Genomic DNA, 902500 nt, shown 5'->3' with positions numbered 1-902500 from the left:
TCACGCCCCGTGTGATGGGGCGTTATATGTCTGGATACCGCTGCACAAATCTTTCAACAACGAGAAATGTAGTTCCTGCACGGACTTACATCCAGGACAGCAGAATGGTCAGGATGACCTGAAACACATAACCAACTGAAATCAATTTAAAAGTATTTAGTCTTGCCTGAGTGATGCTGAAACAACCAGGTTTAGTTTTTCACCCAGGAGAAACTGCTTCCTGTGTAACAGTCTCCATGAAGAATGATCTCTTGATCCTGGATCCTTGCTGCCATCCACGAAGAGATGATTTGGAGGATATGTGGTTGTGTCTAAAGGGTAATGAATCAATGTTACAAGAATACTGATAGCAGCACTATTGATCCTGTAACTTATGTAAATGTTTTCAGTACCGAACAAGTCAGGAACCAAATTAGTACCAGTTCTTGAAACCCATCTCTACTTGTAATAGTTGTCTTGTTGCTGCTGCCCAGACTGTCTCTTCCCCTGATGATAAATATATGTGTTCATTTTAAAGCAATAAATAATACATTTAAATTACTAGGTGGTAACAAATATATTTCCTTATAGGGAACTCACTGAATCATGGACTCAACTGGTGGTTGTCAGGCCCTAAGAAAGTGAACAATTTGTTTACTTTTTGTGAAACTAAAGTATCAGATCAATTTGAGAATTAAACTAGCATTAAAAAGCATGCATGTGAAAAACACCATCAACACCAATAATGAACAGATGACAGAATTTACAAGTCTGCCACTTGAGGGAGAAAAGGGGAAATTATTAATCCCACATAACGTTACACTGAACATGATTTCGGCAGCCTCGGTCTAATTAACGTTAAACTTTATATTTAACGTTATATCGGTTTATATTCAAGTTCACAGCATGGATAGCATGAGCATCATCAAGCTCGAGCAGCAGGCATTCAAACAAACTAATTAACGTTACTACGGTTAAAAATTAAATTATTAGAAAGTTAATACTGTATAGTTTATAGTGATACATTTCAAATAATTTAAAACAGGTAAGGTTATATTCGATTTTAACAGTTACCGTTACCTTAGACCACCTCTGAGACTGCTTTTGAGCTAATTAACCAAACCGAGCATTTATTTATTAAATTGAAAGAGAAAACCTACAAAAATACAAAACACTACTCCTCTTTGATGGCATTTAACGTTATATCAGTTAAAATCTATGAATAAAAGTAGATTTATAGGACTTACCTTTCCTCCGTGTCCGTCTGCTGGAAGTTGACCGTTACAAAATGACGGGCACGCGCACGTCGCGCACTTCACTCAGAAAGTGACGTGCGCTGCTAGTTTATGGTTTAAATGTTAATTTGTCCCGTACTCTCTTTCATTAACAAACATTATCACCATTTGCTAAGTAAATTGTTTATTTTATTGTTCTTAAACTGATGGCATATATATATATATATATATATATATATATATATATATATATATATATATATATATATATATATATATATATATATATAATTATTTTAACATGCTTGATTAATTTTTTTGTATATTTCCCAAAGAATATGCTGTTCAAATGGTATCTTAATAATAATAATACATCTAGTGCAATAATATTAAAAGTTATCTGAAGACCAGCTGACCACGTCGCTACAACGTCCCCAATGGGACTAACTAGCGACGTCTTTTGAGTACGTGCCCACGACGTTTCTGGGAAGTTAGCCAAGATTTTAAAAAATGGAACTTTACCACGACGTCCTCACAACGTTGCCATAAAGTCATGTCGCGCTGACCAAAAGACGACTAACTGGCAACGTCCTCACAACGTTCTGTGTTTGCTGGGAGGTCTCTTGCGCATGCGCAGTCTGCATCACGAGGATACGCCTTTGTGTTGAAATCGAAAGTAAAATCTCGAAATTTACCGAATGTAACTTCACGTTTCTAAGACTTAAAAACTGGCATAAAAATCTCATTACGGTAAGTTCAGTTATAAGCTTTTGATTTCATGTCATATTATTGAAGAATGTTTTCGTTTTTCACCTTGTTTTCATACTAAACTCGATCTTTAATCCGTTGTAGTGAGTTGTGAGTAGTGAGATTATAATAATATCAAGCTCTAGGGATTCTTCTAGAATCTTCATGTTAATTCACGGACTATTTACAAATTAATATGCAAAGCTGGGCGTTCATGTTGAATGATAAAGAGGATTTTATTTTTGGCTGATGTTACAGTTTAACTGGTTTCCGTGTTAAGTTGTGACGACTTCGTCGTCGTCTGTAAAAGATCGTTTCGTCCATTACAATTGATCTTTCGCACTACATGAATGCTGCTACTATTGTAAAGAGTTGAATTCATCTAGAAAACAGCTGTGGTTTCAGCAGATCTCGTCCAATATCGTCAAACCACATTAGAGCTGTAATCAGGCCATAAAAGTTAAGCCCGACAGGTTTCGGCCTGAGCCGGACAAGTATTTTGATTGACAGCTTTTTAAAAGCCCGAACCCGTTTACAGCCCGACAGGGCCGTGCACAGACCTTTTGAGGGGCATGTGCTGAAACTGAAAAAGGCCACCCCCCTCCCTTTTTTATATCAAGATTATTTAGTAACCCTGCATAAAAGGAAGAAATGGTCACATCTTCATGACAAATTCAATAACACAAAATAATAGTCTCAAAAGCTTTAGATTTATTCACGATTAATAACAACCATAATAATAATATTAGATAATATAGATAAACAGGGTTTTAAGGGCTTCTTTAAACCTAATTACAACAGCAACCTTCTGTGAGCCATGTATCTGACAAAAAAATGATACTGTGGTGGACCAGGGATGTTGGTCTCTTGAATGTCTCTTATTCACTACACTTTCCCTAAAATAAGCCAGCAATGAAAAAATACATAAAAATAGTGTGGAAAAGTACAGTTGCAGTGAAAAGCATTTCTGAAGGATCACGTGACACTGTAATGTAAGTAATGATGCTGAAAATTCAGCTTTGATCACAAAAATAAATTACATTTTAAAATATATTCAAATAGAAAACAGTTATTTAAAATTGTAAAAATATTACACAATGTTACTGATTTTGCTGTATTTTGGATCAAATAAATGAAGCCTAGGAATGAATCATGAATTACATTCTGCATGATAAAATATAAAGATTTCACAGTGATCTTCTGTAATTTTTTTTTTTTTTAGTTACTACTACATTACTGTAGTAAAACCATGTTTTACAACATTTTATACATGTGAGGACGAGCGGAGAGTATACCATAACATGAATAGCCTAAATGTTAATAAATTAAGTGTATCAGCAATCATAAATCAAAGAATAAATTTCTTAGAAATATATGTTATCTAGGTGACGAGGATCACTCGTCGCTTTGTGTAAGTTCCAGAACGAAACAGCGCGGGGGCGCACGATTTTCCGATGGTAAAAACAATTGTGTTGTTGTATTACTTATCAATATATCGTTTTTGACCAGCGAATGTGTGCAAATGTGAATGGTTTTTTATTTTTTTTTCGTCATTAAAACGGCGACGGCGCCTGCCACTGCCGGTGTAGCAGTCGATTCTGTTCCCCTCGGAATGTCTGTTCCCCTTTACGCAAACATACTACAATTCTGGCGTTGTTGCCGAGTTACTGTACGTACGATCAGAACTAGCGTGCACCAGAAGCGTGACTGGATGTACGGCAAGTCAAATAGTTCAAAATACCGTCCTAAATCTTAAACTTGAAAATAAATTTAAGACGAGAGGTTTTTCAACTTGAAATGTAAAAACATAAGACAAAAATAACGGAACAACTGCAAGATGTATAATAATAAAAAAAGAACATAAACGGGAGTGTGAGAATAATTTTACTATGCTGCAGTGTAGCAAGAAATTTGTCCCTTTTTGCTTTCCTTACATCCAGGTGTGTTTGGTGTATTTTCATGCGGGAATGTTGCCAAATCCGCGGAATTTAGGCTACTTTGGGAAAATGTTTGATTAACTATTTGGTTGGGTTTATTACACGGACCTGGCAACCCGAGGGGAAACAGACATTGGGGAACAGAATCGACTGCTACACCGGCATCACATTACATTTTCATCTAATGTTACAAACTAGTTTTTTTAGCAATATATACGGAGCGCTCAGTTTTTCCTGTGGTAAAATGCATTTGGCCAAAATAGCATTTTATAAAAGATGAAATGCAACTATATGCACAGGCTATTTAAGTGTTGGCTATGTATTGGCTATGACTAGATGGCAAATGCTAGCCCTCTCTCTCAGGTGACGTCCCACATGTCTCAGTCAGTGAGTCAGTCAGACATCAAATAAATAAAATATGAGCCTTTATAGACATAGGGTCTCATTCATGAAACATTCGTAAATATATGAGTAAATATGGGAGTGATTTGCGCGTAAAGAGACCTTCCCGAAAACCCTTCTCCTGATTCACAAATACTTCGTAAACGTCAGATGTGATAGTGAAATGTGTGTGTGTGTTAATGAATTCCAATCAGTCGTAAATGGGACGCGCGTGCACGCTCATTCTCAATTACCATAAATCCCGCCCATTAAATCCGACAGACAACTATATATGAGCATCATATTATGACACCAAATGAAGGATTTCAACGTATCTTCTCAAAAGCGAATGAAAAATAACAATTTCTCAGCTGCAGAAATTGAAGTTTTATTATCAGAAGTTCATTCAAAACGCCACATTTTATTTTCAAGCGTACATAGTGGCGTACTATCAGGTCCTAAAAAAAGGAAGCTAGGCAGCATATTACAGATGCTGTTAATGGAGTTTATTCTGTTAATCGAACAGTCCCAGAAGTGAAAAGAAAATGGTTCAACATGAAGCTTGACAGCTTCATTAGTTCACTTCGAAAAAATCGTATTCAAACTGGAGGAGTACCACCATCATCATCGAGCATATCTACATACTACTAGGCTACTCTCATAATAAAAGTAAAAAGAAAAACCGTATGTAATTACTTTATATAATTTTTTTTTTTCAAAATGCTGTGTAAATATGTACCCGATTAAGGTGAATTAAAATGCAGCCGTATTAATGAGCAAAATGTTCAGATGTTAAACGCACTATTTACGCGTAGCTGGGAGCAGGTGTAGATTTCTTTCGTACCAACTAACATTTGGAAAATACGAACATTTTAATGAATCCGAAATTTTACGACAGAACCACTTTACACACGATTTACACAAAAATTAGTTCTGCTCGTGTTTCATGAATGAGACCCATTGTGTTTAGTAGTACTTATTCAAACAACAAGATATTTATTTACCCTTCGCAAAACTTTGTTCAGCTCAGCTGGTGTCTACTGTGCGGCTGCTGTGGAACTTCAGTTGATTCAATGAATATAGAGGGGGTGGAGTTATCAGCTTACTGACAGCTTGAGGATCGAATAAGATTTACACAAGCTCGTTTTAAGAACTTTCATTTGCTAAATATTTGTAAAACAGACAGACAGACGTAAAGGGTGACCAATAGCATTGTTTAATAAAAAAAAAAAAAAAAAAAAAACACCACCAAAAAAAGGGCACTTCGGAGTGTAAGGGCAAAAAGGGCATGTGCTCTGCACATGTTGAGCCCTACCTGTGCACGTGCCTGCAGCCCGACATTATTCAAATGTGCGCGCACACACAGCTATTTTGCCTTTTGTCAAGAATGAGTCATTTATACACGTTTTAACATAATTTATTCATAACTAAAGAAGACTAGACCACTTGGAAGTTGGAATAAAGAAATAAAATAAGTCCTCTGTGAAATCTTAACATCTCAGCACTCTAAATAGACATCGGCTCATTTAGCCTCTACATAGACCAACCCACCAATAAAAGAAAGTCTTTTTTAACAAATTAAATTAAGATAAATTTTAAATTAAGATGGGTATTTGGCAATAACGAAATTAAGATAAAGGCTCCGCCGGACATTTAATAAAAGAATAATGCCAACATTAGCGTAAATAGTCTGTCCACATTAGGCATTTAAGACTCAATGCATATATAGTTATCATTTGAAAAACCTTTACTCAAAGAGATTAGGCTAAGCCTACATGTTTTTGTGGAGGAACATTATTGAATCCACTGTAGATGTCTTCAGCGTGTTCCTGCACTCACTGATGGTGCGTCATTATTCACTCATTATTCTCATTATAAACATGGTCAATATAACTTTTCCACAACTCAGACTTTGCTTTAGTTGCTGGTTCAACCAAATCGTGATCGCCAGAGGCAAGCCTCCATTTTCTCATCTTTCTCGTGCTAATCGAAACACATCACATGCCCGCTCGTTTACCTCGCAAACAGGAGCACAAGCCCGAGCTCGCGTAAGATGATAAACATCTTCAGCTCTAAACCACATACAGGTGTGTTATACAAACGCGTCACGTGATCTCAGGAGCGCGCTCTGCAGGTAGAACCGATAACGCGGCTTTCTGCTTCAGGAAACACTTCAGATCGAAAACAACAACTGAACCTTCATTGATGAGAAGACGCCATGAAATATCTCTTCAGGGTCAGTTCAGTGATTTTATTCTGATATCATCACGTTATATTGTAGTTTGTGTTTCAGCCTACAAAGTCCTCAGTTCCGCGTTATTTGTGTTATTTTCCCCAAAAACAACAACCCAGTGAGGAAAAAGTGTTACCTGATCAATTCTTAATTGCTGAGCTGCTGCTGAATTTCATCTGAAAATAAGCAGAAATAACCTGACAACAGATTATAGAACAAACGAGTTTTAAAAGGAACCCAGCCGGCATTTCAACGTTGATTCAACGTTGAAACAACGTCAGGTACCATGGTTGAATCAACGTTGAAAAACCTTTCGATTTTGCAAATTGGATCAACGTTGAAATCACGACGTTGATTCACCGTTGAAATCGTGACGTTGATGTACGGTTGAAATCACAACGCTGATTCACTGTTGAAATCCCGACGTTGAATCAACGTTGAATAACCTTTCGATTTTGCAAATTGGATCAACGTTGAAATCACGACGCGGATTCACCGTTGAAATCGCGACGCTGTTTCACAGTCTTACCTGCATCACGGGTGAATTAGGGTCGTGCTGCAGCCCTGGGATGAAAGCTGAATGAGGTGTTGATTTTGAAAAGTTAATCAGCGTTGATAACACGACGTTGTTTCCCCGTCGTACCTCGTATATAAATACACCTAGATCCTAGTTGGCATTTAGATCAACACGGTACATGCAAGGCTAAAAATCTAATGACTGGCAGCAATGGCTTTACAAACAACTTCAATAAACTACCACATGCTCAAAATTGTCAAACAGCAGATAAATTTTGGAAACATACTGTATAAAACAGATGAAAATAATCCCACACTTTATTATGCAGAGTATGCATGGAGGTAATGATAAAAACATGTAGTAGGACAATCCAAATACAATAATATTTAAAGGTTTTTGTAAAATAATTTGGCACAAAAATGCATATTTTTTTCAGCACTTACAAGACAAACCCTTGTACCTTTATGACTGAAACCAGTGGATCTTTTATTTTGGTGGAAAACTACAGTTTCTGTCAAAAACATGTTTTAGTAATGTGTCTCATTTCAAGTTGTGCACATCTGTGCCGTGAAAATGTGTTGCACAGTACGAGCAGGGAACCTTCAACCAGTTGATTTCTAATGGGAACCCCCCCGGACTGTGTCTTCTTTACCGTGGGGAATGCAGAATGAGATTTCTGCCGCAGGGCACTCTAAAATGTTAGAACCAGCAGCCTTAGTGTATACAGTGTGGTTGTGCTTCGGGTGATCCTTGAAAGTGTCCCAGCGCTAGGTCCTTTCTGACGCCGTCCCCTCCACTCTCTCCCACTTGTGCACTTTCTGTACCGTCCTGTATAAACATTTACATTTAATAATTTAACAGACGCTTTTATCCAAAGCGACTTACAAATGAGAAGAACAGAAGCAGTCAGGTGTACAAGCGAACAACAACAGTATACAAGTGCCATGACAAGTCTCAGTTAGTCTAGTACAGAACGCATAGACAGGTTTTTTTTTTTTTTTTTAATAGGAAAGACAAGAAAAGAAGGAAAAGTGCTAGCATTAGTTGGTTAAGTTCCGGTGAAAAAGATGAGTCTTAAAATGTTTCTTGAAAATGAGTAAAGACTCAGCAGTTCGGATTGAGATTGGGAGGTCATTCCACCAGCTGGGCACAGTCCAGGAAAAGGTCCGTGAGAGTGATTTTGAACCTCTTTGGGATGGCACCACAAGGCGTCGTTCACTTGCAGAGTGCAAACTTCTGGAGGACACATAAGATTTAACCAGTTTGTTTAGGTATGTCCACAATGTTTCACAATAACTTTGATATTGTGAAATATATTTAACTGAAAACTGAATGCAAAATAAATCACACAATATTTTCACTTTACAGTTCAGTAACAGTGAGGTTGGAAACAAAGTGGACAACACTATTCATTAAACACTTAATGTATTCAGATGAAAATTTACAATATTAACAAATTATTCACAAGCAGTGTCTTCAGAGCCCCCAGTTACACTGTTTTAATCAAAACACTAGTAATACAGTGTAGTAAAACAAATAAAATCTAATTCAGTAAATTTTTAATAAACTAAGGACAATCAAAACCTATCACAAAAGGTCAAAGCATCTCTAGCAGAAGTGACAGTGCAATGTAGCAGATGAACAATTTCTTACCAATGATTCAAGAACAAGCTGGATCCTCTATGACTCTACAAGGGGAAAGAAGAAATGGTTTACTGAAAAGTTCTTAAAAAGCAGGATTTCATATTATACCATTTCTTTAAACCACTGGTTCTCAAACTTTTTATACCAAGTACCACTTCAGAAAATATTTGTTATTAAATATTAAGTTGCACCATAATGACCAACATTACATTTCAGCAGCGTAGTAGACCAAACTATTCAGCTACAGCTCTACAGTTAAAAAATGAGGCAGTTTTATTCTAATAAGAATATTTATTGTTGTCAGACACTTTACCATGTTTGAACATTAACACTACAACTGTGCTTATGTAGCCGGTCAATTTAGACATTTGAGTTGTTTTTTTTTTTGTTTGTTTTTTTTTGATATCATTTTTTTGTGTAATAAGAAATGTAGTATATACTGTTAACTTCAGCAAAACTTGTTTTCAATGTACTGTGTTCAATGGTTCCGATCGAGAGTTCTTATCAATTGTTCTATGTGGGGCTTTAATTAGTGGGACACCTACGTTAACTATATCGCTTCTCCTTTAAGCGTTCGCACTCAGGCGCATGGTGTATTGCAGACGGGGAAGCGGAGGTAGTTTTTCTCTCTTCTATTTGTCTTGTATTGACTAATTTTCGGTAATGAAATCACTTTATGATGTCAAAACACTGTTAAGAGGTTATGTCATAATGTGTATCAGTGTGATTCGATTATTTTCTTTGTAAGTTGCTCTTTTAACCATGTTAAAGTTAGAGCCTCATTTTCACGTGCGTCTTTTCAATGCAGGAATTAGAGAGTAACGTTAGGCCTTCTTGAATGTCCCTAATTTTGCCTCACTTCTCTGTTTAAGGTATGTTTTTCCAATCTGTGATCATTTATTTGACTGTTTACTATGTAATGTGTGAGTTTAACTTGATAGTTGTGTACCTCCAGTATATATTAATTTCACTCTAAAATGCCTTGTTGTATATCTTCATACAATGAGACTGTTTGTGTAAAATAGGAACTTTATTATACACACAGTGGTTCAGCAATCAGTTTAAAGTACATTTATATGTGCATTTGAGTGAATTTATAACATTTTTGTATGTTAACATTTTCTGTTATTTTATTTCCATTTATTTTTCCTGTGAGTGCTGTCCTGTTATGTGGGGTAATTCAGCAACATTGTTTACATGTTAAATGCTATATATCGCTTCTCCTTTAAGCGTTCGCACTCAGGCGCTTGGTGTATTGCAGACGGGGAAGCGGAGGAATTAGAGAGTAACGTTATCTTGGGCACTAATGTTATCAAATACATCATCAGCCAGATGAAGAGTACACATGGGTACTGGCGTGTCCTAAATCGACCTGAAAGTTCAGGAGATGAAGATATTATGCAGTTTCTGGATATGTTGTCTGGCCTACACAGGTGGAAAGGCACCGAAATGCCCGACAAGATAGGAACGGCCAAACTCACCCAGGCCGTAGTGCTGTGTCCTCAGCAAGAACATCTCGTCTGGGGACGCTTACCTGCTTCCACACCTGTTTCTGAGGGAAGTGCTGTCCTTGTGGAGCCTGCAAAGTCTCAGTCACATAAGAACATTGTCATTGGGCGGGTGGTAGCCTCCATGAGTGGTGACAGATGGGTGCCAGTCAAGGTGCTAAATGCTACAGAAAAGCCCATAACATTGCGGAGGAACACCAAGTTGGCTGATGTATACCCTTGTGTAGCTTTGGAGGACTTGGATATCAGTCCCCAGCATCTAGCCAGTAATGAGCTAAAAGTCATGAACCAAACTGCAGGTGTTTCAGTCTCTGACAGTAGACCCGCTGATTCAAGTTTCTGCGATAGACTGAGCAAAATCGGTTTAAGCGACCTTGATGTTGGGTCTTGTGAGGTGTCATCGCATTGGAAGGAACAACTTGTACAGCTAGTATGTAAATATGAGGACGTGTTCTCAAAGAGTAAATTAGACTGTGGCAAAGCAAAGGATTTCTCTCACCGAATACATCTTGCAGATAGTCGCCCCTTTAGACTGCCTTACCGACGTGTGCCACCCGCCCATTACCACAAGCTCAGACATGTTCTTTCAGAAATGGAGGAGCTTGAGATAATTCGTAAATCCTCAAGTGAGTGGGCCTCCCCGCTGGTGCTCGTCTGGAAGAAAAGCGGAGATTTACGCATCTGTGTCGACTATCGATGGCTGAATGCCCGCACTACTAAAGACGCCCATCCTTTGCCTCACCAGGCAGATTGTCTAGCTGCGCTTGGCGGCAATGCCATATTCAGTGCTATGGATCTTACCTCAGGATTCTACAATATAGAGATGGCAGAGGAAGATAAAACATTCACTGCGTTCACAACACCAATGGGACTCTATGAGTTCAACCGCCTCCCCCAAGGTTTGTGCAACAGTCCTGCAAGTTTTATGCGTCTAATGATGGGCATATTCGGGGACCAGAACTTTCTTACCATTCTCTGTTACCTAGACGACCTTCTAGTATTTGCACCAAATGAGAGTATGATGACGGAAAGGCTCGAGATGGTGTTCAGCCGCCTGAGAACCCATGGTCTAAAACTTGCCCCGAAAAAGTACCACCTGCTACGTCGGAGTGTACGGTTCCTTGGTCATGTGATTGATGAGAGAGTGGTAACGGCCGACCCCGACAAAGTTCAAGCCATTGCAGCGATAACCGAAACAGACCTTATGATGGAAGATGGGGTTACGCCGTCTCAAAAAAAAATAAAGTCGTTCCTGGGCATGGTTATGTTTTATCAGCGATTCATACAGAACTGCTCTAGCATAGCTAAACCCTTGTTCGCACTGACCGCTGCACCGAGGGGACAAAAGGGTAGCGGAACAAAGCCATCTGCCTTCAGGAGGCTGAACCCAAGCGATTGGAGGAGGGAACAGCGTGACTCCTTCAATCATCTAAAGTCAGCCCTTTTGGAGTCAGTAGTGCTTGCACACCCAGATTTCAACCGCCCCTTCATCCTGTCAACAGACGCCTCTCTGGATGGATTGGGCGCTGTACTTTCTCAAGTCTCGGAGGGCGAAACTAGAGCACGTCCTGTCGCTTTCGCTAGTAAGGCCCTCTCACGTGCACAAAGCAATTACCCTGCCCACCGCTTGGAGTTCCTGGCTTTAAAGTGGTCTGTCTGTGACAAATTCAGCCACTGGCTGAAAGGTCATTCCTTCACCGTCTGGACGGATAATAATCCGTTGACATACATCCTGACGAAGCCAAAGCTCGATGCGTGTGAGCAGAGGTGGGTCGCCAAGTTGGCACCGTATGACTTTAGTATCCAGTACATCCCCGGGAGCAAGAACGTGGTGGCAGATGCCATGAGTCGACAACCTTTTGTCAAAGGACGTGCAAGTCGGAGGTTGGTAACAGAGCCTTACGAGAGACTGCTGGAGGAGGCCAATCACTTCAAAGAGGATGTAGTACAGCATGCTTTCAGAATCAGTGCTAAGTGTCAAAGTGTCGAACCCCCTGTCTCTGACCAACAGCCAAATGGTTTCTCGTTCTCCTCAGATGAAGTGTCGACCCTACTGATGAACCAGGTTGAGTGGAATGCAGGCCCTATGGGAGAAGTGCAATATTGGCTTACTCAGGATGTGCACAACTTAATTCCAGCTGGGCAAAGTGTGCTGCCAGTATTTACACTGAAAGAGCTTCAGGATAAACAGTCAGAAGATCCTGTTTTGGCTCGAGTTCTTTCTTATGTCTCCCGTGGCAGGAGGCCATCAAGACGTGAGAGGACAAAAGATTCGTTAAAAATCCTGAAGACTCTCAAACAGTGGGAGAGGTTAAAAATGTTGGACGGAGTTTTGTATCGTGTGTGCAAAGACCAGTTAACAGGAAAGAAACGTTGGCAATATATCGTCCCAGCTTCACTCACCGAACAAGTCCTGCAGGGAGTACATGACGATGCTGGTCACCAGGGCCAGGCCAGAACACTTCATTTGACCAGAGAAAGGTTCTTTTGGGAAGGCATGGAGCGGGATGTCAGAGAACATGTTAGATGCTGTAAGCGCTGCGTGGTGAGCAAGACACCTGAGCCAGAAGCAAGAGCCCCACTCGAGAGTGTAAAGACAACCAGGCCTCTAGAGCTGGTGTGCATTGACTTTTGGTCTGCAGAAGATCGTAAAGGTGGAAGTGTTGATGTGTTGGTGATTACCGACCATTTCACCAAAATGGCACACGCCTTCGCATGCAAAAACCAAACAGCCCAGCAAGTAGCTCGCCAACTGTGGGACAGATATTTCTGCATCTATGGATTCCCAGAGAGGATCCATTCAGATCAGGGTGCAAACTTCGAGAGTGAACTGATCCAGGAGTTGCTGCAGATTGCAGGTGTCAAGAGGTCGAGAACGACGGCTTATCATCCTATGGGGAATGGTCACACTGAGCGGTTTAATCGCACACTAGGCAGTATGATACGAGCCCTACCCCCAAGAATTAAGCAAAAGTGGCCTCAAATGTTACAAACACTGACGTTCACCTATAACTGCACCGCTCATGAATCAACGGGTTACGCACCATTCTATCTGATGTATGGAAGGATCCCTCGTCTGCCAATAGATGTTATGTTCCATAGTGTTGGAAGAGATGACGACATCACAGACTATGGCAGCTACGTTGCAAAAATGAGAGATGATCTCAAGGAGGCTCTTAACCTTGCTCAGGCTAATGCTAGTGCAAGTCAGCAACGACAGGCTGAATTCTACAATAGGAGAGTAAAGGGATGCGACATTGAGGAAGGAGACAGAGTACTGTTAGCCAACAAGGGTGAAAGAGGACGGAGAAAACTGGCTGATAAGTGGGAATCAGTGCCCTATGTGGTGGTTTCTAAAGACTCCCGATGCCACATTTATCGTGTTAAGAATATCAGTACGGGTCAAGAGAAGGTAGTACACCGTAACCTTATGTTGCAAGCCAACTTTCTGCCTCTTGAAGAAGGAGAACATGAAGATGAGTCTTTCCATGATGACTCATTAGCCAGCCAGGAGCAGTCAGGTGAAGCTTTGGCACATAATTCTGCACTGGGGAGGGACCTTCCTGAAACAGAGCGTACTGCTGAGTGGGTTGCTTCCTTACCTGACACAGATAATTCTTTGGGAGGGCGATTAGATGCGGGAGAACAGGAGAGTGTAATGGATCCTGGAAAGCCTGAGAGTAAATCAGACGATTCTGATCCAGGGTCTGAAATTAATTTCCCTCAGTCTGACTCCCAAATCATCTCATCGAATCTTACAGACTCTCAAGACCAAGTGCGTGCAGTTGGTGCGATGCCCAGTGCTAGAGAGCAGTTGAGATCCACCAGCACCCTGTCCATCTCTAGCGCACCCCCTAATGTATCTGAAATAGTGACCCAGGTACGAACACGGGTTGGTAGGTTAGTTAGACCGGTAAACAGACTGATTCAAAATATGACTCAGAGAACAACTCACAACGCAGTTAAAGATGTTTCTAAGTCTCTTTTATTTTAAGATGTTTTAAGTTATGGGGGCCCAGTAATAAGAATGTGAGGCAACAAAAAAAAGTGTAAGTGTAAATTAAGTCACATTGAGTGGTGTATAAGGCACCTCTTGAGCAAAAGAATATCTGAGAGCCTGATCAACTTTCTTATGTTCTTTTTCCCGTGAGTGTCGGGAAACATGAATGTTGTATGACAGAATGATGTTGTCAAGTAACAATCTAATTGCCCTATTTGCTCCTTTATTCATCATAAAGGTGTAAGCTCAAGTTTTGTGAAGTTAAGGGGGAAGTATGTAGCCGGTCAATTTAGACATTTGAGTTGTTTTTTTTTTTGTTTGTTTTTTTTTTATATCATTTTTTTGTGTAATAAGAAATGTAGTATATACTGTTAACTTCAGCAAAACTTGTTTTCAATGTACTGTGTTCAATGGTTCCGATCGAGAGTTCTTATCAATTGTTCTATGTGGGGCTTTAATTAGTGGGACACCTACGTTAACTATATCGCTTCTCCTTTAAGCGTTCGCACTCAGGCGCATGGTGTATTGCAGACGGGGAAGCGGAGGTAGTTTTTCTCTCTTCTATTTGTCTTGTATTGACTAATTTTCGGTAATGAAATCACTTTATGATGTCAAAACACTGTTAAGAGGTTATGTCATAATGTGTATCAGTGTGATTCGATTATTTTCTTTGTAAGTTGCTCTTTTAACCATGTTAAAGTTAGAGCCTCATTTTCACGTGCGTCTTTTCAATGCAGGAATTAGAGAGTAACGTTAGGCCTTCTTGAATGTCCCTAATTTTGCCTCACTTCTCTGTTTAAGGTATGTTTTTCCAATCTGTGATCATTTATTTGACTGTTTACTATGTAATGTGTGAGTTTAACTTGATAGTTGTGTACCTCCAGTATATATTAATTTCACTCTAAAATGCCTTGTTGTATATCTTCATACAATGAGACTGTTTGTGTAAAATAGGAACTTTATTATACACACAGTGGTTCAGCAATCAGTTTAAAGTACATTTATATGTGCATTTGAGTGAATTTATAACATTTTTGTATGTTAACATTTTCTGTTATTTTATTTCCATTTATTTTTCCTGTGAGTGCTGTCCTGTTATGTGGGGTAATTCAGCAACATTGTTTACATGTTAAATGCTATATATCGCTTCTCCTTTAAGCGTTCGCACTCAGGCGCTTGGTGTATTGCAGACGGGGAAGCGGAGGAATTAGAGAGTAACGTTAGGCCTTCTTGAATGTCCCTAATTTTGCCTCACTTCTCTGTTTAAGGTGAATAAATAACACTTAATATCATCACTTCAGTCGTTGAGTGGTCGTGTTTCCATGGTGTCCTGTGGTTACCACTTGAAGTCTGCTACACTTACATACACAGGTAAATAAAAAAAAAGTTTAAATTAAAATGTAATTTTAAATGTAATTATGTAACAAAAGTTACAAAACTGTACTGTACTTTAACTGTAACATACTTAAATGTGCAAAAAAAAAAACTTACTCAAAGATTAAGTTAAAATGTATTAACATTAATTAGTTTAATTTAGTGATTCACCTGCATAACAACTAGAGGGGCCCTGACACTTTGAGAACCATGGCTTTAAACAATCCTTTTATTTATTTATTCATTTTCATTAATTCATTAAAATTATATTATTTAAATACCGACATTTGCACTTATATGTTTCAGAAAACACTTTGAAACTATTATAAGAATACAAACATATATAACACACCTAATGCATGGGATACATATCAGGAAAATATGGGAAAATCTCTAAACCATCTCTAAATCTCTCTTACCAGCAACACATTAGGTGAGCACCTAACTTGATCAGCTGTGATAAAGCAATGCAAAAATAGACACACGGGTATTTATTTATCTGCAGGTTACATGTCCTTTAAACTACCCATTTGTAAACTCTGGTAATACTTTACTATTTTCAAAAGATAATAAAGATAACGTTAGCGATGTTCTTACCTCATTTTGCCAGGATGTTTTCAGGACCTCGCAGAACACCTGACCCTTCTTGTGTTCACAGTTTTTGTTCTCCATTGACATGTCACGACTCAAATTCGTTCAAAATAAATAAAAAATGTACAGGCAAATATTAAATAATTCGGGACCGATAGAGCAGTCAGTTATAACGAGCAGCAGCTCACAGTTAGCCGCCTCACTCACAGAAAGACGACAATAACGGTCATATTTTTAAATGTAGAAAGGCGCGAACCGATTCATTGTCCAGTTTCCTGAATGACAGCCAGATTAACCAATCATGATAGAAGTAATAAAATAAAACTACCAATGGGAGTTGTTTCAGTGTGATAAAGCAGCGAAATGTATATAGTTTTATTGTTGTTAATGATGATAATATTTAACATATACCTTTAGATTTTAGAATAGGTATCATGACTAAAATATTTTAAAATGCTATTAAAATAATTAATTAATTTAAATATTTTAATATAAATAATTTAAAAGCTTGTTAACCTTTTTCTACCATTTAGCATTAAACATTTTTAACGTTGTTTCATTAAAACAACTGACCTTATTTCAGCCATATTTCAATGTTGAAAGTTGGTCATGTGCTGGAAGTTTTTCAACAGTTCATCTTTAAACGTTGAATCAACGTTGTTTCAACGTTGAAACCACAACTGACCTTATTTCAACCATATTTCAACATTGAAAGTTGGTCATGTGCTGGATGTTTTTCAACCATTCAGCTTTAAACGTTGAATCAACGTTGTTTCAACGTTGAAACCACAACTGACCTTATTTCAAACATATTTCAACATTGAAAGTTGGTCATGGGCTGGATGTTTTTCAACCATTCAGCTTTAAACGTTGAATCAACGTTGTTTCAACGTTGAAACCACAACTGACCTTATTTCAACCATATTTCAACGTTGAAGGTCGGTCATGTGCCGGCTGGGAAAGAAAAGCTCAAATATGAGGCCTGTTTGAGCGACGGATGGAATATATTTGATATTTCTGATCTCTACAGATTATTGTTTTTGATTATTTTAAATTGTAACCAAACTATGTTACAGACTTTTCACTGAGAGCATAAAGAATCATAAACTTGTGTGAAATGGGCATCTGATGACCTCTTTAATCTTTCTCTGGAAGGAAAAGACGCATGTTTGCTGACACATGATCACACACTGATCTCCTGAAATATTCAGACTGTGACTGAAGTGTAGAGCTGAGGATTTTATCATCTTCCTCATCACAATTCTCTGAATTATTGTAAGTGTAATGGATATTCTGTTATATAATAATAATTGAAGAATGAATGGATATATAGTCATGTATGATTAGTGAAGTGTTTGATATACAGGCCTCGTGTCAGTCTGTCATTATGGAGATCAGAGAGAGATCTTCATCTCCAGATCACACCAGAGAGTCTCTGAAGAGCCACAGATCCATGAATCCTCCTGAATCCAGTGATGATCCAGTGACCTCTGACCCCAGGTGAGATATGATCCAGTGACCTCTGACCCCAGATGAGATATGATCAAGTACTAGAATCAACAGACTGAACAAGAGACTGTTTGTGAGCAGACGTTATGATATGAAGCTCATAGAGGAAATAGTGTATTAGTCCTACAGTTATGGCATATAGTGATATTTAAACCTGAAACATGTACATAGACTAGAGAGTAGTAGCAGTAGTTATAGTGTTTTATCATGAAGGACAGTTAATAAGACACTTACCCAGAAGTGCAGCTCAGAATCAGTTTATAGTTGTTTGGCTGCTTTATAATAGTCTTGTAGAGCTTTTCTTTCGTATAGACACTGGGCTTTTGTAGTTTGAACTATTTGTTTGGATGCTTGACCCCTGTATGACTGAGAGTGTGGGTCAGAAAACCTCACAGCATTGCTAAGAGTTTGTTTATTAGTGGAAGACCAACTGTCTTCTGCTGGAAACCATTCACACATGTGGAGAAGGCGTCCGGATCAGATGATCATGATGTAAATGTGTTTTGGCGTCACATCTGACTGATGCTGCAGATTCTCACTTTCTGTCATCATCACTGTTTACAGCAAAAGAGTGTGATATTTCTGTGTGTTTTCTCAGGATCTGCAGTCAGAGATCTTCATCTCCTGATCACAGCTGTGTGTCTCTGAAGAGTGACGGATCCATGGGTCCTCCTCCTGGCCTCAGTGATGAAGCAGTGACCTCTGACCCCAGGTGAGGATAATCATGTGGTGATGATTGAACTGATTGAACTGCTTTATGGGAGTCATTCATATTACATATTAAGTGTTCCCCTAGGTTTACAGCTTTTTTTTGGGGGGGGGGGGTTGACACAGACCCAAACACTTAAAGGATTCATGGTGTTAATTTGTTTCTTTTAATGGCAGCTGTGAATATATTAACTGGACAATTGTAACCCCTCTCTCCCGAGTGGGGCTCGAACCCGGGTCTCTGGCATGGGATGCGGATGCACTAACAAGGAGGCTAAATGGCTACAGCCACTAGCGTTAGTCGCTAGTGCGTCTCTTGAGATCGGGGAGTGAGGTTTACCTGCACAGCACTACTCGCTGGCCTCCGTTACACAATTATTTGAACTGTAAATTAAACTAAACATGTAATTTATCCACAAAGTGTGCAGCTTTTGTCACTGCACTGTATCTTTCTGGGCTTCTGGAAGAACATTTCCAGAGCCTCTTGATACAGAAAGTCAGAAACATCTGGCCCATTTATTGAGATCCTCATGCGTGCTGCAAGATTATCTCCTTGCAGCCTATTGCAGATGTTTGTCTTGACCTGCAAATGCATTAACTGTTAAATGTGATAGCTTAAATTATCGCTAAAAGCAGCAAATCCTATTGTGAAAAGTTTGTATTACACTGTTCATGGTTGAGAAGTCCCTTTCACAGTTTAGCTGGGTCTAAACCTGTCATGCGCTGATGACTGGACTTTTGATGCTTGTCAGGGCCAGGATGTGCAGCACTTAACACTGTTTGTTTACACACGTCTGTGGTGTGTTACGGCTTCGTCGCAGCTACCGGAGCTGATCGCGGTCACTCTGGTCAATGCTCGTGTTTACACCAGACGCTCCGCAGCACTTTTTAAAAGCGTCCCAGAAGACGCTTTGCTAAAGATGGGCGAATAGTTTATTTTTGATGCACACCGCGTCCAAACCGCACAGCAAATACAAAATAAACGTAAAAAAATCATGTACATTTCAAAATAAACACCTTGTGCAGACTCCCAATCGTATTTCACATTACTATACATTCATGCTAGGAGGCCAGAAATAGATGACAAGATGTTCATCCTCAAAGTTAAGAAAACCTCACATTATTATATGACAACACCTTTTTTTTACAAGGACAATTATTAAAAAAAGGTGTTGTGGAGTTTAATTGAAGGAGTTTTAGGAGTGGAATAAACGGAGAGATGATCAAGTGACCTCTGACCTCAGGTGAGAGATGATCCAGTATTAGATTCAACAGATTGAACAAGAGGCGTTATGTTGACAGCACTGCAGCGAATTGGTGAGGCAGAAAAACTGAAACAAGAGGAGGAAAAAACCCATAAAATAATGAACAAATGATTTGTGCCTTTGTACGTCAGAAACAGAATGCAAAAAACATGTCCGTCCGTTCAAAGACACACTTTGAATTGAAACAGTCGTTTAGGATTTCAAGCATTAAAGAGACAGACTGCACTGATGAATAAAGCATGAATTTGATGTAAACAATAGATCTACATAATATTCAAATATGAAGTTCACAGAGGAAATAGTGTATTATCCCTACAGTTATGGCATATAGTGATATTTAAACCTGAAACATGTACATAGACTAGACCGTAGTAGCAGTAGTTCTAAGTCAATTTAACGGCGTATATAAATGCAAAAAATTTACGTTTTGCAAAAGAAAATTAAGTTTTGCAAATGAAAATTGAAGTACTGAGGAAAATAAATTTGCTTTTTGCAAACAAAAATGAAGAATTGCAAAACATAAATGAAACTGCGCGAAAGCAATGATTTTGCAATACATATTTTCCATGGTCATATCTATTAATTTATTTGCAACGCTGCTTTTATTTTGCGTGTGTAGTAAGTTCGTGAGAGGAAAGAAAGAGGACAAAGGGGTCGGCTGGACTGCTGATGAATTTATTAACTCAAAATAAAACTTAAACTTTATAAACACCAATGGTGACTTTTACTCTGACATCAACAGAGACACGATCGCACAACACTTCCAGTTTACTCGTTCCATTTCCGTTTCCTGTTCACGTCAGCAGTCCGTCTCTCTCTCGACTGCTTTTGTCTCTCCTGGCGTTTTATACTCTCTCCGCGCCAATTACTGAAACAAGAAACAGGTGTTGATAGTTTTTACCCAAACCACTCACTTACTGCTCGTCTCTTGGTACTCTCTTCCACTGCATATTTCGCTAAACCACGATATAGCCGCATATGCAGCATGGGTCCGCAGAATCTTATCCATGAGGCGCTGAAAGGTAGCCGGTGCCCTGAACAACCCAAATGGAAGGGTAACAAACTGGTGTAATCCAAACGGCATTGTGAAAGCGGTCTTTTCTTTGGATAATGGAGACAAGGGGATCTGCCAATAACCCTTTGTTAAGTCCAATGTCGAATAAAACGAGCCGTGCCTAGCCGATCAAGCAACTTGTCAACCCGCGGCATTGGATACGCGTCGAATTTCGACACCGCATTCACCTTGTGGTAATCCACACAGAACCGGACTGAGCCGTCCGTTCGGAACTAAAACTATCGGGCTCGCCTAGTTACTATTGGATTCTTCTATTACCCCCATGTCAAGCATTGCGCCTAATTCAGCCTGAACTACTTTTTTGTTGTGCTCAGGTAAGCGATACGGCCGGCTGCGAACTACCACGCCCGGCTCGATATGGTGCTGAATCAGGTTAGTACGGCCCGGTAATGGCGAGAAGACGTCGGCAAACTCTGCCTGTAATTTTGGTAAATCAGTGAGTTGGGACGGTGAGAGGTGATCTCCCCCTGGGGCCAGGGCGAGGGATTGTGGTTTGACATTCGCCTCTGGTCCGAGATCATCCTCCCCACCAATCACCGTTGCCAACATCACTGATTCCGCCTCATTCCATTTTTTAGGAGGTTGAGGTGATAGATCTGACGGGCCCCGTTCCTTTCAGACCGTATTACCTCATTATCGAGATCCCCGACTTGTCGTGCAACCTCAAACGGTCCCTGCCACTTAGCCATTAATTTAGAGCTCGACGTTGGGAGTAATACAAGTACTTTCTCTCCTGGTGCAAATTTGCGTAATCTAGTTCCCCTGTTATACAGCTGGTTCTGAATCCTGGGCTTGTAACAAATTCTCCATTGATAGCCGCCCCAACGTGTAGAGTTTTGTTCTCAAGTCCAGCACATACTGAATTTCACTGAAGTTTCTCTCAGTACATCCAGAACCCCTCGGGGCTGGCGTCCATAGAGAAGCTCAAAGGGGGAAAACCCTGTGGAGGCTTGTGGGACCTCTCGCACAGCGAATAACAAGGGCTCTAGCCACCTATCCCAATTCTTGGCGTCTTCATGAACGAACTTACGGATCATGGATTTAAGTGTGCAATTAAACCGTTCGACCAGGCCGTCGGTTTGTGGGTGATAGACGCTAGTTCGAATCGATTTAATCCCCAATAATCCGTACAGTTCGCGTAGCGTTCGTGACATAAACGCCATGCCCTGATCGGTGAGGATCTCTTTCGGAACCCCCATCCGGGAGATAAGACGAAACAGGGCATCCGCAACACTCTTAGCAGAAATGTTGCGGAGGGCCACTGCTTCAGGATATCGTGTTGCATAGTCAACTATGACTAATGCAAAGCAATGTCCTCGTGCAGATCGCTCTAATGGTCCGATGAGGTCCATACCAATTCTCTCGAAGGGGACCTGCATTAAGGGAAGAGGGCGCAAAGGCGCTTTTGGGGCGGCCGGTGGGTTCACCAACTGACATTCCGGACAAGACGCGCACCACCTGCGCACGTTGTCATGAATGCCCGGCCAAAAGAAACGGGTCATGAGATGATTCAGTGTTGCTGCCTCTCCCAAATGGCCCGCCATAGGATTAGAATGAGCCGCATGGAAAAGCATTTCCCTGAAGCTCTTCGGAATCAAAAACTGGGTTGTATTCACTTTTGTCCGAGCGTCTTGGGTCACTCGATACAACCAATCTATTAAAATGGCAAAATACGGATAGGTGAGCGGGTGGGCAGGTTGGAGAGGCTGGCCATCGATGGAGCGGACCTGTTGAAACGCGTGTTTTAATGTCTCATCCTGAGACTGCTCCAGAGGAAAGTCATCACTCTCTGAGAAAATAAGTCTCCCGATTTCGCTCTGTTCCTCTGAAGCAGAACCCAGCGGTCCTGGCTCAGTTTCTCCCACCTGCACCCGCGCGGCCTCCTTCCGTGCCTTATTTCCCCAAGAGGCATCCGCATATAACGACCCCAATAAAACCGTAAACGCGGGCCAATTCGTTCCCAAAATTATCGGATGCCGAAAGTGGGGACTAACCGCCACCTCCACACTATGCTTTTGCACGCCACCATGTGGTCCTCTGCTAGATGGATGGCTGAGTCCAGTGACGTGGGACAGTGGCACTGGACCCACTCGGCTGTCTTCTTCGGTAGCCGAGCGATGAATTGCTCCAGCACCCTGAGGTCGATGATGTGTTCCACGTCACCCCCCTCGGCCAGTAGCCACTTGCGGCAGGAGTCCCGGAGCTGCTGGGCCATCGCGAAGGGCCGACCGGATTCCCCCAGGTCCAGGGAAAGGAAGCACTGGCGGTGCTGCTCTGGGGTCCAGCCGACCCACTGAATGATGGCCCTCTTTAGGTCGTCGAAGACTAGGAGGTTCGCCACCGGTAGCTGTTGTGCGGCCACCTGGGACTCGCCCGAGAGCAGGGGGATGAGACGGACTGGCCATTGGTCGCAGGGCCAGCTGCACGCTTCCGCTGATTTCTCGAACAGTTCTAGGAATACTTCTGGGTCGTCTTGTGGTCCCATCTTGTGGAGGGGTAAGTGAGTAGGAACCACGGGCGGTCCTGTGGCCTCGGCGCGAACTTCCCGGTCGAATCCAGCTCCGGGAACCTCTCGCGGTCCTCCTGCTGGGCTTGAAGGATGGCTTGGAATCGCCGCTCCTGATCTGTTCTCAAGTCCAGCAGGGCCTGGTGTTGCTCCTGATGTAGGGCCACAAGGGATAAAATAACGTCCGCAAATGGCGTAGAGGAAGGACTCTGCATAGCGGTGGCACTCCTTCTTCCTTTCCCGGGTTTCGGCACCAGTGTAGTAAGTTCGTGGGAGGAAAGGAAGAGGACAAAGGGGTCGGCTGGACTGCTGATGAATTTATTAACTCTATTTAAAATAAAACTTAAACTTTATAAACACCAATGGTGACTTTTACTCTGACATCAACACAGACACGATCGCACAACACTTCAGGTATACTCGTTCCGGTTCCATTTCTTGTTCACGTCAGCAGTCCGTCTCTCTCTCAACTGCTTCTGTCTCTTTTGGCATTTTATACTCTCTCCGCGCCAATTACTGAAACAATAAACAGGTGTTGATAGTTTTTTTTCCTAACCACTCGCTTACCACTCGTCTCCTGATTCTCTCTCACGCTGCTAAACCACGCCCCCCCTGCCTAGGGTTGGGAATCGTTAGAAATTTTTCGGTTCCGATACCGGTTTCGGTTCCACCTAATGGTTCCGGTTCTGATTTCGGTTCCATTAAAATCATTAAACAATTATTAAGAAATAGTGGTAAGGAAAAATGCACAATACTCAACTACTCAATGCTCAATACTGTTTATTACTTACTGTCAACTTAATTTAAAGGTTGGCAATGTCAAAATGCAACATATATTACAGTGTAAAGATCTTCATAAGTGGGGTGGGGTATTTTTAGAAATTTTCCGGTTCGGCTTCTGGTTCCATTTAAATGAACTATTATTTTTTTTTTTTTTTTTTACTATTTTACCTTAGTAAAAGTAAGTAGTTAGTAAGTAATGTTGAATAATGCTAGTCCATCAATCAGCATGTGTTTCAAAGTTGTTTTTTACACTATCAATAACTTTTGCTTTTCAAGCAGGAATAAGCTGCTAAATAGTCCCTTGAGGGCTGAGACACTTGTTAATTTTCCTTAAATAATGAAATATAAACGATTAAACTTATAAACATGTATACACACTCTCCATAAAGTCCCTATTTTACAAATAATAATGCAGTCAGGAGATGGTGTGATGCACTGAGTGGTTTTCACATTTTGAAACATTTAAATGCATTAAAATAAATATTTTCTATCACTTTGTTTATCACTCTTGAAATGACCTGTACACTAAATAATCTAACCCTCATACTTGCATAACGATAGTAGTCTATGTATTTAGTGGTCCAAGTTGAAGCCAGTATGTATATTAATGACAATATGGGACAAATATAATGTAATTTAGTGGCGGCAGGTGCAGCGCGCTGCTGTTAGATGTAGACAAAACGATGTGCACAGTTAAAAGGCGTGAGTGCACATACAGTCGTGGGAAACAATGTGTTCGGCAATTAAAGACGCGACAGCGCAACGAGTCTGTGGAATGCGCATTATTGGAATCAATGTGCTCAGTAATTAAAGAGGCAGGGAGGTGTGTCTGTTATTCGGTTCGTGACATCCTTTACGGGAAACACCAAATACTCAGAACAGCGGAGCAAGGCTGCTCACAGCGCTTGGTCACGTGTTGCACAAGAACTGTTTTCAGAACAGAAACTTAGAAATTGCTCACGGTTCCGGTTCTTTTCAAAGAACAAAACCGGTTATGAATAAGAACCGGTTTTCGGTTCCCATCCCTACCCCTGCCACAGCTTGTCAGTCTAGTTTGAGCTTGCGATACCATTTTCCCTTTGCGCTTCATTTTTCTGCACGTCTCTCTTTGTGGCACTGTTTTGACGTGGGGGCGGAGTCAAGGGACGGGGGCGTGTACAACATGCCTCCCTGGAAGTGACGTCATCAGCCCGAGACGCAGCTCACTGATCCAGGTCCTGTCATGATGAGCAGAGGCTTTTGAGTGGATTGTTTCTTTTTATTCAATAGGATTAAAACATTCATGTTTTCGTTTTATTAACTTTATTAACAAATGTATGTGTATTAAGAGCGTTTGCTCAAGTTAAAGAAGTTGTTAACATGAATATCTGCAGTTTATTTCTCTCGATGTACACACTTATAGCATTAAAATGTGTATTGTTTCATTTGGTTAACTGCAAATGTTTGTTTAAAATCTCTTAACTTGTGGGAGGACGCCAGCGCACAGAAGCGTTCTTTGCTCACATTAATTCAGAGTTACTGCTAGTTTTAATGTAAAATAATGCAATTCACTTCATAAACTATAACTTCATCATTATCACATTATCACACATCATTAAAGAGGTCTACAACTCAAGTTTCATATCGATCGCAAATTCGTTTTTCATTTACATAACTGGCATAAATTAAGTTTTGTCGTGGACACGAGATATTAATTCTTGGGAACGTGATAATGTCGTGGCCACGAGTTCAATGAATAAACAAACAAGGTGAGCAGAGCAACCTGAGATTATCAGAGATTGATAAAATATTTTTTATCCATCCCACAGTCCGTTGATCGTGTCTTTTTATGCACCTAAGTATAAGTCGCATCAGTTCAAAAATACGTCATGACGAGGAAAATAACATAAGTCGCACTGGACTATAAATCACATTTATTTAGAACCAAGAGCCAAGAGAAAACATTACCGGCTACAGCCGCAAGAGGGCGCTCTATGTTTTCAGTGTAGACTACAGGAGCACTGAGGAGTATAGAGTGCCCTCTCGCGGCTGGAGACGGTAATGTTTTCTCTTGGTTCATGTCAAATTCATTTTGATAAATAAGTCGCACCTGACTATAAGCCGCAGGGCCAGCCAAACTATGAAAAAAAGTGTGACTTATAGTCTGGAAAATACGGTATTTATAATATATCCAAGTGGATGCTGAACACTGCTGGTGGTTGAGGAGAGACCCCCCACATGATTGCACAGCGCTTTGGGTGGACAACAGTACACAAAGCACTATATAAATGCATCATTCATTCATTTATTCATTCATTCATAGGCTAACCGTATATAATAGATAATAATATTATACAGGTCCTTCTCAAAAAATTAGCATATTGTGATAAAAGCTCATTATTTTCCATAATGTAATGATAAAAATTAAACTTTCATATATTTTTGATTTATTGCACACCAACTGAAATATTTCAGGTCTTTTATTGTTTTAATACTGATGATTTTGGCATACAGCTCATAAAAACCCAAAATTCCTATCTCAAAAAATTTGCATATTTCATCCGACCAATAAAAGAAAAGTGTTTTTAATACAAAAAAAGTCAACCTTCAAATAATTATGTTCAGTTATGCACTCAATACTTGGTCGGGAATCCTTTTGCAGAAATGACTGCTTCAATGCGGCGTGGCATGGAGGCAATCAGCCTGTGGCACTGCTGAGGTGTTATGTAGGCCCAGGATGCTTCGATAGCGGCCTTAAGCTCATCCAGAGTGTTGGGTCTTGCGTCTCTCAACTTTCTCTTCACAATATCCCACAGATTCTCTATGGGGTTCAGGTCAGGAGAGTTGGCAGGCCAATTGAGCACAGTAATACCATGGTCAGTAAACCATTTACCAGTGGTTTTGGCACTGTGAGAGGTGCCAGGTCGTGCTGAAAAACAAAATCTTCATCTCCATAAAGCTTTTCAGCAGATGGAAGCATGAAGTGCTCCAAAATCTCCTGATAACTAGCTGCATTGACCCTGCCCTTGATAAAACACAGTGGACCAACACCAGCAGCTGACATGGCACCCCAGACCATCACTGACTGTGGGTACTTTTTTTTTTGTGAACAGTTGTTTTTATTAAGCAACATTTCAGTACAATACAAAATATGAGACACCAATCTAGACTGCGGCCATACCCCCCACCCACCAACCCACCAGGCAGACCCACACTGTGCCGAGAGAAACAAGACACTGCAGTGGCGAAAAGTGCAAAGTGCAATACTCAAGCACAAAAAATTAAAAAATAAATAAATAGATAACCAAATAAATCAAATTATAAACAAATTTGAAATAAATTATACATAAAAAAGAAGATATAAAAGATTTAACAATGTCAAAGATAACACTCCAGGTTTTCAAAGTTTTTGTCATTGCTCCATGAATACGAGCTGTAGATAGTTCCATAGAAACAATGTCAGCATAGATAAGCCCCATACATGTCTGGTCATTGAATGGGGAGGAACCCAGCGACTAACTAACATTTTTTTTGCAGCAGTAAGAGCAGCTAAAAGTAAGTTTCTCTGTTGCGGAGACTGTGACAATGTTGAAAAATTATTTAAAAAGAAAAGATCTAGAGTCAAAACCACATCTTTTTCTAATAGGAATGCTATATCATGAGCAAGCTGAGACCAGAAAGAAGAAAGTGCAGAGCATTCCCAAAAAATTTTTAAATATGTACCGAGTACCCCTTGTGGACATAAATTGCAATTTGGGGAAGGTGACACATGCATATAGAAACATTTTAAAGGGGACAGATAGAGTCTGTGTAATAATTTCCAATGGATCATCTGATGATTTGGATTTTTTGAGGATGATATTATTGTCTCCCAGATTTGATCAGAAAATAAAGTTTGTAAGTCACCACTGATGTCCTTAGACCAGATAGTTGTTATGGATAATGGTTTATATGTTTGTTTGAGGAGAAAAGAGTAAATAACTGAAGCAGAAATAATAGAATTATCAGTGGGGAGAATAACTTTTCGCAAGGGAAACACAGGCAATTGTGCATCCTAGGGAACTCCATACGCGCGAAGTGCCGACCTAATGCGAAGATACATGAAAAAGGAGGTACCTGGTAGATTAAAAAGAGTCTTAATATCTTGAAATGATTTCAGACCTTTGTCGTCAAAAATGTCACCAAAGGAAATTAATTTACATTTAATCCATTGTGGACAGTAAAATGGGTTTTTGCCTGATAAAAAAATATTATTATGAAACAAGGGTGAGTGACGATGCCACCTCAAGTTTGACTCTGTCTTCCTGGTCACCATTCTCCAAGTAGAGATAAAATGTGTTATGATAGGGCCAAAATGAAGTTAACATTGTCTGAGTGAAACACCAGCAAAAAACACGTTCTATACTGTGTGGAGAAATAAGAGATTCTTCAATAGCCCACCATGAGGTTGACACATTTGGTTTAAACCAGGCTGACAGTGCACAAAGAGTAAAAGAATCAGCGTATAATTTAAAATTTGGAAATGACCAGCCACCATCTGACCTGTTACGCTGTAGAGTAGATAATTTAATTCAGGGGCGTTTACCATTCCAAATATATTGAGAGATTACTGAATCAAGTTTTTTCCAATAGCCAGCAGGCCGGGGTAGAGGAATCATAGAGGAATAGAAATTAACACGAGGAAGGATGTTCATTTTGACAACAGATATTCTTGCATGGAAAGAAGTAGGAAGATGTGTCCAATTTGCCAGATCTGAGGTAATTTTAGCCAAGTTTTTATTCAAATTATTTGAGACAATATCCTTCAAGAATGGATAAATATCTATACCTAGGTATGTGAAAGAATGCACCACTGGAATAAAACCAAAAAATGTAGCAGACCCAACACAAAAATTAAGAGGGAGCAAATATGACTTTGTCCAATTAATTTTGTACCCTGATAAATTACTAAACTGGTTAAATAAATTTAAAACATGGGGGACTGATAGAGCTGGATTATCTAAAAATAGCAGTATGTCATCTGCAAATAAAGATATGTAATGTAACGTGTTCTTAACAGAGATGGGACGTATAAATTCTGACTGACGTACAGCTTAAGTAAGAGGTTCTAGAGATAAAGCAAACAGTAAAGGTGAAAGAGGACAACCCTGGCGGGTGCCTCTTGCAATAGGAAATGATTGTGAACTAATCTGGCCAGTAAGAATGGTGGCTGAAGGATTAGCATAGAGGATTTTAATCATATTTATAAAGACAGAGTTAAAACCCAGATGATCGAGCACTGCCCACAAATAGTTCCACTCCAAATGGTCAAATGCTTTCATTGCATCTAAAGAGAGTATAGCAGAGGGAGAAATCAACTGATCAGATGAAGAGATTATGTGAAGAAGTCTTCTCAGATTATCTGAAGCAGAACAAGATTTAATAAACCCTGTTTGGTCATGATTAACAAGTTTAGTCATAAAGCCTTCTAGACGACTGGCTAAAACTCTTGCATAAATTTTTATATCTGTACCAATTAGAGAAAGTGGGCGGTAACTAGAACATAAAGTAGAGTCTTTATCTTTTTTTAATAGCAGAGATATAATGGCCATGTTCATATTTTGTGAGAAGCAACCATGATCGATCAAGTACTGCATCATATCTAGCATAAGTGGCCCCAAATCGGACCAAAAGGTCAAGTAGAATTCAACTGGTATGCCATCTAGGCCTGGGGATTTCCCCTTACTCATAACTTTAATCGATGATTCTAATTCAATAAGTGATAAAGGCCTAGCTAAAGATTCAGAATCTGATTCTGCCAGATGTGGAAGATTAAGAGTAGATAAAAAAGAAGTGTAAGATGCAGATTCACATTTAGAGTTGGAACTATATAGATCACGATAAAAGGAACGAAAAGTGTCATTTATGCTCTTCTGGTCAGTCAGAACCTCACCGGTTTGAGATTTCACCGCTGTAATATTAGCAAATTTCTCACTATTACGTAGTCTTAGAGCCAATAAATGGCTAGGTCTGCTACCTTGAAAATAATAATTTTGTCTAGAACTTTGAATAAGAAATTCGGCTCTCTCTCTGTATAATAAATTAAGTTCTTTCCTAACAGTTTCAATTTTAGTTGCTGTACAATCAGAAAAAGAGTGTTGGTTTGCGTGTTCTAATGATCGGAGATTGGATTCTAAGTCAGAAATTTTCTTACGGTGAATTTTCTGTCGGAAGGAAGCAAATGATATTGAAAATTTCTTATGAAGCCCTTTATCGCCTCCCACAATATCCGTGGATTATCCACAGAGCCTTTATTGATTTCAATAAATTCACGTAATTTACATCTGAATTGATCACAAAAAAACTCATTTTTTAATAAATTAGAATTAAAGCGCCATCTGGGGGCTCGGGAAGGTCGCTGGGTAATTGAAAATTTCAAAAAATTACTGCTATGGTCTGAAAGATAAAGGGGAAAGATGTCGACTTCAAGTAGCATTGAGGTCAAGGAAGAGGAAGCGAAAATGTAGTCAATCCGTGAATATGTTTTGTGTCTACCTGAGAAAAATGTGAATGATTTTTGGGACGGGTTGAATAATCGCCATACATCTACTAATGAAAAAGAGGCTATGCATTGATTAAGTTGCTCAGTAGACACAGATTGAGAGTAAGAAAAGTTGACTGACTGTGGGTACTTGACACTGGACTTCAGGCATTTTGGCATTTCCTTCTCCCCAGTCTTCCTCCAGACTCTGGCACCTTGATTTCCGAATGACATGCAAAATTTGCTTTCATCCGAAAAAAGTACTTTGGACCACTGAGCAACAGTCCAGTGCTGCTTCTCTGTAGCCCATTTCCTGCACACGCCTGTCCACTCAGTCCACTGCTTTCGCAGGTCCCCCAAGGTCTGGAATCGGTCCTTCTCCACAATCTTCCTCAGGGTCCGGTCACCTCTTCTCGTTGTGCAGCGTTTTTTGCCACACTTTTTCCTTCCCACAGACTTCCCACTGAGGTGCCTTGATACAGCACTCTGGGAACAGCCTATTCGTTCAGAAATTTCTTTCTGTTTCTTACCCTCTCACTTGAGGGTGTCAGTGATGACCTTCTGGACAGCAGTCAGGTCGGCAGTCTTACCCACGATTGCGGTTTTGAGTAATGAACCAGGCTGGGAGTTTTTAAAAGCCTCAGGAATCTTTTGCAGGTGTTTAGAGTTAATTAGTTGATTCAGATGATTAGGTTAATAGCTCGTTTAGAGAACCTTTTCATGATATTCTAATTTTTGAGATTGTGAGCTGTATGCCAAAATCATCAGTATTAAAACAATAAAAGACCTGAAATATTTCAATTGGTGTGAAATGAATCTAAAATATATGAAATTTTTATTTTTATCATTACATTATGGAAAATAATGAACTTTTATCACAATAGGCTAATTTTTTGAGAAGGACCTTTATTAATTAGGGATATATATTTTTTTATTTATTGTTATGCTTATTTTCCCCTTTCAATCCATGTATTGCTTACCTAATTAACGTTCTGTGATAAATGAGTGTTTTCATTTACAAATGAAACTAGCGAATTATTAATTTATAATTCTACTATTTATTATTATAGTGTTAGGATATTTATATGGTTATTGTTAAATTCATCCTCTAAAGTGCACTTCCAGTAAAAAATTCCTGTCACATAGCATAATCAAAGCTTTATTGGCATGTCAGGCTTTTACAGTATATTTACAAAACTCTTCTGGGCTGTGTTTTCCTCTGAACTAATGTAAACAAAGAACGCTTCTGTGCGCTGGCGTCCTCCCACAAGTTAAGAGATTTTAAACAAACATTTGCAGTTAACCAAATGAAACAATACACATTTTAATGCTATAAGTGTGCACATCGAGAGAAATAAACAGCAGATGTTCATGTTAACAACTTCTTTAACTTGAGCAAACGCTCTTAATACACATACATTTGTTAATAAAGTTAATAAAACGAAAACATGAATGTTTTAATCCTATTGAATAAAAAGAAACGATCCACTCGAAAGCCTCTGCTCATCATGACAGGACCTGGATCAGTGAGCTGCGTCTCGGGCCGATGATGTCACTTCCAGGAAGGCATGTTGTACACGCCCCCGTCCCTTGACTCCGCCCCCACGTCAAAACAGTGCCACAAAGAGAGACGCGCAGAAAAATGAAGCGCAAAGGGAAAATGGTATCGCAAGCTCAAACTAGACTGACACACAAAATAAAAGCAGCGTTACAAATAAACTAATAGATATTGCCATGGAAAATATGTATTGAAAAATCATTGCTTTCTTGCTGTTTCATTTATGTTTTGCAATTCTTAATTTTTGTTTGCAAAAAGCAAATTAATATTCCTCAATACTTTAATTTTTGTTTGCAAAACTTTATTTTCTTTTGCAAAACTTAATTGTTTTGTGTATATATACAGCGTTAAATTGACTCCATATAGTTCTAGAGTTTTATCATGAAGAACAGTTAATAACACACTTACCCAGAAGTGCAGCTCAGAATCAGTTTATAGTTGTTTGGCTGCTTTATAATAGTCTTGTAGAGCTTTTCTTTCGTATAGACACTGGGCTTTTGTAGTTTGAACTATTTGTTTGGATGCTTGACCCCTGTATGACTGAGAGTGTGGGTCAGAAAACCTCACAGCATTGCTAAGAGTTTGTTTATTAGTGGAAGACAAACTGTCTTCTGCTGGAAACCATTCACACATGTGGAGAAGGCGTCCGGATCAGATGATCATGATGTAAATGTGTTTTGGCGTCACATCTGACTGATGCTGCAGATTCTCACTTTCTGTCATCATCACTGTTTACAGCAAAAGAGTGTGATATTTCTGTGTGTTTTCTCAGGATCTGCAGTCAGAGATCTTCATCTCCTGATCACAGCTGTGTGTCTCTGAAGAGTGATGGATCCATGATTAATCCTCCTAAACTCAGTGATGAAGCAGTGACCTCTGACCCCAGGTGAGGATAATCATGTGGTGATGATTGAACTGCTTTATGGGAGTCATTCATATTACATATTAAGTGTTCCCCTAGGTTTACAGCTTTTTTTTGGGGGGGGGGGGGGGGGATTGACACAGACCCAAACCCAAACACTTAAATGAGTCATGGTGTTCATTTGTTTCTTTTAATGGCAGCTGTGAATATATTAACTGGACAATTGTAACCCCTCTCTCCCGGGTCCTCGCACTCGCTCCGAGTGGGGCTCGAACCCGGGTCTCCGGCATGGGAGGCGGATGCACTAACAAGGAGGCTAAATGGCTAAAAAGCTCCATTGCACAATTATTTGAACTGTACATTAAACTGAACATGTAATTTATCCACAAAGTGTGCAGCTTTTGTCACTGCACTGTATCTTTCTGGGCTTCTGGAAGAACATTTCCAGAGCCTCTTGATACAGAAAGTCAGAAACGTCTGGCCCATTTATTGAGATCCTCATGTGTGCTGCAAGATTGTCTCCTTGCAGCCTTTTGCAGATGTTTGTCTTGACCTGCAAATGCATTAACTGTTAAATGTGATAGCTTAACATATCGCTAAAAGCAGCAAATCCTATTGTGAAAAGTTTGTATTACACTGTTCATGGTTGAGAAGTCCCTTTCACAGTTTAGCTGGGTCAAAACCTGTCATGCGCTGATGACTGGACTTTTGATGCTTGTCAGGGCCAGGATGCACAGCACTTAACACTGTTTGCCCCTGATTTCCACTGCACACGTCTGTGGTGTGTTACGGCTTCGTCGCAGCTACCGGAGCTGATCGCGGTCACTCTGGTCAATGCTCGTGTTTACACCAGACGCTCCGCAGCACTTTTTAAAAGCGTCCCTCGTACTTCACATTACTATATATTCATGCTAGGAAGCCAGAAATAGATGACAAGATGTTCATCCTCAAAGTTAAGAAAACCTCACATTATTATATGACAACACCTTTTTTTTTTACAAGGACAATTATTTAAAAAAAGGTGTTGTGGAGTTTAATTGAAGGAGTTTTAGGAGTGGAATAAACGGAGAGATGATCAAGTGACCTCTGACCTCAGGTGAGAAATGATCCAGTATTTGATTCAACAGACTGAACAAGAGGCGTTACATTTACAGCACTGGAGCGCATTGAGGCAGAAAAACTGAAACAAGTGGAAGAAAAAAACCATAAAATAATGAACAAATGTTTTGTGCCTTTGTACGTCAGAAACAGAATGTAAAAATCATGTCCGTCCGTTCAAAGACACACTTTGAATTGAAACAGTCGTTTAGGATTTCAAGCATTAAAGAGACAGACTGCACTGATGAATAAAGCATGAATTTGATGTAAACAATAGATCTACATAATATTCAAATATGAAGTTCACAGAGGAAATAGTGTATTATCCTTACAGTTATGGCATATAATGATATTTAAACCTGAAACATGTACATAGACTAGACCAGTAGTTCCCAAAGTGGGGGTCGCGGAGTGGGGTGCGGGGGTCGCGAGATGATTTACAGAAACGTTTTTTTGTATTTTATTTTTTTATTTTTTTTATATGTTAATGCGAGATGGTGAAAAAAAAAATTCCGAAATACACATTTAGGTCTTTATTTTATTACACTTTGTCTGTTTGCGTCTGTAGATTTCGCGTAAATTCAACAAAAGTTAGCGTTATAAATCATCCTGCCGATCCGCAATCTCTGTCTGCTCTCTTTCATCACAGGCACGGCTGGAAAGCTCTCTCTTCACTGTACAATGCTGTCAGATCCAAATATGGTCATTTTCCTTTTTATCAGCAACCAATTTACATTAAAAGTCATTTCCTTTTTATCAGCAACCAATTTACATTAAAAGTAAAAGGGCTGAATGCGCAATCTCATTGGCTGATGATAAATCTTTAAAGCCTGTTTTCTCAAAATGACCTTTCTCTCATACTCCAAGTACGAAATCTCCACTTTAGTAGCACCTATAGTATATACACCAAACGTTCCAGTCTTGTACCTAGTTATATTATTGAGACATGAGGGATTTGTAAATATATTATTCCTAGCCTGATTTATATAACATTTTATTACAAAAAACATGGCGAAAATCATTTTTAAGGCTATTGATAGTATATTCTGATTTACAGGATAACAAAAGTAGATATCCATAAATCCCTCTGTAATTTTTCCCCATCTAATATGTGAGCACAATGAAAAAATAATTTTTAATCTGGATTTATCCAGATTACTTTCATAAGTATTTCCCTGAAGGAGACGCTCCCGACCAATATGACTGGATAAGGTCGCCATTTAATGTAACCACGGCAAATCATCTGGCGTCAGATATGGAAGATGCGCTGATAGAACTTTCAACCGATCGAACCCTGAGGACGGCATTTGACGGCAAGACGCTGGATGAGTTCTGGGTTTCTGTCGCACTGGAATATCCACAGTTGTCGAAAGCCGCGTTGGATGTCCTCATGCAATTTGGCTCAACGTATTTATGTGAAAAGACATTCTCCGCGCTGACTTACATTAAGAATAAACACAGGTCACGGCTTAACGTGGAAGATGATCTGCGGGTGGCGATCTCCAAAATTAAACCTAGAGTGGACCTGCTTTGCTCCGCGCACAGCGCCCATCCATTTATTCACAATTTAGCACATATTACACAAACAATACAATCACAAAAAAAAAAAAAAACCCATCAAAAAGAGTACTAAGGCCCATATAGATTCAAACTCTTGCAGTCTTGAATGCTGTTTATTTGTAATCTTAAAAATGAAATAAAAATTATAAAAATATCGGCATCATCGGGGTCGCGGGTCGTCAGCAATCTAATATTGGGGGTCGCGGTCTGAAAAGTTTGGGAACCCCTGGACTAGACAGTAGTAGCAGTAGTTCTATGGAGTCAATTTAACAGCGTATATAAACGCAAAAAATTTACGTTTTGCAAAAGAAAATAAAGTTTTGCAAACGAAAATTAAAGTACTGAGGAAAATAAATTTGCTTTTTGCAAACAAAAATTAAGAATTGCAAAACATAAATGAAACAGCGCGAAAGCAATGATTTTGCAATACATATTTTCCATGGTCATATCTATTAATTTATTTGCAACGCTGGTTTCATTTTGCGTGTCTAGTAAGTTTGTGAGAGGAAAGGAAGAGGACAAAGGGGTCGGCTGGACTGCTGATGAATTTATTAACTCAAAATAAAACTTAAACTTTATAAACACCAATGGTGACTTTTACTCTGACATCAACACAGACACGATCGCACAACACTTCCGGTTTACTCTTTCCGGTTCACGTCAGCAGGCCGTCTCTCTCTCGACTGCTTCTGTCTCTCCTGGCGTTTTATACTCTCTCCTCGCCAATTACTGAAACAAGAAACAGGTGTTGATAGTTTTTGCCCAAACCACTCACTTACTGCTCATCTCCTGATTCTCTCTCCCGCTGCTAAACCAAGCCCCCCCTGCCTAGGGTTGGGAATTGTTAGACATTTTCCGGTTCCGATACCGGTTTCAGTTCCACCTAACGGTTCCGGTTCTTATTTTGGTTCCATTAAAATCATTAAACAATTATTAAGAAATAGTGGTAAGGTAAAATGCACAATACTCAACTACTCAATGCTCAATACTGTTTAATACTTACTGTCAACTTAATTTAAAGGTTGGCAATGTCAAAATGCAATATATATTACAGTATAAAGATCTTCATAAGTGGGTTGGGGTATTTTTAGAAGTTTTCCGGTTCGGCTTCTGGTTCCATTTAAATGAACTATTATTATGTGTTTTTTTTTTTTTTTTTCATATTTTACCTTAGTAAAAGTAGGTAGTTAGTAAGTAATGTTGAGTAATGCTAGTCCATCAATCAGCATGTGTTTCAAAGTTGTTTTTTACACTATCAATAACTTTTGCTTTTCAAGCAGGAATAAGCTGCTTAACAGTCCCTTGAGGGCTGAGACACTTGTTAATTTTCCTTAATTAATGAAATATAAACGATTAAACTTATAAACATGTATACACACTCTCCATAAAGTCCCTATTTTACAAATAATAATGCAGTCAGGAGATGGTGTGATGCAATGAGTGATTTCCACATTTTGAAACATTTAAATGCATTAAAATAAATATTTTCTATCACTTTGTTTATCACTCTTGAAATGACCTGTACACTAAATAATCTAACCCTCATACTTGCATAACAATAGCAGTCTATGTATTTAGTGGTCCAAGTCGAAGCCAGTATGTATATTAATGACAATATGGGACAAATATAATGTAATTTAGTGGCGGCAGGTGCAGCGCGCTGCTGTTAGATGTAGACAAAACGATGTGCACTGTTAAAAGTCGCGAGTGTACATACAGTCGTGGGAAACAATGTGTCCGGCAATTAAAGACGCGACAGCGAAACGAGTCTGTGGAATGCGCATTATTGGAATCAATGTGCTCAGTAATTAAAGAGGCAGAGAGGTGTGTCTGTTATTCGGTTCGTGACATCCTTTACGGGAAACGCCGAATACTCAGAACAGCGGAGCAAGGCTGCTCACAGCACTTGGTCACGTGTTGCACAAGAACCGTTTTCAGAACCGAAACTTAGAAATTGCTCACGGTTCCGGTTCTTTTCAAAGAACAAAACCGGTTCTGAATAAGAACCGGTTTTCGGTTCCCATCCCTACCCCTGCCACCATACATGCCAACCCTCCCGATTTTTCTGGGAGACTCCCGAATTTCAAAGCCCCTCCCGAAAATCTCCCGGACCAACCTTTCTCCCGAATTTCTCCCGATTTCCACCCGGATAACAATATTGCTACACCATCCGTCACTGGGCGCCGTTTCAGACCGAACAATAGGGACTTAGCAACAGCCTCTGATGGAACGGCAACACCATTCTGGCGTTATATTGCGCATGCGCGAATTTAACTGCTACTTTGTGACGTTCTACTTTAACGGTCTACTACGTAAAGGGAGAACAGCTGATTTGCCGGAGTCGCTACAACGTGAGAGATTAGGTAAATAAATGTTATGGCATATGACACTGTAATTTGCATCAGTTTATGATTGTCTGATCACAAACGATCTCATTGGGAATCCAGAGAACATCTATATAGGTAATAAAAAAATATTTTATTTTACAATGATGCCAAAAGCAATCCTTCTATTGCTTTTTTAAATGACATTTTTTTTGTATCTCAATAATTGAATTAATGCCGCGTCGTGCTGTCCTGTTTACCGTTGCTTAGTGTTTTTTACGTTCTTGGCTACGGCGGTGTGACAGCAAACTTCCGGTCGCTGTAGCCGTTCCATTCGCAGCTGTTGCTTAAAGCCCCCCCCCCCCCGAATATCTCCCTAATTCTGAGGTCTCAAGGTTGGCAAGTATGCCTGCCACAGCTTGTCAGTCTAGTTTAAGCTTGCGATACCATTTTCCCTTTGCGCTTCATTTTTCTGCACGTCTCTCTTTGTGGCACTGTTTTGACGTGAGGGCGGAGTCAAGGGACGGGGGCGTGTACAACATGCCTCCCTGGAAGTGACGTCATCGGCCCGAGATGCAGCTCACTGATCCAGGTCCTGTCAAGATGAGGAGAGGCTTTCGAGTGGATTGTTTCTTTTTATTCAATAGGATTAAAACATTCATGTTTTCGTTTTATTAACTTTATTAACAAATGTATGTGTATTAAGAGCGTTTTCTCAAGTTAAAGAAGTTGTTCACATGAACATCTGCAGTTTATTTCTCTCGATGTACACACTTACCTTAGCATATTGTGATAAAAGTTCATTATTTTCCATAATGTAATGATACAAATTAAACTTTCATATATTTTAGATTTATTGCACAGCAACTGAACTATTTCAGGTCTTTTATTGTTTTAATATTGATGATTTTGGCATACAGCTCATGAAAACCCAAAATTCCTATCTCAAAAAATTAGCATATTTCATCCGACCAATAAAAGAAAAGTGTTTTTAATACAAAAAAAGTCAACCTTCAAATAATTATGTTCAGTTATGCACTCAATACTGGGTCAGGAATCTTTTTGCAGAAATGCCTGCTTCAATGCGGCGTGGCATGGAGGCAATCAGCCTGTGGCACTGCTGAGGTGTTATGGAGGCCCAGGATGCTTCGATAGCGGCCTTAAGCTCATCCAGAGTGTTGGGTCTTGCGTCTCTCAACTTTCTCTTCACAATATCCCACAGATTCTCTATGGGGTTCAGGTCAGGAGAGTTGGCAGGCCAATTGAGCACAGTAATACCATGGTCAGTACACCATTTACCAGTGGGTTTGGCACTGTGAGCAGGTGCCAGGTTGTGCTGAAAAACAAAATCTTCATCTCCATAAAGTTTTTCAGCAGATGGAAGCATGAAGTGCTCCAAAATCTCCTGATAGCTAGCTGCATTGACCCTGCCCTTGATAAAACACAGTGGACCAACACCAGCAGCTGACATGGCACCCCAGACCATCACTGACTGTGGGTACTTGACACTGGACTTCAGGCATTTTGGCATTTCCTTCTCCCCAGTCTTCCTCCAGACTCTGGCACCTTGATTTCCGAATGACATGCAAAATTTGCTTTCATCCGAAAAAATTACTTTGGACCAATGAGCAACAGTCCAGTGCTGCTTCTCTGTAGCCCATTTCCTGCACACGCCTGTGCACGGTGGCTCTGGATGTTTCTACTCCAGACTCAGTCCACTGCTTCCGCAGGTCCCCCAAGGTCTGGAATCGGTCCTTCTCCACAATCTTCCTCAGGGTCCGGTGACCTCTTCTTGTTGTGCAGCGTTTTTTGCCACACTTTTTCCTTCCCACAGACTTCTCACTGAGGTGCCTTGATACAGCACTCTGGGAACAGCCTATACGTTCAGAAATTTAAAAAGATTCAAACATTCACTGATGCTCCAGAAGGAAACAAGATGCATTAAGAGCTGGGGGGTGAAAACTTTTGGAATTTGAAGATCAAGGTAAATTGTACTTAATTTGTGTACCGGGAAACATACAAGTATCTTCTGTTGCTTATGAATGGCAGAACTAAATGGAAAAAAATTATATTTCAACAAAATAAGACAAATTTGGCCATCTTCATCATGTTCATTTTAAAAAGTTGTGTTTGAGTCCCTCAAATGTCCTCAGTGTGATAAGATGCATCTCAAAATCATAAAGTCACTGCTGGAAAGGGTTCAAATATGCAAAGATGCTGGAAAACTGAAGAATCTGCAGGACCTTAAAGATTTTTCTGAAGAACGCTGCTTAGTTTAACTGTTCAGAACAAACAAGGGACTCATGCACAACCATCACAAAACAGAAAGACAGTCGAGGATCATCAGGTAACAGAACACAGTACTAAGAACCAAGGGTTCCCAAACTTTTGAGTGGGGTTATTTTAATAATTTCAGCAATTGTTTTGTCTTGTGGACTAAATGTTCATATATTTTATGTACAATATCTTACTAAAAACAGTACTAAATAAAATATAACATGCATTTAGTATGATCTCTTTTTTTTTTTTTTTTAATTACTCGCATTTTCACAGATTCTGCAAAGGGTGCCCAAACTTTCGAGCCCTACTGTATTTGTTTGGATGCTTGACCCCTGTATGACTGAGAGTGTGGGTCAGAAAACCTCACAGCATTGCTAAGAGTTTGTTTATTAGTGGAAGACAAACTGTCTTCTGCTGGCAAACCATTCACACATGTGGAGAAGGCGTCCGGATCAGATGATCATGATGTAAATGTGTTTTGGCGTCACATCTGACTGATGCTGCAGATTCTCACTTTCTGTCATCATCACTGTTTACAGCAAAAGAGTGTGATATTTCTGTGTGTTTTCTCAGGATCTGCAGTCAGAGATCTTCATCTCCTGATCACAGCTGTGTGTCTCTGAAGAGTGACGGATCCATGATTAATCCTCCTAAACTCAGTGATGAAGCAGTGACCTCTGACCCCAGGTGAGGATAATCGTGTGGTGATGATTGAACTGCTTTATGGGAGTCATTCATATTACATATTAAGTGTTCCCCTAGGTTTACAGCTTTTTTTTGGGGGGGGGGGTTATGGTTATGCTGACGAATTTAGCACTTTTTAAAAGCGTCCCAGAAGAGGCTCTCTGCGCCGCTTCGCTAAAGATGGGTGCATAGTCTATTTTTGATACACACCGCGTCAGCAAATACAAAATAAACGTTAAAAAATAATGTACATTTCAAAATAAACACCTTGTGCAGACTCCCAATCGTATTTCACATTACTATATACAGTCATGCCCACAAATATTGGCACCCTTGGCAAATATGATCAAAAAAGGCTGTGAAAATTCATCTGCATTGTTAATCCTTTTGATTTTTTTTTTTTATGATTACTTAAAAAAATTCACAAGAATGTATCCTTTCATTGGATAATAAGAATTTAAAACGGAGGGGAAATATCATTATGAAATTAATGTTTTTCTCAAATACTCGTTGGACACAATTATTGGCACCTCTAGAAATTCTTATGAGTAAAATGTCTCTGAAGTATATTCCTATTCATATTCACAATTTTGAGCACTCTAGCATGATTATAAACATGAAATCATCCAGCTCTGGCTTCCTTTTTCACAGAAATATAAAGAGGAGGGAAAATAAAGCCCAAATTCCCTTAATCATCCATCACAATGAGAAAAACCAGAGAAAATATTTATGATGTGCAGCAAAAGATATTGGGGCTTCACAAATCGGTGAAGTGGCTTTAAGAAAAGAACTAGAGCAGTAAACATTCCCATTTCCACCATCAGGGCAATAATTAAGAATTTCCCACCAACAGAAAATGATACAAAACTGCCTGGAAGAGGACGTGTGTCTGTATCATCCTAATGTGCGGTGAGAAGGAGAGTTTATGTAGCTAAAGACTCTCCAAGGGTCACAGCTGGAGAATTGCAGAAAAGAGTTGAGTCTCTGGTTCAGAAAACCTTTAAAAAAATTGTCAAACAGAACCTACATCACGACATGTTGTTTGGGAGGCTTTCAAGAAAAATTATCCTAGCTCATTCAAAAACAAACTAAAGCATATTCAGTTATCAGCCATGATTGGAATTTTAAATGGGGCTGGCTTTTATGATCAGATGAAACTAAAAAATGAGCTTTTTAGCAGCAAACACTCAAGATGGGTTTGGTGAACACAGAGAAAAAAAGTACCCCATGTGTACAATGAAATATACTGCTCTATTTTTGATGTTGTGGGCCTATATTTCTGCTGGAGGTCCTGGACATCTTGTTTAGACACATGGCATCATGGATTCTATCAAATACCAACAAATAAAAAATCAGTAAGTGACTGACTCTGTTAGAAATCTTATAATGGGTCATGTTTGGATCTTCCGACCGTACAATAATCCAAACACAAGCCTCAGAAATAACACAGAAATGGGTCACTGAGCTCAAAACCAAGCTTCTGCTATAGCCATTCCAGTCCTCTGACCTGAACCCTACGGAAAATGAGAGGAGTGAACTGAAGAGGAGAAGCACCAACATGGAGCTGGGAATCTAAAGGTTCTGGAATGATTCTGGATGAAGAAATGGTCTCTGATCTCTTGTCAGGTGTTCTCTAACCTCATCAGGCATTATAGGAGAAAATTTAGAGCTGTTAAACTGGCAAATGGAGGTTTCAAAAAGTATTGAATAAAAGGGTGCCAATAATTGTGTCCAACGAGTATTAGAGAAAAACATTAATTTCATAATGATATTTCCCCCCATTTAAAATTCTTATTATCCAATGAAATGATACATTTTTGTAAATTTTTTTACATAAAAGATCAAAAGGATTAACAAAACAGATTAATTTTCACAGCCTTATTTGATCATATTTGCCAAGGGTGCCAATATTTGTGGGCATGACTGTATTCATGCTAGGAGGCCAGAAATAGATGACAAGATGTTCATCCTCAAAGTTAAGAAAACCTCACATTATTATATGACAACACCTTTTTTTACAAGGACAATTATAAAAAAAAAAAAGGTGTTGTGGAGTTTAATTCAAGGAGTTTTAGGAGTGGAATAAACAGGTGAGAGATGATCGAGTGACCTCTGACCTCAGGTGAGAGATGATCCAGTATTAGATTCAACAGACTGAACAAGAGGCGTTACGTTTACAGCACTGCCGCAAATTGTTGAGGCAGAAAAACTGAAACAAGTGGAGGAAAAAACACATAAAATAATGAACAAATGTTTTGTGCCTTTGTACGTCAGAAACAGAATGCAAAAATGTTTATTTTTACAGAATACCATCATCAAAGACACACTTTGAATTGAAACAGTCGTTTAGGATTTCAAGCATTAAAGAGACAGACTGCACTGATGAATAAAGCATGAATTTGATGTAAACAATAGATCTACATAATATTCAAATATGAAGTTCACAGAGGAAATAGTGTATTATCCCTACAGTTATGGCATATTAGTTAACAGACGTAAAAGATCAGCAGGCTGTTTTTTTACGTTGATTTTGTTTTCCGTTTATATATATATATATATGTATGTATATGTATGTATATATACATATAGGATCTGAATTAAAATGTGTTTGATTTAAGCCTATTTCAAAATTTGTGTCATAAAATTATATCGCGCATAGGCCTACAGCTCAACATACGCGATCGTTATAAAGGTGTTTAAACAACAATACACTTCCACTTGCATGTATTTGACAATCGGAATATCAGATATTTAATTCCATAGCTAACACATTTGTGAATATGGGCCTAATCTAGGCTATCCAGTTTTTTTTTAAATTGCATCTGAAAATGACTTTGTGCAGCTCATTCACATGCGTGCTCTGGCGCAGATCCGCCTCTCGCGATGCTCAGCTGTGAACGATTTAAAAATGGGTGCGTTCGACTTGAAGCACAACCTCAGACGGTGGTATGATTCGCTCTTTTGTTGTTCTTTTTTCTTTCAGGATCAAAAATACAACAAATGAAAGTGTTTATCTGTATTTCCGAATGATGAGAACTATGCATATACATTCATAAATCAGTCAGTTTTGTATTTTATTATGAGATATTTTATTCTAATGTGATCAGTGACTCAAGCACTGATGGACCAAAGAGCACATATTTCGATATTTGCAGTAAAAAGGTGAAATAAAAATTCTCAGAAAATGCATTTAATACCAATATATTGAAACGTCTGTTTATATACTCCATTAATAAAGGAGTCCAGACATTGGAAAAATATCAGTCCACATGTGTTTTATATTTAATATGAGGGAAATATGGGGTGGTGTTGGCGCAATGGATAAGACGCATGCCCTTGATGTGAGAGACCCGGGTTCGAATCCACTGTGAGACACCAATGTGTCCTTGAGCAAGACACTTAACCCCTAGTTGCTCCAGAGGCATGTGACCTCTGACATATATAGCAATTGTAAGTCGCTTTGGATAAAAGTGTCAGCTAAATGATTAAATGGAAATAGACATGCATGCATGTGTGACACAAAAAATATTTAACTTTTATGTAGCAAAAATATTTTTTAGTAATTATGTAAATTACATTAATGTTATTACATTGTCTGCTATATATTTGCTTCTTTTTTATTAAATACGGGCAATTGATTGATAAAACATTGATCAAAATTAAGATAAAATGTATAAAAAATGAATATTTTTTAAAAAGGGTTTTCCATAAATAACTTCTGTATAACCTGGCAATAAAATTTGAAAAAAGTGTGTCTAATGTGATTGGCTTAACTGATTTGATTTCGGGTGTGGGTCAGTTGTCGGTTCTATTTTAAGCGGGTCGGGTCGGATGCGGATTTTAATTAGTGCTGCTGTCGGAAAACGGATTGGATGCGGTTTTAAGCACTGCGGGTGCGGATTTACAAAATCAGACCCGTGCAGCTCTCTGCATAGACTAGACAGTATTAGCAGTAGTTCTATGGAGTCAATTTAACGGCGTATATAAACGCAAAAAAATAACATTTTGCAAAAGAAAATAAAGTTTTGCAAACGAAAATTTAAGTACTGAGGAAAATAAATTTGCTTTTTGCAAACAAAAATTAAGAATTGCAAAACATAAATGAAACAGCGCGAAAGCAATGATTTTGCGATACATATTTTCTATGGTCATATCTATTAATTTATTTGCAACGCTGCTTTTATTTTGCGTGTGTAGTAAGTTTGTGAGAGGAAAGGAAGAGGACAAAGGGGTCGGCTGGACTGCTGATGAATTTATTAACTCAAAATAAAACTTAAACTTTAAAAAACACCAATGGTGACTTTTACTCTGACATCAACACAGACACGATCGCACAACACTTCCGGTTTACTCTTTCCGGTTCACGTCAGCAGGCCGTCTCTCTCTCGACTGCTTCTGTCTCTCCTGGCATTTTATACTCTCTCCGCGCCAATTACTGAAACAAGAAACAGGTGTTGATAGTTTTTGCCCAAACCACTCACTTACTGCTCATCTCCTGATTCTCTCTCCCGCTGCAGACTTCGCTAAACCACGCCCCCCCTGCCACAGCGTGTCAGTCTAGGTTGAGCTTGCAATACCATTTTCCCTTTGCGCTTCATTTTTCTGCACGTCTCTCTTTGTGGCACTGTTTTGACGTGAGGGCGGAGTCAAGGGGCGGGGGCATGTACAACATGCCTCCCTGGAAGTGACGTCATCAGCCCGAGACGCAGCTCACTGATCCTGGTCCTGTCATGATGAGCAGAGTCTTTCGAGTGGATCGTTTCTTTTTATTCAATAGGATTAAAACATTCATGTTTTCGTTTTATTAACTTTATTAACAAATGTATGTGTATTAAGAGCGTTTGCTCAAGTTAAAGAAGTTGTTAACATGAACATCTGCTGTTTATTTCTCTCGATGTTCACACTTATAGCATTAAAATGTGTATTGTTTCATTTGGTTAACTGCAAATGTTTGTTTAAAATCTCTTAACTTGTGGGAGGACGCCAGCGCCCAGCGTCAAACTGGGCCTTGTTTGTAAAACAAGCATCTTCGAAATGCAGGGAACAAACAAAAACACTTGCAGAACTCCGTTGATGCTCTGTAAAAATAAACTCCATCCACTGGTCCCTTAATGCTGTTTTTTTTGGTAATCTGTGCAGGGTTGTCTTGCCCTGGCAACCAAAAACACACTTCTTTTGTGACAATTCGGTCTCTCGCTCTGATCAGTGAATGTCTGTGCTCTCAGTGAAGTGAAGTGAAGTGACATTCAGCCAAGTATGGTGACCCATATGGCTCTGCATTTAACCCATCCGAAATGCACACACACAGAGCAGTGAACACACACACACACTGTGAGCACACACCCGGAGCAGTGGGCAGCCATTTTTATGCTGCGGCGCCCGGGGAGCAGTTGGGGGGTTCGACCTAAGTTGTGGTATTGAAGTTGGAGAGAGAGCTGTTCATGCACTACCCCCACCCACAATTCCGTCCGGCCCGAGACTAGAACTCACAACCCTTCGATTGGGAGTCTGACTCTCTAACCATTAGGCCACAACTTCCGCTTAAAATGCTCTGCTATACGGGCACACGCTCTTCCGGCAGACGTGCCCTAGGACCCATATAAGGAAATTCCGCTCCATCTAACGTCACACAGACCCATACTCGAAAAAAACTTTCCGAAACTTGTGAAACGGTTTGTCCATGTTTAGCATGGGAATCCAACTCTTTAACAGTGTACAAAACTCAGTATACATGAAATAGGATTTCACCCCCCCCCCCCCTTAACTGTTTGCCCCTGATTTCCACTGCACACGTCTGTGGTGTGTTACGGCTCCGACGCAGCTACCGGAGCTGATCGCGGTCACTCTGGTCAATGCTCGTGTTTACACCAGACGCTCCGCAGCACTTTTTAAAAGCGTCCCAGAAGAGGCTCTCTGCGCCGCTTCGCTAAAGATGGGTGCATAGTCTATTTTTGATGCACACCGCATCCAAACTGCACAGCAAATACAAAATAAAAGTAAAAAAATCATGTACATTTAAAAATAAACACCTTGTGCAGACTCCCTATCGTATTTCACATTACTAAATATTCATGCTAGGAGGCCAGAAATAGATGACAAGATGTTCATCCTCAAAGTTAAGAAAACCTCACATTATTATATGACAACACCTTTTTTACAAGGACAATTATTAAAAAAAGGTGTTGTGGAGTTTAATTGAAGGATCTGTAGGTGTGGAATAAACCGAATTAATCCGGACAAAACATTAACATTTAGACAACTATGTTAGACCACACAAAAACCAAGAAGAACAAAGTTGGACCATAGACTGTAGCGTTAGACACAAATCAAGTTGTCTCGCGAATCCTACCGCTGCGCTTCTGATCCACTTCTGGTGTGAGTTGGCACCGTGCGGAAGATGCCACAAAACTTCCTCAGAACCGTAATGCGTGTGCGAAATCAGGAGTCACACATACTCTGTCTGCAGCGCGTATGCGTTGCGTATTTTTTTACGCACCCATGTTAACGGATTCCAGCATTCACGTGGTTGCGGTCCGTAAGTGCGTTCCAGGAGCAGTGCGTCAGCAGCAGTGCGGCGATCGTTTACGTACCGAGTCTATTTTTGCTGTGCTGCACGTGCTGAATTAAAGTGAAAATGTATTGTTCATGGTAAAAATGTACATGGATTGACACGGAAATGCAGTCATTTCACAATAAACGTCTACTAATTAAAGCCTACTGTGTTTCACACTCAACACATGGGTTTTTGGCTAAGTTTAAAACAAGAAAAAGAGCACCTTTTAGATAAACAATGAAAACATAATATATGCACTTTTATGGAGGCAGAAAAACAAAGTTCAATAAGATCCCAGTGGGATTGCTTGTAATAAAGATTTAAAAGGCACGAGAGTCGACTGTTTCTGTCAGTGGTGTTTTAATTTTTAATATTTGCAACATCCTAACAAGAAAAGTTGGTTTTGTTGAAATGTTTTTCCCCTTGATTGAGCAGCTTATTATACAAACCTAAAAGTCAAATGCATAAATAATGCGTTGTTTATATTTATTGAGTTTAAACTATGTCTATGAAAGATTGTTACTGTACTGTGATAAGAGAGTAACAATGCTGAAGTAGTGGACTGCAAACGTGTCCTGTGTGGAAGCACAATGAGTCCGTGCTGCTTCAGCTCCACATACACACTACAGACGGAGTATGTGTGAAACAGGAGCTTCTACTCACAGTAGAGTGAGTGCTGCCATCTTCAGTTCCCTGTGAGCGATTTAGAGCTATTTGGTTTGTTTAATAAAATAAATTGTAATCTGGCGCTATAAAGAAGATCATTTAATAATTTTTATTATTTATGGGACTACTTTAAACACAGTGTGCAACCAAAAATTACAAAATTAACTAAGAAAAAAAAAACAAATAAGCAAAAAACTGTATCCATGATGTGGAACTTTTAATTATAAACAAACAGAAATACAGCAGACTCATATTTTGAAATGTCTGATTTTCTATCGCTGACTGCTGCTTCAGAAAGTTGAGGGAGATAAAATATGCATCTAACATGTTACAATATCCACAGCATAAAGTACAGACTGTTATAATTCATCAGCTGTCAATCACAAGCGATCATCTGGAATAAATGTGCTCTAGTCACTGATTGTGAACTTCTGTGAAACACAAGTCTGTAGAAGAGCAACAGTGCCACGGTTTTACTCCGAATGTGCAGCGCTCAGATTTACTTCATCACAGCAGACTTCTGAAGTTTAATGATCACTTTAAACTGTACCGTGATTCTCCACATTTAAGAGAGTAAAGAATAATAATGAAGATGTTTGTTCTGCAGTGTAAGGTGTTGAAGACTCTGTGAGGAGCTGCAGGAGCTTGTTTTATTGGCTCTTGTGCTCCTGAACACACTTCACTGTTCACACACATCTAGTGTTTGCTGCAGATCAGAGTAAAATGCTCACACTGTCGAGTCCTGACAGAGAGATGTGTTATGATTTTATTACACAAAGAGTTAAACAGATCAACAAACTGAAATTATACTGAAAATACAAGACTGAAATCTCTATCGGTTTAGATGTTAATTTACACATCCTTTATTTTGAGAAATGTTTAATCAGTTGTTCTTGTGATATTTCAGCAGAGCAGATGGAGAGCGAAGCGTCTCTGGAGGCAACACGAGCGATACAGCGTCTCTGAATAAACATGATCAAGCAGTGAATGATGAACTACAGAGAGTCAAAGAGCAGCACAAAACCAGCATGAAGAACAAGTATGAGAGATTATGTGAGGGACTGAAACTCCAGGAGAATGAAAGCCTCCTGAACAGCATCTACACACAGCTCTACATCATAGAGGGAGAGAGAGAAGGAGTGAATGAAGAACATGAGGTTTTACAGATAGAGAAAACAGCCAGAACACAACACTCACAAGACGCTCCAATCTACTGCAATGACATCTTTAAAGCCTCCGCTGAAGCAGGATCTGAGGAGAAAGAGCAGATCAAGACTGTTCTTACTAAAGGCATCGCTGGAATCGGAAAAACCGTCTCTGTGCAGAAGTTCATTCTGGACTGGGCCGAGGGAAAAGCCAATCAGGATGTAGATTTCATGTTTGTGCTCCCATTTCGAGAGCTGAACTTGATCCGAGATCATCAGTACAGTCTTCACAGACTTCTGCTGGACTTTCATCCTGAACTTCAAGATCTGGACTCACAGATTTATGAGGAGTGTAAAGTTGTGTTCATCTTTGATGGTCTGGATGAAAGCAGAATCACACTGATGTTTTCAGACGCTCAGAAAGTTTGTGATGTGACTGAGACTTCATCAGTGGCTGTGTTGATGTCAAAGCTCATGAAAGGAGAGCTGCTTCCCTCTGCTCTCATCTGGATCACCTCCAGACCAGCAGCAGCCAATCAGATCCCCTCCGAATACATCCACCGTCTGACAGAGATTCAGGGATTCACTGAGCCTCAGAAGGAGGAATATTTCAGGAAGAGAATCAGTGATGAGCATCAAGCCAGCAGAATCATCTCACACATCAGAAGAGCAAGAAGCCTCCACATCATGTGCCACATCCCCGTCTTCTGCTGGATCTCATCCACTGTGCTTCAGAAGCTCCTGGAAGAAGATCTGAGAGCAGAAATCCCTCAAACTCTGACTGAAATGTACATCCACTTCCTGCTGATTCAGATCAACATGAGGAAGCAGAAGTATGAAGAGAGAGATCCAGAGAAACTCCTGCCGTCCGACAGAGAAGTGATTGTGAAACTTGCTGAAGTGGCTTTCAAACAGCTGATGAAGGGCAATGTGATGTTCTATGAGGAGGACCTGATTGAGAGCGGCATAGACGTCACTGACGCCTCAGTGTATTCTGGGATTTGCACTGAGATCTTTAAGCAGGAATCTGTGATTCATCAGAGGAAAGTCTACAGCTTCATTCATCTGAGCGTTCAGGAGTTTCTCGCTGCTTTCTATCAGTTTTACTGCTATTTAACAAAGAACAAGAAAACACTGCATGAATTCAGTTTAAACAGATCTGATGAAGTCTCTCTGTATGATCTACTAACATCAGCAGTAGATAAAGCTCTCAAGAGTAAGAATGGACGTCTGGATCTGTTCCTGTGGTTCCTGCTGGGCGTCTCACTGGAGTCCAATCAGAGACTCTTACAGGATCTACTGACACACACAGAGAACAGCTCAGAGACCATCAGCAGAACCACACAGGACATTAAAGAGAAGATCAGAGATCCAGATGACCGTCATCTTCTCTCAGCTGATCAGTCCATCAATCTGTTCCTCTGTCTGCTGGAAGTGAAAGATCAGACTCTGTTCAGAGAGATTCAGGAGTTTGTGAAATCAGACAAACACTCAGAGAAACTCTCTCCTGCTCACTGCTCAACAATCTCCTACATGATTCAGATGTCAGAGAAGCCTCTGGATCAACTGTACCCCATGAAATACAACACATCAGATGAGGGGAGAAGAAGACTGATACCAGCTGTGATCAACTGCAGAAAAGCTCGGTGAGTGTTTCATCATCAACTAAACTATCATATTTAATAATGAATCTGACTCCTTTAAAATAAATGTTCCTGAATGAGAGATTTTCTCCTGAATAACAGAATCTTAAAGGAGTCAGGACAGGTGTTTTTAATCCAGTAGATATTAGAGTAAAGCGTGTGTTAGCGGCGCGGGTAAAAACAACCCCGTCACATGAGAAACTGGTTCATTAAATCAGCAGCAGCTGCAGCAAAGAGACGCTCCACACATTGATCAGTAAAGCTGACCTTCAGACATTTCACTTGTGCTTGAAGTGTCTTACTCTTTACTGGACAACACTAGACACTATTTTACATTATTATACATTTAAAGAGATCTGCATCATGCCATAAAATAAATCAAACCATAGAAAAGGTGTATTCCTGTGAATGTTAGTATTATGAGTGATATAGGTCTAGTTTTCTAACACATATTTACTCTGTCAGCATTGTGACCACACTAATGTCACAAATAAAAGATTAAAACTTACATTTCAGCAGCTCACACACGTACATGAATTATTCACACAAAACAAGCTGAGAGTTTGTCATTTAATGAGATCTGTGTTAAATATCCAGTTACATGTCAGCCTTTAGTGAAAATGACTTTTACAAACTCAGATGTGACTCATTTCTGTGAAGGACAACAGAACAAGCTCTGATTCACAACATTAGTGTCCAAACACAGAAATAAAAGACGGTCTATATATCAGATCAGGATCTGAAGACTATAATAAACACAAATCCAGCTCTAGAGCATCAGATCTCACAGTCAGCTCAAAACAATGATGTGCAGGACACCACTGATGATCTTTATGATTGTGAAGGAGAGGAATGAAGAGCTTCTCTCTCGTGAACACGCTGCTGGAGAAGATTCTTCTGTGTGTTTCAGGAAAAGTTCATCAGTAGTTTAGTGCTCGAGCGCTGCTCAACAATGTCAGAGACACGGCTTCAGATCCACAACAAACCTGCTCCTTCTTCTCATTTACTCATTTATCTGTTGATTTCTTGAATTAATGCAGAGATTTGTGTGAATTCTGCAGTTCTGAAACACCTTGATTGATGTTTCACCGTGATTCATTCAGAATATAAATCCATGCACTGAACAGGTGACACTTTTAATGCTCCGATGTGAAGTAAACCAGCTTTTCTTGATTTTATGTCAAGAATACAGTGAAATACGGTCTAAATATGATGCAGTGCTGTGTAGCGTACAGTAAAACATAAGCACATGCACACAGTCTTGAGATTTACTGCTGCTTGAATTTGTTCTGAATAACAAACACAGAACTTCAGAAGTGCTCAGTTTACTTCACTGAAAAAAATGATTTTCTTAGGAATTTTGTCTTGATTTCTAGAAAGAATATCTAAACATTCCTGAATCAAGATCAATTTACTTGAGAAGCAAAATTATTTCAGATTTTAAATCTTGTTTTCGGAAAAATGTAAAGAGTTTGTGCATTTTTTGCTCAACGTAAGAAAAAAAAATTGCTGCCACTGAGGTAAGAAAAATAGTATTAATAATTCAAAGGGAAAACGATTATTTTTCTTGCCATTAGCAGAATGTTTACTTCTTCAGAAAACAGGTTTTTCTATCTGAAGTGATTATTCTTCTTCAGTAAATGTATCTTGATTTGGTGTTTTTTCTCAAACAGTGACTGATGTTGAAAAGATGAATATTAGTGTCAGAAACGCTGGGTTTATGATAAATGCGCTCTGTTTTGATTGGCTGATGTCATGTGATCTCTCTCCTCGTCTCCTCATTGCTCTCCGCTGCTGTTCTGCTTCAGAAGTGATCAGGAGGAAGCAGAAAACACTCCTTTAGCAGCTTGATTCATCAAATACTCTTCTGCAGTGACAAGCAACTTCTGAGAGATGAAACTGTGTTTATAGTACAGTGATATTATATATACATAAATATATTAGTGATGGGGGAATATTAATTATTTTAATAACTGATATCAGGGCTAGGTGCATGGAGATATAATTGTTGCATAATTACAAATTAAAAGATTATGATCCACAAATGAATGTTGAGATTAACAAAAAAATATATTAAAAATGATATAAAAATATTGGCATATAAACATAATGATATTTGAAAATAAAAACCATATTCACAAATATCTTTTTATTCTACAAACAACTTTTCCTGTCATTCATTAGTGAATGTCTTTCTGTGTATTTGTGACTCCACCCACCATCTGCTCAAGCCAATCAGATAACAGCCACACTTCACTGACCAATCGTAGCACGTTCTCGCTGTAGCCAATCACGTTCTTCTTTACAATCAGCGCAGGAGCAGATTCATTTATTCAGTCTCCTGTAAGAACTGCATTCTATGAACACTTTGTTCAGTCGAGCTGAAGTGATGTGTGTGTGATTAAAAACCCTGTTTCCAAAAGACTGTTGGAGTGTAAAGACTGTGTTATACTTTCTGTGTGAGCAATCCAGACAAGTACACGGACAGCACAGACACGAACTACTTGTATTTATAATACTGAATGTGAATGTGAAGAATATGTTATTACCTGCTGTTCTGTAAAGCACTGCAGTACATTGAGGTGTAAGTACTATCTGACACAATTTACACTAAATATGAATCATATCTCACAGTGTAGGAGATCTCAGGATTTTATATCTTGAGTGATGGAGAAACACACACACAAACACATTCTTACTGCAGACTCACGCACACACACACAAACACACTCCACTACTCCATACATACATACATACATACATACATTAATACAGATTGAAAAATAACACTAAAGCTCAGCTGTGTAATGAAGTGTCATTAAATAGATTTGCATTAATCTACATAAGACATTAAAAATCCTGAGAGTGTAAAGGAGTTTTTTTTTCTTTTTGAATGAGGTTTTAAATTATTTATATTTTGATTTCTTTTTTGACATTTTAAATCTCAGTCCAGTGATTCATCACACATTGATTTGTTCTTTCTCTTTACTAATGGATTCACAGCTAAACTGATCTGATCTGAGAGAGTGAAGAGTGTGTCATTGTTCTCTACAGGTTGATAAAGTGTGACGTCACAGATGAAGGTTGTTCTGCTCTGACTTCAGCTCTGAGATCAAACCCCTCACACCTGAGAGAACTGAATCTGTCTGGGAATAAAATAAGAGATTCGGGAGTGAAGTGTCTCTGTGCTGGACTGGAGGATCCTCACTGTAAACTGGAGAAACTGCGGTAAGATTATATATGACACAGTGTAAAATATTTGTGAAGTGAAAAACAAATCAGCCAGAAAGCCAGACAAAATTAAACAAAATTAGTTATTGTTTGTGAATTTAATACTTCCTACTGATTGGATGAGACTAGGGGTGTCGTGATATACCGGTATTGATGATAACTGTGATATTCAAAGCAACAATTATCGATATCGTGTTAATGTAGTGTGTGAAGATATATATCGTAATATTTAAAATGAACAGTTCTCTTATGATAACAGCACATGTATATACATTAAACATTTCTTCATTAAACTCTATAAAATGATAAGTTGGTCTCAGTGCCGTGCACTTAATGCCTCATCTACATTCATTCTTCAATAAGGTTCATTAGTTAACGTTAGTTAATTACATTAGTTAACATATATAAATAACATAAATAATAATGAACAATATTTCCACGGCATTTATTCATCTTAGTTCATGTGAATTTGAGCATTTACTTATGCATTATTAAAATCACAAGTTGAGTTTGTAAACATTAATGCACTGTGAACTAACATGAACAATGAATAACTGTTTTTATTAACATTAACAAAGATTAATAAATTGTGTAATAAATTTATTGTTCATTGTTCATTCATGTTAGTTAAAGCTTAATGTTAACAAATGAAATTTTATTGTAAAGTGTTACCATTAAAGGTCCCATGACATGGATTATTTCCTTTTCTTTAAATGCTTTTTAATGTTTCCTTAGGTGTACTTATATTGTTAGTATGATTTTTACATTAAAAATTTAGAAATAAAAATCATTCATCAAATACTCTTCTGCATGTTAGTCACGCTTGCATCAGCTGACAGTCAGCTGTTCCTGACGTGTACCAATCCAGTCTTGACACCTATCACCTGCGGTCTATTTAAATTCCCATTATTCAGTGTCTCTCCATCGCATTGCTGCTTGCAATTAACTCCCTCCTCCAACCCCAACTCCTCCAACTGAACCTGTAATCTGATCTAACTTGTTCTTTCTTTACAGTGTCTTCATTGGAAGCAGTCTCTATGACGTTTTGTTTACAACTCATGTAATTGTGGATTGTAATTATGTATGCTTATAATGGTTGTGTTCTGTAACCCAGGGGGGTTTGTCTTGCTGCTCTCCCCGCTCTGTCCAAGCATGGCTGCATGGACAGAACATAACCATACCGCCAACACTAACTGTATGCAATTATAATTGTCATTAAATATACATGAGGGAAGTGGTCCTGATTGAACTGCATTCTATGAACACTTTGTTCAGTCGAGCTGAAGTGATGTTTGTGTGATTAAAAACCCTGTTTCCAAAAGACTGTTGGAGTGTAAAGACTGTGTTATACTTTCTGTGTGAGCAATCCAGACACGTACACGGACAGCACGGACACAAACTACTTGTATTTATAATACTGAATGTGAATGTGAAGAATATGTTATTACCTACTGTTTTGTAAAGCACTGCAGTACATTGAGGTGTAAGTACTATCTGACACAATTTACACTAAATATGAATAATATCTCACAGTGTAGGAGATCTCAGGATTTTATATCTTGAGTGATGGAGAAACACACACACACACACACACACTCTCACACACTCTCTCACACACACACAAACACACACAAACACACTCTTACTGCAGACACACACACACACACACACACTCTCCACTACTCCATACATATTAATACAGATTGGAAAAATAACACTGAAGCTCAGCTGTGTAATGAATAGTGTCATTAAATAGATTTGCATGGACTTCTACATAAGACATTAAAAATCCTGAGAGTGTAAAGGAGTTTTTGTTTTTCTTTTTGAATGAGGCTTTAAATTATTTATGATATTTTAATTTCTTTTTTGACATTTTAAATCTCAGTCCAGTGATTCATCACACATTGATTTGTTCTTTCTCTTTACTAATGGATTCACAGCTAAACTGATCTGATCTGAGAGAGTGAAGAGTGTGTCATTGTTCTCTACAGGTTGAGAGATTGTGACGTCACAGATGAAGGTTGTTCTGCTCTGACTTCAGCTCTGAGATCAAACCCCTCACACCTGAGAGAACTGGATCTGACTTGGAATACAATAAGAGATTTGGCAGTGAAGCGTCTCTGTGCTGGACTGGAGGATCCTCGCTGTAAACTGGAGAAACTGTGGTAAGATTATATATGACACACTGTAAAATATTTGTGAAGTGAAAAACAAATCAGCCAGAAAACACAATAGTTGTATCAAGATACAGAGATACAGAAAGTAAAACATTGTGTGTCTTTGTTTCTTGTTCATGTGTGGACTTCTGTGTTCATGTTAAAGCTGTTTCTGCATTAGCAACACCTTTAAATGGATTCTGTTACACTAAGTGCTAATAGCTCGTCCTGTTAGCAAAGGCTTGACTGTTAGCAGACAAAATTACTAAAGAAAGCAGTCAGATCAGTGAGAGAGTAAGAACAGTGGGCTTTTGAGGAGACTGACCCGAGTACAAATCTGCATTTCTTCTCATTTACTCCAGTGTATATGAGCTCAGAGAGGTGTTTATATTAAAGAAAACATAAGATTTTCAAAACACTGCAATAAAACGTCTAACATGTGTATAATTAAATATACAGTGGGGATCGAAAGTTTGGGCACCCCTTGCAGAATCTTTGAAAATATGAGTAATTTTCAAAAAATAAGAGAGATCATACTAAATGCATGTTATTTTTTATTTAGTACTGTCCTGAGTAAGATATTGTACATAAAAGATATTAACATTTAGTCCACAAGACAAAATAATTGCTGAAATTATTAAAATAACCCCACTCAAAAGTTTGGGAACCCTTGGTTCTTAGTACTGTGTGCTGTTACCTGATGATCCTCGACTGTCTTTCTGTTTTGTGATGGTTGTGCATGAGTCCCTTGTTTGTTCTGAACAGTTAAAGATGTATCTCAAAATCATACAGTCAATGCTGGAAAGGGTTCAAATATGCAAAGATGCTGGAAAACTGAAGAATCTGCAGGAGCTTAAAGATTTTTCTGAAGAACGCTGCTCAGTTTAACTGTTCAGAACAAACAAGGGACTGTACTGTACTGTTTCTGGTTTTGATTCACTGTTAGTGCTGCGCTTGCTTTGAGACGCTTTAATTTGCATTTGGGAACACAACATTCATCATTAGAAACATTTATAAATCTGTTGTTGTTTACAAAGAAGTTTAGTGTCACACAATCCTTCAGAAATCATTCTGATTTTCTGCTCAAGAAACATTTCTGATTATTATCAATGTTAAAAACAGTTTTGCTGCTTAATATTTTTGTGGAATCTATGATACGACTCAAACATTTGTATAAGATTTAAAAAGAGAGAAATTAATAATTGTATTCATCATTCATGAAAGCGACAAAAACTGTGTGAAGGAATTTAAAATGATTTTTATTTAATAAATGCATTTACCAATTTAATTAATATATTGATAAATGCAAATAAATGCTGTTCATTAAACTTTATATTTATCAAAAAATAAAGTGCATCATTTCAACACAAAATATGAAGTAGCAAAATGTTCAACATTGATAATAATCAGAAATGTTTCTTGAGATTAAAATAAATTGTAATGATTTCTAAAAGATCATGTGACACTGAAAACTGGAATAATGATGAAGAACATTCTGATTTGCATCACAGGAATAACATTACATTTTATATTAAAATTTTAAACTTTTTTTGTATTTGTAATAATATTTCACAATATTTATTTTACTTTATTTTGATCAAATAAATTCAGCCTTGATGAGCAGAAGATAGTTTGTAGCTCGGCCACATAAGAGGTATACGTTTATAAAGCTGTTGATTAAATGTTAATGTGATTGTTGATGTGGCACAGCTGTTATTAACCCTCTAAGAGCCAAAGTCGCAAAATTGCAACAAGATGTCATCCCATGGGCAAGGCTAGACCCTTTTTAGGGGTGCTTCAGCACCCCAAAAAGGTGCTCAGCACCCCTAAAACTTGGAGTAAGAAATGTTGTTATTCAAAAAATTGTCCATCTTTTACAGGTTAAATAATGTCCGCTGTGGAGGAGCACAGGACCCGGGTGACTTGAAAAAAATGATTTTAGGTCAATGCAACGTTGCAATAAAATAAATAATCTAGTTACAATTACTTGCGCTCAGAAAGTTTGGCGTAACTTGCCTGGAACGGTACAAAGTCGTTAGTAGTGGTATGAAATAGTGATTACGAGCTCAAAAACCTGCCTGGAACGCAGCATCAGAACTATAGCGAATGACTGGGATGAAGAAGAGGTGGCAAGAGCCAACATGTATGATGGCCCTCAGCTGTGTAATTTCGATCGAGCCAGTCGTGAGAGGGCAAATGAGGAATTGCCAAGAACTGATGTCCGTCAAAGCTTATGCATGGTCCGAGGAGAATGAGTGGAGAGTTGCTATCATTTAGCATCGCAGCAATGAGCACTGGAGCTAGTTTACAAATAGCATTACGCAATAACGACACACACACACACACACACACACACACACACACATATATATATATATATATATATATATATATATATATATATATATATATATATATACTTTTATTTATTTATTACTGTCATTGAATAGCACCGAGAGAAAAATCAATGTTTTCTTTATATCTAGTGGCAGTGATCATGACGTTAGTTCAGAGAAATACCGGTAACCTTTGTCATAGTGTCGTAGAACTGGTAAATTTTGTCTGTCATCTAGAAATAAAAGGCATCACGCTAGCTATATGGACGTTTCTAAGCGTTTATCTCGTCCTCCGGTGAAAATGTTGTTGCAAACGTAGCCGTGTGTCTGTCGCTGTGTTTGACAGGAGCTTGTGTGGGTGCCGTCCCATGTAAACTGCGTTAAGCTTGTGCTGTAGGGAAGCGAGTGCGTCTATCTATCTATCTATCTATCTATCTATCTATATATATATATATATATATATATATATATATATTTATATGTATTTATCTATAATCTGCGTTCTGCGCTATCTGAATACTCTCGTCTCTCTAGTCACTCTCAATGCTCTCAAGGCGGCTTTGGTAAATTCGCTCCCCAACGTGACGTGATGCAATGCATTGTGGGGGAAAGGAGACCGCTGTAAGATAGTACCTATTTTTTCGTATTATATTCCGTTTTGTGATACCCAACAACATAAAATCGATGGATAACAGTTTAAATGTTTATTACCAACAAGCAAATTGCAGATATTCGTTAAAAAATTAACCTTGCAACACGGCCTTTAACTGCTAGAGCGTGAAACAAAAATAGTAGCGCGACAAATAAACTGACTACCCGTGTAGTGCGTACGTGTATCTCTGTTGTTAAAGTTTATCGTTAATTTGATACTCATTTTAACAATCGGGAGTCATGTAAACATGATTTACAGAAGATGAATTACATTTTGTTGTCCAAGTACCTGTTACTTTGTTCAATGACAATAAAGTTGAATCATTATCTAACCAATCTGATGACTATTGATACAAAAGGAGGCACATGTAGTTAACGGTCAGGAAAACAGCTGAGTGAAGAAAGTTTTGTGTTTGTTACCGGGAGCTGTCTGTGTGAACTCTCAAAATTAAGCTGTTGTTCTGAAAAGGTTAAAAATAATTTAAATCTGGATTTTGGAGTTAGTTGAATCATTGTTAAAATGATCAAGTTATTTTTCAATAGACATATTTTTTGTTTTTGTGTGAAAAGAGGGTGGGTGGTGGCAGTGGGGCTCATTGGGTGCTCAGCACCCCTAAAGCTCTGACCCTAGAATCGCCCCTGCGTCATCCTTAATAAAATAGACTGTAGTTCCTTATATGGTGTAATATCTCATTTGTATTCCCTTCCAATAGATGGCAGACACGTAGTACTTTGATTCTAGACCAACATTATGCATCGTTTCTGTTCAAAGTGTCGAGCTCTCATGTTATTGCTGCGGAAGCAATTCATTTCATAGCGTGAGTGTAAATCGTGAGATTTATGAGAGAAAATCGCCAGATGGCTAATAGAAAGAGGATGTGTTGCAAATGTTGTTCACCGATTCTGACTCTGAAGGGGAATATTTGCTTCTAATGATCGCACGTCTCGCGGTACATCTTTGCAGCGCAATGGTGCAGCCGTGCAAAGCGAGAGTGTTCACGAAGCACAAACAAGCGATCGTTTCGAGCCTTTGCTCAACGGGGGAGCGGGTGGCAGAGGTGAACGTGGTCATAGTGTCCATAGGAGAGCTGTTGCTGATCGCGCACGCTCTAATGCGCGGCCGGCAGACAGTACAGGTGCAGTCAGTGTGGAGAAGGTGCGCTCTGCGCTGTGTCATGCAATGAATGAGAGGAACCATACTCTCAACAACTACGAACTGTGTCACATAGATACCTGATTGGGCAGATAGATGGTCAACTGATCAAAATATAGGTACATGTATTTTACTGTGGCACAGTAATATAGTAATAATCTACTACTTTTCTCGTTGTTAAAAAACAACAACAACAGCAATCAAATACCAAAAAAAAAAAAAAAAAACTTGCAAATAAGTTCAAACATCCATTCAATATCTATTATTTCCTGAATAATACTAATGAACTGATCAAAAACTAAGCTACTGTTCACATGTGTTTTACTACTATATAGTGTAGTGATATAGTAATAATTTAGTACTTTCTCCTGTTTTATTGTTGGCTTCCTCTGTTCTGATCATTTGGAATGAGGATAAAAAAGACATATACACACACAAAAACATGCAAATATGTTCAAACATCAATTCAATATCTAATATTTCCTGAATATTATGAAATTCGAGATAGCCGCCCATGGTGACGTCATAATATGCAAACTAGATTAGTATATTTACACCCCACGTAAACTTTCGATCATGCCAAACATTTTTCTAATTGACAGTAGATCTCTATCTTTAAGCCCTTTCAAGTCACAAGCTTTTGAAATCTTGATGCCAAAATACAACATTTTTTTTCCAAAAAACCCTGGCGCCTTAAGGGTTAACGTTTCTGTGTTTGTATTGCCCCTTTGAGAACTGTGGACTCTGATTCTTCTCGCGAGAGTTCGCTCGTGATGCGGGAATCCCTGTGACGTCAATGTGCTCACTTTAGGATTTAGCGATCGATCGCCTGATCCTTATTACCTGCTGTATTTACCTGTGACTTTGAGTTGCTTCCTCGTGGAAATAACCTGACGCCATTGGATTATTTTACTGAGGACTTCGTCACAGGACAGCGCTGTTCTCAACATGCTCCCGGACTCCAAATATTGCACCGGTGAGACCGAACCGAACACACACACACACAAACAAACACACACACACGTTTGTTTTTGTGAAAACTGGGGACATCCCATAGGCGTAATGGTTTTTATAATGTAGAAACTGTATATTCTTTCGCCCTTCACCAACCCTACCCCTAACCCTCACAGGAAACTTTGTGCATTTTTACTTTCTCAAAAAAACTAATTCTGTATGATTTATAAGCGTTTTTAAAAATGGGGACATGGGTTATGTCCTCATAAGTCACCCTCTCCTTGTAATACCTGTGTCATACCCATGTCATTATACAAAGTTGTGTCCTGATATGTCACAAAAACATGCCCACACACACACACACACACACACACACACAGAGACCCTCCATGAGAACGAGTGTAAGCAAGTTCACGAAAGGTTGGTATCTGGTGATCACCTTTACACAATCACACATTAAAAAGTGGTATAAAAACATTTTTAATTCTGAATATCATTTTGTCAGTGTGTTAATGTCGACCCGAGAAGCCCCATTGGACTTCCAAGGACATTACTCACTCACCCTCATATATTTATTGTATATATTGTGTATATCTAGTATTTTTTTCTCTTCTGTCTTCTTGTATAATACACGCTGGGTTGTCTTTCATTCTTTATCATTCTTTATTGCGGTGGTTATTTATAGTTCCTTCATTCCTTCAAACCCCACTATTAAGAGGTAACTGAAAAGTTTATTTGTGTAGTCAGCTTATTTTAGGCCGAGCGTTACAAGCAGTGTTGTGCAAATTACTTCCAAACTGTAATACATTATAGATTACTTGTTACTGTCATTTAAAAGTAATTCCTTCCGTTACAATATTACTGTCTCAGAATTGTAATGCGTTACATTACTCCAGTATTACTTTTGAGTTACTTTCACCAAAATAACTACAGAAATAGAAGTTAACATTCTGAAATGTCACAATGTACTGCAGAGTATTTTACCTCCAGTAGAGGAGTAGCATAATGACTGTGGGCGATCCAGACTACTAACAATAGAACTTATAATCGACAAAGTGAAGGATCAAGACAACACAAGACAGGATAACAGCCAGAATCACAAACGATCCAAGTCTGTTACAAGTATGGTGGAGGTAAAGAGATTATCTGGCAATATCTGTGAATTGCTTGGGTCTATTCATATTAGACACAACAGGACTATATGTAAACTCTAATGCCATATACAATTGTAAAATGTCAAGATGCGCACACATCCATCTCGTGAATGTACAGTCTTCTGCTGTCTTCACTCATTAGCCTCTTTTCCACTGTCCGGTGTGAGCCGAGGCTAACAGCGAGCCGGACGGAGCTAATAGCCTCGGACCTCGAGCACAGAGGACGAGATCATTCTGTGTCATGACAGTATCCTCACACACTCCTGTTAACCCCGTCCTAAACACACCTTCACTGGACTACGTCACACAATACAGAGTTACACCAGCGAGAGAGAGATGAATGAAAAAACATCACTAAACAAATATATCAGAAGCTGACGTTTAGTCTTTATTTCCAAATGTGGACACCACACGCAGCTATTGACTGACCACAAACAGGAAATGGAACTAATTTGCTGCATCTTTGATTCGTTAATGTCCTGCTGTTTTTTCTTTTCTTTGAACAATTCAATTTTGGGCTAAAAGTGTGTTGTAAAGCATTACTGAACAAGTACCGAGTAAAATATTACTGAAAATTGATTGGTAATGCCTTACACTACTGTGTTACAGCTAAAAGTAATATGTTGCCCAACACTGGTTACAAGTCATTTCAAAATCATTAACAATTGTAATGTTTCCAATAACATAACTGTATTTGGTTAAAAATCCTGACAGAGTAATAAAGAATTTTCATATTATTTTTGAATGAGGCTTTAAATTATTTATGATCATGTTTTTTGTTTTCTTTGACATTTTAAATCTCAGTCCAGTGATGCATCACACATTGATTTGTTCTTTCTCTTTACTAATGGATTCACAGCTAAACTGATCTGATCTGAGAGAGTGAAGAGTGTGTCATTGTTCTCTACAGGTTGATTGATTGTGGCGTCACAGATGAAGGTTGTTCTGCTCTGACTTCAGCTCTGAGATCAAACCCCTCACACCTGAGAGAACTGGATCTGTCTGTGAATAAAATAAGAGATTCAGGAGTGAAGTGTCTCTGTGCTGGACTGGAGGATCCTCACTGTAAACTGGAGAAACTGGGGTAAGATTATATATGACACACTGTAAAATATTTGTGAAGTGAAAAACAAATCACCCAGAAAGCCAGAAAACACAATAGTTGTATCAAGATACAGAGATACAGAAAGTTAAACATTGTGTGTCTTTGTTTCTTGTTCATGTGTGGACTTCTGTGTTCATGTTAAAGCTGTTTCTGCATTAGCAACACCTTTAAATGGATTCTGTTACACTAAGTGCTAATAGCTCGTCTTGTTAGCAAAGGATTGACTGTTAGCAGACAAAATTGCTAAAGAAAGCAGTCAGATCAGTGAGAGAGTAAGAACAGTGGGCTTTTGAGGAGACCGACCCGAGGACAAATCTGCATTTCTTCTCATTTACTCCAGTGTATATGAGCTCAGAGAGGTGTTTATATTAAAGAAAACATAAGATTTTCAAAACATTGAAATAAAACGTCTAACATGTGTATAATTAAATATAGATGTGTTGTCCTCACGTTGATCAGATGTTCTGGAGAATCAATCACATGCAGCTCATATTGTTCCCAAACTCAGAAGCGTGAGTCTCTTCCTGCAGCTTCAAGAACAGCTTTACTGATCAGCAGCTTCAGTGTGATTAGGAGCAGGTGTAGGGGGCTTTAGGAAGAGACACAAGGAAGGACACTAGAAGACACCATCTGTTTATAATCAACACAATCAGAGAAAGAATATGTTATTACCTACTGTTTTGTAAAGCACTGCAGTACATTGAGGTGTGAGTACTATCTGCAAGTATGAATAATATCTCTCAGCAGTGATGGAGTACCCTGGACTCGGACTCGGACTCCATTCTCTGGACTCGTGACTCGACTTGGACTCGTGGACTGATGACTCGTACTTGGACTCGGACTCGAGGATATATAAAATCGGAAGCATTCATCATAAGCATTCATCACGTTGTTTTTGACTAAAAATGTTATAAAAAATGTTTCGTGCCCAAGACCGGCCGCGATCTATTCTTTTCCCTCACAGACACTGCTACCGCTCGCTGTCTTTGCTTGACAACACACTCACCGACGTCACTCACTTTAATTTTTTTCCAAAGCGCTCGGGCACTTGCGGGAAAGGATGAAGCTGATTGGTTAGTTCTTGTCACATGACCCGCGGTGCACTTGCGGCATTCTGAAAAGTTGAGATGTTTTTAACTCGTTGCGTTGTGGACGCGCCTGGATGCTGCCGTTATGAGCGCACATACGCTTCCATTATGAACGTGCATACCGCGCGCCTACAGTACATTGGAAATAACGAACTTGAGCGTGCAAAAGACGCGATATTTGAACGGCCCTTATCGTTACACATCGCTTTCTGACCAGGTGCGTGCTGTCACACACACACACACACATTCACTTGAACACATACAAACGCACTCACGCTAGATCGGTCACTCACACACAAACGCTCTCTCGCTCTCTCTCTCTCTCTCTCTCTCACACACACACACACACACTCACACTCTGTCTCTCTCTCTCTCACACACTCATTGTAATATGCACGTTTCTTTTTTTTTCGCCGAGTGTATTTCTGTAATACAGTGTTAAAGGATTAGTTCACACACACACAAAAAAAATCCTAATCATTTACTCCTCCTAATGCCATCCAGGATATCCATGGCGTTTTTTCTTAAATTACGTATTTTAAGGAAAACATTTCAGAGTGTTTCCTTCATATAATGGACTTCAATGCCTACCAACTCAGTTGCTATTGTTTCCTCAAAAGAAATAAAAAAAATAATAATAATAATCCAATATTGGACTCGAGACTCGGCTCGGACTCGAACTCTGGTAATGGTGACTCGACTTGGACTCGACTCGGACTCTTCTTTGGTGACTCGGACTTGGACTTGGACTCGGACTCGAACACTGAGACTCGAGACTCGACTTGGACTCGACAGTTGGTGACTCGACTACAACACTGTCTCACAGTGTAGGAGATCTCAGGTTCTGATATCCTTGAGTGATGGAGAAACACACACACGCACACGCACACACACACACACACACACCACTACTCTGTACATATAAATACAGATCAATATAAAGCTCAGCTGTGTAATGAATAGCGTGATTTAACATAAGAGACCATTTGCAGGGATGTGATTTTCGTGTCAGAGTTTATAAAGACTGTAGTGTGACGCGCTCCATGTCTGCTGTTACTGTACTGTTTCTGGTTCTGATTCACTGTTAGTGCTGCGCTTGGTTTGAGACGCTTTAATTTGCATTTGGGAACACAACATTCTTCATTAGAAACATTTATAAATCTGTTGTTGTTTACAAAGAAGTTTAGTGTCACACAATCCTTCAGAAATCATTCTGATTTACTGCTCAAAAAACATTTCTGATTATTATCAATGTTAAAAACAGTTTTGCTGCTTAATATTTTTGTGGAATCTATGATACGACTCAAACATTTGTATAAGATTTAAAAAAAGAGAGAAATTAAAAATTTTATTTATCATTCATGAAAGCCACAAAAACTGTGTGAAGGAATTTAAAATGATTTTTATTTAATAAATGCATTTACCAATTTAATTAATATATTGATAAATGCAAATAAATGCTGTTCATTAAACTTTATATTTATCAAAAAATAAAGTGCATAATTTCAACACAAAATATGAAGTAGCAAAATGTTCAACATTGATAATAATCAGAAATGTTTCTTGAGATTAAAATAAATTGTAATGATTTCTAAAAGATCATGTGACACTGAAAACTGGAATAATGATGAAGAACATTCTGATTTGCATCACAGGAATAACATTACATTTTATATTAAAATTTTAAACTTTTTTTGTATTTGTAATAATATTTCACAATATTTATTTTACTTTATTTTGATCAAATAAATTCAGCCTTGATGAGCAGAAGATAGTTTTTAGCTCGGCCACATAAGAGGTATACGTTTATAAAGCTGTTGATTAAATGTTAATGTGATTGTTGATGTTGCACAGCTGTTATTAACCCTCTAAGCGCCAAAGTCGCAAAATTGCGACAAGATGTCATCCTTAATAAAATAGACTGTAGTTCCTTATATGGTGTAATATCTCATTTGTATTCCCTTCCACTAGATGGCAGACACGTAGTACTTTGATTCTAGACCAACATTATGCATTGTTTCTGTTCAAAGTGTCGAGCTCTCATGTTATTGCTGCGGAAGTAATTCATTTCATAGCGTGAGTGTAAATCGTGAGATTTATGAGAGAAAATCGCCAGATGGCTAATACAAAGAGGATGTGTTGCAAATGTTGTTCACCGATTCTGACTCTGAAGGGGAATATTTGCCTTTTGGAAATGACGATCGGCCGTCTAATGATCGCACGTCTCGCGGTACATCTTTGCAGCGCAATGGTGCAGCCGTGCAAAGCGAGAGTGTTCACGAAGCACAAACAAGCGATCGTTTCGAGCCTTTGCTCAACGGGGGAGCGGGTGGCAGAGGTGAACGTGGTCATAGTGTCCATAGGAGAGCTGTTGCTGATCGCGCACGCTCTAATGCGCGGCCGGCAGACAGTACAGGTGCAGTCAGTGTGGAGAAGGTGCGCTCTGCGCTGTGTCATGCAATGAATGAGAGGAACCATACTCTCAACAACTACGAACTGTGTCACATAGATACCTGATTGGGCAGATAGATGGTCAACTGATCAAAAAATAGGCACATGTATTTTACTGTGGCACAGTAATATAGTAATAATCTACTACTTTTCTCGTTTTTTTCCCCTGATCATTTGGAATGAGAATAAAAAGACAAAAAACAACAACAACAGCAATCAAATACAAAAAAAAAAAAAAAACCTTGCAAATAAGTTCTAACATCCATTCAATATCTATTATTTCCTGAATATTACTGATGAACTGATCAAAAAGTAAGCTACTGTTCACATGTGTTTTACTACTATATAGTAGTGATATAGTAATAATTTAGTACTTTCTCCTGTTTTATTGTTGGCTTCCTCTGTTCTGATCATTTGGAATGAGGATAAAAAAGACATATACACACACAAAATCATGCAAATATGTTCAAACATCAATTCAATATCTAATATTTCCTGAATATTGTGAAATTCGAGATAGCCGCCCATGGTGACGTCATAATATGCAAACTAGATTAGTATATTTACACCCCACGTAAACTTTCGATCATGCCAAACATTTTTCTAATTGACAGTAGATCTCTATCTTTAAGCCCTTTCAAGTCACAAGCTTTTGTAATCTTGATGCCAAAATACAACATTTTTTTCCAAAAAACCCTGGCGCCTTAAGGGTTAACGTTTCTGTGTTTGTATTGCCCCTTTGAGAACTGTGGACTCTGTTTCTTCTCGCGAGAGTTCGCTCGTGATGCGGGAATCCCTGTGACGTCAATGTGCTCACTTTAGGATTTAGCGATCGATCGCCTGATCATTATTACCTGCTGTATTTACCTGTGACTTTGAGTTGCTTCCTCGTGGAAATAACCTGACGCCATTGGATTATTTTACTGAGGACTTCGTCACAGGACAGCGCTGTTCTCAACGTGCTCCCGGACTCCAAATATTGCACCGGTGAGACCGAACCGAACACACACACACACACACACACACACACACACACACACACACACAGACCCTCCATGAGAACGAGTGTAAGCAAGTTCACGAAAGGTTGGTATCTGGTGATCACCTTTACACAATCACACATTAAAAAGTGGTATAAAAACATTTTTAATTCTGAATATAATTTTGTCAGTGTGTTAATGTTGACCCGAGAAGCCCCATTGGACTTCCAAGGACATTACTCACTCACCCTCATATATTTATTGTATATATTGTGTATATCTAGTATTTTTTTCTCTTCTGTCTTCTTGTATAATACACGCTGGGTTGTCTTTCATTCTTTATCATTCTTTATTGCGGTGGTTATTTATAGTTCCTTCATTCCTTCAAACCCCACTATTAAGAGGTAACTGAAAAGTTTATTTGTGTAGTCAGCTTATTTTAGGCCGAGCGTTACAAGCAGTGTTGAGCAAATTACTTCCAAACTGTAAAACATTATAGATTACTTGTTACTGTCATTTAAAAGTAATTCCTTCCATTACAATATTACTGTCTCAGAATTGTAATGCGTTACATTACTCCAGTATTAGTTTTGAGTAACTTTCACCAGAATAACTACAGAAATAGAAGTTAACAATCTGAAATGTCAAAATGTACTGCAGAGTATTTTACCTCCAGTAGAGGAGTAGCATAATGACTGTGGGCGATCCAGACTACTAACAATAGAACTTATAATCGACAAAGTGAAGGATCAAGACAACACAAGACCGGATAACAGCCAGAATCACAAACGATCCAAGTCTGTTACAAGTATGGTAGAGGTAAAGAGATTATCTGGCAATATCTGTGAATTGCTTGGGTCTGTTCATATTAGACACAACAGGACTATATGTAAACTCTAATGCCATATACAATTGTAAAATGTCAAGATGCGCACACATCCATCTCGTGAATGTACAGTCTTCTGCTGTCTTCACTCATTAGCCTCTTTTCCACTGTCCAGTGTGAGCCGAGGCTAACAGCGAGCCGGACGGAGCTAATAGCCTCGGACCTCGAGCACAGAGGACGAGATCATTCTGTGTCATGACAGTATCCTCACACACTCCTGTAAACCCCGTCCTAAACACACCTTCACCGGACTACGTCACACAATACAGAGTTACACCAGCGAGAGAGAGATGAATGAAAAAACATCACTAAACAAATATATCAGAAGCTGACGTTTAGTCTTTATTTCCAAACGTGGACACCACACGCAGCTATTGACTGACCACAAACAGGAAATGGAACTAATTTACTGAATCTTTGATTCATTCATGTCCTGCGCTTTTGCTGTTTCATTCTTTTCTATTTTCTTTGATCAATTAAATTTTGGGCTTAAAGTGTGTTGTAAAGCGTTACTGAACAAGTACGGAGTAAAATATTACTGAAAATGTATTAATAATGCCTTTCACTTCTGTGTTACAGCTAAAAGTAATATGTTACTGTAATCTGTTACTCCCAACACTGGTTACAAGTTATTTCAAAATTATTAATAATTGTAATGTTCTGACTAGAACCAGAAAATCTGAGCATATCACACCAGTCCTCAGGTCCTTACACTGGCTTCCAGTTACATTTAGGATTGATTTTAAAGTACTTTTACTCGTATATAAGTCACTAAATGACCTAGGACCGAAATATATTGCAGATATGCTCACTGAATATAAGCCTAACAGAGCACTCAGATCACTAGGATCGAGTCAGTTAGAAATACCAAGGGTTCACACAAAACAAGGGGAGTCCTCCTTTAGTTACTATGCTGCCCGCAGTTGGAATCAGCTTCCAGAAGAGATCAGATGTGCTAAAACACTAGTCACATTTAAATATAGACTTAAAACTCATCTGTTTAGCTGTGCATTTATTGAATGAGCACTGTGCAATGTCCGAACTGATTGCACTATATTTTCACTGTTTTTTTTATTTATTTTATTTTATGTAAATTCATTTTCAAACTGTTTTAAATTCATTTTAAATAAGTAAATTTTTTAATCATTTTAAAAGTTTTAAAATTGCTTGTTTTACTCTTGTTATTATTTTTCTTCATTATCGTTTTACTTTCTTTTATGTAAAGCACTTTGAATTACTATTGTGTACGAAATGTGCTATATATATAAACCTGCCTTGCCTAATGTTTCCAATCACATGCCTGTATTTGGTTAAAAATCCTGACAGTAAAATAAATAATTTTTATTTTTGAATGATGCTTTAAATTATTTATGATCATGTTTTTTTTTAATGTTTTAAATGTCAGTCCATTGATGTATCACACATTGATTTGTTCTTTCTCTTTACTAATGGATTCACAGCTAATCAGATCTGAGAGAGTGAAGAGTGTGTCATTGTTCTCTACAGGTTGAGAGATTGTGACGTCACAGATGAAGGTTGTTCTGCTCTGGCTTCAGCTCTGAGATCAAACCCCTCACACCTGAGAGAACTGGATCTGTCTGGGAATAAAATAAGAGATTCAGGAGTGAAGTGTCTCTGTGCTGGACTGGAGGATCCTCGCTGTAAACTGGAGAAACTGTGGTAAGATTATAAAGATTATATATTGCTGGGTGACAGGGCCTTTAATTGGAGTAAATAATCATAGATATTACTGAATTCATTACAAATATAACAAACTTAATAATGTATTTGTGTCACATAGAAATGCACTTGACAGTAAAGCATTGATTTTGAGCTAGAATGCAGGAAATCTATTGATAAATAAATTCTGTCATCATTTCCTCACCCTCATGTCGATCCAAACCTGTGTGACTTAGTTTCTTCTGTAGAACACAACAGATATTTTGTAGAACGTGACCAAACCATTTTGATTACCCTTGATTTCTGTATGGACAAAAATTTCTTGAATTCCTGAAATTATCTTCTTTTATGTTCCACAGAAGAAAGAAATTCATACAGGTTTGAAATGACATGATTTCGAGAAAATGACAATTTTCATTTTTGGATGAACTGTCCTTTAAGAACTTATTTACTGGTAATATTTAATATTTAAATATGCTAATAACAGTAACATTTATAATAAATATATCTCTATTGTACAGTGTTAATAACTGCAAGTTAAATTACTATGATGATGAATTAACAAGTCTATGTTTTGTCATTAACATTTGTCAAGTTTAGATTGTGGTGTGTGTTTTCAGCCAGCATCACTACAGAAGCTTTAATGTTCTCATATCTCACGACTGTAAAACACAATTCTGTGTCACATCTGAATGGATCAAGACACTTGTGTTGTTGATGACTTTACTCCTGGTGACCAGTACATCCCTGTCTGTGGGTTACAAGTCAGACTCTCTGACCATTAGACCACGACTGCCCCATATGCAAAGCTGCCAACTCTCACACATTCAGGGTGAGACTCACACAATTGACCCAATTCTCACGCTCTCACACCCCCATATTCTCACGCAGACTCTTGCAGCAGTGAGGTGAAAAAAATGTGCCTTATGATCTCGCAAAGCAATGCGCAGAGAGACCAGACAGACAGTGAAGTGAGTGTTTTGTGACAATTGTGAGGGAAATACACAATTTATTCCCGTAAGTCAGCCGTTCTCCCTCCCATCCACGGCACCACTGTATAAACTCTGGCCAGCCCTAGGATGGTTTGCGGTGGGCACTATTAATTTAAATGCAGAATGTAAATTCACAATAGTTTAAGTGAAAAAAAAGCCACCAAGAAAGATTTGCAGATATTTGCTCCACCAGAGTAGCTGCCCTTTGCCATCCCCCATCCAATCAAAACACAGAGTGTGCGCATACATCACGTGATGGTCTAGACTAGTGCGCATACGCATTTATAATGTGTTCTTTCACTGGAAATTTAGAATTATACAATTTTTTTTCAAGAAATGGGGCAGAAAATGTATAGATCTATATAATTTATATAAGTTCAAATGGTTACTATCGCATGAAGAGTGGCATTTTTCTCCAAAAGTCAGCATATAATTACAGTTTTGATATTGATTTTATACAACAGTTCAATAAACAAGAAGTTAATATCAAGAGACTTATGTTTTAGACAACATATTCCCTGTTTTTGCTCTGTTTCTAAAAACAAAAATCATTCCAAACACAGTCACCTTTCAATCAATCAATCACCTTTATTTATATAGTGCTTTAAACAAAATACATTGCGCCAAAGCACTGAACAACATTCATTTGGAAAACAGTGTCTCAATAATGCAAAATGATAGTTAAAGGCAGTTCATCATTGAATTCAGTGATGTCATCTCTGTTCAGTTGAAATAGTGTCTGTTTTAATTTGCAATCAAGTCAATGATATCGCTGTAGATGAAGTGACCCCAACTAAGCAAGCCAGAGGCGACAGCGGCAAGGAACCGAAACTCCATCGGTGACAGAATGGAGAAAAAAACCTTGGGAGAAACCAGGCTCAGTTGGGGGGCCAGTTCTCCTCTGACCAGACGGAACCAGTAGTTCAATTCCAGGCTGCAGCAAAGTCAGATTGTGCAGAAGAATCATCTGTTTCCTGTGGTCTTGTCCTGGTGCTCCTCTGAGACAAGGTCTTTACAGGGGATCTGTATCTGGGGCTCTAGTTGTCCTGGTCTCCGCTGTCTTTCAGGGCAGTAGAGGTCCTTTCTAGGTGCTGATCCACCATCTGGTCTGGATACCTACTGGATCCGGGTGACTGCAGTGACCCTCTGATCTGGACACAGACTGGATCTGGTGGCCACGGTGACCTCGGAACAAGAGAGAAACAGACAAATATTAGCGTAGATGCCATTCTTCTAATGATGTAGAAAGTACGGTGTTATGTGAAGTGTTCCGGTTCCAGTTTACCTAATTAATGCAGCCTAAAAATCCTTTAACGGGTTTGGATATTAAAAGCATATTAGTATGTTATGTGTATGACAGGTTAAAGAGATGGGTCTTTAATCTAGATTTAAACTGCAAGAGTGTGTCTGCCTCCCGAACAATGTTAGGTAGGTTATTCCAGAGTTTAGGCGCCAAATAGGAAAAGGATCTGCCGCCCGCAGTTGATTTTGATATTCTAGGTATTATCAAATTGCCTGAGTTTTGAGAACGTAGCGGACGTAGAGGAGTATAATGTAAAAGGAGCTCATTCAAATACTGAGGTGCTAAACCATTCAGGGCTTTATAAGTAATAAGCAATATTTTAAAATCTATACGATGTTTGATAGGGAGCCAGTGCAGTGTGGACAGGACCGGGCTAATATGGTCATACTTCCTGGTTCTAGTAAGAACTCTTGCTGCTGCATTTTGGACTAGCTGTAGTTTGTTTACCAAGCGTGCAGAACAACCACCCAATAAAGCATTACAATAGTCTAACCTTGAAGTCATAAATGCATGGATTAACATTTCTGCATTTGACATTGAGAGCATAGGCCGTAATTTAGATATATTTTTGAGATGGAAAAATGCAGTTTTACAAATGCTAGAAACGTGGCTTTCTAAGGAAAGATTGCGATCAAGTAGCACACCTAGGTTCCTAACTGATGACGAAGAATTGACAGAGCAACCATCAAGTCTTAGACAGTGTTCTAGGTTATTACAAGTAGAGTTTTTAGGCCCTATGATTAACACCTCTGTTTTTTCTGAATTTAGCAGTAAGAAATTACTCGTCATCCAATTTTTTATATCGACTATGCATTCCATTAGTTTTTCAAATTGGTGTGTTTCACCGGGCCGCGAAGAAATATAGAGCTGCGTATCATCAGCATAACAGTGAAAGCTAACACCATGTTTCCTGATGATATCTCCCAAGGGTAACATATAAAGCGTGAAGAGTAGCGGCCCTAGAACTGAGCCTTGGGGTACTCCATACTGCACTTGTGATCGATATAATACATCTTCATTCACTGCTACGAACTGATGGCGGTCATATAAGTACGATTTAAACCATGCTAATGCACTTCCACTGATGCCAACAAAGTGTTCAAGTCTATGCAAAAGAATGTTGTGGTCAATTGTGTCAAAAGCAGCACTAAGATCCAATAAAACTAATAGAGAGATACACCCACGATCAGATGATAAGAGCAGATCATTTGTAACTCTAAGGAGAGCAGTTTCAGTACTATGATACGGTCTAAATCCTGACTGGAAATCCTCACATATACCATTTTTCTCTAAGAAGGAATATAATTGTGAGGATACCACCTTTTCTAGTATCTTGGACAGAAAAGGGAGATTCGAGATTGGTCTATAATTAACTAGTTCTCTGGGGTCAAGTTGTGGCTTTTTTATGAGAGGCTTAATAACAGCCAGTTTGAAGGTTTTGGGGACATATCCTAATGACAATGAGGAATTAATAATAGTCAGAAGAGGACCTATGACTTCTGGAAGCACCTCTTTTAAGAGCTTAGATGGTATAGGGTCTAACATACATGTTGTAAGTTTAGATGATTTAACAAGTTTATACAATTCTTCCTCTCCTATAGTAGAGAATGAGTGGAACTGTTCCTCAGGGGGTCTATAGTGCACTGTCTGATGCGAAACTGTAGCTGACGGCTGAATGGTTGCAATTTTATCTCTAATAGTATCGATTTTAGAAGTAAATTAGTTCATAAAGTCATTACTGCTGTGGTGTTGGGAAATGTCAACACTTGTTGAGGCTTTATTTTTCGTTAATTTAGCCACTGTATTGAATAAATACCTGGGGTTATGTTTGTTTTCTTCTAAAAGAGAAGAAAAGTAATCAGATCTAGCAGTTTTTAATGCTTTTCTGTAGGATATGCTACTTTCCCGCCAAGCAATACGAAATACCTCTAGTTTTGTTTTCCTCCAGCTGCGCTCCATTTTTCGGGCTGCTCTCTTTAGGGTGCGAGTATGCTCATTATACCATGGTGTCAAACGGTTTTCCTTAACCTTTCTTAAGCGTAAAGGAGCAACTGTATTTAAAGTGCTAGAAAAGAGAGAGTCCATAGTTTCTGTTACATAATCAAGTTGTTCTGAGGTTTTGGATATGCTAAGGAATTCGGATACATCAGGAAGATAACTTAAAAAGCAGTCTTTTGTGGTAGAAGTGATGGTTCTTCGATACTTGTAACAAGAAGTAGAATTTACAATTTTGGCTATATGAAGTTTACACAGAACTAAATAATGATCTGAGATATCATCACTTGGCTGAATAATTTCAACACTATCAACATCAATTCCATGTGACAGTATTAAATCTAGAGTATGATTTCGACAATGAGTAGGTCCTGAAACGTGTTGTCTAACACCAATAGAGTTCAGAATGTCTATAAATGCTGATCCCAATACATCTTTTTCAGCACTGTTTTGCGTCTCTGAGCAACATGACAGTGATTCATTCCTGAATGAATCAACAGTTTAAATGATTCGGTTCAAAACACAATGACTCACTTATTAACAGTGACTCGCTGCCACCTACTGGCGGTTTTAATTTCACATTTAAGGTACCTTTTCATTTTTTTAACTATTTTAAAAATCAGTTTTCAATGTTTTATGTTTAAAATATCAAAACATTATTTATTCATTTGTAACTGCATGTTAAAGTACTCCATGTCCCTCAGAGCTGGATTAAACAGTGTGTAAAAACATCTAAATGCTCATCTGAACATTTCCTCAATGTAAGTCTGTGGGATTTTGATGATTTTTAATCTTCATTTTTAGGTAAACTGTAAGTCGTAATTAGAGGAGCAAGTGACTGTTTCTCCAGACAGATCTGTGCTTATATCACTATGAAACAATATCTCACATTCAGCTCTGTGTGTCTGTTCAGTCCTGAAGCACATGACAGTTTCAAACAGCAGCATTGAGCATCAACATGCAGAAATCTGATTCTATCAGCAGCAGTTTGTGGCAATGCTTGTCATTATATCTCCTCTCCTGCCCTGAGACCAGAGTCAATAACAAACTACACACACTTCAACTACAATTAACACTGTGTCATTGTTCTCTACAGGTTGATGAGGTGTGACGTCACAGATGAAGGTTGTTCTGCTCTGACTTCAGCTCTGAGATCAAACCCCTCACACCTGAGATACCTGAATCTGTCTAGGAATAATCTACGACTATCAGGAGTGAAGTTACTCTCTGATCTGAAAGATGATCCACGTTATAAACTGGAGACATTATTCTACTGTGAGTATATTATTATTTAAATCTTTTAAAATGGCCAAAGTTTAGTAACAGACATATTTGGAGAATATAAGATAATAATTCAGCTCCACTTTAGTTTCTGTTCTTTAAACTGTTTAATTCTGTGATGATCTATGAATATATGAATATGTTCATCTCCTCCAGTGTCTCTGTGTGTAAATGATAAAGAGAGAGTTGTTGATCATTCACTGTTATTAATCTATGATCGTATGTGAGCGGAGTGGAGCGTCAACAATTTCTCCTCCGCGCTCCGATCATTTAATTATCACTCCGCTCCGCTCCACTCCACACTCACTGATATCAGAAACACCGCTCCACCTTCACTCCACGTCTAAAGTATTTCAGTATGTGTGAAATTACACACTTCAACTTCTGTTCATAACCTATATTAAACAATAAATAAAAAAACACAAGGAGAGTTTCAAAGTGGTTTATTGGGACACTAGTGTGCAAACCTTGTTCCTACCACATGACAAATAACATATGTCTGCATTAAAAGGTAGAATTGCTGCTTTTTGCAGTGCAAATTTAGTTTGTGATGAAACGTTTTCTCCAGTTATTTTACCTATGGATCGATTCATTTCTTCTACATATGATTTCTTGTTAAATATTCAGTTATATTACGGGCTGTTGGCATGAATTGTACTCGTGACGGAGCGGTGCTGGAGCGATCTTGGAGCGAGTGAAAACCACGACGCTCCGACTTTTAAAAGATCTGCTCCTCGCTCCAGTCAAAATCACACGCTCCACTCCGCGCTCCGCTCACATACTCTGATTCATATCTCTGACTGTAATATGAATATACTGTGTGTTTCTGAGCTGGATCTGCTGATGTGATGTGACAGCAGTAATGTCTCATACTCATATCTGACTGTCTGTGTGTTTTATTGTAGGACTCTCAGTATTTAGACGTCAGTTCAGTTTCCTCAGGATCAGCTGATGGTGAATAAGAGCCGCTACAGGAATCAGTGATGTGAAGTTAAATGAATGCATGGAAGTGTAATGTGTGGAGCAGTGTTGATGAACAGAAGAAACAAGCTTCAAGGAAACTAAACTAATTCAGCAAAATAAGTTTTTATCCAAAGGACATTAATAAAATAGTTGATATGTTTATACAGCACTGAAAACCAAGAGAATGAATGTGATATTTTCAGTGATGGGCTTATATCCTGAGCTGTACAGATTTAATATAGATCATCATAACTGTGTATCCTGAAATTCAGAAATAGAAAACTTATCACTTGTACATTTTCTTATATTTTAATCAAGTCTAACATTTGAGTGTGTAACCTATGTATGTATGTGTTTATTTTTATTAAAATGTGTGTCATCTCGAGAAGAGGAGCTTCCACTTGATATCATCATGAGAAATGTGTGAATGTGTGAGTTTTTTTTTTTCTTAATGTATTGTGTTTCCTTCAGGAGCCTCAGTGAATGTTTGAATCTTCTGTAATAGTTGTGTTTGAGTCCCTCAGTTGTCTTCAGTGTGAAAAGATGAATCTCAAAATCATACAGTCACTGCTGGAAAGAGTTCAGATATGCAAAAGATGCTGGTAAATTGAAGAATCTGCAGGAGCTAGAGGATTTTTATTATTTTTAAACGTAATCATCTATTATATAAAATATCTTACTCGGGTCTAATAAGGCTGTAAAAAAAAATATATTCTAATTCAAAAATGCTGATGAATTTGAAATGATTATGGGGATTTGTTTCTAATTGTTTAAGCAACGTAATTAATTATATATGGTTAGTAAACATTATTTTAAACATGCACTTTTTTTCAAAGATAGTCGTGTTATTTTATTGCTTTGCAGAAACGTGCATTAGTAATATTTCACTCGATGTGTCTCTTGTGTCCTCGGGAGAGAAGACAAAAGCATCCCTCCAACTGAAATTATGTCTTTTAAATTCCAATATTATTAGAAAATGTATTATATTTAAGTACAAAACTCGAATTAGGTTTTTCAGCTCTAGTGTCTAATACACTGAGTTCCAGTTAATCTCAAAGAGAGTTTCAATGTGGTTTATTATATCTTCATTTTATCAAATTATTATAATCACAACTATTCATTTTACAGTCCTGCTACTAGCATTTTATTCAGACTAATATATATATATATATATATATATATATATATATATATATATATATATTTTTTTTTTTCAAATGGCTGTTGCACATAACATTAATACCAAACTATCTGAATTTTGGATTGTGTAAATTTTTATTATAAACAAGTGTAATTTAACAAAAAAGAATATTATATGGGATTTAAAACAGTTTTGAATTAGATTTAGATTGTTTTGTTTGTTTTTTCACTTTAATATTTAACATTTGAAATTTAACGCAATGGATTTTTAAGGCAAAGTTTTCTAGACATGTATTTTCAAAAAACAGATTTTTTGTTCTGACTTCTTAGACTGCAAATATCCAGTTTTTTAAAATACAGCTTCAATGTAAGTAAGAGATTAATTTGACAGTGTGAACAGCTTCAGTGATTATAATCAGAGTTTTTGAGAGAGCTTGAACTCTTGCTAGACTGAAGTCAATGATAATGTTCTTGACTTTGATGATTGATTCTTTGCTCTCTTTCTGTTCAGTGAAACGCTTATAATTGGCAACTTACAATGTTTTGACTAATTCATGTTAAATACAAAGTCAGTCGTGTTAAATATATTTTATGACATGGTTCATTTGTGGTTACAGAGCTGACGTTAGACCAAACCAAGATTTCATCATAACGGGACAAAGGCAAGACAAGCACAAGAGATGCAATTTAGTTTAATTTATAGCGCCTTTTTTACATCGACCAAAAGCTAAAAAAGAATGCATCTCTGTTTTCTTTTTCTCAAGTCTTACAGACACAATCGACACACTTAAAGAGGCAATAGACCCTTCAGCCGTTTTCAGCCTCTGTGTCACAAGAGAAGACATGTTCTCCCGAGGCCTGACACAGAAGAAGTCCTCTCCGAAGAATCCCCTCAGAGTCTCTTTCATTGGAGATCCTGGGATAGATCGAGCTGCTCTGATGAAACAATTCCTGACCGCTGTGTGTTTGTTCTCAGATGAAGCACCATTGCATTAATTATGCAGTTTTATCAAATGTAGTCATCATCTTCTTTACTAACTTCAGTGCATTTGTTTATTAGTACTGGAAACTTGCTTTTTTCACAGAAATGATGGCCGGAATTGAGGAAAGATTATTTGAGGGAGAGAGCACTGGGAAAAATCTTAAGTATTCAATTACAGACTTTCAGAAGGACAATTTCAGGAAGATTTATTAGCATTACAGCTGGGTAAAAAAAAAAACTGATGTCTCAATTTTAATTGAACCAATCTCATCTTTACAAACTGATTGGTAAATCCCAAGGATGGATCGTCTCTTTACAGCTGATGAATGAACAGAACATTATAGCACATCTCTCATCCATTAAACCACAATAGGCTTTGTGCTTTGTTACTTTTGATAAGAAACAAAGTCTCAGATTTTGAATTCTGTCCATCTTATCTTGAAATGTAACCAATAAATCTGACTGTGGTGCTCTCTATCTAATGCAGTGACGATCACGCAGTGTGTCTCAGGTCAAGTGAAGCGGCAGCATGCAGCACACTTGAAAGATCACGTCTTCCTCTGTTTTTAACACCAGTTATGGGCTACAGCGCCAAATAAACATGAATGAATGCCAAAGGGTCTGTAAACAGATCCAGGACAATTTACTGACATGAATCCTGTCACATGTAATCGCTCAATCAGTGCTTCAGCCGTACTTCAGAGACGTCACAAACAGCTCGTCAACAAGATGTCATGTTTCTCATCAAATCCATATTCAGGGACCATCAACTTGGTATTCAGCTACAAAATTACTTCTGGAGAGGAGCATTTTGATAAATAAATACACCATATTACATTCATTGTAATGTTTAATTAGGGGCCAAGCACCGAAGGTGCGTAGGACCCTATTGTTTTTGTTGGCGTTCTTATTATTAGGGGCCAAGCACCGAAGGTGTGTAGGCACCTATTGTTTTCGTTGGCATTATTAGGGGCCAAGCACCGAAGGTGCGTAGGCACCTATTGTAATTGTTGGCGTTATTATTAGGGGCCAAGCACCGAAGGTGCGAAGGCACCTATTGTGTTTGTTGGCGTTATTAGGGGCCAAGCACCGAAGGTGCGAAGACACCTATTGTGGTTGTTAGCGTTATTATTAGGGGCCAAGCACCGAAGGTGCGAAGGCACCTATTGTGTTTGTTGGCGTTATTAGGGGCCAAGCACCGAAGGTGCGAAGGCACCTATTGTGTTTGTTGGCGTTATTATTAGGGGCCAAGCACCGAAGGTGCGTAGGCACCTATTGTTTCCGTTGGCGTTATTAGGGGCCAAGCACCGAAGGTGCGAGGCACCTATTGTTTCTGTTGGCGTTATTATTATTCTTCTTCCGCCGCAAGTCTATGGCAGCCCATAGAACCGATTGCGGGAAAGTTGTATAATTTGGCACACTGATAGAGGACAGTCCTAACATTAACTATAGCAAATTTCAAGTCTCTAACTCCAACTCTCTAGCGCCACCACTTGTCCAAACTTTCAATGTTTATATGCTAATAACTTTTGAATCGTAAGCCAGAAAATGGAAATTCTTTTTTCCTCTGAATCCTTGGCTCAAGCCAAGTCGAATGAATCCCGAAATTCAAAAATCGCAAGGTTTAGTTTTTTCGCTATTTTCAATTATTCGAAAAACCTACTTTTTCGAACTCGTCCTAGACGGTTAGTCCGATTGCCACGAAAATGTTCTCAGATCATCTTCAGACCAGGCCGGCAAAAAGTTATGGAATTCAAGTTGATTCGTCCAAACGTTTTCGAATGACACGTAAATAAATTTGACGAAAAGCACGCAAAAATACACGTGAGGCTATATCTCGGCAACGGTTTGTCATATTGAGACCAAACTTGGTGTGTGTTATAATAACCCTGACCTGAGACTACCTGCAGTGTTTCGACACAGCGCCACCTAGTGGTCAGGAGATATGAAAAATGCATATTTTGGCTTATAACTTCTGAATGGTTTGGCCAAAAATCACACAACTTGTCTCTTTAGATTCAGTGAGTCATGTCGAGTCGAATGATATCCAATTTTCCTGTGTCGGCCATTTTAGGCGTCGGCCATTTTGAATTATGTTTTAAAATGCTGTATTTTTTGAACGCAACATCGTATCGATTCGCAAATAATTACAAAAATATTCGGCTCCATGCCCTGAAGGTACTCAAAAAGTTTGGTGGCAGCGCCACCTTGTGGCCAATAGTTATAATGAAATATCACATAAATGCTAATAACTTTTAAATAAATTAGACTATTAAAATTAAAATGGTCTCGCTTTATTCTGTGGGTCATGCCGAGAGCATTGATACCAATAATGTGAAAATTGGCTTTACTTCCTGTCCGCCATTTTGCTTAATGTTGAAAACCTACTTTTTCGAACTCCTCCTAGACCGTTAGTCCGATTTTCACCAAATTTGACGTGAATCATCGTCAGACCATGCTGGCAAAAAGTTATGGATTTCGTGTCGATATACGAAACGGTTGTCATTTAACGCATCAACGAATTTGCTGGAAAGGTGCCAAAATGCATTTGAGGCTGTATCTCTGCAACGCTTTGACATATTTGCACCAAACTTTGTATGTGTCATCGCCACCTCAGACTGACAATGCCACATAAATTTGGTAACAGCGCCACCTATTGGTCAAGAGTAATAAACCATTCATTAACCATGAGTAATTACACTTTTTAAAATGCTAATAACTTTTTAGTCCATTAGCCTATTGCAACCAAACTGGGCTCAAAATATTCCCTGGCTTATGCCGATAACATAGATATCAAATATGCCAGTGTTTACTGAAGTTCCGGTCCGTCATTTTGATTTATGTGGAAAACCTACTTTTTAGAACTCCTCATGAACCGTAGGTCGAATTTTCACCAAATTCGAATCAGATGATCTTCAGACTATGTTGACTCAAAGTTATGGATTTTGTGTCGATAGACAAAACTGTTTTCGCATACCAAAGCGACGAAGTTGAAACACAATGACAAAATGACACTTGAGGCTGCATCTCTGGAATGCTGTGGCATATTAACACCAAACTTTGTGTGTGTCATTGAAAAGTCAAACAGAGTACACCAAATTAATTTCATAACAGTGCCACCTATTGGTCAAACTTTATAAGCCAAGTAATCATGCTACTAGAGGTGGTATTATGATTTTTTTTTGCCATTTCAATTACAATAATTCCAAAATGACTGCTATTGCTCATTAATGTATTTGGTGTGATGCTTCATGCCATGCTTAGCTCCTACATTTGCCGTTGGAGTGCTTGGCCCCGTAATTGCTGCTTGCAGCTATATTTATTAGGGGCCAAGCACCGAAGGTGCGAAGGCACCTATTGTGTTTGTTGGCGTTATTATTCTTCCTCTTCTTCTTCCACCCCAAGTCTATGGTAGCACATAGAACCGATTGCGGGAAAGTTGTATAATTTGGCACACTAATAGAGGAATGTCTGAACATTAACCGTAGCAAATTTGAAGTCTCTAACTCAAACTCTCTAGCGCCACCAATTGTCTAAACTTTCAAAAACTTGATGCTAATAACTCTTGAACCGTAAGCCACAAAATGAAAATTCTTTTTTCCTGTGATTCCTTGGCTCATGCCGAGTCGAATGGACACCGAAATTCAAAAATCGCAAGGCTTAGTTTTTTCGCTATCGTCAATTGTTCGTAAAACCTACTTTTTCGAACTCGTCCTAGGCCGTTGCACCGATTGTCACGAAAATTGAATCAGATAATCTTCAGACCATGCTGGCAAAAAGTTATGGAATTCAAGTTGATTTCTCAAACCGTTTCCGAATAGCTCAAGAACGAATTCTTGGAAAAGCACGCAAACGTGAACGTGAGGCTATATCTCCGCAACGGTTTGGCCTATTGAGACCAATCTTGGTGTGTCTTATAACAACCATTCCCTGGGACTACCTGCAGTGTTTCGGCGCTGTGCCCCCTAGTGGTCAGGAGATATGAAAAATGCATGTTTTTGCTCATAACTTCTGAACGGTTTTGCCAAAAATCACAAAAGTGGTGTCTTTAGATTCAGTGCATCATTCCGAGTCGAATGATACCGAATTTTCCCAATTCGGCCATTTTGGGCGTCGGCCATTTTGAATTTAGTTGTAAATTGTTGTATCTTAAGAATGAAGTTCCGTATCGTTTCGCAAATAATTACAAAAATGTCCGGCTCCATGCCCTGAATGTACACAAAAAAATTGGGGGCAGCGCCACCTTGTGGTCAATAGTTATAAGATTTTTCGAAACATGCTAATAACTTTTGCATACATTAGCCTACTGTAACAAAACTGATGTTGATAGATTCCTTGGGTCATGCCGAGAACACCGATACCCCATTTGTCAATTTTGGCAAAATTTCCTGCCCGCCATTTTGATTCATGTTGAAAACCTACTTTTTCGAACTCCTCCTAGACCGTTGCTCAGATTTTCACCAAATTTGATTTGGATCATCTTCAGACCATGCTGGCAAAAAGTTATGGAATTTGTGTCGATACACGTAACCGTTTTCAATTAGCGTACCAACGAATTTGCTGGAAAGATGCCAAACTGCATCTGAGGCTGTATCTCTGCAAAGGTTGGAGATATTTACACAAAACTTAATATGTGACATTGTCACATCACATTGACCACGTCACATCATTTTGGTCACAGCGCCACCTATTGGTCAAGAGTAATAAACCAATCAATAACCGCTAATTATTACATTTCCAATAATGCGAATAACTTTTGATTGCATTAGCCTATTATCATGAAACATGTCTCAAAATGTTCCTTGGGACATGCCGACAACATACATACCAATTATGTCATATTAAGCAAAACTTCCTGTCCGCCATTTTGATTCATGTTGAAAACTTTTTTTTTAAACTCATCCTCAACCGTTTGTCTGATTTTCACCAAAATTGAATCAGATCATCTTCAGACCGTGCTGACAAAAAGTTATGGATTTCGTGTCAATAGACGAAACCGTTTTTGTACAGCGCTGCTTCAGATGTCAGGCATCTTCACAAAATGAGTCTGAGGCTATATCTCTGCAAAGCTTTGTTGTAATTAAGCCAAACTTGTGTGTGCCATTGTCTAACATGGAGAATAGGCTCACAGACACTCACACACAGAAATGAAATGGTTCAACTATTATATGAATAATCAATAAGCATGATTACACACACACACACACACACACACACACACACACACACACACACACACAGAGAGAAGTACATGCCCACACATTTTGTTGTATGTAGATATTTGAAATAAATTATAGGTGACACAAAACTCACAGAAAGACTTCTTTTCTTACATTTCTATGTCAGGTTTCATTGCATTCATATTCTGACATAATAGTAAACATTTGATATACATGTATGAATAAATTGTTGAACTTTCACTCAATGTGATCTTAAATGCTTGAACAGTAATATTAAATAATAGTAATATATATTTTTCTAGATGAATCAATCATCGAGACAATAAACTGTAATGTTTTAGTCTTTAGTGAGCCCATTAGTGGTCTTCCAGTGACATCTAGTGGTCGTAAATGCAATTTATCATACAACACTGTCTCTTTAACCTTTATAACTGTTATATGTTGTCTTAATTTCATTCCAAAGAAGCATACGCAATTTATGTATAATTTCACAGTCTAGATAATAGTACTGCACTGATTTTAAATAACCTAGATATGGCTGACAGTAAAAGAATAGAACAGAATTACAGACACACAAACATGACATGTTTAAACTACTATATTAATACTCAATAAGCATGCTTAAACCCACACACAGATGCACACATTTTGTTATATATATATAGATAATTAAAATAAATGATGGGTGATAAAACCTATTGCAAGTCTTCTGTTTTTATGGGCTTCTATGTCATTTTCAGGTTTCATTGCAATCATAATCTGGCATAATTATAAACATTAGATATATCTGTATGAATAAATTGGTAAACTTTGACTCAATGTGATCTGAAATGCTTGAACAGTAATATTAAATAATAGTAATATACATTTTTTCTAGATGAATCCCTCAACAAGCCCATAAACTGTAATGTTTTAGTCTTTAGTGAGCTCATTAGTGGTCTTCCGGTGACATCTAGTGGTTATAATTGCAATTTTTTATTCAACACTGGGTTTTGAAGCTTTATAAATATTACAGTGTTCTTTTTTACCTAATCTCTGTTAAATTTTGCATGATTGTTTAGAAAAAATACAGATCTAATGCATGTGTGATTATATTACCCCTTTTTTTTGCAGTTTAATGCCATTCACAACTGAAATCTTTTGTTTTTTAGGCCATTTTAACTGTTATAGCACCAGCTATTTTCTGATCTTAATGAAACTTTGCATGCTTGGTGGGTCATCTTTCACATGTTATAACCAAGTTTCATAAAGTTTTGAGTTTTTGTTTCAGTTTTATAGGCTTTAGGTTACATGTGGCCACGGCCCTTTCCTAAATGACCTCTTATAGCTAACCAAAGGACAAAATGCAACATATTTTTGAAAATTATTGATCTAGAGAGTCCAGAGAATATTATTGCAGTGGTTTGATCAAGACTGAACAAAAAACCAGGTGACCCAAAACATTCAAATTCGTGGACCATTTTTACGAAAAAGGCTATAACTCGGGAACAAAATGAGATATCTTCACCAAACTCAGAACTCATATGCATGAACAAAAACTTTAGTCAAATTATTATTTTTTTTCCATATCTGCCACTTGGTGGCGCTACAGGATGAAAAAAAATCAAATGGCTATAACTAAGCAACCGTTGATCCAATCAGCTTGAAAATTGATACGGCCTAATGTGGCACAAGTGCTCTATGAGGAATTTCACTTATCTTAAAAAACATGGCCGCCATTGGCCAAACAACTTTAAGCACCTATTTGACAAGGTTAATGGAAGTCGATCGGAAACTCGGTGGGCATGTTCGACTCATTGCCCTAAAGGTCTGTAAGTATTTTGAAAGAAATTGCCCACAACATTGTCACCTCCCACAGAACACAACAAAGCGATTTGATTACAGCGCCACCTATTTTCCAAAAATGATAATGCATCATTTTACTGGAGTTTTACTGGCTGTTTCAATTACACTCTTCCAATAATTGCTTTTCTTACTCGTTGCATTTGGTCTGATGCTCCATGCCATGCTTAGCTCCTCGCTGTGGAACTTTTATTAACAATTTTCAGCCATTTCAATTACAATCATGCAATTATTAATTTCATTATTCATTGTTGCATTTGGTCTGATGCTACATATGCTTAGCTCCTGATGTTGCCGCTGGAATGCTTGGCCCCGTGATTGCTGCTTGCAGCTATATTTAGGGGCCAAGCACCGAAGGTGCGAAGGCACCTATTGTGTTTGTTGGCGTTATTAGGGGCCAAGCACCGAAGGTGCGTAGGCACCTATTGTTTTCGTTGGCGTTATTAGGGGCCAAGCACCGAAGGTGCGTAGGCACCTATTGTTTTCGTTGGCGTTATTATTATTCTTCTTCTTCTTCTTCCGCCGCAAGTCTATGGCAGCCCATAGAACCGTTTGCGGGAAAGTTGTATAATTTGGCACGCTGATAGAGGACAGTCCCAACATTAACTATAGCAAATTTGAAGTCTCTAACTCCTACTCTCTAGCGCCACCACTTGTCCAAACTTTCAATGTTTGTATGCTAATAACTTTTAAACCGTAAGCCAGAAAATGGAAATTATTTTTTCCTCTGAATCCTTGGCTCAAGCCAAGTCGAATGAATCCCGAAATTCAAAAATCGCAAGGTTTAGTTTTTTCGCTATTTTCAATTATTCGAAAAACCTACTTTTTCGAACTCGTCCTAGACGGTTAGTCCGATTGCAACGAAAATTTTCTCAGATCATCTTCAGACCAGGCCGGCAAAAAGTTATGGAATTCAAGTTGATTCGTCCAAACGTTTTCGAATGACACGTAAACAACTTTGACAAAAAGCACGCAAAAATACACGTGAGGCTATATCTCGGCAACGGTTTGTCATATTGAGACCAAACTTGGTGTGTGTTATAATAACCCTGACCTGAGACTACCTGCAGTGTTTCGACAAAGCGCCACCTAGTGGTCAGGAGATATGAAAAATGCATATTTTGGCTTATAACTTCTGAATGGTTTGGCCAAAAATCACACAACTTGTCTCTTTAGATTCAGTGAGTCATGTCGAGTCGAATGATATCCAATTTTCCTGTGTCGGCCATTTTAGGCGTCGGCCATTTTGAATTATGTTTTAAAATGCTGTATTTTTTGAACGCAGCATCGTATCGATTCGCAAATAATTACAAAAATATTCGGCTCCATGCCCTGAAGGTACTCAAAAAGTTTGGTGGCAGCGCCACCTTGTGGCCAATAGTTATAATGAAATATCACATAAATGCTAATAACTTTTGAATAAATTAGACTATTAAAATTAAAATGGTCTCGCTTTATTCTGTGGGTCATGCCGAGAGCATTGATACCAATAATGTGAAAATTGGCCTTACTTCCTGTCCGCCATTTTGCTTAATGTTGAAAACCTACTTTTTCTAACTCCTCCTAGACCGTTAGTCCGATTTTCACCAAATTTGACGTGAATCATCGTCAGACCATGCTGGCAAAAAGTTATGGATTTCGTGTCGATATACGAAACGGTTGTCATTTAACGCATCAACGAATTTGCAGGAAAGGTGCCAAAATGCATTTGAGGCTGTATCTCTGCAACGCTTTGACATATTTGCACCAAACTTTGTATGTGTCATCGCCACCTCAGACTGACAATGCCACATAAATTTGGTAACAGCGCCACCTATTGGTCAAGAGTAATAAATCATTCGTTAACAATGAATATTTACACTTTTAAAAATGCTAATAACTTTTTAGTCCATTAGCCTATTGCAACGAAACTGGGCTCAAAATATTCCCTGGCTTATGCCGATAACATAGATACCAAATATGCCAGTGTTTACTGAAGTTCCGGTCCACCATTTTGATTTATGTGGAAAACCTACTTTTTCGAACTCCTCATGAACCGTAGGTCCAATTTTCACCAAATTCGAATCAGATGATCTTCAGACTATGTTGACACAAAGTTATGGATTTTGTGTCGATAGACAAAACCGTTTTCGCATACCAAAGCGACGAAGTTGAAACACAATGACAAAATGACACTTGAGGCTGCATCTCTGGAATGCTGTGGCATATTAACACCAAACTTTGTGTGTGTCATTGAAAAGTCAAACAGAGTACACCAAATTGATTTCATAACAGTGCCACCTATTGGTCAAACTTTATAAGCCAAGTAATCATGCTACTAGAGGTGGTATTATGATTTTTTTTTTGCCATTTCAATTACAATAATTCCAAAATTACTGTTATTGCTCATTAATGTATTTGGTGTGATGCTTCATGCCATGCTTAGCTGCTACATTTGCCGTTGGAGTGCTTGGCCCCGTAATTGCTGCTTGCAGCTATATTTATTATTATTCTTCTTCTTCTTCTTCCGCCGCAAGTCTATGGCAGCCCATAGAACCGATTGCGGGAAAGTTGTATAATTTGGCACACTGATAGAGGACAGTCCCACCATTAACTATAGCTAATTTGAAGTCTCTAACTCCTACTCTCTAGCGCCACCACTTGTCCAAACTTTCAATGTTTGTATGCTAATAACTTTTGAACCGTAAGCCAGAAAATGGAAATTCTTTTTTCCTCTGAATCCTTGGCTCATGCCAAGTCGAATGAACCCCAAAATTCAAAAATCGCAAGGTTTAGTTTTTTCGCTATTTTCAATTTTTCGAAAAACCTGCTTTTTCGAACTCGTCCTAGACGGTTAGTCCGATTGCCACGAAAATTGGCTCAGATCATCTTCAGACCATGCTGGCAAAAAGTTATGGAATTCAAGTTGATTCGTCCAACTGTTGTCGAATGACACGTAAACAAATTTGACGAAAAGCACGCAAACATGCACGTGAGGCTATATCCCGGCAACGGTTTGTCATATTGAGACCAAACTTGGCGTGTGTTATAACAAGCATGAACTGAGACTACCTGCAGTGTTTCGACACAGCGCCACCTAGTGGTCAGGAGATATGAAAAATGCATATTTTGGCTTATAACTACTGAATGGTTTGGCCAAAATTCACACAACTGGTCTCTTTAGATTCAGTGAGTCATGTCGAGTCAAATGATATCCAATTTTCCTGTGTCGGCCATTTTAGGCGTCGGCCATTTTGAATTATGATTTAAAATGCTGTATTTTTTGAACGCAGCATCGTATCGTTTCGCAAATAATTACAAAAATATTCGGCTCCATGCCCTGAAGGTACTCAAAAAGTTTGGTGGCAGCGCCACCTTGTGGCCAATAGTTATAATGAAATATCACATAAATGCTAATAACTTTTGAATAAATTAGTCTATTAAAATTAAAATGGTCTCGCTATATTCTGTGGGTCATGCCGAGAGTATTGATACCAATAATGTGAAAATTGGCCTTACTTCCTGTCCGCCATTTTGCTTAATGTTGAAAACCTACTTTTTCGAACTCCTCCTAGACCGTTAGCCCAATTTTCACCAAATTTGACGTGCATCATCTTCAGACCATGCTGGCAAAAAGTTATGGATTTTGTGTCGATATACGTAACGGTTCTCATTTAGCGCATCAACGAATTTGCTGGAAGGGTGCCAAAATGCATTTGAGGCTGTATCTCTGCAACACTTTGACATATTTGCACCAAACTTTGTATGTGTCATCGCCACCTCACACTGACCATGCCACATAAATTTGGTAACAGCGCCACCTATTGGTCAAGAGTAATAAACCATTCATTAACCATGAGTAATTGCACTTTTTAAAATGCTAATAACTTTTTAATGCATTAGCCTATTTGAAGGAAACTGGGCTCAAAATATTCCCTGGCTTATGCCGATAACATAGATACCAAATATACCACGGTAAGCTGAACTTCCGGTCCGCCATTTTGATTTATGTTGAAAACATACTTTTTCGAACTCCTGATCAACCGTATGTCCGATTTTCACCAAATTCGTATCAAATGATCTTCAGGCTATACTGATTCAAAGTTATGGATTTTGAGTTGATAGACAAAACCGTTTTCGCATACCACATCGACGAATTTGAGGCACAATGAGAAAATGACACTTGAGGCTGTATCCCTGGAATGCTTTGGCATATTGACACCAAACTTTGTGTGTGTCATTGAAAAGACACACAGAGTACACCAAATTGATTTTATAACAGTGTCACCTATTGGTCAAGCTTGATAAACCAAGTAATCATGCTACTAGAGGTGGTATTGGTGTTTTTTTTTTTTGCCATTTCAAATACAATAATTCCAAAATTGCTGTTATTGCTCATTAATGTATTTGGTGTGATGCTTTATGCGATGCTTAGCTACTACATTTGCCGTTGGAGTGCTTGGCCCCGTAATTGCTGCTTGCAGCTATATTTATTATTATTCTTCTTCTTCCACCCCAAGTCTATGGTAGCCCATAGAACCGATTGCGGGAAAGTTGTATAATTTGGCACACTAATAGAGGACTGTCTGAACATTAACCGTAGCAAATTTGAAGTCTCTAACTCAAACTCTCTAGCGCCACCAATTGTCTAAACTTTCAAAAACTTGATGCTAATAACTCTTGAACCGTAAGCCACAAAATGAAAATTCTTTTTTCCTGTGATTCCTTGGCTCATGCCGAGTCGAATGGACACCGAAATTCAAAAATCGCAAGGCTTAGTTTTTTCGCTATCGTCAATTGTTCGTAAAACCTACTTTTTCGAACTCGTCCTAGGCCGTTGCACCGATTGTCACGAAAATTGAATCAGATAATCTTCAGACAATGCTGGCAAAAAGTTATGGAATTCAAGTTGATTTCTCAAACCGTTTCCGAATAGCTCATGAACGAAGTCTTCGAAAAGCACGCAAACGTGAACGTGAGGCTATATCTCCGCAACGGTTTGGCCTATTGAGACCAATCTTGGTGGGTCTTATAACAACCATTCCCTGGGACTACCTGCAGTGTTTCGGCGCTGTGCCCCCTAGAGGTCAGGAGATATGAAAAATGCATGTTTTTGCTCATAACTTCTGAACGGTTTTGCCAAAAATCACAAAAGTGGTGTCTTTAGATTCAGTGTATCATTCCGAGTCGAATGATACCAAATTTTCCCAATTCGGCCATTTTGGGCGTCGGCCATTTTGGATTTAGTTGTAAATTGCTGTATCTTAAGAATGGAGTTCCGTATCATTTCGCAAATAATTACAAAAATGTCCGCCTCCATGCCCTGAATGTACACAAAAAAATTGGGGGCAGCGCCACCTTGTGGTCAATAGTTATAACGATTTTTTCGAAAAATGCTAATAACTTTTGCATACATTAGCCTATTGTAACAAAGCTGATGTTGATAGATTCCTTGGGTCATGCCGAGAACACCGATACCCCATTTGTCAATTTTGGCAAAATTTCCTGTCCGCCATTTTGATTCATGTTGAAAACCTACCTTTTCGAACTCCTCCTAGACCGTTGCTCAGATTTTCACCAAATTTGATTTGGATCATCTTCAGACCATGCTGGCAAAAAGTTATGGAATTTGTGTCGATACACGTAACCGTTTTCAATTAGCGTACCAACGAATTTGCTGGAAAGATGCCAAACTGCATCTGAGGCTGTATCTCTGCAAAGGTCGGAGATATTTACACAAAACTTAATATGTGACATTGTCACATCACATTGACCACGCCACATCATTTTGGTCACAGCGCCACCTATTGGTCAAGAGTAATAAACCAATCAATAACCGCTAATTATTACATTTCCAATAATGCTAATAACTTTTGATTGCATTAGCCTATTATCATGAAACATGTCTCAAAATGTTCCTTGGGACATGCCGACAACATGCATACCAATTATGTCATATTAAGCAAAACTTCCTGTCCGCCATTTTGATTCATGTTGAAAACCTTTTTTTTTAAACTCATCCTCAACCGTTTGTCCGATTTTCACCAAAATTAAATCAGATCATCTTCAGACCGTGCTGACAAAAAGTTATGGATTTCGTGTCAATAGACGAAACCGTTTTTGTACAGCGCTGCTTCAGATGTCAGGCATCTTCACAAAATGAGTCTGAGGCTATATCTCTGCAAAGCCTATTAGTGGTCTTCCAGTGACATCTAGTGGTCGTAAATGCAATTTATCATACAAGACTGTCTCTTTAACCTTTATAACTGTTATATGTTGTCTTAATTTCATTCCAAAGAAGCATACGCAATTTATGTATAATTTCACAGTCTAGATAATAGTACTGCACTGATTTTAAATAACCTAGATATGGCTGACAGTAAAAGAATAGAACAGAATTACAGACACACACAAACATGAAATGTTTAAACTAGTATATTAATACTCAATAAGCATGCTTAAACCCACACACAGATGCACACATTTAGTTGTATATATAGATAATTAAAATAAATGATGGGTGATAAAACCTATTGCAAGTCTTCTGTTTTAATGGGCTTCTATGTCATTTTTCAGGTTTCATTGCAATCATAATCTGGCATAATTATAAACATTAGATATATCTGTATGAATAAATTGGTAAACTTTGACTCAATGTGATCTGAAATGCTTGAACAGTAATATTAAATAATAGTAATATACATTTTTTCTAGATGAATCCCTCAACAAGCCCATAAACTGTAATGTTTTAGTCTTTAGTGAGCTCATTAGTGGTCTTCCGGTGACATCTAGTGGTTATAATTGCAATTTTTTATTCAACACTGGGTTTTGAAGCTTTATAAATATTACAGTGTTCTTTTTTACCTAATCTCTGTAAAATTTTGCATGATTGTTTAGAAAAAATACAGATCTAATGCATGTGTGATTATATTACCCCTTTTTTTTTGCAGTTTAATGCCATTCACAACAGAAATCTTTTGTTTTTTAGGCCATTTTAACTGTTATAGCACCAGCTATTTTCTGATCTTAATGAAACTTTGCATGCTTGGTGGGTCATCTTTCACATGTTATAACCAAGTTTCATAAAGTTTTGAGTTTTTGTTTCAGTTTTATAGGCTTTAGGTTACATGTGGCCACGGCCCTTTCCTAAATGACCTCTAATAGCTAACCAAAGGACAAAATGCAACATATTTTTGAAAATTATTGATCTAGAGAGTCCAGAGAATATTATTGCAGTGGTTTGATCAAGACTGAACAAAAAACCAGGTGACCCAAAACATTCAAATTCGTGGACCAATTTTACGAAAAAGGCTATAACTCGGGAACAAAATGAGATATCTTCACCAAACTCAGAACTCATATGCATGAACAAAAACTTTAGTCAAATTATTTTTTTTTTTCCATATCTGCCACTTGGTGGCGCTACAGGATGAAAAAAAATCAAATGGCTATAACTAAGCAACCGTTGATCCAATCAACTTGAAAATTGATATGGCCCAATGTGGCACAAGTGCTCTATGAGGAATTTCACTTGTCTTAAAAAACATGGCCGCCATTGGCCAAACAACTTTAAGCACCTATTTGACAAGGTTAATGGAAGTCGATCGGAACGAAACTCGGTGGGCATGTTCGACTCATTGCCCTAAAGGTCTGTAAGTATTTTGAAAGAAATTGCCCACAACATTGTCACCTCCCACAGAACACAACAAAGCGATTTGATTACAGCGCCACCTATTTTCCAAAAATGATAATGCATCATTTTACTGGAGTTTTACTGGCTGTTTCAATTACACTCTTCCAATAATTGCTTTTCTTACTCGTTGCATTTGGTCTGATGCTCCATGCCATGCTTAGCTCCTCGCTGTGGAACTTTTATTAACGATTTTCAGCCATTTCAATTACAATCATGCAATTATTAATTTCATTATTCATTGTTGCATTTGGTCTGCTTAGCTCCTGATGTTGCCGCTGGAATGCTTGGCCCCGTGATTGCTGCTTGCAGCTATATTTATTATTATTATTCTTCTTCTTCCACCCCAAGTCTATGGTAGCCCATAGAACCGATTGCGGGAAAGTTGTATAATTTGGCACACTAATAGAGGACTGTCTGAACATTAACCGTAGCAAATTTGAAGTCTCTAACTCAAACTCTCTAGCGCCACCAATTGTCTAAACTTTCAAAAACTTGATGCTAATAACTCTTGAACCGTAAGCCACAAAATGAAAATTCTTTTTTCCTGTGATTCCTTGGCTCATGCCGAGTCGAATGGACACCAAAATTCAAAAATCGCAAGGCTTAGTTTTTTCGCTATCGTCAATTGTTCGTAAAACCTACTTTTTCGAACTCGTCCTAGGCCGTTGCACCGATTGTCACGAAAATTGAATCAGATAATCTTCAGACAATGCTGGCAAAAAAGTTATGGAATTCAAGTTGATTTCTCAAACCGTTTCCGAATAGCTCATGAACGAATTCTTCAAAAAGCACGCAAACGTGAACGTGAGGCTATATCTCCGCAACGGTTTGGCCTATTGAGACCAATCTTGGTGGGTCTTATAACAACCATTCCCTGGGACTACCTGCAGTGTTTCGGCGCTGTGCCCCCTAGTGGTCAGGAGATATGAAAAATGCATGTTTTTGCTCATAACTTCTGAACGGTTTTGCCAAAAATCACAAAAGTGGTGTCTTTAGATTCAGTGCATCATTCCGAGTCGAATGATACCGAATTTTCCCAATTCGGCCATTTTGGGCGTCGGCCATTTTGGATTTAGTTGTAAATTGCTGTATCTTAAGAATGAAGTTCCGTATCGTTTCGCAAATAATTACAAAAATGTCCGGCTCCATGCCCTGAATGTACACAAAAAAATTGGGGGCAGCGCCACCTTGTGGTCAATAGTTATAACGATTTTTTCGAAAAATGCTAATAACTTTTGCATACATTAGCCTATTGTAACAAAGCTGATGTTGATAGATTCCTTGGGTCATGCCGAGAACACCGATACCCCATTTGTCAATTTTGGCAAAATTTCCTGTCCGCCATTTTGATTCATGTTGAAAACCTACTTTTTCGAACTCCTCCTAGACCGTTGCTCAGATTTTCACCAAATTTGATTTGGATCATCTTCAGACCATGCTGGCAAAAAGTTATGGAATTTGTGTCGATACACGTAACCGTTTTCAATTAGCGTACCAGCGAATTTGCTGGAAAGATGCCAAACTGCAGCTGAGGCTGTATCTCTGCAAAGGTTGGAGATATTAACACAAAACTTAATATGTGACATTGTCACATCACATTGACCACGCCACATCATTTTGGTCACAGCGCCACCTATTGGTCAAGAGTAATAAACCAATCAATAACCGCTAATTATTACATTTCCAATAATGCTAATAACTTTTGATTGCATTAGCCTATTATCATGAAACATGTCTCAAAATGTTCCTTGGGACATGCCGACAACATGCATACCAATTATGTCATATTAAGCAAAACTTCCTGTCCGCCATTTTGATTCATGTTGAAAACCTTTTTTTTTAAACTCATCCTCAACCGTTTGTCCGATTTTCACCAAAATTGAATCAGATCATCTTCAGACCGTGCTGACAAAAAGTTATGGATTTCGTGTCAATAGACGAAACCGTTTTTGTACAGCGCTGCTTCAGATGTCAGGCATCTTCACAAAATGAGTCTGAGGCTATATCTCTGCAAAGCCCATTAGTGGTCTTCCAGTGACATCTAGTGGTCGTAAATGCAATTTATCATACAAGACTGTCTCTTTAACCTTTATAACTGTTATATGTTGTCTTAATTTCATTCCAAAGAAGCATACGCAATTTATGTATAATTTCACAGTCTAGATAATAGTACTGCACTGATTTTAAATAACCTAGATATGGCTGACAGTAAAAGAATAGAACAGAATTACAGACACACACAAACATGAAATGTTTAAACTAGTATATTAATACTCAATAAGCATGCTTAAACCCACACACAGATGCACACATTTAGTTATATATATAGATAATTAAAATAAATGATGGGTGATAAAACCTATTGCAAGTCTTCTGTTTTTATGGGCTTCTATGTCATTTTTCAGGTTTCATTGCAATCATAATCTGGCATAATTATAAACATTAGATATATCTGTATGAATAAATTGGTAAACTTTGACTCAATGTGATCTGAAATGCTTAAACAGTAATATTAAATAATAGTAATATACATTTTTTCTAGATGAATCCCTCAACAAGCCCATAAACTGTAATGTTTTAGTCTTTAGTGAGCTCATTAGTGGTCTTCCGGTGACATCTAGTGGTTATAATTGCAATTTTTTATTCAACACTGGGTTTTGAAGCTTTATAAATATTACAGTGTTCTTTTTTACCTAATCTCTGTTAAATTTTGCATGATTGTTTAGAAAAAATACAGATCTAATGCATGTGTGATTATATTACCCCTTTTTTTTGCAGTTTAATGCCATTCACAACAGAAATCTTTTGTTTTTTAGGCCATTTTAACTGTTATAGCACCAGCTATTTTCTGATCTTAATGAAACTTTGCATGCTTGGTGGGTCATCTTTCACATGTTATAACCAAGTTTCATAAAGTTTTGAGTTTTTGTTTCAGTTTTATAGGCCTTAGGTTACATGTGGCCACGGCCCTTTCCTAAATGACCTCTTATAGCTAACCAAAGGACAAAATGCAACATATTTTTGAAAATTATTGATCTAGAGAGTCCAGAGAATATTATTGCAGTGGTTTGATCAAGACTGAACAAAAAACCAGGTGACCCAAAACATTCAAATTCGTGGACCAATTTTACGAAAAAGGCTATAACTCGGGAACAAAATGAGATATCTTCACCAAACTCAGAACTCATATGCATGAACAAAAACTTTAGTCAAATTATTATTTTTTTTCCATATCTGCCACTTGGTGGCGCTACAGGATGAAAAAAAATCAAATGGCTATAACTAAGCAACCGTTGATCCAATCAACTTGAAAATTGATATGGCCCAATGTGGCACAAGTGCTCTATGAGGAATTTCACTTATCTTAAAAAACATGGCCGCCATTGGCCAAACAACTTTAAGCACCTATTTGACAAGGTTAATGGATGTCGATCGGAATGAAACTCGGTGGGCATGTTCGACTCATTGCCCTAAAGGTCTGTAAGTATTTTGAAAGAAATTGCCCACAACATTGTCACCTCCCACAGAACACAACAAAGCAATTTGATTACAGCGCCACCTATTTTCCAAAAATGATAATGCATCATTTTACTGGAGTTTTACTGGCTGTTTCAATTACACTCTTCCAATAATTGCTTTTCTTACTCGTTGCATTTGGTCTGATGCTCCATGCCATGCTTAGCTCCTCGCTGTGGAACTTTTATTAACGATTTTCAGCCATTTCAATTACAATCATGCAATTATTAATTTCATTATTCATTGTTGCATTTGGTCTGCTTAGCTCCTGATGTTGCCGCTGGAATGCTTGGCCCCGTGATTGCTGCTTGCAGCTATATTTAGGGGCCAAGCACCGAAGGTGCGTAGGCACCTATTGTTTTCGTTGGCGTTATTATTATTAGGGGCCAAGCACCGAAGGTGCGTAGGCACCTATTGTAATCGTTGGCGTTATTATTATTCTTCTTCTTCCGCCGCAAGTCTATGGCAGCCCATAGAACCGATTGCGGGAAAGTTGTATAATTTGGCACACTGATAGAGGACAGTCCCAACATTAACTATAGCAAATTTGAAGTCTCTATCTCCTACTCTCTAGCGCCACCACTTGTCCAAACTTTCAATGTTTGTATGCTAATAACTTTTGAACCGTAAGCCAGAAAATGGAAATTCCTTTTTTTTTAAACTCATCCTCAACCGTTTGTCCGATTTTCACCAAAATTGAATCAGATCATCTTCAGACCGTGCTGACAAAAAGTTATGGATTTCGTGTCAATAGACGAAACCGTTTTTGTACAGCGCTGCTTCAGATGTCAGGCATCTTCACAAAATGAGTCTGAGGCTATATCTCTGCAAAGCCCATTAGTGGTCTTCCAGTGACATCTAGTGGTCGTAAATGCAATTTATCATACAAGACTGTCTCTTTAACCTTTATAACTGTTATATGTTGTCTTAATTTCATTCCAAAGAAGCATACGCAATTTATGTATAATTTCACAGTCTAGATAATAGTACTGCACTGATTTTAAATAACCTAGATATGGCTGACAGTAAAAGAATAGAACAGAATTACAGACACACACAAACATGAAATGTTTAAACTAGTATATTAATACTCAATAAGCATGCTTAAACCCACACACAGATGCACACATTTAGTTATATATATAGATAATTAAAATAAATGATGGGTGATAAAACCTATTGCAAGTCTTCTGTTTTTATGGGCTTCTATGTCATTTTTCAGGTTTCATTGCAATCATAATCTGGCATAATTATAAACATTAGATATATCTGTATGAATAAATTGGTAAACTTTGACTCAATGTGATCTGAAATGCTTAAACAGTAATATTAAATAATAGTAATATACATTTTTTCTAGATGAATCCCTCAACAAGCCCATAAACTGTAATGTTTTAGTCTTTAGTGAGCTCATTAGTGGTCTTCCGGTGACATCTAGTGGTTATAATTGCAATTTTTTATTCAACACTGGGTTTTGAAGCTTTATAAATATTACAGTGTTCTTTTTTACCTAATCTCTGTTAAATTTTGCATGATTGTTTAGAAAAAATACAGATCTAATGCATGTGTGATTATATTACCCCTTTTTTTTTGCAGTTTAATGCCATTCACAACAGAAATCTTTTGTTTTTTAGGCCATTTTAACTGTTATAGCACCAGCTATTTTCTGATCTTAATGAAACTTTGCATGCTTGGTGGGTCATCTTTCACATGTTATAACCAAGTTTCATAAAGTTTTGAGTTTTTGTTTCAGTTTTATAGGCTTTAGGTTACATGTGGCCACGGCCCTTTCCTAAATGACCTCTAATAGCTAACCAAAGGACAAAATGCAACATATTTTTGAAAATTATTGATCTAGAGAGTCCAGAGAATATTATTGCAGTGGTTTGATCAAGACTGAACAAAAAACCAGGTGACCCAAAACATTCAAATTCGTGGACCAATTTTACGAAAAAGGCTATAACTCTGGAACAAAATGAGATATCTTCACCAAACTCAGAACTCATATGCATGAACAAAAACTTTAGTCAAATTATTATTTTTTTTCCATATCTGCCACTTGGTGGCGCTACAGGATGAAAAAAAATCAAATGGCTATAACTAAGCAACCGTTGATCCAATCAACTTGAAAATTGATATGGCCCAATGTGGCACAAGTGCTCTATGAGGAATTTCACTTATCTTAAAAAACATGGCCGCCATTGGCCAAACAACTTTAAGCACCTATTTGACAAGGTTAATGGATGTCGATCGGAATGAAACTCGGTGGGCATGTTCGACTCATTGCCCTAAAGGTCTGTAAGTATTTTGAAAGAAATTGCCCACAACATTGTCACCTCCCACAGAACACAACAAAGCAATTTGATTACAGCGCCACCTATTTTCCAAAAATGATAATGCATCATTTTACTGGAGTTTTACTGGCTGTTTCAATTACACTCTTCCAATAATTGCTTTTCTTACTCGTTGCATTTGGTCTGATGCTCCATGCCATGCTTAGCTCCTCGCTGTGGAACTTTTATTAACGATTTTCAGCCATTTCAATTACAATCATGCAATTATTAATTTCATTATTCATTGTTGCATTTGGTCTGCTTAGCTCCTGATGTTGCCGCTGGAATGCTTGGCCCCGTGATTGCTGCTTGCAGCTATATTTAGGGGCCAAGCACCGAAGGTGCGTAGGCACCTATTGTTTTCGTTGGCGTTATTATTATTAGGGGCCAAGCACCGAAGGTGCGTAGGCACCTATTGTAATCGTTGGCGTTATTATTATTCTTCTTCTTCCGCCGCAAGTCTATGGCAGCCCATAGAACCGATTGCGGGAAAGTTGTATAATTTGGCACACTGATAGAGGACAGTCCCAACATTAACTATAGCAAATTTGAAGTCTCTATCTCCTACTCTCTAGCGCCACCACTTGTCCAAACTTTCAATGTTTGTATGCTAATAACTTTTGAACCGTAAGCCAGAAAATGGAAATTCCTTTTTTTTTAAACTCATCCTCAACCGTTTGTCCGATTTTCACCAAAATTGAATCAGATCATCTTCAGACCGTGCTGACAAAAAGTTATGGATTTCGTGTCAATAGACGAAACCGTTTTTGTACAGCGCTGCTTCAGATGTCAGGCATCTTCACAAAATGAGTCTGAGGCTATATCTCTGCAAAGCCCATTAGTGGTCTTCCAGTGACATCTAGTGGTCGTAAATGCAATTTATCATACAAGACTGTCTCTTTAACCTTTATAACTGTTATATGTTGTCTTAATTTCATTCCAAAGAAGCATACGCAATTTATGTATAATTTCACAGTCTAGATAATAGTACTGCACTGATTTTAAATAACCTAGATATGGCTGACAGTAAAAGAATAGAACAGAATTACAGACACACACAAACATGAAATGTTTAAACTAGTATATTAATACTCAATAAGCATGCTTAAACCCACACACAGATGCACACATTTAGTTATATATATAGATAATTAAAATAAATGATGGGTGATAAAACCTATTGCAAGTCTTCTGTTTTTATGGGCTTCTATGTCATTTTTCAGGTTTCATTGCAATCATAATCTGGCATAATTATAAACATTAGATATATCTGTATGAATAAATTGGTAAACTTTGACTCAATGTGATCTGAAATGCTTAAACAGTAATATTAAATAATAGTAATATACATTTTTTCTAGATGAATCCCTCAACAAGCCCATAAACTGTAATGTTTTAGTCTTTAGTGAGCTCATTAGTGGTCTTCCGGTGACATCTAGTGGTTATAATTGCAATTTTTTATTCAACACTGGGTTTTGAAGCTTTATAAATATTACAGTGTTCTTTTTTACCTAATCTCTGTTAAATTTTGCATGATTGTTTAGAAAAAATACAGATCTAATGCATGTGTGATTATATTACCCCTTTTTTTTGCAGTTTAATGCCATTCACAACTGAAATCTTTTGTTTTTTAGGCCATTTTAACTGTTATAGCACCAGCTATTTTCTGATCTTAATGAAACTTTGCATGCTTGGTGGGTCATCTTTCACATGTTATAACCAAGTTTCATAAAGTTTTGAGTTTTTGTTTCAGTTTTATAGGCTTTAGGTTACATGTGGCCACGGCCCTTTCCTAAATGACCTCTAATAGCTAACCAAAGGACAAAATGCAACATATTTTTGAAAATTATTGATCTAGAGAGTCCAGAGAATATTATTGCAGTGGTTTGATCAAGACTGAACAAAAAACCAGGTGACCCAAAACATTCAAATTCGTGGACCAATTTTACGAAAAAGGCTATAACTCTGGAACAAAATGAGATATCTTCACCAAACTCAGAACTCATATGCATGAACAAAAACTTTAGTCAAATTATTATTTTTTTTCCATATCTGCCACTTGGTGGCGCTACAGGATGAAAAAAAATCAAATGGCTATAACTAAGCAACCGTTGATCCAATCAACTTGAAAATTGATATGGCCCAATGTGGCACAAGTGCTCTATGAGGAATTTCACTTATCTTAAAAAACATGGCCGCCATTGGCCAAACAACTTTAAGCACCTATTTGACAAGGTTAATGGATGTCGATCGGAATGAAACTCGGTGGGCATGTTCGACTCATTGCCCTAAAGGTCTGTAAGTATTTTGAAAGAAATTGCCCACAACATTGTCACCTCCCACAGAACACAACAAAGCGATTTGATTACAGCGCCACCTATTTTCCAAAAATGATAATGCATCATTTTACTGGAGTTTTACTGGCTGTTTCAATTACACTCTTCCAATAATTGCTTTTCTTACTCGTTGCATTTGGTCTGATGCTCCATGCCATGCTTAGCTCCTCGCTGTGGAACTTTTATTAACGATTTTCAGCCATTTCAATTACAATCATGCAATTATTAATTTCATTATTCATTGTTGCATTTGGTCTGCTTAGCTCCTGATGTTGCCGCTGGAATGCTTGGCCCCGTGATTGCTGCTTGCAGCTATATTTAGGGGCCAAGCACCGAAGGTGCGTAGGCACCTATTGTTTTCGTTGGCGTTATTATTATTAGGGGCCAAGCACCGAAGGTGCGTAGGCACCTATTGTAATCGTTGGCGTTATTATTATTCTTCTTCTTCCGCCGCAAGTCTATGGCAGCCCATAGAACCGATTGCGGGAAAGTTGTATAATTTGGCACACTGATAGAGGACAGTCCCAACATTAACTATAGCAAATTTGAAGTCTCTATCTCCTACTCTCTAGCGCCACCACTTGTCCAAACTTTCAATGTTTGTATGCTAATAACTTTTGAACCGTAAGCCAGAAAATGGAAATTCTTTTTTCCTCTGAATCCTTGGCTCATGCCAAGTCGAATGAACCCCAAAATTCAAAAATCGCAAGGTTTAGTTTTTTCGCTATTTTCAATTATTCGAAAAACCTACTTTTTCGAACTCGTCCTAGACGGTTAGTCCGATTGCCACGAAAATTGGCTCAGATCATCTTCAGACCATGCTGGCAAAAAGTTATGGAATTCAAGTTGATTCGTCCAACTGTTGTCGAATGACACGTAAACAAATTTGACGAAAAGCACACAAACATGCACGTGAGGCTATATCCCGGCAACGGTTTGTCATATTGAGACCAAACTTGGCGTGTGTTATAACAAGCATGAACTGAGACTACCTGCAGTGTTTCGACACAGCGCCACCTAGTGGTCAGGAGATATGAAAAATGCATATTTTGGCTTATAACTACTGAATGGTTTGGCCAAAAATCACACAACTGGTCTCTTTAGATTCAGTGAGTCATGTCGAGTCAAATGATATCCAATTTTCCTGTGTCGGCCATTTTAGGCGTCGGCCATTTTGAATTATGATTTAAAATGCTGTATTTTTTGAACGCAGCATCGTATCGTTTCGCAAATAATTACAAAAATATTCGGCTCCATGCCCTGAAGGTACTCAAAAAGTTTGGTGGCAGCGCCACCTTGTGGCCAATAGTTATAATGAAATATCACATAAATGCTAATAACTTTTGAATAAATTAGTCTATTTAAATTAAAATGGTCTCGCTATATTCTGTGGGTCATGCCGAGAGTATTGATACCAATAATGTGAAAATTGGCCTTACTTCCTGTCCGCCATTTTGCTTAATGTTGAAAACCTACTTTTTCGAACTCCTCCTAGACCGTTAGCCCAATTTTCACCAAATTTAACGTGCATCATCTTCAGAACATGCTGGCAAAAAGTTATGGATTTTGTGTCGATATACGTAACGGTTCTCATTTAGCGCATCAACGAATTTGCTGGAAGGGTGCCAAAATGCATTTGAGGCTGTATCTCTGCAACACTTTGACATATTTGCACCAAACTTTGTATGTGTCATCGACACCTCACACTGACCATGCCACATAAATTTGGTAACAGCGCCACCTATTGGTCAAGAGTAATAAACCATTCATTAACCATGAGTAATTACACTTTTTAAAATGCTAATAACTTTTTAATGCATTAGCCTATTTGAAGGAAACTGGGCTCAAAATATTCCCTGGCTTATGCCGATAACATAGATACCAAATATACCACAGTAAGCTGAACTTCCGGTCCGCCATTTTGATTTATGTTGAAAACATACTTTTTCGAACTCCTCATCAACCGTATGTCCGATTTTCACCAAATTCGAATCAAATGATCTTCAGGCTATACTGATTCAAAGTTATGGATTTTGAGTCGATAGACAAAACCGTTTTCGCATACCACATCGACGAATTTGAGGCACAATGAGAAAATGACACTTGAGGCTGTATCCCTGGAATGCTTTGGCATATTGACACCAAACTTTGTGTGTGTCATTGAAAAGTCACACAGAGTACACCATATTGATTTTATAACAGTGCCACCTATTGGTCAAGCTTGATAAACCAAGTAATCATGCTACTAGAGGTGGTATTGGTGTTTTGTTTTTTTTTGCCATTTCAAATACAATAATTCCAAAATTGCTGTTATTGCTCATTAATGTATTTGGTGTGATGCTTTATGCAATGCTTAGCTACTACATTTGTCGTTGGAGTGCTTGGCCCCGTAATTGCTGCTTGCAGCTATATTTAGGGGCCAAGCACCGAAGGTGCGAAGGCACCTATTGTGTTTGTTGGCGTTATTAGGGGCCAAGCACCGAAGGTGCGAAGGCACCTATTGTGTTCGTTGGCGTTATTATTAGGGGCCAAGCACCGAAGGTGCGAGGCACCTATTGTTTTTGTTGGCGTTCTTATTATTAGGGGCCAAGCACCGAAGGTGCGTAGGCACCTATTGTAATCGTTGGCGTTATTATTATTCTGCTTCTTCTTCTTCTTCTTCTTCTTCCGCCGCAAGTCTATGGCAGCCCATAGAACCGATTGCGGGAAAGTTGTATAATTTGGCACACTGATAGAGGACAGTCCCAACATTAACTATAGCTAATTTGAAGTCTCTAATTCCTACTCTCTAGCGCCACCACTTGTCCAAACTTTCAATGTTTGTATGCTAATAACTTTTGAACCGTAAGCCAGAAAATGGAAATTCTTTTTTCCTCTGAATCCTTGGCTCATGCCAAGTCGAATGAACCCCAAAATTCAAAAATCGCAAGGTTTAGTTTTTTCGCTATTTTCAATTTTTCGAAAAACCTACTTTTTCGAACTCGTGCTAGACGGTTAGTCCGATTGCCACGAAAATTGGCTCAGATCATCTTCAGACCATGCTGGCAAAAAGTTATGGAATTCAAGTTGATTCGTCCAACCATTGTCGAATGACACGTAAACAAATTTGACGAAAAGCACGCAAAAATGCACTTGAGGCTATATCTCAGCAACGGTTTGGCATATTGAGACCAAACTTGGCGTGTGTTATAACAAGCATGAACTGAGACTACCTGCAGTGTTTCGACACAGCGCCACCTAGTGGTCAGGAGATATGAAAAATGCATATTTTGGCTTATATCTTCTGAATGGTTTGGCCAAAAATCACACAACTGGTCTCTTTAGATTCAGTGAGTCATGTCGAGTCGTATGATATGCAAATTTCCCGTGTCAGCCATTTTAGGCGTCAGCCATTTTGAATTATGTTTTAAAATGCTGTATTTTTTCAACGCAGCATCGTATCGTTTCGCAAATAATTACAAAAATATTCGGCTCCATGCCCTGAATGTACTCAAAAAGCTTGGTGGCAGCGCCACCTTGTGGTCAAGAGTTATAATGAATTATCACAAAAATGCTAATAACTTTTGAGTAAATTAGACAATTGAAATGCAAATGGTCTCCCCGTATTCTTTGGGTCATGCCGAGAACATAGATACCAATTATGCCAAAATTGGCCATACTTCCTGTCCGCCATTTTGATTAATGTTGAAAACCTACTTTTTCGAACTCCTCCTAGACCGTTAGTCCGATTTTCACCAAATTTGACGTGAATCATCTTCAGACCATGCTGGCAAAAAGTTATGGATTTCGTGTCGATATACAAAACGGTTCTGATTTAGCGCATCAACGAATTTGCTGGAAGGGTGCCAAAATGCATTTGAGGCTGTATCTCTGCAACGCTTTGACATTTTTGCACCAAACTTTGTATGTGTCATCGCCACCTGACACTGACCATGCCACATAAATTTGGTAACAGCGCCACCTATTGGTCAAGAGTAATGAACCATTCATTAACTATGAATAATTACACTTATAAAAATGCTAGTAACTTTTTAATGCATTAGCCTATTGTAATGAAACTGGCCTCAAAATATTCCCTGGCTTATGCCGACAACATAGATACCATATATGCCAGAGTAAGCCGAACTTCCTGTCCGCCATTTTGATTTATGTTGAAAACATACTTTTTCGAACTCCTCATCAACCGTTAGTCCGATTTTCACCAAAATTGACTCAGATGATCTGTAGACTGTACTGACAAAATGTTATGGATTTTGTATCGATAGACAAAACCGTTTTCGCACACCACAGCGAAGAATTTGAGGCACAATGCCAAAATGACACTTGAGGCTGTATCTCTGCAATGCTTTGGCATATTGACACCAAACTTTGTTTGTGTCATTGAAAAGTCACACAGAGTACACCAAATTGACTTGATAACAGCACCACCTATTGGTCAATTTTGATAAGCCAGTAAATCATGCTACTAGAGGTTGTATTTATGATTTTTTAAGCCATTTCAATTACAATCATCCTAAAATTTGCTGTTATTGCTCATTAATGCATTTGGTGTGATGCTCCATGCCATGCTTAGCTCCTACATTTGCCGTTGGAGTGCTTGGCCCCGTAATTGCTGCTTGCAGCTATATTTATTATTATTATTCTTCCGACTGGGAGTCTATGGCAGCCCATAGAACCGAATGCGGGAAAGTTGTTTTGGTTTGACATTCTGATAGAGGACAGTGCCAACATTAAGTACACCAATTTTGGTGTGTCTAAGACATTCCCTCTAGCGCCACCAACTGTCCAAAGTTTCACTTTTATATTGTTAATAACTTTTTGACCGTAAGGCCAATCAACAAAAATCTTTTTTCCTCTGATTTCTGAGCTCATGCCAATTTGAATGCATCCTATCGAGTCATTTTCCGTCATAGAAATATGGCCGCCATTTTGAATTTTTAAAAAAACCTACTTTTTCGAACTCGTCCTAGACGGTTTGTCCGATTCACACGAAAATTGAACCAGATCATCTTCAGGCAGTGCTGACCAAAAGTTATGCAAATCAAATTGATTCGTGAAACTGTTTTCGATAAACGCTCAAACAAATTTTACGTAAAGCTTACAAAAACAGTCGTAAGGCTGTATCTCTGCAACGATTTATCGTATTCAGACCAAACCTGGTCCATATCATGAAAAGCATAACCTGAGGCTACTTGCTGCGTTTCGGTGCAGCGCCACCTACTGGTCCAGAGATATGAAAAATTGCTATTTTTGCTTATAACTTCTAAACAGTTTGTCCAAAAATCATAAATTTGGTCTTGTTAGATTCAGGGCAACATGCCGAGTCAACTGATATCCAATTTTACCATTTCGGCCATTTTGACTGTCGGCCATTTTGAATTTTGTGCTAAAATGCTGTATTTTCAGAACGCATCAACGGATTGTTACGAAACATGGTATGGGTCATCAGCACAATGTCCTGAAGGAGCATGAGAAGTTTCGAAACAGTGCCACCTAGTGGTGATCTTCTTTTTTTAAATGCTTATAACTTTGGGTGTGGTCGACTTATTTTCACGAGACTCATCAAATTGGACTCCTGAAACCTTACCGAGTCCTACGATACCAAACATGCTAGGTTTTGCCTTACGGTTTGTGTAGCGTTGTGATTTAGCGCTTAAAAAACATTTGGCTATATCTTCGAAACCGCTTGTCTGATCGAGACGAAACCACCGTCAGAAGTTCGGAAACATAGGTCGATAGCTATACGCCAATGCCCAAATGCAAAAATATTGATAGTAAGGGGTAGTAATATTCAATCAAAGTCAAGAGTCAGTCGTTTTTTACGTGTTTTTTCACGTAAATGTCTATAACTCTGAAGTGAATTGAGATATTTTCACCAAAATTGACACGCATATGTATGGGCTCACTCTGATGACGCATTAAAAAAAATGGTGGGACTGAGCCTCTTGGTGGCGCTATAATACAACAAAACATGGAATTCCCATTGACTTCAATACACTTATGTGAAATAAAAGGCTATACTAAACAAATGCATTGGTGTTATATTCCGAAACTCAGAATGTGCCAACAACACCATCCCCTGAAGGTACTCAAAATATTTCGAAACAGCGCCACCTAGTGGTCAAAAGTTATAACTGAATTTACATAAAGGCTAATAACTTTTGAAAAGATCTGGCTATTGACATGTCACTGATCTTAATAGATTCCTTGGGTCAAGCCGAGAACATATATACCAAGTTTTCCTTATTTGGATGAACTTCCTGTCCGCCATTTTGATTAATGTTGAAAACCTACTTTTTCGAACTCCTCCTAGACCGTTTGTCCGATTTTAACCAAATTTGACATGGACATTCTTCAGACCATGCTGGCAAAATGTTATGGATTTCATGTCGATATACGAAACGGTTCTCATTTAGCACATCAATGAAGCTGCTAGAAGGGTGCCAAAATACATTTGAGGCTGTATCTCTGCAAAGCTTTGACATATTTGCACCAAACTTTGTATGTGTCATCATCACCTCACACTGACCATTCCAAAATAATTTGGCAACAGCCCCACCTTTTGTTTACACGTGATAAGCCAATATATCCTATTACTAGTTGTTGTGTTTATTGTTTTCAAGCCATTTTGCCTAAAATCATCTTAAAACTGTCTTAATTGCTCATTCCTGCCGTTCGTCTGAAGCTTTCTTCTGTAGTGCTTGGCCCCGTTATTGCTGCTTGCAGCTATATTTATTATTATTATTCTTCTTCTTCCACCCCAAGTCTATGGTAGCCCATAGAACCGATTGCGGGAAAGTTGTATAATTTGGCACACTAATAGAGGACTGTCTGAACATTAACCGTAGCAAATTTGAAGTCTCTAACTCAAACTCTCTAGCGCCACCAATTGTCTAAACTTTCAAAAACTTGATGCTAATAACTCTTGAACCGTAAGCCACAAAATGAAAATTCTTTTTTCCTGTGATTCCTTGGCTCATGCCGAGTCGAATGGACTCCAAAATTCAAAAATCGCAAGGCTTAGTTTTTTCGCTATCGTCAATTGTTCGTAAAACCTACTTTTTCGAACTCGTCCTAGGCCGTTGCACCGATTGTCACGAAAATTGAATCAGATAATCTTCAGACCATGCTGGCAAAAAGTTATGGAATTCAAGTTGATTTCTCAAACCGTTTCCGAATAGCTCATGATCGAATTCTTCGAAAAGCACGCAAACGTAAACGTGAGGCTATATCTCCGCAACGGTTTGGCCTATTAAGACCAATCTTGGTGGGTCTTATAACAACCATTCCCTGGGACTACCTGCAGTGTTTCGGCGCTGTGCCCCCTAGTGGTCAGGAGATATGAAAAATGCATGTTTTTGCTCATAACTTCTGAACGGTTTTGCCAAAAATCACAAAACTGGTGTCTTTAGATTCAGTGCATCATTCCGAGTCGAATGATACCGAATTTTCCCAATTCGGCCATTTTGGGCGTCGGCCATTTTGGATTTAGTTGTAAATTGCTGTATCTTAAGAATGAAGTTCCGTATCGTTTCGCAAATAATTACAAAAATGTCCGGCTCCATGCCCTGAATGTACACAAAAAAATTGGGGGCAGCGCCACCTTGTGGTCAATAGTTATAACGATTTTTCGAAAAATGCTAATAACTTTTGCATACATTAGCCTATTGTAACAAAACTGATGTTGATAGATTCCTTGGGTCATGCCGAGAACACCGATACCCCATTTGTCAATTTTGGCAAAATTTCCTGTCCGCCATTTTGATTCATGTTGAAAACCTACTTTTTCGAACTCCTCCTAGACCGTTGCTCAGATTTTCACCAAATTTGATTTGGATCATCTTCAGACCATGCTGGCAAAAAGTTATGGAATTTGTGTCGATACACGTAACCGTTTTCAATTAGCGTACCAACCAATTTGCTGGAAAGATGCCAAACTGCATCTGAGGCTGTATCTCTGCAAAGGTTGGAGATATTTACACAAAACTTAATATGTGACATTGTCACATCACATTGACCACGCCACATCATTTTGGTCACAGCGCCACCTATTGGTCAAGAGTAATAAACCAATCAATAACCGCTAATTATTACATTTCCAATAATGCTAATAACTTTTGATTGCATTAGCCTATTATCATGAAACATGTCTCAAAATGTTCCTTGGGACATGCCGACAACATACATACCAATTATGTCATATTAAGCAAAACTTCCTGTCCGCCATTTTGATTCATGTTGAAAACCTTTTTTTTTAAACTCATCCTCAACCGTTTGTCTGATTTTCACCAAAATTGAATCAGATCATCTTCAGACCGTGCTGACAAAAAGTTATGGATTTCGTGTCAATAGACGAAACCGTTTTTGTACAGCACTGCTTCAGATGTCAGGCATCTTCACAAAATGAGTCTGAGGCTATATCTCTGCAAAGCTTTGTTGTAATTAAGCCAAACTTGTGTGTGCCATTGTCTAACATGGAGAATAGGCTCACAGACACTCACACACAGAAATGAAATGGTTCAACTATTATATGAATAATCAATAAGCATGATTACACACACACACACACACAGAGAGAAGTACATGCCCACACATTTTGTTGTATGTAGATATTTGAAATAAATTATAGGTGACACACAACTCACAGAAAGACTTCTTTTCTTACATTTCTATGTCAGGTTTCATTGCATTCATATTCTGACATAATAGTAAACATTTGATATACATGTATGAATAAATTGTTGAACTTTCACTCAATGTGATCTTAAATGCTTGAACAGTAATATTAAATAAGAGTAATATATATTTTTCTAGATGAATCAATCATCGAGACAATGAACTGTAATGTTTTAGTCTTTAGTGAGCCCATTAGTGGTCTTCCAGTGACATCTAGTGGTCGTAAATGCAATTTATCATACAACACTGTCTCTTTAACCTTTATAACTGTTATATGTTGTCTTAATTTCATTCCAAAGAAGCATACGCAATTTATGTATAATTTCACAGTCTAGATAATAGTACTGCACTGATTTTAAATAACCTAGATATGGCTGACAGTAAAAGAATAGAACAGAATTACAGACACACACAAACATGAAATGTTTAAACTAATATATTAATACTCAATAAGCATGCTTAAACCCACACACAGATGCACACATTTTGTTATATATATAGATAATTAAAATAAATGATGGGTGATAAAACCTATTGCAAGTCTTCTGTTTTTATGGGCTTCTATGTCATTTTTCAGGTTTCATTGCAATCATAATCTGGCATAATTATAAACATTAGATATATCTGTATGAATAAATTGGTAAACTTTGACTCAATGTGATCTGAAATGCTTGAACAGTAATATTAAATAATAGTAATATACATTTTTTCTAGATGAATCCCTCAACAAGCCCATAAACTGTAATGTTTTAGTCTTTAGTGAGCTCATTAGTGGTCTTCCGGTGACATCTAGTGGTTATAATTGCAATTTTTTATTCAACACTGGGTTTTGAAGCTTTATAAATATTACAGTGTTCTTTTTTACCTAATCTCTGTTAAATTTTGCATGATTGTTTAGAAAAAATACAGATCTAATGCATGTGTGATTATATTACCCCTTTTTTTTGCAGTTTAATGCCATTCACAACAGAAATCTTTTGTTTTTTAGGCCTGTTTAAATGTTATCTAACCAAAGGACAAAATACAACATATTTTTTCAAAGTTATTGATCTAGAGAGTCCTGAGAATATTACTGCAGTGGTTTGATCAAGACTGAACAAAAAACCAGGTGACCCAAAACATTCAAATTCGTGGACCAATTTTATGAAAAAGGCTATAACTCGGGAACAAAATGAGATATCTTCACCAAACTCAGAACTCATATGCATGAACAAAAACTTTAGTCAAATTATTATTTTTTCCATATCTACCACTTGGTGGCGCTACAGGATGAAAAAAAAACTAAAATGGCTATAACTAAGCAACCGCTGATCCAATCAACTTGAAAATTGGTATGGCCCAATGTGGCATAAGTGCTCTATGAGGAATTTCACTTATCTTAAAAAACATGGCCGCCATTGGCCAAACAACTTTAAGCACCTATTTGACAAGGTTAATGGAAGTCGATCGGAACGAAACTCGGTGGGCATGTTCGACTCATTGCCCTAAAGGTCTGTAAGTATTTTGAAAGAAATTGCCCACAACATTGTCACCTCCCACAGAACACAACAAAGCGATTTGATTACAGCGCCACCTATTCTGCAAAAATGATAATGCATCATTTTACTGGAGTTTTACTGGCTGTTTCAATTACACTCTTCCAATAATTGCTTTTCTTACTCGTTGCATTTGGTCTGATGCTCCATGCCAAGCTTAGCTCCTCGCTGTGGAACTTTTATTAACGATTTTCAGCCATTTCAATTACAATCATGCAATTATTAATTTCATTATTCATTGTTGCATTTGGTCTGCTTAGCTCCTGATGTTGCCGCTGGAATGCTTGGCCCCGTGATTGCTGCTTGCAGCTATATTTCTTCTTCTTCTTCTTCTTCCGCCGCAAGTCTATGGCAGCCCATAGAACCGTTTGCGGGAAAGTTGTATAATTTGGCACACTGATAGAGGACAGTCCCAACATTAACTATAGCAAATTTGAAGCCTCTAACTCCTACTCTCTAGCGCCACCACTTGTCCAAACTTTCAATGTTTGTATGCTAATAACTTTTGAACCGTAAGCCAGAAAATGGAAATTCTTTTTTCCTCTGAATCCTTGGCTCAGGCCAAGTCGAATGAACCCTAAAATTCAAAAATCGCAAGGTTTAGTTTTTTCGCTATTTTCAATTATTCGAAAAACCTACTTTTTCGAACTCGTCCTAGACGGTTAGTCCGATTGCCACGAAAATTGGCTCAGATCATCTTCAGACCATGCTGGCAAAAAGTTATGGAATTCAAGTTGATTCGTCCAACTGTTGTCGAATGACACGTAAACAAATTTGACGAAAAGCACGCAAACATGCACGTGAGGCTATATCCCGGCAACGGTTTGTCATATTGAGACCAAACTTGGCGTGTGTTATAACAAGCATGAACTGAGACTACCTGCTGTGTTTCGACACAGCGCCACCTAGTGGTCAGGAGATATGAAAAATGCATATTTTGGCTTATAACTACTGAATGGTTTGGCCAAAAATCACACAACTGGTCTCTTTAGATTCAGTGAGTCATGTCGAGTCGAATGATATCCAATTTTCCTGTGTCGGCCATTTTAGGCGTCGGCCATTTTGAATTATGTTTCAAAATGCTGTATTTTTTGAACGCAGCAACGTATCGTTTCGCAAATAATTACAAAAATATTCGGCTCCATGCCCTGAAGGTACTCAAAAAGTTTGGTGGTAGCGCCACCTTGTGGCCAATAGTTATAATGAAATATCACATAAACGCTAATAACTTTTGAATAAATTAGTCTATTAAAATTAAAATGGTCTCGCTATATTCTGTGGGTCATGCCGAGAGTATTGATACCAATAATGTGAAAATTGGCCTTACTTCCTGTCCGCCATTTTGCTTAATGTTGAAAACCTACTTTTTCGAACTCCTCCTAGACCGTTAGCCCAATTTTCACCAAATTTGACGTGAATCATCTTCAGACCATGCTGGCAAAAAGTTATGGATTTTGTGTCGATATACGTAACGGTTCTCATTTAGCGCATCAACGAATTTGCTGGAAGGGTGCCAAAATGCATTTGAGGCTGTATCTCTGCAACACTTTGACATATTTGCACCAAATTTTGTATGTGTCATCGCCACCTCACACTGACCATGCCACATAAATTTGGTAACAGCGCCACCTATTGGTCAAGAGTAATAAACCATTCATTAACCATGAGTAATTACACTTTTTAAAATGCTAATAACTTTTTAGTCCATTAGCCTACTGCAACGAAACTGGGCTCAAAATATTCCCTGGCTTATGCCGATAACATAGATACCAAATATGCCAGTGTTTACTGAAGTTCCGGTCCACCATTTTGATTTATGTGGAAAACCTACTTTTTTGAACTCCTCATGAACCGTATGTCCAATTTTCACCAAATTCGAATCAGATGATCTTCAGACTATGTTGACACAAAGTTATGGATTTTGTGTCGATAGACAAAACCGTTTTCGCATACTAAAGCGACGAAGTTGAAACACAATGACAAAATGACACTTGAGGCTGCATCTCTGGAATGCTGTGGCATATTAACACCAAACTTTGTGTGTGTCATTGAAAAGTCAAACAGAGTACACCAAATTGATTTCATAACAGTGCCACCTATTGGTCAAACTTTATAAGCCAAGTAATCATGCTACTAGAGGTGGTATTATGATTTTTTTTTGCCATTTCAATTACAATAATTCCAAAATTACTGTTATTGCTCATTAATGTATTTGGTGTGATGCTTCATGCCATGCTTAGCTCCTACATTTGCCGTTGGAGTGCTTGGCCCCGTAATTGCTGCTTGCAGCTATATTTATTATTCTTCCTCTTCTTCTTCCACCCCAAGTCTTTGGTAGCCCATAGAACCGATTGCAGGAAAGTTGTATAATTTGGCACACTAATAGAGGACTGTCTGAACATTAACCGTAGCAAATTTGAAGTCTCTAACTCAAACTCTCTAGCGCCACCAATTGTCTAAACTTTCAAAAACTTGATGCTAATAACTCTTGAACCGTAAGCCACAAAATGAAAATTCTTTTTTCCTGTGATTCCTTGGCTCATGCCGAGTCGAATGGACACCGAAATTCAAAAATCGCAAGGTTTAGTTTTTTCGCTATCGTCAATTGTTCGTAAAACCTACTTTTTCGAACTCGTCCTAGGCCGTTGCACCGATTGTCACGAAAATTGAATCAGATAATCTTCAGACCATGCTGGCAAAAGTTATGGAATTCAAGTTGATTTCTCAAACTGTTTCCGAATAGCTCATGAACGAATTCTTCGAAAAGCACGCAAACATGAACGTGAGGCTATATCTCCGCAACGGTTTGGCCTATTGAGACCAATCTTGGTGGGTCTTATAACAACCATTCCCTGGGACTACCTGCAGTGTTTCGGCGCTGTGCCCCCTAGTGGTCAGGAGATATGAAAAATGCATGTTTTTGCTCATAAATTCTGAACGGTTTTGCCAAAAATCACAAAAGTGGTGTCTTTAGATTCAGTGCATCATTCCGAGTCGAATGATACCGAATTTTCCCAATTCGGCCATTTTGGGCGTCGGCCATTTTGAATTTAGTTGTAAATTGCTGTATCTTAAGAATGAAGTTCCGTATCGTTTCGCAAATAATTACAAAAATGTCCGGCTCCATGCCCTGAATGTACACAAAAAAATTGGGGGCAGCGCCACCTTGTGGTCAATAGTTATAACGATTTTTCGAAAAATGCTAATAACTTTTGCATACATTAGCCTATTGTAACAAAGCTGATGTTGATAGATTCCTTGGGTCATGCCGAGAACACCGATACCCCATTTGTCAATTTTGGCAAAATTTCCTGTCCGCCATTTTGATTCATGTTGAAAACCTACTTTTTCGAACTCCTCCTAGACCGTTGCTCAGATTTTCACCAAATTTGATTTGGATCATCTTCAGACCATGCTGGCAAAAAGTTATGGAATTTGTGTCGATACACGTAACCGTTTTCAATTAGCGTACCAACCAATTTGCTGGAAAGATGCCAAACTGCATCTGAGGCTGTATCTCTGCAAAGGTTGGAGATATTTACACAAAACTTAATATGTGACATTGTCACATCACATTGACCACGCCACATCATTTTGGTCACAGCGCCACCTATTGGTCAAGAGTAATAAACCAATCAATAACCGCTAATTATTACATTTCCAATAATGCTAATAACTTTTGATTGCATTAGCCTATTATCATGAAACATGTCTCAAAATGTTCCTTGGGACATGCCGACAACATACATACCAATTATGTCATATTAAGCAAAACTTCCTGTCCGCCATTTTGATTCATGTTGAAAACCTTTTTTTTTAAACTCATCCTCAACCGTTTGTCTGATTTTCACCAAAATTGAATCAGATCATCTTCAGACCGTGCTGACAAAAAGTTATGGATTTCGTGTCAATAGACAAAACCGTTTTTGTACAGTGCTGCTTCAGATGTCAGGCATCTTCACAAAATGAGTCTGAGGCTATATCTCTGCAAAGCTTTGTTGTAATTAAGCCAAACTTGTGTGTGCCATTGTCTAACATGGAGAATAGGCTCACAGACACTCACACACAGAAATGAAATGGTTCAACTATTATATGAATAATCAATAAGCATGATTACACACACACACACACACACACACACACACACACACACACACACACACACACAGAGAGAAGTACATGCCCACACATTTTGTTGTATGTAGATATTTGAAATAAATTATAGGTGACACAAAACTCACAGAAAGACTTCTTTTCTTACATTTCTATGTCAGGTTTCATTGCATTCATATTCTGACATAATAGTAAACATTTGATATACATGTATGAATAAATTGTTGAACTTTCACTCAATGTGATCTTAAATGCTTGAACAGTAATATTAAATAATAGTAATATATATTTTTCTAGATGAATCAATCATCGAGACAATGAACTGTAATGTTTTAGTCTTTAGTGAGCCCATTAGTGGTCTTCCAGTGACATCTAGTGGTCGTAAATGCAATTTATCATACAACACTGTCTCTTTAACCTTTATAACTGTTATATGTTGTCTTAATTTCATTCCAAAGAAGCATACGCAATTTATGTATAATTTCACAGTCTAGATAATAGTACTGCACTGATTTTAAATAACCTAGATATGGCTGACAGTAAAAGAATAGAACAGAATTACAGACACACAAACATGACATGTTTAAACTACTATATTAATACTCAATAAGCATGCTTAAACCCACACACAGATGCACACATTTTGTTATATATATATAGATAATTAAAATAAATGATGGGTGATAAAACCTATTGCAAGTCTTCTGTTTTTATGGGCTTCTATGTCATTTTCAGGTTTCATTGCAATCATAATCTGGCATAATTATAAACATTAGATATATCTGTATGAATAAATTGGTAAACTTTGACTCAATGTGATCTGAAATGCTTGAACAGTAATATTAAATAATAGTAATATACATTTTTTCTAGATGAATCCCTCAACAAGCCCATAAACTGTAATGTTTTAGTCTTTAGTGAGCTCATTAGTGGTCTTCCGGTGACATCTAGTGGTTATAATTGCAATTTTTTATTCAACACTGGGTTTTGAAGCTTTATAAATATTACAGTGTTCTTTTTTACCTAATCTCTGTTAAATTTTGCATGATTGTTTAGAAAAAATACAGATCTAATGCATGTGTGATTATATTACCCCTTTTTTTTGCAGTTTAATGCCATTCACAACTGAAATCTTTTGTTTTTTAGGCCATTTTAACTGTTATAGCACCAGCTATTTTCTGATCTTAATGAAACTTTGCATGCTTGGTGGGTCATCTTTCACATGTTATAACCAAGTTTCATAAAGTTTTGAGTTTTTGTTTCAGTTTTATAGGCTTTAGGTTACATGTGGCCACGGCCCTTTCCTAAATGACCTCTTATAGCTAACCAAAGGACAAAATGCAACATATTTTTGAAAATTATTGATCTAGAGAGTCCAGAGAATATTATTGCAGTGGTTTGATCAAGACTGAACAAAAAACCAGGTGACCCAAAACATTCAAATTCGTGGACCAATTTTGCGAAAAAGGCTATAACTCGGGAACAAAATGAGATATCTTCACCAAACTCAGAACTCATATGCATGAACAAAAACTTTAGTCAAATTATTATTTTTTTTCCATATCTGCCACTTGGTGGCGCTACAGGATGAAAAAAAATCAAATGGCTATAACTAAGCAACCGTTGATCCAATCAGCTTGAAAATTGATACGGCCTAATGTGGCACAAGTGCTCTATGAGGAATTTCACTTATCTTAAAAAACATGGCCGCCATTGGCCAAACAACTTTAAGCACCTATTTGACAAGGTTAATGGAAGTCGATCGGAAACTCGGTGGGCATGTTCGACTCATTGCCCTAAAGGTCTGTAAGTATTTTGAAAGAAATTGCCCACAACATTGTCACCTCCCACAGAACACAACAAAGCGATTTGATTACAGCGCCACCTATTTTCCAAAAATGATAATGCATCATTTTACTGGAGTTTTACTGGCTGTTTCAATTACACTCTTCCAATAATTGCTTTTCTTACTCGTTGCATTTGGTCTGATGCTCCATGCCATGCTTAGCTCCTCGCTGTGGAACTTTTATTAACAATTTTCAGCCATTTCAATTACAATCATGCAATTATTAATTTCATTATTCATTGTTGCATTTGGTCTGATGCTACATATGCTTAGCTCCTGATGTTGCCGCTGGAATGCTTGGCCCCGTGATTGCTGCTTGCAGCTATATTTATTCTTTAGGGGCCAAGCACCGAAGGTGCGTAGGCACCTATTGTTTCCGTTGGCGTTATTATTATTATTCTGCTTCTTCTTCTTCTTCTTCTTCTTCTTCCGCCGCAAGTCTACGGCAGCCCATAGAACCGATTGCGGGAAAGTTGTATAATTTGGCACACTGATAGAGGACAGTCCCAGCATTAACTATAGCAAATTTGAAGTCTCTAACTCCAACTCTCTAGCGCCACCACTTGTCCAAACTTTCAATGTTTCTATGCTAATAACTTTTGAACCGTAAGCCAGAAAATGAAAATTCTTTTTTCTTCTGAATCCTTGGCTCATGCCAAGTCGAATGAACCCCAAAATTCAAAAATCGCAAGGTTTAGTTTTTTCGCTATTTTCAATTATTCGACAAACCTACTTTTTCGAACTCGTCTTAGACGGTTAGTCTGATTGCCACGAAAATTGTCTCAGATCATCTTCAGACCAGGCCGGCAAAAAGTTATGGAATTCAAGTTGATTCGTCCAACCGTTGTCGAATGACACGTAAACTAATTTGACGAAATGCACGCAAAAATGCACGTGAGGCTATATCTCGGCAACAGTTTGTCATATTGAGACCAAACTTGGTGTGTGTTTTAACAAGCATGAACTGAGACTACCTGCAGTGTTTCGACACAGCGCCACCTAGTGGTCAGGAGATATGAAAAATGCATATTTTGGCTTATAACTTCTGAATGGTTTGGCCAAAAATCACACAACTGGTCTCTTTAGATTCAGTGAGTCATCTCGAGTCGAATGATATCCAATTTTCCCTTGTCGGCCATTTTAGGCGTCGGCCATTTTGAATTATGTGTTAAAATGCTGTATTTTTTGAACGCAGCATCGTATCGTTTCGCAAATAATTACAAAAATATTCGGCTCCATGCCCTGAAGGTACTCAAAAAGTTTGGTGGCAGCGCCACCTTGTGGCCAATAGTTATAATGAAATATCACATAAATGCTAATAACTTTTGAATAATTTAGACTATTAAAATTAAAATGGTCTCGCTATATTCTGTGGGTCATGCCGAGAGCATTGATACCAATTATGTGAAAATTGGCCATACTTCCTGTCCGCCATTTTGCTTAATGTTGAAAACCTACTTTTTCGAACTCCTCCTAGACCGTTAGTCCAATTTTCACCAAATTTGACGTGAATCATCTTCAGACCATGCTGGCAAAAAGTTATGGATTTCGTGTCGATATACGAAACAGTTCTCATTTAGCGCATCAACGAATTTGCTGGAAGGGTGCCAAAATGCATTTGAGGCTGTATCTCTGCAACGCTTTGACATATTTGCACCAAATTTTGTATGTGTCATCGCCACCTCACACTGACCATGCCACAGAAATTTGGTGACAGCGCCACCTATTGGTCAAGAGTAATAAACCATTCATTAACCATGAATAATTACACTTGTAAAAATGCTAATAACTTTTTATTGCATTAGCCCATTCGAATGGAACTGGACTCAAAATATTCCCTGGTTTATGCCGATAACATAGATACCAAATATACCATAGTAAGCTGAACTTCCGGTCCGCCATTTTGATTTATGTTGAAAACCTACTTTGTCGAACTCCTCATCAACCGTAGGTCCGATTTTCACCAAATTCGAATCAAATGATCTTCAGACTATGCTGACTCAAAGTTATGGATTTTGAGTCGATAGACAAAACCGTTTTCGCATACCACATCGACGAATTTGAGGCACAATGAGAAAATGACACTTGAGGCTGTATCCCTGGAATGCTTTGGCATATTGACACCAAACTTTGTGTGTGTCATTGAAAAGTCACACAGAGTACACCAAATTGATTTTATAACAGTGCCACCTATTGGTCAAGCTTGATAAGCCAAGTAATCATGCTACTAGAGGTGGTATTATGATTTTTTTTTGCCATTTCAATTACAATAATTCCAAAATTGCTGTTATTGCTCATTAATGAATTTGGTGTGATGCTTCATGCGATGCTTAGCTCCTACATTTGCCGTTGGAGTGCTTGGCCCCGTAATTGCTGCTTGCAGCTATATTTAGGGGCCAAGCACCGAAGGTGCGAAGGCACCTATTGTGTTTGTTGGCGTTATTATTAGGGGCCAAGCACCGAAGGTGCGTAGGCACCTATTGTTTTCGTTGGCGTTATTAGGGGCCAAGCACCGAAGGTGCGTAGGACCCTCTTGTTTTTGTTGGCGTTCTTATTATTATTATTATTATTCTTCCGACTGGGCTTCTATGGCAGCCCATAGAACCGAATGCGGGAAAGTTGTAATGGTTTGACATTCTGATAGAGGACAGTGCCAACATTAAGTACACCAATTTTGGTGTGTCTAAGTCAATCCCTCTAGCGCCACCAACTGTCCAAAATTTCACTTTAATTTTGTTAATAACTTTTTAACCCTAAGGCCAATCAACGAAATTCTTTTTTCTTCTGATTTCTGAGCTCATGCCGATTCGATTGCACCCTACGAAGTCATTTCCGTCATAGAAATATGACCGCCATTTTGAATTTCTTTAAAAACCTACTTTTTCGAACTCGTCCTAGACGGTTTGTCCGATTCACACGAAAATTAAACCATATCATCCTCAGGCAGTGCTGACCAAAAGTTATGCAAATCAAATTGATTCGTCAAACCGTTTTCGATAAACGCTCTAACAAATTTTATGTAGTGCTTACAAAAACAGTCGTAAGGCTGTATCTCGGCAACGACTTATCCTATTCAGACCAAACTTGGTACATGTCATAACAAGCATGACCTGAGGCAACATGCTGTGATTGGGCGCAGCGCCACCTACTGATCCGGAGATATGAAAAACTGCTATTTTTGCTTATAACTTCTGAACAGTTTGTCCAAAAATCATAACATTGGTCTTGTTAGATTCAGGGCAACATGCCGAGTCGACTGATATCCAATTTGACCATTTCGGCCATTTTGACTGTCGGCCATTTTGAATTTTGTGCTAAAATGCTGTATTTTCTGAACACATCAACGGATTGTTACGAAACATGGTATGGGTCATCAGCACAATGTCCTGAAGGAGTATGAGAAGTTTCGAAACAGCGCCACCTAGTGGTGATCTTCTATTTTTAAATGCTTATAACTTTGGGTGTGGTTGACTTATTTTCACGAGACTCATCAAATTGGACTCCTGAAACCTTACCGAGTCCTATGATACCAAACATGCTAGGTTTTGCCTTTCGGTTTGTGTAGCGTTGTGATTTAGCGCTTAAAAAACATTTGGCTATATCTTCGAAACCGCTTGTCTGATCGAGACGAAACCACCGTCAGAAGTTCGGAAACACAGGTCGATAGCTATACGCCAATGCCCAAATGCCAAAATATTGATAGTAAGGGGTAGTAATATTCAATCAAAGTCAAGAGTCAGTCATTTTTTACGTGCTTTTTCATATAAATGTCTATAACTCTGAAGTGAATTGAGATATTTTCACCAAAATTGACACACATATGTATGGGCTCACTCTGAGCACACATAAAAAAAATGGTGGGACTGAGCCTCTTGGTGGCGCTATAATAGAACAAAACATGAAATTCTCATTGACTTCAATACAGTTTTGTGAAATAAAATGCTATACTAAACAAATGCATTGGTGTAATATTACGAAACTCAGAATGTGCCAACAACACCATCCCCTGAAGGTATTCAAAATATTTTGAAACAGCGCCACCTAGTGGTCAAAAGTTATAACTCAATTTACGTAAAGGCTAATAACTTTTGAATAAATCTGGCTATTGACATGACGCTGGTCTTTGTAGATTCCTTGGGTCAAGTCGAGAACATAGATACAAAGTTTTCCTTATTTGGCTGAACTTCCTGTCCGCCATTTTGATTAATGTTGAAAACCTACTTTTTCGAACTCCTCCTAGACCGTTTGTCAGATTTTCACCAAATTTGACGTGGCTCATCTTCAGAACATGCTGGCAAAAAGTTATGGATTTCGTGTCGACATACGAAACGGTTCTCATTTAGCGCATCAACAAATCTGCTTGAAGGGTGCCAAAATGCATTTGAGGCTGTATCTCTGCAAAGCTTTGACATATTTGCACCAAACTTTGTATGTGTCATCGACACCTCACACTGACCGTTCCAAACTAATTTGGTAACAGCACCACCTATTGGTTACACGTGATAAGCCAATAAATCCTATTACTAGTTGTTGTGTTGATTGTTTTCAAGCCATTTTGCCTAAAATAATCTTAAAACTGTCTTAATTACTCATTCCTGCCGTTCGTCTGAAGCTTGCTTCTGTAGTGCTTGGCCCCGTTATTGCTGCTTGCAGCTATATTTATTATTATTCTTCTTCTTCTTCTTCTTCCGCCGCAAGTCTATGGCAGCCCATAGAACCGTTTGCGGGAAAGTTGTATAATTTGGCACACTGATAGAGGACAGTCCCAACATTAACTATAGCAAATTTGAAGCCTCTAACTCCTACTCTCTAGCGCCACCACTTGTCCAAACTTTCAATGTTTGTATGCTAATAACTTTTGAACCGTAAGCCAGAAAATGGAAATTCTTTTTTCCTCTGAATCCTTGGCTCAGGCCAAGTCGAATGAACCCTAAAATTCAAAAATCGCAAGGTTTAGTTTTTTCGCTATTTTCAATTATTCGAAAAACCTACATTTTCAAACTCTTCCTAGACGGTTAGTCCGATTTCCACGAAAATTGGCTCAGATCATCTTCAGACCATGCTGGCAAAAAGTTATGGAATTCAAGTTGATTCGTCCAACTGTTGTCGAATGACACGTAAACAAATTTGACGAAAAGCACGCAAACATGCACGTGAGGCTATATCCCGGCAACGGTTTGTCATATTGAGACCAAACTTGGCGTGTGTTATAACAAGCATGAACTGAGACTACCTGCTGTGTTTCGACACAGCGCCACCTAGTGGTCAGGAGATATGAAAAATGCATATTTTGGCTTATAACTACTGAATGGTTTGGCCAAAAATCACACAACTGGTCTCTTTAGATTCAGTGAGTCATGTCGAGTCGAATGATATCCAATTTTCCTGTGTCGGCCATTTTAGGCGTCGGCCATTTTGAATTATGTTTCAAAATGCTGTATTTTTTGAACGCAGCATCGTATCGTTTCGCAAATAATTACAAAAATATTCGGCTCCATGCCCTGAAGGTACTCAAAAAGTTTGGTGGCAGCGCCACCTTGTGGCCAATAGTTATAATGAAATATCACATAAACGCTAATAACTTTTGAATAAATTAGTCTATTAAAATTAAAATGGTCTCGCTATATTCTGTGGGTCATGCCGAGAGTATTGATACCAATAATGTGAAAATTGGCCTTACTTCCTGTCCGCCATTTTGCTTAATGTTGAAAACCTACTTTTTCGAACTCCTCCTAGACCGTTAGCCCAATTTTCACCAAATTTGACGTGCATCATCTTCAGACCATGCTGGCAAAAAGTTATGGATTTTGTGTCGATATACGTAACGGTTCTCATTTAGCGCATCAACGAATTTGCTGGAAGGGTGCCAAAATGCATTTGAGGCTGTATCTCTGCAACACTTTGACATATTTGCACCAAACTTTGTATGTGTCATCGCCACCTCACACTGACCATGCCACATAAATTTGGTAACAGCGCCACCTATTGGTCAAGAGTAATAAACCATTCATTAACCATGAGTAATTACACTTTTTAAAATGCTAATAACATTTTAGTCCATTAGCCTATTGCAAAGAAACTGGGCTCAAAATATTCCCTGGCTTATGCCGATAACATAGATACCAAATATGCCAGTGTTTACTGAAGTTCCGGTCCACCATTTTGATTTATGTGGAAAACCTACTTTTTCGAACTCCTCATGAACCGTATGTCCAATTTTCACCAAATTCGAATCAGATGATCTTCAGACTATGTTGACACAAAGTTATGGATTTTGTGTCGATAGACAAAACCGTTTTCGCATACCAAAGCGACGAAGTTGAAACACAATGACAAAATGACACTTGAGGCTGCATCTCTGGAATGCTGTGGCATATTAACACCAAACTTTGTGTGTGTCATTGAAAAGTCAAACAGAGTACACCAAATTGATTTCATAACAGTGCCACCTATTGGTCAAACTTTATAAGCCAAGTAATCATGCTACTAGAGGTGGTATTATGATTTTTTTTTTTGCCATTTCAATTACAATAATTCCAAAATTACTGTTATTGCTCATTAATGTATTTGGTGTGATGCTTCATGCCATGCTTAGCTCCTACATTTGCCGTTGGAGTGCTTGGCCCCGTAATTGCTGCTTGCAGCTATATTTATTATTATTATTCTTCTTCTTCCACCCCAAGTCTATGGTAGCCCATAGAACCGATTGCGGGAAAGTTGTATAATTTGGCACACTAATAGAGGACTGTCTGAACATTAACCGTAGCAAATTTGAAGTCTCTAACTCAAACTCTCTAGCGCCACCAATTGTCTAAACTTTCAAAAACTTGATGCTAATAACTCTTGAACCGTAAGCCACAAAATGAAAATTCTTTTTTCCTGTGATTCCTTGGCTCATGCCGAGTCGAATGGACACCGAAATTCAAAAATCGCAAGGCTTAGTTTTTTCGCTATCGTCTATTGTTCGTAAAACCTACTTTTTCGAACTCGTCCTAGGCCGTTGCACCGATGGTCACGAAAATTGAATCAGATAATCTTCAGACCATGCTGGCAAAAAGTTATGGAATTCAAGTTGATTTCTCAAACCGTTTCCGAATAGCTCATGAACGAATTCTTCGAAAAGCACGCAAACGTGAACGTGAGGCTATATCTCCGCAACGGTTTGGCCTATTGAGACCAATCTTGGTGGGTCTTATAACAACCATTCCCTGGGACTACCTGCAGTGTTTCGGCGCTGTGCCCCCTAGTGGTCAGGAGATATGAAAAATGCATGTTTTTGCTCATAACTTCTGAACGGTTTTGCCAAAAATCACAAAAGTGGTGTCTTTAGATTCAGTGCATCATTCCGAGTCGAATGATACCGAATTTTCCCAATTCGGCCATTTTGGGCGTCGGCCATTTTGAATTTAGTTGTAAATTGCTGTATCTTAAGAATGAAGTTCCGTATCGTTTCGCAAATAATTACAAAAATGTCCGGCTCCATGCCCTGAATGTACACAAAAAAATTGGGGGCAGCGCCACCTTGTGGTCAATAGTTATAACGGTTTTTCGAAAAATGCTTATAACTTTTGCATACATTAGCCTATTGTAACAAAGCTGATGTTGATAGATTCCTTGGGTCATGCCGAGAACACCGATACCCCATTTGTCAATTTTGGCAAAATTTCCTGTCCGCCATTTTGATTCATGTTGAAAACCTACTTTTTCGAACTCCTCCTAGACCGTTGCTCAGATTTTCACCAAATTTGATTTGGATCATCTTCAGACCATGCTGGCAAAAAGTTATGGAATTTGTGTCGATACACGTAACCGTTTTCAATTAGCGTACCAACGAATTTGCTGGAAAGATGCCAAACTGCATCTGAGGCTGTATCTCTGCAAAGGTTGGAGATATTTACACAAAACTTAATATGTGACATTGTCACATCACATTGACCACGCCACATCATTTTGGTCACAGCGCCAACTATTGGTCAAGAGTAATAAACCAATCAATAACCGCTAATTATTACATTTCCAATAATGCTAATAACTTTTGATTGCATTAGCCTATTATCATGAAACATGTCTCAAAATGTTCCTTGGGACATGCCGACAACATACATACCAATTATGTCATATTAAGCAAAACTTCCTGTCCGCCATTTTGATTCATGTTGAAAACCTTTTTTTTTAAACTCATCCTCAACCGTTTGTCTGATTTTCACCAAAATTGAATCAGATCATCTTCAGACCGTGCTGACAAAAAGTTATGGATTTCGTGTCAATAGACGAAACCGTTTTTGTACAGCGCTGCTTCAGATGTCAGGCATCTTCACAAAATGAGTCTGAGGCTATATCTCTGCAAAGCCCATTAGTGGTCTTCCAGTGACATCTAGTGGTCGTAAATGCAATTTATCATACAACACTGTCTCTTTAACCTTTATAACTGTTATATGTTGTCTTAATTTCATTCCAAAGAAGCATACGCAATTTATGTATAATTTCACAGTCTAGATAATAGTACTGCACTGATTTTAAATAACCTAGATATGGCTGACAGTAAAAGAATAGAACAGAATTACAGACACACACAAACATGAAATGTTTAAACTACTATATTAATACTCAATAAGCATGCTTAAACCCACACACAGATGCACACATTTTGTTATATATATAGATAATTAAAATAAATGATGGGTGATAAAACCTATTGCAAGTCTTCTGTTTTTATGGGCTTCTATGTCATTTTTCAGGTTTCATTGCAATCATAATCTGGCATAATTATAAACATTAGATATATCTGTATGAATAAATTGGTAAACTTTGACTCAATGTGATCTGAAATGCTTGAACAGTAATATTAAATAATAGTAATATACATTTTTTCTAGATGAATCCCTCAACAAGCCCATAAACTGTAATGTTTTAGTCTTTAGTGAGCTCATTAGTGGTCTTCCGGTGACATCTAGTGGTTATAATTGCAATTTTTTATTCAACACTGGGTTTTGAAGCTTTATAAATATTACAGTGTTCTTTTTTACCTAATCTCTGTTAAATTTTGCATGATTGTTTAGAAAAAATACAGATCTAATGCATGTGTGATTATATTACCCCTTTTTTTTTTGCAGTTTAATGCCATTCACATCAGAAATCTTTTGTTTTTCAGGCCTGTTTAAATGTTATCTAACCAAAGGACAAAATACAACATATTTTTTCAAAGTTATTGATCTAGAGAGTCCTGAGAATATTACTGCAGTGGTTTGATCAAGACTGAACAAAAAACCAGGTGACCCAAAACATTCAAATTCGTGGACCAATTTTATGAAAAAGGCTATAACTCGGGAACAAAATGAGATATCTTCACCAAACTCAGAACTCATATGCATGAACAAAAACTTTAGTCAAATTATATTTTTTTCCATATCTGCCACTTGGTGGCGCTACAGGATGAAAAAAAAACTAAAATGGCTATTACTAAGCAACCGCTGATCCAATCAACTTGAAAATTGGTATGGCCCAATGTGGCATAAGTGTCTATGAGGAATTTCACTTATCTTAAAAAACATGGCCGCCATTGGCCAAACAACTTTAAGCACCTATTTGACAAGGTTAATGGAAGTCGATCGGAAGGAAACTCGGTGGGCATGTTCGACTCATTGACCTAAAGGTTTGTAAGTATTTTGAAAGAAATTGACCACAACATTGTCACCTCCCACAGAACACAACAAAGCGATTTGATTACAGCGCCACCTATTTTCCAAAAATGATAATGCATCATTTTACTGGAGTTTTACTGGCTGTTTCAATTACACTCTTCCAATAATTGCTTTTCTTACTCGTTGCATTTGGTCTGATGCTCCATGCCATGCTTAGCTCCTCGCTGTGGAACTTTTATTAACGATTTTCAGCCATTTCAATTACAATCATGCAATTATTAATTTCATTATTCATTGTTGCATTTGGTCTGATGCTACATATGCTTAGCTCCTGATGTTGCCGCTGGAATGCTTGGCCCCGTGATTGCTGCTTGCAGCTATATTTAGGGGCCAAGCACCGAAGGTGCGTAGGCACCTATTGTTTCCGTTGGCGTTATTATTATTCTGCTTCTTCTTCTTCTTCTTCTTCTTCTTCCGCCGCAAGTCTACGGCAGCCCATAGAGCCGATTGCGGGAAAGTTGTATAATTTGGCACACTGATAGAGGACAGTCCCAACATTAACTATAGCAAATTTGAAGTCTCTATCTCCTACTCTCTAGCGCCACCACTTGTCCAAACTTTCAATGTTTGTATGCTAATAACTTTTGAACCGTAAGCCAGAAAATGGAAATTCTTTTTTCCTCTGAATCCTTGGCTCATGCCAAGTCGAATGAACCCCAAAATTCAAAAATCGCAAGGTTTAGTTTTTTCGCTATTTTCAATTATCCGAAAAACCTACTTTTTCGAACTCGTCCTAGACGGTTAGTCTGATTGCCACGAAAATTGGCTCAGATCATCTTCAGACCATGCTGGCAAAAAGTTATGGAATTCAAGTTGATTCGTCCAACTGTTGTCGAATGACACGTAAACAAATTTGACAAAAAGCACGCAAACATGCACGTGAGGCTATATCCCGGCAACGGTTTGTCATATTGAGACCAAACTTGGCGTGTGTTATAACAAGCATGAACTGAGACTACCTGCAGTGTTTCGACACAGCGCCACCTAGTGGTCAGGAGATATGAAAAATGCAAATTTTGGCTTATAACTACTGAATGGTTTGGCCAAAAATCACACAACTGGTCTCTTTAGATTCAGTGAGTCATGTCGAGTCAAATGATATCCAGTTTTCTTGTGTCGGCCATTTTAGGCGTCGGCCATTTTGAATTATGATTTAAAATGCTGTATTTTTTGAACGCAGCATCGTATCGTTTCGCAAATAATTACAAAAATATTCGGCTCCATGCCCTGAAGGTACTCAAAAAGTTTGGTGGCAGCGCCACCTTGTGGCCAATAGTTATAATGAAATATCACATAAATGCTAATAACTTTTGAATAAATTAGTCTATTAAAATTAAAATGGTCTCGCTATATTCTGTGGGTCATGCCGAGAGTATTGATACCAATAATGTGAAAATTGGCTTTACTTCCTGTCCGCCATTTTGCTTAATGTTGAAAACCTACTTTTTCGAACTCCTCCTAGACCGTTAGTCCGATTTTCACCAAATTTGACGTGAATCATCGTCAGTCCATGCTGGCAAAAAGTTATGGATTTCGTGTCGATATACGAAACGGTTGTCATTTAACGCATCAACGAATTTGCTGGAAAGGTGCCAAAATGCATTTGAGGCTGTATCTCTGCAACGCTTTGACATATTTGCACCAAACTTTGTATGTGTCATCGCCACTTCAGACTGACAATGCCACATAAATTTGGTAACAGCGCCACCTATTGGTCAAGAGTAATAAACCATTCATTAACAATGAATATTTACACTTTTAAAAATGCTAATAACTTTTTAGTCCATTAGCCTATTGCAACGAAACTGGGCTCAAAATATTCCCTGGCTAATGCCGATAACATAGATACCAAATATGCCAGTGTTTACTGAAGTTCCGGTCCACCATTTTGATTTATGTGGAAAACCTACTTTTTCGAACTCCTCATGAACCGTAGGTCCAATTTTCACCAAATTCGAATCAGATGATCTTCAGACTATGTTGACACAAAGTTATGGATTTTGTGTCGATAGACAAAACCGTTTTCGCATACCAAAGCGACGAAGTTGAAACACAATGACAAAATGACACTTGAGGCTGCATCTCTGGAATGCTGTGGCATATTAACACCAAACTTTGTGTGTGTCATTGAAAAGTCAAACAGAGTACACCAAATTGATTTCATAACAGTTCCACCTATTGGTCAAACTTTATAAGCCAAGTAATCATGCTACTAGAGGTGGTATTATGATTTTTTTTTTGCCATTTCAATTACAATAATTCCAAAATTACTGTTATTGCTCATTAATGTATTTGGTGTGATGCTTCATGCCATGCTTAGCTCCTACATTTGCCGTTGGAGTGCTTGGCCCCGTAATTGCTGCTTGCAGCTATATTTATTCTTCTTCTTCTTCTTCTTCTTCCGCTGCAAGTCTATGGCAGCCCATAGAACCGTTTGCGGGAAAGTTGTATAATTTGGCACACTGATAGAGGACAGTCCCAACATTAACTATAGCAAATTTGAAGCCTCTAACTCCTACTCTCTAGCGCCACCACTTGTCCAAACTTTCAATGTTTGTATGCTAATAACTTTTGAACCGTAAGCCAGAAAATGGAAATTCTTTTTTCCTCTGAATCCTTGGCTCAGGCCAAGTCGAATGAACCCTAAAATTCAAAAATCGCAAGGTTTAGTTTTTTCGCTATTTTCAATTATTCGAAAAACCTACTTTTTCGAACTCGTCCTAGACGGTTAGTCCGATTTCCACGAAAATTGGCTCAGATCATCTTCAGACCATGCTGGCAAAAAGTTATGGAATTCAAGTTGATTCGTCCAACTGTTGTCGAATGACACGTAAACAAATTTGACGAAAAGCACGCAAACATGCACGTGAGGCTATATCCCGGCAACGGTTTGTCATATTGAGACCAAACTTGGCGTGTGTTATAACAAGCATGAACTGAGACTACCTGCTGTGTTTCGACACAGCGCCACCTAGTGGTCAGGAGATATGAAAAATGCATATTTTGGCTTATAACTACTGAATGGTTTGGCCAAAAATCACACAACTGGTCTCTTTAGATTCAGTGAGTCATGTCGAGTCGAATGATATCCAATTTTCCTGTGTCGGCCATTTTAGGCGTCGGCCATTTTGAATTATGTTTCAAAATGCTGTATTTTTTGAACGCAGCATCGTATCGTTTCGCAAATAATTACAAAAATATTCGGCTCCATGCCCTGAAGGTACTCAAAAAGTTTGGTGGCAGCGCCACCTTGTGGCCAATAGTTATAATGAAATATCACATAAACGCTAATAACTTTTGAATAAATTAGTCTATTAAAATTAAAATGGTCTCGCTATATTCTGTGGGTCATGCCGAGAGTATTGATACCAATAATGTGAAAATTGGCCTTACTTCCTGTCCGCCATTTTGCTTAATGTTGAAAACCTACTTTTTCGAACTCCTCCTAGACCGTTAGCCCAATTTTCACCAAATTTGACGTGAATCATCTTCAGACCATGCTGGCAAAAAGTTATGGATTTTGTGTCGATATACGTAACGGTTCTCATTTAGCGCATCAACGAATTTGCTGGAAGGGTGCCAAAATGCATTTGAGGCTGTATCTCTGCAACACTTTGACATATTTGCACCAAACTTTGTATGTGTCATCGCCACCTCACACTGACCATGCCACATAAATTTGGTAACAGCGCCACCTATTGGTCAAGAGTAATAAACCATTCATTAACCATGAGTAATTACACTTTTTAAAATGCTAATAACTTTTTAGTCCATTAGCCTATTGCAAAGAAACTGGGCTCAAAATATTCCCTGGCTTATGCCGATAACATAGATACCAAATATGCCAGTGTTTACTGAAGTTCCGGTCCACCATTTTGATTTATGTGGAAAACCTACTTTTTCGAACTCCTCATGAACCGTATGTCCAATTTTCACCAAATTCGAATCAGATGATCTTCAGACTATGTTGACACAAAGTTATGGATTTTGTGTCGATAGACAAAACCGTTTTCGCATACCAAAGCGACGAAGTTGAAACACAATGACAAAATGACACTTGAGGCTGCATCTCTGGAATGCTGTGGCATATTAACACCAAACTTTGTGTGTGTCATTGAAAAGTCAAACAGAGTACACCAAATTGATTTCATAACAGTGCCACCTATTGGTCAAACTTTATAAGCCAAGTAATCATGCTACTAGAGGTGGTATTATGATTTTTTTTTTGCCATTTCAATTACAATAATTCCAAAATTACTGTTATTGCTCATTAATGTATTTGGTGTGATGCTTCATGCCATGCTTAGCTCCTACATTTGCCGTTGGAGTGCTTGGCCCCGTAATTGCTGCTTGCAGCTATATTTATTCTTCTTCTTCTTCTTCTTCCGCCGCAAGTCTATGGCAGCCCATAGAACCGATTGCGGGAAAGTTGTATAATTTGGCACACTGATAGAGGACAGTCCCAACATTAACTATAGCAAATTTGAAGTCTCTATCTCCTACTCTCTAGCGCCACCACTTGTCCAAACTTTCAATGTTTGTATGCTAATAACTTTTGAACCGTAAGCCAGAAAATGGAAATTCTTTTTTCCTCTGAATCCTTGGCTCATGCCAAGTCGAATGAACCCCGAAATTCAAAAATCGCAAGGTTTAGTTTTTTCGCTATTTTCAATTATTCGAAAAACCTACTTTTTCGAACTCGTCCTAGACGGTTAGTCCGATTGCCACGAAAATTGGCTCAGATCATCTTCAGACCATGCTGGCAAAAAGTTATGGAATTCAAGTTGATTCGTCCAACTGTTGTCGAATGACACGTAAACAAATTTGACAAAAAGCACGCAAACATGCACGTGAGGCTATATCCCGGCAACGGTTTGTCATATTGAGACCAAACTTGGAGTGTGTTATAACAAGCATGAACTGAGACTACCTGCTGTGTTTCGACACAGCGCCACCTAGTGGTCAGGAGATATGAAAAATGCATATTTTGGCTTATAACTACTGAATGGTTTGGCCAAAAATCACACAACTGGTCTCTTTAGATTCAGTGAGTCATGTCGAGTCGAATGATATCCAATTTTCCTGTGTCGGCCATTTTAGGCGTCGGCCATTTTGAATTATGTTTCAAAATGCTGTATTTTTTGAACGCAGCATCGTATCGTTTCGCAAATAATTACAAAAATATTCGGCTCCATGCCCTGAAGGTACTCAAAAAGTTTGGTGGCAGCGCCACCTTGTGGCCAATAGTTATAATGAAATATCACATAAACGCTAATAACTTTTGAATAAATTAGTCTATTAAAATTAAAATGGTCTCGCTATATTCTGTGGGTCATGCCGAGAGTATTGATACCAATAATTTGAAAATTGGCCTTACTTCCTGTCCGCCATTTTGCTTAATGTTGAAAACCTACTTTTTCGAACTCCTCCTAGACCGTTAGCCCAATTTTCACCAAATTTGACGTGAATCATCTTCAGACCATGCTGGCAAAAAGTTATGGATTTTGTGTCGATATACGTAACGGTTCTCATTTAGCGCATCAACGAATTTGCTGGAAGGGTGCCAAAATGCATTTGAGGCTGTATCTCTGCAACACTTTGACATATTTGCACCAAACTTTGTATGTGTCATCGCCACCTCACACTGACCATGCCACATAAATTTGGTAACAGCGCCACCTATTGGTCAAGAGTAATAAACCATTCATTAACCATGAGTAATTACACTTTTTAAAATGCTAATAACTTTTTAGTCCATTAGCCTATTGCAACGAAACTGGGCTCAAAATATTCCCTGGCTTATGCCGATAACATAGATACCAAATATGCCAGTGTTTACTGAAGTTCCGGTCCACCATTTTGATTTATGTGGAAAACCTACTTTTTCGAACTCCTCATGAACCGTATGTCCAATTTTCACCAAATTCGAATCAGATGATCTTCAGACTAGGTTGACTCAAAGTTATGGATTTTGTGTCGATAGACAAAACCGTTTTCGCATACCAAAGCGACGAAGTTGAAACACAATGACAAAATGACACTTGAGGCTGCATCTCTGGAATGCTGTGGCATATTAACACCAAACTTTGTGTGTGTCATTGAAAAGTCAAACAGAGTACACCAAATTGATTTCATAACAGTGCCACCTATTGGTCAAACTTTATAAGCCAAGTAATCATGCTACTAGAGGTGGTATTATGATTTTTTTTTGCCATTTCAATTACAATAATTCCAAAATTACTGTTATTGCTCATTAATGTATTTGGTGTGATGCTTCATGCCATGCTTAGCTCCTACATTTGCCGTTGGAGTGCTTGGCCCCGTAATTGCTGCTTGCAGCTATATTTATTAGGGGCCAAGCACCGAAGGTGCGAAGGCACCTATTGTGTTTGTTGGCGTTATTAGGGGCCAAGCACCGAAGGTGCGAAGGCACCTATTGTGTTTGTTGGCGTTATTATTATTATTCTTCCTCTTCTTCTTCCACCCCAAGTCTATGGTAGCCCATAGAACCGATTGCGGGAAAGTTGTATAATTTGGCACACTAATAGAGGACTGTCTGAACATTAACCGTAGCAAATTTGAAGTCTCTAACTCAAACTCTCTAGCGCCACCAATTGTCTAAACTTTCAAAAACTTGATGCTAATAACTCTTGAACCGTAAGCCACAAAATGAAAATTCTTTTTTCCTGTGATTCCTTGGCTCATGCCGAGTCGAATGGACACCGAAATTCAAAAATCGCAAGGCTTAGTTTTTTCGCTATCGTCAATTGTTCGTAAAACCTACTTTTTCGAACTCGTCCTAGACGGTTAGTCCGATTGCCACGAAAATTGGCTCAGATCATCTTCAGACCATGCTGGCAAAAAGTTATGGAATTCAAGTTGATTCGTCCAACTGTTGTCGAATGACACGTAAACAAATTTGAGGAAAAGCACGCAAACATGCACGTGAGGCTATATCCCGGCAACGGTTTGTCATATTGAGACCAAACTTGGCGTGTGTTATAACAAGCATGAACTGAGACTACCTGCAGTGTTTCGACACAGCGCCACCTAGTGGTCAGGAGATATGAAAAATGCATATTTTGGCTTATAACTACTGAATGGTTTGTCCAAAAATCACACAACTGGTCTCTTTAGATTCAGTGAGTCATGTCGAGTCAAATGATATCCAATTTTCCTGTGTCGGCCATTTTAGGCGTCGGCCATTTTGAATTATGATTTAAAATGCTGTATTTTTTTAACGCAGCATCGTATCGTTTCGCAAATAATTACAAAAATATTCGGCTCCATGCCCTGAAGGTACTCAAAAAGTTTGGTGGCAGCGCCACCTTGTGGCCAATAGTTATAATGAAATATCACATAAATGCTAATAACTTTTGAATAAATTAGTCTATTAAAATTAAAATGGTCTCGCTATATTCTGTGGGTCATGCCGAGAGTATTGATACCAATAATGTGAAAATTGGCCTTACTTCCTGTCCGCCATTTTGCTTAATGTTGAAAACCTACTTTTTCGAACTCCTCCTAGACCGTTAGTCCGATTTTCACCAAATTTGACGTGAATCATCGTCAGACCATGCTGACAAAAAGTTATGGATTTCGTGTCGATATACGAAACGGTTGTCATTTAACGCATCAACGAATTTGCTGGAAAGGTGCCAAAATGCATTTGAGGCTGTATCTCTGCAACGCTTTGACATATTTGCACCAAACTTTGTATGTGTCATCGCCACCTCAGACTGACAATGCCACATAAATTTGGTAACAGCGCCACCTATTGGTCAAGAGTAATAAACCATTCATTAACCATGAGTAATTACACTTTTTAAAATGCTAATAACTTTTTAATGCATTAGCCTATTTGAAGGAAACTGGGCTCAAAATATTCCCTGGCTTATGCCGATAACATAGATACCAAATATACCACGGTAAGCTGAACTTCCGGTCCGCCATTTTGATTTATGTTGAAAACATACTTTTTCGAACTCCTGATCAACTGTATGTCCGATTTTCTCCAAATTCGAATCAAATGATCTTCAGGCTATACTGATTCAAAGTTATGGATTTTGAGTCGATAGACAAAACCGTTTTCGCATACCACATCGACGAATTTGAGGCACAATGAGAAAATGACACTTGAGGCTGTATCCCTGGAATGCTTTGGCATATTGACACCAAACTTTGTGTGTGTCATTGAAAAGTCACACAGAGTACACCAAATTGATTTTATAACAGTGTCACCTATTGGTCAAGCTTGATAAACCAAGTAATCATGCTACTAGAGGTGGTATTGGTGTTTTTTTTTTTTTTTTGCCATTTCAAATACAATAATTCCAAAATTGCTGTTATTGCTCATTAATGTATTTGGTGTGATGCTTCATGCGATGCTTAGCTACTACATTGCCGTTGGAGTGCTTGGCCCCGTAATTGCTGCTTGCAGCTATATTTAGGGGCCAAGCACCGAAGGTGCGTAGGCACCTATTGTTTTCGTTGGCGTTATTATTAGGGGCCAAGCACCGAAGGTGCGTAGGCACCTATTGTTTTCGTTGGCGTTATTATTAGGGGCCAAGCACCGAAGGTGCGTAGGCACCTATTGTTTTCGTTGGCGTTATTATTATTAGGGGCCAAGCACCGAAGGTGCGTAGGCACCTATTGTTTTCGTTGGCGTTATTAGGGGCCAAGCACCGAAGGTGCGTAGGCACCTATTGTTTTCGTTGCCGTTATTATTATTATTATTCTTCTTCTTCTTCTTCCGCCGCAAGTCTATGGCAGCCCATAGAACCGTTTGCGGGAAAGTTGTATAATTTGGCACACTGATAGAGGACAGTCCCAACATTAACTATAGCAAAATTGAAGCCTCTAACTCCTACTCTCTAGCGCCACCACTTGTCCAAACTTTCAATGTTTGTATGCTAATAACTTTTGAACCGTAAGCCAGAAAATGGAAATTCTTTTTTCCTCTGAATCCTTGGCTCAGGCCAAGTCGAATGAACCCTAAAATTCAAAAATCGCAAGGTTTAGTTTTTTCGCTATTTTCAATTATTCGAAAAACCTACTTTTTCGAACTCGTCCTAGACGGTTAGTCCGATTTCCACGAAAATTGGCTCAGATCATCTTCAGACCATGCTGGCAAAAAGTTATGGAATTCAAGTTGATTCGTCCAACTGTTGTCGAATGACACGTAAACAAATTTGACGAAAAGCACGCAAACATGCACGTGAGGCTATATCCCGGCAACGGTTTGTCATATTGAGACCAAACTTGGCGTGTGTTATAACAAGCATGAACTGAGACTACCTGCTGTGTTTCGACACAGCGCCACCTAGTGGTCAGGAGATATGAAAAATGCATATTTTGGCTTATAACTACTGAATGGTTTGGCCAAAAATCACACAACTGGTCTCTTTAGATTCAGTGAGTCATGTCGAGTCGAATGATATCCAATTTTCCTGTGTCGGCCATTTTAGGCGTCGGCCATTTTGAATTATGTTTCAAAATGCTGTATTTTTTGAACGCAGCATCGTATCGTTTCGCAAATAATTACAAAAATATTCGGCTCCATGCCCTGAAGGTACTCAAAAAGTTTGGTGGCAGCGCCACCTTGTGGCCAATAGTTATAATGAAATATCACATAAACGCTAATAACTTTTGAATAAATTAGTCTATTAAAATTAAAATGGTCTCGCTATATTCTGTGGGTCATGCCGAGAGTATTGATACCAATAATGTGAAAATTGGCCTTACTTCCTGTCCGCCATTTTGCTTAATGTTGAAAACCTACTTTTTCGAACTCCTCCTAGACCGTTAGCCCAATTTTCACCAAATTTGACGTGAATCATCTTCAGACCATGCTGGCAAATAGTTATGGATTTTGTGTCGATATACGTAACGGTTCTCATTTAGCGCATCAACGAATTTGCTGGAAGGGTGCCAAAATGCATTTGAGGCTGTATCTCTGCAACACTTTGACATATTTGCACCAAACTTTGTATGTGTCATCGCCACCTCACACTGACCATGCCACATAAATTTGGTAACAGCGCCACCTATTGGTCAAGAGTAACAAACCATTCATTAACCATGAGTAATTACACTTTTTAAAATGCTAATAACTTTTTAGTCCATTAGCCTATTGCAAAGAAACTGGGCTCAAAATATTCCCTGGCTTATGCTGATAACATAGATACCAAATATGCCAGTGTTTACTGAAGTTCCGGTCCACCATTTTGATTTATGTGGAAAACCTACTTTTTCGAACTCCTCATGAACCGTATGTCCAATTTTCACCAAATTCGAATCAGATGATCTTCAGACTATGTTGACACAAAGTTATGGATTTTGAGTCGATAGACAAAACCGTTTTCGCATACCACATCGACGAATTTGAGGCACAATGAGAAAATTACACTTGAGGCTGTATCCCTGGAATGCTTTGGCATATTGACACCAAACTTTGTGTGTGTCATTGAAAAGTCACACAGAGTACACCAAATTGATTTTATAACAGTGTCACCTATTGGTCAAGCTTGATAAACCAAGTAATCATGCTACTAGAGGTGGTATTGGTGTTTTTTTTTTTGCCATTTCAAATACAATAATTCCAAAATTGCTGTTATTGCTCATTAATGTATTTGGTGTGATGCTTTATGCGATGCTTAGCTACTACATTTGCCGTTGGAGTGCTTGGCCCCGTAATTGCTGCTTGCAGCTATATTTAGGGGCCAAGCACCGAAGGTGCGTAGGCACCTATTGTTTTCGTTGGCGTTATTATTATTCTTCTTCTTCTTCTTCCGCCGCAAGTCTATGGCAGCCCATAGAACCGTTTGCGGGAAAGTTGTATAATTTGGCACACTGATAGAGGACAGTCCCAACATTAACTATAGCAAATTTGAAGCCTCTAACTCCTACTCTCTAGCGCCACCACTTGTCCAAACTTTCAATGTTTGTATGCTAATAACTTTTGAACCGTAAGCCAGAAAATGGAAATTCTTTTTTCCTCTGAATCCTTGGCTCAGGCCAAGTCGAATGAACCCTACAATTCAAAAATCGCAAGGTTTAGTTTTTTTGCTATTTTCAATTATTCGAAAAACCTACTTTTTCGAACTCGTCCTAGACGGTTAGTCCGATTGCCACGAAAATTGGCTCAGATCATCTTCAGACCATGCTGGCAAAAAGTTATGGAATTCAAGTTGATTCGTCCAACTGTTGTCGAATGACACGTAAACAAATTTGACGAAAAGCACGCAAACATGCACGTGAGGCTATATCCCGGCAACGGTTTGTCATATTGAGACCAAACTTGGCGTGTGTTATAACAAGCATGAACTGAGACTACCTGCTGTGTTTCGACACAGCGCCACCTAGTGGTCAGGAGATATGAAAAATGCATATTTTGGCTTATAACTACTGAATGGTTTGGCCAAAAATCACACAACTGGTCTCTTTAGATTCAGTGAGTCATGTCGAGTCGAATGATATCCAATTTTCCTGTGTCGGCCATTTTAGGCGTCGGCCATTTTGAATTATGTTTCAAAATGCTGTATTTTTTGAACGCAGCATCGTATCGTTTCGCAAATAATTACAAAAATATTCGGCTCCATGCCCTGAAGGTACTCAAAAAGTTTGGTGGCAGCGCCACCTTGTGGCCAATAGTTATAATGAAATATCACATAAATGCTAATAACTTTTGAATAATTTAGACTATTAAAATTAAAATGGTCTCGCTATATTCTGTGGGTCATGCCTAGAGCATTGATACCAATTATGTGAAAATTGGCCATACTTCCTGTCCGCCATTTTGCTTAATGTTGAAAACCTACTTTTTCGAACTCCTCCTAGACCGTTAGTCCAATTTTCACCAAATTTGACGTGAATCATCTTCAGACCATGCTGGCAAAAAGTTATGGATTTCGTGTCGATATACGAAACAGTTCTCATTTAGCGCATCAACGAATTTGCTGGAAGGGTGCCAAAATGCATTTGAGGCTGTATCTCTGCAACGCTTTGACATATTTGCACCAAATTTTGTATGTGTCATCGCCACCTCACACTGACCATGCCACAGAAATTTGGTGACAGCGCCACCTATTGGTCAAGAGTAATAAACCATTCATTAACCATGAATAATTACACTTGTAAAAATGCTAATAACTTTTTATTGCATTAGCCCATTCGAATGGAACTGGGCTCAAAATATTCCCTGGTTTATGCCGATAACATAGATACCAAATATACCATAGTAAGCTGAACTTCCGGTCCGCCATTTTGATTTATGTTGAAAACCTTTTTTGTCGAACTCCTCATCAACCGTAGGTCCGATTTTCACCAAATTCGAATCAAATGATCTTCAGACTATGCTGACTCAAAGTTATGGCTTTTGAGTCGATAGACAAAACCGTTTTCGCATACCACATCGACGAATTTGAGGCACAATGAGAAAATGACACTTGAGGCTGTATCCCTGGAATGCTTTGGCATATTGACACCAAACTTTGTGTGTGTCAAGTCACACAGAGTACACCAAATTGATTTTATAACAGTGCCACCTATTGGTCAAGCTTGATAAGCCAAGTAATCATGCTACTAGAGGTGGTATTATGATTTTTTTTTGCCATTTCAATTACAATAATTCCAAAATTGCTGTTATTGCTCATTAATGAATTTGGTGGGATGCTTCATGCGATGCTTAGCTCCTACATTTGCCGTTGGAGTGCTTGGCCCCGTAATTGCTGCTTGCAGCTATATTTATTATTCTTCTTCTTCTTCTTCCGCCGCAAGTCTATGGCAGCCCATAGAACCGTTTGCGGGAAAGTTGTATAATTTGGCACACTGATAGAGGACAGTCCCAACATTAACTATAGCAAATTTGAAGTCTCTATCTCCTACTCTCTAGCGCCACCACTTGTCCAAACTTTCAATGTTTGTATGCTAATAACTTTTGAACCGTAAGCCAGAAAATGGAAATTCTTTTTTCCTCTGAATCCTTGGCTAATGCCAAGTCGAATGAACCCCAAAATTCAAAAATCGCAAGGTTTAGTTTTTTCGCTATTTTCAATTATTCGAAAAACCTACTTTTTCGAACTCGTCCTAGACGGTTAGTCCGATTGCCACGAAAATTGGCTCAGATCATCTTCAGACCATGCTGGCAAAAAGTTATGGAATTCAAGTTGATTCGTCCAACTGTTGTCGAATGACACGTAAACAAATTTGATGAAAAGCACGCAAACATGCACATGAGGCTATATCCCGGCAACGGTTTGTCATATTGAGACCAAACTTGGCGTGTGTTATAACAAGCATGAACTGAGACTACCTGCAGTGTTTCGACACAGCGCCACCTAGTGGTCAGGAGATATGAAAAATGCATATTTTGGCTTATAACTACTGAATGGTTTGGCCAAAAATCACACAACTGGTCTCTTTAGATTCAGTGAGTCATGTCGAGTCAAATGATATCCAATTTTCCTGTGTCGGCCATTTTAGGCGTCAGCCATTTTGAATTATGATTTAAAATGCTGTATTTTTTGAACGCAGCATCGTATCGTTTCGCAAATAATTACAAAAATATTCGGCTCCATGCCCTGAAGGTACTCAAAAAGTTTGGTGGCAGCGCCACCTTGTGGCCAATAGTTATAATGAAATATCACATAAATGCTAATAACTTTTGAATAAATTAGTCTATTAAAATTAAAATGGTCTCGCTATATTCTGTGGGTCATGCCGAGAGTATTGATACCAATAATGTGAAAATTGGCCTTACTTCCTGTCCGCCATTTTGCTTAATGTTGAAAACCTACTTTTTCGAACTCCTCCTAGACCGTTAGCCCAATTTTCACCAAATTTGACGTGCATCATCTTCAGACCATGCTGGCAAAAAGTTATGGATTTTGTGTCGATATACGTAACGGTTCTCATTTAGCGCATCAACGAATTTGCTGGAAGGGTGCCAAAATGCATTTGAGGCTGTATCTCTGCAACACTTTGACATATTTGCACCAAACTTTGTATGTGTCATCGCCACCTCACACTGACCATGCCACATAAATTTGGTAACAGCGCCACCTATTGGTCAAGAGTAATAAACCATTCATTAACCATGAGTAATTACACTTTTTAAAATGCTAATAACTTTTTAATGCATTAGCCTATTTGAAGGAAACTGGGCTCAAAATATTCCCTGGCTTATGCCGATAACATAGATACCAAATATACCACGGTAAGCTGAACTTCCGGTCCGCCATTTTGATTTATGTTGAAAACATACTTTTTCGAACTCCTCATCAACCGTATGTCCGATTTTCACCAAACTCGAATCAAATGATCTTCAGGCTATACTGATTCAAAGTTATGGATTTTGAGTCGATAGACAAAACCGTTTTCGCATACCACATCGACGAATTTGAGGCACAATGAAAAAATTACACTTGAGGCTGTATCCCTTGAATGCTTTGGCATATTGACACCAAACTTTGTGTGTGTCATTGAAAAGTCACACAGAGTACACCAAATTGATTTTATAACAGTGTCACCTATTGGTCAAGCTTGATAAACCAAGTAATCATGCTACTAGAGGTGGTATTGGTGTTTTTTTTTTTTTTGCCATTTCAAATACAATAATTCCAAAATTGCTGTTATTGCTCATTAATGTATTTGGTGTGATGCTTTATGCGATGCTTAGCTACTACATTTGCCGTTGGGGTGCTTGGCCCCGTAATTGCTGCTTGCAGCTATATTTATTCTTCTTCTTCTTCTTCCGCCGCAAGTCTATGGCAGCCCATAGAACCGATTGCGGGAAAGTTGTATAATTTGGCACACTGATAGAGGACAGTCCCAACATTAACTATAGCAAATTTGAAGTCTCTATCTCCTACTCTCTAGCGCCACCACTTGTCCAAACTTTCAATGTTTGTATGCTAATAACTTTTGAACCATAAGCCAGAAAATGGAAATTCTTTTTTCCTCTGAATCCTTGGCTCATGCCAAGTCGAATGAACCCCAAAATTCAAAAATCGCAAGGTTTAGTTTTTTCGCTATTTTCAATTATTCGAAAAACCTACTTTTTCGAACTCGTCCTAGACGGTTAGTCCGATTGCCACGAAAATTGGCTCAGATCATCTTCAGACCATGCTGGCAAAAAGTTATGGAATTCAAGTTGATTCGTCCAACTGTTGTCGAATGACACGTAAACAAATTTGACGAAAAGCACGCAAACATGCACGTGAGGCTATATCCCGGCAACGGTTTGTCATATTGAGACCAAACTTGGCGTGTGTTATAACAAGCATGAACTGAGACTACCTGCAGTGTTTCGACACAGCGCCACCTAGTGGTCAGGAGATATGAAAAATGCATATTTTGGCTTATAACTACTGAATGGTTTGGCCAAAAATCACACAACTGGTCTCTTTAGATTCAGTGAGTCATGTCGAGTCAAATGATATCCAATTTTCCTGTGTCGGCCATTTTAGGCGTCGGCCATTTTGAATTATGATTTAAAATGCTGTATTTTTTGAACGCAGCATCGTATCGTTTCGCAAATAATTACAAAAATATTCGGCTCCATGCCCTGAAGGTACTCAAAAAGTTTGGTGGCAGCGCCACCCTGTGGCCAATAGTTATAATGAAATATCACATAAATGCTAATAACTTTTGAATAAATTAGTCTATTAAAATTAAAATGGTCTCGCTATATTCTGTGGGTCATGCCGAGAGTATTGATACCAATAATGTGAAAATTGGCCTTACTTCCTGTCCGCCATTTTGCTTAATGTTGAAAACCTACTTTTTCGAACTCCTCCTAGACCGTTAGCCCAATTTTCACCAAATTTGACGTGCATCATCTTCAGACCATGCTGGCAAAAAGTTATGGATTTTGTGTCGATATACGTAACGGTTCTCATTTAGCGCATCAACGAATTTGCTGGAAGGGTGCCAAAATGCATTTGAGGCTGTATCTCTGCAACACTTTGACATATTTGCACCAAACTTTGTATGTGTCATCGCCACCTCACACTGACCATGCCACATAAATTTGGTAACAGCGCCACCTATTGGTCAAGAGTAATAAACCATTCATTAACCATGAGTAATTACACTTTTTAAAATGCTAATAACTTTTTAATGCATTAGCCTATTTGAAGGAAACTGGGCTCAAAATATTCCCTGGCTTATGCCGATAACATAGATACCAAATATACCACGGTAAGCTGAACTTCCGGTCCGCCATTTTGATTTATGTTGAAAACATACTTTTTCGAACTCCTGATCAACCGTATGTCCGATTTTCACCAAATTCGAATCAAATGATCTTCAGGCTATACTGATTCAAAGTTATGGATTTTGAGTCGATAGACAAAACCGTTTTCGCATACCACATCGACGAATTTGAGGCACAATGAGAAAATGACACTTGAGGCTGTATCCCTGGAATGCTTTGGCATATTGACACCAAACTTTGTGTGTGTCATTGAAAAGACACACAGAGTACACCAAATTGATTTTATAACAGTGTCACCTATTGGTCAAGCTTGATAAACCAAGTAATCATGCTACTAGAGGTGGTATTGGTGTTTTTTTTTTTTTGCCATTTCAAATACAATAATTCCAAAATTGCTGTTATTGCTCATTAATGTATTTGGTGTGATGCTTTATGCGATGCTTAGCTACTACATTTGCCGTTGGAGTGCTTGGCCCCGTAATTGCTGCTTGCAGCTATATTTAGGGGCCAAGCACCGAAGGTGCGAAGGCACCTATTGTGTTTGTTGGCGTTATTATTATTCTTCTTCTTCCGCCGCAAGTCTATGGCAGCCCATAGAACCGATTGCGGGAAAGTTGTATAATTTGGCACACTGATAGAGGACAGTCCCAACATTAGCTATAGCAAATTTGAAGTCTCTATCTCCTACTCTCTAGCGCCACCACTTGTCCAAACTTTTAATGTTTGTATGCTAATAACTTTTGAACCGTAAGCCAGAAAATGGAAATTCTTTTTTCCTCTGAATCCTTGGCTCATGCCAAGTCGAATGAACCCCAAAATTCAAAAATCGCAAGGTTTAGTTTTTTCGCTATTTTCAATTATTCGAAAAACCTACTTTTTCGAACTCGTCCTAGACGGTTAGTCCGATTGCCACGAAAATTGGCTCAGATCATCTTCAGACCATGCTGGCAAAAAGTTATGGAATTCAAGTTGATTCGTCCAACTGTTGTCAAATGACATGTAAACAAATTTGACGAAAAGCACGCAAACATGCACGTGAGGCTATATCCCGGCAACGGTTTGTCATATTGAGACCAAACTTGGCGTGTGTTATAACAAGCATGAACTGAGACTACCTGCAGTGTTTCGACACAGCGCCACCTAGTGGTCAGGAGATATGAAAAATGCATATTTTGGCTTATAACTACTGAATGGTTTGGCCAAAAATCACACAACTGGTCTCTTTAGATTCAGTGAGTCATGTCGAGTCAAATGATATCCAATTTTCCTGTGTCGGCCATTTTAGGCGTCGGCCATTTTGAATTATGATTTAAAATGCTGTATTTTTTGAACGCAGCATCGTATCGTTTCGCAAATAATTACAAAAATATTCGGCTCCATGCCCTGAAGGTACTCAAAAAGTTTGGTGGCAGCGCCACCTTGTGGCCAATAGTTATAATGAAATATCACATAAATGCTAATAACTTTTGAATAGATTAGTCTATTTAAATTAAAATGGTCTCGCTATATTCTGTGGGTCATGCCGAGAGTATTGATACCAATAATGTGAAAATTGGCCTTACTTCCTGTCCGCCATTTTGCTTAATGTTGAAAACCTACTTTTTCGAACTCCTCCTAGACCGTTAGCCCAATTTTCACCAAATTTAACGTGCATCATCTTCAGAACATGCTGGCAAAAAGTTATGGATTTTGTGTCGATATACGTAACGGTTCTCATTTAGCGCATCAACGAATTTGCTGGAAGGGTGCCAAAATGCATTTGAGGCTGTATCTCTGCAACACTTTGACATATTTGCACCAAACTTTGTATGTGTCATCGCCACCTCACACTGACCATGCCACATAAATTTGGTAACAGCGCCACCTATTGGTCAAGAGTAATAAACCATTCATTAACCATGAGTAATTACACTTTTTAAAATGCTAATAACTTTTTAATGCATTAGCCTATTTGAAGGAAACTGGGCTCAAAATATTCCCTGGCTTATGCCGATAACATAGATACCAAATATACCACAGTAAGCTGAACTTCCGGTCCGCCATTTTGATTTATGTTGAAAACATACTTTTTCGAACTCCTCATCAACCGTATGTCCGATTTTCACCAAATTCGAATCAAATGATCTTCAGGCTATACTGATTAAAAGTTATGGATTTTGAGTCGATAGATGAAACCGTTTTCGCATACCACATCGACGAATTTGAGGCACAATGAGAAAATGACACTTGAGGCTGTATCCCTGGAATGCTTTGGCATATTGACACCAAACTTTGTGTGTGTCATTTGAAAGTCACACAGAGTACACCAAATTGATTTTATAACAGTGTCACCTATTGGTCAAGCTTGATAAACCAAGTAATCATGCTACTAGAGGTGGTATTGGTGTTTTTTTTTTTTTTGCCATTTCAAATACAATAATTCCAAAATTGCTGTTATTGCTCATTAATGTATTTGGTGTGATGCTTTATGCAATGCTTAGCTACTACATTTGTCGTTGGAGTGCTTGGCCCCGTAATTGCTGCTTGCAGCTATATTTAGGGGCCAAGCACCGAAGGTGCGTAGGACCCTCTTGTTTTTGTTGGCGTTCTTATTATTATTATTATTATTCTTCCGACTGGGCGTCTATGGCAGCCCATAGAACCGAATGCGGGAAAGTTGTAATGGTTTGACATTCTGATAGAGGACAGTGCCAACATTAAGTACACCAATTTTGGTGTGTCTAAGTCAATCCCTCTAGCGCCACCAACTGTCCAAAATTTCACTTTAATTTTGTTAATAACTTTTTGACCGTGAGGCCAATCATCAAAATTCTTTTTTCATCTGATTTCTGAGCTCATGCCGATTCGATTGCACCCTAGCAAGTCATTTTCCGTCACATAAATGTGGCCGCCATTTTGAATTTTTTGAAAAACCTACTTTTTCGAACTCGTCCTAGACGGTTTGTCCGATTCACACGAAAATTGAACCAGCTCATCTTCAGGGAGTGCTGACCAAAAGTTATGCAAATCAAATTGATTCGTCAAACCGTTTCCGATAAACGCTCAAACAAATTTTACGTAACGCTTACAAAAACAGTCGTATGGCTGTATCTCTGCAACGACTTATCCTATTCAGACCAAACTTGGTACATGTCATAACAAGCATGACCTGAGGCTACATGCTGCGTTTCGGCGCAGCGCCACCTACTGGTCCGGAGATATGAAAAACTGCTATTTTTGCTTATAACTTCTGAATAGTTTGTCCAAAAATCATAATATTGGTCTTGTTAGATTCAGGGCAACATGCCGAGTTGACTGATATCCAATTTTACCATTTCGGCCATTTTGACTGTCGGCCATTTTGAATTTTGTGCTAAAATGCTGTATTTTAAGAACGCATCAACGGATTGTTACGAAACTTGGTATGGGTCATCAGCACAATGTCCTGAAGGAGCGTGAAAAGTTTTGAAACAGCGCCACCTAGTGGTGATCTTCTTTTTTAAAATGCTTATAACTTTGGGTGTGGTCGACGTATTTTCACCAGACTCATCAAATTGGACTCCTGAAACCTTACAGAGTCCTACAATACCAAACATGCTAGGTTTCGCTTTACGGTTTGTGTAGCGTTGTGATTTAGCGCTTAAAAAACATTTGGCTATATCTTTGAAACCGCTTGTTTGATCGAGACGAAACCACCGTCAGAAGTTCGGAAACATAGGTCGATAGCTATACACCAATGCCCAAATGCAAAAATATTGATAGTAAGGGGTAGTACAATTCAATCAAAGTCAAGAGTCAGTCATTTTTTACGTGTTTTTTCATTTAAATGTCTATAACTCTGAAGTGAATTGAGATATTTTCACCAAAATTGACACACATATGTATGGGCTCACTCTGATGACACATAAAACAAATGGTTGGACTGAGCCTCTTGGTGGCGCTATAATAGAACACAACATGAAATTCCCATTGACTTCAATGCAGTTTTCTGAAATAGAATGCTATACTAAACAAATGCATTAGTGTAATATTACGAAACTCAGAATGTGCCAACAACACCATCCCCTGAAGGTACTCAAAATATTTTGAAACAGCGTCACCTAGTGTTCAAAAGTTATAACTCAATTTACATAAAGGCTAATAACTTTTGAATACATCTGGTTATTGACATGATGCTGGTCTTAATAGATTCCTTGGGTCAAGTCGAGAACATAGATACAAAGTTTCCCTTATTTGGCTGAACTTCCTATCCGCCATTTTGATTAATGTTGAAAACCTACTTTTTCGAACTCCTCCTAGACCTTTTGTCAGATTTTCACCAAATTTGACGTGTATCATCTTCAGACCATGCTGGCAAAATGTTATGGATTTCGTGTCGATATACGAAACGGTTCTCATTTAGCGCTTCAATGAACCTGCTGGAAGGGTGTCAAAATGCATTTGAGGCTGTATCTCTGCAATGCTTTGACATATTTGCACCAAACTTTGTATGTGCCATCGACACCTCACACTGACCATTCCAAACTAATTTGGTAACAGTGCCACCTATAGGTTACACGTGATAAGCCAATAAATCTTATTACTAGTTGTTGTGTTTATTGTTTTCAAGCCATTTTGCCTAAAATAATCTTAAAACACTTTTAATTACTCATTCCTGCCATTCGTCTGAAGCTTGCTTCTGTAGTGCTTGGCCCCGTTATTGCTGCTTGCAGCTATATTTAGGGGCCAAGCACCGAAGGTGCGTAGGCACCTATTGTTTTCGTTGGCGTTATTAGGGGCCAAGCACCGAAGGTGCGTAGGCACCTATTGTTTTCGTTGGCGTTATTATTATTATTATTCTTCTTCTTCTTCTTCCGCCGCAAGTCTATGGCAGCCCATAGAACCGTTTGCGGGAAAGTTGTATAATTTGGCACACTGATAGAGGACAGTCCCAACATTAACTATAGCAAAATTGAAGCCTCTAACTCCTACTCTCTAGCGCCACCACTTGTCCAAACTTTCAATGTTTGTATGCTAATAACTTTTGAACCGTAAGCCAGAAAATGGAAATTCTTTTTTCCTCTGAATCCTTGGCTCAGGCCAAGTCGAATGAACCCTAAAATTCAAAAATCGCAAGGTTTAGTTTTTTCGCTATTTTCAATTATTCGAAAAACCTACTTTTTCGAACTCGTCCTAGACGGTTAGTCCGATTTCCACGAAAATTGGCTCAGATCATCTTCAGACCATGCTGGCAAAAAGTTATGGAATTCAAGTTGATTCGTCCAACTGTTGTCGAATGACACGTAAACATATTTGACGAAAAGCACGCAAACATGCACGTGAGGCTATATCCCGGCAACGGTTTGTCATATTGAGACCAAACTTGGCGTGTGTTATAACAAGCATGAACTGAGACTACCTGCTGTGTTTCGACACAGCGCCACCTAGTGGTCAGGAGATATGAAAAATGCATATTTTGGCTTATAACTACTGAATGGTTTGGCCAAAAATCACACAACTGGTCTCTTTAGATTCAGTGAGTCATGTCGAGTCGAATGATATCCAATTTTCCTGTGTCGGCCATTTTAGGCGTCGGCCATTTTGAATTATGTTTCAAAATGCTGTATTTTTTGAACGCAGCATCGTATCGTTTCGCAAATAATTACAAAAATATTCGGCTCCATGCCCTGAAGGTACTCAAAAAGTTTGGTGGCAGCGCCACCTTGTGGCCAATAGTTATAATGAAATATCACATAAACGCTAATAACTTTTGAATAAATTAGTCTATTAAAATTAAAATGGTCTCGCTATATTCTGTGGGTCATGCCGAGAGTATTGATACCAATAATGTGAAAATTGGCCTTACTTCCTGTCCGCCATTTTGCTTAATGTTGAAAACCTACTTTTTCGAACTCCTCCTAGACCGTTAGCCCAATTTTCACCAAATTTGACGTGAATCATCTTCAGACCATGCTGGCAAATAGTTATGGATTTTGTGTCGATATACGTAACGGTTCTCATTTAGCGCATCAACGAATTTGCTGGAAGGGTGCCAAAATGCATTTGAGGCTGTATCTCTGCAACACTTTGACATATTTGCACCAAACTTTGTATGTGTCATCGCCACCTCACACTGACCATGCCACATAAATTTGGTAACAGCGCCACCTATTGGTCAAGAGTAACAAACCATTCATTAACCATGAGTAATTACACTTTTTAAAATGCTAATAACTTTTTAGTCCATTAGCCTATTGCAAAGAAACTGGGCTCAAAATATTCCCTGGCTTATGCTGATAACATAGATACCAAATATGCCAGTGTTTACTGAAGTTCCGGTCCACCATTTTGATTTATGTGGAAAACCTACTTTTTCGAACTCCTCATGAACCGTATGTCCAATTTTCACCAAATTCGAATCAGATGATCTTCAGACTATGTTGACACAAAGTTATGGATTTTGAGTCGATAGACAAAACCGTTTTCGCATACCACATCGACGAATTTGAGGCACAATGAGAAAATTACACTTGAGGCTGTATCCCTGGAATGCTTTGGCATATTGACACCAAACTTTGTGTGTGTCATTGAAAAGTCACACAGAGTACACCAAATTGATTTTATAACAGTGTCACCTATTGGTCAAGCTTGATAAACCAAGTAATCATGCTACTAGAGGTGGTATTGGTGTTTTTTTTTTTGCCATTTCAAATACAATAATTCCAAAATTGCTGTTATTGCTCATTAATGTATTTGGTGTGATGCTTTATGCGATGCTTAGCTACTACATTTGCCGTTGGAGTGCTTGGCCCCGTAATTGCTGCTTGCAGCTATATTTATTATTATTCTTCTTCTTCTTCTTCTTCCGCCGCAAGTCTATGGCAGCCCATAGAACCGATTGCGGGAAAGTTGTATAATTTGGCACACTGATACAGGACAGTCCCAACATTAACTACAGCTAATTTGAAGTCTCTAACTCCTACTCTCTAGCGCCACCACTTGTCCAAACTTTCAATGTTTGTATGCTAATAACTTTTGAACTGTAAGCCAGAAAATGGAAATTCTTTTTTCCTCTGAATCCTTGGCTCATGCAAAGTCGAATGAACCCCAAAATTAAAAAATCGCAAGGTTTAGTTTTTTCGCTATTTTCGATTGTTCGAAAAACATACTTTTTCGAACTCGTCCTGGACGGTTTGTCCGATTTTCACGAACATTGGCTCAGATCATCTTCAGACCATGCTGGCTAAAAGTTATGGAATTCAAGTTGATTTGTCCAACCGTTCTCGAATGACACGTGAAAAAATTTGACGAAAAGCACGCAAAAATACACGTGAGGCTATATCTCAGCAATGGTTTGGCATATTGAGACCAAACTTGGTGTGTGTTATAATAAGCATGACCTGAGACTACCTGCAGTGTTTCAACACAGTGCCACCTAGTGGTCAGGAGATATGAAAAATGCTTATTTTGGCTTATAACCTCTGAATGGTTTAGCCAAAAATCACAAAATTGGTCTCTTTAGATTCAGTGAGTCATGTCGAGTCAAATGATATACAATTTTCCAGTGTCGGCCATTTTAGGCGTCGGACATTTTGAATTATGTTTTAAAATGCTGTATTTATTGAACGCAGCATCGTATCGTTACGAAAATAATTACAAAAATATTCGGCTCCATGCCCTGAAGGTACTCAAAAAGTTTGGTGGCAGCGCCACCTTGTGGCCAAGAGTTATAATGAAATATAACATAAAGGCTAATAACTTTTGAATAAATTAGACTATTGAAATTAAAATGGTCTCCCAATATTCTGTGGGTCATGCCGAGAGCATTGATACCAATTATGCGAAAATTGGCCATACTTCCTGTCCGCCATTTTGATTAATGTTGAAAACCTAGTTTTTCGAACTCCTCTTAGACCGTTAGTCCGATTTTCACCAAATTTGAAGTGGATCATCTTCAGAACATGCTGACAAAAAGTTACGGATTTCGTGTCGATATACGAAACGGTTCTCATTTAACGCATCAACGAATTTGCTCGAAGGGTGCCAAAATGCATTTGAGGCTGTATCTCTGCAACGCTTTGACATATTTGCACCAAATTTTGTATGTGTCATCGCCACCTCACACTGATCATGCCACATAAATTTGGTAACAGCGTCACCTATTGGTCAAGAGTAATAAACCATTCATTAACCATGAATAATTACACTTATAAAAATGCTAATAACTTTTTATTGCATTAGCCTATTGCAATGAAACTGGGCTCAAAATATTCCTTGGCTTATGTCGATAACATCGATACCAAATATTCCATAGTAAGCTGAATTTACGGTCCGCCATTTTTATTTATGTTGAAAACCTATTTTTTCAAACTCCTCATCAACCGTTAGTCCGATTTTCACCAAAATTGAATCAGATGATCTTTAGACAGTGCTGACAAAATTTTATGGATTTTGTATCGAAACACAAAACCGTTTTCGCATACCACTGCAACGAAATTGAGGCATCATGTCAAAATGAGACATGAGGCTGTATCTCTGCAATGCTTTGGCATAATGACACCAAACTGTGTGTGTGCCATTGTCATCTCTCACAGAAAACTTCAAAATGATTTGATTACAGCCCCACCTTTTGGTCAAAAGTGTTAAGCCATTCCCCTTAGCCAGCACCCCCCTTTATGGGACTCACAGCTGAAAGTACCCTTCCTAACTTAAAATTGTAACAGTTGCTTACTTCCTTACACACATAATTTTGCCAATAAACAATTCTGTTTATTATTGTTGAACAGTTGTGCTGCCTAATGTGTGGAAGTGGTGATACTTTTGGGGATTTTAATTTTCAGGATTTTTTATAGAAAGTTCAATGAACAGCATTTATTTGTATTTGTCAAATATATATATTTTTAAAATTGTTAAAGTTTTTTAATTGTTAAAGTACTTATTTAAAAAAAAAAAAAAATTTTAAACAGTTTAAATGTTTTCACTCTTCTCACTTTTCATCATAAATGTATCATTGTTTCCACAAAAATGTTAAGTAGCAAAACATGTTTTTAACATTCATAATAATAAATAGTAAATGTTTCCTGGGCAGTAAATCAGCATATTAAAATTATTTCTGAAGGATCATGTGAAACTGAAAATTATCTTTGTAAAAAACAACAGATATAAACTAATCCAAGATGCAAATAAGGTATTAGTTAACCGACACTGAAAACAAAGTTACCTAATATAGCAGACATGTAGCGGTTATATAGCCTTTATTTGTATAATTACATAACAACCGTTTTGTATGTTATTACAGTTGTAAACAATCTCACATTGTCACCATCATTCATAAAAGGTTAGGATGACTACACAGTTCAGTGCCTTTTCTACTCATTTGGCGCTTTGAAGTACTTAAAGCTGCAGATGTGCAGCATTCTCGGGAACATTCCGTCCATGATGGTTTAGAAAATATAACCTTTACGCAGTTTATTCAGTTTATAGGCCATTTCAGAATAATATAAGCATATAGACAAGTAACAGTAGTCTTAATCATTCAGTCAGTACTAAAGCAAACATATTGTATTTTTGTGTTTTATAATTTATATATAAGGCAACAATTAATTTGATATTAAGTACAATGTGTCTCTAAAAACTAAATAAATGAATAAATGCATGTACATTGCAAGTAGACTGCCATTTTATGTTTTAAAGTGAAATGATGTAATGATATGAAGTTTCAGATATAAAACACCTGTATCTGGACCATCTCAATTGCTTTTCTCAAAGATATTGTTACATCCAGGCCAGCAAGGAAGCAAAGATTTGTTAAACAGTCCTTTTATTATTCCAATTCAAAAGATTATTCAAAGCACAGACAATACAAACAAAAAACAAACAAACAAAAAATAGCTCAGGAAAGTTTTAGGAAATATATAATACATACATATAAATGACAATAAATTCAATAAACACAGGTTAACATAATATGCAACTGATTAAAACAAATGAGAACACAGTGAAAATGTATATTGGCACCTCAGAAAACAAAAATTAAATATAAGTATAATCTCCTAGAGCAGAAAAAAGAACATGAAAGTACCTGCCCTTCCAAAAGGCAACTTTTGACACTTAAACAGCCAGTGTGATGGTGGGGGTAAGAGACTACAGTGGAGCTGGCAGAAAAAGAGACTACTGCACAACTGGTGAAGGAAGAGGTCAAGGGTGTGCAGTGGAAGAAGAGACCACTGTATAAGTAATGGAGGGTGCCATGGCAGAAATGGCATAGTGTGATGCCTTGATGGAACCGGAGCAATGGAGACCCATTGTCGATCCTCGGGCTGTGCAGACCAGACAGAAGGCCAAGGCAGAGTCAGGAAGGCTTGATACCAGGATGGATGGAACCAGAGGACTGGACAACCAGGGTAATACTGCAGGGCTTGAGGGACCAGGTGGATGTATAAGATCTGCAGACCGAGGAAGATCCAGTGAGAAATAATGTACATGCGAAAAACATATGTAAAACAATATTTATAAATAATAATTATACTCACATCATGTATCTGTAAAGATGTCTTGTTTAGCAAAACTGGGTGGGAGGGATGCTACAAAGATAGAGAGACACTGTGGAGCTATGGATGAGGCAAACCAGGACAGAGTTGGGTAGATGGAAGACCAAGGTGAAATCAGGAAACCTGGAGACCAAGATGATGCCAAACTGCTGGAGAACCAGTATAATGTCACTGGACTGCAGGGCCAAGGTGAAGACAGAAGATCGGCAGACTGAGGTGGTGTCGTTGGGAATGATGAAGATCACAGAGCTAGAGGAAATAAGGTTTAGGCATACTTGTTTTGAATTAGAAGATAACAGATGATGTGTACTGTGCTCGTACTCCTACAAAACATTAAAAAAAGCATAGTTGTTTATTGTAATTTTATGCAATGTTTAAGCAGATTGACAAATAATATACATATCAAAACATATGCAAAACAGCATTTATATAGAGCAAATAAGCTTACATGAAGTCTCTGTGAAGATATTTTTGTTGAGTAAGAATGGCAGAGAAGAATGTCTAGATGGAACTAGACAGTTGGAGATCCACGTTTGATCCAAGGAGAAGACCAAGTTAAAGCCAGTAATGCTGGAGATCAAGATGGAGCAAGTGTAGATGGAAGATCTGTGAATAAGATGGAGCCAGTAGGAGTGACGAAGATGGTGGAGGTGGATGTAGGACCCCAGGGTAGCTGAAGGATTGGAAGGTAAATGCAAAGTCAATTGTTTCGAACTAGGAGACAGATGATGTGCAATTTTGTCTTACTCTTAAAACACAATAAAAAAAATGTCATTTATTGTAGTTGTCTGCAATATTACAAATATTAACAGATAATACACATATGAAAATCAGAATTCATATAACATTTAAATACAATTTATAAATAATAAAAACACTCACATCAACTCTATCTGAAGAAGATTTATTTATTTTATTTTGTTCAGCAAGAATAAGAAAGTGGGATACCTTGATGGAGCCAGATGGATGTAGTGCCATTGTGTAGCCAGGAGACACAAGACTAATGAACAGTAATGAAGCTTGTACATTAATATGGAGCTAGAATGCTGGAAAACAAAGGTTATGCTGCTGAACCAGAAGTCTGGAAGTCTGTTGCGGAGCCAGGGAGATGACAGATCAGGGTGCAGTCAGAAGGATCAGGGACTCCGTTGGAGCAGTGACATGACAGGGCATGGCAGAGGCATTGAAACCAGAAGCCAAGGTTCTCAATGGCAACAGAAATTAAATCAACATGAAACAAAACTAAACAGCTTTGCAAACTGAGACAAACAATATCAATGAACTGAAGAGTTAAAATACACAGAGATAAAAATGAACTAGATTAAACACAAGTGAACATAATTGCTAACCAAGGCAATTATGACAATATACCAGAAACTTGCAACTCAGGAGAAAATAACTAAACACAGAAACCATAAATGCAGTAAAAATTTAACAAAATGAACAACAAAATAGGATTCCCAAAAACAGAACAGAACATGAGAAATCAAAGAATAATGGTCATACCTAATGGGTTTGTTGACCTGGCTTAAGCTTGAACCAGCAAGTTTCGAGTTATACGCTTGAGGTTTGACTATTATGCAAAACCACACCAATGGGAATTGCCACTACGTAGTTAAGTGCATTTGTTGATATAAGTAACAAATATATCACTTGTAAATGCAGTATAATTTTGTTTACATTGCAGTTACAACTATACTTACAAAGTATTTTTACTTTTTACTTCATAAAAAAATGTATTTAATATACATTGTATCCACATTGAAATACAAACTGTAATAATAATGGGTTCTTTTTGGTATTACTGTCCTGTTCTTAACAGTTTCTGCCATGAATGAGCTCAAGGAAGTACGCTTGTAGTCATGATTATATAACACGTCCATCATCCTGTATTATTTTGTAATGTCCTCAACAGACTTTCTACAACATAAAAAAAAAATCTTATCAATTGTTTTAACATAATTAATAATGAATAACATGAAAATAAAATATGAAAAACAGCATTAATGAAAAAACTGTAAGTACTCACATCAAGTCTCTGTTTAGTAGCATGATTTTAGTGAAATCCACTCTTTGTTCATTTTGTTGTTCAGTGCAAGACATGGAGGATGTTTTTTTTGTGTGTGTAGATAATCAGATGCATTGCTCTAGATGAGTTGTAGTGTCCTCATTGTTGTAGTGTCCTCGTAGTCCTACAAAACAATAAAACAACATTTCGTTGTTTAATGTAGTTTATGCAATATTAAGAACACTAAGACTTTCCCCCTGTGTTGTTGCATACCAGATGGTAAGACATGAAATGTTCTTTTTTTCTGGAACAGGAGAAGGTCACTTCTTTTTAACCAGGTGAAGGATGATATGCTAATATTTTAGTTCAGTTGTCCATAATCTCCAGTTTGTTTGTGGCTTGAGAAAGATTTCTAGCTTGCTGGATGCCATTCTAAATATCTGTTCAGAACTGGTCCACAAAAAAAAAAAAAAATAATAATAATAATAATAATAATAATTCTAGAGCAAGACTAAAGATAAGAAATGTCAAATTATGCCATTTGAAGCCCAGAAACCTGAAGACACAATATGAAGGTCTAGCCTCTTCTAAAGGTAAAGCTATGGCCATGCTATGAAATCACAGCACTAATCGGTGTGGTTTTGCATAATAGTCATAACTTGCTGATTCAAGCTTAAAAAAAAAAGAGACTGGGTTGGCTGACACATGTTTAAACAAAACTTTTAAATAATTGCACACACAAAAAAAAGAAAACTACAGTCAAAACATGGTGGGAAAAAAAGAAAATACAAATATATTTTTTTGCCATTTACTGCTATGAATGGAATGGAAATAAAAAAAAATGACATAGCAAAATTATCCATTGTACTGGTTTAACAACAAAATAAAAAGTGTTAAATTGACAATATGTTGTACTCAAAATCCATTCCTGTGTCTATGAATTATGGGGTTGATTGGTACAGCTAAAAACAAACATATTTGTGACCCTGGAGCACAAAACAAGTCATAAGTAGCAGGTGTATATTTGTAGCAAACAGTTAAGTAGTACTTTACATGCCTAACATGGTGACCATGTATAACATGGAATTATGGTTTGATTCTATAGAGGGAGCTTGAAAAATGGCTAGTACATCCAAGGAACACAACATGTGAGCGCAAATTACCTATTTCCAACTTGAGGAGGAAGTGATGAAAAATTAAAGGTTTGCTTGAATCATAATTAAATCGATTTTCAAAGGTTGCAAAGATGCAAACTTAAAAAGATTTAAAGCCTGTACCAATCAACCCCTGTGTCAGCCAACCCAGTCTCCGTACCTACCCACCCCTAGGGAGCCGCCTCGTTTTATGTCTTGCCTCCCTACCCCCCTCCCCCACTGGCAGGCGGAAGCTTCACACATTTACTCATTCATATTAGATCACAACAGTGAAATGAGTATTGCCTGATGAAAACTATAGTAAGTTTGCACAACATTGACACTTATGCCTACTATATCTTTTGTATAAACATGATCTATTAAGGTACCTTTTTCTGTGGTTGTATTTTGTACATGTTGATTGTATCCATGTTGTTCCAATAATTTCATAACTGTAGATGAAGTAACTATGTCTTCATTAAAGTCTCCCATTATCATTTTCTGTCCTGGATGCTTTTCTATCTCTTCAATGACATGTAATAGCTGCTGTCGAAACATGTCAGTTTTATATGTATTGGGCCTATACAAAAGTGCAGCAGTCAAATTGACATGTGGAACTGTAAAATATAAACATTCTAAGTTCCAGTACTCAGGAGTAAAAATATTACACTCAATTTTCTCAGAACAATACAACCCAACTCCACCCCCTCTCTGATGTTTTAATTCAGTATAAAGAGCTGTACTATAGTCATAACACTTAGCTCTTGGATTGTGCTTGAACACAAATTCTGGTATTTGTGGTTCTTGTGCTTTGTCATCAGCATTTAGCCAGGTTTCTGTCAAACAAATACAATCAGCATCCATTAAAACTGTATGTGCAAGAACATCCTGAAAATGAGCTTTCAGACTTTGTACATTAAGCAATGCTAATTTGAATCTACCAAGTGATTCAGTGAAACTGTCCTTTTCCATTGACAATTTTGGCATATCTTTCATAGCCAACTCAATTTTATCATTACAAAATATGGCAGACTCTTTAAAGTCCTCAATTATTAAGCCACTGAGAGATCTTACTCTGCTCAATGCAACATATGCTTGCCCTGCTGTAAAGATTTTCTTAAGTGATACAACAGCTCTGTCTACTGTGAGTCCTTGCACTTTATGAACTGTGCATGCCCATGCCAATCTGAGAGGAAACTGACGCCTTATACCACCATCATTTGTGACTTGATCTTCTTGTACTTCAATTACTGTTGAATTTTGGGAAAATCTATGGCGTGTTTTTGATCTCTGAATTTTACCGACATTTGGATCATCAAACTCCACGTGTATAGCTGATGGGAAATCATTATCATTGCTTTGACTTTCACTTATGTGGACAACTGTGCCAAACGCTCCATTGACAAGACCATCAGCAACCTCAATATTTTTTTTCAGCATAACTCTTGCTCCAATACCCAGGGAAACACATTTAGACAAAGATGAGTTGAAAACTTTTGCATGAAATCCAACTTTACGCTCCATTCGTCCAGTTTTTGAGTTTTTGACGTAATCTTGAGCGTTTATACTAATTGCCTCTGGGCAACATTCATGTAGCCTTTCAATGTTATATTTATCAACTTCAGCGTTTGTAGCAAATATGTGAATATCATTACACTTCTCTCCTGATTCACATTTTTTCAACATACCAATGTCATTGGTGGTAAGACATTCATTTTTCTTACGTACTCTGAGCCGATTTAACATTTCAGCAAAACTTGAATCTTGTTGTCGAACAACTTTAGTTAATTCAGCAAGTTCAAAGTTATTTTCCCATAGGTTCACTCCCTTTGTATCAGCATAGAGAGCAGTTCCTTTTACGGGAGGAAGTTGATAGAAATCCCCAACACAAAGAATACTGACTTTCCCAAAGAGAGAGTAGTCACCAGTTTGTTTTATTTGTCGCAGCCTTCCATGAATGTATGACAAAAGACGATGGTCAACCATGGACACTTCATCAATAATCAAAATTTGCAAAGTACCCAATTTTGTACGCAACGAGTTTATTTTGTCATCGCTGAGAGGCTGATATGGCAGTCGGACATTTGCACCAATTGAAAGTTTATTATGTATAGTTCCCCCTCCAATGTTAAAGCTAGCAACTCCGGTTGAAGCTGTCAAAAGTACAGTAATGTCATCAGGATTCTCAGAAAGTTGAGATAATAGTCTGCAAGATTCATATTGTATTGCTTTAATTAGATGACTTTTTCCTGTACCTGCTCCACCAGTAAGAAATAATCGAAATGGTTCTGGGTTTTGTCCTAGTAATTTCTGTAAACACCATTTCCGTACTTTGTAGAACACAGCAGATTGTTCCTCGTTTAATGACCTTAGTAAATGCAGTGCCTCCTCTCTAGGCATTGTAGTGTGGTTTGTTTCAATGGTACACACAGTTTGAGGGTTTGCTGTAAGATCTGGAATAAGTTCTTGACTGTCATCTTCATCGAGCAATAGTTTATCCTTCATCAGTTCGATGCATTCATCACGCTGTTTTTCGGATTCAGGACAAATCTGGGCCCAAGCATCTTCCAAATCAATATCCTGTTCCAAAAGCTGTTTAGCTCTGTCTATTTTGTCACTTTCCTTTTCAAACAATGCTCTGTTGCCGTCAACAATCAATTTGACTTGTTTCACTTCAGAACCCATTTTTATGACACCGCTGTTGTAAAACTCCTCATATGTGTCATACTTGCTAGGCTTCAGATCAGACTCATCATAATGTGGAAAGAAAAGCTGCAATAATGAATGATAATATTTTTCTGGATCTTTCGTGGGAGAAAATCTTGGATACCTCACTACTGCAGGTTCAGTCCGTGTCCTCCGTTTTACATGACCGTTATTGTTATTGAGTTTAATTATTTCATTTTCTGCTGTTTTTTTTTGTGAGGAAACCTCTGATTTTGTCAGAACTCTGTACTCCGAACAAAAACTGGCAAGACATAGATTTTCCAGAGGTTCTTTCTCTGGTCTGTTCTTGTACCTGTCAGTGACGCTTGTCATCCACAAATAACTTTCATCATCAGACTGGTCATTTTCCATTTTGTTTTGGAGTATATGCAAAGGCAAACTCATCTTTACAGGGTTTTGTCCTATTGGAATAAATTGTACTTTACGGGAACATTCCTTCAAATGCATGCCTGTCAGCCTGTACACTGCCTCTTGAGCTGAAATTTCTCTGTTGTGAAGATAGATACTTCCCAACTGTTTTAATGATTCTTTAACTTCAAGATTTCCATTCATCGCTTCATTTTGCGCACGTTGAAGCAGGAGTCCCATTTCTTGTTCTGCTTTTGTAATGTAACTTAGTATGTAGACCACTACAGAAAAAGCATCTGTAACATACTGAATATCCATATTGCCTTGCCAAGCACGCATTAAATCTCTGTTATACTGATTTACCCAAACATCTTTTGGATTTCTTTTTAAGACAATACTTTTCTTTTTGGAACATTCGTTGTATGCTTTTTCAAACATAGTTTGATTAATCCCAATAGATGAAAAAAAGGCATCAACCGAATCAAAATTCACATCTGAATTTAAAGCGGTTTTCACTTTCTTTATGATGGCACTTGCTGTTGTATCTTCACCCTTGCCTTTTAACTCATCTGCATTGGTTTCTCTTGTAATGAAGGTCCGACTAGATGGCGGTCTTGGAAAATTAAATCTACAAACTGTATTTTTCTTACGACATGTTTTTGAATGTCTTGTACTGTGCTTTTGTACACTGTTCACTGTCTCGTAAAGTACAGTGTCATTTTCTGGTGGTGTCTCACAAGTGATGTACGTGTCAATAAAGTCAGCAACCAGAGCATCATTGTCAGCATCATGATCATTGAGCTTCGGAGCATTTTCCACCCAAAACAGACAGTGAACATGAGGAGAACCACGTTGTTGAAATTCAACACGATAAAAGTAGTCTTTTATCTCGCCGATAGGCTTTGCTGGAGACATTATGACATTTTTTAGAAAACAATGCCATCTGTGATCAAACATCCTTGCTGCAGTGACAGGATTTCGTCTTATGAGTCCACATTTTTCAGACCAGTCAAGCTCATCGACATTTATTTGTTTGCCCTCTTGCTTAATAATAGTGTTCAACATTTCAGGCCATCTCAGATCAGCAGAACTAAAAGATGCAAAAAAAGTAGGTATGCCTAGTTGTCTAATTAGGGCAAACAGATCTTTTTGCGTAGACATCCAATAGGGAGGTGTCCCTCTTACCGGTCTTAAGAACTTATATCCTTCATCATAATTTAATATTCTTTTCAAGGAATCAGAGTTTGTTAGCATATCTGCTGTTACTTTTAAGCAATTTTTCTCAGAGCCTTTCCTCAGTGCAATTGAGACATTGGATACAATTTGATCAAGTTCTGATAAATATTGTGCATAAAAAATGAAGTCTGTGCTCTGTGCAAAACGTCCATCTGCATTTAGTAATCTTGCATTCAGGTATCTTGACAATGTGATTTTTTCTGGTCTTTCATCATGGAATGTCGGGCCACCAATAGGATAGAGAACAGGGAAACACTTTGCCTCATTGGATTTATCGGATAGCAGTCTAATAGGACTGTTACCTTCAGCTGGTGCTACATTCAGCACATCATGAAAATGTTGATCTATTATCTCTGAACCCAGATCAACAGGTTGCAGCGATGTATCTGACAAAAGACCACTTTGTTCTTTAATATATGTTATGTCTTCTTCTGGATCATCTTGAACTACTTTGTCATCTTCATTTTTGTCTGTTACATCTTGTTCCTCCATTTCAAAATCGTCATCACAATTCTCAACTTCATCAACTGCATTCAAAGAGTTTATCCACTGCTCATTAAACTCCACATCATTATACCACTTGTTATGTCTCACCAAATAAGACAGTGCATGTCTGACACGATCAGTGCTGACATATTTATATTCATAATGGCCTTTATATGTTAATTTCCGTTTGAGTTTTATTTTTATCATGTGATCATCACATTCATTACGTGGAAGAATATTTGAGACAACTGCAGTATTAACAGGAACGGTGACGACTGGGCCATGACAGCCTTTCTGTTTTCCACGTGGAAGACAAAGCAACTTCATAAAAGGAATATTGCGTGCAATAAGATGTTCCTCCAATGAGTTTAGACCTTTTAGTTCTTTTGGAATGTCCACCAGATGCATGTTGTTGGCAATACTCTCTTCAGGCAATTTTCCACCCAGAATTTTACGATGGCATGTATAGCAAATCCACAATTTACAAGCTGGATTACCTGATAACTGGCATTTATTTTCACATTCAGTATTGCATATGTGTAAATACTTTTCTGTAATACATCTTTCAGCCAAATCTGTAATTTGTTGACCTCTGATTTTATAGCAATCTCTTTTACATTCAATAACTTGTTTTCTGAACAATAAACGATGACAAACACTGCAAACAAATTCTGGGCCTTTATTGACTTCTTGATGAAACTGATTAATAGTAAAATCAATATCTTTCTGTCTGTCCTTCTGTTTTGCAGAACTTTCAGCTCTTTTTTGTATTATACTCATTCTGAAATTTTCATTGTCATGATATTTCTTTTTAGAGTATTCACGTACGCTTGCTTTAAAGGTGGGGTTTTTGTTGTATTTATTCTTTGAATATTCACATACACTTGCCTTAAAGGTGGGGTTTTTGCTGTATTTATTCTTTGAATATTCACATACACTTGCTTTAAAGGTGGGTTTTTTGCTGTATTTATTCTTTGAATATTCACATACACTTGCTTTAAAGGTCGGGTTTCCCTGATATTTATCCTTTGATCTTTCACATTTTGACTGTTGTAAATTGATATTGTTCTTATATTTATCTCTAAGATTTTCCAGTTTTTTCTCCTTAAAATCACTGTCTTCACAGTATTTCTTTCTGATGTTCTCAATCTTTTTCTGCCTGTAATCACTGTCTTCACAGTATTTCGTTCTAATGTTCTCAATCTTTTTCTGCCTGTAATCACTGTCTTCACAGTATTTCGTTCTGATGTTCTCAATCTTTTTCTGCCTGTAATCACTGTCTTCACAGTATTTCGTTCTAATGTTCTCAATTTTTTTCTGTCTGAAATTGGAGTCGCTGTGGTATCTCTGACGTTCTCTTTTACTTTTAGAATACTCTTCTGTGTCATTTAATTTCCTTTTTCGCAAATTGCGACTTGTGCTCTGATCATCCACTTGAATGTTACATGCTTTTGAACAGACATTTTCTTGATGTTTATGTTTAACACAAGTAACAACTTCATAGTGATTTCCGTTGCAGTGCTTCAAATAGATTGCATTATCTGTAAAAACCTGTTCAGTAGGGATGTGTGCATTCCATCTGTCATCATTAAAGGTCATTACATTTATTTTTAAAAGGTCAGCTGCACAAAATAATTCCACATGACTGCCCCACGTTCCAGAAAAATTCATTTTAGACTGTGTCAAATAATCTTTCACTGATCTATACTCTTCTCTTAAATATCTCTCAAATTTAGAACTGTTAGCTTCAAGATGTTTCACAACTGCACGTCTAATTATCAGGTGCTTCTCTTGATTGCCACATACTGAGTGTGCTATTGATCTAAACATGCAATTACCATCCGATTTAATAGATATTGTTTTGCATGGTACTCCTAAAGAACCAAAATGTGTGCCTTCAACACCAATGCTTTCATTAGTCAGTCGTAAACGTGTACACAAATCATCCTGATCTGCAGACATTAAAGGTTGGAAACTAAACTCAGTACCTACTGTATCTCCAAAAATGATGTCATCATCTATTGATAAATGAGCGTCAAGCTCAGCAAATGTTACAGCTTCGAAACTGCGCTCAGCAGGCCTACGTACTGTCTCTCCGATAATTACGTCATCATTCATTGATAAATTAGCGTCCTGATCCACAGACATTAAAGGCTGAAAAGTTAACTCAGTGCCTACGGTCTCTTCAATAATTACGTCATCATTCATTGATAAATTAGCATCCTGATCGGCAGACATTAAAGGCTGGAAATTCAACTCAGTGCCTACTGTACCTCCGATTACATCATCAGCGATGAATAAATGATCATGCAGCTTGCTCACATATGCAAGTTTTGGCTCTGTTTTCAAATGACTGTTTTTCTTACTTGAATCCAGGCATGTCTGATCCAATTTGCAAACACCGATTTGTTTGTTTACAAGTGTGTGTTGATCGTGATGTTTGATATACTTACTGTGCTCCGAGCTTGTAGATGAAACATGTGTAAGACTTGCTACTTTATCTTCACGAGTGCGTTTACCACAGCGTCCGATACACTTACTTTCCATCTCGGTGGTTGCATGTGAAACATATTCGCCACTGCCTTCTTGACCAGACTTAGAACTTGCCTCGATAGTTGTGGTCTTACCAATTACTGTTGCTTTCACAGAGGTCACTTCAAAATGTGTTCCCTGGGCATTCAGTGACAAGGCAAGGCTACTAACATGATTAAACAACATGTAGATGTCATCACAGTAAAGTATTATGCTTCTTCCATAAGGCTCAGGTAAACCTTTACCATTACGTGAATGGGGATCCACTAGAGCAAATATTGGCCCTGCCTTTATGACTGCACAAATGTAATGTTTAATGTTTAACAAACATGCATCATACTGAAGCAGAGCCCTTTGAAGTGCTTCTTCTATAGACATAGACACATCTCGCAATGATTCATCATAGACATCAACACCAATAACACCACAGAAAGATTCTCCATGCTTTATTGAGAATGTTGTGTTATCAAGTGTGTGCAGTCTTGGCATTTCTGCAACAGAAATATGACCCAGCCCTGTTCGATCGTGGATCTGCCCCTGCAGTGTCATTGATGTGTACAGCTCATCTCCATGCAACAGAACAGCATTCAGGTCCTCTGTTGTCCACATCAGCACATCTTTCAGCACACTCGTCATGACTGCTGTGATACTGTTCACTGCACACTGACGGTTTCTGTTCGAACCAAATCGCGCATCACCCTGATGGAAAGAACCACGTATGACTTTCTGTGGGAAATAACCAGAGTTATTGACAAGTGAAGCTCTGGTAACATCACTCCAGCTTTTGCTAGACACTGGAACACTTGTGACAGACTTTGGAACACTTTTAGTAACACTTGTGGCAGACTTTGGAACACTTTTAGTAACACTTGTGGCAGACTTTGGAACACTTTTGGTAGACTTTGGAACACTTTTGGCAACACTTGTAGCAAACTTTGGAACATTTGTGATAGAGTTTGGAACATTTTCAGGAGCCTTACGGCAATTCAAACAGTTTTCTCTGTGAGCGTTCTCTCTGTCGGCATTCTCTCTGTCAGCGTTCTCTTGGCTCTGTTTGTCAGAGCTGTGGGGAGCAGCCTTTTGTTTTAAAGGAGGCATAACCTCAATGACATCCATGAAGGAACCGAGTGTGTAACGCTCAGCATTCCTCCTCTTGGCCGCCTGGGACCGGCGGAAACCCTTTCCACGTGGCATCTGAAATTACAAAAAAGACAGAGACACCAAACAGTTTAGTACAGTGCATTACTACACTTTATTTTACTCACTAGTCTGAAATGTTTTCTATATAACATTCATACTAGGGCTGCACAATGTTGGGAAAAAAAACTCACATTGCTATATTTTTTGTTTTTCTTCAATGGATATTGTGATAAAAAATTACTTTAATAATATTTTTTTCCAAATAGAGCTATTTATGATTGGAGTTATTTTGTAGTTAACTAAATCATCACAGAAAACAAATTTAAAAAATAAAGATAAATATAATAGAAAAAAGATAAAAATGAAAAACAGTGCTTTATAATTTTTTACAGGTAAGCCTGAAACTGAATAATCAAAATATTTAAAACAACAGTGTATAATTTTCACTATTTAAATTAAATCTAACAGATCGGTGTTAAATCAAGTGTTTTTTTTTGTTTTTTTTATTAATATTCATGAAAGAAAGCAGTGACAAACTACTGTGGAACAATATACTGTTACACATCCATTTTCTTTCTCAACAGTTTACCTTCACCTAAACCATTAAGCAACTGTTTATTAAGATACTTGCAGAGACATGCATTTTGACAATTTCATGCATATAGTTAATTAAGGCACAAATAGACATGGAAGTGAATGGCATTTAATGTTTATGTGCATTTGCGTAGCTTTCACATGCACAAACACAAAGATACTTAAACTATCTCACAAATAGTCAATCATGCAATATGCTTTGAAAAAAACTTATGTTTTGACAACTTCAATACAAAGCTGCACATAAAAAAAGTCAACATTAAGGCTTTTGAAGACCTTTTCAGGAATTTAAGAAATAAATACTGTACATTAGCAAGTTTGCAATACTGACAAATTATTCCAATAACTTAAGTTTTTTTTTTAAAGTAAGATGATATTTTATAGGGTCTTTTTGTGCTGGTTTATGCCTGTTGAGGACAGCTGACTCAAAAAGACATACATTTTTTAAATATTCTATGCTGTGGTCAGTTCAAAACAGTGACAGAAATGAACCATTTCAAATGGCAATGTTTGCCAATATTTCTAATCCTATTAGATTCACCCTATACATCACTGACAAAAAATTCTAAAATTTAAATGAAATTCAAATACAATAACGCCATACAGGACTGTTGCCAATCAAATGAAATCAGAAGCAGCATAAGAAGTAGCTTCATATATTTATAGTGCATTAACAATTACATAAATTATGCTACTATTTTTTTTTAAATATTTAAATAGGAAATGTATATGAAATTTACAAATTCAATTTCTTATTTTAACATTTTAAATAAAATAAAAAACTGCCAGCAGGTGGAGGCAAGACACTTAATCAGCAAGTCATTCATTCAACCAATTTGTTGAAATGGCTGATTCATTCAGGGAGAGAAGCAAATGACCAAATTTCTCAATGGGTTACTGAATCATTAAACTAATTAATTTAATAAAAAATTTCAGTCAGTAAAGATGAATAAATGACGTGCAATCATTATGATATATGGGGAAAACGATGTGTTCTATATTATAATAACTATACCATATAATATATATTTGAGATCAAAAGTAGCTTACATCACACAAAACATTAAAACTAAAATTACGTTATTATTACATATACAAAAGTGTCATGTATAATTTTAGTCCCCTCTTCATTAAAAATAAGACTATTTGAGACTTTTCCTGACCTTAACTGTTACATATGTTATTGAATACTTTAAGACTTTAAAAGGATCCAAGGGAACCTTTACAATGAGCTTCTTGTATTGCCTATATTTTCACAATGAGAAATCATGGTTTAATATGACTTACCTTAGATGAGTTCTGAGAGTCTTCTGAAAACACAGGGAAAAACATTACATTCAGTTCACAAAATATTGATTACTCTCTTTACTAAATTATTATAAAAATTTCAATAATTAAGGGGTTTCTAGGTTTGTGTGTATGTGTGTGAGCAAAATTTGCAACAAGAAGTCTGTGGAGCAGTCATAGCATAGAAAGTGTAGCAATGGCATAGCAATTTAGCAATAGCAATGTCTTTAAAGGGATAGTTCAAAATTCTATCATCGTTTACTCACCGTCAAGTTGTTCCAAACCTGTATGAGTTTCTTTGTTCTGCTGAACACAAAGGAAGATATTTGGAAGAATGTTTGTAACCAAACAGATCTCGGTCCCCATTGACTACCATAATATATATTTTTTCCTACTATGGAAGTCAATGGGGACCGAGATCTGTTTGATTCTGTCATTCTTCTAAATATCTTCCTTTGTGTTCAACAGAACAAAGAAATTCATACAGGTTTGGAACAACTTGAGGCTGAGTAAACAATGATAGAATTTTCATTTTTGGGTGAACTATCCCTTTAAGGTATCTGACACTAAGTGTTGGCAATGGAAATGTGTACATGTGTACATTGGGGCCCTGGTAATCAGTACTGGTTTTACCCCCAGTCCGACAACCCTGGTTAAAGGTCCCATCCCATGACATGAAAATTTCACTTTATGGGGTTTTTTAACATTAAAACTAGTTTTCCTAGTCTGTCTATGGTCCCCCAGTGTCTAGTAATGTTGATAGGTTTAAACCAAGCCCTGGGTGTCCTGCTCTGCCTTTGAGAAAATGAGAGCTCAGACGCACTGATCTGGAATCTTCCCGTTATGTTGTCATAAGGGGAAAGGTTACCTCCCCTTTCTCTGCTTTGCCTGCTTCGAGAATTGAGAAAATGTATTCAGTTTATTATTATTATTATTATTTTTTTACATTTAATTCAGTCGCAATGTCAGCACAGGCTTAACAAACAGACTTTTGCGATATGGATTCGACAGCACCGCCACAAACAGTGAGTAACACTGTGAGTGTTCAGAACTCATTAATTAATTAACAGTGTTAATTGATTTCTGATGTGTTATTAATTATTCAAGTTCACACAGACTTTCTTTCCAAATCGCTTAATACTGTTTATGCATCAGTGAATCAAGCCAGTGACTAAACGGTCAACTTCACTTTGTTTCTCTTAGTAACATGAAACACATCTTTTATTTAAACTTTGATTTAACTACAGAGAGCGGTCAAAGAACGCTCCCTTTATTTTGTTCAGAGTTGTCAATCACACATCGCAAGTGTATCTGCATACTTGCCCGAACTGCCGTTATAATGAATGACGCTGTCATACTGCACAACGAAGCTCTTACTGTATTCACGTCGATATTGTGTTTGCTGTTAGTTGTGGTGAAAGCATTTTTGTGAGAGAAAACGATTTGCAATGACGAAATCACTGGATTCAAGCGATAAACAGACTATCTACGCCATGCTCATCACTGCAGCCTTTCATGTGATGGGAAAAGATCTCAAAACTAATGCTATAACCAATGCTTCCACAATTCGTTAACCTTGACAGCTGTAATAGTCAAAAAAAATGAGAGGGGTTCCACATGTAATACGCATTTCGAATGCAAAGATGTCAGCCAATCACAACAGTTGTCGTGTACTCTGAGTCTCACAGCAGACACGCCCCTTCAAACGGAGCATTCAAGCCAGAGGGCTAATATCAGGATATAAAAATCCATTTTATTTCTAAATTTTAAATATAAAAATCATACTAACAATATAAGTGCACCTCAGAAAACATTTAAAAAAAAAAAATAATAATAATAATAATAATAATTCACCCAATGAGACTTTTAAGGAATGCTCTGTTCAAGAAACCAATAAAGATAATAAATAATAGCCTAAATTACATGTGTTTCTCGCCAAACCCTTTAATTTAATCTAACAACATTTAAAATATACATCAATCGTCATATGGGCCTACTATTATGAGTATTTCCATAATTTTTGTTAAGGTTTACAACGAAGGCAGGACGAGTAAACGCAGGCCTTACTCACTAATAAACACCTTTACACACTCATTTGCCAAAAATAACCATACAAACATATCGTCTGACATACAAAATACTTAAAACTATATCAGCAATATTATGAATGATAAGTAATAAAAACAGATTAATAAGATTATGTAGACCAAACAAGAAGACACGTTTCTTACCGTTTCGAGATAGGAGCAAAATGGCTTCCTGCTAATGAGACACGTGTTGTCTGCAAGCACGTTACAGCTCCCCTAGTGGTTATAGTAATCAATACATATTAATCCTGCTTGCACATGACTATAGCCTATAGCAACGTTTATCATATTAACACACTTAACAATGAATTCATAATTATACTTACCACAACATATTGCCACATCAATATGTATATTTTATATTTTTTTTCTTCTTTAACTTCAGTTTTCTTCATTTCTGTAAAATGTAACTAAAATAAACGATTAAAGAAATGGTATACGCCTAGTGTGTATAAAAAAAATATATATATAAAAAATAAAAATAAAACCTTGATCACAAGCAAAGGGATGATGCAGGCTATAAGCTACTTTTATATTAGTACAATACTTCAAATTTGAGCAGTTTCGTGTTCTCTAAGATTTAATTTGATTTTTTAAGTTTGTTTAATACATAATTTAAAATGGAATGATTTATATAGACAATTGGTCCGTGTACCTTCGTATAATTCGTTTTTTTTATTTAATATTGAAATCTGAAAAATTAAAAAACTGCACATTTTTATTTTTTTCATTTGTCCAAACAAAACGAAAAATGAAGACTTCGGTTTCGTTTTTTCGTTTTTACGTTCAGGGACAGAAAATGAATAAACAACTTGAATATTCGATCCCTACATGTGGGCGGTAATGAAACGTCCCCCTCCACTGATTGGTCAACCAAACATTACAACATAATGATAGTCCTAAAAACATAATAAGAGTCCTAAGGTTTCTTTTTCTTCAAAGCCTTTTGGTCCTTTGGCACACGGCTGCTTTATTATAGTATATCCACGTCTATCAACATCTGTCTGGCAAAGCTGTGCGACGCACTGCAAGCGCGGGGGAGCGAAGTGCAGACCGCTTTCAGTTTATGTGAACATCTAACGTTAGTTATAACTTTTGTTTTAGACAATATGCTGCATTTTGAACTATGAGGGAACTTAAATAAAGTGACAGATATGAATAGAAATTAGCACATCTATTATTTATTACTTTTCTATTTTGAGTTTTATTCATAAAGCACTTTATGCAAATTTCAGAAACCATTGGTTGTTATCCCAAATGTTTACCTTATGCTGTGTTCCAGACAACGCGGATACAATATAATATTTTTATTCTATTATATTGCATTATATGAATAAGATTATACTTTAACTTAATAATAATAAAAATAATAATAATAATTATTATTATTATTATTATATTGCCTAGAGAGAGAGAGAGAGAGAGAGACATTATTTTGGGGTCCAGGTTGCTGGTTTTCGTGCAAGTCAGCAAGTCATTTATAGATTATTAATGTATAATTTTGAAGTATATTTCCTACATTATGTGTATTTTAATTTTTTCTGCCTTTTGAATTTTTTCATTTATGAATTCATTTAAAACAACCGCAAAAACGAGTAAAAAATGTACAATAAAGTACAATCAAATCCTTATAATCACATTGCACTTGAATAAAGTTTAATTTCTAATCTGCTGATTACCCTCCAGGTGTAAATCTTTCTTCTTACAATGTTTTTTTTATTATTATTATTAAATAATTAAAAAGTGCAGAAAAAAATAAAAATACATCTAAATTAAATGAATGAACAAAAAATTAATAAAATAAGTAATGTGGGAAATATGCTTGGGGGGTGAGTGGGGGGGTTCTGTCAATAACTTGAAGACATGCAAGAAAAACAGCTGAAAATCACGTTTCTCTCTTTCTATATTTATTATTATTATTATTAATATTATTATTATTATGTAAAGTATAATTATACACTATACCATAATAATATAATATAATATAATATAATTGTTAACGTCCAGTATAAAACAGAAATTATACGCAGCTGTTGCATGGTGTACCTTTTCACCTTTTTGCAGAATGAAAAAAAAAAAAAAAAAAACTCTGAAAACATGCTTGCACTTTTTTATTTTAGTGTAATTTCATAGATAAAAAAAAAGTTTTTACATGCATCTAAAGGATCCCTAATTGTGAATGTGAGGTGGGGGCGGCACGATCGTGCTCTGCCTAGAGCGGCATTTGAGCTTGCGCCGGCCCTGTATTCATTCATGTGAACATAGGTAGTTTTAGACAATAAGCTGATTTATTTAATTCATATTGGGTACTGGCCTCTAACTGATAGCATAGAATTTTTTTTATTTTCGCTGCCCACATCACAGAACCACTAAGAGCAAAGAATGGTGTAACGTTCCTTAAAGAATCACAGTCTTTGAATAGATTGAATAAAAGGCTTCTTTATTAACACAATGAAATACCGCTACCTTCATAATTCAAGTATCATTTTCATTTCATTAATTTTTTTTTTCATATTTCTGTATTAAAAATGCTGTATAAAACATTAATCTCAAATCATTATACATTTGTAATTGCTTTAATTTGCATTAAACTGTAAATACATCTATAAAAGTATCTTCAGACACAGGGTCTATATCTCTGAATACTGATTTAATTGGTAACAGCCTATTGTCATATTATTCTAATGTTTTTTTAATGTAAAATTTAACATTAAATATGACATACAAAAGGTAAAATGTAAAAAACAATAACTGAAAATCAGGTGCCCCTTATGGGAAAGTTAATTTCTGACACTGATCTATGGTTTATTGTTTGAAGTGTTATTTCAGGGTTTTGATATGTTCTTATAACTCAAATGAGTTTACATTCAAATCATGACGTCGAATTAACATTTCACTAAATTCAATCACTGGAACAAGCACTCCGACGAATCATTAGTCCCATGCTAGTGGGAAAACAACCTATGATTTCCAAAATTTGCATAAAGTGCTCTATGAATAAAACTAAAAATAGAAAAATAATATATGTGCTAATTTCTATTAATATCTGTCGTTTTATTTAAGTTCCCCCAGAGTTTAAAGTGCAGCATATTGTCTAAAACAAAAGTTATGACTAACTTTACATTTTCACATAAATCTGCGCTTCGTTACAATACGCTATATTCTCCCCGTGCTGCAGTGCGTCGCGCAGCTTTGCCAGACAGATTTTGATAGGTGGGTACTATAATAAAACAGCTGTGTGCCAAAGAACCAAAATGATGAAGAGAAAGAGATAAAATGTAGTAGAAATAAAGACTTTAAGTAGGATTCTTATTATGTTTTAGGACTATTATTATGTTGTAATGTTTGGTTGACCAATCAGTGGAGGGGGGCGTTTCATTACCGCCCACACGTAGGGATCGAATATTCAAGTTGTTTATTCGTTTTCTGTCCCTGAACGTAAAAACGAAAAAACGAAGCCGAAGTCTTGATTTTTTGTTTTGTTTGGACAAATGAAAAAAGAAAAATGTGCATTTTTTTTTTTTCATTTTTCAGAATTCTATATTAAATTAAAAAACAAATTATACGAAGGTACACGGACCAGAATTAGCTTATGTATAAGTTTTTTAAGGTAAAAACAAAGTAAAGTTCAAAAGTAGCCTATATATGCCTATGTTGTATGGGCTACAAAAAAATTGTCTGACATTTTGTTTATTTTCATGTAATTTTACACCTTTGTAATAATTTGCAACTTCAAATTTAAGACAAGTTATACTACTGATTTACCTTATGAATAAGGTAAAAAAAGCAGAACTCGATTTGCACACGCAGACAATAATCGAAAGTGTTTTCAATGTAAACATTTTACAGATTATTATAAATCTGTAAAATTACATTATAACACAAACTAAATGACAGACAAAAGATGTGTACAACATATGCACTTTTGAACTTTACTACTGTTTTTGCATTAAGATTACTTATGCATAATCTAATTCTTGGTACTAATCATTCCATATTAAATGATATTAAAGGATTTATAAAATCGACTCAAATCTTAGAGAACACGAAACTGCTGAATTTAGACGTGTTATAAAGTAGGCACATCATCCCGTTGCCAATTGCTCAAAGTTTTTTTTTTTTTTTCAGTAAAATAAGCAAACAATAGAAATGGCCCATGAAAAAATTATTGACCACAATCCTGAAAACTGAAGTAAAGACAGAAAAAAATCAGCTACTATAGCTACTGCAACAAAAATACCTTTGGCACACAATTGTCTTCTTAATTAATCTGAAGTGAGAGGAAAATTATTCAAACCACTAAACCATCGCGGGACTAGTCGACTGCTCTCTCTGCATCGCCTTGCTCCGTTAGCTGCTCTTCTGGCTGTGCATCGTTTCAGGCGGACCAGACAGCAAGCACAACATTTCGACAATGCCAAGCTGTAAATTAAGCTGCTTGCATTAGCTACTACAAAAAAAGGAAGAAAAAAATAAACAGAAAAAAAAGTAAAACCTAACTTATGCAATAACCCCCCCCCCCCCCCCACCAAAAAGACAAAATCAGCCTAAGCTCTTTCCCAGCGTATAACCTATACCTATTTCTACTCAATAAAAATGATTTCTTTATATATTACATTTCTACGAAACAACATTGCAACGCAAACTACAGAAATGTGAAAATTGAAGAGAAAACGGACCTGAAATTTAATTGCTACTAGCACTGACTCCTCGGCCTTGCAGCGGACCTAGTTGAAACCGCCTGAGCTTACAACATGATAAGCTATTTTCATTTCATTAAAAGGATTTTTAATAATTTCAGCACAAAAACCTACGTCTAAACAATACCTTAATATTACTTAATCATATATACTGCCTATTCGACTCACTTTAAGTTAATAGACTTAAACTGACTTAAATGGACTTGAATTTATTAATTATACATAAAATTACTTTCATACAAGTCAATATGTAAGCACGTATTGATTTTCTATTTTTATCATCACCTTGACATTACATACCATATTTAGTAGAATATATTTCTTAAATAATCAATGTGAAATCCTTGATTTCAATCAAATAAGTAGACAGTACAAAAAGGATTCGATGAAAAAGGAAATATTTATTGAACACTTAATTACAGACAATTAGAGAACGTGGAAATGAAATAAGAACAAACAACCAGTTTTCTGAACATAAAAGCATTTGACAAACCATATATTTAATTTAACGGAACAGAAATCTGAACGGTCTTCAAGCAACTGAACCACCTTGCTCCGCTGGCTGTGCCTGGCCTTCGTCTGCATCGGTGTCCCACTGATCTTCCGCGCCGACAGCCCGCCCGGCCTCTGCTGGCTGGATGGACAGGAGGAAACCGTCCACGTTAACTTTGAGGTCAACTGGCGGAGCCTGCAAAAAATGATCCTCGATCGCCTCTGCGTCGTTGGACATGCTGCTGAGGCCGGCGTCGCGCAGATAGGTGGAGAGCGCCGAGCTGGATAGCTGCACCGTTTCATCGCCGCTCGCAGTGGAGACCGTGGCTTTACCACCAAAGCTGGCAGAGAAAGACAGCGCATGTTGCTTCATCCTGCAACCCTCGCACCTGTGCGTCTTCGACTTCTCCACGAACTCCCTCTGCTTGAAGTGGCAGGCGGAACACCGACGTTGTATCGTGACTTCTATGCCCTTTATTGTGGCGCTGAAAAGCGCCGTTGATTTTTCATCTTCCCCGCTGGCTGCTCCCTCCGCCACCTCCAAGTCCGCGATATGCTCGATACTGCTGGACGGACCAGTACTCGGACCTAGGGCCTTCACCTCCGCTACAGTCATCCTTTTGCAGCTTGGGGGCGCGCACCGCAGAAAAGGCAGCCTGGTCACCTCGACGCTGGTCCCACGAGAGCACAGTACGTCAAAGCCGTCTGGATCAGAGAAGCCTGGAGAACAAGCAAACACGTTTAATTAAAACCGAGCTCCCACGGCCGACTCATCAGTGAGCCAGAATACAAGTGAGTGAGTCTGGTCTGGATAAACAGTCATATCTTACTCAAGCTTCGCCTGACGTTCCGCAGCCGCACCGGGTTGCCGTTCTTTTCCGCTTGAAGGAAGAGGGCTTGCTTTTCCATGGCGAAAACGACCACTCTGTGGTACTCCTGCCTGGCGCTCTGAAGGACGGCGGTGAAGAACGCAGAACGGTAGACCGTTTTCTTTATTGGCTCACTGTGACAGACACTCAGACAGCAAAGAGCACGGCAGAACTTGGACTATTTATAGCCCTGATATGCAAATTAATCGGGGACTGAGGAGTGCCGTCCTATCGCCTTCAGTGGGAGGGGCCAGCTTAACCGTTTCCATCATTCCAAGCTGTTGATAACGCTTCACTACAAATGAACCCGTTCGCCTTCAAGCCTTCGACTGTACTATCATGCAGAAATAAATCAAGTAATAAATAAATTGAGAAAATACAGCTAATACTGCAATTACTCACGCGGTTCCTTATAAACTCACGAAAAATGAACAGAATTCAGTCTTTATGCATAACCTAAGGTCTGTCAGAGCGTCTCATCTTAAAACTGTATTTTCAGTCCAATCAAATCGTTAAATTGCCACATTTCCTTTTTATTTTAACAATACTTATTCTCTTAAAGCTTGAAAGCACAAATAGGCCTAGATTATTATGTAATAGCCGACTGAACATTATAATATCTGCATAAAATATTTCTAAAACCCGTTACTAATTCGTTACTTTTTTCGCTTGCATTTTCATAAGGACATAGCTTAAAATAATACGTAAAAAAAAATATATATATATATATACTATTTTTTTAAAACTATTTTAAGTGAAAGACCATCGGTCTAAGACAATTTTGTAATAACTTGCATGTCCAGAGGTAAAGTTTAGTCTGCTGGTTCAGTGGCTTTAATCGATCTGTAAGTTCAGGTTAATTAAAAATACAGTGATTTGTTAAATAAATTTTTGTTAAAGAATACAATGTGTTCTGCATTCACATCAACTTTACTGCGTGTACCTATATAACAATTCATATACTACATATGCAATACATGTTTTTACATAGGACACTGTCAGTGATAGTACCGAAATGAGACCGGTTTTATTATTTTTTTTCACACTTCGTGTTTTTGCAGTTGCAAAGTTGTTTTGGAGAAACGGAATAGCCTGCGTAAAGAAATTATCTATTTTGGTTTGAAATACTTAGTCGTCCAGAAGATGCTTTAATATTACTTAAGCATAGGCCTACTGATTCGACTCACTTTAAGTTAAAGGCTATAACTGACTTTAAAAATGGACTTGCATTTCCTATTAGCTATAAAAGACTGCTTAAATAACCTTTATGTTATCAATATGAAAGCAAATGACATTGATCATGGTTTTTCCTTTTTATTGTCATTACATCACATTTAGTAGGCTAATATATTACTTTCTTTTTTTTTCGCAATAAATTTTTTTCACACTGAATATAAGTAGACAATACAAGAAGAACTCGATGAAAAAGGAAACATTTATTGAACACTAGTAATTACAGGCAATTAGAGAACGTGGAAATTAAATAAGAACAAACAACCAGTTTTCTGAACATAAAAGCATTTGACAAACCATATATTTAATTTAACGGAACAGAAATCTGAACGGTCTTCAAGCAACTGAACCACCTTGCTCCGCTGGCTGTGCCTGGCCTTCGTCTGCATCGGTGTCCCACTGATCTTCCGCGCCGACAGCCCGCCCGGCCTCTGCTGGCTGGATGGACAGGAGGAAACCGTCCACGTTAACTTTGAGGTCAACTGGCGGAGACTGCAAAAAATGATCCTCGATCGCCTCTGCGTCGTTGGACATGCTGCTGAGGCCGGCGTCGCGCAGATAGGTGGAGAGCGCCGAGCTGGATAGCTGCACCGTTTCATCGCCGCTCGCAGTGGAGACCGTGGCTTTACCGCCAAAGCTGGCGGAGAAAGACAGCGAATGTTGCTTCATCCTGCAGCCCTCGCACCTGTGCGTCTTCGACTTCTCCACGAACTCCCTCTGCTTGAAGTGGCAGGCGGAACACCGACGTTGTATCGTGACTTATATGCCCTTTATTGTGGCGCTGAAAAGCGCCGTTGATTTTTCATCTTCCTCGCTGGCTGCTCCCTCCGCCACCTCCAAGTCCGCGATCTGCTCGATACTGCTGGACGGACCAGTACAGAGGCAAAGGCACCCGTCTCGCTCTCTCGTAGACAGGTTCTTGAAGGCGTAAGAGACGCCGGCCTCGGCAGCGTTGACGAAGGTGTCCCACAACGTCAGCTTTATCTCCCCCGTTCCGTCGCAGATCTGCACCTCTTTCAGCTCACAGTCCGAGTTGCTGACCGTGACCACTCTGCTCACAGAGCCCTGCAAGGCAACCTTTGCACGGACCTCCTTCACCTAAAGAAAGCACAAACACGACATTAGTTGGCTTTCCGTTTTGACCAAGAAGAGAGCGAGATAATATGGCTCTGAGACGTCAGCTCTGGGACTCGCACCTTCTGCCTCGGACCTAGGGCCTTCACCTCCGCTACAGTCATCTTTTTGCAGCTTGGTGGCGCGCACCGCAGAAAAGGCAGCCTGGTCACCTCGACGCTGGTCCCACGAGAGCACAGTACGTCAAAGCCGTCTGGATCAGAGAAGCCTGGAGAACAAGCAAACACGTTTAATTAAAACCGAGCTCCCACGGCCGACTCATCATTGAGCCAGAATGCAAGTGAGTGAGTCTGGTCTGGATAAACAGTCATATCTTACTCAAGCTTCGCCTGACGTTCCGCAGCCGCACCGGGTTGCCGTTCTTTTCCGCTTGAACGAAGAGGGCTTGTTTTTCCATGGCGAAAACGACCACTCTGTGGTACTCCTGCCTGGCGCTCTGAAGGACGGCGGTGAAGAACGCAGAACTGCTTTTAGACAGCTTTCTGGGCGATACGTCAAAGACGAATCCCTCCACTGCGTCTTCACCCTCTTTTCGCACTTTAGCAGGACTGGACATCCTTCCTTTTCCGGACACGAGTGACGCAGACTCGACCTCTTCCTGGGACTCCGAATTGGCTTTCTCAGACGAGGGCGCCGGCAGAACTTGGACTATTTATAGCCCTGATATGCAAATTAATCGGGGACTGAGGAGTGCCGTCCTATCGCTTTCAGTGGGAGGGGCCAGCTTAACCGTTTCCATCATTCCAAGCTGTTGATAACGCTTCACTACAAATGAACCCGTTCGCCTTCAAGCCTTCTACTGTACTATCATGCAGAAATAAATCAAGTAATAAATAAATTGAGAAAATACAGCTGATACTGCAATTACTCACGCGGTTCCTGATAAACTCACGAAAAATTAACAGAATTCAGCCTTCATGCATAACCTAAAGTCTTTCCGAGCGTCTCATCTTAAAACTGTATTTTCAGTCCAATCAAATGAATCGTTAAATTGCCACATTTCCTTCTTATTTTAACAATACTTATTCTCTTAAAGCTTGTAAGCACAAATAGGCCTAGATTATTATGTAATAGCCGACTGAACATTATAATATCTGCATAAAATATTTCTAAAAACCCGTTGTATGGGATTAGAATCCCGCCAAATGTATTGCAGTCACAGATCGAAAAATAATAAGCATAAATAAAATATTTAAAAACACGTGTAAAATAAAGATGCACAAATCCGAAAAAACAAATGCAATTTTTTAAATAACAAACAGGGCAGTCATGGATTACACAAAACTGAAACATGAATTCAAAATTTTCCAAATTGCAAACAAAATCACGTTTCCTGCTCATATGTTATTTTTTTGTGTGCTTGTGGTTTTTCCCCTTTGCTCTTGTTTCCACGTTCTGCGCTTGCGTTTCTAAAAGTTGCAGTTTGAGTTTCATGTAAATCAGGGGAGGCTTCAGCGTCACCATTGGCCGCAAGTTCTAGATTGACAGCTGCGCCTCTAGCCAATCAGTTCTCAATCAGTCTAGCCAGGGAGTTGACGTCACTTCAATGCAACTCGTGGCCGCTGTGGCAGATGTGTGAAGATGGATAACCAGCGTCAGCAGACAAATCCCGGATGATCTCAGGTGATTAGCCATAAATATTTTGTTAGTGGGTGACAGAAACATTCCCTTTGTGTATTATGATGTAGTAGGCCGATATCCTGTTAACACGTGTCTTGTTAGTTTGGTTTATTTACCAATACTTTATATTTTAGGCAGTTGGGCTGCATGATAAATCACACGCAATATTTAATTTATCTTGTCAGTAAAGCCGGTTGTGTAATCAGCGGTAAATCTCCATAACCTGCGCGCTTTCAGAAGGAGCAGCATTAGCGTTCGACTTGAAGCAGCTGCACAGAATGATCACTATGACATAAAGTAGCTACCGCACGAGCGATAAGAGAGCACACGGATCCAATGCATTTGGATCGCTCGCGCGGTACTTTGATGTCATACAGTGTTCAGGGTTGCCAACTCTCATGCATCTGGCGTGACACTCATGCTTGGACTTCAGCGTGAGATTGAAGTCAGATTCGTGAGAGTTGGCAACCCTGCAGTGATCATTCTGTGCAGCTGCTTCAAGTCAAACGCTAATGCTGCTCCTTGTGAAAGCGCGCAGGTGATGGAGATTTACCGCTGATTACACAACCGGCTTTACAGACCAGATGCGCATTATATATCACACGAAGGGAATGTTTCTGTCACCCACTAACAAAATATTTAAGACCAATTACCTGAGATCGTCCGGGATTTGCCTGCTGACGCTGGTTATCCATCTTCACACTAGAGACTGACATTGATTGTAAACAAAATCACTATCACAGGATTGGGACAGGACGGGAAAAAATGTTGGTGGGACCTGGAATCGTAATAACACTTTGATCCCCAACTTTCTACACAAATATAGCCTACCTTTTAAATAAATAAAGTATAAACTATAGGCTTATATTTTAATTTTGAACTCAATTGTACTTTATGCTGTCCTCCTGTTTGCTCTGGTGTGGCTGATAAAGGAGAGATCGGTAACTACTTCACACACACACACCTGCCACAGCAGCCACTAGTCGCATTGGAGTGACGTCAACTCCCCCTTGAACTGATTGGCTAGAGGCGCAGCTGTCAATCTACAACTTGTGGCCAATGGTGACGCTGAAGCCTCCCCTGATTTACATGAAACTCAAACTGCAACTTTTAGAAATGCAAGCGCAGAACGTGGAAACAAAAGCAAAGGGGAAAAAAACACAAGCACACAAAAAAATAACATATGAGCAGCAAACCTGATTTTGTTTGAGATTTGGAAAATGTTGAATTCATGTTTCAGTTTTGTGCAATATAATTTTAAATGCGTTTACATTTTTGATTTACACTTATTATTTTTCAATCCATGACTGTGCTTTTTGTTATTTAAAAAAATTGCATTTGTTTTTCGTTTTTGTGTGTTATTATTTTACAGGTCTTTTTAAATATTTTATTTATGCTTATTATTTTTCGATCTGTGACTGCAATACATTTGGCGGGAAAATAATCCCATACCGTTGCTAATTCGTTTCTTTTTTCACTTGCATTTTCATAAGCACATAGCTTAAAATAATACGTTTAAAAAAAAAAAAAAACTATTTTTTAAAATTATTTCAACTGAAAGACAGTCGGTCCAAGACAATTTTGTAATAACTTGCATGTCCAGAGGTAAAGTTTAGTCTGCTGGTTCAGTGGCTATAATCGATCTGTAAGTACAGGTTAATTAAAAATACAGTGATTTGTTAAATTAATTTTTGTTACAGAAACAGAATACAATGTGTTCTGCATTCACATCAACTTTACTCTGTGTACCTATATAACAATTCATATACATATGCAATACATGTTTTTACATAGGACACTCTCAGTGATAGTACCGAAATGACACCGGTTTTATTAATTTTTTTCCACGCTTTGTGTTTTTGCAGTTGCAAAGTTGTTTTGGAGAAACGGAATAGCCTGCGTAAAGAAATTATTTGTTTTGGGTTGAAATAGTCGTCCAGAAGATGCTTTAATATTACTTAAGCATAGGCCTACTGATTCGACTCACTTTAAGTTAAATTATAGGCTATAACTGACTTTAAAAATGGACTTGCATTTCCTAGTAAAAGACTGCTTAAATTCCCTTTATGTAATCAATATGATAGCAAATGACATTGATCGTGGTTTTTCCTTTTTATTGTCATTCTACATCATATTTAGTAGGCTAATATATTACTCTCCTTTTTTTCTTTTTTTTTGAAATACATTTTTTTCACACTGAATATAAGTAGACAATACAAGAAGAACTCGATGAAAAAGGAAACATTTATTGAACACTTAATTACAGGCAATTAGAGAACGTGGAAATTAAATAAGAACAAATAACCAGTTTTCTGAACATAAAAGCATTTGACAAACCATATATCTATTTTAACGGAACAGAAATCTGAACGGTCTTCAAGCAACTGAACCACCTTGCTCCGCTGGCTGTGCCTGGCCTTCGTCTGCATCGGTGTCCCACTGATCTTCCGCGCCGACAGCCCGCCCGGCCTCTGCTGGCTGGATGGACAGTAGGAAACCGTCCACGTTAACTTTGAGGTCAACTGGCGGAGACTGCAAGAAATGATCCTCGATCGCCTCTGCGTCGTTGGACATGCTGCTGAGGCCGGCGTCGCGCAGATAGGTGGAGAGCGCCGAGCTGGATAGCTGCACCGTTTCATCGCCGCTCGCAGTGGAGACCGTGGCTTTACCACCAAAGCTGGCAGAGAAAGACAGCGCATGTTGCTTCATCCTGCAACCCTCGCACCTGTGCGTCTTCGACTTCTCCACGAACTCCCTCTGCTTGAAGTGGCAGGCGGAACACCGACGTTGTATCGTGACTTCTATGCCCTTTATTGTGGCGCTGAAAAGCGCCGTTGATTTTTCATCTTCCCCGCTGGCTGCTCCCTCCGCCACCTCCAAGTCCGCGATCTGCTCGATACTGCTGGACGGACCAGTACAGAGGCAAAGGCACCCGTCTCGCTCTCTCGTAGACAGGTTCTTGAAGGCGTAAGAGACGCCGGCCTCGGCAGCGTTGACGAAGGTGTCCCACAACGTCAGCTTTATCTCCCCCGTTCCGTCGCAGATCTGCACCTCTTTCAGCTCACAGTCCGAGTTGCTGACCGTGACCACTCTGCTCACAGAGCCCTGCAAGGCAACCTTTGCACGGACCTCCTTCACCTAAAGAAAGCACAAACACGACATTAGTTGGCTTTCCGTTTTGACCAAGAAGAGAGCGAGATAATATGGCTCTGAGACGTCAGCTCTGGGACTCGCACCTTCTGCCTCGGACCTAGGGCCTTCACCTCCGCTACAGTCATCTTTTTGCAGCTTGGTGGCGCGCACCGCAGAAAAGGCAGCCTGGTCACCTCGACGCTGGTCCCACGAGAGCACAGTACGTCAAAGCCGTCTGGATCAGAGAAGCCTGGAGAACAAGCAAACACGTTTAATTAAAACCGAGCTCCCACGGCCGACTCATCATTGAGCCAGAATGCAAGTGAGTGAGTCTGGTCTGGATAAACAGTCATATCTTACTCAAGCTTCGCCTGACGTTCCGCAGCCGCACCGGGTTGCCGTTCTTTTCCGCTTGAACGAAGAGGGCTTGCTTTTCCATGGCGAAAACGACCACTCTGTGGTACTCCTGCCTGGCGCTCTGAAGGACGGCGGTGAAGAACGCAGAACTGCTTTTAGACAGCTTTCTGGGCGATACGTCAAAGACGAATCCCTCCACTGCGTCTTCACCCTCTTTTCGCACTTTAGCAGGACTGGACATCCTTCCTTTTCCGGACACGAGTGACGCAGACTCGACCTCTTCCTGGGACTCCGAATTGGCTTTCTCAGACGAGGGCGCCGGCAGAACTTGGACTATTTATAGCCCTGATATGCAAATTAATCGGGGACTGAGGAGTGCCGTCCTATCGCTTTCAGTGGGAGGGGCCAGCTTAACCGTTTCCATCATTCCAAGCTGTTGATAACGCTTCACTACAAATGAACCCGTTCGCCTTCAAGCCTTCTACTGTACTATCATGCAGAAATAAATCAAGTAATAAATAAATTGAGAAAATACAGCTGATACTGCAATTACTCACGCGGTTCCTGATAAACTCACGAAAAATTAACAGAATTCAGCCTTCATGCATAACCTAAAGTCTTTCCGAGCGTCTCATCTTAAAACTGTATTTTCAGTCCAATCAAATGAATCGTTCAAATGCCACATTTCCTTCTCATCTTAACAATATATTTATTCTCTTCCAAAATACAGAAGTCCTAAATGACCCCATTCACCTTTCTTTCGATTTTCCCGTCAAGCTGGTAAGAAAATAGGAATGACTTATACAATTATGTAATAGTCAACCAAATATTACATGGCTGCATCGAATATTTGTAAGAATCGTAACTAATTCGTCACACGCCACTGCTTACTTCTTTAAGAACACCACAAAACAGCAAAAGAAGGCTATCACACCCTCCTACTTTGCTTTTTGCTTTTTTTCAGAACGCATTCCATCGTTAGTATTCTTAAGACAATTTTGTTCAATGCATTTTTATATAAATTAATAGGATAATTTTTTATGCTTTCATTTCCAAGTTTTCTGCATATATTCCATCTATAACATTTAATATATCAAAAAATACACTATAAGCAATTTTATCTCTAAGTTCAAGTCGACTTAAAAAATATATTAAAGCTTATAATTTAACTTGAACTGACTCAAATAAATAAGTAGGCATTAAACCTTTGCTTTAGTTTTGTTGAAGATGTTGGACTACTGAGGCTAGAGACATCTTGTATAGGCCTACTAAGGTATCTTCAGGATATAGGTTTGTATAAATGGTTACAAATGGTTTGAAAAAAAATGAAAATAGGCGAACAAGCTTTGCGGGTTTTAACTATGCCCACTTCACGTTTGGGAGCACATTAAAAATAAACAGTTACAACAAAGTGGTTCGGCTCTCCTGTCTTAGCGTCAGCCACATAGGCTACAGAGAACAAATGGATTATGCCATGAGTAGACTACTCCGCTAGTTCAGCTGGATTGTTCTCATATGGTCAAAGACGTTTTTGCTATCGAAACAGAGCTTTTTTTCTACTTTCACTTCTGCGTCTATAAGATTTATGTTCAGTAAAATTTTCTTTTTTTAACTTATCCCATTACATTTACACTGAATCATTTAGCAGACGCTTTATTCAAAGCGACTTACAAATGAGAACAATAACAGTACACAAGTGTCATAGCAAATAACCAGTAGCTATGTTTTTTTTGTCTGCTTATTTAACTGTAGTAAATTATTTAAGAAATAGCTACTTCAATATTGTACAGTTTTTTGTAAAAATAAATACATCAAAATAAATGTAGTATGACCTGGTAAGATGTGCTTATATATTTAGTAATTACATTTTTTTCTGACTAATACATGCAATTTCATTTTTAAGACTTCCGTAATTTAAGTTGAAGACTCATACATAGCAGTAGATTATTTTTAATAAATTCTAAGGCAAAATGTAAAATTTATTAGTGAAATTAATTAAATCGTCTTCATAAAATGAATTATAAAGTTGGCCAACATATCAGATACCCCACTCGCGGGTTTTCAACTAGGTCCGCTGCTGACTACTGTTAAACGTATAAAAAACAAAACACTAAAAACAAATTTGATGACCTACATGAAACATGTTAATTATATGAAAGGATTTTTGGTGCAAAACAACTGAGCGTCTGTGACACAGACAAAACTTACAAACGTGTAGATTTTTTTTCCTTTTCCACAAACACAACACAATCATTACACCTTATAGAATCCTTCACTACAGGTGCACAAATAATTTTTTTGAATAACAAATCAATAAACTCGTACACTCTCATGTTTCGCTACTATTACTGCAGTGGTGCAAAACCTTACAGTCTTTGTGCAAAACACATTTTAGTATATTTTAGTAATCCTAATGACAATGCTTGTAGAGGACTGCTTGATTAGCGTTAAAGCTAAACTGTAGGATTGTGGCCCTCCAGGACCAGTTTTATCCATCCCTGCTTCACCTCACAAAGAGAATCTATAATATATATATATAGCCTATAGCCTACATATATATATTTACAGATTGTTATTAGTGTCATAAACAAGATGATTGAATATATCTGAATTATTAACAAATGTACAGCATGATAGTCAGGGATGTAATAAAAATAAATACTCACAAACTTTTTTATTATTTTATTTTTCTTCCCATTCATTCAGGTGCCAACTGATAAGCTACACTCTAATCAGATTGCTGAAAATGTTACAGTACATAAATGTATTATTACTGTATTTTCATTTAAAGTATTATTACTGTATTGTCAGTGTTAGTACTGTTCAGTTTATTTGCATTTTTACCTGTATAAAACAATCCAATTGCAACACAGCACTGTAAACCATATTTTATTTAACCCCCCACCCCCAATTTTTTTTTTGAAAATTTTCTTTTTAAAAATACAAATGACAAGTATTGACCTCTAGCATGCACTAGCTGAAAAAGGGAATCATCACTATCCCAGAACAGGCTTTACAGAAATACAATACAGTAAAAAAAAAAAAAAAAATTATATATATATATATATATATATATATATATTGTTTTTTTTAAATTTGAGTAATTGTGGCAAAGCTGGTAAGCTCTCTCATAAGAAACACCATGATCTGTAACTTTGAATGGCATTTGGAGGCACAAGGGTTGATTTTCGGAATGAACCTGCAAACACAAGACATTAAAAACATTCAATAACATTTTCTATAAAGCCAATATTTATAATAGATTATAATGGTATTCTTAAGGCATTATAATGAATGCATAATGCATTATAAAAACCCTTATCATATGTTATATCATCTCATGTGTAATTATAACAAACAATTAAAATACATTATAATACTTAGATATTTCTGGTCATAACTTTAAGAGTATGTTTTGTTTATAACACACAATGAATATCATATTAAATATACTACATTTAATTATATATTAGGTTACATTTTATTTTGATGGTCCTCTTATAGCCCCCTTCCTCAAATCTTGTCCTGGAGGTCCAATGCACTGCAGAGTTTAGCTCCAACCCTGATCAAAGTCATCTGTCTGTGATTTTTTTTAATGATTCCAAAGACATTAACTGGCATTGATTAGCATGCTCAAATGTGTTTGATTAGGGTTAGAGCTAAACTCTGCAGGAAAGTGGATTTCGAGGTCCAGATTTCAGGAGCCCTATCTTATATTGTGTTGACTATAAGCAACTTTACAACTACATAGCAACTAACTCCATTAGACTATTATTATGCTTAACTTCAGGTAAGTGTAGGTAGAATATTTACATACTCACAAACTTACTTATAGTCATTTTGTCTTTTAGTGGACCAAGTGAATTTTGTCTGATTTATTTAAAGTAACATAACTAACATGACAAGATATAATAATAACTTATAATACATTATAACTGAGAAATGTAATTAATTGTTACTTAAGTGGATGCAACAACTTCATTGTGTGTTTTAAATCATCGCACTCTTAAAACCTATAACCACAAATAAATAAATATTATAATACATTAAAACTGTTCTTACACATATTCATATGATTATACAACATATTATACATACATACATATATATATATATAGATATATATAGATATAGATAGATAGATAGATAGATAGATAGATTCAACCAAGATTAAACAATTTGCCCCAACTGTCTTTGTGCTGTATGTGCTTTGAGATTATTAAATACACTATATACTATCTGAATGCACCTACAAGGAAAGTGCAGTTAGTTTATAATCCATCACAAATCATTAAAGCTATATTGCTTACAAAGCATTTATGTAGATCAAACTGCTATATTGCTGAAATAATGGAACTGATTCCCAAGCCATGCATAACAATTAATAATAATAATAATAATAATAATAACAATCTTTTAACTAGTTTACTTTGGCTAACTTACATGTTGATGTAATCACTATTATGATTGCAATCACAGGTAAAGGCTATGACTGGAATGTATTGCAGATAACATGATCCAAATCACAAACTAAAAAAAAAAAAAAAAAAAAACCCTACTCAAAACTAGGCTTCTTTTTGGATAACTTAACTCTATAAAATGTGTACCTTAATGCTTTGGGTTAATGCATCTGACACATGCATGAATGTAAATTTGATGCAAAATCAAAATATTTGGGGTTACCTGATTCTGTATTTTGATAAAATGGACAGCTGCCCATATGATGAGCTCCTCATAATCAGCACCTGTGTTTCTGCTGGGAGAAATCTCCTGTAACAGTCACGACAGCATTTTATAGTTAATGGTCAGAATAAAACTACCATAGAACAATATAAGAGTTTATAATAAAATAAACAACATTTATCATATTTGTTAACCAATATTGCTACATTTATATATTGCTAGTCCCGTTCTGTGAGTTAGTTAAGACTAGCAGTCAGTGGCTAACTCTGGCTAATATAGTAGTTAATGGCAGCTTCACCTGTTGTTAGCACCGCTACGATGGTAATCACAAGAAAAGACTCCGATACACCTCCTTTACAGATGACATGACAGATGACCACAACCTGGAAATAAAATATAAAAGTTCTACATAACAAGGGTTTTTATTTACTCGGTTTTCTTTACTATTTTAACGTTAGCTCGTTGTTATGCAACATATGTCTGACTTATCCTGTGATAAACAGGCAGTGTAGAATTATAATATTCTCTGATTAATTTAACTGTCATGTGGGCTAAGTTATAACTTACCAGTTGATGTAACGTTAATCACAAACAGCTCCAAAATACGATCCACAATGATATGATTCACAAACATTAAGTAACAAAAATCGGATAGTATAGCTCGTCTGATTGGCCAAAACTCAAGAGCGCCCGCGAAATTTGCACGTGAAAAACAGCTTTGAATCTCGTAGCAGCAGATTCACGTCGTTGTGGTTATGCACTTCTGTTTGTGCTAGAAAAGACATAATAGAAAAATGTATATAACAAAATATTCTACGGTCTGCAAATATCATTGCGAAATTGCAATAAATGATTTTCAGATGTGCAAAATTCGTCCGTGAATTCACATTTTTGATGCCGGTGTGTGAATATGTTTACGAGTTTGATTTGTTATTTATAAAATATAATTTGTGCACCTGCAGTGAAGGATTCGAGAAGCTGTAACTATTATATTATGTTTGTGGAACAGGAAAAAATATCTACAACTTTTGTCTGTGACTTCAAATTTACTGGTACACATGTGACTAATCTCTACAAATGCACATTCTACCGTCACGGACGATCAGTTGTTCTGCACCAAAAATACCTTTACAGAACGTGTTTCACACTGGCCTCTCTAAAAATCAGATATTCATTACCTGACATGGTCATGATCAAATATATTAGCCTTGCTTGGCAGCATAAAAGAAAATTAAGCAATTATGTTTACATTTATCTATATGAAAACGAAAGTAAATGAGGGAAGTTGCACCATTTCTTATGCTGTGGCTCCCTCTAGTGGACTGCAGTCGTCCCATAGAACTTTTTTCTCAGCCAATGCAAATCTATGGGAAAATCTTTAATTTTTCATAACTATTTATAATGATCTTTTCATTCAAAACTTGATCAGTCTTATCATCTACAAAAAATATAGAAACAAACTACATATCAAATCCACTGTCTCTGACTACTTTGGTGTCTGTAACATTAAAGCCATAAAATTATATACACTACAGCTGAAAATTTTTGGTCTCACAAGTATAATAATATTTAAACACTATAACAGTATATTGTCTTTCTCAAAACAACATAGCCAATAACTTAAACAACTTTTGTAAGGTGTATCAGAGAATATGACAGAATAACAGAGATAACACACTTAATGTATATGTATCTACAGAAGTTAAACCAAATATATTTATATCTCCTTGTTCCACATGATGAAAGAAATGAAAATTCCTGACCAACCTTGTGGAGTGAAATTCAGGCTACAGAATTTAAAATGAGACACTCTCAAATGTGTATTGAACATTGCCAGCTGATAAAACCTATTCTCCAGGGACTATATTCTTAACATAAATGTAACTGCCTGAGTTAAATGATTAACACTAAAGTGTAAGAAGTCAGTCCAGTCTCCCCTGCTGTAAATATAATTGGCTGTTAAAGTGTTCTGTTGTTTTTTTGTTTGTTTGTTTGTTTTTGGGTCAGAAGTGCCGCACTCTTAAGACCACCGTGCAGTTCTACACCCATATATTAAGCAACATCATTTCTGACAGTTCTGATAAAGTTAGTAGGCTACTAATCATCATCAGACTAATTAAAATTATAAGAAAATAAAATAAAATTGACATCAACAAAAAATCATAAGATTTGACAACATATCTGCTAGAGGGCGCTCCTTGCTTTCAGTGGTAGACTACAAGAGCACTGAGCAGCATAGAGCGCCCTCTCGCGGCTGTAGACGGTAATGTTTTCTCTTGGTTCACTTCTCTCGGTTCATGTTAAATTAATTTTGATAAATAAGTCGCAGGACCAGCCAAACTATTAAAAAACTGCGACTTATAGTCCGGAAAATACGGTAGAGATAAAAATAACAAGTTAATGAATTAGCTTGTAATGTTTTTAGTATTTTGAAATAGACTTTTTAAAACATCTTACCTGCCAACGCTGACACCATGGAATGTTTCCTTGACTTAACTGCTTATTTAATTTTACTTTATTTTATTTAAAATAAATTTAAGCTTCTGTAATGTTGTTTCAATAACAGTTACATACTGCTTGCTTTTAATTCACCAAAAACTGGCTAAATATTATTTTAAAAAGACCATGACAAAGACTATAATCTAGAATTCATAAAATTAAATAATTAAGTTTAAGTATGTCATTTTCCACTGTACATATGCACAAAGCTGAAATGAAAGATATGGGTATTTTAATTAGACTAACTAGCTCCATAGCTGGCTTACATATACAAATAAATTAAAAAAAAAGATAGATTAGTCTAACCATTGCATAATGCTCATATTTCTCTTTGTTATATTAGAAAATTTTAACTTTAAGCATAGTTGTGGGAGTAGTTCATGTCTGATCTCTTCAATAGGCTACTTTAACAGATTCACTCATAAAATACCTACAAGATTTATTTATCATCACAATTTATTTACTACTTATTGCTGTCTATGCTTATCAGTATTTATGTTGTTATATTATAATAAAGTTTTGAAATTTGCATTTTCTGACTTTTGTCAGTAGGGGTGTAGGCCGAAAATCCAAAATCTTCTCAGACTGCCTTCAGGCCATGTTGGCAATAACTTATGAAATTCAAGTTGATCTTACCACCCTTCTCGAATAATCCACAACAGAATTATACGAAAACCATGTAAAAATGGATGTGAGGCTATATCTCCACAAAGGTTTAGCATATTGAAACCAAACGGTGTGTGTGTGTGTCATAAAAACCATGACCTGAGACTACCTGCATTGTTTAGTCGATGCGCCACCTAGTGGTCAGGAGTTATAGTAACATTTCTAAAAAATGCTAATAACTTTGAATAAATTAGACTACTGAAATTAAAATGGTCTCCCTATATTCTTTGAATCACACCAAAAACATTGATATCAATTATGCCAAAATGTTGTAAATCTACTTTTTCGAACTCCTCCTAGACCATTTTCACCAAATTTGACATGAATCATCTTCAGACCATGCTGGCAAAAAGTTATGGATTTCATGTCGATATACGAAACGTTTCTCATTTAGCGCATCAACGAATTTGCTGGAAGGGTGCAAAAATGCATTTGAGGCTATATCTCTGCACCCCTTTGACATATTTGCACCAAACTTTGTATGTGTCATCGCCACCTCACACTGACTATGCCACATACATTTGGTAACAGCACCACCTATTGGTCAAGAGTAATAAACCATTCATTAACCATGAGTAATTACACTTTTAAAAATGCTAATAACTTCTTAATGCATTAGCCTATTGCAACGAAACTGGTCTCAAAATATTCCCTGGCTTATGCCGACAACATATATAACAAATATGCCATAGTAAGCTGAACTTCCGGTCCGCCATTTTGATTTATGTTGAAAAACTACTTTTTCGAACTTCTCCTAGACCGTTAGTCAAATTTTCACCAAAATTGAATCAGATGATCTTCAGACTGTGCTGACACAAAGTTATGGATTTTGTGTCGATAGACAAAACCGTTTTTGCATACCACAGTGACAAAGTTGAGGCACAATGAGAAAATGACACTTGAGGCTTTATGTCTGGAATGCTTTGGCAAATTAACACCAAACTTTGTGTGTGTCATTGAAAAGTCACACAGAGTACACCAAATTGATTTTATAACAGTGCCGACTATTGGTCAAACTTGATAAGCCAAGTAATCATGCTAATAGAGGTGGTATTATGATTTTTATTTTGCCATTTCAATTACAATAATCCTAAAATTGCTGTCATTGCTCATTAATGTATTTGGTGTGATGCTTCATGCCATGCTTAGCTCCTACATTTGCCGTTGGAGTGCTTGGCCCCGTAATTGCTGCTTGCAGCTATATTTATTATTCTTCTTCTTCTTCTTCTTCTTCCGCCGCAAGTCTATGGCAGCCCATAGAACCGATTGCGGGAAAGTTGTATAATTTGGCACACTGATAGAGGACAGTCCCAACATTAACTATAGCAAATTTGAAGTCTCTATCTCCTACTCTCTAGCGCCACCACTTGTCCAAACTTTCAATGTTTGTATGCTAATAACTTTTGAACCGTAAGCCAGAAAATGGAAATTCTTTTTTCCTCTGAATCCTTGGCTCATGCCGAGTCGAATGGACACCAAAATTCAAAAATCGCAAGGTTTAGTTTTTTCGCTATTTTCAATTATTCGAAAAACCTACTTTTTCGAACTCGTCCTAGACGGTTAGTCCGATTGCCACGAAAATTGGCTCAGATCATCTTCAGACCATGCTGGCAAAAAGTTATGGAATTCAAGTTGATTCGTCCAACTGTTGTCGAATGACACGTAAACAAATTTGACGAAAAGCACGCAAACATGCACGTGAGGCTATATCCCGGCAACGGTTTGTCATATTGAGACCAAACTTGGCGTGTGTTATAAAAAGCATGAACTGAGACTACCTGCAGTGTTTCGACACAGCGCCACCTAGTGGTCAGGAGATATGAAAAATGCATATTTTGGCTTATAACTACTGAATGGTTTGGCCAAAAATCACACAACTGGTCTCTTTAGATTCAGTGAGTTATGTCGAGTCAAATGATATCCAATTTTCCTGTGTCGGCCATTTTAGGCGTCGGCCATTTTGAATTATGATTTAAAATGCTGTATTTTTTTAACGCAGCATCGTATCGTTTCGCAAATAATTACAAAAATATTCGGCTCCATGCCCTGAAGGTACTCAAAAAGTTTGGTGGCAGCGCCACCTTGTGGCCAATAGTTATAATGAAATATCACATAAATGCTAATAACTTTTGAATAAATTAGTCTATTAAAATTAAAATGGTCTCGCTATATTCTGTGGGTCATGCCGAGAGTATTGATACCAATAATGTGAAAATTGGCCTTACTTCCTGTCCGCCATTTTGCTTAATGTTGAAAACCTACTTTTTCGAACTCCTCCTAGACCGTTAGCCCAATTTTCACCAAATTTGACGTGCATCATCTTCAGACCATGCTGGCAAAAAGTTATGGATTTTGTGTCGATATACGTAACGGTTCTCATTTAGCGCATCAACGAATTTGCTGGAAGGGTGCCAAAATGCATTTGAGGCTGTATCTCTGCAACACTTTGACATATTTGCACCAAACTTTGTATGTGTCATCGCCACCTCACACTGACCATGCCACATAAATTTGGTAACAGCGCCACCTATTGGTCAAGAGTAATAAACCATTCATTAACCATGAGTAATTACACTTTTTAAAATGCTAATAACTTTTTAATGCATTAGCCTATTTGAAGGAAACTGGGCTCAAAATATTCCCTGGCTTATGCCGATAACATAGATACCAAATATACCACGGTAAGCTGAACTTCTGGTCCGCCATTTTGATTTATGTTGAAAACATACTTTTTCGAACTCCTGATCAACCGTATGTCCGATTTTCACCAAATTCGAATCAAATGATCTTCAGGCTATACTGATTCAAAGTTATGGATTTTGAGTCGATAGACAAAACCGTTTTCGCATACCACATCGACGAATTTGAGGCACAATGAGAAAATGACACTTGAGGCTGTATCCCTGGAATGCTTTGGCATATTGACACCAAACTTTGTGTGTGTCATTGAAAAGACACACAGAGTACACCAAATTGATTTTATAACAGTGTCACCTATTGGTCAAGCTTGATAAACCAAGTAATCATGCTACTAGAGGTGGTATTGGTGTTTTTTTTTTTGCCATTTCAAATACAATAATTCCAAAATTGCTGTTATTGCTCATTAATGTATTTGGTGTGATGCTTTATGCGATGCTTAGCTACTACATTTGCCGTTGGAGTGCTTGGCCCCGTGATTGCTGCTTGCAGCTATATTTAGGGGCCAAGCACCGAAGGTGCGAAGGCACCTATTGTGTTTGTTGGCGTTATTATTAGGGGCCAAGCACCGAAGGTGCAAAGGCACCTATTGTGTTTGTTGGCGTTATTAGGGGCCAAGCACCGAAGGTGCGTAGGCACCTATTGTAATCGTTGGCGTTATTATTATTCTGCTTCTTCTTCTTCTTCTTCCGCCGCAAGTCTATGGCAGCCCATAGAACCGATTGCGGGAAAGTTGTATAATTTGGCACACTGATAGAGGACAGTCCCAACATTAACTATAGCAAATTTGAAGTCTCTATCTCCTACTCTCTAGCGCCACCACTTGTCCAAACGTTCAATGTTTGTATGCTAATAACTTTTGAACCGTAAGCCAGAAAATGGAAATTCTTGTTTCCTCTGAATCCTTGGATCAAGCCAAGTCGAATGAATCCCGAAATTCAAAAATCGCAAGGTTTAGTTTTTTCGCTATTTTCAATTATTCGAAAAACCTACTTTTTCGAACTCGTCCTAGACGGTTAGTCAGATTGCCACGAAAATTGTCTCAGATCATCTTCAGACCAGGCCCGCAAAAAGTTATGGAAATCAAGTTGATTCGTCCAACCGTTGTCGAATGACACGTAAACAAATTTGACGAAAAGCACGCAAAAATGCAAGTGAGGCTATATCTCGGCAACGGTTTGTCATATTGAGACCAAACTTGGTCTGTGTTATAACAAGCATGACCTGAGACTACCTGCAGTGTTTCGACACAGCGTTACCTAGTGGTCAGGAGATATGAAAAATGCATATTTTGGCTTATAACTTCTGAATGGTTTGGCCAAAAATCACACAACTTGTCTCTTTAGATTCAGTGAGTCATGTCGAGTCGAATGATATCCAATTTTCCTGTGTCGGCCATTTTAGGCGTCGGCCATTTTGAATTATGTTTTAAAATGCTGTATTTTTTGAACGCAGCATCGTATCGATTAGCAAATAATTACAAAAATATTCGGCTCCATGCCCTGAAGGTACTCAAAAAGTTTGGTGGCAGCGCCACCTTGTGGCCAATAGTTATAATGAAATATCACATAAATGCTAATAACTTTTGAATAAATTAGACTATTAAAATTAAAATGGTCTCGCTTTATTCTGTGGGTCATGCCGAGAGCATTGATACCAATAATGTGAAAATTGGCCTTACTTCCTGTCCACCATTTTGCTTAATGTTGAAAACCTACTTTTTCGAACTCCTCCTAGACCGTTAGTCCGATTTTCACCAAATTTGACGTGAATCATCGTCAGACCATGCTGGCAAAAAGTTATGGATTTCGTGTCGATATACGAAACGGTTGTCATTTAAATTTTATGTCTGCAACGCTTTGACATATTTGCACCAAACTTTGTATGTGTCATCGCCACCTCACACTGACCATGCCACATAAATTTGGTAACAGCGCCACCTATTGGTCAAGAGTAATAAACCATTCATTAACCATGAGTAATTACACTTTTTAAAATGCTAATAACTTTTTAGTCCATTAGCCTATTGCAACGAAACTGGGCTCAAAATATTCCCTGGCTTATGCCGATAACATAGATACCAAATATGCCAGTGTTTACTGAAGTTCCGGTCCACCATTTTGATTTATGTGGAAAACCTACTTTTTCGAACTCCTCATGAACTGTATGTCCAATTTTCACCAAATTCGAATCAGATGATCTTCAGACTATGTTGACACAAAGTTATGGATTTTGTGTCGATAGACAAAACCGTTTTCGCATACCAAAGCGACGAATTTGAAACACAATGACAAAATGACACTTGAGGCTGCATCTCTGGAATGCTGTGGCATATTAACACCAAACTTTGTGTGTGTCATTGAAAAGTCAAACAGAGTACACCAAATTGATTTCATAACAGTGCCACCTATTGGTCAAACTTTATAAGCCAAGTAATCATGCTACTAGAGGTGGTATTATGATTTTTTTTTTGCCATGTAGCAGAAATGAGTCAAATCAGACAAATCCAAGAGTCTATCAGAGCTGTGTGCATTGAAACATGAGCTGAATTCCTCAGGAAGTCATAAATCAGTTCTAGTGCCACAGGAACCAACTTGTTCACACAACAGCTTTCAACATTAACACCAATAGAACAATTATTGACAATTTTAATTCGAAGAAGAGATTGTCAAATTTATTGTTCGTGATTGGAATGCAACGCTGGACATCACATGTAAACCCAGGAGATCAAGTTAAATACTTGCATTGACTTCCCCCCCAGCCAGTGAAACCAGACTGAAATTCCTAAGGGGGAAGGGCTTTAAACCTTTATCTTCACAGAAAAGTCCTTTGCCAGAGAATGGCAAAGAAACCCTTTTTATCCATTATATATGGACCAGAATGAACTCAAAAAAAAGACTTATGAATGAATCATTCCATTGCTTAACTCCATATTCATTTACGTGTAACCCACACATTTGACTATCATGTATAATCACTTATTGTGTATGTCTTTTGATAACTATAGGATACCTAGTCATGTCTAGTATTGAAATAATCGCATTTTCTTGCTTGATATTGTCCTGACAATCATTTATTTGTAAAATATATCATAATCATGTTATAGGAATCATGTCCAAAATTAGACCCTGTGAGGCAAGGACCACATGCTTGGTAAGATAAACAAATGATTTATGATACCCACCCCAAGAACATATCTGATTGGTCAAGGCAACATTTGAGGGGTGGCCAACAGGAAAGTTTAAATACTTTGGACACGATTAAATCTTGCTTTTTAGTCATGCCTTGCTTTTAGTCATGCCTTGCTTTTAGTCTGCCTGCTGCTATTAGCCATGTCGGCTTTTAGTCTGCTTTTAGTTCTAGTCTGCCTGCTGCTATTAGCCATGTCGGCTTTTAGTTCTAGCATTGCTCGTGCTATCAGTCATGCCTGCTCTTAGCTTTTAGCTTGTAGCTTTGCTACCTAGCTTTAGCTTGTAGCATCTAGCCATGCGGTAGTCATCATTGTTCTTTGAGCGCGGTTCCAGCGTGCCTGCCTGCTGCTACTATGAGAAGGAACACAACCTAGTCTCGTCAAACTTTATTTCTTTTCTTTTCCGTTTGAGAGTTTCGTGTTCTGAGTTAAGTTTTGTAACGTCCATTCAACTTCAACCAGCGAACACGACTCTGCACTTTCAGCCAACGCCCAACAACCACGGGCTTCCCAAGACGTCACTTCAGAGACTGAACTTCCAGCCAATCAACGACCTCGGGATAGCCCTTTCACCGAGGCTCCTTCTTCACAGGAGATGCAAGTAACTTTACCTCCAGACTGTGACCTTTACTGGTGTATCTAATATAATTTTAACCTCATTGAGGAACTCAATGCGAGCGCTAATTACGTGATTGATGGTTGTTCATGTTTATGCAATTTAACGTATTGCTGTTAACTTGGGATTCCATATTTCCATTCTCTTAAACTCACCTTTCCCTAACATTCGACCTTCCTGCAACTTGTGTGAATGTGTGTGTGCGTGCGTTTATGTGTTAGATTAGTTTATATGTCTTAGATTTATCTAATAAAGCCTTATTCATATTGAAAAGAGAAGTATCTTGTGTTTTGTGCTTACAAGTTAATGTCTTAAGCTGCCGATCTTGTTACTGTGCTAATTGATAGTGTTTTCACTATAGTTTGGATATTAGTATCCAGCGCAGATTTGATGTTAAACGGCTCGTTCACTGAACCGCAGGCGCGTCTCCGTGAACAGCCGTGAAACAGTGATTCTGTTCAAATTCCCTTTAAAATCTTAAATGATTCCCTTTGAGCTAAATTGACCTGTTTCCCTTACATTTATAATGGTGGAGAATGATTGCGGGCAGTTTAATCTAAATTGTGAGCATAAACCAAGTTATTTAATCTTTGTTTTGCTAAAGGAATGAAAGATGAGAAGCTTGCGAGACCTGAGTATGTGTGTGTGTGTTTGCGTGACGTAAGCAGCGCGCGCCCTCCCGCTTGAATGAAAGGAGCTAGAGGAGACTTTAACTCGAGTCCGTCTCCCCTTTGTTAACAGCAGTAAGTGAACTTAAAAGTAAACATCTGAGATCGTACAATAAGGTAGAAATTGAGCGTGTTCCTCATTTGTGTAATGCCTTGTTTTATAGCTGATTTGATTTCACTGCGTGTTCCAGTGTCTCAAACGCTATCTCAGTCACTGTTTGCTGAACGGAGCTAAACTGTTAGTGTTTCAAAAGGGATATAAATCGGTGAATAAAGAATAGTTTTGAGCGGGTTCCTCAATCTATTTATCCCCGTAAGTCCCCGTATTCATATTTCATATAGTTTGATTGCCAGTGCGTGTTCCACTGCCGAATCAAATTTGATATTCGACTCCCCTAAGTTAACGTTAAACATTAGAGAACAATGTTTGCCCATTTGTATCCGTTCACAAAGTGAAGGCAATCTCGCGTAACACTGCGTGTGTCCGAGAGTAATTTGAAAGGGAGTGTTTTAAAAGCTTGATCAAGTAAATTTTAACTGTGTACCAACAGCGAAGGAAAACTTTTATGTTTGTGTCCAGAAAAAACTGGCACGGAGAATCAAATTGCTGAGATTGATATAATAACTACAGCAGGAAGCTGCTATTTGAATTAAGATAAATTTAACTCTATACAAACTGAGAGTTTAAGTGCCACATCGCAAAACCAACTGAAAGGCGGTGTTGTTATTTGTACAGTGTTGAAATGAGCCGACATTTCATGTAACATGCTTAACTGTATTTGCAACAATGCAACGATTCATGTACTAATCCACTAGAATGTGATTTGGTTGCCATAGTGACGACCGTGACCCGGAAGCCTAACGTACTTCCGGACCAACTCTGAACTGTGCACGCGCAGCGCACAGACTCCACGGTGTCGCTAAGCTAACGAAACCATTGCATTTACATTGAAGTCTATACTAAAGCCACTAGCCTCAAAGGTTAGCCGTTAGCATTACCATCCAGTGGTAGAATAATGTGTGTTTGGGCAACGCTGACGTGATTTAACCATTTTAAACATCTTAACTAACACTTGTTAGTCTCTTTCTTTTTATCGCTCTGTTTTCTCACTAGACCACTTATTTTCATTTTACTAGAAAGGGAAATACTGACTCACAATTATTAATTGTCAAATTGAAATTTAATTGAAACATTAAATTTATTTTGAATCATTTAAAATTTCCCTCTCAGGTCATTTCATATGATCTTTTATTTCTAGTATTCTCTTTTGGGTCTAATTATTTTAGGAATGAATAAGCCTTGAACTTTGGAAGTTAAGTAAACTTATTCTTCCTAATTTATTTATTACCCATCTGAATATATGCTATTCAGACCTTTACTTATTTGAATGCATTTTACCCCTCTTCCTGTTTTGGTTATACACTTAACCACTATTGTTTTACGTATTGATTTCCTCTTTTTAATTTCATGTTTGCATATTTTGCCCATTTATTAATTTTTTTTAATTTTCCTATTTCTTACCATTTCTTTTGTGTATCCTAGCCTGGGAACGACAAACCTGAGCCCTAAAAGGAGACATTGTTATCCCTCACTACGAGTTCAAATAAATTAGAAAGACAACTCTCTTTCACTTAAAGTTTATTTTGTTTGATTAGTTGTGTAGCAACTAACACAACGCTCTCCTTGTAGTTGAGATAACCGCTACTGAGACTTACCATCTCCTTCCTCTCTCTCCTTTACTTTCCTCTTCTCTTTTTACATTTGTAGGACATGTAAGAACCATCAATCAATTCTAAGTGAAGTAAATACCGTGCCAAAGACGACGAATCATCCTTATGAATTTGATTGTAATCATCCTCTCATTTGTTCTTCCTAACCTCCCTACATTTGGAAACGCAATCCAAGTTTTAGCATCTCATCCAACGTTGAGATCGATTTAATAGAGATACGTGCTGAGCAACTGTCGCCTTCGCTGACTCCCTGGTGAGCGGTCCAACTGAGAGGTGTACGGTGTCAATCCTGTCAGACTAAGAAAAGAGATATCAGAATTATTATTGTATTATTTTGTCCAAAGCAAGAAATATAATAATATTGTTTATGTTTTTGATAACATTTAATTGAAAAAATAATTTTCCTCATTTGAAAAACATAAATTTTGCTTGTCATTTGAATTTGTTTTTCACCTCTGTCTCTCTTTTCCTCTTCCTCATTAGAGTGACAAAGTCTTCACATCTCTAGTCTACTTAGACACCCTGAGACCAACACAGTCATCACCACATTTCACTAGTGGTTCACAATCACTGATACAACACTTAGTTGTCCCACCACACATAGGCTTTTACTCCACACAGATCTGTGTCAGTCTCTCTTCTCCCTAGCGTGCCAACATGCCGCAGACTGCAGACCCCATTTCCCATGGGGAAGATGTGAACTTTTGGCTGAGAGGCATAACAGACAGCCTCACTCCAAAGACATTTGAACTGTTATTATTTTTAATAATAATCCTAATCCTGAGAAGATTCCTGACACAAGATTCAAGCCAGAACAACAACCACGAGGAGCTAGTCAAGATCACGAGCTCCCTAAGCTATGCCTTCACAACCCAGCTGAAACTGAGCGACAAGCACATCACCCACCTTTAAGAGGAGCTGACACGTGCTCAACATCGCATAGACAAGCTGGAAGTGAAAGTTCCAGATCAACTCAAAGCACCCAGCGAGAGGGAGCAGGATACAACAGAACAAGTTATGAAGCTCCAAGCAGCCCTGGCAGCAGCTCAGCTCGACCAGCAACATGCAACGGCTGCTCAGAAAGACCTGGTAAACAGACTCCAGTATGCCGAACAGCTACTGGAGAAAGCCAAGATAGACATCAGAAACAAGAATTCTGAAATCAGTGCTTTGAAAGACCACCTTGAAAGGTACAGAACTGAAATGGACAATCTGACCCAACAACTAGATGATACCAACGATGAGCTCTACCTGGTCAGAATAGAACTCCAAAATGCTTACAAGCACAAACTAGAGCCAAGGAAAGAGAAACATCTCTTAACCTCATCACTGCTCTGCAGAGCAGAGTCCCACGTCCAAGAACTGGCATATGACGAAAGGAGCGAAGGGCCACAACCCAAAACCTCACCTGCCTTCGCCATACAACCCTTTCCTGCCAACGAAAGAAAACCTCCCGTCCAAGGCCTTGAAGCTGCACACGGGATGACAATCAAAGACCTCAACAAGCTGTCTAAAAACATCAGCAGGTTCAACCCGAACTCCACAGAGAGCCCCGACATCCAAGCTTACCTGCGAGATATCGAATTTCACCTGGAAGTGAGACCTCATGTGACTGACAGAGACTGGTTATACCTCCTTAGAGCCACGTCCAGTTCCGAGGTACGAAACTTTCTAGATCGACAGCCCAGTCAAACCAAGTCAAACTACCAGCGACTTCGTGAGGTCCTGATTAAAGAGTTTACAGACCCAGAGTCTGAACATGGACTGTTAACTGCCTTGGAAACCAAACAAGGTCGTCAAGAGACTCCACAAGCTTACTACAACCGACTCCGACAATCCTACTTTGGTGCACACAACAACTCTGACCTTGAAGAGGATGTGAACTTCAAAACCCTCTTCCTAAAGAATCTGCACCCTGGAGTCAGTCACCATCTAGGTGTCATGGCCTGTCCGAACTCCATGACCATCCAACAGTTGCGTGACCTAACACAGAAGGCCTATAACAAGCAGAAGTTGGCCTCAAAGAAAGGTAACAAAACATCCACACTCTTGAACTCTGTCAACAAAGACTCAAGCCTTGCACTGGACGACACCCAGTGGCATCACAACACCAGAGTCTTCCATCAAGAGCACAGAGAACGTGACGCCCATATCCACGACCGCTTTCAGCCCAACTGCTGGAAAAATCCATGGGACCAGCCACGCTTCTCAAGAAACCAAAAGGATAACATCTGGAAACCTAACCAGATATCCAAAGGTAATCACCTGACTCATCCAAGAGCAACTCGTGTGGGTAAGCGACAACAAAACCCACCTCAGCACCACTCAGACATGCACAGTGCTGAGTATGCACAAGAACATGACCGCTTACCATTAGAAGACACGGAACAAGTCATGGAACAACTAAGAGAGTTCCTTCAAGACAATTTACATGCATATGACCACAAAGTTGAGTCATGCTCGCTGTGACCAGCGACAGAACGGAAGGCCGGTGATCACCTGGTGCACCACATCAGAGATGACAAGCACCTGTTCAACAACAACCCAGAATGAACAAGTCTTTAACGGCCAACTGTTGATGAAAAATCTGAGGTACTAAAGGACATCACCTCAGTCACTAACAAACTGTCAAATGAACTCCAACTCCAAGTTCCAAATTCCCTGTCTGTGCAACAGCAACCACCAGAGCACAGAAGGTCAGAAAGTCTGCTACAGCCAGAAGGCATCACAAGAAGAATGCAACATAGAAGACAAGTTTTGCAACTCAGCTTCACACAGCCATGCCAAACTGCCTCCGACTGTCTGCTAAAGAACTTCCTGCCTTGCTGGACTGACCCCTCATTAGACCATGGACACGCCCTCATCCAAGCCAAGGATGCTGAGAGCCAGTCTTAAGTGACATGCTAGAAAAAGGGGGAGACAACACAGACTTGAACAGATCTGACCACACATGCACTACACCAGTAATACACAACATTACCTACACCCAGAGGTAAACACATCTACTGATAACACAGTCAACAAACATATTCTTCCCACAGGTAGAATATCCAACTTTTAGCGTAACAAAGTTACACATACCCACCATGAAGAAACGTGCAGCCATCCTCACAATAGGTAGAACACCTGACACTAAGTTAAGGTTCACGACACACTAGCTGCACCTGACATCCTAGCTCAATAGTAGTTGTAACACATGCTAGGAAAACCCACAGCAGCCTTGTTTTGTTTTGTTCTTCTTTTACCTATCCTTCTCCTTCCCCTCTTTCCTGAGTAGGTGAAACGCCTAGACACCCTGCGAGGGTCGAAGGTCTGATATTAGGATTGACTCGCAACACCTAATATCCGCCAGCCACTCTAAACTGAATGGAAGCCAGAGAGCTCCATGCATGATAGGTCAATTCATTGAATTGAAAATAAAATTACTAGAAAACTAATGGTAAACATGTAAAGTAAGACAACCTAGAAGAACCAAACAAAGTTAACCACAAATTTGATTGATGAATCAAAATAAAAACAATTTCCAAGACCATCTAAACTATCCTCAATGTGCTAAACTACATTGACTAATTGAACTTAACCACGTGTACCTTAATAACCTGATGCCTGCACCAGTACAGTAACTGTCATGGAGGTGTTGTCTTGCTGTTTGCTGTGTTTGTCTGCTTCTTCTGCCTTTGTTTCTCCAGCGATCGACGATGTCTTCACCTAAACACCTCGCCGATCGAAAGGGGGATATATGTAGCAGAAATGAGTCAAATCAGACAAATCCAAGAGTCTATCAGAGCTGTGTGCATTGAAACATGAGCTGAATTCCTCAGGAAGTCATAAATCAGTTCTAGTGCCACAGGAACCAACTTGTTCACACAACAGCTTTCAACATTAACACCAATAGAACAATTATTGACAATTTTAATTCGAAGAAGAGATTGTCAAATTTATTGTTCGTGATTGGAATGCAACGCTGGACATCACATGTAAACCCAGGAGATCAAGTTAAATACTTGCATTGACTTCCCCCCCAGCCAGTGAAACCAGACTGAAATTCCTAAGGGGGAAGGGCTTTAAACCTTTATCTTCACAGAAAAGTCCTTTGCCAGAGAATGGCAAAGAAACCCTTTTTATCCATTATATATGGACCAGAATGAACTCAAAAAAAAGACTTATGAATGAATCATTCCATTGCTTAACTCCATATTCATTTACGTGTAACCCACACATTTGACTATCATGTATAATCACTTATTGTGTATGTCTTTTGATAACTATAGGATACCTAGTCATGTCTAGTATTGAAATAATCGCATTTTCTTGCTTGATATTGTCCTGACAATCATTTATTTGTAAAATATATCATAATCATGTTATAGGAATCATGTCCAAAATTAGACCCTGTGAGGCAAGGACCACATGCTTGGTAAGATAAACAAATGATTTATGATACCCACCCCAAGAACATATCTGATTGGTCAAGGCAACATTTGAGGGGTGGCCAACAGGAAAGTTTAAATACTTTGGACACGATTAAATCTTGCTTTTTAGTCATGCCTTGCTTTTAGTCATGCCTTGCTTTTAGTCTGCCTGCTGCTATTAGCCATGTCGGCTTTTAGTCTGCTTTTAGTTCTAGTCTGCCTGCTGCTATTAGCCATGTCGGCTTTTAGTTCTAGCATTGCTCGTGCTATCAGTCATGCCTGCTCTTAGCTTTTAGCTTGTAGCTTTGCTACCTAGCTTTAGCTTGTAGCATCTAGCCATGCGGTAGTCATCATTGTTCTTTGAGCGCGGTTCCAGCGTGCCTGCCTGCTGCTACTATGAGAAGGAACACAACCTAGTCTCGTCAAACTTTATTTCTTTTCTTTTCCGTTTGAGAGTTTCGTGTTCTGAGTTAAGTTTTGTAACGTCCATTCAACTTCAACCAGCGAACACGACTCTGCACTTTCAGCCAACGCCCAACAACCACGGGCTTCCCAAGACGTCACTTCAGAGACTGAACTTCCAGCCAATCAACGACCTCGGGATAGCCCTTTCACCGAGGCTCCTTCTTCACAGGAGATGCAAGTAACTTTACCTCCAGACTGTGACCTTTACTGGTGTATCTAATATAATTTTAACCTCATTGAGGAACTCAATGCGAGCGCTAATTACGTGATTGATGGTTGTTCATGTTTATGCAATTTAACGTATTGCTGTTAACTTGGGATTCCATATTTCCATTCTCTTAAACTCACCTTTCCCTAACATTCGACCTTCCTGCAACTTGTGTGAATGTGTGTGTGCGTGCGTTTATGTGTTAGATTAGTTTATATGTCTTAGATTTATCTAATAAAGCCTTATTCATATTGAAAAGAGAAGTATCTTGTGTTTTGTGCTTACAAGTTAATGTCTTAAGCTGCCGATCTTGTTACTGTGCTAATTGATAGTGTTTTCACTATAGTTTGGATATTAGTATCCAGCGCAGATTTGATGTTAAACGGCTCGTTCACTGAACCGCAGGCGCGTCTCCGTGAACAGCCGTGAAACAGTGATTCTGTTCAAATTCCCTTTAAAATCTTAAATGATTCCCTTTGAGCTAAATTGACCTGTTTCCCTTACAGCCATTTCAATTACAATAATTCCAAAATTACTGTTATTGCTCATTAATGTATTTGGTGTGATGCTTCATGCCATGCTTAGCTCCTACATTTGCCGTTGGAGTGCTTGGCCCCGTAATTGCTGCTTGCAGCTATATTTATTATTCTTCCTCTTCTTCTTCCACCCCAAGTCTATGGTAGCCCATAGAACCGATTGCGGGAAAGTTGTATAATTTGGCACACTAATAGAGGACTGTCTGAACATTAACCGTAGCAAATTTGAAGTCTCTAACTCAAACTCTCTAGCGCCACCAATTGTCTAAACTTTCAAAAACTTGATGCTAATAACTCTTGAACCGTAAGCCACAAAATGAAAATTCTTTTTTCCTGTGATTCCTTGGCTCATGTCGAGTCGAATGGACACCGAAATTCAAAAATCGCAAGGCTTAGTTTTTTCGCTATCGTCAATTGTTCGTAAAACCTACTTTTTCGAACTCGTCCTAGGCCGTTGCACCGATTGTCACGAAAATTGAATCAGATAATCTTCAGACCATGCTGGCAAAAAGTTATGGAATTCAAGTTGATTTCTCAAACCGTTTCCGAATAGCTCATGAACGAATTCTTCGAAAAGCACGCAAACGTGAACGTGAGGCTATATCTCCGCAACGGTTTGGCCTATTGAGACCAATCTTGGTGGGTCTTATAACAACCATTCCCTGGGACTACCTGCAGTGTTTCGGCGCTGTGCCCCCTAGTGGTCAGGAGATATGAAAAATGCATGTTTTTGCTCATAACTTCTGAACGGTTTTGCCAAAAATCACAAAACTGGTGTCTTTAGATTCAGTGCATCATTCCGAGTCGAATGATACAGAATTTTCCCAATTCGGCCATTTTGGGCGTCGGCCATTTTGGATTTAGTTGTAAATTGCTGTATCTTAAGAATGAAGTTCCGTATCGTTTCGCAAATAATTACAAAAATGTCCGGCTCCATGCCCTGAATGTACACAAAAAAATTGGGGGCAGCGCCACCTTGTGGTCAATAGTTATAACGATTTTTTCGAAAAATGCTAATAACTTTTGCATACATTAGCCTATTGTAACAAAGCTGATGTTGATAGATTCCTTGGGTCATGCCGAGAACACCGATACCCCATTTGTCAATTTTGGCAAAATTTCCTGTCCGCCATTTTGATTCATGTTGAAAACCTACTTTTTCGAACTCCTCCTAGACCGTTGCTCAGATTTTCACCAAATTTGATTTGGATCATCTTCAGACCATGCTGGCAAAAAGTTATGGAATTTGTGTCGATACACGTAACCGTTTTCAATTAGCGTACCAACGAATTTGCTGGAAAGATGCCAAACTGCATCTGAGGCTGTATCTCTGCAAAGGTTGGAGATATTTACACAAAACTTAATATGTGACATTGTCACATCACATTGACCACGCCACATCATTTTGGTCACAGCGCCACCTATTGGTCAAGAGTAATAAACCAATCAATAACCGCTAATTATTACATTTCCAATAATGCTAATAACTTTTGATTGCATTAGCCTATTATCATGAAACATGTCTCAAAATGTTCCTTGGGACATGCCGACAACATGCATACCAATTATGTCATATTAAGCAAAACTTCCTGTCCGCCATTTTGATTCATGTTGAAAACCTTTTTTTTTAAACTCATCCTCAACCGTTTGTCCGATTTTCACCAAAATTGAATCAGATCATCTTCAGACCGTGCTGACAAAAAGTTATGGATTTCGTGTCAATAGACGAAACCGTTTTTGTACAGCGCTGCTTCAGATGTCAGGCATCTTCACAAAATGAGTCTGAGGCTATATCTCTGCAAAGCCCATTAGTGGTCTTCCAGTGACATCTAGTGGTCGTAAATGCAATTTATCATACAAGACTGTCTCTTTAACCTTTATAACTGTTATATGTTGTCTTAATTTCATTCCAAAGAAGCATACGCAATTTATGTATAATTTCACAGTCTAGATAATAGTACTGCACTGATTTTAAATAACCTAGATATGGCTGACAGTAAAAGAATAGAACAGAATTACAGACACACACAAACATGAAATGTTTAAACTAGTATATTAATACTCAATAAGCATGCTTAAACCCACACACAGATGCACACATTTAGTTATATATATAGATAATTAAAATAAATGATGGGTGATAAAACCTATTGCAAGTCTTCTGTTTTTATGGGCTTCTATGTCATTTTTCAGGTTTCATTGCAATCATAATCTGGCATAATTATAAACATTAGATATATCTGTATGAATAAATTGGTAAACTTTGACTCAATGTGATCTGAAATGCTTGAACAGTAATATTAAATAATAGTAATATACATTTTATCTAGATGAATCCCTCAACAAGCCCATAAACTGTAATGTTTTAGTCTTTAGTGAGCTCATTAGTGGTCTTCCGGTGACATCTAGTGGTTATAATTGCAATTTTTTATTCAACACTGGGTTTTGAAGCTTTATAAATATTACAGTGTTCTTTTTTACCTAATCTCTGTTAAATTTTGCATGATTGTTTAGAAAAAATACAGATCTAATGCATGTGTGATTATATTACCCCTTTTTTTTGCAGTTTAATGCCATTCACAACAGAAATCTTTTGTTTTTTAGGCCATTTTAACTGTTATAGCACCAGCTATTTTCTGATCTTAATGAAACTTTGCATGCTTGGTGGGTCATCTTTCACATGTTATAACCAAGTTTCATAAAGTTTTGAGTTTTTGTTTCAGTTTTATAGGCTTTAGGTTACATGTGGCCACGGCCCTTTCCTAAATGACCTCTAATAGCTAACCAAAGGACAAAATGCAACATATTTTTGAAAATTATTGATCTAGAGAGTCCAGAGAATATTATTGCAGTGGTTTGATCAAGACTGAACAAAAAACCAGGTGACCCAAAACATTCAAATTCGTGGACCAATTTTACGAAAAAGGCTATAACTCGGGAACAAAATGAGATATCTTCACCAAACTCAGAACTCATATGCATGAACAAAAACTTTAGTCAAATTATTATTATTTTTCCATATCTGCCACTTGGTGGCGCTACAGGATGAAAAAAAATCAAATGGCTATAACTAAGCAACCGTTGATCCAATCAACTTGAAAATTGATATGGCCCAATGTGGCACAAGTGCTCTATGAGGAATTTCACTTATCTTAAAAAACATGGCCGCCATTGGCCAAACAACTTTAAGCACCTATTTGACAAGGTTAATGGAAGTCGATCGGAACGAAACTCGGTGGGCATGTTCGACTCATTGCCCTAAAGGTCTGTAAGTATTTTGAAAGAAATTGCCCACAACATTGTTACCTCCCACAGAACACAACAAAGCGATTTGATTACAGCGCCACCTATTTTCCAAAAATGATAATGCATCATTTTACTGGAGTTTTACTGGCTGTTTCAATTACACTCTTCCAATAATTGCTTTTCTTACTCGTTGCATTTGGTCTGATGCTCCATGCCATGCTTAGCTCCTCGCTGTGGAACTTTTATTAACGATTTTCAGCCATTTCAATTACAATCATGCAATTATTAATTTCATTATTCATTGTTGCATTTGGTCTGCTTAGCTCCTGATGTTGCCGCTGGAATGCTTGGCCCCGTGATTGCTGCTTGCAGCTATATTTAGGGGCCAAGCACCGAAGGTGCGAAGGCACCTATTGTGTTCGTTGGCGTTATTAGGGGCCAAGCACCGAAGGTGCGTAGGACCCTCTTGTTTTTGTTGGCGTTCTTATTATTATTATTATTATTCTTCCGACTGGGCGTCTATGGCAGCCCATAGAACCGAATGCGGGAAAGTTGTAATGGTTTGACATTCTGATAGAGGACAGTGCCAACATTAAGTTCACCAATTTTGGTGTGTCTAAGTCAATCCCTCTAGCGCCACCAACGGTCCAAAATTTCACTTTAATTTTGTTAATAACTTTTTAACCCTAAGGCCAATCAACGAAATTCTTTTTTCCTCTGATTTCTGAGCTCATGCCGATTCGATTGCACCCTACGAAGTCATTTCCGTCATAGAAATATGACCGCCATTTTGAATTTCTTTAAAAACCTACTTTTTCGAACTCGTCCTAGACGGTTTGTCCGATTCACACGAAAATTAAACCATATCATCCTCAGGCAGTGCTGACCAAAAGTTATGCAAATCAAATTGATTCGTCAAACCGTTTTCGATAAACGCTCTAACAAATTTTATGTAGTGCTTACAAAAACAGTCGTAAGGCTGTATCTCGGCAACGACTTATCCTATTCAGACCAAACTTGGTACATGTCATAACAAGCATGACCTGAGGCAACATGCTGTGATTGGGCGCAGCGCCACCTACTGATCCGGAGATATGAAAAACTGCTATTTTTGCTTATAACTTCTGAACAGCTTGTCCAAAAATCATAACATTGGTCTTGTTAGATTCAGGGCAACATGCCGAGTCGACTGATATCCAATTTGACCATTTCGGCCATTTTGACTGTCGGCCATTTTGAATTTTGTGCTAAAATGCTGTATTTTCTGAACACATCAACGGATTGTTACGAAACATGGTATGGGTCATCAGCACAATGTCCTGAAGGAGTATGAGAAGTTTCGAAACAGCGCCACCTAGTGGTGATCTTCTATTTTTAAATGCTTATAACTTTGGGTGTGGTCGACGTATTTTCATCAGACTCATCAAATTGGACTCCTGAAACCTTACAGAGTCCTACAATACCAAACATGCTAGGTTTTGCCTTACGGTTTGTGTAGCGTTGTGATTTAGCGCTTAAAAAACATTTGGCTATATCTTCGAAACCGCTTGTCTGATCGAGACGAAACCACCGTCAGAAGTTCGGAAACATAGGTCGATAGCTATACGCTAATGCCCAAATGCAAAAATATTGATAGTAAGGGGTAGTAATATTCAATCAAAGTCAAGAGTCAGTCAATTTTTACGTGTTTTTTCATGTAAATGTCTATAACTCTGAAGTGAATTGAGATATTTTCACCAAAATTGACACGCATATGTATGGGCTCACTCTGATGACACATAAAAGAAATGGTGGGACTGAGCCTCTTGGTGGCGCTATAATAGAACAAAACATGAAATTCCCATTGACTTCAATACAGTTTTGTGAAATAAAAGGCTATACTAAACAAATGCATTGGTGTTATATTCCACAACTCAGAATGTGCCAACAACATCATCCCCTGAAGGTACTCAAAATATTTTGAAACAGAGCCACCTAGTGGTCAAAAGTTATAACTCAATTTACATAAAGGCTAATAACTTTTGAAAAGATCTGGCTATTGACATGACGCTGATCTTAATAGATTCCTTGGGTCAAGCCGAGAACATAGATATCAAGTTTTCCTTATTTGGCTGAACTTCCTGTCCGCCATTTTGATTAATGTTGAAAACCTACTTTTTCGAACTCCTCCTAGACCGTTAATCAGATTTTCACCAAATTGGACGTGGATCATCTTCAGACCATGCTGGCAAAATGTTATGGATTTCATGTCGATATACGAAACGGTTCTCATTTAGCGCATCAACAAATTTGCTGGAATGATGCCAACATTCATTTGAGGCTGTATCTCTGCAAAGCTTTGACATATTTGCACCAAACTTTGTATGTGTCATCGTCACCTCACACTGACCATTCCAAACTAATTTGGTAACAGCGCCACCTATTGGTTACATGTGATAAGCCAATAAATCCTATTACTAGTTGTTGTGTTCATTGTTTTTAAGCCATTTTGCCTAAAATAATCTTAAAACTGTCTTAATTACTCATTCCTGCCATTCGTCTGAAGCTTGCTTCTGTAGTGCTTGGCCCCGTTATTGCTGCTTGCAGCTATATTTATTATTATTATTCTTCCTCTTCTTCCACCCCAAGTCTATGGTAGCCCATAGAACCGATTGCGGGAAAGTTGTATAATTTGGCACACTAATAGAGGACTGTCTGAACATTAACCGTAGCAAATTTGAAGTCTCTAACTCAAACTCTCTAGCGCCACCAATTGTCTAAACTTTCAAAAACTTGATGCTAATAACTCTTGAACCGTAAGCCACAAAATGAAAATTCTTTTTTCCTGTGATTCCTTGGCTCATGCCGAGTCGAATGGACACCGAAATTCAAAAATCGCAAGGCTTAGTTTTTTCGCTATCGTCAATTGTTCGTAAAACCTACTTTTTCGAACTCGTCCTAGGCCGTTGCACCGTTGGTCACGAAAATTGAATCAGATAATCTTCAGACCATGCTGGCAAAAAGTTATGGAATTCAAGTTGATTTCTCAAACCGTTTCCGAATAGCTCATGAACGAATTCTTCGAAAAGCACGCAATCGTGAACGTGAGGCTATATCTCCGCAACGGTTTGGTCTATTGAGACCAATCTTGGTGGGTCTTATAACAACCATTCCCTGGGACTACCTGCAGTGTTTCGGCGTTGTGCCCCCTAGTGGTCAGGAGATATGAAAAATGCATGTTTTTGCTCATAACTTCTGAACGGTTTTGCCAAAAATCACAAAAGTGGTGTCTTTAGATTCAGTGCATCATTCCGAGTCGAATGATACCGAATTTTCCCAATTCGGCCATTTTGGGCGTCGGCCATTTTGAATTTAGTTGTAAATTGCTGTATCTTAAGAATGAAGTTCCGTATCGTTTCGCAAATAATTACAAAAATGTCCGGCTCCATGCCCTGAATGTACACAAAAAAATTGGGGGCAGCGCCACCTTGTGGTCAATAGTTATAACGATTTTTCGAAAAATGCTAATAACTTTTGCATACATTAGCCTATTGTAACAAAACTGATGTTGATAGATTCCTTGGGTCATGCCGAGAACACCGATACCCCATTTGTCAATTTTGGCAAAATTTCCTGTCCGCCATTTTGATTCATGTTGAAAACCTACTTTTTCGAACTCCTCCTAGACCGTTGATCAGATTTTCACCAAATTTGATTTGGATCATCTTCAGACCATGCTGGCAAAAAGTTATGGAATTTGTGTCGATACACGTAACCGTTTTCAATTAGCGTACCAACGAATTTGCTGGAAAGATGCCAAACTGCATCTGAGGCTGTATCTCTGCAAAGGTTGGAGATATTTACACAAAACTTAATATGTGACATTGTCACATCACGTTGACCACGCCACATCATTTTGGTCACAGCGCCACCTATTGGTCAAGAGTAATAAACCAATCAATAACCGCTAATTATTACATTTCCAATAATGCTAATAACTTTTGATTGCATTAGCCTATTATCATGAAACATGTCTCAAAATGTTCCTTGGGACATGCCGACAACATACATACCAATTATGTCATATTAAGCAAAACTTCCTGTCCGCCATTTTGATTCATGTTGAAAACCTTTTTTTTTTAACTCATCCTCAACCGTTTGTCTGATTTTCACCAAAATTGAATCAGATCATCTTCAGACCATGCTGACAAAAAGTTATGGATTTCGTGTCAATAGACGAAACCGTTTTTGTACAGCGCTGCTTCAGATGTCAGGCATCTTCACAAAATGAGTCTGAGGCTATATCTCTGCAAAGCTTTGTTGTAATTAAGCCAAACTTGTGTGTGCCATTGTCTAACATGGAGAATAGGCTCACAGACACTCACACACAGAAATGAAATGGTTCAACTATTATATGAATAATCAATAAGCATGATTACACACACACACACACACACACACAGAGAGAGAAGTACATGCCCACACATTTTGTTGTATGTAGATATTTGAAATAAATTATAGGTGACACACAACTCACAGAAAGACTTATTTTCTTACATTTCTATGTCAGGTTTCATTGCATTCATATTCTGACATAATAGTAAACATTTGATATACATGTATGAATAAATTGTTGAACTTTCACTCAATGTGATCTTAAATGCTTGAACAGTAATATTAAATAATAGTAATATATATTTTTCTAGATTAATCAATCATCGAGACAATGAACTGTAATGTTTTAGTCTTTAGTGAGCCCATTAGTGGTCTTCCAGTGACATCTAGTGGTCGTAAATGCAATTTATCATACAACACTGTCTCTTTAACCTTTATAACTGTTATATGTTGTCTTAATTTAATTCCAAAGAAGCATACGCAATTTATGTATAATTTCACAGTCTAGATAATAGTACTGCACTGATTTTAAATAACCTAGATATGGCTGACAGTAAAAGAATAGAACAGAATTACAGACACACACAAACATGAAATGTTTAAACTACTATATTAATACTCAATAAGCATGCTTAAACCCACACACAGATGCACACATTTTGTTATATATATAGATAATTAAAATAAATGATGGGTGATAAAACCTATTGCAAGTCTTCTGTTTTTATGGGCTTCTATGTCATTTTTCAGGTTTCATTGCAATCATAATCTGGCATAATTATAAACATTAGATATATCTGTATGAATAAATTGGTAAACTTTGACTCAATGTGATCTGAAATGCTTGAACAGTAATATTAAATAATAGTAATATACATTTTTTTCTAGATGAATCCCTCAACAAGCCCATAAACTGTAATGTTTTAGTCTTTAGTGAGCTCATAAGTGGTCTTCCGGTGACATCTAGTGGTTATAATTGCAATTTTTTATTCAACACTGGGTTTTGAAGCTTTATAAATATTACAGTGTTCTTTTTTACCTAATCTCTGTTAAATTTTGCATGATTGTTTAGAAAAAATACAGATCTAATGCATGTGTGATTATATTACCCCTTTTTTTTTTTTGCAGTTTAATGCCATTCACAACAGAAATCTTTTGTTTTTTAGGCCATTTTAACTGTTATAGCACCAGCTATTTTCTGATCTTAATGAAACTTTGCATGCTTGGTGGGTCATCTTTAACATGTTATAACCAAGTTTCATAAAGTTTTGAGTTTTTGTTTCAGTTTTATAGGCTTTAGGTTACATGTGGCCACAGCCCTTTCCTAAATGACCTCTTATAGCTAACCAAAGGACAAAATGCAACATATTTTTTAAAAAAAATTATTGATCTAGAGAGTCCAGAGAATATTATTGCAGTGGTTTGATCAAGACTGAACAAAAAACCAGGTGACCCAAAACATTCAAATTCGTGGACCAATTTTACGAAAAAGGCTATAACTCGGGAACAAAATGAGATATCTTCACCAAACTCAGAACTCATATGCATGAACAAAAACTTTAGTCAAATTATTATTATTTTTCCATATCTGCCACTTGGTGGCGCTACAGGATGAAAAAAAATCAAATGGCTATAACTAAGCAACCGTTGATCCAATCAACTTGAAAATTGATATGGCCCAATGTGGCACAAGTGCTCTATGAGGAATTTCACTTTTAAAAAACATGGCCGCCATTGGCCAAACAACTTTAAGCACCTATTTGACAAGGTTAATGGAAGTCGATCGGAACGAAACTCGGTGGGCATGTTCGACTCATTGCCCTAAAGGTCTGTAAGTATTTTGAAAGAAATTGCCCACAACATTGTCACCTCCCACAGAACACAACAAAGCGATTTGATTACAGCGCCACCTATTTTCCAAAAATGATAATGCATCATTTTACTGGAGTTTTACTGGCTGTTTCAATTACACTCTTCCAATAATTGCTTTTCTTACTCGTTGCATTTGGTCTGATGCTCCATGCCATGCTTAGCTCCTCGCTGTGGAACTTTTATTAACGATTTTCAGCCATTTCAATTACAATCATGCAATTATTAATTTCATCATTCATTGTTGCATTCGGTCTGATGCTACATATGCTTAGCTCCTGATGTTGCCGCTGGAATGCTTGGCCCCGTGATTGCTGCTTGCAGCTATATTTATTCTTCTTCTTCTTCCACCCCAAGTCTATGGTAGCCCATAGAACCGATTGCGGGAAAGTTGTATAATTTGGCACACTAATAGAGGACTGTCTGAACATTAACCGTAGCAAATTTGAAGTCTCTAACTCAAACTCTCTAGCGCCACCAATTGTCTAAACTTTCAAAAACTTGATGCTAATAACTCTTGAACCGTAAGCCACAAAATGAAAATTCTTTTTTCCTGTGATTCCTTGGCTCATGCCGAGTCGAATGGACACCGAAATTCAAAAATCGCAAGGTTTAGTTTTTTCGCTATCGTCAATTGTTCGTAAAACCTACTTTTTCAAACTCGTCCTAGGCCGTTGCACCGATTGTCACGAAAATTGAATCAGATAATCTTCAGACCATGCTGGCAAAAAGTTATGGAATTCAAGTTGATTTCTCAAACCGTTTCCGAATAGCTCATGAACGAATTCTTCGAAAAGCACGCAAACGTGAACGTGAGGCTATATCTCCGCAACGGTTTGGCCTATTGAGACCAATCTTGGTGGGTCTTATAACAACCATTCCCTGGGACTACCTGCAGTGTTTCGGCGCTGTGCCCCCTAGTGGTCAGGAGATATGAAAAATGCATGTTTTTGCTCATAACTTCTGAACGGTTTTGCCAAAAATCACAAAAGTGGTGTCTTTAGATTCAGTGCATCATTCCGAGTCGAATGACACCGAATTTTCCCAATTCGGCCATTTTGGGCGTCGGCCATTTTGAATTTAGTTGTAAATTGCTGTATCTTAAGAATGAAGTTCCGTATCGTTTCGCAAATAATTACACAAATGTCCGGCTCCATGCCCTGAATGTACACAAAAAAATTGGGGGCAGCGCCACCTTGTGGTCAATAGTTATAACGATTTTTCGAAAAATGCTAATAACTTTTGCATACATTAGCCTATTGTAACAAAACTGATGCTGATAGATTGCTTGGGTCATGCCGAGAACACCGATACCCCATTTGTCAATTTTGGCAAAATTTCCTGTCCGCCATTTTGATTCATGTCGAAAACCTACTTTTTCGAACTCCTCCTAGACCGTTGCTCAGATTTTCACCAAATTTGATTTGGATCATCTTCAGACCATGCTGGCAAAAAGTTATGGAATTTGTGTCGATACACGTAACCGTTTTCAATTAGCGTACCAACGAATTTGCTGGAAAGATGCCAAACTGCATCTGAGGCTGTATCTCTGCAAAGGTTGGAGATATTTACACAAAACTTAATATGTGACATTGTCACATCACATTGACCACGCCACATCATTTTGGTCACAGCGCCACCTATTGGTCAAGAGTAATAAACCAATCAATAACCGCTAATTATTACATTTCCAATAATGCTAATAACTTTTGATTGCATTAGCCTATTATCATGAAACATGTCTCAAAATGTTCCTTGGGACATGCCGACAACATACATACCAATTATGTCATATTAAGCAAAACTTCCTGTCCGCCATTTTGATTCATGTTGAAAACCTTTTTTTTTTAACTCATCCTCAACCCTTTGTCTGATTTTCACCAAAATTGAATCAGATCATCTTCAGACCGTGCTGACAAAAAGTTATGGATTTCGTGTCAATAGACGAAACCGTTTTTGTACAGCGCTGCTTCAGATGTCAGGCATCTTCACAAAATGAGTCTGAGGCTATATCTCTGCAAAGCCCATTAGTGGTCTTCCATTGACATCTAGTGGTCGTAAATGCAATTTATCATACAACACTGTCTCTTTAACCTTTATAACTGTTATATGTTGTCTTAATTTCATTCCAAAGAAGCATACGCAATTTATGTATAATTTCACAGTCTAGATAATAGTACTGCACTGATTTTAAATAACCTAGATATGGCTGACAGTAAAAGAATAGAACAGAATTACAGACACACACAAACATGAAATGTTTAAACTAGTATATTAATACTCAATAAGCATGCTTAAACCCACACACAGATGCACACATTTTGTTATATATATAGATAATTAAAATAAATGATGGGTGATAAAACCTATTGCAAGTCTTCTGTTTTATGGGCTTCTATGTCATTTTTCAGGTTTCATTGCAATCATAATCTGGCATAATTATAAACATTAGATATATCTGTATGAATAAATTGGTAAACTTTGACTCAATGTGATCTGAAATGCTTGAACAGTAATATTAAATAATAGTAATATACATTTTTTCTAGATGAATCCCTCAACAAGCCCATAAACTGTAATGTTTTAGTCTTTAGTGAGCTCATTAGTGGTCTTCCGGTGACATCTAGTGGTTATAATTGCAATTTTTTATTCAACACTGGGTTTTGAAGCTTTATAAATATTACAGTCTTCTTTTTTACCTAATATCTGTTAAATTTTGCATGATTGTTTAGAAAAAATACAGATCTAATGCATGTGTGATTATATTACCCCTTTTTTTTTTGCACTTTAATGCCATTCACAACAGAAATCTTTAGTTTTTTAGGCCATTTTAACTGTTATAGCACCAGCTATTTTCTGATCTTAATGAAACTTTGCATGCTTGGTGGGTCATCTTTCACATGTTATAACCAAGTTTCATAAAGTTTTGAGTTTTTGTTTCAGTTTTATAGGCTTTAGGTTACATGTGGCCACGGCCCTTTCCTAAATGACCTCTTATAGCTAACCAAAGGACAAAATGCAACATATTTTTGAAAATTATTGATCTAGAGAGTCCAGAGAATATTATTGCAGTGGTTTGATCAAGACTGAACAAAAAACCAGGTGACCCAAAACATTCAAATTCGTGGACCAATTTTACGAAAAAAGGCTATAACTCGGGAACAAAATGAGATTTCTTCACCAAACTCAGAACTCATATGCATGAACAAAAACTTTAGTCAAATTATTATTTTTTTCCATATCTGCCACTTGGTGGCGCTACAGGATGAAAAAAAATCAAATGGCTATAACTAAGCAACCGTTGATCCAATCAACTTGAAAATTGATATGGCCCAATGTGGCACAAGTGCTCTATGAGGAATTTCACTTATCTTAAAAAACATGGCCGCCATTGGCCAAACAACTTTAAGCACCTATTTGACAAGGTTAATGGAAGTCGATCGGAACGAAACTCGGTGGGCATGTTCGACTCATTGCCCTAAAGGTCTGTAAGTATTTTGAAAGAAATTGCCCACAACATTGTCACCTCCCACAGAACACAACAAAGCGATTTGATTACAGCGCCACCTATTTTCCAAAAATGATAATGCATCATTTTACTGGAGTTTTACTGGCTGTTTCAATTACACTCTTCCAATAATTGCTTTTCTTACTCGTTGCATTTGGTCTGATGCTCCATGCCATGCTTAGCTCCTCGCTGTGGAACTTTTATTAACGATTTTCAGCCATTTCAATTACAATCATGCAATTATAAATTTCATTATTCATTGTTGCATTTGGTCTGATGCTACATATGCTTAGCTCCTGATGTTGCCGCTGGAATGCTTGGCCCCGTGATTGCTGCTTGCAGCTATATTTCTTCTTCTTCTTCTTCTTCTTCTTCCGCCGCAAGTCTATGGCAGCCCATAGAACCGTTTGCGGGAAAGTTGTATAATTTGGCACACTGATAGAGGACAGTCCCAACATTAACTATAGCAAATTTGAAGCCTCTAACTCCTACTCTCTAGCGCCACCACTTGTCCAAACTTTCAATGTTTGTATGCTAATAACTTTTGAACCGTAAGCCAGAAAATGGAAATTCTTTTTTCCTCTGAATCCTTGGCTCAGGCCAAGTCGAATGAACCCTAAAATTCAAAAATCGCAAGGTTTAGTTTTTTCGCTATTTTCAATTATTCGAAAAACCTACTTTTTCGAACTTGTCCTAGACGGTTAGTCCGATTGCCACGAAAATTGGCTCAGATCATCTTCAGACCATGCTGGCAAAAAGTTATGGATTTCAAGTTGATTCGTCCAACTGTTGTCGAATGACACGTAAACAAATTTGACGAAAAGCACGCAAACATGCACGTGAGGCTATATCCCGGCAACGGTTTGTCATATTGAGACCAAACTTGGCGTGTGTTATAACAAGCATGAACTGAGACTACCTGCTGTGTTTCGACACAGCGCCACCTAGTGGTCAGGAGATATGAAAAATGCATATTTTGGCTTATAACTACTGAATGGTTTGGCCAAAAATCACACAACTGGTCTCTTTAGATTCAGTGAGTCATGTCGAGTCGAATGATATCCAATTTTCCTGTGTCGGCCATTTTAGGCGTCGGCCATTTTGAATTATGTTTCAAAATGCTGTATTTTTTGAACGCAGCATCGTATCGTTTCGCAAATAATTACAAAAATATTCGGCTCCATGCCCTGAAGGTACTCAAAAAGTTTGGTGGCAGCGCCACCTTGTGGCCAATAGTTATAATGAAATATCACATAAACGCTAATAACTTTTGAATAAATTAGTCTATTAAAATTAAAATGGTCTCGCTATATTCTGTGGGTCATGCCGAGAGTATTGATACCAATAATGTGAAAATTGGCCTTACTTCCTGTCCGCCATTTTGCTTAATGTTGAAAACCTACTTTTTCGAACTCCTCCTAGACCGTTAGCCCAATTTTCACCAAATTTGACGTGAATCATCTTCAGACCATGCTGGCAAAAATTTATGGATTTTGTGTCGATATACGTAACGGTTCTCATTTAGCGCATCAACGAATTTGCTGGAAGGGTGCCAAAATGCATTTGAGGCTGTATCTCTGCAACACTTTGACATATTTGCACCAAACTTTGTATGTGTCATCGCCACCTCACACTGACCATGCCACATAAATTTGGTAACAGCGCCACCTATTGGTCAAGAGTAATAAACCATTCATTAACCATGAGTAATTACACTTTTTAAAATGCTAATAACTTTTTAGTCCATTAGCCTATTGCAACGAAACTGGGCTCAAAATATTCCCTGGCTTATGCCGATAACATAGATACCAAATATGCCAGTGTTTACTGAAGTTCCGGTCCACCATTTTGATTTATGTGGAAAACCTACTTTTTCGAACTCCTCATGAACCGTATGTCCAATTTTCACCAAATTCGAATCAGATGATCTTCAGACTATGTTGACACAAAGTTATGGATTTTGTGTCGATAGACAAAACCGTTTTCGCATACCAAAGCGACGAAGTTGAAACACAATGACAAAATGACACTTGAGGCTGCATCTCTGGAATGCTGTGGCATATTAACACCAAACTTTGTGTGTGTCATTGAAAAGTCAAACAGAGTACACCAAATTGATTTCATAACAGGGCCACCTATTGGTCAAACTTTATAAGCCAAGTAATCATGCTACTAGAGGTGGTATTATGATTTTTTTTTTGCCATTTCAATTACAATAATTCCAAAATTACTGTTATTGCTCATTAATGTATTTGGTGTGATGCTTCATGCCATGCTTAGCTCCTACATTTGCCGTTGGAGTGCTTGGCCCCGTAATTGCTGCTTGCAGCTATATTTAGGGGCCAAGCACCGAAGGTGCGAAGGCACCTATTGTGTTCGTTGGCGTTATTATTATTATTATTCTTCCTCTTCTTCCACCCCAAGTCTATGGTAGCCCATAGAACCGATTGCGGGAAAGTTGTATAATTTGGCACACTAATAGAGGACTGTCTGAACATTAACCGTAGCAAATTTGAAGTCTCTAACTCAAACTCTCTAGCGCCACCAATTGTCTAAACTTTCAAAAACTTGATGCTAATAACTCTTGAACCGTAAGCCACAAAATGAAAATTTTCCTGTGATTCCTTGGCTCATGCCGAGTCGAATGGACACCGAAATTCAAAAATCGCAAGGCTTAGTTTTTTCGCTATCGTCAATTGTTCGTAAAACCTACTTTTTCGAACTCGTCCTAGGCCGTTGCACCGATTGTCACGAAAATTGAATCAGATAATCTTCAGACCATGCTGGCAAAAAGTTATGGAATTGAAGTTCATTTCTCAAACCGTTTCCGAATAGCTCATGAACGAATTCTTCGAAAAGCACGCAAACGTGAACGTGAGGCTATATCTCCGCAACGGTTTGGCCTATTGAGACCAATCTTGGTGGGTCTTATAACAACCATTCCCTGGGACTACCTGCAGTGTTTCGGCGCTGTGCCCCCTAGTGGTCAGGAGATATGAAAAATGCATGTTTTTGCTCATAACTTCTGAACGGTTTTGCCAAAAATCACAAAAGTGGTGTCTTTAGATTCAGTGCATCATTCCGAGTCGAATGATACCGAATTTTCCCAATTCGGCCATTTTGGGCGTCGGCCATTTTGGATTTAGTTGTAAATTGCTGTATCTTAAGAATGAAGTTCCGTATCGTTTCGCAAATAATTACAAAAATGTCCGGCTCCATGCCCTGAATGTACACAAAAAAATTGGGGGCAGCGCCACCTTGTGGTCAATAGTTATAACGATTTTTTCGAAAAATGCTAATAACTTTTGCATACATTAGCCTATTGTAACAAAGCTGATGTTGATAGATTCCTTGGGTCATGCCGAGAACACCGATACCCCATTTGTCAATTTTGGCAAAATTTCCTGTCCGCCATTTTGATTCATGTTGAAAACCTACTTTTTCGAACTCCTCCTAGACCGTTGCTCAGATTTTCACCAAATTTGATTTGGATCATCTTCAGACCATGCTGGCAAAAAGTTATGGAATTTGTGTCGATACACGTAACCGTTTTCAATTAGCGTACCAACGAATTTGCTGGAAAGATGCCAAACTGCATCTGAGGCTGTATCTCTGCAAAGGTTGGAGATATTTACACAAAACTTAATATGTGACATTGTCACATCACATTGACCATGCCACATCATTTTGGTCACAGCGCCACCTATTGGTCAAGAGTAATAAACCAATCAATAACCGCTAATTATTACATTTCCAATAATGCTAATAACTTTTGATTGCATTAGCCTATTATCATGAAACATGTCTCAAAATGTTCCTTGGGACATGCCGGCAACATGCATACCAATTATGTCATATTAAGCAAAACTTCCTGTCCGCCATTTTGATTCATGTTGAAAACCTTTTTTTTTAAACTCATCCTCAACCGTTTGTCCGATTTTCACCAAAATTGAATCAGATCATCTTCAGACCGTGCTGACAAAAAGTTATGGATTTCGTGTCAATAGACGAAACCGTTTTTGTACAGCGCTGCTTCAGATGTCAGGCATCTTCACAAAATGAGTCTGAGGCTATATCTCTGCAAAGCTTTGTTGTAATTAAGCCAAACTTGTGTGTGCCATTGTCTAACATGGAGAATAGGCTCACAGACACTCACACACAGAAATGAAATGGTTCAACTATTATATGAATAATCAATAAGCATGATTACACACACACACACACACACACACAGAGAAGTACATGCCCACACATTTTGTTGTATGTAGATATTTGAAATAAATTATAGGTGACACACAACTCACAGAAAGACTTCTTTTCTTACATTTCTATGTCAGGTTTCATTGCATTCATATTCTGACATAATAGTAAACATTTGATATACATGTATGAATAAATTGTTGAACTTTCACTCAATGTGATCTTAAATGCTTGAACAGTAATATTAAATAATAGTAATATATATTTTTCTAGATGAATCAATCATCGAGACAATGAACTGTAATGTTTTAGTCTTTAGTGAGCCCATTACTGGTCTTCCAGTGACATCTAGTGGTCGTAAATGCAATTTATCATACAACACTGTCTCTTTAACCTTTATAACTGTTATATGTTGTCTTAATTTCATTCCAAAGAAGCATACGCAATTTATGTATAATTTCACAGTCTAGATAATAGTACTGCACTGATTTTAAATAACCTAGATATGGCTGACAGTAAAAGAATAGAACAGAAATACAGACACACACAAACATGAAATGTTTAAACTAGTATATTAATACTCAATAAGCATGCTTAAACCCACACACAGATGCACACATTTTGTTATATATATAGATAATTAAAATAAATGATGGGTGATAAAACCTACTGCAAGTCTTCTGTTTTCATGGGCTTCTATGTCATTTTTCAGGTTTCATTGCAATCATAATCTGGCATAATTATAAACATTAGATATATCTGTATGAATAAATTGGTAAACTTTTACTCAATGTGATCTGAAATGCTTGAACAGTAATATTAAATAATAGTAATATACATTTTTTCTAGATGAATCCCTCAACAAGCCCATAAACTGTAATGTTTTAGTCTTTAGTGAGCTCATTAGTGGTCTTCCGGTGACATCTAGTGGTTATAATTGCAATTTTTTATTCAACACTGGGTTTTGAAGCTTTATAAATATTACAGTGTTCTTTTTTACCTAATCTCTGTTAAATTTTGCATGATTGTTTAGAAAAAATACAGATCTAATGCATGTGTGATTATATTACCCCTTTTTTTTGCAGTTTAATGCCATTCACAACAGAAATCTTTTGTTTTTTAGGCCATTTTAACTGTTATAGCACCAGCTATTTTCTGATCTTAATGAAACTTTGCATGCTTGGTGGGTCATCTTTCACATGTTATAACCAAGTTTCATAAAGTTTTGAGTTTTTGTTTCAGTTTTATAGGCCTTAGGTTACATGTGGCCACGGCCCTTTCCTAAATGACCTCTTATAGCTAACCAAAGGACAAAATGCAACATATTTTTGAAAATTATTGATCTAGAGAGTCCAGAGAATATTATTGCAGTGGTTTGATCAAGACTGAACAAAAAACCAGGTGACCCAAAACATTCAAATTCGTGGACCAATTTTACGAAAAAGGCTATAACTCGGGAACAAAATGAGATATCTTCACCAAACTCAGAACTCATATGCATGAACAAAAACTTTAGTCAAATTATTATTTTTTTTCCATATCTGCCACTTGGTGGCGCTACAGGATGAAAAAAAATCAAATGGCTATAACTAAGCAACCGTTGATATTGAAATTGAATTGAAAATTGATATGGCCCAATGTGGCACAAGTGCTCTATGAGGAATTTCACTTATCTTAAAAAACATGGCCGCCATTGGCCAAACAACTTTAAGCACCTATTTGACAAGGTTAATGGAAGTCGATCGGAACGAAACTCGGCGGGCATGTTCAACTCATTGCCCTAAAGGTCTGTAAGTATTTTGAAAGAAATTGCCCACAACATTGTCACCTCCCACATAACACAACAAAGCGATTTGATTACAGCGCCACCTATTTTCCAAAAATGATAATGCATCATTTTACTGGAGTTTTACTGGCTGTTTCAATTACACTCTTCCAATAATTGCTTTTCTTACTCGTTGCATTTGGTCTGATGCTCCATGCCATGCTTAGCTCCTCGCTGTGGAACTTTTATTAACGATTTTCAGCCATTTCAATTACAATCATGCAATTATTAATTTCATTATTCATTGTTGCATTTGGTCTGATGCTACATATGCTTAGCTCCTGATGTTGCCGCTGGAATGCTTGGCCCCGTGATTGCTGCTTGCAGCTATATTTAGGGGCCAAGCACCGAAGGTGCGTAGGCACCTATTGTTTTCGTTGGCGTTATTATTCTTCTTCTTCTTCTTCTTCCGCCGCAAGTCTATGGCAGCCCATAGAACCGTTTGCGGGAAAGTTGTATAATTTGGCACACTGATAGAAGACAGTCCCAACATTAACTATAGCAAATTTGAAGCCTCTAAATCCTACTCTCTAGCGCCACCACTTGTCCAAACTTTCAATGTTTGTATGCTAATAACTTTTGAACCGTAAGCCAGAAAATGGAAATTCTTTTTTCCTCTGAATCCTTGGCTCAGGCCAAGTCGAATGAACCCTAAAATTCAAAAATCGCAAGGTTTAGTTTTTTCGCTATTTTCAATTATTCGAAAAACCTACTTTTTCGAACTCGTCCTAGACGGTTAGTCCGATTGCCACGAAAATTGGCTCAGATCATCTTCAGACCATGCTGGCAAAAAGTTATGGAATTCAAGTTGATTCGTCCAACTGTTGTCGAATGACACGTAAACAAATTTGACGAAAAGCACGCAAACATGCACGTGAGGCTATATCCCGGCAACGGTTTGTCATATTGAGACCAAACTTGGCGTGTGTTATAACAAGCATGAACTGAGACTACCTGCTGTGTTTCGACACAGCGCCACCTAGTGGTCAGGATATATGAAAAATGCATATTTTGGCTTGTAACTACTGAATGGTTTGGCCAAAAATCACACAACTGGTCTCTTTAGATTCAGTGAGTCATGTCGAGTCGAATGATATCCAATTTTCCTGTGTCGGCCATTTTAGGCGTCGGCCATTTTGAATTATGTTTTAAAATGCTGTATTTTTTGAACGCAGCATCGTATCGTTTCGCAAATAATTACAAAAATATTCGGCTCCATGCCCTGAAGGTACTCAAAAAGTTTGGTGGCAGCGCCACCTTGTGGCCAATAGTTATAATGAAATATCACAAAAATGCTAATAACTGTTGAATACATTAGACTATTAAAATTAAAATGATCTCGCTATATTCTGTGGGTCATGCCGAGAGCATTGATACCAATTATGTGAAAATTGGCCTTACTTCCTGTCCGCCATTTTGCTTAATGTTGAAAACCTACTTTTTCAAACTCCTCCTAGACCGTTAGTCCAATTTTCACCAAATTTGACGTGAATCATCTTCAGACCATGCTGGCAAAAAGTTATGGATTTCGTGTTGATATACGAAACGGTTCTCATTTAGCGCATCAACGAATTTGCTGGAAGGGTGCCAAAATGCATTTGAGGCTGTATCTCTGCAACACTTTGACATATTTGCACCAAATTTTGTATGTGTCATCGCCACCTCACACTGACCATGCCACATAAATTTGGTAACAGCGCCACCTATTGGTCAAGAGTAATAAACCATTCATTAACCATGAGTAATTACACTTTTTAAAATGCTAATAACTTTTTATTGCATTAGCCTATTTGAATGAAACTGGGCTCAAAATATTCCCTGGCTTATGCCGATAACATAGATACCAAATATACCATAGTAAGCTGAACTTCCGGTCCGCCATTTTGATTTATGTTGAAAACATACTTTTTCGAACTCCTCATCAACCGTATGTCCGATTTTCACCAAATTTGAATCAAATGATCTTCTGACTATGCTGACTCAAAGTTATGGATTTTGTGTCGATAGACAAAACCGTTTTCGCATACCACATCGACGAATTTGAGGCACAATGAGAAAATGACACTTGAGGCTTTATCCATGGAATGCTTTCGCATATTGACACCAAACTTTGTGTGTGTCATTGAAAAGTCACACAGAGTACACCAAATTGATTTTATAACAGTGCCACCTATTGGTCAAATTTGATAAGCCAAGTAATCATGCTACTAGAGGTGGTATTATGATTGTTTTGCCATTTCAATTACAATAATCCTATAATTGCTGTTATTGCTTATAAATGTATTTGGTGTGATGCTTCATGCCATGCTTATCTCCTACATTTGCCGTTGGAGTGCTTGGCTCCGTAATTGCTGCTTGCAGCTATATTTAGGGGCCAAGCACCGAAGGTGCGAAGGCACCTATTGTGTTCGTTGGCGTTATTATTAGGGGCCAAGCACCGAAGGTGCGTAGGACCCTCTTGTTTTTGTTGGCGTTCTTCTTATTAGGGGCCAAGCACCGAAGGTGCGTAGGCACCTATTGTTTTCGTTGGCGTTATTATTATTCTTCTTCTTCTTCTTCCGCCGCAAGTCTATGGCAGCCCATAGAACCGTTTGCGGGAAAGTTGTATAATTTGGCACACTGATAGAGGACAGTCCCAACATTAACTATAGCAAATTTGAAGCCTCTAACTCCTACTCTCTAGCGCCACCACTTGTCCAAACTTTCAATGTTTGTATGCTAATAACTTTTGAACCGTAAGCCAGAAAATGGAAATTCTTTTTTCCTCTGAATCCTTGGCTCAGGCCAAGTCGAATGAACCCTAAAATTCAAAAATCGCAAGGTTTAGTTTTTTCGCTATTTTCAATTATTCGAAAAACCTACTTTTTCGAACTCGTCCTAGACGGTTAGTCCGATTGCCACGAAAATTGGCTCAGATCATCTTCAGACCATGCTGGCAAAAAGTTATGGAATTCAAGTTGATTCGTCCAACTGTTGTCGAATGACACGTAAACAAATTTGACGAAAAGCACGCAAACATGCACGTGAGGCTATATCCCGGCAACGGTTTGTCATATTGAGACCAAACTTGCCGTGTGTTATAACAAGCATGAACTGAGACTACCTGCAGTGTTTCGAAACAGCGCCACCTAGTGGTCAGGAGATATGAAAAATGCATATTTTGGCTTATAACTACTGAATGGTTTGGCCAAAAATCACACAACTGGTCTCTTTAGATTCAGTGAGTCATGTCGAGTCAAATGATATCCAATTTTCCCGTGTCGGCCATTTTAGGCGTCGGCCATTTTGAATTATGATTTAAAATGCTGTATTTTTTGAACGCAGCATCGAATCGTTTCGCAAATAATTACAAAAATATTCGGCTCCATCCCCTGAAGGTACTCAAAAAGTTTGGTGGCAGCGCCACCTTGTGGCCAATAGTTATAATGAAATATCACATAAATGCTAATAACTTTTGAATAAATTAGTCTATTAAAATTAAAATGGTCTCGCTATATTCTGTGGGTCATGCCGAGAGTATTGATACCAATAATGTGAAAATTGGCCTTACTTCCTGTCCGCCATTTTGCTTAATGTTGAAAACCTACTTTTTCGAACTCCTCCTAGACCGTTAGCCCAATTTTCACCAAATTTGACGAGAATCATCTTCAGACCATGCTGGCAAAAAGTTATGGATTTTGTGTCGATATACGTAACGGTTCTCATTTAGCGCATCAACGAATTTGCTGGAAGGGTGCCAAAATGCATTTGAGGCTGTATCTCTGCAACACTTTGACATATTTGCACCAAACTTTGTATGTGTCATCGCCACCTCACACTGACCATGCCACATATATTTGGTAACAGCGCCACCTATTGGTCAAGAGTAATAAACCATTCATTAACCATGAGTAATTACACTTTTTAAAATGCTAATAACTTTTTAATGCATTAGCCTATTTGAAGGAAACTGGGCTCAAAATATTCCCTGGCTTATGCCGATAACATAGATACCAAATATACCACGGTAAGCTGAACTTCCGGTCCGCCATTTTGATTTATGTTGAAAACATACTTTTTCGAACTCCTGATCAACCGTATGTCCGATTTTCACCAAATTCGAATCAAATGATCTTCAGGCTATACTGATTCAAAGTTATGGATTTTGAGTCGATAGACAAAACCGTTTTCGCATACCACATCGACGAATTTGAGGCACAATGAGAAAATGACACTTGAGGCTGTATCCCTGGAATGCTTTGGCATATTGACACCAAACTTTGTGTGTGTCATTGAAAAGTCACACAGAGTACACCAGATTGATTTTATAACAGTGTCACCTATTGGTCAAGCTTGATAAACCAAGTAATCATGCTACTAGAGGTGGTATTGGTGTTTTTTTTTTTTGCCATTTCAAATACAATAATTCCAAAATTGCTGTTATTGCTCATTAATGTATTTGGTGTGATGCTTCATGCGATGCTTAGCTCCTACATTTGCCGTTGGAGTGCTTGGCCCCGTAATTGCTGCTTGCAGCTATATTTATTATTATTATTCTTCCGACTGGGCGTCTATGGCAGCCCATAGAACCGAATGCGGGAAAGTTGTAATGGTTTGACATTCTGATAGAGGACAGTGCCAACATTAAGTACACCAATTTTGGTGTGTCTAAGTCAATCCCTCTAGCGCCACCAACTGTCCAAAATTTCACTTTAATTTTGTTAATAACTTTTTAACCCTAAGGCCAATCAACGAAATTCTTTTTTCCTCTAATTTCTGAGCTCATGCCGATTCGATTGCACCCTACGAAGTCATTTCCGTCATAGAAATATGACCGCCATTTTGAATTTCTTTAAAAACCTACTTTTTCGAACTCGTCCTAGACGGTTTGTCCGATTCACACGAAAATTGAACCATATCATCCTCAGGCAGTGCTGACCAAAAGTTATGCAAATCAAATTGATTCGTCAAACCGTTTTCGATAAACGCTCTAACAAATTTTATGTAGTGCTTACAAAAACAGTCGTAAGGCTGTATCTCGGCAACGACTTATCCTATTCAGACCAAACTTGGTACATGTCATAACAAGCATGACCTGAGGCAACATGCTGTGATTGGGCGCAGCGCCACCTACTGATCCGGAGATATGAAAAACTGCTATTTTTGCTTATAACTTCTGAACAGTTTGTCCAAAAATCATAACATTGGTCTTGTTAGATTCAGGGCAACATGCCGAGTCGACTGATATCCAATTTGACCATTTCGGCCATTTTGACTGTCGGCCATTTTGAATTTTGTGCTAAAATGCTGTATTTTAAGAACGCATCAGCAGATTGTTACGAAACTTGGTATGGTTCATCAGCACAATGTCCTGAAGGAGCGTGAGAAGTTTCAAAACAGCGCCACCTAGTGGTGATCTTCTTTTTTTAAATGCTTATAACTTTGGGTGTGGTTGACTTATTTTCACGAGACTCATCAAATTGGACTCCTGAAACCTTACCGAGTCCTATGATACCAAACATGCTAGGTTTTGCCTTTCGGTTTGTGTAGCGTTGTGATTTAGCGCTTAAAAAACATTTGGCTATATCTTCGAAACCGCTTGTCTGATCGAGACGAAACCACCGTCAGAAGTTCGGAAACATAGGTCGATAGCTTTACGCCAATGCCCAAATACCAAAATATTGATAGTAAGGGGTAGTAATATTCAATCAAAGTCAAGAGTCAGTCATTTTTTAAGTGCTTTTTCATATAAATGTCTATAACTCTGAAGTGAATTGAGATATTTTCACCAAAATTGACACACATATGTATGGGCTCACTCTGAGCACACATAAAAAAAATGGTGGGACTGAGCCTCTTGGTGGCGCTATAATAGAACAAAACATGAAATTCTCATTGACTTCAATACAGTTTTGTGAAATAAAATGCTATACTAAACAAATGCATTGGTGTAATATTACGAAACTCAGAATGTGCCAACAACACCATCCCCTGAAGGTATTCAAAATATTTTGAAACAGCGCCACCTAGTGGTCAAAAGTTATAACTCAATTTATGTAAAGGCTAATAACTTTTGAATAAATCTGGCTATTGACATGACGCTGGTCTTTGTAGATTCCTTGGGTCAAGTCGAGAACATAGATACAAAGTTTTCCTTATTTGGCTGAACTTCCTGTCCGCCATTTTGATTAATGTTGAAAACCTACTTTTTCGAACTCCTCCTAGACCGTTTGTCAGATTTTCACCAAATTTGATGTGGCTCATCTTCAGAACATGCTGGCAAAAAGTTATGGATTTCGTGTCGACATACGAAACGGTTCTCATTTAGCACATCAACAAATCTGCTTGAAGGGTGCCAAAATGCATTTGAGGCTGTATCTCTGCAAAGCTTTGACATATTTGCACCAAACTTTGTATGTGTCATCGACACCTCACACTGACCGTTCCAAACTAATTTGGTAACAGCACCACCTATTGGTTACACGTGATAAGCCAATAAATCCTATTACTAGTTGTTGTGTTGATTGTTTTCAAGCCATTTTGCCTAAAATAATCTTAAAACTGTCTTAATTACTCATTCCTGCCGTTCGTCTGAAGCTTGCTTCTGTAGTGCTTGGCCCCGTTATTGCTGCTTGCAGCTATATTTATTATTATTCTTCCTCTTCTTCCACCCCAAGTCTATGGTAGCCCATAGAACCGATTGCGGGAAAGTTGTATAATTTGGCACACTAATAGAGGACTGTCTGAACATTAACCGTAGCAAATTTGAAGTCTCTAACTCAAACTCTCTAGCGCCACCAATTGTCTAAACTTTCAAAAACTTGATGCTAATAACTCTTGAACCGTAAGCCACAAAATGAAAATTCTTTTTTCCTGTGATTCCTTGGCTCATGCCGAGTCGAATGGACACCGAAATTCAAAAATCGCAAGGCTTAGTTTTTTCGCTATCGTCAATTGTTCGTAAAACCTACTTTTTCGAACTCGTCCTAGGCCGTTGCACCGATTGTCACGAAAATTGAATCAGATAATCTTCAGACCATGCTGGCAAAAAGTTATGGAATTCAAGTTGATTTCTCAAACCGTTTCCGAATAGATCATGAACGAATTCTTCAAAAAGCACGCAAACGTGAACGTGAGGCTATATCTCCGCAACGGTTTGGCCTATTGAGACCAATCTTGGTGGGTCTTATAACAACCATTCCCTGGGACTACCTGCAGTGTTTCGGCGCTGTGCCCCCTAGTGGTCAGGAGATATGAAAAATGCATGTTTTTGCTCATAACTTCTGAACGGTTTTGCCAAAAATCACAAAAGTGGTGTCTTTAGATTCAGTGCATCATTCCGAGTCGAATGATACCGAATTTTCCCAATTCGGCCATTTTGGGCGTCGGCCATTTTGGATTTAGTTGTAAATTGCTGTATCTTAAGAATGAAGTTCTGTATCGTTTCGCAAATAATTACAAAAATGTCCGGCTCCATGCCCTGAATGTACACAAAAAAATTGGGGGCAGCGCCACCTTGTGGTCAATAGTTATAACGATTTTTTCGAAAAATGCTAATAACTTTTGCATACATTAGCCTATTGTAACAAAGCTGATGTTGATAGATTCCTTGGGTCATGCCGAGAACACCGATACCCCATTTGTCAATTTTGGCAAAATTTCCTGTCCGCCATTTTGATTCATGTTGAAAACCTACTTTTTCGAACTCCTCCTAGACCGTTGCTCAGATTTTCACCAAATTTGATTTGGATCATCTTCAGACCATGCTGGCAAAAAGTTATGGAATTTGTGTCGATACACGTAACCGTTTTCAATTAGCGTACCAACGAATTTGCTGGAAAGATGCCAAACTGCATCTGAGGCTGTATCTCTGCAAAGGTTGGAGATATTTACACAAAACTTAATATGTGACATTGTCACATCACATTGACCACGCCACATCATTTTGGTCACAGCGCCACCTATTGGTCAAGAGTAATAAACCAATCAATAACCGCTAATTATTACATTTCCAATAATGCTAATAACTTTTGATTGCATTAGCCTATTATCATGAAACATGTCTCAAAATGTTCCTTGGGACATGCCGACAACATGCATACCAATTATGTCATATTAAGCAAAACTTCCTGTCCGCCATTTTGATTCATGTTGAAAACCTTTTTTTTTAAACTCATCCTCAACCGTTTGTCCGATTTTCACCAAAATTGAATCAGATCATCTTCAGACCGTGCTGACAAAAAGTTATGGATTTCGTGTCAATAGACGAAACCGTTTTTGTACAGCGCTGCTTCAGATGTCAGGCATCTTCACAAAATGAGTCTGAGGCTATATCTCTGCAAAGCCCATTAGTGGTCTTCCAGTGACATCTAGTGGTCGTAAATGCAATTTATCATACAAGACTGTCTCTTTAACCTTTATAACTGTTATATGTTGTCTTAATTTCATTCCAAAGAAGCATACGCAATTTATGTATAATTTCACAGTCTAGATAATAGTACTGCACTGATTTTAAATAACCTAGATATGGCTGACAGTAAAAGAATAGAACAGAATTACAGACACACACAAACATGAAATGTTTAAACTAGTATATTAATACTCAATAAGCATGCTTAAACCCACACACAGATGCACACATTTTGTTATATATATAGATAATTAAAATAAATGATGGGTGATAAAACCTATTGCAAGTCTTCTGTTTTTATGGGCTTCTATGTCATTTTTCAGGTTTCATTGCAATCATAATCTGGCATAATTATAAACATTAGATATATCTGTATGAATAAATTGGTAAACTTTGACTCAATGTGATCTGAAATGCTTGAACAGTAATATTAAATAATAGTAATATACATTTTTTCTAGATGAATCTCTCAACAAGCCCATAAACTGTAATGTTTTAGTCTTTAGTGAGCTCATTAGTGGTCTTCCGGTGACATCTAGTGGTTATAATTGCAATTTTTTATTCAACACTGGGTTTTGAAGCTTTATAAATATTACAGTGTTCTTTTTTACCTAATCTCTGTTAAATTTTGCATGATTGTTTAGAAAAAATACAGATCTAATGCATGTGTGATTATATTACCCCCTTTTTTTTTTTGCAGTTTAATGCCATTCACAACAGAAATCTTTAGTTTTTTAGGCCTGTTTAAATGTTATCTAACCAAAGGACAAAATACAACATATTTTTTCAAAGTTATTGATCTAGAGAGTCCTGAGAATATTACTGCAGTGGTTTGATCAAGACTGAACAAAAAACCAGGTGACCCAAAACATTCAAATTCGCGGACCAATTTTATGAAAAAGGCTATAACTCGGGAACAAAATGAGATATCTTCACCAAACTCAGAACTCATATGCATGAACAAAAACTTTAGTCAAATTATTATTTTTTCCATATCTGCCACTTGGTGGCGCTACAGGATGAAAAAAAACTAAAATGGCTATAACTAAGCAACCGCTGATCCAATCAACTTGAAAATTGGTATAGCCCAATGTGGCATAAGTGCTCTATGAGGAATTTCACTTATCTTAAAAAACATGGCTGCCATTGGCCAAACAACTTTAAGCATCTATTTGACAAGGTTAATGGAAGTCGATCGGAACGAAACTCGGTGGGCATGTTCGACTCATTGCCCTAAAGGTCTGTAAGTATTTTGAAAGAAATTGCCAACATTGTCACCTCCCACAGAACACAACAAAGCGATTTGATTACAGCGCCAACTATTTTCCAAAAATGATAATGCATCATTTTACTGGAGTTTTACTGGCTGTTTCAATTACACTCTTCCAATAATTGCTTTTCTTACTCGTTGCATTTGGTCTGATGCTCCATGCCATGCTTAGCTCCTCGCTGTGGAACTTTTATTAACGATTTTCAGCCATTTCAATTACAATCATGCAATTATTAATTTCATTATTCATTGTTGCATTTGGTCTGATGCTACATATGCTTAGCTCCTGATGTTGCCGCTGGAATGCTTGGCCCCGTGATTGCTGCTTGCAGCTATATTTATTATTATTCTTCTTCTTCTTCCGCCGCAAGTCTATGGCAGCCCATAGAACCGTTTGCGGGAAAGTTGTATAATTTGGCACACTGATAGAGGACAGTCCCAACATTAACTATAGCAAATTTGAAGCCTCTAACTCCTACTCTCTAGCGCCACCACTTGTCCAAACTTTCAATGTTTGTATGCTAATAACTTTTGAACCGTAAGCCAGAAAATAGAAATTCTTTTTTCCTCTGAATCCTTGGCTCAGGCCAAGTCGAATGAACCCTAAAATTCAAAAATCGCAAGGTTTAGTTTTTTCGCTATTTTCAATTATTCGAAAAAACTACTTTTTCGAACTCGTCCTAGACGGTTAGTCCGATTGCCACGAAAATTGGCTCAGATCATCTTCAGACCATGCTGGCAAAAAGTTATGGAATTCAAGTTGATTCGTCCAACTGTTGTCGAATGACACGTAAACAAATTTGACGAAAAGCACGCAAACATGCACGTGAGGCTATATCCCGGCAACGGTTTGTCATATTGAGACCAAACTTGGCGTGTGTTATAACAAGCATGAACTGAGACTACCTGCTGTGTTTCGACACAGCGCCACCTAGTGGTCAGGAGATATGAAAAATGCATATTTTGGCTTATAACTACTGAATGGTTTGGCCAAAAATCACACAACTGGTCTCTTTAGATTCAGTGAGTCATGTCGAGTCGAATGATATCCAATTTTCCTGTGTCGGCCATTTTAGGCGTCGGCCATTTTGAATTATGTTTCAAAATGCTGTATTTTTTGAACGCAGCATCGTATCGTTTCGCAAATAATTACAAAAATATTCGGCTCCATGCCCTGAAGGTACTCAAAAAGTTTGGTGGCAGCGCCACCTTGTGGCCAATAGTTATAATGAAATATCACATAAATGCTAATAACTTTTGAATAAATTAGTCTATTAAAATTAAAATGGTCTCGCTATATTCTGTGGGTCATGCCGAGAGTATTGATACCAATAATGTGAAAATTGGCCTTACTTCCTGTCCGCCATTTTGCTTAATGTTGAAAACCTACTTTTTCGAACTCCTCCTAGACCGTTAGCCCAATTTTCACCAAATTTGACGTGCATCATCTTCAGACCATGCTGGCAAAAAGTTATAGATTTTGTGTCGATATACGTAACGGTTCTCATTTAGCGCATCAACGAATTTGCTGGAAGGGTGCCAAAATGCATTTGAGGCTGTATCTCTGCAACACTTTGACATATTTGCACCAAACTTTGTATGTGTCATCGCCACCTCACACTGACCATGCCACATAAATTTGGTAACAGCGCCAACTATTGGTCAAGAGTAATAAACCATTCATTAACCATGAGTAATTACACTTTTTAAAATGCTAATAACTTTTTAATGCATTAGCCTATTTGAAGGAAACTGGGCTCAAAATATTCCCTGGCTTATGCCGATAACATAGATACCAAATATACCACGGTAAGCTGAACTTCCGGTCCGCCATTTTGATTTATGTTGAAAACATACTTTTTCGAACTCCTGATCAACCGTATGTCCGATTTTCACCAAATTCGAATCAAATGATCTTCAGGCTATACTGATTCAAAGTTATGGATTTTGAGTCGATAGACAAAACCGTTTTCGCATACCACATCGACGAATTTGAGGCACAATGAGAAAATGACACTTGAGGCTGTATCCCTGGAATGCTTTGGCATATTGACACCAAACTTTGTGTGTGTCATTGAAAAGACACACAGAGTACACCAAATTGATTTTATAACAGTGTCACCTATTGGTCAAGCTTGATAAACCAAGTAATCATGCTACTAGAGGTGGTATTGGTGTTTTTTTTTTTTTTTGCCATTTCAAATACAATAATTCCAAAATTACTGTTATTGCTCATTAATGTATTTGGTGTGATGCTTTATGCAATGCTTAGCTACTACATTTGCCGTTGGAGTGCTTGGCCCCGTAATTGCTGCTTGCAGCTATATTTAGGGGCCAAGCACCGAAGGTGCGAAGGCACCTATTGTGTTTGTTGGCATTATTATTATTATTCTTCCTCTTCTTCCACCCCAAGTCTATGGTAGCCCATAGAACCGATTGCGGGAAAGTTGTATAATTTGGCACACTAATAGAGGACTGTCTGAACATTAACCGTAGCAAATTTGAAGTCTCTAATTCAAACTCTCTAGCGCCACCAATTGTCTAAACTTTCAAAAACTTGATGCTAATAACTCTTGAACCGTAAGCCACAAAATGAAAATTCTTTTTTCCTGTGATTCCTTGGCTAATGCCGAGTCGAATGGACACCGAAATTCAAAAATCGCAAGGCTTAGTTTTTTCGCTATCGTCAATTGTTCGTAAAACCTACTTTTTCGAACTCGTCCTAGGCCGTTGCACCGATTGTCACGAAAATTGAATCAGATATTCTTCAGACCATGCTGGCAAAAAGTTATGGAATTCAAGTTGATTTCTCAAACCGTTTCCGAATAGCTCATGAACGAATTCTTCGAAAAGCACGCAAACGTGAACGTGAGGCTATATCTCCGCAACGGTTTGGCCTATTGAGACCAATCTTGGTGGGTCTTATAACAATCATTCCCTGGGACTACCTGCAGTGTTTCGGCGCTGTGCCCCCTAGTGGTCAGGAGATATGAAAAATGCATGTTTTTGCTCATAACTTCTGAACGGTTTTGCCAAAAATCACAAAAGTGGTGTCTTTAGATTCAGTGCATCATTCCGAGTCGAATGATACCGAATTTTCCCAATTCGGCCATTTTGGGCGTCGGCCATTTTGAATTTAGATGTAAATTGCTGTATCTTAAGAATGAAGTTCTGTATCGTTTCGCAAATAATTACAAAAATGTCCGGCTCCATGCCCTGAATGTACACAAAAAAATTGGGGGCAGCGCCACCTTGTGGTCAATAGTTATAACAATTTTTCGAAAAATGCTAATAACTTTTGCATACATTAGCCTATTGTAACAAAACTGATGTTGATAGATTCCTTGGGTCATGCCGAGAACACCGATACCCCATTTGTCAATTTTGGCAAAATTTCCTGTCCGCCATTTTGATTCATGTTGAAAACCTACTTTTTCGAACTCCTCCTAGACCGTTGCTCAGATTTTCACCAAATTTGATTTGGATCATCTTCAGACCATGCTGGCAAAAAGTTATGGAATTTGTGTCGATACACGTAACCGTTTACAATTAGCGTACCAACGAATTTGCTGGAAAGATGCCAAACTGCATCTGAGGCTGTATCTCTGCAAAGGTTGGAGAAATTTACACAAAACTTAATATGTGACATTGTCACATCACATTGACCACGCCACATCATTTTGGTCACAGCGCCACCTATTGGTCAAGAGTAATAAACCAATCAATAACTGCTAATTATTACATTTCCAATAATGCTAATAACTTTTGATTGCATTAGCCTATTATCATGAAACATGTCTCAAAATGTTCCTTGGGACATGCCGACAACATACATACCAATTATGTCATATTAAGCAAAACTTCCTGTCCGCCATTTTGATTCATGTTGAAAACCTTTTTTTTAAAACTCATCCTCAACCGTTTGTCTGATTTTCACCAAAATTGAATCAGATCATCTTCAGACTGTGCTGACAAAAAGTTATGGATTTCGTGTCAATAGACGAAACCGTTTTTGTACAGCGCTGCTTCAGATGTCAGGCATCTTCACAAAATGAGTCTGAGGCTATATCTCTGCAAAGCTTTGTTGTAATTAAGCCAAACTTGTGTGTGCCATTGTCTAACATGGAGAATAGGCTCACAGACACTCACACACAGAAATGAAATGGTTCAACTATTATATGAATAATCAATAAGCATGATTACACACACACACACACACACACACACACAGAGAAGTACATGCCCACACATTTTGTTGTATGTAGATATTTGAAATAAATTATAGGTGACACACAACTCACAGAAAGACTTCTTTTCTTACATTTCTATGTCAGGTTTCATTGCATTCATATTCTGACATAATAGTAAACATTTGATATACATGTATGAATAAATTGTTGAACTTTCACTCAATGTGATCTTAAATGCTTGAACAGTAATATTAAATAATAGTAATATATATTTTTCTAGATGAATCAATCATCGAGACAATGAACTGTAATGTTTTAGTCTTTAGTGAGCCCATTAGAGGTCTTCCGGTGACATCTAGTGGTCGTAAATGCAATTTATCATACAACACTGTCTCTTTAACCTTTATAACTGTTATATGTTGTCTTAATTTCATTCCAAAGAAGCATACGCAATTTATGTATAATTTCACAGTCTAGATAATAGTACTGCACTGATTTTAAATAACCTAGATATGGCTGACAGTAAAAGAATAGAACAGAATTACAGACACACACAAACATGAAATGTTTAAACTACTATATTAATACTCAATAAGCATGCTTAAACCCACACACAGATGCACACATTTTGTTATATATATAGATAATTAAAATAAATGATGGGTGATAAAACCTATTGCAAGTCTTCTGTTTTTATGGGCTTCTATGCCATTTTTCAGGTTTCATTGCAATCATAATCTGGCATAATTATAAACATTAGATATATCTGTATGAATAAATTGGTAAACTTTGACTCAATGTGATCTGAAATGCTTGAACAGTAATATTAAATAATAGTAATATACATTTTTTCTAGATGAATCCCTCAACAAGCCCATAAACTGTAATGTTTTAGTCTTTAGTGAGCTCATTAGTGGTCTTCCGGTGACATCTAGTGGTTATAATTGCAATTTTTTATTCAACACTGGGTTTTTTAGCTTTATAAATATTACAGTGTTCTTTTTTAACTAATCTCTGTTAAATTTTGCATGATTGTTTAGAAAAAAATACAGATATATTACCCCTTTTTTTTTTGCAGTTTAATGCCATTCACAACAGAAATCTTTTGTTTTTTTTAGGCCATTTTAACTGTTATAGCACCAGCTATTTTCTGATCTTAATGAAACTTTGCATGCTTGGTGGGTCATCTTTCACATGTTATAACCAAGTTTCATAAAGTTTTGAGTTTTTGTTTCAGTTTTATAGGCTTTAGGTTACATGTAGCCACGGCCCTTTCCTAAATGACCTCTTATAGCTAACCAAAGGACAAAATGCAACATATTTTTGAAAATTATTGATCTAGAGAGTCCAGAGAATATTATTGCAATGGTTTGATCAAGACTGAACAAAAAACCAGGTGACCCAAAGCATTCAAATTCGTGGACCAATTTTACGAAAAAGGCTATAACTCGGGAACAAAATTAGATATCTTCACCAAACTCAGAACTCATATGCATGAACAAAAACTTTAGTCAAATTATTATTATTTTTCCATATCTGCCACTTGGTGGCGCTACAGGATGAAAAAAATCAAATGGCTATAACTAAGCAACCGTTGATCCAATCAACTTGAAAATTGATATGGCCCAATGTGGCACAAGTGCTCTATGAGGAATTTCACTTATCTTAAAAAACATGGCCGCCATTGGCCAAACAACTTTAAGCACCTATTTGACAAGGTTAATGGAAGTCGATCGGAACGAAACTCGGTGGGCATGTTCGACTCATTGCCCTAAAGGTCTGTAAGTATTTTGAAAGAAATTGCCCACAACATTGTCACCTCCCACAGAACACAACAAAGCGATTTGATTACAGCGCCACCTATTTTCCAAAAATGATAATGCATCATTTTACTAGAGTTTTACTGGCTGTTTCAATTACACTCTTCCAATAATTGCTTTTCTTACTCGTTGCATTTGGTCTGATGCTCCATGCCATGCTTAGCTCCTCGCTGTGGAACTTTTATTAACGATTTTCAGCCATTTCAATTACAATCATGCAATTATTAATTTCATTATTCATTGTTGCATTTGGTCTGATGCTACATATGCTTAGCTCCTGATGTTGCCGCTGGAATGCTTGGCCCCGTGATTGCTGCTTGCAGCTATATTTATTATTATTATTCTTCCGACTGGGAGTCTATGGCAGCCCATAGAACCGAATGTGGGAAAGTTGTTTTGGTTTGACATTCTGATAGAGGACAGTGCCAACATTTAGTACACCAATTTTGGTGTGTCTAAGACATTCCCTCTAGCGCCACCAACTGTCCGAAATTTCACTTTAATTTTGTTAATAACTTTTTAACCGTAAGTCCAATCAACAAAATTCTTTTTTCCTCTGATTTCTGAGCTCATGCCGATTCGATTGCACCCTATGCCGTCATTTTCCGTCATAGAAATTTGGCCGCCATTTTGAATTCTTTGAAAAACCTACTTTTTCGAACTCGTCCTAGACGGTTTGTCCGATTCACACGAAAATTGAACCAGATCATCTTCAGGCAGTGCTGACCAAAAGTTATGCAAATCAAATTGATTAGTCAAACCGTTTTCGAAAAACGCTCAAACAAATTTTACGAAACGCTTAGAAAAACAGTCGTAAGGCTGTATCTCTGCAACGATTTATCGTATTCAGACCAAACCTGGTACATGTCATAACAAGCATGACCTGAGGCTACTTGCTGCGTTTCGGCGCAGCGCCACCTACTGGTCCGGAGATATGAAAAATTGCTATTTTTGCTTATAACTTCTAAACAGTTTGTCCAAAAATCATAACATTGGTCTTGTTAGATTCAGGGCAACATGCCGAGTCGACTGATATCAAATTTTACCATTTCGGCCATTTTGTCTGTCGGCCATTTTGAATTTTGTGCTAAAATGCTGTATTTTCAGAACGCATCAACGGATTGTTACGAAACATGGTATGGGTCATCAGCACAATGTCCTGAAGGAGTGTGAGAAGTTTCGAAACAGCGCCACCTAGTGGTGATCATCCTTTTTAAAATGCTTATAACCTTGGGTGTGGTCGACTTATTTTCTCGAGACTCACCAAATTAGACTCCTGAAACCTTACAGAGTCCTACGATACCAAACATGCTAGGTTTCGCCTTACGGTTTGTGTAGCGTTGTGATTTAGCACTTAAAAAACATCTGGCTATATCTTCGAAACCACTTGTCTGATCGAGACGAAACCACCGTCAGAAGTTCGGAAACATAGGTCGATAGCCATACGCCAATGCCCAAATGCCAAAATATTGATGGTAAGGTGTAGTAATATTCAATCAAAGTCAAGAGTCAGTCATTTTTTACGTGCTTTTTCATATAAATGTCTATAACTCTGAAGTGAATTGAGATATTTTCACCAAAATTGACACACATATGTATGGGCTCACTCTGAGCACACATAAAAAGAAATGGTGGGACTGAGCCTCTTGGTGGCGCTATAATAGAACAAAATATGAAATTATCATTGACTTCAATACAGTTTTGTGAAATAAAATGCAATACTAAACAAATGCATTGATGTAATATTACGAAACTCAGAATGTGCCAACAACACCATCCCCTGAAGGTACTCAAAATATTTTGAAACACCGCCACCTAGTGGTCAACAGTTATAACTCAATTTAAATAAAGGCTAATAACTTTTGAATAAATCTGGCTATTGACATGACGCTGGTCTTTTTAGATTCCTTGGGTCAAGTCGAGAACATAGATACAAAGTTTTCCTTATTTGGCTGAACTTCCTGTCCGCCATTTTGATTAATGTTGAAAACTTACTTTTTCGAACTCCTCCTAGACCGTTAGTCAGATTTTCACCAAATTTGACGTGGATCATCTTCAGACCATGCTGGCAAAATGTTATGGATTTCGTTTCGATATACGAAACTGTTCTCATTTAGCGCATCAACGAAGCTGCTGGAAGGGTTCCAAAATGCATTTGAGGGTGTATCTCAGCAAAGCTTTGACATATTTGCACCAAACTTTGTATGTGTCATCGTCACCTCACACTGACCATTCCAAACTAATTTGGTAACAGCGCCACCTATTGGTTACACGTGATAAGCAAATAAATCCTATTACTAGTTGTTGTGTTTATTGTTTTCAAGCCATTTTGCCTAAAATAATCTTAAAACTTTCTTAATTACTCATTCCTGCCGTTCGTCTGAAGCTTGCTTCTGTAGTGCTTGGCCCCGTTATTGCTGCTTGCAGCTATATTTATTATTATTAGGGGCCAAGCACCGAAGGTGCGTAGGCACCTATTGTAATCGTTGGCGTTATTATTATTCTGCTTCTTCTTCTTCTTCTTCTTCTTCTTCCGCCGCAAGTCTATGGCAGCCCATAGAACCGATTGCGGGAAAGTTGTATAATTTGGCACACTGATAGAGGACAGTCCCAACATTAACTATAGCTAATTTGAAGTCTCTAACTCCTACTCTCTAGCGCCACCACTTGTCCAAACTTTCAATGTTTGTATGCTAATAACTTTTGAACTGTAAGCCAGAAAATGGAAATTCTTTTTTCCTCTGAATTCTTGGCTCATGCCAAGTCGAATGAACCCCAAAATTCAAAAATCGCAAGGTTTAGTTTTTTCGCTATTTTCAATTTTTCGAAAAACCTACTTTTTCGAACTCGTGCTAGACGGTTAGTCCGATTGCCACGAAAATTGGCTCAGATCATCTTCAGACCATGCTGGCAAAAAGTTATGGAATTCAAGTTGATTCGTCCAACCATTGTCGAATGACACGTAAACAAATTTGACGAAAAGCACGCAAAAATGCACTTGAGGCTATATCTCAGCAACGGTTTGGCATATTGAGACCAAACTTGGTGTGTGTTATAATAAGCATGACCTGAGACTACCTGCAGTGTTTCGACACAGCGCCACCTAGTGGTCAGGAGATATGAAAAATGCATATTTTGGCTTATATCTTCTGAATGGTTTGGCCAAAAATCACACAACTGGTCTCTTTAGATTCAGTGAGTCATGTCGAGTCGTATGATATGCAAATTTCCCGTGTCAGCCATTTTAGGCGTCGGCCATTTTGAATTATATTTTAAAATGCTGTATTTTTTCAACGCAGCATCGTATCGTTTCGCAAATAATTACAAAAATATTCGGCTCCATGCCCTGAATGTACTCAAAAAGCTTGGTGGCAGCGCCACCTTGTGGTCAAGAGTTATAATGAATTATCACAAAAATGCTAATAACTTTTGAGTAAATTAGACAATTGAAAAGCAAATGGTCTCCCCGTATTCTTTGGGTCATGCCGAGAACATAGATACCAATTATGCCAAAATTGGCCATACTTCCTGTCCGCCATTTTGATTAATGTTGAAAACCTACTTTTTCGAACTCCTCCTAGACCGTTAGTCCGATTTTCACCAAATTTGACGTGAATCATCTTCAGACCATGCTGGCAAAAAGTTATGGATTTCGTGTCGATATACAAAACGGTTCTGATTTAGCGCATCAACGAATTTGCTGGAAGGGTGCCAAAATGCATTTGAGGCTGTATCTCTGCAACGCTTTGACATTTTTGCACCAAACTTTGTATGTGTCATCGCCACCTGACACTGACCATGCCACATGAATTTGGTAACAGCGCCACCTATTGGTCAAGAGTAATGAACCATTCATTAACTATGAATAATTACACTTATAAAAATGCTAGTAACTTTTTAATGCATTAGCCTATTGTAATGAAACTGGCCTCAAAATATTCCCTGGCTTATGCCGACAACATAGATACCATATATGCCAGAGTAAGCCGAACTTCCTGTCCGCCATTTTGATTTATGTTGAAAACCTACTTTTTCGAACTCCTCATCAACCGTTAGTCCGATTTTCACCAAAATTGACTCAGATGATCTGTAGACTGTACTGACAAAATGTTATGGATTTTGTATCGATAGACAAAACCGTTTTCGCATACCACAGCGACGAATTTGAGGCACAATGCCAAAATGACACTTGAGGCTGTATCTCTGCAATGCTTTGGCATATTGACACCAAACTTTGTTTGTTTCATTGAAAAGTCACACAGAGTACACCAAATTGACTTGATAACAGCACCACCTATTGGTCAATTTTGATAAGCCAGTAAATCATGCTACTAGAGGTTGTATTTATGATTTTTTTAGCCATTTCAATTACAATCATCCTAAAATTGCTGTTATTGCTCATTAATGCATTTGGTGTGATGCTCCATGCCATGCTTAGCTCCTACATTTGCCGTTGGAGTGCTTGGCCCCGTAATTGCTGCTTGCAGCTATATTTATTATTATTATTCTTCCGACTGGGAGTCTATGGCAGCCCATAGAACCGAATGCGGGAAAGTTGTTTTGGTTTGACATTCTGATAGAGGACAGTGCCAACATTTAGTACACCAATTTTGGTGTGTCTAAGACATTCCCTCTAGCGCCACCAACTGTCCGAAATTTCACTTTAATTTTGTTAATAACTTTTTAACCGTAAGTCCAATCAACAAAATTCTTTTTTCCTCTGATTTCTGAGCTCATGCCGATTCGATTGCACCCTATGCCGTCATTTTCCGTCATAGAAATATGGCCGCCATTTTGAATTCTTTGAAAAACCTACTTTTTCGAACTCGTCCTAGACGGTTTGTCCGATTCACACGAAAATTGAACCAGATCATCTTCAGGCAGTGCTGACCAAAAGTTATGCAAATCAAATTGATTCGTCAAACCGTTTTCGAAAAACGTTCAAACAAATTTTACGAAACGCTTAGAAAAACAGTCGTAAGGCTGTATCTCTGCAACGATTTATCGTATTCAGACCAAACCTGGTACATGTCATAACAAGCATGACCTGAGGCTACTTGCTGCGTTTCGGCGCAGCGTCACCTACTGGTCCGGAGATATGAAAAATTGCTATTTTTGCTTATAACTTCTAAACAGTTTGTCCAAAAATCATAACATTGGTCTTGTTAGATTCAGGGCAACATGCCGAGTCGACTGATATCAAATTTTACCATTTCGGCCATTTTGTCTGTCGGCCATTTTGAATTTTGTGCTAAAATGCTGTATTTTCAGAACGCATCAACGGATTGTTACGAAACATGGTATGGGTCATCAGCACAATGTCCTGAAGGAGTGTGAGAAGTTTCGAAACAGCGCCACCTAGTGGTGATCATCCTTTTTTAAATGCTTATAACCTTGGGTGTGGTCGACTTATTTTCTCGAGACTCACCAAATTAGACTCCTGAAACCTTACAGAGTCCTACGATACCAAACATGCTAGGTTTCGCCTTACGGTTTGTGTAGCGTTGTGATTTAGCGCTTAAAAAACATCTGGCTATATCTTCGAAACCACTTGTCTGATCGAGACGAAACCACCGTCAGAAGTTCGGAAACATAGGTCGATAGCCATACGCCAATGCCCAAATGCCAAAATATTGATGGTAAGGTGTAGTAATATTCAATCAAAGTCAAGAGTCAGTCATTTTTTACGTGCTTTTTCATATAAATGTCTATAACTCTGAAGTGAATTGAGATATTTTCACCAAAATTGACACACATATGTATGGGCTCACTCTGAGCACACATAAAAAGAAATGGTGGGACTGAGCCTCTTGGTGGCTCTATAATAGAACAAAATATGAAATTATCATTGACTTCAATACAGTTTTGTGAAATAAAATGCAATACTAAACAAATGCATTGATGTAATATTACGAAACTCAGAATGTGCCAACAACACCATCCCCTGAAGGTACTCAAAATATTTTGAAACACCGCCACCTAGTGGTCAACAGTTATAACTCAATTTAAATAAAGGCTAATAACTTTTGAATAAATCTGGCTATTGACATGACGCTGGTCTTTTTAGATTCCTTGGGTCAAGTCGAGAACATAGATACAAAGTTTTCCTTATTTGGCTGAACTTCCTGTCCGCCATTTTGATTAATGTTGAAAACTTACTTTTTCGAACTCCTCCTAGACCGTTAGTCAGATTTTCACCAAATTTGACGTGGATCATCTTCAGACCATGCTGGCAAAATGTTATGGATTTCGTTTCGATATACGAAACTGTTCTCATTTAGCGCATCAACGAAGCTGCTGGAAGGGTTCCAAAATGCATTTGAGGCTGTATCTCAGCAAAGCTTTGACATATTTGCACCAAACTTTGTATGTGTCATCGTCACCTCACACTGACCATTCCAAACTAATTTGGTAACAGCGCCACCTATTGGTTACACGTGATAAGCAAATAAATCCTATTACTAGTTGTTGTGTTTATTGTTTTCAAGCCATTTTGCCTAAATTAATCTTAAAACTTTCTTAATTACTCATTCCTGCCGTTCGTCTGAAGCTTGCTTCTGTAGTGCTTGGCCCCGTTATTGCTGCTTGCAGCTATATTTATTATTATTATTCTTCCGACTGGGGGTCTATGGCAGCCCATAGAACCGAATGCGGGAAAGTTGTAATGGTTTGACATTCTGATAGAGGACAGTGCCAACATTAAGTACACCAATTTTGGTGTGTCTAAGACATTCCCTATAGCGCCACCAACTGTCCAAAATTTCACTTTAATTTTGTTAATAACTTTTTGACCGTAAGGCCAATCATCAAAATTCTTTTTTCATCTGATTTCTGAGCTCATGCCGATTCGATTGCACCCTAGCAAGTCATTTTCCGTCATAGAAATTTGGCCGCCATTTTGAATTTTTTGAAAAACCTACTTTTTCGAACTCGTCCTAGACGGTTTGTCCGATTCACACGAAAATTGAACCAGATCATCTTCAGTCAGTGCTGACCAAAAGTTATGCAAATCAAATCGATTCGTCAAACCGTTTTCGATAAACGCTCGAACAAATTTTACATAACGCTTACAAAAACAGTTGTAAGGCTGTATCTCTGCAACGACTTATCCTATTCAGACCAAACTAGGTCCATGTCATAACAAGCATGATTTGAGGCTACATGCTGCGTTTCGGCGCAGCGCCACCTACTGGTCCGGAGATATGAACAACTGCTATTTTTGCTTATAACTTCTAAACAGTTTGTCCAAAAATCATAACAATGGTCTTGTTAGATTCAGGGCAACATGCCGAGTCGTCTGATATCCAATTTTACCATTTCGGACATTTTGACTGTCGGCCATTGTGAATTTTGTGCTAAAATGCTGTATTTTAAGAACGCATCAACGGATTGTTACGAAACATGGTATGGGTCATCAGCACAATGTCCTGAAGGAGCGTGAGAAGTTTCGAAACAGCGCCACCTAGTGGTGATCTTCTTTTTTTAAATGCTTATAACTTTGGGTGTGGTCGACTTATTTTCACCAGACTCATCAAATTGGACTCCTGAAACCTTACCGAGTCCTTCGATACCAAACATGCTAGGTTTTGCCTTACGGTTTGTGTAGTGTTGTGATTTAGCGCTTAAAAAACATTTGGCTATATCTTCGAAACCGCTTGTCTGATCGAGACGAAACCACCGTCAGAAGTTCGGAAACACAGGTCGATAGGAATACGCCAATGCCCAAATGCCAAAATATTGATAGTAAGGGGTAGTAATATTCAATCAAAGTCAAGAGTCAGTCATTTTTTACATGCTTTTTCATATAAATGTCTATAACTCTGAAGTGAATTGAGATATTTTCACCAAAATTGACACACATATGTATGGGCTCACTCTGAGGACACATACAAAAAATGGTGGGACTGAGCCTCTTGGTGGCGCTATAATAGAACAAAACATGAAATTCCCATTGACTTCAATACAGTTTTGTGAAATAAAATGCTATACTAAACAAATGCATTTGTGTAATATTACGAAACTCAGAATGTGCCAACAACACCATCCCCTGAAGGTACTCAAAATATTTTGAAACAGTGCCAACTAGTGGTCAAAAGTTATAACTTAATTTACATAAAGGCCAATAACTTTTGAATAAATCTGGTTATTGACATGACGCTGATCTTAATAGATTCCTTGGGTCAGGCCGAGAACATAGATACCAAGTTTTCCTTATTTGGCTGAACTTCCTGTCGGCCATTTTGATTAATGTTGAAAACCTACTTTTTCGAACTCCTCATCAACCGTTTGTCCAATTTTCACCAAAATTGAATCATATCATCTTCAGACTGAGCCACCTAAAAGATATGGATTTTGTGTCGATATACAAAACGGTTCCCATTTAGCGCATCAACAAATATGCTGGAAGGATGCCAAAATGCATTTGAGGCTGTATCTCAGCAAAGCTTTGACATTTTTGCACCAAACATTGTATGTGTCATCATCACCTCACACTGACTATTCCACACTAATTTGGTAATAGCGCCACCTATTGGTTACACGTGATAAGCCAATAAATCCTATTACTAGTTGTTGTGTTTATTGTTTTCAAGCCATTTTGCCTAAAATAATCTTAAAACTGTCTTAATTACTCAATCCTGCCGTTCGTCTGAAGCTTGCTTCTGTAGTGCTTGGCCCCGTTATTGCTGCTTGCAGCTATATTTATTATTATTATTATTATTATTCCGACTGGGGTCTATGGCAGCCCATAGAACCGAATGCGGGAAAGTTGTAATGGTTTGACATTCTGATAGAGGACAGTGCCAACATTAAGTACACCAATTTCGGTGTGTCTAAGACATTCCCTCTAGCGCCACCAACTGTCCAAAATTGCACTTTATTTTTGTTAATAACTTTTTGACCGTAAGGCCAATCAGCAAAATTGTTTTTTCCTCTGATTTCTGAGCTCATGCCGATTCGATTGCACCCTATGACGTCATTTTCTGTCATATAAATATGGCCCCCATTTTGAATTTTTTGAAAAACCTGCTTTTTCGAACTCGTCCTAGACGGTTTGTCCGATTCACACGAAAATTGAACCAGATCATCTTCAGTCAGTGCTGACCAAAAGTTATGCAAATCAAATTGATTCATCAAACCGTTTTCGATAAACGCTCAAACAAATTTTACATAACACTTACAAAAACAGTCGTAAGGCTGTATCTCTGCAACGATTTATCGTATTCAGACCAAACCTGGTACATGTCATAACAAGCATGACCTGAGGCTACCTGCTGCGTTTCGGCGCAGCGCCATCTACTGGTCCGGAGATATGAAAAATTGCTATTTTTGCTTATAACGTCTAAACAGTTTGTCCAAAAATCATAAAATTGGTCTTGTTAGATTCAGGGCAACATGCCGAGTCGACTGATATCCAATTTTCCCATTTCGGCTATTTTCACTTTCGGCCATTTTGAATTTTGTGCTAAAATGCTGTATTTTCAGAACACATCAACGGATTGTTACGAAACATGGTATGGGTCATCAGCACAATGTCCTGAAGGAGCATGATAAGTTTCGAAACAGCACCACCTAGTGGTGATCTTCTTTTTTTAAATGCTTATAACTTTGGGTGTGGTCGACTTATTTTCACGAGACACATCAAATTGGACTCCTGAAACCTTACCGAGTCCTACGATACCAAACATGCTAGGTTTCGCCTTACGGTTTGTGTAGCGTTGTGATTTAGCGCTTAAAAAACATTTGGCTATATCTTCGAAACCGCTTGTCTGATCGAGACGAAACCACCGTCAGAAGTTCGTAAACATAGGTCGATAGTTATACGCCAATGCCCAAATGCCAAAATATTGATAGTAAGGGGTAGTACAATTCAATCAAAGTCAAGAGTCAGTCATTTTTTATGTGTTTTTTCATATAAATGTTTAGAACTCTGAAGTGAATTGAGATATTTTCACCAAAATTGACACACATATATATGGGCTCACTCTGAGCACACATAAAAAAAATGGTGGGACTGAGCCTCTTGGTGGTGCTATAATAGAACAAAACATGAAATTCTCATTGACTTCAATACAGTTTTGTGAAATAAAATGCTATACTAAACAAATGCATTTGTGTAATATTACGAAACTCAGAATGTGCCAACAACACCATCCCCTGAAGGTACTCAAAATATTTTGACAGTGATACAACAGTGCCACCTAGTGGTCAAAAGTTATAACTCAATTTACATAAAGGCTAATAACTTTTGAAAAGATCTGGCTATCGACATGACTCTGATCTTAGTAGATTCCTTGGGTCAAGCCGAGAACATAGATACCAAGTTTTCCTTATTTGGCTGAACTTCCTGTCCGCCATCTTGATTTTCAGTCAAAACCTACTTTTTTGAACTCCTCATCAACCGTTTGTCCGATTTTCACCAAAATTGAATCATATCATCTAAAAGATATGGATTTCGTGCCGATATACAAAACGGTTCCCATTTAGCGCATCAACAAATATGCTGGAAGGATGCCAAAATGCATTTGAGGCTGTATCTCAGCAAAGCTTTGACATTTTTGCACCAAACATTGCATGTGTCATCGTCACCTCACATTGACCATTCCACGCTAATTTGGTAACAGCGCCACCTATTGGTTACACGTGATAAGCCAATAAATCCTATTACTAGTTGTTGTGTTTATTGTTTTCAAGACATTTTGCCAAAAATAATCTTAAAACTGTCTTAATTACTCATTCCTGCCGATCGTCTGAAGCTTGCTTCTGTAGTGCTTGGCCCCGTTATTGCTGCTTGCAGCTATATTTAATATTGTTGTTGTACTTTAGGATAGTTGGTGAAATAATGGCAGAGAGCATTACTCAGGATGGACCTTTTTCATGGAGTGGATTTACAATTTCATTTCTTCCGGGAGATTAATAAAGATGAGCTGACATAACAGATGCAGACCTGCTAGATCTGATTGACAAGGTATTCTAATTCAACTCAATTCAGATTTGTATATACATCTGTGTAGTGTATGTGTGTGTTACTCCTGGTTTTTATTTCTTTAGATTGAGACTGCAGACACTACAGCCTTGCTTGAGCTTTCTGAAAGAATCGTAGCATGTGGTACACAGGATCCTAACATGTGATGAAAGGAAGACATTGTCAGGTGTAGTATCTGTGATTCTGTCCATCTGACTCTCCTCCTTTCTCTTCAATCCACACATCAGGGTTAGATGTTTTTGGTACATTATACTCATTCCTAGACTCTCATCTGCAGCTTTTTACAGGTTTTCCATTGTCATGAGAAAAAATGAAATATCTGATGGCCCTGTCACTGTTTTAAGTGCGGTGGGTTCAGTGAAGCGCAGAGAGAATCACGGATTGTGAACTACTTGCAGGACTTCATTCAAAGCCTTGAAGATGAAGGAACATCATTACTCTTACTCTTAATACTTAAATTACATCAGTTCAACAACGGACCAGGCATCTGACCAGTCAGAGCAGAGAGGGCTTGTGGAAAAGACTGAAGATTTGGATCACTTCACACTTTGAATTACAAAACATAAAAATCATAACAAACTCCTGACAAAGCAAGTTCAGTTCTTTGACAGAGATAGGAGCAGTTGAATTCAGCAGATGTTCAAGAGTCCTCAATCCATCTTCACTCAAAGCACATTCAGATTCTGGAACAACAGCTTCAATATCTTCACAGACATCGTAAGTAGCTGCTACGTCCCAGTCTAGATCTGGCTCTTCGATGTCCTGAAGGTATAGCGGTTAAATAGTTAGGAATCCACTTATTACATGAACAGCAGTGTGATGACAGAATAACAAAGACGAGATGTCCGTACTGCAGAACACCACTTTACATGTCCCTAAACCGACCTGTCTCTACCCCTGGATCTAGATCCATCTCCTCCAACTTTAAATATGTCTTAACCGAGCGTCTCTGCTCGCTGGATCTTGTGTGTTCTGCAGTGAGGGCTACTGACTAAGACAGCATTACCATTCCTCGTATCTCTCAGATCGCTCATTATTTGTGTGCATCACTCCAATCTGCCACAGCTGCTCGGGACTTCGATTGTCCTCTGAGGAGAGTGAATGATGATTCCAGGCTTCTGAACATGTGTCCAAGTCTGCCTGAAGTCTTGGGAGAAAAGTGTAGAAAACTAGTGATATAAAAAAAAAAAAACTTTTTTTATTATTATTTTATTTTTTCTAACTGAAGATTCATTGAACTTCTTTTCATTTTACAAGTTTAGACAATTGTACTTTACCCTTGAAACTGTTTTTAAACATCATTTTAACCCACATAACATGTCTATCTGGAATAACAGCTGTATTTTGGTGAATAGATAATCTCTGTTCATCGATGAGTGCTGGAAGAAAGGCACATGGTCACTTACACATGTTATGGACAACTCAGGAATATATTGAGTTATGATGATATTTGTGGTAAATATAATGTAAGAAGCTCCTCTAAAATTTATGATAAAATAATTTATAATATACCATTGCAGATGATTAAATTAGTTGAGGAACAAGAAAAATATTCAACAATATTTCCCAAAATACATGATCTTATGATAGAAAATGTTAACTTTGCTGATACAAAATGTTCTCACAGATTTTTGAGGAATTGTGTATATTATAACTTTGTTTTCCAGGACGAGTAAAGAGATCTTATATATTTTGTCTGAAATTAGAAATAATTTTCTTACATTTCCTGTCAAGTCTAAATGTAAAGAGGTGCATTTTAAAATTATGAATCATATTTATCCTGCAAAGGATAGATGGGACCTCTAATAGATGCCATTTATGTAATTTGGAGATAGAAACAGTTGAACATCTGTGTTTTCAGTGTAAGTTGGTACAAACCTTCTGGAATGATGGGTTCTGTTGATACACCAAAGATGATCTGCAAGACTGATAAAGAAAGACAAATTAACTTATGTTCATGCACGCACATTTAGAAACTCTTTAAAACAGCGGCAGAGAAAACGAAACCGAAAGTAAACTGGAACCGCTCTGACAGACTCTGCACGTGCACAACTACGTCACGCGCACATTGACAAGACTACCCTTACAAACAAAGAAGGAATTTAGTACAGTTAATGTGAGTGGGAACTATTAATTATGTGTTTGTTCGGATGGGACACTTATCTGTGTTGCGTGCTGTGCTTTTGGGGAGTGCGTGAGTGGCCCTGTCCCAAATGAACACTTCATGTGTCCTCGCGATCTTACAGACTTAAAATAGCCGCTGCGTGCGCGTGTCCGTTAAGTCCACGAGACCGTAGAGCAGTGATCCTCAAATCTGGCTCGCGAGATCCAGTTTCCTGCAGAGTTGAGCTCCGACTCTAATTAAACACACCTGCCTGTGATTTTCTATTGATCCTGAAGACACTGATTAGCAAACTCATGCGTGTTTGATTAGGGTTAGAGCTAAACTTTGCAGAAAAGTGGATCTCACGAGCCAGATTTGAGGATCACTGCCGTAGAGTGTCCCATTTGTCATTTTAGCGTTCAGAAGGTGCTCGCGAGCGTCCCCTAGCGGCCGTTATGCGCCTCGATCCGCACTTCTGACCCGCACCGGCGCGAGCTCCGGCACACTTTACCCGACAGACAAAGATAAACGTTATTAATGTGTCTATTATTCTGGATGCTTGAACATGTTGAAATTCCAGCTTTACTTTTCGAAAAACGACTTAATCGTGAAGCACAGTTGTGTATCACGACTACTGGCTGAGACCACAAGCGAGCTGTTCAGTTATAAAGGTTTTACTGACACCAATAACGATTTTATGACAACTAATCTTTTGCCATGACCTAACAATATTTGTGGATGTAGTTGTAACAAGAAGCTTTGAGTGAGAGCTAGTAGTTACAGTTTAGCTGCTTCCCAGCAATATCACATCAGTGTTAGAGACAGAACTGCTCTTTCTTTTCAATAGAACTGAAGTTGCACATGATTTCCAATCGGTTTGGTTTGTTAAAATCATCTTACATTATGATACAGGACATTGCTGGCTTTATAGGAGAAGATGCCAGACTTTTGTGCAGTCTACAGATTCTCCAATCGCCGTCGTCTCAAAACGAGAGCCCATGGATCACCTTTCACCTAGGATATGACAATATTAGGATAATATATGGGATAATGGTTAGTTACTCAGTGGATGTGTGTACAATACAGGTCCTGTTACACAGGAACAGCGAGGCTATGACATAATAGTATTACAAGATTGTGGTTGACCCAAAGCTTTTCACAAGTTTGTTTCCACAATCACAGAATGTTTCTTTTCTTCAGGAGCAAGGACTTTGACAGAACGGGGCAGAATGTCCGGCTTAAAGATGCTGTTGTGCCAAACATTTTTAACTTTCCAGCTCATCTTCAAAGGGTCTGTGTATCACTGACCAGCAATAATTCAAGGTGTATAAGATTGATATATCATTATGTGATTAAATCTCACTTTAGTGTTTGTTCCTGCAAGTTATATAATGTAGTTGTGTATTACAGCACATTGAAGACACTCCAAACGTCTTGACTTTATTTTAGCTGGTATCAACAAGAAGCACAAGCACCTCTAGAAGAGCGAAAGACAACCTGCCAATGGACTTGCATCCCTGCTTTCTTGTGTGCTGTTTCGGCAGGATCATCATAGTAATACAGTATTTGCTTTTGATGGTTCCTCTGCGTCCTGGGCTTCATCATAAACACTGACACGTTGATGGGGACAGTGATATGATTGAAGGACAGTGATAAGTCCTGACCTACAGGTTCAGCCAGGAACACTTGGAGCTTCTCTTCAGCTCCATCAGAGCATCCGCTAGGGTTCATCATTTATATTTACCAGACACTGAGGGACACAAAGTGGCAGCAAATGCTTGTATTGTTTTCAGTTTGTCGCTCCATAAGTTTTTATGTTATTTGTAAAATGTGTTTTCTGAAGACATACACAGTACCTGAAAGTGTCACAAACCATTTGAAGTATTTAGAAAAATGCCTGTGTTAGACTGAATCTGTTCAGAATTGATCACCTCTGGTACAGTCTGAATTGTGTGATAATGTCTTTCAACTTAACTTATGTAGAAAGATCATTCAGGGGTGGCTAGTTCTAATGTGTCTTTTTTAAAAAGCATTAAACATTTTAAAGCATGGATTAAATATCTGTGTACTATACTTGTATATCTTTTTTTTTTTTTTTAAAGGTGGCTGGAATAACAACCCTAATGCCGTCCAGTTAAAGTAGATCTTTAGGAAGCTGATGTTAAACAGAGGCAATGTGACGGCACAGGATGAGTCCCTACCAGCTGTCCTCAACACATCTTCAAGCCGGTCAGCTGTAGATATGAGGAAAAGATCTTCCATCCCCGTTTGCTGACATTGCTGCCCTAGTACATGACCACAGCTACCCTCTCGTCCGATTCGATGTTCTTGTGGACAACGCTCTCTTGTACATTTCAGGTAAAGACTGACTGAAAGTCGATCAGCGTGGTGACAGACACTGCATCTGCCATCAAGGACCAGAGCTATAGTCATAATGCAGTGTCATAAGAACATCTCTGACGTTTATAACAAACCAAACAGTTTGAAAATTGGTAGAAAATTGAGCAAGTTATGATTATTTAAAAAGTACATGCACCATTAAAACACAATGTTAGAGCAAACAAACTCATGGTTTGTGTAACAGTTACAAGTGTTAAGAATTTAGCGCAATGTTTCTCTTATCAAGTGTCCAGTGTGTTTCAGATATAATCAGTTATTTAACTCAAATTGTATACAATTATAGAATTTGTGTAATTAGGTTCATTATGTTATGGACTAATTTTGAATATATGTTTTGTTCATTATCAGTGCTATGGTCTCTTTTACTTTATTCTGTAATGCATTATTGGATTATGCACTGATTTCACATTTCTTTAGTGTTGTTCCCATACAGAAGTCACAGAAAGTGAAATATATTTTTAATAAATAGATTTCGATATATTTAAATATCTTAAAATCAAATAGAATAAAATATTTTATATTATATATTTATAAATATAAATATATTTTGAAATATGTATATATATATATATATATATATATATTAGTGGTGGGCCGTTATCGCCGTTAACGTGCTGCGTTAACGCGAGACTCTTATCGGGCGATAAAAAAAATATCGCCGTTAATCTATTCTCAAAGTTGGGTTGGGAGCTGGGTCTATACTAAGCAAGCTATGATGACTTTCACCTTGATATTTTATATAACTGACTCGCTAAGGCCAGCCTTAAAAGATGCTCAGGACAGTTGACGGGCCACTGCTGCGCATCGTCAAGAAAGCTTATCTTTCTCACGTGTTGTTAAGCCGTACCGCTTGTCGATTTAAACATTAAAGCATCCAAAAACTAGACGCGGAAAAGCTGAACAGAGCAGCGCGTGCCGTTAGGTGCGCACGAGAGAGAGAGCCGAGGAATCACGGACAGCGACATTTAACCGAGCTCTCTTCTGCGAAGTTCTCCTCAAAGTCCCTCCTGCACCTGAACGAACAAATGCAAATCGCAGTTTGAACAAACAAAAAGATGTGAAAGAGCCCAATTAAGTACTCGCGGTGTTCAGGGCTCGCGCAGAGAAAGGCGTCTCAAAACACTAGAACATCGAATTTGCTTATTTTTGCTCTTGTGCTGACAAATACATACAAAATATGTCAAAATATCCACCTTGGAAATTATGCTAAAAAAACTGTCAGTTATTTCTTAAGTGAAAGTAAACAGTTGAGGGAAAGAATGGGATGTGTATTATATTGGATGCGTTCATCGTCTCTTAAAGGGACCGCGCCTAATTTAGCTACTGGCTGCTGTAATGTTAATCCAAGAAAATGAAAATGAAAATCACTCACTGCTCTTGACTGAATTAATTTGCATTAGTTTTAACAGTCAAACCAAAAATTATTCAGACACCAGATATAATTTTTGATATATATAGCAAAACTGTAATAATGTGATAAATGAAGGTGTCTGAATAAATGTATGTTTGATTGTATATTTCATTTTTACATTGAAGACTATCCAGTGCTATTATTTGGTTTCTGTACCTTGACACCTACAAACTTGAAAAAAACTTAAACATTGGTGTGAAACAGGCGTAAGGTTATTTGCACCTTGTGCAATGTGGAATTAGTTTACAGCTTTTTTTAAGCACTTTGTGATACATTTTGGAAACAGGAGACAAGCTTCTTTTCTAATGCACCACCTATCTTGATAAACCCCTTCTCAAAGACTTACTGTTTGTCAATTTTATTTGGGTAACACATATTCTGAATGCCTTCGGCAGAATTCGAATGAGCCATTTTAATCTAGATTAATCTAGATTAATTTCAAGATCACAGTGAGATTAATCTAGATTAAAAAAAATAATCAATGCCCACCTCTAATATATATATATATATATATATATATATATATATATATATATATATATATATAATATTTAAATATTTTATTTTGGCTGCTTTTTAATTATATTTAACATATGTAAATATATTTTTATCAGAAATATTTACATATATTTATATCCTTTATATTTAAATACATTAAGATATTAGACTATGTAAAAATATTAATTTGCAATATATGTCCATATAATAATTTCTAATATTTGTTAACATATTACATTTCTGTACATGTAAATATATAAGATTTCTATAAATCCAAATATATTGAAAAAATTAAAATATTCAATTAAATAAACGTAAACATGTTTCATAGAATATATTCTCGTTTACTCAAACTTTGTCAATAAATTAAATCTCCACACATGAAAATGTTTTCAATATCAAGATTATAATTGGCCCCTTCTTAATAAATATAATACAAACAAAATTTGGACCCTGAAAAACTGGGAAACCCTTCAGACAATGTAACTTAAAAACAGTGACAATATAAATTGACTTATTAAAAAGAGTACATTTATCAACACTAGTTCAGCATGAACCAACAGAATTATGAATGCTTGTGATATTTCTGGCACTTAAATGAAATATTATCCTTCTGTAAGCATCCAGGGTCAAAACATTATGCACAAATATGCAAGTCTTAGTAGGCATTAGAGGTCTGGACGGTCTTTAAACCGAAGCCTGAACCCGGTCCATACCTGAGATCATCTGATACATTTAGAGCCCAAACCAAACCCGACCCGAACCCTCTACAAGCAATGAGGCTGAGTTACTTCAAAAACTGTGATTTTACCCACTCATTACAGAGAAATATAACGTTGTGAGTCAGTAGCCTGTCGAAGCTGTTTTACTAATAAAAGTGTCCGTGCTGTGTGATGTCTGGTTTCTGTCTCCAATGGTTGTGTGTCTGCGTGTCTATGAAACCAGCGTAGTCTACTGCATGTAGTTTTAGTTTAGCTACAAACCCAAGCCCGACCTGAACCCGAAGCTATTCATTGAACATTAACCTAAACCCGACCCGAAAGCATTTGGGAACCCGTCGTATTGTAATGCATCAGCTAATCAGTTCAATATATGGCTGTAATTTTAAGCCAGGATGTTCACTTTATGACTAACACTAGCTCTTTTAGAACCAAATTGATTGAATGGAAATAAATTCTTAACCATCAGAACTGTGTTGTTGTAACTGTTCTGTATCTTTGTAGAGTGAGGTATTCTTACTCTGCTTAGGCCAGATATAGCAGTTATGATCGACAGAGGCTTCCTTGTGCATGACTGTGTGTCCTGGAAAGTGTACAGACCTGTATTTCTCGCTGGAAGACCTCAGATGCTAAAGCAGGAGATCAGGGAGACCCAGTCTTTTGCACATTGAGCGTCTGATTCATAGACTGAAGGAGTGTAAATTCTGATTCTTGATAAGAATATTTAGAATATTTAGAATATTTTAAATCTATTAAAACTAAAAATCTGTTTAACTTTTTTATAATTATAATTATTGTTTTTGTTTATAAATAATTGATATGTTTTCACAAGTTGTCAGGAGTGTTGTAATTTCATTTTACTGCTGATGAAACTTTACATCATGCATGTGACAAATAAACATGGCTGAATTGTTTACCATACAGTATATACATCTAAGTACTAATGAATTATAAATTCAGAACACCACACACACAAACAAATAACATTTACAGATAAATGACCTTTAATAGGTTAACAACAGATCCTGTACATTTGTGGAAACAGTTCAAAATAAAACATTAGCCTAAAGAGTTGTACAAATTGATGGAAACTGATTGCAGGGATTGAAATCACTATGAATCACTGAATGTTTCAAGCCAAAAGTGTTGGAAGATAAAAGTAAAAGTAATCAACCTTTCCCTTGATTGTTGTAATGACTCCCTCATCTCTGTATATTCATGTACAGATATATGAACATTACAGTTACCTGAATCTAGAAGAAGTAACTTGTGTCATTCTCAACGCATGTCATTCATTCATTGTGCTTTGTTGTCTTGTACCAATCTCACTTTGGTGTGCCATGACCTGTGTTGTTGCTAGAGAAGCCATGCGCAGCTGCTGATGGTGAGTCAACACAAAACAGCTCTCTGAAGGACCCAGAGGATGGCCATCAGGGGGCAAGGATGCTCGTGTGCTGTGGTGCTATGTGGACAGGTCTTTGGTCGGCTCCAGGCCGGAAGCTGATAGGAGAGTACACTCCCTTCTTGTACTTCTCCAGAAGCACTGTCTGTCAAAGGCACATCCCCTGAAATCCCCATGGTGGTTATTAAAGAGCCATTTCTCTCGGCGCTGCACTCTCTGTATTATTGTAAGTTGATGTGAGAAATGAGGACAAGAAAAAAACAAACATCACAAAGAAGATGTAGGTTAATATAATGTGTATATTAGCAGTGTATTGATGGCTGCTCAGACCCAGTGCAGCTGTGAGTAGAGGACATCTGTTGGCTGTAATGTGCTGTTTAGTAGAGCAATGCTGCAGAGCAAGCCCTGCAAACATAAGCACTGATTGGCCAACAGCTCAAATGTGTTTGAGAACAACCTGCAAACAAAACTGACATCAACTGAAGTTATCTCCAGTGTTTGAGGATTCAGGCAACCATAGTCACTGGTATTACTAGATCAAATAATCATTAGTTAAATGATGTTGGTTTACACTATAGCTAGTGTTTGAACCTTCCTTGGGCTAAGTGTTGGCAACTTGACTAATTCCACTCTCTGGGAAGTTTAATAGGCCTATGTAGCAGAGCTTGGTAATAAACTGCTGTGTAAATACTTGTTAGAAAAACACAGAGTGGTCCAGAGTTGTACTGTTCGGACAGTAATTGTAGGCTGTGAGGCTGTGTCAAACAGTACTATCTGTATCTGACTCTTACAGTCACTGTCTCAGGCTCCAGACTAACATTTGAAGGTAGTGGCACCAGCACCATGAAGTACTACTGATGGTGACACCAGAAGATTTAGTTTGAGATTATTTACAATAACGATTATTTAATTGAAAGATTACTATTGATTTACAATAATGAGTGCAATTACTAATAATATTATACATAATGAAACCTGTATATTATTCAAGGTCTGTTTGATTAGATGTGCACATTTAAATGGTCATTTCAACAATGCAATAAGTTTATAATGTTAGAGAATGATGAGGGTAAAAATGTTTTTCTCTATTTTCAGGTGTGCAACAGGCAAACACAACAAGGTGTCTTCAGCCCTTGTTACCAAACACCAGTTCTTGAGAGGAAAAATTATTAAAAAAAAAGAAAGATCACCTTTGATTAATGTTGAAGAAATATATTACATTCGTTGCAGGTTAAGCAAAGTAAGAAAACAGATAATTTTATCAGGAGTCCATCAAAAATAAATTGACACCTCAATACTAACATTTCTATTATCCTGAAAGCTGTTTAAGCTGTTTTTTTATGTTTGTTTATTTGTTATTTATTTGTTTTACAGATGGAGGATCTGTCTGGCTAAGATGTGTATCAGAAGAGGACAAGGTCAGTTTGGGTAAGAGTCACAGACAGAGTCTGGCGGCACAAACAGAGATCAGCGAGAGCCAAAGAAGAGCAGCTGGGGACATACTGTTACTGAGCTGGATGAAGAAAAACAAATCTGTGTTGATTAGGCACACGAAGGTAATAAATCACTGATTTGCATGAACAGTAAAGCTAAGAATCTCAATGATCAGAAACATAGTATGCCATATTCAGTTTAACAAATCTTAAATTAAAGGTCTTATGGTTCCACTTCATCAGTGAGGTGAGTGTGTTTGTATCCGTAATATCTGAATCTATATTTTTTTTCTTTTTCATCCTCTTCTCTGGTTAGGATTTCTTCTAGACATTGTTTATAGGGTTATTCTGTGGAACTGTTTGTGTTCATGCAGGTTCCACAGTAACAGCAGCAAGAATTAATAAAGGCAATATTCAAACAATCATCATTTTCTCACCTTCATGTTGTTTCAAACTTGTATGACTTTCTTTTGTTCTGTGAAATAAATTATTTTCAAGAATGTCACTGAAAATCGCTGACATGTTGTTTCGGAGCCCAGTGATTTTCATCATATGGACATTCTTTAATAGTGATGAAGTTCGGATCATTTTACCGACTCGTTCAGCAAAACGAGTAATTTTTTTTTCGAGTAATTCCGTTCATTTCGTTCATTTTAGCAAAATTTAATTAAAATGTTACGTGTTACTTCCTGAACACATCTAGTTCTTATGCAAACGTTGAACACACTACAAACAATACAAAACTATAATGCTATGATAAACAGAAAAGATTCATACATTTTTCACCTGGGTCTTCAGTCTGTGATCAGCTCACCTCACCTCTTGTCTGAAAGTCTTGGGGTTCAAGTCATTCCTTAATCACGTGACAGACCCATACGCTAAACCAATGCAGTCTGAGCCGGAAAGAGAATTGATTAGTTCATCTTTCGGGTATTCAGGTTGTTGATTCTTCGTTCTTTTGTCCCGTGACGTGACAGCATTGGCTAGAGTAATTAGTTAATTTACAACCTTCCTTACAAATGGAAGCATAGTACTTTTTTTTTTTATCTAATCTTCAAAAATGACCTTGTTGTATGATTTACATTTTTTGAGTTCACCCTTCAGATCATTAGACTATAGAACTGTAGTGTTACTTGTTTAGGATTCAAAATATTATTTGCTTTTATGTTATTATGTCCTTTTTGAGCAATCTTCTTGTTATATATTAGACCAAAATGTCAAGTTTGCCTAGGAAAAGCAATTATTATACCAGCAAACTCATAATTGGATTAAAAATGAACAAACTAGGCTATAAATACTTTGTATTGTAGGCTTTGATAATTCTATTATTATATAACCTAGTTTTTATTTACCGGTAGACAGTCAAAAAGACAAATTAATCAATATTTTATTTATAACAAGGTTTTATTTATAAAATAATAACACACCAAAGATCCTGAAGAAACAGTAACAAAAACACGGTGACAGAAATGTCAGAAATAGCGTATGGGTCTGTCACGTGATTAAGGAACGACTCGACCCGAAGACTCATGAGATGAACTTATCAATTCTCTTTCCGACTCAAGACTGCATTGACTGACACAGGTGAATTACTACTTAAGGAACAGATCCTATTGAATATTGCGCATGCGCGACTGAATGAATCACTCCCCCAGACGACTCGTTCTTCCAGAGTCACATTAAAGAACACAAATCGTTCTAGAACGACACATCACTATTCTTTAACATTCTTAAATTCTTCATTTTTGTGATCTTTTGTGATATTTCTTGAGATGAGGAAAAAAAAGATTTGATAGGGAGAGCTCTGGCTTCGTGTGGCTGTAGCCTAAATGATGACAAAATATCCCTTTAATGGGGTCATATACTTTTGATTACAATTTGTTATATTTATAATACATTTTTTTCCCACTGATGTCAACTTATAATATTAGTAAGGGATTCTTATAATATTAGTAAGGGATTTTTTTCATGACCATGTTGTGAATAAGAAAGAGTAAAATATAAATTTTTCTACAACAACCACTTGCCACCCTCCCTATTATCTTTATTATATTAATAATATAGCATACACTGCCTTATCTTTTAAGACTTTATAGTTCAAGTCAGTTCCATCTTTCAAGAAAGAGACGGTGAGGTTGCCGCTTGATTTATACTCCCCCCCCCCCCCCCTTTGTTTGTACACATGCTAGATTTTTTACAAATGATTTTGTATGCTAAAACGTGTGCGTTATGAAGAATGATTTGACATCGTAAGCGTTTTCCCGCTCTGTGTGGAGTTTAAAGACGCTCCCTTAAGAATTACAGCTGCGTGGAGTCTCGAATAAAAGTGAAAGCAAATGTTTAGCATTGATGTTTCTCCGTTTACACAGCCAGAATCGATTCTGTACGGAATATCAAAGTGTTTCATAGGAACTAAGCCATGATTTTCGTGTAGCTGCTTCAAAGAAAGACGGTAGATTTTGTGAATCTGTAAAGGACGTTTCTTCCTCTAAAGGACGTTTATTTTTTATATTTTTTAATACGTTATTTTAAAAGCAAATGAATGTGGTTTGATTGGTGTTTGGTTTTGTGTGTGACAAAAACAGCATGTGCTTTTATACAGGATCCTGTAGATGAGGAGGCTGCATTAATTCATACATTAAGTAACATTCATCTAATAAAACAATTTTAAATATTCATTTTTATTGAATTAAATATTACATTTGCAATAGATTGATGATTTAGATTTATGCACAGCTGTGTTTTTCAAATAAATCTTAAAGGATCATCCAGTTATCATCCATCTCAGCTTAGCTGAGTCCTGGAGGGGTTTTCTGCTTTAATATCATTTTTAATATTATTTTTTAAGAATAATAATTTTAAGAGATGCCATGGATCTGAAATGTCTACCAATCAAAATAACCCAAATCAATACCATTTTTGATGTGAGTTATGACTTGATGAGAAGAAATGTTTTACACACTTTAGTGAACATGAGCTAGAGAAGGACAGTAAATTAACCTAAATAAATAATATTTAAAGTAATTTTCTTCTTTGTATAAGGCGGATTATTGACTCAGTGGCAGCTGTCAGTCTGGGGCTGAACACTTCTGCACGACTCAATACGAATGCCGTGACAGCGTATCACACTTAAAATCAGTAACAGTTCACAATTAAATCCTTTTCCTTTTCCTGTAACTCGATAAAATCCATTGCAATGAACGTCATCGGAGATGTTTAATTCACAATCATTCTGAGCATTTTTCCTGCTGGCGTTCACATCAATCCACAAGTCGTTCTTATAGGTTAGGCTATTTTCATTCAATTCGATGTAAAAACAAATTGGTTGCATAATGGTATCCACTCACGTTTAACTTTTTGTCTGGTTGTTATGGTCAGGAAAAAAAAAATCACATTACTATATGTTATAACCTATAATCTATAACCTGTTTTATACAGATGTTGCTATAAATTACATCTCACTTTTTCCAGACAATGTCAGAATACAAAGACAAAACAAAGACAGAATAAAATAACTTCAAAATAGCTGTAAAAAAAATCAAGTTTGAAATTATTTCCATTAAAAAATATTATTACCAGAATTCCAGTGTCTTACCTATAATTATTTTTTCTGCACAAATAAAAATCTTTAAAGGCATTTAGTGGTTTTTTTGCCTTTTGTAGAGCAGAGCGGCATTCCACCTGTCACTCAAGTGGCCACGCCCTTTAATTATGCAGAACTTTAAGGCTTAATATAATTTCAACTGATGAGTTAGAAAGAAAAAAAAATCAACCCCCTCACAGTTGTCTTGAAGGACAAAATTAGCTATACATACCAAAACCACTTTTTGTACCAGGCTGTAAACAAATGTTTTTGTCTGCTGTAAAGTTGTGTATTTAACATGGGGAGAAGGGTATTCCTGCACAACCCCAACCGGAGGCTGCAGTTTCAGGACCGCAACATTTGGATCGCAGCTTTAGGACCCTAGTTTTTTTGTGATAGCGCCACCTACCGTACTGGATCAACACTAATTAAAGGGGGGGGGGGGGGGGGGGGTGAAATGTTCGTTTTCACTCAATCTCCTGTTAATCTTGAGTACCTATAGAGTAGTAATGCATCCTTCATAACTCCAAAAAGTCTTTAGTTTTATTATATTTATAAGAGAAAGATAGTCTGTACAGATTTTTCCCGGAAAAGCACGAGCGGCTGGAGGCGTGACGTGTGGGCGGAGCTAAAGAATCACGAGCGCCAGTAGGCTTTTGCGTTGAGAGCGTCTGGGAGCTGTGACACCGTGAGGAAAAAAACATCATCCAAAACAAACCATGGCTAACAGTCAGATTCAGCGTTTATTTATGATCCAGAATCAGATCCCGAGGCTGAAATTTAACAAGAGCAACATCAGCAACGACGTCTCTATGTGGTATGTACTGAAACTGTATATATTTGCTTAGCGGTTTTGGAAAATGACTAAGTTCCACTTTATGTCGTCTTTTTTTTTTTTAAGCTGTGCTGAAAGTGCAGTTTGATGACAACATCACATGTTGTTTACTTGATATGCTTACACGCCGATAGCTAAGTTGACAACACAGAGATATTTGAAGCAGTTTTCCTCACCGCATGTGGTTCCAACACACGATCGTGACCCTTTTTCGTTGGGACTGCATTATCTTTAAGAAATAAACGATACGCAAATCCGGCATCAAACTGGGCATTGTTTGTAAAACAAGCATCTTCGAAATGCAGGGAACAAACACAAACACTTGCACAACTCCGTTGATGCTCTGTAAAAATAAACTCCATCCACTGGTCCCTTAATGCTGTTTCTCTTTTGGTAATCTGTGCAGGGTTGTCTTGCCCTGGCAACCAAAAACACACTTCTTTTGTGACATTTGGCGACGCTCTCGCTCTGATCAGTGAAGTCTGTTGTGCTCTCAGTGCTCTGCTATACGGGAGCGCGCGCTCTTCCGGCAGAAGTGCCTCAGGACCCATATAAGGAAATTCCGCTCCATCTAACGTCACACAGAGCCATACTCGAAAAAAACTTTCCGAAACTTGTGACAAACCGGAAGTAGTATTTTGGGAACAAAAATACTCCTTCAAACGTACAACTTAATTTTTGAAACTTTGTCCATGTTTAGCATGGGAATCCAACTCTTTAACAGTGTAAAAAACTCAGTATGCATGAAATAGCATTTCACCCCCCCCTTTAAAGATGGACGACGTGGACCGCAATCAGACGGTGAGTACCGATATTTAATTAAGTTTTATTTTATAATGTTTAAACGGTGCGAAGTTTACTTAGTGAGAACTGCTAACTATGAATTAATAATTAATTCCCACCAAATTAAGAATTTGTGAGCTAGTTTTATTAATTACTACGACGTTAATTCGTGGTCATGATTTCATAAATCCTTGTTGAGTTTTAATGACGAAGTATTATAAGTGAATCTAGCCTGCACATTAATTAAACTTATCAGATGACAAGAGCATGGTGGATGTAAGGTTTGTAAGATTTACCTGCAGCTTAATGTATTAGTGTGAATACTGGCTTGTTTTACCATATTTATGTATAAAATATCTTTCATAATTAAACTGCACTGACTGCCTTGCAGTATGTGTAAGCCTGTTGTTTTGACATTGTTTTGCAAAGATAAATGAGGCTTTTGGCAATTTTAATAGCTTGTTACCATGTGTTTCTGTCATGTTCTTCATGGCCAATAGGAAGTGATTTTATGGATTTGGTTAGGCTCATTGTAGAACAGATGAATAAAAAAGGCACTATGGATATTTTCATGTTTTCAAAATATTCTAACAAGTAGGCTCTCTCTATATATATACAGTACATACCAAAAGTTTGGACACACCTTCTCATTCAAAGAGTTTTCTTTATTTTCATGACTATGTAAATTGTAGAGTCACACTGAAGGCATCGAGGGCTATTTGAGCAAGAAGGAGAGTGATGGGGTGCTCCAGATGACCTGGCCTCCACAGTCACCGGACCTGAACCCAATCCAGATGGTTTAGGGGTAAGCTGGACCGCAGACAGAAGGCAAAAGGGCCAACAAGTGCTGAGCATCTCTCGGGGAACTCCTTCAAGACTGTTGGAAGACCATTTCAGGTGACTACCTCTTGAAGCTCATCAAGAGAAAGCCAAGAGTGTGAAAGCAGTAATCAAAGCAAAAGGTGGCTACTTTGAAGAACCTACAATATGACATATTTTCAGTTGTTTCACACTTTTTTGTTATGTATATAATTCCACATGTGTTAATTCATAGTTTTGATGCCTTCAGTGTGAATCTACAATTTTCATAGTATTGAAAATAAAGAAAACTCTTTGAATGAGAAGGTGTGGCCAAACTTTTGGTCTGTACTATATATATATATATATATATATATATATATATATATATATATATATTTTTTTTTTTTTTTCCAGTTGAATATGTTAAATAAATGTTTCTTATTTATCTCTCTCTGTCTCTCGCTCTCTCTTTCTCTAGAGTTGAAGCCTACAGTCATTCTATCCATGCAGCAACTGATGGAAAAGGGGTTCACTTTGGTGCTGTTGTGATGTTGTCGCAAAAATGACACACACACACACACACACACACACACACACACACACACACACACACACACACACACACACACACACATATATATATAAATATATATATATATATATATATATATATATATATATATATATATATATATATATATATATATACATTTTTTAATCATTCTTGTGTCTTGCCTTGCCTCTCAACAACTTTTAAAATATTGACTGTAATTTAGTGACTACATACGCTGATTCCAACTTTAACTTACCTGATAATGAGCTAATTCACCTTAAGGAGGTTAATCAATATACTGTATAATTCAAGAGACAAAGACTTTTAAGGTTCTTCATTTTTTTCAATTTTACAAAATTGATATTTCATTTATATTTTGTGTAAACTCATGTTTAAATTTAAAATTGTGACTCAAAGCACACTTAGTAATCAACCTCTGCTGCATTTTGAATCAAAAATCACATTTAAAAACAAATACTACAGAGATGAATATACTGATGCTATATACAAAGTAACGTGACTGCAAACTAAACCAACAGGGTAATAGAACTGCGGTCATTGCTATATCGTCCAGTACGGTAGGTGGCGCTGTCACTATAACTATAACTATAACTATAGCCTCCGGTTGTGCAGGAACATACATGGGAGGTCTATATATGTCTATGGGTCTGAGTCTCTAGCGGCCAGTCGATGAATTACATTTAAAGACACTTTTGTCAAGATAGTGACGGGGAGGTTCCCGCTTGATTTATACTCTGAATTTTTTTTTTTTTTTTTTTTTTTACACATGCAATATTTTATTATCATTTTTTTTTTATGATTTTGTTTGCTAAAACGTGTATGCTATGTTGTTTCGACATGACAAGCGTTTTCTCGCCGTGTGTGTAGTTTAAAGACGCTCCCTTCAGAATTATAACTGCGTGGAGTCTCTCGGCGCCATCAATTTTTCCGTGTCTCGAATAAAAGCGAGTTGATGTTTCTCCATTTAAACAGCCAGAATCGATTCTGTACGGAATATCAAAGTGTTTCATATGAACTTAGCCATGATTTTCGTGTAGCTGCTTCATAGAAAGACGGTGGATTTTGAGAATCTGTGTAAATAAGGTGAGTGCTGAATGCTTTACAGTTACTTCCGCTTTCAGATTTACTCTAAATGACGTTTAGTTTTATTTGTTTAATATTTTCTATTCAGACAGATGAAGGTGGTTTGATTGGTGTTCGGTGTTGTGTGTGGTTTATTTGATCATTTGTTAACACACGACTAACATTGTGTATCTGAACATGTGTATCTCATGATCTGTTTCTCTCAGGATCCGTTCAGCTGAATTATTGAGTTTGTTTGTCATTTCTATTCAGAGTCAGTGCTGGAGATCAGATTCTGTTTCATCATGGAGGACACACAAACATCCACAGATCAAGAGTTTTCTCCAGGATGCAGGTACTTTGAAGAAACACTGTATTAAATCACCTTCAATGATGAGAGATGGGTGTTTTGTGTCTGGAGGGATCAAATAGGTTTGGTGGCTCCACATGAATTTATATTCAGTAGGAAATGGCCCAAAATGGAAAGAGAAACTAATTATCACCCTCCACAGTCTCACAAAATCCTGGGGGACACTGGGAATGTAGAGGAAACACTGTAGGATTGGCTGTCTCAGAGTGTGTATGTGTGTGTGTGTGTGTGTGTGTGTGTGTGTGTGGATTTTGTGAAGGGGCAAGTGAAAGAGAATTGTACTTGCCTGACTGAACAAGGAACTTGATCAAAATTTTAATAACAAACAAAAACTAGGACAGCACCGAATCTTTGTCGAGAATGTTTCTGATTTTATAACATTTTATTTCAGTGTAAAATGTGTTTAATAACGAATAATGTATTGACAGTATCAAGGTCTAGCCCTCAAACCGTATTCACTTTATAGCCCTTAATCCTGTAATTGTGGACAAATGTGGGCACAGAGGACTCAGGTGTGATCCTATTTTTTATTTATTATAAATGTTATATCACTGTCTTCGATAAAGTTTTGTCTATCCATTTATGGTGCTTTTTTATATATTTTTTTTAATTTTTGAAATTATTTACCTCAAAAAGTACCATAGTTTCTATGTAAATTATGCTCTAATGTAGATCATTGTGTGTGTGTCTGTGTGAGTGTGTGTGTGTGTGAGAGAGAGAGAGAGAGAGAGAGAGAGAGAGAGAGAGAGAGAGGGTGATGAGCCAGGTGGATGATTGGATCATACCAAAAAACATGGTCAGACATTAGCCCAGCTCTGTCATAGGCTCATTGAATGCATTGTTTGTGTGTGTGTCTGTGTGTGTGTCTGTGTGAGTGTGTATGAATGTGTGTGTGTGTGTGTGTGAGAGAAAGAGAGAGAGAGAGAGAGAGGGTGATGAGCCAGGTGGATGATTGGATCATACCAAAAAACATGGTCAGACATTAGCCCAGCTCTGTCATAGGCTCATTGAATGCATTGTTTGTGTGTGTGTGTGTGTATGAGTGTGAGTTTTTGCCATGATGAAAATGTTGTACAGGATCAGCCCTTCATTTGTGTGTATGTTAGATATGCATTGTATTGGATCTATTAATTTATTTTTACAAAAAAACAAGAATGCTCTAAATTACAGTTTTTCCCATTCATTTCTATGGGTGCCCATTTTTGACCCAAATGCAAGATTAAGGAGTTTATTTTTTACCCACTTAACATTGTAGAATTGAGCCAAATAAATTTGTGTGTGTTCAGGAGGCAAACTTAGGAAAAGTAACCAAGTCTTGTACCGCTCAGATCAAGGGAAGTATTTTTTAAAAATAAATCAAAATTATTTTGCCCACATTTGTCCAGAATACGGTTTTAGGGTTAGTCAGTTGAGGCTCATGTAGTCTGTCTGACTCACGGAGAAATAAACACTATAAGAACAGCACACACATAGAAATAAACATGAACAATACTGATGTAGAAAATATATAAATATACTATTTAAAATATGCAACATCACACGACCAGTGATGTTTTCACGACTTTCAGCTCGACTGCAAATGTGATATTGATTTTATACATCTTCAGTTAAATAAACGAGTAATATTAACTGACTTACATTTTAGACACACGTGGGTCGTTTTTGCTCCATTTCGCTAACAGAAATAGTTCTAAGCAAAGCCACAGCAGAACAGTCGCACATCTCAGAGCAGCACACAAGTCTTTCGTTACTAAATGATTCATTTTCGAAAGAGTCAATGATTCAGTGAGGCATTTATAACGGTTACTTGCTTCATTTGTTGAACGAATCAGCCGTTTGAACGAATCGGTTGAATCAATGATTCACTCATTAAGGCCATCATTAAAAATATTTTGGTTTGCAGTAACAGTAAAGGGTAGGTAAATAATTGTTTTTTCAAGTTTCAATGTAAAAAAAAAAAAGTCCAATTTTGGTGATGGTGATGACGTAGGTATGAATTTAAACAAATTAGCATATCGTAACGTCACTGACTGGGTCTTCAACCCGTGCCTTCGGGCGCATCATTGCAAACCACATTTTGATGCAAGCTATATAGACCTCAAACTAATTGAAATCTTTGTCAAAAACATGTTTATTGCATGAATTTCAGGTGAGAAGAAAAAAATGAGGTAGTGTTATACTGTTTTACTTGCATCCACCGCTAGGTGTCAATGCAACCTACAAATGAGAGTTTACTTTGCTTATTTGGGTTGTCACTTTGAAAAAAACAATCCTGTTTGATTTGAGTGACAAGTATTCATTGAATCGATTGTAAAATCGATTTTGCGTGTCTAGATGCATTTTATACAGCAAATAACACCAAATATATGTAAATCCACGGACAACAGACAGGATGAATGTAAAGATTCAATATATTGGTAAAGACCAATATTTCTGATGATTTATTGGCGTGAAGTTACGTGCGCAATGACAAACAGGAGTGCAACATTCTCGAAAAACATTAAGCAGAGTGGACTGCCATAATGCAAAACATTTACTGCAGGCTTCAACATGGCTGTGTTTATGATTAGAAATGTCAACAACAACAAAACATCGCATACAGCGATTCTAGCCCGAATCTGTATCTGTGTGCATGAGACTGTCTGAATACCGGCAGAATTCACATTTCTGTTGTAGAAAGAGAAACACTGTGCAGAAGTATTATTTGCTGTTATGCGTGTGTGTCCAAAGCTGCAGTTGCTGTGTGACGTGTGTTAAAAAAAATAAAAAAACCTGGACGCGCTCCGAGAGAAGGTCGTTAAAATCAATTTCCTATTTTCGTTTTCGAAACTTGTGTTGGTTTGTCCAATCGATTCGTGCAATAGATTTTCGAAGTTTTAGACTAGACAGGGAAAGATCTGGGCACAGTTTTTCCAGAACTTCGTGCCAAGTTAAAGCGGTGTCGAGCTGTTTTAATGAATGTTTTAGATGTATTATGACTTTGAACAGTGACCGCGAACATTTAGTTTACTGCAGCCGCAGCCATTATTACCAAGCGTGAACCATTGACTCTGACAGTGAATGAGAGACTGAGACGAAGCGAACGCACAGGCCACAGGGTGACATCCGTGTAAACATAGATGACGTCACGGGTTTTTTTTTAAAGAAAGAACATAGTCTTCGTTTGTATGTAGGCCTAGGCAATTTATATATTTACAAAACTTACTAAAATATAATTAATTTTATTTTATTGATTTTATTGATTGGTGAACTCGTGTCTCGTACTAGATTGATGTACTCAGAGTTCCAAGGTCACACAGCACGCGAAACAACGATGGCAGCCCCTATGAATAATACTGCCTACGGATGCAGTGTTTATGCAAGTGACACACGTTGAAAAAACGATTTTAGGTTAATGTAACGTTGCAATAAAATAATCTTGTTACAATTCCTTGCGCTCAGAAAGTTTGGCTTAACTTGCCTGGAACTGTACAAAGTCGTTAGTAGTGGTATGAAATAGTGATTACGAGCTCAAAAACCTGCCTGGAACGCGCGCAGAATCAGAACTATAGCGACTGACTGGGATGAGGAAGAGGTGGCAAGAACCAACATGATGGCCCGCAGCCGTGTAATTTCGAGCCAGCCAGACGTGAGAGGGCAAATGAGGAATTGCCAAGAACTGATGTCCGTCAAAGCCTATGCATGGTCCGAGGAGAATGAGTGGAGAGTTGGTGAAGTGTCCTGGTGAGTTGCTATCATTTAGCATCGCAGCAATGAGCACTGGAGCTAGTCTACGAGCAGCAGTGCACAATAACGACACACACACACATATATATATAATATATAATATAATATATATATATATATATATATATATATATATATATATATATATATATATATATATATATATATATATATATATATATATATATTACTGTCATTGAGTAGCACCGAGTGAAAAAAAATCTACGTTTTCTTTATATCTAGTGGCAGTGATGATGACGTTAGTTCAGATAAGTACTGGTAACCTTTGTCATAGTGTCGCAGAACTGGTAAACTTTGTCTTTGTCATCTAGAAAAGAAGGCATCATGCTAGCTATATGGGCGTTTCTAAGCGTTTATCTCTTCCTCCGGTGAAAATGTTGTTGCAAACGCTGCCGCGTGTGTGTCACTGTGTTTGGCAGGTGCTTGTGTGGGTGCTGTCCCATGGAAACTGCGCTGAAAAGCTTGTGCTGTAGGCAAGTGATTGCGTTTGGGTCGCTGTTGGTCGATATCTCTCTATCTATATATTTAGTCTATCTATCTATGTATTTATCTGTTTATCTATAATCTGCGCTATCTGAATTCTCTCGTCTACTACTCGTCTCTCTAGTCACTCTCAATGCTCTCCAGGCGGACTTTGGTAAATTCTCTCCCCAACGTGACGTGATGCAATGCATTGTAGGGGAAAGGAGACCGCTGTAAGATAGTACCTACTTTTTCGCATTATATTCCGTTTTGTGATACCCAACAACATAAAATACAATAGATAACAGTTTAAATGTTTATTACCAACAAGTAAATTGCACAAATTCGTTAAAAAATTTACCTTGCAACACGGCCTTTAAGGATGGCCTAAGAAAGTGACTTGCCACCACTTACTGGTGGTTTAATTGCATATTTAAATGCATCATTGCATTTTTCCAACATTACATATTTATATGTCAAAAAAGTAAAACATTAATCTAATAACATTATTTATGCATTTGGACGGATGGAGTTTGTTGATACTGAATTCATTTGAATAGTAACAACCATATACTAACGTCATTTATTGATCACATGTAAGAATTAAACGTAAATGGAGACATGTACATTTTAGGAAAATATTGTCCTTCATAGAGTTAAAAAGTGTAACAGCAATCAATTTAAGCAAATATCAAAAGTATGCTGATTAAAGTAATACCTGATAGAGCACTTATGAGACTAATGCTTCAGAAGAGCCCTGTTCTCTGTGTGTGTGTATGTGTCTGTGTGTGTGTGTGTGTGTGTGTGTGTGTGCCAGTTCACCATACTTGGGGTCTTACCTAGGGGCCCCTGAACACCTTAATCTGCCTCATACAGTTATCAAAATGTATATTTTCTACAATATATGATAAATGTTTCATGTACATTGCTAAAAGATCTGATATTTTAATAATATATAGTGTTACACGGAGAGATGTATTTGTGAAAGCACTCAGTTCTATTTATAGTCTTTTGTAATAAAAAAATAGTGTAAATGAAATGATCCTGAAGTGATTGTTTAAATAATATATGAGTATGTACTTTGTTAAATATGGTAATTTAGAGGATTGACTTTAATCTTCTCTCTGTTATAGTTCGGTTGATCAGAAGAGATCAGAAGCAGAGTCCAGCTGTGTGTCTGTGAGGAGTGATGCGTCTATGATTCATCCAGAAAATTTTAAGAGTGGAGATACAAAGACTGTTCTCAGGTATGTTTTATATAGATATTATGGTAAAAGCAAATATTAAGCTCACCAAAATCTACATTGAGACGTTTTTAGTTTAAAAGATATTTGTTTCAGTTAGTGATGGCAAAATGAGGCTTCCTGAACCACTGAGACCTCGCAGCCCATTGCTTCACCAAAAGGTTCATTACTCGAAGCTTCATTCATTATTGCTCACTAGTGACACCTAGCTACTGTGCAAAGAAATAGCAGACCAATAAAAAAAAAAAAACTAAATCAATGACCTGAGCAGACATTTGTCCATTGCCTGGGTATCAAATAAAATATGTTTCTCTGTCTGTCTGAATTTACTTGTGCAGAGACAACTGTCACACACAGTTCATTCATTATTCATAAATTGTTTGGATAGTGACAGTAGGAACAACAAAAGTGAGACTGTGTTGAGTGTAGTTCTTATGGTGGAGGGAGTGTAATAACGCAAATTGCAACAGAAAAGTGTGGTTCAGAATTGTTTCTGGTGTGTTTTGTGCATTAAACTGTTATTAGTTTTAGTGCAGTGTTGTGCTTATGGGACTATGGATTTAGAGGAACAAACTGCAACACTGGGTGGGTGAAGGAAGGATCACACATTCTTTTTATTGAGGAACAGAATTGTATCAATATGTTGGGGCTAAGAAGATTCCTCCTTTTGGACAGAACCTCTCGAGCCTCTGAAAAGATCCTTTCACATGGAACAGAGGAATGTCAGTGTCAGTTGGTATAAATGAGGATACAGATGTTCATGTTGAGCCCAATATACTAGTGGATCCTCAGATCTTGTGAGATTCACTTTCGATAAATATTGATTTGATTGATAAAGATTGTTAGTAGTCTGTGCATGCTCGTGCAGTGCTCGATAATGCCTGAGCATGGAGGAGGTCTTATTGTTGTATGTCAGCTCCTTTAGGCACAGCAAGCATTTCACCTAGAAACATAAACGAATAGAGATGACATATAATACAGCCTTATAGTGAGTATTATTATTAGATCAGGAAAGTAAAACAATAATAATACACATACCTTATTGTGACCAACCATTTAAAAAACAGACAGGGGAGGATTTCCTCTTTCTTGCTGGCTCCATTACAAGGAAAAAGAAAGAGGTCACAAAAAGCAAAAACAATCCAAAAGGGCAATCCAAATCAAAAAAACCTAATTAATCTAATTAATGTAACAATACTATAATATAACTACTTTAATTAATAATAACAATATACTATAACTAATATAACCTGATATAATCTAATAATATACATCCCTAACACATATGACACAATAACGATGACGACACAACTATCTAACTCTAACTCTGACTCTCTGACTCTACTACAACTGATTCATCTACTCCTGACAACACCCACAAGGTGGCGTGAGATTCGAACCCCCTTTATCCGGAACCGACACTCAGACCGAACCGATGACGTGTCCACACAAACCGAGGCCTCGTTTGTCATTAGTCACGTGATTTCCATGTTAACAACACAAGCCTCGAATCGCGGCTTCATCTGGCACGCCCCTTTTTTCTCCACACAAGCTCCGACGCCTCGGTTCAAATGTCACATCACTAGTTTCAGTGTAAGATGTTATGTTATAAAATATTTATCTCACACAAAAATATGAAATGTTATTTTTAAATGAAAAAAATGTTTTGATTAAGATGTATATCATTAAATGCTGAAGTCCGGCTGCGCTTAACGGACACATGTTTGTACACCCCTGTTCCCATTAAACTCACATCATGTTTTATTAACAATTCTTGTTCATTTTAAACAACCTTTATAAATCATAATAATTTTATCTGAAGGTACAAAGTCAATCACAAAAAAAGTCTGTGTATTTGAGCTGACATATCTAATAGAGTCACGCATTGTATGATGCTCACAGACTCCAGTTTTTCAGCTTCAGACTATGATTCATTCAGTCGGAGGAGATAAAACACGTTTGATATTTTCAGCAGATTTTAAAACACATTGTTTTCATTCGTCACGTGTCTCCTAGCAACAATGCGCACATTTCTGTGTGAGTTTGTTGTGATTGGAAGGAATGTAAAGTCTGTTAGTGTGTGATCCTCAGTCGTGTTGTGTGTGTGATGTCCAGTTTACTCTGTGACTGTACACAGTCTGTAATCTTATGATGTCTGGTGTTTACAAATCTGTTCAGATTTTAAAAGTCATGTAGTGATTTCCAGCCTTTAGTTGTTTTTTCCTGGACAGATACGACGTTTCCTTCTTTGTACAGACAACATGCTGCTTTCATCTCTGGACATAAAATATAGGCTACGTTCACACTGCAGGGCTTAATGCTCAATTCCAATTTTTTTTTTTAAATCGATTTTTTTGCAAGGCCGTTCACATTTCCAATTAAATGCAACCTTTTGTGATCTCCTGTGTGAACATGAAATGACCCAGAAGTGACCCGCATGCACAGAAGAATACTCAACAGTCAACAATGTCAGTAGAGCACATTCACTAAAACCAGAATATATATATATATATATATATATATATATATATATATATATATATATATATATATATATATATATATATATATATATATATATATATATTAGGGGTATGCACATGCACGGATAGTCAAAGCTAACGTTAAACATGGATGTCAACAATAGTGTAGACAACAGCAGAGCTCTTTTAGCAATATTAAAGTAGAGCTGAAACAACGAATCGATTTAATCGATTAAAATCGATTATTAAAATAGTAATTAACTAATTTAGTTATCGATTCGTCGCTAAATAACTTTTATTTTCCATAAGCGGCTCATTTCGTGCATACTTCAAATCTGCGGTAACCAAAGTGTGGCAGTAATGAGCCACAGGAGGTTTTACTCAGCCAGTACAACAGGAGAAGTAGCAAATAGCCAATAGCTGGCCTCGTTTTATGTCACGTGCTTCCCGAACAGCATCTCTGCAGCATTCAGCGGGATGTGGGATAGTGATGGGAAGTTTGATTCTTTTCCGCGAACCGGTTCTTTCGGACGGTTCAATTCAATAAACCGGATGAAAAAAAACGGTTCAGCGGTTCTTTTACGCTCGACGTAATGACGTCATTGGCGATGACGTAATGGCATCACGTCTATCAAACATTCAAATATATAAAGTCAGTAATCATAACTTTAGTCAGTTAAAAACCTCATAATCATTAAGAGTTTACATTTGAATTTTGCAACAACACCCAAATAGAGTAACAGCAATAATGTGCATATGAGGATTTAAGTCTTGAAGATATAAAGTAAATAAATTAGGTGTCATCAGCGCAGAAACCATGATCCACTTACTAAACATAATCCATTGCGATGTATTTGTTATTAAATGAACTTAGGTTTAGCCAGATTGCCCTTCATCCAAGCCCTTGAAATACCCGCTCTCATAACATTAGCACAGAATCAGAATCAATCACCAAAAGAATCCCTTCAGTTCAGACATGCTGTGAGTCATTGGGCTTCGCGCTGAATCGCGCATGCGCAGTATCATCAGTTTATCGGTTTTCAATTGGGACGCGTCCGACAGAAACGATTCTCGGTTGAGTGTACTGGTGATCCGAAAACCGAAGCAACCGGTTCTTGACTCGAGAACGAGAACTGCTCCAGCAGTGGGCGTGTTCGTTCATTATCTGGCTCGGCTCGGTGTTCATCTTCAGTTCGGTCTTCACAGCAGTTCAGTCAGTGTACTGTTTGAGTAAATGAATTACTCCGGGATATTGGTTTATTCTGACTCAGAGGGAGTGTCAGCCACGTTAAAAAAGTTAACAGCTTAAGTCATTTGTGGATTAATGCTTATTGGAGACGTGAACCGTTTCAAACGATTCAGTTCGATTTGGTGAACTGGTTCAACCGGTTGACTAAGAAGAACCGGTTAAATTGAACGATTCATTCACGAATCGGCCATCACTAATGTGGGAGTACTTTACTTTGAGCCTTCAAAATGAAGAGTAACATGTAAACTCTGCACTACTGAACTGTTTAAGGGGCCGTTCACATATCGCGTCTTTTGCGTGCTCAAGTTCATTATTTCCAATGTAGGCGCGGGGTATGCGCGCTCATAATGGAAGCGACATGGTCGCGACACGCCTGTTTTTCCAGGCGCGTCCGCACCGCATCGAGTTAAAACATTTCAACTTTTCAGAGAGCCGCAAGCGATCCGCGGGTCATGTCACAAGAACTAACCAATCAGCTTCATCCTTTCCCGTAACAATGTTGAAAGCTCAGCCATGATGAAGGAACAGCTGTTCATAGCTGTATATGGATTGCCATTTTGAAAACGATTTTTTTGCACTTTTTTCGAAGGATTGTTTACAATTTCACAGCATAAGCTATAAAGCTGTTTCCCAGTAAATAATAAAATACAATGCACTGCAATTTTATTCGGTTTTATTCTTATTCTTCGTGAAAATATTTTCTGAAAGATTCCTTAAGCTTTGTTCGGGATGTTAAACCATGCCCTTAGGCAGGGGGGGTTCGGGTGGTTCGAACGAACCCCCCCTCACTGCCAAAGGTCCAGAATTTCAGTCGTTTTTTTTTTTTTTTCATGTGATTATTGTCATCATTGTTTTAATCAATGCTTATGAGATATATGGTTGCTGTTTCAAATAAATATGATTATTGTTGCTGGGAGTACGTGTACGTGTGTGTGCCACGCGTGCAGTTCAGAGAGAAGTCTCTCTCGAACTGAGAGTTCTTCTCGCAAAACACTTTTCAAAGCAACGGTGAAGAAGCATCGCCTCTGAATGATGGGGGGGGGGGGGGGTATTTTTATTAAAAGGTTTTCTATATTTTATCCACTCAATAGTCTACAATATAATAGCCATATACACGTAGCGTAATTATAATAATAAAACATAGTGGGAAATTCAGTGATATTGGCTGTGCAATATCGACTTTTGTGATTGGACAAGACCGGCAGACTGGAGCCAATGGAAATGCTTCTCCTTCCTTGCGCGTCTTATTCCTCTGAGAACTTCAAAGCAGACCGCTTGAGGTAAATTATCTGGAATGATTAATTGATTTACGATGCTTGCCAACTCTCATAAACTCTCATAAACAGGAATGAACAATGTTGAAAGATACATTAATTACCAAAATGTATATTCCTCCTCATATCGATCAATCAGTTTTTTTCAGTGCGCAAAGAGGTCAATAAAATTGCTGGAGAACAATTATGTCACATAACATTTACCTCAGGAAAGCCATTTAATTACCATATATGTAGCACGTTAATTGGCTAGAAAAAGTTATAGAGAATATTTAGCTAATTATGTGTAGGCCTACTATATTACATATTTATTATATTTTTACTTATATCATTAAATACAGTTGTTGTTATAATAATAAAATGCTATATATTTCATTTGATTTATATGTAACCTAAAAATTACTACCAGCTGATAGGACTGATTAGGTGAGTTTATTTTTGTCTTGAGAAAAATGAATGCCTATATCTTGTGTAGCCTACCTAATATTTATCCAAATGAGTCAATAATGATTCAAATCACAAGCACTGAACTGAAATCGTAAAATTTGTCAAGCACAAAAAACGTGGCTAACCAGAAATTGTACCATGTAAACAATATAACAATTAAACATGTTGTTACTAAACCTAGTTACTAAAATGTTCAGATTTTTTTTTTACACCAATCTATCTGAAGTTGGATGTACATGCATCTAATGAATGAAATTGGAGTGTGTAATCAATGACAAAGCTTCAAAAAAGGTGTTTTGACTGTTTTTATGTCAGGCGATACAACCAAATAGTGAGTATGGGGCGAAAAGAAATGATGAGAAAAAATATTATTAATATTTCAGTAAAGTTCATTAAATCTATTCTGTTGTTAGTGTGGTCTTTAAACTTATGAACAGTGTATGGACTGACAAAGGTGTTACATGAGGAAGCAATTTGACAACAATGCAGTAAATATTTTAGGTGCATCAAAAAGCGTGCTCGTTAAGATACCAGCAGATAAACTAATCCAGCACAAATTAGTGCATAAAACGTCACCAAAATGAAGTATTTGAACCTCATAATTAAATGCAAAAGGTGGAGAAAAACTGCAAAAAGGTCCACTTTTTGAAAAAAAGAACCCCCCCCCCCCCTTTCAATAGGCTGGCTACGAACCTGTAAACTACTTTAGGAGCTCTAAGGACCGCCATGGTGAAAACATCATTTGAAATCTCCTTGTGAAATTTGCTAGAGTATGGGTCAGTGTTTTGATTGCAGAAGAGTTCGACAAAGGATTACTAACACATAATAAAACAACTCCAGGTATATTTTTGATGAGGATATGACAATGCAAAATGGTTAAAATCTCTTAAAAAAATCTATGCTGAATGATGACAGATGACAGATTAATCGATTTTCGAAATAATCGTTAGTTGCAGCCCTATATTAAAGTTATTTTCCCAACGGAGCCAGCACAATTACAATCTTCTCGTTTTAAGAAGAAATTTTAAAAGAAGGAGGAGAGCAATGTTTTTGGCCATGGCATTTTGTGGAGCAGTGTAAGCAACTTCGGTACAGAGAAACGTGTGGGTGCGGAGTCGCAGCCAGGAGTGGTGGGATACTGATGTGAGTGGCTTCACTAATACAGAATTCATCAGTAACTTTCGAATGACCAGATCCACCTTCGATTATGTTTGTGAGCGCCTTCGATTAACTCTGTCACGGGAAGAGACATGTCTTTGCGGCGGCCCATAACAGTGCAGAAACGTGTTGGAGTTGGAGTGTATTAGCTAGCAACAGCTGCGTGCTATCGTACGATAGCTAACTTGTCCGCATCGTCCGCCATGGTTGTTGTTTATCTTCTCGTTCCCGCCTACTTCAACGCAGTAATTGGCGCAGTAATATCTTCACTTGTGAAAAATCCTCTCACCGGCCCCCGCTCCCTCTAGTGAAGATATTACTGCGCCAAGACGAAGTGCTTACAAGCACTTACCACGGCATTCCGCCACACAATATAGTTATCCATTTTACACGCTTAGAAAAGTGCAACGTTTTGTTTTGTGTTACCGTCCTAGGTCGAGTAACACTACGCGAGTAACTGTATTTAAATAGGGAAAACGTGGAGGTGTTTGGTAGCTTCTCTGCTTGGCCCATATTGAATGAATGGGTTAAGCTAGGTGCTTTCAAAGTATCACCGCGCGCCAAAGCGATTGAGTGCACGCACTGAGACGAGAGAGGTATGTATCAACTCGTCTTAGGTAAGGGAAAAACGTAGTTTAATATGAAAACACGGTGGAGTATCCCTTTAAATGAAAACGTTTTAGTGTCAAAAGGTCAAATGTCAAAGTTTTAGTTCGATGCATATAGCAAAGAATAGCTTGATGTTAAAAAGAGTTAAGTGCAGTAAGTTGCAGAAAACATCTCTTTGCCGTCTCGTCTTGCTGTCTAACTCACACCTGAAGCGTGCACCAAAGCAGCATCTTGCACAGTGTCTCTTCAGTTCTGCTGCACACATGCAAAGCGCGTGCATGCACACAGAGACGCGAGGACGTAAAAGTTACTTTATGAGGGGCTGTACAATCTATGATTCATTCTGGCACTCTCACACGTGTAAATTCTCCTTTCACATACATACATGTCTACTCTCTCTCTAACACACACACACACACACTCCTTTCACATATATACATGTCTACTCTCTCTCTCACACACACACACACACACACACACACACTCCTTTCACATACATGCATGTCTACTCTCTCTCACACACACACACACACTCCTTTCACATACATACATGTCTACTCTCTCTCTCTCACACACACACACACACACACTCCTTTCACATACATACATGTCTACTCTCTCTCACACACACACACACACACACACACACACACACACACACACACACACACACACACACACACACTCCTTTCACATACATACATGTCTACTCTCTCTCACACACACACACACACTCCTTTCACATACATACATGTCTACTCTCTCTCACACACACACACACACACACACACTCCTTTCACATACATACATGTCTACTCTCTCTCACACACACACACACACACACACACACTCCTTTCACATACATACATGTCTACTCTCTCTCTCACACACACACACACACACACACACACTCCTTTCACATACATACATGTCTACTCTCTCTCTCTCACACACACACACACACACACTCCTTTCACATACATGCATGTCTACTCTCTCTCACACACACACACACACTCCTTTCACATACATACATGTCTACTCTCTCTCACACACACACACACACACACACACTCCTTTCACATACATACATGTCTACTCTCTCTCACACACACACACACACACACACACACACTCCTTTCACATACATACATGTCTACTCTCTCTCTCACACACACACACACACACACACACACACTCCTTTCACATACATACATGTCTACTCTCTCTCTCTCTCTCACACACACACACACACACTCCTTTCACATACATGCATGTCTACTCTCTCTCACACACACACACACTCCTTTCACATACATACATGTCTACTCTCTCACACACACACACACACACACACACACTCCTTTCACATACATACATGTCTACTCTCTCTCTCACACACACACACACACACACACACACACACACACACACACACACACTCCTTTCACATACATACATGTCTACTCTCTCTCACACACACACACACACACACACACACACTCCTTTCACATACATACATGTCTACTCTCACCCACTTACATTCTCCTTTCATTTACATACATTTTTTGCTTTCATTTTTTTTTTTTACATTTAAAAAGAATGAAGAATATATATATATATATATATGTGTGTGTGTGTGTGTGTGTGTGTGTGTGTGTGTGTGTGTGTGTGTGTGTGTGTGTGTGTGTGTGTGTGTGTGTATATGTTTATATATATATATATATTAAGGCTGTGAATCTTTGGCAAGGCAGCGATTCAATTCGATTACGATTCATAGGTTTTCGATTCGATTCAAGAACGATTTTTGCAAATTTAGAACGATTCAATTCGATTCACAATTAAATTTGATTCGATTCGATTATAACGATTCGATTCTGCATTCTTTAAGTGCATTCACGGGAATATTTAAATGCTTCTACTAAATTCTTTAAATGCTTAGTCAGGGGGCAAATTACAGTAGCATTTATGGTTAGAGAACCATAGGTTAGAAAAAAAATAAACTTTTGTCCATTGTTAAATGCTAGTTTAATGATGCGACATGGCATACGTAAAAATGTATGTAAGCCAAGTTTTTAAAAAAGAGCTTTGAGAGTATTATGTATAAGCTAACATTTTGTCACACCAGGGGGGCGTAGCCATAATTTCAGAAGTGACAGAAATGTCAAATACAATCATTTTATGTATGTAGCCTATATAATTATTATTATTATTATTATTATTATTATTATTATTTACAAGGGATTATCTTCTTTTTAAATTACTTTTAATTAGCTGTAATAAATCAAATACACTGCTGGACAATAATCAATCATTTGTAGTAGATATTTTTTTTCCTAATGGCAATTTTATGATTGTTTTATATAGTAGGCTACATTTAATTAGCAATTATTTAAATTTTCTGCACATAATAAGGTAGAAAATATACTTTATAGTTTCTGTACTGTAATAAATATCATTCATAAATTGTTTGTATTTTTATTTATTTTTTCATCAGTTCATTCTGCTTTTATTCAGTTTAGCTGCAGATATAGCCTGGCACGTCTATGAGAGTGAGAGCGCTTCTCTTTCAGTGTGGAAACGTCTTCATCTCTATTTATCTTTTCCTCTCCATCAGCGAATGATTCTGAGAGAAAACGCCCCAGATGTCTGTTTGCGAATGAAACAAACGCTACTTTCATGCATCTGATTATCAGATAAATCTCGCGCTCTTATTTCAAGGTCATTTTTAATGCTGTGGTTAATTTTCATCCGCATTGTTTAAAAACATTTATCATTCAATGGATCTGTGCGTATAATTTAGACACTTAAATTTCTGCTCCGTCCATGCAATAAATACAGCTGTCGACGGCTCCGGCACTGGCCACGAGTCCTATAGATCACACATCAGCTGCGTCAGAGACGAACGGAGCGCGAGCGCAATCCTGTCTCTCAGGCGGTAAACAGTGGAGCGCGTGAAGGACAGATAAGAGGCACGATTCACGAACACTCTTCAAGGTCTCCATTAATTCGTGCATGTAGTAATTTAATGTGTATACATTTTGAAAGCATTGAATCGCTATAGAAATCGCGATTCATTCGATTCTTAGCATTTTGAAACGATTGCTGTTCAAGATCGGGCGATTCACGATTCAAAAATCATGTTTCAAGATCGATGCATATGAATCCACAGGGTTTGTAATCGATGCATCGAGAAAACGAGTGAATCGTTACACCCCTAATTATATATATATAATATATATATACATTTTTATATTAGAGTGATTTCTGAAGGATCGTGTGACTGGAGTAATGATGCTAAAAATTCAGCTTTAAAAATCAGCTTTGATTTTTCCTAATAAACTGTTTAACTGCACTCGCAAGAGAATCTCAAATTAAATCTCAATTAAATATATTCCAAAAAACTACAAACTACAAACATAAATTATATAGATTTATTTTGTCCTCCTATTCTTTCTTGTAACTCTTCCCCTCTCAGTGACACACAGCTGACTGAAAGGCTCATTATGCGGGCCTACTCGCATGACTTTTACCACGAAAAAGTAACTTAGAAAATTTAAATTAATCTATTGTTTTCTTTGAGTGAGTAAACAAGATGATTTTCACATAATTTTTAAGCAAAAAATTTTTTAAACACTGTTAAACCTTTGACAAAAAAGGTTTAACAGTGACTTCAGAATTTTAGTTTTTCACTAACCATGCATAAACGTTGTTTTCTCAAAAACACAATCATGTACATACATGCTATTTACACATTATTGTAGCCCAGTTTGTACTGAATACAGTGTTTTCGGACTTTAGCCATGTATATGTTTAGAAGCAACTGAAAAAAACATAAAAGTCTGTCCCAAAGCGCAATACAGAGAAAACAAAACAACAACCCTGATTTTAATGAGTTGATGGTGTATGATGGTATTTGTAGTGGAAACCATTAGATGTTTTTTATTTATTTATTTATTTATTTATTTATTTATTTCATTTTCTCAGCAGGGTTGTCATACTATCAGTCATTTTAATTTTTGGTTGATGTAATCCATTGCATACCTTTCTATCAAAGTTACATTTTGAGGTCAAAAGTTTACATCCCCCTTTCAAAATCTGCAAAATGGTAATTATTTTACTAAAATGAGGGATCATGCAAAATGCATGTTATTGTTTATTGTATTTATTGTACTGATCTGAATAAGATTTTTCACATACAATATAGTCCACAAGAGAGAATCAGAATCTGCTTTATCAAGTGTGCACAGACACACAAGGAATTTGTTGTGGTTTTTAAGGTGCTCTTGGTACATACACGCATGTATATCAGGGAGGAGAGCAGAACACATTTAAATAGGACAACTTAACAATAAATAATAATAAAGTCAAGTCAGCTTTATTTATATAGCACTTTAAACAAAATACATTGCGTCAAAGCAACTGAACAACATTCATTAGGAAAACAGTGAGTCAATAATGCAAAATGATAGTTAAAGGCAGTTCATCATTGAATTCAGTGATGTCATCTCTGTTCAGTTGAAATAGTGTCTGTTTATATTTGCAATCAAGTCAATGATATCGCTGTAGATGAAGTGACCCCAACTAAGCAAGCCAGAGGCGACAGCGGCAAGGAACCGAAACTCCATCGGTGACAGAATGGAGAAAAAACCTTGGGAGAAACCAGGCTCAGTTGGGGGCCAGTTCTCCTCTGACCAGACGAAACCAGTAGTTCAATTCCAGACTGCAGCAAAGTCAGATTGTGCAGAAGAATCATCTGTTTTCTGTGGTCTTGTCCTGGTGGTCCTCTGAGACAAGGTCTTTACAGGGGATCTGTATCTGGGGCTCTAGTTGTCCTGGTCTCCGCTGTCTTTCAGGGCAGTAGAGGTCCTTTCTAGGTGCTGATCCACCATCTGGTCTGGATACGTACTGGATCCGGGTGACTGCACTCACTGATGCTTCAGAAGATAAAACCATGCATTAAGAGCTGGGGCGTGAAAACCTTTTGAACAGAATGGAGATGTGTACATTTTTGTCTTATTTTGTCTGAATAATCATATATACCGTATATATTATTATTATTTTTTTCCATTTAGTACAGTCCTTCAGAGGCTATATAACATGGTACATAAGTGGTTTGTTTCCCAGAAGACAAAATAAGTTAATTTACCCTAAATTTCAAATTCAAAGTTTTCACTCCCGGCTCTTAATGCATGGTTGTATCTTCAGGAGCATCAGTGAGTGTTTGAAACTTCTGTAATAGTTGTGTTTGAGTCCCTCGGTTGTCTTCAGTGTGAAAAGATGAATCTCAAAATTATACGTCAGAATATCTTATTCATTATCAGCGCATTATTGAGGCACAAAAACTGAAACAAGTGGAGAAAAACCCCCACAAAATAATAAACAAATGTTTTGTGCCTTTGTACGTCAGAATCAAATTGCAAGAAACATGATTTTAATTTTTACAGAACACCGTCATCGAAGACACACTTTGAAGCGAAACAGACATTTATGATTTCAAGATGTTTATGATGTCAAGCATTAAAGGGATGGACTGCACTTATGAATAAAGCATGAATTTGATGTAAACAATAGATCTACATAATATTCAAATATGAAGTTCATAGAGGAAATAGTGTATTAGTCCTACAGTTATGACATTTAGTGATATTTAAACCTGAAACATGTACATAGACTAGACAGTAGTAGCAGTAGTTCTAGTGTTTTATCATGAAGAACAGTTAATAACACACTTACCCAGAAGTGCAGCTCAGAATCAGTTTATAGTTGTTTGGCTGCTTTATAATAGTCTTGTAGAGCTTTTCTTTCGTACAGACACTGGGTTTTTCCTCAAGATAAATGTAGTTTGAACTATTTGTTTGGATGCTTGACCCCTGTATGACTGAGAGTGCGGTCAGAAAACCTCACAGCATTGCTAAGAGTTTGTTTATTAGTGGAAGACAAACTGTCTTCTGCTGGAAACCATTCACACATGTGGAGAAGGCGTCCGGATCAGATGATCATGATGTAAATGTGTTTTGGCGTCACATCTGACTGATGCTGCAGATTCTCACTTTCTGTCATCATCACTGTTTACAGCAAAAGAGTGTGATATTTCTGTGTGTTTTCTCAGGATCTGCAGTCAGAGATCTTCATCTCCTGATCACAGCTGTGTGTCTCTGAAGAGTGACGAATCCATGGGTCGCCCTCCTGCCCTCAGTGATGAAGCAGTGACCTCTGACCCCAGGTGAGGATAATCGAGCTCCTACATTAATGATCACTTTAGACTGTATGGTGATTCTCCTCATTTAAGAGAGTAAAGAATAATAATGAAGATGTTTGTTCTGCAGTGTAAGGTGTTGAAGACTCTGTGAGGAGCTGCAGGAGCTTGTTTTATTGGCTCTTGTGCTCCTGAACACACTTCACTGTTCACACACATCTAGTGTTAATTTACACATCCTTTATTTTGAGAAATGTTTAATCAGTTGTTCTTGTGATATTTCAGCAGAGCAGATGGAGAGCGAAGCATCTCTGGAGGAGTCTCCTCTGTCTTCTGTCTGAACAACACGAGCGTTACAGCGTCTCTGAATAAACATGATCAAGCAGTGAATGATGAACTACAGAGAGTCAAAGAGCAGCACAAAACCAGCATGAAGAACAAGTATGAGAGATTATGTGAGGGACTGAAACTCCTGGGGAATGAAAGCCTCCTGAACAGCATCTACACACAGCTCTACATCATAGAGGGAGAGAGAGAAGGAGTGAATGAAGAACATGAGGTTTTACAGATGGAGAAAACAGCCAGAACACAACACTCACAAGACGCTCCAATCTACTGCAATGACATCTTTAAAGCCTCCGCTGAAGCAGGATCTGAGGAGAAAGAGCAGATCAAGACTGTTGTTGAAACAAGATATAAGAAGAAGAAGAAGAAGAAGAAGAAGAAGAAAATCAAGACTGTTCTTACTAAAGGCATCGCTGGAATCGGAAAAACCGTCTCTGTGCAGAAGTTCATTCTGGACTGGGCCGAGGGAAAAGCCAATCAGGATGTAGATTTCATGTTTGTGCTTCCATTTCGAGAGCTGAACTTGGTCCGAGATCATCAGTACAGTCTTCACAGACTTCTGCTGGACTTTCATCCTGAACTTCAAGATCTGGACTCACAGATTTATGAGGAGTGTAAAGTTGTGTTCATCTTTGATGGTCTGGATGAAAGCAGAATCACACTGATGTTTTCAGACGCTCAGAAAGTTTGTGATGTGACTGAGACTTCATCAGTGGCTGTGTTGATGTCAAAGCTGATGAAAGGAGAGCTGCTTCCCTCTGCTCTCATCTGGATCACCTCCAGACCAGCAGCAGCCAATCAGATCCCCTCCGAATACATCCACCGTCTGACAGAGATTCAGGGATTCACTGAGCCTCAGAAGGAGGAATATTTCAGGAAGAGAATCAGTGATGAGCATCAAGCCAGCAGAATCATCTCACACATCAGAAGAGCAAGAAGCCTCCACATCATGTGCCACATCCCCGTCTTCTGCTGGATCTCATCCACTGTGCTTCAGAAGCTCCTGGAAGAAGATCTGAGAGCAGAAATCCCTCAAACTCTGACTGAAATGTACATCCACTTCCTGCTGATTCAGATCAACATGAGCAAGCAGAAGTATGAAGAGAGAGATCCAGAGAAACTCCTGCCGTCCGACAGAGAAGTGATTGTGAAACTTGCTGAAGTGGCTTTCAAACAGCTGATGAAGGGCAATGTGATGTTCTATGAGGAGGACCTGATTGAGAGCAGCATAGACGTCACTGACGCCTCGGTGTATTCTGGGATTTGCACTGAGATCTTTAAGCAGGAATCTGTGATTCATCAGAGGAAAGTCTACAGCTTCATTCATCTGAGCGTTCAGGAGTTTCTCGCTGCTTTCTATCTGTTTTACTGCTATTTAACGAAGAACAAGAAAACACTGCATGAATTCAGATTAAACAGATCTGATGAAGACCCTCTGTATGATCTACTAAAATCTGCAGTAGATAAAGCTGTTGAGAGTAAGAATGGACGTCTGGATCTGTTCCTGCGGTTCCTGCTGGCCGTCTCACTGGAGTCCAATCAGAGACTCTTACAGGATCTACTGACACACACCGAGAACAGCTCAGACACCATCAGACAAACCACACAGGACATTAAACACAAGATCAAGAGTAGTCATCCACTCTCAGCTGATCAGTCGATCAATCTGTTCCTCTGTCTGCTGGAAGTGAAAGATCAGACTCTGTTCAGAGAGATTCAGGAGTTTGTGAAATCAGACAAACACTCAGAGAAACTCTCTCCTGCTCACTGCTCAACAATCTCCTACATGATTCAGATGTCAGAGGAGCCTCTGGATGAACTGAACCTTAAGAAATACAACACATCAGCTGAGGGGAGAAGAAGACTGATACCAGCTGTGATCAATGCAGAAAAGCTGTGTGAGTGTTTCATCATCAACTAAACTATCATATTTAATAATGAATCTGACTCCTTTACAATAAATGTTCCTAAATGAGAGATTGTCTCCTGAATAACAGAATCTTAAAGGAGTCAGGACAGGTGTTTTTAATCCAGTAGATATTAGAGTAAAGCGTGTGTTAGCGGCGCGGGTAAAAACAAACCTGCTCCTTCTTCTCATTTACTCATTTATCTGTTGATTTCTTGAATTAATGCAGAGATTTGTGTGAATTCTGCCGTTCTGAAACACCTTGATTGATGATTCACCTTGATTCATTCAGAATATAAATCCATGAACTGAAAAGGTGACACTTGTAATGCTCCGATGTGAAGTAAACCAGCTTTTCTTGATTTTATGTGAAGAATACAGTGAAATACGGTCTAAATCTGATGCAGTGCTGTGTAGCGTACAGAAAAACATAAGCACACGCACACAGTCTTGAGATTTACTGCTGCTTGAATTTGTTCTGAATCACAAACACAGACTTCAGAAGTGCTCAGTTTACTTCACTGCAAACAATGATTTTCTTAGGATTTTTGTCTTGTTTTCTAGAACAAATATCTTAACATTCCTGAATCAAGATCAATTTACTTGAGAAGCAAAATGATTTCAGATTTTAAATATTGTTTTTCGGAAAAATGTATCAAGAGTTTGTGAATTTTTTGCTCAAAGTAAGAAAAAAAAAATAGCTGCCACTTGTCACAGTGTCTGGGTTGTGTTCCCTGGGGTTCCACTAGATGTCCTCCTTTCTCACGGTGTCTGTCACCAGATCACTTCCTGTTCCCTTATATGGTCACGCTAACCCAGCGCCAATGCCCAAATTGGCCATCGGTCCAGCGCCACAGTACAAGATGGCCGCCAGTCCAGCGCCACAACACAAAATGGCCGCCAGCCCAGGACCACAGCACGAGATGGCCGCCAGCCCAGCACCACAGTACAAGATGGCCACTAACCCAGCGCCAATGCCCAAATTGGCCACCGGTCCAGCGCCACAGTACAAGATGGCCGCCAGTCCAGCGCCACAACACGAGATGGCCGCCAGCCCAGCGCCACAGTACAAGATGGCCGCTAACCCGGCGCCAATGCCCAAATTGGCCATCGGTCCAGTGCCACAGTACAAGAGGACCGCCAGCCCAGCGCCACAGCACAAGATGGCCTCCAGCCCAGCGCCACAGCACAAGATGGCCTCCAGCCCAGCGCCACAGCACAAGATGGCCGCCAGCCCAGCGCCACAGCACAAGATGGCCGCCAGCCCTGCGCCACAGCACAAGATGGCCGACTCAAAGCCTGAGTCTACAGATAAGGTGCACGATGCTGTCCCGGAGGCAGAGGCGGTGCCCGATGCTGTTCCGGAGGCCGAGGCGGTTCCCGTTGCTGCTCCGGAGGCCGAGGCGGTTCCCGTTGCTGCTCCAGAGGCCGAGGCGGTGCCCGACGCTGTTCCAGAGGCTGAGGTGGCACCCGATGCCGAGGCTGTTCTGGAGTCCGAGGTGGTGTCCGAGGTCGAGGCAGTGCCCGTTGCTGTTCCAGAGGCCGAGGCGGTGCTCGATCCTGTTCTGGAGGCCGAGGCGGTGCCCGAGGCTGTTCCCATTGCAGTTACCGAGGCGGTGCCAGAGGCTGTTCCGGAGGTCGAGGCGGTGCCCGACACTGTTCCAGAGGCCGAGGTGGCACCCGATGCCGAGGCAGCGGCCGATGCCGAGTTGGTGCTCGATGCTGTTCCGGAGGCCGAGGAGGTGCCCGAGGCCGAGGCGGTGCCCGAGGCTGTTCCCAATGCAGTTACCGAGGCGGTGCCCGAGGCTGTTCCGGAGGTCGAGGCGGTGCCCGACGTTGTTCCAGAGGCCGAGGCGGTGCCTGACGCTGTTCCAGAGGCCGAGGTGGCACCCGATGCCGAGGCGGCGCCCGATGCCGAGGCGGTGCTCGTAGCCGAGGCGGTGCCCGAGACTGATCCGGAGGCCGAGGCTGTGCCTGATGCCGAGGCTGTTCCAGAGGCCGTTACCGAGGTGATGCCCGAGGCCGTTCCAGAGGCAGTGCCCGAAACCGAGGCGCCTCAGGTTTCCACAGACAGTTCAGAGTCGAGTCAGGTCCCGGTGGACTCTCCGGAATCGGGTCGGATTCCGGTGGACTCTCCGGAGTCGGGTCAGGTCACTGGGTGGTCTGCTGCTCCGTCCTGGGGGACTCCGGCCTCAACCACGGGGGCGTGTGGGTCATCTGCTCCGCCTTGGGGGGCTCTCGTCCTGACCACATGGCTGTGGTGGTCTTCCGCTTGGACCTGGGGGGCTTCCGTCCTGACCACAAAGAGGTGGTGGTCATCCGCTCCGCCCTGGGGGACTCTGACCACAAAGCTGTGGTGGTCTTCCGCTCCGCCCTGGAGGGCTCTGGCTTTGACCACAAGGCCGTGGTGGTCTTCCACTCCGCCCTGGAGGGCTCTGACTTTGACCACAAAGCTGTGGTGGTCTTCCGCTCCGCCCTGGAGGGCTCTGACTTTGACCACAAAGCTGTGGTGGTCTTCCACTCCGCCCTGGAGTGCTCTGGCCTTGACCACATGGCTGTGGTTGTCCTCTGCTCCGCCCTGGTGGGCGCCTCAACATGCCCTTTATGGACTTCTGTTTTGTGTATTTGAGTTCTGTGATGTTCCTGTCTGTTCCCCTTAGTTTTTCTGGCCCTCCATCCCTCCCCCTGAACCTCCTCCGTTCCTCCTCCCTCCTGGTTCTCCCTGTTTTATGTTACATTTCTGGTGTTTATTCCCCATGTTTTTCTTTTCCGGCCCTCCGTCCCTCCCCCTGAGCCTCCACCTGTCCGCCTCCCTCCTGGTCTCTGTGTTGTGTCTTGTCTTGGAGCGTCTGGGAGCCGCTCCGTAGAGGGGGGGTACTGTCACAGTGTCTGGGTTGTGTTCCCTGGGGTTCCACTAGATGTCCTCCTTTCTCACGGTGTCTGTCACCAGATCACTTCCTGTTCCCTTATATGGTCACCTTCCTCCTTGTTAAGTTAATTGATTGTTTCCCCACCTGTCTCCTGTCTCCTCATTATCCTTCTGTGTATAAATACCCAGTCTGTCTTAGTCTGTGTTACGGAGTCCTTGTTTAATGTCAGTATATTATTCATGTCCGTCATTCTTGCCTTGTCTTGCCTTGTCTTCGTGTCTTGTTTATGTGGATTGATGTTTTGGTTTCGACCCCTGCCTGGACTGTTTACCCCTCTGGATTATCCCTTAAATAAATCATACTTACCTGCAATTGGTTCTCTCGCCGTCTTTCAAGCGTCTCGTAACGTGACACCACTGATGTAAGAAAAATAATATTACATTCATTTCTTCAGAAAACAGCTCCTTCTATCTGAAGTGATTTTTCTTCTTCAGTAAATGTATCTTGATTTTAGAATGTCGAGGTGTTTTTGCTGAAACAGTGACTGATGTTTAAAAGATGAATATTAGTGTCAGAAACGCTGGGTTTATGATAAATGCGCTCTGTTTTGATCGGCTGATGTCATGTGATCTCTCTCCTCATCTCCTCATTGCTCTCCGCTGCTGTTCTGCTTCAGAAGTGATCAGGAGGAAGCAGAAAACACTCCTTTAGCAGCTTGATTCATCAAATACTCTTCTGCAGTGACAAACCACTTCTGAGAAATGAAACTGTGTTCATAGCACAGTGATATTATATATATATAAATATTAGTGATGGAGGAATATTGATCATTTTAATCACTGATATTAGGGCTAGGTGCATGGAGATAAAATTGTTGCATAATTACAAATTAAAAGATTATTATCCACAAATGAATGTTAAGAGATTACCAAAAATTATATAAAAATATATATAAAAAATGCAAATAGAATGATATTTGAAAATAAAAACATATTCATAAATATCTTTTTATTTTACAAACAACTTTTCCTGTCATTCATTAGTGAATGTATTTCTGTGTATCTGTGACTCCACCCACCGTCTGCTCAAGCCAATCAGATAACAGCCACACTTCACTGACCAATCGTAGCATGTTCTCGCCGTAGCCAATCACGTTCTTCTTTACAATCAGCGCAGGAGCAGATTCATTTATTCAGTCTCCTGTAAGAACTGCATTCTATGAACACTTTGTTCAGTCGAGCTGAAGTGCTGTTTGTGTGGTTAAAAACCCTGTTTCCAAAAGACTGTTGGAGTGTAAAGACTGTGTTATACTTTCTGTGTGAGCAATCCAGACACGTACACGGACAGCACGGACACAAACTACTTGTATTTATAATACTGAATGTGAATGTGAAGAATATGTTATTACCTGCTGTTCTGTAAAGCACTGCAGTACATTGAGGTGTAAGTACTATCTGACACAATTTTCACTAAATATGAATAATATTTCACATTGTAGGAGATCTCAGGATTTTATATCTTGAGTGATGGAGAAACAAACACACACACACACACACACACACACACACACACACACACACACACACACACACAGAGCACTACTCTGTACATATTAATACAGATCAATATAAAGCTCAGCTGTGTAATGAATAGTGTGATTTAACATAAGACAGACTATTTGCAGGGATGTGATGTTCGTGTCAGAGGTTTTTTTCTCTTGGGGTGTGTGGCGGTAGGTTAGGATTCCCACTAAAACGTGTTTCTCGACCCGGTGACTTTTAATGAATGACGGTGAGAATCTGAGATTGGTAATTCTGTCATAAATTCACAACGGTTGTGCTGTAATTATATAATAGACTGTCTCTAGCTGAACACATGCCTGTATTTGGTTAAAAATCTTGACAGTGTAATAAAGATTTTTTTTTCTTTTTGATTGAGGTTTTAAATTATTTATGATCATTTTTTTTTTCTTTGACATTTTAAATCTCAGTCCAGTGATTCATCACACATTGATTTGTTCTTTCTCTTTACTAATGGATTCACAGCTAAACTGATCTGATCTGAGAGAGTGAAGAGTGTGTCATTGTTCTCTACAGGTTGAGTGATTGTGGCGTCACAGATGAAGGTTGTTCTGCTCTGACTTCAGCTCTGAGATCAAACCCCTCACACCTGAGAGAACTGGATCTGTCTGAGAATAAAATAAGAGATTTGGGAGTGAAGTGTCTCTGTGCTGTACTGGAGGATCCTCGCTGTAAACTGGAGAAACTGTGGTAAGATCACTCAAACCTGTGACCGGTTCTGTTGGAGTGTAAAGACTGTGTTATACTTTCTGTGTGAGCAATCCAGACACGTACACGGACAGCACACACACAAACTACTTGTATTTATAATACTGAATGCGAATGTGAAGAATATGTTATTACCTGCTGTTCTGTAAAGCACTGCAGTACATTGAGGTGTAAGTACTCTCTGACACAATTTACACTAAATATGAATAATATCTCACAGTGTAGGAGATCTCAGGATTTTATATCTTGACTGATGGAGAAACACACACAGACACACACGTTTGTTTTTGTGAAAAGTGGGGACATCCCATAGGTGTAATGGTTTTTATACTGTACAAACTGTATATTCTATCGCCCTTCATCAACCCTACACCTAACCCTCACAGGAAACTTTGTGCATTTTTACTTTCTCAAAAAAACTCATTCTGTATGATTTATAAGCGTTTTGAAAAATGGGGACATGGGTTATGTCCTCATAAGTCACCCTCTCCTTGTAATACCTGTGTCATACCCATGTCATTATACAGAGTTGTGTCCTGATATGTCACAAAAACATGCACACGCGAACACACACACACGCACACACACAAACACACTCTTAATGCAGACACAAACACACACACACACTCCACTGCTCCATACATATTAATACAGATTGAAAAATAACACTTAAGCTCAGCTGTGTAATGATTATAGTGTCATTAAATAGATTTGCATGAACTTCTACATAAGACATTAAAAATCCTGAGAGTGTAAATGAGTTTTTTTCTTTTTGAATGAGGCTTTAAATTATTTATGATATTTTTATTTATTTTTTTGACATTTTAAATCTCAGTCCAGTGATTCATCACACATTGATTTGTTCTTTCTCTTTACTAATGGTTTCACAGCTAAACTGATCTGATCTGAGAGAGTGAAGAGTGTGTCATTGTTCTCTACAGGTTGAGAGATTGTGGCGTCACAGATGAAGGTTGTTCTGCTCTGACTTCAGCTCTGAGATCAAACCCCTCACACCTGAGAGAACTGAATCTGTCTGGGAATAAAATAAGAGATTTGGGAGTGAAGTGTCTCTGTGCTGGACTGGAGGATCCTCGCTGTAAACTGGAGAAACTGTGGTAAGATTATATATGACACACTGTAAAATATTTGTGAAGTGAAAAACAAATCACCCAGAAAGTCAGACAAAATTAAACAAAATTAGGTATTGTTTGTGAATGTAATACTTCCTACTGATTGGATGAGACTAGGGGTGTCATGATATACCGGTATTGATGATAACTGTGTATTCAAAGCAACAATTATCGATATCGTGTTAATTTAGTGTGTGATGATATATCACAATATTTTGTTCCACGTTTTCTTTACTCGTCTTATTTTTGTATTTGCAATCAATACGGCCTGTGCGTAGTAACACTTTATTTCTTTTTTTCAAATCTATTAACAGTTAGACAATTAAAACTGATCTTGAAAAAACTGAGTGACTACATTTCTTCATTAAACTCTATAAAATGTTAAGTTGGTCTCAGTGCTATGCACTTTATGCCTCATCTACGTTCATTCTTCAATAAGGTTAATTAGTTAACATTAGTTAATTACATTAGTTAACATATATAAATAACATAAATAATAATGAATATTATTTCCACAGCATTTATTCATCTTAGTTCATGTTAATTTCAGCATTTACTTATGCATTATTAAAATCACAAGTTGTGTTTGTAAACATTAATGCACTGTGAACTAACATGAACAATGAATAACTGTTTTTATTAACATTAACAAAGATTAATAAATTGTGTAATAAATGTATGGTTCATTGTTCATTCATGTTCGTTAAAGCATTAATGTTAACAAATTAAATTTTATTGTAAAGTGTTACCATTAATATTTATTCATCATACTGTTGAACTGACAGTATTTTCTCTCTTGTTATTTCATAGGAGCTTTAAAGAAGTGCCCTGTGTTTATCAGTATCCTTGTGTTCGTTGGGTGAAAAAGAAAAACTTAATAAACAAAGTAAATATATTGATATTGTGAATTCTTATGGCAACAATAAGCGTGATATGAAACATCTACCGTATTTTCCGCATTATAAGGTGCACTTAAAAGCCTTTAATTTTCTCAAAAAACGACAGTGCGCCTTATAATCCGGAGCGCCTTATACAGTATTGTTCAAAATAATAGCAGTACAATGTGACTAACCAGAATAATCACGGTTTTTCGTATATTTTTTTATTGCTACGTGGCAAACAAGTTACCAGTAGGTTCAGTAGATTCTCAGAAAACAAATGAGACCCAGCATTCATGATATGCACGCTCTTAAGGCTGTGCAATTGGGCAATTAGTTGAATTAGTTGAAAGGGGTGTGTTCAAAAAAATAGCAGTGTGGCATTCAATCACTGAAGTCATCAATTTTGTGAAGAAACAGGTGTGAATCAGGTGGCCCCTATTTAAGGATGAAGCCAACACTTGTTGAACATGCATTTGAAAGCTGAGGAAAATGGGTCGTTCAAGACATCGTTCAGAAGAACAGCGTACTTTGATTAAAAAGTTGATTAGAGAGGGGAAAACCTATAAAGAGGTGCAAAAAATGATAGGCTGTTCAGCTAAAATAATCTCCAATGCCTTAAAATGGAGAGCAAAACCAGAGAGACGTGGAAGAAAACGGAAGACAACCATCAAAATGGATAGAAGAATAACCTGAATGGCAAAGGCTCAGCCAATGATCACCTCCAGGATGATCAAAGACAGTCTGGAGTTACCTGTAAGTACTGTGACAGTTAGAAGACGTCTGTGTGAAGCTAATCTATTTTCAAGAATCCCCCGCAAAGTCCCTCTGTTAAAAAAAAGGCATGTGCAGAAGAGGTTACAATTTGCCAAGAACACATCAACTGGCCTAAAGAGAAATGGAGGAACATTTTGTGGACTGATGAGAGTAAAATTGTTCTTTTTGGGTCCAAGGGCCACAGGCAGTTTGTGAGACGACCCCCAAACTCTGAATTCAAGCCACAGTACACAGTGAAGACAGTGAAGCATGGAGGTGCAAGCATCATGATATGGGCATGTTTCTCCTACTATGGTGTTGGGCCTATTTATCGCATACCAGGGATCATGGATCAGTTTGCATATGTTAAAATACTTGAAGAGGTCATGTTGCCCTATGCTGAAGAGGACATGCCCTTGAAATGGTTGTTTCAACAAGACAATGACCCAAAACACACTAGTAAACGGGCAAAGTCTTGGTTCCAAACCAACAAAATTAATGTTATGGAGTGGCCAGCCCAATCTCCAGACCTTAATCCAATTGAGAACTTGTGGGGTGATATCAAAAATGCTGTTTCTGAAGCAAAACCAAGAAATGTGAATGAATTGTGGAATGTTGTTAAAGAATCATGGAGTGGAATAACAGCTGAGAGGTGCCACAAGTTGGTTGACTCCATGCCACACAGATGTCAAGCAGTTTTAAAAAACTGTGGTCATACAACTAAATATTAGTTTAGTGATTCACAGGATTGCTAAATCCTAGAAAAAAAAAATGTTTGTACAAAATAGTTTTGAGTTTGTACAGTCAAAGGTAGACACTGCTATTTTTTTGAACACACCCCTTTCAACTAATTGCCCAATTGCACAGCCTTAAGAGCGTGCATATCATGAATGCTGGGTCTTGTTTGTTTTCTGACAATCTACTGAACCTACTGGTAACTTGTTTGCCACGTAGCAATAAAAAATATACTAAAAACCTTGATTATTCTGGTTAGTCACATTGTACTGCTATTATTTTGAACAATACTGTATATGGATCAAGGCGCTCTGTCAAAATGTTGACATTCCCTTTAGCACAGCTTCATCTAGTGGATGCATAACACAAACCCAGTCAAACGTTTGACTGCAGTATCTTCTCTTCTATGTGCCTTATATTCCGGTGTGCCCTATAAAACAGTATAGTGTGGAAAATACAGTAATATCGTGACAGCCCTAGATGAGACAACTGTCAATCAAGAGACAAAGATACAGAAAGTAAAACATTGTGTGTCTTTGTTTCTTGTTCATGTGTGGACTTCTGTGTTCATGTTAAAGCTGTTTCTGCATTAGCAACACCTTTAAATGGATTCTGTTACACTAAGTGCTAATAGCTCGTCTTGTTAGCAAAGGATTGACTGTTAGCAGACAAAATTACTAAAGAAAGCAGTCAGATAAGTGAGAGAGTAAGAACAGTGGGCTTTTGAGGAGACCGACCCGAGTACAAATCTGCATTTCTTCTCATTTAAGGCCCGTTCACACCAGGAACGATAACTATAAAGATAACTATAAATATAACGATATTAGCATCCACACCAGCGAATTATATTGTCTGTGTATTATAAGCGCACACGCGTCTGCTGCTTTAAATTCTCAAGCTCATTACAGCAGGATTGATTCTGATTGGCTGTCAATGTTTTTATCGTTCATCAGAAAAAGAAAAATTGTTCTGAAAGTGATTCCAACTATATCGTTTCTCTGTGCCTTTATCATTATAGCTTTGGTGTGGACTCTGATAATATAATACGAAAATATTCAAAACATGGAAATAAAACATCTAACATGTGTATAATTAAATATATATGTGTTGTCCTGGTGTTGATCAGATGTTCTGGAGAATCAATCACATGCAGCTCATATTGTTCCCAAACTCAGAAGCGTGAGTCTCTTCCTGCAGCTTCAAGAACAGCTTTACTGATCAGCAGCTTCAGTGTGATTAGGAGCAGGTGTAGGGGGCTTTAGGAAGAGACACAAGGAAGGACACTAGAAGACACCATCTGTTTATAATCAACAGAATCAGAGAAAGAATATGTTATTACCTACTGTTTAGTAAAGCACTGCAGTACATTGAGGTGTGAGTACTATCTGCAGGTATGAATAATATCTCACAGTGAAGGAGATCTCAGGTTCTGATATCCTTGAGTGATGGAGAAACACACGCACACACACACTCTCTCTCACACACACACACACACACACACACACAGAGCACTACTCTGTACATATTAATACAGATCATTATAAAGCTCAGCTGTGTAATGAATAGTGTGATTTAACATAAGACAGACTATTTGCAGGGATGTGATGTTCGTGTCAGAGGTTTTTTTCTCTTGGGGTGTGTGGCGGTAGGTTAGGATCCCCACTGAAACGTGTTTCTCGACCCGGTGACTTTTAATGAATGACGGTGAGAATCTGAGATTGGTAATGCTGTCATAAATTCACAACGGTTGTGCTGTAATAATATAATAGACTGTCTCTAGCTGAACACATGCCTGTATTTGGTTAAAAATCCTGACAGTGTGAGCTTTATACACACACAATTATTGAGGTTTTAAATAATTTATGATCATGTTTTTTTTTTTGACATTTTAAATCTCAGTCCAGTGATTCATCACACATTGATTTGTTCTTTCTCTTTACTAATGGATTCACAGCTAAACTGATCTGATCTGAGAGAGTGAAGAGTGTGTCATTGTTCTCTACAGGTTGAGTGATTGTGGCGTCACAGATGAAGGTTGTTCTGCTCTGACTTCAGCTCTGAGATCAAACCCCTCACACCTAAGAGAACTGAGTCTGTTTGGGAATAAAATAAGAGATTCAGGAGTGAAGTGTCTCTGTGCTGGACTGGAGGATCCTCGCTGTAAACTGGAGAAACTGCGGTAAGATTATATATGACGCACTGTAAAATATTTGTGAAGTGTAAAACAAATCACCCAGAAAGCCAGGAAACACAATAGCTGTATCAAGAGACAGAAATACAGAAACTAAAACATTGTGTGTCTTTGTTTCTTGTTCATGTGTGGACTTCTGTGTTCATGTTAAAGCTGTTTCTGCATTAGCAACACCTTTAAAGGGATTATGTTACGCTAAGTGCTAATAGCTCGTCTTGTTAAGTACTATATCTCACAGTGTAGGAGATCTCAGGTTCTGATATCCTTGAGTGATGGAGAAACACACACACACACACACATACACACACACTCTCACACACACACACACACACACACACACACACACACACACACACACACACACACACACACACACACACCACTACTCTGTACATATTAATACAGATCAATATAAATCTCAGCTGTGTAATGAATTATGTGATTTTTCATAAGACAGACTATTTGCAGGGATGTGATGTTCATGTCAGAGTTTATAAAGACTGTAGTGTGACACGCTCCATGTCTGCTGTTACTGTACTGTTTCTGGTTTTGATTCACTGTTAGTGCTGCGCTTGGTTTGAGACACTTTAATTTTAGAGATGTCCGATTCTTGAACGAATCGTTCAATTTAACCGGTTCTTCTTAGTGAACCAGTTGAACCAGTTCACCAAATAGAATTGAATCGTTTGAAACGGTTTGCGTCTCCGATAAGCATTAATCCACAAATGACTTTAGCTGTTAACTTTTTTAACGTGACTGACACTCCCTCTGAGTCAGAATAAACCTATATCCCGGAGTAATTCTTGTACTCAAACAGTACACTGACTGAACTGATGTGAAGAGAGAACTGAAGATGAACACCGAGCCGAGCCAGATAACGAACGAACAGCCACCGAGAATCGTTTCTGTTGGACGCGTCCATAGACAGTAAAAGAAATGGACACAGCGACCCCATTGGAACTCAATTGAGACAAGTGAAGCACTTCCGTTTCTGACGCACAGACTCAAACGAAGCTTGACGACGTCAGCAACCTGTCTGACAGATGTAAATCTTCTAGTAGCTGTGCGTGCAAACTGCCATCGTTAATCTTGCAGAGAGCTTGAGCGGGGAGTTCTTTGTCGTGAGTGAGCAGGAGTAAGTATTCTGATTAATTATTTTGCATAGTATTTTAAAATGTAACGCCAGTACGCCATATTAAGTTAATTATCTGCGAGCTTCTCCTCCTGTCTGTACGGTAATGCGACAGAGAGTCGAGTGGTTATGATGCAATCGTTAGCCTATTTTTACACAAACTGTTTTTACGGGGCCATAATGTAACATAGAAGGTAATGGAGCCATTTATACATTGTTGTGTATCTTTAGAAATAAATAATGGACAAATGGAGTCTTTAAACGCCTCAGATGCAAAGTTATTCGCTGTCAAAGTGACGGCAAAATGAATGGCAGTCAATGGGAATGCTAACGCAAGTGAAGTTCTGCTAAAAGATGGCAGCTCGCGGCCGACTTCAACTTCCGGTCGAGTTCTTTGCCGCCTGTGAGTAACACGTCCGATAAAAGAAGCTGTTTAGCGGCGTTCAAGAGCGTTGCTCAATGTGCTCACTTTAGGATTTAGCGATCGATCGCCTGATCCTTATTACCTGCTGTATTTAGCTGTGACTTTGAGTTGCTTCCTAGTGGAAATAACCGCTGCTATTGGATTATTTTACCGAGGACTTCGTCACAGGACAGCGCTGTTCTCAACCTGCTCCCGGACCGATGATGACGAACCGAACACACACACACACACACACTCACTCACTCGCACTCGCACACACACACACACACACACAAACACACACACCATTGGACTTCCATGGACATTACTCACTCACCCTCATATATTTATTGTATATATTGTGTATATCTAGTACTTTTCTCTCTTCTGTCTTCTTGTATAATACACACTGGGTTGTCTTTCATTCTTTATCATTCTTTATTGCAGTGGTTATTTCTAGTTCCTTCATTCCTTCAAACCCCACTATTAAGAGGTAACAGAAAAGTTTATTTGTGTAGTCAGCTTATTTTAGGCCGAGCGTTACAAGCAGTGTTGTGCAAATTACTTCCAAACTGTAAAACATTATAGATGACTTGTTACTGTCATTTAAAAGTAATTCCTTCCATTACAATATTACTGTCTCAGAATTGTAATGTGTTACATGACTCCAGTATTACTTTTGAGTTACTTTCACCAAAATAACTACAGAAATAGAAGTTAATCTTCTGAAATGTCAAAATGTACTGCAGAGCATTTTAGCTCCAGTAGAGGAGTAACATAATGACTGTGGGCGATCCAGACTACTAACAATAGAGCTTATAATCGACAAAGTGAAGGATCAAGACAACACAAGACAGGATGACAGCCAGAATCACAAACGATCCAAGTCTGTTACTAGTATGGTAGAGGTAAAGAGATTATCTGCCAATATCTGTGAATTGCTTGGGTCTATTCATATTAGACACAACAGGACTATATGTAAACTCTAATGCCGTATACAATTGTAAAATGTCAAGATGCGCATACATCCATCTCGTGAATGTACAGTCTTCTGCTATCTTCACTCATTAGCCTCTTTTCCACTGTCCAGTGTGAGCCGAGGCTAACAGCGAGCCGGACGGAGCTAATAGCCTCGGACCTCGAGCACAGAGGACGAGATCATTCTGTGTCATGACAGTATCCTCACACACTCCTGTAAACCCCGTCCTAAACACACCTTCACTGGACTACGTCACACAATACAGAGTTACACCTGCGAGAGAGAGAAGAATGAAAAAACATCACTAAACAAATATATCAGAAGCTGACGTTTAGTCTTTATTTCCAAACGTGGACACCACACGCAGCTATTGACTGACCACAAACAGGAAATGGAACTAATTTGCTGCATCTTTGATTCGTTCATGTCTTGCTGTTTTTTTTTAATTTTTTAATTTTCTTTAAACAATTCAATTTTGGGCTAAAAGTGTGTTGTAAAGCGTTACTGAACATGTACAGAGTGAAATATTACTGAGAATTGATTAGTAATGCCTTTCACTAGTGTGTTACAGCTAAAAGTAATATGTTACTGTAATCCGTTACTCCCAACACTGGTTACAAGTTATTTCAAAATCATTAATAATTGTAATGTTTCCAATCACATGCCTTTATTTGGTTAAAAATCCTGACAGAGTAATAAAGAATTTTTATTTTATTTTTGAATGAAGTTTTAAATGATTTATGATCATGTTTTTTTGTTCTTTGACATTTTAAATCTCAGTCCAGTGATGCATCACACATTGATTTGTTCTTTCTCTTTACTAATGGATTCATAGCTAAACTGATCTGATCTGAGAGAGTGAAGAGTGTGTCATTGTTCTCTACAGGTTGAGTTATTGTGACGTCACAGATGAAGGTTGTTCTGCTCTGGCCTCAGCTCTGAGATCAAACCCCTCACACCTGAGAGATCTGAGTCTGTCTGGGAATAAAATAAGAGATTCAGGAGTGAAGTGTCTCTGTGCTGGACTGGAGGATCCTCGCTGTAAACTGGAGAAACTGCGGTAAGATTATATATGACGCACTGTAAAATATTTGTGAAGTGAAAAACAAATCAGCCAGAAAACACAATAGATTTATCAAGATACAGAGATACAGAAAGTAAAACATTGTGTGTCTTTGTTTCTTGTTCATGTGTGGACTTCTGTGTTCATGTTAAAGCTGTTTCTGCATTAGCAACACCTTTAAATGGATTCTGTTACACTACGTGCTAATAGCTCGTCTTGTTAGCAAAGGATTGACTGTTAGCGGACAAAATTACTAAAAAAAGCAGTCAGATAAGTGAGAGAGTAAGAACAGTGGGCTTTTGAGGAGACCGACCCGAGTACAAATCTGCATTTCTTCTCATTTACTCCAGTGTATATGAGCTCAGAGAGGTGTTTATATTAAAGAAAACATAAGAAAATATTCAGAACATGGAAATAAAACGTCTAACATGTGTATAATTAAATATATATGTGTTGTCCTGGTGTTGATCAGATGTTCTGGAGAATCAATCACATGCAGCTCATATTGTTCCCATACTCAGAAGCGTGAGTCTCTTCCTGCAGCTTCAAGAACAGATTTACTGATCAGCAGCTTCAGTGTGATTAGGAGCAGGTGTAGGGGGCTTTAGGAAGAGACACAAGGAAGGACACTAGAAGACACCATCTGTTTATAATCAACAGAATCAGAGAAAGAATATGTTATTACCTACTGTTTAGTAAAGCACTGCAGTACATTGAGGTGTGAGTACTATCTGCAAGTATGAATAATATCTCACAGTGTAGGAGATCTCAGGTTCTGATATCCTTGAGTGATGGAGAAACACACACACACACACACACCACTACTCTGTACATATTAATACAGACCAATATAAAGCTCAGCTGTGTAATGAATAGTGTGATTTAACATAAAACAGACTATTTGCAGGGATGTGATGTTCGTGTCAGAGGTTTTTTTTCTCTTGGGGTGTGTGGCGGTAGGTTAGGATTCCCACTGAAATGTGTTTCTCGACCCGGTGACTTTTAATGAATGACGGTGAGAATCTGAGATTGGTAATGCTGTCATTAATTCACAAGGGTTGTGCTGTAATAATATAATAGACTGTCTCTAGCTGATCACATGCCTGTATTTGGTTAAAAATCCTGACAGTGTAATAAAGATTTTTTTTTCTTTTTGATTGAGGCTTTAAATTATTTATGATATTTTTATTTCTTTTTTGACATTTTAAATCTCAGTCCAGTGATTCATCACACAGTGATTTGTTCTTTCTCTTTACTAATGGATTCACAGCTAAACTGATCTGATCTGAGAGAGTGAAGAGTGTGTCATTGTTCTCTACAGGTTGAGTTATTGTGGTGTCACAGATGAAGGTTGTTCAGCTCTGACTTCAGCTCTGAGATCAAACCCCTCACACCTGAGAGAACTGGATCTGTCTGGGAATAAAATAAGAGATTCGGGAGTGAAGCGTCTCTGTGCTGGACTGGAGGATCATCGCTGTAAACTGGAGAAACTGGGGTAAGATCACTCAAACCTGTGACCTGTGGTCAGGACTGGACTGGGGTTAAAATTCAGCTTTGGACAAATCCAGTCCATGTGACCCACGAGTTCCTCCATGAATGTTTTACTGGGTGACAGGGCCTTTAATTGGAGTAAATAATACTAGATATTACTGAATTCATGATAAAAGCAGCAAACTTAATAATGTGTTTGTGTCACATAGAAATGCACTTGACAGTAAAGCATTGATTTTGAGCTAGAATGCAGGAAATCTATTGATAAATAAATTCTGTCATCATTTCCTCACCCTCATGTCGTTCCAAACCTGTGTGACTTAGTTGCTTCTGTAGATCAAGACACTTGTGTTGTTTATCACTTTACTCCTGATGACCAGTACATCCCTGTCTGTGGGTTACAAGTCAGACTCTCTGACCATTAGACCACGACTGCCCCATATAGATGATTGATAGATTAGAAATATTAGACAGAATGGAAGGTTAAATGAGTTTGAATGGTCTAGAAATAGAACATAGAATGGCAGTTAAATGGAGTCTAAAGACCTTCAGTTTGTTTACATTTGAATTTTGACAGTTGGAGTTTGAATATTCTTGGCTCATCTGAACATTTCCTCAATGTAAGTCTGTGGGATTTTGATGATTTTTAATCTTCATTTTTAGATAAACTGTAAATCATAATTAGAGGAGCAAGTGAGTGTTTCTCCAGACAGATCTGTGCTTATATCACTATGAAACAATATCTCACATTCAGCTCTGTGTGTCTGTTCAGTCCTGAAGCACATGACAGTTTCAAACAGCAGCATTGAGCATCAAGATGCAGAAATCTGATTCTATCAGCAGCAGTTTGTGGCAATGCTTGTCATTATATCTCCTCTCCTGCTCTGAGACCAGAGTCAATAACAAACTACACACATTTCAACTACAATTAACACTGTGTCATTGTTCTCTACAGGTTGAGTTATTGTGGCGTCACAGATGAAGGTTGTTCTGCTCTGACTTCAGCTCTGAGATCAAACCCCTCACACCTGAGAGAACTGGATCTGTCTGAGAATAATCTACGAACATCAGGAGTGAAGTTACTCTCTGTTCTGAAAGATGATCCACATTATAAACTGGAGACATTACACTACTGTGAGAATATTATTATTTAAATCTTTTAAAATAGCCAAAGTTTAGAAACAGACAAATTTGGAGAATATAAGATAATAATTTAGCTCCACTTTAGTTTCTGTTCTTTAAACTGTTTAATTCTGTGATGATCTATGAATATATGAATATGTTCATCTCCTCCAGTGTCTCTGTGTGTAAGTGATAAAGAGAGAGTTGTTGATCGTTCACTGTTATTAATCTATGATCAGTTGTTCATCAGATCAGAGTATGTGAGCGGAGTGGAGCGTCAACAATTTCTCCTCCGTGCTCCGATCATTTAATTATCACTCCGCTCCGCTCCACTCCACACTCACTGATATCAGAAACACCGCTCCACCTTCACTCCACGTCTAAAGTATTTCAGCTAAATATGTTTAACATGTGATTTCTTGCTAAATATCCAGTTATATTACGGGCTGTTGGCATGAATTGTTCTCGTGACGGAGCGGTGCTGGAGCGATCTTGGAGCGAGTGAAAACCACGACGCTCCGACTTTTAAAAGATCTGCTCCTCGCTCCAGTCAAAATCACACGCTCCACTCCGCGCTCTGCTCACATCCTCCGATTCATATCTCTGACTGTAATATGAATATACTGTGTGTTTCTGAGCTGGATCTGCTGATGTGATGTGACAGCAGTAATGTCTCATACTCATATCTGACTGTCTGTGTGTTTTATTGTAGGACTCTCAGTATTTAGACGTCAGTTCAGTTTCCTCAGGATCAGCTGATGGTGAATAAGAGCCGCTACAGGAATCAGTGATGTGAAGTTAAATGAATGCATGGAAGTGTAATGTGTGGAGCAGTGTTGATGAACAGAAGAAACAAGCTTCAAGGAAACTGAACAAATTCAGCAAAATAAGTTTTTATCCAAAGGACATTAAGAAAATAGTTGATCTGTTTATACAGCACTGAAAACCAAGAAAATCAATGTTATATTTTCAGTGATGGGCTTATATCCTGAGCTGTACAGATTTAATATAGATCATCATAACTGTGTATCCTGAAAATCAGAAATAAACAACTTATCACTTCTACATTTTCTTATATTTTAATCCAGTCTAACATTTGAGTGTGTAACCTTTGTATATATGTGTTTATTTCTATTAAAATATGTGTCATTTCGAGAAGAGGGACTTCCACTTGATATCATCATGAGAAATGTGTGCCCTGCTGTATCTTGATTAAAATACAATTCAAAACTTTTTTTTTTTCATTGGCACGGTATGAAAACATATAAATACATAGTAAATGTAAAAGTACCTATTCAAATAAAATGAGAAACAAAGCACAATATCAATTAGAAATGAAATACAGAATATAGACTTAAAATTCACCAAATAAATAAAACTGCGAAAAGAAATGTAATTGTTTGATCAAAATGATTGCTACTGACAATAGTAGAACTGGATATTGTTGGTTCAGCTGTGTTTGATCAGGGTTGGAGCCAGTGAAAACTTTTTGATTTGAAGTTCAAGGTAAATTGTACTTTATTTTGTGTGTCAGGAAACATGCAAGCATCTTCTGCTGCATCCAAAAAGTTTTCACGCCCCGGCTCTTAATGCATTGTGTTTCCTTCAGGAGCATCAGTGAGTGTGTGAATCTTCTGTAATAGTTGTGTTTGAGTCTCTCAGTAGTCTTCAGTGTGAAAAGATGAATCTTAAAATCATACAGTCACTGCTGGAAAGAGTTCAGATATGCAAAAGATGCTGGAAAACTGAAGAAACTGCAGGAGCTGGAGGATTTGTATTATTTTTAAACGTAATCATCTATTATATAAAATATCTTACTCAGGTCAGTTCTAAAAAATAACCATGCATTTTGCATGATCTTTTATTTTGTTAAAATGATTCACTATTTCTCAGATTCTGTAACATTTGTGTGCTGCTGTAAATATCAGCATCTGCAGCAGATTACAGCATATATTTACTGTGTTTGATTCTTTAAATCTTCCTCTTAAATGTGTAAAAAGGCTTTCAAAAAAAATCTATTCTAATGCAAAAATGCTGATGAATTTGAAACTGATGCAGATTTGTTTCTAATTGTTTAAGCAGCTTAATTAATTATATATGGTTAGTAAACATTATTTTAAACATGCACTTTTTTTCAAAGATAGTCTTAGCTTTGCAGAAATGTTCGTTAGTAATATTTCACTCTATGTGCTCTCTTGTGTCCTCGGGAGAGAAAACAAAAGCATCCCTCCAACTGAAATTATGCCTTTTAAATTCCAATATAATTAGATTTTTTTTTTTTTTTAAATGGCTTTTGCACATAACATTAATACAGTATTGTTCAAAATAATAGCAGTACAATGTGACTAACCAGAATAATCAAGGTTTTTCGTATATTTTTTTATTGCTACGTGGCAAACAAGTTACCAGTAGGTTCAGTAGATTCTCAGAAAACAAATGAGACCCAGCATTCATGATATGCACGCTCTTAAGGCTGTGCAATTGGGCAATTAGTTGAATTAGTTGAAAGGGGTGTGTTCAAAAAAATAGCAGTGTGGCATTCAATCACTGAGGTCATCAATTTTGTGAAGAAACAGGTGTGAATCAGGTGGCCCCTATTTAAGGATGAAGCCAACACTTGTTGAACATGCATTTGAAAGCTGAGGAAAATGGGTCGTTCAAGACATTGTTCAGAAGAACAGCGTACTTTGATTAAAAAGTTGATTAGAGAGGGGAAAACCTATAAAGAGGTGCAAAAAAATGATAGGCTGTTCAGCTAAAATGATCTCCAATGCCTTAAAATGGAGAGCAAAACCAGAGAGACGTGGAAGAAAACGGAAGACAACCATCAAAATGGATAGAAGAATAACCAGAATGGCAAAGGCTCAGCCAATGATCACCTCCAGGATGATCAAAGACAGTCTGGAGTTACCTGTAAGTACTGTGACAGTTAGAAGACGTCTGTGTGAAGCTAATCTATTTTCAAGAATCCCCCGCAAAGTCCCTCTGTTAAAAAAAAGGCATGTGCAGAAGAGGTTACAATTTACCAAAGAACACATCAACTGGCCTAAAGAGAAATGGAGGAACATTTTGTGGACTGATGAGAGTAAAATTGTTCTTTTTGGGTCCAAGGGCCACAGGCAGTTTGTGAGACGACCCCCAAACTCTGAATTCAAGCCACAGTACACAGTGAAGACAGTGAAGCATGGAGGTGCAAGCATCATGATATGGGCATGTTTCTCCTACTATGGTGTTGGGCCTATTTATCGCATACCAGGGATCATGGATCAGTTTGCATATGTTAAAATACTTGAAGAGGTCATGTTGCCCTATGCTGAAGAGGACATGCCCTTGAAATGGTTGTTTCAACAAGACAATGACCCAAAACACACTAGTAAACGGGCAAAGTCTTGGTTCCAAACCAACAAAATTAATGTTATGGAGTGGCCAGCCCAATCTCCAGACCTTAATCCAATTGAGAACTTGTGGGGTGATATCAAAAATGCTGTTTCTGAAGCAAAACCAAGAAATGTGAATGAATTGTGGAATGTTGTTAAAGAATCATGGAGTGGAATAACAGCTGAGAGGTGCCACAAGTTGGTTGACTCCATGCCACACAGATGTCAAGCAGTTTTAAAAAACTGTGGTCATACAACTAAATATTAGTTTAGTGATTCACAGGATTGCTAAATCCCAGAAAAAAAAAAAATGTTTGTACAAAATAGTTTTGAGTTTGTACAGTCAAAGGTAGACACTGCTATTTTTTTGAACACACCCCTTTCAACTAATTGCCCAATTGCACAGCCTTAAGAGCGTGCATATCATGAATGCTGGGTCTCGTTTGTTTTCTGACAATCTACTGAACCTACTGGTAACTTGTTTGCCACGTAGCAATAAAAAATATACTAAAAACCTTGATTATTCTGGTTAGTCACATTGTACTGCTATTATTTTGAACAATACTGTACAAAACTATTTGCATTTTTTAAAAAGTGTAATTTAACAAAAAATAATATTACATGGGATTTAAAACAGTTTTGTATTAGATTTAGATTTTGTTTGTTTTTTCACTTTAATATTTAACATTTGAAATTTAACACAATGGATTTTTAAGGCAAAGTTTTCTAGACATGTATTTTCAACAGATTTATTTGTTCTGAATTCTTAGACTGCAAATATCCAGTTTTTAAAAATACAGCTTCAAGTTTTCAAAACGAAGAAATTCTGAACATCAAATTCAATTTTCTAAAATTCAAAGCGCAGAAATTCAGATCGTACAGAAAGAAGGTCAGAGGTCATTCACAGGGAGATCATCTCTGAAAAGAACGAAGGGTTTTGTCCAATCACAGAGCTGCAGCAGATTTCTGGCGCGAGCGTCCGGCTCAGGAGCTCATTCTTCTGAAAGAGGTCATTCTTTCCTGTAAAGAGCTCGGACTCTGTCAGAAATAGAACAGGAATCCGTTTGCTGTTGGAGATTTCACATTCAGTGTAGACACTATCACTGATTATAATCCACAGGTTCTTCTGTCTTCAGTCTGGACGAGGTGTGAGCGTCATAACTCCAGGGACGGATGAACACACGGCTCTACTGGACACGTACTCGGAGAACTAGACCAGAGGGACCCCGCCGAATACTGGAATACCGGAACCAGATTTCAGACAGACACCTCAGATTTCTGAACAAGAGGAGCTTGAATGAGATTTACCAAAGAAAAGAAAATATGAGGCGAACGCACACTTGCTGTTCTCTGGTGAATTCTCTCTTCATGAACAACAATGTAGAGCTGTGCACACAATGTAAGTAAGAGATTAATTTGACAGTGTAAACAGCTTCAGTGATTATAATCAGAGTTTTTGAGAGAGCTTGAACTCTTGCTAGACTGAAGTCAATGATAATGTTCTCGACTTTGAGGATTGATTCTTTGCTCTCTTTCTGTTCAGAGAAACGCTTACAATTGGTAACTTTCAATATTTTGACTAATTCATGTTAAATACAAAGTCAATCGTGTTAAATATATTTTATGACATGGTTCATTTGTGGTTACCAGAGTTTAAGTATGTGTGTGTTTTTTTTTTTATTATTTTTAACTTTTAAAACCATCGTTAATTTTTAAGAGTATGTTAAGCTTTGAGCAAACAGCACAAAAACATAACTCTTTAATGTTTTTAATGTTTTATTATTTTGTTGTGTGTGAATAAATGTGAATATTTGTAATAAATTACAACAATGAGCGAGCAAGTGTCAGCTTTGCAGAAGAAGTAGCTCATGAGTATGAACTATTTTAGTCGTGTCATTTCTGCTCCTTTTCCCGAGTGAACTGCTGTCTTTATTTGTACAGGTACAGATACTTCTAGAGCAGATATGAGGGAGACTTCAGTCACGTTTGGAGCACGCTCTTTCACAGATGTCTGTGGATGTGGACTTCTTACAATTGATCTGTGTTCAGGAGCTGGTTTTCCTGAGTGCTGTATCCTCCAGGTCATCATTCCTGTGGACAGATGGGAAGACTTCACTGGTCTGCATCATGCTGTTACTTTAGAGAGACACAGAAACGAGACGCATGTTGTGACGGCACAATTGGAGAACTCTCTCTTCTGGAGAGGAGCATTTTGATAAATAAATACACCATATTACATTCATTGTAATGTTTAATCAATATTGTTGTTGTACTTTAGCATAGTTGGTGAAATAATGGCAGTGAGCATTACTCAGGATGGACCTTTTTCATGGAGTGGATTTACAATTTCATTTCTTCCGGGAGATTAATAAAGATGAGCTGACATAACAGATGCAGACCTGCTAGATCTGATTGACAAGGTTTTCTAATTCAACTCAATTCAGATTTGTATATACATCTGTGTAGTGTATGTGTGTGTTACTCCTGGTTTTTATTTCTTTAGATTGAGACTGCAGACACTACAGCCTTGCTTGAGCTTTCTGAAAGAATCGTAGCATGTGGTACACAGGATCCTAACATGTGATGAAAGGAAGACATTGTCAGGTGTAGTATCTGTGATTCTGTCCATCTGACTCTCCTCCTTTCTCTTCAATCCACACATCAGGGTTAGATGTTTTTGGGACATTATACTCATTCCTAGACTCTCATCTGCAGCTTTTTACAGGTTTTCCATTGTCATGAGAAACAATGAAATATCTGATGTCCCTGTCACTGTTTTAAGTTCAGGAACAGCGAGGCTATGACATAATAGTATTACAAGATTGTTGTTGACCCAAAGCTTTTCACAAGTTTGTTTCCACAATCACAGAATGTTTCTTTTCTTCAGGAGCGAGGACTTTGACAGAACGGGGCAGAATGTCCGGATTAAAGATGCTGCTGTGCCAAACATTTTAAACTTTCCAGCTCTTCTTCAAAGGGTCTGTGTATCACTGACCAACAATAATTCAAGATGTATAAGATTGATATATCAGTATGTGATTAAATTGCACTTTAGTTTTAGTTTCTGCAAGTTATATAATGTGTTGTTTATTACATCATATTTAAGACACTCCAAACGTCTTGACCGAATCTGTTCAGAATTGATCACCACTGGTACAGTCTGAATTGTGTGATAATGTCATTCAACTTAACTTATGTAGAAAGATCATTCAGGGGTGCCTAGTTCTAATTTGTCTTTTTTTAAAAAGCATTAAACATTTTAAAGCATGGATTTAATATCTGTGTACTATACTCGTATATCTTGTGTTTCTTTTTTAAGGTGGCTGGAATAACAACCCTAATGTCGTCCAGTTAAAGTAGATCTTTAGGAAGCTGATGTTAAACAGAGGCAATGTGACGGCGCAGGATGAGTCCCTACCATCTGTCCTCAACACCTCTTCAAACCTGTCAGATATGAGGAGAAGATCTTCCATCCACGTTTGCTGACATTCCTGCCCTAGTACATGACCACAGCTACCTTCCCGTCCGATTCGATGGTCTTGTGGACAACAGTCTATTGTATATTTCAAGATGTACAATTATACAAGTCTTGCATAATTATGGGCTGAAATTCAACATGGTTGTATATTTAAGACATGAATATTTCAATTAAAAACATTTCAAACTGATTTTCATAATCAAAAATTCAAGAATTCATATTCACCTTTCAGATTTCACTTCCAAAATATTCGATCTATTTAAAAAATACAACCTATAATATTCAACAGGCAAGTTTCAGTCCATTTTATTTCGCTTTACAAATTCGCTTCCACAAATTCACTGGTTCAAATTCGACAGTAAATTCACCGTTTCACATCCGGGAACAACAGGAAAATCAGTAGATTACCGATCACAATCTCATCTGCTGTAAATCGTCTTCACCGGCAGGGGGTGCAAGCGCTACTTTGTCTTAACAAGCATCAACGAAACCGTCACGAGAGGCCTTCATAAAACATCATTTGACGAAATGGACCGAGCGGTGAGTTGATTAGGCCTACATTAAGTGTTTAAAGTAATAATTTTTTAAAAGTGTGTTTTAGTGAAGTGTTTGTTCATTGTAAGGATGTAATTTTTTATTTCATTTATCTGGCCAGCAATACTGAGGTATTTAACATGCTATTATAATTTCCCTTAAGCATTTGCTTTTGGATTATGTTTTGGAAAGACTCCGTTCACGCTTGGAAAATGCTGTTGGACGCCTACCCCTTGACATGGACTACCTGGAGTTCATCTGCTCTCAAGAATTAGTCTTTTTAAGTGCTGTGACCAATTTAGTTACCATCCCAGCTGATATTTTCGAGGGCATCACAGAACTGTCAGACTAGTTCGACTAAACCTGTCAGACGGGGAGACGCGCACTTCGACTATTCTGCAGGAGTCAGGGTCGATGGGACGACCACGTCTTCTAATCTCACCAGACTACATCACCAATCTCCTGGACATGAACTTTTCTGTTCCAAACATTGCTTGCATGCTTGGAGTAAGTAGACGCGCAGTTTTCAGACGAATGGCTGAATGTAACCTCTCCATTCGGGCGCGATATAGCACTCTCACGGACGAAGAGTTAGATGATTGTGTGAAAGATGTAAAGCAACACATGCCTCAGTGTGGATACAGAATGATGAGAGCAGCTGTAAAGGACACCAAGTGCAGTTCGACCGGGTCAGGGCAGATACAGTGGGAGTCATGTCCCGAAGGGCACAGTTGGGCTGCGTGGTACGAAGGACCTATTCAGTGTCAGGTCCTAGGTCAATAATGCACATTGACACCAACTATAAACGGATTCGGTAAGTTTGTCAGGCTTGTTTACTCCATTATTGCATGTTGCAGTCCTTTCCAGAGCTCGGAGTGCATTTTTAAAACATTTGCATGATATTTTTGTTACAGCTACAATATAGTCATCTTTGGGGTGTGGATGGCTTTTCACGCAAGGTAGTGCCCACTATTAACTATTTTTTGACTTCTCTATATTCTATTCACTAATCATCCGGCAAATAATTTCCTCTGTTTAATAGATAATGTACCTTGGAGCTTCATCTAATAACCTTGCTAAAACCACCTTGGATTTTTTTCAAGAAGCAGCGGAGACATTTGGCTTCCCTCTCAGGTAGTACCTGATCTAGAGTAAGATCTCCTCATAATATTCAGTTCAGTTCAAGTTCAAGAAATGAAATGATCGACACTCTTAAGACCAAACAGTGGCGCTGACATATGTTATGATATTCCAGTAAAAGTTGCTTTCAGTTTTAACAGCTCAAAATGTATTTTAGTCTAGCACTAGCTTAAGCTGTAAAACTGGAGCTTATGTCTGTGAATTTTGCATTGAGTAATTTAACATTTCTGAGAAATGCGTTTCAAACTCAGTGCTTAAACATCCATGTTCTTAGGGTACGAGGAGATCAGGGTGTCGAAAATGTGGACGTGGCTCGCCTGATGTTCACAGTTCGTGAGACAGAAAGAGGAAGCTTTATTTCAGGAAAGAGCGTCCACAATCAGCGGTGAGTTAAAATAGTTTTTTGTTGAAAATCAATTTTATTATTATTACCCACTTTTATGATTTATCAACCAGTACATAACATCTGCCTAAAAATGTTAGATTTAACTGACATATTACTTTTCTTTTCAGTATAGAGAGGTTGTGGAGAGACGTCTGGTCATCAGTGACAAATGTCTACTACGATGTTCTGCATGCTTTGGAAGAAGGTGGCCACCTTAATATTTCTGACCTTACTCATCTGTTCTGTTGCCACTGTGTATTTCTCCCACGGCTTCAAGATGATCTCAACCTATTCCGAAACACCTGGGACAATCACCCAATACGCACAGAGGGTAATATGTCTCCTAACCAGCTGTGGGTGATGGGAAGTGTCCGCAATGCTGTACCTGAGCCTGACATAGAGCTATGTTTGTGGATTTTGACAGTAAAAACTTTTGAGTAATCACACTGTATTCAATACAAGATATTACATTTTTATTCTGTATTGATGCAACTTTATTCTGTGTTCAGAACTGTAATTGGTATCTCATTTGTGACATAAAATGCTGTGTTATTGTTTGAAGGGATTCAGCACACCACAGATAGACTGGGAGAGTAGTGGACTGATGTTGATGCACATTCCAGCGTTGTTGTGCCTCAAACCCAATGTCCCCTGACTGATGAGCGAATAGAAGCACTCAGAGAAAATGTTGACCCCAAAGGACCTTCACAGACTTTTGGCTGGGACATCTATCTAGCTGCACTTCATTTTTGCCAATCGATTATGGAATAAATGTGATTGTCATCTTTAGCCTTAAAGAGGCAGACTTCTAGCAGAAGCAATTAAGAAAGAATTAATATTTGTACTCAATACGTTAAAGTATCTGAATAAAAAAAACCTGTATGTAAGAATGTTGTTTTTGTTTAATTTGTACTTGTTTAATTTGACCATTCCATCAGTTAGTCATAAGCACAGTGGATTATGGATTTTTTTTATTCAAGAATAGACTTATTTTGAATATTTGTACTTCCATTGAACATGTTTAAATATACATTTTGCATAAATTCTAATACTTTAAAAGAATAAAGTACTTAATGGTATTTAGCAAATTCCGACAAGCTATGGAACAACAATGTCTATAGCACTGCATGAGCCCATGCATGAAAAAAACCATTGTGGAACGATACAAGTTGACCGTATAAGTGACTGCGTGTACAGAACATTAACCAATTACTTAACGTACTATATCTTATAGCATAGTATCAAAAAATAGCAACATGATCAACAAGCATCATGTACAAAGCAATCCCAAAAATGAAAAAGAAAAAAAACAGTAGGGTTTTTGTGATATTTGTGATTAGATTCATATAATGGAATTTCAGAGGGTTTAAAGATGGGGTAGCATTTTATAATAACTTTAATAAATCCTTAATAAGCATTATATAATGATCAAATCGTGAGAACATACATAGCTATAAATATGAGTAGAGCTGAAACAACGAATCGATTTAATCGATTAAAATCGATTATTAAAATAGTTGTCAACTAATTTAATAATCGATTCGTCGCTAAATAAATTTTATTTGCCATAAGCGGCTCATTTCGTGCATATTTCAAATCTGCGGTGACCAAAGTGTGGCAGTAATGAGCCACCGGAGGTTTTACTCAGCCAGTACAGCAGGTGAAGTAGCGAATAGCCAATAGCTGGCCTCGTTTTATGTCACGTGCTTCCCGAACAGCGTCTCTGCAGCATTCAGCGGGAAGTGGGAGTACTTTACTTTGAGCCTTCAAAATGAAGAGTAACCTGTAAACTCTGCACTACTGAACTGTTTAAGGGGCCGTTCACATATCGTGTCTTTTGCGTGCTCAAGTTCGTTATTTCCTATGTAGGCGCGCAGTATGCACGCTGATAATGGAAGCGACGCGGTCGAGATACGCACGCGGTGCGATGAGCCCGTTTTTCCAGGCGCGTCCACACCGCATCCATTTATCCTTTGCTGAAATTTCCGGGTCTTCATGGAGAGGGCACGTCATGGAGAGAGCACGTCATGGTTGCTTAGCAAAGGCAGACGCCCCAGGGGCGCTTCTGCCCGAGCGCTTTGGAAAGAAGGAGAAAGCGACACGACTAGCGTTTTCCACGCGTTTTTAGGTGCGATATGTGAACGGCCCCTAAGAATTTTATTTGTGCAGATTCTCCAGTACAAGGTTGTTTGCAAATGTTTAGTCGTAAAAGCTGATAACATTGCTTTTTAACAGTTAACATTTAAAGCTTTACAAACATGTTATGTGATCAGTTTGTCGTTTACCAGTTCATAATTCAGACTTGCAGCCTAATTATGACTGAATGAGAGAGGTAAATGTTTGAGTAGATTTAAAATGCACTTCTTTTCTAAGTATTCACTGCTCTTTTTCACACAGCAGGTTTTTTGTGTGTGTCCCAATTTTTTTTTTCGGGACAACCTTCTGATGGATTTTACTTTAAATTGTGAGTTCCATTCAGGTTTCATGCCATTGGCACTTTTTTTCGAAGGATTGTTTACAATTTCACAGCATAAGCTATAAAGCTTTTTCCCAGTAAATAATAAAATACAATGCACTGCAATTTTATTCTGTTTTATCCTTATACTTCGTGAACATATGTTCTCAAAGATTCCTTAAGCTTTGTTTGGGATGTTAAACTACTTTAGGAGCTCTAAGGACTGCCATGGTGAAAACAATATTTGAAATCTCCTTGTGAATTTTGCTAGAGTATGGATCAGTGTTTTGATTGCAGAAGAGTTCGACAAAGGATTACTAACGTAATAAAACAACTCCAGGTATATTTTTGATGAGGATATGACAATGCAAAATGGTTAAAATCTCTTAAAAATCTATGCTGAATGATAAAGACCCTTTATTAATAATTTACTTGGGGAAAAAATGGAAAAAACTAAAATATAAGTACATAAACCGATTAATCGATTAATCGTAAAAATAATCGACAGATTAATCGATTATCAAAATAATCGTTAGTTGCAGCCCTAAATATGAGATGTGCTTGTTAAAAGGATCGTTCACCCTGAATTCAGACTGGTCTTATAAGCCCTTGAACTAAACTGCTTTATTCCTTGGATTGGTTTTACGATCGCTAGAAACTTTTTGAAGCATCTAATTGATAGTTGTATAGATGTCAACAGAGGCACAGAAATCTTTCAGATTTCATCAAAAAGATCTTCATTTGTGTTTCGAATATGAACTGCAGTTTTATGGGTGTGGAACGAGGGTGAGTAATGACACAATTTTACACAAAAATTCTTGAAAATCTACAAATGTCATCAAACTCCAGTTCATATATTCAGTAATGCACTTTTTTACATTTACAAATGTACAAATGCAAAAAGGAAATGTAGCTATGAGTGATCTGGATGTTTAAGAGAAAAATGTAAGAATATAAGAATGAACAAGTCACACTTTATATTAGGTGTCTTAAACTACTTGCGTCAAAAAATATTATGTACAATGTACTTATTATGTTCATCTTCTATTGCAAACACACGAGCTGCTATTGAGGTGGGATACGGGTTAGGGACAGGTTTGCTGGTATGGGTAGCTTTAAGGGTTGGTAAAGGAGTCTAATCTTAACTAACCACCCTTTACACAAGTATTGTTACATTAGCGTTAAGTCCAACACACACAAAGGTAGTAAATGATTAATAATAAACATTTACAAATTATGAATATTTTCAACTTCATATCGGGCACAGCAAAAACAATAATTTAATGATTGGTAAAAAAAAAAAAACAATACACACCACAACAAAAGATGAGCAAACATATTAAATTAATGACCTTATAGGTTGTGATTATGAATTAATATGTTATTTAAATTGCATAATCATATAAATTCCAAGTTTAATGACATTTGTAAGCACTTCGATTTACAGTAAATAATCTGTTAATCTTTATGTAACTAGTTCATAAGCAATCATTAACAAGCACATTATCTCACATAGCTATGTGGATATCCTGTACAGTATATTAAAGGGGTCCTATTATGCTTTTCCACTTTTTCAACTTTAGTTAGTGTGTAATGTTGCTGTTTGAGGATAAAAAAAAGCCTTGCCTCCACTCACCTGCTAGCCATTATTAGCATTGAGAAAAAATGAGACATGGAAGACTAGCTTCTTACATTAGGCTTTTTACACTTGTACTTCAACTGCTGTTTAAAACAAAACTGTGTAAGAATGTTGACAATGCACATACCTGTCTCAATGAACTGCTTTAAATACCCTGTGATCCGTTCCTTTATATCAGCTGAGTATTCTTCATCATCTTCGTCATCACTCTCTCTAGGACAGGAGATGTGTGAAAGCAGCATCTAAACAAGAAACAGAACGAGAGTCTATAATCAGTCATGTATTCATGTTTGCCAAAAAATGGCTATTGATATCATGTTTAAGGGAAAAACTATTTGTAGTCCTCTTCTGGAGAAGAAAGCCTTACCTCAGGAGTGCATGAGTCCTCCGATTCCTTGGGAAAGAATACCACATCCTTCCTCTCAGTTAGACGAGGCCAAACACAAGTGTCTTTCAGTCCTCGTTTCAGTTGCTTGATTTGGCGTACTCTTCTCCCGAGAACCTACAAAATACAAAGAAATGGTAAAAAATTAATTAGATGATTAAAATTTCAACACAGACAGAACATACTAACAAGGTTTTTGATATAAATTAAAAGATCATATATATATATATATATATATATATACACACACACACACACACACACAATCTAAACAGTAAATTAGTAAAAAACTATTATACACCTGTGTAACAGTGCCATTAGAAGCATAATACAAAATGCATTACCATGTATTCAATTAAAATTAGGTGCAAAATATGATTGAAATGTATAGAAATGAGGGTAGTGGATACGATCCACAAATGTTAGTTACTGCATGTGACAGCAGACGTTCGTAAAGCCACCTTCTGTTTTCTTCTGTTGGACCAGGAAGATCCCAAGACAAACAAAGTTCCAGGACTTTACTAGACTGGTCCTCATTCAATGGAGACTGTCCACTGAGCTAAAAATAAAAATATTTGTAACACACATACATACCAGCAACAACATTACATTCCAAATAGGTCAAACCATTTTCCAAACCATTTTCAAATAAATAAACACACACACACACACACACACACATCAAGTTGATGGTCTCCCGTATGTCAACATCTGGGCAGTCCTCCAGTTGCAAAGTGGCAGTATCTTGAGAACCTTGAAGTAGAACATGAACAAAAGCTCTGCTGAGCCCTGCGAGACATGGGCCGCCGTGCAGAAAAGAATGACCTAGCATTCTCCCCGCTACTAGGAAGAGGTCACTTTCAATGAGGAATTGTGAGGATGAGGGCACCAAGTGGTCTGGCTGTCCCTCAAAGAGGCAAGTAACTCCTGTGTTTCCTGTTCATTCAATTGCAAATCAGCTTTAGTAAATCCCATCAAAATAATTAATTCAAAAAATGTAAATTTTTCAGTGCAACTAATTAACTGCATACCCAAGTTCAAACTGAAACCATACTTCATTTTTTCAAGAATTGTAGAAAAAAGTGTCTGGTGACTCCATCACCAACTGCAGCATCCCCTAAAATCAATGAAAATACAGTTATTAAAGCTGACATCATGGATACACTATAAGCTGCATATTTTATAGCATACACAGTTTCATTTTCTCTAGGCTGTACCTTCAAGTTGACATTTGACAGGACAGGCCCTCTCTACATTTCTTTGCTTGTAGAAGTTGATCAGTTTAAAAAATTTAGGAAAGTGGGAAAAAACAACAATTAAAATTCTGCTTCTAATATGAGGTAAAGAGTACTGTACTTTTATAAATATTTTTCTATTTATGCCAAAAGTAATACTCTTTGGCATGCACACCTTTCCCCACATTCACTGGCATGAACTTCCAAGATGTCAAGGGGCATTTCTTCTTGACAAATAGGACAGCAAGCCTATAATATAGAATAACCAACCATTTCTTAAAAACTTTTTTGCCTCAACTACAGGATTTGACCAACTACATTTAGCAAGAAATGCAAGAATACCGAGAGAATTTACCTGTTCATTGCTCTTTTTTTCACTTTCCACATCTTGTGGATCATGCAGAGTTTCATCCTGACTTTCATCTCCATCTTCGACCACAACAACATCAGAACAAGTCTTAATGTGATTTGTGAGGATCTGAAGTGGGTACAGTATTTTTTGCACATTGCTTTAGGCATATCTCGGACTGCTTCTGATGATGGTGGCAAGGGAGTGACATCGAGCTCATCTTGTACTGGAGCTATATAGATGACACAATTCTCCCCTATTTTGGGGGTTTTGATAAGCCTGCCTGTGTACCCACAGTCTGCAGGTGCCACAAGTGAAAGCTTCCGGCTTCCCCAACCCCCTAAAAGTATAAACACCAACAACAGTTATGTATATATATATATATGGCATGCACCAATATGAAAATTCTGGTCGATACCGATAATTCTTTGTATCTGAAAGCCAATAACCAATGCATTGGCCATAAAATCTAAATCTTTATATAATTTTTGAGAGCCAAACAAATGTCTCACCATTAATTAAATGTAGCCTATTTGCCAGACTTGCGCTGCACATGTTGCATTAATGGTATTTTACTTTTTTGAAGTGATTTCAAATAATAGATCAAGACATTCAAAACCATCATTGTGAACAGTGCACATCTGAAGTGTCTCTGCTGAGGGAAATAATCAATCACTTATCGGCTTTAATACAACATGTTTAATACAAATGTTCTATATAATAATAATATAAGGATATATATAGCCTACGACAACGCTTACTAGACCACCACACAATGTAAGGTTAGTGCCACAGCTGCCCAAAACTAACTAAAAATAATTCATGTTTTTGTAATGTTAATACATCAGCTTGTGTAAACTGAGCTATTTAGTCACAGTTGGCCAAGTCAAAGTATAGACTGCATTCTATTGAACAAATTAGGGATTTAATGGATTGAAAGTGTGGCGAGTGTGGCGGGGCCGAGAGGCGTGGGAACGAGGAGTGAGGCCAGGTGTAGTGATTGGAGATGAGCTACACCTGTGCTCCACCACCGGTCTCGAGTCCCACGGAGGAGATGGAAGGATATAAAACTGGAGCGACGACCGTGAAGGACGAGAGAGGAACAGGCCTGGGACATTATTTTATGTTTTGCTTTTTATTTGTGCGCATCAGCCGTCCGTGAGGGGCTGGTGCGCTGTTTTGTTTGTTTTGGTATTATTAAAATGTAATTTGATTGTGCGCCGGTTCCCGCCTCCTTCTTCCCGATGAATATGGGGATTTCATATTATTACAGAAAGATACAGTAGATTGGACAAAAGTTTAATCAAAAGCAAGTCTTTAGGAACAACTAGAAATCATTTGGAAGTCATCAGAGACTGTGGAAAAGTACTGCACATAAAACAATGAAAGCCAGCTTGGCATTTGGACTGCATACCAAATATTACATTTTCAGTTTGTTATTTGCCTAATAAATGACAGTATTATTGTCAAATAGTTTTAAACAAGTTTTGACAGATTCTAAAATATTTGTTTTCTCTGTGGCAGGTGGTCTAATAAATTTGTTAAGCACTATGTAGGGGTGTAACGGTACATTTAATTGGCCTGAACCATCACGGTATGGACGACACGGTTCAGTGCATAGTCAGATAATGAATAAAGTCTGTCATAGGCGATCCACACTCTAATTCAGAAGGCACAGCACATGATAATGCAACGCTGTTTACAACAGAACAAATAGCAGAAGAAAAATAACAGACAATCTTTGTTTACATGTAATCTTGCAGCCAGTGCTTCAACCATGGAAAAATATCAATAAAGGCATGATACTTGCAAAAAATTTAAGAAAATTTGAATTAAAACTAAACGTGTTGAGCTATATAACAATGATTAGTATTCTGACTATAAATGTATCAAAACCTGCCTTAAGTGCAATTTACATGTTTCTCTTTATAGTATTTATTTGAGTGTTGATTATTAAATCTAAAAATAAAAAAAGGCAACTGAGTTTAATAGTCTGGGTTCTGTTAAAGGGATAGTTCACCCAAAAATGAAAGTTCATACAGGTTTGGAACAACTTGAGGGCGAGTAAATGAAGAAGGAATTTTCATTTTTGGGTGAACGATCCCTTTAATATTATAGTAATGTGCAGGAGAGTGCTCTCTTTGTATACTTTACTGCACAGCTGACTGTAACTTCATGACTTCGATAACCAGGTTAATACTGAACAGTCATGTTAGTGTACCATTACACCCCTTATATATATATATATGGATAAATAGATAGATCTTACATTTCCTATTAACACACTAAAGCAGACTTCTCTTATAAAACATCAAATGTGCATAACGCTTCAGCACAGTACTGTTCTCTTTGTGTGTATGCATGTATGTATGTGTGCGTAATTAATAACTAATTATTTAGACAGCTAGGCCAACCAATTACTGAAGGCAGTAAATATTACCTGCTGCCTTATAAAGAAGCCAACCACCAGTTACCTCACCAAGTTTTTGATACAATTCCATGAGTTTATCACATAACTGTTAAAAAAAAGAAAAACAGAAAAGAAACATAACTATTAAAGATAACAGGATTAATTAATCTAGATTCTATCGCTAATCTATATGACAATTCACAAAAATAAATAAGTGAACAGGTTCTTTTTGAGGGGAAGTGTAATGGCACATTACCTCCTGATGAGTCATACTCTCATCTAGAGTGCAGTTCTGCGTCCCAGTCCAGATTTAAACTCGCAATTTTTAGATTTAAAAAATTATCTTTTCAAATATTTTCTGACGTGGCGGAAACAAACTTTCATAATATTTACTGTATTTAGGTTTACCTTACAGTGGGATGGGTGCACTTGTTTTTCGGTGCACAAAAGTGTAATCTGTGGCCTGATGTTGGATACGGCTACTCGCAGATCATCCTCAACATCAAGACGTGATCTGTATTTTTTTTTCATGTACGTAACAGCTGAAAAAGTCTGCTCACACAAATATGAATCTGTATAATTCCTTCTCTTTTCTGTGAAAAACATCTATAGGTTTTTCAACACAAGCAGGGTTTCTTGTCTCCAAATGTCTCTGCGTTTTTCCAGGCTTCATACTTTCATGGGCAAGCACTTCTGAACAGATTACACACTGAGAATGGTCCAAATCGTTGACAGAAGAGCAAGTGAATCCATACTTTATGAATTCCTCTTGATATTTCCGACTTTTCCTACATTGGTCAGAACGGGTCTAGCTCTTGTGTTTTGTAGAGGTACACGGTTCAGATGATTCAGGCTGTCCACAATTTTCTCAACATTTCTAACCTTGCAAATTACAAATTTATCCATTCTTGCCGTTGCAGTTTCCACGTGCAGTTGCGTGCAGTATTGATAACTAGCGATCAGTCGGTGCAGGGTGACGTTATCTTAGAGTCACGACATTATATATATTTTTTTAAATCTCTAATCAGTTCTGTCTTTAGAAATCAAAAAAAATATTTATTTGTAATCTTAATTTTTTAGTATTGAAAAATATTTTTTGTAGTCAGAAAATACAGAATTTTTCCAAACCAACTCGCGACCCCTTGAAATCATTCTGCGACCCCCCGAGGGGTCGCGACCCCCAGTTTGAGAACCACTGCACTAGGGGACCGCTCACATTGGGCTGGCAGCAGATGGAACATGACCTGAAATGGTGTGGGTTTTATGGGCACAGGACATGGTCCAGTGAAACGTTGTTTTCCTCTACGATTTGAGAACAATCCAGGATAGGACCTGTTTTAAAAACTGTAACATGGAAGTCAGAACAGACCTACGATTTATAATAGGCGAGGATTGTTATATACAGTTTCTACTTACCTGGTCATTTCTGTTTGGACAGAAGATGGCCCCGGAGTTTGGCCTCTAACATGAGATGATCTGACAGACCAAACAACAACAAAAATCTACATTTTGACCACAATGTATGTGTTGCCATTTAATAATAAAAAAAGCAATACCTGTTTATACCCTGACTAGTAGAAGACCCATCAGCTCTCTCTGGTGTCAAAAGTGCCAAAAGGTGCCTTGCTGATCTCAGCACTTCATTGTCTCCCTTGTGAAAAACAAACACGGCATGGATGGAAGATGGAAAGTTTCTTAAAAAATATTACGTCAACATAGATATAAAATTATTAATGTAGATACAGAACTGTCTTTCTGAAAACCATCGAAAACTGACCGCCAAAAATTGATTTTCAAAAAGGCTTTGACTTCATTTAATAAACATGACCACTGCAAGTTTCAAAATCAAATACCAGAGCGGGTGTTTTTCATCACTGTATTTCAGAAGGAAACTGACTGCGTTTAGAAAATGTTCGATTTCATTTTTCTTTCATTTAGCATGTAATGCTCGATACGGCAGTGTTTGTGAGCTCAGAGCAGCCGTTACCGGAGCTCTCTCTCTCCCGCGATTAAAGCGGGGCCTGCAGGCAGAATATGAATAGAGTGTAAGGCTGCTGGAAACACTGTGACATTAGTTCTATCATCTGCTTATGCCTACGATGCTTTTGAGAAATTAAGCCCTTACCTGGACATAGCAGTGACAAGTCCTATTTAATTAAAAGACGGAGATTAACTACTCTACTGGTAGAAATGTAACTTAATTTATAAGTGGCAGATTTATTTTATAATTGCGGTTGGGTTGTATTTAATGGTCCTATATAATATATAAAAATGGTGCTATTTGGGTCATTATACGAAAACGTGCCATTTTGTGTCCCTCAGGGAAAAAAAGCTCTGTAAATATTAATAAAACATAAAACAAATAAAATATTTAATATTCTAGTTTCCATAATGTCTCATAATATAAGAATAAATTATTTTCTGTTTCTTTGGTTTTTAAAGGATTTTAATCACATTTTTGTGCAAAGCATCTTGAAGAAATGTTGAAAATGGCCTGTCCCTCAGTATGATTTTTCTACTTCTACTTGCTATCGAGGCCAAAAAAGTCAAACTATCATAAAAGAACATATACTTGTATAAAGCCTTAAGTGTCAGTTCATTAGTCATAAATGGATTTTATTCTTAACGTGTCAAATGAAATAAAAAAACACACAATTTAGTCGGGTCCCTAGGTTCTCGTCAACCCTGTTACTTTTTATAAAAAAAACCTCTTTAAAGATAATGGACTGTTCCAAAAGTTGCATCAGTTCCAGGAAGTGACATCATCTGACTTTCAAGAAGTTGATTGTAGAAGACAAGTAAGTGTTCTCTTCTTTTTAATGAATTTTCTTTGAGTTTATGTAATGTCTGAAAGACAGGGACACGCTCATTGGGTCAGCCCTGTTACCAGAAAAGCATACATTAAAAAGTTATTTGTACATATTTAAAAATGTTTATATATGATAATATTAAGCCTCTCATTAAGGCACGTAATGTGGTGTCATTACCTATACCTCATGGCTAGTAATGGCCGCCAATAACCTTTTTCGTCAACCCTGTTACCGTCAACCCTAGAACCATTCCAGGGTATGAAGGTTAACGCAAGTACGCTTTTGTGTGTCTTACCCATGTTGTATACTCAAGAAGGGTTAAATCAAGGGCAACTGGACTTGGTACGTCCATATTTGAAGATATTGCCTCTCATCCAAGGGGTTTCTTCATTTCTAAATGACTGATGGGGAGTGCCAGGCATTTAACCTCTGTGGGGTTGCCACCCCTGAGCCAACCCTTCTTGGATAACTATGACCTGGATGACTGAGAATTTTAACAGACGTACTTTTCTTACAAATAGTATACATTATATACATGTTTTTAGTTTTCATCCCTAAAAATCATGTTTTTTATTTATTCTACTGATAGGTAGGCTAAAATATGTTGAGGTTACTGATCCATACTGATACACACAAGTGCATTGGGTTTTAAAAATGTGATTTATAAACCAAAAGTCATTATTATTTTTATTATGAGAAGTCAATAAATTAACAAGCTTTTCAGTTTGCATTTGGGACACTCTGCATACATGCACTCCATTCAAACAGTTTGAAAAAGTTTTCTTGTCAAAAAATAAATCAAGCTTGTGTGACTTGTATGGTTATGTGAGGGCATGTGAACTACTTACATTTACAGTATGCTACACAATCATAAATAATCAGGGCTGGGGTGTAACGAAATATATGTAACGGCATTACGCATTTAAAATACAAAAAATGAGTAACTGTATGTCGTTATAATTACATTTTAAATAAGGGGTAATCAGATTACAGTTACATCTGAAAACTATTTTAGATTTCCAGTAATTACTTTTATTTTGATGTCATTTATTAATTTAGTATATTGTCATTAACCAAACATAGCATAACCAAGCAATACACCCAGTTTCAGCGTATTATAGTGGTTTTACTTGAAAAAATATATAAATACCGCAGGCAAGAGAAATATGGATTTATATTGATCACAATATGTCACCTTTGTAGTAAAAAAAAAAAACAAAAAAAAAAACACAGCTTGCGTACTCGGGGTAACAAGAGGAATCACTTAGACTCTTGAGTAAACAATGATTTGGGTCTTAATCTTAATTTTCCGCATATAAATACAGCATACTGACCTATAAAATGATAACTTGTACTCACCTCTCGGTCCATTTCGTCAAATGATGTTTTATGAAGGCCTCTCGTGACGGTTTCGTTGATGCTTGTTAAGACAAAGTAGCGCTTGCACCCCCTGCCGGTGAAGACGATTTACAGCAGATGAGATTGTGATCGGTAATCTACTGATTTTCCTGTTGTTCCCGGATGTGAAACGGTGACTTTACTGTCGAATTTGAACCACTGAATTTGTGGAAGCGAGTTTGTAAAGCGAAATAAAATGGACTGAAACTTGCCTGTTGAATATTATAGGTTGTATTTTTAAATAGATCGAATATTTTGGAAGTGAAATCTGAAAGGTGAATATGAATTCTTGAATTTTTGATTATGAAAATCAGTTTGAAATGTTTTTAATTGAAATATTCATGTCTTAAATATACAACCATGTTGAATTTCAGCCCATAATTATGCAAGACTTAAAAATTCAAAGCATTTAAAATGCAGGTACGTCTATTGCAATGCATATTTTTTCAATTCTTGTAATTCAATACGCTTTTTTAATTAAAAATCAATTGGGATTAATTTACTTCCATGTAAAATACACTTGGGTTGTCGATGTCAAAACACTATTTAAGCTGTGATTCAAATATGAAATAATGTTATGTCATGTGTTTACTCTTACACTGAATGTGTGCTGCTTCAGTCCAGATGAGGAGGCTATTGTACAGGTAAATTTAGTAACTTTATAGGGTGTGAATGCTGTAGTCTAACATACAGCTGTGGTGTCTGTATAGAGTGTGAATGCTGTAAAGAAGATGTGTAGAGTTTTGGTTCGGTGTGTGGGTTTTGTAAGAGGTAAAGGAATTTCAATGGGGTGTTAAATGTGTATATTTTGTTAAGGTGTGAATCATATTTAATATCATGCATCATGGTGTTACCGAAAGTTGGAAGAAAGCGACAGACTCTTATTTAGGATTACTCTGAATATGATGTGTGTCAGATAAAAGCAAGTGTCTTGCAGTGGAAGGTGGTAAAATATGAGGACAATTTATGAAAGGGAAAAATCCTACGACTTTAAAAGTACATTTGAGAAGCGCGCACAAGGAGGCTAACCTTGCTTACCTCGACAAGGAAAAGGAGAACACAGAGAACCCCTCGAACCAAAGTTCAAACACCTGGAGCTGCAAGAGTCAACAGCCTTATTGGGACCAGAGTATGGGAGCGGAGTGGAGTGGCAACAATTTCCCCTCCGCGCTCAGAGCATTTAATTATCACTCCGCTCCAGCTCCGCTCCGGGTTCACAATTTCCCGCTCCCACTCCACTCCACGCTCAGTGATACCAGAAACACTGCTCCGCCTTCGCTCTGTGGCTAAAGTATTTCAGTATGTTTGAAATGTTATGTTCATAACGTAGCCTATATTAAAATAAAATTTTTAATAAGTTTCAAAGTGGCTTAGGCTATTGTGTGCAAACTTTTTTTTCCTACCACATGCCAAGCTAATAACATGGATGTCAGCATTAATATAATTACTGTATTCTGATGTGCAAATTTTGTTTGTGATGAAAATAACAGTACATTTTTATTTTATCTACAGATCAATGCATTTCTTACAGATTTCTGCTCATTCAAAATCAGATACAGATGAAGTAACACTGTAAGATTACATTTGTTTGAATGCATTATTGCGAAAGCGATTGCGTGTGAATGTGCTGTAACTGTTTAAATCATGCTTCGACCTGAAAATAATGTGAAATTAATTTTTACTTCATGTTATCTGGAATGTTTTTGGTCTTTTTGAGCAGGATAAGAGATATATTTAAACCGTTTAGGTGTTTGTGTGTCTGCTGCACACCACTGACACAGATGACTGATCAAACACAAAATATAATCTTTTTCTTTATGAACATCATTATTCAGGAATTATTAAACATGAACCAATCAGTATCTGAAATTGATTTCAATATACAAAGAATAACTCAATAGCCTCTGTTACTATATATTGCTCTGTACTGAAATGAAAAACTTAACATCTTGAAAGAAAGCTTCAAGTCCGTACTGTATGTCATCAGTTATTTCTCTGAATAAATTTATGTGTATATTTTTAATATGATTGAGCAACATCTATTTCAGACCCCCAAAGATTCACAAATATGTTTACTAGCATGTAAAATGTTGTATGACTTTTCAATACAAAAATAAAATGTTGTATTTAATTCTTAATCTAATCTTTGAAAAGATGGCTGGTGTTGCTTTCTTGTTGCAATGCAACTTTGAATTAAGTAAAGTTCCAGTTAGTCATTTTCACAAGCAGGTGCTACTCTCATGGATGCTTATATATAAGCATTATTTATCTTCAAATAAATATATAATTTGGAATAATTGGTATATATTGTTTAAACGTAAAACTTTTTCTTTTTTTTTCAAAAAATGGATAAAATTTTTTATTATATTTGTTAAAACGTCATCTTTTACTATCATATGTAAATCAGGATGCATATTACTGAAATAACTTTGGATCTGTTAACACACTCATTTTTAAAACATACACTGTAAAAAATAATTTGTTGAGTCAACTAAAAATATTTTGTTACCCCGCTGCCTAAAATTTTTTTGTTATCTTGACAAAAAAAATCTTGTTGAAACAATTTCAAACTAGAGTGGAGTTAGTCCAGGTAACAAATTTCTTTAAGTTGACTTGACTATTATTTTCTAGTCCAGTCAACTAAATCATGTTGTGTCAACAGGGATTTTTTTTACTTCGATCAATAATCATAAACAAATGTTACTCCACTGCCTTAAATGTTTAAATAAAGATGACAAAACACTTTTTTTTTATGTAATTTATTTAATGATAGAGACAACACTTTCATTCACATTTAAATTGAACAAGCAATTTGCTGTCAACACATCAACTGATAATTGATAAACAAAACAAAAAATGCAAAATACAAACAACCGTCTAAAGATCTGAACCGACACTTGAAAGTGTGATGTATAATAAATAACATTGGCATGGGATTGAGAAACAAATAGTTGCATTTCAATTCATCAGATCAAAACCACAGGGATTGTTTTTAATTTCATAATGCAATATGAAAATCAGAAGGTTGAACTCTGCATATTAACCCTGCACAAGTTCACATGCACTCCCCCCACCATAATGCAAGTCATGGTCAAAATGAGAAACCAAGATATATGTAATATAATATCACAATTAGTTACAAAAAATGAGTGTACTGTACTTCTGTATAATAAGATATAAATGGAATGAATGCACATGGAAGCACAAAGATCTAAAGTCAGATTCTAAATTTCATAGCACAACATGACCAGACAGAGGTGTTAACATCAGAAGGATCTTGAAAGTTTCCAAACTCGTCCCCCATCATAATGCTACATACTGAAAATGTGTACATACTGTTTAAGAAAATGAGAGGTGAAACAACATTTGTTTACATGAGAACATGCATATTCCAAGTCATGACATGTAAACTTTAATGTACATTCTATATAGTGAAAGGCACAAAAGAACCTTTCCTTGTATAAAAAAAAAAAACACTACTTTTTAAGAAAGAGTGCGGTGGAGCCGATGGACACATCATGAACACTGAAAAGTGAAAGTGACATGACATACATTTGTGCTCTTCATTTAACCCATCCAAAGTGCACACACACAGCAGTGAACACACACCGTGAACACACACCCAAAGCAGTGGGCAGCCATTTATGCTGCAGTACCCGGGGAGAAGTTGTGCCTTGCTCAAGGACACCTTATTTGTGGTGTTGAGGGTGGAGAGAGCGCTGAACATTCACTCCCCCACACCTACAGTTCCTGCCGCTGTAGCGAGCACATGGTGGGAGCAGCTGATCTTCACAAGTTTTTGCAGAGCCTCAATGGTGTATTTAATGCGCTGGAGGTGGTGGATGTTCACTGCATACAGACCCATTAGGAGTCCAAATGCCTTGGGGACATGGGAGATGTCAGTGATGACAGGATGTCCAAATGAGACCAATGTTGGTTATTCCTTGGGAAGCACATCACATTGCTGTTCCTCAGTTACAATCAGAATGCCCTCTTCAATTTCTTTCTCAACATCCTTAATGTCACTGGATGGCTGGGAAAAGAAAAAAAATATTACATTACTTAATAAATTTATAAACGAACACACATATGTACATACACTATTAAAGTTTTGTGTTTTGTTAAAAGCACAGCTACCAATTAATGCAAAGTGTAATTCACCTTCAAGTGGAAGATATTTAGAAAAATGTAACCAAAAATGAAAGTCAAAATTAAATGGTGCTCCTCAACGGTTTCGTTTAGAAACATTCAAAATAACTTCCTGTATTAAACTGTTAAAAGCCTGTACTAAATTCTTTGTTCTGCTGAAAACAAAGAGTTTAAAATCCCATGGGAAGATAAGTGTAAAATACACCCCCAGAACCAACTATTCTAAAAATGGGGGGAAATTATTTGCTTCACTGGTATTCTACATGATTTCTGAATGACATAAAATGTGACAAACCAATACAACATTCAGGTTTTTTTTCTTAATCTGATTCTAAGTGTCTAATCTGTCACACCATTTATACAATGATCAGAAAATATATTGGTGTAAATAGGTATTCCTTTTAAATAATAGTCTGTTGCACTCCATGTTCAGAGTAAAGCATGACTCCTAAGGGCCATTTCATAGTCAACGCGGGAAACGCGAGCAAGAAACGCGAGCGACGCACTCCTTTTCATAGTCTAAACAGTGAACGCAAGCGTCACGGTTGATGCGTGTATGCAATACACGGCTCACGCAACAGGGGGTAGTAGAGTCGGGTGATATTAGTAGAGTCGGGTCGCGTGATATTCAGATTACAATGGCAACTGAAGAGGAGTGTATTCTGTTGCTGATGAACTATGGTATAAATGTGGATGAATATGTATAAGTTCGTATAATTTTTCCTCTTCGCCCGCCATTGTATTCAATTCATTGTATACCTTCTTCTTTTGTAAACACAATATACTTGAATTAATGTACAATACTTGCAATGTCGCCCCCACCGACAACGCATATTATTGCGTGAATCGGCACGTCGCGTATCAAAAACTAGGACCACACATTTGGCTACGCACCGACGCATAATGGCGGCCGAAGCATAACGATGCGTAGCCTCGGGGACACGTATGCCTACAGATGCGTTGACTATGAAATGGCCCTAAAGGGTTGGTTAACCCATGTATGTTTTATTCACCCTCATGGCATCGTAGGTGTGTATGACTTTCTTCTTTCAGACAAATCCAGACGGATTATATAAAAAAATATTTATGGCAATAGGTGGGTGTTTTTTTCAACAGTCCAAAAGTAGTCAAATAATGTGCATCAATTCATAATAAAAAGTACCTCACATGGCTCTGAGAGGTGAATAATGTCCTCCTGTAGCGAATCCATGTGTTTTTGTAATAAAAAAAAATACATATTTAAAATGTTATTCAAAACATATTTAAACCCTTTTCTCTCACTTTCGTAAGAGCCATTCCGGGTGGATGAAAATAGGACATAGGGGTCATGCATGCACCGGTGATTAGTGATGAACATGGAAGAGCGGAGGAGACAACAATACGCCAATCACAAAGTAGAATCACAAAATTAGGCTTGCACGTATGATAGTCAGTGGAAGAGAAAAAAAAGTGTTTACAACTTTTTAAATATGGATATTTTTCTTACAAAAAGTGCATCGATTTGCTACAGGAAGCCTTTATTCACCCCCCAGAGCCATGTGAGACACGTTTTATTGATGGATGGGTGCATTTTATTTGACTATTTTTGGACTGCTGAGAAAAAAAACACACCTGTCTGCTGCCATTAAATAACTTGGAAGAGCCAGGACAATGTTTAATTCAACTCAGATCAGATTCGTCTGAAAGAAGAAAATCACATAGGGTGCCTTGAGAATGAGTAAAACATGGCCTAATTTAATTTTTTTGGTGAAACAATCCTTTAAGCAAAGTTGCTAATGGCCAATATGCTAGAACTGAACATTTTTCAGGATTCAAAACAGTATTCAGCAAAATAATAAAGAATCGCTATGTCCATAAACAGGGTTTCTGGTGGTTTTATGAAGATAAATTCAACACTTTATAAAGACATTTTAAATACCAATTATAGAAAATTCACGGAATAAAACTGGGGAAAATAATGTCAAATTATGTTCTCTAAATTTTGAAGCTGTTTTCCAATGCAAATATCTACATTTTCGTAAAGGGTTCACCCAAAAAAGAAAAAGAAAGAAAATTGTCATTTACTAAACCTCAAGTTGTTTTAAACCTGAATTAGTTTATTTCTGTTAGTCCCAGTCCCAGATCGTCTAACACAGTACACAGATCGTCTAACGAGTTACAACCCCAGATCACCCAGATTTCTTCTTCTTCTATTACCTGGACCACATGACTGCAGACTGATGGTGCTCAGATTGGTCATCCAGAAGCGTAATCCCAGCAGTCATGTCCTTGATGAATTCCTGCACAGAGCCTGTGTGCTTTAATAAAAACAAAGGGATGCATTAAACAGGGCCTTACAATTGTAAAGCATATAGACTCCAATAAATGTGCATTTATAAATAAATAAATTTACTTACAACTTCGTCCAAGCTCTACAATGTAAATGCCATTTCCATTATGTCTGCATATCTTTTTGATGGATAACTGCAAAAGGACTCGCTGTGGTCCATCCACAGGATTATTGAATTCTGCGCTGAATCTTCAGTCATCCCAAAATATCATAAACATGAAAAATACAAAAACATGTTAAAACACTGTAAAATAATAAACATACATATAAATAAATCTTTACAGAGAAAGACAAATGTATTGACAAGTTTGTATTAAATGCCAAAGACAAACTATACCATCCAGACGATGCTTTTAAATGACACAACACATAATTATAACACAATAAAAGGAAATTTAACACATTTGTGTCGATCGTTATTGTATCTCTATTTATACAAGATATATGCTATTATTACTCTTATTCTAAAATATATAGATTTAAACGTACGCAATGTACTTATGACCGTATATTCACCATAGACTATATAAAAACAGATATTCACGCAGTATTACACTGGGTTCTAGGTTCTAGCGAGGCACTTGAATGACTAACGTTACTTCAGAAAACTGAAAGAAGAGTTTGTAACGCTACCTTCAGAACTTCATCTGAACCGTAGACTGTAAAATAATCATCAGAACTAAGCTTATGTCAGCGATATCAAATGTAACGTTAAGATACGCGCTCCAGAAGAACTCTGAGGGAGGTGCTCATCTATGGTGCTCATTTGTTTCCCTTATAACATGCAGAAAAGACACAGTTCGAGTAGGAATCTTCTTTTTTCTCCTAATGTTTCATCGATGTATATTCTGACGAATGTCTTGCGCTGTCAGGTTTAGAGTAGTTCCTTTTTTTTTTTTTTTATTCCCGCCGTTCTTAATCCATACAGTGATCCGCGTTGAGCTCTCGCGCTCTGTTTGCACGGCCTCTAACGCAGCCCTGGGCTCAAATAATACATACAAACTGTATTTTTATCGTTCTCCACATAAGTTCAGCTCCGCTGTCCCGCATGGGAGAATATCTGTTTTAATATTTATAAGGAGAATACTGTGGAACCGCCTGTATTTTGAGGCTTCAGAGTGCCGCGAAACGAACATTTACATACAGTAACTTACATACAGAATATACGACTCTTTAAACAATACTTACTCTTCTGAGACAACAAATGTAATTTTACACATTAAGCCAATAAATACGAATATTTTACTTACCAAAGTTGTATTCTAGTCAAATGTCCAAACTTTGAGGAGAAACTGACTAGAATGGCAGGCTGACGACCTTCTTCTCTCTTCAACAGCATTCAGGAGAATGACGAGATCTCGCGATAAGTGATGTTGTGAACGTGATATTGCTATTGAATTGAGTCAACAATTTTTTTTAAGTTATGAGGACAAATGACCTAGTTCAGTCAACTTTCAAACTAGTTGAGACACTGAAAACTTAAAATTTTTAGTTGAATGAACAAATTCAGTAACTGCAAGTCGTGTCAACATAAAAAAATTAATTGAAACAACTAAACTGCTTAATAATTTTTTACAGTGTACGGTACTCCATCTCGACTTCAAAGAAACAACGTCTTGTTACTGGTTCCTGGAAGAACACATTGATGGTGGTTTTAGCCACAGAACTGTAATAGAACACATACTATTGAAAATGAAACCAATACATCATTTAGTTTCTCAATAACACTATAGTTCTGCTGACACCTTGAGATATTTTTAGAAAAGAATGAAACCAGATGCTCTGTGCTGAAATTGTCTTGCACCCGCTCCTGTAGTTCAACTTCTAATGTAAACGTTAGGGAATGAGTTGGATTCACCTTCAGCAGTTATGGATGCCGAGGTAAGACCAGTGCAGGAATACTTAGTATATTTTTATAGAAATAAATGTTATCATTAAAAAAAAAATATATTGCATTTTATTTATTTGTACATATTTGTACATATTCATTTTCAGATTAATTACTTATTAAATGTAATTCATTTTACTTGTTAATGGTATATTAAATGCCAAATCATAATTGCTGATTGCTCCTTTGAAATTGTAATTAAGATTATTTGATTTTTTAAATTTACATTGAATGATGTTTTGAATAGCTTTTGACCATTGTTTAAAGCAACTGCATGCCATATTCTTATATGAAACTAAGTTGAATAGCTTCAAATGTAAACTATACATTAGTTTGGTTTCTTCTTTATATATATGGTAACACATTACAATAAGGCATCATTTGTTCACATTAGTTAATGTATTGACTGACATTTTTTTTTTTTTTTTTTTTACTGGTCAGATGAAGTCTGAGCACTGAAACAAGCAACTAAAATTATTTAATTAACTCTGCTCCTTTTTGTATAAAAGCTCATTTTTGTATAAATAACTTGAAGTTTGATATAATGTATTCTATTAGTATGTTAGACGTGAAAGCCTGTAAAACTGGATCAAACGTGAACAGGATGAGAGATCGCGCTCAGGAAGTGACGCCAGTTTTTCGCGTCACAAATCAAAAGTGAAACAAATGTTCCGAGTTAATGTTTTCTCCATTTAAACAGTCAGAATCGATTCTATACGGAATATCAAAGTGTTTCAGAGGAACTAAAGTATGATTGTCGTGTAGCTGCTTCATAGAAAGACGGTGGATTTTGTGAATCTGTGTAAATAAGGTGAGTGCTGAGTGCTTTACAGTGACTTCCGCTTTCAGATTTACTATAAACGACGTTTAGTTTTACATGTTTAATATTTCCAATTTCAAGCAGGTGGAGGTGGTTTGATTGGTGTTTGGTGTTGTGTGTGGTTTATTTGATCATTTGTTAACACACGACTAACATTGTGTATCTGAACATGTGTATCTCATGATCTGTTTCTCTCAGGATCCGTTCAGCTGAATTATTGAGTTTGTTTGTCATTTCTATTCAGAGTCAGTGCTGGAGATCAGATTCTGTTTCATCATGGAGGACACACAAACATCCACAGATCAAGAGTTTTCTCCAGGATGCAGGTACTTCGAAGAAACACTGTATTAAATCACCTTCAATGATGAGAGATGGGCGTCTCCTTTTTGTTTTTGTGTCTGGAGATTTTTTAGTTAAAATGAATTATTTATTCTTTAAAGGCCAATTTATACCTGAAGCTGGAGAAAGTCCAAAACGGACTCAGCTGGACAAAGGCATCTGCTATCAATTTGACTAAGCTGAATAAAAAACAAAAAGCTTAACTGATTAAACAAAGACAAGCAATAATGCAGACAATATATGGTTTATGTGTGTTTTTCAAGTCATCTACAGGTAATAAAGTATTTTAATAATACAGTGTTAATTGACATAACATTTATTATTACAGTACAGAAGCTATAAAATATATTTTCTGCCTTATTCTGTGATAAAAAATAGGAAAAGTGTTTTTAGTAACTTTGATAAAAGCAATCATAAAATTGTCTTTGTAACCAATTATCACCCCCCACAGTCTCACACAATCCTGAGGGGACACTGGGAATGTAGAGGAAACACTGTAGGATTGGCTGTGTGTGTGTGTGTGTGTGTGTGTGTGTGTGTGTGTGTGCGTGTGCGTGTGTGCATGTGTGCGTGCGTGTGTGTGTGTAAGTTCACAGTACTTGCATGTGGAACATGTATGGTACTAAATACATTTCTCCAGTGAAGCATAATGATTGAGGAGGGCCCCACACAAAGAGAAGTCTACGGGCCCCTGAACACCTTAATCTGCCTCATGGAGTGTTTTTAATGAAACATAAAAGGCTTCAGAAGAAAATGATGATCATCGTAAAGAATTAAATCTGTCTCTGTTATAGTTCAGTTGATCAGAAGAGATCAGAAGCAGAGTCCAGCTGTGTGTCTGTGAGGAGTGATCGGTCTATGCATCCTCCATTAGGGTTTAAGAGTGGAGATACAAAGACTGATCTCAGGTATGTTTTTATATAAGTATTAGGGTAAACATACCAATTTATCTCACCAAAATCTACATTGAGACATTTTTCGTGAACAAGATATTGGTTTCAGTATAAGATGTTATGTTACAATAAAATATTTATCTCTCACACAAAAAAAATATTTTAAGTGACAAAAGCAAATATACATAATTAAATGCAGAAAGCGTGGCTGTGGTTAATGGGTATATGTTTATACCCTTTAAGCACTTACCTGTTCCCATTAAGCTCACATAATTTTTCATTCTTTACTATTAATCCAGAACACGGCAGCAAAATATAATATACATTTTTAACGAGTCGAAAATAATTGACATCACACCTCTCTTCATCAGTCTGCTCTGGCTACCAATAGCTGCTCACATAACAAAACCAGCATTAGTTCTTCTCCCCTTTACCTAAATTCATTACTTCAGACTTATGTGCCTCTAGAAGCTTGTCTTTATTGTGTCTTTTATCAAATAAAATAAAAACCTTGCTACGTGTCGTGTACTGTTAAGCTAACTGAGACTTTTTCTAGCATTTGTATATTGTTGCTCTGTTGTTAGTTTAGATTGCTTCTGTTGTCCTCATTTGTAAGACACTTTGGATAAAAGCATCTGCTAAATTAGTCATCTTATATTCTCAAAGTAAATTTTCTACAATATATGATATATATATTTTTTTCATGTACATTGATAATATAAATTTTTTATCTTTATCTGATATTTTAATATATTGTGTTATACAGAGAGAAAAATTTATGAAAAAACTCTTTTGTAATGAAATAGTGTAAATGAAATGATCCTAAAGTGCTTTTTAAAGTGTTGGTAAATATGGTAATTCAAAGCACTGACTTTAATCTCTCTCTGTTATAGTTCAGTTGATCAGAAGAGATCAGAAGCAGAGTCCAGCTGTGTGTCTGTGGATCGTATAATAAAGACTGATCTCAGGTATATTTTTATATAAATATTATTATAGTGTGTCATTTTATATTCTCAAAATGTATATTTTCTACAATAACTGTATGTCTATGAATCAGCTGTTAGATTATAAGTCTCAACAACCAAACCATTCATAGGTTCATTACTCTTGACAATCACAGTAGTTGAGGTACTTCACATTATGAGTGGGTTATATCTTCCTCAACACTGCTTATCACCTTTTCAATATTTAATAAATAGGATTTTTCAACTGATCGATGCAGCAGCAGATTTCAGTTTTTCAATGTAAGTCAGTGAATGTGTTTGAAAGCATAATGTGAGTAGTTTTTATATGAATACAGAAGAAATAACTTGTCATACCTTGGTTTAATATAATGTGATTTCTTTTTTCAGTAGTTTTCTCTCAATAATTTATTTGTTCTAAATACTGGATTTTAATGCAGTCTTACATTTTAAAACATATTTTAGGAGCATTGAATGATTAACAGGTTTTGCAGTCTAATATAGTCAGTGTTTTGTTAAAATATAATTTATATTATATTAAAGTATATACAATATATGCACTACCATTCAAACATTTGAGGTCAGTAATATTTTTGGTTTTTGTATTTTGAAAGAAAGAAATTAATACTTTAATAATAATTGCTTTCATTAGCACCAAAATTTATCATATTTTCATGATTTCTGAAGATCATGTGACACTGAAGAATGGAGGAATGATGCTGAAAATACAGCGGAGCATCACAGAAATACATTATATACTGTATATAGTGAAGATACAAAGACTGATCTCAGGTCTGATATTTCTGTTGAAGATTATTTGATTATGATACAGAATACATAAAATACACTGTGCTCATTAGCTTATTTGTTAATGCAGTATGTTAATTTTCCAGGCATGAAGTCCTCAACAGGTTCAGATCAAATCTGCTGAAGAAGTTTGAGCGTCTGTATGAGGGAACAGCGACGCAGAGAAACCCAACACTCCTGAATGAGATCTACACACAGCTCTACATCACAGAGAGTGAGAGTGGAGAGATCAGTAATGAACATGAGGTGAGACAGATTGAGACACAATCCAGGAGAACAGCTACAGAAGACACAGCCATCAAATGCAGTGACATCTTTAGACCTTTACCTGGACAAGACAAAGCCATCAGAACTGTGCTGACAAAGGGAGTCGCTGGCATCGGAAAAACAGTCTCTGTGCAGAAGTTGATCCTGGACTGGGCTGAAGGGAAAGAGAATCAGGACGTCCAGTTCATATTTCCACTTCCTTTCAGAGAAATCAACCTGATGAAGGACAAAACACTCAGTCTTTCAGATCTTCTTCATGTCTTTTTCCCTGAAACTAAAGAAATGGAAATATCCAGTGATGGATATAAAGTGTTGTTCATCTTTGATGGTCTGGATGAGTGTCGTCTGTCTCTGGACTTTAAGAGTAAAGTGAAAGTGTGTAATATATCTGAACCAGCCTCAGTGGACGAGCTGCTGATGAACCTCATTGTGGGGAATCTGCTTCCCTCTGCTCTCATCTGGATCACCTCCAGACCAGCGGCAGCTGATCTCGTCCCGTCTGAGTGTGTCCATCGAGTGACAGAGGTACGAGGCTTCAATGAGCCACAGAAGGAGGAATACTTCAGGAAGAGAATCAGTGATCAGAGTCTGGCCGACAGGATCATCTCACACCTGAAGTCATCAAGGAGCCTCTACATCATGTGCCACATCCCAGTGTTCTGCTGGATCTCAGCCGCTGTTCTGGAGAAGATGTTGAGTCGAGCAGAGAGAGGAGAGATTCCCAAGACTCTCACTCAGATGTACACACACTTCCTGATCCTTCAGACCAACATCAAACATGAGAAGGACTATGAGAAGAAGGTGACAGATGAAGACATGATCCTCAAACTGGGGAAAGTGGCTTTCCAACAGCTTGTGAAAGGAAACCTGATCTTCTATGAGGAAGACCTGAGAGAGTGTGGCATTGATGTGACAGAAGCATCAGTGTACTCAGGATTGTGCACTCAGATCTTCAGAGAGGAGCTGGGCTTGTATCAGGGGAAAGTCTTCTGCTTTGTTCATCTGAGCATTCAGGAACATCTAGCAGCTCTATATGTGCACCTCTCCTGGACAAACTACAACAGAAATGTGTTTGACCAGTTCACCAAACTGAGTTTACCCTCTAAAGTGAAGAAACAGTTTAAACTCAGTTCATCAGAACCTGTTTCATTATCTGAGCTGCATCAGAGATCTGTGAAAGAGGCTCTTCGGAGTAAAAATGGGCATCTGGATCTTTTCCTGCGGTTCCTTCTGGGTTTGTCAGTAGAGTCTCATCAGATTCTCCTACAACAAATAATGAAGCTGAAAAGAAACAGCTCTGACAGCAATGAGACAACAGTTGAGTACATCAAGAAGAAGATCAGGACCATTGAGTCTCCAGAGAAACCCATCAATCTGTTCCACTGTCTGAATGAACTGGGTGATCGTTCACTAGTGGAGGAAATACAACAGTATCTGACATCTGGAGGAATAAAGGAAACCAAACTCTCTTCATCTCAGTGGTCAGCTGTAGCTTTTGTGTTGTTGACATCAGAAGAGGAACTGAATGAGTTTCGTCTTGATAAATTTGTTGAAGGAAAGGATAAAGCTGAAAATGTGAAAGTTCTTCAGAAGCTGCTGCCTGTGATTAAAGAATCCAGATCAGTTCAGTAAGTATCACTGAGAACAATCACTTCACTGTTAAAACATGAAGAAAATCAAAGTTAAAGCTCAGAAATCTTCAGTGCTGCAGATGTTGTTCAGAGTTTAGTGCTCAGTATTTAGATGTGTTTTATATTAAATTAGTGACACCGTTAGATTCAGAGACAGAAGTGGCATATAAATTATTTATTTATTAATATATTACTATAAAAAAGGAATTTAAGTAATTGTCATTTTTAAAGGCATCATGAACTGCCTCAGTTTTTTATTTTGTACCATTCTCTGAGATCCACTTATAATGTTGTCAAGCTGATCATTACACAAGCTGTTGTTTCGTCAGACTGCCTTCAATATAAGATGTTTTTAGACTAATGACTCAGTTTTGTGTTCTGAAACTTACAGGATGTTTTTATAGTACAGTGTCCTCTTATGACAAAAGATCATGACCCCTTTAAACTACGCCGGTGTAACAAAGTAATATTATTTATCTTTAATCAGACTCATGTTTTTGTTCTTTGACATTTTAAATCTCACACATTGATTTGTTCTTTCTCTTTACTAATGGATTCACAGCTAAACTGATCTGATCTGAGAGAGTGAAGAGTGTGTCATTGTTCTCTACAGGTTGAGAGATTGTGACGTCACAGATGAAGGTTGTTCTGCTCTGACTTCAGCTCTGAGATCAAACCCCTCACACCTGAGAGAACTGAGTCTGTCTAGGAATAAAATAAGAGATTCAGGAGTGAAGCGTCTCTGTGCTGGACTGGAGGATCCTCGCTGTAAACTGGAGAAACTGCGGTAAGATTATATATGACGCACTGTAAAATATTTGTGAAGTGAAAAACAAATCACCCAGAAAGCCAGAAAACACAATGACAAGTCAGACAAAATGTAAAAAATTAGCTATTGTTTGTGAATGTAATACTTCCTACTGATTGGATGAGACTAGGGGTCGTGATATACTGGTATTGACGTTAACTGTGATATTCAAAGCAACAATTATCGATATCGTGTTAATTTAATGTGTGACGATCTATCACATACAGAAAGTTAAACATTGTGTGTCTTTGTTTCTTGTTCATGTGTGGACTTCTGTGTTCATATTAAAGCTGTTTCTGCATTAGCAACACCTTTAAATGGGTTCTGTTACACTAAGTGCTAATAGCTGTATTGTTAGCAAAGGCTTACATTTACATTTACATTTAATCATTTAGCAGACGCTTTTATCCAAAGCAACTTAAAAATGAAACAATAGAAGCAAATCAGACCAACAAGAGAACAACAACAGTATACAAGTGCCATGACAAGTCTCAGTTAATCTAGTACAGAACACAGAGACAGGTTTTTTTAATAAGAATATGATAGTCAAGAAAAGAAAAGGTAAGTGCTAGTATTAGTTGGTTAAGTTCTAGTGAAAAAGATGAATCTTTAGATGTTTCACGAAAGTAAGTAAAGACTCAGCTGTATGAATTGAGATTGGGAGGTGATTCCAGCAGCTGGACACAGTCCAGGGAAAGGTCCCTGAGTGATTTTGAACTTCTTTGGGATGGCACCACAAGGCGTTGTTCACTTGCAGAGCGCAAACTTCTGGAGGACACATAAGATTGAACCAGTGAGTTTAGGTATGTTGGTGCTGTGCCAGTGGTCGTCTTGTAGAAGCATCAGTATCTTGAATTTAATGCGAGCGGCTACTGGTAGCAGTGTAACCTGATGAGGAGAGGAGTAACGTGAGCTGTTTTTGGCTCATTGAAGACAACCCCCGCTGCTGCATTCTGGATCAGTTACAGAGGTTTGATAGTACATGCAAGAAGAGCCAGGAGAGCATTACAATAGTCCAGTCTGGAGAGAACAAGAGCTTGGACAAGAAGTTGTGTGGCTTACTCTGACAGGAAGGGTCTAATCTTCCTAATGTTGTATAAGGTTTGACTGTTAGCAGACAAAATTACTAAAGAAAGCAGTCAGATCAGTGAGCGAGGAAGAACAGTGGGCTTTTGAGGAGACCGACCCGAGTACAAATCTGCATTTCTTCTCATTTACTCCAGTGTATATGAGCTCAGAGAGATGTTTATATTAAAGACAACATAAGAAAATATTCAAAGCACTGAAATAAAACGTCTAATGTGTATAATTAAATATATATGTGGTGTCCTCACGTTGATCAGATGTTCTGGAGAATCAATCACATGCAGCTCATATTGTTCCCAAACTCAGAAGCGTGAGTCTCTTCCTGCAGCTTCAAGAACAGCTTTACTGATCAGCAGCTTCAGTGTGATTAGGAGCAGGTGTAGGGGGCTTTAGGAAGAGACACAAGGAAGGACACTAGAAGACACCATCTGTTTATAATCAACAGAATCAGAGAAAGAATATGTTATTACCTACTGTTTAGTAAAGCACTGCAGTACATTGAGGTGTGAGTACTATCTGCAAGTATGAATAATATCTCACAGTGAAGGAGATCTCAGGTTCTGATATCCTTGAGTGATGGAGAAACACACACACACACACTCTCTCACACACACACACACACACACACACACACACACACCACACCACTACTCTGTACATATAAATACAGATCAATATAAAGCTCAGCTGTGTAATGAATAGTGTGATTTAACATAAAAGACTATTTGCAGGGATGAGTTTATAAAGACTGTAGTGTGACGCTCCATGTCTGCTGTTACTGTACTGTTTCTGGTTCTGATTCACTGTTAGTGCTGCGCTTGATTTGAGACGCTTTAATTTGCATTTGGGAACACAACATTCGTCATTAGAAACATTTATAAATCTGTTGTTGTTTACAAAGAAGTTTAGTGTCACACAATCCTTCAGAAATCATTCTGATTTTCTGCTCAAGAAACATTTCTGATTATTATCAATGTTAAAAACAGTTTTGCTGCTTAATATTTTTGTGGAATCTATGATACGACTCAAACATTTGTATAAGATTTAAAAAAAGAGAGGAATTAATAATTTTATTCATCATTCATGAAAGCCACAAAAACTGTGTGAAGGAATTTAAAATGATTTCTATTTAATAAATGCATTTACCAATTTAATTAATATATTGATAAATGCAAATAAATGCTGTTCATTAAACTTTATATTTATCAAAAAATAAAGTGCATCATTTCAACACAAAATATGAAGTAGCAAAATGTTCAACATTGATAATAATCAGAAATGTTTCTTGAGATTAAAATAAATTGTAATGACTTCTAAAAGATCACGTGACACTGAAAACTGGAATAATGATGAAGAATATTCTGATTTGCATCACAGGAATAACATTACATTTTATATTAAACTTTTTAAACTTTTTTTGTATTTGTAATAATATTTCACAATATTTATTTTACTTTATTTTGATCAAATAAATTCAGCCTTGATGAGCAGAAGATAGTTTGTAGCTCGGCCACATAAGAGGTATACGTTTATAAAGCTGTTGATTAAATGTTAATCTGATTGTTGATGTGGCACAGCTGTTATTAACCCTCTAAGCGCCAAAGTCGCAAAATTGCAACAAGACGTCATCCTTAATAAAATAGACTGTAGTTCCTTATATGGTGTAATATCTCATTTGTATTCCCTTCCACTAGATGGCAGACACGTAGTACTTTGATTCTAGACCAACATTATGCATTGCTTCTGTTCAAAGTGTCGAGCTCTCATGTTATTGATGCGGGAGCAATTCATTTCATAGCGTGAGTGTAAATCGTGAGATTTATGAGAGAAAATCGACAGATGTTTAATAGAAAGAGGATGTGTTGCGAGAGTGTTCACGAAGCACAAACAAGCGATCGTTTCGAGCCTTTGCTCAACGGGGGAGCGGCTGGCAGAGGTGAACATAGTGTCATAGAAAAAAAAACCTTGCAAATAAGTTCAAACATCCATTCAATATCTATTATTTCCTGAATATTACTGATGAACTGATCAAAAAGTAAGCTACTGTTCACATGTGTTTTACTACTATATAGTGTAGTGATATAGTAATAATTTAGTACTTTCTTCTGTTTTATTGTTGGCTTCCTCTGTTCTGATCATTTGGAATGAGGATAAAAAAGACATATACACACACAAAAACATGCAAATATGTTCAAACATCAATTCAATATCTAATATTTCCTGAATGTTATGAAATTCGAGATAGCCGCCCATGGTGACGTCATAATATGCAAACTAGATTAGTATATTTACACCCCACGTAAACTTTCGATCATGTCAAACATTTTTCTAATTGACGGTAGATCTCTATCTTTAAGCCCTTTCAAGTCACAAGCTTTTGAAATCTTGATGCCAAAATACAACATTTTTTTTCCAAAAAACCCTGGCGCCTTAAGGGTTAACGTTTCTGTGTTTGTATTGCCCCGTTGAGAACTGTGGGCTCTGTTTCTTCTCGCGAGAGTTCGCTCGTGATGCGGGAATCCCTGTGACGTCAATGTGCTCACTTTAGGATTTAGCGATCGATCGCCTGATCATTATTACCTGCTGTATTTACCTGTGACTTTGAGTTGCTTCCTCGTGGAAATAACCTGACGCCATTGGATTCTTTTACTGAGGACTTTGTCACAGGACAGTGCTGTTCTCAACCTGCTCCCGGACTCCAAATATTGCACTGGTGAGACCGAACCGAACACACACACACACACACACACACACACACACACACATAGAGACCCTCCATGAGAACGAGTGTAAGCAAGTTCACGAAAGGTTGGTATCTGGTGATCACCTTTACACAATCACACATTAAAAAGTGGTATAAAAATATTTTTAATTCTGAATATAATTTTGTCAGTGTGTTAATGTCGACCCGAGAAGCCCCATTGGACTTCCAAGGACATCACTCACTCACCCTCATTTATTTATTGTATATATTGTGTATATCTAGTATTTTTTTTCTCTTCTGTCTTCTTGTATAATACACACTGGGTTGTCTTTCATTCTTTATCATTCTTTATTGCGGTGGTTATTTATAGTTCCTTCATTCCTTCAAACCCCACTATTAAGAGGTAACAGAAAAGTTTATTTGTGTAGTCAGCTTATTTTATGCCGAGCGTTACAAGCAGTGTTGTGCAAATTACTTGCAAACTGTAAAACATTATAGATAACTTGTTACTGTCATTTAAAAGTAATTCCTTCCATTACAATATTACTGTCTCAGAATTGTAATGCGTTACATGACTCCAGTATTACTTTTGAGTTACTTTCACCAGAATAACTACAGAAATAGAAGTTAACAATCTGAAATGTCAAAATGTACTGCAGAGTATTTTAGCTCCAGTAGAGGAGTAACATAATGACTGTGGGCGATCCAGACTACTAACAATAGAGCTTATAATCGACAAAGTGAAGGATCAAGACAACACAAGACAGGATGACAGCCAGAATCACAAACGATCCAAGTCTGTTACAAGTATGGTAGAGGTAAAGAGATTATCTGCCAATATCTGTGAATTGCTTGGGTCTATTCATATTAGACTCAACAGGACTATATGTAAACTCTAATGCCATATACAATTGTAAAATGTCAAGATGCGCACACATCCATCTCGTGAATGTACAGTCTTCTGCTGTCTTCACTCATTAGCCTCTTTTCCACTGTCCAGTGTGAGCCGAGGCTAACAGCGAGCCGGACGGAGCTAATAGCCTCGGACCTCGAGCACAGAGGACGAGATCATTCTGTGTCATGACAGTATCCTCACACACTCCTGTAAACCCCGTCCTAAACACACCTTCACTGGACTACGTCACACAATACAGAGTTACACCAGCGAGAGAGAGATGAATGAAAAAACATCACTAAACAAATATATCAGAAGCTGACGTTTAGTCTTTATTTCCAAACGTGGACACCACACGCAGCTATTGACTGACCACAAACAGGAAATGGAACTAATTTGCTGCATCTTTGATTCGTTCATGTCTCGCTGTTTTATTCTTTTCTCTTTTCTTTGAACAATTCAATTTTGGGCTAAAAGTGTGTTGTAAAGCGTTACTGAACAAGAACAGAGTGAAATATTACTGCCAATTTATTAGTAATGCCTTTCACTACGGTGTTACAGCTAAAAGTAATATGTTACTGTAATGTGTTACTCCCAACACTGGTTACAAGTTATTTCAAAATCATTAATAATTGTAATGTTTCCAATAACATAACTGTATTTGGTTAAAAATCCTGACAGAGTAATAATGAATTTTCATATTATTTTTGAATGAGGTTTTAAATGATTTATGATCATGTTTTTTGTTCTTTGACATTTTAAATCTCAGTCCAGTGATTCATCACACATTGATTTGTTCTTTCTCTTTACTAATGGATTCACAGCTAAACTGATCTGATCTGAGAGAGTGAAGAGTGTGTCATTGTTCTCTACAGGTTGAGTGATTGTGACGTCACAGATGAAGGTTGTTCTGCTCTGACTTCAGCTCTGAGATCAAACCCCTCACACCTGAGACAACTGGATCTGTCTGAGAATAAAACAAGAGATTCAGGAGTGAAGCGTCTCTGTGCTGTACTGGAGGATCCTCGCTGTAAACTGGAGAAACTGTGGTAAGATTATATATGACACACTGTAAAATATTTGTGAAGTGAAAAACAAATCACCCAGAAAGCCAGAAAACACAATAGTTGTATCAAGATACAGAGATACAGAAAGTAAAACATTGTGTGTCTTTGTTTCTTGTTCATGTGTGGACTTCTGTGTTCATGTTAAAGCTGTTTCTGCATAAGCAACACCTTTAAATGGATTCTGTTACACTAAGTGCTAATAGCTCGTCTTGTTAGCAAAGGCTTGACTGTTAGCAGACAAAATTACTAAAGAAAGCAGTCAGATCAGTGAGAGAGTAAGAACAGTGGGCTTTTGAGGAGACAGACCCGAGTACAAATCTGCATTTCTTCTCATTTACTCCAGTGTATATGAGCTCAGAGAGGTGTTTATATTAAAGAAAACATAAGAAAATATTCAGAACATGGAAATAAAATGTCTAACATGTGTATAATTAAATATATATGTGGTGTCCTGGTGTTGATCAGATGTTCTGGATAATCAATCACATGCAGCTCATATTGTTCCCAAACTCAGAAGCGTGAGTCTCTTCCTGCAGCTTCAAGAACAGCTTTACTGATCAGCAGCTTCAGTGTGATTAGGAGCAGGTGTAGGGGGCTTTAGGAAGAGACACAAGGAAGGACACTAGAAGACACCATCTGTTTATAATCAACAGAATCAGAGAAAGAATATGTTATTACCTACTGTTTAGTAAAGCACTGCAGTACATTGAGGTGTGAGTACTATCTGCAAGTATGAATAATATCTCACAGTGAAGGAGATCTCAGGTTCTGATATCCTTGAGTGATGGAGAAACACACACACGCACACGCACACGCACACACACACACACACACACCACTACTCTGTACAATCTCTTTTTTTACCCACAAACAAAAATACGAAAAATCCAGCTATTCGTTTTCCGTTTCTTAAACAAAACGAAAAAACGAAAATCAAACCGTTTCTCATTTATCTTTATTTATTTTTAAATAGAAAATCGAATGACCAAAATATACACGGACCCAACGGCTGAAAGAAAAGAAAGAGAAGAGCGACAGCAGTTGAATTTCGGGGCTGAGCTCCTTTGGGTTTGTCTTGACAAAGTCGGACCAACAACAATATCTAAAAGTTGCTGAATTTGCTGCAGTGGCAGACAAAATTTATTTTGAATTGCAGATTCTGACATGATAGCCATGCAGGGGACTAAGGTTTTCACTGATGAAATAGTGCACATAGAAATGTCTCTGTGGACGGCGCCGTCTTTTATTTCAACCTGTTATATTCGCTGTAGGCTATCACTGCAATAGTTTGACCAAACTCCCCACCACAATCATTCCCTTTAAATAGATTCCATAATGGTTTGCCAGCTGAGGATGATGATGATAGCCTAATAATAATAATAATAAAAAGAAACAAAGAATGATAATAATAATAATACAAATTAAAAAGTTATGTAGGCTACTAGCTATTTTTTTGTTATGTTTTTGGCAGTTTTTGGGCTACAGAAATTTTTACAAACTTTTACAATAGATAATTTGATTTGGTCTTTGAAGTAGCCTATTAGATAGAGATAGCTTCGACATTTGATCACTGTGGTGGGTTACAAAGACGTTACTATTCTGAAAATAATAACGAGATACAAACCTGTAAATATTCAATCGACTTTTCTTAAATTCAAAACAAAATATTAATGCATTCGTAATTTCCATTTCTGAATAGTTGCTATATGGCAGAGGTGTCAAGTAACGAACTACAAATACTTCATTACTGTACTTAAGTAGAAATTTGGGGTATCTATACTTGACTTGAGTAATTATTTTTCAGCCGACTTTTTACTTCTACTCCTTACATTTTCACGCAAGTATCTGTACTTTCTACTCCTTACATTTAAAAAAATAGCTTCGTTACTGCTATTTCATTCCGGATTGTTATCGTTCAGAGAGAGAGAAAGAAAAAAAACTATCCAGATAAATCGCGCCATCAGGATGGAGTGAATTTGATTGTGGTTGGATGAGAAGTATACACATATACCATTCTGACACCCTATTGGTCCATACGCGATCCATCACACCTGCACATGACACACATCACACTGCATAGACAGTTTTGGGTTCGTTTTTCAAAAAATATATTTCTTAAAAGTAGGTTGGAACCAGTAGTATCCGATCGCCTCAGAGTCAGTCCGCTTAAATTTCAAATGAAACCGGCGTCAGTCCGGTCTCCTCCCGTCTTTCAGCGCGCTCTTCAATCCGCAGACCGCGGTGGAGCAGCGCGAGCTCAAACAGAGACAGAGGACACAAGGTGTGTGTTTACCGATATATTGTTGGAATATATGTATCTGTGAAGTTCTTTGTCATAAATACAGTTTACAAAAGGTCACGATCAGTCGGTTTCTCATCTAGTGTAAAGTTTTCGCTTGTCACCGCTAATCACGAAACAGCTGTTTCCTTACACTTATTTAAATATACTTCATTTAATCATACGTACATACACTGCTGTGCAAAAGTCTTAGGCAGTATTTTCACTTAAAAGAATGGTGTTCGGCCAGTTATTTATATATTTTGCTGTAGAGTGTCAGTATAAAATATCAGTTTACATTTCCAAACATTCATTTTGCCATCGTCAAACTGCTTGTGCATTCAAAATCGCACTAGATTATTATTAAAATTAATGGCAAACTACTGTCCTACTGACTAATTGCAGCAAAATATATAAATAACTGGCTTAAAACCCTTTTTTGGGGTGAAAACACTATTCTTTCTTTTCCATAAGACTTTTGCACAGTACTGTATTTTAAAAACGAGATTGTTGCTACTTTATAAAGAATGAGCATACAGTCATTCACAGAACTGATTTAAGACAGTCACAGACAGCACTCATCTTAACTAAATATCAGAGTGAGTGACAGAGATACAGTAGAAACATTATGTGTGGTTTTGTATTAAATAATGACCCAGATTGTGAAATACATTTATTAGCCTTAGATTAAGGGAAGCACAACTTGGGAAATGAGAGCATCCAAGGTGAAAGCTATGGATTTATTTTACATATTTGTAATGTTCTTTAATGTTATCCATAGTTTTTTTTTTGTAGTTCTTTTTTTTTTTTAAGTATCGGTTCAGGCACGTTGAGGCGCCAGTACCATTTTAAAAGTATCGAAAAGGCACTGGACCCTACTTAAAAGTTATTATTTATTTTCATTTGCCAAATGGGTGCTTTCTCTTCGTCCTCCACAAATTAAGCTACCGTAGGTAGTTGGGTAGTGAGACGTTTTAATAAATTATCGTTTGTGATTAATGACGCAAATGACAATGTTGTGATATCTAGGCTATAGAGCATCACAGTCCCACCCACAGCTGGTGCCGGTGTTCTGTCGATTTGTCCTACGCTGTCAGATTTCCCTACCTCCAACCAAAACAGTGGGTAGTACAATTCCACAATGAAAATTCTACTGTAAAGTTATGGTTTATTAACGTCTACACCTACCACAACCCTAATCATACCCTTACAGTACTGCAAATACAGTAATTATGTGTTATATTCGCGGTTGTAGCTAAAAGGGATACAGTTACAGGAAACCAACAATAAATATTATTTTCTACCAATTAGATTGCGTTTTTATTAAAGTCTACACCTACCCAAGCCCTAAACCTACCCTTACAGTAATGCAGATACATTAAATATCGTTGTTTAGCATGAGACAAAGGACGCGATATTGATGTGCGCGTGCGCAGTAAACCCCGGGTAGGAAAATCTGACGGGATAGGATAAAATGTCAGGACACCGGAACTAAAAATTCAATGCAATTTCTGCATTGACATTTGGGGTATAAGCCATTAAAACGTAACCATACATGGTAGACTTAAAACCAGCTACGGCTGTACTAAGCGACAGTATATGCTCATATAAACGTAAAAAGATCATGGGGCACTAACCTTGTTGTGATCTAAATGCCTTTTATTTGCGATGTCTTGGCTAAGTACTTCATTACCCACAATCCTGAACAATCCCACAGTGATGCATCTGATTGGTGGAGCTCGTATAACCGTCTGGTTAAACCCCTCGAAGGTCCGTGAAGACTGAAGATCATTAATAAAAAAATAAAATAAAATAAAAACCTGTATTGCGTTTTTGCACGGTAGACTTATCAGAGCAATCATGATCTCCTTGGCTGCCATTGAGAGTTTTGCAGGGAGGTTGGTAACTTTAGTTAGCATTATCGTCCACTTTAGCTAGGCTACTGTAGCCTCCATATGAAATGAGTCATATCAAGCATTTTATAATGCCACTGTCAAAACAATATTTAGCCTAGACATACCTTTTTGTGCATTTACTGAACATTTGTGTAATGACAACGACATGTGTTGACAACTGAGCAGTGATTGCAGTCAGATACAAAGCACTGCACCATTGCTGACGTTATCGTTAACCACTTTCACACACGCACACAATATAAAATACACGATGATAAAATAAAAATCAATACACAATACATATATAAAACACTATTTATTTACACGATTAATACTGAAAGAACTGCTATTACTGCACATTCACTATATAAAATAAAATTCACTGGAGGAAAAAGTTCGCGCGAGCGGCCGTCATCAGATTTGGATGTCGCTCAAAAGGCTTGTTGCCTCGTTCGCAGTTGTGGCTTCAGTCGAATTCAATGGGGGGCGGTGATTTATGGGATGAGTAGTTCCTGCGCTCGAAATGAAAATATGTACACAGTCTTGTACCTTTGACTTTTTTTGGATTTTGTCTTAATTTTTTCACTTGAAATGATATGTTATATGCAGCCGTGGCTGGTTATCCTCACACATGCTCTAAAACTCTTTAGATACAGATTTTTCCGAAAGTGAATGGGAGAAATGAATGGGAAATTTACTTCCGGCACCAGAGCTCTCTCTGGCTGTGGGTGGGACTGTGAAGCTCTATATCAACTTTGTAACTCATTACCCTCCGAACACTGGACATAGCAGACGTATGTACCGAATACAAGAAGCTATCAATCAAGAAGGTATCAGGATTATGAGTTATTTTTCATTTTTAGTTTTTGAATAATCACTTAGATTAATCATTCATTTTGACAGCACTATAATGTTTATTGTAAATAGTCAACCACACAAGAGTAATTGTTTCTTAGCCTGCACCAATGTTCTTGTCCATTGTCCTCACAGATTCCTGCAGCTAAGCTTGGATGTACATTTACATTCCATTAAAGGTTATTGATGACATGCCTCTGAAGTTTGACTTTTTGCACCATAACAATACTTATTGGCATCTAGTCATCATATCTCTAGCTCTTTAATGTATTTGCATTGTACTAAAATGAGTTCATTTTCAATGGGCATATATGTGGCTGAAACAGGTAGCCTAGTGCATCCCAAATTTTTCAACATGAACATTTTAATATAACATTATAGTCATTATGGCCTTTAGTAAAATGTTTTTTTGAGGAGGTGGGGTAGTGCACAATAGGCCCTTGTGGCATGACCCAAGCTTTTGTTCTTAATGGCATTTTTTTCCTTACATTACTTTTACTTTTATACTTTAAGTAGTTTTTTAAACCAGTACTTTTACACTTTTACTTGAGTAAAAAGCTTGAGTTGATACTTCAACTTCTACAAAAGTCTTTTTAAACCCTAGTATCTATACTTCTACTTGAGTAATGAATGCCAATACTTTTGACACCACTGCTATATGGTCACGCAGGTTTGCGCATTAAACCCATGGCCCCGAAAAAATAGCTTCTCTAAATATAAATGATCAGAAAAAAATCGCTTCAACACGTCGAGTTGTTTTTGATTCGGTGTATCAAACGAGTGGATTGAACTCACTCATTAAGACAGTGACTATCTGCCACCTGGTGTCTGTTTTAGATTCATATTAAACGTAGGCTATCACTTCATTGATTCCATCATGTCATATGTATGTCTTCAAAATGTAGGCCTAAGACACTTCACAATATTTGTGTGCACTTGTAGGCTAATTGCTGTGTAAATGCATTAATATCTCTTCTGTATTGATGGCTCTGAAGATCTGGTTGGATTTTAGTGGTAGCCTAACTGCCCTATAGGCTACAGTCTTATCCTCTAACTGAATTCATCGATGTGGATTAACGTGATGTACATACATTTAATAAGGCTGTTGCTGTCAGTATTGTTTTTGGAAATTAGGCTACATTCAAATGCAATGGTCTCGTTTCAAAAGCATTGGTCAATATGCTTGCGTCGACTTCACTGTAGCCTATGTGCCCTGCTTCCTTTCCGTGAGTTTTGACCGATAAATGGAAAATATCAAGCGCTTCAGTTTCAGAGTCTCTGTTTCATGTTTGTTAGCACAGGACATTTTACAAATCCAGACCAAACGATGTTCTATGGCCATGACCGGAATAAAGACGAGCATATCCATGTCACACAGTAAGATTTTAACCATATACCTCGCAGTCACAGACCGTATCAACGTCAGGGATCCTTATTGTATTTCGCCACAGGGTGTCACTGTGGCCTCAACCCTTCGCCTTCGCTTACTCTGAGCTCGATTGCTATGTCTGAGGTAAACCACGCCCTCCTCATTACCCTACGCAGGAAGAAATGTAGGAATAAGTAAATGTAGAAATAAATAAATGTAAAAATAAATAAATGTAGAAATGTAGAAATGAATAAATGTAGAAATAATTAAAAGAAGAAATAAATAAATATGGGAAAAAATAAATATATACATAAATAAGGAAATAAATTTATAAATTACTTATTTTCGTTTTTTTTGCTTTTCCATGTATATTTATTTATATATATATATATATATATATATATATATATATATATATATATATTTTTTTTTTCTTTTTTACATTTATTTGTATATTTATGTATTTATTTATTTTTTCTTTTGGCAGACGTGGCATTCCATAAAGGTGCGCTCTGCGCTGTGTCATGCAATGAATGAGAGGAACCATGCTCTCAAGAACTACCAACTGTGTCACATAGATACCTGATTGGGCAGATAGATGCTCAACTGATCAAAAAAATAGGCTCATGTATTTTACTGTGGCACAGTAATATAGTAATAATCTACTACTTTTCTCGTTTTTTTCCCCCTGATCATTTGGAATGAGAATAAAAAGACAAAAAACAACAACAACAGCAAACAAAAAAAACTTGCAAATAAGTTCAAACATCCTTTCAATATCTATTATTTCCTGAATATTACTGATGAACTGATCAAAAAGTAAGCTACTGTTCACATGTGTTTTACTACTATATAGTGTAGTGATATAGTAATAATTTAGTACTTTCTCCTGTTTTATTGTTGGCTTCCTCTGTTCTGATCATTTGGAATGAGGATAAAAAAGACATATACACACACAAAAACATGCAAATATGTTCAAACATCAATTCAATATCTAATATTTCCTGAATATTATGAAATTCGAGATAGCCGCCCATGGTGACGTCATAATATGCAAATTAGATTAGTATATTTACACCCCACGTAAACTTTCGATCATGCCAAACATTTTTCTATTTGACAGTAGATCTCTATCTTTAAGCCCTTTCAAGTCACAAGCTTTTGAAATCTTGATGCCAAAATACAACATTTTTTTCCAAAAAAACCCTGGCGCCTTAAGGGTTAACGTTTCTGTGTTTGTATTGCCCCGTTGAGAACTGTGGACTCTGTTTCTTCTCGCGAGAGTTCGCTCGTGATGCGGGAATCCCTGTGACGTCAATGTGCTCACTTTAGGATTTAGCGATCGATCGCCTGATCATTATTACCTGCTGTATTTACCTGTGACTTTGAGTTGCTTCCTCGTGGAAATAACCTGACGCCATTGGATTCTTTTACTGAGGACTTCGTCACAGGACAGCGCTGTTCTCAACCTGCTCCCGGACTCCAAATATTATTGCACCTGTGAGACCGAACACACACACACACACACACACACACACACAGAGAGACCCTCCATGAGAACGAGTGTAAGCAAGTTCACGAAAGGTTGGTATCTGGTGATCACCTTTACACAATCACACATTAAAAAGTGGTATAAAAATATTTTTAATTCTGAATATAATTTTGTCAGTGTGTTAATGTCGACCCGAGAAGCCCCATTGGACTTCCAAGGACATTACTCACTCACAGGCACGTGCACAGGTAGGGCTCAACCTGTGCAGAGCACATGCCCTTTTTGCCCTTACACTCCGAAGTGCCCTTTTTTTGGTGGTGTTTTTAAAAAAATTTTTATCAATGCTATTGGTCACCCTTTACTTCTGTCTGTCTGTTTTACAAATATTTAGCAAATGAAAGTTCTTAAAACGAGCTTGTGTAAATCTTATTGGATCCTCAAGCTGTCAGTAAGCTGATAACTCCGCCCCCTCTATATTCATTGAATCAACTGAAGTTCCACAGCAGCAGCTGCACAGTAGACAACAGCTGAGCTGAACAAAGTTTTGCGAAGGGTAAATAAATATCTTGTTGTTTAGATAAGTACTACTAAACACTATGTCTATAAAGGCTCATATTTTATTTATTTGATGTCTGACTGACTGACTGAGACGTGGGGTGTCGCCTGAGAGAGGGGGCTAGCATTTGCCATCTAGTCATAGCCAATACATAGCCAACACTTAAATGGCCTGTGCATACAGTAGCATTTAATCATTTATAAAATGCGATTTTGGCCAAATGCATTTTACCACAGGAAAAACTGAGCGCTCCGTCTATATAGCTACAAAAACTAGTTTGTAACCTAGATGAAAATGTAATGTGATGCCCGCAGCGGCAGGCGCCATCGCCGTTTTAATGACGGACAGAAAAAAATTCACATTTGCACACATTCGCTGGTCAAAAACTATATATTGATAAGTAATACAACAACATATAATTTGTTTTTACCATCGGAAAATCATAACAGATGCGCCCCCGCGCTGTTTCGTGCTGGAACTTACACAAAGCGACGAGTGATCCTCGTCACCTAACATATATTTCTAAGAAATTTCTTCTTTGATTTATGATTGCTGATACACTTAATTTATTAACATTTAAGCTAATCGTGTTTTGGTATACTCTCCGTTTGTCCTCACATGTATAAAATGTAGTAAAACATGGTAGGCGGATGTTGGATATGTTATAGTAACGGTATGGCTATAGTTTCTTATAATCTGGAATTGAGTTGGACATAATTAAATTATATTTCAAAAAAGTTTGTCAAAAATACATGACTCATTGCTCACCTTCAAAAAATTCATTTTAAATAAGTAAATTTTTTAATAATTTTAAAAGTGCTTGTTTTACTTTTGTTATTATTTTTCTTCATTATAATTGTACTTTCTTTTATGTAAAGCACTTTGAATTACTATTGTGTACGAAATGTGCTATATATATAAACCTGCCTTGCCTAATGTTTCCAATCACATGCCTGTATTTGGTTAAAAATCCTGACAGTAAAAATAAATAATTTTTATTTTTGAATGATGCTTTAAATTATTTATGATCATGTTTTTTTTTATGTTTTAAATCTCAGTCCAGTGATTCATCACACATTGATTTGTTCTTTCTCTTTACTAATGGATTCACAGCTAAACTGATCTGAGAGAGTGAAGAGTGTGTCATTGTTCTCTACAGGTTGAGAGATTGTGACGTCACAGATGAAGGTTGTTCTGCTCTGACTTCAGCTCTGAGATCAAACCCCTCACACCTGAGACAACTGGATCTGTCTGGGAATAAAATAAGAGATTCAGGAGTGAAGCGTCTCTGTGCTGGACTGGAGGATCCTCACTGTAAACTGGAGAAACTGTGGTAAGATTATAAATCCAGTCCATCTGACCCACGAGTTCCCCCATGAATGTTTTTCTGGGTGACAGGGCCTTTAATTGAAGTAAATAATAATAGATATTACTGAATTCATCGCACATATAACAAACTTAATAATGTATTTGGGTCACATCGAAATGAACTTGACAGTAAAGCATTGATTTTGAGCTAGAATGCAGGAAATCTATTGATAAATAAATTCTGTCATCATTTCCTCACCCTCATGTCGATCCAAACCTGTGTGACTTAGTTTCTTCTGTATAACAGATATTTTGTAGAACGTGACCAAACCATTTTGATTACCCTTGATTTCTGCATGGACCAACATTTATTGAATTCCTGAAATTATCTTCTTTTATGTTCCACAGAAGAAAGAAATTCATACAGGTTTGAAATGACACGATTTTGAGAAAATTACAATTTTTATTTTTGGATGAACTGTCCTTTAAGAACTTATTTACTGGTAATATTTAAGCAGGCTAATAATGGTAACATTTACAGTATTGTTCAAAATAATAGCAGTACAATGTGACTAACCAGAATAATCAAGGTTTTTCGTATATTTTTTTATTGCTACGTGGCAAACAAGTTACCAGTAGTTTCAGTAGATTCTCAGAAAACAAATGAGACCCAGCATTCATGATATGCACGCTCTTAAGGCTGTGCAATTGGACAATTAGTTGAATTAGTTGAAAGGGGTGTGTTCAAAAAAATAGCAGTGTGGCATTCAATCACTGAGGTCATCAATTTTGTGAAGAAACAGGTGTGAATCAGGTGGCCCCTATTTAAGGATGAAGCCAACACTTGTTGAACATGCATTTGAAAGCTGAGGAAAATGGGTCGTTCAAGACATTGTTCAGAAGAACAGCATACTTTGATTAAAAAGTTGATTAGAGAGGGGAAAACCTATAAAGAGGTGCAAAAAATGATAGGCTGTTCAGCTAAAATGATCTCCAATGCCTTAAAATGGAGAGAAAAACCAGAGAGACGTGGAAGAAAACGGAAGACAACCATCAAAATGGATAGAAGAATAACCAGAATGGCAAAGGCTCAGCCAATGATCACCTCCAGGATGAACAAAGACAGTCTGGAGTTACCTGTAAGTACTGTGACAGTTAGAAGACGTCTGTGTGAAGCTAATCTATTTTCAAGAATCCCCCGCAAAGTCCCTCTGTTAAAAAAAAGGCATGTGCAGAAGAGGTTACAATTTGCCAAAGAACACATCAACTGGCCTAAAGAGAAATGGAGGAACATTTTGTGGACTGATGAGAGTAAAATTGTTCTTTTTGGGTCCAAGGGCCACAGGCAGTTTGTGAGACGACCCCCAAACTCTGAATTCAAGCCACAGTACACAGTGAAGACAGTGAAGCATGGAGGTGCAAGCATCATGATATGGGCATGTTTCTCCTACTATGGTGTTGGGCCTATTTATCGCATACCAGGGATCATGGATCAGTTTGCATATGTTAAAATACTTGAAGAGGTCATGTTGCCCTATGCTGAAGAGGACATGCCCTTGAAATGGTTGTTTCAACAAGACAATGACCCAAAACACACTAGTAAACGGGCAAAGTCTTGGTTCCAAACCAACAAAATTAATGTTATGGAGTGGCCAGCCCAATCTCCAGACCTTAATCCAATTGAGAACTTGTGGGGTGATATCAAAAATGCTGTTTCTGAAGCAAAACCAAGAAATGTGAATGAATTGTGGAATGTTGTTAAAGAATCATGGAGTGGAATAACAGCTGAGAGGTGCCACAAGTTGGTTGACTCCATGCCACACAGATGTCAAGCAGTTTTAAAAAACTGTGGTCATACAACTAAATATTAGTTTAGTGATTCACAGGATTGCTAAATCCCAGAAAAAAAAAAATGTTTGTACAAAATAGTTTTGAGTTTGTACAGTCAAAGGTAGACACTGCTATTTTTTTGAACACACCCCTTTCAACTAATTGCCCAATTGCACAGCCTTAAGAGCGTGCATATCATGAATGCTGGGTCTTGTTTGTTTTCTGACAATCTACTGAACCTACTGGTAACTTGTTTGCCACGTAGCAATAAAAAATATACTAAAAACCTTGATTATTCTGGTTAGTCACATTGTACTGCTATTATTTTGAACAATACTGTATAATAAATACATCTCTATTGTACAGTGTTAGTAACTGCAAGTTAAATTACTATGATGATGAATTTACAAGTCTATGTTTTGTCATTTTCCATTTGACCTCGTCATGAAGTTTAGATTGTGGTGTGTGTTTTCAGCCAGCATCACTACAGAAGCTTTAATGTTCTCATATCACACGACTGTAAAACACAATTCTGTCACATCTGAATGGATCAAGACACTTGTGTTGTTGATCACTTTACTCCTGATGACCAGTACATCCCGTCTGTGGGTTACAAGTCAGACTCTCTGACCATTAGACCACGACTGCCCCATATACAAAGCTGCCAACTCTCACACATTCAGGGTGAGACGCAAGCGATTGACCCAATTCTCACGCTCTCACACCCCCATATTCTCACGCAGACTCGTGCAGCAGTGAGGGGAAAAATCGTGCCTCATGATCTCGCAAAGCAACGCGCAGAGAGACCAGACAGACAGTATAGTGAGTTTTTTGTGACAATAGTGAGGGAAATACACAATTTATTCCCATAAACTGAAGTCAGCCGTTCTCCCTCCCATCCACGGACCACCATTGTATAAACTCTGGCCAGCCCTAGGATGGTTTGCAGTGGGCACTATTAATTTAAATGCAGAATGTATATTCACAATAGTTTAAGTGGAAAAAAAAGCCACCAAGAAAGATTGCAGATATTTGCTCCACCAGAGTAGCTGCCCTTTTCCCCCGTCCAATCAAAACACAGAGTGTGCGCATACATCACATGATTCAAGATATGGGGCAGAAAATGTATAGATCTATATAATTTATATAAGTTCAAATGGTTACTATCGCATGAAGAGTGAAATTTTTCTCCAAAAGTCAGCATATAATTACAGTTTTGATATTGATTTTATACAACAGTTCAATAAACAAGAAGTTAATATCAAGAGACTTGTGTTTTAGACAACATGTTCCCTGTTTTTGCTCTATTTCTAAAACAAAAATCATTCCAAACACAGCACTGTTTTGCGTCTCTGAGCAACATGAAAGTGATTCGTTCCTGAATGAATCAACAGTTTAAATGATTCGGTTCAATCACAATGACTCACTTATTAACAGTGACTCGCTGCCAGCTACTGGCGGTTTTAATTTCACATTTAAGGTACCTTTTCATTTTTTTTAACTATTTTAAACATCAGTTTTCAATGTTTTATGTTTAAAATATCAAAACATTATTTATTCATTTGTAACTGCAGGTTAAAGTACTCAATGTCACTCAGAGCTGCATTAAACAGTGTGTAAAAACATCTAAATGGCTCTTCAGATGCAGCTTCAGTTTTCTCTGCGTTGCAAAGATCAATTTTGTTGATACTGATTGCATTTGCTTGGTAACAGCCCAAATGCAATTATTTGTCCTAAAAGATGGTGATCACTTTAAAAAAAAATGGCATAAATGTAAAAATAAAACCTTTAGGAGTCAGCTGTCCGCACAATTAGAAATAAGATCTCAGCACAATAACACACTCAGCAAAATATTGTGTAATTATTGTTATCGATAAAATCCCAGAAATCACAGAGATTTCATATTGTCAATATTGTAAACCCTTTATTTATTTACTGTGGCCTCATCTGGCCACCCCATTATAGTTTCTGGGGTGCCACTGCTCCCATCTGCACCGTGTGAATGGTGAACGCAGGCAGGTCAGTGAGTTACAGGGTGCTCCGTGTCTCCGTCCAGTTTAGGCTAGTAACTAATAGACCTATGCTGTTATATAGTTTATATAGAATTAAGTTAGCATTAGCAGAGTTGCTAAATACTTTGACAGTGTAGAGATGAAAGAACCTGAGATACTTTGATCTCCTGAGAAACAGACAATACAAACATACACGAGCATCTTCGAGACACCCCATGGACTGGAGGAGCAGGAGACCTCCTCCCCTTCTGGCCATTTGTTTCATTATAAATCCCATCACCCATTCTTCCTTCTACTCAGTCTGCTCAAAATGATTACATGAAAATGTCAATGTCTGGTATCATTTGAAATGTCTCCGTGCAACTGGTACAATGGTCTCAATCTTAAAAAAGTAGATTAGAAGATAATACAGATCTGAAGAGTCAAGAGATATCTTGATTACTGTAATGGGAGTGTCCTTTCCTAGGGTCCTCCATGTAAATTACCCCCTGTTCCCATTGAGGTGTAAAACCACCCAGGCTTGGGACCTGAGTTAATGCAAATTCCAATTGTTAGTTCCTGTCTCCATCTCGGGGGATGTTTGTCTTGGTCTGAGGTATTTAAAGGATTGCAGCAAAAGGATCAGTGCGATTCTGTAGCCAGAAAGCCCGTAGTGTGTTGTGTGTCTCTTCACTTCATACTATGTATTTACTAAGGTCAGGTATGCTTATTTTACTTTAAGATTAATCTTTGAGAATTTGATGTTTTATAATGCTATGATTTGATATGCTTCAATTGGATATGTAATTGGCAGAACACATATTTACTTGACTGATAATAAATTGTTACATTTGATTTTATTCTGTCTGTGATTATTGACTCTAGTAGATTACGTTGTATCCTTGTATGGAAGCATATGGGTAGCATTATTCAATTTGGGATGTAATATGCAAAATGACAATGCAATATGTAAAATGGCAATGCATTTCTGTATTTACATTTACATTTTCCAATACATTTGAGCAATGTTTGGTGCAAAATGAAAATGAAAATGAAATTACATAAGGTTAATTTGCCATTTCATACACCAGTTTTAACATGTAAAATGAATATTAATTTTAACGCTTTATAAGTTGCAAAATTAAAATGAAAATGTATTACAGAAATGATTAGATATGTCTAACATGTTCAAGCAAAAACTGTGGCAAAATAATCATTTAAATGCTATTTTTCTTAAATGCATTAACACTCACAGTCAAGACACTTACGATTGCATTTTCATTCAATGACACGCAATGAATGTAGCAAAATTCAAAGTGCACATTGAAAATGCTTTCCGAGCCGATCACGTGTCCGCCCCCTCCCGCCCTGTCAATCACTGCGTGAACAAGGCGGGGCTTACAGAAGGTCAAGAGACTCAAGTGAGAGAAAATGGACAAGACAGATGGTCCGTGTACGTTTTGATCATTTCAGTTTATGGCTTCAATATTTCATTCGCACTTGTGGGCGGAGCTGAAACGTTGCTTTCATCTGATTGGTCGAATCGCTCCGCTTTCAGCTCTGTCTTTTTATTCTTTCAGGCAGAATATGAGTCAGTGCGAGTGAAGCACTGTAATGTCTGAAACCACCGCTCACTGTTAATTAGCGTAATATTTGAATCAGATGTAGCTGGGCACATAACTTGTGCTGCTGAGACCTGCAAGAGACCCCGTTAAATTATTGTATGAATATTGTCCCACGCAAATAGTTCTGTCTCCTTGGATGTCAGTGAAGTGGAAATAAATATAGTTAAATTTATGAAATAAAATTAAATAGGATTTTTTGGGAAGGTAAGTCTGGCCAGTTATACAAGCAACACGAGTCAGATGAGTCTGAAGATCTGAGCTGAATTGGGTGAAACATTTAAGTTCTAGTCTGTGTCAATTACTCTCATAATAAATAATAATAATAATGTTAACTGTATTTTTCGGTATAAGTTGCATCAGTCCAAAAATACGTCATGACGAGGAAAAAAAACATATATAAGTCGCATTTATTCAGGAGCAAGAGAAAACATTACCGTCTACAGCCGCGAGAGGGCGCTCTGAGGTAGGCTACAGGAGCACTGAGCAGCATAGAGCTAATTTTACTATTTTTATTTAGATATTTAACTATATTAATTTTTACAATTACTTATTAATGTCACACACACACATACCTAGTGCCTTATGACTTAAAAGTTGAGAGTGGTAAATGTTACAGACATGGAACTGTTCAGTCTATTATTGATTTTTATTTCCACTTCACTTTTATCCAAAGAGAGAGAACTATTTGCACTGTATTTATCAGTGGGACAATATTCATACAATACTACAACCTAGAAATAATTTGCAGGTCTCGACAGCACGAATTATGTGCCCAGCTACATCTGATTCAAACATTATGCTAATTAACAGTGAGCGGTGGTTTCAGACATTACAGTGCTTCACTCGCACTGACTCGTATTCTGCCTGAAAGAATAAAAAGACCGAGCTGAAGGCGGAGCTATTCGACCAATCAGCAGCGTTTCAGCTCCGCCCACAAGTGTGAATGAAATATTGAAGCCATAAACTGAAATGATCAAAACATACACGGACCATCTGTCTTGTCCATGTTCTCTCACTTGAATCCTCTTCTTGAGATTTGAGTCTCTTGACCTTCTGTAAGCCCCGCCTTGTTCACGCAGTGATTGACAGGGCGGGAGGGGGCGGACACGTGATCGGCTCGGAATGCATTTTCCATGTGCACTTTGAATTTTGCTACATTCATTGCGGGACATTGAATGAAAATGCAATCGTAAGTGTCTTGACTGTGAGTGTTAATGCATTTAAGAAAAATAGCATTTAAATGATCTTTTTGCAACAGTTTTTGCTTAAACATGTTAGACATATCTAATCATTTCTGTAATACATTTTAATTTTAATTTTGCAACTTATAAAGCGTTAAAATTAATATTCATTTTACATATTAAAACTGGTGTAGGAAACGCCAAATTAAAATTATGTAATTTAATTTTCATTTTAATTTTGCACCAAACATTGCACAAATGTATTGGAAAATGTAAATGTAAATACAGAAATGCATTGCCATTTTACATATTGCATTGTCATTTTGCATATTACATCCCAAATTGAATAATGCTACCCATATGCTTCCATAGTATCCTTGTTAGCAACATGAGCACCTGAATGAACAAGTTAATATAAGAGTAGGAGTTAACTAGAATAATCAAATGTCAGAAGAATACTAATTAAAAAGGCATTCAACCAATTTGCATTTCAACCTAAATTCGAGGTCATACTAAAATGGAGTCAGATTAAATAAATAATGGAGTTAGATTTGAGTTTAACCTAAACTGAATTAACTCTACGCGCTGAAAGACCGAACACGCAGGAAACCTTCATCCAGCACCGGATACCTTCCTTGGGCCGAGTGCCTGGACCTTACAACAGTCAATATATACTTAATACACTTCTGCTAATGCAAGGATTTTTTGTTTGTATTTTTCTCCACACCAAGCCACGCCCATCTATAAGCCCCTCCCCATATCAAAACCCTGCCCCCAAAATCACACTCTAAGCTGAACTCAAAAGTTGGCAGCCCTGCCATATAGATGATTGATAGATTAGAAATATTAGACAGAATGGAAGGTTAAATGAGTTTGAATGGTCTAGAAATAGAACATAGAATGGCAGTTAAATGGAGTCTAAAGACCTTCAGTTTGTTTACATTTGAATTTTGACAGTTGGAGTTTGAATAGTCTTGGCTCATCTGAACATTTCCTCAATGTAAGTCTGTGGGATTTTGATGATTTTTAATCTTCATTTTTAGGTAAACTGTAAATCGTAATTCGAGGAGCAAGTGAGTGTTTCTCCAGACAGATCTGTGCTTATATCACTATGAAACAATATCTCACATTCAGCTCTGTGTGTCTGTTCAGTCCTGAAGCACATGACAGTTTCAAACAGCAGCATTGAGCATCAACATGCAGAAATCTCATTCTATCAGCAGCAGTTTGTGGCAATGCCTGTCAATATATCTCCTCTCCTGCTCTGAGACCAGAGTCAATAACAAACTACACACACTTCAACTACAATTAACACTGTGTCATTGTTCTCTACAGGTTGAGTGATTGTGGCGTCACAGATGAAGGTTGTTCTGCTCTGACTTCAGCTCTGAGATCAAACCCCTCACACCTGAGAGAACTGGGTCTGTCTTGGAATAAACTACGACAATCAGAAGTGAAGTTACTCTCTGATCTGAAAGATGATCCACGTTATAAACTGGAGAGATTATACTACTGTGAGTATATTATTATTTAAATCTTTTAAAATGGCCAAAGTTTAGTAACAGACATATTTGGAGAATATAAGATAATAATTCAGCTTTAGTTTCTGTTCTTTAAACTGTTTAATTCTGTGATGATCTATGAATATATGAATATGTTCATCTCCTCCAGTGTCTCTGTGTGTAAATGATAAAGAGAGAGTTGTTGATCATTCACTCTTATTAATCTATGATCAGTTGTTCATCAGATCAGAGTATGTGAGCGGAGTGGAGCGTCAACAATTTCTCCTCCGCGCTCCGATCATTTAATTATCACTCCGCTCCGCTCCACTCCACACTCACTGATATCAGAAACACCGCTCCACCTTCACTCCACGTCTAAAGTATTTCAGTATCTGTGAAATTACACACTTCAACTTCTGTTCATAACCTATATTAAACAGATCTGCAAACTTGTTTCCTACCACATGACAAATAACATATGTCAGCATTAAAAGGTATTAATTGTTTTTTTGTGGTGCAAATTTAGTTTATGATGAAAGGTTTTCTCCAGTTATTTTACTACAGATCGATGCATTTCTTCTACAGATTTCTGCTCATTCAAAATCAGAGACAGATGAAGTAGCTCTGTAAGATTACATTTGTTTGAATGCATTATTGAGAAAGCGTCTGAGTGTGAATAATTAAGTGTTGTAGTAGTCTACGTGTTTAAATCATGCTTTCAGCTGAAAATATTCAGTATTTAGAAGAATCAAACATCCTTGAGAACTATAACTTCCCGCTCATGTCCATATCGCCGTCATAGCCTTCACATTCTTTCTGATTTGAGTGATCCTTATCTATCAAGCTAGCTAAATATGTTTAACATGTGATTTCTTGCTAAATATCCAGTTATATTACGGGCTGTTGGCATGAATTGTACTCGTGACGGAGCGGTGCTGGAGCGCTCTTGGAGCGAGTGAAAACCACGACGCTCCGACTTTTAAAAGATCTGCTCCTCGCTCCAGTCAAAATCACATGCTCCACTCCGCGCTCCGCTCACATACTCTGATTCATATCTCTGACTGTAATATGAATATACTGTGTGTTTCTGAGCTGGATCTGCTGATGTGATGTGACAGCAGTAATGTCTCATACTCATATCTGACTGTCTGTGTGTTTTATTGTAGGACTCTCAGTATTCAGACGTCAGTTCAGTTTCCTCAGGATCAGCTGATGGTGAATAAGAGCCGCTACAGGAATCAGTGATGTGAAGTTAAATGAATGCATGGAAGTGTAATGTGTGGAGCAGTGTTGATGAACAGAAGAAACAAGCTTCAAGGAAACTAAACTAATTCAGCAAAAAAACGTTTTTATCCAAAGGACATTAAGAAAATAGTTGATCTGTTTATACAGCACTGAAAACCAAGAAAATCAATGTGATATTTTCAGTGATGAGCTTATATCCTGAGCTGTCCAGATTTAATATAGATCATCATAACTGTGTATCCTGAAATTCAGAAATAGAAAACTTATCACTTGTACATTTTTCTTATATTTTAATCCAGTCTAACATTTGAGTTTGTAACCTTTGCATATATGTGTTTATTTCTATTAAAATATGTATCATTTCGAGAAGAGGGGCGTCCACTTGATATCATCATGAGAAATGTGTGTCCTGCTGTATCTTGATTTAAATACAACTCAAAACTTTTTTTTTTCATTGGCACGGTATGAAAACATATAAATACATAGTAAATGTAAAAGTACCTATTCAAATAAAATGAGAAAGCACAATATCAATTAGAAATGAAATACAGAATATAGACTTAAAATTCACCAAATAAATAAAACTGCGAAAAGAAATGTAATTGTTTGATCAAAATGATTGCTACTGACAATAGTAGGAACTGGATATTGTTGGTTCAGCTGTGTTTGATTAGGGTTGGAGCCAGTGAAAACTTTTTGATTTGAAGTTCAAGGTAAATTGTACTTTATTTTGTGTGTCAGGAAACATGCAAGTATCTTCTGCTGCATCCAAAAGGTTTTCACGCCCCGGCTCTTAATGCATTGTGTTTCCTTCAGGAGCATCAGTGAGTATGAATCTTCTGTAATAGTTGTGTTTGAGTCTTTCAGTTGTCTTCAGTGTGAAAAGATGGATCTTAAAATCATACAGTCACTGCTGGAAAGAGTTCAGATACGCAAAAGATGCTGGAAAACTGAAGAATCTGCAGGAGCTGGAGGATTTTTATTATTTTTAAACGTAATCATCTATTATATAAAATATCTTACTCGGGTCAGTACTAAAAAAATACCATGCATTTTGTATGATCTCTTACTTTGTTAAAATGATTCACTATTTCTCAGATTCTGTAACATTCGTGTGCTGCTGTAAATATCAGCATCTGCAGCAGATTACAGCATATATTTGCTGTGTTTGATTCTTTAAATCTTCCTTTTAAACATGTCTAATAAGGCTTTCAAAACAAAACTATTCTAATGCAAAAATGCTGATGAATTTGAAATGATTATGGGGATTTGTTTCTAATTGTTTAAGCAACGTAATTAATTATATATGGTTAGTAAACATTATTTTAAACATGCACTTTTTTTCAAAGATAGTAGTGTTATTTTATTGCTTTGCAGAAACGTTCATTAGTAATATTTCACTCGATGTGTCTCTTGTGTCCTCGGGAGAGAAGACAAAAGCATCCCGCCAACTGAAATTATGTCTTTTAAATTCCAATATTATTAGAAAATGTATTATATTTAAGAACAAAACTCAAATTAGGTTTTTCAGCTCTAGTGTCTAATACACTGAGTTCCAGTTAATCTCAAAGAGAGTTTCAATGTGGTTTACTGGAGCACTAGTGTGATCTTAATTTTATAAAATTATTATAATCACAACTATTCATTTTACAATCCTGCATTTTATTCAGACTAAAATATTTATTTATTTTTTTCCTCAAATGGCTTTTGCACATAACATTAATACAAAACTATCTGAATTTTTGATTGTGTAAATTTTAATTATAAACAAGTGTAATTTAACAAAAATGAATATTATATGTGATTTCAAACAGTTTTTAATTAGATTTAGATTTTTTTGTTTGTTTTTTCACTTTAATATTTAACATTTGAAATTTAACACAATGGATTTTTAAGGCAAAGTTTTCTAGACATGTATTTTCAACAGATTTTTTTGTTCTGAATTCTTTAGACTGCAAATATCCAGTTTTTAAAAATACAGCTTTGAGTTTTCAAAACGAAGAAGAAATTCGGAACATCAAATCAAATTTTCTAAAATTCAAAGCGCAGAAATTCAGATCGTACAGAAAGAAGGTCAGAGGTCATTCACAGGGAGATCATCTCCGAAAAGAACGAAGGGTTTTGTCCAATCACAGAGCTGCAGCAGATTTCTGGCGCGAGCGTCCGGCTCAGGAGCTCATTCTTCTGCTGATCATGAATCCAGAGGTAAGTGATTTTTAAGCATTTATGGTTTATATTTAGATATTATGCTAGCATTCCCAGCATGTGACACATTAGTCTAAGCGGTCTCTGGTGTTTGTTTTAAAGTATATTTGGTGTAAAAGTAGCATCACCGTGTCTATACGGGACGGCAACAGCTTGAAGTGACAAAGCGTCCTGTAAAGAGCTCGGACTCTGTCAGAAATAGAACAGGAATCCGTTTGCTGTTGGAGATTTCACATTCAGTGTAGACACTATCACTGATTATAATCCACAGGTTCTTCTGTCTTCAGTCTGGACGAGGTGTGAGCGTCATAACTCCAGGGACGGATGAACACACGGCTCTACTGGACACGTACTCGGAGAACTAGACCAGAGGGACCCCGCCGAAATACTGCTGCTCCATTATAGTAATGTAGTAGCAACTAAGCTGCTATATACCACATACATATAATATAATAAAATTCAAAAAGCAAGACAAGCACAAGAGATGCAATTAAGTTTAATTTATAGTGCCTTTTTTCATAACTTCACTGCATTTGTTTATTAGTACTGGAAACTTGCTTTTTTCACAGAAATGATGGCTGTAATTGAAGAAAGATTATTTGAGGGAGAGAGCACTGGGAAAAATCTGAAGTATTCAATTACAGACTTTCAGAAGGACAATTTCAGGAAGGTTTATTATCATTACAGCTGGGTAAAATAATATTGATGTCTCAATTTTAATCGAACTAGTCTCATCTTTATAAACTGATTGGTAAATCCCAAGGATGGATCGTCTCTTTACAGCTGATGAATGAACCGAACATTATAGCACATCTCTCATCCATTAAACCTCAATAGTCTTTGTGCTTTGTTACTTTTGATAAGAAACAAAGTCTCAGATTTGATTTCTGTTCATCTTATCTTGAAATGTAACCAATAAATCTGACTGTGGTGCTCTCTATCTAATGCAGTGACGATCACGCAGTGTGTCTCAGTTCAACTGAAGCGACAGCATGCAGCACACTTGAAAGATCACGTCTTCCTCTGTTTTTAACACCAGTTACGGGCTACAGCGCCAAATAAACATGAATGAATGCCAAAGGGTCTGTAAACAGATACAGGACAATTTACTAACATGAATCCTGTCACATGTAATCGCTCAATCAGTGCTTCTAATTCAACTCAATTCAGATTTGTATATACATCTGTGTAGTGTATGTGTGTGTTACTCCTGGTTTTTATTTCTTTAGATTGAGACTGCAGACACTACAGCCTTGCTTGAGCTTTCTGAAAGAATCGTAGCATGTGGTACACAGGATCCTAACATGTGATGAAAGGAAGACATTGTCAGGTGTAGTATCTGTGATTCTGTCCATCTGACTCTCCTCCTTTCTCTTCAATCCACACATCAGGGTTAGATGTTTTTGGGACATTATACTCATTCGTAGACTCTCGTCTGCAGCTTTTTACAGGTTTTCCATTGTCATGAGAAATAATGAAATATCTGATGTCCCTGTCACTGTTTTAAGTGCGGTGGGTTCAGTGAAGCGCAGAGAGAATCACGGATTGTGAACTACTTGCAGGACTTCATTCAAAGCCTTGAAGATGAAGGAACATCATTACTCTTACTCTTAATACTTAAATTACATCAGTTCAACAACGGACCGGGCATCTGACCAGTCAGAGCAGAGAGGGCTTGTGGAAAAGACTGAAGATTTGGATCACTTCACACTTTTGAATATAAACTTGTTGTAGGAAACCTCTTAAACAATTGTAAAACAGTATATTAGGGGCACTTTAAAAATGTGAGGTATTGTCAGTCCAAGTTCAGAGACTGTTAACACAAGTAAGGTTGCAGACATAGATGTGTGTGTTTTCTGCAGAAGAAGGGAGCAGCAGTAAGGAGAGCAGGGTTGAAGATGACAGTGAACAGGTGATAAAACAAACTGCACTAAAGGAGATGCAGAACAAGACAAGATCACCGTCAGCAGTTTCATGCAGTGGATTACTGGTCAGGGACATGTCCCCATTACTTCTGCACATTTGATCCTGACTGTCAGCATTCGATATGGTCAGCATAGTTTCTGCTTGCCTCTAGTAAATGCATGTTCCTGTACTGTAACCTACACAGCAGCTAGAGACAAACACAGAGTTCCTCAGTCCCACTTTACATGTCCCTAAACCGACCTGTCTCTACCCCTGGATCTAGATCCATCTCCTCCAACTTTAAATATGTCTTAACCGAGCGTCTCTGCTCGCTGGATCTTGTGTGTTCTGCAGTGAGGGCTACTGACTAAGACAGCATTACCATTCCTCGTATCTCTCAGATCGCTCATTATTTGTGTGCATCATTCCAATCTGCCACAGCTGCTTGGGACTTCGATTGTCCTCTGAGGAGAGTGAATGATGATTCCAGGCTTCTGAACATGTGTCCAAGTCTGCCTGAAGTCTTGGGAGAAAAGTGTAGTGCACACTGAAAAGCTCCTCAATCACTGATCTGTCGAGCAATCCTTCTGCCTCCAGCGAGTGCAGCGTGTCTGAGGACTTGTTGGTGACCGTGATTCTGACATCACGCCAGAGACGCTCAATCCTGTTAGAAACAATACAGATTGAAATCCAAAAAAAAAGGTTGAAAAGCAAAGCAGTGAAAAATATTTTACTTATTATTAAATAATTGGTTACTTATGTGACATTGAAAAGCTACCTACAGATTTCTGAAGTTTCATTGAACTTCTTTTTACAAACAAAGAAGGAATTTAGTACAGTTAATGTGAGTGGGAACTATTAATTATGTGTTTGTTCGAATGGGATGCTTATCTGTGTTGTGTGCTGTGTTTTTAGGGAGTGCGTGAGTGGCCCTGTCCAAAATGAACACTTCATGTGCCCTCGCGTTCTTACGGACTTACAATAGCTGTCGCGTGCACGTGTCCGTTAAGTCGACGAGACCGTAGCGTAGAGTGTCCCATTTGTCATTTTAGCATTCAGAAGGTGCTCGCGTATGGAGGGTTTCTTGGGTCAGATTATAAACTAAAAGTCTAAACCTAAAAGTCTTATAACAAAACAAAAAATCTAAATTTGAAACTTAAAGTCTAAGTCGAAAATTAATTTGGTATTTAGGATTGGGCATTTGGTATTTAGGATAGGGCCTTTTGTATTTAGGTTTGGGCATTTTCTATTTAGGGTTGGGCATTTGGTAATTTAGCCATTTAGGATTTAGGATTGGGGATTTAATCATTTAGCCATTTAGGATTGAGGATTTGGGGATTTAAGATTGGCATTTGAAGATTGAGGATAGGGCATTTGAGGATTGAGGAGTGTATGCAAATTAGGAGGCGTGGCCCAAATACTGGAGGCTGGGTTTGAAATGGCTGGTGCGCAGAGGCACCTTATGGACAGCAGAGGGAGCTCCCAGTGCTTAGGAGCACACTGTAATGAAACCAAATGGAGCGAGTTATCGGCTTGAGCAAGGACTGTGTGATAACTTCAACTTAATGACAGCTTTTTAACATTTGTGGCCTCAAACACAAAGTCACCAGTGAAAGAAGTGCTATCGGTCTGATGACGAGAAAGCAGCAGACAGAGCAACAGGTAAGATGCTAACATTAGCTGCTAGTTATATAAGCTGATATTGCTAACATGCTTTAGTAGGGTATTATTATATTGGTACATGCTGTTTTGTTTTTTAAACTGCGGTTAACCCCTCTGACATTAGTAGATACACTCCTTTCACATTGCCACTAGATGGTCTTGTTTCTGTTTTTTTGTTTGTTTTTTTTTTTGCTATATAGCCTATATTTTATAAAGATTGTGAGAGAAAAGAAATTAGGCTGGTTCGACTTGAACCGGCACTGCACACTGTAAGACCGATCGGTTTATGACATCAAAGTACTGCGAGAGCAATTCAAAAGCATAAGGAGCGTCTACTCTTTTTGATGTCATATGTCGTGTGTGTATGTATATATACACTCACCTAAAGGATTATTAGGAACACCTGTTCAATTTCTCATTAATGCAATTATCTAATCAACCAATTACATGGCAGTTGCTTCAATGCATTTAGGGGTGTAGTCCTGGTCAAGACAATCTCCTGAACTCCAAACTAAATGCCAGAATGGGAAATAAAGGTGATTTAAGCAATTTTGAGGATGGCATGGTTGTTTTTGCCAGACGGGCCGGTCTGAGTATATACATACACACACGACATATGACATCAAAGAGAGTAGACGCTCCTTTTGCTTTTGAATCGCTCTTGCAGTACTTTGATGTCATAAACCGATCGGTCTTACAGTGTGCAGCACCGGTTCAAGTCGAACAAGCCTAATTTATTTTCTCTCACAATCTTTATAAAATATATATAGGCTATATAGCAAAAAAAAAAAACAGAAACAAGACCATCTAGTGGAAAATCTACTAATGTCAGAGGGGTTAACCGCATTTTTAAAAAAAACCAAACAGCATGTGCCAATATAATAATACCCTACTAAAGCATGTTAGCAATATCAGCTTATATAACTAGTAGTTAATGTTAGCATCTTACCTGCTGCACTGTCTGTTGCTTTCTCGTCATCAGACTGATAGCACTCCTTTCACTGGTGACTTTTTTTTTTGTTTTTTTTTGTTTGAGGCCACAAATGTTACAAAGCGGTCATTAAGTTGAAGTTATCACACAGTCCTCACTCAAGCCGATCACTCGCGCCGTTTGGTTTCATTACAGTGTGCTCCTTAACACTGGGAGCTCCCTCTGCTGTCCATAAGGTGCCTCTGCCCAGCCATTTCAAACCCAGCCTCCAGTATTTGGGCCACGCCTCCTAATTTGCATACACTCCTCAATCCTCAATCCTCAAATGCCCAATCCTAAATCCCCAAATCCCCAATCCTAAATCCTAAATGGCTAAATGACCAAATGCCCAACCCTAAATAGAAAATGCCCAATTCTAAATACCAAATTAATTATCGACTTGGACTTTAAGTTTCAAATTTAGACTTTTAGTTTTACACTTTTAGTTCATAATCTGACCCAATAAACCCTCCATAGTTGCAAGCGTCCCCTAGCGGCCGTTATGCGCCTCGATCCGCACTTCTGACCCGCACTGGCGCGAGCTCTAACACTCTTTACCGGACAGAAGTAAAAAGAAGTTAGATCTAGTAGTTACAGTTTAGCTGCTTCCCAGCTATTTAACATCAGTGTTAGAGACAGAACTGCTCATTCTTTTCAACAGAACTGAAGTTGCACATGATTTCCAATCGGTTTGGTTTGTTAAAATCATCTTACATTATGATACAGGACATTGCTGGCTTTATAGGAGAAGATGCCAGACTTTTGTGCAGTCTACAGATTCTCCAATCGCCGTCATCTCAAAACGAGAGCCCGTGGATCACCTTTCACCTGTAAGATATGACAATATTAGGATTATATTTGGGATAATGGTTAGTTACTCAGTGGATGTGTGTACAATACAGGTCCTGTTACACAGGAACAGCGAGGCTATGACATAATAGTATTACAAGATTGTTGTTGACCCAAAGCTTTTTACAAGTTTGTTTCCACAATCACAGAATGATTCTTTTCTTCAGGAGCGAGGACTTTGACAGAACGGGGCTGAATGTCCGGATTAAAGATGCTGTTGTGCCAAACATTTTTAACTTTCCAGCTCATCTTCAAAGGGTCTGTGTATCACTGACCAACAATAATTCAAGGTGTATAAGATTATATCAATATGTGATTAAATGTCACTTTAGTTTTAGTTTCTGAAAGTTATTTAATGTGTTGTTTATTACAGCAAATTGAAGACACTCTAAACGTCTTGACTTTATTTTAGCTGCTAGCAACAAGAAGCACAAGCACCTCTAGAAGAGCAGAAGACAACCTGTCAATGGACTTGCATCCCTGCTTTCTTGTGTCCTGGTTTGGCAAATAATAATAATAATAATACAGTATTTGCTTTTGAAGGTTCCTCTCTGTCCTGGGCTTCATCATAAACACTGACATGTTTAAGACCAGGATTCTGCTTCTACACCAAGAGGTTTCCACACTGGAAGCCTTTTATTGTCAGTGTGCATTTTGAGTAACCAAAAGTCCTATGGGGAGTTTCCATGGGGCATTTTACAAAACACATGAGCATATCTTGGCAAATAAATGGTCTAAAGCAGTTCTATTTCTTTCTCTATTGATCTTCTTTTGCACACAGCTTCACACGACCTGGTGCTTGGGCTCAGTTGTGTTTCTAAAGTCATATCAAGAGACCTAGAGGCTGAAATGTGTTCAGCTGAGATGCTTATCCGGCAGAAAGAAAAAAAATATATTCTAGTCTCTATAACTCTGTGCCAGTACTTCACACAATTATTCTGATTGTTTCCTAAGAAACTACAGGGTCTCAGCTTTCTAAAGAGGTCAGGCGTTTGATAGTAGACAAACATATCTGAGAACAGTGATCACTGAAGTAGACACAGTGTAATGTAGAGGAGAAAAGCCTAGTAAATGACCCAACCCTGAAGAAGTTCAAATAAACATGTATTAATTCAAACTTATAATAATAAAATAATTTATACACTTATTTTATTATAATAGTAATATTCATATTATAAAAGTATATATTCTGTACACTGAGTTTTAGTAGCCTATATATTGACTTAACATAAAAACCTCATGCGTGTGTGTATTCATTGCACCTACCTGTTCTTTTCAATATTATTTTCATATGGAAGTCCATGGTTATTATTATAAGTATTCAGTGTCATAAGTACATCTCTAACGTTTATCTGTTTTCACATCACGGTCGCACTAGATTTGTCCCAAATGTGATTTCTAGTGAGTTCTGCTGGAAACATGAGACACTGGAGACAGATGATCCTCAAAACTGTGTAAATGCAATGAGAACTCGGTCCAAACATGAATAATGACAGCTTTTTAGAAAACAATTACATCTGTTTTCATGATTGTGTGATTTATGAACTGTAATCTACAAATAATGAAACAATTGATTGTCTGTATAATTTGTGTTCTTTTATTAATTTGTAGTGCTTTTTTGGTGTGTTTTTATGCAGAGCTAGTCCAACTGAACACAACAAACTTTTACTTTTTTATTATTCACACATATTAAATTCATTAAAAGTGAAGCTACAAAACTGGCCCCAGATCAGTTAAAAGCATATCAGACACTAACAGCTTTAAATTCCAGCTGCGCAGATGGGAACGCTTTCACACTGCTTTTCTGTGACATTAGTGAAGTAATTTACTCTATTTACTTTCATGAAATTTAATGTAATGTAATTCTGAAAAAAAAATGTGAATTTTGGTGTTGTGGTAATGTTATTATTAATGTTATAATACCAAAGACCATATACAAGGAATGAAAACATAGAGATCCACCTTGGAAAAAACTAAACCAAAGTGTCCATTAAAAAGCAGAAGAGAGATGATTAAGATACAGACAAACAGGGAAGAAAATATTACAATACAAAATATATATTTACTAGACACAACATTTAAAGACACATGGTTATGAATAAAATAAGCACATATATATTTGAGATATGTAGTTGAAATATATTAAATGTATATTAATTGCAAAAAGCTTTAATTTAGAAAGAATTGAATTGAAACAAATCATAACTTACAATTGAAGGAGGTGTGTATGAAACAGTATTTTTCTTCATGAGACTCGATCAGTAGAATGTAATTGAGGACGCGTTATGTCACACACTCCAGTGCAGCAGGTGGCGCTAAATACGTTTAACGATAGACTGACAGCAGACAGATGAAAGCAGACAAATGGGCGGGGTTTGTATGTTGTTGACACCTGAGGTCTCTTGCGCATGCGCGGTCTGCATTACGAGGACATGCCTTAGTGTTGAAATCGAAAGTAAAGTAAGTTGGAAGTCTTAAAAACCGGCATAAAAAAAACATTACGGTAAGTTCAGTTATTAGCTTTTGATTCCATGTCATATTATTGTACAATGTTTTCGTTTTTTACGTTGTTTTCATACTAAACTCGATCTTTAAACCGTTGTAGTGAGTTGTGACGAATGTAAAATTAGATAATCGGAAGTTCACCTTCAGGATTATAATAATATCAAGTGATTCTTTTAGTTGAGATTAATTAACGGATTCTTTACAAATGAATATGCAAAGGTGAGTGTTCAAGTTGAATGATAAGCAGGATTTTATTTTTGGCAGGTGTCACAGTTGAACTGGTGTCCGTGTTAAGATGTGACTTCTGCGTCGTCGTATGTAAAAGATCGTTTCGTCTACAATTAATCTTTCGCACTACATGATGCTGCATGATTGTAAAGAGCATCACTTATAGACTGAGTTGAATTCATCTAGAAAACAGCTCTGGTTTCAGCAGCTCTCGTCCAATATCGTCAAACCACATACAGGTGTGTCACACAAACACATCACGTGATCTTGGGAGCGCGCTCTGCAGGTAGAACCGGTAACGTGACTTTCTGCTTCAGGAAACACTTCAGATCAAAAACAACATCTGAACCTTCATCGATGAGAAGACGCCATGAAATATCACTCATCATGGTCAGTTTCCAAGTGAGGAACATTGTTAGCTGATCAATTCTTAATTGCTGACCTACTACTGAATTTCATCTGAAAATAAGCAGAAATGAACCTGGACATCAGATTATTGAACAAATGAGTTTTAAAAGGAAATAAAAGCTCAAATATGAGGCCTGTTTGAGCGACAGATGAAACATATTTGGTATTTCTGATCTCTGCAGATTATTGTTTTTGATTATTTAAAATTTTAACCAAACTATGTTACAGACTTTTTACTAAGACCCTAAATAATCATATAAACTTGTGTGAAATGGGCATCTGATGACCTCTTTAAGCTTTCTCCTTTCTCTGGAAGGAACAGACGCATGTTTGCTGACACATGATCACACACTGATCTCCTGAAATATTCAGACTGTGACTGAAGTGTAGAGCTGATGATTTTATCATCTTCCTCATCACAATTCTCTGAATTATTTAAAGTGTAATGGATATTCTGTTGTATAATAATAATTGAAGAGTTAATGGATATATTGTCATGTATGATTAGTTAAAGGGTTAGTTCACTCAATAATCAAGATTATGTCATTAATGACTCACCCTCATGTCGTTCCAAACCCGTAAGACCTCTGTTTATCTTCTGAACACAGTTTAAGATATTTTAGATTTAGTCCGAGAGCTCTCAGTCCCTCCTTTGAAACTGCGTGCATGGTCTACTGTCCATGTCCAGAAAGGTAAGAAAAACATCATCAGAGTAGTCCATGTGACATCAGAGGGTCAGTTCGAATTTTTTGAAGCATCGATAATACATTTTGGTCCAAAAATAGTGAAAACTACGACTTTATTCAGCATTGTCTTCTCTTCCATGTCTGTTGTGTGAGAGTTCAAAACACTGCAGTTTGTGTTATCCAGTTCGCGAACGAATCATTAGATGTAACCGGATCCTCTTGAACCAGTTCACCAAATCGAACTGAATTGTATGAAATGGATCTCGTCTCCAATAAGCATTATTCCGCAAATGGCTTAAGCTGTTAACTTTTTTTTTAATGTGGCTGATACTCCCTCTGAGTTAAAAAAAAACAATATCCCGGAGTAATTCTTTTACTCAAACAGTACAGTGACTGAACTGCTGTGAAGAGAGAACTGAAGATGAACACAGAGCCAAGCCAGATAACGAACAAAAGATTGACTCGTTCTCGAGTCAAGAACCGGTTGCATCGGTTTTCGGATCACCAGTAGTGGTGGGAAGTTCGGTTCTTTTCCGCGAACCGATTCTTTTCAGCCATTTCGATTTAATAACCCGGTTGAAGAAAACTGTTCACCGGTTCTTTTGCGCTCTACGTAATGACGTCATTGGCGATTATTGCCCTTCATTCAAGCCTTCGGTTTACCCGCGCTCATAACATTAACACAGAATCAGTTCAGAATCAATCAGCAAAAGAACCAGTTCATTTCAGACGCAACCAGTTAAGTTCAGGCGCTCTGTGTGTCAGTCTGCTTCACACTGAATCACACATGCGCAGTATTATCAGCTCTGAGTTAAAACAAACCAATATCCCAGAGTAATTAATGTACTCAAACAGTACACTGTCTGAACTGCTGTGAAGAGAGAACTGAAGATGAACACAGAGCCGAGCCAGATAATGAACAAAAGATTGACTCGAGGAGCTGATGATACTACGCATGTGTGATTCAGCGTGAAGCAGAATGAGAGACAGAGCATCTGAACCAAACTGATTCTTTTGGTGATTGATTCTGAACTGATTCTGTGCTGGTGTTATGAGCGCGGGTAAACCGAAGGCTTGAATCAAGGGCAATCAAGAACCGAACTTGCCATCACTACTGTTGATCCGTCAACCGATGCAACCGGTTCTTGACTCGAGAACGAGTCAATTGTTCGTTGGTTATCTGGCTCGGCTCGGCGTTCATCTTCAGTTCTCTCTTCACAGCAGTTCAGTCAGTGTTCTGACTTTGTTTTAACTCAGAGGGAGTATCAGCCACATTAAAAAAAAGTTAACAGCTTAAGTCATTTGTGGATTAATGCGTATTGGAGACGAGAACCATTTTAAATAATTCAGTTCGATTTCATGACCTGGTTCAAGAAGATCCGGTTACATTGAGTGATTAGTTCGCGAACCAGATATCACTAAACTGCAATGTTTTGAATAGTCTCACAACAGACCCGGAAGAGAAGACAATGCTGAATAAAGTCGTAGTTTTTACTATTTTTAAACCCAAATGTATTTTCGATGCTTAAAAAAATTCTAACTGACCCTCTGACGTCACATGAATTACTTTGATGATGTTTTGATTATGTACCTTTCTGGACATGGACAGTATACCGTACACACAGTTTCAATGGAGGGACTGAGAGCCCTCGGACTAAATCTAAAATATCTTAAACTGTGTTCCGAAGATGAACGGAGGTCTCACGAGTTTGGAACGACATGAGGGTGAGTTATTAATGACATGATTTTGATTATTGGGTGAACCAACCCTTTATGTGTTTCATATACAGGCCTTGTGTCAGTCTGTCATTATGGAGATCAGAGAGAGAACTTCATCTCCAGATCACACCAGAGAGTCTCTGAAGAGCCACAGATACATGAATCCTCCTGAATCCAGTGATGATCCAGTGACCTCTGACCTCAGGTGAGATATGATCCAGTGACCTTTGACCACAGGTGAAATATTAGCCCTACAGTTATGGCATATAGTGATATTTAAACCTGAAACATGTACAAAGACTAGACAGTAGTAGCAGTAGTTCTAGTGTTTTATCATGAAGAACAGTTAATAACACTAGTGTTGCCAAAAGACCCAGTACTTCAGTACAAAGTCGGTACAAAAAAAAATGTAAATGTCACGGTACCAGGTAGAGGTCGACCAATATATCGGGCTGATATTTGTCATTTTTTAATATATCAGCATCGGCCGATTTCCATGTTTAGTAGCGCTGATTTAAAGTCAGGCACGTCGGCGGGCAGTCCCATGTTATTGGTGCGGTGGAAAGTGCTGCTGCTGCTTGTGAAGGACCCCAAGCCAAAAGTTTTGCAAGATTCAACAACAGTCCTGGGAGATAAATGTAGTCAGAGAATTTCATTCTGTAAATGGGGTGGAGAAGTTGTCAGCTCTCACAAACACTGCAGCGTGATTCAGGGCTCCGTTACTCCGCCGCTCACAGACAGCACCGCGGAGAGACAGCTGTCCTGGAGCTGCCCAGAATGGTGAATCACATTTGTTCGGAAGCATGGTTTGATGCAGACAATAACCAGGTTTCCATCCAACTCATTTGTATTTAGGGATGTCAATATTCAATAATTTCCATGATCGATTGTTGTTTAAATTAACGATCAATTAATAACCTTAATGCTGCAAAATGCGTCTGCAGTGGTATTATTATTATGTGCAAAAGCCACTTGGAAAAAAGCTTTCTCACCCGAATTAAAGGGGTTTTGGTCTGAATAAAATGCTAGTATCAGGACAGTAAAATGAATAGATGTGATTATGATCATTTGATAAAATGAAGAGAGTGCGGCATACGTTTGAGATCATTTTACTTCGTTGACTGTTTCCCATCAAGGAGACCGCTGAATGCGCCTCTTTAAATGGTTTCGTGGTGCTCGTTGTTGTATTTTAAAACGCAATTGCAATGTTTTCAAATGACACTATAGTAGTGGTGCACCAGATCATCATTGATCCGTGATCCGTTCGGATCAATATCTTCGGTTCAGCACACACATGACCCACAGATTGATTTATGAAAAAAAAGTTGCGCATGTTCTGTTCACACTCAGTGGTCATGGCGAGCGGAGAAACGGAGGAGCTTGCATAATTTAAATACACTGTATGGGAGCATTTTGGCTTCCCTGTCAGATATAATGATGAAGGAAAGAGGTTAGAGCGTAAAAGTGTGACGGTGTGTAGGCACTGTGCAACAAGAAAGCCATATGACAGTGGAAACTCATCTAGCATGGCCACGCGTTCGAAACGACATCACCCAGGTGTTTCACTGACAGGAGTGAAAACGAAGGCCGCTCAACAACCTCTTATCACCGCGGCCATTAAGCAGCTCTTTGTTGCACAATCAGACCGGGCTAAAGCCATCACAAACGCTATCGGGGTGTTTATAGGTGCAGACATGAGGCCATATTCGGTTGTGCAAAACGAGGGCTTTGAAAACATGCTAAAAGTGCTTGAGCCACGTTACTACATCCCGTTGTGCACCCACTTCAGCGAAAAGATTGTGCCAGATCTTTATGAACAGGAGAAGAAAAAAGTGGATGAACTATCCCGAGCATCCTCTGTTGTGCTCACGACAGACGGGTGGACGTCCAGGGGGACGGAGAACTATGTGACGATAACTGCTCACCATCACAGCAGACTGGGAGATGAGAAGTCTGGCTATTATGTTAAAAAGAAGATATTATGCCAGTTGCACTTTGTTGATTTCATATATTTTAATTTAATAATAAAACAACATTTTTAAAGAAATAAATCACACAATATTTCTTCCTTGTTTTAATTTTAATAGCAAATCCTCTTTATTTACCAAAAAAATTAATGTTTAAATTTCATTAATTAAAAGACAAATTAAATTTGGGTGAAACTTGTTTACTTGTTTTTCATAATTATATTACTTGTAGAAAAACTTTAAACACAATTGTAAATTAGTATTAAGAATGGCATTGGTTTTATTTTTAGTGATAAAAAGTGTTTTTTTTTAAATAAGCATATTTTTGTGTTTTGCTTTAGTACCGAAATTGGTACCGAGAACCGTGGATTTTCACTGGTATCGGTACCGAATACTGAAATTTTGGTACTGTGACAACACTAAATAACACACTTACCCAGAAGTGGAGCTCAGAATCAGTTTATAGTAGTTTGACTGCTTTATAATAGCCTTGTAGAGCTGTCTCTCATATAGACACTGGGTTTTTCCTCAAGATAAATTTAGTTTGAACTATTTGTTTGGATGCTTGACCCCTGTATGACTGAGAGTGTGGGTCAGAAAACCTCACAGCATTGCTAAGAGAGTGTTTATTAGTGGAAGACAAACTGTCTTCTGCTGGCAAACCATTCACACATGTGGAGAAGGCGTCCGGATCAGATGATCATGATGTAAATGTGTTTTGGCGTCACATCTGACTGATGCTGCAGATTCTCACTTTCTGTCATCATCACTGTTTACAGCAAAAGAGTGTGATATTTCTGTGTGTTTTCTCAGGATCTGCAGTCAGAGATCTTCATCTCCTGATCACAGCTCTGTGTCTCTGAAGAGTGACAGATCCATGCTTAATCCTCCTAAACTCAGTGATGAAGCAGTGACCTCTGACCCCAGGTGAGGATAATCGTGTGGTGATATTTCACATAAAAGATGTGCATAAAGTCCACGAGAGAAAATCATAATCAGAATCTGCTTTATCAAGTATGTGCAGACACACAAAGAATTTGTTGTGGTTTCATTCAGCCGCCTGACTGCGGGTGTTGCTGTTGGACAGTGTTTTCTCTGCTTCCTGTTGGCCTACTGGCCTTGCTGGCCTTGCTGCAGCTGATCATAGCTCCGTGTAGCTGTTTTTCTCTAGAATCTTACTATCACTCTCTGTTGTTTAAAGTGATAAAATATAACTTAATTCACACCATATTTCTGATATTATCGATCAATCTTATCAGATTAATTTTGATCATTCACTTTTATTTTATATCCATGAGTTCACCTGCATTGCGTTAGAACTCGTTAGCTTGTCATTAGCGTTTTCATTCAAACGTATCGCTGTTTTCTTTTCTCCTCTCCTCTCTCTCGCTCCAGTTTTTCACAAATTCATCAAACAACTGTGGTAAGAATATTTCATCAATGGCTTCTCCTGCTATTGTTATTTGCACCTCTTGCCACATCTACACTCTATCTATCTCTGTCGCCGATGAAGGATTCGCATGTGATAAATGCAGGGAAATAGTTAGGCTGACAGAGAAGATCTCAGAATTAGAGACACGCATCCAAACTTTAATTGAGAACAGTAAGACTGTGAGCGCTTGACATCTTGGCAAATTTAAAAGTGCTGGCTAATGCTAAACGTAAATACAGTAAGATTGTTATTCATGCCGGCGCTAATGATGTTTGACTTCGCCAGTCGGAGATCACTAGAAATAACATTAAAGAGGTGTGTGAACTTGCAAGCACGATGTCAGACATTGTAATATGCTCTGGTCCCCTCCCTGCTTACCGTGGTGATGAGATGCATAGCAGATTGTCATCACTCAATGGCTGGATGTCTAAGTGGTGCCCACAGCATAATATAGGTTTCATAGACAATTGGACGAGCTTTTAGGGCAGACCTGACCTGTTCAAAAGAGATGGTCTTCATCCCTCCTGGGGTGGCGCCGCTCTTCTCTCTAGAAATATGGCAAATTGTCTTAGTTTACACTTGACTAACTGGGGCCCAGGTCAGGAAGCAGACAGACTGGCTAAACCGACCGTCTGCTAGCTGCCTCCCGTCACAGAGGTCAGTTAATTCTCAGCACATAGAGACTCTTTCACCTAGATATCACACTATAGAGACTGTGTCTGTTCCCCGAACTAGAAAATACAAAAAACATCCAAACCAAGTTAAGATTAACAATTTAATTGAGGTTCAACAAATAAAAAACAGATGCAATACGGATAAACAAATGATAAAGATTGGCTTATTGAATATCAGATCCCTTTCTACTAAAACACTTTTTGTAAATAATATGATCACTGATAATAATCTAGATGTGCTCTGTTTGACAGAAACCTGACTAAAATCTGATGATTGCATTATTTTAAATGAGTCCACCCCCCAATATAACTGTTATAAACACGAGCCACGTCTAAAAGGCAAAGGGGGATGTGTTGCTTCAATTTATAACATAATTTTCAGGATTTCTCAGAGGGCAGGCTTCAAGTATAACTTGTTTGAAGTAATGGTTCTTCATATAACATTATCCAGAGAAACCAATGTTAATGATAAATCCCCTGTTATGTTTGTACTGGCTACTGTATACAGGCTACCAGGGCACCATACAGACTTTATTAAAGAGTTTGGTGATTTTACATCTGAATTAGTTCTGGCTGCAGATAAAGTTTTAATAGTTGGTGATTTTAATATCCATGGTGATAATGAAAAAGATTCTCTGGGATCAGCATTTATAGACATTCTGAACTCTATTGGGGTTAGACAACATGTTTCAGGACCTACTCATTGTCGAAATCATACTCTAGATTTAAAACTGTCACATGGAATTGATGTTGATAGTGTTGAAATTATGCAGCCAAGTATGATATCTCAGATCATTATTTAGTTTTTTGCAAACTTCATATAGCCAAAATTGTAAATTCTACTTCTTGTTACAAGTATCGAAGAACCATCACTTCTACCACAAAATACTTTGTATTTGTATTTTATCCGAATTCCTTAGCATATCCAAAACCTCAGAACAACTTAATGATGTAACAGAAACTATGGACTTTCTCTTTTCTAGCATTTTAAATGCAGTTGCTTCTTTACGCTTAAGGAAGGTTAAGGAAACAAACATAACACCCCGTATTTATTCAATACAGTGGCTAAATTAAAGAAAAATAAAGCCTCAACAAGTGTTGACATTTCCCAACATCACAGCAGTAATGACTTTATGAACCATTTTACTTTTAAAATCGAAACTATTAGAGATAAAATTGCAACCATTCAGCTGTCAGCTGCAGTGTCGCATCAGACAGTGCACTATAGACCCCCTAAGGAACAGTTCCACTCATTCTCTACTATAGGAGAGGAAGAATGATATAAACTTGTTAAATCATCTAAACCAACAACATGTATGTTAGACCCTATACCATCTAAGCTCCTAAAAGAGGTGCTTCCAGAAGTCATAGATCCTCTTCTGACTATTGTTAATTCCTCATTGTCATTAGGATATGTCCCCAAAACCTTCAAACTGGCTGTTATTAAGCCCCTAATCAAAAAACCACAACTTGACCCCAAAGAACTAGTTAATTATAGACCGATCTCGAATCTCCCTTTTCCGTCCAAGATAATAGAAAAGGTAGTATCATCACAATTATATTCCTTGGTATCTGTGAGGATTTCCAGTCAGGATTTAGTACTGAGACTGCTCTCCTTAGAGTTACAAATGACCTGCTCTTATTATCTGATCGTGGTTGTATCTCCCTCACAAGTGCAGTATGGAGTACCTCAAGGCTCAGTACTAAACATGGTGTTAGCTGTCACTGTTATGCTGATGATACTCAGCTCTATATTTCTTCGTGGCCCGGTGAAACACACCACTTTGAAAAACGAATAGAATGCATAGTAGATCTGCCTATGTATTTACATAGTAGTTGAGAAAGAGGCAGTAATTAGAGATGGAGAATGAATTATAGAACGCAGGTAATGATTCATGTGTTAGTTTTTTAAGCTGGAGATGGTATTTGATGAAGGAAGTAAAGCCTCTGCTAAGCCATTATCATGATATAGTCGATGTGAGTGTCTCACTTCAGGTGCTGAGAGATAGTGGTGTCCAGGAACCTTAATGAGTTGACTATTGTTACAGAGCTGTCTATGTGATGAGTGGAGGGAGAGCCTTTTCACACTGAAGACAACTGAGGGTCTCAAACACAACTATTATAGTAGGTTAAGTTAGAAGTTAGAAAGTTAAGTTAGATTTACCCTGAACTTCAAATTTAAAAAGGTTTAACCCCCAGCTCTTAATGCATGGTTTTATCTTCTGGAGCATCAGTGATTGTTTGAACCTTCTGTAATAGTTGTGTTTGAGTCCCTCAGTTGTCTTCACTGTGAAAAGATGGATCTCAAAATCACACAGTCACTGCTGGAAAGGGTTCAAATACACACAAATGCTGGAAAACCAAGGAATTTGTGGGAGCTGATGGATTTTTCTGAAGAACAGCAGGCAGTTTAACTGTTCAGGACAAACAAGAGACTCATGAACAACTATCACTAAACACAAACACACAGCTGTGGATCATTCAGCTAACAACACAGTATTGAGTGAGTCGAGGGGATGTAAACTATTAAACAGGGTCATTTTTTATAACTTCAACTATTTTTCTCTTGTGGATTATATGTAAACATCTTTTATGTGAATATTCTTTATCAGAGCATTATTGAGGCAGAAAAACTGAAACAAGTGGGGAATAAAACATGAATTTGATTTAAACAATAGATCTACATAATATTCATATATGAAGTTCATAGATGAAATAGTGTATTAGTCCTACAGTTATGGCATACAGTGATATTTAAACCTGAAACGTACATAGACTAGACAGTAGTGTGTTGGGATGTACTACATTACCCATAAGGCATTTGGGTGTATGACGTAATGTAAGAGGCGACTTCACTGGAGAGTGTGTCGCAGATGTTTACTGACTTCCACGTGTCGGATGTGTTAACTGTTGCTCATAATAAACCGTAACCGATAAGAGCCATACACTTGTGTGCCTGTGTATGTGACATGGTGTCAGAAGTGCGTCGTACCCGCTTCACTAAATAAACGACGATGTCAATGTTTCAAGCTCCGGAGTCGTTTGACTTCAGCCAGCCCTCCGCATGGCCTCTGTGGATCCAACGCTTTGCACGATTTCGGATCGCTACTAAGTTGGACAAAGAGGAAGGTGATGTGCAAGTTAACTCACTGCTTTACGCCATGGGGACGGAGGCGGAGACAATATTCACCTCGTTTCGGTTCACAGAGGCTTTCCATTCCAGCGACTATAAGAAGGTAGTGGAAAAGTTTAACGACCATTTCATACCTCGCAGGAATGTTATACATGAACGCGCATGCTTTCATCAACGTATGCAAAAGACGGGTGAATCAGTGGAAGCTTTTGTGAGGGGATTATATGAGCTGGCGGAACATTGCGAGTTTGGAGCACAGAAAGACGAACACATTCGAGACAGACTGGTTATAGGGATAGCAGACCGGGGAGTGTCACAAAGGCTTCAGATGGAAAGCGAATTGACACTGGAGAGAGCAGTACAGATGGCCCGCCAGGCAGAGCTTATAAAAACACAAAACTCGGCTGTAGTGATGTCTGCGGAGGTGGTTGCGTTACAGCAGCGGTCCAGAGGAGTTAAACACTATAATGCTGGTAAGAGAACAAACAATACAGGACAGCAAAGTGATAAGCAGACAGGAGAGAAAATGTGTTCACGCTGCAATAGATGTCATAGGCCACGCGAGTGCCCCGCATATAATAAACAATGCCGCAAATGCAGGAGACTGGGACATTTTGCTGCTGCCTGTCAAAGTAAGGCTGTGAGAGCTGTACATTTGCAATATAAAGAAGAGGATGACAGTGAGGCTTATTTTCTTGGCAGCATCGAGAAAAGTGATTCAGAGTCTGATTGGCTGGTAAGTCTTCCAGTGTGCGGTAAAACGGTATCTTTCAAAATAGACACTGGGGCTGACATCACAATTATGTCCAAGGAGACGTACCAAGGGCTCCCACAGCGCCCCCCATTGACCAAAACGGAAATACAGCTTAACAGTCCTGGTGGCAATGTGGAAACAATAGGAAAATTCTTAGCTGAGACTAAAAGAAACACAAGTCGTCATCAGTTTTGGATTTATGTAGTGGATGGACGTTATACACACAACCTTCTCAGCAGAAGTGCAGCCTGTGCTATGAGATTAGTAGCCAGAGCAGATCACATTCATGCCGAACTTTTTGGAGAAATTGGCTGTCTGAACTGTAAACCAATAAAAATTGAACTTAAGCCAGATGTACAACCCTATAGCTTGGCTACACCAAGGAGGGTGCCCTTTCCCTTAATGCAAAAAGTAGATGAAGAGCTACAGAGGATGCAGTCTATGCAGATAATACGAGAAGTCACTCAGCCTACAGATTGGTGTGCCCCAATGGTCCCAGTAGTTAAGAAAAATGGGAAAGTCAGGATATGTGTAGACTTGAAGCGCCTCAACAAAGCTGTGAAGAGGGAAAAATTCATACTGCCCACTTTGGAGGATGTTGCCGTAAAACTGACAGGAGCTAAAGTTTTCTCAACGTTGGACGCTTCCTCAGGATTTTGGCAAATCCCGTTGGATTACAGTAGTTCAATACTCACAACATTTATCACTCCAAGAGGCAGATTTTGTTTCCAGAGACTTCCCTTTGGAATCACATCTGCTCCAGAAATCTTCCAGAGGGAAATGACCAAGCTACTGGAGGGACATGAAGGCTGTGTAGTAGTCATGGACGATGTTCTGGTGTATGGCAGAGACCAAGAGACACATGATAAGAATCTGGAGGCAGTTTTACAGACAATCCAGGAGTCTGGATTAAAGCTCAACAAGGACAAATGTCATTTTAGTAAGGAAGAAATCATTTTCTTTGGACACATAATTAGTGGCGATGGAGTAAAACCTGATCCAGACAAGGTGAAAGCAATTACAGACCTGCCATGCCCCAAAGACCTCACCCAACTCAGACAGGTATTAGGTATGGTCAATTACCTTGGAAAGTTTCTTCCAGACTTGTCGACGGTGCTGCACCCACTCAATGAATTGTTAAAGAAAGATTCTGCATGGCTGTGGGACACACAACAACAGCAGGCCTTTAACAACATAAAGACAATGCTGTCTTCAGCTCCGGTTTTAGCTTTTTATGACATCACAAAACCTACCATTGTGTCTGCAGATGCCAGCAGTTTCGGATTGGGCGCCACTCTTCTGCAAATCCATGATGATAAACTACTTCCGGTGGCTTTCTGCTCCAGAACCCTGTCAAGTGCTGAGTTAAAATACTCTCAAATCGAAAAGGAATGCCTCGCTGCTGTCTGGGCATGTGAGCGGCTTGCGTGTTATTTGCTGGGTCTTGCTGAGTTTACACTGCAAACGGACCATAAGCCATTGGTCCCCCTGATTAACACTTATGATCTGGACAAAACACCTCTGCGCTGTCAACGTCTGCTGATGCGCCTGATGCGTTTCAATGTCAAAGCAGTGCATGTCCCAGGAAAATCACTTGTCGTGGCCGATGCGCTCTCGCGCAACCCCTTAACTGGAACAGGAGTTCCTGATACTAAAGGTGATGTGCGCGCTTATGTGGAGGCTGTGATTCAAACTAAGCCAATATCAGAGGCAAAGCTGGACGCCATTCGTGAGGCCACATCCACAGACCCTACTATGAGGGAAGTAATGCGTTTCATTAATGAAGGCTGGCCACACCATGTGCCGTCGGAGCTTAAGGCTTACCATGCAGAACGGGCATCATTGTGCAGGGCCGAGGGTCTGCTTTTACATGGTGACAGGATTGTGGTTCCAACTGCACAACGGCGTGAGATTCTTGTTCGCTTGCACGAGGGTCACCTGGGACTAAATAAATGCAGAGAACGGGCCAAAATGTCAGTCTGGTGGCCTGGCATCGGAAAAGATCTTCAGACGACAATTTCTCAATGTGCCTTCTGTCACGAGCACAGACCTACTCAGAGGAAAGAGCCCCTCATTACCACTTCCTCCCAGTCCTTGGCACACCATAGGAGCGGATCTGTGTGAATATGGTGGACAAAACTATTTAGTGGTCGTGGATTACTATTCTAGAGACATTGAACTTGCACATTTAAGCCGCACTAGCAGCCTCAGTGTGATCACTACGCTAAAAGGGATGTTCATTAGGTGGGGGATTCCGCATGAGTTACACTCAGATAATGGTACCCAGTTCAGCAGCATGGACTTTGCAGACTTTTGTAAGAGCTGGGGCATCCATCATGTTACTAGCAGCCCACACTTCCCACAGTCAAATGGGACTGTTGAGCGGGCTGTCAAGACAGCGAAACATATCTTACGTCAACCTGACCCTCAATTGGCACTTTTGAGTTACAGAGCCACTCCAATTACTGCCACTGGTGCAAGCCCTGCTCAGCTGATGTTGGGACGACAAATTCGCACTACACTGCCTGTCCTTGAGAAGACTTTGCGTCCACGCCATATCAGCTTTGAGCGGGTATTGTAAAAGGACAAAAAAGCTAAAGCAGCTTACAAACACTTCTTTGACAAAAGACATTCTGTTCGTACGCTTCCCTGCTTAAACCCAGGAGATCAAGTTCTCTTAAAGTTGGATGGGGAGAAAGCATGGTGCACATCAGGAACAGTGGTGAGGAAAACAAAGGAGCCATGATCCTATCTTGTTCAGACACAAAGTGGAGCTGTGTTAAGACGTAACAGGCGTCACCTCCAATTGGTAGAGCCCACAGAAACTGATTTTGGAAAGAATAATGTGGACAGTTCTACACCCATACCACCTGCACAAAACACACAGGAGCATTTTGTTCCTGTCATGAATGCAGAGCAAATTCCACCTGACTCTGTTCCTGGTTCTAAAATGACCTCTAGTGGCAGGTTAATAAAACTGCCAGTTCGTTACAGAGACTAGAAGTGGAGGGAGACAAAAAGTCAGAAAGTACTGATAATGGCAAAAGGGTATTCAATGCATAATTAGATGTTTATGAAACAGCATTCCTGTTAATGTTTCTGCATTTCAGATTTCTTAATGTGGTGCAAAATGTTTGAAGTTCAACAGTATACAAGCCACAGTAATTTGTTTATTGAATGCACTTTCCCTTTGGCTATGGTTCATAAGTTAACTGATATTGACTAATGAGTTATGTGGGGATAGTTCTGTTAAAATGAAGATTACATTCTGCACTTTAAAATGTATCTCTGTTGGAGGGGAGATGTGTTGGGATGTACTACATTACCCATAAGGCATTTGGGTGTATGACGTAATTCAAGAGGCGACTTCACTGGAGAGTGTGTCGCAGATGTTTACTGACTTCCACATGTGTCGGATGTGTTAACTGTTGCTCATAATAAACCGTAACCGATAAGAGCCATACACTTGTGTGCCTGTGTATGTGACAAGTAGTAGCAGCAGTTCTAGTGTTTTATCATGAAGAACAGTTAATAACAGACTTACCCAGAAGTGCAGCTCAGAATCAGTATATAGTTGTTTGGCTGCTTTATAATAGTCTTGTAGAGCTGCGGTTAGTGTTCTTGTTACTAGGCAGTACTTCAGTTGGTAATAGACAAATATCAGTATTTAGTGTATGGCTGTGCGATTAATCGAAATCGAATCGAAATCACGATTTGAGATGTTGCAATTTTATAATCGCAAAAGCCTGCAATGTGGACGCGATATTACTCTGTTCCAGAGCATATGCATGACTGTCAGCCTTGAGTGACAGTCTTACTAACCAGTAGAGTGAGGGCACCTCCGTTCTCCCCAATCAGCACTGCTCTAGCCAACTGTGTAAACGCCCACCATTAAAAACATACATTTACATTTACATTTAATCATTTAGCAGGCGCTTCTATCCAAAGCGACTTACAAATGAGAACAATAGAAGCAGTCAGGTCAACAAGAGAACAAAAACAGTATATAAGTGCCATGACAAGTGTCAGTTAGTCTAGTACAGAACACATAGCCAGGTTTTTTTTATTTTTTATTTTATTTAAAAAAAAATTGTAATAAATGAAAAGACAAGAAAGGAAGGAAAAGTGCTGGTATTAGTTGGTTACGTGCTCGTTAAAAGGATGAGTCTTAAGATGTTTCTTGAAAATGAATAAAGACTGAGATTGGGAGGACATTCCACCAGCTGGGCACAGTCCAGGAAAAGGTCTGTGAGAGTAATTTTGAACTTCTTTGGGATGGCACCACAACGCATCGTTCACTTGCAGAGTGCAAACTTCTGGAGGGCCCATAAGATTTAACCAGTGAGTTTAGGTATGTTGGTGCCGTGCCAGTGGTCGTCTTGTAGGCAAGCATCAGTACCTTCAATTTGATGCGAGCGGGTACTGGTAGCCAGTGTAACCTGATGAGGAAAGGAGTAACTTGAGCTTTTTTTGGCTCATTGAACACAACCCTCACTGCTGCATTCTGGATCAAAGAGGCTTGACAGTACATGCATGAAAAGCCAGGAGAGCATTACAATAGTCCAGTCTGGAGAGAACAAGAGCTTGGACAATAAGTTGTGTGGCTTGCTCTTACAGGAAGGGTCTAATCTTCCTAATGTTGTATAAGGCAAGTCTGCAGGACCGGGTCGTTGTAGAAATGTGGTCTGTGAAGCTTAACTGATGTTCCTAGGTTTCTGGCTGTCCTCGAAGGAGTAATTGTTGACGAACCCAACTGTATAGAGAAGTTGTGATGAAGCAGTGGGTTAGCTGGAATCACCAGGAGTTCTGTCTTCGTAAGGTTAAGCTGAAGGTAATGGTCAATCATCCAGCTAGAAATGTCACTCAGACAGGCTGAAATGCGAGCAGCTACCGTCGGGTCATCTGGTTGGAATGAGAAGTAGAGTTGGGTGTCATCAGCATAGCAGTGATAAGAAAAGCCATGCTTCTGAATGACAGATCCTAATGACGTCATGTAGATGGAGAAGAGAAGTGGTCCAAGTACTGAGCCTTGAGGAGCCCCAGTAGCAAGGTGTTGTGACTTAGAAACATCACCCCTCCAAGACACACTGAAGGATCTGTCAGAGAGGTAGGACGTAACCCACAGGAGTGCGGTTCCAGAGATGCCCATTTTCTGAGGGTGGACAGGAGAATCCTTCGCTTGAAGGAGGTGAGTGGGGATCGGATCAAGTGGACAGGTAGTAGGATGATTGGACAGGATAAGTTTGGAAACATCCATCTCTAAGAGTGGGGAGAAAGAGGAGAAAGAGTGTGTGACTGTAATTGTGAAGTTGTCCTCAGTCTGCGGTGTGGAGGATTGGTCACTGATGGTTCTTGTCTTATTTGTGAAGTAAACTGCAAAGTCGTCAGCTGTAAGAGTCGATTGAGGAGGTGGTGGAGGCGGATTAAGAAGAGAAGAGAGAGTCTTGAAGAGTGTCCGAGCGTCACAACAGCTGCTAATTTTGTTGTGGTAGTAGGATGTTTTAGCCGTGAAGACATTTGCAGTGAAGGAAGAGAGGAGAGACTGATACACACTGATGTCGATAGAGTTTCTTGATTTCTGCCATTTCCTTTCTGCAGCCCTGAGTTTAGAGTGATGTTCACGGAGAACCTCGGACAGCCAGGGGGCATATGGGGTGGTGCGTGCTGGTCTAGACTACAGTGGGCAAAAGTTGTCCAAGCAAGATGTTAAAGTGGAGTAGCGCTGTTTGTGTCCAGAGCTGAAAACTGAGAGAGTGCAGGAAGCAAGGATGAAACCACAGAAGATAATAATAATAATAAAGACTAAAAAAATAAAGTTATTTATTGATATAAAAAATATATATTTCCATTGAAATTCAGTAACTAAGTTAATTCTATAAAATTAGTTGTACCATTATAATCTTGCTGAAATACTATACGTATATATACTGCACATTGTTGACAATATTGAGCTGAAGCTTGACTTTGGAAATGTAAAATCGCAAATCAAATCACAATCGCAATATCTGTCAAAAAAAATCACAATTAGATATTTTCCCCATATCGCGCAGCCATAATTCAGTGTGCTGGAAGTGACTGTAAAATACTATGTTATATGACTATGTAGATATCTGAGAGCCTTGAGCTTTTATTTCGTATACAGGTGCTTCTCAATAACTTAGAATGTTGAGGGAAAGTTAATTTACTGTATTTCAGTAATTCAACTCAAATTGTGAAACTCATGTATTAAATTCAATGAACACAGTCTTGCATGTATCATAATTAGGCTATCTATTTGCTCACACACGAGCAACTCTGTTTCATCTCGGAGATGCGTTCTGTCTTTGAGCTTGCCAAATTCCGCCGTGTAAATAGCAAATCCATCATGGCACAACTGCAACTGGCTCATAAAGGGAATGGAAGATGAGACTCTGATTGGTTTATTGCACGTTACGCCCAAAAAACCCCATTACCAGTTAAGAGAATAGGGACAAGACGTTAAGAACTTGTGCCCGGGCGTGCCAACCGTTTTTCCATCCTTAAAATAGCAAAAGTGGATTTGGACACGTCCTGAGTTCACCTGCACCATGCGCTTTACACTTTGCATTTAGACTTAAACTACTTCATTCTGTGTGCATTGAAATTATTTAATACATGAGTTTCACATTTTAAGTTGAATGAACTTTTCCTCAACATTCTAATTTATGGAGAAGCACCTGTAGACACTGGGTTTTTCCTAAAGATAATTGTAGTTTGAACTATTTGTTTGGATGCTTGACCCCTGTATGACTGAGAGTGTGGGTCAGAAAACCTCACAGCATTGCTAAGAGTTTGTTTATTAGTGGAAGAAAAACTGTCTTCTGCTGTCAAACCATTCACACATGTGGAGAAGGCGTCCGGATCAGATGATCATGATGTAAATGTGTTTTGGCGTCACATCTGACTGATGCTGCAGAGTCTCACTTTCTGTCATCATCACTGTTTACAGCAAAAGAGTGTGATATTTCTGTGTGTTTTCTCAGGATCTGCAGTCAGAGATCTTCATCTCCTGATCACAGCTGTGTGTCTCTGAAAAGTGACAGATCCATGTTTTATCCTCCTGCCCTCAGTGATGAAGCAGTGACCTCTGACCCCTGGTGAGAATAATCGTGTGGTGATGATTGAACTGTTTTATGGGAGTCAGAAACTTACTGAATACACACAGACACTCGACACAATGAGCACACGAGCTCCTACAATAACAACCTTCAGGAGCGCAATGAAAATATGATAATAATCTTTAGAAATGGTAAACATGGTGAAGAAATAACATTGGAAAAAACACGTTGATTAAAAAGGCATGAATATTCGTACACATTTACACGTATCATGAGGAAATCTTTTTAAGCTTTAATGTTTGATGTATTTTTAAAATATATTTTCAAAATATATTTCAGTATTTAACAGTGTTTCAGATAGGTCAGGTGTCTAATATATTTCTTCACTAGCTACATTTATGTTAATGGCTATATATGTAGACCAAAATAAACATGCTTTTGTTAAATTTGGACAAAATTAAATGGACCAAACAAAACACAATGTTAAACGCAGACTTTTGGACTGAAACAAGTCCATGATGGGCCGACTTGATTTAGCCCAAAAAACGATGTCCAAATGACATCTTGTGCTGGGTGGGATAATCATCTTGAATAATGGGATATTGGATTTTGTCTGGCTTTTAAATTAAAATTAAGATTTTATAAAAAAATGTATTTTATATATATATATATATATATATATATATATATATATATATATATATATATATATATATATATATATATATATATAATTTTTTTTTGTCGATAAAACAGACTTTAGAATAATTATCACCATAAAGGATTAAATCTGTTTTGTTATAGTTCAGTTGATCAGAAGAGATCAGAAGCAGAGTCCAGCTGTGTGTCTGTGAGGAGTGATGTGTCTTTGGGACATCCAGTAATGTGTAAGAGTGGAGATACAAAGACTGATCTCAGGTACAGTTTTAAATAAATATTATTACAGCATGCCATTTTATATTATCAAAACAGTGTCTATAGTATTTCTACTATATATGGACAATTATTCTTGTACATTGCTAAAAGATATATAAGATATTATAAAGAGTGAAGAAACAAAGACTGATCTCAGGTCTAATATTTCTGTAAAAGATTATTTGGTTATGAAACCGAAATACATAAAAGACACTGTGCTCATTTGCTTATTTATTACTTACAGTGCATTCATGCTATCAATTTTTACCTATCATTTAATAATGCAGTATTTTAATTTTCCAGGCATGAAGTCCTCAACAGGTTTAGGTCAAATCTGAAGCAGAAGTTTGAGTGTCTGTATGAGGGAACAGCGATGCAGAGAAACCCAACACTCTTGAATGAGATCTACACAGAGCTCTACATCACAGAGAGTGAGAGTGGAGAGATCAGTAATGAACATGAGGTGAGACAGATTGAGACACAATCTAGGAGAGCAACAACAGAGGACGCAGCCATCAAATGCACTGACATCTTTAGACCTTTACTTGGACAAGACAAAGCCATCAGAACTGTGCTGACAAAGGGAGTCGCTGGCATTGGAAAAACAGTCTCTGTGCAGAAGTTGATCCTGGACTGGGCTGAAGGGAAAGAGAATCAGGACGTCCAGCTCATATTTCCACTTCCTTTCAGAGAAATCAACCTGATGAAGGACAAAACACTCAGCCTTTCAGATCTTCTTCATGCCTTTTTCCCTGAAACTAAAGAAATGGAAATATCCAGTGATGAACATAAAGTGTTGTTCATCTTTGATGGTCTGGATGAGTGTCGTCTGCCTCTGGACTTTAAGAGCAAAGTGAAACTGTGTAATATATCTGAATCAGCCTCAGTGGACGTGCTGCTGATGAACCTCATTGTGAGGAATCTGCTTCCCTCTGCTCTCATCTGGATCACCTCCAGACCAGCAGCAGCTGATCTCGTCCCCTCGGAGTGTGTCCATCGAGTGACAGAGGTACGAGGCTTCAATGAGCCACAGAAGGAGGAATACTTCAGGAAGAGAATCAGTGATCAGAGTCTGGCCGACAGGATCATCTCACACCTGAAGTCATCAAGGAGCCTCTACATCATGTGCCACATCCCAGTGTTCTGCTGGATCTCAGCCGCTGTTCTGGAGAAGATGTTGAGTCCAGCAGAGAGTGGAGAGATTCCCAAGACTCTCACTCAGATGTACACACACTTCCTGATCCTTCAGACCAACATCAAACATGAGAAGGACTATGAGAAGAAGGTGACAGATGAAGACATGATCCTCAAACTGGGGAAAGTGGCTTTCCAACAGCTTGTGAAAGGAAACCTGATCTTCTATGAGGAAGACCTGAGAGAGTGTGGCATTGATGTGACAGAAGCATCAGTGTACTCAGGATTGTGCACTCAGATCTTCATAGAGGAGTTGGGCTTGTATCAGGGGAAAGTCTTCTGCTTTGTTCATCTGAGCATTCAGGAACATCTAGCAGCTCTATATGTGCACCTCTCCTGGACAAACTACAACAGAAATGTGTTCGAGTCAATCACCAAACAAAATTCACCGTCTAAACTTCAGGACAGGATTCAACACTTGTTAAAACATGTTTCATTATCTGAGCTGCATCAGAGAGCTGTAGATGAGGCTCTTCAGAGTAAAAATGGACATCTGGATCTTTTCCTGCGGTTTCTTCTGGGTTTGTCAGTGGAGTCTTATCAGATTCTCCTACAACAAATAATGACACTGAAAAGAAGCAGCTCTGACAAAAATGAGAAAACAGTTGAGTACATCAAGAAGAAGATCAGGACCACTGACTCTCCAGAGAAATCCATCAATCTGTTCCACTGTCTGAATGAACTGGGTGATCATTCACTAGTGGAGGAAATACAACATTATCTGACATCTGGAAGAATAAAGGAAGCCAAACTATCTTCATCTCAGTGGTCAGCTGTAGTTTTTGTGTTGTTGACATCTGAAGAGGAACTGAATGAATTTCGTCTTGATAAATTTGTTAAAAAAAAGAATAATCCTGAAAATATGAAAGTTCTTCAGAAGCTGCTGCCTGTGATTAAAGAATCCAGATCAGTTCAGTAAGTATCACTGAGAACAATCACTTCACTGTTAAAACGTTTAGAAAATCACAGTTAAAGCTCAGAAATCTTCAGCGCTGCAGATGTTGTCCAGAGTTTAGTGGTCAGTATTTTCATGTGTTTTATATCAAATCAGTGACACTTTTAGATTCAGAGACAGATAAGTGGCATATGAATAAATTATTTATTTATTCATATATTAAGTAATATATGAGGAATTTAAGTAATTGTCATTTTTAAAGGCATCACGAACTGCCTCAGTTTTTTATTTTGTACCATTCTTTGAGATCCACTTATAATGTTGTCAAGCTAATCATTACACAAGCTGTTGTTTTGTCAGACTGCCTTCAATATAAGCTGTCTTTAGACTAACGACTAAGTTTTGTGTTCTGAAACTTACAGGATGTTTTTATAGTACAGTGTCCTCTTATGTCAAAAGATCATGACCCCTTTAAACTACTCTTGTTCAACAAAGTAATAATATTCATCCTAAATCAGACTCATGTTTTTTTTTTCTGTGACATTTTAGATCTCAGTCCAGTGATCCATCAAACATGTTTATTTGTGATTTGTGTTTGTTCTTTCTCTTTACTAATGGATTCACAGCTAAACTGATCTGATCTGAGAGATTGAAAAGTGTTATTGTTCTCTACAGGTTGATTGGTTGTGGTGTCACAGATGAAGGTTGTTCTGCTCTGAATTCAGCTCTGAGATTAAACCCCTCACACCTGAGAGAACTGAATCTGTCTGGGAATAAAATAAGAGATTCAGGAGTGTGTGCTGGACTGGAGGATCCTCACTGTAAACTAGAGAAACTGTGGTAAGATGATATATGACACACTGTAAAATATTTGTGAAGTGAAAAACAAATCAGCCAGAAAACACAATAGTTGTATCAAGATACAGAGATACAGAAAATAAACCATTGCGTGTCTTTGTTTTTTGTTCATGTGTGGACTTCTGTGTTCATGTTAAAGCTGTTTCTGCATTAGCAACACCTTTAAATGGATTCTGTTACACTAAATGCTAATAGCTCATCTTGTTAGCAAAGGCTTGACTGTTAGCAGACAAAATTACTAAAGAAACCAGTCAGATAAGTGAGAGAGTAAGAACAGTGGGCTTTTGAGGAGACCGACTTGAGGACAAATCTGCATTTCTTCTCATTTACTCCATTGTATATTAGCTCAGAGAGGTGTTTATATTAAAGAAAATATAAGAACATTTTCAAAACATGGAAATAAAATGTCTAACATGTGTATAATTAAATATATATGTTTTGTCCTCGTGTTGATCAGATGTTCTGGTGAATCAATCACATGCAGCTCATATTGTTCCCAAACTCAGAAGCGTGAGTCTCTTCCTGCAGCTTCAAGAACAGCTTTACTGATCAGCAGCTTCAGTGTGATAAGGAGCAGGTGTAGGGGGCTTTAGGAAGAGACACAAGGAAGGACACTAGAAGACACCATCTGTTTATAATCAACAGAATCAGAGAAAGAATATGTTATAACCTACTGTTTTGTAAAGCACTGCAGTACATTGAGGTGTGAGTACTATCTGCAAGTATGAATAATATCTCACAGTAAAGGTGATCTGTATGATTATTGAAATTGCAAAAATAGTCTTCAGCTATTTCCTAAATAAACTACAAAGGAAACATCTATAGAGTGAGAATAATGCCAAAACCTCTCACACACACACAAAACCTGTTTTACTCACACCCAATGATTCACAAACAAATTCAGCGTGGTTTGCAAATACAAAACATCAGTCACAAACTAATGCATTTTGTTCTGCAAATAAAAAAATGTACGTATCAAACAAATACAGTATGTTTTACATATATAAAGAAACGTATTTCTTCAATGACAAAAATGTCTTCCAAGTAAAAAAAAATACCTTCAAGTACACCAACAAAACAAAATTCTACAAGTAGGAAAAAACTGTCATGTGACTTTAGGCACTAATTTTCCGCCTTGCTGATCCACACACAAATGCCTTCAGATTACCTGTTACCGACTTTCTTAAATAGAAAATAGAATAGAAGAAGAAACGCTAGCGTGGGGGTCGTTTTGAACTCGATGAACTGACAACAGGTGAGTTTCCAGTCGTTGCTGGTGAAAAATCAAATGTTAACTAAACTCCAGAAATGTCTGTCATGGGTAGGGTGATGTGTAAAAGATAATGTATAGCGGCTCTTGGCCGCTTATCGTGTGTGTGAGGTTTTGGCATGATTCTTACTCTATAAACATCACGGACGGAAAAGTCCTGAGAGCGCTGCATGAGCTTCATCTGCAGGACCGTTAAAGACTTTAATGAATGATGGTGAGAATGTGAGATTGGTAGTGCTGTCATAAAATTCACAACGGTTGTGCTGTGATTATTTTATATTATATTAAAATGTAAATCTTTTTTAGTATTGTAATAATATATATAAAAAAATACTTTATTTTGATAAAAAATATTTCAAAATTATTAATAATTGTAATGTTTCCAAACTTTTGGCAGGTACTTTAATAATAATCAAAATTCTATATACTTCACTATAATATATTATAGTACTTTATTATAATATATTATTATATTTTTGTCATGATTGTTAAATGCTGCTTTTATTTTTTACAGGAAGGTTTGTATTTTTACAATATAAGATATATCTTTTAATGTGCTAAAATATATTTTTTTAATAATGAGTGCTGGGGCATGGTCAGATTTTCCTTCTTTTTTGTCTCTAGCTGATCACATGCCTGTATTTGGTTAAAAAACAAATATATCAGAAGCTGATGTTTAGTCTTTATTTCCAAACGTGGACACCACACACAGCTATTGACTGACCACAAACAGGAAATGGAACTAATTTGCTTCATCTTTGATTCGTTAATGTCTTGCGGTCTTGCTGTTTTTTCTTGTCTTTGAACAATTTTGGGCTAAAAGTGTGTTGTTACGCAAGCGTTACTGAACATGTACCGAGTAAAATATTACTGAAAATTGATTAGTAATGCCTTACACTACTGCGTTACAGCAAAAAGTAATATGTTACTGTAATGCATTACGTCGTGGCCTAACGGCTAGCGAGTCGGGCTCGCAATCGAAAGGTTGTGAGTTCGAGTCTCAGGCCGGCAGGAATTGTAGGTGGGGGGAGTGCATGTACAGTTCTCTCTCTACCCTCAATACCACAACTTAGGTGCCCTTGAGCAAGGCACCGAACCCCCAACTGCTCCCCGGGCGCCGCAGCATAAATGGCCATACTTCACCATACTTGGCTGAATGTCACGTCACTTATGTAATGCGTTACTCCCTACACTGGTTACAAGTTATTTTAAAATCATTAATAATTGTAATGTTTCCAAACACATGCCTGTATTTGGTTAAAAATCCTGACAGAGTAATACATTTTTTTTTTGAATGAGGTTTTAAATGATTTATGATCATGTTTTTTTTCCTTTTACATTTTAAATCTCAGTCCAATGATTCATCACACATTGATTTGTACTTTCTCTTTACTAATGGATTCACAGCTAAACTGATCTGATCTGAGAGAGTGAAGAGTGTGTCGTTGTTCTCTACAGGTTGAGTGATTGTGAAGTCACAGATGAAGGTTGTTCTGCTCTGAATTCAGCTCTGAGATTAAACCCCTCACACCTGAGACACCTGGATCTGTCTGAGAATAAAATAAGAGATTTGGGTGTGAAGTGTCTCTGTGCTGGACTGGAGGATCCTCACTGTAAACTGGAGAAACTGTGGTAAGATTATATATGACGCACTGTAAAATATTTGTGAAGTGAAAAATCACCCAAAAAGCCAGAAAACACAACAGCTGCATCTGAAATCGTACACTTGTTCACTGAATATGTAAATATGTAAATGATATTAATCATAGAGCGTCCTCAGGCGACCGTTAATGACAATCAGAATGAATACGCTGTGATTAACAAACATTTTAAATTATCATTTTTGTAAGTTAGAGAAAAGTCTGAGTGTTCTGGTTTTGGCACGCTCTCAGATGCTCCATTACCGCTCAACACATAACACACACACACGCGCGCACACACACACATATACCATTGGACTTCCAAGGGCATTTCTCACTCACCCTCATACATTTATTGGATATATTGTGTATATCTAGTATTTTTTTCTCTTCTGTCTTCTTGTATAATACACGCTGGGTTGGCCTTCATTCTTTATTGTGGTGGTTATTTATAGTTCCTGCATTCATTCAAACCCCACTATAAAGAGGTAACTGAAAAGTTTAATTTGTGTAGCCTGTTTATTTTAGGCCGAGCGTTACAAGCAGTGTTGTGCAAATTACTTCCAAACTGTAATACATTATAGATTACTTGTTACTGTCATTTAAAAGTAATTCCTTCCATTACAATATTACTGTCTCAGAATTGTAATGCGTTACATGACTCCAGTATTACTTTTGAGTTACTTTCACCAAAATAACTACAGAAATAGAACTTAACATTCTGAAATGTCAAAATGTACTGCAGAGTATTTTACCTCCAGTAGAGGAGTAGCATAATGACTGTGGGCGATCCAGATTACTAACAATAGAGCTTATAATCGACAAAGTGAAGGCTCAAGACAATACAAGACCGGATGACAGCCAGAATCACAAACGATCCAAGGCCCAGTTCCCCAAAAGGTTCTTATCGCTAAGTAGTTCTTACCCTATTCCTTAACCTCTCTCTTAACCCTATGGCATGATTCCCGACACATTTGTACACGAAGTATATCTTCTGTAAGTCACACTTTCATAAGTTTGGTCTGGACCATTCGTAAGCTCTCTCTTAGCGTTGATTGAGCTCAAGATGCTAGTATCCGCCACTGTGCAGCAGTCTTTAGAAATCAGCGAGCGCAGTACAAGTCAAACTATGGTATGTTGACAATGTGGCTCAACAATGATTTTATGTTATGGACATTTTAAGACTAATAATAAAATATGTTTGAAATGGATACAGGCCTATTTATAAGGTTGACTTTATGTGGTATCAGAACTAATATGGTGATAATTAGCCTAGGCTATTTCGTAATGTCAATGTGTTTAAATTGGCAATCACTTTTGATAATTAAAATCTGAGCGCAGAGGCAGCGTGTAAAGAAGCTTCCTAAGGGACACTTCGGGGAACACACTTAGGAACATAAACAACTTTGGTAAGTCTCGATCTTTCAAGTCTTCTTAGCGCGCTAAGAGTGAGCGTTATTGTGGAACCGGGCCCAAGTCTGTTACAAGTATGGTAGAGGTAAAGAGATTATCTGGAAATATCTTTGAATTGCTTGGGTCCATTCATATTAGACACAACAGGACTATATGTAAACTCTAATGCTATATGCAATTGTAAAATGACAAGATGCGCACACATCCATCTTGTGAATGTACAGTCTCCTGCTATCTTCACTCATTAGTCTCTTTTCCACTGTCCAGTGTGAGCCGAGGCTAACAGCGAGCCGGACGGAGCTAATAGCCTCGGACCTCGAGCACAGAGGACGAGATCATTCTGTGTCATGACAGTATCCTCACACACTCCTGTAAACCCCGTCCTAAACACACCTTCACTGGACTACGTCCCACAATACAGAGTTACACCAGCGAGAGAGAGATGAATGAAAAAACATCACTAAACAAATATATCAGAAGCTGACGTTTAGTCTTTATTTCCAAACGTGGACACCACACGCAGCTATTGACTGACCACAAACAGGAAATGGAACTAATTTGCTGCATCTTTGATTCGTTAATGTCTTGCGCTCTTGCTGTTTTTTTTTCTTTTCTTTGAACAATTAAATTTTGGGCTAAAAGTGTGTTGTAAAGTGTTACTGAACATGTACTGAGTAAAATATGACTGAAAATTGATTAGTAATGTAACTACTGCGTTACAGTTAAAAGTAATATGTTACTGTAATGCGTTACTCCCAACACTGGTTACAAGTTATTTTAAAATCATTAATAATTGTAATGTTTCCAAACACATGCCTGTATTTGGTTAAAAATCCTGACAGAGTAATAAAAAAACAAGAATGTGTCATTGTTCTCTACAGGTTGAGTGATTGTGACGTCACAGATGAAGGTTGTTCTGCTCTGAATTCAGCTCTGAGATCAAACCCCTCAAACCTGAGAGAACTGAATCTGTCTTGGAATAAAATAAGAGATTTGGGAGTGAAGCATCTCTGTGCTGGACTGGAGGATCCTCGCTGTAAACTGGAGACACTGTGGTAAGATTATATATGATACACTGTAAAATATTTGTGAAGTGTAAATCAAATCACCCAGAAAGCCAGAAAACACAATGAAAAGTCAGACAAAATGTAAAAAATTAGGTATTGTTTGTGAATGTAATACTTCATACTGATTGGATGAGACTAGAGGTGTCGTGATATACTGGTATTGACGATAACCGTGATATTCTAAGCAACAATTATTGATTTTTTAATTTAGTATGTGATGGTATATCGCAATGTTTAAAATGAACAGTTCTCTTATGATAACAGCACATGTAAATACTCCAGTGTCAGTACCTGGTTGAGCTCCCAGGTGGCAGTATTGTGCCTTAACACTGACATTGTCACACAAGAAGAAGAAGACGCAGCACTCAGAGGAGAGCCCTGTTCATCAAAGTAAAGCCGGGCACACACTACAGGAGTTTTAAAATCATAATCATAATCTTTGCAGATTATCTTCCCTCAAATATTAACCATGCACACACTAAAAGATTTGAACATCGTGGCACATCACACACTGCAAGATATTATTAAGATTTTATTCACGGCAGAGGGAGCACCTCACGTGATCTCATGCAGAAGATCGTCACTGAATTGTATTTATTTTTTTAAGCGTGCTAGCTTTGTGCATTCACCCGGTGCATTCATACTGAGGCATTTTCACTCTTCTGCTTCATTCTCCTTACAGTTTTTATGCGTTTTTGCCATATTATACAGGCAGTTATGTTACTACAAAATGTCAAGAAACTGTTTTTCCTCTATCTCCACTATCCAACAAAGCCGCATATCAGCTGTTTTGCAGTTTTGAGCATTGGCTGTGAAAGTACTCACATAATCATATAGCCATCATCATCCCGATTTAAATCCTAAATATCAAACATGTTTGATAATAATCGGGGATGCCCCATTTTGTGTGCGAGCAGATCAGTAGGTGCGAAAAATTTGATCGGTGAACGCATCACATTACCAGATAATCTGCGCTGAACATCGGGACAGATTGAGGTGCTCAACAAGATTTTTGCTCCGATTCTCAGGAGGGGGGAAATCGGGGCTAAATCGGGGTAAAAATCCTGTAGTGTGAGCCCGGTTTAAGGTGCCATTATTTTACTAGTCATAGAATCAGAAACATTATATTAACCTGTTAACAGTGGCTTTCTGTGTTCATATATTAAATAAAGGATGATTGTTTTAAGTTCCGTGTTTTCTTTTCTCGTCTTGTTTTTGTATTTGTAATCAATACGGCCTGTGGGTAGTAACACTTTATTTCTTTGTTCAAATCTATTAACAGTTACACGATTAAAATTGATCTTGAAAAACTGAGTGACTACATTTCTACATTATACTCTGTAAAATGTTAAGTTGGTCTCAGTGCTATTTAAATGTTGTTCAGTTGCTTTGACGCAATGTATTTTGTTTAAAGCGCTATATAAATAAAGGTGACTTGACTTTATGCCTCATCCACGTTCATTCTTCAATATTAGTTAACGTTAGTTAATTACATTAGTTGACATATATAAATAACACAAATAATAATGAACAATATTTCCAGAGCATTTATTAATCTTAGTTCATGTTAATTTCAGCATTTACTTATGCATTATTAAAATCACAAGTTGTGTTTGTAAACATTAATGCACTGTGAACTAACATGAAAAATGAATAACTGTTTTTATTAACATTAACAAAGATTAATAAATTGTGAAATAAATGTATTGTTTATTGTTCATTAATGTTCGTTAAAGCATTAATGTTAACAAATGACATTTTATTGTAAAGTGTTAGCATTAATATTTATTCATCATACTGTTGAACTGACAGTATTTTCTCTCTTGTTATTTCATAGGAGCTTTAAATAAGAGCCCTGTGTTTATCAGTATCCTTGTGTTCGTTGGGTGAAAAAGAAAAACTTAATAAACAAAGTAAAAAATAATTTTAACTGATATCCTTTTCCCCCCAATGTTTCTATAGATATCACAGTATATCGATATTGTGAATTCTTATGGCAACAATAAGTGTGATATGAAACATCTAATATCGTGTTAGTCCTAGATGAGACAACTGTCAATCAAGAGACAGAGACACAGAAAGTAAAACATTGTGTGCCTTTGTTTCTTGTTCATGTGTGGACTTCTGTGTTCATGTTAAACATGTTTCTGCATTAGCAACACCTTTAAATGGATGCTGTTACACTAAGTGCTAATAGCTCATCTTGTTAGCAAAGGCTTACATTTACATTTACAATTAATCATTTAGTAGACGCGTTTATCCAAAGCGACTTACAAATGAAAACAACAGAAGCAATCAGACCAACAAGAGAACAACAACAGTATACAAGTGTCGTGAAAAGTCTCAGTTAGACTAGTACAGAACACAGAGCCAGGTTTTTTTTTAATAAGAATATGATAGACAAGAAAAGAAAAGGTAAGTGCTAGTATTAGTTGGTTAAGTGCTGGCGAAAAAGATGAGTCTTTAGATGTTTCTTGAAAATGAGTAAAGACTCTGCTGTATGAACTGAGATTGGGAGGTCATTCCAGCAGCTGGACTCAGTCCAGGAAAAGGTCCTTGAGAGTGATTTTGAACTTCTTTGGGATGGCACCACAAGGCGTCGTTCACTTGCAGAGAGCAAACTTCTGGAGGGCACATAAGACTGAACTAGTGAGTTTAGGTATGTTGGTGCCATGCCAGTGGTCGTCTTGTAGAAAAGCATCAGTACCAGGCACGTGCACAGGTAGGGCTCAACCTGTGCAGAGCACATGCCCTTTTTGCCCTTACACTCCGAAGTGCCCTTTTATTGGTGTGTGTGTTTTTTTTTTTTTTTTTTTTTTTTTTTTTTTTAAATCAATGCTATTGGACACCCTTTACGTCTGTCTGTCTGTTTTACAAATATTTAGCAAATGAAAGTTCTTAAAACGAGCTTGTGTAAATCTTATTGGATCCTCAAGCTGTCAGTAAGCTGATAACTCCGCCCCCTCTATATTCATTGAATCAACTGAAGTTCCACAGCAGCCTGCCAGCCGCACAGTAGACAACAGCTGAGCTGAACAAAGTTTTGGGAAGGGTAAATAAATATCTTGTTGTATGAATAAGTACTACTAAACACTATGTCTATAAAGGCTCATATTTTATTTATTTGATGTCTGACTGACTCACTGACTCAGACATGTGGGACGTCGCCTGAGAGAGGGGGCTAGCATTTGCCATCTAGTCATAGCCAATACATAGCCAACACTTAAATAGCCTGTGCATACAGTAGCATTTCATCTTTTATAAAATGCGTTTTTGGCCAAATGCATTTTACCACAGGAAAACCTGAGCGCTCCGTCTATATAGCTACAAAACTAGTAGTTTGTAACCTGTGGATGAAAATGTAATGTGATGCCGTTTTAATGGACGGACAAAAAAAAATCACATTTGCACACATTCGCTGGTCAAAAACTATATATTGATAAGTAATACAACAACATATAATTTGTTTTTACCAACGGAAAATCATAATAACAGGTGCGCCCCCGCGCTGTTTCGTACTGGAACTTACACAAAGCGCAAGTGATCCTCGTCACCTGATACACTTAATTTATTAACATTTAGGCAAATCATGTTATGGTACACTCTCCGCTCATCCTCACATGTATAAAATGTAGTTAAACATGGTTTTACTACAGTAATGTAGTAGTAACTAAAAAAATTACAGAAGATCACTGTGAAATCTTTAGGCTATATTTTATCATGCAGAATGTAATTCGTGATTCATTCCAAGGCTTCATTTATTTGATCCAAAATACAACAAAACCGTAATATTGTGTAATATTTTTACAATCTTAAATAACTGTTTTCTATTTGAATATATTTTAAAATGTAATTTATTTTTGTGATCAAATCTGAATTTTCAGCATCATTACTCCAGTTCAGTACGCTTCAGTGTCACGTGATCCTTCAGAAATGCTTTTCACTGCAACTGTACTTTTCACATTATTTTTATTAATTTTTTCATTACTGGCTTATTTTAGGTTTGTCAAAAATACTTGACTCATTACTCACCTTCCCCTCTTCTCAATGTCATTCATAATCATGTTAACCAAATAATACAAATTAGCTTATAAAACCAAACAGAATAGCTAAAAATATTTTTTAATGCACATGGCTCACAGAAGGTTGCTGTTGTAATTAAGTTTAAAGAAGCCCTTAAAACCCAGTTTATCTATATTATCTAATTATCTAATATATTATTATGGTTGTTATTAATCTTGAATAAATCTAAAGCTTTTGCGACTATTATTTTGTGTTATTGAATTTGTCATGAAGATGTGATCATTTCTTCCTTTTATGCAGGCTTACTAAATCTTGATATAAAAAAAGGGTGGGGGGTGCCCTTTTTCATTTTCAGCACATGCCCCTCAAAAGGTCTGTGCACGGCCCTGATCAGTACCCTTGAATTTTATGCGAACCTGATGAGGAGAGGAGTAACGTGAGCTGTTTTTGGCTCATTGAAGACAACCCTCGCTGCTGCATTCTGGATCAGTTACAGAGGCTTGACAGTACATGCAGGAAGAGCCAGGAGAGCATTACAATAGTCCAGTCTGGAGAGAACAAGAGCTTGGACAAGAAGATGTGTGGCTTGCTCTGACAGGAAGGGTCTAATCTTCCTAATGTTGTATAAGGCTTGACTGTTAGCAGACAAAATTACTAAAGAAACCAGTCAGATAAGTGAGAGAGTAAGAACAGTGGGCTTTTGAGGAGACCGACCAGAGTACAAATCTGCATTTCTTCTCATTTAGGTGTTTATATTAAAGAAAACATAAGAAAATATTCAAAACATGGAAATAAAACGTCTAACATGTATATAATTAAATATATATGTGTTGTCCTTCCTGCAGCTTCAAGAACAGCTTTACTGATCAGCAGTGTGATTAGTGTGATTAGGAGCAGGTGTAGGGGGCTTTAGGAAGAGACACAAGGAAGGACACTAGAAGACACCATCTGTTTATAATCAACAGAATCAGAGAAAGAATATGTTATTACCTACTGTTTAGTAAAGCACTGCAGTACATTGAGGTATAAGTACTATCTGCAAGTTTGAATAATATCTCACAGAGTACTGTAGGAGATCTTAGGTTCTGATATCCTTGAGTGATGGAGAAACACACACACACACACACACACACACACACACACAGCCAGCACTACTCTGTACATATGTAGGCTGTAGGTTAGGATCCCCACTAAAATGTGTTGCACGAGCTTCATCTGCAGGACAGTCAAAGCATGCAAAACATTCAAAGCGACAAACACGAGCAGAATCAGCTCTGAAACGCGTTTCTCGACCCGGTAACTTTTAATGAATGACGGTGAGAATCTGAGATTGGTAGTACTGTCATAAAATTCACAAAGGTTGTGCTGTAATTATATAATAGACTGTCTCTAGCTGATCACATGCCTATATTTGGTTAAAAATCCTGACAGTGTAATATTTTTTTCTTTTCTTTTTGAGTGAGGTTTTAAATTATTTATGATCATGTATTTTTTTCTTTGAAATTTTAAATCTCAGTACAGTGATGCATCACACATTGATTTGTACTTTTTCTTTACTAATGGATTCACAGCTAAACTGATCTGATCTAAGTGAAGAGTGTGTTATTGTTCTCTACAGGTTGAGTTATTGTGGCATCACAGATGAAGGTTGTTCTGCTCTGACTTCAGCTCTGAGATCAAACCCCTCACATCTGAGAGAACTGAATCTGTCCGGGAATAAAATAAGATATTTGGGAGTGAAGCATCTCTGTGCTGGACTGGAGGATCCTCACTGTAAACTGGAGAAACTGCGGTAAGATCACTCAAACCTGTGACCTGTGGTCAGGGCTGGACTGGGGTTAAAATTCAGCCCTGGACAAATCCAGCCCATCTGACCCTCGAGTTCTTCCATGAATGTTTTACTGGGTGACAGGGCCTTTAATTGGAGTAAATAATAATAGATATTACTGAATTCATGACAAATGCAACAAACTTAATAATGTATTTGTGTCACATAGAAATGCGCTTGACAGTAAAGCATTGATTTTGAGCTAGAATGTAGGAAATCTATTGATAAATCAATTCTGTCATCATTTCCTCACCCTCATGTCATTCCAAACCTGTATGACTTAGTTTTTTTCTGTAGATCACAACAGATATTTTGTAGAATGTGACCAAACCATTTTGGTTACTCTTGATTTCTGTATGGACAAAAAATGTATTGAATTTCTGAAATTATCTTCTTTTATGTTCCACAGAAGAAAGAAATTCATACAGGTTTGAAATGACACGATGTTGAGAAAATGACAATTTTCATTTTTGGGTGAACTGTCCTTTAAGAACTTATTTACTGGTTATATTTAATATTTAAGTAGATTAGTAACATTAACATTTATAATAAATACATTTGTATTGTACAGTGTTAATAACTGCAAGTTAAATTACTATGATGATGAATTTACAAGTCTATGATTTGTCATTTATCAATTGACCTCGTCATGAAGTTTAGATTGTGGTGTGTGTTTTCAGCCAGCATCACTACAGAAGCTTTAATGTTCTCATATCACACGACTGTAAAACACAATTCTGTGTCACATCTGAATGGATCAAGACACTTGTGTTGTTGATCACTTTACTCCTGATGACCAGTACATCCCTGTCTGTGTGTTACAAGTCAAGACTCTCTGACCATTAGACCACGACTGCCCCATATAGATGATTGATAGATTAGAAATATCAGACAGAATGGAAGGTTAAATGAGTTTGAATGGTCTAGAAATAGAACATAGAATGGCAGTTAAATGGAGTCTAAAGGCCTTCAGTTTGTTTACATTTTAATTTTGACAGTTGGGAGTTTGAATAGTCTTGGCTCATCTGAACATTTCCTCAATGTAAGTCTGTGGGATTTTGATGATTTTTAATCTTTATTTTTAGGTAAACCGTAAGTTATGGGTATTCAATTAGTTTCATTTGAGGGCCGGATTATCATATTGAAAATTTGAAGGGGGCCATCCCAATGAGTATGGGGGGGGGGCAGTCTATAAAATAAAGAATTTAAATTAAATGCATATCCAGCAGTAAATTGAATTAATATTACCAACAGCAACGTCTATGAAAGGTTAATATTTGTGTTGTCAATCAAAAAAAAAAAACTAATTAATCGCATATTTACTGTAATTAATAATGACTAATTGATTACTAATATATTGTCATCATTTCACACTGAACCTCCAAATGAATGCAGAAACAACATAAAGATGGTATATTTATTGACATCTCTTTACAAAGTCTCATTATTAACTTTATTATAATGCTGATGATGTCTATTAAAAGCATCTTCCTCTCAATTTTATCCATTAATTATAGTCATTCAACATATATATATATATATATATATATATATATATATATATATATATATATATATATATATATATATATATATATATATATATATATATATAATATATTTGTTGTGTAGTTTTTATCTGACTAAGGAAATATACATATACTCTCTCAGTACATCTTTGGTTTAAATTACCTTTGCTGGTTGGAAACATTGATCTTACCTTTGATGTCTTCTCTGTGCCAATAGAGAGTTCAGCACTTCCTCCCACCAGAACCAGATCAGCTAAGTTGAGTCTTTGCCTCTGCAGAGCTTCGTAATACAGGATCAGGAACAAACTAAAATAATAACTTTACTCATAATAAATTACTCATAGACTTGTTTAAAAGATTTAAACGCATCATCATTGTACATGGTTTCGCTTTATTTTAAACAATAACTCGTAAGCAAAATAATAACAAAAAGTAAAAGCTTAAGTCTTCACCCCGAGATGCGGCTGGGGATGTTTCCAGACCATAACATTATATAGTCTCAAAAACAATACGTCCTTTCTTCCGGATGCCTTTTTTGGAAAAACATTAACAGATCTGCATGCAACGCACTCACAGTCAGGTTGCTATGGATACAGGAAGTATGACATTTCCTTTTTGGCAACCCCTCTTCAGCACACATACATTAAGTAATTGCTGCTTTATTTTCTTTCCATTAAAGCAAATTAATCTTTCTCTAAGCTGTTACAAAATCTTAAGGCGTAGGCTTAGTAAGTAGCTATTGCTAAACTGCACAGCATCCTCCTCCCTGTTTTGATCAGATAAAACACATTACAATACAATATTTTAGTAAGCAATTCCATCCTGCAATCTTATTGCAAGATGCACTTCCTTGCACAATCATTATTTTATTAGCAAAAAGCAAGCATACATGACAGTTTCAACTGTTGAGCAAATGTTAACATCATTTACATTACATTTACATTTATTCATTTAGCAGACACTTTTATCCAAAGCGACTTACAGATGGACAGTGGAAGCAATCAAAAACAACAAAAAGAGCAATGATATATAAGTGCTATAACAAGTCTCAGTTAGGTTAACACAGTACACGTATCATGGGATTTTAAATAATATAATAAATAAAAAGAAAACAGAATAAAAAAAGAATAGAGCAAGCTAGTTAGAGGTCTTTACACATACACACATATATATATATATAATTGTATAATAAATGAAAAGAAAAATAGAATACAAAAAGATTAGAGGTAGTTAGATTTTTTAAGAATAGAATTAGAATATTGAGTGATAAAGTTAGAGGGTCAAATAAAGATGGAAGAGATGTGTTTTAAGCCGATTCTTGAAGATGGCTAAGGACTCAGCTGCTCAGATTGAGTTGGGAAGGTCATTCCACCAGGAGGGAACATTTAATTTAAAAGTCCGTAAAAGTGACTTTGTGCTTCTTTGGGATGGCACAATCAAGCGACGTTCACTTGCAGAACGCAAGCTTCTAGAGGGCACATAAGTCTGAAGTAACAAATTTAGGTAAATGGGTGCAGAGCCATTGGTAGTTTTGTAGGCAAACATCAATGCCTTGAATTTTATGCGAGCAGCTATTGGAAGCCAGTGCAAATTGATAAACAAAGGTGTGACGTGTATTCTTTTTGGCTCATTAAAAATTAATCTTTCTGCCGCGTTCTGAATTAATTGTAAAGGTTTGATAGAATTGGCTGGAAGACCTGCCAAGAGGGCATTGCAATAGTCCAGCCTGGACAGAACAAGAGCTTGAACAAGGAGTTGTGTAGCATGTTCCGAAAGAAAGGGCTTGATCTTCTTGATGTTGAATAAAGCAAATCTGCAGGATCGGACAGTTTTAGCAATGTGGTCTGAGAAAGTCAGCTGATCATCAATCATAACTCCAAGGCTTCTAGCTGTTTTTGAAGGAGTTATGGTTGAAGTGCCTAACTTGATGGTGAAATTGTGATGGAACGATGGGTTTGCTGGAATCACAAGCAGTTCTGTCTTGGCAAGGTTGAGTTGAAGGTGATGGTCCATCATCCAGGAAGAAATGTCTGTTAGACACGCCGAGATGCGAATAGCTACCGTCGGATCATCAGGATGGAATGAGAGGTAGAGTTGAGTGTCATCAGCATAGCAGTGGTATGAAAAGCCATGTTTCTGAATGACAGAACCTAATGATGCCATGTAGACAGAGAAGAGAAGAGGTCCAAGAACAGAGCCCTGAGGCACCCCAGTAGTTAGATGTTGTGACTTGGACACCTCACCTCTCCAAGATACTTTGAAGGACCTATCTGATAGGTAAGACTCAAACCATTGAAGTGTGGTTCCTGAGATGCCATTTGCCATTAGGGTTGATAGGAGGATCTGGTGATTAACCATGTCAAAAGCAGTGGACAGATCAAGCAGGATAAGTACTGAAGATTTGGATTCTGCTCTTGCCAGTCTTAGAGCTTCAACAACTGAGAGCAAGGCCGTCTCAGTTGAATGTTCACTTCTGAAGCCAGATTGGTTGCGGTCAAGGAGATTGTTGTGTGTGAGAAATGTAGAGACTTGTTTGAACACAGCTCTTTCAAGTGTTTTTGCAATGAAAGGAAGAAGAGAAACTGGTCTGTAGTTCTCTAAAAGAGATGGGTTGAGGTTGGGTTTCTTAAGTAGTGGAGTTATACGTGCCTGTCTAAATGATGAGGGGAAAACACCAGTGTGGAGGGAAGTGTTGATGATGTGAGTGAGTGCAGGTATAACTGCAGGAGAAATGGCTTGAAGAAGATGAGATGGAATAGGATCAAGCGGGCAAGTAGTAGGGTGATTATAAAGGATGAGTTTTGAGACTTCTGCCTCAGAGAGTGAAGAGAAGGATGTAAATGAGTGTAAGTTTGCTGTTGATATGAGCTTGAATGAATGTGGTGTGGAAAATTGTGCATTAATGTGTTTAATTTTATTAATGAAAAACGTTGCAAAGTCGTCAGCTATTAGAGATGAAGCAGGAGGGGGAAGAGGAGGACAAAGAAGTGAGGAAAATGTTTTAAAAAGCATGCGAGAGTTAGATGAATTGTTAATTTTGTTACGGTAGCATGTCTTTTTAGCAGAGGAGACATTAGCAGAGAAAGAAGATAGGAGTGACTGATACACAATAAGGTCAGTAGTATTTTTGGACTTGCGCCACACCCTTTCAGAAGCTCTAAGCTTAGAACGGTGTTCGCGTAGAACATCAGATAACCAAGGGGCAGAAGGGGTGTTACGGGCTGGCCTGGAAGATAAGGGGCAAACAGTGTCTAAACAAGATGTAAGAGTGGAGCAGAAAGTATCAGTAGCACTGTTCGTGTCCAAAGATGTAAACAGTTTAGGGGAAGGAAGTGAAGATGAAACCATTGCAGATAGCCGGGAGGGTGAAAGTGTGCGTAGGTTACGTCGAAAGATGACATGTGGAGGGGTAAGTGATGTGTCAGAGACCATGTTGAGGTTAAGAGTGAGGAGGAAGTGATCCGACGTGTGCAGTGGAGTAACCAGAACATGATCAGTAGAGCAGTGTCATGTATAAATAAGGTACAGTTGGTTGCCTGATTTGTGAGTAGGAGTAGTTGACACTAGGTTGAGATCAAAAGAGGCAAGCAGAGAGTGGAAATCAGCAAACAGAGGTTTATCTAGATGGATGTTGAAATCTCCAAGCATAACTATGGGAGTACTATCCTCCGAAAAGGTTGAGAGCAACACATCTAATTCATCCAAAAAGTTACCCAGTGGTCCTGGGGGTCGATAGACAACCACAAAATGTATTTTAAAAGGGTAGGTAACAGTAACTGAATGAGATTCAAAGGAGCTGTTGATACCCAAAGATGGTAAAGGATTAAATTTCCAATCATTAGAGATGAGCAGACCAGTACATCCACCTCTTCCAGTCAAACGTGGGGAGTGGGAAAAAGATAAATTATTGGAAAATTAATATTAATTAATATTAATTAATTAAAAATTAATTAATAAATTATTATTAGTGCTGTAGGTGTAGCAGTGTCCTCTGGTTTGATCCAGGTCTCTGTTAAGGCCATGAGATGAAGCTTTGAATGACTAATAATAGAAGTAATGAAATCGGCTTTGTTTACAGTAGACTGGCAATTCCAGAGACCAATAGAAAAAGAAAGTAGTGTATTAGCAGACATAGGCAAAGTGTGCAGGTTGTTAAGATTGCGCTGTCTACATTGAGTGATGAATGGTTTACGAGTCGTAATGATAGTAGGGATCTGGAAACACATAGTGAGAAGTGGTTATAAACAAAAACTGAAACAGAAATTAAACAAGAAGAAGGAAAAAGAGATTAATCAAAACAATACTTATATCCCCTGTCGGTGTCCCTGCACGGTGGAGTCGCACCGTAGAGTCGATGGTCTTTACACTCTTCGGTCTTCACCCGAGGAGGGCTTAACTGGAGGGCTGCCGCGACCGCTGCCGCGTATACTAATCTTTTTTTAAACCCAACAAAACGGAAATTGAATTCAGCTTAACGCACTTTACTGTTTATCACAACAAAGGACAAAGGAAGCGCACAACACTGACAACGTATGCGATAGAGTACGAGACCAAATGCAGCACGTCTCAACACAGTAAACAAACAAGTGTTTCCTAGCAACGACAACTGCGCTTTTATTTTAATATACTATTTTATTACTGCCTTTTAAGGTTGATGTCTAAATTGTATATTTCACTGTTACCTTTTAAGGTTTTTCTGGTTTTGCAACAGAGGTTTGCAATCTCAAGGCCTTGATATCATTTGCAAGAGACTGCAACTCCAAATTAAAGTTCCAAAAGTCCAAAGTTCAACTCAATCAAGTTAATCATTTCTCTCATCATTTTTATTATCTTCTTGTTCATGTCTTCTTGTTTTCGCATCAGTTGAATTATTCTTATCTTAGAAACAATTTTCAGCTGCTCCATCGGTTGATCTCCTCTTCTGTCTGTCTTCTTTTGTCGTTTGACCTTCTTGCTCCAGTATCTCTGGAGGACTTCAACAAGTAAATCATCAAAATCAATCTTTATTTTATCTGGTTCATTATCACAGTTACCCAGTGAGACACGATTGGGAATATTGTGACTAGGTGACCCCATCTCAACAGCTACCGGTAGCGAACCTCCTGGTCTTCGACGACCTGAAGAGGGCCATCCTTCAGCGGGTCGGCCAGTCCCCAGATCAACATCGTCAACGGTTCCGCTACCTGGACCTGGGGGAATCCGTAAATTCGTCCAAGAAGATGCCAAGAATTGGGATAAGTGGCTAGAGCCCTTGTTATTCGCTGTGCGAGAGGTCCCACAAGCCTCCACGGGGTTTTCCCCCTTTGAACATCTCTATGGTCGCCAGCCCCGAGGGGTGTTGGATGTCCTGAGAGAAACTTGGGAGGAGGGGTCATCTCAAGGCAAAAACGAAATTCAGTATGTGCTGGACTTGAGAACAAAACTCCACACTTTGGGGCGGCTATCAATGGAGAATTTGTTACAAGCCCAGGACCGCCAGAGCCAGCTATATAATTGGGGAACTAGATTACGCAAATTTGCACCAGTAGAGAAAGTACTTGTATTACTCCCAACGTCGAGCTCTAAGTTAATGGCTAAGTGGCATGGACCGTTTGAGGTCGCACACAAGTCGGAGATCTCGATTATGAGGTAATACGGTCCGATAGGAACGGGGCACGTCAGATTTACCACCTCAACCTCCTAAAAAAACGGAATGAGGTGGAATCAGTGATGTTGGCAACGGTGATTAGCGGAGAGGATGATCTCGGGCCTGAGGCAAATTACAAACCACAATCCCTCGCCCTGGCCCCAGGGGGAGATCACCTCTCGCCGTCCCAACTCACTGATTTAACAGAATTACAGGCTATTATCTCCTGGGACGGGAGTTCACCCTCTGTTCGGACCACGCTCCGCTGCAATGGCTCCACCGCAAGAAGGATACCAACGCGCAGATCACCCGTTGGTATCTGGCTCTACAGCCTTTTAAATTCAAGGTGATCCAAAGGCCGGGTGTTCAGATGGCTGTGGCCGACTTCCTCTCCAGAAATTGGGGGGGAGGGGGGGTGCAGGCCGGATGGCTCCCCGGCCTGAGTCGGGCGGTGGGGGTATGTGGCAGGGGGGGCGTGGCTTGCAGCGGGAGAGAGAATCAAGAGACGAACAGTGAGTGGGTGGGTTGGACAGAAATGATCAACACCTGTTTCTTGTTTCAGTAATTGGCGCGGAGAGAGTATAAAACGCCAGGAGAAACGGGAGCAGTTGAGAGAGAGATGGACTACTGACGCGACCTGAGAACTGAAAGAACTAACCCGGAAGTGCTATGCGTTAGAGTATATTGTTGTCAAAGTAAAAGTCACCATTGGTGTTTGCAAAGAATATTTTTTTAAATCATAATAAACTCGTCAGCAGTCCAGACGACCCTTGTCCTCTTCCTTTCCTCACATGAACTCACTACATACTCATTATAAACTAGTGTTGTGGATATCTCATAACTCCCTCTCACAAGCACTTGTAGGCCGGATAAAGATGATTGGTGGGCCGCATTCTGCCCGCGGGCCGCCAGTTGAATATCCCTGCTGTAAGTCATAATTAGAGGAGCAAGTGAGTGTTTCTCCAGACAGATCTGTCCTTATATCACTATGAAACAATATCTCACATTCAGCTCTGTGTGTCTGTTCAGTCCTGAAGCACATGACAGTTTCAAACAGCAGCATTGAGACCAGAGTCAATAACAAACTACACACACTTCAACTACAATTAACACTGTGTCATTGTTCTCTACAGGTTGAGAGATTGTGACGTCACAGATGAAGGTTGTTCTGCTCTGACTTCAGCTCTGAGATCAAACCCATCACACATGAGAGAACTGAGTCTGTCTTGGAATAAACTAGGACAATCAGGAGTGAAGTTACTCTCTGATCTGAAAGATGATCCACGTTATAAACTGGAGACATTATACTACTGTGAGTATATTATTATTTAAATATTTTAAAATGGCCAAAGTTTAGTAACGCACATATTTGGAGAATATAAGATAATAATTCAGCTCCACTTTAGTTTCTGTACTTTAAACTGTTTAATTCTGTGATGATCTATGAATATATGAATATGTTCATCTCCTCCAGTGTCTCTGTGTGTAAATGATAAAGAGAGAGTTGTTGATCATTCACTGTTATTAATCTATGATCAGTTGTTCATCAGATCAGAGTATGTGAGCGGAGTGGAGCATCAACAATTTCTCCTCCGCACTCCGATCATTTAATTATCACTCCGCTCCGCTCCACTCCACACTCACTGATATCAGAAACACCGCTCCACCTTCACTCCACGTCTAAAGTATGTAATAAATAAGTGTTGTAGTAGTCTACATGTTTAAATCATGCTTTCAGCTGAAAATATTCAGTATTTAGAAGAATCAAACATCCTTGAGAAATATAACTTCCCGCTCATCTCCATATAGCCGTCATAGCCTTCACATTCTTTCTGATTTGAGTGATCCTTATCTATCAAGCTAGCTAAATATGTTTAACGTGATTTCTAGCTAAATATCCAGTTATATTTCGGGCTGTTGGCATGAATTGTACTCTTGACGGAGCGGTGCTGGAGCGCCCTTGGAGCGAGTGAAAACCACGACGCTCCGACTTTTAAAAGATCTGCTCCTCGCTCCAGTCAAAATCACATGCTCCACTCCGCGCTCCGCTCACATACTCTGATTCATATCTCTGACCGTAATATGAATATACTGTGTGTTTCTGAGCTGGATGTGCTGATTTGATGTGACAGCAGTAATGTCTCATACTCATATCTGACTGTCTGTGTGTTTTATTGTAGGACTCTCAGTATTTAGACGTCAGTTCAGTTTCCTCAGGATCAGCTGATGGTGAATAAGAGCCGCTACAGGAATCAATGATATGAAGTTAAATGAATGCATGGAAGTGTAATGTGTGGAGCAGTGTTGATGTACAGAAGAAACAAGCTTCAAGGAAACTAAACAAATTCATCTCTCTCTCTCTCTCTCTCTTTTAAAAGCCCAAAAGGAAGTCAACAACAGGTTTCCTCAAAGAAACTACCCGAGAACAGTCACCCAGGAGGAAAACCTCACATAAATCAGAGATTGTCACAAATTTACTAAACAATGTAGTAGTAATGGAGTGTCAATGTTTTTATCCAAATTTTATTCAGACTAAAACCCCTTTAATTCGGATAAGAAAGTTTTTTTTCAAGTGGTTTTTTACATAATAATAATAACGCTGCAGACACGTTTATTGATTATTTGATCGAAAATTTACATCCCTAAATGCAAATAAGTTGGATTTCATGGAGCTATTTGAACTTGTATTGGGTGAATTTTAATTATAAATCATGTAATTTAAAAAACAGTTTTGAATTTGATTTTTTTTTTTACCTAAATATTTAACGTTTGAAATTTAACACAATGGATTTTTTAAGGCAAAGTTTTATAGACATGTATTTTCAAACAACAGATGTTTTGTTCTGAATTCTTAGACTGCAAGTATCCCGTTTTTTTTTTTAAATACAGCTTCAAGTTCTCAAAATGAAGAAGAAATTCGGAACATCAAATTCAATTTTCTAAAATTCAAAGCGCAGAAATTTAGATCGTACAAAAAGAAAGTCAGAGGTCATTCACAGGGAGATCATCTCCGAAAGGAACGAAGCATTTTGTCCAATCACAGAGCTGCAGCAGATTTCTGGCGTGAGCGTCCGGCTCAGGAGCTCATTCTTCTGCTGATCATGAATCCAGGGGTAAATGATTTTTAAGCATTTATGGTTTATATTTAGATATTATGTTAGTATTCCCAGCATGTGAAACATTAGTCTAAGCGGTCTCTGGTGTTTGTTTTAAAGTATATTTGGTGTAAAAGTAGCATCACCGTGTCTATACGGGACGGCAACAGCTTGAAGTGACAAAGCAGCCTGTAAAGATCTCGGACTCTGTCAGAAATAGAACAGGAATCCGTTTGCTGTTGGAGATTTCACATTCAGTGTAGACACTATCACTGATTATAATCCACAGGTTCTTCTGTCTTCAGTCTGGACGAGGTGTGAGCGTCATAACTCCAGGGACGGATGAACACACGGCTCTACTGGACACGTACTCAGAGAACTAGACCAGAGGGACCCCGCCAAAATACTGCTGCTCCCGGAACCAGATTTCATCCAGACACCTCAGATTTCTGAGACAAGTGGAGTTTGAATGCAGTTTACCAAAGACTAAAGAAGAAAATATGAGGCAGAACGCATGCTAGATAGTGGACGAACAAAAGCAATCGTTGGACGTGAGTATCTTGTCAATTTGCTTGAAATGAACAAGGAAACAGTTTACACAGACGACTGGTTGTGTTGTCCGGAGCCTTAATCTATGATGCACATAGACACCAAACAATGTCCTCCTTACTACATTTCTGTTCCTTCGCCACAGGAGAAGATTGAGTTTTTCTGTGTTGTCCTGCATTTGTTTGTGAGGTATCTTGTCCTGTGTGTTCTGCCATGTGTTCAGAAGACTTTATTGAAGCACATGCAAGTACCTATGGGGAAAGGTTATTATTTTTATTTTATGCTTTGTGTTTTCATGAAATTATTGGTTTAACCTACAGTCCTTACCATTAGTTGTTTGTGTGTGGTAGTCATTTTTATTTAGCTAAATTGAATTTCTTTCAGAGCTGACGATAGACCAAACCAAGATTTCATCATAACGGGACAAAAGCAAGACAAGCACAAGAGATGCAATTAAGTTTAATTTATAGGGACTTTTCTAATTAATTTTTGTTTAAGTAATATTAGATTCTTTGAGCGAGGGAACACTGGGAAAAATCTTAAGTATTCAATTACAGACTTTCAGGATGACAATTTTAGGTTTAGGTTTATTACCGTGGTGATGAGATGCATAGCAGATTGTCATCACTCAATGGCTGGATGTCTAAGTGGTGCCCACAGAATAACATAGGTTATATAGACAATTGGACGAGCTTTTAGGGCAGACCTGACCTGTTTAAAAGAGATGGTCTTCATCCCTCCTGGGGTGGCGCCACTCTTCTGTCTAGAAATATGGCAAATAGTCTTAGTGTTTATACTTGACTAACTGGGGCCCAGGTCAGGAAGCAGACAGACTGGCTAAACCGACCGTCTGCTAGCTGCCTCCCGTCACAGAGGTCAGTTAATTCTCAGCACATAGAGACTCTTTCACCTCGATATCACACTATAGAGACTGTGTCTGTTCCCCGAACTAGAAAATACAAAAAACGTCCAAACCAAGTTAAGGTTAACAATTTAATTGAGGTTCAACAAATAAAAAACAAATGCAATATGGATAAACAAATGATAAAGATTGGCTTATTGAATATCAGATCCATTTCTACGAAAACACTTTTTGTAAATAATATGATAACTGATCATAATATAGATGTGCTCTGCTTGACAGAAACCTGGCTAAAACCTGATGATTACATTATTTTAAATGAGTCCACCCCCCAAGATTACTGTTATAAACACGAGCCGCGTCTAAAAGGCAAAGGGGGAGGAGTTGCTTCAATTTATAATAACGTTTTCAGGATTTCTCAGAGGGCAGGCTTCAAGTATAACTCGTTTGAAGTAATGATGCTTCATATAACATTATCCAGAGAAACCAATGTTAATGATAAATCCCCTGTTATGTTTGTACTGGCTACTGTATACAGGCCACCAGGGCACCATACAGACTTTATTAAAGAGTTTGGTGATTTTACATCCGAGTTAGTTCTGGCTGCAGATAAAGTCTTAATAGTTGGTGATTTTAATATCCATGTCGATAATGAAAAAGATGTATTGGGATTAGCATTTATAGACATTCTGAACTCTATTGGTGTTAGACAACACGTTTCAGGACCTACTCATTGTCGAAATCATACTCTAGATTTAATACTGTCACATGGAATTGATGTTGATAGTGTTGAAATTATTCAGCCAAGTGATGATATCTCAGATCATTATTTAGTTCTGTGTAAACTTCATATAGCCAAAATTGTAAATTCTACTTCTTGTTACAAGTATCGAAGAACCATCACTTCTACCACAAAAGACTGCTTTTTAAGTTATCTTCCAGATGTATCCGAATTCCTTAGCATATCCAAAACCTCAGAACAACTTGATGATGTAACAGAAACTATGGACTCTCTCTTTTCTAGCACTTTAAATACAGTTGCTCCTTTACGCTTAAGAAAGGTTAAGGAAAACAGTTTGACACCATGGTATAATGAGCATACTCGCACCCTAAAGAGAGCAGCCCGAAAAATGGAGCGCAGCTGGAGGAAAACAAAACTAGAGGTATTTCGTATTGCTTGGCGGGAAAGTAGCATATCCTACAGAAAAGCATTAAAAACTGCTAGATCTGATTACTTTTCTTCTCTTTTAGAAGAAAACAAACATAACCCCAGGTATTTATTCAATACAGTGGCTAAATTAACGAAAAATAAAGCCTCAACAAGTGTTGACATTTCCCAACACCACAGCAGTAATGACTTTATGAACTACTTTACTTCTAAAATCGATACTATTAGAGATAAAATTGCAACCATTCAGCCGTCAGCTACAGTTTCGCATCAGACAGTGCACTATAGACCCCCTGAGGAACAGTTCCACTCATTCTCTACTATAGGAGAGGAAGAATTGTATTAACTTGTTAAATCATCTAAACTTACAACATGTATGTTAGACCCTATACCATCTAAGCTCTTAAAAGAGGTGCTTCCAGAAGTCATAGGTCCTCTTCTGACTATTATTAATTCCTCATTGTCATTAGGATATGTCCCTAAAACCTTCAAACTGGCTGTTATTAAGCCTCTCATAAAAAAGCCACAACTTGACCCCAGAGAACTAGTTAATTATAGACCAATCTCGAATCTCCCTTTTCTGTCCAAGATACTAGAAAAGGTGGTATCCTCACAATTATATTCCTTCTTAGAGAAAAATGGTATATGTGAGGATTTCCAGTCAGGATTTAGACCGTATCATAGTACTGAAACTGCTCTCCTTAGAGTTACAAATGATCTGCTCTTATCATCTGATCGTGGGTGTATCTCTCTATTAGTTTTATTGGATCTTAGTGCTGCGTTTGACACAATTGACCACAACATTCTTTTGCATAGACTTGAACGCTTTGTTGGCATCAGTGGAAGTGCATTAGCATGGTTTAAATCGTACTTATATGACCGCCATCAGTTCGTAGCAGTGAATGAAGATGTATCATATCGATCACAAGTGCAGTATGGAGTACCTCAAGGCTCAGTTCTAGGGCCGCTACTCTTCACGCTTTATATGTTACCCTTGGGAGATATCATCAGGAAACATGGTGTTAGCTTTCACTGTTATGCTGATGATACGCAGCTCTATATTTCCTCGCAGCCCGGTGAAACACACCAATTTGAAAAACTAATGGATTGTATAGTCGATATAAAAAATTGGATGACGAGTAATTTCTTACTGCTAAATTCAGAAAAAACAGAGGTGTTAATCATAGGGCCTAAAAACTTTACTTGTAATAACCTAGAACACTGTCTAAGACTTGATGGTTGCTCTGTCAATTCTTCGTCATCAGTTAGGAACCTAGGTGTGCTACTTGATCGCAATCTTTCCTTAGAAAGCCACGTTTCTAGCATTTGTAAAACTGCATTTTTCCATCTCAAAAATATATCTAAATTACGGCCTATGCTCTCAATGTCAAATGCAGAAATGTTAATCCATGCATTTATGACTTCAAGGTTAGACTATTGTAATGCTTTATTGGGTGGTTGTTCTGCACGCTTGGTAAACAAACTACAGCTAGTCCAAAATGCAGCAGCAAGAGTTCTTACTAGAACCAGGAAATATGACCATATTAGCCCGGTCCTGTCCACACTGCACTGGCTCCCTATCAAACATCGTATAGATTTTAAAATATTGCTTATTACTTATAAAGCCCTGAATGGTTTAGCACCTCAGTATTTGAATGAGCTCCTTTTACATTATACTCCTCTACGTCCGCTACGTTCTCAAAACTCAGGCAATTTGATAATACCTAGAATATCAAAATCAACTGCGGGCGGCAGATCCTTTTCCTATTTGGCGCCTAAACTCTGGAATAACCTACCTAACATTGTTCGGGAGGCAGACACACTCTTGCAGTTTAAATCTAGATTAAAGACCCATCTCTTTAACCTGGCATACACATAACATACTAATATGCTTTTAATATCCAAATCCGTTAAAGGATTTTTAGGCTGCATTAATTAGGTAAACTGGAACCGGAACACTTCACATAACACTGTACTTTCTACATCATTAGAAGAATGGCATCTACGCTAATATTTGTCTGTTTCTCTCTTGTTCCGAGGTCACCGTGGCCACCAGATCCAGTCTGTGTCCAGATCAGAGGGTCACTGCAGTCACCCGGATCCAGTACGTATCCAGACCAGATGATGGATCAGCACCTAGAAAGGACCTCTACTGCCCTGAAAGACAGCGGAGACCAGGACAACTAGAGCCCCAGATACAGATCCCCTGTAAAGACCTTGTCTCAGAGGAGCACCAGGACAAGACCACAGGAAACAGATGATTCTTCTGCACAATCTGACTTTGCTGCAGCCTGGAATTGAACTACTGGTTCCGTCTGGTCAGAGGAGAACTGGCCCCCCAACTGAGCCTGGTTTCTCCCAAGGTTTTTTTCTCCATTCTGTCACCGATGGAGTTTCGGTTCCTTGCCGCTGTCGCCTCTGGCTTGCTTAGTTGGGGTCACTTCATCTACAGCGATATCGTTGACTTGATTGCAAATTAAAACAGACACTATTTCAACTGAACAGAGATGACATAACTGAATTCAATGATGAACTGCCTTTAACTATCATTTTGCATTATTGAGACACTGTTTTCCAAATGAATGTTGTTCAGTGCTTTGGCGCAGTGTATTTTGTTTAAAGCACTATATAAATAAAGGTGATTGATTGATTGATTAGATAACTTGTGCCCCATTACTCTTCTTAATACAGATTACAAAGTGTTTACTATGACTTTGGCTTCTAGATTGAAAACTGGAATATCACAGATTATCAGTGTGATATCAGGATTTTTAAAGGATACTTCAAATCAAAATAATATTAGGTAATTTTTTATTTGACTGGATATGGTCATTTAATTGAAGAAGATGGGTTTATTTTATTTCTGGATTTCTATAAGGCCTTTTGACATGGTGGAACACTCTTTTATTTTTCAAACTCTTAAACACGATTCTCGGTAAAAAGAGGTATTAGACAAAGAGTGTGGTGTTCACCTTTACTTTTTATAATGGTTGCAGAATTCTTGTCTATTTTAATCAAAATGCGCAACATATCGGGCTTCAACTTAGAAGGAAATCATTTTATTATCAGTCAATAAGAAATGAACAGCAAATTCCTTTAGCACTCTGTATAATGATTTTTTTCAAAAGCTTCAGGTTTACAGTTGAATATGTCAAAATGCCAGCTATTGGTCATCCATGATCACCCTAGTATATGACTGTACAATATTTCAGTAAAAATGAATTGAAATACTCAGGGATTTGGTTATCTAAGAAAACAGATCATTAAAAAAACTAAATATTGATAAGAATCTAGAGAAGAGTAGATTAATAATGAACAATTGGTTACAACAGAGACATAACGATCTTTGGTAGAATCTTATTAACAAAAATAGAAAGTCCTTCTAGATTCATCTATCCATGTTTTTCCAAAGCAGTGTCTGCTAAAAAGATAAAGACGATAAATAAGTTCAATTTTGATTGGTCTTAAAATATTTGACTTTGATATTATGAATGGGTCATCGAACTTAAGTGTTTACAGTCTTTCATAAATAATGAATTTTCATTTTGGTTTGAGATTCATAAACTATATTTAAAAAAATGTGGTGGTATTAGTTTTATATTACAATGAGATTTTGAATAGTCTAAACTCCCCTTAAAACTTTCAGTTGCATGTTAACTTGATAAAGCTTCATTTCTTCTGTGGTGTAGTGAAGTGGACTGGTCAGCAGAAGGTTTCTGGATCAATCTCCAGCGGTGTGTCTTTACTCCCGGTGACTCCAGAGGGATCGAGATCCTGTAATAACAGCACTGTAACTCACTTCAGATAAAAGTGTCTGAAAAACAAATACATGTTAATGTAAATTTTTTTTGTGTGTCTTGGCCACAAACGCTCAAACGCTGCTTATTTCTTAAAGCTTTTTTCTTCAAGGTGCTACTATAATATTAATGCATGCATATATTTAATACAGTTTCTGTTTGGGGTCTTAAAGGGTCAGGTCATCTAAACATATAATCTCAGTCATTAATGACTTGCCTTCATTCTGTTCAATCCTTTGCCAAACACAAAAGGTGATTTTGGTCAAGTTTCTCCTGCTGGTTTGTGTTTATACAGTATCAGTCGATGGAGTCTGACTTCCAGATTCTTCAGGACATTATTTGATGATGCTTAAGAAGCTTTCATTGACTGATGTTGTATGAACAGAAACCTGACCAGTCTCACATCCTCAGTGTCTTCTGGTCTTTCTCTAGATGCTCTCTCTGCTCTGGAGTCACTGAGGATGAAGAGACCACAACAGCATCTGGCTCAGATGAAGCAGTAAGAGCTGGAGAGATGGAGCGTTTCATCCATGACACTCGATCTTCTTCATCCTCAGATCACACAGCCGTCTGCAGACATTTCAGATCCTGCAAAGATGCACAGACACAAAACAAAAGCAGTCATTTTAACAGCACAGTGTCATTTCATTTCTGTATTAGAAGTAACAGAATGATCTTACTTTATATTTTGTATCTATATCATGACCGGCATGGAAAAATAATTTGAATGGAGTGCGATTTTTCAGCTTTCCCGCTGGAAAACCGCACCTTGATCTCAGGTCTCCGAGTTAACAAAGCGGAGTCACAGAGCTTGGTTAGCAGCAGTAAGAAGGAAAAGAAGGATTGTCCCTTTGGTCTGATATATACACACGTATGTATGTGCATTTATATATATATATAAATATACAGAAATGTACGTTATATAAACAACTTTTTTTTGGATGTGATCAATCGATTTGACAGACTTAAATTAAATGTTACCTATGCATGAACCACATCTCCTGCATTATCAGTGTTATGCATATTGCATACCACCTGTTACAGTAATAAACGGCAAAATTTATCAATTCTGTATCTCTTTATTTGTGCATTATAACACACTGAGGTTAATTTGTACAGTTTACAATAACGCATATTAAAAAGTAAAGGGGCCGAGTAACTCGCTCCTTGACGCGGAAAATTTGTAGGTTCTGCACCCATCCATTTGTAAATTGCAGGTGAGACTCGAGAGATTTATCATTTTTAAACTGATCAGAGGTGTACGCTCTGACACTACAAACAAGGTTAGAAAACACATTGGGGAAGGTTACGAGCGGCAGCTCTTTAAGATCATCCGACCACTCTTTGTGTTTGTGCAGATTGAGTTCATTGATTGTCTTGATTTTTTTCTAAATACCGCATCTTTGCCTCCTTGTTGAGTTTTTCTTTATATGTAATCTTACACTTGATTTGTATGTCATGTCACTTTCACTTTCACTTTTTCTGATAAGCGTGTCCTCAAAAATGGCCGCGACTACCCAGAATGCAATGCGCAGTGACGTAGTTTCCCAAGCTCCATAGTAGGGAAGTATGCGATTTCGGGGGGCGTGACCAAGATGGCTGCCTGAACGGTCGCAATTTTGAGTGCTTGCACCAAGTTGTCCTATAAATATTGCTTATAAGCAGTAATTAGATGTTCTAATTCTTCAACAGCCTGTTGCATTTTGGCCAATTCTTTTTGCTTCACCATGGTTCGTAAAAGAGGCCTCTCAGCGTTTTCTGAAAAGGAAAAGGGCAATGCTAGTGCTGCTAGCACAAGCACACTCTCAGTGGTTAGCAGCGGGCATGATTATGTTGTCAGCATGAACGAAGAGGATTCATTTAGCCTGGCAGAAGAGGAGTTCCCAGCTCTGCCTGTTACTCCAAGCAAGTCACCAGCTGCTAAAAAAAGGCCAGTGATAATACGAGTGCTGATCTTTCCTCTCAGCTGGCGAACATAACGCAGCTGATTAACTGCCGCTCTGATGCGATAGAGCGAAAGATCACCGACCTGAGAGAAAAAGTAGATGCTGTGTCGTCTGATTTAAAGACTGTCACAGCAAAGGTGGCGTGCTTAGAGCGGCGCGTGGATCAAATTTAAAAGCCGGTCAACAAAATGGAGAGAAGAATGGATGATCTAGAATTTGAAGATCATAGGTATCCCAGAGGCAGCTGATGAAAATATTCGTCTAGAGGTTATCAAGATTTGTCGAGCTGTTCTTCCCAGCGAAAATGATAAGCTTCCAGGTGCCATTGATGTTGTTCACCGTCTCGGAAGTACACAACAGAGCAGCGGTAGGCCTAGAGCAACCATAATACAGTTTTCCACGCGCTCCTACAGAGATGCAGTTTGGAAGGCTGCCAAAAGCTCCTTGCGGGACAAGGGTTTTCAGTTCAGAGAGGACTTTTCCAAGGGAGATCGCGAGAGAAGGATGAAGTTGTGGCCGGAAGTTTAAAAAGCTCGAGCGGCTGGGAAAACTGCTTACTTTGTTGGAGGCATAGCCTTTGTACAAGGTCAAGGTGAAATTATCCCCACGGTCGACTGAGTTGGGAACTAATGCTGTTGAAGTCATGTTGAAATCTGATGAAGAGTTGAAGACATAAGACGCGTGTTTGCGTGATCTTATATGCATATCTGCACTTTGGGACAGTTACTGTTTCAAATGAAGCGAGATTTTATTTTTTATTGAAGAAATGCTTATTTGCACAAAATACAAGTCTTTATGGTGCTATATTTTGTGGTTGACCTTTTTGCCAACCACATTTTATTTTATTTTAATATATTGATTGTTATAAGAGGTTAGAAGTTTTTTGTTGTTCACAGTTAACTTTTTGTTGTTTGTCATTTTCCATTATATCTTTGAATGCCAGGGGTTTAAGAGAAAATGTTAATCGTAAGGCTTTGTTTTTGTTCACTAAAAGGTTTAATAATGACTTTGTATTTTTTCAAAAATCTAATTCTATTGCTTCTGATATTAATTTTTGGAGATCACAATGGGGCAGTGATATTTGGCTGTCTCATGGAACCGAACACTCAGCAGGGTTTTTTTGCCTGAAAAATAATTATAGAGGTGAGGTTTTGCATGCGGATAGTGATGAAAATGGCCACTTTATTTGCTTAATTCTAAAATGTTTTAGTGTGATTTTTATAGTAGTTAATATCTATGGATATAATAGCAAATCTGAAAATGACCAGTTATTATGTTTGTTGGAGGAAAGACTTACACATTGGTTATCCAAATTTCCTGATTCTTATTTAATTATAGGGGGGGATTTCAATGTTGTGTTAAACGAGTCAGTAGATAGGTGGCCTCCAAGACGACCTTCAAATTTAAATACTAATTTGAAACTGTTTATGGACCGATTTCATCTGATTGATATATGGAGAGAGAAAAATGTAGATGATATTGTGTATACTTGGAGTAACAAGGATGGCAGTAGATGTTCTAGGATTGATTTTTGGCTTGTCTCTAACCATTTTGATGGGAACAATATTTTGGTTAATGTTTTGCCAACACCATTAACGGACCATAAGGCCATATTAATTACAATTAATATTTCACCAAACACGAATTGTAACAAGTATAATTCATGCTGGAAAATGAATAGTTCTTTGCTTAAATTAAGTGCAGTTAAACAGGAATAGGGAAAACTTATTAATTATTATTGGATTAAAGCTAAAAAGGAAGGATTGTTTCATCATAATTGGGAATTATTAAAATTTGAAATTGGAAAATATTTGAGGAAGTTTGGTAGCACATTAGTTAAATCACAGCATCTTATGGAAGAGAAGGTTGTTAGTGAAATCTTAGCCATTTCTAACATTTCTATGGTGGACCTGGTAGAAGGACAGATATTGCGTCTAACAGAGCTGCAAAATGAGCTTGATAATATGTACAAAATGCGAGCACAAGGTGCTTTTATTCGATCAAGGCAAAAATGGTTAGAGCGTGGAGAACAGATGTCTGCTTATTTTTTTAATCTTGAAAAGTCGAGAGCTAAACTTAACTCTGTTTCTAAAATAAATATTAATGGATCTATTACAGATAATGTTGACGCAATTTCTAGTTTTTGCTATGATTATTACTCTAAATTATATACTTGTAAATTTAGTGAGCAAGATATGACTTCTTTTTGTAACCAGCTTAAGAATGTTAAAACAATTACTGAGGAGGACCAAAAGTTATGTGATTTACCAATAACTATTACGGAAATTAAGCAAGCTATTGAACATTTAAAATGTAATAAATCACCCGGTAATGATGGAATTACTTCAAAGTTCTATAAGCAGTTTTCTGATATTCTTGCCCCGTTTCTTTTTGAAGTATACTCTGAAAGCTTACAGTACTCACAGCTTCCTATGACGCAAGGTATAATTAGTTTGATTCCTAAGCCCAAGAAAGATTTATTGCTTATTGATAATTGGAGACCCATTATTTTGTTAAATAATGATTATAAAATATATAAAATATTTGCCCAGGTATTTGCCCAAAGATTCAAATTAGTATTAGATTCCATTATCGATAAAAATCAATCTGGGTTTATGAGAAACCATCATATATGTAACAACATTAGACTTATTTTTGATCTTATTGATTATTCTGACCTTATAAATGATGATAGCTTTATACTTTTTTTAGATTTTTTCAAAGCCTTTGATTCTGCTGAGCATCCTTTTATTTTCTACTGTTTAGAACACTTTGGGTTTGGGGTTTATTTCTGTAATGCTATGAAAACTCTTTATGCGGGGGGAAATAGTTCTGTGAAATTAAAGAATGGCACTACTCAAAGATTTAATTTGGAAAGAGGAGTTAGGCAAGGCTGCCCAGTCTCAGTTTACCTCTTTCTTATTGTTGCTCAGGTGTTTTGTCACTTTATTAAATCATCCAATTTAAAAGGAATTCAAGTGGAAGAGAGAAGTGTCCTGATAAGTCAGTTGGCTGATGACACGGCTCTTTTCCTGAAAAATGTTTATCAAATTCAGTCAGCGGTCAAGATCATTGAATTTTTTTCCAGTGCCTCAGGACTTTGTGTTAATTTACAAAAATGTGAACTATTTGCTTTAAAAAGTTGCCATTACAGAAATATATGTAATATCCCTGTAAAGGATTCTCCAACTTATTTGGGTATGGTTATTACTAAAAATGAGCAGGAGAGAATGTCACAAAATTTTGACCCAGTGATTAAAAAAGTAAAGAACAGATTTAATATTTGGTTGCAGAGGGACTTGTCTCTCAAAGGTCGTGTTCTGCTGGCTAAAGCGGAAGGTATTTCTAGGCTTACTTATATAGCTTCCTCAATACACTCAGATAATAAAACAAATAAGATAATTGATCAAATTATGCTAAATTTTTTGTGGAAAAAACGTATACACTATATTAGAAAATCTGTTATTGTTAATTCATATAAAAATGGAGGGCTTGATTATTTAGATTTTTCTATTTTAAATAACACTTTCAAAATTAACTGGTTGAAATATTTTCTAAAAAACACTGATTCTGTTTGGAATATGATATCTAAATTGGTTTTTGACAAACTTGGTGGACTTTCATTTTTGCTTATGTGTGATTATAAAATCGAGAAACTTCCAGTTAAACTGTCAGCTTTTCACAGGCAAGCACTTTTGGCTTGGAAGTTAATTTACAAGCATAATTTTTCTCCACATCATTATTACATTTGGAATAATTGTAATATTTTATACAAACATAAGAGTATATTTTTGAAAACTTGGTTTGATGAGGGCATTCTTGTGGTTGGTCAGTTGTTGAATTATCAGGGGTATTTAATGACTTATGATGAGTTTCTTTCATACTTCAACCTCCCTGTTTCCCCTAAAGAATTTGCCTCTGTAATTGTTGCTATCTCTTTGGGTGTTGTCTCTCTATGTAGAGGTATTTCATTCTCTAAACGTGTGTCTTTATTGCATCTTACTGATACGATTTGTGGTAAAGTTTGTTTTTCGACAAGCAAAAATAATAAGGCTATACGTTCCCTTTTTCAAAAAGAACTTGTAAGTAAACCACATGTTATTTTCTATTGGTCAAAGTTTATTGGAACTATTAATTGGAATAAGGTCTGGTTGTTACCTAATAAATATATTCTTACAAATAAGGTCAAGGAAATTTCGTTCAAGATACTGCATAAATTTTACCCTGCTAAACATTTTTTATCCAAATTTAACAAAGACATTGATGTAAATTGCTCATTTTGTTTTTTGCAGCCAGAAACTGTACCTCATATTTTCTGGCACTGTCGGTATACCAAAAGGCTGTGGTGGGAAGTTTCTAAATTTATAAATAACAAATTAGATTGTAATTTTCTTTTGTTATACGAACATGTAATATTTGTTTTTTTACAATATGAAAAGAGTATGGAAAAGGAAGCGTATATTATTAATCTTTTGATTATTTTAGTTAAGTTTCATATTCATAGGTGCAAATTTACTAATCAGAATCCTTTATTTTCTGTGGTATTGAAAGATTTAGAAAATTATATGGTTTCCATTAAGGACAGTACAAACAAAAAAGCTGTTAAAACCATGTATTTGTTGAATAATTTTAAGATTTTGTGAAATGTCAAAGCCTTTAATTTTTTGTTTGGTCTATTGAGTTTTATTTCTATTCAATTTTTGTATTTTACATTTGTGTATCTTTAACCCTGGCATTTTATTTTATTTTCTATTTTTATTTTCTATTTTTATTCTTTTTTTGTATGTGTGTTCATTTTCTGTAATTGTTATTCTTGCAATAAAAAAAAAAAAAAAAAAAAAAGCCGTAGCTATATCCCATTCCGTTCTAGTCTTTCTCGTCGAGTTGACTTGCGGGTATCATGGAATTACGTGTGATTGGCAGGTCTACAGGGCCCTTTTGTTTCTTTACTATGTAGTAGAATATTAAAAATAATTATTATATAATTTATATATAAATATAAATTTCACTGAAACAGATTACAGTGAAACATTTTTTCCAAGTCCATTGGTTTCCATAGCATGAAGCAGAGGGTAACTAATATTAAATAATTTTTGCAGCTGTGCACTGTATGTGAATTAAATAATTCAATATATCAAAATATTTCATTTTTTATTACAAAATGAAAATTACTGTCATAGTTATTCTAGCATGCAGTAATTTTTATAAGAGGTATGTTAATCTATTAAACATAAAATACTTATGTAACATTTGCAGGTATGTGACCCAACAGGCTTTAAATAAAAAACTTTTTAAAGCCTACCTCTCTTTTTTTTACAAACCAGGAGATGCAAGTCTGCCATCAGGAAACATATTATTTTCTTCCCTTTAAAGAAGCACCCCCCCCCCCAAAAAAAAAAAAAAAACTAGACTAAATGCAAGGAAACTTATAATAAATTGGCAATTACAATTATGACTATAAATAATAAAGTAACTCATATCTATTATTGTAATCAAACACTTCAAACATGACTACAAAACTTGAGTGACAATTTAGTAGCTTTTGGAGTATTATTTGGTATTTATGAGCTTATGCTCATGGACAAGAAACTTAAGATCTCGCAAGGTACACTGTTAAGCAGTTCAAGACCAATGCAAAAAGTTTTTTAAAAAGACAACTGTAAGAGACTAAACACTAAAAGAGACTGGGTACTGTGCAAAAACTTTACTGAAGAACAAACAGCAAGAAAAAACACTCAAAAATGAACTGCATTGAAGGGTGCTTGATGAGTCCAGGTGTCTATGGTGACTATGTTGTCATGCTGAAAGCTGGTTGGGATGTGGCGACTTTGGCACAATGTGTTGGAATTCACTCGCAGGCTCCCATGTGTCATCCCAGGTTTTGCCACTGTAAAACATCATAAGTGCACATAATGTTATTAGAACACAGAGCAAAAATCAAGATCACTGTCAGGTTTATGATTAATGTCTGCCATATTTTCATTTTACACAGTTTTATACTTCTATAACGTTACATCTCTTTTTTCTCAAGTACAAGGTCTGGCAGCTTTATTTACTAGTGTTACTAGTTACTTTTAATATTACAATTTTCCATACAGTTCTTGTACACTGAAAGCAATGTACTTAAAAATTTAGTGATTTCAAATTGTTTCTGATAAACTGAGGGATTAAGTTATATTAGTGGGTTGAGGAAAATCTCCTATTTGTTAGGAGAAAAAACACTCTTGGATTAGTTGAAAAGTGGCTACTTCTGACGTGCAGAGGCAGAATAAGTTTAGAAATTTCAACATGTTATCATATTGTGTTCCAAGCAGATTTGGCAGTTCTACCAACTCTGGATAAGGGTAGTGGTTTGTTTTTGTGAATTGTGGGGACATTTTATAGGCGTAATGTTTTTACACTGTACAAACTGTATATTCTACATTAGCAAACTGTATATTCTGCCTCTATAGCCAGGGACACACTTAACAACTAGCTGAAACATTCTGAGTTCAACACACAAAGACAGTTTTCTTTGACTAAAGCACTTTTAACAAGTAATTTAAATGCGACTGTAAACACTGACTAAACGCAACTGGCTATGAGTTGACACACTTGGGCATGATCAGTCGTAAGTATTAAATTACAGTCATAACAAGCCTTACAATCCTTAAGTGTGTGCCTGGCTTAAACCTACCCATCACAGGAAACTGTCAGCATTTTTTAATAAAAAAAACTGTTTAGTGTGTCCTCATAAACCATGTTTATATTGTAATACCCATGTCATTACACACATTTGTGTCCTTGTATACAACCATGTATACAAGAACGCACACACAAACACACTTTACATACTATAACTCTTTTTTTATGTGAATGGCACCTGTACCAATCCCTTTATTTGTTTTTTCTGTCTGATCCTCAGGATTGCAGATCTAGCTCTTCCCAATGCCTCTAGCTCATCGCTATTTAAATCAGAGTACTGACCATCGACCTCACACCAGTTTTTCTACAGGCTACCTCAGAGGATTATTTACTGCCAAGATCTGGGAGCTTATAACAAAAAAAATCTAAGTTACTTTTTCACATTTATTGACTGACAGCTCTCCTGTCCTAATGTTGAGAGAAATAAAGTGCTAAAGAGGTGTTGTGTGCGCTGTGTTAACATGATGGTTGTTGTAGCTCTCAGTCCTGCAGAGTTTAGCTCCAACCCTCATAAAAACTCACCTGCCTGTAGCTTTCTAGCAACCTTTCAGACCTTGATGATCTTGTTCAGGTGTGTTTGATTGTATTGGGTCATGGAATGGACTAATCCATTGCATTGAAATGGAATTAACTAGGAAATAAAACATGACTTACCACACAGTGCAAGGCAACCAGTGAACTTTCAATTCAGCTTTCCCCTACACAAACACAAACAAACACAAGTAATAATTTAACTTTAACTGTTTAAGCAATCACTGGATATTACCTTTGAAAGGCCAGCACATGGCCTAATAAGACATTTTACCTCATTTATTCGTTCCCCAGTTATTTTATCAAAAAGGAAAACCTTCTGCCTACTACATTTTTGACAACCTGAAATAATGAAAAGACAAGTTTTTTAAGCCACGAATGCCATCATGCTTTATAGCTGAATCACACAAGCCCATATTTATAAATTCACATGTGAGGAGATATGCAGTCTTTTCCATTCGTGTCAAAGTGAATTTGTTCCTGTTTTTGTCAATCAAGCAAAATGTACAGGATTGGTTTCCCAATGCCCTTGGACATTGGCCACTAACACAGAGCTAAATAAATATGTAAATAACAAAATACTGTGAACTGGCTATCAATGATGAAGTCAGCTTTGACTGGGAGCAATTTTATGAATAGTGTGGAGTAAGTTGTACCATGCAAAAAGTTACCTTTTCTTCTGTTCTTTACCAGTGGCACCTCCTGACTCAAAGGCTTGGAAATGGAAGAGGCAGATGGATATGGAGTAGAGACAGGGGTGGTAGAGTTTGACGCGGTAAAAGTGTTTAACCTTCTTTTCCTCTGCCGCAGTGGAGGTGGAAGAGGGGAAGAAAGTGAGGGAAGAACAGTTGTAGAAGTAGCAGAGGAAGGAGGACAGAGAGAGGTTGGAGAGAGCGAGCAAGACACAGGAACAAGATTGAGAAGAAATACAGTTTCAGGCTGCTTGGTGAGGCTCTCCGGCCGCTCCGCGGGGACGCTCTCCGGGTGCTCCGCGGGGACGCTCTCCGGCCACTCCGCGGGGACGCTCTCCGGCTGCTGGGCTGTGGAGGTTGCTAAAATACAAATTTAATATGTACATAGTAACAAAGAAATATACATGTATTCTAAACAAAAACATTACTCTTACCTTTTGTTAAGATAAACTCATAAGCCCTCCGCATCTTCTCCAAAAACACTTTGGTGACAGGAGTGGGGTGCAGATGCGTGATAATATCTGCCACCCACTTATTTGAAGCCCTTTTGTCCTGTTTCCCAATAAATAAAATTGGCTTGTATCCGACAGCCTCAAGTTTCAGCACCTGAAATGAACAAAAGCAGTTATTAAACTTCATTAGTTATTACACACATTAATTAGTTACAGTACACCCACTGATGTATTAGAAACATCAGTACTGTTAAATAAATTTCATTTAATGAAAAACAATGCAAGAAAATGAGCCATAACCCGTTTCATTAAGATTATTTTAGAAGACACATTACTCTTGAACTGTATACAATCGATCATCAATATAAGGTAAGGACAGAGGTACTGCTAGTTTCTGCCATTGCCATCATGACTTACTTAATACTTGACACAGAATACAATTTAATAACTCTTTAACAAAATGTATAAGTAAAGATGGATTCTTCCATGTATGAAATAAGATGTATGTAAATATGTTTCTAAAGGCCAGATCATATTAGTATGATATTTAGTATGTCAAAAACATGGCCTTTCGGTTTCACTTCACAATAATGTATGAAATATGAACTTTTTAACTTACTGCAATACGGGCAGAATCAATTATACGCCCAGCTTTTCTGCTTTTAAGGACAGATTTCCCCCACTGGCTATCCAGTGATGCCACTTTTTCTTTTATTTTGTTTTTGGTGGACAGGCTTCCAAAGCAGACATGACAAGTTTTCCTGCTTGCCTGATTGGGAGTCTGGCAAGAAGGGCAGGGCCTGAATTTGGGCCTTGTCATGACTAGACAAGAAATATACACAAAAACAAACAACAGATGGACAAACTGTTACGATAAAGAGGATTTTTAGGAACTATTAAGAGTCAAATAAAACAAATAAAGATGAAAATAGAGATAAAGATATAGAGAGAGCTAAAAAGAGAGTGACAAGTAAACTACAGCACAGACAGGTAAACAGGACAGACGTGGCTCTTAAAAGTGCCTTTATTGTGTGTGAGTGAGTGAGTGAGTGAGTGAGTGTGTTTGTCTGTATGTGTGGTCGAGGTTTGGAATAAAGAGCAGGCAAATTTGAAAGACCTGATGAGAGAGAAAAAAAATATATTAATAATTGAACACCTTACACCAGAGGTGTCAAACTCAGTTCCTGAAGGGGCTCAGCCCTGCTCCAGGAAACATACCTTTAACTTTCAAATAAACCTTAAGGACTCGATTAGCTGAGTAAGGTGCATTTAATTAGGGTTGGAACTAAACTCTACAGGGCTGCGACCCTCCGGGAATTGAGTTTGACACCTGTGCCTTACACTTTACACCAGTATTCTTCATTAATGTTACCAGATTTAACAGTTTTTCCACCCATTTGGTTGATTTTGGGTTGCACCATGTGTGAATAAATGAGCTTGGGAAGGTGGAATTTTGTTATTTTAATACAAAAGAAAGAAATAGAAAAATTGCAATGTTCAACATAGCCTCCTATATAACCTCTGAAAGAACATTTAAATTATTTATTTTATAGTGAGAAATTGTGCTGAGACACAAAACTGTTGTGGTTATGAATTTGTTTCTACTGATTATTATAGATAATATTTAGGCATTTATTATCAAATTATCCGTGGATTTTAAACAATTACTGGCCTGACCATTTATAATGTTAGCTAAAATGGCTTAATAGTTTGAGCTATATAAAATAGGTAACTGGAAACACATCAGTACTGAAAATCTTGTATTCCCCATGATTGCACCTTCATGATTATATGCGAAACAAAATTAACTTTGAATTTAATTAGCTAACTTTGCTAGCCTACTGCACATGTGGTGCAGCAAGTAATTTAAATATATATATATATTTAATTTTCTATCATTAACCGTCCTAATAAATTGCTGCCTTACACGTCTTAAAGTTCTAAACACAACTTGTCCTGATTCTACAGTTTTATTGTGTAAATTTAAGAATAGTCTCGATCTCTATTAATTAATTTCTACTTACCGAATGGAAAGGGAAAAACGCAATGAACCTCGGGATCACGATCGCGCCATACAATGACGTCAGAGTTATTAATTTAGAGGATATTTAATAAATAAATAAATAAACAAGACATTGATTAATCGAACACAAGCATATGTGCATTTATTTATCAATACCAGACTCCTATAAAAATAAAAATAAACATTATCCAGCATGCATCACCTATAATTAGTCACTTACCCTGTGACCTGGCAGAAAACGCTTAAACTGCTTACTGCACGCACCGCGGAGCGTTGTTAAACTCATCTCTGAATAGTGTTTTACCTGCAGTTGAGCGTTGTTTTGGTAAACTCACATCTGGAGGCTATTCTACCTGCAGTAGAGCGTTGTTAAACTCACCGCTGAATAGTGTTTTACCTGCAGTTGAGCGTTGTTTTGGTTAAACTCACATCTGGATGCTGTTCTACCTGCAGTAGAGCGTTGTTAAACTCACCGCTGAATAGTGTTTTACCTGCAGTTGAGCGTTGTTTTGGTAAACTCACATCTGGAGGCTATTCTACCTGCAGTAGAGCGTTGTTAAACTCACCGCTGAATAGTGTTTTACCTGCAGTTGAGCGTTGTTTTGGTTAAACTCACATCTGGATGCTGTTCTACCTGCAGTAGAGCGTTGTTAAACTCACCGCTGAATGCTGTTAAACAGCACGACGAACGCTCCCCCTATTTCTCAGAGGGCGCTTTGATATCAGACTGCGAGGGATTTCTTAACATTAAAACCTAGTTGTGTGGCCAGATAAAGATGATATGGGGGACACCATTTAACCAGCCTCAGCATAGATCATTTATTGTAGCCTATTCCTATCTATTCGTATTTATTGTAGTCTAGATCCATCCACAGCGAACTTTTTTTTTTTTTTCATCCACAGCAAACAAAGGGCTGCGCGTGCTTACCCAAAACGTCAAATTTCGGCGCCTCAGGCTCGGGTTCAGGGTTCCATAGAAGTCAATTGGACTGCCCTGCTCGTTGAAAAATAACGCCAAAGGGATACCCAGTGCGTTAAAATGTGACGCCAAGGGGTCCTGACCAAGCGTCCATATGTGACGAGTTGGGAGTGAGACCGTGTTGTTTTACAGGATTATATTGAATTTATTGCTTCCTTTTAATCTGTAGGGTTGTAGCTTGCCAGCTTTTTTTTGTTTGTTTTTAAAAGCCCCCTAGAACCATTCCTTTCGTTTCACCAGTGAGAAACCTTTCGACATGTCCATTGCTCCAAGCTTCACATTCCCCTGGAACCACTGACCTAAATTCATCCAATTTGAAGCAAATCAGTCAAACAGGATTAGTTTCTAATAAATAAATAAAGTCTATTTCTTTATGAACAGGGACGGACTGGGAGTAAAATATGGCACTGGATTTTCTCCCAAATAGGCCCGCCACAACTAACAGTCGCTACTACTACAGCAATCCTGTCGCAATTATGACAAATAACATCACAAAACCCACAGTGACCCAGCTGACAAAAACAATAGAAACCTTCAAAGAAATATGATTTCTACTACAAATACCACTCCAAAATTAAAAACCATCAACTATTAACCATCAAAACCATTAAATAGTGGTTTGATTTAGTGTGTTTTGGGACATATCACATCAGGATTGAGTGGTTTTAACAAAAGCCATGAATAGAAGGTGACCAATTACCAGTAGAGACCAACAAACACCATGACAGTCTCCATTAAAACCAATACAATTTCCATTACAACCAGTAAAACCATTACAAATGTGATGTTTTCTATTTTTTAAACGGGATTGAAATAAATGTATTATTGTATGAACTAAAATACTGGAAATGACTGCATTAAAATCAGAATGCAAAATGTACATGATAATGATAAACATAAACCTATAATGTAGAAACCTGAAACAACAGAATTCTTTAATTTGAGTATTTATATGTCTCTGTGTATTTGTGTGTTTGTCATATTAATCACACGAATCACCTTATAGGCTACTTCTTCATTTATTCTTTTGTTCTAACTCAATATCCCTCAAATGTACAGTTCCCCGTTGTAGACTTGCTCCTGTGTCTTTATGAATGAATGGAATATTTATGTCAGACATTGTGGAGTAATAAATAGCAGTGGATGTTCGGACCTGTAGTGCTTTGTGCTACATGCTATATATAGTGAGAGAGGCAGGCGAAGGTAACCTGATGTAACTGTTGGCTTTTCTCCTTTTAGCTCAGGGATGAGCAACTTTGATAGTGAAGAGAGCCAGCATTTCTTCTCCTTTATACCAAGGGGCCAGATTACTGATCCACGTCCACTAACCTCTTACACCGTCTTACTCAGTTTCTATTTTACTGAAGGAAATTAAAGTATAACTTATGGTTTTTAAAGATTTTATTAACTATAAAACTATAAAAAAAGAAGAAAACGTCCTTGTCAGTGGACAGCAATATTACCCCAACAAGCCAAAGTAAACATCTCAAGAGCATTGACTGTCAATTTACAACAAACAAAAGCACAGAGGTCCTTTTTTATTAGTGGCCCAGAGAACATTCTCTAAACAACCTGAGAGGACAGTTAAAAAGGGCTTGTTAAAAAATGTTTTTATTATTATTATTCCAAATGGTACCATAAAATAACCTGGTATCTGCAGGATTTAAAAAAATCAAATTTAAGACATTTAAAGATCATTTTAAAGTCTGCACTTCACATTTCATCCTTTAAACAATAAAAAAGGGATGAGTAGAAAGTATCAGTTATTATATTAATTTAAGCAATTATTATCAATTAATTACTGTATTAAATATATACAATATATGACATATGTCTTGTTTAGATTTTTATAATGCATTAGCTTTTGCCGATCCACTGGTTCACATTTAAAAATATGAAGCAAAAATAGCAGATGGGTTAATTGAAAAGCAATTTTTTCTCCAGTAACTGCATCACACAAAGATGATGTACAGAGTTCAAGTTTATTCAGTGAAATCATAACCTTTTGAAGTTTAATGGTCATATTAGTCCATATAGCAATTATTGTCTTTCCGTCCCCAAAGATCTCTTTTAATTTAGACTTTTTTTTGTACTAGGCACCGGCGTGACCTTTCATCGTGATGATGTAGTTCCCTGTCAGTTTGTTGATCAGCTCAATCCGAACTATTGAAGGTAAAAAGTACAAATTATATATATATTTTTTAATTACCTATCGTTTCACTAGACAACAACCTCTTCTTCAGCTGTGATCACGTACAGCCCATTTAAACACTTCAAAGACTTTTTAAACTGCATCGATTTGGATTTAAAAACAATGGTAACCAATGAAGTCCATTGTTAGAAGAAAAATCCAGAAATGTTTTCCTCAAAAAACATCATTTCTCTCCCACTGAGGAAAGAAAGACATGGATATCTTGGATGGCATTGGGTGAGTAAATTATTAGAAAATTTTCATTTTGGGGTGAAATAATCCTTTAACCATACAATGAACACTCACAGTAGCTTTTAGTCAATATAAAGCATTATGTTATGTTATGTTATGTTATGTTCTTACACTGCAGTAAGTAATGCATTCATAAAGTGATTCTCTATTAAAGTTGTTTAAATGTGAAAAACTTTGTTTATTAAAGTTTATTGCAAACAAAGATTGTGGCTGTACCTCGGGGGTACCACCCCAGCGATGAGCTATTTGTACCCTCAAAGATACATATTTGTACCTAAAAGGCACAAACTGTAGGGGTACTTCTTTGTACCCATTAATATGGTACAAGTTTGTTCCCCTTGGCGGTACTGTCCCAGCGATGAGCATTTGTACCTTTTTTTTTTTTTTTGTCTTTTCTGTACCTTTATTTCTGTGTAATAAAGTGTATCAGTGAGTGTGTAAAAAAAAAAAAAAAAAAGTTTATATTGTTGTCATGAAGACAAGAGCCTGGTTTTTCGGCGGCCTCCCTCTGTCACCTACAGCAGCAGCAGCGCGCCGCGTCAGGCACTCTTCTGGTGTGTAAACAGAAAACGCGAAGCAGCCACCACGCTTCTGGCACGCAGCAGAGACGCCACGGAGCCAGTGTGTCACCGGCCTTAAAATGATTCACACTACGAACTCCCGACCTGACAAATGATTCGCGATCCCCAAAATGACTCTAATGATTCGCGATCCCGCTCCGAACTCCCAAACTGACTCAAATGATTCGCGATCCCGCTCCGAGCTCCCGAACTGATTAAAATGATTCACGCTCCAACTCCCAAACTGACTCAAATGATTCGCCATCCCCAAACTGACGATAATGATTCGCGAAGCCGCTCCGAACTCCCGAAATGATTCGCGCTCCGAACTCCCGAACTGAGTCAAATGATTCGCGATCCCCAAACTGACTCTAATGATTCGCGATCCCGCTCCGAACTCCCAAACTGACTCAAATGATTCGCGATCCCAAAACTAAATCAAATGATTTGCGATCCCGCTGCGAGCTCCCGAACTGATTAAAATGATTCACACTCCGAACTCCCAAACTGACTCGAATGATTCGCGATCCCCAAACTGACGATAATGATTCGCGAACCCGCTCCGAACTCCCGAACTGACTCAACTGATTCGCGATCCCCAAACTGACTCTAATGATTCGCGATCCCGCTCCCAACTCAAAAAAAAAACTGACTCAAATGATTCGCGATCCCGCTCCGAACTCCCGAACTGACTCAATGATTCGCGATCCCTGAACTGACTCTAATGATTCGCGATCCCGCTCCGAACTCCCAAACTGACTCAAATGAATCACGCTCTGAACTCCCAAACTGACTCAAATGATTCACAATCCGAAGTTCCCATCCAAATCAAATGACACCGCCAGCGCTACTATTGGCTTAGTTCTCTAATTTCATAACATTTACTGGAATTAAGGTACGAAAAGTATGTTGTTAACAAATAAAATATCAATATTTCCATTCTGAACTGCTTTCCATGTCGAAACATCCACGAACATAACCAGCTGAGCAGATCACTCTCTCACTATTTGATTGCTCTAGTCTTTATCCACTCATCATCATCATCCACCAATTAGAACACACGAGAACTCTTTGACCACAGCTGCTGTGCTTCTAAAGCTCTTGCTGCAGCTCAACACTGGTTTTCTCTGAGGTGGCCGGATCACATCAGATTGTGGTTAATCTTGCAGATCATGACTTATATCTACTCTTCCTCTCCCTGCAGTTTGGTAATATAAAGATTCCTCCTTTGAACTCCCACCTCTTCTGTGGGTTTTATTGTTCTGGGTCTGAATTTGGGCTCCTGGGGTCTCAAAAAAGAAACATTTTCAATCTCCAAGGTGAACATTATGACAACAACAGTGTTGTGCTAGTTACTAAGAAATAGTAACTAGTTACTAGTTACCTAATTCAAAAAGTAATTCAATTACTTTGTTGATTGCTTACACCAAAAAGTAATGCATTACTGTTAAAAGTAACTTTTTAGTTACTTTTTTAAAGAACTTTTTTTTAATGTTCCCATTAATGCGCTTTTATGCGTTATGGTCTATACAACCACAAAGTAAAACAGAAGGTAATTTTTAAACACTATTTTGATTACGTCGGACCAGCACAAACTGAATATTGTATATCACAAGGATGTCTGAAATAAATAACAAAACACCTGAATAATATATTCAGAATCAAAAACTAAAGTGGCTTCTGCATCATAAAAGCTGTTGTGTTGAGCCCTTAAAAATATTCCTTTCCCAGCATAAGTATGAATACTATCAACAATGGACAACATAACACAAAACATTTTGAAATAAATAAAAGCAATCTGAATTATTCAGAATCTGTTTCGAGAAACATACACACAGGCTGCATGTTTTCAACAATGTTTCACCTGTATGAGAAAAACATACAGAGAATCACTTAAGACACTTTGCTGTAGACCCATTCCACATAATAATATTCATTTAAACTGTATGTTAACACGTAAGAGCTTGCTGCATGAATCCGTGTGTAGGCTACAGTTTACAAATCCATGGGAATGGATTGCGAAAGTGTGCGCGCAGAATATGAATTCGTGGGTACAGATTCAAAAATCAAAAAACTTTTTCAAACTGTTTGGATGGAGTGCATGTATGGACAGTATCCCAAATGCAAACTGAAAAGCTTGTTAATTTATTGACTTCTCACAATAATAATAATGACTTTTGGTTTATAAAGCACATTTATAAAACCCAGTGCACTTGTATCAGTATAGATCTGTAACCTCAACACATTTTAGCCTACCTATCAGTAGAATAAATAAAAACCATGATTTTTTGGGGTGAAAACTTTAAAAACATGTATATTATGTATAATATTTGTAAGAAAGGTACGTCTGTTAAAATTCTCAGTCATCCAGGTCATAGTTATCCAAGAAGGGTTGGATAACACAGAGGTTAAATACCTGGCACTCCCCATCAGTCATTTAGAAATGAAGAAACCCCTTGGATGAGAGGCAATATCTTCAAATATGGACGTACCAAGTCCATTTGCCCTTGATTTAACCCTTTTTGGGTATACAAAGACAAAAGGCACATACACAACCCCAAAAGAATTTAACAATCTTCAACAGTTTCATGTTTAAAACATGTTGAGAGGTTTAATCCAGCATCACCCCTACTGGATTAAGACTCTCAAGGCTTCAGCTAAATTATTTAATAAAATATCATTATCCCTAGGTGATAAATGAACTTCGTCCCTTAGAAACAGTTGAGGCTTGTTAAATTTGAGGGTGATGCACGATACCCCCCTGCACTCCCAAGACAAAGGTAGCCATGACACTGTTCACCCATTTACGGGACTTGTCAATTTTCCTCAGAAGGCCCGATCTCCACCGACGTCTCTGGGTGATGTCAGACAGCACAATGGTCATCTGAGGGAAACGCCGATAGAGATGTTGCAGATCGATGCTCTTCCTGCATCCCAAGTCGTTCCCGCCGCAGTGAATCAGCAGGACATCCGGGTCTGCTCTTCCTCTGAGGGACCGGTAGAAGAAAGGAAGGGGTCCATGCCATCGAAGTCCACCCCAGCCAAACCAGTGAACCTGGGCCTCTCTTCCCCACGACGAATGTAGCTGCTGCCCATGATCCAAATCACTGCATACAGCAATCACAATCAAAACATTGTTTTGTCAGTGTCAGTACACATATTTTAACACACACAAGTAACTTGTCTCGGGTCATTGATTTCTTTCTATCTGAACAAAACAGAAAAAAGCCTATGCATACAATAAAATACAAATGAATTGATCTTATCTGTTCATTGAAATAATAATATGACAATATAGGTATTACACAAGGTGTAATTTATTATTTTATTCTCCCTTACGGTCAATGTGTTGCTTTCCATATTTTCTACTATATTTCTAAATGATACTATATCTACATGGCTTACCTTTGTTGTTATCCATGGTGTAACAGCTTATACTGTCTGTGAAAATAGTGCAGTTGAAGTTCTAAAAGAAGTTTTTGAAGTTGAGGAAAGAAAAATGAAAAGGGCAACCATTAGTTATAGATGTTATTGGTGACATTCGTTATTGTCCATCTATTATCTATGTTATTTAACAGGCCAAAGCAGACGTTTTTGTCCATAGCGATTTACAATATAACTTTTTTTATACAGTATGACTGATTTGTCCATTTCTCTTGCAATGTAGATAACAGTTAACGGCATTTTGTGGTTATATTCGTTAAAACTGCTGCTGCTATTAACGTTATACAACACCATGTGCATCAATTAACGCTGCAACGTGGGTCAGCACAACTTTGATAAAAATGTAAAGGACCAATATTTTCTGATAAACCTTTTTATTTTTCTAGCGAAATTTTTTATACATAAATGTAAATTTCAGGATGCTAAGCCCTGTTTTTTATTTTATATAAGGAACTTAAATCCTACCTGGACACTCTCAGTACATCCAGCAATTCCAAAGCCTTTAAAACTGTCTCATTATGTCATTTGCATAATATTCTTCTGACTATATAATCTGTAGCTGTACTCGCAATTGTATTTACCTTTGGCATTGATTTTGTATGCTGTTAGCATTTCAATAAAAAAAAAAAAAAAAAAAAAAAAAAATATATATATATATATATATATATATATATATATATATGGCGTTCACCTGTGCAGACACGTTTTGAGTGTGTCGTCAGGCGATTAAAGAGATTAACATGAAACTACCTCTGAAACCTGACAAATTTGATTGATTATTAGTTTAGTTGTTCTTCTTCTACTGTGTGGTTTGTCAGGATCATATTATGGGTAAGAAAAGAAAACAGGGATAAGGCTCAGGTTAATACAGACATGGCGACTGACAAATGCAAAAGTGTCGACGAGATGGACACAGAAGAAGAATTGGTGACATCTTTTCCATGCACTCTGAGTAAAAGTCCACCGGGGAGAAAGGGGAAATTAAAGATGAACATTGATGAGAAAAATTGATTCACTCATTAATGCTGTCGCGAACTCACATCGAAATGTGACGGTACATTTCCGAGAGTCAAGTCCATGGAGAGGGTCTTGGAAAATACAGCTTCTTCTATTACCTGTCTTTCTCCCACCGTAAGTGAACTGTTACATGAGAGCAGATCCCATAAAGAGAAGATTCTGAAACTCAAAATAATGTTCAACTGAATAAGCGACTGAAGGAGGTGTGTATGGGGATGCAGAACTACAAAAGAAGATGGGATCTCAGGGTTTACAGGGTAAAGGAAAGTAATCCAGACAAGGAGAGTAACACATGAGATACTGTTATCAAGATCCTCTCCAAAGTATCTCCAAAGATTGCGCACAAACTTTCAGATGTGGTGGATTCAGTTCATAGACTGGGACAGAGAAGAGGTGATGGTCACCCCAGAGTGATGTTTATTCAGTTCGCCATGCGTCTTTATCGAGATACAGTGTGGAGAGATGCCAAAGACTACCACTATCTGAAGGAAAATGGGCTACACATCAAAGAAGATCTGTCTTCGGAGGAACGAGCCGCAAGAAAAAAAGCATGGCCACAGGTGAGACGTGCGAGAGAAGAGGATTTGCCTACATTGAAGGTGTGCGCATCAGTGTTCCTGACATTACCTGAGCGGATGGTGCCCGTCAGCAGTTATGGATACATATCGGGGTCAACGCAAGTGTTGTGATTGACGCAATGTTTCATGCTTTCTCAGTTTTCACTTTCTCCAAAGGTACTTGTTCTATACTCGTTAATTAGTTAGTTTGTTGTAACGGCTCATTACAAGTTTAAGTTCAATTTCATTTCTTTAAATGTTCGAGACATTTGTGACGCTGTTAAAATAAAAGCTATATTGCTTTTTGGAAGACATACAGAAGCTCAAATACGTTTTTTTCAAGAGACTCATTCTTGTGACTCTGATTTGAATTTTTGGTAAACCCAATAAGAAGATTTGTGAAACAATAACAGGTTTAAAGAAGAAGTATAAGGATGGATATTAGGGGTGTAACGGTTCACAAAATTCACGGTTCGGTTCGATACGATACACTGATGTCACGGTTCGGTTCGGTTCGGTTCGATACGTTTTAGATACAGCAAAATGTAAAAACATCTCAACTTTTCAGAATGCCGCAAGCGCACCGCGGCTCATGTGACAAGAACCAACCAATCAGCTTCATCCTTTCCCGTAACAACGTTGAGAGCTCAGCCAAGATGAAGGAACAGCTGATTATAGTTGTATATGGATTGCAATTTTGAAATAAATTTAGTAGCAGAGCTACTGCAAGCGATTTTTAGAGCTGCAAATCCATTTATCCTTCGCTGAAATTTCCGCGTCTCATGGAGAGAGCACGTCATTGTTGCTTAGCAAAGACAGACGCCTCAGGAGAAAGACGCGCTTAGCGTTTTCCATGCGTTTTTAGGCACGATATTTGAACGGCCCCTAAGGCGCTCGCTCACTCAGCACGCGCTGAAGGCTCGTTGCAAAATGTCGAATGCCTTTAACAGACCAGAAATATAAGATCCTAAATTAACCAACAGGTCTGGTGTTTGGGTTGGATTCCCTGTAAGCTATAGTTTCTAAATGCTGCAGGGATAGTTTGCTGCGTGCATGTTTCTCCTTTTTTTCGTCTTTTCCCAGATAGTACTGACGCATATATCCCAGATATTCCCGCTGTTTTTTTTTTTTTTTTTTTTTTTTATTCCCGCTGGTGTACCCTGTCATGTTGCAGATGCGACATACCGTTGTTTTTTTATCCACCACTCTCTTGCCATCACCATTATAGCTTAAAGGGAATCCAAAGTGCACCCAAACACCAGACCTGTTGGTTATTGGGGGATCTTCTCATTTCTAGTCTGTTAAACGCATTGGCTATTTTGCAACGAGCCTTCAGCGTGTACTGAGTGAGCGAGCGCCTGCTGAGTAGCCTAACATAAACATATAAGATGGTGTTTTTTTCTTCTTCGGGAGTGTCAGGGGCGTTGCCTGTTACGTTGTTTGGGTTATTGGGCTACCTTGTTGAACGCATATCATTATATTTCTCTCTCTCTCTCTCTTTTTTTTTTTTTTCAAATATAATTAATTACTCCAACGAACCATTCGGTATACATAATGCGTACCGCGTACCGAACCGAAAGCGTCGTACCGAACGGTTCAATACGAATACGCGTATCGTTACACCCCTAATGGATATGTAATTATTGGTGGTGATTTCAACGATGCTCAATTGTTGTGACTATACTTGGAATAATAGCACTTTTTCTTTAAAATCTAGAATAGATTACGGGTTGATTTCTTATGACTTAATCAACTATGTTTCAGAAACAAAATGACTTGTGCCCCTCTATCAGATCACAAATTGATATCAATCTTTTTTGATGGGAGTAAGAGTAGTATGATTCGTGTATACTGGGAATTTAACAACAGTCTACTTTCTGACAATTATTTTGTGGAACAAGTTAAATTGATAGCAAATATTTTAGAAAATAATAATTTAAATTTTATTCAAAGGTGGGAGTTATTTAAATGTAAAGTCAGGATAATTGCTATGAGAAGAGGTAAAGAATTAAAGAAAAATAAACTTAGGAAGATTACAGAGATAACCGAGCAACTTAATACATTAATCAAATAAAATACTCTATCTGAAGATGACAAGTCTAAATTATATCTTCTTAATTTAGAAATAGATAATCTATATATGGAACTAGCTAAAGGTGCTTATGTGACATCAAGAGCCAAATGGTTTGAGGAGGGGGAAAGGAATACTAGTTATTTCTTTTCTCTTGAAAAAAGAAATTATACAAGAAACTCTATTTCACCTTTGAATATAAATGAAAGAATCTCTAATAATCCTTCAGATATAGCATATTTTGTGTATTCCTTTTATGAAAAACTTTATACTTCCCTTTCTGACAATGAAAAAATAAGCACTTTTTTACAAACAGTTAAACCTTTTGTTCCAACAGTTTCTAATGATTATAGTGAATATTGTGAAGATGATATTTCCAAAGCTGAAATCTCTAAAGCTCTTTTTTCAAATCCCCTGGATCAGATGGGTTAACTGTTGAATTTTATTGTGTCTTTTGGTATCTGATAGAAAATCCTTTATTTAGCATGTATAAAGAATGTTTAGAACAGAAAGAAATAAGCACAACAATGAAACAAGGTATTATCAGTTTAATTCCAAAACCAGACAAAGACCCCTTGATCATTGACAACTGGAGACCAATAACATTATTAAACATTGATTATAACATTTTAGCCTTAGTTTATGCCAATAGATTAAATAAAGGTTTAAATAAGATAATTGGAGAATCTCAAACTGGTTTTATGGCGAAACGCCAAATTAGTTCAAATATTAGGCTTATATTGGACCTGTTAGATTATAACCAATTTGTTAATTCAGATGCACTCATTTTATTTCTTGACTTTTATAAGGCATTTGACACAATTGATCACCAATGTTTATTACAGAGTTTACATGCATTTGGTTTTGGAAATTAATTCATTCAGACTGTTTAGGCATTAATAGTTCTGTTATATTACATAACAATACTTCTAGAAGATTCTCCATCAACAGAGGAGTGAGGCAGGGTTGCCCAATTTCCCCATTTTTGTTTTTCATTGTTGTGGAACTATTAGTCATTAGTATAGTTAAACATCCAAATTTACATGGTATAACATTATTTAATAGAGAAATACAAATATCACAATTGGCTGATGATACAACTTTATTTCTAAAAGATGAGACTCAAATTAAGAATGCAATCACATTAGTTTTCCTGATGCTACAGGTCTCCAGTTAAATATTACAAAGTGTGAAGTTCTTCCAGTACATGATTCTTCTGAGCATTAGATGTTTAACATTCCAGTGAAAGAATACGTTAAATATTTAGGAATTTATATATCGAAAAATTTGAAGGTTAGACAACATCTTAATTTTAATAAGATTAAGAAAACAAAAATGATTTTTGACACTTGGTTAAGAAGGGATTTATCTATTTTAGGCAGAATCTTATTAACAAAAGTAGAAGGTTTATCCAGATTCATTTTTCCTGGGCTGTCTTTATTTGTTCAAGATTCTACTGGTAAAGAAATTAATAGGTTATTAGTTATTTATTTATTTTTTTTATATTTGGGAGTCTTAGACCTTTCCAGCGATATATAGTTTGTCAAGATTAGATTAGATTTGATTGTAATATAGTGAAGTAACCGTAGGCGTCCCGGTGACAGTTAATGGGTTAATTACCTCAGAAAGGATTTCTAGTCCACCCCAACACTTATGAACAATAATAATGTTAAATGGTGACTAATAATTGTATTTTTTTTGTAAAACAAACAAATTGTAATTTCGTTTTTTTTTCATATCCCACAGCTAAGCATGACTTCACACTAGACAAATTCAGCCAAGATGAATACTTCTCAATATTCAGTTAAGTAATGAATGAATGCATGTGTTCAATGAAAAAAAGACTACATTTTATTTACTGATAACAACATGAATAAACAAGTAAAATAATAAAAGTAACCATCACAGTAAATAAATACAAGTCTACAACAGATGAAACAAATCTTTATTCAAACATTGTGCTGTTTTTGAAAGTGTACAGACGGTGAACTCACATCAGGTCCATCACTGCTGCAGTCAGACTGAATCTGATCATGATGAGAGAGAGACATCGAGCACAGAGAGGATGAGGAAGACCCTGATGAAGATCCTGAACACGAGCAGGAGAACATGTGCTGCTGTGTCTGCTCCAAACATCTGTGTCTTCTCTCCATGAGCACCACGACCTGGAAAACACTTACACAGAATAAAACACTTTATATCATGTTGTCAGCGCTCTATTTACTGCTACATTTAATTTAAGTTTATATTTTTACAGTTGCATGTTAACTTGATAAAGCTTCATATCTTGTAGTGTAGTGAAGTGGACTGTTCAGCAGAAGGTTTCTGGATCAATCTCCAGCGGTGTGTCTTTACTCCAGGTGACTCGAGAAAAAACGATTCCTGTAAGAAGAGCACTGAAGTGAAGTGAAGTGAAGTGAAGTGACATTCAGCCAAGTATGGTGACCCATACTCAGAATTTGTGCTCTGCATTTAACCCATCCGAAGTGCACACACACAGAGCAGTGAACACACACCCGGAGCAGTGTTCATCATTTATGCTGCGGCGCCCGGGGAACAGTTGGGGGTTCGATGCCTTGCTCAAGGGCACCTAAGTCGTGGTATTGAAGGTGGAGAGAGAACTGTTCATGCACTCCCCCCACCCACAATTCCATCCGGCCCGAAACTAGAACTCACAACCCTTCGATTGGGAGTCCAACCCTCTAACCATTAGGCCACGACTTCCCCACTGTAAGTCACTTCAGATAAAAGTGTCTGAAAAACACTTTTATTTCTTAAAGCTTTTTTCTTCAAGGTGCAAGTATAATATTAATGCATGGATATATTTAATACAGTTTCTGTTTGGGGTTTTAAAGGGTCAGTTCATCTAAACATATAAATTCAGTCATTAATGACTTGCCTCCATTCTGTTCAATCCTTTGCCAAACACAAAAGGTGATTTTGGTCAAGTTTCTCCTGCTGGTTTGTGTTCATACAGTATCAGTCGATGGAGCCTGACTTCCAGATTCTTCAGGACATTATTTGATGATGCTTAAGAAGCTTTAATTGACTGATGTATGAACAGAAACCTGACCAGTCTCACATCCTCAGTGTGTTTTGATCTTTCTCTAGATGCTCTCTCTGCTCTGGAGTCACTGAGGATGAAGAGACCACAGCAGCATGCAGGTCAGATGAAGCAGTAAGAGCTGGAGAGATGGAGCGTTTCATCCATGACACTTCATCTTCTCCATCCTCAGAGCACACAGCCGTCTGCAAACATTTCAGATCCTGCAAAGATGCACAGACACAAAACAAAAGCAGTCATTTTAACAGCACAGTGTCACTTCATTTCTGTATTAGAAGTAACAGAATGATTTTACTTTATATTTTAGTTTCAGGTTTTTTCCTCAGATGCTGCTGTCACCTGCTCCACCACAAAAGATCTGCATCAAATGAACAGCAATCAAGAATCAGAAAAGTGCTGTAATAACTCTTTTTGAAATAATTAAAATAAACCACAACTTAAGATGTATAAGATGTTTTATTGATGACTGTAGTGTACAGCATTTCTTCATCAGTCTCTCTTCATCAGATAAACACACGTGTGTCTCATCTCTACCTGTAACATCCAGACTAGAGTCAGTCTCTGTCATTTATCTGTGATATACTGTGTTCACATGTTGAGATAGATGCTGATGTGTTCACTCACTTTTTATCCAACACAAATGTTCCTCAATTTATCAACAATACGAATCGTCAAATGAAATAGATAACTTATGTTTACTTAATGTATGTAGATTTATTTATTTAAATTCATCTGAAGCAGTGTAGACAGTGAATTCTGCACACACACATCTCTCTCTCTGATATCTGTTCATGTTGTGATTTGTTCTTCTGCAATGCTCTAAGAATATTTTCCTGTCTCATATTAAACAGATATTTAATCGTCTTTAAGGTGTATATGGTCTATGTGAACCAACGAACTAATAAATATATATATATATATGTATATGGTATATGGATGTACATGTGCTTACTGGAGCTCTGCTGTTCGCTATACATAATAAAACAGGTGTTTTATTTTTATTTTTTACAAATATACTGTAATTGTACTGGCTAGCGTCTTTACACCTTAACAAATCAACAGTTTACTCCACAGTAGCTGAACAAATACGATTTTAACACGTGAACCGTGTTTTGTTTTATCACTGTAGAATCTGGGCTGAAGCATTAGGACATCCGGGGATTTCTCGCCTACAGTTCTTCACATACTTTTTTCCCCTACTATATAGTAGGTGAGTAGGCATATCAGAACGCAAATACGCAAAATATTCAAACATACTAATTTGTCGCACACTGCTTTTTCCATACTATATAGCAGGGAAGTATGCGATTTCGGACGAAGCCAGCATCAAGCGTTATGTCACACACTGCAGTGCAGCAGGTGGCGCTAAACACATTTAACGATAGACTGACAGCAGACAGATGAAAGCAGACAAATGGGCGGGGTTTGTATGTTGTTGACACCTGAGGTCTCTTGCGCATGCGCAGTCTGCATCACGAGGACACACCTTTGTGTTGAAATCGAAAGTAAAGTCTCGATACTTACCGAATGTAACTTCACATTTGAAGACTTAAAAACTGGCATAAAAATCTCATTACGGTAAGTTCAGTTATAAACTTTTGATTTCATGAAATATTATTGTATAATGTTTTCGTTTTCAGGTTGTTTTCATACTAAACTCGATCTTTAAACCGTTGTAGTGAGTTGTGACGCCTGTAAAATTACATGACCGGAAGTTCATCTTCAGGATTATAGTAATATCAAGCACTAGGATTAGGATTATCAAGCACTTCAGATTAATTCACGGACTATTTACAAATTAATATGCAAAGTTGGGCGTTCAAGTTGAATGATAAACATGATTTTATTGTGGCTGATGTTACAGTTTAACTGGTGTCTGTGTTAAGTTGTGACGACTTCTTCGTCGTCTGTAAAAGATCGTCCATTACAATTAATCTTTCGCACTACATGAATGCTGCTATTATTGTAAAGTGCTTCACTTTTGGGCTGAGTTGAATTCATCTAGAAAACAGATGTGGTTTCAGCAGATCTCGTCCAATATCGTCAAACCACATTAGAGCTGTAATCGGGCCATAAAAGTTAGGCCCAACAGGTTTTGGCCCGAGCCCAACAAGTACATTTTGATTGACAGCTTTTAAAACCCGTCTACAGCCGAAATTATTCAAATGTGCGCACACACACAGCTCTTTTGCCTTTTGTCAAGAGTGAGACATTTATCCACGTTTTAACATAATTTATTCATAACTAAACAAGACTAGTCCACTTGGAAGTTGGAATAAAGAAATAAAATAAGTCCTCTGTGACATCTTAACATCTCAGCATTCTAGACATAGTCTCATTTATTCTATGAATAGACCAACGAACCAATATATATATATATATATATATATATATATATATATATATATATATATATATATATATATATTACTAATTAAATTAAGATAAATTTTAAATTAAGATGGGTATTTGGCAATAACGAAATTAAGATAAAGGCTCCTCCGGAGATTTAGTAAAAAAATAATGCCAACATTAGCGTAAATACTCTGTCCACATTATGCATTTAAGACTCAATGAATATTTATTTATCATTTGAAAAACCTTTACTCACAGAGGTTATGCTAAGCCTACATGTTTATTTGGAGGAACATTATTGAATCTACTGTAGATGTCTAGCTTCAGCGTGTTCCTGCGCTCACTGATGGTGGTCATTATTCATTCATTATTCTCATTATAAACACGGTCAAAACTTTTCCACAACTCAGACTTTGCTTTAGTTGCTGGTGCAACCAAAACGTGATAGCCAGAGGCAAGCCTCCATTTCACCCACTCAGCCTCCATTTTCTCATCTTTCTTGCTCTTATCGAAACACATCACATGACCGCTCGTTTCCTCGCAAACAGGAGCGCAAGCCCGAGCTCGCGTAAGATGATAAAGATCTTCAGCTCTAAACCGCATACAGGTGTGTTATACAAACGCGTCACGTGATCTCGGGAGCGCGCTCTGCAGGTAGAACCGGTAACGCGGCTTTCTGCTTCAGGAAACACTTCAGATCGAAAACAACAACTGAATCTTCATCGATGAGAAGACGCCATGAAATATCTCTCTTCACGGTCAGTTCAGTGATTTTATTCTGATATCATCACGTTATATTGTAGTTTGTGATTCAGTCTCTCCAAGAAAAAAAGAACAAAGTCCTCAGTTCTGCGTTATTTGTCTTATTTTCCCCAAAAACAACAACCCAGTGAGGAAAAACAGTGTTAGCTGATCAGTTCTTAATTGCTGACCTGCTGAATTTCATCTGAAAATAAGCAGAAATGAACCTGACATCAGATTATAGAAGGAACGGGTTTTAAAAGGAAAGAAAAGCTCAAATATGAGGCCTGTTTAAATGTGACAGATGGAATATATTTGATATTTCCGATCTCTACAGATTATTGTTTTTGATTATTTTAACCAAACTATGTTACAAACTTTTCACTAAGAGTCTAGATCAGTGGTTCCCAACCTTTTTCAACTCGCGGCCCACACAACCAAACACATATGTTTGCGTGGCCCACTGCAAAAAAATAAAAATAAATAAATAAATAACTGACCCCGCTATTGTTGGGTTAATAACTTAGTACTCAGAAACTAGATTGTTAACTGTCTTTATTGAATGAACTGGCAATGAACAGAAAATAACTCGTGCTGGCACCGCTTTGGCACAAATGCTGTTGTTCTGTAGCATATGCAACAAAAATATCTAAGATAAATTGGCGGTTTATTCTTAAACCAATCAGTGAGCGTGAATAATTGAAGCATAGTTACAGTTTAATATTTATGTTTTGTTATTTAATTTATATATATATATATATATATATATATATATATATATATATATATATATATATATATATGAGATGATGCTATTATGTTATGACTTAGACATTTTTACATATATGAATAATATTATTTATTTTAATAGTAAGTGGCGGTCCACCTGCAATACCATCGCGACCCACTAAGGGGCCGCGGACCACAGGTTGAAAAACCACTGGCCTAGAGAGTCATATAAACTTGTGTGAAATGGGCATCTGATGACCTCTTTAAGCTTTCTCCTTTCTCTGGAAGGAACAGACGCATGTTTGCTGACACATGATCACACACTGATCTCCTGAAATATTCAGACTGTGACTGAAGTGTAGAGCTGATGATTTTATCATCTTCCTCATCACAACTCTCTGAATTATTTAAAGTGTAATGGATATTCTGTTATATAATAATAATTGAAGAATGAATGGATATATAGTCATGTATGATTAGTTAAGTGTTTGATATACAGGTCTCGTGTCAGTCTGTCATTATGGAGATCAAAGAGAGATCTTCATCTCCAGATCACACCAGAGAGTCTCCGAAGAGCCACAGATCCATGAATCCTCCTGAATCCAGTGATGATCCAGTGACCTCTGACCTCAGGTGAGATATGATCCAATGACCCCTGACCTCAGGTGAGATATGATCCAATATTAGAGTCTACAGACTGAACAAAAGATGTTACGTTTATGGCACTGCAGTGCATTCTTGAGAACAAATTATTATTGAAACAGAGGAAAAAACCCACAAATAATGAACAAATGTTTTCTGTCTTTGTGCATCAGAATCAGAATGCAAAAAACATGATTTTAATTTTTACAGAATACCGTCATCGAAGACACACTTTGAAGTGAAACAGAAATTTATGATTTCAAGCATTAAAGAGACGGACTGCACTGATTAATAAAACATGAATTTGATGTAAACAATAGATCTACATAATATTCAAATATGAAGTTCATGGAGGAAATAGTGTATTAGTCCTACAGTTATGGGATATAGTGATATTTAAACCTGAAACATGTCCATAGACTAGACAGTAGTAGCAGTAGTTCTAGTGTTTTATCATGAAGAACAGTTAATAACACACTTACCCAGAAGTGCAGCTCAGAATCAGTTTATAGTTGTTTGGCTGCTTTATAATAGTCTTGTAGAGCTTTTCTTTCGTATAGACACTGGGTTTTTCCTCAAGATAAATGTAGTTTGAACTATTTGTTTGGATGCTTGACCCCTGTATGACTGAGAGTGCGGGTCAGAAAACCTCACAGCATTGCTAAGAGTTTGTTTATTAGTGGAAGACAAACTGTCTTCTGCTGGAAACCATTCACACATGTGGAGAAGGCGTCCGGATCAGATGATCATGATGTAAATGTGTTTTGGCGTCACATCTGACTGATGCTGCAGATTCTCACTTTCTGTCATCATCACTGTTTACAGCAAAAGAGTGTGATATTTCTGTGTGTTTTCTCAGGATCTGCAGTCAGAGATCTTCATCTCCTGATCACAGCTGTGTGTCTCTGAAGAGTGACGGATCCATGGGTCCTCCTCCTGCCCTTAGTGGTGAAGCAGTGACCTCTGACCCCAGGTGAGGATAATCGTGTGGTGATGATTGAACTGCTTTATGGGAGTCAGAAACACACTCAATACACACAGACTCTCGACACAATGAGCACACGAGCTCCTACATTACCAAACATCAGGAGCGCAATGAAAATGTGATAAATATGTATAAAATGTCATGAAAATATCTAATAATATGTCTTGACAAAGTAAAAAACTTTATCCATGATGTTTGACTTTTAATTATAAACAAACAGAAATAAAGCAGACTCATATTTTGAGCGCAGGTGCGCGAGAGAGAGCCTGCGTAATCACCAATAATAAAAAAATATATACTTTCAAGCATACTGATAAACTAACGTTAAATATAAAAATACTGTATTTAAAACCGCTAGTTCATATATATTAGTCAGACGCAACCGTCATATCGCGCGCCCTGTGACAAATTTGCTGCATCTGCGCACGGAGGTTATCTGTCTGAATGTTCTGCAAAATCAGTCAACGGTGAAAATCAATAGTAGATTTATTTTCAAGCCCAAAATTTTTAACACTTATATTGGGCATAAATGAACACGTTAAATATAAAGTATTCAAAACAGGTAAGTTGAATTGAACTGATGTGTCTGTCATACAGCGCTCCGGACTGCACGTCTCATGACGAGACCGACGCACCGCCACAGAAACAAGAATGAGACGCATTCTAATATAACTGTGGAATTTAATTCCGTCAGAGAGGCCTCATTTAAAATATTGCACACACATAGGCTGTTTAGATTACTTGTTAAAGTGCAATGAAATACCATATATCCGCAGAATATGTACGGCTGTTTGTGGATGGAGACTTTGTAACAGCTAAAACGACATATTTTGCATGCATCACATTATAGTGTGGTGTGCATGAAAATAATAACAAGGCGGCAGAGTGAACTTATCATCATCCATACTGGATCTCACATAGTCCTTCTACATCATCACTACATAGTGTGCGTTATAAGTGATCAGTCTTTAGGAGAAGGACTACGTGAGAACTATGAATAAGTTCGCTCTGCTGCCTTTTTATTATTTTGTCTTTACTTTATTTGTAATGCCAAGAAAGAGTTAATCTCTCATGTATGTATGTACCAGCCATTAAATGTGTGGGACACCAACTCCTCGTTTTCTGTCCCTTTCATTTCATGGATTTGACGAGTTATCTGAGTCAAAGCGTTACAACTTTTTCACCGACTGCAGGCTCTAATCCTCTTTTGTGCGCACGTGTGTGTGTGTGTGTGTGTGAAATGCGGTGCTGAAGTGAAACCGAATTATAATAGGCCGCCTAATAAAAATAAAAATAGTTATTATTATTATTAGTTAATGCATTAATAAGAGAATGAGCCTAATATCGCCTTGACTATTGACAGAGACATCTGACTATCGTCGATACACGATACTATCGACTATCGGCACAACCCTAGTGCCACGGTTTTTCTCTGAATGTGCAGCGCTCAGATTTACAGGATGTCAAGGAAAAGTTAATTTCAGTAATTCAACTCAAATTGTGAAGCTCAATTATTAAATAAATTAAATGCACACAGACTGAAGTAGTTTAAGTCTTTGGTTCTTTTAATTGTGATGATTTTGGCTCAAATTTAACAAAAGCTCACCAAATCACAATCTCAACAAATTAGAATACTTCATAAAACCAATAAAAAAAAAACATTTTGTGAATTGTTGTCCTTCTGGAAAGTATGTTCATGTACTGTACTCAATACTTGGTCAGGGCTCCTTTTGCTTTAATTACTGCCTCAGTTCGGCGTGTCATGGAGGTGATCAGTTTGTGGCACTGCTGAGGTGGTCTGGAAGCCCAGGTTTCTTTAACAGTGACCTTCAGCTCATCTGCATTGTTTGGTCTCTTGTTTCTCATCTTCTTCTTGACAATAGCCCATAGATTCTCTCTGGGGTTCAGGTCTGGTGAGTTTGCTGGACAGTCAAGCACACCAACACCATGGTCATTTAACCAACTTTTGGTCCTTTTGGCAGTGCTAGAAAATGACATCCGCATCTTCAAAAAGCTGGTCAGCAGAAGGAAGCATGAAGTGCTCCAAGATTTCTTGCTAAACTAGTGCGGTGACTTTGGTTTTCAAAAACACAATGGACCAACACCAGCAGATGACATTGCACACCAAATCATCACAGACTGTGGAAACTAACACTTGACTTCAAGAAACTGGGCTATGAGCTTCTCCACCCTTCCTCCAGACTCTAGGATCTTGGTTCCTAAATGAAATACAAAACTTGCTCTCATCTGGAAAGATGACTTTGGACCACTAGGCAACAGTCCAGTTCTTCTTCTCCTTAGTCCAGGTAAGATGCCTATGACGTTGTCTGTGGTTCAGGAGTGGCTTAACAAGAGGAATACGACAACTGTAGCCAAATTCCTTGACACGTCTGTGTGTGGTGGCTCTTGATGTCTTGACCCCTGCCTCAATGTGTTCCTTGTGAAGTTCTCTAAAATTCTTGAATGGATTTTGTTTGACAATCCTCATAGGACTGTGATTCTCTTGGTTGGTTGTGCCTATTTTTCTTCCATACTTTATTGTTCCACCAAACTCTCTGTTAACATGCTTGGATACAGCACTCTGTGAACAGCCAGCTTATTGGCAATGGATTTTTGTGACTTACAATCCTTGTGAAGCGTGTCAATGATTGTCAGAGACCATTTTGAAGGCTCAGGAAAAACTTTGCAGGTTTTTTGCGTTGATTAGCTGATTGGAATGTCCCCTTCTTCGTGATCCCATGTTTTAAACTTTAGTTAGTGTGTAATTTTGTTGTTAGAGTATAAATAATATCCAGAGATGTATTAAGTACTAGAGACCCAGACTTGAGTAAAAGTACAAGTGCTCTATCAAAAAAGTGACTTGAGTAGAAGTTAAAGTGCTCTTTAAGCACCACACTTAAGTAGAAGTACTAAAGTATTCAACATTTTTTGTACTTAAGTATTGCAAGTAGTCTATTTAAAAATTTACTACTCAAGTACTGAAAGTAAAAGTAGAAGTATTGTGTTATGTAGCTATTAATGAAAGTAGTCAAAAGTTTGAACATATTGTTTTTACTATTTCAAATGATTAACCTAAAGGACAATCACAATTCCTTTGACTGTAACTTAAAAACGGTTACTAGGGTTAGTTCGCCCAATTTGCAAAATGATGTCATTAATAACTTACCCTCATGTAGTTTCAAACCCGTAAGACCTTCGTTTATTTTTGGAACACAGTTTATGATATTTTAGATTTAGTCCGAGAGCTCTCAGTGCCTCCATTGAAGCTGTCTGTACGATATACTGTCCATGTCCAGAAAGTTAAGAAAAACATCATCAAAGTAGTCAATGTGACATCAGAGGGTCAGTTAGAATTTTTTGAAGCATCGAAAATAAATTTTGGTCCAAAAATAGCAAAAACTACGACTTTATTCAGCATTGTCTTCTCTTCCGTCTCTGTTAAAAACAAAGCAGTTTGTGATATCCGGTTTGCGAACGAATCATTCGATGTAACCGGATCTTTTTGAAACAGTTCACCGAATCGAACTGAATCGTTTTAAATGGTTCGCGTCTCCAATACGCATTAATCCACAAATGAATTAAGATGTTAACTTGTTTAATGTGTCTGACACTCCCTCTGAGTTAAAACAAACCAATATCCCGGAGTAATGCATGCATTCAAACAGTACACTGACTGAACTGCTGTGAAGAGAGAACTGAAGGTGAACACCGAGCCGAGCCAGATAATGACTCGTTCACGAGTCAAGAACCGTTTGTGTCAAACGCGTCCGGTTTGTGAACCGAGGAGCTGATGATACTGCGCATGTATGATTCAGCGTGAAGCAAACCGACACACATAGCGTCTGAACTGAACTGATTCTTTTGGTGATTGATTTTGAACTGATTCTGTGCTAATGTTATGAGCACGGGTAAACCGAACTTGCAGTCAACGCCAATGACGCTATTACGTCGAGCGCAAAAGAATCGGTGAACTGTTTTCTTCAACTGGTTTATTGAATCGAACTGTCAGAAAGAACTAACGTTACTGGTCATCCGAGAACCGATGCAACCGGTTTTTGACTCGTGAACGAGTCATTATCTGGCTTGGCTCGGTGTTAATTTCTCTCTTCACAGCAGTCAGCATGCGCAGTCTTCTTAATTGCTTGATTCGCTCAATGATGTGCCAGCTTCATCAAACCTGCCATCTACAGTTCTGGGAATGGTTTGTAATGGAATGATTCGTAACATTTTTATAATTGTAACGAGTAACGATGCAGCACATAAAAAAATATCGGAGCAAAAGTATTAAACTCAGCGAAAATATGTACTGAAGTAAAAGTTGAAGTAGGAGAAAAAAATTTATACTCTAGTAAAGTACAGATACCGCCTTTTAGGACTTAAGAACAGTAGTGAAGTAGTTCTATTTCGTTACTATACATCTCTGATAATATCTGTAAAATTCTAAAGCTCAAAGTTCAATGCCAAGCGAGATATTTTATTTAACAGAATTCACCTACAAAAAACGACCCGTTTGGACTACAGCCCTCTAGTTCCTGCAGTAATGATGTCACTAAAACAGTTTTTTGATTAACCTTCGCCCACAGGAATACAAAACAGGGGGGCGTGGCCTTGTTGCGCTCCGACGGAGGAGGAGGAGGAAGAGTAGCGTTTGTGTTTGTCGCCATGTCGTTGAATCGCTGTTATTTTCATCTCGGAGTCCAATCATCTTTGTTTGGGCTTCCCAGGGACGCTGTACTTGGAGATTAATGGTTACAATTTATGTTTAACTCGGTTCCGGTAAATTATAATCCACATGTAAAACTATGTGCAGCACATTTTGCTGAGGACAGCTTCCTCTCAATCAGTTTAATGCCAGATTCGCACAAAGATTATTCTTGAAAGATGGAGCAGTTCCCTCTTTGTCTGGAGAAGGCGTTCACAACCACAACCGGTAAGTGTATTTTATTATTTAAGTTGGTGCGTTTAACAGTGTCTGTAACTTATTACACAAAGGACAACTCTGTTTAGCTATGTTAACTAGATGTTAGGGCTGTGCAAAAAAACAAATGCGATTTTCATGCGCATCTCGTCAGTAAAAACGCTCATGTGATTATAAGTACATCTCCAGCACATGCTCCTGCCCACTTGCTTCTCAAAACTAGCCAACAATCACGTTACCAGGAGGTCAGCGCGCGCTCAGCTGCTGTCGAATCACAACACAGGAACCGCTAGCCCAATCAGAACTCGTTACTTATTTCTGAAGGAGGGACTTTATAGAACAAGGAAGTCCTCAACCGTTTTTATGACAGTGAAAACAGCGGTATACAGATAGGTGAATTGTGTGAAAAATACGTTTTGTTTTTTTTACACGCGAAACATGAACACATGTTATATTGCACACTGTAAACACAATCAAAGCTTCAAAAAACCACGTAAAACGGGACCTTTAAATGTGAGCTAAATCATCACTTAAAGAAGTGCAGCTCAGAATCAGTTTATAGTTGTTTGGCTGCTTTATAATAGTCTTGTAGAGCTTTTCTTTCGTATAGACACTGGGTTTTTCCTCAAGATAAATGTAGGTTGAACTATTTGTTTGGATGCTTGACCCCTGTATGACTGAGAGTGCGGGTCAGAAAACCTCACAGCATTGCTAAGAGTTTGTTTATTAGTGGAAGACAAACTGTCTTCTGCTGGAAACCATTCACACATGTGGAGAAGGCGTCCGGATCAGATGATCATGATGTAAATGTGTTTTGGCGTCACATCTGACTGATGCTGCAGATTCTCACTTTCTGTCATCATCACTGTTTACAGCAAAAGAGTGTGATATTTCTGTGTGTTTTCTCAGGATCTGCAGTCAGAGATCTTCATCTCCTGATCACAGCTGTGTGTCTCTGAAGAGTGATGTATCCATGGGTCCTCCTCCTGCCCTCAGTGATGAAGCAGTGACCTCTGACCCCAGGTGAGGATAATCGTGTGGTGGTGATTGAACTGCTTTATGGGAGTCAGAAACACACTCGATACACACAGACACTCGACACAATGAGCACACGAGCTCCTACATTACCAAACTTCAGGAGCACAATGAAAATGTGATAATAATCTTTTGAAATGGTAAACGGTGTATAACATTGGAAAAAACACATTGATTAAAAACGTATGAATATTCGTACACATTTACACGCATCATGAGGAACAATTTTTAGGCTTTAATGTTTGATGTATTTTCAAAATATATTTTTTGATATTTAACAGTGTTTCAGATATGTCAGATGTCAAATATATTTCTTCACTAGCTACATTTATGTTAATGGCTATATATGTGGTCCGAAATAAACATGCTGTGGCGAGTGGGGTGGGGCCGAGGGACATGGGAACGAGCGAGGCCGGTGGAGTGATTGGTAAATGAGAGACACCTGCTCGACCCACCGGTCTCGCTCGTTCCCACGTCCCTCGGCCCCACCCCACTCGTCACACATGCTTCTGTTAAATTTGGACTAAATTAGATGGACCAAACAAAACGCAATGTTAAACGCAGATTTTTGGTCTGAAAAAACTTGATTTAGCCCAAAAAATTATGTGCTGGGTGGGTTAAATCACCTTCAATGAGAGATTGTCTGGCCTTTAAATTTAAAATTAAGATTTTATTAAAAAATAGATTTTTTTTATTTATTTTTTTATTTTTTACAAAATTATTTTAGAATAATTATAACCATAAAGAATTAAATCTGTTTTGTTATAGTTCAGTTGATCAGAAGAGATGTGTGTCTGTGAGGAGTGAGGAGTCTATGAATCATCCAGTAGAGTTTAAGAGTGAAGATACAAACGCTGATCTCAGGTAAAGTTTTACATAAATATTATTACAGCAGGCCATTTTATATTATCAAAACAGTGTCTATAGTATTTGTACTATATGGATAATTATTCTTTTAATTTGTTAAAAGATATATAAGATATTATAAAAGTGAAGATACAAAGACTGATCTCAGGTCTGATATTTCTGTAAAATATTATTTGATTATGATACAGAATACATACAATACACTGTGCTCATTAGCTTATTTAATAAAGCAGTATGTTAATTTTCCAGGCATGAAGTCCTCAACAGGTTCAGATCAAATCTGCTGAAGAAGTTTGAGCGTCTGTATGAGGGAACAGCGACGCAGAGAAACCCAACACTCCTGAATGAGATCTACACAGAGCTCTACATCACAGAGAGTGAGAGTGGAGAGATCAGTAATGAGCATGAGGTGAGACAGATTGAGACACAATCCAGGAGAGCAGCGACAGAGGACACAGCCATCAAATGCAGTGACATCTTTAGACCTTTACCTGGACAAGACAAAGCCATCAGAACTGTGCTGACAAAGGGAGTCGCTGGCATTGGAAAAACAGTCTCTGTGCAGAAGTTGATCCTGGACTGGGCTGAAGGGAAAGAGAATCAGGACGTCCAGCTCATATTTCCACTTCCTTTCAGAGAAATCAACCTGATGAAGGACAAAACACTCAGTCTTTCAGATCTTCTTCATGTCTTCTTCCCTGAAACTAAAGAAATGGAAATATCAAGTGATGAATATAAAGTGTTGTTCATCTTTGATGGTCTGGATGAGTGTCGTCTGTCTCTGGATTTTAAGAGTAAAGTGAAACTGTGTAATATATCTGAATCAGCCTCAGTGGATGTGCTGCTGATGAACCTCATTGTGGGGAATCTGCTTCCCTCTGCTCTCATCTGGATCACCTCCAGACCAGCAGCAGCTGATCACGTCCCCGCTGAGTGTGTCCATCGAGTGACAGAGGTACGAGGCTTCAATGAGCCACAGAAGGAGGAATACTTCAGGAAGAGAATCAGTGATCAGAGTCTGGCCGACAGGATCATCTCACACCTGAAGTCATCAAGGAGCCTCTACATCATGTGCCACATCCCAGTGTTCTGCTGGATCTCGGCCGCTGTTCTGGAGAAGATGTTGAGTCGAGGAAAGAGAGGAGAGATTCCCAAGACTCTCACTCAGATGTACACACACTTCCTGATCCTTCAGACCAACATCAAACATGAGAAGGACTATGAGAAGCAGGTGACAGATGAAGACATGATCCTCAAATTGGGGAAAGTGGCTTTTCAGCAGCTTGTGAAAGGAAACCTGATCTTCTATGAGGAAGACCTGAGAGAGTGTGGCATTGATGTGACAGAAGCATCAGTGTACTCAGGATTGTGCACTCAGATCTTCAGAGAGGAGTTGGGTTTGTATCAGGGGAAAGTCTTCTGCTTTGTTCATCTGAGCATTCAGGAACATCTAGCAGCTCTATATGTGCACCTCTCCTGGACAAACCACAACAGAAATGTGTTTGAGCCAATCATCAAACTTAATGCCCAGTCTAAACTTCAGGACAAGATTCAACTCTTGTTTAAACATAGTTCATCAGAACATGTTTCATTTTCTGAGCTGCATCAGAGAGCTGTGGATGAGGCTTTACAGAGTAAAAATGGACATCTGGATCTTTTCCTGCGGTTTCTTCTGGGTTTGTCAGTGAAGTCTCATCAGATTCTCCTACAACAAATAATGACACTGAAAAGAAGCAGCTCTGACAGAAATGAGAAAACAGTTGAGTTCATTAAGAAGAAGATCAGGACCATTGAGTCTCCAGAGAAATCCATCAATCTGTTCCACTGTCTGAATGAACTGGGTGATCATTCACTAGTGGAGGAAATACAACAGTATCTGACATCTGGAGGAATAAAGGAAACCAATCTCTCTTCATCTCAGTGGTCAGCTTTAGTTTTTGTGTTGTTGACATCAGAAGAGGAACTGAATGAGTTTCGTCTTGATAAATTTGTTAAAGGAAAGAATAATCCTGAAAATATGAAAGTCCTTCAGAAGCTGCTGCCTGTGATTAAAGAATCCAGATCAGTTCAGTAAGTATCACTGAGAACACTTCACTGTTAAAACATGAAGAAAATCACAGTTAAAGCTCAGAAATCTTCAGTGCTGCAGATGTTGTCCAGAGTTTAGTGCTCAGTATTTAGATGTGTTTTATATTAAATCAGTGACACCGTTAGATTCAGAGACAGAAGTGGCATATGAATAAATCATTATTATATTATATCATTAAATATATTATTATAATAAAGGAATTTAAGTACTTCATCATGAACTGCCTCGGTTTTTTATTTTGTACCGTTCTCTGAGATCCACTTATAATGTTGTCAAGCTGATCATTACACAAGCTGTTGTTTCGTCAGACGGCCTTCAATATAAGATGTTTTTAGAATAATGACTCAGTTTTGTGTTCTGAAACTTACAGGATGTTTTTATAGTACAGTGTCCTCTTATGACAAAAGATCATGGTCCCTTTAAACTACTCTTGTGTAACAAAGTAATATTATTTATCTTAAATCAGACTTTTTTTTTTCTGTGACATTTTCAATCTCAGTCCAGTGATGCATCACACATTGATTTGTTCTTTCTCTTTACTAATGGATTCACAGCTAAACTGATCTGATCTGAGAGAGTGAAGAGTGTGTCATTGTTCTCTACAGGATGTTTGATTGTGGCGTCACAGATGAAGGTTGTTCTGCTCTGGCTTCAGCTCTGAGATCAAACCCCTCACACCTGAGAGAACTGGATCTGTCTCTGAATAAAATAAGATATTTGGGAGTGAAGCATCTCTGTGCTGTACTGGAGGATCCTCGCTGTAAACTGGAGAAACTGTGGTAAGATTATAAAGATTCTATATTGCTGGGTGACAGGGCCTTTAATTGGAGTAAATAATAATAGATATTACTGAATTCATCACAAATATAACAAACTTAATAATGTATCTGTGTCACATAGAAATGCACTTGACAGTAAAGCATTGATTTTGAGCTAGAATGCAGGAAATCTATTGATAAATAAATTCTGTCATCATTTCCTCATCCTCATGTCGATCCAAACCTGTGTGACTCAGTTTCTTCTGTAGAACACAAAATATATTTTGTAGAACGTGACCAAACCATTTTGATTACCCTTGATTTCTGTATGGACAAAAACTTATTGAATTTCTCAAATTATCTTTTATGTTCCACAGAAGAAAGAAATTCATACAGGTTTGAAATGACACGATGTTGAGAAGATGACAATTTTCATTTTTGGGTGAACTGTCCTTTAAGAACTTATTTACTGGTAATATTTAATATTTAAGTATGCTAATATCAGTTACATTTATAATAAATACATCCCTATTGTACAGTGTTAATAACTGCAAGTTAAATTACTATGGTGATGAATTTACAAGTCTATGTTTTGTCATTTTCCAATTGACCTCGTCATGAAGTTTAGATTGTGATGTGTGTTTTCAGCCAGCATCACTACAGAAGCTTTAATGTTCTCATATCACACGACTGTAAAACACAACTCTGTGTCACATCTGAATGGATCAAGACACTTGTGTTGTTGATCACTTTACTCCTGATGACCAGTACATCCCTGTCTGTGGGTTACAAGTCAGACTCTCTGACCATTAGACCACGACTGCCCCATATAGATGATTGATAGATTAGAAATATTAGACAGAATGGAAGGTTAAATGAGTTTGAATGGTCTAGAAATAGAACATAGAATGGCAGTTAAATGGAGTCTAAAGACCTTCAGTTTGTTTACATTTGAATTTTGACAGTTGGAGTTTGAATAGTCTTGGCTCATCTGAACATTTCCTCAATGTAAGTCTGTGGGATTTTGATGATTTTAATCTTCATTTTTAGATAAACTGTAAGTCGTAATTAGAGGAGCAAGTGAGTGTTTCTCCAGACAGATCTGTGCTTATATCACTATGAAACAATATCTCACATTCAGCTCTGTGTGTCTGTTCAGTCCTGAAGCACATGACAGTTTCAAACAGCAGCATTGAGCATCAACATGCAGAAATCTGATTCTATCAGCAGCAGTTTGTGGCAATGCTTGTCATTATATCTCCTCTCCTGCTCTGAGACCAGAGTCAATAACAAACTACACACACTTCAACTACAATTAACACTGTGTCATTGTTCTCTACAGGTTGAGAGATTGTGGCGTCACAGATGAAGGTTGTTCTGCTCTGGCTTCAGCTCTGAGATCAAACCCCTCACACCTGAGAGAACTGAATCTGTCTGGGAATACACTACGACAATCAGAAGTGAAGTTACTCTCTGATCTGAAATATGATCCACGTTATAAACTGCAGACATTACTCTACTGTGAGTATATTATTATTTAAATCTTTTAAAATGGCCAAAGTTTAGTAACAGACATATTTGCAGAATATAAGATAATAATTCAGCTCCACTTTAGTTTCTGTTCTTTAAACTGTTTAATTCTGTGATGATCTATGAATATATGAATATGTTCATCTCCTCCAGTGTCTCTGTGTGTAAATGATAAAGAGAGAGTTGTTGATCATTCACTGTTATTAATCTATGATCAGTTGTTCATCAGATCAGAGTATGTGAGCGGAGTGGAGCGTCAACAATTTCTCCTCCGCGCTCCGATCATTTAATTATCACTCCGCTCCGCTCCACTCCACACTCACTGATATCAGAAACACCGCTCCACCTTCACTCCACGTCTAAAGTATTTCAGTATGTGTGAAATTACACACTTCAACTTCTGTTCATAACCTATATTAAACAATAAATGAACAAAACACAAGGAGAGTTTCAAAGTGGTTTACTGGAACACTAGTGTGCAAACTTGTTTCCTACCACATGACAAATAACACGTCAGCATTAAAAGTTATAATTGCTGCTGTTTGCAGTGCAGATTTAGTTTGTGATGATAGTTTTCTCCAGTTATTTTACTACGGATCGAGGCATTTCTTCTACAGATTTCTGCTCATTCAAAATCAGATACAGATGAAGTAGCTCTGTAAGATTACATTTGTTTGAATGCATTATTGAGAAAGCGTCTGCGTGTGAATAATTAAGTGTTGTAGTAGTCTACGTGTTTAAATCATGCTTTCAGCTGAAAATATTCAGTATTTAGAAGAATCAAACATCCTTGAGAACTACAACTTCCCGCTCATGTCCATATCGCCGTCATAGCCTTCACATTCTTTCTGATTTGAGTGATCCTTATCTATCAAGCTAGCTAAATATGTTTAGCATGTGATTTCTTGTTAAATATCCAGTTATATTACGGGCTGTTGGCATGAATTGTACTCGTGACGGAGCGGTGCTGGAGCGCTCTTGGAGCGAGTGAAAACCACGACGCTACGACTTTTAAAAGATCTGCTCCTCGCTCCAGTCAAAATCACACGCTCCACTCACATACTCTGATTCATATCTCTGACTGTAATATGAATATACTGTGTGTTTCTGAGCTGGATCTGCTGATGTGATGTGACAGCAGTAATGTCTCATACTCATATCTGACTGTCTGTGTGTTTTATTGTAGGACTCTCAGTATTTAGACGTCAGTTCAGTTTCCTCAGGATCAGCTGATGGTGAATAAGAGCCGCTACAGGAATCAGTGATGTGAAGTTAAATGAATGCATGGAAGTGTAATGTGTGGAGCAGTGTTGATGAACAGAAGAAACAAGCTTCAAGGAAACTAAACTAATTCAGCAAAATACGTTTTTATCACAAGGACATTAGGAAAATAGATTATATGTTTATAAAACCAAGAAAATCAATGTGATATTTTCAGTGATGGGCAGATAATCATAACTGTGTATTCAGAAATTCAGAAATAGAAAACTTATCACTTTTACATTTTCTTATATTTTAATCCAGTCTAACATTTGAGTGTGTAACCTTTGTATGTACATGTGTTTATTTTTATTAAGATATGTCTCATCTCGAGAAGAGGGGCGTCCACTTGATATCATCATGAGAAATGTGTCCCTGCTGTATCTTGATTTAAATACAATTCAAAACTTTTTTTTTTCATTGGCACGGTATGAAAACATATAAATACATAGTAAATTAAGTTCCTATTCAGATAAAATGAGAAACAAAGCACAATATCAATTAGAAATTAAATGCAGAATATAAACTTAAAATTCACCAAAAAAATAAAACTGCAAACAGAAATGTAATTATTTATCAGATTCTGTAACATTCGTGTGCCGCTTTAAATATCAGCATCTTAAACAGATTACAGCATATATTTGCTGTGTTTGATTCTTTAAATCTTCCTCTTAAACATGTCTAATAAGGCTGTTAAAAAATAAATAAATCAATTCTAATGCAAAAAATACTGATGAATTTGAAATGATTATGGGGATTTGTTTCTAATTGTTTAAGCAACATAATTAATTATATATGGTTAGTAAACATTATTTTAAACATGTAGTTTTTTTTCAAAGATACTGGTGTTATTTTATTGCTTTGCTGAAATGTTCATTAGTAATATTTCACTCGATGTGCTCTCGTGTGTCCTCGGGAGAGAAAACAAAAGCATCCCGCCAACTGAAATTATGCCTTTTAATTGCAATATTATTAGAAAATGTATTATATTTAAGAACAGAATTATAATTTAGTTTTTCAGCTCTAGTGTCTAATACACTGAGCTCCAGTTAATCTCAAAGAGAGTTTCAATGTGGTTTACTGGAGCACTAGTGTGATCTTCATTTTATCAAATTATTATAATCACAACTATTCATTTTACAATCCTGCTACTAGCATTTTATTCAGACTAATATATTTATTTATTTATTTTTTCCTCAAATGGCTTTTGCACATAACATTAATACAAGACTATCTGAATTTTGGAATGTGTAAATTGTAATTATAAACAAGTGTAATTTAACAAAAATGAATATTATATGTGATTTCAAACAGTTTTGAATTAGCTTTAGATTGTTTTGTTTGTTTTTTCACTTTAATATTTAACATTTGAAATTTAACACAATGGATTTTTGAGGCAAAGTTTTCTAGACATATATTTTCAAACAACAGATGTTTTTATCTGACTTCTTAGACTTAAAATATCCAGTTTTTAAAACGAAGAAGAAATTGGGAACATCAAATTCAATTTTCTAAAATTCAAAGCACAGAAATTCAGATCGTACAGAAAGAAGGTCAGAGGTGATTCACACGGAGATCATCTCCAAAAGGAACGAAGCATTTTGTCCAATCACAGAGCTGCAGCAGATTTCTGGCGCGAGCGTCCGGCTCAGGAGCTCATTCTTCTGCTGATCATGAATCCAGAGGTAAGTGATTTTTAAGCATTTATGGTTTATATTTAGATATTATGTTAGCATTCCCAGCATGTGACACATTAGTCTAAGCGGTCTCTGGTGTTTGTTTTAAAGTATATTTGGTGTAAAAGTAGCATCACCGTGTCTATACGGGACGGCAACAGCTTGAAGTGACAAAGCGGCCTGTAAAGAGCTCGGACTCTGTCAGAAATAGAACAGGAATCCGTTTGCTGTTGGAGATTTCACATTCAGTGTAGACACTATCACTGATTATAATCCACAGGTTCTTCTGTCTTCAGTCTGGACGAGGTGTGAGCGTCATAACTCCAGGGACGGATGAACACACGGCTCTACTGGACACGTACTCGGAGAACTAGACCAGAGGGACCCCGCCAAAATACTGCTGCTCCCGGAACCAGATTTCAGACAGACACCTCAGATTTCTGAAACAAGTGGAGCTTGAATGTAATTTACCAAAGAAAAGAAAATATGAGGCAGAACGCACGCTTGCTGTTCTCTGGTGAATTCTCTCTTCATGAACAACAATGTAGAGCTGTGCACACAATGTAAGTAAGAGATTAATTTGACAGTGTAAACAGCTTCAGTGATTATAATCAGAGTTTTTGAGAGAGCTTGAACTCTTGCTAGACTGAAGTCAATGATAATGTTCTTGACTTTGATGATTGATTCTTTGCTCTTTCTGTTCAGAGAAACGCTTATAATTGGGAACTTACAATGTTTTGACTGATTCATGTTAAATGCAAAGTCAGTCGTGTTGAATATATTTTATGACATGGTTAATTTGTGGTTGCCAGAGTTTAAGTATGTAGTTTTTTATTTTTTCTTTTTAACTTTTAAAACCATAGTTAATTTTTAAGGGTATGTAAAGCTTAACTGTCAAAATCATTTGTGAATGAAGTTTAAGCAAACAGCACAAATTATGTATAACTCTTTAATGTTTTATTATTTTGTTGTGTGTGAATAAATGTGCATATTTGTAATAAATTACAACAATGAGGGACCAAGTGTCAGCTTTGCAGAAGAAGTAGCTCATGAGTATGAACTATTTTAGTCGTGTCATCTCTGCTCCTTTTCCCGAGTGAACTGCTGTCTTTATTTGTACAGGTACAGATACTTCTAGAGCAGATATGAGGGAGACTTCAGTCACGTTTGGAGCACGCTCTTTTACAGATGTCTGTGGATGTGGACTTCTTACAATTGATCTGTGTTCAGGAGCTGGTTTTCCTGAGTGCTGTATCCTCCAGGTCATCATTCCTGTGGACAGATGGGAAGACTTCACTGGTCTGCATCATGCTGTTACTTTAGAGAGACACAGAAACGAGACGCATGTTGTGACGACACGATTGGAGCACTCTCTCTTCTGGAGAGGAGCATTTTGATAAATAAATACACCATATTACATTCATTGTAATGTTTAATCTATATTTAATACATCTTTACATTTTTTTTAACTGTTATGTAAAAATAGTTTTGTAACTTTAATTTAATGAAATGATCCTTGTTTACAATTTAAGTGTTTCTATATAAATTTAATTTGAATCTTCAATATTATAATAATGTAGTAGCAACTAAGCTGCTATGTACCACATACATATAATATAATATAAATATTTGTGTCAATACTCAGTCCTAATTCAACTCAATTCAGATTTGTAGATACATCTGTGTAGTGTATGTGTGTGTTACTCCTGGTTTTTATTTCTTTAGATTGAGACTGCAGACACTACAGCCTTGCTTGAGCTTTCTGAAAGAATCGTAGCATGTGGTACACAGGATCCTAACATGTGATGAAAGGAAGACATTGTCAGGTGTAGTATCTGTGATTCTGTCCATCTGACTCTCCTCCTTTCTCTTCAATCCACACATCAGGGTTAGATGTTTTTGGGACATTATACTCATTCGTAGACTCTCATCAGCAGCTTTTTACAGGTTTTCCATTGTCATGAGAAATAATGAAATATCTGATGTCCCTGTCACTGTTTTAAGTTCAGGAACAGCGAGGCTATGACATAATAGTATTACAAGATTGTTGTTGACCCAAAGCTTTTCACAAGTTTGTTTCCACAATCACAGAATGTTTCTTTTCTTCAGGAGCGAGGACTTTGACAGAACGGGGCACAATGTCCGGATTAAAGATGCTGTTGTGCCAAACATTTTAAACTTTCCAGCTCATCTTCAAAGGGTCTGTGTATCACTGACCAACAATAATTCAAGGTGTATAAGATTGATATATCAATATGTGATTAAATGGCACTTTAGTGTTAGTTTCTGAAAGTTATATAATGTGTTGTTTATTACATCATATTTAAGACACTCCAAACGTCTTGACCGAATCTGTTCAGAATTGATCACCACTGGTACAGTCTGAATTGTGTGATAATGTCATTCAACTTAACTTATGTAGAAAGATCATTCAGGGGTGCCTAGTTCTAATTTGTCTTTTTTTAAAAAGCATTAAACATTTTAAAGCATGGATTTAATATCTGTGTACTATACTCGTATATCTTGATTTTTTTTTTAAGGTGGCTGGAATAACAACCCTAATGTCGTCCAGTTAAAGTAGATCTTTAGGAAGCTGATGTTAAACAGAGGCAATGTGACGGCGCAGGATGAGTCCCTACCATCTGTCCTCAACACCTCTTCAAACCTGTCAGATATGAGGAGAAGATCTTCCATCCCCGTTTGCTGACATTCCTGCCCTAGTACATGACCACAGCTACCTTCCCGTCTGCTTCGATGGTCTTGTGGACAACAGTCTCTTGTATATTTCAGGATGTACAATTATACAAGTCTTGCATAATTATGGGCTGAAATTCAACATGGTTGTATATTTAAGACATGAATATTTCAATTAAAAACATTTCAAACTGATTTTCATAATCAAAAATTCAAGAATTCATATTCACCTTTCAGATTTCACTTCCAAAATATTCGATCTATTTAAAAATACAACCTATAATATTCAACAGGCAAGTTTCAGTCCATTTTATTTCGCTTTACAAATTCGCTTTCACAAATTCAGTGGTTCAAATTCGACAGTAAATTCACCGTTTCACATCCGGGAACAACAGGAAAATCAGTAGATTACCGATCACAATCTCATCTGCTGTAAATCGTCTTCACCGGCAGGGGGTGCAAGCGCTACTTTGTCTTAACAAGCATCAACGAAACCGTCACGAGAGCCTTCATAAAACATCATTTGACGAAATGGACCGAGAGGTGAGTTGATTAGGCCTACATTAAGTGTTTAAAGTAATAATTTTTTTAAAGTGTGTTTTAGTGAAGTGTTTGTTCATTGTAAGGATGTAATTTTTTATTTCATTTATCTGGCCAGCAATACTGAGGTATTTAACATGCTATTATAATTTCCCTTTAGCATTTGCTTTTGGATTATGTTTTGGAAAGACTCCGTTCACGCTTGGAAAATGCTGTTGGACGCCAACCCCTTGACATGGACTACCTGGAGTTCATCTGCTCTCAAGAATTAGTCTTTTTAAGTGCTGTGACCAATTTAGTTACCATCCCAGCTGATATTTTCGAGGGCATCACAGAACTGTCGGACTAGTTCGACTAAACCTGTCAGACGGGGAGACGCGCACTTCGACTATTCTGCAGGAGTCAGGGTCGATGGGACCACCACGTCTTCTAATCTCACCAGACTACATCACCAATCTCCTGGACATGAACTTTTCCCAAACATTGCTTGCATGCTTGGAGTAAGTACACGCACAGTTTTCAGACGAATGGTTGAATGTAACCTCTCCATTCGGGCGCAATATAGCACTCTCACGGACGAAGAGTTAGATGATTGTGTGAAAGATGTAAAGCAACACATGCCTCAGTGTGGATACAGAATGATGAGAGCAGCTGTAAAGGACACCAAGTGCAGTTCGACCGGGTCAGGGCAGATACAGTGGGAGTCATGTCCCGAAGGGCACAGTTGGGCTGCGTGGTACGAAGGACACATTCAGTGTCAGGTCCTAGGTCAATAATGCACATTGACACCAACTATAAACGGATTCGGTAAGTTTGTCAGGCTTGTTTACTCCATTATTGCATGTTGCAGTTCTTTCCAGAGCTCGGAGTGCATTTTTAAAACATTTGCATGATATTTTTGTTACAGCTACAATATAGTCATCTTTGGGGTGTGGATGGCTTTTCACGCAAGGTAGTGTCCACTATTAACTATTTTGTGACTTCTCTATATTCTATTCACTAATCATCCGGCAAATAATTTCCTCTGTTTAATAGATAATGTACCTTGGAGCTTCATCTAATAACCTTGCTAAAACCACCTTGGATTTTTTTCAAGAAGCAGCGGAGACATTTGGCTTCCCTCTCAGGTAGACCTGATCTAGAGTAAGATCTCCTCATAATATTCAGTTCAGTTCAAGTTCAATAAATGAAATGATCGACACTCTTAAGACCAAACAGTGGCGCTGACATATGTTATGATATTCCAGTAAAAGTTGCTTTCAGTTTTAACAGCTCAAAATTTATTTTAGTCTAGCATTAGCTTAAGCTGTAAAACAGGAGCTTATGTCTATGAATTTTGCATTTAACTGACATATTACTTTTCTTTTCAGTATAGAGAGGTTGTGGAGAGACGTCTGGTCATCAGTGACAAATGTCTACTACGATGTTCTGCATGCTTTGGAAGAAGGTGGCCACCTTGATATTTCTGACCTTACTCATCTGTTCTGTTGCCACTGTGTATTTCTCCCACGGCTTCAAGATGATCTCAACCTATTCCGAAACACCTGGGACAATCACCCAATACGCACAGAGGGTAATATGTCTCCTAACCAGCTGTGGGTGATGGGAAGTGTCCGCAATGCTGTACCTGAGCCTGACATAGAGCTATGTTTGTGGATTTTGACAGTAAAAACTTTTGAGTAATCACACTGTATTCAATACAAGATATTACATTTTTATTCTGCATTGATGCAACTTTATTCTCTGTTCAGAACTGTAATTGGTATCTCATTTGTGACATAAAATGCTGTGTTATTGTTTGAAGGGATTCAGCACACCACAGATAGACTGGGAGAGTAGTGGACTGATGTTGATGCACATTCCAGCGTTGTTGTGCCTCAAACCCAATGTCCCCCGACTGATGAGCGAATAGAAGCACTCAGAGAAAATGTTGACCCCAAAGGACCTTCACAGACTTTTGGCTGGGACATCTATCTAGCTGCACTTCATTTTTGCCAATCGATTATGGAATAAATGTGATTGTCATCTTTAGCCTTAAAGAGGCAGACTTCTAGCAGAAGCAATTAAGAAAGAATTAATATTTGTACTCAATACGTTAAAGTATCTGAATAAAAAAAACCTGTATGTAAGAATGTTGTTTTTGTTTAATTTGCACTTGTTTAATTTGACCATTCCATCAGTTAGTCATAAGCACAGTGGATTATGGATTTTTTTATTCAAGAATAGACTTATTTTTAATATTTGTACTTCCATTGAACATGTTTAAATATACATTTTGCATAAATTCAAATACTTTAAAAGAATAAAGTACTTAATGATATTTAGCAAATTCCGACAAGCTATGGAACAACAATGTATATACCACTGCATGAGCCCATGCATGAAAAAAACCATTGTGGAACGATACAAGTTGACAGTATAAGTGACTGCGTGTACAGAACATTAACCAATTACTTAATGTACTATATCTTATAGCATCGTATCAAAAAAATAGCAACACGATCAACAAGCATCATGTACAAAGCAATCCCAAAAATGAAAAAGAAAAAAACCTGTAAGCTGGGTTTGAACAAAGCATTGGTCCTAAGTGCAGTAACAGCATTTAATAAAAGTGTGTATCACTGTGTAACAAATGTAACATGTACATGTGTCTAAAAACTACACATTGTGCCAATGCACATCATCAAGTCCTTGTTGAAGGACTGGAAACTGTTGTAGTGCCCTTGGAGCCGGAGAACACAGAAGCAGCTAGAGGATTTTGGGAGATCACTTTTCACAATTTCCACAGCCATATTTTCCTCCATCTGCTCCCATCCGACCCAGAACTTCAGAAGGTTTTTAAGTCCTTGCTGGATGCTGAAATAACAGAAATTATAGAATTTCACCCTAAAATTATAATTGTCTTATTGTTTACTCCTTCAGAAAATCAAACTCTAGTCTTTCCCTTGTGATATTTGTGATTAGATTCATATAATGGAATTTCAGAGGGTTTAAAGATGGGGAAGCATTTTATAATAACTTTAATAAATCCTTAATAAGCATTATATAATGATCAAATCATGAGAACATACATAGCTATAAATATGAGATGTGCTTGTTAAAAGGATCGTTCACCCTGAATTCAAACTGGTCTTATAAGCCCTTGAACTAAACTGCTTTATTCCTTGGATTGGTTTTACGATCGCTAGAAACTTTTTGAAGCATCTAATTGATAGTTGTATAGATGTCAACAGAGGCACAGAAATCTTTCAGATTTCATCAAAAAGATCTTCATTTGTGTTTCGAATATGAACTGCAGTTTTATGGGTGTGGAACGAGGGTGAGTAATGACACAATTTTACACAAAAATTCTTGAAAATCTACAAATGTCATCAAACTCCAGTTCATATATTCAGTAATGTACTTTTTTACATTTACAAATGTACAAATGCAAAAAGGAAATGTAGCTATGAGTGATCGGGATGTTTAAGAGAAAAATGTAAGAATATAAGAATGAACAAGTCACACTTTATATTAGGTGTCTTAAACTACTTGCGTCAAAAAATATTATGTACAATGTACTTATTATGTTCATCTTCTATTGCAAACACACAAGCTGCTATTGAGGTGGGATACGGGTTAGGGACAGGTTTGCTGGTATGGGTAGCTTTAAGGGTTGGTAAAGGAGTCTAATCTTAACTAACCACCCTTTACACAAGTATTGTTTCATTAGCGTTAAGTCCAACACACACAAAGGTAGTAAAATATTAATAATAAACATTTACAAATCATGAATATTTTCAACTTCATATCGGGCACAGCAAAAACAATAATTTAATGATGGGTAAAAAAAAAAAAAACAATACACACCACAACAAAAGATGAGCAAACATTAAATTAATGACCTTATAGGCTGTGATTATGAATTAATATGTTATTTAAATTGCATAATCATATAAATTCCAAGTTTAATGACATTTGTAAGCACTTTGATTTACAGTAAATAATCTGTTAATCTTTATGTAACTAGTTCATAAGCAATCATTAACAAGCACATTATCTCACATAGCTATGTGGATATCCTGTACAGTATATTAAAGGGGTCCTATTATGCTTTTCCACTTTTTCAACTTTAGTTAATGTGTAATGTTGCTGTTTGAGGATAAAAAAAGCCTTGCCTCCGCTCACCTGCTAGCCATTATTAGCATTGAGAAAAAATGAGACATGGAAGACTAGCTTCTTACATTAGGCTTTTTACACTTGTACTTCAACTGCTGTTTAAAAAAAAAACTGTGTAAGAATGTTGACAATGCACATACCTGTCTCAATGAACTGCTTTAAATACCCTGTGATCCGTTCCTTTATATCAGCTGAGTATTCTTCATCATCTTCGTCATCACTCTCTCTAGGACAGGAGATGTGTGAAAGCAGCATCTAAACAAGAAACAGAACGAGAGTCTATAATCAGTCATGTATTCATGTTTGCCAAAAAATGGCTATTGATATCATGTTTAAGGGAAAAACTATTTGTAGTCCTCTTCTGGAGAAGAAAGCCTTACCTCAGGAGTGCATGAGTCCTCCGATTCCTTGGGAAAGAATACCACATCCTTCCTCTCAGTTAGACGAGGCCAAACACAAGTGTCTTTCAGTCCTCGTTTCAGTTGCTTGATTTGGCGTACTCTTCTCCCGAGAACCTACAAAATACAAAGAAATGGTAAAAAATGTATTAGATGATTAAAATTTCAACACAGACAGAACATACTAACAAGGTTTTTGATAAAAATTAAAAGATCATATATATATATACACACACACACACAATCTAAACAGTAAATTAGTAAAAAACTATTATACACCTGTGTAACAGTGCCATTAGAAGCATAATACAAAATGCATTACCATGTATTCAATTAAAATTAGTTGCAAAATATAATTGAAATGTATAGAAATGAGGGTAGTGGATACGATCCACAAATGTTAGTTACCGCATGTGACAGCAGACGTTCGTAAAGCCACCTTCTGTTTTCTTCTGTTGGACCAGGAAGATCCCAAGACAAACAAAGATCCAGGACTTTACTAGACTGGTCCTCATTCAATGGAGACTGTCCACTGAGCTAAAAATACAAATATTTGTAACACACATAAATACCAGCAACAACATTACATTCCAAATAGGTCAAACCATTTTCCAAACCATTTTCAAATAAATAAATAAACACACACACACACCAAGTTGATGGTCTCCCGTATGTCAACATCTGGGCAGTCCTCCAGTTGCAAAGTGGCAGTATCTTGAGAACCTTGAAGTAGAACATGAACAAAAGCTCTGCTGAGCCCTGCGAGACATGGGCCGCCGTGCAGAAAAGAATGACCTAGCATTCTCCCCGCTACTAGGAAGAGGTCACTTTCAATGAGGAATTGTGAGGATGAGGGCACCAAGTGGTCTGGCTGTCCCTCAAAGAGGCAAGTAACTCCTGTGTTTCCTGTTAATTCAATTGCAAATCAGCTTTAGTAAATCCCATCAAAATAACTAATTCAAAAAATTTACATTTTTCAGTGCAACTAATTAACTGCATACCCAAGTTCAAACTGAAACCATACTTCAGTTTTTCAAGAATTGTAGAAAAAAGTGTCTGGTGACTCCATCACCAACTGCAGCATCCCCTAAAATCAATGAAAATACAGTTATTAAAGCTGACATCATGGATACACTATAAGCTGCACATTTTATAGCATACACAGTTTCATTTTCTCTAGGCTGTACCTTCAAGTTGACATTTGACAGGACAGGCCCACTCTACATTTCTTTGCTTGTAGAAGTTGATCAGTTGCCTTTCCTGTTCTTCAGCACACGTTCTCAAGTCCATACACATTTAAAGAGGTTTCTCTGTCTCATGCAGTCTGAGAATTTCCTTTCTGTACAAAGCCATAGCTACTTTTGGATCCGGATGGGTTTTCCAATCTGGTAAAAAAATAAACAATCATGCAAAATCAAAAGAGCTTTGTTGCACATCAATAGAAGTGTATATATTTTTTCCATCTCTACTTGTTTACCATAAATTCAAGATAGACTATAAAAATAAAGACTTATTTATAATGTCAGCAACAGAACAATGTCAAAAACAGTCACATCATCCTCTTTTGCACTGTACAAAAAAAAAATTATCCACGTATAAAAACTCAGCAGTGTCGTTCACTTCATTATCCATACATGACAACTCAGTTGTGTTGTTATTTTCATCATCCAGAGATCTAAAATTTAGGAAAGTGGGGAAAAAACAACAATTAAAATTCTGCTTCTAATATGAGGTAAAGAGTACTGTACTTTTATAAATATTTTTCTATTTATGCCAAAAGTAATACTCTTTGGCATGCACACCTTTCCCCACATTCACTGGCATGAACTTCCAAGATGTCAAGGGGCATTTCTTCTTGACAAATAGGACAGCAAGCCTATAATATAGAATAACCAACCATTTCTTAAAAACTTTTTTGCCTCAACTACAGGATTTGACCAACTACATTTAGCAAGAAATGCAAGAATACCGAGAGAGTTTACCTGTTCATTGCTCTTTTTTTCACTTTCCACATCTTGTGGATCATGCAGAGCTTCATCCTGACTTTCATCTCCATCTTCGACCACAACAACATCAGAACAAGTCTTAATGTGATTTGTGAGGATCTGAAGTGGGTACAGTATTTTTTGCACATTGCTTTAGGCATATCTCGGACTGCTTCTGATGATGGTGGCAAGGGAGTGACATCGAGCTCATCTTGTACTGGAGCTATATAGAGGACAGAATTCTCCCCTATTTTGGAGGTTTTGATAAGCCTGCCTGTGTACCCACAGTCTGCAGGTGCCACAAGTGAAGGCTTCCGGCTTCCCCAACCCCCTAAAAGTATAAACACCAACAACAGTTATGTATATATATATATATGGCATGCACCAATATGAAAATTCTGGTCGATACCGATAATTCTTTGTATCTGAAAGCCAATAACCAATGCATTGGCCATAAAATCTAAATCTTTATATAATTTTTGAGAGCCAAACAAATGTCTCACCATTAATTAAATGTAGCCTATTTGCCAGACTTGCGCTGCACATGTTGCATTAATGGTATTTTACTTTTTTGAAGTGATTTCAAATAATAGATCAAGACATTCAAAACCATCATTGTGAACAGTGCACATCTGAAGTGTCTCTGCTGAGGGAAATAATCAATCACTTATCGGCTTTAATACAACATGTTTAATACAAATGTTCTATATAATAATATAAGGATATATATAGCCTACGACAACGCTTACTAGACCACCACACAATGTAAGGTTAGTGCCACAGCTGCCCAAAACTAACTAAAAATAATTTATGTTATTGTAATGTTAATACATCAGCTTGTGTAAACTGAGCTATTTAGTCACAGTTGGCCAAGTCAAAGTATAGACTGCATTCTATTGAACAAATTAGGGATTTAATGGATTGAAAGTGTGGCGAGTGTGGCGGGGCCGAGAGGCGTGGGAACGAGGAGTGAGGCCAGGTATAATGATTGGAGATGAGCTACACCTGTGCTCCACCACCGGTCTCGAGTCCCACGGAGGAGATGGAAGGATATAAAACTGGAGCGACGACCGTGAAGGACGAGAGAGGACCAGGCCTGGGACATTATTTTATGTTTTGCTTTTTATTTGTGCGCATCAGTCGTCCGTGAGGGGCTGATGCGCTGTTTTGTTTGTTTTGGTATTATTAAAATGTAATTTGATTGTGCGCCGGTTCCCGCCTCCTCCTTCCCAATGAATATGGGGATTTCATATTATTACAGAAAGATACAGTAGATTGGACAAAAGTTTAATCAAAAGCAAGTCTTTAGGAACAACTAGAAATCATTTGGAAGTCATCAGAGACTGTGGAAAAGTACTGTACATAAAACAATGAAAGCCAGCTTGGCATTTGGACTGCATACCAAATATTACATTTTCAGTTTGTTATTTGCCTAATAAATGACAGTATTATTGTCAAATAGTTTTAAACAAGTTTTGACAGATTCTAAAATATTTGTTTTCTCTGTGGCAGGTGGTCTAATAAATTTGTTAAGCACTATGTAGGGGTGTAACGGTACATTTAATTGGCCTGAACCATCTCGGTATGGACGTCACGGTTCAGTGCATAGTCAGATAATGAATAAAGTCTGTCATAGGCGATCCACACTCTAATTCAGAAGCCACAGCACATGATAATGCAACGCTGTTTACAACAGAACAAATAGCAGAAGAAAAATAACAGACAATCTTTGTTTACATGTAATCTTGCAGCCAGTGCTTCAACCATGCAAAAATATCAATAAAGGCATGATACTTGCAAAAAATTTAAGAAAATTTGAATTAAAACGAAAGGACTAAACGTGTTGAGCTATATAACAATGATTAGTATTCTGACTATAAATGTATCAAAACCTGCCTTAAGTGCAATTTACATGTTTCTCTTTATAGTATTTATTTGAGTGTTGATTATTAAATCTAAAAATAAAAAAAGGCAACTGAGTTTAATAGTCTGGGTTCTGTTAAAGGGATAGTTCACCCAAAAATGAAAGTTCATACAGGTTTGGAACAACTTGAGGGCGAGTAAATGAAGAAGGAATTTTCATTTTTGGGTGAACGATCCCTTTAATATTATAGTAATGTGCAGGAGAGTGCTCTCTGTGTATACTTTACTGCACAGCTGACTGTAACTTCATGACTTCGATAACCAGGTTAATACTGAACAGTCATGTTAGTGTACCATTACACCCCTTATATATATATATATGGATAAATAGATAGATCTTACATTTCCTATTAACACACTAAAGCAGACTTCTCTTATAAAACATCAAATGTGCATAACGCTTCAGCACAGTACTGTTCTCTTTGTGTGTATGCATGTATGTATGTGTGCGTAATTAATAACTAATTATTTAGACAGCTAGGCCAACCAATTACTGAAGGCAGTAAATATTACCTGCTGCCTTATAAAGAAGCCAACCACCAGTTACCTCACCATGAGTTTATCACATAACTGTTAAAAAAAAAAGAAAAACAGAAAAGAAACATAACTATTAAAGATAACAGGATTAATTAATCTAGATTCTATCGCTAATCTATATGACAATTCACAAAAATAAATAAGTGAACAGGTTCTTTTTGAGGGGAAGTGTAATGGCACATTACCTCCTGATGAGTCATACTCTCATCTAGAGTGCAGTTCTGGTCCCAGTCCTGCCTGTGTATGGAGCAGTTGATCTGGACCACTAGGGCAGTGGTTCTCAAACTTTTTAGCCAACGACCTCTAAACAAACATCGACGAGAACTCGCGACCCAATACCACAGAATACACAAACAATAAACAGAAAAAAAAATTGTTTTAAATCCACATCCACTTCCTATGGAAGCTTGTTTGCAGAATAACAAAATAAAAAAGGTAATTGCGATTTTATACCATTTATAACTTAATAACTCACACTGCAAGTTTGTATTTCACAATTATGAAAAACCAAGTCAGAATAGCAAGATTTAAACTCGCAATTTTTAGATTTAAAAAATTATCTTTTCAAATATTTTCTGACGTGGCGGAAACAAACTTTCATAATATTTACTGTATTTAGGTTTACCTTACAGTGGGATGGGTGCACTTGTTTTTCGGTGCACAAAAGTGTAATCTGTGGCCTGATGTTGGATACGGCTACTCGCAGATCATCCTCAACATCAAGACGTGATCTGTATTTTTTTTTCATGTACGTAACAGCTGAAAAAGTCTGCTCACACAAATATGAATCTGTATAATTCCTTCTCTTTTCTGCGAAAAACGTCTATAGGTTTTTCAACACAAGCAGGGTTTCTTGTCTCCAAATGTCTCTGTGTTTTTCCAGGCTTCATACTTTCATGGGCAAGCACTTCTGAACAGATTACACACTGAGAATGGTCCAAATCGTTGACAGAAGAGCAAGTGAATCCATACTTTATGAATTCCTCTTGATATTTCCGACGTTTCCTACATTGGTCAGAACGGGTCTAGCTCTTGTGTTTTGTAGAGGTACACGGTTCAGATGATTCAGGCTGTCCACAATTTTCTCAACATTTCTAACCTTGCAAATTACAAATTTATCCATTCTTGCCGTTGCAGTTTCCACGTGCAGTTGCGTGCAGTATTGATAACTAGCGATCAGTCGGTGCAGGGTGACGTTATCTTAGAGTCACGAAATTATATATATATATATATATATATTTTTTAAATCTCTAATCAGTTCTGTCTTTAGAAATCCAAAAAAAATATTTATTTGTAATCTTATTTTTTTAGTATTGAAAAATATTTTTTGTAGTCAGAAAATACAGAATTTTTTCAAACCAACTCGCGACCCCTTGAAATCATTCGGGGTCGCGACCCCCAGTTTGAGAAGCACTGCACTAGGGGACCGCTCACATTGGGCTGGCAGCAGATGGAACATGACCTGAAATGGTTTGGGTTTTATGGGCACAGGACATGGTCCAGTGAAACGTCGTTTTCCTCTACGATTTGAGAACAATCCAGGAAAGGACCTGTTTTAAAAACTGTAACATGGAAGTCAGAACAGACCTACGGTTCATAATAGGCGAGGATTGTTATATACAGTTTCTACTTACCTGGTCATTTCTGTTTGGACAGAAGATGGCCCCGGAGTTTGGCCTCTAACATGAGATGATCTGACAGACCAAACAACAACAAAAATCTACATTTTGATCACAATGTATGTGTTGCCATTTAATAATAAAAAAAGCAATACCTGTTTATACCCTGACTAGTAGAAGACCCATCAGCTCTCTCTTGTGTCAAAAGTGCCAAAAGGTGCCTTGCTGATCTCAGCACTTCATTGTCTCCCTTGTGAAAAACAAACACAGCATGGATGGAAGATGGAAAGTATCTTTAAAAATATTACGTCAACATAGATATAAAATTATTAATGTAGATACAGAACTGTCTTTCTGAAAACCATCGAAAACTGACCGCCAAAAATTTATTTTCAAAAAGGCTTTGACTTCATTAAATAAACATGACCACTGCAAGTTTCAAAATCAAATACCAGATCGGGTGTTTTTCATCACTGTATTTCAGAAGGAAACTGACTGCGTTTAGAAAATGTTCGATTTCATTTTTATTTCATTTAGCATGTAATGCTCGATACGGCAGTGTTTGTGAGCTCAGAGCAGCCGTTACCGGAGCTCTCTCTCTCCCGCGATTAAAGCGGGGCCTGCAGGCAGAATATGAATAGAGTGTAAGGCTGCTGGAAACACTGTGACATTAGTTCTATCATCTGCTTATGACTACGATGCTTTTGAGAAATTAAGCCCTTACCTGGACATAGCAGTGACAAGTCCTATTTAATTAAAAGACGGAGATGAACTAATCTACTGGTAGAAATGTAACTTAATTTAAAAGTGGCAGATTTATTTTATAATTGCGATTTGGTTGTATTTAATGGTCCTATATAATATATAAAAATGGTGCTATTTAGTATATTGTCATTAACCAAACATAGCATAACCAAACAATACACCCAATTTCAGCGTATTATAGTGGTTTTACTTGAAAAAATATATAAACACCACAGGCAAGAGAATTATGGATTTATATTGATCACAATATGTCACCTTTGTAGTAAAAAAACAAAAACAAAAAAAACACAGCTTGCGTACTCGGGGTAACAAGAGGAATCTCTTAGACTCTTGAGTAAACAATGATTTGGGTCTTAATCTTAATTTTCCGCATATAAATACAGCATACTGACCTATAAAATCATAACTTGTACTCACCGCTCGGTCCATTTCGTCAAATGATGTTTTATGAAGGCCTCTCGTGACGGTTTCGTTGATGCTTGTTAAGACAAAGTAGCGCTTGCACCCCCTGCCGGTGAAGACGATTTACAGCAGATGAGATTGTGATCGGTAATCTACTGATTTTCCAACGGTGAATTTACTGTCGAATTTGAACCACTGAATTTGTGGAAGCGAATTTGTAAAGCGAAATAAAATGGACTGAAACTTGCCTGTTGAATATTATAGGTTGTATTTTTAAATAGATCGAATATTTTGGAAGTGAAATCTGAAAGGTGAATATGAATTCTTGAATTTTTGATTATGAAAATCAGTTTGAAATGTTTTTAATTGAAATATTCATGTCTTAAATATACAACCATGTTGAATTTCAGCCCATAATTATGCAAGACTTAAAAATGCAAAGCATTTAAATGCAGGTACGGCTATTGCACTGCATATTTTTTCAATTCTTGTAATTCAATAAGCTTTTTTAATTCAAATACATTTGGCATTAATTTACTTCCATGTAAAATACACTTGGGTTGTCGATGTCAAAACACTATTTAAGCTGTGATTCAAATATGAAATAATGTTATGTCATGTGTTTACTCTTACACTGAATGTGTGCTGCTTCAGTCCAGATGAGGAGGCTATTGTACAGGTAAATTTAGTAACTTCATAGGGTGTGAATTCTGTAAAGAAGATGTGTAGAGTTTTGGTTCGGCGTGTGGGTTTTGTAAGAGGTAAAGGAATTTCAATGGGGTGTGAATTTTTTATAGGGTGTTAAATGTGTATATTTTGTTAAGGTGTGAATCATATTTAATATCATGCATCATGGTGTTACCGAAAGTTGGAAGAAAGCGACAGACTCTTATTTAGGATTACTCTGAATATGATGTGTGTCAGATAAAAGCAAGTGTCTTGCAGTGGAAGGTGGTAAAATATGAGGACAATTTATGAAAGGGAAAAATCCTACGACTTTGAAAGTACATTTGAGAAGCGCGCACAAGGAGGCTAGCCTCGCTTACCTCAACAAGGAAAAGGAGAACACAGAGAACCCCTCGAACCAAAGTTCAAACACCTGGAGCTGCAAGAGTCACCAGCCTTATTGGGACCAGAGTATGGGAGCGGAGTGGAGTGGCAACAATTTCCCCTCCGCGCTCAGAGCATTTAATTATCACTCCGCTCCAGCGCCGCTCCGGGTAAACAATTTCCCGCTCCCACTCCACTCCGCGCTCAGTGATACCAGAAACACTGCTCCGCCTTCGCTCTGTGGCTAAAGTATTTCAGTATGTTTGAAATGTTATGTTCATAACGTAGCCTATATTAAAATAAAATTTTTAATAAGTTTCAAAGTGGCTTAGGCTATTGTGTGCAAACTTTTTTTTACTACCACATGCCAAGCTAATAACATGGATGTCAGCATTAATATAATTACTGTATTCTGATGTGCAAATTTTGTTTGTGATGAAAATAACAGTACATTTTTATTTTATCTACAGATCAATGCATTTCTTACAGATTTCTGCTCATTCAAAATCAGATACAGATGAAGTAACACTGTAAGATTACATTTGTTTGAATGCATTATTGCGAAAGCGATTGCGTGTGAATGTGCTGTAACTGTTTAAATCATGCTTCGACCCGAAAATAATGTGAAATTTATTTTTACTTCATGTTATCTGGAATGTTTTTGGTCTTTTTGAGCAGGATAAGAGATATATTTAAACCGTTTAGGTGTTTGTGTGTCTGCTGCACACCACTGACACAGATGACTGATCAAACACAAAATATAATCTTTTTCTTTATGAACATCATTATTCAGGAATTATTAAACATGAACCAATCAGTATCTGAAATTGATTTCAATATACAAAGAATAACTCAATAGCGTCTGTTACTATATATTGCTCTGTACTGAAATGAAAAACTTAACATCTTGAAAGAAAGCTTCAAGTCCGTACTGTATGTCATCAGTTATTTCTCTGAAGAAATGATGTGTATATTTTTAATATGATTGAGCAACATCTATTTCAGACCCCCAAAGATTCACAAATATGTTTACTAGCATGTAAAATGTTGTATGACTTTTCAATACAAAAATAAAATGTGGTATTTAATTCTTAATCTAATCTTTGAAAAGATGGATGGTGTTGCTTTCTTGTTGCAATGCAACTTTGAATTAAGTAAAGTTCCAGTTAGTCATTTTCACAAGCAGGTGCTACTCTCATGGATGCTTATATATAGGCATTATTTCTCTTCAAATAAATATATAATTTGTAATAATTGGTATATATTGTTTAAACATAAAACAAAAGTTGTTGAAAATATACTGACTGAGAAAAAGCTTGCAAAGCAATACAAAGATTGTGCAGTTTACCGCTTTCTAGAGGAACATATTACACTTGTCCTGACCAAGTTTGACATTCAGAAGTTTAAATTAATTAATTTAGAATGCATACAGTTTGTCTTGTTACTTGTTCAAAGAACAATATTTACAGCCATCTTTTACTATCATATGTAAATCAGGATGCATATTATTGAATTAAATTTGGATCTGTTAACACACTCATTTTTAAAACATACAGTATTCCATCTCGACTTCAAAGAAACAACGTCTTGTTACTGGTTCCTGGAAGAAAATTTTGAAGGTGGTTTTAGCCACAGAACTGTAATAGAACACATACTATTGAAAATGAAACCAATACATCATTTAGTTTCTCAATAACACTATAGTTCTGCTGGCACCTTGAGAACTTTTTAGAAAAGAATGGAACCGGATGCTCGATGCGGAAATTGTCTTGCACCCGCTCCTGTAGTTGAGGCATCAACTTCTAATTTAAATCAAATTTAGGGGCTTTGAGTATCGGACCACTACAGAGTAAGTATTTTGCTGCATTAAAAGCATACTCACATCTGGGTGTCCAGATAAACCTCTTTGTAGTGCTTAGCAGATCAGTTAGTGGTGAGACAGTTGTTACGTTCCCCTTCTTTGGTCTAGGGGGTTTAAAGTAGGGCTGTGCAAAAAATCGAAAGCCATTTTCATGCACATCTCATCAGTAAAGACAATCCTGTAATTACAAGTATATATTTAGCACGTGCATTCAGATCAGGGTTGCCAGGTTTTAACAACAAATCCTGCCCAGCTGCTTCTGGAAGCCAGAGGTAACAGATACAGAATAAACAATATGGGGCCGAGGATTGATCCCTGTGGGACTCCACAGTTCAGAGGTACACTAGTGGAGGATTGATGACCAATATGGACATTAAAACATCTATTGTTCAGATAAGAGCGGAACCACTGCAAGACAACGCCTCGAAAACCCACGGATGTCTCCAGACGTCGCAACAGGACCTCATGGTCAACTAAGTCAAATGCAGAACTCAAATCTAATAAGACTAAGGCCATTGATTTCCCAGAGTCAGTTTCAGTGAAAATATCACTTGACACTCTTAAAAGAGCAGATTCAGTACTGTGTAGAGCTTTAAAACCAGATTGAAATGTTTCATGGAGAGAATTTGCGGATAAGTATGATTGTAGTTGAACCAGTACAACTCTCTCAAGGATCTTCAAAATAAAAGGTAGATTAGAAATAGGACGATAGTTAGAAAGAGTGGAAGGATCGAGATAAGTTTTTTTAAGATATGGCGTCACCACAGCAACTTTCAGACTGTTAGGGAAGGAACCAGTTGACAGGCATTTGTTAATTAAAAGTAACAGGCCCGGTCCAACTGTGTCCATAATTTGCCTAAGGAAAGAAGGTGGAATAACATCCTGTGGACAGATAGTGGGTTTTAAATGACCAACAATTTCATTACATGTGTCCAGATCAATCGACTCACACTCAGACCAGATGGAGGAACATAATGGAACATCATGTGTATACACTGAGTTAGACAATTGAGATCTTAAAATTGTGATCTTATCAACAAATACATTGCAAAATTGTCACAGAGAGCAGTTGAGGGCTCTAAGGTGGGATGCACAGGTGGATTTAAAACAGAGTTAATAGTAGCAAAGAGAACTCAAGGTTTATGGCAATTATTAGAAATAAGTTCAGAAAAATGTTTGCATTTTGCAGACTTTGCAGCTTTCTGAAACACCTTATAGGCATTTTGCATGATTTCATACGAAACCTGCAGACGGTCCTTTTTCCATTGGCGCTCCGCCTGTCTACATACCCGTCTAAGGGTACGTGTAGTGTCAGTGTGCCAGGGCACTGGTGCAGGCTTGTGATTTTTGTACCTCAAAGGTGCAATAGAATTCATGATATCTGCGTAGGTGGAATTAAAAAGATTAAGATGTGCATCAGCATCCAGGTTATGCAGGGTAGAGACAGATACCAGGCAGTTACGTACATCGTGATAGGCTGTGGATAAATCTTCACTAGAGCGTTGGGTAAGACAACGAGTTAAACGTGCCAGTGATGGATTTTTACGTGTGCGTCCAATGAGAGGAACAGTAAAACGTACAGGCATGTGGTCAGAGAAAGACATAGGATGTTCAATTTCATCATGCATATCCCAATTTAACTTCTCAAAAAGATATACCTCCCCTTTGGTTATATATATATATATATATATATATATATATATATATATATATATATATATATATATATATATATATATATATATATATATATATATATAATATTATTATTATTATTATTATTATTACTACTACTACTACTATAATTGCGCCTATTTTACATAATTACGTAATTGTGACTCCTAATCCTGCATTTGTTTGTGAGGTATCTTGTCCTGTGTGATCTGCCTTGTATTCAGAAGACTTTATTGAAGGAACAGTTTATTTTTACTGGTCAGATGAAGTCTGAGCACTGAAACAAGCAACTAGGATTATTTAATAAACTCTGCTCCTTTTTGTATAAAAGCTTTTATTTTATTTTATTTTATTTTGTATGCTAAAACGGGCATGAAACGTTTTCCCACTGATGACTAATGACGCTCCCTTACACACTACAGGCAGAGATATATATATATATATATATATATATATATATATATATATATATATACAACTTGAAGTTTGATCTGAAGTTTTCTATTAGTATGTTAGACGTGAAAGCCTGTAAAACTGGATCAAACGTGAACAGGATGAGAGATCGCGCTCAGGAAGTGACGTCAGTTTTTCGCGTCACAAATCAAAAGTGAAAGCAAATGTTCAGAGTTGATGTTTTTCCATTTAAACAACCAGCATCGATTCTGTACGGAATATCAAAGTGTTTCAGAGGAACTAAAGTATGATTGTCGTGTAGCTGCTTCATAGAAAGACGGTGGATTTTGTGAATCTGTGTAAATAAGGTGAGTGCTGAGTGCTTTACAGTGACTTCCGCTTTCAGATTTCATTTAAACGACGATTATTTTTATATGTCCTCTATGTTTATTTTTTACGTTTAATGTTTTCTTTTTCCAGCAGATGAAGGTGGTTTGATGGTGTTTGGTGTTGTGTGTGGTTTATTTGATCATTTGTTAACACACGACTAACATTGTGTATCTGAACATGTATCTCATGATCTGTTTCTCTCAGGATCCGTTCAGCTGAATTATTGAGTTTGTTTGTCATTTCTATTCAGAGTCAGTGCTGGAGATCAGATTCTGTTTCATCATGGAGGACACACAAACATCCACAGATCAAGAGTTTTCTCCAGGATGCAGGTACTTCGAAGAAACACTGTATTAAATCACCTTCAATGATGAGAGATGGGTGTTTTTGAGTCTGGCTTTAAAGTTAAAATTAGCCTTTAAAATGATTATCATCATAAATAATTAAATCTGTTTTGTTATAGTTCAGTTGATCAGAAGAGATCAGAAGAGTCCAGCTGTGTGTCTGTGAGGAGTGATGCGTCTATGGATCGTCCAGTACAGTTTAAGAGTGGAGATACAAAGACTGATCTCAGGTACAGTTTTATATAAATATTATTTATAGTACGCCATTTTATATGATCAAAACAGTGTCTATATTTTCTAAAACATATGAGAAATTATTCTTGTACATTGTTAAAAGATTTATTTTCTATCTTTATCTGATATTTAACAAACAGTCAAACCAAAAATTATTAAGACACCAGATATTATATTTGATATTTTTTTACTAGTGGGTGCAGAACACTATACTTCATTTGTGTAAGTGTTGATAGCAAAATAATGTAAACTGTGACATATTTAACATTAAATTCTTCATACAGTGGACTACCAGTAAAATTAATAAAAAATTGGGACGAAAAATTGGGACACTTTTGACCTGACCATGTTTTAAAGTGTTTTTTCTTTAATTGCTAATGTGACCTTTTTACACCACAGACTGAACAAAGTTATGCATTGCTTGGTAATTGGTAAACAAAGTTTTGATAGTTGTGTAAATATTCCCTGCTGAAAAAAATAGACATCGTCACATCATGGTCTCTACTGGTAATTGTTCACCTTCTATTGGTGACTTGTTAAAACCAGTAAATCCTAATGGAACATGTCCCAAAGCACACTACACACTACTTTTTTTCTGATAGTTCTATTGTTTTTTTGTTTTTGTTATTCTCTTTGAACAGAGATGACATCACTGAATTCAATGATGAACTGCCTTCAACTATCATTTTGCATTATTGACACACTGTTTTCCTAATGAATGTTGTTCAGTTGCTTTGACACAATGTATTTTGTTTAAAGTGCTTTATAAATAAAGGTGACTTAAAGGTGACTCAGCAGGGTTGTTATACTAACAGTCGTCTGAATTTTTGGTTGATCCATTTCATACCTTTCTATCAAAGTTACGGTTAAGATCAAAAGTTTACATCCCCCTTTCAAAATCTGCAAAATGTGAATTATTTTACTAAAAAAAGAGGGACATACAAAATGCATGTTATTGTTTATTTCGCATTGATCTGAATAAGATATTTCACATAAAAGATGTACATATAGTCCACGAGAGAAAATCTGAATCAGAATCTGCTTTATCAAGCGTGTGCAGACACACAAGGAATTTGTTGTGGTTTTTAAGATGCTCTTGGTACATGCATACACTGTAAAAAATTTCCTGTAGAAATTACAGTAACTTACTGGCAGCAGTTTGCCAGTAACTTACTGTAAATTAAACTTACAGTAAAAATACTGTATTCATATTTACAGTACCATTTAACTTGCTGTAAATGTATTTGCAGTAATATATATTTTACTGTAAAACACAATTATGTTTTTCTCTCCTTTTTTATATATTTTAATACAATAAAATATTACTTTACACTGTGAAATTAACTGTAATTTGTTCACTTTTATTATGTATTGTAGAACTGTACAAATTATTGTATTTCAACAGGTCTCATGTCTCAGTAGTAAAAACTATAAAAAGAAACAAAAGACTGTTTAACTTCTTTTGTCAGTTTAATAGTTAAATGGTAATACTTTAAATAACATTTTAATATTCTTGCAGATAGTACTTTCAGTTTTCCAAAAACTTGAATACATTTCATTTATACATAAAAGTTTCATATTAAGAGCATTTTAAAACAACAGACATGAACAGATTCAGTCATAAGAACAATCTTAAAAATTTACAAATTCAGAAAACTCCTGTGTAGAATGTATTTGCTCTTAGTAGCTTAATAGTTTTGCCAGCTGAAATCCAGAAACTCCTTAAAGGGATAGTTCACCCAAAAATCAGAATTAGGTCATTAATAACTCACCCTCATGTCATTCTAAATCTGTGAGACCTCAGTTTTTATTCAGAACACAGTTTAAGATATCTTAGATTTAGTCCGAGAGCTCTCAGTCCCTCCATTGAAGTTGTGTGTACGGTATACTGTCCATGTCCAGAAAGGTAAGAAAAACATCATCAAAGTAGTCCATGTGACATCAGAGAGTCGGTTAGAATATTCTGAAGCATCGAAAATACATTTTGGTCCAAAAATAGCAAAAACTACAACTTTATTCAGCATTGTCTTCTCTGCCGTGTCTGTGTGAGAGAGAGTTCAAATCAAAGCAGCTGATATCCAGTTCACTTTTCGAACCAGTTGACCAAATCAAACTGAATCGTTTTATACTGTTCGCGTCTCCAATACGCATTAATTCACAAATTACTTAAGCTGTTAACTTTTTTAATGTGGCTGACTCGTGAACGAGTCAGTCTTTTGTTCGTTATCTGGCTCGGCTCTGTGTTCATCTTCAGTTCTCTCTTCACAGCAGTTCAGTCAGTGTACTGTTTGAGTAAATGAATTACTCCGGGATATTGGTTTGTTTGAACTCAGAAGAAGTGTCAGCCACATTAAAAAAGTTAACAACTTAAGTAATTTGTGGATTAATGCGTATTGCAGATGCGAACCGTTTAAAACTATTCAGTTCGATTTGGTGAACTGGTTCAAAAAGATCCGGTTACATCGAGTGATTCGTTCGCGAACCGAATATCACAGACTGCTTTGTTTTGAACTCTCTCACAACAGACACGAAAGAGAAGACAATGCTGAATAAAGTCGTAGTTTTTGGACCAAAATGTAATTTCGATGCTTCAAAAAATTCTAACTGACCCTATGATGTCACATGGACTACTTTGATGATGTTTTTCTTAGCTTTCTGGACATGGACAGTATACCGTACACACAGCTTCAATGGAGGGACTGAGGAGATAAATGGAGGTCTCACGGGTTTGGAACGACATGAGGGTGAGTTATTAATGGGTGAACTAATTTTTGGGTGAACTATCCCTTTAATGAAGGAGGATACATGAGGGTTCAGACCAGAGTCCTTCATTTGCACCATCTTTCCACTTCTTTTGATGACCTGGAACTTTGAGGAGCACTTGCTGTTGTCAGGGTTAACATTCAACCTTTACATAACAGAAAAAAAAAGTTAGATCATTTGATGTGAACAATGTCTAACAAAACAACCAAATACTCACAACACAACCAAATACAGAAATGCACTGCAAATGGCAAAGCACACAAAGGAAATATTTCCAGGGGACCCAATATGTGACGAACCCGGATGAAGCATGTTTAGTACTCAACGTCTACTTTTGTTTTATAGCAAAAAATACAGAGATTACATGTTTATGACATACAACTTTATATACAATATACAAAATCTAAAAAGAACATGAGGGTAAGATATGAATTTATACATTAGTAACATTGCAAAAAAAATGGTAATGTTATGTTTAAATAAGTTTCATAGGTAAGAAATGTAAGGTAATTTAGGGTCCAAAGATGAAACAGCTAATTTTAAAGTTGAGACACAAACAGATAAATAAAGCATATTTCGAAAACTTTTTTGTATAAAAAGTATTTATTTGCAACAGTTATGTTAACAGCAATAATAAGACATTTATGTCCTAAGAACAGCAATTAAGCTGATAGACACCATGCTGCACATCCCAGGTTAAAATAATGAGGACATTACGTTGGCTAAATCCGAAATCGCCCAATTAACACTTGTGCACTCATTTCTACATTAGTCCACTAATACAGTTCACTTGAAGCTGTGAATGAAAACGAGTGAGTGAATTCGGACAGCCGTTGATCGCGCATTGGATGTACACAGTCGGGTTAACGTTAGTCACTTATTGGGGTCCCCTGTGCCATTTGCGGCGCATTTTCGCGAACGAGATTATAATGTTATTCTCCCGATGCTGATGTGCAGAACAAATGTTACATTTGAAGTAGACATATTTTTCTCTTGGTTGTTTAGTTTCCTTAACTTTAGATTTCGGTGTTTGCGGTAACGTTGTGAGACTGACGGGCGGAGAGGCTTTGGAAAGTGTATGGGCATTCAGGAACTGCACACGAAAACCTTAAGTTCGCCGTGTTTTTATGCCCTTTGTCATGATTAATAAAGGCAAATGGTAAAATGGTAAATGGACTGCATTTATATAGCGCTTTCAACAGACCACATGGCCATCCAAAGCGCTTTTCAATTTTGCCTCACATTCACCCATCCACTCACTCATTCACACACCGACAGCGGTGTCTGCCATACAAGGCGCCATCCAGCTCGTCGGGAGCAGCTGGGGTTAGGTGTCTTGCTCAAGGACACCTCGACACTTGGTCAGGTGGAGCCGGGGATCGAACCACCAACCTTCCGGTTTGTAGACAACCTACATGAACCACTGAGCCACTGCCGCCCCATGGCGTATAATGTCTCCACACAGACACCAGTGTTTGCACACGACACGAACATTGCGGGTTTTACTCTAGCACTACAAGCATGACGTGCATTTATATGGTGTAATCAGTTAACAGCAAGCGATAATAGCAGGAAAAAATCAGACTGACTTTAAGATAATCCACGAAAGCTTTGTTGTTCGGCTAACAGTTCACATGAACACTCACCAGCTCCTGGAGTGGTCAAACCCAAGGCAGAGACCCGTTGATGTCCATATTTTGACGGTGAAACGTTCAGAAAAGGGAAAGAAAGGAAAGAAATATGAGTGTTTGCACATGGTCACCACACTCTCTTGCTCTCTTCACAGCATAAATGTGAGGTGACTGCGTGCCATTGTTTTTTTTTTTTTTTTTTTTTTTTTTTTTTTTGTTAAACCAAAGATATAATATATTTAAAGTAAAAGAAGTAATATATGTACACCCCTTTGCATCTGACTGGTTCTTTTCGCATCTGTGTGTCTTGTTTTCTTCTTTCTCCAAGCAGGAAATAAAACTTGATCTGTGATTGGTCAGGTTTCGCACTCATTTTTTCTTTACTGTATTTAGATTTACAGTAAATTAAAAATACTGTAATTTAGTGTCGCCAAGAGGGTGTTCCCCAAAATGTAACTTTAAAATACAGTAATATGCTTTATAACTGTCCTACAGTAAAATACAGTTCATTTTACAGTTAAGTACTGTTAAATTTACAGACATTTCTAACAGTGTACATACATACAGACTTACCAACATATATACATATATGGATTGAGAGCAGAAAACATTTAAATAGGACAACTTAACAATAAATAATAATAATAATAATGTGTATGAATCTGGAACAGATGATTTATGTACAGATTTGTGCATTATCTACTCTTTATACAGTTGTATACATAAAGAGATATGCATATGTATCTATCGAGTTCTTGAGAAAGAGGCAGTGATTAGAGATGGAGTATGAATTACAGAACGCAGGTAATGATTGATGTGTTAGTTGTTTAAGTTGGAGATGGTGTTTGATTAAGGAAGTACAGTCTCTGCTGGGTCTTTATCACGATGGAGTCGATGTGAGTGTCTCAATTCAGGTGCTGAGAGATAGTGGTGTCCAGGAACCTGAATGACTCCACTGTTGTTACAGAGCTGTCTATGATGATGAGTGGAGGAGAGCCTTTTCACACTGAAGACAACCGATCTCTAAAATTATTATTATTTTTTTTTCCATTTAGTACTGACCTTCAGAGGCTACAGAAGATAGTTACTTGTTTCCCAGAAGACAAAATAAGTTAGATTTACCCTGAACTTTACATTTTTTAAATTCGAAAAGTGTTCACTCCTGGCTTTTAATGTATTGCTTTATCTTTTTGGTGATATGAGCTTGACTGATTGTGCTGTGGAAAATTGTGCACTAATGTGTTTAATTTTATTAATGAAAAACATTGCAAAGTCGGCAGCTATTAGAGATGAAGCAGGAGGGGGAGGAGGAGGACAAAGAAGTGAGGAAAATCACATTAATTTAGTTGATGGTAGTATGTCATTGTTAATTTTGTTATGGTAGTATGTCATTTTGTATATATATATATATATATATATATATATATATTAGGCAAAATAAGAAAATTATACACATCTCCCTTCTGTTCAAGGTTTTCACACCTGGCTCTTAAGTGATGTTACATTCAGCCAAATACGATGACCCATACTAAGAATTTGTAGTTGGGGGTTCGGTGCCTTGCTCAAGGGCACCTCAGTCGTGGTATTGCCAGCCCAAGATTTGAACCCACAACCCTAGGGTTAGGAGTCAAACTCTCTAACCACTAACCCATGGCTTAATGCATGGTTTTATCTTCTGGAGCATCAGTGAGTGTTTGAACCTTCAGTAATAGTTGTGTTTGAGTCCTTCAGTTGTCTTCAGTGTGAAAAGATGAATCTCAAAATCATGCAGTCACTGCTGGAAAGGGTTTAAATACACGAAAATGCTGGAAAACCAAATTATTTGAGGAAATAGTGTATTAGCCCTACAGTTATGGCATATAGTGATATTTAAAACTGAAACATGTTCATAGACTAGACAGTAGTAGCAGTAGTTCTAGTGTTTTATCATGAAGAACAGTTAATAACACACTTACCCAGAAGTGCAGCTCAGAATCAGTTTATAGTTGTTTGGCTGCTTTATAATAGTCTTGTAGAGCTTTTCTTTCGTACAGACACTGGGTTTTTCCTCAAGATAAATGTAATTTGAACTATTTGTTTGGATGCTTGACCCCTGTATGACCGAGAGTGCGGGTCAGAAAACCTCACAGCATTGCTAAGAGTTTGTTTATTAGTGGAAGACAAACTGTCTTCTGCTGGCAAACCATTCACACATGTGGAGAAGGCGTCCGGATCAGATGATCATGATGTAAATGTGTTTTGGCGTCACATCTGACTGATGCTGCAGATTCTCACTTTCTGTCATCATCACTGTTTACAGCAAAAGAGTGTGATATTTCTGTGTGTTTTCTCAGGATCTGCAGTCAGAGATCTTCATCTCCTGATCACAGCTGTGTGTCTCTGAAGAGTGACGCATCCATGGGTCATCCTCCTAAACTCAGTGGTGAAGCAGTGACCTCTGACCCCAGGTGAGGATAATCATGTGGTGAGGATTGAACTGCTTTATGGGAGTCAGAAACACACTCAATACACACAGACACTCGACACAATGAGCACACAAGCTCCTACATTGAATTTAATTTAATTTAATTTAAGTCACCTTTAGCTGCTCGCTGGATAATTGTGAGACTCTCTTTGGAACAATGTGCATTACACAAAGAGTTAAACAGATCAACAAACTGAAATTATACTGAAAATACAAGACTGAAATCTCTATCGGTTCAGATGTTAATTTACACATCCTTTATTTTGAGACATGTTTAATCAGTTGTTCTTGTGATATTTCAGCAGAGCAGATGGAGAGCGAAGCATCTCTGGAGGAGTCTCCTCTGTCTTCTGTCTGAACAACACGAGCGTTACAGCGTCTCAGAATAAACATGATCAAGCAGTGAATGATGAACTACAGAGAGTCAAAGAGCAGCACAAAACCAGCATGAAGAACAAGTATGAGAGATTATGTGAGGGACTGAAACTCCAGGAGAATGAAAGCCTCCTGAACAGCATCTACACACAGCTCTACATCATAGAGGGAGAGAGAGAAGGAGTGAATGAAGAACATGAGGCTTTACAGATGGAGAAAACAGCCAGAACACAATACTCACAAGACGCTCCAATCTACTGCAATGACATCTTTCAAGCCTCCGCTGAAGCAGGATCTGAGGAGAAAGAGCAGATCAAGACTGTTCTTACTAAAGGCATCGCTGGAATCGGAAAAACCGTCTCTGTGCAGAAGTTCATTCTGGACTGGGCCGAGGGAAAAGCCAATCAGGATGTAGATTTCATGTTTGTGCTTCCATTTCGAGAGCTGAACTTGATCCGAGATCATCAGTACAGTCTTCACAGACTTCTGCTGGACTTTCATCCTGAACTTCAAGATCTGGACTCACAGATTTATGAAGAGTGTAAAGTTGTGTTAATCTTTGATGGTCTGGATGAAAGCAGAATCACACTGATGTTTTCAGATGCTCAGAAAGTTTGTGATGTGACTGAGACTTCATCAGTGGCTGTGTTGATGTCAAAGCTGATGAAAGGAGAGCTGCTTCCCTCTGCTCTCATCTGGATCACCTCCAGACCAGCAGCAGCCAATCAGATCCCCTCCGAATACATCCACCGTCTGACAGAGATTCAGGGATTCACTGAGCCTCAGAAGGAGGAATATTTCAGGAAGAGAATCAGTGATGAGCATCAAGCCAGCAGAATCATCTCACACATCAGAAGAGCAAGAAGCCTCCACATCATGTGCCACATCCCCGTCTTCTGCTGGATCTCATCCACTGTGCTTCAGAAGCTCCTGGAAGAAGATCTGAGAGCAGAAATCCCTCAAACTCTGACTGAAATGTACATCCACTTCCTGCTGATTCAGATCAACATGAGGAAGCAGAAGTATGAAGAGAGAGATCCAGAGAAACTCCTGCCGTCCAACAGAGAAGTGATTGTGAAACTTGCTGAAGTGGCTTTCAAACAGCTGATGAAGGGCAATGTGATGTTCTATGAGGAGGACCTGATTGAGAGCGGCATAGACGTCACTGACGCCTCAGTGTATTCTGGGATTTGCACTGAGATCTTTAAGCAGGAATCTGTGATTCATCAGAGGAAAGTCTACAGCTTCGTTCATCTGAGTGTTCAGGAGTTTCTCGCTGCTTTCTATGAGATTCAATGCTATTTAACGAAGAACAAGGAGCCGCTGCATGAATTCAGACAAAACAGAACTAATGACTCTCTGTATGATCTACTAAGATCAGCAGTAGATAAAGCTCTCAAGAGTGAGAATGGACGTCTGGATCTGTTCCTGCGGTTCCTGCTGGGCGTCTCACTGGAGTCCAATCAGAGACTCTTACAGGATCTACTGACACACACAGAGAACAGCTCAGAGACCATCAGCAGAACCACACAATACATTAAAGACAAGATCAAGAGAAATGAAGATGATTATGATGATTATTATGATTATGATCATTATAGTCTCTCAGCTGATCAGTCCATCAATCTGTTCCTCTGTCTGCTGGAAGTGAAAGATCAGACTCTGTTCAGAGAGATTCAGGAGTTTGTGAAATCAAACAAACACTCAGAGGAGAAACTCTCTCCTGCTCACTGCTCAACAATCTCCTACATGATTCAGATGTCAGAGGAGCCGCTGGATGAGCTGGACCTCCAGAAATACAACACATCATATGAGGGGAGAAGAAGATTGATACCAGCTGTGATCAACTGCAGAAAAGCTCGGTGAGTGTTTCATCATTAACTAAACTGTCATATTTACATTTACATTAATCATTTAGCAAGCGCTTTTATGCAAAGCAACTTACAAATGAGGACAGTGGAAGGAATCAAAAACAACAAAAAGAGCAATGATATATAAGTGCTATAACAAGTCTCAGTTAGCTTAACACAGTACACGTAGCAAGGGCTTTTAAACAATATAATAAATAAAAATTGAATAATACATGAAAAGAAAATAGAATACAAAAAGACTAGAAAGATAGTTAGATTTTTTTTAAGAATAGAATTAGAATAGTGAGTGTTAAAGTTAGAGGGTCAAATAAAGATGGAAGAGATGGGTTTTAAGCCGATTCTTGAAGATGGCTAAGGACTCAGCTGCTCAGATTGAGTTGGGGAGGTCATTCCACCAGGAGTGTGATGATAATGATGATAAACACAGGGGCACCTCAAGGGTGTGATCCTATACACATTATATACCAATAATTGTCACGCTTCCTCTTCAGCTCACACTTATTTTAAATATGCTGACGACACAGCATTGGTTGTTTTTTTTTTAAGTCGGGCATTTCTTCTGTGAGTGATCTTCAGAGGGAATTGCAGGGTTTCACTCAGTGGTGTTCTGAAAATTTTCTGGAAATCAATGTGAAGAAAACAAAAGAGATTGTCATAAATTTTATTAAAAACAGAATGATAATTCCCCCCTCTAATATTAATGGTGAATTAGTGGAAAGGGGCTCAATGTATAGATACCTGGGAGTTGAAATTGATTCTAAATGAACTTTTAATGAATGTGCACTGAACAAAACTAAGAAAATGCACCAGCGGATGTACTTCCTCAGGCAATTATATAATTTTAGATTAGAAAAACACATTATTGCAATGTTTTATAAAAGTCTACTTCAGAGTGTTCTGTCTTTTGGTAACATGCATGTTAAGGACCAAAGGAAACCGCAGCATATCATAAATTCATGAGAAGTAATAGGTCAACTGGTAGAATCTTACAACAGTTAAATGGAACAGAAAGGTATAATAAATCATTTGTCCCCATAGCGGTCAGATTGTATAACGATCAAGCACATCGTAAGCTATCATAGTTTTAGTTACTTGTTAAGGCCCATTCACACCAAGCACGATAACTATAAAGATAAAGATATAGTTCTAAAAATCCTTCTATATATTAAAGAATAGCAGAGTCCACACCACAACTATAACGATAAAGGCACAGAGAAACGATATCGTTGGAATCACTTTCAGAACAATTTTTTTTCCCCTGATGAACGATAAAACATTGCCAACCAATCAGAATCAGTCCTGCTTGTAATGAGCTCGAGAATTTAAAGCAGAAGACGCGGGTCCGCTTAGAATACACAGACAATATTGTTCGCTGGTGTGGATGCTAATATCGTTATCTTTATAGTTATCGTTCTTGGTGTGAACGGGCCTTTAATATTATATATTTTTAATGTTAAATGTTGGATTGTAATTTTTGTATTTGTAATTTTGTATTTGGATTGTAATTTTCATTTTTGTAGTATTATTTCTTTTTGTCTTTATTGTTCTATTTATAGACTGTTGTGTATTATGTGTTATGTTTTGTTTTTGAAGAATATGTTGTGATAAGGGCGCGTAATGATCATATGAATTTCCCCTTGTGGGACAATAAAGTTTACCTTGACCTTGATCTTGAAGGAACATTTAATTTAAAAGTCCCTAAAAGTGACTTTGTGCTTCTTTGGGATGGCACAATCAAGCAACGCTTACTTGCAGAATGCTAGTTTCTAAAGGGGACATACGTCTGAAGTAATAAATTTAGGTAAGTGGGTGCAGAGCCAGTGGTTGTTTTGTGCGAGCAGCTATTGGTAGCTAGTGCAAATTGATAAACAGAGATGTGTATTCTTTTTGGCTCATTAAAAATTAATCTTGTTGCCGCGTTCTGGATTAATTGTAAAGGTTTCATAGAACTGGCTGGAAGACCTGCCAAGAGAGCATTGCAAAAGTCCAGCCTGGACAGAACAAGAGCTTGAACAAGGAGTTGTGCAGCATGTTCCGAAAGAAAGGGCTTGATCTTCTTGATGTTGAATAAAGCAAATCTGCAGGATCGGACAGTTTTAGCAGTGTGGTCTGAGAAAGTCAGCTGATCATCAGTCATAACTCTAAGGCTTGTGGTTGTTTTTAAAGGAGTGATGGTTTATGTGCCTAACTTGATTGTGAAATTGTGATGAAACGATGGGTTCACTGAAGTGAAGTGAAGTGAACCACTGAAGTGTGGTTCCTGAGATGCCCTTTGCCAGTAGGGTTGATAGGAGGATCTGGTTGTTAACCGTGTCAAAAGCAGCGGACAGATCAAGCAGGATAAGTACTGAAGGTTTGGGTTCCGCTCTTGCCAGTCTTAGGGCTTCAACAAATGAGAGCAAGGCAGTCTCAGCTGAATGTCCACTTCTGAAGCCAGATTGGTTTCTGTCAATTATTATAATTTTTCATTATATATTTAATAATGAATCTGACACCTTTAAAATAAATGTTCCTGAATGAGAGCTTTTCTCCTAAATAACAGACCAGAATCTTAAAAGAGTCACGACAGGTGTTTTTAATACAGTAGATAGTAAGAGTAAAGCATCTGTTAGCAGCGCGGGTAAAAACAACCCCGTCACATGAGAAACTGGTTCATTTAATCAGCAGCAGCTTCAGCAAAGAGATGCTCCACACATTGATCAGTAAAGCTGACGTTCAGATATTTTCACTTGAAATTGAAGTTTGCTTACTCTTTCATGCGTTCACACTTACATATAATAAACTGAGTAAATGATTATATGTATTTGCCGTGCTGTCCGGGGACAGGGGTCCGAGCTCAGCATTTAGCCTGGACCCAAGCGCTCCCACAAGTGTTTTTCCCTGTGCTGGGTTGGAAACGGGCTGAAGGTGAGGAGTCGGGGTGGTGGAGGTATGCTGAACAACTAGAATAACGAAGGTAGGACTGCTTTATTTATAGGAGTTCTCTCTTGCACTGATTGTATAGATGGATGTGATTACTTATGAAGAATTGGCTGTGTAATGATCTGCACATGCTTCTCCCAAAACATCACATACTGCACAACACTAGCCAGTATTTTGATTATTATAAATTTAAAGAGGTCTGCATTATGCCAGAAAATAGATCAAACCATAGAAAAGGTGTTTTTGTGTGAATAGGAATATTAGGAGTAATATAGGTCTAGTTTTCTTACACATATTTACTCTCTTAGCATTGTGACCACATTATATGTCACAAATAAAAGATTAAAATTTACATTTCAGCAGTTCACACACTTACATTCATTATTCACACAAAACAAGCTGAGAGTGTGTCAGGCCATGAGATCAGTGTTAAATATCCATTTACATGTCAGCCTTTCATGAAAATAACTTTTGCAAACTCAGATGTGATGCATTTCTGTGAACGACTACAGAACAAGCCCTGATTCACAACATTAGTCTCCACACAGAAATAAAATTAGGTCTATATATCAGATCAGGATCTGAAGTTCGGGAGGCTACTGGGGTGGTTGGGTTTGGGCAGGCGGGAGGAGCTGTTGGAGCATTATGCAGAGGTTCCTGCAAAAGCAAAAAATAAGCACCAAGGAATGAGTCGTGATAACTCACCCAGCTTGCGAGCTCTGCCCCAAACACCTCAGTTCCTCCTCAGCCTGCATTTCTGGTTTGGGTCAGTTCTTCTGCATCACGTGTGTGTCGTCAAATGAAGAATGCCAGATGAAAATCCAAAAGGAGATTGGTTTTAATTATCACAAGGGCATAGGGCTGTCACTTTTCATTCGAAAATCGATTGCACAATCGATCGGACCAACCAAAACAAGTTTCGAAAATGAAAATAGGGAATCGATTTTAACCAAATATGTACACTATTAATATTTTTTTATAATTAAACAATTAAAAACTCACAAATGAGCAGAAAAAGAAAATAAAGAATTCCAAAAGTGCAGTATGCGTTGCGAAAGCTAAACAGAAAATACCAGCAAATACGCGCCTATAAGACCCAGTGACGTCGAAAGCGACCTCTTACAGGAGATGCTGAGTTATGAAAAGGAGCCACCATTGCCAGCTGACAGCGACCGGCTTTTGTGGTGAAAGATTGGCAGTAATACTCCCACCTTGCGCAGCCTAATTGCCTTGAATTGCCTAAATCATAAATGTAGCTTGAAGCCTGCAGTGATGTTTTTTGTTTATGTTATGGCAGCAGTCCCCTCTGCGTATATATTTTTTTTCGAGAATGTTGCACTCCTGTTGCAGTTTTTTATTCTGCACGAAACTTCATTCCAATTAGAGCTGAAGATCTTGGGTTTGGTCGGGTTCGGACTTTATTTATATCATCTTACTCGAGCTCGGGCTTGCACTCCGGTTTGTGAGGTAACCGATCGGTCATGTGATGTGTTTCGATTAGCGCGAGAAAAATGTGAAAATGGATGATGAGTTGGTGCAACGGATGCTTGCCTCTGGCGAACATGTTTTGGTTGCACCAGCAACTAAAGCAAAGTCTGAGGTGTGGAAAAGTTTTGACCATGTTTATAATGATAATAATGAGTGAATAATGACGCATTTTCATCCACAAAAACATGTAGGCTTAGCCTAATCTCTGTGAGTTAAGGTTTTTCAAATGATAACTATTGTGGCGAGTGGGGCGGGGCCGAGAGGCGTGGGAACGAGGAGTGAGGCCAGGTGTAGTGATTGGAGATGAGCTGTACCTGCGCCCCACCGCCGGTCTTGAGTCCCACGTAGGAGACGGAAGGATATAAAACTGGAGCGACTATAGTGAAGGACGAGAGAGGACCAGACATGGGACATTATTTTATGCGTCAGTCGCCGTGAGGGGCTGACGCGCTGTTTTGTTTATTTTTGAATATTAAAGTGATTTTTGATTGTGCGCTGGTTCCCGCCTCCTTCTTCCCGATGAGTATGGGGTTTTTATCATTACAACTATATATTCATTGAGTCTTAAATGCATAATGTGGACAGAGTATTTACGCTAATGTTGACATTATTATTTTATTAAATGTCAGCTGCTGTGGCGAAGCAAATGCGGCGGAGCCTTTATCTTAATTTAAAATTTATCTTAATTTAAATTGTTAAAAAAGACTCGTTTTAATGGTGCGTTGGTCTATTTATAGGTTAAATGAGCCTATGCCTATTAAGAGTGCTGAGATGTTAAGATGTTACAGAGGAATTACTTTATTTCTTTATTCCAACTTCCAAGTGGCCTAGTATATGTTAGTTATGAATAAATTATGTTAAAACATGTATAGATGACTCATTCTTGGCAAAAGAGCTGTGTGTGTGTGTGCGCGCATATTTGAATGTCAGACTGTAAACGGGTTCTGGCTTTTAAAAAGCTGTCAATAAAAATGTACTTGTCGGGCTCGGGCCGAAATCTGTCGGGCTCGGGACCTGTCGGGCCTAACTTTTAAGGCCCGATTACAGCTAATAAATAAGAAATATTGCGGATTTGTGTTTCCAACGCTCTCTTTACGTTCATCTGTTATTTGGCATTGAAAAAGGACATGGAAAATCGATTTTACAATCAATTCAATGAACCCTCATGTCTTAAAAATCAAAAATGCTTTTTTCACAAAAGTGACAGCCCTACAAGGGTGAAGAACAAACACAGACTTGACTTGACTTGACTTGACTTGACTTGACTTGACTTGACTTGACCCAATGATACTTCAAACACAGACAAACTAGAACTAAACAGACCGATTTATAAACACAAAGAAAGTAATTAGAAAGAACAGAAACAGGTGGGGAGTAATCAATTAACTAAACGAGAAAAGGAACATGACCAAATAAGGAAAACTCAAAAGGAACAGGAGAACAGAGGTCCATGATTGTGACATGTAAAGAGATTAACAAAAAAATATATAAATATATATTTAAAAAATTGACAAATAAATAGAATGAGACCCACAAATGAATCAAATGCGATTTGAAAATTAAAACCACATTTACATATATATTTTTATTCTACAAACAAAACTTTTCATGGCATTTTTCTGTGCATTTGTGACTCAACCCACTGTCTGCTCAAGCCAATCAGATGACAGCCATACTTCACTGACCAATCGTTTGACTTATTCTTTCCACATATGCAATCCAGACACATACATGGACAGCGTTGACATGAACTACTTGTAATTATACTAACGAACGTGTTCCATACATGCGCAGTAAATTAGGTTGAACAGTAAACAAATGTGAACAAACAACTTATTGCACAGGAATAAAATATAAAAAGATGTATACTGTAGAATTATATATAGAATGGAAAATGATGTGCATGAAAGTACACTGTAATCTTAAATATTAAGATACACAGAAATGTACAAGAGGCAAATGTGCAAACAGGTTGACATTTTCAGTACCATATTTTCCGGACTATAAGTCGCACTTTTTTTCATAGTTTGGCTGGTCCTGCGACTTATTTATAAAAATTAATTTGACATGAACCAAGAGAAAACATTACCGTTTTCAGCTGCGAGAGCGTGCTCTATGCTGCGCAGTGCTCCTGTAGTCTACACCTGAAAACATAGAGTGCCCTCTTGCGGCTGTAGACGGTAATGTTTTCTCTTGGTTCTGAATCATATAGTCCTGAATAATCTGAATTTATAGTCCGGTGCGATTTATATTATATTAAGTTTTTTTCCTCGTCATGACGTATTTTTGGACTGATGCGGCTTATACTCAGGTGAGACTTATAGTCCGGAAAAATACGGTATGTCAATGTGAGGTAGTGAATGATGAATATCTTACTGATAAAGTGAATATTAAGTGGAGACATTAAAGATGTTAAAAGGCTGATTTTGACTTTAGGAGCCTGATGGCCTGGGGGAAGAAACTCCTCCTAAGTCTCTCTGTTTTTGCCATCAGACTATGCAAGCACTAACCAGATGGCGGCAAAGTAAAAAGATGGTTACTAGGGATGAAGGAGTCTTTGATGATTTTAACAGTTCTGCTTTTGCAGAAATTAAGGTATATTTGGGGAAGTCGTGGCCTAATAGTTAGAGAGTCGGACTCCCAATCGAAGGGTTGTGAGTTTGAGTCTCGGGCCGGCAGGAATTGTGGGTGGGGGGAGTGCATGTACAGTTCTCTCTCCACCTTCAATACCATGACTTAGGTGCCCTTGAGCAAGGCATCGAACCCCCAACTGCTCCCCGGGCGCCACAGCATAAATGGCTGCCCACTGCTCCGGGTGTGTGTTCACAGTGTGTGTGTGTTCACTGCTCTGTGTGTGTGCACTTCGGATGGGTTAAATGCAGAGCACAAATTCTGAGTATGGGTCACCATACTTGGCTGAATGTCACGTCACTTTCACTTTTTCACTTTGTTCATGTCCTGTAGAGAGGGCAGAGCAGATCCTGAGATATGCTCAGCTAAGCGCACAACTCTCTCCAGGGCTTTGCAGTCTTGACTGAAGCTGTTCCCATACCGCACTGAGTCAATACACTATTGTCAATACGCTATTAAAAGATATAATAATATTGATCATATATGTAAAAAATTAAAGTGTAATTAAAATTAAAGTGTAAAAATTTTAAGTCATAGCTTAATAACATAATTTCACAAATATAATTAAATAAGAAAAAAAAAAATTGTTTAATTATTAAATATTAAACTGTAACTATGCTTCCCCTATTCGAGCTCGCTGATTGGTTTAAGAATAAACCACCAATTTATCTTATATATTTTTGCTGCATATGCTACAGAACAACAGCAGTTGTGCCAAGCGGTGCCAGCCAGAGTTATTTTCTGTTCATTAACCAGTAGGGGTGCTCCGATCACGATCGGCCGATCGTTAATGCGCATCTCGTCAGTAAAGCCGGTTTTCTAATCAGCGGTTAATTCCATCAGGTGCCTGATTTCACATAGAGCAGCTGTTACTACACAGAGCCGTTGTTAATAGAGAAGATGCGCAAATCCACTTCATTTTAAGCGTTTATTGGCGCATCTTCTCAGTTAACAACGGCTCTGTGTAGTAACAGCTGCTCTATGTGAAATCAGGCACCTGATGGAATTAACGATCGGCCGATCGTGATCGGAGCGCCCCTATTAACCAGTTCATTCAATAAAGACAATTAACTATCTAGCTTCTGAGTACTAAGTTACTAACGCAACAATAGCGGGGTCAGTTTATTTTTTTGCAGTAGGCCGCGGAAACATATGTGTTTGGTTGTGTGGGCCGTGAGTTGAAAAAGGTTGGGAACCACTGATATAAAGAATATGTTATTACGTACTGTTTTGTTAAGCACTGCAATACATTGAGGTGTAAGTACCATCTGCCACAATTTACACATAGTATGAATACTATCTCACAGTGCAGGTGATCGCAAGTTTTTATATCATTGAGTGATGGAGAAACACACACACACACACACCACACACACATGCACATCACTACTTAAACAGAAGGGAGAGAAAATGCCTCCTGTTGTATCTACTTGTTGCATGAACTGCTGCAAACTTCTACAAAGGATTGTGATTCTTGAAAAAAAGTTACTTGCTGGACTTCCAAAACAGGCGGAAAACTATGCAGACTGTCATCATTGACCCCCTTAGCTTACAGCCGGTGAGTCCCATGAATCTTCTGAATTTCAACAGTTTATACCAAGTGTAGAGGAACAAGCTGAAACTGATCGCCACATTAATCGATGGCACAAACAGGGAGCAAGACCCAAAGGCACACAAAACATCAGATTGTCACGAGTTTTTCGTATTGCTGCTGTAGCTTCCCCAGATTAGACTATGACAAGGCTTGGGAATACTGGTATTCTACCACCCCCTATACATCTTGAGAACAGATTTGAAGCATTAATGAATGTGGGCGAGGAATCCCCAAATGTTGTGCAGCAACAAGCACTGCTAATGGACACTATGCCGGCTGAGCCCTGCCTACAGAGCTCCTCACAGAAAGACTGTGATGTTTCAAAACAGCTACAAGACTCAGCACCCAAGGACGACTTTCTGTAAAACTGCTAGGGAAGCCAGGACAACATATCACAGCCACTGGAAACACCAGAGACACAGCCCATTAGCCCACCAGACACATTATCCCTGTCTCCATCATCTCCGCTTCTGTGCTTCTCACAGAAAATTAAAGAATTTGTGTATGTTGGGACTAAACTCCACACTCATTCACTGCAAGCCCGCAGATATCAACAAAAAACGACAGGCCCCCCAACCACCAAAGCCTGCTCCTGCGAGAGCTCTCTGTCTGCTGCCACAATGCCAGGGCCCAAACCCTCCTTCTGCTGATGGTGAGCCAAAAACAACATATAGCAGCTCTCAGTGAGGCCCCCTCCCAGTCCACTAATCTGTTTTATGATGTCTACCAACAGGGCGCTGGAGGGGGCTCTTTCGCCAAGGAACAGCGGGAGGACGACCGACTCAAGCACTGTTGGAGCCAGGTGCGAGTCGTGGATGGAGAGGACGTCCTCTCCCGGCCCCACCCTCTCCCACATTTTGTTGTAGAGAATGGCCTGCTGTATTGTGTCGCCCAGCGAAGGGGGGAGGAGAAAAAGTTACTAGTTGTGCCTCGAGGCCAAGACCGAGACCATTCTAGAGCTGGCCCATTCCCACCCCATGGCAGGACACCTCGCGGCAGCCAATAATTCTCGACGCATCCGCGACCGCTTCCATTGGCCAGGCCTGGACGCCGAGGTAAAGCGGTTCTGCCAAGCCTGCCCGACCTGTCAGGCCACGTCGCCCAGGACTCCTCCCCCCCAGCCCGCTCATCCCGCTGCCTATCATCGAGGTGCCCTTTGAGCGGATTGGAATGAAGTCTGCCCGAGGGCATGAGCACATCCTGGTCATCGTCAACTATGCCACCCAGTACCCAGAAGCAGTCCCCCTGCGGAAGGCCACAACGAAGTCCATCGCCCAGGAGCTGTTTCTGCTGGCCAGCCGAGTCTGCCTCCCCTCGGAGATCCTGACTGACCAGGGAACCCCCTTCATGTCCCGGCTAATGGCTGACCTCTGCCGGCTGCTGCGGGTGAAGCAGTTGAGGACCACTGTTTATCACCCCCAAACTGATGGCCTCGTAGAGAGATTTAACCAAACCCTCAAGCAAATGCTCAGACGTGTGGCGGCGGAGGACAAGCGGGATTGGGACCTCATGATCCCCTACGTGCTCTTTGGGATCCGCGAAGTTCCCCAGGCCTCAACTGGCTTCACCCCCTTCGAGCTCCTGTTTGGCTGTCAACCCCGGGGCCTCTTGGACGTGGCCCAGGAAGCGTGGGAGCAGTAGCCGGCCCTGCATCGTACCATCATCGAACATGTCCGGCAAATGAGGGAACGGATCGACCGAGTGATGCCGTTAGTCCGGGAACACCTCAAGTGAAAGTGAAAGTGAAAGTGAAGTGACATTCAGCCAAGTATGGTGACCCATACTCAGAATTTGTGCTCTGCATTTAACCCATCCGAAATGCACACACACAGAGCAGTGAACACACACACACACACTGTGAGCACACACCCGGAGCAGTGGGCAGCCATTTATGCTGCGGCGCCCGGGGAGCAGTTGGGGGTTCGATGCCTTGCTCAAGGGCACCTAAGTCGTAGTATTGAAGGTGGAGAGAGACCTGTACATGCACTCCCCCCACCTACAATTCCGTCCGGCCCGAGACTAGAACTCACAACCCTTCGATTGGGAGTCCAACCCTCTAACCATTAGGCCACGACTTCCCCCAACAGGGCCCAACAGGCGCAGCAACGTCATTACGACCGGGCAGCCCAACCACGGGAGTTCCAACCGGGAGACCGCGTCATGGTCCTGGTCCCCAGCTCCGCCTGCAAATTTCTGGCCTCCTGGAAGGGACCCTACTCGGTCGTGGAGAGGATTGGACCGGTCACTTACCGCCTGAGACAGCCGGGACGACGGCAGGCCGGAGCAACTCTGCCACATCAACCTCCTAAAGAAATGGGTGGGGACCCGGGACCAAGTAGCTGCCCTGAGCCTCACCGAGCCCGTGGTTGTGGATCTCAACCCCCACCTTTCGGCTGCCCAGAAGACGGAGCTGCAGCACCTGGTCAGTCAGTTCCAGGATGTGTTCTCCTCTCAGCCTGGGCAGACCAACGTGATTCAACATCATATCCGGACGCCCCCAGGAGTCATCGTTAGGCAATGGCCCTACTGAGTCCCGGAGGCTCGTCGGCAGGCTATTGAGGAAGAGGTCCAACAGATGCGAAAGTTGGGGGTAATAGAACCATCCCGAGGTCCGTGGTCCAGCCCCATTGTGATGGTCCCAAAGCCAGATGGCACCCTCCGCTTCTGTAACGACTTCCGCCGCCTGAACGAAGTCTCCGAATTCGACGGGTACCCCATGCCTCGGGTGGACGAACTGCTGGACCGGCTAGGAAGGGCCCGGTATATCAGCACCCTAGACTTCACCAAGGGCTATTGGCAGGTACCGCTCTCAGAGGCCGCCGAGCCGAAAACCGCCTTCTCCAGCCCCAGTGGCCACTGGCAGTACCGGACCCTTCCCTTCGGCCTACATGAGGCCCCCGCGACATTCCAGCGGATGATGGACATCCTCCTGCGGCCTCACCAAGCTTATGCGGCCGCCTACCTGGATGACGTCGTGATCCACTCCGAGGCGTGGGACGAACATCTGGATCGTCTGTGGAGAGTGCTTTCGGAGCTCCGGCGGGCTGGACTTACCGCCAACCCCCGCAAATGCCACCTAACCCTCTCTGAGGCCAAGTACCTGGGCTACCAAGTCGGCCGAGGACTCATCCGGCCGCAAGACAAGAAAGTTGAGGCCATCCACGCCGCACCAAGACCCGAGACAAAGACCCATGTACAAGCCTTTTTGGGGTTGGCGGGTTATTACTATTGTTTTATCCCCAACTTCTCCTCTTTAGCCGCCCCCCTGACAGACCTGACCAGGAAGGGGCAGCCGGAGAAAGTATGCTGGACCCCGTCGGCGGAAGAAGCCTTCTCCCAGGTGAAAGCAGCACTCACGTCCTCGCCGGTACTCTGCGCCCCGGACTTTAGCTGCCCCTTCCTGCTGCAGACGGATGCTTCTGACACAGTACTAGGAGCGGTCCTCTCCCAAATTCAGGAAGGTGAGGAGCATCCGATCATCTACATCAGCAGGAAGCTGTCCCCCGCCGAGAGGTAGTGTGCCGCTGTGGAGAAGGAAGCCCTGGCCATCAGGTGGGCAGTCCTGGAGCTCCGGTACTACCTCCTGGGCTGCAAGTTCACCCTGGTAACCGACCACGCGCCCCTACAGTAGATGGCCCGCGCCAAGGACACCAACGCCAGGGTGACTCGCTGGTTCCTAGCGCTCCAGGACATCCACTTCGAAATCCGCCATCGAGCTGGGGCCGCCAACGCGAATGTCGATGGCCTCTCCTGGATCTGGACAGCTTATGCAGGTCTGTCAGGGGTCATTCCCCACCCTCCCCTAATTTCACCCCTACTTTCTACATGTCTTCGCAGGACCAGAATGACGCTTGGGGGGGGGGGATGTGACGAGCACTCCCAGAGGAATCAGCGTCGCCCTGGAAACCAAAGCAAAACACCTGCACGTCCTCGTCACCGGGTGATCGGTCACAGCTGCTCCCCATCAGCCAGCACATTTAAAAGGAGCACATGTTACACTCAGAAGAGGTTCTCGAAACGAATGCAACACTGGTCTAATCCCCCTCTCCTTCCTTCACTGAAAGCAGCGAGTGACCGACAGCCCACACACTTTGGAGCACGTCAGGACACCCACTTTCACCTTGATTGGCACCGAAGAGCACGGAGAGCACACGGGAAGCACCAAGCAGCAGAAAGCGGATCAGGACACTTCACCAGGCACCCTTCACTTATCAATAAACCCACCCTCCGGGGGATTTAATTCACGCACCTCTTGTCGAGTGATTCTTCACCCCGTGACAGTATGTCTAATAGTACACTGTGTGTACTGACTATGTGTATGTGCATATTGCACATTTTCACCTGTTGAAGTCTGTATGGTTATATGTTAATTGTTTCTGCAATTTCTGGAGCAAGCTCCCAAGAATTTCACTCAAGGCAAATAAGCTGAGGTGATGTGACAATAAAAGTGACTTGACTTGACTTGACAATAGCGAGGGCTTATGCCTTGTGGTGCAATCCCAAAGAAGTTCAAAATCGCTCTCACAGACGTTTTCCTGGACTGTGCCCAGCTGGTGAAAGACTCATCTTTTTGTCAGCACATAACCAACTAATACTAGCACTTACATTTTCTTTTCTTGTTTTCTTGTTAGATGAGGACACACTCATCTAATATGTGGCCTATTATGCATCAAACTAAGATTGATGTAAAGACTCAAATCACTGCCATCAAGTTAGGCAAGGCAAGGCAAGGCAAGTTTATTTATATAGCACATTTCGTACACAATGGTAATTCAAAGTGCTTTACATAAAAGAAAGTAAAATATTAATGAAGAAAAATAATAAGAATAAAACAAGCAATTTTAAAACTTTTAAAATTATAAAAAAATGTACTTAAAACAGTTAGAAAATGATTTTACATAAAATAAATTAAAAAAAACTGAAAATATAGTGCAATCAGTTTGGACATTGCACAGTGCTCATTCAATAAATGCACAGCTAAACAGATGAGTTTTAAGTCTAGATTTAAATGTGACTAGTGTTTTAGCACATCTGATCTCTTCTGGAAGCTGATTCCAACTGCAGGCAGCATAGTAACTAAAGGAGGACTCCCCTTGTTTTGTTAGCCTGACTACGTCAGACTTCCTACTTCCGCTCAATTTCATTTCGCTTCTGTACTCAGTCTGATACAGTGTCAGAGCTTTCTGTTTGCCAACGGTCTGGAAACAGCCGGGCCAATCAACGAACAGAGGGCATGCTGAGAGCCGTGACGTAGATGCTAAGCGCCGAGTTTTACATTGTAGGTTAGAGAAATCGTGGAAATGGTGATGTTGTGATGTTGTAGCCCAACTCCCGACTGGTTTTGGGAAAAGTTTAATTTATCAATTGTTACCGTTAGTTAGTGAGAAACTGGGGAGGCCAAAGGCCGGCAAGGCTATAGTTGTAATTGTGTCCCCCTTGGTTGCACTTATGGAAGGATCAGGTCAAGGAGGCAGAGAAACTTGGTCTGTGTGCTGCACAGCTTGGCCTGCACAATGATCAAGATATAATGGCGGGGTATTACAGCCTTATTTTTGGTAGCCCCGAATCCTGGACTCTGAATCCCAAATGGCGAGCTATGCTAGCATCAACGCTTTATCAAGACAACCTTGTCGCCATGGTTGTCGACGAGGCACACGTCGCAAACAAATGGTGAGTCTGCAAAAGTCGTTTACAGCAATGTTCACTCCGGTATTTCGCTCACATCATCATGTGTTTACAACAGGTTTACAGTGGAAGTTCAATCATAGATTTGAGTTCGATGCATGATGTCTGTGCTTCGATGCGGCTGTACAGGCGCATTACATACGTCATAACTAAACGTATCTGATTGGCTTACGGGTAACCAATGATTTTAAACTTCAGACAAGCGCCCCCTAGCGAGAGAGAAAACACTTCTCTATTATGCCATCCAAGACTCTGTCTACGAAGCAAAGTGAAGTAGCAGAGTATGGTATTACCAGGCTATTGTTTTGTATGAACCCTTGGTATTTCTAACTGACTCGATCCTAATGATCTGAGTGGTCTGTTAGGCTTATATTCAGTGAGCATATCTGAAATATATTTCAGTCCTAGGTCATTTAGTGACTTATATACGAGTAAAAGTACTTTAAAATCAATCCTAAATGTAACTGGAAGCCAGTGTAAGGACCTGAGGACTGGTGTGATATGCTCAGATATTCTGGTTCTCGTCAGAATCCTGGCAGCAGCGTTCTGGATGAGCTGCAGCTGTCTAATGGTCTTTTTGGGAAGGCTGCTGAGGAGCCCATTACAATAGTCCACCCTGCTGGTGATAAAGGCATGAACAAGTTTCTCCAAGTCTTGGCTGGAAACAAAATATCTAATTCTTGCAATGTTTTTTAAAGGAAAGAATGCTGATTTAATTACCGCTTTGACATGACTACTGAAACTAAGGTCTGTCTCCAGAATCACACCAAGATTCCTGACTTGATTTTTAGTTGTTTGACCCCTAGAGTTAAGGTATGCATTCACCTTGAACACTTCATCTTTGTTTCCAAATGCAATGACTTCAGTTTTTTCCTTGTTTAACTGAAGAAAGTTATTATTAATAAAAAAATAATTTCTAATCAATGACTTTATAACCACAAACAATCTGGATTTTATGTTTCTAAAGGAGACATGGCTAGAAGACAGCTGGAGTGCAACAATCCTCCTAACTTTACTTTCATGAGTGTCTGCAGGACTGTTATGAGAGGTGGAGGTGTAGCTGCTCTATTTTTAAAGATGTCTATCAATGCAAGCAAGTGTCATTTGGTCAGTATTTATCTTTTTAATATCTAGGGATTGTGCTGAAAGGTAGGGGTGGGCGGAATGACCAAAAATTTATTTCACGGAATAAGTTATTTTATTTCACAGTAGCGGTATATATCACGGAATAATTTTTCAGGTAAATCAACAAAAGGGACGTGTTTAATATATTAAATACCACTTTTAAAATAAAGAATAGGCTCTCATCTTATTTTATAAATTTTTCTTTTATTTAGAGCATTAGTAGTAAATGAGTGAACTTTTAGATCAGCCTCACCATGACATTAAATAGGCCACATGTGTGTAGTTTAAAGAGAACAGACTTTTTATTAATTTTAGAACAGATTATTAATACTTTCTCGGAGCATTGAAATAAATAAAACTTCAGTAACATAAAACAAATTTTGCAGAAAGTATAAAAATGTAAACATTTGGGGAAAATGTCAGAATCTAAACGCTTGTTCTAAAAAAAACCAAAAAAACAAACACTGTAAAAACACTTCCTGAGCAAGATAAATTTAAACTCTTTTTGAAACATTTTCTTTTTTTTAAAATATCAAATAAATATAAACACTTCAATAAATTAAATAATAAATAAAAAATTCTGTCAAACAAAACAATTACAAATTGTGTTCAAGAAAAACAAGCTGGTCAACTCTCTCAGGTTTTAGTGCTGATCTGCGGCATGTGACAATATTCCCACTTGTGCTGAAAGCACGCTCAGATGGAGCACTTGTGGCAGGGATGCACAGATATGCACAGGCTGGCCACACGTGGAAAATTAGCCTCGTGCTGCCTCCACCATTCCAGGGGGTTGGTCTCACCATCCACTTCAACTGCCTGTAAATAGCTGTTAAGTTCCATTTCAATGGACTCCCTTTCTGACTGGGGGACAGCTTGCCATTGACGTGAAGCAATTTTGAAGAAGCTTCCCAAACTTTTCTTCTGTTTTTTAGCAGGACATTCTGAATTTTCTCCAGCATCTTCAGCTAGTGGCACTGAGACTCCCTCGACAGGCCTTTTTGGATCAGCTGCAAGACTCTCCATCTCTGCTGCAGCTCTGGTCTTCATGTAGTCCACTCGTTCTGCATTTATGTATGTGGTTTTGAAGCGAGGGTCGAGAAGGGAAGCCATGTCAAGCAGCTCCTGGGTGGATTCATCTGCATATTTTTCATTCAAATAGTCAAGAATGTTCACCTTAATGTCCCTGGTGAGCTGCGTGTCATCATCCTGTGGCTTAAGAACCTGTTCATTAAAAAGATAAAGCACGGGTTTCAAGTATGAAACGCTTACATACTGTTCCCCAGACAGGGCATCTGTAAACTCGTGGGCATAATGCCTTATTTACAGATTCAAGAACCTCCATGTCCTGCCATGTCAGAGCCAAATGTCTGGTCTTTTTGTCAGCTTGCAGGACTTGTGTTAGGGCTTTTTCCTGCTCAATGACCCTTTCGTTCATTTGTTGCCTGGATCCCCATCTTGTTGGACTCTCAGTGTTAAGCTTGTGAGCAGGCAAGCCTAGCTGCACCTGAGCAATGGCCAGTTCACGCTGTCTTTTCCAAGTGTTTGAGAAGGCACTCACAATTTTCTTGCACACCCCAATTGCGCGGTCAACTTGGGGCACTTTTGCACCTCTCTCTGTATAAATAGAGTAAAAGGGTAGAGGGCAATGTGTAAACATAATGTAGCAATAGTTGCCAAATTACACAAGACAAGTAGCATGCATTTAAAAATGTTTAAAACGTTTATCTCTATAATTAAGATTTATTAATAGGATTAACAACATAGGTACTTCCTAATAACAAGATGTATAAATAATAAAATAAAAACAAAAATAAAAGTCAAAGAATTATAAAACTATTAATGTTATTAATTTCTATTAGACACTTACCAATGGCTAAATGAAGACGATGAGCAAAACACTGTAACCGCGTCCAGTCATTTAGTTGCAGTGCTTTGATGTTGTTCGTTGCATTATCAGTTGTGACACAGACTTGATGATCCTCTCGTAATTCCCATGACTTGAAGCGCTTCCTTTAAGCTTTGAGCTATCATCTCTCCCGTGTGATCCTCGGGAAAATAGGAAGTCTGCAGACATCTACTGCACAATGTCCAGTCTTTGATGAAGTGGATTGTTAAGCTCATATATGGCTGTGCAGTTCGACTTGTCCACAAATCAAGCTCCGCTTCAATTTTCCGTCGGCATTCTCCATACAACCGCGGCAACTCTACTTCACTAAAGTGCTTGCGGCTCGGCATTACATATCTCGGATCAAGCGTTTTGATCAGATCACGGAATCCATTCTTTTCCATCGTGTAAACTGGTGACATTTCTTTACAGATATGCATTGTAATGGCTTGCGTTATTTCTTTCCATCTGCGTGAGGTTTTGTCATATGGAGTGCCTCTGGTAAATGATTCGGCCAAACTAGTTTGAGATTGTTTTTTGCTTTTAGCACCAGAGGTTGACGGAACACCTGATGTGGAGCGCATCTGTTGGCTTTCATTGTATTCTTTGACATGCTTCACCTTTAGATGATAAAACAAGTTACTCGTGCTACCGTGGCTAACGGTTACATTCGCGTGACACAGTTTGCAAATCACACTTTTCTGCTCTTTGTCAGCCTTTGTAAACCCGAACCACGTCCATACCACTGATGTCGCGCCTCGTTTCACAACAAGTTCCTCCTCTTGCTGCTCGGGATTGGTTTGTGGGATTTTTTTATCAGCATGCTTATCTTTCTCCATGTTTTTCTTCTTATATACGCTTGTGTGCAGCTTCTCAATCGTTCTCACGTCCCGGCGCGCTACACGTGAGGTTAACCACGCCCACTAATTTAAACTTCACGGTATAAACGGAATAGAAAAATCTGTAACAGTAGACATTTTATTCCGTCGTCATGGAATATACCGTCATACCGCCCAGCCCTACTGAAAGGTGCTTCACGCATTCTGTTTATTCAACAGCAGTTCAGACTTTGAAAAGACAATGCAGAAATGCCGAGCAGATGTGGTGGAAGACGAAACTTGAAATTCACTATAGCATCTATAAAGAAAGCCTTCATGTTTTAATGTGAAACTAGCCACAGCTAAACAAAATATATTCTCAAACCTTATAAACAGTAAACTAAACAACACTCTTACTTTTTTGTCACTGTTGAGAGACTGACAACCCCACCCCCCAAGTCAGATTCCCAGTGAAATGTTCTCAGACAACAAATGCAGTGAGTTTGCTTCCTTCTTTTCTGAGAAGATCATCAATAGCAGGAAGGACATTAGCACATCCTCAATTAATGCAGAGGTCAGATTCGGCCACAATATAAAAAAGATACTATGTCTATTTTTGAAGCAATTTATAGCAAAAATTTGGAAGTCACAATGTAGCACCTAAAATCGTCAACCTGCTATCTTGACGCACTTCCCACATCTTTTTTTCAAAAGTGTGCTTAACTGTTTAGAAGCAGATGTCTAAGAAGTGGTGAACTCCTCACTTCTTTCTGGGACATTTCCAAACTCCCTGAAAACTTCAGTTGTTAAGCCCCTCCTGAAAAAGAGCAATCTTGATAACACCATTTTGAGCAATTTTAGACCAATATCTAATCTTCCTTTTAAAGGCACAATTATAGAAAAGGTAGTTTTTAATCAGCTGAACAAATACTAAAACTCAAATGGATACCTGGACAATTTTCAATCTGGTTTTCAACCACATCACAGCACAGAGACAGCACTCATTAAGACAATAAATTAAATTTGCTTAAATTGTGATTCTGGATTCTGGTATTGCTAGATCTCAGTGCTGCGTTTGACACTTTCGATCATAACATACTACTACAGAGAATGGAAAACTGGGTCTGTCTTTCTGGGATGGTACTCAAATGGTTCAGGTCATACTTAGAAGGGAGAGGTTATTATGTGAGTCTAGGAGAGCATAAGTGTAAGTGGACGCCCATGACATGTGGAGTCCCACAAGGCTCAATTCTTGCACCACTCTTGTTTAGCCTGTATATGGTCCCACTTAGTCAAATAATGAGAAAGAACCAAATTGCTTATCACAGCTATGCTGATGATACCCAGATTTACCTAGACTTATCTCCAACTGCCTACAGCCCCATTGACTCCCTCTGCCATTGTATTGGTGAAATTAATAGTTGGATGTGCCAGAACTTTCTTCAGTTAAACAAGGAAAAAACTGAAGTCATTGCATTTGGAAACAAAAATGACGTTTTCAGGGTGAATGCATACCTTGACTCTAGGGGTCAAACAACTAAAAATCAAGTCAGGAATCTTGGTGTGATTCTGGAGACAGACCTTAGGTTCAGTCATCATTTCAGAGCAGTAAGTAAATCAGCATACTATCATTTAAAAAACATTGCAAGAATTAGATGTTTTGTTTCCAGTCAAGACTTGGAGAAACTTGTTCATGCCTTCATCACCAGCAGGGTTGACTATTGTAATGGTCTCCTCACTGGCCTTCCCAAAAAGACCATTAGACAGCTGCAGCTCATTCAGAACGCTGCTGCCAGGATTCTGACTAGAACCAGAAAATCTGAGCTTATCACACCAGTCCTTACACTGACTTTCTATTACATTTAGGATTGATTTTAAAGTACTTTTACTCATCTATAAGTCACTAAATGACCTAGGACCAAAATACATTGCAGATATGTTTACTGAATATAAACCTAACAGACCACTCACATCATTAGGATCAAGTCTGTTAGAAATGCCAAGGGTTCACACAAAACAAGGGGAATCTGCCTTTTGTTACTATGCCACCCGCAGTTGAAATCAGCTTCCAGAAGAGATGTGCTAAAACACTAGTCACATTTAAATCTAGACTCAAAACTCATCTGTTTAGCTGTGCATTTATTGGATGAGCACTGTGCGATGTCCGAACTGATTGCACTATATTTAACGCATTCACTGTATTTTATGTAAAATCATTTTCTATTTGTAACTGTTTTAAATTCATTTTAAATAAGTCAATTTTTAAATCATTTTCAAAGTTTTAAAATTGCTTGTTTTATTTTTGTTCTTCATGATTATTTTACTTTCTTTTATGTAAAGCAACATAAAATTGCAACAGTTCCTTACTTCCGTGTGTTACACACATTATTTTGGTGTCTTTGGAAAGAAGACTCTTTGGGCTTTACTTTTTACCAACCAGAGTTGTTAATGCTTAAAAAATATTAAAAGTTGTAGTTTCAAGTGCCTTGAAAAAAAATAGTACCACACTGAATTTCTTTTTAAATTTTATATAAAAAATACATGAAGTCCATACAGTCCTGGAGCAATCTAGAAAAGTAATTGGTTGAAATTCACGTCTCATGAGTTTCTATTACTAAGATACTATGAAAATGAGATTGCTGCAACCATTTTTCTTATACTATGTCTACCCCCCCCCCCCCAAAAAAAAATATATATATTTACCAACTGTATTAAAAGGTTCTACAGACTACTTTAAGCATTAAACATTCTACTGCATAGTTTTTCAATTATAAAACAATAGACATAAACTTGTAAGGTACATCATGTAAGGTATTTATTTGAGCACTAGAAGTAAAATAAGAATAAGAATAATTTTAGTAATAAAAATAAAGCAAAATAAAGAAGATTTAACTGTGTATGCCAATTACAGTACATCCTGAAATTGCTAGAAATGCAGCATTTACAAATGTTTCTGCTCATATAGTCAATTATCATGTGCTGATGGCCGTTTCCCCTGAGGGTGGTCAAGGAGGGGCGCACGCCGGAGGGCACCTTGCGACCACTAGCTATGCCCACCATGGACTCTGCATCTCCCTCGTGGACGTGGTTGGCGGGCTGTATCGTACACTGCGACCTGCCCAAGGGGGCTGCGGAAGCGGAGGTGAAAATTAACGGCCGTCCAGTCCAAGCCCTCCTTGACTCTGGCAGCGTGGTCAGCTTGGTGCAATCTCGCATCCTCACGCCACGCGGAGAAACCAAGGCTACCTGCCCCATCACCTGCGTGCATGGAGACACCCGTCATGTCCCGAACCGGAGAGTGATGTGGAGGCGATGAGGGAAAGAATCGACCGGGTCATGCCATTAGTACGGGAACACCTCGCCAGGGCACGGCAAGCACAGCAGCGGGCCGCCCAGCTATGACCGGGCCCCCCAGCCCGCGAGTTCCAGCCTGGAGACCGGGTAATGGTCCTCATCCCCAACTCTGCCTGCAAGTTCTTGGCCAGCTGGCAGGGCCCGTACACCATTGCTGGGGCGGCAGAAACCAGACCAAATCTACCAAATCAACTTATTCAAAAGGTGGGTCGGGACCAGAGACTAGCTAGCGGCCCTCGCCACCAGGGACCCGGTCATAGTGGGTGTCAACCCGGAACTGTCGGCGACCCAGAAGACCGAGCTGTGACACCTGTTCGGTCAGTTCCCAGATGTGTTCATGTCAGCCCCCAGGCGGACCCACGTGATCCAACACGAGATCCACACCCCAGCCGGAGTCATCGTCCGGCAATGGCCCTACCATGTCCCAGAGGCTCGTCGGCAGGCTACTGAAGAGGAAATTCAACAAATGCTGAAGTTAGGGGTAATTGAGCCATCGAACAGTCCTTGGTACAGCCCTATCGCCATGGTCCCCAAGCCCGATGGCACCCTCCGCTTCTGCAATGACTTCCGCTGCCTGAACGAGGTCTCGACGTTCGACGGCTACCCCATGCCTTGGGTGGATGAGCTTCTTGATCGCCTGGGAAGGGCCCGCTATATCTCCACCCTGGACCTTACCAAGGGATACTGGCAGGTTCCCCTATCTGAAGCCGCCAAGCCTAAGACCGCCTTCAGTACCCCTGGTGGGCACTGGCAATACCGGACCCTCCCGTTCGGCCTACACGGGGCCCTGGCCATGTTCCAACGCATGATGGACATCTTACTGCGGCCTCACCAGGCCTACGCCGTGGCATACCTGGATGACGTGGTTATCCACTCCGAGCGCTGGGAAGACCACCTGGACCATCTGCGGAGGGTGCTGATGGAGCTACGTAGGGCTAGGCTCACTGCCAACCCCCAGAAGTGCCACCTGGGCTTGATGGAGGCAAAGTACCTTGGTTTTCAAGATGGACGGGGACTCATCCGACCACAGGAGAAGAAGGTAGAGGCGATATGGTCTGGCCCCAGACCCAGCACAAAGACCCAGGTACGAGCGTTTTTGGGGTTGGCAGGATACTACCGCTGCTTCATCCCTAACTTCTCCTCCTTAGCCGCCCCCCTGACAGACCTGACCAGGAAGGGGCAGCCGGAAAAAGTATGCTGGACACCGGAAGTGGAGGAGGTGTTTAAGAAGGTGAAGCTGGCCCTCACCTCGGAGCCAGTCCTGTGTGCCCCGGACTTCAGCTGCCCCTTCCTGCTGCAAACGGATGCCTCAGCGGCCAACTCCAACGCCGATGGCCTTTCCCGGATCTGGTCAGCTTATGCTGGTCTGTCAGGGGTCACTCCCCACCCACCCCCTTATTCACCCCTGTTTACATCATATTTCTCCACCAGACCAGGACAACGCTTAGCGGGGGGGAGTGTGACGAGCGTCCCGATTCCACATCAGCGTCGCCCTGGTAACTCATCAAGGGCTGATCACCCGCACCTGCCTCTCATCAGCCGGGTCTCATATAAACAGCACGCACACAGGAAAAGGGTGAGAAGCCTCTCCACGAGCTAGCACACTGACTCTCCTCTCTCTGCCACCAGAAAGCAGCCTGTGAACGGAAGACTTTGCCACGAGCACTCCACCGACTCACCTGCACCTGGACCTGAGTGTGATCACCCTTTGCACGCCTCATCACCCTCATCACCCCCGCAACCCTTCACTTTACAATAAAATCCCCCCTGGAGCTTTACATTTGAGTTTTCTCCTGCGTATTCCTTCCACCCCGCCACACCGTGTTCACATTGATAGCTGTGATTACACAGTAATAGCGTGCTGATTTGTGCTCAAACAGATGGTAATCATGCAGATACAAGCATATTCTCCATAAAACACACTCACACATATATGAAAAATGTTGAAAGATAAAAAAATAAAGATTGCTCAGATACGCCTCCATCAGATGACAGGTGTGTCAGAGCTTGCATCACGAGCCATCACGAAAGAGCGAGAGCACCAGAATACAAATAAACAATCTTCTGCCTATCTTTCACTTTTTTAGCGGATAACATCATTCTGTTTGTGACACTGTATGCTACAATGCTGTTTTTTACAACCAAGACAGTTTTCTGAGAGTGAGTTTTTCCGTAACGGACACAAACAATACTGTACCTGAAGAACTGAAATGTAAACAAAGGAATTATCATCCACATCACAACTTTATTGCTTCGTTGGACTAAACTTGCTCTATGAGATGTCGTTCACTGGACCCTTACCTTTCTAACTAAACCAGAATTTACAGCTGTGGATGTGTTTATGACTCGTTATTATGACAAATATTGTATTTACTGTGTTTTCATTCTTCATGTTTTGATGTGTACTGCTTATACAGTGTAGCAAATATTTTCTTTATAAGCTTTCCATTTGAAAACAGCGATCTGTAGTCGATGCTTGAGGCTTAGATCTTTAAAGATATATAGAGTTTGTTAAGATTAATTTTGTCCCTTTTCATTTAATCTATTCATAAACATTGACTCATGCAAACAAAAGACAAAGGTGTAGGTTACCAGGATAAATGATTTATGATCATGTTTTTTTTTTTTTTTTTTTTTTTTTTTGCTCATTGACATTTTAAATCTTAGTCCAGTGATGCACCACATGTTTATTTTTTGTACTTTCTCTTTACTAATGGATTCACAGCGAATCTGATCTGAGAGAGTGAAGAATGTGTCATTGTTCTCTACAGGTTGAGAGATTGTGGCGTCACAGAAGAAGGTTGTGTTGCTCTGGCTTCAGCTCTGAGATCAAACCCCTCACACCCGAGACAATTGAATCTGTCTTTGAATAATCTAGGAGATTCAGGAGTAAAGTGTCTCTGTGCTGGACTGGAGGATCCTCACTGTAAACTGGAGACACTGTGGTAAGATCATCTCTCTGATTTTCTCATGTCGTTGTCTTTGGTAAGATGTGTCCTTTAATTTAAATTTTGACTAGACACACTAAATCTCAGCACAAATGACTGAAGATGAAGTTCATTTAATTACATTCATCTTCATCACATCACATGAGCCGCTGCTCCTGTTATTAATCCAACAAACATTTACTGGTTTGATTAATACTCCTTCACCTGTCCATCTCTGTGTAAGATTTTCTCTTATTTTCAATTTTTTCTGAAATCCCATGAGCTCATTGTGTTCCCACAGATGTCATAAAGATTTAACCTGAATGTTCAGATACCAATGTGTGATTTAGTGATTTCTGTTCAGTTCATAAGCTGTTAAACATGACACAATGATGTGGAAATTTTATGAATTGTTATCTTCATTTTTAGGAAAACCGTAAGTCGTAATTAGAGGAACAAGTGACTGTTTCTCTAGACAGATCTATACTTATCAGTATGAAACAATATCTCACATTCAGCTCTGTGTGTCTGTTCAGTCCTGAAGCACAAGACAGTTTCAAACAGCACCATTTAGCATCAACATGCAAAAATCTCATTATATCAGCAGCAGTTTGTCGCAATGCTTGTCATTTTATCTCCTCTCCTGCTCTGAGACCAGAATCAATAACAAACTACACACACTTCAACTACAATTAACACTGTGTCATTGTTTTCTACAGTTTGAGTGATTGTTGCATCACAGTTGAAGGTTGTGCCGCTCTGGCTTCAGCACTGAGATCAAACCCCTCACACCTGAGACACTTGGATCTGTCCGGGAATAATCTAGAAGATTTGGGAGTGAAACGTCTCTGTGCTGGACTGGAGGATCCTCACTGTAAACTGGAGAAACTTTGGTAAGATCATATGTGACACACTGTAAAGTTTTGTGAAGTGAAAAAAGAAAACACCCAAAAAGCTAGAAAACACAATAACTGTGTCTGAAATTGCTCTCTTATTCACTCGTTCAATAATCCCTATATAGTGTATGGCAGTTGAGTGGACTATATCAGAAAGGAGTGAATGGATTCAGACGGTGATGTATACACTGCACGTGAGACTTAAAGCTGTTGAAAAAATATCTTCGTCACATGTACATTTATATTACATGTAAGTAATATTAAGAGCAAAAACACTCAAAATTACTTTATTGTAATTATACATACCTCCGCTTCAGCTCTGTGGTTTCATTGATGGTATATTATTAATTTGTTTTGTAATGCTTTTATGTTCATAATCATACTATGAAAATCCTGAGAACAAAAAATAAACACAAATTAACACGTTCATAATTTTGTGTATTTAATATTTTTAGTATCCTGTAACTCTCCCGATCAGTGTTTTGAGCTCAAATACAATGATTGAGAGCGTCTTCAGGCGACCGTTGATAACTGTGATTAACAAACATTTTAAATTATCCACCAAATTATCATTATTTTTGTAAGTTAACAATGATGCCAATTCAGTAAATTAGTAAAATAATAAACTGAGTTATTGCCTACATAATATATTTTAATATAAATAAAGCATGAAATAAACATTAACCAGAAATAATAAAGATGCAAACAGCATCTCTCATTCAAACTCGCTCGCTCCCGCTCTTTCTTCCAGCTCACCGCCACTCCACATTGGATTGTGGGAAATAGTGAATGAAATCAGAATGAATTGAGGGTAAAAAGTAGTGAACAAAATAGGGAATGAAGTAGTTCACTCAAAATTCTGACAGCACTACATATGGCTGACACCCGATGTAGTGCACTATATAGTGGATAGGGGGTGGTTTCGGACAACAGCTATTAAATCAGAATTTTTTTTTAAAATTAGATATTGTTTATGAATGTAATACTTACTACAGATTGGATGAGACGACTGTCAATCAAGATACAGAGATACAGAAAGTAAAACATTGTGTGACTTTGTTTCTTGTTCATGTGCAGACTTATGTGTTTATGTTAAAGCTGTTTCTGCATTAGCAACACCTTTAAATGGATTCTGTTTACACGAAGTGCTAATAGCCCATCTTGCTAGCAAAAACCTTAAGAAAAAGACAAAATTACTAAAGAAACCAGTCAGATACGTGAGGGAGTAAGAACAGTGGGCTTTAGAGTAGATTACGATAGCTTGGTTGGACCACACTGGCTGATACTGATTAATTAACCAATAGTTTTTTTTGTTGTTGTTTTTTTTCTTGATACTGAACAGAAAACTAAAATAGTGCTTATTAAAAAATTAAAATTAAAAAAACAGTACTGAATCATACTAGTAGTAGTAATCATAATAAAAGTAATAATAACAGTAACAGTAAATGTTGGAATTACCGCAAAATCCATTAAATGTTTTTCCGAAATTCCACTTTATTTTTTTCCAAATTTGGTTATTTCCAAATTTGGTTATTTCCATGTTGTTTATCTGGATTCTGTGTTTTTTTTTTTCGTTTAAATTTTTCTCCACTCTTTTTTAATAGTTACATTTTATTAATGAAAAAGCAAGTCTAATTAATTAAAACATAGATTTTCACATCAATTTAATAAAAGTTTAACAAAAAGTACATGTTTAGGGCCCTATGAAATGTTTTATTTTTTCATCATATTTTTTATTGTTACCAAAATTCTGTGTTTCACAATTGTCTGAGTTTTTAGAACGTAGCAGACGTAGAGGAGAATAATGTAAAAAGTGATCATTCAAATACTGAGGTGCTAAACCATTCAGGGCTTTATAAGTAATAAGCAATATTTTAAAATCTATACGATGTTTGATAGGGAGCCAGTGCAGTGTTGACAGGACCGGGCTAATATGGTCATACTTCCTGGTTCTAGTAAGAACTCTTGCTGCTGCATTTTGGACTAGCTGTAGTTTGTTTACTAAGCGTGCAGAACAACCACCCAATAAAGCATTACAATAAGCTAACCTTGAAGTCATAAATGCATGGATTATAATTTCTGCATTTGACATTGAGAGCATAGGACGTAATTTAGATATATTTTTTAGATGGAAAGATGCAGTTTTACAAATGCTAGAAACGTGGCTTTCTAAGGAAAGATTGCGATCAAATAGCACACCTAGGTTCCTAACTGATGACGAAGAATTGACAGAGCAACCATCAAGTCTTAGACAGTGTTCTAGGTTATTACATGCAGAGTTTTTAGGTCCTATAATTAACACCTCTGTTTTTTCTGAATTTAGCTGTAAGAAATTACTCGTCATCCAATTTTTTTATATCGACTATGCATTCCATTAGTTTTTCAAATTGGTGTGTTTCACCGGGCTGCAAGGAAATATAAGGCTGAGTATCATCAGCATAACAGTGAAAGCTAACACCTTGTTTCCTGATGATATCTCCCAAGGGTAACATATAAAGCGTGAAGAGTAGCGGCCCTAGCACTGAGCCTTGAGGTACTCCATACTGCACTTGTGATCGATATGATACATCTTCATTTACTGCTACGAACTGATGCCGGTCATATAAGTACGATTTAAACCATGCTAATGCACTTCCACTGATGCCAACAAAGTGTTCAAGTCTATGCAAAAGCATGCTGTGGTCAATTGTGTCAAACGCAGCACTAAGATCCAATAAAACTAATAGAGAGATACACCCACGATCAGATGATAAGAGCAGATCATTTGTAACTCTAAGGAGAGCAGTCTCAGTACTATGATACGGTCTAAATCCTGACTGGAAATCCTCACATATACCATTTTTCTCTAAGAAGGAATATAATTGTGAGGATACCACCTTTTCTAGTATCTTGGACAGAAAAGGGAGATTCGAGATTGGTCTATAATTAACTAGTTCTTTGGGGTCAAGTTGTGTTTTATTTATGAGAGGCTTAATAACAGCCAGTTTGAAGGTTTTGGGGACATATCCTAATGACAATGAGGAATTAATAATAGTCAGAAGAGGATCTATGACTTCTGGAAGCACCTCTTTTAGGAGCTTAGATGGTATAGGGTATAACATACATGTTGTTGGTTTAGATGATTTAACAAGTTTATACAATTCTTCCTTTCCTATAGTAGAGAATGAGTGGAACTGTTCCTCAGGGGGTCTATAGTGCACTGTCTGATGTGACACTGTAGCTGACGGCTGAATGGTTGCAATTTTATCTCTAATAGTATCGATTTTAGAGGTAAAGTAGTTCATAAAGCCATTACTGCTGTGGTGTTGGGAAATGTCAACAGTTGTTGAGGCTTTATTTTTCGTTAATTTAGCCACTGTATTGAATAAATACCTGGGGTTATGTTTGTTTTCTTCTAAAAGAGAAGAAAAGTAGTCAGATCTAGCAGTTTTTATGCTAGGATATGTTACTTTCCCGCCAGGCAATACGAAATACCTCTAGTTTTGTTTTCCTCGAGCTGCGCTCCATTTTTCGGGCTGCTCTCTTTAGGGTGCGAGTGTGCTCATTACACCATGGTGTCAGACTGTTTTCCTTAACCTTCCTTAAACGTAAAGGAGCAACTGTATTTAAAGTGCTAGAAAAGAGAGAGTCCATAGTTTCTGTTACATCATCAAGTTGTTCTGAGGTTTTGGATATGCTAAGGAATTTGGATACATCAGGAAGATAACTTAAAAAGCAGTCTTTTGTGGTAGAAGTGATGGTTCTTCCATACTTGTAACAAGAAGTAGGATTTACAATTTTGGCTATATGAAGTTTGCACAGAACTAAATAATGATCTGAGATATCATCACTTGGCTGAATAATTTCAACACTATCAACATCAATTCCATGTGACAGTATTAAATCTAGAGTATGATTTCGACAATGAGTAGGTTCTGAAACGTGTTGTCTAATACCAATAGAGTTCAGAATGTCTATAAATACTGATCCCAATGCATCTTTTTCATTATCGACATGGATATTAAAATCACCAACTATTAAAACTGTATCTGCAACCAGAACTAACTCGAATGTAAAATCACCAAACTCTTTAATAAAGTCTGTATGGTGCCCTGGTGGCCTGTATACAGTAGCCAGTATAAACATAACAGGGAATTTATCATTAACATTTGTTTCTCTGGATAATGTTATATGTAGCACCATTACTTCAAACGAGTTATACTTGAAGCCTGCCCTCTGAGAAATCCTGAAAACGTTGTTATAAATTGAAGCAACTCCTCCCCCTTTGCCTTTTAGACGTGGCTTGTGTTTATATCATTAATCTTGGGGAGTGGACTCATTTAAAATAATGTAATCATCAGGTTTTAGCCAGGTTTCTGTCAAACAGATCACATCTATATTGTGATCAGTTATCATATTATTTACAAAATAATTTCGTAGAAATGGATCTGATATTCAATAAGCCAAGCTTTATCATTTGTTTATCCATATTGCATTTGTTTTTTATTTATTGAACCTCAATTAAATTGTTAACCTTAACTTGGTTTGGACATTTTCTGTATTTTCTAGTTTGGGGAACAGACACAGTCTCTATAGTGTGATATCTAGGTGAAAGAGTCTCTATGTGCTGAGAATTAACTGACCTCTGCGACGGAGGCAGCTAGCAGACAGTCGGTTTAGCCAGTCTATCTGCTTCCTGACCTGGGCCCCAGTTAGTCAAGTATGAACTCTAAGACTATTTGCCATATTTCTAGAGAGAAGAGTGGCGCCACCCCAGGAGGGATGAAGACCATCTCTTTTAAACAGGTCAGGGCTGCCCCAAAAGCTCGTCCAATTGTCTATGAAACCTATGTTATTCTGTGGGCACCACTTAGACATCCAGCCATCGAGTGATGACAATCTGCTATGCATCTCATCACCCCGGTAAGCAGGGAGGGGACCAGAGCATATTACAGTGTCTGACATCGTACTTGCAAGTTCACACACCTCTTTAATGTTATTTTTAGTGATCTCCGACCTGCGAAGTCGAACATCATTAGCACCGGCATGAATAACAATCTTACTGTATTCACGTTTAGCATTTGCCAGCACTTTTAAATTTGCCAAGATGTCAGGCGCTCTGGCTCCTGGTAAACATTTGACTATGGTGGCTGGTGTCTCTATATTCACGTTCCGCACAATAGAATCAACAATAACTAGAGCACTTTCATCAGGTTTCTCAGTGGGTGCATCACTGACTGGGGAAAACCTGTTTAATGTTTTGATCAGAACAGAAGAGCGGTGTTTTGACCCACGACTACGCTGCCTCACTGTCACCCAGTTGCCCTGCTGCAGGGGCTCTGTTTCCGGAACCGAACAATATACAGGAATCCCTGAGCTAGACGCATCCAAAGCCATATCTAGAGCCCTAACATTCTTACTGTCCTCAATTAAAGTTTGGATGCGTGTCTCTAATTCTGAAATCTTCTCTGTCAGCCTAACTATTTCCCTGCAACATGTGAATCCCTCATCAGCGACAGAGATAGATAAACTGTACGTGGCAAGAGGTGCAAATAACGATAGCAGGAGAATCCATTACTCACCGTGCTTGATGAAAATTCTTACTACGGTTGTTTGATGAACTGTCCATATGAAAGAGCAAGTGATTCACAGAACTACACAGAACTACCCCCCTAAAAACCCAGCCCCCTCCATCATGGGACCAAGACAGGAAAACATGGAGGAAGACATATTTCATTGTAGATCAATGCTGTTAAATAGATAGAGAGAGAGAGAGAGAGAGAGAGAGAGAGAGAAACTTATTATTATTAATATTATTATAATTTTTTTATATATTTATATATAATTGTAGCCTACATAAATAGGTGAAGCAAAATAAATATTTGGATTGGTATCTTATTTTTTCCCGTATTTTCTTAAAGAATAAACACTTATTTTCTACAAGAATAAACATTATAACATATTATTAATTCATAAAAATAATTTAAGCAATTAAAACCCTTTTTTTTAAACTTGAATTTCAATACTGCGTGTGGGCCAGAGTGTTGGGGATAAAGCCTGCCGTATGGCTGTGGACAGTGTGTTGGAGAACTGTGATATTTTATGCTTGCATTTAGCAATGCAAGATTTGAATTAAATTGAATTCTCTTCATTATAATTTTCATGGTGCTATTGAATCCACAATAGATCTTGGTATGGATTTAATCAAAGGTAGGATATCTGGGGGTGTAGCCATACTGTGGAAAAAAAGTTAGACCCACTGGTTAAGGTATAATTAGATTGGATGTTAATTGGTTTATTGCAATACAGATTAATTATCAAGAGAATAATGTTATTATTCTAATTTTGTATTGACCTTATGAATGGCATCATAATGAAGATGAGTATTTAAATAGACTAACTTTCATCAGTTCTTTTATTGAAAGTTCTACTATTCCTAGTGTGTATGTCATTGGGGATATGAATGTGGATATTGCAGACAGTAAGTCTTATTTTCCAATCATATTGTTCAGTTTTGTCAAGATAATAAGTTAATTTTGTCAAGTGAAGTGTGTTTGCCTGTAGATAGCTATACCTATGTTAGTGAGGCTTGGAACACAACATCGTGGTTGGATCATTGTATTAGCACAGCATATGCACATGACTTGCTGAGGGGGATGAGTATTTTATATGATACAGTAACAACTGATCACATACCTGTGTCTTTTGTGATAAATGTTGAGTTTCTTGTAGCGTTGTCTAATAATGAAAATAACATCAATGCAGCAAAAATGGATTGTTCAGCACTTACAAAGGAGGATATTTTAGTCTATCATGTGAATGCAGACAGATGTCTGAGTAATATTAATTTACCTAGGAATCCAATTATGTGTAGTGATGTTAACTGTAAAGATGCAAATCATCAGAGGAATATCTGCTCAATGTATAATGATATTGTTAATGCCTTGCATGATTGTAGTAAGCCATTTTTTAAATCAAGGGGTATAATGAATATAGGCCTGGCTGGAGTAAATATGTAGCAGAATATCAGGAAGAAGCCCGGGAAGCTTTTAAATTATGGGTTATAGCAGGTAGACCCAGGCAAGGGCCTTAGCTTGAGTAAAATAAGACTACAAATGCAAGATATAAGTATGCTATTCGTTTTATCTGTAAAAATTAACAAACTTTAAGGGCTGATTCTATGGCTACGAAGCTGTTAAATCATAATATCACTGATTTTTGGAAAGATGTCAGAACCTTTAATAGATGCAGAGTATCTCTTCCTTGTACCTTGGATGGAGTTTCGGGGGAAGATAATATCGCAGAACTATGGAGACGCCATTATTATAGTCTTTTTAATTGCATCCAAAGTGACTTGAATAATGTGGATTATATTCAAGTTGCCTCAAAATAAAGCTAGTGGTCTAGATAATATTTCTGCTGAACATCTTAAATATGGAAGTAAGAGGATAGCCCCTTTATTAGCTGTCTGTTTTACTGGCCTCTTGATTCATGGTGTATTACCAGACTCAATGTTGTCTGTTCTGTTAGTGCCAGTTATTAAGAACAAAACTGGAATGGTAGGCAACTTAGATGATCATAGCCCTATAGCTTTAGCTAGTATCTTGCTAGTATCGTGCTAGAAAAATCTTGCTGGATAGGTTAAATGTGTTTATTACTTCTACAGACAGCCAGTTTGGATTTTAGGCTAAACATGGCACTGATCTTTGCGTCTATGCATTAAAGGAAATTGTAAACAAGTATAGAGATAAAAACTCATCAGCCTTTATGTGCTTAATTGATGCATCTAAAGCTTTTGGTCGATCATTGTTTAATCGTTACATGTATGATCTATCTGAATGTTTGAATGCTTGCAAAAATGGGTGTATGATTGGGAATATTCTAGTTAATCATATTATGTATGCAGATGATCTTGTGGTGTTTAGTCCTAGCAGTGCTGATCTTCAACAGCTTTTAAATATGTGTTCTGAATATGGTCTTGAACATGATATCTTATATAATCCTAAAAAAGTGTGAGGTTATGATTTGTAGAACAAGGGAGGATAAAAATATAAAATTTCTTTAAGATTTAAAATGTCTTTAAGTTGTCTAATAAGAGTCTTACTGTGTCTGTGAAAGTAAAATACCTTGGACATTTCATCACAGAACGCACGACAGACGATGAGGATATTGAAAGACAATGTCATATGATGTATATGCAGGCAAATACACTGTTAGATAAATTTAGTTTCTGTTCAGATGAGGTGAAGGTGTCACTTTTTAAAGCATATTGTACAACATTTTATATTACTCATCTGTGGTTCAACTATAGAACATCTAGTTTACAGAAGCTGCAGGTAGCTTATAATGACACAATGAGAATTTTACTAAAGAGACCTAGATGGCATAGTGCAAGTGTAATGTTTGTGAGTGCTAGAGTATTCACTTTTAAAGCACTATTACGAAATTTTATGTATAGATTTATCTGCCGGCTAAATGATTCGAAAAATGTGATTATTGTGGGTCTTTCAAATATAAGGGCAAGTACTACACGGCATCAGTCAAAGCTGTGGAGACATTGGTATTGTTGCATTTTGTAACTTCTTATTGTGTGTGTGGTAGATGCTGTGGGTTGTAAATGTTTCCTATTTTCTTGGTTGTTGTGTTTTTTTTTTTTTGTTTTTTTTTTTGGACCTTGAGACTGTAATAAAAGATTGATTTGATTTGAATACTATTAAACTGACTTTAAAATCTCAAGGAGTTTATAAGTTAAAAAGGGTAAAATAAGTGCATGAACTTGTGTTAACAATATAATTAGAACTAACAATTTAATTCGATTTCTTTTAATGAACAATTCCAGTATAAAATGGGGCAGCAACCTTTATATAAAACATTTTTTATTCGTCCACAGCTGAGCACAAGGTGGATCTGCGCCAGAGTGCGCAAAGTGAATGTGCTGCACAGTAATTTTCAGATGCAATGAAAAAAAAAAAAAAAAAAAACTGGATAGCCTAGATTAGGCCAAGGCTCTGTTCTGAAGTATATAATAATTATAATTACTGTTAACACAAAGTAACACATTTTAACAAATTAATAACAATTTTCGTTTGCTGCATGTTTGTTGCATTTTTTTTATTTAATTTTACACACGAAAAAATAAATGACGCTTGTGAGAAGAAAAAAAATATAAGTTATGTATAAGTTTCATTTTATTACATTTATAAATAATAACGGCTGGCCTAATAATGTTATAATGTATCAACTGGATATTTTTAGTTCCCTTCACTTTGCAACAAATCCTTTAAATTGAACATATTTAACAGAACAAAACAAGAATTAAAACTATATAATTCTAATGGATAAATATAATTGCAGTATATAATAATTGTTACATTCATTGACTTTCTGTTTCCCTATTTTGGTCATGCCCCGTTCCTTGTTTAGTTAATTTATTAATTACCACCTGTTCTCCATTCCCCAGATTACCTCCCTTGTGTTCAAAAGCCTGTCTGTTTAGTTCCTCCCTGTCCACGATTATCTATGTTACTATCTATGTTACTGTCTATGTTACCTCTGTTGAAGCTCTTGATCTCCACACCAGCATATAAAGCCTATAACAGAATCGCAGACCGAAAAGTGAAGTTAGCGGTGTTTTTCTTTCTTTTTTGTTTTGTTTATCCCCTCTCCCATAATGGCCTTACCAGAAGTCCAACTCCTTTGCCTAGAGCAACTGGACCATTCGCTGGAGGACCATACAAGGGACATTCTCGATCTGGCGTGCCACTTCCCCGACCGCTTGCTCAGTAACTTTTATTACACCGGCCTGAGCGAGCAATGTAGGGCACACCTGCAAGCGAACAGTCCCAGAGAAAATTTCGCTGCTTTCGTGCAGTGGGTGCTGGAGAAAAATGGATCTTCGTTCACCATCTGCACCGCTGAAGAGGATATCTCCAGCCCCACTCACGAACCAGAGACCAGCCAGCCGTTATCCCGCTACACGAAGCAAAAGCCAGAGTCCACCGCAGCCGCAGAGCCCGAGCCTCTCATTGTCCGGGAACAAGTACTCAAGAGCGCGACTGACCAGGTGTGTGAGCCGGCAACACCGTGCCGATTACCTCTGGAGATCGAGGGAGTGGAGGAAAGCCCTGCCCACACTCCTGCAACTGAGGGTGAGCTGCAATTGGTTTCTGGGAATTATATGAAGGAATTAATGGACCATATAGACTGGTTTATGGAGGTAAATCCTGAATTTCCTATTTCTCCGCTGGTTCCGTCTAGCCCTGATCCTCCTGTATTCCCTCCCAGCCTCCCACTCCCACCTCCTCCTAGACCAGTCGGTTTCTCTGCTCCATTTCCGCTGGTTCCGCCCAGCCCTGAATCTCCTGTTTCTCCGCTGGTTCCGCCCAGCCCTGAATCTCCTGTTTCTCCTCTGGTTCTGCCCAGCCATGAATCTCCTGTTTCTCTGCTGGTTCCGTCCAGCCCAGATCCTCCTGTATTCCCTCCAACTCCCCCCGCCTCCTAGTCCAGTCTGCTCCTCTGCTCCACTTCCGCTGGTTCAGTCCAGCCCCGTCTGTCCAGCCCTTATCCTCCTGTGTTTCCTCTCGGCCTCCCTCTCTCATCTCCTCCTAGACCAGCCAGTTCCTCAACCTCATCTCTGCTGGTGCCAGTCAGTTCTGCAGCTCACCCTCAGTCAGTGTCATCTGGGCTCGATGGTTCACCGTGGGACTTCCAGTCTCCAGCTCCTCCTTGGCGTGTGGATTCCCTGTCTCCACCTCCAGCCTCCGAGGCCTGGACTCCACCTTGGTCCTTCGACCCTGCGGCTCTGCCTTGGCACCCTGCTCCCTCGTCTTCACCATGGCCCATCATCCCACCAGCTCCACCGGGCTCCCTCGTCCCTCCGGCTCCACCTTGGTCAGTCGTCGACCATCAATCGCCTCAGGACTCCTATGGCTTCGCCTCGTCATTCCATCCCTCCGGCTCTGTCAGGCTCCTCCTTCCCTCTGGCTCCACCTCCGTCCTCGGTCGCTCCGACTCCGCAGCGAGCTTAGGCTTAGCTATACACATACAAAAAAAATTATAATAATTTAAAGCGAAACATAAGGTATGGTTAGGCTCTCTCATTCTTAACTATTATTCATGAGGTAAAATAGGCTTTGTAGTTCACGTGTTTCAGTATTGATGGAAAAAAATCATAATGAGCAATATGAGGAAGTAGCCCACTGCTCGCACCGAATGTCACGTTGAACGCACAGTTTCCAATGAATATGTGAATTAGGCACCAGTGCGATCAAATAGCTGAAACAGAAAATATTACATTTTTGGTCACACAAGGCATAATTCAAAAATGTAAAGTGTTCGCAGTTTGAAAAATCAAGAATAATAACAGAGTTAATCATAATTATTGCTAAATGCTGGGCCGTTCTCATTTTGCTCTGCATATGAAATCTGAAGATTGTTTTTAAACCAAGAATGAACCAAAATGAAAATGAAATGAAAACATTTAGCTTTTTATCTGTGTATATTAGGGGTGTAACTGTACGCAAAAATTACGGTTCGGTACGTACCTCGGTTTTAAGGTCACGGTTCGGTTCATTTTCGGTACAGTAAGGGAAAGAAATGCAAAGATTAAACTGCAGGTTGTTTATTACTATACACTTTTTTAAAATACTTTTTAATAAAATATATATATATAATAAAAAAAAGAATAAGAAATAAAATACTGCTGCAAAGTTCTCCACTAAATAAAATACTCTCAGTCTCAAACCAATCCCAGCTTGTAAGCCTGCTTCACCAGAACCGTGCTGTGCCTGCTGCTGTAGGTGACAGGGAGACTGCCGACAGACAAGGCTCTTGTCTTCATGACGACAATATCTCCACTTCATGTTGAGCATAAATATAAAGCCTACTGATAAAGGACACCGTCAACAGTATTGATGGCAAAATAGACTACGTTTGTTTGACAGGTGCAATATTTGAAAATCGATAATTATTCATTTGTTTTTCAAATTACATTTATATCTGAATTTATGTCAACCTATAGACTTTCAAACATCAAAGTGTCATGAATTAATATGTATTTGTGTACAAAATGACATATAGACATATTTTCCTATTCTATTTTGCCTGGAAACACTTCCAACACGCTTGCGTGTCACGTGAAAAATAGGCGTCGGTTCTATTTCTAGCATACACGCGTTTTCCGTGCAGGACGTCTCACGCAGGCAGTCTGCAAACTCTAACCTGTTAACATGGGAGCCGCACGCAGCTGAGACTGCTTGCGCCACGCATCCAGTGTGTCGCTGGCATTAGAATCAGCTGCAGGGCTGGATTTGCGCTGAACGCGGAGACTTCCACCATTTAATATGTTCGTTTGGAAACACGAAAATGTACTTATTTTCCGCGCACAAAATATTGCATTCCGTCATTCGGTACATACGTGCACCGAACCGAAAGCCCTGTACCGAAACGGTCCGGTACGAATACACGTACCGTTACACCCCTAGTGTATATATATATATATATATATATATATATATATATATATATATATATATATATATATATATATATATATATTAGGGCCGGGACTCGATTAAAAAAAATTAATCTAATTAATTAGAGGCTTTGTAATTAATTAATCGAAATTAATCGCATTTTAATCGCATATAAATATTTGACCTGAGAACAATGAGAAGTAATTTTTTTTCACATGGATTTATAGTATACCATTGAATAATGACTGAATACATAAGCTTAAGCAACAAAATAGTTTATTTTTGTTCAACCAAGTCTAGCAGACCAGTGCAATTTTTGCCATTAAGTGTAGCAATAGCATATTTAGAAACAATTTAGAAATAGTACATTTCAGAAATTCAGGAAGCTTATAGGTGCTGGAACCTTCTGTAAAGTGTTTTTTAAGTAAAACACAATACTGTCAATTACATTCAGAACATTGGAAACACTGACTATTAGAAAACATCTCTCTGTTGCTTCAGAGGCCATAACATACTAAGTCCAACTCTCAATAACCTTGGCCAAAACAATAAAGAGTTTAACATAAACTGCCAGTTGCACCAACAAAATAATACATAGTTCAACATAAAATGTAAAGTCCACGCTAGCTGCTATATGTTTTGCGTTGAGGTGATACTTGAGGCTCGATGTGCTTCTGCGGTGATATGCGAACGCTAGTTGGTGCTTCAGTATAATCGGTCCGCGGAAACTCATCCAGTGAGAAATGTTCTGCGGTGCAAAAATAAGTTATTAAAAATGCGGGAATTTTTTCTGTAATTAATTAATCTTAGTTAACGCGTAATTTTTTGTGTAATTAATTAATCTCAATTAACGCGTTAAAGTCCCAGCCCTAATATATATGTATATGTACGAGCAGTACGAGCGGTGGTAACAACCTTTTAGGCTGTCAACCTACTGTATTTTCAACTGTTAATCATTTTGAATCATTTAAAGCAGGCAGGGTTAAGCTTAAAGTAGAACTCAAAAATGATTATTGGCAGACTTTCAAAAGCCTTCATCACTTAAATTAAGATTATAATCATTTGATTTTAAACCACATCCACCACAGAATCAGACTTTACTACATTTTTTTTTTTACTTTGAGATATTAATCTGATTCTGGTTAAATTATGATCATTCTGGTCAAATACAGGATTAAAATCATAAGTAATATTTTTATAGCTATAATACTGTTTTTAAAATCAAATCTTTTTCACAGCTATGACAGGCAACACTGGCATCTAGGCATAGGCCGGTATGAGATTTTGATGGTATGATAACCTTGAGCAAAAATATCACTGTTTCACTCTATCATGGTATTGTTATAGAAAATTAGAATATTGTGAAAAGGTTCAGTATTGAAGACACCTGGTGCCACACTCTAATCAACTAATTAACTCAAAACACATGCAAAGACCTTTAAATGGTTTCTCAGTCTAGTTCTGTAGGCTAGTTAATCATGGGGAAGACTTCTGACTTGACAGTTGTCCAAAAGACGACCATTGACACCTTGCACAAAGAGGGCAAGACACAAAAGGTCATTGCAAAAGATTATGGCTGTTCACAGAGCTCTGTGTCCAAGCACATTAATAGAGAGGTGAAGGGAAGGAAAAGATTTGGTAGAAAAAAAGTGTACAAGCAATAGGGATAATTGCATCCTGGAGAGGATTGTGAAACAAAAACCATTCATAAATGTGGGTGGGAGATTCACAAAGAGTGGACTGCAGCTTGAGTCAGTGCTTCAAGAACCACTATGAACAGATGTATGCAAGACATGGTTTCAGCTGTCGCATTCCTTGAGTCAAGCCACTCTTGAACAACAGACAGCGTCAGAAGCGTCTCTATTCAAAAAGTACTGGACTGCTGCTGAGTGGTCCAAAGTTATGTTCTCTGATGAAAGTAAATTATGCATTTCCTTTGGAAATCAGGATCCCAGAGTCCGGAGGAAGAGAGGAGAGGCACACAATCTACGTTGCTTGAGGTCCAGTGTAAAGTTTCCACAGTCAGTGATCGTTTGGGGTGCCATGTAATCTGCTGGTGTTGGTCCACTATGTTTTCTGAGGTCCAAGGTCAACACAGCTGTATAACAGGAAGTTTTAGAGCACTTCATGCTTCCTGATGCTGACCAACTTCATGGAGATGCAGATTTCCTTTTCCAACAGGACTTGGCACCTGCACACAGTGCCAAAGCCAGTTCCTGCTTTAAGGACCATGGTGTGCCTGTTCTTAATTGGCCAGCAAACTCGCCTGACCTTAACACCATAGAAAATCTATGGGGTATTGTGAAGCGGAATATGTGATATGCCAAACCCAAAAATGCAGAAGGGCTGAAGGGCACTATCAAAGTAGCCCCAACTAAGTATTGAGTGCTGTACATGCTCATACTTTTCAATATTCAGAATTCGTGCTCTGCATTTAAACCATCCAAAGTGCACACACACAGAGCAGTGAACACACACACACACACAGTGAACACACACCCGGAGCAGTGGGCAGCCATTTTATGCTGCGGCGCCCGGGGAGCAGTTGGGTTGGTTCGATGCCTTGCTCAAGGGCACCTCAGTCATGGTATTGAAGGTGGAGAGAGTCCTGTACATTCACTCCCCCCACCTACAATTCCTGCCAACCTGGATGGGTTAAACGTAGAGCACAAATTCTGAGTATGGGTCACCACTTTCACTTTTTTTACATGTGTTCTCACTCAAGAAATTATTTCAGAATTTTTTCCTAGTCAGATAAATATGTCATTCCTCAGAATGAAATGTAGTCCGACTACCAGACGAGTAAACACGGTCTGGTGTAGAAATATTTACATCAAATACAAAATGATGTAATATACGTGTTGCCTTGGCCGTGGGGAAGTCGTGGCCTAATGGTTAGAGTGTCGGACTCCCAATCGAAGGGTTGTGAGTTCGAGTCTCGGGCCGGACGGAATTGTGGGTGGGGGGAGTGCATGAACAGCTCTCTCTCCACCTTCAAGGTGCCCTTGAGCAAGGCATCGAACCCCCAACTGCTCCCCGGGCGCCGCAGCATAAATGGCTGCCCACTGCTCCGGGTGTGTGCTCACAGTGTGTGTGTGTGTTCACTGCTCTGTGTGTGTGCATTTCGGATGGGTTAAATGCAGAGCACAAATTCTGAGTATGGGTCACCATACTTGGCTGAATGTCACTTTCACTTTCACTTCACTTCAGTTTTCAAGTTTTTTTTTTTTCCGCTCAGTCACACAAACAACATCAATCTCCTCATAGAAAGATGAAAGCTGCAGCGAGGTCTAAATCAGAGGGGGAAGAAACCACAAGGCTTCAAGGCCTCAAGAACGAGCTCTAGATCTAGGGAACACGGGATGAACCATCTCCAACCCGTCCACCAGATCATGTGAGATTCCCGCGATCTTGTCGCTGCCGTGCCTCAGCAGCAGCATTACCGCAAGAGCGTGAGCAACAAAAGCTTGCGTCGCAGCTGTCAATTCCCTTCTCTTGACTGAAGCTTTGAATAATGGAACTTATCAGTGGACACACAACACTAAATTAAACTCACAAAAAGATAGTGACTGACACACACACAGAGTGCTTGCTGAAAGACAGTAGGCATGTGCTTTTAAGCTTCCTGGTCTCTGACGTCACCCGCTTATGACGTCTCGCCCATCCATTGGAGTGATTACACACATGATTCAGGGCCAGTCATGCTGAAGATCGTTCCCAAAGCATCCTCCGAGGCAGCTTGTGTTCCTGAAGAGGAACTTTTTTTGTATTTTTAATAATATTTCACAATATTTATTTTTTTTCTACTTCATCTTGATCAAATAAATGCAGCCTTGATGAGCATGAGATAGTTATCTCAAAATAAAACAACAATAATAATTGTAATGTTTCCAAACTTTTGGCAGGTACTTTAATAATAATAACAATATACTTTATTACAGTACTTTAGTACTTTATTATAATATATTATTATATTGTTGTGATGATTATTTAATGCTGCTTTTTATTTTTTTTACAGGACAGTATGTAGTTTTACAATATAAGATATATATTTTATTGTGCTAAAATATATACTGGGTGTGTGTTTTTTCACTGTTCTTTGGCATTTCAAATCTCAGTCCAATGATCCATCACACATTGATTTGTAATTTCTCTTTACTTATGGATTCATAGCTAAACTGATCTGATCCGAGAGAGTGAAGAGTGTGTCGTTGTTCTCTACAGGTTGAGTTATTGTCTTGTCACAAATGAAGGATGTTCTGCTCTGGCTTCAGCTCTGAGATCAAACCCCTCACACCTGAGAGAACTGGATATGTCTAGGAATAAACTAGGACAATCAGGAGTGAAGAGTCTCTGTGCTGTACTGGAGGACCGTTACTGTAAACTGGAGAAACTGTGGTAAGATCATCTCTTATAGTCTCTGATAAGCCCCTTTCACACTGCACGTCGGACCCGCAATATTCCCGTAACATTGCCTGGTCGCCTTCTGTGTGAAAGCAACCACGTCCCGGAATTGATTACCGAATTGAACCCGGGTCGGGGACCTAGTAACATTGCGGTAGTCGATCCGGAACGAGCGCTGTGTGAACAAAAGCCAGATCTAATTCCGTAGTGATGACGCGCGACTCTTTTACCGGCTGTTTTGAAGGAAGATCAACATTCGCGACCAAAACATATGTGCAAACTGTAATGAAGCAGAGATCAGTTAGTTCCTCACTTTCCGCGCTGACGCCGAGATCGTTTGCTTGCTTCAGTTAAAGTATAACGTGCCAAGCGTTGTCGACTCGTACATTACACGTCACGCGCTGAAGTCACGTGTCGTTACGGGATCTTCAAGGGTTGTGTGTGAAAGCACGCACATATACCGGGTCATCACTGGCAGTGTGAAAGTGCCAAATCTAGCGACCAGGGAACAATTACAGGAACACTTTACCCCTGTATTTGCCGGAATGGCAGTGTGAAAGGGGCTATAGTCTCATGTGGTTGTCTTCAGTAAGATGAGTCCTTTAATGTAAATTCTGACTAGACACTAAATCTCAGCACAAATGACTTAAGATGAAGTTCATTTCATTCATTTTAATCACATGAGCTCTTCCTCTTGTTTATGGCCACCAAACATTTACTGTAGCTTCAGTTGCTTCTGCTAGTTTTATTAATACTCCTTCACTTGTCCATCTCTGTGTAAGAGTTTATTTTTCTCTTATTTTCCACTTTTTCTGAAATCCCATGAGCACATTGTGTTCTCACAGATGTCATTAAGATTTCACCTGAATGTTGAAATATCAATGGGTGATTTAGTGATTTCTGTTCAGTTTATAAGCTAAAAACATAACACAATGATCACAGGAGTTAATACATGAGATGTAATGGGGAGCACGTGGCTCCTGTGCACTGGCAGGTCTAGCACGAGAAATAAGCAAAATAAACAAAATTCATGATACAGTTGTCACATTTTATTGATGATTTCTAATTAGAAATTTTATAATTTCCTTGGTCACGAGTTTTGGAGTATTTGATGTTTCCCCATTTTAAGAGATAGGAGCATTTCAAAGATGGCCACCGAGTGACATGACTTACCTTAAAGGAGTCCTATTATGCTTTTTCACTTTTTCAACTTTAGTTAGTCTGTAATGTTGCTGTTTGACCATAAAAAGACATGTAAAGTTACAAAGCTCAAAGTCCAATTCAAAAGGAGATATTATATTTAACAGAAATAACTTTTCAAAAACTACATCTAAAGACCATTTGGACTTTAACGCAGATTTTCAGGAATTTGTGATATCACAAAGATCGATGAATGGGACGAGACCTGTTTGAGTTGCACTAGACATGGCAGCGAGTGATATATTACGAAGTCAGACACGCTAGCATTACCAAGGCAGACGAACTTAGAGTGATTACAATCATCCGGGCTCATATTGCACTCAAATGTATTTGATTTTGAAGCAATATTTATAAAGCTGGCAACAGGCAGCTATGGTAAGGAGTGTGACATTTCCAAACCAGGTCCCAAGTGGAGCCAATCACAGCACATACTGGCCCAACTAACCAATCACAGCACATTTTGTATTTCAGAAGGCAGGCCTTCATTTGATACAGATACTATTCGAGCCGTTCATGCCATATTGGGAAGAGAGGTGTTGTAATAATGTAAAATATGTGAAAAATAATGTACATTTCGAACAACCTAGTATGATAGTCTGTTGTAGTACACTCCCAAAACAAAATCAAGACTTTGTAAAAGAGCATAATAGGACCCCTTTAGATGGACTTTGTCTTCATAACACTATGAAACAATATCTTACATTCAGCTCTGTGTCTGTTCAGTCCTGAAGCATATGACAGTTTCAAACAGCAGCATTGAGCATCAACATGCATAAATCTCATTCTATCAGCAGCAGTTTGTGGCAATGCTTGTCATTTATATCTCCTCTCCTGCTCTGAGACCAGAATCAATAATAAACTACACAAACTTCAACTACAATGACACTGTGTCATTGTTCACTACAGGCTAAGTAATTGTGGCGTCACAGATGAAGGTTGTGCTGCTATGGCTTCAGCTCTGAGATCAAACCCCTCACACCTGAGAGAACTAAATCTGTCCCAGAATGAACTAGCAGATTCAGGAGTGAAACGTCTCTCTGCTGTACTGGAGGATCTTCACTGTAAACTGGAGCAACTGTGGTAAGATTTTATATGACACACTGTAAAATAGTTGTGAAATGAAAAGCAAATCACCCAGAAAGCCAGAAAACACAATAGCTGTGTAAGAAATTGCTCACTCATTCACTCATTCACTCATTCTCTAATCCCTATATATTGTAAGGCAGTTGAGTGGACTATATTAGAAAGGAGTGAATGGATTCGGACGGTGACATATACACTGTGCGTAAGACTTAATGCTGTTGAAAAACATAGTCACTTATGTTATTTTATATTACATGTAAATGATATTTATATATAATATTTTTACTTGAATGTAATTATACATACCTCCGCGTCAGCTTTCAGCTTTTTCTTTTTCTTTTGTTTTCATTGATGGCATATAATTCATTTGTTTTAAAATGCTTTTTTGTTCATAATCATACTAATAAAATACTGATAACAAAACGTAATAAACATTAACACGTTCATAATTTATCTATTAATTATTTTTAGTATCATTAAATCCTCCCAAGCAGCGTTTCGAGTATTTGTCGAATTTAAAAGAAAAATCCACATTCGAATGCGAAAACGTTGCATTCGAATTTTAGGTGTGCATTAAGGAGGATGCTTTAAAGCCCGTCAAGCAGTGCCACTTATGTCTTATCATTCACCACCTGTATGCGCTGTTGATGGCTGTCTGCAAGCCCTCTTGATGATGAAAATTACATAATGCGGATGGTGCGTGGATACGGATGATCAAATTATACTTTGGCTTTTGCGAAAACAATTAAGTCTTATTAATTAATAAGTCTTATTGCATTATAATGTTTTTGTTAACCTATCCAGTCGAAGCTACTAAATGCTGCAATATTCATTGAAAATATTGTGGAGAAAGAGAACATCAGTGTGGAGAAGATCTCCACACCAAGGCATTTATACAGAACGCATATTTCATGCATTTTCTAGAGGGACATCTTTTATCACTGTTGCACTCGCGTCTCGTACAACAGAGCCACATGTTTAGAGAGCCATGTAAATTTAAGTTCATTAAGTTCAATGTTTTAAAAACATATCTCGAGACTTTATTTTGGGTTTATCCCCATCCTACTGCATTTCATGTTTAAATGAAAAATGTACTCTGTGTGATTGGCTTTCTGCCCTTGGCATTAAACTATAGTTATCCACCAAATTATCGTCATTTTTTTTAAGTTAACAGCGAAATCACTTCAGTAAATTAGTGAAGTGCATTGAGAGCAGAACAGCATGATTTTGACTGAAGCTGGGATTTTTTGAAAGTCAGAGAATTCTGGTTTTAACCTGAGTGCTCCATTACTGCTCAATCACTAGCACAATTAATGCTGTAACTATAGCCTATCTAAATTATTTCTTTGCAAGGATTGTACTGCACACTCACACGTACAGACACATAATGGATCACTCACACACACAAACAAACAAAATACACACTGCCCTTGTGATTGAAAAGTTACATCGAAAAATGTCTTTGCGTTTTGAAGTAATCAAAATCCACAGCTTCACAATTAGTAGAGAGACACTACACAGACAGGCAGGGCTAATTTACTCGTCATCACGCTCTCACAGATTCATTGAAATAAATGTAATTTTACTGAGCTTCTCTGTATCTGATTTAATAACCGATAAAACAATTGATGAAAATATAGCCTTCTATTATTTCATCAATATTTGCACTTCAAAAAGCTCCAGTGACAGATTTAACTTTTAATTCTGATAACCTTTGAATTGTTTAATGCACACTTAGCCTACTTAAATAAAAGAAAATATCAAAAATATATTATCATCATCATTATTATTACTATTCATTCATTTGGATATATCAGAGTTGCTTAACGGCTCTTACGTTTAGGCTACTTTTATCCAGAGAAAACTGCACCGCGTTTAATATACAGGTGTCATGACTTAGATCTGAGTTGTAGTGTTTTTGACTTGTCTGTGTGCCTCGTCTCTGAGCACATGGGTTTTGTTTTGGCAGCTCATGTGTTCTGCTGTCAGTGTTGTGTCTTCCCCCTCCCACTCATTATCCTTAACTCTCTGTTTTCTGTCACACCTGTAGCCACTCTTTCCTCATTAGCTCTCCTATTTCCTCTTTCCTCTCCTATTTTATGCCACGTTTCCACCGAAATTACCCGGAACATTTGTACCAGGAACTTTTTTTCCCAGGAACTTTTTTCCCCCCAGACCTGTTGCTTTCTGCGTTTCCACCGCGGTGTAAAGTACCGGGTAGATTAGGCAAATAGACTGGTGACGTATGTCTGCGCGCGTTTCTCAATACAAAGTACCGCTGATTAAAAAAAAAAAAAGTACACTGATTTTGGACGTGCATCCTCGGTAGTTGGTTCAGACTTTGTGCATTCGTCTCGGGAGTGTGATGTCCGCGATGACGCAAGTCCGGTAAATCTATAAACAGCAGCGTACTTGATAACTTCAGTCTGCTCGTCATGGCTACTGCAATTTTCCTTACTGTATATTTACAATAAAACGAAATATGATATCAAATACCACTGCCTCCTTTCGTTTCATTTAAGCATAATAACAACTGCAGAAATGTACTTAGTTCAGGGAAATGTGTATATGCAGCCATTACAATGAAACGAAATATTATATAAATTTGCCTTTTTTATTTTTATTTTAACATATAGATAAATTGAATACAGACCAAAGAAAACCTGTTAGATTTACCCCGCAGCTGAATTATATGTTATGTTTAACCACTAAAGACACATCAGAGCCAGCGGCACATATCAGAAGGTCTATCCCAGGAGAGGCTGCTCTCTGTGAATACATGAGGACTGAGCTCCCGCTGATTGAGTGGAGCTCACCGTCTACGAGATTTAAATAGGCGCTGTCTTTATAAATAAACCATAGATTTGAGTTTTAAACAACTACATTCTCGCCTGAAATACTTTTAAAATTACATTTCATGACACAATAACAGTAATATTTGAAAATTATCCGAATAAATGGTGGTTGAACTCAACCAATGCTGCATGAACTCAGATCGCTTTGGCTACTGCAATTTTCCCCTCAGTATATTTACAATAAAACGAAATAGGATATAAAATACCATTTCATTTTCATTTAAACATAATAACAGCTGCAGAAATGTACTTAGTTCAGGGATAAGTGTAACGTTATATACAGCCATTACAATGAAAGAAATATTATATAGACTTGCCTCTTTATTTTCATTTTTACATATAGATAAATTTAATACAGACCAAAGAAAACATGTTAGATTTACCCCGCAGCTGAATTATATTTTATGTTTAACCACTAAAGACACATCAGAGCCAGCGGCACATATCAGAAGGTCTATCCCAGGAGAGGCTGCTCTCTGCGGATACATGAGGACTGAGCTCCCGCTGATCGAGTGGAGCTCACCGTCTACGAGATCGGCGAAACACATTTTTAAATAGGCGCTGTCTTTATAAATAAACAACAGATTTGAGTTTCAAACAACTACATTCTCGCCTGAAATACTTTTAAAATTACATTTCATGACACAATAACAGTAATATTTTGAAAATGTTGATCAGAATAAATGGTGGTTGAACTCAACCAATGCTGCGTGAACTCAACCAATCAGCATGTTTAGCGCCAAAGTCCCGCCCCCGAAAGTTCCGGAACTTTAAAAAAGTACCACCTCGCCAACAGGGACTTTCTGGGGGGCATTTTTTTACCCGGAACTTTTATTTAGTTCCTGGTTCCTGCGGTGGAAACACACCAAGTACCGGACCAAGTCCCTAGTTCCTGGGTAAAGTTCCTGCGGTGGTAACGCGGCTTTAGTTCCTCTCGTGGTCTGTCTTTTCAGACTGTTGTATGTCGTTGTAATGATAAAACTCTATAATTATCAGGAAGAAGGATGCGGGAACCGGTGGACAATCAAATGAAACAAAATAAAGACAAAACAGAAATAAAATAAATAAAAACGAAACACAACTAAAAACCCAGGCCTGGTCCTCTCTCGTCCGTCACTGTCGTTGCTGCTGTTTTATATCCTTCCATCTCCTCCGTGGGACTCGAGACCGGTTGAGCAGGTGTCGCTCATTTCCAATCACTCCACCATCCTCGCTCCGGTTCCCACGGCTCTCGGCCCCGCCCCACTCGACACAGTCGTGTAATACTTTTCTGGTGATGTCTTGTCTTGTTTGCCTATTCTAGCCATGTTATGTTGCTTAGGCTCCAAGTAAAACCAGACTTTACTGGTTCTGTTTCCGGCCCTCATTTCTGTTGGGACCCTGATACTTGACTCTAGCTTCTCTCTGCACACTATACAGTTTACACTATATAGAGTTTGGTGGGCCTTCGACACTGCATCCCCAATGACGGTCAGATCGACGCGCCCCCAACAATGCTCTGGTTGATGTGACTTTGACACTGAATCACGGGAGATGGAAGGATCGGTCCCGGCTGAGAGGCTTCTTTTTGGTCCTGTGCTCTTGGAGTGATGCTTCATTTTTGTTTTCCCTGTTTGCCCATTGAGGGTGAAATAAAGGTTTTGTTACATGCAATTGAATCCTGTGTATTCCTGACAACATGCCTACAATTCTCAATCGAACCCATGATTCTGATGAGCACCATTGTACACATTTCTTTAATAAAAGTTTATAAATAATCAAAAGATAAACAAAGACTATTTTGTATTTAAATTTTAAATGAGTGCAAAATTTTAACAAGTAGCTACATAACTCACTCATCCTTTGACTTTACTGTTATTGTTTACTGTTGACAGTTAATGCATTACAATGAGGACAGCTCAACTCACATTTTTCAGAAAATTAAACTCTTTATACTCTTTATACTTCAATACAAAACAGTGCTGAACTTTGACAAAACATTTTTTTAAATGTCATAATAGTGATTTTCTTAAGTCTTCTTATAAATCCAACAGCATAAGGTGAATATAACTGTATGCATAAGTGAGTGTGAAGGGCAAGTTAATCTTGGACACTTTTCACCATTGACTTGCAGAATATTTTCTCTGAGGGTTACTGTTAGACAGTGCTGGGAAGGTTACTTTGGAAATGTAAAAGATTACAGTTTACAGGTTACTCTATTTAAAATGTAATAAGTAGTGTAACTATTTAAATTGCTTTATTATAGTAATGTAACAGATTACATTTGATTACTAATCTAAATGTTAATTATTTTTAACTGTTAATCATTTTGATTCATTTAAAGCAGGCAGGCTTAAGCTTACAGTAGAACTCAACACTGATTATTGGCAGACTTTCAAAAGCCTTGACCACTTAAATTAAGATTATAATAATTTAATATTAAACCACAGCCACCACAAAATCAGATTTAGCACCTTTTTTACTTTGAGATCGGTCTGATTCTGGTAAAATTATGATAATTCTGGTTAAATACAGGTTTAAGTAATGACAATAAATAATTTCATAGCTATGAAACTGTTTTTAAAATCAAATCTTTTCACAGCTATCTTTTCATGGTATGAGATTTTGATGGTATGATAACCTTAAGCAAACATATCACATTTTCATGGTATCGTATTATTGTTACAGCTCCGAAATATGTTATTTTGAAATGGCTGGTTAAATAAAAAAAATCAGCTTGACACAATATATTTTGTTTTTGAGCAACATACAGGATATTATAAACATATTCTGTATGTTGCTCAAAAACAAAATCCGGATTTACGAAGGAAGCTGTTAAAATAACCACAGCATTAACAACAACCTTGAAATAAGAGCACAAGGTTTATCTGATAATCAGATGCATGAAAGTAGCGTTCGCTGCGTTAGCAAACAGACATCAGACACATTTTCTTAGAGAATCATCATTCACTGATGGAGAAGAAAAGTTAAATAGCTAATAAAGGTTTTTATTCTGTGAAAATTAGATAAAGAACTTTTCACTCTGAAAGAGAAGTGATCTTGCTCTTATAGACGTGTCAGGCTTTATCTGTAGCTAAACTGTAAAAAAAAGCCAAATGAACTGATTAAAGATTAAAAAATGCAATTTATGAATGATGCAGTGCTAACTGACAATTTATTACAGTACAGAAATGATAAAGTATATTTTCTACCTTATTCTGGGTAGAACATTTTATTAATAGCTTATTAAATGTAGTAGAAAATCATAAAATTGCTGTTAGGAAAAAAAATATTGATTACAAATGATTTATTATTGTCAAGCAGTGTATTAGATTTCTTACAGCAAATTAAAAATAATAAAAAAGAAGAGAATTGCTTTTTTTTAAAAAAAGATAATAATTATGATAATATATAGGCTTCATACATAAAATGATTGTATTTGACAATTCTGTCACTTCTGAAATGATGGCTACGCCCCTGGTGTGACAAAATGTTAGACTATACAATATTCTTGAAGCACTTTTTTTAAGTTTTGGCATACATACATATTTACATATGCCATGTCTTGCCATAGCATCATTAAAATAAAATCTAACAATGGAAAAAAGTTTATTTATTTTATTTTTTCCTATGGTTCTCTAACCATAAAGGATGCTATAATTTGCCCCCTGACTAAGCATTTAAAGAATTTAGGGGAAGCATTTATTTCTTACAGATTTTTGCTCATTCTAAATCAGATATAGATAAAGTAGTACAGTACAGATTACATTCATATGAATGCATAGTGAGAGTGATTGCGTGTGTGAATTATTTCTACATGGCAGTGTCTCTCTAGTAGTAGCGACGCTGTGGGATTTAGTTATCAACAAATATATGCTTGAACTTTACAGTTTCTAAGCTATTTTATTGATAAATCACAGAACAGCATAGACGGTACATATCCACGCTGAATTATTCTGTTCGCGAGTGATCTGCGCGTAACGCACACGCTACTGTCTATAGCCAATGTGTGTATGTTACAGTGCAGCAGCGCATTAAAACAGCAATTAACTTACCTGTACAATAAGCTGTTTAGAATGTGCATTCTCCTGTACAATTTCAAGCATTCAGTAATATAATCATATATGTCTTGTGGACCTTTCTGAGTATACATTTATTTGTCCTTTTAACTGTTTGGAAATGGTGCCTTAATGTGGAAGTCGTTCAAAGATTTATTATACTGTTGCGCCCTCTATAGCATCGGTCTATACCCAACCCTCGGGCCGTGGACTGGTACCGCTCCATGCATCATTTGGTACCAGCCCGCACAAGAAAGAATAAATAACTTACATTAAAGCTGCAGTCAGTAACTTTTGGCGCTGGCGTCTGGCCAAAGAACATTGTAGCCGGAGCTACTTGTCTCTGTTTACATCTATGGCGAGTCACGCAGGTACTGTGCTACTCTGCAGCATTGACGACCCCAAACCAGACTAAAATAGTCCGAATATAAACAATTATTATAGGTGTACCGTGGTGATTCAGGATAAGACAAAAACACGGTTGAAAAACAAAAAACAAACTCTGTGGCACAGCCCTGCGCTGATTGTACCAGAATGTTTTTGGCGAAATGTTACAAGGACGCTGCTAATAAAATTGCATACGAATTCACAGTGGATTCATGTTTATTATTATATTTACAATATACCACAGTTTTTATGCCATTGTATCATTTTATTTTGTTGTATTTATCCGTCACACCTTAAAGCACGGTCTGTGAACATATTGTCTGACATTAAACCAGTTCTTGGCACTGAAAAGGTTGGGGACCGCTGCTCTATAGGACCTGCGACTAGTCGATGTCAAGCTTAAAGCATCATTGCAGAGCATTGAAGTCGATTAGTCTGTGCACTGCCTTAAGATTCACAGCCCTAATGCCTGAACAAAGCAAACAGCAGAAGCTCTGAATGAGACGCATATTCACTCTCTGATATCAGGAGGCTCCTCTGGAACACCAGATACAGACCAGATTCAGTGTTTCCTTGGTTACCGCTGTAAACAAAGCTGCTGCACTGAAAGACCGCTTTAACCCTCTGAGGTCTAAAGGTATTTTTGAGGCCTGAAAAAGTTTTGTCATACCCTGACATTTGTTCTTTTTTCATAACTTATAAACATCTAATGGCTAAAGTCTGATTTCAATGTAATCAGCACAAAGTTGGCTATAATAATATGTGAGCAGCATGTATGTACATGATTGTATTTTTGAGAAAAAAAATGTTATGTGTGGATAGTGAAAAACTAAAAATGTTAAATCACTTGAATAAGGACATGAAACACATACAGAACATTCGTTCCTGGGACTTAGGGAAAGAGAACTGGAGCTTGTAGCCCAGAATTTTTCTTTCTAAATGATGTGAAAATCATCTTGTTTACTCACTCACAGAAAACAATATGTTTTCTAAGACACTTTTTGTTTGTAAAAGTCATATGCGAGTAGGTATCAACTATCATGTATATCATTGTGATTTACACGTGAGAAGACAAAGGCCTGCATAATGAGCTGCATAATGAGCCTTTCAGTCAGCTGTAATGGTAAATGGTAAATGGACTGCATTTATATAGTGCTTTCAACAGACCACATGGCCATCCAAAGTGCTTTACAATTTGCCTCACATTCACCCATTCACACACTCATTCACACACCGACTGCAGTGTCAGCCATTCAAGGCGCCATCCAGCTCATCGTGGGTTGGGTGTCTTGCTCAAGGACACCTCAACACTTGGTCAGCTGTGTCACTGAGAGGGGAAGAGTTACAAGAAAGTATGTGGCGACAAAATAAATGTATATCATTTTATGTTTGTAGGTTATTTAGAATATATTTAATTATCCCACAACATAATTTTATATTCACTTGCGAGTCCAGTTAATGGTCTGACATAACAATAAAATGCGACATGAATGATATTGTATGAAGCTTTGTTTGTTTACACCACATTGTGCCTCGCATTCGGAAAACAATGTTTGGGAAACCATGATCAAAACTTAACATATAGGCAGTTTGATGTTGAATATTCATCCAAATTATAGTAAAAAAAAAACGTGTGTTAAAATAATATTTGTGTGATCAAAATGTAAAGTAATGCTTATATTACTGCATTGGCAATCTCTGTCCAATGATGCATCACACACGTTCTCTTTACTAATTGATTCTCAGCTAAACTGATCTGATATGAGAGAGTGATGAGTGTGTCATTGTTCTCTACAGGTTAAGTGATTGTGGCGTCACAGATGAAGGTTGTGCTGCTCTGACTGCAGCTCTGAGATCAAACCCCTCACACATGAGAAAACTGGGTCTATCTATGAATAAACTAGGAGATTCAGGAGTGAAGTGTCTCTGTGCTGGACTAGAGGATCCTGACTGTAAACTGGAGAAACTGTGGTAAGATTATGTATGACACACTGTAAAATATTTCTGAAGTGAAAAACAATTCACCCATAAAGCCGGAAAACACAATAACTGTGTCTGAAATTGCTCACTCATTCACTAATCCTTATAGTGTACAGCAGTTGAGTGGACTATATCAGAAAGAAGTGAATGGGTTTGCACGGTGAGGTATACACTGCGCATGAGACTTAAAGCTGTTGAAAATACATCTTTGTCACATGTATTTTAATATTGGATGTAAATAATATTAAGAGCAATAACACTCAAAATTACTTTATTGTAATTGTGCATACCTCCACGTCAGCTTTGTGGTTTCATTGATGGTATATTATTAATTTGTATTGTAATGCTTTTATGTTCATAATCATACTATAAAACAAAACAAAACATCATACTATATTTATAAAATACTGAGAACAAAGATAAACAGACATTAACATGTTCATAATTTTATATATTTAAGATTTTTAGTATGCTGAAACTCTCCCGAGCAGTGTTTTGAGCTTAGATAAGATTAATGATTAGTGCTGCAATGACGAGTAAACGTCATCGATTACGTCGACTACAAAAATACGTTGACGTGCGTGAAATGCGTCGACGCGTCACACTGTTTATTTCTCGCGTAATGGGATGCTGGGAAGGGAGAAAGTTCCATTCTATCACAAAAACAGAGACCACTGTTATCAAAAGTATGGGAATACTTTAAACAGAGGCCAAATAAAATGGCCCTTTGTTCCCTTTGCAAAACCTATATGGTGTACCACAGCAGCACATATGCGATGCACGAGCACCTCAGAATAAAACATCCTGGCGCTCTCCGTTGTTATGGTTTAACTTGTTACAGTGTGATCTGGTGACCAACTTCTTGGTTCAGGTCTCTGCTGCAGATGTGATGGAAGACTGTAGCGGATTCTGCGATTCTAAAAGCACAGACTGATGTGATATTATTAAGTGTCCAATAAATGCAGACTTGCTCATTGCATGATTCTGATATTCTTGTAAAGATTACAAGTTATTGGTATGATCACCCATATGGCTGAAGTAAGGATAAAATAAAAAATAAAGTAAGTCTATGTTGGCGCGGGGTTCGAACACGCGTTAGGGTCCGTTCACATATCGTGCCTAAAACGCGTGGAAAACGCTAGTTGCGCCGCTTTCTCCTTCTTTCCTAAGCGCTAGGGCAGTTGCGCGTCTGGGGCATCTGCCATTACTGTGCAACCATGAAGCGCTCTCTCCAGGATGACGCGGAAATTTCAGCAAAGAGTAAATGGATTTGCATCACTAAAAATCGTTTGCAGTAGGTCTGCTACTAAATTTATTTCAAAATGGAAATCCATATACAGCTATGATCAGCTGTTCCCTCATCTTTTACTGTCTATGATCTTAGCTGAGCTTTCAACGTTGTTACGGGAAAGGATGAAGCTGATTGGTTAGCTCTTGTAACATGACCCGCAGTGCGCTTGCGGCATTCTGAAAAATTGAGATGTTTTTAACTCGATGAGGTGTGGACACGCCTGTTTTCGCTTCCATTATGAGCGTGCCTACATTGGAAATAACAAACTTGTGAATATGTGAACAGTGTGTCACGAGACAACAGTCACAGACCACCAAGCTACCCAGAATCAGCTCCAGATCTCTGGAAACCATGCTAAACCATAGCAGAATCCGGACTACATTTTATGGTTTGTGATGCTAAAGAACATTTCATGATGTCTCAGACAACTGTAAATTTGTGGCTACTGTGGTTTAATTATAAACGCTATCGTAAACTCATATTTACCATAGTAAAATAATTTTCTTTGCCTCTTTATTTTTGTATACTGTAAAAACTTTAACCACATTGGTTGAAAATGAATAAAGGTTGAAATATATTAGAAGATGTACTTATATTTTTTTGCAAAGTTATCCAAAGGATTCATTAGGTAATCAAAAAAAGAACATTAATTATTTATTGTAATAAAAATAATCACAAGATTAGTCGACTAATCAAAAAAAAAATGGTTAGATTAGTAGACAGAAAAAATAATCATTAGTTGCAGCTCTATTAATGAATATCAGAATTAATACGTTACCTATTGTGATTATCAAACTATTTAAATTATCCACCAAATTATCATAATTTTTGTAAGTTAACAGCAGAGATGTATAGTAACAAAGTAGAACTACTTCACTACTGTATTTAAGTACTAAAAGGCGGTATCTGTACTTTACTAGAGTATTATTTTTTTCTCCTACTTCCACTTTTATTTCGGTACATATTTTCACTGAGTTTAATACTTTTACTCCGATATTTGTTTGTGTGCTGCATCGTTACTCGTTACAATTATAATAATGTTACGAATCATTCCATTACAAACCACTGCCAGAACTGTAGATGGCAGGTTTGATGAAGCTGGCACATCATTGAGCGAAACAAGCTTTTAAGAAGACTGCACGTGCTGACTGAACTGCTGTGAAGAGAGAAATGAACACCGAGCAGAGACAGATAATGACTCGTTCACGAGTCAAGAACCGGTTGCATCGGTTCTCGGATGACCAGTAACGTTAGTTCTTTCTGACAGTTCGATTCAATAAACCAGTTGAAGAAAACAGTTCACCGATTCTTTTGCGCTCGATGCAATGGCGTCATTGGCGTTGACTGCACCTGGGCTCATAACATTAACACAGAATCAGTTCAGAATCAATCACCAAAAGAATCAGTTCGGTTCAGACGCTCTGTGTGTCCGTTTGCTTCACGCTAAATCACACATGCGCAGTATCATCAGCTCCTCGGTTCACGAATCGGACGCGTCTGACAGAAACGGTTCTTGACTCGTGAACGAGTCATTATCTGGCTCGGCTCGGTGTTCATCTTCAGTTCTCTCTTCACAGCAGTTCAGTCAGTGTACTGTTTGAGTCAATGAATTACTCCGGGGTATTGGTTTGTTTTAACTCAGAGGGAGTGTCAGACACATTAAACAAGTTAACATTTTAATTCATCTGTGTATTAATGCGTATTGGAGACGCGAACTGTTTAAAACGATTTCGTTCGATTTGGTGGACTGTTTCAAAAAGATCCGGTTACATCGAATGATTCGTTCGCGAACCAGATATCACAAACTGCTTTGTTTTTAACTGTCTTACAACAGACACGGAAGAGAAGACAATGCTGAATAAAGTTGTAGTTTTTGCTATTTTTGGACCAAAATGTATTTTCGATGCTTCAACAAATTCTAAATGACCCTCTGATGTCTTACCGGTTTGAAACAACATGAGGGTAAGTTATTAATGACATCATTTTGCAAATTGGGCTAACTAACCCTAGTAACCGTTTTTTGTTTACAAGAAGTTACAGTCAAAGGAATTGTGATTGTCCTTTAGGTTAATCATTTGAAATAGTAAAAACAATATGTTAAAAATTTTGACTACTTTCTTTAATAGCTACATAACACAATACTTCTACTATTACTTTCAGTACTTGAGTAGTAAATTTTAAAATAGACTACTTGCAATACTTAAGTACAAATGGTACATCTAACAGTACATCTGTCTAGTTGCAGATTGTAATCTACAGGATTCTGTGTAGTGCTTTTGGTCCAATAATTAATATCTCTGTCTTATCCGAATTTAATTGGAGAAAATTTTTGATCATCCAATCTTTTACATTTTTAACACACTCTGTTAGCTTAGATAATTTAGAAGTTGAATCTGGTCTCGTTGAGATATATAGCTGAGTATCGTCAGCATAACAGTGGAAGCTAATTCCGTATTTTCTAATAATATTACCAAGGGGCAACATGTATATTGAAAATAGAAGGGGACCTAGGACGGATCCTTGTGGCACTTCATATTTTACTGGTGATAAATGAGATGACTCCCCATTTAAATAAACAAAATGGTAGCGATCGTACAGGTAGGATCTAAACCATCTTAGAGTCTGCCCTTGAATAACTGTATAGTTTTGTAATCGATCTATGATTATGTCATGATCTATGGTGTCAAACGCAGCACTTAGATCAAGTAAAACTAGAAATGAGATGCAGCCATGATCTGAGGCAAGAAGCAGGTAATTTGTAATTTTAACAAGTGCAGTTTCTGTGCTATGGTGGGGCTATTGTTCATAAAGATAATTTTTGTGCAGGAAGGTGCTCAATTGAGCAGACACAACTTTTTCTAAAATTTTAGACATAAATGGAAGATTTGAAATAGGCCTATGATTTGCCAGTTCACTAGGATCTAGTTTTGGTTTCTTAATAAGAGGCTTAATAACCGCCAGTTTGAATGGTTTGGGACGTGACCTGCAGCTTATACAAAGTGCATTTGCAGCTTTTGATGTTTGAGTGGTGCTTTAACCACAAGTTATCAAACAAGAGCATCAAAGCACATTTTCGTTGATAGCCGTCAGCTTTGCCTCGATGATGTGTTACATTTGACAGCTGGAATCGGGGAAAATGAAAGAAAAACACTGTAGTTAAAATATTTTATATTCACAGATAAAAGTTTATTACTTGAAGTTATATGTGCATTTCTTAGAATGACTTCAAGCAGGACTTGGACATAAATGTCAAGCCTATGAGCCTGTGCTTATATTTTCTCTAAGCTACACAGTATTACATCATATTTTAGATTTGTCACATTTAATAGGTGTGCAGTATTATTTATATAATTTGATTAATGTGTTATATTATTCTAAAGAAAATGTGGTTTACTTTGCATCTGAGAATTAAAAGTGGTAGCCTATTTTAGTGAGCTAAGCTAGATGGATTTATATGCAAAATATCAATATTCTCAAATATTAGGCTTATATTTAAATTTATATTTAAAAACTCCTTTAATAAAACTGAATGCATTTTTGTCATGCACTACTTTATTATTTGTTACCTGTCCTTTATTTTGACACATAACTTCTTGGTAAAAAGATATGTGTCTGTACACTAATTAAGAAATTGTTGCTTGTTTTATAAATTATTTATTTTATTTTAGTAAAACGTGAGGCACTGTATAATTTCACTCCCATTATCTAGGTCTATTTAGAACAAGAAACAAATAAATTAAACCTGCCCGATTTAGCTAAATCCTCAAAACTAGTGTTGTCAAACGACCTGGTACTTCGGTACCAAGTCGGTACAAAATTTTTTAAAATGTGACGGTACAAGGTTTCTTTAAATACCGGTAGTACCGAGGTCCCGTTCAAACCTGGTTCAGCGCTATGATTTCCGCGAAGCAGAAAACGAGGACGGAATCTCAAAACCCAGTCATGAAAATGAAACTTACATTTTAATATGGACAGTCATGGAATTTGTCAAAATTAGCATAAATTAATCAAATCAAATCTCCATATGGACCAGTATCTGTAAATTTTAAGCCGCAAAAGAAATATGAATCTGTGTTCTGCACGTCTCTGTGTGAATTAATGAATGGCAGAGACGTGCGAGTTTGTTTACTATATAGATTGAAGCGCATGACACTTGCATTTATTTCAGCATCTGAGCTTCAGAGTTCTCTGTCCATCAAGCGATCTGAACTTTTCAGTTCATCTCAGTGGACGCACAGTGCACCTGTATTTGATGCTCTGTAAACTCTTTGTGAAGGCACACGATTCACCGTCACTTTACTGATAGCGCTGTTTCTCACACATGCAAAGAGAGAGAGAGCGAGAGTCTTACCACGCTGAATCGACACGCTTATATGTAAACTATTCTTTGTTGTCTTCTCCTGTCAAAATAATGGAGTTAATTTAGAATTATTCATATTCATTTTCGAACAAGCAGAAGACATACCGGTTTCTCCGGTAGTGGGCGGAGCTAATGCGCAAATGGCAATTTCATTGGCTGGCGCTGATCTACTACCGTCCCTGTTTTGATTTCAGCAAATCAGTTTGACCAAACGCAGACAACGTGATTAATATTCATGAACCCAGCAGCTCATCAATTCATAGTGCATTGTATATACATTAGTATGATAGTAGAATTAGTAGTAGTATTATCTTTTAATAATAATTAATGATCTATTACTTTTTTTTTTACAGAAACCCTCAATGACCAAAAATATCTTAAGCATCACCACCAGTCTTAAATTCAGTTAAAATTACAAATAAGCATTCATTAGGCCTTAAAGTTAATTTTTACATAAAGGCATTGTGCTAGAAATATTACTATTATTAAGTAAAATGTATGTGATACTGCTACTACTGTTGAAACAAATTATAAAACTTTATTTTTTTTAAGAAATAAATCACAATATGTCTTCCATGTTTACATTTTAGTAGCAAATCCCCTTTATTTACCAAAAATAAAATGTGTTTAAATTTAATAAATTAAAAGACAAATTAAATTTGGGTGAAACTTGTTTACTGTTTTTCATAATTATATAACTTGTAGAAAAACTTTAAACACAATTGTAAATAAGTATAAAGAATGGCATTGGTTTTATTTTTAGTGCTAAAAAGTATTTTTTTTTAATTAGCATATATTTGTGTTTTGCTTTGGTACCGAAATGGGTACCAAGAACCGTGGATTTTCACTGGTATCAGTACCGAATACTGAAATTTTGGTACCGTGACAACACTACTCAAAACTCTAAAGAATGGACTGATTAATGTCCTCGTTTCAACTTAAGTTCTCTCATTATAAGCAACAAAATGCACAAATACACAAATTCAGTGATTTAAAAAAGAAGCTTGAAATGTTTACTTTTAAATGAATCAATTCAAAACGAAAGCAGTATATAATCTGTGAAGGTTGCATTTCTCTTTCAATCAATCAATCAATCACGTTTATTTATATAGTGATTTAAACAAAATACATTGCGTCAAAGCACTGAACAACATTCATTTGGAAAACAGTGTCTCAATAATGCAAAATGATAGTTAAAGGCAGTTCATCATTGAATTCAGTTATGTCATCTCTGTTCAGTTTAAATAGTGTCTGTGCATTTATTTGCAATCAAGTCAATGATATCGCTGTAGATGAAGTGACCCCAACTAAGCAAGCCACACTGTAAAAAATAATCCTGTAAAAAAACAGTAAAATACTGGCAGCTGTGGTTGCCATTATCATACTGTTAAAATACAGTGTGTTACTGTTTTTGAAATTAACAGCTAAATACCGTTTTGACAACTACAGTATAAAACTGTAATTTTACAGCCTGGTATTTAACAGCTAGATACTGTAGTTGTCAAAACAGTATTTAGCTGTTAATTTCAAAAACAGTAACACACCGTATTTTTACAGTATGATAATGGCAACCACAGCTGCCAGTAGCTAACTATTTTTTAACAGTATTAGTTTTTACAATGAAACCCCAATAATTTCAATTCTAAATGCTATTATAACCCTGCACATTATTTTTGTCATGGATTACAAAAAAGGAATAAAGACAAGTTAGTATTTTTTTTTATTATTCTGATACAACACCAGATAAATTCTGCTCAATTATTGTAAACTAAAATAGGCAAATAAAAAAATACTAGTCAAGTACTATTCAGTGCATACAATTAAACACCCATCAAAATGCAAAAATGTCTGAAAAATAAGAGGATAATATCTTCAGTGAACAATGATTTAAAAGGAATAGTTAATCCCAAACAATAATTTATCCCATAATTTACTCACCCTCAAACCATAAGTGTATATGGCTTTCTTCTTCCAGCCATAATGCATAACATCCTTCCCAGATTTGTAAAGTTTGTGAAGCTCCAATAAACGCATTAATAAAGCATAAAAGTTATCGATATGTATCCAGTGGGGTTAATAAATGTCTAATAAGGAAAGCCATGCCTTTTTTAAGAAAGATATCTTTATTTTATAAATTCATAAAATATAATCATGGCATGACCATATGCGTGTTCATAATTGAGTTGAGTTCTGGCGGAAGGGTGACCTCTGACCTGACGCATGACGTAGGACGTATGGCGAAGACGTAGCGAAAGCTTAGGTTTGAACTGACGAATGCGTCACATCTACATCCATTATCGGTGCGCAAAAAGCAGAAACTTGAATACCGGCGAGAGATTTTATGGTAGTTCACGTTGACTAAAACACACAAGAAAAAGCGTTTTGGAAAAAAAACTTTTTTGGCAATCACAGACATTCGCATTCGGACAGGATTAGATTAATCTGAGGACCCTCGAGTTTGACGAAAAACAGTAGGTCATTTGCTCTGGAATTTTTACAGAGGTCGTGTGAGAAAAAGACAGACATGGCAGATTTGGACAGGATTCAAATCTCAAAGTACATCTGTCAAGCATAAATTTCTCTAACGTCCCCCTGTGAAGCTAGTCCCGTCCGAATAGGGCTTAAGACGTTTTGAAAGAATAGGACTTTGATATAAGATTTCATATGTCGGGTCAAAGGTCATTCTTCTGCCGGAACTCGACTCTATCTGGAACTCGCGTACGGCTGTTTCTGGAAGCCAGTGATTATAGCTGATAAAAGTTATAAACATGGATATTTTTCTTACAAAAAACCATCGCTTCACTTCATTAACCCCCTGGAGTCGTATATGGATTTTATGATGGATGGATGCGGTTTTTGGAGCTTCAAAAACTCAGGATCTATTCAATGCCATTGCAAAGCTGGGAAGCCAGATAATTTTTTTCTCTTTATAACTCCGCCTGTGTTCGGCTCAAAGAAGAAAGTAAGGATGGCTTGAGGATTCTATTGTCACCATACTAATACTAACATATTAATTAGAAATAAATAAAATAAGTCCAAACTTGTTACCTTTGAAGGAATTCTAGTGTGGATGCTGCTTCCTCTTGGTACTGCAAATTAAAAATGTAATACGAAGAGAACAATGCAGCAAGTCCAGAGATAAAGGTTGGCTGCACACCCTCGCAGATTATTCGGCCTTCGAGGCTGATCATCCATTGTTTCATCCATTGGCCCGGATTATCACCTGGATCATAAAGGAATGGATAAATTAATGGTTATTCTATGATCTCTGGAGAGTTTGGTGTAGAAAAGGTAGTTAGAAATTAGTACATTATTTTATAACCTGAAAAAATGCACACAATGTCATGTCTTACAATTTAACAAAACCTACAATATCTCTATAAAAATTAAAAAAAGGAAAAAGAAAGGTTGTTTTAGTCTGTTTTTAATTTAAAGGAGAACTCCGGTGCAAGATGAACCTCGGGTGTAGTAACACATTGGTACCAAGTCGAATGTTCTCTGGGATTTGTTTCCTCCGAGAGGGAAAAAAAGTGTACAATACAATAAAGTGTAGTGATTTTTTTGTAAAGACTCAAACTTGTCTTTGATTAATAAAAATGTCCTCAAATTCAAACCAGCACAGTGTAATAAAACATGATTCAAAGACAGTAAACTCTAGAATGAAGCACTTAAATGTGAATCCTTTCATAATAGTAAAACTTGTGTGAGCCTTGTTTTTGTAAAATAAATTGCAGACATGTCTAATATGATATACTTACCAAGCAGGATCAAACGAGGACTCACAGGCAGGTTCCCCATCTTTTCGAGGTCAGCAGGAGTGACAGACATCTATTGTCAAAAATAACAATTTAAGACAACTGAGTGATACTTGCTGATAACGTTGATAATATTATACAGAGGTAAAAGGCTTTTTGTACTCAGAACAGGAACATATTCAAAAAAATATTATATTTTGATGGGAGTAAATGATGAGAGGACTATCATGTTTGGTTGAACTTGACAATGAGCTGACAATGAAACATGTTGTAAAGAACAGATCTAGATAATAACTACCGAAGCCATCGATTCTCGTTAAAATACGTTATAAAATGGCTGAAACAGATGCAGTGCAAGATGCTGTTATGCTGCTATTAGTAGCTGCAATAAAGCCAGCAGCGGTTTGAAAAGGCACCTTTACAGTAGCTAATTAGACAAGAATTTAAAATGTTGTTCATACCTCACTTACCATTTACTTACAAAATAGCCCGTTTCATAAACACTCGTAATTCGAAATTAAATTCGAGTTTTACTCGTAAAACTCAAACTTCATAAGTCACTTGCATGCTTGGCAGTAGTCTACACACGCGTTTTGAATGTGCATGCAAATCTTACCTGTTCACTAACCGGATTCACTGGATATTGCTATTTTAATTATAAGTAGCCTAAGTTGATAACAGGGCGATTAAAATAAGCGCGGAGCGGCAGATAATTTGTCTATGTCTCTAGATGGCTCTCATGGACTGAATGCGCACGTTAACATTACGACACAAGAAAAAAAAAATACTGAATTATCTAGTTAACAATTACCGAAGCCATAGATTTTCTTTAAAATGTCTGAAACAGATGCAGTGCAAGACGCTATTGCTGCTATTATTTTTTGCGATCAAGCCAGCAGCGGTTTGTTGACCTAGTAATTACAAGAATTTAAAATGTTCCTCACTGCCATTTACTGACAATAAATAAATAAATTGTACATGTGCCCGTTTCATAAACACTCAAAACTCAAACTTCATTATTCACGTGTATGCTTGACTAACTTATCCTACACACATGTTATGAGTGTGCCTGCAAATCTTAACCGTTCACTAACCGGATGTACTGGATCTTTATATTGTTATTTTATAAGTAGGCTAGGCTACTTAAAAGGGCGATTAAATTAAGCGCTGAGCGGCAAATTAAGTTATACCGGCAGATAAATTATTGTCTATGTCTCTATCTCATGGACTGAAATGTGCACATAACACAAAAGAAAAAAAGATTGATTTCATTCATTCCCATTCATATTACTTGGATAAAGTTTGGTAAAATATGCAGGTTGGATGAAAATTAGGGATTCTTACCTGTGTTTGTGTAATAAAGATGGCTGTATGATGGCAGTCTGGGATCGGTCGACCAATTATTTGCCTATAACGTTAGTTAAAACACATAATTCAATTGAGGCATCTGATTTAAATCACAGAAGCTTTATTGGAAGTTTAAGATGATATATTTTAAAGTAATAGGTCATTTAAAGATAATAAAATAATAAATCGTTGCAAACCTACCTCAATCTGATATTCCAAACTGGCGCCTTGTGCTCATTGGATGAAAATAGGGTATAGTACTGTTAAATAACAGTGTCAAATTGTTGTTGATCGACCACGCATCCCGAAGTGAACAAGTCTTCCCATAATGCATTGTAAAAAAAAGCAAAATGCTGTTATTACATGGAAACAGCAATTTGCTGTTAAATTTCCATGTAAATTTACAGGAATTTTTTACAGTGCAGAGGCGACAGCGGCAAGGAACCGAAACTCCATCGGTGACAGAATGGAGAAAAAAACCTTTGGAGAAACCAGGCTCAGTTGGGGGGCCAGTTCTCCTCTGACCAGACGAAACCAGTAGTTCAATTCCAGGCTGCAGCAAAGTCAGATTGTGCAGAAGAATCATCTGTTTCCTGTGGTCTTGTCCTGGTGGTCCTCTGAGACAAGGTCTTTACAGGGGATCTGTATCTGGGGCTCTAGTTGTCCTGGTCTTCGCTGTCTTTCTGGGCAGTAGAAGTCCTTTCTAGGTGCTGATCCACCATCTGGTCTGGATACGTACTGGATCCGGGCGACTGCAGTGACCCTCTGATCTGGATACAGACTGAATCTGGTGGCCACGGTGACCTCGGAACAAGAGAGAAACAGACAAATATTAGCGTAGATGCCATTCTTCTAATGATGTAGCAAGTACATAGGGTGTTATGTGAAGTGTTTCCGGTTCCGGTTTACCTAATTAATGCAGCCTAAAAATCATTTAACGGATTTGGATATTAAAAGCATATTATTATGTTATGTGTATGCCAGGTTAAAGAGATGGGTCTTTAATCTAGATTTAAACTGCAAGAGTGTGTCTGCCTCCCGAACAATGTTAGGTAGGTTATTCCAGAGTTTAGGCGCCAAATAGGAAAAGGATCTGCCGCCCGCAGTTGATTTTGATATTCTAGGTATTATCAAATTGCCTGAGTTTTGAGAACGTAGCGGACGTAGAGGAGTATAATGTAAAAGGAGCTCATTCAAATACTGAGGTGCTAAACCATTCAGGGTTTTATAAGTAATAAGTAATATTTTAAAATCTATACGATGTTTGATAGGGAGCCAGTGCAGTGTGGACAGGACCGGGCTAATATGGTCATACTTCCTATTTCTAGTAAGAACTCTTGCTGCTGCATTTTGGACTAGCTGTAGTTTGTTTACTAAGTGTGCAGAACAACCACCCAATAAAGCATTACAATAGTCTAACCTTGAAGTCATAAATGCATGGATTAACATTTCTGCATTTGACATTGAAAGCATAGGCCGTAATTTAGATATATTTTTGAGATGGAAAAATGCAGTTTTACAAATGCTAGAAACGTGGCTTTCTAAGGAAAGATTGCGATCAAGTAGCACACCTAGGTTCCTAACTGATGACGAAGAATTCACAGAGCAACCATCAAGTCTTAGAGAGTGTTCTAGGTTATTACAAGCAGAGTTTTTAGGCCCTATAATTAACACCTCTGTTTTTTCTGAATTTAGCAGTAATAAATTACTCGTCATCCAATTTTTTATATTGACTATGCATTCCATTAGTTTTTCAAATTGGTGTGTTTCACCGGCTGCGAGGAAATATAGAGCTGAGTATCATCAGCATAACAGTGAAAGCTAACACCATGTTTCCTGATGATATCTCCCAAGGGTAACATATAAAGCGTGAAGAGTAGCGGCCCTAGTACTGAGCCTTGAGGTACTCAATACTGCACTTGTGATCGATATGATACATCTTCATTCACTGCTACGAACTGATGGCGGTCATATAAGTACGATTTAAACCATGCTAATGCACTTCCACTGATGCCAACAAAGTGTTCAAGTCTATGCAAAAGAATGCTGTGGTCAATTGTGTCAAACGCAGCACTAAGATCCAATAAAACTAATAGAGAGATACACCCACGATCAGATGATAAAAGCAGATCATTTGTAACTCTAAGGAGAGCAGTCTCAGTACTATGATACGGTCTAAATCCTGACTGGAAATCCTCACATATACCATTTTTTCTAAGAAGGAATATAATTGTGAGAATACCACCTTTTCTAGTATCTTGGACAGAAAAGGGAGATTCGAGATTAGTCTATAATTAACAAGTTCTTTGGGGTCAAGTTGTGTTTTTTTTATGAGAGGCTTAATAACAGCCAGTTTGAAGGTTTTGGGGACATATCCTAATGACAATGAGGAATTAATAATAGTCAGAAGAGGATCTATGACTCTGGAAGCACCTCTTTTAGGAGCTTAGATGGTATAGGGTCTAACATACATGTTGTTGGTTTAGATGATTTAACAAGTTTATACAATTCTTCCTCTCCTATAGAGAAATCCTGAAAACGTTGTTATAAATTGAAGCAACACCTCCACCTTTGCCCTTTAGATGCGGCTCAAGTTTATAACATAAAATAATGTAATCATCAGGTTTTAGTCAGGTTTCTGTCAAACAGAGTACATTTATATTATGATCAGTGATCATATTATTTACAAAAAGTGTTTTCGTAGAAAGGGATCTGATATTCAATAAGCCAAGCTTTATCATTTGTTTATCCATATTGCTTCTGTTTTTTATTTGTTGAACCTCAATTAAATTTTTAATCTTAACTTGGTTTGGACATTTTTTTTATTTTCTAGTTCGGGGAACAGACACAGTCTCTATAGTGTGATATCTAGGTGAAAAAGTCTCTATGTGCTGAGAATTAACTGACCTCTGTGACGGGAGGCAGCTAGCAGACGGTCGGTTTAGCCAGTCTGTCTGCTTCCTGACCTGGGCCCCAGTTAGTCAAGTATAAACACTAAGACTATTTGCCATATTTTTAGAGAGAAGAGTGGCGCCACCCCAGGGGGGATGAAGACCATCTCTTTTAATCAGGTCAGGGCTGCCCCAAAAGCTCGTCCAATTGTCTATAAAACCTATGTTATTCTGTGGGCACCACTTAGACATCCAGCCATTGAGTGATGACAATCTGCTATGCATCTCATCACCACGGTAAGCAGGGAGGGGACCAGAGCATATTACAGTGTCTGACATCGTGCTTGCAAGTTCACACGCCTCTTTAATGTTATTTTTTGTGATCTCCAACTGGCGAAGTCGAACATCATTAGCACCGGCATGAATAACAATATTACTGTATTTACCTTTAGCATTAGCCGGCACTTTTAAATTTGCTAAGATGTCAGGCGCTCTGGCTCCCGGTAAACATTTGACTATGGTGGCTGGTGTCTCTATATTCACGTTCCGTACAATAGAATCACCAATAGCTAGAGCACTTTCATCAATGTTTTGATCGGAACAGAAGAGCAGTGTTTTCACCCACGACTACGCTGCCTCACCGTCCGCCAGTTGCCCTGCTGCAGGGGCTCTGCTGGAACCGAACAATGTACAGGAATCCCTGAGCTAGACACATCCAAAGCCGTATCTAGAGCCCTAACATTTTTACTGTCCTCAATTAAAGTTTGGATGCGTGTCTCTAATTCTGAAATCTTCTCTGTCAGCCTAACTATTTCCCTGCATTTATGTGAATCCCTCATCAGCGACAGAGATAAATAAACTGTACATGTGACAAGAGATGCAGATAACAATAGCAGGAGAAGCCATTACTCACCGTGCTTGATTAAATATTCTTACTGTGGTTGTTTGATGAACTTGTGAAAAACACTTTAAAAAACAGAGAGTGATAGTAAGATAAAGATTCTAGAGAAAAAAATAAATAAAAACAGCTACACGGGGCTACAATTTGCTACAGAAGGCCACCAGGAAGTAGAGAAAACACTGTCCAACAGCGACACCTGCAGGCAGGGAGATCTGGGCGCGATGGTTCGCCGCTGGACTGCCAGTCTCCAGCTCCGCCTTGGCGCGTTAAGGCCCTGTCTCCGCCTCCAGCCTCCGAGCCCTGGACTCCTCCTCGGTCCTTCGACCCAGCGGCTCCACCTTGGCTCTTAGCTCCCTCATCTCCACTGTAGCCTAGCATCCCACCTGCTCCACCTGGCTCCCTCGTCCCTCCGGCTCCACCTTGGTCAGTCGTCGACCATCCGCCGCCTTGGGACTCCACTCCTCTGGTTCCACCTCGTCACTCCATCCCTCCGGCTCTGTCAGGCTCCTCCTTCCCTCTGGTTCAACCTCCATCCTCAGTCGCTCCGGCTCCACAGCGGTCTTCCAGGACCCCGCCTCCACCTTGGTCGCCTGAGCCTTCTGCTCCACCTAGGCCCTCCGGATCCTCGATGTCACCCTGGCTCTGCGGCTGTACTGCTCCATCTTGGGCTCCTCACCCACCGGTGCAGTCTCCGCCTGTCGGCCCCCTGGTGTTGTCGACCCCTCCTTCACCATGGCTCCTCCTTCCGTTGACTCCACCATGGATCTCCGTCCTGGATGGTCTCTGGTGGACCATCTAGCTCTTCCTGCTCCTGTTTCCTCCCTGGCTTCTCCCTCCGTCGTCTCCTCCCTGGCTCCTTCCTCCGTGGTCCCTGTCTGCTGGCCCCCTCCTGGGAGTCTGTCCTCAACCGGGAACCTCCTCCCAAGTTCCCACCCACGCCTCCCTCTGTTGATTCTACGGTGCGAGGACGCACCTACCAGGAGGGGGAGTACTGTTACATACCTGGACTCATTTAGTGTGTTTTTGCCCCTGTGACCCAGTTTCTGTCTTCCGTATTTGGTTTGATTAGTTCCCAGGTGTGTCTATTCTATTCCCCATGTGTTCCATCTCCCTGTTAATTTAGTCATGCCATCCACCTGTGTTTCCCCAATTATCCCTTGTACATAAGCCTTGTCCTTTCAGTTGTTTTGTCGGGTCTCCTTGCTACTTACGTGTGTCTTCCTCTGTGATCCATGTTTGGATAATGCCTATGTTGGATATAATAAAGTCTTACATCGTTTATTCCTCTGCTCCATGTTCCTTCCGGCAGCGTAAACTGTAACAAAATGTTTTTCATTAAACTTTATATTTATCAAATCCTAAAAACAAGTGCATCATCATTCCCACACAAAATATGAAGCAGCAAAAATTTTTACAACATTAAAGGGGGGGGGGGGGGGGGGTGAAATGCTTGTTTTCACTCAATATCCTGTTAATCTTGAGTACCTATAGAGTAGTACTGCACCCTTCATAACTCCAAAAAGTTATATAAAGTTATTTTTTATTATATTTATAAGAGAAAGATAGTCTGTACCGATTTTTCCCGGAAAAACACGAGCGCCTAGAGGTGTGACGTGTGGGCGGAGCTAAAGAATCACGAGCGCGAGTAGGCTTTTGCGTTGAGAGCGTTTGGAAGCTGTGACACAGATCCAGAGGCTGAAATTTAACAAGAGCAGCATCAGCAACGACGTCTCTATGTGGTATGTACTGAAACTGCATATATTTGCTTAGCGGTTTTGGAAAATGACTAAGTTCCACTTTATGTCGTCTTTTTTTTTTTTTTTTTTTCAAGCTGTACATGTGGAAAGTGCAGTTTGATGACAACATCGCATGTTGTTTACTTGATGTGCTCAAGCTGCTTCAAATATCTCTGTGTTGTTAACTTAGCTATCGGTAGCTAAGTTAACAACACAGAGATATTTGAAGCAGTTTTACTCACCGCATGCAGTTCCAACACACGATCGTGACCCTTTTTCGTTGCGACTGCATTATCCTTAAGAAATAAACGATATGCAAATCCGGCGTCAAACTGGGCCTTGTTTGTAAAACAAGCATCTTCGAAATGCAGGGAACAAACAAAAACACTTGCACAAATCCGTTGATGCTCTGTAAAAATAAACTCCATCCACAGGTCCCTTAATGCTGTTTCTCTTTTGGTAATCTGTGCAGGGTTGTCTTGCCCTGGCAACCAAAAACACACTTCTTTTGTGACTTTTAGCAACGCTCTTGCTCTGATCAGTGAATCACTCTGATCAGTGAAATGTTTGTGCTCAGCCTCGCTATACGGGAGCGTGCGCTCTTCCAGCAGAAGTGCCTTAGGACTCATATAAGGAAATTCCACTCCATCTAACGTCACACAGAGCCATACTGGAAAAAAACTTTCCGAAACTTGTGACAAACTGAAAGAGGTTTTTTTGGAACAAAAATACTCCTTCAAACGTACAACTTAATTTTTGAAACTTTGTCCATGTTTAGCATGGGAATCCAACTCTTTAACAGTGTAAAAAACTCAGTATGCATGAAAAAAACTCTTTAACAGTGTAAAAAACTCAGTATGCACCCCCCCCCCCCCCCCTTTATTAACAATCAGAAATGTTTCTTGAGGAACCTTTTTTTTTGTATCGGTAACAATATTTCACACTATTTCTTTGATTTTATTTTACTTAATTTTGATCTTATAAATTCAGTCTTGATGAGCAGAAGATGGTTATTTAAAAATCATTAATAATTGTAATGTTTCCAAACTTTTGGCAGGTACTTTAATAATAATAACAATTATATATAATTCACTATAATATATTATAGTACTTTATTATAATATATTATTATATTGTTGTCATGATTATTAAATGCTGATTTTTATTTTTTACAGGACAATATGAATTTTTACAATGTAAGATATATCTTTTAATGTGCTAAAATATATATTTTTAATAATGAATGTTGGGGGCGTGGCTTGGGGTGTAGTCAGATTTTCCTTCTTTTTTGTCTCTAGTTGATCACATGCTTGTATTTGGTTAAAATTCCTGACAGTGTAATAAATAATTATTTTTTTCTTTCTGAATGAGGCTTTAAATGATTTATGATCATGTTTTTTTTCTTTGACATTTTAACCCCTTTCTAGGCACCTCCTTTTTTGGCATGGAGACAGAAATGACATACCCAAAATAAAAAGGTTTCTGCTCATGATTCTTTCTGACTAGATACATATTCAACATATTTTCACAAAGCTGACACTTTAAAGTTTACTGTTAAGGAATCAGAATCACTCAGACTGTTATGATAATAGAGATATATAAGCTCAAACATAAAAACCAAAATAAAAATATTAAAAACATATTTTTTAAATGTATTTAAAAAATGTGTTGATGTAAGATATGAGTTTAGAAATAGAGTGTAGCTAAAGCCACAAGTTTTTCAAAACTTCATTAGAAATTTCATAATCTAATCTGTAAAACTGTGAATTTAATGAAATATTTTCTAAGGCCATGTCATGTGTGTTTTTTAGAGAAGGCAAATCAGATTGATTTATGGCCCTTGTCATCCCTGTAAGATCTCACATGTAAACTCTTCTGTGAATTTTGTATGTGTGTTGGCTTTGCAAAACTCACCGATTCTTGTATTGTTCTCACCAAACGAGTCTTTCACACCTCCGCCAGGTACGACACATTATCCGCATTATTCTTTTATCATTATTCTTTTGTTTTTATTCCACCTTTATTAGCATTGTTTGTGGTTTTTCAGGCTTTACAAAGCAACAAAGCAGCAATCTCACTTCAGTCTCTCTTTGCATTTAGCCCTTATTTATCAAAAGTCTTAATATAAAAATACAACAAAACATTTTCTTACGACATTGACGTGAATTATTGAGACAAAAATGCATTATGAAGAAGAAAAGCACCTGCTATTAGTAGCATCGGAGCTAACGTTAGCATCAAGCTACATCAGACAATTTATGAAATTATTAGTACACTTTTATACAAAACTCACTTTAAACCCCGATCGAGTGTTTATAATAACTTCCTTTAGTGATCAGGGGTGGAATTTGGTCGTTTACTATTGTAAAAATATGTTATTTGTAGCATTTTTGATCGCTGCACAAGTTAGCATTTCCCATGTAAATTTTTTTGTATATTTTATAAAATGCCCCAGATCTCAAGAAAATCTCATACCAAGCTTTTCTATCGTAATCGTGGGTTTATTATTCGGATATTTCGTGTATACAGAGGTGTTTCAGTGTTGTTGTGAACAGATATGAACCAGGAACTGTTCACGAACCATGTGACACGATCTGACGCTGTCCGGTTTTGGGACTGTCAGATTGACAACCCAAAGGTCCAATCAGAGTCTGTCTGGGTCACAGCTCGAGCACACGGAAGCAAACAAACAGAGACGACTCTGGCAGAGGCTATTTATCAGATCACGTAAATCAGTGGAAAATGAATAGAAATGACGATTCTGTCTGAAGAAATATGAAGTAAACATCAGTAAATATATCCATATATCTCCGCAGATATGCATCTTTGGTCTATAAATCCTTATTGACGCTGTTCAGTGAGTCTATGTGAACACAAATAAACAGCTGCTGACATGACTGAATATGAGTGAGTGGTGAATTTCTATTCAAAATGGGGCATAATACAGATTTATTATTTTGCACTCCTGACATAAATCACTAAATATCTGTCACTGCAACAATGTTGTATCAAAATATTGGTCAAATATCGAAGCTAGAGTCTTTAAACTTTCAATTGATGCACTGTTTGTCCAGATCAAGTAAGAGAGTGATGTTTAATGTGCTGTGAAAGTGAAACAATAATAAACTGGGGCTGTCGGCGATGTTTGCACGTGAAGGGGTTAAATCTCAGACCAGTGATTCATCACACATTGATTTCTACTTTCTATTTACTAATGGATTCACAGCTAAACAGATCTGATCTGAGAGAGTGAAGAGTGTGTCATTGTTCTCTACAGGTTGAGAGATTGTGGCATCACAGATGAAGGTTGTTCTGCTCTGGCTTCAGCTTTGAGATCAAACCCCTCACACCTGAGAGAACTAAATCTGTCTGGGAATAAACTAGGAGATTCAGGAGTTAAGTGTCTCTGTGCTGGACTGGAGGTTCCTCACTGTAAACTGGAGACACTGTGGTAAGATCATCTCTCTGAATGTCTCTTCAGTAAGATGTAAAGCTTGTAAAATGAATGATGGGGATCTATCCTTTAAGAACTTATTTACTGGTAATATTTCATATTTAAGAAGGCTAGTTGCAGTAACTTTTATAAATATTGTTGCAACTAGCTATTAAGGGGCCAAGCACTACATTAGCAAACCTCAGACCAACTGCAGGAATGAGTAATTAAAACCATTTTAAGATTATTTTAGTCAAAATGGCTGAAAAATCATGAATACAACCACTAGTAATATGATTAAATGGCTTATCTTGTTTGACCAACAGGTGGCACTGTAATAAAATCTGTAATAAAAAAGTTCTCTGTGAGGTGACAATGGCATGAATGACACAAAATCTATTACATTTTGTCAGCACAGTCTGAAGATGATTTGTCTCGATTTTGGTGAAAATTTTAAATAGTCTTTAGGAGTTTGAAAAAAGTATGTTTACAGCATAAATTGAAATGGCTGACAGGCGGTTCGTATTTGCTATGGGACAATTGTTGTCAGCATTAGCCAAGGAAAATTTTGAGACCAGTTTCATTGCATTAGTCTTATGCAAGCATGAGTTATTAACATTTTTGTAAATTATTTTTAAAACAATGCTTTATTACCGTTGACCAAAAGGCGGTTCTGTTACCAAATTGATGTGCCATGGTCAGTGTGAGGTAACAATGACACATACAAAATTTGGTGCAAATATGTCAAAAGTTTGCAGAGATACAGCCTCAGATGCATTTTCGCATTTTAACCAGCAAATTAATTGATGATCTAAACGAAAATCGTTGCTTTCATTGACACAAAATCCATAACTTTTTACAAGCTTGGTCTGAAGATGATCCAAGTCAAATTTGGTGAAAATTGGACTAACGGTCTAGGAGGAGCTCGAAAAAGTAAGTTTCAAAACGAATCAAAATGGCAGACAGGAGGATCAGCCAGTTATGTCAAAATTGGTATCAAAATTGGTTCTCAGAAGGATGCAAGGAATGTATGAACATCAGTCTCATTACAATATTATAATCTATACAAAAGTTATTAGCATTTTTGTAAATTGTGCCCAAGCATTTGGAGTGACATCAGGGCATGGTGCCGAATATGCATACCGATTTTCCCAATAACTGTCACGGCGCGTTAGAGACAGCGCCGTGGAAAGAACAGGGTCTGGGTCCAAGTTCAGGGAAAATTATTTTAATATGAACAAGAACAAAAAGGCCAACAAGGCAAAAACAAAACAAAGGCAGAAACGGTTCCAGCACAACAAGCTCGAAGTAACGATAGCACTAGAGAGACGGTTTACAAGTAACAACGAACCATTAAAATTCTCAAGTAACATTTAACACAGCCAGACAGAGTGGTGCGTGAGACAAGAATATATAGTCTGTGATAATGGGCAACAGCTGTGTGTGTGTGTGTGTGTAATTGTGTAATGATTGACCAGGTATTGCGGAGTGAAGGTAAATGAGTCCGGGAGCAAGGGAGAAACACAGGTGGAGCAACTAAAACAATAAAGAGGTAACAAGATAGGCGTGGTTATAAAATAGACAGGGGAGAGAGAGCACATGGCACCAATCAAACACAATACTCACAGAAGACAGTTACAGAAAGACTGGAGACTGTGACAATAACAAAGTCTAAGGCCGGGTTCATACCGCAAGCTGCAGCAGAGCAGAAGCAGCGCGTTAGCAGCAGGTAGGCAGAGCAGAAGCAGCTCGCGCCTATTTTGCTTTCACACCGGCAGCAGAGACAGCGCGCAACTGAACAGCGGATTTTGGTCAGAGTACTCTATTATGGGTACGTTCGCATTGCTTTATTTCCATTTAAAATACATTTAAATGAAAAGGCTTGGCAAGAAGCTTTTTTAAATAATAATTTCATTGTTACTTTTGTTGCGTCTTTGTTTTGCTGTCTTTGTTTTCCGTGCAGATAGAAGAAAGGCCATCGCGCTATATTTGTTAAGGAGACTATGAAAAAGACTCATACTTTGGGTTCATCCCATTAACCGACATAGGAGAGAACATGGTGCATATTACCATCTTGTCACTGGGTTTGTTTGCAATCAAATTTACCAAAGGACACCCTGAAAACCAATTCAGTAAACGGTTTTAAATTATGTGTATTGTAAAAGGTTCACAGCCTTGACTTCCTGCTCATCTTGAAATCAGCATTTACTTGTTTATTATATATGCATGTTTCACCTGCTTTTGTTATTTGTGTGCTTATGTGTAATTTAGAAATTGTAAATAAATGGTTCCAATTGAATCAATTTTGAATCAAATATTGAGTTGTTCGCTCGTGTGCCAGCGAAAGCGTCAAAAACACTATAAAGTTACTTACCATCTGCAATAAGAGCCGCTGCAACTTCATCCCATGCTTTTTCCTTCTCCTGCAAGTCTTTGTAAAGTACATTGTGTGGATCATAAAGAACTTGATATTTCTCAACTTCCACGATGAGACGAGTGTCGTTCATTATTGTCTTTCCAGGTGCACTCTGAAGACCACTGCCTGTGACACCACGTGCTGTTGTTTATGATTGTCAGCACGACATCCGTTCTTCTGCCACTATATAGGCCTAGTTATACGAATTACGACTACTACTAATAATAAATAAATCTCCAAGGCTAAACTAGCAATATAAATTAAAGTTGTTTTTGTATTTCGGCAAAAAAAGTTTCTTTTTTGGATAGAACTGTAAGTACTTTAACAGATTTTGTAAAAAAAATATATACACATAAAATAATAATAAAAATTATAATAAAAAAATAGAAAAATGTGATTTTAAATATCATACCTTATGTAATTTGCTAAGAACACAGTAGATATCATTAATGCAAATTTTGGGCAAAATTCCTTTTTCGTTTCAGTACATGTGTATTTTGGCCATGAACATTGTCACTTTATCTTCAATACATTTTTTTTTAATATTTTCTTTCCTAACATACTCCAGTTCTTGTTAAAACACCCTAGATGTGCTTTTTTTGTGCATTTAGAGCACTTTTTGTGTGAAATCATATTTATTTTGTCAATCAAATGTGTACTTTCACTTTAACTGAGCGTCAGCAGCGCAGCAAAAAATAGACCCAGCGCCAAAACGATCGCGGCACTGCTGCTTCTGCTCTGCTTCTGCTACGCTCTGCCGCGCAGCCTCTGTGTGCGGTGTGAATGCTCTCATCTGTTAACATAGGCACCGAAAAAAATACGCACTGCTTCTGCTCTGCTGCAGCTTGCTGTGTGAACCCGGCCAAAGCGTCCCTAAAATATAGCATTTTTTGCATGATATGGTTGGACTCTGCATGATGCACCAAATCTAAAGAGACCGATATTGTGATTTTTGGCAAAACTATTCATAAGTTATATCCAAAAATATGCATTTTCTTATCTCCTGACCACAAGGGGTCTGCGCTGAAGCACTGCAGGTAATTTTACATCATATTTATTATAACACTCAGCAAGTTTGTTCTCAATACGTCAAACCGTTGTGGACCTATAGCTTCACAACAATTTTTACATGCTTTTCATTGAATTCCTTTGTGCGTTATTCGAGAATGGAGGGATTAATCCATTTAAATTCCATAACTTTTTGTGAGCATGGTCTGAAGATGATCTGAGACAATATATGTGAGAAGCAGACAAACCTTTTAAGACTAGTTCGAAAAAGTAGGTTTTACGAACAATAAAAATATGGTGAAAAACGAAATCTTGCAATATTTGAAATTTGGTGTTCATTTTACTCGGCATGAGCCAAGAATTCAAAGGAAAAATAATTTACATTTTCTGGCTAACTGGCTAAAAGTTATTAACATGACAAACTTAAATTTTAGGGAAGTGGTGGCGCTAGAGAGTTAGAGTCTCCAAACTTCCTGGGGTTAATGTTGACACTGTCCTCTGGCTTCCAGACTTGCTCCCGTTTAGACATTCTAGCTTACTGCTTTGCGCTTTGCTTCTTATTTCTGTATTTTTCTCTGATTTTTTAAAGATTTTACTTTAACAGATCAGCACAGTGCTCAAACAACAGATTTTTGGCACAAATGCTAAAACTACAAACTTAGGGACTGGAATAATACTACAAAAAGAAGACTTTGCATCCCACTGCTAGCAGCTTACATTCCAGAGACGGTATAACAACTGCCTACATTCAAACAGAAGAGAGAGAAAATGCCTCCTGTTGGATCAACTTGTTGCATGAACTGCTGCAAACTTCAACAAAGGATAGTGATTCTTGAAACAAAGTTACTTGCTGGACTTCCAAAACAGGCGGAACACTTAGAAGAACGTCGTCATGGACCCCCTCAGAATACAGCCGGTGAGTCCCATGAATCTTCTGAATCTCAACAGTTTATACCAACTGTAGAGGAACAAGCTGAAACTGATCGCCACACTAATCGATGGCACAAACAGGGAGCGAGACCCAAAGGAACATCAGATTATCATCAGAATATCAGATTTTCACGGCTTTCTCATATTGCTGCCTTTAGTTTCCTCTACCCCAGATTCGACTATGACAAGGCTTGTAAATACCAGCATTTTTACTCCCCCTATAGAACTTGAGAACAGATTTCAAGCATTTATTGTCACAACCGGGATAGAAGGAAACATTGAGAGAAAGATCCAATTGCAAGTACGTCTTTATTTAGGGATAATCCAAAGAGAATAAACAGTCCAGGCAGGGGTCAAAACCAAAACATCAATCCAAAACATAAACAAAACACAAACACAAGGCAAGGGCAAGACTGAATGACGGACATGAATTCAAAAGGACTCCGTGACACATACTAAGACAGACCAGGTTATATAAACAAGGAGAGACAAATGCTAATGGGAATTAGACAGAGTGTAATGATTAGTAACTAATGACAGCTGGGTGCAAATTAAGCAGAGGACGTGAGGAATGTGATTCATAAAGTGACAGACACCATGGGGAAGGAGGACACCTAGTGGATTCCCAGGGAATTCAACCCAGACACTGTGACAATACCCCCCCTCTACGGAGCGGCTCCCAGACGCAGGGGGAGGGACGGAGGGCCAGAAAAGAAACATGGGAAACAGACACAAGAAGTGTAAACACAAAACAGGGAGACCAGGAGGGAGGTGGACCGGAGGAGGATCAGGGGAAGGGACGGAGGGCCAGGCTAACAGAGGGGAACCGACAGGAAACACAACAGAAAATGAAAAACACAAAACATAAAACATAAGTCCATGAAGGACATAACGTGGCGCCCACCAGGGCGGACCAGAAGACCACCCCTTCCTTGTGGTCGAGGCCGGAGTCCCCCAGGTCAGAGCAGAAGACCACCACACCCCTGTGGTCAAGGCGGAAGCCCTCCAGGGCGGAGCAGAAGACCACCACCTCCCTGTGGTCAAGGCGGAAGCCCTCCAGGGCGTAGAAGAAGACCACCACAACCCTGTGGTCAGGGCAGAAGCCCACCAGGGCGGAGCAGAAGACCCCCACAGCCGTGTGGTCAGGATGAGAGCCCCCCAGGGTGGAGCAGAAGACCACCACAACCGTGTAGTCAGGGCGGAAGCCCCCCAGGGCGGAGCAGAAGACCACCACACCCCTGTGGTCAAGGCGGAAGCCCTCCAGAGCGGAGCAGAAGACCACCACCCCCCTGTGGTCAAGGCGGAAGCCCTCCAGGGCGTAGCAGAAGACCACCACAACCCTGTGGTCAGGGCAGAAGCCCACCAGGGCGGAGCAGAAGACCCCCACAGCTGTGTGGTCAGGATGAGAGCCCCCCCAGGGCGGAGCAGAAGACCACCACAACCGTGTAGTCAGGGCGGAAGCCCCCCAGGGCGGAAGCCCCCCAGGGCGGAGCAGAAGACCACCATAACCGTGTGGACAGGACGAGAGCCCCCCAGGGTGGAGCAGAAGACCACCACCTTCGTGTGGTCGGGACGAATGCCCCCCAGGGCGGAACAGAAGACCACCACGTCCTTGTGGTCAAGGCCGGAGTCCCCCAGGGCGGAGCAGAAGACCACCACAACCATGTGGTCAAGGTGGAAGCCCCCCAGGGCAGAGCAGAAAACCACCACAGGCGTGTGGTCAGGACGAGGGCCCCCCAGGGCAGAGCAGAAGTCCGTGCGGCTGGACCAACGGTACGACGAAACTCTAGTAATCCCCTGGTGTTTCTACTGGACTCCAGAAGATCGGTGCTGGCCTGACTCTGCTCACGAAGATAATTGGTGACTGGCATTTGTTCATGAAGATCATCGGTGACTTGCACTTGTTCATGAAGATCATTGGTGACTTGCATTTGTTTCTGAAGATCCCCGTTGACTTGACTCAGTCCTTGAAGATCACCGGCGACTTGACTCAGTCCTGACTCTGGAAGGTCATCGGTGACTAGCCCTGACTCTGGAGGGTCATCGGTGACTAGTCCTGACTCTGGAGGGTCATCGGTGATTAGCCCTGATTCTGGAGGGTCATCGGTGACTGGCCCTGACTCTGGAAGGTCATCGATGACTAGCCCTGACTCTGAAGGGTCCACAAACACCTGACTCGACTCTGGAGGGGGTAAAAAGGAACCTGACTCGACTCTGGAGAGTTCACTGGAACCTGACTCGACTCTAGAGAGTTCACTGGAACCTGACTCGACTCTGAAGAGTTCACTGGAACCTGACTCGACTCTGGAGAGTCCACTGGAACCTGACTCGACTCTGGAGGGTCAACTGGAACCTGACTCGACTCTGGAGAGTTCACTGGAACCTGACTCGACTCTGGAGGGTCAACTGGCACCTGACTCGAATCCGGAGGGTAGACTGAAACCTGACTCGACTCCGGAGGGTCAACTGGAACCTGACTTGACTCCGGAGGGTCAGCTGTGACTGTCATCCTGTGCAGCGACGCTGGGCAAGCATCCATCTTGGGCCATGACTCTGGACAGGTGGCCATCTTGTGCTGTGGCGCTGGGCTGGTGACCATCCTGTGCTGTGGCGCTGGATCGGCGGCCAACTTGGGCATTAGCGCTGGGTTAGCGGCCATCTTGTGCTGTGGCGCTGGGCTGGCAGCCATCTTGTGCTGTGGCGCTGGATCAGTAGCCAACTTGGGCATTGGCGCTGGGTTGGCGACCATCTTTTGCTGTGGCGCTGGGCTGGAGGCCATCTTGTGCTGTGCCGCTGGATTGGTGGCGATCTTGGGCCATGACTCTGGACCTATGGCCATTTTGTGCAGTGGCGCTGGACCGGCGGCCATCTTGGGCAGTGGCTTTGGGCTTGCTGCCATCTTGTGCTGTGGCACTGAGCTGGTGGCCATCTTGTCTCGTGGCGCTGGGCTGGCGACCATCTTAGGCAACGGGGCTGGGCTGGTGGCCATCCTGGGCAGTGGTGCTGGGCTGACGAAGAGACAGGAGTGGCTGGGGCATCCCACGGAAGCCGATGCTGAAAGTAGCACACAAACTCCCAGAACTCAAATGTCTCTAAATGATCCATCTCCTCTTGAGGATCCGGGTCATCCAGCCCGCTGTTGAAATAATCCTTTAGGACCGCATCATTGTATCCCATGCCCTCGGCCAGGGACCAGAACACCTGTGCCATGGCACCCACCTCATTACCCTCTTGGCGGAGGGCGGTCAACTTTAAATATCTCGCTCTCCCTGGATTTCCAGGGAATACAACCCAGACACTGTGACATTTATGAATGCGGGTGAGGAATCCCCAAATGTGATTAAACATGGATCGGATCAGCCAGCAGCTAACACCGCTACTAACAGGCGCTCAAGTTGAGCAAACAGTGGCATTCAGCTCAGAGCAACATTCTCTGTTGTGAACAAGGAACTTCAGAACATTCTGATGAAGAACAAGACTAAAAATCAAATCATCATCCATGTGGGAAAGAATGATATTTGGAAAGAGCAGTCAGAACTCCTTCAGAAGGACTTCAGTGAACTCTTTTAAACACTTTGAGGACTCAAAGTTCAGTCATTCATCAGTGGACCACTCCCAGCAAGGGGAACAAACATGTTTTTACAGATGCTTGGGCTGAACACATGGCTACAAAAATCTTGCAGTATAAAAGGTGTGAATTTCATTGACAACTTCAATCTTTTCTGGGGCCATAGACAACTTTTTAAACCGGATGGCCTCCTCCCAAACAAACTTGGTTCTAGAGTGCTTAAAGACAATAACTACTTCTCCCTCCGTCATCCTTCAGCAGAGTTTGTCAATCCATTCAGCACACACACACCGGGTCCGAGTCATCATGTGGTTATCCTATCCCACAAGGACACTGATAACACCATGCAGCCAAAGCAAGCATTGCAGACGGACACTATCCCAGCTGAGCCCTGCCCACAGAGCTCCTCAAAGACAGACTGTGATACATCAAAACACCTACAAGATTCAGCACCCAAGGACGACTTTCTGGAAAACAGCCAGGGAAGCCAGGAAAACATATTACAGCCACCAGAAAAACACCAGAGACACAGCCCCGCTCACCGGACACATTCTCCCTCTCTCCAGCATCTCCACTTCTGTGCTTCTCACAGAAAATGGAGGAATTGGTGTATGCTGGGACTAAACTCTCTCACTCATTTGCTGCAAGCCCTCAGATATCAACTAAAAAATGGCGGCCCCCCAACCACCAAAGCCTGTGGACCTTGTTTCTGTGAGAGCTCTCCGACCGCTGCCGCAATCCCAGGGCCCAAACCCTAAATCTGCTGAAGGTGAACCAAAAACAACTAATAGCAGCTCTCAGTGATTTGTGTTGGGTCCCCGCTATAATAGCAGCAACATTCACAAATGTTTACAGAACAAGCGGGAACCCAGTGTGTCTGTAGCTTTCTCTGTATCAGTTTTATCACATGCTAGAAAGTCTAAGGCCTTCTCAAGCCACAGGACAAACTCATCTAATCTGTGGCCTATTATGCATCAAACTAAGATTGATGTAAAGACACAAAGCACAGCCATCAAGTTAGCATCTTTAAATATTCGCTCACTAAAAAATAAATCATTTCTAATCAATGACTTTATAACCACAAACAATCTGTATTTTATGTTTCTAAATGAAACATGGTTAGAAAACAGCTGCAGTGCAACAATCCTCAATGAAGCAGCCCCTCCTAACTTTACTTTCATGAATGTCTGCAGGACTGTTAGGAGATGTGGAGATGTAGCTGCTCTATTTAAAGATATCTATCAATGCAAGCAACTGTCATTTTGTCAGTACTTGTTTTTTGAATATCTAGGGATTGTGCTGAAAGGTGCTCCACACATTATGTTTATTATTATTTACAGGCCTCCAAAATACTCTCCAGTCTTTGTTGAAGAGGCTGATTAGGGTATGTTGTTATCTGTTTTTCTGTTGTTACACTGTCAATGGTGGAGTTGATGTGATCCAGTACAGAGGAGGTGTAGATATCAATGTCCGTGTGAGAGCCACAGGCAGCCTGTGAAGCAAACATACTCCAGTCAGTGTGTTGAAACCTGTCTTGAAGTAAAGAGTCAGCTCCAGTTGGCCACACTTTGATGGTCCTCACTGATGGCTTCACACGGTTGATGAGGGGTGAATACTTAGGGGTGAGAAACAAAGAAAGGTGATCAGACTGTCCGAGGTGGGGAGGGGGCTCACGATGTAAGCTCCATTAATGTTTGTATAAACATGATCCAAAGTTTTGTCTCCTCTGGTGTGGCAGGAAACATGCTGGTGAAATTTGGGGAGTACTGTTTTTAATTTGCAGTGATTAAAATCACCCGCGACAATAAAAGCAGCCTCCGGGTGAGCAGTCTGTTGTTTACTAATGGCTGCATGAAGTTCATTCAAAGCAAGCTTGGCATTAGCATCCGGTGGAAGAAAGACTGCAGTTATTATGGTGGAAGTGAACTCCCGTGGCAGATAAAAAGGTCTACATTTAACCATGAGAAACTCTAGGTTAGCTGAGCAGTGTCTCCCAACAATGGCAGTGTTCGTACACCAAGCTTTGTTGACATAAATGCACAATCCACCACCTCTTGTCTTGCCGGAGTCATCTGCCGTTCTATCTGCCCGGAGCGTGTAGCGTCCGGCTAGCTCAATAGCATTGTTGGGTACGTCGCTGTGTAGCCATGTTTCTGTGAAAACCATGACATTGCAGTCCAGAAGTCTCTTACTGTGGGTGATGCGGAGTCATAACTCATCCATTTTGTTCACCAGTGACCGCACATTAGTGAGGAAAATGCTGGGTAAAGAGAGCCGGAGCGTTGTTAGCTTTAGCTTAGCTCTTAGACCTCCGCGCTTCCCCAGCCTGTTTTTACGATCTTGACGCCGCCTGCGAGCACTTCCGCCCGGCCGGGTAGAGTGCGAAGCCTCGGGTGTTCTAGCGATCTCAGGGATGAGTCGAAGATTGGTGATAAAATCAATCAATTACCTTTATTTATATAGTGCTTTAAACAAAATACATTGCGTCAAAGCACTGAACAACATTCATTTGGAAAACAGTGTTTCAATAATTCAAAATGATAGTTAAAGGCAGTTCATCATTGAATTCAGTTATGTCATCTCTGTTCAGTTGAAATAGTGTCTGTTTTTATTTGCAATCAAGTCAATGATATCGCTGTAGATGAAGTGACCCCAACTAAGCAAGCCAGAGGCGACAGCGGCAAGGAACCGAAACTCCATCGGTGACAGAATGGAGAAAAAAACCTTGGGAGAAACCAGGCTCAGTTGGGGGGTCAGTTCTCCTCTGACCAGACGAAAACCAGTAGTTCAATTCCAGGCTGCAGCAAAGTCAGATTGTGCAGAAGAATCATCTGTTTCCTGTGGTCTTGTCCTGGTGCACCTCTGAGACAAGGTCTTTACAGGGGATCTGTATCTGGGGCTCTAGTTGTCCTGGTCTCCGCTGTCTTTCAGGGCAGTAGAGTTCCTTTCTAGGTGCTGATCCACCATCTGGTCTGGATACGTACTGGATCCGGGTGACTGCAGTGACCCTCTGATCTGGACACAGACTGGATCTCGTGGCCACGGTGACCTCGGAACAAGAGAGAAACAGACAAATATTAGCGTAGATGCCATTCTTCTAATGATGTAGAAAGTACGGTGTTATGTGAAGTGTTTCCGGTTCCGGTTTACCTAATTAAAGCAGCCTAAAAATCCTTTAACGGATTTGGATATTAAAAGCATATTAGTATGTTATGTGTATGCCAGGTTAAAGAGATGGGTCTTTAATCTAGATTTAAACTGCAAGAGTGTGTCTGCCTCCCGAACAATGTTAGGTAGGTTATTCCAGAGTTTAGGCGCCAAATAGGAAAAGGATCTGCCGCCCGCAGTTGATTTTGATATTCTAGGTATTATCAAATTGCCTAATATGGTCATACTTCCTGGTTCTAGTAAGAACTCTTGCTGCTGCATTTTGGACTAGCTGTCTGTGCAGAACAACCACCCAATAAAGCATTACAATAGTCTAACCTTGAAGTCATAAATGCATGGATTAACATTTCTGCATTTGACATTGAGAGCATAGGCCGTAATTTAGATATATTTTTGAGATGGAAAAATGCAGTTTTACAAACGCTAGAAACGTGGCTTTCTAAGGAAAGATTGCAATCAAGTAGCACACCTAGGTTCCTAACTGATGACGAAGAATTGACAGAGCAACCATCAAGTCTTAGACAGTGTTCTAGGTTATTAGAAGCAGAGTTTTTAGGCCCTATGATTAACACCTCTGTTTTTTCTGAATTTAGCAGTAAGAAATTACTCGTCATCCAATTTTTTATATCGACTATGCATTCCATTAGTTTTTCAAATTGGTGTGTTTCACCAGGCTGCGAGGAAATATAGAGCTGCGTATCATCAGCATAACAGTGAAAGCTAACACCATGTTTCCTGATGATATCTCCCAAGGGTAACATATAAAGCGTGAAGAGTAGCGGCCCTAGTACTGAGCCTTGAGGTACTCCATACTGCACTTGTGATCGATATGATACATCTTCATTCACTGCTACAAACTGATGGCGGTCATATAAGTACGATTTAAACCATGCTAATGCACTGTCACTAATGCCAACAAAGTGTTCAAGTCTATGCAAAAGAATGTTGTGGTCAATTGTGTCAAACGCAGCACTAAGATCCAATAAAACTAATAGAGAGATACACCCATGATCAGATAAGAGCAGATCATTTGTTACTCTAAGGAGAGCAGTCTCAGTACTATGATACGGTCTAAATCCTGACTGGAAATCCTCACATATACCATTATTCTCTAAGAAGGAATATAATTGTGAGGATACCACCTTTTCTAGTATCTTGGACAGAAAAGGAAGATTCGAGATTGGTCTATAATTAACAAGTTCTCTGGGGTCAAGTTGTGGCTTTTTTATGAGAGGCTTAATAACAGCCAGTTTGAAGGTTTTGGGGACATATCCTAATGACAATGAGGAATTAATAATAGTCAGAAGAGGACCTATGACTTCTGGAAGCACCTCTTTTAAGAGCTTAGATGGTATAGGGTCTAACATACATGTTGTTGGTTTAGATGATTTAACAAGTTTATACAATTCTTCCTCTCCTATAGTAGAGAATGAGTGGAACTGTTCCTCAGGTGGTCTATAGTGCACTGTCTGATGTGATACGGTAGCTGACGGCTGAATGGTTGCAATTTTATCTCTAATAGTATCGATTTTAGAAGTAAAGTAGTTCATAAAGTCATTACTGTTGTGGTGTTGGGAAATGTCAACACTTGTTGAGGCTTTATGTTTCGTTAATTTAGCCACTGTATTGAATAAATACCTGGGGTTATGTTTGTTTTCTTCTAAAAGAGAAGAAAAGTAATCAGATCTAGCAGTTTTTAATGCTTTTCTATAGGATATGCTACTTTCCCGCCAAGCAATACGAAATACCTCTAGTTTTGTTTTCCTCCAGCTGCGCTCCATTTTTCGGGCTGCTCTCTTTAGGGTGCGAGTATGCTCATTATACCATGGTGTCAAACTGTTTTCCTTAACCTTCCTTAAGCGTAAAGGAGCAACTGTATTTAAAGTGCTAGAAAAGAGAGAGTCCATAGTTTCTGTTACATCATCAAGTTGTTCTGAGGTTTTGGATATGCTAAGGAATTCGGATACATCAGGAAGATAACTTAAAAAGCAGTCTTTTGTGGTAGAAGTGATGGTTCTTCGATACTTGTAACAAGAAGTAGAATTTACAATTTTGGCTATATGAAGTTTACACAGAACTAAATAATGATCTGAGATATCATCACTTGGCTGAATAATTTCAACACTATCAACATCAATTCCATGTGACAGTATTAAATCTAGAGTATGATTTTGACAATGAGTAGGTCCTGAAACATGTTGTCTAACACCAATAGAGTTCAGAATGTCTATAAATGCTGATCCCAATGCATCTTTTTCATTATCGACATGGATATTAAAATCACCAACTATTAAGACTTTATCTGCAGCCAGAACTAACTCGGATGTAAAATCACCGAACTCTTTAATAAAGTCTGTATGGTGCCCTGGTGGCCTGTATACAGTAGCCAGTACAAACATAACAGGGGATTTATCATTTACATTGGTTTCTCTGGATAATGTTATATGAAGCACCATTACTTCAAACGAGTTATACTTGAAGCCTGCCCTCTGAGAAATCCTGAAAACGTTGTTATAAATTGAAGCAACTCCTCCCCCTTTGCCTTTTAGACGCGGCTCGTGTTTATAACAATAATCTTGGGGGGTGGACTCATTTAAAATAATGTAATCATCAGGTTTTAGCCAAGTTTCTGTCAAACAGAGCACATCTATATTATGATCAGTTATCATATTATTTACAAAAAGTGTTTTCGTAGAAATGGATCTGATATTCAATAAGCCAATCTTTATCATTTGTTTATCCATATTGCATTTGTTTTTTATTTGTTGAACCTCAATTAAATTGTTAACCTTAACTTGGTTTGGACGTTTTTTGTATTTTCTAGTTCGGGGAACAGACACAGTCTCTATAGTGTGATATCTAGGTGAAAGAGTCTCTATGTGCTGAGAATTAACTGACCTCTGTGACGGGAGGCAGCTAGCAGACGGTCGGTTTAGCCAGTCTGTCTGCTTCCTGACCTGGGCCCCAGTTAGTCAAGTATAAACACTAAGACTATGTGCCATATTTCTAGACAGAAGAGCAGCACCACCCCAGGAGGGATGAAGACCATCTCTTTTAAACAGGTCAGGTCTGCCCCAAAAGCTCGTCCAATTGTCTATGAAACCTATGTTATTCTGTGGGCACCACTTAGACATCCAGCCATTGAGTGATGACAATCTGCTATGCATCTCGTCACCACGGTAAGCAGGCAGGGGACCAGAGCATATTACAATGTCTGACTTCATGCTTGCAATTTCATACACCTCTTTAAAGTTATTTTTAGTGATCTCCGACTGGCGAAGTCGAACATCATTAGCGCCGGCATAAATAACAATCTTACTGTATTTACGCTTAGCATTAGCCAGCACTTTTAAATTTGCCAAGATGTCAGGCGCTCTGGCTCCCGGTAAACATTTGACTATGGTGGCTGGTGTTTCTATATTCACGTTCCGTGCAATAGAATCGCCAATAACTAGAGCACTTTCATCAGGTTTCTCAGTGGGTGCATCACTGAGTGGGGAGAACCTGTTTAATGTTTTGATCGGAACAGAAGAGCGGTGTTTTGACCCACAACTACGCTGCCTCACCGTCACCCAGTTGCCCTGCTGCAGGGACTCTGCTGGAACCGGACAATGTACCGGAGTCCCTGAGCTAGACGCATCCAAAGCCATATCTAGAGCCCTAACATTCTTACTGTCCTCAATTAAAGTTTGGATGCGTGTCTCTAATTCTGAAATCTTCTCTGTCAGCCTAACTATTTCCCTGCATTTATCACATGTGAATCCCTCATCAGCGACAGAGATAGATAAACTGTACATGTGGCAAGAGGTGCAAATAACAATTGTAGGAGAAGCCATTACTCACCGTGCTTGATGAAATATTCTTACTGCGGTTGTTTGATGAACTTGTGGAAAACTGCAGCGTGAGAGAGGAGAGGTAAAAAAATAAAACTGCTGGTAAAGTCCTCACCGATATCCAAAAGCTCCTGTCGGGTGTATGATGTTAATGCAAAGCTGTTCAGTACGAACAGACCCGAGATGAGCAGGAATAAAACTGCAAAATTGCAAAAACTGGAGAGATGTGTTCGCGCCGCCATCTTGGTCACATTTTTGAATGGCTTTCAAAGCCAATGGATTGAATGGCTTACCACTTTTGACCAACAGGGGGTGCTGTAATCAAATCATTTTGGTGTGATCTGTGTGAGTTGACAATGGCACACACAAAGTTTGGTGTCAATATGCCAAGGATTGCAGAGATACAGCCTCAAGTGTCATTTTTGCATCATGCCTCAGATTCTTCGCTGTGGTATGCAAAAGCGGTTTTGTCTATCGACTAACATCCATAACATATTGTCAGCACAGTCTCAAGATCATTGGACTCGATTTTGGTGAAAATCAGACCAACATTTTATGAGGAGTTCAAAAAAGTAGGTTTTCAACATAAATCAAAATGGCGGACAGGAAGATTAGCTTACTCTGGCATATTTGGTATCTATGTTGTCGGCATAAACCAGTTTCATTGCAATATGCTAATGCAATAAAAAGTTATTAGCATTTTTATAAATGTAAAATTATTAATGGTTCATTACTCTTGACCAATAGGTGGCGCTGTTACCAAATTGATGTGGCATGGTCAATCTGAGGTGACAATGACACATACAAAGTTTGGTGTAAATATGTCAAAGCTTTGTGTAGATACACCCTCAAATGCATTTTGGCACCCTTCCAGCACATGCGTTGATGTGCTAAATGAGAATTGTTTCATATATCAACAAGAAATGGGGTGGTGTTGGCGCATTGGATAAGAAACATGCCTTTGGTGTGAGAGATCCACTGTGTGATTCGAATCCACTGTGAGACACCACTGAGCAAGACACTTAACCCCTAGTTGCTCCAGAAGCATCGACCTCTGAAATATGTAGCAATTGTAAGTCACTTTGGATAAAAGTGTCAGCTAAATGAATAACTGTAATGTAAAGGTAGAAATCCATAACTTTTTGCCAGTGAGGTCTTCGGTGCTTGTCCCCTAATAAATTAATCTCTATTGTACAGTGTTAATAACTGCATGTTAAATTACTATGGTGATGAATTCACAAGTCTATGTATTGACATTTTCCAATTGACCTCGTCATGAATTGCCGTGGCTGTTTTCAGCCAGGATCACTACAGAAGTTTTAATGCTCTCATATCACATGACTGTATAACACAATTCTGTTTTACATCTTAATGGATCAAGCCACTTGTGTTGTTTATCACTTTACATTGTGGTGTAAGCGCAGTGCACGTGCATCAGCACTGTATGGGTCCACTACTGGAACGGCCCACCGGGAATTTCCCAATACTCCTGATGACCAGTACATCCCTGTCTGTGGGTTACAAGTCAGACGCTCTGACCATTAGACCACAACTGCCCCATATAGATGATTGATAGATTAGCAATATTAGATCGAATAGAAGTTTAAATGAGTTTGAATGTTCTAGAAATAGAACATAGAATGGCAGCTAAATGGATTCTAAAGGCCTTCAGTTCGTTTACATTTGAATTTTGACAGTTGGAGTTTGAATAGTATTGGCTCATCTGAACATTTCGTCAATGTAAGTCTGTGGGATATTTATTTTTAGGTAAACCGTAAGTCGTAATTAGAGCAGCAAGTGACTGTTTCTCCAGACAGATCTGTCCTTATACAGTATTGTTCAAAATAATAGCAGTACAATGTGACTAACCAGAATAATCAAGGTTTTTCGTATATTTTTTTATTGCTACGTGGCAAACAAGTTACCAGTAGGTTCAGTAGATTCTCAGAAAACAAATGAGACCCAGCATTCATGATATGCACGCTCTTAAGGCTGTGCAATTGGGCAATTAGTTGAATTAGTTGAAAGGGGTGTGTTCAAAAAAATAGCAGTGTGGCATTCAATCACTGAGGTCATCAATTTTGTGAAGAAACAGGTGTGAATCAGGTGGCCCCTATTTAAGGATGAAGCCAACACTTGTTGAACATGCATTTGAAAGCTGAGGAAAATGGGTCGTTCAAGACATTGTTCAGAAGAACAGCGTACTTTGATTAAAAAGTTGATTAGAGAGGGGAAAACCTATAAAGAGGTGCAAGAAATGATAGGCTGTTCAGCTAAAATGATCTCCAATGCCTTCAAATGGAGAGCAAAACCAGAGAGACGTGGAAGAAAACGGTAGACAACCATCAAAATGGATAGAAGAATAACCAGAATGGCAAAGGCTCAGCCGATGATCACCTCCAGGATGATCAAAGACAGTCTGGAGTTACCTGTAAGTACTGTGACAGTTAGAAGACGTCTGTGTGAAGCTAATCTATTTTCAAGAATCTCCCGCAAAGGCCTTTTGTTAAAAAAAAGGCATGTGCAGAAGAGGTTCCAATTTGCCAAAGAACACATCAACTGGCCTAAAGAGAAATGGAGGAACATTTTGTGGACTGATGAGAGTAAAATTGTTCTTTTTGGGTCCAAGGGCCACAGGCAGTTTGTGAGATGACCCCCAAACTCTGAATTCAAGCCACAGTACACAGTGGAGACAGTGAAGCATGGAGGTGCAAGCATCATGATATGGGCATGTTTCTCCTACTATGGTGTTGGGCCTATTTATCGCATACCAGGGATCATGGATCAGTTTGCATATGTTAAAATACTTGAAGAGGTCATGTTGCCCTATGCTGAAGAGGACATGCCCTTGAAATGGTTGTTTCAACAAGACAATGACCCAAAACACACTAGTAAACGGGCAAAGTCTTGGTTCCAAACCAACAAAATTAATGTTATGGAGTGGCCAGCCCAATCTCCAGACCTTAATCCAATTGAGAACTTGTGGGGTGATATCAAAAATGCTGTTTCTGAAGCAAAACCAAGAAATGTGAATGAATGTAGTTAAAGAATCATGGAGTGGAATAACAGCTGAGAGGTGCCACAAGTTGGTTGACTCCATGCCACACAGATGTCAAGCAGTTTTAAAAAACTGTGGTCATACAACTAAATATTAGTTTAGTGATTCACAGGATTGCTAAATCCCAGAAAAAAAAAATGTTTGTACAAAATAGTTTTGAGTTTGTACAGTCAAAGGTAGACACTGCTATTTTTTTGAACACACCCCTTTCAACTAATTGCCCAATTGCACAGCCTTAAGATCGTGCATATCATGAATGCTGGGTCTTGTTTGTTTTCTGACAATCTACTGAACCTACTGGTAACTTGTTTGCCACGTAGCAATAAAAAATATACTAAAAACCTTGATTATTCTGGTTAGTCACATTGTACTGCTATTATTTTGAACAATACTGTATCACTATGAAACAATGTCTCACATTCAGCTCTGTGTGTCTGTTCAGTCCTGAAGCACATGGCAGTTTCAAACAGCAGCATTGAGCATCAACATGCAGAAATCTCATGTGGCAATGCTTGTCATTATATCTCCTCTCCTGCTCTGAGATCAGAGTCAATAACAAACTACACACACTTCAACTACAATTAACACTGTCTCATTGTTCTCTACAGGTTGAGAGATTGTGGTGTCACAGATGAAGGTTGTTCTGCTTTGACTTCAGCTCTGAGATCAAACCCCTCACACCTGAGAGAACTGAGTCTGTCTCTGAATAAACTACGAAAATCAGAAGTGAAGTTACTCTCTTATCTGAAAGATGATCCATGTTATAAACTGGAGACATTATACTACTGTGAGTATAGTATCATTTAAATATTTTTTAAAACAGACAAAGTTTAGTAACAGACATATTTGGAGAATATAAGATAATAATTCAGCTCCAAATTGTTTAATTCTGTGATGATCTATGAATATATTAATATTTTCATCTCTTCCAGTGCGTCTGTGTGTAAATGATAAAGAGAGAGTTGTTGATCATTCACTGCTATTAATCTATGATCAGTTGTTCATCAGATCAGAGTATGTGAGCGGAGTGGAGCGTCAACAATTTCTCCTCCGCGCTCCGATCTTTTAATTATCACTCTGCTCCGCTCCACTCCATACTCACTGATATCAGAAACACCGCTCCACCTTCACTCCACGTCTAATGTATTTCAGTATGTGTGAAATTACACACTTCAACTTCTGTTCATAACGTATATTAAACAATAAATAAATAAAACACAAGTAGAGTGGTTTATTTGAACACTAGTGTGCAAACTGTTTTCCTACCACATGAAAAATAACATATGTCAGCATTAAAAGGTATAATTGCTGCTTTTTGTGGGGAAAATTTAGTTTATGATGAAACGTTCTCCAGTTATTTTTCCTACGGATCGATGCATTTCTGCTAATTCAACATCAGATACAGATGAAGTAGCTCTGTAAGATTACATTTGTTTGAATCCATTATTGAGAAAGCAATTGCATGTGAATAATTAAGTGTTGTAGTAGTCTACGTGTTTAAATCATGCTTTCAGCTGAAAATATTCAGTATGTAGAAGAATCAAACATCCTTGAGAATTATAACTTCCCGCTCATGTCCATATAGCCGTCATAGCCTTCACATTCTTTCTGATTTTAGTTATCCTTATATATCAATCTATCTAAATATGTTTAACGTTATTTCTTGCTTAATATCCAGCTATATTACAGGCTGTTGGCATGAATTGTACTCGTGCCGGAGCGGTGCTGGAGCGCTCTTGGAGCGAGTGAAAACCACAACGCTCCGACTTTTAAAAGATCCGCTCCTCGCTCCAGTCAAAATCACACGCTCCACTCCGCGCTCCGCTCACATACTCTGATTCATATCTCTGACTGTAATATGAATATACTGTGTGTTTTCTGAGCTGGATCTGCTGATGTGATGTGACTAATATTTGACTGTCTGTGTGTTTTATTGTAGACCCTCAGTATTGAGACATCAGTTCAGTTTCCTCAGGATCAGCTGATGGTGAATAAGAGCCGCTACAGAGACGTCACAGTCACACAATCAACAGAGACTGAAGACACAGGGCTATGAGACACATTGGTCACTTAGGATGAACAAAGTTAATGTGCTAGGAGTGCACAATATTTATCATCCTGTAATATCGTAATGTTTTTAATGATGTGCAAGGTGACAATATATAATTTTGCAAAAAAACAAAACAAAACAAAAAAGGTCTTCAGAGTCTTTCACTGTAGGACATCTCATTGTGTGATGTCAAATTATTCAATATGGATTTCCCTCATATCCCCCTCCCTAAGTGTCATCACCAAACATTTCCAAACATGTTCAAAGTATCAAAAACATCAAAATATGACAAACATTTTCAAATATTTCCAAATCATCCTCACATTGATTGAATCCTACTCTGATGAGAGTGGGTCCCCATTTGCTCTCTCTCTCCCTCTCTCTCTCTCTCTGTGTGTGTGTGTGTGCGCGCGCATGCATGAGCGTCTGAGCTGAACGAGCATGGAAGGCGAGAGCGCTGGCCTGCGGGCTGTGTGAGTTTTCTATCTTTTCTTTGGCAAAGTTTTTTTGTGTGTATTTGTGGAGGTTTTGCTTGGAGCTAGGGAGAGCGTTCAGCGTGCGCTGTCGGAGATGGCAGCAGCGGAGAGCGTACAGCTTGATAAGCTAACGTGACGGAATGGCATTAAAGTCATCTCCGCGGAGCGCTGCTCTATAGAGGACTGCAGTATAGCAGTTGCTCAAGTTGTGGGGTATAACAGTATCTTATCTTAGTATCGGTATCTAGGATGAACAGTGCATTTGTTTTATTCCTAGATGACCTGAACAAAGTTAATGAGATAGTCGCTAGTGGAATTGTGCTGAATGATTCGTACACACCGGTAATGCCTTTGATTCAACCGGCGAAAAAGATCTTGTTGTCTAATGTTCCACCTTTTATAAAGGATGAAGTGATCCAAAGAGAACTGGTCAGGCACGGAAAAGTTGTTTCGCAGTTTAAAAAAATCAATTTAAATTGCAAATCGGCACAGTTGAAGCATGTTGTTTCTTTCCGGCGGCAGGTGTATATGATTCTGAATAATGAGAGTGCGGAGTTGAATCTCGCTTTAAAGTTTAGAATTGATGATTTTGATTATGTGATTTACGTTACATCGGAGACAATGAAATGTTTTAAATGTGGACAAGGAAGACATCTTGCTCGTGAGTGTCCTGAAAATGTGGAACACGATGCAGTAGGCCAACGGAATGGTATTGAAGGTGAGGGACAGAAAATTAATGTGGAGAATGGGAATCAGGAAAAAGGAGGGGAAGTGCTTGAGAGTGGTGAACAAACTAATCAAAAAGAAACTGTAAATGGAACTAATGAGAAAGAAGTAGAAGGGGAAATTGAAAAAGTAAATGATGCTGCTGGACCTTATGTGAATGAAGAAGTCTCAGGAGACATCGATATGGTGGAGGATGACAATCTGTTTAAAACACCGACTTTAAAGAGAAAAACAAGTAAAAAAAAGTAGAGGAAAAAAAGCTAGGAAAGAGCAGGTTAAAGAAGATCAGATAAATGAAAAGATGGTTCAAGAAACCATGCCTGACATTGAACAAAATAACTCAGATGACTCTGTGACAGAAAGTGATTGTGAATCCGTAAGTTCAGTTGACTCAGTCTCTCAAAGAAGATCTGGAAGAGTGCTTACACCCTTGAAAAAATTAAATCTTTTTTGCAGAACACAAAAGGCATGAAGGGTGTTCAAGTACAAGAGTTTTTTTCCTGATACTGAAATGTTCATAGAGGCTGCAAAAATGTCAATGAAAGAAATCGGTTTAGGGGGTCTCACAGAGCAGGAAGTATACAGGTTAAAGAAATTTGTTCAAAAGGTGAGATCCAAAAGATTAAATGATGAAAAGGAAGTGTTTTAATTTTTCTTTTTTCTTTGTCAATTTCTTGTTTTTGTTTTGCACAGTTTCTTTTTTTTCTCATTAATTTATGAGTAATTTAAGACTGGGCAGCCTGAACATGAATGGTGCAAGAGATTTCAGAAAAAGAGCAATATTTTATGAGTTGATAAGGCAAAAAAAGATTGATGTCATGTTTCTTCAAGAAACGCATAGTGATTTAAAAAATGAAAATGAATGGATGATGGAATGGGAAGGAAAGGTGATAGTGAGCCATAAGACTACCACTAGTGGAGGTGTAGCAATTTTACTAAGAAATAATATAAATACAGTCTCTTGTGAAGTAGAGCATGTAGTCGAGGGACAGTTACTGAAATTACGGCTTGTGTTTGAACATTTTTCTGCTGTATTTATAAATGTGTATGCCCCAGTATTGGGAGGTGAAAGAGTGATGTTTTTAAACAAAGTTAGACATATGGTAAAGAGTTGTAAATCTGAAGAGTTTTTATTTCTAGGGGGTGATTTTAATTGTACAGAAGATGATAAAATTGATAGAAATCACAAAGAACCACATATGCCTTCGCAGTGTGCCTTAAAACAAATTCTGAAAGAATATGAATTGTATGACATTTGGAGGGTTCTAAATAAAACAAAAAGGCAGTACACATGGACACAAGTTATGTGACAATGGCTAGACTAGACAGGTGGTATTGTTTTAAACATCATTTTAATATTATCAAACAATGTGCAATTTCTCCTGTGGGCTTCTCAGATCATGGTTTAGTCAGTTGTAATGTTTTTATCACTAATGTAAAGCCAAGAAGTGCTTATTGGCATTTTAATACGGTTTTATTGCAAGATAAATGGTGTTTGGCCATTTTTGGCAACAGTTTAAGAATAAGAAGTCATCCTTTGATTCTTTGCAACAATGGTGGGACATTGCAAAAATAGAGATACAGCAACTGTGCCGTATGTATACACTCAATGTTTCGAGAGACATTTCCCGATCCCTGAAAGATCTAGAGAAAGAGATTATTGAAATACAAAATTTAGTGGAATCTGTTAGAGACAGAGAATGTGTTAACATTTTAAAAGATAAAAAGAAAATTTTAGATGATTTGTTGGGGGTTAAAGCACAGGGTGCTCTGGTACGCTCGCGTTTTCAGAGTGTAGCACTGATGGATGGCCCAACCAGTTTCTTTTTTGGACTTGAAAAGAAAAATGGCCAAAATAGAACTATGCATTCCTTGTTATCTGAATCTGGTACAAAAATTACAGAGGCTAAGGAAATAAGAAAAAGAGCGGTAGGTTTTTATTCCGAGTTATATAAGAGTGGTCACGTGGAGGTGAAGGAAATAGCCAGTTAGTTTTATGTGAGTCTGCCTAAAGTTTCGGATGAAGCAAACACTGAGTTGGAAAACCCTTTTACGAAAGGTGAGCTGTACAACGCCCTAAAGAGTATGGAGTGCGGGAAAGCTCCAGGGATCGATGGAATTCCTGTTGAGTTTTATAAATCACTTTGGCCAGTTTTGGGTGATGATCTTCTGGAGGTGATTAATGACAGCTTGACTAGAGGGTCGCTGCCGACAAGCTGCCGGAGAGCAGTGATCACCCTGTTACCGAAAAAAGGAGACCTCAGAAACATAAAGAACTGGCGACCTGTGTCACTCTTATGCTCTGATATAAAAATCTTATCTAAAGCCTTAGCGTTTAGGTTGAGAGAAGTGATTGGTGGGGTCATACATATAGACCAGACATACTGTGTTCCCAATAGATCGATCTTTGATAACATTCATTTAATTCGAGATATTTTGGACGTCTCTGGATCATTGGGTTTAGATTTTGGCCTTATTTCCTTAGACCAGGAAAAAGCTTTTGACCGGGTTGAGCATAAGTACCTCTGGAAGACCCTGAGTGAGTTTGGTTTCAGCCCAGGTTTTATCAAAATGATTGGGGTGTTGTATGCAAACATTGAGAGTATACTCAAAATTAATGGAGGGTTGAGTGTTCCTTTTAAAATTACAAGAGGTATTAGACAAGGTTGTGCACTTTCTGGCATGTTGTATGCTTTAGCCATTGAACCTCTGCTGTTAAGGATTAGGGCAAACATTGATGGGTGGAGTATACCGCAATCTGAATGTAAGATTAAGTTATCAGCTTATGTTGACAATATTGTGGTTATGATAAAAAATCAGGAAGAAGTAAACACTTTACAGGTAATTTTAAATGAGTTTGGTCAACTGTCTTCAGCTAAAGTAAACTGGTGTAAGAGTGAAGCCATTGTAGGAGGAAAATGGGAAGGTAGATGTCTTCCTAAACTACCAGCTGGTCTTGAGTGGAAGAAAAGTGGTTTTAAATATTTGTGGCCAAAAATGTCTTTAAGAGGACATGTGACTATTATTAATAATCTGGTGGCTTCGACGTTCTGGCATCGTTTGGCTTGTATTGAGCCACCAAATGGACTTCTCTCAAAACTGCAGACGGTAATAGTGGATTTTTTCTGGACTAAACTTCACTGGATACCGCAGAGTGTTCTCTATCTTCCTAGAGAGGAAGGGGGACAAGGACTGATACACATGGTCAGCAGAGGAGCAACCTTTCGTTTACAGTTCATTCAAAGACTTTTAACAGGCCCAGAGGATCTGGTTTGGAGAAATGTTGCTGTATCTATTTTAAGACGAGCTGGAGGTCTGGGATTGGACTTTAGTTTGTTTTTAATGGATTCTAACAGAATTCCACTGAATGGACTGACACCTTTTTATAAGGGGATTTTTTTGTGGAGCTTTTTTGAAAAGAGAAGAGTGGTTTCTGGGTCTTCTCTGTTTTGGTTACTAGAAGAACAGACTGTGTTTGGAGCCAGGTTGGATGTATCCAATGAAATTGCATTTGGGTTTGAAAATGTAATGTGTACTTCAAAAAAGGTGAAGTTGTGTGATCTGATAGCTGAGGGAGGGACTGACTTAAATAACTCGCAAGGGGTAGCATCTGGTCTAAAATTAAAATCGGAAAGATTGGCAAGAAAATTTTTGAAAGTTTTAAAACAGAGACTTACGATGGAAGAAAATTTTCTACTTGTGAGGTATGGGGAAGGGAGAATTTCTCCAAACAATAAAGATCCTTTTCCTGAAGTTTTCTTTTCTCCTGATCTTAAAGGAGCTAGTGGGGGGATGTTGGAGAACTTGGAAGATTCAAGTATTCACAAGGCTGACCGTAAGAAATTGTATCGAAACTGTGTTAAAGTTTTAAATAAGAAAGTGTTAAATGGAAGAGTAGACACTGTTTGGAGAGACAAATTTGGCTTGGATCAGAGTATAAAACCGGTATGGAGAGTGTTGTATAAACCTCCTTTGGGAAAAGGAGTGGGGGATCTTCAATGGAGGATTTTACACGGGGCAGTTGCTGTCAATGCTTTTATAAGTGTTATTAATCCTAATGTGTCTAATGGGTGTCCTTTTTGTAAAAAAAGGGAGACAATATTTCATTGTTTTATGGAGTGTTCAAGGTTGGGTTATTTTTTTGATTTTCTTAAATTTTTGTTTAACAGTTTAAATGAAGGTTTTACGGTTCAGAGTTTTATTCTTGGTTACCGATATGTAGCAAAAAAAAAAAAAAGAATAAAATGTCAACTTTTAAACTTCATTTTAGGGGAAGCAAAAATGGCAATATATTCAAGCAGGAAGAAAAAAATTGAAGGATCAGAAGGATGTGAAGTTGTGTCTATTTTAAAAAACAGGATAAAATCAAGAGTGTGGATTGATTTTAAATTTTATAAGATGATGAAGGACTTGACTTTTTTTCAAATCAGTGGTGTTATAATGATGCAGTTTGCTCTGTTGTAGATGATCTTTTAATTTTTTCTTGTATGCTACAATAAGTATCACCATGTGATGTGTATTGTTGTGGTTATATTTATATTGGAATTGTGTTGTAATGTATAAGAATTGTAAAATAAATGTTTTGTCAAAATTCTCTCTCTCTCTCTCTCTTTGTCTCTCTCTCGTGGTCCTTCATCACTTTTAAAAGTCAACAACAGGTTTCCTCAAAGAAACGACCAGAGAACAATCACTCAGGAGGAAAACCTCACATAAAACAGAGATCGTCACACATTTACTAAACAATGTAGTAGTAATTGTCAGACACAGACGAGGACACAGAGGATTCAGTGATATAGTGTTTAATGTGAATCAGAGGTTTCAGACACAGGTGAATCTTGACACGTAGATGACACAGAGAATAACACAACTTTCCTTCAGGTGAATGGTGATACAGGTGGCGACTCAGACGAAGGGAACAGGAATACAGATGAGGATGAAGAGGGTTCAGTAGATCAGGTAGGTTATACGAATGGCGTTCAGGTAAGTGAGGAGATCGGTGCTAGACCAAACACTGGGTGATGGTGACTGATGGCTTTATATGTGGCACTGGTGATAATGCACAGGTGTTCAGAATTCAGGTGATTGGGGACGAGTGGGTGTGGCGTAAGTTTCCGATTCCGGGAGTGTAGAAGGTGTGGCTGTGACAGTAATGGGGTGTCAAGGGTTTTATCCAAAGGACATTAAAAAAATAGTTGATTTGTTTATACAGCACTGAAAACCAAGAAAATCAATGTGATTTTTACAGTGATATCTGAGCTGTCCAGATTTAATATAGATCATCATAACTGTGTATTCTGAAATTCAGAAATCGACAACTTATCACTTGTACATTTTCTCATATTTTAATCCAGTCTAACATTTGAGTGTGTAACCTTTGTATTTATGTGTTTATTTTTATTAAAATATGTGTCATCTCGAGAAGATGGGCTTCCACTTGATATCATCATGAGAAATGTGTGCCCTGCTGTATCTTGATTGACATTTAATTGTTTGATCAAAATTATTGCTTGTGACAATTTAGTAGGAACTGGATGTTGTTGGTTCAGTTGTGTTTGATCAGGGTTGGAGTCGAAACTTTTTGAATTTGAAGATCAAGGTAAATTGTACTTTATTTGTATATCGGGAAACAGGCAAGTATCTTCTGCTGCTATTGAAGGGAAGTGCTAAATAAAAATAATAAAAATTATGATACTTCAATAAATTAAGAAAAATTTGGACCTGTACATCCTGTTCAAAAGTTTTCATGCCTCGGTTCTTAGTGCATTGTGTTTCCTTCAGGAGCAGCTGTGAATGTTTTAACTTTCTGTAATAGTTGTGTTTGAGTCCCTCAGTTTTCCTCAGTATGAAAAGATGAATCTCAAAATCATACAGTCACTGCTGGAAAGAGTTCTACCAGAAAGACTCGGGAGATAAAATGTACAAAGCATACATTTATTGACAACTCAGCAAGCATAATTATAAATTTCTTTGGCGGAAGGCCCTGTCCATGGTTCGTAATCCGAGGGTAGCGAATCTGCATTTTCTGCCTTAAGACGAAGGCAGGGGCGCAGCCGACCCCCCTGGAAGGTAAGGACAGGACCTTCCTGGTGGTGGTGGGGAGGGTGGAGGTTGTTGTCGCGTTGGCATCTGCGAGCCCAAACATGTGTAAATACGATCTTTTATACCGAAGTATAAAGACGTGATTGGATAATGATGAAGGTAATTAATGACAAAGTAGTTGAGTCTTCCTGGCAGAACTTAAGCTAAAGATTCAATTTCTACCAGAAAGACTCGGGAGATAAAATTATGTACGAAGCATACATTTATTGACAACTCAGCAAGCATAATTATAATTTTTTTGGCGGAAGTCCCCATCCATGGTTCGTAATCCGAGGGTAGCGAATCTGCATTTCCTGCCTGAAGACGAAGTCAGGGGCGCAGCCGACCCCCAAAATTAGGTGGATTATGAAACCTGCAGACGGGGCCAGCCTTCCCCCCAAAATAAGTAGATGAAAGTATACCCACCAGTTGTGAATCCTAAGGTTCCTGGAAGATATAAAGAGAGAGTTAGCATGATCAGTATGATGACGTTAGATTAAACCTCATATAACTATGTTTAAGTTTTTTTTTTTTTTCAGACATATACAGGCCTCGATAGACCATACAGAAATAGTCACGATAGGCCAGACGCAGACAGGCCTCGATAGACCAACAGAAATAGCCACGATAGGCCAGACGAAGACAGCCACGATAGGCAGACGCAAACAGGCCTTGATAGACCGACAGAAATAGCCACGATAGGCCAGACGCAGACAGCCACGATAGGCAGACGCAGACAGGCCTCGATAGACCATACATAAATAGCCACGATAGGCCAGACGCAGACAGGCCTCGATAGACCATACAGAAAAATAGCCATGATAGCCAGACACGGATAGGCCTCGATAGACCGTACAGAAATACCCACGATAGGTCAGATGCAGACAGCCACGGTAGGCAGACACAGACAGGCCATGATGGACCGTACAGAAATAGCCACGATAGGCCAGACGCAGACAGACACAATAGGCAGACACAGACAGGCCTCGATAGACCGTACAGAAAAAAAGCCATGATAGCCAGACACGGACAGGCCTCAATGGACCGTACAGAAATAGCCACGATAGGCCATATGCAGACAGCCACGATAGGCAGACACAGACAGGCCACGATGGACCTTACAGAAATAGCCACAATAGGCCAGACATATACAGGCATTGATAGACCATACAGATATAGTAACACCACCACCAGTAATTGCATGAATTTACCTGATTAGTTACTGGAGAGCTTGCTGAGCTTCGAGAATGGTTTTTGAGTCGGGTCTGATGTAGGATTCAAATGCTGAGGAAGACCATCTGCCCATGATCTTAATAGCTGATGTAGAGATCCCTCGTTCTGCTGCTGAAGTAGCTGCCCCAATTCTGAATGAATGGCCAGTATAGAGAGAGGGGGATAGACTGCAGCTTTGAGAACAGTGGTTAAGTGAGTTCTAAACAGGCCTTGGAAAGGGGTGCTCCGTTAGGTAAAATAAAGAGTGGTGCATGTTTAGAAGTTCTAGGTCAGATTTTAAGAAATTTCACCATGGCAGAGAAGGGACAGAATTTATTATTGATTTTGTAATTGTAATGTGACACCAGAACCTTGCACATCGGTTTTTGAGTGCTTGAGGAAGAGTGTGAAGAATTTAGGTCCGAATCGTAGATCTGAAAAGGAAATGCCGCGAGCAGGATCAAATTGATTAGTTTCTGAGGTGAATTCCCCTTGACGCATAAACCCGTAGAAGGCAGATAAAACGCTGCCTCGAGAAGAATATTGAGGTACTTAGAAAGAAGGCTATAGCGGACGGAAGTAATACATTTTTGCAATATGGGCAGGGTAATAGGCAGACGTTTGTCTTTAATTTTGTTGGAAGATTTAGCTAACCCCTTAAGTAGTAATAGAACGGAATATTCAGAAAAGGCTTTGAAAATTAGAATTATAAAATTTAGCGTAGAATTGGATGCTGGCAAGGAGTCTGCGAATAGAGAAATTTTAAGATAGCGATTTTTAAAATTAAAGACGAGAAAGGAGCGAACGGTCGAAATTAGAAATAGGAAACAGAAATTTTGGAAGGAAAAACATCTTTATCGAAATCTGAACACTTCCACTCTGTAATGCATAATTTTTCTGATGACGTCGGTTTGACAGCATGTGCAGAACCTCCTTAACATGCCCCTCCAGCCGTTAGTTTGCTATGAGTGAGCGGAGACCAGGAGCGCAAACAATACCATGCCTGCTAATTGATATTCGGTTTAAACTGGAGATATGTCACTACTCTGAAATAAAGTCAGCAGCAACTTCCGTGTCACGTGGTCTTTAAAATGTCTGCTGAGCATTGAGCCGAATCTTACCTACGACTCTAATGAAAGGGTCCATGTACGCATCAGCTTGATAGATCCAGTGTTCATAATAGCGCTAGTCCAAGAGTAAGCCATGTAAAGATGAGGTGAGAGCAGCGGTTCTCTGCATCTGCAGCCATAGAATCCAATTCCAGTATGAAGCATTCAGGAATAGACGCAAATGAAACAATGACTGAATAAACAAATATTAAAGCATAGGATTAAAACAACAAATCTTAAGTGTGCTAGACGAAGCATATTTTTACAGAAATGCAAACAATCTTTATCAGTATAAAAGATTGTTGCTTTTATTACGAGCCTTAAAATGCCTCATTACGAAGGAGTTATTCAGAACATTGCATGCACTATGATCAACATCTTAATTATGCAGTGCGAGTCTGCTAGATAAACAAGCACGAAACGCCCAGTGCTTTATTTTGAACGTGTGAGTATAAAGCCTTGCAGAGAATAAAATTAATGCCCAAGCACCACAAGGGCATAGAACAAAAATGATACTTATAATGCTGTAGATTGATGAAGTGATGGAGGCGAGATGCCGAAAGAGACTGGCAGCCTTGATTCTGTCTGCTGGTCCAGAGAGACTTCATAGGTGCAGGTTCACGTGAGCGTACAGATTAAATATTTGTTGATTGAGACCAAAGTCCTTTCAGGTGTTGAGACCCAAGCAGCACTGACGCGACATCTCGGAAAGCACCGGCATTGCCAAGACCGTTTTTTTTTTTTGGTTGCTGCGGGATGCTATTTCTGTCCGGGGTTTGAGGTGACCCCAATAGTGTCATATATAGCCCCTAGAATGTGAATTCTACCGATAAACCCCTTTTGAAACACGATTGGCTATTTTTTAGTAGTAACTAAAAAAGTAGTTTTTTTTTTTTTTTTTTAAGAAAACCTGGCAACCCTGGAAAGCACACGGAACTCCGCCAATGTTTCACATCCTCTGCCGAAAAAAGCTTGTATATCATCCAACACGAACGACCGCAGATAATCACCGCGACACGAGTAAAGCCAACGATCCCGTGTGCATCTTAGAGGATCGTCAAACTCGTGATAGTCTGCCGGACACAAACTTAACTATAGCAAGTAAATCAATAAAACGCAACTGCTTGAGCGAGGAACAATCACTTCGGCATCTGCAAACTCAAACATGTGTAAGTACGATCTTTTATACCGAAGTATAAAGACGTGTAATTAATGACGAAGTAATTGAGTCTTCCTGGCAGAACTTAGGCTAAAACTTCCATTTCAGATATGCAAAAGATGCTGGAAAACTGAAGAAACTGCAGGAGCTTGAGGATTTTTTTTATTATTTTTAAACGTAAACATCTTTTATGTAAAATATCTTACTCAGGTCGTTACTAATTAAAAATTATTCATTTTTTGTGATCTCTTATTTTGTTAAAATTATTCTCATTTTCTCAGATTGTGCACTGTAAATATCAGCATCTGCAGCAGATTATAGCATCTATTTGCTGTGTTTGATTCTTGAAATCTTTCTCTTAAACGTGTCTAATAAGCCTGTCAAAAAAAAACTATTCTAAAGCAAAAATGCTGATTAGTTTGAAACGATAATGCGGATTTGTTTCTAATTGAACCTGAAGAGGGCAGCACTCAGAAGTTTTTACACCATATATTGTGGAATAATAAAGCCTCACTAATAAAGCCTCATTCTTACAGATCATTAACTAAAAAAGTTCGTTTAGGGTTTAGTTACTCTTTAATGTTGATGGACATCAGTCGCACACCGGGCGAGAAGCGTAGCACCGTGCCACATCTAGAATAACTCGAGGTATCGCACACCGGATGCGCACATACTGAGCCGCAAGATGAATGTGTTTTAATTAATTTATGTTATAATTTAGTCTAGATTATCATTAGCATTCTAGATTGCCATTCATAATTTTTTTTATTATTATAATCAATTTCAGCATTTCTAATGCTGAAGCTACTAATACCAATTTGTTTTCTAAATAAAAACAAAAAAGCTACATGCTTATTTCTTAATGTTTCTAAAGACGGTCACTGAACATTTTAGCTTCCCAGCCGGCATTTCAACGTTGAATCAACGTTGAAACAACATCAGGTACCATGGTTGAATCAACGTTGAATTACCTTTCGATTTTGCAAATTGGATCAATGTTGAAATCACGACGTTGATTCACCATTGAAATTGCGATGTGGATTCACCGTTGAAATCCCGACGTTGAATCAACGTTGAATTACCTTTCGATTTTGCAAATTGGGTCAACGTTGAAATCACGATGTTGATTCACCATTGAAATCCCAACGTGGATTCACCGTTGAAATCGCGACGATATTTAACCGTCTTACCTTCTTTACGGGTAAATTAGGGTTGTTCTGCAGACCTTGGATGAAAGGACAAAGGAAAAAAATGTGTTAATCACTTGTGTTTATGGACCACCTGGGCCTGTTACTGATTTGTTTACAGAAAAAATTATAGAAATGTTTGAGGATGTAAAGAACAAATCAGTAATTGTATGTGGTGATTTAAATATAGATTTGGGTAGCAAAATAGCAACTAACGACTTTAAGAATTATATGGAAATAGCAGGTTTATGCCCAATGATAACTAAACCAACCAGAATCACAACTCATAGTGCTACGATTATTGATAATATATATACAAATATACACAGTGAAATTATAAATGGTTATTTTCATGACAGATGTGAGTGATCATCTCCCTGTATTTATAATTTATGACAACTTCTGTATTAATACTATGCAAGATAACTCTCGTTGTCATAAGGGATAAGTCTAGTAAAGCTATTGAGAATTTTAAAGATCTTAAGAGACAAAATTGGGATCAAGTATATACGAATGACTTAAATAATGCTTATAATGCTTTCATGACTACATTAATTAATTCATATAATAAAAATTGTAAACAAATCAAAATTCGTGCTCAAACTGCGAAAAAATCCTTTGATAATCCTTGGATGACAAATGGGTTGAAAAACGCTTGCAAAAAAAATGATCTGTATAGAATGTTTCTCAAAAAAAGAACAGAAGATGCAGAATGCAGATATAAAAAAATATAAAAACAAACTTGTATTAATTATAAGAAAACAAAAAAAGGATTATTACACCAATCTTTACAAAAGTAAAGGCAGTATCAAAAACACATGGGGTGTAATAAATACAGTCTTGCATAAAGGCAGGGCCAAAATTATTACTCCTGATTTTATAACCAAGAACAACTCAGATAAATATGCGACAGAAGAAATTGCAAACGAATTCAATAATTATTTTGCAAACATTGGCTCCAATTTAGTACAATACATCCCAGATGAAAACATTGATGGTAGTATTTTCCTTGAGAGGGTACAAGCGAGTGAAATCTTGAAAATTGTGTATGAATTTGCAAATAAAAAGTCAAATGATAATACAGATATGAATATGTCACTGACAAAGCAAATTATAGACGTTATTGTTGAGCCTTTTACTTACATTTGTAATTTGTCATTCACTACAGGGAAATTTCCAGAACATATGAAAATAGCCAAAGTGGTTCCACTTTTCAAAAAAGGAAATAAAAATGATGTTTCGAATTATAGACCCATATGCCTGTTACCACAGTTATCTAAAATTTTTGAAAAATTATTTGTGTTTAGACTAAACATTTTTTTTGGAAAAAAATGAATTGTTAAATAATAGTCAATATGGATTTCGCTCAAATCATTCAAAAGCTATTTAAAAGAAAGAGAGCAGTTTGTTGAAATTAATAACAAAAAATCAAAAAAATTGTCCAATAACTTGTGGTGTACCCCAGGGATCGGTACTAGGTCCAGTACTTTTTCTTCTTTATGTGAACGATATAGCAAATGTTTCTAAGTTACTAAAATGTATTTTGTTTGCGGATGATACTACTTTATTTTATGCTGGCAAAAATATAAATGACCTATTACAAGTCGTAGAGTATGAGTTTGGGAAAATTATGAGATGGTTTAACGCCAATAGATTTTCTTTAAATATTAGTAAGACAAAATTTATGATTTTTAGTTGTATAAATAAGGATTTTGATGCAGCATTGTTAGTACAAGGAGTACAGATTGAAAGGACTCATGAATTTAAGTTTTTAGGTGTTGTGATCAATGAACAGTTGACATGGAAATTCCATATTGACCATGATAAATCTAGGGTATCCCAAATAATAGCCATGTTACATAAGGTAAAAGTATCTGTTAATAAATGTGCCTTAATTTTGTTATATAATTCATTGATTGTTCCACATCTGACCTATTGCATTGAAGCATGGGGAAGTGCAAACAAGACTTATATAGAACCAGTTTTTAAATTACAAAAACGTGCCATTCGTGTTGTAAAAGGAAGTGAATATAGGGCCCACACAAATCCAATATTTATACAGTTAAAAATCTTAAAATTCAATGACTTATTTGAATATTGCCTTCTAAAAATAATGTATAAAGCTCATTTGAAAACATTACCTGACAAATTGCAAAATAGATTCATCAAGAGAGTTAGTAGATTGCATCTCAATACAAGGTGTCAGTCTGTGGAACAATCTAAATAGCGAAATTAAAACTTCAATATCGTTTTTTGTTTTTAAGAAGAGTGTAAAAGCATTACTAATAAAGAAATATTATGCTTCTATTTAGCAGGAAAATGTTATATTTGATTTATGACTATGTATATGTGCTGCAAAGTAGATGAGTGTTGTAAGCGCACCTCTTTGGAATTGTAATTTAACTTATGTTGATAAGGGCCAGATATTATAAGTTTAACTTCTTTCTGCTCCTTTTCATTTCTTTTTTTAAAAGAATGAAATAAAATATGAAATGAAATGAAATGAATGAAAGCTGAATGAGGTGTTGATTTTGAAAAGTTAATCAACATTGATAACACAACGTTGTTTCACCGTCTTACCTTGCACCGTGTATAAAGACACAATTGTATGTTCAATAAGATCCTAGTTGGCATTTAGATCAACACTGTACATGCAAGGCTAAAAATTAAATGACTGGCAGCAATGTCTTTACAATCAACTTCAAAAAATTACCAGATGCTCAAAATTGTAAAACAGCAGTTTTATTTTGGAAACATACTGTATAAAACAGATGAAAATAATCCCAAACTTTAATATGCAGAGTATACATGGATGTATTGTTAAAAACATGTAGTAGAACAATCCAAATACAATAATATTTAAGGGTTTTTGTAAAATGTTTTTGCATATAAATGCATATTTTTGCAATACTTGCAAGACAAACCCTTGTACCTTTAGGACTGAAACAAGTGGATCTTTTATTTTGGTGGAAAACTAGTTTCTGTCAAAAACGCGTTTTAGTAATGTGTCTCATAACAAGAGATGTGTACATTTGTGCAATGAAAATGTGTTGTACAGTTCGAGAAAGGAACCCTTAACCAGTTGATTTCTAACGGGAACCCCCCCTGTGCAAAATGCGATAAAGAGAGTGACAGAGTGCTGCTGCATTGAATCTGTTGAGGACTTTGATTTTGAAATACACGCATCACGTATCGATACGAGCAGACGTCAGTATGAAGCAATTCACAGTCTGTGACATTTAGCGATCGGTCTCTCTGCATAACGAGTGCCAGAGATGTTCATTATCAATTATCAGCCTCAGCTTGACTGTATTTGTGCCATGTGCGTGAGTGAGTAATGATCGCTTTACACTTGTTTGGTTTAAAGTTTTTTGTTTGTTAATTGTGAAGCAGTTATTGCACGAGATGTGTTGCGTCTGAGCTAGTTATGGTTGCAGTTGAAGTTACAATGTTAATACCCATATTATCAATCATGTAGATATCAGTGAATGTATTTATATTAAGTGTTTCTACTATTGTATTACAGCCTGAGGGGAGCAGTCTATAATGTTAGTTAACTATGTTAATTACTGATGTTAGATTCCTGTTCTTTGTGTTTGTAGGAATAAACCACACACATCCACAAAACTTGTATGCATATGTCCTGCACATATCTACAATACATCAAGCTCTCATTCTTTGATAATAATCCAGCCTGTCCTGAGTCAAACCAACTGCAGTAAAGATCACACAGTGGATAGCCTGTACATTTGATTCCCTCAGGAAGGACATACAAAAGCAAACATAAACTAAAGCCCAGGCCTGGTCCTCTCTCGTCCTTCACTGTCGTCGTTCCAGTTTTATATCCTTCCATCTCCTATGTGGGACTCGAGAAAGGTGGGTCGAGCAGGTGTCGCTCATTTCCCAATCACTCTACCGGCCTCGCTCGTTCCCACGTCCCTCGGCCCCGCCCCACTCGTCACAGTGGTATGATTCAGTTTCACATCATGATACTAGAGAGGGTGAATTGACAGCCTCAGCCAGAGCACCATTAGCAGTACAGCGAGATCAGTCCAGAGAGAGATGGCCCATGCCACCCCTTGCTATATCAGATGACTTTCAGGCTTCAGAGGCAGAGGAGCCTAATGAAGAGTTACCTCCCCCACCGTGGCCTACACCAGATTACCCTCCGATGTTTGCAGTTGGTAAAGAAATGCGAGTGATCAATATCTTGGATCGGATGATGAGCGAGTTGCAGCTCATGAAAGATAGTGTAGCCTCTAATATCCTGACTCCCACTCATTCACACTCCACCCCGAGAGAAGTAGGCCCTTCCCAGACTAGAAGAGGTTTTGATCAGTACAATGCCAAGGTTTGTACTCCGAGGCCAGCAACTTATTCTACTGTTTCACATCCATCCCCTGTTTATCATTCAGATGTGGGCTCTGCACGGAGGAGTGGAGTCCGACCTGGCATTAATCAGTCATACCCTACTCGAAGTACACATTTCTCCCCTGGGTCAGTGACACTGGGAGGGGAGTACCGGGGGCTTATGCCGAAGATTCCCCTTTTCATCCGTTATGACCCGATGGAGTTCTCTTGTCTGAAGTTAGCCCTAACTAATCTGTTGCCGGCCAATGCTTCAGAGCTTTATAAGTACCAGATTCTGGTGGATCATGTAAAGCAATGAGATTAGGTGTGTCTCATTGCAGACTCCTTTATTAATTCACCTATGCCATATACCGACACAATTATCGCATTAACAGAGAAGTTTGGAAAGCCGCATCAAGTTGCCTTGAAGAGGATAGCTGCGGTGATGGATTCACCTGAGATGAGAAGAGGGGATATAGCTGCCTTTGAGAGGTTTTCTCTGCAGGTGCAGTCGCTTGTGGGTATGCTGCAGATGTTAGGTCCAGATGGGGAGGTTGAATTACGATGTGGCTCACATGTTGCTCGATTGGTCACCAAGCTTCCACCAGAGATGCGAGCAGACTTCCGTCGTCAGATGTTCCAGCATCCTGGTCAAACACATACATTTCTGGACCTTGCAAAATGGCTACATTATGAGTCATGGTGCCAAGGCTATGACTCTACTTCAGGTGTCAGTGGCCAGGGAACATCAGGCTATCGAGTTGAGAGGAAACGCAGCAGACCAGCAGCTACAGTGTTGCATGGTTCGGAGAGTGGACAGGGCAGAGCGATTAAAATGGAAGGCCCTTCAGTGCAGCAACGGAAGTGCAGAGTGAAGTCGTATTGCCCATTTTGTGAGTGTACAGAACACTTCCTCAATAAATGTCCAGCTATACAGAAGCTCACGAGAGAGGAGGTTATTGAATGGATAAGGATCAATAAGACATTTTGGAGATGTGCCAGAGCACATATAGCGACCCAGTGTTATCTTAAGAGGTTATGTGATGTGTTTAATGGGTAGCACTTGAGAGTCTTGCATGATGCCAACTCACGCTCTTCAGCCGAGCCGCCGAAATCTGAGAGTTGCCTGGAGAGTACCAGCACAGACGTTCTTTATGTAGATCGGCCCTCGGCTACTTCTCGTGTATTGTTGAAAGTTGTCAGAGTGTTACTGCGCAATGGAGGCAGAACGTTAGACACCTATGCGATTCTGGATGATGGGTCAGAACGCACAATGCTCCTCCCGGAAGCAGTTGACATCTTAAACTTGCACAAGAAAGCAGAAGAGCTCGTCCTCCGTACATCTGTCAGGAAGTTCATACACTTCGTGGATCTGCTGTCTCATTCACTATATCGCCCCTTGCAAATCCCAAGAGGAACTTTTGGATTAGGGAAGCGTTCACCTCACAGCGCTTGGGTCTAGCAGACCATTCCTATCCAGTGGGCAGTTTAAAGAGAAGGTATAAGCACTTGGCTGATCTCCCCCTGGAGTCATTTGAACGGGTTAAGCCACTCATTCTGATTGGAGCAGACTATCCGAACTTACTTACCCCTGTTGAGCCGGTGAGATTGGGCCCTCCAGGAGGACCTGCAGCCATTCGCACGAGGCTGGGATGGACGCTCCAAGGGCCAGCACACTTCAAACTATGGATGTCATCCACTCAACAATGTCTTCTGACTGGTTTTTCGAGCCAAACTGCCGAGCTTTTGCAGGATGTGGAGAGGCTTTGGAAGATGGATATCTTGCCATATCAGAGCAGTAAGCTGGCTATGCGATCGAAGCAGGATAGAGAAGCCGTGGAGCTGTAGGAATCCAAGACTCAACGAGTGCAAGTTGTAAACATTCTTAGATATGCAGCGCCGTTGTTACGGAAGCCGAATGTTCCCCGCCTAAGAGCGCCTATCAAAGCCGTCCTACCTAACCTACGGAGTCTTGAAAGATGTTTGGATCAGGACCCATTATGAGCCCAGGAGCACAGTGCAGCGATCCACAAGTTAGTGGAAGGTGGAGCAGTCAAGGAAGTTGACCCCAAAGAGAACTCTACTACAGATGAGTCGTGGTACATTCCACACCATGTTGTGAGCCACAACGGGAAGAATTGGTTGGTCTGCAACTGTTCCTTCAAGTTCCAAGGTATAAGTCTGAATGACACACTCCTTCCCCGGTCCTACGCTGGGCCCCTCACTCCTGGGAGTACTATTGCACTTTAGGGAACACGTGGTAGCAGTCAGTGGTGACATTTGAGCAATGTTCCATCAGGTTCGACTCCTACCGGAGGATAGATCACTTCTTAGATTCATATGGCGTGATATGAGACGGGATGAAAGCTCTGATGTCTACGAGTGGCAAGTCTTACCCTTCGGTACTGCCTGCTCACCGTGCTGTGCCACTTTTGCTCTTCAGATGCATGCAAGAGATCATCCTGGGCCAGGAGGGGTAGTGACACATTCAGTGGAACACTGCTTTTATGTGGACAATTTTCTCCAGAGTGTTCCCAACACAGACGAAGCCAAGGTGTTGGTTGACAGTCTCAGGTCAGTGTTATCCTCTGGAGGGTTCGAGATCAGGCAATGGGCTTGCAATAAGCCAGAAGTTCTTCAGCACCTCCCGACAGAAGCAAGGTCAGATAACATGGAGGGATGGCTCTCAAAGAATGAGTCTGGATTGTCAGAACCGATTCTTGGGCTCAGTTGGCAGTGGGAGACAGACACCTTAGGCTACAAGACCCGGACTCTACAGTACACATCCCTGACCATGAGAAATGTCTATAAAGTGGTCGCCAGACAATACGACCCCCTGGGATTTATAGCATCCTACACAACTTGCGCCAAGCTGATTGTCCAAAGCATGTCGGACAAACCGCGTGATTGGGACGACCCCCCTCTCACCTGCAGACTTGCAACGGGTATGGATGGAGTGGGAATCAGAGTTGCCCTTGTTGTCGAGTATTTCGCTGCCCAGACCTTATGCTCCCACTCATACCCAACAGGAGATCTCCTCTCGGCAGATTCATGTGTTTAATGATGCCTCCGAAAAAGCTTATGGGTCAGTGTCTTACATGAGGACAGAAAACACTCAGGGTAGAGACTATTTGGCTTTCATAGCAGCCAAATCCAGAGTAGCACCCCGCAAACAGCATTCTGTTCCCTGTCTTGAACTTTGTGGTGCCTTGACAGCAGCTCAACTTGCTAAGACCATAGAGAGAGAGCTGACAGTGAAGTTGGATCAGATTGTTCTTTGGAGTGACTCGACGACAGTGCTGACATGGTTGCGGTCTGAGTCATGCCGCTTCAAGGTGTTCGTGGGTACTCGTGTGGCGGAGATCCAGGAGCTCACAGCAGGGTGTACCTGACGCTATGTGGACTCTGCACAGAACCCAGCCGATGATGTCACCAGGGGAAAGACCTTAGCGGAATTAGGCACGCCCAATCGTTGGAGTCAAGGCCCATCCTTCCTCCTTAAAGGACCTGCTGAATGGCCATCCTTGCCGGGAGAGGTGTCAGGACTTGATATCTCAGAATACAGAAAGCCAACTTCATGTTGAGTGGTATGCAGTGTGGATGAAAAAGAAGCCACTCTAGACCAGTCATTCTCATCTTGGAAAGCTCTGGTAGAGGCAGTAGCAGAGGAGGCTCATGGGGTGGCTGACCTGAAGAAGCCCTTGTCTGCAGAGGACTATCGGCAAGCAGAGTTGACGGTTTTCCGTAGAAGTCGATCCGAGTGCTTTGCAGAGGAGTTGAGTCATCTCAAAGCTGGAAGGATGGTAGCCGGCTTCTTACCCTCTCCCCAGAGCTAGACCCGGTCGAGGGAGTGATTAGAGTAGGAGGTAGGCTCCGACATGCAGAGTTGCTGGACCCAGCGTTCAAACATCCCATTATTTTGGACCCTTCATATTGGACAACTAAGCTGCTTATCCAGGATTATGATGCATGTTTGTGTCACCCAGGAACGGAGCGGGTCTTCGCAGAAATATGTCATCACTTATGGATCCTCCGAGATAGAGAAGCGATTAAGAGGGTTCAGCATCAATGTCAAGAGTGCAGGAGATGGAAATCCAAGCCATCAATCCCGAAGATGTCTGATTTACCAGTAGCCCATTTATGGTTATACAAGCCAGCGTTCTACTCAACTGGAGTAGATTGTTTTGGACTGTTCCAAGTCAAACTGGGGAGGCGTTCAAAAAAGAGATGGGGTATCATCTATAAGTGCCTCACCACTCGAGCAGTGCACTCGGACCTCATACACAGGATGGATGCCGACTCCTTTCTGATGAGTCTCAGAAGATTCATTGCCCGCCGAGTAGCAACGAATTTTAGAGTAGGCGAGAAGGAGCTCAGTGAATGCTTCAATACCTGACTCTGAAGTGGATAAGCGATGCACTCCAGGTGCAACCGATTCAACTTAGCCTTTTACGGAGACAAATTGCACACAATTTGGGGGCGGCTCTGCAAAAGGCGTTAAAGATTGAATCTGTTGAGGACTTTGATTTTGAAATAAAGGCATCACGTATCGGTACGTGTGCGCGCATACGAGCAGACGTCACTATGAAGCAATTCACAGTCTGTGTCTGTGACATTTAGCGATCGGTCTCTCTGCATAACGAGTGCCAGAGACGTTCATTATAATTTATCAGCCTCAGCTTGACTGTATTTGTGCCATGTGCGTCCTGTAGGATTGAGTAAAGATCGCTTTACACTGTTGTTTGTTTTATAGTTGTTTGTCAATTGTGACGCAGTTATTGTACGAGATGTGCTGCGTCTGAGCTAGTTATGATTGCAGTTGAAGTTACAATGTTAATACCCATATTATCGATCATGTAGATATAAGTGAATGTATTTATATTCAGTGTTTCTACTATTATATTACAGCCTGAGGGGAGCAATGTCAATAATTTGCATTATTGACACACTGTTTTCCTAATGAATGTTGTTCAGTTGCTTTGACGCAATGTATTTTGTTTAAAGCACTATATAAATAAAGGTGACTTTGACTTTATAAAGCAGCCCGTTGACTGAACGAAATACCCAAACCTCTCATCGTGACCAAGCTCATATTACAGTATCCTGACATTTAAGCACTGCAGTTTATGTAAAGGCTGTCTTCCTTCACTAATTTTAATCATCATACTTTATGAATATTAAACGTATTGAAACTGATGCTCTGCTCTGCGTGTTCTGAACGACACACCTGGTTCACTACTATACCTTGCTAGCCTTAGTAATTCAGATAGCTCTTTGCAACACCCACCTTTCTCACGCAGTCCCCTCCACTCTCTCCCATTTGTGCACTTTCTGTACCATCCTGTATAAACATTTACATTTAATCATTTAACAGACGATTTTATCCAAAGCACTTACAAATGAGAACAATAGAAGCAGTCAGGTCAACAAGAGAACAACAGTATAGAAGTGCCATGACAAGTGTCAGTTAGTCTAGTACAGAACACATAGCCAGGTTTTTTTTTTTTTTGTTTATATATGAAAGACAAGGAAAAGTGCTAGTACTGTATTAGTTGGTTAAGTTCTGGTGAAAAAGATGAGTCTTTAGATGTTTCTTAAAAATGAGTAAAGACTCAAAGCTGTGCGAATTGAGATTCGGAGGTCCTTCCACCAGCTCGGCACAGTCCAGGAAAAGGTCCTTGAGAGTGATTTTGAACCTCTTTGGGATGGCACCACAAGGCGTCGTTCACTTGCAGAGCGCAAACTTCTGGAGGGCACATTTAACCAGTGAGTTTAGGTATGTTCACAATGTTTCACAATAACTTTGATATTGTGAAATATATTTAACTGAAAACTGAATACAAAATAATCACACAATATTTTCACTTTACAGTTCAGCAACAATGAGGTTGGAAACAAAGTGGACAACACTATTCATTAAACACTTATTTAATGTATTCAGATGAAAATGTACAATATTAACAAATTATTCACAAGCAGTGTTTTCAGAGCCCCCAGTTACACTGTTTTAATCAGAACACTAGCAATACAGAGTAGTAAAATAAGTAAAATCAAATTCAGTACATTTTTATTAAAATAAGCACAATCCAAACCTATCACAAAAGATCAATGAATCTCTAGCAGCGTAGTAGGTCTAACTATTCAGCTACAGCTCTACAGTTAAAAAAATTAAAAATAATAAATTGTTGTCAGACACTTTACCATGGTAAATACAGTTTGAAAATTAACACTACATTGTGCTTACGTACAGGTAAATGAAAAAAAAAGTTAAATTAAAATGTAATTTTAAATGTAATTATGTAACAAATGTTACAAAACTGTACTGTACATTAACTGTAACATACTTAAATGTGCAACAAAAAAAAAAACCTTACTCAAAGATTAAATTAAAATGTATTAACATTAATTAGTTTAATTTATTGATTCACCTGCGTAACAACTAAAGGGAGCCTGACACTTCGAGACCATGGCTTTAAACAATCCTATTCATTTTCATTAATTCATTAAAATTGTACCTACATTTGCACTTATATGTTTCAGAAAACACTTTGAAACTATTATAAGAATAAAAAACATATATAACACACCTAATGCATGGGATTCATATCAGGAAAATGTGGAAAAATCTGTAAAAGACAGATATTAACACATTTAACTTCAGCAACACATTATTAGGTGAGCATCTAACTTGATCATCTGTGATAAAGCAACGCAAAAATACACACACGGGTATTTATTTATCTGCAGGTTGCATGTACTTTAAGCTTCCCATTTGTAAACTCTGGTTATACTATTTTCAAAAGATAATAAAGAGAGCGATTTTCTTACGTCATTTTGCCAGTATGTTTGCAGGACCTTGCAGAACACATCTGACCATTCTTGTGTTCACAGTTTCTCCATTGACATGTCACGACTCAAATTCGCTCAAAATAAAAAATATTTACAGGCAAATATTAAATAATTTGGGACAGACCGTGCAGTCAGTTATAACGAGCAGCAGCTCACAGTCAGCCGCCTCAGTCACAGAAAGACGACAATAACGGTCATATTTTTAAATGTAGAAAGGCACGAACTGATTCATTGTCCAGTTTCCTGAATGACAGCCAGATTAACCAATCATGATCGAAGTAATAAAATAAAACTACCAATGGGAGTTGTTTCAGTGTGATAAAGCTAAATGTATATAGTTTAATAGTTGTTAATGATGATATTATTTAACATATACCTTTAGATTTTAGAATAGGTATCATGACTAAAATATTTAAAAATGATTAATGATTAATATTTAAAAATGAATTAAAATAATAATAATTTTAATAATAACACTTTTTCAAACTGTTTGGATGGAGTGCATGTATGGACAGTATCCCAAATGCAAACTGAAAAGCTTGTTAATTTATTTACTTCTCATAATAAAAATAAATAATGACTTTTGGGTTATAAAGCAGATTTTAAAAACCCAATGCACTTGTGTGTATCAGTATAGATCAGAAACCTCAACACATTTTAGCCTACCTATCAGTAGAATAAATAAAAAACATGATTTTTTTTGGGATGAAAACTGTAAAAACATGTATATTATGTATAATATTTGTAAGAAAAGTACGTCTGTTAAATTTCTCAGTCATTCAGGTCATAGTTATCCAAGAAGGGTTGGCTCAGGGTTGACAGACAGAGGTTAAATACCTGGCACTCCCCATCAGTCATTTAGAAATGAAGAAACCCCTTGGATGAGATGCAATATCTTGAAATATGGATGTACCCAGTCCAGTTGCCCTTGATTTAACCCTTTTGGGTATAAAAAGACAAAAGGCACAAACACAACCCCAAAAGAATTTAACAATCCTCAACAGTTTCATGTTTAAAACATGTTGAGAGGTTTAATCCAGCATCACCCCTACTGGATTAAGACTCTCAAGGCTTCAGCTAAATTATTTAAAAATATATCATTACCCCTAGGTGATAAATGAACTTCGTCCCTTAGAAACAGTTGAGGTTTGTTAAATACAATTTGAGGGTGATGCACGATACCCCCCTGCACTCCCAAGACAAAGATAGCCATGACACTGTTCACCCATTTACGGGACTTGTCAATTTTCCCCAGAAGGCCCGATCTCCACCGACGTCTCTGGGTGATGTCAGACAGCACAATGGTCATCTGAGGGAAAAGCCGATAGAGATGTTGCAGATCGATGCTCTTCCTGCATCCCAAGTCGTTCCCGCCGCAGTGAATCAGCAGGACATCCGGGTCTGCTCTTCCTCTGAGAGACCGGTAGAAGAAAGGAAGGAGTCCGTGCCATCGAAGTCCACCCCAGCCAAACCAGTGAACCTTGGCCGCTAGGTCTCTCTGGCCCTGTCTTCCCAACGACGAATGTAACTGCTGCCCATGATCCAAATCACTGCATACAGCAATCACAATCAAAACATTGTTTTGTCAGTGTCAGTACACATATTTTTAACACACACAAGTAACTTGATTTCTTTCTATCCGAACAAAACAGATTAATTGATCTTATCTGTTCATTGAAATAATAATATGACAATATAGGTATTACACAAGGTGTAATTTATTATTTTATTCTCTCTTACGGTCAAGGTGTTGCTTTCCATATTTTATACTATATTTCTAAATGATACTATAGCTACATGGCTTACCTTTGTTGTAATCCATGTTGTAACAGCTTATACTGTCTGTGAAAATAGTGCAGTTGAAGTTCTAAAATAAGTTTTTAAAGTTGAGGAAAGAAAAATGAAAAGGGCAACCATTAGTTATAGTTGTTATGGGTGACATTCGTTATTGTCCATCTATTATCTATGTTGTTACTCCCCTCGAGTTGAATTAAAGGCTTAGGTCATTCTTGGTTTTAACAGACATTTATTTGGACACGAGTCTTCAACATGTCTTGTACATGCTAGTCTTTTAGCCTTTTTATGTCCCAACAATGCCGTCAGAACTATGAAAGATAATACACAAAACTTAAATTAACCCTCTAAAAGAGATGTTTTACACATAATAATAAACAAAAAAATACATACAAACGAATAAATAAAGTGCACATTTCCACCAGCAAGTAAATACACTTAATTGGCTAATTATACATTAACACACGATCACGTAACGAACGTTCACATACGGAAGCCAGTTAATACGATAAAACACATACCTCATTGGCCTCTCTGACCCAAGAGGAATAAACTTGGAGGGTTACAGCTTCTTTTAAACAAAAAGTTGATATCTCTTCTTAGCACTACTTATGGCTTAACTCTTACAGACATATGTTACTAGTGCGGCACCTCGTGTGGCTCTTCTTACATGTATTGCACCGGAAACTATTCTGATAGCAACAATTAAATAATTCCCAAGCGGAACAAAATAAAAAATAAATAGATTCCCCTTTTTCTAAGGTTTTAGCTGAATAATATGAAATTAATTGACATGTATAAACAAAAATATATTACTTATCTATTCTAATGATTATTCTGAACATTTTAACTATTAATTGACCTTTTAAATGTAAAGTCAACATCGTATAGATTTTAAAATATTGCTTATTACTTATAAAGCCCTGAATGGTTTAGCACCTCAGTATTTGAATGAGCTCCTTTTACATTATACTCCTCTACGTCCGCTACGTTCTCAAAACTCAGGCAATTTGATAATACCTAGAATATCAAAATCAACTGCGGGCGGCAGATCCTTTTCCTATTTGGCGCCTAAACTCTGGAATAACCTACCTAACATTGTTCGGGAGGCAGACACACTCTTGCAGTTTAAATCTAGATTAAAGACCCATCTCTTTAACCTGGCATACACATAACATACTAATATGCTTTTAATATCCAAATCCGTTAAAGGATTTTTAGGCTGCATTAATTAGGTAAACTGGAACCGGAACACTTCACATAACACCGTACTTTCTACATCATTAGAAGAATGGCATCTACGCCAATATTTGTCTGTTTCTCTCTTGTTCCGAGGTCACCGTGGCCACCAGATCCAGTCCAGATCAGAGGGTCACTGCAGTCACCCGGATCCAGTACGTATCCAGACCAGATGGTGGATCAGCACCTAGAAAGGACCTCTACTGCCCTGAAAGACAGCGGAGACCAGGACAACTAGAGCCCCAGATACAGATCCCCTGTAAAGACCTTGTCTCAAAGGAGCACCAGGACAAGACCACAGGAAACAGATGATTCTTCTGCACAATCTGACTTTGCTGCAGCCTGGAATTGAACTACTGGTTTCGTCTGGTCAGAGGAGAACTGGCCCCCCAACTGAGCCTGGTTTCTCCCAAGGTTTTTTTCTCCATTCTGTCACCGATGGAGTTTCGGTTCCTTGCCGCTGTCGCCTCTGGCTTGCTTAGTTGGGGTCACTTCATCTACAGCGATATCATTGACTTGATTGCAAATAAAAACAGACACTATTTCAACTGAACAGAGATGACATCACTGAATTCAATGATGAACTGCCTTTAACTATCATTTTGCATTATTGAGACACTGTTTTCCAAATGAATGTTGTTCAGTGCTTTGGCGCAATGTATTTTGTTTAAAGCACTATATAAATAAAGGTGATTGATTGATTGAAAGTGAATATAATGAATTAAATGTACGAGAAGTTGCATCTGACGGCCGCTACACTCCCACCAAATCACTTGTGATTTCCAAAATGAGCTGTACTAATCTGCTTCCAGTAATGTGACAGTCTTGTGAATTGGTCTTGTTAGATGAACTGGTTTACTCAGTCTCTTCCCATGGTCATCTAATGTTGAGTCGCTGATTAGCAGCTGCACTTTTCGTACACATCCATCTTGACTTGGCTAACTTTAGCCAGCTTCCAATCATTTATGGGTGTTGTATCATCTTGTGTGATCACTATGTCATTGACCTATGCATTTCTGTTTGTCTTGTGCCACTTTTGACTTTGTTGTAGGCTCAACAGATATTCTTTCTTCCACCGTTGCCAAAATTCGTTGGCCAGGTACTGCACTCTACGCCATCTTTTACGAAGGTAAAGGTCTTCCTTTACAAAATCTCCTGGTGGAGGCAGTATTATTGACGATTTCATTGTCAAGAGAAGGTTGGGTGTAAGTGGCTGAGGTCCAGTAGGATCATTGAGTAGGTGTGCTGTTATAGGTCTGCTATTTACGATTGCCATCACTTCATATAGGTAGGTTCTTAAGGATGAACTATCAAGGGTTCGGGATGACTGATCCAGGATGGATGTTAACACACCTCTGATTGTTCGGATTTGTCTTTCCCAGACTCCACCCATATGACTGGCAGAGGGTGGGTTCATGACAAACTCGCAGCCTAGTTGTTTTAGCCATTCTTGGTCCATTTCTTTTACCGCTTCCAAGAACTCCGGTCTTGCTCCAACAAAATTGGTGCCTTGGTCTGATTGCAGTTTACGGACATTTCCACGTAGAGCAATGAAAGTGAGTTGAGGAATGCATCAGTTGATAAATCATCAAGCAACTCTATATGTACTGCATGAGAGCACAAACATGTGAACAGCAGTCCATAGCGTTTTAGTTCTTTTCTTCCCTCCTTAATATAGAACGGGCCGAAACAATCCATCCCACAGTATGTAAAGGGAGGAGTTGTCTCCATTCTTTCGCTAGGCAGGTTTGCCATCTTTTGTTCTTCTGTTCGACGTCTGAATTTCCTGCATTTGACACAGTTGTAAATAAACGATGATACTGCTTGACTACAGCCGAGAATCCATAGGCCATTAGATCTCAGTTTGTTTATGGTCATGCCACGCCCTTGATGTCTTACCTGCTGATGATAGTGATCAATCAGTAACTTGGTGATGTGGCTGGTCTTTGGTAAGATAACCGGATGTTTGATGTGTGGATGTAGAGATGCATGCTCTAATCTACCTCCCACTCTGAGGATGCCCTTGTGGTGCAGGAAGGGATTGAGACGATACAATCTGCTTGCTTTGTCTTTACTGGTTAACTCCTTTTGGGACTGAAGTTCTTTGATTTCTTTGGAGAAGATTAATCCTTGTACAATGTCAATGATTCTAAGCTCAGCTGCTTGCCTTTATTCGAGACTTGTAGCTTTATTGGTTCTCTTTATTGAGCCTTTAAACTCCTTTACAAATCTGGTATGTCTTGCAATAGCTTTAATTAGTCTTGTCCAGCTGGAGAATTTCAGGAAGCGTTCTGCCAGCGAATTCACTGTTGTTAAGGTCTGATGTAGAATAACTTTGCGTATTTCTGGGTCCTCTGTATCAAGTTCTCCCACCTTTATCTCTCCACTGGGAAGTTGATCTTGCCAGAGAAAACTTGGACCACTAAACCAGTTGGAAGCAATGAGCTCTTTAGATTTGAGTCCTCGAGACACATGGTCAGCGAGGTTGTCTTCTGCTGCGACATACTTCCATTGTGTTGGTTTAGTACTTTCCTTGATGCGCTAGATACGGTTCGCTACGAAGACATGAAAACGCCTTGCTTCATTGTTTATATATCCTAAGATAACTTGTGAATCCGTCCAGAAAAATTCTTGAACATTTTCCAACTCTAGTTCTCCTTTGAGCAGGTCACTTATTTACTGATTGCTCTTAGATAGGTACAGACACCATATCCTGCAACACTTGCATCTGAAAAATAGTGGAGTTCATATCTCTGAACTTCTTGAAAGTCGGCTGGAAGATAGCACTGATCAATCTTGACATGAGCAAGGTTATTTAGATCTAGAAGCCAGGACTCCCATCGTGGCTTGAGCTCATCTGAGAGTGGTTCGTCCCAGTCTGTCTTGTCATGACACATTTGTTGCAGTATTTGCTTGCCAAGTAGAATGAAAGGTGCCATAAAATCCAAGTGGGTAGTAGACGGAGGCTACAGTTGACAAGACTCCTCGTCTGGAGAGTGGACGCTCCTTCACAACTACTCGAAACTGGAGTTGGTCTGAGGCAACCCCCCATTTAACACCTAGGGCTCTTTCAATGGGTTGCTCGCCCAGGGCTAGATCTTGGTTTCTTACTGTCTCTACACAATCTTCCTTGGGGAGAGAGTCAAGAGCTTGTGGGCTATTGGAAACAAACTTGTGCAGTCACAATTTTCCAGTACTGTAGAGTTTTTTCACTTCATGGACTAGACTAATAGCCTCTTCTTCTGAGTGGAAACTGATGAGACTTTCTTTTCTTTCAATGAATCTTATAGTTGCTTCACTGAACTGGCCTTGACCTTGTGCTGCGATGTACTTGAGGCCAAAATTTGCACAGGCCGGTGAAGAGGCCGCTCCGAACAAATGGACTCGCATTTGGTATACTGATGGTCTTAAGTGAAAATCTCCGTTGTCCCACCACAGGAAATGGAAGTAGTCTTGATCTTCGGCTCTGACTCTGAACTGATAAAACATATGTTCTATGTCGCACATCACTGCCACTGGACCCTTGCGAAAGTGGCACAAGACACCTATCAGGGTGTTTGTTAGATCTGGTCCTGTGAGCAGGAGATCATTTAATGACATGTCTTCATATTTCACTGAACAATCAAACACTACTCTTATTTTCCCAGGTTTTTGGGGATGGTACACCCCATGGTGTGGAATGTACCAGGCAAGGATTTTGTTCAGTTCTTCAGGTGGGACCCTCTCTGCCTCTCCACGTTCTATTGTTTCGTTTATGAATGTTGTGTAGTCATTGTGATATTGTTTGTCCCTTTCAAGTCTTTTCTTTAGACATTTGAGTCGGTGTTCTGCACAGTTCTTATTGTTTGCCAGACTTGGTCTGTCCTCTTTAAATGGCAAAGGTAGCTCACAACGTCCATCTGCTCTCACTTTAACTCCTTCCTCCATTATAGAAATGAAGCGCAGATCCTCTTGAGAGAAGTGAGAATCTTCCACCTTTCTTTCGTTGAAGTCAGACTCAAGGATTTTAATCATATCTGGTGGTGTGACTACTTCGTTGACTTGTGTGAGACAAATGTAATGGACTTCATTTGGCAACTGATCTGATGACTGACTAGGTGTCACTTCTTTGACAATGATCCTATGGCTGCTTCCAATAGAATCACCATAGTCAACACAAGGCTCAGCACCACCAACTATTGTCAAGCCCAAGTCTGTTCTTTGTGCGAATGGCTCATTGTCTTTTCCTGACACAACTTCTCTGGGTAACAGTGCTTGTGAGCAGTTGTAACCTATGAGCAGACCAACTTCACATTCTATGAGAGGGGCGATCTCTTCTGCAAGGTCCTCTAGGTGGGGCCATGCTCTTGCCGTCTTAGGAGTGGAGATGTGATTTAGATTGGCAGGAATAAACTCACTTGTATAGGTTACATGAAGAGGGATTCTCTTTGATGAATAAAAGCCTCTGACTTGTAGCCCTGACAGCTTTTCACTTGGAATGACTGTATCTCTGGCTGACAGTGTAGAAAGCTTTAACTGTACATGTTTCTTTTCAGAATCCAGAGCATCTGCCTTTTCTTGTAGAATGACTGTTGTGTCGCTCTGACTGTCTAATAGGGCATACAGCAGAATTTCGAGTTCTGGTTCGCTTGTTGTGGATAACCAAACTGGACTAATTGTGGATGTGAGGTTACTGCTGTTGTTTTGGACTACACGGTGCGATGTTGCCTCGTTTGGTGCTTCTTTATTTTGTTTGATTTCCTTTGTGTCATTTATGCTTTTGCTTTCTTTTTGTTCCTTCTCGCTTTCTTTGTTCTTTCTGATTTCCTTGTCCCGTTCCTCATGTAAACAGGTTGGGTGTTTTCCTTTGCATGTGTCACAAACACTTCTCTTTCCACATTTCTTTGAATGATGTCCAGAGTTGAGGCATCCGAAACATAGTCCTTTCATTTGTACGAACTTGACTCGTTCCATTATTGGCTTGTCTATGAATTTTCGACATGTGTGAATGCTATGGTATAATCTTTCACAGAAGACATTCTTTGTATTTGATTTCTCTTCTGCACTGCTTGCCAGCACCTTAGCTCAAACACTTAGGGCCCTATTTTAAAGATCTGAAACGCAAGTGTCAAAGCGCGAAGCGCAAGTAACTTTGTGGGCGGGTCTCGGCGCTGTTGCTATTTTCCCGGCGGGATAAATGGCTCTTGCGCCCGGCGCAAATCTAAAGTGGGTTGGTCTGAAGTAGCTTCATTATTCATAGGTGTGGTTTGGGCGTAACGTGAAATAAACCAATCAGAGCGTCATCCAACATTCCCTTTAAAAGCAGGTGCGCAAGTTCCATTATGGATTGCTATTATTATGGCGTATTTACCAGGCGCACGCCAGGAGCGGTTCACAGCCGAGGAGACTGATGTTCTTGTAAGAGCAGTGAAAGACAGAGAAGTTGTGTTGTATGGGGATGGGAGAAACCCACCCAAAATACACCACAATGATTTCCGTCATCTCATGTGTTAATATTTTTTTTAGTGTAACAATTTATGATTTGCAAAAATAACTGTTGCATCTGTGTAGATTACATGAGCAAAGTGTATGCGCGTTGTGCACGCTATACATTATGGTCAAGAATGCGCCCTTAAAATAGCATAATGAACAACGCGCAACGCGCCAATGACTTCAGACTAGGTTTTTTCTGGTCAGTGGCGCAATTGTTTAATGGAACAGCAAAATAGCACCAGGGATTGTTTGCGCCGGAACACGCCTCCTTTTTTTGCGCTGAACCGCCCAGGGAGCGCAAGTTCATTCACTAGTTTAGCGACGTGCTTCTGTGGAGGGAAAAGCGCGCTTTGCGCGGGTGCAAAATAGGAATGACACATGCATCGGTGTACAAAGTCAATTGCGCTGGGTGCAAGATAGGGCCCTTAAAGTCTTTGTAGGCTTGACCCTCTCTGAGTCACTTCCCTTGAGAGCATGGAGTGACGTTACTGGGTTGCAAGCTATCTTAGCTTCTCTTGTGATGAAGTCGACAAAGTTACTGAATGTTGGAAAAGAACCTTGCTGCTCTTCAACCTCAATGACCTTCCTATTCCATCTTGCTGTTAGCCAATCAGGAAGCTTGCTTAACATTTTCTGATTTTCGCTGCAATCATTTAGAACTTCGAGATTCTTGATTTGTAGCATAGCAGCTTCACAGCCTCTGAGAAAGTCTGAGAACTCTTGTTACTCAGCACTGTCCTTTGTTCCAATCTTTGGCCATGTTGTTAGCTTATCTCTGAAGGCTTTGGCGATTACAAATTAACTTCCATATCTTTCCTCCAGAGTGTCCCATGCTGCATAGTACGCTGCATCCGTACCAAGCAGGAAGTAACTCTCCACAGCTCTTCTGGCTGGTCCACCAACATACTTGCGGAGATCTTTTCATTCACTGGAATGTTTTTTCCTGTCTATTAGTGTCTGAAATGACATTTTCCAATCTTTGTACTTGAGAGGGTCGCCATTGAAAACAGCTGGCTCTGGTACTGGTAGACAGCTTATGTTAATGGACTCTGCTAATGCTTTAGCCAGTGCTGTGGTGCTATCTTCTTGTGTAGCATTGGTTGTAAGATGCCACCTTGTGGTCTGTTGTGGAGCAGAAAACTGTTGCAGATTTGCAGTGGGTTGTGATGGTGCGAGCTGAGGTTCAGGCAGACTTACTGGCATAGGAGCAGCTTTTCTATCTTTAGCATCGTTGTGTAGGAGGTCTGAGATTTCTTCGTCTGAGTTGATTTCTGGCTCATACACTTTCAGTCGTGCTTTGACAGCATTCATTTTCTTTACAGTTTCAAGACGTTCTAGCTCTCTTCGCTTCTGTTCTAATGCTTTTAGTTTTTCAGCATTTTCTGCTTCTTGTTTTGCTAATCTTTGTCGGTTTTCTACTTCAAGGTTTTCAAGCTCATTTCTTTGGCGATCCATTTCCTCCATAACTTTCAGAGTGGTTTCAGTTGCATCTAGTTCAGCAGCTGCTTCTTGTTTCTTTATAGACAACCTGCTTGAACTTGAACATGTACTTCTTGAACTTTTGGATCTTTGGGTGGCTCCTGTATTTATTGAGCTTTTAGATTTTTGGGACGCTGCTGAGATGAATACTGAACCAGCTTCACTCCAGTGAGTTGATCTCTTTGCTGGATCTTTTACATTTCCTTCTTCTGCAAGACATTCTTGAGCTTGTTGTATGAGCTTCTGAGAAACAGCATCACATGTGTCCACTCTGCAACGAGTGTCTCCATCTGGAGTTTCATGACTGCGCAGCTTGTCATAGGCTTGTTTTACTTCTGCTGAGGTATGTTGGATCTGGACAATGTGATCATATAATCTTATACTGACAGGTGCTTCAAGTAATCTTTTAACTTGTTTTGCAGCAGCTTTCCATTCATCAAAACTTGCCTTAAAGCATGTTTGAAGCTTATTCACTTTCTCTTCATACAGTGCTTGGCCTTTTTCAGTGAGTTTCCTAACTCTTTGGCTTTTCCTCAAACTTTCTTCTTTAGCAGCTTGACATGTGCTTGGCTCTTGGGGCTTATGTCCGGAATTTCATAATCAGGACTTAATTAATGCTGCAACTCCACAGTTTCAGTGTCACATTCTTCTTGATCAGCCATGTCACTATTCTAGTGTGCTTTAGACTTTGTTATGTTTGACTTTAACTCAATTAAGTGATACCACGCTATTAAAAATGCTTATAAACTTAAATTGCTTCTTTCTTTACAGATAAACTTAAATTTGTCAAACACCTTAAAATTAGAAATACACTTTTCACTTGTTATAAAATAAAAAACAAATGACCTTCAATATAAAACAAAAAAATTTAATAGTAAAGACTTCACCCTTAAATACCTAAATTAGCAAAATACTTGTACTTAACTTGAAATAAGCTTAGTAACAGTCACTTTATATTAAACAACCAATAACTTAAACTTGCACTTATATTTTGGCCACTGCACTTTACAACTTAAAGCACTTAATAGAGTCCCTTTAAAGTTAGCATAATCTACTTCTTCACATTTAACTTGTTTTAAATGCGTTACTTCTTCTTAGCTTAACCACACTGCACTCTTGGACCCCGGTTGACGCTGGTTTGGGCTTTATGTGAATGCAGTCCCATCACTCCTTTGAAGCTTGAGAGCGACATCATCACTTAACGAGCTGCTCATTTACGGCTCCGCTGCGACTGGCACTGCTATCCTCTCCTCCAGCACGAAACAGGCTGAGTTCTGACTGTTACTCCCCTCGAGTTGAATTAAAGGCTCAGGTCATTCTTGGTTTTAACAGACATTTATTTGGACATGAGTCTTCAAGATGTCTTGTACATGCTAGTATTTTAGCCTTTTAATGTCCCAACAATGCCATCAGAACTATGAAAGAAAATACACGAAACTTAAATTAACCCTCTATTACGGGTATTTATTTATCTGCAGGTTACATGTCCTTTAAGCTACCCATTTGTAAACTCTGGTAATACTTTACTATTTTCAAAAGATAATAAAGATAACGTTAGCGATTTTCTTACCTCATTTTGCCAGTATGTTTTCAGGACCTCGCAGAACACATCTGACTATTCTTGTGTTCACAGTTTTTGTTCTCCATTGACATGTCACGACTCAAATTCGGCCACAATATATAAAAAAAAATTTCCAGGCAAATATTAAATAATTCGGGACCGAATCTTTAAACGTTGAATCAATGTTGTTTCAACGTTGAAACCACAACTGACCTTATTTCAACCATATTTCAACATTGAAAGTTGGTCATGTGCTGGATGTTTTTCAACCATTCAGCTTTAAACGTTGAATCAACGTTGTTTCAACGTTGAAACCACAACTGACCTTATTTCAACCATATTTCAACGTTGAAGGTCGGTCGTTTGCCGGCTGGGTTAACACACGATCACGTAACAAACGTTCACATACGGAGGCCAGTTAATACGATAAAACACATACCTCATTGGCCTCTCTGACTCAAGAGGAATAAACTTGGAGGGTTACAGCTTCTTTTAAACAAAAAGTTGATATCTCTTCTTAGCACTACTTATGGCTTAACTCTTACAGACATATGTTACTAGTGCGGCACCTCGTGTGGCTCTTCTTACATGTAGTGCACCGGAAACTATTCTGATAGCAACAATTAAATAAAAAATAAATAGATTCCCCCTTTTCTAAGGTTTTAGTTGAATAATATGAAATTAATTGACATGTATTAACAAAAATATATTACTTATCTATTCTAATGATTATTCTGAACATTTTAACTATTAATTGACCTTTTAAATGTAAAGTGAATATAATGACTGAAATATACACAACCCATTCTCACTCCAAAGGCGTCAAAAACCGAAGCATGGTCAAGCGCCCCTAGCGTCACTTTTATGACGCCAAATGTGCCTCTCGGCGTCGAATATCGAAGCACTACGACCTTCATTGCTTTCAATGGGAAACTTTTGGCGTCAGAATTCGACACAAGGACATGAGATGTTTATCGCTATGAAATCACGTTCAAGAAGTCTCATTCAGCACACATCGCGATACTTGCTATCAGTTCCACAGTTTGGGTGAGTAGTCGTATATACGCTCTTTTAATGCCTTTTATAAAATGTATTCTGTCTTATTTATTAATCAAATTAGTGCCATATGTTTAATCGCTGTATTATATCGGTCATCCGCGGCTGTCTTTGAGTTTCATTGCGTTTAAATAAATGAACACAGCTGCTAATTAGTCTGATTAAACTCTATCTGTCACGTGACGTGCCATAGACCTTCGATCCGTTTTATATTATTATTAATTTCAGGATCAATGATGTAAGTTGTATTTGTAGTAAAATCATGGTAATCACGACACTTACAATAGTAATAAATGAAATGTGAAGTTAAAACACAGTAAACAGGACATTAGTAACTGTAACTGTAGTTTTACTATGGTATATTAATAATCAATACAATAATCACCAAACCAGCTATGTTTGTATCACTGTAATGTTAGTGTTTTTATGTGCTTTTATATGACAGATATCACAGTAATCATATGTTCTGTACCATGCTTTTAATACCTTTTAATGTAAATCCAAAAAAAAAAAAAAAAATCCAATTAAAAATAAATAATAAAACATGCATTTTTCCATCTTGCAGTTCTTTCATATCAGTTTATATATATATATATATATATATATATATATATATATTATATCTAAATATTTTGCTCACAGATCATTATTAACATTCTGTATATAATTCAATTTTATTTACTCTCCCCTTTTTATTATTTTTATTTTTATTTTTAGCTGAAAAGACATAAAGGCAGTCAGCCCAGTGGTGTTTCTGGAGAGGGATTCCTTCAGAAATGGAGAAGACAGAAAGCTGCGGAGGCAGATATATGCAGCAGTAAGTCTGTGATAGTTTGTCTCTTTTATCAAACATTCCTGCTGTTATAATTTGTACAGCATTTGTTGTTTCTTAAACTGTTGCACTGTCCAAATACCCACACTTGCCATCTTTGCACTTGACCACTTGATTACTTATTTGAAGTCTTTCCTGTATTTGGCCTAGTGTTCAAGTGAGCATGATAACCACAAGTGTGTGTCGAACTTTTCATGACCTGATGACTGTGTTTCCCAATCCTGATCCTGGAGAACCCCAGCACTGCACGGTTTTGGTGTCTCTCTTATCTGCCTTGGAGTCTTCACTGATGAGCTGATGAGTTGAATCAGGTGTGTTTGATCAGGGAGACATCTCAAATGTGCAGTGTTGGGGTTCTCCAGGACCAGGATTGGGAGCCACTGCCTTATGGGACACTTATGTGTTTACAGAGATTTTTAATAACTAATTATCAATATTTCACATACTGTACATTGGACAGCTTCCCATGACCTCTTGTGAGATCTCGGCAAAAAGTCTGACGATTTATTCCAAAACATGATGCATGATGGGATACACTAAGCTTTGTATAGCGCTCCGGAGCAGTATTGGAGAGGTTTAGTGTGTGTTAAGGACGCTGTGCTTTGGCATTATTAAGACAGTCTCGTTCACACACTGTCACGTACACACACTCTCAAGTGGCCAAGACTGCAAGTGTGGGTATCTGGACAGGGTCAAAGTCTTAAAAATGATCCCTAAATGATCCCACATCACAGTCTTAATAATCCAGTTTAACACTTGTATGATATTGTACAAGCCCCAGGACAGCCTCATCTGACACTATCAAAAGAATTCATATGACTATAGCTTGCTATTAATTACTTGCTTTCAATAATGGATGCATTTAACTTTTAATTATACAGCATCTTTACAGAGGTGTAATGTACAAGTTGCACGTAATTAATAATATTTCCTTCTTTCTGTCTTACAGGATTTTTTGCAGATAATCCTAATGCTGTTCTTCTTTTTCAGGTCTAAAATATCAAGCTCAACAACTCACTCAAGAGCCAACCCTCACAAACCTTCCTAAAAACTAAAAGAGCTATTACTGAGTCTCAGCGAATCTTGCCATGATCAGCTCTTCCCAGGTACATTTGTTTAGAATATTTTTTTTAATCAACATTTACTCCTCAAATGCTCTGGTCTGAATCTTACTTTAAATTAACTTAATTATGTTTAATGAGCAATATTATTTGCACACAGAGTAAGTAGAGATTATCTTGTTTCACAGAAGAGAAGGAAGACCAAGGAAATGATTTGCTCAGGATGAGGAATGAAGATGGCCATCTTGTGCTCAAACAAACAGAAGTCCTCTGGTATGTGTGTGTTGAAGCAATGCTGTGTTATACAACATTTTATGATGATCTCTCACAGAACTGGTCATGTCAGCCTTGATTTCTTTTTTTACTATTACAATTACAGCATGTTAGCAAAGTGTGACTGGACATTTTTAATATTATGTTTTTAAAAACACACCACCTGTTTTAAAAGTAGACAAGTATCATGAAATTGGTTTAGTTGATATAAACACCAATGTACATTATTTCATTGTTTTCTAAATGTTATTTTATAAATTGTGAATTGATAGTGGATTGGTTTGAAGCCAGGCCTTACACTGCACAGACTAAAACACATTTGTGAGAGAAGTCAGGAACTTTGGAGAAAGATTCTAGAGGAAGAAAACACATTTACTGCAACAATAGATGAATTCTAGAGTCTCTGAGAACTACACATGCTAATGCAGTCTCATAGGCAAGACCTTTGCCTCTGTAACTTTTTCTTAATTCTTTAATTTTTATTGCAGTATTTTAATTTGTACAGATGATCTCATCAGCCAAATGAGGGGTTTTGACCAAGTGATGCTCTTGAAAGGAGTGAAAGAAGAGGATGTGCTAAATTCTCTTCAGAGAAAAAGCTTCTCAAAAGGTCTCAAAACAGCTTGAAGAATGGTAAGTGTACAGTACTACAAGGGTCATAGTTGCTCACACTGCTAAAACCACACAGAACATAAGCTGAGCTCTCTGTCCATTAAACAACTTCATCTGGATTGTTTGTTTCATTTTGACCAGGTCTGGGATCTTAGGACTGAGAGATCCTCTGGCTGAGGACAAGCTACACCACATCAGTGCTGGATATCAGCCACAAACTGTTTCCAGACACGAGAGAAGAAGAACACGATGGGGAGATGAAACCAGTTTAGATGTGATGATGGGAATCATTATTTTCTGGAACAGTATCTCATGTCTTATATGTATCACATGATCTGTATCACAGTTGACTGGATGGGACTGTGTGACTTTTAAGGACATTTCATCACTCATCTGTGTGAACTGATTTATATATGAGGTTAATGTATCTTTGATGATAATTATTTTCATTGAATCTTATTTGTCTTGATGCTACTTTATCAACTTTATAGTCTATGCTTCAATAAAATGAAAATGGTGAATATTGTGTTCTGAAGATTCTTGTTAAATACATAATTTTACTAGGTAGGCTGATATGTGTTTATTTTAGACTTGGAAAAACTACATATTAATTATTGGGATTATTTTTTTTATTTAAGACATAAACATTTTTGATCAGATTAATAACATCTGGGACATCAGTACACCAGAAAGTAATTTTTTTATATTTTAGTAACAAATATGCAAATTTTTTTGTGAAATAAAGGGAGTTACGAGATTAACTATTCTGCATTACAAGATGGTGCCATGGGCTTTATTGTTACAAACACTTGAGGGATAACTGAGAATGTAGCAGGAATGATCAATGGGATCTTGTACTGCATTAAAACCAAGAGCGCACACATGATGTCCAGCACCTGAGGAGCAAGATACGGGGGTGAGGAGGACATTTTTACACTGATTTTTGCTAAATAGTTATATATATATATATATATATATATATATATATATATATATATATATATATATATATATATATATATATATATATATATATATATATATATATATATATATTAATATTCTTAGCACTGCATGAATTTGTCCTTGTGTAATAGTGAAGTATCACAATGTGTATACATTGTCCTTGATTACTGCTTTACAGGTGGGGAATAGATAAAGGCAAGTTGTTGCAGGTTCATCCATTATATTTCTTGCCATATACTTCAAAAATCAAATAAATAATCTATTATTTTCATTATTAAATCATTTCTTTCTAATTTTTCAATGTTTCATCAGATGGCCTCACAATGTCCTGTCAAAAGGTATAATAGTCATGATGAATAGAATAGAAAACAGAGGACTGTGAAAACTGTCAGATATAAATGTGACTCAGCTCAGTTTGTTGTCCATGATGAGGAGAATACATATATGTAGGTTTTACTGCCCTTCTACCCCCAGGGGCCCAGTAGCACCCCCCGGAAGAGCCCAAAACTGTACATTTCAAATGGCTGTAAATCAGAGTCCAATTAACATATCAAAGAGAAAATGGGCAGGATTATTACTTATGCTATGCTGATAAAATAATGTTGAGCTCAGTTTTCAGAAATAAATGGAAAGCTGACATAAAGGCATTTTAAATATTGCTCACTGTAAAATACCACATTTCAGCCTGCATCTCAAATATATCATAGAGGTTTGCACAGTAAACATATTTAGATATCCAGTTTTCCTTAAAATAAATAATTTATTTCGTTTCGTTAATAAAAAGTTTTAAACTACATTACCCACAAGCCTCCGTCGTTCTATCTATGCAAAGGCAACACTAGGGGGCTGTTTTTTGTAGTTCATTGAAGTTATGCTTAGGGTTAGGATTAGGATCTCGCTAAAGATGTCATTTTTGTCAAGATAGCAACACTTCATTGTTGACTTAATATATTACTAATGTGATGATAGCAGCAAAACATACTTTTTTACATGATGCGCTGTTTAATATGGGTTAAAAGATAGTCCAACCACAGACGGTCCTGAAAATTCATAGCCAATGACATCAAAGCTGAGCAGCAGCGTCACACTTCCTTATCCATGTATGACCGACGTCTTTCGTTTTTCGGCTGAAGGGATAGATTCGGTTAACAATAGATTAAACTTGCTACTTAGTAGATTCGGTTTTATTAACGTCTTCACCTTCCTCCGTTGTTCAGCTTGACAAACATTGGGCAATATTGATGTGCACATGCCCAGCAGTCGCAGTTGTATCCAACAGACAGATTCCTCTATAATAAATATAAGACACATTTTTAAGATTTGTATTTTTTTTTTTTTGACCAAAGACAAATATATTTACTAATCAAATGACGTGCTTCTAAAATTTACATTGTATATTACATTGTGTTTTAAAGTTAAAATTGTTCACATTTGTGTTTCTGTGATTTACCATTCTCTACCATTTGAACTCTAGGAATAAAAACTGAAATTATAAATGAATGAATGAATGAACAAATAAATACATAAAGCATAATAAACATGCATATTTTTGTAAGGATCTTCCATTATTTATTTATATGTCAAACTCATTTAAAGACAACATGCCCAAATTACTACACTTCATCCTCTGTCACCAAGCTCGTTTTTGCCACCATAAAGAATAAAAAGGCAGTTATGTTGTAAACATTAACTATTTTCAGTATGCAAATGAAAATGCTTTTATTAAAAAACAAAACAGTAAATACAGTATGTCTTTCAGAGAACACTGGAAAAAGTGTTGTGACCAAAATGTTATACAACACAATGTAAATGTTTCAAACTCACAAAAAAACACCATGAAGACATGCATGTCAAGTGTGCAATATATTTTTAATATGGAGCGCTATTTTTAACTATTGTTTTCATCACTGGTTCTGTAATGTATTCATTATGAGCTTATAATTAAAACAAAGTTACATCTTCTGCAAAAATCAAACCACTGCAAAGTCTAATCACTGATCCAGGGACCATTTCTGTGTGTGTGGGTGATAAAGAGTAAACGAGGTGAGTCCTTGTGCATGATGGAGCTACAGCGTTATCCTCAAACAATCCTGTAAGACAGAAAGGAAGGAAATATTAAATTACATTCAACTTATACATTACACTGTGTTTTGTTTAGACCATAAAAGCAGCCTCTGTAAAAACTTGAGAGTGTGTGTACGTGACAGTGTGTGAACGAGACTGTCTTAATAATGCCAAAGCACAGCGTCCTTAACACACACTAAACCTCTCCAATACTGCTCCGGAGCGCTATACAAAGCTTAGTGTATCCCATCATGCATCATGTTTTGGAATAAATCGTCAGACTTTTTGCCGAGATCTCACAAGAGGTCATGGGAAGCTGTCCAATGTACAGTATGTGAAATATTGATAATTAGTTATTAAAAATCTCTGTAAACACATAAGTGTCCCATAAGGCAGTGGCTCCCAATCCTGGTCCTGGAGAACCCCAACACTGCACATTTGAGATGTCTCCCTGATCAAACACACCTGATTCAACTCATCAGCTCATCAGTGAAGACTCCAAGGCAGATAAGAGAGACACCAAAACCGTGCAGTGCTGGGGTTCTCCAGGATCAGGATTGGGAAACACAGTCATCAGGTCATGAAAAGTTCGACACACACTTGTGGTTATCATGCTCACTTGAACACTAGGCCAAATACAGGAAAGACTTCAAATAAGTAATCAAGTGGTCAAGTGCAAAGATGGCAAGTGTGGGTATTTGGACAGTGCAACAGTTTAAGAAACAACAAATGCTGTACAAATTATAACAGCAGGAATGTTTGATAAAAGAGACAAACTATCACAGACTTACTGCTGCATATATCTGCCTCCGCAGCTTTCTGTCTTCTCCATTTCTGAAGGAATCCCTCTCCAGAAACACCACTGGGCTGACTGCCTTTATGTCTTTTCAGCTAAAAATAAAAATAAAAATAATAAAAAGGGGAGAGTAAATAAAATTGAATTATATACAGAATGTTAATAATGATCTGTGAGCAAAATATTTAGATATAATATATATATATATATATATATATATATATATATATATATATATATATATATATATATATATATATATATATATATATATATATATATAACTGATATGAAAGAACTGCAAGATGGAAAAATGCATGTTTTATTATTTATTTTTAATTGGATTTTTTTTTTTTTTTGGATTTACATTAAAAGGTATTAAAAGCATGGTACAGAACATATGATTACTGTGATATCTGTCATATAAAAGCACATAAAAACACTAACATTACAGTGATACAAACATAGCTGGTTTGGTGATTATTGTATTGTTGTATTGATTATTAATATACCATAGTAAAACTACAGTTACAGTTACTAATGTCCTGTTTACTGTGTTTTAACTTCACATTTCATTTATTACTATTGTAAGTGTCGTGATTACCATGATTTTACTACAAATACAACTTACATCATTGATCCTGAAATTAATAATAATATAAAACGGATCGAAGGTCTATGGCACGTCACGTGACAGATAGAGTTTAATCAGACTAATTAGCAGCTGTGTTCATTTATTTAAACGCAATGAAACTCAAAGACAGCCGCGGATGACCGATATAATACAGCGATTAAACATATGGCACTAATTTGATTAATAAATAAGACAGAATACATTTTATAAAAGGCATTAAAAGAGCGTATATACGACTACTCACCCAAACTGTGGAACTGATAGCAAGTATCGCGATGTGTGCTGAATGAGACTTCTTGAACGTGATTTCATAGCGATAAACATCTCATGTCCTTGTGTCGAATTCTGACGCCAAAAGTTTCCCATTGAAAGCAATGAAGGTCGTAGTGCTTCGATATTCGACGCCGAGAGGCACATTTGGCGTCATAAAAGTGACGCTAGGGGCGCTTGACCATGCTTCGGTTTTTGACGCCTTTGGAGTGAGAATGGGTTGATATACAAGAAGTTGCATCTGACGGCAGCTACAATGTTATTTAACAGGCCAAAGCAGACGTTTTTGTCCAAAGCGATTTACAATATAACTTTTTTTATATGACTGATTTGTCCATTTCTCTTGCAATGTAGATAACAGTTAACGGCATTTTGTGGTTATATTCGTTAAAACTGCTGCTGCCATTATACAACACAATGTGCATCAATTAACATGTACCCAGCAAGCATGTTATCTTTAATTTACTCGTGCTTAAATAATATTTAAAATATGCGCTCCTTGAGCGGTTAAATAAATATGACCTATTTAACTTACATTCTACTTAGCTGTTTAAAACTAATTACTAATGTTCACTAGCATTTAGTTAGCAAAAATTATCCTGTGCGTAGTATGTTTTCTGGTTATTTCCTTACATGTTCGTATTGGGTAACTTATTAATTCATATCACAAGTTGAATATAATTTTACATAGATTTTTTATATTATGCATTAACTTAATATGTCGTACTGGCATTAAATTTTTAGATAAATAAATACTATGCAAAATGCAAACTGTAAAACATTATAGATGACTTGTTACTGTCATTTAAAAGTAATTCCTTCCATCACAATATTACTGTCTCAGAATTGTAATGTTACATGACTCCAGTATAACTTTTGAGTTACTTTCACAAAAATAACTACAGAAATAGAAGTTAACAATCTGAAATGTCAAAATGTGCTGCAGTAGAGGAGTAACATAATGACTGTGGGCGATCCAGACTACTAACAATAGAGCTTATAATCGACAAAGTGAAGGATCAAGACAACACAAGACAGGATGACAGCCAGAATCACAAACGATCCAAGTCTGTTACAAGTATGGTAGAGGTAAAGAGATTATCTGGCAATATCTGTGAATTGCTTGGGTCTATTCATATTAGACACAACAGGACTATATGTAAACTCTAATGCCATATACAATTGTAAAATGACAAGATGCGCACACATCCATCTCGTGAATGTACAGTCTTCTGCTATCTTCACTCATTAGCCTCTTTTCCACTGTCCAGTGTGAGCCGAGGCTAACAGCGAGCCGGACGGAGCTAATAGCCTCGGACCTCGATCACAGAGGACGAGATCATTCTGTGTCATGACAGTATCCTCACACACTCCTGTAAACCCCGTCCTAAACACACCTTCACTGGACTACGTCACACAATACAGAGTTACACCAGCGAGAGAGAGATGAATGAAAAAACATCCCTAAACAAATATATCAGAAAGCTGACGTTTAGTCTTTATTTCCAAATGTGGACACCACACGCAGCTATTGACTGACCACAAACAGGAAATGGAACTAATTTACTGCATCTTTGATTCGTTCATGTCTTGCTGTTTTATTCTTTTCTCTTTTCTTTGAACAATTCAATTTTGGGCTTAAAGTGTATTGTAAAGCGTTACTGAACAAATACCGAGTAAAATAATACTGAAAATTGATTAGTAATGTGTTACACTACTGTGTTACAGCTAAAAGTAATATCTTACTGTAATGCATTACTCCCAACACTGGTTACAAGTTATTTCACTTGTTAGAAATACCAAGGGTTCACACAAAACAAGAGGAGTCCTCCTTTAGTTACTATGCTGCCTGCAGTTGGAATCAGCTTCCAGAAGAGATCAGATGTGCTAAAACACTAGTCATAGACTTAAAACTCATCTGTTTAGCTGTGCTTTTATTGAATGAGCACTGTGCCATGTCCGAACTGATTGCACTATATTTTCACTGTTTTTATTTTATTTTATTTTATGTAAATTCATTTTCAAACTGTTTTAAATTAATTTTAAATAAGTAAATGTTTGAATCATTTTAAAATTTTTAAAATTGCTTGTTTTACTCTTGTTATTATTTTTCTTCATTATTATTTTACTTTCTTTTATGTAAAGCACTTTGAATTACTATTGTGTACGAAATGTGCTATATATATAAACCTGCCTTGCCTAATGTTTCCAATCACATGCCTGTATTTGGTTAAAAATCCTGACAGTAAAATAAATAATTTTTATTTTTGAATGATGCTTTAAATTATTTATGATCATGTTTTATTTTATGTTTTAAATGTCAGTCCATTGATTCATCACACATTGATTTGTTCTTTCTCTTTACTAATGGATTCACAGCTAAACTGATCTGATCTGAGAGAGTGAAGAGTGTGTCATTGTTCTCTACAGGTTGATGAGGTGTGGCGTCACAGATGAAGGTTGTTCTGCTCTGGCTTCAGCTCTGAGATCAAACCCCTCACACCTGAGAGTACTGGATCTGTCTGTGAATAAAATAAGAGATTTGGGAGTGAAGCGTCTCTGTGCTGGACTGGAGGATCCTCGCTGTAAACTGGAGAAACTGTGGTAAGATTATATATGACACACTGTAAAATATTTGTGAAGTGAAAAACAAATCACCCAGAAAGCCAGACAAAATTAAACAAAATTAGGTATTGTTTGTTAATGTAATACTTCCTACTGATTGGATAAGACTCAAACCTGTGACCTGTGTTCAGGGCTGGACTGGGGTTAAAATTCAGCTCTGGACAAATCCAGTCCATCTGACCCACGAGTTCCTCCATTAATGTTTTTCTAGGTGACAGGGCCTTTAATTGGAGTAAAGAATACTAGATATTACTGAATTCATCACAAATATAACAAACTTAATAATGTATTTGTGTCCCATAGAAATGCACTTGACAGTAAAGCATTGATTTTGAGCTAGAATGCAGGAAATCTATTGATAAATAAATTCTGTCATCATTTCCTCACCCTCATGTCAATCCAAACCTGTGTGACTTAGTTTCTTCTGTAGAACACAACACTTGTGTTGTTGATCATTTTACTCCTGATGACCAGTATATCCCTGTCTGTGGGTCACAAGTCAGACTCTCTGACCATTAGACCACGACTGCCCCATATAGATGATTGATAGATTAGAAATATTAGACAGAATGGAAGGTTAAATGAGTTTGAATGGTCTAGAAATAGAACATAGAATGGCAGTTAAATGGAGTCTAAAGACCTTCAGTTTGTTTACATTTGAATTTTGACAGTTGGAGTTTGAATAGTCTTGGCTCATCTGAACATTTCCTCAATGTAAGTCTGTGGGATTTTGATGATTTTTAATCTTCATTTTTAGGTAAACTGTAAATCGTAATTAGAGGAGCAAGTGAGTGTTTCTCCAGACAGATCTGTGCTTATATCACTATGAAACAATATCTCACATTCAGCTCTGTGTGTCTGTTCAGTCCTGAAGCACATGACAGTTTCAAACAGCAGCATTGAGCATCAACATGCAGAAATCTCATTCTATCAGCAGCAGTTTGTGGCAATGCTTGTCATTATATCTCCTCTCCTGCTCTAAGACCAGAGTCAATAACAAACTACACACACTTCAACTACAATTAACACTGTGTCATTGTTCTCTACAGGTTGATATATTGTGACGTCACAGATGAAGGTTGTTCTGCTCTGGCTTCAGCTCTGAGATCAAACCCCTCACACCTGAGAGAACTGGATCTGTCTGGGAATAAACTACGAACATCAGAAGTGAAGTTACTCTCTGATCTGAAAGATGATCCACGTTATAAACTGGAGACATTAGACTACTGTGAGTATATTATTATTTAAATATTTCTAAAATAGCCAAAGTTTAGTAACAGACATATTTGGAGAATATAAGATAATAATTCAGCTCCACTTTAGTTTCTGTGCTTTAAACTGTTTAATTCTGTGATGATCTATGAATATATGAATATGTTCATCTCCTCCAGTGTCTCTGTGTGTAAATGATAAAGAGAGAGTTGTTGATCATTCACTGTTATTAATCTATGATCAGTTGTTCATCAGATCAGAGTATGTGAGCGGAGTGGAGCGTCAACAATTTCTCCTCCGCGCTCCGATCATTTAATTATCACTCCGCTCCGCTCCACTCCACACTCACTGATATCAGAAACACCGCTCCACCTTCACTCCACGTCTAAAGTATTTCAGTATGTGTGAAATTACACACTTTAACTTCTGTTCATAACCTATATTAAACAATAAATAAAAACACAAGGAGAGTTTCAAAGTGGTTTACTGGAACACTAGTGTGCAAACTTTGTTCCTCCCACATGACAAATATCATATGTCTGCATTAAAAGGTAGAATTGCTGCTTTTTGCGGTGCAAATTTAGTTTGTGATGAAACGTTTTCTCCAGTTATTTTACTACGGATCGATGCGTTTCTTCTACAGATTTCTGCTCATTCAAAATCAGATACAGATGAAGTAGCTCTGTAAGATTATATTTGTTTTAATGCATTATTGAGAAAGTGTCTGCGTGTGAATAATTAAGTGTTGTAGTAGTCTACGTGTTTAAATCATGCTTTCAGCTGAAAATATTCAGTATTTAGAAGAATCAAACATCCTTGAGAACTACAACTTCCCGCTCATGTCCATATCGCCGTCATAGCCTTCACATTCTTTCTGATTTGAGTGATCCTTATCTATCAAGCTAGCTAAATATGTTTAACATGTGATTTATTGCTAAATATCCAGTTATATTACGGGCTGTTGGCATGAATTGTACTCGTGACGGAGCGCTCTTGGAGCGAGTGAAAACCACGACGCTCCGACTTTTAAAAGATCTGCTCCTCGCTCCAGTCAAAATCACACGCTCCACTCCGCGCTCCTCTCACATACTCTTATTCATATCTCTGACTGTAATATGAATATACTGTGTGTTTCTGAGCTGGATCTGCTGATGTGATGTGACAGCAGTAATGTCTCATACTCATATCTGACCGTCTGTGTGTTTTATTGTAGACTCTCAGTATTTAGACGTCAGTTCAGTTTCCTCAGGATCAGCTGATGGTGAATAAGAGCCGCTACAGGAATCAGTGATGTGAAGTTAAATGAATGCATGGAAGTGTAATGTGTGGAGCAGTGTTGATGAACAGAAGAAACAAGCTTCAAGGAAACTAAACAAATTCATCAAAATAAGTTTTTATCCAAAGGACATTAAGACAATAGTTGATATGTTTATACAGCACTGAAAACCAAGAAAGTCAATGTGATATTTTCAGTGATGGGCTTATATCCTGAGCTTTCCAGATTTAATATAGATCATCATAACTGTGTATCCTGAAATTCAGAAATAGAAAACTTATCACTACATTTTCTTATATTTTAATCCAGTCCAACAATTGAGTGTGTAACACGTCTATGTATGTGTTTATTTTTATTAAAATATGTATACCTGTGTCTAAAGGCGGTCGCACACCGGACGAGACGCGCCGCGTCGCGTCGCGCCACATGTAGGACAACTCGAGGTATCGCACACTGGACGCGCACATTCTATATCCGTGAGCTCAATTTCGCAGCAAGATGGGAGAGTTTTAACTTCATCTATTATTTTAATTTTAAATATATGATTTTAATTGATAAAAGCTGATTTTTTAACGTTAATTAATGAAAAGAATCTGTGTTATTATAATAAGTCTGTTATTGTTTTGTTGTATCTGTTGTCTAGGCAACTGTGCTGCTGAAAACGTAACCAAACACTTTGTAATGTTTTATTTGAATGAAACAAGTGTGCTGTACTTTAATTTCAGTTTCAGTTTACAACATCTGGGTTTTTTAATATAAAACTATGCGGATGGCGCTCTGTGGCGCGGCAGAAATTTGAACAGCGTTCTGAGTCGTAGCTGGGCGCCGCGGACAGACGCCGAATGGCGCCGCCGGTGTGTGTACTCACATAGAGAATAATGTGTTCGAAATTTAAAGACGTGGCGCGACGCGACGCGGCGCTGCGCTTCTCGTCCGGTGTGCGACCCAAGGGGGTCTGAAAACTTCGACCAAAGAATGTAAAAAATAATTCTACTTCTCTAATAACTCTAACTCTACAACTCTATGAAAGACTCCGATCACGTATCTAAAAATAAATCGCTATAGTAAAAGAGAGAGGAGTGAAGTTTCCTACCGCTCTGCTGTGTTTGGTCCTCAAGCGCGTCTGACGCTCCGCGGCGAGTCTCTGCCCCTCACACGCGCGTTTACAGCGCTAAATTAATCATCTTTGCTAATTATTATACATTTACTTAATTGTCAGCTTCAGGTACTTTATTTATTATTGTTCAATGAACTGTTTGAAACAAAAAAAGGTTGTCCCAGCAAACACAGAACGTTGTGAGGACGTCGCCAGTTAGTCGTCATTTGGTCAGCGCGACATTACTTTATGGCAACGTTGTGAGGACGTCGTGGTAAAGTTCCATTTTTTAAATCTTGGCTAACTTCCCAGAAACGTCGTGGGCACGTACTCAAAAGACGTTGCTAGTTAGTCCCATTGGGGATGTTGTAGCGACGTGGTCAGCTGGTCTTCAGATAACTTTTAATATTATTGCACTAGATGTATTATTATTATTAAGATAACATTTGAACAGCATATTCTTTGGGAAATATACAAAAAAATAAATCAAGCATGTTAAAATAATTCATATATATAGCCATCAGTTTAAGAACAATAAAATAAACAATTTACTTAGCAAATGGTGATAATGTTTGTTAATGAAAGAGAGTACGGGACAAATTAACATTTAAACCTTAAACTAGCAGCGCACGTCACTTTCTGAGTGAAGTGCGCGACGTGCGCGTGCCCGTCATTTTGTAACGGTCAACTTCCAGCGGATTGACACGGAGGAAAGGTAAGTCCTATAAATTTACTTTTATTCATAGATTTTAACTGATATAACGTTAAATGCCATCAAAGAGGAGTAGTGTTTTGTATTTTTGTAGGTTTTCTCTTTCAATTTAATAAATAAATGCTCTGTTTGGTTAATTAGCTCAAAAGCAGTCTCAGAGGTGATCTAAGGTAACGGTAACTGTTAAAATCGAATATAACCTTACCTGTTTTAAATTATTTGAAATTTATCACTATAAACTATACAGTGTTAACTTTCTAATAATTAAATTTTTAACCGTAGTAACGTTAATTAGTTTGTTTGAATACCTGCTGCTCGAGCTTGATGATGCTCATGCTATCCATGCTGTGAACTTGAATATAATCCGATATAACGTTAAATATAAAGTTTAACGTTAATTAGACCGAGGCTGCCGAAATCATGTTCAGTGTAAGGTTATGTGGGATTAATAATTTCCCCTTTTCTCCCTCAAGTGGCAGGCTTGTAAATTCTGTCATCTGTTCATTATTGTTGTTGATGGTGTTTTTCACATGCATGCTTTTTAATGCTAGTTTAATTCTCAAATTGATCTGATACTTTCGTTTCACAAAAAGTAAACAAATTGTTCACTTTTTTAGGGCCTGACAACCACCAGTTGAGTCCATGGTTCAGTGAGTTCCTTATAAGGAAATATATTTGTTACCACCTAGTAATTTAAATGTATTATTTATTGCTTTAAAATGAACACATATATTTATCATCAGGGGTCGGTCTGGGCAGCAGCAACAAGACAACTATTACAAGTAGAGATGGGTTTCAAGAACTGGTACTAATTTGGTTCCTGACTTGTTCGGTACTGAAAACATTTACATAAGGTACAGGATCAATAGTGCTGCTATCAGTATTCTTGTAACATTGATTCATTACCCTTTAGACACAACCACATATCCTCCAAATCATCTCTGCGTGGATGGCAGCAAGGATCCAGGATCAAGAGATCATTCTTCATGGAGACTGTTCCACAGAAAGCAGTTTCTCCTGGGTGAAAAACTAAACCTGGTTGTTTCAGCATCACTCAGGCAAGACTAAATACTTTTAAATTGATTTCAGTTGGTTATGTGTTTCAGGTCATCCTGACCATTCTGCTGTTCTGGATGTGCTGGAACTACATTTCTCGTGGTTGAAAGATTTCGCCTCTCGTTTACTTTTAAATGAAGTGACGTCAAGGATGGTGAAATTAATTCTAGAAATTAATTCTAAATAGAAGTTGAAGACTTCTCAAGCGCCAATGCAGCCGTCCTCCAGTCAGAACATCTAATGCAAATACCCAAGCGCAGACGCAAGCCAATCAAGTGCATGCAATACCAGAAAACTAATGTGATTGGCTGTCACTATGAGAAGAGACAGTAATTCTGATCCGATATCAGTGTCGTTTTTTGCAAAAAAAATTTTAAATCAATGTAGAATTTTCTATACTTCTGTGTAGGGATGTCAATTTTCAATCATTTCCATGATCGATCGTCGTTTAAATTAACAATCAAATATCGATTAATTGTTAACCTTAATGCTGCAAAGTCTATTGCAGTAACACCCAGTCACTGGTATGACAGGATGTGCAAAAGTGTGTGTGTGTGTGTGTGTGTGTATGTATGTGTATATATATATATATATATATATATATATATATATATATATATATATATATATATAAACTGTAAAATATATATTTTACAGTAAAGACCAAAAGTTTGGACACCTTCTCATTCAAAGTGTTTTCTTTATTTTCATGACTATGTAAATTGTGGAGTCACACTGAAGGCATCAAGGGCTATTTGAGCAAGAAGGAGAGTGATGGGGTGCTGCGCCAGATGACCTGGCCTCCACAGTCACCGGACCTGAAGCCAATCGAGATGGTTTAGGGGTGAGCTGGACCGCAGACAGAAGGAAAAAGGGCCAACAAGTGCTAAGCATCTCTCAGGGAACTCCTTAAAGACTGTTGGAAGACCATTTCAGGTGACTACTGTAGTAGACTGGGTTTCTCATGGTTGGGGTTCTCATGTTGTTAAATGCTGTGATGTGATTGGTTCTTAAGGTCACGTGACTCAGTGAAAACAGGAAGCTCGGAAGTGAGCTGCTGAGCTGTGTGTGTTCTGATGCGGCTGTTCTCTGGCAGTTTTATTCAGTAAAGTACTGAGTTATTACAACCACCGTCTTCAGTGTTTTACTCGGACCCCAAGATACTACATTGGCGACGAGGATGGCGCTAATAGGATGAGTGGAAGAGTTCAAGGAGTCGCGGGAGGATTTCGCTTCCTACCTGAAGAGATTTGAACTATGGCTACTGGCAAACGAAATAAAAACAGAAAAACAGGTCAGTGTATTCTTAGCGTGCATTGGACCAGAAACTTATGGACTGCTGAAGAACTTGGTAATACCGCAGAAGCCCGCCGAAATGACTTAAAAAGAGTTGACGGACACATTGAAATCACATTATCAGCCGAAGCCTTTGGTCATAGCGGAGAGATTCCGTTTTCAAAAACGTGATCAAAAAGAAGTAGAGTCAGTGACGGAGTACATAGTGGCAATAAGACAATTGTCGAAGGATTGTGAATATGGGACTCACTTAGATGACGCATTGAGAGATACTCAGCGTACTCAGGAGAAATAATTCCCCTTCTTGGCTGTGTTCAGGCACCAGTACAGTACGGGGACCAGAAAGCTACATTGCCTCTCATCATAGTGAAAGGAAATAGGCCGGCTCTGTTTGGCCGAAATTGGTTGGAGAAGCTGAAGCTGGACTGGAGGAATATTTTCACAGTCGAAAAAGAAATGAAACACGCTGACCCGGACTTACAAGCAGTACTGCAGCGCCACTCTGTGGTGTTTTCGGAGAAGGTCAGTGCCATAGAGGAGTTCAGAGCAACAATAAGAATGCAGCCGGATGCGCAGCCAGTCTTTTGCAAAGCCCGGCCGGTGCCGTATTCATTGAAAGAGGCGGTGGAAAAAGAGCTGGATAGGTTAGAAAAGGAGGGAATAGTTTCCAAAGTGGATCGTAGCAAATGGGGGGCCCCGATCGTAGTGGTACCGAAGGCCGATAAATCCATCCGCATCTGTGGGGATTACAAGGTCACGATAAATAACCAGCTGGAAGTAGAGACTTATCCCCTGCCCAATACTGAGGATTTATTTGCGACTCTAGCAGGAGGAAAGTGTTTCTCAAAGTTAGATCTTTCTCATGCTTACCAGCAGTTGAGATTGGACAAAGACTCTGAAGAGTATTTAACCATTAATACTCACAGAGGACTGTACCGCTACCATCATCTCAGCTATGGGGTTGCCAGCGCACCGTCAATTTTTCAATCAGTGATGGACCAGATTCTACAAGGACAAGAAGGTGTGACTTGTTTTCTAGATGACATCTTGATCACAGCCGACACAAAAGCCTTGCACTTAAAAAGGCTGGATGCAGTGCTGAGCGCTCTTGCACGCTATGGTTTGAGAGCAAAGTTGGCCAAGTGCAGATTTCTACAGTCAAGTGTAGAGTATTTGGGGCATCGGATAGATCAGGAAGGCCTGCACCCCACGCAGCACAAAGTGGAGGCTATTGTAAATGCCCCAAAGCCCACAAATGTGTCTGAGTTGCGTGCTTATTTGGGGCTGTTGAACTATTATGGCCGTTTTCTGAGAAACTTGTCTAGTGTGCTACAGCCATTGCACACTCTGCTAAAAAAAGAGGAAAAATGGAGCTGGACACCTGCATGTGAGGAAGCCTTCAAGAAAGGTAAAGAGATGTTGCTGAGCAGCACGGTTCTGGTACATTATGACACAGAGAAGCCATTGAGATTGGCATGTGACGCATCCCCGTACGGGGTGGGGGCAGTCATTTCTCATGTGATGGACAATGGGGATGAGAGACCAGTTGCGTTCGCCTCGCATACTCTTACGGAGGCTGAGCAAAAGTATGCGCAAATAGAAAAAGAGGCGCTGGCAATCATTTATGGAGTGAAGAAATTTCACAAGTATCTATATGGGCGCAAATTTACTCTCATCACTGATCACAAACCGTTGCTGGCTATTTTGGGGCCAAAATCAGCTGTGCCTACATTGGCAGCTTTGCGCATGCAGCGCTGGGCGTTGATTCTCATGGCTTACAGTTATGAGCTAGAATACAAAAAGTCATCGGACCACCTTAATGCTGACGCGATGTCCAGACTTCCCATGACCGGGTTGGACAACACAGCACAAGAATCCAACATTTTCTACTTCTCACACGTGGAAGAGTTGCCAGTAACAGCTCAGGACATAAAAGTAGGCACCAGTAGAGATCCGTTGCTGAGCAAGGTTTGGAGCAAGGTTTGGAGCTTCACCATGAATGGATGGCCTAACTACCTGAATGATGGAAGCCTGAAACCGTACTTTCTCAGGAGGCATGAGCTGTCAGCCGATCAAGGTTGTGTTTTGTGGGGTCTCAGAGTCATTGTTCCTCAAAGGCACCGGCTGCAGATTCTCAAAGATCTGCACCATGAACACCCCGGCATCTGTAAGATGAAGGCCCTAGCTCGCAGCTATGTATGGTGGCCAGGGTTGGATGGCGAGATTGAGAACTTGGTCCAAAACTGTGCTGTGTGTCAGGCCGTGCAGAATGTACCTGCAGTGGCACCGCTCCATCCCTGGCGGTGGCCTGCCAGAGTGTGGCAGAGAATCCATCTGGACTTCGCGGAGAAGGATAGACAGTACTACCTGGTGATAGTGGACAGTCATTCTAAATGGTTGGAGGTTTTCCACATGACCTCCACAACGTCAAGCCGAACCATAGAGGTGTTGCGCAACCTATTTGCTGCATATGGTCTTCCGGAAGAGGTCGTGTCGGATAATGGACCCCAGTTTGCCTCTGCAGAATTCAAACAGTTCCTTGACAAAAATGGGGTAAAACAAACTTTGGTACCACCATACCACCCATCATCGAATGGAGCAGCTGAGAGATCGGTGCAAATATTGAAGCGGGCTCTTGTGAAACAGGTTCTAGACGCCAGTGGACAGCCCAGCATCTCGCTGCAGCACAGGCTGTCAAACTTTCTGCTCATGTATAGGGCTACACCGCACTCAGTCACAGGTCGCTCTCCAGCTGAGCTGTTTTTAAAGAGAGAGATTCGCACCCGGTTCAGTCTTTTGAGACCAGATCTGTCGAGCACTATGGAGCATCAGCAGGCAAAACAAAAGCTGTATCATGACAAAGAGGGACTGAAATTGAGAGAGTTTCAGGAAAACGACCAAGTTCGAGTGAAAAATTTCAGGGGAGGCGAAGAGAAATGGACTGCCGCGACTGTCATAAAGCGCTTAGGTCCTGTGACATACCGTGTCTGGGAAGGAAACAGACAGCGGTCAGTTCATGTGGACATGTTGGGAAGAAAAGGAGACCTCAAGGAACGGGAGTCATGTGCACTTGTTGAGGGCCGAGACTTTACTTCAGAGGCTTCACCAGAGCCTGACCCAGTATCGGCCTGTGGAGTGAAACTGCCTGACTCCGACTCCTCAGAGAAGGGTGTCTGCCTGGGTCCAGCATTGTCAGGCAATGTGACGTCTACTCCGGGCAGCCATAGCAGTACCGCTGCTGTATCTTCCGGAGTGGAGCCAAGGAGAAATTCAGAGAGACTCAGGAATGCTCCCAAGAGATTGGACTTGTAAGATGTAAAAAAAAAAAAAAAAAAAACATTTGTAGTACTGTTCCTGGTTCAAGAAGATCTAGTGAGTTAAGGTTGTTTATATTTTGGTAACTGGGTTTAATATTAAGGGGGAGGAATGTAGTAGACTGGGTTTCTCATGGTTGGGGTTCTCATGTTGTTAAATGCTGTGATGTGATTGGTTCTTAAGGTCACGTGACTCAGTGAAAACAGGAAGCTCGGAAGTGAGCTGCTGAGCTGTGTGTGTTCTGATGCGGCTGTTCTCTGGCAGTTTTATTCAGTAAAGTACTGAGTTATTACAACCACCGTCTTCAGTGTTTTACTCGGACCCCAAGATACTACAACTACCTCTTGAAGCTCATCAAGAGAATGCCAAGAGTGTGCAAAGCAGTAATCAAAGCAAAAGGTGGCTACTTTGAAGAACCTACAATATGACATATTTTCAGTTGTTTCACACTTTTTTTGTTATGTATATAATTCCATATATAATTCCACATGTGTTAATTCATAGTTTTGATGCCTTCAGTGTGAATCTACAATTTTCATAGTCATGAAAATAAAGAAAACTCTTTAAATGAGAAGGTGTGTCCAAACCTTTGGTCTCAAACTGATATATATATATATATATATATATTAGACAGTTTCATCGGATGCACGCGCCTGGACCTAAGTTAACTTCCAGTCTGTGTTGTGTATATCGGTCTGGCTGCAGTGCCTTCTACAAACTAGTAGACTGAAGTTGGGCTCAGGTGGTTGTGCTGCGGGATGTTTCCCATACATTTATTTATTTTTGGAGACCTGCCACAATTTTAAAACTGATCGATTTTCAAAAAGGCTTCGTTAAATAAACATGAGTAATGTTACGTACTGCACGTTTAATAATTCCTAACATTTATATGTTTAAATATCAAAACGAGGCACAGGTGTTTTTATATCGCTGTATTTCTGAAGGAGGACTTGCATGTTATATGCCTGATAAAGCAGCGTGTGAGCGTACCAGCTCTGCTTTGTTTACAGCTGTTACTGGGGAAACCTCTATTTCTCGCACTTTATGTCTGTGCTTTAAAACATCTCCTGCTGGCAAAGGATGAATTTGCATTTTCATCAAGTCCGCCTGATCCATGCAGCAAACATTTTTTGTTTGTTATCAAAAAATATCTACTCTAGAGGGACTTGGCTGTTGTTATTGATTCTATTTGGAAGTCTACCGGTTAGGTTAGGTCAACAAAAGCGCGCATGCGCAGTAACGTTTGTTTATGTTGTTGCCGTTGAAACCGTCTATATATATATATGTGTGTGTGTGTGTGTGTGTGTGTGTGTATAATGTAAGTGTGTGTAAAATACATTTCTTTTAAATTTATAGCACAGTAATGAAGGCAGCAACATGTGGTAGATGGGACAGAACAAGAATCTTTCATTGTGCTAATGTATTATAATACGAAAGGGTATGGCTCCTATACAGCGTCCAGCACGTAAACACAACCAGTGCGCAGAATGATGCACTTGAAGCAACACAGAGTCACAGCGTGTAGCATTACTCACAGAAATGTTCAAAACACCAAAGGAAGAGATATTGTTGTGTATTATATGTGTGCAATATTTTGAGCCTTTTCTTTTAACAGTTTTAAATATCAGTTATTGTGCACTCATTGTTTTGACTGTAGTAACTAGGGCTGGGATGATATGCTAATCTGCCAATTCAATACTATCCCGATACTTGTGTGCCGATTCAATATATATTTATAATTATATATATATATATATATATAATTTAGCATTGTGATTATAGTTATATAACTATTGCAGTTCGTGACTTATCCAAATTGTCTGTAAAATGATGTTTGTTTCTGTAGATTTGAGGGAAAGATTAAAAACAAGGAGGTCTGGGAACGACTGAAGGGATCTGACAGCAGTGCGGGAAGGAAGTAATCACCAGAATATAAGTTCTTTGAGAATGTGTGCATTATTACAAGTTGAGTTTTCATTTAAATGTGGCAATGTACACAACTGGTCAAAAGTTTAAAATATATTTTAAAAGTTTAATTTATTTCTATAATGCACAGCTATATTTTCAGCATTAATTACTCCAGTCTTCAGTGTCACATGATCTTCAGAAATCATTCTAATATGATGATTTACTGCTCAATAAATTTTTCTGATTATTATCAGTGTTGGAAACAGTTGTGCTGCCCAAACATTTTATCTACACTACAGTTATATTTATTTATTATTTATTTATTTTATTTGGGGGTGGATGGCTAATAGCAAGAATGCATAAAATTGAAAACCAGTGGTAGAGAAGACTTTTGTAATTTTACAAAAGATTACCTTTTTTTCAATGTTTTGAACTTTGTGTTTTATAAAATAATAATGAAGAAAAAATTCAACTTTCCAGAAATGCTAAGTTTTCTTCCCCATCATTTCTAATATGTGGTGCGTTTCCCTAAAACCAACTGTGGTCACAAGTTCCTTCGTTACCAATAGAGTTCAGTGGAACTAACAACCGTAGTAAGCTAACTGCAGATGTGATTCACATCATGTACGTCATGAACAGATGCACACTGTGATCAGAGCGGCAATAATGTGATTAGGTGCATGTAAATGCACTGATTTGTGATAATCAGCAATGTTTATGAAAAAGCAGCAAATCAGTGAATATGAAAAAGATCATGTGACACTGCAGACTGGAGTAAAGTTACTGAAAAATTCAGCTTTGCCTCATAATTATTTCAATAAATGTTTAAGTATATTCAAAAAAAAAGAGTATGAAAACTGTTTTTTTTTTTTTTTTTTTTTTTTTTACAATTACTTTAAACAAATTTTTTATCAAATTAATCTAGCCTTGGTGAGTAGAAGAGACTTCTCTTGAAAACCATAAAGAAAAGATTCCAGATTTTGACTGGTTGTGAACATACATGAGCAACATTAACAAGATGATCCTCCCTTTCAGCTCAGAGAAGGATGTTGACGGTGCAGGCCCAGGATGAAGAAGAGGAGGAAGAACACATTTAACTATTTTCTCATAAACTTTCCATGTGTTATAATAAAAACAGTGAACATGGCTACAATCATATGCTAAATGTTATTAAAAGATTCCAGTTTGCAAGAAGTCTGGGTGTCTGACTCTACACTAGAGGAACTCTTTCCTGAAGAAGATCAGGTGCTGAGAAGAAGCCTTGTTCTACAGCAAAACACTGCATCAAGCCTCCTGTCCTTCCCTCAGAAGAGCCTGTCTTCTGCTGCTGGGGTAAGAAACACCCTCTTCCTCTTCTCTATCAGCTGTCCTGCACCTAACTCTGCCTCCTCAGCACTGTCTGAAAGAGTCTTCTCCACAGTCAGTAATCAGAGATCACAGATTCTTCTGAGAAAGTCCATATGCTCATTTCTTAAAAAACTTTGTTTTTTCGGGTGGGACAAATAATACAGGAGAGATGCTAGAAATCTCTATATTGTTCATTTTTCATATCTTTACGCTTTATTAATGTTTTTCTTCTGAGAAGCTCAAAAATTATGGTTCTTTGGTAATTGTTATATTGTTTAGTTTTATCCTCTGATAGTGAGCACAGAGCCCTGATCATGACATGCAAGAAAAAGAAAGAAATCATGTCCATGATTTACTAATTCGTTCCCTCTATGTACTAAAACGTGCACGATTACTTTTACATTTCATTGATTTGCTAAATCGTATGCACAATTTACTAATTCGTTCTCTTGATGTATAAATAGTGTACACGTTTTAGCAAATCGAGGGAATGAAATAGAAAATTGTGCGCATGAATTAGCCTAATTTTTTTTCTGCATGTCGTGTAATTAAAGCACATCACCACCAGACATTTATACCAGGAGCCTCTTATACGACGCTCACAGTTTTACTTTGTGCAGTATCTCTGTGCAGTATCTGCTGAATTGTTTCATATCTATTTATCATGTATTTTTTTGTTGCACTAAATTATGTTGTATCAATAAGTTTACTGATAATTATTTTTAATTTTCACTAATAACGTCATTAACCATCTCCCCATCTTTAAGACAAAAATGTTCTATTGTTTATATTGTGTAATCTATGAATTGATGTGTTTAGTTTTCTGTGCTCATAACTTAGTAACATTTTGCATGTTTAAAGAACAGGTGCGATGTTCAAAATGTTTTGGCTTCGTATTTGTACAAAGTAGTGCTGAATAAATATTGATTTGTGAATGAATGCAGTGTGTTTTTGTCTGTTTTATATTAGAATGTAATGTTTTTGTATTTGTTTGCATTGCATGTATGTAATTAATGTATTAACTATGAATCCCCTATAATTAGATTACAATTAGATTTCATAAGGTTTATTTTTTGCACCAGAGATGGATTGAATTTATTAGTTCTTTATGTATTTCAAGGTAATGGTGAGGTGAAAATATGAATTACCAATATGATCCTGTAATGTCACGTCCTCATAACGTGCCAGTTTGGTCGTCAGGACATACTCATCACATTCCAGCGACGTTCCACTATAACGTCGCCATGACGGATATGGGAATCACAAAGTTACGTCACTGGAACGTTATGTGGTACGTCGCTGAGACCAATATGGTATTTTATAGGAACGTCCTCATAACGTGCCAGTTTGGTCGTTGGGACGTACTCCTCACGTTCCAGCGACGTTCCACTATAACGTCGCCACGACGGATATGGGAATCACAAAGTTACGTCACTGGAACGTTATATGGTACGTCGCTGCGACCAATATGGTACTTTATAGTAACGTTCTCATAACGTGCCAGTTTGGTCGCTGGGACGTACTCCTCACGTTCCAGCGACGTTCCACTATAACGTCGCCACGACGGATATGGGAATCACAAAGTTACGTCGCTGGAACGTTATGTGGTACGTCGCTGCGACCAATATGGTACTTTATAGTAACGTTCTCATAACGTGCCAGTTTGGTCGCTGGGACGTACTCCTCACGTTCCAGCGACGTTCCACTATAACGTCGCCACGACGGATATGGGAATCACAAAGTTACGTCGCTGGAACGTTATATGGGACGTCGCTGCAACGAATATGGTCTGGTCCAGTTACGTCGTCACAACGTAACTGTGTTAGCTGGGATTCGGTAAGAATCGAGACTTTACTTTCGATTTCAACACAAAGGCGTATCCTCGTGATGCAGACTGCGCATGCGCAAGAGACCTCAGGTGTCAACAACATACAAACCCCGCCCATTTGTCTGCGTTCATTTGTCTGCCGTCAGTCTATTGTTAAATGTTTTTAGCGCCTCCTGCTGCACTGGAGTGTGTGACATAACGCGTCCGAAATCGCACACTTCCCTACTTTATAGTATGGAAAAAGCAGTATGCGACAAATTAGTATGTTTGAATATTTTGCGTATTTGCGTTCTGCTATGCCTGCTCACCTATTATATAGTAGGAGGGAAAAAAAGTATGTGAAGAAAGAGGTATGTTCGAAATCTCAGTATTCATAAAACAGTAGGCGAGAAATCCCCGGATGTCCTACTGCTTCAGCCCAGATTCTGCAGTGATAAAGCAAAACACGGTTCACATGTGATAAAATCGTATTTGTTGAGCTACTGTGGAGTAAACTGTTGATTTGTTAAGGTGTAAAGACACTAGCCAGTAACATTACAGTATATTTGTAAAAAAATAAAAATATAAAACCTGTTTTATTGTGTAAAGCGATCAGCAGAGCTCCGGTAAGCACATGTACATCTCCAAAGTGGATTTACATAAACCATATACACTTTAAAGACGATTAAATATCTATTTAATATGAGACAGGAAAATTAGAGCATTGCAGAAGAACAAATCACAACATGAACAGATATCAGAGAGAGAGAGATGTGTGTGCTATTATGTAGAATTCACTGTATGCACTGCTTTAGATTAATGTAAGTAATGTAAATAAATAAATCTACATAAACTAAGTAAACATAATTTATCTATTTCATTTGACCATTCGTATTGTTGATAAATTGAGGAACATTTGTGTTGGATAAAAAGTGAGTGAACACATCAGCATCTATCTCAACATGTGAACACAGTATATCACAGATAAATGACAGAGACTGACTCTTGTCTGGATGTTACAGGGACAGATGAGACACACGTGTGTTTATCTGATGAAGGAATGCTGTACACTACAGTCATCAATAAAACATGTTTTATATCTTAAGCTGTAGTTTAATTATTTCAAACAGAGTTATTAGAGCACTTTTCTGATTCTTGATTGCTGTTCATTTGATGCATATCTTTTGTGGTGGAGCAGGTGACAGCAGCATCTGAGGAAAAAACCTGAGACCTAAATAGAATGTAAGATCATTCTGTTACTTCTAATACAGAAATGAAATGACACGGTGCTGTTAAAATGACTGATTTTGTTTTGTGTCTGTGCATCTTTGCAGGATCTGAAATGTCTGCAGACGGCTGTGTGATCTGAGGATGGAGAAGATGAAGTGTCATGGGTGAAGCGCTCCATCTCTCCAGCTCTTAGTGCTTCATCTGAGCTGGATGCTTCATCCTCAGTGACTCCAGAGCAGAGAGAGCATCTAGAGAAAGACCAGAAGACACTGAGGATGTGAGACTGGTCAGGTTTCTGTTCATACATCAGTCAATGAAAGCTTCTTAAGCATCATCAAAGAATGTCCTGAAGAATCTGGAAGTCTGGTTCCATCGACTGATACTGTATGAACACAAACCAGCAGGAGAAACTTGACCAAAATCACCTTTTGTGTTTGGCAAAGGATTGAACAGAACGGAGGCAAGTCATTAATGACTGAGTTTATATGTTTAGATGATCTGACCCTTTAAAACCCCAAACAGAAACTGTATTATATATATTATTACAGGACCTCGATCCGTCTGGATTCACCTGGAGTAAAGACACACCACTGGAGATTGATCCAGAAACCTTCTGCTGACCAGTCCACTTCACCACACCACAGAAGAAATGAAGCTTTATCAAGTTAACATGCAACTGTAAAAATTATAAAATTAATTAAATGTAGCAGTAAATAGAGCGCTGACAACATGCTATAGAGTGTTTTACTATGTGTAAATGTTTTCCAGGTCGTGGTGCTCATGGAGAACAGACACAGATGTTTGGAGCAGACACAGCAGCACATGTTCTCCTGCTCGTGTTCAGGGTCTTCATCAGGGTCTTCCTCATCCTCTCTGTGCTCAGACAAGGACTCGATGTCTCTCTCTCTCTCTCTCTTTTTTTTTAAACGCATGCATTCATTCATTACTTGACTGAATATTGAGAATTTAACATTGAACCATTTAACATTAACATTGTTCATAAGTGTTGGGGTGGGCTAGAAATCCTTTCTGAGGTAATTAACCCATTTCTAGGCACCTCCTTTTTTGGCATGGAGACAGAAATGACATACCCAAAATAAAAAAGGTTTCTGCTCATGATTCTTTCTGACTAGATACATATTCAACATATGTTCATAAAGCTGACACTTCAAAGTTTACTGTTCAGGAGTCAGAATCACTCAGACTGTTATGATAATAGAGATATATAAGCTCAAACATAAAAACAAAAATAAAAATATTAAAAACATATTTTTGAAATGTATTTAAAAATGTGTTGATGTAAGATATGAGTTTAGAAATAGAGTGTAGCTAAAGCCACAAGTCTTTCAAAACTTCATTAGAAATTTCATAATCTAATCTGTAAAACTGCGAATTTTATGAAATATTTTCTAAGGCCATGTCATGTGTGTTTTTTAGAGAAGGCTTATCAGATTGATTTATGGCCCTTGTCATCTCTGTAAGATCTCACATGTAAACTCTTCTGTGTATTTTGTATGTGTGTTGGCTTTGCAAAACTCCCCGATACGTTGTATTGTTCTCACCAAACGAGTCTTTCACACCTCCGCCAAGTACGACACATTATCCGCATTATTCTTTTATCATTATTCTTTTGTTTTTATTCCACCTTTATTAGCACTGATTGTGGTTTTTCAGGCTTTACAAAGACACAAAGCAGCGATCTCACTTCAGTCTCTCTTTGCATTTAGCCCTTATTTATCAAAAGTCTTACTATAAAAATACAACAAAACATTTTCTTACGACCTTGACGTGAATTATTGAGACAAAAATGCATTATGAAGAAGAAAAGCACCTGCTATTAGTAGCATTAGAGCTACGTTAGCATCAAGCTACATCAGACAATTTATGAAATTATTAGTACACTTTTATACAAAACTCGCTTTAAACCCCGATCGAGTGTTTATAATAACTTCCTTTAGCGATCAGGGGTGGAATTTGGTCGTTTACTATTGTAAAAATATGCTATTTGTAGCCTTTTTCATAGCTGCACAAGTTAGCATTTACGATGTACATTTATTTTTATATTTTATAAAATGCCCCAGATCTCAAGAAAATCTCATACTAAGCTTTTCTATCGTAATCGCGGGTTTATTATTCGGATATTTCGTGTATACAGAGGTGTTTCAGTGTTGTTGTGAGCAGATATGAACCAGGAACTGTTCACGAACCATGTGACACGATCTGACGCTGTCTGGTTTTGGGACTGTCAGATTGACAAGCCGAACGTCCAATCAGAGTCTGTCTGGGTCACAGCTCGAATACACGGAAGCAAACAAACAGAGACGGCTCTGGGAGAGGCTATTTATCATCAGATCGCGTAAATCAGTGGAAAATGAATAGAAATGACGATTCTGTCTGAAGAAATATGAAGTAAACATCAGTAAATATATCCATAAATCTCCGCAGATATGCAGCTTTGGTCTATAAATCCTTATTGACGCTGTTCAGTGAGTCTATGTGAACACAAATAAAACGCTGCTGACGTGACTGAATATGAGTGAGTGGTGAATTTCTATTCAAAATGGGGCATAATACGGATTTATTATTTCGCACTCCTGACATTAATCACTAAATATCTGTCACTGCAACAATGTTGTATCAAAATATTGGTCAAATATCGAAGCTAGAGTCTTTAAACTTTCAATTGATGCACAGTTTGTCCAGATCAAGTAAGAGAGTGATGTTTAATGTGCTGTGAAAGTGAAACAATAATAAACTGGGGCCGTCGGCGATGTTTGCACGTAAAGAGGTTAACTTGGAACTGTTTTGTTGACCCGGAGTCCATGTTTCTCTGTTCTTTTATTGCAGGTGCTCCTCTGTCAACTAACTCTATTTCTTCAGACTCAATAGTTGATCTGATCTCTTGAGCCTCCTGTCTGTCTCTCGTGTCACTGACTTGTCTCTGTTCTCTAGGCTCAGTTTCCAATTCATCTTGGGTTAACTGTGGATGTTGTTCACGAGCTAGATCATGGTTACCTACTGATGATTCAGGGAAGTCTGACTCCTTTGATAACCCATCTCTATTTGTCCCATGTTGTCCATCAGTCCTTTTGTCTCTTTGTTGGCATTCCACTCTGAAGCTGTACTCATCTTCCTCACTTTCACTGTTGGCCTCTGGCACATACTCTCTGTTTCTTCCAAGCTGACCCCTCTTTTTCCTCTGTTGGTTAGGTGTGGCTTGCTTTTCCTCTGCAATGGCTGGCTGTAAATAATCACATGGTAGAAGTAGATTTCTATGTAAGACTCTTGACCTCCCTTTCCCCTGCTCAGGTTTCACCTCGTAAATAGGGACATCCTCCATGGCTTGACGAATTACAACATGTACTTCGTCCTCCCAGTAGTTCCTTAGTTTTCCAGGACCTCCCCGTGGGGTGAGATTTTTCACCAGGACATGGCTTCCAGGGTACAGGTCAGCACATCTTACTTTGTGGTCATAGTTCCGCTTGTTCCTTTCAGCAGTCTTTTCTGCATGGTCCCGTGCGATCTCATAAGCCTCTTGCATTCCCTTTGTCCATCGTTCTACATACTATCGCTGATTAGTGGTGCCGCGGCCCTGGTCAAGTCCGAACAAAGCATCAACGGGGAGTCTTGGGGACGGACCAAACAACAGGTAAAATGGCGAGAAACCGGTAACCTCACATTTAGTGCAGTTGTATGCGAAGACTAGTTTGTTAAGTGCCTCCTTCCAATTTGATTTACCTTTCTCCGTCAGAGTCTTGAGCATCTGTAGTATCGTTCGATTAAACCTTTCCACCTGGCCATTTCCTTGGGGATGGTAAGGGGTTGTTCTTGATGCTGTTATACCACTGTACTTCCTTAGTTAGTCAAACAACTGGTTCTCAAATTCTCCACCTTGGTCGTGGTGTATCCTCGAAGGGAATCCGAACTTGAGGGCAAAATCATTGAACAATCGGTCTGCCACCATTTTGCCGGATTTTGATGTGGTAGCATAGGCTTTAACAAATCGAGTAAAGTGATCGATGACGACGAGAATGTACTCATATCCTCCTTTGCACTTTTCCAGATGGAGAAAATCAATTGAGACCAGCTCAAAAGGGTAAGTTGTCTTGATGCTCTTTAGCGATGCTCGTATCTCCCTAGATGGTTTTTTTTTGCTTAATGCACGGACATGCCCTTAGGACATAATGCTCAACTTTTGCATCTGTGGCCAGAAAAAACGGTCTCTAATAAGGCTTGTTGTCCTATCCAGCCCTTGGTGGCCCATCTTATCGTGTAGATCCCGCAAGACGATGTGCTTGAACTTGGCCGGTAACACAAGCTGAGTTCGCTGTGACGTTTTACGGTACAATATGCCATGTTCATCTAACTGTAATTTGTCCCATTCTCGGATTAAACCTCTAAGCTTTGGTTCGACTGCCCGCCACTGTTTTGAACCTGGCTGCGACCCAGACTGTAAGTGCTCGACGATCACCTTGATGTCCTTGTTGTCACTCTGTGCCTGTCGAATCTCTTCTTTTGACAATAAAGTTGGTGATACTTCATCTGTGTCTCTCCCTGCCATTAGACAGTCATGTTGGGACCCAGCTCATCCTGGATTTCAACAGCTTGTATCATTGCTCCGATGCAACTTGATGGAAGCTCCTCTGTGTACTCTTCCATCACAGTCTCTACATCCAACGGTATCCTAGACAACGTGTCTGCATCCACATTCTCTCTTCCTGGCTCAATGTCCTGGACCCGTAAGCAATCACCCTCAACTTTCCACCTTGGAGTTGGTATAGAACAGCCCCCAGGCCTTGATTTGATGCATCCGTATGCAGGATGAATGGTTCAGAGAACTCTGGAAACCCTAACACAGGCTGTTTAACCAAACACTCAATCAATTTCTCCAAGACTTCTTGGTGGTCCGTTGTCCATTCAATTTGCTGGTTTGATGGCACCACAGAACCTTTCTTGCTCCTTTCTGGCCTTTTCTTTGCCTTTGCTGGACTTTCCCCATCATTGACTTTGCCCTTCAAAAGGTTATACAGCGGACTGGCAGTTCTTGAAAAATCCTTTATGTACCGACGGTAGTAGCTTAGCAAGCCCAAGATCTTACGTAGCTCACCAACAGTGCTTGGTCACTTATCCTTCAAAGCTGTTACAGCAGCGGTGTCGGCTGTGTCCATGCGACTACCCTCTGCAGACACAATTCTGCCCAAGTATCTCACTTCGTTCTTGAACATGTCGCATTTCCGTGGCTTTAATTTAATCCCATGGGTACATAATTGCCTCAGAACTCTCCTCACTGCCTCCACTTGGTCATCGAATGACTTTGTGAAGACCAAGACATCGTCCAGATATGGCACACAGATCTCGTTTCTCATTCCCTCCAAACATTTCTCCATGAACTGCTGGAACGCTGCTGGAGCATTCATAAGGCCAAAAGGAATGCGAATCCATTCATATAAACCCCAGGGAGTTGTGAATGCTGTTAGTGGCCTGCTCTCTGGGGTCATGAATCCTTGGTGATATGCTTTCCCTTGGTCAAGCAGAGAGAACCAAGAGTTGCCTCCCAGGCCATCTAAGACATCCTGCACTCGAGGAATCGGCTGGCGGTCTGGTACTGTCTTCCGATTCAGGTCCCTGTAATCTATACACAGTCTGAGGCTGCCATCCTTTTTCCGGACACACACAATTGGCGAAGAATAAGAGGAGTTGGACTTCTCTACCCACCCTTGAGCTATTAAGTCCTGTAGGTAGTCTTTCATCTCCTGGTACAAGGGCCTTGGCACTGAATTGTATGTCTGAGCTACTGGTGTACTGTCATTCAAGGAGAGACTCATTTGAAGTCCCTTTGCACAACCAATGTCGTCGTCGGATTTTGAGAAAACCTGGCACTCCTCCCTTAACATCTACTTTACTTGTTGTTGTTGCCGTGCAGTTAGATGGCTCAAGTCAACTGGTGGGTCCCACAGGCTGTCTTCCTCTGTTTCCCTTGGTGTCTCCTCGACCATAATCTGAGTCACAGATCCTGTTCCCCTTGGAGATATCATCATCGCCGGTAATACTGATCTAACTGGTTGCACTACACCCAGCTCCACTCTACCTCCTAGGATAATATCGTGATCGGTCTTGTTCTGCACGCTCAGAGTGACTGAAGGGCGGCCACCTTTTTTCACCTCCAGCAAGGTGTCAAACAGTTCTAGGCCCTCAGGGTGTTGAGGGTTGACTTATGGCTCAAACAGCAAAACACTGTCTTGTCTCACATGTGGCATTTTTATCTTGCACTGTATCTGCATGATTGTGTGCCTTGGTATGTTTACAGATCCCTTGCCGTACTCACTGTATACTCGCCAAGATCATCAGCTGTCACCAGATTGATGAAGGTATGCACTTTGCCTCTTTTCAGGTTGGGAAAGGCGCTTACAACAGTTTGATACAACTGCCTGTTAGTCTCTTTGTCCGAATTGTCCGTATCTTTTTGTTTCATCACTTGCTCGATTACATTAAATCCAATTATAGGTTTAGGGAGTTGCTGACCTTTTAGAACAAGCATAGGAATGACTAATTCTTTCACTCTTTCAGCAGGGGAGGCCAACCTGAACGTCACTTCAACCCATCCTCCGTACGGCATGTCAGTACCATTGGCCGACACAAGATGTAGGTGTTCGGGTGTTTCTGTGGCTTCAGAAATATCCCTCAGTCTAACTTCCGGTATGTAGCTATCTTTCCACTGCTCATCAATAATACACACCTGGGAACCTGTGTCCCATAAAGCTTCTGTCTCATGTCCTTGCAAATAGCAGGCCACCAGGCATTGTCTGCCAACTAGGGAGGTTACTGGGGAGTGCTGATTAACTCTGCATTTGGCTGTTATTATGCTGTCCATCTCATGAGGCACAGGGTATTGTGGTTTGGTTATGAATTGTCGTGTCGTGTGTCGTCGGGACGTGCTTGTCTCTTGGGTCACTCCCTGTCCCTTTGGAGCAACCCTTCCCCGTTTAACTGGATCTCCCTTGAGTTTCTCGTACCCCGTACTCTGCACCCGGCTGCATAATGTTCGCTGCTGCTGCAATAATAGCAATGGGTGCACAGCTCCGTGGTTCCCCTCTGTTGGCAGTGAAAACATTGTCTAGCTTGCTGACGTTTGGGCTGTTGAAACTGGCGTTGGGATTGCGACATCCGTTCAGTTGGGTATTGTCGTGAGACTGGGTATAGTGACTGACTGGCTGGGGGGGGTATTTGAAAGTGATGGCGCTGGGGCTGCTGTTGTTGAGCGAAGCGTGTCAAAGCATTGGGGGGCTGTGGTTTTATATACTGTTGCTGTGAAATAGCACCAAACCGCGGCTGTTGTGCTTGAAATTGATAATGTTGTTGCTCTGAATCCGGCCTCTGGGCTTGATGACCTGGCCCTGGGCTCCACTCTGGTGGCAACTGGCTGATCTGTGTCATGTTCTGCGGATGGTGGCGTGCCGCTGTCACTGCAAATTCTTCATTGTTAACGGCAAAGCACTGCTGTGATGCAACTAGCGGTTGTTGTATTTGCTCTTTGATCAGCATTATGTCATCGCTTAGTTTTTTTAGCTGAGACATTAAATCAAGTTTTGACTGTTTAGGCTGGCATTTCTGTTCAGGGACGGGCTCCTCCAGCTGGGTGGCATGAACAACAGCCTGACGTTCTGTTTTCCGCTTGTTCTGCCTCTCTGACTCATGAGAGCATGCAACATTAAATTTTTGCAGCAATACTTCATCAGAAATCGCAGCGTCAGAAAGATACGGCTGTAAGTCACTCTGAACACGGTCGTTTTGCAAGCCCGTTAAAACTGAATGCAGAAACATGTTCTGCACTAAAACAGGGTCATACTTCAGCCCAGATTCATCTTCTTGTGAGGCAAACAGAATTTTTTTGTCTCAGGTCAAGAGCACGTATCAGGACGTTTTGGGGGGTCTCTTTGCTGCGCTGGCCCTCGGTGGTCAATTGTTTGTATAATTCAGTTGCATTTTTTTCTTGATAATGAGAACGGAGAATGCGTCTCAGAGTGGGAAGAGTTAAGGCAGCTTTACCTTCAAGATAGCTACGCAGCTGAAGCCCAGGAGTAATGGATCTGATTACTGCATCTATGATTTCCTGTTCAGGATACCCCTTGTCCAGCCCACTCTCAATTTGACGAGCAAGACTAGAGAATGACAATCGGTCCTTTTGGCCTGGTTCACCGATCAAGCCTGAGATTTTAAACTCTTTATGCCAAATGACTGGCGCTCTGTGTCTCTGGGGCAGTTGTGAACGGTCTGTATGCCACCCATCTGATGTTGCCTGCGCCCCTGATATGCTGTTTGCCACAGCAGTATTAATGTGCATGGCCTGAAATGACTCAGTTACAGTACTAGTTTCCTTCACTGGTCTCTTTGCCGTGTTTATGTCTCTCCCCACTTGTCCTGGCTCCACCCATTTTTCTGTATTGTCAGCAGTGGCCGCTGTGAATACACAATAACTCCGCCATACCACTATCCTCTAGTTCCTCCAGCTCACTCCTCAATAAATGACTGCTGATATACTTTATGAGTGAGAGGCGGGTCACATCTTTCACTGACGTGATGTGTAAAAAGGAACAGAGTTCTATTAATTTCTCTCTTGACAGTGTGCATAACTTTTCTCCTATCTCCTCCTGAAGAGTCTGAAGCGCATCCATTCTTGTTTTGTTTTCTCCGCAGTATTTAGCAGTGTTGAAAGTGGTGGTTACCTCACTGACCTGGGTGCCGTCGCTTCTGAACTCACTGTCTCAAGCGCACGCACCACTAAATCAGCCTGGTCTCTCCACTTCACTCTGCAGCCTCACTGCTGTACGTCTGGGTAAGAGATGAATGTGACTGGGTGGTTCTCGCTGATGAAGGAGTCAGTCCACCCAACAATCATCCCAGCGGTGCCTCCAAAATTGTAGTACTCCTGTAAGTAAAAAGGCAATGAAGAGAAGAACGCATTTGTGATGGCTTCTCGTCTTTGCATTTACTACGAATTTCAATAAAAGCAATGCATATTACAACTGCTCAAGACACTTCATTGTCAATACACATATGACGTTTCCATAGTAATGCCTGAATATTAACATTACAATTTTAACATTTTGCATATTCAGCATTTACAATTGCCAACGTGACACTCTAATTGATCATTTATATATATTACACTTCCACTAAACTTTACAATTTATCTAAAATAATAACATGAGAATGATAATGTAAAACATATTCAGAATCTAATCCATATTCTCAGTAAAGAACATACACTCTGTTTGTTATCTGATGCATTACATTGAATGACGAGACATATGAAATTAGCTCATTTACATTCACTCAACTGTAATGCTTAACACAGTTTACAGACATCACTGCCGAATAAATGACCACGTATGTAAATTAAGAGATAATTTATTACATGAAACAATATTATCTCTTAATTATTCAAATATTATTTATACTTTACACAGTTATAACGGACTTTCGCGCTAATCGCGGGGCACTTATGCTAACCATGTGCTCAACATGACGAACTCATGGCTCACTATTCAAATAACTAAACAGCTGCGTTAAACACACACACAACTCTTTCGTATTATTAACAATGTTTATGCTTAAATCGAAAATGTGTTTTGCATTATACTTTGCAGTTACCTGTAAGTAACAAGACAATGAAAAGAAGAACGCATTTGTGATGGCTTCTCGTCTTTGCATTTACTACGAATGAGCATCACTGGCGCGCAGGCTGCTATGAGATGCGTGCGATGACGTCATCACACTGGTAGGTTATGCCAAGCGAAAATAATCAATTTATAAATGCATAAACACTCTTTCTTTTTAAACATAAAGTACAATAAAACATTGAAACCATATTTAAAACAATTTGAAAATTAGCATCACACTTAAAAAATGTACAAACATAAACTGCCTGTACTCACTATTACAAAAACAGCCTCTATTAACTCAAGCAGCATTACCGAGTACCAGCGAAATCAAGGCAGTAGTAGTAGATTCGATCACATCGCTCTAACCAATCCTTCTTCAAACTGATGTTGGCACCCCCCACTCAATTAGCATACAGGCGCAGGGAAAATAAATGTAGAAATAAATAAATGTATAAATATATAAATAAATAAATATATAAATATATAAATAAATGTGTAAATACATATATAAATGCATAAATAAATAAATAAATACATGCAAAAATACAGAAATAGACATTTATATTAACAAAATGTATTTATTTTCACTATTATTTCTGCATTTATTTATTTGATTCTACATTTATTTATTTTTCCTTCTGTCATTTTTAGTCCTTCATATAAGCCTACATGTTTTTGTGGAGGAACATGATTGAATCCACTGTAGATGTCTTCAGCGCGCTCCTGCGCTCACTGATGGTGGTCATTATTAACTCATTATTCTCATTATAAACATGGTCAAAACTTTTCCACAACTCAGACTTTGCTTTGCTGCAAGCCTCTATTTCACCCACTCAGCCTCCATTTTCTCATCTTTCTCGCGCTAATCGAAACATCACATGCCCGCTCGTTTACCTCACAAACAGGAGCACAAGCCCGAGCTCGCGTAAGATGATAAACATCTTCAGCTCTAAACCGCATACAGGTGTTATATACAAAAGCGTCACGTGATCTCGGTAGAACCGGTAACGCGGCTTTCTGCTTCAGGAAACACTTCAGATCGAAAACGATCTTCATTGATGAGAAGACACCATGAAATATCTCTTCACGGTCAGTTCAGTGATTTTATTCTGATATCATCACGTTATATTGTAGTTTGTGATTCAGCCTCTCTGTAATATCGTCCATATAAATCACCACCACATGTATTGAGTTGAAGTTAATACTTTACTTTCTGTTTGCAGCAGTTACAGCAACAGACATCAAACACTCCTTCCACCTGGCACCTCTTCTTCCACCCCACTCGTGCCAAGATAGAACCCAACAACTTAGATATACAGATGAGCCTAGTGGTTACTCCAGGATACTACATCCCATCCTCCTTAAGCTATCAATTGTCAATTTTTTTTTTTTTTTCAATACTATTACCACCAATATCACCAACTAAATACTAATAACATTATTTACAAAATATAACACTGTATAACAATCATAATCTTTTTTTTTTTTTTTTTTTTTTACAAACATGTTAACAACTACCAGTTAGATTGCATTGATTGTCTTTTACTGATTTGATTTTTGTAACATAGTCTTTCAAGTAAGCTGGAGAACGTCTCTCTCTTGCAGACCTTCTCAGATTCGTAGGTTGGTTAATTTCTTTTTCTACAACAGCCAATTCTAGCGATTGGTCTTTCTCAAGGGCAGACATCTCCTGGTCTGCAGGTGTATTGACAACATCCGCACAAGGCAATGCAGAAGTGTCACCATCCTGTTCACTCTCTGTGGGTAGTATAATCTCCAGCATCTCATCTGTACTACGATTCCTTATTTGATCCACATGTCTTTTCACTGTTTGTCCATGCCCCAGAGCAGTCTTATATGAAAGAGGTCCTGTAAAACATTCCACTACTGCAGGAATCCATTTAGGTCCACCAGCATAGTTCCTCACGTACACTGAATCTCCAACTTCAAAACTTCGAAGTTTGCAACTGTTGTCATGGCCTTCTTTTTGTTTCTGCTGTTTTTTCAAAACTTTGAAATTCACATCAGGAATAAGTAAGTCAAATGCGGATCTCAACTTCCGTGACATTAGCATTTGAGCAGGTGATAACCCAGTTGTTGCATGGGGAGTGATTCTATAATTAAATAAGAATCTTGCTACTCTTGTCTCCACAGTGTTACCTTTCATCTTTTTCATCCCCTCCTTGAAAGTTTGAACAGCACGTTCCGCTAGGCCGTTTGAAGAAGGATGATACAGAGCTGAAGTTACATGTTGAATACTATTTCTCTCCATGAAAGTTTCAAACTCATTACTGGTAAAACATGTTCCATTGTCTGATACTAACATTTTAGGTAATCCATGTGTACTGAAACACATTCTCAATTTCTCAATTGTAATTTGGGAAGTGGCCTGCATCACAGGATAAACTTCCATCCACTTAGAATGAGAATCTACCAGAATTAGGAACATTCTTCCTAAGAAGGGCCCTGCGTAGTCTACATGAAGTCTTTCCCAGGGTGAGCCTGGCCACTCCCACGGGTGCAAAGGAGCTTGAGCAGGTGCCTTTCTGAAACTTTGACACACCTCACATTTCTGAACCACTCTCTCTACATCCTGGTCCATTCCAGGCTACCACATGTATGATCGGGCCAATCCTTTCATTCTGGACATGCCGGAATGAGTCTGATGTAACTGTTTCAATACAGCCCCTCGACCTTGCGATGGTATGACGATTCTGGCTCCCCAAGTCACACATCCATCTTTTACACTGAGAGCATCTCTCCTGTGATGGTACGGTAACACATGTGGCTCTACTTTCTCAGGCCAACCCTTTAAGAGGTACTCATGTACCATTGAGAGTAGGGGTGCTCCGATCACGATCGGCCGATCATTATGCGCATCTCGTCAGTAAAGCCGGTTCTCTAATCAGCGGTTAATTCCCTCAGGTGCGTGATTTCACACAGAGCAGCTGTTACTACACAGAGCCGTTGTTAACTGAGAAGATGCGCCAAAAAACGCTGAAAATGAAGTGGATTTGCGCATCTTCTCTATTAACAACGGCTCTGTGTAGTAACAGCTGCTCTGTGTGAAATCACGCACCTGATGGAATTAACCGCTGATTAGAGAACCGGCTTTACCGACGAGATGCACATAATGATCGCCCGATCGTGATCGGAGCACCCCTAATTGAGAGTGTTATGTCGTGTGATGTCCACTTCTGAATCTGTGCTGCACTCACAGGCGAACCGTCCATTAAATCCATCATCAGCACTTGATCATTAGTGTCATCAGGTTCTCCCTCACCTGGCACTGGAAGTCTACTCAGCGCATCAGCATTTTGGTGGTACTTTCCTGGCTTGTAAACAATGTAATACTGATATGCTTGTAACATCACAGCCCACCTTTGCACTCTGGGTGAACCCATTTGAGGAACTGCTTTTGTTTCATTAAACAAATGGATCAAAGGCTTATGATCAGTGCAAATTGTAAATGCACGACCATACAAATACTTGTGGAATCTATGGATGCCAAAAATCACAGCCAAGCCTTCTTTGTCCAGTTGTGAATAACGTTTCTCCGCTGGCGTTATTGTCCTAGACATGAACCCAAGAGGTTTCTCCACCCTCTCTCCTTTTATACGCTGCGAGAGCACTGCACCAACCCCGTAGGGTGAAGCATCACAAGCCAAAGTTAGTTCTGAATCTGATGAATAATGAGCTAGCACCTCTGCTGATTTTAGTAGAGCTTTAGATTTTATAAAAGCTTCTTGCTGTGGCTTTTTCCACATCCACTGAACATCTTTTCTCAGCAGCAGATGTAGGGGGGCAGCAGCGTTGCCAGATTTGGCAGGAACTTGTTATAATAGTTAAGCAGTCCCAGGTATGCTTTAAGCTCTGTGACATTCCTTGGTTCTGGTGCTTCTTCAATGGCTTTCACTTTACTTCCCAAAAGATGTAGACCCTGTGCATCTACTCTGTGGTCTAAATATTCCACCTCATCTGCCAGGAACACACATTTTACTCTTTTCAGTCGCAAACCAGCTTCTTCCAGTCTTGACAGCACTTCATCCAGTGTCTTCAAGTGACTTTCTTGGTTTACGCCCGTCACCAATATATCATCCAGATAAACAACTAATCCAGGAATACCTTGCAACAATCCCTCCATTGTTCTCTGGAAGATAGCAGGAGCTGAAGCCACTCCATAGGGTAAACGATTATATGTGAATAACCCTTTTTGTGTATTCACTGTCAAGTATTTCTTGGAGCTTTCATCCATGATAATTTGTTGGTATGCATGACTCATGTCCAATTTTGTGAACTGCTTTCCTCCATCCAATAGAGCAAAAAGATCTTCCACCCTAGGTATTGGATACTGTTCCAATGTTGACACTCTATTGACTGTGAGTTTGTAGTCACCGCATAATCTTATACTGCCATCTGATTTCAAGATAGGAACAACAGGATCTGCCCACTCTGAATACTTAACAGGTGAGATGATCTTGTCCCGTAGCAGTCGATTAATCACTTCCTCCACCTTTGTTTGCAGGGCATAAGGCACAGATCTAGGTCTAAAAAACCGTGGTGTGGCATCAGTCGGCACGTGAAGAGTAGCAGCAGTACCCCTTAATGTCCCAAGCTCCTCTTTGAATACTTCCTCATGCTTGGATAGCACCTGTTGAAATGTCATCATCTCTGCCTGTATCAGCTTTATCTCACTCCATTGTAGTTGAATTTCTTCAAGCCAGGCTCTGTCTAGTAAGCATGGTCCTGTTCCTTTCACTATGACAAGTGGCATTTCCTTTTCCTGCTGCTGGTATTTTACTTGTACATCAGCCACACCCACTATCTCTACTTGCTCTCCTGTATAAGTTCTCAACTTGATTTTTTGTACGTCTCAGTTTGGGAGCTTCTGAATTTTTCCAGATATCCTTGTACATTCCCTCATTCATAAGACTGACACTACACCCTGTATCAATCTCAAAGTTTACCAGTCTGCCATTAACATGCAACTCCGCATTGATGGGTTTCACTTTCTTCAATGCATCAGTTTTACACATGCCAAAGTGAATGTTTCTTCAGATTCATCACTCTCATTATTTTCACTTACATTGAATGCCCGATACGGACGCACACCTTTTCCCCCTTTTTCCGTTGTCGCGTGTCCACTCTGTTGGCTTTTATTGCGACATGCTCTGGCGATATGTCCAATTTTCCTGCACACATAACATTTATCCTTCTTAAATCTACATTCGTTAGCTTTGTGTTTTTTTCCGCAGCATCTGTGACACTCTCTAGTTTCTTTTTGTTCACCAGATTCCCCTCTTTTCCAGTGATCCGGTTTCCTTTCTTTAAACATGATGCTGTTACATGCCTGTACCCTGGATTTATTTTGTAAATCAAGCACATTTTTGCTTGCGGCTTCAGTAGCTACGGCAATTTTAAAAGCAGTCTCAAATGTCAGATTTGCTTCTGAAAGCAACCGTCTCTGAATCCGATCATCATCTATGCCACAAACAAGACAATCCCTCAGCATTTGATCTAAAGTTGCTCCGTAATTACAATCTTGTGCTAAACAATGCAACTCAGCTACATACTCTGTCACAGTCTCTGTTGGCTTCTTCGTTCTTGAATCAAATTTAAATCTCTGTACAATCTCACTTGGCTTAGGATTGAAATTATTTTTTAACATCGTTATCAGTTGCTGATAAGTCTTTTCACTTGGTTTTGTAGGGCTCAGAAAATTTCGCATCACACTGTACGTTTGTGGTCCCACAACACTTATGAGAATAGCTCTTTGCTTACCCTCATCTTCGATTCCATTAGCCACGAAAAATTGCTCCACTATTTCCGAATACTCTTCCCATGTTTGAACTTTTGCATCAAATGCTGCTAGTGAGCCAATAGTTCCTGTAGCCATGGTTAATCTTCTTCTCCCCCACAACACAGTTATCCGCACTCTGCTCCTTTTCACAATTTCAATCTGTTGTCAACACAGGCTTTCCGCTTCATCCTCGTCGCCAAAATGTAATATCGTCCATATAAATCACCACCACATGTATTGAGTTGAAGTTAATACTTTACTTTCTGTTTGCAGCAGTTACAGCAACAGACTTTAAACACTCCTTCCACCTGGCACCTCTTCTTCCACCCAACTCGTGCCAAGATAGAACCCAACAACTTAGATATACAGATGACACCTAGTGGTTACTCCAGGATACTACACTCTCCAAGAAAAAAAGAACAAAGTCATCATTTCTTCGTTATTTGTCTTATTTCCACAAAAACAACAACCCAGTGAGGAAAAACAGTGTTAGCTGATCAATTCTTAAAGAGCCAGTAAGATAAAAATTCTAAGCTTCCTATCACGGTTTATAAGTCCTGTACATTAGGTTTAAATCCATCCAACGTAAAAAAAATTGTCATTTTGTCAAAATGTCATTTTAAAATTACCTAAATTCTCAGAGATCCCCAAACGGTTTGCGCGAAGCTGTTCAAAAGATTCAGTTTCCTTAAACCCCACCTTTCGGTAGCATACTGTGTTCTGATTGGTCAACTAACATAGTCAGTTTGGATTGGTTGTTCCGCACACACCTCCACGGTAAACTATGCGTTAGCATCTGTTTGGGGTGAATTATGTCTTATTCCTCTCATCGCGAAGCAAACAGTAAAATAAAAAACGTGAACAGTCTCGCTGCTTTTTCTTCTGTGTGGGCGTATTCAAGCTGCGCGCTTCAGTTTGAATCTGAATAGAGCGTTCAGCGCGGGGGCGTGGTCACATTAGATATAACGAAGGGAGACATGAAAAACGGACATCGCGTTGTTTTCATATGGATTATTTTTCACAGAATATCTGTTAGCAGCTCTTGTTTAAAGAAGACATGTCAAGCTTTCTATAGATAACTCTCTCATGTCTCTTCGTTGAGTTTTCACAGAGTTACACTTCATTTTAATGACGTGTTTGTAAATGAAGATCAGCGCAGACAGGCTGCAGACAGCACACATACTGATAAGATGCTCGGGAGAAAACAGACACATAACTTCATAATCATACTTCGCGTTGTGATTCGTAGATGCTCGTCTGGTATAAATAAAGTTGGTAATGAACCCTCTTTTATGGCCAAACGCTTTGAAAATCCCGCCTTGTACTCACCGAGATTAGAAAAGCAGTCATCAGCGAAATGTTGTGAACACAACAAAAGGGATTTGTTGTACTGCTCTGGTATTGTGGTGAAAATGAATTTTAGCCATTGGTTCTTCTGATCTTCATTCTTTGGCAGTGAAAATAAAACACACTGTCTCCTCGACATGATGCTCTCAAACCAACCAGAGCGTCTGTGTGTGTGTGTGTGTGTGGGGGGGGGGTTAGGTCAGAGGTCAGTTTCTCTCAAGACGGTAGGCGGAGATTATTATGCAAAGTGCTCCTAGTGACGTACATAGAGATGGGCAAAAGATTTGAAATCTATAACGACTCGTTTCAGCGATTCAGAGTCGACTCCTTACTTTAGAAGCCAATAACTTTATAAATTGTGTACTTTTTGGTTTAATTATTTGCACATTGTTTACACAGATGGACAGCTACATCATACACTGTAATACAGGTAATTTTTGATTTCCAATCTGTGTGGCTCTTTAATTGCTGACCTGCTGCTGAATTTCATCTGAAAATAAGCAGAAATGAACCTGACATTAGATTATAGAACGAACTAGGTTTAAAAGGAAAGAAAAGCTCAAATGTGAGGCAAGTTTGAGCGACAGATGGAATATATTTGATATTTCTGATCTCTACAGATAATTGTTTTTGATTATTTTAACCAAACTATGTGTTACAGATTTCACTAAGAGCCTAAAGATTCATACAAACTTGTGTGAAATGGGCATCTGATGACCTCTTTAAGCTTTCTCCTTTCTCTGGAAGGAACAGACGCATGTTTGCTGACACATGATCACACACTGATCTCCTGAAATATTCAGACTGTGACTGAAGCAATTTGTTAATTTGCCGCATACTACTTTTTCCAAACTATATAAGTAGGGAAGTATGCAATTTCGGACGAAGCCAGCATCAAGCGTTATGTCACACACTCCAGTGCAGCAGGTGACGCTAAACACATTTAACGATAGACTGACAGCAGACAAATGAACGCAGACAAATGGGCGGGGATTGTATGTTGAGGTCTCTTGCGCATGCGCGGTCTGCATCACGAGGATACGCCTTTGTGTTGAAATCGAAAGTAAAGTCTCGATACTTACCGAATGTAACTTCACATTTCGAAGACTTAAAAACTGGAATAAAAAAATCTCATTACGGTAAGTTCAGTTATAAGCTTTTGATTTCAAGTCATATTATTGTGTAATGTTTTCGTTTTTCAGGTTGTTTTCATACTAAACTCGATATTTAAACCGTTGTAGTGAGTTGTGATGCACGTAAAATTAGATGATCGGAAGTTCATCTTCAGGATTATAATAATATCAAGCTCTATGGATTCTTCTAGAATCTTCAGATTAATTCACGGATTATTTACAAATTAATATGCAAAATTAGGCGTTCAAGTTGAATGATAAACAGGATTTTATTTGTGGCTGATGTTACAGTTTAACTGGTGTCTGTGTTAAATTGTGACTTCGTCGTCGTCGTTGTATGTAAAAGATTGTTTCGTCCATTACAATTAATCTTTCGCACTACATGATGCTGCTATTATTGTAAAGTGCGTCACTTTTGGGCTGAGTTGAATTCATCTAGAAAACAGCTCTGGTTTCAGCAGACCTCGTCCAATATCGCCAAACCACATTAGAGCTGTAATCGGGCCATAAAAGTTAGGCCCGACAGGTTTTGGCCCGAGCCCAACAAGTACATTTTGATTGACCGCTTTTTAAAAGCCCGAGCACGTTTAAAGCCCGACATTATTTAACTAAAGAAGACCACTTGGAAGTTGGAATAAAGAAATAAAATAAGTCCTCTGTGACGTCTTAATATCTCAGCACTCTAAATAGCTCATTCAGCCTATAAATAGACCAACGCACGAAAAAAAAAAAAAAAAAAATAACCAGTTAAATTAAGATGGGTATTTGGCAATAACGAAATTAAGATAAAGGCCGGACATTTAATAAAAGAATAATGCCAACATTAGCGTAAAACACTCTGTCCACATTATGCATTTAAGACTCAATGAATATTCATTTATCATTTGAAAAACCTTTACTCACAGAGATTAGACTGGCCTACATGTTTATGTGGAGGAACATTATTGAATCCACTGTAGATGTCTAGCTTCAGCGTGTTCCTGCGCTCACTGATGGTGGTCCTCATTCATTCATTATTCTCATTATAAAAATAGTCAAAACTTTTCCACAACTCAGACTTTGCTTTAGTTGCTGGTGTAACCAAAACTTAATCGCCAGAGGCAAGCCTCCATTTCACCCACTCAGCCTCCATTTTCTCATCTTTCTCGCGCTAATCGAAACATCACATGCCCGCTTGTATAGATCTACATAGTATTCAGATATAAAGCTCATAGAGGAAATAATGTATTAGTCCTACAGTTATGGCATATAGTGATATTTAAACCTGAAACATGTTCATAGACTAGACAGTAATAGCAGTAGTTCTAGTGTTTTATCATGAAGAACAGTTAATAACACACTTACCCAGAAGTGCAGCTCAGAATCAGTTTATAGTTGTTTGGCTGCTTTATAATAGTCTTGTAGAGCTTTTCTTTCGTATAGACACTGGGTTTTTCCTCAAGATAAATGTAGTTTGAACTATTTGTTTGGATGCTTGACCCCTGTATGACTGAGAGCGCGGGTCAGAAAACCTCACAGCATTGCTGTGTTTATTAGTGGAAGACAAACTGTCTTCTGCTGGCAAACCATTCACACATGTGGAGAAGGCGTCCGGATCAGATGATCATGGTGTAAATGTGTTTTGCCGTCACATCTGACTGATGCTGCAGATTCTCACTTTCTGTCATCATCACTTTTTACAGCAAAAGAGTGTGATATTTCTGTGTGTTTTCTCAGGATCTGCGGTCAGAGATCTTCATCTCCTGATCACAGCTGTGTGTCTCTGAAGAGTGACGGATCCATGGGTAATCCTCCTGCCCTCAGTGATGAAGCAGTGACCTCTGACCCCAGGTGAGGATAATTGTGTGGTGATGATTGAACTGCTTTATGGGAGTCAGAAACACACACTCCTCGTTGGTTTGCCAGCTGACGCGTTGCCATGTACCAGCCATTAAATGTGTGGGACACCAACTCCGTTTTCTATCTCTTTCTTTTCATGGATTTGATGAGTTATCTGATTCAAAGCGTTACAACTTTTTCACTGACTGCAAGCTCTAATCCTCTTTTGTGCGCACGTGTGTGCGTGTGTGTGTGTGTGTGTGTGTGAAACGCGGTGCTGAAGTGAAACCGAATTATAATAGGCCGCCTAATAAAAATAGTTATTATTATTATAATTTAATACATTAATAGGAGAATGAGCCTAATATCGCCTTGACTATTGACAGATACATCTGACTATCGTCGATACACGATACTATCGACTATCGGCACAACCCTAGTGCCCGGTTTTTCTCTGAATGTGCAGCGCTCAGATTTACAGGATGTCTGGGAAAAGTTAATTTCAGTAATTCAACTCAAATTGTGAAACTCTATTATTAAATAAATTTAATGCACACAGATTGAAGTATAAGTCTATACGTTTAAGTCTTTGGTTCTTTTAATTGTGATGACTTTGGCTCAATTTTAACAAAAGCCCACCAATCACAATCTCAACTAAATGCTGTTTTATAACAAAGTTCGGGAGGAACAGTCGCAGTTCATTAACCTGATTAACACAAGTGGAGACCAATCAGTAATCAACTCATGACAAGGTATAAATAACAGCAGAACCTATCTCTGTTCATTGACGGTTTTCAGCATCCCGGTTCGCGCTGTCCGTCATCTTATCACAGACGAAATTTTCCTTCCAACAAGGAGATCCATACCGGCGATTTCTCAGATCTGCTACTTTGCTGACCATGATCATTAAACACGGCCGTTGAGCACCATCAAACGTCATCGCGACAGCTGCTCTTCTTGCCAAGCCACACGTCGTGGCCAATAGACCGTGCAAAGTTCAAGCTCGCCTCGCTTGACACCACAATTGATCCGATCAAGACCGGGCTCTCTTTGAGCGCTGGAATCGCAGCAGCAGCAGGCATTCAACCAGCCCGCTCCTCAGTTCTTACCGCAGCAAGCCTCTTTCACTTCCCGCAGCGGCTCAGCCTTTCACCGCGGCTTTTTCCGGCCGAGGCGCAGTTTGAGGCCGCCTCCTCTAGCGGTGCAGACCGTGCGTCATAAATCAATACATTTTCAGATGAAGACGGTAAATACAGGTTTGCGGCCAGAAGTAGTGCGAGAGCCGCGTGGAGTTCCGATCACATATGTATGTGGAAATTCAGATCCAAATTGAGCCTCGGATGCGTTCAAATATTTAAACTTCTGCGACCAGGCCGTGTGCAAACGCCCGACGGGATGTGATCTTTCGGTGCGAGGGCAGAATTACCTATATTTTGTTAACCTTGACATTATTCTTCAACATCATTTATGTAAAATGGTGGTTCATAATAATTATGGCAGAAATAATTATTAAACCATTATTTACGTGATTAGCCCCATAAAACCTACTGTTTTTATTTAGGGGGTAATCTGATTTGTGACGATGTATTCATACATTATACATTATATTCATTCAAATTATTAACTTTACCATGGTGAACATGTCAAGGTAACAGTTAGGGCTACTGCACGACCAGTTTGAAAGTTAAGCACGCCTGCCGCGAGAGGGAGAAATGCGACAATCGTGTACAAATGTCACGTGCTGTGGAAAGGAGGCTTAAAGTTTGTTAAATCAGGCCATGAGGTAGTCATCATCCACACTGAAATGTTCAAAGATATCATCTGCCTTACCGTGCATGTTTAAACCTCACTGAGGTTTTACAGACAAGTTTCATGCAATTATCCTGGCAGGACCAATTTTCTTGGGGACATATTTCACCATCTACTGGCGTGATCATTATACCCTTGTTTTGCCGCAGGACAGCAGTGTGAGTAAATTCTGAGTTTTTCTAGGACCGTAATATGAAAGCATGCAAGTAAATATCGTTAGAACTGCTTGTAAGTGAATAGCACATAACTGCAATTAACGTTATTGCCATAATCATGTCTGTTGGTATGTTTTACAGACATAATGATTTTCATTGCATAATGATTCCCATAGTTTTCAGAAGCCTCTGTTTCCACAGTCTATACTACAACGTGAAACCAGTGTTCCAGATGTATCCATTAGTGCTAGTGATGTGTCGTTCGTAAACGAATCGTTCTTTTTGAACGAATCTTTTAGGTGAACGAATCTTTTAGGCGAACAAATCGTTCATGTTATCCACGGACTCATATTTCTCGTTCAGTAAAGTTCCTCCCTTCATAGCAGCGCGGCGCTTTAAGCAGCGCATGCGCAGCTCAGTGAACCGGGTAACAACCGTTTCATCCTGTCAAAGAATTACTCAACATCGAGCCGATAGCCTTCGAGTATGAGATGTGACAGAGTATGTGATTTGTTGAATGTAGTAACGAATACGCCCTTCAATGAACGAGTTTCATATGAGTCTGAACTAGATCTAGAGATCTTATCGTTCGTGAGTGAAATGACTGAACTGGCACACTTGTCATTCGTGAACGAACTGAATGAACGGATACATGTCGTTTGTGAATTAAATGAACTGGCACATAGCTTATCTTGTTCGCGAACAAAATGAATTAGAGTAAACTGGGTTAATCTGCTATTTTAGCATGTCAATCTCGAAAATGCAAAGCGCAGTTATAGGTACAGTACTGTGCACATACGCTCGTTTTGATATTTAGCAACTCCACGTTTAATCCATAGACCGTAAAAGAAAGGTTAATCCCCGATTTATGGATGTGAATATATAATATACAAACTGTCTGACCAAACAATTAAAATGCTAAATAGGCAAGAAACCCTGTGCTTTGTTCATCTGAACAACTCAATTAGACTTCATATATTGAACGCGATTATACACACATTTTAATAAAGCCAGATCAGTTTTTGTAACAAGTGAATGCGTTCGTTGACGTAAGACATAACACATAATACACTCTTTTGCCACCTGCTGGCATATTCTGTGTAAAACGAAGAAATTATCTCTGAACTAATCATTTTGTTGAATGAACCGAAAATGAACGAATCTCTAGAAAGAATCATAATTTCCACCACTAATTAGTGCTGCAACGACGCGTTGACATCATCGCTTACGTCGAAAAAAAAAAAAAAAAAAAAAAAAAAACACGTCGACGCGCGTGCAATGCGTGGACGCGTCACACTGTTTACATCTCGCATAATGGCATACAGTGAATGAAGAAGTTGCATTCTATCACAAACCGAGACCACTGTTATTAAAAGTATGAGAATACTTTAAACAGAGGACAAATAAAACGTCTCTTTGTTCCCTTTGCAAAACCGATATGGTGTACCACGGCATCACAACTGCGATGAGCGAGCACCTCAGAGGAACATCTAGGCGCTCTCCGGTGTCTCCATGCAATTTAACTGGTTACCCTGTGATCTGGTGACCAACTTCCTGGTTCAGGTCTGATATTCTTGCGCTGCGGCATCCTGAAAAGTTGAGATGTTTTCAACTCGATGCGGTGCAGACGCGCCTGAGAAGGAGAAAAAAATAAAAATAAATAAATAAATAAAAAAGACGTGATGGGTGAACGGCCGCTTAAAAGACAGCGCGCCACGAGACAACAGTCACAAACCACCGAGCTACCCAGAATCAGCTCCAGATCTCTGGAAACCATGCTAAACCTTGCAGAACCATAACTACATTCTATGGTCATGATGCTAAAGAACATTTCACGACGTCTCAGACAACGTCAAGGAGGGGGAACTCAGGGCCCAGTGGTTAGAGAGTGGACTCCTAACCCTAGGAGCAGGGCACCGAACCCCCAGCTGCACCCTGGGCACCGCAGCATAAATGGTTGCCCACTGCTCCGGGCGTGCGTTCACGGTGTGTGCGCGTTCACTGCCGTTGTGCACTTGGATGGGTTAAATGCAGAGCTGCTTCCACAGGAGCCTTTTCCATATCTCCCCATTGCCGCAGCAGTGCCTGCTCCCGCAGGAGCCTTTTCCGTATCTCCTCACTGCCGCAGCAGTGTCTGCTCCCGCAGGAGCCCCTTTCGTATCTCCTCACTGCCGCAGCAGTGTCTGCTCCCGCAGGAGCCCCTTTTGTATCTCCTCACTGCCACAGCAGTGTCTGATCCCGCAGGAGCCTTTTCTGTACCTCCCCCAGATATATATAAAAAAAAAAAAAAAAAAAGTCATCATGTTGAGCCATTTCACTGAAATAAGCTGTTCAGTTTTCACAATAAGCGACGTGAATTTCAATAAGGGTTTATGATCAGCTTTGATGCCCCACATTCCCAGTTGCATTAGCCTCTGCACAATACGCCGTTTTCAAACATAATAAAAAATTTTAATATAAAAGTCTCTCAGCGGACGCAGTAAATATTTATCCGTTTCCACTGCCCGTCCAGCGAGCACCAGTCTCTCAACGGACGCAGTAAATATTTATTTGTTTCCACTGTCCGTCCAGCGAGCACCAGTCTCTCAGCGGACGCAGTAAATATTTATTTGTTTCCACTGCCCGTCCAGCGAGCACCAGTCTCTCAACGGACGCAGTAAATATTTATTTGTTTCCACTGTCCGTCCAGCGAGCACCAGTCTCTCAACGGACGCAGTAAATATTTATTTGTTTCCACTGTCCGTCCAGCGAGCACCAGTCTCTCAGCGGACGCAGTAAATATTTATTTGTTTCCACTGCCCATCCAGCGAGCACGAGTCTCTCAGCGGACGCAGTAAATATTTATTCATTCCACTGTCCGTCCAGCGAGCACCAGTCTCTCAACGGACGCAGTAAATATTTATCCGTTTCCACTGTCCGTCCAGCGAGCACCAGTCTCTCAGAGGACGCAGTAAATATTTATCCGTTTCCACTGTCCGTCCAGCGAGCACGAGTCTCTCAACAGACGCAGTACATATTTATTTGTTTCCACTGTCCGTCCAGCGAGCACCAGTCTCTCAGCGGATGCAGTAAATATTTATTTGTTTCCACTGCCCGTCCAGTGAGCACGAGTCTCTCAGCGGACGCAGTAAATATTTATCCGTTTCCACTTTCCGTCCAGCGAGAACGAGTCTCTCAGCGGACGCAGTAAATATTTATCCGTTTCCACTGTCCGTCCAGCGAGAACGAGTCTCTCAGCGGACGCAGTAAATATTTATCCGTTTCCACTGCCCGTCCAGCGAGCACCAGTCTCTCAGCGGACGCAGTAAATATTTATCCGTTTCCACTGTCCGTCCAGCGAGCACCAGTCTCTCAGTGGACGCAGTAAATATTTATCCGTTTCCACTGCCCGTCCAGCGAGCACCAGTCTCTCAGCGGACGCAGTAAATATTTATTCGTTTCCACCGCCCGTCCAGCGAGCACCAGTCTCTCAGCGGACGCAGTAAATATTTATTCGTTTCCACCGCCCGTCCAGCGAGCACCAGTCTCTCAGCGGACGCAGTAAATATTTATTTGTTTCCACTGCCCGTCCAGCGAGCACGAGTCTCTCAGCGGACGCAGTAAATATTTATCCGTTTCCACTGTCCGTCCACCGAGCACGAGTCTCTCAACGGACGCAGTAAATATTTATTTGTTTCCACTGTCCGTCCAGCGAGCACCAGTCTCTCAGCGGACGCAGTAAGTCCATCCAGCAAGCACTAGTCTCTCAGCGGACGCAGTAAATATTTATCCGTTCCACTGTCCGTCCAGCGAGCACTAGTATATTTATCCGTTTCCACTGTCCGTCCAGAGAGCACCAGTCTCTCAGAGGACGCAGTAAATATTTATCCGTTTCCACTGTCCGTCCAGCGAGCACTAGTCTCTCAGCGGACGCAGTAAATATTCATCCGTTTCCACTTTCCGTCCAGTGAGCATGAGTCTCTCAGCGGACGCAGTAAATATTTATTCGTTTCCACTGTCTGTCCAGCGAGCACCAGTCTCTCAGCGGACGCAGTAAATATTTATTTGTTTCCACTGTCCGTCCAGCGAGCACCAGTCTCTCAGCGGACGCAGTAAATTTTTATTTGTTTCCACTGTCCGTCCAGCGAGCATGAGTCTCTCAACGGACGCAGTAAATATTTATTCATTCCACTGTCCGTCCAGCGAGCACGAGTCTCTCAGCGGACGCAGTAAATATTTATTCGTTTCCACTGTCTGTCCAGCGAGCATGAGTCTCTCAGCGGACGCAGTAAATATTTATTCGTTTCCACTGTCCGTCCAGCGAGCATGAGTCTCTCAGCGGACGCAGTAAATATTTATTCGTTTCCACTGTCCGTCCAGCGAGCACCAGTCTCTCAGCGGACGCAGTAAATATTTATTCATTCCACTGTCCGTCCAGCGAGCCTCAGTCTCCCAGCGGACCCAGTAAATATCTATTTTTCATTATTATTTTTCTTTCCTCTGTCTGTCCAGCGAACCTCAGCCTCCCAGCGGACACAGAAAATACCTATTTGTCTCCTCTATCAGTCCGCGAGCACTAGTCTCACAGCGGACTCAATAACATCTATTTTTCCACTGTTTGTCCAGCGAGCACTAGTCTCCCAGCGGACGCAGAAATATCCATTGATTTCCCTGTCCGTCCAACGAGCGCTAGTCTCTCAGCGGATGCAGTAATTATCTAATTCCTTCTACCTGTCCATTGGGCCTCAGTCTCCAAGGGGACACTGTAAATACATATTTTTTCCTCTGCCTGTCCAGCGAGCACTAGTCTCTCAGCGGACGCAGTATGCATCCATCTCTTCCTGTTCTTCGTCCAGCAAGCCCAGTCTTCCAGCGGACGCAGGGACATAATTCGTCTCCCATATCTGTCCAGCGAGCCTCAGTCTCCCAGCGGACGCAGTAATATCTATTGGTTTCCTCTGTCTGTCCAACGAGCACTAGTGTCCCAGCGGACGCAGTAAATACCTATTCATTCCTCTACCCGTCCAGCGAGCCTCAGTCTCCCAGTGGACGCAGTATGCATCCATCTCTTTCTGTTCTTCATCCAGCGAGCCAGTCTTCCAGCGGATGCAGGAATATAATTTGTTTCCTCTATCTGTCCAGCGAGCCTCAGCCTCCCAGCGGATACATTACGCATCTAGTCAATATATCATTACACCTCGCAGGCAGACGGTGGAGCCCGTCTTCCCGACATCGTAACCGCTTCTTCCTCAACTATTAACCAACAGGACCTGCCTGCTCCTCTACTTCTGCCAGAGGCAATGCGAGATCTCCTGGTCAAACGACCATACTTCTAAAAACGTCAGCCCGCCAAATCTCTGCGTTTTGGGGGGTTCGTAGTCTGGCGGCTGTCCTTTTGCTCTCTTGTTTTTGGGGGAGTACTCTGGGTTCGGGCCACATCCCGAGCTCGGAGCCCTCCACCCGGACAGCACGCCAAATACGCATAAACTTACGGTATTAATATACGTAGATGTGAACTCGTGAAATGCTGTTTTATAACAAAGTTCGGGAGGAACAGTCGCAGTTCATTAACCTGATTAACACAAGTGGAGACCAATCAGTAATCAACTCATGACAAGGTATAAATAACAGCAGAACCTATCTCTGTTCATTGACAGTTTTCAGCATCCCTCCTCCACCCCATTTCTCCTCACTTATAGATCCATCTACTCTTACCACAACCGGGGGGAGTACTCTGGGTTCGGGCCACATCCCGAGCTCGGAGCCCTCCACCCGGACAGCACGCCAAATACGCATAAACTTACGGTATTAATATACGTAGATGTGAACTCGTGAACCAGAATACTTCATAAAACCAATAAAAAAAAACATTTAGTGAATTATTGGCCTTCTGGAAAGTATGTTCATGTACTGTACATGTACTCAATACTTGGCAGTGGCTCCTTTTGCTTTAATTACTGGCTCAGTTCAGCGTGTCTTGGAGGTGATCAATTTTTGGCACTGCTGAGGTGGTCTGGAAGCCCAGGTTTCTTTAACAGTGGCCTTCAGCTCATCTGCATTGTTTGGTCTCTTGTTTCTCATCTTCTTCTTGACAATAGCCCATAGATTCTCTCTGGGGTTCAGGTCTGGTGAGTTTGCTGGACAGTCAAGCACACCAACACCATGGTCATTTAACCAACTTTTGGTGCTTTTGGCAGTGTGGGCAGGTGCCAAATCCTTCTGGAAAATGAAATCCGCATCTTCAAAAAGCTGGTCAGCAGAAGGAAGCATGAAGTGCTCCAAGATTTCTTGGTAAACTTGTGCGGTGACTTTGGTTTTCAAAAAACAAAATGGACCAACACCAGCAGATGGCATTGCACACCAAATCATCACAGACTGTGGAAACTAACACTTGACTTCAAGAAACTGATCTATGAGCTTCTCCACCCTCCCTCCAGACTCTAGGATCTTGGTTCCACTGGTCAGCAGTCCAGTTCTTCTTCTCCTTAGCCCAGGGAAGATGCCTCTGATGTTGTCTGTGTTTCAGGAGTGGCCTAACAAGAGGAATACGACAACTGGAGCCAAATTCCTTGACACGTCTGTGGGTGGGGGCTCTTCTTGATGTCTTGACCCCTGCCTCAGTGTATTTCTTGTGAAGTTCTCTAAAATTCTTGAATGGATTTTGCTTGAAAATCCTCATAAGGCTGCGGTTCTCTTGGTTGGTTGTGCATATTTTTCTTTCAAACTTTTTCGTTCCACCAAACTCTCTGTTAACATGCTTGGATACAGCACTCTGTGAATAGCCAGCTTATTGGCAATGGATTTTTGTGACTTACAATCTTTGTGAAGCGTGTCAATGATTGTCAGAGACCATTTTGAAGGCTCAGGAAAACTTTGCAGTTGTTTTGAGTTGATTAGCTGATTGGCATGTCATCACATTTTAATTTGTTGAGATTGTGATTTGGTGGGTTTTTGTTAAATGTGAGCTTAATCATCACTTAAAGAAATGGAGCTCAGAATCAGTTTTTCTTCCATATAGACACTGGGTTTTTCCTCAAGATAAATGTAGTTTGAACTATTTGTTTGGATGCTTGACCCCTGTATGACTGAGAGCGCGGGTCAGAAAACCTCACAGCATTGCTAAGAGTTTGTTTATTAGTGGAAGACAAACTGTCTTCTGCTGGCAAACCATTCACACATGTGGAGAAGGCGTCCGGATCAGATGATCTTGATGTAAATGTGTTTTGGCGTCACATCTGACTGATGCTGCAGATTCTCACTTTCTGTCATCATCACTGTTTACAGCAAAAGAGTGTGATATTTCTGTGTGTTTTCTCAGGATCTGCAGTCAGAGATCTTCATCTCCTGATCACAGCTGTGTGTCTCTGAAGAGTGACGGATCCATGGGTAATCCTCCTGCCCTCAGTGATGAAGCAGTGACCTCTGACCCCAGGTGAGGATAATCGTGTGGTGGTGATTGAACTGTTTTATGGGAGTCAGAAACACACTCAATACACACAGACATTCGACACAATGAGCACATGAGCTCCTACATTAACAAACACCAGGAGCACAATGAAAATGTGATAAATATGTATGAAATGTCATGAAAATATCTAATAATGTGTCTTGACAAAGCAAAAAACTTTATCCATAATGTGAGACTTTTAATTATAAACAAACAGAAATAAAGCAGATTCATATTTTGAGCACAGGTGCGCGAGAGAGAGCCTACGTAATCACCAATAATAAAAAAATATATACTTTCAAACATACTGATAAACTAACTTTAAATATAAAAATACCGTATTTAAAACAGCTAGTTCATATATATATACATATATATATATATATATATATATATATATATATATATATATATATATATATATATATATATATATATATATATATATATATATATATATATTAGTGGTGGGCATATATAAATTTTTTTAATCTAGACTAATTCCACTGTGATCTTGAAATTAATCTAGATTAAAATGCCTCATTCAAATTCTTTTGAAGGCATTCAGAATATGTGAATTACGCAAATAAAATTGACAAACAGTAAGTCTTTGAGAAGGGGTTTATCAAGCTAGGTGGTGCATTAGAAAAGGGGCTCATCTCCTGTTTCCAAAATGCATCACAAAGTGCTTGAAAAAACTGTAAACTTATTCCACATTGCACAAGGTCCAAACAACCTTACGCCTGTTTCACACCAATGTTTACGTTTTTTTTTTTCAAGTTTGTAGGTGTCAACGTACATAAACCAAATAATTAAATGTAAAATAGCACTGGATAATCTTCAATGTAAAAATGAAATATACAATCAAACCTACATTTATTCAGACACCTTCAACATTTCTCACATTATTACACTTTTGCTATATATATATATATATATATATATATATATATATATATATATATATATATATATATATATGGTGTTTTTGATTTGACTGTTGAAACTGCAAAGTAATTCAGTCAAGAGCAGTGAGTGATTTTCTTTTATTTTCTTGGATTAACGTTACAGCAGCCAGTAGCTAAATTAGGTGCGGTCCCTTTAAGAGACGATGAATGCATCCAATATAATATACATCCCATTTTTTCCCCAACTGTTTACTTTCAGTTAAGAAATAACTGACAGTTTTTTCGAGCATAATTTCCAAGGTGAATATTTTGATATTTTATATAACTGAATGGCTGAGGACAGCCTAAAAAGATGCTCAGGACAGTTGACAGGCTGCGCATCGTCACGAAAGCTTATCTTTTTCACGTGTTTTTAAGCCTTACTGCTTATCGATTTAAACATTAAAGCATCCAAACACAAGACGCGTAAAAGCTGAACAGCTGAGTAGCTGGTTACTCGTGCGATGTGTTCGGTGCACACGAGAGAGAGAGAGAGCCGCGTATCACGGAGAGCGACACTGAACCAAGCTCTCTTCTGCGAAGTTCTCCTCCAACATAAATCGCAGTTTGAAGAAACAAAAAGATGTGAAAGAGCCCAATTCAGCACCACAGTGTTCTGGTGTTCAGGGCTCATGCAGAGAAAGGTGTCTCAAAACACTTGAACAGAGAATTTACTTATTTTTGCTCTTCTGCCGTCAAATACATAGAAAATAAATTATGCTCGAAAAAACTGTCAGTTATTTCTTAAGTGGAAGTAAACAGTTGAGAAAAAATGTGATGTGTCTTATATTGGATGCGTTCATGGTCTCTTAAAGTTACCGCGTCTAATTTAGCTGCTGGCTGCTGTAATGTTAATCCAAGAAAATGCAAGAAAATCACTCACTGCTCTTGACTACTTTGTAGTTTCAACAGTCAAACCAAAAATTATTCAGACACCAGATATATATATTTTTTTATATATAGCAAAACTGTAATAATGTGAGAAATGTTGAAGGTGTCTGAATAAATGTAGGTTTGATTGTATATTTCATTTTTACATTGAAGACTATCCAGTGCTATTTTACATTTAATTATTTGGTTTCTGTACCATGACACCTACAAACTTGATAAAAACTTAAACATTGTGTAAATGGCACAAATAAATAAAAATAAATGAACATACAAATTAAACAATTTCAAACAGGGTCCACTTTTTCAAGCACTTTGTGATGCATTTTGGAAACAGGAGATGAGCCCCTTTTCTAAAGCACCACATAGCTTGATTAAACCCCTTTTCAAAGACTTACTGTTTGTCAATTTTATTTGGGTAACACACATATTCTGAATGCCTCCGGCAGAATTTGAATGAGCCATTTTATTCTAGATTAATCATGATTAATTTCAAGATCACAGTGGAATTAATTTTGATAAATAAGTCACACCTGACTATAAGTCGCAGGACCAGCCAAACTATGAAAAAAAGTGTGACTTATAGTCCGGAAAATACGGAAGTAAACAAACTGTGTAAATCATTACTAATAAATTGTAGGAACAAACCGAATGCATGTAGCGGTTGGCCTTTTGCTGTAGAGATTTTCCGTTTATTACACACAGCAGGCACTCTGATTCCATGTTTGGGGCACATATATATTATTCGTATGACACACAAACACAAGTAGACAAGACCTGCTAAGTTCAAAAGCAATGCCCGTGTCACATCGCCTCTGCTCCTGCTACAAGCAGTTCGGCCAGATCTGCATCTGCCTATGAATACTTCGACCTATTGTAACATACCCAGTGGCATTAGACAAGTCTCCACTACAATACTGTCACCGCGATTGCAGAGAGGCACACGGTCAGAAGACGAAGCTGTCTAGAGTGGTAAAAATATCCCGCCTCGTTCCCTGCAACACTAACACGCCTGCTAATTTTGCGATGAACACTCCGACCCCGGCAAACATTGTTCACACCACTGACATTGGGCAAAGGAATCACCGTTTGTGCTTGGTGATTCCCCTTCTGAATCAGGGTCCGCGAATAGAAGTCCCAACACTTCATTGCGGGTTTATTGAAGCTTTACTGATGCCATTAGATAATAATAATAATAATAATAATCTTATGCCAATACTCGCTGACGTTGACAATATTGGTCAGATAAAATAGCTCACTCTCACACAAACTCCGCTTTTTTCGCACTGATTCAATGCGATCTAGCTCGAAGATTTTGTATAGAAGCATGAAGTTTTTTTTGAGTCATAGATGAAGTATTACATGTCTGCTATCTGGTGCAGGGGTCGCATGAAATTTGACACCCTATTTGACAAAATCGGCTGTTTTATTCAGTGCCGCATCTTGTCGAGTAAACTCGACCGTGGTGCCAAGAGGGTTAATAAAAGCCCACCAAATCACAATCTCAACTAACCAGAATACTTCATAAAACATATAAAAAAAACATTTAGTGAATTGTTGGCCTTCTGGAAAGTATGTTCATGTACTGTACATGTACTCAATACTTGGCAGTGGCTCCTTTTGCTTTAATTACTGGCTCAGTTCAGCGTGGCATGGAGGTGATCATTTTGTGGCACTGCTGAGGTGGTCTGGAAGCCCAGGTTTCTTTAACAGTGGCCTTCAGCTCATCTGCATTGTTTGGTCTCTTGTTTCTCATCTTCTTCTTGACAATAGCCCATAGATTCTCTCTGGGGTTCAGGTCTGGTGAGTTTGCTGGCCAGTCAAGCACACCAACACCATAGTGAAGTGAAGTGAAGTGACATTCAGCCAAGTATGGTGACCCATACTCCGAATTTGTGCTCTGCATTTAACCCATCCGAAATGCACACACACAGAGCAGTGAACACACACACACACTGTGAGCACACACCTGGAGCAGTGGGCAGCCATTTATGCTGCGGCGCCCGGGGAGCAGTTGGGGGTTCGATGCCTTGCTCAAGGGCACCTAAGTCGTGGTATTGAAGGTGGAGAGAGAACTGTACATGCACTCCCCCCACCCACAATTCCGTCCGGCCCGAGACTAGAACCCACAACCCTTCGATTGGGAGTCCAACCCTCTAACCATTAGGCCACGACTTCCCAAACCATGGTCATTTAACCAACTTTTGGTGCTTTTGGCAGTGTGGGCAGGTGCCAAATCCTTCTGGAAAATGAAATCCGCATCTTCAAAAAGCTGGTCAGCAGAAGGAAGGTCAAAGTGCTCCAAGATTTCTTGGTAAACTAGTGCGGTGACTTTGGTTTTCAAAAAACAAAATGGACCAACACCAGCAGATGGCATTGCACACCAAATCATCACAGACTGTGGAAACTAACACTTGACTTCAAGAAACGGATCTATGAGCTTCTCCACCCTCCCTCCAGACTCTAGGATCTTGGTTCCACTGGTCAACAGTCCAGTTCTTCTTCTCCTTAGCCCAGGGAAGATGCCTCTGATGTTGTCTGTGTTTCAGGAGTGGCCTAACAAGAGGAATACGACAACTGGAGCCAAATTCCTTGACACGTCTGTGGGTGGTGGCTCTTCTTGATGTCTTGACCCCTGCCTCAGTGTATTTCTTGTGAAGTTCTCTAAAATTCTTGAATGGATTTTGCTTGACAATCCTCATAAGGCTGCGGTTCTCTTGGTTGGTTGTGCATATTTTTCTTTCAAACTTTTTCGTTCCACCAAACTCTCTGTTAACATGCTTGGATACAGCACTCTGTGAATAGCCAGCTTATTGGCAATGGATTTTTGTGACTTACAATCTTTGTGAAGCGTGTCAATGATTGTCAGGGACCATTTTGAAGGCTCAGGAAAACTTTGCAGTTGTTTTGAGTTGATTAGCTGATTGGCATGTCATCACATTTTGATTCATTGAGATTGTGATTTGGTGGGTTTTTGTTAAATGTGAGCTTAATCATCACTTAAAGAAATGCAGCTCAGAATCAGTTTATAGTTGTTTGGCTGCTTTATAATTCTCTTGTAGAGCTTTTCTTTCGTACAGACTGGGTTTTTCCTCAAGATAAATGTAGTTTGAACTATTTGTTTGGATGCTTGACCCCTGTATGACTGAGAGTGCGGGTCAGAAAACCTCACAGCATTGCTAAGAGTTTGTTTATTAGTGGAAGACAAACTGTCTTCTGCTGGCAAACCATTCACACATGTGGAGAAGGCGTCCGGATCAGATGATCATGATGTAAATGTGTTTTGGCGTCACATCTGACTGATGCTGCAGATTCTCACTTTCTGTCATCATCACAGTTTACAGCAAAAGAGTGTGATATTTCTGTGTGTTTTCTCAGGATCTGCAGTCAGAGATCTTCATCTCCTGATCACAGCTGTGTGTCTATGGAGAGTGATAGATCCATGGGTCATCCTCCTAAACTCAGTGATGAAGCAGTGACCTCTGACCCCAGGTGAGGATAACCATGTGGTGATGATTGAACTGTTTTATGGGAGTCAGAAACACACTCATTACACACAGACACTTGACACAATGAGCACACGAGCTCCTACATTACCAAACGTCAGGAGTGCAGTGAAAATGTGATAATATTTTGAAATGGTAAACATGCTGTATAACATTGGAAAAAACACATTGATTAAAAACACATGAATGTTCGTACACATTTACACGCATCATGAGGAACAATTTTTAAGGCTTTAATGTTTGATGTATTTTCAAAATATATTTTTTTATATTTAACAGTGTTTCAGATATCTCAGATGTCAAATATATTTCTTAACAAGATACATTTATGTTAATGGCTATACATGTGGTCTGAAAATAAACATAAAAAGGTCTCGCTCGTTCCCATGTACCTCGGCCCCGCCCCACTTGTCACACATGCTTCTGTTAAATTTGGACTAAATTAGATGGACCAAACAAAACACAATGTTAAACACAGATTTTTGGTCTGAAAGAACTTGATTTAGCCCAAGAAATTATGTGCTGGATGGGTTAAATCACCTTCAATGAGACATTGTCTGGCTTTTAAATTTAAAATTAAGATTTTATAAAAAAAATAGATTTTTTTTTAAATAAAATTATTTTTGAATAATTATAACCATAAAGAATTAAATCTGTTTTGTTATAGTTCAGTTGATCAGAAGAGATGTGTGTCTGTGAGGAGTGAGGAGTCTATGAATCATCCAGTAGAGTTTAAGAGTGAAGATACAAACGCTGATCTCAGGTAAAGTTTTACATAAATATTATTACAGCAGGCCATTTTATATTATCAAAACAGTGTCTATAGTATTTGTACTATAAATGGATAATTATTCTTTTAAATTACTAAAAGATATATAGGATATTATAAAAGTGAAGATACAAAGACTGATCTCAGGTCTAACATTTCTGTAAAATATTATTTGATTATGGAACCGAATACATAAAATACACTGTGCTCATTAGCTTATTTAATAATGCAGTATGTTAATTTTCCAGACATGAAGTCCTCAACAGGTTTAGATCAAATCTGCTGAAGAAGTTTGAGCGTCTGTATGAGGGAACAGCGACACAGAGAAACCCAACACTCCTGAATGAGATCTACACAGAGCTCTACATCACAGAGAGTGAGAGTGGAGAGATCAGTAATGAACATGAGGTGAGACAGATTGAGACACAATCCAGGAGAGAAGCAACAGAGGACACAGCCATCAAATGCAGTGACCTCTTTAGACCTTTACCTGGACAAGACAAAGCCATCAGAACTGTGCTGACAAAGGGAGTCGCTGGCATTGGAAAAACAGTCTCTGTGCAGAAGTTGATCCTGGACTGGGCTGAAGGGAAAGAGAATCAGGACGTCCAGCTCATATTTCCACTTCCTTTCAGAGAAATCAACCTGATGAAGGACCAAACACTCAGTCTTTCAGATCTTCTTCATGTCTTTTTCCCTGAAACTAAAGAAATGGAAATATCCAGTGATGAATATAAAGTGTTGTTCATCTTTGATGGTCTGGATGAGTGTCGTCTGTCTCTGGACTTTAAGAGTAAAGTGAAACTGTGTAATATATCTGAATCAGCCTCAGTGGACGAGCTGATGATGAACCTCATTGTGGGGAATCTGCTTCCCTCTGCTCTCATCTGGATCACCTCCAGACCAGCAGCAGCTGATCTCGTCCCGTCTGAGTGTGTCCATCGAGTGACAGAGGTACGAGGCTTCAATGAGCCACAGAAGGAGGAATACTTCAGGAAGAGAATCAGTGATCAGAGTCTGGCCGACAGGATCATCTCACACCTGAAGTCATCAAGGAGCCTCTACATCATGTGCCACATCCCAGTGTTCTGCTGGATCTCAAGCGCTGTTCTGGAGAAGATGTTGAGTCGAGCAGAGAGAGGAGAGATTCCCAAGACTCTCACTCAGATGTACACACACTTCCTGATCCTTCAGACCAACATCAAACATGAGAAGGACTATGAGAAGAAGACAGATGAAGACATGATCCTCAAACTGGGGAAAGTGGCTTTTCAGCAGCTTGAGAAAGGAAACCTGATCTTCTATGAGGAAGACCTGAGAGAGTGTGGCATTGATTTGACAGAAGCATCAGTGTACTCAGGATTGTGCACTCAGATCTTCAGAGAGGAGTTGGGCTTGTATCAGGGGAAAGTCTTCTGCTTTGTTCATCTGAGCATTCAGGAACATCTAGCAGCTCTATATGTGCACCTCTCCTGGAAAAACCACAACAGAAATGTGTTTGAGACAAACACCAAACATAAATTATGGTCTAAAGTGAAGAAACCGTTTCAACTCAGTTCATCAGAACATGTTTCATTATCTGAGCTGCATCAGAATGCTGTGGATGAAGCTCTTCAGAGTAAAAATGGACATCTGGATCTTTTCCTGCGGTTCCTTCTGGGTTTGTCAGTGGAGTCTCATCAGATTCTCCTACAACAAATAATGAGACTGAAAAGAAGCAGCTCTGACAGCAATGAGAAAACAGTTGAGTTCATCAAGGAGAAGATCAGGACCATTGAGTCTCCAGAGAAATCCATCAATCTGTTCCACTGTCTGAATGAACTGGGTGATCGTTCACTAGTGGAGGAAATACAACAGTATCTGACATCTGGAGGAATAAAGGAAGCCAAACTCTCTTCATCTCAGTGGTCAGCTGTAGCTTTTGTGTTGTTGACATCAGAAGAGGAACTGAATGAGTTTCGTCTTGATAAATTTGTTAAAGGAAAGAATAAGGCTGAAAATATGAAAGTTCTTCAGAAGCTGCTGCCTGTGATTAAAGAATCCAGATCAGTTCAGTAAGTATCACTAAGAACAATCACTTCACTGTTAAAACATGAAGAAAATCACAGTTAAAGCTCAGAAATCTTCAGCGCCGCAGATGTTGTCCAGAGTTTAGTGCTCAGTATTTAGACGTGTTTTATATTAAATCAGTGACACTTTTAGATTCAGAGACACAGAAGTGGCATATCAATTATTTATTTATTAATATATTATTATAAAAAAGGAATTTAAGTAATTGTCATTTTTAAAGGCATCATGAACTGCCTCAGTTTTTTATTTTGTATCATTCTCTGAGATCCACTTATAATGTTGTCAAGCTGATCATTACACAAGCTGTTGTTTCGTCAGACTGTCTTCAATATAAAATGTTTTTAGACTAATGACTCAGTTTTGTGTTCTGAAACTTACAGGATGTTTTTATAGTACAGTGTCCTCTTATGATTAAGATCATGACCCCTTTAAACTACTCTTGTGTAACAAAGTAATATTATTTATCTTAAATCAGACTCACGTTTTTGTTCTTTTACATTTTAAATCTCAGTCCAGTGATTCATCACACATTGATTTGTTCTTTCTCTTTACTAATGGATTCACGGCTAAACTGATCTGATCTGAGAGAGTGAAGAGTGTGTCATTGTTCTCTACAGGTTGAGTTATTGTGACGTCACAGATGAAGGTTGTTCTGCTCTGACTTCACCTCTGAGATCAAACCCCTCACACCTGAGAGAACTGGATCTGTCTTGGAATAAAATAAGAGATTCGGGAGTGAAGCGTCTCTGTGCTGGACTGGAGGATCCTCACTGTAAACTGGAGAAACTGTGGTAAGATTATATATGACACACTGTAAAATATTTGTGAAGTGAAAAACAAATCACCCAGAAAGCCAGAAAACACAATGACAAGTCAGACAAAATGTAAAAAAATAGCTATTGTTTGTGAATGTAATACTTCCTACTGATTGGATGAGACTAGGGGTGTCGTGATATACCGGTATTGATGATAACTGTGATATTCAAAGCAACAATTATCGATATCGTGTTAATTTAATGTGTGATGGTATATCACAATATTTAAAATGTACAGTTCTCTTATGATAATAGCACATGTAAATACTCCAGTGTCAGTACCTGGTTGAGCTCCCAGGTGGCAGTATTGTGCCTCAACACTGACACTGTCACACAAGAAGAAGACGCAGAGCTCAGAGGAGAGCCGTGTTCATCAAAGTAAAGCCGGGCTCACACTACAGGAGTTTTAAAATCATAACTGTTCAGCACACACATGAGGAGAATCTTTGCAGATTATCTATATTAAACATGCACACACTACAAGATTTGAACATCCAGGCACATCACACACTGCAAGATATTAAGATTATCACGCCAGAGGGAGGACCTCACGTGATCTCACGCAGAAGATCATCACTGAATTGTATTTATTTTTTTAAGCGTGCTAGCTTTGTGCATTCACCCGGTGCATTCATACTGAGGCGATTTCACGCTTGTGCTTCTTTCTCCTTACAGTTCTTATGCGTTTTTGCCATATTATACAGGAAGTTATGTTACTACAAAATGTCAAGAAACAGTTTTCGCTATCTCCACTATCCAATATTATACCGGCATTGATGATAACTGTGATATTCAAAGCAGCAATTATCAATATCGTGTTAATGTTGGTTGCAGTGCTATGCACTTAATGCCTCATCTGCGGTCTTTCTTTAATAAGGTTCATTAGTTAATGTTAGTTAATTACATTAGTTAACATATATAAATAACATAAATAATAATGAACAATATTTCCATAGCATTTATTAATCTTAGTTCATGTTAATTTCAGCATTTACTTATGCATTATTAAAATCACAAGTTGTGTTTGTAAACATTAATGCACTGGGAACTAACATGAACAATGAATAACTGTTTTTATTAACATTAACAAAGATTAATAAATTGTGTAATAAATGTATTGTTAATTCATGTTAGTTAAAGCATTAATATTAACAAATGACATTTTATTGTAAAGTGTTACCATTAATATTTATTCATCATACTGTTGAACTGACAGTATTTTCTCTCTTGTTATTTCATAGGAGCTTTAAAGAAGTGCCCTGTGTTTATCAGTATCCTTGTGTTCGATGGGTGAAAAAGAAAAACTTAAAGGTGGGGTGAAATGCTATTTCATGCATACTGAGTTTTTTACACTGTTAAAGAGTTGGATTCCCATGCTAAACATGGACAAAGTTTCAAAAATTAAGTTGTACGTTTGAAGGAGTATTTCTGTTCCAAAAATACTCCTTCCGGGTTGTCACAAGTTTTTTCATCAGAAAGTTTTTTTCGAGTATGGCTCTGTGTGACGTTAGATGGAGCGGAATTTCCTTATATGGGTCCTAAGGGCACTTCTCCCGGAAGAGCGCACGCTCCGTATAGCAGAGCACTGAGAGCACAACAGACTTCACTGATCAGAGCAAGAGACCGAAATGTCACAAAAGAAGTGTGTTTTTGGTTGCCAGGGCAAGACAACCCTGCACAGATTACCAAAGAAAAAACAGCATTAAGGGACCAGTGGATGGAGTTTATTTTTACAGAGCATCAACAGAGTTGTGCAAGTGTTTGTGTTTGTTCCCTGCATTTCGAAGATGCTTGTTTTACAAACAAAGCCCAGTTTGACGACGGATTTGCGTATCCTTTATTTCTTAAGGATGATGCAGTCCCAACGAAAAAGGGTCACGATTGTGTGTTGGAACCACAGGCGGTGAGTAAAACTGCTTAAAATATCTCTGCCTCCTTGTTAGTGCGTCCGCCTCCCATCGGAGACCCGGGTTCGAGCCCCGCTCGGAGTGAGTCCTTGCTGCTGCTGCTCTCGTTCAGTTTCAGCCTTCACAGCCATCACAGCTTCCAAACGCTGTCAACGCAACTGGCGCTCGTGATTCTTAAGCTCCGCCCACACGTCACGCCTCCAGGCGCTCGTGTTTTTCCGGGAAAAATCGGTACAGACTATCTTTCTCTTATGAATATAATAAAACTAAATACTTTTTGGAGTTATGAAGGATGCAGTACTACTCTATAGGTACTCAAGATTAACATGATATTGAGTGAAAATGAGCATTTCACCCCCCCTTTAATAAACAAAGTAAAAAATAATTTTGACTGATATCCCCCCCCCAAGGTTTCTATAGATATCACAGTATATCGATATTGTGAATTCTTATGACAACAATAAGTGTAATATGAAACATCTAATATAGTGACAGCCCTAGATGAGACAACTGTCAATCAAGAGACAGAGATACAGAAAGTAAAACATTGTGTGTCTTTGTTTCTTGTTCATGTGTGGACTTCTGTGTTCATGTTAAAGCTGTTTCTGCATTAGCAACACCTTTAAATGGATTCTGTTACACTACGTGCTAATAGCTTGTGTTGTTAGCAAAGGCTTACATTTACATTTAATCATTTAGCAGACACTTTTATCCAAAGAGACTTACAAATGAAGAAATAGACGCAATCAAATAAACAAGAGAACAACAACAGTATACAAGTGCCATGACAAGTCTCAGTTAATCTAGTACAGAACACAGAGACAGGTTTTTTTTTTTATAAGAGGTTAAGTTCTGGTGAAAAAGTCTTTAGATGTTTCATGAAAGTGAGTAAAGACTCAGCTGTATGAATTGAGATTGGGAGGTCACTCCAGCAGCTGGACACAGTCCAGGAAAAGGTTCATGAGAGTGATTTTGAATTTCTTTGGGATGGCACCACAAGGTGTCTTCAATTGCAGAGCTCAAACTCCTGGAGGACACATGAGATTGAACAATTGAGTTTAGGTATGTTGGTGCTGTGCCAGTGATCGTCTTGTAGGCAAGCATCAATATCTTGAATTTGATGTGAGCGGCTACTGGTAGCAGTGTAACCTGATGAGAAGAGGAATAACGTGAGCTGTTTTTGGCTCATTGAAGACAACCCTCGCTGCTGCATTCAGGATCAATTGCAGAGGTTTGACCGTACATGCAGGAAGAGCCAGGAGAGCATTACAATAGTGCAGTCTGGAGAGAACAAGAGCTTGGACAAGAAGTTGTGTGGCTTGCTCTGACAGGAAGGGTCTAATCTTCCTAATGTTGTATAAGGCTTGACTGTTAGCAGACAAAATTACTAAAGAAAGCAGTCAGATCAGTGAGAGAGTAAGAACAGTGGTTTTTTGAGGAGACCGACCCGAGTACAAATCTGCATTTCTTCTCATTTACTCCAGTGTATATGAGCTCAGAGAGGTGTTTATATTAAAGAAAACATAAGAAAATATTCAAAGCACTGAAATAAAAATGTCTAGAATGTATATAATTAAATATAGATGTGTTGTCCTGGTGTTGATCAGATGTTCTGGAGAATCAATCACATGCAGCTCATATTGTTCCCAAACTCAGAAGCGTGAGTCTCTTCCTGCAGCTTCAAGAACAGCTTTACTGATCAGCAGCTTCAGTGTGATTAGGAGCAGGTGTAGGGGACTTTAGGAAGAGAAAAGACACCATCTGTTTATAATCAACAGAATCAGAGAAAGAATATCGAGCATCGCGTTAGTTCAGTCAGGTCATGTTAGTCACGCTTGCATCAGCTGACAGTCAGCTGTTCCTGACGTGTACCAATCCAGTCTTGACACCGATCACCTGCGGTCTATTTAAATTCCCATTATTCAGTGTCTCTCCATCGCAATTGCAATTAACTCCCTCCTCCAACCCCAACTCCTCCAACTGAACCTGTAATCTGATCTAACTTGTTCTTTCTTTACAGTGTCTTCATTGGAAGCAGTCTCTATGACCTTTTGTTTACAACTCATGTACTTGAGAATTGTAATTATATTTGCTTATAATGGTTCTGTTCTGTACCCCAGGGGGGTTTGTCTTGCTGCTCTCCCCACTCTGTCCAAGCATGGCTGCATGGACAGAACATAACCATACCGCCAACACTAACTGTATGCAATTATAATTGTCATTAAATATACTTGACAGAAGTGGTCCTGATTGAAATGTTATTACCTACTGTTTTGTAAAGCACTGCAGTACATTGAGGTGTGAGTACTATCTGCAAGTATGAATAATATCTCAGAGTGAAGGAGATCTCAGGTTCTGGTATCCTTGAGTGATGGAGAAACACACACACACTCTCTCTCTCTCTCTCTCTCTCTCTCTCTCTCTCACACACACACACACACACACACACACACACACACACACACACACACACAGCACTACTCTGTACATATGTAGGCTGTAGGTTAGGATCCCCACTGAAACGTGTTTCTCGACCCGGTGACTTTTAATGAATGATGCTGAGAATCTGAGATTGGTAATGCTGTAATAAATTCACAACGGTTGTGCTGTAATTATATAATAGACTGTAGTGTGTCTGCTGTTACTGTACTGTTTCTGGTTCTGATTCACTGTTAGTGCTGCGCTTGGTTTGAGACGCTTTAATTTGCATTTGGGAACACAACATTCGTCATTAGAAACATTTATAAATCTGTTGTTGTTTACAAAGAAGTTTAGTGTCACACAATCCTTCAGAAATCATTCTGATTTACTGCTCAAGAAACATTTCTGATTATTATCAATGTTAAAAACAGTTTTGCTGCTTAATATTTTTGTGGAAACTATGATATCACTCAGACATTTGTATAAGATTTAAAAAAGAGAGAAATTAATCATTTTATTCATCATTCATGAAAGTGACAGTGAGTGAAGATATTTAAAATGATTTATATTTAATAAATGCATTAACCAATTTAATTAATATATTGATAAATGCAAATAAATGCTGTTAATCTAACTTTATATTTATCAAAAAAATAAGTGCTTCATCATTTTTGCACAAAATATGAAGCAGAAAAATGTTCAACATTGATAATAATCAGAAATGTTTCTGGAGATTAAAATAAATTGTAAGAATTTCAAAAATATCATGTGACACTGAAAACTGGAATAATGATGAAGAATATAGAGCTCGGGCGTAGACGTTATGGAATGGTGCATTGTGGGTAACGGCGGCCATTTTAGAGGCATCGCAAAGCAGGTTTGTAATAAGATAATAAATAGCCGGTCTCCAGAAAAAGTTATAGAGCGTGACAAAAAAAGTTGCCTAAACCTATACGGACAAACTTAATAATGAAGCCAAACAACGCTACTTAAAAAAAAAAAAGAGGTTGTAGGCGGAATCGATCCCTATGAACACATGAAAGTTTACCAAGCCTCAGTTTCCCTGATAATTTCTCCTACCGGGTTTGTGGAGTGAGCGCTTACACCTCCGATCAATTAAAAAATTTAAAGTCACTGGAGGCTCACTTGCAGCTCACAAATGGAATTGCAAATTAAACGTGGAGAAAACAATCGTTCTCACTAAGGAAATGTTAACATTAACCAAGCATCAGTGGTGACACACACACACACTTCTCAGATTCTGCGAGCTATGAAGCTTGTCTATGCGGGTTTGTCACACTTCAGGAGTAATTACTCACCTATCATACTTGCAAAAATCCACTGTTTTCATCCGGTAGTTCTGTAATCCGGTATAATATTGACGAACATTTGTTAAATACAGTCAGCACAAAAATATCAAAAAGCAAATTAAGTTCAGGACTGGGTCAAAAGAAAATGTTTAAACAAAAAATACAGACACTAAACTGACTCCCTTACTGGCCAAAAACTAGAGAAAGCGTAATGTGTCTGTGTCTGAGTTTGTGTGTGTGTAACGTTATGTAAGAGAGAGAGAGAGAGAGACCATACACAACAAGTCTCACCATAACTATGTATTATAATATTATCGAAGGTGATGGTTTCCCTCCGTACAGCGGCGACCCAAGCCATCTGACGCCTCTTAGTGATTTCAGACACCTTTAGTTTTTTTTTCCAAATCGGAAAATGTTGAAAACTAATATGATTCACGAGGCGTTTGCCCTGTCGATCATGAAACCGATTACAGCAGTTCACATTACAGCAATACTGAACCATTTTCCAAAAAATAATCAAAATTAATGACCAAATGACCAACGTTACCTAATGCCTACTATACAGAACATCTACTTCTGTACCGCGATTCCCACAATGCATTGCGACGTGACGAAACGATCCCGACCTCTATAGACCCCTTTTGGGACAGCTGGCCAATTGACGCGAAGCATGCAAATACTGGCGGGTAAGCGTGCAGTATAAAATGCATGCTAGCACAGCTGATCAAACAGCGACCACGGCGGCTAACGTAATGTCTCGTTCCCGCCTCTCAGGGAACCGAGGTTACGATAGTAACCGGAGACGTTCCCTCTCGAGGCAGTAACTCAACATTACGTCAGCTAAGACGTATATGGGAACTGTATAAAATCCCGCCGTGAGAGCAGTGAAGATAAGCCCTGAACGGAGTCAATCACCCTCACACAAGCAGTACAGTTCTAGCCAATGGCTAAGGCCGTGTCGCTAAGAGTGCTTGCATCTGATAGGCGGAACTAGGCCAATGAGACATCTGCTCCGACCCTAACAAAATATGCATAACTTCAAGCAATATATCGAAATCTGCACTAACCAGGGCAGACACAAAGCAATAAGCACTCAAGCATGAGAGTTTTTCACAGAGTCGACGGCGTTTGCGGTGACTGTTGCATAAACCATTTAAACCATAACACAGAGTTAGCAGCCATGGTAACTACTGTATAGCTGGTTATAACAGCTTTAATGAATACAACTTAACTCACCGAAAATACATGTGACGCTACAGAGGGTACATCCAGCTTGTAAAACCTGGCGATTGTGTTCTGGGAAGACCAGCCAGCAGCAAAACATAAATACTGGACAGACATACCTCTAGACCAGGCCCATCAGGAAGCATTTATAATGTCCTCGCAGAATGAGCTCTGATGTTGAGGGGATAATCCTTCCCCTGGCATTTGATAACGTCCACGATTCAGTGAGGAAGTCTCTGTTTAGAAACAGCACGTCCCTTATTACATCCACCAAGCACACGAACAGCTGGTCCGACTGACGAAAGGTGGCCGAGCGATTCATATACATCCGTAAAACCCTAACAGGGTCCCGGCGCTCTGAGTATCAGCGTCGCGCGAGGCTGACGGCTCAACAGATAAGGCGGGCAGGGAAACAAAACGGTGTATTGAGTGACTTCAGAACGAAACCCGGTCTCGGCCGGAGAGTGACATTACAGTCGCCAGGCCCGAAACCAATGCAATATCGTTCACCAAACACTCATGAAATTCTCCAAGGCACTTCGCTGAGGCGAGAGCAAGAGGCAAGGCAGTCTTCAGGGAAGCTCCTTAACTGCAATCGAAGCTAATGGCTCGAACGGTAGTAAGAGATAGAGCCCTCAAAACTAGAGCGAAATCCCACGGCGGCACGGAGGGTGGCCATGAAGTACACAATCTCCTTGCTCCCCTGGCCTGAGAAACTGAATACCAGAGCGTGCTTACCGATCGTTTACCCGTAACCAGGCAACGAAAGCGGCAATAGCGGTCACATACACCTTCAGCGTGGATGGTTTCAAACTCCCGCTATCCAACTGTGCTGTAGAAAGCGCAAAACATCCGACACGGAACAGGTCCTCAGGTCAATATAAATGTTCTCGCACCATTTTGTGAAAACTCACCACTTCTGCGCTTAGCAGCGAATGTTTGATGATGCTCGCGTCTCAGTAAGTGTGTTTAGCACTCGTCAGTGCAGAGTGTCCCGCTCATTAGAGTCCCTGCAGCGGCCACACATGAAGGTTCCACAGCTCGGGGCTGGGGTGCTATATTGTGCCATTCGCCTGAGACAGCAGGTCCTGCTTGAGGCGGATTCGCCATGGGGGAGCCATCACTAACTCTCTCAGGTCCGCGAACCAGGGCTGATTCGGCCAGTTCGGGGCCACGAGTATAACTGATGCTTTCTCCTCCCTGATTTTGCACAACACAGGCAGAATCTTCACAGGAGGGATGTGTAAGCCTGGCTAACGGCCAACGCGATGTCAGAGCATCTCCCGGCAGGGGGGAGTAAGATAGCAAACGTGTTCTCGCTCGTGGCAAACAAATCCACTTCCTCCCTCCCAAATCATTAGATCTGATCTTGGGTGAAGCCAACATCTCCTTGAGGAATCCCGTTCCTCAAAAGCATGCTCACTCCACGGTTCAAAGTACCGGGGATGTGCGACGCTCCTATGGAGATTAAGTGTCGGTCCGCCCACAACAGGCGGCCATGAAGTACACAATCTCCTTGCTCCCCTGGCCTGAGAAACTGAATACCAGAGCGTGCTTACCGATCGTTTACCCGTAACCAGGCAACGAAAGCGGCAATAGCGGTCACATACACCTTCAGCGTGGATGGTTTCAAACTCCCGCTATCCAACTGTGCTGTAGAAAGCGCAAAACATCCGACACGGAACAGGTCCTCAGGTCAATATAAATGTTCTCGCACCATTTTGTGAAAACTCACCACTTCTGCGCTTAGCAGCGAATGTTTGATGATGCTCGCGTCTCAGTAAGTGTGTTTAGCACTCGTCAGTGCAGAGTGTCCCGCTCATTAGAGTCCCTGCAGCGGCCACACATGAAGGTTCCACAGCTCGGGGCTGGGGTGCTATATTGTGCCATTCGCCTGAGACAGCAGGTCCTGCTTGAGGCGGATTCGCCATGGGGGAGCCATCACTAACTCTCTCAGGTCCGCGAACCAGGGCTGATTCGGCCAGTTCGGGGCCACGAGTATAACTGATGCTTTCTCCTCCCTGATTTTGCACAACACAGGCAGAATCTTCACAGGAGGGATGTGTAAGCCTGGCTAACGGCCAACGCGATGTCAGAGCATCTCCCGGCAGGGGGGAGTGAGATAGCAAACGTGTTCTCGCTCGTGGCAAACAAATCCACTTCCTCCCTCCCAAATCATTAGATCTGATCTTGGGTGAAGCCAACATCTCCTTGAGGAATCCCGTTCCTCAAAAGCATGCTCACTCCACGGTTCAAAGTACCGGGGATGTGCGACGCTCGTATGGAGATTAAGTGTCGGTCCGCCCACAACAGGAAACTCGCTGCCTGTTTGAATAGAGCTCTGGAGCGCACGCCGCCCTGGCGATTTATGTACGAGATGACAGACGTGTTGTCGGTTTGAATCAGTACATGTTTCCGCTCCAATTTCGACCGAAAGGCTTGCAGGGATATTAGGACACCGCTTCCATTATTCCAAACGGTTTATGTGTCACCTTCTCTGTGACTCCGACCACAGGCCCAGACGCACTGCTCCCCAGCCTAGATTCACGTTCGCAGAGAAAAGAACTCCTGGGCTGAACATATCCGGGCTGTTCCACGGTCTCAGAGTACTGACGCAACTGTGAATGACCGTAAGTGCTTGTGGACCGAAGACCACGCCCTCGGCGGGTTACAGCCAAAACTGTAGCGGCCGCAATGTAGCAGACCCCGTCCCGTCCACGTGCGTGATATGGCCTTCGTAGCAGAGTGGGTGCGCGCCGATTGGGGTGCAGCCCACGATTTCACCACGAGCTCTTGCATGCCTAAATGCCGTCTGGTAGCAGCTCGACTGGAGGAGCCACGAGTCTAGTTACCTATCACAGGCTCGTCAGGTGCGTTGCAAGCGAGACTCAGCTCCGTGACGACCTTTCCGAAGACCCTGACGAGCTTCTCCTGGAGGTCTCAGGGCCCTCTTGGTCGGGGCGGTCCCACTGAGAGGCCCAAACCTTTTTCGACGTCGAAGCGACATGAAGTCGTTTTCCTCGCCAGCTCCGAAGAGGACGAAGTTCGCGGAAGCTATAGTCCACCACGCTGACGTCAAACTCGTCTTCGGGCGGGGGAGGGCCCACCAGCGGCTCGCTGGCGGCAGTGGGCCTCATTCCCGCCATCCTCCGAGCCACTCTGGCTCTGAGGGCGCGCACTGGCAGCTCGGTACAGTGGGCGCAAGTGTGGTCCGTGTGAGAATCCCAGGCAGGTCACACAGAAACTGGTGAAGGTCCGAATCTAGCATTAGCAGCCATCGGATGCGGAGAGGAAAAACAGGGTGAGTAGTCCTCTATTGCAACTTCCACGATGACTTAGATAAGACTTCTAGCGTGAAGAAAGAGATTCTGACGTAATTTTCGCGCCCATGCATTTTATACTGCACGCTTACCCGCCAGTATTTGCATGCTTCGCGTCAATTGGCCAGCTGTCCCCAGCTGGCGTTAGCCAATAAGATTTCAGTGAAAGTGGAGAAGGGAAGAGTTCCCATATACGTCTTAGCTGACGTAATGTTGAGTTACCGCCTCGAGAGGGAACTGGAAGCGGCTAATACAAACCAACACAGGGTCGGCTACTCAAGGAGCTTAAAATGTCATCTTGTTGTGTTGTTGGTTGCCAGAATCGACGGAGAACATTTTATATACATTGTTGTGATTAATTGTGACCGGAATTTAAGAACATGGTAAGAAAGAATAAATACAGAAAGTTTATAATTAATTTGCAGTCTTCAGAATTTTTATTTCTAGAAACTATTTACATCTTAATAATAATTTTACTGTAATGTCACTCTTTATTTAATCTAAGGATTTATACGCCCTCGTTTTCTCTTTACTATACACGCTCGGTTTATCTATCAGGTAAGTGTAGATGTCAGGCCACTCAATCGGAGGTAATCCTGTCAGATCGTCCATCCAATGAGTGATTGTGTACGGGTCGACCAATCTGGTTCCGTCCGTTAAAGTTAACTTTTTCAAATAATTATCGCGGTCCCTGACAGTGAGTGACATTAAATATTCAGATAAAGCAGATATATTCAGATTTTCTCCAGCCATTGTTAAAAAAACAAGCTAAGAAAACTCGCTAGCTACCGTTTGTTCAAGTGTTGAGGGGAATCTTTCTGCCTCCAGCTAAGCCCCGCCCACACAAATACGTCACATTGTTTACCAACTGTAAAAGGGTCTATTCTGATTTGCATCACAGGAATAACATAACATTTTATATTAAAATTGAAAACTTTTTTTTTTTTTTGTATTTGTAATATTTCACAATATTTATTTTATTTTACTTTATTTTGTTCAAATAAATTCAGCTTTGATGAGCAGAAGATAGTTTGTAGCACAGCCACATAAGAGGTATACGTTTATAAAGCTGTTGATTAAATCTTAATCTGATTGTTGATGTGGCACAGCTGTTATTAATGTTTTTTTAGGATTGTCTGAGATGCGCCTTGCCTCGCCTGAAATGTAGGCGGCTGCAGTAAGATCAAAAAAGACCTTTAAAGTCAGACACTTCCTGAATCTCACTGTTTTGTTTTTGTTTAGTTCGCATGTAAATATAAATAAATAAATGGGTAATCTAATTCTTAGAATAAAGAGAAAATGTATCAGTTGACTTTTTCAGCCAATTTGCATGAAGCTGTGTCGTCAGTCAGTCGTTTCCCATCATGCTTTTGATCAGCGCAGTCGGTGGAGAAAAACTGCGTTCGACTGCTCAATCCTAAACAGTCGCCTCGCCGTCGCCAGAGTTTTTTGTCACACGTCAACATGACATAAGAGCAAGGCGGACGTAACTCGGACACTTTTCTAACCGGCATGCATCTCGCGGTGATCACCGGTTATCAATTCTGCGCAGGTTTTGCTCACCTCAAACAAGCCTATTGCCCCGTTGAGAACTGTGGACTGTGTTTCTTCTCGCGAGAGTTCGCTCGTGACGCGGGAATCCCCGTGACGTCACCTGGATCAGCTGAGTAACGCGTCCGATAAAAGAAGCTGTTTAGCGCCGTTCAAGAGCGTTGCTCAATGTGCTCACTTTAGGATCGATCGATCGCCTGATCCTTATTACCTGCTGTATTTTGCTGTGACGGAGTTGCTTCCTCGTGGAAATAACCGCTGCCATTGGATTATTTTACCGAGAACGAAGTCACAGGACAGCGCTGTTCTCAACGTGCTCCCGGACTCCAAATATTGCACCGGTGAGACCGAACCGAACAGACACACACACACACACACACACACACACACACACACCAGACCAAAAGTTTGGACACACCTTCTCATTCAAAGAGTTTTCTTTATTTTTATAGAATATGAAAATTGTAGATTCACAATGAAGGCATCAAAACTATTAATTAACACATGTGGAAATTATATACATAACAAAAAGTGTTTTGAAAAAAGTGTTGTGAAAATATGTCATATTCTAGGTTCTTCAAAGTAGCCACCTTTTGCTTTGATTACTGCTTTGCACACTCTTGGCGTTCTCTTGATGAGCTTCAAGAGCTAGTCACCTGAAATGGTCTTCCAACAGTCTTGAAGGAGTTCCCTGAGAGATGTTTAGCACTTGTTGGCCCTTTTACCTTCTGTCTGCGGTCCAGCTCACCCCTAAACCATCTGGATTGGGTTCAGGTCCGGTGACTGTGGAGGCTGTGGTGCAGCACCCACTCTCCTTCTTGGTCAAATAGCCCTTACACAGCCTGGAGGTGTGTTTGGGGTCATTGTCCTGTTGAAAAATAAATGATGGTCCAACTAAACACAAACCGGATGGAATAGCATGCCGCTGCAAGATGCTGTGGTAGCCATGCTGGTTCAATATGCCTTCAATTCTGAATAAATCCCCAACAGTGTCACCAGCAAAGCACCCCCACACCATCACACCTCCTCCTCCATGCTTCATGGGGGGAACCAGGCGTGTAGAGTCCATCCGTTCACCTTTTCTGCGTCACACAAAGACACAGTGGCTGGAACCAAAGATCTCAAATTTGGACTCATCAGACCAAACACAGATTTCCACTGGTCTAATGTCCATTCCTTGTGTTCTTTAGCCCAAACAAGTCTCTTCTGCTTGTTGCCTTTCTTTAGCAGTGGTTTCCTAGCAGATATTCTACCATGAAGGCCTGATTCACACAGTCTCCTCTTAACAGTTGTTCTAGAGATGTGTCTGCTGCTAGAACTCCGTGTTCATTGACCTGGTCTCTAATCTGAGCTGCTGTTAACCTGTGATTTCTGAGGCTGGTGACTCGGATGAACTTATCCTCCGCAGCAGAGGTGACTCTTGGTCTTCGTTTCCTGGGGCGATCCGCATGTGAGCCAGTTTCTTTGTAGCGCTTGATGGTTTTTGTGACTGCACTTGGGGACACTTTCAAAGTTTTCCCAATTTTTCGGACTGACTGACCTTCATTTCTTAAAGTAATGATGGCCACTCGTTTTCCTGTACTTAGCTGCTTTTTTCTTGCCATAATACAAATTCTAACAGTCTATTCAGTAGGACTATCAGCTGTGTATCCACCTGACTTCTGCACAACACAACTGATGGCCCCAACCCCATTTATAAAGCAAGAAATCACACTTATTAAACCTGACAGGGCACACCTGTGAAGTGAAAACCATTTCAGGTGACTACCTCTTGAAGCTCATCAAGAGAACGCCAAGAGTGTGCAAAGCAGTAATCAAAGCAAAAGGTGGCTACTTTGAAGAACCTACAATATGACATATTTTCAGTTGTTTCACACTTTTTTGTTATGTATATAATTCCATATGTGTTAATTCATTGTTTTGATGCCTTCAGTTTGAATCTATAATTTTCATAGTCATGAAAATTAAGAAAACTCTTTGAATGACAAGGTGTGTCCAAACTTTTGGTCTCTACTGTATATTTATATATTTATATACCATTGCACTTCCAAGGCCTTCATTATTTATTGCGGTGGTTATTTATAGTTCCTGCATTCCTTCAAACTCCACTATTAAGAGGTAACAGAAAGTTTTATTTGTGTAGTCAGCTTATTTTATGCCGAGCGTTACAAGCATTGTTGTGCAAATTACTTCCAAACTGTAAAACATTATAGATTACTTGTTACTGTCATTTAAAAGTAATTCCTTCCATTACAATATTACTGTCTCAGAATTGTAATGCGTTACATGACTCCAGTATTACTTTTGAGTTACTTTCACCAAAATAACTACAGAAATAGAAGTTAACATTCTGAAATGTCAAAATGTACTGCAGAGTATTTTAGCTCCAGTAGAGGAGTAACATAATGATTGTGGGCAATCCAGACTACTAACAATAGAGCTTATAATCGACAAAGTGAAGGATCAAGACAACACAAGACAGGATGACAGCCAGAATCACAAACGATCCAAGTCTGTCACAAGTATGGTAGAAGTAAAGAGATTATCTGGCAATATCTGTGAAATGCTTGAGTCTATTCATATTAGACACAACAGGACTATATGTAAACTCTAATGCCATATACAATTGTAAAATGACAAGATGCGCACACATCCATCTCGTGAATGTACAGTCTTCTGCTATCTTCACTCATTAGCCTCTTTTCCACTGTCCAGTGTGAGCCGAGGCTAACAGCGAGCCGGACGGAGTAATAGCCTCGGACCTCGAGCACAGAGGACGAGATCATTCTGTGTCATGACAGTATCCTCACACACTCCTGTAAACCCCGTCCTAAACACACCTTCACTGGACTACGTCACACAATACAGAGTTACACCAGCGAGAGGGAGATGAATGAAAAAACATCACTAAACAAATATATCAGAAGCTGACGTTTAGTCTTTATTTCCAAACATGGACACCACACGCAGCTATTGACTGACCACAAACAGGAAATGGAACTAATTTGCTGCATCTTTGATTCATTCATGTCTCGCTGTTTTATTCTTTTCTCTTTTCTTTGAACAATTCAATTTTGGGCTAAAAGTGTGTTGTAAAGCGTTACTGAACAAGTACAGAGTAAAATATTACTGAAAATTTATTAGTAATGCCTTACACTACTGTGTTACAGCTAAAAGTAATATGTTACTGTAATGTGTTACTCCCAACACTGTTTACAAGTTGTTTCAAAATCATTAATAATTGTAATGTTTCCAATCACATGCCTGTATTTGGCTAATTTTGTATTTCAGTTTAAAATCCTGAAAGAGTAATACATTTTTATTTTCTTTTTGAATGAGGCTTTAAATTATTTATGATCATGTTTTTTTTGTTCTTTGACATTTTAAATCTCAGTCCAATGATTCATCACACATTGATTTGTTCTTTCTCTTTACTAATGGATTCTCAGCTAAACTGATCTGATCTGAGAGAGTGAAGAGTGTGTCATTGTTCTCTACAGGTTGTGGGATTGTGGCGTCACAGATGAAGGTTGTTCTGCTCTGACTTCAGCTCTGAGATCAAACCCCTCACACCTGAGAGAACTGGATCTGTCTGGGAATAAAATAAGAGATTCGGGAGTGAAGCGTCTCTGTGCTGGACTGGAGGATCCTCACTGTAAACTGGAGAAACTGTGGTAAGATTATATATGACACACTGTAAAATATTTGTGAAGTGAAAAACAAATCACCCAGAAAGTCAGACAAAATTAAACAAATTAGGTATTGTTTGTGAATGTAATACTTCCTACTGATTGGATGAGACTAGGGGTGTCGTGATATACCGGTATTGATGATAACTGTGATATTCAAAGCAACAATTATCGATATCGTGTTAATGTAGTGTGTGACGATATATCGTAATATTTAAAATGAACAGTTCTCTTATGATAACAGCACATGTAAATACATTAAACATTTCTTCATTAAACTCTATAAAATGTTAAGTTGGTCTCTGTGCCGTGCACTTTATGCCTCATCTACGTTCATTCTTCAATAAGGTTCATTAGTTAACAAATATAAATAACAAAAATAATAATGAACAATATTTCCATAGCATTTATTAATCTTATTTCATGTTAACTTCAGCATTTACTTATGCATTATTAAAATCACAAATTGTGTTTGTAAACATTAATGCACTGTGAACTAACATGAACAATGAATAGCTGTTTTTATTAACATTAACAAAGATTAATAAATTGTGTAATAAATGTATTGTTCATTGTCCACTCATGTTCGTTAAAGCTTAATGTTAACAAATGACATTTTATTGTAAAGTGTCACCATTAATATTTATTCATCATACTGTTGAACTGACAGTATTTTCTCTCGTTATTTCATAGGAGGTTTAAAGAAGTGCCCTGCGTTTATCAGTATCCTTGTGTTCGTTGGGTGAAAAAGAAAAAACTTAATAAACAAAGTAAAAAATTATTTTGACTATCCTTTTCCCCCCAGGGTTTCTATACATATCACAGTATATCGATATTGTGAATTCTTACGGCAACAATAAGCGTGATATGAAACATCTACTGTATTTTCTGCACTATAAGGTGCACTTAAAAGCCTTTAATTTTCTCCAAAAACGACAGTGCGCCTTATAATGTTGACATTCCCTTTAGCACAGCTTCATCTAGTGGATGCATAACACAAACCCAGTCAAACGTTTGACTGCAGTATCTTCTATTCTATGTGCCTTATAATCCGGTGCGCCATATAAAACAGTTCTAAAATAGGCCATTCATTGAAGGTGTTCATGTGTGGACTTCTGTGTTCATGTTAAAGCTGTTTCTGCATTAGCAACACCTTTAAATGAATTCTGTTACACTACACTAAACTACTGTTACTACTGAAACTACCGCCAGGTGGCGCAAAGGGACGGATTGCGAAATGAATGTAATTGTAAAATGAGATAAAAGAAGGAAGTAAAACAACAATAACATTATGATATAACATTGTCACGTAAAAAAAAAAATGTAGGATAATCTTAGGCTACAGTCTACTAAACAAAAATTAAAAGAAGACCTTTACACGAAGGATCATATGCATGCTATTTTTATATGTGTATTTATTTTGTATGTGTGTGTGTGTGTATATATATATATATATATATATATATATATATATATATATATAAGCTAAATGTTTTCATTTCGGTTCTTGGTTCTTCCTCGATTCTTGGTTTAAAAAAATCTTCAGGTTCCATATGCAGAGCGAAAAGGGAACGGTCCAGCATTTAGCAATAATTAGTATTAACTCTGTTATTATTCTTGATTTTTTCCAAGCTACCAACACTTTTCATTTTCGAATTATGCCTTATGTGTGACCAAAAATTAAGTATTATTTAGTTTCAGCTGTTTGATCGCGCTGTTGCCTCGCGCACACATTCACATTCAGCGTGAGCACTTTGACATATTGCTAATTATGATTTTTTTTTTTTCATCTATACAGAAACACGCGTGAACTACACAGCCTATTTACCTCATGAATAATAGTTAAGCTTCAAATGGGCAACATCACGAATATGGAAACGTTTGGATTTCTCCACAATTAGAAAGCCCAACCATACCTTATGCTTAGCTTTAAATTATTATTATTTTTTGTTTTTTTATTACTAAGCCTATATTATTATATACTGCAATTATATTTATCCATTAGAATTATATATTTTTAATTATTGTTTTGTTCTGATAAATTTGTTAAATTGAAAGGATTTGTTGTAAAGTGAAGGGAACTAAAAATATCCTGTTGGTACATTATAACATGATTAGGCCAGCTGTTATTATTTCTAAATGTAATATAATGCAACTTATACCTGACTTATATTTTTTCCTCTCACAAACTCTGATTTATTTTTTAGCGTGTTTAAAAAAAAAAAAAAAAAGAATCCAGAAAATGAAATGCGCTTAATCCGTTAAAATTAGTTACTCTGGGTTAACAGTAATTATAATTATTTTATACTTCAGAAAAGAGCCTGGGCCTAATCTAGGCTAACCAGGGTTTTTTTTTTTTTTTTATTGCATCTGATTCACTTCACGCGATCTGGCACAGATCTGCCTCCCGCGATGCTCAGCTGTGGATGATTTTAAAATGTTTGATATAAAGGTTGCTGTCCCATTTTATACAGAAATTGTTCATTTAAAAAAATCTAATTATATTGTTAGTTCTAATTATATTGTAAACACAAGTTCATTTAGGCTATTTAACATGCACTGACATTTTACAATTTTTTACTTAAACTCCTTGAGAATTTAAAGTTAGTTTAATAGGTAGTATTTAAATTCAAATTAAAAAAAAAAGTTTTTAATTGCTTAAATTATTTGTATTAATTAATAATATGTTATCATGTTTATTCTTGTAGAAAATACGTGTTTATTCTTTAAGAAAACAAGGGAAAAAATAAGGGACGATCCGAATATTTGTTTTGCTTTACCTATTTATGTAGGCTACAATTATAAAAAATAAAAAAAAAAAAAATATATATATATATATATATATATATATATATATATATATATATATATATATATATATATATTAATAAAATAATGTAATTTAAAAATACCATTGGCCTGAGTAATTTTGACCATTATAGAATTCTGACTTTAAAGGTTAGTGATTTATGAGGTAAAAAATACTGTGAAAATAATAATGGCATGGATTTTAGAGCATAACAACTGAAGGTTTATGAAACATTAGCCAATAAAGCGTTTTTTTAAACAACAGAACTTTAAGTTGTGAACTAAAATATTATTTCAACCATACAGCATGTGAATAAATAAAATGCATACTTTTCATAACATTTCATTATTCATAAAATGCATAACGTTTCTGGTGTTTGGATTTGTACTTCAATATAATGAGCTCCAAGTTTAAGAATAGCCCTAGACTCGTTTCTCTCTCTCTCTCTCTCTCTCACTCACTCAGACAGTGAAGCCTCTGAGACGTGCACTGTGAGCCGGGAACAGAGGATTCCTCTTGGTCTTAAAGCCTTCCGCAAACACCCACAACCACAAATAACAATGATTTTTGTAAAATAATGATTAATTATTAATTGATGATTTGTTATTATCATTATGGTCTTGTGAAAATAATAATATGGGCTGCGAGAATATGATGAATACAAAGAGTAGTGCTGCTCAGTGCAGGCATGTTTCAGCCCAGTAACACACCGTTCCTCAGAGCCAAAACACAGACCGAATTCTGTTCAGCTGGAGGGGGTTGGGTTTTGTGTAGTTATTCATGGCTTGTGGTGGTCGAGATAAAGGTGTGAATTCCTCTTTCATATGGACAGTGTCTTATGAGGCTTTCACTTGCTGAACTGGTTTATATAGGACTGTTGTTTAGTTATAGACTAAAAAATGGTCTGCCCCCACGTAAGATTTTTCTAGTTCTAGTTCCACAAAGCACATGCAGAAGTAGCCTAATAATTGTGAAAAATGAGACATTTTAATTATTTATTGATAAACAAATGTTTTCTTGTCGGCTGCATGATGAAATTCACAGTGCTGGGTCTCTCCGACGAGAGAAATGCAACATTCACAGATTACACAATTCGTTTTCGTTTAAAAAACATTTCAAGCTTTCTATAGATATATTTTTAATATAAATTCATTATCAGGAAAAAAATTTAAGTGATGAGACTGCGCTTCCCTGTCATTAATGCACATTAATAATTTTTGCACAAACACTTGAATATGAGCGTTGTGGTTTTCACTCACTCCAAGAGCCAGGGCCGGCCCTGACCAATTTGTGTGATGGGTATTGAAGAGAGAGGACGCAAATGCGAGGGCAAAATTACAGTCTTTAATTAAACAAAGGAAAGCCACAGGTAAATCCAACTAAGGAGTACAAAAGATGAGAACCAAGGAAGACCCGAAGGCTGGGTATAAATAACACAGGAAACCTCTGTGGCTGGAACGACCAGTAGGCTGGCGAGGCGGAGGCTTGACCGGGCTCAGGGGAGAACCGGGGATCGGAGCTCGCAGAGCGGGGCGGCCGCGGCGTAGGACAGCAGGTAAGGTTCTGTGGGGTGCAATGGGTGAGCACAGAGATGTACGGGTAATGATAGCAGAAAACTAACTTAACCCCGACTAGACAGGACAGGACAAGACCAATTACTAGTGCAGACGCCAAAGGCAACGGCTTCATTCGGAAGTAACAATCTGACAAAGAGACACGGGAACGAGAGGGTAGAAGTAGCCCAAATAACGAGGCAGGATGAGAACCAGGTGGAGGGGAAATTATCTTAATGAGAAGTGAAGACAGCTGTGACACAGAAGCGAAGAGCGAGGGAGACAGGAGGGGAGAAACCAGCAGGGGGAGACAGAGAGAGAAAAAGAGAGAGATAGAGACAGGATCATGACAAGACCATGACAGTACCCTCTCCTCAAAGAGCGCCTCCCGGCGCTCCAGCGGGGAAATGCTGGTGAGACCGGAGGAAATCATCAATGAGCAAGGGGTCCAGGATATCCTTAGGGGAGACCCAACTCCTCTCCTCAGGACCATACCCCTCCCAATCGACTAAATATTGGTGTCCACGACCCCGACGCCGCCTATCTATGATCCTGCGGACGGTGTAGACCGGGGAGTCTTCGATACGAACGGCAGAGAAGGACGTGGTGGGGGGGGGGGGGACCGGTTTAATGCAGGAGACGTGAAACACCGGGTGAACACGACGAAGATTCTGCGGCAACCGGAGTTTGACGGCAACAGGGTTAACGATCTTGATAATGTGGAACGGTCCGATGAAGCGGGGGTTCAGTTTACGGGAGTCAGACTGGAGGGGTAAATTAGATGTAGAAAGCCAAACCTTCTGACCCGTGACATAGCGAGGACTTTTGACACGCGATCTATTAGCAGCCACACACATGCGTCTCTTAGAACGACAAAGTGCGGATCTCACCCTCTTCCAGGTTCGCTTACAGCGACTGATAAAGGTCTGAACGGACGGGCAGTGAGAATCGGTCTCTTGGGATGAAAATAAGGGCGGTTGATAGCCGAGGCAACATTGAAAGGGAGAGATACCAGAGGCCGAGGAAGGGAGGGAATTATGAGCATACTCAGCCCAGGAAAGCTGTTCGGCCCAAGACGAGGGATTGCGAAAGGCTAGACTGCGGAGCCGTTTCCTTAGCATAGGGCAGTTTCCTTAGCAGAGGGCAGTTTGGTAAGAGGAATGAAGTGCGCCGATTTAGAGAAGCGGTCGACTACCGTCAGGATGACAGTCTTACCGGCAGAGGGCGGAAGACCGGTGATAAAGTCGAGAGCGATATGGGACCACGGGCGAGAGGGAACAGGTAGCGGTCAGAGGAGACCAGCAGGTGGGGAATTGCCCGCTTTGGTCTGGGCACAAACAGAGCAGGCGGCGATAAAACGGCACGCATCACATTCTAAAGAGGGCCACCAGAAACGCTGGCGGATAAATGCGATAGTACCTCGAGCACCGGGATGAACCGCTAGTCTAGAGGAATGGGCCCATTGAAGAACTGCTAATCGTGTGGGGACTGGGACAAAGAGACTGCCCCTAGGGCAGTTACGGGGAGTGGCGATGTGAGAGAGTGTGCGCTTAACCTGTCTCTTGATCCCCCAGATCGTAGCCCCCACCACCCGACCGGGAGGAATAATCTCCTCTCGGGGGGTGTGGCCGATCGAGGGATCGAAAAGTCGAGACAACGCGTCTGGTTTACCGTTCTTAGAGCCCGGACGGTATGAAATGACAAAATCAAAACGCGTAAAGAAAAGGGCCCAACGAGCCTGACGCGAGTTCAATCTCTTGGCAGAGCGAATGTATTCTAAATTGCGATGATCAGTCAAAACAATAAAAGGGACACAGGAACCCTCTAGCCACTGCCGCCACTCACCCAGTGCCAGGCGGATGGCGAGGAGCTCACGATTCCCGACATCGTAATTACGTTCAGCGGAGGAGAGGCGGTGGGAGAAGTACGCGCAAGGGTGTATCTTATTATCCGACGCTGACCGCTGGGAAAGAACGGCTCCCACCACTACCTCGGAGGCGTTGACCTCAACGATAAACTGTCTTGAGCTATCTGGAGTGAGGAGGATGGGCGCGGACGTGAAAAGGGTCTTAAGGCGGTCAAACACCTCCTGCGCAGAACCGGACCAACCGAAACGAGACTTAACCGAAGTGAGGGCGGTGAGTGGCGCGGCCACCTGACTGAAGTTGCGTATAAAGCGGCGATAAAAATTAGCAAAACCGAGAAAGCGCTGTAGCGAGACACGAGAATCAGGGACGGGCCAATCGAGCACGGCCTGGACCTTGGTAGGGTCCATACTGATCCCCTCTGCTGAGATAACGGAGCCTAAAAACGTTATAGACGAAGCATGAAAGGAGCACTTCTCGGCCTTAACAAAGAGTCGATTCTCAAGCAAACGTTGGAGAACGCGGTGAACGTGCTGCACGTGAATCTGGAGAGAGGGCAAAAAAATCAAAATGTCATCGAGATAGACAAAAACGAATAAATTGAGCATATCCAGAAGGACGTCATTGATCAGAGCTTGAAAGACAGCGGGGGCGTTAACCAATCCGAAGGGAAGGACCCTATACTCGAAGTGGCCGAGGGGCGTGTTAAAGGCGGTCTTCCACTCGTCCCCCTCCCGAATGCGTATGAGATGGTAATCGTTACGTAGGTCGAGCTTGGTAAAGACTTTTGCCCCCTGCAGGATATCAAAGGCTGAGGACATCAGCGGCAGGGGGTAACGATTCTTAACAGTGATGTCGTTCAGCCCCCGATAATCTATGCATGGGCGTAAAGAGCCGTCTTTCTTTTTAACAAAAAAGAGACTCAGATAAATAATTCTCTAAAGCCTCCCGTTCGGGAGCAGAAAGAGAGTAGAGCCTACCCCGAGGGGGCGTGGTCCCCGGGCGGAGATCAATAGCGCATTCATACGGACGGTGGGGCGGAAGAGACATGGCTCGAGAACAACTGAAAACCCCTCGCAAATCGTGATACTCCTCCGGTACCCCAGTCAGATCTCCCGTCTCCTCCTGCAACACAGAAACAGAAGACACGGGGGGAACAGCCGAGGCTAAACACTTAACATGACAACTTCCAAGACAAAACAGATCCCTTAGCCCAGTCAATGTGTGGATTGTGAAGTTCTAACCAAGGGTGCCCCAGTACTAAAGGAGTAAAAGGAGACTGAAAAATAAAAAAGGAAACTGTCTCTTTATGGTTGCCAGAAACGGTTAAGAGTTAATGGGATAGTCCGTTTCTGTACCCTAGGTAGGGCGCTGCCATCAAGGGCAAATAAAAGGGTGGAGTCTCTTAGCGGTGTGAGCGGAATACCTTGTTGGAGCGCCCACTTCTCATCCACAAAGTTTCCCTCTGCCCCAGAGTCGATCAAGGCCGCACAGGAGGCTGACGACCCCGCCCACTGGAGATGCGCTGGAAGTGTCGTGCAGGAAGTGGAAGGGATGGTCTTAGTGGTAGCGCTCGCCAGTAATCTTCCTCCTACTGGCGAGCGTTGGCTTTTACTGGACACGAAGACACAAAGTGAGAGGCACTAGCACAGTACATGCAGAGGCGGTTGGAGATCCTCCTCTGACGCTCCTTAGGTGAGATACGCAGGCCACCCAGCTGCATAGGTTCCTGTTCTGAGTGGGAGGGGTTGACTCGAGGCGGCGAGAAGAGACTCTCCTCCAGGCGATGAGCACGACGGCGTTGATCAAACCGTCTCTCCACCCGGATGGCCAGGTCGATAAGGTCGTCCAGCCGGGCGGGGATCTCACGGACGAGGACCTCGTCCCGCACCTCTGGAGACAAGCCCTCCAGGAAGCGAGCGGTCAGAGCGGGTTGGTTCCACCCGCAGGTGGTAGCGAGGGTCCGGAACTCAATGGAGAAATCCGGCACGGATTGTCTTCCCTGCCGGAGTGTGGAAAGCCGACGGGAAGCCTCCTCTCCGTAGGCGGAGCGGTCGAAAACCCGGATCATCTCCTCCTTGAAGCGCTCAAAGCTTGAGATGCACTCTGCCTCAGTCTCCCAGTTGGCCGTTCCCCATTCACGAGCCCGCCCGTGGAGGAGTGAAAGAACGAAAGCCACCTTGGCCCTCTCCTTAGCATATGTGACGGGCTGGAGCGAGAAAACCACCTCGCACTGGGTCAGGAAAGCGCGGCACTGGGTTGGCTCACCCGAATAGGCCGGAGGATTGTTTATCCGAGGCTCCGTCTGGCCAGGAGGACAATAAGAGGCGGAAAGCTGGAGACAGTGACAGTCTTTAATTAAACAAAGGAAAGCCACAGGTAAATCCAACTAAGGAGTACAAAAGATGAGAACCAAGGAAGACCCGAAGGCTGGGTATAAATAACACAGGAAACCCCTGTGGCTGGAACGACCAGTAGGCTGGCGAGGCGGAGGCTTGACCGGGCTCAGGGGAGAACCGGGGATCGGAGCTCGCAGAGCGGGGCAGCCGCGGCGTAGGACAGCAGGTAAGGTTCTGTGGGGTGCAATGGGTGAGCACAGAGATGTACGGGTAATGATAGCAGAAAACTAACTTAACCCCGACTAGACAGGACAGGACAGGACAGGACAGGACAGGACAGGACAGGACAAGACCAATTACTAGTGCAGACGCCAAAGGCAACGGCTTCATTCGGAAGTAACAATCTGACAAAGAGACACGGGAACGAGAGGGTAGAAGTAGCCCAAATAACGAGGCAGGATGAGAACCAGGTGGAGGGGAAATTATCTTAATGAGAAGTGAAGACAGCTGTGACACAGAAGCGAAGAGCGAGGGAGACAGGAGGGGAGAAACCAGCAGGGGGAGACAGAGAGAGAAAAAGAGAGAGATAGAGACAGGATCATGACAAGACCATGACAATTTGCTGCCCTAGGCAAGATTTTAGCTGGCGCCCCATGCATCACAGCCCATTTCACCCTGTCATTGTGTTCATGATTTAGCATATATATATATATATATATATATATATATATATATATATATACACACACATATATATATATACACACACACACACACATTGCAGCAGAACTGTTTCCAACACTCATAATAAATCAGAATATTAGAATGATTTCTAAAGGATCATGTGATAGACTGGATGTCACGTGACACTGAAGAATGGAGTAATGATGCTGAAAATTCAGCTTTGCATCACAGAAATAAATTATAATTTAAAGTATAATAAATTGAAATCAAATTATTTTAAATTGTAATAATATATCACAATATTAAATTCTTTCTCTATTTTTGATCAAATAAATGCAGGCTTGATGAGCAGAAGAAACTTCTTTCAAAAACATTAAAAATAGTAATGTTTCCAAACTTTTGGCCTGTACTGTATCCCCCCAAAACTGCACAACTGTAGAGTAAAACATTAATAAAGAAGTGATAATAAAAAATGCGTCTTAAAACTGACATGATTGTACAAAATCACAGTCTGGGGACTCAGAACTCAGAACAACTGCTAACATTAAGTTTAAGGTAAAAATAACTGCCATGAAATTATAGTATCTTACTCCTATGCAATAAATTGTTCTTTCACTACATCTCTTTACCTCTGTCTTTATCCTGTTCTCTTCTTTTTGGCACTGTATCTATCGCAGACTATGCTCATTTATAATGTGTCATGAAAATTCGGCCTTCCGTCACAATCAGGAAACTTTCACCGTGTCTAGAACTGGCGCGAGCTGCCAGGCCCGTTTCTACGAGCTGTGTGTTAACAAAAGCAGTGCTGTCTACATTGGATGCAGCGTCGGGCACGCTACACAACAAATTACCAACAACTGATCGTGCGCGCGCTCTGTTTCTGACTCACTTCAAGCACTCGATTTTTTTGCTTTATTTGGTAGTATTTCAAATTAATGGTTTTTAAATAGTAGCCTATTATAAAACTCATTCTGGCGCCCCTGGATGAGTGGCGCCCTTAGCATTTGCCTATACCGCCTATGCCGCGGGCCGGCCCTGCCAAGAGCGCTCCATCACGAATACAATTCATGCCAACAGCCCATAATATAACCGCATGTTCAGCAAGAATTCATTTTAAACGTATTTAGCTTGATCAGAAGGTTACAATGACTGCAAGAGTCGAGTGGGATGTTAAGAGTTTGTCTGTTTCTTTTACTAATTATTTTCGGGTTAAAGCATGATTTAAACAGATTCACACTCTATCGCTTTCGCAATAATGTATTCAAACAAATGTAATCTTACAGTGCTACTAAATTATCAGCATGCTATCTGATTTTGAAATCTTGAAGTTAATAGATCTGTTTAGAAAAAATAACTGACAAAAATATACTGTTCATCACAAACAAAATTTTCACAGCAGAAAGCAGCAATTAAAGATGTAATGCTTACAATGTTATTAGTTTGGCATGTGATATAGGGAAAAAAAGTTTACACAAAATAGCTTAAGCCACTTTGAAACTCTCCTGTTATTATTTTTTTTATTTTTGTATTATTATTATTTTATATGCTATGTTATGAACATAACATTTCAAACATGGGCCTACTGAAATACTTTATCCACGGAGTGAAGGCGGAGCGTGTTTCTGGTATCAGTGCGTGCGGAGGGGAAGTTGTTGCTGCTCACAGACTGTGCTGCGAGTGAGAGATGTTTCACCTGACGAAATGAAGACGACCGCGGCAGTACAAGCATGGCACATCCGCAAAAATCAACCTGCAGCAATGCTCGTTCATCGACTTGCCAAGCTTTACATTTGTAGGTCGCATGGCAGTAAATAATTCGATAATATGACCATGCAGTCAATACAGATATTTAATAAAAACATTAAAACAAGCAGGGCTGTAAAAAAAAAAAACAATAAAACGCCAGGTCTACACCGGACACAAGTGGAGCGATCCAACAAAAGACAGCAGAACCCAGTGATGGATACACTGGACACGATCCCCATCAGTGAACTGATGCTCGTTCTGTTTATGATGAAATGTTCTGACACTGTATTCAGATGATTTGACACTATAGTGTGATGTCATCAAGTTTAGACACACTTTTCGCTGTGGGGCACAGATGACCACTCTCGTGTCTGGTGTCTTTCCAGCATTAAGGTAATAACATAAATATAATATAAATAATACTGCACACCTTTTAAATGTGTCAAATCTAAAATATGGTTTATTCCATGTAGCTTAGAAAATATAAGCACAGACTCAGGCACACGCTTGACATTTATCCTGCTTGAATTCATTCTAAGAAATGCACATAACTTCATAAATACCGAACTTTCATCTGTGAATATTAAATATTTAAACTACAGTGTTTTTCTTTCATTTTCCGTGACTGAAACTGACGTCTATTTGCGAAAATGTGCTTTGAGGCGCTTGTTTGATAACTTGAGGTTAAAGCGCCACTCAGCGGTCAAAGGCTGCAAATGCACTTTACACACTCCGCGGCGGTACCCGCGGCGGTAAAAAGGGCCTTTTGAATGGCTACTTACTGTAAGTGCTAATAGCTTGACTGTTACTAAAGAAAGCAGTCAGATAAGTGAGAGAGTAAGAACAGTGGGCTTTTGAGGAGATCGACCCGAGTACAAATCTGCATTCCTTCTCATTTGTGGCCCGTTCACACCAAGAACGATAACTATAAAGATAACTAGAAATATAACGATATTAGTATTAGTATTAATATTGTCTGTGTATTTTAAGCGCACGCGCGTCTGCTGCTTTAAATTCTCGAGCTCATTACAGCAGGATTGATTCTTATTGGCTGTCAAAGTTTAAAAAAAGAAAAATTGTTCTGAAAGTGATTCCAACGATATCGTTTCTCTGTGCCTTTATCATTATAACTTTGGTGTGGACTCTGCTAATATAATAAGAAAATATTTATTACTTACTGTTTTGTAAAGCACTGCAGTACATTGAGGTGTGAGTACTATCTGTAAGTATGAATAATATCTCACAGTGAAGGAGACCTCGGGATTTTATATCCTTGAGTGATGGAGAAACACACACACACACACACACACACACACACACACACACACACACACACACACACACTCACAGAGCACTACTCTGTACATATTAATACAGATCAATATAACAATATAAAGCTCAGCTGTGTAATGAATAGTGTGATTTAACATAAGACAGACTTTTTGCTGGAATGTGATTTTCGTTTAGTTTTTCTCTTGGGGTGTGTGGCGGTAGGTTAGGATCCCCACTGAAACGTGTTACTCGACCCGGTGACTTTTAATGAATGACGGTGAGAATCTGAGATTGGTAATGCTTATCTTATGGTCATTACTTCACAACGGTTGTGCTGTAATTATATAATAGACTGTCTCTAGCTGATCACATGACTGTATTTGGTTAAAAATCCTGACAGTGTAATAAAGTTTTTTTCTTTTCTTTTTGAGTGAGGTTTTAAATTATGATCTTTTTTTTTCTTTGACATTTTAAATCTCAGTCCAGTGATTCGTCACACATTGATTTGTTCTTTCTCTTTACTAATGGATTCACAGCTAAACTGATCTGATCTGAGCGAGTGAAGAGTGTGTCATTGTTCTCTACAGGTTGAGTTATTGTGACGTCACAGATGAAGGTTGTTCTGCTCTGACTTCAGCTCTGAGATCAAACCCCTCACACCTGAGAGAAATGTATCTGACTGGGAATAAAATAAGAGATTTGGGAGTGAAGCGTCTCTGTGCTGGACTGGAGGATCCTCACTGTAAACTGGAGAAACTGCGGTAAGATTATAAATCCAGTCCATCTGACCCACGAGTTCCTCCATGAATGTTTTACTGGGTGACAGGGCCTTTAATTGGAGTAAATAATAACAGATATTACTGAATTCATGATAAATGCAGCAAATTTAATAATGTATTTGTGTCACATAGAAATGCACTTGACAGTAAAGCATTGATTTTGAGCTAGAATGCAGGAAATCTATTGATAAATAAATCCTGTCATCATTTCCTCACCCTCATGTCAATCCAAACCTGTGTGACTTAGTTTCTTCTGTAGAACACAACAGATATTTTGTAGAACGTGACCAAACCATTTTGCTTAACCTTGATTTCTGTATGGACAAAAATGTATTGCATTTCTGAAATTATCTTATTTTATGTTCCACAGAAGAAAGAAATTCATACAGGTTTGAAATGACACGATTTTGAGAAAATGACAATTTTTATTTTTGGGTGAACTGACCTTTAAGAACTTATTTACTGGTTATATTTAAGCAGGCTAATAACAGTAACATTTATAATAAATACATCTCTATTGTACAGTGTTAATAACTGCAAGTTAAATTATTATGGTGATGAATTTACAAGTCTATGTTTTGTCATTTTCCAATTGACCTCATCATGAAGTTTAGATTGTGGTGTGTGTTTTCAGCCAGCATCACTACAGAAGCTTTAATGTTCTCATATCACACGACTGTAAAACACAACTCTGTGTCACATCTGAATGGATCAAGACACTTGTGTTGTTGATCACTTTACTCCTGATGACCAGTACATCCCTGTCTGTGGGTTACAAGTCAGACTCTCTGACCATTAGACCACGACTGCCCCATATAGATGATTGATAGATTAGAAATATTAGACAGAATGGAAGGTTAAATGAGTTTGAATGGTCTAGAAATAGAACATAGAATGGCAGTTAAATGGAGTCTAAAGGCCTTCAGTTTGTTTACATTTGAATTTTGACAGTTGGAGTTTGAATAGTCTTGGCTCATCTGAACATTTCCTCAATGTAAGTCTGTGGGATTTTGATGATTTTTAATCTTCATTTTTAGTTAAACTGTAAGTCATAATTAGAGGAGCAAGTGACTGTTTGTCCAGACAGATCTGTGCTTATATCACTATGAAACAATATCTCACATTCAGCTCTGTGTGTCTGTTCAGTCCTGAAGCACATGACAGTTTCAAACAGCAGCATTGAGCATCAACATGCAGAAATCTCATTCTATCAGCAGCAGTTTGTGGCAATGCTTGTCATTATATCTCCTCTCCTGCTCTGAGACCAGATTCAATAACAAACTACACACACTTCAACTACAATTAACACTGTGTCATTGTTCTCTACAGGTTGAGAGGTTGTGACGTCACAGATGAAGGTTGTTCTGCTCTGGCTTCAGCTCTGAGATCAAACCCCTCACACCTGAGAGAACTGGATCTGTCTCTGAATAATCTACGAACATCAGGAGTGAAGTTACTCTCTGATCTGAAAGATGATCCACGTTATAAACTGGAGACATTACACTACTGTGAGTATATTATTATTTATTAAAATGGCCAAAGTTTAGTAACAGACATATTTGGAGAATATAAGACAATAATTCAGCTCCACTTTAGTTTCTGTACTTTAAACTGTTTAATTCTGTGATGATCTATGAATATATGAATATGTTCATCTCCTCCAGTATCTCTGTGTGTAAATGATAAAGAGAGAGTTGTTGATCATTCACTGTTATTAATCTATGATCAGTTGTTCATCAGATCAGAGTATGTGAGCGTCAACAATTTCTCCTCCGCGCTCCGATCATTTAATTATCACTCCGCTCCGCTCCACTCCACACTCACTGATATCAGAAACACCGCTCCACCTTCACTCCACGTCTAAAGTATTTCAGTATGTGTGAAATTACACACTTCAACTTCTGTTCATAACGCATATTAAACAATAAATGAATTGTACTCTTGACGGAGCGGTGCTGGAGCGCTCTTAGAGCGAGTGAAAACCAAGACGCTCCGACTTTTAAAAGATCTGCTCCTCGCTCCAGTCAAAATCACACGCTCCACTCCGCGCTCCGCTCACATACTCTGATTCATATCTCTGACTGTAATATGAATATACTGTGTGTTTCTGAGCTGGATCTGCTGATGTGATGTGACAGCAGTAATGTCTCATACTCATTTCTGACTGTCTGTGTGTTTTATTGTAGGACTCTCAGTATTAAGACGTCAGTTCAGTTTCCTCAGGATCAGCTGATGGTGAATAAGAGCCGCTACAGGAATCAGTGATGTGAAGTTAAATGAATGCATGGAAGTGTAATGTGTGGAGCAGTGTTGATGAACAGAAGAAACAAGCTTCAAGGAAACTAAACTAATTCAGCAAAATAAGTTTTTATCCAAAGGACATTAAGAAAATAGTTGATCTGTTTATACAGCAGTGAAAACCAAGAAAATCAATGTGATATTTTCAGTGATGGGCTTATATCCTGAGCTGTCCAGATTTAATATAGATCATCATAACTGTGTATCCTGAAAATCAGAAATAGACAACTTATCACTTGTACATTTTCTTATATTTTAATCCAGTCTAACATTTGAGTGTGTAACCTTTGTATGTATGTGTTTATTTTTATTAAAATATGTATCATCTCCAGAAGAGGGACTCCACTTGATATCGTCATGATACCTAACATTTCTCTTGGGCTTGTGCTCTCTGTAAATTCTTGTCCTTCACTCTCTGTGTCAGTCTGTTCTTTCTCTCTTTCATCCTGTCTATTATTCACCTGTGTCCTAGAGTCATTTGGCTGCTTCTTGCTACTCTTCCTGAAGAAGGATGCTATATCTGCTGCCTTTCTCTTTATTTTCCACACATTTCACTGACTGACTGACATAAATACAAATCAAAACATAAGCAAAACATATCAACATTAACATGTTTGAAAAACGGCACAAAAAATTAGGATTATTATTGAGCAAAGATTAGCTGTTTTTGTTGTAGGTACCTAATTTTATCTTGACCTTATCTATATCTAGAACTCTGCGTCATGCACGTGACGACGCAAATATGATGAGAGCGCAGCGGTTATTCACATCCATCTAACATTAGCGTGTTTACATAAAAAAGTAACGTTACTGTATATGAAATCGACTTAGAAGCCAGTAATTATATTGGTATGTGAATCACATTAAAAGTTTCATGAGTAAAACATACATTTTTATATTCAGAGATGAAATAAACATAGTTTTGAGCATCTGAGTCGGCTAATATTAAGCTAGCAAAGTTAACTGCTCCCTACGTTACCTGTTTGTTGCACAGGACAATGATAAAACTTCAGACACAAATAGTTGAACGGAACTAAAATAATAATTTATCTGACTTTAATAACTCACCTGAAAAGATGTGTTTGTGTGCTCAAGCACGAGTTGAACCAGGCACAAACGCGAAGCTTCACTTCTCGTCTCTCTCAGTCCTCGACTTTTTACAAATGTTGGAAAGAAACGAACGCTACTGAAACTCTCGCGATAGCGCATTTGCCTGTAAGTGACAAGTGATTCAATTGTCGCGATAATTTTGCAGTCTGAAAGTAATAATTTTGCCATGATCGATCGAGGTCATCTTGAACTCTAAGAAACTATTATTATTATTTATAATAGATTGCTATTACGATCGGGGTGGCCGTGATTATTTCCATGGCCACCCCTGCCCCCCCCCCCCCAGCTCCGCCCCTGCCTGTAGGACGGTATAAGATGAACCAGACAGTGATCAGAACGTCCCAAAGCTGCCCATAGAACAGAGTGATATGCATCCTTTATTGTGGTGTAACAGTGATCCAATATATTACTGACTCTTGTGGGACATGTAACATGCTGTCTGTATTTTGGCAGTTTGCGGGAGAGATTGGCTTTATTAAAGTCCCAGAGAATGATTAAAACAGAGTCTGGGTGTTGTTGTTCTGTCTCTGTGATCTGATCAGCGAGTTTCTGTAAAGCTGAGCTCACATGCGCTTGCGGAGGAATGTAAACACTGACCAGAATGAACGAGAAATGAAACTCCTGCAGCGAATAGAACGGCTTGCAGTTGACAAACAGCATTTCTAGATCAGGACAGCACATCTTCTTTAACACAGTTACATCTGTACACCAGCGTTCATTGATGTAAAAGCATGTCCTGCCGCCGCACGATTTCCCCGTTGATACTGTGTCGCGATCTGCTCTAAACAGCTGAAAGTCCGGCAGATGGAGGGCGCTGTCCGGTATGATGTCATTCAGCTAGGTTTCTGTGAAACACAGAGCAGCAGAGTGTGAGAAATCCTTATTTGTCCGAGATAGCAGAAGGAGTTTCAAAGAGAGTTTCTATTAATGTGGCTTATTTGAACACTTTTTTGCAAACGGTGCGCTATCTTCATTTTATCAAATTATCATAATCGCATCTATTCATTTTACACTCCTGCTACTAGCATTTTATTCAGACTAAAACCCCTTTAATTCGGGTGAGAAAGTTTTTTTTGTTTGTTTTTTTTGAGTGACTTTTGCACATATAATAAAACAGCTGCAGATGCATTTCACAGCATTAAGGTTATCTATTAATTGATCTTTAATTTAAAAGACGATCAATCATCAAAAATTTACAAACCTAAATGCAAACAGTTGGATTGTATTGAGCTAATTTTATGACAAAACTGATTGAATTTGAATTGTGTACATTTTAATTATAAACAAGTGTAATTTAAGAAAAATTTATATTATATGGGATTTAAAACAGTTTTGAATTTGATATTGATTTTTTTTTTTTACTGAATATTTAACATTTGAAATTTAACACAATGGATTTTTTTAAGGCAAAGTTTTATAGACCTGTATTTTCAGGTCTGCTGCTGGCCAAATGTGTGCTCTAAGGAGGATTGTAGTTTTGTGCCCCCCTCATAATCAAATAAAAAAGTAAATGAATAAATTGTATTATTTACAAATTACAATTACAGGCTACAGCGCCAAATAAACATGAATGAATGCCAAAGGGTCTGTAAACAGATACAGGACAATTTCCTGACATTAATCCTGTCACATGTAATCGCTCAATCAGTGCTTCAGCCGTACTTCAGAGACGTCACAAACAGCTCGTCAACAAGATGTCATGTTTCTCATCAAATCCATATTCAGGGACCATCAACTTGGTGTTCAGCTAGAAAATTACTTCTGGAGAGGAGCATTTTGATAAATAAATACACCATATTACATTCATTGTAATGTTTAATCAATATTGTTGTTGTACTTTAGGATAGTTGGTGAAATAATGGCAGTGAGCATTACTCAGGATGGACCTTTTTCATGGAGTGGATTTACAATTTCATGTCTTCCGGGAGATTAATAAAGATGAGCTGACAGAACAGATGCAGACCTGCTAGATCTGATTGACAAGGTTTTCTAATTCAACTCAATTCAGATTTGTATATACATCTGTGTAGTGTATGAGTGTGTTACTCCTGGTTTTTATTTCTTTAGATTGAGACTGCAGACACTACAGCCTTGCTTGAGCTTTCTGAAAGAATCGTAGCATGTGGTACACAGGATCCTAACATGTGATGAAAGGAAGACATTGTCAGGTGTAGTATCTGTGATTCTGTCCATCTGACTCTCCTCCTTTCTCTTCAATCCACACATCAGGGTTAGATGTTTTTGGGACATTATACTCATTCGTAGACTCTCATCTGCAGCTTTTTACAGGTTTTCCATTGTCATGAGAAATAATGAAATATCTGATGTCCCTGTCACTGTTTTAAGTGCGGTGGGTTCAGTGAAGCGCAGAGAGAATCACGGATTGTGAACTACTTGCAGGACTTGATTCAAAGCCTTGAAGATGAAGGAACATCATTACTCTTACTCTTAATACTTAAATCACATCAGTTCAACAACGGACCGGGCATCTGACCAGTCAGAGCAGAGAGGGCTTGTGGAAAAGACTGAAGATTTGGATCACTTCACACTTTTGAATATAAACTTGTTGTAGGAAACCTCTAAAACAAGTGTAAAATAGTATATTAGGGGCACTTTAAAAATGTGAGGTATCGTCAGTCCAAGTTCAGAGACTGTTAACACAAGGTTGCAGACATAGATGTGTGTGTTTTCTGCAGAAGAAGGGAGCAGCAGTAAGGAGAGCAGGGTTGAAGATGACAGCGAACAGGTGATAAAACAAACTGCACTAAAGGAGATGCAGAACAAGACAAGATCACCGTCAGCAGTTTCATGCAGTGGATTACTGGTCAGGGGCATGTCTCCATTACTTCTGCACATTTGATCCTGACTGTCAGCTTCGATATGGTCAGCATAGTTTCTGCTTGCCTCTAGTAAATGCATGTTCCTGTACTGTAACCTACTCAGCAGCGAGAGACAAACACAGAGTTCCTCATCAATTTGTGATTTGTGTGGCGAAAAATCGGCAGCTGTCAGCAGGAAACGGCTGCCAATAAAATCAGGAGTCTGCCAGCGGCAGCAAGACAATAAAAATAATTATATAAATGTATAATTATTATTAATACTTATTTAAATACGTATAAAGTCAGTATGGTATATTTTTGATTGAAAAGGTTTATCAAATATAAACAAAGAAAAAAAGATAATTTGGCTAAACTTTAATTTCCAGCTGAATGTTTGTATAAATGCATGCGAGTACATCAATGTTTGTGTGAAATAATGAAATATATGCAAATTTATCTTTGTAAAAATGCTGTTTCTATGCTCCTCATCTTAATATACAGGTGTAACAAAATTGAGAACAAGTCCTGGCATGGATCTGACTGGTTCTCAATTTTGTTACACCTGTAGATTGAGATGAGGAGCATAGAAACAGCATTTTTACAAAGATAAACATTCAGACATGGAAACTGAGAAATTACATGGTATGGCACATTTTAAACCTCTAATCAAATATGTAAAAGAAAAATACATAGTGTCGAGCCAGCAGAAGTGTGTCCTCTTTTGAAACAAGTCTGTATCCACCAGACGTCTGAATTTGGAATAAACCAAAGACAGATTTAATAAAGCAGCATCACCCTCCTCCAGGACCACATGAAGAATAATTTCCCAAAAGTAAAGCATCTGGCAACCACTGGGCATTATAAACAAACCAGAAATATGTCAGTGCCATGGTTTTGTCTCCAGATGCACATCAGTAATTGAACAGGACTAATAGATCGATGGGGTGTTGATGCTAATCCAGGTAAGAAGTGTGACAGGAGACAGGGCACTGTTCAACTCTTTATCTGAAGTATTTTAGGGTTCACAGCAGATTGCACAACATTGCCCCAATTAGACTGGATATTGTACAAATTATGGCCACAAAGTGTTAAATGTGGTCTTTCTCAAATAAACAGAATTAACAAACATCAGTTTGCATCTGCTAAATGTAAATTACAGACATGTAATGGAGCTAACAACTTGCTACTGTCACGCTCTACATTAATCAACATGAGAGGATTAACAATAGCGAGCATAAACATTTGAATCACGGTAAATCTGAAATATTACAACCTTATAAACAATGTAAGGTTCGATTACACAAGCTGAATATTTAAATAAACATAGTTGACTTATAATCAGGAATGATTAAATAAACTTACATTCAATCACGCACATTAACACCTAATGAAATGGCGGAGCAAGCGGCTAGTGAAAGTGAAAGTGAAACCGGAAAAGCGGAACTCACATCAACTAGCGGCACACATTCATAATAAAAGTCCTTCCACTATACACATGCATAGGGAATCTAGAATAGTAATGTTTTTTTTAAGGCATGCTTATAAAAGATACTTCAATGTTCTAATTTAACTACGGCCTAATCCTGGCTTAATCTAATCTTTGTCTGTGAAACCAGGCTTAAAAGTTATAATAATGATGAACAGATATTATATTTTGTTTAGGTTAAAAAAAGACAACCAAATGTTTTGCATTCATATGATTAGATCTTCAACTGGAACACAGAAACGTTATTCAGATATCAGACAATCTCCTGAAAGACCAAGTCACATAAATATATGGTTAGTGCTGCATGTGTATCTTCTATAAATCCAGTCAAACATCATTCGTTTTATATTATTCAGTAGACTTTGTTAACATGCTAACAAACGTAATATTTGAAGTTAATGGTAGCCCCCTAACATACTATACATGATGTAACATTGTACATAAACTACGTTTCTACAACTAATTAGATTAAAGTAGGCAAAGTTACACTGTCGTTCACTTAAGATAACAATTAAAATCAAACTTACAAGACAAGAAAAAAATATTCATTTATCTGAACCCTTGCTGATTTCCTTTCCCTGCGTCTCTCTCTCTCTCTCTCTCTCTCTCTCTCACACACACACACACACACACACACACAGAGAGAGACCCTCCATGAGAACGAGTGTAAACAAGTTCACGAAAGGTTGGTATCTGGTGATCACCTTTACACAATCACACATTAAAAAGTGGTATAAAAATATTTTTAATTCTGCAAAATAATTTTGTCAGTGTGTTAATGTCAACCTGAGAAGCGATTGCTACTTTAGAAAGTTCTCTAGTCGCAAGTTTGAGGTAAAATACACTTGTGTTGTCGATGTCAAAACACTATTTAAGCTGTGATTCAAATATGAAATAATGTTATGTCATGTGTTTACTCTCACACTGAATGTGTGCTGCTTCAGTCCAGATGAGGAGGTTATTGTACAGGTAAATTTAGTAACTGTTATAGGGTGTGAAAGTTGTAGTCTAACTTACAGCTGTGGTGTCTGTATAGAGTGTGAATTCTGTAAAGAAGATGTGTAGAGTTTTGGTTCGGCGTGTGGGTTTTGTAAGAGGTAAAGGAATTTCAATGGGGTGTGAATTTTTTATAGGGTGTTAAATGTGTATATTTTGTTAAGGTGTTAAGGTGTGAATCATATATAATATAATAAAGTTCTGTGTAACGAATTATTAACAAAGGACTTATCTTGACACCCCCCCCCCCCCCCAAACAAGAAATTCAGACCGAAAGTTGGAAGAAGGCGGCAGAGTCTTATTTGGGATTACTCTGAATATGATGTGTGTCAGATAAAAGCAAGTGCCTTGCAGTGGAAGGTGGTAAAATATGTGGACAATTTATGAAAGAGAAAAATCCTATGAATTTGAAAGTCCATTTGAGAAGCGCGCACAAGGAGGCTAACGTTGCTTACCTCAACAAGGAAAAGGAGAACACAGAGAACCCCTCGAACCAAAGTTCAAAACACCTGGAGCTGCAAGAGTTAACAGCCTTATTGGGGCTAAGATGGATACGGCAAAGCAGACATGAAAAGAGATGATTAAGGATCGAGGAAGCTGAGCCTATGTGTAGATGGTTGGAGCGAGAGAGGATAAACATCATCTTTTATGGTGTGTCAACTTGTTTTTACCATCCATCCGCCCGGAGCCCATCACCATGCCCTGCTTAACCTGCAGCACTTGGAGCACCTCACACAGGGAAGTCCACTGCTCGCTGCATTGATCAGACATTAGATGCATGGGGTATAGAAGAAGACATTGAGACAGATAACGGCTCCAACATCCTCAAGGTGTCCGTCTTCTCAGGGATAGAAAGCGAGAGCAGAGCCGTGAGTCAGATGCTGTCTCTCAGGAACAGCCGAGAGGTGTAGAGACGAGCAGAATGAACTGTGGATGGAGTCGGAGGGGTCAGACGAGGAGGAGGAGGATGAAGACGACGAGGAGGAGGATGAAGATGAGGAGGAAGAGGATGAAGATGAGGAGGAGGAGGATGAAGATGAGGAGGAGAAGGAGATTTGAGGCGTTGGGGAGTGTGGTTATAGTGACTAATATATTTCTGAATGTTAAAAATACAGTGTTTTTATTCACTTTGGTGCATTTCCCAGTGCATCTTCCACACCATGTAGTCACTTGAGCACATAATAAAAGCAATGTTCTTATTCTTTTGAACACATCAAATGCTTTGACACATTTATGCAAATGATTATGTTCAATTAATCATTGTACATAATAATTAGCATTTCTGATTCCTGCATTATCAGTTGCTTATCATGTCGATCATAATGTATTCTTCTGGTTCTCGGTTGAATAATGTTACTAAATCACTACATGCAGAATGGTTAAACGTCATTTTCTATACATGTCTGAAATGGATTAAGATATCAATTGTGTTTTTATTTTCTGCATCACAATGGCATGCTCTGTCAACAAACTACAGTAAAAACAGTAAAAGTGTAACTATGTCCAATCTCTCGTGATTATATAACTTTTTACTGCTGAAATTGATATAATATATACAGAAAAAAGTGCGACCTTGTGCATTTTTAATCATTGTCATTAAAATATTAGCCATAGTTTATATCAGAAAATACAGTGTTACAACGTGCTGAACACAGCGTTATTCAAACGGACCTTTTCACTGACGTATGACGCAATTCAGGGCCGTGCAGAGAGCTTTGAGGCTTTAAATAGCACGTTTCAAAATAGCAATACAGCAATATATTGTGAAGCATTCCTTGCCGATTTACGTATCGATATGGATGATTATGCATTGATACGGCAGCCAATGCTGTGATGCAGTTTTTAAAAAGAAAAAGACTAGAAGAGACAATTTTAAGTTTAAAAGTAAAAAAATAAAAATTATTTCCACCTAATAATAACTCTGGGATTAGAAACTGAAATGTCTTAAATTGTCCCAGCCTGATGGCTTTTTCTTCTCTGTTCTACAGAATAATTAAGAACAGCTGTTATAGTAAAAACTGTAGAAAACACTCTACATTTTCCTCTTTCTCACCAGCCTCTGTCTCCTGGCTTGCTGTTCCCTGCTCTTTCTGTCACTTGTGCGTCTACATTTGCCTCTTTTTCTTCCTCTATCTCCATCTCCTCATCTGATCTATTACTTTCCAGTCTCTGTCCATCTAAGAACAAGGCACAATCTACTATTTCATTATCAATCTATTATTTTAACCATCACTACTATTCTTGCACCTAATCAATAAGTCCACCTTAAATATTGATACAAAACAATAAACAACTGAGTCATGCTATGAAAGCCCTGTATAACGTATATAAGCTTATGTTTTATTTATTTTTTTCCCTTTTATTCAAAACAATTCTAAACATGCTTAATATATCAGGAAATATCTCGATTCTCAAATGTGTAAGTAAACGCGTTCTGCACCTTTATAGATTGTTATTTGATCAATAAATGGAAAGGTAGTGTAATCTATTAACTACACATAAAACACCGACTTTTTACATAAGTGCCATATCATGCCATAATATATTTTTAATACGACTGAATTTGCATTTAATGTAAATTTTAATAATAATATTGTAAGTTACTTATTTTAACACTTTCATTTTGCAGAGAGTAAAGAACATTTACATTATCAAATAACATTTTCATTCAGTTTAGCCAGAGTTCAGGCACTCTCAAAAACTACCATTACAATCACTGAAGCACTTTATATTACATTATGCACATCAGGATTTTTTTGTTTTGTTTTTTCTCTCTCTCTTTCTCTGAAGAAAGAATTCCCTAAATAATTCAGTCAGCGAGCAAGTAAACAAAAACATCGCGTTTCATTATGACTCTTCTGCACGTCTCCGATTGGCCATTGCATTCGCGCAACAGAACGCCTCTGCCCTCGATGCCTGTGAAACGTTTCTCCCTCAAACAGCACGCTAACGTTACTTCTACACCAGTGATCCTCAAACCTGCAGAGTTTAGCTCCGACTCCAATTAAACACACCTGCCTGTGATTTTCTAATGATCTTGAAGACACTGATTAGCAAACTCATGCGTGTTTGATTAGGGTTAGAGCTAAACTTCGCAGGAAAGTGGATCTCGCAAGCCAGATTTGAGGATCACTGCTCTACACTATAGTGATGGCCGATTCGTGAACGAATCGTTCAATTTAACCGGTTCTTCTTAGTGAACCGGTTGAACCAGTTCACCAAATCGAACTGAATCGTTTGAAACGGTTCACGTCTCCAATAAGCATAAATCCACAAATTACTTAAGCTGTTAACTTTTTTAACGTGACTGACACTCACTCTGAGTCAGAATAAACCAATATCCCGGGGTAATCCATTTACTCAAACAGTACACTGACTGAAATGCTGTGAAGACCGAACTGAAGATGAACACCGAGCCGAGCCAGATAATGAACAAACACGCCCACTGCTGGAGCAGTTCTCGTTCTCGAGTCAAGAACCGGTTGCTTCGGTTTTCGGATCACCAGTACACTCAACCGAGAATCGTTTCTGTCGGACGCGTCCGATTTGAGAACCGATGAGCTGATTCTCGTTCTCGAGTCAAGAACCGGTTGCTTCGGTTTTCGGATCACCAGTACACTCAACCGAGAATCGTTTCTGTCGGACGCGTCCGAATTGAGAACCGATGAACTGATGATATTGCGCATGCGTGTAATTTTGTAAGTATTTTGTTAAACATCGGAAAGTGTGATAAAATAACTATATTTTATTTTGATTTTTTTTATTATTATTTTTTTTTGATTAATGTTTCCAATCTGTATATTGTATATAATGTATAGGCCAAATGGGTTTTCAGGGAAGTTGGACAATAATTAAGACTCTAAAGACTCTTATGTTTAATAGGAATAAGGGATGATTTATGAGATATCTGTACTGTATTTATAGTTGATGACATTCACAAATTGAGTTTGTAGTAAACAGAACATGAACACGAGTAGAGCAGCTGATGACACTGAACTGCAGCACGTGCCGGTTAGAGCGATTCTCGTTCTCGAGTCAAGAACCGGTTGCATCGGTTTTCGGATCATCAGTACACTCAACCGAGAATCGTTTCTGTCGGACGCGTCCGAATTGAGAACCGATGAACTGATGATACTGCGCATGCGCGATTCAGCGTGAAGCCAACTGACTCGCAGCATGTCTGAACCGAAGGGATTCTTTTGGCGATTGATTCTGAATCTGTACTAGTAATGTTATGACCGCGGGTATTTCGAGGGCTTGGATGAAGGGCAATCTGGCTAAACGTAAGTTCATTTAATAACAAATACATAGCAATGGATTATGTTTAGTAAGTGGATCATGGTTTCTGCGCTGATGACACCTAATTTATTTACTTTATATCTTGAAGACTTAAATCCTCATATGCACATTATTGCTGTTACTGTATTTAGGTGTTGTTGCAAAACTCAAATGTAAACTTTTCATGATTATGAGGTTTTAACTGACTAAAGTTATGATTACTGACTTTATATATTTGAATAGACGTGACGCCATTACGTCATCGCCAATGACGTCATTACGTTGAGCGTGAAAGAACCGATGAACCGTTTTTTTCAACCGGTTTATTGAATCGAACCGTCCGAAATAACCGGTTCGCGGAAAATAATCGAACTTCCCATCACTACTACACTACAGCTACACACCGCAATATAAACAACATATCTGCATGTTCTCACATCACGTCATTCTTGTAAAATAATAATAAGTAAATAAATATCAAAATCACTTCGCTGAGAATGAAACACCACTTACCAGCTTCGGCGGTGTTGAAAAAATCCTCTGACAATTAAAAAATGCGCGTGCAGCGTGACGAATCGTCCCGGTCAGATGAGGAGGTCGTCGTCGTCAGGTCAAAGGTCATGTTGGTCATCTTATTGACGGTTAAATTATTATTCCAAATTTTACTAATATTTAGATTGGGCATGAGCAGGCATTCACAAAAGGAAACGTTATGACAAAAAAAAAAAAAAAAAAAGAGGAAATTTTGCTTTGACAAAAGGGCACTTTGGGCACCCTCTGCACGTGCCTGACGCAATTACGTGCACTTGCAAGCCTGTTCCATTTACGTGTTCTCCGAATGCGTAAGAGGACTCGCCTAGACTCTGAAGGAAGTGACTTGGAAGGATCAGTCCTGCCAAGGAAGTATCCTTGACATTGAGAAACGCCTTGGATCTAACGTGCACCGGGTGAGAGATCGCGCGCAGGAAGTGACGCCAGTTTTTCGCGTCACAAATCAAAAGTGAAAGCAAATGTTCAGAGCTAATGTTTTCTCCATTTAAACAGCCAGAATCGATTCTATACAGAATATAAAAGTGTTTCATCGGAACTAAGCCATGATTTTCGTGGATCTGCTTCATAGAAAGACGGTGGATTTTGTGAATCTGTGTAAATAAAGTGAGTGCTGAATGCTTTACAGTGACTTCTGCTTTCAGATTTACTCTAAATTACGATTAGTTTTACATGTTTAATATTTCCATTTTCAAGCAGATGAAGGTGGTTTGATTGGTGTTTGGTGTTGTGTGTTGTGTGTGGTTTATTTGATCATTTGTTAACACACGACTAACATTGTGTATCTGAACATGTGTATCTCATGATCTGTTTCTCTCAGGATCCGTTCAGCTGAATTATTGAGTTTGTTTGTCATTTCTATTCAGAGTCAGTGCTGGAGATCAGATTCTGTTTCATCATGGAAGACACACAAACATCCACAGATCAAGAGTTTTCTCCAGGATGCAGGTACTTTGAAGAAACACTGTATTCAATCACCTTCAATGATGGGAGATGGGAGTCTCCTTTGTGTTTTTGTGTCTGGAGATTTTTTAGTTAAAATGAATTATTTATTCTTAAAAGGCCAATTTATTCCTGAAGCTGGAGAAAGTCCAAAACGGACTCAGCTGGACAAAGGCATCTGCTCTCAATTTGACTAAGCTGAATAAAAAACTAAAATCTTAACTGATTAAACAAAGACAAGCAATAATGCAGACAATATATGGTTTATGTGTGTTTTTCAAGTCATCTACAGGTAATAAAGTATTTGAATAATACAGTGTTAATTGACATAACATTTATTATTACAGTACAGAAGCTATAAAATATATTTTCTGCCTTATTCTGTCCTGAGGGGACACTGGGAATGTAGAGGAAACACTGTAGGATTGGCTGTGTGTGTGTGTGTGTGTGTGTGTGTATGCCACATTACTTGCATTTGGACAGTGTATGGTACTAAATTTCTCCAGTTAAGCATAATGATTTGGAGGGCCTCACACAAAGAGAAGTCTACGGGCCCCTGAACACCTTAATCTGCCTCATGGAGTGTTTTTAATGAAACATAAAAGGCTTCAGAAGAAAATGATTATCATCATAAAGAATTAAATCTGTCTCTGTTATAGTTCAGTTGATCAGAAGAGATCAGAAGCAGAGTCCAGCTGTGTGTCTGTGAGGAGTGATCAGTCTATGGATCCTCCAGAAATGTTTAAGAGTGGAGATACAAAGACTGATTTCAGGTATGTTTTTATAGAAATATTAGGGTAAACGCACCAATTAAAGTCACCAGAATCTACACTGAAACATTTTTAGTGAACAAGATATTGGTTTCAGTACAAGATGTTATGTTACAATGAAATATTAATCTCTCACACAAAAAATGTATTTTAAGTGACAAAAGCATTATGATTAAAATATATAGAAAGTCTAGCTGTGGTTAATGGGTATATGTTTATACCCTTTAAGCACTTCCCTGTTCCCATTAAGCTCACTTCATTTTTCATTCTTTACTATTAATCCAGAACATGGCAGCAAAATATAAAATACATTTTTAACGAGCCGAAAATAATGCACATCACACCTCTCAATAGCTGCTCACATAACAAAACCAGCACTAGTTCTGCTCCCCTTTACCTAAATTCATTACTTCAGACTTATGTGCCTCTAGAAGCTTGTCTTTATCGTTCATCTCAAAGAAGCACAGAATCACTTTCACAGACTTCTACATTAACTGTTTCCTCCTGGAGGAATGAGCTGCTCAACTTAATCCAGCAGCTCAGTCCTTAACCATCTTCAAGAATCAGCTAAAACACATCTCTTCTATCTTTATTTGACCCGCTAACTCAAGCACTCGTATTTTCTATTCTCTTTTTCATTTCTATTTACTTGTTTTCTTTTTATTTATTACAAAAAAAGACCCTCTAACACTGAAATTTTCTATTCTATTTAATTGTTTCCTTTTTGTCTTTAATAAAATAAAAAAACCTTGCAATGTGTCGTGTACTGTTAAGCTAACTGAGACTTGTTCTAGCACTTGTATATTGTTGCTCTGATATTAGTTTAGATTGCTTCTGTTGTCCTCATTTGTAAGTCACTTTGGATAAAAGCATCTGCTAAATTATAGTCATTTATAAGTATGTTTTCTACAATATATGATATTTTTTTTCATGTACATTGGTAATAGACATTTTTTTTATCTTTATCTGATATTTTAATATATATTGTGTTATACAGAGAGACACATTTATGAAAGCACTCAGTACGATTTAATTATATTTATCTTTTGTAATGAAATCGTGTAAATGAAATGATCCTAAAGTGCTTTTTAAAGTGTTTTGTTTAAATAGTATGAGTATGTACTTTATTAAATATGGTAAATCATAGGATTGACTTTAATCTCTCTCTGTTATAGTTCAGTTGATCAGAAGAGATCAGAAGCAGAGACCAGCTGTGTGTCTGTGGATCGTATAATAAAGACTGATCTCAGGTATATTTTTATATAAATATTATTAATGATCGATGCAGCAGCAGATTTCAGTTTTTCGATGTAAGTCAGTGAATGTGTTTGAAAGCAAAATGTGTGTAGTTTATATATGAATCCAGAAGAAATTGTGTCATACCTTGGTTTAATATAATGTGATTTCTTTTTTCAGTAGTTTTCTCTCAATAATTGATATGTACTAAATATAGTATTTTAATGCAGTCTTACATTTTAAAACATATTTTACTAGCATTGAATGATTAACAGGTTTTGCAGTCTAATCTAGTCAGTGTTTTGTTAAAATATAATTTATATAATATTAAATTATATATAATATATGCACTACCATTCAAACATTTGGGGTCAATAATATTTTTGGGTTTTGTTTTTTTGAAAAAAAAAGAAATTAATACTTAATTAATAATAATATTTGCTTTCATTAGCACCAAAATGTATCATATTTTCATGATTTCTGAAGATCATGTGACACTGAAGACTGGATGAATGATGCTGAAAATACAGCTGTGCATCACAGAAATACATTATATACTGTATATAGTGAAGAAACAAAGTCTGATCTCAGGTCTATTATTTCTGTAAAATATTATTTGATTATGATACAGAATACATAAAATACACTGTGCTCATTAGCATATTTAATAATGCAGTATTTTAATTTTCCAGTCATGAAGTCCTCAGCAGGTTTAGATCAAATCTGCTGAAGAAGTTTGAGCGTCTGTATGAGGGAACAGAGACACAGAGAAACCCAACACTCCTGAACGAGATCTACACAGAGCTCTACATCACAGAGAGTGAGAGTGGAGAGATCAGTAATGAGCATGAGGTGAGACAGATTGAGACACAATCCAGGAGAGCAACAATAGAGGACACAGCCATCAAATGCTGTGACATCTTTAGACCTTTACCTGGACAAGACAAAGCCATCAGAACTGTGCTGACAAAGGGAGTCGCTGGCATTGGAAAAACAGTCTCTGTGCAGAAGTTGATCTTGGACTGGGCTGAAGGGAAAGAGAATCAGGACGTCCAGCTCATATTTCCACTTCCTTTCAGAGAAATCAACCTGATGAAGGACAAAACACTCAGTCTTTCAGATCTTCTTCACGTCTTTTTCCCTGAAACTACACAAATGGAAATATCCAGTGATGAATATAAAGTGTTGTTCATCTTTGATGGTCTGGATGAGTGTCGTCTGTCTCTGGATTTTAAGAGTAAAGTGAAACTGTGTAATATCTCTGAATCAGTCTCAGTGGACGAGCTGCTGATGAACCTCATTGTGGGGAATCTGCTTCCCTCTGCTCTCATCTGGATCACCTCCAGACCAGCAGCAGCTGATCTCGTCCCCTCTGAGTGTGTCCATCGAGTGACAGAGGTACGAGGCTTCACTGAGCCACAGAAGGAGGAATACTTCAGGAAGAGAATCAGTGATCAGAGTCTGGCCGATAGGATCATCTCACACCTGAAGTCATCAAGGAGCCTCTACATCATGTGCCACATCCCAGTGTTCTGCTGGATCTCAGCCGCTGTTCTGGAGAAGATGTTGAGTCCAGCAGAGAGTGGAGAGATTCCCAAGACTCTCACTCAGATGTACACACACTTCCTGATCCTTCAGACCAACATCAAACATGAGAAGGACTATGAGAAGAAGACAGATGAAGACATGATCCTCAAACTGGGGAAAGTGGCTTTTCAGCAGCTTGTGAAAGGCAACCTGATCTTCTACGAGGAAGACCTGAGAGAGTGTGGCATTGATGTGACAGAAGCATCAGTGTACTCAGGATTGTGCACTCAGATCTTCAGAGAGGAGTTGGGCTTGTATCAGGGTAAAGTCTTCTGCTTTGTTCATCTGAGCATTCAGGAACATCTAGCAGCTCTATATGTGCACCTCTCCTGGACAAACCACAACAGAAATGTGTTTGAGCCAATCACCAAACAGAGTTTACTGTCTAAAGTGAAGGACCGGTTTCAGCTCAGTTCATCAGAACATGTTTCATTATCTGAGCTGCATCAGAGAGCTGTGAAAGATGCTCTTCAGAGTAAAAATGGACTTCTGGATCTTTTCCTGCGGTTCCTTCTGGGTTTGTCAGTGGAGTCTCATCAGATTCTCCTACAACAAATAATGAAACACACAAGAAGCAGCTCTGACAAAAATGAGAAAACAGTTGAGTTCATCAAGAAAAAGATCAGGAGCATTGAGTCTCCAGAGAAATCCATCAATCTGTTCCACTGTCTGAATGAACTGGGTGATCGTTCACTAGTGGAGGAAATACAACAGTATCTGACATCTGGAGGAATAAAGGAAACCAACCTCTCTTCATCTCAGTGGTCAGCTTTAGTTTTTGTGTTGTTGACATCAGAAGAGGAACTGAATGAGTTTCGTCTTGATAAATTTGTTAAAGGAAAGAATAAAGCTGAAAATATGAAAGTTCTTCAGAAGCTGCTGCCTGTGATTAAAGAATCCAGATCAGTTCAGTAAGTATCACTGAGAACAATCACTTCACTGTTAAAACATGAAGAAAATCACAGTTAAAGCTCAGAATTCTTCAGCGCCGCAGATGTTGTCCAGAGTTTAGTGCTCAGTATTTAGACGTGTTTTTTATCAAATCATTGACACTTTTAGATTCAGAGACAGAAGTGGCATATCAATTATTTATTTATTAATATATTATTATAAAAAAGGAATTTAAGTAATTGTCATTTTTAAAGGCATCATGAACTGCCTCAGTTTTTTATTTTGTATCATTCTCTGAGATCCACTTATAATGTTGTCAAGCTGATCATTGCACAAGCTGCTGTTTCGTCAGACTGCCTTCAATAAAAGCAGCGACTCAGTTTTGTGTTCTGAAACTTACAGGATGTTTTTATAGTACAGTGTCCTCTTATGTCAAAAGATCATAACAACCCCTTTAAACTACTCTTGTGTAACAAAGTAATATTATTTATCTTAAATCAGACTCACGTTTTTGTTCTTTTACATTTTAAATCTCAGTCCAGTGATTCATCACACATTGATTTGTTCTTTCTCTTTACTAATGGATTCACAGCTAAACTGATCTGATCTGAGAGAGTGAAGAGTGTGTCATTGTTCTCTACAGGTTGTTTGATTGTGACGTCACAGATGAAGGTTGTTCTGCTCTGACTTCAGCTCTGAGATCAAACCCCTCACACCTGAGAGAACTGAATCTGTCTTGGAATAAAATAAGAGATTTGGGAGTGAAGTGTCTCTGTGCTGTACTGGAGGATCCTCTCTGTAAACTGGAGAAACTGTGGTAAGATTATATATGACACACTGTAAAATATTTGTGAAGTGAAAAACAAATCACCCAAAAAGCCAGAAAACACAATGACAAGTCAGACAAAATGTAAAAAATTAGCTATTGTTTGTGAATGTAATACCTCCTACTGATTTGATGAGACTAGGGGTGTCGTGATATACCGGTATTGATGATAACTGTGATATTCAAAGCAACAATTATCGATATCGTGTTAATTTAATGTGTGATGGTATATCACAATATTTAAAATGAACAGTTCTCTTATGATAATAGCACATGTAAATACTCCAGTGTCAGTACCTGGTTGAGCTCCCAGGTGGCAGTATTGTGCCTCAACACTGACACTGTCACACAAGAAGAAGACGCAGAGCTCAGAGGAGAGCCGTGTTCATCAAAGTAAAGCCGGGCTCACACTACAGGAGTTTTAAAATCATAACTGTTCAGCACACACATGAGGAGAATCTTTGCAGATTATCTATATTAAACATGCACACACTACAAGATTTGAACATCCAGGCACATCACACACTGCAAGATATTAAGATTATCACGCCAGAGGGAGGACCTCACGTGATCTCACGCAGACGATCGTCACTGAATTGTATTTATTTTTTTAAGCGTGCTAGCTTTGTGCATTCACCCGGTGCATTCATACTGAGGCGATTTCACGCTTGTGCTTCTTTCTCCTTACAGTTCTTATGCGTTTTTGCCATATTATACAGGAAGTTATGTTACTACAAAATGTCAAGAAACAGTTTTCGCTATCTCCACTATCCAATATTATACCGGCATTGATGATAACTGTGATATTCAAAGCAGCAATTATCAATATCGTGTTAATGTTGGTTGCAGTGCTATGCACTTAATGCCTCATCTGCGGTCTTTCTTTAATAAGGTTAGTTTCTTTAATTAGTTAATGTTAGTTAATTACATTAGTTAACATATATAAATAACATAAATAATAATGAACAATATTTCCATAGCATTTATTAATCTTAGTTCATGTTAATTTCAGCATTTACTTATGCATTATTAAAATCACAAGTTGTGTTTGTAAACATTAATGCACTGTGAACTAACATGAACAATGAATAACTGCTTTTATTAACATTAACAAAGATGAATAAATTGTGTAATAAATGTATTGTTCATTCATGTTAGTTAAAGCATTAATGTTAACAAATGACATTTTATTGTAAAGTGTTACAATTAATATTTATTCATCATACTTTTGAACTGACAGTATTTTCTCTCTTGTTATTTGATAGGAGCTTTAAAGAAGTGCCCTGCATTTATCAGTATCCTTGTGTCCGTTGGGTGAAATGCTATTTCATGCATACTGAGTTTTTTGCACTGTTAAAGAGTTGGATTCCCATGCTAAACATGGACAAAGTTTCAAAAATTAAGTTGTACGTTTGAAGGAGTATTTCTGTTCCCAAAATACTCCTTCCGGTTTGTCACAAGTTTCGGAAAGTTTTTTTCGAGTATGGCTCTGTGTGACGTTAGATGGAGCGGAATTTCCTGATATGGGTCCTGAGGCACTTCTGCCGTTAGAGCGCGCGCTCCCGTATAGCAGAGCACTGAGAGCACAACAGACTTCACTGATCAGAGCCAGAGCGTCGCCAAATGTCACAAAAGAAGTGTGTTTTTGGTTGCCAGGGCAAGACAACCCTGCACAGATTACCAAAAGAGAAACAGCATTAAGGGACCAGTGGATGGAGTTTATTTTTACAGAGCATCAACGGAGTTGTGCAAGTGTTTGTGTTTGTTCCCTGCATTTCTAAAATGCTTGTTTTACAAACAAGGCCCAGTTTGACAACGGATTTGCGTATCCTTTATATCTTAAGGATGATGCAATCCCAACGAAAAAGGGTCACGATTGTGTGTTGGAACCACAGGCGGTGAGTACAACTGCTTAAAATATCTCTGCCTCCTTGTTAGTGCGTCCGCCTCCCATCGGAGACCCGGGTTCGAGCCCCGCTCGAAGCGAGTCCTTGCTGCTGCTGCTCTCGTTCAGTTTCAGCCTTCACAGCTGTCACAGCTTCCAAACGCTCTCAACGCTCTCAACGCTACCCGCGCTCGTGATTCTTTAGCTCCGCCCACACGTCACGCCTCCAGCCGGTCGTGTTTTTCTGGGAAAAATCGGTACAGACTATCTTTCTCTTATGAATATAATAAAACTAAATACTTTTTGGAGTTATGAAGGATGCAGTACTACTCTATAGGTACTCAAGATTAACATGATATTGAGTGAAAACGAGCATTTCACCCCCCCTTTAATAAACAAAGTAAAAAATAATTTTGACTGATATCCCCCCCCCCCAAGGTTTCTATAGATATCACAGTATATCGATATTGTGAATTCTTATGACAATAATAAGGGTAATATGAAACATCTAATATCGTGACAGCCCTAGATGAGACGACTGTCAATCAAGAGACAGAGATACAGAAAGTAAAACATTGTGTGTCTTTGTTTCTTGTTCATATGTGGACTTCTGTGTTCATGTTAAACATGTTTCTGCATTAGCAACACCTTTAAATGGATTCTGTTACACTACGTGCTAATAGCTTGTGTTGTTAGCAAAGGCTTACATTTACATTTAATCATTTAGCAGACGCTTTTATCCAAAGAGACTTACAAATGAAAAAATAGACACAATCAAATAAACAAGAGAACAACAACAGTATACAAGTGCCATGACAAGTCTCAGTTAGTCTAGTACAGAACACAGAGACAGGGGTTTTTATAAGAATATGATAGACAAGAAAAGAAAAGGTAAGTGCTAGTATTAGTTGGTTAAGTTCTGGTGAAAAAGATGAGTCTTTAGATGTTTCTCGAAAGTGAGTAAAGACTCAGCTGTATGAATTGAGATTGGGAGGTCACTCCAGCAGCTGGACACAGTCCAGGAAAAGGTTCATGAGAGTGATTTTGAATTTCTTTGGGATGGCACCACAAGGTGTCTTCAATTGCAGAGCTCAAACTCCTGGAGGGCACATAGGATTGAACCAGTGAGTTTAGATATGTTGGTGCCGTGCCAGTGGTCGTCTTGTAGAAGCATCAGTATCTTGAATTTGATGTGAGCGGCTACTGGTAGCAGTGTAACCTGATGAGGAGAGGAGTAACGTGAGCTGTTTTTGGCTCATTGAAGACAACCCTCGCTGCTGCATTCTGGATCAGTTACAGAGGTTTGACAGTACATGCAGGAAGAGCCAGGAGAGCATTACTATAGTCCAGTCTGGAGAGAACTAGAGCTTGGACAAGAAGTTGTGTGGCTTGCTCTGACAGGAAGGGTCTAATCTTCCTAATGTTGTATAAGGCTTGACTGTTAGCAGACAAAATTACTAAAGAAAGCAGTCAGATCAGTGAGAGAGTAAGAACCGTGGGCTTTTGAGGAGACCGACCCGAGTACAAATCTGCATTTCTTCTCATTTACTCCAGTGTATATGAGCTCAGAGAGGTGTTTATATTAAAGAAAACATAAGAAAATATTCAAAGCACTGAAATAAAACGTCTAGAATGTATATAATTAAATCTATATGTGTTGTCCTGGTGTTGATCAGATGTTCTGGAGAATCAATCACATGCAGCTCATATTGTTCCCAAACTCAGAAGCGTGAGTCTCTTCCTGCAGCTTCAAGAACAGCTTTATTGATCAGCAGCTTCAGTGTGATTAGGAGCAGGTGTAGGGGGCTTTAGGAAGAGAAAAGACACCATCTGTTTATAATCAACAGAATCAGAGAAAGAATATCGAGCATCGCGTTAGTTCAGTCAGGTCATGTTAGTCACGCTTGCATCAGCTGACAGTCAGCTGTTCCTGACGTGTACCAATCCAGTCTTGACACCGATCACCTGCGGTCTATTTAAATTCCCATTATTCAGTGTCTCTCCATCGCATCGCTGCTTGCAATTAACTCCCTCCTCCAACCCCAACTCCTCCAACTGAACCTGTAATTTGATCTAACTTGTTCTTTCTTTACAGTGTCTTCATTGGAAGCAGTCTCTATGACCTTTTGTTTACAACTCATGTAATTGAGAATTGTAATTATATATGCTTATAATGGTTCTGTTCTGTACCCCAGGGGGGTTTGTCTTGCTTCTCTCCCCGCTCTGTCCAAGCATGGCTGCATGGACAGAACATAACCATACCGCCAACACTAACTGTATGCAATTATAATTGTCATTAAATATACTTGACAGAAGTGGTCCTGATTGAAATGTTATTACCTACTGTTTTGTAAAGGACTGCAGTACATTGAGGTGTGAGTACTATCTGCAAGTATGAATAATATCTCAGAGTGAAGGAGATCTCAGGTTCTGATATCCTTGAGTGATGGAGAAACACACACTCTCTCTCTCTCTCTCTCTCTCTCCCACTCTCTATCTCTCACTCTCTCTCTCTCACTCTCTCTCTCTCTCTCTCTCTCACACACACACACACACACACACACACACACACACAGCACTACTCTGTACATATGTAGGCTGTAGGTTAGGATCCCCACTGAAACGTGTTTCTCGACCCGGTGACTTTTAATGAATGATGCTGAGAATCTGAGATTGGTAATGCTGTAATAAATTCACAACGGTTGTGCTGTAATTATATAATAGACTGTAGTGTGTCTGCTGTTACTGTACTGTTTCTGGTTCTGATTCACTGTTAGTGCTGCGCATGATTTGAGATGCTTTAATTTGCATTTGGGAACACAACATTCGTCATTAGAAACATTTATAAATCTGTTGTTGTTTACAAAGAAGTTTAGTGTCACACAATCCTTCAGAAATCATTCTGATTTACTGCTCAAGAAACATTTCAGATTATTATCAATGTTAAAAACAGTTTTGCTGCTTAATATTTTTGTGGAATCTATGATACGACTCAAACATTTGTATAAGATTTAAAAAAGAGAGAAATGAATAATTTTATTCATCATTCATGAAAGTGACAAAGTGAGTGAAGACATTTAAAATGATTTATATTTAATAAATGCATTAACCAATTTAATTAATATATTGATAAATGCAAATAAATGCTGTTAATCAAACTTTATATTTATCAAAAAAATAAGTGCTTCATCATTTTTGCACAAAATATGAAGCAGCAAAATGTTCAACATTGATAATAATCAGAAATGTTTCTGGAGATTAAAATAAATTGTAAGAATTTCAAAAATATCATGTGACACTGAAAACTGGAATAATGATGAAGAATATAGAGCTCGGGCGTAGACGTTATGGAATGGTGCATTGTGGGTAACGGCGGCCATTTTAGAGGCATCGCAAAGCAGGTTTGTAATAAGATAATAAATAGCCGGTCCCAAGAAAAAGTTATAGAGCGTGACAAAAAAAGTTGCCTAAACCTATACGGACAAACTTAATAATGAAACCAAACAACGCTACTTAAAAAAAAAAAGAGGTTGTAGGCGGAATCGATCCATATGAACACATGAAAGTTTACCAAGCCTCAGTTTCCCTGATAATTTCTCCTACCGGGTCGTCTGAGAAACACAGACTCTACTTCCTGAACCATTCTAAGAATCATCTGAAAACCTACCGTCTGATCATCCAGCTCACCTGCCACCGTCTGTCCTCAGTGTTCTGATCACGTAATACCTGCTTCTATCTCCAATATCTCATTAAACATCTACTTACCTGTATTCCCTGTTGTCTCTCTCTTCTGTCCGTGACAGAAGACCAGACCAACAGTATGCAAAATGCTGCTGGATTGGAAGAGAGCCCTCCACGAGTCTCTCTCCCCGAACAAGCGCAAGCGGGCGATCCACCGTGTTTTCACTCTCCTTCAATGCCTGCCTCTCACAGTCCCATGGCCCGACCTGCAACATACACCGGCGAGGCAGAGGGTTGCAGCGGATTTCTACTACAGTGTTCACTCTACTTTGAGATGCAGGTACATGCCTTCCCTACGGATCGTACTAAGATCGCCTATTTGATCTCCCTCCTCTCAGGTTCCACCCTCCAATGGGCTCAGTCAATCTGGGAAGCGAATGGCCCCCTCACTCGCTCATGGGAGGCTTTCGCCACCCATTTCAAAGAAGTTTTTGGCCTTAACACCGCCGCTCGCTCCATTCATGATCAGTTGTACCGCCTTCGTCAAGGAAAGCTGACCGTGAGTGAGTATTCTTTACGTTTCCGCACTCTAGCCGCCAACTGTGGATGGAATGAAACTGCGCTTATCACCTGCTTACGTCATGGATTGAATCCTGCCATCCGCCATCAAGTGGCCGTCTATGATGATGTCGTCGGCTTAGAGAACCTCATTCAGCGTACCATTCGCATCTCCCAACGTCTCACCGCCTGTGCTCTGGATCAATCCGCTGTGTAACCTCTGCCTCCCACACCATCTACAGACCTTCCAGCACCTGAACCCATGCAAATAGACTCCTACCATCTCACTGCAGTAGAACGTCAACGACGCATTCACAATGGTCTCTGCCTCTACTGTGGTTCCGAAGGACATCTCCTCCTGCAGTGCCCAGTGCGACCACCACGCCCAGCGGTGAGTACAATCCAGATTCCTCCAATGATATCACCATTATCCCGTTCTTCAGTCATGCTAGTGACCCGTTCTCACTCCGTTTTAGCGTATGCCCTCATTGACACCGGCTCCTCAGGGAACTTCATCTCCCACGAACTCCTCAAGAGGCTCAATCTCCCGAGGAGAAGGATCACGAAGAAGTTAGAGATCCACACCATCTTGGGTAAACCGCTGGGCCGTGGTCAAATCTGTCATCAATCCCCCATAGTCTCACTACGCATTGGATGTCTTCATCGGGAGGAGATTTCATTTCTGGTGCTGGAAGGGTCCACCGTGGATATCATCCTGGGACGCCCGTGGATGTCCGAACACTCCCCGCAAGTCAACTGGACCACTGGGGAAATTATGCAATGGGGTGAATCCTGCTCTTTATCCTGTCTACAACCCATCATCAAAATGAATCCCCCTCTTCCTCTCATCTTCGCCTTAACTCCACGTCGATCGAAAGTCCAGAGTCCAACCATCCAACAGAGGTTCCCCTTGAGTACCGGGCGTTCCAGGACGTGTTCAGCAAGCAACAAGCGACACAGCTACCACCTCATCGGCCATGGGACTGTGCCATTGACCTGCTGCCTGGAGCCACACTACCCAAGGGTCGGATCTACCTACTGTCCATCCCGGAGCAGAGGGCCATGGAGGAGTATATCAAGGAAGCCTTACAACAGCGGTTCATGCGACCTTCCACTTCCCCTGCTGCATCCAGCTTCTTCTTTGTGGGAAAGAAGGACGGAGGCTTGAGGCCGTGCATAGACTACCGAGCACTCAACGAACAAACGGTCAAATTCCGCTATCCCCTTCCTCTGGTACCGACTGCTCTAGAACAACTTCGTGGAGCCAAAATCTTCACTAAACTGGACCTCAGAAGTGCATATAATCTCATACGCATCCGAAGAGGCGATGAGTGGAAGACAGCTTTCATTACTACATCTGGCCACTATGAATATCTTGTTATGCCGTATGGGCTGTCCAACTCCCCATCGGTATTCCAAGCCTTCATGAACAAAGTTTTCCGTGAGTTCCTGACTAGATTTGTGATCGTTTATATTGATGACATCTTAATCTTCTCCAAGAACCTATCTGAACACCACCACCATGTCTGTCAAGTCCTGCAAGAACTCCGAGATCATCAGTTATTCCTGAAGTTGGAGAAATGTGAGTTCCACCGTACCACTGTTCACTTCCTCGGCTATGTCATCAGCCCACAGGGAATCCAAATGGACCAGAGGAAGGTGGACACCATCAAAAACTGGCCGCAACCCACCACCGTCAAGGACCTCCAGAGATTCCTAGGATTTGCAAACTTCTACCGTCGTTTTATCCATCAATACAGTATCATCAGTTCACCACTCACCTCCCTCCTTAAGGATCGGCCCAAGTCTCTGTCCTGGAACCCAACTGCCCTCCAAGCCTTCCAAAAACTTAAGAATGCCTTCTCTTCAGCTCCCATCCTGATCCATCCCAATCCAGACCTCCCCTTCGTGGTCGAAGTGGATGCCTCATCGACTGGAGTGGGAGCGATTCTATCACAACAGCAGGGGAAGCCTCCAGTACTCCATCCATGTGCCTTCTATTCCAAGAAACTGTCCCCGGCGGAGCGTAATTACGACATCAGTAATCGGGAACTGCTGGCTATAAAGATGGCTTTCGAAGAATGGAGACACTGGCTGGAGGGAGCACACCATCAAGTCGAAGTCATTACGGACCACCGTAACCTCAAATATCTTCAAGAAGCCAAACGTCTAAATCCTCGCCAAGCCCGATGGGCCCTCTTCTTCACTCGTTTCAACTTCCGAGTTACCTATCGACGAGGAGGCAAGAACCTCAAAGCAGACGCCCTCTCCCGTCTTCATGCACCTGAACCCGAAGTATCACCTCCTGAAACTATACTCCCTCCAGCCATCATTGTCAGTCCCATCTAATGGGCTATAGAAGACCGTATCCGGGAAGCCACCCGCTCCGAGCCAGCACCGCCGGGAGGTCCTGAGGGAAGGACATATGTTCCATCATCACTACGCCTGTCCCTCATGGACTCAGTTCACACGTCTCCGGGCTCTGGACATCCAGGCAGCCGCCGAACCCTCTCACTCCTTTGTAACCGGTTCTGGTGGCCCTCCATCGCGCAGGATGTCTCCCAGTACGTTCGTGGGTGCTCAGTCTGTGCCATCTCCAATACCCCACGACGACTCCCCGAAGGGAAGCTGAAACCACTATCCATACCACGTCGTCCATGGTCCCATCTGGGCGTCGATTTCATGACTGATCTCCCACCTTCAGATTCTCACACCAGTATCCTAGTCGTGGTCGACCACTTCTCCAAGGCATGCAAACTCATCCCCTTAAAAGGTCTTCCCACTGCCTTTGAGACTGCCAACCTACTATTCCACCATGTATTCCGTCACTTTGGTCTACCAGAAGACATTGTATCCGACAGAGGTCCCCAATTCATCTCCCGAGTCTGGCATGCTTTCTTCAGGTTACTTGGAGTCTCAGTCAGCCTATCTTCGGGGTACCATCCTCAATCCAACGGTCAGACTGAGCGCAAGATTCAAGAGATCGGAAGGTACCTACGAACCTACTGCCACCATAACCAAGGAAGCTGGAGCCGCTACCTCCCATGGGCGAGTATGCACAGAATTCGCTACGCCAAGACACCACTGGTCAAACACCATTTCAATGCATACTTGGGTACCAGCCTCCTCTCTTCCCCTGGTCAGGAGAGCCGTCAGAAGTCCCAGCGGTCAACACCTGATTCGAAGCGAGTGAGAGGGTATGGGACTCAGCAGACATCCATCTCCAACGGGCAGTGCGAAGACACCAGAGCCAGGCTAACACCAAGAGGATAGATACACCCCAGTACCAACCTGGTCAAAAGGTCTGGCTCTCCACCAGAGACATCCGTCTTCGCCTACCTTGTCGTAAGCTGAGTCCCCGCTACATAGGTCCCTTCACCATCGAGAGGCAGGTCAACGAGGTCACCTACCGTCTTTACCTTCCCTCACACTACCGGATCGCACCATCATTTCATGTCTCCCTGTTAAAGCCCTTCACTGATCCTCTTGTTTCTCCTTCCCCAGGACCTGATGGTGTAGACGTACCCCCTCCTCCTGAAATCGCTGTAGAAGAATCAATTCACTGTGTGCAGGACATCCTGGATTCCCGTCGGCGGGGCCGTCGCCTGGAATATCTGGTAGACTGGGAGGGATATGGCCCCGAAGAACGCTCTTGGGTCCCTAGGGACGACATCCTGGACCCATCCCTCCTCACCCAGTTCCACAACTCCCATCCCAACCGCCCTGCACCGAGAGGTCGAGGCCGACCCCGTCGACAGGTAACGCGGGCGTCAGGAGCCGCCCGTAGAGGGGGGGGTACTGTCACGGAGCCACCAGTAACCCCTGCCACACCATCAGAGTCCGATCACCCGACTCCGCCCATCCGCTCATTATCACCAGATTACTGAAGTCACCACACCTGCATCTGCTCATCACTGCCACTTCATAAGCCCTCAGCTCCTTTCACTCTCTGTCTGGTCTGGTCTGAGAAACACCGACTCTACTTCCTGAACCATTCTAAGAATCATCTGAAAACCTACCGTCTGATCATCCAGCTCACCTGCCACCGTCTGTCCTCGGTGTTCTGATCACGTAATACCTGCTTCTATCTCCAATATCTCATTAAACATCTACTTACCTGTATTCCCTGTTGTCTCTCTCTTCTGTCCGTGACAACTTGCAGCTCACAAATTGATCTGCAAATTAAACGTGGAGAAAACAATCGTTCTCACTAAGGAAATGTTAACATTAACCAAGCATCAGTGGTGACACACACACACACTTCTCAGATTCTGCTAACTATGAAGCTTGTCTATGCGGGTTTGTCACACTTCAGGAGTAATTACTCACCTATCATACTTGCAAAAATCCACTGTTTTCATCCGGTAGTTCTGTAATCCGGTATAATATTGACGAACATTTGTTAAATACAGTCAGCACAAAAATATCAAAAAGCAAATTAAGTTCAGGACTGGGTCAAAAGAAAATGTTTGAACAAAAAATACAGACACTAAACTGACTCCATTACTGGCCAAAAACTAGAGAAAGCGTTCTGTGTCTGAGTTTGTGTGTGTGTAACGTTATGTAAGAGAGAGAGAGAGACCATACACAACAAGTCTCACCATAACTATGTATTATAATATTATCGAAGGTGAAGGTTTCCCTCTGTACAGCGGCGACCCAAGCCATCTGACGCCTCTTAGTGATTTCATACACCTTTAGTTTTTTTTTCCAAATCGGAAAATGTTGAAAACTAATATGATTCACGAGGTGTTTGCCCTGTCGATCATGAAACCGATTACAGCAGTTCACATTACAGCAATTCTGAACCATTTTCCAAAAAATAATCAAAATTAATGACCAAATGACCAACGTTACCTAATGCCTACTATACAGTACATCTACTTCTGTACCACGATTCCCACAATGCATTGCGACGTGACGCAACGATCCCGACCTCTATAGACCCCTTTTGCGCGGACGTCAGAGGTACGTCACGGCGCTAGCTGGAGGCAAAACAAACGGAAAACTGGAGGCGGCTAATACAAACCAACACAGGGTCGGCTACTCAAGGAGCTTAAAATGTCGTCTTGTTGTGTTGTTGGTTGCCAGAATCGACGGAGAACATTTTATATACATTGTTGTGATTAATTGTGACCGGAATTTAAGAACATGGTAAGAAAGAATAAATACAGAAAGTTTATAATTAATTTGCAGTCTTCAGAATTTTTATTTCTAGAAACTATTTACATCTTAATAATAATTTTACTGTAATGTCACTCTTTATTTAATCTAAGGATTTATACGCCCTCGTTTTCTCTTTACTATACACGCTCGGTTTCTCTATCAGGTAAGTGTAGATGTCAGGCCACTCAATCGGAGGTAATCCTGTCAGATCGTCCATCCAATGAGTGATTGTGTACGGGTCGACCAATCTGGTTCCGTCCGTTAAAGTTAACTTTTTCAAATAATTATCGCGGTCCCTGACAGTGAGTGACCTTAAATATTCAGATAAAGCAGATATATTCAGATTTTCACCAGCCATTGTTAAAAAAACAAGCTAAGAAAACTCGCTAGCTACCGTTTGTTCAAGTGTTGAGGGGAATCTTTCTGCCTCCAGCTAAGCCACGCCCACACAAATACGTCACATTGTTTACCAACTGTAAAAGGGTCTATTCTGATTTGCATCACAGGAATAACATAACATTTTATATTAAAATTGAAAACTTTTTTTTTTTGTATTTGTAATAATATTTCACAATATTTATTTTATTTTACTTTATTTTGTTCAAATAAATTCAGCTTTGAGGAGCAGAAGATAGTTTGTAGCACAGCCACTTAAGAGGTATACTTTTATAATGCTGTTGATTAAATCTTACTCTGATTGTTGATGTGGCACAGCTGTTATTAATGTTTTTTTAGGATTGTCTGAGATGCGCCTTGCCTCGCCTGAAATGTAGGCGGCTGCAGTAAGATCAAAAAAGACCTTTAAAGTCAGACACTTCCTGAATCTCATTGTTTTGTTTTTGTTTAGTTCGCATGTAAATATAAATAAACAAATGGGTAATCTAATTCTTAGAATAAAGAGAAAATGTATCAGTTGACTTTTTCAGCCAATTTGCATGAAGCTGTGTCGTCAGTCAGTCGTTTCCCATCATGCTTTTGATCAGCGCAGTCGGTGGAGAAAAACTGCGTTCGACTGCTCAATCCTAAACAGTCGCCTCGCCGTCGCCAGAGTTTTTTGTCACACGTCAACATGACATCAGAGCAAGGCGGACGTAACTCGGACACTTTTCTAACCGGCATGCATCTCGCGGTGATCACCAGTTATCAATTCTGCGCAGATTTTGCTCACCTCAAACAAGCCTATTGTCCCGTTGAGAACTGTGGACTGTGTTTCTTCTCGCGAGAGTTCGCTCGTGACGCGGGAATCCCCGTGACGTGGGAATCCCCGTGATGACCTGGATTAGCTGAGTAGCGCGTCCGATAAAAGAAGCTGTTTAGCGCCGTTCAACGTGCTCCCAGACTCCAAATATTGCACCGGTGAGACCGAACCGAACACACACAAACACACACACACACACACCAGACCAAAAGTTTGGACACACCTTCTCATTCAAAGAGTTTTCTTTATTTTAATGACTATGAAAATTGTAGATTCACACTGAAGGCATCAAAACTATGAATTAACACATGTGGAAATTATATACATAACAAAAAGTGTTTTGAAAAAAGTGTTGTGAAAATATGTCATATTGTGGGTTCTTCAAAGTGGCAACTTTTTGCTTTGATTGCTGCTTTGCACACTCTTGGCATTCTCTTGATGAGCTTCAAGAGGTAGTCACCTGAAATGGTCTTCCAACAGTCTTGAAGGAGTTCCCCGAGAGATGTTTAGCACTTGTTGGCCCTTTTGCCTTCTGTCTGCGGTCCAGCTCACCCCTGAACTATCTCGATTGGGTTCAGGTCCGGTGACTGTGGAGGCTGTGGTGCACCACCCACTCTCCTTCTTGGTCAAATAGCCCTTACACGGCCTGGAGGTGTGTTTGGGGTCATTTTCCTGTGGAAAAATAAATGATGGTCCAACTAAACGCAAACCGGATGGAATAGCATGCCGCTGCAAGATGCTGTGGTAGCCATTCTGGTTCAATATGCCTTCAATTATGAATAAATCCCCAACAGTGTCACCAGCAAAGCACCCCCACACCATCACACCTCCTCCTCCATGCTTCATGGTGGGAACCAGGCATGTAGAGTCCATCCGTTCACCTTTTCTGCGTCACACAAAGACACAGTGGCTGGAACCAAAGATCTCAAATTTGGACTCATCAGACCAAAGCACAGATTTCCACTGGTCTAATGTCCATTCCTTGTGTTCTTTAGCCCAATCAAGTCTCTTCTGCTTGTTGCCTTTCTTTAGCAGTGGTTTCCTAGCAGATATTCTACCATGAAGGACTGATTCACAAAGTCTCCTCTTAACAGTTGTTCTAGAGATGTGTCTGCTGCTAGAACTCTGTGTGTCATTGACCTGGTTTCTAACCTGAGCTGCTGTTTACCTGCAATTTCTGAGGCTGGTGACTCGGATGAACTTATCCTCCGCAGCAGAGGTGACTCTTGGTCTTCGTTTCCTGGGGCGATCCGCATGTGAGCCAGTTTCTTTGTAGCGCTTGATGGTTTTTGTGACTGCACTTGGGGACACTTTCAAAGTTTTCCCAATTTTTCGGACTGACTGACCTTCATTTCTTAAAGTAATGATGGCCACTCGTTTTCCAGTACTTAGCTGCTTTTTTCTTGCCATAATACAAATTCTAACAGTCTATTCAGTAGGACTATCAGCTGTGTATCCACCTGACTTCTGCACAACACAACTGATGGTCCCAACCCCATGTATAAAGCAAGAAATCACACTTATTAAACCTGACAGGGCACACCTGTGAAGTGAAGACCATTTCAGGTGACTACCTCTTGAAGCTCATCAAGAGAATGCCAAGAGTGTGCAAAGCAGTAATCAAAGCAAAAGGTGGCTACTTTGAAGAACCTACAATATGACATATTTTCAGTTGTTTCACACTTTTTTGTTATGTGTATATAATTCCATATGTGTTAATTCATTGTTTTGATGCCTTCAGTGTGAATCTATAATTTTCATAATCATGAAAATAAAGAAAACTCTTTGAATGACAAGGTGTGTCCAAACTTTTGGTCTCTACTGTATATTTATATATTTATATACCATTGCACTTCCAAGGCCTTCATTCTTTATTGCGGTGGTTATTTCTAGTTCCTGCATTCCTTCAAACCCCACTATTAAGAGGTAACAGAAAAGTTTATTTGTGTAGCCAGCTTATTTTAGGCCGAGCGTTACAAGCAGTGTTGTGCAAATTACTTCCAAACTGTAATACATTATAGATTACTTGTTACTGTCATTTAAAAGTAATTCCTTCCATCACAATATTACTGTCTCAGAATTGTAATGCGTTACATTACTCCAGTGTTACTTTTGAGTTACTTTCAACAAAATAACTACAGAAATAGAACGTAACATTCTGAAATGTCAAAATGTACTGCAGAGTATTTTAGCTCCAGTAGAGGAGTAGCATAATGACTGTGGGCGATCCAGACTACTAACAATAGAGCTTATAATCGACAAAGTGAAGGATCAAGACAACACAAGACAGGATGACAGCCAGAATCACAAACGATCCAAGTAAGTTACAAGTATGGTAGAGGTAAAGAGATTATCTGCCAATATCTGTGAATTGCTTGGGTCTATTCATATTAGACACAACAGGACTATATGTAAACTCTAATGCCATGTACAATTGTAAAATGACAAGATGCGCACACATCCATCTCGTGAATGTACAGTCTTCTGTTATCTTCACTCATTAGCCTCTTTTCCACTGTCCAGTGTGAGCCGAGGCTAACAGCGAGCCGGACGGAGCTAATAGCCTCGGACCTCGAGCACAGAGGACGAGATCATTCTGTGTCATGACAGTATCCTCACACACTCCTGTAAACCCCGTCCTAAACACACCTTCACTGGACTACGTCACACAATACAGAGTTACACCAGCGAGAGAGAGATGAATGAAAAAACATCACTAAACAAATATATCAGAAGCTGACGTTTAGTCTTTATTTCCAAACGTGGACACCACACGCAGCTATTGACTGACCACAAACAGGAAATGGAACTAATTTGCTGCATCTTTGATTCGTTCATGTCTCACTGTTTTATTCTTTTCTCTTTTCTTTGATCAATTCAATTTTGGGCTAAAAGTGTGTTGTAAAGCGTTACTGAACAAGTACAGAGTAAAATATTACTGAAAATTGATTAGTAATGCCTTACACTACTGCGTTAGAGCAAAAACTAATATGTTACTGTAATGTGTTACTTCCAACACTGTTTACAAGTTATTTCAGAATCATTTATAATTGTAATGTTTCCAATCACATGCCTGTATTTGGTTAATTTTGTATTTCAGTTTAAAATCCTGAAAGAGTAATACATTTTTATTTTATTTTTGAACGAGGCTTTAAATTATTTATGATCATGTTTTTTTTGTTCTTTGACATTTTAAATCTCAGTCCAGTGATTCATCACACATTGATTTGTTCTTTCTCTTTACTAATGGATTCACAGCTAAACTGATCTGATCTGAGAGAGTGAAGAGTGTGTCATTGTTCTCTACAGGTTGAGAGATTGTGGCATCACAGATGAAGGTTGTTCTTCTCTGACTTCAGCTCTGAGATCAAACCCCTCACACCTGAGAGAACTGGATCTGTCTGTGAATAAAATAAGAGATTTGGGAGTGAAGCGTCTCTGTGCTGTACTGGAGGATCCTCGCTGTAAACTGGAGAAACTGTGGTAAGATTATATATGACACACTATAAAATATTTGTGAAGTGAAAAACAAATCGGCCAGAATGTCAGACAAAATTAAACAAAATTAGGTATTGTTTGTGAATGTAATACTTCCTTCTGATTGGATGAGACTAGGGGTGTCGTGATATACCGGTATTGATGATAACTGTGATATTCAAAGCAACAATTATCGATATCGATATCTTGGGGGGACCACAGCATGCAAGCAATTGGTCCATTTTTCTCCACAGGGCAGCTCTGTGGGCGTATGCATCCAGCGCTCGAGCTGGACACACATAATTTAGCTTCTCTTGGTCGGGCTCCCGAAAGGGAGGAGGACAGAAGGCCTGCAGCACTACAGGTTGTGGTGTGATAGAGGGCACCTTAGGAACATATCCCGCTCGAGGGTATATGAACACTTTGGTCATGCCAGGTGCAAAATCAAAATAGGTAGGGGCCACTGAGAGGGCCTGTAAATCTCCTACTCTCCTCAGAGGTAATGGCCAACAGAAAGGCAGTTTTAAGAGTCAGATGTCTATCTGAGATATCTTGAATCGGTTGAATGGAGATTTGTAAAGAGCCTCTAACACCACACCCAAGTCCCACGGGGGAATACGGGACCGTACTGGAGGTTTCAGCCTCAGCGCACCGCTAGGGGTAACTAGGGGGTGTCTTCCCAAAGACTGGGCATCAAGAAGGGCGTGGTAGGCCGCAATAGCCGCCACGTGGACCTTCAACGTGGAGTGGGTCAACCCTGCAGAGAGCCTAGCCTGTAGAAACTCCAGAACTGTACGAACCGGGCAGTTTGCTGGGTCTAACTGGCGGTCTCTGCACCATGAGGTGAGGAGTTTCGACCTCAGGGCATACAGTTTCCTCGTTGAGGGAGCTCTGGATTGGAGAAGGGTCTCAACAACCTCGGTTGAGAGACCGGCTGCTAACAGTTGCGCTCCCCCTCAGGGGCCACACCCACAGCTTCCACAACTCCGGGTGAGGGTGAATTATCGTACCCTGTGCCTGCGAGAGTAGGTCTGTCCTGATCAGTATCTCCCACGGAGAGCCGTCGAGGAGTGAGACTAGATCTGAGAACCATACTCTCGCCAGAACTCCCGGGAGCAGAGCGATAGGGGGAAATGCGTACAGACGAAGCCTCGGCCAAGTCTGTACCATGGCGTCCAGTCCCAGAGGAGCTGGATGAACTAGAGAGAACAAAAGGGGGCATTGTTCTACTTGAGCCCTGCCAAATACTCTCCATATCTGCTTCACTACTTCTGGGTGAAGACTCCATTCCCCGGGCCTCAGCCCCTGCCTCGACAGTATGTCTGCTCCCGTATTTTGTTTCCCAGGAATATATACTGCTCTTAATGAGAGGAGTTTGCTTCTGGGACCACACCAGGATCTGGTGCGCCAGCTTGTACAAAGGGCGCGAACGCAGACCTCCCTGGTGGTTGGTATAAGAGACCACCGATGTGCTGTCGGTGCGCACCAACACATGGTGACCCCTTAGGTCTGGGAGGAAGTGCTTCAGTGCACGATAAACTGCTAGCATTTCTAGACAATTGATATGCCATGTTAGATGGCGATCGCTCCGCAGACCACGGGCAGGGTGGCCACTCATGACTGCACCCCAGCCGGTGAGGGATGCGTCCGTCGCTAGTGTTACACGGCGACAAGGAGCTCCCAGCGCATGTCTAAGGCACGTAGGCAGCGCCGCGTGACCTTGATATTGCAAAGTAGATTGCCCCTCGGGGAAAATCTCTTGGTCTTGAGCCACCACTGTAGGGGTCTCATGTACAGCAGGCCAAGAGGTATCACGTTGGACGCAGCTGCCATCAGACCCAACAACCTCTGAGATTGTTTGACAGTGAGTGACTGGCCTTCTTTGCCTCTCTCGACTGAGATGGGATCGACTCGATACGAGCAGGGGACAATCATGCCTGCATCATGGTCGAATCCCATACTACGCCTAGATAGGTGGTTCTCTGAACCGGAGAAAGCACACTCTTCTTGGCGTTCAGTCTCAAACCCAGCTCCCCCATATGTGCGAGAACGACACCTCGATGCCGAGCCGCAACCTGCTCTTGACTGAGCTTAACTCAACAAGTCGTCGATGTGGTTGAGAATGCGGATGCCCTGCATGTGCAGGGGGACCAGAGCCGCGTCTACACATCTTGTGGACATGCGGGGTGAGAGTGCAAGGCCGAAGGGAAGTACTCGATATTGGTAGGCTTTGCCCCCGAAAGCGAACCTCAGAAACTTCCCATGTTGTGGAAGGATGGAAATGTGGAAGTATGCATCTTTGAGATATATTGTGACAGACCAGTCCTCGGACCTTATCTGATCTACAACATGCTTAATTGTGAGCATTTTGAACTTCAATCTCATAACTGAACGATTTAAGACCCTCAAGTCTATAATCGGACGCAACCCCCCATCCTTCTTTGGAACTGTGAAATACCAGCAGTAGAACCTGGACTCCCTGTCTTGAGAAGGGACCACCTCGATGGCCTCCTTCTCTAATAAGGTTTCACTTCCTGTTCCATAACCAGACCCTGCCCGGGGCCGACCATCGTCGGAATGACCCCGTTAAATATCGGCGGTACAGAGCCGAACTGAATACGGTAGCTTTGCTCTTTGACTATTGCTTACTTTTCAAGGAGCTAATAGTGACAAACAACAATAAATAAGACTGACAAGACAGAATGACATGCATACACAGAGCGCTTGCTGAAAACGCAGAAGCTGAAGCCAGCTGTGCGGCTCGTGCCTTTATAGCTTCCTGGTCGCTTACGTCACCTCGCCCGTGACGTCACACTCTTCTATAAGACAGATTAGATATCATATTCAGAGTCGCTCACGCTAAACGCGTTCCCCAAACGTTTCGACGCAGCTCGAGTTCCTGAAGAGGAACAATGAATAACTGTTTTTATTAACATGAACAAAGATTAATAAATTGTGTAATAAATGTATTGTTCATTGTTCATTCATGTTCGTTAAAGCTTAATGTTAACAAATGACATTTAATTGTAAAGTGTCACCATTAATATTTATTCATCGTACTGTTGAACTGACAGTATTTTCTCTCTTGTTATTTCATAGGAGGTTTAAAGAAGTTCCCTGTGTTTATCAGTATCCTTGTGTTCGTTGGGTGAAAAAGAAAAACTTAATAAACAAAGTAAAAAATAATTTTGACTGATATCCTTTTCCCCCCAAGGTTTCTATAGATATCACAGTATATCGATATCATGAATTCTTATGGCAACAATAAGCATGATATGAAACATGTACTGTATTTTCCGCACTATAAGGTGCACTTAAAAGCCTTTAATTTTCTCCAAAAACGACAGTGCGCCTTACAATCCGGAGCGCCTTATATATGGATCAAGACCTCTGTCAAAATGTTGACATTCCCTTTAGCACAGCTTCATCTAGTGGATGCATAACACAAACCCAGTCAAATGTTTGACTGCAGTATCTTCTATTCTATGTGCCTTATATTCCGGTGCGCCATATAAAACAGTCTAAAATAGGCCATTCATTGAAGGTGTTCATGTGTGGACTTCTGTGTTCATGTTAAAGCTGTTTCTGCATTAGCAACAGCTTTAAATGAATTCTGTTACACTACACTACACTACTGTTACTACTGAAACTACCGCCAGGTGGCGCAAAGGGACGGATTGCGAAATGAATGTAATTGTAAAATGAGATAAAAGAAGGAAGTAAAACAACAATAACATTATGATATAACATTGTAACGTAAAAAAAAATTTCAAAATGTAGGATAATCTTAGGCTACAGTCTACTAAACAAAAATTAAAAGAAGACCTTTACACGAAGGATCATATGCATGCTATTTTTATATGTGTATTTATTTATTTTGTGTGTGTGGTTATGTGTATATATAGCTAAATGTTTTCATTTCGTTTTCATTTCGGTTCTTGGTTCTTTCTCGATTCTTGGTTTAAAAAAATCTTCAGGTTCCATATGCAGAGCGAAAAGGGAACGGTCCAGCATTTAGCAATAATTAGTATTAACTCTGTTATTATTCTTGATTTTTTCCAAGCTACCAACACTTTTCATTTTCGAATTATGCCTTATGTATGACCAAAAATTAAGTATTATTTAGTTTCAGCTGTTTGATCGCGCTGTTGCCTCGCGCACGCATTCACATTCAGCGTGAGCACTTTGACATATTGCTAATTATGATTTTTTTTTTTCCATCTATACAGAAACACGCGTGAACTACACAGCCTGTTTACCTCATGAATAATAGTTAAGCTTCAAATGGGCAACATCACGAATATGGAAACGTTTGGATTTCTCCACAATTAGAAAACCATACCTTATGCTTAGCTTTAAATTATTATTATTATTTTTTTTATTTTTTATTACTAAGCCTATATTATTATATACTGCAATTATATTTATCCATTAGAATTATATATTTTTAATTATTGTTTTGTTCTGATAAATTTGTTAAATTGAAAGGATTTGTTGTAAAGTGAAGGGAACTAAAAATATCCTGTTGGTACATTATAACATTATTAGGCCAGCTGTTATTATTTCTAAATGTAATATAATGCAACTTATACCTGACTTATATTTTTTCCTCTCACAAACTCTGATTTATTTTTTAGCGTGTTTAAAAAATAAAAAAAAGAATCCAGCAAATGAAAATAGGCAATTAATCCGTTAAAATTTGTTACTCTGGGTTAACAGTAATTATAATTATTTTATACTTCAGAAAAGAGCCTGGGCCTAATCTAGGCTAACCAGGGTTTTTTTTTTTTTTTTTTTTTTTTTTTTTTTTTTTATTGCATCTGAAAATGACTTTGTTCATCACATTCACTTCACGCGATCTGGCACAGATCTGCCTCCCGCGATGCTCAGCTGTGGATGATTTTAAAATGTTTGATATAAAGGTTGCTGTCCCATTTTATACAGAAATTGTTCATTTAAAAAAATCTAATTATATTGTTAGTTCTAATTATATTGTTAACACAAGTTCATTTAGGCTATTTAACATGCACTGTGACATTTTACCATTTTTTACTTAAACTTAAATAGGTAGTATTTAAATTCAAATTTAAAAAAAAGTTTTTAATTGGTTAAATTATTTGTATTAATTAATAATATGTTATCATGTTTATTCTTGTAGAAAATACGTGTTTATTCTATAAGAAAACAAGGGAAAAAATAAGGGACGATCCGAATATTTGTTTTGCTTTACCTATTTATGTAGGCTACAATTATAAAAAAAAATATATATATATATATATATATATATATATATATATATATATATATATATATATATATATATATATATATATATATATATATATATATATATATATATTAATATATTAATAAAATAATGTAATTTAAAAATACCATTGGCCTGACTAATTTTGACCATTATAGAATTCTGACTTTAAAGGTTAGTGATTTATGAGGTAAAAAAATACTGTGAAAATAATAATGCCATGGATTTTAGAAAATAACAACTGAAGGTTTATGAAACATTAGCCAATAAAGCGTTTTTTTTAAACAACGGAACTTTAAGTTGTGAACTAAAATATTATTTCAACCATTCAGCATGTGAATAAATAAAATGCATACTTTTCATAACATTTCATTATTCATAAAATGCATAACGTTTCTGGTGTTTGGATTTGTACTTCAATATAATGAGCTCCAAGTTTAAGAATAGCCCTAGACTGGTTTCTCTCTCTCACTCTCTCACTCTCTCTCACTCAGACAGTGAAGCCTCTGCGCGCGCTCTGTTTCTGACGCACTTCAAGCACTCGATTTTTTTGCTTTATTTGGTAGTATTTCAAATGAATGGTTTTTAAATAGTAGCCTATTATAAAACTCATTCTGGCGCCCCTGAATGAGTGGCGCCCTTAGCATTTGCCTATACCGCCTATGCCGTGGGCCGGCCCTGCCAAGAGCGCTCCATCACGAATACAATTCATGCCAACAGCCCATAATATAACTGCATATTCAGCAAGAATTCATTTTAAACGTATTTAGCTTGATCAGAAGGTTACAATGACTGCAAGAGTCGAGCGGGATGTTAAGAGTTTGTCTGTTTCTTTTACTGATTATGTTCGGGTTAAAGCATGATTTAAACAGATTCACACTCAATCGCTTTCGCAATAATGCATTCAAACAAATGTAATCTTACAGTGCTACTACATTATCAGCATGCTATCTGATTTTGAAATCGTTTCTGGTGTTTGGATTTGTACTTCAATATAATGAGCTCCAAGTTTAAGAATAGCCCTAGACTGGTTTCTCTCTCTCACTCTCTCACTCTCTCTCACTCAGACAGTGAAGCCTCTGGCGCTGTGACCCGGGAACAGAGGATTCCTCTTGGTCTTAAAGCCTTCCGCAAACACCCACAACCACAAATAACAATGATTTTTGTAAAATAATGATTAATTATTAATTGATGATTTGTTATTATCATTATGGTCTTGTGAAAATAATAATATGGGCTGCGAGAATATGATGAATACAAAGAGTAGTGCTGCTCAGTGCAGGCATGTTTCAGCCCAGTAACACACCGTTCCTCAGAGCCAAAACACAGACCGAATTCTGTTCAGCTGGAGGGGGTTGGGTTTTGTGTAGTTATTCATGGCTTGTGGTGGTCGAGATAAAGGTGTGAATTGCTCTTTCATATGGACAGTGTCTTATGAGGCTTTCACTTGCTGAACTGTTTTATATAGGACTGTTGTTTAGTTATAGACTAAAAAATGGTCTGCCCCCACGTAAGATTTTTCTAGTTCTAGTTCCACAAAGCACATGCAGAAGTAGCCTAATAATTGTGAAAAATGAGACATTTTAATTATTTATTAATAAACAAATGTTTTCTTGTCGGCTGCATGATGAAATTCACAGTGCTGGCTCTCTCCGACGAGAGAAATGCAACATTCACAGATTGCACAATTCGTTTTCGTTTAAAAAACATTTCAAGCTTTCTGTAGATATATTTTTAATATAAATTCATTATCAGGAAAAAAATTTAAGTGATGAGACTGCGCTTCCCTGTCATTAATGCACATTAATAATTTTTACACAAACACTTGAATATGAGCGTTGTGGTTTTCACTCACTCCAAGAGCCAGGGCCGGCCCTGACCAATTTGCTGCCCTAGGCAAGATTTTAGCTGGCGCCCCATGCATCACAGCCCATTTCCCCCTTTCATTGTGTTCATGATTTAGCATATATATATATATATACACACACACACACACACACATTACAGCAGAACTGTTTCCAACACTCATAATAAATCAGAATATTAGAATGATTTCTAAAGGATCATGTGATAGACTGGATGTCATGTGACACTGAAGAATGGAGTAATGATGCTGAAAATTCAGCTTTGCATCACAGAAATAAATTATAATTTAAAGTATAATAAATTGAAAACAAATTATTTTAAATTGTAATAATATATCACAATATTAAAAAAAATTCTGTATTTTTGATCAAATAAATGCAGGCTTGATGAGCAGAAGAAACTTCTTTCAAAAACATTAAAAATAGTAATGTTTCCAAACTTTTGGCCTGTACTGTATCCCCCCAAAACTGCAGAGTAAAACATTAATAAAAAATTGATAATAAAAAATGTGTCTTAAAACTGACATGATTGTACAAAATCACAGTCTGGGGACTCAGAACTCAGAACAACTGCTAACATTAAGTTTAAGGTAAAAATAACTGCCATGAAATTATTGTATCTTACTCCTATGCAATAAATTGTTCTTTCACTACATCTCTTTACCTCTGTCTTTATCCTCTTCTCTTCTTTTTGGCACTGTATCTATCGCAGACTATGCTCATTTATAATGTGTCATGTAAATTCGGCCTTCCGTCACAATCAGGAAACTTTCACCGTGTCTAGAACTGGCGCGAGCTGCCAGGCCCATTTCTACGAGCTGTGTGTTAACAAAAGCAGTGCTGTCTACATTGGATGCGGCGTCGGGCACGCTATACAACAAATTACCAACAACTGATCGTGCGCGCGCTCTGTTTCTGACGCACTTCAAGCACTCGATTTTTTTGCTTTATTTGGTAGTATTTCAAATGAATGGTTTTTAAATAGTAGCCTATTATAAAACTCATTCTGGTGCCCCTGAATGAGTGGCGCCCTTAGCATTTGCCTATACCGCCTATGCCGTGGGCCGGCCCTGCCAAGAGCGCTCCATCACGAATACAATTCATGCCAACAGCCCATAATATAACTGCATATTCAGCAAGAATTCATTTTAAACGTATTTAGCTTGATCAGAAGGTTACAATGACTGCAAGAGTCGAGCGGGATGTTAAGAGTTTGTCTGTTTCTTTTACTGATTATGTTCGGGTTAAAGCATGATTTAAACAGATTCACACTCAATCGCTTTCGCAATAATGCATTCAAACAAATGTAATCTTACAGTGCTACTACATTATCAGCATGCTATCTGATTTTGAAATCTTGAAGAAGTTAATAGATCTGTTTAGAAAAAAATAACTGACAAAAATATACTGTTATTTTCATCACAAAAAAAATTTCACAGCAGAAAGCAGCAATTACAGATGTAATGCTTACAATGTTATTAGTTTGGCATGTGATATAGGGAAAAAAGTTTACACAAAATAGCTTAAGCCACTTTGAAACTCTCCTGTTATTATTTTTTTATTTTTGTATTATTATTATTTTATATGCTATGTTATGAACATAACATTTCAAACATAGGCCTACTGAAATACTTTATTCACGGAGTGAAGGCGGAGCGTGTTTCTGGTATCAGTGCGTGCGGAGGGGAAGTTGTTGCTGCTCACAGACTGTGCTGTGTGTGAGAGATGTTTCACCTGACGAAATGAAGACGACCGCGGCAGTACAAGCATGGCACATCCGCAAAAATCAACCTGCAGCAATGCTCGTTCATCGACTTGCCAAGCTTTACATTTGTAGGTCGCACGGCAGTAAATAATTCGATAATATGACCATGCAGTCAATACAGATATTTAATAAAAACATTAAAACAAGCAGGGCTGTAAAAAAAAGCAAAAAAACAATAAAAAAACCCACAGGTCTACACGGGACACAAGTGGAGCGATCCAACAAAAGACAACAGAAACCAGTGATGGATACACTGGACACGATCCCCATCAGTGAACTGATGCTCGTTCTGTTTATGATGAAATGTACTGATACTGTATTCAGATGATTTGACACTATAGTGTGATGTCATCAAGTTTAGACACACTTTTCGCTGTGGGGCACAGATGACCACTCTCGTGTCTGGTGTCTTTCCAGCATTAAGGTAATAACATAAATATAATATAAATAATACTGCACACCTTTTAAATGTGTCAAATCTAAAATATGGTTTAATCCATGTAGCTTACAAAATATAAGCACAGTCTCAGGCACATGCTTGACATTTATCCTGCTTGAATTCATTCTAAGAAATGCACATAACTTCATAAATACCGAACTTTCATCTGTGAATATTAAATATATTAAATATTTAAACTACAGTGTTTTTCTTTCATTTTCTGTGACTGAAACTGACGTCTATTTGTGAAAATGTGCTTTGAGGCGCTTGTTTGATAACTTGTGGTTAAAGCGCCACTCAGCGGTCAAAGGCTGCAAATGCACTTTACACACGCCGCGGCGGCGGTACCCGCGGCGGTAAAAAGGGCCTTTTGAATGACTACTTACTGTAAGTGCTAATAGCTTGACTGTTACTAAAGAAAGCAGTCAGATCAGTGAGAGAGTAAGAACAGTGGGCTTTTGAGGAGACTGACCCGAGTACAAATCTGCATTTCTTCTCATTTATGGCCGGTTCACACCAAGAACGATAACTATAAAGATAACTAGAAATATAACAATATTAGCATCCACACCAGTGAACGATATTTTCTGTGTATTATAAGCGCGCGCGCGTCTGCTGCTTTAAATTCTTGAGCTCATTACAGCAGGATTGATTCTGATTGGCTGTCAATGTTTTTATCGTTCATCAGAAAAAGAAAAATCGTTCTGAAAGTGATTCCAACGATATCGTTTCTCTGTGCCTTTATCATTATAGCTTTGGTGTGGACTCTGCTAATATAACAAGAAAATATTTATTACCTACTGTTTTGTAAAGCACTGCAGTACATTGAGGTGTGAGTACTATCTGCGCGTATGAATAATATCTCACAGTGTAGGAGACCTCGGGATTTTATATCCTTGAGTGATGGAGAAACACACACACACACACTGTCTCTCTCACACACACACACACACACACACACACACAAACACACACACACACACACACACACTCTCTCTCTCTCTCACACACACACACACACACACGCACAGAGCACTACTCTGTACATATTAATACAGATCAATATAAATCTCAGCTGTGTAATGAATAGTGTGATTTAACATAAGACAGACTATTTGCAGGGATGTGATTTCCGTGTCAGAGTTTTTTTTCTCTTGGAGTGTGTGGCGGTAGGTTAGGATCCCCACTGAAATGTGTTTCTCGACCCGGTGACTTTTAATGAATGACGGTGAGAATCTGAGATTGGTAATGCTGTCATAAACTCACAACGGTTGTGCTGTAATTATATAATAGACTGTCTCTAGCTGATCACACGACTGTATTTGGTTAAAAATCCTGACAGTGTAATAAAGATATTTATTTTCTTTTTGAGTGAGGTTTTAAATTATTTATTATCTTTTTTTTTTCTTTTACATTTTAAATCTCAGTCCAGTGATTCATCACACATTGATTTGTTCTTTCTCTTTACTAATGGATTCACAGCTAAACTGATCTGATCTGAGAGAGTGAAGAGTGCGTCATTGTTCTCTACAGGTTGAGTTATTGTGGCGTCACAGATGAAGGTTGTTCTGCTCTGACTTCAGCTCTGAGATCAAACCCCTTACACCTGAGAGAACTGAGACTGTCTGAGAATAAAATAAGAGATTCAGGAGTGAAGTGTCTCTGTGCTGGACTGGAGGATCCTCACTGTAAACTGGAGATACTGTGGTAAGATTATAAATCCAGTCCATCTGACCCACGAGTTCCCCCATGAATGTTTTACTGGGTGACAGGGCCTTTAATTGGAGTAAATAATAACAGATATTACTGAATTCATGATAAATGCAGCAAATTTAATAATGCCTTTGTGTCACATCGAAATGCATTTGACAGTAAAGCATTGATTTTGAGCTAGAATGCAGGAAATCTATTGATAAATAAATTCTGTCATCATTTCCTCACCCTCATGTCAGTCCAAACCTGTGTGACTTCGTTTCTTCTGTAGAACACAACAGATATTTTGTAGAACGTGACCAAACCATTTTGGTTACCCTTGATTTCTGTATGGACAAAAACTTCTTGCATTTCTGAAATTATCTTCTTTTAAGTTCCACAGAAGGTTTGAAATGACACGATTTTGAGAAATGACAATTTTTATTTTTGGGTGAACTGACCTTTAAGAACTTATTTACTGGTTATATTTAAGTAGGCTAATAACAGTAACATTTATAATAAATACATCTCTATTGTACAGTGTTAATAACTGCAAGTTAAATTACTATGGTGATGAATTTACAAGTCTATGTTTTGTCATTTTCCAATTGACCTCGTGATGAAGTTTAGATTGTGGTGTGTGTTTTCAGCCAGCATCACTACAGAAGCTTTAATGCTCTCATATCACACGACTGTAAAACACAATTCTGTGTCACATCTGAATGGATCAAGACACTTGTGTTGTTGATCACTTTACTCCTGATGACCAGTACATCCCTGTCTGTGGGTCACAAGTCAGACTCTCTGACCATTAGACCACGACTGCCCCATATAGATGATTGATAGATTAGAAATATTAGACAGAATGGAAGGTTAAATGAGTTTGAATGGTCTAGAAATAGAACATAGAATGGCAGTTAAATGGAGTCTAAAGGCCTTCAGTTTGTTTACATTTGAATTTTGACAGTTGGAGTTTGAATAGTCTTGGCTCATCTGAACATTTCCTCAATGTAAGTCTGTGGGATTTTGATGATTTTTAATCTTCATTTTTAGGTAAACTGTAAATCGTAAATTAGAGGAGCAAGTGAGTGTTTCTCCAGACAGATCTGTGCTTATATCACTATGAAACAATCTCTCACATTCAGCTCTGTGTGTCTGTTCAGTCCTGAAGCACATGACAGTTTCAAACAGCAGCATTGAGCATCAACATGCAGAAATCTCATTCTATCAGCAGCAGTTTGTGGCAATGCTTGTCATTATATCTCCTCTCCTGCTCTGAGACCAGAGTCAATAACAAACTACACACACTTCAACTACAATTAACACGGTGTCATTGTTCTCTACAGGTTGAGTTATTGTGACGTCACAGATGAAGGTTGTTCTGCTCTGACTTCAGCTCTGAGATCAAACCCCTCACACCTGAGAGAACTGAATCTGTTTGGGAATAATCTACGACTATCAGAAGTGAAGTTACTCTCTGATCTGAAAGATGATCCACATTATAAACTGGAGAGATTATACTACTGTGAGTATATTATTATTTAAATCTTTTAAAATGGCCAAAGTTTAGTAACAGACATATTTGGAGAATATAAGATAATAATTCAGCTCCACTTTAGTTTCTGTTCTTTAAACTGTTTAATTCTGTGATGATCTATGAATATATGAATATGTTCATCTCCTCCAGTGTCTCTGTGTGTAAATGATAAAGAGAGAGTTGTTGATCATTCACTGTTATTAATCTATGATCAGTTGTTCATCAGATCAGAGTATGTGAGCGGAGTGGAGCGTCAACAATTTCTCCTCCGCGCTCCGATCATTTAATTATCACTCCGCTCCGCTCCACTCCACACTCAGTGATATCAGAAACACCGCTCCACCTTTACTCCACGTCTAAAGTATTTCAGCTAAATAGGTTTAACATGTGATTTCTTGTTAAATATCCAGTTATATTACGGGCTGTTGGCATGATTGTACTCGTGACGGAGCGGTGCTGGAGCGCTCTTGGAGCGAGTGAAAACCACGACGCTCCGACTTTTAAAAGATCTGCTCCTCGCTCCAGTCAAAATCACACGCTCCACTCCGCGCTTCGCTCACATACTCTGATTCATATCTCTGACTGTAATATGAATATACTGTGTATTTCTGAGCTGGATCTGCTGATGTGATGTGACAGCAGTAATGTCTCATATTCATATCTGACTGTCTGTGTGTTTTAGTGTAGGACTCTCAGTATTTAGACGTCAGTTCAGTTTCCTCAGGATCAGCTGATGGTGAATAAGAGCCGCTACAGGAATCAGTGATGTGAAGTTAAATGAATGCATGGAAGTGTAATGTGTGGAGCAGTGTTGATGAACAGAAGAAACAAGCTTCAAGAAACTAAACAAATTCAGCAAAAGACGTTTTTATCCAAAGGACATTAAGAAAATAGTTGATCTGTTTATACAGCACTGAAAACCAAGAAAATCAATGTGATATTTTCAGTGATGGTCTTATATCCTGAGCTGTCCAGATTTAATATAGATCATCATAACTGTGTATCCTGAAATTCAGAAATAGAAAACTTATCATTTGTACATTTTCTTATATTTTAATCCAGTCTAACATTTGAGTGTGTAACCTTTGTATGTATGTGTTTATTTTTATTAAAATATGTATCTTCTCGAGAAGAGGGACTTCCACTTGATATCGTCATGATACCTTACATTTCTCTTGGGATTGTGCTCTCTGTAAATTCTTCTCCTTCATTCTCTGTGTCAGTCTGTTCTTTCTCTCTTTCATCCTGTCTATTATTCACCTGTGTCTTAGTCATTTGGCTGCTTCTTGCTACTCTTCCTGAAGAAGGATGCTTTATCTGCTGCCTTTCTCTTTATTTTCCACACATTTCACTGACTGACTGACATAAATACAAATCAAAACATAAGCAAAACATATCAACATTAACATGTTTGAAAAACGGCAAAAAATTTAGGATTATTATTGAGCAAAGATTAGATGTTTTTGTTGTAGGTACCTAATTTTATCTTGACTTTATCTAGATCTAGAACTCTGCGTCATGCGCGTGACGACACAACTAGCGCAACGGTTATTCACATCCATCTAACATTAGCGTGTTTACATAGAAATGTAATATTACTGTATATAAAATCGAGTTAGAAGCTAGTAATTATATTGGTATGTTGAATCACATTAAAAGTTTCATGATTAAAACATACATTTATATATTCAGAGATAAAATAAACATAGTTTTGAGCATCTGAGTCGGCTAATATTAAGCTAGCAAAGTTAACTGCTCCCTAAGTTATCTCTTTGTTAAACAGGACAATGATAAAACTTCAGACACAAAATAGTTGAACGGAACTAAAATAATAATTTATCTGACTTTAATAACTTACCTGAAAAGATGTGTTTGTGTGCTCAAACACGAGTTGAACCAGGCACAAAAGCACGCTATGGAAACTCCCGCGATAGCGCATTTGCTTGTAAGTGACAAGTGATTCAATTGTCGTGATAGTTTCGCAGTCCGAACATAATTGTTTTGCCATGATCGATCGGCGTCATTTTGATCAAAATCCAAGAAACTATTATTATTATTTATAATAGATTTCGATTACGATCGGGGTGGCCCCCCTAGCTCCGCCCCTGCCTGTAGGACGGTGTAAGATGAACCAGACAGTGATCAGAATGTCCCAAAGCTGCCCATAGAACAGAGTGATATTCATCCTTTATTGTGGTGTAACAGTGATCCAATATATTACTGACTCTGGTGGGACATGTAACATGCTGTCTGTATTTTGGCAGTTCACGGGAGAGATTGGCTTTATTAAAGTCCCAGAGAATGATTAAAACAGAGTCTGGGTGTTGTTGTTCTGTCTCTGTGATCTGATCAGCGAGTTTCTGTAAAGCTGAGCTCATGTGCGCTTGCAGAGGAATGTAAACACTGACCAGAATGAACGAGTGAAACTCCCGCGGCGAATAGAACGGCTTGCAGTTGACAAACAGCATTTCTAGATCAGGACAGCACATCTTCTTTAACACAGTTAAATGTGTACACCAGCGTTCATTGATGTAAAAGCATGATTTCCCCATTGATTCTGTGTCGCGATCTGCTCTAAACAGCTGAAAGCCCGGCAGATGGAGCCAGCTGTCCGGTATGATGTCATTCAGATAGGTTTCCGTGAAACACAGAGCAGCAGAGTGTGAGAAATCCTTATTTGTCCGAGAGAGCAGGAGTTGTTTCAAAGAGAGTTTCTATTACAGGTCCTTCTCAAAAAATTTGCATATTGTGATAAAGTTCATTCTTTTTTTGTATTAAAAACTTTTTTGTATTAAAAACCCTTTTCTTTTATTGGTCGGAAGAAATATGCTAATTTTTTGAGATTTTGGGGGTTTTCATGAGCTGTATGCCAAAATCATCAGTATTAAAACAATAAAAGACCTGAAATATTTCAGTTGGTGTGCAATGAATCTAAAATATATGAAAGTTTAATTTTTATCATTACATTATGGAAAATAATGAACTTTTTTTTGCAATATGATTGAGAAGGACCTGTAATGTGGCTTATTGGAACACTTTTGTGCAAACGGCGTGCAATCTTCATTTTATCAAATTATCATAATCACATCTATTTATTTTACAGTCCTGCTACTAGCATTTTATTCAGACCAAAACCACTTTAATTCGGGTGAGAAAGTTTTTTTTTTTTTTTTTTGAGTGACTTTTGCACATATAATAATACTGCTGCAGATGCATTTCACAGCATTAAGGTTATCTATTAATTGATCTTTAATTTAAAAGACGATCAATCATCAAAAATTGACATCCCTAAATGCAAACAGTTGGATTGTATTGAGCTAATTTTATGACAAAACTGATTGAATTTTGAATTGTGTAAATTTTAATTATAAATGTGTAATTTAAACATTTTTTTGAAGCTTTGTGTTTACAGTGTGCAATATATAACATGTGTTCATGTTTCGCGTGTAAAAAACACAGTATTTTTCACACAATTCACCTATTTGTATACCGCTGTTTTCACTGTCACAAAAACGGCTGATGACTTCCTTGTTCTATAAAGTCCATCCTTCATAAATACGTAACGAATTCTGATTGGGCCAGCGGTTCCTGTGTTGTGATTCGACAGCAGCTGAGAGCAGGCTGACCTCCTGGTAACGCGATTGGACTTGTTTTGAGAAGCAAGTGAGCAGGAGCATGTGCTGGAGATGTACTCATAATCACAGGAGCGTTTTTACTTACGAGATGCACGTGAAAGTCGCATTCGTTTTTTTGCACAGCCCTAACATCTAGTTAACAAAGCTAAACAGCATTGCCCTTTGTGTAATAATTTTCGGGAACCGAGTTAAACATAAATTGTAACCATTAATCTCCAAGTACAGTGTCCCTGGGAAGCCGAAACAAAAATGATTGGACTCCGAGATGAAAATAAAAGCGTTTCAACGACATGGCAACAAACACAATATGCAGCTCTTCCTCCTTCTCTGTCGGAGCGCAACAAGACCACACCCCCCTTTTGTGAATTCATAAGGGCGGAGGTTAGTCAAAAAACTGTTTTAGTGAAGTCATTACTGCAGGAACTAGAGGGATGTAGTCCAAACGGGTCGTTCGATGTAGGCGAATTCTGTTCAATAAAATATCTCGCTTGGCATTGAACTTTGAGCTTTAGAATTTTACAGATATTATTTATACTCTAACAACAACATTACACACCAACTAAGTTTAAAACATGATATCACAAAGAAGGGGAAATTTAAGAAAAATATATTATATGGGATATTATATGGGATTTAAAACAGTTTTGAATTGGATATTGATTTTGACTTTTTTTTTTTTTTTTACTGAATATTTAAAATTTGAATTTTAACACAATGGATTTTTTTAAGGCAAAGTTTTATGGACATGTATTTTCAGGTCCGCTGCTGGCCAAATGTGTGCCCTAAGCAGGATTGTATTGTTGTGCCCCCCTTCCTCAAATATGATGATGGAAAAAAACACCTTCTATACGGGTGAAAATAGAACTTTAATCAAATAAAAAAGTGAATGAATAAATTGTATTATTTACAAATTACAATTGTAGCTCTCTACATTTACCTGTGGCTATAACTTTATTATGAATCTAATTTATTTATAGTCTCAAGCATAAATCATGCAAAGGGAAATTAAGCAGTTTTATTATGATTAAACCATGGTTTATTTTTGGAAGGGTTGTGATGTGTATGTTTTTTGTTGAAGAAATTATAAAGGCTGTGTCATCTATAGCAAAAAGTTGGCCAAAAATGAAAGATTAAGTGAATATTTTAATTAAATGTTTGGTCAGTATCCTAAACAAGGATTTGATCGTCCTGTAAGTGTGACAGCAGCAATCACATGGCATTTGGCTCCCTTTGCAGGCATTTGTAATAACATGTACATAAACTGTTTATTTTGTATTTCCCTACATTATGTATTTTAACAGTGTTATTATTAACCAATCATTATTGCCTTATTGTTTTTTATATAATGCATTTTAAGTCATGTCGCCACGGAAACAATGGGTCAGTTAAAATATTTGTAACTTACGCGTGAAAGGGTTGATTATATATTTTCTAAGTAAACAACAATAGCCCAAGTTTAGTAAACATTTTTTATTGGGACTATAAAAAAATAATTCTCCATCCATTTTTAGATGGATGGAGAAACCCTGGCACAAAACCCTGGCACACCCGTGGCTACGCCACTGCCAGCAATATGTTGCAGAGCTCCCTTCTTAATTTTTTTTTTGTTTTAGGAAAAAACATAACGTTACACCTGATGAGGATGTTTCTTGTGTGCCATACTTGGTCTGCTTGCTGTGCCTTGCCTTGGCCCCGTATTGCTGCTTGCAGCTATATTATTTTGTATAGGTTTACGGTTATGTGGGGTATGGTTATGGTTAGGGTTAATACTTTTGCACAGTAATCTGACAATAAATGTGGCATATGTTCATATGCACACCCTGAGTCTCTTTTCTGGCTACACTACTGAAACATACATATTTCCCACCAAACATGTTATTTTCGGATAGTCAAGATTACAAAAGACAATACCTGACAGACAACTCAGGTGGTGCAGAAGGTAAAGTGTATGTCACAAATATTTGGGTTGTGATCGACCCTGGTTCGAATCTGCCTTTTGGCAAAAAGAAATTCCCTTTTAAAATTTCAAAAGCATATATTTTCAAAGAAAATAAAGTAAATAATCAAAAAGTTAAGGGTAGGTGTAGGAAGGGCTTTATTGTCCCAATAAGGCGGCATCCATTAATTTAGACTCAATAAGTTATTGCATATTGTTTTATAATGTACTACAATACCGAGGTGCAGATCCTGCTATTTTAACATAGTATAAATAGATTCTATAGATATTAGCACTTAGTGTAAATAGCCGCTGCCTTTTTTGATAACTGCCAGATTAATACCTGCAATGCAATGTTGCCAGATGTTGCTATTAAAATAAACAAAAACCTATAAATAAATAAACCGAAATTATTTCAAATATTTTGGAAATTAAATGAGATAAAGTTATCGCTGAGCCTAAACCTACTTTATTAACTTTCTAAAGTGTTAAGTTTAGTGGACAAACAAGTCCAAAAACGCTTATAATAGCTGGATCTGGCAATGCGAGAACACTGTTCTTTTTGACAATACCTCACTCACAACTCTCTGTAGACTCGTTCACAAAGCGAAAGCGTCTCAAAGAGATCATTTTCATACCACGGACGCTAAACATTGTGAAATATACATGCATACACATTCATATGAGGAGTCTAGCAGCAAATTAGTCAGAGAACAAATTTTATTTTTGAACATGAAAAATTTACCGAGGTAAATCCAGACCTCATAGATGGCTATGGCCATGGCTTTGAGGGAAATCCAGTTTGAATAGTTTGACGTCACACAATAAGACGTCCTGCATTGAAAGACTCTCAAGATCTTTTTTTTTTTTTTTTTTTTTTTCCAGAATAACATATTTTCACCTCGCACATCATTAAAACAATTATGATATTACAGGAGATGATAAATATTGTGCACTCATTTACTTTGTTCTTCCTAAGTGACCAATGTGTCCATGGCCCTGTGTTTTAACTCTCTGTGATGCTGTGTGTCTCTGTGTCTTCAGTCTCTGTTGATTTTGTGACTGTGACGTCTCTCTGTAGCGGATCTTATTCACCATGAGCTGAATACTGAGAGTCCTACAATAAAACACACAGAAAGTCAGATATGAGTATGAGACATTACTGCTGTCACATCACATCAGCAGATCCAGCTCAGAAACACACAGTATATTCATATTACAGTCAGAGATATGAATCAGAGTATGTGAGCGGAGCGCGGAGTGGAGCGTGTGATTTTGACTGGAGCGAGGAGCAGATCTTTTAAAAGTCGGAGCGTCGTGGTTTTCACTCGCTCCAAGAGCGCTCCAGCACCGCTCCGTCACGAGAACAATTCATGCCAACAGCCCGTAATATAACTGGATATTTAACAAGAAATCACGTTAAACATATTTAGCTTGCATAATATTTAGAAGGCTATGATGTCTACATGAGCGGGCAGTTGTAGTTCTAAAGGATGTTTGATTCTTCTAAATACTGAATATTTTCAGCTGAAAGCATGATTTAAACAAGTAGGCTACTACAAAACGTATTTATTTACACACGATCCCTTTCTCAAATAATGCATTCAAACAAATGTAATCTTACAAAGCTACTTCATCTGTATCTGATTTTGAATGAGCAGAAATTTGTAGAATAAATGCATCGATCCGTAATAAAATAACTGGAGAAACATTTCATCACAAACTAAATTTGCACCGCAAAAAGCAGCAATTATAACTTTTAATGCTGACATGTTATTTGTCATGTGGTAGGAACAAAGTTTGCACACTAGTGTTCCAGTAAACCACTTTGAAACTCTCCTTGTGTTTTTTTATTTATTTATTTTTTAATATACGTTATGAACATAAGTTAAACTTTGGAATTTCAAACATACTGAAATACTTTACACACAGGGCGTCTTTTATGATATCAGTGAGTGTGGAGTGGAGCGGAGCGGAGTGATAATTAAATGATCGGAGCGTGGAGGAGAAATTGTTGACGCTCCACTCCGCTCACATACTCTGATCTGATGAACAACTGATCATAGATTAATAACAGTGAATGATCAACAACTCTCTCTTTATCATTTACACACAGAGACACTGGAGGAGATGAACATATTCATATATTCATAGATCACAGAATTAAACAGTTTAAAGAACAGAAACTAAAGTGGAGCTGAATTATTATCTTATATTCTCCAAATATGTCTGTTACTAAACTTTGGCTATTTCAAAATATTTAAATAATTATATACACACAGTAGAATAATGTCTGCAGTTTATAACGTGAATCATATTCCAGATCAGAGAGTAACTTCACTTCTGATGGTCCTAAATTATTCCCAGACAGATCCAGTTCTCTCAGGTGTGAGGAGTTTGATCTCAGAGCTGAAGCCAGAGCAGAACAACCTTCATCTGTGACGCCACACTTCCACAACCTGTAGAGAACAATGACACAGTGTTAATTGTAGTTGAAGTGTGTGTAGTTTGTTATTGACTCTGGTCTCAGAGCAGGAGAGGAGATATAATGACAAGCATTGCCACAAACTGCTGCTGATAGAATCAGATTTCTGCATGTTGATGCTCAATGCTGCTGTTTGAAACTGTCATGTGCTTCAGGACTGAACAGACACACAGAGCTGAATGTGAGATATTGTTTCATAGTGATATAAGCACAGATCTGTCTGGAGAAACACTCACTTGCTCCTCTAATTACGATTTACAGTTTACCTAAAAATGAAGATTAAAATCATCAAAATCCCACAGACTTACATTGAGGAAATGTTCAGATGAGCCAAGACTATTCAAACTCCAACTGTCAAAATTCAAATGTAAACAAACTGAAGGCCTTTAGACTCCATTTAACTGCCATTCTATGTTCTATTTCTAGACCATTCAAACTCATTTAACCTTCCATTCTGTCTAATATTTCTAATCTATCAATCCTCTATATGGGGCAGTCGTGGTCTAATGGTCAGAGAGTCTGACTTGTAACCCACAGGCATCAGAAATCAATGGTTACCAAAATTGTTTGTTAATGTTCTACAAAATATCTGTTTTGTTCTACAGAAGAAACTAAGTCATACAGGTTTGGTATGGCATGAGGGTGAGGAAATGACGACAAAATGTACATATCAACAGAGTTCCTGCATTCTAGCTCAAAATCAGTTCTTTACTGTCAAATTTTTTTGTGACACGAATACATTATTTTTTGTTGCATTTGTCATGAATTCAGTAATATCTGTTATTATTTACTCCAATTCTATTATTATTTACTCCAATTAAAAGCCCTGTCACCCAGAAAAACATTCATGGGGGAACTTGTGGGCCAGATACTGCTGGATTTGTTGAGGGCCGAATTTTAACCTCAGTCCAGCCCTGCTCACGGGTCACAGGTTTGAGTCTGAGTACTGGCAGGGATCTATCTATCTATCTATCTATCTATCTATCTATCTATCTTAATCGTAAAGTTTACATTAAAGGACACATCTGTAGACAAACACATGAGACTATCAGAGAGATGATCTTACCACAGTTTCTCCAGTTTACAGCGAGGATCCTCCAGTACAGCACAGAGATGCTTCACTCCCAAATCTCTTATTTTATTCTCAGTCAGATTCAGATCTCTCAGGTGTGAGGGGTTTGATCTCAGAGCTGAAGCCAGAGCAGAACAACCTTCATCTGTGACGTCACAATCTCTCAACCTGTAGAGAACAATGACACAGTCTTCACTCTCTCAGATCAGATCAGATTAGCAGGGAATACATTAGTAAAGAGAAAGTACAAATCAATGTGTGATGCATCATTGTACTGAGATTTAAAATGTCACAGAATAAAAAAAATAAAGAAAGAAAATAAAAAAAATATTAAATAATTCAGTCTCATTCAAAAAGAAAAAAAAAATAATCGTCAGTATTTTTCTTCAAATCTGTTAAAATCACACTCTTTACTACACAGCTGAACTTTATAGTGATATTATGATCTGTATTAATATGTAGAGAGTAGTGGAGTTTGTGTGTGTGTGTGTGTGTGTGTGTGTGTGTTTCTCCATCTCTCAAGGACAGCAAAACCTGACATCACCTACAATGTGTAAATTGTGGCAGATAGTACTTACACCTCAATGTACTGCAGTGCTTTACAAAACAGTAGGTAATAACATATTCTTAATATGATTATATTCATTATAAACAGATGGTGTCTTCTAGTGTCCTTCCTTGTGTCTCTTCCTAAAGCCCCCTACACCTGCTCCTTATCACACTGAAGCTGCTGATCAGTAAAGCTGTTCTTGAAGCTGCAGGAAGAGACTCACGCTTCTGAGTTTGGGAACAATATGAGCTGCATGTGATTGATTCAGGCGGAGAAACTAGTTACATGTGATGGAATTTCGTTAATTAATTACAAAATAAATGCAAGTCCAATCTGTTACAGTTACTGAGAAAAAAAAATGTAATAAAATAACAGTTACTTGTGAAAATATTTTCAGTTACAAAGGGGGTTATTTATTTATTTATTTTTTCCCCTCACACAAACCGGCACATACAGATTTGATTGAATTGACTGCTCTAAAATACGAGAAACAAATGTTTCAGGAGTTTATTACACATAATAAGATGCATGCTTATTCAATAACTGTTTTATTTCCAGTTTGGATTTATGCAAGATTAACTGTTTTTTCCTCCTCAAGGAATTGATAGATGCCAGTATTTCCTGTCATCGCTGTGAAAAGATTTTATTTTAAAAACAGTATCATAACTTTCAAACCATTTCTTGTTATGATTTTAAACCTGTATTTAACCAGAATGATCAGAATACCAAAATCAGATTGATCTCAAAATAAAAAAGGTGATCTGATTTTGTGGTGGCTGTGGTTTAAAATTAAATGATTATAATCGTAATTTAAGTGATGAAGGCTTTTGAAAGTTTGCCAATAATCAGTGTTGAGTTCTACTGTAAGATTAACCCTGCCTGCTTTAAATGTTTCAAAATTAATTAACAATTGAAAATATTTAAAGGGTTAGTTCTCCCAAAAATTATGTCATTAATAACTCACCCTTATGCTGTTCCAAGCATGTAAGGCCTCCTTTTATCTTCGGAACACAGTTTAAGATATTTTAGATTTAGTCCGAGAGCTCTCAGTCCCTCCATTGAAGCTATGTGTACGGTATACTGTCCATGTCCAGAAAGGTAAGAAAAACATCATCAAAGTAGTCCATGTGACATCAGAGGGTCCGTTGGAATTTTTTGAAGCATCGAAAATACATTTTGGTCCAAAAATAGCAAAAACTACGACTTTATTCAGCATTGTCTTCTCTTCCGTGTCTGTTGTGAGAGAGTTCAAATCAAAGCAGAGTGAAGAACCGTTTCTGTCAGACGTGTCTGATTCGAGAACAGAGGAGCCGATGATACTGCGCATGTGTGATTCAGCGTGAAGCAGACCGACACACAGAGCGTCTGAACTGAACTGATTCTTTTGGTGATTGATTCTGAACTGATTCTGTGCTAGTGTTATGGGTGCGGGTAAACCGAAGGCTTGAATCAAGGGCAATCATCGCCAATGACGCCATTACGTCGAGCGCAAAAGAACTGGTGAACCGTTTTCTTCAACCGGTTTATTGAATCGAACTGTCCGAAAGAACTACTGGTGATCCGAACACCGATGCAACCGGTTCTTCACTCGTGAACGAGTCAGTCTATTGTTCGTTATCTGGCTCGGCTCGGTGTTCATCACAGCAGTTCAGTCAATGTACTGTTTGAGTACATGAATTACTCCGGGATATTGGTTTGTTTGAACTCAGAGGGAGTGTCGGCCACATTAAAAAAGTTAACAGCTTAAGTCATTTGTGGATTAATGCGTATTAAAGATGCGAACAGTTTAAAACGATTCAGTTCGATTTGGTGAACTGAATGATTCGTTCACGAACCGGAAATCCAGCTGCTTTGATTTGAACTCTCTCTCACACAGACGCGGAAGAGAAGACAATGCTGAATAAAGTCGTCGTTTTTGCTATTTTTGGACCAAAATGTATTTTCGATGCTTCAAAAAATTCCAACGGATCCTCTGATGTCACATGGACTACTTTGATGATGTTTTTCTTACCTTTCTGGACATGGACAGTATACCGTACATACAACTTCAATGGAGGGACTGAGAGCTCTCGGACTAAATCTAAAATATCTTAAACTGTATTCCGAAGATAAAAGGAGGCCTTACATGTTTGGAACAGCATAAGGGTGAGTTATTAATGACATAATTTTCATTTTTGGGTGAACTAACCCTTTAACATTTAGAAAAGTACTCAAAAACAATCAAATGTAATATGTTACATTACTTTAATAAAGTAATTGAAGTAGTTACACTCCAAAGTAACCTTCTTAGCACTGCCTAACAGTAACCATCACAGAAAATCTTCTGCAAGTCAATGGTGAAGTGTCAATGATTCATGTATTCACTTGCCCTTTCCACTCACTCCACATTCTACGTTACGTCAGAAAGAGACTGACGAATAGGGTCCCTTACAAAACGCCACATGGCTGTCTTCCAGTGACCAGTGTGAGTGAATGAGGGCCTACACTTGACACAGAATGCACTGGGTAGCATATTCCAACTGGACATATGCTAGCAGGCTGCCTGCTCGTAGGAGGACTTAAAAAGGCAGGTATCAACCATGAGGTGGTGATGCACATGGATTCTGAGGTACCCAGCCCGCAGGGTGGAAGTTTCAATGACAGAGCTTGCAAGGTGCTTGCCAAGGGAAAGACACATCACAACACATGGAGGCATCTAGTCCCACACAGGGCTGACTAATAGGGCATGCATGCAAGTGCTGGACAACAACATTGCTGGAGGAACCCAGGGTTCTGAACTGAGGAACTCACCTGATGGGAATAGTGCACACATCCAGTGGAATGGTGCAGCAAGCAAATTGACACCGAGCAAGTCATTACTGGCCCGAAGGGGCGAGTACCTGGGAGGACACAGAGATTATAAAATCTTGCAAATGTGTTAAGTGTCACCCAGCCCGCAGCTCTACAGATGTTAGTGAGGCGCCATGCGCCAGCGCCCAGGAGGAGGCTACACTCCTAGTTGAGTGAGCTCTCACACCTAGGGGGCATGGCAGGTTAATCCATTGGGATAACCTCTGCTTGGAGACAGCCTTTCCTTTCTGCTGGCCTCTGTAACAAACAAAGAGCTGGTCTGAGGTCTGGTCTGAGGCCTAAGACACTGAGTTCTGTCTACATTTGTCTACTGTCACGTACTTGGCAGAGCAGCGCCAGGGCTGGGTCTGTCTCTTCCTGCGGTAGCGCTTGCAAGTAAGGAACAAAAAGAAAACGAGAACAAAGGAATTTCCCCTGGCCCTCCTCTGGGGGAAGGAGTGGTCCTGCTACCATCTCCTGACTAGCTGACATCCCCAACTTCGGTTCGCCCATCTCAGGAAAGCCGCTTGGCCTGACTCTTGGCAGGTTCAGGGGCAGAGACAAGGCTGCACCGCCCTTCTGTGGCCACCTCCTCACTACGGCTGGGGTGAAGGCTGCTCATGTGGCCGAGCGGGAATGGAGGAGACCACAGGGGGTCGCCCTTGGCGACTAGCAGGCTGAGGTGGCTGCGCTGGTGGCAGTGTGGAGGCAGCAGCAGCAGCCGCCGGGGCAGGATGTGTTTGATGGCCTCAGACTGCTTCTGGGCGGGAGAGAACTGCTGGGCAAAATTCTCCACTGCGTCGCCGAAGAGGCCAGCCTGGGACACTGGGGAGTTGAGGAGCTGAGTCCAATCAGACTCCCTCATGTCTGCCAGGTTTAGCCATAGGTGGCGCCCCTGGACCACCAAAGTGGACATCACCTGACCTAAGTAGCACGCAGTAACCTTCTTCGCCTGGAGAGCAAGATCGGTAGCAGTGCACGCCTCCTGCAAAACCCCTGGGTCAGCCTGCATTCCCCCTGGGGAATCCCAGCATACCCCTTGGCCACTCCGCAATCAAGGGCAGTGAAGGTGGAGAAAGCACCAGAATGGTTTCAGGCAGTTAAAGGTGCCTTCCATGAACTGGCCACTTCCTGGTGCACCTCCGGGAAGAAAGGAACCAGCGGGGGATGCTGGTAATCACCACGAGCAGCCCCCAGGAACCAATTGTCCAGCTTGAGCACTCGGGACAGGGTGGAGGATTCCACTCAAGCCCGATGCTCTCAGCTGCCCGGGAAAGAACGGCTGTCAGCTCGGGATCAGACTCGAGCAACACTGGCAATGCAGCCGAATCCTGCAAACTCATCCGGAAACTCAACCGGCTACGGCGTTTGTGTGGGGGGTGTGGCCCGAGGAGGCTGGCTCGTCGGGGAAGCCCACATGGTAACCCTCAGATCCCCCTGGCCACCAGCCGAAGTAGCCCTCTTACGAGAAGAGGAGCTAGACTGGGGAGTGGCAGAGGGTACTCTATACCTTTTAAGGTAATCGAGTCTCGATCTTAACACTGAGATGGTCATCTCCCTGCAATGTGAACATGATTCATCCAAGAACGCAGTTGATCGTGGCCGTCATGAGGAGCCATATATCAACCACACCCAGAAACACACGGGTGGAATGACATCTTTAAAAAGAAGCAAACTCAACCCGTTGACTCTTTTAGAAAAAAGAAAAACCTCTTTCAGTGGTGCTGAAACGCTCAGGGGAACGTGGGAGCTCAATGCAGGAAGCTCGGACAAACTGCTGAATCGCGCCGTCACGCCGTCATCAGCTTACTCGCTTGTAAACACAGCAAGCAATTCTCAGCTCTGAAGCAAAAGCTTGAATGCGATTTGCTCACATTGCTCCTTATATACCCACACAGCAGGGCGGAGCTCGCGATGCAAATCCCGCAGACCAAAGTACACTGTGTACCATTGGCTCTTTTTGTTACCACTCAAAGGTGATTGGGCTCTCGGGCGAGACCCCATTCGTCAGTCTCTTTCTGACATAACGTAGAATGTGATCGACTGAAAGAGAACCAGAATTCTCAGACTTTCCAAAAAATCCCTGCTTCAGTCAAAATCGCGCTGTTCGGCTCTCAATGCACTTTGAACCCATACGCTGCTTTGGGGTGGAAAAGCTAATTTTTCCCTTGTAAACAATGTGAGGACACCACATATAATTTAATTATACACATGTTAGACATTTTATTTCCATATTTTAAATGTTTTCTTATGTTTTCTTTAATATAAACTCCTCTCTGAGCTAATATACAGTACAATGGAATAAATGAGAAGAAATGCAGATTTGTACTCCGGTCGGTCGCCTAAAAAGACTTTAGAGACTCACTTATCTAACTGTAATTTTTTGTAATTTTAGTAATTTTGCCTGCTAACAGTCAAGCCTTTACTAACAAGATTGGCTATAAGCACAGTGTAAGCAGAATGCATTTCAAGGTTTTGCTACTGCAGAAACAACTTTAACATGAAGACAGTCCTCACATAACAAGAAACAAAGTCATACAATGTTTTACTTTCTGCATCGCTGTACCTTGATTGACAGTTCTCTCATCCAATCAGTAATAAGTATTCCATTCACAGACAAAACATAATTTGTACATTGTCTCTGTGTTTTTTGGCTTTTTGGGTGATTTGTTTTTCACTTCACAAATATTTTACAGTGTGTCACATAATCTTACCACAGATTCTTCAATTTACAGTGAGGATCCTCCAGTACAGCAGAGAGATGCTTCACTCCTGAATCTCCTAGTTTATTCCAAGACAGATTCAGTTCTGTAAGGTGTGAGTGGTTTGATATCAGAGCTGAAGCCAGAGCAGAACTACCTTCATCTGTGACGTCACAATTAAGCAACCTGTAGAGAACAATGACACAGTTTTAATTGTAGTTGAAGTGTGTGTAGTTTGTTATTGACTCAGAGCAGGAGAGGAGATATAATGACAAGCATTGCCACAAACTGCTGCTGATAGAATGAGATTTTGGTATTGATGCTCAATGGTGCTGTTTGAAACTAGAGATCAACCGATATGGGTTTTTCTATAGCCGATGCCGATGTTTAGAGGTCAGGGTCAGCCAATGGCCGATATGTGCTGCCGATTTTTAGGGCCAATATCTTTAAGTTTTCCCCTTCATTTGCATGCTAAAATGTCACACTAATAGTAAGTGGATGAACAACATTTCTAAACTTATCATCATTTATTGAGCACTAACCTGAGCCATCTCTCGAATCTTAATTGTGTGCACTGCATGGTATTAAAATAAAAAAGATGTATCCAAAGTTAACCAAACAAATCAATAAACTGATCAAGTATTACATATATATAAAACAGGTTTTATATATACACTCACCTAAAGGCCGATATGTGCTGCTGATTTTTAGGGCCGATATCTTGAAGTTTTTCCCCTTCATTTGCATACTAAAATGTCACACTAATAATAAGTGGATGCACAACATTTCTAAACGTATCATCATTTATTGAGCACTGACCTGAGCCATCTCTCGAATCTTAATTTTGTGCACTGCACAGTATTAAAATAAAAAAATGTATCCAAAGTTAACCAAACAAATCAATAAACTGACCTGCCTTAATTCTACGTGGCATTGATTCAACAAGGTGCTGAAAGCATTCTTTAAAAATGTTGGCTCAAATTGATCGGATAGCATCTTGCAGTTGATGGAGATTTGTGGAATGCACATCCAGGGCACGAAGCTCCCGTTCCACCACATCCCAAAGATGCTCTATTAGGTAGAGATCTGGTGACTGTGGGGGCCATTTTAGTACAGTGAACTCATTGTCATATTCAAGAAACCCAATTTGAAATGATTCAAGCTTTGTGACATGGTTCATTATCCTGCTGGAAGTTGCCATCAGAGGATGGGTACATGGTGGTCATAAAGGGATGGACATGGTCAGAAACAATGCTCAGGTAAGCCATTGCATTTAAACGATTCCCAATTGGGGACTCATCAGACCAGGCAACATTTTTCCAGTCTTCAGCTGTCCAATTTTGGTGAGCTCGTGCAAATTGTAGCCTCGTTTTCCTGTTTGTAGTGGAGATGAGTGGTACCCGGTGGGGTCTTCTGCTGTTGTAGCCCATCCACCTTAAGGTTGTGTGTGTTGTGAGTCCACAAATGCTTTGCTGCATACCTCGGTTGTAACTAGTGGTTATTTCAGTCAAAGTTGCTCTTCTATCAGCTTGAATTAGTCGGCCCATTCTCCTCTGACCTCTAGCATCAACAAGGCATTTTCGCCCAAAGGACTGCCGCATACTGGATGTTTTTCCCTTTTCACACCATTCTTTGTAAACCTTAGAAATGGTTGTGCGTGAAAATCCCAGTAACTGAGCAGATTGTGAAATACTCAGACTGGCCCGTCTGGCACCAACAACCATGCCACGCTCAAAATTGCTTAAATCACCTTTCTTTCCCATTCTGACATTCAGTTTGGAGTTCAGGAGATTGTCTTGACCAGGACCACACCCCTAAATGCAATGAAGCAACTGCCATGTGATTGGTTGATTAGATAATTGCATTGATGAGAAATTGAACAGATGTTCCTAATAATCCTTTGGGTGAGAGAGAGAGTGTGTGTGTGTGTGTGTGTGTGTATATATATATATATATATGTCAATCATTTACATAAAAGTTTTAGAGCATTTATCAAGCAGAATTTTTCAAGTTTGTTGGAACATAAATGTAAACTTAAATATACATTTCAATAAAATAAATACAATTGTATAAATGAAAATCAATTAAACTGGAAAATATAAAAATGAAATATATACAAATGTAATAATAGTAGTGCTGCAAACACACTAGCATCCAGCAACATTTGTGTTTAATATAAATGACACTGAACATCTAAAGTGTATTCTAATTTCAAACTTACATCACAGTCTGTTCATTATTAAACAGTCAACCAAACATATACAAGGTTACACTGGTCAGTTTAAATAGGCCGTAGTATACCGGTCCACTCTGCTGTTATGCCAAGGACGTTTTTGCTCATGTGAAGAGGATGATATTTTCCGTCTAGTTTACATTAAAAAAATAAAAAATATTATAGTTTAACATTCAGATACATTGCGAATATGGAAACATTTGGAAATGTGCAGAACAAGACGTGAGCAATAACCTCCAAATACATCTAGTCAAACACACGGTCGCTCGTCCTTGTATGCACGCACACATGCACAGCCACAAGCGCCACAGTTACGTTTGGGATCATTTTATTTTTAATACTATAGTGTCATTTGAAAACATTGCAATTGCGTTTTAAAATACAACAACGAGCAGCATGAAACCATTTAAAGAGACTCATTCAGCGGTCTCCTTGGCGGGAAAGGGTCAACAAAATAAAATGATCTCCAATGTATGGTGCGCCCTCTTCATTTTATGAAATGATCATAATCACATCTATTCATTTTACAGTCCTGCTACTAGAATTTTATTCAGACTAAAAGCCCTTTAATTCGGGTGAGAAAGCTTTTTTTCCAAGTGGCTTTCGCACATTATAATACCACTGCAGACGCATTTTGCAGCATTAAGGTTATTAATTGATCGTTAATTTAAACAATGATCGATCATGGAAATGATCTAATATTGACATCCCTAAATACAAATGAGTTGGATGGAAACCTGGCTATTGTCTGCATCAAACCATGCTTCAGAACAAATGTCTTACACCGTTCTGGGCAGCTCCAGGACAGCTGTCTCTCACGGTGCTGTCTGTCAGCGGGGCGGAGTAACGTAGCCCTAAGTTACGCTGCAGTGTTTGTGAGAGCTGCCAACTTCTCCACCCCATTTACAGAGTGAAATTCTCAGTCTACCTTTATCTCTCAGGACTGTTGTTGAATCTTCCAAAAGTTTTGGCTTGGGGTCCTTCAGCAGCACTTTCCACTGCACCAATAACACGGGGCTGCCCGCCGACGTGCCTGACTTTAAATCGGCGCTACTAAACACAGATATCGTCCGATGCCGATATATAAAAAAATTACAAATATCGGCCAGATATATCGGCCGACCGATGTGTGTGCTTCAGGACTGAACAGACACACAGAGCTGAATTTGAGATATTGTTTCATAGTGATATAAGCACAGATCTGTCTGGAGAAACAGTCACTTGCTCCTCTAATTATGACTTATGGTTTACCTAAAGAATTAAGATTAAAAATAAAAATCCCACATCATTGTGTCATGTCTGCAACTTATAACCTAAACAGAAATCACTAAATCACACATTCGTATCTGAACATTCAGGTTAAATCTTTATGACATCTGTGAGAACACAATGAGCTCATGGGATTTCAGAAAAAATGGAAAATAAGAGGAAAATAAATTCTTACACAGAGATGGACAGATGAAGGAGTATTAATCAAACTATCAGAAGCAACTGAAACTCTAGTAAATGTTTGGTGGCCAAAAACAGGAGCAAGAGTACATGTGATGTGATGAAGATGAATGAAATGAACTTAATCTTCAGTCACTTCAGTGTGTCTAGTCAGAATTTACATTAAAAGGACACATCATACTGAAGACAAACAGATGAGACTATCAGAGAGATTATCTTACCACAGAATCTCCAGTTTACAGCGAGGATCCTCCAGTCCAGCACAGAGACACTTCACTCCCAAATCTCTTATTTTATTCTCAGACAGATCCAGTTGTCTCAGGTGTGAGGGGTTTGATCTCAGAGCTGAAGTCAGAGCAGAACAACCTTCATCTGTGACGCCACACTTCCACAACCTGTAGAGAACAATGACACACTCTTCACTCTCTCAGATCAGATCAGTTTAGCTGTGAATACATTAGTAAAGAAAAAGTACAAATCAATGTGTGATGCGTCACTGTACTTGTACTGAGATTTTAAATGTCAAAGAAAAAAAAAACATGATCATAAATCATTTAAAGCCTCATTCAAAAAAAAAATATATATTTTACACAGGATTTTTAAATTTGCAAATCTATATAATCACACTATTCATTACACAGCTGGGGCCAGCTGCACCAGCTAGACATAAAAAAGCTGGGTGTAAGCCCTACGCTGGTCATGTCAAACTCCAGCCTATGATAAATATTTACACCTGTTGCACCAACTGAAACTATGATCAGGCACAACAACACCAGGCGTAGACAATGCACGTCTATGCTGACACATTCTTCCGCAGTTATAGATATAGCTGAGACGACATTCACATCGCAATGGCTACAACTAACTAATATAGAACTGAATTGCTGAAACGCCATGATTTCATTGAGTAAACATTTCCTAACAAGTCCACGTTTTTATATCTGAAATTGTGTCAGATAGTACTTACAACTCAATGTATTGCAGTGCTTTACAAAAGGGTATGTAATAACATATTCTTCTATAATGATTATATTCATTATAAACAGATGCTGCCTTCTAGTTTCCTTCCGTGTATCTATTCCTAAAGACCCCCCCCCCCCCCCCCACACACACAAACACACACACACACCTGCTCCTAATCACACTGAAGCTGCTGATCAGTAAAGCTGTTCTTGAAGCTGCAGGGAGAGACTCACGCTTCTGAGTTTATGAGCTGCATGTGATTGATTCACCAGAACATCAGTATAACGTGAGGGCACCACATATAATTTTAATTATATTCATGTTAGGCATTTTATTTCTATGTTTTGAATACTTTATTTTTTCGAACTACACATTACTATGACATGCGCAGGCTGTGTGAAGAAGCTCGTTGCTACTTGAACCTGTACAATCCGTCGATAAAACAATATAAAGGCAGCCAGATGTGCAATAACTCTGGCCAGTTATTTGTTCACATGTTTGTTTATTGTTCAAGCTGATCTACTGATTCTGGAACATGTAGTGGAATACAAGTAGTCTGTGTCCGCGCTGTCCGTGTACGCGCCGGATTGCTCAAGCGGAAAGTTCACTCTCCTTCACAATCATAAAGATCATCAGTGGTGTCCTGCACATCATTGTTTTGAGCTGACTGTGAGATCTGATGCTCTAGAGCTGGATTTGTGTTTGTTATGGTCTTCAGATCCTGATCTGATATATAGGCCTAATTTTATTTCTGTTTTGATACTAATGTTGTGAATCAGAGCTTGTTCTGTAGTCCTTCACAGAAATGAGTCACATCTGAGTTTGAAAAAGTCATTTTCACTAAAGGCTGACATGTAAATGGATATTTAACACAGATCTCTTTAAATGACAAACTCTCAGCTTGTTTTGTGTGAATAATTGTATGTGTGTGACCTGCTAAAATGTAAGTTTTAATATTTTATTTGTGACATTAGTGTGGTCACAATGCTGACAGAGTAAATAAGTGTTAGAAAACTAGACTCATATAACTCATAATATTCCCATTCACAGGAATACACCTTTTCTATAGTTTGATTTATTTTATGGCATAATGCATATCTCTTCAAATGTTAAATAATAGGCAAATGTAAAATAATGTCTAGTGTTGTACAGTAAAGAGTAAGCACACTTCAAGCACAAGTGAAAATGTCTGAACGTCTCTTTGCTGCAGCTGCTGCTTTAATGAATGAGTTTCTCATTGTGGTGGGGCTAATAGCCGTTTTACTCTAAGATCTACTGTATTAAAAACACCTGTTGTGACTCCTTTAAGATTCTGGCCTGTTATTTAGGAGAAAAGCTCTCATTCAGGAACATTTATTTTAAAGGTTTCAGATTCATTATCAAATATGATAGTTTAGTGGATGATGAAACACTCACAGAGCTTTTCTGCAGTTGATCGCAGCTGGTATCAGTCTTCTTCTCCCCTCAGCTGATGTGTTGTATTTCTTGAGGTTCAGTTCATCCAGTGGCTCCTCTGACATCTGAATCGTGTAGGAGATTGTTGAGCAGTGAGCAGGAGAGAGTTTCTTCTCTGTGTGCTTGTCTGATTTCAGAAACTTCTCTATCTCTCTGAACAGAGTCTGATCTTTCACTTCCAGCAGACAGAGGAACAGATTGATCGACTGATCAGCTGAGAGATGATCACTACTCTTGATCTTTTCTTTAATGTTCTGTGTGGTTCTGCTGATGGTCTCTGAGCTGTTCTCTGTGTGTGTCAGTAGATCCTGTAAGAGTCTCTGATTGGACTCCAGTGAGACGCCCAGCAGGAACCGCAGGAACAGATCCAGACGTCCATTCTTACTCTCAAGAGCTTTATTTACTGCTGATCTTAGTAGATCATACAGAGAGTCTTCATCAGATCTGTTTAATCTGAATTCATCCAGTGTTTTCTTGTTCTTTGTTAAATAGCAGTAAAACAGATAGAAAGCAGCAAGAAACTCCTGAACGCTCAGATGAATGAAGCTGTAGACTTTCCTCTGATGAATCACAGATTCCTGCTTAAAGATCTCAGTGCAAATCCCAGAATACACCGAGGCGTCAGTGACGTCTATGCTGCTCTCAATCAGGTCCTCCTCATAGAACATCACATTGCCCTTCATCAGCTGTTTGAAAGCCACTTCAGCAAGTTTCACAATCACTTCTCTGTTGGACGGCAGGAGTTTCTCTGGATCTCTCTCTTCATACTTCTGCTTCCTCATGTTGATCTGAATCAGCAGGAAGTGGATGTACATTTCAGTCAGAGTTTGAGGGATTTCTGCTCTCAGATCTTCTTCCAGGAGCGTCTGAAGCACAGTGGATGAGATCCAGCAGAAGACGGGGATGTGGCACATGATGTGGAGGCTTCTTGCTCTTCTGATGTGTGAGATGATTCTGCTGGCTTGATGCTCATCACTGATTCTCTTCCTGAAATATTCCTCCTTCTGAGGCTCAGTGAATCCCTGAATCTCTGTCAGACGGTGGATGTATTCGGAGGGGATCTGATTGGCTGCTGCTGGTCTGGAGGTGATCCAGATGAGAGCAGAGGGAAGCAGCTCTCCTTTCATCAGCTTTGACATCAACACAGCCACTGATGAAGTCTCAGTCACATCACAAACTTTCTGAGCGTCTGAAAACATCAGTGTGATTCTGCTTTCATCCAGACCATCAAAGATGAACACAACTTTACACTCCTCATAAATCTGTGAGTCCAGATCTTGAAGTTCAGGATGAAAGTCCAGCAGAAGTCTGTGAAGACTGTACTGATGATCTCGGATCAAGTTCAGCTCTCGAAATGGAAGCACAAACATGAAATCTACATCCTGATTGGCTTTTCCCTCGGCCCAGTCCAGAATGAACTTCTGCACAGAGACGGTTTTTCCGATTCCAGCGATGCCTTTAGTAAGAACAGTCTTGATCTGCTCTTTCTCCTCAGATCCTGCTTCAGCGGAGGCTTTAAAGATGTCATTGCAGTAGATTGGAGCGTCTTGTGAGGGTTGTGTTCTGGCTGTTTTCTCCATCTGTAAAACCTCATGTTCTTCATTCACTCCTTCTCTCTCTCCCTCTATGATGTAGAGCTGTGTGTAGATGCTGTTCAGGAGGCTTTCATTCTCCTGGAGTTTCAGTCCCTCACATAATCTCTCATACTTGTTCTTCATGCTGGTTTTGTGCTGCTCTTTGACTCTCTGTAGTTCATCATTCACTGCTTGATCATGTTTATTCAGAGACGCTGTAACGCTCGTGTTGTTCAGACAGAAGACAGAGGAGACTCCTCCAGAGATGCTTCGCTCTCCATCTGCTCTGCTGAAATATCACAAGAAAAACAGATTAAAAATATCTAAAAATAAAGGATGTGTACATTAACATCTAAACCAATAGAGATTTCAGTCTTGTATTTGCAGTATAATTTCAGTTTTTTTATCTATTTATCACTTTGTGTAATGCACATTGTTCCAAAAGAGTTTCACAGAAAATTGCAAAAAAAAAGGAAAAGAGAGTCTCACAATCTTCCAGCGAGCAGCTAAAGGTGGCGAGGAAAGAACAAACTCACTGAGAGCTTTAAGAAATGAGGAAGAAACCAGAAGCTCCTCCTCAAGCTGACAGCAGAGACTCTGTTACACAGTAAGCTTCTTTTATCTGGACATTGAGATCAAATCAATTTTTCCATCATTGAACTTTTGTCCACAGATTTGAGGTGAAATCCGTAATAAAATCATAACTGATCTCTCTGTCAGGACTCGACAGTGTGAGCATTTTACTCTCATCTGCAGCAAACAATAGATGTGTGTGAACAGTGAAGTGTGTTCAGGAGCACAAGAGCCAATAAAACAAGCTCCTGCTGCTCCTCACAGAGTCTTCAACACCTTAAAGTCGAAGTGAAGCAGTCAGTTAAGTTAACATTATTTAGTAAAGTGATTTCCACTTTAATTAAACAATACATAACAAACATGATTAATGTAACCATTTTAAAGACAAAATGATGTTTTGTTATAGCTTTTGGAGCAAGGGCGCCGCCATCTTTCAGTACCAATGCGTGTGACTTCACAGTGTTGGTTCCCTCCGATGGCCAGTGAAGTAATATATGCATTTCTTTACATTTTGAACACACACAAGTTATTTTAACACACAAATAATTTGGTTTTCCCCATAATTTGGATATGCTAAGTTTCGATCATGGTATCCTAAACATGCAAGGCGCAACTTGATGTAAACAAACAATGCTTCACACAATATCATTCATGTCGCATTTTATTGCTATGTCAGACTATTAAAGCACAAGCATTACATTGATTGGTTCACCAGTTGTGCGTATCATATTTTATGTTCACCTGCAAATACAATTAGTTTTCCTGCTTTTAACAGGATGTAGTGTTTAACTAATCACCTCTCTGAACAATCAGACTAGTGCTGCTTCCTCAAAGTTTATCAATCTCACGTGTTTTAAGTCAGTTTATATATTAAAGTGTTTTAAGCCATCCAAGCACGAGACTGCATGGAATATATTTCTAAGCGGTATTACACTCTGTGATAGACTTTTTCTGAAAGAGATTTAAATGCGTTATTCACACATTGTGATCCTATGGTTGTGATAGATGATTTCTGTCCGTACTTTTTGGCAGGGTTGCCTTGGTAAAATTCGCATTTTAGGGGCTAAATATCACGTTATTGGGATTGGGGTCGTTTCAACCCGCTGACATGAAAAACAGCTGCGGACTTGGCAACACTAGTTCAGGTGGAGAGGCATTTACTACACAGAGCCGTAGTCCACCGACAAGCTACACAAAATCACTTTCAAAATCGACAATGTATCACCTGCGATTTTTAAATCGATTTTACGTAGACTGTCAGTGAACTACGGCTCTGTGTAGTAAAGGCCAATCAGTGTTGACAAGTGTTTGTTTCTGTGTTTTTTGTCATGTCTGCGTATTGAAGCGACCCCAATACCAATAACATGATATTTAGTTCCTAAAATGCAAATATTAATAAGGGAACCCAGCCAAAAAAAATTATTTTTTATCGCTGGGAATGAAACGCGATTGGACTAATTTTGAGAAGCAATTGGGCAGGTTTTGTTTTGAAAACCTAGCAACCCTGATCTGAACGCACGTGCTGGAGATATACTACTAATCACAGAGGCGCCTTTACTGAGGAGATGCGCATGAAAATCGCATTCGATTTTTTTCACAGCCTTACCTATATGCTCTAATGCATAGCAATTGCACTTATAATGGACTTTAAATTGCTTTCAATGTCATCTTCCTCCATTTCAAAACAAGTGTGTGTTCAAAATGTAAAGAAATGCATATATTACTTCACTGGCCATCGGAGCGAACCAACCCCGTTCATTTTGGCAGTTTGAAACAGCTGACCAAAGTGAACTTTCTGTGAGAGTTCGTTTGGCTCCCAAACACCTGTAAGCTTCCATTGGTCCATGATGGTTACAATCAGTGGGTGTGTTCAGAAACTCCACCTTCTTTGACGTGCAATTTTTTTCCCCCGGTTCGTATCTCATTCAATGGAGATCATGCAAGAGAACAACATCTCCTATCATTATCAACATAAATACATTGTGTCAAATAGCTGAGTTGGCACAGATATATTCACACCTGTACGCTCGCTCATGGAGAGACTTCAGACTTCAGAGAAAGCATTTAATTCCTAGGAAGAAATTGCAGCAAAGCTTGGTGTCGACAACCCCGAGTTATGCAAAAAGCAACGCAGAGAAAAATCTGAGACAAGCTTTTCAAAGCCATTAAAAGAATGAAAGGATATAGTAAAGATATAAGGTAGCAAGTACCAGACACATGTGTTTCAAATAAATGTTACATTTGATTCTGTTGTTTTTCTTTCAATAAACAAATTGAAATGGTATACAATAAATTAAATGCCAAACGAACATGCAATAATAAAGCTTTGTTTTTATCAAAAGTAAATCATGACACCACGTAAAATATAAAAAAGGTAGACGATAACAATTTATCAAGTTTAATAAAATAAATGAACGCTAAAGTAACAAACTGACAACGTTTTTTTCCACATCATGCTAAACTTCTCAGACTATGAGACTAATGTAAATGTCTTGCTGTCTCCTGTAATTAAAGAAAAAACACATTATTAGATATTTTAATGACATCTCATACATATTTATCACATTTTCACTATGCTAAAAGGAAAGGAAAGAGTAAAGATATAAGGTAGCAAGTACCAAATACATGTTTTAATTAATTGTTGCACCATTTGCTGCTATCGTTTTTCTTAAAATAAGCGAATATAAAGGGTATACAATAAATGAAATGCCAAACGAACATACAATAATAAAGCAAGTAAATCATGACACCCCACAAAATATAAAAAGATAAACTATAACAATTTATCCAGTTTAATAAAATAAATGAACGCTAAAAAAATAAAGTTCATGCTAAAGTTTTCAGACTATTCACACTTCCCATAAAGGACTGATTATGGAAACAGAATGATTCTTTTGTATTGCAAACATGATACTTAACTCTGAACTTATGCTAATCATTATTCTTTTGTCTTGAATATTCTGACCATTGGTGCCCATCTCACACCTAGATTGATACACTTCATAATTTTATCGTTGTTGTGAGGGCATACGCGAGCTTTGCGATGAATTCTTACTGCCTCTAGCAGTGCGGGGGTGTTGGAATGTTTGAGAACAGTTCATCGTTGCTCAGCCTTTTCAAACTTCTTTTTGCCCCCAAATGAAGAATGAAAACTAACTTTGGTTTAAGAATACCAGGGCCTTTACACTGCAGAACAAACATCATCATTATTATTATTTACTCTCTTAAATATGGAGAATCATGATAAAGTCTAAAGTAATAATTAAACTTCAAAAGGCTGCTTTGATTAAATTTATCGGAGTGCTGCACATTCAGAGTAAAACCGTGGCACTGTTGCTCTTCTACAGGCTTGTGTTTCACAACAGTTCACAATCAGTGACTAGACTTCTACTTTTGCTTCACTACCGTTCGGACATTCTTGCTCTGCGCTTTGCTTCTTATATCCGTACTTTTCCCTGATTTTTCTAAGATTTTTAATTCAGCAGGGGCAGAGGTGCATTTTCTAAAACCATAGTTGTTAACTAAGTTAGCAACTTTTTTGGTTGCAATGCAATTTCCCATTGCCAACCAATTAAGTTGTTAACCGGTTAGCAAGTATGGTTTTGGTAAACGCACCACAGATCAGCACAGTGCTCAAACAACATATTTTTGGCACAAACACTTAAACTAAAAACTATTTGGGAGTGGAATAATACTACAAAAAGAAGACTTTGCCTCCCGCTCCCAGCAGCTTACATTCCGGAGACGGGAAAACAACTGCTTACATTCAAACAGAAGAGAGAGAAAATGCCTCGTGTTGGATCTACTTGTTGCATGAACTGCTGCAAACTTCTACAAAGGATTGTGGTTCTTGAAACAAAGTCACTTGCTGGACTTCCAAAACAGGCTCAACACTTAGCAGACCATCGCCATGGACCCTCTCAGAATACAGCCGGTGAGTCCCATGAATCTTCTGAATCTCAACAATTTATACCAAGTGTAGAGGAACAAGCCGAAACTGATCGCCACAGTAATCAATGGCACAAACAGGGAGCGAGACCCAAAGGAACACGAGACATCAGATTGTCACGAGTTTCTCGTATTGCTGCCGTAGCTTCCTCTCCCCCAGATACGACTATGACAAGGCTTGTAAATACTGGCATTCTACCACCCCCTATGTATCTTGAGAATAGATTTGAAGCATTAATGAATGTGGGTGACGAATCCCCAAATGTAATTAAACATGGATTGGATCAGCCAGCAGCTAACACCGCTACTAACAGGCGCTCAAGGACGAGCAGACCGCGGCATTCCGCTCAGAGCTCAGCCAAGTCCAGGACTCTGATAGTGGGTGACTCTATTATCAGAAACATCAGTAGCAGGACTACAACAACATGTCGCCTTCCTCAACCAACGGTCTCTGATGTGAACAAGGAACTTCAGTATATTCTGATGAAGCACAAGACTGCAAATCAAATCATCATCCATGTGGGGAAGAATGATATTCGGAAAGAGCAGTCAGAACTCCTTAAGAAACACTTCGAAGACTCAAAGTTCAGTCTTTCATCAGTGGACCATTCCCAGCAAGGGGAACAAATATGTTTTCACGGTTGCTTGGGCTGAACACATGGCTACAGAGATCTAGTAATATAAAAGGAGTGAATTTCATCGACAACTTCAATCTTTTCTGGGGCCATAGACAACTGTTTAAACCGGATGGCCTCCACCCAAACAAACTTGGTACTAGAGTGCTTAAGGACAATATCTACTTTTCCCTCCAACATCCTTCAGCAGAGTGTGTCAATACATTCAGCACACACACACCAGGTCCGAGTCATCATGTGGTTGACATGTCCCACAAGGACAATTATAACACCATGCAGCCACAACAAGCACTGCTGATGGACACTATCCCAGCTGAGCCCTGCCCACAGAGCTCCTCACAGACAAACTGTGATGTATCAAAACAGCTACAAAGACTCAGCACCCAAGGACAACTCTCTGGAAAACAGCAAGGGAAGCCAGAAACACCAGAGACACAGCCCATCGCACCAGACACATTATCCCTCTCTCCAGCATCTCCACTTCTGTGCTTCTCACAGAAAATGGAGGAATTGGTGTATACTGGGACTAAACTCTCACACTCATTCTCTGCACGCCCTCAGATATAACCAAAAACATCAGGCCCCCTGCTCCTGTGAGCGCTCTCCGACCACTGCCACAACGCCAGGGCCCAAACCCTCTATCTGCTGAAGGTGAACCAAAAACAACTGATAGCAGCTCTCAGTGATATGTGTCAGCTCCCCGCTATAATAACAGCAACATTCACAAATGTTTACATAACAAGCGGGAACCCAGTGTGCCTGTAGCTTTCTCTATTTCAGTTTTATCACATGATAGAAAGTCTAAGGCCTTCTCAAGCCGAAGGGCAAACTCATCTAATCTGTGGCCTATTATGCATCAAACTGAGATTTCTGTAAAGACACAAAGCACTGCCATCAAGTTAGCATTTTTAAACATTCGCTCACTAAAAAAAGTAATAATTTATAATCAATTACTTTATAACCAAAAACAGGATGTTATGTTTCTAAATGAAACATGGCTTGAAGACAGCTGCAGTGCAACAGTCCTCAATGAAGCAGCCCCTCCTAACTTTACTTTCATGAGTGTCTGCAGGACTGTAAGGAGAGGTAGGGGGGTAGCTGTTCTATTTAAAAGATGTCTATCAATGCAAGCAAGTGTCATTTGGTCAGTCCTTATCTTTTGAATATCTAGGGATTGTGCTGAAAGGTGCTCCATGCACTCTGTTTATTATTATTTACAGGCCTCCAAAATACTCTCCAGCCTTTGTTGAAGAGGTCACAGAAATGTTATCAATGATTTCCTCAGAGTTTGACTGTTTTGCTATTGCAGGGGATTTTAATATCCACATAGATAATGCAAAAAACAAAACTACAAAAGAAATGATAACGGTTCTAAATACATTTGACCTGATTAAGCATGTGCATGGACCCACACACAAAGGTGGACACACTCTGGATCTAATCATCAGTAGGGGTCTAAACATTAAATTCATTATTATATAGGACGTAGCACTATTTGATCACTTCTGTATTTTCTTTGATTTAATGATCTCTGCTACCACTGAATCTAGATCTGTCTCTGTCAGAAGGGATCTATATACGAGAACACAAGTGTACTGTTTATGGAGACTATCTTTAACACCAAGCATTTCTGCAGACTCTGTTGATATTCTCCTTGATTCCTTTAACTCAAAAGTTAATAATGTTATTGGTGATATTGCTCCAATAATAGTCAGTTAGAAAACAAACAGACAGAAATCAGTTTGGAAAAGATCAACAGCAGTTCAGACTATGAAAACACAATGCAGAAAAACCGAGCGGATGTGGCGGAAGACGAAACTTGAAATTCACTATAGGCAAGGCAAGGCAATTTTATTTATATAGCACATTTCTAGCACATTTATAGTCATGAGTGAAAAAGATACAAAAATAAAAACAAGCTTTTTTAAAACTTTGGAAATTATTTAAAATGGACTTATTTAAAATTAATTTAAAACAGTTAAAAAAAAAAAAATGGAATATATATATATATACACACACACACACACACACACACACATATATACACACAGTCAGGTCCATAAATATTGGGACATCGACACAATTCTAATCTTTTTGGCTCTATACACCACCACAATAGATTTTAAATGAAACGAACAAGATGTGCTTTAACTGCAGACTTTCAGCTTTAATTTGAGGGTATTTCCATCCAAATCAGGTGAACGGTGTAGGAATTACAACAGTTTGTATATGTGCATCCCACTTTTTAAGGGACCAAAAGTAATGGAACAGATTAACAATCATAAATCAAACTTTCATTTTTTAATACTTGGTTGCAAATCCTTTGCAGTCAATTACAGCCTGAAGTCTGGAGATCAATTAGACATCAGCGTACGCTGGGTTTCATCCCTGGTGATGCTCTGCCAGGCCTCTACTGCAACTGTCTTCAGTTCCTGCTTGTTCTTGGGGCATTTTCCCTTCAGTTTTGTCTTCAGCAAGTGAAATGCATGCTCAATCGGATTTAGGTCAGGTGATTGACTTGGCCATTGCATAACATTCCACTTCTTTCCCTTAAAAATCTCTTTGGTTGCTTTCCAAACACCAAACTACCTTGAAGACCATGGAAAACAACTGTGGTGGATAATCGAATAATTATTTCCCTGGTGAAGAAAACACCCTTCACAACAGTTGGCCAGATCAAGAACACTCTCCAAGAGGTAGGTGTATGTGTGTGTCAAAGTCAACAATCAAGAGAAGACTTCACCAGAGTGAATACAGAGGGTTCACCACAAGATGTAAACCATTGGTGAGTCTCTAAAACAGGAAGGCCAGATTAGAGTTTGCCAAACAACATCTAAATAAGCCTTCACAGTTCTGGAACAACATCCTATGGACAGATGAGACAAAGATCAACTTGTACCAGAGTGATGGAAAGAGAAGAGTATGGAGAAGGAAAGGAACTGCTCATGATCCAAAGCATACCACCTCATCAGTGAAGCATGGTGGTGGTAGTGTCATGGCGTGGGCATGTATGGCTGCCAATGGAACTGGTTATCTTGTATTTATTGATGATGTGGCTGCTGACAAAAGCATTAGGATGAATTCTGAAGTGTTTCGGGCAATATTATCTGCTCCAATTCAGCCAAATGCTTCAGAACTCATTGGACGGCACTTCACAGTGCAGATGGACAATGACCCGAAGCATACTGCGAAAGCAACCAAAGAGATTTTTAAGGGAAAGAAGTGGAATGTTATGCAATGGCCAAGTCAATCACCTGACCTAAATCCGATTGAGCATGCATTTCACTTGCTGAAGACAAAACTGAAGGGAAAATGCCCCAAGAACAAGCAGGAACTGAAGACAGTTGCAGTAGAGGCCTGGCAGAGCATCACCAGGGATGAAACCCAGCGTACGCTGATGTCTAATTGATCTCCAGACTTCAGGCTGTAATTGACTGCAAAGGATTTGCAACCAAGTATTAAAAAATGAAAGTTTGATTTATGATTGTTAATCTGTCCCATTACTTTTGGTCCCTTAAAAAGTGGGATGTACATATACAAACTGTTGTAATTCCTACACCGTTCACCTGATTTAGATGTAAATACCCTCAAATTAAAGCTGAAAGTCTGCAGTTAAAGCACATCTTGTTCGTTTCATTTCAAATCCATTGTGGTGGTGTATAGAGCCAAAAAGATTAGAATTGTGACGATGTCCCAATATTTATGGACCTGACTCTGTGTGTGTGTGTGTGTGTGTGTGTGTGTGTGTGTGTGTGTGTGTGTGTATATATATATATATATATATATATATATATATATATGACAGCCTTCATGCTTTTAATGTGAAACTAGCCACAGCTAGACAGAATTTCTTCTCAGACCGTATAAACAGTAACTTAAATGACACTCGTACTCTTTTTGCCACTGTTGAGAGACTGACAAACCCCCCAAGTCAGATTCCCAGTGAAATGCTCTCAGACAGCAAATGCAATGATAATCAATATCAGGAAGGCAATTGGCACATCTTCAAGCAATGCAGAGGTCAGACCGATTTGGCCACAATATCAAAAAGATACTATGTCTACTTTTTAAGCAATTGATAGCAAAATTTTAGAAGAAATAGTGCATCACCTAAAATCGTCAACCTGCTAGCTTGACACACTTCCCACATCTTTTTTCAAAAGTGTGATTAATTGTTTAGAAGCAGATCTCTTAGAAGTGGTCAACGCCTCACTTCTTTCTGGGACATTTCCTAACTCCTTGGAAACTGCAGTTGTTAAGCCGCTCCTGAAATATATTAATCTTGATAACACCATTTTGAGCAATTATAGACCAATATCTAGTCTTCTTTTTATAGGCAAAATTATAGAAAAGTTTGTTTTTAGTCAGCTGAACAAATACTTAAACTCAAATGGATACCTGGACAATTTTCAATCTGGTTTCCGACCGCATCACAGCACAGAGACAGCACTCATTAATATAATAAATGATATTTGCTTAAATTCGGATTCTGGCAAAATATCGGTGCTAGTATTGCTAGATCTCATTGCTGCGTTTGACACTGTCGATCATAAAATACTACTAGAGAGACTGGAAAACTGGGTCGTGCTTTCTGGGATGGTACTCAAATAGTTCAAGTCATACTTAGAAGGGAGAGGCTATTATGTGAGTCTAGGAGAGCATAACTCTAAGTGGACGTCCATGACATGCGGAGTCCCACAAGGGTCAATTCTTGCACTGCTCTTGTTTAACCTGTATATTCTCCCATTAAGTCAAATAATGAGAGAGACAATCGACTCCACCGAGCAAGGACACAGACAGGGCACCTGAGTATTGCTTTTCTCTTTTTTTCCCACTCTTTGTATAGTTTGTTCTCAAATATATCTTACACTTGTAGTCACTATGTGCTTTCAGATCTCTACTATCACTACTAACACTCGGAGAGCACGCTATGTACGTCGCAGGAAGGCCTGTCTGACAAACCTACGCCATGTCCCCCTGACCTCTACTACTATGCTCTCTATTCCAGTTGGTCTCTGGAACTGCCAGTCTGCAGTTAACAAAGCAGACTTAATTTCCTCTATTGCTACCCATTCCGGTCTCAACCTCATGGCACTGACAGAGACTTTGATCAAACCTGAAGATAATGCCACCCCTGCAGCCCTCTCTACTAATTTCACTTGTTCCCACACTCCTCGTACCACTGGGAGGGGTGGAGGTACGGGTCTCCTTATATCCAAAGAATGGAAATTTGAACTTCAGCCATCACCTACAGGTACTGGTTCATTTGAATCACATGCCATTACTGTAACCCCTCCCTGTTAAAATTCACTTTGTGGTCATTTATCATCCTCCAGGTCAACTGGGAAACTTCTTGGAGGAATTGGATGTGCTGCTATCAAACTTTCCTGAAGATGGTAATGCTCTGGTACTGCTTGGTGACTTCAACATCCACTTAGATAAACCCCAGGCTGCTGACTTCAAAACTCTGCTCACCTCATTTGATCTCAAGCTAGTGTCCACTACAGTGACTCACAAATCGGGCAACCAACTTGACCTCATCTACACGGGCTGTTGCTCTGTGGACACCTCTTCAGTTGTTCCACTGCACACCTCTGATCACTTCCTCATTACTGCTAACCTAGCACTTACTCACGAAGTGGCACACACTCCAACGCAGGTCACCTTTCGACGGAACCTACGCTCACTCTCTCCATCTCTCCTATCTGCTGTGGTTTCATCCTCTCTTCCACCATTCTCTAAGTTTTCTGCTCTGGACACGAACAGTGCTACGGACACTCTTTGCTCCACTTTAACATCTTGCTTGGACAACTTTTGCCCACTGTTGAATAGACCAGCACGCACTGCCCCATCTGCCCCCTGGCTGTCCGAGGTTCTCCGTGAACATCGCTCTAAACTCAGGTCTGCAGAGAGGAAATGGCAGAAATCAAAAAACTCTACGGACCTCAGTGTGTATCAATCTCTCCTTTCTTCCTTCTCTGCAAATGTCTTCACAGCTAAAACATCCTACTACCACAACAAAATTAACAGCTGCTGTGATGCTCGGACACTATTCAAGACTTTCTCTTCTCTTCTTAATCCTCCACCTCCTCCATCGACTCTTACAGCGGACGACTTTGCAGCTTTCTTCACAAATAAGACAAGATCCATCAGTGAACAATTCTCCACACCGCAGACTGAGGAAAACTTTACAATGACCGATGCACACTCTTTATCCTCCTCCTCCCCACTCTCAGAGGTGGACGTCTTCAAAATTCTCCTGTCCAATCATCCTACTACTTGTCCACTTGATCCTATCCCCACTCACCTCCTTCAAGCGATTTCCTCTTCAGTCATACCTTCACTTACTCACATTATCAACTCCTCTCTTCAATCTGGAACATTTCCCTTAGCATTCAAGCAGGCTCGGGTAAGCCCACTGCTCAAGAAACCATCTCTAAATCCAGCGCTTCTTGAAAACTACAGACCGGTATCCCTTCTTCCATTCATTGCAAAGACACTTGAGCGGGCTGTGTTCAACCAGCTTTCTATGTTCCTTGGACAGAACAACCTCCTGGACAGCAACCAATCTGGCTTCAAAAGTGGCCACTCAACTGAGACTGCTCTGCTCTCGGTTACTGAAGCCCTGCGACTAGCAAGAGCAGCTTCAAAATCCTCGGTACTCATCTTACTGGACCTGTCTGCTGCTTTTGACACTGTTAATCACCAGATTCTCATGTCCACCCTCAGAAAGATGGGAATCTCTGGAACTGCTCTCCTGTGGGTTAAGTCCTACCTCTCTGACAGAACCTTCAGTGTGTCTTGAAGGGGTGATGTTTCAAAGTCACACCACCTTGCTACTGGGGTTCCTCAAGGCTCAGTACTTGGACCACTTCTCTTCTCCATCTACATGACATCTTTAGGATCTGTCATTCAGAAGCATGGCTTTTCTTATCACTGCTATACTGATGACACCCAACTCTACTTCTCATTCCAGCCTGATGACCTGACCGTAGTTGCTCGCATTTCAGCCTGTCTGAGTGACATTTCTAGCTGGATGAATGACCATCACCTTCAGCTTAACCTTACAAAGACTGAACTACTGGTGATTTCAGCTAACCCATTGATTCATCACAACTTCTCTATACAGCTGGGCTTGTCAACCATAACTCCTTCGAGGACAGCCAGAAACCTAGGAGTTGTGATGGATCATCAATTAAGCTTCACTGACCACATTGCTACAACGACCCGGTCCTGCAGGTTTGCCTTATACAACATTAGGAAGATTAGACCCTTCCTGTCAGAGCAAGCAACCCAACTTCTTGTCCAAGCTCTTGTTCTCTCCAGACTGGACTATTGTAATGCTCTCCTGGCGGGCCTTCCTGCATGTACTGCCAAGCCTCTGCAAATGATCCAGAATGCAGCAGCGAGGGTTGTCTTCATTGAGCCAAAAAAGCTCATGTTACTCCTCTCCTCATCAGGTTACACTGGCTACCAGTAGCTGCTCGCATCAAATTCAAGGTACTGATGCTTGCCTACAAGACGACCACTGGCACGGCACCAACTTACCTAAACTCACTGGTTAAATCCTATGTGCCCTCCAGAAGTTTGCGCTCTGCAAGTGAACAACGCCTTGAGGTGCCGTCCCAAAGAAATTCAAAATCACTCTCACGGACCTTTTCCTGGACTGTGCCCAGCTGGTGGAATGACCTCCCAATCTCAATTCGTACAGCTGAGTCTTTACTAATTTTCAAGAAACATCTAAAGACTCATCTTTTTCGGCTGCACTTAACCTACTAACACTAGTACTTTTCCTTTTCTTGTCTTTTTCATTTAATTAAAAAAAAATATATATATACCTGGCTATGCGTTCTATACTAGACTAACTAAGACTTGTCATGGCACTTGTATTCTGTTGTTGTTCTCTTGTTGACCTGACTGCTTCTATTGTTCTCATTTGTTAGTCGCTTTGGATAAAAGTGTCTGCTAAATGATTAAATGTAAATGTAAATGTAAAGAACCAAATTGCCTATCACAGCTATGCTGATGATACCCAGATTTGCCTAGCCTTATCTCCAAAGGACTACAGCCCCATTGACTCCCTCTGCCAATGATTTGGTGAAATTAATTGTTGGATGTGCCAGAACTTTCTTCAGTTAAACAAGCAAAAAACTGATGTTATTTCATTTGGAAACAAAGATGAAGTTTTCAAGGTGAATGCATACCTTGACTCTAGGGGTCAAACAACTAAAAATTAAGTGAGGAATCTTGGTGTGATTCTGGAGACAGACCTTAGTGTCAGTAATCATGTCAAAGCAGTAACTAAATAAGCATACTATCATCTAAAAAACATTGCAAGAATTAGATGTTTTGTTTCCAGTCAAGACTTAGAGAAACTTGTTCATGCCTTTTTCACCAGCAGGGTGGACTATTGTAATGGGCTCCTCACCGGCCTTCCCAAAAAGACCATTAGACAGCTACAGCTCATCCAGAACACTGCTGCCAGGATTCAGACTAGAACCACAAACTCTGAGCATATCCCACCAGGGTAACACTTTAGAATACTGTTTCTTATACTGCATAACTAATAAGGAATTACTGAAGAACTAACAGGTGATTATTCATTAACACTTAACTCACTACTGTTAACTACTAAGGAAGATGTGTTAACTAATCAGTATGTAATATAATTTTAGGATTGTATTAAGTGAAAGTTAGCTAAATAACTAATATATTCTGTCATACCTTCTGAAGAAATACTATTAATTATATACTAGTTAAGGTTCAAGAAAAATAACTATGAAATAACTACTAAAGAACAGTTATACGCAAATAGTCACTATACTAATCAGGCTGTGGCCCACAAATCAAGTACTTGAGTAAATTGCACTTGTGTGTATTGCATTTATTAATATTAAATACTACTACTACTGCTGCTAATAACATTTATATGAAAGGGTCACAATTCAATGTAATTGTGTAAAACTGTTTATTAGTAGTTACTTCATAGTTATTTTTCTTGAACCCTAACTAGTAGATAATTGATAGTAGTTATTCCGGAGGTATGACAGAATATATCAGTTACTGATTAGCTAACTGTTACTTAACACCATCCTAAAATGACATTACATACTGATTGATTAACACATCTTCCTTAGTAGTTAACAGTAGTGAGTTAAGTGTTAATGAATAATCACCTGTTAGTTCTTCAAAAATTCCTTATTAGTTATGCAGTAAGTAAGATACAGTACTCTAAAGTGTTACCCACACCAGTCCTCAGGTCCTTTTATTTAGGATTGATTTTAAAGTACTTTTACTCGTCTATAAATCACTCAATGACCTAGGACCAAAATATATTGCAGATATGTTCACTGAATATAAACCTAGCAGAGCACTCAGATCATTAGGATCGAGTCAGTTAGAAATACTAAGGGTTCACACAAAACAAGGGGAGTCCGCCTTTAGTTACTATGCCGCCCGCAGCTGGAATAAGCTTCCAGAAGAGATCAGATGTGCTAAAAAACTAGTCACATTTAAATCTAGACTCAAAATCCATCTGATTAGCTGTGCATTTATTGAATGAGCACTGTACGATGTCCGAACCGATTGCAGTGTATTTTACGTATTCACTGTATTTGAAGTAAAATCATTTTCTATTTTTATCTGTTTTACATTTAAATTTACATTTACATTTAATCATTTAGCAGACGCTTTTATCCAAAGCGACTTACAAATGAGAATAATAGAAGCAGTCAGGTCAACAAGAGAACAACAACAGTATACAAGTGCAATGACAAGTCTCAGTTCGTCTAGTACAAAACGCATAGCCAGGTTTTTATTTTTATTTTTTTTAAATGAAAAACAAGAAAAGAAGGAAAAGTGTTAATATTAGTTGGTTAAGTGCTGGTGAAAAAGATGAGTCTTTAGATGTTTTTTGAAAATGAGTAAAGACTCAGCTGTACGAATTGAGATTGGGAGATCATTCCACCAGCTGGGCACAGTCCAGGAGAAGGACCGTGAGAGTGATTTTGAAGTTCTTTGGGAAGGCACCACAGGTAGGATCCTAGTAGGGGATTAATGTAAAACTTATCCCGCATTCCCCGTTAAGACACGGGAAGGAGTTGTAATCACTAATTGCTAGTGGAATTGAGCTTTCCATTGTTGTTACACTAAGGCTGGCAACAGTAGTCAATTGACTTAGCGTAGAGTGATTGGATGTGCAGTACTGGCCATACTGTACTTTTGATCACGGTTGCGTATTGCGTACTGCGAATTCTACACTTTTGCTGTATTTTAAAAAGAAAAGGTGTTTAGGGGCGACCCGAACTTGGTTTGGCGAGAGCCCAAAACTAGGAAACACCCAAACAAAGAAGGTGATCTAGTGACAATCAGGGCGAAAGCTTTGTATAAGTCAAAACCTAGAAAAATCACCCAAAATCACAATACAATACATGGAATCACAGTTGAATTGCAAATTTGCTTGCTTATCACTGCCTAAACACTACAATTTGCGCTGCTATTAAGTGGAAGATAGGGGGTTCAAAGTCAAGACCATTACCAGGAGAGACACCAGTTGATTTTATGTTCAGAAATAATCAAGGGTTTTATGCGAAACCTTTCGTATGTGATATGGCAGGATGGTCAGAGTGCATGAAACCACAAATTGACACTCCGTATCCTAGAGAGGGTTCATTTACGGATGAACCCCACAAGACAAGCCACCACCCTACTGCACTCCTCGCCTACCCACAGCGCCACCAGACAACAGTCCTGTTACTGAAGAGTCAGGTACTTTCAAAGAGACGAAGGTAGAGACAAAGGAAACTCCCAAAACTCAAATTGCAATGGTGTGGATTAGATCGGGAAATGCGAAAGGGGTGAAACCAGTAAATATGTCAGACATGGAGGCAATCTGTAAAAGTTTGCCTTCTCCACAGAATCCTAGTAAATTTGTAACTATTCTGCAATCACACACAAAGTATGCTCATTTTACAGGTGCAGATTACAGAACAGTTCTGGCAAGGACAATGGAAGGAGATGTCACTGAGGAAATGCTGATTAGTGAATGCAAAACGCTGGCGTATGAAAATGATCATATATCAGGTTTAGCTACATCAAAAGAACCACATGTATTTTTCTGGGAAAAACAGGAAAATCATACTTCTTTCTTTAAGGAGTTGAGAGCATTCCTAGAGGAGCGTCTAGGCAATAAACAAGAATTATCTTTTGCTGCAAACACAAAGCAGAAGTCCAAAGAAACTGCTTCAGATTTCTATCTGAGATTTAAGAAAGCATGGGTGGAGGAATCTAAACTCCCACTTGATGATAACTTAAAGGCATTATTCATCAACACATTTCTGAATAATATGCATGGAAAACAAGCACAACTGATTAGAATCACAACAACTAACTTGTTAGAAATGACCATAGAAGTATTAGGGAAGCGAGTTAGGGAACTAGATATTTCTGGAGGGTTTGTGGTCAAAACTGAAACTGCTATGTTCACTGGGCAAAAGCCACAGCGAGGTGAACATGACCTAAAAGCAGAACTAAAGCACAGATCGAGTGTTCCAAAAATATCAAGGATAGTCTGTTATCTCTGTGGAAAGGAAGGTCATGTCCAAAGAGACTGCAGAAAAGGAAGAAGTCAGAATCATCCTCAGGGAGATTCAGTGCAGTGGAAGCCCAGAATAGATCACTCTCAGCAGAGAGACAGAGAAAGAATTAACTCCACTTATTCTACTTCTTGGCACAAGCCTCAAGGACCACAATAGGGATGCCTACAGAGTGATGTCAGTTCCAATGTATCTATGACGACCCTCACATTTAACAACAACAATAAAGATTTGCCATATGTTACATTGTTAGTGCATGGTCAACCACAGATGTTCCTCATAGATTCTGGAGCTGACGCAACTTCAGTGACTGCTGCATATTATGAGGGTCCTCTTTCTAGTCAAATAGTAAACTCTGTAGGAATTTCAAGAACTGACATTCAATGTCCTGTAACGCCTCCTCTAGAGGTAAGAGCTCCTGGATTAATTCCATTCTTTCACAAATTCACAATCATCCCAGGAGCTCCATTAAATTTGTTAGGACGAGATTTGATGCACAAATTAAATATGGACATTAAACTCACTGATGATTTTGTCACGTTCTCTTTCCTGTCTAGCTTACAGGTCTCTGTGAACCCATTGCCGGACTGGGAAGACAGCAAAGCAGAACCAGCCATATGTAAGCCCAGGTCTGACATACCACCAGCAATGGAAACTCTGGTAGACCCTGCATTATGGTCACAGTATAAAGATGACACAGGATTTATAGACATGGAACCGTATAAAGCAAAATTGAAAGCTAATTAACCTGTCTATATTAAGCAATATCCTTTGTCTAAAGATAAGGAACTGGGCATAAAGCCATTGATTGAGAATTTTGTCCAGCAGGGTGTCCTCGTACCGATACACTCACCTTACAACACGCCAATTAACCCCATAGTTAAAGAAGATGGCAAAACATGGCGTTAAACTCAAGATTTAAGAGCTATAAATCAATTCATATCACCATTAGCTCCAATTGTGCCTGATGTACCGACTGTGATTAATTCTATTTCTTGTACGCACAAATATTTCACAGTCAAGCAGGATTCAAGGCCTCCAAAGACAAGCTCCAATGGGTTCAATCCAAAGTTACCTATTTGGGACACATCATCATGCCAGGTCTGAGAGGGATTTCTACAGACAGGGTCCAGCTGATCAGGAAGATGAAGTCTCCACGAACTATACAACAGCTTAAAAGTTTCCTGGGACTGGTTAACTATTGCAGATCCTGGATACCTGACTGTGCAGTGCATGACAGGCTCCTGAGAAGCCTGATTGATCACAAAGCTCCACCAAGCACGCTTCTGAACTGGACTGAGGAGGCAGAACTGAACTTCACAGCTGAAGCAGGCGATCACCAAGGCCCCAGCTCTGGGCCTACCAGAATACAGCAAAGACTTTCACTTGCATGTCCGTGAGACTGAGGGGGTGGCCATAGGTGTCCTACTGCAACAGCATGGTTCCACATACAGACCATTAACATACCTTTCTAAGAAATTGGACAACATAGTTACAGGTATGCCAGCATGTCTTTGTGCCGTGGCTGCAGCTGCCCTGGTTGTACAGATGGCTGAGAGAATGGTTTTGTCACACCCTTTGATATTGTATACTTCACATCAGGTAGGCGCAATTTTACACAATATGCAAACACAACACATGACAGCGCAACGACGCTCAGGTTACGAGGCAACACTGCTGGCAACTAAAAATCTAACGATCCAACCTACAGCGTCCATTAACCCGGCACTGTTGGGTGTGTTAGGAATGGCTGACATGGTAGATAATGTCACAGAGCATGATTGCATAATTGAACTAACTTCCTCATGTTCTTCCAGGGCCGATCTTTTGGATTCGCCCCTGGATGGGGGGGAACATCTATATGTTGATGGATAATGTTCAAAACCTGCTGATGGGGTCTACCTTTGTGGCTATGCTGTGGTGTCTGAGACTGGGGAAACAATTGAAGAATTTGCTTTAGATTTTAACTCAGCTCAAGCTACTGAATTAGTAGCATTAATAAGAGCATGTGAGCTGATGGAAGGAAAAAGAGTAACTATTTATACTGGTTCCAAATATGCATGGGGAGTGGTACACCACTTTGCCAAAACTTGGGAAGCAAGAGATTTCAAAACTGCAGATGGGAAACCCATAGCACATTCAAACCTGATAGGACAGCTAACCAAAGCAGTACAGCTACCCGCCGAAGTGGCCATAGTAAAGGTAAAAGGTCACGCAACAGTTGAGGAAGAACAGGCTGTAGGAAACAGAAGAGCTGATGAAGTTGCAAAAGAAGCAACCAAAGCCCAGATAAAATTGTAACACCTGCTTTTAACAACACTTTTAATGCTACATATAGAAATAAAGGGACCAGAGACCTTCACTTTTCAATGAGCCATGTGTATTACACCACAAATCACCATACAGTCAGTAATCCTACAATGTGCATAGTTATTCAGTTGCAAGGGAGACATTCAATAGTCCAGACAATCATAGTGGCGTCTTTAGCTACCATGAACTTAGTCTTAGGGATAGTAGGAGCAAGATGAAACAGTACTTAAGTGCATTGTTGATGAGGACACATCTGCCTAGAACCATACGAATTGTAGCTTGTAAAATGTACAATAGATGACAAAGATGTTGTGGGCAAACTGAAGACAATTAATCCCCTTTTTGATCAAGGTCCTAGTTACAATTGAGCTGCCTCCAAATGCCTGCACGTTGAACCCTCTGCATCAAACAAACAAACAAACTTAGTGACACCATTAACAAATGTACCCATCTCATTTACATAAACATTCCCTAACATCATATATACAACCAAAGTACTAACAGGAGTACTTAAACTTGAGTTTAAGAACCTCAGGTTCCTCAAATCAGGGCCAAAAATACAAGAAAGCATCATTGAGAAAGTTTTGCCATGTGGTTAACACATCCTTCCTACCTCATACTTGTTCCCTTATCCTTTTTATGTTACCAGGCATCTCACTGGATAGAGTGCCCCTAGTGACATGATTAAATATTGCATGTATAGAAGACTAATGGGACCATTGTAACTGTAAAACTGTTACACATCTCTCCATTTAATATGGGTGACAAAACACAGGTAGCTATGACTATGCATGTGACTAATGTTCCTGACATTGACATTAAAATTTTGCAGAGTCAACCTACACAATTTGATTTAGAGCACTGGAGTAAACATAACTGTGCTCCAGACAAAGATGGACTCTTAAGAGATGAGAAAGGAAGAATAGCCTTACCAAAATTAGGACTAATTGTCCTTATCAGACATTACCATGGACTGTCACAAACAAGTTGTGCAAAAGTAGTACAAGTTATTAATCAATTGTATTGCATTGCAGATGTACACAAGACAGCAAAGCTGATTTTAGATTTGTGTCTCACAAGTGCACAGGTAAACCTGCACAAACCTATTAAACATGACGCATTACCGCATCCAGAAGCACCATTTCAACATGTACAAATTGATTTCACACACATGCCGCCAAAAGGTAATTTGAAATATCTTTTGGTTATTGTGGATCGATTTTCAAAGTGGCCAGAAGCATTTCCATGAGCAAAGGAAGATGCTAAAACAGTGGTAAAGATTTTGACTAAAGAAATAATTCCTAGATTTGGGATACCTAACACTATTGAGAATGATAATGAAACACCATTTGCATCAAAGGTAACACAGCTACTCGCTAAAGTATTATCAATTGATTGGCACCTGAACATACCTTACCATCCACAGTCTTCGTCCAATGTGGAGAGACTAAACCAAACAGTCAAACGAAGGCTCACTAAGGCCTCTATTGATACGGGAAAGAAATGGGTAGATTTGCTACCTGCTGTCTTGACAGAACTAAGAATGGCTCCATCTTCCACCGCTAAGTTTTCACCATTTGAAATACTAATGGGTAGACCTTTCTTGACCCCATGGGTTAAAGGTTGCGCAGGCTTTACTTCCTTAGGTGATCCGGAGATGATACAGGAGGACTAAGTGACTTCCATCATTGAGAAACTTAACTCTATATGTGCTGATGTTTCTTTGTGTCTTCCTCTTCCCTCAGAAAAGCCTACTCACCCCTTTGTTCCAGGACAGAGTGTGCTCATCAAAAGCCTGAAGCCAACGAAGGTGGGAGAACCAAGATATCTTGGACCAGCCACTGTGATCGCAGTAACCTGGACGGGAGTCCTGACAGATTATCAACCGCAGTGGATACACGCCTCACGCCTGAAGAATTACTCTACAGGAGAGCAGGCAAGCTCAAATTTTAAATATAATCTCGAACGGGGATTCACCTTACTGTTTAGCAGGGAAGAAAAGGCACTGGTTAAGCGGAGGAAGGAACTACCTCTTATAGTGAGGTGGAGGTTGTCCAAAGCAAGAAGATAGTTGGCCCATTGAGCCAGAACAGTGCTAACTCCTTACACCACCCTGTTACCATAAAGGGCTAAATTCTATTGATGGATGTACCACCGTTAGAGAGTTTTACTCTGCGTACAATAGCTGAAGCAGCTACTGATTTAAACGAAGAACTTGTATGCTTAGCAGAGGCTATATTAGAAGCACATCCTAACCTAGAAAACATAGTCTTGCCGAGGTTATTTCCAAACCAAACTACCTTTTGATTGTTTACTCGAAAATACGGAATCTTTGAAGCATACAGAAGTGAAATGTATTGGGACCTGTTGTTATATTCATAGTGATTCTTCTGCTAATAGCACCCTGTGTGATGCAATGTATTACTACTTTTTATAATGCGTTCTGTTACAGCACTCACTATGGGAAATACCTATCAAGCAATGCTACACGTATCCAATCCAGTACCAACCTTTGTTAGGGTTCCAAAGCAGTTGGAGATGAATGTGATTGAAGTTGAGGATTTTCCAACAGATGCTGATAGCTCTACTGGAGATGAAAACTGATTCTGATATATGTGTGTAATCCTTATTAAGAGTTATACTAACCATTTTTTATACCTATTCTGAAAACTGTATAACAGAAATGAATACTACCTGAAGATATATATCACATATGATTACTGTATGAAAGTATAATCAAGAAACATAAGATATGCCCAAGACTGTTCACGGTTGTGTAAGACATGTCTTCGACTGTCTTAAAGTGGCCATTGTGAGATTCTGCTCATGTGCGTGAACATATTGTGATAAAGGATATTGGGTGATGAAAGTATGATGTATTCCTTTTGAACCTTACTCTATATTCATGGTATTGCTCAATGCAGTGTGTTATGCTTGATCATCTAAATATCTGCCAGACATTCCATTGCTTCATTTCCCTATAAAAGTAACACCCCTTGTACAATAAAGTTGAGCTTAGAATGACCTGCACCACTTGTGTTCCCGGGTACCTGCTCTTCTCTGCTCAGATAACCGAACCTGAACCAAAATAATATTTACGATCTCGAAGGCAAGAATATACAATTTATTCTTACACCAGTGTAACCTGATAAGGAGAGGAGTAACATGAGCTTTTTTTTGGCTCATTGAAGGCAACCCTCACTGCTGCATTCTGGATCAATTGCAGAGGCTTGATAGTACATGCAGGAAGGCCCGCCAGGAGAGCATTACAATAGTCTAGTCTGGAGAGAACAAGAGCTTGGACAAGAAGTTGGGTGGCTTGCTCTGAGAGGAAGGGTCTAATCTTCATAATGTTGTATAAGGCAAATCTGCAGGACCGGGTCGTTGTAGCAATGTGGTCTGTGAAGCTTAACTGATGATCCATCACGACTCCTAGGTTTCTGGCTGTCCTGGAAGGAGTAATGGTTGACGATCCGAGCTGTATAGAGAGGTTGTGATGAAGCAATGGGTTAGCTGGAATCACCAGGAGTTCTGTCTTCGTAAGGTTAAACTGAAGGTGATGGTCATTCATCCAGCTAGAAATGTCACTCAGACAGGCTGAAATGCGAGCAGCTACCGTCGGGTCATCTGGTAGGAATGAGAAGTAGAGTTGGGTGTCATCAGCATAGCAGTGATAAGAAAAGCCATACTTTTGAAAGACAGATCCTAATGATGTCATGTAGATGGAGAAGAGAAGTGGTCCAAGTACTGAGCCTTGAGGAACCCCAGAACTTAGACTTAGAAACATCACCCCTCCAAGACACCCTGAAGGATCTATCAGAAACGTAGGACTTAACCCACAGAACTGCGTTTCCAGAGATGCCCATCTTTCTGAGGGTGGACAGGAGAATCTGGTGATTAACAGTGTCAAAAGCAGCAGACAGGTCCAGTAAGATGAGTACTGAGGATTTTGAAGCTGCTCTTGCCAGTCGCAGGGCTTCAGTAACTGAGAGCAGAGCAGTCTCAGTTGAGTGGCCACTTTTGAAGCCAGATTGGTTGCTGTCCAGGAGGTTGTTCTGTACAAGGAACATAGAAAGCTGGTTGAACACAGCTCACTCAAGTGTCTTTGCAATGAATGGAAGAAGGGATACTGGTCTGTAGTTTTCTAGATGAGCTGGATGTAGAGATGGTTTCTTAAGCAGTGGGCTTACCCAAGCCTGCTTAAATGCTGAGGGAAATGTTCCAGATTGAAGAGAGGAGTTGATAATGTGAGTATGCGAAGGTATGACTGAAGAAGAGATCGCTTGAAGGTGAGTGGGGATCGGATCAAGTAGACAAGTAGTAGGATGATTGGACAGGAGAGGTTTGGAAACGTCCATCTCTGAGAGTGGAGAGATGGAGGAGAAAGAGTGTGCATCAGTCATTGTGAAGTTATTCTCAGTCTGTGGTGTGGAGAATTGGTCAGTGATGGTTCTTGTCTTATTTGTGAAGAATATTGCAAAGCCGTCAGCTGTAAGAGTTGATGGGGGAGGTGGTGGAGGCGGATTAAGAAGAGAAGAGAAAGTTTTGAAGAGTGTCCGAGCGTCACAACAGCTGTTAATTTTGTTGTGGTAGTGGGATGTTTTAGCAGTGAAGACATTTGCAGAGAAAGAAGAGAGAAGAGACTGATACACACTGAGGTCGGTAGAGTTTCTTGATTTATGCAATTTCCTCTCTGTAGCCCTGAGGTTAGAGTGATGTTTACAGAGAACCTCAGACAGCCAGGGGGCAGATGGGGCAGTGGGTGCTGGTCTAGACGACAGTGGGCAAAAGTTGTCCAAGCAAGAGGTTAAAGTGGAGCAAAGAGTGTCCGTAGCACTGTTCGTGTCCAGAGCTGAAAACTGAGAGAGTGCAGGAAGCGAGGATGAAACCACAGAAGATAGGCGAGATGGAGAGAGTGAGCGTGGATGTTGAAATCACCAAGCAGTACCAGAGGAGTACCATCTTCAGGGAAGTTTGATAGCAGCACATCCAACTCCTTCAACTGGAATAGAGAGCGTAGTAGTAAAGGTCAAAGGGACAGGCCGTAGGTTTGTCGGACAGGCCTTCATGCAACGTACATTGCATGCTCTCCGAGTGTTAGTAGTGATAGTAGAGATCTGAAAGCACATAGTGGCAACAAATGACAGATATAAGTATTTGAGAGCAAGCTATACAGAAAGTGAGGTATACCTGAAGAAAGGGGAGAAAAGCAAAACTCAAGTGCCCTGTCGGTGTTCTTGCTCGGTGGAGAGTCGCGCAGGTAGAGTCGATGGTCTTTACACTTGTCGGTCGTCACATGAGGAGGTTTCACACGCTGGCTGCCGCGACCGCTGACGCGGTGAAACCTACCGCTTTTATACCTGCCTGATTACCTGTGTTTGAAGTCAGCTGGCCACGCCTCACTATTGAGCAGATCGAAACAGGGCAGTCCTGCGATAGGCAAACGTGAAACCAAGCACCACTTTCAGCACGTATTTACCAGGGTAAGACACACAATTTAAACCAAACTTTCCTAGCAATGACGATCACACATTAATCTAATGAGAAAACGAGTCAAAACACTTACAAGCTGCTGTCCTTCTCTGTTGCTCGACTGTTTCTTCTTTTAAATTCATTTTAAATAAGTACATTTTTTAAATAATTTCCAAAGTTTTAAAATTGCTTGTTTATATTTTTGTATTATTTTTCTCCATGACTATTTTACTTTCTTTTATGTTAAGCACTTTGAATTACCATTGTGTACGAAATGTGCTATATAAATAAACTTGCCTTGCCTTGCCTTGCCTTGCCTAGAGCACATTTATTCCAGATGATGGCTTGTGATTGACAGCTGATGAATTATAAGTCTGTACTTTATGCTGTGGATATTGTAACATTTTAGATGGTTGTAAGATGCATATATTATCTCCCTCATCATTCTGAAGGAGCAATAGAAAAACAAGTTTTTCAAAATATGAATTTTTGCTGGTAAATGTCTTGCTGTATCCTGTAATTGAAGGAAAACACATTATTATATATTTTCATGACATTTCATACATATTTATCACATTTTCATTGCACTCCTGAAGTTTGTTAATGTAGAACCTTGTGTGCTCATTGTGTCGAGTGTCTGTGTGCAGGGCAGTCACTAGTGGGGTGAAAGGTGGTGACGATTATAGGGGCCCACGGCCCAATGATCTCAACCGACTGGCTGAGGCCAGCCTAAAAAGACGTTTAAGACAGTTGATGGGCCACAGCTGCGCTTCGTCATGAAAGCTTATCATTTTCACGTGTTTTAAGCCTTGCCAATTTAAAGAGTTTAAAGCATTCAAACACAACACGTGGAAAAGCTGAACAGAGTGGCTGGTTAATCGCACGATGTGTTCGGTGCGCAATCAGAGAGCGGCGTCTCATGGACAGCAACACCGGACCCAAGCTCTTCTTCGGATCAAATCGCAGTTTAAACATGCGAACAGAAAAAATGTGAAGGAGCCCAATTCAGCACTGGTGCGCGGTGTTCTGTTCGCACAGGGCACATTCAGAGAGACGCGTCTCAAAGCCATTGAACACTGAATTTGCCTCTTCTTGCTTTGTAACAACAAATACATACAAAAGGATGTCAAAATACCTGTCTTGGAAAGTATGTTCGAAAAAACTGTTGGTTAAGTCTTTAAATGAAAGTTAAATCAGATGTGTATTATTATAATGGATGCTTTGTCTCTTAAAGTGACCGCGCCTAATTTTAATTTTAACGTTAATCCAAGAAAATGAAAGGTTTTAACAAGATTTAATCCACAGCCAAACCGAAAATTATTCTGACACCAAATGTAACTTTTTTGACATCTTTTATTTGTGGGTGCAGGGCACTATTAATTTATGTAACCTACAGCAAAATAATAACTGTTAAATATTATATCCCAAAATTCTTCATACTGTGGACTACCAGTGAAATTTATAGACTATTTGGGACCAAAAATTATTCAGACACTTTGACCTGACCGTGTTTTGCTTAAGTGTTTCTTCTTTAATTGCTAATTAACCACAAAGTGAACAAAATTAAGCATTGCTTGGTAATTGGTCAACAAAGTGTTGATAGTTGTGTAAATATTGGCATTCTAACAGTTGTCTGAAGTTTTGTTTAATTGTAATCCATTACACACCTTTTTATCAAAGTTTTCTGGCATTATCAAGATAAATTTGTTCTGACAGTTAAACAGTTCTTGTTCTATTTTAATACCATGTTCTAAACTATAGAAAATAAACTATGATAATGTGAGAAATGTTAAAGGTATCTGAATACATTTTGGTCTGACTGTATTTCACTAGTTCACGCTTACATATAATTAGCTGAGGTATGGTATGCGTATTTGGCGTGCTGTCCGGGGAAGGGGCACCGAGCTCGGGAATGGCCTGAACCTAGAGTACCCCCCCTTCCCCGTATTATTATAAAGTGAACTTGATGTGAGGAGATGGGGTGGAGGAGGGATGCTGATAAACCGTCAATGGATAGAGGTAAGCCAGCGATATTTATACTATGGGATTGATTACTTGATTGTGGTCCACCTGTTATGATTAGGCTAAGTATCTGACGTAGAGCTGAAGATCTTTGCCCGAACCCGACGGGACCCGTCGGGACCTGACGGGTTCGGTCGGGTTCGGGCTTAATTTCTAACATCTTACGCGGGCTCGGGCCGGGCTCGTGCTTGCGCTCCGGTTTGCGAGGTAAACGAGCGGTCATGTGATGTGTTTCGATTAGCGTGAGAAAGATGCGAAAATGAATGCTGAGCAAGTGTAACGGAGGCTTGCCTCTGGTGATTACGTTTTGGTTGCACCAGCAACTAAAGCAAACTCTGAGGTGTGGAAAAGTTTTGACCATGCTTATAATGAGAATAATGAGTGAATAATGACGCACCATCAGTGAGCGCAGGAACGCGCTGAAGACATCTACAGTGGATTCAATCATTTTCCTCCACAAAAACATCTAGACCTAGCCTAATCTCTGTGAGTAAAGGTTTTTCAAATGATAACTAAATATTAATTGAGTCTTAAATGCATAATGTTGACAGAGTATTTACGCTAATGTTGGCATTATTCTTTTATTAAATAAAGCAAATCTGGCGGAGCCTTTATCTTAATTTCGTTATTGCCAAATACCCATCTCAATTTAAAATGTATCTTAATTTTTTTTTAAATGACTCGTTTTTATTGGTGCGTTGGTCTATTTATTGGTTAAATGAGCCTATGTCTAGAATGCTGAGATGTTACGATGTGACACAGGACTTATTTTATTTCTTTATTCCAAATTCCAAGTGGTCTATTCTACGTTAGTTATGAGTAAATTATGTTAAAACATGAATAAATTGCTCATTGTTGGCAAAAGGCAAAAGAGCTTTGTGCGTGCGCACATTTGAATAATGTCGGGCTGTAAACGGGTTCGGGCTTTAAAAAAGCTTTCAATCAAAATGTACTTGTCGGGTTCGGGCCGAAACCTGTCGGGCTCGGGTCCTGTCGGGCCTAACTTTTAAGACCCGATTACAGCTCTAATCTGACGCGCTCCTCCCGAATCTTCATTGATAATTACATAGCCTATTTTATTTTATACTGAAGACTATGCAGTGCTATTTTACATTTTATTATTTGGTTTCTGTACTTACACTTATGCCTACAAACTTAAAACAAGCTTAAACATTGTGTAAATAGTACAAATAAATAAATAGAATGAACATGCAAATTAAACAATTTCAAACAGGGCCCACTGGTACAACCTGCACCAGGGCCCCGCAAACCCCAGCTACGGCTCTGTCTGTGTGCATTGAGTGTGTTTCTGACTCCCATAAAGCAGTTCAATCATCACCACACGATTATCCTCACCTGGGGTCAGAGGTCACTGCTTCATCACTCAATTTAGGACGATTACCCATGGATCTATCACTCTTCAGAGACACACAGCTGTGATCAGGAGATGAAGATCTCTGACTGTAGATCCTGAGAAAACACACAGAAATATCACACTCTTTTGCTGTAAACAGTGATGATGACAGAAAGTGAGAATCTGCACCAACAGTCAGATGTGACGCCAAAACACATTTACATCATGATCATCTGATCCGGACGCCTTCTCCACATGTGTGAATGGTTTGCCAGCAGAAGACAGTTGGTCTTCCACTAATAAACAAACTCTTAGCAATGCTGTGAGGTTTTCTGACTCGCACTCTCAGTCATACAGGGGTCAAGCATCCAAACAAATAGTTCAAACTACATTTATCTTGAGGAAAAACCCAGTTTCTACACAAAAGAAACGCTCAAGGCATTCAGATCTCTACATAGGCATATAACATAGTATTTTACAATTACTTCCAGCACACTGAATACTGATATCTGTCCAGTGATATTTGTCTATTACAAACTGAAGTACTGTCTAGTGACAAGAACACTAACCGCAGCTCTACAAGACTATTATAAAGCAGCCAAACAACTATAAACTGATTCTGAGCTGCACTTCTGGGTAAGTGTGTTATTAACTGTTCTTCATGATAAAACACTAGAACTACTGCTATTACTGTCTAGTCCATGTACATGTTTCAGGTTTAAATGCTTGAAATTTTAATGCTTGAAACCATACACGTCTGTTTCGCTTCAAAGTGTGTCTTCAATGTAGGGCTGGGAATTGATTCCAAAAAGAATAGATTCAGAGGCGTTAGGAATCGAGTGTCGATTCCATCAAGGGAAATCGATTCCTCATTCAGAGTCTTTTTCAGTTCAAGAAAGCTTATCTATGGGTTATCATATATCTCTCAAACAGAAGCCTCCATCCGACAAAGGCTGCACAAATTTAAATTCAAAAAAATAAACAAAGAAAACGAGTTGGTACTGATCATTTGAATTTTAGGGTGTAGCCTTCCGTTTCAGAAGCACAATTCACCAAATCCGTAATTACAAAAGTTGTGAGATAAAAGATTATTTTCAATTTTGAGCGCTGCATGACAGAACAGATCATGACGTCATTGATCTTATATTACCATCTAAATTACTATTTGTTTTAAACATTACTATCAGCCAATGGTAATTATAAATAATAAGTCACGAGCATAGATCAGTGGCCGAGAGCGCATCTGATTGACTGATAAACCATGAGCTGTATCAGTCATTAATGTTCTGGTTATTTTGTTTCAGTGTACAGTTTGTTAATATGCAAAGTATACAAAGTAAACTTCATCATTTATCTGAACTGTGCACATTTATTTTAGACACTTCTTGTAGATAAACGCATGTCCCTGCTGATCTGGGCTATGATTAATTTCAAGAGCAAAGCTGAAAAAACTAAAATTTTCTTATTTTTCAGCTTCATATTATTGGAGGGATACATTATACAACCTACCCTTCAGTCATCATGGTGAGATAAGGTTCCTTTAATCAAAAAAATGAATTGGAAAAGAATCGAATGCAACAGTGAGGAATCGATTCCAAAAATTGTGGAATCAAAACAGCCCTACATCAATGATGGTATTCTGTAAAAATGATAATCATGTTCCCTTTCGAGGGAACTTCGAACTGCGTCCTCTAGGGGGCGCTTTGGGGAACACCTCGTCGTGACCCGTGTCTGAAGCATACAATGAAAAAACACCAACTTGTTGGCCGTCGACAGCCTCCGACGTCACTACCGGCGCGACTATAAATCAGCACCGGGAGAGCACATCATTATCTTATTCATCTTCAACTGACTGTTTTGTTTGAAGCGTGCATCTGAAAGAACCGGTAAGGGCGATCTTTCTCTGTTTATCATGGCGACAACTAGCAAGCGTTTAGACGATGTGTGCATCCGTGTCGGCGTTATTTGACACCCGATGACACACGCGATCTTTGCGTCATTTGTTTGGGTGAAGAGCACGCACGCGATGTCTTTGAGGAGGCAATCTGCGTGCACTGTGAGCGTTTTTTCAATGGAAAAAGCTCCACTCTCGTTCGTCTCTCTTCTAAAAAAAAAAAAAAAAAGGCAAGCCATCTGCTTCCCGCGGTTCAGGATCTGTCCACGCTGAGGCAGGAAAGAAAATGAGCTTGTGAGAATACAGATGGATCTGTCTGAATGGTTTAAAGAGGGACTTTCCCTTTCGAGATCGTAAAAAAAAAAAAAAAAAAAAAAGGGGGCGGCGGACGAGAGAGAGCCTTGGGAGGATGATGTTATATCTTTAACACTTTCTCATACTGAGGTTAGTGCTCTGCTGGGTTTTTTACCCAGGAAAAGCAGGAGATATTTAAGGATGGTGAAGAAGCTGAGGCTGAGCCTTCTCAATTCTCCTGCCCTGCGTATGTAGAGCTGTTGGAGGTTATTGAGCGAAAATTACCTTTTTGACCATAACCCTCCAGCTCAGGTGAGCCTTTCATTTGTGCATGATCTCCATACAGAGATTAAAAAGAAATGAATGATGCCGTTTTCTTCTTGCATCCATCGGTTTCGGCATTAAAGTAATCTGCCAACATCGAGGTGATACGTGAAAGCGGCTAGGAGGGAATGCCCCTGTAGAAAGAGCTAAAAATGTTATAAATAATTTATAAATTTTTATATGTGAAAAATGTTTTCTTTCTGCAGGGGAAACCTCCTCTCTTAATCTCCCTCCTTGCCATCTAAGCCCCTTCAGAAAATCATCTCGCTTAAATGGCAAGGCATACGCAGTAGCAGGTCAGGCTGTGGCTTTATTACACACAATGCTGGTGCTTCAAGCATATCAGACTGATCTGCTAAGAGACCTGGATAGAGGCTGGGGCCTTTTTCCGATCTGGTAGCTGAGCTGCGCCACACCACGGATCTCTCTCCATGCTACCAAGCAGGCTGCCTCCGCCATGGGGCAGGACTATGGCGGCCATGGTGGCAGCGGAGTGACATCTGTGGATGAACAGACATCGGGAGGAAAGAAAATGCTTTCTGCTCGATGCTCAGGTTTCGCCTTCTGAACTTTTCGGTATTTCCGTTGAGGCGGCGATTTGAAAAGTTCAGGGAGACGAAGGCGCGCTCTGCTGCTTTCAGATCCTTCGTCGCACGAAGGTCCAGGTCTGAGCCCAAACAACATAGGGGTCCTGGCCTGTCTCGATCTGAGAATCAAAGACGGGAACAGAAGGCTAGTGTCGCAACTCGCGCTCCTCCCCCACCTGCGGGCAGGGGTTAGAGGAATCGTGGGTCACGAGGAGGTAAGCAGAACCTAAGAGGTATGATCTAGACGAGGCAGCGTTCTCGTCCGAATCAGAATGATACCGAGGTATCTACTAAAAGAAAAGACACAACGCGTATATGCGACTTCAAAAGGTTAACTTCTGCTTTTATCCTCCCCTTCCTAATTCCCCTGTAACCACCAGCTCTCCACCTGATCGAGGTTAGGTGGAAACCTCTCGCGTAACAGTCTCCTATGCTGGACCTATAATATTTTTTATGGTTCTATGTCCATAGCAACCAACCTGAAACTGATGGTCCAGGTTAAAAGGAGGTACCCCTTGAGCGGGGCTCCGGCGTAGGAGGGTGAGTGAGTAAATGTAACCCTCGCTGTATATACTTATGTGTATTTAATTGCTGGTGGTTACGTGTCTACTAATAAACTCTGTCTGAGTTTCCTTTGCAGTGCTCAGTTACAGTGTTTACTAAACATTCGTCAGCAGCAGCCATCCGGCTTCATGTTCCGGTATTAGGCGGCTGAGATCACAGGTTTCTGAGGGAGCCTCCTTGATCATCAGGCCTGGCACAGCACTGCAGGGAATTTCATGGATGTCTGGCCAGGTCACCCCGAGGGGTCTCCTGGCCGCTTAGGGGTGCTGTCGTATCTACCGGGAAGTGGAGGTGGCAGTTACAGAAGTCTTCTTGTATATGCTGCCTCAGGTGATGCTCCCCTCACCCGAGGTTTGTAAAATTGAGCTTGCCTCTCCCGTGAGATTCAGCTCCTCTACGATGCTTAGGAACCTTTAAGTACACACGCTAAGCTTTGTGTACTTTCTCAAAACCACATGGTGGTCAGTGTGTAGGTGAACGCTTTGCGCACTTTCTAAAAATCCACAAGTGGTAAGTTTGCATGCAAGACTCTGCAAACTTTCTGAAATCTTGTACGATGAGGGGTAACGCTTCGTTCCCTTTCTTGAGATGATTAGACCTTGGTTCCTTGGGCTCCATTCAGCCAGTGTGTATTTGTTTATACACCTCAAGCATCGCTTTTCTCAACATGAGGGGCTATTTGGGTGATTCTCGTGGTAATTTAGCAGCGCTCCCCTTTTTCCAAAAAAAGGGTCACCTATGAGTGCGCTACTCTGAGCTCGGAGTTCTCCTCTCGTACGAGACGGAGTTCTCTGTTTTTTTCCCCAGAGCGCTCCAGTATTGTTTCCATAGATCGAGTTGATGACTCTCAATCATACTGTTTTAAGATGCAACATTCCATCTATGAGCTGCTCTATCAGAGTGCCACGAGAGCCCCTCCTTAGAACAGTATTTGAAAATCCATGCTATGGTAAGTGTGCACGTGTAGTCTTTGCACATTTTCTGAAATCCACACTGTGGTAAGTTTGCACGCTAGTATTCTGCGTTCTTTCTAAAATCCTATATGGTGAGGGCTTCGCGCGGTTGCTTCGTGCCCTTTCTTGAGTTGGTAAAAGCCCCGTTCATCTTGGGCGCCACTCCACCTATGTATCCTCGGATACCTATCTAAACAGGGTGTTGCTACTAGAGAACTGTTGAGACAGCTCTTTCAGCAAGCTTATGCGTAAGCTAGCGGTAGCCCCTGTGTGACAGGCAGGACTTGGTACAAATGCTAGGTTCTTAGCCGTATCCCTTTAAAGGAATCTTTCCTGATTCCAAGCCTTCAGCTCTACCCAGGGCAGAGGCCCTAACAATTAAGTTGGGTATGTAGCTTAGGCCTTTTGGCCGTAAGGGGTACTGTCACAGACAGCCGTCTAAACGTCCCAGGGGCAACTCCCATAGTAATGGTAGAGTTGGTACTTAGTGCTCGCCATGATTCTGGCCTGCATTCCCCTCAGCATGGCGGCGTGGGTATACTGTTCCCCAAAGCGCCCCCTAGAGGACGCAGTTCGAAGTTCCCTCGAAAGGGAACGTCTCAGGTTACGTATGTAACCATGGTTCCCTGAGTAGGGAACGAGACACTGCGTCCTCTAGCTCTCTGCCATGCTTCGGACGCAAGCTTCAGACGAAGAAGATAATGATGTGCTCTCCCGGTGCTGATTTATAGTCGCGCCGGTAGTGACGTCGGAGGCTGTCGACGGCCAACAAGTTGGTGTTTTTTCATTGTATGCTTCAGACACGGGTCACGACGAGGTGTTCCCCAAAGCGCCCCCTAGAGGACGCAGTGTCTCGTTCCCTACTCAGGGAACCATGGTTACATACGTAACCTGAGACGTTTTTTGCATTCTGATTTTGACGTACAAAGGCACAAAATATTTGTTCATTATTTTCTGTTTTTTTTCCCTCCACTTGTTTCAGTTTTTCTGCCTTAATAATGCACTGCAGTGCTGTAAACGTAGCGTCTGCTTACAAACTGTCTCTTGTTCAGTCTGTCTACTCTAATACTGGATTATATCTCGCCTGGGGTCAGAGGTCAGTGGATCATATCTCACCTGGGGTCAGAGGTCACTGGATCATCACTGGATTCAGGAGGATTCATGGATCTGTGGCTCTTCAGAGACTCTCTGGTGTGATCTGGAGATGAAGATCTCTCTCTGATCTCCATAATGACAGACTGACATGAGGCCTGTATATCAAACACTTAATTAATCATACAATGCAATATATCCATTAATTCTTCAATTATTATTATATAACAGAATATCCATTACACTTTAAATAATTCAGAGAATTATGATAAGGAAGATGATAAGATCCGTGTGTAATCAAGTGTAAGAAAACATGCGTCTATGGCAAGCAGTTTTAACATTTAATCTATAAACTGCACTAGTATCTAATTTAACGTTACTAGTACTAATTTTTTATTATTTTTTTTATTTTTTTATTCTTTAACTACTAGTGACTTTTGTGAAGTTACTTGTACTTTTTCATTAGGTACTAGTGCTTATTTATTAGAAACTAGTACTCATTCATTAGATACTAGTACCTATTAAATAGATACTAGTACTTATTCAATAGATACTAGTACAGATTTATTAATTACTAGTACTTATTCGAAATGTTACTAGTAAGATTTGTTTTTTTTTACTAGCAAATTTTGAACTCTACTTCTGCATAACATAAGACAAATAAAAAAGCTGACTAGTAATATAAGAATAGTTACTAGTAGCAATTACAAAAGATACTAGTGTCTAATAAATAAGTAATAGTAACTCATGAATAACTACTAGTATCTATTAAATAAGTACTAGTATCTAATGAATAAGTACCAGTATCTAAAAAATATCTAAAAAATAAGTAATATTATCTAATGAATGCTTACTAGTAATATTGAAAAAGATACTAGTCACTTTTGCAATAATTACTAGTCTTTTTGGCTCTTTTTTTCTTCAAATAAAGAAAATGTTTGTCTGAAAACCACAAGGTTTGGATTGTGTGTGCCCTGTCCAGAACAATCTAAAAACATTCAGTGTCTGCAGCACAAATGCCCTGTACAGGACATTAATATAAAACCATTCAGTGTCTGTAGCACCATTGTGCCCTGTACAGCAGGGGTTCCCAACCTTTTTTGTGCCAGGGACCAGCATATTCATAAAAACAATACCAGGGACCAGTTGTCATTTTTAATGCCTCAATTTTAAGATGCATCGTTTGGAACATATCACTGTGTAAAACAGTAACAGCCTATCATTTATTTGCATATAATGAACTAGGTGGCAACAAAGGCTACTTTTATGAAAATACCAATCTTTTTAAACTTTCAGACCAGTTCACAAATTGTTTCCCTTTTCTCCCATACAATTAGGTCTACTTCAAAAGCAACTCACACAGCACTCACTCACTAGCACTTGGCAGTAATGGCAAATTGTATGAACATACCAGTCCATTTAACCTGTCAAATATCTCCAGAACCACTAAAGACAATCACTTCAACAGCAACTTTGTGTTTTCACTCACCAACAGGTGAGAACAAAGGCTAATTGTATGAAAATAAGAGCCAGTTTCAACAGTCAAACAGTTTCAGAATGCAATAGCAAACACACAGTGGTTTCAGCCAATAATTTTTAAAAGTATAAAATTAGAGATTAAGCTTTAACCTTTAACAAAAAATACCAGACCAATGAGAAGAAAACTATTTTAATGTGAGCATGAACTGCTTATTGATATATCTTTATTTGTAGCTGTTCACAAGACAAGCTGTTCTTCCTGGGCATCCATAAAAAAAACATATATGCATCCAAAACAATGCACACAAATTCCTGGATACAATAAAAAGACATTTAAAAGGTCTGCTTCACAAATATTAATGAAAACCAGCTTACAGTCTGATATCCATATCAGTGAGACCCCTGGGATTGCTTGGGAGCCACAAAAACATCATACTTGATGGTTGACAATGAGACATGCAGGGTATTCCTCACATCCAGTCTGTTTCTAATTCTGGTCTTAGTGGCAGTCATGGCAGAAAAACCTGTCTCGCACAGATATGAAGTCGGGAACGGGAGCAGGGTTTTCAGTGCAAGGGTGCTGATGTCAATGTATTCTATTAATGCTTTGATCCAGAAGGATGTCAATGGTGTTGAATTAAAGACAGTTTTCAGGCCTCCGTCATTTTTGAACTCTAGCAGCTGGTCTTCTTGTCTTGATGAGAGCTGGTTCTGACCGTCATCATCTTCAGAAATAAAATCAGAAGTTACTTCTATTAGCATGAAAGTTTTCACATACAAGGAATTTGCTTTGGTGTTTTGGTGCAAAATAGGGATTTTAACGATTAATCGATGATAAGCAGGTTCATGCGCGTGCGTGCTGCTCAACCACAAAACATGTAAAAAAAAAGCGCGCCGGAGTTATGTTTGGGACCATTTTTGGGACCATGAGTTTGCGTGTTCATTTGCAGCCTTTTGTTTTGTGCAAATGTAAGTTTTAATATTGTGTTTATTTTGTGTAAGCCTATCTATATCTGATTTATCTCATGACATAGGATGCATTTGGTTAAAAATTAATGTAGTAAAGGGTAGTCTATGGTGATCCTCTTCAGCTTCAGCATGCGCAGCTCAAACAGCACTGCACGACTAATAATGACTATTGTTTATGACTACTGTCATATTAACATTATAAAGAGAACAATATTGTAATAAAAAATTGTGAATTATTTGGGTTTAGTTGCCGTGTCATGTTGCTCCAGGAAGAGCGCGTCCACAACATGAGTCATTCTGAATGGCACATAAATTAGTTCAAATTCAATTGTGCATTCTCGTAATTTTGTGCAGGTATAATTTGTAATGTTATGTTTATTTTGTATATATCTGATTAATATCATATAGGATACGTTTCTTTGAGTTAAATAAAGCACCAGCAAAGTGCTCCAGTTTACCGGTATCTATTGCCAGCAATGCACAGCTTATAATAACGATGAGAACACTATTTTATCAAATTGTTGTGAATTCATTGGTAGATGTCATTTTCAACACATTGTTCCAGGAAGAGTGCCTCAACAGCAGTCCAAATAATATATTTAAAATAATTAAATGTAAAAAATAGCCTATTATTGTTTGAAAAATCTTTAGCCAAATTGAAAATTAAATAGAAAATATACTTTGGAGAGGGGTGTTAAATATGAATATGTAATGTGCATATATTTACCTTGGAATGGGTTGCGCATCCATACTTTGCCATTCCTTGGGTCTTTTTCAGATGGGAAATAATGCTCAAACTCATCAGACAGTGATGTCAGGTTGCAGTGTATCAACTGGCCAAGTCCTTCAGCATCCTCGGAAAAACTGGATAAGTTGCTGAACATATCAAAAACACCCTGGTTGATGCGCCGTGCCCAGGTTTCCAGCTTGGCTTTAAATCCAGCGATTTTATCCACCAACATGAATGTGTCAGCCATCCTACCCCTGCATTGTCAGGTTCAAGTCATTCAAGGTCATGAAAATGTCATTCAAGTAGGCCAGTTTTGCAAGCCAGCTCTTGTCACTGAAGTGCGCTGCTAAGGGTGACTGCTTGTTGGAGAGGAATTTCAGTAATTCGTCTCTTAGCTCAAACACTCGTGTTAGGGCTTTCCCTTTGGACAGCCATCGAACTTCTGTATGTAGAAGCAGGCGCTTGTGATCAGCATCCATGTCCTCACACAATAATTGAAACAAACGCGTATTCAGTGCATGAGCTTTAATGTGGTTGATGACACCTATAGCATTATTAAGGACCGTGTGGAGCTCTGGAGACATCTTCTTGCTTGCCAGCTTCTCTTGGTGATCCATGCAGTGAGTTGCCTCACATTCTGGCGCAACTTCTTTCACTGACTTCTTTCGCAGCAGCCCTGTCAGTGCAGACACCAACACAAAATTTCCATTCCAGTCTGCCTGCAACGTATTCATTCAATACTTGAAATATTTCGTAGCCGGTGGTTGTGCTTGGAAGTGAAAGACAACAGAGCAAATCCTTCTGCACATCATCTTGATGCACGTACCGCACATAAACTAACATGATCACCTTATTTTGCGCGTCAATCAATTTGTCCACTTGAATTGCGTACCACAGAGATGCCTTTAATCTGCCCAAAAGCTGCCCCTCAATACTATCAGCCATGTCATCAATTCTCCGGGCAATAGTATTGTCAGATAGCAGAGATGGGACCAAGTCACACATGTGCAAGTCTCAAGTAAGTCTCAAGTCTTAACCTTCAAGTCTCAAGTAAGTCCCAAGTATTTTTTTATTGGGCAAGTCAAGTCAAGTCAAGTCCAGTCATGTAGTAAGTAAAGTCAAGTCCAAGTCAAGTCACCTTATTATGGTAATTTTACCTGCAGAATCTGATCTTAATAAAGTTAAAAGACAAGATATGAGTAACTGTCAGTAAATTAAAATAATTTGGATTTGCATTGTAAATACTCATGTTCAGTAAAATACATCATGGAATCAAACAAAATTGTAACTTCATAAAATTATTTATTTTCCACTTCTGCCAACAGTGTTTGAAATGTTTAACATTTTCAACATTGAGTCCATAAAACAAATAACAGCTAAACATCCAACAGATTCCTCTCTGAACACCTCTCTCTCTCAAACACAGTTTACATACAACATTAAACTTTGTTACATTTATCGAAAGTTTTGGCACCCTTTGCAGAATCTGTGAAAATGCGAGTAATTTTCAAAAAATAAGAGAGATCATACTAATTGCATGTTATATTTTATTTAGTACTGTCCTGAGTAAGATATTGTACATAAAAGATATTAACATTTAGTCCACAAGACAAAAGAATTGCTGAAATTATTAAAATAACCCCACTCAAAAGTTTGGGAACCCTTGGTTCTTAATACTGTGTTCTGTCACCTGATGATCCTCGACTGTCTTTCTGTTTTGTGATGGTTGTGCATGAGTCCCTTGTTTGTTCTGAACAGTTAAACTGAGCAGCGTTCTTCAGAAAAATCTTTAGGGCCCTGCAGATTCTTCAGTTTTCCAGTATCTTTGCATATTTGAACCCTTTCCAGCAGTGACTTTATGATTTTGAGATGCATCTTTTCAGACTGAGGACATTTGAGGGACTCAAACACAACTATTTAAAAAGATTCAAGCATTCACTGATGCTCCAGAAGGAAACAAGATGCATTAAGAGCTGGGGGGTGAAAACTTTTGGAATTTGAAGATCAAGGTAAATTGTACTTAATTTGTGTACCGGGAAAAATACAAGTATCTTCTGTTGCTTACGAAGGGCAGAACTAAATGGAAAAAATATATATTTAAAAAAAATAAGACAAATTTGACCATCTTCATCGTGTTCAAAAGTTTTCACCCCCCAGCTCTTAATGCATCTTGTTTCCTTCTGGAGCATCAGTGAATGTTTGAATCTTTTTCAAACATCATTTTGAAATCTGATTCTGGATCATAAATATACTCTGAATCTGACTGTTAGCCATGGTTTGTTTTGGATGATGTTTTTTTCCTCACGGTAATGTCACAGCTTCCAACTCAAAACACTCTCAACTCAAAAGCCTACTCACGCTCGTGATTCTTTAGCTCCGCCCACACGTCACGCCTCCAGCTGCTCGTGGTTTTCTGGGAAAAATCGGTACAGACTATCTTTCTCTTATGAATATAATAAAATGAAAGACTTTTTGGAGTTGTGAAGGATGGAGTACTACTCTATAGCAGTGGTGGACGAAGTACACAAATCAAGTACTTGAGTAAAAGTACAGATACGTATAGAAAAATATTACTCCAGTAAAAGTAAAAGTACTCCTTTTTCAATTTTACTCAAGTGAAAGTACAAAAGTACTCAATTTTTTATTTACTTAAGTAAAAAAGTGCTGAAAGATAGATTTTTGCAATTTTATATAGGCTACTTAATTTAATTTTATATTAGCACATATTTTTTTAAATAATCCTTCTGCTGAAAATACCTGGGATTTTTTCCAAAATAACCACTATATCGAGTCAAGATATATTTTTGTTGTTGATATGGACTACGTTGATGAGAATGATGTTCACTGTGAAGCTTACACTGTGATTTACCTGAGAGAAAACAGAGATGACCATCTGATCTTCACCAGGAAGAACAAAGTATTTTAAAGTTTGTTGTTTTACAGAACATCACAGTTATATATGACATGATAATAAGGTCTGAAGTTAGGAAGAGCGTTTTAAGGAAAATATAATTATATTTTCATAATGATTTTTTCCTTCTCAAATCTTGTCGGGGTGCATCTCTTCCCCTCTTTGATAATTACTGTAGTTACCATGTTCTAAACATCACAACCTTACTTTTGTGCCTAGATGTAATCTATATATATATATATATATATATATATATATATATATATATATATATATATATATATATATATATATATAGGTGGTTGAAAAAAAATATTTGGACATTATTTATAAAAATTACCTCAAGTTAGCACCAGCAAGCTTGTTAGCTAGACAGTTAGCATCAGCTAACAATATTTTCAGTACGGTTATGAATTAACATTCATGTCTGTCTACTTGTCTAGTTAATCCAAACAATATAACGTTACGTCACATAGGGAATGGTAGCATTTTAATAAAACTGTTAATATCACGGCAGCGGGGAATATGAACATGCACTAGTAATTTTATTTAATCTGTGTTAGTTTAAAGTTTTTTTTTGTTTTTTTACCTAAAACACAGAGACACTGATTGATGTGTCTGCAATGTCTGCACTCGAGCATTTCAGTGGGCTTAAATAGATCACTCTTTACAGCGGATTTAGTTCCCAAACAACTGACAATTTTGACCTTAAAATGATTTTCAGTTACAATAATTAATCCTAAATTTCGACATTAATAATTTACTTTTAGCAACATTAGATGCACGTGCGCTCACAAGATCTCCGGGTTCTTACTTCTGTAGACTCGCACTAAACGGTTCATTTGAGTGGTTGACTCCAGAACAGCTGCAATCGAATAATTCTAATTCGTAAACAAATTGTTTGGTGCGATTTGCGATCCGATTTAAAAGTTTATTTTGAAAAGACTCGTTCGTTCATGATAAATCGGACACCGCTTCTGCGTGTCGGAGCACATGATATATTATAGGGAGTAACGATATGTTTTATGAAATGTAGTGAAGTTAAAAGTACGATCTTATGCTTTGGAATGTAATGAAGTAAAAATAAAAGTTACTCAAAATAACTTTTTTAAATACCCCCCCCCCCCCTAATGAAAAGTCGGTAACATAGTTTGGCTAAATTTAAAATAATCAAAAACAATTTGTAGAGATCAGAAATATCAAATATATTCTATCTGTCACTCAAACATGCCTCATATTTGAGCTTTTCTTTCCTTTTAAAACTCGTTCGTTCTATAATCTGATGTCCAGATTCATTTCTGCTTATTTTCCAATGAAATTCAGCAGCAGGTCAGCAATTAAGAATTGATCAGCTAATACTGTTTTTCCTCACTGGGTTGTTGTTTTTTATGGGAAAATAAAACAAATAACGCAGAACTGAGGACTTTGCATTCTTTTTTTCTCTGAGAGGCTGAAACACAAACTATAATATAACATGATGATATCAGAATAAAATCACTGAACTGACCGTGAAGAGTGATATTTCATGGAGTCTTCTCATCAATGAAGATTCAGTTGTTGTTTTTGATCTGAAGTGTTTCCTGAAGCAGAAAGACGCGTTACCGGTTTTACCTGCAGAGCTCGCACCCGAGATCACGTGACGCGTTTGTGTGACACACCTGTATGTGGTTTGACGATATTTGACGAGAGCTGCTGAAACCAGAGCTGTTTTCTAGATGAATTCAACTCAGTCCATAAGTGATGCACTTGACAATAATACCAGCATCATGTAGTGCGAAAGATTAATTGTAATGGTAGAAACAAATCCGCGGCAGATCTTTTACTTACAACGAAGAAGTCACGGACACCAGTTAAACTGCAACACCTACCAAAAATAAAATCCTGCTTATTATTCAACATGAACTCCCACCTTTGCATATTAATTTGTAAATAATCTGTAAATTAATTTCAACTAGAAGAATCCCAAGAGCTTGATATGATTATAATCCCGAAGATGGAATGTCCAATCATCCAATTTTACATGCGTCACAATTCACTACAACAGTTTAAAGATTAAGTTTAGTATGAAAACAACATTAAAACACTGATGCACAATGATGAGTGACAGCTTTTCAGTGATTATAAAACCACATTACTAAAACTGATTGCAAATCTGCGAATTTGTTTAATACAACATTAGGAATATCACATCCTTTCTTTGGGAAAATTCTTTACAGTTCCTTGTTCAAGCTCTTGTTCTGTCCAGACTGGATTATTGCCAATGTTGTGGAGTAACTAGTTACATGTAACGCCATTACGTAAATTAATTACAAAATAAATGTAACTGTAATCAGTTACAGTTAAAAAATGTGTAATTAAATTACAGTTACTTATGAAAATGTTAATGGTTACAAATAGTTTTTTTTATATATTTACTGTAACGGAAACAGGTCAATTTAGCTCAAAGGGAATAATTTAATAATTTAAAAGGGAATTTGAACAGAACCACTGTTTCACAGCTGATCACTGAGACGCCCTGCGATTCACTGAACAAGCCGTTTAACATCAAATCTGCACTGGATATTAATATCCAAAGTATAGTGAAACACTATCAATTAGCACAGTAACAAGATCGGCAGTTTAAGACATTAACTTGTAAGCACAAAACACAAGATACTTCTCTTTTCAATATGAATAAGGCTTTATTAGATAAATCTAAGACATATAAACTAATCTAACACATAAACGCACGCACTCACACATTCACACAAGTTGCAGGAAGTTCGAAAGTTAGGGAAAGATGAGTTTAAGAGAATGGAAATATGAAATCCCAAGTTTACAGCAATACGTTAAATTGCATAGACATGAACAACCATCAATCACGTAATTAGCCCTCGCATTGAGTTCCTCAATGGGTTAAAATTATATTAGATACACCAGCACAAATGTCTGAGAGGATACACTGCCTTGGTTTCCGATGTCGCTGATTGGCTAGAAGTTCAGTAGTCACTGAAATTATGTCTTAGGGAGCCCGTGCTTGGGCGTTGGCTGAAGATGCAGAGTTGTGTGGCTGGTTGAAGTTGAACTCGACGTTACAAACTTAACTCAGAACACGAAACTCTCAAACGGAAAAGAAAAGAAATAAATTTTGACGAGACAAGGTTGGGTTTCTTCTCATCGTGACTGAGTAGCAGCAGGCGTGCAGGCTGAAGCACACTGCAACCGCGCTCAAAGAACAGTGATGACTAAACAGCATGACTAGAAGCTAAAGCTAGGTAGCACAGCTACAAGCTAAAAGCTAAAAGCAAGCTAAAAGCAGACATGGCTGATAGCAGAAGCCTCGCTAGAGACTAAAAGCCAAGATTTTATGGTGTCCAAAGTATTTAAACTGGCCTGTTGGCCACACCTCAAATGTTGTCTTGACCAATCAGATATTGTCTTGGCTCGGGGGTATCATAAATCATTTGTTTATCTTACCAAGCATGTGGTCCGAATTTTCCTGCACTTGCAGGGTATAATTTTGGACATGATTCCTTTAACACGAATACGATACATGTGACAAATAAATGATTGTCAGGGCTATTTCAAGCAAGTAGATTCAATCACACACATACCAGACATGACTATGTATCCTTCAGCTATCCCATAGTTATTAAAAAAACATACACAATAAGTGATTATAACATGATAGTCAAATGTGTGGGTTACACATAAATGAATATTGAGTGAAGCGATGGACTGATTCATTTATAAGTCTTTTTGAGTTCATTCTGGTCCATATATATGTACAAAAGCAGTTTTTTTGCCATTCTCTTGACAAATACCTATGTGGAGACATAAGCCCTTCCCCCCCTTAGGAATTTCAGTCTGGTTCTGCTAGGTGGGGGGAAGTCAATGTGTTTAACTTGATCTCATGGGTTTCCATGTGATGTCCAGCGTTGCATTTCAATTATGAACAACAAATTTGACAATCTCTTCTGCGAATTAAAATTGTCAATAATTGTTCTAGTGGTGTTAATGTTAAAAGCTGTTGTGTGAACAAGTTGGTTGGTTGGTTATCTTCCTTGGGACTTGTGGCACGGAATGTTTTATGACTTCCTGAGGAATTCGGCTCGTGTTCCAAACACAGCTTTGATAGACTCTTTAATTTGTCTGTTCGACTCATTTCTGTTACATTACACACACATCCACATACAAATTTAATTAATTAATTTCCCAAAGTGAACCGACTATTCTGAGAAATATGGCCCTGTCTGGTTCGTAGAATCCAGCTATAAAAACAGAATTCAGCCTAACACGGACGGAATATGCCACATTTTGGACAGATAAATCAAAACTTGGTCAGTACACTTGAATCAAAACGCGATATGGACAGATAGTGTCTGTGAATAGGAATCCTGTACGTTCTGAGTGTCCTTGGAAATCAGGCACAAGACTGCACATTGGTACAATTCCCGTTGGCCAGGCCGACAATTTGGCCCGCTATTTTAATATTTTTATTGTATAATTGCCTGCCGAATGTACTAAAGCCATTATTTCCGAATTTGCCATTTGATAATTAAATCTCTAATAAATCATGAATCGGTTAGTGGTGACAATGGTTCAGCTCGCGTGCTCTCTGCGCCTCCGCCAAATGGTTTGGATCAGACTCAGAGTAATCAATGTGAAAGAGAGAGACCGGAATGGACTGTGGAAGCTCACAGGTGGAGCAGAGAAGCAAAACTTCTGTTCAGGGTTTCAAGTGCAGGTCAGGTGCATCTATGCTATTGAGTTTTGTCTTTGTTTACTTAGTCGAGCAGCAGCAGCAACACATTGCTCACCATCACTCAAAATACGGTATAAAGGATATCTTTCTTATCTTATGTTGCAGTAGTAATTAAGCAGACAAATAATCATATTTTATAATAGGTTTAGGGGGATCTAGTGCAGACTAAGACACAACCCTTACAAAAATTAATGTATTGTATTAACCAAATTAACCATGTTTTTTTTCTACACTAACCATAGTTTAACAATGGAATTTGTAGTAAAAATAAATACAAATGGTAATTCAATTGCAAAAAAAAAAAAAAAGAAAAAAAAAAAAGCCTGGTTACTGTACTTCGTTTCAAAATATGGTAAAAGTCAAATAAAAATCTTGAGTATTAAAGTCATGAGAGAGATGGATATCAGGGCAAAATAAAGAGACTGAAAAGAAAAATGGAAGTGAAGGTGCAGTTCAGGAGAGAACTTAATTATTTTGCATGTCCCCAACCTAAGGATTTAAACATTTATGTGAGGTTCATACAAAAATTAGGGTTGTGCATGAATGTGTTGTGGGTGTATGAGTGTGAGATTTCCAAGCCTACATTTTTACCCAGCCCACCCCTTATGGAAGTTAATGGCGCATACTTGCGGTTTACTAAAGATAGGTATACTGAAGCTCATGGTGTTTTCAGCCTCTGCCGCCTCAACATATGAATTTATGAACATATAAACATAGTCTCTAGAACTGCTCTGAGTCACTTCATGATCATTTTGCTTTTAGTTAAACTATCATTATCATCATCACCAATGTTTCAGGAGTTTAGTACACAGAATAGGACACATCCTTAACTGTATTTAAGTGGATGTATATGCTTTTATTTATTTATTTTGATTAACTATTTTTCCCCAAACCATTGTTAGATGCAGTGTTTCCTGCACTGTAAAAAATGACTGTGATTTTAACGGTAAAGAACTTTGAAAATGCTACAGTACAAACCTTTGATGTTTTTTTCTTTGAAATAACTATGCTTCTTCTTAATTTTTTTCTCATCTGTTATGTTTATTAGGTTTGTATGTTACATTAAATGTTGTTAAATTAATGTTTATTGCATATTTCAGTTTAATGAGTGCTTGTGTGAATGACACCGTGCACCTTCTATGTATCTTATTATATAAAAGCTGCTTGTGATGGGCTTTGTTTCACCACGTGACTTTCTCATCACCACCTGCTTTTGGTGGTTACCAGTGTAATACAAAAGGTACAAAAGAGATTTCAGTGCTTCAATAAGTTTGTATATTAATATTATATCAGTTAAATTATGGTATTAAACTGTAAATATAAAGTAAAACCGTTAAACCTACAACAGTGTAACTATTTTTTACGGTATTAAACCGTGAAACCAAAAACGGTTTTACCGTATTTTTTACGGTATAATTCTGGCAACCACAGCTGCCGGTTTTTTACCGTATATTTTACGGAATATTTTTAACAGTGTGTAGTTATGCAATGATTTGGTTTCAAAAACAGTATCAGTAAACTATTTCTTATGATTTTAAAACGGCATCAAATTAAGATCAATCTCAAAGTAAAAGGTGGTACTAGAGTCTAACTTTGTAGTGGATGTGTTCAAGTTGATCGTCTTAATTCAATTAATGAAGGATTGTGAAAGTGTGACAGTGTTGAGCACTACTGAAAGGTTAACCCTGCATCGAGTAAATGGTTGAAAATGATGAACAGTTGCAAATAAACATTCATTAGAAATGTAGAAAAGTCATCAAAAAGAAATCAAAAGTAATCAGTTACATAATGTTAATAAAGTAATTAAAAAAGTTACACTACTATTACATTTTAAATAGAGTAACTTGTAATCTGTGACCTATTACATTTCTGAAGTAACCTTTCCAACACTGACTATTGCAATGCGCTCTTGGCAGGTCTTCCAGACAGTTCTATCAAACCTTTACTATTAATCCAGAACATGGCAGCAATATTAATTTTTAAGGAGCCGAAAAGAATGCACATTACACCTTTGTTAATCAATCTGCACTGGCTACCAAAAGCTGCTTGCATAACAAAACTACTACTGGCTCTGCTCCCCTTTACCTTAATTCATTACTTCACACTTATGTGCCTCCAGAGGCTTGAATTATTGATTTTTATTTCCACTTCACTTTTATCCAAGGAGACAGAACTATTTGCACTGTATTTATCAGTGGAACAATATTCACACAATACTATAACCTAGAAATAATTTAAAGAGGTCACTTGCAGGTCGCAGCAGCACAAATTATGTAGCCAGCATCATCTGATTCAGATATTATGCTAATTAACAGTTAGCGTTGGTTTCAGACGTTACAGTGCCGCACTCGCACTGACTCTTTGTCTGAAAGAATGAAAAGACTGAGCTGAAGGCGGAGCGATTCGACCAATCAGATGGAAGCAGCGTTTCAGCTCCGCCCACAAGTGCGAAGGAAATATTGAAGCCATAAACTGATTTAAATGAGAAACCGAGCCAAAAACTCATTTTCCGTTTGTTAAACTAAATGGAATAGCGAATAAACGAGCCATTTTTCAATTTCTCGTTATTGTTCTCGAATTCATGTTCTCTTACTTGAATCCTCTTGAGTCTTTTGTTTTCAGTTTTTTTTTTATTGAAAACGGATTTGGAATGGACAGAAGACGCCTCCATCCTGATTGTGGTGGGTCCGTGTATCTTTTGGTCATTCGATTTTCTATTTAAAAATGAATAAAGATAAATGAGAAACGGTTTGAGTTTCGTTTTTTCGTTTTATTTAAGAAAGGGAAAAGGAAAATTTAGCTGGATTTTTCGTATTTTTGTTTGTGGGTAAAAAATGAGATTATGCTTTAATATTGGTTTGAATGTGTGGGCGGCGCTGAAACGCCCCTTTCATCCCTTCTGTACTGCACCGACAAGCGGCAACCGCGAACTCAGTTCATTTTCACCAGGAGAGAAGCGGCAGACAGCAGAGTTTATTAATCCTGCCAATTCTTTGGTAGTGGTGCTTGCAAGATAAAATAATAATAATAATAAATTAATTAATTAATAATAAAAAATATATATATATTATATTTTTCTGGCTGCTGCATGTTATTGACAAAGCAGACTTGACAACTTTATTCATAAAACACCATTTGAATTTTACTTTAGCCTGTGATCTACAACGACATGGAATAAAATATAGGCCTACTACTAATTTTTTGCCTACTTATTCTAGCCCATTCATTAAAAAAATAAAATGGGAAAAACCCAACCCCACATTTATAATAAAATTTATATTAAAATAAGTTAAGTTTTCCCCATAATTAGTCTACTTTAAATGTTTTAATTATAGGCTATAGGCTACTTAGAATTATGAACTGAATGTCATCTGATACAAGAGCATGGTTCATTTCTGATGTTTCATTGAGTTTTGTAAGGTTTTCATGTTATTTAGGGTGCCTTACGACCCAAAATGACGGAGCTGAAGCTCTTTCCCCTGTTATCGGTTTACTGTCTATGGGATTGAAGCTGTGGATCGGGATCCGCCGATCGGAGAAGTGCAGCAGACTACACTCTACAAGATAAAGCTTCAGTTGCTGTTGTTTGTATAGCAAATGAAAACATGTTAGGCTACCTGTGAGGTTTTTCTTAAATAGGCATAGAATAAAATTAGTAGGCTAAAAATCTGCATATTTCATGTCATTGTAGCTCAAACAGGAAAATTCAAATGTCATTGAATAAATTAATTTCTGTTTGGTCATATATATATTAGGCTATGTTTGATATATGTTTGGTATATATATATATATATATATATATATATATATATATATATATATATATAAAGCTTGCAAGCACCACTAGCAAAGAATTGGCAGGATTAATAAACTCTGCTGTCTGCCGCTTCTCTCCTGGTGAAAATGAACTGAGCTCGCGGTTGCCGCTTGTCGGTGCAGTACAGAAGGGATGAAAGGGGCGTTTCAGCGCCGCCCACACATTCAAACCAATATTAAAGCATAATCTCATTTTTTACCCACAAACAAAAATATGAAAAATCCAGCTAAATTTTCATTTTCCGTTTCTTAAACAAAACGAAAAACGAAAATCAAACTGTTTCTCATTTATCTTTATTCATTTTTAAATAGAAAATCGAATGACCAAAAGATACACAGACCGTGGTGGAGGAGTCTTTCCCATTTTCAATTTGAGCATGTTATCGAAAATACAAAAAATCCCTCATTATTTGTTTTTGTTTTTTATATTGTTTTTGTAAACGGTACCTTCAGTATAATTGTTTTTTGATTTAATAGTGAAATCTGAAAAATGAAAACACAGCAAATTTTTAGTTTTTCAATCATGAATTCTGCTTCTTTTTTTCGTTTTTAGGTTCGGGGACAGGAAACGAATAAACAGGTGCGTTCGACTTCACGCAGCATTGCGCAAACCAATCGCCATCTGTCTTGAGACCATAGACAGTAAAAGAAATGGACACAGCGACCCCTTTGGATTCAATGGAGACAAGTGAAGTCAATTAGAAGCACGCACTTCCTGGGGGTCGAGCGTACTGCGCAGACTCAAACTGAACTTGATGACGTAGATGTCACGTAAGAAACCTGTCTGACAATTGTAAGTCTTCTAATCGCTGTACCAAGTGAAATCTGAATCACCCACCGAGCTTCTCCTCCTGTCCATACGGTAATTTCTCTAATGTGAGACATAGAGTAGTTTCATAATTTTATTGAAGCCCCCCTGGGCGCCGCCATTGTCTAGCGGACCCCCACCTGCTGTTAGCATTCCATTGACTCCCATTCATTTTGGCGTCACTTTGACAGCAAATAACTTTATATCTGAGGCGTATAAAGACTCCATTTGTCCATTAATTATTTTAAAAAAATCACAAAAATGTATAAAAGGCTCCATTATCTTGTATCTCACGTTATGGTCCCGTAGAAGCAGTTTTTGAAAATATAGGCAAACGATTGCGTCATAACCTGCGACTCTCTGTCGCACAGTAGAGAAATTACAGTATGGACAGGAGGAGAAGCTCGCAGACAATCTTTTACTGTCTATGAGGCTATCGGGGGGACATGGAGGCATGAAGTCAAGGGAGAAGCCCATAGAGAGTCCATAAAAGCAACGGGACAAAATTATTCAACAACATCTGGAAGATTCGGTAGGTGATTCAGATTTCTCTTGGCACAGCGATTAGAAGACTTACAGGTTGCTCACGTGACATCTAGGTCATCAAGCTCAGTTTGAGTCTGTGCAGTACGCTCGACCCCCAGGAAGTGTGTGCTTCACTTGTCTTCGTCCATTTCTTTTACTGTCTATGGGTTTATTCAACATTTTCAGTTCCAATAATGGCCACAAATCTGTGTTTTTACAATGGTAAAAGCTTTTAAATGTAGTCACACTGTTGTACACGCTTATCACACAACACTGATAAAAGCATATATACCCCACTGTATTTGATTATGTTGAACTTTATTCTTGAAAATATGGCGCTCTATTAAGCAGTATGTACAAAAGTGCTTCTGTTGCTCATGAAAACGTTTCTAAAACTTCTGTGTATTTTACAAATATTACATTTGATTCACTTCATCTGTGATTCAAACACCGTGTGAGTGTCACTAACAGAAAGCATAAAGTTTTCAAGCAGCTGCTCTCGCTGATCGCCCTCTGTAGCCTTAATAAAGAGTGTCATGTTATTGGGTCTGTGTAATGTTAATGATGCTCTGAGAGAAAGCTTTACTCAAATGAGCAGGTTTCTCCTTGACTTCACGTGAGAGGGTTGTGCTCGGGATCTCTGCTTTCTTTCAGAAATTTCCTGGAGATTAACATTGTTTCCAGAGCTGCTTAATGTGCACCACGTGTATCAACATCAGACCTCATACACTTCTGCTTTCATTTATAATACCTAGAATTAGTCATATATAAAAGTGATTCATCAGTTAGTAGAATTATTAATATTTTATCTTTTTCGCTTTTAAATAAAAATATTTTAAGAAATTATTTTAAAAAAGGATACATTATGGATAATAGATTATTTTACTTGATCATTTTAGGGTTTTATATATATATATATATATATATATATATATATATATATATATATATATATATATATATGTGTATATAATATATATATATATATATATATATATATATATATAATGTGACGAGTCAGCTGCCTCCTCCCTGATTATCACCGGCACCCCGTCCTAAATCGCCGCCCTTCACCAGGCTCCCGACTGGAGTGGGTGTGTGAGAGGAGGGGCGCTGGATGAGTCAGGGCTGGCGGCGTGTGATGGGGCACACCTGAAGGAAGTGGAGCCTCATTACCGCCGCTGTTTAAAAGCCCAACGCGCCTCTCCTCAGGAGACCGGTCTCTTCCCCGTGCATGCACGCTGGTGTCCTCGTGGGTCCAGGAAGGGAGCGTTGAGGGACTCCCGCGCCACCAAGACGTGAGCTGCCGGACCCGCGATCCGGAGGAGAACCGCACCCGTTTACACGGCCGACGGGCCAGGATGCCGGGCCGTCCATCCCCTACCAGTGCCGCGGCCAATGAGAGAGACGCGGCCGCTAGGAGAAGCCGCCGCCCCTCGCGCCCCGGACCTAGGAGGGGAGCGCGTGCGGCCGCCGGACTCCGCCCCTTGCCTGGACCCTTCCTCGGTGAACACTGCCCGACCCACACAAACCCCGCAGCACAACGAGGACACCAGATTCCCTGTTATTTTGGACACTTTCCCCCTTTGGCCACTTTTATTCCCTTTGTTTTATGATTTCTGTTAATAAAAGCCTCTCCGAGGCCTGACGCCACGCCCACTGTGTCTGTCTTGTGCCCCTCCCGTGACACTGGTGGAGAATGCGGGCAAGGCGGAGCCTAGACAGCGCAGTTGGGAAACGTCTGGTGACGTCACTCCCTCTCGCTTGCAAACGTTCGTGAGAACCCAGACTGGGACGGAGGAAAACTGGGGACAGCCTCCCAACCACACAAGGGGTAAGTGACTTTTCCATTGTCATTTTACCCTGTGGTTGGTTGAGGCTGTCACTAAAACCCGGTTTCTCTGTCCCTGTTCTGGTGCGCTGCGAGAGGGAGGACCGCCCGGAGAGGAAGCCCCGCCCACTCCGACCGTTTGGAGCCTGGTTGAGGATGGTAGCACTCCCGTGTGGGCGGCGCCCTGATGACGGGGATGTCGCTTGGGAGGGGGAATGTGACGAGTCAGCTGCCTCCTCCCTGATTATCACCGGCACCCCGTCCTAAATCGCCGCCCTTCACCAGGCTCCCGACTGGAGTGGGTGTGTGAGAGGAGGGGCGCTGGATGAGTCAGGGCTGGCGGCGTGTGATGGGGCACACCTGAAGGAAGTGGAGCCTCATTACCGCCGCTGTTTAAAAGCCCAACGCGCCTCTCCTCAGGAGACCGGTCTCTTCCCCGTGCATGCACGCTGGTGTCCTCGTGGGTCCAGGAAGGGAGCGTTGAGGGACTCCCGCGCCACCAAGACGTGAGCTGCCGGACCCGCGATCCGGAGGAGAACCGCACCCGTTTACACGGCCGACGGGCCAGGATGCCGGGCCGTCCATCCCCTACCAGTGCCGCGGCCAATGAGAGAGACGCGGCCGCTAGGAGAAGCCGCCGCCCCTCGCGCCCCGGACCTAGGAGGGGAGCGCGTGCGGCCGCCGGACTCCGCCCCTTGCCTGGACCCTTCCTCGGTGAACACTGCCCGACCCACACAAACCCCGCAGCACAACGAGGACACCAGATTCCCTGTTATTTTGGACACTTTCCCCCTTTGGCCACTTTTATTCCCTTTGTTTTATGATTTCTGTTAATAAAAGCCTCTCCGAGGCCTGACGCCACGCCCACTGTGTCTGTCTTGTGCCCCTCCCGTGACAATATATATATATATATATATATATATGTGTATATATATATATATATATATATATATATATTTATTATTATTATTATTATTATCACAATCTGAGTTTAACTTTATTATTTGACATCAACAAACTGATGAGCAAACCACTTATGTTTGTACATTCAGAGTAAATTGAGCATATACTGCATCTGTCATAAATAAGAGGAATAATTATAATAATTTATCAAGTAGAGCAATTTTCTGGCCTGTGATTTTTAATAATTTTTAAAGGATAAATTATAAGAACATATTTGGGTCTCTTTCCACACACACACAAAAATATATATATATTTTATTTTATTTTTGTTATATTTTATTAAAATAAATAAATAATGTATTATTTATTATTAATGAATAGGCCTAATGTATAATGAATTAAGATGATTTAATCTTGATCTGAGAGTAGTTTATTACATGACATTAACAAAGTTAGTCTTTCATGAAAACCTTTAAACAGACTAAAAAATAAATGAATATATAAATTATAATAAAAAAACTTTATTTGTGTAAATTGACAGTAGTTTAGCTGCTGAGCTGCAGGTCAAACAGTGACCGCTCGAGGGCAGCAGAGCTCCTCGGTGACTTCCGGTAGCTGCGTGACGGATGCGGAAGCGGTGAGCGGCGTCACGTCCGTTAGTTTCAGCTGTGCGCGGTCTGCTGTGTTTATTGATGCTTCGGTCCAAACTCTTCAGAGAGGTTAGTAATATATCACCTCACTTACAAGAGTCAAGAGTCTGATCTCAGCGAGAGAGAGCAGTTTATCTGCGAGGAGCGGTCAGTGTCGGTCACAGTGATAAACGAGCTTCATCATCTCTGTGTGTTCATTATAAGATCTGTTTGAGACACACGACGAGCTCTTAATTATTATCAGACACTTTCTCTCAGTCTTACCTCAGAACACCACTCGTATTACTGTAGGACAATCATCTCTCTGCAGTTAACATTCATGTGTTTGAATCAGTTTACTCGGTTCTTCTGTCGCCTTTTAATGCATTTGTTTAGTTTTTATTATTTATTTAATAGTTTGAGTTCAGCTTTGGTAATTTTAGGACTTAAACATTAACTAAACGAAAATTTGTGAATTTATTTCAGTTTTTTATTTCAGTTCAATTTATTAAATGAATGCAGATGCATTTTAATCATTCATTTACATTTTAGTAATTTAGTTTTGTTGGTTTTTTATTTGACTTATTTGTCTTTTTTTTTCATTTTATTGTTTAGTTATTTTCAATTTCGGCCATTTTAATACTTTAAACTAAACAAAAACAAAAAAAAACAGTAAGAAATTCTGCCTTGCCAACTAAGATAAATATTTACTGAAAGCATAACTTACATTTTTATTTAAGTAAACATTTTTTAAATTAATTGAAATGTATATATTTTTTTGTATTGTCTGTCTATTTACGTTATTATTATTATTATTTTTTTTAATTAAAGGTGATTTTTCTCTAAATCGGCCTTCCTTCAGACGCCTGTAGTTTCTTCTGTCCCACATTTCTTCTCCTTTTCCAACAAACTATACATCATTTTTTAAAATGTATTTATTCCGACTCTTTTTGCCATCACTGGCCACATATAGCATGCAAATGTGAACTTTTAATATTTATAGATTTATTACTAGTTATTTTTTAAACTAATCCTGCTGTCTGATTGAGATTACTGCACAATGATCATCTGTTTCTTCGGAAGCTCTGCTCCGTTATAAACCTGTGTGTGTGTGTCTGTGTGTGTGTGTGTGTGTGTGTGTGTGCAGCGTTCACAGAAGCGCCTCCAGAATGACGTCTGTGGTGAGCGACACGGCCGAAGCGGTGGACCTGTGTCCCGAGCTCAGTCTCTATCTCAAGCCCATCTCCAGGATCACGGTCAGCGTGGCTCTGCCGCACCTCAAGACGCCCGGTAAGTCTATCTCTAACTGGGAGGTGATGGAGCGGCTGAAGGGCATGGTGCACCCGGAGACGTTCTCCTCGCTGCGCATCTCCAAGAGCTCCATGGACTTCCTGCGCTTCGAGGGCGAGGTGGAGAACCGGAGCGCCGTCAAGCGCTCGCTGGCCAAGCTGGAGGGCAAGAGCATCAAGCTGAGCGGCTTCACCGACGTCCTGAAGATCCGCGCCGTCGAGCACAAGACTGACTTCCCCACGCGCCACGACTGGGACTCCTTCTTCAGAGACGCCAAGGACATGAACGAGACGGTCCCTGGAGAGAGACCCGACACCATTCATCTGGAGGGACTCCCGTGCAAGTGGTTCTCTGCCAAGGTGAGGAGACGTGACCCGCTTTACACCCATTCATCTACATTCAGTCTCTCAGCAGACGCTTCTATACAGAGAGATTAGAAATGAAGACACACGTCTCAGTAGCACCCTACAATTATACACGAAACAACAAGAAAACCAGAGCAAGCTCGTGTCGGAGGCCTGCTTCTGTTAATGGTATAATAAATAGATGGCATACAGATTAGAGAAGATCGTTTTTAAAGTAAACAAGAGGTTAGAAGTAGAGAGACTACAAGTGTTTTTTCACATCTTCTCCATAGAGGGACAATATTTAACGCCTTAAATTGGTTTACAGGTTCATTTAGCCAATGTTTTTCTAGATTTGTTAATTATATATTATGTTTTGTCATGTTTTTGACATTTCACTAAGTGTATTATTGATATAATAAAGCAATAAATGATGGCAAAATGAATTTATACTTAAACTAAACTGTCCAGTAGGTGGCAGCGAGTCACTGTATTAATGAGAGAAGCGTTCATTCATTCAGTGATGAAGCAAGGGGTTGTAGTTATGAAAGGGTTATTAATCAAGACTCTCTGAATCGTTTCCTTGTAAAATGTACCAAACAATAATTGACATTGACAATATTGTGTTCCACATGCTGGCTACATTTAAAATGTTATATAAAATCGGTGTCACAGTTGCAATCGTTTGGATATTCAGGGAGAATAAATAGCATTCTTGCTCATATTTTAAAGATGAAGAACAATAACTCGCAGGGTATGCATCTTTATCGAAGAGTTTGTTCAATTATCCAGTCAGAGTCAGTATTCGTTCTTGAGCAGAAGCACAGAAGATATCCCAAAAACTCAAATGTTCAGCAGTACACTTCCTGTGTCTGCTTGCCTCTTAAAGAAGAATCACTCGATGTGTTGTAACACACTTTGGATAAAAGAATCTGCTAGATGAATAACTGTAAATATTTTAGAAATATCTCTTTCTCTCTCTCTCTCTCTCTCTCTCTCTCTCTCTATATATATATATCATGCTTGGTGTGAATAGTCCTTATGCTCCAAGAAACCCACCTGCAAAGCAAAATAAAATAACAAAAATTATATTTTAGGTCCCTTTAAAATCTGTTTTATTTATTCTTTATTTATTTATTTATTTATTTATTTTTTACAGTTTTTTAAATATATTTTTTTCTATTTACATTTTATAAATCAAAATGCATGAGAGTGAAAGATGTTAAGATGTCGGCATCAAAAAATACATTTACAGAACTGATTTTATGTTTATAGAAAGCACATTAAATGCAAGTTAAGTGTCTTCTTTTAAGGATTCAAATAAGTTTCTGGAGGATAAAATGTCAAAAATTGTTTGAAATAATGTTACATTGTCATTCAGTGTAACAATATTTATGTAAACATGTTTATTCTGATGTACATAGTAAAATATATAATAGAAGTGGAGCAAAAAAAAGCGGCAAATTTTACAAATGTCAAATTACAGCTAATTAGTATTTGGTGTGAAAGTAATTAGTCTGTTAATATCTCATAAATAGTTTTTTGTTGTAAATAGTCCTGACAAGATTGAGACTGAATTATATTTTAGTGGGAGTCTTCTGGAAATCGGGAAAATATTTCTTGCTTAGAAAAAACAAAAACAAAATTGCATTTAAATTAAAAAAATTTTTTTAGTAGTTTTTGGAGAAAACAGCAACAGTTTAAAGCAGGATTCCACCTATTATTTTTATTAGTTTTTGACCCTTGTCTAATCAGCTGACCTGATGATTCTCGGCCGTTATAATCGGTGTATTTCTGTGTGTGTTCCGGCTGAAGGACGGCGCTCCCGACAGACCCTCGGAGGCCGTGCTCCGGACCGTGTTCCAGCGCTTCGGGAAGATCAGGAACGTGGACATCCCCATGCTGGACCCGTACCGAGAGGAGATGACCGGGAAGAACTTCAACACCTTCTCGTTCGGAGGACACCTGAACTTCGAGGGCTTCGTTCAGTATCAGGATCACACGGGATTCGTCAGGGCCATGGACTCGCTCCGGGGAATGAAGCTCATGTTCAAGGGAGACGACGGGAAGGCCGTGGCCTGCAGCATCAAGGTCAGCTGACTGCACCTCACACACTTACACCGGACAACTCTGATTCAGTTTCAGGATCTTTAGTGATCAGAAAACACCTCTGAATGACTAAAATAATACATATTTGATTTTAGTTATCTATTTGAAATATATTTAAATTTTTTTATGTAAATTTTAATAATCAAAAGGCATAACTTTCACTTGATAACTTTGTTGGTAACACTTTACAATAAGGTAAGGTCAAATCCTTCTGGAGCATTTATTAATCTTAGTTAATAGTAATTTCAAAATGTACCAATGCATTATTAAAATAAGAAAAGTGTTTTTTTTTATAATCAAAAGGCATGATGAATCAACTGAATTCATACATTTTTAACTATTTAATACATTAATAAAATTCAACAATAATAGGATTCTATTAAATGTTTTTTTTTTTTTTTTTGGCAATGAAAGGAAAGCATAAAACATTGATTTTATATATTTTTTTTAAATGTAATTTTATTTCACGTTCAAAGAAGACATGAACTTGAATGTTTATTTTATTTCATGTATTGAGTTATATATATATATATATATATATATATGTATATGTATGTATATGTATGTATATATATATTTGGCTTAAGTTTTGAAAGTCCTGGAAAACTTTATTTCTAGGTTTTAATGTGGTTTGGACCCCACTGTGTATTGATTTATTTAATCATACATTAATATTATATTTTAATTAAATCATGCCATCTTCTGTTGGGAAGTTCATAGAATTGAATGGTGATTTTAAGTATTTTAATAGTTTTATTAATAATTTGAATTTTAAAAAAAAAATCATTAGTGCTGTGAAATGATTAATCACATCCAAAATAAAAGTTTTTGTTTATGTAATATATATGTGTGTGCTGTGTATATTTATTGTGTATATATAAATACACACACATACAGTATATATTGAAAATATTTTCATGTATATATTTATATTCATACAATTTGTTATAAATATTTGAAATGTATAAACATAACATATTTTTCTCGCACACAAACATATATAACATAAAACATATTTTGAATGTGATTAATTGTTTAATAGCACTATTTTTATATACATATTGTCCGTTTTCATTTAGTTTAAAGTTTTAGTAATTTTGTCAGTTTATTCATTTTAATGTATGTATTGAATTATTTCAGCACTTTGATTTAAAATAAACAAAAATTAGTGTTAGAAAAAATAATGCTCGATGAGAATTAGCTGTAATGATTGTAGATTTGCAATGCAATCCAAAAAACAATCCTAATAATTCGAGGATGTTTATAAGCTGAAGGTGTGTTTCTCAGGTGACGTTTGACACGACTAAACACCTGAGTGAGTCGTCTCTGAAGAAGCGTCAGCAGGAGCGAGTGAAGCTGCAGGAGCTGGAGAAACAGAGAGAGGAGCAGAAACGCCGAGAGAAGGAGGAAGAGGAGCGCCGCAGGGAGGACGAGAGGTACTGCAGGAGAACTGACCACACATACTGGAACAACTCTGGAATAATATCAGATCTAAAACAGATGCTTCTGTGTCAATCTCTGTTAAAGTGTCATGTATTTCTGTGACGCTCCGCTGTATTTTCAGCATCATTCCTCCAGTCTTCAGTGTCACATGATCTTCAGAAATCAGAATAATATGATGATATTAGATTGTCCTGCACAATATGTTTGTGGAAACTGTGATACATTTTATTTTCCAGGATTCACAGATGAACAGAAAGTTCACAAGAACAGCATTTATTTGGAACAGCATCTTTTGTAACATTATGACATCTTCACTGTCACTTTTGATCAACTTAATGCATCGTTGATGAACAATAATATTAATTCCTAAAATAAAAACTTACCAACCTCAGACTTCCTCTACATTTTTCAACTTATTGATGGTATCGATCTCGATATTTAATACCTTGAACTAGAGCTGCAGGATTAATCGTTAAAAGATTGCGATTTTGATTCTAAATGACAACAAAATTTGTCCGTATCTATTAAATCTTTGAAAAAAGTTACCGTGTTTTGGTAAGAAACCACTTCACAGGATTATTTGTTAGTCATTTCTATTATCACAGAAATACTGGGATGAAAGTGTAGAGTTTAGATATAAACTGATATTCCTGGTAATGATCAAAACCTGCGCTGATGATGTTGTGTCAGTGCATCGTGTGGCCTGTAGGTGGCGACAGGTGACTGATAAAAACTTATTCGTCACTGAATCATTCATTCAAGAGATTCGTTCAAAAACACTGATTCATCCAGTAATGCAAGAAGTAATATAATTTTTGATGTTGCTTACATTTTTTGCATTTTGCACAACTTTTGTGTGTGTGTCTGTGTGTAATTTTGCGATGGTCTTTACCTATGTGTGGTCTTCTCTTCGTTGCTCTGTATTTGTCCGTCTGTACGGTTGTGAATGAAGTCTTTGTTCACGTGAATGCTGTGGTGTTTCAGGAGGCAGCGCGAGCAGGAGGAGGAGGAGAAGGAGAGGAGGAGAGAGGAGAAAGTGCGCAAGCGAGAGCAGAAGCTGAAGGAGAAGGAGGAGAAGAAGACACAGAAGAAGCTGAAGAAGCAGCAGGAGGAGGAGCAGAAGAAGCTCCAGCTGAAGATCTCCACAGAGGAGCGTAAACTACTGCTGGCTCAGAGGAACCTGGAGTCCATCCGTCTGATCGCTGAGCTGCTCAGCAGAGCCAAGGTTCACTTCACACATCACACACATCTCCTGCTCTCGTCAGAGATTAACACAGAGAGACGTGTCGAATCCACTCATTAAAAATGAGTTTCAAAGCTCTTCACGACCACCCGCCAAAATTTAGTTTGAATAAAAACCTTGATATTGCTTTTTTGACTTTATTTACATGTGACTAAAACGAATCCAAAAGTAATCGGATTACATTACTTTAATATTGTGGTACTCTGATTACATCACTGAATACTTTTTAACTGAAAGTAACTGTAACGGAACACATTTTAAAAGTATCCCTCTCAAGCCTGGTAATAATGATACAATTATAAAATTTCAAATGAATAATAACATGATTCTTCTTCCATGTTTTAATTTTATCAGTAAATCTTACTTGTGCATCCCTTCTTTTGACAAAAAAATAAAAGGAATTGTTAATTTTCATTCAATTAGATTTTAAAGATTTATTAAAATGTTCATTTTCATTCATACATTTAATTAACACATTTGTTTGATAAAACATTTTAATTAAATGCCAAATCCAGAAGAATTATACAGAAAATATAAGAATAAATAAATAGATACAATTTCATAAGGCCCTGCAATTGTAAAGAAGTTAAAATTATATAAAGTTTACGAAAAAAATGATTTTGGTAAAACTAAAAGTTATTTCATAGGACCTCCATTTAGTTTTTTCTTTTTAACTTAAGTTGTCAAATTGTAAGTTTCATTATTTCAATTGCTTTAGGATTACTATGATCTAAATGTTTATTTAACCTTTAATACAGTTCAAAAATTACAATAAAATAAAAATAGAACAGAAAAAAATTCTATTTTGGGGGGTAAAAAAATCAGATTACATAGGGATTTCAAAATATTTTAATTATTGATACATTTTTACAGTAAATTGAAAGTTTTATTATTTAATAATTAGACATGCCTTTTGGTTTCTGAAACTTAATTTAAACATTAAAACTGTGAAACATTAAAATGGGGGAAAAAAGGAATTAGATAAAAAGATAAATACATTTTGGGGAAAAAAATATTTCAAATGACTTGTAAATTGAAAATGTACAGTAAATTAAAACACTCATCATTTCAATAATAATGCATGCTTTTGAATGAATGAAGTGATTTAGATGAATGTTGTAAGAGCTGAGCTGGTGTTTGTGTGCAGAGGCTGAAGGAGCAGCAGCAGCAGGAGCGCAGACGTCTGGAGGAGCGCAGACAGCTGCAGGAGGAAGAGCTGCGCCGCGTGGAGGCAGAGAAAGAGCGAACGCTGGAGCTGCAGAGGAAAGAGCGCCAGCTGAGAGACAAACTGCTGGGAAACCTGCTGAAGAAGAGCACCAGCGCTGACGCCGTCCACCTGGACCTGCAGATCTGTGCCACGCAGACGGAAAGCCTGCGCAAAGAGCCCAGAGAAGCTACGAAGCAGGAGAAGCGGAAAGAGAGCGACGCAGACGGCGGCAGACGTGAACACAGACGGAGCAGACGCAGACGCAGCAGGACACACAGCCGGAGCCGGAGCCGGAGCCGGAGCCGCAGACGCTCACATCACCGGTCCAGACGACACTGAGAGAGCCACCTCATCACACACAGGTCACAGTCAGCCCAGAATACATCACGAAACACAAACTGAGTTCTGTGTAGAGAAAGAGAGGCCTCATTTAGGACCATTAAGTTTTTCTCCTGCAAATTGTTTTCGTAAGGAATGTGAAGCCTGTTTTACAAGCCTTTATTTTATTTTATTCAGCGAATTGCATCGCCTTTATCAGAATTAGTTTTTTTTTTTTTTTTATTAATTAAAAATTAACATTTCATTTTTTCGTTTTTCTTTTTCTCTTTTTTTTTTCTCCAGCAAATGGTGTTGCCTGTTTAAGGAGTAAAGATTTTCTTTTTTTCAATGTTTACATTTTTATTTATTCAGAATTATTTGTAGAAAAGAAAAAAAAATTTTTTTATTTTATTTTACTTTTTTAATCATAAAGATTTTTAATTTCATCATTAATTTTTTAGGTTATTTAGGGTTTATTTATGGTTACTTCACTTCAAATTCTCAGTATAATTTCTGTAATGCATTCATAAGTCTTGCCTTTGAATTAGTTTGTCTCATTAGTTTTTTTTTTTTTTTTTTTACAAAATTTTACTAAAATTAATTGTACAAAAATATATAGCATGATGTATAAATGCCTTACTTTTGAAATAACTTGAGAATCAGAAATGTTCACTTCATGATAATAGATCTGTAGGTTAAAACATGCTTAATTTTCAAGAAATAATGTCAAAACAGTCCCTAAATCCAGGCCTCGTGTGATGTGATCTCGTCTGACTCTGAGGTGAAAGGTGAAGTATGAGGAGGAGGATCTGATGATGGTGTTTCTCCTGACCGTGTTTCTGCACAGTTATGAGTTATGGTTTAGTTTCAGATTCACAGACTGAGCTGTGTCCGAGTCTGTGCTGAAGATCTGTGTTACTCTTCTCTGTAGACTACAATCCTTGGTTCTTGACTTGAATTTTCAGTTGTAGAAAGTGTAATGAGAGTTACTGTAATGTTTATTCAGTGTGGTTTGTGTAGGAATAGAAGGTTTTAACAGGAATCCACACACACAAGAGCAGTGTTGAGATGAAAGCACATGTTTGAAGATGTCTGTCACTCTATGATCTCAATAAAGCAGTGCTTTGATCCATCCTCTTACTCTCATGAGTTTCAGAAAGAACTTGTTTTTATTGTTTTTGTTTTTTCCCCAACAAATTGTTTTTTTTTTATAAAGAACATGAAGCCTTTTAGGACCATGAAGGTTTTATTTTTACATTTTTTTTTATTTCATTTTTACTTTTCATATTTATTTAGAGTCAAAAACTGCTGGTTTTGTGTCTGAATAATGATTAATGATCAGGTTTCTTTTTGTCCTCCGTCTCCATTTGAGCTAAAATTACCCTGAGATTTAAGATTAATATTTCAATAATTTAATAATATTTTGCAGTTTCACTGTTCTCTTGTGTTGGTTGATGACATTCATCATAACAAAAAACATATTTTTCATATTTAATGATATTATTGTAACATTACTCTTTTTAGCAAGTGTTTTATTCTGGTTGTTTTTATTTAAAAATGTTATTGTTTTTAAATTACAATTAATTATTAGGTTTTCATCAACTCATAAAAAAGTAAATGTTTACATTAAAGTTGCTTTAAAATAAGGCCATCTGCCAGTTCATAAATGTAAAAGTTATATCAAAGTTAAAGTAAAACTGAAACCAACTAAAGACTATTTTTTTAAAAAATACTAAGTTAAATCTACATGAATATTAAATGTAAAAAGCTCCCTTTTTCATATTTATTTTTAACTTGATGTATACTAAAATAACTAACTGAAATAAAAATGACATTAAGAAATTACAGATTAAAGTATAAAAAGAAAAAACAGAATATGTAGAAATAAAAAACTGATAACATCTAAAATACACTAAACCTGATATAAAAACTCATTACATAAAATAAACATTCAAGTTCATGTCTTCTTTGAACATAGAAAATTATATTAAAACAATGTTTTATGCCTTTATTCCAAAAGTAAAACACTGGATTATATAAAATGCGTTTTAAATCATAGACCCCAGAAGTGTCAGTGTTTTCAGCAGGATCAGAGCCGCTCTAAGACACGGTAAAAATAGTGTGTTCTTAAAGACTAGAGTTGATTAGTGTGATTGTGATGAAGCCGAGGATCTTCAGCTCGGGATGATCCTGTTCTGCTGAATCAGCTTCATTCGTTCAGTCTCTGAACAGAGTTTAAAGTCTCCGGATTAAAGCAGGTCTGTGTGTGTTCAGTCCTGACGCAGATAATCTGTGTAATCTGATTAAGTGTGTGTAAGAGCCTGCGTTCCTCAGTGTTTCACACACACTGATCATGGCCGGAGAAGAGCCGTACCCCAGAAAGATCCTGCAGTACATGGAGGGATTCCTGGTGTCAAAGGTACAGATCACATTCACATCCGTGCTTTTATACCGTTAGATCACATTCATGTGTGTGTCAGGAGAATATAACACCTGTGAGCTCTTACAACCGTGTTCACACTCCTACAGTTCAGAGTAAACTCACTAAGCTGCATTTATTTGATCAAAAATATGGTAAAAAAAATAAGAAAATATTGTTACAGTTTAAAACAACTGTTCTCTGTGAATAAATGCTGAAATATAATTTATTTCTGTGATGCAAAGCTGAATTTTGTCCATTATACATTACAAATACATTACACTTTAACACAGATTCACACAGAAAACAGCTGATTTACATCAGAATAATATTTCACAATTTTTACAGAATTTTTTATCAAATAAATGCAGCCTTGGTGAGCAGAAGAGACATCTTTCAAAAACTTTATATGAGTCTATCAATGAAAGTGCATAATGTCACTGTTAATTACTGCTCTTTTTAATCACCTTTTGTCTCGTATACTTTAATTTGATTAAATTTAAATAGCTTAAAGTTTAAAGCCAGATTTTTGCTCTAAAGTGAAAAATGTTCCTAAATTTACTTAAAAGAAATATCTTAATAGAAAAATGAATTTCTTCATGTTATAATGATATAATAATACTTTTTATTTGTCTCTTGATGCACGTGATAGTATTTTAAGTTAATGTAGGATGCAGATGTACATTTTTGTTCATTATCAAAATCAGTCAACATCTGTAAAACCCTGATTTTTATATGGTTAAATTTAATTATTTTTAAACTTTAAAAAGTAGCAATGCATATTACTAATTAAAATGATTTTTTTATATATATACGGTAGGAAATTGACAAAATATCTTCATAGAACATGATCTTTACTTAATATCCGAATGATTTTTGGCATAAAAGAAAAATTTACAATTTTGCAACAAATATATCTGTGATACTGATGACTGACTCTGTGCTGCAGGAACACACAGTTGTAGGTGTAGAGTTTAGTAGTGAGTGATCATACAGTTCTGTTCTGGTGTGTGTGTGTGTGTGTCTCTCTCTCTCTCTCTCTCTCTCTCTCTCTCTCTCTCTCTCTCTCAGGCTCTGTTCAGTGCGTGTGAGCTGGGTGTGTTTGAGCGTCTGCAGGGCTCTCAGTGGTCTGCGTCTGATCTGGCTCTGTCTCTGGGCTGCAGTGAGGATGGCATGGAGCGTCTGCTGAACACCTGTGTGAGTCTGGAGCTGCTGACGGCTCGCACGGACCCCCACGGAGCAGGTGATGACCCCTCCCAATCACACAGACCGCTCAGAGACAGCTACAGGGCTCAGCATACCACTGAAGAAAGAGCCGACTGTGCTAGAAAAATTACAGAGTTTACATGTAAACACCATGAATTATAAATATTTCATATGGGAATAATATATATAAAAAGAGACATATTCAAAAGGTTCAGTCTGTTATTAGTGTTATTTTAATGTATTATAATACTATTATAGTGTTATTAATATTTTGAACTTTTAAAAAAAATATAATTTTACTTAGTTTTAATAATTTTATTGTAATTATTTATATTTTTATACATTTTGATTTCATTTCCAGTGCCTAGTTATTTAAGTTATTCAGTGTTAGTTAAATGAAAAAAAAACATTTCTGTGTGTTTACCCTTAAGCCAGTGTTATTTTTATAGACTATTTTATTTGTAGTTTATATTTAATGTTTTAATATAAATTAGAATTAATTTTCAATTTTTTTGTTTAATTTTATAATTTTTTTAATTTCTATATTTTTTATAGTTGTTTTAGTACATTATCATGAAAATGAATAATGTTGCTTTTACAACTAAAACAAGTAGATTTTTTACAAAGAAATTAGTTTATTTCAATTATTTTTTATTTCATTTTTAGTAACAAGAATTTAAATTAAGATTTTAATTTAATTTTCAAAATAATGGAAATGAAGATTATTGGAGACGCTTTAAATAAAAATACCATTTTAGGTTTTCTTCTTGAAAATGTCATGCTTATTTCAATGTTACTTTCATGTTCTTTGTAATTATTTGTTTAGATCACTTGCAATCTCTAAGAAAAAATGTGTTTCTAAACCAAATGATAGACACAGAATCATACTGTAACTTACTGTAAAGTAGATATCATTATTATAATTGAAGTATTATCATTCACATTACAGTGAAGTTTCTCGTGTGTGCTGAAGTGTGTTTTCTCCACATCTCATCTAGTGGTGTACAGTAACACAGAGATGTCCAGCATGTTCCTGCTCAAGTCCAGCCCCAGGTCTCTGTGTCAGTCGATCGAGTACAGCTCCAGAACCATCTACCTGTGCTGGCATTACCTGAGCGACGCCGTCCGGTGAGACCAGACCAGACACACATCTCTGACCAACACAACTCTGCACTAAAACAACTGCATACAACTATCTGAACATCTGGAATCTGAGGGTGCAAAAAAAATCGAAATATTGAGAAAATCATCTTTAAAGTTGTTCAAATGACGTTCTTAGCAATGCATATTACTAATCAAAAATTCAGTTCTGGTATATTTACAGTAGGAAATTTAGAAAATCTCTTCATGGAACATGATCTTTACTTCATATCCTAATGATTTTTGTCATAAGAGAGAAATGGATCATTTTGACCCATACTCCGGATCTTGACTGATGTGTGTCAATCTTCTTCTCTCTCACGGTTGTCCTCCTCAGAGAAGGGAAGAACCAGTATGAGAAGGCTTTCGGTGTGGACTCCAGAGACCTGTTTGAAGCCATGTACAGGTGAGTTCAGTACTGTCTCATCTCTCAGGTTCAGTTCAGTTATTGTGCTGCTTCACTTTCACTCATTTCTCTTAGCTGACAAGACAAAAACTGTCATTTTCATATAGTTTAGGTTTTGTGTAATGTTTATATTTTATTTTATTTGAGTAAAACTAAAAGGTAAGACTTTATTTCAAGGTGTCCTTGTTATGCAGGTTCCATGTTTTACTGAAACAGTGAATCGTGTGTAATCAGGTCTGATGAGGAGATGGTGAAGTTCATGCACCTGATGAACTCTGTCTGGAACATCTGCGGCCGGGACGTGATCACAGCGTTCGATCTGTCGCCCTTCAGATGCATCTGTGATCTCGGAGGTAAAACACTCAACATCAGGAGATAGGACAGGAGAAGAACCACTAGATGGAGCTGATGAAGCTTCATTAAGACACAGAACCAGCTCGTTCTCCAAACACTGATATTTCCTGATAGTGCCACAGTTCATCACTGAGACCTGAGCAAATGAGGAAATAACATGAAATAAGTTTGAGTGTGTGTGTGTGTGTGTGTGTGTGTGTGTGCGCGTGTGTGTGTGTGTGTGTGAGTGTGTGCGTGTGTGTGTGTGTGTGTGTGTGTGCAGTGTTTGTGGAGCACTACTGAGCTTCAGTGAGACTGAACACGACAGAGACGACTCTCCATCAAACACACATCACTTCATCTCTGCCTCCTACAGGAACACCACACTCTTGAAACACACTTTAAGCTGCATGTTACTAATTACTTTATTGTCATTGTACATGCTGTGTTGATTGAGAAACTTTTTGTCACACCGCTGGAATTTAAAGTTGATGAGACACTGATGCAGTGCTACATTTCTCCAAATCTGATGAAGAAACACACTCATCCTGATCTCAGATGAGCTGAGGATGAACACATTTGCAGCAAAATTGTCATGTTTGGTTTAATGATAAATAATATTCATATTAATAAAAGTACTTGTTTTATAGAGCTGAAGTTCCTTTAGAAAGCTTTGACATCCAGAGAACCACTGACGGTTGTTTATAGTAGACAAATGTGAATCTTTATGTTATTAAAATAGGGCTGACACTAAGAAAAAAGTGGTTCTTTTAGGAAATGTTCACTGAAAGGTTCCTTGGGAAACCAAAAATGTTTCTGCTATCGCAGTGCTGTTAAAAACCCACATTTCCAGCCTTTCTTTTAGAGCGAGGATGATAGATAATGACAGAATGGTATTTTTATATGGTAGTTAATAATGTCAGGATAAAGTCTTTCCCTGTGTTCCCGAGGCTCCAGATGGTTGTGATGAAGAATATTAATGTGTGGCCCGCGGTGTGAAGCTCATGTGAAGCTTGTTCTCGCTCTCCTCTGATCAGGCTGCAGCGGCGCTCTCGCCAAACAGTGTGTGTCCGCCTTCCCCCAATCCACCGTCACCATCTTTGACCTTCCCAAGGTCGTGAGGACGTCCCAGCAGCACTTTGTGTGCAATCAAGACGAGCGGATCTGCTTCTGTGAAGGTACGTGTGTGTGTGTGTGTGTGTGTGCGCTGAGGGGAATCAATACTGTTGGAGGGTGAGGAGTTATTGTTCTGATCTGGATTGATTCATCACATTGGCTGAGATTAATGTCACGTCAGTGCTGAATTTACCTCTTTATGATTGTCCTATTCAGGGTTGCCAGATTGGGTCGTCCATTCCCAACCCTCTCCAAAATACACCCAAAACATTCACTGCCAAAAGAAAGTGATATAAATCTAGCCAATCCAGAACTGACACCAAATACTATCCAGACTTATTCCATAATCAAATTCAGAACTCAAATTGCACCCAATCTGGCAACACAGCTTGTATTATGTTTTCAAAAGAACACAGAAGTCATTATTTACATTGTTTCAAACCTTTCCTGAACACAGAAGCAGAATTTCTGAAGGATCTTCATGCAGCTCTTAAGCTCATAGTTCACGGCTGTCACGATCCAGAAAAGAGCAAAGAATCCCATAAAGCATCAGAACAGTCATTCGTCCCAAACACAAATCTATATGACATTTCCAAAATTCATTCAAAGTGGATTATGTAATATTCTTGTGTTATGAGCTCAGTGTAAAGACGTCTGTGTCATTGATGTTCTAATGCTATTATAGATTTTGTTAACAATTAGAATTAGATTTTATTTTTTTTATTTCTGTGTTTTTTATTAGAATTTCTGAGTTTTTGTCACTTTTATTCTATATATATATATATATATATATATATATATATATATATATATATATATATATATATATATATATATATATATATATATATATACATATACACAATTATCATTATTCATTTAAATTTTTGTTTTATTATTTCTTTTTTGTGCATTTTTGTTGTTGTTCTTGTTTTAGTTTGTGTTTCACCAGAAGTCACAGTTATGGAAATTAGATATTTATTATCCCAAAAATGAGACTTATGCACAGATTAATCCTTGACAATCAAATGATTTGGCATTCTAATGATGTGAGTTTAATAATTGTGATTCAGGAGTTTTTCTGGCTCCATCTGAACAGTGATGCATCAGTAGATTGTTTGTTCCTGTGCGTGTGTGTGTGTGTGTGTGTGTGTGTGCGTGTGTGTGTGTGTGTGTGTGTGTGTGTGTGTGTGTGTGTGTGTGTGTGTGTGTGCGTGTGTGTGCGTGTGTGTGCGCGTGTGTGTGTGTGTGTGTGTGTGTGTGTGTGTGTGTGTGTGTGTGTGTGTGTGTGTGGCAGGAGACTTCTTTAAGGATGAGCTCCCACAGGCCGATCTCTACATTCTGGCCCGGATCCTGCACGACTGGACCGACCAGCGGAGTGTGGAGCTGCTGGCCAAGATTTACCAGTCCTGTAGACCAGGTACACACACACACACACACACCGTGCTTTAGCCTCTCAAAACTTCTCAGCAGCTGAACTGGTGTGTATAACAGTGAAGAGACACTTTCCCAGCATCCTTTGCTCTAGACACATTTCTGCTGTTCATTTCTTTCACAGAATAGCTTCAGTATATTCAGTTCTGATCTGAGAATAAAAATAAAATAAACATGCATGACTGTGTCCTTCACATTATTAATGAGCCAAAGAACTACTCATCCCATGATGCTTTGCAAATTTAGTAACTGAATTATTAAAGTAAAACAATAAACAACTTTTTATTATTTCATCACTTTTGATTGTTTTTTTTTCTAAAGAAAGTATTGCTTTTATTGCATTAAACTGATCAAAAGTGCCAGTGAAGACATTTATAATGTTACAAAAGATTTCTGTATTTAAATAAAATGCTGTTCTTTTGAACTTTCTATTCATCTGTGAATCCTGAGAAATAAAACACATCAGTTTCCACAAAGATATTGAGCAGCACGACTGTGTTCAACATTGATAATAATCAGAAATATTTATTGAGCAGTAAATCATCATATTTTCATGATTTCTGAAGATCATGTGACACTGAAGACTGGAGGAATGATGCTGAAATACAGCGGAGCATCACAGAAATACATTACACTTTAACACAGATTCACACAGAAAACAGATGTTTTAGATTAGAATAATATTTCACTATTTGTACTGCATTATTGTATTTTATTTAGTTTTTAATTTTAATAAATGGAGCACTGCTGAGCACAAGAGAACATTAAGAATCTTAATTATGTCAAACCAGTACTGTATATCAGTTATTTGAGATTAATTTACATATTTTGCAATGATTCATGGGATTAAATGTCCCTCTGAGCTCTTCTGATAAAATTCTCTTCAGGATTATGAGTAGTTTAGTTCTCCACCAGAAATACAGCAGTTATACTTGTGTCTCTACAGGAGCAAATATCAAAAATCTGTTTCAGTTTGGAAAGGATGAAGAACATCAGCTTGGTTCCCTATACTCTATACTCTATACTCTGTACTGTGTGTGTGTGTGTGTGTGTGTGTGTGTGTGTGTGTGTGTGTGTAAGTGTGTGTGTGTGTGTGTGTGTGGAAAAGATGAGCGGATGTCAACTAAACACTCGTCACACACTCAGGCTGTGAGCGTCTCGTTCTGCTAAACACCAGAAGCTCATTATATAATCATCTGCTCACTACAATAGGAGGCTCTCTTTCACCTCAAATTCACCCTCTTAAAGGGACAGTTCACTCGAATGTGTGCCTTCACTGACTGAAAGAATGACAGAATTGAGGTTTTCTGCTGAATTATTCTGTTTAATCACACATGCAGCCTGTTAAAAATGAAACGAGCCAGCAGAAGTGGTCATATATGATACATGATGATGCTGCATCGCTTGCTTTATGAAGGAACAGATTGTCATCTGTGGATGAAAGCTCATGGGTTTGTGTGTATGTGTGTGTACCTACCTACTAAACCATATAGAAATGAGTTAGACCTGACGAAATCAAATTTTTACCATTTGCAAAAAAGAAAAATAGGCATCCACTCTTCAGGTTTTATGCTGAGGCGCTGAGAACTTGTCCCTGCAACCAGTAATGGTTTGAGGTTGTGACATGGGGACATAACATCTCCTTTCCCTTAATCAGGGATTTAGGGTTACATACGTAAACAAGACGTTCCCTATCTATGAGTTTTGTCATGATGACATAGGGGGTCCATGGAAAGCACCACAACCTGAACCCTGTCACAACCCTGTAGCGCTGCAAATGTTGATCCCAGGAGGGCAGCAGGGGTGACCTATGAGGATTTCACCTTCTGGCACCCCTCAAGAACCTGATGATGAGATTGTGCTTTCCCAGGGACAGCCCGAATGAGAGGACTGTAGAAACGCCTGTGTCAAGGCAGAATCGAGACATAGAAGTAAGCATCTTTCAGGTTGACAGGTGAAAACTAATCCTGGGGTGGATGCACTTGAACAGAAGCTTGTGAAGGGCATGAATCTAAAAAAGGCCTTTCTTGGACACTAGGGCTGTAAAACCCTGAGTTCATCTCGGCTGGAGGGACAAGCTTGATTGCATCCTTTACAATTAGGACAGAAAACTCATTGCTTGGCAGACTGAATCGTGTCTGAATGAGCCAGCGGGACGGGTTGAGCAGCGCAAGCCTTGCCTCCAAACTCTGTACAAGTGGCACCAAAAAGACGACCGATGCACCTGCGGTGGTGGAACAGTGGACGTCGTGCTGGATGGCACAGAGGGAATGGTGTCCCGGCTCATCACAGCAGGACTCCCTGTGTCCCCAGAGGGACTGGATAGAGATGCATGGAGAGGCAACGTTCCCCCGAGCCATGATCTCTTTGGCTGGCGATAGGGGACATCATGGGCTCGAGTGAGGAGGCTCGCATTGCCTGATAGACAGAAACAGGATCCTTAGAAGTCTATGCAGCACTTCAATTTAGTCTATGCAGCACTTCAAGTTACCAACCAGGCTGGGTTACCAACCAAATTTGGTGGTAATTAACTGACGGCTTGTGGAGAGGACGCTGGCGCTGTCTGTTCGCCGCTTCTCCCGTCGCGCCAAAACAACGCCAAGTTTTTAACCTTTTTATCTTTTACTATCCTCTACCCTGGCCACCGACCAGTGGACCTTTTACAAAAAAAAAAAAAAAAAAAAACTGTTTACCTCCCGCACCACCGAACTGTGGACCTTACTGGATAGCTAACGTTATCAGGTAGCTTTTGAGTCTAGCTGTGGCCTACCTGTTGCCGCTAGCAAAACACCTGCTCGGAGCCTCCCTGGAATTGGTCGTCGCTGCTCGTGCATCGCAGCTGCTACGCGGCTAAAAACGGCCGTTTTTCCGCGCCGCCGCCTCCACTATGTTGAGTTACTCCGTCAACCAGCTGATGAATCTCAACAGTTTCCTCACTCCACCGTGCATTGCAGTGCTTAAACAACTAGGAATTCTCCGCCGTCCACGCTATCTCCATAGAAGTTCCCGCAGAAAGTTTGTCTGCTCACAGACAAGTCCTACCATCCCGGCTCTCTGGTCAGCAACACGAACTGTCGCACCACATACACTGAAGCTGAATGCAAAACGTGGAGTGGACTCCAGTCTGCTACGGCCAGTGCAAAGATTTGTTGCTTCATCAAGTAGCAAAATCGAACTCTTAAATGCACAGTCTATTACAAACAAATCCTGCCTCATTCATGACCATATCCTGGAAAAATCTCTGGATTATATGTGCATTACAGAGACCTGGCACCAACCAAATACCTTTTTTTCTTTAAACGAGAGCTGTCCCCAAGGATATAGCTACCTCCAGAAAGCTCGCAGCACGGGGCGTGGTGGCGGCCTGTCAGTCATCCATCGCAGCGATCTGGATTTATCTCTGCAACCATTACCTGAACTATCTTCATTTGAATGCCTTGCATTTAAATGTAAGTACCCTTCCCCTGTGTTGTTCCTTCTCATCTACCGACCACCAAAATCAAACCCATCATTTATCACTGAGATGTCAAATCTTCTCACAACTTTCTGCACATCCTCCGCCGATGTTATAATTTTAGGTGATATGAACATCCATGTTGACACCCCCTCCTGCCGTTTTTCAGCTGAATTTCTTCAATTACTGGACTGCTTTAACTTAAAACAACTTGTTGGTGTTCCCACACACACCAGGGGGCATACCCTGGACCTGGTCATTACTAACTCTGCCCCTCTCACCAACCTGCAGGTGTATGACCTAGGTGTGTCCGATCATAAGGTAATCTCTATGGATTTGCCATCCCCATCCAGCCTCTCCAAGCCTAAGCGGAACATCTGTTTCAGAAACCTAAAAAACATAAACCCAGAACTCTTGGCAGCAGACTTTCAGCATCTTTCCACACACTTCTTATCAGCTGACGAAGCAGTGGACTTCTACAACAGCCATCTGAGCAGCCTCCTGGACCTCCATGCACCTGTTAAAACAAGAACAGTCACCTTCACCCACTCAGCACCCTGGTTTACAGATGGGCTTCGTAAGATGAAGGCAGCAGGGCGGGTCCTTGAGCGGCGTTTCAGAGCCTCTGGCCTCACTGTACATAAACAAATCTACCGAAAGCAACAACAAAAATATGCACAGTCCCTCAAAGAGGCAAGGTCACAGTTTTACTCCGATGCCATCAGAAACAGTCCAGGAAATTCCAAGCAGCTCTTTTCCACTATAAACCACCTTCTCAAACCACAATCGACCCCACTTACTGCCGCTACAGAAGAGCAGTGCAATAAATTCATGGATTTCTTCACATCAAAAACTGCACATATTCGCTCTGCCCTTTCTGGTCCTCCCACCCAAACTGTTCCCCCAACATATACCATCTCCCAACCCCTAAACTGCTTTCCTGAGGTTTCATCAGAAGAGGTGCAGAACATCATCAGGAAGATGAAATCCTCCACCTGTCCCCTGGACCCTCTCCCAACCTCCCTGGTAAAATCTCATATCACCGTCCTAAGTCCCCTGATCACTGCTGTTATAAATCATTCCCTCAAAACTGGTTACGTTCCCCCTGTCTTAAAAAATGCCATTATCACACCACTGCTCAAAAAACCCACTCTTGATTCGGAAGTCCTATCCAACTATAGGCCCATCTCAAATCTCCCCTTCATATCAAAAGTACTTGAGAAAGCAGTTGCCAGCCACCTTCAGGACCACCTCAAAAATAATAACCTCTTTGAAAAATTCCAGTCAGGTTTCCGCTCTGCTCACAGCACAGAGACTGCCCTCGTTAGAGTCACAAACGACCTCCTCATATCATCTGATGCTGGCTCCCCTTCCCTCCTCATCCTCCTGGACCTTTCTGCTGCATTTGATACTGTCGACCATGGTATTCTTTTAAACCGGCTCCACCTCACTACTGGACTAAATGATACTGCCCTCAGTTGGTTCAGATCATACCTCACAAACCGGACAGAATACATCTCCCTGGGCCACTCCAAATCATATCCACACACAGTTACTTGCGGTGTCCCCCAGGGGTCAGTCCTTGGCCCCATCCTCTTCATTCTCTACCTCACCCCCCTTGGCCAAATCATCAGCCGTCACAAAATCTCATTCCACTGCTATGCCGATGACATACAGCTCTATGTACATGCCACAGCTGAATCCACACCCTCACAGTCATCCCCATCAAAACTCAGTACCTGTCTGGAGGAGATAAAGGTATGGATGGAGCACAACTTCCTTCAACTAAATAGCTCCAAAACCGAAGCCATCTTGATTGGCACTCCTCACCAAATCAAATCATCATCCATAACCAGTATCACCTTTTCTGGCACCAACATTCCCCTCTCATCAACAGTAACTAATCTTGGTGTAAAAATTGACTCCCAACTCACTTTTGAAGCTCATATAAATCAGTTATGCAAGACCTCTTTCTACCACCTCCGTAACATCTCCAAACTCCGGCCCATTCTCACCTTTTCAGATGCCGAAAAACTGGTTCATGCCTTTGTCTCCTCCAGACTGGACTACTGCAATGCACTTCTCATTGGGATTCCTGGAAAGAGTCTGCAGAGGCTTCAATACATCCAAAACTCTGCAGCTAGGATCCTGATGAGAGTGCGGAAATATGAGCACATTACCCCCATTCTTCACTCACTCCACTGGCTTCCCATCTCCACCAGGATTGAGTACAAGGTTTTACTCCTCACACATCAATGCATCCATGGACATGCCCCCTCCTACCTAAAAGAACTTATCAACCCACAAACCACAACCCGTTCCCTCCGTTCCACTCACTCAAACCTCCTCCACATACCCAGAACCAGACTGAGGACAATGGGAGACAGGGCCTTTTGTACTGCTGCCCCGCATCTGTGGAATGGCCTCCCTGACTCCTTGAGGGCTCCACAATCTACTGATTGTTTTAAAAAAGGCCTCAAGACATTTCTTTTTAGCAAAGCTTTTGGTCCCTTTTAGATTATTATTATTAAAGAACTGCTTATCTTTTTGTTTTGTTTTAACCCTGTAGCACTTTGAGATCTCTGATGAAAAGTGCATTATAAATATAATGTATTATTATTATTATTATTATTATTATAGAGCCAGATGTCTTAATTTGTATAGAGAAGCATCAAGACAGCAGACAACAGTGAGGACATTGTATGTGTGCTTACTAGTTAAACAATAAATGTGTGTGTGTGTGTGTGTGTGTGTGTGTGTGTGCAGGAGGAGCTGTGCTGCTGGTGGAGGCTCTGCTGTATGAGGATAACAGTGTGTGTGTGTGTGTGTGTGTGTGTGTGCAGGTGGAGCTGTGCTGCTGGTGGAGGCTCTGCTGTATGAGGATAACAGTGTGTGTGTGTGTGTGTGTGTGTGTGCAGGTGGAGCTGTGCTGCTGGTGGAGGCTCTGCTGTATGAGGATAACAGTGTGTGTGTGTGTGTGTGTGTGTGTGTGTGCAGGTGGAGCTGTGCTGCTGTTGGAGGCTCTTCTGTATGAGGATAACAGTGTGTGTGTGTGTGTGTGTGTGTGTGTGTGTGTGCAGGTGGAGCTGTGCTGCTGGTGGAGGCTCTTCTGTATGAGGATAACACTGGTCCTCTCACAGCGCAGCTCTACTCTCTGAACATGTTGGTGCAGACGGAGGGTCGCGAGCGCAAAGCTTCAGATTACAGTCGTCTGCTGAGCGCCGCTGGATTCACACACATCCAGATCCACAACACCGGCAAGATCTACGACGCCATCCTGGCCCACAAATAAACACACCGTGTGTCATGAAGGGCTTCTGTTCTTCAGAAATCATCTTATATTGTCTTAACGTTCACTTATGTCTGTGTTCAGGCTCTAACAGATGAGTGATTCACTTTACTGTGTTGTACCTGTTCAGGTAGGAGATCTTAGATCCAGCTTTTACTCTTCTGCTTTACTCTTCAAATCTGCACAGCACACTGTAAAATCATTTTTTTTAAGTAAAAAAAAAAGAAAAGAATGAATACGAAGAGTACATTTTATGAGGAAATACTATTTTAACTTTTTCTTTATTTCATTTAATGTGTTATTTGCCATTTCTTTGTAAGTAATTCTGAAATTTATTTGCGATTTCTGAGTGAAAATTATTTCTACACCAATTATTTTCCATCAATATCCTGAACTTTGCGACCTGAAATCCACTAATTGAATAATAAAAACCTTACTTTCACAACCCACATTTCAAGAAGGTGAATTTTTACAAAATATTTTAAAAATATTTTAAATAAACAGTCAAATAATGTTTAAAAAAAATAAGAATAAAATCACATTTCATTTTTTTCAAGACCATGACTTTAATTTTCCTAATTAATTTTTATTTTGCTTAAACTTAATTTTTTTGCTGAAATAAATTGTGAAACCAGGTCAAAATATATATATTGTAGTTTGTGTGTTGGATTGTTTATTGCAATATTAGTACAATGTTTGAGATGTCTTTTTTTTAATCATAATTGATGTGTGTTGTGTAGAATTAATCTGTGTGCTGTAATTATGAATTCAGTTATAAAAAGTGCTTGCTATGAATAAATGTGTGAGGAATGTTCTTCCTGTGGGCAGTGTAGTAATAGAGGAAAGAACACAAGTGTGTTTGATGAAATAAGAGCCGTCCGTCTGCATCACATGAGAGTCATGATGTGTGTCTGCAGGGGATGAATCAGACGCTGCTTTATTATCTGCTGGATTAATATCATCATATCAGAAAGCACTCTTTGTCTGCTCAGAACTCAGTTTTATTAATGACATCGAAACACTGAACTGGAGTTTTGTCAATATCATGGCTAAAAAAAGTCCCTAAGTTATTTCTGAATGTTCTCAGAACATTAAACGATCAAAAGCATCTTTTCTTGATCATGTGAGTGTCAAGGGAACGTTACGTTGTTTTATTTTTAAATATTATGAGATTGTTTTGAATGTTCTTAGAATCTTCTGAAACAAGGAGCAACATTTTTAAAAAATGTTAGACGAACATCCAACTGAAATGTTTTACAAGAAAGATTTTAAATTATTTTTATCATTTTAGTTTACGTTTCGAGAACATTAATGAAGACAACAAACATTTATTTGAGTTACTGAAAGAACATTTGTTTGTCTGTTTAATATATATATATATATATATATGTGTGTGTGTGTGTGTGTGTGTGTGTGTGTGTGTGTGTGTGTGTGTGTGTGTGTGTGTGTGTGTGTGTGTGTGTGTGTGTGTGTGTGTGTTTTAGTGAATTTTAAATAAATAGTTTGTTCATTTAAATCCTGAAATTTAAAACACTAAATTATTATTTATTCATGAGCCTGCTATGGGAGTCAGATTTGTGTTTTGTCAAAGAGAAATGTTAAAAATGTAAAGTAAAGCAGGAATGAATGTCAAGCAGATGTATATCTCCTGAAGCACTGAATGTTTCTAAACATTTTCTGATTTAATACTGATGAACATCTAGAATTACAGCAGAAATATGTCATTTGTGCTGTGTGTAAACTATATATCATCCATATGCAACCTGACCAGGTTGTCCATATGTATATTTCATATCACTCTTTGTAGTGTTTCAGGTACAGTGATTGACAGACAGACAGGACTCTGATGGTGCAGTCTGATAGGTCCAACTCAATCTGATGTAATGACATCATCATCACATGGCACAGCTGATTGGTTCTCTCCTGTACTGGGAGCCAATGAGCTCGCTGCTCAACATTCAAATATATGACTGGAGCTTGGTGTGAACAGGTGACCACCTTACTTCAGAACAGTGAATTCAACATCTAAGATAAGTGAATGCTCTTCTAATCCATATCACTGTGTGTATACGTGGCTGTCTAATTGTGCTAAAAAATGAGTGAAAAGTGACGTGACATACAAGTATGGTGACCCTTACTCAGAATTTGTGCTCTGCATTTAACCCATCCAAAGTGCACACACACACACACACATTGAACACACACCCGGAGCAGTGGGCATCATTTATGCTGTCTTGCTCAAGGGCACCTCAGTCGTGGTATTGGCACCCAGAGACTCGAACCCACAACCTTAGGATTAGGAGTTAAACTCTCTAACTGGCAATGAATTGCCCAATTTAGCAACCATAATCAAGTTTAAGTGTCATGTTAGCAGTTTGCATTGTATGCAGGAGCAAATATTAAGCATATTAGCAGCAGCAGTTAGCCTCTGTGTATATACAGCTGGAGCTAGCACTGTTTAGAGTATATGTCATTGCTCAGAGGACACGCTGACAGTAACGGACATGAAACAGGTTAAATCAAATTGTGAATCAAAAAGTGATTATCCCAGAGTTTCATTCATTATTTCTGAAGTTGATGTTGTCATTGTGATGAGTGTGTGGTTGTTTTCAGCTGCACGCAGCGTCAGAAGCACACGTTTATCGCAGTCATATCAATAGATCTGCTGAAAGCAATGCATTCTGGCTCATGAGAAAAATGCACAGTTATGTATTTATATAATCAGCACTTGTTCTGTCACCAGTGAGTGCACACAGGGTTGCCAGATTACACAGATTAAGTACACACCGGGCAGAAAGTGTGTCCTTAAAGGAGACTCTTATGCTTGAGCTTTGCATAAAAGACCCCATGACCCCAAATATTCCCTGCTTTGTTAGTAATGACAGGCTGAAGATTAAGCCTGATTTACACTTCTAACAGGATTCAGAGAGAGAAGCTCACTCACTCATGCACACTGAGTACTGTGTGAAACACCTTTTTTGAATCCGAATGAGTTTTTCAAACTAATCTGCAGTTGATTTGTTCTTTCTCCTGCATGGAGACTTTTTTCTGAAATAATCTCATGTTTATATTGAGAGGAAGCGCTAACAAAAATATGCTGATATTCTAACATTTGTTACAAAAATGTAACATTTGAATGTTCCCTCAGCGTTGAATTTTTATTTTTGTTTGTGTGTGTGTAAAAGAGGTTTATTATTAGATTTGTGAATGTAAAAAAAAAAAAAAAAAGTTTGATCATTTTGAAACTATTGTTAAATCTTCATTACTGAATACATATATATATATATATATATATATATTTTTTTTTTATCTCAGAAATCCATTTTAAAATTTTCTTAAGAATCCTATTTGATAATTTTGAAAACATTATGAGAATGTTACTTTTGAATGTTCTTTCAACATTAAAAACAGCCCTTTTTTATATTTACAGGGTTTTTTCCCTTTGGTTTTATGAACATCAGATAAAAATGTTGAAACTGTAATGAAGATGTCATTTTGGATTTTTTTTTTTTTTTTACATTCAGTTTTTCCAAAAAATTATTAAGAGTTATTATTATTTTATTATCATTCCAATTTGGTTATGAAAACGTTTATAAAACGTTACATATGATTGTTCTGTCAATGTATAAGACCCTCCTTATTATATTTCAACAGTTTCCTCTCAACATTAGAACATGTATCAAATATTAATAATGTTATCAGAACATTCTATTAGAATTTTAGGAATGTTTTGTTCTAACATTCACATAACCTTTAAAAACAATTATGGAAAATTATTGGAATGTTCTCAACATCTCAACAAATCACGTCTCAAAGTGTGCTCAGATTCGATAAATACTCAAAGATGTGAGTTTCCCATCAACATCAATTGATCTGAGATGCTCTTGCATTAGATTTATAGCATCTGAATCTGTTTTATTGAGGTCTGATTGTATTTCTTCTAGAGATTCAGTGAGAAACATCAGAGATGATTGTGTTGGGTGCGGCAGGATTGTCCTCGGGGTTTATTCTGAGGAAGTCACACACTTTTAGTTCTCCGGTATAAATGATTCAGAGTTTCTGTTACCTTGAACTTCCTCATCCACGTGAAACGGAGGAAACAGAGCAGGTTTGTAAATAAATGATTCACTCTTCCAGTGGCTCTGAGCAGAGAAATCCAGGTACAATAGATCCAGAAGATCCACAGAGTAATCAGAGCATTAATCAGAGCTCTGTGTAGAGCAATGCATGCTGGGAGTGAATTAGCAGTAATAATACACATCTCAGGACTCAGAAAGAAATACAAGGGTCTCACATGTTGAGGTTGTATTTTAACATCAACATAAAAATAATAATCTCAAATGCTAATACCTGTAAAGTCACCTTTATTTCTATTGAGGTTTACAGTGAACAGTATTGTATAAAGCACTATAGAAATATGACCTGACTGTATACACTACAGAGGGTTTGAAAACAGCTTCACATTAATAAACAGGAAAATGACACTGTCACTGATGCAAACTTCATTAATTATGATATAAATTAAAGTTGTGTGGATTTCCATTTATGCCACATTGGGGGGAAAAATGCTTTAGAAAATCAGAATTATGACGTGAAACTCATAATTATGAAATGAATGGTCGAAATGATTACTTTGAAAGAAATGATGTATGCTTATAGACATTGACATACTAATATGATAAAGTTTTATAAGATAGTCAAAAAAATATGAGATAAAAATTCATAATTATGAGATTCACAGTTATGAGATAAAAAGTTGAAATTAAGAGATAAAGAATCGTAGTTATGAGATAAAAGTCAAACTTGGGGGAAGTTACTTTTAAAAGTAATGCATTACACTATTGTGTTACTCTATAAAAAAAATTATAATTTAGTTATTTTTTCTGAAAAGTAATGCTTTACTTTTTAAATCTGTGCTGCACTTGATTGTTTGGTTTTAATATGAATAATTATGTTTTGTCAAATGTAAAAGCCCCTTAACACCAAAAGTGAAATGAAAGCCCCCCCCCCACCCCCCAGATATTATGTGTATCTAAAATCTTTTTTCAATTGGATCAAGGTCCCTATAAAATGGGATTAAATACACAAATCATATTTGTTTTATTTAATATATCTAATCATTGCATGGAGTTTGTGATTTTATTGATTTTGAGGAATGCACTGTGAGATCATGTTCACACACAACTCTCTGCTCTTCCTCCTGATCTCTGTCTCCATGGCAACACCAGAGCTGTCACTCAACACATGGAAACAAAGTGACTGTAGTTACTCCTTTGAAAAAGTAACTCAGAAATTTCCTTCTGGATTAAAAAGTAATGCGTTACTTTACTAGTTACTGGAAGAAAAAAAATCTGTCTATGTAACTGGCGTTACCCCCAACACTGAATAACAGTATTAATATTGTTGTTTAAGTTACAGACATGTATTTGCGTGACTGTTTTGCAACATGCAGAGCAAATGTTTTAGTGTGAGGAAGCCTCCTCTCTGTGCTCCAGGCTGTTTCTGATGATCGTTTCTCAGCTGTGTCTGCTGGACGCCTCTGGTGGATCATGTCTCAGGTCCAGACACGTCCAGACACGACTGAAGCAGCTGACGCTCAGAGCACACCACTGACTCACACAGCACACTTACAGCTCCAGCAGGCTCGTTCACATCTACTACAGTTCAGTTACACATTATGATGATCAACTTTCTCTGACCACACTGCTAAAACTGTCCGATCCTGCAGATTTGCTTTATTCAACATCAAGAAGATCAAGCCCTTTCTTTCGGAACATGTTGCACTACTCCTTGTTCAAGCTCTTGTTCTGTCCAGGATGGACTATTGCAATGCTCTCATGGCAGGTCTTCCAGACAATTCTATCAAACCTTTACAATTAATCCAGAACACGGCAGCAAGATTCATTTTTAATGAGCCCAAAAGAATACACGTCACACCTCTGTTTATCAATTATCAATAATTTATCTCTATTTCTCTACATTGGTGTTTTATCCTTTTATTTATTATACAATAATAATACATGTACTGCATTAAGCTAACTCAGACTTGTTCTAGCACAAAGTTGCTTTGGATAAAAGCGTCTGCTAAAGGAATAAATGTCAATCAGAGTATTTTCCGGTCATGGAGCATGAAATTCAAGCGTGAAATGTTAGAGGAACATTCCATTTGATCGGTTTGAAATGTTCTGAGAATGTTACATTCGAACGTTCTCAACAATTAAAGCACACATTTCTATATATTTACACAAGAACTTTGGTTCTGTGAACATAAGAGCAACATTCCTTTTTATATATTTGTTAATGTTTTGGGAATGTTACATTTGAATATTTAAAAAACGCATAAGTTTTTATATTTAAATAATGTTTTTGGTTATTTGGATGTTCAATTTCATTTTGAAACACTTTTTTATGCACATGTTAAATGAACATTCCATTTTATAATATTGAAAACTGATATTATTATTATTTTTGACATTCAAAACATCCCTTATGTAATGGATTAAAAACTTGTTTTTGTTTATGTAAATATTAGAAGAACATTCCATTCAGCTGTGGTTTGAAAATGTTATGCAAACATTACATTTCAATGTCTAAAAACACTATTTTTTACATATTTAAAGAGTATTTTTTGTTATTTGAATGTTCCATTTCATTATTTTAAAAACAAACTGTTCACAGCAAAAGCAGTTACTATAATCATAACTCTGTTAGTAATAATCTTATTTAATGTTCATTTGTTTCATTTTTTTAAAAACATTTGTTTATACATTCAAAACATCCAGTTTTTTTTATGTATTTAGAGAGTTTCTTCTTGGTTATCCATTAGAGATATCTTCCATGTTATCATTTTAAAAATGCTATGATAAAGTTACATGTGAATGTTCTCAATATTCAATACACCCTTTTTTATATTTATTGAACTTGTGTGGTATATCTTGGTATGTGAATGCTTCATGGTGCTTTGATCACCATGAAAATGTTATTTCTGAATGTTGTTTTGTAAACATTCAAAGGATATTTCTTGTTTACGCAAATGTCAGTGGAACATTCTATTCTATTCTATCATATAGAAAATGTTGAATGTTATTGAACACAGTATTAAAAAAGTTAGGAAAATATACAAATGAAATCAAAAGGTTGTTGTGAGAACTTTGCCCTCAACATTACGAGAGCATATATCAAATATTAATAATGCTGTACTCTCATTGCAAAAGCATCTCAAGAATGTTTTGTCCTAGCATTTACATAACCTTTAAAAACACATTATGGGAACATTCTCTGTAAGCAGGCCCATGATGCTTTGAGCGCATTGCATTATGGGATACTGTACTCATGATGTATGCTGCACAGTCGTCAACTTTTAAATACTATATGCAGAAATAGCAATAGTAAGTGTCAGAAACGGAGTTAATATCCATAAATCAGCAGACAGAGCTGTGAGTTAAGCTCCAGAGAAGATCCACATTTAATCCTCAGACAGAGAGAGTAAATCAGAAGCTACTTAAAGACTTCTGCACATGTTTAAGATCACGGATAGAGCCGGCAAACACGTGCACCGGGCTTTATGAACTGCTATAATTTATTATATTCAGAAGAACACACTGTAAAGGCCGTTCACTAAAGCAATAACTATTATCAGAACTATATTAGCGTATGTTCACACTAACACTTTTTTTTAAATGGTCATGTTTTAAATATTACCACAAATATATAACTCTATACTTTTATAGTTTATTGCCTTCCCAACTAACATGTTTTATGAATGCTATGAAAATGTTATTTCTGAATGCTTACATATATATGTATACATGAATGTATGTGCGTGTATATATATATATATATATATATATATATATATATATATATATATATATATATATATATATATATATATATATATATATATATATATATATATATATTTCTTTTTTTTTTCTTTTTTTGGTGGATATAAATAAAAAAAGGAGAACAATATTTTATAATTTTGCAAACATTAAAAAAAACAACAACGAATGTTACATTTCAGAATAAAAAATGTTCCATGATGTATGTTTTATTAACATTTTGAATCTGCTTTTATTTTTAAATTTTCATTTATTTTTTTAATTATTATTTTTTTTTGTTACATGTTTTGTCATCTTTATTATTATTATTATTATTATTATTATTATTATTATTATTATTAATATTAATATTAATAATTTTTTTATTCTATTTAGGTTATTTTTTTATTTTAGTTTAAGTTTACATTCTGAGAACAGTTAAAAACAGAAATGAACATTATTTTAATGTTACAGGAATATATATATATATATATATATATATATATATATATATATATATATATATATATATATATATATATATATATATATATATATTAGCATTTTCAGTTTCATTCAAATGTTTAATGTTCTTTTAATTTTACTAGAAGAAGATTTGTTTATAACTTCAGTAGTTTCCTTTTACCTCTGAAGTTATAATCACTGTATTCTCAGTCAGACTCCTAAAGCTGTTGCTGATGGCCTCCTGTCCTCCGAAGACAGTCTCAATCCTGAATCCTCTTTACTAGAATCCTAGTCCTCTTTAATTATTACAAGTATATCTAGATCTCTCAATCTCTTGAGAAAGTAACATTATGATGCTGTCATCTTTCTAAAGTCTCTTTCACCCTCCTGCAGTCCGGCTCTGAATCTCATCTGAAAATGCTCCTTTTGATTTGTCATATCACAGGGGATTATTCAGTAAATATTCATTTTGGTTTTCAATATTATTTCTATTAGTCTTTCTTCAATATAATAAATGATTAAATAAATAAAAAATATTAGCAAAATCCTATCTCAAGCCCAAGCATCTCACTGCAGGATCTGACAGCGATGTAAACAATCTTCCCAGTTAAACACTCACAGATCACTCAGAAAGAAGGACAGAGCATGTTTTCTGTTCAGTCAGATCATATTGTGTGACATTCATCTGATCTCCATCAGTCATGTGCTGGTGATCACGCTACAGTTTGATCAGTGTGTGTGTGTGTGTGTGTGTGTGTGTGAAAATCCTCATGTATTCATCAGTCTGATACTGAACCAGTCGGCTGAGATTCTCCTCATTATTCCAGTGAATGTCTCTTATTGTTTAAATGCATCTTCAGTTCGGTGACTAAAACACAGACACCTGAGGACAATGCTTAATTATGCTGAAATTATCTGGAACAGCTTGATTATTCTGATTAATCTATTAAACGTATGCTACATATTTAGTTTGTCTAACTTAATGGATTTTGTTGGTTGAAACGTTGTGTTAACTCACAAAGACTGATGCAAATCATTGAGTTAATTTAATTGTTATTAATTTAATACATTTCACATTTTTAGTTTAACCAAATTATTTGTTTTCACACAGAAATGAGTCCATATTAGTCTTTTCTTTGTGGATGTTTTAATCAAAAAGTCAAATGTAATATTAATACACTTAAAAAAAAAACATTATTATGACAACTGTCTTAACAACTATTTTATTTTTACTTAAAAAAAAAAAAACATTTATTTATATATTTGTTATTTTAGAAAAACATACTTACAATGTTTTGACACTGAAATGTTGTGAAATATGGATAAAAAATGTCTATTGTTCTTTTAGTCGTGAATTTTAAGTCTAATTTGAGTCGATCTGACCCACTTATTCATGGTTAAAAGAAGCTGCAAAGACCTCAAATAAAAGCTTTTTTTTAATTATTATTAGTTTGTTATTAGACACTTTCATTTTCACTTTCATTTTTTTGCACACTTCTGCTTAAATGATTAAAGAAATAGTTGCAACACTCACTGCAAAACATTGGTCAATTGTGTGAGGTCAAACATAATTGCACAATTAAATGATGTGAACGGTAAGTCTTTAACACTGGCACTACAGCTGAACTGACTGTAAATGTTCATTCATAACATAATGTTTTCTAGATCTTCTACAGCGTGTGTAAAGAGTATCTCAGACAGAAGCAGTGTTGTTAATGCTGGGTGATCTCTGCGTCTGCTCGCTGTGTAAATGTGACTCCTGTGGCCTCCAGTCTTCAGCGTGTCACAGATTCATTCGGTGTGTGTTTCTGATCTCAGGACCACGCCGTCAGCTCTCTCTGACCGTCTGATGTTACTGATTCATCATTACGGTGATGATTCTGCTGAAGATGAATCACTGATTTGTTGTTCTCTCAGCTGGGTTCATCTCAACAGTTAAATAATCTTAACACTTAAACACACAGCAATAAATGTGTTATATGATTAGTACCAGGTCCAATTTACTCTGGTCGAATTCAGTTTAACTCACCGATAGTCACACTATATAAAAAAGTAAACCTTTAATTGCAATACTTCTTGCATTACAAAAATTTGAAATTTCAGTGCAAACTCATGCATTTAGATTATATGACAAATTTCACTGAAATAATTTTTTTTTTCCCTGTTTTGTTATGTCAGGTGTATAAAGTATGGTTTTACACTGAACAAAATGATGAACACTTTTGTTTTTATTATATTATTTAAAGCGTTTCCATCATGTGTGTGTTTCTTACTTACATTTCTCCAGCTGAACTATTAAACATAGATGCTTATAAAACGCTGTTCTTGTGCTGAATTTAGCTCGTATCAGACTGAATGACTGAAGCTTTGACACGGTGAATACATTTCGTTTTTTAAAACATGATAATACTGTTGATTAGAACGTTATTTGAAGGTTACAAAAACGTTCTTACAATGCTCTGCCAACTTTTTTACTCAAAATATAACATTATTGGACGTTTATTTTTAATATTCTAAGAACTTTAAAATGTAAAATGCAACTTTAACATTTTCTTGCCATGATAAGAGGTTCTACTAATTACATTTTGCCCAAAATATGACATTAGTTAAACGTTCATTAAAAATGTTCTAAATGTCTTCTTGATTGTTTATTTATGTTTATTTTTTTTATATTCCAGGAATATATAAAAAGGTTCAGTTTTGTTATTGTGACAACAATGTAAAGGTTCCCAAAACATTTGTTACAGCATTTTAATCACTTCATTTTTGCCCAAAATATAACCTTTATTTTCAATATACTAAGACAACTAAAATGTCTAGTTATCTTTTATATTGTAAGATCCCTAAAATGCTCTGTTTCCTTGCCATGATTACAACCTTACAGAGTTCTACTAGTCTTATTTTTGCTCAATACTATTGAAATGTGCATTTTGTTTTCCTTTCTTTTTTAATTCTGAGAACCTTAAACTGTCCAGGTTTCTTGTCCGGTTTAGAACATTGTTTAAAGGTTATAAAAATATTTCTTACAATGTTCTACCAACCTTTTCACCCAAAATTGTTACTTGAGCAATGATTTTTAACATTGTAAAAAAAATTGAATGTTTAGTTGTAGTTGTTTTTCGTCATAATTAGAAAACTGTTTAAAGGTTACAAAAAAGTTAAATATAAATGTACTCAATGTACTTAAATGTTCAAGTACAAATAACATCATAAGAACATTTTGAGTGCTGTATGTTGTTCCAAGAACATTTTCTCTCAATTTTATGAGAATGTACCCCAAATATTAATACATTCCATAAACTTTACTTTAAGAACAATTTTGTCAAACATTTATATAACTTTTCAAAAACATTAAATTTTTAAGAATCAAAGCAGCGTTTGGAGGATTTGACGGAGGCCAGACTTCTTAATGAAACTGAACATGTTTTATTATTATTGCAAACATTGATAGACAATATTCAGACAGGATGACTGAGGCTTTATCACTCTTTCATCACAGAGAAAAAAACGAGTGTTGGTATCTTCACCAGTTATTGCATGAGAATTGGCTCAGAGAAGAGGCTCATGGGTAATCATGTCTTTAACAACAAACAAACATTAGCACATTAAACGACTTCAGTAAGAAAACACTGAACATCTTCAGGATCACAGTGACTACAGAAATACATTTACGCCATAATCATCAACATTAGACTCCAGTTATGATGAATAAAACCTGCTGAATCTCATATCTGTCTCGCTTTGGTAAAATACTCCAGAAATGTACATATGGATTCATAAAATGTTGCAAAATAATTTTGTCGCTTAAACACAGAACAGATTTTATACTGTATGCTGTAGCTTGTTTGCAAGAAAATGCTGAAAATAAAAGCAACAAATTTCAACCACATATATTTTAAATTCTTTCTTCCATTCGGCCTGAACTCACATTTAATAAAAGTAAATGTCAAGTATTAAAAAAATCTAACAAAACATATAAGAAGGACACATTTAACCTCAAAATTAAAAGAGAAAAGGAACATAAAAAATAATACTAATAAATTTGAGACATTAGTCCCCTCAAAACACTGATGTAATAAAAAATAAAAGTATATATATAAAATACAGTTTTTATTTATTTACTTTTTTTAAAGACCAAGTACTATCATGATATTAAAATGCTTTACAATCCCGGAAAGTATCATGAAAATGTCACAGTGTTAAATTAAATTAAATTAAATTAAATTAAATTAAATTAAATTAAATTAAATTAAATTAAATTAAATTAAATTAAATTAAATATATTTTATTGACTTTCTTTTTTCTGTTATTATTTCTTGAACTAAATATTTGTATTTTTATTTATTTTTATTTTATTGTGAGATTTACCTGTGCAGTGTCACAGTCGCCTGCACTGAAAATGATACTTGATAAAGTGCATTTCATATGCAAGATCATAGAAGCATGTAGCACATCTCTCATTTAACAGTGCAAATAGTTTTAACAGCTTCTGAAACATGAAGATGAAGCATCATCTGTGATCAACACTTCATCCTGAAGAAATAAACTGTGTGTGAACAACACACACGACACTGACATCAGAGTCCAGAATATTAATAACACACACAGTAATTAATATCACACAGCAGACCTGAATTACAGCATGAGTTCAGAAACAAACAGATGCAGATTTAGGTCAATTCAAAAGTCTTAGTTCCAAGATTCAGCTGCTTTCTTTCAGTTTCTTAGATTTCCAGAGAAACGTTGACAGTGAGACACGGGAGAAACCTGTTTGTGTTTGTGGGACTAAATTATTCCTTTAAAGTTTTGTAGCATTTTGCATTTGGCAAACATGTTAAACATGAGTGTGGGGGAATACAAATATTTGCTCATCATATACTGAGTTATGCTTCTGTATTTTAGTCTTTTGAATGAAATGAAGCATTTGTTCAGACATCATGTTTGAGAGGGAATCATCTGTAAATCTGTGTTATACTCACTGATGTGATTCAGAGGACATCCTAGCTTTCTTTCTCTAAATGTGAAGGTGAAATGAGTTCTGAACGTGATAATATGATGTGTTCATGAACTGAAGCACTGTGAATGAATCTCTCAGACTGTACAGTAAATCAGACGCATCTTCATTTCATTGTGAGAAACTGCATTCATGACACTTGGTGAAAGGATTGATAACTTAGTTACCAGTGTTAATAAATGTAGCTATTGATTGAATATGGGTGTGTTTGATCATACTGCGGTTCACAAGAGTGATGTGCAGTACAGTGATTCACCACAGTAAAACACTACAGTAATCATTATGAGAGTCAGTTAAGACCCAGCTAACAAAAGACTAACAGCTAACCACATTAACTAAGTTGTGAAAACATAAAAAAAAAAAAAACAATTATGTGAAAATGTTAATTTGCACTAAGAACGTTGCTTTTTGGTTTTGCAAGCATTGGAGGAACATTCCACTCTATCATTGAGAATACATTGTGAAAATGTTGTATTTAAATGTTCTCTCAATGTTTTAAACCCCCATTTCTTTCTGGCTATGCAAATGTTTGAGGATTGTTATGTTCTATCATTATGAAAACATCATCAGAGTGTGATATTTGAATGTTCTCTCAGTATTTAAACACAGTTAATGTAGTTATATATGCATTATTAGATTGCTATTAGAGCAGTGGTTCACAGACTGGTGACAAGGGGAAGAAAACACTCAAATCTACCCTTCATTTAATTACTTCGCATAACTTTTAAAAGAGCATGTGTTTGTCACAGGCAAAATATATAAGCATGTGTCTGCTCTAATGTAAAAAAAAAAAAAAAAAAAAAAAAAAAATGATGCCTTATTTTCATATTTCGGATATATTTTCATATCCAAGTATAAATTCATATTAACCACAAATAAGGAAATAAATGTAGAGTTGCACTCTCTGTTTGCTCATGTTCATTAATTAGAGAGTAAACAAGTGCAAACAGGTACACTTAAAACAATAGGTTGCATACAAATGATTTGCACATTTTAAAAAATACTTACAACTCATTTTGATAATGTTACGAAAATGTTGCATTGTTACTGATGAATGTTATCGAACATATAACGTACTAATAACATCATAAACACACTCTGATAACGTTCTATGAATGTTTCCTCCCAACGCTAAGAGAACGTATATTTAAAAAGTTCCATAAACATTATTCTAAGAACACCTGTCTTTGGAAGGTTTGCAGTTATCTGGGGAACACAAGTTTCTTCTTTTTTATGAATGATTACGAAGACAAGCGTATTGTTTACTTGAGATAACAAACAGAGAATGAGAGCATGATATAATGGAACGAGTCGGTCATGTGGAGATATAACAGATCAGGAGCCCAGAGAAACACAGCAGCACTTACAGATCAGGACTGAAGAAGAAGCTTCACAGTGATTCTCCAACAGAAGAACCATGAATGACGTGACTCCTCACAGTTCTGCGGTGTGAGATCGTGAGTCGATCATCCTTCAGTGAACGAGCTCTGAGTCCAGCCTGAAGATCTTCATCTCCTTCAGACATGTCACATCCAGAGACTGCTTCAGATCGTCTGGAGTCTGGAGATCAAACACAACGATCATCAGTCTCAGTCTGCTTCAGGACTCCAGCTCTCTCAGACAGACTTCAGCACTAGACTGTTTAAAGATCTCTGTTTGAGCTGTTTAGCAGATTCTGAAACACTGCTGATTGGCCAATGTCTTGTTCAATATTTTTAGAATAATAATCATAATAAAAACACATTACCCTGTATTGTATCATAATACTTTTATAATAAAAAATATTTTCCATTTTAATAATAATAATAATAATAATAATAATAATAATGTAGACCTTTATTATGATACAATCAATAATAAAAATAATAAAAATAATCAAGAGCAGTCAGCACATAATGAATTATCCTGTTATAATAATAATAAATCCCCTTACAACAACAACAACAACAATCATAATTATTAGTATTATTTTGTTGTTATTGTTATTATACTTATTTATAATAATAATCATCATCATAATGTAGGTATAGCAATAATGAATTAGTATTTTTTATAATATATTATAAGAACAATAATTAAATGATGGCAACAATGATAATAACAATAATTTAGCCATTATAAGGACAATATATAATATTGTTATTATTATTATTATTAATATTATTATTATCTTCATCACCATAACATGGGTGTAAGAATAATAATTTAGTACATTTATTATAATATATTATAAGAACAATAATAAATTACAACAATGAAAATAACAATAATTTAGCCATTATAAGGACAATATATAATATTGTTATTATTAATATTAATATTATTATTATTATTATCTTTATTATCTTTATTATTAATACTATTATTATTATTATTATTGTTGTTGTTGTTATTATTATTATTATTATTATTATTATTATTATTATTATTATTATAGTGAGTACATTTACTAATTTCATGAATGAATGAAAAATTCAAAGTTACAATATGATGTGAGTTTTTTATTATTATTAGTGGGTATATTATCTAATCAATTTAATGTTGAGTTTGTGTAAAAGAGAATGAAGGCAACTAAAGTCCAATAATCTGTGGATTCACATCCCTGAACTCAAACTCAGTATAAATGATTGAGTTTGGGAAGATTGTACCAGAAGTATATATGGAGAATAAAAGCAGTATTCAGTATTCATCAGCCAGAAGCTGTTCCTGTTAAAAATAAAGCATGAGCTGGCCTACTTCTGCCTCACACCAATCATTATCTCTTATTAAACACAGAGACACAGTCCCAGACACAAGGACAGATGAAGGACAGAGACAGAAGAAAGAGATGATTTCACCCGCTTCACGTGATCACACTTCACTCCTTCACTGATCCACTCTTCTGCATCTACACACACGTCTGATACATGAGCGTTTAACAGATGCACGACTTACTCTTCAGTGGCACGAATATAAAAAAGACAGTTTAGTTTTTTTCTGAACTCAGCACTTGACATTGTGATGCTTTAGTTATTTCAGTATTTATCAGGTATTATTATTTATTAATATTTTTGAATAGTTTTTATTTTTACATGTTATGTTTTCATTTTAGTTTTAGTTACAGGTTTAGTTTTTTTTTTTTTTTTAGTTTTTCTTTATTTTATTTTTAATCTTTATTTTAAATACTTTATTTTAAATACTTTAGGTTTACTTATTTTAGTACATAAAGTAACTGAAGCAAATGAAATTTGTTTCCTTGAATGAAAAGAGTATGTTTTTTTTTCTCTCTCTTTTTTTCTTTTGTGTGTGTGTTAAAGTAAATTTTATGTCATCACATAATATATATATATATATATATATATATATATATATATATATATATATATATATATATATATATATATATATATATATATATATATATATATATATATATATATAATTATTTTAATATTTTGTAATAACATGATTTTTCATGGTTTTAATTAACTTTAATTTTATTAAGATTTTAGTTTTATTATTAGATTTAAATTCAAACAATAATTGAATTGAAAGCTTGATTTATTTATTTTTATTTTTTGCTTCTTCTTCTTCTTTTTCTTCTTCTTCTTCTTCTTCTTCTTCTTCTTATTATTATTATACAAATATGTTTAGTGGGTAAATTACCTAAATTACTGGAGATTATTTTTATTATTATGTTAATATTTGGTTTGTGGAAATGACAGTGATAAAGAGACTGATCCTGTTTTACAGAAAATGCTAATCTAAAGCAAATTAAGAATGACTGCTGAGAATAAGGAGATTTTAATTAATAATAATAATAATAAATAATAGAAAAAAATTAAAGTAAAATGTCCATGCAGATGAGTGGCAGTCTTCGGCTCTGATTTAACACCCAGCTGAAGAAACACAGAAACGCTTCACACTCAGGAGAAGACTGTTGGGACATGAAGCGGTTCTGAGGAGCTCGACTCCCCGAGGGCTTCACAAACAGAACATGACGAGCTGTTCTGCTGGAATCACAATCTAGAAAAACCCCCGCTGAGTCACTGATGAATCACCATCAGACACATTCACAAACAAAAGCAAGTACGTCAAAGAGAAATAAAGACTGCTTTCGTATCAGCCCTTATTTTCAAGACAATTAAACATCTAGTCCCATAAAGTCTCGTTATAATAATGTGAATAACTGCACAGAACTATATATAATATTGGAAGAGTACTACATATATATATATATATATATATATATATATATATATATATATATATATATAAAATCAGGATCATTATTAGAAAAAAAATTGCTAAGGAAGCACTTTTCAAGTTGAAGTACTAAACTAAAATTAAATAAAACAGGAAAACAACTACAACTTTTAAAAAGAATTAAAAAAATAAACACAACAAAATTACCTAAATTTGAACTAAAATGAAAACACACACACAAACACACACACATATAAAGTGTTATTTTAGTATCATTGGGATACTATTAATTATTTTTGTTAATATTTTTTGTTTTTCATATTTTCTGCTTTCATTTAAATTTTTACTTTAATTTTTTCTATTTTTAGTTATTTTAATACATCAAGATAAACTAAATGAGAATGATAAATGTTGCCTTGAAAACCTTATGCCTTATATATATATATATATATATATATATATATATATATATATATATATATATATATATATATATATATATATATATATATATATATATATATATATATATATATATATTAGGGGTGTAACGATACGCGTATTCGTATTGAACCGTACGGTACGACGCTTTCGGTTCGGTACGCGGTACGCATTATGTATACCGAACGGTTCGTTGGAGTAATTAATTATATTTGAAAAAAAAAAAAAAGAGAGAGAAAGAAATATAATGATATGCGTTCAACAAGGTAGCCCAATAACCCAAACAACGTAACAGGCAACGCCCCTGACACTCCCGAAGAAGAAAAAAACACCATCTTATATGTTTATGTTAGGCTACTCAGCAGGCGCTCGCTCACTCAGTACGCGCTGAAGGCTCGTTGCAAAATAGCCAATGCGTTTAACAGACTAGAAATGAGAAGATCCTCCAATAACCAACAGGTCTGGTGTTTGGGTGCACTTTGGATTCCCTTTAAGCTATAATGGTGATGGCAAGAGAGTGGTGGATAAAAAAACAACGGTATGTCGCATCTGCAACATGACAGGGTACACCAGCGGGAATAAAAAAAAAAAAAAAAAAACACCAGCGGGAATATCTGGGATATATGCGTCAGTACTATCTGGGAAAAGACGAAAAAAAGGAGAAACATGCACGCAGCAAACTATCCCTGCAGCATTTAGACACTATAGCTTACAGGGAATCCAACCCAAACACCAGACCTGTTGGTTATTTTAGGATCTTATATTTCTGGTCTGTTAAATGCATTAGACATTTTGCAACGAGCCTTCAGCGCGTGCTGAGTGAGCGAGCGCCTTAGGGGCCGTTCACATATCGTGCCTAAAAACGCATGGAAAACGCTAAGCGCGTCTTTCTCCTGAGGCGTCTGTCTTTGCTAAGCAACAATGACGTGCTCTCTCCACGAGACGCGGAAATTTCAGCGAAGGATAAATGGATTTGCAGCTCTAAAAATCGCTTGCAGTAGCTCTGCTACTAAATTTATTTCAAAATTGCAATCCATATACAACTATGATCAGCTGATCCTTCATCTTGGCTGAGCTCTCAACGTTGTTACGGGAAAGGATGAAGCTGATTGGTTGGTTCTTGTCACATGACCCGCGGTGCGCTTGCGGCATTCTGAAAAGTTGAGATGTTTTTACATTTTGCTGTATCTAAAACGTATCGAACCGAACCGAACCGAACCGTGACATCAGTGTATCGTATCGAACCGAACCGTGAATTTTGTGAACCGTTACACCCCTAATATATATATATATATATATATATATATATATATATATATATATATATATATATATATATATATATATATATACTTTGCATTTATGTCTTATTTAAAAAAAGTATAGGGGTCTAAATAGAACTTTAATTGAATATATAAATAAATAAATAAATTGTTAATTAAATTGTATTATTTACAAACGACAATTGTAACTTCAGCAAAAAAAGAAAGATATACAAACGAAAATTACACATATTAAATAAAACATTTTAAAATATTAAATATTATCAAAACAAACAATAATAAATTGCAGTGGTTATCTGCAAAAAGTGTAAATAGCAGTATTTTCTTAGAGATTTGCTGTGTATTTATAGCCATCTTCCATTAACAGTGTGATAAAACAGCAGGATTTTCTGCTGTTCATACTACTTCTATCAAACAGTGTCAATTATCTGCACCTCAGTATTGTACTAAATTACTAAACAATATGCAATAATAACATATTGTGTGATTTCATTAATAATGATTATAATAATAATAAAGGATGTCACCTTGTTGGGACAATAACGCCCTCCCTACACCTACCCTAACCCTACCTGATACACTATATATATATATATATATATATATATATATATATATATATATATATTTCCTTCATTTTTATTGAAAATAAATGACTTTACAAAATGACATGAGATTTGAAAAGGGACAAAAAAAAAAGTTTTCGAACACAGGTCATTGGCGTCAAAATGATGTGGCACTCGCTTTATCATCAGCGCCACTGAAGCTGTTGTTTGCTATTAGTCTTTTGTTGTGTTGACTATCCCAATCACATGTAGGTGGGCGGAGCTACTGCAAATAACTTCTGCCAACAAGACGGGCGAATTGCAATTAGTGCAAATAGACACTCCAAAAATCAATACAGATATATGTCATCTGCTGGAGCTTTCCAAATTTAAAAAGGCATACATATATCATGATAATATGATAATTAAAACATGAATTAACAACGACCAATCAGCAGCTCTGGGTGTGAATGAATGTATTCTGGTGGCCCTCGAGTGACTCTCACATGTGAAATACAGGATGATGAGGAGTGTACTCACACACACACACACACACACACACAAGACTGCAGCGCTGGGAGTATCATGGTCAAGTCAGCCTGAGCTCATCAACAGTCATCTATCAGACCGCAGAGCTACAAACAATCAGCCAGGGATGGGAAGGTTACTTTAAAATGTATTTCATTACAGATTACAAAATACAAAAAAAAAAAGTATTTTTCAATGTATTTTGTTAGATTACTTAATTTTAGTAGCTTAATCTAAATACTTTGGAATACTTAAGGTTAGGGGCATATTAACTTTGTGTTGTTTTTGTTAACCATTACTAGTCCAACATCTATAGAAATAAAACTAGTACTTTTTTATGTAGTAAAGTTTCCTTGTGCTCTGATGGTTTGTGAGGATGTAGGTGTTTAATGTGTTTGGGGTCTGAAGGTGGAACAGGGCGTTTGTGCTGCAGGAGGACTCAGAACAGGATTTATGAAGCCATTTCTCCAGCGTTTATGATGTATGATATGAGGCATGACACGACTAACCAATCACCAGCATCACATGTGACACACAGCATACCACACCTCTCGCTCCGGGCCAGACGAGCGGCTCTTATCTGTGATTTATTTCAGCATCGCTGCGCTCTAGATCTGAAGATATCGTCTGGCTTCGGGTCACTGATTTCCACTGCAGACCCGTGCTGTGTTTTTCCACTCACATGCTGAGAAGATCCTTCATATGGGCGTCAGCGGCGAAGTGTCCGGAGGATGAGACGCTGATGACCCTCGAGCATGAGCCATCCTTCCCAGAATGCACCATGCTGTCCAGCAGAAGGCGGGTCAGCAGAAAGTGGCCTAGATAGTTAGCGGTTAAATTTGTCTCAAGTCTGTCTCCAGTTCGATGTTCGGGAACCAGCATAACAGCTGCTGAGATACAACACAGAGCACAATTTCACAGAAATATTAGTAGTTTAACATCTACTAGTCCAACTTCTACAGTACTACTCTAGTCCAACACCTAGAGTACTAGTCCACCATCTACTAATCCATCATCTACAGTATTAAATCCAACATCTACTAGTCCAATATCTACAGTATTAAATCCAACATCTACAGTATTAAGACCAACATCTACAGTATTAAGACCAATTTCTACAGTATTAAGACCAACATCTACAGTATTAAGACCAATTTCTACAGTATTAAGACCAACTTCTACAGTATTAAGACCAATTTCTACAGTATTAAGACCAATTTCTACAGTATTAAGACCAACTTCTACAGTATTAAGACCAATTTCTACAGTATTAAGACCAACATCTACAGTATTAAGACCAATTTCTACAGTATTAAGACCAATTTCTACAGTATTAAGACCAACATCTACAGTATTAAGACCAATTTCTACAGTATTAAGACCAACATCTACAGTATTAAGACCAATTTCTACAGTATTAAGACCAACTTCTACAGTATTAAGACCAATTTCTACAGTATTAAGACCAATTTCTACAGTATTAAGACCAACTTCTACAGTATTAAGACCAATTTCTACAGTATTAAGACCAACATCTACAGTATTAAGACCAATTTCTACAGTATTAAGACCAACTTCTACAGTACTAGTCCAACATCTACAGTATTAAGACCAATTTCTACAGTATTAAGACCAACTTCTACAGTACTAGTCCAACATCTACAGTATTAAGTCCAACATCTACAGTATTAAGACCAACTTCTACAGTATTAAGACCAACTTCTACAGTATTAAGACCAACTTCTACAGTATTAAGACCAACTTCTACAGTACTAGTCCAACATCTACAGTATTAAGTCCAACATCTACAGTATTAAGTCCAACATCTACAGTATTAAGTCCAACTTCTACAGTATTAAGACCAACATCTACAGTATTAAGTCCAACTTCTACAGTATTAAGACCAACATCTACAGTATTAAGACCAACTTCTACATTATTAAGTCCAACATCTACAGTATTAAGACCAACTTCTACAGTATTAAGACCAACATCTACAGTATTAAGACCAACTTCTACAGTATTAAGACCAACTTCTACAGTATTAAGACCAACATCTACAGTATTAAGACCAACTTCTACAGTACTAGTCCAACATCTACAGTATTAAGTCCAACATCTACAGTATTAAGACCAACTTCTACAGTATTAAGACCAACATCTACAGTACTAGTCCAACATCTACAGTATTAGTCCAACACCAACAGTATTAAGACCAACTTCTACAGTATTAAGACCAACTTCTACAGTATTAGTCCAACACCAACAGTATTAAGTCCAACATCTACAGTATTAAGTCCAACATCTTTAGTATTAAGTCTAACGTTTACTAATCCAACTTCTACTAATCCAACATGTATTAGTCCATATACCCATTTTATTTAAATATTTAGGGAGACTGCAAGCAAACAGTTTTGTCAATTTCATTCTCAGTTCTTTATATTTTTATTTTGGAAAAACCTTGATTTTGTATCAGCACAAGCAATTAATGCATAATCAAGGATACAATTACTTTTTATTTAATATATTATTATTATTATTATTATTAAATTATTACTATTAATAAATACATTAAATGTATTGTTGCTATTTGGATTATTATTATACTTAATAAGAATATTTATTTAAAAGCATTATTTTTATAATTAAATATTTGCAACATATAATCATATAAATATATTACAAATATTTAAAACGTATAATCATACAAAACACTTTATGTATATAGAACATTGTTATTGTTCCTATTATTAAACAATCATATTATTAGTGTTATTGTTTTTATTATTATTATTCATGATTATGATCATGTTTATCCTCACATCTGAAGATCACGGAGGTGTTCAGAGACACACACATCAGTGCTCCTCACAATCAACCGCACTGTTCAGACACTCTGAGCACATATAATCAGGATTAAACTGATATAAATAGTGTTTTAATCAGAAATGGGTCTAGTAACAATCGACTGACGTCATTCTGACTGCCTGAGGTGACAATGACCAAAATAACAGCAAACTACTGCACCGTGACCCAAAAACGCCTCTGTTCTGATCTGATAGCAGGACAAACAATAAGAAGCAGAGAATTAGGGACAGAAAAGAAGACACTTCCCATAGCTTCTGTTCTCAGACTCCAGGTCATTTACAGACATTTGTCTCATCAAATAGATTACACATTTTGAGGAAATGTTCATGAGGAAATCCCATTTCTGCTGTTGTTCAGAAATACACTGTTCTTAATTGTCCTATTATTTCATGTTAATCATTTTATGTATTATTGGGTCTGTACAATTCATTATTTACATTTATGCACTTGACAAATGTTTTAATCCATAATGACTTTCAAAGGCATTGTATTCATAGTAGGGCTGCATAAACGAGGAACACAATCAATTGTGATTTTTCAGATAAAAATTGTGTTTATTTTTTGCATTATTGACACACTGTTTTCCTAATTAATGGTGTTCAGTTGCTTTGACGCAATGTATTTCATTTAAAGCGCTATATAAATAAAGGTGCCTTGACTTGACTTTATGGTTGAAAATGTGATTTAGAAAAATCCAGGTTTGTTGTGTTGGGATGTGCAATTTGGCTAAATTATATATTATACGGCTATTAAATAACAATAATAATTAGAAAAAAAAAAACAATTTCAAAATAGAAATAAAATTAAGAACTATTATGAAAAGTGTTTAAGGAAAACAGTATTATTAACAATAATTTACTGTAAACAAAACCTACAAAACTGCAATAATTCATGGCTATAATTCAATAATAAAATTACTAAAAATATATATTTTAAACAGATATTTACATGTAAATCAGATGTTTCAAATTGTAATAATATGTTACTATTTTACTGTATTTTTGTTCAAATATTTTTGTAAAAAAAAGTCATTTTTTACAGTGTAATCTGGATATGTAATGTACAAACCTGATTCCAAAAAGTTGGGACACTGTACAAATTGTGAGTAAAATTTACAAATCTCATAAACTTATATTTTATTCACAATAGAATAAAGATAACATATCAAATGTTGAGAGGGAGATATTTTGGCAAATATTAGCTAATTTTGGATTTCATGAGAGCTACACATTCCAAAAAGTTGGGACAGGTAGCAATAAGAGGCCGGAAAAGTTAAATGTACATGTAAGGAACAGCTGGATGACCAATTTACAACTTATTAGGTCAATTGAGAACATGATTGGGTATAAAAAGAGCCTCTCAGAGTGACAGTGTCTCTCAGAAGTCAAGATGGGCAGAGGATCACCAATTCCCCCAATGCTGCGGCGAAAAATAGTGGAGCAATATCAGAAAGGAGTTTCTCAGAGGAAAAATGTCACCGTGCCATTCGCCATTGCCAGGTAAAACTCTATAGGTCAACGTTTGCAGACTGTTATAAAAAGAAGAGAGGATGCCACACAGTGGGAAACATGGCCTTGTCCCAACTTTTTTTAGATTTGTTGATGCCATGAAATTTAAAATCAACTTATTTTTCCCTTAAAATGATACATTTTCTCAGTTTAAACATTTGATATGTCATCTATGTTGTATTCTGAAAATTCCACATCATTAGATTCTGTTTTTATTCACAATTTGTACAGTGTCCCAACTTTTCTAGAATCAGATCTGTATACAACAACAACAAAAATGATACACACTATTGAATGTAGAAATAAATGTGTTATTCATTTGTGCTGCATTCAGAGTCAGACTTCTGCGGTTTGAGCTCGAGCTAAAAGCGTATAATCGAAGCATTCGCTGCATTACGGAGGCACAACGTTCCTTATTTACTTCACAATGACTTCTGTTATTATTCTGGCTATCGCTGAGATATTCAGCTGGACCCGAAGGGCGTCTGGCACACGTTTAAGCGACCTTCAGAGGACATTGATGACAGTGAGCTTCAAAAACACAGTGTTATTCTAACAAAACAGAGATGTTTTCTGCTGGACACATGTGGGGAAGATTTCCTCTGTTTCCACTGAACTCTGCTGATGTGTGTTCCTCAGTAAATTGCTGCTGTTGGAAACAGCTTTGCAAACAGACAATTGTAAACAGCTTGAAGTGTACTGCTAGTCCACAGGAAATAAAAACAGGTTTGGGCTCGTAATCTTTCATCAGAAGGAAATAACTCTTCTTTTTTGGTGGTCAGCATCAAATCGTTATTTTTTTTTTTTACAAGCACATGACAACACTTCTAACATCCAATCAGTTCCACGAGGATATGTCCCACATTATATTTTGACAGGTTCACCTGGGAGTTTTATTTTCTTATCTCTACAGTTTTAATTAAATGTAAATTTTGTAGAAAAATTTATTGCGAAAATACATACTAAAATAACTAAAACTGACATTAAAAAGTTAATAAAAAATAAATAGACATTTAAAAAATACAAAAACACAACTAATTAATAAAATAAATTAGAATAAAGAAATAATGAATGAATTAATAAAATAACCCTGTTGAAAACCTTTTTTTTTTTTTTTTTTACTTTTTTAACACCCTTGTCAATAAAAATTAATCAATCCTTTGAGCCACAGTGTTTTATTGTAATCAAGCAATCAGTTGTTAATTTTGTTGTCATTTGTGTTTGGGTTGAAGAGGATTAAATTTTTTCTGTAAATTTAGTTATCATCATCACATTACACTAAAACTTGGAAAAATTACTTTTTGTACTTTTTGGGGATTTTTATTTTTTGTCTCCATTGATCTTTTGATTAAATATTGCCAAAATTATTGCCAAATAATGTTTTTTTTTTTTTTTTTTTTTTTTTTAAACTGAGGTGCATAAGTTGATATTGAGGCCCACCATCAATCTGCTCCTAAAACAAACACTAAACCTGTGCTAATCGAAAGAAAACAAATTGATAAAAATATTAAATCCATTATTTGGTGATATTATAGCATGATGAGATATTTACAAGCAACTTTTAAAAAGTCAGTAATTATTTGACTGTAAACTCTAAGGCAAACAGCTGCAAACAATGTAAGGGTTAAGTCAGTGAGTTTGCAGCATAAGAAAATCAAGCAGTAGCCAATGAGAGTAACAGGAAGTATCTGTTTTGCATCTTATTTGCATATTTCCAAACAAGGTAATCCTCTTTTTACTCTCATTTCCTGACTCTTATTGTAGAACAGGTCTATTTCAAACACCACACTAATGATAAACTAACCCCAATTGTATCCAAAATAACTACATTAAACACTTATCTAACAGATGGCTACAGACCTGTCTCTTTCCTTCCATTCATAGCGAAAACTCTCGAAAGAGTTGTTTTCAACCAGGTATCATTGTTTCTTTCATAGAACAACAAACTTGACGCTAACCAGTCAGGTTTCAGGAGTGGCCATTCAATGGAGACTGCACTACTGTCCTGTGAGCCCTGTGGATTGCAAAAGCTGATTACAACTCATCAGTTCTTATTCTGCTGGATCTATCTGCTGCTTGTGACACTGTCAGTCATCAGATCCTCCTGTCTGCGCTCTCATCACTGGACATCACAGGGATTACACTTTGATGGTTTGAATCCTATCTTACTGATAGGTCTTTTAGGGTGGTTTAGGGAGGGGAGGTATCCAAAGCACATCTACTTATCACTGGGGTTCCTCAGGGATCAGTTTTAGGACCCCTCCTCTTCTCCATATACACAACATCACTGGGTCCCATTATACAGGCACATGGATTCTCCTACCATTGCTATGCTGATGACACACAGCTCTATCTTTCACTTCAGCCAGATGATCCAACGGTAGCTGCACAGATCTCAGGCTGGCTGGCAGACATCTCGGCATGGATAAAAGAATATCACCTACTGTACAGCTCAACCTGGCAAAGACTGAGATTCTTTTCTTCCCTGTCCATCCAACTCTACAGTATGATATCGCAATCCAGCTAGGTTATTTTAGTAATTAAAACTAAAACCATTTTTAAAAATCAATAAATAAACAAATATAATACAAAATAAATAAAAAAGTTATTACTTGAAATAAAATAAACTTTAATTGAAATAAAACGAAATATATAAATATTTCATATTTAGGTAAAAATATTTAAAGGTAAAGTTACAGAAGTAACAAAAATTATTTTATTTTGAATTTTGAAAAAGTGATGGAAATGAGTGAAATCTTAAAAAAATATATTAACTTATAGGAACTGATTTATTTACACATACATTCAATTCTTTATTAAACTTCTTTCAGCTAGTTATCAAGGCAACATATGCTATTTTATTTAGTTTAACTTGATATGCTAAAACAATTAAATCTAAAACTTAAATGTATAAAAATAGACATAAAAACTATTTTTAAAAATCACAAAAACGCAACAAAATTACTAAAACATTATCAAAATTTAAAATAGAAAATAACTATTATGTTTTAACTGAACTGAGTTAGTCTTCTCATGCGTTGGATTTGAGATTATTCTAAAGGTATCCCTCGACAAAGCTTCATCTGGAGCAGATAAGAGCAGGCAGCTGTAGATGCACAATCTCTGTGTGAAGATCGCTGGAGGGTCTGAGCTCTTCAGAATAAGATCCTGTCTGAACAGGTTCATCAGCAGCATTAAACACTAACA

At 38.4% G+C, this 902500-nt stretch overlaps 12 protein-coding genes and 12 long non-coding RNA genes across 100 annotated transcripts in view; 9 read left to right on the top strand and 15 right to left on the bottom strand.

Moving 5' to 3' along the window:
- Positions 1-1825, bottom strand: part of LOC127964951 (uncharacterized) — a 153693-nt gene extending 151868 nt beyond the window's left edge. Inside the window, exons 1-4 of the long non-coding RNA XR_008155172.1 lie at positions 1227-1825; positions 580-612; positions 393-486; positions 90-311 (exon numbers count right to left, since the gene is read on the bottom strand). This is a non-coding gene — a long non-coding RNA (uncharacterized LOC127964951). The remainder of the gene's footprint in view (positions 1-89; positions 312-392; positions 487-579; positions 613-1226) is intronic.
- The window catches only part of LOC127964884 (NACHT, LRR and PYD domains-containing protein 12-like), a 1383583-nt gene extending 1305940 nt beyond the window's left edge, over positions 1-77643 (top strand). The window contains exons 1-13 of one of the 20 annotated variants that reach the window (XM_052565316.1): positions 1901-1964; positions 17302-17421; positions 17513-17646; positions 18254-18367; positions 32822-32935; positions 40747-40860; positions 48984-50867; positions 53919-54092; positions 56087-56260; positions 63410-63583; positions 70516-70689; positions 76076-76254; positions 77166-77643. In XM_052565316.1, the coding sequence (XP_052421276.1) occupies positions 17534-17646; positions 18254-18367; positions 32822-32935; positions 40747-40860; positions 48984-50867; positions 53919-54092; positions 56087-56260; positions 63410-63583; positions 70516-70689; positions 76076-76254; positions 77166-77167 (3216 nt within the window). In that variant the 5' untranslated portion in view covers positions 1901-1964; positions 17302-17421; positions 17513-17533 and the 3' untranslated portion in view covers positions 77168-77643. Of the gene's footprint in view, positions 1-1835; positions 1965-15456; positions 15553-17301; positions 17428-17493; positions 17647-18253; positions 18368-32821; positions 32936-40746; positions 40861-48983; positions 50868-53918; positions 54093-56086; positions 56261-63409; positions 63584-70515; positions 70690-76075; positions 76255-77165 lie in introns of those variants that run through there. The other 19 variants (XM_052565317.1, XM_052565320.1, XM_052565321.1 and 16 more) reach the window with 19 other exon arrangements.
- Positions 77644-122723: 45080 nt separating this feature from the next.
- Positions 122724-153043, bottom strand: LOC127964965 (uncharacterized). 3 transcript variants are annotated; one of them, XR_008155194.1, is made up of 5 exons: positions 152388-153043; positions 143148-144100; positions 134876-137147; positions 128810-130796; positions 122724-123382 (listed from the first exon to the last, which is right to left on the bottom strand). It is a non-coding gene; the product is annotated as an uncharacterized LOC127964965 (long non-coding RNA). The 3 variants fall into 3 exon arrangements; XR_008155193.1 differs by having other exon boundaries at positions 143148-144141; positions 152429-153043; XR_008155195.1 differs by lacking the exons at positions 143148-144100; positions 152388-153043 and adding an exon at positions 141163-141578.
- On the top strand, positions 137143-151151 carry LOC127964977 (uncharacterized). Its single transcript, XR_008155213.1, has 3 exons — positions 137143-139148; positions 143111-144831; positions 149029-151151. It is a non-coding gene; the product is annotated as an uncharacterized LOC127964977 (long non-coding RNA).
- A 156-nt stretch (positions 153044-153199) lies between the features above and the next one.
- On the top strand, positions 153200-157325 carry LOC127964974 (uncharacterized). Its single transcript, XR_008155203.1, has 2 exons — positions 153200-155507; positions 155746-157325. It is a non-coding gene; the product is annotated as an uncharacterized LOC127964974 (long non-coding RNA).
- Positions 157326-157327: 2 nt separating this feature from the next.
- Positions 157328-168513, bottom strand: LOC127964736 (uncharacterized). The gene is made up of 4 exons (XM_052565044.1): positions 168311-168513; positions 165211-166483; positions 158902-164709; positions 157328-157338 (listed from the first exon to the last, which is right to left on the bottom strand). The coding sequence occupies exons 1-4, from the start codon at positions 168353-168355 to the stop codon at positions 157328-157330; spliced, it is 7137 nt and encodes a 2378-aa protein (XP_052421004.1). The 5' UTR covers positions 168356-168513.
- A 7116-nt stretch (positions 168514-175629) lies between these two features.
- LOC127964735 (uncharacterized) lies at positions 175630-176742 on the bottom strand. Its single transcript, XM_052565043.1, has 2 exons — positions 176420-176742; positions 175630-176309 (listed from the first exon to the last, which is right to left on the bottom strand). Exons 1-2 carry the CDS (start codon positions 176496-176498, stop codon positions 175630-175632), a joined length of 759 nt encoding a protein of 252 aa, XP_052421003.1. The 5' UTR covers positions 176499-176742.
- Positions 176743-177875: 1133 nt separating this feature from the next.
- Positions 177876-184861, bottom strand: LOC127964930 (uncharacterized). Its single transcript, XM_052565478.1, has 4 exons — positions 183938-184861; positions 183682-183827; positions 183171-183583; positions 177876-178376 (listed from the first exon to the last, which is right to left on the bottom strand). The coding sequence occupies exons 1-4, from the start codon at positions 184173-184175 to the stop codon at positions 178028-178030; spliced, it is 1146 nt and encodes a 381-aa protein (XP_052421438.1). The 5' UTR covers positions 184176-184861; the 3' UTR covers positions 177876-178027.
- An 87856-nt stretch (positions 184862-272717) lies between these two features.
- LOC127964893 (NACHT, LRR and PYD domains-containing protein 12-like) lies at positions 272718-369852 on the top strand. The gene is made up of 10 exons (XM_052565378.1): positions 272718-273678; positions 340031-340144; positions 341023-341097; positions 341779-341883; positions 341985-343793; positions 344410-344583; positions 350165-350338; positions 359961-360134; positions 368072-368250; positions 369405-369852. Coding segments are annotated over exons 1-10 (2940 nt in total). The 5' UTR covers positions 272718-273544; the 3' UTR covers positions 369407-369852.
- LOC127964942 (uncharacterized) lies at positions 313295-484805 on the bottom strand. 5 transcript variants are annotated; one of them, XR_008155165.1, is made up of 8 exons: positions 484411-484805; positions 484225-484310; positions 483876-484129; positions 483632-483760; positions 483206-483340; positions 482966-483080; positions 480623-481523; positions 317598-317742 (listed from the first exon to the last, which is right to left on the bottom strand). XR_008155165.1 is itself a non-coding variant. In XM_052565505.1 (7 exons), exons 3-7 carry the CDS (start codon positions 484023-484025, stop codon positions 313373-313375), a joined length of 741 nt encoding a protein of 246 aa, XP_052421465.1. In that variant the 5' UTR covers positions 484026-484129; positions 484225-484310; positions 484411-484805; the 3' UTR covers positions 313295-313372. The 5 variants fall into 5 exon arrangements, 4 of the variants coding, with proteins under 4 accessions (XP_052421465.1, XP_052421467.1, XP_052421466.1 ...); XM_052565505.1 differs by lacking the exons at positions 317598-317742; positions 480623-481523; positions 482966-483080; positions 483206-483340 and adding exons at positions 313295-313584; positions 321252-321366; positions 321492-321626; XM_052565507.1 differs by lacking the exons at positions 317598-317742; positions 480623-481523; positions 482966-483080; positions 483206-483340; positions 483632-483760 and adding exons at positions 313295-313584; positions 321252-321366; positions 321492-321626; positions 321940-322068.
- On the bottom strand, positions 332228-337513 carry LOC127964966 (uncharacterized). 2 transcript variants are annotated; one of them, XR_008155197.1, is made up of 4 exons: positions 337440-337513; positions 336257-336378; positions 336057-336157; positions 332228-333744 (listed from the first exon to the last, which is right to left on the bottom strand). It is a non-coding gene; the product is annotated as an uncharacterized LOC127964966 (long non-coding RNA). The 2 variants fall into 2 exon arrangements; XR_008155196.1 differs by having other exon boundaries at positions 336057-336378.
- Positions 379472-777170, top strand: LOC127964887 (NACHT, LRR and PYD domains-containing protein 12). Of its 43 annotated transcripts, none has more exons than XM_052565342.1 (23): positions 379472-379577; positions 382692-382825; positions 385401-385514; positions 397582-397695; positions 398461-398574; positions 398875-398898; positions 468394-470190; positions 529778-529951; positions 530653-530826; positions 547506-547679; positions 549792-549965; positions 559045-559218; positions 578786-578814; positions 644687-644831; positions 699055-699228; positions 714486-714659; positions 727530-727703; positions 729051-729079; positions 747356-747500; positions 763307-763480; positions 774343-774516; positions 775848-776026; positions 776721-777170. In XM_052565342.1, the coding sequence occupies exons 2-23, from the start codon at positions 382713-382715 to the stop codon at positions 776723-776725; spliced, it is 4548 nt and encodes a 1515-aa protein (XP_052421302.1). In that variant the 5' UTR covers positions 379472-379577; positions 382692-382712; the 3' UTR covers positions 776726-777170. The 43 variants fall into 43 exon arrangements, with proteins under 43 accessions (XP_052421302.1, XP_052421299.1, XP_052421310.1 ...); XM_052565339.1 differs by lacking the exons at positions 397582-397695; positions 398461-398574; positions 398875-398898 and adding exons at positions 461175-461288; positions 467128-467241; positions 468022-468117 and having other exon boundaries at positions 379473-379577; positions 468370-470190; XM_052565350.1 differs by lacking the exons at positions 397582-397695; positions 398461-398574; positions 398875-398898 and adding exons at positions 461175-461288; positions 468022-468117 and having other exon boundaries at positions 379473-379577; positions 468370-470190.
- Positions 436945-440116, bottom strand: LOC127964941 (uncharacterized). Its single transcript, XM_052565503.1, has 5 exons — positions 439673-440116; positions 439218-439598; positions 438821-438888; positions 438670-438713; positions 436945-437218 (listed from the first exon to the last, which is right to left on the bottom strand). Exons 1-5 carry the CDS (start codon positions 439875-439877, stop codon positions 437128-437130), a joined length of 789 nt encoding a protein of 262 aa, XP_052421463.1. The 5' UTR covers positions 439878-440116; the 3' UTR covers positions 436945-437127.
- LOC127964959 (uncharacterized) lies at positions 484808-490613 on the bottom strand. Its single transcript, XR_008155186.1, has 7 exons — positions 490445-490613; positions 489443-489537; positions 487854-489362; positions 487645-487701; positions 485206-485539; positions 485026-485099; positions 484808-484898 (listed from the first exon to the last, which is right to left on the bottom strand). It is a non-coding gene; the product is annotated as an uncharacterized LOC127964959 (long non-coding RNA).
- On the bottom strand, positions 593642-840186 carry LOC127964895 (NACHT, LRR and PYD domains-containing protein 3-like). Of its 6 annotated transcripts, none has more exons than XM_052565381.1 (9): positions 840134-840186; positions 832562-832695; positions 826832-826945; positions 797309-799210; positions 795151-795324; positions 791260-791433; positions 785161-785334; positions 783890-784068; positions 782590-782726 (listed from the first exon to the last, which is right to left on the bottom strand). In XM_052565381.1, coding segments are annotated over exons 1-9 (2886 nt in total). In that variant the 5' UTR covers positions 840167-840186; the 3' UTR covers positions 782590-782724. The 6 variants fall into 6 exon arrangements, with proteins under 6 accessions (XP_052421346.1, XP_052421341.1, XP_052421342.1 ...); XM_052565382.1 differs by having other exon boundaries at positions 797309-799207; XM_052565383.1 differs by lacking the exon at positions 826832-826945 and having other exon boundaries at positions 782591-782726.
- LOC127964957 (uncharacterized) lies at positions 635372-638018 on the top strand. Of its 2 annotated transcripts, none has more exons than XR_008155183.1 (5): positions 635372-635536; positions 636542-636657; positions 636801-636885; positions 637391-637518; positions 637639-638018. It is a non-coding gene; the product is annotated as an uncharacterized LOC127964957 (long non-coding RNA). The 2 variants fall into 2 exon arrangements; XR_008155184.1 differs by lacking the exon at positions 635372-635536 and adding an exon at positions 635546-635862.
- On the bottom strand, positions 640324-641493 carry LOC127964988 (uncharacterized). Its single transcript, XR_008155225.1, has 2 exons — positions 641319-641493; positions 640324-640553 (listed from the first exon to the last, which is right to left on the bottom strand). It is a non-coding gene; the product is annotated as an uncharacterized LOC127964988 (long non-coding RNA).
- On the bottom strand, positions 644527-763482 carry LOC127964992 (uncharacterized). Its single transcript, XR_008155228.1, has 2 exons — positions 763380-763482; positions 644527-644730 (listed from the first exon to the last, which is right to left on the bottom strand). It is a non-coding gene; the product is annotated as an uncharacterized LOC127964992 (long non-coding RNA).
- LOC127964981 (uncharacterized) lies at positions 667405-670898 on the top strand. Its single transcript, XR_008155216.1, has 3 exons — positions 667405-667803; positions 669802-670035; positions 670755-670898. It is a non-coding gene; the product is annotated as an uncharacterized LOC127964981 (long non-coding RNA).
- On the bottom strand, positions 669891-673392 carry LOC127964925 (uncharacterized protein K02A2.6-like). Its single transcript, XM_052565469.1, has 2 exons — positions 671980-673392; positions 669891-670033 (listed from the first exon to the last, which is right to left on the bottom strand). The coding sequence occupies exon 1, from the start codon at positions 673369-673371 to the stop codon at positions 672277-672279; it is 1095 nt and encodes a 364-aa protein (XP_052421429.1). The 5' UTR covers positions 673372-673392; the 3' UTR covers positions 669891-670033; positions 671980-672276.
- Positions 731489-735498, bottom strand: LOC127964984 (uncharacterized). Its single transcript, XR_008155219.1, has 2 exons — positions 735311-735498; positions 731489-731974 (listed from the first exon to the last, which is right to left on the bottom strand). It is a non-coding gene; the product is annotated as an uncharacterized LOC127964984 (long non-coding RNA).
- Positions 840187-851812: 11626 nt separating the features above from the next.
- akap17a (A kinase (PRKA) anchor protein 17A) lies at positions 851813-860970 on the top strand. Of its 2 annotated transcripts, none has more exons than XM_052565411.1 (6): positions 851813-851972; positions 853030-853531; positions 855332-855607; positions 856913-857061; positions 858053-858293; positions 859459-860970. In XM_052565411.1, the coding sequence occupies exons 2-6, from the start codon at positions 853052-853054 to the stop codon at positions 859855-859857; spliced, it is 1545 nt and encodes a 514-aa protein (XP_052421371.1). In that variant the 5' UTR covers positions 851813-851972; positions 853030-853051; the 3' UTR covers positions 859858-860970. The 2 variants fall into 2 exon arrangements, with proteins under 2 accessions (XP_052421371.1, XP_052421372.1); XM_052565412.1 differs by lacking the exon at positions 851813-851972 and adding an exon at positions 851976-852050.
- A 1147-nt stretch (positions 860971-862117) lies between these two features.
- asmt (acetylserotonin O-methyltransferase) lies at positions 862118-875552 on the top strand. 2 transcript variants are annotated; one of them, XM_052565483.1, is made up of 8 exons: positions 862118-862255; positions 863327-863498; positions 864460-864589; positions 864939-865007; positions 865242-865360; positions 866378-866518; positions 867754-867876; positions 874425-875552. In XM_052565483.1, exons 1-8 carry the CDS (start codon positions 862190-862192, stop codon positions 874634-874636), a joined length of 1032 nt encoding a protein of 343 aa, XP_052421443.1. In that variant the 5' UTR covers positions 862118-862189; the 3' UTR covers positions 874637-875552. The 2 variants fall into 2 exon arrangements, with proteins under 2 accessions (XP_052421443.1, XP_052421444.1); XM_052565484.1 differs by lacking the exons at positions 867754-867876; positions 874425-875552 and adding an exon at positions 866914-867172.
- A 13259-nt stretch (positions 875553-888811) lies between these two features.
- LOC127964995 (uncharacterized) overlaps positions 888812-902500 on the bottom strand; it is a 20330-nt gene continuing 6641 nt past the window's right edge. The window contains exons 2-3 of the long non-coding RNA XR_008155231.1: positions 895466-895804; positions 888812-889495 (exon numbers count right to left, since the gene is read on the bottom strand). This is a non-coding gene — a long non-coding RNA (uncharacterized LOC127964995). The remainder of the gene's footprint in view (positions 889496-895465; positions 895805-902500) is intronic.

This window comes from Carassius gibelio, chromosome B9, assembly GCF_023724105.1.
Source record: "Carassius gibelio isolate Cgi1373 ecotype wild population from Czech Republic chromosome B9, carGib1.2-hapl.c, whole genome shotgun sequence".
NCBI classification, from domain to species: Eukaryota; Metazoa; Chordata; class Actinopteri; order Cypriniformes; family Cyprinidae; genus Carassius; species Carassius gibelio.
Note: the sequence above shows the minus strand (reverse complement) of the source record. Positions and strands in the feature narration are given on the sequence as shown.

Bases quoted from the DNA above. Each gene is read 5' to 3' on its own strand.
- LOC127964736 (XM_052565044.1), bottom strand. From the start codon at position 168,355: ATGTTTTTCCCTGTGTTTTCAGAAGACTCTCAGAACTCATCTAAG. The intron at 166,484-168,310 runs GTAAGTCATATT...TTGTAATTTCAG, and splicing joins ACTCTCAGAACTCATCTAAG to ATGCCACGTGGAAAGGGTTT. The intron at 164,710-165,210 runs GTAAGTATATCA...TAATGTCTGCAG, and splicing joins ATCTACAAGCTCGGAGCACA to ATCAGGATGATTTGTGTACA.
- LOC127964735 (XM_052565043.1), bottom strand. From the start codon at position 176,498: ATGGAAAAGCAAGCCCTCTTCCTTCAAGCGGAAAAGAACGGCAACCCG. The intron at 176,310-176,419 runs GTAAGATATGAC...CTTGTTCTCCAG, and splicing joins GAACGTCAGGCGAAGCTTGA to GCTTCTCTGATCCAGACGGC.
- LOC127964930 (XM_052565478.1), bottom strand. From the start codon at position 184,175: ATGTCCAGTCCTGCTAAAGTGCGAAAAGAGGGTGAAGACGCAGTGGAG. The intron at 183,584-183,681 runs GTGCGAGTCCCA...TGCTTTCTTTAG, and splicing joins CCCTAGGTCCGAGGCAGAAG to GTGAAGGAGGTCCGTGCAAA. The intron at 178,377-183,170 runs GTGCGAGGGTTG...GAAGACGCACAG, and splicing joins GAGAAGTCGAAGACGCACAG to GTGCGAGGGCTGCAGGATGA.
- LOC127964893 (XM_052565378.1), top strand. From the start codon at position 273,545: ATGATGGCCCGCAGCCGTGTAATTTCGAGCCAGCCAGACGTGAGAGGG. The intron at 340,145-341,022 runs GTATGTTTTTAT...TCTCTGTTATAG, and splicing joins GATACAAAGACTGATCTCAG to TTCAGTTGATCAGAAGAGAT. The intron at 341,098-341,778 runs GTATATTTTTAT...TGATTTCTGAAG, and splicing joins ATAATAAAGACTGATCTCAG to ATCATGTGACACTGAAGAAT.
- LOC127964887 (XM_052565336.1), top strand. From the start codon at position 382,713: ATGGAGATCAGAGAGAGAACTTCATCTCCAGATCACACCAGAGAGTCT. The intron at 467,242-503,560 runs GTGAGGATAATC...GTGATATTTCAG, and splicing joins GCAGTGACCTCTGACCCCAG to CAGAGCAGATGGAGAGCGAA. The intron at 559,219-578,785 runs GTAAGATTATGT...TGTTCTCTACAG, and splicing joins TGTAAACTGGAGAAACTGTG to GTTGAGAGATTGTGGCATCA.
- LOC127964941 (XM_052565503.1), bottom strand. From the start codon at position 439,877: ATGAAGTTTAATAACTGCTTTTGTTCATTTCAGGTGCTGAAACTTGAG. The intron at 439,599-439,672 runs GTAAGAGTAATG...TTTGTATTTTAG, and splicing joins TGAGTTTATCTTAACAAAAG to CAACCTCCACAGCCCAGCAG. The intron at 438,889-439,217 runs GTAACTTTTTGC...TCATTATTTCAG, and splicing joins GGTAAAGAACAGAAGAAAAG to GTTGTCAAAAATGTAGTAGG.
- LOC127964942 (XM_052565505.1), bottom strand. From the start codon at position 484,025: ATGCTAGGTCATTCTTTTCTGCACGGCGGCCCATGTCTCGCAGGGCTC. The intron at 483,761-483,875 runs GTGTGTGTGTGT...TTGTATTTTTAG, and splicing joins TACGGGAGACCATCAACTTG to CTCAGTGGACAGTCTCCATT. The intron at 321,627-483,631 runs GTAACTAACATT...TGTATTTTGTAG, and splicing joins AACGTCTGCTGTCACATGCG to GTTCTCGGGAGAAGAGTACG.
- LOC127964925 (XM_052565469.1), bottom strand. From the start codon at position 673,371: ATGGACCAGGATGTAGAGAGAGTGGTTCAGAAATGTGAGGTGTGTCAA.
- LOC127964895 (XM_052565381.1), bottom strand. From the start codon at position 840,166: ATGAGAAGACTCCATGAAATATCACTCTTCACG. The intron at 799,211-826,831 runs GTGAGGATAATC...GTGATATTTCAG, and splicing joins GCAGTGACCTCTGACCCCAG to CAGAGCAGATGGAGAGCGAA. The intron at 791,434-795,150 runs GTAAGATAATCT...TGTTCTCTACAG, and splicing joins TGTAAACTGGAGATTCTGTG to GTTGCTTAATTGTGACGTCA.
- akap17a (XM_052565411.1), top strand. From the start codon at position 853,052: ATGACGTCTGTGGTGAGCGACACGGCCGAAGCGGTGGACCTGTGTCCC. The intron at 855,608-856,912 runs GTCAGCTGACTG...TGTGTTTCTCAG, and splicing joins CCGTGGCCTGCAGCATCAAG to GTGACGTTTGACACGACTAA. The intron at 858,294-859,458 runs GTTCACTTCACA...GTTTGTGTGCAG, and splicing joins AGCTGCTCAGCAGAGCCAAG to AGGCTGAAGGAGCAGCAGCA.
- asmt (XM_052565483.1), top strand. From the start codon at position 862,190: ATGGCCGGAGAAGAGCCGTACCCCAGAAAGATCCTGCAGTACATGGAG. The intron at 863,499-864,459 runs GTGATGACCCCT...CATCTCATCTAG, and splicing joins CACGGACCCCCACGGAGCAG to TGGTGTACAGTAACACAGAG. The intron at 864,590-864,938 runs GTGAGACCAGAC...TGTCCTCCTCAG, and splicing joins TACCTGAGCGACGCCGTCCG to AGAAGGGAAGAACCAGTATG.